This window comes from Pelodiscus sinensis, chromosome 10 (genome assembly GCF_052426305.1).
Source record: "Pelodiscus sinensis isolate ZL-2025 chromosome 10, ASM5242630v1, whole genome shotgun sequence".
NCBI classification, from domain to species: Eukaryota; Metazoa; Chordata; order Testudines; family Trionychidae; genus Pelodiscus; species Pelodiscus sinensis.
Window position 1 is genome coordinate 16,843,101 of NC_143061.1, and position 1,153,433 is coordinate 17,996,533.

The window sequence follows — 1,153,433 nt, forward strand, 5'->3', positions numbered from 1 at the left end:
ACAGACGTAAAGCAAGCCCTGTATCTGTGTAACAAACTTCCCAGTCCTATTGCAATACACAATCCTGCACTCATCAGGTCAGGAAACTACTAGCTAAATTTTATATAAAAATCTCTACCTTTTTATATTGACATTATTTTTTTCCACTCTCCCAAAAATTAATTGAAGAGCACTGGAACAATGACCATTATTTACAAGCCTTAGAAGAGTGTATTGTTAGCATTAAGGTCTGCTTATTTTATAGGGCTATGTTCTGATGTGCTCAGAAAGCAACATGAGCAGATCTGATAAAAGGCAGATAGTAGTAGTTGGATAACAATTAAATTCATGCTAGGAAGGGAGTCAGGACTTTTCAAGGCTGGACCCCAATATACCATGATAGGAAATCCTAGCCACCTTAGAATCCAGAAGCTCTTGGAGCTCTTAGTCACATGCTCACTCAATGGGATCCTCTAATGAGGCCCATTAAACCCAGGTGCTGATCACTTCCTCCTTAGCCATCATTTCAGTTAGGGGGTGGGAGGCAAATATTAATCAGCCACCTTTTTCATTAAAAATATTTTAACTTGCTAACCAAATTAATGTGTTTACAACCTGTTTTCATGTTTGTTTAGGAATACAATTAGTGAACACTAAGCAGCTTTGAGAGCCTGTCACTGTGCCAGGTAGTTAGAGGTAATTTCCAAAGCATTAACTTGCTTTTAATGTTTACAGTAGCAACAGGTCTAAGCAGCAGTGCTGGGATCCTGAGCCAAAGTTTTTCTATGTTCAAAGAGCATTTGGTTTTGGGCCCATATTTAAAATCTGTTATCCTTTCAAAAACCACCAGGCTGGAAGCTGAGCTTGTTCATGCTGGTGTAAATGAATTAACTCCACTGAAGTTAATGGAGTTACAGCACTACAGAATCAGTGTAAATGAAATCAGAATCATGTTTTCAGAGACAGATATGCAACCACCAGAGCAAAGATGCTCTTAAGATGAAGACACTAATGTTTACAGGCAATATGAAAAAGATCCTCCAAAGCAACACAAGTTACAGCAACCAAAGCATTGTCCACACTGGTGCTATGTTAGTGCTTCTAGTGTAGAGCTACCCTCAGTTTTGTACTACTGGGAAAACATAGTATCTTCATTAGTATATATTGAAAAGTGAATGCTTTGTTCTGTTTCCTGCACCATTTATACATCCCGTAGGCTGGATAGTCCTTTCCCACTGATAAAACTCAGTTGTGCTGGTTTCTGTCTGGCTCATGAAATTTCTTGAAATGTTTTCTGATTGCAATATGTGGTGAAAGAAAAAAGCAAAATGCTATTTCTTCTGCAGCTGGAAGTAAAACTGGACAGATGCAGCAGGTAATTGCCTTGTGAAATGGCATGTAGTGTACAAATCTCTTTGACATGCTGATTTACATCTCCTGCTTACAGTGTAAATAAACATGTAAAATTGCAGTGCTTATAATATTAACTAACATGTTTTGTTTTCTGCAGTGATAAACATCACCTGTTATTTTTCTGTCTCAAACTTCCTAGTAAGTTCAAAACTGCGGTCAGGAGTTGTTCAAAGTGAAAATTTCCTTCATTGCAGTTGGGCAAAATAGTCATCCATGGTACATTTGGATTCTTTTTAGTTTAACTCATAATAAAGATTGGATGGCACAAAAGTTGGTGCTGAAAACTCACAACTCTCACAGGGTTGATCAATCGGGTTGGCATATGCAGGGGAAGGGGGAGCAGTGCATGCTGCATTAATGAGCTTTTACTTGGCACTGAGGTGCAGCAAACAGACACGCAAAATGCATCAGCTTTACTCTACGCAGGTGAGCATTGGAACTGTTATAAAATTCTGTTTTAAGTACAAGTTGATTAAATAACACATTGATTTAAGGGCACAAAGCCCCTCTCACTTAGATGGATAGAAAAACTCATGTTGATTTCAAGAGGAACAGGAGTGAGGTTGTATTAAGCATCCAGTCACAACACCGGAAAGAGTATTTCCCTGTATATCTGATGAGCAGATGTGCCCAGATATACAGGATAGAGATGATGCATTGAAGGGGAGGGCGGATGGGGTAACTTCACCCCTTCCCCATTTGGTGCTTGGCTTGTACTGAGCGTGCTCAGTAACACTGCTGAAGCTTCTATCCTCAGTGCGCCCACCATGCTTTTACTGTCTCTCTCCCTCTGCCCCATCACAGCATACACAGGTCACCCCCGCCCCCAAATCTGAAATGGCACCCCTGATAACCAATATAGTCAGCTCTCACAATGGAGAGCTGCTAGGTGTGCTTGCCAACCTGGACAATCAGGAAAGAGGAAGGGGGAATGGGCTTCCAATGACGTTAGACCCTGGACAGTGGAATTCACTATTTTGACCAGAGAGTGTCAGTCCTTATGGGACAGCTGCTGGAGGACTGTTAGTGCACATCTACACAGCACAGCTAAAGCCGAAATAAGCTACACCACTTGAGCTACGTCAGTTGCGCAGCTTAATTCAAAATAGCTGGTTTTGGTGCTGTCTACACAGCAGGAAGTCTGAGGTAGAGCATTGTTCCTCTCACATCCCTTACTCCTTATAAATATGAGGGTTACAGGAAGTAAAAAGTCCTCCCGCTCGACATTATGTCGAAGAAAGTGCTTGTAGTGTAGATATGGACTATTATTATTTCAGAATAACGTTAGTTATTCCAAAATAACATTGCTATGTAGACATAGCCTTAGGGTCAACATAAGTGGTGCAGTATCTATACTGTGTTTATCTCAGTACATTAACCCAGGCTCCACACTGTTCCTGGAGTTGGTGTTAGTCTGTTGCTCTAACGGGGCACTCACATTGGTGGGAGACACATTCAAGTGTAGACTCATGCACAACTAGGTGGCTTATGAGTACCTAGCTTGGTAGTGTAGACTAGGCCTCACTGTTAGTGGTTAGTATTGAGCGAAATTCAAATCATTGTTATAGCTTAAACCCCATTTCAGGCTTAAAGATTGAGACCCAAGACTCTCTGGGGAAAGAAATTGGAGGTCCCAAGTTCAGAGGAGTTGCACTTTAAGGCGTAAATAGAAAGGACATCTATGAACTAAAGAGTAATGTGAGATGGTGGGGAAATGAAGTATTTACATAGTTACTGTGAAATACTGCATGCGCTTAAGGAGAGATCTGTAAACGGCATGGCAAATTGACAACTCATTCAGGAGTCCAACAAGGACTTTCTGAAATTACAGGCTTAGTTCAATTAAATTCAGGGGCATGAAAAAGAAAGAGAGATATGAGCCAGTTTGCTGTGAGCCTGAAGTTATCTGATGCCACCTAGCGTTAAAGCCTTAGTAACTCAGCAGTTGAACTTAATTTCCTTTTGAACGTTGCATCAGAAGGACCCTTTTAGCATGGATCATTCAGAGGGCATGTTCCCCACAGGGGAATTGATACCCCCTGAAGGTTTTTTATAAGTTGCAGTTCTGTGCCAGTGCGGACAGACTATCAAGGCTCGGGACTTCTTCTCTTTTGCTTCAAAAATCCCCATCCCTTCTTGGGAAGTGCATGCTGTTTCTGGGGACTGTTCTGAATGGTCATGCTTTGATTCGGTGTTTATAAGGGGCTGCCTAGGACTGACCTAGAAGAGGGTATAAGAGGCAAGGCAAGGCAATGCTTCCCCAAACTTCCAGGCCTGACCCCACCCACATTTAGCCCTCCCCCCCCCCCGAACACCTACTGCTTCAGCACTGCTCCCAGGTTGCCCCCAGGCTTCAGCCATGCCCTACCCACCTTCCCTGTGCTCCTATGGTGGGCTGGAGGCTTGCCCCGGTGGGGGGGGGGTGGCTTGGCTCCCATGGGGGGGGCAGCGCCTCAGAAAGAAGGGGCAGGGTTGAGGGCTTGCCTTCCCCCAGCCCTACAGTCACCCGTTGCCCATGGTCACAGGCATGCTTATACAGAGCAACTTCAGCAGAGACTGAAAGGGAGTTATTCACACCCACTGTATGAAACTAAACTGCAAAGTATCCCCCCTTGAAACAATCCAGGCACACTGAGTGATTTACGTTTGCTCACCTAGTCCTCCATTTCAATGAAATATTGATAGATTGGAAGATTATAAATAAAACTGCTCTAACCTGGAGCTCTTACTCAGATATGTGTCTTGGTTAACCAAGCCTAATGTCTGTTTTGCAATCCAAATCTCATGGGCAGCAAGTGTACTGTATTGGAGCTAATGGACGGACACAGTGTGTGTCAAAGCTAATGGACAGCCTGCAGCCTCTATTTGGGACAAAAGTAATGGGCAACACATGCGTCTGTGAAATGAAGGTGTCTTTTATAACTAGCAGCCAACGTTGATAGATTTGTGCTGTTTATATGACAATGACTGGTAGTAAAATATGTAACAGGGGCCCCTTATAAATGTGATTCCAAAACTAGGAGAAGAATACAAGAGCAGAATTTTATGGTCCCTTAATTATATAGCAGCAGTGATTGAAATGCACCACTTCTTGCCAAAGGCCTGATGCAGGTCTCCACATCAAGTAGAAATTTACCTTGCCTGTTTCTAGGATGATAAAATGAACGCTTGAAGGCACTGCACACACAATGAGTTCCAAAGGAGATTTATTCAAAAACAGACTTGACGTTCACAAAAAAATGGTTCCTGTCCCAGACAACGGCCTGTGGATTGAAACATGTTGTATCACCCTAAGATCCTATTATATATACATTGACTACATGTTTAGTTATAGCCACAGCATTTCTCCCCCAGGTCAACATCCTCTCTTCTGTACTGGCTTTTTAGCTCTTCCTCTCCACTATTTGGAAAGCTGGAGTGGAAATCACCCACCCCATCTCTTGCTCTGACCATGACTCACACACACACTACCCTCCTTGAATCCCATCATGGTTTTCTTGTCTCCTCCTGCATCAAAGTCTAGCTCAGCGGTCTCAAACTCACAGCCTGCGGGTCATCTATGACCAAAGCATTTTCACAATCCGCTCCAGGAGTCCCAGTGGCCATTGGGACGTGTCTGTCCCCATCTCCAACCTGTGCCCCTTCCCACCACCACCATGCCCTCTCCCCCCATTACATCCCATTCCCCAGGGGAGGCAGCCTCGGGGATTACTGACAGGGCCTGGCAGATTCCCCTTTTCACCTTCAGAGCATAGCATGTTCAGTCTCAGCATTTATTTCTATTACAGTTCAAAGCAACTGCCCTCCATGTCCCAGTAAGAACAGCTCTCTGGATTCGACTGTTCAACTGTCACTCTCCTGGGAGGAAAGCTGTCTCCCTCTCTCTCTCTCTCCTTCCTCACAGGGGCTTCTCTGGATTGCACAGTTTCCTCCCTACAGTAGGAGTTCCCCAGTAAGGCAGACTTCCTGCGCAGGCCTGTGCCTGCCTTTGTTTCCTCCAACTAACCATACAGCCCTTGCTAAGCAAGCACATTTACTCTAAGCAGAAAACATAACAACAAAAACATAGTAAGAACAATAAAAAAACTTGCATGCATGCTAATAAGTGTATCCGATATTACCCCTCTCCCCCCATATCCAACCAGGGCTCTGGTGGAAGTCAGTCCTTCATCCCACACATGGTTTTATCTGTGTGTGACGTAGTGGGGGGTACCTTGCTGGTTGCTATGCTGGGCAGTGGGTTGTGAGTGGCCTCCACTGGCTGCTGTCTGTAGCTCAGCCCAGCAGGGCAGGGGATGAATCATAATGCAAAGGGGGCTCCAAACCGGTCTGAACAGCTATCTATCAGGGAGCAGAACAATGGGAAGATGGGGAGTGGAGCCCTGACTGGGGGCAGGGCTGGAAGAGTGAATTAGTTTCGGTCTGGGAAGCAGGGGAGAAGGAGCTAGGGAAGGGGCTGGGATTGTAAGGCCCAGCCACCCCCCATCTCAAGGGGGGGCACTGAGGCCCCCTAGCCCCAGTTCCTGTAACTAGATTACATCTGTGCTGTGCTGTATCCTGGAGAAGCAATAAACTCCCTCTATTCTACTGGCTGGTGGAGTCTGTTCGTGCCACTACAGGGGTGCAGGAGGTGGGAAAACCACGACGCGCCGTCACACCGTGATTACAAGTTCATCATCCCTTTAGCTCAGAAAAATCATGACTAGCTCATTCTTTCCTTTATACATCTTGGATGTTGATCCTGTCCTTGTATAATAGCTGATCAGCAGACAAAGGTTCCCGCTTCATGGCATAGCTTCAAAAGGCTGGATTTTTGCATAAATGGAAATGGTACATTTGCACATTCCCCCTAGGGATTTCCCAGAACATTTGCTTAATTGGTTTGTCTCAGGAGTTCCTTCTTGTCTGGCATGTTGTTTCAAATAGTTCTTTGATGTGCATAACACTTCCCAGGGTTTATACTAGTCAGGTCCACCTTTAGAGAAGTTACATGCAATTCCACAATAATACATACACTTTGTGGTTTTAATACAATGGATTCCAAAGTTATTTAAACTTAATTCAGTAAGTCTTTCAAAGATTCTTGCAGAAAATTAGTGTATCTATCCCAGTTCCCTCCAAATTTAGTCTAGCATCTATTATCTTAACTTGCCTAACTGGGCAGGGGTGGGAGCCATAGCAAACAGACATCTTTGATCAATGTACAGATCAGAGTTGCAGAGCAGAGCTTACCTTACCCCTATGCAATGCCTACTAGAAATCACAAGAAGTGTTGCAATCAACATGAGGAAATTCTTAATTAAATCTTGTTCTAAAAGACAAAAGGAAACTAATCACAGAACTAAAAATTAACGGTAGCTTAAGTACAAACGATCAGGACTTGATCATATTTATAATGTGCAAACAGAGTAAAACCAGATCAGTAATATATATACGTGGGGCTTAAATGGGGCCAAAAAGCTGAAAATAATTCAATTCCATCAATACTTATTAGCCAACATGGGTAGGAATGGTCCCTAGCCTCTGTGCATCAGGGGCTGGAATTGGATGACAGGAAGGGGATCACTTGATGATTACCTGTTTCTGTTCACTCCCTCTGGGGCATCTGGCATTGGCCACTGTAGGAAGACAGGATTCTGGGCTAGATGGACCTTTGGTCTGACCCAATATGGCCGTTCTTATGTTCTTATTTTCTTATAATTATGAGCCAAATTAACTGAAAAAATGTAATCAGGAAAATGGGAACGATACTTAGGAATTGTTTAAAACCACTTTACTAGACATTCAAAAGGTCTCAGTCCCACAACTGAGGAAGAAGGCCATGCTGGTTTAAAAAAATAAAAACCAAAAACCTAGTTTAGAGGTTGTGAAAGCAGCTGGTTTATATATATATATATATATATATATATATATATATATATATATATATATATATATGTAACACGTGGAAGAATAGTGAAGAGGATAGCAATGAATATAAATCAGAAGTTAGAAACTGTAGAAAATTGGTAAGGGAAGTTAAAGTACACAAGAAAACATATGGCCAGAGTTAAGGATAAGAAGAAAGACTTTAAAACATATTAGGAACATAAAGAATCCTGACAATGGTATTTGCCCATTACTAGATGAAAAATGTAGACTTACCAATAATCATGCAGAAAAGGTAGAAATGCTCAATAAATATTTCTGTTCTGTAGTTGGGGAAAAACAGATGATGCAATCTCATCATAGAGTGATACCATTCCATTCCATTCATACCCCTGGAGGATCCTAAACAGGAACTACTAAAGTTAGATATTTTGAAATCAGCAGGTCCAGATAACTTTCATCCAAGAGTTTTAAAAGAGCTGGCAGGAGGACTTCCTGAACCATTAATGTTGATTTTTTTTAATATATCTTGGTGCCCTAGGGTAGTTCCAGAACACTGAAGAAAGCTAATGTGGCATTTTTAAAAAAGGATTATATGGAATGACTTGAAATATTAAAGCTTGTCAAACTTGCCATTGTTCCCCAGAAAGCGAATCAATTAATAAATAATTAAAGGAGGATAATGTAATTAATGCAAATCAATTTGGGTTTATGGAAAATAGATCCCATCAAAGTAATAGTGGTTTTTTTGTGAGGCTACAAGTTTGGTTGGTAAAGGTACTAGATTTGATGTAATAGACTTCTGTAAAGCATTTTGACTTTGTACTGCATAATATTTTGATTTTTAAAAAAACCTAGAAAGATATAAAATTAACATGCCACACATTAAACGGATTAAAAACTGGTTAACTGATAGGTCTCCAAATGTAACTGAAAATGAAGAAACACCATCAAGTAAGGATTTTTCTAGTGGGGTTCCATAGGGATCAGTTCTTCGCCCTAGCTATTTAATAATTTTATCAGTGACTGGGAAGAAAATACAAAAGCATCCCTGATAAAGTTTGCAGATGACACAAAAATTGGGAGCACGGTAAATAATGAAGGGGACAGGTCACTGATTCTATGCAAGCCAGAATCCTTGGTAAACTGGGCTCAAGCAAACCACATGTTTTAAAAGTACTAAATGAAAACTTTGAAAACTAGGAACAAAGAATGGAGGCCATGCTTACAGAATGGGGGACTGTATCCTGGGAAACAGGAACTCTGGAAAAGATTTGGGATCATGGTGGATAATGAGCTGAGCATGAACTTCCAGATTGATGCTGTGACCAAAAGAGTTAATGTGATGAGGCACAAAAAGGAACATCTCAAGCTGGTGTGGGAAGACTTTTATCTCTGCACTTGGCAGAGGTGTGACTGCTGATGGAATCTTGTGTCCAGTTCTGGTGCCCACAGCCCCAGGAGGACATAGATTGGAGCGAGTTCAAAGAAGAGCCATGAAAATGATTAGAGGATTAGAAATCATGCCCGGCATTGACAGAATCCGACAGTTCAATCTAAGGTAAGCTGAAGGGGTGACTTGATCACAGTTTATGAGTAGTTATGTGAGGGGAAAATACCTTTCTTCAATCTAGCAAAGAAAAGTACAGTATGATCCACTGGCTGGAAGTTGAAGCTAGGCAATTTCTAACTGGAAATAAGGCATAAAGCAGGAGTGGGCAATAAATGTTAGATGGGGGCCCACTCCAGAATTTGGTAAGTGGTCAAGGATCGAACTCTTCTATGTTAATGGAGGAGATGTGGGGTTTGGGCTAGAGGTTGGGTGAAGAAGGGGGTTTGGGGTAGGGGACTGGGAGGGAATTTGGGTGAAGGAGGGGGTCTTAACCCGGGGCAGGGACTTGGATTGCAAGGGAGGGGCAACATCCAGGAGGGGGGTATGGGTGCAGGAGAGGATTTTAACCTGGAGGAGAAGTGAAGGAAGGGGTGCAGGGTCTGGGAGGGAGTTGTGGTCTGGGACAGGAGGGGATGCCGGAGGGGTGCAGGGGTTTGGGTTGTGACCTGGGGCAGGGAGTTGGGAGGAGGATGGGGTCAGGATGTCAGGGTGTCAGGTGTAGGCTCTGGTTGGGAGGTGCTTATCGTAGTAGGCAGTTCCCAGCTAGCAGCCAGTGGGGTCCTCCTGCCACACCCTGTGTACCACTCAAAGTGGATAATTGCTGGGGCATGTGCATTCCTGCACCACGTGCCCTGGGTTGGGGGGGGGAGGGGGGACCTTGATATGCCTCGTGCCCACAAGCTCAACCCAGGCAGCTCCCACTGGCTTGCTCATGTTGCAGGTGTCCATCACAGTGCCTAATTACAACTGAAACTAGAGGAAGTATAACACAAGAGAACACACTAACTACGATCATTTGAAATGACAGCACACAATTTCTGACAACAAAGCCTTTCCGCTGAATCCCCATATGTGTTGTGCAAAGGTGAGATGATTACAATTTGCAATAGATTCCCATTTGTCAGTGGAGGGAGGGAGAAAGCACTTAAGCTCAGTTCTTCTCTCAGTTACACAGCTGTGAATTCAAACCATAGAAATGCATTGAAGTCAATGCAACTATTTTGCATTTCTACAGGTGTAAACAAGACCAGCAGTTGGTTTAGGCTAATATCATTTTTTTGCTGTCTGTGCTGAGTAAAATTATAGCTATTGTTTTTTATAACAATGGATTTGACCCCACAGACTGAACAGCAGCCCCTTAGTCATGATTTTCTATTCTTGTTGTGCTTGGTAGCTCATGGAGGCACTAGAGAGGCATCTAGGAGTAGCCTGGTGGTATTGTGAGTGACTAGTACTAAATCTGAATGTTAAAAAGCTCTGTTATTTTCAACAAGCAACAGTTCCCACACCAGTATCTTTTTGACAATAAAGGCCAAATAGGAGTCTTACTCTTTTATTTTTCTAGTTACTGAATTGTATTCAATTGCATTTACAATTCCAGAACTATTACAGTTAAATTGCTTGTACTCAAAGGCTCCATTGCCTTGCAATTATCTGAATATTAAAAATAGTTAAAAGGCAAAAATATCCACACCACTACTTGTTTGTACTAATCTATGTGCCTATGTTGTATTTCTTCAAACATAGACTAATAATTTTGCATTTCACAGTAGACACAATTTACAATGGATACAATGTTTTTATGTATGATGGATAAAATTTGCTGTCAGTCTTTACTTTTGAATCAGATTTAGAAGATTGAAACTAAAGAATCATGAGCCAATACAATCAAAACATCTTCCTTTTTCTCTTACTAAAGAGCCTGATTTTCATATATTCCAAGTCCCCTTTAAAGTGCTCTAGGTGTTTACACCCTTCTTTATACCACCAGTGAGTCTTACAAGGGCTTCTACTGTAAATAAGAATCAGCCCTGCCAGTAGTGTAGCATTCCTGACTAGAGGATACTGGTGAAAGGCACAGCTCAGTCATGCAGAGAAGGAGTAGACATGTGTCATTAATTGGTTAATCTTTCATGCATTCTGGGAATGATACCTCACAGCTCAATGATCCAAAATAGTAATGGACAGTGCTTGTGAGTTAGGCATTGCTCATTTTTTCCTCAAAGTCCATGGAGAAATACTAAACTGATACTACCAATCCTTGACCTGTTAGAAGTCCTGGAGTCATAGGCTAGTAGAGAGGGAGGACAAGTAGTAAGAGAGGTTGGACAAGGATTTCAAGATAGTGGATATAAATGTGTGCTTGAAGGCAGAGAGAAATGATCAATTGGAGAGAGTGGTAGGAGAAAGCGATTGTTAAAGATAAGGGAAAGACGGGGAATGTCACAGGGAGCTGTTGAAGAGCTATAGGCAGAAAATGGAAGGCAACCCTTGAACTGCAATCAGGGGTGAAGACAATGTTTGTTGTACCATGTTGTGACGGGGCCCCGCACTAAAACCCCCGTGGCAAAAGCCCTATTTGGGTGGCGGGGGAGCGTGCACCGGCATTGTGCCGGGTATACTCGTGCCGCAGACCAGCTGACCGCCTCAGGGGCGGCGGCGGCGGTGCAGACGCTGCAGGAGGGGCGGAGCCAGCTGGTGACATCGGGAAGATGTCACCCTCCGGCGCCGGGTGCAGCGGGAGTTTTAAACGCTGCCCCAGGCTGAGGGACGGGGGGAAGAGTGTGGAGGAAGGCAAACGGCGGGGGAATTGGAGCCTTTGCCCCAAGGAGGACGGGCAAGGGTAAGCCCCCCTTTGCTGCAGAAAGCAGGACTTTGCAGACCACAGTGGAGCAATGGGGTCCGGAAGGTCGTCCTGAGTGATGAGCGGCTGACCCACGGAGGGCCGAGTAAGCCAACAGCAGGGAATGGGGGACACCATGGAGAGGAAGTAGCCCAGGGGAGGGCCATAAAAAGGCCCCTCACTTGCACAGGTTTCGGGAGGACACCCCTGTCAACCGGACCCGGACCGAAGTCGGTCCGTGTCCTTTAGGGCCCTGGGCTGGGGCCCGGAAGTGAGGGTGGGCCAGGGCCCCCTTCTTTCCCCCCTACCTTGCACCCCCTCTCGGAATAACTGAGAAAGGACGCAGTCCCCAGAAGGGGTAAAGCCCAGGCTGTGTGGGCACTGTCGGAGGACAGTGGCCTGAATCGAATAGTATCGCCGTCAGCGGAGCCAATTCCCTAGAGTTGACAACGGGCGATGCTGTGGGGGCCATTGGAAGCCCTACACGTGTCCTGGATAATAACAGGCAAGGACTCCATTCTTATTAAATAAACCTCTTTATTAAAGCAAATAAGCACAGAGCTGCCCCAGATGAATCTTAACACAGGCGCGTTCTCACGCAAAAACTCTTTTGCAGAAGAGTTCTTCTGCAAAAACTCTTCCAGAAGAGAGTGTCTACATTGGCATGTGCTTTTGTGCAAGAGATGTGCTTTTGCTCAAGAGCATCCATGCCAGTGTAGACACTCACTTGCGCAAGAAAGCTCTGATGGCCATTTTAACCATAGGGCTTTCTTGTGCAAGAAATTCATATTGCCTGTCTACACTGGCCTCTGCCGCGAGAATCACAGGTCCGATTATGTATACCCAAGGGGGGAAGGACAGAACCAGGTGGACAGTTTTAGCAAATAAAGGATATTTATTTATGACAGTGATGAATTTATAGTATTTATTCTAAGATTTTTAATAGACCGTGTTAATAATGAATTTACAGTATTTATTATATTTATTCTACAATTTCTAGTTAAACGTGTCAGAGATATAAGGATGGGAATGGCAAGGGGAATAGTCTCTATTCTAACAATATCCAGCTACACTAATAAAATAAGAGTGATAACTACAAACTCTATGTACTACCCAAAACAACTACAACACTAAGCTTTTACAACAAAGAAAATCAAATCATACATACCAACTTACACAGCACACGGAACATTTCAAAGATATCGGTTCAGTTGCGAAGGCCTAGGTTATGCCCGAGAGTCGGGGGAGGTGGCTGGTCGGTTGATCAGGCTGGCAACTAGAGTGAACTGTGCGATGGGTATTTATCCCCAAATCTGCACATCGCTTTCCCGCACTTGCATATTACCATATATGGCCCAATGGTCACCAAGTAGGGGGTCTGTGTCCCAAGGGTTGGGCAGAAACTGTGCAGGTTTCATGAGACCAGGTAAGCCCCGCAGTTCTCATGCCAAGGTGACGGGTGGGAGAGTCTGAGGCTATTTTCCCCTTTTCACACCTTCTCTTTTTCTAAAGGCAATGGTATGCAGTAAGGGTGCAGCCGATTTCTCCCAGGCTGTGTCTAGACTGGAAAGTTTTTCCGCAAAATCATCTGCTTTTGCGGAAAAACTTGCCAGCTATCTACACTGGCCACTTGAATTTCCGCAAAAGCACTGATGATCTCATGTAAGATTGTCAGTGCTTTTGCGGAAAAGCTATGCTGCTCCCTTTCGGGCAAAAGTCTTTTTCCGAAAGACTTTTGCGCAAAAGGGCCAGTGTAGACAGCAGAGATTTCTTTTTCGCAAAAAAGCCCCGATCGCGAAAATGGCGATCGGGGCTTTTTTGCGGAAAAGCACGTCTAGATTGGCCACGGACGCTTTTCCGCAAAAAGTGCTTTTGCGGAAAAGCGTCCTGCCAATCTAGACGTGCTTTCCCGAAAATGCTTTTAACGGAAAACTTTTCCGTTAAAAGCATTTGTGGAAAATCATGCCAGTGTAGACATAGCCCCAAGGAGTACTGCAGCCCACTATAGCAAGAGCGGCCTGGCCAAACTTTTTTACTGGGGGAGCAGGTTTTTTTTCTAACAGCCTCTTGCGCAAGAACAGTTGTGCAAAAGGGCTTATTCCTGAGCGGGAGCGTCAGAGTTCTGGTGCAAGAAGCCCTAATTTCATACATTAGAACGTCAGTTTACTTGCGCAAGAACACATGGCCAGTGTAGACAGGCAGCAAGTTGATGCACAAGAGTGGCCGCTTTTGCGTAAGATCGTGCCAGTGTAGACACAGCCCTAGTGTTCAGCAGACGAACTGATCACCTGATTCCTCATCCAGATTCCCACTACATCCTAGACTCTTTCCATGTTCCCTGCAGTTGGCTACAGTCCTGAACTGCCACATCTGATTATTGTGCTCAGAGATATAGGATTACTAATAGGAAATAATATTGGTGCACGACAGGCAACAGATGATACACCATCACCTTATGAATCTCAGATTAAGATGAAGGGTTTTCCAAGAAGGAATATTGTAATCTGATCTTGCACATTGAGATGTCTAGGAACTTTAAATTCTTTTCTTTCAGGAAGTGCTTTTGGAGAAAGGAATGTGTGTACATAGAGGAAGTAATCAAGCCAGATTGTTTCATTGCCTTGATTCTCTCTCCATCTCTGATTGTACACAGAACCCCAATATGATATTCTCATAGGATATGTCTACACTGCAACGCTATTTAGGGACACCAGAGTATCCCAAAATAGCTATTCCATGTCTTCACAGCAAACCCATCATTTCAGGTTCACTATTCCAATGTCCCTGTAAACCTCATTCTACAAGGAGTAAGGGACGTTTTGGAATAGAGCTTTATTTCGAAATTTGGCACTGTGTACACAGCGCAAAATGACAAAATAAGCTATTTTGAAATAGCATCAAAATAAGATGTGCAATTTGTGTATCTTATTTCCAGTTATGGCGCAGTGTAGACGCACCCATATGGACAGGGCTTGCCGAACCGCAGCAAGCCCCACTTGCTAGCCGCGCTGTCCGGTGATCTGTGCATGCGCAAATCGCCTGAACCCGGCTCTTCCGGGTTGCAATCTACTTGCCATGGGCAAGTGGATTGCATTATTTGTCGAGCCCTGCATATGGATGTGCACCAAGGAAAGGTGCCATTTCAGAAGCAATATCTGAAGAAAGAACTTACTTAGAAGGAAATAGTGGGTTCATGGCAGTCCAGGGAGCATTAGTGGCATTAGTTATTCTCTTAGCCCTGGTCTACACTAGGGAGTTATTTTGAAATAACCCCCCTTACTTTGAAATATGTGGAGCGTCCACACTACCAAGCCCTTTAATTCAAAATAACGGGCTTGTTATTTCAAAATCTGTACTACTGCTTTCCTTGGGGGAAAAATGCTTATTTCGAAATAACAGTACAGGCAGTCCCCGAGTTACGCGGATCCGACTTATGTTGGATCTGCAGTTACAAATGGGGTTTTTCTCTCCCCGGAGGACGGGAGCGGCGGGATGCTGAGATGCGCCGCGGTCCCACCGCCTGTGTCCTCCGGGGAGAGAAAAGCTGCTCCGCGTCTCCCTGGTCTGCTGGGGGGGGGGAGCCCCTCCCCCAGCAGACCAGGGAGACGCTGAGCAAAGCCGCGGAGCACACGGGCAGCGGGAAAGCCCAGACACGCTGCGGCTGTCTTTGCTCCCCGTCTCCCTGGTATGCTGTCTCCAGCAGACCAGGGAGACGGGGAGCAAAGCCTCGGAGGACGCCGGCAGCAGGACAGCCGCGGCGCGTCTGGGCTGTCCCGCTGCCCGCGTGCTCCGCAGCTTTGCTCCGCGTCTCCCTGGTCTGCTGGTCTGCTGGAGATCTAAGGGTATGTCTACACTGCCACCCTAGTTCGAACTTAGGGTGGCTAATGTAGGCATTCGAAGTTGCAAATGAAGTGCCGCCATTTTTAAATCCCCGTTAGTGCGGACTCCATGCCCGAGGAGTTCCACGAGGAGTACCGGTAGTTCGAATTAGAGAGCCTAATTCGAACTACCTACTCTGTGCCGCGTGTAGCCACGGGCATGGTGTCCGCACTAATGGGGATTTAAAAATGGCAGCGCCCGGCAAGATGCAAATGAAGCCCAGGATATTTAAATCCCGGGCTTCATTTGCAACTTCAAATGCCTACATTAGCCACCCTAGTTTGAACTAGGGTGGCAGTGTAGACATACCCTAAATGACCAAGCTGGCATCCACTAGATAATTTCTGAAGCCTTTAGGTGCTTTTTTGTGGGGGTTGCACTAAGTTCATATAGGAGCTGCCAAATTACCAAAATAAAGGCCAAATGTTGCCCAGGGAGATTTGCACTGAGGAGCCTTTCCCACTGTCAATGCTTGGTGTTGATGTGAGTGAAAAGATGCAGCAAACAAGAGGGATGGTAGCATACGGGGACATGTCTCTGTATAGACTACTAGAGCCTTGTTCCACTGAATGTGGGAATGTTTGCAGATTGTTGCATTTTATGCAAATTCTATGTTGCCCTTCTGGAGTCCTGCACCTTGCAAATGCAATCACTCTTGAAAAAAGTGTGAGTGTTGCTTAGCCAGTGGCAGATCTGAGAAACTGTACCAGTGTCTATGTTGATCCCTCTGGCTCATGGGACAATAAAACTGATTTCAAGCTGCCTCTATCACAAAGTATTGTCAGTGGGTTTGCAGAGTGGCCTTGACTTTAATTACTTGGCTAAACTTAAAGGTGTTATTTGTGATGTCACACCAGAAAATCCTGATTAGAACCTGTCTTTAAAAACAATCTACAGATATGGTGAAAACTGGATTGCTCTCTTATCTCGTTTATTATTTGTTGTCAAAGATGTGTTATCAAAACCTGTGATCTTGGAGTCTGGCATCTCAGTATCAATAGCCTAATGTAGTACAGTAATTCCTCATTTAACACTAAAGATGCATTTCTGAAAATGTACGTGCTAAGCGAAAACGTGCTATGCAGGGTCAATTTTCTCATTAAAAATAATGGAAAAGGTGGGGGTTGCATTTCAGGTGGTGATGGCAAAGTCAATTTTTTGTTGGTGCTGGGTCATCAACGTCAACATTAGATATCTAGTATCAGAGGGGTAGCCGTGTTAGTCTGAATCTGCAAAAGCGGCGAGGAGTCCTGTGGCACCTTATAGACTAACTGAAGTGTTGGAGCATAAGCTTTCGTGGGCAAAGACCCACTTCGTCAGATGCATGAAGTGGGTCTTTGCCCACGAAAGCTTATGCTCCAACACTTCAGTTAGTCTATAAGGTGCCACAGGACTCCTCGCTGCTTTATTAGATATCTAGCAACACAAGTTGCCGCGGTTTGTTAAAACACAAAGATAAACACGTGAGTGAGCGGAGGAGCGCTGTGACCATGTGAATTCATCCGCTTATGCGTATTACCACTGTTTTCACCAACTTATACTGCCGCACAAAGTAGTCTACTACTTGATTATTTTCGTGTTATTTCGGGGACGGTCGTGTTATTTGAAAAATGTTCCCTAAAAAAAAAATCATGCTATTGTGAAAACGTGTTAAGTGGGCACGTGTTAAACGAGCAATACTGTACTCAAATAGAAGTCTTCCAGGAAAATCCTAAGAGCCAGTGAGTGATCCAGCAAGGTGATGAGAGGTGCTACTTGGCTGTGTTCATGCGCTAGTGCACACCCAGGTGTAAACCTGAGGTCCTGATAACTCAGGGCCAGGCAAGATGTGGCCCGGGGGCCAGATGTGGCCCACCTAATACTTTGATCCTGCCCGTGGACGGCATCTGGCTGATTTCTATTTATATCCTGCTACCCATACCACTGAATTTCTGCATGCAACTCTTCAAAGGAAAAATTGCAGCTCCCGCACACGCGGCTCTTCTCATGGTCCCCTGCTCTGACCTTTTTTCCTTTGTCTGTGCAGGGCGCCATTTGGCACAGCAAGATCTGATGCTGCAGCCAAGCCTGCTTGGGCCACACGCAGCTCTTAAAGGGGCAGCTTTTTTCTTTTCCTCAACAACTTCTTTCCCTCGGCTCTTTGTGCTGTATCCACCACTATTTTGGCTCTTTGTCTGTAACAGGTTGGACACCCTGATCTATTTAAATGACTGCTGGCTCCCAGTCACCGTGCAATGCTGGAAGGGGCCAGAGCTGTGAGCCCTTTTGAATTGCCACAGCAACCTGGGTGCCTGCAGTAGCAGTGGGGCCATAGTCCCTTGCTCTATTTTTACTTCAAAGCCTCCAGCCCCAGACAACTCTGGGGGGGAAGGCTAGTCTCCAGCCCCGCTCTTTCTACCTCCAAGCCCCACCCCTTCCAGGGGTGGAGCCAGCCCATGATCACCTACCAAAATTCATTAAGTGATCCCCCTCCTGCAAAAATTACTGCCCACCCCTGCAAAAACTTAGGGTCTTTGTGGCAGATGGGGCTGCTCTGTAATGCCCCCTGTGGGAGTCAGAGCAGTACTGCAGGTGTTCCCTTATCTGGTAAATTCTGGCCAGCTGCATAGAGCAGGTGATCTGTGCTGTAAGCTCAGCCTCAGTGTCCCAGCAGCTAATACATAACAGCCTCAGGATTTAACTGTTGGCGCCTTTAAGTAAAGAAGCAAAACTTGTTTGTTGCTTGGCAAGAGTGTATTTTCCTTGTACAGGAGGTGTTAGGGGGCAGAGCAAACCTGATAGGCATCACATACATCTTACTACAGAACATGCCCATGGTCAGCTGTCACCACTTCTGCACTAACACTACTGTCCTGGGAAAAACAGACTTTGTTGTGGTGCTGAGAAACCAGTTCACAAAAGGCATATGACTGGAGTGCCAAAAACCACAGAGTGATGTGAGGATTAGCGTCCTGCATTGCCTGCAACTATTTCAGGTGTGCATGCAGGGCCGGACAAAGGGGTGGGCGAGCCGGGCAGCTGCCCGGGGTGCCAACCAATGGGGGGCGCCTGATGGCAGCTGTAAGGGGCATGCGGCTGGCTCCTCCCCCCCATCCCCGCGGCACTGGCCAGCAACGCCCTTCCCCCCACGGCCGCGGTGCCCTGCACAGCCAGGCATGGCCCGCCTCGGGCTGCACACCAGCAGCAATGTCCGGGTTGGGCTGGGCAGCACATGCGCCGTGCACCCTGGGGGCGGGCCCGTGCACTCTAGGGGGGGCGGGCCCGCGCCCCAGGGACGGGCCCACGGATGCACCTTGTGCCTGGGGGCGGGGCACCAAAATGGCTTGGGCCAGCCCTGTGTGCACGTGGCATTGTTAGATCAAATGAAGCCCTAAAACATAACAGCCCCACAGTGCATTGGACTGAGGTGGAATATCTAGTTTCTGGTGGCTGACGCTCCCCACATAGGTATATTACCGGGAAAGTTTCATACCCTGAAAGTTTTTCAACAGCAGTGCTCCCAGTTCAACTGTGGAAACGTGAGTTTGTAGTGTAAATGGGAGTGAGAAGTCTGGATATCAAAGTACAGGCTGTTGACAGAGGATACCCTTTAGAGGCCTCCTCACATTCAGTTGGACTGGTCAGGGTGCACTGGCCTTTGGGAGGTCTCTCTGGTGCCACAAGGGTTGTGAAATGGGTGTGAACCTTCAATAGCAGCCAGTCAATCCCAGAAAAGCCCAGATCTGTTTCTTAAAGGTGGGAACTAGGGACCTCCTCAACGTGGCATTGTTTTATCTTGCACGGTTGAATCCTGTTGTACCAGATTTTCTGCTTCCTGAACTTAATTTTGTTGAGATTGGCGATGAGTCCTGCTTATTTTAGTGACTGCAACACAAAGGCCAGGTGCCCTGTGCCAGATGTGACTGTCAGCTCAGGCTACAAACAACTACATTGTCCAAAAAGAAAGCTGCAAACTGGCTATGGTGGCATAGGACCTGGAATGTGGCCAATACCCTGTGCAGCCCAAAGGGCATGTTGGTAAAATCAAGAATGGTAGTAGATGAAGTGTTTTCCTTTCCTTTGGCTTAATTGTCAGAAGGGACAGCCTAGCCCCTAGGGCCATCTAATCATATAACAGGCCACCAACCAGCATAAGCAAACTAAACCCAGCAACTGACATTAGACCAAAATATTACAGCCCATAAGAGATTAGACCAGGGGTGGGCAATAATTGATGATGCAGGGCCACCCCAAGAATGTGGTAAGTGGTCAGGGGCCACATCTTCTATGTTAATGCAGAAGGGAGCACTGAGTAGTGGACTGGAGTGCAGGAAGGGATGTGGGGTTTGGGAGGGAGTATGGATGCAGGAGACGATTCTGACCTGGAGAAAGGGTGTAGAGTCAGGGAGGGAGTTGTGACCAGGGTAGAGGTGTAGGAGGGTGTGACCATGCCTCCTCCCTCGGTCTGGTCCGGGGTGCGGTCAGCCATCTCCAATCCAATTAATTTTATCTCTGTGTGTCGAACCCGACTACATTTCCCTTTTTTCCTTGGTTGGGGGAACGAAGGGGGGCCCGGGCCCGCCCTCACTCATGGGCCCCAGCCCAGGGCCCTAAGGACAGAGACTGCGCTCCAGTCTCGGTCCGGCTGGCGGGGTCGTGCCCCTAAACGCACCAGCCCACAGGCTACTTCACAGCCCTGCCCTGGGGTGCTTCCTTCCTCCCCCACTTTGTCTTCGGGATGCCTTTTACTCACAGGGTCGACTCCTCCCCCCCGGGAGATTGTCCCGAGTGCATCCAGGTCTCTCCACTCCTTGGGGAACCCTGGTCCTCTCTGTATCCCCCCCCTTCTCCGGTGGCTGGCGGGCTTTTAAAGTTCCCGCCGACCCGGGAGGGGTTTATGCGCCCCGCCCTCCCGACGTCTGCTGCAGCACGTCATTGTGCCTCGTCTGACCAGCGGGGCTGGGGCTGACTCAGCTGCACCACGGCGTTCCTCCAGCTGAGCCGCGGCGCTAATCAGCTGAGCCGCAGTGCCGCTCCGCCTAGCCGCGGCGCCGCTCAGCTGAGCTGCGGTGCGGGAACAACCGGCGCACTGCCGGTATCCGCTCTGCTGCCCTTCTGCAAGGGCGCAGAGTCCCGGGTGTCGGGTGCGGGGTCTCGGCACCCCGTCACAGAGGGGATCTAGTGGATTTGGATTGTGACATGGGGCAGGAGGGGGTTGTGACCTGGGGCAGGGAGTTATGGTGCATGAGGGGGTGTAAGGTCCAGGAGAGGGCATGACATTATCTAATTGAAATATTAGGTATCTGATTAAAATGTGATACATGACCAGAAAGGGTTAACCAGCTCATGGCTGACTGACCCAGGGTCAAGCCTTGTTAGGAAGATGTGTAAGTGATAGCTGGGCTATTATATTAGGATAGAATAGAACTTTGAAATGCAAGCTTGTATTGTTAGAGCAGTAGAATGGTAGGTATTTGCTCAAGTCTTGTAATGTGAACAAACTACTCCTCTGTTACTATAGCTTTGATTCAAGATCAGAAGGGAATGTTAAAATTTCTGATGAAACTTGATTGAAGTAGTATTATTGTTTATATGTCTCTTTGAAGGTTGTAGTAAACTGTACGTGAATTGTTTAGTGGACAAATTACCTTGTGCTAATTGCCATGATGTTTGAGAGACAGAAGGTTGCCTCAAACACCTATTGTTCTCTCCCAGGCTAAGAGGCTGTTGCAAATGTATAAAGTCCCTTTGAACAGGATCTTTTTTTATCTCCTGTTTGCTCGGATGCTCCTGGGGAAAGCTGCAAGCCATAAGAAATGAGATCTCAGGATATCCTGGTGCCCCTTTAATGGACATTGACTTAAGGGCTCTGATCTACTTGCAGTTTCATATTGGGGAAACCTAAGCCACCAGGAATGGGGTCCCAGTCATTGGCTGTAATCACCCTGGATATGGATTTTGAACCATGGACTAAATTCTAAAAGAACTTTTTGCAACTTCTAGATCACCATCTTTGTTTTGTAACTGAACCTCAAGAATTGAACTCACATCTATATATATGTTGAATTTTTAACCAATACTCTTTTTTCTTTAATAAATCATAGTCCAGTTAATAAGAATTCACTGTAAGTGTGTATTTGGGATAGGTCTGAAATATTCATTGACCTGAAAGGTAATGTATCCGAACCTCTAGGATTGGTAAAACTTTATTTGAGGGACATATCTGGGTGGAAGCCTCAGACTGGGTACTTTAAGGGAACTGTGTGGTTTGGACTTCCGATTGACCAATAAAGGAATACAGACATGGTTTTGTGTTGGTTTGGTGAATGTAAATATTGGGATAACCACCAGTTTTGGGGATTGGCCACCCCTGCAGTGCACCCTAATTGAGTGACCTCAGGTCGCGTCCCTGGAACCTCTAGTTATCACAGCGGGTATGGATATAGGAGAGGATTCTGACCCGGGGGAAGGGTATAGACGGGAGTGCAGGGCCTGGAAGGTGGTTGTGACCTGGGGCCAGGGTGCTCTGCTTCCTACTGACATAGAGAAGCCAAGCACAGCTGGCTGGAAGAGGGCAGTGGGGAGGAGCAGAGCAGGATGCTGGGCCACTCCAGATCCTGTCACCATGGTAAGTGCAAGGTAAGGGGATGACCCCTGCTGCTACCAGTGACAGAACCCTAGGGCAGAGGTGGGGTAGGTGTGGAATAGAGGCGGGACAGGGCCTGCAGTGGGGGAGTTTTCCCGGGCCTCGTGCCTCAGGGGGTTGCCCCAGGCCCAGCATCCCCCTAAGGACTGCCCTGTCTGTATGTCACATGCCATGGTAAACATACTTTGTGTATGCCATGATCGTAACATCTAACCTCTCTATGCCTCAATTCTCCACTTGTAAAATGGGAACATTTCCATACTTCATGGGAATGGTGTGACAATAAACACTTCTAAGGTTTGGTAATGGGGATATAAAGGTTTCATAGATGATAAATGGCAGATTAGGTTGGTGAGTCTTGGTGTCCTAGTGACTCTTGTCAGAACTTGTTCTGGTGAAGGCTGAGCAAAGTTTCCATAATATGCTGTTCCTTGTCCTTCCACGTTAACAGCCATCATTCAAAAATGTACGAGGAATCATCCACTATATGTCTCTCATGGGAAGGGAGAATTATATTCTAACATTAGACTTTTAACCTTCCAAATAACATCAATCTACTGGCAAGTTTTAAACCAGTTTCTCTCAACCAGCAAAGAGGAGACTGAGAGTGATAAATCTAGGCTCCAATTCAGGGAAGTACATTAGCTTGTGCTTAAAACCCATTGATTTGTATGGGATTTATACGTGTGTAAATGCTTTCCTGAATAGGTCTGCTTTCCTGGACCCTGTTGTGATATACTGTGAGCTGTCTCTTTGCATCACCTGTGTCAGTAATGTATTCTCCTGGTCTAGAAGGGTCAAACTGAGGAGCTGGAATACCCTGTGAAGTGCCTTTCTTTTGTGAGGCTTTTTGTTCAAAGTGTATGGTTTGCTCCCTTTTTTAGAACTGCAGGAGCTGAAGTAATGTAACAGAATGTCCTCAGAAGCTGTCTGAGGATTCAGATATGACAGAGAGAGTCAGAACATGAGGGAGAAATGAGTGATGCAAGTGTTGCATTCTTTAGCCAGGTAGTTGTGACCAAATGCTGGGCTCCGTGACACCATTGAATCCAATGAGCTCAGGGAAGTTTCGCTGGATTTATCATGGTGTAACAGAGGAGAATTTCCTCCTATTTCCTGAAGACAAGATTGTGACTGGCCATATGTGGCCGCATAGGAATTAAGGAGCTCATTCTTAGGAATTAAGGGCTCCCCCTTACTTCCCTGCGTTGCTGCCCTGAGGAGGAGGAAGTGGGCTACAAGGCAGCTATTTCCTGAGCAGGTCAGGTCAGTATGGAGTGAGCAAACAGAGGCAAGCAAAAGAGTGGACCACTGGCTCCTCCCCCTCCAACATGCAGTCCACTAAGGCCAGTACAGCTGAGATCTACAGGGAGGTACAGTAATCTGCTTTTGGCAGGGACTGGTGGCGTCCCTCTTGGAGCAAGGACAGAACTCAGGGTGAGACAAAAAAATCTTGTCCTAAATTTAAAAATGTTGTTGCTGACCTGCTTTTCATTATGGGCCAGATTCTCCTCTGAGTACCTGAGTGCAACGCATGCGCCGTTAACTCCATAAGGAAGAGCAGAATGTGCTGTGCATACATTTTGTGCAGTTCCTCTGTCAGCCTACTGCAGCTCCCCCATCTTAATGGCACTGGCAGTTGTGTGTATCTCTATTGTTTAAATATGAGTATGTCTGCAGCAAAGGTGGGGTGAACACCAAGCCTCTGCATTAAAACATGGCTTGATTTACTGTATGATAAATGTGCTTCCTCTACATCTGTTGAAACAACACAAAGCTTACTGATGGTCCATTAGGTTAATTTCCGATGCATTATCTATGGATACAGTTTGAGAGTCACTTAGCTAAGATTCTGATCCTGCACTCGCTCCACACATGGCTCTGCAGTGGGAATTCTGTGTGTGGGTTCTGATAAACTCCACTGATGTCAATAGGAGTCTTTCCATTGACTTCTATGAGCTTTCCCTTGAGTCTATGGTGCGCTTATGGGACAGGGAAAAGGGCCTGACTCCAGATATCTGTCAGTAAATTCAGCCATTCATGGCTAAATGATTAATCTGGTCAGTAAACACCCATCTGTTTTATCAGGGGAAGGTGAACTAACTCAACCATTGTTCAAATTCCAAGCCAAATGGAATCTCCTTGATTGTCCCCATGCATGTACGAAGGAACACAATATAACTGGGGAAATCTTGTAGTCTCTTCCACAAAAGACTGGCACACACTCAGATGATGTTCATACAAAAAGAGAGTAACTAGGAGGTAAGCTGCAGTCTAAGCATGGTTTAAGTCATTCAACACCAGGGATGGAGTCAGAAGTTTTGGAGCTCTCACACATTCACATGCAGACAATAGATTTCTTTATTTAAAAGTGATTGGCACTTATTTGAAGAACGTGAAAGCCCAGACTTGCTCCTTGGCAATCTGTTCTGTTTTCCTAAGGGTGCAACAGCACTTACTTTATGCTGGTAGGCACCTGCAGTTTATCTCCTGCTGTTCATACAAGGCACATGGTGCAGTGAGCTTTTTTTTTTTTAAATGAAATCTTGTCACTTGGAGAATCTTTCCCATAGAAAGGCCAAGTTCAAGGCAATCTCTAAGGTGGCTAAGGTGATGCTAAGGCCTCGATTGAGCAATGTATTTATGTATGTACCTAAGTCGCTCTCCATTCTGCACAACATCTAAGCACAAACAAACATACTTAACTTTAAACACATGCATGGATTCTATAGAAGACAATGGCACATATACATGTGATGAGATGCTTTGCTGAACATGATTAGATTCCTTAACTGGGGTGTATAGGAGTTCTAGTTCCTCACTACGTAATAGATTTTAGCCTGTTCATCCCCTTATTTACACAAACTTGAATCCAGCTAATTAAAGTGTGCTTTGAACCTGACTTCAGTTAAATCGGTGCAAAACTCTATGACTATGTTCTTGTGCAAGAACTCTTGTGTAAGAAAACGTCCACACTGCCATGTGGGAGATGTGCTTTTGCGCAAGAGCATCCATGGCTGTGTGGACGCTCTCTTGCGCAAGAAAGTTATGATGGCCATTTTAGCCATAGGGTTTTCTTGTGCAAGAAATCCCTGCCGAGCATCCACACTGCCCTCTTTCGCAAGAGCTCTTGCGCAAGAGGGCTTACACCTGTTAAAAAAGAGCGTAGCTCTTGCGCAAGAAGCCCTCTCTTACCACGCCGTACTGTAAATTTCCTTGTGCAAGAGCAGGCAGAGAGTGTGAATGCTCTGCAGATTCTTGCGCGAGAATGGCCGTACTTGCACAAGAAACTCGCTCTCCCCCAGGGCCGGCTGGCCGGCCCTTTTGAATCCCCCACCGGTCCTGTCTCCTCCTCCTGTTGCGGGGAGATGACGTCACCTTGAGTCTCGTCCCGATTGGCCTCCTCTTGGGGCCGGCTCTCTCTCCCTCTCTCCGGCCCCCGGAGACTCGTTGATCAGGCGCTTCCGCGTCACCCTGTGTGGCCACCTTGGCAGCGGGGAGGGAACCCCCGGCGCCCACGAGAGCAGGCGGAGTGCGGGGAGTCGGGGTCTCCGTGTCTGCGGAGCCCCACGCCTTGTCACAGATAGGCAACCTCAGTGGGATGCAGGACAGGCCTCCTTCATCTCAGTGAACCATGAGATTGTCACAACGAGGACGGTCTCCCATAAGAGGGTAGTTTTGCTAATTGTGTTTGCCGGTGTTGTCTTCAAGTCGTCATTGTCAAGTCCAAGTCGAGTCTCAAGTCACTACAGTTCAAGTCTCAAGTTGAGTCTTGAGTCCCTAAAGTCACTTTCGAGTCAAGTTCCAAGTCGAGTCTCAAGTCTTAATTTAAAAGTTGAGTCTCAAGTCACAAACAATGAACCTGAGCTGAGTCTCAAGTCGTCACACCCAGGCGACTTAAGGCGGACTCGAGTTCAAGTCATGGGACTCGAGTCAACAACTCTGGTGTTTGCATACCTAGAATTTGTGGTGTGTGCCAGTTGAACCATAGCAGCACTTTCACTGGATATGGATAAAGCGCATAGCTCTCACTGTCAACGTTGTGTGCAATCAGCACACGCCTCACTTCATGGGCCTTTGCTTTATGTGTGAGTCAATTTAGTAATAACAGTAGGAAAAAAACTAAGTGGACAGAAACCAGCAGAGTCTGGCAACCATATTTGTGGGCAACAGTACACAAAATGTCTTGTGGGCCACACATGGAAACCTGATGGGCCACATGCAAATTGTCCATCGCTGATTTAGATTCAATGTATTGGTCTGGGCCCATCTCTTGTCAAAGTTGAATCGAACCCAAACTGCCAAAATTGTTAATTTTGTTCTCGCGTGAATCAGCCTATCTGTAGGTATTTTACTTTGCCTGATGGCTGAACAATATAAAAAAAATGATGTTTGTAAAATCCACTTCCCAAACACATTCTAATGGAAAGTAGGAAGGATATTGTCAAAGATAACAAATAAAAGCTGAAAATAAGGGGGAGAATTCAAAAGGTTTGGATGAAACTCCTGCCCCCCTTCAAAAATAAACACACTTCAATACATTCAGTTCTTGTTGCTGAACCTCTGACAGCTCAAAAATCAATTGGAATAGATTAACGGACTGAACTTTTCTCCTTAAGTTAAAGTTTTACTTGCACCCACTGCAAAGATTTTTTTTTCTTCTTTACAAAGTACATTTTATGTCCATGTGAACAGTGCCTGATTGACTTCATTGGAATCTTAGGTCCTCTGTCCAAAGGACAGGTACAACGTAGGCTGCAGCCATGTGAAATTCCTCAGTTCTGACCAATATGTTTAGAAGTGTTACTCAGTCTCTGTAGTAACTCAGATGCCAGAGTTACTGTACAGGTTTATTTGTTGATCAAGATTTCACCAGTCATCAAGACTAAAAGAGCAGTTTAGCTCATTTAGTCCAGCAGGGATAGGAGATCATGAACTAGCAATTAAGACCAAACTAATGACCTAGTACAAAGCTCATCATTATTGATTAGTCACCTGAGCCAAAGATTATTCATGAACAAGAAAACCACAAATTGTTGAACAGATACTGAAAGGCTGACTATAAGATTTTTGTTTAAACGAAGAATGATTGTGAAACCATTAAGGATAATTTTGTGTATTATTTATAATGTGTTTTAAAAATTAGTATGTTATGGTAAATTATTATTCATTTGCGTAGATACGTATTTGTGTGAATGTGTACAGATAAGCCGATAGATCTCTTTTAGGGGGGCCTATATTTGTATTACCTAAGCAGCAGTGTACACACAAATATCTTTTAAAATGATTTTTTTTTTTTTTTTTGCAAATAAAGAATTAATTACTGTGACCTCTCCGTTCATCTAGTGACCTTTTTATTATAGCTGCTGGAAAAAGTCTCTTTCCAATCTCCCTATTGAAATTCTGGGCCAGGCACAAGGCAGTATTATAATTCAATACACAAATACTATACTGAAGCCAAAAAAGGTGATTATGGCTCTATTAATTTTGCTAGAACCAAACAGCAGGTACTATGAACATATATATATACCAAAGCAGTTTGGACATCCTATACTATTGCTGCTGCACAATACTACACAATTTCTCATCATTGCAGACTCTGTTTAATGTTTTTTACCCTTCATGAAGCTGGACTTATGGAAAATTAAAATGTCTTGATTTCCCATTATTTTAAATTTCAACATATTTTCTGCTCTTTCTCGGTCTCTTAATTGTTGATTCAACATCTTTTCTGATCTCCTTCTCCGTCTCTCTTTACTGTTGTTCCACTCTAAATGGTGTTGAAGTGCTGCTACATTTTGGGTTTGTCATTAACATTCATGTTGCTTAATCCCATGTTCCTGACTGCAAGTCATTCCCCCTATCCCTCCCCTCTGTGTCTCCTTTCAATTGCCCCTCCTCCTCCTCCACCTGAGATATAAGTACTTGTCCTGTGTCTGGAAGAGTCTCAAAGCTGGGGAAAAGACTGCACCTAGACAATCCTCTGCAAGACCCACAGAATGGAGAAGACAAGTAAAGTGCAAGAAGAAAAGGTAAAAATGACTCAACTTTACCGCAGTGCCAGTGTCTGCTAAATGGGGAATGCATACCAAATAGTTGGGGAGCTATTGATTGCTCATAGCAAGAAACTGTCCAGGTTTGGGACCTGCTTACAATTTTTTTCAATTATCATTTCTATTTATCAAATGTTTTAAAAGGTGATGGAAGGAAAGGAAAGGGATAGAAATATAACAGCACGTGGAAAAGCATTGCTAAAATGTGCCTCTTTTGGTCAATTTTTGCATAATTGATGCTGAAACTGCCTTCGGCAGGATTTAAGCTTGAGTAAAGACTGAAGAACTGAGCGTATCGTGTTGAACATATACTTTCTAAAGCTCTGTGTAAAGCTTAAACTGGTTTATGAAAGCGTGCACTTGAATTACTGCTCCATGGAAGTATTTATCTGAGCAGAGGAATCTCTTTGTGGATAGTCTCTGCTCTCACTGGTGAGCAGAATGAAAACCCCAATTGCTTTATGGCCCACAATGTGCAGTTCTGCTTCTAGGTCCCAGTCCTGCAAGGTAGGGAGCATCCCCTCAAAGATACTGTCTGCTGTCAGTTCCTAAAGGAGGCATTGAGGGTGCTCAGCACCTCCCAGAAGGCACTCACTAGCTTGTGGGATCTCCACAAACAGCTGCCTCTTATAGCACTCAATCCTACATGATGTAGTATGTCCTTAGCACTCACTGATTTCAATGGTGTTGTGGGTGCTCAGCAAAATAGTGTGTGTTGGTGGGTGAGGGGGATTTTGCCACTTACCTCAATGGCAGCAGGATCAGGCCAGATTGAGTAATTTGATCTGCAGGGGAAGCAACAAGACTTCCTCTGCTTGAAAATCTGCTAGATATTCTGATCTCGCTGCTCACGTCCTCCTGTAGCCAGCAAACTTGGTCACCAAGGGTCACTATTTGTGCTGCTTTTACAATCTCCTGTTTCGACATGAGTATAGATCAGCAGAGTCCCTATTTTCCACGCTGAACCACTTATTGGCAGGTCTTTTTCCACCCGTAAGTTCCTGTTCCTAGAGGATTTCTTGCCAAAGATAGGAAATGACTATCAGGCTAGTCTTGTACATGATCCACACAAGTGACTCCTTGGGACATGATGCTTTTGAAGGCTGTGTATATCCTCAGTGGCTTACAGATCAGGTCACCTTTCCAGGGGAGCAGCCAGCTAGCCATATTTCTCCATGTGTAATGGGATAATATGGAAAGGCAGCTCATTGTCTGATGTTGAAGTCCAGCAGATTAGAGTCCTCTAAGTCAGTGATTTTCAAACTTTTTTCATTTGTGGACCCCTAAAAATGCTGAGCAAAGGTGCAGGCCCCTTTGACTGAAAACTGACTGCACAGAATTCAACTGTACATACCTGCAATAGATTTCCAAAGTCTTTTGTAGACCCCTTTGACATAATCTGCAGAGATTGAGAACCCACTGCCAGGGGAGGATGCAGGGGGACATGAAGGGTCACACAGTGGGGGAGGGGCCAGAGGTCAGCAAGGGTGGCCCAGAGGATTAGCAGGGGGCCTGGCACCGGCCACAAGGGTTGCTATCCTGCACTCTCTTGCAGTGGTGGAAGGAAGCAGAGTGATCCAGCCCTGGTTCCCAGCCACACCCTGCTGCCAGAATCAGGTGCTTTGCTACTCCCCTGAGCTATGTCACTCAGGGGAGGGATCTTGGAGGAAGGGGCGGAGTGAGGATGGATTGGAGACAGCAGGAAGGGGGAGGAGCTTGGGGAAAGGCTTGTAGCAGGGGTGGGGCCTAGAGCAGAGTGGGGGTTGTTCTGGGCCCTGCATGCTCCTAGGGATGGCCCTCCCTGGGCAAGGGATTGTATGGGGGGTAGTAACATGGATGTTGCCCCCCTTGTGTCTCTCCTCAGCAGATGCTTCTGCCCACTGCTCTAAGTTGGTAGACAGGCCCTGGAAGAGATCTGGGGAAAGGCACTGGGAATTAGGAGAGCACATTTTAGACATGAGACGAACTTAGGGTTGCCAGGTGTCCGGTATTGACCCAGACAGTCTGGTATTTTTTTGCTTCCTATCTGGTAAAAAAAAAAAAATTCAGAAAATACCGACCACCTAAAATGTCTGGTATTTTCTGATTTTTCTTTTCCCAGCCAGGAAGTGAAAATACCAGACACCTGGCAACCCTAGCACCCAGCCTCCGGCCTCCCCACCCTCCCCCGCCCCAGGTCCCAACACCCCCAGCCCCCTGCCTCCGGACCCCCTGCTTACCTGGTTCCGCAGGGAAGCTAAGTTCTAGCTTGAACAAGAATACAAAATGGCCACTGGCAAAAAGCCTAAAGACCAAGGGGAAGCAATGCCTTCCATGGGTCTTAGTGCTCAACCGCTGCCCTGTTCCTATCTCTATTCTAACTTTGCACTCACTCTGAAAGGGACCATGCTGTTTTATTATTTAATTTTTGTTTTTTTGGGCTTAACTTTGGTCTCCCCCTGGCCCTTTTTTTTCTCAACAGAATTTTTTCCCTCGTGTTTTGGGGTTTTTTTTGAGGGGGGTTGTATTTTGGGGTGTTCAGTATTTTTGGTTCAACCATCTGGCAACCCTAGATGACTGCATTTAATGATATATTTGACATCAATGAAAGCGGTGAGTGCTAACTTGATCTTGCCTTAATGAATTATTTTCAAGAGATCTTTTCTTAGGACACAATGTGCCATTCTGACATCATGATAAAAGGCATAAAATCTTCAGGATAAAAACCATAAGTGGATATGGGGCAGATGGGCCCCTGATCTGAAGGCTAGCTGGAATTGGTTTGTTCTCTGGTGCAACTCCAAGCAACCTCAGGAGTGCTCCAAACTACATTTGACTGGAAGAACCACCCCCCTCAAAACTGGGCATAGGTCTTTATCTTAGCATCAACCCAAATATGCCCTCCCTCTTATGCCCTTTACATTGTGAAATGGGCTGGCAGGCAACCAGTCTGGAATAAGTTAAATAAGCCTCAGGATTTCTCTTCCCTACCGTCAGCTACCTATGACCCCATGGGATCATTCTGGCAGCTGGGAATCACCAGAAGTCAGACACACTCCTTCTCCTAGACATGCCCTTACACTAGGATGGCCAAGACTTGGTGGCATGAAGAAGCCACTGCAACAGCTTTACAGTCACTGAAGAAATCCTTTCCCAGCTAGTTATGTTGCTTTGCACCACCAAGACAGTGCATAATAGAATGGACCAAATTCTAACCCCACTTATACTCATGCAAATCCCCAGACTTTCATGGCAGCAGAATCTGTCCAATATGTTCAAGGTTTATATGGCAGAAAGGTGGAGCCTGGGAAACAGAGAAGTAACGCCATTTTCTGTTTTGCAATCCTCTCCTAGCACCTCACGGGAACCTTGATGCTCTCCGTCTTCACTGCAGTGCTGGGCTTCTTCCAGTATGGATACAGTCTTGGGGTCATCAACGCTCCTCAAAGGGCAAGTACAGCATATAGGATTCCTTTCCAAACAGGCTATGACATGCAGCAATGCTTCTGAGTCCTGTTTCTTTGCTAAACTAGTATGTATGTGGTATTAGTGGCCAAGGCCCCTACCCAGGATTGTGATTGGTGCCGTACATATACAGGCAGTCCCCGACTTACGCGGATCCGACTTATGTCGGATCCGCAGTTACGAACGGGGCTTTTCTCGCCCCGGAGGACACAGACTGTGGGACCTCGCGGTCCCGCCGCCCATGTACTCTGGGGGGAGAAAAGCTGCTCCGCGTCTCCCTGGTCTGCAGACCAGGAAGACGTGGAGCAATGCCGCGGAGGGGCTCGGGCAGCCGGGCAGACCAGCAGACCAGGGAGATGGGGAGCAAAGCCTCGGAGTACGCCAGCAGTGGGACAGTGCGGCGCGCCTGGACTGTCCCGCTGCCCACGTGCTCTGCGGCTTTGCTCTGCATCTCCCAGGTCAGCAGACCAGGGAGACTGAGCAAAGCCGTGGAGCACTTGGGCGTCCCACCACCCCCGTCTCCCTGGTCTGCTGGGGGGGTGGTGCAGCTAGTGCCCCCCGCCCCCCCAGCAGACCAGGCTTTTCTTCTTTACCCCGCAGCGCCGCTCTGGACCAACCCGGCAGCACCCCAGCTGCTCTGCCCCAGGAGTCCTGATTCAGCCGCTGCTGGTCAGTTTCAGCAGCGGCTGAATCAGGACGCCTGAGGCAGAGCAGCTGGGGTGCTGCTGGGTTGTTCCAGTAGCGCCAAGGAGCCGCGCTACTGGAGCAACCCAACAGCACCCCAGCTGCTCTGCCCCAGGCGTCCCCAAGTCAGCCGCTGCTGAAACTGACCAGCGGCTGACTACAGGAAGCCCAAGGCAGAGTTGCTCTGCCCCAGGCTTCCTGGAATCAGCTGCTGATCAGTTTCAGCAGCAGCTGACTTGGGGATGCCTGGGGTTCTTAAGTTGAATCTGTATGTAAGTCAGAACTGACGTCCAGATTCAGCCGCAGTTGAAACTGATCAGTTTCAGCAGCGGCTGATGCCAGTTCCGGCTTACATACAGATTCAACTTAAGAACAAACCTACAGTCCCTATCTTGTACGTAACCCGGGGACTGCCTGTATATAGGAAAATAAAGTCTTTGCCCCCCAAGACTTTATCTCTAATAACCAATAAATAAACATGATTGTGTGCCATTAAGATTAACTTGTCAGTGCTTTCATTATCATTATTTCCATAGAGAAAGTGCAAAGGTTTTAAAGTTCTTGGCCAGAAACTAGAAATACCAACAAAGCATACAATGTGAGTCTGAAATCTGGTAACTAGTCAGTGGAAGAATAGGACTGTGGTTATAGAATAATCCCTGAGACAGCTGCAAGTGATTTTCTAAATTCACACCCCAGATTTCCCTGCCACCCACTAGCTGTGTCCTGTGTCCTCCCAGCTGTCTATCCCTGCCCAAGCTTTATGAGATAACTGTCCAGATTCTCTCCTCCTCCTCTTCCCTGACAGGTGTGGACAAACAGACATGAAAGACAGATGGTTCTGTGGTAAAATACAGCTTCAGTGTGAACACCGCTATGTTTTCCCCAAACTGCCACATCTGCCACAAACTGGTACAAACACACAGTTGTGATCACTGGTTGCAACCCCTGGTTGCAACCCGGACCCTACTGATGTCAATGGTAGAGCTCTCACTGACAGGGCCAGGATTTCACCCATAACATATACACAGCCAGATTGTTACCAAGCTGGACTTCTCCCCTGCTCTAAAACATGTGCTGCCACACCCAGTATCAGCCAAGGGGGTTATTTCTTTAACAGAAATGATCAAACAGAAAACTGACTTACTCTGCCCTCAGCTCTGTGGCCACCGCTCTCAGAGGTCCCTGGCACTCCAGCGCCTCACAGCTTCCTCCCCTCAGTCAACTCTACTTCTTCCCTTTCTGGAGCAGCAGGTGTAGGGCTACTTCCCTTGCTCCAAGACCCAGTTCAGGAATTTGCTCAGCTGTATGGCACTCTCTCTCCAGGGCTCAACCTGCCTCAATTGTTCTTCCTCCTCCTTCTGCTAACATTTGCCATTTGTAGGCCCAGCTATAGCACAACCTGATTCAATTAGTTGGATTGGGCTCACCTACTCTGGTCCAGGGGCTGGGTTTAGTCTGCCCGTAGGGACCAGCTAGCCTATGACACAGGGATTTATGAGTTACAGAGTAAAAAAACCCTGATTAGGAAATGAAGGCTTCTTGGGTAGTTAGAAGCAGAAGAACTGATGCATTCCTTTCTCACTGCAGGTAATAGAGGCCCATTACAGCCGGGTACTGGGCATTGCCCCCATTGACAGAAGTGCCAACAATTTCACGGACACAAATGGAAGCATGGTCTCCCCAACTGTAGTAGGACAGGATGTAGGCAAGAGTGTCACAGGCTCTCACCACATACTCACGCTCTACTGGTCCCTGTCAGTGTCCATTTTTGCCGTTGGTGGAATGATTTCCTCTTTCACTGTTGGATGGATTGGCGATAAACTGGGCAGGTGAGAAACACTCTATCTCAGTAAATAGACCAATAGCTGGAAAATGCTGCAGTTTTATTTAAAAAAGCTGTGGGTTAGGAGGAGCAGGGATGAGAGCCAGCTGAGATGGCCCAAGGAATCCTCCGATAGAAGCCAGAAAGCCATCTGAATTGGCTGTGAGCTGCAGGATAGCACCATGCAGCAAAACAAGTGTCAAGGATTTGGCCCAATATCTTATCTAGTGACTAAGACTTTTCACAAACTGGTAGCCTAATCTAGAACTAAAATCAGACTTTGGCCTCCAAATTGCTCTGTGATATCACAGGACTCCATGCAAAAATCCTTTCCCATTCATTTCCAATGATTAAGTCCCTAGATTTGAATTTTTACATAGACACACCTCCACCGAAATAGCTTCTATATTGTTTTTTCCAGCATGGAAAAAAATAACTAATTTTCCAAAATGCTGCCTCTAAAATAGTAAAATCTGGTGTATTGAAATCCTAAATTATAAATCAGATTTGTATTGTTACTTGTAGCTTTTATAACTTCAGACAATAAAGGGGCGAACAGCTTTTATTAAGCTTTAATTCTAGCCTTTTTTCCCCATAACAAAAGAAACTACAGTATATTTGAAAAGAACTTGTACAGGATATATATTATAACTCATTAGACATTCACTTACTCTGATTGTACCTCTGCCACACACTTTTCAATATGCACAATCATTCTTTATCTTTTAGCTTTGATTATCTCAGTGACAGTTGGTCTAAATTTGTACTGTAAAGCCTAAAAGATAGACATATTACTTCATTTAGGGGTCATGGAAATAGACACTCAGCATTCTTCCACAGTTCTTTGACAGACAGCAATACATGTGAATAGCAGGCAAGTTTTAAATAAGTCCGCCCTGCCCCCATTTCCCTCCCACCCCCGAGAAGCCCCACTACCTACCTCAAGTGAAAATGGAGGTAGTGTAGGCTTCCCGGGAATGGACAGTAGCGCTAGCTGCTCTGCTGGGTGTACTGCAGGAGGGAGCATCGGCTCCCTTCACTGCACAGGAGGGGTGAGTCAGCCCTGGAGGAAGCGCATGCGCGTGGGGCGGTTAGCCCCTGGGGCAGGCACACGCAGGATTTTCCTGTGCCGGGGAGTCGGCCCCGAGGCAGGTGTGCGCGCGCGGGACTTCCCTGCGCCACGGGGGTGTCAGCCCCGGGGCAGGCACGCGCTGGTTTCCCTCTGCAGGGGACAGGGGGGGAATCCTGGGAGGAGGCAGATACAGGGGACTCTCTGCCTCCACTGGCACCCCAGCCCCCACTCTCCACTCCCTGAACTCTGTCCCCACTCCACTGTCCCCAGCCACAGAACTCTGTTCCCACTCCCCTGTCCCCAGCCACAGAATTCTGTTCCCACTCCCCTGTTCCCCGCTACAGAACTCTGTCCCTATTCCTGTCCCCACTGGCACTGTGTCCCCTGCTGCAGAACTCTGTCCTCTGCCCCCCCAGCACCCTGTTCCGTCTTCCCTACCCCCCGCTGCAGAACTCTGTCCCCACAAAATGTATAATTATAAATGCTTCATTTTAGATTTAAATAGCATGAATAAAAAACAGACCATTTATTTCATAACTATAAACACGTGATTTTAATTTTATACATCGCATAATTTAAAAATAAACTGTTTATCAAAGTGTGTAAGTAAGGGCTGGGGATAGCAAGTGATGGACAGGAGGAGAATAGAGAGGGCGGGGCGGTAGATCTTCGCCTGTTCGGAGATTTAAAAAGTGATCTTGGGTGTGAAAAGGTTGGAGACCCCACTGTTCTAAAGCATTTAATACAGTGCAAAGCAATGCAAAAGCAATTACTAAAAGATCTACTATATAAAATAATAAAGCCTAATTCACTTACACTTCACCTGTTTGCGACCTACAGAGCCAGGCAGGAGGTCGTGGTTCCATCTTTTCCCATGCATAAGAATGCCACCAATGACATAGCCAGTGTGATGGTCCTAATCACTTCTAGTTACATCAAGTAGGACATGGGGGTCAATCCTGCCCATTCCCTCCCACCAATTGTTCTTACTAAACCCAATTTATAGCAAAAATGGGTCATTCTATAGTCATTCTAATAATATTTTCCAATTGATTATGTATTATGTAGGATACGAAAAATGCCCAATGATCCTATTTGGTGTATATCCTGCTACTCAGGATGTTACTGCTATGTGCGTAGTTGACAGTTTCATGGCTGCATCTGTACTTTTTGCTTATCAGAAACAAGTACCAGTACAAGGCCGCTTGTCCTGTGTTCTTGACATGGTCTCGTGTACCATGCTTAATCTGCATTATTACTCAAAACAATTCCTGACTCTCGGGCCTTGCCTGCATGCTTTGTTACACCAGACTTGAGACAGGCCAGAAATCCACACTTTGGGCAAGGTAGACATCACCATGTCATTGCCGAGACAGGGTAGTGCAGGTTCCCCTATAATCAGTTGACTCTGATGCCATTCAGAAGCATGCAGTACAGGCAGTCCCCGGGTTACATGGATCCGACTTACATCGGATCCCTACTTACAAACGGGGTGAGGCAACCCCGCACTAGCTGCTTCCCCCCAGCAGACCAGGGAGACGCGGAGCGGCTTTTCTCAGCAGACACCTCAGCTTGAGAATAAAGGAGTGAGGGAAGTGAGGCGTGGGAGAATAAAACTGAGCTCTGGAGAAATGTTTGGCTAGAGTTTCCCCTACAATATGTACCAGTTCTGACTTACATACAAATTCAACTTAAGAACAAACCTACGGTCCCTATCTTGTACGTAACCCGGGGACTTCCTGTACTCCTATTGAACATTAACTCCCAGAACACTCAGCATTCCACACTGACAGATGCATCTATACTGGAAGACAGTGAATTACTTTGAATGTATATCCAGCAACAGTAATAATAAATAATAAGGCCTAAGCAAAAAGCATACAGCCACTTTTGCAATTCCAGAATATCTAAAGTGTAATTGTATTCAGTGCTGGATTTACTATCCCAATGTAGTTTTGTTCTTAATGAATTGCAGAGTGAAAGCCATGCTGGCTGTGAATGTTCTGTCTATCATTGGAAATCTCCTCATGGGACTGGCAAAATTTGGCCCATCTCACATCCTTATTATAGCTGGAAGAGCAATCACAGGGCTGTACTGTGGTAAGTTAAGGCACGTTCTAAAATCTTGTCTAGTAAGTTTGCTTGTCTCTGTATATTTCTGATGGGCTACTCTGGTGAGCCCATTGTACTAAGCTAGTGCACACCAACATAACTGCAAAAAACAAAGAAGAAAATTTGAGTAAGGGGACTTGTTCTTTTTAACCAGGAAACGGAACCTCATGTTTATGCCAAGACCTTTGGAAACAGACGATGCCACACATGAAGTAGGAGAAGAGGATCTCTTTTCATTTAAGGAATCACTTTCCTGCAGGCCTATTGGGGAAGAGGAGGGGAGGGGAAAAGGAGGGGAGCAGTTGCCCCAGGGCCTGGCAATTCTAAAGGACTCAGAGCTCCCAGCCACCACCCCTACCCCTACTCTGAACAACGACAATGTCATTGTTCAGTGCCCCAGGCACTTTAGAATCGTCATTGGAGAGGTGCACTCCTGGGAGCTCTAAGGGCTGGGGGAAGAGGCACGCTACGGGCAGTGCTGAGGGTTGTGGTGATGCGGGCATGACATGCTCGCTGTCTTCTGCCCAAGGCCCCGCCCCTTTCCGGGAGCACAGTGCCATCTCCCTCCCACCCAACCCAGAGACCTCATGTGGCTGTGGTTCCCCTGTTTTCCTGTTAGGCCCCAATTCAGCAGATTGCTTAAACACATGCTTACGTTTAAGCAAGCACATACTTAAATATTTTACTGAAGAGGGAAGCTTAGCTGAATCAGGGCCATAATTGAGGATCACAGCAATGTAATTTTTTGCTGGAAAGAGAAGACACATGGGCCATCTCAAACTTTGTCTACACTACACATTTTTGTGTCAGAACATATGCTAATGAGGGACTCGTTAACATAAGTTACCATGTCATTAGCATATTTTCTGCCATTTCTTTTTGCACAAGGGGTTTTTGCACAAAAAGAAGCAGTGTAGCCACTTCCGTTTTGTGCAAAAAAAACCCGTCCCAGAGAGGCATAAGTCTCTTGTGCAAAATGGGGGTTTTGTGTAAAATGGAAGCGGCTACACTGCTTCTTTTTGCACAATAACCCCTTGCGCAAAAAAAAGCTGCAGAAAATATGTTAATGATATCGCGACTTATGCCAATGAGTCCCTCATTAGCATAATTTCTGCCACAAAAATGTCATCCTGCTTCCACACCCTTTTTCCATTTCATGGAAGTGCAAAGGAAAAAATCAAGAAATGCAAAAGATGCCTCCAGATCTCCCACTGCGGCTATGTCTACACTGCACATTTTATGCGGCAGAAAATATGCTAATGAGGGACTCATTGGTATAAGTCGCTCTGGGACAAGATCCTTATGCCTGTCTCAGAGAGGATCCTAAGAGAAAACATAAAGATTTAGAAAAGATGCGTCTGTTTAGATATCGCTGGGGGATGCATCAGGATTGAAGAGCCATGCAGATACTATAGACTGCAGTTAAGTCACCCCTTAACCTCCTCTTTAAGCTAACTACTGTAAAAGTATCTTAGGAAAACAGGAATAGAAGTAGAATTCTTGGATAGTCTCCTTCTAATGGAAATGAAGGGGATGTCACAATCCCTATTATCAAATATCTCATCACCAACCTGCTTGAAATAAGGCTATGTCTACACTACAGACCTTACAGGAGCACAGCTGTATCACTGCAGATGTACGCACTCTATGCTGGGAAGAGAGCACTTTCCTGCCAGCATAATTAAATCACCTCCAAGAAGTGATCGTAGCTATGTCAGGGGGAGATGTTCTTCTGCTAATATAGCACTGTCCACACTGATGCTTTTGTCTATGAAACTCTTGTTGGTTGAAGTGATGTTTTTTCACACCCCTGACTGAGAAAAGTGCTAGCATAGACATATCCTCATTATTGAATGGTTCTTAAAGGATGCTCTACATCTCTGAAAACAATTTCCCAATAGTTTGCTCAAGAGAAGACACATGTCATTGGAGGTGAGGTATATGAATCACAAATGCTTTGTGCTTGGGTTTGGTTCAGAGAAGCATTCTAAAATTCTGACATTTTTCTAAATGATCCAAACCTCTTGCAGTTGGGATTTGTACATCTGGATGTGACAGAGGTCAGACATTGGCAGAAAAACATGAAGAAGTAGTGTTCTTATTCCTATTTTGAGAAGAAAAGACGGTATATGTGGTGTTTGAAAATATGAGAGATCCTCTCAAACCATGCTCCCATCCAATGAAATCTAGAAAACAAAATCAAACTTCAGACTCTAATGAAAGCCATTAAGAGCTCCTCATTTTTGAACATCAAGCCACTTATTTAGATTTAGAAACCTATCTTTAAGCGACCATCTTTTCAAATCATGGCCTTTTTCATTACATTTTAAACACAACTCTATGGTGTACCAATGGGCAGATTTTTCTTTTAGTTAAATAAATAAGATCAGTTACTAATTCGTTACCTGAAAATAAGAAAAAATAGAACAAGTGTGAAAGCTATTTCTAACAATAAGAACTGGATGCTCCATAAGACTAAGGAGGATTCTGATCACTAAATATAATAAGAATATTAAATACGGGGAGCACAGATTTTTGCACCCGTGGAGTGTTTATTCTTACAAACAATATGTTCACAAAGCATCACAAAAACGAGTTTTAAGTCAAGATCTGATTAAAGAGTTAAGCTTCCACTCTCAGCAGAAGAAACTTGCCTAGCTAGTAGCGCTCAGAATTCCCTCAAACCCTCCTGACCTTGTTGCATTTCTAGCTGAATCCTGAAAACAGTTTAATGTGCTTCTTTGCCCCAAACTACAGCTGCCTTTTGAAGTGTGACACTCCACAAGGAGACCCACTGGGCTCTTTTTCTAGTCATGACTCCTTTCTGAAAAAAGAAAAGTATCAGGCAGATACCCCTGTGTTTTCACTTATTAGCGATCTAGTTATTTGATAAATTATGACTCAACAATCCTAGCCTCCAGACTAGGGAATGAAACTCCAAATAATGCCCATTATGCTCAGGAGAAAAGTCCAATTTCACAATGATGGCAGCTTGATAGACTTAATTAAAAGTCAAAGGTCAGATTCCCAGCTAGTTTAAATTGGCATAGCTACATTAACATTAAGTAAACTATTCTGATTTACACCAGTGGAAGATTTGGCCTCATTTTTCATTATCCAGAATATTAATATTAAATCAGAAATGTCAAGCCACAAAAACAAATCGTCTTTGTCAAAAAGAGGTTCAGTGATCATCAATTACAAAGCTGGAAACTACAGCCATGTTATCCATTTAGCTAAGAAATTTCCAGTTTCTACAGCAACTACAAGGAGTAGAGCTGATCAGAATCTTGGGAGGTTTCTTTGTGAACATTTTTGAAAGAAAACCAAAAGTTTTCATTTTGTTCTAAATGTCCTTTTTTCCCTAACAATAAAATATTATGAATTATTTTTTTCTCAATCAAACCTTTTTTTATTTCAAAAATACATGTTTTAAATTTAAGGTTCTATGCCCTTAGCCTCATCTTTTTTTACCTCTCATTTTTGATGAAACCCCATTTTCCAGTATAACAAATTTTTATTGAAAAAATTGTGACCAGTCCTAGCAAGGATTTAGTATTATACTCACCAGATGCTCCTTCACCTCCCTTCAGTGAGTTGTATCTTAATCAACGGGTTTTATCTCATCCATATGCCTGGGTCAAGTTTATTATTATTCATTATTTGTTAAGCACATATGTGCTTGGTGCCATTTAAGGCTGCCCTGAACTTTAGTGCTTGTAGTCTGGAAGATAAAACACAGAAAGACATCAGATCAATAAAAGAGCTATCTTAGGGTACATCTAAACTACATGGCTCTGTCGACAGAGCCACGTAGATTTGTTCGTTCAGCAAGGGGAAATGAAGCCGTGTTTTAAATAATCGCGGCTTCATTGAAATTTAAATGGCTGCCGCGCTGAGCCGACAAACAGCTGATCAGCTGTTTGTCGGCTCAGCGCGCTAGTCTGGATGCTCCTCTGTCGACATGAAAGTCCTTTATCGACCTCCCCGGTAAACCTCATCCTACGAGGCATAACGGAGAGATCAATAAAAGGCTTTCAGGTCGGCGCGGGAGTGTCCAGACTTGCGCGCTGAGCCGACAAACAGCTGATCAGCTGTTTGTCGGCTCAGCGTGGCAGCCATTTAAATTTAAATGAAGCTGCGATTATTTAAATCGCAGCTTCATTTCCCTTTGCCGATCAGCCTATTCTACATGGCTCCATCGATGGAGCCATGTAGTTTAGACACACCCTTAGAGAAAAATATTTTCTCCCTTAATCAGTTCCTTATCACTAGTTAGTGATATAGAAGTACAATACATTTGAATATTGCCCTATGCATCAGACTAAGAGGGAACTTAGGAAAGTTAACATAACTCAAAAGTTAGGAAATAATATAACTCTCAAATTGGTTGCCCAGAAAAGAAAAGTGGTGACTCTGTCTATAGGAAACAGATTTACCTAAATCATGAACTTGAATCTGGTCCTGATTCAGGAAAGTTTCTTTACTTCAGATAGCACTTATGTATATGTTTAAATTTAAGCACCTGCCTAAATATTCCCCTGAATGGGTGCCTCTGTGAACAGCTCCTGCTAAGTGCTAAATGTTCTCCACTTCATTCAGACCAATGGGCGTGGAGGGAGCTCATCACCCCACAGGAGGTGCTCAGGGTCACACACAATTGATTTTCAATTCATTCTGTGGAGAACTATTTTGGCTGATTGCTGAACTGTCGTTTATAATAAGTGACTCATATCTACCTTTGTCCAGGGCTATCATCAGGACTTGTTCCAATGTATGTTGGTGAGATATCACCTACAGCCCTTCGAGGGGCCCTGGGAACACTGCACCAGCTTGCTATAGTCACGGGTATTCTCATCAGCCAGGTATGTAAAAGCGTGCACAGAAGTACTGAATGATGTAGCTCATCCCGCAAGGAACCCCTTTCATACAAAGCCACCAGCAAAGTAAAGGGGAAACTTATTGCACCTCCTTCATGGATAGTCAATCATTCCTAATAAAGTAACTTATCCCCAAGAAATGAATAACTCTTCTGGAGGCAAATTTTCCCCCTTCCTTAGAAGGGTTTCATACACTGCCATTTACATTCAATAGTAATAGAGAGGTAGACATGTTAGTATGATTTTGCAAAAAAAAAAAAAAGAAAGAAAAAAGAAAAGCTATGTAGCACTTTAAAGTCTTTAAAGTGCTACATAGTTTTTCATTCACATTCAAGTTAAACACTGCAAGTGTCATACCCAGTAGTAAGAGACTCAGGCTAAAAGCCTGAGCAGTGTAAATTGGCATGGCTCCTGACTCAGAAGAGTCACAGAATTTAAGGATTTGGATGGGTTATTATGTTCATATAATTTGATGTCCTGTATACAGGCCTGCTGATAGGGGTGAAGGGAGCAATCGCCCAGAGATTCAGAGTCCCAGAGCTAAGGTTGCCAGGTGTCCAGTTTTGAACTAGACAGGCCAGTATTTGAACTTTCTGTTCAGGAAACAAATTGAGAAAATATAAATATCCGGTATTTTCTAAATAAGAAATGTAATGTTGTGATGTAATGTCAAGTGTGTCCGGTATTTTTGTTGAAACCATCTGGCAACTCTAACCAGAGCTCTTAACTACTGCTGCTGCTACTATGGCAACAATGGCAGCCAGAGCCCGGACCCCTTTGAATAACCACTGAAGCACCGCATCACCACTCCATGCATGTCTGACGGCTGGGGATGGGAGCGCACTACATAGTCTGGGCAGTGCTAAGGGCTGATTGCCCGCAGCCCCGCCCCTTCTGCCCAAGCTCCACCCCTTCCAAGGGCACAGAACCATGCCCTCCCTTTGCCCCAGGACCCCGGTGGTTGTCGGACGTGCTATATGTACATCACAGACCAGAGAACTAGGAAACAGCTTGAACTGATTCAGTATTTGCAACATCATCCCTCCTTGGTCACGGCTGTTGTGAGAAGAGCTAAGTGAACAGTGGAAAGAGAACATCTGCCAATATTTATTTGGTTTTCACAACCCTTTGGTATTCATTTTCCAAAAGGAATCGAGCTATTTTGGGCCCAAACACATGAAAAGCAAAATTTTAGATTTGGAATATTCACAGTCAACTGTGGCCCTTTGTGAATTTTTTAGGCTATATCTGCAGACACATTAAAATTGGTGTTTGTTCCTTGTGATACTGATGAGAGAACAAAGAAAGGTGAAAGTAGAACAAATATGAAAGAACGTACTCAACGTGCAAAGCATACGCAGAGGCAGTGATAAAACCGCTACTTAAGAAGCCTTCCCTGGACCGACGTGATTTGAATAACTATCGTCCAGTTGCTAATATTCCTTTCTTGGGCAAGGTACTCGAGCGCGCAGTGGCGTTGCAACTCCAAGCTTTCTTGGATGAAACGGATTACCTAAATCCATTTCAGTCTGGCTTTAGGCCGGATTTTGGAACTGAAACCACCTTGGTCACCCTGGTAGACGACCTATGCTCGGCGATATGCAGGGGGACTGTGTCCCTGTTGATTCTCTTGGACCTCTCAGCAGCTTTTGATACCATCAACCATGGTATTCTTCGGGAACACCTGGCGGAGCTGGGTATGGAGACACTGTTTTGCGGTGGTGCCAGTCTTAATTGTCAGCTTTCAGAAGGTGGAGCTAGGAAACTACTATTCAAGCCCTTGGCGATTGTGCTACGGGGTCCCGCCAAGTTCCATCTTGTCCCCTATGCTGTTTAACTTCTATGTGAAGCCGCTGTGAGAAATCATAAAGAGTTTTGGGTGATGGTGCCATCAATATGCAGATGACCCAACTCTATTTCCCTGTGACATCAGAACCAGGTGTGGCTGCAACTAATCTAAACTGATGTCTGGAGGCAGTTATGGACTGGATGAGGTCAAACTGAGGTCCTATGGATCAAGAAGCCATCTGTTCTGGAATGTGGCATGGTACCTGTTCTAGATGGGGTTACACTCCTGAACCTTTTTTAACATTTGAGAACCACATTTCTTCAGTGGCCAGGAGTGCTTTTGGGTAGCTGATCCAACAGCTGCAACCCTTCCTGAATAAGCGTGACTTGGCCACAGTGATCCATGCTCTGGTTACATCCTGATTGGATTATTACAATGTGCTTTGTGTGGGGCTGCCTCTGAAGAGCCTTCAGAAACTTCAGTTGGTCCAGAATATGGCTGCTTGAGTTTTAACTAGTACTCATTATACAAAGCACATTATACTGGTGCTCCAGCAGCTGCACTGGCTTCCGGTATGTTTCCAGGAACAATTTAAAGTCTTGGTTATGACCTATAAAGCCCTAAACAGGTTGGGTCTGGGGTATCTGTAGGACCGTCTTCTCCCATATGAACCTGCCTGGGGTTTGAGGTCAGCTGGGGAGGCTCTGCTCCATGTTCCTCCGCTTGTGGAGATAAGATTAACATCTACGTGGAGCAGGCCTTCTCAGCCTTTGCTCTCAGGCTGTGATATTCTCTCCTCCAGGATATTCACCTGGTGCCTACGCTAACATTATTTCAGCACCAGCCTAAAGCCACCCTTTTTACTCATTCTTTTATCGGTGTTTCAGTCTGTGTGTGTGCGTGTGTATGTGTCCCTCCTCTCGAGTTGTCTTAGCAGGTTTTATGTCCCTCTGGCATCTCATACATTAATATTTTATATATTTATTTTGTGTTTTTAAAATTTTGTAAGCTGCCTCGAATATTTTAAATAGAGAGGCAGGGTAAAATATTTTAATTAATTAATAATTAATTAAAGCTACTTTTGGAAGTGCATAAGCTGTCATCATTAAAAGCAATCAGAATACCTGTGTACTTCTGTAGGTACGTTTTGGTTCAACTGACTGTTTTATAACATATTTCTTCATCTTACCTATTTTTCTAAGAACTTGCCATTTACGAAAAGTACAATGGACAATACAAAAATTAAGGAGAACAAAGTCTGAAGAGAAAAAAATTACATCTGCACATCTATTTTTCTTGAGTTACTTACACAAGAGCTTAATTTTTCCCACATGCACTGATTCAGCGACTGTTCCATTGATGGTGTAGCTGCAGCATTATGCAGTTTTGTCAATGACACTGTACCTAGGCTGTCACAAGGTTCTATAATCATGCTGTCCTATCTACACTATCAACAAAAAACAGTATAACGGTATAAGCACTTCTAGATACCTTTGTGTCGTTAAACATAGAAGACCAAATTCTATTGTTGGCTACACGGATATAAATATTGAGTAACTCCACTGAAGTCTATGGAGTTATTCCAAACTTACAGTGGCATTACCAAGAGCACCACAATTTGGTCCATTATCTAAACAGGGCCTTGACATGACTTCTCTAAGGCTCTGTGACATCCATTAGTTTGTCTATCATGAACATGTTCCATAATCTATAAAATCAAGCTGTTGGGATAGAGAGCTCCTGTTTGCTTCCAACTTCCTTCCCAGCTGCTATTTGAAAGTGGAATATTAGTCTAGAATTTCTGGTTCTACAACCTAATTTCATCCAATGCTTTTAACACATCTCCATAATTTCAGGTCCTTGGACTAGACTTTCTTCTGGGCAGTGATGACATGTGGCCTCTGCTGCTTGGTTTATCTGGTGCTGCTTCTATTCTTCAGTTTTTCCTGCTCTTATTGTGCCCAGAAAGCCCTCGATATCTTTACATTAAACTAGGAAAGGTGGAGGAAGCTAAAAAAAGTAAGACATCAGTTCTGTTTCATTTTTTACATAATACATAAAATAATACACTGTGGTTGCTTGGAGCAGTGCCTGGGTGGTTACTCATTTGCTTAGCAGTGGGTCTTTGTTACAGTCCATGTATGAGCCTTTTAGGATAGACACCAATATGTGTATCTATTCACTGAATAATGCACACTCCATCATATGTTATTTATGTACTTAGCCTGATTTGCCAAAATTTGCATAAAGTGGAACACATCTTAGTGGAGTCTAGAACTATGTGGGAACCAGAATTTCATATCTGGAGGAAAATTTACTGTTTTGAAATTAGTTTACATATTGAATTGGAATGAAAACAAAGAATTTGGGGGCCCAGATAATCTTCATCCAAGAATATTAAAGGAACTGGCACACGAACTTGCAAGTCCATTAGCAAAATTTTTTAATAAATCTCTAAACTCAGGGGTTGTACCATTTGACTGGAGAATTGCTAATATAGTTCCTATTTTTAAGAAAGGGAAAAAAAGCGACCCGGGTAACTATAGGCCTGTTAGTTTGACATCTGTAGTATGTAAGATCCTGGAAAAAATTTTGAAGGAGGAAGTAGTTAGAGACATTGAGGCTAATGGCAATTGGGACAAATTACAACATGGTTTTACAAAAGGTAGATTGTGCCAAACCAACCTGATCTCCTTTTTTGAGAAAGTAACAGATTTTTTAGATAAAGGAAATGCAGTGGATCTAATCTACCTCGACTTTAGTAAGGCATTTGATACAGTACCACATGGGGAATTATTGGTTAAATTGGAAAGGATAGGGATTAATATGAAAGTTGAGAGGTGGATAAGCAACTGGTTAAAGGGGAGACTACATCGGGTCATATTGAAAGGTGAACTGTCAGGTTGGAGAAAGGTTACTAGCGGAGTTCCTCAGGGATCAGTTTTGGGGCCAGTTCTATTTAATCTTTTTATCGCTGACCTTGGCACCAAAAGTGGAAGTGTCCTGATAAAATTTGCGGATGACACAAAGTTGGGAGCTATTGCCAATTCAGAAAATGATCGGGATATCATACAGGAAGATCTGGATGATCTTGTAAATTGGAGTGATAGCAATGGGATGAAATTTAATAGTGAGAAGTGTAAGGTTGTTCATTTTGGGATTAATAACAATAATTTTAGCTGGGGACACATCAGTTGGAAGTAACGGAGGAGGAGAAGGACCTCGGAGTCCTGGTTGATTATAGAATGACTATGAGCTGCCATTGTGACATGGCTGTGAAAAAGGCTAATACGGTCTTGGGATGTATTAGGCGAGGTATTTCCAGTAGGGATAAGGAGGTGTTAGTGCCATTATACAAGGCATTGGTGAGACCCAATTTGGAATACTGTGTGCAGTTCTGGTCTCCCATATTTAAGAAGGATGAATTCAAACTGGAACAGGTATAAAGAAGGGCCACTAGGATGATCCGAGGATGGAAAACCTGTCTTATGAAAGGAGACTCAAGGAGCTTGGCTTGTTTACCTTAACCAAAAGAAGGCTGAGGGGGGACATGATTGCACTCTTTAAATATATTAGAGGGATAAATACCAGGGAGGGAGAGGAATTATTTAAGCTTAATACCAATGTGGACACAAGAACAAATGGATATAAGCTGGCTAGTAGGAAGTTTAGACTTGAGATTAGACGAAGGTTTCTAACCATTAGAGGAGTGAGGTTCTGGAACGGCCTTCCAAGGGAAGTAGTGGGGGCAAAAGATCTATCTGGTTTCAAGATTAAACTAGATGGGTTTATGAAGAGGATGGTTTGATAAGACAACATGATCTTGGTAACTAATTGACCATTCATTATCAGTGGGAAATAGGTCAATGGAGGGATGATAGGAGTTTCTGTGGAGAACTTTCTGGGTGTCTGGCTGATGAGTCTTGCCCACATGCTCAGGGTTTAGCTGATCGCCATATTTGGGGTCGGGAAGGAATTTTCCTCCAGGGTAGATTGGCAGAGGCCCTGGAGGTTTTTCGCCTTCCTCTGTAGCATGGGGTACAGATCACAGCTGGAGGATTCTCTGCATCTTGGGGTCTTCAAAGTATTTGAAGGCTTCAATATCTGAGATATAGGTGAGAGGATTATTCTAGGAGGGGTGGGTGAGATTCTGTGGCCTGCACTGTGCAGGGGGTCAGACTAGATGATCATAATGGTCCTTTCTGACCTTGAAGTCTATGAGTCTGAGTAATTTCAAAATGTTCCCACAAAATGAAATTTAAAAAAAATCCTTTCATGTCAACTGATTTAAATATTTTCAAAAAAAGGCATTCTTCCTGGTAAAAATAATTTGCCAATTTTGAAAAAAAACTGCCACATTCTTTCAATTTAATTTCAAAAGAACATGATGGCAGTCAGATGCAGGTGACGTTTTTTCAAAAAAAAGGCCATTTTTTTTTCGAATAAACTCAGTAGTCTAGACACACCCTTAAATATAGGGTGACCATTTGTTCAGTTTTTAATGGAATAATCCCATATTTAAACCCTCTTGCAGTTGTCCTGACTTTTTTATAAAATGGGTGAATTGTCCAGTATTTTCTGCTCCAGTGCTTCCCCTGATGGTCAGTCGCCATCAGCACAGCTGAAGCAACATCGTCTTTGAGATTGGTAGATGGATTCAGCAGGCTCTGGCCAGCAGATGGCACTCTCAGGCTGGGTGCAGAGGCCAGTCGGAGGAGAGGCAGCCTGTATGTGATAGAAGGGTAAGGGTGTAGGGGGGCATCAGAGGGTTGTCACCCCTTCTCATGGGCACCCTATTTAAATACTCCAGAGGTGCTTTGTAGACCACCAGATGTCCACAGACCATAGTTTGGGAACAGCTCATGTACACAGTATTGTTAATTCTTGTTTGGTGACTTACCCCCGATATTGATTGGAATGGTTTGCTTCCTAATACACTCTCAGTCCTTTGCTATTTCCTTTGAGATGAAAGCATGTTCTTTCCCCATAAGGCTTGAAAAGGCTCAGAGGAGACTGTGACCCCACGAAAGAGCTTGCTGAGATGGAAAAGGAAAAACAAGAAGCTGCCAGTGAAAAGAAAGTCTCCATCCGGCAGCTTTTCAGCTCTTCCAGTTACAGGCAGCCAGTCATTGTGGCACTGATGGTTCAAATATCTCAGCAGTTTTCAGGAATCAATGCAGTGAGTTTCCAAGTAACATGTGCCTTTTAAAATAATTGATTCTGATTAGTATTGTAAGGAAAATTTGAGTCTATAATGGTCCTTCGGTAATTTGCAAAAGAAATCATCACTGAAATCAGTGGGGTGGTATGTACGAAATGAAGCTGTTCTGCTGAAAATCAGATTGCATAATATGTGTTTGGTACAAACATGGTCCCCATCACTATGATATGTAAATATCTCACAATCTTTAATGTACTTACCCTGATTCTCGCAACATACCCCGGGCTGTGCGGTTATCCCCATTGTACAGATGGGGAATGGTGGCACAGAAAGATTAAAGATATATCTATACTGCAGCAAGACTCCCAGCCTGCATAGACAAACTCAAGACTACTTCTGTTTGAGCTACTGTGCAAAAAATAACAGCATGGACATTGCATCTTGTATGGCAAATAGCTGACCACCCCAGGCTTGAGCTTAGGTGGTTAGCCCAAGTCACCACCAGAGTTGCAATGTCCATAGTGCTGTTTATAGCCTGTTAGTGTAACACTGGCAGGTTCCAATTATTGATGTGCAGGACTGAACCTGGAACCTCTGGAGCTAAATGCATGAGCCACTACTGAAGGAGCTAGGAGCTACCTGGTGCTCAGCTTAAGGTGTCAAGCAGACTCATTAATATCGCTCAGTGGTCTTGGTGCCACTAGACAGGACAGAACATTACACCTTGGAAGTGTGTGGGCTCTGTGAATCATTTCCCTGCCATTGCTGGAGCCTCAGGCAAGGGAGTACATTGGTCCCTCCTATTCAATATTTTATTGAAGAGGTTTTCAAAGTTGGGTCACCAGCCCACCTGGGTAGGTTGCTGGCGGGCTGTGAGATACTTTATCTAAACATTCATAGGCACAGAGCCTTGCAGCTCCCATTGGCTGCAGTTTGCCGTTTCCAACCAAGGAGAGTTGCGGGACACAGCAGCCCAGCCTGCGCCACTTCCCGTAGCCAATGGGAGCTGTGAGGCTCTGTGCCTACGGATGCTTTGATAAACAAAAGAATCTTGCAGCCTGCCAGTGGCTTACCTGGGTGGGCCCGCAACCCAACTTTGAAAACCCCTTCTTTATTCTCATTTCTGTTGTTGGATTTAGTGTGCAGATGCTGGGTAGCACAGCTAGCCTGTGCAGTATAGGAAACCAGACCAGATAATCTAATGATCCTTTCTGGACATAATCTCTACCTGGGCTGAGAGGGTCCAAGCTGAGAGGGTCCAAGCTGCCCTGTAGACATACCTCAAGTAATTTGCCCAGGGCCATACAGGAATTCTGTGGCAGAGAAGAAAGGAAATGGGTCTCCCATAGACCAGGATAGTGCTCTATTTACTGCACCATCCTTCTTCTCTTCCTACAGTACAGTGAAGGGGGAAATTCTGCTCTGGCAGGGGAAATGGAGTAAGTGACCTACCTATTCCCCTCCCTCCAGCTCTAACATCAGTGAGACAGGAATCACCTTCTTGGAGAGAAAGGAAAACATTTCAATTATTTGAATGAAGGAAAGTGTAGTAAAATTAATGAAAAATCGGCCATATAAAGGTTTCTTTAGCATGCAAAAAAAGCTTGCCATTCTGACAAATTGGCTTTCACAATAAAACCCATAATTATATGGAGGAAGAGCAGGTTTTGTTGTTGTTTTTAATGTATATACTCAGTGGTTTAAGGTAGGAATAGGATTAAGTTCCTTTGAAATTTCTAATCTTAATTACTATAACAAACTGTTAACAAATAGTTGAAAAGCAAATCATAATTGAATTACTTCAAATCTCAGCCAAGCAAATGCAAATCTTCCCCTGAAGACAGAAAACTCCCCAACAGTGGAATATAACCTTTCATTCTAATTTGTTTTGATAGATCTTTTACTATTCTACAAACATTTTTGTAAGAGCGGGAGTTGATCAACCAGTTTATGCAACCATAGGTGTTGGTGTCGTGAACACTGTCTTCACCATTATTTCTGTAAGTAAATACTTCTGCATTCAGTAGTCTGACAGCCCAGTAAAAAGATTTGATTATGGTGCTCAAGGGAGTTGTGAAGCAAGAAAGTCATGAAGAGCTGATCCTGCAAATCTTATGCACAGGACAAATCCTTACTTGCATGAGTAATGATTGCAAGACCTGGTCCTAAAGTAGAGCAAACTGCACTGTCAAATGTACAGAGAATGAAAACTTTCATGAACCTCTATTGGTTTGTGTTTTCTGCAATAAAACTTGTGTCAGTTGTCAAGTGGACTCCTGGAGACTGAAGACCTCTTACTTATGGTCTTGTCTATAGAGCAGCTACAGTGTGAATAACACTGGCAAATACTTTTCATTTTTGCCCTGCCAATGTGCCTCGCACACTGTTTTATCTCTGATATTATCTATTATATTTATATAACACCCATCCTGGAACAAGAGGATGGTTCAGTCTTTATGGTCCATTTGGTCAACAGTCTTTCTGCCCAGAATGCCAATAGAATTCCAGCTAGTAACTAAGGGTATGTCTAGACTACAGAGTTTTGTCAACAAAAGTGGACTTTTGTCGACAAAACTATACCTGGATCTACACTATCGCCGAGTTCTGTCGACATAACGTTGACAGAACTCGGCAGTTTTGTCGACGGCGGTAAACCTCATTCTATGAGGAATGATGTCTTTTGTCGACAGAGTTCTGTCAACAGAAGGCGTTATTGCATCTACACTGTCCTTTGCATTTACACTCTCATGTTGACAAAGCAGCTTGCTTTGTCGACAGAACTGGATGTAGTCTAGATGCTCTTTGTTGACAGAAGCTTTGTGAACAGTATCTGTCGACAAAGCCTCTGTCGACAAAAGCCTGTAGTCTAGATGTACCCTAACTGAGGTTCTCTTCATAAGAACATTTAAACAACAGGAACTAGATACAGAAAATCAAATCATTTTCTGTAGGCCTCCAAATAGTCTTCTGAGGGTGATGACTTTGATCCACTACCAGTCAGGACTGGATTTGAATCCGTAATACAGGCAGTCCCCGACTTATGCGGATCCGACATAAGTCGGATCCGCGCTTACGAACGGGGCTTTCTCGCCCCGGAGCTCGCAGGCAGCGGTCCGCCACCTCGACCTCCAGGGCGAGAAAAGCTGCTCCCGGTGCCCCTGGTCTGCTGGGGACCGTCTCCAGCAGACCAGGGGCACCAGGAGCAAAGCCGCAGCCACGGCGGGTTTACTCGCGGTGCCCCTGGTCTGCTGGAGACGGTCCCCAGCAGACCAGGGGCACCGCAAGCAAAGCCACAGCCGCGGCGGGTTCCCGCGCTTCTGAGGCTTTGCTCTGGCAAAGCCTCAGAAGCGCGGGAACCCGCCGCCGCTGCGGCTTTGCTCACGCTGCCCCTGGTCTGCTGGACACGGTCCCCAGCAGACCAGGGACACCGCGAGGGAACCCGCCGCTGCTGCGGCTTTTCTCGCGGTGCCCCTGGTCTGCTGGGGACCGTGTCCAGCAGACCAGGGGCACCGCGAGCAAAGCCGCAGCGGCGGCAGGTCCCGCGCCAGAGCGAAGCCTCAGAGGCGTGGCACCCCGCCGCTGCGGCTTTGCCTCCCCCTGTCCCTGGTCTGCTGGGGGGGGGCGCAGCTAGTGTCCCCCCCCCCAGCAGACCAGGCTTTTGTTGTGGACCCTGGGGCAGAGCAGCTGGGGCGCTGCCGGTTGGTCCCGCAGCGCCGCTCTGGGCACTACTGGACCAACCCGGGAGCACCCCAGCTGCTCTGCCCCAGGCGTCCTGATTCAGCCGCTGCTGGTCAGTTTCAGCAGTGGCTGAATCAGGACACCTGGGGCAGAGCAGCTGGGGTGCTGCTGGGTTGGTCCAGTAGCGCCAAGGAGCCGTGCTACTGGAGCAACCCAGCAGCACCCCAGCTGCTCTGCCCCAGGCGTCCCCAAGTCAGCCGCTGCTGAAACTGACCAGCGCTGACTACAGGAAGCCCGAGGCACAGTTGCTCTGCCCCGGGCTTCCTGGAATCAGCCGCTGATCAGTTTCAGCAGCAGCTGACTTGGGGACTTGGGGTTCTTAAGTTGAATCTGTATGTAAGTCAGAACTGGCGGTCAGTTTCAGCAGCGGCTGAATCTGGACGCCAGTTCCGACTTACATACAGATTCAACTTAAAAACAAACCTACAGTCCCTATCTTGTACGTAACCCGGGGACTGCCTGTATATAGCTATAGTGTAGCCTATTATCACAAAGCTCATAAGCCTCTCTAACCACCCTGGACAAAATTACTTTCATGAAAAAACACCAGCATCCTGCTAAAAAGGTGGTTTGTGTAGTTTATTTTGAAATTGGGGTGGGTTCCTATATACGTTCTCCTATAGCACAGGCATGTTTAGCTTGCTATCTAGTGATATTTGCTCTTTAATTCTTTGATCATGAGTATTTACATGTTATCTAAAATTTGCCAATCAACTAGAGATCCACTCTGTTTTGCTGAACTATGTTTGCACTGAGTTGGACCTTGACAAAAGGAGGAGAGATCACAATCAGAACTTGATTTCTGCAAGCCAGTGGGTTAGTGCAATGAACGCTTGAGGGAAAAGACCCATTTAACCTCTAGGAAAACAATGTTCGTGTCTCAGGGCAGCTGCTACATAGTGCCGTGTAGGAGGCAAGAAGTGTTCCTGGCCGCAGGAAGAGAGGCCAGTCTGGGACTCGTGGGTGGAGCAAGTTTCGAGATGACCTGCAGAAATCAGTAGATAGACTAACGCCTGGTATACCTTGGTATAACTATGTCACTCAGGGGTGTGATGTCTTGAGAGATGCAGCTATACGACCTAACTATTGGTATAGACTGCTACACTGACAGACGGTCAAGAATATGTGTGAGTGGTCTAAGTGCCAGTTCATGGAACAGTGAACATGTGTGGGTTATACATGGACTACCAATGCTCACAGGAGAATACCTAGTGTCTACACAGAAGCGCTGCAACGGTGCAGGTACCACAGTGCAGATGGTCTGGTCTAGTGTTTGACGTGTAGACATATCCTGATTCAGCTGCACTCGTGCAAACCCTAGAATAGACCTCGTACATTAGCATAAGCCATTACTTGTCTAGTGCATGTTATCCTGGGTTGAAATAAAGATGTTAAAATGGTTAACAGTTAACTGGTTAAATTATGAGTGCTTAATCGATTAACTGTTTTAACTGAGGTCCTGCCACCTGGCTCCACTGCAGCTGTAGCCATGTGGTCCTGCCACCAGCTCCATGGGCCCTGTGGCTGGGCTACAGTGGCCATGCACAGCTGGCCACCACCAGCATTAAGTGGCAAGGGCCAATTAGCTGGTATGCATACTAGCAAGCATAAACTATCCCTAGTTTGAAACTTACATGGTTGCAATGTATCCAGTTGGATCAAAATCCCCAATGTAAACAAGGTCAGACTAGTAAAATAGCCCCAAAAGAGGTGTAAGCTTCTCAATGGGCTGGTAAATGTAAAGGATCACTGTGGCACCTTCATCAGAGAAAAGTTCCAGTTGAAAGCAAGAGAAGCTGCATTTATGCGAGAAACAATTTAAACTGATGAACCCCATCTATACCACCTGCTTGCATCAGTGACGACAATCTATTCCAATATGGACAAAGCCTCTCTCTCTCTCAACCCAAAAATTCCGTGGTGAATCACTTTACTTTGGGAAGATAATCTTCAAAATAAGAAGGATCATGGGTTTTTCTTTTTTTTTCAAATTGGAAGGCTAGAATCTATAGAAAATAACCTGTGAGAGAAATCAGTGGAGAGACCAACAGTCTTTGGAATGTGCGAGTTCTGCACATATATAGATAAAGCCCTGGCAGATACAAAGTTTTGTATCTGCATCACAACTATGTCTGCAAAAATGAGTTGTGGATATCCACAATGACACTCCCAGATGTAGCTATCTGTAGATAAAAAGTGGGAATCTGCAAATTTACTGGGTTCTAGATACATAATGGCTGTGTCTACACTGGCCACGTAACCCGTAATAGCTATGGAAATGAGAGAAGTCAGAATAGGGAAATGCGCGGGGGATTTAACTATCCCCCGTGGGATTTAAATAAACATGGCCGCCGCTTTTTTCCGGCTTGGGGAAAAGCCGGAAAAGAGCGTCCAGACTGGCGCGATCCTCCGGAATAAAGCCCTATTCCGGAGGATCTCTTATTCCTACTTATTTCCTCCGGAATAAGAGATCCTCCGGAATAGGGCTTTATTCCGGAGGATCGCGCCAGCCTGGACGCTCTTTTCTGGCTTTTCCCCAAGCCGGAAAAAAGCGGCGGCCATGTTTATTTAAATCCCGCGGGGGATAGTTAAATCCCCCGCGCATTTCCCTATTCTGACTTCTCTCATTTCCATAGCTATTACGGGTTACGTGGCCAGTGTAGACACAGCCAATTTGTATCTGCATTGGCATACGTACCTGCAAAAATAAGCCACGGATATCTGCATTCACATCTGCAGATGCGGATGCCTGTAGATATAAAGCAAATACCTGTGGATTTGCAGGGCTCAATCCATAGATTTGCATTGTCTTTTGTTGTGTTGCTATGTGTAATAGCTAATTAATAATCCCCACCAGCAGACATAAGCATAGTGTAAATAAAGGAACCAAAGTGAAAAGCTCTTAACACGTGGGCTACATCAAGACTGGCATGATTTTCCGAAAATGCTTTTAATGGAAAAGATTTTCCGCTAAAAGCATTTGCGGAAAAGAGTGTCTAGATTGGCATGGACTCTTTTCCGCAAAAGCATTTTTTGCGGAAAAGTGTCCGTGCCAATCTAGACGCAGTTTTGCGCAAGAAAGCCCCGATCGCCATTTTCACCATTGGGGCTTTTTTGCGCAAAACAGTTTTTACCTGTCTGCACAGGCCCTCTTGCGCAAATACATTTGTGCAAGAGGGCTTTTTCCCAAACGGGAGCATCATAGTATTTGCAAAAGAACACTGACAATCTTACATTAGATTGTCAGTGTTCTTGCGCAAATTCAAAGCAGCCAGTGTAGACAGCTGGCAAGTTTTCCCGCAAAAGCGGCCACTTTTGCAGAAAAACTTGCCAGTCTAGATGCAGCCATGTGTTAAAAGAGCAACACCATTAGCTGATAGCAGTAGTAGGCTGTTACAATCTATGAAGGCTAAGTTCTGAAAGGGGACTTGATGTAGGTTTTATATATGTGTTACTAACTGAAAACTTCAGGATTGATAAAGCCTAATATATTCCATGAATTTCTACAGGTCTTCCTTGTAGAGAAAGCAGGGAGACGTTCCCTGTTTATTGCTGGCTTGGCTGGTATGCTAGTAAGTGCCATAGCCATGACAGTTGGACTTGTTCTCCTGGTAAGGTTTCTTATTCCTAGTTTTATTCCATGGCTTGTTTTATTGTCTGTTTCCATACATATTGCCAGTGACTCTATTTAACGTTGTGTTGCACATTTATTCCAGATAAGAAAATCAGAAAATAATCCTCCCTCACACACATGGGTGAAGGTAGGGCTGGAGGAGGCAAGCCCCCAGCCCTGCTCCCTCTGCCCCCATGGGAGGCAAGCTGTCTTCCCCCAGCACCATGAGGAGGTGGGGTGGCATGCGGCCCTAACCCCTCCACCACCACCATGGGGAGGGGTGGGTGGTGCATGGCCCCAGAATACAGGGAGGGAGGAGAGCATGCCGCCCCTGCGTCCCTGGCCCCAGTGCCCAGGGAGAGCAGGCACTAGGGGCAGCAACACTGTGCCCCCAGTATGCCTAAAGTAGGTGTTCTGAGGGTGGACCGTGGGTGGGGCCAAGCTGGCTGTCTGGGAAGGCAGTGCCTTTCCCCACCCTAGTATACCAGCTGCCCATGCTCATGCACAGTTTCATAAGCATCATCCAAATCACATGATGAACTCCCAGCTCACGCACATGTTATACCTTGCCTTGTGAGATGATCTCACACAACCTAAGTAAACTCGGATTCCTGCTTTGCTAGCCCCATACAGCTTTGATAATATTGGGATTTCTACCATAATTGACCAATCCTTCAGAGAGTGCGTTTAAGAACTTTCCATGGAGGACAGTCATTGGCTAATTTCAAGATATTTCAGAACATTTCGTTATGCGCACTATGGCAGGTATAATAAAATCTCATGCTTCAGAGCATAAGCTGATCACTACAGATGTGAAGAAGGAATTGTTCCCTAACAATTGTTCCCTAACAGGCACTGCTCAGTTAAATAGGCTCTTCATTTTCCTTTTGTAACAAAGAGGCACTGAGACCATTGACAAGGAAGAGTGAAGTCCGCTCTATAGCAGTAGCTAAGAGGTTGTCAGCTTTTAGCTCATGCTGTAGATGCACATGGAGTTAGCCCCTGTAGTCACAGGTTTAATCCCTCCTGATGATGACCCGAGTCCGTTGGCTTTACACTATGAATAATCAGGCACTAGCCTAGCTGGACCCAAGGCTTGTTGGGTCAATGGTCTGCTCCAGTGTTCCCTCTAAGCTGGGGGGCAGCCCAGCTTCACAGGTGGTTAATCAGCCCGGCCCAGTCAGTCAACTCTGTGCATGGAGCCCTGAGCCTCTGACTGATTAATCACCTATGATGCTGTGCTGCCCCGCAGCTTAGAGGGAACACTGGTCTGCTGTAATATGACAGTTCCCATATTCTTCTTATAAACATGAGCTACAAATTACAGACGTGTACATCTTCATGTTTTATAGAAGCCCTTTGCTAGAAGTAAATCTATGCATTTTGGCTCTGACCTGTCTCTAGTTTCTATACTTTGCAGTTTTTAGACTTAGGGTGGGAACCTTTGTTTGGAATTAGGGACAGGCTAGAACGTCAGACTACAAGGGATTCAGAGGTGAATGTGCATTTTGGTGGAGGATCTGAACCACTTGAGATTCTCTCCTCACTAATAAGGGCAGAATTTGACCCAATATAATTAAATATTTGTCTTCTGGCATGTCTCCACTGGGAGTTAACAAGGCGAGCATCCGCACTACGGGTACATCTACACAGCAGTGTTATTTTGGAATAACTGACATTATTCAGAAATAACAAAGAGTGTGTCTACACTACAAGCCTTTATTTCAAAATAAAGTTGAGCTGGAGTACTTCTTACTCTGACTCATGGTAACTCTCATTTCATGAGGAACAAGGAAAGTCAAAGGCAGAATTAAACTATTTTGACTTCAGCTACACAATTGACATAGCTGAAGTTGCTTAGCTTATTCTGACTTTAGCCCTGCTATGTAGACCTACCCTATCAAGCCTGTTATTTTGAAATAATGGGCTTGTTATTTCAAAATAACTCCTGCTTGTGAAGAGGAATAAGATTATTTCAAAATAATTATTTCAGGAGTTATTATTTTGAAATAACTTATTTTGAAATAACCTGGTAGTGTAGACATAGTCTTCATGACTTTGTGCTTTGATACTAGAAGAGCATCTTGCTACAAACAGAGAACTTGGAATCAAATTCTACTCTCACTTAAACTAGAATAAATCCACTGAGCCAAACATACAGGTGATGGATAAGGCTATGAAAGTTATATATCAATGTGTAAGTGTAAAGGGGTGAAATAATAGCGCTATTGAAATTAATGGCAAAATTCTCACTAATACCAATAGAGTTAGGATTTCACCCTCTGAGCCTAACAGAATCTGAGTGTATCAGAGATCTAAAGTATTGGTGTAAATTGCATTTTAAGATATATTGTAAAGGGGAAGGTGGGGGAGGAACAAGGCCGGGACATGCAGTGGAAGAGGACAGAACTGGGCACGGACCAGGGCCAGACGGAGGCATGGGCGAGCCGGGCAGCTGCCCAGGGCGCCAACCGATGGGGGTCGCCTGATGGCAGCTGTAAGGGGGGGCCTGACGTCACTTACAGCTGCCATCAGACGCCGCGCACCCGGCTCCCGCAGCGCCGGCCCCATGGTGCCAGCCAGCAGCGCCCTTCCTCCCACGGCCACGGGGCCCTGCATGGCCCGGTGCACGTGCCAGCAGCACTGGCCGGGCTGGGCAGCGCATGTGCCGTGCGCTCCGGGGGCAGGCCCCGGGCTGCGCACCAGCGACGGTGCACCCTGTGCACCCTGAAGGGGGGGGCGGGCTCGTGCCCCATGGGCGGGCCCACGCATGCGCCGTGCGCCCGGGGGCGGCACCACGTGCCCGGGCCCAGGGTGCCAAAAGGGCTCGGGCTGGCCCTGGCAGGGACAGGTGGTATGAGAAGAGGTGGGGTGAGGCAGGAAGAGGTAGAGTGGGGGTGGGAGCTTGGGGGAAAGGATCAGGTGGGAGCAGGGCCTGGGGCAAAGCCAAGGTTTGAATACTCCAGAGGAAGTCAGTACCTCTGTGTGGACCCCACAGTATGGCTGCACCTTGCTTTTCACTGTGGGATGTAACCGCATATGTACGCTGCAGAGCTTTGATTGCAGCACATGCAAATGTATACAAGCTAGCTTTAATCTAGGTAAGTTATGTACCAATAATAGTGAAGCCCTGGCAGAACATGCTTTTGTGTAGGCTAAACAACCCACTTGGGACCTGCTCCTCTCAGGTGGCTGGCCTTCTCAGAGTGCTGCCGTGGCTTTGCTGGATGGATTAAAACTAACTTGGGGATATGTCTACATGTGCTGCAATTACACATTCCCAATTGCAGTGTAAATACACCCTTAGTTTCCCTGTCACTCAGATTCATTATGGTCCAAAGCCTCAACTGGTGAAAATTGGCATTACTCCAGGGGCTTCACTGAAGCAATGTTGATTTACACTAACTAAAGATCTGGCTCAGTGGATCACATTCAGAGGTGATGCATAAGGATATAAGTTGTGTTTGGGTGAGTGGATGTGGCTTTAAAAAGTCTCCATGCACCTCTTCTTACTAAAATGAACCCAATCTAATTCAATTCAGGTTAAAGCACATACTTAGGTTTTACCCCCACTGTAACTGAGACCAGTAAATGGTTTGCTACCTTTATTGCATTACAAGTTTAATTCTGCATGTCTGTTGTTTTTACTCAGCTTGTTTGAGCAAAAAGAAACTTCTGCAGCAGCACAATAATTCAAGAAATTAACAGACGATAAAGACTATATTGGAAACATAATCACGCATTTTGTGTATTCACTTTTTACTTCTGTTTATAGACCACTTTTGCTTGGATGAGCTACGTGAGCATGGTCGCAATTTTTCTCTTTGTAATTTTCTTTGAAGTCGGGCCTGGACCAATCCCTTGGTTTATTGTTGCTGAACTGTTCAGTCAAGGACCACGGCCTGCAGCTATAGCCATAGCTGGGTTCTGCAACTGGACCTGCAACTTCATCATTGGAATGTGTTTCCAGTATATTGCAGTAAGAAAAGTTTCTAAAATATTGCGCATAATTAACACCCTCAAAACATTGGCTTTTCAAAGCAGTGTAGGGGAATGGACACACTTATCTCCTATTAAAATAAATAGGTATTTAAATCTCTCTAGATTGCTTTGAAAATCTTAACCTTTGCAATCCAAATGATAAGCAAACTATGGGTTATTATTATTTCATCACTGTTCCTTCACTTTTCCTATTACAGGACCTGTGTGGCTCTTACGTGTTCATGATCTTCGCTGTACTGCTCTTAGGCTTCATTTTATTCGCACACTTTAAAGTACCTGAAACAAAAGGAAAGTCTTTTGAAGAGATTTCCACTGAGTTCCGCCGCAAGAAGCGATCAGCGATAAAAGGATTAAAAGATGCTACTGAACTGGAGAATTTGCAAAGCAACAAGGAGGTATAAAGAAACCGCAAAATGTATGCATGAAGAAAATTAAAGAACATATTTTTAAATGCAGCTGAAAGAACCTTCGGCAAAAGCATGATTTTATAAAAACCCTACAACTGAAAAGCCAATAGGCCAAATCAGTATCATGCTTCTGACTGATATGCCGGATAGTGCATATATCCTATGCCCCTGAGACTAACCTGATGTTACGTTCTAAGGGCTCAGTGTATCTTGGTGTTGTCCTACAAAGACACAGGAAAGAATGAAAGGAATAGATACAGATAGGCTTCCATGGTGCATTACATTGATTCATTACAGCAACAATTTTCATTTGATGGAAACCAACATAGGCTTATCAAGACCATAATGCAGAAGGGATAAAAGAAAGAAAAGAGGTGCTGCATGATCATTTATTCTTATGGATGGTTTTACCCTTTCTTTCCATTCCCATTTCTTCCTTTGCTAAACGATACAAAGCCTTGGAAAATCAAATGCTACTGTAGTTGTCATATCAGGATAAAGACATAACTGAAGCTGAAGATGTTAAATATAAAAGAGTGAGTGAATTTGCCACCTGATCTTAGAGTGGTGTGGCCAGGCCCATTGATGGGGAGGCAAAGGAGGGAATTGCACCTGGACCTGGTGATTCAAAGGGTCTCAGGGTACCTATCAATGCTGCTGCTGCATTAGCAGCAGAGTCAGTGGCCAGAGCCCCTGGCCCCTTTAAATCACTGCTGGCGTGCTGTGCCACGTGTTCCAGGCAGCACTAAGGACTGGGATGAGTGCACCACATTCTGGGTGGAGCTGAGGGCTGCTTGGGGGCCAGCTCAGTGCGCTCCAGGAAGTGCTCAGGGTGGGCTACCCCCAGCTGCAACCTTTCCACCCAAGGCTCCATCCCTTCCAGGAATAGGAGCAGATCCCACCCACCCACGGGCTCAGGGGTCCGCGAAGGCTATCAGCATCCCTGAGCAAGGTGTGGCAGTTTTCCCATTTGAATTTGTTAGAATTAAACCCAGCTTGCTTTTGTTGGAATTTAATGACATAAATACTATCTGGTCCCACACAAGTATTATAAAGCAAAAAAAAACCCACACTTGAGGAAAGTCTTATTCATTCTGGCCATTGTGTTTTGGGGGGATATATTTAATTTCTCCTTCCTCTGGGTACCCAGTTTGTCCTTTGCTATGTCGTGTTTACCGCTTCAGCCTGAAAGATGATAGGACAGTCCAGGGGAGAGGGCACTGGATTAGGAGTCTGAAGATAAGGATTCTATGCCTTGCTCTTGTACAGCCTCTCTGTGAGACCCTAGGTAGGTCTTTCCCCTCTCTGTTGCTGTTTACTCTCCCAACCTGTGTTTGTCTTGCCTATTTAGACTATAAATTCTTTGGGGCAGGAACTATCTCTTACTAGGTGTTTGCATAGCACCTAGAACAATGGTGCTGTGAGCTCCATTGGATCTTAAAACACCACTGTAATCCAAATAAATAACAACCAGGGGCCAGATTAAATTGTCCTAGCACTATTAACTTCAAATGGCTTCACTGACTTCATCAGAGCTATTTACACTACCTGAGGATTTAGCTGGTGAATGGTCTACCCTTAAGGACGCATTTATTCCAGACTCACTCAGTCAAAGGTGACAGAAGAGGATTTTTAAATTCCTGGACATGAGTCTTTTTTTCTGCTTTTTTGTTTTGTTTTTTTTAACTTTTGATATCTCATGAATGTCTGTTCCTCTTTTGAGACTCTTCTAGCAAGTCTTTCACTGTAGTAACTTTAGGGATGGATTAAAACAACAGTGGGTCCTAGGGAAAATATATTTACAGGCCTCCTTAAGAATAACAAGAAACAGACATGCAGTATGCTTACTGCATGCCGGGCTGGCCATGCTGGAGATCTGCCAGTCTAGCTGTTCACCCACTTGCTGCTGGTTGTGCTTTCTTATCCATGCCAAAAGGGCAGGCGGGCCAAATTTGAATGAGTGGTGTTGCAACCCACATCCTGGTGAGCAGTGACCTGAATAGCAGCAGGACGAGCAGGTGGTCCTGATGAATCCATAGCATGGTCAGTCCAACTGCAGTGATATACTCTATGGTTGCTTGTTTAGGACTGGGAGCCTCCCTCCTTTATTCCCAGATACATTTGGGTCTTAGGCATGTCCCTAGTTTGCCTACACATTAATCTGATGCTAGGTATCTGTTTACCTTAGGTCTTGGTGTTTGCTGTAGGAATCCATTATTTATTTATATGTGAAGCACAAGGGAAACTTAAATCAATAATCATAATACAACTTAATTAGGATGACTTCAGCTGATGTCATTATAATAATATAAATGTACAGTTGATCACATGGACTGAAAAACATGATGATCAAGGGATCCTCTGCTACTGTAAATGGGTATGCCAAAGAGATATAACTATTTAAACTGAGGGTACGTCTACAGAGCAGGGCTTAACTCAAAATAAGCTACACGAACTGACCTACTTCAATTGTGTAGCTTATTTCAAAATTGGGTGTCTATACAGCACTTATTTCGAAATAGAGCACTCTTCCTCTGACTTCCCTTATTCTTCATACAATGAGAATTACAGGAGTTGGAGTAAGAAGTCCTCTAGCTCAGTGTTTCTCGACCAGTGATACGAGTACCCTTAGGGGTACTCGAGAGAAGCCTGAGGGTTACGTCAACACAACTGAAATTTGGAGAAAACTGAAATTTTGTTTTAAGTTTTACAGCATTTTATTATTTTTGTACTTTTGACACCCAAAAATTTCAAATGAGTTGCAATGGTAGAAAAAAAATTGTGTGTCTGAAAATTGTAGGTACTGGGGGTACTTATATTTTTTTTAAAAAGGGGTACTTTATCAAAAAAAAGGTTGAGAAACACTGCTCTAGCTTGACAGTATTTCAACATTATTTCCAAATAATTGCCTGCTGTGTAGACACAGACTAAGTTATTTCAAAATAATGATAGTTATTTTGAAATAATTTTGGTATGTAGATATACTCTGATAGAGGATCTGGCTTATATTTCATTAATCTCTAAATTTTATTCCTTTGGGCTACATCTACACTGGCCCCTTTTTCGGAAGGGGCATGCTAATTTTCAACTTCGGAATAGGGAAATCCGCGGGGGATTTAAATAAAGATGTCCGCCGCTTTTTTTCCGGCTTGGGGAAAAACCGGAAAAAAGCTTCTAGACTGGCCCGATCCTCCGGAATAAAGCCCTATTCGTGAGGATCTCTTATTCCTACTTCAAAGCCGGAAAAAAAGCGGTGGACATCTTTATTTAAATCCCGCGGGGGATATTTAAATCCCCCACGGATTTCCCTATTCCGAAGTTGAAAATTAGCATGCCCCTTCCGAAAAAGGGGCCAGTGTAGACGTAGCCCTGGTGTTAAGGCTTCAGGACAAATTCTGGACCCTTTAAAGAAAACAGTAGTTTGCTCAGACTTCAGTGGAACTCAGATATATCCCCATAGCATATATTCAGGTAATGAGATGAACACAATTGGCTACATTAATTTCTTGTGTAATTCCATTATCTTGTCTGCAGTTATACTGGAAAGGAATTTAGCCAAAGACTCTCATGTGATACACTGATAATAGGTAAGGAGTAGCTGAAACTATGCATACAAGATTGCATGAAAATCAGCAGTGCCAATTGTGATAATGCAGACCTTAAGGTCAGACCTTAAAACACTTGTTCACAAGTAAAATGGACAGGAGACAAGTATCAAGAGATTGTCAGTCAAGAGTTTTGTACAGTACTTATCACAGTAAGTTAAATATTAAAATAGATATTGTGAATGTAAAAGAAATTCGGCTTGTGCCTTCAGTGCTATTACCTTTGCCTGTTACATAAAAGTGAGCATGAACAATGCTGTTAGTTTTTATTGCTACTTTCCCTCCATCAGTCTTGGCTGTGGGAGCTAAACCCTTGACTATAAGAGCTAGCTGATTTGGTGATCAGATCTCCTTGTGTTGCAATCAGTGAACTGGCTCTAAGAAAACTGATGTTAATGTGCTGGGTAATAGTTAAGAGCATAGGATATGAGAGTCAGTAATCCTGGAGCCTGATGATCCTGAAGTAAATGGGAGTTGTGTGTGTCCTAGTTTATATTCCTGGCCTTGCCACTGACTCATTGTGTGTAACTTTGGGTAAATCATGCTTCAGTCTGCCCATCTGTAAAATGGGTACAGTATCTGGATGTTGTGCAGCTTGACTTATTTGTATTCAGAAAGTACTTCAAGAGCCTCAGTGGGAAGGCAAAGTATTATTACATTGAAAACCTTCATGGGGCTGACACTTAGGGAATGGCTAGACTGCAAGTTTTTGTCAGAAAAAGGTACACAAAATGCGCTGGGCCAAATGTCAAAAAAAAAAAAAACCCTCTTTCAGAAGTCCCCTTCTTCCTCATAGAATGAGGAATACAGGGACTTCCAAATGAGTGCGTTTGCTCTTCCACACAAAAAAAGTGGAAGAGCACATGCGTTCCCTGGATGCAGCAGTTTTTTTGGGATACCGGTACCTCCAGTACCCCAACCCTCCTCCCGCAGTCTAGCCAATACCCTAAGTGATGTCTTCATAGTAGAATTAGCCTGGATGATTGGCACCTGGGGTAGTCCAGTCTGGGTGTGAGCATCACCACAGCAAAGGTCTACCTGTATTACTGTGTCCTCACCAGTTCTGCATTCTCCCTGGTGTCCTGTGGTCCTTTGTATTGAGATGTTCTAGGATTTTGCAATTGATTGGGAAAGGAGAACTGGTCTGTCGTATGGGGGAATTGTGGAGCAGCCCAAGAGAGCTATCAGCACTCCAGTGCATAATTTAGCCTATGCGCAGGTTCCTGACCAACATACAGCAGAGCACAGGGTCTAAACCACCCCACCATCCTTCAGCCACGTCAGCTATACTGGGCTTTAAAGTGCTTCCAGACTCAGGCTGACAGAATTGCTAGGCACCTGAACAAGGTGGGGGGTGGCCAGCTCCATGCCTGCAGAAGGGGGTGGGTCTAGGAGCTAACCCCAGGCAGATCTCACCACCACCCAGAGCACGCAGTCCAGGGCTTTTGTGGCAATTTAAAGGGCTTGGGGCTCCTGTTGCCACCACCGCCATTATAGCAACAGCAGCCTGAAACCTTAGGCCCTTTTGCCACCTTTGACTTCCCCCTTGGTGGGTCTGAACCCAGGAAAAGGTTTTTGCGTATAAATGGCAGAAGGTTGGTGTATAACCCACAGAAGCACTTCAGTCTGCTCTGCAGTGGAGACGTAGCCTGTCTTTTAATAGGGCACTGCAAATGTTTAGAGGAAAAACAAAACTCGATTTTAGCAGGAAGATGCTGTTTGAAGCATTCATGTAGATTGTATGACATGAGGTAGCAAATGTCCATAGGCTTTTACATCACTTTTAGCTGAGCTCTCTTCTGCTTTATGTGTATTATTCATAAAGATGGGTGTCAGTGGTGTTAAGTCAGTAAAAACGTCAACCTGAGTTAGGTTTAAAGTATTGGTGTAGAGGTGAGAGCCCATTTATCACCAATAAATCCACCCAGTTTTGGGCTATTTCTATATAACAAACATGGGACCTCTGGAGTTTCGTGCATGAGCCTATACTGTATAAACTAAAAACCAGCTGGTTCTCAGCTGTTTAGCAGACTCATTATTCTCTCTGTAAGTGGTCTCAGTGCCACGAGATGGGACAGTGCATCACCCAGAAGATGTGTGGGTTATGTCCACACAGCCCCATAATTCAGACTACAGAGGTGTGAACTGGAGTATACCCCAGAGTGCTGTAACGTGCCCCAGCGAGGATACTACTGGCATAGACTGCTTGAAGATGATGACATTCAGCTCCTTTCAGTACACACCTGCAGTATCCCAAGGAGGCAGGGAGTTTACAGGGCAGCACTTTGGTATGTGCTGCAATTCACACTCCTGTAGTCCAAACTACAAAGCTATGTAACCAAGGCTTTGGTTTCCTGCAGTAAGTATTTGTGTCAGTACAAAAATGATAGCAAAAGCACTGATTACATTCATGTATTTATTAAATCAGACTAATTTAAAAAGCGTGTTGATAAATGTATACATGAATCTGGCCAAAGGGCCCTTTTGTAAAATGTCTCCCTAAATAGAACTGTCCATTAAAAGTACTTTGTATTTTTAAGCAGTCTTTCTCTCTTCATTTTATTCCCACATTATTGTGAAGCATTGTACTGAATTTTGGAGTGGTGTCCGTGTCACACTGACTGGCATGTTTTGTGACCATGAGTGCCAACCAAAGGGCAGAATGTAAAAAAGCATGGCTGAGACCCCCAAACTAGTGGTATGTTCTATAACTAGATTTCACACACACACCCCCAGTAACAAATGTGAACCCCTGAAGCACGATAACAGTCTTACCACAGAGTCCCAGCCAATCCCCTTGGGCTCTCCAATATATTTTGCCACCCAGGAAAGCTGGACTTAGTGATACTTTGTCAAAAGTATTCAAGTTGCTTTCCATCCTATGAGACTAGTCATTTACCCCGGTCAATTTGTATCTCAGATTTCACACACTGATTGTAGACAGTCCTATGGTAAATGAAGGATTTATTCAATAAGAAAAGAAAGGAAAAAGTAGTTATGTTAAAGCAAGCAAATATTAATGCACAAATGAGCTACAGTCTATGGTTTTAACAGGTTAACAGAGTTGAAGAAATTTGTAACCTCTGAATGTCTTTTTTCTTATTTTTCCTTTTTCCTTCTCTCCTCCCCCTCCCCATCCCCTATTTATTTAGACATTGAACCTTTAATAACTCCATTCATCTGAAGAAGTGGGTTACACCCACGAAAGCTCATGATACCATCTACATAGAATCATAGAATACTAGGACTGGAAGGGACCTTGAGAGGTCATCGAGTCCAGTCCCCTGCCCTCATGGCAGGACCAAATACTGTCTAGACCGTCCCTGATAGACATGTTTTGTTAGTCTCTAAGGTGCTGCAAGACTATTTTGTTTTTTAAGGTTTTCCAGCATAAAATACAGATATAAATTGGATTAATACGTGTAGCACTTTACAAATATTACATAAAAGTCCAAATGCTTAACACACTTATGAGTTTAGTCCCCATCTTAACTATAGTAACACACAGGTGAGATGGACTGGTTTCCAGCACAATCTGTCAGCACTTCGCTGAGGCCTCAAAGCTTTGGCAAGAGCTGACAGCCAGTATGCCAGTATCACCGTCCGCATGTCTTGGAGAAGGAGTCCAGCAAAGCCACATCGTATTAATTTCTTATCTTTGCAGTATTATGTATGGCTAGTGTTTCTATTTGCTGATAATAACACTATGCAAATCAAGCAGTAGGAACACCTTGACACTCAGCACTGTTGGTACAGAGCTCCCAGGCAAACTTTTTGTTAGCTTTTCAGCTAGTGCTGACACAAAGGAAAGACCCTAAATTCTTGTATGGCCTATGCGCTACAAATCACAGTGGGGAATCCCATCTCTGCTTTTTGCACTGTTCCTGAACAATATTCCCTCATCAGTTTTATTCAAAATCCTTTTACTGCATGCTAGACTCCTCTAGAGTGCGTACACAAGGATTTTTCAGACCCAGAATTCCCAAGCAGTCTGCTTTGAATAGCGGTACCACTTTGGTGCAGGCTGTCGGCTAGAAAAGGCTGTTTTTATCACTGTGTGGTCTAACGCTGACCAAGCTATTAACATTATATGACGTACAGGCTTTTATCTACAGTGTAGGGTTAATGTTCTACATTAGGCCAAGCTATCACAAGTGTACTTTACCATATCTGGTGACTTGCTAAGGAAAAGGTCATTACAGAGTTTGTTAAATCTAGAAACATGTTTACCGCTGTCTCATCACATCAGTTTGGCACTTAGGACTTGTACCCTTTATCTTCACGTTCCGGCTTAAACTTGTTCCTGATATACAGCTTGTCCAATCATTTTATCTATAATGTTACAGTTTTACTAACTTGCTAATCATTAAGATAATTCAAAAGACCAAGTCATGCTTATTAGCTAAATGGTTGTTGCACTTTCGTTAACATGCAAAGGATGTTCCCATGCCGCAGTTAGCTAATAACACATTATAATTAATAATCCCTGGAAAAATATCTTGTCAGCAAGAGCTTTGATGGTGTTTTCCTAATGCACAGAGATTATTGCCATTAAGACTTTCCTGTTGTGTCAGATAAATGGCTAATAACATCCACTTTCCAACTCTGTAAGCATAATTTTAAAATTAGCTTGATTTCCCTAATCCAGTATGCTTAGAACATTTGGACCCAGTCACTGTTTTTTTGTTTCGGTGGGGTTTTTTGTTTTAGGGGGTTTCTTGCAAAACTCAAATGCAAATTTTTTAGCTTCTCTTAATGCTGTTTTCCATCATTTCTTTCCAAACGAGTATTCTTTTTCTTCTGACTCAAACAACTGATGAGAAAGAGGCTGCCAATTGTTCTGCTATAAATTCAGGGCACAGTCATTTGAATTGTTGTGTATTTCCTGAGGCATTAATCTCCCACTGAAATCATGCTCACATCTGAGCTACACTACAAAAGTTCTAATGAATTTGGCAAAGATTAAGTCCCTGATTCAGCAAAACACTTAAGTGTGTGCATAACTTTATACAAAACCCATTAAGCATGTGCCTAAGGGTACGTCTACACAGCACACTTATTTTGAAATAAACTATTTTGCATTTTTTTTCCAAAATAGCTTATTTCGAAATAGCACGTCTACACTACAGGGAAGCCTCAAAATTAGTCTGAGGCAGGCTTCCCCGTAATGTGGACGTGATACCTCGAATTAGAGCCCCAGGAGGCACTGGGGAGTAATTACATTGAATGACCCTGGGGAGGAGCTATTTCGAAATAGCAGCAGTGGAGTGACCACGCTACAGCTATTCCAAAAATAGCCGATTCGGAATAAGGTTTATTTCTCATGGAATGAGGTTTACAGATTTTGAAATACAGGCAGTCCCTGGGTTACGTACAAGATAGGGACTGTAGGTTTGTTCTTAAGTTGAATCTGTATGTAAGTCGGAACTGGCATCCAGATTCAGCCGCTGCTGAAACTGACCACCAGTTCTGACTTACATACAGATTCAACTTAAGAACCCCAAGTCATCTGCTGCTGAAACTGATCAGCGGCTGATTCCAGGAAGCCCGGGGCAGAGCAACTGTGCCTCGGGCTTCCTGTAGTCAGCGCTGGTCAGTTTCAGCAGCGGCTGACTTGGGGACGCCTGGGGCAGAGCAGCTGGGGTGCTGCTGGGTTGCCAGAGCAAAGCCTCAGAAGCGCGGGACCCCGCCGTGGCTGCGGCTTTGCTCCCGGTGCCCCTGGTCTGCTGGAGACGGTCCCCAGCAGACCAGGGGCACCGGGAGCAGCTTTTCTCGCCCCGGAGGTCGAGGTGGCGGACCGCTGCCTGCGAGCTCCGGGGCGAGAAAGCCCCGTTCGTAAGTGCGGATCCGACATAAGTCGGATCCGCGTAAGTCAGGGACTGCCTGTAAGCCGTCCGTTATTTTGAAATAATTTTGAAATAATGGAATTGCTGTGTAGATGCTCACATCATTATTTCAAAATAATGGCCATTATTCCAAAATAATGCTGCTGTGTAGACACCCCCTAAGCGGGAAGTTATTAAACTCTGAGATGCACACCCCTAAGGGACATGGACAAACCTTTGGGGATGTGAGTGGTGATGCCAGTGGACGTGGGCTAGTCCCATAGAGTGGCATTCAGGGAGAAAGTGCAACCTCCTTCCCCTGTCTCACCTTAGACTATGTCTACATTGCAGAGCTTTTCCGGAATACTCAGAGGTATCCCAGAAAATGCCACATCCAAGAAATGCATCCGCTTTTTCAGAACAGTTTCTGAAAAAGCGGACGCATTCTTTTGGCATCCCTGTATTCCTCATTGCATGAGGAATAAGGGTATGTCTACACTACCCCGCTAATTCGAACTAGCGGGGTAATGTAGGCATACCGCACTTGCAAATGAAGCCCGGGATTTGAATTTCCCGGGCTTCATTTGCATAAGCCGGGCGCCGCCATTTTTAAATCCCGGCTGGTTCGAACCCCGTGCCGCGCGGCTACACGCGGCACGGGGTTCGAACCAGCCGGGATTTAAAAATGGCGGCGCCCGGCTTATGCAAATGAAGCCCGGGAAATTCAAATCCCGGGCTTCATTTGCAAGTGCGGTATGCCTACATTACCCCGCTAGTTCGAATTAGTGGGGTAGTGTAGACATACCCCAAAAGATGTTGTGAAAGAGGAGATTTTTTCAAAATTAGGCCCCATGTAGATTGGCCAAATTTCAGAAAAGCCTCTTTCCAAAAAAAGCGGAAAAAGATACGCAAATTGCGAACCGCAATTTGTGTATCTTTTTCCAGTATTACTCTGCAGTCTAAACATAGCCTTAGTGGTCCACCAGCCTGTGGATCAGTGGCAATTCCTCCATGCCCAATTCTGATTCCACCTCCATGCCCACTGCCTTCTCTCACTCGAAAACCTGAAGGGGGAAGAACAGGTGTTGAGGGTGCATAACCAAAAATTGCTTAGCTGCCACAATGGAGTAGAAAAGTTGCTTCTGAGTGAACAAAAAGGTCTTGCAATGTAAAATGTATACCAGCAAATATTAATTCACAGCTGTTAACCGAAGAAAACAGGTTTGCAGAGAATACCAAGAGGTGCCACTTAGATGGATTTTTCACAACAGTACTCACTATTAGCTTATTGTTTTGACTCATTTATATACATTGCACTGAATGTAGTCCCTACACTATTGCAGTTAAGCAGGAATGCTCTTAATTGGGTGTTCAGGGAATATTAAATGGCTTCAGTTGGCTTGCTAATAGCATTAAAGCAACTGAGTTGGGAATTTCAAAAAATAGCTAGCAGGCCTTGTTTGGCTTTGGGTTCTAGCTGTATGGGAATATTTGTGACATCACTGAAGTCACTACCTCTAAAGGCATGTGGGAGTGCCTATGATATTAATTACAAAGGAAATAACACGAAGGGAGCTTCTACACTTCCCGCAAGCTAAGGAGAAATATTAGCTTTTAGACCAGTGGTCCCCAACACGGTGCCCACGGGCGCCATGGCACCCGCGGGGCCATTTGTGTGTGCCCGCCAAGTGCTCGGGGCTGGCCTGGCCCCGGGCACGTGGTACATGCATTGTACCGGAGCTGGCCCGGGTGCATTGTAAGCGCCGGCCCCGGGAGCGCCGCGAATTGGCCGCTCGTGCCCCGGGCGCGCGGCACTTGGAGGGCGGGCGGGCGGGAGGGCGCCGGCCCTGGGCGCGTGGCACTTGGAGGGCGGGTGGGCGGGCGGGCGGGGGGGCGCCGGCCCCGGGCGCGCGGCGCTTGGGGGGGGGGCACCGGCCCCGGGCACGTGCGCTTAGGAGGAGCACCGGCCCGGGCGCGCGGCGCTTGGGGGAGGATGGGGCGCCAGCCCCCGGCGCTTGCAGGGGGGCCCCCGCCCCCGAGCATGCGGCTATTGGTGGCCCCACCCCCGAGCACGTGGCTGGGGGGGGCGCCCGCCCCTGGGCGTGCATGTGTCCCCGCCCTCTGGCGCCCGGCAGGTGAACAGCCATGCCCCCTGGCACCCGGCAGCCTCTAAAGGTTGGGGACCACTGTTCTAGACTCATGTTTCAACATTTCTCAAATCTCATAGTCATCTGCAGTATGTATTAGCATTGAAACACAGAAATCTGTTTGTTACCTATAGAGAACATGAATGCCAACCTCACAGTCTGATGTTGCACTAGTTAATTGCCATTTTTGCCTCAGTGAATACTTGTATGTGAATCCATCACATCACAAGGACATGTGACTAAGAAGATAGAGGGTGATATAGCTAATTGATAGCAAAGTGCCAACCTATCAACTCAGCTAATCAGAGTCTATGCAATGCTAGAGGTGTCAATACTGTGTCATTGGAACTTATCCCTAGAGCCCTGCATGGATACACAAAATTGGTATCTGTATCCACATCTGCAAAAATGATCTGTGGATATCTGCATACACATCTGTGGCTAGAAGGCAGACATCCATAAATTTGCATGGTTCTAGATCCAAACTTTGTACCTGTTTCTCCATATGTATCCTCAAAAATGAGTCATGGGTATCCACATCCACATCTGCAGATACCTGCTGATATAAAGTGGGTATCTGTGCATTTGCAGGGCTCTACTTAGCCCCATCATACCTGCAGAGAGAGGTTTATGAAACATTGTGATTTGGATACATTCCCTCATAAGGAACAGTGGTGTGTGTGGGGGGGAATTTGAAGATGTACACTCGAGGCAGGGGTTGGGAACACAGTATGGCTTTGTGTAGCAGTTATGCTCCCCAGTTGTTTTAATAAAGATGTATTCCTTTCTCATTCACTTGTTTGTTATTTAATGAGTGCCAAAATAGTTACCAGGGGGAGAAAAGGGGATCTCCTAAAAGAAATTCTACAGAAGATCCATGAGTGCTACTTAGGAATTGCAAAGTGCAAACAACAAGCAGTGGAGCTGTTGTATTGCCTGGATCAATCAAGGCAACATTAATATGGTGGGAAACTGCTTTTCCTACTTGAAATACTAGCCATACCCATTAGCAGAGCCACTAAGATCTCCTCCAGTTCCACAAAGGCTTTACAAGATTGGCACTGACTTATCTGGCAATCAAAGGATTGTTTTATAGGATAATTATTCTCTGTATCCAGAAATTTGCACACTGCACAGTACTAATAGTAAGTCAGTCATACCTGGCATGAAGAGAATCTTCTCCAGACATGGAATTCCAGATGAAGTCATTAGCGATAATGGCCCTCAATTTTCCAGTGCAGATTTTAAGCAATATGCCATTGATTACATCAACACCAAATTTCCCACAATAAAATTAACTTTAGGAAACGTCTATACTGAAATAAAAAAAAACCTTATGCAAAAACATTTTTATAATGAGGGTTATCTGCATAAAGCTTTATGGGTTTATCAAAATACACATATGGAAAATGTCTTTTGTGCAACTCAGCTATTAATGGGAAGAAGCAGCAGATCTAATTTACCAATTACTGAAAACCTGAAATCTCAAAACAATGAAACCATATGGAAGAAGATGTTCAGAAGACAAAGCAGGCATATTATTTTAACAAAAGGGTCTATGATCTTCTATCTCTTTACCCTGGCCTCACACATTACTTCCATATTGGCGCACTTAACATAATTTAGGGTACGTCTATACTTGCTCCCTATGTTGAGATAGGGATGCAAATGTAGCCGACCGAAATTGCTAATGATGCGGGGACTTAAATATCCTGCGCTTCATTAGCATAATCTTGCCCGCGCGCTATTCCGATCGCCAGCTGATTCGAACCAGGAAGCGCACTCCGGGCTTGGTTCGAACTAACGTTACTCCTCATTTTTTGAAGAGTAACATTACTCGTTTTTTGAGGAGTAACGTTAGTTTGAACCAAGGGGTTTGATTCGAACTAACATGGCCCGTAGCGCACTTCCTGGTTCAAATCAGCTGGCGATTGGAATAGAGCGTGGGTGAGATTATGCTAATGAAGCACAGGATATTTAAATCCCTGCTTCATTAGCAATTCTGGTTGGGTACATTTGCATCCCTATCTTGAGATAGGGAGCAAGTGTAGAAGTACCCTCACTCTGCACATATGTAGGGAATATTAGAGGGAACAATGGAGAAAGGGTAATAGAGGAAAGTGAGTGATAAGAATCACTCCACAGTGAGGTGCCAGTAACTTTTCTCTCCTAGATAGTTGAGACATTAGGTTTGTTGGGAATAATTCTTGGACACACTGGGTGCAAGTGAAAACAAGCAGAAGATTTATTGGTTCACACAGCTGATGGAGTGCTCATCAAGGGTTAATCCAGTGAGCACTAACTTAACCAAAACATACATTCGATTATATAGGTAGCAGATGTACAGAGGAGAAGTAATTTGATAGGTCTAGAAGCGGAAGTGAGATATGCACATAAGCCAATGGTCTACAACAGTTACACAGCATCTCCGCCCATTACCAATTTAACATGTTATCACTAATACAAATAGTTACTCCTAACAAGCTAAATAAACCAACATAAACAAAAGCATGTTGATGGTCATTTTGTTGGACGGAAACATAATGCGTCTCCACATAATGCATCTCCCGTGGGGGTGGTATTGCCTTGGCGTGATCTTTGGGATCCAAGCTTATTTTCTAGGAACAAAGCAGACAATGAAAAACAATCCCGCGCGGTTGTTTGGTACAGGCCTTATCAAAGTGAGGCCCTTTTGGAATGTGGTTGCTAGGGGAACCGGGGCACAGTAACTGCTGTACTGTATGCTTCCCAGGGCTGGTCTAATGATTTGAGATTTGAGTTTGTCAGTTCTCAGCAAGATACTATGGACTGCCTCAATTTACCCTACAGGTTGATAGAAATGTACTCAGTGGGCTAAGAATTTAATGTACATGTTATTAGATAGTTAACTGTTTATGTACGTGTGTGCAAGAGTTGATTTGTGTTTCATTAAGGCTGTGTCTACACTACAGATAGTATTCCGGAAAAACTCAGCTGCGTCCAGGGAACACGTCCGCTTTTTCAGAAAAGTTTCCAAAAAAGCAACCGCATTCTTTCAAAATCCCTGTAGTCCTCATTTTTATGAGGAATACGGCACTTCCGAAAGAGGTTTTCCCCACATTTGGCCCCATATAGATGGGCCAAATGTCAGAAAAGCCTCTTCCAAAAAAAAAAAAAAAAGGCGGAAAAAGGTACACAAATTGCAGTTTTCAATTTGCATATCTTTTTCCAGAAGATCACAGTGTAGCCATAGCCTCAGAGGGAAGATGTAGATATATATTTATGAAATATTGTGATTTGGAGAGGCTTCCTCATAAGGAATGTTTTATAAACGTAGGAATAAGGATTTGTAACAGGGAGGCGGGGGTTGGAAACACCTCATGGTTGTTCACCAGACAATCTCCAGCTTGTTTTATTAAAGTTTTATTCCTTTATCATTCACTGATTTGTTATTTAATGAACCCCAAGATTGTTACAATAGCATTCACCAAAACCGTGCCTGTTAAAATAAATGGGTTCTGCATTTACCTGTAGACATTCTTCTTTCAAACTCACCAGCACCATCTGCAGCTCAAAGTAGTAAAGCACAGCAGAAAGCATTGAACAGAGGTTTCTCACAGGAAGGAGCCCAGAGGACAAATGTTTTTAGAGAAGAATCCACAACCATATTATACCCAATTTTATTCATTTCATTGCCTCACATTTATGTTAGGGTCAGTGGATTTATACTGGAGGGAGACATATTAAGATTGTGTGAAGGGAATGGAGGTTGTTTCAAAGGAATCATTGTGATACAGTCAAAGTACTGTGGTGAAATGTCACAGTATAAAGCTCTCACTTACCACCCTCACAAGATTGTGACTACATCACTTTAAGTAACAATCCACCTGGTCTACACTGGGAGTTTAGGCTGAACTTAGTGGCATTAGGTTGGTTTTCTAAACAATGAGTCCACACCACCAAGCCCATTCTGGAGACTTTAAGGGCTGTTAAAGTCAATTTCTGTACTCCTGCCTTTAGAAGGAGTAACTGCTAAATATGGCTTTTCATGGTTGACTTTAGTGTGGGTATAGTTGTAACTGCTAAATATACGTTAGCTTATCCCCATCTATTTATATTGGTAACCTTCTACACATTGTGCCATTATAATGACTTCAGAAAAAAATTACAACCTTAACTGTAAGTTATGCTGTACAAAATCTAGGTATAGACCAAGCCTTACAAAAGGCACAGTGAAGTTACTTACTTGTATTCACTAGTGTTCACACTGTGCTAGTTGCTGGGCAAATGCAGAGCAAGATAAAATATTCTGGTATCCTTCCAGCCCAGTTATTGCAACGTGAAAGTTCCATGGTCTCTTTGATTGGATAATGACTGCTAATGGCTCCGAGTATATTGTCAAAATTAACACAGGGAAGACAGAGCTACAGAGTTTGGGTGCAGAGTATACCACACAATTTTGCTCATGCTTTTTTGCAAGGCTGCTGGATTTACTGGCTGCAGTGCTTTAATTTATGTTGAATATTTTTCCATTTAAATAAATGTCTTATTTAAAAATATATATATGATTTTAGATGCTGTTAGAAATCTGATGGGATCTGGAATCTTCCAGAGGAACATACAAACAGCCACAGTGGGTTAGACCAATGATCTATCTAGCCAGATGCTTCAGAAGGCATTAAAAGAACAGAGCAATTTTAAATGATCTGTCTTCTGTTTTCCAGTCCTAGTTTCTAGCAATTGGAGTGTTAGCAACACCAAGGGCAGTTGTGTCTCATACCTAGCCATTGGTTGACCTGTAGGTGATGGTGTTGTAACTACTGTAGTCGCAGGATATTGGACAGACAAGGTGGGTGAAGTAATATCTTTGTATTGTACCATGAGAGAAACAAGTTTTTCTTCTTACTCAAGGATAAAAGATATTACCTCATTGTGACGTAGTGGGGGTACTTGCTGGGGCTGTGGTGACCTCTGCTGTCTGGGGAAAACCTCACTATGCAAAGGTGATGTCAAACCGGTTGAACCAGATAACCCCCATGGAGAGGAACAAAGGAAGGTGGAGGCTGCCCTGGCTGGGGGGCAGGGCTGGAAGAGAGTGAGTTTGGTGGCTGTCTGGGAGCATGGAGGAGACAGCCTAGGGAAAGGGGCTGGAGTTTAGGGGCCCAGTCTCCCCGCATCTCAAGGGGGCCTGAGGCATCCTAGCCCAGCTCTGGGACCAGATTACATCTGTGCTGTGCTGTATCCTGGAGAGGCAGTAAACGTCCTCTATTCCACCGGCTGGTGCAGTCTGTTTGTGCCATTTCGGGGTGCAGGAGACGGGGGACCCCCAACGCGCCGTCACACTCATCCACCCACTGTATTGATGAACCTCTCCTCATGAATTTATCTAGTTCTTTTTTGAACCCATTTATATGTTTACCTTTTATAACATCCAATGACTATGATTTTCACGTGTGTTATGTGAAGAAATGCTTCCTGTTGTTTTAAACCTATCATTAATTAATGTCATTGGTACATATTATAAGAAGGGATAACTAACATATCCCTATTCACTTTCTTTGTGCCACACATGATTTTAGAGACCACTATCATATTTCCCCCTTGGTCAGATCTGTTCTAATCTTAACAGTCCGAGTCTTTTAAATCTCTTCTCATAGGCAAGCTGTTCTATAGCTCAAATCATTTTTTTTTTGCCCACATCTACACCTTTTCCACTCAACCTGCCTAGAGGTGACAGTTACCTCTGTCAGAATGTTTCCTAGTGTCACAAAGGTAGTATGTCACAGAGCTGGGATTTCTGCCCAATCTCCTGATTCCTATCCCTGATATTTAATTCCAACAACTGAGGTTGACCTCGCTACATCCCCTCAAAAATTCACACCTCTGAGAGAGGTAGTTAAGCCAACCTAGGTCCCAGTTTAGATATTGCTATGTCGGCCAAATAAATTTTTCTGTCAGCTTAGCTACTGTGTCTTGAGGGAGTGAATTTACTACAGAAACAGCTCCTTTGTCGCTATCGCAAAAATCTACCTGCTGCATTATCATGGCATAGCTGCAGCGCTGCAGCTGCACTGCTGTAGCGTTTGTCATGTAGACACACCCTTAAATGGCTATAGGACAATTGAGCCCTCATCTCTAACTTGGCCTTTAGATCAGAGGGGGACAAAAGACATATCCAGCCTGTTGGACCCTTCAGTCTGGCCCCTGAGCTCCCACCAGGGAGCAGGGTGGGACAGCCTTGCCCAGAGGAGCCAGCCCAATTCCTGGGAAGCACAGTGAGCATGCGCAGCTAGCTCCTGGCTAGGGCCGGCTCAGGTTTTTTGCCACCCCAAGCAAAATTTTGTTGGCTTTTACACATTTGTACTTTGCAATGTTTTTTGTTTGTTTGTTTTTGTTTTCATTTTTGTCCTGGCATTTTAGCTCTATAAATAGCAAATATAATGTTAAGTATTTTTTTTTCCATAAAGGCAAAGGCGCTTCAAGTAAACTCCCCCTGCCCTTTCACTGGCTGCTGGGTCACAACAGCCTTTTCCCTGCCCTGTCCAGCCCCTCCCTATGGACAAGCACCCCTCAGTCCCGACCCACAGGGGGAGCAGGGTGCAGGGACAGTGCAGAGCCAGAGGGGCATGGGGAACAGGGGGAGCAGAGTTCACCAAGGGGAATGGGAGGCACAGAGCCAGAGTGGTGTGGGGACCCGGGGAAGCAGGGGTGCTGGGGTGCACAGACCCAGAAGGGTGCAGGGAATAGTGTGGGGGTACAGGGGTGGCACGGGGAACAGGAGGCACAGAGCCAGAGGGATGCAGGGATTGGGGGGAGCAGGGTGTGGGAGAGGCACAGAATTGGACATGGGGAGTGGGAGGGGCAGAGGGATCGGGGTCCAGGTGCAGTGCGGGGAATGGGGGGCACAGACTCAGAGGGGCACAGGAAAAAGGTACTGCCAGGTACAGAGGGGCCGCAGAGCCAGAGGGGCATGGGGACCAGGGTGCAGGGGCGGCGCAGGGAACGGGCGGCGCGGAGCTAGAGGGGTAGGGGGGTGGGGTGGGCGCAGTGAACCGGGCAGCTGGCAGGGAGCAGTCTTTCGCTGGTGAAGGGGGCTGGGGCCATGCAGGACTGGAGCGGGGTGGAGCCTGGCTGCATCATGCTTAGCAGCCACAGCCAAGTTTCTGTGGCCCTTTAAAATTGGCGGTGCGGGGCGGGGCGGGGCCAAGCATTGCCAGGGGTGGCTGCTTACCTGGAAATGCCACCCCTGGAAATGTGCCACCCCAATCACATGCTTGATTTGCTGGTGCCTAGAGCAGGCCCTGCTCCTGGCCTTCCCCATTTGCCCCACTTCCCTTCGGCCTCAGCTCCCCCAGCACCTGGGCAGTGCAGTTGCTACACTGCCAACCCCAGTGCTGCGGGTGGTGCAGCCATAGTTCTGGACAGGCAATGCAGCTGCAGAGCCATCAGCTCTGGTGCTCTGAGCAGCAAGGTCAGCAGGCAGGGAACAGAGAGAGCTGAAGAGGGGGCAGGAGCCAGGCCACACCAGGCTATTAGGGAAGGCAGAGCTTCCTTCAACCCTCCCAACCCAGCCCTCCATACAATTTCTATACCAGTCCAGATGTAGCTCTCAGACCAAATACTTTGCCCACCTCTGTTCTAAGTTCTACTTAAATCTTAATAAAAGTAAGTGAACTGGGTTCAGTGTCATGCTCCACCACAGGCAGGGTGAGCTTCAGCAAGCTACTTAGTCTCTCTGTGTAGTAGGGTTGCCAGGTGGTTTAAACAAAAATACTGAACACCCCCACCTCCCCCAAAAAAAACACAGAGAAAAAATTCTGTTGAAGGAAAAAAAAGGGGGGAGGAAGACCAAAGTTGTTGAGCAATGCAAAATGAGGATAACAGCTCTAGTCTACCTCAACAAAGTGTTTGTGAGGTTTTCGGCTACAGCAAGAAGGCGAGGCCATGAAAGCTATGTCTACACTGCACGATTATTTTGGAATAAGCTATTCTGGAAGAAATACAGGCAGTCCCCGAGTTACGCGGATCCGACTTATGTTGGATCCGCACTTACGAACAGGGCTTTCTCGCCCCGGAGCTCGCAGGCAGCGGGACCGCCCAGAGCTCAGCGGTCCCGCCACCTCGACCTCCGGGGCAAGAAAAGCTGCTCCAGGTACCCCTGGTCTGCTGGGGACCATCTCCAGCAGACCAGGGACACCCGGAGAAAAGCCGGGGAGGCGGAGGGGTCCCGCGCCTCTGAGGCTTTGCTCCGGGTGTCCCTGGTCTGCTGGGGACCGTCTTCAGCAGACCAGGGACACCGGGAGCAAAGCCGCAGTGTCGGCGGGGTCCCACGCCTCTGAGGCTTTGCCAGAGCAAAGCCTCAGAGGCGTGGCACCCCGCCACCACTGCCGCTTTGCTCCCAGTGTCCCTGGTCTGCTGGGGGGGAGGCGCAGCCCTGGGGTAGAGCAGCTGGGGTGCTGCCGGGTTGGTCCTGCAGGGACCTATCTGGCAGCCCAGCTGTTCTGTCCTAGGCTCGAGATTCAGCCGCTGTTGAAACTGATCAGTGGCTGATTCCAGGAAGCTGGGGACAGAGCAATTCTGCCTCCAGCTTCCTGTAGTCAGCCCCTGGTCAGTTTCAGCAGCAGTGGCTGAATCTGGAGCCAGTTCCGACTTACATACAAATTCAACTTAAGAACAAACCTACAGTCCCTATCTTGTACGTAACCCGGGGACTGCCTGTACTTCAAAATAGCTTATTTCAAAATAGCATGTCTACACTATAAAAAAGCCTCAAAATTAGTCCAAAGTGGGGTCCCCAAATGTGGATGTGCTACCTCAATTTAGAGCCTCAGGAAGCAGTGGGGGGTAATTACTTTGAATGGCGAAGGGGGGGGAGCTATTTCAAAATATCAGCAGTGGAGTGTCCACACTACTGATATTCCGAAATAGCTATTTCGAAAGAGGGGTTATTCTTCATGGGATGAGGTTTACAAACGCTGAAATAAGTCATCCATTATTTCGAAATTATTTCAAAATAATGGGCTAGCTGTGTAGATGCTCACATAGTTATTTCGGAATAACAGATGATATTCCAAAATAACGCTGCTGTGCAGACGTACCTGAAGTGTCTAGACCGCTAGATATCTATTACCCATATTAGTACCAGTGTCAACATTTAATAATAGAGCAATTTGCGTACCTTTTTCCAATAGTTTTTTCAGAAGAGACTTTTCTGAAATGTGGCCCGTCTACACTGGGCCAAATGTTGGAAAAAACTCCTTCTTCAGAAGAGCCCTTATTCCTCATGATATGAGTAAGACAGGACTTCTGAAAGAGCGTGTCTGCTCTTCCACAAATAAAAGCGGAAGAGCAGATGCATTCTCTGGACGTTCCCTGGTATCCCGGAAGAACCCGTAGTGTAAACGTAGTCCAAGTCTCCACATCCACAAGATGCTGGCTTTTACTCCTTCTGCTTGTAATAGCAAACTGCCACTATTTTATCTGGGCAAAAAGCCACCCTTGAAACATGGACATCTCCTACTGGCAGCAGGTCAGGCAGTTGCGTACCAGAGAAACATTGTCTCTATAAAAATCAGCACCTGTCAGTTCTAGTTGATCTATACCTGATAGCACAAGGATGGAATAGCACATGGAATATGGGACACACCAAGAAATCTTTATATCTCTCATAATTAGATACAGCAACAGTGTTGACAAGGGGCATGACATCCATGATGTGGAACTCAACTGCTGTGGTCATACCCTGTCAAGTAAGGGCTTATCTACATGGGAAAATGTAGAAGCATAACCAGAGCAGTATAATTCTATCAGAACAGTTATGCTGGTAAATTAACCATTTAGACAAGCACTTAGGCTAGACCAAGATAGCTAAGATCTGGTCTACACTTAAAATTTATAGTCACGTAGCTCCGTTGTTCAGTAGCTGTGAAAAATTCACACCACTAAACACTGTAGTTAAGCTGACATATGTCCTTACCTCAATGAAAAAATAATTCTTCTTGCAATTTCTCTTCCACTCTGAGAGAGAGATTACATAAACTGAAGAAAAAGAACCCTTTTGTTGTAGTAAGAAATGTCTGTGTCAGGGATGGGGAAGATATGGCCCGCAGACCAAATCCTGCCCACCAAGGCATTTGATCTGGCCCACAGCCTGCCCTCCCATGCCCCCGTCCCCAGGCCAATTGAGACCCAGGAATGGGGGTATGCACAAAGTCATTCGCTGTTCAAAGCGGTTGGTGGGATTTGCCAGCTTCTCAAAATGGCTGGTGGTTCCTCTAGGCATCATGTGCCCCTGACAGGGCAGGAGGCAAAAGACTTTGCAGGCTCTCCGATTGGTCTGGGGATGAGGGAGCATACAAAATTTCCTCCTCCTGTATTGGGTGGGGAATATCAGGTGCTGGGTCACCTTGCTGTAGGGTAACCAGGTCACCAGCAGGGGTGCTAAGGCAGGCTTCATGCCTGTCCTGCCTAGTGGAAGCTAGGGGAGCGGTGCCAGCAGGTGAGAACAGCACCCACAGCCACAGTCACTTGCACACCTCCACCTACGAGACAGACTGGTTGCTGGCTGCTTCTGTGTCCATAGTGCCAGGACAGGGATGGAGCCTGCCTTAGCACCTGTACTGTGCTGCTGACCAGGAGTCACCGGAGGTAAGCCCATGCCCCAGTTCCCTGCCCTCATTCCTTCCCCACCTGGAGCCTCCTTATACACTCCAAACCTCCCATCTCCAGCTCCACCTTGGAACCTGAACTCTAGTCAAAAGATAGAATTATGATAGGTTGTGGGCATCAACAATTTTCTTGAACTGGGTCATGAGAAAAAAAGTTTGAAATTGACTGCATTAGAATGGTGGTAACAAACTCGTAACTCTCTGTATTACAGTCTTACCACTAGAAAAAGACAAAGATCCACATAGCGTTAGTGGGAGCTGGACAAGCATGTACTTTGGCCCAGTTATCTGAAAAGCAGCATGGTAAAGTCAGCCCAGTCAGCTCTGGCCCATCTTCTTTCTATGATAGGTGAACAATAATAGCTGCTTCTGAGCTCTGTAGATTTGGCTACTCAACTGTGAAATGCAGCAACAGTGAGGCTGTGTCTAGACTGGCAAGTTTTTCTGCAAAACCAGGTGCTTTTGCGGAAAAACTTGCCAGCTGTCTACACTGGCCGCTTGAATTTCCGCAAAAGCACTGGCGATCTCATGTAAGATTGTCAGTGTTTTTGCGGAAATACTATGCAGCTCCCATTCCAGCAAAAGTCTTTTCTGAAAAACTTTTGCGCAAAAGGGCCAGTGTAGACAGCAGAGATTTGTTTTCCGCAAAAAAGCCCGGATCGCGAAAATGGCGATTGGGGCTTTTTTTGCGGAAAAGCGCGTCTAGATTGGCCACAGACGCTTTTCCGCAAAAAGTGCTTTTGCGGAAAAGCGTCCTGCCAATCTAGATGCTCTTTTCTGAAAATGCTTTTAACAGAAAACTTTTCCGTTAAAAGCATTTCCGGAAAATCATACCAGTCTAGACGTAGCCTAGGGGTGCCAACGGTCCTTTATTACAAGTAAATTCCCTTATTTTTTCATCTCTGTACAAGATCATGAGTTGCTGAGTGCTGCCAAATGGAGCAAGAAATACCCCTGGGCTGTGTCTACACTGGCCGCTTGAATTTCTGCAAGAACACTGACTTCCTACTGTCTGAAATCAGTGCTTCTTGCGGAAATACTATGTTGCTCCCGTTCGGGCAAAAGTCCTTTTGCGCAAAGGACTAAGATTTGTTTTGCGCATAAAAGCCCCGATTGCGAAAACGGCGATCGGGGCTTTTTTGCAGAAAAGCGTCCGTGTCAATCTAGACACTCTTTTCCGCAAATGCTTTTAACAGAAAACTTTTCCGTTAAAAGCATTTGCGGAAAACCATGCCAGTCTAGATGTAGCCCTGGTGAATGCAGGTAAGTACTGTTTGTTATTAACATTAACACTAACAATGATAATATTGCAGAGACAAGTGGCACAGGGCTGCTAAGAAAATAGTTCCTTATTTTTTAAATACGTTGGCAGCGCTACATGCCACAGCCCTGTAGTACATGCAATCCCTGGAAGCAGAGGTGCTGGAACAGTTTTTATAGTGTGTGTGTGGGAAGGGTTACCTGGTAGGCTCCCCAAAAATACCGGACACACTTGATCGTGGATGGGGGGGGGGCGGAGGAGACCGGCCGGGAGGGGTGCAGGAGGCAGGGCTGGCAGGGGGGAGGGGGCGGGTGCAGCCACTGGCCACAGCCAGCGTCCAACAGGCCGCACCTCCAGCAGGCACTCCCTCTAGTTGCTGGCAGAGGCCAGGTGGGAGCAGGGGAGTGGCCGGGAGCCCCTCTCTCTGCCCAGCTTCTGCACACTTTGAAGTAGGAATAAGATCCTCCGGAAAAGGGCTTTTTTTCCGGAGGATCGGGGCCAGTGTAGACGCTCTTTTCCGGCTTTTTTAAAAGCCGGAAAAAAGCGGCAGACATTTTTATTTAAATGCCGCGGGGGATATTTAAATCCCCCGCGGCTTTCCCTATTACGGCTTCTGAAATTAACATGCCCCTTCCAGAAAAGGGGCCAGTGTAGACGTAGCCAACCAGAGGCTCCCAGCTGAGAGGTGGGGCCACGATTGGTACAGGGAGCCTCTGGTTGTGTGCGGAAGCGGGGCGGGGGGGGGGTGGCTGGGAGTCCCAGCCACTGTCCCCACCCCTCCCCGCCTGGCTTTTGCACGCAACCACAGGGCTCCCAGCACCAATCGCACCCCACCTCCCAGTCGCTCCCCTGCCCCTGCCAGGCTTCAGTCCGGTGCCTAGACGGAAATTTAGGAAATACCAGGCATTGCACGTGTCTGGTATTTTCTGAATTTTTCTACACCCCAAGTGTGTGTGTGTGGGGGGGGGGGGGGGTAAGAGCCACTGAACCAAGCTGCAAATCCTGCACAGAACTGAAACCAGTTCGAGATGCCCAGTGCCAGGGGAAGGGGGTGGGGGGCGGCTGTGGCAGCGCAGGAGGCCTGTCCCTTGCAGCCAGAGGAGCGGGAAGGAGCAGGATGCACAGCGAGCAGAAGAGCTGAAGGAAGGGCCCCACCAGGGGTTCAGGGGCCTCGCCTGGGGACACTGCGTCCACGGGTGGGCTCGGGGGCCGACCTGCAGCAGGCAACCCCTACACCAGCCCCCTTTCAGGTTGCCTCAGGAGTAATGGCCGCCAGCGTCACGTGACACGCTGTGGCGGGCGCGGGGGTGTAATTGTGACCCAAGTCGCTTTCCATAGTAGGCGAGGCGTAGCTCAGCCCACGTGCCTGTGGGGAACATCTATTTCCGGTGGCAGCGAGACCCTAAGCGGAAGTGCTGTTGCCTCACGGCATGTAGTGGAGGCGCAGATCGAGGGCAATAAAGCGACCGTTCCGCACCACGTGTTCAGACGCCAACCAATGCTGAGCGGCGGCGAATTGGCTCGGTAGGGGCGGGGCGCGCGGGTGACCTGGAAGTTTCCGCGCGCCAAGTCACATGGAAGGGGCGGGGGCCCACAGAGCCCCGCCTAACCTGGCGTCCCGGCCGCCAATGAGAGCTGCGCCCGCGGGTACAAAGCGGAAGTGGGGGGTGCGGGGTAGAAGTGCGCGTGAGCCTCTGCTCTCTCTCTCTCTCCTCCCCCCGGCTGGTGCTGCCGCAGTGCCAGAGGCCGGGCGCGTGTGCACTGCCAGCGACGCTCCTTTCTCCCAGCAGCGGGTAAGAGCCGGACGTGGCGCGCGCGCGCCGCTCCCAGCCGCGGCGGTAGCTGGCGGCCGCGCGGGGTCGAGCCGCCCCCTGAGCCGGGCTCCCGCGGGGGGGGGGGAGGGAGGCTCTTCGCGCAGCCGGGCGGGGACTCTGCAGCGGCGGCCCCGCTGGCACGTGGGCAGGGCCGGGTGTCCTCGGGGCCTCCCATGCGGGCTGCTGTGGGGCTGCCCAGAAGCACGTGCGGCTCCGGCAGCCTTTGACCCGGTTCCCCCTTGTGGGCCTCGGGGCAGTGCGGCTGCCTGGGCCGCTCCGCGTGGGGCAAAGTCCCTCTGGCCCGTGTTCCGCGGCTGCTTCATGGCTGGGCAGCTGCTGGGACTCCTCCCTCCCTCCCCCCCCACCCCACGTGTGCCCAGCCTGCTGGGAAAAGCTGCCTCTTCTCCTTGTTCTCTAGTAACCCCTCCCAGACCCAGCCCGCTATGGCCGACGACATCGACTTCACCACTGGAGATGCGGGTGCTTCTTCCACCTACCCCATGCAGTGCTCTGCGCTGCGCAAGAATGGCTTCGTCGTGCTCAAGGGACGTCCTTGCAAAATTGTGGAGATGTCGACCTCTAAGACTGGAAAGCATGGTCATGCCAAGGTAAACAAGACTCTCACTCTCAGCCCTTTCCTGTTGGGCTTGGAAAATCCCTTTGTACACTTATTTTTATACAAATAACCTCTTTTATATCTACAGCTACACGGAGAGCGCGAGCACACAAATCATGTGTCAAAGTCCTTGGATACATTTCTGGTTCTTCCAGTTATGGCATTATTATGTACATAATACCAGTGTGCCGGTGCTTCAGGGTGAATTTTCTGAACTACTTAATTTCAGTTTTACAGCAAAAGGGTGAACAGTTGGAGTAATATGCAAAAGCACATGTGCATATTGCCTGGGGAATCTTGAAACTTACATGGGGCTGACCACGCTTTATGAACTTTGTGGAAGCGCTCTGAGAACATAGCTGGATTACAGACTAGACCTGGAGGGAATCTGTTTTGCATTGAGGACCACTGACCCACAGAAAAATCAGTGAGGAGCACACATGAGAAGTGTGCCCCCCCTCCCCCCAAAAAACCCCACACCTTCTCTAACATGAGGGGGGCCAGGCTTGGAGATTCTGTGCTTTAGCCCCACAGGAGTGGTAGGGGGAAGAAGGGCACATTCAGTCCCCACTCCTGGACCAGATTTTTCCTAAATAAATATTTGGAAAATGTCAACTAGTACTTGTTGACAGCCTATGGGAGACAACTGAAGGTGTCCCTGATATATTAAATAGGTTTTGGGTCTTTCCAAGTGGCAGTTTAGACAAGGGTCTAGAATTAAGGTGCTGTGTGGAAGAAGGGCTCAGAGGTGGGGGGGGGGGGGAGGGGATTATGTAAATGGCTTGCCTAAGACATATTTTGCACTAGTCCTTAGTATGGCTTCATTAGATTCCTCTATTTCTAGCTAACAGCCAAGTATGTCACCTAGAATAGTGGTCAGGAGCATCCACATCAACTTGATGTTCTGTGTTTGAAAGCTAACTGGCAATTACAACATGCTAGTTGAGTATTTTAAGTCTTCAGTATAGTTTCATACCTTAGTTGTACAAGCCTATGTATGTCTGTCTACTAAGCAATTGAAGCTATCAGCAATTAACTACAGATGCAAAAAAGACCTATAGTCAGGAATGGGAGCAATAAGGAAATCCATGAATTTATGGAGGTGCACACTTACTGCTTTAAGATGGGGTGGGGAACTGAGGGCCCCAGGGCTTGTCTGACTTTATCCCCTGAGGCTGAGGGCTCCCCCTATCTCCCTGAATTGGGGAGACCATGAGGCTGGAGCACATAAATGTACTAGGTAGGGCCCACTAGGCTCTGGTGTGTGATAGGGATATAGAGTAGTTGATTACCCAATAAGCCTAAGCTTATTGGGTAGTTGAGTTGACTACTTGAGTTTCTCTTCTCCCCCCCCCCCCTTTTTTTTTTTTTTTTTTGCTGCCTAATAGAGGCAGCAAGGGAGCTCCCCAGCACAGTCTGTGTTCGGGGTGGGGAGGACAGGCTCTGTGGCTCTGCCTTTTGAATGTAATAAGAGCCACCTGGCTCTTAATACATTTAAAAGGCAGAACTGCAGCACAGGACCCGGTTCCTACTACCTTTAAACTGGAGAGCTGCAGTAGCCCCTTAACGACTAACTAATCGTGTACTAGATACAATTTGTATCTCGTACATAGTCATGTGTGCAGCCCCTGACTGATTTTTTTTTTTCTGTGGGTCAGGAGCCCCTGATCCAAAAGATTACACATCTGCTTTAAAAAGCTGAGGGTCTGATTACAGGCCTGGTCTACATGTGGTGAGTGGGTTGACCTTGCTATGTCTTCCAGGGCTGTGTTGTATTACTTGTATTAATGGGAAATCTCTTCTGTTTCAGGAAGCATGTGGTATATGTGACAGCTGTGCCACTGTAGTGTGGACATACCTGCCTTTATTTTTTTTGTCACTTTTTTGATAATTTCTTCAGGGCATCTTAGCTGCTGGTGGGCATTGAAGAAATTAAAACCAGTTTTTAAAAAGGCTTCTAAAGATACTAACCAGGATAACAAACTTATTAATTTGGGTCTTAGATGACCTGGAAGCAGCCCATATTTTGATGTTTTGGAGGGTGGACAGGGAGAGCATAACTTAGTTGGGGTTAACAGTTTGACCATGTTGGGCCTCTAATACAGGGGGATACGGACTTAAATCCCATATCTTTCAGGTCCAGTCCAAGCTAAAGTTTGTCAAGATGTATCTATACTAGCAAACTTCTTACTGTAGACTTGGCTAATACTGGGAAAAGAGATCTAAAATGTTAGAGCTTTTGCTAACATTGCAGTACCAGTTAGAAGTAACTTTTTTCACACTCCTAGTTATCATAGCTGTGATGGCAAAACTTAATTGTAGACCAGGCCTCTGTCTCAAAGCTAGACATAGTTGTAGAACTGAAATACCAACACACTTATTACCTTGCTGTCCTCCTCTGACAGATGTTTAAGACCATCTTCATATGTGATAAGGAAGCAGGGTACAAGCAGAACTTTTAATTTACTCATGGACTAAAGTTCTTGCCCCTCCCATTCAAATGAATCATGTTTATGTGTAAAAGGAACCAGTAACTTAAATTGTCTCCAGCAATGGGCTGCCAGTGACTGATCTTAAGTAGGGATGTTAAATTGTGTTTGTTTGATTAGTCAATGGAATTTTAGTTGATTTTTGGGGGGGGGGGGGAATAGCAGAGTTGTGAGCTAACCCCAATTCAGTGATGCCTCTTAAATGTATTAAGAGATGCTAGGCTCATACCCAGTCCCCCTGCTATGCCTCTGCCTTTTAACTGCTGCGGAGATGGTGTTGAGGGGGGAACATCTTTTAAGCCAGCTCCTCCCAGCACTGGCTCCTGCTCTCTTTCTCCCCACCCTCTGCTGCTTCTGCTTATTGTATAGTTGACTAGTCGCTTACACCCCTAATCTTAAGTGAACAAACTAATTGCTCTTTACTACTGTTTTTGCAGGTCCACTTGGTTGGCATTGATATCTTTACTGGCAAAAAATATGAAGATATCTGCCCATCTACCCATAACATGGATGTTCCAAATATCAAAAGAAATGACTATCAAGTGAGTCTGGGTGCTAACAGTACTACTAGCTTCCTGTCACCATAATGACACATTTCAGATACAAGTAAACTAACTCAAGTCTTAAATTGCATGTCATAATTTTGTTATGGCTGTAGAATGGGGAAAAACATCTTGACTACAGGGGCTAGAAAAGACTTATTTTGGGCAAGACTTCTGGACTTCCATTAAAGCAGCACATTTATTCTTGGCTCGATCTGATTAGGCCTGTTCAATTATTTCAAATTGAAATTGACTTGAACCTTTTAGATGGCATTGCTCCAAAGTCATTCTGATTCTCCTGAATGCCCTGTTGAGGAGTATAGATGCAGGGAGATGGTTCACAAATTTCCCTTATCCTTCTAACACTTTGTGAAGTTACTGATATTTCAAGTAACCAGACTTCAAATCTCTTCCACCTGCCAGTCTGCTTTTCACTTAAATATATTACTGTTATCTTAAGATAGTGGCAAGGTTAGAAACTTCTATTAAAATTAAATCAGCATGAAATGAACAAATTTAGCTCAAATGGTATAAAAAAGCAGATGTCTGGAAGTAATGAGTTCTGGCAGATGGCAACAAAATATGGTAGTCTTCCTTTGTCATTAGTTGATTTCTGTCTAGATGGAATGGCCTCCCCAGTTAGTACAAATTGGCAGTCGGGTCATATGGCTTGAGTACTATTGCTAAGTCTCCTCCTAATAGTGATGGAGTGTTCTTTATTGCCTTAGTGTGCCTCATGTATTCTGCAGCATACAGTGTACCTAGTCTAGATAGCAACATCTTCAGAGCTTTTGGTCCTACACTGCAAACACTAAATCACAATTTTTATGGGGCTAGAGCTTCTGTGCTTTTTAGGACTATTGTAGTTCTTCAGCTTCACTTGGAGCCCTCTAGTTACTGAAAAGACCCTCTCTAGATCTGTTAACAGATATGAAATTTATGTGCCGAATGTTATGTCATAATGAGTAGTTCTAATCTTTGTCCAAAGCTAGCTTCTTGATTACTATCATTCAAAAACTAGAAATAGTTTAACTATCATACAGAAAATGTCAGTCTAAGATTTCCTCCTGATACTACTATAGAATCTTAAGTCTAAACTGCTGATACTAGAATCAGCATACAATAGGATGGCCTACTGTCCATACTTGATGCACTGCATCAATATAAACTAGCAAATCTTGGTATCTGGACAAATTAGCAGTATGAATCTTCTAAAAACCACCTTCTCCTTGTAGCTTATCTGTATTCAGGATGGCTACCTCTCTCTGCTGACAGAAAGCGGTGATGTTCGTGAGGATTTGAAGCTGCCAGAAGGTGACCTAGGCAAAGAAATAGAAGGGAAATACAATGCAGGTGAAGATGTACAGGTAAGAACAGAGTGCAGTCAAGGTGCCACTAAAGGGCAAGTTTAAAGAGGTTCTAGACTTCCCATAAGATTGTGCAAAGAAGAGATCTGGGCCATTATTTATCACAGTGTGAACTAAGAAGCATGCCAGTTTCCCACACTCATGAAACTTCTTATCCATCTTAGCCTAACTGTTTCCAAATGAACTTCCATAATAGGGATGGAAGCGACTAGTTGACTACCTGAAAAGCATATGCTTATTGGGTAGTCAGTAGTCACATGACTAGTTTCCCCTCCCCTTGCTGCCTCTATCAGCTTTGACAGCTCTTAGATTAAAAAGGCAGAGGTGCAGCAGGGGTAGCGAGCACCCCACTCCTTACCGACTAATGGAGTAGCTGATGGCAATGCCATCAACTAGTTGATCAAAATGTAACACGCCTATCCATAGCCCAGCTATGGAGGTAAAATGAAAGCTCTAATGAAAATGTGACTTATAAGAGCAGATGTGCACTCTTAGTATAAACTGCGTAGTTTCTGCTGCTTAAACAAGAGAAGGTGGGATAGGATTCCCTGTGGTAAAATGCCCCCCCCTTAAAATATCAGTTATCCATAAGTTGTGTTTTTATTTTGTCTTCTAGGTGTCAGTCTTGTGTGCAATGAGTGAAGAATATGCTGTAGCCATTAAGCCCTGCAAATAAATGGGAACTCCAGGCTCGAGCAATTGCTCAGGTCCAGACAAACCACAGATCTTAAATTTGGTTCTGATTGTCACCAAAGCTATGGCCTTCACAAGCAACCTCATTTATTTTTCAATTGTTTTTCAAAATAGTGCTGGATTCTGGATGAGTGTTGCAGGCTGACTGGCAATTTTCATAATCACTGAAGTTTTAATTTGTAGCTCTTCCAACATGCCTGTTGTAGACTTCAGTTCATGGGTCCAAGAAACTGATGAGGTTTCATTCATTGGCAGGTATTTTATTTGCTTGAGCAAAACATATTTTGTCTGTTTACACAGACAATGTACAGTGTTCAGGGGGTTTTAGATGAAGTAGTAGAAGGTATCTAGGATTATAAATGAACCTAGAACATAAATAGTATTTAGCTTTTTGACATAACATTTAGTTAGAACTGACATAATATAGAATTGTTTTAACTTGGACATTAATGTCCTGTGAATTGGGATTCCCACTGACCTGTGGGAGCCAGTCACATTTCTTAGACCATGAAACTCAAGTGATTAAAAAAAATGCCAATTAGCTTGACAAAGTCCTGGTGGCCATGTGCAACTAACTGTATTACCTCTTGTTATACTCTCCTTTAGCCAATCTGTTGGCTTACTTTAATGTAACTTTATAAAAATGGTGTCAAAACCTGCCTTTGGTGTAGGCAGGCAGACAATGTTGGTTGGATGTTACATTGCCAGATTAAGGGTGCACAAATAGGTGGGATTAGATGGTAAAGTGACAACTTTCACTTGAGGCCTTTGTCAGACTTTAAAAATAATAAAAATAGAAAAATGCAATTCAGTTGCTCTTATTGTATTTATATTAAAAGGAGTGACTAACTCCACAGGAATCTCTTGCAGTGCTTCCAGTATTAAGTGTAAATGTTCAGGGTTCTAACTACTTTGATTTTTGTAGCACAAGGAGTATAGGTTTTTGACCACTTTTGAAAATTAAAATTGTAGCATTGGAACTTAAATGTGCATCCTTTTCTTGTATAAAGGATGCTTAACTATTAAACTCTTCTGCAGTTGAAAAGTAAAATAGGCACAGCAGACACACACAACACAATCATGGCTCAAATATGGGAGTAGTAATAAGTTGCTACATCTAACCAATAAACATGGCAGAAGTTAGATAGCAGTTGCTCGTAGCACACTGCAACTGTTCCTGACTCATTTCAAAACAGGTTTAGGCATGACCTCTAACTTTTAATGGCAAACATGAAATGCTCTGCAAAACTGATAATTGTCACTAACTTAGCATCTTGTTTTGTGTGGTGCTTCTTACATTCGAATTTAATTCATCTGCTAGAAGTTCAAATTTTTCATATCTTCCAAGTTACATTTCCTTAGAATGAGGTTTAGCATAACTAAATCTCTTTAATGGACTTACAATTGAAGCTTAAAGAAATTTTGGAGCTGAGATGTTGATTCAAGAAGCTTAACCAAGCCAACCCTTAAATATTTAACATTGTCAATGCTACATGTCAGAGTATGCAGTTAAATATCTTATCAGATTAAGTTCTCAAGCACTATTTTTCTTGTCTGTACAAACAGATTAAAAATCTGTCCTACCACTTAATAGCCCTTCGAAGTGCAAAGCAAGTTTATAAACTAATTTGGGCCTATTTAAATATTTGGAATGCTGCCCTTGAAATATACACAATTCATATTCTCTAGCTTCTATTGGTTGCAGGAGCCATGACTTCATGGTACTAGACACTGTCCTAAAATAATAACTTAGTTGCTCTGCTCCAACACCTCTGCCATGGGGTGGAGAATTCCTACTGCTGTCCTTGAAGCTGAACTTTTATTTAAAACCAAAAAACTTGTCATAGTAGGGACAGTGAACGTGAGTGATTAAAAAGTAAGATATGGTGCAGGTATGAATTTGCCATACCCTGATAGAGGGGACAAGTGTCATACAACTCAAGCTAGTAATAAATAGCTACCTTCAAAGCACAGTACACTATAACTAGCTGTACAACAGGCAAATATCACCACATTTCTGCCTCACATGTAGGGCAGTGTGATTGAACTTCTTAGGTGGCACCTTTTTTTGCATGCAACAATAAACTTGATCCTCAAAACAAGTCTCTGGATGCTATTACGGGCTGGTACCCGTGTAAATTGTAGTGCTTTAAAAGCTGAATCTAATCCTCACTATTCTTGTCCACTACCATGAAGTGAGGGGAAGGAGGGGGGGGAGGGGGGAATGGCAAGTACTTGTTAGGTTTCCAAATCACATAGTATGGATCAACAATAATCAATCCCCTTCATCTGGTCTTATGGGTAAGATGAGGTTCCTGCAACCAGTTAGGAAATCTGTCACTGACACAACCAAGCTAATGAAAGTTCTGGCTGCTATCTCAAAATAGCCTAGACAGAGATTTCTTAGGGCTAAAAGGCAGGTTTCTAACCATAGCCTACATTTTGCAGAATTGCAGGCATTGAGATGACACTACATCTCTCGAGTTTGTTGTGTTGATTGGGTACTAGTCTTTCACATGACTATCTATAACTTAACCACCTTCGTAAAGCACTTTGAGAGCTATGAAAGTGTAATTATTAGGCTGCCATACACATGAAATTGCCTAGAGAAAATTAATAGTATCTCATACTTAATCAGTTAAGTTACAGTATTAGAGCCATTTCTTTATTAGCAAGCTATTTCAACTTACTGTCAATAGTTATATTTACAATGAACTTTAAATTTTCTACTAGAAACCGTTCAAATTGTTGCATCTTCCAGAAAAATCTCAAACTCAATGACAGTGAGTTTCTTACTCTCAAAGCTGCTACTTAGAACAAACTGCAAACTCTTAGCAGCTGCTGCAATTCCCCCAAGTTAAAAGGCTGAGAACTAGGAGGGTGTAGAAAATATTTCCATGCCTACTGTTACACTTTTATGGTATCAGTCTTTATAGGGTTTCTGTCTTCAGTTCTTTAAATGTACTGTAGGCTGGTTTTGCCTCAACTGTTAGTAAATATTTAACAACTTAAATGGACCCTTCTTAATTTTTTGCTTGATATGGTGGCTTTTTAACTAGACTATTGCCAGTTGAGCCATGATTTGAATGCATTGTTCTCAGGGCTGAAGTTCATTATTTTACCAGTAACTGCTTGCAAGTGTCTTACAAGGTTTTTCAGATCCACAATAGCTTTTAGCTTGCTCAAGATGGTGCAGTCTATAATCTCATACTCTATTCTACATAAGCTGTAGGGAATCACATTTGGGAATATGTCAAATTACTATAGTTAGTAAGCTTACTGAAGTCAAGCATGTTAAATATTAAATGGACTTCAAAATTCAATAACACTTTTGAATAATTGGAATGTAGCTTTTTAGAAGAATTCAGGTTTGGTAAAGAAGACTCAGTATGTCTTTACTCTTATGGCTGTCGGGTATCAAAGTGAGAATTTTATGTATCAAGACAATTTTAATGAAGGTATATATCTTAAAATATATTATGCTGAACATATGGTGGAATTTTAATTTTGCACAGTACATTTAGAGCTTCTTGAGTCTTATTTTAACATCTGTAGTCTATCCCTAAAGTATTTAGCTTTTGAGGGAGATTCTTTATTGTGGTAAATAACCAGTGTAAACTTAGAACACTCTTGTTTGGTTTGAATGCTTGCTTCATATTACTGTAAAATAAATGATACCCCATTATTCTCATATTCTTCTATATTGTATTATAAACATCAAGTACTAGTCAATGTATTTTTTTAAAAAGGGAGAGTGAAGTGGAGAGATGTTTTGATTACTGTATGTATGCAATGCCATCTTACTAATAGCAAAAAACCCTGTAAATTATTTTATCTGCTCTTCAGGGATGAGCAAATGGATCTATTGGTTATCAGCTGGAAGGATTTGAATATTTATATATTGTAGAATTTATATTTCCTTTTAAAGTCATAAAACCAATAACTTGAAAGGTATAGCTGTACATCCTTCATTTCTGTATTAGTGAAGTTCTCAGAGCTACTTGGAGAAATTTGTTTTGGCTTGCAAAAGGTTGTTGAAAGAAGGCTTTTAACATTTAGATGACGAAACTGACTCAATTGTTTTTATGAAATGTTTGTGCATTTTGACTTAGTTACAGTAAAAGTGTAGTGGAAGCTAAACTTCAGGTCCAGTCTTGAAATACTTTTTTTGATTTGTATTCACTACTGTTAGCAATACATATGTTCATTCCATGTGGAAAACATTTTTATTTAAACTAGAAGGGCTTATTACAATTGTATGGGGGGGAGGGGAAGTGCTGACATTCTTGTCAAAAGAAATAAAATCGAACTAACATTTTATAGTGACTGTTTCTTTACATGTTATGAATGTAAATTTCCCTAAGAATAAAGAAATACCATAGTGATGGGCATGATATAATTCCTGATAAAATCAGGTTTTTATTCTTTTGTATGGTGGTAGGTAAAAATCTTCTTTGATGTTGGAAGAATATTTCCCTAACAATAATAGTATAGAAAAAATGGTGGTGGCTCTCAAGATGCTGGAGACTTCATAAGAATGGCTATAGTCATTACATAAAAGATCTATCTAGCCCAGTATCCTGTTTCTACAATGGTGAATGTAGCTGCTTCAGAGGGAATGAACAGATAATCATCACTGAAGGAGAATTCCTCATCTTTCCAGGGACAATAGGTCTCAGGCTCTGTTCAGACATGGGGTGGCAGGCTCTGCCCTAAGAACCTCCAGCTGCTAGACCTGGGCTCCAGTCCTCAACAGTCTCCCTGGTCCTCTGTTCAACCCTCAGTGCCCCTGGACCCCAATAAGGATTTAATTTGCCTTCCTCAACCCTCCTCTTCCCCCATCTAGGGTTTAATTTGTCCCAAGCCAAGCTGGGGCTGAATAAATCTATGAAAAGTTGATACATATGTTTACTAATGTGACTTTCACAACAGGACTTACTCGCTAGCAATAAATAAACTACAATGATTTGGAGGTGTATATGCACATACAGGCAGTCCCTGACTTACGCGGATCTGACTTATGTCGGATCCGCACTTACGAACGGGGCTTTTTCGCCCCGGAGCTCGCAGGCAGCGATCCGCCACCTCGACCTCCGGGGCGAGAAAAGCTGCTCCGAGTGCCCCTGGTCTGCTGGAGACCGTCTCCAGCAGACCAGGGACACCGGGAGCGAAGCCACAGCCGCGGCGGGGTCCTGCGCCTCTGAGGCTTTGCCAGAGCAAAGCCTCAGAGGCACGGCACCCCGCTGCCGCTGCAGCTTTGCTCCCCGTGTCCCTGGTCTGCTGGGGCGGGGGATGCAGCTAGTATGCCCCCCCCTCCCCCCCCAGCAGACCAGGCTTTTGTTGTGGACCCTGGGGCAGAGCAGCTGGGGTGCTGCCGGTTGGTCCTGCAGCGCCGCTCTGGGCAATACTGGACCAACCCGGCAGCACCCCAGCTGCTCTGCCCCAGGAGTCCTGATTCAGCCGCTGCTGGTCAGTTTCAGCAGTGGCTGAATCAGGACGCCTGGGGCAGAGCAGCTGGGGTGCTGCTGGGTTGCTCCAGTAGCGCTGAGGAGCCGCTACTGGAGCAACCCAGCAGCACCCTAGCTGCTCTGCCCCAGGTGTCCCCAAGTCAGGCGGTGTTGAAACTGACCAGCGGAGCCCGAGGCAGAGTTCCTCTGCCCCAGGCTTTCTGGAATCAGCCGCTGATCAGTTTCAGCAGCAGCTGACTTGGGGATGCTTGGGGTTCTTACATACAGATTCAACTTAAGTCAGAACTGGCGGTCAGTTTCAGCAGCGGCTGAATCTGGACGCCAGTTCCGACTTACATACAGATTCAACTTAAGAACAAACCTACAGTCCCTATCTTGTACGTAACCCGGGGACTGCCTGTACATATTTATTTTTCCTAAAGCTAATTAAGTATGTCTGGAAAATGTGGGAGCACGAGGAAGAAAGGAAGCCACCAGAAACTTGTTCAAGAATGAATGGTTGAAGCCCTGCCCCTTGAATAACTTAAGCACCAGACAGGGCTCTACTTGACATTCATGACCATGACATCTCTCCTGAAGTTAGGTGCCTACTACAGTTTAGTTTAGTCTCAGGAAAAAATAGGAAAAATGGCACCTTATCTAAAAGCCATGATGTTTGAATGCACACCTGCTATGGATGGGCTTCCAGATGAGTATCCCAGCCACGGAGAAGATATCTTACAAAGCAGACGCTTGAATGAAAATTCACAGCCAAGGCACCTTTCCTTTATGAAATGAAGACGGTGCTTGGATGTCCATGCAAGCAGTCACAGCAGTGACAATAGGCCATTTCTTTTGGAAAATCTGGCTGTATTATAACAACCTAACATAGCTCCAGTATACCTGGGCAAAGCTTACAGCAGGAGCGGGATCTTAAATAATGTGTGGATACGTTTTGTTTCTAAATCAAAAGAAAAATATTGTACACATTTTACATGTTAGTTACTGTTAGTAATGATTGTATTGGTGATGATTTATTTTAAATTGGTCAGTTGGCTACTATATAGTCACTTGGCTTTGAGGCATGAAGTAGTGGGAATTGTTTTGCTCTGGAGTATTAAGCTTCTGTAGTGGTGTGGTTGATGACTATATGTAATTCTATTGGGGAAGATAACCACAGCTGCTTCTGCAACTAAAAATAATAAAGGATGATTAGGTAAATTTACTCAAGTTGTAACACTTGAAAAAAGTAATACTATGCAGAAAAACTCCAGACAGGAGGGTCAGTGACAGTATCGCTACCAAAGAAGCATAATGTTTGAGTGACTAGGAGACTAGGGCTAGACCCTTACATGGATACAGTATTTTATATCTCCATCCACATCTGTACTGGCAAAAATGAGCTATGGATATAAAGTGAATATCCATGGATTTGTAGGGTTCTACCTTTGGTCTCAATAAACCACACAGGGGCCATTCAGCTGCAGTTGCCCCGAACGCTGAACAATATTTACACAAATCCTGTTTTGTTGGTTTTTTAAAACATTGAGACTGCTATTTTCTTAAGTGTGGTAATGTGCCAGCATCAGCTGTAGGGATGTAAAAGGTTAACCTGTCTGTGGCAGGCCCAGTTGATCTCCCTATTCCTTGGCTGCAGGTTAGGAGCTAGCTCCTGAGAGGCTGCTTGCCTCAAGTGTGGGAAGCTGGCTGCAGAGCCCACAACAAAGCCTTACCAGGAGTGGAGCTGGCATCACATCCTTCACACCAGGCCAGAGCCAGCAGCAGCTCTGGTCTTGCTTTCAGGGTAACTTCACTAGGGGCTCTGTGATATAAAGCTTATTTTATTATGCTTTATACAGCAGAGCCCACAGCCAATATAAAGGCTGTGATTTTTAGTGGTTACATTTTAAACTGCATTTTTACATCCCTGGTCAGCTGTGTTGCTTGTTCCATGCACTGAGAATCTGGCCTCTAGCATTTGATAATGATACTCCAGCTAATGTCCATGTGGGCATATAGCCACCTGACACATGGCTTTAGGACCACACCTGGGCAAAGCTCACTGCAGGAGGGGCCTTATAGCAAAGCCTGCGGTTAGGTTTTCAAAATACTATTTAGGTTGGGCGAGTCTTAAAACTATAAAGCTTTTTTTAACATTTAAAAAAGCCCAGCTTGTCCCCTCCTTAAAACTTGAATTCTGAACGGACTGGCACTTAGCCATTCCTGCTGCAATCCTGCAGCCCAGCCTTGTGCGGGCCGGGGGTGTTTTGCTGCAGTTGCTTTAATCGTATTTCTGATGCGCGCCTCGCCCCACGGCTGACTCCGTGGGACACACACAACACGTACAAGGCAACGCAGCCGCGCGGAACCTGCCACGCGCCTCCCGGCCCGAACGCCGACTGTTACGCAACGCCGCCCCATTAGGCCCGTCCCTTTACGCCACTTGCTTGTGCGTGATGACATCATACCTACGCTACCCATAAAAGTCCAGCGCCGCGACCGCTTCCGCCTTTTGAGAGGCCTGCCGAGCGCTGGTGAGATGGCGCCGGTGAGTGAGAGAGACGCGGGCGCGTGGCAGCCTGGCAGGCGTGGCCTGGTATCACTGCGCCGCCCCCGCCCGTCAGGGAGCCTGCGGGCCAGGGGCCGCCGGTCTGTCGCTGAGGAGCCACCTAAGGCCCCCGGGGGCAGCCCCGTTCTCATGGCTCCAGTGCGCTGCAGCCTCGCCTCCAGCGCCCCTGCGTTGCAGCCCGGCGGGGCAAGCCCCCCACCCCCACCCCTCCGCCATCCGGGGGGCAAACCGCAGAGGACGTGGGGGCAAGGGCAGTGGCCCGGGGGGGGGGGTGGGGGGGGGTTACAAGCGGCTGGAGCGCGGAGGTGGCAAGCGGCACTGCGGTATAACCGCGCAGGTGCCGTGCCTCAGTTTCCCTACGCGTGGTGCCTGGCACTTGGCTGCCTTGCTGAGGTGGCCCGGGTGACCGTGCGTTCGAACCGGATCATTCCCTCGCCTCACTCCCTGTGACATGTCAGTTGCGCCTCAACAGCTGCCCGGCAGGGTGCTGTGATTTTCTCACCTGCCTACTCAAAGTTCAGCACATTTATGTTTTAAGCACATCAGTAAAAGTGGCAAACTGGGAGTGCTCAGTACTTCTGGAAATCCATGGCGGCTTCTTTGGTTAGCATTTTTAAAACATGGGTGCCTAAAGTCTCTATCCTCTGCGCATGCTTTGTAGCTGTATCTCCTGGCAACTTTGGGGACTAACCAGTTTGACTTTTAATGCCACTTTTGTAAGGGCTTCTCGCCACCAGCGTACTATAGGTACTGAAAGTCCTTACAGAATTGGTGTTAAGTCAAAGGCTGTGTCTACACTGGCATGAATTTCCGGAAATGCTTAAAACTGAATACTATTCCGTTTTCAGGTTTTCCGGAAAAGGAGCGTCTACATTGGCAGGCTGCTTTTCCGGAAAAGTGTCTGTGGCCAATGTAGACGCGCTTTTCCGGAAAAGAGCCCCGATCGCCATTTTCGCGATCGGGGCTTTTTTCCGGAAAAGACTACTGGGCTGTCTACACTGGCCCTTTTCCGGAACAGTGTTTCGGAATAAGGACTTATGCCCGAGCGGGAGCAGAATAGTTTTTCCGGAATAGTGGCTAATTTTGTACAGTAGAGCGTCGTTGCTTTTCCGGAAATTCAAGGGCCAGTGTAGACAGCTCGCAGCTTATTCCGGAAAAGCGGCTGATTTTCTGAATAAGTGGCCCAGTGTAGACACAGCCAAACTGTTTAGCTCCCAAAGCCAGGAAGCCTGCTCAGAGGATGGATACTTGAGTGTCCCTCTATCTCTGGGTCACAAGATTGTCATAACCAAAATGGGCTTGTGTAATAGGGTAGTTTTCTAAGTTGCATACCTACAATTTGCAGTTGACATGTGTCTCAGGAGTAGCAGCACTTTGATTGCATGTAGGGCAAGCAGCGCATGGCTCTCGCAGTTTGTGTGAAATCAGACCGCACCTCACTTCATGTGCCTTTGCTTTATGAGCATGTCACTATATTATACCAGTAAGGGGGGAAAAAAATGCTGATGGAAATCTGCGGAATCTGGCAACACAGCAATGGTAGACAAAATGTCTCAGTGGCCACACATGGAGCCTTGTTAAGCTGCATGTGGCCCATGGGCAGCAAGTTGCACCCCATTAGTCTAGAGCAAGAAGACTTGGCTAGTATAATTACACCAATATAGTTAAACTTATATTTGTGTGAAAGTGCCTGTACTGGAATGAGCTGATATAAGCACAGTTGCACTGGGGACATTGGAACTACAGTAGGGTTTTAACCAGCATAGCTATATTAGTAAAATCCAAAATTCCCAGTCTGACATAGCAATGCAATAATACTCCAGTTTAGACCAGGCCTCAGGAACCAACATAATCAATTCTTTGTCTAAGATGCATCAGGCAATTGTATAACCTACATTTGATATAGGGTAGCAAATGAGTTCATTTACTGATTGACTAACAGGATTCTGTTTGGGTGCAGATGTCCTCTGTTGTACAGAGGGTTTTTTTAAAGGGAAGTAAGGGGGAGTGATTTATGATGACTACTTGATTTTTATTTTTAAAGCAAAAAGACAGAAGGTCAAAAAAATCAACTTGGAAGTTTAGCCTTGACCTTACCCATCCCGTAGAAGATGGAATATTTGATTCTGGAAATTTTGTAAGTAGCTCTGTTCATACTCTTAATGAACAACATAATATGCTTAAGGTATATATGGACATCAGATTACACTTGACAAAATGTATGTATTATGTGTTTAAAAAGTAAATTGTAAATCTGTAATAGTTTTGCCTGCTAAATTTTGTTAAAAACATTTCCAAACATTTTTATAGATGAGCAATATATTATTCAATCAAAAGTAATTTTATTCAAAATTGCAAGGTTGTTTCAGTCAATTACAGCAAAATTTTATTGGGTTATATATACATAACACATTATGAATATAATAAAGTACTTTTGAGTTTTAACATGTACTAAATGGCTAGGGTCCCTTCCCTAGTTCAGACCTAGGGGACCATTCCCTAGTGTTCTTTTTTTTCCCCTCTTTTGAAATAGGAACAGTTCCTAAAGGAGAAGGTTAAGGTCAATGGAAAAACTGGAAATCTGGGGAACATCGTTCACATTGAACGTTTTAAGAACACGATCACAGTCATATCTGAGAAACAGTTCTCTAAAAGGTGGGCATACTTAATACTTACAAGGTGGTTGTCTTGCTTGTCCTTGTGGTTCAACTGATTCTGAATTATTTTTAGATGAACACGATATGATTTAATCCTGATACATACAGAGAAAAGTAGTGTCATAGTTAATTTTTTTCCTGAAACCAGGCCTGCACATGGTTTTTGTCAGTTTAACTTGGTCTTAGCCATGTGATGCATTTTTTTACTGAAATAATTAAAATCGGTATACTAGGGATCGGGATTCCCTCTAAGGTCTGGGCCACGCAATGGTTGCTCTGGAGCGATGCTGGGCAGCCACCATACAGCCCTGACCCCAGCTCTTGGCCATAGCTCCCGCCCTGGGGAAGGACTAGGCAGGCAATGTAGAGAGCAGTTGCTCCTGCTGCCAGGACCTAAGCCAGTGTGTGGTGAAATAATGCCCTTAATTATGAAAGCAAAAATGTAGAAAAAATGTTGTAGTAGGCAGAACTTTATAACAATAAGACAGTGGAATACACTTGCAATGAAACCGTAGTAGGGATGTAAGGGGTGAGTTGACTATCTGATAATCATTCCCTGTCTTCAGGGAACTCCCCCCCCCACACCTGCTGGGGACTATCAAATCATGTAACAGCTAAGATTTTGTGTGATTACATGATTATTGAAATAATCGATATGTAACATCCCTGCAATATATCTGTGATGTGAACTAAGGCTGTCTATATGTGATAGACTTAAGAGTGGCACACCTGTGCTGCTGCAGCTACACTGCTGTAAGGTCTCCCATGTAATATGATAATGTGAGATTGATCTCAGAGGGGTAGCCATGTTAGTCTGTTTCTGCAAAAATAATGAGGAAATCTGTGGTACCTTAGAGCAGGGGTGGGCAAAAGGGCCTCTGCAGGCTGGATCTATCCCACCAAGGTCTTGCTGCTCCCCCATCCCAGCACCAATCAGGGCCTAGGGATGGGGGAGCATGCGGCGCAGAGTCAACCTTTGGTTGACGCTAAGCTCTGCATGCTGGACGACAGGGTTGTGAGTGTGTTAGACATGGTAACCACTGGAAGTATTCAACATTACTGAAAACTAATCTTTGTATTTGTTGCATTCATCAAATTGAACCATGAATGTCACCCAAGACAGACATTAGAAGGTTTATGAAACAATATTAATTATGTGCCTTTTTTAAAGGTATTTGAAATATCTCACAAAGAAATATCTGAAGAAGAATAATCTTCGTGACTGGCTTCGTGTGGTAGCATCTGATAAGGAGACATATGAGCTGCGGTATTTCCAAATCAGTCAAGATGAGGAAGGATCAGAGTCTGAAGAATAAATAGAGCTTTTACTGAAAGCTTTATATTTCTAAACAGTGTACCAAAGACTAAACATCTATTTATGAGAACACTTTAACTTATTGGTGAATAAAGGTTTTGTGCACTGTTTTAAAAAAGTTCACACTGAAGCGTGGTCACCTTACTAAGTTTTCTTGCACTTGCAAATTGTACTTCATTTGCAGTTCTTTCATTGGGGTAAATTAGGAGTAATTCTTATGAAGTCAGTGGCATTGCATTGGTGGGAAATCAGCAACATTAAAATTGGGCACTTAATTTAAATACATTCAGCATACATAGTCACATTTGGGTTTTGGTATATGCATTTCTTCTGGCTTTAGAAGGCCTTTGACCAACTAATATTAACATGCCTAAAATTAAAAACTGTAAAACTAAGTTTTAACATGAAATTGTTCAAATTAGGGATGCAAGTGACTAGTCGACTATCTGATAAGCAAATGCTTATCAAATAGTCACTTCGACTAGTCACTTTCCCACCCTTGCTGCCACTATCAGAAAAAATTTCAAAAGCAGAAGTGCCGCAGAGAGCAAAGGGCAAGCGGGGACTCAAGCAGTCCCAGCTTGCCAGTGCTCTCTGCAGCACCCCCCCCCCCCCCCAGGGGAGCCAGCCCTACCAGGGGTGGGGGAACATAAGGGGCGCTGCTGCTGCAAAGCAGCCCCTGATCCCAGGGGTCCCAGTAGGGAGCTGGGCCCCACAGTGGAAAGGGCTGCTGCCTGAGCAGCCCCTGGCCACCGTGAATGGGTTGTTTGGCGGCAGCAGCCCCTGTCTACTGCTAGCCTTTGCTGCTGCAAAGAAGGGCTACTCTGGCACCAGCCTGTGTTCACAGTGGGCAGGGCTGACTGCCACAAATGGGCTGCCAGACTCAGTACAAGCCAGGATGGAGCAGTCCCAGCTTGCATTGATCACTGCACCTCTGCATTTTAAATCTAAGCTCAGCGGCTCTTACTACATTTAAAATGCAAAGTCACAGCACAGGTAGCTCAAGCTGGTATGAGCTAGGACTGCTCAGTCCCAGCTCAACTCTGCTCCTCTCAAGCTACCCCACTGTGGCTCTTTAGAGGTTCTTATTGACTAATCGTATAGTCGATACAAATTGTATCGACTACGATTAGCCAGATAATATTTTAACATCCTTCAAATGAGGTAAAATAAAGTTTGAAGGTCTGATGTACATATATAATAAAAGCAAGATCTTGATGCTACTCAAGAATTATTTAGTTATATGGAAAAATAGTAAAATGCTATGTGCTAACATGTAGCCTATATTCCACCAAGTTAGAATACAAATAACAAATGTCTTTTAGTGTTTTCAGGTATCACTAAGTTTTCTAGTTTATTCCCCATTAGGGATGTAAAATCCCATTTAATTAACAAGTTAATTGTTAAGTTTAACCAGTTAACTGATTAAACCAGTGAACAAGGGGCTCCTCCAGTCTGGCTGTTTCCAGTCTGGCTGCTTCTAGCCCTGTGCTGGGCTGCTGGCTCCCAGTCCATGTGGGCTGTGAGTTTGCAGTCTCAGCCTCATATGAGGCTGAAAGTGGCAGCTTGGGGGAGAGGCTGTCAGCATCCCTGTGGGGCTAGAGAAGCCCTCCACCCATGATGCGATGCTCCCTGGAAACAGGTTTACATTCCTATTCCCCATTACGGGTATTGCTTAAAAACTAAAAAGAGTAACAGGTTTTTTTGGAAACGGCCAGTGTAGACTTACCCTGAATGTAAAATTGCACAAGTCTGCAAGAAAATGTAATAAATTTTTTGCTTATTAAAGTTGAGGGATCAAATGGCTAGTTATATAGTTCTAAGCATGCTCAGAGGTGAGGATCAAAAGACATAAAGGAGACAGTCATTTGGGATGAGTTAATTTTAGTCCATTATTAAGTGATCTATCTAGTTTTTGTCCAGTTGTCACATTTTTAGTGAATGCAACAGATGGTTTGTTTTTTTTAAATTTGTTGTATTTTGGTAACTGAAAGCAAGCAATCTTTTACATACACCTCCTAGGGGCGGTACTGCACACTAGTATATGGCTGGTAAATGATACAAGAAACAAGGTGTATTTGGAAGGGGTGTATGAAATACATCTCTGGCCAGATGTTAATAGAACACAGAACTCAATCCTGTGTTTTATTGATCCTAAATTTTTTAGAAAACCAGATTCTGGTTGTAGTGTGCATGTGGTTGGAAGTGTGATACTGGTGTCTGAAGGGCCCTGTGTAAAGATGTCCCTGACATTCATGCCCTAGTTCAGGAAGAGCTCTTGCCTAAAGTTCCCTCTGCCTCCCATGGGAGGAAGAGTCATCAATAACTCTCTGGAAGTCTGCTTGTAGGTCCTGATTAAGTCTACATAACCTTTGCATGGAAAAAAGCAGAATCTGCCACTTCTGCAGTATTAATCTGATAGAGAGGCTGCACCTGGGACAAGAAAAGGTTTGTGGGTAGGCCCTGTGGATCAAAGTGTAGAGGTTAATTAATAGATTGGAGAGATACTGAGGGATTTGCAAGTTGCATAAACAGAAGAACTTGATTTTAAAAAGATCAAGATGAGAGTATCCAAAAAGAATAGAAACATGGCATTAAAAATTGCTTGAAGTAGAGGGCATTTAGATATTTAACTGTATGTGTATGGTATTCTATATTTGAGTATTTCTAAATTAGTTATTGGTTATTGTGAAAGTCACTAGAATATTCATTTAAAAACTTTTTTAAAAATTGGTCCTGTAGCACTTTAAAGTATCATGAGCTTTCATGAGCACAACCCACCTCTTGCTCAACTCATCTGAAGAAGTAGGTTGTGCCCACAAAACCTCATGATACTATCTATTCTTTTATTAGTCTCTGGTGCTACAGGACCACTTGTTTGTTTTTTCTAAATTACAGACTAAAAGGCTACCTCTCTGAGACTTTTTGAATATTCATTCTCTTTCTTTGACAGTTAATAGTGGGTAGCTTGAAGATTGCTGCACAACATAGCAAGAGGACAAACTTCCAGCATAAAAGAGGAGAGTCATGTTTTAACCAAAAAAAAAAAACCTGAGTGAGGCAGGTGATAATGTATGTGAGCTTTATGGAATTAGCAAATATCAGCTATGTAAGGCAGGGGTAGGCTCTACCTTCCTAATCTGTCAGGCATCGCCCTGCCCACACACTGCCCCTAGAGTACCTACTGTAGATGTTCTGGGAGTGGAGTGTTGCTGCCCCTACAGCCCGCACTGCTGGTGCTCCGGGGCTGGGGAGGCCAGGCCTGGCAGCATGATACACCCTCCCACAATGCTATGGGGCTGGAGAGGCTGGTCTGGGCTAGGCTACATGGTGCAGCATTCTCTACCTCCTCCCTTCCCAGTGCGCCTCCCCTAACCCCACCTTCCCTGATGGCTCATGGACATAATTTCGAGTATGAAGAAAAATTGTTCTCATTAACCACTGAGGCTAGGACAAGAAGCAATGGTCTTAAGTTGCAAGGGAGATTTAGGTTGGACATTAGGGAAAACTTTGTGTCATGGTAGGTAAGCACTGGAATAAATGGTGAAGGGAGGTTGTGGAGGTTTTCAAAGGCAGCTGTTAGGGATGATGTAGAATGGGGATTGGCAACCTATGGCTCCTGAGCCAAATATGGCTGAGTAGGGAGCCAGATGTGGCTCTTTTGCAGCTCAAGCTCACCACCCTGCCCATTGTCACAGCATGAAGCCCATGTTGGTGCTCCGGGCTCGCTGCTCTTCTCCCCTCTTCTCCCCCCCCCAAAGATTGGAGCACAAGCACCAGTTTGAGGGAGGGGGGGAGGAGGAAAAAGCCCCAAGCCTCCCTGCTGGATCCAGCTTGTGAGGAAGAAGCGGAGCCAGAAATGGCTCCACACACTGCTGCTTCCCTTCCTGCTGCTCCTATAGGCTGGAATATGGCCAATGAGAGCAGCGGGTGTGAAAGCAACTAAGTCCCACACCTAAACTGAGACCCCTCACTTGTAACCCTATGCTCATACCCCTAAGCTGAGACCCAGCACCCTCACTCACTGCACTGCCAAGACCCTGCACCCCCCCCCTCCGGCCACACACCTACCCCCACCCTGCTCCTGCACTCTCCCTGCATCTCGCTCCCCCCTTAGCCATATACCTAGTTCATTCCTGCACCCTCCTCCTGGGCCCCACACCCTACTCCCAGCTTGTTCCTGCACTCTTCCTTGCTCCTGCACCTCCCCCCAGCCAGACACCCTATCCACCCCCAGCCTTCTGTTGGCCAGAATCTGTACCCTCTCTTGCTCCTGTCCCCTCCTCCTGGCCAGACACCTTATTCCCAGCCTGCTCCTGCACCCTACCTTCCACCCAGACCCCACATCCTTATACCCTCCTGTACCCTACTGCCTGGCCAGATCCTGCACCCCCATCCTTATCCCACTCACTGGCAGCCCTGTCCCACTCACTGAACCCCGCATTTTGGCCGCACCCCAGAGCCTGAGGGGGCTACAAAATCTGCTAACTCTGGAACACCAGAAGAGTTAATTTAGCCTGAGGCCTTGAACTCCAGTCTTCCCTCCTCTCTCCTCCCCCACCCCTCCCCTGCCCAATGGGGCTGGAGCACCAAGGGAGTGAGGTGTTTCAGTTGGGGACTACATTAGTGAGGGTTGGGAAGTTTTGGAGGGATATTTTTTTACTTCTCACTTGTGTAGTCCCCAACTGATCTTCCTGTGGGCCAGTGGCCCCCGACACAAAAAAGGTTCCCCACCCCTGCCATAAATACAGTGTTGAAACTTATGTGTTGGGCATAATATTTTAAAATGAAGCCTGGCCAATAAGGCCCCAGTCGGGACCCAGCCCCAATCTGGCTGCAGCATCCTGCCCCTGATCTTGGGGCAGGCCTCATGGTCCAGCCTTCATCTGGTCTCAGGAAGGGCTGGGGCCGGGCCCCCTTCTGCTGCAGCACAGGTAGGAGAGGAGGCCATGATACAGCAGCAGCAATACTAGCCCAACCCCTCATCCAGCCACTGCTACTGGGGTGCAGCAGCCCCGATCAGGTAAGGTAATCGGGCCCCAAGGCCTCCACCCTCACATACTCTTTTTCCCCACCGCCCTGTACTTTGGAAATGTCTTAGTCTTGGCGTTCAGTAAATATCGTCCTAACACTGAATGAATCTAGAATAATTGTCGAAGTCTTTCAGTCAGCATATGCATTTATTTGAAACTAAGCCCTTCTTTGCTGAGTACCTAAAAACTGAGGTCACTAGTCACTTTTGGAAATCATGGTTCAGATCCAGGGCAGGAGCCTGATAGCACACAGCACAATGGGGCTCCATTCCTCAATGGAGCCTTTAAAGATTACCATCATATAAATATTTATGACTCTTACTGCATGTATAATCTAGTTTTTAATCAGAACTGAAATCAATGATGTCTGCAGATGACTCAGAATTTTTGGACCACATTCTGGCCTCATTTAGCACAACTAAAATCTGGAGTAACTCCACTGAAGTCATTACTGTTCCTTGCGTTCATGTGAAAGCCAAAGACCCTGAAGCTATGTCTACACTGCAGGCTTCTTACGTAAGAACAGCCATTCTTGCACAAAAACTTGCGGAGCGTCCACACTACAAGCCCATTCTTGCGCATGAAAATTTACAGTAGATCGTCAGAAGAGAGGGCTTTTTGCACAAGAGTTATTCCTCTCCCCACAAGGAATAAGCCTTTTTGCACAAGAAAGGCTAGCATGGACGGGAATGGGTTTCTTGTGCAAGAAACCCCTATGGCTAAAATGTTCATCAGAGCTTTCTTGCACAAGAGAGTGTCCACACTGCCATGGACACTCTTGCGCAAAAGCACATGGCAGTGTGGATGATCTCTTGTGCAAGAACTCTTGCGCAAAAAGGTCTTGCACAAGAAGCCTGCCGTGTAGACATAGCCTGAGTGTTTTTCACAAGAATTTCAAATTTAGATTTTTGCACCAAATTAAAAATAGCATTTAAAGACATTGCTTTTTTGCTGGAAGTGCACTAACATTATGTGCTGAAAAAAAATCCTCTATTTCTGTATTTTCCTTGTATTTAGTTAAACAAAGAGAGACTTGTGAGTATAGTTCAAGAAAATGTTTCTTCTATTTTCAGTCACATTTCCAGACAACAAACCATCTTTTCAAATAGACTGACAACAAAAGCATGCTGATTAACGTAACAACCCTGAATCAAATCAAAACCAACAGGAAACTACCGCTGTTTTTTGTCCTTTACTTTAAAAGGTACTAGCTATTATTCTGGCAATTGCTATTTACTGTAGAGGAGTTACAGCTTCATTATTAAACAACTATGAAAACAAAGATCTGGGATTTCATGCAGTCATGTCCCAGATAGACTAGGTGCAAACTGCCAACATACTCATTTAGTGTTTTCCAACTGATATTTTTAAAGGGTGTTTAATTATTTCCGGACTACTTACTGATTGTGCACTCTGACTGATAAGGGGGTGGAATTTTCAAATGCCTACTTTTTCCTGGCCTTCATTTCTGTGTTGACTTTTTCACACTGAAACCAAATTTCCAAATGGCTTTTGATATGGATTGCTCTCAAATTTAGTGACAAATTCGAAACTTTTCCTGTAAAGTTATTGCCTAGATATGATTTCTCATGATTGAGGAAATATATGCATGCATTCCACTTCTACACTGCATGGTGCAGAGGGGTACATTGGTCAGCGTGTACTGCTTCTGTTTTGCAAGGTTTATAAATATAATTTGGGGAGTAGTTTTTAGCTATTTGAGTTTTAATTAAAAGTCCAAAAATCAGGCAGGTGCCAGGGAACTTTCTTTGTATACACCATGGTGACCAATGTGATTTTAATGGATACATTATTAATTACAGTAGTATAACAGTAATCTTTCTGTAATGGTCCCTAGTGTGCTGTAGTACAGTCAGTTTCAAACATAGTACAGGTGGAACCTCTCTCATCTGGGGATCTCTGGTCCAGCAACATCCCTGGTCCTGCAGCACCACATATGTTGCTAGACCAGAGAGCCCTGGCCCCAGAGGTTGAGTGTGGCTGGGAGCAGAGTCGGTCTGGTTGGCAGCAGCCTGCAGGGCTAGTGACCTGGAAGTAGATATCCCTGGAAGCAGCTGATGCTGCACGGGGGCAGGAAACCCTGGGAGCAGCTGCCACTTCATGGGGTTGGGGGCTGAGTGCAGGGAGCAGAGACCCGGGGACAGCAGAGCCAGGCGGGTAGGCCGGAGGAAGTGAGGCCTCCAGGTTCTCCGGGTGCAGCAGCCAGGAGGGGAGCCCGGGAGATCCTGGACACCTGACCTTCCCTGGTGCAGCAAATTCTCTTGTTCAGGACCACTCCAATTCCAAGGGTGCCGGACCAAGGAGGTTCAATCTGTACTGTTTCCGCATTAAAGGGCACTAGTGTTAACATTCAGTGTGTCTGGACAACAACCAATTGATGCACATTCATGCACTTTAGAAATCACACCCATATAATCCATATTACTGCTGTACACAAGCCCTTACATCAGGGGTGGGCAAAAGGGCCTCCGCTGGCCGGACCCAGCCTGCCAAGTGGGTTGATCCAGCCCGTGAAAGCCCTGCCGCTCCCCCACCCTCCGGCCAATTCGGGCCTGGGGGCAGGGAGAAGCGTGTGAAATTTCCTCCGCCCTGCTCCCACCCTGCCAGGAGCATGTGGCACTTAGAAGCGCCATGCACTCCTGGCAGGGTGGGAGGAGACTTTGCACGCTCCCCCACCCCCAAGCCCTGATTGGCCTGGGGGCAGAAGAGGGAGCACGCAAAGTCTTCTCCCACCCCAGGGGCATGAGCATCTAGGGGGAACCTCTGGGAAGGGGGCAAAGATTTCACCCATGATCTGTGGGTGTGGAAGCAGGGAAGTATCCTAGCCCTGTCCCTTCCACTTGAGGCCTTTCCCTTCTGGTGCAGCCCGGGACCACTTCAAACATTTCTGAAGTGGCCCCTAGTAAAAAAATTATTGCCCATCCCTGCCTTACATACAAATAATCACTCTGGTGCTTTTTTTGTTTTTTAATAGGGGTGGGTCCTGGTTAAAATCAGAAGCCCAAGTGTCTCCCTATCTGTCTCAGTTCTGTCGAGGATGTGAGTTTGTTACTGATCTCAGCTCGAGTGCCAACTGTATTTTAGCTCTAGCTGTGCAGATTAGGGATGTTACATTTTGATTAATCAGCTAATCAAATAGTCACTGGAATTTCCATTGACTACTCGATTAGTCAATAAGGAGTGGAGTGGGACACTTGCTATCCCCGCTACACCTCTGCCTTTTAAATGTAGTAAGAGCCGTGGGCGCTCATGGCTCTTATTACATTTAATAGGAGGAAGAGTAGTGGGGACTCAAGCAATCCCCACTCTCCTCAGGTTCCACCTCTCCCTTTGAATTGTAGCAGCTCTTGCTACATTTCAAAGGGACAGGCACAGCAGTGGGACTGGCAGGGTTCTTGCTACATTTCAAAGGGATAGGCACAGCAGTCAGACTGACATGCGCAGGGACTGCTTCAGTTCCCATTTGTACTGTTTCCCCACTGTGCCTCTACTTCCCCTGCCTCCTCCCCCGGTGGAGTTGGTGCTGGTGAGAACCGGCTTATAAGCCGGCTCCCCCCAGCACTGGCTCCTGTTCCCCCCTCCCCATCCTTGCTGCCTCTCTCTCTGATAGAGGCAGCAAGGGGTGGTAGCAACAAGTCAAGTCACTACTCGACTACCCAATAAGCATATGCTTATCGGGTAGTCGACTAGTCACTTACATCCCTAGTGCAGATGCATATATTTAGTTCTGGCGATCGCTGATTCAAGCCCTGGTGTCAGTAGCCAAAGATGTTGGCTATGACACATTGGCTAGAGTGGCAGGAGGTAGCTGTGTTGCCACCTCAAGCTAATCTACACTACAACCTATAGCCACATGTGTCATTCAAGATTGTAAATCACTCTGCCACGCTCTAATGTGGAACAGAAGTGCCACTGATATGAGCACTCGTGTACACAGCTCAGTGTTGGCAAGAGAGCTTCAGAACTCAGATCAATTTTGTAGCTGAATATATTGTTAAAGTAAGCGTAGCACATGTGGAAGCCAATTAGAAGCTTATTTAAATAATGCTAACATTGTTTTAGCGTTGCTCATCGAAGACACAAGAAAATGTCACCAGCTCTAATAAAGTGCTGGCAGGAAAAGCACCCCAAAAAAAACCTAAACAAAAATAGCAGTTCAGCAATTCAGATGTAGCAGCATGTAGGGCTGGTTAGCATGAGGGCAAAATAGAATCTCAGCTTTAGGCCACAAAGCTGTATGGCTAGACTATGAGCCACATGCATTTGTCTAAGAATATCGTAGGAGGTTTTAGGTTCACAAAAAGTTTTAGGCTCACAAAAGCATTTCTGATTGAAAACAAGTTTCATGCTCAGCAGTGGTCAGACCATAAAGCTAGTGTGTAGCACATGTGGAGAGCTTGGCCTGGCACAATGAGAAACTGCCACATTAACCAGCCTCTCTGATTACACAGGAGCGAAGTGACCAATGCAAACAGAGGAAGAGTGACTTTGGAATCCCTTATAAAATGCTGGGTGGGAGATGGGGCAAGAATTTTTTTCAACACAGTGAAAAGCCCAATTTCTCTCCTTTATTTTTGTTATTTTTTTGAAAAAAAAATGCTGGAGGGATGGAAACACACTCATCTGAGGCATGGGGTTTTCCATAGCTAGTGCTGGAGCAGTGCCAGGAAAAGCACAGCTTAAGTGAAGGATAGTGACAGTTTTATGGCCAGACATCTCAGGAACCCCTAGTTAGTCTTTCACACCCAAAAGCAGGTATTCAGTCAAAGGATTTCCATATCCCAGGTGCCCAGCTTTTTCCTCATCATCTGATAGCTGTTTCTTTCTTGAGAAAAAAATGAAAAAGCTGGAAATCACATTTGACATTCTGCTCCCCCAGGCATTTTACCAGGGTCTCTTGTGCCAGAACTCAGGCATCTTAGACTGTCTCTAAAGGCGAAGCTCCATGAACTATTAGCAGTATAGGGCATATGGCACACAAGCTAGGTATGCTTAGTCGGGGAGCAGAGGCCACTGGCTGCATAAGAGATTGCCCTACACCCCCTTCCTCCTCACCCGCACACACACACTCCTCCCAAGCACAGACTTGGCTGTCAGGCTGCATCTGACCCTGACATAATGCACGGGTTGGGTCTGCCTCCAAAACACCCTAGAGCCCTGTCCTTCTGTGCCAGGCATACCGAAATAGTGAGCAAAAGGGACAGAGGCTCCAATGCATGCCCAGCCTTGGTCCTGAGCCAGGTATGGGGCAGGCAGGCATAACCTGGCAGGATCCAAGTGAGGCAGAGGTTAATGTGGGCTGAGAGGATACTGCATGGAGCAATTGGGTGGGGAAGTTCAAAGGGTGGGGGGTGTCAGGGTATATAAGGGCTCATTGGGGAGAGGTTCCACATGCAGGGGGAAGGGACTCGGCAGGAGGTTCCAGGTGAAGGTGTTTGGGGCTTGGCAGGGATGTCTGAGAGTGAGAAACTCAGTGGAAGGGGGGAATCCAGAACTTGTGGTGGGGTCTGGGTACAGCTGGTTGAGCTCAGTGGGGTGGGAGTCAGGTTGTAGGGGGCTCATTGAGGTGGTCGGATGTGGGAAAGTTGGGGGCAGGGCCAGATTAAGGCATCGGCTAGCCGGGCAGCTGCCCGGGGCGCCAACCTATGGGGGGTGCCTGATGGCAGCTGTAAGGGGTGCGCAGTGCCCCTTATAGCTGCCATCAGGTGTCATGTGCCCGGCTCCCAGATCATGGGCTACAGCAGCGCCCAGCGGCCACCCTGCAGCGGCTGCCTGGGGCGGGGGCCGCGTTAACCCCTGCAGCGCTGGCCAGCAGCGCCCGTCCCCCCGCAGCCGTGGGGCCCTGCACGGCCAGGCTCGGCCCGCCCCGGGCGGCCCTGGGCTGCGTGCCAACGGCGGTAGCCGGGCTGGGCCGGGCCGGGCTGGGCATGTGCGTCCTGCCGCTGCCAGCTCCGCGTGCCCTCCCCCATGCGCCAGGTAGGGGTGGGGGCCATGCATGCGCCCTCCCCCAACCCGGGGCGCAATTAAATTGTCTGCCTGGGGCACCAGAATGTCTTGGTCCAGCCCTAGTTGGGGGGTGAGTGTGGGAAGCTCAGTGAAAGTGATCTGAGTGCCAGTGTAGGGGTCCAGATACAAGGGCCATGGGGCTGGTGGGGTGGGGGTTTGGACGTGAGTGGGTGAGGCTTGGTTGGGGTGTCTGCATATGCGGAGTAGAGCTGCATGAGAAGTTGGGTGGAGCATTCTCTTTACAGTGACCCCATGGATGAGAAGCAGGAAACAGGTGGGGGATATGTAGTCAGAAAAGGTTTCTGGGAGTGGTTCTGATCTAATCCCAGCCTCTCCTTGCAGAGGAAGAGTAAGTCCCATTCTCCCCTGCCCCCAGCACAGCCAGGATTAGCAGGTGAGACTGGTGCAGGCCAGGGCACCTCCAGTCTCTTCTCTCCCCCAACAGTTATTTACCACTCCACCAGCTGGTCCATGTGGGCAAAACTGTAGACCCATGCTGCTGGATAGGAGTGTGTGACCACTTTTGCAGCTTCTTTTCCTTTCTGCATCTGAAATGATGTGAAATCTGCGGGGGACATGAATTCTGTATGCACACAGTGAAATTTTTTTCCAGAGGTTTACAACGTGGACATATTTAGGTGGATTTTCTCAGGAACAGAAAAAGGCACATCCCTGACACTAGGGTGACAACCATTCCTCATCCAAATTTCAAGTCCTTGCTCTAAAGCCTGAAAGCCCTACAGCTTGCTTGAGTCAATAGTTCATGAATTTTATTGATATGGGTGAAACCTATTTTCTCCATAATTCCATTTTGGGAAGTGGTTGAACTGTTTCAGCTGAAATTTTCCAAAACAAAACCAGTCTGAGGCAAATACCCACCGTGGAAAATTTCATCGTGAACAGTTAAAACCTGGTAATCAACTAATGGAACATAATGGAAAATACACAACCTTTACTTTGGATAGCGCTACCCACTCCACATATAAGAATCTCAGTGACTGCATGCAGCATGTTTATGTGGAAGGAGAGGGCAGGGGAGCAGGCCCAAATCTTGACATGTATCTTTGTTACAGCAAAACACCCTTTGACTTCAGTGGAAGTTTAGCTTGAGTAAAGACTGAAGGATGCAGGATTTGGCCAATTATAGTGAGCAGTAATGTAAGAATTTGCATACTTCCCTGCATATAATAACACACTTTCTAGCTTTCCTGCTCTTTTGGCATACAGCACTTTCAAAGAGCTCCTCATTATGTTGTACAGAAGAAAGAACTACACACAAATGCTAAGCCCACAAACAAAATGTTAACAAATATCTCGGAATGTGTGGGGATATCAACACAGGCTAGTTATAAGCAGAAGCCCATTGTTAAAGAAGGTACAGACACTGCATATCAGTAAAAATCAGTGCAAAATTATAGGAAACAGGCCAAAGAGAAAATAAATATCCAAGCAAAAGCTTTACCCTGGTCTAACTCACAAAACTATTGGGTGTCGTACACTGCCCTATGTAATAGAAATGTAGCCGTGTTAGTATGGTGTAGCTGAAGCAAAATGCAGGACTATGTAGCATTTTAAAGACTAACAAGATGGTTTATTAGATGATGAGCTTTCGTGGGCCAGACCCACTTCCTCAGATCAAATAGTGGAAGAAAATAGTCACAACCATATATACCAAAGGATACAATTAAAAAAAAAGTGAACACATATGAAAAGGACAAATCACATTTCAGAACAGAAGGGGGAAAGTGTCCCCCTCCCGGAAAGTGTCGAATTTTAACATATATGACAGTTCAGAGGATTCCCTTTCAAGTGCAGATGTAAAAGGTCTTTGTAGCAGAATGCAGGTGGTTAAGTCATTGAGAGTGTCCTATGTAGTGACACTTAGACCATTTACAGAGGAAGAATGAATCTGCTCTACAGCCTTAGCTGAGAGCCAGCTGGCTTTAAGCTCAAGCTGTAGAGATGCATGCAGTTAGGGTGTATCTACACTCTACCCGTAGCTCGAAATAAGCTATTCAAGTTGAGCTACACAAATTGTGTAGCTTATTTTGAGTGTGTAGACAGCGCCAAATTTCAAAATAGAGTGCCATTCCAAAAAGTCCCTCAATCCTTGTGTAACAAGGTTTACAGGGACATCGGAATAGCAAGCCTGTTATTTTGAAAGCTAGTTCAAAATAATGGGCTTGTTTAAAAGATGTGGAATAGCTATTTCAGGATACAGTACCCCGAAATAGCACCACAGTGTAGACGTATCCTAAGCTTCAGAGGTCCGAGATTCAGTTTTGCTTGTCATTACCATAGTAGACAGCACAAAACAACCTTCAGTGGTGTTGAATGCAAACAAAATTAAAGGGGGGGGGAGAGATTTATCATGGTCCAGATCAATCAGGATCCAGCTCCATCTTGTTGCCCTATATTATCTTTTTGTGCTTCATATTTGGTTTCCTATCAACATTCCCGTTAATTTTCCATTTCCTCTCGCTCATCTCCTTCTTTTGACCTTGAATATTTGAAAATGCTCATTAATATTAGTTTTAAACTTTTCACAAACATATGGAAATAGGCATTTCCGCATGATAATTAGACACTGACCCTTAGGGCCCCAATCTATAGTACTGTATGCCCTTGGTTTGCTGGGTTCAGAAGGAGCAAGGAAGAAGCTGCTTTTGCATGGCATTTCTAATTGCATCATTGATCAATCTGATAACCTTGCCTTGTTCAGTGTGAAGTGTGTAACATTCATGGGTAGAATGCTGCATTCCCTTTAAAAAAAAAACTGGAAATAGTTGGCACATAGCAGCCAGCTGTAGCTAGAGTTTAACTATGGTCATTACTGTAAATGGGACAACATTTAGCTCCCCTCCAAAGAGGTAGTGTTGTTTAATGACTAAGGCACCACTCTATGCTCCAAGACTCTGTCTACACCATGGGTTCCCAAACTGGGGGGGCATGCGCCTCTGGGGGGGGACACGAGGCGACCCAGCCTCCCCCCCATCAAGTTTTGCTGCCCTGTACAGTTTCTTTTTCCTTTTTTTTCACAACAAGTTTTGCTGCTATTGGGGGAGGGGGTTGAAGGTTTTTCAAAAATCAAAATGGGGGGGGGCGTGATGCCAAAAAGTTTGGGAACCACTGGTCTACACTGTTTGTTTATTGTGGAAGAGGAAATGCAAATGAAGAGCTCATTTGCAAATATCACACACTCATTTGCATAATCTCTTCCTATCCTTTTTGCATGAGAGGTTTTTTGCGGAAAAAAACCCCACAGTGTAGATGGGGCCATTTTTTGGAAAAAAAAACCTTTTAGTGCAAGATTCCTTATTCCTCCAAAAATGAGGTTTACAGGTTTTTTTTTCCGAAAAATGGCCCCATCTACACTGCGTTTTTTTTCCGCAAAAACCTCTCTGCAAAAAGAATCGGAAGAGAATATGCAAATGAGAGCATGAGATTTGCAAATGAACGCTTCATTTGCATTTCCTCTTCCACAAAAAACAAACAGCGTAGACAGAGCCCAAGAGATCTGGAGTCTATTCTTGGCTGGTCAGCTGACTTGCTGTTTCTCCTTCCATTCCTTAATCTATTTAAAAAATAACTTCCTTTGGACAGGGATGGTTTTGAATCTAATTTCTAATAAAATAAATGATAATTTATAATAATAATAGTTTGAAGTTCAGTGTCTTTTATCTGAGAACTGCCAAGTACAGTACTTAAAAGGTACTGAGCCCACAGTCCCTTTGTGAGAGTAGGAATTATCCCTGTTTCTTTTATCCAAATAAAGTAATTAATGTATTTATTATGAATGAGGAAAGTATTGGCCCAAGGGGTTAAATTGTTTGTTTGTGGTTATGAAAAAGTGTCAGTAGCAGAGCTAAGAACAGAATCCAAAATTCCCAACTCTCTATTTTGTGCTTTAACCGCTACAAACAATTCTTTTAGTGCCTCAATCAGAGAAGGTAAGCTTATTTTGCTAGGATGAGTTAATGGGAAATGGGGAAGACACACAAAAGAGATTTCACACGGTTCAGATAAATACCCAAATGTTGAGGTTTATCTATCTGCCGTACGGTACATCAGAATCTTTTTGATATTTGTCCAGGCTTTCTCTTCGTAGTTGATGTATGGCTGTTTGCTGCAGTATAATAGAACCCAATTCAAGCTTGCAAGTGGATTGATGTTCCAGTAGATGGAGCAATATCTCTAAATTATCGATGAATATTCCGGAGACTAGGTGGATGAGGTAATATCTTATTTTATTGGATGAATTTGCACTGGTGAAAGAGACAAGCTTTTGAGTTCCATGGAGCTCTTCTTCAGGTCATATCTTACATTCCACAGAGTTTGCCTGGGACTTTTATCTTCTAAAGCATAGGAAAGCACTGCTTTTTAAACAGAATCTGTACAAATTTCCAATTGTAATATTGCTAATCTCTGGCATATAGACAACTCCATATTAAGTTAATTGAAAATTATTTCATTTAGAAAACAATTCTCAGTCCTCACTATCAACATTAGTATTCACTATCTTGCCTCTACAAGGAGTACAATTCAAAATATTATTGTTATGCCCTTTTAATGTGCTTCACACTGTACAGTGCATAAAGGAAGACAGTTCCTGACCCAAGGACCTTGAGGTCTAGATTAGGCAAACTATACATTACAAGTGGGTCCAATTCCCTCTAATGCGGAGTTCCTGTTAAGGTCAAACGCAGTCATCAGGATTGCAGACAGGAGGTATGGATTTCATGCTGTATCATAAGCTTCAGAGGGGTAGCCTAGTTAGTCTGTAATAGGAAAAACTTAAAAAACAACAAATAGTCTAGTAGCACCTTAAAGACTAACAAAACATGTAGATGGTATCATGAACTCTCATGGGCACAGCCTGTCATCTGAAGAAGTGGGTTGTGCCCATGAAAATTCATGATACCATCTACATGTTTTGTTAGTCTTTACAATGCTATTAGACTATTTGTGGTTTATTCTGTATCATGTTTTCATAAACATCACCTCAGAGTTAGAGCTAATGAAACAATGAAAGAGAGCGATTTATAGATATGGGAAAAGGAGAAAAATGGCCTAGATCGGGGTGGACAAAAGGGTCCCAGTGGGCCAGATGTGGCCTACTAAGTGGGTTGATTCAGCCCACAGAGGCTCTGCTGCTCCACCACCCTCAGGCCAATTAAGGCCTAGGGGTGGGGGGAAGTGCATGAAGTTTCCTCTACCCTGCCAGGAGCACGTGGCTCCTGGCAGGGTGGGAGGAGACTTTGAGTGCTCCCCTGCCCCCCAAGCTTTGATTGGCCTGGGGGCAGAAGGAGGAGCACGCAAAGTCTCCTCCCACCGCCAGGGGCATGGGTGTCTAGGGGGAACCTCTGGTGGGTGGGGCAAAGGCATTCCCCCACCCCCAGATCAATCATGGTCTGTGAGTGGGGAAGCAGGGAAGTATCCCCGCCTTTCCCCTTCCGCCTGAGGCTCTGCCCTTTACAGTGCAGCCTAGGGCCATGTCAAAAATTTCTGAAGAGGCCCCCAGCAAAAAATTAATTGCCTACCCCTGGCCTACATCCTCAGCTGGTGTAAAATGAAGTAGCTCTATGAAGTCAGTACAACTGGGAGTAATGGAAACACCAGCTGCTTAAAGAAAAGCTAGTGGACAGATGCTGAAAGATTTTCCTAATGCTGAAAGTGATCCATCATGAAGCAGTTGTGGTAATGGAGGTCAGGTTACAATTGCTAAGCACTGGAAACAGAACACTGAAAGAAAAGCTCAAACTTGAAAACTGAATTGTTTCCCATGGTAGCAGTGATAGGGTGAAGTCAAAAGAATGGTTCCATTTATACAGTGGGGAGGAGATCAAAAAGAAAGGTATGTAGGTGCAACACCGAAAACTCTGACATGGCTGCTGTTATCACGAATCTGCAATTGTTAACTGCAGCGTAATAAAAGAACACTAATTCTGATGAAGATCCAGAGGTTCAGAAAAAACCACAAAAAGCTTTTTCGCCCTTTACTATGCAGTGGAAATCTAGGGCTTAATTTTGACCTCCACAGAGTTTATTCAGGTTTTTATACCATCCACACCAACACTGTAGCTAAAGCTTGTCTATACTTAAAATGCTGCAGTGCTATAGCACCTTAGTGTAGACACTCCCTACACCAATGAGAAGGGTTCTCCCACCAGCATATGTAATTCACTTCTCTGTCTACATTGCAGGTTAGGTCTGTTTAACAGCATTGCCCAGGAATGTGAATTTTTTGAACAATGTAGTTATACTGACTTAATATCCTAGTGCAGACCAGGCCTAAATGCCTCCTAGAAGAAGATTATGCAATGGAACTAGCATTTGTGACTACAACCCTTGCTTGAGAAAATGCAACATGTTGGCACATATCCAAGGGCAGAATTTGTCCATCATGCATTAGTTCCCAGTAGTTCACAAATATTCTAGAATTTTAAGCTGATGGTAACTTATATGGAGTTTTATAAAAACGAGCATCTAAAGAAGACATGATTTCGTCTCTGTTGTACATGTAAACTACTGATTGAAATGGCTTAATAGCAGGCCGAGCTTGTTAGGAAACCCTTATCATATTACTTGTTGAAGAGTGGCTCAAAGTTTGGATCCAAATTTTTTCCAAGCACACAAGTGTTTGGATATTAGATTTTGGTTGAGTCTCATATATGTGCAGATAATGTATTGGAAATTGTTGCCACAAGCAGCAAGAGCTAAGACTAGAGACCAGCTTAGGGTATAGAATCATAGAGCTGGAAAAGACCTCAGGAGGTCATCAAGTCCAGCCCCCCTGCCCAAGGCAGGACCAATCCCAGCTAAATCAACCCAGCCAGGGCTTTGTCAAGCCGAGACTTAAACACCTCTAGGGATGGAGATTCCACCACCTCCCTAGGTAACCCATTCCAGTACTTTACCACCCTCCTAGTGAAATAGTTTGTCCTAATATCCAACCTAGACCTCTCCCACTGTAACTTGAGACCACTGCTCCTTGTTCTGCCATCCATCTCTACTGTGAAGAGCCTTTCTCCATCCTCTTTGGAACCTCCCTTCAGGAAGTTGAAGACTGCTATCAAATCCCCCCTTACTCTTCTCTTCTGCAGACTAAACAAACCCAAATCCTTCAGTCTCTCCTCATAGGTCATGCGCTCCAGCCCCCTAATCATTTTGGTTGCCCTCCGCTGGACCCTCTCCAATGTGTCCTCCACAGAGGTTTTCCAGGGTGTGCATCAATTCATTTAAATAATTGCCTAATTTTACAATAAGCTACAAAAAAAAGCCCTACCAAAGTCATTACAAGTTAAAATTTCATACAATGACCTTTTCATACTGCTTCAATGTACTATGCACTGAAATATAAGTATAATATTTATATTCCAACCCCATTAGTCTATAAGGGTATGTCTACACTACCCCGCTAGTTCGAACTAGCGGGGTAATGTATGCATACCGAACTTGCTAATGAAGCCCGGGATTTGAATTTCCTGGGCTTCATTAGCATAAAGCCGGCGCCGCCATTTTTAAAAGCCGGCTGGTGCGAACCCCGTGCCGCGCGGCTACACATTAGTTCGAACTAGGGGGGTAGTGTAGACATACCCTAATTTATGGTAAAAGAAGAGAAAGTAAGCCATTTTTCAGTAACAGAGTGCTGAGACACTTTTGTGTCTGTATGTCTGATTTTGTAAGCAAGTCATTTTTAAGTGAGGAGAAACATGGATTATGCAAGACCAGTTAGACTCCTAAAAGGGAACAAGTAATCTGGACAGGTTGAAAGCCACTGATTTAAGGTATTGAAAAAACCCTGTATCACGTTCCCCAAACTCTTTGTGAAAGGTTAATGATAATGACATAGGCGCAAGTCTCCAATGATTGCAAACATCTACGGATATATGTACAATTGCACTTGATTTTTGAATTATTTTTTTAAATTTAGTGTGAATTTTGCAAAGGAAAAGTCTCAAGTAGTAATCCTGGAAACTGACATCTTTTGATTGCTCAGAAGTGCAGCATAGCATTGACAGAGGAAGCTTCCCCCACTGGGTAGCTCAATCAAAGGGACTCCGTTAGGTGTCAAAAGGTATTTTAATTTCCATGACTTGGACTTTCCCATGGACACTGCCAGTTGGTGGCTTTCCACCTCAAACTGGATTAGGATTATGAAACCAAACATCCAACAGATGGTGAGGACTTTGAGGCTATGTCTACATGACAGAGTTTTTGTGGAAAAATAGCTGTTTTTCCGCAATAACTCATGGCGCGTCCACACCTCAAGCGCATTTTTGCACAAGTAAATCGAAAGATCAGAGGGTTTTTTGCGCAATTGGTACTCCTCATTCTATGAGGAAGAATGCCTTTTTGCACAAGAGCTCTTGTGCAAAAAGCAGTGTGTGGACGGGAAAGAGGGTTTTTTTGCGCAAGAAGAGGGAAGAGGAAAAAGCACAGGTGCCCTGGTGGCCATTCTGTCCACAGCAATAACTGCTTACTTGAGAGAGAGCATCCAGGCAGTCTGGACGCTCTCTTGCACAAAAGCGCATTGCTTTTTCAATGCACTTTTGCAGTGTGGATGCTCTCTTGTGCAAGAAGTTTTTGCAGAAGATCTCCTCCGACAAAAGCTTCTTGCACAAAAAGCCTGCGGTCTAGACTTAGACTGAGTCACTAACCATCTTAGCTGAATTTGAACTAGCAGTTGAGAAGCTAAAAGCTCTGTAGCCCATTACTGTACCTGTTATTTAAGGTAATAAACTTTGTGAGACTAATTGCTAGAATAAATTAAGTGCAATTTGAATCTTAGTTTTTCATAAATTTTGATCATCACACTAGTTTTCTCCTTGCACTGTCAAGTATGTGACTCATTAAGAATGACGTTTAAATGGCAAACCTGCTGCCTGTAAAGTAGAGGCATTAGGCAGTTCAAAAATCATGTGCATTTTCTCCACATTCTTCAGGGTCTGTCTGAACTGAATCACCAGATGCCAAAGATAACAGCTGGTTCAGCAATTTCTCATAAATCACTGGAACATGGGACAAGGAGAAGAAACTGAGATTTCAATGATAAATACAACAAGGTGCACAAATAATAGAATTGAAACCAGATGAAAGAGGGGTCTTCACTTTGGTACAGAAGGTCAAGGATCACATTTCCACTTGGAGAGCACTACCCCACATACCTTTTCCTTGTATTCTTGAATTAGCCAGCAACATACCATGAAGTTAGTTTTGGAATATATACATGGCAGGTTTAAAGATTCAACATAGATTTGAAAAATTAGTACAGTTTATTTTAGTTAACTTCAACCTCCCCACCTCTCAGCAGTGGTAGGGAAAACAATATTTATTTCATGAGAGTGCTGCTCAAAATACAATACATAAAATTATCATGCCAGCAATTATCTTTTTTTTCCCATTTAGTTTCACAGCACTAGGGAGCTCTAAAATGAGGCAAAAGATTAATATTATTTTCAAAAGTAAACAGTCATCACCTCAGAGAGAAAGGATGGTTCAGGAGGCAGGGCACTTCCCTGGCCTGTGAGAGCTCTGGGTTCAAGTCCTTACTGTGCCCTGACTTTCTGTGTGACAAAGGCTATTGTGAGGTTAAATTAAAAATGGCGAGGTGCTGGGATTGTACAATGATGGGGCTGCATAAATACCTTAAGACAGGCTTAGCTATGGCAACCTTGTCTCAGCAGTGCTGGAGATAAAGGTGGTGATAGGGTTCTGGTTCTCCTCTCAGTTATAGCTGCCACATTGAGATATGGAGTGGCCTAACAAAGAAGAGAATCAGGCTTTTGGACACCATAAAAAACCAAAAGTGGGAAACAGTGTAGCTTCAAATCCCTCTGGAAGACAATGACTATTTGCTCTGTTCCTCTCTCAACTTCCGGTTTGCAGGGGCAGAGATTGACACCAAACCAAGCTCCAGGAACTGTTGGTAAAACTCAGCTGTAACCTCACAGAACCTAAGCCAGATGCACAGAGGGACTGTCTCCTTCCATACTCACCCCTCAACAATGGTAGTAGAAGTAGCTGACATGCCATGTACCATTGGTTGCTAGGTCACCTTTGAATCTTAGCTCTGCCCCTGAGGCTCATAGAACAAAGAGTCTAGCTAACACTGCTCTTTGTTTCTCTGTTCCTCCAAGGCCCCCAAGTACATGCTGTCCTAGAAGCATACCTCAGTGTTGTATGTGAACAGCACTGCTCTGGGGAAGCAGTCTGCGTCCCCAGTTCTATTATTTCCATCTCTTTATCACTCTGTCTCCTCCTCGGAGCAGTGCTCAAAGGAACCTAACATGCTTTCTGCAGCCATTTCCCTTCATCCTTCCATTTCCTTTAATAATATTTGCACTGTTGGAAGATAAAGTTCCTGGGATGCAGGAAATATTTACTGTCACCAACTGCAGAGCTCTATAAAGATTCCCAGTGTTTGTCACATTGGTCTTTCCAGAGATTTTCTTTTGGATAAGTTAAACCTAATCAAAACCCTTGGGGGTGAACATCTTGCTTCTGTTTGGCACCAGTCTGAAACCGGATACTTGATGGAATATAACCTTATTCCTCTAGCTGAGAATCTGAACCTAATAAAAGCTCTGGACTGCTGACACATAACACAGGGACATGAAAAAAACACCACATTGTGTGTATTTATAGACTTAGCTTAATGTAAAATTCACTTTCCTCAGTCATCTTCAGTTCATCTTTCTTATTAGTTAGCAACGGGCCCTTGCTTTATGATGAGAGGCATGATCTAGTAGTTAAAATACAAAGCTAACAATCAGGAGATCGGGGCTATATTCTTGATTTGCCAATGGCCTTGGGGAAGTCTCTTAACCGCTAAGGGCAGGATCTTCAGAAACTCTCTGTGATGACCTGACTTTTGAGTGTTTCATCCATTGGGAGCAGATTAAGCCAACAATCAATGCAGCTACACTGTAAAAAAAAAATCTTGCTGCAGCAAATCTCAAAGTCCAGGTCAATTGACTTGCACTACAAAGTGAAAAATAGCAGTGTAGACAGAGACCAGGCTTTAGTACAAGCTGGAATATCAACTCTGCCAGTTTTAACCCCTAAGCACCAGCCCAAGTTTCTTGATCCACATTCTGAGACTCACTGCCTATGGAAGGGTTTTTTTAATTGGTGTCCTTGTTTGTTTTTAATAATGCAACATAGATGCACCCAATGAGAGTTTCTCAAAATTCCACCCTTTTCGCCTCTCTTATTCAATAATATTATAAAGTATTTTGAGATAATTGGATGGGGGCATACTCTAATTGGATCACAGTTAGATTTCCCATTAGTGGCAAATGAGATTGTTTTTACAAGAAGCTAATTGCAAAAATAGCATAGAATGATAGATGCTTAGAAAAACAAGAGTAGTGATGTGTCAAGTTTATAACAAACAAAAGGAAGGTTTTTTTCACTCATGCACATCAGCCTCTGGACCTCTTTGCCAGAAGATGTGGTTAAGGCTAGGATTTTAACAGGGTTCAAAAAAGAGCTAGATAGATTCATGGAGGTTAGATCTATCAATGGCTATTAGCCAGGATGGGTGGGAATGGTGTCCCTAGCCTCTGTTTGTCTGGATATTGGTGACAGGGGAGGGATCACCTGAGGATTACCTGTTGTGTTCCCTCTGGAGCATCTATCAGCAGACAGTGATAGAAATGTAGCCGTGTTAGTCTGGGGTAGCTGAAGCAAAATGCAGGACAATGTAGCACTTTAAAGACTAACAAGATGGTTTATTAGATGATGAGCTTTCGTGGGCCAGACCCACTTCCTCAGATCAAATAGTGGAAGAAAGTAGTCACAACCATATATACCAAAGGATACAATTAAAAAAAATGAACAAATATGAAAAGGACAAATCACATTTCAGAACAGGAGGGGGATGCGGGGGGGGGGGGAGGAAGGGAGGTAAGTGTCTGTGAATTGATGATATTAGAGGTAGGGAGAGTGGGATGTTTGTGAGTTAATGGTATTAGAGGTGATAATTGGGGAAACTATCTTGGTAATGGGTGAGATAGTTCAAATGACAGGATATTAGGCTAGATGGACCGTTGGTCTGACCCAGTATAGCTGTTCTTATGTTCTTGATACCCAATGCAGAGTCCCAATATGACATGATACAATAAGCTGAGATTTGACAGATAGCACTCTGATACACCTAACGCAATGCAACTCAAGAGAGGAGAGGAATGTCTTTCTTGCGGTTCAGTTATCTGTGATCAGACATCACTGTTGCCACTGCTCCAAATGACACAGGAAAAAAGGAGGTTATTTTGAAGGAGGTGTTATCTCACAGATGTCATGGTTTGAGTCGCTGTAAACGACAGGACTTGGGCTATAGATTAGAGTCACACTGGCCTTCAAGATGATGCCTAGACTGAAAGGTTTAAACCAGAGTATACCAGAAGTTACTTTTGTTTTCTTCTATTTTTGTATCAGTGGCCTGCCAGTCTGGTTAAGGAATCCTGGCATAACAAGTGTTTTTCTTGTCTTCCTTCTGCTGTAACATTTTTTTAAAAATGCGAGTTTATATCTACCCTGCTGAGAGCTAGACATCAACAATCTCTTCCCCCCATAAATCCTGCAGTAATGATTTTGCTGCTGTCCAACATGATGGGACTGTTCATTATTTGGAATTTGAAAGTGACTTTGTGGATTGCCCAGGGGTGGGGGGTATATTTATGTAGTGTATGTTCATGTGGAACTCTATTGCAGCTGAAAGAAATTAATGAAAACAAAACAAAGATGAGATTCATTCTTATGAAGGCTTTGTTATTGCAGTTAAATGGAATTGCTGTTTGTTTTCAACCCCCATGACCTTGCTGAACTGCCAATAACTAAAATATTTGTTATTAGGTCTATAAGTGTGAAATAGCTAAAAACTTCAGAGGGTTAGCTGAGTTAGTCTGTAACTGGAAAAACTTAAAAACAATGAATAGTCTTGAAGCACTTGTAGATGGTATCTGGGGTGTCCCACGAAAGCTCATGGTATCATCTACATGTTTTGTTAGTCTCTAAGGTACTGCAAGACTATTCATTGTTTTTTGTGAAATATCCAGACTGTTGTACATTTAAAAATAAATAACACTTGTTTTAGTTACCTGTTTATTTACTATTTCTGTCTCTCTCACATGCATGCCCATTTGTTTTAGGTTCAACAGAGGTCTGCCCTCTCAAAACATTCTAAAATCATGAGTAGTAAATGGAGTCTTTTGGTGTTTGATCCTATAGAGTTCATGTTTCCCAACTTTTCTCTGAAGCCTTGAGAGTTAGAAGCTGATTTTGCTTTTTAAATGAAAGCAGAGATCTTCATGTCACATGGTTTCAGGAGCTGGGGCTTTAAACATAGATATTGCAAGGCCTCCCAATTAAACAGTGAGAGCTGATAACAGTGTGCTTGTTGAAAGGACCTGGAACCTGACAAAAAAATGTCTGACTCCATTTGGCTAGAAAACGAGGCAGACAATCAGTGTAAGGGAGAACTTCTAAAGAATTACGGCTATAGCTGAGATTCAGGTACAACACAGAGCCAAATAAATTATTGCTGAGGTTGAAAAGATGCTAGTAGTAAGAGTGACAGATGTTGCAACTGCATGCAATAACTTTAAGGAATATATTGTGTGAAGTTTAGGAAAAGTTCAGATATGCAGCTCCTTCTGGAGTAAGAACAGCTGGGGGGGGGAGGAGTAGGGCGAGGGAAGATGATAAAGATGAATCATTCAAGTTACAAACACTTTCAGATAGGTGCCACCCCTTGACAGGCTTGTATATACAAGTTTCAACTTTTCCAGAGAGCAACAGATAAAGAAACGGGCTTTTGGAAACAGAGACGGTGTTTAAATGGATTCAGGGCCTTCTTTCAGATCCAGCAAACAGATAGGACTTTCTGTCCAGTTGCCACAACCCTTGCAAAAGGTTTGGAAAGCCTCTGGCTGCATAAGACCGACAGGTGAACTTTGAAAAGCTTTTAATGTTCAGATGAGAAATGTTATTACATATTTTCTGTGTTATGCTTTTATTACAAGACGAACGATGCTGGCTTAGAAAGAGATTTTTGGTGCCTTGTTAAGTGCTGGCAATACACTAGTCATAGCCCGCAGAGAGAAAGCAAAGCACGGGCACTGGCTTTTAGAAAGACTCATTTGCTGGGGTTCTCACAGTTTTAAGACAAGGAGCTGTGCAGCCTTACAACCTCCAGTCATAAGGGAGAGAATCATGGGACTCTGCTGGAGAGGTGAAGGATGGAAACTTTATGTGGTTTCCTTCAAAGTATGATGGAGGAGGGATACAGGTGCAATTACCCTGAAACTGGGGCAGTAAGATTTGCCTACAGGAAGGGCACATGGTACATATCTATGGGTATGTCTACACTGCCACCCTAGTTCGAACTAGAGTGGCTAATGTAGGCATTCGAAGTTGCAAATGAAGCCTGGGATTTAAATATTCCGGGCTTCATTTGCATCTTGCCGGGCACCGCCATTTTTAAATCCCCCTTAGTGCAGACTCCGTGCCCACGGCTACACGCAGCATGGAGTAGGTAGTTCGAATTAGGCTCTCTAAATCGAACTACCGGTACACCTCGTTCCATGAGGAGTAACGGTAGTTCGAATTAGAGAGCCTAATTTGAACTACCTACTCCGTGCCGCTTGTAGCCACGGGCACAGAGTCTGTACTAAGGGGGATTTAAAAATGGTGGCGCCCGGCAGGATGCAAATGAAGCCCGGGATATTTAAATCCCAGGCTTCATTTGCAACTTCGAATGCCTACATTAGCCACCCTAGTTCCAACTAGGGTGGCAGTGTAGATATACCCTATGATAGTATTACCTACTGTGGGCCTGATCCAATGCCTGTTGAAGTCCATTCACTTCACTGAACTTTGGATCAGGCCCTATGAGATCAATTAATGAACTGATGCTCCTGGGAGAAAAGAAACATTCATCCCTTTTCAGGATTAGGCTCCACATTATTCTGGGCTATTGGAATCTCTTTCACACTTTCTTTGGGCTGTAGGAGGACATGGAAGAGTTTGAAAAAACTAAAAATGAAACTATAGAGGCGATAACCTTTCACATCCTTTATCTCAGTTCATGTTTCAAAGTTGGTGCAACAATAGTCAAAGTAGGAGCTCTAGCAGATCTTAGATATCTAAAAGTACATGTTTTGGAGGGGTGTTGAATCAGAAAGTGTCTTTACCCAGAATAAGAGGAGAGGTCAATGCCCTTACCAAGAGCTTTTCTCTTTCATAGGTTTCTACCTTTCTCAAAACTACCACAGTCCACCTGGTCTCTTTAGGGAAAAGAGCTTCCTGCAATTTTCCATATAAAACTTCTTGAACACAAACCCAATGAAAGGATTTTGTTTTTTCATCCACTCCAAAAGGACAGCACAGCTAACAGTAGAAGACCACTTATGCAACAGTGTCAGCATTAGGTGTACAGACTTTACAAGTGGAGCCATGTTACTATGCCCCTGTTGCAAATGTTCACAAAGTACAGACAGTTCACTTAAATTTTAGAAAAATCCACACAACAGCAAATTAAATGTACACCAACATCACACTGCAGTGAAATTTTTCCAAAGAAAAGGCAATATACTAAAATACCTAGGTAACACTGGCCATAATCAATTATATAATACCTGGGCAAGCTAAACTTCACTGGAAACCTAATGATAAAAACAAAATTCCAAGCACAAACAACTGTACCACATCAATGCTCAGATTAAAAGTTCTGCCTTTTAAAGAATTATCAACCCTCAAAGCTCATTTCATTTACCTTTTCTTTTCAGGACAATTTCAGTATTTATCTTTTGGAAGACTGGAGGATATATTTGATATTTCCTGTAGCGTGTAGTCATGTTTCACTTGCATGTGGGTAACCAACAAAAGAAGACCTCGTTTGATTTACAGGTTTCTGACTTCAAAGGAGAAACACCAAATGCTAGAAGGTTCTCAGAAGAGTCTGAGTTGTGGTATGGGACTAAAGTAAACAAAGTGTGTGTAGCGGTGTCACATAACTAGTAATTATTTAGTTAAACTAAATTGTGTGTGGGCACTCTGAGTTTTAAGTTTGAGGCCTTTAGGCTTGATCCTGAACAGACAGAATTCCCCATCCCATTTAGAGATGTCAGTACTCAGAACCAAGGCTATACTTAGAGGAAGATGACCTAGGCAACCACCTGAGGTAGTGGGCTTGGGGGTGTTGGGCTCAGAGTGCTGTAAGCTATTCAAAAGTTTAACAAACAGAGGGGGGGTGCCAAAGATGCTCCTCTCCAGCCCTGTTCAGAACCTCTTAGAATCAGGCCCGCTTCACTGCAGAAAAGGATCTGGCATAGTTTACACTCTTCCAAGCAGGGGAATGAAATAGGGTTAGTATGTTACACGAGTACGGACAAAAACTTTCACCTTTCAATCACATCAGCTTTATATCAGAGTAACTCCACTGATGTCAGTTTTAGGGTTGCCAGGTGTCCAGTTTTGAACCGGACAGTCCAGTATTTGAGCTTTCTGTTTGGGAAACAAATTGAGAAAATATAAACGTCCGGTATTTTCTAAATAAGATGTAATGTAGATTACGATGTAATGTCAAGTGGGTCTGGTATTTTTGTTGAAACCATCTGGTAACCCTAGTCAGTTGAGTCATTCCTAGTTTAAACCAAATGAAGCGAGCTCAGCACTGGAAATCAGAGAAGTCAATAAAAATAATAAAATGATGGGAAGCAACTAGTGTTTTGCCTGGTGTTGAAATATCTGTTACAGACCCAAAATATAGAGTTTGTGATACAGAAAACTTTTTTGCTCCTCCCTAACAGAAAGCCTGGCTTTCTGATACTCTGCTGATCAAAAATTCACTTAATGCTATGAAATCAAAAGTAGGGCATGAAACACGGCATTCATGCAAGTGCACTTTGGGGGTTCTTCTCAGTCTTTTAGTCCTTGTAAGTAAATTCCACCAGGGGTAAGGAAGGATTTTTAAATAGAAAGCTTAGTTTGTGCTGTTTAAAGCCTCATGACTGTCTCTATTACTTTCCGTTTGAGATCACAATGACATGGAATGTATACTGTAAAAGTCAGATTGTAGTTATGCATGTACAGACATTGGCCAGTCTCCTCGGTGTATTACAAAAGGAGGCCTGTATGTCCACAAACTAGCATTATGGCTTTTGCTATCCTCCTACTTCTCTGCTTTGTACTTGTGAGATTTTAGTCAGGCGGTGAAATTATTGCAGTTATAGGCAGGATATTTACAATTTGTGTGTGTGTTATAGCTGAGATTTGCAAAGTCAGATAAGGGATTTGGATGTTTAATTTACCATCAAAACTAATGAGATTTGAGTGTCAGCATCTCCTAGGCAGCTTTGAAAATTGCAGCACACATCTTCAAAGCATTTTACAAACCATAACTAAATAATTAACTGTCACAATACCCTTGGGAGGTAAGCATACTAGTATCATTAAACCCCATTTTATGGATGGGAAAATGGAGGCAGATAAGATCAATATTTTTAATTCCTAAATTCCTAGTATTAGTCAACAAATTTATATGTAGGCACCTGAATAAGTGGCCTAATTTTTACATGTGCTGAGCATCCATTGACTTCATATAACACAAGAGAGACGGTTAAGTGTCAGTGTTGGAATCTGAACATTCCTTTTCAGACTCCAGGCATATACTGATCATGCCTACACTTTGCATAGCAACATTACTTGTTTTACAACATTACATTCTTTTGTGCACAATATAGGGGCCAAAAGAGCTAATAGGCCACATGCATACAGGTCTTGCAAAAAGATGTGCCACGGAATGAACCAAGTAAAATATTGAAGTAGCTTGTCAATCCATTGTTCTTATAGTCAGGTCATAATCCTAAAAATGGTAAAGCACTTAATATAATAGCAAATCCATGGTCACCTAGGGCCTCATGGTTCTCATTAAGCTCCATATCAGGCTAACTGGGCTGTTACAGTGGTAATGAACCCAAATATTCCTGTACCACAAGCTTAACAACCAACCATCCAAACAGAGCTAAAGTAAAATAGCCATTAGCTGTCAAGCTGCACAGGACCTGTGATGCTCAGCAGCACAGTTCTGGATTCTGTACAAAGGTGGTAGAGGTGCATTTTTCCATTACCGGAGAGGTTGAGTCTTAGTGGTACCATAAACAATCTTATGAAATAGGAATAGATTAGCTAGTTATTCCAACAAGAGAAAATCCTGCACAGTGCACATAGGTCTGAACCTGCAAAGCCCTACGCACAGAGACTGATTAAGATTTCCTAGGGCCTAGGTCAGAAGAGGTGGGCGGGGTCACTTCCCACCTGTTCTTCCTGTGGTCCTGCCACCCCTTCTGCTCCCTCCACCTGCTGCCCCATCATGGCCCCAATCCTTTCTGCCCCTTCCCAGGGTCTCTGCCCTCACACAGACCCCTTCCTTTGCCTATTTCACCCTCACACTGCAGCCCCATAATCCATTTGCTATTTTCTGTTCCCCTTCACTGCAGCCCTGGCAAGTGCTGCCAGCCTCCCTGTGGTGATTCCTGTCCCCATGCTTGCTGCCCCCATGTAGCCATGCATGCGTATAACTGTCCCTATCCTCATACCCCTCCCTTTCTGTTTCTGAAACAATCCCATTCCAGGCACATCCTATTATGCTAGCACAACCAAATCCTGACTTTGCTTTAAGTTATGATAAGAGGAAGCGGCATACAAAATGTGGTGATCCTAATTCTTATAATTTAGGAGGAGTTCTTGAACAACTGTGCTCACAGACAGATGCACATTTCTAAAATACATAGATTGATTTACAGTCAACTGTTTCCAAACAACTTAGGGACCAAGAATGCATTACTGAAATAATTTTGTGCATAATTTCAAACTAAATTGAGAAAAATCATAAAAACACTATATTGATCATATTCATTATTTACTACAAAACATTTAGTCAGCTCTATGATTTACCTTTTATTTTGGAATTCAATCCACAAGTCTTTGCTTTGACAGTTTATAGAAATTAAATTTTGTTGCATTCATTTTTCATAAATGTTTCCTGTAGGCTTGATAAGATATTTGATATATTTCTCACAGTCAGAATTTGATAAATAGGTTGCTTGCTTCCAAAACTTAAAATATATCAGTGATCTCAATCTTTGCTGAACTAAAGGAATATATTATTTTGCCCTGAATACTTGGAACCAAGTACATGGCACAGAAATATGAAAACAAAACCAGAAAAGGGCAAAGAGATTGTGTATAGTGATATCTCAGAGCACTATACTGTGGTCTTCTGCAGTGAAATTCCATCTGTAATAACAATTCAATGGTCAGTAAAGAATGATTGTCATTCAATTGATTAGCTACATGTAATTGGTGTGCTGATGTGTAATAAAATACCAGCATTTGGCTAATCACTGTGTGCCTAAATGAACACGTCTAATATGTTTCTAATCCTAAATGCAAATTCAAAACCTCTCTAACATAACATAGAAACAATAATGATGATGAGCCAAGAGACGACTGTGCATGCAGATACTAGTCAATAATTAACATAGAAATCTACCTGGCGGTCCCATAGGGTTGTAATTTGTGTGGGAGGCATATCAAATACTGCTCAGATGATGCTGAATTTTAAAAATAAATGATTGATGGGGCTGCAGTTGTGCTGGAACAATTTTTATAATGGGGGTGCTGAAAGTGGAAAGCATGTAACTTACCACTGCCAGCGTGACCCCCTCCCCCTGTGACTTGAGATCATATTGCAGGGGACAGGGGTGCCGCTTTTAAGAGCACACTGTGCCACCCCCCCTCCAGTATGACCTTGCATCTGAGGTCATATCAGCAGAAGCAGAGCAGTATCTGGATTAAACTAGGTCCAGTTTTGTTTGAGTACTGGATGGGGGATAAATCCTAGAAAAGCAGGGCTATCCAGTTTAATACTGGCCAAGTAGCTTGCTTAAGTCAGTCATTGCTTTAGTAAGATGCTTGGAGGTGTGTGTGTGTGCACATGCAGGATGGAGACAGATGCAGCAAAAAAAAAAAAAAAAAAAAAAAAAAAAAAACACCACGCAGACACAGCCTGGGAGCATGGAATATGGCCCTGGGAGAAAACTGGAAATTCGGTGCCACCTGAAAGAGGCATGGACCTATGAGAACAGGTCTATTTGATTCTTCTGCTGTTCAGGGGAAACAGGACTTTATACATTCCTTTTAAATAAAGAAAATGCATTTTCTCTTCTTGCATCCCAAATTTCTGGCTACCACTTGGGTCCACAAGAGTAGCACCTCTCACCTGAGCGAGACACTAGCCAATGCTCATAGACTCAGGACACGTCTACACTCACTGCGCTGGCAATCGACATTCTGGCATTCGATTTAGTGGGTTCGATTTAGAGCCGTAAATCGAACACTGAGGGCAGTTGCAAGGAGTAAGGGAAGCCGATGGGAATGTTTGCTTCCATTGGCCTCCTGCTGTGTGGAGCCACACAGCTCAGCTTAAGGTAAGCTGACTCGAGCTACATATTCTATTTGAGAAGCAGAAGGGACTATCGGGACTGTTCAGTCTGACCTTCTGCATATCACAGGCCATAGAATTTCATCCACTCACCTATCTGCTCTTGTAATAGTTCCTTGACCTCTGGTTGAGTTACTGAAGTTCTCAAATCTTGATTTAAAGACTTCAGAGAATCCATCACTTACTCTAGTTCAAACCAGCAAGCGATCCATGCCCTATACTGCAAAGGAAGGCAAAAAAATATTCAGTGTCATTGTCACTGTGGTCTGGGGAAAAATTGCTTCCCAATCCCAAATTCAGCAATCAGACCCAAAGCTTGTAGGTACAATCCACCAGCCAGATATCTGGAAAAGAATTCTCTGGTAATTCAGAGCCCTCCCAATCTAGTGTCCCATGTCTAACCATTGGAGATATTTGCTGAGAGCAGTTACAGATGGGCCCTTTGCTATTGCAGATAACCTCACCATACCACTCTTGCATAAATGTATCAAGGTCAATCTGGAAACAAGTTAGGCTTTTTGCCCCCCCACTACTTCCTTTGAAAGGCTGGTCCAGTTTTATCTGGAAATACAAAACCCTAGGATTTCATTTTCATGACATAAATTTTCAGACTAAGAACTGTGAGTTAGGAATTCTGACAATATTGAGAAATTATGGGAACCAATCAATCAGTTTCCTGGAGTTGACTAAATAAAGAACAAAGAAGTGTCTTGTACTTCTGCTCTGGCCTCTTATTTGACTAATGTAGGGTGAAGCATGGTCAAGGTTTTAGTTAGGGCGTTTGGAGGTTGGACAGCAGATTTCGTTGATTTGGGGCCAGGACTGCTGCCAGGCTTTGCTAGGCCCTGGCCACAGGGGGCAGAGCCAGGCTCCCAGAAGGAGCATGGTCTCAGGCAGAAGGGATGGTGATGCGGGGTAGCCTCCCCGAGTCAGCTCTTCAGGTAGGGCTGTCCCTACCAATGCGGGTGCCCTATGCAGCCCAGCACCTGCAAACCTTCCCCCCATGGGGGGTGCTGTGGGAGCAGACGCTGGCGGGGGACAGGAGTGAAGGTTGCCAACTCTCTCAGACTAGAGGACCACACGCTATTTGCTGCAATGACGTCCGGTTCAGGGCAGTTGGCAGCCCTGGGAGGGAGGCTCACCTGTAGCCTCAGGAGCAGGCAGGCGGTGTGGGTGGCAGTGAGCAGTGCAAGTGCAGGCTGAAGGACTCAGGAGGAGCAGAGGGCAGCGAGGCAGAGAAAGGGAAACCACCACTTCTCTGCAGCTGTGCCGCTGCTCCCTGCTCCTCCGGAGGCCTCCAGCCTTTAGTCATGCAGGACGCCACCACCTATAATAGGTGCAGTGCCAGGGGGAGGGCAGGGTCACTGGGGGATGGGGACTGACAGAGTTGGCATTGAGCCCACAGACGAGGGGGCTGGCAGAGAGTTGGGGGCTGCTACAGCCCATGCACAACACCCAGCTCATGGGCACTATGAAATCTGGGACAATTTTGTGTATCAGTTGGGATGGCCTAGGCTTCAGCACTGCCCAAGTGCATGCAGTCTGGGGCCTTAATGGCAATTTAAATGGCCCACTACCATTGGGTGGCCGGGAGCCTCAGGTCCTTTTAAATTGCCAAGGCCCAGGGCAGCTGTCCCTCCCTCCCCTATCGGCAGGCCTGTTTGGGGATACAGCTCATAGTAGCAGCAATACAAGCCTGACAGGGGATTTCCCAGCTGTGATTACACCTTTTCTAGAGAACTGATTCAGGTATCAATACTCATCTTACTGCTAGGCAATGTTTGAACATTTTAATCCTGTGGCGAGGAATGAGATTATGAGGAAGGAAATAGCATTTGTTGTTTGTACTCACCATGCATTGTGTACTTTTCTTAGCACAGGGAGAGCAGATATTAATTCCTCTTTGGAACATATGCCCTTGCGCTACATAGTCACCAAAAAAGATTACTCTGACAAAATTTCAAATGCACAATCAGGCCAAGAATCAGTTAAAATCCTATCCCATGTCACAGCACCAACATATTCCTCCAGCCAGGGCTGCTGAAAACCAAGCAGAGCAACCACTGGGTCAGCCACGTGATATAGCCAAAGGAGGACAGAAATTGTGAACATGAGAACCATTAACTCTTCATGTAATAACTATTATAGACCATTCTATAGAGGCCTACATCTTGCCTTTAATGTGATTACAAAATAATAGAATGAGTAGTGCTGTGGCACCTTGGAGACAAACAAAAATATATTGTATCATGAAATGTTGTGGGCAAAGCCCATTTCATCAGATGAGCTGGAGTGTAAATAAGAGAAACCAAGAGCTATATAACAGCAAAAAATGTACCTGGGTATGTCTACACTACCCCGCTAGTTCGAACTAGGAGGGTAATGTAGGCATACCGCACTTGCAAATGAAGCCCGGGATTTGAATTTCCCGGGCTTCATTTGCATAAGCGGGGAGCCGCCATTTTTAAATCCCCGCTGGTTCGAACCCCGTGCAGCGCGGCTACACGGGGCTCGAACTAGGTAGTTCGGAGTAGGGTGCCTATTCCGAACTACCAGTACACCTCTTTTCACGAGGAGTAACGGTAGTTCGGAATAGGAACCTAGTCCGAACTACCTAGTTCGAGCCCCGTGTAGGCGCGCTGCACGAGGTTCGAACCAGTGGGGATTTAAAAATGGCGACTCCCCGCTTATGCAAATGAAGCCCGGGAAATTCAAATCCTGGGCTTCATTTGCAAGTGCGGTATGCCTACATTACCCTCCTAGTTCGAACTAGGAGGGTAGTGTAGACATACCCCCTGTCAGTTATAGGACTGGTGCTAACAAGGCTAATTAAGTGGGCTGGAAGTGTCCCATTCTTAGCTTTTGATGTAAAAATGCAATTGTTGAAGGCAGGGGAGACGGGCTTTATAATGCCAGTTAATGTCTTTGTTCAAATGCCATTCTCAGGATTATCTTTATTCCTAATATATTTTAAAGCTTCCCATTGTCCTTAATTCTGTTGGCCATAGATTTTTCCTTGTGTACCTTGGCTTCCGTTATCAATTTTCTACAATTTCTAACTTGATTTATATTCATTACTCTCAACTTTCCCTTTCTTTCCTTTTTTGTATTTTTAATTATTTTTGTAGCTTCCTTCACATCCCCTCTAAACCATAATAATAATAATAATTAATAATAATAACAATGCAAGGCTTTCTTCCTCAGTTCTGGGCATCTGGGAAAGTGTTCTTAACTGATTCCCAATGATTTCCAGTGAACATACTTTTCTGCTCAAATTGCTCCTCTTGGCTGATTTGACTCATAATTGTTTTCATCTTTGTGAAATTGGCTCCATTAAAGTACTGTTTATATATATATATATATTTCTGCCTGGATTTTATTCTGCTTACACATTATAAAGGTGATCTAGTCATGTCCACTTGTAACTAAATGTACCATGAACTGTTAGTTCTGTGCTACCCCCTGAGACTTTTAAACATATTAGTTCTGTGATCATTTCCTCTTAATTGGTAATAACAAAATCTAATATAGAATGCCCCTGTGCTGGCTGTAAGACTTTTGGGGATAGGAAATTGTTGTCTATAATGTTTAGAAGTGCCAAGGATGTTTTATTACATGTATCATGAGACTGACAGCACTCAAACTCAAATCTCCCATGATCACACGATGGAATCCTATTTGCTAACTCAGGCCTGTGCAAAATATGACCCACGGGCTGGATCCAGCCCAATAAGCCACAGTATCCGGCCCACGGATGCAGCGGGGAGCTCAAGGCAGGCTCCTCTGCTTGGCCCACATACTGCTCAGAAAAGCGGCTGTGAGGCCGTTCTTCTTTAAAAATTGTGAACTATTATAGACCATTCTATAGAGGCCTACATCTTGCCTTTAATGTGATTACAAAATAATAGAATGAGTAGTGCTGTGGCACCTTGGAGACAAACAAAAATATATTGTATCATGGAGGGGAAGAGGGAAGGCTTCAGGCATATCTCCCACCCCCAGCACAATCCCATTGGCTAGCTTCTGGCCAGAAACTGACCAATGAGAGCTGCCTGTTTGAATAACAGGCTGCAAATGAAGCACCAGGCTCCCCCTCCCCTCCAGCTCATTTATTCACACAAGCACATGGCCACCTGTGCTGGTGAGGGGCAGGCAGGCAGGCCGAGAAACTTTTTAAGCTCTGCAAGCATTTAGCTCTGCAGAAAGAAAGGTTGGTTGGGCTGCTGGCTGGTAAGTGTCATGGCCAGTGTCTGCCTCTGGTACCCCAGCAACTCTCTGCCCCTCCTCCCCCACTCAACATATACAAACCCTCTGCCCCTTCCTGTACCCATACCCCCTCCCGGGTCTGGAATCCCAGTCCCCTGCCCCAGATTACAATCCCCTCCTACCCTAGGTTACACCCCAAACTCCTGCACCCCAGTCCCCTGCCCTGGGTCACAACTGCCTCCTTCACTCAAACACCCTCCCAGACCTCATTCTCTCTCCTGCACCCTAATCCCTTACCCCAGGGTCCCTTCTGCACCCAAACTCCATCTCAGACCCCACATCTCGTCCATTAATATCATGGAAGAGTGTGGCCCTTGACCACTATCCAAAATCATGGCTTGCCTTCCCCTATCAAAAATTATTGTCCACACCTGTGCTAACTCCTAGTTGAAGAGGGGCTAAGCAGAATTGCCCTGGTTACACAGCAATCCTACACTATGTGTCCCCTACACATTATGGAATCTGAATTCATAGGCATAAGTCATATAGCCCCACTTAGTCCTCCAAATCAGTTTGATGGGTGGGGAATAGGTAAAATCAACTCACTGGACAAAGTTAGTGAGGACAGGAGTCATTTATTACCGGTATAATTACTATTCCCTGAGAGCTAGCACTGGCTGGAAGTGTTCTGCCAGAAAATGCCAATTAATCAAATTGAAACAGTCAACAAAATTTTGGGGTTTCCTCTTCCTACCCTATCTGTCTCTGTGGCAGCCCAGCAGAGCCATGAAACTCTGGAGATTGTTTACATGTGCTCCCAGTGGTGGTTTCTGTACACCATCATACACACCGATTGGTGCACTGTTGTGGCCAGAATCCATTAATGCTGTTTTTGCTGCCTATATAAGTCATCTGGTTAGGACAATTCTGTCACTTTCTTTGCTCTTCCTGGAATTTGAGCCTAAATCTTCAGGACCAAGACACATGAGAATTAAGTTTCCTAATGACCTCTGTGACTTTACAGGGGTCTCTTCTAGTGCAATTTGGATAAATGCACGAGTATATATCCAAACAAAAGTGTATGAAGGATTAATCTTTGATGAAGTAATGCTTGCTGTAATTCATTTTACAGACACTTAGCAAAGGCAGAACTGGAAGAAAAAAAGCGAGGACTGGCGTTTTAATATGTGTATGGAATCTCTGGCAAACACTGAGCAATATTTGTTTATTAGTAGTATACAGATTGGCTGAACCTGTCTCTGAAACTGGACTTGCCAAATCCTAGTTTCATTGCTCTCTTTCTGTTCATAAAGACAGAGAGTGCAGTATGAAACAAATGGGCACACAATTGAGTTACATAGTTCTGTGCACAACTACAATGCTTAATTAAATGTGCTTTGTACTGGTAAATTGCAACTCTCTGTGAGCAGCCAGTTGCAGTGTACTATGAATTTGACAAAGGAAATTGTGTGATTGGGACACTGCAGACAAACGCATCGAGGGCCTGAGCATGATCTTACTGACACCAGTGTAGTCAATGTATTATCCTTGTGTTAAACAGGTGTGAGAGAGATCACCAAGCCCTAATTCAGGGTAGCACTTAGGCATGTGTTTAAGGGTATGTCTAGACTGCATCCCTCTGTTGGCATAAGGGATCTGTCGAGAAAGGCTTTCTTTCTTGACAGATCCCACTTTAGACTGCTGCTTTTTGCCAACAAAGTGCTGAGTCGGCAAAACGCCGTGGCCATTTTTATGCAAATTAGGCACGAGATATTTAAATCCCTGCTTCATTTGCAATGTTGACCTGCCTAATCTGCATCCCTCTGCCAACAGAGGGATGCAGTCTAGCCATACCCTAAAAGAGATCCCTGTTCAGGGAAATACTTAAGCAGGGTGCTTTAAGCATCTGCATAAGTGTCACTGTTCTTCTTGTTGTTGTGTTGTTTTGTTTTATTTTGCTGGGGGACTTAGCACATACTTAACGTTAACATGTGGTTAAGCACTTTTCCGAATCACTTCAAAACACGAAACAACAAGGAAGTTTGATCACTCCCAGTTCCGATTCAGGTCAGAATAGAGTCAATAACCATGCTGTCACAGCCCCCCACCATGATGTATAAAAATTGACTTATGAGTATGAATAAGTATAACTCAAAGATGCTATATGCAAAACAGGTCATGTAACGTCACTTTAAAAAGTTACAATCTGCTGAGTTGGTCTATCCTACTTTTGTGCCTGTATCAGTCTAGAATGTGAAGTTCAAAATATGCAGTATGAATCTGTTTTAATTCTAAATGTGCTAATCAGGGCCATTTAATGAGACTTTAGACATTTAATGGCTCAATACTCAAACCAACAACTCTTGAATCATTTTATTTTTCCTGTAAGCCCAAAGTGTGGTTGGTCCTAGAAAAACGTGACCATGTCACCTGGGTCTAGAATCCAGCTACTTGAATATGGTACTTTTCCATGGGAAGAGGGAGACCAAACACCGCCCCGGGTGAACGTCTATTTAAGGAATGGGAAGCAAGCAGGTCTTTGTCTTCAGCTGTTTTTTAAAATTGCCTCCCCACCATAAGAGCATACACTTGAGGAGAATTGGAAATAAAGAACAGTAGTGCAAGGGTGAGACAAATCTGCTGGATCCAGGTCAGAAAAAGTTCAACTCTGGCACGAGAGAAGAAAAACTGTTTAGGATAAGAATATTCATGTAACAAGTTTATCAGAGTATTAGAATTAGCTAGGCTTCTTTTGTTTAACATACTTTGATCGGTCTGTTTTCACTTGCAATCACTTAAACAAAAGTATTTTTATAAAGTAGGCTTTATTATCAAATCCAGTGTAAATAATTGTTACCTGGTGGGAGTAACCACTATGCTTCTCTTTCTTTCATTGTTAAAGGGAGAAAACATCTTCATGAGCTTTCTTTTGTAAAACTTTTATACAGAATGAGATGGATTTATTTGAGGTTTTGGGAGATGGTTACCTGGGTGTTGTCAAAGGCCTTGTAGCTGAGTCCTTCCAGAGCTGAGCTGGTTCAGTGTCTAAGTCATTCTTCAGGGGATGGTAACCCCAACTCTGTGCTTTGGCTGGGGGAGACCAGAGTTTCTAGCCCAGCAGGATAGGGTGGTGGGGAGTGGTGGTGGGCATCAGTGGTTTGATCAGGACACCAGGGGGCAACCCCAAGGAGATTTCTAACCATCGCTCATAGAATACCAGAACTGGAAGGGACCTTGAGAGGTCATCGAGTCTAGTCTCCTGCCCTCATGGCAGGAGCAAGCACCATCTTGATTATCCCTGATAGATGTCTATCTAACCTGCTCTTAAATATCTTAAATATCTCCAGTGATGGAGATGCCACAACCTCCCTAGGCAATTTATTCCAGTGTTTAACCACCCTGACAGTAAGGAAGTTTTTTCTCATGTCCAACCTAAACCTCCCTTGCCACAATTTAAACCCATTTCTTCTTGTCCTATCATCAGAGGCTAAGATGAACAATTTTTCTCCCTCCTAATCCAGGGACCCTTTTAGATACTTGAAAACTGCTGTCATGTCCCCCCTCAGTCTTCTCTTTTCTAAACTAAACAATCCCAATTCTTTCAGTCTTCCCTCATAGAACCTGTTTTCTAGACCGTTAATCATTTTTGTTCTTCTTCTCTGGACCTTCTTCAATTTTTTCACATCTTTCTTGAAATGTGGTGCCCAGAACTGGACACAATACTCCAACTGACGCCTAATCAGTGCAGAGTAGAGCAGAATACTTCTCATGTTTTGCTCACAACAGTCCTGTTAATGCATTCTAGAATCATGTTTGCTTTTTTTGCAACAGTGTCACACTGTTGACATATTTAGCTTGTGGTCCACTATGACCCCTAGATCCCTTTCCGCAGTACTCCTTCCTAGACTGTTGCTTCCCATTCTGTATGTGTGAAACATTGTTCCTGCCTAAGTGGAGTACTTTGCATTTATCCTTATTAAACTTAGAATCATAGAATCATAGACCTGGAAGAGACCACAGGAGGTCATCAAGTCCAGCCCTCTGCCCAAGGCAGGACCAATCCCATCTTCAAATTGTTTACCTCAGACCATTTCTCTAGTTTTGCTAGATGATTTTGAATTATGACCCTACCATCCAAGGCACTTGCACCTCCCAGCTTCATATCATCTGAAAATTTAATAATCATACTCTATGCTATCATCTAAATCCTTGATGAAGATATTGAACAGAACCAGTCCCAAAACAGACCCCTGAGGAACCCCATTTGTTATGCCCTTCCAGCATGAGTGTGAACCATGAATAACTATTCTCTGAGAATAGTTATCCAGACAGTTATACACCCACCTTATAATAGCCCCATCCAGATTGTATTTTCCTAGTTTATTGATAAGAAAGGCATGCAAGACTGTCAAATGCCTTACTAAATCTAGGTATACCACGTCCACTGCTTCTCCCTTTGCCACAAGTCTTGCAATCCTATCAAAGAAAGTTATCAGATTTGTTTGACATGATTTGTTCTTTACAAATCGATGCTGGCTGTTACCTATCACCTTATTATCTTCCAGATGTTTGCAGATGAATTTCTGAATTACTTGCTCCATTATCTTCACTGGCACAGAAGTTAAACTGACTGATTTGTAGTTTCCTGGGTTGTTCTTATTTCCTTTTTTATAGATAGGCACTACATTTGCCCTTTTCCAGTCTTCTGGTATCTGTCCCAATTTCCATGACTTTTCAAAGATGATAGTTAAAGCTCAGATGACCCTTCTATCAGCTCCTTGAGTATTCTAGAGTGCATTTCATCAGGCCCTGGTGACTTGCAGACATCTAACTATTCTAAGTAATTTTTAACTTGTTCTTTTTTTATTTTAGCTTCTAAATTGAAGGACCAAAATCCCAATAATATGTATGTAAGATCTTGACCACAGTCTCTGTTAAGAATCTTTCACATATGCTCAAACTCCACGGGCCTGGTCTGAGGGATGAGGCCTAGTTAACAGTGGACAATACATGGCTAAAGAAAGGTTGAGATAAGCAAGAAACAGACATGTTTGTTTAACCAGCCATAAACAAGCTAAGACAGCACAACTCCAGATGGGGAGCAGTAATTGGGGACTTATCATAAGTTACGGGCACGTAATTCAGCGAGGGGCCTCGGGGACTCCGTGGTTCAGGACAAGATAACAAGCACATACTCCCCGAATGCCAACCAGAGTTCAGGGAGAGGGCTAGCATGTCAGCTTGAGTTATGGCATCCTCCTTCACAGATGCCAACCTGAGCTCAAGAGGACGCATTGATAAACTATACACAATTGCCATTGCTGTGTACTGTTTACTGTTCTTTTTGCTTTGAGACCCTCTAGGAATGTACCAGTGGGCCAACCTATCTGGGAAGTGCCACCGTCATTTCTATGGACCTGAAATCAGGATTTAACTTACATCTTGCCATAGGAAAAGTTGGCTGCGTAATAGCAAACATGTTAACCTGAGAAATGGGCAGAGCAATGATGTAACCTTTTAGATTATTGGCTTATTGTGCTAATCTAATTTTGTCTTCCTGCTAGAACCTATCCATGGGCTCACTTCTCTCTGCCCACTGGCACCCTCTATAATCTATTGTAATCAATTGTTTAGCAGTGTCTGACTGAGCCTAATAAGCAAAGTGACACTCCGCCAGCATTGTGATTAATAAACCGTCATGCTTCGATCTATACGGTGTCAAATTTCTGTTCCTTCATAAACCTACCCCATTTCCACTAGCATTCACTATCTTAGGCATCCCATCACCATCAATATTCTTGCTGAAAACCGAAACAAAGAAGTCATTAAGCACCTCTGCCATTTCCAGGTTTCCTGTTGTCATGTAATTCTAAAAATCCTTCAAGACATCCATTTTTTAAAAACACTCTTCCATGCAGTGGCTTCTAGTAATTCAGGGAACATCTGACTGATAGGTTCTTAGATACTTTGGTGAGGGGTGAGGTTCAAGTAGCTAGTTGGGTAGATAGGCACTTAGAGGGGAGCTGGGTCTCCCAGAATAATTATACAGTGACAGAGCTAGATGTTCATCGCTAATACAGCCTCTGTTACATCCAGCCCCACAGCTGCAGTTTCAGTTGTTAAAGTGTCACATTTGAGTACAGTGTGTTCCACCATCAGCCAGAGAACATAGCTCAGTTGTAATTAAGGGATTTTATTTTTTTCCTTCTCCTCCTCTGAAATATTAATCTGGATTTTAGTATTATCTATGGAATCTCTGACAAAATAATTATCTTACTCTAAAAATATTGATGGGTCATAAAAGCTAAATCAGCTTAGGCAGTAAAGGCTTTTAATAGACACCACCCACCAACCAGCAAAGAATGATAGTTAAAGGCAACTTATAATTTCCTTCCTAGACTGATTATTTTCATTTACATGCTGTGTGCACAGAAGAATGGTTTGCACACACGGTGAGTTGCTAGGGAAAGGAAGCTGCTTGTGGTGGGGGAACAGGGAGATAAAACATGCTGGAAAGAAGAGTTGGCTAGCTGTTACTTAGCAACATTGCACTCTGGTCCTAGCAAGTGGTGAGTAGGTCTTCAGAGGTGCTGAGCATCCTCTGGAATCAATGAGATTGGAAGGGGAACAGCTCCTCTCTGGATGTGCAGAGGACCTTGCAGGCTCAGCCCTTGCCGTAAGCTCCATTCAAATTGTTGGATGGGAGCTATGTACAAATGGGTCTTTTCTGAAGAATTAAGTCTTATGAAGATTGCTGACAAAAAAACTTCTACTTCCAATGAGCAGCATTAGCTTTGTTGGGAGGAGAGCGCTGTTCACATGGGCACTTGTGATTGGCAGAACTTTTCTCTTTTAGGAGAGTGTTTCTTTAACACCTCTGAACAACAAAAGTTTTGCCATTCAGTTGCTAGTGCAGACGTAGCTTTAGTATAATAGTGGTACAGAACCTAATCCAGGGGTCTCCAACCTTTTACAGCACAAGATCACTTTTTGAATTTAAGTGCAATCTAGGATCTACCTCAAATATAAATACCCTTGCCCCGCCTCCTTCCCACTCCTTCTCCAAGACCCTACCCCTGCTCACTCCATCTTCCCTCTCTTGCCCATCCTCACTCACTTTCATCAGGCTGAGGGTGCAGGCTCTGGTCTTGGATTAAGGAACCTGGGGTATGTCTACACTACCACCCTAGTTCGAACCAGGGTGGTTAATGTAGGCAACCGAAGTTGCAAATGAAGCCCGGGATTTGAATTTCCCGGGCTTCATTTGCATCTTGCCGGGCGCCGCCATTTTAAAATCCCCGCTAGTTCGGACTCCGTGCCCGTGGCTACACGCGGCACGGAGTAGGTAGTTCGGATTAGGTTTCCTATTCCGAACTACCATTACACGAGGAGTAACGGTAGTTCGGAATAGGAAGCCTAATCCGAACTACCTACTCCGTGTACAGAGTCCGAACTAGCGGGGATTTAAAAATGGCGGCGCCCGGCAAGATGCAAATGAAGCCTGGGAAATTCAAATCCCGGGCTTCATTTGCAATTCCGGTTGCCTACATTACCACCCTAGTTCGAACTAGGGTAGTAGTGTAGACATACCCCTGGAGTGTGAGACGAGCTTGGGGCAGGCAGTTGGCATGTAGGAGAGGTTCTAGGTGCAGGCTCACTGAGGACGTTTGGATACAGGGGTGCTCGGGGCAAGGGCAGGGGTTTAGGGTGCTGGAGGGGGTTCATGACTGGGGTAGGAGTTTGCGATGTGGGCTCCAGCTGGGCACCGCTTACCTCAGGTGGCTCCTGGGTGGTGGTGCAGTAGGACTAAGGCAGGCTCACCCCTGCCCTGGAGCACTCCCTAAAGCAAACTCCCTCCTTCCCAAGCCCTCTCTCCTCTCCCTCCCCTGCCCTGCACAGCAAACAGGAGGCTCCCACGGGGGGAGGGGCAGTTCCAAGGCAAAGGGCAGGAGTTTAGCATCAGTAGGGGGAAGGGCAGCTGAAGTGCTGGCATTTGATAGCCTTCTGGCCAAACCAGTCAGGATCACCTGTCAGAGGCTCCAAGCTCTACCTGTAGATCCCGATCTACTGGTCGGTGACCACTGACCTAATCCATGGGTACATAATGTGCTTTGAATTAGTAATGTGCTATATAAGACCAAATTAAATTATAGCTGCAAATATTTGATTGGCTTATCACAACTATCCCCTCCCCTCCTCACCCCCAAGAACTGGTGGGCCTGCTGAGAATCCTTATCCTTTCCCATAATTAATGCATATGATATGCAGGACTTAGGCAGCTACATTCCTGAACAAGGGTTATAAATATACCTGGAGAGAAATCTCCATTTTGTACAGTGAAGGAACTGAGTTGTGTTACTACCAAGGGTGAAATTCAATCAGGGACTGCAGAAATTCCTCACAGTGCAAGCGCCGCAGCTCTGCCGTGATGGTGGTAGGCAGCTACAGTTCGTGTGCCTGGTGGCAGGCAACACTCACTGAGCTCCATATTGCCCAGCCCAGGGGGAAGGAATCGACAAAGGGAAAAGGAAGAGCTTAGTGACTGTTCCATGGTTACGTGATTTTTTTGCAGTAGCAACACCAGTTTCTGGTCTCTTTCTTCTCTTTTGTTAGGGAACTTTATGGAGACAGTTGGAGGACCAGAAAGGTGACTTCACAAGAGCCTGAAAGGTGTAGTCTAGTTCCCCCAGCTACCAACCAAACGGGAAAGGCTGTTGACTTGAGGGTATGTCTACATTATGCAGTTTTTAGCAGCAAGGCTGTCAACACAGCCTTGTGACTAAAAGTCATCTTGTGTGAATGCTGTTTGTCAGCAGTTATGTCAACAAAATACTTCCACCCCCAAAGAAGGAGTTTCACTTTGTTCACGGTAGAGTTCTCCTGCAGAAAAAGCAGCATTCACACGTTCACTTTGTCATTCATAGGGGTTTTTTAAGCACCCGTGCATGCTAGAAGTTTTGTCGATGACGTGCAAGTGTTGACATGCCCTGAAAGTCAGATGGCAGCCCCTGTGCAGTCACCATAGAATCATAGAGCTGGAAGAGACCTCAGGAGGTCATCGAGTCCAGCCCCCTGACCAAGGCAGGACCAATCCCAACTAAATCAACCCAGCCAGGGCTCTGTCAAGCCGAGACTTAAAAACCTCTAGGGATGGAGATTCCACCACCTCCCTAGGTAACCCATTCCAGTGCTTCACCACCCTCCTAGTGAAATAGTTTTTCCTAATATCAAACCTAGACATCCTGCACTGTAACTTGAGACCATTGCTCCTAGTTCTGCCATCTGTCACTACTGTGAACAGCCTTTCTCCATCTTTTTTGGATCCTCCCTTCAGGAAGCTGAAAGCTGATATCAAATCCCCCCCCACTCTTCTCTTCTGAAGGCTAAACAAACCCAAATCCCTCAGGGTATGGCTACACTAGCCACCCTAGTTCGAACTAGGGTGGCTAATGTAGTCATTCAAACTTGCAAATGAAGCCCGGGATTTAAATATCCTGGGCTTCATTTGCATGTTCCCGGGCACCACCATTTTTAAATGCCCGGTAGCTCAAACTATCTGCCCGCAGCTACACGCGGCATGGGCTAGGTAGTTCGAATTAACACTCTTAATTCAAAATACCGTTACTCCTCATTGCATGGGGAGCGCGGACCCCAAACGGCCGCTTGCCACCGCTTGATCCCCCGCCGGGGCCCAGCTGAGCAGCGCAGCGCACCACAGAGGGAGGGGAAAGGAGGCGGGGTGCTGACATACAAGGCTGGGGGCATGGCCATGTAAGTCAGCATTACAGATGCACAGACACTGGGCTACTATATATATGATGTCCTGCTGCCAGTGCCACAGAATTTCCAGTAGGTGGCTCAGGCAGTGGGACCCATTTTAAAGGGTTCACAGCTTCTGGTCACACTGATACCCTGTCAGTGGCCAGAGCCATGAACTCTTTAAATAGCCACAGCAACCCTGGGCAGCAGCAAGGCCAGGAGACACAAGCCCTTTAAATAGGGTCTTGTTGTCTTAGCCACCTACTGGAAATTCTGTGACACTGGCAGAAGGACATAAATAGTATGTGGCCAGTTGCAGTCCCAGGTCGGATCAAATTGTTAGGTGGGCTGGATCTGGCTTGCGGGCTTTATCTTGCCCAGCCCTGCAATACCTGGTGACAATTTCATCAAATCAAGAAATCTGTGGCTCCTGACAGCTTACCAAAATTCATGGAATGGCCCCCTTGGCGAAAATTATTGCCCACCCTTTGGCTAGACTGTAAAATAGTCCCATTCACATCACATGTATCTCTGGGACGAATACATTATAGAAGACCTGTATTTACCCAAAACAAACATAGTGTACACTAGCCCCCTAGTTCGAACTAGGGAGGCTAATGAGGGTGACCAAAATTGCTAATGAAGCACGGGATTTAAATATCCCACGCTGGATTAGCATATTCCTAGCAGGTCGCCATTTTGGAAACTGACTAGCCCAAAGTAACTGCCCGCATCTACACGCGGCAGAGAAGCGGGATTCCGAGATAAACCCCTTAGTTCGAATTAACTGTTAAACCTCATTCCACAAGGAGTAACAGTTCATTTGAACTAAGGGGATTATCTCGGAATCCTGCTTCTCTGCCTCGTGTAGATGCGGGCAGTTACTTCGGGCTAGTCAGTTTCCAAAATGGCGACCGGCCGGGACTATGATAATCAAGCGTGGGATATTTAAATCCTGCGCTTCATTAGCAATTTCAGTCACCCTCATAACTAGGGGGCTAGTGTAGACATACCCATAGATAGCAATTAAAATCTTACCAGACTGCTTAGTAATTAGATTCTTCCCAAGAATTTGGTGCTGTGTGAATAACTTCACAGTTTTTCATTCAGTATTCTTGAGAGATCGACAGACAATGAATGTTTTCCAGGTAACAAAACATTTCCACACTTCTTTAGCAGCACATTTCAGCCTGCACCACTGTGTTATGCTGAAAATAGTAACATAATTTGGAAATTATTCCCCCTCAAGTAAAGACATTTGAATATTCACCTTTTTGTCATTTTTTCCTCTGTGCTCTACAGAGCAGGTTTAGGGAATGGTCATTCAATCCTTTCTCCAGTAGGTAGCCCCACTCGCTTTCTATTAACTCCTAATGACTTCAGAGGGGTTATATACATAACTAAGGCCTGAACAATCAGTCCCTAAAATTCTCCCTGCGGCATCATATGTATATACTATTTTTCATATCCTGCCCTAAACTCTTATGCAGTGTAACTAGGGTTGCCAGGTGTCTGGTATTCACTCAGACAGTCCTGTATTTTCACCTCCTGTCTGGTAAAAAAAATTCAGAGAATACCGGACACCTGAGATGTCCGGTATTTCCTGAATTTTTCCCCAGCCAGGAGGCGAAAATGCTGGGCACCTGGCAACCCTACAAACACTCAGCGCCTGACCTCCCGCCGCTATTCCCCCTCCCCCCCCGAACTCCCCGACTCGAGCTCCCATGCTTCCTTGGTTCCCCAAGGCTGCCGGCACAAAATGGCCACTGGCCAAAAGACCTAGGGGAAGCAATGCTTCCCCTGGGTCTTAGTGCTCAACCTGTCCCCTGTTCCTATCCCTGCACTCACTGTCAAAGGGGACATGCTGTTTTAATGCTGTTTTATTTTAATTTTTTTTTTTTGCTTAAGTCTTTGGAGTCCTTTTTTTTTTTTTTTTTTTGCTCAAGAACTTTGGTGTCCCCCCTCCCTTTTTCCCCTTCGACAGAATTTTTTCCTGGTGTTGTTTTTTGGGGGGGGCGAGCGGGTGCTCAGTATTTTTGTTTAAACCATCTACGAACCCTAAGTGTAACTGTGCTCTACTAAATTGCTAGGCTCCCCACCAGGAGATGGCTGCATGTCAGTGGTATAAGAAATAATCACTTTAAATTAGTTTTGGGTCCAGTTCTGCAAAGTAGGCCCTAAGGCCTATTAGTCTATTAAGACTTTTGCACGTACTTAAATTTAAGCATGTGAGTAACATCACTGAGTTCACTGAGACTGCACAACACTTTAGGGCAGGAAGTTAAAAATAAATGGACCATTCCCATGCCTAAAGTATCATAATCTCAGTGTTACAGCTAGGAACACAGAAGCATCAAGTGATGCAATGATTTAGCCAAGGTCACACAACAGGGCAGTGGCAGAGCTAACTCCAAATTCAGTGTTCTATCCATGGGACCACGCTGCCTCTAATTGTATTAGCTACTGAGCCTCTGTCCCTGGGACAGAACACTTCACCTTTCCCGGCTTTCTCTTGCCTCCTAGCATCCTATCAGTACATGGATCCCTGGATACCTAGAAACCCCTCTCTAGTCTAGTAACCTGGGGTCAGGGAAGAGAGTTGCAGGAGTGCACCAGGCAGCCAGGACAGCTCTGAATATGGAGAGCTCCCTTTGTTCAACTGGGTAGCTCATAACTGACCTGGGCAGACACCACTAGCAGCACATTTTTGGATTCACAGGTGCCAGGCAACTGAGTCCCTTCTTTCACTGGCTGCCCTAGTAAGATCTATCATTTCTTTTCACAACATTGTGTCTGAATCTGCAGTTATTGGGCTAACTCTAGGGAAGCTTTCACTGCTATCTTCTCCCCTGTTTTGAGAGGTTTGCATTAGTTATTTTTCATTAAGAAAAAAGTGATGTATTCACCTTCCTAATATTATTTTAGCGGGTTCATCTGATACTTTCAAATGATTTTTAAGAAGGATGTAAGGCTTGTGGGAGCCAAATTTTCAAAATCATGTGTGGCCAGAGTTTTCAAGTGCTCAGCACTCACCTGTCAGGCCAGATTTTCATAAGAGTTCAAGCACTCAACAGTTCTCCACATGCTCAGCTTTGCTGAAATCCAGACATTTATCTTGCTTCCTAATTGAAAATCTGGCTCTAGATTTCATGGGTGCTGTCCATCTTCATACCAAATGAGAGATGTTTGCTTTCTTCAGGTTTTGGCTGCTCATTCATTTGCACAGTGGAGCTATTTTTTACCTTCACACAAGAAGTGGCATATCCAGGAGACTGAACATAAGTGTTGAGCAACCAAAAATAGATGAAATTTCATGACATGAGTCTTATATGCAGTCATGTTTCTGACACTAATAAGATTCTCTTCCCTGTCTGTCTGGAAAGTAGGCATAAATATTACATTCACTTTGCAGCAGACTGTACAGAGGCCTCATGCTACAGCTAAGTAGCTGTGGCAAAGTTATTGGATAACTCAGTTAAGAAAAGGCTTTTAACTTGCCTAATCTAAAAGCCCTCTCAGAAAGGTTCTGTTGTCCCATCTTACACTCAAATTACAAAATTACCCATGTTTACAATTTGATGTGGATTAGTTTAATCAGTGAGCATTGAAAATCAATAGATACTGGAAAAGCTTTTTTATACCTTTTGTGTAAGGCTAACATTCCTGCTATGTGATCTTCTATGTACTGCATTAGAATGGTTAGGCAGAGAATGATATGAGTTAAATTCTTAACATTTGCAACTGGAGATATAGAACTCTTAAAAAATATAGGCTATGTCTAGACTGCAAGCCTCTTTCGAAAGATGCTCTTTCGAAAGATACTTTCAAAAGAGCCTCTTTCGAAAGAGAGCGTCTAGACTGCACGCGGAACTTTCGAAAGAGCAAGCCGCTTTTTCGAAAGAAAGCACCCAGTGAGTCTGGATGCTCTCTTTCGAAGAAGCCCTATTTACATTCAAGAACGCCTTCTTTCGAAAGAAGCACTTTCGAAAGAAGGCGTTCTTCCTCGTGAAATGAGGTTTACCGCCGTCGAAAGAAAAGCCGCGTTCTTTCGATTTAATTTTGAAAGAACGCGGCTGCAGTCTAGACACAGGTGAAGTTTTTTCGGAAAAAGGCTACTTTTCCCGAAAAAAACCCTGAGTCTGGACACAGCCATAGTGTGTGGTTTTCTTCTGCCCCTGCATTTTTCAGTTAATAATTTTTAGTGACATGCCCAGGGCTTTATCAATCTCCCACTGCAATGATAAGATCCTCACTGGCTTACAACAAAAGTAGGATGAAACCTTCCCTGCAGGTCTACACTACTGCATATAAGGTATGCAACTGCAGCTACATGAATAACATAGCTGGAGTTGACATACCTTAGGCTGTCTAGCTGTGGTGTTTACACCATGCTGGGTTGACAGGCGGAATTCTCCCATCGACTTACCTTATGCATCTCGTTCTGGTGGAGTACCAAAATTGACAAGACTGCATTCAGCAGTCAATGTAGCAGATCTCCACTAGACCCGCTAAATCAAACTCTGGTGGATTGATTACTGTAGATCCACCCAGTAGTGGAGACAAACCCATTGGTTGTATAACCTTAGAAGTTGTATAGTAAATAAGGTAGGACTTTGGAGAAGTCCTTGTCTCAGTCAGTGTGTGCTGCATGGGAGTTCCAGGGATCAACAAAACATTTTAATTGTAGGATTCTTTTATTTAAGTAGAAAATCTCAAGTTAAAATTGCAAAATGAAGATACAAAATTACACTCTGACAAAGTTTCTCATGCAGTCTTTATTCTGTGCCCTGGGTTATACACACAACATAGATTTTCACATGCTGTTCCTCACATACAGAACAATGCATTTCCCCCTATAACTTCATAAAGTGCACAAATACATGACAATTCACATGAATTGTAACTTCACTAAGCATGACATTTTGTGTACCAAACTATAACAAGGATGGGGCACCTTTTAAATGCACTTAAGTCCAGCTGTAGCCCTCACATAAATAAAGTTTCAGTGGCATGTAAGTGATGGTAATACACCTTGTGCTGGCTTTTTTTTGGAAGTCAATTTCACCTTCCCTGTGTATTTTGCAAACAATTGATGTTAACAGACATTGTCTGGCATTCAGATCCAGTGCTACTCCCATTCCCATCAGGAAGGGACATGATTGCTCTAATTGCCATCACCCAGCACTGACTGAGCCTGGTCACTCACAAATCAAAGGAAATAGGAGGCATATTCTGCTATGCCCTTCCTGCCCTCTGTATGGGGAGACAGACTGAGCAAATCTCAAAACTGACCAGAGCAGCTGAAAAAAATAACGACAATAGGATCATCATTACGAACAACCACCAAAGGCCCCAGTTTGCAAACACACTGGGACATGCTTAACTTTGTACATTGTCTTCAAAGAGATTTTAGACACAGCAGATGAAATGTTGGCACCGTTACAGTCAATAAAAGTATTGCCATTAACTTCCATGTGTATAGATTAAGCATATGAATTAATCTTTACAAATTCAAGGCCCAAATCAAGTTTTGGAGAGTGTGCAGGCCTGGGAAAATGATGTAGAATACCTTCTGCAAATATCCATCCCAATGTTCCTGTGGATTTCATCTGTCTGTGTTCACACCCCGTTTGTATTTCCTTCCCACCAATAGCTACACTTCTGCTGGCATGAATGTCTGTGTCAGGGAAACTCTCTAAAATCACAGGAGTGCATCCCTATGGAAACTGAATTTTAAATTTGTAGGTGCAAAAATTCAAGCAGGAGTGCTCATCCAGGCAAGCAACAGAAACCAGGCCATGTGATCTGACTAGCCTTGGCATGAGATGCCTGGAAGAGTGGATGATGATGGCACAGTGGCAGAGTTGAGCTGATCAATCCAGTTGGTTCTATAGTTCAAGCTATAGAGGCTCAAGCACTAAGCTTCAGAGGTCCCAGCTTCAGTGCTGCCTGTCAGCGCTACACTACCACCTCCCATCTCCCCTCCATCTATAAACTCATTGAATGTGCTATCTACAATGGCTGTCAGGAGTTTCTCTCCTTCAGTGCCATTCTGGACCTCCTCCAATCTGTCTTCTGCCCTTTGTGCTCCACTATTTGCATATATAAACAGAGACATAAAGAGGCAAGGACTTTGAGCCTCTATTTGTTAAAAATTGGGCCCTGAATGCTAGGAGACTACTTCATGATATAATAAGCCTTGGATGTTGCTTATGGCAAATCTATTATTGTGATCATTCAAATCTCATAGGAGCAGACCCTCAGCTGATGTATATTAACATAGCTCCATTTCAGTCAATGGAAACACTGAATGAGAATCTGGTTTTATTTTAAAGCCACGTTCCCAGAAGTGCCTCTATTAACTTCAGAGAGCTGCACTAAATTATAGTAGTTAAAATATCTGGCCCTAAATGTTGGAATTTAAGTAGAAAGCTTGGAGACTTCTTTTATTAAGCTATTCATTGAATCACTCAACCCTCTTGAATAATGTAGAGTGCATTAGCAGATGTGTATTACAATATCTTCTAAGAGTATATAGCCTATTGTTTCAGGTTCCATATGACTTGCAATTAGGTGTTTATATAGCACAGCTAAGAAGTATGTTAGGTTTGGGTATTTTTAACCTTCTCTAGCTTTTTCCATTTCATTCTGACCAGATGAATAACTGTAAACAAATTAGTAAATTTAAAACAGGGAGCTAGATTCTGCTCCCAATTATAACAGTGTAAATCTGGAGTAACATGCCTGAAATCAAGAGTTACTCTCGAATTAGAGTGCTATATCAGAGCAGAATTGGACCCATTCTCTTTTCAAGCATTGTGGAGTTGTAGATATTTCTCTTACTTACATCACTGAAGTGGGTTCTTTATTAGTTTAGAGCCGGAACATTTTAAAAACCGGTCATCTTGGATGGTTCCTTGCTTCTAAACATCCAGCAAACAAGTTCTAATCACTCTGGCTGTGTCTAGACTGGCAAGTTTTTCCACAAAAGCAGCTGCTTTTGCAGAAAAACTTGCCAGCTGTCTACCCTGGCTGCTTGAATTTCCGCAAGAACACTGACGATCTCATGTAAGAAATCAGTGCTTCTTGCGGAAATACTATGCTGCTCCCATTCAGGCAAAAGTCCTTTTGTGCAAAAGCTTTTGCGCAAAAGGGCCAGTGTAGACAGCTCAGATTTGTTTTGCGCAAAAATGCCCCAATCGCGAAAATGGCAATCAGGGCTTTTTTGCGCAAAAGCGCGTCTAGATTGGCACAGACGCTTTTCCGCAAAAAGTGCTTTTGTGGAAAAGCATCCGTGCCAATCTAGACGCTCTGTTCTGAAAATGCTTTTAACAGAAAACTTTTCTGTTAAAAGCATTTGCAGAAAATCATGCCAGTCTAGACGCAGCCTCTATATTTATACTGGTATGAAAGTAAGCAGCACAAATGAAGGTCTGTCTACATACTACTTACCAGCAGCAGGGTCATGTAGAGTCTGTGCAGCCACATGCCACAGTGAAAAGTAGTTCCACACTGCAGTGTGGAGGGAGTCTGTCTCTGACAGTGAAAGGCTCTGGCCAGGGAAAGGCAGGGGGACGCTACACTGCTACAGACATCTGTGTAGTCAGGGGAGACATTGCTTGGGCACATAGATAAGGAGGGTACATCCTTCTAATTCTTTCCACCCACATGTGGAATGAATTTTGTTTTGTGCACTGAGGCATGTGTTGATGTGCACCACCAGTAGAAACACATGCTGCTAGATGTTGGCTCTCTGCTAATCAGCTGAGCAACATTTGAATCTCTCCTGGGAGGCCACCAAATGCTCAGCTTACAGAGAACACTGGTACATACCTTGAGAATTCAGAGGTGTTTTTGCTCTTATCACCTTAGCAGTGCCTCACCATCAGCACTGCTATTGATAGCCATGCTAGGAGGCATGTAGTATATGTACACTACACTGCCATTAAGAATGCACAGTGTAGATGTATCTTGAGAGGAGAGTTTAGATCATAACCATCATGGTCAATAATTCATCCCATGGCCCCCAGTGACCAGCAAGCACAGAACATAAATCCTTCTGCTCCAGAACAGAGGTCCCTTTCGCTTGCTTGTCAGTCCTGCTGGTCTGTCCAGTAGAGCCAAGGCTTTATATACATCCTCATTCCCATCAAGCAGAGCTTGTTCTAGGAGCCCCAGATGCCAGGGAATACTGATCCAATAGTCAAGTGCCATCTATAATGATTCCATGGCTACAGAATCCTTCCCATGGGGTTCTTATGACAATTGCATGTAAATGGGAGCCCTGATGTGGTCTAGCAATAAATTGCTTAGCAAGGATAGAAGTCAGCCACTCATGCACAAAAAAAGCAAGTGGATGTGCACAAATGCATGCACACACACACACACACACACACACACACACACACACACACACACACACACACACACACAGAGCAAGCTAATTAATGCTCACTGGAAAAAGCAGCTGACTTCCTTGGTTTCTCTTACTGTACTAAGTGGTATATTTCCTACATCACAATGATGAAATGTCCTTGACCAGTTCAAAGGATTGCCTGAGTGCAGATTATAGGACCACTGGAGTAAATATAGGCTTGGTAAATACACTATTATCCCTTCAAGTCGTGCTAACAAAAAAGAAGCAAATAGCCGACAGGCAGACCGCAACATAACAGTATTAGCTTCACAAAGAAATGGTCATTAACAAATTCCAGGCCGGAACACAGTCAGTAGTGAGATGGTGAAGAGTCATTAAAATCTTTTAGAGAAGCCAAGAATTGAAGGAAGAACTTCAGCATGAAGGGCTCATTATACCCACAGATCATACCCACACTCTTAGCTCTGCCTCTTCCCCCGCCTCCGTCTAAGGAACGGAAGATCCTTTAGATCACAAAGCTTCCAACACCCTAGAACAGGCCATAGTAAAAAGTAGGTATCAAACAAGGCCCTGCTTCCATTGAACTTCCACTTACTTCAATGAGTAAAAACCAGGTCCCAAAAGGAGTAGGACTCGAAGACTTGAAGGAAACAAGCTAGCCCAACCCACCCCTTCTTTCATCTTTACTGTTGTGAGAATTTGTTTCTCTGTAATTACTTTTATGTATTTCCATCAAAGCAAGTATCCCTAAGACACCTGTCTCTGAGCTTTCAAACCCTTCCCTCTAGCCTTGCTAGTGAGCACTTCTTTCATTGGGATCTCCACTCAACTCTAATCCAGTCATGGTCGTGAGTGGAGATATTCCCATCAATTTAAATGAGAAAAGGATCAGGCTTAATGCTCCTGTTTTCCTCCTTCCTTTTTTGAGTACATAATATAACCAACCCAAGGACACAAAGAACGGATACTGAAGCTGCCACCTGAACTATACATGTGTAGCACAGAGGTCAGAGCCCTAAACCTTTCACTCCCCCAAAACACAGATCTACAGCATTTAAACTAAAAAGGATAGGGGCTATAACCCATGGAGGCAGGAACCACTATGGATGTACTGGCAGCTGCATAGTGCAAAGTAGGAACAACTGTCACTTCACCCAGGAAGGTGTGAGAGTACATACATGGTGTTAGTGCCCAGTGGGGGTTAAGGTTCTGGCACTGAGAAGGAGATGTGATTCCTCTTTCCCTTATGAGAAGATATAGAGGTGACCTGCTTTTGGGAACTGAATTCCTTAATCACCAGCGCAGCAGTCCTCAACACTAGCCATGTGTTACTCTCTCAAGCAGCCACCTGATCTGATTATATTTGCCTTTGTGCTCTTAACTCCTCCCTGACTAGTCATCCTTGCTGCTATTTTATAAAACAGGGCAGGGTCTCCCTCCTGCTTTTTGTTTGTTTGTTTTGTTTTGTTTCAGAGAATGAGCCAAGCCCCTGGGATTATTATTTTTATGTTTAGTATTTAGCACATGATGTTCTATCATTAATCAAGACAAACTTTCTTGTTTTATTATCTCTGACCACAGAAATAGTGGGGCACGCTGCATCTGCAGCTGATCCTAAATGTTCTTAATTGATCTATGGAATCAGAGGCAAGAATTCTAACAGCAGCAGGTACTCTGTCGGCATGCAGCTCTGTATTGTAGTCTCCTGCAGTGCAGAAGGCTTCAGATGTGAATGAAAAGTGCATTTTCCCTTATGATGGCCCCTATATTTCCTTGTTTTGGAGGACACTGGAAAAAGATGATAGGTATGTCAGTCCTGAGGGAAACTCTGCTACTATCTCAACGAGTTGTAGAAATTGTTCAGGAATGGTTCATTCATGCGACTATGTGACCTTTGTTATACTGCCAAAGTTAGCAAACTCCAGGAGATCTGCTACTAGAGTGCCAGTCACACAAAGTGGCCCACAGCTACTTTAACTTATGTACCCACTTTCTCTGAGATTCTTTTTCCTTTAAATTGGAATGTTTGTAATTTGATTCTTGTAGCCACTCCTTGCCTTATTTCTATTCTACTCTGTCTGGGTTGCATGCTCTTTTCCCATGTATTCAGCAGGTTTCCTGAAATGCATCCTACCCACATGGGATGCATCTCTTGCTGCTCCTCTTCACTCATCTAGCAAGGCAAATATGAATAATGCACCACAGAAATGCAAGAAGAGCACATATTACAGGAGTTTCAATAAGCAGCATACTAAAAGCAGAGAGACACAGGATGTAATTAGATTAGAACAGGGCACAAGGGAAGGATTGGAGAGATTTATAAATGTCCAGGAAGAAAGGAAACAGATTGATGCCTCTCAGATTTAAATGGGATCAAAACTAATTTGAAAAGCTGTCATATGTGCTGAAGCTGAGGAAGGGAATTAACATAATGCAGGAAATTCAAGACATGATGACTCCATGCAAAGGTTTGTGGGAATTTGGAAGAAGCTGCCAAAAAAAGCCCATTGACCTAAGAGACAACTTGAGAAATAAATATACAAGAAAAATTTGTGGGCAGCAGCAGTTCCTGGTAGTCACTGTGGGTGTGTCTAGACTACAGGGTTTTTTCAAAAAGTGGCCTTTTTTTAAAAACATTTCCCCTGCATCTAGACCGATGCTGCATTCTTTCAAAATTAAATTGAAAGAACGCGGCGTTTTTTTCAATCGCGGTAACCTTAATTTTATGAGGAATAATGCACAACCCTTAGAGAAATTCACAACTACACGCATTCTATCTTCTGCTCTACTATACTTACCATTCTTTGTCCTTCAGGACTATAAGCTACTTTATGTCGTCAATCACTCACCAGGTCTGACTAGTTTTTGAAAGGCACACAGTAGGTCAGGTAGGCTGTGTCTAGACTGGCCAGTTTTCCCAGAAAATCAGTTGCTTTTCCGGAAAAACTTGCCAGCTGTCTACACTGGCCGCTTGAATTTCCACAAAAGCACTGACTTCCTACTGTAAGAAATCAGTGCTTCTTGCAGAAATACTATGCTGCTCCCGTTCAGGCAAAAGTCCTTTTGCGTAAAACTTTTGCACAAAAGGCCAGTGTAGACAGCTCAGATTTGTTTTCTGCAAAAAAGCCCCGATCGCGAAAATGGCGATCGGGGCTTTTTTGCGGAAAAGCGTCCATGCCAATCTAGACGCTCTTTTCCGAAAATGCTTTTAAAGGAAAACTTTTCCATTAAAAGCACTTCTGGAAAATCATGCCAGTCTAGACATAGCCGTAGTTTATGTAAATTCCTAACTTGGATCTTTCTCATACTGTAATACACTCATTTTGAGAGACAAGGTGTCCTGTAGCATCTTATAGACTAAAAGATGTATTGGAGCATAAGCTTTCGTGGGCAAAGACCCACTTCATCAGATGCATGTAGTGGAAATTTCCAGAGGCAGGTATAAATATGCAGGCCAGAATCAGGCTAGAGATAAGGAGGTTAATTAAATCAGGGAGGGTGAGGCCCACTTCCAGCAGCTGATCTGGAGGTGTGAATACCAAGAGAGAAGAAGCTGCTTTTGTAGTTAGCTAGCCATTCACAGTCTTTGTTTAATCTTGACCTGATGGTGTCAAACTTGCAGATGAACTGTAGCTCAGTAGTTTCTCTTTGGAATCTGGTCTTGAAGTTTTTTTGCTGCAGGATGGCTACCTTTAGATCTGCTATTGTGTGTCCAGGGAGACTGAAGTGTTCTCCTACAGGTTTTTGTATATTGCCATTCCTAATATCTGATTTGTGTCCATTGATTCTTTTACGTAGGGACTGTCCAGTTTGGCTGATGTATATAGCAGAGGGGCATTGTTGGCACATGATGGCGTATATTACATCGGTAGATGTGCAGGTGAATGAACCAGAGATGGTGTGGCTGATCTGGTTAGGTCCTGTGATGGTGTTGCTGGTGTAGATATGTGGGCAGAGTTGGCACCGAGGTTTGTTGCATGGATTGGTTCCTGAGTTAGAGTTACTATGGTGCTGTGAATTGTTGCTGGTGAGAATATGCTTCAGGTTGGTGGGTTGTCTGTGGGCGAGGACTGGCCTGCCTCCCAAGGCCTGTGAAAGTGAGGGATCATTGTCCAGGATGAGTTGTAGATCACTGATGATACGTTGGAGAGGTTTTAGCTGAGGACTGTAGGTGATGGCCAGTGGTGTTCTGTTGGTTTCTTTCTCGGGCTTGTCCCATTGCAGGAGGCTTCTGGGTATACGTCTGGCTCTGTCAATCTGTTTTCTCACCTCTGGATACTTGGCTCATTTTGAGCCAGATTCTCAGTTGATGTAAATTGACATACTCCATTGAGTTCATAGGCATTTATCCATTTAGTTCAGTCAAGAGATGTTGCTTTACATCAGTGCAGAGTCCAACCCTTAAACTTTGAGTCAAATTCTGTCCTCCAAAGCATGCTCAAAACTCCCAATGAAGAACAGAATTTAGCCCTACTCAAGTAAGCTTCTTGTTTGTCAACAAGGAACCTCTTTATGCAAAAGGAATAAAATTTCACAGAGCAAAGATAACATTGACAAAACTGCCTCAGTTTCATTAGAACCTGTTGATAGGAGAGAGAGATTCATTTGTAGGAGTTGCAGTGTTTGCAGCAATTTAATCTCATGTTCCTTCTGATTCAATAGCCTTGTACGTGGCCCTGACTGGCTTTTCCAAAAAGTCACACTGTGTGTAGGCTGGAAAGGGTTGCACAGATTCTCATATTTTGTTACACTCCACGGATGGTTTATCTAAGAAGTAGGAACCAAGGACACACTGTACAGAGCATTATGAAAGAAGGGGGGGAGGAAGAAATAGCACAGAGTCAGGGTAATACCAGGAAATGCTTCTGAGTCATTAGCTGAAAGGCTGATTTCTTTGCTCCCTAAACAGAGATGGAAAGCAGATCAGTGACATGTCACAAATAAATTCCAGGAAAACCAGAAGATTTCACTTTACATACAAGGTTATTGATCATCAGCTGCTTTAAAATAAGGGCTAAACTTGGGGTAGTTCAGATCCAGATGAAGCCCATAACTGTGATGTATGTAACCCTTCTGCCAGGACAAGTTAATTGCAGCAAGGGCTGGGTTCAATATCTAGGGGTCTCCTCCTAACAATATAATACAACGCCGACTCGAGCCCCCACCCAGTGACCTAGGAAATCTTACACGCACCCCTGGGTGCTTCAAAGAGGCGATTCTTCCCCTCTCGCAAGCACAGAGCCTTCGTATAGCAGCAAATCTTTAATAACACAAGTTAACCGACATCAGCATTGAAGTGGGAAAACACCACAACTCAGATTCATAAACCAGACATGAGCAAAGACCCACCCCGCAGCCACAAATCACCCAAGGTCCCCAAAAGTCCAACTCCCCACAAGTCTCTCAAGTCCAGCAACCCAAAAATCATCCAAAGTCCCAAAGTCCAACACCCCAAAAGTCTCTGCCCTGGGTCAGTGCCGCCCCAGGGTTCAAAAGTTCACCTGGCAGGGTTTTACCATCCCAACCTGGGTGCAATGGCGGGGGTAGGGGTTAATACACCTTACGCGGTCCACCGGCGGCTCCGCCTCTCCGTAGGTTTCTGCTGCCACCGTTGACACAAATCACTCCGCCACACTCCACCTGCTCCAGCCGTTCCACAGGGCAGTGTCTGCTCCGCAAGCCCGCCTCGGTCCACACTCCTGGCCACCAGCTGGTAGGTACCGCAGCTACTCCAGCGGCCGCCAGTCAGTCATCCCCACCAGACACTCACCTGCATTCACCAGTCGCCCCCACAAACTGTTCCACTAGTCATCTCACAATCTGCTCTGCTAGTAGCTCAGCAACAGTGATTTAAGCTCACAGTAGATTTCAGCTCTTCAGCAGTATGGCACCAGGCTCCCCTTAGTACACAATGATTTCAGTGCTTAAGTAAGTTCAGCTCCCAGTAGAAGAACCTCAGTGCAAGTGCCCACAGTGAAACCAGCAAGAAAAGAGAAGGAAGTGCAATTAGTGTGTTTTAGGCCCTCCAACAGAGCCCCTACCACAAGGTACAAAAAACCTATCCCCAAGCTCTCTCAGTCTGACTGGGTTTGGAACCCATGCCCCTTGTCTAGCAAGTGCTACTTAGTTTATGGCAAAACAGTTCCACTATTTGATTCACATAATCAGGATAACAACACTTTATCCCTCCTGCCTCAATAACAGAGAAACTTGAGATCCCACAGTGTCCAAAGTGACCATTTGGCTGCTGAGAGCACATACTAGGCAGCGTGGGTGTGCCTATGCAAATGAATGAGCCCCTGAAGTCTTTTTGCATCACTTGCCACAGTTCACCCACAGATGTCAGGGTCAGGCTTATCCTGACCCTGACTTGCCACAGTTCACCAACAGGTGTCAGGGTAGAGCTTATCCTGACCCTGCTTACATCCATATAGACAAATCTACATCCAGAACAAAGCACAGTGGCCGGAAGGGAGCACCGGCATGGAATGGAGCAGGCTGCCCGCTCCTGGCACCACGGTGAGTGCAGAGGGATGAGACCCCTGCTGCCACCACACCCACCCCCAAAATTGCCTGGGTCCCTCCAATCCATAGGAGTGTTGGGGTGTCTGCATCCTATGAAAGGGATGGCTCTGAGGGTACGTCTAGACTATATGCCTCTGTCGCCAGAGGCATGTAGATTAGGCTACCAGACATAGTAAAATGAAGCGGCGATTTAAATAATTGCCGCTTCATTTAAATTTACATGGCTGCCGCGCTGAGCCGACAAACAGCTAATCAGCTGTTTGTCGGCTCAGCGCGATAGTCTGGACGTGCGGGTGTTGACATCAAAGGTATTTGTCGACCACCCAGGTAAGCCTCCTGGAATGAGGTATACCTGGGTGGTCGACAAATACCTTTGATGTCAACACCCGCGCGTCCAGACTATCGCGCTGAGCCTACAAACAGCTGATTAGCTGTTTGTCGGCTCAGCGCGGCAGCCATGTAAATTTAAATGAAGCGGCGATTATTTAAATCGCCGCTTCATTTTACTATGTCTGGTAGCCTAATCTACATGCCTCTGGCGACAGAGGCATGTAGTCTAGACATACCCACATAGAGGGACAGTGCCTTTGCTAGGGTAAATCAGCATAGCTCCTTTCGCTTCAATGGTGCTAGACCAATTTACTCACGGTGGTGGCAGCCTATCTCCCAAGGCCAGGGAATCTGTGACTTAGCAGAGCTTTTAAGCAGAGTCTATACCAGAGGCAAGGTATTTTTCAAGGTCTTTTGCAGGCCCACACCTCCTGCTGTGAGGAACAGCCTTAACACCTGGAGAGCTGGGTAATGAATGGCTCAGCCACACATAAGGAAGGTCAGTAGAGTGAGATTATATTTCAGGGCAATCAAGTACTGTACTCTCCTCCATACTCTCCAACTCAGTCTTGCCTTATTTGGTGGCCCTTCTCATACACTACTAATGAGTAACTGTTACTGTAACTTGGTACTTTGAAAGAGTAAAGCATCATTCAGCTAATGATCATTAAGAGGAAGTGCCAAGTGACCCATGCAACCAATGAGGAAAAGCATCTTTAGTTAGTGTCAGAGATACATTTATGGAAGCAAACCTCAAAGATAAGACCACTGCTATTCTGGAAAGAAGCAGCTGTATCATAGCCCTAAAGTACATTAAAACAATGTGTTGCATTTTATCATGAAGTTTATTGAATGGCTGCTTGTGTCACTACGGTGGTTGAATATTAATTTGTCATGGTTTTTAGCTTCCATTAAAAACACAGACCATGCCCTTCTTCCAGATAGCATGAACCCCCATATGCTCCTTGGCACAGTATGCTGTTGCTCAGACATGAAACATGTTCCTCTTCTCCCCCCAGAATAGTGCTCAACTCCATGTTTGTAACCAACCACAACTCAAGGCAGTTAGTACTAGTTATCAATCTGTGTTTCATTTTCTTCAAGGCCTTCCCACGCAGATTCTGTCATCTCCTGCAGTGAGGAATTGCATGTGGCAATGGTTCAAAAGTGCCAGTAAGAAGCCACTAGCTCTGCAAATTAGTCTATTATAATAGATCCTCACCCAGAAGGTCCTACCAGTTAATATTTCAGAACCACTGGGGGGGGGGGGGGGCTCTATGGAACATTCATGGAGTTTTGTGCTGCTGAAAAAGCTTCACTGAACATAAAGATCACATGGCACTGTAAAGCTGAGTCGTTTGGTGGCCTGGGAAGATGATCTTGCTCTTTTCTTCGTATTGTTCGCAGTGAATTATACAAATGTGTTTCTGGTTTCTGAAACTAGTTCAAATAGAGCAAGTAAAAAAGGTTTAATAAAAATACATTGCTGACGGAGGAGGTGGGGAGGGGAGGCTGCAAATTGGGTGCTCTGTAATTCACTTGCTTCCTCCACCCAATCCCAGGTGCCTGATGACAATTCTTACCTTAGACTTCCCATTCACGGCTTTAAGAAATGATTAAGGGTTACAATATCTAGCCCATATCACTGACACCAAAACAGGTACTAGTTAATAAATGCTGCTGTTAGTCTGGGCAATCTTGTGAGAAGGGATTGTTAAGCACAATAGAAAAAAGTGGGACAGGGTTGAAATTACATGTGTCTGAACTATCAGTAAGCAATTGCTAAAGCATCTCTAATATTTTTAGAGTTCAAAGCTCATATGTCAGCTCATGCCAGTGTTCTATCTTAGCTCCTTTATCAGTCTCTGACTCAGTCTTCTCATCAAAATCTCGTGTCAATTTCTTCACGAGGGAGCGGGGGGGTGGGACGGGAGGGGAAGAGGGGGTGTTGCAAAGTTCCTGTCAGTGTCCTCAGGCATAAAATTGCTTTCTGAGTCAGTGCTGAATGCCATCACAGGCTGTAAACGAGATAAGCCCTCATGCATCCTGTAAGCTGCTATCTACTGTTTTATCATATTAACCACACCAACCTTATGACAGAACTACGATCTTACAGAATTACATGGCATTATTTCTAGACACCAGACTGTAGGGACTGAGTCAGCCTTTGTAGGCTGCAATTCCAGCCCTGCTACAGAGTCACGGTGTGACATGGGGCCAGGAATCCCATTCAGTCACTGCGCATTTCTGTGTTTCAGATTCACCATTTATAAAATGGGAGTGATAATAAATGCTTATCATATAGAGGTACTGTGAGACCATGAATGGGGCCAGATTGTGCTCTGTTACAACCAAACACCTCTAATGCCATTCCCAATGATTGGACAAGCTGGAAGTGTTGGCAGCTGTGACTGAGTGCTATAAGAACTGAAACCAGACCTGATGGTAGGAGTCCCCTCTCTTGGTTGTGAGTTGGGGCACAGGGCAGAGAAAAACAATTAAAGAGCCACAACACAGAGCATGGACAATGTACATCTATTGAGCATATAGCTCAGTGTTTCTTAAACTTTTTAAGACCCAGGCACACCAAATAATTTTTTTTTATGAGGAACACCAAGGATTTTTTGTTGAGCCAAAAAAAAGGGGGGGACGGACGGGGGGGAAGTTATTGAGGGAAAAGAAGGTCGTCTGCCTCTTTAAGGGTGGCCATTTTTAACTCTGTTGTTCTCCGTGGCACACCTCCAACTACCTTGCCACGGAACATAGTTTAAGCAACACTGATATAGCTGGTGCACAGCTATTAGAGAGACGGTTGGCTCAGCTCACTCCCAGCAGGGAAGGGGCTAATAATAATAACGTCTGGTGCTCTTTGTGCTGACAACTAGTTCATGAATTGTTGCTTAGTTTTGAGCTCAAACACGCAAAGAAAAGTTGAGCAACAAGGGGCCATGGAGCTTACAGAAATGACTCATAACTGACTCGCCTGCCTGTCCCTCCAAACCATGTGGGCATCCCTCAACAGGTAAACTCTACCCCATAACTTAATGGCCATACAAACAAAACTGCTGGTTTACAAATAAAATAAAGGCAGAAAGGCCCCTAAGTATTGAACTGAGAAAAGAAGTACAATATGCAAAAGGTCACACCTCTTTCTTTGACAATGAGATTAGTTTTGTTTCACTTGGCTTCTTTGCTTTTGCATATTCACCACAGAGAAATGACAGCATTTTATATACATTTGTCAGGATAAAGCTAAAGACATTAGAACAGGAACTGGTATCTGCCATGACTGTCTGAATTGTTCCATGATTAAGGATAGGTGAAGGGTCTGTTGAATTAATACAGTGACAGTCTTGCTACCCCATCATGCAGAGACAGGAAATACATCACTGTTGTCATTCATCTCTGCACTGGAGAATAAGTCTCAACCAAAACTCCAGCTCCAAACACCTCCAGACTTCGAGGAAGATCAGATCCCTACTTTATGTGTTCAAAGACTTTCATAAAGTATTCACATGAGGATGCAAACAGCCAGCTAGCAGTGTGCATATGGCCCAATTCTTTTTATTTACTGCATCTCCTCTGACTTCAGCAGAGTCACACCTGATTTACAGGAATGCAAGAAAAGACATGAATGGATGCACATATAAATAGATACATAAATGGATGCACCTATTGTGCGCATACAACCACATATTTTATGTAGGGCGTTGAATTATTTGTTTGTTTAGCCACACACATCTGATATACATATTAGAGGTGTCTAGAATTGAAAATGTTCAGCCTGAGTCCACTGTTTCTTGTGTTATAACAGATTTATACCCGAGTCATTTTCTTGGCTTTAGTGGAGTTATTTCTGATTTACACCAGCAAGAAGAGAATCAGGTCTGTGCAGCTTAACACATGATTCTGTTCTGAGGTATACTGGTGTAAATCAGGAGTTATTCCACTGAAGTCAAAGCAGTCACACTATCATGAAATTAATAGAGGCAAATTAGGCCCTATATACATACCGTGAAACCTGCATTAACTGCTTCTAATAGGCAATTCTATCCTATCCTAATAAGTCACTTTAAAGTCTCATCTGGGTCTTCAGCCCAATATTATCCAGTCTTTAAAAAAATCTCACTTCTACCAGGAGTGGTTAATTTTTTGCTAAATCAGAACTGGTTGTGCTTTGTATACAGTATAATACAAACCATGGTAGAGAACTTCAGGACCTACCTTTTTTTAAAAACAAAATTCAATTAGTGTATTTATCTGAGAGGAACCAAGTCCTTTTCTACACTGACATTGCATAGTGTATAAACACAGTTTTAACAATTGAGATAACTGCCATGTTTTCAGTCATACTTTGGTGCTCTGCATAGACACACAAAGAACTCGCTACTGTGTAGTTAAACCCTAAATATATATGGTTCCACATATTTTATTTAGAGCTATGTAAGTTCAATTATGGTACAATTATATCTCATCATGATTAAAGATTCAAACTTCTCCAACATTTGGGACTTGAGTCCTTACTGAGAAATTCAGTTGTGAAATTCTGGATTCAGTCTTCCTCAAAACTCGTAAAGGGTTTGTCTCCAGGTCCATCTCCAGTGTTGACTTTCCTCCAGGGGGATAGAAACCTATAAAAATTGACTTATCTTTTAAATCATTTTTGTGTAATAAAATTGCAGTAAAACCCAGGAGGCAATGCAGATAAAGCTTGGTTTTGGTTTTGGGTCTTTTTTGGACAGGAAGATTGAAACATCAAGATTCCGAATGGAATTATTCCTGAAAAACAGCCTGCAAAATCATACACTCTGTGTTGCACACTTTTACTACTTCAATTTATCTTATGAAAAAGCTCAAGAGAACATTCTCCAAGGATTCAGTGATGAAAGAGAAAAGTATTATGAAATCAAGAATAGATATGAACAGAAATCTATGTGAAAAGCATTACACAGAGGCAAAAAATTTTGGCACTAAAGATCTTTCTCCATTTTAATGCACTTGTTCCATTTTGGCTGCAAACATTAATATTTACTTGATTATTAAATTCATTTAAACAAATTTAGAGCACTTATTTTAACCTGATTTTAATTACATGTAGAAAGGAAAGCAATCCAGTTAAGTAATTAAAAGGAGTCATATCCTATTTGGATCATACTGGGAAATCTGTATTTAGAATCTTGGGTCAGGTGGCCTTGTTCCTATGTTTATTTTTTATATAAATCCCTAGGTTCCAGTCATGCAGCAAAGGACAACACTGAGTAGATGCAAAATGGTGTTACTAATACTTAGGAAAGCAGTTCTAATTTGGTGTAATTTGGTTATAATCTTTGAGGCTGAAAGAGAAGACAGCAGCAAAAAGGGGGGAAAAGCAAAGATGGTATGAAAAGTTTCAGCAGAACTTAAACTTTAAACACTAACTTCTACCTTCTTTTAGTGAGATAGGGCCAAATTCTGCTCACTACATCCCTGTGCAGGTGTAAATTAGAATTTGGCTTTCAGGGTAAAATCCTGGCCCCACTGAAGTTAATAGCAAAACTGCCAACAGCACTTGGATTTCATTCTTAGTGAGCATATTACACAAAACGCTTCCATTCAGCCATTTGCCAGTGTCATTTATGTCACCATGTCTGAGATCTTTGAAATTAACCCAAACCACACAATCTCTGAAGAGAGAGCCAACCAGTCACTTGGTACGTCTACCCAGCACAGTTATTTCAAAATAAAGGACGTTACTTCAAAATAACAATGCGAGTCTCTACACAGCAATTCCATTATTTTGACATAATTTTGAAATAACAGACGGCTTTTTCCGAAATCTGAAATACCTCATTCCACGAGGAATAACGCCCATTTCAAAATAGCTATTTCCAAAATAGCATGTGTGGAAAACCCACAGGTGCCCTGCTAGCCACTCTGTCCACACTCATCAGGACTCTATCTACACTACAGAGTTTTGACAAAACTTGAGGAACGTCCACACTGCAATTGCGTTCTTCCGCAAGAAAAATCAAAAGAATAGAGAGGGTTTTCCAGCTTTGGTAATCCTCATTCTACAATAAAGAAGCCTTTTTGCGAAGGAGGTCTTTTGCAAAAAGGCGTGTGTGGATGGGGAAGAGGGAGTTCTTTTGGAAGGAGAGGAAAGAGAAAAAAACACAGGTGTCCTGGTGGCCATTCCAGCTCTAGCAATCACAGCTTACATGTGAGAGAGTGTTCATTCAGTCTGGATGCTCTCTTTTGAAAAAGCAGATTGTTCTTTCAATGCACTTTTGCAGTGTGGACGCTCTCTTTTGGATGTCAGCCCAAGTATTTAAAGGATTCAGAAAGGACATTAAACCACAACATGAGATGAGAATTCAGAATTCAGCTGGCACCAATGGGGCAATGTCATCATTTAGGGCCGATTCTAGCAAATGCACTTAAGCTTGTCAGTCATCCCATTGACTTTAACAGAACTATCTCACATGATTAACACTAAGCTTTTGCTAAGTGGGTTGCTGAATCAGGGCCCAAGTTTGGATGCTACATGCAGCAACTGATAGGCAGTGGGATCTAGTGGACAAAAGCTGGGGCTGAGAGCTCTGATGTTCCACTGAAGGCTCTGCTACTGATTAGATGAGTGACTGGGCACATTACTTAACCTCCCTGTTCCTGTAGATCCCCATGGAAAAAAATGTGGGTGGGTCTTCTACATTCCTAGAGTTGTTGTGAAGATTATGGGAAGTTTTTCAAAGACACAAATATGCTGGACACCCAACTTCCACTGACACGTAAGTAAGTGTAAGACCTTGAAGAGACCAGATGAAGAGAACTGGAATAAAGCTGTTTCACGAGGAAGCCTAGTTCGAACTACCTAGTTCGAGCCCCGTGTAGCCGCGCTGCACGGGGTTCGAACCAGCGGGGTTTTAAAAATGGCGGCTCCCCGCTTATGCAAATGAAGCCCGGGAAATTCAAATCCCGGGCTTCATTTGCAAGTGCGGTATGCCTACATTACCCTCCTAGTTCGAACTAGGAGGGTAGTGTAGACATACCCCATCAGTCCAGAACACTGAGAGACAAGCTTGGTGATATCATAATCAGGAGTGCTTACCATCACCTGGTGACTAAGGGGTTAAGTCATGTACCTAGCCAAGGTGTCCGGCAGTCAGCTAACAACAATGAAGGTAGAAATTTCAAACCAGAAGAGAGGGTTTTTATTCTCTCTTTTCTTTCTTTGAGATCAGAGCAGTTTCTCCCAGGGATTGAGGGAGATAGGAGATGCTTTTCTCTCCAAGAAAGGACTTCTTAAAATGTGTGAGTAGGGAAAAGTTTATCAGGGTTTATTGTTTTCCTTTTTAGGGGGTTTGGAAATCATGTCTGAGCTTGCTAATTGTTTTTTTCTCTTTTGTAATTAAGTATTACAGCCTTGGGGTTTTCCCTGAGTATCTATATCAACTGGTGGCTCTTTCCATCTAGCCAATTTACTATGTTTGCAACTATAGTTTTATTTTGATAATAAAAGATTGGGTTTTTTTTTCTAATTAACTGGTATTGGTTGATTGTTGTGTCCTTAGAACTCAGTGCCTAGTTACAAGGGCAGAGTCCATTGTCGTCTTTGAATTCCCTCTGTTTTTCCCAATTCCAAGCAAAATGGAGGTTGAGGTGGGGAGGAGAGCTTACCTTAGGAAGGGGATTTTCCAAGTGATCTCTTCCCTGATTTTCTCGGAATTACTTGGAAGGTAGCAACGGGTCCCACAAAATCTGGGTATTAGGATTTTGTGGGGGGAAGCTTTTTGTATGAGAGCCTGTAGAGGCAAGGTTTGGAGTGTTCTTGCAGGCTCCCAACTTCTGTATTTGTCGTGGCCAGAGTGGGGAACAGCCTTGACAGGTGGCTATAACCAAACTTTATAGGACCACAGGAAACTTGACCACATCCATGATAAGTGGACATCCAGTTAACTGAAATCATGCTGGACCACAGATGTTGCTGGACCAGAGTGTACTGGACTAGAGAGATTCAACTTGTACTGCACTGAACACACTGTATGTTGAGCCAGCTTTGTTCTTAGGAGCTGAGAAAGAAAGAGACCCTCTGTACAAATGTCCGCCCTAAAGCAGGAGCGTGCATATAGCCACTGTGAGAGCACCTACTGCTTCAGTTTACAGGACACTTCATGGGACTCAGAAACTATACATGGGAAAAGCTACCTTTTCTCCCTGTACCTGACCCTTTTCTCTGGGGCTATGTCTATACTTTAGAGTTTTTCGGGGAGGAAAAACTCTGCTGCATCCAGGAACTGCATCTGCTCTTCCAAAAATTTTTTGAGAAGAGCAGAGCACTCTTTCAGAAGCCCTGTATTCCTCATTTTATGAGGAATAAGGGCTCTTCCAAAAGAGGCTACCAATAACCAATTAGAAACACCCGTGTGGATAATTACAGGTTATTGTTTTGTTTTGTTCCTGTTAGTGGCACCGATGTATCTAGAGTTTCATCTTAAAGGGTGTGGTTGTGGGGTAGACTGATTCTTACCCTCCTTGAATCTCTCAGTCTTACAGAAAGGCAGGGGCCTCTAATCACCTCTCAAACCACTTAAAACCAGATCCTCAAGAGGAATATAGTCATCTAACTCCTATTGATTCCACAGTTCCAACATGGAATAGTTCTTTCTGTAAGGGTACGTCTACACTGCACAGCTATTTCAGGATACCAGAATAGCTACCCCACATCTACACAAGCCACCCATTATTTCAAAATATTTTTCGAAATAACGTGTGCACTATTTTGCCATCCCGGTAAACCTTGTTGCATGAGGGATAAGGGATGGTTAGAAATAGCATGTTATTTCAAAATTTGGCACTGTGTAAATGCACCAAATTTCAAAATAAGCTATTTCAAAATAGATTTGAGATAAGATACACAATTTGTGTAGTGCAAATTGTGCATCTTATTTCAAGTTTAGGGTGCTGTGTATGTAGACACACCCTAAAGAGTATGTGACTCTGGATTTCTGAAGTAGCATAGAAACACAAATTTATTGTATGTTGTTACCTATCTGTATCCATTACACACTGTAATTTTTCAGAACTCCTAAGGAGTTTTTTCTTTTCTACAAGCCTTCATGCAGAATGCTTAAAAATGTTGTGTTCATCCATTTTGTGTAAGTTACTCTCTCTCACCTCAGTTTCATGGTTCTTTATTTCTGAGGCAAACAATTGTCTCCTGCCCTCGCTTTTATTATTGACACAAATCTCTGTGGAGTATAGAGAACTTTGGGACTGAACTGAGGGGTAGTGGAAAGCTAGGTGTTGATCTTCAGCTTTATCTTCCACCTAACTAGACTTAAACACAGCTCCTTCGGGGACTAATTGGACAGAAAGTGCTTTCATGGAGAAGTGTCTGGCAAAGCTGACCTGAAACCACACCAAGGGACACTTTTAATTAAGACATATCAATCAAACATTTTCTTTTATGAAATGCCAAAGGTAAAACATGCTAGACATGGGCTCCAGCTATTCAGGTGAAAATTACAGTGTGTACCCAGTGGCCATTATTTTATGAAAGGACATGCCCTTTATCTGTCAAAGTAACTAACTGTTCAGGGAGATTTCACCAGAGATCACAAGTTTAAAAGTGTGATTTTATTAAAGGCCATGAGAATGTCCTGGAAAGTTTTACGCAGTAACAGCCCTTGCTGCAGAATACATGAGCAGAGGGTGATCAGCATCATGCAGGATATGGGCCATGTTTGGAACCCCCTCTGGCCCTTGTCTACATTAGGAAGTTATTTCAAAAGAACCCCCCTTATTCTGAAATAATAAGTGGAGCATCCACATTACCAAGCCCATTATTTCAAAATAAGGGACTGGTTATTTTGAAATCTGTACTCTGGCTTTCCTTGGAGAATAACTCTTATTTCCAAGTAGTTATTTTGAAATAGTGTTAGTATGGATGCTCCGCTGCTGCTATTTCGAATACTACTTCCCAGAGTAATTCGAAGTAATTACCTCCCAGTGCTTCCTGGGGCTCTAAGTCAGACTGCACCCACAATAATGGAGCCTGCCTCAGACTAATTTTGAGGCTCCCCTGTAGTGGGCACATGCTATTTCAATTTTGTTATTTTAGGAGTTATTATTATTTCAACTTTAGATATTTTGAAAGAATTTCCTAGTGTAGACATGCCCCTAGAGTCCAGCCTACCTATTGTTATTTAGTGCCCACAGCATTTTACAGACGTATTGGGCCAGATGCTGATCACAGGCACAGAGGTGTGCCTCAGGAATCTATCCACCAAATCTGACAGCACTCCTCTGCTTTTCTCACTAGCGTAAGAAAGGACCAAGTCTGGCAAGTGTCCCAGAAGCTGTAGAGAAAGCCATAGTTACAATTTTCACTGTTTTAATTAATGAACTTTATTCAGCAGAAATAAAATCTTCTCTTGGAGCTATTTCTTAGGGCAAAGCTACACAGCAGGGCTAAAGTTGGAATAAGCTACATAACATCATCATCATCAACAACAACAACCGTTGGTGTCCGATGCCTCCCTCACTATTTCCTTCCAACTTTCCCTGTCCAGTGCGGAGTGGCTTAATTTCTGTAGATCAGCTCCACACCAATCTGCTATATCATCTACCCATTCTTTGTGGGGTCTGCCTCTCTTATTCGAACCATCCATTATGCTTAATACCAAGGTCTTGACTTTTCACTCATCATTCTTTCTGCAGATATGCCCAAATAGCTGTAGCTTCCACTGTATAACCTTCTGCAGTAGGTTCTCTTTCAGCTGTATCTTCCTTTATAATTCCTCGTTGGTGACCTTCTGCATCCATCTTATTCTCAGGATCTTTCTATAACAACTTCTCTCGAATGCCAATATCCCTCTCTTCGAATCTTTCGTTATTACCCACGTCTCACAGCCATACAACATGCTGCTGAATATACACGTTTTCAAGAAGCTTAGCTTTGTTCCTAAGCTAATTGCTTTGCTTTTCCAGATCTTGTCCATCACCTTCAAACTCGCTCTTGCTTTTACTATTCTAGTTGCTATTTCTTTCTTACACTCTAGATCACACGTCATGTTGCTCCCCAAATATGTGAACTTCTTTACGTTCTCTAGTTTGATCCCATCTACACTGATCTTCCTTCATATTTCTTTATCTCCAAATACCATTGTCTTCGTTTTATCGATATTCATAATCAGTCCATACCGCTTACCTTCCTCATTTAGCACCTGCATCATTCTCACTAACTTCTCTTCATCTTCCTCGATGATAACTATATCATTCGCGAACCTCAAGTTGTTAATTCTCATCCTGTGCACCAACATCCCTTCTACCTCTTCCTTGATCTTGTCCATCGCTCTCTCTAGGTGTGTGATGAAGATACTCGGCGATATCAGATCTCCTTGTCTTGTACCTCAACTTGTTCTAAACGAACTTCCCAACACTCCGCACGTTCTCAATGCTACCTCCTCATTATCATTGATATCCTTCAACAACCATATCAGTCTACTATCCACACCATACAACTCCAACACTGCCCAAGTCACTTTCTGATCTATACTGTCAAATGCCTTCTGAAAATCGACAAAGCAATTGTACGTATTCTTGTTCTTTCATCAATCTTTCTCTGCTATCAATCTTAGTACCAATATCTGCAGTATGGTACTGCTATCTTTCCTGAATCCTGTTTACTCATCCACTAGATGTTCTTCTATCAGCGATCTAAGCTACATCAATTGCGTAGCTTAAGTCGAAATCGCTTATTTCAGCTTTGGCACTGTCTACACAGCAGGAAGTCGAAGGAAGAACACTCTTCCTTCAACTTCCTTTACTCCTTGGCTACGTCTACACTGGCCCCAAATTCCGGAAAAGTCGTGCAAAGCAGGTAAATCAGAATAGGGAAATCCACGGTGGATTTAAATATCCCCCGCGGATTTAAATAAACATGTCCACCGCTTTTTTCCGGCTTGGGGAAAAGCCGGAAAAAAGCGTCTAGACTGGCGCGATCCTCCGGAATAAAGCCTTTTTTCTTACACTCTAGATCACACGTCATGTTGCTCCCCAAATATGTGAACTTCTTTACGTTCTCTAGTTTGATCCCATCTACACTGATCTTCCTTCCTATTTCCTTATCTCCAAATACCATTGTCTTCATTTTATCGATATTCAGGTAGGAATAAGAGATCCTCCGGAAAAAGGCTTTATTCCGGAGGATCGCGCCAGTCTAGACGCTTTTTTCCGGCTTTTCCCCAAGCCAGAAAAAAAGCGGCGGCCATGTTTATTTAAATCCGCTGGGGATATTTAAATCCCCTGCGGATTTCCCTATTCTGACTTACCTGCTTTGCATGACTTTTCTGGAATTTGGGGCCAGTGTAGACGTAGCCCTTATGAAATGAGAGTTACAGGAGTTGGAGTAAGAAATCCTCCAGCTTGACATTATTTCAAAATAAATAATGTCAATTATTCTGAAATAACGCTGCTGTGTGGACATAGCCTCAGTCAGTTCCTTGCAGAAAGCCAAAAGATGGCATATAATTCCATCTAACTGCTTCCTCAGAGACCCCCATCCTGATTCAACAGAAGTTCAGAATGATCTCGCAGGGAGAGAGAAGTTGTTTGTTTCATTCCAACAAACTTCTAATACACCTTTTTATAATTTGGTAAATAAAAGTGTTGTTTATCCTTTGTCCACTAAGTGGAGCTGAGAATGTACACAATTCATCTCTATTAATGGTTTTAGTAGTGAATTCCCTCTGGTGCCAAGTTGTCTGTTGATTCCGCTTGTTTGCAGTAGATATTAGAGTTCTGCAGAAAGTGGCAGTGTTACTGGCTGCTTACAGCAACTGCAGCTCATTAACTGTGTTTGTACAGTGCCTGTACAATGGGGCCCTCTTCTCAGTTGGTCCCTAGGCACTAATATAAATATATAAAATATAAATAAATAAATAAATAAATAAATAATACCAATACTCATAAAATGCCACCTGGTAACTAAGAAAGTCCTGGCTATCTAAGGAGAGGAAACTAAGGAGCTAAGAGAGAGAAAATCCTAGTGGGAAACTCAATGAAGAGACAAGTTCTGAGAAAGTTGAGGCTAAGGTTAATGGTGCATTATTGTTTTTACATTACCATTCCAAATCCCAAGAAAGGAGTGTGTTTTGGACACTCAGGCTTTGTTTACACATAGAGCATGCATCATTTTAACTTGAATTGATTTTTAAACCAATACTTCACTAAAATAGTTCAGAACCCTGTAGACATACTCACTTTGGTAACTAAAATTATGCTTTTATGCTTAAATGTGTTTTTATTAATCAGATTTTCACAAAAGCCTCTCTAAGGCTTTGTCTACACTGCAATGTTAAATCGGAAAAAATAAATCAGAAAATTATGCAAATTGCGTATATTTTTCTGATTTACTTTCAAAAGAGGCTCTTTTAAAATTTGGCGCATCTACGAGGTTTACAGAGATGGTGAACAATGCGTCCACATTTTTGAATTTTTTTTTTGAAAAAGAGGATGTGTTCCTGTCCCAAAAAAGCAATGCGATCTAAATATAGCCTTCATGAGATTTACAAAATTTGTGCTCGTGCCAGTTTACATATTCAAACCTGATAGCTAATGGAAGGAATGAGTTCCCATTTATGCAATACATTAATTCTGTAAGCACAATCTAAGAGAATCTCTTGAAAATTTGGCCTTTTATTTTTATCTGTTTAGTATGGTATGTTTATGTGAACCACTTACAACATCTACAGTATGATGGATAGGCAGGCAACAAAATAATCATCATCATTACTAAGGATGATCTTTGCTAATATTGTGCTACTTGCCTTTGTTAGCAAATAGTATAGCATCAGAACACTGCACCGTTTTACATACACTCCTGTTATACTTCAATTTGAGCTTAGGAACATGGCTAAATATTAACTCCATATATACAGCATCACCTTTACCACCTGCTAAAGGTAGCATTAGTGACACTTTTCAAAAGAGAACAGTGCATACAGTAGCCAGCTTTTCCAACTGGACAGACAGGACACCGTTTGTGGTAATGGTATCTGGTCCATATACAATAGTCAGGAAAGTTGGCAACCTTACAGGGAACAGAGGGGGCACAGACATAAACCAAGATTAAACAAATTCTAAATTCATTGCATTTTCTCACAATTAATGTATAATTGGGAAAAATGTATATTAATGATTCTAACCTGGTAGTAAGTATTGGGAACATAATTTTAATTTAACCATATATTACAATGCTGAAACACTGTGAGCTTTTTATGCATAGGAATTAAATATCCCCAGCATACTTACTTCCCCGTAATTGTTGGCTCAATTAAGGATGTTTAGAAATGACCTACAGAGCTGGAACATTAATTTTCAGAAAGTTATTTGTGATGACGCAGGCTCACAAACCTAATTATTGGGACAGTGGGATTATTAGCCACAAACCTCATTGTGATTCATTGTAACTCAATTAGTTACAATGCAACCACCCTCTAAAGAGAGAGTGGGTGAGCATACTTCAGTGACAGGACTAAAACGCTAAAGATCTGAGCTTTATTTCTGGTGCTGCTGCTTGAGCAAATCACTGCCCCAACCTGTGACTCAGTTTCCCAATCTGTAAAATGGGAATAATGGTACCGACCTCCTTTGTAATGCACTTTGAGCACAGCAGATGAATAGAGCTGGAAAGGACAAATAAAAATAGATGTGAGGGTAGTCCTTTTCTTTGTATGTGATGTTGTAAAATGTAGACCCTTCTCTTACCCAAAGAAACTCTCATAACACCAGTGGCCAAAAACATATCCCCTCACCATGAATACAAATTCAAGCAAGTGAAAAACAATTTTTAAGAACAGTGGGAAGTGTCTCATCTGTGGCAAAAGGTCAAAATCTCCCTCCTATGTTCAGTTACTGCAGCAGCTATGGTTTTATCAGTACACCATTCTGCAGAAGTGAGCTAACACTTAAAAGATGCCATAACAGCTGCCATTATTAGACCCACCAGCGCAGGATTAATGATGTTGTATTGGTGGGTCTCCTCCATTTGACTGGTTTCATATAGAATGACTAACCATCCGAACTGCAGGTCCAATCCTGTCAGGTGCTGAGATCCCTTACTTCCCAGTTTTGTCAATGGGAGCTCAGGAAATTAGCGCTTCACCCCTCAGGTCCAGAATTGTCATCTCTTAATTTGAGAAAACCTTCAAATGTTAAAAACCCATTCTAACTAAAAACTGGAACATCCTTGTGGGTGAGTTTCAGTTTTGCTGGTAAAAGAGAAGTGTGGCTCTTAATCCTTGCACTAAGCTCATCTCCCTCTGTGGCTTTGGAAAAGTTACTTCAGGCTTGATCTTGCAAAATGTGAAACACCTTCAGTGAGGTACTGCTGCTCTCAGTTTCCCTTGACTCCAACAGCAATCAAGAGTGTTCAGAGCTCAAAGGATCAGACCATTAGCCTCTCTTTCTCAATTTCTCTATCTGTTAAATGGAGAGAATGAGCTTTGTCATACATTCCCACAGGAAAATCAAACATTTCAGAGAGAAAGAGCAAAAGTAAAAGTAAACACGATTCCCTGCTCACCCTCTTCCCAAATGCTGAGGGGGAGTGGGTAGAAGGCAGTGTCTAGAAAACTTGCTCCATCAACTCCTTCTAAAGAGACAAATATTTTATTTCCCAAGTGGAAAGAGGCCTCTTTTACTCAATCATGTAGAATGCTGGGAACAAATTCTAGGCTTCCCCTTGACTGCAGGCCGGACTAACCCCCTACCATGACTGGTGGGCCATTTGACTTCACTAAAATCTTACATTATACTAAGGGTACGTCTAGACTACCGGGTTTTGTCGACAGAAGTTTTGTCGACAGTATCTGTCGACAAAACTTCTGTCGACAAAGAGTGTCCAGACACATTGAGTTCTGTCGATAAAGCAAGCTGCTTTGTCGACAGAACCCTTTAGTCTAGACGCAACCCTACAGGCAGTAACACCTTCTGTCGACAGAACTCTGTCGACAGAAGGTGTTATGCCTCGTAAAATGAGGTATACGAGCGTCGACAAAACTGCTGAGTTCTGTCGACGTTATGTCGACAGAACTCAGCGGTAGTGTAGACGCTGGTATAGTTTTGTCGACAAAAGTCCACTTTTGTCGACAAAACTCAGTAATCTAGACACACCCTAAGATTGACCCACACCATGGTCTTAATGACAACTGTATATTTTCTCTCACAAGCCTACTAGGAATGTTACATTTATAGGATAAGAACAAAATATTTAATTTTAATGGCTGTAACTATCATATATGAAAGGAAATTATGGTATCTAAAATAATCACTTACAAACCACATTTTATCTATGCCGCATATGTTTGTTGTGGCTATGTCTTCATTGGTTAGTCATTTGCAATATAAGTAGTGTGTTAGTTAGATTTTACTATGCTATAATTACTGAGACATTGACACTCACAGTCTTACGTTATGTATTTGCAGTTCATGAGATTGGTAAAATACTTCCACCCATCTGGGTAATGACATATGCATTATGGACTGAAGTATATGGCAGTTTAATCCATTAAATTAGGGATGAAGACATACTTGTCTTGCAGTGAATGCGCTGAAGAGGTGAATGTTTGCCGCACAGTGGTTTACCTTTACTGCGTTATTTGCACTATTCTATATAGACATTGAATACTGCATTAAATTAACCACTGCAGTAAATGTCCATTTTGTATTGAGTCTTACCATACATGAAAAACCAACAGGCATTTGGATTTATTGGGTAAAATATCTTTAAATTAACAGGCTGAGGTGAAAAAAATTACATAAGGTTCTTTCATTGATTTTTCCAAAATCAAACCTTTAGAACAGCTATCTTTTCCAAGACAGCAACTTTGAGATTTATAAATTAGAAGAGGATATGGCTCACAGGAGTTTGATCTGGTGGGTCTTAACTAGACCTGCTAAACTAAATTCTGGAAGATCTTCCACTTAGTGAAGACATAGCCTTAACCTCAGCTGTGAATAGAAAATGTGAAATTGGTGCTTCTTTCTCACTAATGAGCTGATCCTGAACACCAGATCTAACCACCCTCAAAAGAGACAGAAATTCACCCTAAATCAGACTTCACAACTCAGGCCCATCTCAAGTAGTGAGACAGATTAACAGAGTAGACTAGCGGAGTAAGATAAAGTGATACTTATTCTTACAGATTCTCTTCTGATTCATATAATAAATGAGAAAGATTCCATATAATGGGAAAAAGCTGTACATTTTTCATTCTAGTTGTGAGATGCTTATTCTTTTGCAAAGTCTCACTAAAGCATTCTAGCCATCTATTGCAGATGACTGTGAAATTAGGTATCAGAACTTCCATTTGGTAACAAGTAAACATTTTTATGATACAGTCACGTGCACAGTCAAATTAAAACAATCAAGCTGTAAATATACGTATTGCACACCCCATACACAGTATCATTCTGAACTCTTTAATCTGGACATCTCTGATGGGAGAAGTAAATAGATTGCGGGGAAACACATTGGGGCACCAAAGGGCTATATATTGTCATTTTTACTCACACTGAGTCGCACCTTGAAATCAGTGGAACTACTTGTAAAGTAAGGATGACAGCTCAAGAATCAAGAATTCAAAGTTACTAGTTGTCTTTTAGGGCTAGATCTTGATCTTTTGTTCACACAGAGTAGCACTGGGAGTACATTGGATTGTGCCTGATGGTGGAATAAAGTCCTTGTTGCGAGTAAAAGTATTGGTATCAGATCCTTAGACTTAACTCTAGAGGAGCCCATTAAAATACATTGAAGCTGTTTCCATATAGTAGAAAGGAAGTACTAATAGATTTAGCTGTTTTTTGTTGCTGCTTCATTACTTGCACTAATGTTATTATTTATTATAAAACATCAACATGCTTGGTATGGGACAGAACACAGAGGAAGATGGAGCCAAGAAGCATTGACATCCTGAAATTGGCACTATACTTCCAAGCCATTTTGCACAGTGTTGGGTGTTCTTATAAAAGTCAAGATAGATATGATCTAGTGGACTAAATTAGTTCTATATCCAATCAGTCCCCCAAAAAGCATGGATAGAGAGTTTTAAATCTGTTAATGTTGTGTATTTTGACCATGAGACAGTCTGTATCTCCAATTCTGCTCTCAGTTGCACAGAAGCAATGTTCATCATCTTCAGTGGCACAGGGTGGACTGTTGGGTAGAATTTGGCCTTATGGATTCAATCAGTTCCAGAGTCAGTGAGCTGCTTTTGAACAGACTTCTTAACACTAAAGATGTATGGGCATGCGTGCACACATAGGCACCCAATAAATCTAAACTGCAGTAACGAGACACACAATTCATAAACACACAGCTGATGCCAACAGGTTGTATTTTAGTGGATATATTGTAAACCCATTTATGTCCACTTGAACTATGTTTGAGGGAGATACCTTACGATAAATCACATCTGTTTCTCAAACCCTGTTATACGTCTAGTTTTTGCTTGCAAACCGCCCCATAAATCCTCATTTCGACTGAGAACCAAAGATCTATTTTCCATTTTGTTTTATTTCCTGTTCCGCAATTCATATTGGAAAATGACAACTTCTATATTTCAGTTTGAAGCGTGCTTCAAAAATAGCACTTCCACACACTCGGTTTACTCTGTGCTCCCATATGCTTACTGCACATGCCCTTCCTTAAGATTTCTTGCTGCCTTGCAGCAGCAGAGTTGTGTTGGCTGGGGTGCCAACCTGGGACTCAGGAGACATAGGCTCCATTCCCTGCATGACCTTGGGCAAGTCAGTTGTCCTTTCTGTACCTCGTTTGATCATCTGTACAATGAAAATAACAACACTGCCTTACCTCACCAAGTGGTGTGGAGATAAACACCTGAAAGATTGTGAGGGGGTTAGATTACTGTAATGGGATCCATGTAAGTACCAAAGACAGATAGAAATATTCCCCAGTGCATGATACCTAGTCTGCATTTTAAAAAGATATGAATTCTAGATTGAACTTTCATTCTAATGTCATGTTCTGTGCTCAGCGACTGAAAGCCATTTCCTTGCATTGATTTCCTATGTGTTCGTGTACAGGCTGGTGATACCTCCTCTGTTGGATCTGGTTTCCATAGTAACATTCCTTTTATCAAACAAGGGAATTCACGAGATTAAAATGGCAGGTTTTGGATAATTAAAATACATGAAATTTCATCGTTATTTACATTTCCACTAGTGAAGAGCCACAATACGCAATTCAAGCTGGGATCTGAGATCAAACAAACAGGAAATAAAGCTGCCAGTGTTTGTCTCGTACAAATGCTTGTCAGCTGTAGGAAGGCATTTAATAAAAGAGGACACCCAGTTCCAAACATGCAAGGCAGAGAAAGGCAAGTCATGGAGCTTGAAGTTTGCATTTGGATTTGGTGGTAGAGAATTGGGAAGAATAAACTGATTTCTCTTCTAGAGAGGCAGCTTCCAGACATAGGGCACTACAACATATGCTCTGCCCAAATTCCAGCTTCTGTAATTGCATTCCGATTTACTTTTATTTCCCATGCAGTTGGACATAGTGTGTTCCAGCTCCTTTTCTAAAGCCATTACTGTGCTGAGTTACTGAGCAGGTCAGCTGTCATGGTTGGTAGTTCAGCTGAGACTCCATGCAGTCATTCTTGTATTACCTTTGTCAAAGAACTTGTTGAAGAGCACTGCATAAATGTTGGCTGTTACTAGAAATGGACCAGAGCTGCAAAACTTTCTGCCCCAAAGGTTAGAGGTGTTCACATCCAGGGCTTAGATTTAGCTTGCTAAAAATTAGAGACTAGTTACAAAATTCAGGCTATGTCTACACTAACTACACTGATCTATCAGAAAAAGGTATATAAATTGTGCGCTGCAATTTGCGTACCTTTTTCCGACAGTTTTTTCAGAAGAGGCTTTTCCGAAATTTGGCCCCTCTACACTGGGCCAAATTTTGGAACAGCCTCCTCTTTCGGAAGAGCCCTCGTTCCTCGTGGGAAGAGGAAGACAGGGCTTCCAAAAGAGCATGTCTGCTCTTCTGAAAAAAAAAAGGCAGAAGAGCAGACGCGTTTCCTGGATGCGGCTGAGTTTTTCAAAACCCCGTAGTGTCTCAGACGTGTGCAGATTTCAACCCTACTCCTCACATACATTTTGGGTCTAGATCTTCAGTCAGGCCCATCCCTAGTTATTTCTGTCAGGTAGAGTGGCTCTCCCTTAAAAGTAAACTTCTCAGTTAAAGCCATACATCTCCACTGATTTGCCCAACTATAAATGAAGGCACAACTTAAGTCCATTTAGTCCACATCTCTAAAAATGAGTTACCCAGCAACAAGATAATAGTCATGCAGATTGATAGAACATAAGAACATAACATAAGAACATAAGAACAGCCGTACTGGGTCAGACCAAAGATCCATCTAGCCCAGTAGCCTGTCTGCCAACAGTGGCCAGTACCAGGTGCCCCAGAAAGGGTGGACCGAAGACAATGATCAAGCGATTTGTTTCCTGCCATCCTTCTCAAGCCTCTGACAAACAGAGGCCAGGGACATTTCTATCCCCTGGCTAATAGCCTTTTATGGACCTAACCTCCATGAAATTATCTAGCTTCTCTTTAAACTCTGTTATAGTCCTAGCCTTCACAGCCTCCTCTGGCAAGGAGTTCCACAGGCTGACTACACGCTGTGTGAAGAAGAACTTTCTTTTATTAGTTTTAAACCTTTTACCCATTAATTTCATTTGGTGTCCTCTAGTTCTTCTATTATGGGAACTAATAAATAATTTTTCTTTATCCGCCCTCTCCACACCACTCATGATTTTATATACCTCTATCATAACCCCCCTCAGTCTCCTCTTTTCTAAACTGAAAAGTCCCAGTCGCTTTAACCTCTCCTCATATGGGACCCGTTCCAAACACCTAATCATTTTAGTTGCCCTTTTCTGAACCCTTTCCAAGGCCAAAATATCTTTTTGAGGTGAGGAGACCACATCTGTACACAGTATTCAAGATGTGGGCATACCGTAGTTTTATACGGGGGCAGTAAGATATTCTGGGTCTTATTTTCTATCACTTTCTTAATAATTCCTAGCATCATTTTGCCTTTTTGACCACCGCTGCACACTGTGTGGAAGTTTTCAGAGAACTATCCACGATAACTCCAGGATCTCTTTCCTGATTTGTCGTAGCCAAATTAGCCCCCATCATACTGTACGTATAGTTGGGGTTATTTTTCCCGATGTGCATTACTTTACACTTATCCACATTAAATTTCATTTGCCATTTTGTTGCCCAATCGCTCAGTTTGGTGAGATCTTGTTGGAGTCCCTCACAGTCTGCTTCTGTCTTGACTATCCTAAACAGTTTGGTATCATCCGCAAACTTAACCACCTCACTGCTTACCCCTTTCTCCAGATCATTTATGAATAAGTTGAAAAGGATTGGTCCCAGGACTGACCCTTGGGGGACACCATTAGTTACTCCTCTTCATTCTGAAAATGTATCATTTATTCCTACCCTTTGTTTCCTGTCTTTTAACCAGTTCTTAATTCAAGAAAGGACCTTCCCTCTTCTCCCATGGTCATGTAATTTACACAAGAGCCTTTGGTGAGGGACCTTGTCAAAGGCTTTCTGAAAATCTAAGTATACTATATCTACTTGATCCCCCTTGTCCGCATGTTTGTTTACCCCTTCAGAGAACTCTAATAGATTAGTAAGACATGATTTCCCTTTACAGGAACCATGTTGACTTTTGTCCAACAAATTATGTTCTTCTACATGCCTCACAATTTTATTCTTTACTATTGTTTCGACTAATTTGCCCGGTACTGAAGTTAGACTTACCGGTCTGTAATTGCCAGGATCGCCTCTAGAACCCTTTTTAAATATTGGTGTCATGTTGGCTACCTTCCAGTCATTAGGTACGGAAGCCAATTTAAAGGATAGGTTACAAACCACAGATAATATTTCAGCAATTTCCCATTTGAGTTCTTTTAGAACCCTTGGATGAATGCCATCCGGTCCCGGAGATTTGTTAACATTAAGTTTTTCTATTTGTTCCAAAACCTCGTCTAATGACACTTCAATCCGGGGCAGTTCCTCAGACTCATCACCCACAAAGGACGGTGCAGATTTGGGAATCTCCCTAACGTCCTCAGCTGTGAAGACTGAAGCAAAGAAATCATTTAGTTTATCCGCAATGGCTTTATCATCCTCGATTGCTCCTTTTATATCTTGATCATCTAGGGGACCGTCAGGTTTTTTAACAGGCTTCCTGCTTCTAACGTACTTAAAAAACATTTTGTTATTTCTTTTTGAGTTTTTGGCTAGCTGTTCCTCAAAAATATTTTTTTGCTTTTCTTATTACATTTTTACACTTGATTTGACAGTGTTTATGTTCCTTTCTATTTATCTCACTAGGATTGGACTTCCACTTCTTAAAAGATACCTTTTTGTCCCTCACTGCTTCTTTTACATGGTGGTTAAGCCACGGTGACTCTTTTTTAGGTCTCTTGCTATGTTTTTTAATTTGGGGTATACATTTAAGTTGGGCCTCTATTATGGTGTCTTTAAAAAGTTTCTATGCAGCTTGCAGGGATTTGGCTCTAGTCATTGTGCCTTTTAATTACCATTTAACTAACCTCATTTTTGTGTAATTCCCCTTTTTGAAATTAAATGTCAGAGTGCTAGACTGCTGAGGTGTTTTTCCCACCACAGGAATGTTAAATGTTATTATATTATGATCACTATTCCCAAGTGGTCCTGTAACGGTTATCTCCTGGACCTGATCCTGCACTCCACTCGGGACTAAATCAAGAATTGCCTCTCCCCTGTGGGTTCCTGTACCAGCTGCTCCAAGAAGCAGTCATTTAAGCCATTGAGAAATTTTATCTCTGCTTCTCTTCCTGAGGTGACATGTATCCAGTCAATATGGGGATAATTATTATTATAGAGTTCTTTATTTTTTATTATTATAGAGTTCTTTATTATAGAGTTCTTTATTTCCCCATTATTATAGAGTTCTTTATTTTGGTAGCTTCTCTAATCTCCCTCAGCATTTCAATGTCAGTATCGCTGTCCTGGTCAGGTGGTCCGTAATATATCCCTATTGCTAATTTTATATTATTGGAGCATGGAATTACTATCCATAGTGATTCTATTGAACATGTTTATTCATTTAATATTTTTATTTCATTTGATTCTACATTATCTTTCACATATAGTGCCACTCTGCCACCCACCTGGCCTGCTCTATCCTTTCTATATATTTTATATCCTGGTATGATTGTGTTCCACAGATTTTCCTCATTCCACCAGGTTTCAGTGATGCCTATTCTGTCAATGTCCTCCTTTAACATGAGGTACTCTAGTGATGCAGACTGGAAGGCTGGCACCCCCCTTCCCAAATTCAAGTGGTTTGGTCCAGTGAAACAGCCTTCCATTCAAATGTTGAGCGATTGGACCTCATTGAAGCTGCACAGCTGGACTGGTGGGAGGCATCACAACACCAGTCTCTTACCAGGGAGATTTCCAATACTACCTGGTTCTACTTGACGTGCAAATATTGGGCCTGAGGGTTGAAAGCATGAGTGGCATTTTGTTTGGGTACAGAGTACTGCAAGAAGAGGTTTACACTTCAGCTTTTTAAAATCCATCAAAACATTTCTGTTTTGTAAGTGTAAGCATAAAGAGCCCATCAAACTTCCCCTCACAGTGCGATCAGAAGTAACAGACTGTTTTTTGGTTTTTTGTACTGCTGTTCAACATTGCTCTGAAAGTAAAACAGCTCTCTTGGGACTGGCCTTGGCAAAGTAACAGTATGGACTGATAAGAAGGTTTCCCAGAGAGGAAAATTTGATTTGGAAATGCTATCTTTCCATAGGCATTGAAGGAAGATTGGTTTATCTAGTTCTCCTATTTCATTATCACTCCCAGTTTCAAACCTTTCCACACCTACTTTGTAGTGGCTTATTTAAAAACAACTACCAGTACACAAGTGGCAAGCCAACCATGAGTCAGATCTGTGGGCTGAGGAGCTGAGAGCAGACTGCCTCTGCCTACCTAGCTTATTAAAAAAACAACAAATCATCCAGTAGTACCTTAAAGACTAACAAAAATGTATATGGTAACATGAGCTTCCGTGGGCGCTCATGATACCAACTACATGTTTTGTTAGTCTTTAAGGTGCCATTAGACTATTTGTTGTTTTTTAAGTTTTTCCTGTTACGGACTAACTTAGCTACCCCTCTGTAGCTTATTAAAGGCAGGCTTACTAGAAGCATGTCCCTTAAAGTATACCTACTGCAATTCAAAACCTGTAGTTGTATAAACTGACTCTGGTTTGTGGAGCTTGAGCTAAGGGGCTATGTAATTGTGGTGTAAAAGTTTGGGTTCAGGTTGGAGTCCAGTTTTTAGGATGAACAATGTCCACACTACAATTAAGGAACCCTTAACCCAAGATATTTCGAAATAATGCTGTAGTGTAGACATACCCATAGGCCTAATTTCAAACTAATGACACATGTATAAGGACTGCAGGAAAAGCCCAAAGTGACCCAATTAATAGGATTTGGGAGACTTAAACATAGTGATTTATGAGTAAGTAAAACAGGAGATGGTAATGCAGTGCATGATGGGAAGGTTTTAGAGAATACGACTGGCCTTTAGAAGTTCTGGGTTCATTCCTGACTGCTATGTGACTTTGGGCAAGCTAAACTCTTTGAGGCAAGGACCATCTTTTATTCTATGGTACCTAGAGCCTGGCCCATTGGGGTCCTGCTCTAAGGCTGGGGCCACAGGCTTTGCTGCTCTGCCAAGAAATAAATAAGAATAAATCACCTTCATTGAGAAGAAGTTTCCTCGTCTGTAAAATGAGAACCTTAAAATGTTTGGTGATATCCAGATGAAAAGCACTAAAAATTGCAGCGCCTTAATTTTTAGACCTTAAATTGCATAATCAATTGCAAACCCTCCCGGTGAAGAATACTTGTTCTCAGCCATAATAGTGTAGTGTCCGAGAGATTAGTGTCCAGATGTGCTTTCCGGCTGACATCCCAGCATTCCACACTGAGCTGCAGAGGAACTACAGGAGCATAAATTAACGGATCTGTCATGGGTCATAATTACTTTAAACCGCAAACGAGCCATGAATGAGATAGAATGAGATAGAAAGAAATATTCATAAGTATTTGAAAGACAGAGTCCCTGTGTTCCAATATGATCCTAGCAGCTCTTTGTACTGTTTGGTTTAATTAACTGCTCATATTGGGCACCACTGACTTCAAATCAGGCCCATTATTTGCCTGCAAATGCATCATGTGACTGTGAAATGACGTACATTGGCTATTATATACAGTGCACGCACCACTAAACCCATCTGTTAAAATCAAAAAGGCTCAATGAAGTTTGTTTTCATTTTAAAATACTGTAGACAAAGAGCCAATCTTCTATCACGTCAGTTTAGAAGGCTCCCTCCCACCGCACTGAACATAGGTGAATAGTGCCTGCACAAGGTGGGGGTACTGCAATTAGAATTTTAGCAGGGATACAAGGGGGCAGTGCACCTCCCTAGTCCTACCAGGAGTCACCAATAGCACTGAAGCCTTAGCCAACAATACTCAGACAAACAGTTCTTCCAAGGAATTTATCTTCCATTGCTGTATGCAGTGTTGTAGTACACATGTAGCCCTAGGATATTAGAGAAAGAGATAGAAAGTAGGTGAGGGAATATGGTTTATTCATTGGTCCAATAAAAAGATATGACCTCACCCACCTTTTCTCTAAGGAATTTATCAACAGATATCAATAAGCACCATTCCTTTAGTGGAATTGCATACGGTTCTGGGCCTCATAGTTTGAGAACAATCAGATTATGCTTCAACAGAAAGCACAGATGGAGGCCAGGGGTAAAGTTCAGACACAGATTGAAATACCCCGCAAGATTATTGGTATTTAGTTAAGGGCCCCTATGACTAAGAGAAATATTTATGTTTGCTCAGCCCTGGGTATCCTGCCCTATATAAGAAAATGAACCCACCATTTCAAAGGCCACTTTATATTACATGTAATATTCATCACTTAATTACAGTTACATATGATTATAATACTGTAAGGGCATCTTTTCTGAAGCCCTTAAAATTATATGAAATTTAGCAGGAGACACTGATATTCTCATGCATAAATTTGTCAGGAACAATGTGATGCCAAATTGAATCATTATAATTCATTTATTTGAGACATAGCCAATAACCCTATTCAACACTATGTGTGTCTGTGTGTGGGAAACACTTCTCTTGACTTTGTATCTGGCATTTAGAAAGTTCTTAAGATAGAATCAGTTGAATCATAATTTAATCGCAGCAGGCTGTATCATTGCTAGCATGAAATGAAATCCATATATTAGCAGTATAAAGCATATATCCAATAACTACTTTTTAATATAGTAAAGTTATATTTAAAAATGCTGAAGACGCTGATCAAAATTTCACACTTTTCAAAACTACAATTGCCTCCTGTCTGGCCTTCCTGAGACCCATCTCACATCTATTTCTAATTCTGCTGGCTCATTGCTTTAACCATGTCATGCTCCACATTTGGTCCTCCACATGAAACAAAAAAACTCTCATCTCTCATCTGCAATGTCAACTGTTCCACAATTAATTTCCTCCCTACTTTTCCTCCCTCTTATCACACCATGTCATGATATGCCCCATTCTCTCTGCCAATAATGACAGCCCCAATCACTTTGCTTCTCCATCTCTCCCCACAGCTCCTTCCTCTATGCTGTCGTGCAAGTCTCTGGAATACAGTACATCCTTCCGGGCTCAGTTCATACCAAAAATACACCTGACATGATGAACTAGAATGAAGACTAAGATGAAGGAACCCCTATGGCCCTTATACTCTTGCCCATGTGGAAAGAATTCCATTGTTCTTCTTGTGTGAAAGTAAGCCCCACATGGAGTTTGCCACATGAGCAAGTCACCTGCCCATGCATGACTCTGTAACAGCCATTGCATACATGCAGATCTGAACATTCATAGAAAAGTTCCTCATATGTGGATTGACATTGAAGATTAATTGTGAGTCAAATATTCTTATTCACTTGACTAGCAACCCTTTCACAATAGGTTGGCCAAGTCTCCTATTAAGGTGTCCTATAAGCAAACGTTTGAAATACAAGCACATAGCCAATACGCATCTCTCTCTCCATATATGAAAAGGGTTTTCCTGCCTGGCAACAGAATGACATCATCATGCTCTCACCGCTCTCTGGCTGCAAAAGCCACCAGAGAAGGGGAGATTGGTAAGCGTAGGAGCAGTGAGCGCAGCCCCATAGTAACTTCAAATAAAAAAATGATACATTCATATGAACAGTATAAAATTAATCAGTGAATCATAAGCTTTATGTCTCACTTAGCCCACTTCACACAACATTTGGGGAAAACATATAACAGTGGTTACAACCCTGTTTTGCATGTTCATAACAGAATCCAATAATGTCAGAAATCTCAGTGCCTGGTCTTCTCTCAAGAGTGGAATCCTGTGATTCACCCTACTTCTAGTCTGTGGCTGCAGGCTACAGCTCCCCAGGCTACCAATCATGTATCTTTAGACTCCCTGTCAGGAATTGTGATAAGTAGAAAAATGCAGTGACACCCGACAGCTTCTCCAAAACAGAGTATTATTTATTTATCCATATTGACTAGGTACGTCAATGTGTAAACTATACAATTAACTGATACGCCTGGTCTTATCGGTTAATCTTATTGACTACACACATCCCCCCACTTCCTTGCTGCCTCTGTATCAGAAGAGAGGGAAGAAGCAGCAGCCGGTGCCCGGGAAGCTTAAAAGTTGTCTCCCCAGGAGCACCGGGAACCACCTGCTCTCCACTCCTAACCCCGTGCTGCTGCCTCTGATAGAGAGGCAGCAGTGAGGAGGGTGGGGGTGCAGGCAGAGCCAATATATGCAGTGAGCCAGCTTTCAAGCAAGCTCCCCACATGTGCCAGTTCTGTAGACCTGCCTTCCCACAGCTCCCTCTTGCTGCCTTCTACAGATTCAGCGGGGGAGGGAGGAGGAAGAAGCCGGTGCTGGGGGGAACCTACTTAAAAGCCTTCCCCCCCCAGCACCAGCTCCCCAGTGCTGCCTCCCCGCACCCCCATACTGCTGCCTCTGTCCACAGAGGAGCTGAGCTCCCTTTACGAACCAGCTCCTGCCTGATAGACAGGTAGTAGCGTGGGGTGGAAGTGGGCTCCCTGGAGGTGGGGCCAGGATTGCACTGGCTGCCAGCTCCACCCCTGGGAACTATCGAATAGTTGTGTAACCGCTAAGATTTCATGTGGCTACACAACTATTCAATTACACTACAGATAACATCTCTACTGTAACAGACCAAGCAGAGAGAATGGGGATAAAAATAACAAAAGGTCTGCCAGCGCCTGGGGTAATCTAAATCTTAGCATTTTTATGGGGTCTGGGGCTCTCTTCTCCCTGCAAACCCTGCCTTTCACACCCTTCAACAGGGCTGCTCTTTTTAACAGTTTCCAAGTTCTTTGTTTAATGTTTTCCCATCTGAAGGGGTCTGGCCCTATGCCAGGGGTGGGCAATAAAAAAAAAAGGCAGCTCACCAGGATTAGTCTCTGGCAAACAGTGATTTGTGGCCAACAAGAGCTGTGATCATCTGCTACCTGCAAAGGTGAAGGTAAACATAGAAGTGGGGGTCCACCAGGGATTAACCCTGCAGACTGGATCCAGCCCATGGGCCGGAATTTGCCCATCCCTGTTCTATGTTCAGGTCAGCTGTGCCTAACTTGGACAGAGACAACTTTCAAAGACCTTGACCATTTAGCTCCAATGACTGGGCTATATAAAGCCATTGACTGGTTTGTCCAGATGACCGAGACCACTTAAGATTGATTTAATCTCAGGGTATGTCTACACTAGCCCCCTAGTTCGAACTAGGGAGGCTAATGAGGGCGACCGAAATTGCTAACGAAGCGCGGGATTTAAATATTCTGCGCTTGATTAGCATATTTCTGGCCAGTCGCCATTTTGGAAACTGACTAGCTCGAAGTAGCTTACCGCGTCTACACGTGGCAGAGAAGCGGGATTCCGAGATAAACCCCTTAGTTCGAATTAACTGTTAAACCTCATTCCACGAGGAGTAACAGTTAATTCAAACTAAGGGCGTTATCTTGGAATCCCGCTTCTCTGCCGCGTGTAGATGTGGGCAGTTACTTCAGGCTAGTCAGTTTCCAAAATGGCGACCGGCCGGGATTATGCTAATCAAGTGCAGAATATTTAAATCCCACACTTCATTAGCAATTTCGGTCGACCTCATTAGCCTCCCTAGTTCAAACTAGGGAGCTAGTGTAGACGTCCCCTCACTTAGCCTTTAACAAGGAAACAGAGGTTCACTTCAGTCATAAAAATATTACAGATATCTCCCACATCTTCACAGGGACCATGTTTTATTTTAAATGTATATGTTACTCAGTGCAAACCAATCCCTGATCTTGAATGGAGCCTCTAGGTAACACTGAAATACAAATGATAAATAACAACTATTTAGATTGCTGCATGTTCTCTGGTTAGCAGGAAGCTGAACAGCTAATTTTATGCTTCACTAATAAGGAGCCCACATTTCATTCCAGACGACAGCTTTCGTCTTTGTTCTAATTCTCATACATGAACATTTTAAATTAGAATTGTACGATGTAGAGCACTTGAGTTCATGCATTGTGCATAATTCTTGGCAGTTTGGTTCCTTGGTATCACATCATTCTAGCTAAGGATGTTTCTGTTGTCACAATTATTCCTCCCTCTTCCACCCTCTAGGTAATTGTCCCATATAGTCACAGCACAGGAGAATAAATGAAAAAGCCCCTTGAAAAACTCATCCTCATACTCATCCATACTACAAAACTCCTTGCTTTCTTGCTCTCCTAAACTTAGCTGAATTCAACACCTGTTATTCCCACTGAAATCCTCAGGGCAGACAATGAGGTCCTCATTCAGCAACTCACTTTTATTCAATTCTTATTCAGTCAAACCTCTCTTTTAGTAAATATATAAAATCCTAATGCCCTGAGTGAGATTTCACCCAGTTCTTGGTCTTGGCTGCAAGTTTGCCTGAACAAGGACAGAGTGAACACTGAGTTGCGGTTTCAGTATTTGGCCAAACATATCTAACCGCTCCTCTTAGCAAACACTTTTTGCTATTTGTATATGAGTAGTCTAACAGGGGAAATAAGCTGTGTTTTTTAAGGCCCATATTCTCCTCTATTAACCTGAGTGCTAGGGAGAATAGTTAATAGAAATCCACCCAAGGACAGGGAAGGGGGTGGTGGGTAATACTCAACATGCTTCTCCTTATATCTGCAGAGATGTCCCCTGCAGCAAATAACTCTGATGCTGTCTGTGTTATCTTTAGTGGAGTCCCATTAAGAACATTTCATGGAAGTAGGGAGGAAGGAGCATAGCTCCTGACGAGCCATGGTGGGGCTCAGGTGAGTAGCATGGAGGGTCTAGGCCAGGGCTAGGCAAATTCTGGCCCATAAGCCAGATCTGGCCCACTGAGTTAGTCCCTGGCAGGCCCCCACCTCTATATTTACCTGCTTCTCTGAAGGTATTGGATGATTTCAGCTCTCGTTAGCTGCAGATCGCAGTTCACAGCCAACAGGAGTGGCAGAAAGCAATGTCCTGGTCCACACCACTTCCTACCACTCCCATTGGCTGTGAAGGGTGATCTGTGGCCAAAGAAAGCATCTATTACCCAATACCTGCAGAGGTGGGGGCCTGCCAGGGTCTAATCCTGATGGCTGCCATTTTTTTTATTTCCTTATTGCCCCATTCTAGGTCTTGGTACAAGTCACCCTGCCTTCTGCAGGTGTCAGGAGATCTATGCAATTTCTCCATGAAGATTTCCAGACACCAACAGATACTGATGGGTCTCAATCTTGCCTCTTCCAACTGAAAGAAACACCCAGGCTGCGTCTAGACAGTTGCTTTTGTGGAAAAACTTGCCAGCTGTCTACACTGGGCACTTGAATTTGCGCAAGAACACTGATCATCTAATGTAAGATTGTCAGTGTTCTTGCGGAAATACTATGATTCTCCCGCTCGGGAAAAAGCTCTCTTGCGCAAAAGCATTTGCGCAAGAGGGCCAGTGTAGACAGGTAAAAACTGTTTTGCGCAAAAAAGCCCCGATGGAGAAAAGACGATCGGGGCTTTCTTGTGCAAAACCACGTCTGGATTGGCACGGACGCTTTTCTGCAAAAAGTGCTTTTGCGCAAAAGCAACCATGCCAATCTAGGCGCTCTTTTCCGCAAATACTTTTAACGGAAAAACTTTTCCGTTACAAGCATTTGTGGAAAATCATGCCAGTCTAGATGCAGCCCCATTGCCTCTGCTAAAATAATCTGAGAAAAACACTGGGAAATGGAAAGTTTCCTGTCAGTCCTGGGGTTTACCTGATGCAGAGACCAAACTACTTCAAAGATACTTGGATCATTGTTTACATTAGCATCCTACCCATGGTAGATACAGACAAAAAGAAACAGAGAAATAAATCACAAAACTTTTCCTTTTTGCTGGCATTAGCAATGCTAATGAAATAGACTATGTTGACTGTTCTCTGGAAGTAATGTCTTGACATCATCCAAATGGTTATTTTCAATAGGTCAATAGGCAGGCATCCAAGTCAAACAGACTAATAACAGCAGGTAAATTTGCTATTAACTCTTCTAGTTACATTACTTGATTAAATGTTTTTATTAAGATTTTATTCCCACCCTGATATTAGTCAGGTTGATTTATACTGATAGAAATATAAATATTTCATTTCTTTATACTTACTTACACAGTAACTTGATTCTCCTCATAGCAAGTAAAAGGTAAATACCCAACAGCATAGTTCGTATGCAAAATGAGCTAATCTACTGTATATTTGACACAGTTTGTTTGTTCAAGAATTCCTCCAGAATTAAGAACTAGGACCACCAAATTCAGTATACAGCTTCTTATCATAACTGAGAAAGACTGTATTAAAAGTGGGCCATGCCTGCTTTGGGAAAGCTGCTAGTAGGTCCACACGGATTTATTTATCTAAAGGGTCCATAGCCATGGAGCTCCGCTGCTCCCATTGGCTCTGGTTCACCATATCCAGCCAAGGGGAGCTGTGGGAAGAGGCAGCCCGGGGCACACCACTTCCCACAGCTCCCCTTGGCTGGAAATGGCGAACCAGAGCCTATGAGAACCATGAGGCTATGGATCTCCTAGGTAAACTATATGGTGTGGACCCACTAGTAGCTTTCCCAAAGCGGGCCCGCAGCTCACTTTGAGAAACACCGACTTAAAGCAAGATAAGGATTTCATTGTGCAAGGACAATGGGATGTGCCCAGAATGGGATTGCTGCTCCTAAAACCATACGGAAGAGAGACAGAATCACCATGCAGTCAAAGGGGCTGGCTGAGGGTGACCCACCCCCTGTCCAAGTCTGCCCCCGCCCTGAGCCTCCCACCTTCTAAGTACCTTTAGGGAGGGTGCAGAGGGCTGAAGCGCCCCTCCAGTTCATACAGGAACATTGCTATCTGCTGCTCTTCATCAGGGAGTGAGGAGAAAGTGCACAGTTTGCTACATTGTTCACCAACTGGGGAGCACAGAGGGCAGATGAACCTGGACCTGTCTTAGCTGGGGACATGCACCCCTCTCTGGCTGTACCCGCTGGTGCTGCAGTGGCCATGGAGAGGCTGGGGACATGCACCCCTCTCTGGCTGTACCCGCAAGCACCTGCAGTGAGAGAGGGTCAGGGTTGTCCCCTCTCCGAGGCAGCCTGCAGACTGAACCCCTCGTCCCCAGCCCCACCCCAGAGCAATGATTTAAATGAAGCATGCACATTTTCATTTTATTTTCCAAAAAACAAAAATTAATTACATTTAGTACCTGAGCAATGACAGGTAAATCTAGTACTAAATAATAATCATACTGAGTGAAACCTTCACCCCCTTGAGAACAATGGGACTTTTTGCCCTGATGTGAATGAAGCAAGGATTTCACCTTCTATCTCAGTTTGGCTGCACACAGAAAATTCACCATCCTCATTGGTACTAATTGGCTCCCTTGCTGAAGGTCTCAGCAGGAAGACTGAGGCCTGAATGGGGCAGAGATTGAACCACATACCTTCCCCCTAGGAGCAGGCCCTCATGATTGACACATGCTGGTGGGGTGCACAAAGCTGCGTGTATTCTGTGGTTCCCTGCCCCAGGACTGATGATGGGGTACCTGTCACTATCACTCTGTTTTTCATCTAAAGAAACTGATAAAGTTGGTAAATCACAGAGCAATGGTAACAAATTCCTAGCTCTTAAAAATCAGTTTTAGGTTCATTAATTCAAGGCCTATTGTCTAGATGGTGCTTAGTCCTACCATGAGTGCATGGGACTGGACTTCTCAAGGTCCCTTTTAGTTCTATTATTTTAGGATTTTAACTCCTGTTATATTGCTCTGTCTTTCCATAGCACCTTCCCCCGTAGAACCTTACAAACTTTCAGGGATAAAGAGTAACTGGCCTTGAGTGAGTGAGTGAAGAGAGGAGAGCATGTGCAAGGTACCTTGTCCCTCCTTTTGGGCTCTGCACAGATGTCTGATATGAGCCTCCACAGTGCTAGGCTCCTGGAGTGTGGTCTCTGCACCACTCAGCAGAGATATCGGGGCATGCAGGGGAGCACAAGCTTTGCCCTTTACAAAGCTGGCGAAGCCGTGCTCAAAATGCGCTCTGCCCGAGTTTCTGAAGGAATTCTGACTGAGTCCGCAGAATTCCTCTGGGGCTCCTGCTCTCAGGTGGCTTCTCTTAACACCCTTCGCTCCCTCCCAAAAGGGGCCTAGGCTTAAAAGGTATAACCTGGTCCTGATTAATTAAGCCTCACATACCCCTGTGAAGTAAGTAGGTGGTATATCCCCTTTATACAGATGGGGAATCTAGACTCAGAAAGATTAAGTGACTTGCCCAACATTGCACTGTAAAGCAGTACTGGAACCAGGAATGGCCAAATTCTGCCCTGACTTTTATGGGTTGTCTGGGGTGCACATCTCCTGAATCACAGTAAATTTACTTTGTTTACTTGGGGCCCAGTCCTGAAAGGCATTGAACACCTTCAACTCCTGCCAGACTGGGTCTGTAGAACATTATTATGCATATAGCGTCACTCAAAGACATGGCGACACTATTTCCTTTGGATTTAGCGCTCTATTGTTTCTTTAGCTTTGAGCCTCACAAGGCATGTCTATGATGTTGCAGTCAGCGAGAGTGGCCAAGCAGGTATTCACCATAGGCATCGTGCAAAGTCGGAGTAGGATTCAAACAAAATGATCCTTTGACTTTTTCCTTTCAGATTCAGGCATAACATCATGTTGCTTTCTCTACAAGCTGCTGAGTAAAGCTTAAGGTTGGACCTGTGTGGAAATTAAGCAGGGATGAAGGAGTTCCTGTCTTAGACTGCTAACGAGCTACAGTACACACAAATCTTCGCAGCATTCCTTTATTCTCCTGCCCTCCATGCACGGGCAGGGTTGTTATATAAAATGATGACTAATCCCTGCATTCAATTTCCTTAACATCTCTTGGCTGGCTCTTGTTGACACTGCAGTGGAAGTTTAGCTCTCAGCCAGAACATTAAGGAGCACCTCTGAAAAGATGAGAGGGACTTTTCTTGGGATTATCAGCAGCAGCTCACTTCCCTCCACATACCATCTTTCAATAACTATCTGCTGCACTGTGCCCTGCACTAGCAGGAGATGGGGTTTTCATTTGCCAAGATACTACAGGGACAAACCCTGGGCAAAACTCTTCTTCCTTGTATAAACTCAGAGTAACTCCACTGCTACCCAGTTTTATACGCCAAGGTGCTTCAGTAAAGAAATGTGTGGGTTTCAAACATTTAGGCTACGTCTACACTGGCATGATTTTCCGGAAATGCTTTTAACGGAAAAGTTTTCCGTTAAAAGCATTTTGGGAAAAATCGCGTCTAGATTGGCAGGATGCTTTTCCGCAAAAGCACTTTTTGTGGAAAAGCGTCCGGGGCCAATCTAGACGCGGTTTTCCGAAAAAAAGCCCCGATCGCCATTTTCACGATCGGGGCTTTTTTGCGGAAAACAGTACCGTGCTGTCTACACTGGCCCTTTTGCGCAAAAGTCTTTCAGAAAAAGACTTTTGCCCGAACGGGAGCAGCATAGTATTTCCGGAAAAGCACTGATGATTTTACATGAGATCGTCAGTGCTTTTGCAGAAATTCAAGCGGCCAGTGTAGACAGCTGGCAAGTTTTTCCGGAAAAGTGGATAATTTTCCAGAAAAACTGGCTAGTCTAGACACAGCCTTAAAGTATATAATTATTGTATCCTGACACCTACTTCATTTTTAAAATGTTACCACATTTTAGTGAGGGGGGAGAGTACAAAGTTGCTCTGCTGTACTCTGCACATGGGAAGATGGACTGAGGGGAAATAACTAAGGCCCCCTATTCTGCAAGGCACTTAAGCAGGTGAATAGACTCATTGACTTCACATGAATTACTTATGTGTCTAAAGTTAGACGTGCTTGTAGAGCAGGAGTCTCAAAGAACAGTTCCATTCAGTGGTCCACTTCTGCACAGCACTTAAGCAAATGCCCAAATCTATTGCAGCTCAGCAAATCCCTTGAAAATATGCTTAATGGCCACTAACTTCAGTAAGAGTTGAGCAGGTGGTTAATTGCTTTACTGAATAGGGATGGACTTAAGCACATGCTTAGGCATTTTGCTGCAATGGGGCTGAATCACTAAGGCACTGCTGCTAATGAAATGCATAATAGATACTGAAAGGATCCCATGTCTCCTGCTTAGCTACAAAAAAAAAAAAAAAAGAAGACATTTCTTTTAGGGCTAAATAAAAAAAGACTCTCTGTGCAGGACCAAATCATTGCTGTTGCTGGCAATTCGATACTTGTACATAGAGCCCCGCAAACAGGGCTGGCCTTAGGCTGATTCGGCCGATTCCCCTGCGTGGGGCCCTGCGCCCGAGGGGGCTCCGCGCCCAGGGAAACGACGCGTGCGCCGTGCGCCGAGAGCACGGTGCTTGTGTGGGGCTCCCAGGTGCACGGTGCATGCGTCGTGACGTCCCGGCACATGGCGCATGCGCCATGCACCCAGGGGAGCCACACATGCATTGTACTCCCGGGGCACTGCTCATGCATAGGCGCCCTGCGCATGCGTCGTGACATCCGGGACGCACGGTGCATGCGTCGTGCCTCCGGCACGCAACGCATGCGCCGTGCCGCCCGGGGCCCCGCACATGTGCGGCCCCACCCCCAGAATCGGGCCCCGCACTCCGTAGAGCCAGCCCTGCCTGCAAATCCATGGATAATCACTTTATAGCTGGGTGTACCCACGTATATAGATGTGGATACCTGTGGCTCATTTTTGTGGATACAGATGCCTGCAAATGTGGTTACCAATTTTGTATTCATGCAGGACTCTACTTGTACACACACACACACACACACACACACACACACACACACACACACACACACACACCCATCCTGCCCTAACCATACACCTTCCCAAGATCATGTGACAGATGTAAGTCCCTTAGGCTACGTCTACACTATGAGTTTTGCCACAAGAGCCTATGCAAATGAAGCACGGATTAGCATTTTCTTGCGCTTCATTTGCATACTCTCTTCCAATCCATTTTTGCACTTGGAGTTTTTGCGCAAAAACAAGCAGTGTGGACGTTTCCTTTTTGTGAAGAAATCCCTTTTTGTGCAAGATACCACTCTTAAGGGGGTTTTGCTCAAAAAGGAAACGTCCACACTGCTTGTTTTTGTGCAAAAACCAGTAGCGCAAAAATGGATCAGAAGAGAATATGCAAATGAAGCATGAGAAAATGTTAATCTGCATTTCATTTGCATAGGCTCTTGTGGCAAAACTCGTAGTATAGACATAGCCTTAGTGATATCTCAAATAACAGCTAAATAAATGGTTTGCATATTTGTGAATTGCTGGGTTCCTTAGAAACTGTTTACTTGCATCTGCTTCCTCAGGGCTACATACATATTGATAAGTAGATCTTGTGAAGGTGTTCTCTGGAGATGATTTATTCCTAAATACTAAATTAGGGTACGTCTACACTACAGCGCTAGTTCGAACTAACTTAGTTCGAATTAGTTAATTCGAACTAAGCTAGTTCGAACTAACGCATCTAGAACTAAAAACTAGTTCGAACTAGCGTTTTGCTAGTTCGAACTAGTGAGTCCACATTGAGTGGACTCTGAACAGGGCTTAAGGATGGCCGGAAGCAGTGCCGGCAGGGCATAAAAGGAGGACTTAGAGCATGGAGATGCTGTTTCAGGCTAGCCGAGGGCTGCGCTTAAAGGGTCCCGACCCCCACCCCGGACACACAGTTCTAAGGGGTGCCCCGCTTGCAAAGAAGTTCTGGCTTGGAGTGCCCTGAGTGCCCACACTGGGCACATCACACCACTCGGCCATCAGCCCGGCTGCACTTGCCGCAGGCTGCCATCTGGGGAGAGGGAGTAATTGGGGGGCTGCAGGAGAGCTTCCACCCCCAGAAGCCCGCAGAGCCAGCCCAGTCCTCCCCATCGGGGGCTCGTACCCCATTCCTCCCTCACCTCCTTCCACTTACCCTTCCCTAGCCCCCCTTCTTATTGATGTACAAAATAAAGATAACGTTTCTTCCAACATTGACTCTGTCTTTATTGAAAAAAACTGGGGGAGACTGGGAAAAGGAGGTGGGAGAGGGGAAGAGAAAGGCTGGGAGAGGGGAGGGCAACTAACATGATCAGGGGTTGGGAACAGGTCCCAGATGAAGAAAGGCTACAGAGACTGGGACTGTTCAGCTTAGAAAAGAGGAGACGGAGAGGGGACAGGATAGAGGTCTCTAAAAGAAGGGGTTGGGTGGAGAGGGTGCATTCAGAAAAGTTCTTCCTGAGTTCCCATAAAGAAGGACTAGAGGACACCAAAGGAAAGGAATGGGTAGCAGGCTTGAAACTAGTAAGAGAAAGTTGTTCTTCTTGACAAAGCAAATAGTTAACCTGTGGAACTCCTTGCTGCAGGAGGCTGTGAAGGCTACAACTAGAACAGAGTTTAAAGGGAAGTGAGATCAAGTCATGGAGGTTGGGTCCATGGAGTCCTATTAGCCAGAGGGTAGGAGTGGTGTCCCTGCCCAAAGTTTGTGGAAGGCTGGAGAGGGATGGCACGAGACAAATGGCTTGGTCACTGTCTTCGGTCCATCCCCTCCAGGGTCCCTAGGGTTGGCCGCTGTCGGCAGACAGGCTACGGGGCTAGATGGACCTTTGGTCTGACCCAGGACGGCCATTGTAAGCTCAGGGCTCAGTGTCGGGGGTCTCAGTGGACCCCCTTGATTTTCATGCACACCTGGTCCTGGGTGGCCAGGCTGGCAGCTCTCCTGCCCTAGACGGCCACTTTCCTGTGCCTAGTGCGGAGATCGTGGACAAGGTCCACGATGTCCGCACTAGCCCAGGAAGGTGCCCGCCTCTTGCGGTCCAGGGCAAGCTCCCGGGAGCCGCCAGCCTGGTCCCGGCAAGAGGGGGTGGGCTGGGGGGCATCGGGTGGGTGGCTCTGTGCCGTGCCAGGTGCAGGGTCTGCTAGCTGGGTGCTGGCAGGCTTGCACCCGGCACGGGCACCGTAGCCAGCCCGTGCCCCTTTAAGGGGTCCGGGGCCGGGAGGGGGGCATAGAGTTTCCCTGGTGTTGGCCAGAGTGGCCACCAGGGAAACCTGGGGAGGGCTAGCCTCCCACTAGTTCGAACTAAAGGGCTACACAGCCCTTAGTTCGAACTAGCTAGTTCGAACTAGGCGTTAGTCCTCGTAAAATGAGGTTTACCTAGTTCGAACTAAGCGCTCCGCTAGTTCGATTCAAATTCGAACTAGCGGAGCGCTAGTGTAGCACCTATTAAAGTTAGTTCGAACTAACGTCCGTTAGTTCGAACTAACTTTGTAGTGTAGACATACCCTTATGTAATAACATCTCTAGCCAAACAGCTGGCAAACAGCACTTTTTTGTGGAAGCTAATAAAACCTTCGCTTCTGTTTAGAGTAGTTGTATGAAGCACTCATTCACATAGTGCCAACTATCTGATGCTATATCAGTAGAGACCTTCCTATCTGAAGAAATTAGGGAACTGAAGAAAATACTGCTGCTGTTAGAAAGTCATCGTCTTTGACTAGAGCAGTGGTTCTCAAACTTTTTGGCCGTGTCCCACCTGGCTCAACGCAAACCTTTCCACGGACCAACAGTTGCTAATGGAAACTCACCGCTAATTACATAATTACTCCCAAGCCATTTTGCTAGTGCTGCAGCTAAGGTGAATGGTTTAATTTAAATTATTAAGCAGATTAAGCATTTTAACTTTCTCATGTTAGTTTATCAAACTTCATTTTAAATAAAGTAAAATATTAATTTATGTCCAACATAAAAGGTTTCAATATTTTCTTTATTTATGGCAGGGGTGGGGAACCTTTTTGGGTCCAGGACCACTGACCCACAGAAAACTCAGTTGGGGACCATACAAGTGAGAAGCAAAAAAACTCCAAGAACCCTCAGCCCTCACTGATGTGGCTTCAACTGAGACACCTCACTCCTCTAGCGCTCTAGTCCCACGGGGTGAGGGGAAGGGACAGGGAGGACTGAGGCTCAAGGCTTCCCATAGACCAGATTTACTTTCCTGGGGTTCCAAAGTTAGTGGATTTTGTGGCCCTCCTTAGGCTCCGGGGTGGGGACAGAAATGAGGTGTGCAGTGTGCAGGACAGGGCTGCCAGCGAGAGGAATAGGGGTGTACGGTCTGGACAGGAGGTGGTGTGCAGGAGGGGAAGAGGGTGCTAGTTCTAGGTGGGAGGTAGGGTCCAGAAGCAGGCTGTGAGTAGGGGGTGATTTCAGAGCAATGGATTGACGTGGGCATCCTTGTTGTCCCTGAGAGCAGGCCAGATCTTGCTCCTCCCCCCTGAATCACTCCAGGGTTTGCGCTCTGTCCGTCTGTCTGTGCCCCGCTTCCTGGCTTGGGCCAAGCTGTGAGCAGCCCCCGGAGTCCGCTCCTTGCACAGCCTTGCCTGTGCAGAGGGGTCACACTTTACCATGTGCCCCCCATCCTACAATTTCTGAGCCTGACCCAATCACACCCCAATCCTCAATTCCCCCATTGCCTCCTTACCCCAGCCCCCGCTTCTCCCGCCCCTCGACCCCACTTCCCCACCCTATTGTTTCCTCTTCCCCAAACCCCTCCACTGCCCCATTGCCCCCCCAACCTGGCTCCACCACTGTCTCCCCCACCCTATTGTTTTCTACTGTTTCCTCAGACTCAGCACCCACATCATCCCCCAGCCCCTTAATCACTATGTAACACCTTTCATCTGATGTTTTATCTAAGCCCCCTATCCAGGTATTTCTAGGCACCGATCACATCTCCGGGCCCACTACAAAGTTAAAGGAGCACTTTAAGTCAAAGCATTTTACAGGCACTATAAATATGCTTCATAATGCCCCAGTGAGATTAAGAATTATTTATCATCTTCATTTTACACAAAGGGAAACTCAGTCAGAGAGATTAAATGATTTACCCAAGGGAAGGGTATTACATTAAATGGAGGGAGTGGAAAGGTGCCTTTTAAAACAACTGTTCTGAATCTCTGCACTATACCAATGAGGATCATTCACAAGAACTTGTTTACAGAGAGATTTCACGTCTGTTGTGCAATTGATTAGTATCCAACAGAATGGGAGAAAAAGACCTACTAAGAAAACTATTGATGTGCAAGCTTCTTTGATTGTTGATGCTTCCCATTAATTGCAGGCCTCTAGCATATAAACCTTGCACACGTGTAAGTGACAGCAAATCAGTGTCAGAGGGAGGAATACAGCCCAGAAATCTGAATCCCAACCCTCTGCTCTCACTCACAGGGTATGTCTAGACTACATGGCTCCGTCGACGGAGCCATGTAAACTAGTTTACCTGGCATAGGCAAAGAAGCAGGGATTTAAATAATCCCCGCTTCATTAAAATAAACATGGCCGCCGTGCTGTGCCGACGATCAGCTGATCCGGCACAGCGCGGTAGTCTAGACACGGATCGGTCGGCTGGGGAAGCCTTTGCCGACCTATCCTGTTAGCCTCGTTTACAGGAATTGCTGTTTGCAGAAAAAAATGAAACTCTTGTCATTGTCTAGTACATATGTAACCCATGCACTTAATAGGGAGCTATCTCTTTAAGAGACCCCTGTAGGGAGGTAGGATGAGTTGAGTGTTACTGTTAATGGGCGATTCAGCCCTCCACCCAGAAGCTTCTGGAGTTGGGTCAAGTAGGTTGGGGTCAGATTTCATGCAGGCAGGGCAGATGCTTTTCTAAGGCCTGTGTGAGCTGGAAGAAGCTAAGGTAGGAGCAGCGAACTGGCTGCTGTTCCTCACTCTGCAGCACTTAGTGATGTTGTTAACCCTCTACCGGGGATCAGGGCAATGCTGCTTAGAGCTAGGAGAACCTAGGAGGGAAAATGACTTCTGTGTTAATTGTCTGCTTTAAATGTTGTTTTGTTTGTAGTCAAACTGTTCTAGTTCATTTTCTCAGTCTGTGTGATTTTCAGCTCCTCTGTAAATGTAGCAATAGGGAAAGCGTCATTTCTATTTTTGTTATTCTAGGGGGGAGGGGGGTGGGTTTTGGGTTTGTTTGTTTGTTTTTTCTTGTAATAGGGTTTCTTTAAGTCTGTTCACTTGTGAGTGAACAGTGACTAGTTAATCAGTGAGCTGGCTGCCTAGCAGTGACCATAGCAGAGGAAGAGTCTGTCTGGACTCCAACCAAGGATTCCCTACAAGCAAGTGGAGAGAGACTTCAGACTCAGCGTATGGTGCAGATTTGATATCAGAGGCACAAACTGAGATTTTGGTGAACTAAATCTAAACTCTTGGGACCTCTCAATCTTTTCTTACTGTGTTTGTGTGGATTGAACTATTCAAATTTCACTTTTAATTTTTTCTTTATGTATGTTTATTATAATTATAGACATTATTTGTGGCTTATAAAACAGCTGTGTTTTGTTGTAAGAATTAGATTGTTTTCTTTATAAAATTTTCTAAAGTTATTTAATTAAATTATTTACTTAAGTTCAGTGGTTCTCAAACTTTTTGGGCTCCGGAGCCCTTTACATGTGTAAAAATTTATGCGGAGCCCCAGTGGTCCACTGACTGTATGTGTTGTGCCTATCGATGTTTCCAGTTTGTCAACCTCGCGGAGCCCCTGGAGATGTCTCTTGGAGCCCTGGGGCTCCGCAGAGCCCAGTTTGAGAAACACTGCTTTCTTTTAGAACTTGGATGTAGGGAGGCTGACACTGGGCAATCCTTGCTGAAATTCCTTACAGACTAAACTCTGGATCTCCAGTACTGTTGTGGAAGTGGGGGTTTCTTTTAGACACTGGAAAAGGGCAGTGAAGTCTAGCCCACCCAAGGTTACATACAGAAGGCTTATGTTGTCCTGGGAATTCTGCCTTCTGGATACCTGCTTATTTTGTGAGAGAAGAGAATAAACTAAATCTCATTGTCTCAACATTTGCCCCCCAACAAGCTGCTTTTGCCCTCCGCCTCCCATCTTCTCCCTGGTAATCTCATGCATATGATGTGGACAGGAACAATTGAGGCTCTGGGCCTTCCAAATATGTTTTTGGTACTCACTGCTTCAAAGGGCTTGAATTGGTGAAGAACCTATATTCAAATCACATGACAAATCAGAATCCCACAGGGTATGTCTACACTAGCCTCCCTAGTTGGAACTAGGGTGGCTAATGTAGTCATTCGAACTTGCAAATGAAGCCCGGGATTTAAATATCCCGGGCTTTATTTGCATGTTCCCGGGCGCCTCCATTTTTAAATGCCCCATAGTTCGAACTACCTGCCCGTGGCTACACACGGCACAGGCTAGGTAGTTCGAATTAAAGCTCCTAATTCGAACTACCGTTACTCCTCCTGCAACTAGGGTGGCTAGTGTAGACATACCCACATTGTATAATAGAGAGCCCTGGGAGATAACTATTTAACCAAAATGATAATGAATAGGACTTTTTTTTTTTTCAAAATTCGGGCACAGTTACAACAAAGAGAATGTAACCTGATTTATAGCTAGGTGGAGATGTTGCTTGGAATAACAAAGTAATTGTTAGAAGCCACAGAAGATGGATCAAAGCTGAAAAGGTTAGCTGATGAGTTCTGTACTATCCTAACAAGATACTAATCATAGAATACTATAACTGGAAGGGACCTCAAGAGGTCATCAAGTCCAGTCTCCTGCCCTCAAACACCATCAGATCATCCCTGACAGATGTCTGTCTAACCTGCTCTTAAATATCTCCAGAGATAGAGATTCTACAACTTCCCTAGGCAATTTATTCCAGTGTTTAACCACTCATGACAGTTAAGTTTTGGCTAATGTCCAATCCTGATTTTCTATAAGTAATTTTTAAAGGCCAATAATCGGAATTCTAAAAAGAAAAAGCCCCACTGTAGATAAGACATAATCTTAATAAACACATCTATGGCCAGTTGCTTGAATTGTATTTTCTGCATAATGTTTAGTGAAGTCAGATATATATTTTAAAACATCGAAATTCTTTTGTGACTTTTAAGAAACTCTGAAAAATATTGCTATGTGAACGACATTGTGGCCTTATAGCCTCCCAATGATTTCCCAATCCAGTTAGAAAATACACTTTGTATTTGTAAAATGGATTAAGTATGAGCCAGACAAACTTATCCCAAGATCTGAAGAGACAAGTGGGGTTCTTACATACTCACACTTTATCACTAGTCACAGATTACATTCTGCCCTCAATTGCCATTGCATTTATCTTCAACAGGTTCATACAGGTGAGCCTGCATTTGGCACATAGGCTGCGTCTAGACTGGCATGATTTTCCGCAAATGCTTTTAACGGAAAAGTTTTTCCGTTAAAAGCATTTGCGGAAAAGAGCGTCTAGATTGGCAAGGATGCTTTTGCGCAAAAGCACGTTTTGCGGAAAAGCATCCGTGCCAATCTAGATGCGGTTTTGCTCAAGAAAGCCCTGATCGCCATTTTCGCCATTGGGGCTTTTTTGTGCAAAACAGTTTTTACCTCTTGTGCAAAAGCATTTGTGCAAGAGGGCTTTTTCCTGAGCGGGAGCATCCAGTATTTCCGCAAGAACACTGACAATCTTACATTAGATCGTCAGTGTTCTTGTGCAAATTCAAGCTGCAAGTGTAGACAGCTGGCAAGTTTTTCCACAAAAGCAGGCACTTTTACGGAAAAACTTGCCAGTCTAGATGCAGCCTTAGTGTACTATTCTGTGAAAGAACAGACTTCTATTCACTTTTAGTTGACTCTGCCAGGCTGACAAAGAGAAATAAAAATGAATTAAGAAGGCACCAAGTTAGAGTCACTTTTCGGAATGTAGCTCATTTAAGCAGCCTGATTTTCAAGAAAGCTGAGTACCTACAGGTCCAATTGACCCAATGAGATCATAGATGGCTCAGAATCTCTGAATATCACGCCCTACAAGTCTAATCAGGGGGCATCTGGAGTTGGACCTAGAAACTCTGAGAACTGCACTAGAATCAATTTAGGATTCACGAACTAAAGTGATCCCTTCTGTCAGTTATGCAATCCAGCTCATCACAGAACACGGGGACATATTTCCCAGTGCTCATAGGAGGAGAATCCCCTATATATATTATTGAATTTCTCAACTGAGCATGTGCAAGAAAGCTGGGATAGCTGTAAAAAACATGCAGGCTGTCAAGGGTGACCATTGCACTTACTGCTACACACATTTCAATAAAGGACAATAGTAATAGTAAAATGTTTGTTAAGTACATCAGAAGCAGGAAGCTGGCTAAACAACCAGTGGGTCCCTTGGACGATCGAGATGCTAAAGAAGCACTAAAAGATGATAAAGTCATAGTGGAGAAGTTAACTGAATTCTTTGATTCAGTCTTCATAGCTGAGGATATTGGGGAGATTCCCAAACCTGAGCCCAGGGGCAGATGGGCCCGATGTGATACTGGGAATTTCCCAGTGGGCCATCATGTGCGCACGCCGTTGCCCCTCACTCCGAGTGGCTCCGCATCCATGCTATATGCGGCATGCAGAGCCCGATCCGCCGCCTACGCCACATGCCGGACATGACACAGAGGGAGGGGCTTGAGGGGCACGCAGGGGACAGCCGTTCTTAACCCATTTCCCGGGCCTATTTAGATTGCCAGTATGCTCCTGCTTGAGCCATTCTTTTTAGGTGACAAATCTGAAGAATTGTCCCAGATTGAGGTGTCATTAGAAAAGGTTTTGGAACAAACTGATAAACTTAACAGTGACAAGTCACCGAGACCAGATGGCATTCACCCAAGAGAGCTGAAAGAACTCAAATGGGACATTGCAGAACTATTAACTGTGGTTTGTAACCTATCCTTTAAATCAGATTCCGTAACTAATGATTGGAAGATAGCTAACGTGACGCCAATATTTAAAAAGGGCTCTAGAGGTGATCCCAGTCTAACATCAGTAATGGGCAAAATTAGTTGAAACTATAGTAAAGAAAAATATTGTCAGACACATGGATGAATACAATTTGTTGGGGGAAACTCAACATGGTTTCTGTAAAGGGAAATCATGCATTACTAATCTGCTAGCGTTCTTTGAGGGGGGTCAATAAACATGTGGACAAAGAGGATCCACTGGATGTAGTATACTTAGATTTCCAGAAAGCCTCTGACAAGGTCCCTCACCAAAGCCTCTTAAGTAAAGTAAGTTGACATGGGTTAAGAGGGAAGGTCTTTTTTCAGATTGATAACTGCTTAAAAGACAGGAAACGAAGGGTAGGAATAAACGGTAAGTTTTCAGAGTGGAGAGAGGTGACTAGTGGGGTTCCCCAAGGGTCTGTCCTGGGCCCCATTCTATTCAACGTATTTATAAATGACCTAGAGAAACAGGTAAACAGTGAGGTGGCAAAATTTGCAGATGATACCAAACTGCTCAGGATAGTTAAGACCAAAGCAGCCTGTGAAGAGCTTCAAAAAGATCTCACAAAACTAAGTGATTGGGCAACAAAATGGCAAATGAAATTTAATGTTAATAAATGTAAAGTAATGCACATTGGAAAAAATAATCCCAACTATATATACAATATGATGGAGACTAATTTGGCTACAACTACTCAAGAGAAAGATCTTGGAGTCATTGTGGATTGTTCTCTGAAAACATCAACTCTGTGCAGCGGCAGTCAAAAAAAACAAATAGAATGTTAGGAGTCATTAAAAAAGAGATAGAGAATATGACAGAAAATATCCTGTTGCCTCTACAGGCAGTCCCCGGGTTACGTACAAGATAGGGACTGTAGGTTTGTTCTTAAGTTGAATTTGTATGTAAGTCGGAACTGGTACATATTGTAGGGGAAACTCTAGCCAAACATTTTTTTTTAGTTTTGGATAGCATAGGGAAAGGTTAACTCCCCTCTAATGTTTGTTTTGCTGTCTGTTCCCCTGTTCAGAAGATTTCACATCTATTTCTGTCCCTGTGACAAACTCAGGACTAAAGGAGTAACTCATCAAATACCAAACAGCTCTGCACCATGCTTTGAGCTAATAGCTTTATTTCCACACACCACCCAGGGTTCTAGGAGGAGGGTCCTTTTTTTGCTAACACAATGAGGCCAGCACTTTGTTTGTTTTGGTGGAGTCTTTGTTTGCCCAGGGAGCCCAGCATGTATAGGGGGAGGAGGGGCGGAGAGGCTGCTTTTGTCTGCTGTTCGGCAGCCTGTTGCTCAGGGGAGGGGGCAGCCTGTTGCTGGCAGGGGGGGAGGGGGGAGGCGTGCAGGATGCGAGGCCGCGGGGGGGGGGGGCAGCGGGCGTGGGGAGGCACTTTTCCTCTGCCCGGCAGCTCTGCGGGATCCCTGTCCCTGTGGCCAGCTGCTGCAGGCAGAGGCCAGTTGGAGCCGGCCGAAGAGGAGGAGGAGGTGGATTCTAGGACCCAGGTGAGCGAGCCCCGGGGACGCTGCTGCACTCCGGGAGCCCGGCATGTATAGAGGGGAGGAGGGGCAGAGAGGCTGCTTTTGTCTGTTCGGCAGCCTGTTGCTCAGGGGAGGGGGCAGCGGGCGTGGGGAGGCACTTTTCCTCTGCCCGGCAGCTCTGCGGGACCCCAGTCGGAGCCGGCCCGAGGAGGAGGAGGATCCTAGGACCCAGGTGAGCGAGCCCCGGGAATGCTGCTGCGCATGTGCGGGAGTTGCCTCACCCCGTTCGTATCTAGGGATCCGACGTAAGTCGGGGACTGCCTGTATATAAAACCACAGTACACCTACATCTTGAATACTGCATACAGATGTGGTCTCCTCACCTCAAAAAACATATAGTGGCATCAGTAAAGGTTCAGAAAAGGGCAACAAAAATGATTAGGGGTTTGGAATGGGTCCCATGTGAAGAGAGATTAAAAAGACTTGGCCTTTTCAGCTTAGAAAGGAGGAAACTAAGGGGGAATATGATAGAAGTCTATAAAATCATGACTGGTGTGGAAAAAGTGAATAAGGAAAAGTTATTTACTTATTCCCACAATATAAGCTCTAGGGGTCACCAAATGAAATTAAGAGACAGCAGGTTTAAAACAAACAAAAGTTTTTCTTCACTCAGTGCATAGTCAACCTGTGGAACTCCTTGCCAGAGGTTGCGGTGAAGGCTAGAACTTTAAAAGGGTTCAAAAAAGAGCTACAGTAAAACTCCATTGGTCCGGCATCTGATGGTCCGGCACTCCTGATGGTCCGGCACCATCAGGAACCCGGAAGTGCTCCGGGCAGCCGGACCATTGGAGCTGCTCTGCCCCCGGCTTTCCCAATTCAGCCGCTGCTGAAACTGACCAGCGGCTGAATCGGGGAAGCCAGGGGCAGAGCAGCTGGAGTGCTGCCAGTAGGTCCCGTAGCGCTGTCCCTCGGCACTGCGGGACCAACCCTGCAGCACTCCAGCTGTCCCCGATTCAGCCGCCACTGAAACTGACCAGCGGCTGACTCCGGGAAACCCGAGGCAGAGCAGCTGGAGTGCTGCCAGTAGGTCCCGTAGCACCACCCCTTTGTGCTGTGGGACCAACCCAGCAGCATCCCAGCTGCTCTGCCCCAGGCGTCCCGATTCAGCTGCTACTGAAACTGACCAGCAGCGGCTGAATCGGGGACGCCTGGGGCAGAGCTGGACTATTGGAAGGGGGGGCTATGGGGGGTCTGGGGTGGCATCCACCCCACCCCACCCTAGACCCCTCATAGCTCCTTCTTCCGATAGTCCGCCATATCTGATAATCCGGCACCCCCTGGGTCCTAAAGGTGCCGGATTATCGGAAGTTTACTGTAGATAGATTCATGGAGTTAGGTCCATCAATGGCTATTAGCCAAGATGAGTAGGAATGGTGTCCCTAGCCTCTGTTTCTCTGGAGGTGGCTGACGGAGGGATCACGTGAGGATCACCTGTTGTGATACCTCCCTCTGCAGCATCAGGTATTGGCCACTGTCAGCAGACAGGATGCTGGGCTAGATGGCCATTGGTCTGACCCAGGATGGCCGTTCTTATGACAGTTTGGGCACATCTAAAGTCGAATTAAGCTACACAACTTCAGCTACGTCAATTGCGTAGCTTAAGTTGAAATAGCTTAATTCAGCTTTTGGTACAGTCTAAACAGCAGGAAGTTGAAGGAAGAACACTCTTCCTTCAACTTCCCTTATTCCTCGGGAAATGAAGATTACCATGAGTCGGAGTAAGAAGTCTTCCTGCTCAACATTGTTTTGAAATAAAGGTTTGTTGTGTAGACACACACTATGTTATTTTGGAATAATGTCAGTTATTTTGAAATAACATCACTGTGTAGACATACCCTTATAGACTGAACTCAGATTGAACTCTTAAGCACACAAGGGATACATCTAGACAGCAGCACTATTTTGGAATACTTCTGGTTTCCCAAAATAGCATTTTCCATGTCTTGACAGCGCACCCGCTATTTTGAAATATCTTTCTAAATAATGAGCACGTTATTCCAACATCCCTGTAAACCTCATTCTATGAGGATTAAGGGATGTTTCGGAATAGTGCTCTATTTCAAAATTTGGCACTGTCTAGACAGAGCCAAATTTCAAAATAAGCTATTTTGAAATTAACTCAAAATAAGTTATGCCATTTTTGTAGCTCAAATTGCATAGCTTATTTTGAGCTATGGTGCAGTATAGATGCACCCAAGAGCCTAAAAAAAAAGACATAAAACTTTTGCAGCCACCTGAACTCTGCCTTCTATGCAATATCATTAATTTCAGTGGGGGTAATGTTTGAATGAAACTGAAGTTATACAGTAAAAGTTCAAGGCTTGTCTCTTTACTAACGCAAAAATAAGAGACTCGTGGCAGCCAGTCTCTCAAAGGCAAGCAGAGGCTTTTGGCATCAGTCAGACCTCTGCTTCCTGGCATTTCTCCAGGCACTTACGCAGGATGCTTTCCTCATTCTCTGACCAATGAGTCATTGCGACAAAGAACAAGGTGATCCGTCTTCTCTTGCTATTATCACTGCCTACATCATTCTTAAAGCTCAGGAGTCAGTGCTTCAGCTGGTGTCACTCGGCATAGCACTAATGGCTTCAGTGGAGCTGGGCTGTTTGACTAGCACACGAGAGCTAGCTTGTCAGCTCCAGTTCCAGTGACTGGGGTGTTAGCTTGGGATTCAGAGACCCAGGTTTGATTCCTTGATCCACCTCAGGCTTCCTGTGTGACTACAAGCAAGTCACTGAGTGTCTCAGCTCCCCATTTTACCCATGGGGATTACAGCACTTGCCTACATCTGAGGGGTACCATGGGACATTCAGATAATGTGTATGGCTTTCAGATATTACAGTAATAAGGGCTACAAACATACTTATGGCAGCTCTAACAGCAGTTCACAGCTGGCAGTTCTTTGGAGGAGTTGCTAAAATACCCTAAAGAAGAACAGGCTGTGCAGAGAGAACTTTGAGTTTCCCCATGCTGATGCCACTAGACATGAGAAAATCATCAAATCTTTGTTCCTGAAGTGGGTTGTAGGAGATTAGTGGATCTCTCCCTGTCTGGCAGGGCAGGACACCATGTTCCTTTGCTCCACTCCCTCCTGGAGAGACTCCAGGTACATCTAGACAGTGAGGCTATTTCAGGATACCGAAGGTATCCCAAAATGGCTGCCCCGTGTCCGTTATTTTGAAATATTTTTCAAAATAACGGGTACGCTATTTCACATCCCTGTGACCCTCGTACCACGAAGTTTAAATGTGTCAAAATAGCACGTTATTTCAAAATTTGGCTCTGTGTAGATGCGCCAGATTTCAAAATAAGCTATTTCAAAATACAATCGAAATAAGATACGCAATCTGAGTAGTGTAATTTGTGTATCTTATTCTGAGTTTAGGGTGCTGTGTAGGTGCACCCTCAGTCCAGGGAATCAGTGAAGGTCCTTGGGATCTAGCCTATGGCAGAATTGAGCCATAGTGAGTCTCTGTCCCTCACTGTCAATCCAGACAGTGCAGCAAACAGCCCGGCCTCTCTGTCAATTGATGTCGTTGCTCAAGTCCCTCAGTCAGGGCTGGGCAGCCAACAGTTAGCGTTCTACTTGTAGTTCAGTGGGGGAATTAACTCCCAGGCAGGAGCTATAGCCAATGTGTCTGACTTCTTAACTCCAGCGGGCTGCAGGCCTATCAGTGGGGAGATGGCCACCGCCATAAGGAATGGGGTCATCGGAGTAGCGGGATGCATGCTCACTCACTTCACTGCCCATAGTCCCAGCCCAGGGCCCTATCTGTGGCAGGATCAGTCCACTAGGAGAGCGGGGATCTGCCCACAACATGCTGGCTAGTTGACTAATAGTCCCACAACTGAACCTTATTCAGTTTCCCTGGGCTATTTTCTGCCCTCCCAATCCAGAGGTATGTGGTCCTCCTATTCCCTTGGGTAGACCGCAAGGGGGCAGCCCCAGCAGCTCATTGGTGTCACTATCTCTAGAAGTCTGGCTGGGTCTTTGGCATGGCAGAAATCTATGGCTACTACTAGCACCTGTATCTGGAGAGAGACATCCTGATCCTCTGGCAGCTCTTCCCCAACAGAGTTAAAAGGCTGGCCTTTTATAGTCCCACTTCCTGTCCCGCTCCTCTGCTTCTGACAGGGCAGGCTCAGGTGCCTCAGTTCTGCCCACCACGGGAGAGGGGGGGCAGTTGTAGGTCTCTTTCTATCTGGCAGGGTGGGAGACCACGCCCCCTTACTACACAGTTTTAATTTGTTGGAAGCTCTTTGCTTTGGCTGTGTATCTCAAGTTATGCAACCAAGCCCCAAAGTCATTTCCTTTCCCCTCTCATCACAGCAAGTCATTAGATGTACGCCATTGTCATGTATGTCTAGAGCAGGCTGCAGGCCTGCTGAGTTCCGTTCATTGGGGCTGTAGTTTCATTGACTTCAATAGAGTTTGCAGTAGGACTGAATATTCCTTTGATGAGAATTTGGTTAAAGAAAAGGTGAACAATGGTGTCATGAACAGGAAGAGTGCTGACCAGCACCTAGTGACTAAGGGGTTAACTCAGGTAACTAGCAGAGGTGTTGGCCAGGGGGCCGGGAGAACCAATCGAGATAGGGAGTTGAAATTTGAATTGGATATAGGTTCTTTGCCTGCTTTCTTTGTGTGGGAGAGTTACACCAGGAGTTGAGAGACGCAGAATGATTTAAACCCAGGCAGGACTACCATACTCTCCCCCGCCCTCCATGGAATTCAGGGCATGGGAGCGGACTAAACAAAGAGAAAATTAGAAGTGTGTACTAGGGAAATATGAGTCCAGTCGTGTTCATGGTAAATTTTCTTTATTTTGTGGTTTGGTTTGAACTGCTTTGTATGATTCCATGCTTCCCATCCTTCCTTACCATCTAAGCATTGTGCCAGTGTTTTTTTTCTCTGTTTTAATTTGATTTGCTTAGTTGCTCTGTAATATCTAGCAATCAAATATGCTTTATCAAGTTTATCTTTTGGTTTGTAATAAAAATCACTTCTTTTAAGGTGATGATCTGATTCTTGTGTCCTGGAAGTTCTGTCTGTCTGTATGTGCATGCCTCTGACTGAGGGGTCAGCTGCCAGAGACTGCAGCTTATTATTCTCTTTTCTTTTTTAAGCTCTTTTGGGGTAAAAAAGCTGGGGTACCCCTAGGAATAGTTTCAAGTGTTCAATGCTGTTTTTTTAGGGATCAAAAAGCACTTGAGGGTGGCAGCAAATTCCCCAAAATCTGTATATTAGGGTTTTGGGGAGAAGTTTTTGTAAGCAGTGCCTGTAGAGGGAAGTTTTTGAAGCTCTCTTGCAGGCCCCCACCTTCTTCATTCAGAGTGCCAGAGTGGGGAACAGCCTTGACAAATGGTAACTAAACAAAAACTTTCTTGTGACAAAAAAGGAGGGAAAACACAGATGCAAAAAGCCTCCATCCATTTGGAGTGTGGGAGAAGGCATGATCGGGGAAAAAATTAGCTGCTCCCCAAAACAAATATTTAGTAATGTTCTTTCAGGGTGTTGATCTCATTCCACTCCCACTTAAGTGTATGGTAAAATACCTATTGACTTCAACAAGGACAGTATTAAAATGCTGAGTGCTTTGGAAAAATCCATTCAAAAGTATGTTCAGCTGCATATACCCATCTAGTTTTCAACTTAAATATATGACTGCTACATTACTCTTCCCATCAACTGGAAACTCACACCAACAGTTCTATAAACACCTCTTAGTTCTGTCATACAGTTCTTCCTCTACTATTATTGCCTCTGATTCTGGTCTGTCCAGTAACTTCAAATTGAGTATCAAGATTGGTTTGATAATTATAGAATACTAGAATTGGAAGTGACCAGTCCCCTGCCCTCATGGCAGGACCAAGCACTGTCTACATCATCCCTAATAAATGTGGGTGTGTCTAGACTACATGCCTCCGTCGATGGAGGCATGTAGATTAGACAGATCGGCAGAGGGAAATGAAGCCGCGATTTAAATAATCGCGGCTTCATTTAACTTTAAATGGCTGCCCGCTCTGCCGATCAGCTATTTGTCGGCAGATCGGGGCAGTCTGGATGCGATGCTGTCGACGAGGAAGCCTTTGTCAATTGGCGCAGGTAAACCTCGTTTCACATTCGTTTCAGATTATTTAAATCACGGCTTCATTTCCCTCTGCCGATCTGTCTAATCTACATGCCTCCGTCGACGGAGGCATGTAGTCTAGACACACCCTGTCTGTCTAACCTGCTCTTAAATATCTCCAGTGATGGAGATTCCACAACCACCCGAGGCAATTTATTACAGTGTTTAACCACCCTGACTGTTAGGAAGTTTTTCTTAATGTCCAACCTAAACCTCTCTTGCTGCAGTTTCAGCCCATTGCTTCTTGTCCTGTCATCAGAGGCCAAGAAGAAAAATTTCCCCTCCTTCTCTCTGTGACACCCTTTTAGATACCTGAAAACCACTATCATGTCCCCTCTCAGTCTTCTCTTTTCCAAACTAAACAAGCCCAGTTCCTTCAGCCTTACCACATAGCTCATAATAGCCATTAGCTAGTTTAAAATACCAGCCATTTCAATCATTGCCTCTTGAGGCAAGTGAATCCCAATCTTGTTGCCCTTGTCTTACACATAAATCATTCCACTATTGTAGCTCTGTGCTAGACTCTGTCCAACTTAAAGCTGTGTTTTAACAAAGTCCCTAAAGCAAAATTACGGAGATCAAATACAAACAGTGGAAACACCCATACATGTACATACATTCCTATTTGTGTTAAAACAGAGTTGTCTGGTTCACATTCATGATGGAGAAGTGTCAGAAAACCGGAACAATTGGCACTAACTGGTATCCATTTGCTGACAGCAAGTCACAAGAAAGGTCAAGGATCTGCTAAATGAACATCGAGACTGAACTACCCTTTCATCCCTGGATATAGTCCTCAGACTCTAGCTATCCATACTGTAATTAATCTGTGGGTGAATACGAGACTTCAGTTTCCAGGGCAAATAATCAACCTTTTCACAGCTACTAAATTCATTTTTACCAAACAATTCTCAGCAACTAATTGAGATGCTTTCCATTTAAAAGTAGTGGTAGAAATGTAGCCATGTTAGTCTGGTGCAGCTGAAACAAAAAACAGGACTGTGTAGCACTTTAAAGACTAAAAAGATGGTTTAATAGGTGATGAGCTTTCGTGGACCAGACCCACTTCCTCAGATCAAATAGTATAAGAAAATTGTCACAACCATATATACCAAAGGATACAAATAAAAAAAATGAACACATATGAAAAGGACAAATCAAATTTCAGAACAGAAGGGGGATGGAGGGGAGCGAACAGGGGGGGGGGAGGTAAATGTCTGCGAGCTAATAATATTAGATATTATCACCTCTAATATCATTAGCTCGCAGACATTTACCTTCCCCCCCCCCTTCCCTCTCCTCCATCCCCCTTCTGTTCTGAAATTTGATTTGTCCTTTTCATATGTGTTCATTTTTTTTTATTTGTATCCTTGGGTATATATGGTTGTGACAATTTTCTTCCACTATTTGATCTGAGGAAGTGGGTCTGGCCCACGAAAGCTCATCACCTATTAAACCATCTTGTTAGTCTTTAAAGTGCTACACAGTCCTGTTTTTTATTTCATTTAAAAGTAGTGTTTGAAAGTTTCATACCATTAATCATTCATTAAATGTAGCATTTCCTAAAGCCAGTAAATAAAATAGCTTTATTAGGCAAATACAAATTTCCCTTCTTTGTTAGTTTACTCAAGAAAAATAGCATCAGCAAATCAGCCATCAGCTCAAAAGGACAATATATGTGTGATGTGTTTGAAATACAGTAAATGATGTTGATAACAGAATACCTTCTCTAACATTTGTCTTATTCCGGGCAGCCTTGATGGAAGGACTAGTTCTTCTTGTCTTTCCTCTTTTATAGAAACAATTGCTACTAAGTGGGATTAGCCTCTCTCTCTCTCTCTCTCTCTCTCACTTACCTTGCACTTGTGAAGTGATAAGGGATAGTGTCACTGTATTTTTCTTTGTGAGTTACACAGTCTGTTTCTGATTTGCAATTATTGTAGTAAGTGAATCAGTAAGGAAAACCAAGGAGGCAAGCAAATAGGGCACCACAATGCAATCTCCAGTCAAAACAAAAGAGGGCCATATGTATTTGATCATTTGACATCACTGCTTGTGTTTATGACAGCAAAATTATTTGTGCAAAAAAGACTGCAATACCAGATGCTAAAGTTTGCAACTTTACCGCACAATAACAAAAGAGAGTAGGGAAAGGCCAAAACTGTATCTTTCACATAAAGATATTTGTTTTCCAAAGACACATTTAGAGACAAAAAACTACAGGGAAAATGAAGTTGGATCAAAATCTGGGCAAGAAAACAATATTAGGAGTGACAACATGAGCCTCTTTATGCTATCGTTGCTTGATAATATATTACCTCAATATGGGGTAAAGCATATTTCAGTCCTGTGTAACTCAAGACAGTTCTAAGCATTCATAATAAAAGTGTGTATGTTAAAGGAACATCTTTTCAGCTGAAAGAAAAGCAGAGCAAGGACTGATCAAATTCAGTTTCACTTCAATGTTATCAGAATAATATTTTTTATTCTAATATCAGACCTACAATTCTTAGTAAAATATTTTAATATTGCTTTAAAATTAAACACGTATTTAGTGTTTCAATTTTAAGTATTTTTAAAATGAGAGATAGTATTTGGCATTTATGCATAAATTTGCAAATATTAACTTATCTCCATGACAACTGTCAGATAAGCAGGTTAGTATGTAGTACAGTAGCTTAATCTTCCAGTGACTCTCTCTAATGTGTTGAGAGAGGAGCAGAAATGACTTTGAGGCTTGGTTGCATGGTGCCAAAGGAGTGAAGAGCTTCCAAGAAATGAAAACTGTAGCAAGGGCACCTGATCTCCTGCCCTGCCAGACAGGGAGAGACCCACAATTGCCCTTGGTGGGCAAAAGAGGGGGAACCCACAGCTGCCCCACCAGAAGCAGGGAGACAGGACAAGGAAGTGGGACTATAAAAGGTGAACTCTCTAACACAGTTGTGCACATGATGGCAGATAGGTAATAAGACTTGCTCTGAGCCACACACTGAGTCAATGGCAGAGCCCAATATTTAGAATTCATGACCTCTTGACTCCAAAATCCGTGTGCATTAATATTTATTTATAGTAGTTGCCACAATGTGCTAGGTACATTCCTGACATTCAAAAAGAGATGGATCTTGCTGTGAGATGTTCACAGTCTAAGGAAAGAGTAGATGTTGGGGAAGAGGAACAATAAGATTTAAAAAATGTAAGTTAATTACAACTATTGTAAGTAAGTTTTATTATTTCCCTGTCCCAACCTCTTGTCCACATCTGTCCTTAACCCACATCAACCTGTCAACAGAGAATTCCTCCAGACCCTGCTGGCTCCCAGGTATAAGCTTGGACTGCAACATGTGGACCCGAATCTAGATTTTGCACACACTAACAAAACAGGGATTTCAGGTCTGGGGTTTTGGTTTAGTCAAATACAAAGGTAGAGACCAATACATAATTTAGAGTAGGATTTAGACACTGAACCCTCTCCCCCAGTTACAAGCATGTTTGGAACTAAGCTTTTGCCGGACACACTAGACATGTTGATCTAAACCTATAGAAGGGAATGGGAGGAAATGCTAGTCAACATTCCTTTACCAAGCAAGAATTCAGCAATGAGCCGGCGAGCTTGCTTTAATTTTCTATTTTTGCTCATTACCATTAAGTGTTTTGGCATTGCCAAAAACTGACTCCTCCCTGCCGGTTCCTTGCAGTCTGTGACTTCTTCTGTCCCAGAGAATTAAGCCAAGATGGTAAAGTGCTGCAAGTTTGCTGGACAATGGAAAGCATCACATAGAGTCAAAGTTCTGTGATCAGTCCTTTGCCGTTAAAAAGCCCAAGACATGCATGTTGTGAACTTCACATATTTTCAGTGCCTTTTAAAAGTGCACCCTGGACTTCTTCGTTCTAAGTTTTACCTTTCAAGTGAATTTAGCCAGATTGGCACAAACTGAGTCTCGAAGGCCTCTGGATGGGCAGCAATGGTTCAATGCTCTTCAGACAGTCAGCAGTGATCCAAAACCTTGTTCTGGAAGGACCACCTCTGGTGAGAAAGATTAGTTAATTCTCCAATAGTCTTTATGTGGAAACATCCAAGAAAAGTGTGAAGCTGTGCCCCTTGCACTGGTGGGTTTTGTGACTGGGTCATCTGTCCACTAGGAAATGGACTGAGGCAATTGATTCATTCCATGTAGGCCAATAAAGCACCACAAAATGCTAACAATGTTTTCTTACTAACTGGTGCCTAATCTGAAGCAGACTCAGCTATTTTTAATTTGTTATGAATCATTTGGTACACTTGACAGCAACTTCAGAGATCTTCCTCTGCCACAGCCAATATTTTAAACAATGTAATTCAACTTCATCTGCATCTTTTTCTTTAATGGGTTATTACTGATGCTGGTTCTCAGGATGCATGACTTATGTTAATAAGCTATGCTAATGAATTTACACTTCCTATTTCACTTAGGGTCTAGCCCAAAGTTTATGGAAATCAATGGGAGTCTTCACTGATTTCATTGGACTTTAGATCAGGTCCTTACAGAACTGAGGGCAGAATTCTGCAAGTGATGTATTCTACTCTCTATCGTTTATCTCCTCAATATTGAACATACTGGACTCTTAACAGCATGATCTCTTGCTGTATTTTTTATTCAGGCAGTGCCATGATCCTTAAACCTTTTACCCCTGCAAGCCAAGCCAACAATTATTGTTGTAACATTCACTTATGGCTGTAACAAGGTCTTTAGTCAAAATGTAAGTCATGCCTAAAGTCTATTTTTTCTGCCAAAACATTAAAGGTATACAAGTGTCATGGGAAAGGTTTCTGTGGCCATAAAAGCCTTTATGTTCCAAGGGCTCACGGAAATGAAGCCTATACAAACAAAAGTGGCTTGCAGGTTGGTGACAAAAACACGATTATGTAGCTGTGGGTGCACTAAATACTAATGCTAATGAAAGCGAGGGATTGATCCAAATCCCTTCAGAGTTAGTGGAAAGGCTTCCAATGAAGTCAATTGGTCTTTGGCTCAGAGTCAAAGGGCTTGCTCCAGCTCCTGTTTGAATTCAATAAGAAAATGAATTGATTTCAGTGGATGCAGATCAATCAGTGTACATTTTCTGTAACATCTCTGCTGGGGCACTTCATACTGTCCTGCATCTCCTTCGCTCTCCTGGTCCTTTGAAATGCCCCAGTAGGTTGGAGGGTAGAGTGGGAGAGAGAAAGAAGGTGGCCAGTTCAAGGGGCACAGGAGAAAGCAAAGGAGAGAAACAAAATCCAAACCTTCTTTTAGCCTCTGGCTGAAACTGGGCTGCTCTCCTATGAAAAGCTCAATGCTCAGGAAGGAATGCTCCCTGCCCTGTAGAATGTGTAGCATGGCCAGACTCAGACTAGCCACTTCCTCAACCCTCTTACTCAGACACTTCCAAGAGTGACCCAGCTTAGAGAGTTGAGAGGAGGGAGCCTAAAAAGTGTTTCTATTCCATTCTGCAGCACTACTTACTGTTTCTTTCTTCTCATGCCCAGACCCTCTTCCTGGTGTTCCTTGGACACCTATCTTCCTGGTACCAAGCTCCTCCTTCCCTGCTTTGGAATTAACTCAGGAATCCTGGAACACTGAATGTTTGAATGGTACTCACTGAAGTCAGTAGAAAAAATCCCTTTGCCGTCCCGTGGGAATGAGACCTATAGTACCTTTCAAGACCAACTCTCTCATTCCACAACCTCTCAAGGAGTTTCCAAATACCTTTTGCTTGAATGAAGCAGATCTGGATCTCATCAGGTAAACTTATTTATTGGCTTAAGTCTCTAGGTCACTAGTATAAAGCCAGAAAGTTTTTAGAGTAAAGTCCATCACTTTGCATGGATGCACTTATACTTTTAGAAATCAAAAAAACAATTAGTCATTTCATAAAATGTAATTATTTTTCAGAAAGAAGCTAATTGCTAAAATGCCTTTGTACAAAAAATTGGCGCAGTGACCCCCATGCATCTATTTAATTAGAAATGCTATTATGAACAAATCCTGCCCCCACCCCACACACATATGTACAATGACGCCAATAGAAAATTATTAACGAACTATATCAAGGAAAGTAATCTCACAATATGCTGTGCTTCATGCATATCGGTGCTAGGTTTTATTATTAACATCCTACTACAATAAATGATCAAATAGCACACATTTGATGACTGCATCATTTGTTACATTGCATCCTTTGGCTACTAATTTTCTTCCACATAATTCAAAACTACAATTTGACATTTGAGTCAGAATGTGGTTAGTAGGGAACCTAAAGTTTGGCACTCAAATCCACATCTAGGTGCCTAAGTACAAGTACAGGACTATGTAGCACTTTAAAGACTAACAAGATGGTTTATTAGATGATGAGCTTTCGTGGGCCAGACCCACTTCCTCAGATCAAATAATGGAAGAAAATAGTCACAACCATATATACCAAAGGATACAATTTAAAAAAATGAACACACATGAAAAGAACAAATCACATTACAGAACAGAAGGGGGATGTGGGGAGGGGGGGGGGGGGAAAGGAAGGTGAATGCCAGTAAGTTAATGATATTAGAGGTGGGGAAGGGGAAATGTCTGTATTTCGCCATTACCTACATATACCAAATTTTGCATAAACAATCCTGCCACTGAAATTAGTAGTGAATGCACTACTTTTTACACCAGAATATTCTGGGTAAAATGTTTAAATAATTTGTTTTTGTTTTTTCATTGGAAAAAAGTCATGACTATTAGGATTAGAGTTCATAAAACTATTTGCTAAAAAAAGTAAAATTGAGTCATTTATTCAACTGTCATTTTAGTGCAAAGAAAACTTTTACTAATATAAATCACAAAATAATTCAAATTAGTTATGGAAAAAGTAATGGAAGCTTTATGAGTATCTGATTTAAATTTACTATGTATGGTAATTATTCAATAAAATAATGTTTGAAGTTGAAGTCCTACCAATTTAAAACTGTTCTTTTAGTTCCCTTTTGGAAATACATTAATAAAAAATTCTATTACATATATTTAATTTCTTGAACTTTCCTATAAGCATAGTCTATGCAAAATGACTTTGCCCAGTCAATGATGGGCCTCACCTGCTAGTTTATTTGTGTTTTGCAATCTGTTGTTAAAGGCAACGCATTTTAAATTAGTGGTTGCAAACTGGTGTTTAATAGTTTCAGCTAGTACTTACTGTTAGTTTAGGTGCTATATCAATATAAATTAGCACCATTAGTCAACAATCTAACTCTGCCCCATTTATTCATTTATCTAAATATGTTAAAGTAGTCAAGCATGGCTGGGAAGTGGATTGAAGCAGTCCGCTCATTTCACATCAGAGCCATTATTTGGTAAGAAACATATCAACATGAGAATGAAAGTGATTCCACTTATGTGATATTTTACTGGTAAGAATTTTTTGGAAGCTCATTTGTCAGCTAGTGCTAAGTCATGTCCTCTCAGAATGAAAGGTGTGGAGAAAGAGTAAAAGGAAATGTTATGTACACCATCACATAATACAAGAACCACGGGTCATCCAATGACTTTAATAGGCAGCAGGTTTAAAACAAACATAAGGAAGTACTTCTTCACATAGTGCACAATCAGCCTTTGGAACTCACTGCCAGCAGATGTTGTGAAGGCCTAAATTATAACGGGTTCAAAAAAGAACTAAGTAAGTTCATGGAGGATCTGTCCTCAATGACTATTAGCCAAGATGGTCAGGGATGCAACCCCATACTTTGAGTGTCTCTACAGGGCTGGCTTTACCATGAGGTGAACTGAGGAGGCCACCAGACTGGGGGGGGGGGGCACTAGGACCCAGAGTGTGGATAATTGTGTGTGCTGCTGGTGCATATGTAGGTAGCAGAGCAGTACCACAAGAGGAGTAGAACAGGAAGAAGGCAGAATTGAGACCTTTCAAAGTTTTGGCCCAAGCCAGGGGGCATGGGAGTGTCATTTGAACTCCCCGCCTCAGGTGCTAAAATGTTGTGGACCAGCTCTGTGTCTCTAAGCCTCTGACTGCTAGATGCTGGAACTGGATAACAGGGGATGGATCACTTGATAATTGCCCTATTCTGTTCATTTTCTCTGAAGCAGTTGGCACTGCCCACTGTTGGAAAACAGGATACTCGACTAGGTAGATCATTAGTCTGAACCAGTATGGCCATTTCTATACAGTAATTACTCATTTAACATGTGCCCACTTAACACGTTTTCTCAATAGCACGATTTTTTTAGGGTCCGTTTTTTGAACAACATGATCGTCCCCAAAATAACACAAAAATAATCAAGTGGCAGACTACTTCACATGGCGGTATAAGTTGGTGAAAACTGGTAATATGCATGAGTGGATGAATACACTTGGTCACAGTGCTCCTCTGCTCACTCACGTGTTTATCTTTGTGTTTTAACAAACCACGGCAACTTGCGTTGCTAGATATCTTGCGTTGCTAGATATCTAATGCTGACGTTGATGACCCAGCACCAACAAAAAATTGACTTTGCCACCACCACCTGAAATGCAACCCCCACCTTTTGCATTATTTTTAATGGGAAAATTGACCCCACATAGCATGTTTTCGCTTAGCATGAACATTTTCAGAAATGCATCTATAGTGTTCAATGAGGAATTACTGTATTTCCATTGGAAAGATACGGTAGATGGACCAACAAAAAAAGACAAACAAAACATGCATTTCATCTTCAATGTCCCAAAAGTGTTCAACAAACTATATATATAGAAGAATAACTGAAGATGTGGCCTATTCAGGGTGGAATGCAGCAGTTATTTTAAGAGTGCTGTATAACAGAGAGGAAAGAGAATACCATATCCATTTGAAACAGCAGAGAACATTTAGGACTTGTGTACCTAAGGACACTAAGAAAAGTTAATCTTTAGTGAGTGGAAGTGAACTACGGTAAAATCTAATTAAACTCATATTAATTCCGAATAAGAAAGTCCACACAGGGGTTTAAACACAGTTTGTTTAATCCACTTCAAATTCACACCATTAGTTAATTTGGATTAACTTTCCTGAGTGTCCCCATCTAGACAAGCCTGAGCAGTAAGAAGGAAGAATGCACTACACAAACCCGACAACTAGTTAAGGTGTCAATGCTATGAAAAAGGCTACTTACAAAAATTGTCATGGAAACAATCACCATACAATCACCATACGCCATCAAGAGGCCTTTTATTTTAATTTAAAAACTGTGTTCCCATACTTTTGTATAGGCCATCCTCCTCTTTAATGCTTATATAAGAAAATATGTTGTGCTTTCAACAATTTTGTTTAATAAAACCCATGAAAAGTTAGTTACTAAGCAACAGAAGGTTAGACCCACAGCTGGTGTAAACCAGCTTTGCTCCCTGGAGATGCTGAGGTAGGCATAACTTCATGAACACAGTGATCCCCTTACAGCTCTGTTGCTGAGTCAGAAGGCAGAATGCCCCTACAGAATAATCAAACGTGTCCTGCAGCCGTGCATTTTATGGCCATTTACACCCGTGCAAAAATGTTGCTATTCTTAATTGGTAACATTTTAGATCCATTTTGCACAAGTGTACATGGCCTCTTTATGTTTTTTCCTTGGTGATCTTCCATCTAAGTACTGACCAGGCCAAATCCTGTTTACCATACACTAAAACAATCACAGGCCGCAGTGGTATGGCAGCAGGCGAGAGGCTTGCAGTAGACCTGTTTACTCTTTATACCTGAGGGGGAAAGTGATGTTTTTAAGAGTCCAGAGGGAAGAAACCCACTAACAAGAATTCTTTTATGAGCCCTTCCCATTTCTAGTCAATTAAATTTAATTGGATATTGATTTTTTTTACTTTAAAAATTACAATATACAGGTTGAACGATGTCTGTAAACCAGTAGAACCATGGATGTTCCATGACCAGGGAGTCTAGGTGTGGGGGGGGGAGCGGGGAGGACTGGTGTAACTGGGTGTAGCAGGGCTGCTCAGTGTAACTGGGAGCTCAGGATGAGGCAGCAGGGCTACCCGGTGGGCAGGAGCCTGGCACACTGGAAGCTGGGCTGCCTGGCATGTCAGGAAAGGGGGGCGGGGATCGGCAGGGCAGGGGGTCTGGGGCTGGTTCTGAGCTGGGGGTGCGGGCAGTAGCAGGAGAGCCAGATACGTCCTCTCGTAGACTAGCAAAATCCCTCACTCAGGACCGGTAAGGTCCAGAGGGTGCCAGACCAACCTGTATTTCCATTGTATTTTATACCCAACCAGAGTTATTGCATGTGGTATATTTATATACCGGTATGGAATTGCAGTAGTAATGGGTAGGCAGATCTGCAAGCTGGTGCTAATCAGCATAGATCAAGTGATTTCAATGGAGTTAGACTGTATTACTGAGGATATGGCTCCAAGTCTCCTGTGATTCGTTTTACTTTGGATTAAACAACAACCTCTGAATAATCCAAAACTCTGTTCTCCCTCATGCAGTCTGAGTCACAGGCACCTTGGTGTTTGGAGACATTTTGCTTGCTTGCATGTTATAATACCTCTGTGCCTCTGGAGTGGAAGCTAAGGGGAGAGGTTATCACACTGGCTATAAATCCATAGTTACTCTATCAGAAATAATAATAGAAGGAGAAAGAAAATGCTCTTAAACCAAGAAACCCCTCTGGGCTGACTTGTAATAGAATTTCAGTAGATTTCAATCATGGTAAATGTGCAAAAATAAATGTGGTGCATAGGATGATAGGGTTACTGAAGACTGTAATTATTGAGGGATTAAAATGCACAGCTCAACATTTACATTTTGACTGAAAATTACAATCTCTATTGGGAAAATGTCAGAAAAGGCACAAGTAAAACCAAATAATTTAGCTCTCATTTAAGTGACTGCAACTCTACTGCCTTAAAGGGAGGCAGCTCCACTTGTACCACAGCTGAATCTGGCCACTTTTGTAAGTCCTAGTAGACAGGAATGACCAGATAACTTCCCAGCAGACAACACAAAGGTACATATTCCACTGGTAAAGGCAGATGCCTGGCTCTAATTCAGCAATGACCTTTTGACCCAACCTTAGCAATATTCTCAGAGATCCTCCCTCCTCCTCACAGACATATGCTCCTTTTTGGATTAGAAGCTAGAGCAGCATCAGCTCCTGACAGCAGTGAATTTACTACCAACGCGTAGCATGACAGGGAGAACATCACTTATTCATTTCACTTGTCACTCCCTGAGATTTAATGATAATTAACAGAGACTCCCTGCTTTCAAAATTATGTAATTACCAAAAGGAAGAATAATTCCTTTAAATCCAAGGTTGTTGTTAAGCTAAAATGTATATGTTTTCCTAAACACACAGGGTATGTCTATACAACAAAGTTATTTGGAAATAACAGCCATTATTTCTAAATAACTTTACCAGCATCTACACAGCCAAACCGCTATTTCGAAATTAAATCAAAATAGCGGAGGGCTTATTTCGAAAATGGTAAACCTCATTCCACGAGGAATAGCGCCAATTTCAAAATAGCTATTTCGAAATAAGTGCTGTGTAGTCTCTTATTTCGAAATAGGGGGGCTCCAGCCTTCCCAGGGTGCCCTGGTGGCCACTCTGGGCACAACCAAGAAAACTCCTCTCCCTTCTCCCGTCCCCCTCCCTGGAGCCCTAAAGGGGTAGACTCTGGCCACAGTGCCTGTGCCAGCTCCAAGCCTGCCAGTCCAGAGCCAGCAGTTGCTGCACCTGACCTAGTGGCCCCAGTATGAGCCAGGCAGCCAGTGCCAGCCAGCCCTCCACCGCTTCCCAGGACCAGTCTGCCAGTTCCCAGGAGCCTGCCAGGGGCCAGAAAAGGCGGGCGCTTGCCTGGTCCAGTGCGGAGATCAGGGACCTAATTTCAGGTTTGGGGAGATGCCTCCAACATCCATGATCTCCGTACTAAACAGAGGAACGCAACCGTCTACAGGTGGATGGCTGCCAGCCTGGCCACCAAAGGCCACATGCGAACCCAGGAGCAGGTTCACATGAAAATAAAGGAGCTGTGTCAGGCATATGCCAGGGCCACAGGGGGCAGCTCCCAACCAGGAGCAGACCCAGAGCCCTGCCCCTATTTTGATGCTGTGGACCGCATTCTGGGGGGCAGGACGGTCCGTGCACCCCAGGTGGTCATCGACCCTAGGGCAGAGCTTGCTGCCTCCTGCTGTTCCAGCCCCTGCTGCCTCCCCAACTACTGTTCCTCCTCCCACTCCTGCTTCTTCCTCCCTACCGTCCCCACACCCCCAGGGATGCCAAGGCCCCCGCACCCGCGGTGCTGGGAGACAGTTGGGCCAGCGAGACCCCCCAACCCTAAGCTTCTCTTCCTCCTTCCTCCTCTTGCCTCCCCCTGCCAGCTCCCTCCTCCCAGGTTTCCCCCTCCCCTCTCCCACCTTCTTTCCCCAATCTCACCTCAGTTTCATTCCCCCCCCACACTCCAATTTTGTTCAATAAAGAGGTTTTGTTTTAATGAACACGTGTCTTTTATTTTACAGCAGAAAGGGAGGTTGGGGGGGTAAGTGGAAGGACATGAGGGAGGATTGAGGCACAAGCCAGTGGGGCACACCAGGGAAACTGTTACTGCCTGCAGAACGCGCTGCCAGGCCACAGCCACACATCCAGGAGATGCACCAGGGTGCCTGGGGTGGTTCTGGCTCCATGATGCAGAGTGCTGTAGTGTCTTGAGTGAGGGCAACCAAAGCACGCAGAGAAAAAAATGCTTTGCTCTCCCTCAGCGAGGTAGGCAAGCAGGCAGGGAACCAGCTGTCCGGGGGGGTCCCTTTAAGCACAGGTCTCAGACAGCCTCAGGCAGCAGCCACACAAAGTAACTTCTGACCTGATGCCCTTCCAGAACCAGTTCCAACCGGCCTTAAATGAGATTCAGCGTCCTATCAATGTGGATGCAATATTTTGAAATAGCAAAATGCTATTTCAAAATGCATTTTGTGTCTAGACACATTATTTTGAAATAAGATATTTTAAAATAACGCTGTAGTGTAGACATACCCACACACAATAAGCTACTGATTGAACCTCTCCCGTCCAACACCCTTTGTGATCTGATGGGTACCAAATCAGAGAATTTGACCATGGAAGGTCAGTATTGTCTAGCAGCATTACTAACACTTCCACTGCTCACTTGGGGTATGTCTGCACTACCACCCTAGTTCGAACTAGGGTGGTAATGTAGGCAACCGGAGTTGCAAATGAAGCCCGGGATTTGAATTTCCCGGGCTTCATTTGCATCTCGCTGGGTGCCGCCATTTTTAAATGTCTGCTAGTGCAGACTCCGTGCCGCGCGGCTACACGCGGCGCGGACTAGGTAGTTCGGACTAGGCTTCCTATTCCGAACTACCGTTACTCCTTGTTTCACTTTTCACGAGGAGTAACGGTAGTTCGGAATAGGAAGCCTAGTCCGAACTACCTAGTTCGTGCCGCGTGTTGCCGCGCGGCACGGAGTCCACACTAGCGGACATTTAAAAATGGCGGCGCCCGGCGAGATGCAAATGAAGCCCAGGAAATTCAAATCCTGGGCTTCATTTGCAACTCCAGTTGCCTACATTACCACCCTAGTTTGAACTAGGGTGGTAGTGTAGACACACCCTTAGCTCTTAGAAGACATTTAGGGGTAAATTAGAGCTAAATAACAGCACAGAACAGAGTCAGGACTGGTGGTTGTAAATAAATGTTATGGGACTGCAGAAAACTTGTCCACACCCATGATAAGTGGACATACAACTAACGAAAATCATGCCAGCCCATGGATCTTGCCAGACCAGAGTGCTGAACAAGAGAGGGTCAACCTGTACACTGATTCTTTCTTTTGTACACTGGTATAATAAAGTAGTTGATAAGCAACAACCAGGTCTGAATATTTACAGACATGTTACATATTAAGATGTAGCATAGGCTTTGCTTTGTCTCCCAAATGTTTCCCTTGAAAATATTTAGGCAATTCCATAGCAGATGGGAAGTAATATTTAATAAATGCATATGGCCCAGTAAAACATGGCAGCTCCTCTAGATTTAAAGTGTATGAATGGTGACTCTGGAGAAACAGTTCAGTGTATTTTTTTAAAACAAAAAATAAAATCCATCCAGCCAAGTGTCAGCATTAGGAAAATTGGATCCAGTCCAATGTAATTTAAATAATAAGTAAAAAGTAATATAGCTCAATTTCAGGAACTGCAAATTATTTGTTTTCTGTTCTACAATAGCCCTTAGGCCAAATTCTGCTCTGTTTTACACCATCCAGGCCAGTGTGGTAGCTCGATAAATCAGAGAAGAATTTGCCACGGTAGCCTGAAGCCAGAAGTCCTCACTCAGGCTAACCTCACCTACCAACCATTATTGTCTTTGCCTGGATAAGTGCTTTGAAATTGGTCCCTATCTCCGTTATTACAAGGAAAACACTTCGCTAGAGCTGAATCCTCCTTGTTTTCACACGATGGAAGTCAGCATACACCAGTGAATAGGGCACTGAGCTGGAAGCCAGGGGACCAAGCTTCTACTCCTAGCTTTCCCAATGACATTGGGGCGGTCATTTCACCTCACTGTTTCTTCACCTATAAAGTAGGGATAATAGTACAGGCACTTCCTGAGTGACAAACATCTGACTTATGAACACCCTCACATACAAGCAAAAGCTCACCTGCAGCCTCAGGAGGCAAGAGGCACAGGTGGTGGGAAGCGTCACAAGTGCTGGCCAGAGGACTCCAGAGGAGCAGGGGGCGGTCACACAGCTAGTGGCTGGAAAGAAGTGGTGCTTTGAGGGAGAAACCACCTCTACTCTATATGCTGTCTGCACGGTCACGTTCTGCTCTTCCGGAGTCTTCCGGCCCATGCTCACGCCACTGGCTGCCTTCTGGTGAGGGGGACTGAGTGCAGCCTGTAGGGGGGCAGGGTGTGGCCAGGGAGGGGATGGATGCTGCCAGAGCTGATGCTCAGCTCTGGGGGGGGAAGGGGGCGAAAGAGGCAGGTGGCTGGGGCTGGACACAGGAGTGGCCATAACCCAGGGGAAGAAGGCAGTAGTCAGGGAATGTCCAAAAGCCCCCTACAGAATCTCCACGTACCTCCTTGTTGCCTTCTAATTAAACCTGCCTTTCCTCAAGCACCAGCTTTCAAGATTAAATAAAAACCTATTTCTACTACTTTTCATTGCAAATATTCAGTATTTTAGCAACATTATGGGTTAAACAGGCTTTTGTGGGCTAGCCTGGCAACCTAACTGCCATTTATAACATTGTTTCTATGGGAAAACAACCAACTTACAAATGAACTTTTGGAACACAACCTGTTCGTAAATTGGGGACTCTCTGTGCTTCCCTTTCTTTGTAAAGTGTTCTGAGCTCTAAGGCAGAAATACTCTCTATAAAAGCTAAATATTCAGTGCAGGCTCTCCTCCGAATGGACAGACTCTTCCCATGTGAGTCTATGAATATCTAGAGTGGATAAATCACGATTCCTCCCCTCTCCAGTCTTGCACCCTTGTTATATGATTACTGTAGCATTATTAAAGTCAAGTCAGAAAGGGCTGCAGGATTGGGCTCTTAATTTTTTAAGCCCCATATAAAATAAAAATGACATACTTTGAAACTCTGGATTCACTACACTGCCTTGCTAATATGCCTCAAAGGGTGAAAAATTAGTTCAGATCCAGCACAGCTCAGCCTTAGCACTCCAATCCTGGGCTGCCAACAAAGTTAGCTATTTGGGTGGTATTTTTGTGCATGTGAATCAAGAATGAAAGTATCTAGTAAAGTCTGACTTTGAACTCTGATTATATGTATAACCCCAGGGGAGACTGCTGGTGAGATGTGAATGAATGAGTTTATGCAGGATTAGGCACATGACATATGGTATTGCTAGTCTAAGGTACAACTCTGTCAGAGTGAACACTACAACATACCAATAAAAAAAATAATCTAACAACATGTTACTAGAGATTAGTATCCTGTGCCAAAGGCACAGAGGCATTTCTGCTGGTTTAATGAAGGTTTAGATGGTTACTTTCCAGAGTTCTTTCTTACTATAGCAAACCCTGGAAATGGCTCCTGCTTAGTTTTGTGGCCATCAATAATATAATCTGGAGAGAAAGGACAGTCAACTCAGTGTGTAAAGAAAAATATCTGCAATAACTGCAAGCTAGAAAAACTCATACGTGAAAAAACAGGATCAGTTTTCCTGCTTTCATTGAATTTTTTCAGATGTATAAAATATGAAATATCAAAACTAAATCAATTTGAATCTCTCTATTTTCTGGATATACAGCAGCTGGTGCCCAGCTAGAGAAAGAGAGCTTGCTCCATGTGTTACATACTATGATGTTCATGCTGTCTCACAGACATAAGGTTAATGAGCTTCCCCATCAAACCTCCCATCAACCTGGATTCTGATGTACACATTATGGCTCTAAAAGCTTAATCTTTGCAGACATCCGTGGGGTTTAATTTATCCTCAAGTGAATGACATTCTGTCCTTAGATATATATACATAGAACCCATTTAATTCAACTCTGGGTGCTGTAATGTCATGTTTATTTCATTATGTTATTCAGCCACTACATGTTCTGTGTGCTGCACAGAGTTTCAGGAAGAATGTAATCTCTCCTAAACATGACAGAGAAAGCTGAGACTCAAACTGAGTGTAAGCCTACTTCTTTGTGTCAATATTTTAGTTGTTTTCTTTAAATGCCATGTGTTAAGAAGGACTGTAGTTCTATAAGTCTTAACAGGGTGCACATCCAATAGCAAATTTTTGGCATGTGTACTTTTCTGTTACTATGGCTTGTTCTATACAAACATTCGAGGAAATTTAATAAATAAACTGCACAAACTGACAGATCTATGTACAGTTTGTTAACTATAATCTGTTGTGGCAATATAAATAAATCATAGGAGATGTGTGTCCTTGAAGCATAGCTCTACTGCAAAAGGTGGCTTTATAAAAATTACATTGGCATTGCAGAAATCCATATTTATTGTCTCAACAGGTTCCACATCAAGTATACTCAGTTTATAAGTGAACAGATCTTTTTTCTTACTAACAGTTCTACAACTCAACATGAGTCTTGGAGTCAAGCTGGGTTCTTTCCTTTCCACACATTATCACTAGTAATAAAGGTTGTACAGGGCAAATTATCCCTCCCACTTACTTGTGGCATTGTCTTCAGTGGGTTTACACAGGTGTAACCAAGTAAAGCTTAGTGAACAATTCTCTTGCTGATACAAAACAGCAATGGAATCCAGCTTCCAGGGTAGCAGGAGTAACAAGTGGTAGAATTCTGAATACTCAGGAGCTCTTATCCCTCGTGTAAGTAGCATCAATTTTCCACAGTCATTTTTCAGAGGAGAACCACACTCTAAAACAGGGGTCTCCAAATTTCTAAGCATGAGCTCACTTTTTTAATTTAAGAGCAATCCAAGATCTGCCTCACACTCAAATACCCTTGCCCCGCCTCCTTTGTGCCCCTTCTCTGAGGCCCCATTCCTGCTCACTCCAACCTTCCTCCCTCCCGCATTCTTCCTTCCTTTCACCAGGCTGGGGCAGAGGGTGGGGTGCTGGCTCTGGTCTTAGAGTAAGGGATTTGGAGTGTGAGAGGGACTCTGAGCTGAGCCTGGGGCAGGCAGTTGGGGTACCAGAACGGGTTCTAGGTGAAGGTTCTGGGAGGGCATTTGGATACAGGGTACTCAGGGCTAGGGCAGGGGCTTGGGGTACAGGAGGGGGTTCATACCTGGGGTAAGATTTTGGGATGTGGGCTCCAGCTGGGCACTGCTTACCTCAGGTGGCTCCTGGGTGGTGGTGCAGTGGGGCTAAGGCAGACTCACCCCTGTCCTGGCCCTGCACCACTCCCAAAAGCAGCCAGGAAACTCCATCCCAAGTCCTGTTGTGTCTCTGCTGTTGCGATAGGATGCAGAATGGGAGACAGGACACCTTGACATGAGGACCCCTTTTCTCCCTCCCCTGCCCAGAAAGCAGGAGGCTCCTGAGGGGACAGCTCCAAGGCAAAGGGCAGGAGATGCACAGCAGTGGGGGGATGGGCAGCTGACGTGCCAGTCCTCAATAGCCTCTTGGCCAAACCAGTCAGGATCACCTGTCAGGGGATTCAAGATCTATTGGTAGATCCTGATCTACTGGTTGGTGACCACTGCTCTAAAACATTAACTTACAATTATTCTTTGCAATTATATAGCAACTTCCATCTGAGTCTCTCCAAAATGCTTTACAGATATCAGTGAACTTAGCCTAAAATGACTCCTATATTTTACTACAAGTATTCTTAACCCTGTTTTGAAGATGAGACAACTAAGAGTCAGTCACTTGCTCTTCTGCATAATTGTCTATTTTTGTAAGTGAAGGCACACATTTTTCAGGTGCAGACTAAGCACCAATGTTTGAAAACATGATCATGACACGTTCATAGCAGGATTGTCAAATATCAGGTATGTTGCCTCAGAACCAGGGAAGAGCAGAGATGTCTGAGTGACAGTTCACAAGAAAGGAAATGTCACTTCTGAATGTGAATATATAAAAGGTCAGTGGAGACTCCATATATTCATTGGCACTTCACTGATGCCATTTTCATGAAGTACAATGCAAGCCTCCCACTCCGCTCCCATCTTAAATACACAAAGCACATTTCTGACAGGTCTGTTGCACATGAATCTTTCAAATATTAGCTAGAGTGCCATCACTAAGCAAAGTACTAACACGCTGATTAGATTTATATGTTATAATCTCCTGTGCTTGCTTATAAAATATTTATTGTGCATTGCAGTGAAATACCTCTAATTGGCAAGTAGGCAAACAGAGACCAAGACTATACATACTGGCTGGATATCTAGTTTTCACCTATCACAAAGAAGATCAGAACAAAGTAGGTAAAAAAATTCGGTAAAAAGTTAGGAATATTATAAAGATCTATGATAACAGAGTAGTTGTATCTGTTCATTGCTTGTGACAATGTGTGTGTAAGAGATAATGACATATCTTTCTGGTACATTATGCACCTCCTCAGCTGATTTGATTATTTTTCTTTTTAATTTATTGCTCTTTAAAAACAATGAGTAGCCTGTGGCACCTTAGGCAACATCTAGACAGCGGGGCTATTTCGGGATACTGGAAGTATCCCAAAATAGCAATTCCACATCTTTAAATCTGGACCCGTTATTTCAAAATATATTTTCAAACCTTGTTCCACAACTGTTAAGGGACTTGTTAGAATAGAGCTTTTTTTTTTTTCAAATTTGGCACTGTGTAGACAGCACCAAATTTCAAAATAAGCTATTTTGAAATTACCTCAAAATAAGCTACGCAATGTACGTAGCACAAATTGCAATGCTTATTTCAAGGTAAGTGTGCTGTGTAGACGCACCCTTAGAGACTAACAAAAATATATAGTATCATGAGTGCTTGTCGGATGAAGTGGGTTTTACTCACAAAAGCTCATGATACAACATATTTTTGTCAGCCTCTCAGGTGCCACAGGACTACTCATTTTTAAAGTTACAGACTAACATAGATACCCTCCTGAGACTTTCTACTGCTCTTGTATTTAAAATATCCTGCCCTAGGTTTCTTCTCTGTACACTGTCCCCCACCCCCAGCACAGTGCCATTGATCTCAAAGGCATCCACATGCTCAGACAGTTCTCAGAACTGACTGCTCTACTTCTGATGTGGCAAAGAATGAACTCAAAGCCATTCAAATATGCCTATGTTTCCTTTACTCTTCTAGCTGGTACATAACAGGGATCTGCTTACTCCATGGCCACTTGCAATTTAAAGAAGTGGAGTTTATGTAAATGAACATCATCTTTCTCTCTTCCTCCCATTCCTTGCTGGGCCGTGGAGATTATTATAGACCCAGTGGGCAGAGAGTGGGATGGAAATGAGGGTCCATTCACCTCTGATCTGGAGCAGTGGCAATTTTATGACAAGTTATTAGTTATACAAACTAAGATAAGAATAATCAAATCCCATTCTTCCCAGTTGTAAGCTGATCTCTGGTCTCTCAAGTCGTGGAGGAAAACAGATCACCTGTTCAGGTTTTTGTTTGTGTGTTTTTAAATTGAAGCAGCACTGTGTATGTTTTCTAAGACAGTAAGAACACACCAAGGATTAATCTGGCTTGTCTAATTGATGTTTTCATTTCTCATTACAGACTGAATACATTAAGAAATTACTCACTCATTCCTCATGGTTTTTACTTGAAACCCATTTTCACTGTACTAAAAAACGCTTTTCACTTTTCTACATGCTCCTTATGAAGAAGGCTGCACTGACTGTTTGTTTAACCATGTTTCCAGCTCAGTTTGTCACTAGTTTTATGATTCAGAAAACATCTGAAATAAAGGTTAACTTTTCACAACAGACTGCTGAAATTCCCAGCTAATTTTGCTTATGATATGTTTTTAAGACACAGCTTTGAAAAGGTGAAAAATTAAGCAACAGAATAATAATCATCATCACCACCACCATAATGGGTCAAATCCAGCCTTGATGTAATCAGGTGCAGCTCCATGACTTTAGCGGATATATCACAGGTACATTTGATCCTCCGTCACAAACCATTTCTTAAAATATTCTGCACTTTTTTTTCCTTCCACAAGTATAAGTTCTGAAGAGTTTAATTTACATACTGGGTTATTTAACCATTATGGAAAAAAACAACTCCCAGACATCCTCAGCATTCCTTTCTTTTTCCCATTTGCTTAAATATCACTGTCTTGTTGATGACTGGCACATGACACAGGTAATGCAAAGTATATTGTGCTGAAATCCTTAAGAGTAAAATGCCACCCCTCCAAAACTACAGAAGCTCACTTGAAATATATTTGCGGCTATGATCTGCATCTCCGTTTTAGCATGCTATTGGTTTGCCTTATTAGCCTCAATTATACAAAAAGAAGACAAGGTACCATGAATTTGTATTACTTTATGTTGTTAAAAGACAAATAGTAACCTTAGATGTAATTTTTATAGATAAGTCATCTGGCTCGTTTAGTTATTTATTGTTTTGAATTATTTTTAAAGCCCCATCCACCATTTTGGATACCTTTGTGATTACACACACACACACACACACACACACACACACACACACGATGTAAGCGAGTAGTCCACTACCCAAGAAGCCTCGGCCTGGCTCTTACTGGGGGTAGCTCCCCAACCCAGCATGAGCTAGGATTGAGCATCTTCCCTTATTGACTTATCGTGTGGTCAATACAAATTTTATCAACTGCATAATTAGTGAAATACCCACTTCTTAACATCCCTAACACACACACACTCAAACTCAATGCCAGTAATTCAACAGATAGCTCACATAACTTCACACAGTCTGTTTGTTTTTGTCTAGCATCATGGGAATAATCAGTATGTCCCAACACAGCCCAAGAACCTTTGATCAACCCTATCCCCCAAATACCAGTATAAAGATATCATCTTTACAGAGGATAGTCTAGTGATTAAACTGGCCCCTACGCAGGAATTTCTGTGGGGAGGAGGGCATTTTTTTGTGAATGTGGACCATAAGTTTTTAAAATATAAAGGAGTTCCAAATAGTCATGTAATAAGAGTGCATAAGAAAGAATAATGAAAAATTTGAGTGGAAACAGTGATTGGTAAAATGAGTTTGTTATAACATGCTAGAAATGTACACAGTAATAAAGATTTTGTAGAAATTACCTCTTGGGATCATGGCGGGCATTGCAGCCACCATGGCCCGCCGCTTCCTCAGCCATCCCTGCCTGCTGCTGCTCTACCTGCTTGGCAGAGCCAGAGCCAGGTGAGTGCCAGGCCCAGACCCCCTCATAGGTAGGGGGCACTGTTCCCCCAGCGGCGCTGTGCTGCCGCCGGCCCATCCCCCCGCAACAGTGCTCTCCCATCCCCCTAACACAGTGGTTCTCAAACTTTCTACAGGGATCACCTCCAAGAGCTACTTTTCCTTTTCATTCAATCTTTGTCCTAGCAACAAGGGTGACTGTGATAATCATACTGTTATGTGGAAACTTAGCCGAGAGGAGCCAAACAAAGCATAAGTTCATTTCACATAAACCGCTGACCAGTCATCAGATGGACACTTTTACTCACTACAAACCTGTGTTAGATACTGTCTGAATCAGCAGCCATATTGTGATGTGTACAATAGCCTATTAACAGCCCCTTCAGCCATCCAGCCCTTTTATCACTGATATGATAATGGCATAGTGGATACTAAATTTAATGTAAAGCTGTGTTGCCAGAGGCTTTGATCTCATCAAGATCTCTCATAAACTGAGTAGCATCAGACCCAATCGGTTCTTGGATACTAGACCTCAACCAGTGTGCTGTGTGGATAATTGATTAAACTCTTCTCCATAATCAGTAGTGACCCAGAGAAGAGGAGAGCCCTGTGCACTATGTCCAGATGTATTTCAACTGGGAACTTACATTCAGGCTACCCACATTTAAATTGCATAAGGTATCCTTTACCCTCTGTCCTGAAATGTTGCTGTGCACTTTTTACACAAAATTATTAATTGCAAATAAATTATCAGATTAATATACCTCTTTTAGTGTCCCTCAATTGACAAACTGATCCTATTTTCTGAAAAGGGATCTAGTATTCCTAAAGAGTTGTCAATTAGTTCATTTCAGTATATGAGCTATACACAAACTAGTCACTTCCCCAGTTCATGATGTAAAATCAGTCATTTCGGTCACATTCTAGTGTTTCTGCTCCCTGATGAGATATTTGAAATTTTTTATGCTCAGAGAAAAAAAAAGGTGTTGGTTCAAACAGCGACTCCCCAAATACAGTTGTTAACATATCCATGCAGATATTTGCAAATACAATTGTGGCTGAGTCAACCATTCTAAATTCAAATCAGAGTTCACAATCATATTTTTTATAGTATTCAACCCTGTACAAAAAGTGTGTTGAATGAGTTTAGTTTTTGTATGAAAGGTGAAAAATAAACATTACGTCTAAATTAGTAATGCTATTCATGACGAAAATCACTATTCTAAATTCTAGCTCAGTGGTCCCCAATGCGGTGTCCACGGGCAATATGGCGCCCACCGGGCCATTTCTGTGTGCCCGCCAAGTGAACGGGACTAGCCCTGCCCCTGGGCGTGCAGCGCATGGGCAGTGCCGGCCCCGAGCACACGGCATTTGGGCGGCCTCACGCCCGGGTGTGCGCACAAGGGCTGTTCCAGCCCCAGGCACACAGCATATGAGCGGTACCGGCCTCTGGGCGCGCGGCACATGGGTGGTGGCGGCCACGCCCCCGGGCATGCAGCACATGGGCAGCCCCACACCTGGGCATGCAGCACAGGAGTGGCACCGGTGCCGGCCCCAGGAATGCGGCGCATGGGTGGCATCAGCACCAGGCACGCAGCGTATGGGTGGCCCCGTCCCCAGGCACGTGCATGGCCCTGCCACCGAGTGCGTGTGTGGCCCCGCCCCCGGGTGCCCGGCACGTGAGCAGCCCCGCCCCCGGGCGCCCAGCAGCCCCAAAAGGTTGGGGACCACTGTGCTAGCTGATAAGCTGGATGACATATTTATACAGGGGAGTAAGAACTCACGACCTTAGATTTACTGTGTAGACGTTGGTTCTGGTTATGTATGATGGTGTTGAGATACACACCCACTTATTCTGGCCCCAGAGCAGCTAAGCATGATGTGGGCAAGAATGGGTGGGTAATGGATAAAGTCTTGACTACCCCACCAGCACTTATTGGCCTGTGCAGATGAACCACTGTGAGGTGGAGGGTAGTGGTTTATTGCTAACACTAAGTTAGGACCCTATCGTGAGGTTGACTCACCACTCCTGTTGGTAGCCCCAAGGAACTGGTTCTTTCATTAGTAGGTCGTTTCCTTCTGGTTGGTGTCTTTCCCATCCTCACTCCACACTCCTACTCCGGACCCACATCGCTCCCCAACCACGGTGTCCTCCTCGGGACACTGCCCTCTGGCAGTGCCCACTACTGTGGTCTCTTGTCCCCCTTTGGGAGATTTATTGGCAGTCCTGTGCCTCTACTGCCACTGTAGCCAATTGTGGCCTCCAAGCCTAGCCCTGCTGTCTCAGGGACAAGCCACAGTCTGTATGGGCCACACCCTCCTCCCAGGAGGGTATCAGCAGTTCAGTTTCATCAGCCACTGTGGCACCAAAGTCTAGCCCCTTACCGCAGGGACAATCCATAGTCTGTTTTAGCCATGCCTTGGTGGCAAAGTGAGGTGAAAGGGCAGAGGGGTCAGGCCCACCCACTACTCTGGGTCCCAACTCAAGGACCCTCTGGCAGCAGCCTTGTCCTGCCCTCCCCTCTACTCCCCTTTATTACCTCTAGTTCCTTGGGCCTCTTCCCTTGTGACATTTTCCACCCTCCTGGCTCTTGTAGCAAGGCCAGTAGCTTGGCAGGTATCAGGCTGGAGCCTTCCTCTCTAGCCCCCCTGTGCCTGCCCAGCACTGCTCTTCTGAAGGTGCTTCTCTGGAAACCAGGTCCTGCACCTTCCTTGATCTGAGCCTAACTGTTCACTCTCTTCTGAGCAGCTCCATATATACCGGATTGCCTCAGCAACCCACCCTCTGGCTGACTCTTTAAAAGCCTCTCCCTGATTTGCCAGGTCTCTGTGAAGGCTCCCTTCAGCCTGCTTTAACCCCTTTCAGCCAGTGTGGGGCAGCTGCTGCACCACAGACCGCCAGAAGCAAAGAGGTAGTAGGGGAGAATTCTAACTCACTAGACCACAGTTTTCTCTCTGGGAGGCTTCTTAGAGTGTGATATCTACCTGCTACCACTTACTATGGGTGGAGGGTAGTGGTTTATTGCTATTGGGATCAGTCCTTGTGTTCATTCAAGCCCTAAAGCATTACCACATTTTTCAACTAAAGGAATTAGTTATATTAGTAGGGGGGCGGGGGGAGGGAGATTCTCTCTGAAGTCATTGCTGACATCTGACAAGCTTCTGCTTAAATATCAACTCAAATGGTTCCCTCTAGAATTACACATTTCTGTAAGAAATAAAAACACTTACCCACTGCAGCAGAGCCATGAGTGGCTTTCAAATCCCATACATGCTAGAAAAGGAAATAGACTAATTTCCACTGCACACTGCATGGTGGAAATTTGAAGCCTAATTCTCTGCCCATCTTTACTGATTAAACAGACAATACTAAAAAGATGTGCAAAGCAATCTTCTTTGGATGCAAAAATCAGCAAACCTGCAGTGTACACAAATCTTTGCAGATGAACACATATCTCTGGATTAGGAATAAATATTCAATCATCAGAATCCAGCGCTGCCAGTACATTACAGAACGTGTTTAATGTCAATTCAAATTTGATGTGAATCTCAAATTTGAGAATATTTTAAGTAACACGTTCATTTGGCATTCTGAACTAGTTCCTCCCTGCTGTGACTCCACAGAACTCAATGACATTACAGCAGGGAGGAATTTAGAACCAAAAACATATCCCATGTGTCCTCTGCCAAACAAATCAGGAAAACCTGTAAGTGAATTTAGCCCTGACAGAGCAATGCAAAGCCATTTAAATAAATACTATCTGGCAGAGCTGAAAAGCTCTTTTACATTATTAATTGTGTACTGCAGTAGCACCTAAGAGTCCCAGTCATGGACCAGAGCTCCTGCTAAATGCTGAAGAAACAAACCCCTGTGGTGTGTGCAACCCCAATTTTGTAACTTAGCTTGTTGCTGGGGAAGGGAGTGAGGGAGAAAAGGGGAGAGGGAGGTGAAACTGATTAATCTCAAACATCACAACCCAACAGCAAGAAATTTAGAGTTGTAAAGTTTTCACTTTAGCTTATTCAAGATTATTGGTAAGAAAATGTTTATTTGCTTTTTAATGTGTCCCTTTAAGCAGATTGTATGGTCCATGAAATCCAGAGAAGACTACTGTAAAATCCCTTGGAGTAAACTTGCATGAATGATTCCTTTGAAGGCCTTATCCATAGCTACACAATTAGACAGAAATGAGATAGTTCCTCTAAGTTGCAAACGTTGTGATGTTTATAGAAATCCTTCTGTGGTTCGATATGTGAACTATCATTTCTCACATCAAATAAATATAAATAAACAAATGCAACCCTCGGTTACACACTTGCAGTTCTAACAGAAGGCAGTGGGAGCTGAATACGTATAGCCAGTGTAGGATTTGATCCATGTTTCATTTGATAAAAGCCTTCATTTGAAGAAGACAATTTATCATGTATGTGTGTAATTTGCCAACTACATATGACATATACAGTAAAAACCTGTGTTATCTGGCACGCTTGGGGATTAGGGCATTCTAGTTAGCTAAAAATTCCGATTATCTGAGGGTCCCATCAACCTAGGAAAAACCAATGGACAATAAGAGTAAAACTCAAGTTTTTAATATTGGTGGCTACCAGCAACCGACACAATGGATCAATTAATTAACATCAAACCATTTACTGAAGAAAACTGATATGCATCAAATAAACTCCTGCATTTTTCAAGCAGTTTTTGCGGTTAAGGGGAAAAAAAGGTATCTGATCCTTTAAATTACACTCGGCAGCGTCATAACATTGAATCGTTTGATCTCCCTCTTGTTCTCACTCTCTCTAAGCAACCACCGTACCACCACCATAGCCTCGCTTCCTCAAAACATTTCTCTGCATTCCTGCTGCACTCTGGATCTGTATACATGAGGGAGCATAAAGCTGGGAAATCGGCTGCTTTTTTATAACCACCATGTTGTGCCAACTCCTTTCCTTGACTATCCGGCTGTAGAGACCCTGGAGATGAAATCGCATCACTCCTCATATATACCTCATCCACATCACCCGATGCAGACAGTTAGGGTCTTATTGCACTAGCCAGGATCTGAACTTCACCTTAGATTAACTCAGATGTTTACATGCTGAAGGGAGAGTGGTATGGAAGATGGTGGCTATGTTATTTTATGACCACTGCTCATTTAACCACACATTACTAGTTCCCCTTCAGAAAAGAAAGAGGCCAAAATAAAAACTATAGCTGGACTTGAGCTATAAATTTGAATCTGAGTATGACGTTCAGGCCGGTTTGAATGTAGAATCCCTTCTCCAACTAATGTGATAAGATGGATACAGCACAGGAGTGGAGTCCAGGGATCTTAGAGTAAAATCCTGGCCCCAGTGAAGACAATGGCAAAATTCCCATTGAAATCAATAGGAACCCAGGAAATCAACCCTGGTTTCTATTAATAGCTCTGATACTTAAATTCTTTCTCTGTCAGTAAAATGGGGATGACCCACATTAGTAAGGCACTTTGAAATCTACAGCTAGACAGGGCTGTGTAGGAACTAAGTATTATTAGCATAGGGAAGGACATTTAATAGACACTTAACTGTACTAAGCAACTGCAGCCTCTGATGATATGAGCATAAAAGAGCTAATTTCAAACAACACAACACTCAGCATGCAAAACTACAGAAGAGCCCAGCTGCTGCGAGGCTGAATGAAGCATTCTCTCTTTCCTCCTACAGAATACATCCCTTCTTCTGGGTGTGGCGGGCAGGCTGTGTCGCCGCACGTCTCCTCAGTCTCCAGGGTCCCATCAATACTGGTGTCTGTCACACAAACAGCATCTGGTGGTGATTTCTGAGCCCTCATTATTTAAGACAGTTGATCCTAGGCTTTTCTCTGCATAGGTCTGATCTCCATTTCTTTTGAGCAGCTGAGCCTCTTGCTAGTGCAGGTTTACAATGCTCGTTCAAAAAAAGGAAACAATCTGTCAAAGGTTTTGCTCACAAGCCACGGCCTTGAGTCAAGACTAAACATGTTGCCTTCTGTCCACCCCAGCTAGGGACAAGTAGTTAAAAGCTAAACAACAAATAAAACCACAAGCCTGGCACTGCAGAATTTACTGGTGCCAAATATAGCAGACAGAGCTAATATCCTAGTGCATTGCAGAAAGCCACAGAACACAGCATCCAAGTGACCACAGTGTCATAACAAAATTAATGGCAGAGTCAAAAGGAAGCAAAAACCATCTGTATTATGTTTCCTGCCTCACTCTCTCTCAGATTCCTACAAATTGCTCCTCCCTCCATTGTTGCTCTTGACCCTGCCACTCCTCCCCCACCCAGAATGAGCCTTCAAGATACTCCACCAGACATGTCTGTAACTAGGCTTGGTAAATGTAGGCAAATGTTGATCATTTTGATAATCGAAATTTACATACATGCAAAGTAAGAAAAAACGTTGCTTGAGAGCAGACTAGAGTTTGATTTAAGGATGCTTACCTGGTACATTTTGGCTTATGATGTTAACAGTTTGTGTTTTAATTTTTGTAAAGCTAACTTTTTGAATCTCAGCATCCGTTCTCATTCAATAATTATTGTCTGCTCTCCCCCACCCCAATAATTTTCCAGACCTGTGAAAATTCAAAACAGATAAAAATAGGAAAATTGCTTAGAATGTCGCTATTAATCAAAACTATATTTAAAAAAGTAAAATTCTGCCAACTACATATGACATATACAGTAAAAACCTGTGTTATCTGGCACGGTTGGGGATTAGGGCATTCTAGTTAGCTAAAAATTCCGATTATCTGAGGGTTCCATCAACCTAGGAAAAACCAATGGACAATAAGAGTAAAACTCAAGTTTTTAATATTGGTAGTTTTGTAGTGTGAGGAAGTTGGTCTCACATTTCTATTTTAAGTTAAAGATGATTAGTGCTTCTTAAATAAAAAAATTGTTAAGCCAATCATGGTAAATCAAGCCAGGCCTGTGCACCTGAAGATGTGACAGTATTGTGGCTGGGGGCAATGCCAGTTAAAGTTTACTGGTTAGCAGAGTGCTGGATGACAAAGGTTTCACTGTAGCTAGATAATCATTACTGAACAAATACTGTAATAATATGAACTTACTTAGATTTCTTTAAAAATGTCACTCTCTACTTCAATCCTTCAGCATAAGATATCAAAGCTTCTTCCTTAGATTAGGGCAAAAACTGCAAAGTGTATTCTCACATTTTCATTTCAGTGGTATTCATAATCCCTTTTATTTGCTTTCCATGTGCACTTACGTGGTGCAAATGACTTATACACCAGAGTGTGTTAACTCTCGGTAAATGAAAACTTTAAAGGCATGTGAACTATCCAAATTTTGATCTTTCCCTAACATCAGAATGATAGGAAGTCCAAATTGCATAAGTATTATTTATATTAGAATAGCACACAGACAGGGATATCCTTAGTGTTCATGGGTCCCTATGCAGCACTATTAAACGGGTGCCACTATGCACTGTGCCTCCCAGGAAAGGAGGCAGGGGCAATGATTTTTTATAGATGTGATTTTATAATCTTCAACAATACATTAATGAAATAGTTGTCAAATGCCTGTTAAATAGCTTCATTACCACTTGATTGGCCCTTTCACGGGTTCAATGTTCTGCTAATAGCTCTGGCTAGCTTTTTCACTTAAAGTTAACTCAATCCTTTCTGGAGGATAGTAATAGAGATGTAGCCATGTTAGTCCGATCTTGCTGAAACAAAAGAAAGGACTATGTAGCACTTTAAAGACTAACAAGATGGTTTATTAGGTGATGAGCTTTCGTGGAACAGACCCACTTCCTCAGATCAAATTCTGGAAGAGAATTGGCATGACCATATATACCAAAGGAATACAATGAAAAAAAGTGAACACATATAAAACTGACAAATCAGATTTAGAACAGAAGGGGGATGAAGGGGAAGGCTAGTATCTTTGAGATAATGATACTAGGGGTGATAATTGGGGAAGCTATCTTTGTAATGGGTAAGGTAATTAGCATCTTTGTTAAGGCCCATTCGTAAAGTGTCATATTTAAGCATGAATGACAGTTCTGAGGTTTCTCTTTGTAGTCCAGTGTTAAAGTCTCTTTGAAGTAAGACACATGTAGTAAGGTCATTAAGACTATGCCCAGGTTGGTTGAAATGAAAAGAAACTGGTTTATCCTTGTGAAGATGTCTGATGTCTGATTTGTGGGCATTAATTCTTTGGCGAACTGTCCGAAAAGTTTGTACAATATACATCGCAGAAGGACACTGTTGGCACGTGATGGCATAAATTATATTTCTTGATGAACAGGAATATGTGTTCTTGATCTTGTAACTGACATGGTTAGTGATGGTGTCACCAGAATAAATATGTGGACAAAGTTGGCAACGGGGTTTGCTGCAAGGGAAAGTTCCAGGGTTGGTATTGGTGTGGTATGTCCTGTGGTTGTTGGTAAGAATCATCCTGAGGTTAGGTGGTTGTCTATAGGAGACTATGGGTCTGTCCCCCAGAGCCTCTCGGAGTGTAGTATCCTGTTCCAGTATAGGTTGTAGGTTATTGATAATGCGTTGGAGGGGTTTAAGTTGGGGGCTAAAGGTGATGACAAGTGGTGTTCTATTGTTGGTTTTCTTGGGCCTGTCTTGAAGTAGATGGTTTCTGGGTATTCGTCTGGCTTTTTCAATTTGTTTTTTTATTTCCCCCGGTGGGTAATTGAGATTTACAAATGCTTGGTAGAGATCCTGAAGTTTCTGGTCTCTGTCAGTGGGATTAGAGCAGATGCGGTTGTACCTAAGGTCTTGGCTATAGATGATAATCATATGGTGCATCATGGATGGGAGCTGGAGGCATGTAGGTAACTGTAGGAGTCAGTGGATTTTCTGTAGAGAGTGGTATTTAATTGACCATTAGTAATTTGTATTGTGGTGTCCAGGAAATGGATCTCTTGTGTAGAATGGTCCAGGCTGAGATTGATGGTGAGGTGTAGGTTGTTAAAGTCTCTGTGGAATGCGTCCAGTGTTTCTTGGCCATAGGTCCAGATCTTAAAGATGTCATTGATATAGCATAAGTAAAGGAGGGGTAAAAGGGGACGGGATCTGAGGAAACGTTGTTCTAAATCAAGCGATTAGAAACACTATCCCAGAGGATACCACAGCCAATCTGGTAGCAAACCTATGTGTGACGTAGTGGGGGTACCTGGCTGGTTTCTATGCTGCTGGCTCTGGGGTAACCCCCACTGGCTGTCGTGGGGACCACGACCCAGCAAAACAGGATGAGTCACTATGCAAACCAGTGGCCAGACACCCCCCATGGAGAGGAACAAAGGAAGGTGGAATGCTGCCTTGGCTGGGGGGCAGGGCTGGAAGTTAGTGAGTTGGTTGCTGGCTGTCGGAGGGCATGGAGGAGAGCCTAGGGGAAGGGGCTGGAGTTTAGGGGCCCAGTCTCCCCCATCTCAAGGGGGCCTGAGGCATCCTAGCCCAGTTCCTGTAACCAGATTACATCTGTGCTGCGCTGTGCTGGAGGAGCAATAAACCACCCTCAATTCCACTGGCTGGTGCAGTCTGTTTGTGCCATTTCGGGGTGCAGGAGACGGGGAACCCCCAACGCGCCGTCACACTGGTGTCAGAAGTGGGATGCACTGCACCCCGTGGATGGAGCTTCCAGCGGTGAGCGACAAGGCGCTGTAGAAGCAAGAGCCCTGGAGCCAGGCGTGCTGGAGACAGAGCGAAGCGGTTCCTGGGAATCGTGGGGCGCTGCAGCACTAGACTGGTGAGTCTGCACCGAGGGGCCCAGCGGGCAGATGGCCTACGCCCGACTCTTGAAGGCAGAGCTGGTGGGGCTGTGCAGAGAGAGGGGCTTGCCTGTGCAGAAAGCAACCAAGGCCCAGCTGATTGCCCAGCTGGAAGATAATGACCAGCCACAGGGCCAGGATCTTGTCCCCAGGGGAAGCAGCCAGACCCCCCCTGAGAGTGTGTCAGGCTCAGAGAGGGGGAGGAGCGCTGGAACCCAACGGAGAGATGAGACAGCGTCTCCCGGGAGGCCTGCAAGCCGTAGCCCATCTAGGGCAGGGGCCAGCCCAGCGGAGCTGCGGCGCCTGGAGATCCAGCTGCGGATCAGGGAATTGGAAGTAGAGGACCGAGAGAAGGACCGCCAGGACCGAGAGAGGGAGCGCCAAGATCAAGAGAAGGAGCGCCAAGATCGAGAGAGGCAGCGGCAGCATGAGCTGGCCATGGCAGAGCGGAGAACCGGCGGGGCACCGGCTGCGCCAAGTGCGGAGGGGCCCCAGGGTCCCAGGACTGCCAGATGCTTGGAGAGGCTCGTGGTGGCCCAATTGAAGGACATGGGTGACATAGACGGGTTCCTCAGTGCCTTTGAGAGGGCCTGTGGACTGCAACGGGTTCCCCCAGCTGACTGGCTGCAGGAGCTCATCCCCGCACTGAGCCAGGAGGTGGCCGGAGTGCTCAGTCAGCTGGAGGACCTACAGCCAGGGGATTACAACCGAGTCAAGGAGGCCCTGCTGCACAAGTTCAGGCTGACCCCCGAGATGTACAGGAAGAAGTTCCGGGGGGTACAGAAAGGGCCACGGGAGACCTATGTGGACCTGGCCTCCCGCCTGGCGCAATACTGCCGCAAGTGGGTGTCTGGAGTCGGAGCCCAGACCGCAGAGGAGCTGCTCAAGCTGGTCATGATGGAGCAGTTCTATGAAGCGTGCCCACCCAAACTGAGGCTGTGGCTCAAGGACCGGAGACCAGAGAACCCCCAGGAGGCCGGGAGACTGGCGGATGAGTTCACGGAGAGCCGGTCCGGGTGTGAACGGGAGTCCCGGAGAGAGAGGGAACCGCGCAGAGACCGGATCTCGGCTGAGCGACGGAGGGAGTCAACTACGGGGCGAGACCAAGGAACAGGTCATCTGTGCCCCAGAGAACCAGCCAGGGCCGGGACAGAGACAGCCCAAAGCCTAACTTGCCATCGCTGTGGGCAAAAAGGCCACAAGAGGGCTCAGTGCACCAGGTCCCAGGACCGGGGACTTTCCAGGGTTAACTGGCTGGGGCGGGAGGAAGGGCAGGCTGCCCCAGAGGCAGGGGCTGGCAGGCAAACCTCAGCTCAGAGAGAGGGGAAGGATGCTCTGTGCACCTCCCCTGGGAGGTCTGATTCTCAGGAGGCGGATTTCTCCGTGTACCGGGTGGGGGCAGGACGGCCCCTGCGGAGCGAGTGCCTCATACCCCTGGAGGTGGATGGTAGGAAGGTGACGGGCTTCTGGGACACGGGGGCGGAGGTGACTCTGGCCCAATCCGACATAGTGGCCCCGGAGCGGATACTACCCCACGCGCAGCTGACCCTGAAGGGCATAGATGGGTCCCCGTTTAAGGTGCCTGTAGCCCGGGTGCATCTGAAATGGGGGGCGAAGGAAGGCCTCAAGGAAGTGGGGGTGCACCCGCACTTGCCCACCGAGGTGCTGATGGGGAATGACCTAGAGGAGTGGCCCCATGAATCCCAGAGGGCTCTAGTCACTACCTGGAGCCAGAGCCAGCGGGGGGCTGACAACGTGGGTCCAGGGAAGGACTCCTGGCAGCATCCTCAGGGTCCCATCCCAGTGGACACGGGGTCCAGCCAGGCTGGGACTCCGGACCTAGGCAGAGGTGGGGGACAGGTCCCGATCCCTGCCTCAGCAGCTGAATTCCAGGCTGAGGTGCAGGCAGACCCCTCCTTGCAGAGGCTGAGGGACCAGGCTGGCCTCCATGCAGCTCAGCCCCGGGGGAGAGGTGGCCAGGAGAGATTCCTGCGGGAGCGTGGGCTCCTGTTCCGTGAGTGGCTCCCCCCCAGGAAGGCGAGGGCATGGAGGGTAGAGCGGCAGCTGGTCGTCCCCCGAAAGTATCGCCTCAAGCTGCTGTATTTGGCCCACGATTCCCCCGTTGGGGGCCACCGGGGGATCCGGAGCACCCGGCTGAAGCTGCTCCAGCACTTCTATTGGCCGGGAATCTTTACAGCCGTGCAGCGGTACTGCCGGTCCTGTGACTCCTGCCAGAGGGGCGGGAAGGCCCAAGACAGGAGGAAAGTGGCTTGGAGGTCTCTACCCCAGATAGAGGACCCTCTGGGCTTGCTGAGAGAGTTATGGGAGGGGAAGTCCTCCCTGGATGGAGCATCGGGGGTGGAAGCCGCCCTGGCTGTCCAGAGAAGGCTCGCTGGGCTCATGGCCCCGGCCTGAGAGACCCTGGCCAGAGATCAAGGCCAGTGGAAGGGTGGGTGTGACCCCCGAGGACAGGCCTGTGCCAGTCGCCCTGGAGCGGGGCGGCGAGTGGACAGAGGGAAGCCAATTCATGTGGGGCCTCGCCACGGCCGGCCCGAGTCAAGGGGAGCACCCATGTCCCCAGGGCGGGTTCCCACGCAGAGGACCCGAACTTCCCTAGGTCACGAGCGGAGTGACCCTGCTCAGTTCGCTCTCGGAGGGGGGAGAACTGTGATGTAGTGGGGGTACCTGGCTGGTTTCTATGCTGCTGGCTCTGGGGTAACCCCCACTGGCTGTCGTGGGGACCACGACCCAGCAAAACAGGATGAGTCACTATGCAAACCAGTGGCCAGACACCCCCCATGGAGAGGAACAAAGGAAGGTGGAATGCTGCCTTGGCTGGGGGGCAGGGCTGGAAGTTAGTGAGTTGGTTGCTGGCTGTCGGAGGGCATGGAGGAGAGCCTAGGGGAAGGGGCTGGAGTTTAGGGGCCCAGTCTCCCCCATCTCAAGGGGGCCTGAGGCATCCTAGCCCAGTTCCTGTACCAGATTACATCTGTGCTGCGCTGTGCTGGAGGAGCAATAAACCACCCTCAATTCCACTGGCTGGTGCAGTCTGTTTGTGCCATTTCGGGGTGCAGGAGACGGGGAACCCCCAACGCGCCGTCACACTATGTAACTTTGTTCTCACCCACAATTATTTCCAATTTGGGGACAACTTATACCTCCAGATCAGTGGCACAGCCATGGGTACCTGCATGGCCCCACAGTACGCTAACATCTTTATGGCTGACTTAGAACAACGTTTTCTCAGATCCCGTCCCCTTTTACCCTTCCTTTACTTACGCTACATCAATGACATCTTGGGTGGACATTAAGACACAGTGATGCCCCAAATTTTCAGGTTCCCTACAAAGCTGCAAATTCTGCATATGGGTAAGGATGGCTTTGCATACAGAGGCCCTAATGGAAATCGGACCTGATGGTGCTAGGCATTGTACAGACACCCAGTAGGAGCCAGTCCCTGCTCTGAAGAACTTACAGTCTAAACCAGGGCTACTCAACTTTGGAATCCCTGAGGGCCACAATGATACTCACAGCACATTCCAAGTGCTGCAACTTAAGTGTGGTTGCAAATATATATGCAAATAGTTTCTTTCACATTGACGGCATAAATACAAATACAAAGATTAAGGCAAGACTACACAACAGACAGGCTCCATTTAAGTCAGTTCTGCTGATATTAATAAAATGCAGTATTTACCAGATTTCCACCCATATGACAATGCTTTTAATGAGCAATGACAGTCCAGGAATTTAACTACTGAAAAACATATCAACAGAAGACTATTATATTGACGACTATTTTATTTTGGTTCCCACCCACGGACCTCATATTGAGCCCCACATAAATCCAGACTGCACCACAGGCTGCAAACAGACAGGCTGCAGGCCACATGCGGTCCATGGGCCACATGTTGAGTAGCCCTGATCTAAACAGACAAGGTAAACTAGGGGTGGAAAAATGAAAGACTATGCCCATTTTACAGATGGGGAATATAAGCAGAGAAATCTGTGACAGCACCAAGAACTAGGTTCAGATCTCTCAAGTCCTAGTCCAAGAGTTTCACCACAAGAACGTCCTTCTGCTGCTCTGGTATCTACCACATCTCTAGTCAATATAAGAAGAGGAGAAAGAAACATTTAATTCCTCTTCTTATCTCTCCATTATCTTCCCCAACTTTCAGACCTGGTCATGGTTCTGGTCCTTCAGCAACATCTTCTGGAGGTGTTAACCTACTTATGTGCAACTCCAGGTCCAGTCACTCAAATACGAGCACTCTCAGACTATGTCTACACTACAGAGTTTTTTCAGAAAAAACTCACAGAGCATCCACACCTCAAGCACATTTTTGTGCAAAAAAACAGAAAAAACAGAGGGGATTTTCTGGCATAGATAATCCTCATTCTAAGAGGAAGAACGCCTTTTTGTGAAATAACTCTTTCACAAAAAGGTGTGTGTGGACGGGGAAGAAGGGTTTTTTTGAGCAAAAAGGAAAAAAGAGGAAAAAGCACAGGTGACCTGGTGGTCATTCTGTGCATGGCAATCAGAACTTACTTTTGAGAGAGCCTCCAGGCAGTCTGGATGCTCTCTTTTACAAAAGTGCATCACTTTTTGGATGCACTTTTGCAGTGTGGACGCACTCTTGCGCAAGAAGTGTTTGTGGACAATCTCTTCCAATAAAAGCTTCTTGTGCAAGAAGGTTGCAGTCTACATGCCTAGAGCACCATCTTAACCCTTTCCTGCCTAGCCCAGCATGCATACATCAGATCACATTTCTCCAGAGGGGAATTACAGAGACTCTAGTTTTTAATTGAAGCATTTTTTTAACCTGTGAATAAAACCAATGGACAAGTATTCTGGCCATGTTTCTAAAAATAACTGCTACTACAAAGGCATCCATCTGGTCTCCATCCAAAGGCTCAGCTATCTGGACTTTACAACAGATGTCCAGAAACTACTACTGTTCAATGCATTATCTCGCTGAGCAAGTTTTGGACCAAATTAGCACAAGAACATTTGTCAAACTAGTGGCCTGACTTATCAGACATAAAGAATCAGTCACTGGCATTCTAATTGTCATTTCTTGTGATCATTTCTTACAGTGATTGCATAATAAATGACTTCTACATACACAGATTGTATGCTCATGGAGGGAATGCACCACACTAACAGACAGCTCTCTCTAAAAATTTCAGTCTTTCCTCAGAGTGAATGAATAGTTGGTTATGTATGTTTTAAATGAAATGAAAAGGAAGAACGTGATGTGAGTTTGTACTTGCAAGCCTCCTTTTTCCAGTGTAAATTACTTGCAAGACAGCAAGTTATGGATCCTTGCAATGAGGTAGCATGATAGATAGCAATTATAAATCATAAGGCATCAGCATCATTATTAACAAAAAGTTCATGGCTTTCTCATGTTTCTAGCCAGCTGAGCTCAGAGATGAAATCCTGATCCCACTGAAGGCAATGGCAAAACTTTCATTGACTTAAAGGACAGCAGGATTTCACCCCATGTATTATAACATATATGCTGTCTTGGGCTGCTGAAATTTGCACCCTCTAGCTCATTAAGAATAGACACAATAACATCATAAGAGAGCTGCTAACACAGTATTCAGTCTCACTGATAAATCTTCCCATATTATTATTATCATGACTGTTATTACATTGTAGACCTTTTCAGAGCACTTGAATCGATTACACAAAATATCTAAAATGCCTCTTCCGCTCTTTAAATAAATATCAACTGGCTTATTAAGGCAGACATTAAAAAAAAAACAACAAAAAACCCCAAGCCTATACTATTCACTCATTCAGATAATAAAATGCCCAAAGCAATCTCCACCAGATTCTGTTGATTTGCATATTTATATATCTTATCATTCATATGGCACTTTATACATGCTTACTTTCTAACTAAGCCTCACAAGGTAATAAAAGAAATATTATTTTTCCAATTTTACATATGAGAAAATGAGGCAGAGAACATAATGGCTTGTCTACATAAGAGCCTCTTGGAAAATTAATCCAAATTCATTAAAAGATTGAATTTCAGAATTAAAGTATCCTTAATTTGTTTTAATTTAATTTATCCCATGACCATCAATCCACTTACATAGACGGTCACTTCAATTCTAGATAAATGTGCTAAGAAAGGGTTTAAATGTATCTTAAATAACCCACTTCAAATACACACTTTTAGTTAATTTGGATTAATTTTCCTGGCTATCCCCATGTAGACAAGCCCTAAGTAACTTGCTCAAGTGATACAGTGGCAGAATCAGGGTATGTTAACTCCCAATTTTCTGCTCAGACCTTCTGACCAAGCTCTTTGAACTGCCTCCCAACACAGGCTATGTCTAGACTGCAGGCTTCTTTCAGAAGAAGCTTTTCTAGAAGAGATCTTCTGGAAAAACTTCTTTCAAAAGAGAGTTTCCACACTGCAAAAGCACATCAAAAAAGCGATCTGCTTTTTCGAAAGATAGCGTCCACAGTGATTGGGCGCTATCTCGCATTTAAGTTGTGATTACTATGGATGGAGTGGCCACCAGGCTACTTGTGCTTTTTCCTGGAGGCCTCTTCTTTCGAAAAAAAAAACCCTTTTCCCCATCCACACACGCTTTTTCCAAAAGAGCTCTTTCAAAAAAAGGCTTCTTCCTCATAGAAAAAGGTATACCACTGTCAGAAAACCCTCTGCATTTTTTCGACTTTCTGTCAAAAGAATGCAATTGCAGTGAAGATGTAAATGTAGTTTTTTCCGGAAAAAGAACGTTTTTCCAGAAAAACTCTGCAGTGTAGACATACCCACACACACAATGATCTGTTTACATTTCTACCTGCTCTTTTGTCATCTTCTCTTCCTCTGTGCTGCAGTTCTGATTCCAGATCATCCTTTCCCTTGCTATTTCTGCCTTGTCCTCAGCTGTATATTTGCACAGACGCTATTACACAGCATGAATGATTCCTTGTGGCTAAGTGTGCAGGTTTCATTCAAACAGAGTGGATAAATATTTACAGTGGCAGCCCTGATATCATTCACATTGAGGACAAAAAGGTTGCAATTGAGCCTGGAATAAATGGCAAACTCTGCTGTGATGTATACACTACACCACCATATCAAAATTGTTTTAGATAGGGTGTAAATTGTTATGAGGCCTGGCCCTATGATTGAGCTATTTTTCTGGGCTCATTTAAAATGTCTGATGAGCATATGTGCAAAAGTATCTGTGCTGAAACAGATCATTATGGGGGTGAGTAGCAGTGTGAAAACCAGCAAACAGAGTGTTCTTTATGGAAACACCTTTACCCAATCTACTGTAATAGCATGTGGGGTACTTGCATTTCTGTGAGAGCAGGGCACTTCACTCCTTTAGGCTCCTTTCATACTCCCAGCCATAAAATGCTTTGAAATCTGTGAATGTAAAGAAATCTATATGTGCTGAATATTGGTATTTTAGAAGGCACTGGCACCCTGTGTGGGCGCCCACTGGAGTAGGTCTCAAACCCCAATGCAAAACTCCCCCAACTTCCAGTTTATTTAGCAAGGTGCCAGAGCATCTCATTTAACCTGGAACTGGGAGTAGAACGGAGTTTATCTGATTACACCATCCTTGCATCAGGCTTCAGAAGCAGGAGGTGAGGCAGGCCCCAACAGTAGCAAAGGGATGATCAGAGCACTAAGTTCTGAGTTGGGTCTGGAAGATGAATGGTTGCAAGGAAACAACTCTAAGGCACATGAAGAGAGAGGAGCTTAAAAGGAAAAAACATTACTGGAGTTTAACAAAGAGGGCTCAATGAACAGCGAGGTGAGCGGATACTGAGCAGCTGGTTATCTTTGATGATGAAAAGTAACTCAAAGCAACCACTCTGAGTAAAGAGAGATGAATGATGTAATCAGAGCTAGCCCTTGGATTGAGGAATTTCCTTGCAGAGAACCAAGCTTTGGACGGAAAGGATATTGAAAGGCCTTGTGGGGCTAAAAGGCAAACATGCTAAGATAATTTGGGTGGCCCTAAATTAATGAAGACTCTGCAGAAAAGTAAATAATCCAGAGAGTTGAGGATCCTGAGAGATATAAGAGATTAGGCTGATTTAGTTACAGAGCAGATAAAAAGGGACATGCTAGAGGTAAACAAAATAATGAATGAAGGAGAGAACACTAATAGAGGGTGCAGGTTTATCCTTATTTAGTGTCACCATATAAAAACAAGGAAAGTGGCCTTTTTTCAAAAAAACTTCACCTGAGTCTAGACTGCTGCCGCATTCTTTCAAAAGTAAATCAAAAGAACGTGGCAGTTTTTTTGACTACGGAAAATCTCATTTTATGAGGAATAATGCCTTTTTTTGAAAGTGCTCTTTCGAAAAAAGGCGTTATTGAATGCAAACAGTGCTTTTTTGAAAGAGAGCATCCAAACTGACTGGGTGCTCTTTTTTGAAAAAGCGGCTCTCTTTTTCAAAAATACTGGTTACTGTCTAGACAATCTCTTTCGAAAGATGCTTTTTCGAAAGATTCTTTCGAAAAAGTCTCTTTAGAAAGAGGCTTGTAGTCTAGACGTAGCCATCTTGTTGCTAAGAGGCCTTCTGAGGCCATAATTCTGCTCTGTTACATCAGCTTAAATCTAGAGGCATTTAGGCCATGTCTTCACTAAATGGAAGATCAATGCTGCCATGGTTGATCTTCTGGGGTTTGATTTACAGGGTCTAGTGAAGATCCACTAAATCAAACTCAGAAGGTGTCCTTTCAGCAGTGGTATTCCTACTCCTCACAAGGAGTAAGGGAAGCCAACAGGAGCATTTGCTCCCATCAACCTCCTGCTGTGTGGACAGCATGGAAACACAATTTAAGATACATCGACTACAGCTACATAATTAGCTGTGTAGCTAGAGTTGCTTATTTTAATTTGACCTTCTGCTGTAGTCTAGACCAAGCCTCAGTTAAACTCGGCGGAATTACTCTGGATATATACATCAGGGTAACTCATAGGAGAGTGTGGCCAGAATTGGTGACGATAACATAACTGAATAGCATTTAGCCACACACTGAGCAGCCACAAAGGAATCTATCATGAGCATAAAAGGCACACTATGAGCTATAATCCACAACACTGTTAGAAGTGCTGCATATTGATATAGATTACCAAGAGGAGGAGTATGTTTCATTCAGTTGGATTTGTTATTCTTCTGCTTTAAACTAGTCTGACTAGAAGCAGCAAAGTGAAACTAACAAGATCAGGTATCAACAAATTGCATACAGTGTATTTTCACTTTCTTGTCCATGCACTGAGCAAAACAGCTGTGGGGGGAAAGGATGAATTAGAAAGAAGTGTACATAAACAATAAACACATAGGAAAGGACAACAATATAAAATGGGAGAGCAAGGGAAATGATGCAGAAAGAGCGGTAACTCCGGCTCTTAAGTTTTCTCTAGTGCCACTAAAGAAAAAGGGAGAGAACACTATCTACCAGTATTTGCAAAATTGCCAGTTGTAAGTGGTCTGATGAAAATTCCACACTTCCATGCATCTTGATCTCACAGGTTTTGGTAGTCCTCCCACTGACCAAGTGCCCTGAAAGGGAATCTGTCTAGAGTTCCTTAGATAGGAGGACATTATCCACAGTATGAAGCTTTGGGTATGTCTTCACTAGCCCCCTAGTTCGAAATAGGGAGGCTAATGTAGTCATTCGAAGTTGCAAATGAAGCCCGGGATTTAAATATCCCGGGCTTTATTTTCATCTTCCCGTCCGGGTGCCATTTTTAAATCCCCTTAGTCCAAACTAACTGCCCGCGGCTACATGCGGCAGTCAAATGTTAACTCGAACTAAGTCCCAGGTTTCATTTGCAACTTCGAATGACTACATTAGCCTCCTTAGTTCGAACAAGGGGGCTAGTGTAGACATACCCTTTGAGAGTTTGGGGGATTAGAGTTAAAGCCAAGAAAAAGAGAGGAATTTCAGGACTGATGAAGAGAGGCAGAAACTGTGGGATTGGTGGGGGCTGGGGGTTGTTAAATAATGGAACTCACTTGAACAGTCATAGGAAATTCTGCTTAGTGTATGGTATTACAACCTCTAGAACCACTTGAAAGCTATATGTATAGCCAGAGGGCCACTTAGGATAATTGCTGAGAGTCATTGGCACTAAGACAGTTCCAGAAGTTCTTATTCAGCATGGCTTCTCAAAGTGAGCTAAGGCAGAAAGGTCACATTCCTGGGTTTACTGATGAATAATTTTTCTTTTAGAGTTTGGAGGAAGAAGAGCAACTCCTCTGCACTTCCCTACCTCTGGCACCAGTACAGCATACCTCGTTGCAATGGATGACATTAGAATTCATCAAATGGTCTGGTAGCACTTTATAGACTAACAAAACATGTAGATGGTATCATGAGCTTTCGTGGGCACAGCCCACTTCTTCAGCTGTCACTCAGCTACCCCCTGAAGCTCATAAGCATTAGAATTCATAGCATTTTGATGGAAATTTAAACTGTAAACATACTCAAAGTACAAAGAGAATTGAACAGATCATGAGCTCTATACAATCATGAACGGTGTGGAGAAAGTGAATATGGAAGTGTTTTTACCCTTCACATATCACAAGAACCAGGGGTCATCCAATTAACAAGCACCAGGTTTAAAGCAAACATAAGGAAAGACTTCTTCATGCCATATATAATCAATTTGTGGAACACATTGCCAGGGGATGCTGTGAAAGCCAAAATTATAGCTGGGTTCAAAAAGAATTCGATACGTTCACAGAGGATAGGTCCATCAGTAGCTCTTAGTCAAGATGGTCAGTGATGCAACCCTGTGCTCTAAACCTCTCTAAGCCTCACACTGCCCAGTGCTGCAATAGGACAACAGGGGGTGGATCACTTGATAATTGACCTATTCTGTTCATTGCCTTTGAAGCATCTGGCATTGGCCACTGTTGGAACACAGGATACTGGCTTAGATGGACCATTGGGTTGAGGCAGTATGGCCATTCCTATGTTCTGCTCCTCTTCCCAGCATTAGTACTGATCCTCAACTTGAATTTTAGGTCAAAATGGTGAGGCTATGAATTATGGAAAGTACAAGTCTATGGAGAGACCCAAGGAGCAAGGAGACAACTTAGCACAGAAATTAGATTATGAAAAATGCAAAAGGAAATATTAGAGATAAGATTATGCCATAACCCCAAACACCCTCCAAATGTGCAAGTGTTCAAAATATAATCTACAAATCTTTACAATAGACCGCATTAGACCGAAAAGTAACACACTGTCCTAGTGTGTATCAGTCCCCATCTAGTACCTCAACCACATGAAGAGATTAGAGTCTGACAGGATTCTAAAGGGTAGAGTTGGCTATGAGCTGGAGTACCTTTAGCTTAAGCCACTGCAGATTGCTGAACAGCATCATGTAACACAGGCACCAGAGGAGACAAACACACATTTGGCCAGTGTGTTACACAAATACCAGAAGGAGGGGATGGAGGAGAGAGGATGATTACTTGTTCTCTTCATTCCTTCTGAAGCACTTGGCTTTGAAGACACCATACTGGGCTAGATGGTCCTTGCTCTGACACAGTATGGGCTGGTTTTAAGTTCACCAAACCTTTCCCCACATTTGAAGTGTTCACACAGTTGATCTGAATTGTGCACTTTCAGCCAATGTCAAGGAAGTACAGAGGGGACTCTTTCTCCACATTTTATAGCCCTGACCGATTTCCAGTTGCAAGCTAATTTGGAAAAGGCTCTGTCTGCAGCAGGCTATGGGAATTCCTCTGTATTCCTTGTTATGCCAGACCTTCACACTTTGACAACTACAGAAAACAGCAGTCCTTACTCGGGAGTTTACACTAGGTAGCTGCAGGATTGAGCCCTAAAGACCTGTGTGTGGGGAACTGTGTGAGACATTCGCTCTCATTTGGCATTTTCAATGGGATGCTGGCCAGAACCCCGTGAGTAGTGGAAAAAATGATGAATGGCCCTTGTCCTCAGAGAAGCCTAGCGGCATAGCATGGTGTGAGTGAGGACACGGTTCACTCCTTAGGCAGGCGGCTCACAGGGAAACAGGAGCCTGACACAGAACCAAGCGCAAAACTCCAGGACCTGTTCCCGTCTGCTCTGCTCCCAGCCCTCGGGCAGGGCTAGGCATGATGGGGGAGGACAGAGGCAGGGGTATAGCCCCCCTTTTGGAGACCCACTGGATGGGGAATCAACTAGGATCCACCTCTCATCCCCACTGCACGGGTGACTCAGGCAGGGACCCCCTCAGCTCCGGGGGCGGGGGCTGCGGGCGCAAGGCCGCCAGTGAGGGTGAGGGCAGCGGGCTGGCCCCAGGGAACTGCGGGGGTTCCGGGGCTGCGGCGGCTGCCGCTCAGCGGGGGCGCCCGGCTCTCGCGGCCGCCGCACGGGTCACGTGGCGGCGGGGCGGGGATGGGGAGCGCTGAATAATTGAGGAGCTGCAGCGCCCGGCCTCCCCCTCCCTCCCTGCCGGCCGCCGGGAGCTGCCGAGGCTGCACGCGCCCCCCTCCCTCCCTCCCCCTCCAGCCAGCTGCGCCCTCCAGGAGCGGCTCGCGCACCTCTCCAGCCGCCAGCAGCTCCTGCAGCCTCCTCCCCGCCGAGCTGCGCTTTGCAAGCCCGGCCCCCTTCCTCCCACTCCCGCTGCACCCTCCCTCCCCGTCCCGCTGGCTGCGAGAGCAGCAGGAGCTGGGCGCTGCCAACCTGCCTTCCCGCCCGCCCCCACCTCCAGCCCCTGGGCAGCAGGAGCCTTGAGCCGCAGGCGCTGCAGTCCCCCCTGTCCCCAGCCCAGTCAAGCTCCGCTCCTGCATCCTCCTCCGGAGCTGCCACCTCTCCCGCCCCAGCTCGGCTGAGTCGAGCTCCTGCGTCCTCCAGCGGGTGAGTGCTGACGAGCCCCTGTGCGCGGTACGGCTCCTAGCTGCCCTCCTCCTGGATCCACCTCCTCCCCCCCACGGCGGCCTGACCGCATTTCCCGGGATTAGGATTATACCGGAGGGGGGCAGGGGCTGGAAGGGGCCGTACTGACTTGCCCGTTCTCCTGGGAGGAGAGGGGCGATTGGGGGGTCGCGCCTACTGCTTTGGTAGCTTAGGGGTAGGGTTTGCCCCTTTCACCCTCCATCAGAGGCTGCCCAGGTCCCTGGAGGGAAGGGGGGCCCATGGGGGCTGCCGAGCTTGGGGAGTCCCTTCTGTTTCCTCCCTGCACATGGGAAGTTGAGGGGCAGCCTGATCCCTGGAGGAGGAGCCATCCACAAATGGGAGTGGGTTTTCTTGGTGTTCAAGTGTGTTTGAGGTGTGATGAGGGCAATGTCTGGGCTCTTTTTTCCTCCTCTTTTGCCCCTAACTGAGCACTCATTGGCCTGGGAGTGAGAAGGATCACTGTGTCTGGGAGCCAGAGTACCCCCTTACCCTTTGCACTGTGGTAAACAGTGCCTGAGATACTGCCATGCACTAAAGGGATGCAGAGGCCTCACACCCCTGGACAGAGCAGCATCCCCATTTGTTAAGCAGACAGCCAGGGCTGTGGACACCCTCCTCCCTGCCTCTGGGAAATGAGAATCCAGCAGCAGCTGAGAAGTAATTCACCTGGGATAGTGGTTTATTTGCCTGCCATTCACCTACCTAGCTTTTCCTTACCTTGGACAGAACACTAAAGAAGGGGAGGTGCAGCATTGGCATCTACTCCTGTTACAAGCTAGGAGGAAACAAAAACAAGGAAAACCAAACAGACTTCTTAATGATCTTGCTTAACTGATTCTAGAGGAGAAATGTGTGTTTTTAAAAGAGCTCGTAGCCTGTACTGTAAAGGGGAACAGAGGGCATGATGGATTTAAGTCTGATGAGCTCAGGATTAAGAGGAAACAGAGAGTGAGAGAGAGCAAAGTGAAAGGATAAACACAGAGGGATCTGAATGAAATTCTGTGTACCCAGGGAACGCTTTCCTCTTACTAGATCAGAGAGAGAGAGAGAGAGAGCGCACGCAGGGGACTAGTGGGACCAAAGAGAGTGGGGGATATACATGATACAAATCAGTACTAGGTGAGGGATAGAGAAAATGTAAGGAAGGCAAAGGAGTGAGTAGTTGGTTGCAGATAGCTGGCAGAATCAATATGATTGCATTTGCCATCAGACAGGTCTCTACTTTAGAAAGGGCCTGGACGTCATCTTACCATTAGGTGTTGTTGATGAAACACAGAATCTTAACCAAAGGGACTAATTTTGCTTGTGGTGAAAAGTGATTCATCTGTTTCCCGAAGAGCTGGTTTTTGTTGATGGGTTTGACTCTGTTCACGTCATAGCTGTGAGTTCTCTCTCTCTCTCTCTTCAGTTTACTAGTGTGTGAAATGGAAATGCAATATTTGCTTCCCTACATTGGAGAAGTGTTATGAAGATTAGTTGATGGCTGCACAGCATTTTGAAGGGGGGAAGGCTATCTAAAGGCTAAGTACTATTAACAAATCCCAACCACTGAAAAAAATTCAGGAGTGCTATATAACAGAGGCATAGGTGCTGTTCGAGGTGCTGAAATCTCCATTCTTAAATCAGCAAAAGGATTTACACTAAATAGTGACAATGGAGATAGTTTATAAAAACCTTGCATTAAACAATAACATTATGACTATAGCTGGAAATAGTCAAGGCATTAAAAACATGACTGCCATACTACCCTTGACCTATGGTTGCAAAACCCTCACAGTAATGCAAAAAACATCACTGAAAGATATGTTCCCAAATTTAGGGCTTAACACTCACATCAATTTTTATGAAACAAAAGACAGGACTATGCAGCACTTTAAAGACTAACAAGATGGTTTATTAGGTGATGAGCTTTTGTGGGCCAGGCCCACTTCCTCAGATCAAATTGTGGAAGAAAATTGGCACAACCATATATACCAAAGTGATACAATGAAAAAAAAGTGAACACATATAAAATTGATGAATCAGATTTAAGAACAGAGGACGGGTGAGGGGGGAAGGTTAGTGTCTGTGAGGTAATGACATTAGGGGTGATAATTGGGGAAGCTATCACCTCTAATGTCATTATATCACAGACACTAACCTTCCCCCCTCCCCTGTCCTCTGTCCTCAAATCTGATTCGTCAATTTTATATGTGTTCACTTTTTTTTCATTGTATCACTTTGGTATATATGGTTGTGCCAATTTTCTTCCACATATTGATCTGAGGAAGTGGGTCTGGCCCACAAAAGCTCATCACCTAATAAACCATCTTGTTAGTCTTTAAAGTGCTGCATAGTCCTGTCTTTTGTTTCAGCTAGACCAGACTAACATGGCTGCATCTCTATCACTATCAATTTTTATAACTCTCATTGATTTAGAGCTATAGTGAGCCACATTCAAGACTAGGATAACTCCATGACTCTCTGTTGTTAAGTACTTATTACCACTTTTTAGGTGGAATTTTCCAAAGCATCTAAGCCATTACTCATAAGTCACTTTGGGCTTGTATATGTGGTGGAGTAATATGCTCTATGGGAGTGGGATTTCTAAAGCATAGTAGCATGTTGTACATTAATTGGTCCATGAAGACCCTTGGTGTACTTTGAAGTAATACTGCTAAAGAACTGATAATCTGCAATAGAGAACCTTTAACACACATTAGTAGGGTCTTCATGGACCAATTAATGTGCAACACATTAGTGACCTTTAGAAATCATACCCTCGCAGACCACATTACATCACTGTGTAGACAAGCCCTTAGGAACTTTTGAAGATCCAGCAATCTTTAATCCACTTGACAAGCAGTGGACCACATTCCCCTGCAGTTACATTGTCTGCTAAATGTCAATTTACATATTAGGAGTTAGTGCATCTCGATTCAGACTGGGTCAACAGATCTCCTGTAGCCCCTCTGCCCTCCACCAGTAGGCAATAGCACCAGCTATCTTCCCTAGGGATACATCTCTCCCTCTCACACAGATTAACTGCATTAATCTGGCTCATTAAATAATCAATCCTCTCTATATCCCTCAGCAATAGGCAAGTACATTTTACCATGGCAGGTTATTTGTTCAATGGCCCCAAATTTGTCATTTGACACTACCAGTTGGGTTGATACAGGTAGGTGTGATAGACTTAGACTTTTGTAAGGCATTTTACTTAGTACTGCAGGACTATCTGATTAAAAAAATATCAACAAAGCATACCTTCAACGGATTAAAAAATGGCTGACGGGTTTCAAAAAGTAAATATTACTGAATGTAGATGTTTCTAATGGGATTGCACAAGGGTAAGTACTAGACTGACGGTACTCAACATTTCATCAATAATATGGAAGACAATATGAATCACTGCTTATATGTTTTGTGGATGGCCCAAAGATTGGCAGAGCAGTAAATATTGATGAAACTGACATTGAAGTAATGTAGCCACTTCTGGGGTCCACACTTTTGAAAGAATGTTGAAAAAATGGAGAGGACATATAAAAGAATAAAAAAAAATGATTCAAGGGCTAGAGAAAATGCTTTACAATAAGCTCAATCTGTTTATCTTATCAAAAAAGATTGAGATTTGACTTGATTAGAGTGCATAAATAGCTCACTAAGAAAATATGGTGTAGTAAAGAGTTCTTGAATCTAGCAGAGAATGACATAACAAGAACCAATGCCTGGAAGTTGAAGCCAGAGCCAAATTGGGAAATACGGCATACTTTTTTAACAATGAGGTGAATAACCAAACTATTAAGGAAAATAGTGGATTATCCTTTTTGGATGTCTTCAAATCATAACTAGCTGTCATTCTAGAAGTTGTGCTTTAGTCAAACACATTTTTATTGGGGTCAATACGGAGATAACTGGGTGAAATTTAAAGGCCTATTATATACAGGTCAGACAAGAGGATCTAATGGTCCTTTCTTGTCTTACATTTTATAAATCAACGAATAAGGCCTCCTGAGTAGAAGTCCCCTCTATGCACTCACACTCAGTTTCTAACAGGAGCTTCAGCATATACTCTGAGAGAAGAATTAATAAGAAACCACCTCAACTTTGAATTTCTTACTTTTCCCTTCAGACTACCTCCAAATTTTAACTTTGCTCAAAAGGAACTTTTCTTTGTATGCATCAAAGACAAGCAAACCTTGCATATTTTTTGAGTGAACTTACATTTTACACTGATCTAAATAGCATCATATACTCATTTGACCAATGTGAAAATTCATCCCAAGTGCAATATTACTGATTTCCTGTGGAAGAAGGAAGAATTTGGCCCAAAAGTGTTTTAAAGATGGATACACAAGCTTATATTCCCTTTTTTTTAAACAAAATTTATTTGGGGGCACAGTGGATCATAATGGCTCCTAATCTATTGTGTAAATCCTGCTCATATTTCAGACTACTAATCCAAGAAACTTCTTTCCTCTTTGGATATAAAACAATGTGTTTCCTTAATCCAAAGGTTGCACATGCCCAGAAAGGGCATGATCCTGATCCCATTGAGGCCAATGAGGGTTTGGTAGTGATTTCAGTGAGAGCAGGGCCAGGCCTTAATTGCCAAATTCATTGCTCCTTGTAAACTGGTACAGTCCCTCTGAAGTTAGTAGGTAGCAAAGGATCACATACCATTGAATATAGCCCAGGGCTCCATGCTAAAAATTCTTATGACATTTTAATTTAAAAGACAGCAGAAAGTAGTTGATAAATGAATTAACTCAGACCCTCCCAATCCCAGCTCCAAAATACCTGACCACATCAGTCCATTGCAAAACTGAAAACTCTCTGGAAATGTTCTGTTTAAATTAGTAAATATTTTCATTAGTAATAAAAATTTAAACAAGAATCAGGTATTTCTTATTTGGGCAAAATGGTGGGATTCCTGAATCTAAAGAACAACCAAATGAGTGGATAATTTTTGTGAGTTTCAAACTTGGTTAAAGAAATTAAGTCCACTCTGGCTCCACCCCAAAATTTATATGTAGGCCTTAATTTACAATCCTTTTTGAGTAAAGCTCTCTTTGTGGGGGAGAAAAATTAGCAAATGTACAAATTCAAGAATTATGACAAATATTTTTGGCTAAGTTCTGAAAATTAGATTTAAAATAGAAACCCTGACAAAATTCCAGTAGTAGTCCACCAGCTACTTATCTGAATTACCACAATGTAAGCTTAGAGCAACTCCCATGAAGTAACTGGAGCTACTCCTGGTATAAATGAAAGCAGATTCTGGCCTAAAGTAACAAACACCAGAGATTCATAAATTATTATTCACTCAAACAATGAGATACAGCTAAGTTATGAATGTTAATTGAGAACAGTTTTGTTAGTATTCAATAAATGTTTTCATGACATGTATGGTTCTTTCATCTCACTATTTACCTCAATTCTGGGCAATATGGTTCTGGTTAATTGCGTGAGATCCCAACACAAACTGTGGACCCATTCTAATGCTAACACTTCTTCTCTATTCTATTTTATATTGGTTAAACTAGAACATTGTTGTTATTTTTCCCTGCAATAAAAACGTCAATGTGAAGCCTAGGCATTTAGTTGTAGAAAATAAAAACAGTGAGGTGGAGCGATGCAGGAGACCTACATTTAGCCACGTGATTCTATTGTTTTATTGTTAGTCAGCTTTACTATTATATCAATAATTTACTGAAAGACATAATACCATAAATTAACTCTACCTGGCAGGTGAACAAAAGAACCGCTTTTACAGCACAATTTTTCAAACACTGCATTCTAATTCATGAGCATATCTAAAATTACAGGGCCAGGTAGTTTATTCCTAGCAGGGAAGTAGCTTGTTGCTGAATAAAATAGTTATTGCTATTATATTACAAGCATGTAGGGGGGATTTAGTTGCTAAATCTTTTATGCAAGTGTTTTAAAAAGTGAGTAACTGACCCATAAATAAGCTGAATAGAGCAGAGCAGGTCTAAGGAGTTCCAAGACTGAATCTTTAGATATTAAAATGCCACAATACTATTTTTGCATTCTGAATTTGAATAAAATAATAAAATATTAAATTCAAAGCAAGGCTAAATCCTAGGCTACATCTACACTGCAATGCTATTTTGGGACACCGGAGTAGCCCGAAATAGCTATCCCACATCTTCCCAGCAAGCCCGTTATTTCGAAATATAAAAAACTTACTATTCCAATGTCCCTGTAAACATCATTCCATAAAGAGTAAAAGACGTTTTTGAGATAGCGAGTTATTTCAAAATTTAGTCCTGTGCAGACAAATTACAAAATAAGCTATTTCAAAATAAGATCAAAATAAGATATGCAATTTGCATAGTTTAAATTGTGTATCTTATTTCACGCAACGGGGCAGTGTAGACACACCCCTACTATCTTCTTGCCAGAGTAAAGACTTCAAATTGATCCCTATATGTATTAAATTTACTCAGGAAGTGAATAATGAATATATAAAGTCTTTTATTTCTCAGTTGCCAGTATGAATACAGCCTGTGATGGCAGTGACTTCAGTGTTGCCCATGTTTAGTGGTCAATATGAAAAAAATTGGCAGCCTCCATCCTACTCCCAGTGCATTATATCACCATCCCTTTAGCACTAAACAGCAGTCTTGCTGGCCAACTTTGGATCACGGTTCAGCAGAGCTCTGTAGATTATGCTTAGCTTTAAGCCTTTGCTTCAGACCATCTCTGTTCAGAAAATCACATAAACATGTACTTAAGTTCCACTGATTTCAATGGGTTGTATGCATATGTTTAAAGTTAAGTATGTGCTTAAGTGCTTTGTGGAATTGGGCTGTAATAGTATGGAGAATAAATGGACTCATGTCTAGAATTGGTTCTAACAAGTCAGAGTTGGGGCTCACTAGTCTGGCAGTGAAGGAAGCCAGCACTGCTGTTGTCTGTTCTCGATCCCTATACATAAATAAATAGAAGGCTTTGGCCTCAGGCTTTCCACACTATTTAAGCTAAGCAGTGAGGCTTTGTGCTGGAAGCTGTGAGCAGACCCATTCTATCAACTGTGTGCAACTGAACCCTTATGTGTCCCTGAGCAAGCCCCACTGAAGCTAATTCAAAATGCGACACTGGTCATAGAATCTGCAGAGCCAGTAGCCCTAGCACCCAGCACAAGTGCTGCAGAGGGGCTGTGACCACAACTCCAACCCACCAGCTATACTAGTTGTGTGAAGACTGAGACAATGTATAATGCCAGGTTACAGGGACAGGGAAGGGATTTTACCCTCTCAGATCACATGCATCTGTTTGAGCACATGCAAGTGTCTGTTTCATACATTAATATGCATCAACATCGAGGAGAGACCCTAAATGGGCCCTGCATGTGTAAATTCCTTTACCTAATTCACAACTGATAAAATCCACATATGAGAAGAGCACACTCAGGCAGTTTGCTTGTAAGAGGAACTGAAAAATTGCAGTTTACTTCTAGCCACTGTGTACAGACCACTGATTTCTTTATTCTGTCAATCTTGGATGTGCAGTAGCATCTGAGTGCTTCACAGTCCTTTTAATAGCTTTGTGAGGTGGGCATAATGTGATTATCCCCATTATACAGATGGGGAACTGGGGCTCAGAATGCGCAAGCTCACACAGGAAGTCTTGTGGGGCAGGGAATTAGACCATGGTTTATTGAGTCCAAGAGTAATACTTTCTGGCTACTGGACCATCCTCTCCTGACTTAATAAAAATGTATCCCTGTAAGGGCTGGAGATGAATAGCTGTACCAATATTATAATTACTCATTTTTACAGTTTTGTAGCTCTTGTAGAAAGAGCTTAAAAAGAATAACAAAAGTGGAAAGCAAAAAGCCCCAAATAATATTGGCATGTTCCAAAAGAAACACAGTAAAGGCTCCTACCAAGCCAGAGAACAAGTACACACGTTCCCACAAGGACTGCTTCTTAGGGCTTGCCTACAAGAGGAAGTTATTCCAGAATAAGAAGAAAGCTGTGAATTTAAAGCACAATTACTATTCTGGAATAACTCCCCATATAGACACATCTATTATTATTTAGTAATTACTGCAACAGCTATTATAGGCTACTTCCCAATGTGGACACGTCCTTATATGTGGCATTGATCTACGATTCTCTGCCTCAATTTCAGTGTCAGCTCATTAGTGTGTGATGGGATTGAAATATCAGAGATAATTCAGCTGTCAGATGATTCTGTGGACTTAATTCACTTTGCATACTGAAGTTCTATTCATTAAAGAGCCTGCTAAGTATAAGCAGGGGAATGGTCCCACTATTGTGGGGAACTTTCCTGGCTTCCATACTACCCCGGTGAAATGGATCAGCAAAAGGATCTGAGTCCCGGCTCCCACTTCTTTTACCCAAAGCCCTCCCTGATTCTGAGGACTCCCCTTCCACTCTCCTGAGTAGCAGAGTCCTCGAAATCCCAACAAGGCTGGGCCCAGGTTTTCTGGGGCTTACTCCCCGACCTTATAGTCACTTAGGGCAGGGGCTACGGTATCCTCACTCCAGGGTTCTCTCTGCACACTGGATGCTTTCTTGAACCAGTGATCATTACATACAGTTCAAAGCAAATACAATTTATTAAACAGCAACTGATTAAAAAGAAAAGAATAAGGAAAAAATGAAAAAGGTTAAAAGAGAACACATAGCCCCGCTCTGTAGCACAGGGATATCACAAACAGCAGTTTGCAGAGTGTAAGGACAGTTCACAGTCTTTCCCTATAGATCCCAGGGCGCTCTCTCAGGCCCCGGCTGTGCTGCGCGCGGGGGTGGGGGACAGTCTGCAGTTTGGACATGCTTGCTCTGCCAGTGACCACATGACTTCAGGCTCTAGGTGGCAGGACCCCTCTTCCAGTTGGAGTTACAATCCCTCTCCAAGTCTGGACTGCAGAGACTCTTGACTGGTAGTATCTCCCTGTCCAGAGCCTCTTTTCCCCACTTTGCTGGTCCCAGTTGCTCACCAGTCCCAGCTGCTCACCACACCCAGCTGCAGACTATGCTGCTTTGCCAGCCTCCAGCTCCTTGCTTGCTTCTCTGACCCCTTTGGCTCTGGTCACTGTAGGTCTGCCTCTCAGTGCAGCTTGCACTCCTTGGGCTGTGAGTGTCTGACTGTCGCTGCAGGGTCTGCTCCTCAGTACAGCCTGGACCCCTTGCTACTCTTCTTAGCTCTCTCCCCCTTTGACTCAGACCCCAAAAATCTCAGCACACACGGAGGATGGGACCTGGTCTCCTAATTCCTCCATTGGCCTGTCCAACCTGTCAATCAGGCTAACCTGGAGCGTTGGCTTCTTCCCATTGTCCCTGGCGTCTGTCAGTCTCAGGGCCCTGATTTCTCATAGACACTTCCCCTTTTGGTACTGGGAGCTGGCCAACCAAAAACTCCCACTGAGTTTTAGTAAGGGGCTAAACTCCCCTTACGTTAGTACTAGTTCTTATCACATCGGTCAAAGAAATCTCTCATACAATTTTTAGATGATTCTACATACTGCTAATGGTTAATTCAGATGATGTCTTTCTTAATCAGTTGTGATGCTGAATTTCCTGCTACTGTAAATAAGTGCAGCTCTATTGATTTTAGTAGAGTTTTTCCCATTTGCATCTGCAATTAATTTAATCCTAAAACTTTGGAAGTAATTGCTGTATAGTCTGAGATAGACAAATGGTTGTTAATGAATAAGGTATTTGGGTACCAAGATCATTCTTCTGTTCCCATTAAATTCAGCATATGTTTTGCCATTGATTGTTCCAGACTGACACACACTAATTAATAATTGTACCAAGAAGTGTAATTTTTTGAACTGCTGAATCCTATAAGAGCAGAATAAATGGCTCGTGCAAAAAGTGTTCAAGCAAATATTTATTCGACACTGGATATTCATTTCAAAACGCCATATAGAATTTTAATGAAGATTTTGTATGTCTTGACAAACCAATTTGGGCTTCAGTTTTAAATGATATAAAAATAAATGTTATATCAGTATAAATGCTTCTATGGTTTTTCAAAAATTCAAACACACACACACACATACACCTACATCTCCCTCAGTAGTGTTTGCAAACATCTCAGAGCATGAAAGTGAAATTAATTAGAAATAAAAGTGAAACTGGGACATGTAATTGAATTGTCAGTTGACTGACATGCAGAAAGGAAACAAAGTCTGAATGAAAAGTAACATTGTTATCTGAAGTACTTACATTTAGGAAGTTTTTCCCTGAGATTTAATCTAAATTTGCTATGTCATAGTTTGAATCCACTGCCTCTGTGGCAAGATTCTTTCAACTTTAATAGAACAGGAGGTTTTTTGGTTATACAGTCAAGGAATTGTAATATTGAGAGCAATAGGGGGCATGAGATCTTCAGTTTTGCATACCCAATTACATAATCATTTATTTTTTTAAAAATTAGGGTAATTTTGCATAAACAATGAGAAGTCTTGTAGCAGCTTCTAGATTAGCTGATTTATTGGAGCATAAGCTTTCGTGGGCAAAGACACAATTCGTCAGATGCATCTAGGGTAATTTTGTAAGCTCATTGGACTGAAAGTTCCACCTGCAGCAAGAACATCTGTAAGCCATATTTCAGTAGCAATAGTCTTTATCATACTTAGAGCTATAGTATAGATAGTCCTAGAATAGGGATGTTAAAATGAGTTTAATTATGTAATTGTGTAACCTCTGAAAATTTTAGTGGCTATGTGGGGGTGGGGAGAAACTCCCACCTGCTGCCCCACACAACTGCCTCTGTGTCTGAGGCAGTAATGCGAGGAAGAGGGGGAAAGCTCTGTGTAACCGTGCACATTAACCGATAAGCCCAGGCTTATTGGTTAACCACGTAAATTGTTACACTTTCACATTCCTATCATAAAACTCTTCATGGGGGTTGCTTGCATGGTTTCAAGAAAATAATACTGCTTCCAGTTTTTATAGTGTTGGTCTTTTAACCAACAAATTGCTTTTCGCTCTATTTTGACTACTGCTACCGAGAAATACTCTAGACCAGGGGTGGCCAATCTGCAGCTCGTGAGCCGCATGTGGCACTTCCAAGGAAAAATCACAGCTCCTACACCCGCGGCTTGCAAGCCGCCTGCAGCTCTTCAAAAGAAAAATTGCAGCTCCCACACCTGCGGCTGTTCTGTGTTCCCCTGCTCTGACCTTTTTTTCCTTGTCTGGTCTGGGTGCTGCTTGTGGCAGCGAGATCTGATGCTGCGGCTGATGGAAGCCTGCTTGGGCCATGTGCGGCTGTGAAAGGGGCAGTGGGTTTTTTTTCCCGTCAACTTCTTTCCCTCAGTTCTTTGAGTTGTATCCACCACTATTTTGGCTCTTTGTCTGTAACGGGTTGGCCACCCTGGCTCTAGACACCCATTTGGCCTTATATATGTGTTTATAATTTGTTTACTGGAAGATGTCACAACATACTCATGCTACTGCTTGGGTGTTACTCATACTATGTAGATATTTGGCACCATCTCTTAACTTAGAAGATAAATGACTAAGACACAGATAACCAGATAACCTTCTTTCAGTAACCAATTTTAGCCAACTATAGTTCACATTACTCATGTGAATAGTTACACTGAAATCCCTGAGATTGCTTATGTTAGTGGGTAAGGGGGATTTGGCCTAGTGAACAATAATAATCCTGCAAACATATAATCAAGCTGTAGGACCCAATGCTTCTCCTGTTCTTCTGGAGAGGAGGGTGCTATTCAGAGTTTGTTTTCTCTGGTGTGACTGCAGCACTATCTACTCAGTATTGAAGGGTTACTCAACCAGGACATGAATGTTCTGGCCACTTAATGAAAATTGCCATGACCTAGGTGGTTTTCATTAAGCGTGTTTAAGATGGCAGCCACATGGTTCCATCTGAACAATCACGTGGCCAATCAACCCCTTACAGTCTGTATTGAGGATCATCAATTTCTTTCCTAGCCAGCTGTCATTTATTTAGGAGTAAACCTGGATCACAGTCTAATGTTCCAATCCCATCTAGAACACTTCAATAAATCATCTCTTGCATCGCCTTTGCCCAATAGCTTGTGGGAACCTGCTGGGGAGCAGAGGTGAATGTTTTGTGAGCCTCAGTCCTGAAGCTGCTATTCGCTCCAGAGGAATATTGTGCTGCACTTTGGGAAAGAAATCAGCATGTGATTGACTAATGTAGTAACATCCTTTTGTGGTCGTCATTCATGCACTATGTCCAGTGCTGCCAGGCTAATGACAATCTCAGATAAACAATGGCCTATCAAGGCCAACAGCTATGTCCTTGCAGAATGGCAGGGCCGAAATTCTAGGATAGAAGCAGGCATGCTGACAATTTCAGAAGCCCTAGTTTACATCCACTTATTTGCAAGCTGGGATCTTAGGCAAGCATAACAGGCGTCTGACTGAAACAACCATAGTGGCTCCTATCATGCAGAAATGTGGCTCAATCCAATTTTCACAATATGATTTTGGGAGTAGCAATGCAGATAGTCCAACCTGTAGTGCAGGAGTGCACAATCAGAAGATTGGAGGCTGGACTGTAACGCCTTACCTTCCTCAGTGACACAACAGTTAGATGACAGTCTAGATATCGACTGGTGCATACAAAAGAAGATTGTAGCACTTGTAGATCTAACCAAACTTGTTTTCTACACTAGCTCAAGTAACAACAACAACAGAGAATCTGAGGTAACACTGGCTACATCCTCAAACAGCCATTGGCCAAGCTGCCATAGCGTCACCATTACTGTCTCTCAAGCTAGAACAAGGCAAGCTCAGGTCAATTACACTTCCACTTGCAGTGTAGACACACATTTATAGCAGAGTAGACTTGAGCCCATCCGTATTTTTACTGAGAGGTTCTAGTGTCCTAAACCACAACCTCACAGCATACTCATTTCTTTTTCTTGTATGAAATAGATAACTGTCAGCAATATGGCATGTATTATATGGTTGCTTTGGAGAAATTAATAGTCTGTGCATTTTCCTATCATGTTTCCAGATATTTCCTTTTTTCAGCCATCTCTTGTGTTAATTAGTTGATTAGCAAAACACTGACACAGAGCAGCAAGGCATAATCAATTTCAGTTGTATAACCTAGATAGAACATGATAATCAATTAATCAACCCATGCACCAGCATCCAAAAAAATTAATTCATTTGAAAACTGAAAGAGAACAGAAGTACTTTTGAAAGGCTAGTGCATTTACAGTTTGAGAAGATTCAGAATCTCAGTTACTGAGCCAGGGGGCTTAACAGAGACGGTGAAAAGCTATTGGAAAGTGAGAGCCTTTGTCAAGCAAGGAAGAAAAAAATACTTAACCTCAAAAAAGGAGACTCTCAGGGGGTTTTAAAGCAAAAATCAGAAATATTGAATGGGGCTTAAATAGGAGATGGTGAGTTTTCGAAATAACTAGTTTCTTTCAATTTTTAAATGATTGAATCTTTCTGTTGAATAGTCAAATTTCAGCAGCCTGCTAACATTACTATATCATCTTCAACTCTGAGAACACAAATTCCTTTCTCCAGAGATCACATGTTCCGTAAACCATAATCTCATGGTAATGAATGTTGGGTAATACGCACTGGCAATGGATTTGAACTGGTGACATAAAGATGAAAGGTCTATAATCTGAACCAGTTTATCTCTCTTCCCTTTTGCAAACAACAGTTTCTTAGGGTGTATCTATACAGCACCTAAACTCGAAATAAAATGCACAATTTTCACTATGCAAATCACATATCTTATTTCAAAACTATTTCGAAATAGCTTATTTTGAAATTTGGCGCATCTACAAAATGCCAAATTTCAAAATAACTCACTATTTCAAGCCATCTCTTATCCCTCATGCAACGAGGTTTACCAGGATAGCAAAATAGCACACCCGTTATTTTGAAAAATATTTTGAAATAATGGGCAACTTGTGTAGACACAGGGTAGTTATTTTGGGATACCTCTGGTATCTTGAAATAGTCATGTATTGTAGACATACCCGTAGTGTGTTCTGAAACTGACTTGACTGTCTTTGTTAAACAGCAACAACTTCAGCTATTATAACATCTTCAGTCTCATCCCACAAATATATACCCCTGCATGTAGTCCTTGCACTTCCAAAAACTTCCATGAGATCTAAGAAAACTACATCAGGAAGTAGGGACTATTTGCCATAATTATAGTTTTCACACCAATGATAAAGAATCAGGGAAGGCAAAAGACCCACTCGGGACACTGATGTCCGCGTGGAGTATATAGCCCCTCTCAAACACAAAGGCTGCCAGAAGTAAGCATCACTAAGGTAAAGGAGAATGATATTTTTTTCCTTTCACTGATTGCAGATAACACCTGAATGCAAGGAGCAGATTTGCCTATGTTTTTTCCGTATATCACCACTGTGGGGTTGCTTGATATGGAATAGTCTACAATAAGTCAACCTTTCCCTTCAATAATTCTCCCTGTCTTCAGCATCCATGATCTTCTAGAGCTTGTATGGCCCAGAAAGCCATGGATACACAGGATTGCTCACACCAGTTGTTCAAAAATTATGAGTCAGCCCCCCCTTCATGAGATTATCTTTAAAATAAAGGAGCTTTTTAAAAATAATCCATATGGAGTTTATTTTATTTGCCTTCTGGGTTTTCTGAGCCTTTTGGATGCAGGTGAGTCAGATCTTCAACCTTTTTTTCACTATCACAAGAACTAAAAACTCACTTTTAAAAACAAGAACGCTGAGATTTTTCACAATCACATGACTGCAGAAGGTGGGGCTTTAGGAAACAGACCAATCATTATAATCATAAATAAAATAAACTCATAAATCACAAGAGTTGACCACACTGGGTATTTTGTATTATATCAGGTCATAACTGCAAGCTATTAATTGCAAAAGCTACTCAAAGAGTGAGGTCAGCATGAGAACAAGGGAGCAAGACTGATCCTATAGAGCAGATTCTAAGAAGTTCTGTGCACTTGCAGATCTCATTGATTTCAATGAGAATTGTAGGTGTTTGGTCCCTCTTAAAATCAGGCCTATGTTTTAAATGCTGATCATTACTTTTCTTGTTGGGAGGATATAATGTCAAAGTGTCATGCCAGTTCTTTCCTGAATAAGATAAACTATGTTGTTGCCGTTGATATTCATGATATATACAGGAAAGAAATAAGCTGTCATTATCATGTATCACCCAACCCTGCCAAAACAGGCTTTATACTAGTAAAACAAATCTGTCCTGTTTAATTACAATGGTTCACACATTAATAAACTTATGCGAATTATGTCAAATGAAGCAGCTCTCATGATTAGCCTCAAGTAAACTATAATGGTTTTCATTTGAAAATGAGGAGAAAAAAGGATCTACAGAGAAAACAAAGAGCAGCAAAATAATTATAAAGCCTTCATGATGCATATTATTAAAGGAAATGCAATTATTTTAAAAATGAACTCTATCATGTCTAAGTAATTATTTCTTATTATTCAAATGATTGGATCAGTGCTACCAAATGGCAGCCTGGCCACCATGGCATACTGAGATTTGTTACATAAAATTAGCACTCATCAAGACAATATTAATTAAAAGTATAACCTGTAATTGACAAACAGCAAGAGGCCCACACTTCTAAACACACAGAACAGTAGCTACTCATCTCTTATTAATGCTAATGGTGATTTTGCCATTAAAATCATACCCACATTTAATTGAAAACAGACTACTTTGAAGATGCTTCAAATGAGAAAATATTACATTTTTTTTCTACTGTCTGAGCAGTACAGGGTACAAAATCTCTAATGCCCCAAATAGAGCTGGCAGGTTCAAAGCTATCCTTTGATACTAGTGCCTCCAATTTTGGGTGACTCATGTGCCTTAAAGAGACTTGATTTTCAGAGTTGAGCATTTAGAGACCAATTTTTAGAGGAAATCAATGGTATTTAGGTGCCTAAATACCTTTAAAAATCTTGCCCTTAGCACTTTCTGGGCACAAAACTTGAGGTACAGAAATCACTAGCTCTTTTGAAAATCTTGACCAGTTTATTTAATTGTCATTCTTTTCATAACCCCAACCCAGATATCCCTTGTGTGGCCCAGAAAGTGGAAGTCTGTATTAGACATAGTATTGAGAGGCTCCTGGACCTGCTGCTACCAGAGTGGCAGGATATTAAAAAGCTTATGGCTATGGCCCCTGCCAAAGTAGCACCATGAGTGGGAGCTATTTAAATAGGATCCAGCTGCCTGAGCTATCACCTGAAAATTTGGCAGCACAGGCAGCAGGATATAAATAGAAAGTGGCCAAATGTAGCGTGGGAGCCAGATCAAAGTGTTAGGCAGACCAGATCCAGCCCCTGGGCCGCATTTTGCCCAGCCCTGCTCTATGGTGTCCAGTCCCTCTCACTGGACCACACAGAAATTCTTAACTTGACTGCTTCCAAAGAGACAATGTGCATACCAGCCTGTTAGGTTAGGTCAGGGATTGGCAACCTTTGGCTCTCTGCCCATCAGGGTAACCTGCTGGCAGGCATGAGACACTTTGTTTACATTGAGCAACCTCAGTCACGACCCCCCACAGTTCCCAGTGGCCATGGTTTGCCTTTCCCAGCCAGTGGGAGCTGTAGGGGGCAGTGTCTTCAGACTCTCCAAGTAAGCAAATGGTCCCGCAACTGGCCGGTGATAGGCTGAGAGTCAAAGGTTGCTGATCCTTCGGTTAGCTGCAGACTCAGACTTCACTTCAACCAAACAGCCCCAGTCTTCTCTTTAAGCTGTGTGCTTGTGCAGCCATTCAAGAGAGATTCAGATACGGCCCAGTTAATTTGCAGAGCTCCCACAGCTAAGTTTTGTTTCACCTGCCTCAGTGCACATAAAAATATTCTGCACATGGATGGGGAAAAATCTGTCCATGAATGGAAAAGATTAGAGGAAACATTGACCAGAACGGACACTATTTATAATAAAACTAAAAATTAATTTATTAAGGTCACAACTCCTTCCCAGACTCTGTACCCCTTCCTACACTTCTCCCCACCAGGCTAGAACCCTCTCCTGCACCCCTCCAGACCCTACACCTCAAGCCCCTGCCCTAGATCAAAACCCACTCCTTCACTCAAACTCCCTCTCAGACCCCACACCCTCTCCCCAGTTCCCTACCCTGAATTCCCTTCTGCACCCAACCTCTGTTGTTGCAGAGCCCACACCTCCTCCATAGAAAAGTGCAGCCCTTGACCGCTTACCTAAATTTTGGAGTGGCTTCCCCATCAAAAATTAGTGACCACCCCTGTTCTATGGTAAACTCTCACTGACCCCATAGACAAAATCTGCAGACTCTAGGGGTCTGTGGACCACAGTTTGAAAACCACTGCCTTCATTTAACAGAAAGGTTTATAATGGAAACAATGACACAACTTTTATTATTGTATCACAGCTAGGCACTGACATAGTACAAAACAAACATATTAAACCCCAAATCAAATTACATCTCAAAGCTGAGTAAGAAGGGAAAAAATTTACTTGATGAGCATCTTCCCAGAAGCATTCCACCGTATCTACAGTGGCTCATAACTGCAGTCTGGCTCACTTAATTCTCTTGTAGGCAAACCGAATTGTATTACTGACGTCATTATTCCCCTGCTTTAGGTGATGTATTAAAATCAATAAATTCTATTCATTCAAACCAGCCTACATAACAACTACCAGGCTAATAATTAATAAAGAGAGGAGAGAAGCCTCGCTGGTGCATTTCTTCCTCTCTGTTTCTCTTGTCTTTCATCTCAGGTCTTAGCTGTGCTAATTCAGCTAACAGTTGGTAGTCCATTCACAGTCTGGCTTACCATGTCAAGCTTGAATTTTAAAGACGCAGCACTACATTACTTGTGCAGTCAATGGTCCAAAAGAAAAATAAAAGACCACCAGAGAAGGGACATCTATGAGAACAAATCATTGTTCTCCAGGGAAAAATAAAGCCAGCATTAATATTTATATTATGGTAGCACCCAAAATGTGCTAGGCACCTGGACAAGCAGATAGGCACTACAATGTTAAAGGAAAGTCCTTGTCCCAAAGAGCTTACAACAGTGGTCCCCAACATGGTGCCCGCGGGACCATTTGTGTGCGCCCGCAAGTGCTCAGGGCTGCCCTGGCCCTGGGCATGTCGTGCATGCATCGTGCCGGAGCCGGCCCGGGCGCATGGTAAGTGCCAGCCCCGGGAGCACCGCGAATTGGCCGCTCGTGCCCTGGGCGCACGGCGCTTGGAGGGCGAGGGGGGGCGCCAGCCCCAGGCACACGGCACTTAGGAGGAGCGCTGGCCCGGGTGCGCGGCACTGGGGGGGGTGCCGGCCCCGGGTGCGCGGCGCTTGGGGGGGGCGCCGGCCCCGGGCACGTGGCGCTTGCAGGGGAGGGCCCCGGCCCCGGGAGCACAGCGCTTGCGGGGGGGCCCCCCGCCCCCGAGAACGCAGCTATGGGGGGGGCCGCCCGCCCCCGGGCGTGCATGTGTCCCCGCCCTCTGGCGCCCGGCAGGCGAACGGCCACGCCCCCTGGCGCCTGGCAGCCTCTAAAGGTTGGGGACCACTGGCTTACAAGCTAAACAAAGGGTGGCATAAAGTGTTGCAACAGAGTGATCGGGGTAATAATATCTCTCAGTAGTTCCATTTTTGCAATTCTGCCAGGTGCAAAGGGGCTGTCCATAAATTATATAACACATTTTTGGTGTTTTTCAAGACGCATTCTGTTGCCAAATTTAAGAAATAAAGGACCCACCCACCTGAATGCATTATGTAATTTATGGACAGTCCCTAGCCAGTGTCAACTCCCAGCTAGGCCCAGGGAGAAAGTATGAGATGAACTTTTTGTTATTTTAGTGTTAATCTCTTTTAATAAAATTAGGATCCAGGAAAGAGAGAAGTTTGAATTCAATAGACTATGTAGACAGTGTCTGAGAGCAGGTGGAGAAAAGCATCAGCCTTGCTCCTTTAGTCCTAAGGCAGGCAAAACTCCCATTGGCAGGAGGGGGAGCTTTCCCGGTGTCAGGATGTCAGGGGCACACCCAGAATTTATGATTACAGACTCCAGCTAACTCCATTTGCTGTGTTCTGATGTGCCTCATTTCAAGACTAGTGATTTAGAAGCTACTGGGGACCATTGTGCTGCCTTAGTGTCTTAGCTGGACCATCTGCTTCATCCAAATGCAATCAGCTGCTGCTGCTATCACCAGTGATCAAAATAGCCCAAAGATACTGACCTGGCTTTTTGTGCAAATTCTTCACAACTGCCTTCCTGAATTTTTGAGACTAGTTTTGCAAACCTCCGCACATGGCAAAGTGGCATTTGTTCTGATTTGGTTGAATTTGTTTAAAATAACACATTCTGATGCTAGGTAGTCTGAGGACTACAGGTAATATTTTGCTAGAGCTGTCTCTTTATAAAGTACTCATTGTGTTTGGAGTGATTATCTCACTATAGTGAGGTATAATTGGGATTTTTATCATTACTATTGTAATAACATGATGGTGCAAAACCAGAGGGAATCCAGCCTGGTTTATTTTAAGGAGAACCCCTGATCAGTTCTCTGCGAGGATTAATGGGGGAATTACAGGGGGATTTTTCATTTTTAGTTTATGATCAGTGGGTTTCTTTTTGTTGCTTTGTTTTTCACTTAAAAAACAACACAAAATGTCCTCCTAACACCCTTCTACTTCAGCACGTGTTTTGACTGGAACCAATAGGCATCAGTAACCAGACAATCAAATAACCTTGTCTGTACTAAGAGGGGAAGTCCTGTTAGTCTGTAACTTTAAAAACAACTCGTAGTCCTGTGGCACCTTAGAGACTAATACAAATATATAGAATTATGTGCTTTTGTGGATAAAACCCACTTCATCAGATGAATTGGAGTAGAAATAACAGAAATCAAGATTATATATATATATATATATATATATATATATATATATATATATATATATATATATATATATATATATAAAAAATAGCAGAAGTACTACCTGTAGTTATTGTAGGACCCATTTTAATGAGGCTAATTAAGTGGGCTGGATGTGTCCCATTCATAGCTTTTATGTGAAAATGCAGATGTTAAAGTCAGGAGAAATTAGCTTTGTAATGAGGCAGCCAGTTAATATGTAAATGAATTCCAATTCTGCAGACTCTCTCTGTCATTGGTTAGTGTAGCCATTCTTCAAACAAAGGAAGAATTTCAGCTTCTGGCATGATCCTTAAAAGCATCTTATCTGGTGTGACAAGTGTGAGGCTGCAGGTTTTGGTGGCTTCTCCACATCTCAGCTTTCTGAATGTAGGGGAATCCCACACCATGCTGTAATAAAAGGTCCCCTGCAGGGATGGCTGCTGCCTCTGATCTCTGGCACTACAGTTCCTTTCAGCAAACTGCTACCATTGGTTCATCCCCTTGATGCTGGGCAACATGAGCTGCCAAAGGGACCCAATGGGCGATTCTATAGCCACCACCTAATTTTCACACACAGACACAGGAGGTCTTGAAGGGATGATGCTTCAGAAAGAGTAGCCTCCCCTGGAACACCCTGTACTCCTTCATCCTATCATCTGAACTGTCAGGAACTCTGTCTGCACAGAGGGGTGATGACATGTGAAATCAGCACCCCCCTTCTGATAATATCAAAAAGGTTTAAGACAGTGAATGAGGGTGTCAATGAGGCTTGCATTATGAATAATTCAGCAAACGTATCCACATTAAAGAAGATTTGTGCCTGTAAATACCTAGTCCGATAGCACTGATTTGATTGCTGTTTTAGTCAATTTCCCCTAACGAAGATGAGTGTTGCAGTACAAACACCACTTGCTAATAAGCGTGAGGTTTAGCAGTAAATGTTAGCTCGTAAAAAAGCAGTCTGGAAAAATTGACTCAGACTGGTTGGCAATGCAGACATTCTGTTTACTGGCACATGGCACGACGATCCAGTTAGAAGTCACTGGATGAAAGTTTGCTTTTTGCTACAAGTTATTGGTGTTGACACTGAAAGAAGCTCTTCTGAGCTTTTATAATGAAAAGAGAGGATGATATCCAGGAGTAAAATCCCTGATTATCTTTCCTATTGGCTTTGGATGAAGAGACGTCTCTTAAAGCCTACTGTTTTATATGCCCAATATGCTGATCTGCCTTATTTGGAAGTAAAGGCTTCTGCCAATCCGAAATGATCAAAGCATAACGCAGAGCAAAGCAAACCTTCCCAGACTATCTTTTGCTTTTGTGTACATCAGCCTATAAGAAATTAGTGGAGGCGAGCAAAAATGAGCTATTTGTCTCTACTTCATATAGTGTTTCTATGCTTTCCAGTGGGACAAAGGGAAGCTTCTTGAGTTTTCAAAAAAACAATGTACTGATATAGTTTAATTAAAGTGCTTATCTGAAATGCTTCCAGGTATTTCAATATCATAATTGCAGTTATCAAAAGTTAGTGCATTGCAGCACTTTTTTGAAATGTAATGAATTATAATAAATCTGATACTGTTTAGAACTTCATGGCTGACACTTAGGACATGTCTACACTACATGGACGCTACCATGGTCAATCTTCTGGGGTTCGATTTAGAGGGTGAAGTATAGATCCACTAGCTTGAACTCAAAGTGTGCCCCCATCGGCACTGGTACTCCTGCTCCTCACAAGGCATAAGGGAAGCCAATGGGAACATTAGCTCCCATTGGCCTCCTGCTGTATAGACGGCGTAGAAACACAATGTAAGATATGTCGACTCCAGCTATGTGATTTACGTAGCTGGAATTGCATATCTTACTTTGACCTTTCTGTGTAATGTAGACTAGGCCTTAGAGATAGCAAGGAGAGAACTCAGGAGAATTTCCATTAGCTGAGATCCCTATGGGACCTACGAATCACAGTGGAGAAGTTCTGAATCCACCCAAGGGAAGCCGAAATGGACACACAGAAACAACATAGATACACTATACAGTTAATTACAGTGTCTTTGTATATTATATCAGATGAATATAATTTTCAGGACTTTTATTATTTTAACAACATACAACACTCCACTTACAAGAGCATTGCAAAATTAGTATAAATGAATTTCTTTGTAACTCTCGTTGACATAATTTCATTATGAAAGGGCCTAAAGAACTCTATATTCACTAATAGCCCCTTAAAAGACTCAGCCAGGAAAGGACCTGTCCCTTACCTTAGGAGCATACTTACTGTGTCCCTATGGTCATTCCCAAACACCCATTTCCAATATAATGTGTTCAGGCTGGATAGAATCACAGACCCCATCCCAGAAAGGATATAGTGTCAGGCAGCCAAGACTTACCAATGCCAGCATTTTGTGTCTGTTACAAAGGTGGAGACTTGCACCTTGGAATGAAGAACAGCCTATCTAGCTGCACCTCACAGCTGAGGGGCTTTGGCTGCCCAAAGAGTTACACTCTAACACTCAGAGATATTAAGATCAGAGGGGAACATTATATCAGCTGACTTTCTCTACTACCGGCAACACAATTTAACCCAGTTATTTCTGCATTTAGCCCTATAACTTGTGTTTGACTAAAGTATTTCCTCCAGAAAGACATCTAGTCTTGATCTGAAGGGATGAAGAAACCACCACTTCCCTTGGTACTTTGTGCCAACGGTTAATCACCCTCACTCTTATTTCTGGTTTGAATTTATCTGGTTTTCACTTCCAGCCATTGACTCTATTTTATGCCTTTCTCTGCTGAAATCTTCTCCCTGTGAAGGTCCTATATACTGTGATCAAGTCACCCCCTTCATCCTCTTTTTGATAATAAGTTAACCAGATTCATCTTTCTCACTGTATGGCATTTTTTTCCAGCCCTCAGATCTTTTTGTAATTCTTCCCTGTATCCTCTCCAATTTTTATTTAAGTCATTGTGCAATCCTTTGCTCATAGTGTATCCCAGTAAGTTCTGTGACCCAGAACCAGTCTCTTGTGTATTTGACCTTCAGGTAATGATGGGACTGTAGGCAAGTGTAAATCCTCTACTCCTACATTTCTCAGGGGTTTCATTCATCCAGAGACAGACAGACAGACAGAGAGAGTGACAGATCATCCCCTAGGAGTAAGATTCTGCCATCCTTACTCATGTTGAATAGCACCATCCTTTGAAATCAATAAACTATTCAGGGAACAAGTTGCCACTCAACATGAGTAGGAGTTGCACAAACTGACTCTCAGGTTCGATCCTAATTTCCTCAGTGTTTTCAGGGTAGGGACTTGGTTCAGATCCAAAATTGTAGTTCAGGCCCGACAGTTCTTTCCCAATCTGTAACTGAATATCCCAATAGCCTCTTTGCTCTCATACTATATTCTATGCTAGCACAGGAAATGGAGCCAAGGTAATGATGAATTAGTAAGACTCTTTGGGGTTGAGAGAGGAAAGAATTTTAAGGAAAACTTATGTAAAGTCGTGTTGTATGCCATTACTGATATGATGGCTATGTTCAGTGACAAATAGTGATCCCGGAGTTCCATTCCAAGTATCCTATTATATTTATATTGTACCTATTTCTCCATATTTTAACTTTGTGTTTTTCTTTATCATGAATTATTGGTTATTAATACGTCTTATCCATGACTACATATTCACTTGTCCTTTTATATATGAACATTTTAACTTATTAATAAATACTTAACTCTTTGGATTTTTTTTTAACTGGACATGACTGCAGACTGGCTGTAAAGAGTAACCAGGAAAGGGCAGGTAGTCTCTGCATGTGATGAAGGAGAAAAACTTAACTTGAGCTGGAGGTAGTGCTTTTTTATTTTAAAAATTCATTGACTTTATAGAAGTCTGCACAGATGGATTGGCCCTGCTGCAGCAGCTCCCACCAAATGTCATGGCACAGATGCACATCCTCCTCCAGTCTCCGGTCCTGATGGTCCATGGGATGCTGCAGGGCTTGCATTGCAGCAATATACTCCCTTTGGAGGTCCTCATGGGCTCTCCGGCACTGGCAGGTCACACAGGATTAGGTGGATGACACGGAAGGTGGCGACCACTCCCCTCTTACAGCTGCTCCAGCTGTGGAGAACAAAGAGAAGGGCAGTCATCCCCGGGGATAACGTGCATGAAGCCTAGCCCTCATCTCTGAGCTGAGACAGAAAGTCTCGGGTCAGATGAAGGCAATGTGCGTCAAGCAAGGCCACCTGTGGCCTAGACAGTGGGCTCTTTCCTGCAGGGGCACAAATGTCCCACAGGGGTGCCTTACTGGCACGTCGCATGCTCCTCAGGCTGAGAAAGTTGAGCAAGAAGCATGCAGCAGCCCCTCACCGCCCGCCACCTCCACCCATGTGTGTCTATGGAAACTAATGCCACTCACCTGATGGGCCTTCCCCGGCATCAGACGATGCCTGGGAGACATCCAAGGCAAGAATGACCTCCTGGCTTGCAGGCATCATCACACTGCTGGCCTCATCTGGCTCCTCCTCCTCCCCATCTCTGCCCTCCAGGAGGGCGACGACAGGGTTTTCCAGCCCTGAATCCACTACCGGGATGGAGGGAGGAACTGACCCACCCCCTAGGATGCAGTAGAGCTCATTATAGAAGGGCAGGTCTGGGGTGCCACCCTGGAGTGGGAGCTGTGCTCCCTGGCCTTGGCATAGGCCTGCTTGAGCTCTTTCACCTTCATGCCACCTGTTCCTGGGTACAGATGTAATCCTTGGTGCCAGGCTCTCAGCCATCCAGCCACATTCCTGTATTTGGTGAGGAGATCCTGGAGGTTTGCCTCCTTGCCCTAGATCCCAATGAGGTCCAGTATCTCCACACCAAACCAGGAAGGGACGCGCCTCTTTCATCCCCTGGCAGTGTCCTGGGAGCTGGCTGCCTGCTCAGCTGCAGCCAAAGATAGTTGTGCAGGTTGCTGCTTTGTGGCTCAGGTCCGTCAGGGCCTGCCGTATGCTTCAAGCCCTTTCCCCTGAGCCTGCAGGGGAAAGGGTACTATATAGTTTTGCTGAGTGTGGACAGAGAGGCCAGCAGGGCCCCTGTGGGAAGGGCTAGAGGCCAATTATTTCAAAATAACTCCAGCTGCCCTGTCTACACACGCCCTATTCCAAAACGCTCAGAATAGGTGTTATTCCTCGGGAAGTGAGAGTTACAGACTCTGGAATAAGCTGCCCGTTATTTCAAAATTATTTCAAAACAATAGGCTTGCTGTATAGACGCTCGTGTAGTTATTTTGAAATAATGCTGCTGTGTACATATGCCCTCAGAGAAGATGTGGAGGTTCTTGGCACTTGCAGGGTCAAACCGAGGGGTAACAAGGAAGAATAATAATATGCCTGATTCTCAGCTGGAGGAAATCAGTTTAGCGCCAATGAAGTCAGTTGAGCCATGCTTAGTTATACCAGCTGAAGATCTGTCCCATCATTTCCAGTTGAAAGGGAAGAGGGAATTTGGACACAATGTAATTGCCTAGCCTGGAATCTGGCTCTCCTCAGGGCCAGAGCCTTAATTTTAACTCCCATTCAAAAGACTCACATTTCCTCAAAGGTGAGAATGGTGCTTTTTTAAACAGAATTTTTTATTTAGGTTGTGAAGAGTTCTTTATAGGACACTATTGCTTAGAGTAGAGGCGTACCACGAGGCGTACAGATAGTTCGGAATAACTACGTAGTTCGAACTATCTAGCCCGTGCCACGTGTAGCCGCACGACACGGGGTTCACACTAGCCGGCTTTTAAAAATGGCGGAGTCGGCTTTATGCTAATGAAGCCCGGGAAATTCAAATCCCGGGCTTCATTAGCAAGTGCGGTATGCATACTTTACCCCGCTAGTTCGAACTAGCGGGGTAGTGTAGACATACCCAGAGAGAGTTATGGAAAAGAGCTTTAAACTGTGACCTGAGACTTGGGAAATAAAAGCCTGACTCATGAGTTTTGAGCACCCATGGTTAGTAACACTGAAATCATTTTGCTCTTTGCTTACTATCACAGATTGGACATAAGAATTCATCTAATTAATTTCACTTGTGTTTATTCATGGTTTTATTTTTAAATTCTCATGCGTGTGTGATGCTGCAATCTCTGGGTTACAAGCATTGCCAGGAAAACACTATACCATTTAAAAATAAGCTTTCTAAGAAGAGGTTTCTAACAATGATGGAAACAAGTATTCAGTTTTCTAAAAATCTGTTTTTACAAAACCTGAATTTTGGAACTAAACTGATTCAACGACATCCACTTTAAATATTTCTTTTAAGGCTCACTAAGGATCCTGCAGCAGGCAAATCTGAATGAGCTGACCATGCCTGGACAGAGGTCCAACCTCTAAGAACAGTTCTTTATTTAATTTAAGGGAAACAAAATCATGTTCTATCTATCAGTGGAGTACCTAGGACAGGGACAATGGGAGGGGAGCAGCTCTCAGGTGGGCAGGCCATGATGGGGGCAAGGGAGTGGGATGGAAGATCCTGGGGGGCAGGTAGGGTTGCCAGGTGTCTGGTATTCACCCGGACAGTTCAGTTTTTGGGCTCTCTGCCTGGTAAAAAAAATTCAGAAAATACCGGACACGTGCAATGTCCTGTATTTTCTGGTTTTCCGTCTGGGCGCCCGACAGAAGCCTGGCGGGGCAGGGAGAGTGGCTGGGAGCCTCTGGTTGCATGTGACATAGGAGTGATGCCTTGGGGAGGAGGAGAAGCCCTGTCCGTGCTCCTGAGCGCTGTTCAAGCACGTTGTGGAGCCGTAGCCAGACTCGCTCGTTCTTCACCGGGACCGTGCATGTGACGGGCAGTGCCCTGGGATCTGCATGTGCCCGGGTCAGTCCTGCTTCCCCGCCGGCTGAACCTCTCACCACCCCATTCCCCCTCTGGCCAGCTCCACTCCCCCCAACCAGCCCTGCTCCCCCCGACTCCCTCCCGGCCAGCCCTTCCTCCTGCCAGCTGGTTCTCCTCCTCCCGATCTCCCCCAGCCAGCCCCACTCCCCCCGACCCCCCCCCCTATCTCCCCTGGCCAGCCCGGCTGCCCCCCCCCCCCACCAGCACTGCTTCCCATCCCCCCCCCCCCCCCCCGGCCAGCCCCGCTCCCCTCCTGGCTGGTCCCTCTTGCCTCTTTCCCCCCAATCAAGTGTGTCTGGTATTTTTTCTGAAGCTACCTGGTAACTCTAGGTGCAGGAAGGAACAGGTGCAGGAGGGATCCAGTGCCTTGGGGAGGAGATGGGATGGATACGGAGCCCGGGGAGAGGGGCCGGAAGAGGAGGGGATGCATAAGAGATCCTGAGTCCTGGCAAGAGGGGACAGGAAGAATGAGGGCCCTGTCTTCTCCCAACCTCCCATGCTGCTCAGCAGGCAGCCTACCATATCACTCTCATGCCTGCACTGTACTCTAGTCTCCCAATTTCCAGTCCCAGGGCTTGTCCTGCCCAGACCTTTCTCCATGAGGCGCACCCCATGGAACTAGTGCTCGGGCCAGAGACCAGGACAGCAGCATGCAGTGCTGGCAGGAGAACATGCAGCCAGGTTGTTGATTTGGTGGGGGGGGGGGGGGGGGGGCTCTGGTCCCGATTTGGGTGGGCACAGATGCAAAGTGGATGGGGCCCACCTACAGTTACACCCCTGCTGTCCATTGAAGACCCAGGCACATATTACTAAGCGCCAGCCAGTCGTATATCAGTATAAACTATGGCGTAGGTGATCCGCTCCTCCTGCCCTCTCCAGTCTTACAGGACCATGTGCACGCGATATTGAATCACACCCCATGAGAGGACAGCACCACACTGTGCAGATTCATCACTGATTAATCCTCTTCACCCCCTGCTGAATGATGAACCAAATCAATGGCCAGCTACAAATTCTCAGTTATCACTTGGCTCCGTGCTGTGGCTGCTAGGAATTTCCACAGTGGCTACACAGATGAAACACCCGCTCCAAAAGTACAGGCTCCTAACTCTTAAGCTAAGAGAGACTCTCCATTAGCTGTTAGCAGAACCAGATCTAGGAAACACAGCTGAGCAGTTCTTTTTCCATCCACTGAAAGGCAGAGGCTGCACAAATCTATTCCCAGGCAGTGAATGTATTACAGTTGCACTTAAAGGTACCAAATGAGATCAAGGCCCCATTGCTTCAGGTGCTTTAGAAAGAGCATACAATCTGAATAGATAGGGCAAATAAAGGGGGTACTATGATCCCCATTTTACCATTAGAGAAACCAAGACAGAGGCATTAAGGGTGGATTTTGTAGAAATGCTCAGTGTCAGTTTAACTCTGTTCCCATTAAAGTCATTTGTAAAACTCCCAGGGTATGTCTACACTACCCTCCTAGTTCGAACTAGGAGGGTAATGTAGGCATACCGCACTTGCAAATGAAGCCCGGGATTTGAATTTCCCGGGCTTCATTTGCATAAGCAGGGAGCCGCCATTTTTAAAACCCCGCTGGTTCGAACCCCGTGCAGCGCGGCTACACGGGGCTCGAACTAGGTAGTTTGGACTAGGCTTCCTATTCCGAACTACCGGTACACCTCGTTCCAACCAACCAGGAAGCCTAGTCCGAACTACCTAGTTCGAGCCCCGTGTAGCCGCGCTGCATGGGGTTCGAACCAGCGGGGTTTTAAAAATGGCGGCTCCCCGCTTATGCAAATGAAGCCCGGGAAATTCAAATCCCGGGCTTCATTTGCAAGTGCGGTATGCCTACATTACCCCGCTAGTTCGAACTAGCGGGGTAGTGTAGACATACCCCCATTGAGTTTCATGGGAGCACAATTAGGCCAACCCCAAGCACTTCTGAAATGACCCCCTCTAAATGACTTTCCCCAGGTCAGAGGAAATCTACAGCACAAGCTTCCAATTGAATCATGACTTCTTGCATGCCAATTTGACACCTAGAGAAGATTGGTCCTATCATTTTTCTGTGAGTTCCCCATAACTTTTGTGTGAGTGTGTGTTTCTTCTCTTTTCCAGACCCAAAAAGTGAACTAAAAGCTTCATATGCAAGAATGTGGTTTCAAGTTGCGGTACACCTGCGCTGAAAAGGGCGGTTTGTAGTCGAAGTTGATGCTGCTGAAGTTTGTTGTTCAACCCTGTTGAAGTCTCCTGTTTTTGCTGACGCTTGTCTGAATATCCCACCATTACAATGAGCTTTTTTTCCTATCTGGACCCCAGGAGGATCCAGTGGGGTGCCACCTGGTACGCCATGCACTCCAGGATCCTACGCACCAAACCTGTGGAGTCAATGCTAGAAGGGACAGGCAGCACCACCTCTCATGGGACCAAGCTGGCCCAGGTGCTCACTACAATGGATCTGGTTTCACTCGGAGTTGGAAGCTGTGTTGGCACTGGCATGTATGTAGTGTCTGGGCTGGTTGCTAAGGAGATGGCTGGGCCTGGGGTCATTGTTTCCTTCATTATTGCAGCAGTTGCCTCTATTTTGTCAGGTGAGTCATACAGATCAATTGTAAGAGATAAAAATAAATGATAGGTTTTACTTAGGATGTTATCCTGCAGCCCTTACTCCTGAATGCATCGAGGATGCAATTGCATCAAGAGACAAAGACGCAGATTGTCAGAATTAATGCAGACCAAAAAAACAACAAAACAAACAAACTAAAAAAGTGCCATGCACTTTTGTCTGTGCAGTTACTATGATTCAAGAACAAGTTCCGTCAAACCAACCTGATAGCTTTCATAAAATAACAAGCCTTGTGAATGGGGGAAGCAGTAGATGTGCTATATCATGACTTTAGTAAGGCTTTGAATACTGCCTTGCATGACCCTCTCAAACAAACTAGGAGTATACCACTTGGATGGAACTACTGTAAGGTGGGTGCAGAACTGGGTGGAAAACCATTCCCAGAGAGTAGTTATCAGCGGTTCACAGTCATGCTGGAAGAGCATAATGAGTAGGGCCCTGCAGGGATCAGTTCTGGGTCTGGTTCTGTTCAATATTTTCAACAATAATTTACATAATGGCATAAAGAGTACACTTATAAAGTTTGTGGGTTATACCAAGCTTGGAGAGATAGCAAATTGTTTGGGGGCTGGGATTAAAATTCAAAATAATCTGGACAAATTGGAGAAAGAGTCTGAAGTAAATAGGATAAAATTCAGTAAGGACAAATGCAAAGTACTCCACTTAGAAAGGAATAATCAATTACACTCAAAATGAGAAATGACTACCTAGGAAGGAGTACAGCAGAAAGGAATCTGGAGTTCATAGTGGACCAAAAAAAAAAAGCAGCAAACATAATTCTGGAGTGTATAAACAGGAGTGTTATAAATAAGACACCAGATGTATTCTTCCACTCTGATCCAGATTGATTAGGTCTCATCTGGAGTATTGGCCCTGTTCTGGATGGTACATTTTAGGAAAGATGAGGACAAATTGGAGAAAGTCCAAAGAAGAACAACAAAATAATTAAAATTCCAGAAAACACGATCAATGATGGAAGAATGAAAAAACTGGGTTTGTTTAGTCTGTAATGTCTGAGGATAGGACAAGCAGCAATCGGCTTAAATTGTAGCAAGGGTGGTTTAAATTGCACATTAGAAAAAACTTCCTGTCAGGGTAGTTAGGCACTGGAAAAAGTTGCCTTAGGGAGGTTGTGGAATCTCCATCATTGGAGATTTTAAAGAACAGATTAGACAAGCACCTGTCGTGAATGGTCTAGCTAATACTTAGCTCTGCCATGAGTGCAGGGGACTGGACTAGATGACCTCTCAAGGCCCCTTCCAGTCCTATGGTTTTATGATTCTGGGCCCATCTTGGCGACTGAACAATCCTATGGTTGTTTGGTGCATGTCTGCATGTCCATTTACCTCAGATATGCATGCAAATTAGGTAAGAAGCTCTGAAAATGACCCAAAATCTCCATTGTCTCACCCTGTATGTGGCAAGATCAATGAGAAAATAACAAAGACTTGCCATTGTGGTTAGACTTTTTCTGTCATAAACAGATTTTCCAACTGAAGGTATTTGGAACAGACTCAAAAGCTAATGGAATTGTTAGGAGGAGATAAAGCCTCCCCTCTAATCTCTAGGTTTCTGGGGTGTATCCTGAATAAAATGATAGTGAGCAAACTTAAGGTATGTCTACACTACAGAGAAGATCCAAGCTGCCACTTTCAATCTTCTAGGGTTCGAATTAGCGGGTCTCGTGAAGACATGCTAATTCAAACTGAGAGAGGCCCTCCGGTCGATGCTGGTAGTCCTGCTTCCATGAGGAGTAAGGCAAGTCGAAGGGAGAGTGTTCTCCCTTCAACTCCCTGCTGTGTGGATGGCGCCAAAAGTCGAGTTAAGGTACTTGGATTTCAGTTACACAATTAACATAGCTGAAATTTCTTATCTTAATTCGACCTTATCCCATAGTGTAGACATACCCATAGTTCTCTTTTGGCACATTGCTGGTTGCCAGTATAAAGTAAATTTGAAGTCCTCAGCTACTCCATTTAAATGGCCAGCTGGAATTTTACATGTCACAATTCATAAACCAGGCAGAGATTAATGACAAAGCAGTAACGTAAGCCCGTCATAAGTCATTTGAACACTTCTAAAAAGGGCTGGATATCTTCAAGGAGAAAGAGAAGTGAATGAATCCAGACAAGTATATGGATTAATCTGTGCTTTCCATGTGATCTCATTATTTTTGGCATTTGTCCTTTACAGTTCAGTGGCAGTGAACAGACCAGATGTTCTAACATGAGAAGTCTCTGCACTATGTAGCAGAATATTATATTGATGGGTTTGCTTTTATATGGGTGTTCAGTTTTTTTAAAAAAAAGGCAAGAAATGGCAAAGGCTTTACTGCTACTGTCATTAAAGTGATCTTACTCAGCTTTTAAAACTAAAGCCTTAGAAAATATAATGGTAGCTTTATTCTCTTCTGCTGCAGCTCTACTTTCAGCTAAATTTTGCTCCTCCTTATAAGACTGCAGCTCCGACTGAAGGCCACAGATGTTACAGCAAGAACTTCACCCTAAGACAGTGGTTCCCAAATGGTCTGCGGACATCTGGTGGTCCATGACAGTACTGTAGTGTAGGGGGTTCATGGAAAGCTTAAGAGTAAGGATTGGGCCCACTACGGGACTGGGACTTTCTACCAGGCGATTCTCACCTGGAGCTCACTGTTTGCGACCATCCATTGTCCTGCCACCAGCTGTGCTGGCATTTATGCTCCAGCACTCTGCCCCCTCCCAGTCCCACGGTGGTCCCATCCTTATCTTTCTTTTCCTTTTTTTTTTTCTCTCCCAAAGCTCCATGCCGGCCAAGGGCAGAGCGCCAGGACAGGAGCTGCCTTTGGCCATGAGAGCCCCCCTCAGTGTCTTCTCTGTGGATGGGCATAGAACAGGGCGGGCAGGAGCTGAGGAAGCAGCGCAGGCCAAGGGATGTCCCCTTGACTCAGAATGGGGAAAGGCAGAGACTGGGAGCAGACAGGCTCCAAGCCTGCAGATGCTCCACGTAGATAAAAAGTCCCAGCATGCCAGTGGTTTGCCCTGCTCGGCTGGGAAGTGCTGAGGACTCTGCTGGGACATATGTTTGCTTGCAATGTCTGCATTTGTTTGCATGCAGCACAGAGCCTTTCAGCTCCCGTTTGGCTGTGAACAGCGAACAGCAGCCAATGGGAGCTGAGATGCTCCATGCCCTGCATTCTGCATGTCCCTCATCCCATGCTGAAGCTGACAAGCTGCAACTGCCTCTGGAGTCGGTATACATGGGTCAGTCACTTTTTACCATTTTTTCTCTTTTTTGGAGCAATCTTGTTACAGGCAGTCCCCGAGTTATGCGGATCCGACTTATGTCGGATCCGCAGTTATGAACGGGGTTTGCTGCCCATCTCCCTGGTCTGCTGAGACGGGGAGCAAAGCCTCTGAGGATGCCGGCAGTGGGACAGCCGCAGCGCGTCTGGGCTGCCCGCTGCCTGCATGCTCCCCGGCTTTGCTCCACGTCTCCCTGGTCTGCTCCACAGCCGGGGAGCACGTGGGCAGCGGACAACCCAGACGCGCCACAGCTGTCCCGCTGCCGGCGTCCTCAGAGGCTTTGCTCCCCGTCTCCCTGGTCTGCTGGTCTCCAGTAGACCAGAGAGATGGGGAGCAAAGCCGCGGAGGTCCCGGGTGGCGGGACCGCGGTGCGTCTCGGTCTGCCGCCCATATCTCCCTGGTCTGCTGGGGGGGGGGCGCAGCTAGTACCCCCCCTCCCCCCGCAGCAGACCAGGCTTTTCTCCGGACGCCTATGGTAGAGCAGCTGGGGCGCTGCCGGTTGGTCCCTCAGCGCCGCTCTGGGCACTACTAGACCAACCCGGCAGCACCCCAGCTGCTCTGCTCTAGGCGTCCCCAAGTCAGCCGCTGCTGAAACTGACCAGCGCTGACTACAGGAAGCCCGAGGCAGAGTTGCTTTGCCCCGGGCTTCCTGGAATCAGCCGCTGATCACTTTCAGCAGCAGCTGACTTGGGGACGCCTGGGGTTCTTAAGTTGAATCTCTATGTAAGTCGGAACTGGCGTCCAGATTCAGCCGCTGCTGAATCTGATCAGAGGCTGATTCCAGGAAGCCTGGGGCAGAGCAGCTCTGCCTCGGGCTTCCTGTAGTCAGCGCTGGTCAGTTTCAGCAGCGGCTGAATCTGGACGCCAGTTCCGACTTACATACAGATTCAACTTAAGAACAAACCTACAGTCCCTATCTTGTACGTAACCCGGGGACTGCCTGTACATGAATATGTCACCCCACTCTAACCGTTCAAAAGTTATTAGAGTGGCAGGAAGGGTTTAGTTGGGCTGCTAGCAAAAATGGATCAGTGGATCCAACACAACTGTATTCAATAAAAATATATAGCACTTCAAAGTTGTTACATTTCAATGTGGACACCCTATATTATCTCTCAATATTACTATATTTGTTTAGAGAACATGAACTATTATACATTTCAAATGATTATCAAGTAATAGAATGTTTGAAAACAGCTATATTGTTTGGGAGGATCCGTAAAATTGTAATAGATTGAAAAGAGGTCCATACGCTCAGAAAGTTTGGGAACCACTGTTGTAAGGCATTCCTGGAACCATGATAGAGGAATAACAGACTTGGGTTCTGATTTCTTAACATTAGGGTGACAGAACAGAACATGGTTCTGCTTAAAATCTACAGTTACATTTACTGCTGATTTACACCAGTGTAAATGACACCAAAATTTCAGGCCTCTACATGACTCATATACCTCCATATCTAGCTCTAGACAAGGGCTCACAGCTGTGAATCCTGATTACAGATAATCACCTCCATGTGGCCCAGATTTAGATGCTCAACTCCTTTTCAGGAGTGGGCTTTGGTTGTACCCTGCTCTTCAGTATTTCTTTGGGGAAACCTAAGCTAATCATTCTCTGCATGCTGACTTTGAGAGTCTCTTTTTAAAGGTACACAGTCTGCATGTCTAACTTGGGGTTATGAATACCAGCAAGCATTGGGCACATAAAAACTAGTCATTGCAACACGAAGCCCCCCGTGTGAATCTAACTATAGCATAGAATCATAGAACCATAGAACTGGAAGAGACCTCAGAAGGTCATCAAGTCCAGCCCCCTGCTCTAGGCAGGACCAATTCCAGCTAAATCAACCTAGCCAGGGCTTTGTCAAGCCGAGACTTAAACACCTCTAGGGATGGAGACTCCACTACTTCCCTAGGTAACCCATTCCAGTGCTTCATCACCCTCCTAGTGAAATAGTTTTTCCTAATATCCAACCTAGACCTCTCCCACCACAACTTGAGACCATTGCTCCTTGTTCTGCCATCTGTCACTAAAAGCAGGGAACAATCACACATGCTTAGCAGATGCAATTCCATCTTGCAGAGGAGAGTGGTATGGACATACATGCAAGCACACACGCCAACCTAAAATAATAGCCATTGAATTGAACTCCTACCTTCCTTGGAAATGTACCATTGGTTTTCGGTATTAAACTGTGTGCATGGATTTTAATGCTTGTGAAGGATGTTGGCTAAGCAGTCCTCAAGACAGGACAAACATATAGATGCTTCCAGCCATATCCCCCATCACTGTGTCTGACAATGTCTCTCAAATGCCCTCTTTCCTCAGTTTTCATACTTCATCCATCCCTTGGCCTCAGTGCTGAGACTACTAACAAGTATGGCTTGTAGGAAACATATTTTCAAATGCCCTATATGCGTCCTTGAAGCTACATTTTGAAAAGCTCAGCTGAACACTTTCCAAAGTGACCCTTTGTGACCCTTTGCAGTGGAGATATCTCATGTGTGTGAAATCTGTCCAGTAGAAAATGCACTGAAATCAGCCATCTCATTTCACATATACTATCAATGCAGATTTATTTTCTGTCAGCAGAGAAGGAGATGACGGAAAGTTGCCAGACACTAATGGGAATTAAAACAACCTTTCCAGTCAAGTGCAGTGTTTTCTGGAAGTTGCCATTTCCTCTTCCTCTAACAGGGAAAGCTGAGACATCAAAAAAAAAAAAAAAAAAAAAAAAAAAAAAGTGGGATCCCAGAACAAATGTAGACTACACATAATTAAATACAGGGTTTTTGCTTGGAAGATCTAAATGTTTATCTGAGATCAAGAAAAGACTCAGATTTCCCCAACCACAATAGAACAACAAGTTCAACTGCCTATTTTTCTCAGAGAGAGCAGCTAGCATTTGGTATATTTATTATTTCCCGATGTCCAAATCTTCTCTTTCTTCAGACTTTTTTCAATTATGCTGCCTTAGCCACAGAGAACTTAAGAGCCCCGCGAGTTTGAAATAAGTCTATTTGGAGAGTAAAAGCATGCTTGCTTCAAAGTGGGTTTTCTGCCCTAGGTACAAGAGTGCAGTGTCTTGCAACTTTCTGTGGGATTGTGTCATAACCTTAATATTACTTGTGTGTAGTCTGCCATATTTACCATTCTTTTTGAGTTGCTTTTGTAGCCCTAGGAAAACATTTACCTAAGAATAAGAATATATTTTGATAGTCTCTTCAGCCATTTCCTTCTTTGATTGTTGACAGTTCTGTTATTTATAACAGGAACACAATCTTGGAAAGTAAAACTGCACCAGAGTTAAGGATCCAGAAAGGGCTGTACATGTAGCTGGTTATTTTTTTTCAGTTTTCACTTAACAGTGCTTTAAACACATAGGCTACATCTAGACTGGCCACATAAGACGGAATAGGCATGCAAAGCAGGTAAGTCGGAATAGGGAAATCCGTGGGGGATTTAAATATCCCCCGCGGGATTTAAATAAACATGGCCGCCACTTTTTTTCCGGCTTGGGGAAAAGCCGAAAAAGAGCGTCTAAACTGGTGCGATCCTCCGGAATAAAGCCCTTTTCCGGAGGATCTCTTATTCCTACTGGCTGGGCGGGCAGGCAGGCTGAGTGGCAGGCTGGGAAACGTTTTAAGCTCTGCAAGCCCTTAGTTCTGCAGGCAGGCAGGCTGGTTTGGCTGCTGGCTGGTAAGTCTCTTGGCTAGAGCCTGCCTCTGGCACCCCAGTTCCTCCCTTTCCCAACACTCTGCCCCCCTTCTTGCATCCATACCCCTCTCAGATCTGGCACCCCAATCTCCTGCCCCAGATCACAATCCCCTCCTGCCCTAGTCATATCCCAAACCCCTGTACTCCAGTCCCCTTCCCTAGGTCACAACCACCTCCTTCACCCAAACTTCCTCCTAGACTCCATTCTCCCTCCTGCACCCCAATCACTTACCCCAAGCTTCCTTCTGCATCCAATTTCCATTCCATTAATATCTCTACCATTAATATCATGGAAGAGTGCATCCCTTGACCACTTTCCAAAATCTTGGAATGACTCCCGTCAAAAATTATTGCCCACCCCTCATTTTAAACACTGTTGCCTTTCCTGCATCATCATCCATTTTGTTATTTCAATCTAATACAAGGCCTATACCTTTGTTAGGATTTCTCTTCTTCCTAACATAGTTAAGGTTTCTTCCTGACTTTAGCTATGCAAACTAGGGATGTTAGATATCGGTTAATTGAATAGTCTATTAACCTCATGAATTTTTACCAGGTAGTCAACTGTTCTATAGTCCCCGAGCAGCCCCTCTCTGGGGGGAGGAGTCTGAGCTCACGGACCCAGCATGAGCTGGAACTGAGTAGGCTGCCTGCCCACCTGGCTCCTAATACACTTTAAATACAGAGCCACATCAGGGTAGGTCCAGGACCCAGTGCAAGTCAGGACTAAGCTAGGCTGCTGGCCACCCTGCTAAATAATTTACTAGCAAGGGATGGGGGGGAAATGTGTGTAGTCTCTAGCATTAACCTATAAACTTTTGCTTTTTACATCTCTAATGCTAACCATAGATTGGCCCTTCCCGCGCCCCGGTTTCTTTAGCTTCCCTTAACAACTTTCTGCACTTAACTTAAAATTTATATAAATTGCTACTTATTTCACCCTTTGTTGGGTCTTTAAATTGCCTTCTGTGATTTTAGAATTGTGAGTTTTTGACTATTTAACATTTAAAAAAATTATTTTTAAAAGAGCTGACAGGGTTTTTTTCATGTTTTCTGTGGAAATTTTTCTCCACTTTGAGAAGTTAGCCTTTTTTGAAGCATCAAATATATTACTGTTGGAACTGTCCTCTCTTTGCCCTTATTGAATGTAAGGCAGGTGTGATCACTATTCCCTAAGCAGCCACTAACTTCCAATCCACTGATTAATTCTTCTTTGACCATCATAAGACCTAAAACGATTACTTCATGTTGGGTATAAAACGTTTTGTGTTAGAAAATCATAGAATCATAGAATACTAGGACTGGAAGGGACCTCGAGAGGTCATCAAGTCCAGTCCCCTGCCCTCATGGCAGGACCAAATACTGTCTCGACCATCCCTGATAGACATTTATCTAACCTACTCTTAAATATCTCCAGAGATGGAGATTCCACAACCTCCATGGGCAATTTATTCCAGTGTTTGACTACCCTGACAGTTAGGAACTTTTTCCTAATGTCCAACCTAAACCTCCCTTGCTGCTGTTTAAGCCCATTGCTTTTTGTTCTATCCTCAGAGGCCAAGATGAACAAGTTTTCTCCCTCCTCCTTATGACACCCTTTTAGATACCTGAAAATTGCTATCCTGTTCCCTCTCAGTCTTCTCTTTTCTAAACTAAACAAACCCAATTCTTTCAGTCCTTCCTCATAGGTCATGTTCTCTAGACCTTTAATCATTCTCGTTGCTCTTCTCTGGACCCTCTCCGATTTCATAGAATCATAGAATAATAGGACTGGAAGGGACTTCGAGAGGTCATCGAGTCCAGCCCCCCGCCCTCAAGGCAGGACCAAGCTCCGTCTACACCATCCCTGACAGATGTCTATCTAACCTGTTCTTAAATATCTCCAGAGAGGGAGATTCCACCACCTCCCTTGGCAATTTATTCCAATATTTGACCACCCTGACAGTTAGGAATTTTTTCCTAATGTCCAATCTAAACCTCCCCTGCTGCACTTTAAGCCCATTACTCCTTGTCCTGTCCTCAGAAACCAAGAGGAACAAGAGATTTCTCCACCTCTTTCTTGAAATGCGGTGCCGAGAACTGAACAAAATACTCCAATTGAGGCCTAACCAGTGCAGAGCAGAGTGGAATCATTATCTATAATTTTTTTAGACACTAACATTTTTCCTGGGGGCTGTAGAAGGCCTCCAGCATGTGTCTCCTAAATGGAAGCTCTCCATCTCCCATAGCAACTTTTCTTTCCACACCTCATGGTCAGATGTCTAAGGAGTAACTGATTCTGCTCTCTGGCTTGATTAGGTAATTTGTAGCAGACTGCCATCACTGCTTTTCCTGACCTTGGTTAGTCAGTACATTGATCCAAATGCATTCAAGATCCTGCACTTTTGAGTTATCAGAAACTTTCTAACAGGCACTATAATGTAGAGTGCTTCCCCCCCCCCCACCCCGACACCCCCCCCCCCACACACACTTGTTAATCTATCCTTCCTGGACTGGTTACAACCAATGATTTTAACATTTCAGTCATGCAAATACTCCCACCAGGTTTCAGTAATGGTAGTGTAGGGCTGGCAACAGACTTCACTGTGCCCAGAGCAATATGAGGGGGGTGGTTCCAGGACCTCATAAGAGATAGAGCCTCAGGCAAAAGGGATGGGGCTAGAGGCAGCCAGTCCTCAGCATAGTGTCATGCCAACCCCATCCAGATCTCAGTGCCACCCAAACTGGAGCTCCTGCCAGTGGTTTAAAGGTCCTGGGACACCAGCCGCCCCCGCTGCTGCCGTGGTTGCAGTGAGGGCAGGATCATTTAAATTGCCAGCACCCTACGGCAGCTGCCCTCTTTGCTCCCTCCCTCACTGCCATCAACGACCATGCTATCCACTCTTCTTGCTTGGTACCAAGTCTCCTAGCAGTGGAAAATGAGCAACTGATACTTCTTTCCATATTCCATCACATTTGTCTGCAACATGCTAAGTTTGAACTGCATTTGTCTTTTTGGCACCCTCCTCTTCTATTTTTAGTTTAATACCCATCTGGCTGCTCCTGCTAGTCTCCCTCTGAGAAGATTACCCACCCCTTACCTGCAAAGTGCAAAATTAAAAAAAAAAACCTCTCTCCCCCATTGGAAGGACCCTAACACTCCACAAAACCAAAACCTTCAACTTCACACCAATTGAGCCAATGGTTCATCTCCAGTATTATCCACCTTTCCTCTCTCTTGCTCATGGGACTGGAAGGATCTCGGAGAATATCTCATGGACTTTCCTCATCTTTAGCTCCCTTCCAAAGTCCCTGGAGTCTTCCATAATCAGGATAGTTGCACTTGATGCAAAGTCATTGGGTCAGGTCCAAAATGGGAAAATGGCAGAATCTCGTCTTTTTATCAGATACAAGGGATTTGGTTGAGGAGTATCTGTAGTTTAAAAAAAAGGGGGGGGGGGCTGGCTTGGTTTTGAACCCACTCCCATTTAGCAGAAGTCCTGGAATTCGTGGGTGACTCAGATGAATCATAGCCGTATTTTACCCTTATGTAGCAGCATTATCCAGAGACCTCAAGGACATCACAAACATGTTGTATGCAATTGAAGTGGCTCAGTTGGCTCAGCAATGAACAAGGCTTCTCTCTGCAGGCTTGTGAGTGTGTTTGTTTCCAAGGGAAGCTAAATGGCTTCCTATGACTAGCAGTAACCTAAGTTACAATCCAATCCTAGAATCATAGGGTGTGTCTAGACCACAGGGTTTTGTCGACAAAAGTAGACTTTTGTCAACAAAACTATACCTGCATCTCCACTGCCTCTGAGTTCTGTTGACATAACGTTGACAGAACTCAGCAGTTTTGTCGACAGCTGTAAACCTCATTCTATGAGGAATAATGCCTTTTGTCGACAGAGTTCTGTCGACAGAAGGCGTTATTGCATCTACACTGTCCTTTGTGTCCACACTGTTATGTCAACAAAGCAGCTTGCTTTGTCGACAGAACTGGATGTAGTCTAGATGCTCTTCTGTCGACAAAAGCCTGTAGTCTAGATGTACCCATAGAATCATAGAACTGGAAGAGACCTCAGAAGGTCATCAAGTCCAGCCCCCTGCTCTAAGCAGGACCAATCCCAACTAAATCAACCTAGCCAGGGATTTGTCAAGCTGAGACTTAAACACCTCTAGGGATGGAGACTCCACTACTTCCCTAGGTAACCCATCCAGTACTTCATCACTCTCTTGTGGCAACAAGTGCATGTTCTCCCTTACTAAAATAAATTGCATCCATGCAAGGCCATTTTTCACCCATGCACTAGGCATTCATACTGGAGCAGGTGCACTAATGCAACAATCCCTATTGTAGACAAGCCTTCAGTTTGCAAAGCCTAGAGCAAACGGTTCAACCTTTTGTTTATACCAGTCAATGGAGTGTTCTTTTGTAAGTACATTAGAAATAAATGCATTAACATCACCTGTGTTACTATGAATTTAAGGCCGAGAGACAGAGCAGAAATTGGTTCTAATGTTGCTAAGAAACCAGAACTCAAGTCTGTTTTTCCCCTCGGATGGTTCCAAGAACACCTTACATTATAGAGTGATACTCTGCTCTTGTTCCACTGGTCTAGCTCCTATGGACTTGAGTGGAGAGCATAAAGGGAATAGAATTTAGCTCAGAGTGTAATTGCACTGGAAGAGAATAATCTGATGCTTTAAGGCAGGGTGGGGAAACTTTTTTGGGTCAGGGGCTGCTGACCCACAGAAAAAATCAGTTGTGAGAAATTTAAAAACTGACATGGCCTCTGACTGAGAAGGAGAAAGACACTTCCCACATTCCCCTCACACACCAGAGCCTGGGGAGGGGGGACCCAGGCAAGTAGATAGTGTGCTTCAGCCCTGCAGGGGTACAGCGGAGGGACTATAACACCAGTGCGGGCTCCCCCCGCCCAATGCTGGGAGGAGTTCCGAGCTTTAGGTGCTGGATCCAAGCAAGCCGGGGACCGCCGCCAGCTTGCAGGCCTTCGGTTCCCCACCCCTGCTTTAAGGGCTTAGTTTTTAAGAAGCAGAGTGAGTTCATTTTATTGTGTCTGAAGTCACTGTGTCATATTAAAGTCCTCCCTATTATGCAGTTTTTTACCCAATACCCCCATAAAACCAAGCCCATCATAAACTGTATAATGCAGACTTCTTTTAACAGTCACTGTTGTTTCAACGTACAGCTGGGTTCTCTGCTGGGTTTAGAAGTAGGAAAGAGTTCTAAACCTCCTGAGTGCAGGTAAAGCTTGATACAGCTTACTAGAGCCAGTTATCCACATGACTTGCCTTGTTGTTAATATGCCTAGCAATACCCGTCCTGTCTTTGCAGGATGGAGATCTCTCTTCTATGCATGTCTTCAGGGTCAGCCTTAGGGGAAATGGTGCCTTTGGCGAACTTGCATTTTGGTGCCCCTGTCTTCCCTACACCGGGCTTGGTGCTCCCCTTCCCCCCTGCCCCCCCTCCCGTTTCCCTTGGAAGCTGCTTAGTCTCTTGCTCCTCTGAGTACAGGGATATTGTCTCTCCCCCTTGCAAAGGGAGTTGTCACAGTCCTTCTTAGCCAAGCCCTTTCTTTATGAACTACATGGGGAATGGATTATTTAGATTAAATATTTTCCCCAAGATCTGACACACAAAAGGCAGGCTGCTGATTTTCAATGGCATCAGATTGTGAAATGAAACAGTGGGTGAAAAACCTGGGTGAGTCACTCGCCTTTCAGTGGGTTCTTCCTCCACAGTTTGAGCTGCTCTGCAGAAGCCCCGGCAGCTCCCTTGCAGCAGCAGCACCTGCCCCTTACGCCTGGTGCTTCTCCTGCAGCTTATGGCAAGCTACCTGCTGTCAGATGGGGGCTGCATCTTGCCTGCACCCATGACCCTCCTGCAGCCCTCTGGCTGCTCCTGACTCACCCGGGGGGGCATTTCAGATTGTGGTGGGGCTGAGGGAGGCAACTTTAACTGTGATTCCAGAGGATACTTAGGCACCCGAAATCTCTAGGGAGGAGTGTGGGGGTTTTTTTGTTTTAAACTTAGACATTAGCTGCTGATTTTACAGTACACAGAAATCCTGAAATATTTCCATCAGTAATAATTAAATTATTTACAGATAGGGAAAGCAAGAAAAATGCTGTTTGAGAACTTGTTAGAGTTAAAATTCAGTGATACAAACTTCTGAACTGGGCATGTTACAAATGGGCAAGTGGATGAATAGTTAAATGAACAAATCACGTCTGGTATTAGGATATTTATTTTGTATATCTGGACATGACATATAGTGGTTTTTGTTTTTATCATCTTGGTGTCTGGATCGGAGCCACAAGGCGAGTGAAGTAATAACTTTGATTGGACCAAATACGGTTGGTGACAGAGACAACCTTTGGAACTCCTCAGAGCTCTTCTCCAGGTCTTCAAACTCAAAAGGGCTAATCTCTCAACAACCAAAGCTGTTCCAATTTTTTTTTAAAGATATTACCTCACCTGCCTTGTCACTTGGCTTGTGTTTTAACAACTTTAAAGCTTGAAATGTTTCCATCTCAACTTTGTCATTAAAAAATTACCAGACCTCCCTCCATAATTTCCCACAAATGTGAAAATTATAAAAAGACTAAAAGCTTAAAACATATATTACATAAAGCTATAAAAAATAAAAAGTGTGTTCTACCAAGCCTTTACATAAGCAAGAGTAGCAGGTGTGAAGCATTGTGGGGGAGGATGAGCACAGTCTATATTCCCACTGAGTTTTAAAGGGTCTGATTGTTGTGATTTGCAGTTTCAATCATATCACACATTATCTTCAGATTCTCACACTAGGAACCCCAGTGACTTCCAGAGCACGAAGGTTTGTAGTTAAGATGGAAGCAAAGAAAATTTCCTTATTCTTAATCTTCATGCAAAACAACACTGTGCCCAGCAACAGCTTTGACAAGGCCCCCTGCCCTGAGAAATTTCAGCATACTGTTAAGTACAACTTGTAGTGAAAACAAACAGAACCAGAGGGTGTGGATAGTAATCAGGAACTGAATGAAAGGTATATGTTTCAGCCAGACACCACCCACTGTGGCACACGGGAGAGGTGATTTCAGTAACACTTTTCTCCTGGGAAGCAGCAGCCCCGGCACCCAGCTCCCTAAAAAGTGAGCAAAACTTCTGAGCCAGTCAGGGAAGCAGGAGGACAGGACCAGCTATTGATGGGGGGAGGGGGCACAATTTAAAGGTTCCTCCTCAACACAACTCAAGTGTCATACTCCCCTCCCCAGCCGGTAGCCCAGCCCCCACCAGAGAAGCAACTGTTCCTTCCTCCCTTACCTAACCTCTCCCTGCACAGCTGAAGCAGAAGCAGCCACCTTCCCTCCTCCCTACTACCCCAGTCTCAGCTATTTAGTGCACATGCTACTGCAGTAGTCACCAACCAGTAGATTGGGACCTACCAATAGATCTTGGAGCTTCCAACAGGTGATCCTGACTGGTTTGGCCAGGAAGCCATCAAGCCCTAGCACTTTAGCTGCCCCTCCTCCCACTGTAATGATGCTTCTGCCCTCTGCCTTGGAGCTGCCCTCTGGGAGCCTCCTGCTTGCTGTGCAGGATGTAGGAAGAAGTATGGGGGGTGCTGATGTCAGGGTGTCCCTGCTCCCCTCACTTCTGTACCCAATCTCCACACAGGGAAAAGGGGATGGAGGGAGTTTGGCAATGCAAATCTCTGTCACTCTCACACACTCTGTGTGTGTCTGTCATTCTCACAAAAACACACTGTCCTTCACTCAACTCCCAACCCCACACATACGTGGGGTTGTTATTTCTTTTACTGCTTGCAAAGTGTGTTATTTTTGGGTTTTGGCTCTCCCCGCCCTGAACCTCCTCCTACACCCAACCGCCTGCCCCAGAGGTGAGTCCCTGCACCCAAACTCCTTCCCAGAGCTTGAACCCTGAAACTCCTCCTGGACCCCAATCCCCCACCCTAGGCTGAGCCTGGAGCCCCTTCCACATTCCAAACCCCTTGGCCCAGGAACAGAGCCCGCACCCCAACCCCCTACCCGAGCCTGGTGAAAGCGAGTGAGGATGGGGGAGGAAAGGGGATGGAGAGAGCAGGGTGAGGCCTCGGGGAAGGCGTGGAGCAGGGGCAGGGCCTCAAAGAAAGGGTGGGAGGGAAGCAGGGCAAGGCTAGTTGGGTTTGAGGTAGATCTTACATTGCACTTAAATTGAAAAAGTGATCTTGTGTTTAAAAAGGTCGGAGACCACGGTGCTACTTGTTTCTCTCTCCTCTCCTGGTCCCTGGCTGCCTCCAGCAAGCAGGAGAGGGATGGGGAGAGAGCTAGGCAGGCACACGCAGGCAGAATACTGGAGGAGGGGGGCAATGTGAGCTGGGGCAGTGCATGTCCCGCCATGTGTCACCTCTCTGCAGGGAAGGAAAGGAATGGGAGCACAAATGTGTGCACAGCGCACCACTCCTGCCAGTGGCAGAGCCAAGGAAAAACCCTTTCCTGGACAAGTGGTTCTTAGGGGGAAGGGGAAGAAAAGAGGAGGGAGGGTAGACCCAGACCTGCTCCACACTAACACATACTCAGATAGCAGAGCTGCTCTTAACCCCAGCCAGCCAGAACACAGAGTGAAGCTGCCCACACGCACATACTCCTTCAATCCCCACCAAACGCAGCCACCACCCCGAGGCTCTTTCGGCACAGCCTGCCCCACTCTCTCCCCACATGGTTTCTACAGGAGGCCCTGTATCCCAGGGAGAATGGGGAGCCCCACCAGGCACCCACCCTGCTGCTGCTCCCACCAGAACAGAGGATTTACCTGAGACGAGTGAGTGAGTGGCTCTGTCCTCCCTGGCCCTGGCTGAGCTGGCTGTTGTGCTTTCCTTCCTGCTTAGCTGGCTGGCCCCAGGTAAGGTCACATCATCATCAACAACCATGGGCTTAACGCCCATTGGTGTCCAATGCCTCCCTCACTATATGTGCCTCCCGCAGCATGTCACCGTGGGTCACCGCCCTGATTGCCTGGGGCTAAGGCCGGTAGTGAGTGTCTTATTAAGAGTTACCTCGTAGGAATCCGGGTATAGCGCACATTTGGATAGGAGTAAGCTAGGAGTTGTTCAAATGGATCCTTACAGCAGCATTTCAGGGTATAGACAGCCACAAGTACAAGGATTGCACCCACTTGCTGAAAAGACATGGCAGCAGGATCTACGCTCTAATCCCAGAGAAACAGGAAAGCACCATGGCACACTGCTGAGGGAGCCCATCCTGAGCCATTCTGGGCTGCAAAGCAGGGAGACGTCTGTGCCAGACACACTCTGCCCCAACATCTCAAAGCAGGATACCTCCTGTTACTCAAAATGCTCAGCTCCACCCTGAGCTATTGTTTACTTCAAGTCAGGGTATCTCTGATGTTGGATGTGAAGTTGCTGGCTGCCTCATGTTTAGCCCAAACAAGAAATCCAAGAATGACTATTTAAAATAAAACTATGAACTAGTTCCCAACTATGTAAATAGCCTGTCTACTGAGAACTCAAACCTCTCAGCTGTGTTTATTTGTTCCTGAATAATATCAGTCACCATATAATTATACCAGTGTAATGATTGTTATACAAATTACAAGCTGCAGCTGACATTCAAGGGGAAAACATAATGGAAGGGAGAAAAATGGTCTTCTGTGACAAAGATTGTTCTTCCAGCCAGCTGTTTGGTGGGTACATTTTTTATAGAAAGCCAGCAATCAGTCCCAACTGGAAAAATCTAATTCAGGATTCAAATTAAAATTGCAGGCAGATGCACCGTGTCTTCTGTTTGCAAACACTCCATTTACAAATTTGGAGCAAGACTCTGCATGAACGTTTCCTACATGACTAAACAAGGAACAGTGTCCCTGCCTCATACACAAAATGGCTTAGGAGCAAAATAATTGGATTCTGTGGAAAGTCTCTAATCCATAAGTACTAGGAACACTTCAGCACTTTGTTTAGCAAAGAGAAGGGAAACAGCATCTAATGGAGATATTAGGTTGCTTACAGGGAGGTGTTTTGTAAAGGTCAGTTTTTTATTTTTGTAACTAATTTTTTGTAAATCAAAACAAAAGGCAGACAACAAGATCCCAATTCTGAAAACCCACTTGGGAATCAGTTAAGAGTTCTAATGGATTCAGTGGGGCTACTCTTGCAAGCAAAGTTAACCCTATACCAACTGTCTATAGGACATCCTCTTTTTTTTTAGTATATTTTTAGAAAACACTGTCTAAACAGATTTTTGTTTCTAGTCAGTTTCACTTTCTGGCTGTCCAGCATTAGAAAAATATTGCAAAGTCTGGGCTAAGGACAATACAAAACATTAACTAAAACTGAAAAAAATCATTGAAATATTTGTAGAAATTAGGTTTTATCAAACCCTGATTTTACAAAACTGAAGTATCATGGTTACATTGTCCCACTACAATGCTTCTAAAATAACATTCATGACCTAGTGTGAGATGTGAGAAAAATAGTAGGGGAAGATAGGGAACTGATATCTTCATACACTTTTTTTTGCCCCAACTGTAATTCAACTGGTTTCAATAGATCATTTTTCATTTATACTAGGGAAAAGACAACACTGAAACAGCACATTTGGGTCACTTGACTTCTCATCTTTTTACCATCCATGGGAAATTTAGCAGGATGAGAACCCCCAAATTCCTACAAACCTGGTGACATTCTCTGATTTCACTTCCTCGTCCTTTCCTTCCACTTGTCTCCTGATCTTCTCACCACGCCCCAAAGCTTTTCCACTTACCTGTTGTTGTCTTCTGGGCTGCCTATGACTTGAACCCTTTCCTGCCAAGATCTCCTGGAGGTGGCCAACCAGCCAACTCCATCTGCTGTGGGAACCAGCATGGAAGCCTATTAAGCCCACAACACACCTGGCATCAGTGGAATGGGGCAGGGCAACCTGAAAGAAACATGGTTTATAGTATTGCTCTTTCCAGTAGAGGGCAGAGGCACAAAATCATAAGTTAATTCTTTTCCTCCATTGATTTTTGAGCACTATATAAAGGTGGTACTGGTAAATATATCATTAGCCTCATTTTATGTACTGAGAAACAGAGGCACAAAGCAGTGCAGTAATTTCCTATGGTCACCCAGGATGGCAGTGTCAAAGCCAAGTCTGGTGTCCCACTCCAATACCTTATCCACATCTACTATAAACAAGCCCAGATCTGCTCCCTCTGAAATCAATGAGTGGATGGAGGTGTATTTTTGAATGGCAGTATATCTGTGATGCAGACAACCTACAAGTAATGCATGGAAAAATATGTTACCATTCCATGCGGCAGCTCTAGTAGAATAATTGAAACCTTAGATCTAGTCATATTACTTGCACAGTCTTCTTTGAACCTTATCTTTCCATTGGCTAACCTCAAAGAAAGATTATGATTTTTAAAGCCCTCAAAGAGTGAAACAGAATACCTGCCCCCATTAAGTCATCTGTTTCATAAATCTTTCAGGCATGTGGTAATCTGTTAATGTCTTACGCTTGCAGGCTGCATGCATTTTTAATCAGCTTTCAATAACGACTTTTTATATATAGATAGATGATTAGGCTCTCTCGTTGTTCTGGCAACTTGGCCTGCACGTCAGGAAAAAAATCAAGTGTTGTTTTCAAAAGCACAATTTTCCATGCAAGTTAAAAAGTGTGTGAAATATACAAGAACTCCAGTAACAAGTGCCATCGAATTTAATTGAAAGATCCAACAGTTTTGTGTTTACACCGAATGTTTAAAAGCTGCATTTATTATAAGAGTGTTGATTTTATAAAAATTACAAACTCATTTTCCTTCAGATACCAAACTTATTGCAAATTCAAAACAGTGTTAATGGTTTACCAAAAATTACATTTCTTAATGCATTACGGATATATATTAAGTTTTACTTGTTAAACTCCTGGGTTGTGTCTACACTGGCCCCTTCTTCGGAATAGCCATGCTAATTTAGAACTTTGGAATAGGGAAATCCGCGGGGGATATTTAAATCCCCCGCGGATTTCCCTATTCCAAAGTTCTAAATTAGCATGGCTATTCCGAAGAAGGGGCCAGTGTAGACACAGCCCTGGGCTACGTCTATACTGCCCCCTCTTGTGCAAAAAAAAATGCAAATGAGGTGAAGCATGGAATACTGCCACGCCTCATTTGCATAGTTAATTAGGCTCTGTTTTTGCAGAAGAGGCTTTTGCGCAAAAAAACCCTCTTGCGCAACTGCTGTTCTTCCTGAAAAAAAGAGGAAGAACGGCTCTTGCGCAAAAGCCTCTTGCGCAAAACAGAGCCTCATTTATTATGCAAATGAAGTGTGGCAATATTCCACGCTTCACCTCATTTGTGTATTTTTTAGTGCAAGAGGTGGCAGTGTAGACATAGCTCTGGAGTAAACAAATGCATGCGGTACTATGGAAGCACACATGGCAGTTATATAGTTGAGGGGAGATGAGTTTTGCACTTAAAGTAGTGACTCAGTTTGTTAAATATGAAGAATACAGCGTACTCCTCCCAAAATTACATGTACCTTGTGTATAGAATGAATTTCCTGAGAATTTACAAGTAAATCTGTTAATTAATTTGTAAAGAACTCAAAAATTTAACTCAAATTTTAGCACCACGTATCAAGCCTTTTTGACAACTACAACTTTTGGACTATGGACACCAAGGGCATATGCCTTCCCATGAAAGGTATTGACATCTGGTTTTAGCAGTAGTTCTCCCATGCCAACAGATGTATTCTAGCTGTCTCAGCATCAGGTCATCCAAAAAGCCCCCAGGCCTTACCACTCTTGCAGAAGCTTCCAGAGCTCTCAGTACCACATCACAGGTGTGACATTAAAAAGAGACACAGGAGAGCCCTAAAGTGATTCAGTGTAATTTGGATGGGCTCTTGGGGCCTGATCTTACAAATCCCGAGAACTCCATTCGAGTCAACAAGAAGGCTCTGTCTACACTCACGGCTTCTTGTGCAAGAACATCTTGCGCAAGTGTTCTTGTGCAAGAACTCTTGCGCAAGAAAACGTCCACACTGCCATATGCGACCTGTGCTTTTGCGCAAGAGTGCCCATGGCAGTGTGGACGCTTTCTTGCGCAAGAAGCTTTGGTGGCCATTTTAGCCATAGGGCTTTCTTGCGCAAGAAATCCCTGCTGAGCGTCCACACTGCCTTCTTGCGCAAGAGCTCTTGCGCAAGAGGGCTTACACCTGTCAAAAAAGAGCGTAGCTCTTGCGCAAGGAGCCCTCTCTTACCATGCCGTACTGTAAATTTACTTGCGCAAGAGCGGGCGGGCAGTGTGGACGCTCTGCAGATTCTTGCGCAAGAATGGCTGTACTTGCGCAAGAAGCCGCGAGTGTAGACATAGCCGAAGTGTTTGAACTGAGGATTGGGCTGTTACTGGATATGCAGAATGTGGTCAGATGTCAATTCATCTCCTAGGAAAAGCAGTTTACTTGCAGTTGATTTGATAACAATTCCACATGCCCCATTAGGCAACAGGCCTTAACCAACAACTGTTCAACTCCCTGCCATTGCAGAGGCCTCAGGTAGTGATGCACATTCAGTCCTCCTGTTCTCTCCGAGTGGCACACAATAGCTTAATCTCCAGAGAGCTGTAATATTGTGCTCTAAAATGCTAGTTGAGAGGCTGGATGCAGGGTTAATATTTAATGGCTTCTCATACACAGAAAGCCTAACTAGATGATCTAACTGTCCTGTCATAAGAACGGCCATACTGGGTCAGACCAAACTTCAAATCTTGTATATGATGGAAATCACTGCAAGTCAGCGAGCGCAGCAGCACCCCCAGAACTACTAGTTCCAGCATTTGTGCCTCTCTCTCTATGGAGCTAGCCCTGTTTCCATTTACACAGGTGGTGGATCAAAGTGATAAAATATTCCTTCCAAGAGATTTCTGTCAAATGAATCCCTGCTGGAAGAAGCAGTGGCACCTCTGGCAGGATCTATTGCTATTTAGCATGAGCCTTCTAGCATCAAATCATACTCAAAAGTTAAGTTAGTACAAATTACTTTCAGGAAAAAGTTGTAAACTGCAGGGCTGTGTCTACACTGGGCCACTTATTCGGAAAAGCAGCCGTTTTTCCCGAATAACTTGCCAGCTGTCTACACTGGCCACTTGCTTTTCCAGAAAAGCAATGACGATCTACTATAAAATTGTCAGTGTTTTTCCAGAAAAACTATGCTGCTCCCGTTCAGGCAAAAGTCCTTTTCCAGAAAAACTGTTCCGGGAAAGGGCCAGTGTAGATAGCACAGTAGTCTTTTCTGCAAAAAAGCCCCGATCACGAAAATGATGATCGGGGCTTTTTTCTGGAAAAGCGCGTCTACATTGGCCACGGACGCTTTTCCGGAAAAAGTGCTTTTCCGGAAAAGCATCCTGCCAATGTAGACTCGCTTTTTCCGGAAATACTTATAACGGAAAACTGTTCCGTTTTAAGCATTTCCAGAAAAGGGTGCCAGTGTAGGCGTAGCCCAGGAGAATTCCCTCTGATCACCGGAAAAGCTCTCTACTGCACTGGAGTCTGAACAATGTGAGGGCATACCCTGGCCCTTGACACAACCATGCCATTCTCATTCAACAGAGGCCAGAACAGTAGTAAAAATAACAACACTAAATTGTGTCCTTTGGGTTAGACACTTTGGAAAGTGGCTGAGGAGTATTCCCACCAATCAGCAGCCAGCCACCTTAGTCATTCTAAGGACTACACAGGGCAGTGTTTCAGACAATCTGCCAGTCGCTGTAGTGAATTGTGATTTTTTTTCCAGTGGGTGTAGCTCTGGTGCACTTGGGAGACCTTTCTTCACTGATCTTAACTGCATCAGATTTAAAGAACACACATGCCAATACCCTATTAAGGGTCTAGTGTCAGAGGGGTAGCCATGTTAGTCTGTAATTGAAAAAACTTTAAAAAACAACAAATAGTCCTGCAGCACATTAGAGTCTAACAAAAAAATGTGCCTGGTACCATGAGCTTTTGTGGGCACAGCCCACTTCTTCAGAGTCTAGTTGTTAGTAGTAGTTATACTATTAGAGAGCCCAGCCAAGACTGGGGCCCATTTGAGCTAGGGGCAGTATATAAACATAGAGAGACAGTCCCTACCCAGCAGAGCTGATAGTCAAAATTAGATACAACAGGGAAAGGGAATAATAAAATCAGAGAGAGGTAAAGTGATGATATTAACAAGCCAGAGCAGGAAAAGGGCATGTTAAAGAATGTTATTTTAGATAAGTTAGATATATTCAACTCAGGAGGGCCTGACAAAATTCCTCCTGAGATACTTAAGCAATCTCACAACCATTAGCAATTATTTTTAATTCTCCCAAGAAGCACAACAGGATGCAACCAGCACAAAAGCAGCATTATTGTACACCCATCTTACACAGCTAAAGCCTGGGCAGATTCTTGCTCCAAATAGGAATAATTCCCTCTTGGGGAAGGGAGGGGAGGGGGGCACACAGGGATTATTGACAGGTCCTGGGCACACACAAGAGCCTACAACTATAAGCATGCCCCCCTAATCTCAGCCTCTCTCCTCTGGCTTCCATTGCAGAGCCCCTTCTGGCATGGCCTTTCTGCAGGCATTGAGAAAACTGGAGCCGGAAGCTTGTGGATGGGATTCTCAAGAGGGTCTATGTGTCATTGAAATACAATTTGTGCTCCTAACTCACTGAGGCACTTTTGAAAATCTCAGCCTCTGCCTCCATGCTGATTTTGCAGTGGCTGGGGTCTCTGGCAAGTGCCATGTGTGGCACTATCACAGGATGTCTCATCAGCTACCTGGTGAGCAGCAGTGCCCAGTACACAAAGCTTCTTTTCTACCATAGGTACCTTTAATCCTGTTTTTTGAAGCATGACAAGAGCGTGCCTTACTGCTTGGCACCCTCTGACCATCCCTCTTTACTGTCTGTTTCTCCCAGTTACACAGTCTCCAAATTACTGAGCCACTTGTCTCATTAGCCCAGCAATTACCATCCAGGTGTCAGCCATGCAAACTGGTTAATTAACTTAACTCAAGCTTGCAGGCTTTCCAATACTGCAGCCACTTCTGTGACTAGGGTGATACTGAGAGTGCCCATCACAGACAGCCTGGCCAGGATTTGGCCCCGCGTGCGTAACTGCTTATGAAACAGTGAACACTGCAGTAAAACAGTAGGGTTGCAGGCAATTATTTTTTAGATAAAGGAAATGCAGTGGCTCTAATCAACCTCGATTTCAGTAAGGCATTTGATACAGTACCTCATGGGGAATTATTGGTTAAATTGGAAAAGATGGGGATCAATATGAAAACTGGGAGGTGGATAAACAACTGGTTGAAGGGGAGACTTCAGCGGGTCATATTGAAAGATAAACTGTCAGGTTGGAGGGAGGTTACTAGCAGAGTTCCTCAGGGATCAGTTTTGGGACCAAACTTATTTAATATTTTTATTACTGACCTCAGCACCAATAGTGGGCATGTGCTAATAAAGTTTGCGGATGACACAAAGTTGGGAGGTATTGCCAATTCAGTAAAGGATCAGGATATCATACAGGAAGATCTGGATGCTCTTGTAAATTGGAGTACAGGCAGTCCCCGGGTTACGTGGGTCCAACTTAAGTCGGACCCCTAGTTACGAACCGGGGGGGCCCCCGCTAGTGCGGGGTGCCTCCCCCACTGTCGCCGCCTCTGGCGGCGTGGGGGGCGCTTCCCCCCAGCAGACCAGGGAGACACGGAGCGTCTTTTCTCACCACGGAGGACGCGGGCGGCGGGACCGCAGCGCGTCTCGGCGGTCCCACCGCCCACGTCCTCCGCAGCGAGAAAAGCTGCTCCGTGTCTCCCTGGTCTGCTGGGGGGGGGCGCAGCTAGTGCGCCCCCCCAGCAGACCAGGCTTTTCTCGCCGACGCCTGGGGTAGAGCAGCTGGGGGGCTGCCGGGTTGGTCCCACAGCACCGAGGAACAGCGCTGCAGGACCAACACAGCAGCACCCCAGCTGCTCTGCCCCAGGCATGTCTGTTTCAGCCGCTGCTGGTCAGTTTCAACATCGGGTGAATCTGGACGCCAGTTCCGACTTACATACAAATTCAACTTAAGAACAAACCTACAGTCCCTATCTTGTATGTAACCCGGGGATTGCCTATAATAGCAATAGGATGAAATTTAATAGTGAGAAGTGTAAGGTTATGCATTTAGGGATTAATAACAAGAATTTTAGTTATAAGCTGGGGACACATCAGTTGGAAGTGACGGAAGAGGTGAAGGACCTCGGAGTCCTGGTTGATCACAGGATGACTATGAGCCACCAATTTGACATGGCCATGAAAAAGGCTAATATGGTCTTGGGATGCATTAGGCGAGGTATTTCCAGTAGGAATAAGGAGGTGTTAGTGATGTTATACAAGGCATTGGTAAGACCTCATTTGGAGTACTGTGTGCAGTTCTGGTCTCTCATGTTTAAGAAGGATGAATTCAAACTGGAACAGGTTCAAAGAAGATCACTAGGATGATCCGAGGAATGGAAAACCTGTCTTATGAAAGTATCAGAGGGGTAGCCGTGTTAGTCTGAATCTGCAAAAGCGGTGAGGAGTCCTGTGGCACCTTATAGACTAACTGAAGTGTAGGAGCATAAGCTTTCGTGGGCAAAGACCCACTTCGTCAGATGCATGCCATGCATCTGACGAAGTGGGTCTTTGCCCACGAAAGCTTATGCTCCTACACTTCAGTTAGTCTATAAGGTGCCACAGGACTCCTCGCCGCTTGTGTCTTATGAAAGGAGACTAAAGGAACTTGGCTTGTTTACCTTAACCAAAAGAAGGCTGAGGGGAGACATGATTGCTCTCTTTAAATATATGAGAGGGATAAATACAAGGGAGAGGAATTATTTAAGCTCAATATCAATGTGGACACAAGAACAAATGGATATAAACTGGTGATCAGGAAGTTTAGACTCGAAATTAGACGAAGGTTTCTAACCATTAGAGGAGTGACGTTTTGGAACAGCCTTCCTGGGGAGTAGTGGGGGCAAAAGACCTACCTGGCTTCAAGATTAAGCTAGTTGGGTTTATGAAGGGGATGGTTTGATTAGATAACATGATCTTGGCAACTAATTGACCTTTCACTATCGGTGGTAAATAGGCCAATGGCGGGATGATAGGAGTTACTATAGAGAACTTTTTCCTGGGTGTCTGGCTGGTGAGTCTTGCCCACATGCTCAGGGTTCAGCTGATCGCCATATTTGGGGTCGGGAAGGAATTTTCCTCCAGGGTAGAGGCCCTGGAGGTTTTTCGCCTTCCTCTGTAGCATGGAGCATGGCTCACTTGCTGGAGGATTCTCTGCATCTTGGGGTCTTCAAACCATTATTTGAGGACTTCAATATCTGAGATATAGGTGAGAGGATTATTCCAGGAGTGGGTGGGTGAGATTCTGTGGCCTGCACTGTGCAGGGGGTCAGACAGATGATCATAATGGTCCCTTCTGACCTTAAAGTCTATGAGTCTATGTTCTGCAGCAATAAGGTTCTGACAGCAGGAGAGGCACCGGTGCTGCTAGTTTAAGTGGGCTTCAGACCAGCTCCTCCACCACAACAGAGGGAGAATAGCCTTGAGTCAGTGGGAGTGCCAGTTGGCTGCTGCCATAGAGGACACATGTGCACCCCCTGTTTCTCCATGGACACGTACTGGAGGCGGATGTTTGTGCTCTCCGTTCCATCTGATAGCTAAACGCCTTCCTTGATATTCAACATTCTGGTCACCATCTGCAAAGCACAAAAGGTCAGAGACCACCACTCAACCTGTGTTTGTCTGGATGGGGCTTGGGCATTCTCAGCAGCAGGCCCTCTCCCCTGGAATTTGCTTCCTACAGAAACTGGCCTGAGTAAGCCCAATCCAGGCCACTTCCCACTGACACCTAACACACACTGCTTTGTCCAGGCTTTTTCATCATTTCTGGATCTGCCTATCCTTTCACCTAACTTACTAGTAACAAGGACTTTATCCTTCTGAAGTTGATGTTAGTTCTCACAGGATCTTGGTCTATCTGAGGTCTTGGTGTCAGTTTAACCAGGCACAGATCACCTCCATACTGTAGGAGTCAGGGCCTGTAATAGAAACAATTAAACTATTTCTGCCTTTATACGCACAAACAGGGCACTGATTAGCTGGGTTAATTATTGTGCACAGATCTAAGGCCCATAGGTACTTTATATTGCTAAGGCTAGTGTTATTCAGGAAATAGAGTCCAGGAATAAGACTTTGGGGTAGATGAGGAAGAAGGGAGAATTCTATCTCCACCAAACTACTACACTGTTATACTGTTCAGGCAATATTGAGCCACTTTATGTAAGCACGGTCTCTTCTTGGGTTACAAGGCAGCTGATAGTTAAACCTCTGTTTTCTTTGGTACAGTACATGGTCCATCTGAAATAACCCACAATTAACAGCAGGGCTACAGTATATAAAGTGTAGCATGTCTGTAATAGTTTAGCCATATTAGAGGAACTGAAGAACAATCCTCTACAAACCGCAGAGCATCATAATCCTTGTTAGAATGACACAGGCTTGAACTCTGGAGGCATGTGCATATAATGCCAACAGGCAGAATTGAACCTGGGAACCTCTGGGCTATGTCTACACTGCAGGCTTCTTCTGCAAGAACTGTTTTGCGCAAGAGTTCTTGTGCAAAAGGTCTTCCACAAGAGCGTGTCCACACTGCCATGTGCTTTTGAGCAACAGATGTGCTTTTGCGCAAGAGTGTCCATGGTAGTGTGTACGCTCTCTTGCGCAAGAAAGCTCTGATGGCCATTTTAGCCATAGGGGTTTCTTGCGCAAGAAATTCATGTTGCCTGTCTACACTGCCTTCTTGTGGAAGAACTCTTGTGCAAGAGGGCTTATTCCTCGTGGGGAGAGGATAGCTCTTCCAGAAGAAGCCCTGTTTTCCGACGCTGTACTGTAAATTTACTTGCACAAGAACGTGTGTAGACACTCTGCAAGTTTTTGTGCAAGAAAGTTCTTGGGCAAAAAGCCTGCAGTGTAGATGTAGCCCTGGAGTTTAGTGCATGAGCCTCTACCACTTGAGCTAAAAGCCAGCTGGCTCTTAGCTAAGGTTGTAGGGAAGACTCATTATTCTCTCTAGGTATGTATAGACTACATGCCTCTGCTGGCAGAGACATGAAATTAGACATACTGACATAGTCAATGAAGCGGGGATTTAACTATCCCCTGCTTCATTAAAATAAAAATGGCTGCCACGTTGTGCCAGTTCAGCTGATCATTGGCACAACACGGCAGTCAAGACGTGGATCGGTCGACAAGGAAAGCCTTTGTCAACCGATTCTGTAAACATCGTTTCACGAGGCATAAGGGATTGGTCGACAATGGCTTTCCTTGCCGACCGATCCGCGTCTTGACTGACACGTTGTGCCAATGATCAGCTGAGTCAACACAACGCAGTGGCCATTTTTATTTTAATGAAGCGGGGGATATTTAAATCCCCGCTTCATTGACTATGTTGGTATGTCTAATTTACGTGCCTCTGCCGGCAGAGGCATGTCATCTAGACATACCCTCTGTAAGTGGTCTCAGTGCCTCTAAAAGTGACAATACATTACACTCAGTAGATGTGTGGGTTACAGCTGCGTGAATCATGAGCTTGTGGAGGAATCTGTGGGTTTGCTGATGGTGTTTTGAACTGGTTTTTAGGCATGTCTAAAAAATTTCCATTGGAATCCTCCCTCTCTTTATTTTAAATAGAAAATTAATTTTCAGCTTAAAATGCTTCTACCCCTTGGAGACAAAGACTTTCATTGCTTCTGTTACACCATCCTGACTGAATCTAGATAGTTGAGGCAAAGGCCTGGACTCTCTTAACTTGCCCCTGCAGTGCCAGAGTTATTACCAGTGTTCCCTCTAAGCTGAGCACTTGGGCAACCACCCAGGAGAGATTCACACGCTGCACAGCTGATGAGCAGAGCGCCCTACGCTGGCAGCATGTGTTTCTATTGGTGGTGCACATTTGCACATGCCTCAGTACACATAACAAAATGTATTCTGCACATGAATGGAAAAGATTAGAGGGAATATTGGTCATCACCATAGGAACTGCGTGAAAAATGAGTAAAATGGTTCCTTATTCTCACTCTCTGTCCTTTACAGATGCCCATGAACAAGCACAAAGGGAGTCACTGCTGCTTAGCAGGGTACCCCGCCCTATTGACATAATCAGGCCTGAGGTGCTCAGCCCTTGTGAGGATCAGGCCATGAGACTAGGCAGAGACCACATTCTCTGCTGTTTTGTACAGGGCTAGCACTCAGTCATCACTCAATAAAGCACAGCAATGCACTGTCATTCAGTTCTCACGCAATTTACTCAGTCGTTGTCACTACCCCTTTGCCCCACTGTCTCTCTCTTACTCACAATAATAATTATTAGTCTTCTTGAAACACAGCAAGAAATGTTTAACTGATCGATCCCTGTTACCTCCAAAGCTGCTGGAGAAGCACCAGACTTAAAAAGGGGCCAAAATAAATTATTTTAGTGGTACTAGCAATGGGTTTGAAGAAGTATATTTTACTTCAAATATAAACAGTCCTAAGGCTATTGTTACTCTGCCAGCAGCAGCCAAGACCTGGGCTTGGCAAATATCTGGTGGGTCACAGCCTTTTTCAGCTCCTCACAGACACTCGGGGTCGAGAGCTGTTCCTCAGCCCAGATACTCGCTGTCAGAACAAGCGATAACATTGCAAATTGCTACCCAGTTCTCACATAGCTATCCTGTCCCACATAGCTACCCAATTGCTACCCAGTTCTCACATAGCTATCCTGTTACCCAGACAGATGGGTAACACTTGGTTTCTTCTCTTCATTTTTTTTATTCTAATTTTGTCTGGTTGAATAACATGTGTGGAAATTTTTATCTATCTCAGGTGCCAATGCACTTTTTGCCAGCAGTGCATATGGATGGACTCGGTTCTGAGCTCCCAGGGGTTGCCACACACTGTTAAAAAGACCATGTTAGGCATGTGTACACACCCATACACAATGGTTGTGTCTACACTGCACCCCTTTTCCGGAAAAGGGATGCAGATGAGACAAGTCGGAATTGCAAATGAAGCGGGGATTTAAATATCCCCCACTTCATTTGTATAAACATGGCTGCCGCTTTTTTCCGGCTTGGGGCTTTGCTGGAGAAAAGCGCCAATCTAGACGGGGATCTTTCGGAAAATAAAGCCTTTTCCGAAAGGTCCCTTATTCCTGATTTTAAGACACAGCCAATATGTGTACACAGATTGTATTTGCAGATGTTCAGCGGCTAGCCAGCCTCCTACTTTGCCCATACAACTGCACATTCATGTATCCCTGAGAACATGAATAGCTGGGTGAAGATAACTAGCCTGTGCTAGGCTCAGGTCAGACTTCTGCTGGGAGTCCCTTCTGGCCTTAAAGCTTCTGAAAATATACACACAAAATAACACCTTCCAGAGGCCAGAATGAGCTGCCTAGGAGGATTATGTCTGTTGTACTAGCAGGCTACGTCTACACTGGCCCCTTTTCCGGAAGGGGCATGTAAATTTCACTAGTCGTCGTAGGGAAATCCGCGGGGGATTTAAATATCCCCCGCGGCATTTAAATAAAAATGTCCGCCGCTTTTTTCCGGCTTTTAAAAAAGCCGGAAAAGAGCGTCTAGACTGGCCCCGATCCTCCGGAAAAAGTGCCCTTTTCCGGAGGCTCTTATTCCTACTTTGAAGTAGGAATAAGACCCTCCGGAAAGGCACTTTTTCCGGAGGATCGGGGCCAGTCTAGACGCTCTTTTCTGGCTTTTTTAAAAGCCGGAAAAAAGCGGCGGACATTTTTATTTAAATGCCGCGGGGGATATTTAAATCCCCCGCGGATTTCCCTACAACGACTAGTGAAATTTACATGCCCCTTCCGGAAAAGGGGCCAGCGTAGACGTAGCCGTAGCGTGTGGCAGTGCCCAAAACACTCTAAGCATGCTCCTGATCTACAGGCCAGCAGCTGTGGCCCAACCTCCTTCCCACACCTTTCTGCATCGGTGGGGATTAGGGAAGGAGCAATCCCTGAATGCCTGACAGCAGAAGGTCTGTAACTGCACCCACGGTCTTTATGGAATGGAATGTGAGCAAAATTCATTGCCCTCCCCATCCTACACTGACCACCCATGTAAAAATCGAGCACTGCAAAGCCCATATTATCTTCCTCCTTCTTGTCTTGCACACTGTATTTTCTCATGGACATTTGTGCTTTCTAAACAGGTGTTTGTTATGCTGAGTTCGGAGTGCGTGTCCCGAAAACCACAGGCTCTGCCTACACCTACAGCTACGTGACAGTCGGGGAGTTTGTGGCATTTTTTATTGGCTGGAACCTGATCCTGGAGTACCTGATTGGCACAGCAGCTGGTGCAAGTGCCCTCAGCAGCATGTTTGACTCCCTGGCAAATCACACCATCAGCCGTTGGATGGTTGACAGTGTTGGAACCTTAAATGGACTGGGTGAGCCTTAGATTAATACTCTTTTCATGCAATGTGTTGTGACGTGTGTTAATTGGGGCTTGAAAGACAACAGGAATCTCCTTGGAATTCAGACAAGGACCACATGTGCTGTTCACTATCTACTACCCATTCATCTCTGCCAGGGATCACCTAAAATAAGGTGCCACTAAATCTTTGTTCTCAGAATAGACTCACAGACCATCTTGCTGCTTTACTTATTGTTTGTTCTCCCCTTACGCTATCCTTTGTTCTCCCAGCTCTGTCTCAGTCTGCTCTCTGGGGCAGTGACTGTGCCTTCTTTATGAATCTAGTACACTGAAGGCAACAGTGGAAAAAACAGTAAATATTATGCGTATTGGGTCTGATCCTGTGATGTTCAACTCCTAGGTTTTGCGTGGGAGCACTGTATGGATAAGGGCCAGGACAGATTTTGGAGATGGCTCATAACTCTTTCACAGCTCATTGGTGTTCAGAGCCGGTGCTCCAGTTTGAGCATATGTTTGCACAGATACTGCTCTTCAGTTGGGCAAGAAGGTGCTGAGCATGGTATTCAACATGCTGAATTGCCTCCCTCTCTACAACTTGAATTGAAACGGTTGTGGTGATGTAATGCAGCCTCCTCTCTGATCCTGTTCACTGCCCTGGTGTTGGTATAGCTTGAAATGGCAACCCAGTCTTGCTATTGGAGTGATTTGCAGGCATCCCAAGAGAGCTGGTGTGAGATGACAGCTTACATCTCTGGTGTCAGGTGTGCTGTCATGCACAAGATCCCCTCTTTCTGTAGGTCTGGTTCTCTGCTCAGGAGGGAGCCTTCGTCTGGCTGTTTGGGCCTTTGGGCCCCATAGCTAAAGCACAAGTCTTTCAAAACAAAGCCCAGTTAATCGCTGTCCCAAACAAATCCCCCTTCCTCCTTGGGCAGTCGTCCTCTGCCTAGGGTCTGTGCAACCTGCAAGTCCTGTTCCTTGATTACAGGCATCACTTTCTCCTCTTGTACCAGGAGCCAACCCGTCCTTCATTCTCACAAAGCCATAACTTCTCCCTGAATCCTTTCCCTTCATTTCAGGGGCTTCCCAGCACCTCAAGAGCACTGAAAAGGAGCCCAGGCTCTGCGACCCTGGCCTGTACTACACAGCAGCTCTCTTCTGGTTCCTCCAAACTGCCCTACTCATAATTCCCAGTGCTCTTTGCATACAACTTCCCCTACCTCATCTTGGCCCTCCCTAGCATCTTTCCCAGACTCTCTTCCCAGCAGGGAACCACACCAGCCCTGACCAGGTCCCCAACTTTGGAGAGCTTTCTTATCCCAGTGCTGTTCTTCCTTTGACTCTCTTCATCTTCCCAACAGCAGGGGATCACAAAGCCTTAACTACAGGGGAGCCAGCCAAGTCCCATTCCCTCTTTACACCAGGAACGAAGACTTGTCTTTAACTCGCTCACCCTTCCCAGCAAGGCTTGCTGTAGCATATAGTCGTCTAGGAAGAAAATTGGGTACAAATGCCTGGTTCATGCCTCATCCATGCCTGGATTTCCTGTTAGATGAGATCATCTTATGAGCTGTGGGTTTTCAGGAGGGATGTCTGAAAATGCCAACCAATCCTGTTGAGTACCCTCTCCTCACCTAAGGCCCAATCTTGCAAGATGCTGAGCTCCTTCATTTTCCGCTGAAATCTTACTTTGCAAAATCAGGCCTTTAATGCAGACACAACTGGAAGTGGGAGCCTGTTAATTCCTCAATGGCTCATGAGGGTGGGACCTTTGTGAGTGACTGTATCGAAATCCTGTTGCTAATCCCTTCATTCACACAGGGACTCTCTCCTGCTGATACACATGGGATGCTGACCAGAGACAAGACAGTTTAAAAAGACACAAAACCACAGTGTAAAAGTGAAGATAGGATTTAAAAAGCCAAGCTGTCTGGGGATCCTCTCCAAAGGGCATAGTGTTTGTGAAAGCCCTGTGGTTGCCAGTGAGGAAAATGTCTCCGGGAAACATGATCTACAGACTAAGGCTTACTGTAGCAAAGAAGTCTTGACCCATAGACAGGCACTGTCCTGCACTCTCCTGATCAAAGCTATTGAGATATACAGCACATGATCCAGTTGCCGCTCATCCTTCTTGCTGCCCTGTTTGATCAAGAACTGGTGTTTCCAGTCTTCATCATTCTGCTCTTTCCACACAATTCTGTAGGCTGTTTTGTCCTGTGCTAGTGACAGAATTTGTAGCATGGCTCTCTTATCCCTGAGGCATTTCCCATATGGTGACACAACTGGAAAATACTGGTTGGCTGGAGGGAGCATTCTTTGACGCAATCAGAGGGGCCAAAATAAATCACTTTAGTGGTACTAGTAATGGGTTTGAAGCAGCATGTTTTGCTTCAAATGCAAACAGTCTCAAAGATTGGCTTGTTTCAATCAAGTGTTATACATGGGCTCAAGTGGTGAAGTTGGGAACTGGAGTGGAACTTCCCTGAAATTTGGGCAGAAAAATGGTCTGGGGCTTCTGACTGAGCCCAACTCTAATGTACACCTATTGGATGGAAAACAAGGGGCTACGTCTACACTGGCAGCTTCTTGCACAAGAACTGTTTTGCGGAAGAGTTCTAACACAAAAAGTCTTCCACAAAGCATCTACACTGGCATGTGCTTTTGCACAAGAGATGTGCTTTTGCGCAAGAGCATCTATGGCAGTGTGTCTGGTAGATGGATTTCCATTCAAAACAGCTACATGCAGTGCCTTGCATGTAGAATAGTGATAGAGATGCCGTTTGGAATGGAAATCCATCACGGCTGCATCTCTATCACTATGGCAGTGTGAACACTCTCTTGAGCAAGAAAGCTCTGATGGCCATTTTAGCCATAGGGGTTTCTTGCTCATGTTGCCTGTCTACACTGCCCTCTTGCGCAAGAGGGCTTATTCCTCATGGGAAGAGGAATAACTCTTCTGGAAGAAGCCCTGTTTTCCGACGCTAGACTGCAAATTTACTTGCGCAAGAACGCATGTGCAGTGTAGACACCTGGCAAGTTTTTGCACAAGAATATCTGTTCTTGAGCAAGAAGCCACCAGTGTAGACGTAGCCCTTGTGTTTCATCCTCTGTCTTTGCTAAAGTTCTCTCTGACTACTGTGGTATACGGACACTACATGATTTCAGGGGAGTGCCTGTCATAGATACACAGATGTTGATAAAGATACCTCCTAGCTGAAGCAATATACTTCCAATCTAGTGCAGCAGCAGGTGAGAGAGTACATGCATAGATGCTGTGTTAGCAGGCTGGCAATCAAAGCAACTTCTCCAGACCCCAATTCCTAGTTAATCATATGGGCTCTATCTGTAATGAAATGAGCACCGAGCCAATGGCAGTTTTTAAAGCTAAATCACAATATATACATTATGCTGTTTAATTTTACATTCCCTGCTATTGCCAGTGCAGAGTCACTCAAACACAGATGGCAGTCTGTAAAGCCCATGGAGTAGTGGTGGGCAACCTGCCCACCTCGCCCATCAGGGTTCTACGTGTGGCCTGCAAGACATTTTGTTTTCCGACCAGTATTACTAAAGCAATGCTCATGGGAAGGGAGGTGTGTGCTGATTGCACACAATGCTGACTGCGCCTGCTCCTTCTGCATCCAGTCATTCGACATACATCGCAAATTCTAAGTACACAAGTGTAATTAGCAAAATTACCCTATCCCAGGAGACCTTCTTGGTTACAATGTTGAACTGTCGACCCCCTGAGATGAAGGGTGGCCACTCGCGCAAACAACTCACTAACCTAGGTTGTCTGTTGCTGCTGTGGAGGGTTTAGGGATTCAGCAACATGGCTTTTGCAGACAAGAACAGTTCAGAGCCACTTTTCATTATCGCTGTCTAGATTTCCGTCTGCTGGGACCAACCAGCTGCCCAAAACACAAGCATCTTGCTAGTTTCCTTGATTTCCCTGATTTGTCTAATTTGCGCTTGATTTCCCCGATTTGCCCTAACATGTCTCTGTGGCTAATGCTACTGAGTAGCAGTTGATCCCAGTTCTGATATATGCATCTTACAAAATTAATATTTGATTCATTTTTAGTTTGAGGCTGGCAGAACTGTATGACTTGGCAATATTGGAAAATGGAGGCATCTTATATAATTTAGGACATGATCTTTCATTCTTTGCTCACCCAAAATTCCCTTTGACTTCAGGGCAAAAAAATGGAGGCTGGGGCCTTTCTTCTAAAAGAAAAATGACAATCCATTAACAGTAAACAATTTGACACACAACTGAGAGCTCTGGGCATGGAAACATAGGCAATGCTGTACTCAGAAGAGACCAATAGTCCAGTATGTTGGTTCCTACAAAATCCTTCCCAGAAAGGTGATAAAACATTTCAAGGCACCTAGTTGTGCCATTCTGTGTAATGGGGGAAAATGTCTTCCTGACCCTAGCTAGCAATTATTTTATGCCTTAAAGCCTGGGGACTGAACATCTTTAAAATGTATCATGGCTAATGTAAGAGAGGTGCTTTGAATTTGTGCCTCGAAACCAGGGCAAGGTGCACATGAACTATTGATAACTGGTAAGCCTTTGCATTAAGATTAAAGAAGACAGGGGAGGGGATTTTCCTGAGGTCCCCTCTCTCTCTCTCTCTCTCTCTCTCGCTGTGGTTGTAAAGTTACACATACAGTTTGTTTTGTTTATATAGGGAATGGAGAAGAATCATATCCAGATCTTCTCGCTTTGGCTATTGCGGTCATTGTAACCATCATTGTCGCCATGGGGGTGAAGAACTCTGTGGGATTTAACAACGTGCTCAATGCAATTAACCTGGCAGTATGGATCTTCATCATAGTTGCTGGGCTTGTCTTTGTCAATGGTGACAACTGGTCTGAAGGGCAGTTCTTGCCATTTGGATGGTCTGGGGTAAGTGTCTTACACACAATCTGGTAAGCGATGGTCAGCAGCAGCCTTCAACTGAAGCATTCTAGCTGCCCACAGAAGTCCCACACCATATAACCAGCACCAGTCCAATTCCTATCTGCCATGCTAGCAGGTCTTCAGTATTTATTTGTATTACAGTAGCACATTAAGGCCCCAACTGAGATCAGAGCCCCAGTATGCTAGACACCATCTGTACACATCCATACCAAGAGAGAGTTCCTGCTCAGAGGAGCAATAGTCTAACACAAACGCAACAGACAAAAGAGTGGGAGAAGCAATGGGGGTAAAGCAAGCTGCCCAATGTCACAAACAGCAGGTCAATGGCAGAACTTGGAATAGAATCTATGTGAACTGACATCTAGTCCAGGGCCCTAGTCACTGGCCCATATTACCTTCAAGTTATAGAACAACTGAAATCTTTAGTCACCTTCCCCTCCCCTGCTTCATTCTAGGCCTAGTCTACGTGAGGCCTCCCTTCCCCTCCCCTCCCCTCTTGATCTAAGATACACAACTTCAGGTATGCAAAGAGCACAGCTGAAGTTGACATACTTACCATGGTGTCTTACAAAGGATAAGGTTTATAGGGGCTGCTCTCCAGTTACTCTCTCTACTCTTCTCCTCCTGGAGAAGCACAGTAGTAAACAGGTGATCACTCAGAGGTCCATTTATCATGGGACATAATAAATCAACTGCTGGTGGATCGATCACGACAGTGTCAATCTGCCATGTAGTGGAGACAAGCCCTTAGAAAGCACCTTGGTTTCCTCTCCTGACTTATGGGCCATGTGGAGAGGCCTGAAAGGTGCTACGTCCACACTGCAGGAATTTGTCGGCAGAGGCAATGCAAATGACGCTCTCATTAGCATTTCTCACACTCTGATTTGCATAGTCTCTTCCGATCCTTTTTGCAGAAGAGGTTTTTGCACAAAAACAAGCAGTGTAGATGGGGCCATTTTGCACAAAAATCCCTTTTGGCAAGATCCCTTATGCCTCAAAAAAGGAGGAATACAGGACCTTGCGCAAAAGGGTTTTTTTTGCGCAAAACAGCCCTGTCTACACTGCTTGTTTTTGCGCAAAAACCTCTTCTGCAAAAAGGTTCGGCAGAGACTATGCAAACGAGAGCGTGAGAAATGCTAATGAGCGCTTCATTTGCATTGTCTCTGCCGACAAAAGGCAGCAGTATAGACATAGCCATAAACGGGTTATCCACTGTCTGCGGAGGTGGAGCACAGGTAAACAAGAGCAGTTGAGGTATTGTACTCTGATTATATCTGAGAAAGAGGGGAAACCAGGATGGCAGTGGAGAGGGAGCTATCTGAGCTCTCCAAAGGGCTGCTGTATACTGACCGCCCAGAGACAGAATTACAGAGCAATAACAGAGGGACTTTCAAAAAGAATTAAAAATGAGCCAAAACTGGGACCATTCTTCCAAACCCCCTCAAACCCTGGGAGTCCAAATCATACAGAATCCAGGTCCCAGCTCTCATCCAGAGACCAAACCCTAACCCACCTGAAACAACTAGACTGATAGAAATGAGCTGAACAGAATCATTTTCCAACGTGCCTACATGATTTAGGAACCTAAATCACATTGAGTTTTAATGGAAACCAGTCTCCTGAGTGACTTAAGTGCTTTTGACCCTTTTACACCCAAGGGCTATGTCTAGACTGGCATGATTTTCCGGAAATACTTTTAACAGAAAAGTTTTCCGTTAAAAGCATTTTCGGAACAGAGCGTCTAGATTGGCACGGACACTTTTCCGCAAAAGCACTTTTTGCGGAAAAGCGTCCGTGCCAATCTAGACACGCTTTTGCACAAAAAAGCCCCAATCGCCATTTTCACAATCAGGGCTTTTTTGCGGAAAACAAATCTCAGCTGTCTACACTGGCCCTTTTGCGCAAAAGTTTGCGCAAAAGGGACTTTTGCCCGAATGGGAGCAGCATAGTATTTCCGCAAAAAGCACTGATTTCTTATAGTAGGAAGTCAGTGCTTTTGCGGAAATTCAAGTGGCCAGTGTAGACAGCTGGCAAGTTTTTCTGGAAAAGCGGTTGATTTTCCGGAAAAACTGGCCAGTCTAGACACAGCCACGGTGTTTTACTGAAACACTGCTCCCTGCTCAATGTGGTGAGCTGGGCTACTCTGGGATCTAGATCCCAACCCTTTTTGCAGCTACATAACCAAACCCCAAACAACATTTGCCCATCTTTGAAAAAGTGACTTGTGATCCAGTCTTCCTTCACTCCATCAGACCAATCTTAGAACTTTTTCTTAGGGTATGTCTACACTAGCCCCCAGTTCGAACTACAGTGGCTAATGCGGGCGACCGAAATTGCAAATGAAGAGCGGGATTTAAATATCCCGTGCTTCATTAGCATGTTCCCGGGCGGTTGCCATTTTGGAAATTGACAAGCCCGGAGGAACTGCCCGTGTCTACACACGGCAGAGAAGGGCTGTTCTGAAATAAACCCCTTACTTTGAATTAACCTCATGTGTTTTAAACCTTAATTCCAAGTAAGGAGTTTATTTCGGAATCGCCCTTCTCTGCCATGTGTAGACGCAGGCAGTTCTTCCGGGCTTGTCAATTTTCAAAATGGCAAGCGCCCGGGAACATGCTAATGAAGTGCAGGATATTTAAATCCCACACGTCATTTGCAATTTCGGTCACCCTCATTAGCCTCCCTAGTTCAGACTAGGGGGCTAGTGTAGACATACCCATAGTTCTAAGCTCCAGAGCCAACCATTTGAAATACTATATTGTTATAATGTTATAACATCATACAGTAGCCATGGATAGAAAAGGAGCTCAGGGCGAGGCTAGCACAGTTTCTATAAAGAGGGGAAACAGACTGTTATTTGTTTTGGTTGGTCTTCAGTAAAAATGTTCTAAACTGTTTGTTTTGTTCACTTCATAATGCCACCTGCCAGTGCTTATTCTACGGATGTTAGCTCAAAGCTTACTGAGAATTTGGACAGATTTGGCTTTTTCAGCCTGCTTGAACTGGTTTTTATCCAAGGATGAGCAGAGACTGAAAATATCTTGTCTGGACTAAGCCCAAGATAATATCTTAGAGTTACACTGCTCAACCCCATAAGGTTTTGTTCAGAAAAATAAGCAGGAAAGTAAAGTAAACCAAGATTCTTGGTTATAAGAGCAGATCCTGGGCTGTCTGATGTTTTTGCTTCCTCTTCTCTTAAATAAATCAATATTTTTTGCTAGATAAAACCTAAAGGGAAGAAAGAAGCCTCCTTGAGAGCATATATTGCATTTATCTTTTGAAGCTGCTTGGCCTTTTTACACCACATATTAGGAACAATAAACAAAAGAGAAATAGAAAAAACAGCCATTTCTCTTGTATTCAAACCTATGAAAGACTCAGGGCAAAAGTACAAAATTTAAAGGGATAAAGGGGTTTAATCTAAGCCCATTGAAGTCAAAGGGAGCCTTCCCATTAATTTAAATGGATTTTAGATCAGCCTAGAATTGGTCCCAAAGTTCAACTTTTGTAAAAATAATCATGCAGTGGCTGTGTTTAGCATGAAATTCACTCTTGTACAGAGGGCCACATAAGGCCTCTGCATCAATTAAGTTCTTTAAAATAGGATTTAAATTAGGCTTAAATGCTAAATAGATTATATAAATTAATGTATAACACACTAGTGGCTGTGTCTAGACTGGCCATTTTTTCCGGAAAATCAGCCGCTTTTCCGGAAAAACTTGCCAGCTGTCTACACTGGCCGCTTGAATTTCCGCAAAAGCACTGACTTCCAACTGTAAGAAATCAGTGCTTTTTGCGGAAATACTATGCCACTCCCGTTCGGGTAAAAGTCCCTTTTGCGCAAAACTTTTGCGCAAGAGGGCCAGTGTAGACAGCTGAGATTTGTTTTCCACAAAAAAGCCCCGATTGCGAAAATGGCGATCGGGGCTTTTTTGCGCAAAAGCGTGTCTAGATTGGCATGGACGCTTTTCCGCAAAAAGTGCTTTTGCGGAAAAGCATCCGTGCCAATCTAGACATTCTTTTCCAAAAATGCTTTTAACGGAAAACTTTTCCGTTAAAAGCATTTCTGGAAAATCATGCCAGTCTAGATGTAGCCTCTATGTGTAATACATATACATTGCAAACCAACCCACTTCTTGTGTCTAACTGAGGGCATGACTACATTACCCTCAGGATCAATGGGCAGCAATCAATCCAATGGGGGTCGATTTATCGTGTCTAGTATAGACACAATAAATCAACTGCCAAGCACTATCCCATCGATTCCAGTACTTCACTGGAACAAGAAACATAGGTGGAGTCAATGGGAGAGGGTCTGCCCTTGACTCTCTGCAGTGAAGGCACTGTGGTAAGTAGATCTAAGTACGTCAACTTCAGCTGCTTTATTCACATAGTTGAAGGTGCATAACTTAGATCTATGGCCTGTGGTAGACTAGGCCTCAGATACCAACACTACCTTAATGGTCTGTCTTGCATAGAATACCTTACAGAAAGCCACAGCAATTATTTCTACTTCTGTATTTAAATTAAGAGCTGCTTTCAGTTTGATTTGCCACCTGCCATTTATGTAATTCTCAGCCATTGCACATGTTTCAGTGTTTGTTTCAAGATTAAATATACAATGTTATCAAAGACAGTTATCAAAGAAAAAAACACAAAATATTTAAACAGTACAATTAATTCTTTATCCAAGGATTCCCAGTGGGTGCTGCTAGCCCATCAGCAGTTTACAGCCAAAACATGTTTTTTAGTGAGATAACACATCTGATTTACATCTATTCTGGTCTATCTAATAGCACATTTTGCCGTCACATTAAAAAGTTTGCTAATATGTAATGTATGAGAATGTTACACAGCCCTATCAATTTAATCAGATTTGGACTCTTAATCGCATGAAAGCAAGTGACTATGTAAAACTGGTTAATTATCTCATCTATCACTATCAGGATCTGTCAACGGATTCAGGGGCTGCATAACTACTGATCTGTGTCAAGCATTCGCAAGTTGCAAATTCCCTTTGTTTGGTGATAATCCAAACTCCACTAGCCTGCAAATGACACAGGGCTCCCTCCCCTTCCAAGGGCTGCATTCTCTCAAATCCAGTGGATCTCCTGGTTTAACTTTTTTGTTTTAATGTCATTAAAGGCTCTTTTATTTCTAGATATTTTGTTATGTGGCATGACGTTCAAGATCCATGTTGAAGTAGAAGCACTAGATTAAATCATTAGGTTCTTGGTTCTCCTGGGTGCAGACCCCAAATCAGAGTGCTCAGTTTGGGCACTCAGATCAGTCATTAGTGTCCAAAAGTTCAGATGAACTAAAACTAGGCTCCCTATCTTAAGCCTCCATGTCTGAAAACTTAGATTCACTCTGAGCCACATGTGCCTTGCTTTACATGGGCTTATTGACTTCCACACTCATTATGGGAGGGGGGAGTTGAATTTGGTTCAATAGACACTGAATTCAGTTTCCTGCAAAAGCCAAAATCCACTCCCCAGGAGGAATAATTCAGCTCGGCATTGGGAAATTTGGTAGGAGGAAGTATTAAGTGAAAGCCTCCCCTATAGGCCACTGGGTGGGTAATGGAACTACTCCCTAGCTGCTACTGGAGGCCTCCACAGCTCTGGTGCATCTTCTGTCTTCACCCCCCTGTAAAATTAAAGCAGATCCTCCAGCCCTTGATGGGAGCAGGGGGAGGGAAAGCACAAGGAGCCATCGCTCGTCCTACCAGTTTTCCTTCATACAGTTGATTAAGTCAATTATCCGTGCAGGTGCTCAAAGGTGCAGCTACTTGTTTTTATGCCTTTATCGGCTTTGACATAATCGCCACCACAGGAGAAGAAGCTAAGAGTCCCAACACCTCCATTCCCTACGCGATCACAGCTTCATTGATCACGTGCCTGACAGCATACGTATCTGTAAGTACCCACTACATAAAACATATCTCCACAATGGCTTCTGTGCTGCTTCCTTTAGTGAGATAATGTGCCAGTGAGATCATATACTAAGTGTTTCCTGCTCTGGTAGATGTGCACGCCTACATCAGCCGTGGATGTGTTTGACTACATCAGTGCCCTTTGATCTCCCAGCCTGTTGTTTTCAAGCAGATAGTTTCATTCTGATGGGGATCCCATTTCCTGTGCAGGTTACATGGAACATGTGACAGACCGTCTTTCCCCGCCCCCCCCCCCCCCCCCCCCGCATAATCTACATCATCTGACACAAAGGGGAGGTCAGTGTGGAAGACTCCAGCAAAGCAAAACAAAACAGAGCAACAAGACACATTCCCCAAGCTATATCTTTGGAAGAGGAGCCATTCCCACTACAAATTTAGGCTGCTGCCCAAGGCAGCACAGATCATAGATCACAGGCAGTAACAGGTGTGGGTGGCAAGCATAGAAATGGCAGAAGCATTGTTCTGTTTCTCGGCATTCAAATAAAGGAGCATCTGTATTCAGGGTAATGGAACAAGATTGAATGAGTCAGAGAGGGGGAAATGTTGTTCTGACTGTTTAGCCAAAACCTATCCAAAGGCCACCAGGTTAGCCTCTTTCTTTCATCATGGCAATTACCAGCCAAGTCCCTTCAGTTACTCTGCATTCGGATAATTGCTCTGCAGTAAGAATATATTTTGTCCTTTGCACATAATGATTTAAGTAGGTTGTATAATAAACATAAGAAGCGCAATCATTTCTGAAACCACATTTGAAATATTTCTGACCTTCATCATGAGAAATTGACCTCGTCCACTGTGGATTCTTGGCAGAAATATTTGCTGTGGTAATGTACAATCCTCGGTACTGCTACCCTGGTGTCTTCTTTTGTCTTGATAGGTGAGTGTTATCTTAACTCTCATGGTGCCCTACTCTGCCATTGATACCGAGTCCCCTTTGATGGAAATGTTTGTAGCCCGGGGATTCTATGCCGCTAAATTCGTTGTCGCCATTGGATCTGTAGCAGGATTGACAGTGAGCTTGCTAGGCTCCCTTTTCCCAATGCCTAGGGTCATTTATGCCATGGCTGGTGATGGGCTGCTCTTCAGGTGAGTCACGCTTTTGCTGTCATTTCTTTTTATCCCCTTAGCACTTTGTGATGTGAGTTTATGTTAAAAATGACCTGCCAGTCATTTCATCTTTCCTATGGGAACCTCTCATTTGCAAGGTTGCATTTCTCTTTTAGCATGTATGTGAGCAAATAGCCAGAAAGCTGCAACAGCTGAGAAGCAGTGATACCTTGAGAAAGCTTCCCAGCAGCACAGGTCTGCTAGGAATCCTTCTCCGAAGTTCTAACAGGGGAAGGGAATCGCGTGGGGGTACTCTCAATCCACTCTTCCACATGCGCTGAGAGCCATCTCCTGCCACTGGATGGAACACTGGGACAATGCGAAATCAGCTTAAAAATCAGAACTGGAAATGTGAGCACAAATCAGAGCATATAATCTGGGAAATCAGGTGGGATCTACAAGTGCATTAGCTGATGTTAGAGTTTACATCGGAAATGTGTGTCTGCAGGAATGAGGGTGAAGTGAATAGTCTAAATAAGAGTAGCACATCCCTGTGCCTTGCATGGTCAAAATGACCGGGTCCTGCTCACACACAGAAGACTAAATGGACAATAACCCATCTACTAAAAAAACTAACTAACTACTCTCCAAGTAAATGTATTAAGGCCAAAACCACACTTTGATGTAAGACTTTTGCTTTTTTCCAAAAAGGCATGTTAAAAATTGCCTGAAATGTTCCTGGCCCATTACTCAGCACAGTGACTTAAATTATACCAACCTTATTACAGATACCTTTCCCCCACTGAGAAATGCAATCTGAGTTTTTTTTCATAGAAAAGAGAATAAAAGAAACAGCCAGAATTGTACAGAAATTACATCTATGTATTTTCCCTAAAATAAACTCACATCTAGATTGTAAAACCTGTAGCAAACTTTGTGTTTGCTTGTTTTATAAAAGAAAAGGAGTAATACTTCTACTGTGTCTGAGAATTAAATATATTCCATTTGACACAGCACCTTTACTATAAAATACTTGCACTGCAGAGCTTTGAATTTGCACTTTGAATTTACAATGAGTTAGGAACACTGTTCCCTGCACATTGTACGCTTGTAAGGCCACTCAGGGGAGATTCAAATGCCACCCAGCTGATTAGTAAAGCACCCACAGCTAGGTTTGTGTTTCTATTGGTGGTGCACATTTGCACATGCCTCAGTGCAGATAAAAATGTATTCTGCACATAAATGGAAAAGACTAGAGGGAACATTGGTTAGGACGCAATCCAAAACCCAGTGAAGTCAATGGGAGATCTTCCACTGACTTTAGATAAGGCTTTTTGACTAAAATTCGGGGAGATCCAAGGCTTGTACATTGTGATGCTATGTAAATACCACAGGCCAACAGATAGGTGTAGGTCTCCACAAGTTAAACATATATGAATATAAGGTAGGTCATACATGTGTTTGTAAAATGCCCAATTCTATAAATGTTTCCAAGCTTAGTGTTTTTTATCATGAGAGTCCCAGTTATGATCAATGAAACTATTCATGCTAGCAAGCTCAATAGAAAGGACAGCCATAGATGGCATAACTCCAAGTCTCTCCTCTGTTTCATGTGCACCTCTAGTGAACTGATGGGAGCACGGTCAGAGAGAGGGAGAATGAAGTCCTAAGCAAGTTTAAAAATACCCATCCTGGGCTCAAATCTCCTCTCATGGAAGTCAATGGGCATTGAAGGAACAGAAGTTTGACACCGTGTAGATTCAGACACGAGGGTTTATTACGCACAACACTGGTGGAGTGTCACTTTGCTGTTAGGCTCAGTGAGACACTGCTAAACAATTGTTTACAATAGATTATAGAGGGGGCCAAAGGGCAGAGAGAAGCGATGGGATGGGAGTTCCCGAGTCCCTGGATAGGTTCTAGCAGCAAGACAGAATTAGCACAATAAGCCAATAATCTGAAAGGTTACATCATTGCTCTGCCCATAGCTCAGGTTAACATGTTTGCTATTACACGGGTGTTATCCCTCAAACTTTTCCTCTTGTAAGGTGTAAGTTAAATCCTGATTTCAGGTCCATAGAAATGACGGTGGCACTTCCCAGACAGGTTGGCCCACAGGTACATTCCTAGAGGGTCTCAAAGCAAAAAGAACAGTAAGCAGTACACAGCAATGGCAATTGTGTATAGTTTATCAATGCGTCCTCTTGAGCTTGGGTTGGCATCTGTGAGGGATAGATGCCATAACTTATGCTGACATGCTAGCCCTCTCCCTGATCTCTGGTTGGCATACAGAGAGTATTACTTGTTATCTTGTCCTGAACCACGGAGTCCCTTCCGAGGCCCCTCTCTGTGAGTTATGCGCCCGTAACTCATGATAAGTCTCCAGTTACTGCTCCCAACCTGGGGTTGTGCTGTCTACACTTGTTATTGCTGGTTAAATAAACATGTCTGTTTCTTGCTTATCTCAACCTTTCTTTAGCCATGTATTGTCCATTGTTAACTAGGCCTCATGCCTCAGACCAGGCCCGTGGAGTTTGGGCATATGTGAAAGATTCTTAACAGAGACTGTGGTCATGATCTTAAATATTGGAATGTAGGCCCTTTAGGCATTTCACTGTAAATGATCTGATGCGAACTTCAAATCATACAGAGATGCCTGGAGTTACATGCTACCCAAAATTCAGAGGAGGCTCCCTTGTCATTATAATCATTTCTTTGGGAGGGTCAGGGCCTGGAGTTTTACCCAGAGAAGCAGTTATACTAGGGCTTAGTCTAGGTGCAAGTCCCAGTATTGTGGTTTTGCATCTATGTAAGTGTTACTGTCACAGGGAGTCTCTGCTGTGTGTGATTTTAACATTCTGTTTCACACTCCAGATTTTTGTCCCATGTGAGTTCTTACACGGAGACTCCAGTGGTGGCTTGTATTGTCTCAGGATTTCTAGCAGCACTTCTCTCCTTGCTGGTCAGCCTAAGGGATCTGATAGAAATGATGTCCATTGGCACACTCCTGGCCTACACTTTGGTCTCTGTTTGTGTCTTGCTTCTCCGATACCAGCCAGAAAGTGACATTGATGGCTTTGTCAAATTCCTCTCCGAGGAACACACCAAAAAGAAGGAAGGGATTTTAGCTGACTGTGAGAAGGAGGTTTGCTCTCCAGTGAGTGAAGGGGAGGAGTTTACTGGCCCGCTCACCAACACGTGTGGTGCAAAAAATCTGCCGTCATTGGGTGATAACGAGATGCTCATTGGGAAATCAGATAAACCTACCTACAACATCAACCACCCCAACTATGGCACAGTTGACATGACCTCAGGAATTGAAGCAGATGAGTCTGAAAACATTTACCTCATCAAGCTGAAGAAGTTAATAGGGCCACGTTATTACACAATGAGGATTCACCTGGGACTTCCGGGGAAAATGGATCGCCCAACTGCAGCCACTGGCCACACTGTCACCACCTGTGTGCTCCTGCTTTTTGTCCTCATGTTCATCTTCTGCTCTTTCATTATTTTCGGGGCAGACTATATCTCTGACAAGAGCTGGTGGGCTGTTCTCCTGGTGGTGTTGATGGTCCTGCTCATCATTGCACTGGTATTTGTGATCTTGCAACAGCCTGAAAACCCCAAAAAGCTGCCATATATGGCACCTTGTCTCCCTTTCGTCCCTGCGTTTGCCATGTTGGTGAATATTTATCTCATGCTGAAGCTCTCCTCAATCACGTGGATCCGATTTGCTGTCTGGTGCTTTGTGGGTAAGTCTTGGCTATTTTTTTTTTTTTTTTAGTGAGTCTGTTTTAAAGGAGCTGTAAAAAATAACTTCTCTGGCAGATGGAATCCTAGATGTCACAGTCCTTTTTCCCCTCTGCCCAACTTCCTGGCCTACCCTTCCTTTTCTTCTGCTTTTTTTCCCCTTTGTCCCTGCTTTCCCCTTATGTGGCCGAGATTTTTGAATACAGGTTGAACCTCTAAAATCCAGGACTCTCTGGCCCGGCAGCATCCGTGGGCCTGCCAGACCACAGATATTGCTGGACCAGAGAGCCCCAGCTGGCCAGGTTCAGAAGTGCAGCCCAGTCCAGTTGGCCTGGCGGAGCACAGCCTCAGTCAGAGCTGGCATGGTGCGGGTGCAGCACCAGCCAGGGCTAGCAGCAGAAAGCGCAGCCCCACTCAGGGCTAGAGGCAGCCAGGACAGCAGTCCCCGACAGTGCTGGTGTTGGGGGGCCAGCAGCCTGGGCCAGTGCCATGTGGGGTGCAGCTCCAGACAGAGCTGGAGGCAACAGGGCCAGCCCCTGTCCAGAGCTGGCACAGTGTGGGACTGGAGGCAGGGGGGCAGGCAGCAGGGAGCACAGCCCCAGCCGGGATCAGAGCCTATACCTGGGGAAGGAGCCTTGACCTCCCCTGGTTTGGCAAACTCCGTGTTTCGGGACCACTCAGGTCGCAAGGGCACTGGACCAGGGAGGTCTGACCTGGACAATCTAAATTCCCCCCAAAAAAGGAATTTTACTCATTAGAACAACTGGGCCATGCTGTCACTCTAGCCAGTCTGGCTGTGTCTAGATTGGCAAGTTTTTCTGCAATAGCAACTGCTTTTGCGGAAAAACTTGGCAGCTGTCTACACTGGCCGCTTGAATTTCCGCAAGAACACTGGCTTCCTACTGTAAGAAATCAGTGCTTCCTGCGGAAATACTATGCTGCTCCCATTCGGGCAAAAGTCCTTTTGCACAAAGCTTTTGCGCAAAAGGGCCAGTGTAAACAGCTCAGATTTGTTTTGCGCAAAAAAGCCCCGATCGCGAAAATGGCAATCAGGGCTTTTTTGCGGAAAAGCGTCCGTGCCAATCTAGACGCTCTTTTCCGCAAATGCTTTTAATGGAAAACTTTTCAGTTAAAAGCATTTGCGGAAAATCATGCCAGTCTAGACGTAGCCTCTGAGTTGTCAATTAGGGTTTACCACAATGCTTCTCCCCTCTACAGCATCTTCCCCTGTGATCACAAAGCACTTCACAAACTCAAATTAATTCCCCCCTCCTCTCCCGGAGGGGGCCCTCGTGTCATTATCCTCACGTTGCCAGCAGAGACACTGAGTCCGGGAGGAGTGAAGTGCTTTGGCCACAGTCACCCTGCAGGGCAGTGGCACAGCCAGGAATGGAACATCAGGTCTTGACTTGCAGTCTGACACTCTGTGCAGCCCATCACATTGCAGCTCCAGCAGTGCAGAGGTTTGGATGAACCAGTGGAAGGCTAGAGACTAGAAGCCTAGATTGCAGTCTGTCTTGTTAACCATCGGACAATACTTTCTCCTAACGCTACCACTTAAAAGTTAGCATTCACATTAATGTAGGTATGCATTTAGTGAGGCTTTTCCCATTCCCAGCCTTTTCTACAAACATTCAGACAGTCGATGTCGACAGTAAAATGATCATCTCTACAATCAGCTTCTCTCCCACCACTCACCCATGTACATCTCTTTTCCCACAATCACCCCCCACTATCATCACAATCGTAACAACAGCCCCACGTCCACCAACCCACCCTCTCCAAATGCCCAGGAAAAAAAGAATGGGCCATACAGAGCCGGCCCAAGCTACGGGCTGACCGGGCTACCTCCCAGGGCGCCCCATTGTAGGGGACGCTGCGCGGGGCTGCCAGGCCAGGCGGGGGCAGCGCCACACATGCGCCACTTGCCTGGGGCGGCACCACACATGCGCTGGGTGCCCTGGGGCAGGGCTGCGCATGCGTCATACTCCTGGGGGTGGCACCGCACTCCCGGGGCACATGAATGGCTCAGGCCGACACTGCATATAGCAGGTCCAGAAGATTAGCAAATCTGGGCCCTAGAGAGCCAAAGCAGGACTAGAATGCCCCAGTCAACCATCCCTCATGGAGAATACGATTATTTGTATTGTGGTAGGGCCTAAAGAGCCCCAGCCACGGAGCCCATAGTGCTTGTGTGCTGTACAAACTCAGAACAAAAAAGTTCCAGCCCCAAATATCCAGCCAGAAGCCCCGTCCCAATCCAGCCAGAGCTGAGGAGCCTACACTGGTTCCACCTTTGGCACAGGTGAGAGTTGGGAAGCTGCATGTCAGTGCTAAGTGTTATTCTGCTTACAAGATTAAGCCATTTTTAACAGTGAAGAATGGGCAAAGATTGACATCAGAGCTGACAGCTAGTTGGCCTGATCTAAATTCACGTGGTCCAGCTGTAATCCTGCCTAACAGGGTTTGCGATGGGGGAGAGAAGAGCAGCTCGGTGTTTACTAGAGTGACACTGCTGGACATTTCCTTCCAACTGGCAGCTGGGAGAAATGTACTCCCTTTGCCTAAATGTGAAAAACAATCAACAATGAGCACCCATCCCCCTCCATTTGTGTTATCAGCAGCAGGCAGGTTTTCCTGTTTGTAAAAGAATCCAGGTGCCCCACCCACCATGATAGCTGCCTGGGTCATCACAGAGCTGCAGGGCCAGAGCAGATTTCAGCAGCTGTTCTTTCACCTTCACTGCATAATTTGGGGGCTGCTTTCCCTAGCAAGTAAATTGCCTGTTTTATGAATCACATGTTGCACTAAAGCCAGTTTTTATGCTTTTTTCCCATCACTAATTTGGGTACCTGTTCAGATTAAGCGTTCTCATACATGAATCCTCAAGTTGTTTGACAGACTGTCCTCCAGGAGAGGTACACCAAAGAGATGGCTAGCGATAAAGCAGTTTATTCGGTGAAATGAATTATTCTCCGTTCTGTAGCTGCTGAAGGACACAGCCAAATTAAACTGGCTCTAAGCACCGGCCTGATCTCTCCATTACAGAACAGCTGAGTGACTCACATAGTAGAAGCGATAAGCTGATGTTATTCAGCTCATTTGCAACATTTCTAGTCATAGTCCCTGATCCACATGGATGGGCCCTGTGCTCCCACAGAGCCCTACTGATTTCAGTGGGACTATTCATAAATGTAAAGGGTTGTTTGGATCAAATTGTAGGATCGGGGCCATAGAGAGCACAGGAGTTACTCAATTAAAAATCATCCCAGATTTGGGTGCAATTTTCCCAAAAGGTCTAAGGAGCAAGCCAAGGAGTGAGCTTTTCCAACTGCATATTCTGCCCACTCCCAGGCTGTCGGGAGTTGATTGTCTCATTCCTTGTCTCAGGCCAGACTTCGTGCTAACTGCACCATTTAGGGTCAGTCTTCATTGCAGAGTTGACAAGAATTAGCAGTGCTTGAGTCCCTCCACCTGAGTTATCCTCGCTCACGAGTGCAGCCACAGTGCAGAATAACATCCCAGCTGCTGTGTTTCACTGCAGTCGCATGTGCGTGGCATTAAGACCCTTGGGGACACATCCCATCTGGGGAGCCACTGGAAGCTGAGCTGCATCCAAGGGAGGGGAGGAATAGCTCAGTGGTTTGAGCATTGGCCTGCTAAACCCAGCCTGATGAGCTCAATCCTTGAGGGGGGCCATTTAGGAGCCTGGGGCAAAAATCTGTCAGGGATGGTACTTGGTCCTGCTGTGAGGGCAGGGGACGGGACTGGACTCAGTGACCTCTCAAGGTCGTCCCTTCCAGCTCTGTGAGATAGGGGCTACAAAGGAGTCATCTTAGCAGTTGGAAGTTTTAGCCGGAACCCAGTGACAGGCCAGCCAATTAGAACAGAGAGCACTACCGCACTGCAGCTAATGTGTTATGTGTGTGGATACAACTTGAGTGAGGAGTAACATTCAACTCAATGTGCAACTCAAGTTACATCTGCAGTGAAGACAAGCCCTTCTGCTCTTGACACAGGAAAATGCTGTTCCATTCTGGTTAACTCGTTTCTAAAAGGTTATAAGAGAAGCAGGAGGAGTGGAGAGAAGGGCAGCAGAAAAGGCTAGAGGAACAGAAAGCCCTCCATGTGCAGCACTGTGGTTTTGAAAACAGACAAATGAAAGGTAACATGGTAGAAGTGCTTAATGAGTGGTGCAGAAAAGGGCATTAGACACTTTGTTTTTGCCCCTACATACACTAAAACAAGGGGAACCCAATGAAATTGCTGGCAACACTTTTACAACCAGGCAAAGAAATACTTGTTTTTGCTTCACACAATGCATCACTGAAGCCAAGAACTTACCAGTATGTTAAAAGAATGAGACATTGATATGAATAATCAGAACAGGCATAGTTACCCGAGGTCAAGGTAAAATAAGAATAAGATATATAAATCCTCATGCTTTGGGCATAACACAGTCACTATCTATTTGGGACTTGCAAAGTACTTCTGTGAGTAGATTATTCCAGGATTTGTCTGTAACGGGGTAACTTGCACCTTCCTCCGAAGCAGCTGCTAATAGGATACGAGGACTTATCCAATTTGGCAATGCGTGTGTCTGCTATGTTCCTAATTGCAGTGTGAGACTGTGTTCACTTTTCCTGGATGACATTGGTTCTCCCAATGCATGTAGCATCAAATGAGGATGTATTGTCCTCCCCAAGCCCAGCAGAGCACTGAACTCCGCAGCTTTAAAACTGAAATTGGGGCAAGTGGCAACCCTAAAAACTCATTTCCCTTAGGACCTGGAGTGTATTGTAGAGAGAGAGCATCTTCTGGGGCTGTTCTCTTGAGAAAGGAGGAGCGATACAGAATCTCTATGTACAATTCCAGAGGTTCCCCTGAGCAGACCTGTCCCAAAGGTGCTCTCTCTCTCTCTCCACTTCCCAATCAGACACATTGCGTCATTGCTGCACTCCAGAAATAGAGCAGTACATCCTGTAGCTTCGCAGCACTCACCCAGAATCTAAATAGTGGTAAACAATTTCATTTGTTTTGCTTTTGCTTTTTTATATCAAAGCAGCTCTGTGCCGCCAAGCAGCAAAGTAAACAGAGGGCTTCACAAAAGAGCTTCACAGGCTATATTTTTAGGATTTAATTGGACTGAGAGCCGACCAGCACTTCCCAGGGCTCAGCACTGCAGCTTCATTAAATTTCTATGAACAGGCTGACCATCTGGCAGTGCAGGAGCCATTGTTTTCAACCCTACCAGGAGATTTCTGGGACCCTGGCTCATCTATTTTTTAAGACTTCAGGCTGACTGGGCATGAGGAACTCGGCAGCAGGAACAGCAAGTCTTATTGCTTCGTGTGGCCATGTTACTAAAATCATCCAGCTTCTCAGCTTAGGCAAGCAGGAGTCAGTGGAGTTTCTGGTATTGCCAACCATAATTCCCTCTCAGCTGCATGGCTGCAGATCACTCTCCCAATGCCTTGAAGCTGCCAGGGGAGAGCCTTCCCCCACCCCTCCACTGGCTCCAGTACAGAGCTGCTACAAGCAGCAAGGGGGAGCCCCTCCCTGACAGCCCCAGCCACCCTGGTATTCCCAAGCCCCAGCCTCCTACCCCACCTTGAGCCCCTCACCTCCCTGCATACCCTCCTGCACCCCAAAGTCCTCATCCATGGCCCCACCTCAAAGCCCATACCCCAGCCCAAACCCTATACTCCTCCTGCATCCCAGCTCAGAGCCCCTCCCCAAATGTGGAGACTCCCTCCTGGATGCCAAACCCCATTCCTCCAGCCCTATCCCACAGCCAGAGTCCTTGCACCCCAACCCTCTGTCCCAGCCCTGAGCCCCTCAACTCCAGCCCTACTCTTGAGCCCACACCCCCAGCCAGAACCCTCACACTCTTTCACCCCAGCCCTCTGCCCTAGCCCCTTCCCATCATCAGAACCCCTTGGCCCCCCCCCTCCCAGCACATGCAGTTTTGTAATGTACACCAATATGAAGGTGATCTGTCTCGCATCCCCTCCACATTGGTAAACATAGGAAAATTCATTCTGCTCAGGGGATGGAAAAAATTAGAGGGAACACTGTTGCCAACCCCACGGATTTGAAAATCACAAGTCAGGCGATCTAAAACAGATTGGATTAAAATCCATGAGATTTAAGAGAAATAATGTATTCTGGGATCTTTTTAGTTGCCTTGTAGTGTTGGGGCCTTTACGATTCCCGTTTTTGAGCTTCCCTCCACAGTCTTGATGGCTAGAAACCTTATTTTTTTAAAATGAAAGTGGAATTTTTCACATAATCACCTGGCTCCAGGAAATAGGGCTTTAAGAAAACATACCAACTATCACAAGACTTGTGATTTTAGCCTCAGGATTGCAGAGAAACACTTGAAAATATGACCTGTAAAGCTTAAAAATATATAATATAAAAGGCGAATAAAAATAATTTCCAATACTTTAAGTCCAGTGATGTTTGCCAAGCTTGTTGGGGGTTGGGGAAGAGGGTTGGTTTTGGTTTGATGTGTACCCGACTCTTTTTTTGAACACTTATGATTAGCAATAGCTTTCTCTACTGTACTCTACTTCTGGCAGTGGCCAACACCTGGTTGCTCCAGAAATTCTGTGATCATATTCTGTTGTTCATGGGAGGTAATTTATTCCTGACCTCTGCAAGCTGTTCCCACCCTAGAGCATGAGAAGTCTATTTTGAAGGGGTCTGTATTACAAAATATAGCTCTTTTGCAGTAGCTGCTACACATGATTTTGAGGTTGGAGGTCACATACTCAAAGGATTGTTGACTCTCAGGAGAATAGCTGTACACTGTTACTTAAGAAACTTTGGCTCCAGTCAAATATAATGACTTCCTCCTGCAGCTTTAAATAAAGGTGATTTCAAAATAGCAACAAAGTCTGGTAGATTTAATTACCTTTCCCCTGTGGCTTACATGGCATCAGGTTAGTTATCAACCACAGACAATTACTAAAGAAAGGTAGCTTCTCTTAAATATAATTGCATCCCCTACAGCTTCTATGGTGAAAGGGCCAAAGTGGGTAGAGTTTGTTTTACCTTTGCTGTTGTAGTCATGGTGTGTGAACTCTCTGTTAACTCACATGATGACATCATTTACAGCCACAGCTGAAACAGACCCCAGCAGATGTAAATCCTGCAGGAACACATCTGATTGATTCTTGAATCTATTACCAGTTAAGGATCTTAAATCTCCATGTACTTGGGCTTCTGGAAAAAACATTTCATGCTTTCATTTCATGGAGGGAGAGTGCAGTGTCACATGAGAAGGGAGTGAGAAAGCCACACCTGAAAAGAAACGCCTTAGAGCAACAGAAGGACAGGGTTTCTGTATCATTTTAGCATTGAACATATTTAACCTTATGACTATGAAGTACATTGGCTCTGTGCAAGGAACAGCATGTGAGAGAGGGTGAGAATGCAGAGAACACTGAACAGACTGAAGAGAAAGGGTATCTGGGGAAGATAAAAGTAAGAAAATGCAGTTTGGGAAATTTATCACCAATCTGATGGCTTTTGATGTTTTTCTTCAAGCCCCAGATCCTGGAGTCACGTCTTTGTGAACATTTCACCTCGTGTTTAAAGCGATAAGTATAGTTCTAGCTTCTAGCCCTTGTGTTTGCAGAGAGAAACTTTAAATTGTAAACCCCAGAAGTGTATTATTTTACAATCTCATGATTTTTAAACCCATCTCATCACTTTTGGGGCCTGATATTGCATAGACCAGATGCTCAGCTGATGCAAATCAACGTAATTCCACTGACTTCAATGACATCCCTGGAGTGCTGCTAGACTGATGTAGACTAGCTGCCAAATATCCCACGGGAGAGTGATGGTACCTAACTCCAGTGATTGTGTTTTTACATTTATATGGTATTTCTTGTTCTTCTCTTCCTGCCACGTAAAATATATGTATTCCATATAGCTAATAGACCAAGACAACAGTAAGTACATCATGGTATCAATTTTATAAGATCACATGTGTTTAACTGTTAAATCTTTAACTAACCAGAACATGCCATTTGTTTATTCCAAAGTGTTTCCTTTCTCAGATAGTTAACAGTTGTGTCCCTTCCATATTCCCCCACTCCTCCCTGCCAGGCTTGCTCATTTACTTTGGCTACGGCATGTGGAACAGCACACTTGAAATCAGCGCCCGGGAAGAGGTCCTTCATCAGAGCACATACCAGCGCTATGACGTGGATGTTGACCCATTCTCGGTCGAAGAAGGCTTTTCCTATGCTAATGAGAGTGACCACTACCAGGACTGGGCACCTTCAGAAGACAAAGGCTTCTCTTACCAGCAGATGTCAGAAGCAAAGGAAAGCAGTCGGACGAGTAGCAAATCGAAAAGCAAAGGCAAACACAAACAGAACTCTGAGGCCCTGATTGCAAATGATGAGCTTGACTACTCACCAGAGTAGACCTAACACCCACAAAACCACAATGCTATTTCTCACTAACCTAACCCTTGGGCTAGAATGTGAAGGCTTCTTTGGCTCTCATTTTAAATTCCACCCTTCCTAAAACTCCCAAAATCACATCACTTACTTGCTCACTTTTTTACTCTTCAGGTTAGTTCTATAAAATTTGTATCCTGAATTTTGAGATTGTCACACTGAACAAAACAAGAAAGTGACCCATTCTGAGTCCACCAGTGTGGCCTGTCTTGGTGAATATTACCAAGAGGGCCAGCAGATGGATGGATTGGCTGACTGGCAGATTCTTTCTATGTCTATTAAGCATTCTGTTGACCTCTTTTGACATCACTGACAATGAAATTTAAATGAGAGATGTGCCAAATAGGGCAAGTGTTGTGTGAGCAGTTACACGAGCAGCTGATCTTATGGGGTCATGAGACATACTCTCTGTTCTTTCCATAGAGAATATTTACCCCATGACTATACTGGTGTGGACCAACATATTTGGCATTTTCTTAGCAAGTATATTTTTTTCCCTTAAACTTATAGAAAGAAAACTTTTGCTAGCTAGGGATAAGCACACTGAGGCAGTAAAACATTTCCCAAGGGAATCTCAGGAGCAGATTAAAGGTGGATTCAGGGATCTTGGTCTCATAGAGCAAAATGTTCATCCTCCATTTTAGCACCCACTGCAAACACCATAGCGAGGGATGAGCCTGAACCAAACTCCCTGAATGTAAACACCCCACGCTCTGGAATTAAAACGCAATCTTCATAGTTTGCACCATATTCTAGAACAGACCGAAGGAAAAACTTCAGATCCCAGCACACCTGGGTTTCTTAGATCCGGATCTAAATTTTGTGGTTTGCGCACATCTTTCACTATGATGAGAGTCACTCCTCATCTAGACTTAATTCATTCCACTATATAATACTCATCAATTTCAAACTCCATTTCTCTTGGCACCATCGGTACCAAGGCTTGGACTCCATTGCCATCATTATGTGTCTTCTACTGATTCACTGATCCTCAATAGTTTGTCATTCAGATGGGCTAAGTCTAGACTGGCCCCTTCTCCGGAAGAGGCATGCAAAGCAGGCAAGTCAGGAATAAGAGATCCTCCGGAAAAGGGCTTTATTCCGGAGGATCGCGCCAGTCTAGACGCTCTTTTCCGGGTTTTCCCCAAGCCGGAAAAAAAGTGGCGGCCATGTTTATTTAAATCCCGCGGGGGATATTTAAATCCCCCGCAGATTTCCCTATTCTGACTTGCCTGCTTTGCATGCCTCTTCCGGAGAAGGGGCCAGTCTAGACGTAGCCATGATGTTTCTATTTATTACTTCATGTCACATCTGTCATTAATTAGATCATCACTGGACAATATTCGTGGCAACTGTAGATAACTGGGCCACTGACATTTCATTCTTTGCCATACTCTGTACTTTGTATTAAGGATCCTTACCTCATCTATGTTGGAGATTTTCAACCACTGGACTGTTAGGTGCTGCTATGAAAAATACGGAAGTGCAGTTAGTTGCTGTGGTGACTAAAATTCCGTAGTATCACACCTCACTTTGAAACCAAATGGAACAGGCAAAGAGGGACGGGGCGTTCATATAACACAAGGCAGGGATTCTTAGGAGATGAATGTTCATTGATAGTTAATCCACTGGCTACCAATAGAAAACTGGCCCAAAACTCCCAGCAATGGGAATGGGAATTATGCCTTAGTGAAGACTGCAGGATCAGACCTACTAGAAATAATGCAGCCTTCTCATATCTAATTACAAGCTTGATTGGCCAAACTCATTGGAGTAGCTCCATTGAAGTCAGTAGAGTTATGCCAGGAATAACTTTGGCCTCCTGTGTCTTTTCCTTTCGATGTATAACAGAAACATTATTAACTAAACTCTGATAGGAGTTATTCTGATTAAAAATTGGATGTTTCTGAGTCACTCTCTCCCATCCATGGTTTTATTTATTTAGTAATTTAAATGCAAGATTCTGAACTTGGCACATGTACAGAATATGCAATCGCAGTAAACAGTAAAGTGAAACAGAATCAAAGCAGAACCCCACCCTCCCAAACTGGGGCTCACTTCCCCAGACAAAGCCAGAGATAAATATTTTCAAAGCTGCCTAGGGGATTTAGATGTATAATTCATAGCCAAATTAATGAATAGTGTATCTCAGTCCATTAAGCAGGTCTGGAAATCTCACTCAGAATATAAAGCTGGCTTTGCAGCCTGACCTGATAGCCAGCAAATTTAGGTTCAGCTAGACCCGCAAAAGGATACACAATGGGCCTTTCTGAGATCATTCTCCTGCCATCCCTTTGAATTACAAAACTATCAACTACAACATCCTGGCTGACTTTGCAGAAGCAGCATCTGGATGGAAATCCAAGTCCCGCTGAATACAATGGGAGCCTTACCATTGACTTCAGTGGAGCTAGGATTTCCCTTTTGGTCTCTGATGTAGCTCACACCCACACTGTGCAGGACTAGTGGCCTCTTCTTAGCACATTTGGATTCTAATAGCTTTCAGAGACCGGGAGAAATGTTTATTGTCTCCCTCTTCCCTTTATACAATGTCTGCTCTGGTTCCCATCACACTGGCTACTTCTAGACTGGCATGATTTTCCAGAAATGCTTTTAACGGAAAAGTTTTCCGTTAAAACCACTTTCGGAAAAGAGCATCTAGATTGGCAGGACGCTTTTCCGCAAAAGCATTTTTTGCGGAAAGCGTCCGTGCCAATCTAGACGCGCTTTTCCACAAAAAAGCCCCGATTGCCATTTTCGCGATCGAGGCTTTTTTGTGGAAAACAAATCTGGGCTGTCTACACTGGCCCTTTTGTGCAAAAGTTTTGCGCAAAAGGACTTTTGCTCGAACGGGAGCAGCATAGTATTTCCACAAAAAGCACTGATTTCTTACAGTAGAAAGTCAGTGCTTTTGTGGAAATTCAAGCAGCCAGTGTAGACAACTGGCAAGTTTTTCTGGAAAAGCGGCTGATTTTCCCGAAAAACTGGCCAGTCTAGACACAGCCCTAGTGTATAGACATAAGAATGGCCATGCTGGATGAGACCAATAGTCCAGCCAGCCCAGCAGCATGTCTTTCAATGGTGGCCAATGCCAAATGCTTCAGAGGGAAGAAACAGAACTGCTAATCATTGAGTGAGCAATTCCCTGTCATCCACTCCCAGCTCCTGGCGAACAGGCTAAAGACATTCAGGGCATAGGGTCGCATCTCTAGTGTAAATTATCTATGACCAGCTTGCATACAGATGATCCATTCTTAGCTCAATGTCTCATACAGCAGTTCTGGCTTTAAATGATTACAATACAAAAAAAATCCAAAACATGTTTTTAATTAACTTACCTAATATCCAATGCCTAAGAATGACTACTTTCTCAATTGTTGAAAGCTACAGGGCTAATTTCTGCCCCCTCCATTGTACAAGGGTAATCCAGCAAACTCCACTGACCTCATTATCTTTGTTCCTAATCTACATTGCTGCAATCAAGAATCCAATCAGGCCCACAATTCTCACAGCCATTCCCTCCCAATGCTTAGCAAAGACAAAATCCATGGTGCATATTCAGGTGAATTTTACTCATGTCACTTTGCCATTTGAATAGGAAAAACCTTCATGCCATTTTAGCATGAACATTGTGCATTTGCCAAATTTATTATCATCTGGGCTGAGGGTAAATAATGTTGGGGCTTTAGAGATACAGTAAGTCAGACAAGTAAGGACGTGACACATGATTAGTTTTTACTTTCATGAGCAGTTCCATGGAAGCCAGGGAAATTCCTGGGGTGAGTTTAGAAGCAGGCCCTCTAGGCAAGGTAATTTTAAGCCTAACACCAGATCCCAACTGGTGTGAAGTCTGGCCAGAGCACATACCCAGAGAACCTCTCTTTTACCTTTGAGATGAAAGCCAAGCCGGACACAGCATGTAGTCGCCATTATGACTGTCTAACATCAGCACACAACTAAGCTGAAATTCAAATGGGACATCTTAGAATGTCGCTGGCTGTCACATTTAAAAATGTCAGACACATTGCAAGAAACTGCAAATAGAAATAGATCCTTTCACAAGAAATTAAACAATGCTAGAATTCTCCACAAGCAATTACACATTTATTTATAACATGACACCCAGCCAATGTGCTAAGGATGCCATCCAAACTATTTATATACGTTAATAATAAACTCTGTGGTCTTGGAACCCTGCAGAACAACTGCTGGCTTCCACGAGGTCAGGGAGAGAGGCAAGGAGGTTGTGTCCCTTGGTTTACACACAACAAAAACACTGATATCAGTGCGAGTTTTCTTGTCATAAGGATTTAATGAGAACTGAGAAAACTCTAAAGGGTTTGGTCCATTAGTTATAAGTGGCTGAAAGGTAGGCACTAGAGCTGGGTATAATTTTTTGAGCAAATAATTTATTCACTGGAAAAGATACTTTCAGTTCAACCACATCAATTCACAGAGTTGGGCTGAACTGGGTGAATAGTTTTGTCCCTCACAAATGGAATTTTAAAGTTAAAACATTTTGTTTCAGCATTTTCAAAATGCTGTGTGGAGTTTCCATTTCACGGTGATATTTCATTTCAAAATTTAGCTAGTTACTTAAAAAACCAAAATACCCCAAAATAATTGTAAAACCCCCTGAAAATGAAAGGAGCTAATTTAAGCTACATTGAACATGTTTTGTTGTTGTTTTCAAATATTTGAGTTTGGCCACCAAACTGAAAAACAATACAGTTATGTACTCGGCGGTCTATAGTAAGTGAAAAGAGCTCATGGAAAAAGGTAACTTATTTGAAAGACCAAATTCTAACTTTAGGTGCCCAAATACGCTCCCAGTGTTACTGTTACAATTCTATAGCTGAGCTCACTAGTACCATGAAAGGTTCTATCAGAGATGGATTTGAATCAAATTCCTCCTCTGCTCAAATATCTTCAAATTTGGGTAAAATTTGAATGTCACAGTTTCTGTGTTACTCCCCTATTTCATTAATTGGTCATAAAATGTCTCTTGCTGGCATCTTTGGGGCACAACCGCTATTTTTACTTTCTTTCTGTCTTTTAGCTGCTTTGCTAGTTTCTAGTGGGAGGAGGGAATCTGTCTGCAAAATTAACTTTCAGAACTAACTCATCTTTCAAAGCTTTTCCTTGCCCTTTAAAACTTTTCACCTATCAGTTCACAGAGGCTTTTAAAAAATAATGTAGTATGAGATTTTCCAATATAACAGTATTTTCCCATCAGTTCGTTTAATTTCAACTAGCCAATAACTGACAAAGCCTTTGTGGAACAGCTGGAAGTTGATACAGATCTTTATGATCCTGCTATAATGTGGATTAGTGCCTTTGAATAGTGGAGTGCCCCATCAATGCAGTGTTGGGAAAGAAACACCCCACTAAAACATAGTGGGGAAGAGAGCGCGCACATGTCAGAAAGGTTGAAATAGTTCAGTGGACTAATGCATTAACCTTCATACAATGCACAGTCAGCCTGGGACACTTGTTGCCATGGCATGTTGTGAAGGCCAAAATTACAGCTGGGTTCAAGAAAGCACTAGATAAGTTCATGGAGGATAGGGATGCTGGGAATGGATGACGGGATGGATCACTCGACATTTGACCTCTCCTGTTTGTTCTCTATAAGGCATTTGGAGCTGGCTACCGCCATAGACAGTATATTAAGCTAGATGAACATTGCTCTCTCCTGGGATAGGAAACAAATGAAAGTGAATGCTGTGGTCTCATCCAGGTCCCTGTTCAGCATCTGTCCACAACTGAACTGGCAACCTGGTAAAGAGAGGACCCCAGAGCTGCAATGCCAGGACAGGAGGTTGTAGACCTGGACTGAGGTTAAAAGACAGATATGGGTGAATGCTGCATAGCACTTGCCCATACTATGCCAAGCTCAGTTCAATGCTGCATCTGTACCAAATTCACCTACCCAATTAAAACTAAGTGGTTGCTGTTATATGAAAATGTTTACTGTGCGTGTAAAAACTCTGATAGATTTTGGACACGTGCACTCTACATCCAAGGGCCATATTTTAATACACACAAACACATCCATTCACAACAACTTTTGCAATGAAACCAGTGGGACCAACCTTGCAATATTTACTCACACGAGTAGTCCCTGAGAGCCAAATTCTGCTTTTAGTTTCAGCAGTAAGTACCCAGAGTAACTCCAATGATTTCAGAATTCCTGTCAGTTGAATTACATTCTGGTGTAGTTATAATCAGAGCCTTGCCCTTCAATGTCAACAAAATTACTTATGTAAGACTTACTCATGCAACTAATTATTAGAGGATTGGGTCCAATAGAATTGATATAATTCTAACTGATTTTACAAACCCCTGAATTAATACAGAAAATCTAAAAGAACCTTCAATTTATGAGAAATAAATAGATAATAAAAACAAGACAATTAAGGATGGAATGTTCTGTGTATAATTTTATCTGTTGAAGCAAGTCAAAGAAGCCCCAAATTTGCCCACAGATACCCATGGGCTACGTCTAGACTGGCATGATTTTCCGCAAATGCTTTTAACGGAAAAGTTTTCCGCTAAAAGCATTTTCGGAACAGAGCGTCTAGATTGGCACAGACGCTTTTCCGCAAAAGCACTTTTTGCGGAAAAGCATCCATGGCCTATCTAGATGCGCTTTTCTGCAAAAAAAGCCCCGATCGCCATTTTCACAATCGGGGCTTTTTTGCGGAAAACAAATCTCAGCTGTCTACACTGGCCCTTTTGCCCAAATGGGAGCAGCATAGTATTTCCGCAAAAAGCACTGATTTCTTACAGTAGGAAGTCAGTGCTTTTGCGGAAATTCAAGTGGCCAGTGTAGACAGCTGGCAAGTTTTTCCGCAAAAGCGGCTGATTTTCTGGAAAAACTGGCCAGCCTAGACACAGCCATTGACTTTAACAGGAATTGAATAGCTGCACTGGAGGGCTGAGAGCAGTGTGACCTCAACTAGACTCAACACCTTTATATTTAGATTTGGGAGGAAGGATGTGTAGGCTCTCCTAGTTTTTATGTGATTTTTACCATGCTCTTAAGATTCTGTTTAAGTTACTGTGTGCATCTGTACAAACATATGCACAGTATAGTCAGAGAGAGAGAGAGAGAGAGACTACTCGTCTTAAATTATATTCAGCTGTTTCTTCATCCAGGGTTTCTGATTTGAATATAAGCACAAGGAAAGTGTACATAATTTGTACATGTCAACAGAGTCCAATGATAAAAATGTACAGGTTGAACCTTTCTAGTCCGGCCCTCTCAGGACCTGACCAATGCCAAACTAGAGAATTTGCCAAACCACAAGAAGACATTTAGAAGTAAATTAGAAGTAAATTAGAAGTAAATAACAGCACAGAACTCTGAGAGCCAGGACTGATGGTTGTAAACAAACTTTATAGAACTGCGGGAAACTTGGCCACATCCATGGTAAGTGGACATCCAGCTAACTAAGATCATGCCGGACCTCAAATATTGCTGGACCAGAGAGTACCGGACTGAAGAGGTTTAACTGGCACTGTTTTTTTTTTAAACTGAAGTATCAACAAAATCATATCCTTTATATAAACTTAATTTTTTATTCAAGTATTTGTATTTGATCTTCCACAAATATTCTCTCCCTGGCTAAAAGAGAATCTGAGGATATTTCCAAAGGGCCTTCACATAGAGCATCCACCAAGTTTTGCCCTCAATAAAGATCACAGGATCTGAGAGAGAATTTTCACGTGCACCTGTGGCATGAGCACCTAATCTGGGTTTGTATTGGCAGATGTGACATTGATACATTGTGAGGTGGATGGTACATTTTGCAGGTGCAGTTTGAGGTGCGTTTGAAAATACTGACACATAAAACTACATGAGATACCCACTGAGAAGAAATCCTGGGTTTTCACCCACTGAGAATCTGAATTTTCAGTGTGTGTATCTATTTTATCATCTCTAATATCGTTCCTGTGGGTCTGATACTTATCACGCTGAGCACCTCCAAAAAGATCATCTCTCACTCAAATTGGGTGCTTAGTAATTATGATGATAAATGTGTTGAAAATACCTATGATAGATAGACGACACCTCATCAGGTCAGGCCCAACATTTTCAGGGAGAAAGAATATGCCTTATTTTCCTGTACTAGAAAATAGCTCCTGTTCTAGATAATGCTTTAAAATAGTCATTGTAGCCCCAGTGCTGTAAGGTACTTAAGCATGTGCCTAGCCATAAACACATGCTAAAGTTCTTTGAGGAATCAAGGCCTATATTCCCTTGCAGCTTAAATGGCATGTACTAGAGTAGTCACCAGAAACAATATGTTATCGTTCAATCCCTAATAATACTTACATAACTGATCAAGGGCCCACCGAATATGACCAGGATTCCCTGTAAGTTGAGCTCTTATGAGGCTACTCAGGAAAGATTCCAATGCCACCCAGCTGATTAGCAGAGCACTCACAGCTAGATTTGTGTTTCTTCTGGTGGTGCACATTCACACATGCCTTGGTGCACATAACAAAATGTATTCTGCACATGGATGACAAAGATTAGAGGGAACATTGGCTATGACCCAGGCAATGAATATCCCTATGCTTCACTCTAGCAGTTCTGTATCCATCCATCCCTTCTTTTTTCAGGCATATTTGTGGATTTCAGCAAGTTCAAAATATTTTGTTCACAGTCACCTGTTATGTCATGGGCTATTAGAGGAAAGCATCTACTTGACTCTCATCTAAAAAATAAAAGAACAAGGGAGAAGAGGAAAAGAAAAGTGATTATGCAGGAGGGAAGTTTGTGTTCCAGTATTAACTTTGGTAGCAGTAGGAACAATGAAGCAGCATTTATAGGTATGGAAAGCATAAGACACATATAAAACTGAAGGACTCTGTATGGTAAGAAAAGGCTATTTCTAAAGATACTGCACAAATTAATATACTTTATAATCCCCTTGATGACTTCTAGGTGTAGACTAAGAAATAGTCACATATCAAGCTAAAAGCAGCCTGGATATTAGCCTGTGGTTTATAAAATTGACCTTATTCAAACATAATTAAAACTATGAATAGACAGGTATATAATAAGCTAGGATGGAAATGCCCAATTTGCACTGAGATGGGTCTGAATCCAAACCCTATATTCAACTACCATGAATCTGGAGGAAGTTCAGAATCCCTGAGAGTTGGGATCCAAGTCTACCTCTGGTTGCAGCTCATCCACATTTCCCCTAGCATCAGAATCTTGGGGCTATTTAATGTGCAATCAAGGCCAACATTTTCTGAAGTCTCCACTAATTCTGCATTCCTCCATTTATGGGTGACCAACTTGAGGTACTTAAAGGCCCTAAGTCACTGAGCTGCTTAGTACACCCAATCCCAAGCAAAGTCAATGGCAGATGTAGATGTCCAGCACCTTCTTAATTCCATGTTCAGTGTCTCTGATTGGACCCTCGGAAAATAGGGGCATGCAGACTTAATAGACACTTTTAGAAAATGTAAGTCCAACATGTATCCCTAGAATTCCAATTAACATTAATGGAAGTCACAGATTTCATTCCCTTTGATCAAGTGATGACTACATCTTGGTGATCATAAATCCTTCCCTTTCAAAGGAACAAGAATAGTATCCTGAGGAATCATAAATACTCTTTTTAGCCTTCTCCAGATTTTAGTCCCTCTCCAACTTTTTCGCAGCACTTAGTTACAACAACAACAATTTGATTACAAGACCCTTCATTCTAGCATCCTCATGGCAGAAAATAAGTGACATCAGATGTTATAAATTCAGCTTGTAAATTATCTTTACTTTTTCCATTTCGTTTGTTCTTATGATGTGTAACTTGCTTTTATGCAGATGGTATTTTCTGGTGTAACAATTCTCTGCAGTTTGGGTATGAATTGATGTATTTGTTAACAAGTTTGTTATATTATTATTTAATTTTATTTGTGGTTTCCAAAATCCCATTGGTGCACTGTACAATGGGAACTTGTGGTGTGTCATGAAGAAAGAAAAAAATATGCAGATGTTTTATGGAGTGATTTTTATTTTCAAATAAGTGTTGTTGATACTAATATATATATATATATATTGACTTATCAAGATACTAAGAAAAGAAATCTAAATTTACCAAAATGTGTATATTTTAATAAATGCATAAAGCTTTATTGTGTGCCTTTACATTTAAAAAATGAATTTATAAAGCAAGCCAGAGAAAACTGTGTCTTAGTATAAATTTCCATTATAATGTAAAGCTTTTAAATGAAAGACTACACCAAAAAAAGGAAAGAAAAAAAATCCCATATCAATTTTGTTAAACAGATCAGTATCTGAAGTTCTGATATTTTTTCAATGCTAAATTAAAGGTAAATATAGACAAATCTTGCCTTAAATGCTCCAAAATTTCCTTTATACAAGAAACATTTCAGTGGGCTGATTTTGGTATTTACTTGCATTGTTGTGAAAAATGGTTATTAGTTTACACAATAAAAACCTAAGAAAATGACAGCAGGTTGACTATTAAAGTTTTAAGTATCAAACAGTCAGTGTCATAGTCTGCCTCTTAGACTCGTTCTTTTACTCTCCCTTCCAGCAACCAAGACCAATGGTATCAGCTCCGATTCAGACCAGGAACTTCAGTGGCAGTTGCAGGTCCCACACCTTGATTGTCATAGCTTAGAGTGTGCGGATGAGAGAGGGTACACAAATGGCCTTTCTGGGATTTGTGTGTGCAAGAGAAACACCCCACTCTCTTGAGGGTTTTGTATCTGTCTCTTTCCATTCTGTCTCCCTTTAAAACTAGGGTGGGAAACCTAAGGCCCAGGGGCCAGATGTGGTCTCCAGATTGCTTGGATCCAGCCCCCGAGGCTCAGGGCCCCTCACCCACCTTCGGGGAGTCCATGCTGGTGCTCCAGGCCACCCCTCCCCCCTTCAGGGATGGAGCACACAAAATCTACTAGGCTGGGTCTCCCAAGGCGAGGGAAATGCGGAGAGTGTCTTTCTCCTTCTCCGTTGGGGGCCACATCAGTGAGGATTTGTTTGGGATTTTTTTGTTTGTTTGTTTTTGCTTCTTACTTGTGTGCGGCCCCTGACTAATTTTTCTGTGGGTCAGCAGCCCCTGGCCCAAAAAAGGTTCCCCACCCCTGCTTTAAAACCATATGCTGTAAGCAGATTCACAGTGCCAAACTCAGATAAAAACCTCGTCAAGGGCATGGACTGTTGTATTAATAAAATGTGGGGGTAAAAGGCCCCAAAGGCCGCTGGTTCTCAATCTTTTCCAGTCTGTAACCCCATGTTACAACAGAAAAAATGTTTCACCCTCTCTTCTAGCTGTAAGGAAAGAGGTGGTTGCAATTGCTGAAAACTGTTCATAATGCCCCCTAGTGGTCACAACTCGCTTCAGAACTGGTGAGTTAAGGAGCCCCAGCAACCATGGGGCCATGCTGTACTTTTGAATTGTTCTGCCCAGAATCAGTCACCATTTTTCTCATTTCATTTTAATTAAAATCAAAGCAAAACTCTGACCTTGCTATAAGCAAGCACTTTTTCTTTTAACATCGCACTAGAGATGTCTGGAATTTGTTGCAGTTGAAAAAAAATCATCAGTATCTGAAACCTACTAAAAAACTGTCATAAAATGTTCCTGAAATAGTTTGCTGACATTCTGTATTAATGTCTTATCTTGGGCCTTCTGTTGCTTTTTGTTTTCACCAATAGCCTCATTTGAGAGTTGGAAAGATTTCCCTCCACTCATCCTTGCATCCGCTTTCTAGACTGATTAACTGAAGGTCAGTTCTTTTTAGTACATGTGCCGCTCCTTGGCTGTGTCTAGACTGGCCAGTTTTTCCGGAAAATCAGCCGCTTTTCCGGAAAAACTTGCCAGCTGTCTACACTGGCCGCTTGAATTTCCGCAAAAGCACTGACTTCCTACTGTAAGAATTCAGTGCTTCTTGCGGACATACTATTCTGCTCCCGTTCAGGCAAAAGTCCCTTTTGCGCAAAGCTTTTGCGCAAAAGGGCCAGTGTAGACAGATGAGATTTTTTTTCCGCAAAAAAGCCCCGATTGCGAAATGGCAATCAGGGCCTTTTTTGTGGAAAAGCACGTCTAGATTGGCACGGAAGCTTTTCTGCAAAAAGTGCTTTTGCGGAAAAGCATCCGTGCCAATCTAGATGCTCTGTTCCGAAAATGCTTTTAACGGAAAACTTTTCCGGAAAATCATGCCAGTCTAGACGCAGCCCTTGGGTTTGTCATCTCTATCACTAATTTCACTGCTCCATCAAGTGAGGCTAGGCTCCCTGTCCACACTCACAGTCACATTAGCCAGGGTCATGCTAGTGCATTACAAATATCAGTGTAGACACTGCAGATCAAGCTGTCAATTTCACCATGCCCTAGGCTTGAAAGCCTAAATCCTTGTCTTCACTCCATGGAAGATTAACGCTGCTGCAATTGATCTTCCAGAGTTCAATTTATCAAGTCTAGCTAAAACTCACTAAATCAGACTCAGAGGGTGCCCCCACTAGCAGCTGGAACTCCGGCTCTTGCAAGGAGTAAAGGAAGCCAATGGGAGCTTTAGCCCCTGTCAGCTTCCTGCTGTGGGGACACCACCAAGCTTGGCTTAAAGTAAGTCGACTCCAGCTATGTATTCTGCATAGCTGGAGTTACATCCCTTAAGCTGAGCATCCAGGTCTAGTGTAGGCCTGGCTTGAGCCTCAATATCCACACTGATATTTTCAGCATGCCCATGCCCCGAAGCCCTGCTAGCTAGAGGCTCTCTACCTAGGCCATGAAACATACCCTCTAGGTAATGTTTGCATCTGACAGTCTCAGAGAAACTCTGGCATGGAATTTTGTTTTCGCAGCAGAAAGATTCTTGGTGTGAAGGTCAATCTGCCTCTCTGACCTCTCAAGGAGCTTGGCTTGTTTACTTTAACCAAAAGAAGGCTGAGGGGGGACATGATTGCACTTTTAAAATATATTAGAGGGATAAATACCAGGGAGGGAGAGGAATTATTTAAGTTTAATACCAATGTGGACACAAGAACAAATGGACATAAGCTGGCTAGTAGGAAGTTTAGACTTGAGATTAGACAAAGGTTTCTAACCATCAGAGGAGTGAAGTTCTGGAAAGGCCTTCCAAGGGAAGTAGTGGGGGCAAAAGATCTATCTGGTTTCAAGATTAAACTAGATGGGTTTATGAAGGGGATGGTTTGATGAGATAACAGGATCTTGGTAACTAATTGACCATTCATTATCAGTGGGAAATAGGTCAATGGAGGGATGATAGGAGTTACTATAGAGAACTTTCTGGGTGTCTGGCTGATGAGTCTTGCCCACATGCTCAGGGTTTAGCTGATCGCCATATTTGAGGTCAGGAAGGAATTTTCCTCCAGGGTAGATTGGCAGAGGCCCTGGAGGTTTTTCGCCTTCCTCTGTAGCATGGGGTACAGATCACAGCTAGAGGATTCTCTGCATCTTGGGGTCTTCAAAGTATTTGAAGGCTTCAATATCTGAGATATAAGTGAGAGGATTATTCTAGGAGGGGTGGGTGAGATTTTGTGGCCTGCACTGTGCAGGGGGTCAGACTAGATGATCATAATGGTCCCTTCTGACCTTAAAGTCTATGAGTCTATGAGCTGCACTGGCACTTATTAACCATGTGATTAGGGCAGTCTGGAGCAAGTGAATAACATCATTGCCTAGCTCTTAGAGCCAATGTTACACACAGTATGGTGTTCTTCTTCCACTCAGGAAAATTATATTTGACTCTATTTTGAAGAGTTAGATCAGCAAATAAGAGCTGAGAATGTTTCTTAAAGGTTCTTTGGCCCAGATGCACATAGGAGCTGAAGATCCTGCCAGGACTTTAGAAGTGTGAAAAACATGTATTTAGGGTGTGATCCTTTGTGGTTCCTCCAATAGCTTATTCTTTCACCTCACCCAACACTAATATCCTGCCAACCAATTGACAGGACACTAGAGTTTACAGAGATTCATATTTTTGTTTGACTATGTCTATTTCTTCCCTGAAGAAAACTTGATTCCTGCATCAGAACAATCTCCCTGGAGCCTTCTAGGGATTTGATCTGGGATCAAATATCATCAACCTGTAAACCAAGAAAATGCAACAGTCAAATGCAGTGACAGGAGTATGCCTCTCTGGGTGCACCTACACAGCACCTGAAACTCAGACTAAGATACGCACCATAGCTTATTTCAAATATATTTCAAAATAAGGCGTTATTTTGAGCCATCCCTTAACCGTTGTGCATTCAGGTTTACAGGGATGGCAAAATAGCATGCCCGTTATTTTGAAAAATATTTCAAAATAACAGGAGTGTTTCTAAGATGTGGGGTAGCTATTTTGGGATACCTCGATAAGCTGTACATGCTTAGAAGGGGCGGGGCCAGGCCAGCCAGCTCCCAGCACTGCCCAGAGGCACAGTGCCTTCTCCCCACTCCAGCCAACCCTGCGGGCTGGCTGGTGTGCATGGGGCTCTGCGGTGCATGGTGTGGCGTTCCCATGGCAATTCTAAAGGGCTTAGGCCTCCATCCATTGCCACAGTTGTGATGGCAGCCAAGAGCCCTGGGCCCCTTAGAATCACTGGGCCACAGGGCAGCTGCCCCTGAGCCACTCACAAACATTTGGATTCAAACAGCTCCAAATTCTGCAGGTGGGGAGATACAAGAAGCAAAATCTACATCTAGATTTTGCTTCAACTCTACAATTAGTGATGTCCAAAACTCTGGATTTAAAATCCAGAAGTCCCGAAACAAACTTAAGCATCCATCAAACAAGAAACATCTTGTACTTGAAATCATCCATTTACCAGCAATACACAGCAATGGGTATTAAAAGCTTGAGCTTCTCCCTCTCACTGCAAATGATGATCACAAGGAGGTAAAAAGAAAACAAGGTAAAGATCTGCAAGGCAGGAGCTGTGAAAATAAATACAGACTCATTTTTACGCACAGGAACCAGTAACATTCTTGCACCTTACAGTCTGGAACTATCCTGGTATATCGAGGGTTGCCAGATAGTTTCAACAATAATACCAGACACGCTTGACATTACATCACAATCTACATTAGATCTTATTTAGAAAATACCAGACATTTATATTTTCTCATTTATATTTTTTCAATTTGTTTCCCAAACAGAAAGCTTAAAACTGGACTGTCCAGTTCAAAACCGGACACCTGGCAACCCTAGGTATATCTGCCTTGGAGTTGTCCAAGCAGATAAGAGATTGAAGCCTTCAACTGAATTGAAGTCCAAAGCAGAAATGACATTTATGTATGCAAAGCAGAGACTTATGGGGTATGCAGAACACAGCAGTGAGAGCAAGTAGGGTCTGGGAGAACTATTTGACTGCATGGGTCTGCTGTATATTTTTACTAGGAGCATAATAAGGTGTTACTAATTGACTTATAGTCTAGTACAGGCCATCCTCACTATAAGTCTAAGTTATGTTCCAAAAACCTTGGCCTTATAGCGAAACAATTTAAAGCAGGGAATTTTTTTCCCACAGCGGACTTGCATTTGTGCAAATTGGTGGGGAGGGGTTTGTGCAACTTATAAGTGGGGAATGGGAGGACTTATAATGCATCCGTTCCTACAACCATCGGCAACTTATAGTGGGGCACCCTGTATAGGCAAAGAAAGTTGGACAACATTTAATGGCTATTAATTTATATCAGCACTGGTTGTGGGCCATAAACCTTCACATGCCAGGATATTTCTGATTCTGAGATTTGCAAGGAATAATCTCATTTTCCACTGCCGGGTTGAGTCTCTCATGCTAAAAATGAGAGTAGATGAAATGCACAGGATCTTTTCAAAGCAAACTGTTGTACTAATGCTTCAGAGGGGTAGCCACATTATTCTGTAACAGGAAAAACTTAAAAAACAACAAATAGTCTAATAGCACGTTAAAGACTAACAAAACATGTAGACGGTATCATTAGCTTTCGTGGGCACAACCCACTTCTTCAGGTGGCTCCTGTTTTCCTGTTATACAAATGACATACATTTAAGTTTACTAAAAACAAAAGCCAATAAGCCAATAAGCCAAAACTGAATTGAAGAGATGCTCTGTACTTAATGGAACAAGGATAACGACCACTTTATACTTTTCATCCACCGTTTATATTCTCTCCAGTTTACAGATGAGGCACTTTGCCCAGATTCAAACAATAAGACAGTAGCAGGGCCAAGCATAGAATCTGGTTCTCTTGAGACAACTGCACTGATTATTCTGAACCACAATTGGTGGTAGAGCAAAACCCTTGCCAGCGTGTACCTTAAGCGAGGTAGCAGTGCCTATAAAAAAGCAGCACTGAAGATATGGCAGACAGTTAATGTGAAAGATGGTGCCGAGTGAGTTCACTGACTGAGCTCCAACTTCCTTGCTGTGAGGAATCATGCCTCTCTGAGCTTCCCCGGAAAGATGAGCACCTACCCTTAAGGAGAAGCTCTTATTGAATGACACTTCAGCTTATTCATATTTGTAGTGCAATCTGTGCCATCTAGCAGACAGACACTCCCCCTGTCCCAGGATGTAGCTGCATAACCCTGTGTTCTAATCCTCAAGTTAAACAACTCTCGAGACACATTTTTATTCACAGAAAAAATACAATTCGACTAGAAGCTTGGTTAAAGCTTTTGGAATCCACAGGTCTGGGCTTGTAGTTGGTGTTCCAACAGGCTTTGCTGTGGGAGTTCTCCAAGAGGCAATCACCTCCTCTGGCTATCTGAAGGGGAGCTATTCAGCATAAAGCAGCATTCCCCACTGCACAATCCACAATCACAGGCCAGTCTCCACAATGCTGCACATCTGTGTGTTACATATTCTTTCATGGTGTCCCCATATCAAAGACAGTACTTATTGCTCCTTTTGAGTCTACACAACAACTAACTGTACCCAGCCTGTGATGTAATGAGCACAAGTGTTCTGCCAAAGAACTGGGGAGTTACAGTTCACATTGTGCACATTGTATAGAACAATACAACGCAACAAAATGCAGGGAGAGAAAACTGCATTTGGATCTGCTTAGCCCCAAAGGCAGCTCAGTACCAAAACCATTATGTTGAATCAGTCCTGGAGAGGAGGCTAAAATAGAGCTATGGATCTGAAGCCCGTCTCCCCTATAAACAATAGCTTGGAGGAACTCCACTCCAGCCCTGTATGTCATGGCTTCAGCCTTGCTTTAATCAATACAATTTTAAAAACCATGTCAAGTCTAAGAGTGATAACAGTATTGTCACCTGTTAGTGTCAGGCCCCATTTTCAATCCCGTGAAGCCTTCCAGTGTGGCTTCCTGAAAGAAAGGGGAGAGAGAACAGAAGAGGTCTGTATCCCATCCTCGAGTCGTGTTGTTCTAAATATCTTGGAAGAGAAGCATTAAGGCACCACAAGGTCCAGATCTACCAAAACTTTAATGGTACCTGAACCACCTTTCCTGAAAATCCTTCCAACTGTCAACTCTACCGCCTCTGAACATTCTTCTCCCAGCCTGTCACATAACCTCCTCCCCATTCTTGAGCTTTCAACTGAGACAAGCTCAACCACTTTGACCCCCATCTGTGCAGATAGCTGGCCAAAATTAGCCACTGCCTTCTGCTCTACTTTCTCTGATTGTTCCTTAGTTCCTTCATATTCCATCTCCTGAACCATCCAGTGTTTAGGTATCAGGAGATATCTAGTGTTCATTCATTTCCTATGGCAATAGCCATCATTTGATTTCATTACCATGTAGACTGTATATGATTCCTTTTAGAACTCCTCCCTATTGAGAGTCCCTGTGGAACTCCTTGCCAGAGGATGCTGTGAATGCTAAGAATGAGCTCACTTTATGGAGGATAGGTCCATCGGTGGAAGTTAACTGGGTAGTATCCTCAGCCTTCTGTTGCCAAAAGGTGAGAAAGAGCGACAGGGGTTGGGTCACTTCATGATTATGATCTTGTTCATTCCCTCTAGGGGACTTGGCATGGGCCACGGTCAGAAAAAAGGATACTGAGCTAGATGAACATTTGGTTTGACCCATTATGGCCGTTTGGATGTTCTTCTGACAGATGTGTTCCTGAGGTCAGTCAGGAAGTACCAATTACATTCCATCTCCACATTCCATCTCCACTGTCACATAAATGAATAAATTATTGTAATAATATTAATAATAATAATAATAATAATTCATGTAATAAACATGAATTAAGCCTCTCTGCAACTCTGTGTGGAAGGATTATAATTCCCATTTCTGAGATAGGAAAACTGAAGATGATGTGCCCAAAGCCACAAAGAAAGCAAATGTCTGAGCAGAGGCTGGAATTCAGGAGTTCCTGGCTCCCAGTCATGTGTTCAAATCAACCCCCTCCGCTATATCTTTAATGTCTTCACAAGCAAGCCAAATGCCAGCAAAGAGCAGACAATGCACATGTCCTCATCATCATTCTCCAAAGGAAAATTGCTAGCAATGTGTAGTCAGTCAACCAAGGCTGGAGTCAGGAATGTAGAACTGTAAAGGGGGAGCTGTAAGAAATGCAGCCTATGGTCAAAGATTATCCAAGAATGATTAAACCAGAAATCAGCTGTGTGCTCGAAAAGCAAGGCACCTCACACTCTTAACATTCCAATCAATGTCAAGTCTTTTGAAATAAATGGCTTAGAAAAGTGTTGCCTGTTATTATCTTAACATTATAGGTAAATATTACAGTAAATTGGTGCTCAAGAAAAGTATTATTGTAGTCACCTATTTGCATTAAATAGGATTCCTTTTCTCCCAGTACAATAATTCAGTTTAATTCTTCATGTTCTGTTTAATGTATACCAGTCAGAGAAACAAAAACAAACCCCCCCAAAAAAACCTTTGATTTGATTTCCCTGAGTACTTCATAGAAAGGCATTTCCTTTGTACTACAGTCTCAGGAGCATGAAGAAGCGTGTTGTTTTATTAATGTATCCATTGGCAGCATGAAGATCCAACACCTTCTAATCTTCATTCAGTCAAAACTCCCATTGATTTCAATCTGGATTTTGCCTAAGCACACTAAGTACTACAGCTTTAGGTCCTCAGGGAATCTCTGGCAAGGGGGAGAGATTCTCCTGTTACTGACACAGAGTTGACTTGGAATAACTTTGCTGAAATCAGTGGAGTTATTTTGTGGTCTAAGAAAACAATCTAGTACAAGGTTTTTATCTACAGCATCATCCAAAGTTCATGCCGTCAGTGGGAGCCATTAACTGATGCTAACTTCAATGGGCTTTGGAGCAGACCCTCAATTACTAATGTCTGCTCTCCTGAAAAGGTAAGTTCTTAATTCTCATTAAAACAGGAGTGAAGACACAGCAACTTGGCTTTTAACTCTGGTTAGCAGCTCAAGTTAAAGCCAGTAACAGAGCTGGGATTGAATTTGAGCTGGTAAATTAAAACAGAGTTGCCATGTTTTCACCCAGGCTGTGTCTAGACTGGCCAGTTTTTCCGCCAAATCATCTGCTTTTGCGGAAAAACTTGCTGTCTACACTGGCCGCTTGAATTTCCGCAAAAGCACTGATGATCTCATGTAAGATTGTCAGTGCTTTTGCGGAAATACTATGCTGCTCCCATTCGGGCAAAAGTCTTTTTCCAAAAAACTTTTGCGCAAAAGGGCCAGTGTAAACAGCACAGTACTGTTTTCCTCAAAAAAGCCCCGATCGCAAAAATGGCGACCAGGGCTTTTTTTTGCGGAAAAGCGCATCTAGATTGGCCACGGACGCTTTTCTGCAAAAAGTGCTTTTGCGGAAAAGCGTCCTGCCAATCTAGACGCGCTTTTCTGAAAATGCTTTTAACGGAAAAGTTTTCTGTTACAAGCATTTCCGGAAAATCATGCCAGTGTAGACGTAGCCCCACAGTTTATCTTAAGGTAGGTAATCTGAGTTCAGAACATACAACTGCAGTGGTTCCCAAACTTTTCCAAATCATGCCCCATTTTTGATTTTTTAGAAACCCACACGCCCCCCTCCCCCCAAAAAAATAGCAGCAAAACTTGGGGTGGGATTGATGGGAGGCGGTGTGGCTGGGTTGCCTCACACCCTGCCCTGGAATTTCTTCAGGCCCCCCGGTTTGGGAATCCATGCACTACTGCATTCGCTAACACCAAAGCTATTTATTCCCTTCTCTAGTTCCAGGATTTGGTCTACACAGTTTTTGAACTGACTCAACTGTTTAATAGAAAGATGTGATTTAACAGTATAAATTAAGTCAGTACAGGCTCTAGTGTGAATGCAATTAGAGTCAAATCCTGCAACATTTAAATCAATGAGACACACAAAGTTGACTTGTATGGGCCCAAGTTCATACCCTTACTTTCTTCTACATGAGCTTCTCATGAAATAGCTTACAAACTATTTCTCTATAGGCACTTTTATAATGGTATAACTATGGCCACATTAGTATGTTGGATCACTTCAACAATATTGATTTCTATGATTTCCAGAAATAGAAAAGATCGCTGATAATTATGCTAACCCCAGCTACCCTTTAAAATGTTAATACAAGGAATTAACAGTACTGTGAATAGCCCTGCATGGGATGCATGGCACTTTCTCGAGCTGTGATAATCACAACAACACTGAGCAGTACAGACCTACTACAGAGTAGAATGACTTTCCCTGAATGACACAAGAAATCCATCAAAATGGCTGGGAAAACTGAATGAAAATTTAAGAGGGAAAGAGATATTTACAGACACAGAGGAAGATAAAGCCACTGTTTGTACATACTCTGTTGTTTATTGTACAATATTTCATTTAAAGTACAAAGGCATCATCAGTGTTCATTGGAATTTACTGTTTTTGTAACTGGTACATTATACTGTGTGTTTAAAAAAAATCCACTTTAAGAATGCAAGCCAGAACACAGATTAATTGGAATAAAGGAAAAGACAGGGTTTTTAAAAACAATCAATGTAAAAATACGTTTTTAGTAATGGAGCTGTACAAAAAAAAATGCACAGTGGGGATTAGAGCCCCTTTGACATTTAAAGTTATATACAAATGCACCATTTACCTTGTAATTCGAACCTGTGGGTCGCATTTCCTTCATACTGATGAATTTAGAAAAACATTGTTACTAAAATGATTGAATTCCAAAAGAAGTATTTACAAAGCAAGGCAAACAACCTCCCCACAATCTTACAAAAGAGAAACATTTGTGTGCCTGGAATGCACTGTCTCTCCCTGTTCTTTCCATCCTAGTTGTGCCAAAGAAGTGACCTTGTGGGGAGAGTGGGGGGGAAGACGCTTATAGTAATGCATTCAGAGAAGCGATTAGAGTCACTTTAACAGTGGGAAAGTGTCTATTTTCTTCAACACTCCCATTATCAGGGGAGCTGAGGAAAAAGAATAACTAAACAACCACCAACTAACGTGGCACTATCCAAGGGCATCATGAATGCAAGTGCTTAGAGCGGACAGTCAGCAAGAAATAAACGGGAAATGGCCTGGCCTAATTTGCTAGGGGTTTCTTTTAAGGCAGAAGTGGGGGTTTAATGCTTTAAAATATCAGGCATTTGTGATTTTTTTTTTTCTAAATCTTCCACTGTGTACCTTGGCAACGGTGTGTGAAAGTACAAGCAAACCCAAAGCACACAAGTCCACCCGTAAAAGCATGTGATGATGAAGGCTCTGGGGTGTCTTAAGGTTGCTTATACATGAGCACTCTTCGCATGGGTAGGAGAGCTGGATCCCGACGAGTAGTAGAAACGGTTTTCGCCAAATGACTGAGCATCTCCTGAGCAACAGACGATGATGCAGCCACCAAAGAGGCAAAGGGCAGACCCAATCCAGCCCGTGTAAAGGGAGTATCCAAAGCTCACAATTGTGGTCTCACGGTGAGCAGACACAGGGAACCAGATAGTCGCGACGACACCACACAATGCTGGGGAAACATTAAAAACAACAGTAATGGCAGTACATAAATCCACTCCAATTCTAGCTGTAGTCATGTGAACAAATGTGAGGCATGGGCTTCTGCAGCTAGCTTGGTTACAAGACATACTAAGCAAATGTAATTCTCACTGAAGACAATAAAAATGTCAAGGTCCTTAGCACCTCAAGCAGAGTCTTCATCCTGCATGGCACCTCCCGGGAGACAGCAAGTGCCCCTAGCTCCCTCCGATATCATAAAGAAGGAACAGGGTACTTCATTGCGGGCTTGGAAGGATTCTATTTTCAGTCCATTAAGGACTTGGCAGATCACAGTAGCTTTTATTGCTGGAGATCTTTATCCATTGGCACATTTTTGCAGGCCACTTAAGATGTCAGGTCACTCATTATTTAACTATCAGCATTCAGTGAATGTCAAGATGTGCAACAAACCCAGGAATAAACTAACAGATCAAAATATTTCACAATATTTATTTCTTAATCGCTTGTTTTTAAGCAGGATGGAATAGAAAATTCCTTTTCTGGACCTCACTCTCTTTGCCTATCAGTTAATCTTGCTCCCTCTTTTTTGAGGGTAAACAATGAAATTCAGGCTATGATCCAGTTTGGGACAGGGGAGGCACCACCAAAATTTATCAGTTCATACCTAACCCTTTCAAGCCTATCTGCAAACTATTAGGCTCTATAAGTTTAAAAGCACAGTAGGAGAGAAAGAAACAGTGGGTATGATATCCTGGCCCCACAGAAGTCAGTGACTTTTGACTTCAATGACTTTTTTGCAATTATCTTCAGGGGTTATTGGAGTCAAGTGGTGAACTATCCATTCTTCCAAGTTAACTTTTGGGCTGGTGAGGGGTGGAGAATGAATGGCTATACTGGAGCTTTTGGAAGCATTACTTGCTTTTAGTGCTGAAGAAAACAAATAAAGGAACTGGAATCTGCAATAAAGTGGCATCAATGTGCATAATATTAATATCCAATTAGAACTCAATATAGCAAAACACTTGGCAGCTAACTCTCATTGTCCAGCAGCTCATGTAGCCATTTGCACAATAGCAAAGTGCTACCAGATCAGAATGACACTCACCTTGCACTGATGTCAATGATTACACGCTGTACAGAGCTACAGACAATCCCAACCCTAGTGTCTCAGCAAATCTGGCAATTCTACCAACATGAAAACCATCCTCCCCAAAATATAGACAGTTGGTGCTAGTAAAAAAGTATGATTTTCTGAAATATTATCCAACAAATAGAGTAACTAGCCTGAATGTTTTATAGTTAGTGCATGTAGAATACATTTGAGCATAGAATCCATGGGCTATTGACAAGGCAAATTAATTCTCCTTCTGCTGTGCTCCATTTAAGATGGCATTTAAGATTTTAAAGATGATATCTAAAATTTTAAAGTTCATATTCAATAGTTCAGTTGTTTTCCAAGATCTTGCTCCCAATGAAGTAAACAGAAAAACTCCAATTGACCTCAGTAAGAGCAGAATAGCAGAGAATGCAAAATGAAGCTATTGTGATATAAACAGATCACTGTTAAAAATCACTGCTGCTGATTAGAAACGAAGCTAACCAGGCCTTTTTCATAAACACACCATAAGGGTTAGAGTATGTGGATACTTTAGAGTCCTTTTATATAGCCTAGTAGAAGGAATATTTTGCACTTGCATAACAGATACTAGAAACTTACAATGCCTCCGTATTAAGTATGTGTAGTTCAGATGTAATTTGGCACAATGTCTTTTTCCTTGAGAAAACAGAGAGTGTGCCTTCCCTCCCACATTGTTCTTTAGTCCCACTGTGGGTTCTCATGAACCTTATCTTTAGTAGTTGAACTGAGTAACCCACAGAAGGGGTGAGAAACTGAAGGAAGGAGGATAAAAGTTTTGTATGGGAGAGCTGAGATGGGTGGAAGTAGGAATATCTTCACAAACATTTAAAGAAAACAAAAAAAATCACTTGCCATTTAGTGCAATTGAAAGGCAACATACTGCACTTTAATTAGAACTGGAAGGATTAGGCATTTATCTATAAATGTCAATTTCACCACAACTTATATATGCAAACTGAGGAAGAGTAAGAAATAACATTAAGAGTTCAATTTAAGGATATTTACTTTGTATATTTTAATGTGATGTTGACAATACTTGTTTTAACAGTTATGAAGCTTTAATTTTTTGAATCTCGGTGCCCACTGATATTAAATAATTATTGTCTGACCCTCACATTTTCTGAGCCTCCCATAATTTCCCACAACTGAAAATTTAAAGAGATAAAACTGAAGAAAATGCTTAAAGCCTATTGTTTCAAATTAAAACATGTCTAAAAATAAATATTGATATGCCCATCGAAATTATTAAAAATAAATATTAAATTCTGAAAAACCTAAGTATAGTTATGGCCCAAGGATAAAAGTCATCCCTGGAACAGGTGACTTGAAGGTATTCAGAAATAAGGACAATTCCACAGAGTCAGAGAAAACTCATCTCCAGTTCAAACATAAACGTGCTATCTATTGGTAGGGAAGCAAAATTTGTTTGTCCTCAGCTGAAATAAATCAACATATGTCCTCTGATTTAGGAGCCAAATTCTCAGCTGGTATAACGTAACTGACTTCAATTCACATGAAAACTATATGCCTCCCAACCATAAGAAAACAATCCTAATAAACTCTTTCCTTTTATTCCTATTCCTTAATTAAAAGCTACACAGGTTAGGCCTGATTCTGTTCTAGTTTCTACCAGGAGGAATCCCAGGGAAGTCAATAGAGTCACTCCAGAGTAAGTGAGTAGAGACTCAGACCTCTCTCTCATTATTATTATTTTATAACATTCTTTCTTGAAAGGTCTCACATGGATAGCAGCACATGCATTTAGGAAGCGATTCACCACTCAGGGCACCACATGTCATATTTCAACATAAACTTAATACAGGCAAATGAAAAACCATCTCAGAAAAGTCAAAATCGGCTACAAGGGAGGAAGTCGAAACCAGGAATGAAGGTGGGAAAGGTAAGAGGAGAGATGGACAACAATATTCAGGTTAAAAAACAGCTTGGAGGGGGGGAAAGCTCAAACTTTTTTAAGTGGCCAGAGAAAGGTAAGACAAATTTTAATGGGGGAGCAAATTCCACTCCTCTGTGGGGTAGGGAGATCTATAGAATTTAATAAGGACAGAGTCAGCAGGGGTCTACAGAAATTACTCTTAAAAACCTATAGAATTAAACAGAAAATGAGATCCTTTTTCTGGGCTTTTGAACCATCCTGTAGAGGTCAATCTTTATTATAGAATCCTATTAAATTCTATTGCATGGTCAGATAAATCTATTACAAAAGGTTTTTCAAAATTAAATTCTATAGGACTTCTTCCTAATGTCGCAGGAATGGTACAATGGCTTTCCAGCCTACAGTGCAATTGCGATGCTTATAAAGCAGGAAGTGGGTGAACACAGATATCCTTTGGTCCTGGAGGAAGTTTTACATGCAGCCAGGGCCCACACCCTTAAAGGCTTTAAAAGCCAGTAGGGACTGCCTAAAAAAAATAATGCAGTGCTTTATAGGCAACAAAGCTAATAGAATTCAATTTGGGCATATTATGATCATGGTTGCTGAAAGCAGCGAGGAAGTGTAGCCCCTGCATTGTAATATGCTCATTGCTGTATGCGTACACAATAATCACCCTCCCTAAGGGTCTGTTATTGATCCTATAATCACCGAGTGCTCTTCACACCTACTGAAGGCAATAGGAGGTGATTATATTAGACACTCACAGGATTGGGCCCTAAAACAATACTTATTTATGGCTCATACATCTGAGAAGAATCAATCTGACAATGTTTTATTTCCTGAGGGGCAAGCTGTGCTGGACTTGGTCCTTGTGGCTATCCGGGAATCAGAGCAAAACAATAACAAGGCTGTGGCAGAGTTGCCGATTTCCACCCACCGTGTTAAAAGATATCTTGAGGCTGTTTCAAAAACTGAAGTTGCAAGGGGAAAAATGTGGGGGAAAGAAAATGGAAAACTGTTTGGTTAAAGCAGAGAGCTAATGAGAGACTGTCCAGGAAAGCAGAGAATGCAACCCCAATGGCTGCAATTATTATTAGAGAAAATATTTGTTTATGGAAAAGAGAAGAACATTTGAAGGATGCTAATAAAGCCAATAACAATTTTGAGCCTCCCCAAAGAGAAATACACAGTGGATTTTAAAGGACTTTTTTTGAGGAAAAAATTGGAATTTGTCCTGCATGCAAGACAGCTTTATCTGATCCTTACAAACAAGAAAACCCATGAGCTTCTAATGTTTTCCAACATGAATGTATCAACTGAGAATCTGTAAAGCCATCTGATGGCTGATGTAAAAAGCTTCTTTGTTGTTCTCAAAGTGTACAATCATCTTTTCTTTTCTGTCGGCACTGGGTAAAAAAATGTATTTATGTCCATAGACTATAAGAGCCTTATCTTTCCAGACTTCTCCCCCACATCCCAAGACAGAAGAAAACACTTGCTCTGATATGAGAAGAGCTCTCGGGGTCATTGAAACAATAACTCTTGTATATGTGGCTAAAATGTGTGTAAACCACCTTATTTTGATGTTGACAATGCTGGGAAATTCTGTGCAATACAAAACAATCAAAGACACTCAATGGATCAGTTTCATCTCCCCACATTTGGTTGTCACCAGTTTCCACCAGTTCTAACTGAGTCTGTTTACATGAGGAACATTTCAATTTAACACCTCCCACCCAAGAAATACTGGAGAAGTACATGCCACAGCTGCAATATTTTTACAAGTTAGAAGGTTCTGATTTTACTCTGGAAGGGACACAGAATAGGATTCAAGAAAACTTGCCTTGCATAGCAGTGCAAGGAAAAAGCAGGCATTTTTTAGGCAGGATTCAGGATTTATGGAAATAGGTTTCTCTACAAGCTGATTGTAAACTACCCATACTTCTTTTTTCCTGCTAATACTGCCTAGGATTTTTACTAAGCCACTCTGTGACCCCTCAAAAATATATATGACACACCATATATTTATGCTTACTCCATCATGCAACTATAAATTTACATTGCCACATCCTCCACACTAAATGCGAATCATGCCGTCAAATTGTCATTTGGCTATGGACTTTCAGGGTTTCTGGCTTCTACATTGAAACCCTTAATATTCTGCATTATAAACGTAATTTAATTGAGTGGTACATTCACCTGAATAGGGAGCATACGAGGGTGGTTTGGGGCAGGGGTGGAAGACAGAGCAGAGTAAATTTAGTTTGATACATGTTGTCAAGGAGAGTGAATCCCTACTATCTGCCTTACTCTAAAAGCATTGGAAACTATCGGCAGAAGTAAACATAGTGTATATTAAGATAGTGTCATACTTAGAGAGGGAGTGTGTCACTACACATGGACATTTCCTTGAAATGTGCCTCAGTACGCCTCCTGTACTCCTATTCAGTGTTATGCAAAGTCATTTGCCCTGATCCTCCTACATCCAAACGGCAGCTTCCCAGGTCTTTAATGGAATCTTTGGGTTCCTTTTGTATTAACCGCTTCTTTTAAAACAAAATTAAATGATTCTGTATTCCCAAATGAGTATGTCTACATTGTGGGGGTTTTCTGGAATACCTCCAGTATCCCGGAAAAATCCCACCGCATCCAGGGAACACATTTGCTCTTCCGCTTTTTTTTGCAGAAGAGCAACCACACTCTTTTGGGGAGCACTGTATACCTCGTTCTACGAGGAATAGGAGCTCCCCTGATAGAGGAGGCTTTTCCACCATTTGGCCCCATCTAGACGGGGCCAAATGGTGGAAAAGCCTCTTCCAGAAAAGTAATCAGAAAAAGCTACACAAATTGCAGAGCTTTTTCAGAAAAAAAAAAAAAGTGATAATGTAGACCTAGCCAAAGGGAAAACAATCTGCCTTTTTCCTTTAGAGCAGAGGTGGAGTATGGTTACCTGAATGTGGGCCCCCCACAGCATTGGGGAGCCTGCACTGGTGCTTCAGTCCTCTTACTACTCCCTCCCCCCTCCCACCGAGGGCTGGAGTGCACAAAATCTACTAGGCTGGTCACCCTAGGCTCTGGTGTGTGAGGGTAATGTGGGGAATGTCTTTCTCCTGCTCAATTAGAGGCCACGTAAATAAGGGTGTGTTTTTGTTTTTGGGGGGGGTTGCTTGTATGCAGCTCCAGATTGATTTTACGGTGGGCCCAAAAAAGGTTCTCCCCTTCTTTAGTGGGTGTGTGTGGCGCAAAGAGGGTTAGCAAAAATTTGAGATTAAAAAATAAAAAAGGCATGTTTATTTCAGACCCCCCCCCCACCCCGACTGACATAAGGAAACTGACCTTTTATTATCAGCCATGTGCCCCCGCCAAAACAAGCATCAACAATTTGACTGCTAATATGTTTTTTGTTCCATCAGGACTAGCAATTGAATTGTTTTCAGCACTGGTTCAGAAGGAACCACTTCTGACAGCTGTTTGCAGCAGCAGATGAATTCCCTAATACAGACAGGATTACAGCAGACATAAAAATATACGTCAGCACACAAGATAGAGGCGTGTGCACATGTATGATTGTTCTTACTTCAGTCTGCTATTTTCAGTGGACATTAAATCAATGGAATATCTGAGCCTACTATTTTCCTGGCCAGTCTTCAACAGTTATTTTAAATTCTATACTGTGTATCACAATCACTATTTTTCTTATTAACAATTTCAGTGCTAAACACACTTTAAATTAATAGGAATATTTACAGTATTGGCAACTCTTATGATTTCAGTTCAACTTTCACCATATTTGGTATTATTCTGAAAGTCTCTGCTCCATGAGTCATGTGACAGATTCTCTGCATTCATTTAAGAAAAAAGTAAGTTTTTAATTCTCATGATTGTTCAAAAAAGCTTGAAAACATGAACCATAAAGGCAAATAAAAACAAGCATTTTAATTTAATCTCATGATTTTTGGGGCCCGACTCCTAACTGTTGAATGCTATGGGCTGGCAACACCAAATTTATTTTTCATAGAGCTATTGTAGTAGTACCAAAATCATGTACTTGTGTGCAATAGTCACATTCCAATGAACAAGTTATTTACTTATTCCCATAACAGAAGAACTAGGGGCCACCAAATGCAACTAATGGGCAGCAGGTTTAAAACAAATAAAAGGAAGTTTTTCTTCACACAGCACATAGTCAACCTGTGGAACTCCTTGCCCGAGGAGGTTGTGAAGGCTAGGACTATAACAGGGTTTAAAAGAGAAATAGATAAATTCATAGAGGTTAAGTCCATAAATGGCTATTAGCCAGTATGGGTAAGGAATGGTGTCCCCAGCCTCTGTTTGTCAGAGGGTGGAGATGGATGGCAGAAGAGAGATCAATTGATCATTACCTGTTCAATTCACTCCCTCTGGGGCACCTGGCATTGGCCACTGTCGGGAGACAGGATACTGGGCTGGATGGACCTTTGGTCTGACCCAGTGTGGCCGTTCTTATATGTTCTTATGTAATTTGGACCCAGAAAATTTAGATGTTGTAAACATTAATTTTAAAAAGCTTATGATGCATCCATGATTTTTGTAATCTAACTGTGGCATTTTTATTTTAAACAGAAATAAGCATTTCCCTGCAATGCCTGCAATTTTAACATTGCAGCACTGTGCTACTGCAGGGAAGCCAGAAAGTGAAAGTTACTTGAAACTGATTAGAATAAAAACTAATTTTAGTAATGTATTTCCATTGTTGGGACTGAGTGAAATGCACAGAATGAGCAACATTAGGCGGGAAGGTTCTATACTAGGTCTAAAGGAGTAAGAGGAGGCCACATGAGAAACAGAAAACAAATTTGTTTTATTTTAATCTGCTATGGTATTATTGGTAACATGGGTTAGGATTTGTTTTTATTCATATAGCACCAAACATCTGCTAGGAACTTCAGGGCTTGATCTTTCTGAACACATTCCACATCAGGAGTGAGTAACTTCCGGCTCATGGGCTGCATACGGCCCATTGGGTTCTATGTGTGCGGAGCCCATGAAACATTTTGTTTACCATTGCCTATTCACAGGGTTGCCAGAAACCACATAGGTTTTTTCCTACCAGTATTACCAAAGTGACATGCCTGTAAAGCAAGGGCATGTGAAGTGAGGTGCGTGTTGCTTGCACACAACATTGACTGTGAGAGTTGTGCACTCACCTTGCATCCAATCAAAGCGCTGCACAGTTCGATCAGCACACTCCACAAATTCTAGGCATGCAAGTGCAGTTAGCAAAACTAAGACCGGTTTCGTTTCAACAGTTTTGCGGCCCACTGAGATGGAGGGCCACTCCTACAGCCCACTCACTAGCCTGGATTGCCCATCGCTGCTCCATATCCCCATTGACATGGGTAATCAACACCAGTCAGGACTGAACCCTTACAGACAGTGGGACTGATTCTGTTCTCATGTACACGAGTGTGTATAAGGAGTTATTCCATTGGTCTCAATGGAGAAAAATCAGTGAGAGCAGAATCATATCCAATGAGTACTAGCTGTCCCTGTCCCTTCAATGTTAATACTTTCCTTTCTCAAAGGAATTGCTAGGTTTGAGACTTTGAGCATACAGTATCTACACTGAAGCTGGGAGTATGTCTCCCAGATGGGGTATATAGGCTAGTTCAGTTCAAGCTAACATGTTTAAAAATGGCAGTGTAGGCTCTGCAACACAGATGATGTCACAGCTAGTCACTAACTAGAAACCCACCTATCTCCTTGGGTCTTTGTTCAGGTGGCTAGCCTGTGCCACTGCCTGTGCTGCAACACACACACTGTGGTTGTTAATGCATGAGCTCAAGCAGAATGACTGTCTACCATGGCTGGAAGCCACACCCAACTGTAATGTAGACATACCTTTGTCTACTGTGACTGAGAGCGAGGTACAGCAGTGAGGCGACCATGGCTATGTATTTTCCTTTTCTCTGGAAATAAGGAGCCAAGTTCTCATCTCACTTATATTAGTGCTAGCAGATTTACCCAGCGTTGCCTGGCTCCTTCGGGGCAGGGGACTGGCAGTGTGGCGAGTGCAGGAGTCAAGGGGAAGGCCTTGGAGATGTCGGGGGCTCAGGGCAGGAGACCAGAGGCGTGGGGAGTTTAGGAGTCAGGGTGGGAGATGGAGGAGGGGCTCAGGACAGGGGGCTGAGGATGTGGGGGGTGCAAGAGTGAGGGTTGGGGGTAAGGAGGGGCTCAGGGCAGCAAGTTGGGAGAAGGGGGGCTCAGAGCAGGGGGTAGGGTTGGCTACCGGCTTCTCCTTGGAGGACCATGCATCCCGCCCACCGGCTTGTCCTTGGGGGTTGGCAGGGGCTCTGTCCCGGGTTGGGGAGGCTCTCTCCTTGGCAGAGTAGCCCCACTTACCAAGTGTGGTGGCAGGTAAGATTGTGATCCTCAGCTCTGCTGGCCACTCTTGATGGTACGGCTACCCCCAATGGTCCCTCTGCAGTATAGCTTCCCACTGTGGGCTCACTGCCCACAGTGGTGACTGAGTTATAGCATCCCTACAAACAGGCCCTCCCTTTCCATGTTATGGAAAACAGTCCCATTCCTGTCACTTCCTGTTTTCTTGGCATGTCCAAACTCTGACCTTGCATTAAGTTAAGAGAAGAGGAAGCTGTCTACCAAATATAGTGGTCCTAGCTCTTACCGATTAGGAAGAGTTCTCAAACACACAGACTCACAGACAGATGGATGCACATTTCTAAAATATATAGATAGATTAATCAAATGGCGTTATATCAATGTAAAACCAGCGTCTGTTAGCAGTGATTTGGGCCCAAGACGCCTATCTATAAGCACACGGCACAGCTCACAGTAGAGATTTCAATTCTTTGCATTATTGGCTAACCCAACATTATCATTGTCATTTGTTACTCGTTCGTCTGTATCCTGCTCTCTAAAACCCTGTCATGCAGTCAGCTACCATAAGCTACTTAGTTGGAAAAAACTCCTCACAAGTGGTTCTGAAGCATCTTAGAGACTAACAAAAATATAGGTAGTGCCATGAGCTTTCATGGGCACAACCCACTTCTTCAGATGAGTGGAGCAAAGGTTTGTTTCTGTGTTAGTGATTAGGAACCTAGGAAAATTCCCCATTTCCCCACCTCACCAAATTCTTCTTTTGCTGTCCTCTCTGGTCTCCAATTCCATGACTTTTTGGTGGTTAGATAGGTATAGAGGAGTACTGCAAAAATAACTGAGCTGCAAGAGGAAAAGAATTATGAGCCAGGTCCCTTTTCATCATCTGCAGTTCCAGAGGGTCCTGATATAGGCACAGGATTTCTAGAACCTACTCAGTAATTCATATTGAGCTCTGCTTTGATTCCTATGTCCCAGAGTGATGAAGCTAAATTTTTCAGCCAAAACCTTTTTTTGGTAAAAAAAAAATGCAGATTAGTGACACAAACATTCATTTCACAAATTTCTGTCAGTTTTGCCAATTGTTCTGGTCCTCCCGCCTCCCCCCCCAAAAAAACACCAAAAAAGTCCAGAAAAAATTGAAATTTTTATTTTAGCATTTTTAAAATGAAATATTTTAATTTTTCAATTCAAAATGACTTTTTGTTTTGAAATTTTCCTTTAGTTTTTAAAATCTAAAAACATCAGAAAGTGTTCAGAATCTAAACACAATCTTTTGTTTCAGGTCAAGGAACCATCTGCTTGACCCCAAATAAAATTGTGTTGACTTCTTGGAATTGATAGTGAATCAAAAAATCCATTATTTAGACCTCTCTAGACCTCCCGATTTTATGACAGGGCTAGTGGTTCCATCTCTACTCAGATTCATCAATTACTGCAGCCCACAGAGTTGGGACACACAAACCAAGTCTGTTTCCCACCCATCCTTTTCACCTCTACTACACCATAACTCCTCTCTGTCAAGGTTGGTTATTTTGGTGCTCAGGGTTTTAGACTGTGGTCGTTGATGAGTTCTTTACTTTACTTTTGCCCTCTGTACTGACTGACCACAACAGGGATGGCCTGGCAAACTCACAAACCTACACAGGGTCTATACATCTGATTTTAGGGACACCAGTCTGGACAATAGCCTTTTAAAATCCAGATGTACTGCTGTAGGTCCTGTTAGCACAAGCATGTCATCAGTCTCACTATACATTACATTGTTACCCTCTGACCACCTGTTAAACAAGTCTGGAGACTTAGCCCAGTTCCCAATGAACCACACAAAGGCAAAACCCACCATCATACCCTTGTTGGAAATCTCAGGAAAGAGCCTGAGCAGATGTGGAGACAGTCTGGTTATGGACGGGATTCCCTTCACGTCAGGGATGAGTGGGGCTGCCCCCCTTCCCAATGCTTCAAACCTCTCCAACACATTATCAATAAACTACAGCCTATATTGGAACAGGATACCATACTCAAAGAGGCTCTGGGAGACAGACCCATAGTCTCCTATAGACAACCACCTAACCTCAAGATGATTCTTACCAACCACCACAGGACATACCACACTAATACCAACCCTGGTACCTTCCCTTGCAACAAACCCCGTTGCCAGCTTTGTCCACATATTCATTCTGCTGATACCATTATTGGACCTAACCAAGTGAGTTATAAGATCAAGAACACATATTCCTGCGCATCCAGAAATATAATCTACGCTATCATGTGCCGAAAGTGTCCGTCTGCTATGTACATTGGACAAACATCTCAGACACTTCGCCAAAGGATTAATGCCCACAAAACAGATATCAGACAAGATCACAAAGAGAAAACAGTTTCTTGCCACTTTAACCAGAAAGGACACTCTCTAAATGACTTAGCCACCTGCATTCTGCTACAAAGACCTTTTACATCTGCACTTGAAAGGGAATCCTCTGAACTGTCATTCATGTTAAAATTCGACACTTACCAACAGGGACTTAACAAGTCTTTGAACTTTCTCACCCATTACCAAGACAGTTTCCCCAATTATCACCTGTAATACCATTAACTCACAAACATCCCACTCTCCCTACCTTTAATATCAGCAATTCACAGACACTTACCTTCCTTCCTCCCCCTTCCCACCCCCCCGCATACCCCTTCTGTTCTGCAATGTGATTTGTCCTTTTCATATTTGTTCATTTTTTTAAATTCTATCCTTTGGTATATATGGTTGTAACTACTTTCTTCCACTATTTGATCTGAGGAAGTGGGTCTGGCCCACGAAAGCTCATCATCTAATAAACCATCTTGTTAGTCTTTAAAGTGCTATATTGTCCTGCATTTTGCTTCATTCTCCAGGGTACTTTCAGAAACATTAAGTCACTGTGTTTTTATGGGTGTTTAGTTTTTTAGTTGCTGGAACTATTAACAGAATGAACAGCAAATTAGAGGCTAAACTCATAACTGGAAGGACTGTGATTGGAGCTGTTCTGCTGTGTTCACTCCTTTTTAATTGACTAACCCTGTGCCCCAAATCTAGCATGTGCTCTGCAGTAGTTCATTCCTTCCCAAGCCCCAGTACTGATGACCTCTGCTGTAGCAACTACCCCAGAGCGCCCTTTAACCAAAAACAAAACTGCATGATGTCAGTGCTGGCTGCCGCGCTGAGAAAGCCAATGACAAGGCAGAGCTTGCACAAAGAAGCCACTCTGCCTTGCCCCTCCTCCTCTGCTAAACAACTGATAAAAACAAGGCACCAATGCTGTTGTCGAGATGACGAGGCCTCAAGAATACACAGGTGCTACACTTGAGACAATGAGCTCCATAGTCCAACTCTGGTGAAAACAATCTCCCCCTCAGTTACAGAGAAAGAGAAGGAATTGTGAGAATAACGCAGAGTCAAGGGGAAAAGGGTGAGACAAACGGGGCACGTAGGGAAGAGTTTGCTGAGAGTATGCAGACATGTCCTTGCCCCTAAGTTTATACCCACCCTGTTATGGATGCCCCATTCAGTATGCCTGAAAGACTTGTACCTTCTTAATTCTGCTTTCCTCACCTTTGCACCTCAACTTTTTGTAGGTGATTGCACCTGTGAAGCATCACAGGCACTAGTGCTAAGAGCAGGGGGGCTGGTACAATTTTTATAGTGGAGGTATGGATGATGGAAACCCTGGAAACCATGTATTTGGCATTTGTTTTTACTATTTTGAGTTGGGGCAGGGGTATGCATGCAACATTGCTTCCAGTTCCAGGATCCCTGGCCAGAGGAGTCTAATTCCCTTCCCTTACTATGCAAACAAAGTAACACTATTTCAGGTTAGCTAGCAAAATCAATCACCAATAGGAAGCGGTGTCTGTCACTACTGATCATCCTATTGTGGACTCGTGTGAGGTGCTTTATTTGAAGCAAGATGCCAAATGACTCCTTAAGACCATGCATAATAGAATTAAGAAACTTTTCTTCCACCCTCTCCCCACACCATCATTCATTGCTTCTTTTATTTCTTCTCCTCCTCCTGGGTATGCATTTTCTACAACCGATTGTGCCGGAAGTCCAGACTGTGGTTAAATCAAGGACAGACAGCCTTGTCTTCCAAGTGATGCATCAGGTAGTCTTCTGTCTATGCAGTCTGGGCAACCAGGACTAGTGAGTGGGTTGCATGAGTGGCCCTCTTTCATCTCAATGGGCCGCAGTGGTCTGCAACTTACTGGGGTTCCACCTGTGGCCCATGCACCCCATGTTATTCCTTCCCCCCAGGTGCTTCTCGTGCTCTGGAGCCCTGTTCTTTCCCCTCCCTCCCAGCACTTTCGAAGCCCCACAAATCACCTGATTCATGCTCCATCCCTGCTCCTCCCTCCCAGAGTTTGATCAGCCGTGAATCAGACGATTTGCGGCATTCCAGCTCTGGAAAGGAGAGGGAAGAGTGGGCCAAAGTGCAAATCAGTAGATTCCTGGCACTCAAAGTGCTGGGAGGGAGGGAGAGGAGTAGGAAGTGTAGGGCTTCAGTGCCCCAGTGTACAAGATGCTCATGGGGGGGATTGGAGGCACACGGAGGTCTGGGAGCTGCAGTGGGCCATATGTGGACTGTAGGGCCGCAGGTTGTCCACCACTGTTGTTCAACATGTTATTTTAAATCCAAAAAGACCTCCCCACTAAGCCAGGGGAGTATGCCCAGATGTGCACCTTACCCAAGAGAATGAGCAGGATTCCTCCCAGCTGGGAACGCCGGTACTTAGCAGCTCCAGGTTCATGGCCCATCCGAATACAGGGCAGAACAGTCAACAGTAAGAAAACAGCTGGGAGGCCCAGAACTGTGGCAGCAATCATCAGTGCTCGGCACGCCTGGACATAGCCTGTTGACAAGGAAAGGAAGCAAAGTCTGATTAGTAAACACAACACCACTAGGTGACATTCAGCCAAACACTCCTCTATACCTATCTAACCACCAAAAAGTCATGGAATTGGAGACCAGAGAGGACAGCAAAAGAAGAATTTGGTGAGGTGGGGAAATGGGGAATTTTCCTAGGTTCCTAATCACTAACACAGAAACAAACCTTTGCTCCACTCATCTGAAGAAGTGGGTTGTGCCCATGAAAGCTCATGGCACTACCTATATTTTTGTTAGTCTCTAAGGTGCTTCAGAACCACTTGTTTTTTATGTTTTTTCTGGTTAACAGCAGACATTTAAAAGGAGGCACTCAGACAGTGGTCCATCATTCAGAAATGGTCCACAAAGACCATCTTGCTAGCCTGCACAATAAGAGCATGTTCAGACCCAGGTGAAGGGGGTAACAGGATGTTGAAGAATTGGTATTGGTCCAAGAGAGGCCTTTGCCATGCTGGATTAAAACAGCTTTAACAGAGTTGACCACTTCCAATGATCAATACCTTCAATGATCAATACTCACCATCAATAATCTGCACACATTAATATTTGTCATTATATATTTGTCTGTGAAGAGCCGTACGCACCTGTTATAACTAACAAAGTAATAAGTCTCAGAGGGATAGCTGTTTTAGTCTGTATCGGCAAAAATTAGCAGTCCTGTGGCACCTTAAAGGCTAACAGATTTATTTCAGCATAAGCTTTTGTGGGTAAAAAACGTTTTGTCAGATGCATGGAATGGAAATCCTCACTTTGTGGAAATCCACTCGATGCATCTGATGGAGTGGTTTTTTCCCACGAAAGCTTATGCCAACAAAATAAATCTGTTAGTCTTTAAGGTGTCACAGGACTCCTCATTATTTTAACAAAGTAATGACATAATAATGCTGCAATTACTTTTGTTAAAAGGGTCATCTATTTTGCTTTGATTACACACACATTCTTAATGGGATAGGGAGGTTCCAGAGGAAATGCACACACTGCCAGGTCTCCAACTGAAAGAAATAACAGCACTGCCGTAGGAGAGAGAATTCATGAATTCAGGCGTTCGGATGATATCATACAGTGTATCTGCAAATGGTGCCTTAAATCAAGAGAGACAGAATTAGTTATCATGCAGATGAGAAAACAGGGCTCATTTTCCTCTTTTTTGACGCAGCGATTCTTTGTACAGTTGAACATCTGCTTGAAAACAAATTCTTTTAAAAGTGCATGGTAAGTAAGTCTGAAAAGTCCCATGTGGTTTCAATAGAATCAATCCCAGTTAAGCATACATACTCACACATTCATTTTAAATCCTTTCAACTCATTAAGAGGTACTGTGTGGATTTCAGCTTCTAGACAAATCAGGATAAATTAGTCCTTGGCATATACCCACTGGTATTAAAGAAGTTACTGCAAGAAGTATTTTGATTTGTGATCTATTCTTTTTCTTGAAGTGCATTGTTTTCTGCTACTCAAGTATTTATTTACCTATTAACGAAAGTTTAATTATATAGCTCTTTTTTTCTTTGAGGCAGGGATTTTCTTAGTGTATTCTACAATAGCAAGCATATTGTTGGCAATTTGGCACTATATAAACAATAAACGAGAAGGAAAAATTACTAAAATGAAGGCAACAGGGAAATAAACAGACACAGAATTAACCCCGTGATCAACAAAATTAACTGCTCTACAACATCCAATGACTGACAATATATGAAACAAATACAGGGCCTTATCACCTTAATTGAATCTCTCTTCAGAGCACCTTTTTAAAATGTGAACCAATACGGAAAAACAATTAACTCAAAAACAGCTGGCAGACCTCCTCCTAAATTGTTAGGAAGAGGCATCTGAGTAGCTATATGCAATACAGTCAAGGGCACAGAACAATAAAGAAGGGTTATACAATTGATAGTGATGGAAACGGACAATGCTACCAGCTAGAAAAAGTATTTTCAGACGCTAAGATTTTATGAAGAATCCATATGCCAAAGTACAGAAGTTTGATTAGGAGCACAAAAGGACATATTCAATCTTAGTTGGCACATTGTGTTTAACTTGGACTTTAGTGTGAAACTACTTTAACAAATTACACAATTGGCAAATATCAACAGTAATGAAATACAGAAATAAGCATCACTGTATAATTAAAAGTTCTATATCGTATAGTCTTCATAGGAGCAGAAAGTATCAAGACTGATAGTCTTCTAAATTAAAATCAATCTTTAATAATCTGTTAAAAATTAATTATAATTAATTATACTCAATATGTTAATACAGTAGATCTAGAATATTTCTAAGAGCAGTTTATTTAAAGAACGACTATCTGAAGTAAAAACTAAAGTTGATAGAAATAATTACATAATTCAAAATTCTATGCCAGATCCCATTATTACAATGTATTTTTTGTATGGCAAGAGCACACAGAATACTCAGTTATAGAGAAAGGGAAAAAATTAGTGTATCAAGAATTATAGCAAATAAAAATAAAATGGATAATTGACAGTATAAAAAAACATAATTGTACCTAAGACATTAAAATATTAGCCATAATCATTCTAAAATATTAGCTGTAACTACAGGAGAATATCACTGTATTCTATTTTGAATTCTATCTATATTGTAATTACTGGGTGAGGTCCTGCACTGTTGCAATCAATTGGAGTTTTCCCACAGTCTCATTCTGGAGCAAGACTTGTGGCAAGAGAAGCAGCACTTTTCCTTTCATTCTCTGTACCAAAAGGAAGATAGGAAGGAGCCCATACCTGGCAATATGAGGATGTCCACTAGCGGCTTGCAGTGATAGAGCCCTGTTGCCATGACACAATCTGCCCAGAGCCCTTTGGATCCCAGCTCGTCCATCTTCCTGCAAGTGGTGATGGTGTAGCCACAAGTCACGACCCAGTCATTGGTGGCTGTTGCCACGATCACACCTATCCAGCCGACAAAACTAGAGACAAATCCAACTAGGTGCAAGCAGGTGGCAACCATGTCTACAGCCCGTTAAGCAGGCAAGCCAAGCAAATGAAAGGAAAAGTACAAAAAGTAAAGGAAATGACTGGGCTCTGTAAGCTAGAGCAGCCTTGGTGCTGGAGAAAACAAGAGCTGGGACCTGCCCTAAGCTGTCAGCAGACAGGACTGGAGCTTGGTGTAAGCAGATCCTGAGTGGTGCTCTTGTGATAGAGATGCCTCTGCTCAGTTCAGCCTCTGGGTGTGGCTGGAACTCCTGCCAGTCCCACTGACAGAGATGGGAGGGGTAACATGGGAAGCCCTATTTCTTTCAGCTAATCAAGAAGGGACAATTGGAGAGCAGGAAGGAAGGTGGAGAATAAAAGGGTACAGAAATGTAGACTTATCCTATCCCTATTACCTTGCTTTGGGAGTCATAAGTTACTGTCTAAACCCATCAGAATGTAAAGGTTATGAGTGGCTTAGCATTTTTATAAAGTACATTCTCTCTATCTAGCAAACTGAACTAATAAAAGGCCAGAGCTTTAGTAAAAACATCAAATAGTAGAAGTATTGGAAATGCAGAAGAAAGTGAGGGCTAAGCAACGTTATGAGGCTGTCATCACACCACCTTACTCCTAGTGGAATGGAGCAGGGAGGGAAAGGAGCTGGCAGATAAAGTTACTGGAAAGAAGAAATGGATCCTCTCACCGAAACAGCAACTGTAGTAAGCATCCTAGTGAAGATCAGTCTTGTTTCCTTGGGATCTTTTCTGATGTCTTCTCTGCAGATGCAGAGACAAGTTCCTGCATTACCTCTATTGTGCCCTAATTCTCAAAGTACTTTATAATTCAGACTCAAAAGAATGTCTCACCAATCTACTTTAAAGCATCCTATTATTTCTGCTTCTGAATCATGAGACCCAGAATAACTGATTTTTCACTCAAATTACTTATTTCAAGCTATTTATTCTGTAGAGAGAGGAGCAGTGCATTTTTTTAAACATGAAAGAAGAAGAAAAAATCCTCCATCTGCACCAGGGTAAAGAAAGGTTGAGACACAGATTTTCCTAATCTTATACCTATTTGCATAAAATAATTAAGCATCTCCAGTGGCAGCGGACTTCTAGTAAAATTGCAGTGCTGCAGCACCCAGCGTTTCAAATCAGTCAAAGAGTAATGTGAGTGTAATTGCAATGCTTTGGGGCTGTTCAAATAATATGTGCCTATGGAGACCACTAGTGGAATTCTTGTACCATTGCGCTGCATAAGAGGAAAATTTACTATCAAGTAAGCATTTGCATGTAACCTTTCTCCTCTTAGTTTGTATTTAGAGCTGCTAAAGAAAAGAGCATTGGAAGCTGTTCCCTGCCATTAATATACTGATAATAAATAGCAAACAGGGGCTGCTCATCACAGTCATTCCAGTGGAGAAATCAGATCCATGTAAGGAATTCAGATCGTTTGGAGCAGGTCTTCCTTAGCACAGTTTGTAAAAATGTTCACAAACGTGTGTGAAATCATGCCTTTTCACTTTAAGAAGAAATGAACTAGTCAACTTCTAGTAAAAATATCACCTCCAAAAGTCTTCATTTTTTCCAATCTCAAGGATAAGTATGGAGAGAGAGAGAACAAATTAATTGGATAATTTCAGACAGATTTAAAATCAGATAATTACCCTGTCAGATCTAGTTATTATTTAAGCTTTGAAAAATATTAGACTTCAAGTCTTCCTATAAAAGTTCTTTCAGACCTACACCTCAGCAAATAACCTATACAAAGTCATAAAAACTAACATGCTCAGCTTCATCTATCACTCATTTTACTTTTTATTGCATCTCAAATGCCTGTTTATTGTTTATACAGTACCCTTAGTGTGCTAGCAGCTGCTTTACAGACGAAGCTGCTGACCTTATGAGCTTTAAATCTAAATAACAATGTAAGGTTCAGAATCAAGAAATTTAGTAAAAATATGTAATTTTGTGGTATATTTAAATTAACAAAGCAGTTCCATGCAGATTTCTGCATTGCTTTTTGTGACATGGCTAAGTATGAATTCTTGTTTGCATGCTGTCCAGAATTTGCTATAGATTTACGCATTTGAGAAAAAAAATGTGGTTACAAAAGGAGTCAGAGTACAAAGCACTGTCTAAAACAAATGCTTCTGAAGTGGTGGTCTGTTTATTAGATGGGACTTGTGAAACTACAGAAAAATTAGCCAGAAAACTATAAAATTAAATTAAAAGCCTGTGGATGGTCAACATGAGCAAAAGGTCTCTTAGCCTGCCAGTAGATTACCCTGATGGGCTATGGGCGGCCTGTGGGCCACGGCTTGCCCACCACTGGCTTAGGGCCTCACATTATGAGGGGCACCTAAAATAGAAAAAAAAATCCATTTTATCAAGTTTTATCAAAAAAAGTTGATAAATGAAGGCGATACGAGGGGAAGGTAATCAAGACATTTTTGTTCAAATATGACAAAAATACACATATCTGGCTACACAAATACTCTTAACCCTAATCTAAGGCAGCATTTTGTTGGCCAGCTATTGGTAAAATTCTGACCATGCCTTCAGAATCTAATTAAATAATCAATCACACTGCTGATAAAATTGGGGAAAATGTGAAGTCGGAGACAGCAGTGTCATGGAGCAATCCTGACAAGCTCATATTCATATGGATTTATCCTAGGAGTGAGGTAAGGTATAGTGTCCTCATTGGCTGATAATAGCCAGCCAGGAAAGCTGTCATCTTTTGTTTATAGTCCAGCATGCTCAGTCAGAGTGCCTTCACTCCAGCTTTTCTTCATTTTCTTAAGTGTTAGTGTTTTCTTTCTTCTTTTGATTTGTACATACATACAATTGTGTATTTTAGTGTGCACGTGGCTTTCTGTTTCACACACCATCCATGCTTCACATGATTGAGTTTGCAGATGATTGTTTCATGGACTTGGGTTGAGTAGATCTTGAGGATAGATGTATGTGGGCTTTTCTCCATCAGTTATAAGAACTCCATTGTATTTTTTCAGTATGGCAAAAGAAAAGTCCCAACAATTCATTGTTTTGTAGAAAATATTAAATCAGAATAAACATTTATAAATATATATATTGACTGGATAAACTTTGTATTTCCCTAACCAAATGCATCAAACATTTATGCATATTAAAAGGAGAATAATGTGTTTTATTCATGGTGTAAAAAAATTATATAACCTCTCTTGTTTTCCTGTGAAAACCTAAAGCTTGTGTGTTTTTATATTCATTGTGCTTTCCGTGAAAATAAATTCATTTTTTGTGTTACACTTTACTTTTTTGGTACATTTTACATATCTTAGGGCCTCAGAATGTCATAATCCAGCCCTGAGGGCAAAGAATGAGAGGGAAAACAGTCACAGAAAGGTGAAGTGACTTGCCCAAAGTCACATAGCAGGCCACTGGTACAGTCAGGGGTAGAATCCAGGTTCAATACCATAACATGGCCCCTTATTGGTTGGAGCATAAATCAGGCTTTATCAAAAGTACTTGCAGGTTACAATATGCAGATCTCTAAGGAGTGACAAAACAAACTGCAGCTATTAAAATCCCTTCATTTACTCCCATTGACAGAAGGACATGATGCAAGATATCAGGAGTTCTTTTAGAGGACAGATTGCTCTCATGTGTGTAGAAATCCATGCAAGGGGATATGGAAGCTAGAAAATCCCATGCAATCCTGTGAAGCAACAAAATATACATTGGCTATCATAAAGACCAAGTGCTCCAAGAAAAACTGCATATTCCAACTACTTCCTGCATGGTTGTGGGAAAAACTGCCCTGAGCTCTCTCCCCTAATCACTCTGCAAATACTCAAGAGCAGCCACAGTATAGGAGTCCCCAACAACCCGCAGCTCACTCAATTAGCTTCCTTACTAAGTCCTTTCATCAAGACATTTATCCATTACTATATGCCTTCTTTTATGGAGTACCTTCACTGAACATCGACCACAAGGAGGCACCAGCCATTAGCTTGGCTGCCTCCTTCCCACACCCAGCTGGGTTCCCAGACATCTCCAAATGCCTCTTTTACATATGCCAAAATATGACCACCTGAGTCTGACAGGTGCACTCTGTCCTCCTGAAATAACTCCAGTGCCCCATAGATTACGACAGGATGTGAAATTACTGCCCCCACAAGGAGACCAGGAACGTGGCCACTTCCCTGTTTATGTACTGCCTGATCTTGTCCATCCTGGAAGAGTTCATGTCTCCCTGCCAGATCCTATGCTTAAGCATATTGACCAGTATTGGAAATGCCAAAGAAAGAGGGGGCTAAGCAACATTATGAGGCTGACTACAGGCCATCACACCAACTCATTCCCGGTGGAATGGAGCGTGTTGATGTTAACACCATGAAATATTTTCTGGATCCATGTCAGGTCCCTCTTTGTTCAGAGTAGTAGTTTCACCATCTGTGTCCCTATGTCATTCTATCCTAGGTATATCTTCATACAACACTGGTATCAGCTGATCCCATAACATGCCCCTCCATGCATGTCAACTGAGCACTGCTTGACTAACTAATCCCAGGTGTGAGCTCTTGGGCATCTTGGAGGTGTGCTTGTGAGCCCAAAAGACAATGCTGTGCCATGGATTCATACTGTCGGGTGCATGGGTGGCTGCGCAACATCTGAAATGAGAACAAAACAGATTAATTCAGATTTTCCACCCGAGTTCTTACATTAGAACATGACCACCGGATTACCTGAATAGCCTTGGCTTCCATATCTATTTGCGCAGCTGCTGTAGCCATCTTTGTTCTGAATAATGGGAACTAATTCATGGGCCGGGGGGCCCGACTTTTTCAATTCCTAAGCATAGAAACAAATTGATATGCCATGAGGGGACTCCTATCCCGTGTACTAGAAGGGTGCCTTCTCCCTTCTAATATACTGTCATGTGAGTTTTCAAAGCCCAATCAGGACAGATTCTGGGCTTGCCATCTTTCCATAGGACAACCAATTCACTGCAGCTGATTTGATTGGTCTTCAACCATCACAAATGTAATGTCACAGTATACTTATGCCAACATGTATCACCATCTTCCAAAGTCCTTCCTGAAGAATCTCTGACAGGAATGAGCTTGATGATTCTAAAAGCACCAAAAAATGCTACCAAGAATGCTGCTCTGAATGAGGATGCCTCCTAAGCACCAGGTCATATGACATACCTCTGGAGGAGATCTCTGAGTATGGAAATCCCAATGGGATGACAGGAATCCTCCCTGGGGCCACTGCTACGTGCCCATCCCAACAAAACCCTTCTCACTAAGAAATGACCACAAGAATCGGGATAGCCATTTAGCCAAGGACAAACATAATGGCTAAAAGGTGATTCAAGATCCATGAGGATGCCAGTTAATGAGTCCGCAACGATAACATGTACTGCAGCACCTGTTCCTCCATAATGGGCCATATTGCTGACTAGCCTTCTTGTTTCTGAAGTTCTATGAAATCATTAAAAACCTTTCCCCTAGCTCTGTCTTTTGCATGGTGCAACTGACCTGTGGACCACACCAACTGTCCTGTGCCAAAGTTCCATACTGTAAACGGCATTTGCCTGGGTTCAGGGCTTGGCTCTGGCCCCCACAATCCAGTAACTTTAATAACAACAAGCAAAAGAATTTGCCAAGTTAAAAGCAGTTGCCATTAATGTCATACTAATTACTTAGGCAGCAGTAATGTATGTTTTAAAGCTTCTATGCCTGATGCCCTATTATTTTGAAGTGCTCCCTGGATCTTTATTCAGTGTTTGCTCTGACAAGTGATCTCAACTGCAATTAGTTGAACATATTTATGTATGTTTTGATGGTGGTTTGAATGTTTAAATCATTTAAGGGTTTCACTCCTGGGTTGTTTCTCTCTGTTATTTTTCTACAACTTTTTGGAAAAGACAGTTCTTTGAGATGTACTACTCGGGTGTGTGCGCTTGCCACATGAACCAGTCCCAGAAGATTTTTCTCTCAGTAGTATCCACAAGGGACTGGCTCCAATGTTCCCTGAGTGGTGCACAAATGCCACTCTATAAAGAGCACTACCAGATGTCTGCTACCCTCAGTTCCTTTTTTCTGGAAAACTTTGACAGAGGGGCAGGATATTCAATGGACCTGAGCAACATATCTTGAAGAACTCCCATTACAGAAACAGATAAAACAGGTTATTTTCTTTTTCCAGTGATTGCTCATATCCATTCATTGTAGGTGACTCTTAGCAGTTATCTGCGGAGGTGGGTAGAATTTAATCACATGTTGAAAGCAACACAGTTCTGCCAAACGCAGCATCATCTCTGGCTTGCTGCGTGATGGCATAATGGGATATGAATGTATGTAGCAAAGACCATGTTGCAGCCTTGCAGAGGTCTTGAATAGGAACATGGGCCTGGAAGGCCGCTGAAGAGGTCTGTGCCCTGGTCGAATGTAATGTGCCTTCGCCAAGGGGGCAGTTGTACCATGCCAATTCATAGCATATCAGGATGCAAGAGGTAATCCATTTGGAGATTCTCTGCGAAGACACTTAGGAGGCCCTTCATTGACTCGGCATAGGCCACAAACAGCTGAGAGGACTTATAAAAAAAAGTTTTGTCCATTCTAGGTAAAAAGCAAGCACCTTCCTAATATCCAAAGCATAGAGGAGCAACTCCTTGGTCAGATGTGGCTGGGGGTAAAAGTCTGAGAGGAAGATGTTCTGACTCATGTGGAAAGCGAAGATCACCTTAGATAAGGCAGGCTGGGTGTCAAAGTTGCACTTTTTTTTCTTTTTTTTTAAGAAGACAGTATAGAGGGGTTATGACATCATGTCATGGAGCTCAGATACCCTCTTAGGAGATGTAATCACCACCAGGAAGGCCATCTTGGAAGAAAAGCATGAAAGAGATCAGGAAGGCATTGGTTCAAAGGGCAGCCCCATCAGCCATGCAAGGATCAAGGTAAGATTCCATTGGGGCAGAGGAATACAAACTGCAGGAAGGGCCTCCCATGGCCCTTCAAGAATCTGTCTGTCATGTCCCAAGAAAATACCAATTGGCCTTGAATTGGTGGATGAAAGGCTGAGATTGTGGTTAAGTGCACTTTGATTGGTACGAGTGCAGGAAGGTAGTCTAAGTGAGTGGAAGTCCGAACATTGGCACTAAGGGGAAAGGAGGACTTGAGTCTAATGACTGTGTTAGCCTGAAAAGATTTACAAATTCAGCATTTCTCTCTAACATGAGACTCCTAAACACCAAGGCAGTTGTAATGTGGGTTGCTGAATGGCACAGGCCTCCTGCAGAGAGCACACAGTGTGAAGTCAGGAGATTGGGATATGTCCCGTCCTGAAGCTATGACCCTAAAGCTAAAAACTGCAATAGCGCTAAGAGGGCACTATTTACAAGTGAAAAAACTAGTAATCAAAAGTACAAGGCAACAGCAAGGGCTGGAGCAAACAGCTCCAAACACAATGGCATACACTTTGAGGGGGAAGAGGTCCGGCAGTACCTCAAAGAGTGCAATCAAAGAGGCCGACAAAGGAGGCGTTGTAGTCATCATGAACAGAACAGATTATGAACGGGAGGCAACCAGACAACTCACCAATACCAGATTCTACAAGCCTCTCTCCTGTGATCCCACTAAAGAACACCAAAAAAACCTGAAACAACTACTCATGAAACTTTCTGATTCTGCTCAGGACTAAATTTATACTAACACCACTCCCCTCTTCCCCTCCCCCCCACACACAGATCCCCAAGAAGGAGTTTTCTATCTGCTACCCAAGATACACAAACCTGGAAATCCCGGACGACCCATCATCTCAAGCATTGGCACACTTACAACAGGATTACCTGGCTACATTGAACCCCTTCCTCAGACCCTATGCTACCAGCACTCCTAGCTACCTCTGTGACTCCACTGACTTCCTGAGGAAGCTACAAAACATCAGTAATCTACCTGAAAATACCATCCTGGCCACTATAGACGTAGAAGCCCTTTACACCAACATTCCACATGAAGACGGATTACAGGCCATCAGAAACACCATCCCTGATGACAGCAATGCACACCTGATTAGAGCTCTGCAACTTTGTCCTCACCCACAACTACTTCCAATTCAGAGACAATTTGTATCTTCAAGTCAGCAGCACATAGTACCACAATATGACATCTTTATGGCTGATCTTGAACATCGTTACCTCAGCTCTTGCCCCCTAAAGCCCTTACTTTACTTACGCTACATTGATGACATCTTCATCATATGGACCCATGGGAAAGAGACCCTTGAAGAATTTCACAAGGATTTCAACAACTTTCAACCTACCATCAACCTCAGCCTGAATTAGTCTACACGAGAAAAATCCACTTCCTTGACATTACAGTACAATTAAATGATGGACAAATTTCCACCACCCTATACTGGAAACCTACCTTACCTTCATGCCTCTAGCTTCCGTCCCAGACTCATTTATCAGTCTATTGTATACAGCCAAGCTCCAATCCCACAGACAGAGACAAACACTTACAGAATCTATATAGAGCATTCCTAAAACTGAAATATCCACCTGGTGAAATGAAAAAACAGATTGACAGAGCCAAATAAGTACCCAGACATGAACTACTTCAAGACAGACCCAAAAGAAAACACAACAGAATTCCACTTGTCATTACCTACAGTCCACAACTTAAACCCCTCCAACGCATTATCCACAATATATAACCTATCTTGAAAAATGACCCCTCACTCTCAGAGACCTTGGGGGGAAAGGCCTATTCTTGATTACAGACAACCCCCTAACCTGAAACAAGTCCTTTCCGGTAACCATGCCACAGAGCTACATCATAAGCATCCAGAAACCAACCCCTGCAATCAATCTTGGTGCCAACTCTGCCCACACATCTATACAAGCTATTTCATCACTGGAGGCAACCACATAAGCCACCAAATCAGAGACTCATTTAACTGCACATCCAGTAATGTGATCTATGCCATCAAATGCCAACAATGCCCCACTGCAATATATATTGGACAGTCTCTATGGGAAAGAATTAATGGACAAAATTAGATATCCGAAAAGGCAACATACAAAAACCTGTTGGGGAACACTTTAACGTCCCTGGAAACTCATTAAGGGATCTATAAGTTGGAGTTTTGTTTCAGACCAATTCCACAAGCTAAATACACAGAGAAGGATTGGAATTCCACTTCATTTTCAAGTTTAACTTTATGCAAATGGTCTAAATCGCAATACTAGATGGCTTGCACATTATCAACCAACCAAACAATGAAGGTGCCAATGGTTCTTGATGTCTGTGTAGAATCTGGTGTTAGTACTCTTCCTTTCCTAGTGCAAACTAATGGTTCTTATCAGCCTCTTTTAACTATTTAGTCTTTGAGGTGCTAATAGACTGTTGTTTTTTAAGTTTTTCCTACTACAGAATGGCTCGGCTATCCCTTTGAAACTTATCTATCCAATGTCCTTTCTCCCCCTTTCCAAATTTTTTTCCTTCTTTTCCTTCCCCCACTCCTCTTCCCTTATTTATTCTTGGTTCTGGACTTCCAAAACTCCGGTCACCTGAAGAAATGGGCTGTGCCCATGAAAGCTCTTGATACCATCTGCATGTTTTGTTAGTCTTTAAAGTGCTACCAGACTATTTATTGTTTAAGTACCCTATATAGTGCAGCACATATGTACCACTCCAGGGAGTGCTGGAACCGGTCCCCTCCAGATACAGCTGAGGGAAAATCTTCTGGCACCAATCCATGGGGCAAGCACACACACTTACGCTGAATGGACACGAACACTTGAAGAATTAAGATTGATGATTAATCTGGATACCTAGAAAAAGCATGTCACAGATACATTGACTACTCAAAAGATGCAAAAAACACTAAGTTGTATGTGCTAGCAGGTTTACTGTTCTAATTATAGCTATTTATTCACTTTTTCTACTCGTCAGAGCTCCTCACAAACTTTAATGAATTTATCCCTGTGAGATAAGGAAGTACTCCTGTTGTACACTCAAAGATTAAGTGACTTGCCCACAACCACACTACATTTTGTGATGATCAAGAGCAGAACCAAGATCTAGTCCCATCCCATAATCACCAAACAATATTATAGAGCAAATATTTTAACACTCTCAGCAAGAGAGCAAAATCAGCTAGGAAATCTCTGTAGTTTGTGAACTATTTCTAAAGAGAATAATCAATTTACTAGAATCTTTGTTTTAAACTTCAGTCATTACAGGGGAATATAAAAAGTCCTGATCCAACGCCCATTAAGTAAACAGAAAGTGTCCCACTGATTTCAACAGGTGTTACAGCAGGAGTTTGTTCAGCTTTAATAGGACAACTAGCCATAGAGTATTTACAGGAACAGGTCCCAACATAGTAAAAGTTTCCTACTGGTATATGAGATTTCTGATGGTTGGGGACTGAAAAATTACATTCACGGACATTGATTTTAGGTATATAAAAACCCCTTTAAAAAGTTAACTAGTTAAACGATATAATTTCAATCATCTAACCAGTTAACCCTGGAGAATGGCTGTGGCTGCAGGGCTCCTTCAGCCAGGCTGGGCCTGTCGCACCATGGACACAAGGCTTCTCCGGATGGGCCAGCAGGCTGCTCCTGCCCAGTCAAGCCAGCTGCAGCTGGGATCCCACCAAGATGTACCCACAGCACTGCATCTAAGGAGCTGCTTCCACTGGGCCCTATGTAGCTGAGGTCCTGCTAGCCAGGTCACAGTGGACAGAGGGCTGCTCCTGCGTGGCCCACCCCACCAGTTCACTGGTTATCAGGTAAGCATGCCAGTAAGGGTAAGCCGTTAACCTTTTACATTCCCATTTGATTTATTAGTACATTAGAAAATATTCAGACTTGCACATTTTTATTTTTAAAGCATTTTGAAAACTTATCTACAACTCCCACATCAACTGTGGGAAATTTCTCAGCATAATTGCTCTGCAGAATCAGAAGATTCAGAAATGCCTGCTGCGATTTTAAATTCCTTTGTCACCAACATATTGCGTATGGTAACGTGTACCTTATGTATTTTCAGGTTGCAAAGAGAGGGGTGGGATTTTCTTTTTTAATAAATTTGCTAGGGTTTTCACTTTCTCAAATAGTCTATAGTGTATTTTTACAATAGCTAACCAGGGGAAAGGCCTGTTTGCCTTACAGAATCTGCTAAGCATACAAAAGAGGTTTTATTTATATAAATACCAGTATTTTTCAGTATATAGAAATCTGGCTTCATAATTCCAAAAGGTAATATACTGATTCTAAAAACAGCCAGTTACAGAAAACAGACTTACAAGTTTTAGGAATGCAAACATTCCTAAGATATACTGGTCCTATAATAGTCAATAGGAATTTTGCTATTACAGTACAACCTGTGTTATCCAGCTCGCTCGGGGATTAGGGTGTTCCAGTTATCTAAAAATTCCCGTTATCAGAGGGTCTCATCAGCCTAGGAAAAACCAATGGACAATAATAGTAAGACTCAAGTTTTTAATATTGGTAAAGCAAGCCAGACCAGTATGCCTGAAAATGTGACAGTATTGTGGCTGGGGGCAATGCTAGTTAAAGTCTTCTGGTTAACAGAGTGCTGGATAACAAAGATTTCACTGTAATTTTAATGGGGGCAAGGATTTCAGCCCTTTCATTCAAACACTCTCCTCCAACCCTAAGTATTTTGTAGCAAGGTTAGGTGGTTATTGAAAGCAAGCCCTGACTGTTCCAATGACCCATGTAGAACAGCAGTACTTAGAAAGGCCATCCATAAATTCACTCAGCATTGTAAATAAATGTTTTGACAGTACAGTTCTTTATTTGTATCTGAATGCACAATCTATACAGAGTATTTACAATGCATGAAAATGGAAAACAGCACAAAATACAATTGAGGTATAAGCTAAGAGCACAGTATGTCATATTTCAATAAATATAATTCAAAATTTGTAAACTAAGAAACCAGATAGATGCATCATGTTTTACTTAAAACCATATAAAATATTGGTTAATTTCACGTGAGGTAGAGGACAGCTTTGCATGTCATGTAATGCATCCACAGCAATTCTAACCATAAATCTGTACATCATTGGCAGAAAATAAAAATTGTTGAAGGCTTTGATCATTTTATCTCAAGCTTTTTACTAATTTCAGAATAATTATTCCACTTGTTGCTTTGATTGGAGATAGATTCTACAATGTTTCACCAGTTATTTTTTTTACTTGAAAGATTAATTATACTGCTATGTCAGCATCAATAAATACTTCCAACAGTGAGCATGAAAACACAAAAATAGATTTTGTCAATCACAGACCTTGTAGCCCTGGAAGGCAATATAACCGCAGCAAAATATTAGACAAACTTTCATATTTCCTAGAATTACTTTAAATACAGTACAATTGTGCTTTCCTTGTTTTCAAGTGAGGTATCTATATCTGAAGAAAAATATTTTAATAGATTTTATTACATTTAGATGAATTTCAAGTGTTTTGTTCTTTAAAATCTTTTGATTTGCTGTGCTTGATGAAGAAATATCTCAACCCACCAATTTTTCAAACATTTTCCAACTGCAACAGGAACTTATCAGAAACAAAACATTGCTATCATAAATAATAATGGAGACATACCATGAAATGTGCCATGCTGTTGGCAAGTTGATGACCTTTACTTTAAGAAAAGTGATTATTAGGCAGAAAACTGACTGTCTTTTTGAACTACAGGAGAAATGTAACAAATATAAAATTCTAGACCCAACATTCCAATAAGGAAAATGTGTGACTGATTCTCATACTACAAATGCAATAAATGAATGTAAAATTACTGAAATCTGCAGCTTTTTGTACTAAGATATTTTATTGTTGACAGCTTAGATAAAATTACTTAAACATTGCAAGCACACAATTACAGGTAGGTGCATTATTTTGTTAACTTTTTGTTTTTATAATAAGTTCTGTCATGTTGATTGATTACATGGATTAAGTGCAGAGGAGAAAAATACAAAGTCATATACCCTTCTAACAAGAAGGGAATTTTAGGAAGCTTCACAATTAATCTCTCAAAAAATGTTTCTAGAATGTCATATCCCATCATTATAATTATTCGAAAATTTAATTTTCCAAATTTAATGTATTACTTTTTCCAAACAAAACCAAGAATGTATGAATAAAAAGTTGTTCCTGACTCCCAAAAGGTGTGCCTGAGCAGTGCCTGACAGACCAGCCTATCAGCAGCCTTATATTCCCTCTAAGTTTGCCTACTTCAGTAACTGCATTTTAACTTTACTATATACAAATAATTTTACACCTAACTTATTAATATATTAAATATAAAATAAAATTACTTCAAGAATGTAAAACATAATTACTATATTTAGCCAGATGCTAAAGCTAAAGAGTAATTAGATGCTAACAAAAAATAAAGCAACTTCCTTGAATTAACTTCAAAATTTTGTTAACAACTCTTTATCTAGTGTTAAAATGGTTGCATATGTGAATCTGGGTGATTTTATAGCTTCCACAACTGCAAAAAGATGTACTGCTCTTCTAAAGTCATTACATTTTTCTTACAGAATTGAGTGCTCCTAGTGTATGAAAGTTTTCCTTTACATTCAAATGTATATTAATAAACTAGGCATTTATGTTGAAAACTACTTAATTTTCTTCCAAAAGTGCTCTAGGCAACTTTGTTTCTAGGTGTTCATTAATGCAGCTTTTAAAATTAAGACTAAAATAGTCTTTTTTTTTAAATTAATATTAGGAAAATTTGGGAAACAAACTTCTTGTCTAAAAGATCAAACACAAACAACTCAAAACAAACTTCACTATTTATATGTAAGTGAGCATCATAAGGCTAAGGGACCTAATTCATTCTGACATTCACTTTTGCCAATAGTTGCTCTAAATGGGCATTCCAAATCTCTAGCTACATTGTCAAAAAAGCAATTAATCAAGACTACTCCAAGTCAGTGAAACAGCTCAACATAAAACTATTCTAGAACGGATACAGTATTTACAATTTACTAGAAAACTATCATTCAGTGACTATGGACACAAAACCTATGGCACATTTGTATATATTGTATTACTTAAAATTTGTATAAAATTAAGTCTACATATGTAAAAATTTTGTGATGTAAAGAACCTAAAATGACTATTTCTTTACTCAATGTAGCAGGATTACAGTAATTTAAAACTACTGTAAACTTTAGTATTAAATGGTATGTTTACAAGGTTATCTTTTAAAAGATTTTCATCCATTTTAAGTGTCTGTATGAGTTATTAGAATTGTTTTCCTGAAATTTACTACAGCGCCACTTCTGGTTGCACTAATGGGAATACTAATATAGATAATAGCCCACTAGTATTTTAACACTGTTTTATACAAGCAGTTTTTAAACAGAGTTAGATGGCCCATAATTATGACCAGGGCTCACTGAGCGGTGGCGAGCCCCGCTTGCCAGCCTCATGGTTCTGCACATGAGCAGATCGTTCTGCGCATGAGCAGATCGTTCTGCGCAGATCGCTTTGCGCCGGCTCTTCCGGGGGTGTAATCTACTCGCCACGGGCTTGTAGATCACATTGTTTGTCGAGCTCTGATTATGACGCTGGTAGATCAATAGAGCACTGCCTACAGTAGGGCTCAACTCCCACTGTTACCACTGGTAAGTTGAACGAGTGGCAATAATGGGAAATTTTGCAGAAATCACCTAGTGTAGACAGAAAATCTAAGATGTGAAATACTGAAGTGGGTTGTGCTCATGAAAGCTCATGATATCATTTACATGTTTTGTTAGTCTTTAAGGTGCAGCTAGACTATTCATTTTTTTAAGTTTTTCCAGTTACAGACTAACTCGGCTACCCCTCTGAAGCCTGTGGTAAATCAGATAGGGTTTTAAAAGATTGTTAATCTTCTTGAACTAGCTACATGGAGGATTAAATAATGTGATACAAAATGGTTTGAAATGCAAGAGACACTCTGAAAAGTAACTAAAATGGGCATAACGGAATTTTGACTTGATTGCCTCAATGAAATTCAAATCAAACATTTTCAGTTTATCAGAAAATAGGGCTTTTCCCAGCTGTCAACTAGCATTCACAACTGAGATTTGAAAACAAGCTGTGTTCTTTCAGGCACCAATACCCAAGAATACAGATTTTGCAGTTGGAATATGGTTAACAGGTTTATTGGTGTGTAAACTAAACTAGAAGCTAATTTCCCCATAGCTGTATTGACTGTGTATACCATAGTACTTTTTTTTTTAAACGCAAATGGACATGACTTTGAATACACATGCATACAGGGACCATATAGGCACTTGCATCCCCACCTCTTGACTCAATTTAAATAATTTGGCCTGCCCAGTATAGATAGGCATACCTTTTTTAAAAAAAAAATGATCCAAAGATAGCAGGAGTGAACATTTTGTACTCTGTAATCCATAATGGCAAGAGACACAATGTTTCAAACTACTTCATTTAACCTGCTTTAATCTTTGGTACAGATGGGCTATTAATAATTTATTAAAATTCTAAAAGGTGCCAAATACATATGCTTAATTTTCTTTCTCCAAACCTGAACAAGCAGTATATGGCACACATACCAGCTTAATCTTTATTTGTACAATATTTGCTATTTCATTGAAATAGTGTGAAATTATTAAAATGCAAGCAAATTTTTAATTTTAGCTAATTCAGAACAATGGAAGCTGACATTTTTATTCATGGTTTTATCTAACACAAATGTAACGCTTGTGAGACCAACAAAGACAAACATCACAGCAAAACAATTTCAGTTAATAGTGGATTCAGATCATATTACACGGAACATGGAACTACTACTATTTCTAATCAACAAAGTCTGTTAGATATCCTTCCAGCTTTTTGGAAAGGAGGACAAAACTGTATTTTTCACCTATTTTTGTAATAATTCATTTAATGTGTCAGGATTCTAACACCACACTTAAAATTTAACCCTTTGTATCAGGATTTTTCAACATTAATGTCAGGTACACCAATTTAGATATTCTGTACTTCTATCCATTTTTAAACATTATGGACCAAACACGCAGTACTTTTGCAGATTATGGTAGTATTTCCCATGGTATTTAACCATACAAAGTATCAAAATGAATTTCAAAATGTAACTGCTCAAAATTTGACTTAAAAAAAAACCCCACAACCTTGTCACTAATTACCTACGTGTCAATAAGGCCTGTTTCTACATACCAAAAGAAATCTGTAGACAAGAGACACTGTTGAATATCAAAGTAACTAATGCTTAGGAGTGATAACTGTTACTCTCCATAGTATTAAATTTTCAAAACAATGTTAACCCATATATGTAGGGTTTCCATAATATAGCCCCCATTAAAAAAAAAAAAAAAAAAAAAAGACTTTCTTTCTATAGTTGTTACCTGAAAAGCCTCTATCTTCTTCCCAAGGAAGGGGGAAGGATAAGGGAGGATATGAAAGCAAAGGGAAGGAGATTTTTAAGCTTCACAATACATAGGATTCCATTTCAGTTGTTCCTTTTCAAACAGAAATGCATAATAATGTTACGTTCCTTTGGCGTGCCATCAGAATGCTACAATGTACATTTTTAAATTCTTTCATTTTGATAATGGACATTTAATAGCAACTATTAAAACCACCATTTGAAAACTCATACAGATGAAATTATGGAAAAAGCAAAGGCGGTCTAGTAAATTTCTGGTAATCAGTCTCCTTTTATCAGCTTGCCAACATGTAGCATTAATTTACAAATGAAAAGCTGCCCTTATGGTCACTGAATCCTTATTGTAACCTAAATTCTGTGTTTCTATTTTAGGTTTTGAAAACATTAAAATAAAAAAATATTTGTATAACTGGATGTGAAATAGGTAGCAAAATAAAAATGACTATGGTATATTCAAACATACAATTCTGCTTTCAAAAGGTGCACAGCCTTCAAGACTGCATTAGAAATATAGGCAGAAATTGACTTTTCTAAAACAAAAGGCTTCACATTATTAATAGCTGTCTGAGGAAAAAACACCAGTACAAATAAATGCAGATTCTCATTAGTTAAGAAAATCTAAACATGTATATCAAGATATATATTATCACCTTGGTTTTCAGTTTGGGAACTAGAAATACCTTATCTTATCATACAGGCAAACTGCGCACAGTTCAATTACCAAAAACCTGGTTTGAAGAATATAACTGAGTTCTCCTCTACCAACTTCTATTTTTCTTTTCCATTCTTTGAAGATTTCAAAATCTGAAGCTCCAATTCCTTAATCATCATCTCTAACTTTTCTCTTGCTTCTCGTTCTTGTCTCAGTTCATCCTGAAGCTCTTGTCTATCTGCCTCTGCGTGATCCAGTCTCTGTCTCAGTTCTGCCAACTGCACAAATAATTAAAAAGAAAGGAGAAAGCAATTTTTCTCTTTAATTTACATATATTAATTTATTGAAACAGCTCACTAATGTTCTAAATATCAGACAAAAATATTTCAGATGAATAAGGTATGCCAGACCAGTTCACATACTTTTAAAAAAAAATCTTTCAAAAAGTTGCCATATATTAGTACACCATTTAGTAGTAACAATGTTGTACCATAGTAGATCCCCACATTGTGTATATTTGTATTTTTTCATATTAGTATATGAACTGTCATACCACACCATACCATCAGTACATGTAATCAGATGTTAAGCCTATGCCAGTGACCAGTATGCTTTTGAAACCCATATTGTATTCTATTATTTTTGTTCTCTCGGTTTATTTGTTTTGTTTGATAAAATCCTACTTTATTCTGCAGGCATTAATTTTAATATGCCTCTACTACTAAGGAGGTCACCAGAATAAGACATGATGGTATCTTTAGTTCAAAGAGAACAGTGTAAACTAAAGAGAAGAAGACTATTTACATTACCTACATACATATGTATAAGTTAAAACATGTTGCAATTTTCACAAAGAAGGTTAGTGGTGATTGGATGTGTACAATAGCGAAAGCTGGAGAAAAGGAGGTAGGTTCAGAAGTTAAAATAGAAAAAGAATAAGTTAAAAATCATTTAGAAAAGTTACACGTCTTCAAGTCATCAGGGTCTGATGGAATGCCCGCTAGAATACTCAAGGAGCTGATTGAGGAGGTATCTGAGCCATTAGTGATCATCTTTGAAAAATCATGGAAAGACAGGAGCAATTCCAGAAGACTGGAAAAGGGAAAATATAGTTCCTATCTATAAAAAGGGAAATAAGGACAACTCAGGAAAATAGAGACCAGTAAGCTTAATTTCTGTGCCAGGAAAGATAATGGAACAAACAAAAGACACCATTCAAAGATGTTTGTGCTTGCCACATGCACTGGTGCCAGAAAATTTTCCCCCTGCACTCTCTGGAGTAGCACACATATGCCATGCTATATGGGGCGCTGCCAGGTCCCTCCCTCCCCAAGTTCCTTCTTGCCAGAGATTCTGACAGAGGGGAAAAGTAGTCAGGATGCTGAATGGACATGCGTAATACATCTTGAACACCATGAGTTAGGGAAACAGGTAACTGTCTTTTCATCTTCAACTGCATGCTCATGTACATTCAAAGTAGGTGACTCCAAGAAGTATCTGTGGAAATGAGTAGTAGTTTAAGGACATGTTGAAAGCAACACACCTTTGCCAAACCTAGCATCAAATCTGGACTGCTGAGAGATATCGTAATGCATCATGAACATATGCACGAAGGACCACATTGTGAGACTGCAATGTCTTGAATAGGGAGGTGGGCCAGGAAGGCTAAAGGAGGAGGCACACACCCTGGTGGAATGAGCTAGGACCAGTAAGGGTTGCTCCACCACTGTCAGCTCTTAGGACATCTTGATACAGGAAGCATATCCTCTGTGAGGATACAGGGATGCCCTTCATGTGTTTGGCAGCATTGCAAGGGGCAGGCAGGTGCCAATGCCTGGGGAAAGCCAGCTTAAAAGCTGGCTCCCCATGAGTACTGGATCCCACCAAGCCGCATGCCTCCCCACCCCTGTGCTGCTGCCTCTGATAGAGAGGCAGCAGCATGGAGAGTGAGGGAGGCAGGCAGGAGCCAGTACACAGGAAGCTGGCTTTCAAGATGGCTCCCCATGCATATTGGCTCCTATGGAGCCTCCTGCACCCCACATGCCACTGCCTCTCTATCAGGCAGCAGTGTGTCAGCAGGGGGCACAGGTGGGAGCTGATATGTGCAAGGAGCCAGCTTTTAAGTCTCTGTATCAGAGGCAGCAGTCCAGGGGTCAGAATCCATGTATCTAGTAGGGATGTTAGAGTATAGCCGATTAACCATTTAACCAATAAGCTGTTTATCAGTTGATGCCTCTCAGCTGGCTCCCCGGGAGCCAGGCGAGCAAGAGCTGGGGCAGCAAAGATTCCCCCCCCCCCCAGGAGCTAGGGTAGCAGTCTGATGGCACCTCTCCCAAGGAAGCTTCTCTGTGGGCTCTGCAGTATCCTGCAGTGCATGTAACCACTACAATTTTTAGAGGTTACACGGTTACACCATTACAGGGGTGGGCAATACTTTTTGATGGGGAGGGGGGGGGGAGGACTCCACTACAATTTTTAGAAGTTTCTCAGACTGCCTGCCTGCACAGGCTGCATGGCCATGTGCTTGTGTGAATAACTGAGCGAGGAGGGGGGTGGGAGTGGAGGGGGGGGGGTTGGTGCTTCATGTGCTGCCTGTTATTCAAATAGGAAGCTCCCATTGGCCAATTTCTGGCCAGAAGCCAGCCAATGGGATTGTGCTGGGGGTGGGAGTTACACCTGAAGTCTTCCCCTTCTCCTCTAGACTCTCAGGTTTAAAGAGAAATGACCTCGCAGCTGCTTTCTGAGCAGAGGAGGAAAGCAGAGGAGCCGGCCTGGGCCAAATCCAGTGGCTTGGTGGGCCGTATTCGGCCCGCAGGCTGTATCCTGCCCAGGCCTGTCCTATTACATGATTTTTAACAGTCTCCAGCAGGATGCCAGGCACCTAGTTCCTACAGAAAACAACAATGATATAGATTAAAAGTTATTTAGTCTAATAAAGTGAAAAGTCACCACAGCTTTTGACATAGGAGCCTTAGAGACAGGAAAGCTGGGGGACCTTCCAGAGGTAATGAATCAAGAGACAATCATGGGATTGTCATGGGATGAGAAACCCAGACTGTAACCTTCCTCTCCAACAGAACTCTTAATCATATGTTTCTATGAAAAGTAGAGGTGGCCTCACCTAATAATGTAATGGACTCTGACACCAAGGGAAACCACCAGTCTAACCAAAGTGGGGCCAGAGAAGGGGTTGCTTTCAAGAAATACAAGTATTCTTTTTTCCCCTGTACTACAATGAGAATATTTTATTTAGTTTAAGTGCAAATCTAGCTGTATTAAGCAAACCATTTTATTATAATTGCATTTTTGCCTCATTTTTTAAAGTGTCATGTTTTTATTGAATTATTGAAATATGGGTAATTTAATGCAGGCATCCTCAAAGATAACAAAACTGCATAACCTCTAAGGAGAAGAAAGGTACTGAACAGTAAAGAATTCTTGTACTGTAGTCCTGTTCAGTGTTGGTTAACAGCCATGGACACAGATGTCCTATCCCTATGAGCTGAGTTGCCATTAAGTGAACAAAAGGAGAAAGGCCAAAGAAGGAGATGAAAGATGGCAGTGGTACAGATAACATACACTTCATAATAAAGTTTACAAGCTGAGCTGGCAACAGCTTAATATAGTTATCTTTACTTAGAAATTTCATAATTAACAAGGTGGAAGTGAACAAAACACAAAAGACTTCAAAATACTTTTCCTCACCTGTGCTGCATACTCAGCTTCTTTATCCTTTTCTAAATTGAAGTCACAGGTACACTTTTGCCTCATCACCTGTTCCAGTTTTTTCTCCAAGTCCCTCTGCTCAACATAAAATTCTTCCATTCTTTGAGCATGCTCAGTTTGCAAAGATTCAAGTTCTTTCTGTAAATTTTGCTGCTCCTCAGTTAGTTCCTTCATAACTTTAGAGTTACTTAACATTTCCACTTCCTGTCAAGAAAAGATGAAGATTATACCAAGAGCGATTCTAAAATCACTATAATCAAAATAATTTTTCTATTAAATTAAATGGGTATCTGAATGGAAAAACAAACAAAGTGCACTTTGTTTCTGTGTAAAAACAGTATTATTGAATTCTGTAGTAATTATGCAGTATCAAAGTAATAGTGTCAAACCCCCCAAAGATTCCAGAAACCAAACCACTGGTCACAATAGTTAACTTATATGAGTAGTGGTTTCATTTTATAAACAAATTAAAATAAAATTACATTTGTTCTTTTACATGAAAATTCAGAGATCGAACTTGGCTGACTTTTGGCAGCTTAGCATGTCAGTATTTTTTCTGGATATTACTATCTTTTCCTCTGGAGTTTTAATATTTTTTAAAATGAAAGCTAAGTCTTTGAACCAGGTGTAATCAAACTAGTGATTTACACCAAAATCTGCAAAAGCTGTCCTCTTTTACTTCTGTTGTGTTGATTCTAAAGTTAATTATACCAATGTTAAAATGCAAATTAACTACCAGTATTTTATTGCTGGTCATACAACATATGATACTAAGATAGCAATCAACTGACATAAATTTATGCAAAGCGCACGAGAAAGAGAGAATCACATTATGAAAACATTAAAAATCTGATGAGAGTGGCATCTTGATTTGGGGCCTCAAGTGGGCAGAGTTTAGTTTGTGATGAGAGCTTACAATAATTACATTTAGCTTTTTTTCAATTCAGTCCCTACACCATAATTTTTCTGCAAATTATCTATGGAAGAGATGATTTTAAGGCTAGCTATAGAAAGCTATTAGAAATAGGAAGGAGAGAAATCTTCTGTATTTAAATTAATTTTGTCTTGATTTGAGTTTAAGAAAAAAGAGCCAAACCTGTGATGACAGACTTTCAAGAAGAGGGATTTTTTTCTGCTGCAAAGGGAAAAAACAGACACACTTTGCTAGAATATTTGATTTAAAATTTATTATAAAAGATAAATCCTTGTAAGAAGCCTAAACGGCAAATAAATATGTCTGAAGCTGGCAGAAGTGGTGAACTGAAAACTAAAGTACTATATGGAACCAGAGAAAAAGATAATACTTATAATTTCACAAAAGGCCACTGGACAATCAAGATACTAAAGGAGCACTCAAGGACGATAAGTTCATTGCAGAGAAACTCAATTCTCTGCATCGGTCTTCACAGCTGACGCTCTGAGGGGGATTCCCAAACCTGGGCCATTCTTTTTAGGTGACAAATCTGAGGAACAGTCCCAGATTGAGGCATCATTAGAGGTGGTTTTGGAACACATTATAAAATCAACAACAAGTCACCAGGATCAGATGACATTCATGTAAGAGTTCTGAAAGAACTCAAATGTGAAATTGCGGAACTATTAACTATGGTTTGTAATCTATCCTTTAAATTATCTTCTGCACCAAATGTCTGGAGGATAGCTAATGTGACACCAATTTTTTAAAAAGGGCTCTAGAGGTGATCCTGGCAATTACAGGCCAATAAATCAAACTTCAATACCAGGCAAATTAGTTGAAATGACAGTAAAAAACAGAATTATCAGATGAACATAATTTATTGGGGGAAAAGTCAAAATGGTGTCTGTAAAAGGAAATCATGCCTCATCAATCCACAACAATTCATTCAAGGGGGTCAACAAGCATTTGGATAAGGGGAATCCAGTAGATATAAAGTTCTTAGATTTCTAGAAAGCCTTTGACAAGGTCCCTCACCAAAGGCTCTTAAGCAAACTAAGCTGTCATGGGATAAGAGGGAAGATCCTCTCATGGACTGATAACTGGTTAAAAGATAAGAAGCAAAAGATAGGAATAAATGGTAAGTTTTCAGAAAAGAGAAAGGTAACAGCGAGGTGGCAAAATTTAGAGATGATACAAAACTACTCAAGATAGTTAAATCCAAAGCAGACTGTGAAGAGCTTCAAAAGCATCTCACAAAAGTAGGCAACTAAATGCCAGATGAATTTTAAATGTTTATAAATGCAATGTAATGCATATCGGAAAACATAATCCTAACTATACGTATAAAATGATGGGGACTAAATTAGATGTTACTACTCAAGAAAGAGCTCTTAAAAGTCACTGTGGATAGTTCTCTGTAAACATCCACTCAATGCACAGTGCAGTCAAAAAAGCAAAAAGGAAGTTAGGAACCATATAGAAAGGGATGGAGAATAATAAGAGAATATCTTCTCTATATATAAATCAATGGTACACCCACATCTTGAAGACTGCATGCAGATGTGAGCTCCTCATCTCAAAAAAGATCTCCAAGCATTGGAAAAAGTGCAGAAAAGGAAAATAAAATGATTAGAGATTGGAACAGCTCTCATACGAGAAGAAATTAAGAAGACGGGGACTTTTCACATTGGAAAAGAGAAGACTAAGCAGGGATATGATAGAGATCTACACAGTCATAACTGGTGTGGAGAAAGTAAATAAGGAAATATACTTGATCCAATAACACAAGAACTGGGGGTCACCAAAATGAAATTAATAGGTAGCAGGTTTAAAACAAAAGGAAGTATTTCTTTACACAGTGCACAGTAAGCCTGTCAAAGTGCTTGTCAGAGGATGTGGTGAAGACCAGGGCTTTAACAGGGTTCAAAAGAGAGCTAGATAGCCATTAATGGACCTATTAGCCAGGATGGGTAGAAATGGTGTCCCTAGCCTCTTTCTGTCAGAAACCGGGAATGGGCGACAGGTGGATCACTTCATGAGTACCTGTTCTGTTGATTCCCTCAGGGGCACCGGGCACTGGCCACTGTCAGAAGACAGTACAATGGGCTAGATCAGTGTTTCTCCAACTTTTTAAGACCGAGGAACACCAAACAATATATATATTTTTTTAAAACGAGGAATACCAAGGATTTTTTTGTTGAGGGAAAAAAAAAAAAAGGTCAGGGGTGAGGGGAGGAGTTATTGAGGGCCTTGGTGTTCCTCAAAAAAATTGTTTGGTGTTCCTCGATCTTAAAAACATCCTTTAAGGGTGGCCATTTTCAATTCTATTGCTCTCCGCGGCACACCTCCGACTGCCTCACGGCACACCGGTGTGCCACAGAACACAGTTTAAGAAACACTGGGCTAGATGGACGTTTGGTCTGTCCCGTTATGGCCATTCTTATTTTTGTTTAATTACCAATGCATAGAATGTGTCACCCACACATCTCAAAGCACTTTGCAAAGATAGATAAGTATAATTTTTCTCTATTTTACAGATGTCAAATACAGAAATGTAAACTGACTTGCATGCGCTCTCAGTGAGACAATGAAAGAGTTGATGACAGAACCCAAACCCTCTGACTCCAATCTGATTCACTAAACATCGAATCATAAAACTTCCCTGCAACTCTGAAACAAAGCGTATTGGTGCCAATGATAAAAATAAAACATTTACCATGCAGTGGCATTAGAGAGGAGGACTGGTAAAAAAAACTATATTATGGTGCCTGGCATCAAGAGTCAAAATTTCCTAAACCATTATATGGCATCAAAACATTTTGTGGGATTAGTCAAACCACAACCAAACAGAAAAAAAAATTATTTGGAGCACAAAAGAATAGAAAGAATATGAGCCAAAGAGGGCCTCAAGACAATCCCACTGCAGCCCACCGAGATTCTCTAATCCTGAAACATCTACGATCATGCTGGACCACAGATGTTGCCAGACCAGAGAGTTTCGGTTTACAGAGGTGCAACCTGAAGAGCCAAATGCAAGATCTACATGCAGGATGGAAAAACGTAAGCCATATTTACTGGCTGGGGGGTCAAGGGAGGTAACTAAGTGTACATCTATAAAGCAACTTTTTTTGAAATAACTAGCGTTATTTCGAAATAACTTGGTTCACGCCTACACAGCAGGCACTTATTTCAAAATGTCAAACTACTGTCAAGTTGGATGACTTCTTACTCCGATGTCTGTAACTCTCATTGTATGAGGAGTAAGGGAAGTCAGAAAAGAGTGCTCTATTTCAAAATAAGTGCTGTATAGATGCTCTCAATTTCAAAATAAGCTATTTCGTAAAAAGCTACGCAACTGATGTAGTTCAAGGTTTGAATTAAGCCATTCTGTGTAGATGCACCCTAAATGACATGATCAAAGCTTATTGGCATTCTCTCTTTATATAGCATGGGTAGGACTACTGCTTAACAGTGTGTTCAGTTTTGATGTTCACACCTTAAGAGAATGTTGAAAATTGGAAAGCATTCAGAGAATTGCTACAAGAATAATTTAAGGTTTGGAGGACACACTTTACAGAGAGATTCAATCCTTTAAAGAGATCAATCTATTTTACTGAAGTTAGGGTTAAGAGCCTACTTGGATCACAGTCTGTCAATTCCTACACAGAGAGAGATGATTCCTGGTAGCAGTGGATTCTTTAATGTAGTAAGCAAATGCATAACAAAATTCTATGTCCAGAAGTTCAAGCTAGAAAAATTCAAATTGGAAATAATGAACGTTTTTTCCTTAAAACAATCAAAGCTCTTAATCACTGGAATATCTTACGTATGATGGTTTCTCCACTCCCTGAAGTCTTGAGATTTTATGTTTTCTTAAAAGATATGATCTAGATAAATCATATATTATTGGGTTTAAGATAGGAATGACTTGGTGAAGTTCTATGTTTTGTCAAACTAAGCGTAGGATCTGCCCACACACAATCAGTTGCAGGATCAGTACTAATATTTATTCATTCAGAGAAAGGACCTATACACCACTGAGTGCGCTAAACTTTACCACAGGATTTAAGAGCAACTCAAACAGAGCGAACTTCGGATTTAAACACAAAACTTTATTTCATACTACTAAGGGGCAGTATCACCTGCTTGCTATGCTCACCAACCCCTCTCTCCGCAGGTAGGCAGCCCTGGCTCTCCCCCCAGCTACTGGGGAAGGCCAAGTCAAGGCGTAGCAGCCCTGGCCTGCCCCAGCTCTCTCTTCTCTGGCTGCTAGGGGGTTGGGTTGGACCAAGGCCATGGCTGGCCCCGCCCTCTCTCTCTAGCAGGAAGGGGGGAGGGAGGCGGGGAAAGAGTGCGGTGCCCAGCCCTCTCCCTCTAGCCACGAGTGGGGAGGTCACACAGCTCTGGGCCCCAGCCTGTGAGGGGCAAGGCCACACTCCTCCCATGTGCCTCCTCCCCGCAGACCACAGGCGATGCTGCACATGTCCTGCACACCGCTCTCCCCAACCCCTGGGAGACTCTTCAGCTCCCACACACCACCTGCCCTAGCCCCCGCACCTCGCCCCACCCAAGCCACCGTGGCTACCCCATACCCCAACCAAGCCCCCATGAGGCTGCATGGTTCCTCTGCGCCCCCACCTCCTCTCACCCAAGCCCCCATGAGGCTGCATGGTTCCTCTGCGCCCCCACCTCCTCTCACCCAAGCCCCCATGAGGCTGTGCATCTTCCACATCCCCCCCCCCAAGCCGAGTGGTCACATCCCCACCTCAAGCTCCCACATACCCTTCTGCAGTCCCGTGGCAGCTGCAGGAGGGACGCTCAGGGGCCGGTGGGGGAAGAGGTTAACCGCTGACCCATGTGGTGCACAGCGGTTAGGGGATCATGGTGGGGAGGGGACAAACTAGAGCAGCTGTGCAGTCTTTCCCTAGAGCACCGGGGAGGGGGGAAGCCGCAGGTCCTGGGAGCCATGCAGCTCACCGGTCTCGCCACCTCAGGCCTCGCTGAGGCAGGTCGGAGCATGGGGGAGACTGCATGGCTCTCAGCTCCCATAGAGCATGGGGAAGGGGGAGGCCGTGCAGCTGAGGGTTGAAGGAGGGGCAGAGGGATGCAGAGTGACACATGAGGTCATTCTGTTGTCCCACAGGAAAAACCTTTTAAAGTATAGTAAGAAATTAAATAAGCATGAAATTCATGTCACTGCAGAGGGCCTGCACAAAGCCTTAGGCACCATATAAGCCCTTAACCTCTGCAGTGGGCCGAATTTCAGCCTCATTTACTACTAAATTATATTTTCATGCACATAAGGCCAAGAGTAAAATTTGGTATATGAATGTAGTGCATATGCAGAATAACTGTGTGAATACAACTTTAGCAAGAATATTAGATAACCATTTTTGTAATGCCAATGTTGCTTGATTCTAGTTAACAACTGAGACATCTGTGAAGAAAAGAAATTTAAGTGTGTCACCTGAACTATGTTTTAAAAATAGAGATTTTTTTATTAACCAAACCTTCTTCTCCATGTTTCTACCAGAGACATAAACACAAAGTATAATTTTATTCATTAATTATTCTTCCCTTTTATTAATTTTACTTTGTAGGTCAAAAGTGTAAGATGTGATCTGATTCTCTCAGAGAGGTGATCTTAAATTTTATTCAAAATGGAATCAAATTTTTGTTCAAGTAGCTAGCTACTTGAAGCTCATTTGAAATGGCTAAATGTAGAGTAAATTATGCCAACTCCTAGTGAAACAATATTAGACAAAGGAAGGAAGTTTCTATTCCGGTAATGGCTTAGACCACAGCAAGATCTTACACTATCTGGCATCTGATAGAAAAAATGCTGGGTTTGGGTGCAGTCAACTATTGTTATACTTTAACTATCAAGGTTGTTTACTGATTAAGTATTTACCCTCCAATCCTATAAATTCAACATCATATAGGACCGATGGATTATTTTCGTTAAAAAGTGAATTTTGACAATTATACTTAAAGAACTACATTAAGATATGTAATGTACATTGAAAGAAATGACGAAGGACCAAAAATTCATTAGAAAGCGAAGCACATTTCCTCCCCACCCAGTGATGATCTTGGCAGTACATATGTACCAAGATCTGAAACTCAGTAAAATCCATAAAAATGGTTTTATAGTTGATACTGGAAATATTAACATAACTGAATTTAGGAAGACAATATAGTGAATGTCAGATTCCTAACAGAAGTATCTCCTGTGCTTTATTTGTAATAGTAGTATTTATTCTAAAACCAATGAGCTTAAGGAACAATAGTTTTCTGATAATAAAATCAAAAGTTGGTACCTTACCATTTGAAGTTGCTGCTTCTTTCGCAAAATAGAGTTCAATTTTTCTTGCTGTTTAATGTAGGTTCTCATTACTTCCTCCATGATTCTTCCCTTGTCATCTTCACAACTGATGTCCTTGATAGAAGCTGGGGATGAGGTTTGTGCACAACTGCCTACTTCAACCTGGTTAGATTCTGCAATGGCTTTGGAAGTGGCATGTTCAGATTTCCCTCTTCTTGTAGAATTAGTGAACACAGGTGGATCTTTAGAAGAGAAAAATGAAGCAAAACACTTGTGGAAATCTGTCTGTTGAAATTCCAGACTGGAAAAATGCAAAGCAACCTATAAGATTGTGTCAAATGCATAAGAATGGAGTAATATGTGAATGTTACAAAGTTGGCTTGCCTTTGATTTTACTAAAATAGAAATCATTGGGTATAAAAACTGAAAACATAAAAGCAAGTTTCAGATTTCATTATCTACTCACCCACACTTTTACGCAGTTCTGTGCTAGTTTTTAAGTCAATTTTTTCCTGCTCTTCAAGAGAGAGCTCTGGATAGGAGGCAGTTTTTTTGTGTTTAACACTGTTGAGTTGTTTCTGTGACTGTCCAGGCAAAGATTTAATTACTTCTGAAATCCCAACTGCCGTTTTTGTAGCTTCTTTATGTTGCAATGTAAGGGATACATTTGGAGCAACCACTTTATCACACATGTAAAGGTAATAGCTGAAAAAGAACAGAATAGTGAAATTAACAAGAAAAACTATGATGTATCAAACAAACTAAAGCAGCAGTAAGTTATAACAACATTTCAAATACCAAATGTTTCATAAATATAAAAAATGTGCAACAAAAATTATTTTAAAATTTTCTTCTATAATGCAAAGCATAACTATCTATCGAATCTTTATATAGTGGTTACATAATTTAGGATCTTCAGACCCAAATCAAGCAGAGGAATCTAATTTTCAACTGGTTGCTTCAATATGACATACAAATTCCATATTTGGATGCAAAACACAAAATTAAAAATACAAAGGCACTTATGCATGGTAAACAAAACAACCATTTTAGTTTAATATTAGTCTGAGGATTCAAATGTTGGATTTGGACATCCCATTAAAGATTCCTCTTTTGAAAATTGTGTTCACAGTCTCTAGATTTTTACAAGAAATCTCAGAACTCATAGAACTCTTAGATTAACTAGCCAATTAGCCTGTCATAAGACGGGATTTTCAGGTCTTCTCTCCTGAGCGCTCTTGCTCCGTGTCTCTCTCTCTCTCTCACCTCCTACTGCCTAACCCCCCTCTCTCTCAGCTCTTCTCCCTCTCCTGCCTCTCTCTCTTCTCCCTCTCCTGCCTCTCACTCTCCCTTTCTCTTCTCCTCCTCCTCCTGACTCTCTCTCCACTCCGTCTCTCCCTGCCCCCCTGCCCCTTCCCTCCCGCCATGGCACTTGGCTGAGTGCTGCCGCGAGGGAGGGGGGCAGGACAGTGACATACGTCACCGCCGTCCCCTCCCCTCCCACCACAGGAAGCCCAAATGGCCCCTTGCGGAGCTGGCTCCCCCGGCGGCCCGGCTGAGGGGCACAGCACTCAGCTGAGTGCCACAGCAAGAGGGGAAGGGGGATGGTGATGTAGACAGCCCCGCCCCCCGGCTGTGTACATCACCACCCCGCCCCCTTCCCCTCCCTCCGTGGCAGTTCGGCTGAGTGTTGCGCATTCAGCCGGGCCGCCGCGGGAGAGGAGGAGTGGGGCGCTGAACATACACGGCCAGGGGGCGGGGCTGTCTACATCACCGCCCCCCCTTCTCCTCTCCCGCGGTGGCTCGGCTGAGGGGCGCACCGCTCAGCACCACGGCAGGAGGAGGAAGGGGGGGGGGGCGGTGACATACACAGCTCCATCCCCTGGCCGTGTACATCACCACCCCACCCCCCTTTCCCATCCCACCAGAGCTCAGCTGAGTGGCACAGCGCCAGCGCCACTCAGCTGGGCCACGGCGGGGGAGCAAGCGGCGGCAAGCGGCAGTTTGGGGTCTGCACTCCCCATGCGTGGGGAACGCAGACCCCAAAGGGCTGCTTGCCGCCCCGGGCCCCACTGAGCCCAAAGGGCCGCTTGCTGCCACTTGCTCCCCGGCCAGGACCCAGCTGAGTGGTGCAGCGCTCAGCTGAACCGCCAGGGAGGGACGGGAGAGGGGGCGGGGTGTTGACGTACATGGCCAGGAGGCATAGCCGTGTATGTCAGCATCACAGACACTGGCTACTATATTAGATTAATGGTATGTCACTGTAATAAGTTGTTAAAGAAGACTACCAAGGTGAAATTAGAAGTTGCACTCAGAAATTAATCATATTTCTTCCTCAGTTAACTAAGTTTGATATTAAAAAGGTCATTTCTTCTCTGAAATTTTTTAAGCCAGATTTGTGTACAAAGCCCTGCTGAAGTCTCCCAAGCTACTTCATTCAGTACCAAAAAGAAATTTCTATTTAATCACCAATACATTAGTCACTCAGCAAATATATTTTTTCATAGGACAAATTCACATCTTAGATGACAACAAAAAGAAGGAAAGCATTATAATCATACAGATTAGAAGAATTACATTTTTAGTTCAGGAAAAAAATACTTCTTCCTGAGAATCTTAACTATTAGGTTGCATATACCAGTGCCTCAAGATACAGAATAGTATCAAATATTGTGTTTTTAAAAACATTATTGATATTGAAGCTGCCCACTTCTAGATGATGTAGCGGTTGCCCCACTCCAACAAGGAAAGGGTTAAAAGCAGGCTGAAGGGACCCTGTGCAAACCTGGCCAATCAGAGGAGTGCAAAACAAGCCAATGAGGGCCAAGCTGGACCCTATAAAAGGCAGCAGGGCTGAAAGGTGCTCACTCTGGCCAGGAAGGGAGAAGGACAGGCACACAGAAAAAAAAGGCCACACACAACAAAATGATGCTGGACAGGGTTATGGATGTTAAATTGCCGTTACCGAGCTAATCGTATAGATTAGTCAATAGGAGCCGCAGCGGGGGGTAGCTCTGGGAGCCACCTGCACTGCAGTGCTGCATTTTAAATGTAATAAGAGCCACTAGGATCTTACTACATTTAAAATGCAGAGATGCAGCATCCGCACAAGCTGGGACTGATTGGTCCCGGCTTGTGCTGAGTCCAGAAGCCCCTGTTTGCTGCTGTCAGCTGGGGAGCATTGGGAAGTACCCACTCTGGCTCTTCTGCTTTTGAATTGTAGCAAGAACTCCTTGGGGCCCTTGCTACATTTAAAAGGAAAAAGCGCCTGCAGTGGGAACTGGCACAAACAAGAACTGCTTCAGTCCCTCTACGCGACGTTTCCCCACTGTGCCTCTGCCTCCGCTGCCCCCCACAGAGACGGTGCTGGAGGGCACGAGCTCCTGCTCCTCCCCTTGCTGCTTCTGAGAAAGGCAGCAAAGGGTGGAGGAAGCAACTAGTTGAGTTACTGCTCGATTATCCAATTAGCTTATGCTTATAAGAGAGTCGACTAGTTGCTTACATCCCTAGGCAGGGTAGCAGGGAAGCGAGACCTCTGACCAACCACTGACAGACTGTGGGCCTTGAAATAAGAGCTGAGTGGGTGTAAGGGTCCTGGGGAAGTGGCCAAGGGAGTGCGAGCAGCCGGGGGAGAGAAGGGCAGAAAAAGCTGCTGCTAGAGGGTCCCTGGGTCTGGGGCCAGAGTATTGGGCAGACCTGGATCTTCCCCCCCTTCCCACTTGCACCACAAATTGCCACACTGGAGCAAGGTCAATATACACTGCAGTTTACCTAAGACAAGGAGCTAGAATTGGGGCTGCAGTTGGCTATGATAGCAAGTGCATGGACTGAAGACTGCTAAAACCCCTAGAAAGGGGAAGAGCAGAGTGGTGAGCACTGCTGGAGTAGAGATGTATAGTCGCATTTTAACTGGTTAACTGCTTAAATGGGGGTGGGCTGTAGTGACCCTCCTGCTGCAGTAAGGGTGATGCTTACCCAGTTAATCATTCCCATTCTTATGCCAGAGGGCAGTGTCCTGAAGCAACATGGTTTGAGGGTGGAGACAGGATAGCAGAGTGACAATGGGCAAGACACCAATCAGAAGGCGGCACCAGAACTTTGCTAATTCCCAGCAGGACAAGCAGAAGGTGCCACAGTGTTGAACTGAACCCCATTACATATAATCAAAGAGACAATACATTTTGGAAATGGTCCTAACCATTTTCCCTTCCTATCAATGTAAAGTGTGACTAAGAACCATTCAAATGCTAAATATGACTTCTGTGCCTCAGACCAACCAATCTAGAACTCTGTACATTTTTGTTTATATTTAGGATTATTGAAAAGACAAAGTGCTAATAATTCTACTCTCCCACTGGAAATTATGTTCGGACAGGTTTCAAAACAGGAGACAGAAGGAAAGCCACTAGTCTGCACTGATATTATCTGTTTAAATATTCCAATATCAATCTGCAGTAAGCTCTAATACACCTCCTGCTATGAAACAGAGAATGTTGTTATGCTACTGGAGTTGTGGCCATTTGAAAAGAAACAATACCACACAATACACTTTTATTTCCATCTTTTTCGTTTCTGTTTCTCATAGTTGCATGTTTTAGGGAAAGCACGCAACATAAAAATTCCAAGTCAGTCAAGCTCACCCAGAAACAACTGGATAATAATGCAAGCTAACAAAATTATCATGCAGTGGTTTTGTATTCTTTTCTTACATATATAAATGCAATTCTAGATCAAAAAATCAAATTCATGGACATTCATGTATCGTTCTCAGTAATCTTACACATTTTCTTTTAAATTATTTTTTCTGTTCCCCACCATTTTTTTTTTTAAAGTCAGAGTCAGCATCGCCAATTTTGCCCACTCTGTGATTTTATCACTAGAGCCCTGCAAATCTATGGATATTTGCTTTATGTCCTGGATCATTTTTGCAGATCGTGGTTCAAACGCAGACACAAATTTTATTTCCAAGCAGGGCTCTATGTCTCACAATGCTTTACATTTTTCTTAAAGCCCCAGCTCTTGGAATCAAATTATTTGAGCATCTCAGCTTTCATTTAAAAAAGTAAGCCTGGAAATGTGAACCAAGCATACCCTAAAGCTCAGAAACTAGAATATAAATAGCTCCAAATTCATTTTTTAAATAATGATTTTTAAGCCACTCTCGTGATCTTCCTGAACTTGACTTTTAATTTTGAACATTTGGGTTTGGCAATATTATATTCTACAGTACCTGATTCTTTCAGATACTGTATGTAGTCAGTGTAAACCGACACTCTCTTATCCAGCAACCCACGGATGCACCTGGTGGAGCATTAGTGCCCTAAGAGTCCTGTGGGCTGGTGGCAGTGAGCTGCCATAGGGCCAGGAGCCTGGCACCCCACAGCTGGGCTGCCAGGCACACCCAAGTGCCACAGAGGGGCTGCTTAACTGGGTTGCCCAATGGGGCCAGGAGCCCAGCGTGCTCCAGAAGGGCTGCCTGGGAGCACCCCAAAGAGGCTGCCCAGGGGGGCTGGGAGCCCGGTGTGCTGCAGTGGGGCTGCTCAGCTAGGCTGCCTACCAGGGCCAGGAGCCCAGAACACCCCAATGGGACTGCTCGAAGAGGGACCTTGGAGTGCCCCAGCGGGGCTGCCCGCTGTGCTGCAGTGGGGGCTGCCCAGTGGAGCCAGGAGCCTCAGCAGGACTGGGAGCCCAAAGTGCTCCAGTGTGCAGCATGGCAGGCAAGGCGGGATGGGAACCAGCAGAGCAGTGAGGCCTGCGGCAAGTCCAGGCCTGGGGGGGCGGGGCAGTAGCAAGGCGGTCAGATATGGCCTCCTATGGTATGGCAAAATCCTTCATCCAGGACCAGTCAAGTCCCAAGGATGCCAGACCAGGGAAATCCAACCTGTACTGACATACATCTCTAACACTGATTGATCGTATTGTAAAGTTCATCATAATAATGTGAATGAAATGACTAACAGGAGAGGAAGGACGAAATTACATGGGCAAGAAAGGTCACATTCTACTGTACCTGACTCTTTCAGATACTGTAGCCTGTGTGAATCCCAAGACTGATATTTTTTTTTAAACAGATACATCTGCTGGAGTCACACAAGTGCCTACATATGTTCTCACAGGAGGATTAAAAGGGTGTTGCAGCCACAACCAGCTCTTGGTTCCCTTACATTTCAAAGACTGTGTCAACATGTGATTCTGAAAGTATGAATGGAGGGCTGGGTTATAAGATCCCCACTAGCTACATCATCTTTAAGAACCATATTTAGTGAAGGGCCACAAATTATTTTTTTTATGTGAATGTATGCCCGTGTGAATCCCACTGTAGGTGACAAGCAAACAGTATCCCCTTTGGAAAGTGGAATATCAGCTATATCAGTCCAACAGAATTTGTAATCATTCCCTCCTGTACTTAGCATGTAAATCCAATACATATCTCCATAAATCCATACATAAATCCAATACAAATCCAACACATCACTGCCTTACAGATTTCAGAAACTGGCTGCTAGATGCAGGAACTTTACACCTGGATAGATTATATTGCTGTAGCGTGGTGAAATAAGGTCTGAGAAGCTTGGTAGCTGCGGCAGATCTCTCAGATACAACTATCTCTATCTACAGGGAACTAGAAGAATGACTGACTCTGTCTCATTTGACTCTGAAAAACATCCTGGGGATCAACGGATTAATTGAAAGGCATGTGGTAATAATCCCAGACTCATGCCACCTCTGGAACAAAACTTGGTATTGTCCTTGGTGAACAGGTCTATCATGGAAAGCACCTGATGAAGCAGTCTCTATGACAGACCTCTACAGCAACCACTCATAACTAGTCAGACTACACAGCAAACCCACCAAGCTGTTGCTGAAACTCAAGGTGAAGAACTACAGAGGCTGGTCTGAAGACAGAGTTCAAAGACATTTATTATGCCTTCTCTGCTAGGGACCACAGCCCTTGCATTTGTATGTGGTTCAGGTGGGCTCCCCATCCTATATTCCTGATGTGTCAGTGATTAACACTCTCGCAGGAGCAGGGGGGAGAGACTGAGAACTGTATTTCTCCTAATATACTATTAAGATCTGCCACCATCCCAATTCCACCACAACATGAGGTGGTAACATTTTCCTGTCTATTCAATATATTACCAGAGAGTAGCATGACAAACCAGAGATAATAGAAACCACAGGAGAATATGACAAGCAGTGCCTTGTATATGCATGTTGACATATGGCTCAACACTCTAAATCAAGCCAGTATCACTGTAACCAAGTTCGATATTTTTATCTTGAGTAGTAGTAATCACTATGACAGGACTTTGTCCTTGAGATGGTGCACTCTCTCTTATGATCATTTACCATATTTCCCATGAACTCTAAAATCTGTGATAGAGAACTATTGAAAAATCATCTCTCATTCTAAAACACTCATCCAACTAGAGAGTGCATGTTCTAGGTTTACCATCATCTCCTGCTAAGACCTGTCTTTCATCAGCCACTAGGCCAGATAAGGATAGACATGGATACTTGTCTTCTTGGAACACCACTTCCACTGTTAGGCATTTTCTGAAGATTCTTGCTTCTGTAGAGAGTATGAACGGCAGTAGTTTGTGATAGTTGAGATCTGACCCTACTGCGGGCTCAAGTATATTTTGTGAACAGGGTTGATGGCTACATGGAAGTACATATCCTGTAAGTTGAATGCCATGAACTGGAGACACAGAATGCTGGAGGCAAGTGTTACCATATTACATTTGAGGCCATGTATGTATTTGTTCAGTCTTTGGCAACTGAACAAAGACCAACCCCCTTTCTTCTTTGGGATATGGGAATATTGGGAACAGAAATCTCTTCTTCTGCATCTTAGAAGTGATACTTCCTTGGCTCCTAGATAAAACAGCAGCTTATTTTCTAACAGGTTCTCATGCAGAGGGAGGGGGAAGAAAGATGGGCAGAGGTAAGTAGAAATTGATATGGCAACCTTGGGTGATATCTAGCACCCACTTGTTGGCTGGTCTAGTATTCCAAGACCAGGTGGTTCCCAAAGACAGTGGAGCTAAGGATTGGCTCCAGTGTCACTCTCAACATGCTTGTCAAACCTGCTCTAAGACTGCCAGATGTGTGACTGAAGAGATGGACAATGAGCATTTCTTGGAGTACCTGGTTGTCAAGCTTGAGAATAGGTCAGCATCCTCTACTACTTCTGGGACCAGTATTTATGTTTTTCAGGAGGGAACCAGTATTAAAATTCCAAATGACCATAGGAAAATGAAGCACTTTGTTCTGTGGCTAAAGAGCTCCAACTGTTTAAAAGTACAGGTCCATTATGGTAATTTGAACCTCTTTTGGTACATTGGATGCCAGAAGCCATAAGGACTACCTCACCATGATAGCCATGGCCACTGATCTCCAACCCTATGCTGAAATCAGGTGTGTCCACAGCCACTTGCAATGCCAGTCTAGTAACCATTTGACCCTCTGATTTTTTTTTTTTTAATTTTAGTTCCTCACTTTTCTCCTAGGGGATCTTCAGAAGGGAATGACTCTTTTCCAGGCGAGGAAGATATTTTGCAAACAGGAACTTTGCAATCTGAAGATGCAATGAAGCAAAAGAATATACTATAAACACAAAACATTCCAATTTCTTGGAGTCTTTACCTTTCGGTGTGCCCTTTGTGCCCCCTGTTTGGATGGGCACCGAATAATTCTAAGCCCTTTAGGGGCACCTTGCATTTCTTTTCCATTCATTTACATGTTGGACAAAAAGTAGACAGTGTTTGCCAAAATCTCTTTGCCAGCTCCTTGACAAATAAAAATGATCCTGGATGGAATTGTAGAGCTCAATATATGAAAAAGTGTGGGAAACTTCCATGGATGACTGCGGTTTCAATGTCCAGGATATCCACGATATCCCACAAGGTCCCAGAAAACTTCAGAATTGACTGCTGGTGCTACTGTTTCATCTGGTGACAGGAATGCTTCTTTAGGTGATAAGTAAGATTGCTGTTGTCCCTCAGTTGTCACCTGCTCCTTGATGCAAACCTTTGTTTTTAGAGTAGCCTGGCTAATGATGCTGCTGGGAAGTAGGAATGACCTTTGCCTCAGTGCATAAGAGGGGGATCTGCTCCAGAACATATCTGACACTGGTCTCCAATATGGCCAAAATAGTCAAGGTGACATACTATAAGGGTGCAGGCCAGGTTGAGGACAGCTACCCAAGTGCTATTCATGGCTTGCCAGAGGTGAGGCAAAGAATTGGTGGCCTCTAGAATTCTCCCTAAGGTCACTCTCCAATAGTAGGGGAGAGAGGTCTCTATTTAACATGAGCATGAATGTGTCATTTGGCAATGGAAATATACTTACTCAAACAGTGGGGCAATAAGAGAGTGGCCTCATCCAAGTGCTAGGAGAGTATGTGCTGGTCACTAATCAGAGAAGTAGATGTCTCCAGTTCCTCATCTTACGTTTAGCTTAAATGCTAGACAGACTTGGCTACCAGTGCTAAAGTCAATAATGAGGTCAGTACCAAGACTTCCTTATCTCTTGCTACATTAACTGATTAGTTTATCTTGTCCAATTTGAGAGCCATAAGGAATTTGGAAGTTTTGCCGTTACAGAAACGGGGTTTTGATTCCTTTTCGTGAGGTGGTCCAATGTGGTGCTTGGCACAGTGTGTGTGCTCTATCCAGCCTTGCCTCTCAGAGTCTCCCCTTGTGTTAGTAACACACATACGGGACTTGCTGAGGTATCAGTATCAATGTTGTTGGCTCCCTTTTCAATACATTCTTCTCTTCAAAGTCCTGGAGTATGGTATCTACCTGAGGAGTGCTAGCAGATAATTTCTGCGACTAAGGTCTAGTTGTTACCATCTCCTCAGGGTCAGAAATAACCTGCATGGACTACTCTAGCACATGTAACTTGAGCCCAATATCACTGGACTTGTGAATCTGAGGGGAAGACCAGCACACAGAACACCTGTCTGGGATGTGGCTGACTCTCTTCCAAGTGAGAAAGGCACAGACTTCTGTCCATCCATAATTGGGATGAGGCCATCACAAGATCAGAGTTTCAACCCTGATGCTTAGTCTACCATGAAAAGAGGCGACTGCTACAAAGCACCACACCTAGCCATAACAGGGGATGTCTGGCAGGAGAGAAGAGCATTCTTATTGGAATTCTTTTCTTTGGGAGATGAAGGGGGGGATTTCCAACATGAAAAAGTAAATAAAATTAAGTTCTTCACCCACCTTCTTGAAAAACAGATTCTGACGCTCCCAAGAGAGTACCAGATTGGACACACCTTTAATTGGATCTCACTATCATGGGAGCTAAGAGGGAACTGAAGAAATTTCATGGCCACTCTATGCTTTATGCCCCTCATTCAGAAATACATGGAGGCACAGGGTTCATAAACGGCCTCCACAGACATGGCTACTCAAAGGAATCTTGTCTCATTAAAATGAAGGATACATGCACCTACAGTGGAATCAATACTAACACACTCAAAGAAAAAACACTTTTTCTAACTGCTGAAGGGATGAAGTGAGTGTCCTACTGAAGAAATGCACTTGGTTTGTGAAATCAGGGAAATAATTAATCATCTGCAATAGTCTGCATTTTACAGACATGTCATCAGAAGGGTGTACTTCAATGCAGAATACAAACTTTGGAAAGTGTTGGTCCTAGTTATATGTGAAAAAATATATGTTTCAATTATGGCATTAATAAGGTGTTTGGCTTTGTGTACACATATTAATTTACAGAGAGGTTAGAATTTAGCATCCACCACAAAGCCATTTTTACTTTGAAAAGTTACTCGGTGTAATGGCATTTTCCAATTTTTTCCAGTTCAGCAATGCTCAAGCATCTCTATTAAGAGAAATAAAGATACCATAAATTAATGTATCGTTTGTTTATTAGCACTAATTATGATAACTTCACTACCTAAAAATTCAAAGAAGGCTTAACTTATCCTTGCGCAATATGCTGCAATTTTCCCATAAATTTTCAGTTAACCTGTAAAGTTATAATTACATTTTAAAAGTTAAATTAATACTTGAATAACCGAGGAACTATTAGATTGAGCATACACATTTCTGGAGAAGACGTTCAGTTACCTGGGATGGACAAATGAATGTGACTGAGTAACAGGATCTGCTTCCTGCTTTATAACCGGATACCACTGCTGCAAATCTAGGCTTTGCTGAGGATCTGCCTGAAGAAGAAGATAATAAATAAAAAGAATTTGTGGTCCTTTTTACTCATCTTTCAACTTCTAAGAAATCAGCTGTACTAAAGATATTAGTTAAAATGTTATTCAATTATTAATGTCATTTATATGATAAACCCATTTTATTTCAAGCTGGGCAGCATAAGGTGCATGGGGGAGCAGAGAGAGGAGAAAAAGAAACAGAGCAATGAAGAGCAGCAACTTGGGACAAGAAAAGCTACAAGACCTCTAATTTATCCCATTCAACTATGGATGAAGATGAAACTGCATTAATATAAACACAACTTTCACTAATGCAAGTTTAAAATTGGCTCAGAGACAACACAAATGGATTATTTTTCACATCTTAGTAATTGATAATGCTTATGCTGAACTATGGCATGCAAAAAAGACAGAATGGACGTCTACACTGCAAATGAATATACCTTGAATATACAAATATTAACATCGTGATTAAAAAGAAAGCTGCTGTTTATTTGTTTTAGAAATGTATTAAAATATACTCAACTTTAACAATATAAGCTATTAGCTATATCTAGAAAGCAAGAGGGGGAAAGTAGTAATATGGGCTTTATGCCCAAGCCAGGTCTATGTACTGAAAATTTAAAAATCCATTCAAAGATTTCATTGGCTTTCCAAATTTCTGCCAAAAGCATACTATAAGTATATGTAGAAAAGAGAAGTAGAACCTAGGATTGCCAACGGTGGCAAGGACTTGGCCCACGCTGCAATGAAGTGTTCATCTCACTTTACACAGTTGTCACATACTTCATTGCAAAATGAAGTGTACAAAGAAAAAAGCAGCAGAAAATTACTCCAATCACACAGTAGGGGATTTTATTAGTCACAGATTTCTATTTATAGTAGAGGGACAGATTCAACACAACAACATGACTAAACAATGTTATCTTGAAATACTGACATACTTTAGATATCACTAAGAATTGGCATCTTAAAAGACTTCCTCATTTCATATTTTAATAGAAATTTTTGTTCATTCTGTTTTAAGAATATGTAGCCTAACAAACATTCCTTATCAATGTTTGGTAATACTCAATGCTCCACTGTGCAAAAAGCAGTAATACTACTAAAGGACAGTGAGAAACACATGTATTTTAACAACTCAGTGAGACAAATCTGGCGTTTAACCTTACCAAGGGTCCTTGAAAATTGGTATGAGACATTTAAAAATTTCCACACCTGAAGAAAAATAAACTGCTTGTAGAAAGGGTTGTAATTTGCTGCTCCTCTTCCCCCTGATTTGTTAACTTTACAACTACACTTCAAACGCCATACTCCCCTCCCCCCCTTTGTTAAGGCCATGGAAGAGGGCATGGGCTGAGATAGGATTACCCCAAATACATCTTTTGTTCATACTTAAATTGAAAATTTTAATTTATGTAGTAGGCACTTAGAGCATTCAATAGGTACCTAGAGTTTATTTTAAAGTAGTAGTAGTAGTAGTAATAGCATCAGTTAAACATTCCTAAAAAGGCTCAAAGGGGTAGCTATGTTAGTCTGTAACTTCAAAAAACAATGAGTAGTCCTGTGACACCTTAGGGAACATCTACACTGCAGAGCAAAAGTTGAATTAAAATATGCAACTTCAACTACATCAATTGCGTAGCTGAAGTAGAAATAGCTTAATTCAGCTTTTGGCACTGTCTACACAGCAGGAAGTCCAAGGAAGAACACTCTTTCTTTGATTTCCCTTATTCCTTATGAAAGGAGGTTTACAGCAGTCGGAGTAAGAAGTCCTCCATCTCAATATTATTTCTAACTAATGGCTTGCTGTGTATACATGTACTGTTATTTCGAAATAAAGCTGCAGTGTAGACGTACCCTTAGAGAGAGAGAGAGAGAGAGAGACACAGACAGACAGACAAGACAGACAGAATAAGAATCATGAGCTTTCGTGGAGATAGACAGATAGAGACTAGCTATATATAGATAGATATCTATATAGAGAGATATAGCTAGTCTCTAAGGCTGTGTCCAGACTCCATGCCTCCGTCGACGGAGGCATGTAGATTAGCCAGATCGGAAGAGGGAAATGAAGCCGCGATTAAAATAATCGCGGCTTCATTTAAATTTAAATGGCTGCCCCGATCTGCCGATCAGCTGTTTGTCGGCAGATCGGGAGAGTCTGGACGCGATGCCCCGACAAAGAAGCCTTTCTTCATCGACACAGGTAAACTGGTTTCACGAGGCTTACCTGTGTCGATGAAGAAAGGCTTCTTTGTCGGGGCATCGCGTCCAGACTCTCCCGATGTGCCGACAAACAGCAGATCGGCAGATCGGGGCAGCTATTTAAATTTAAATGAAGCCGAGATTATTTTAATCGCGGCTTCATTTCCCTCTTCCGAGCTGGATAATCTACATGCCTCCGTCGACGGAGGCATGGAGTCTGGACACAGCCTAAGTTACCACAGGACTACTCGTTATTCCTAAAAAGAAACACTAAAATATCTAGCTATTAAAAAAACTGAGTTTAGATAGATAGATATCTTACTGTAGGAATCCCACAAATAAGTTCTCATAACTACATCCTTAGCTATTGAGAGAATTCTGATTAGACAACTTGAACTCTAGCAGACCATGAGAGAGAGCATGCTTTGCAGCCAACAACCTTCCAATCAGAATCTCCAGTCCACCAAGTTCCATCTTACGAACTAAAATCTAGAATGCTCCTACAGATCTCCCAGAATGGCAAAAGCTTTTAGTACAATAAATACTGTCTTAAATTTGAAGAACTTGGGATACATAGAACATTCAATTTCTACACAAATCACCTGAGAAGCTGGATACCAATCTATTAGTCACGTCATTCTATAATTGAAATATTTTATATTCATTGTCCTACTTATATAGTGGCTCTTGTACAATATGATTTTTACTTTTACCATTTCTGGATTACATTGTGTCCATCTTTTATATCAGATGTTTTAATTTACAGATGACCTTTACACAATGTTACACATTACTACGTTACCAGATAAATATTTATAATGTACATGTATTGCATTTATTGCCTTCTCTTCAGTGTTTATTAGTTGAATTATTCCAAATATAATGAAATGTTACATGTTAAAGCCTCTAGCAGATATATTTAAATATATAACTGAAAGGTAAAAAGATATTCTCTCTCTCAAATTCCAGATCTAGCCATTCTATTAACAATATTTTCAGACCTTAAGGGAAAAGTGTCCATTTAAATATAGACTGCATATGCACACCTAAGCACATCCAAAGCACAGATTTCAAATAGTTTATGTATTGTATATTTAAATATTAATTAAGAGGCATTATCAAATCTGGTAAGCCTAAAATTTAGCATTTTACCAATGTTTATAAAGGCTATATAAAAATGATTTTTACATAAAACAAATGCTTGCAGGCTCATTTCTTTAAAAAAATTGCTTACTTTTATCAAGTTTTTGGCATATAGAATAAAGAAATGGATTCATATTTGTATTATGGTAGCATCTAGGACATCAGTCAAAGATCTGAAGACCACTTGGTAGATACTAGACAAAACTCAAATCCAGTCTTTACGTTTGAAGTCCTTCATCAGAAGCATATTGTAAATGGAGGATGCAGAAAGACAGGGACAAGAAGCAATGAGGCTTAAACTTCAGCAAGGGAGGTTTAGGCCGGACATTAGGGAAAACTTCCTGTCAGAGTGGTTAAACACTGCAATAAATTGCCTAGGGAGGTTGTGGAATCTCCATCTCTGGAGATATTTAAGAGCAGGTTAGACATCTATCAGGGATGGTGTACAACAGCGATGCTCAACCTTTTTTAATTCGCAACCCCCAAGGCCAGAAAAATTTTGGTTGCGGAAACCCTCCCCCCCCCCACACACACACACATTTTGTTGTGACCCCCTTTAATTTAAAGCACCAGTCCGCTCCCCTGCCACTCCCCCCCGCCACATATGTCGGAAAACAAAATGGTGGCTGGCCCAGCGCTGCGACCCCCCAGGAAGACAGCCGCGACCCCCACGGGTTGTGCACCACTGGTCTAGACAGTACTGGGTCCTGCCATGAGGGCAGGGGACTGGACTCAACCTCTCGAGCTCCCTTCCAGTTCTAGTGTTCTATGAGGGGTGAGGTGATGAGAGGAATAAGCTACTAAAATGACCGTAGCAGCATTCTGAATGGGATATAGGGAGATCAAAACAGGTATAGGTGAGAAGATGACTGCAGGAGTCAAGGCGAAAGATAAGGAGGTTACGGTGATCTGGCCAAGAGTTTAAGAAGCCTGGATAGACAGGGAAGGTTGAATCTTTGATCTGGTACATAAGTTGCAAGATTAGACTCTGCCTAAACACATGGGTCCGGAGACATGGCTGTAATGACAATTAGGCTACATGGGCCTTGGTGGAAAGAAAGGATATAACGGTTTGGGGGAGATGCCAACTCAGTTTTGCCAATAAGTTTAATTTACATATGAACAGAAGAGCAGCCATACAAAGTCAGACTAGCCCAGTGGCCTATCTCTGACATTCATCAGTGCCTGATGCTTCTGGCAGATGGAGATTTAGGGACACCCGGAGCACAGAGCTGCATTCTTGGCCATCTTGCTAATAGCCACTGATGGACCTATTCTCCATTAACTTATCTAATTCTTTTTTGAACCATTAAATACTTTTGGACAACATCACATAACAATGAGTTCTACAGACTGACTTTACAATATGTGAAGAAATATTTCCTTTGTTTTAAATTGTATTAATTTAATTGGGTGACCCCACATTCTTGGTTTATGTGAAAGGGTAAAAAAAGCACTTCCTTAGTTACTTTCTCCATACTATTCATAATTTTATAGACCTCTATGATATGTCTCCTTAGTAGTTACTTTTCTATGATGAAAGTCCCAGTCTTTTTACTCCCCCCTCATATGAAAACTATTCTACACCTCTAATCATTTTCATTACTCTTCTCTGAATTTTTTCTACTTCTACTCTTTTTTGAGATGGGGGACCAAACAGCATTCAGAATATAAGGAGTTGGTGTAGTGGCTTTATGGCAGTTTCTGTCTTAATATATATCCCTGTCCTAAAATTCTATTGGTTTTTTTGACTACCACTGCACACTTGGCAGACATTTTCAAGGACCTATCCATAATGAGTGGTAACAGCTAATTTAGAACTCAACATTTTGTATGTATAGCTAGGATTATTTTTTGCAATGTGCATTACTTTGCATTTATCAACACTGAATTTCTTCCACCATTTTGCCACCCAGTTTAATGAGATTTCTTTGTAATTCTTCAGTCTGCTTCTGACTTACTGATCTTGAATAATTTTGTATCACCTGCAAATTTTGCCACTTTCCTTTTCCACATCTTTTATGCTTGGTCCCAATATATATATTTTGAAGGACTCTGCTATTTACCCTTTCCATCAGTGTAGCAAGTATATATGTTATAGCATCATACCTGCTGTACAGCAGCTGCACTACTGTAGCATTTGTAGTGTATACATGCCTTTACAGAGATCATTAGAGACTTTATGAGTGCAGTTTCAATGGAATGAAGAATGTGGAAACTGTATTGAGTCTTAAGAGCCTCCTGATTTCTTAATATGGCAGGGGAGGCAAAAGAGGGGTGCTGATGTCAGGGTGTCCCCCTCTCACTCTGTATCCTCTCTCACCAGAGCACAGAGGAGGCACAACAGGATTTTGGATGGAAGGAGTTTGCTGGCTGGTTTTGGGAATGAGAAAAGCCAGGGCAGGGGTTAGTCTGCTTTAGCCCCACTGCACAACCACCCAGGAACCACCTGAGGTAAGCAGTGCCCAGCTGGAGCCCGCATCCTGAAACCCTACTCCAGTCATGAACCGCCCTCCTACATCCCAAGCTCCTGTTTTAGTCCCGAGCTCTCCTGCATCCAAACACTCTCCCAGAGATTAAACCTAGAACTCCCTCCGATACCCCAACTGCCTTCCCCAAGCTCAGCTCAGAGCCTCTCTCACACTCCAAATCACTTAATCCAAAACCAAAGCCTGACCCTGACCCTCTTCCCCAGCCTGGTGAAAGTGAGGGAGGATAGGGGAGGGAGGATGGATTAAGCAGGGCTGGAGCCTCTGAGAAGGCGCACAAAGGAGATGGGGCAACAGTATTTGCGTTTGAGGTAGATCTCGTACTGTACTGAAATTCAAAAAGTGATCTTGTGCTTTAAAAGGTTGGAGACCACTGCTGTATTGTTAAGAATCAAGAACTGAGCTGAATGAGAGTCAATACATCAGCTGTAGACAGACAGCTCAGTTAACTTGGAGTTGAAGGGCAAAAAGGGAAATAATTTTGGTGAAACAGTTGAGGTTAAGGTGTTTTGTTTTTTTTTATTTTTTTTTTTAAGATAAATGAGATCAAAGATTACTTGTACTGTGAGAGGAATGAATCTGGAGAGTGAAATGTTCAGAAGAAAGGTGAGGCAGCTCTGGGTCTGAAGGAGTTTGATTTCATTACTTTGAATTCTTTTTTCACTAATTTTTTTAACTTGAGTTTATGTTGTTTTCCTGTTCTGCAGGTGCACTGTTTCATTATCTTTTGTTTCCCTTTAGCAGCAAAAAATTGAAGTGGGCCAGTGCAAAGTTATAAAATTGTATTTATCAATCTATTCCATGTCCTCTATTGAGGGGCAAGTTTCTGCAAATGCAAACATGGAAAAAACAAGACAAACTAAATATTGCCTCTACTGCTCTTAGACTTTCTCTGGGCTGGAGGGTTTCATGAACTGGACCGAGCAGAGACCACCTGAACATCATCCTTGTTATTTTGGGGGTCTGCATTTAACCAGATTGACAGAGTCAGAGCTTTAGGCTTTAAAATGGTCATGGAGGGGTAGAAAGCACAGAGGGATTGCACAGAAATAATATTTGTACTTTTGGAGCTGCTATACAAGTGTGTAGCACAGAAATGATAGAGCAATATTGTAGTTAATCGTTCTAGGAGCAAGCACACCACCAATTATACTAAGAACACCAGTGTAAAGTTGGTTAATTATATATGCTTCAGGATTGCTAAAATGTCAAAAATCTCTATTGGGCCAAATAAAAACTATCACACCACTGTTGTAAAGTGGACAGCCCCTAGGTCCCTGCACTGATGCTTCCCAGGACTTGATTCTAAGGGTGACAACTACCGGTGATATTCATAGCTAGCTGCTGCTCCCACTGAAACTGATGGCAAAACTTGCATCCACTGTAATGGGTGTGTGATCAGGTCTGTAGCTTGCAAGTAGACTGGTAAATGCTTCAAAGAACACAAGGTAGCAACAGGAAAAGGGAAGCATTCACAAACCTCAAAGATTAAACTCTCCCTACAGAGAAATTAATACTTCCACACAAACATACTGACACTGGTTCAGGTACCAATCACTTACCCTCACTTCTCTAACTCTCTTGTAACCCGCTTCTTCAAGCACTAATAATTCCTTCCCTACAGCTGTTTAATATTTGGCTAATATGTGTCTTATTATTCAGATTATAAGCTCTTTATGGCACAAACTACCATTTTTATGAAGCATCATATACACTGTGTCTACACTGGCAAGTTATTCTGGAAAATCAGCCGCTTTTCTGGAAAAACTTGCCAGCTGTCTACACTGGCCGCTTGAATTTCCGGAAAAGCACTGACGATCTAATGTAAAATCATCCGTGCTTTTCTGGAAAAACTATGCTGCTCCTGTTCGGGCAAAAGTCTTTTTCCAGAAAACTGTTCCGGAAAAGGGCCAGCGTAGACAGCACAGTAGTGTTTTCCGCAAAAAAGCCCCAATTGTGAAAATGACGATCAGGGCCACGGACGCTTTTCCGGAAAAAGTGCTTTTGCGGAAAAGCATCCTTCCAATCTAGACGCGTTTTTCCAAAAATGCTTTTAACGGAAAACTTTTCCGTTAAAAGCATTTCCGGAAAATCATGCCAGTGTAGATGTAGCCATAGACTTAGAGCACTACTTTTTTGTAATAAAAATATGCCATCCCAACAGTATCGCAAGATGTCAACAAAGAATTCTTAGCTTGCTTAAAGAACCTCTTATGGCATATCTATATTATATATAATCAATGCAATAAAAAAACCCAAACATTACCAAAACTTTCCATTTTTAAATAATATCTTATCAATGCACCATTACCTTAATTGAAAGACTATGGCATGCTATTGGGTGCTTGGCAAGCTAATTGGATATTCGCCATGGATATAGTTAAACTTGCTTTAACTGACCAATACAGAATTAAAGCTGAAGCTCCATTCTTAGGCTCCTTCCTGCTTTGCTTACACATAGCAACATACACTACATATAATATCACACAAAAGTGGCAGATCAAATGAGAGGACAGTATTTCCATAATGATACTAAAGTCCCTGGTTTTTGCCACTTTAAAGAAAAAAGGAACCTAGTTTTTTAGTCTAAAATTTTTTTTTGCAAGTTTTGTACCACCATAAAAACCCCAAACAAGAAAGGAATTTTCATTATTGCTTTGTATTATGTGTTGAAGCTTTATAGTAGACTCAGCTTATGCTTAGCTTAATACCTGTTCACATTGATAAAACTGAATACTTTTAAAATAAATTTCATTTTTGATTCAGACATTTTTCAATAGTCAAACTTACTTTGGATTGTGTTCTTTTCTGATTTTTCATGCTAAACTTCTCCTTCATTTCCTCCAAAAGATGCTTCAGTTCTCTCTCTTCTGAAGTGCCTAAATATTTTTGGTTAACATGAAGATAACAATGCCATTTGGCTGATTCAAAGCCCCAGTGGCAGGTCCTCTTGTCAGGAGATCTATGTGAATGCATCACAAATGTCTGGGGTGAAAACATTCCATAGCACTCCAAACACTGAATACATGGAGCATCCGGCTGAATGTAAAATTGAGGTGCAAACAAACCCTGGCACTTGCCCAAGCACTCATGCTCTACCTCAAAGGCTCTGCCAGTCTCTTTCAGTTGGACCAATGTGTTTTTTGCAGGAAGCAGAGTGCCATTTTGAGGAAAAGTGCGAGGACGCAGTAAAGCATTGCATAGTCTTTGAGCATCAGTCAGTGTGATCAACCCACAGGATGGGGCATTAAATGGAAGGATTCCCAAAACCTTTAGGATATGAAGCTGGTCAGAAGTGCACCTCGAGCAGTATATATACAGTTCATCACACACTGTATTAATTTGCTGTAGTGAAAAATCTCGGAGCACTGAATTCAATACTTGAGGCAGACAGAGTCTCTTTTCCCCTCCAACTTTAAAACAAGAAATAGATTCTCCCTCCAATACAGTCTGAGTGAGCTCTGTAGAACTGTCTGAAGGAATGAGCAATGGGCTAGGAAGTATCTGTGGTGATGGAAGAGGCACAAAGACAGTGGGTGACATGCTTTCCTGGGAATAACGAGCTGAAAAAGCTGCTGGCCCACCCAGTGAACTCTGGCTGCTTAAATGGAACTGTGCCAATGTGTGTTTCAAACCAGGATTTAAATTCAAAGGCTCAGATATTGTAGTACTGTTTGGTTTGGCATTTTCTCCATCAGACTCCATGGGAGTTTCTTCATATTCATCCACATTTTCCTTTTTTATCGTTGGCAATTTATTTACTACAGCTTGTACTTTGCTATTTACATGCTTTTCTGTCATTATTTTTTTTACTGGTGGACTGCCATCTTCTTGGATCCCACACTCTTTTTGGTCAGAACCTGCACTTACAGGGAAATTTGTTTGTGGACTTTCCATCACTGAACCTCAGAATTTTAAATAAATAGGTTTGAAATGTGCATTTTTCTAGTATGTGTTTAATTTGTATTTCTTAAAGACACGCCAATTTCCAAGTACTTTAATTATCTCCTGTCCAGCAGATATTGTGCTATCTCCTTAAAGGTAAGGATTTAATCTCACCTCAAGAGCTAAAAATGTAACCTATTTTTCATGTAGCATAAAATTCAAGGGTGGAAGGGTTAAGCAAGAGTTTTCTTTTGCACTTAAATATATGTGTTCAGTTCTTATATTAAGAAAAAAAATCTGATTTTCATCAAATTTTTCTTTTAAGAAACATGCTGACTTTTCACTTCATATATGGTTGCATTTAAGTATTAAAATACAAAATCACTTGTTCTCAGACTGAGCAGCACTGGCGTTAATGCAATTCTTCCAAAAGATAATTTTAGTTGTGGGCATGCTTTATGCAGCACATCCCTTTCAACTCACAGGATCGAACACAGAGCTTAGTCACTTTATTTATTGTGCAGCCAAGTTTAAATCACACCTCCAGTGGTGGAGAAATGTATTATGGTAAATCTCTGTTAAGTCCACAAATTAAAGGCTGATCCAGGGTTGCTGGTAGAAACCAAACATCCCTGTAGAATAAGCATCAGTAAAAATTTCCCTAGCATCTGTCAGTTTTCCTATCTCAACTTATTGGCAATGAAAATAAGATCCAGGCCATATACGAGATTCATAGTTTGGACTAATAATACAAATCTCTGGCAATCCTTTTATATAACCTGTAAAAAAAGGGAAAAAATCAGTAATCATTCACATGTGAAGAGTAATACCTTTATCTAAAACAGTCTCTGAATCTTGAAATGTATTCAATATATCACAACTGGAATATGCTCCCTAAATAACTAACTCTTAACTAATTTGCAGAAAGCTTGGATTTAGATATCATAAACCCTATTATGACACATGCATAAACCTGGCACCAGCAGCAGCAACATAACTCATTGAGAGTGCTGCAAACATGTGGCAAAGGAGACACATGGGGGAAATCACCTAATCCTTCACCCCATTCAATGCTTTGCAAACTCCAGGGACAGAATCCAGGAAAAAAAGTGTGTGGGGGGTTGTACTTTCAGAGATTGCAGGGCAAGAAAAGGATAAGGGGACAAACTAGCCCCCATTTCCTTGAATATATAAGTGAAATTAAAGTATTTCTCCTAACTTCAATCTTCACACTTTTTACAGTTAGTGCAGTTCAAATAAATTCAACATACAGGTAATTAAAACTGAAAACAACCTAGACTCTTTCCCAAACCAGACACTAGGCAACACCCCTACTGCTATCTCTGAGCCAACCTCAGTCTATACGCATGTATTCTTCCAAAGCTCACACGCGTTATATTCTCCCTGAAACTAAGGTCCTCCCTCTCCCGTGCTTTCCTCACACAGCGGCCCTCCCTGGAATAACCCCGACATTCACCACCATCCTGTCTCTCTCACACTCCACCCAGACTATGCCCCCCCCCCCCCGTGACTCACCTCCACCTCAGTCACACTCAAGCATTACGCACGCTCTGATCGGACAGGACTCCGCCACATACAGGACTTACCCTTCCTCCTTCCACAGACACTCCAAATACTGAAGTGATCCCTCATTCAAACCTACCACTGACTCTTCCAACCCCCCCCACACACACCCACACCCCGCCAATTCTCGCGTAGCCCCCGGTTCCCACTGCTCCCTGGCACCGACCCGCAACACAACTTCTCCTCGGACCAATCCACACACACACATACACGCTCCCTACCCCCCCCCCCAGGGTCCCCCTCCCCCACACACCCTACCACCCAGCTCTTCACATCACCCCAGGGGGGGGACACAGCCCACGCGCCTCCCGACCGGAAACAATTCCCTTCCTTCAGAGACTCCCCACATTACCCCCCCCCCCGCTTGTGGGGTCACCCTCCCCCACAACGCCCCCCCCCTTCCACTAAGCTCCATCCCCCACAGACAGTCCCCCAGCTCGGGAATACTGCTCCCTCCCACACAGACGCCTCTGGACTAACCCCTCCCCCCGCACAGACACTCTGCCCCCGCAGACAATCAGCCCCCCCCCCCCAGTCTCCTCCCTGGATTTGTCCCCTTCCCCCCACAGACACTCCTACCCCTCTCATGAATAGCCTCCCCTCCCCCTCGCCGCCGCGCACGCTCTCCGTACCCCCCGCTGCACCGCCCCGCCGGCAGCAGGCCCCGGCTCCTCACCCTGCATCGTGGGGACCCCGACACCCCAACAGTGGAACAGAAGCCGCGCACGCACCGCCCACCCGTGACCTCACTGCGGAGACGGCGGCGCGCGGGCACCAACCCGGCGGGTGCGCGCCCCCGCCTCCAGCCCCGCCCACTGTCTGGGGTAGCGCCGCGGCGGCTGCCAGCGGCTTCCCCTCCCCCCAGGCACAGCGAAAGCTGGTGTCGCGTCGGGGGCGGAACCTCGCCTTCCTCCCCACACGGCGCCTCCCCCCCCCCCCCCCCGCCCGGACAGAGCCAGGCACGGAAGCGGGTCTACACATGACCTGCTCCTTCAGCCCCCCCCCTTCGGTCATTGACCCCAGGGGCCCCCACCCCTGTGCAGCTTCCCCCCCCCCCCCCCCACGATCCCATAGCGACCCCATCTTTGCCCCATGCTCCCTAACGCCAGGAGAGCCCCAGCCAGGTGCCTTCCACATAGACCATCCCCCACAGCGGCTCTCCACATTACACCAGCCGCGTCTTGCCTTACAACTCCCAACGAGCCCCCTTTTCCACAGCAAGCCCTGCCCCACTGACCCCCTCTTCCCACAGAGAAGCTCTGAGACCCACCTCAAAGCTATCCCGCTTCTCAGCCAGCCCTGCATCCACACGCAGGGGCCAGTGTGTCCCTTCCTCCTTGTGTTGGCCTCCAGAGTCAGTCTGTACAAAGGCCCCCATTGTGTCACACAAAGCTGATTCCTGCTTCACCATAGTGACTCTCCCCCTCCAGGGGTGAAAGTAACTTACATTTTTAGAGGTACTCTTTTATTGCCCCCCGGGGGGGGGAGATCAGGGCAGGGGTGCAATATGACAGTATCCTTTAGAGAGGTGAGGGGGTGTGAGGCCCACCCCATTCCTATCCACACTGCTCCTTGCTGTTCCTTTAAGGGAGGGGAAAGCACACAGCATGTGTCACTCACTCCTTTGCCTCCTTCTCCTCCCCAGCCAGGAGGGAGAGGAATGCAGCTGGATACTTGCTTCCTGGGAATCGTCTATACGGTAGCATTCCAAAATAACAAAGAGCACGTCTGCACTACAAACCTTTATTTCACAATAATGTCAAGCTGAGAACTTCTTACTCCAACTCCTGTAACCCTCATTTTAGGAGGAGTAAGGGAAGTTGAAGAAAGAGTGTTATTCCTTCAACTTCCTGCTATGGAGACAGCGCCTAAAGTTGAGTTAAGCTATTTTGACTTAAACTACACAGTTGACGTAGCTGAAGTTACATAGCTTAAGTCGACATTAGCCATGCTGTATAGACATACCCTGAGAGTGAGGGAAGTAGAACAAAGCCCCTGCCCTGTCCCTAAAGGGTGCAGAAAGGGAGGGTTTTCTGGTTTCCTGCTGCTTACTATAGCAATCTAAAGGAGAGCCAGGGGAACCCAGCTGGACATACACCCTCCAGTCCAGCAGCCCAGACAGCTTTTTCTGGAGCAGAGCACTGAGGTACACCGCCTTACTTTCACCTCTGCTCCCCACCCAGCAAACTTCCCTTGAACCCCTAAACAAAGCCCATCTCCCTCTCCACTGCTCATGGCGAGCTCTCTGATACCCTTCCAGGGCCCTCCACCAAAAAGACTGCCCTCCTTCCCAAACATGTACAATGCAAAACCCCCTTTCCTCCATTTTGAGACAAAGATGGAGACCTGGGTGAAGGGTTGGAATCTGGGGGTGTTATAGCTGGGGTAAAGGAGAGAAGAGACAACACACTTCCCACCCTGCCAGCCCCCTGCCACCAGCCCCAGCTGGGGCTGCATTCCTCACTCCAACAGCCCCACTGCCAGCTGTCCCAACCCCGCTGCTAGCTCACCACTGCACCAGCCTGGGCTGTGCTCCCAGCGACCCGCCTGGCAAGGGCTCCTGACCACCAAACCTGCTGCCGCTGGTCAGGGCTTTGCTCCTGACCCTGGCTGCCTTTGCTCCCAGATGCGCTGTTTGGTCCAACAATATCCATGTCCTACCAGACCACGGATGATACCAGACCAGAAAGCACAGGATTTCAGAGGTTCAACCTGTACAAACAACCAAAAGAGGAAGAGGAGGTGGATGAGGATTTTTATAAACTAACAAAATGATACAAAGCACAGGACTTGGTGGTGATGGTGGACTTTAACTACGTAGACATCTATTGGGAAAATAACACAGGAGAGCATAGATTATCCAACCAAATTCTTGGACTGTATTGGAGACAATTATTATTACACAAAGTGGAGAAAGCCACAAAGGGAGACGTTCTAGATTTGATTTTCACAAATAATGAAGTATTTATAGAGAATTTTAAAGTGGAAGGCAACTTGGGTGAAAGCAATCATGAAATGATAGCATTCATGATTATAAGGAATGATAAAAGGGAAAACATCACCATAAAGAAAATGGATTTCAAGAAAGCAGACTTATAGCAAAATCAGGGATTGGTAGGTAAGATCCATTGGGAAGCAAGTTTAACAGGGGAAAAAAGTTGAAGTCAGTTGGTAGTTTTTCAAAGAGATATTGTTAGGGGCACACGAACAAATTATAGGAAAGATAGGAAGTACAGAAAGAGACTGTCTTGGCTTAACCAGAAGATATTCAGTTAACTGAAACTCAATAAAAGAATCCCACAAACGGTGAAAACTAGGTCATAGAATCAAAGAATCATAGGGTTGGAAGAGACCTCAGGAGGTCATCAAGTCCAAACCCAAATAGACTCTACACCATCAGAAATAAAACCTGTTTCCATCTTTTGTGACTTTCAGTTAGATGTGACTCACTATCCTCTGCTTAGTGTTCAAGTTATGGTAGACCCTAAGCCAGGTCATATTAAGTTCAGGTCTTTAATCTTTTAATCATACAATATGGATAACAACATTTCATTCTCCCAGCTCCAAGTCTTAAGTGAATTTCAACCCAAAAGAGCCAGAATTGATCACCTTGACACAGGTGGACTGTGTCTACACTGGCAAGTTTTTCCGGAAAATCAGCCGCTTTTCTGGAAAAACTTGCCAGCTGTCTACACTGGCTGCTTGATTTTCTGGAAAAGCAATGACGATCTACTGTAAGAAATCAGCCGCTTTTCCAGAAAAGCTTTGCTGCTCCCGTTCGGGCAAAAGTCCTTTTTCCGGAAAACTGTTCCGGAAAAGGGCCAGTGTAGACAGCTAGCTACCGCTTTTCCGAAAAAACAGAAGAAACGGAAAAAAGCGGTTTGGACGCCTGGAGACCCCGTAGGAGCCCTGGACTTCCTGGTAACCCAAGCTCTTAAAGCAGTCGCAGGCTGCTGAGCGCACGTGGCAGAAGCGGGCCTCAGGCCTGCCACTGAGCTCTGCCACAGCGCCCCTGTCCTGCCTAGCCAAGCCTCACAAGCCAGCCATGGCAGCTCCTGGTGGTGAGCCCCCTGCACTCCCAGCTCAGGAGGCCCCCAGAGGCCGCAAAAGGCGGGCTCCCTCTGGACCCCCAGGGAGCTGGAGATCCTCCTGGACCTCTGGCAGGAGGAGGATGGTCTCCATGACATCCGGTCCTGGCGCCGGAATGTCAACATCTTTGTCCGGATGGCCGAGGCTCTGACCCAACAGGGATACCCTGCCCGGAACAGCGAGCGAATCCAGGCAAAAGTTAAGGAGCTCCAGCTGGGGTACGTGCGGGCCAGCAAGGGCAGGGGGGCAGGACCAGACACCTGCCCCCATTACGACTGGCTGCATGCCATCCTCGGGCAGCCAGCCCTGCAAGGCCCAGACGTGCCCATGGACACCTGCCAGCGCCCCCCCCCCCCCCCCCCCCCGTCATCCGAAACACTGAGGCAGGGGAAGGAGAGAACAGTGGCGGCGCTTCAGGAGAGGAGGCCAGCGTTGCCACCCAGCAGGCCCCCTCCAGCAGCTCCTCCTCCGGGGAAGGATCCACTGGTGAGTCTTTGCAGTTTGCACTCACAAGGGCGGAGGGCGGGGGGGCGGGGGGGGGGGCGAGAGCCAGGCACCTGGAGTGGGGAGGGGGAGAGCATGTCACTCAGGCCACGTGAGTTGCATGCTGTGTAGCATTAGGCAGCAAGCAGCACGTGCAACCACATGCAGCCTGGTGACCAAGCAGCACGTGGCCGCAGCAGGCAGCTGCAGGGCACGCCTAGGACTGTGCTGCTCACACACATTCGGCGAGACCCGGGGAAAGGGTGGATGCCAGCTGGAATCAGCCAAGGCCCCAGGGACTCAGCCCAGAGCCCTCACCTCCGCCAAGGGTGCAGCACAGAGAACTGCACACTGTCCCATGCCTGGCTGTGAGGCACAGCCAGCTGCTCTTGGGTACACCGCAGCATCACAGTCCTGTGACCGTGGCCCCCACCGAGCCCCTCCCTTGCTCCCGGTGCCTTGGCTGGCTCCCCGAGGGAAGTCCCCACTGTGGCTACACATGTCCCTGGGCTACCGGGGTTGTGGGAGGGATAGTGGGAGGGAGAAGGCCCGCCCTGAGTTTTGCTGCAAGGATGGGACACCCCCTTTCCCCAGTCACTCTTCTGGTTCCGTCCAGGAGATATCCCACACGATGGGATCTGAGAGCCCAGACCACCTCTGCCAGATGTGCTCCAAAGCACTGTGTGGGGATGCATCTCGCTCCCTGTCAAACACCAGTGATTAGCCCAAAGCTTCAGTCTCCACCAGCAGGGAGTTCCACAGGTGAACGCAACACAAGCACCCTCCCGCCGTCCATGGGGCCAGGACACAGACCAGTGGTTACAATACTGGAGGAGGGCCCTACTCCAGGGGCGGTCCTCCTTGCAAACATACAACACAGGGGGCAGGAGGGGAACCAAGTGGGCCCAAGCCACACAACTGTGGGGTCACCTGGGCTCAGGGGTGGAGGGCATGAGGTGTGGGGACAGTGGACGGCCTGCCTGACTGACCCATCCTTTCTTCTCTTCCCTACAGCGGGACTGAACACAAGACCCTCCAGTCCGGCAGCAGAGGCACCCCCAGCTGGCCAACCCCGGAGGCGCAGGCTCCGACACCAGGACCAGCTGCTTCGCCGCCACATTGTAGCGGTGGAGGCAATCCAGGCCTCCATTCGCGAGCGTGTGCAGGGGGACCTGCAGTGGCGGCAGGAGGCCTGGGGTGCCTTCCAGGCACAGTGTACAAGGATGGCCAACTCCATGGCCATCCTCACTACACACTTTGTGCACGCCGTACATTATAGCATGGCTGTACCCCATGCCCTCTCCTGCCCCTGCAATGGCCCCTGCTCCTATCCCAGCTCCTGCCCCTGCTCCTGCCCACCTCCCTGTGCGGCCTGCCCCGCATGTGCAGGTCTGCCCCCGAAGGAACGCTCGCAGGGGCCACCCGTCCCAGTAGCTCCTCCCCCTCCCCGTCCCAGTTGAAGGTCTCCTCCCCCTCCCCCTTGTAAATAAAAAGTCTATTTTTCAGTTGATTCTTGTGTGGTTATTGTGTTACTCGAGGTAACTGTAAGAAATGCTTTGAGATGCCAATTAGCCACCTAAATTTAAAAGGGTTACAAACTGTGGACACCAAATTCTGTATTCTATCACCGGGGGTCCTTTTTAAGTGGCCATTGGTTTGTGGTTCATAAATAAATACTGAGACTTTTCAGTAAAATTTAAACCACAAACTATATTTAACACAGATAACAAACAAGCAAGAAAGGTTAAAAGACGCACACTAAAGATTATGTAAACATAGTCTAGGCGCAGGGAGGACGATTGGTAGTGTTGCTGGCAAACTCAATCCTTTGGTCCTTCCGGGCCTTGGGAGAGGAACAGCCAGGAGATCCCTCAAAGATGACTGGAATCAGGTACGCTGACTTGAGCCTTCCGCACGAACCCTGAATCCTCTTCCCTGTTCTTCGGGACAGGCAATGGTGGCCTAAACCCTCGCCTAAACTAAAAAGAAAAACCCTAACTACGTCCGACGAACAATCACGATGACGGCCGATGTGCTTGGAACCAATGCTTTACAATTGGGGGGAGATAAGGGGAGGGGGTGGGGAAGAGTATGGGATGGGAGGGAGTCGTCTGGGGAGACCCAGGTGACCCTACTACGGGGCTTGGGCGAACATGTCCACCAGGGCCTCTCTGATGCGCACCCCATCCTGGCGCACCTGGTGGACGGCAGCTGTGTGGGGCTGTGCGAACGTCTGTGCCTCGGCTGCCATCCATGCAGGGAGGAATGCCTCCCCACAGCGCTCCACAATGTTGTGGAGCACGCAGCACACAGCCAGTACCTCTGTTGCATTCTGCTCACCCATCTCGAGACGGGTGAGCAAACAACAGAAGTGGGCTTTCAAACGTCCGAGGGTGAGCTCCACTGGATTTCGGGCCCGGTTGAGGCGGTCATTGAACCGGGCCCAGTTCTGGTCCAGCCGTCCCGTGTAGGGCCGCATTAGCCAGGGCAGCAGGGGGTAGGCTGCATCCCCGATGACGCAGATGGGCATAGGCACATCCCCGACATTCAAGTCCCACCGGGGAAAGTAGGTGCCCGCCTCCAACCTGCGAAAGAGTCCGGAGTTGTGGAGGATGCAGGCGTCGTGTGCCCAGCCAGACCAGCCCCCGTAGATGTCCAGGAAGCGGCCCCGGTGGACCACGAGAGCCTGCAGAACAATGAAGCAGTACCCCTTCCGGTTCATGAAATGGGCTGCTCGATGCTCTGGGGCCCGGACAGGGATATGGGTTGCGTCCAGGGCTCCCCCACAGTTGGGGAACCCAAGGGCAGCAAAGCCAGCCATGGTAGCATCCACATCGCGCAGGCGGATGACTCTTGGGAGCAGGACGTCGTTGATGGCGTGGACAACCTGTAGAAGGGTGCAGAGAAACACAAGGGAACACATGACATACGGCAGGGGTGAGTGTGCGCTCCCTTAGCCCCCCCCTTGATTCCCTCTGTCCTCACGCGCGTGCGCACACACACACACACCCCACGGCCCACCCCCACCCCCACCAGCGGGCCTGTGCAAGGGAGGGACGGCCCAAACCCCTGGAGTCTTGGCTGCCCCTGGGCATGGAGTGCTGCACCCTCCCCCCACCCCACGACCCCTGGGACTTACCTCCACGACGATCACACTGACGGTTGATCTTCCCACCCCGAATTACTGTGCCACCAAGCAGTAGCTGTCCGGTGTGGCCAGCTTCCACAGTGCAATGGCGACCCTCTTGTTAATGGGGATAGGTGCCCTCAGCCAGGTGGTGGATCTCTGTAGCGCGGGGGTGAGCCAGGCGCACAGCTGCAGGAAGGTCTGCTTTCTCATGCGGAAATTCCGGAGCCATTGCTGGTCGTCCCATTGTCCGAGGACCAGCCGGTCCCACCAGTCGGTGCTGGTGTCCAAACTCCAGACTGGCCTCTCCACGGTGGGGTGCTGATGCCACAGGGCCACCAGGGCCTCCTGGGTGAGTGAGTTGAACGCGATCTCTGCCTCCTGGTTCTGGAACACAAGAGCACCGGCCTGCAGCACGAGCTGCAGGCACTTGCACAGCTCCAACAGGGGCCCGAGCAGGCACATGGCCACCCACGACTCCATGGCAGACAGAGCAGGGCAGAAGAAAGAAAACACAGGAAAAAGCAGTTGGGGGCCAAAGGGTGGTGTCCCCAAAAGTCAGAGGGCAACCACCAAACCTGCTAAGGGTGTCAGTCCCTGCCAGAGGTCCCAACGCATGGGATCACGAGACAAACGGCTGTCTGGCGAGACCCCTTTAAGCATGTGTCTGAACGGAGCTCCGGCCCCGCCCCCAGAAAGGTCTGGTGGCCTTTTGCCCTCTTCAAAATGGTTCCGGGCTTCTGCTTTTGCGAAAAAGCGTGCCGCCAATCTAGACGTGCTTTTCCGCAAAAGCGCATCGTTATAACGATAACTCCGGGACCAATCTAGACGCGCTTTTCTGGAAATACTTTTAACGGAAAACCTTTTCTGTTAAAAGCATTTCCAGAAAATCATGCCAGTGTAGACGTAGCCCAAGCGTGTCTACTGATCTCTGTGGCAAAGTAGGTATGTCTATATAAATAAGGTCTGCTCGTGAAGCCTTTTCCTACAGTTGATTAACAGATGGCAGTAGATAGCTCATTCAGACCACTGGCTGATAATAGTCAGTCACCCTCACCAGTCATTAACCCTAGTCATGGACTCACCCTACTCTCCATTGTCTCTATGATTCTCTGATGACTTGTGACAAAAAAGGAGGGTGGAAAGGGAAACTGAAGGGAGAGACCTCTCTAAATTCACCAAAGAGCAGTATTGCCAATCCAAAAAATCACAAGGAACACCTATACAAAGTTATGAGAATGGTCTACAAATCATAAGATATTTTAAAAATAAAACATGTTGAATTTTTATTGGCCTTTTGTTTCTTGAGTATTTAGAGTTCATGTTTTAAAGCTTTCCTCCTTAGCTGTAAGGCCCAGAAATATAGAGAACTTTTTTTAAATGAAAGCTGAGATTCCTACTTAATAAATTGACTCCAGGCCTTTAGAAAAACACCAAATGTTTTGAGACTCATGGTAAAACAATGGAGGAATTCATGTGAGCCCATGCTTTGCCCACAGTATAAATAAAATAAAAAAACATCTTCTCCACTAAATATCCTAATGAGATACTGCAAATGGTAAACTGAATTCAACAGCTCCTAATATGAACAGGTATCAATCTAGTTTTTTTTATTTTTGAGATGGGTTACCAGGAATCATACATGACAATATGAAATCTTTCCATTCTCAAGTCAGCATATTCAAAAAGCACCTATAATTTTGATCCATGCATTTATTGGATAGTTAAAGAGAAAGGAGGGGAATTAGTGTAGATAAATGTTTAAATTTAAAAAAAAAAAAAAGGCTGAAGGAATTAGGACTGGGCTCCTACATCTCACGTTCAGAACTGACTAGGACACTTATGACCAGATTTTCAAATGTGTGTAAAGATCAGATAGATATCTTTGAAGATCTGGCTTCCATCCCTACTCCAAGCCCCATCAGAACTACTGTGCCCTCCTTAGGAAAAGAATAAACAGGGGGATTGGAAATTAACTCACCCAGTCTCACGTCTCCTAGGCAGGGAATGAGCCATTTACATTAGGCCCCAGCTGGAGTATCATGTCCAATTCGAGGCGCCACATTTCAGGAAATGTGGAGAAACTGGAGAAAGTCCAGAGAAGATCAAAACACATGATGAAAGGTCTAGAGAACATGAGATATGAGACAAGGCTGAAGAAATTGGCTTTGTTTATCTTGGAAAAGAGAAAACCAAAAAGGGACCTGAGAGCAGCTTTCAAGTATCTAAAAGAGTATCATAAGGAGGAGGAAGAAAAATTGTTATGCTTGGCCTCTGAGGTTAGGATGAGAAGCAATGGGCTTACATTGCAGATATTTAAGACCAGGTTAGACAAACACCTGTCAGGGATGAGCTAGGGCAACTCAACTTTGGAAGTCCCAGGGGCCACACTGATACTTACAGAACATGCTGAGGGCCTCAGCTTAAGTGTGGTTAAATATGCAAACAAATATATACAAATAGCTTCTCTCACAGTGACAGGCATGCATACAAAAATTAAGGCAAGACAACACAACACACAGGCCCCATTTAAGTCAGTTCTGCTGATATTAACAAAATGCAATATATACCTGATTTCTACGCATGTGACAGCACTTTTCATGAGCAATGACAGTCCAAGAATTTAACTACTAAAACACATATCAACAGAAGATCATTACACTGACTACTTTTGTTTTGGCTCCCACTAGCCGGCCACGTGTTGATCCCCACATAAACCCAAACTGCAGCGTGGGGCGCAAACAAACTGGCCGTGGGCAGCATACCATGTTATTAATAAATATTTTATAAACCTTTACCTTTTCTCTCTGCTGCCATGTCTCCTCTCCTTGCTCCATCATCTCCCCTGGTGCCTGCTGCCCACCAACTCCTCACCCTCCTCTGCTGTCCTGACTCCTGCCCTTCTTACTGCCCTCAGCCCTCCTGCTACCTGTCCCCCTCCACCAGCCTTTCTCTCCCCCCTGTGCCCACTCCTCAAGTAGCCCCATTCTGATCATGTGAGTTACCCCTCTTCTAAGACCTCCCTCTACACACCTGCCCTGCCTCTCTCCTCTGGTGCTGGTCCCTTCCTTGCAGGTGTCTGCCCTTCTGCTTCACGCCCAGAATCCCCTGGCAACTGCACCTTCCCTTAGCCCTGCACCCTCCTGGTGCTCCCCCTTCCCTCACTGCCTCTGCCCCCTTTGCCCTCTTTTCCCCTACTGCCCACTCCCTAACCACTCTCTGCCCCATTCTCCTCCTGCCCCTCTGTGCCCTCACACGACTTGCTCCATCCCCACCTTTCAAGCCTTCTGTCAGCACCTTTCCCTCCAGCCTCCAATGCCCTTCCCCTCTCCTCCCCTCTTCCATCATCACCCTGTCCCCCCTCCCACTGACACCTCCCCTCCTGCCCTTTTCCTGATTGTCTGTACTTGGCCCCCTGCCATTTGTCTCTCCTCCACCCTGTCTCTTGGTACCTTCCCCTTTCTTCCTCCTCCCCCTCCGCACAAGCCTCTTCCTCTCTCTCCCCTAACCTCCATACAAGCCTCTTCCTCTCTCCCCCTTCCCTCCATACAAGCCTCTTCCTCCCCCCTCCATTCAAGCTCCTTCCTTTCCCACCCCATCCAAGCCTTTCCCACTCCCGCTCTCCTACCTTCTGCTGGGCTGGACTGTGAACTGTGCGCGCCATGGCGGCGGCTGCGTGGTACTTTTCAGTTTTAAAATCCTGGGCGTGACGTGACATCATGCCCGGGCATCTCCCTGCCCACCTGTGAACTGCATGCACAGCAGGAGCAGCCAGCAGCGTGCGCAGGTAAGGGTGTGGGGGAGCTGAGCCGAAGGAGCAACTTCTGGGTGCAGGGCCCATTCGGCCAAATCAGCTGAATCGGCTTAAGGCCGGCCCTGTTCCTCATAAATCATGTGCTCCAACACCCTAATAATTTTTGTTGCCCTCTGCTGGACTCTCTCCAAAGCATCTACATCCTTTCTGTAATGGGGGGGGGGGGGGGAGGAGAGGGAGAATTGGATGCAATACTCCAGATGTGGCTCACCAGTGCCAAATATAGGGGAATAATCACTCCCCCTAGTCTGCTGGCAGTGCTCCTACTAATGAAGCCCAATATGCCATTAGCCTTCTTGGCAACAAAGGCACATTGCTGACTCATATCCAGTTTCTCATCCACTGTAATCCCCCAGGTCCTTTTCTATAGAAATGCTGTTCAGCCAGTCAGTCCCCAGCTTATAACAGTGCATAGGATTCTTCCACCCTCAGTGCATGACTCTGCACTTGTCCCTGTTATACCTCATCAGATATCTTTTTGGCCCAGTCTCCAACTTCTCTAGGTCATTGCACCCTATCCCTACCCTCTAGCGTATATTTACCTCTCCCCCCATCTTAGTGTCATCCACAAACTTTCTGAGGGTGCAATCCACCCCATCATCCAGATCATTAAGGAAGACGTTGAACAAAACCGACTCCAGAACTGACCCTTGGAGCACTCCACTTGATACAGGCTGAAAACTAGATATCAAGCCATTGAGCTTGATGCTCTAATCAGTTTTCTAGCCACTTTATAGTCAATTCATCCAATACATACTTCTTTAACTAGTTGGCAAGAATACTATGGGAGACCGTATCAAAAGTTTTGCTAAAGTCAAGATATATCATGTCCACTGCTTTCCCCATGGCCCTAGAATGCAATCACATTGGTCAGGCATCAAATCCCTTTGGTGAATCCATGTTGACTGTTCCTGATCACCTTCCTCTCCTCCAGCTGCTTCAAAATGTATTTTTGAGGACCTGCTCCAAGATTTTTCCGGGGACTGAGGTGAGGCTGACTGGTCTGTAGTTCCCCAGATTCTCCCTTTTTAAAGACACATGCTATATATTTACCTTTTTCCAATCTTTCAGGCCTATCCCTGGTCACAAGTTTTCAAAGATAATGGCCAATAGCTCTGCAATCATATCAGCCAACTCCTTCAGCATTCTTGGTTGCATTGCACCCAGTCCCAAGGACTTATGCATGTTCAGCTTTTCTAAACAGTCCTTAACCTGTTACTTCACCACTGAGGGCTGCTAACCTTCTCCCTATATTGTGCTGCCCAGTGCAACAGTCTGAGAGGTGACTTTATTGGCGAAGACCAAGACCAAAAAAAAGCATGAGTGCTTTAGTTTTTTTCCACATTATCTGTCATGAGGTTGCCTCTTCCATTCAATAAGGATCCCATACTTTCCCTGACCTTCTTCCTGTTGCTAGAATACCTGTAGAAACCTTTCTTGTTACCCTTCACATCTCTTGCTAACTGCAATTCCAGTTATGCTTGGGAAAAGAGAATCACTTGACCTTTCTGTCATTAAAGGGCTCTGATAGAGATGAGGGAATCATGAATCTGTAACAGAGCACAAACTGAATTTTTATATTCACTGGTAGATGTTTCAATAGCAATGTAGGATCATAATTTTACTGTTATCACAGTGCCTGTGACAGGCCTGTGACAGCAGAAAGCTTTGAAGAGGTGCCAAAGAAGCTTTAACTTTTCTTAGGTATTTAAGACTCCAGATTATTAAATATTATGTGCATGCAGTCTTCCATGTTTGAAAGAGATTAAATCTACAAACATTTGAATGCTTCCAAAAGACAGTTTCCATTTTTCATGGAGTGAATTCCTTCCATTCCATGTGTCAGAAAAGAAGAAAGTTTAGCAAAATCTATTACCTCTCTCTTGGAGTGCAAACACTGCCACTGGATACACTCATTTTTTGTCCCTTTAACTTCTTCCCCTTTATTCATCCACTTGATTAACAACCTGAAATCATGGAAAAGCTTCCTAGCTGCAACAAAACCACTTAAAACATAACATAACTGGAAATATAATGCCTCTATCTCAAAATAGTCAAAGAGGGTGTTAAAATGCACATTGTTGTTACAGAAAGCCTTCCTGCATGAGCAGAGAGGGATTGGTCAACCTGGGGTAACTAAATTTTTTCAGTTACCAATTAACATAAATACCCCTCTGAAATACATGAAACATCTGTTAGTCTGCCAGTTCTTGGAGGAATAGTGTGCCATAGAAAATTTCAGCAGGACTATAGATTGAACCATACCGTGCATCAAACACTGGAAAAACCTATTATTGTGGTGGAAAAACATGACCAGAAGGTGTAAGTTAGTCTTGGGGAAATTCTTCAATTGTTGCATTTGGAGTCATTATGAAATTGTAGAATTCCCCTAGGACTAGTAGTTATATGTACCCCATCTACCTTCACCTACACTATATACAACTAGCATAATTGAAAATGTCAGGGTTTATAATCTCAAAGAGATGCTAAGTCTATTATTGCCCAAACAGACAATTTAATTAGTATGGCAAAATGTTAGAGCTTGTTTAAACTCCTGTTTAATATTTTTTCTTCCTGTGAAGGGGTCAGGGAAGAATTTTTAATATTAGATGACAGAAACAGAATGCATATCAAATTGAAATTATCTGGATTTGTCAGTATTAAAGCACTGCAGGGTTATACCAACAACCAGGTATGGAACCAAAATGGCTAGACACCAGTATCTAAGGCTACGTCTAGACTACATGCCTCTGGCGACAGAGGCATGTAGATGAGTCTACCAGGCATAGGAAAATGAAGCGGCGATTTAAATAATCGCCACTTCATTTAAATTTACATGGCTGCCGCGCTGAGCCGATCAGCTGTTTGTCGGCTCAGCGCGGTAGTCTGGACGCAAGGGTGTCGACATCAAAGGCATTTGTCGACCACCCAGGTATGCCTCCTGGGATGAGGTTTACCTGGGTGGTCGACAAATGCCTTTGATGTCGACACCCGCGCGTCCAGACTACCGCGCTGAGCCGACAAACAGCTGATCGGCTCAGTGTGGCAGCCATGTAAATTTAAATGAAGTGGCGATTATTTAAATCACCGCTTCATTTTCCTACGCCTGGTAGCCTCATCTACATGCCTCTGTCGCCAGAGGCATGTAGTCTAGATGTAGCCTAAGTTGGTGCTTCTCAACTGTCTATAGGTCATATTACCTCTTGTTCTAGTAGCACACAAAAAACAAGGATCAATGAGATATACTTGCAAACTGAAATACATAAAAATCCCATTTGCAATGTCTCCATGTGAACATCAGTGTTTCCTGCATGCATCGTTATCGAGAGAAGCATCAACTTCCTGACATGAACAGAAAACTTACCGGAGACAATATCCTGTTGGGATTTTTTTTCTTCTTTTGGCACTGGGGAGCATAATTTTGCCCAGCACTGCTCCCTTGCCAGCAATCAACTTTACTTAGACCCATCTCAGAAGAAGGGAGACAATATATGAGAAGAATTTTTCCAGGGAAATACACATCATAGTATTAGATAAAGAAACTGTGTGAGAAATAGGAGAAAACTGAGAAGGAAAAGAACAGAGAAAAATAGCAAAGCAGGAAGAAGTCTGACACTGATCCTGCAGCTAATAATACACATGTGGGTGATTCTCACCCTTGCTGTACCTGGGAACTTGTAGAGCCACCCCCAGGAGTGAATTGAGCTGTTCCAAGGGCAGCTGAGATACAGTTGAAGCAGCTGTTGCAGCTCTTACGACCCCCCCCCCCCCAGGCTCCTGATCAGTGTAGAGCAGAGGTGACTGATGTAGGTTTGAAGATCACATTGTAGAAGAGAACAGACGGCCAACATAAAGGGATCCAAACCGACTACTGCAGTTCTGTAGAGCTGTCAATGAGCAGCTCTAAGAGGAAGTTGGCAAAACTAATAAAAATGGGGGGGAGGGAGAAGAGGATAAACAAAACAGAAGAGGAGATGTACGTTTTGTAGGGAAGGAACATATACAAAACTAAATTAAACTCCTCTTCAAGTCCCAGTGACGTCAACGAAACTATGACTGTTCCTCATATAACCCAGGCACTCAGAGCCACCTCTAGTGACTAGATCCCAAAGAGATTCATAAGTTTTTTATAGCCTTTGAGGTAACAAAAGTTGATCTTTTGGTGCAGGAAGCATAGACTCATACTTTTAGATCCAGATATCCTGAGTTGGCACTACAGGAGGTAGCCGACTTAGTCTGTTACAGAAAAAAACAACAAATAGTCTGATAGCACTTTATAGACTAACAAAACATGTAGATAGTATCATGAGCTTTCGTGGACACAGCCCACTTCTTCAGATGACCAGAGTTACTCCAACTCAATGTGGCACTCAAAGCCACCTCTATTTGCTAGATCCCAAAAAGATTCATAATTTTTTTATAGCCTTTGAAGTAACAAAAGTTGATCATTTGGTGTAGGAAGCATAGACTCATGCTTTTAGATCCAGACATCCTGAGTTAGAGCTAATTACTGTGTTCCCACCTGTGTGTTCTGCATTTCATTCACATACAAAAATGGCTGAAGAAATGAGCCCTTTAGGGAGAAATAGGAACACGGTACATAAGGGAGGAAAAATGCAATGCACTATAACAGTAACACTTACCAATCACAAGAAGTGCTGTCTCAAGAAAAGCTATTTCAGTCTTTATTAAGTGATAATAAGGTTATCCCTGTTACCAGAGGTCTGGTAGTTTCATCCTGTGTTTATGATCACTCTCCTATATCCAGTGGACTGATTCTTGCAAGCACATTAACAATGTTTATGTTCACTGGCTTTAGACATCCAGTCATGTAGTAGCAGGGCAGATAAAAATCAAGTATTTTTAAAATAAATTCAGGTTTAATTTAAATAGATTTTTTTAAAATTGTCAATACTAAATTTCTCATTTAAAATAAGTTACAATTAAATCTCACCACAAACAGCTACAGCTACACTTACAATCTCATAAAAATGAATTAATGGCTCTAGTCTGCCCAGCTTGACGAACAGCTCTTGCTTCTTGAAAGGCCTGGGCTTTCATTTTATGTTTTTCAGCTGACTAAAGTAATGTGCAAAGAAAGACACAGGATGGAAAGAAATGGTTTTATCCTGTGCTTTTGTGGTGGTGGACCTGGGCCAAGCTTGATAGAGGAGTTAGTTAAGATATTGTTTTAAAGACAAATACAATATATATAAAAGGAAAGAGGCAGCATAGAAAGGAACATAGAGTGAGTGTGCTGTAAAAGAAGTGGCAGTGATCACTGTAATAAACTGAACAAAAATTCAGCTGTCATGCGTGCAATTTTGTCACAGACAATGCTGCAAACATAGTAAAGGTGAAAAGATACTCAGAAGAAGAAATGGAAGTATACTCCTTATTTAGCCAAAGACGTAAGTATGTCTTCTCCAGGAATAAAAGAAGATGTCGCTGAAGTCACAAAATATTTCCATAAGAACCATTTTGCTTCAGCTTCACTGAAGAGAGTAGGAGGACCTAAACTAAATCTTCCTCAAAATGTTCAATGGAATTTTGTGGTTGTTTTAAACAATTTATTAAGAATTGGCACATTCTCATAAAACTTTGTGAAGAAAACAGTGATTAAATTGATGCAAATATCTCACCAAAGCATCTAACATTGGATTCAAGAGGAATGAGGAGGATAGGATCATTATACTGAAATCTGTTATCCATAGCCTTAACTAAACTTCAGAGAAATTAAGTTTCTCTGAATTCTGATGATGCCGAAATTTGGAAGGCACTTGAGGAGACATTGATGAAAGAAATACCTCTCCAGAAAGTTACACTGCAGGCAGTAAGGTGAATGGATCAAAAACTAACTCCGCCTAATTTTCTTGTAAACATTCTACTCCAGACATAAAGAATGATTACTTACCTCGTAACTGTGATTCTTCGAGATGTGTTGCTCATGTCCATTCCAATATAGGTGTGTGCATGCAGCGTGCACGCGCCATCGGAAGTTTTTCCCTCAGCAGTACCCTTAGGGCAAGCAGGGAGCCCCCTGGAATGGCACCGGTATACCAGCCCATATATACCCCTGCTGGCCCCTCACCCACTCAGTTCCTTCTTACCGGCATACTCCTGATAAAGGGTGGTGGGTGGGGATTTGGAATGGTTCTTTCTTCTTCAAGTGATTGCTCATGTGCATTCCAATATAGGTGACTCCAAAGCAGAACCTAAGGAGGCAGGCTGGACAATGAAACTACAGAGGAGTGGAGAACCGCCCTACCCAGGGCAGCATCCCCTCTGGCCTGATGCGACAGTGCATAGTGGTTGGCAAACGTATGGATGGAGGACCATGTGGCAGCTCTGCAGATGTCCAGGATGGGAATCTGCGCTATGAAAGCGGCGGAGATGGCCACCGCCCTCATGGAGTGCGCTCTAAGGGTGTGTCTAGACTACATGCCTCCTTCGACGGAGGCATGTAGATTAGCCAGATCGGAAGAGGGAAATGAAGCCGCGATTAAAATAATCGCGGCTTCATTTAAATTTAAATGGCTGCCCCGATCTGCCGATCAGCTGTTTGTCGGCAGATCGGGGGAGTCTGGACGCGATGCCCCGACAAAGAAGCCTTTCTTCATCGACACAGGTAAGCCTCCAGGCTTACCTGTGTCGATGAAGAAAGGCTTCTTTGTCGGGGCATCGCGTCCAGACTCCCCCGATCTGCCGACAAACAGCTGATCGGCAGATCGGGGCAGCTATTTAAATTTAAATGAAGCCGCGATTATTTTAATCGCGGCTTCATTTCCCTCTTCCGATCTGGCTAATCTACATGCCTCCGTCGAAGGAGGCATGTAGTCTAGACACACCCTAAGGGGCGGAACTGAAATGCCCGCCAGGGTGTAGCACTCCCTGATGCAGACAGTTATCCGAGAGGCTATCCACTGGGTGGACACGGGTTGCCTCTCATGCGCTCTGCGATAACCACGAAAAGTTGTGGCAACTTCCAGAACAGTTTGGTCCTGTCTAAATAAAAGGCTAGTGCCCTAGGGACGTCTAGAGTGTGTAAAGCCTGCTCTTTCCCAAATTTGTGCAGTTTAGGGTAAAAAACAGGCAGGAAGATGTCCTGGTGTGGAAGGATGACACCACCTTCGGCAGGAAAACCGGGTGAGGGCGGAGCCTAATCTTATCCTTAAAAAATACCGCGTAGGGGGGGATCTGATGTGAGTGCCCTAAGCTCAGATACCTGCCTGGCAGAAGTGATTCCCACCAGGAGAGCCAACTTATAGAGATAAGTGGAAGAGGGAGCATGTCGCTAACAGTTCGAATGGGGGCCCCATAAGTTTAGAGAGAACCACGTTTAGGTCCCACTGGGGAACAGGCTGGTGGACAGGCTGGTGGGGATAGAGTCTGTCCAGCCCTTTTAGGAACCTGTTGACCATTGGATTGGCAAATAGGGTTTCCCCCTTGCCTCGGGTGGAAGGCCGAGATAGCCGCCAGGTGAACCTTGATGGAGGAAGAAGAAAGATACTGGAGCCTAAGGTCCAACAGGTAATATAGGATCAGGGGGACTGGAACCCACCTTGGGTGCACCTCCTTCTGGGAAGCCCAACAGCAGAACCGCTTCCACTTAGCCAGAAATGTGACACTGGTAGAGGGTTTTCTGATACCCAGGAGGAGCTCGAGAACCCATTCAGAGCATAGGAGCTCCTTTTCCGTTAACCACTGAGCTTCCACACTGTCAGGTACAGCGATTGCAGGTCTGGGTGGCGGGATATCAGGTCCTGGGATATCAGGTCCGGGACTAGTGGGAGAGATACAGGCCTCTCACAGGAGAGGCTAAGGAGGGTCGAGAACCAATGGTACCTGGGCCATGCTGGGGTGATTAGAATCAGGGACGCCCTGAAGTCCCGCACTTTCAGGAGGCATGCAACAGGCCTCACGGCCAAGGGAGGAGGAGAGCATCCCCTAAGAAACTCTGCCCCTGACCCATGAGGGAGCAGAAATGCAGGCACTTCTTGTCCTGCCCCGTGGCAAACAGGTCCAGGTGGGGAGACCCCCACGCACAGAAGATGGAATGGGATACATCCCAGCGCAGGAACCACTCATGACCCGCAAATGATCTGCTGAACCTGTCTGCCAGGATATTCTGGGAGCCTGGGAGATAGGAGGCCATCAGGTGGATGTCTGCCCCGATGCAGAGGTCCCACAGCCGGATTGCTTCGAAGCACAGGTGAGGGGAACAGGCTCCGCCCTGATTGTTTATGTACGCCACCGCTGTTGTGTTGTCCGACAGAATGAGGATGGACTTGCCCCTCAGGTGGGGAAGGAAAACTGCACAAGTCAATCAGACTGCCTAGAGCTCCCTGACATTGATGTGCAGGGAGGTTTCATCCGCAGACTACATACCTTGCATGTGAAGGTCTCCTAAGTGAGCTTCCCAGCCCGTGTCAGACGCATCCGTGGCCAGTCAGATGGACAGCACTGGTCTGGAGAATGGAACCCCTGACAGACCTCCGCCTGGTGGGTCCACCATTCCCATGCAAGGAGGACGGGGATGGGGACAGTCTGCACCCTGTCCCAAGAGTGGATGACTGGGTTGTGAACTCACGATAGCCACATCTGTAGCGGGCGTAGTCTGCGCAGTCTGGCGTGCTGCACTACATAAGTGCAGGTGGCCAAGAGGCCCAGTAGACGCATGTAAGTCCAGGAAGGGGTCACCGGAAAGTTCTGGAGCACCCTGACCACCATCTGTATCGTGAGAAACCAGGAGCTGGGCAGAGAGGCTCTCTGTGCCAAGGAATCTAGGGTGGTGCCCACAAACTCTAGTATCTGGGTAGGAGTCAGGGTCAATTTGTCCAGATTCAACAGAAGGCCTAAGTCTTCGAAGAGTTTGCGGGCTGTGGTGATGTGGGCTCTCACCTGAGTCTCTGACTCCCCTGTCAGGGGCCAATCGTCTAGGTAGGGAAACACCTAGACACCCCTTTTTCTGAGCTCAGCAGCCACCACTGCCATGCATTTGGTGAAGGCCCGAGGGGCCGTACAAATAGCAAAGGGGAGGGCCATGAATTGGTAACGATCCGGGCCCACGGTAAGCCGTAGGAACCTTCAATGGTGGAAGGTAATTGAAATGTGAAAGTAAGCGTCTTTTCAGTCAAGGGCAGCGTACCATTGTCCAGGGGCTAAGGAAAGGATAATGGACGCCAGAGTCACCATTTTTAATTCTGTCTTGACGATGAAGGAATTTAGAACTCTTAGGTCCAGAATGGGATGAAGGTCTCCTTTCACCTTTGGAACCAGAAAGTAACAGGAATAGAATCCCCTGTTCCGAAACTTGGGGGGAACGCGTTCCACCGCCCCTAGCATGAGGAGATGATTTACTTCCTCCTGTAGCAGAGGCTTGTGAAAAAAGACAGGGGAGGGGACTAGGAAGGAGGGGGTGAGTGGAAAGGGTTTACATAACCCCTTTCCACTATCTCCAGCACCCACTGGTCTGATGTAACAGACTGCCAGGCTTGGAGGAAATGGGATAAACGGTCCTGGAAAAGTAGAGAGAAGACTGGTAAGATGCCCTCGAGGGTCCTGTCAAAAACCCTGATGGGGGCCCATGGTTATTGTTGGGGGCTGGGCGCAGCCGGTGCCTGTCGTTCCTGCCATTGCCACTCCTGCTCCTACCGCGGGCAAAGTTGGGGCTTGGGCCCTCAGGAAGGCACTCTAGGAACATTCCTATTTGAGTAGGTACGCCTCTGGGTAGCAGAAGTGTGCAGGCCCAAAGACTTTAACGCTACCCTGGTGTCCTTGAGGCCATGAAGCCTCTGGTCGGTCTGCTCCAAAAAGAGTGAGGGGCCCTCGAACGGGAGGTCCTGAATGGTGTTTTGGAGCTCCAGCGGCACCCCAGAACCCTGGAGCCATGAGTTATGGTGCAGAACCACCCCAGTAGCCGTCACTCGAGCTGCAGCATCTGCCATGTCGAGAGCTACTTGGAGAGCTGCTCTGGAGATTGCTCTCCCCTCTTTGTGAAGAGCCTTGTATTCTGAGCGGAAGTCCCTAGGGAACAAGTCCATAAACTTGTCAATGGGCGCCCAGGTGTTGTATGCGTAACAGGACAAGAGAACTTGCTGATTGGCAATGTGATATTGGATGCTCCCAGACGCATAGACTTTCCGTCCCAGCAGGTCAGACTTTGTCGTCACCCTGTTCTTAGGGGTGGCAGCAGGCTGCCCTTGTCTTGCCCTTTGATTAACGGCTTGCACCACCAACGAGCCTGGGGGAAGGAAAGAGAAGAGGTGCTCGTTACCCTCTTGGGGAAAAAAGGACCTCCTTTGCACATGCTTATCCATTGGAGGAATGGAGGCGGGGGTTTGCCACAGGCTTTGGAGATTTTGGCCACTGTTTTGTTGACCAGTAAAGCCGCTATAGAGGGTGTGTTGGCATGCAGAATGTCAACAGTAGGATCCAAGTTGTCAGAAACCTTCTCCACGTGAACCCTCAAACTTTGGGCCAAGCAGTGGAGAAGGTCCTGATGGGCTCTAGCGTCCATGGAGGACATAGATAGGGTGGAGTCGGCTAACGCCTCATCTGGGGAGGAGGACGATGCCCCCTTTTGGACCTCACCCACAGGGGCATCGTCACGACCTGGATCATCCAAGGTGTCCATGGATGAAAAGGGGGGATTGTTGGCTCACCGGAGTCGCGCTCCCCGCTCGACCTGGGGACAATTGGCCCAGAGATAGAGAACGTCCCGAGGTGGGGAACCTGACCAGAGGTGTTGCCGACGGAGGAACTCGTGGCCCTGAAGACAGAAGCCAGTCTGCGGGGGTCCGCGCCCTGGCTCTGGTGATAAGCCCAGAGAGTCCAGAAGGGCCATTGCTCCAGAGGCTGAGGGGGCCATGTTTGCACCATGGGCACTAGAACCAGCTGAGCCCACTGTTGCTGGTACAGGAGCAGAGGACTATGGTGCCCACTGAGAGTGGGAGCGGCACCATGAGCGAGACCTGGAGGCCCTCGAGAAGCAGAGAGATTCCACCTCAGAGTTGGACGAATACTCTGAGGTGGACCAGGGCGGTCCTGCATGGAGGTAGGTGCTGATGGGCCCCGGGGTGCTGACGGCGCTGAGCAATGTTGCTGCACCGGGTCCAGTGCCGTGTCTTTGGACGGTACCGGGGGTGTCAGTGCCTTGATGGCCAGTGACACATGCGGTGCCATTGGGGCCGGGCAATGTCTGCCCTCATGCACTATGTCTTCAGTCGCCCTGGAAGGTGATCGGTGCTGAGCATCCCCGTGCCGCCTAGAGGGTGCCGGAGTCGGGGGAGAAGGAGAAGGAGAGGCCTCGATTAGAACCCTTGCTACCTCCAAGACCTCCAGTGTGGATGGCTCTAGGAAGTCCTCCAGAGGGCTGATGTCCCCTTGCTGGGAGAAAGGCCCACCCGACCTAGAAGGTCCAGGCTCCAGGCTCGTCGGCGCCACGTGCCCCACTGGAGGGCGCAAAGAGGGAGTGTGACTAGGTGGGGACCGACCCCTGTTAGGCTGCCCCTTCTTCTGAGGCGCCAGCGATTGAGAGCGGTGCCGGGGCCCTTACAGGGCTGGAGAGGCGTGGTGAGTGGAACCGTTGCATACAGAGGCCAGTGCACTCCAGGAGGCCGGTGCTGAGTCCAGTGCTGGTCGGAGAGCCACTTCCATGAGGAGGATCTTAAGGCGTGACTCCCTCTCACGTTTTATCCTGGGTTTGAAGGCCTTACAGATTTTACAGCCTTCTGTAAGGTGTGCTTCTCCCAGACACTTTAAGCAGGATGCGTGCTGATCACCGCACGGCACAGGCCTATTGCACTTTTTGCAGGGCTTATAGCCTTGCAGGTCAGGCATGCCCTGCCGTGAGGTCATGGTACGCCGTGGCAGGGAGCAATCAACAGAAAACAACAAAAAAGTCTTTAACTTAAATTGCAGACATTTAGCTGAAGATTAACTAAAGATTCAAGAAGAACAATGAAGATAATGATCATGTTGAGGAGCTGAGGGTTGTTCCAACAACCCGGTAAGAAGGAACTGAGTGGGTGAGGGGGCCAGCAGGGGTATATATGGGCCCGTATACCGGCGCCATTTCAGGGGGCTCCCTGCTGGCCCTAAGGGTACTGCTGAAGGAAAAACTTCCAACGGTGCGTGCACGCTGCACGCACATACCTATATTGGAATGCACATGAGCAATCACTCGAAGAAGAAAGGTAGATGCCCAGCTTCTGAAGATGATGTTGCCACCATGGCATGGGCACCTCAACTTCCCTTCTCACTTACACCAGACATAATCAACTTCAGAGCTGGAGTGAAACCATTTCACCAGTACACGTTTACTGATGATGTTTTGAATAAAATCACTCCCATTAATTGGTGGAAATTACAGATGTAAAAGTGTAACTGTATACACGATTACACACAGGCTACAGGTACGCATGGTGAGCCAGCTTAAAAGCCACCCCAGCTTGCAGGAAGCAGCCTTTTAAGCTGCTCCTTGCATGCACCGCCTCCTTCCCTCTGCTGCTACCACTGTATTAGGCTGGGGGGTGAGCTTGTGTCCTCCCCACCCCCCATGTAACTGTGCAGCCACTGAAATTTTCAGCGGTTACGTGTTTACTTAGATGTATTTTAACATCCCTAGTGTAAATCATTAGCCAGGCACCTTGAAACAGAGTTCCTTCATTTGCTAAACTAACTTTTCATAGCAGTTGCTTCTTCTGCAGGCACAAAGAGAATATATATTTTCATCATTTACTGTTATTCACTCAAAGCTAAGAAATCGACTGGGAGGTTTATGAATCAAAAGTCAGTGGGAATGGGAAAGATGAGAGCTAGTTATAGAAGTTAAGGATACTATACATTTAGGCTACGCCTACATTGGCATGATCTTGCGCAAATACTCTTTAACGCAAGAGTTCTTGCGTTAAAGTATTTGCGCAAGAGAGTGTCTACACTGGCATGTGCCTTTGCGCAAGAGACGTGCTTTTGCTCAAGAGCATCCATGCCAGTGTAGATGCTCTCTTGCACAAGAAAGCTCTGATGGCCATTTTAACCATTGGGCTTTCTTGCGCAAGAAATTCATGTTGCCTTTCTACACTGGCCTCTTGCACAAGAACATTTGCGCAAGAGGGCTTATTCCTGAGCGGGAGCATCAGAGTTCTTGCGCAAGAAGCACTGATCTCACACATTAGAATGTCAGTGTTCTTGTGCAAGAACTCCCCGCCAGTGTAGACAGGCAGCATGTTTTTGCGCAAAAGCAGCCACTTTGGCGCAAGATCGTGCCAATGTAGACACAGCCTTAGTGTTGTGATGATTAATCTGTTAAGTTAATAAAATTTGAACATTAAAAAAAGGTTTAAAGACATCTGTCATCTGGCAACTCAGGAGTCTGCTGTACTTGCAAATGTGAAACTTGTAATATTTAAGATTTAGTTTAATAAAATAAGTGCTAATGTGTTTCTGTGTGTGGTTTAGTTCTTTACATTCCTAATGTACTGATATTGCATCTGCAGCTTGACACAGGTAATGAGAATCATGAATTGTGTCCTAAATTAATAAAAAAGTTATCTAAAAAAATTACATAGTATGCCGCCCTGGATGTTATAAAATGCAGTATTGAGTTATAAATTAACATGCTTTTGTGATCAGATTTGTACCATTGTTTAATACATGAAAAGAAATCAGTGGAAAACTTGCTTTAAAACAATCCACCCTGCTTCAAAGGCAATATCTAAAAAGTGGATTTTTTTCTGTATTTTATAATGTATAAATATAGCGTGGGTGTTTATCCCACTTGAACTGAAAAATAGATACATGTCTAAGATCTCAACAGGTCCTGCAAAAACAACAAAGAGGTGATATTCCTGTCATAAAGAGAAGCACACTCACAAAAATTTAGGCCTGCAATATAATAAAGTTAAAAAGGACACAAGTAAGTTTTTAAAAAATTCATCACAGGTCAACTTTAACATTCTTTAATGTAGTCTAGGGTGGGTGATACCTCTCACCCATGCACTAAGAAGGGAAGAGAGTGAGACAACTGATTTGCATTTCTAATGCGTAAGTGAAAAAATTCATTCCAAATTACTGTCTGCAAAGTGAAGTGTCAACTAATGTTGTACCAAGACTTAAAATAAAAGTATCTTTCAGTTGAGCTGGTTAACACACATACTAAAACTGTTTGTCAAACTGCTAAATGTGTAAAAAAATCTTGTCACACTATTTTCTGAATAAGATTCCATTCAAGTTGCACATTTGTGAACAAAGGGAGTTTTCTACAGAGAAATTTAGCATTTGCTAATGTTTCCTGAGGCATATGAAATTCAATTAAATTTTACTTTCAGGCAAAGAACAAAAAATATGCATTTTCTAGTCAAGCTAGTATTTGTTTATATGTCCTTTTCTCTGACAAGTTATGTTAAAACAATTACTTTAGTAGTATTTAAGACCAGAGTTGGGCAGACTTTTTGGCCTGAGGGCCCTGTATTGGCATGGCATTTGTATGGCAAACCATGAAAGCTCTCAAAATTTGGAGTGCTGGGACCAATGGACATGGAGGGTGCGAGAGGGATCAGAACAACTGCAGGTAGTTAGGATATAGTAGGGAGCTGACACTCTGGTTGGGGTACAGGATCTGGGGTATGGCTGGGGATGAGGGCTTTGGAGTGCAGAAGGATGGTGTGGGCTGGGATAGAAAGGGTTGGAGATGGGGAGAGGGATCAGGGATGGGGCAGGACGTTAGAGCATGAAGTGGGGGTGACTCAGAGGTGCAAGCTCCAGGCAGCACTAATCTTAAGTGGTTTCTGGAAGTAGCAGCACATCCATCCACCAGCTCCTATGTGGAGGTATGGCTAGGTGGCTCTGTGCACTGCCTTGTCCACAGGCACTACTCCTATTAACTGTTTCCCAGCCAATGGGAGTTGCAGAGTTGGCGGAGCACAGCATACAGAGCCCCCTGGGTGGCCCTACTTATAGGAATTGGAGTGGGGACATACTCCTGCTTCCAGGAGCCACACAGAGTGGAGTAAGCCCCCAACCCCATCCATGGCTGTAGAGCCAGAGCAGGGCAAGCTCACAATTCTGCTCCTTGGTGGAAACTCAAGGGCCAGAGTAAAAGGTCTGTCAGGCAGAAAACAGTTAGCAGTTTGATCACCCTTTCCTTAGGCTATATCCATTAAAAAGATATTACTGCAATATTAACCATAGAATACTATAGAAACTGGTAGAAACCTCAAGAGGACAAGTCCAGTTCCCTGCACTCATTGCAGGACCAAGCATTATCTAGACCACTCCTGGCAGATATTGGTCTAATCTGCTTTTAAAAATCTCCAGAGATGGAGATTTCACAACCTCCCTAAGCAATTTATTTCAATACTGATCCACCCTGACTGTTAGGAAGGTTTTCCTAATGTTCAACCTAAACATCTCTTGTTGCAATTTAAACCCCTTGCTTCTTATCCTATCAACAGTTAAGGAGAATAATTTTTCTGCCTCTTCCTTGTAACAACCTTGTAGGTACAGTAAAACTCCAATAGTCTGGCACCCAATAGTACGGCACTCCCGATAGTCCGGCATCAAAATGGCAAGTGAGTGAGCTTCTGCAAAAAAAAGAGTCACAAGGCAGCAGCGGCAGCAGCTGAACCGAGCAAAACCGGAAGGGATTGAGTCAGTCTGCCACTGGCATTGTGTGACACTGGACAGTGCTGTTTTGACTTTTGATTATTTTCGCCCATTCGTGTGTACAGTAGTAATGGAGTCAAAGGTAAATGAAAGTGCTAGTGGTAGTGGTAAGAAAAGTGTAAAAAGGAAACGTAACACTGACATTGAACCAGAAATTAGAGATTATAAAGATGCTAGAAACAGGCATAAATCACAACACTATCATGAGTGAATTTAACATTGGATCTTTCACAATCTATGACATAAAGAAACAGAAAGATAAGTTGCGAGTATTTGTTGTTGTAAGTGAAGCACCTACTAAATGTACCGAGGTATGGCAAACTCTGAAAAGACCGAAGATGGCGCAGTTGGATGTGGCACTAAGTGGTTTAGTGCAAAGAGTTCTGAAGGTAAGTCCATTACTTGGCCAGTGTTCATAGAAAAAGCAAAACAGTTTCACAGTTAAATGAACATTAATGAATTATGTGTGTTTTCAGAAGGTTGGTTGCGTAATTTTAAGTATCGGCATGGGATCTGTAAGTTATATATCAACGGTGAGCAAAAGTCTGCCGATCACTTAGCCGCTGAGGAGTATAGTGCTATTTTTGAGCAGTTGGTGGAGGAACACGGTTTGTCGCCTTCTCAAATATACAATGCTGATGAAACTGGGCTGTTATGGCGTTGTTTGCCAAACTCTACTCTGGTTGTTGGTAGTGAAAAGGCTGCTCATGGCTTCAAAGACCGCATTACAGATGGGCTGTGTCTAGACTGGCCACTTTTTCGGAAAAACTTGCCAGCTGTCTACACTGGCCGCTTGAATTTCCACAAAAGCACTGATGATCTCATGTAAGATTGTCAGTGCTTCTGCGGAAATACTATGCTGCTCCCGTTCGGGCAAAAGTCTTTTTCCGAAAAACTTTTGCGCAAAAGGGCCAGTGTAGACAGCAGAGATTTGTTTTCCGCAAAAAAGCCCCGATTGTGAAAATGGCGATCAGGGCTTTTTTGCGGAAAAGCGCGTCTAGATTGGCCACAGACGCTTTTCTGCAAAAAGTGCTTTTGCGGAAAAGTGTACTGCCAATCTAGACGCGCTTTTCCGAAAATGCTTTTAACTGAAAGCTTTTCCGTTAAAAGCATTTCCGGAAAATCATGCCAGTATAGACATAGCCTTCTGGTATGCGCAAATGCGTCCGGCACACATAAGCTTAAGCTTTTTGTTGTAGGGAAGTACAAAAAGCCTAGGGCATTTAAAACTCTTATGAGTTTGCCAGTGATTTACAAGGCACTGGGGAATGTTTGGATGGCGGCAGAAATCTTTAAGGACTGTTTTTTTAATTATTTTGTGTCTGCAGTTCAGGAGAATTTTAGAAAGGGGGGGCCTACTGGAGGATAATAAAGCTGTTCTTTTGCTCAATAACTGTTGAGCGCATCCAACTGTCGAAAATGTTGGAGGAAACTTTGGCCTAGCATCATGTTTTGTGATGATTCTTCCGATGAAGAGGAATTTTGTGGCTTTAATGTTAGGCCTAAGTGTATTAGTGACACACAAAAAATAATTGAAAATGTTCCTGAGAAGAATGCTGATGCAAAGCTCACAGAAAATAAGATTGAACAATGGCTTGATATGGACAAAGACGAACCGGTTGTAGAAATTCTGAGTGATGCTGCTATCACTGAAAGTGTTATGAATCCACAAAAACCTTGAGAAGAAGAGGAGGAAGTGACAAAGAGAGCAAAATATACCTGGCGACAGCCAACTGATTTTATTTCCAAATTTGTTGAATTTGCAGAGTTGCAGCCAATATAATGCAGCTGAAGTGATGAACCTTTTATACCAAGAAGTCACAGTCCTCTAAGCAAGCTGATCTCAGGGATATGTTTGCAAGGGCATGGAAGATAGTTCAGCCTTTGTCTTCAACACCCCCACCAGAGCCTATTGTTGTCAACACCCCCATGGAAGCAGAGGAAGATATTGATAACCCGGATGGCAACATGAATGATACAGCACGGGTGTCATCAGATGATGATTAGTTGTACATGATGGCAAATAAACAAAATTATAGATGTAAGTTTCAGTGTTTTGTTTTGTTTTTTTTAGTGTTTAAGTGAATAATTTACAGACTGTATTAGTGTTGAAGTGTATATATAGTAGTACCTCCTGACAGTCAGGCATATCTGATAATCCGACACCATCTAGATCCCAAAGGTGCTGGATTATTGGAAGTCTACTGTAACTTGAAAGCTCTTACACCTCCTCTCAGCCTATATCTACACTACAAGATTTTTACATAAAAAAGGCCATTTTTGCACAAAAATCAGCAGAGCGTTCATACCTGAAGCACATTTTCGCACAAAAAAAATTACAGTAAATTGACAGCACAGAGGGCTTTTGCCAATAAAGTTATTCCCCTCCCCATGAGGAATAACTCCTTTTTGCGCTACAGCTCTTGCGCAAAGAGGCATGTGTGGGCACTCCGCAGGGGTTTCTTGCACAAAAAGAGCCTATCAGAAAAAGCACAGGTACTCTGATGGCCATTCTGTTAATAGCAATCAGAGCTTTCTTGCACAAGAGCATCCATGCAGTGTGGACGCTCTCTTGTGCAAAAGCACATCACTTTTGTGACGCGCTTTTGCGCAAGAAGTTTTTGTGAAAGGTCTCTTCCGCAAAAAGCTTCTTGCGCAAAAACCCTGCAGTATAGACAAAGCCTCAGTCTTCTCTTCCAGACTAACACTCATTTATTTCAATCTTCCTTAATTGGTCGTGCTTTCTAGACCTTTAATAATTTTTGTTGCACCTCTCTGAATTTTTCCTGTAATGTGGCACCTCAAACTGATCACAAAACTTCAGTGAAGACCTAATCAGCATGGAGTACAGCAGAAGAATTACTTCTTGTGCCTTGCTTACAATGCTCCTGATAGTACTCCAATAATCCTGTGAACGCCAACAGTGTCACACTCTGGACTCATATTTAGCTTGTGTTCTACTATGACTCCTATATCTTTCTGTAATACTCCTTCCTGAGTATTCATTTTCCATTTTGTATATGTGAAACTGATTATTTGTATACATGTTTATTGTAATGTTTATAATATTACATCTACTGCACTTGGCTTGCGTAACATGTTTTTTTGTAGGCTTCACTAATGGCCTAATCCAGAGAGATGCTGAAAAGCTGCGCCCTTGCCTCTCACCAACATTGAATTCAGGGTCCACAGCAGAATATATGACACAGTTATTTCTAAAAGATCTGATCAAGTGCTTCCTAAATAACAACTAGAGAAGGTTTAATAAAACTGTTTGTCTCCCCCCCTTCCACCCCCAAAAAAAAAAGATTGTTCTGCTTGTCTTTCTTCTCCTTTGAAATGTAAGGGTAGTGAAATTGTGTTTTAGTGGCAGGCACTGAGGTAGCTCAGATGTGTGCCAGAACATGCAGCTTTCAACTAAAGAACAGATGTTGAGTCCTGAGAGTTACCATTCATTATTCCATGTATTTTAATTAGTAGTGCCAGTATTTGAGGTCAATTTTACTAGATCAGCCACAGGTGTATTGAGGGTAGTCCATATGATTTTCTAAAATAAACAAAATGAAGGTAAATTTTCTATAGACATTGCAAATATAAGAAGCCCATTTATCTTTTACAAGCCATCTTTTACAAGCAATTTCCTTATCTGTCTAAACATGACAGCACATCCAATATTTTTATGTAGAGGATAGAATATTCTGAGGCCAAGTATCATCCATAAATCCAATTAGAATAGAAATCTGGAAGTTATTTTCTGTTGAGAGTATTTCCATTTATTTTTTCCCCCAAGTCATCCCTCAGAAAGCAATGTAACAATCACACACAATTTAAATATTTGATAAATTATAGTAACTAGAATGCTACAATGTATATGTAAAATCATGCCAGCCACTTGACAACCTAAAGAGAGATTAAAAAAAAACTGTGAAGGAGAAAATATCAGGTTGTATCAAGGTAAATCATGTACCATAAGTTATTTTTAGCAAAAAAACTGAAGCCTGAATTTGGACACCTAAGTACAGGCAGTCCCCGGGTTACGTACAAGATAGGGACTGTAGGTTTGTTCTTAAGTTGAATCCGTATGTAAGTCGGAACTGGCGTCAGCCGCTGCTGAAACTGATCAGTTTCAACCGCGGCTGAATCTGGATGCCAGTTCTGACTTACATACAGATTCAACTTGGGGACGCCTGGGTTTCTTAAGTCAGCTGCTGCTGAAACTGATCAGCGGCTGATTCCAGGAAGCCTGGGGCAGAGCAACTCTGCCTCGGGCTTCCTGTAGTCAGCCGCTAGTCAGTTTCAGCAGCGGCTGACTTGGGGACGCCTGGGGCAGAGCAGCTGGGGTGCTGCTGGGTTGGTCCAGAGCGGAGCGGTGCTGCGGGACCAACCCGGCAGCCCCCAGCTGCTCTGTCCCAGGCGTCCTGATTCAGCCGCTGCTGAAACTGACCAGCAGCGGCTGAATCAGGATGCCTGGGGCAGAGCAGCTGGGGTGCTGCCGGGTTGGTCCGGAGCGGCGCTGCGGGACCAACCCGGCAGCCCCCAGCTGCTCTACCCCAGGGGTAGGCAAGAAAAGCCTGGTCTGCTGGGGGGGGGGCACTAGCTGCACCCCCCCCCCCCCCAGCAGACCAGGGAGATGGGGCTGGCGGGACCGCCCAAGTCCTCCACGGCTTTGCTCCGTCTCCCTGGTCTGCTGACCTGGGAGACACGGAGAAAAGATGCAGAGCACATGGGCAGCGGGACAGTCCAGGCGCGCCACGGCTGTCCCACTGCTGGCGTGCTCCAAGGCTTTGCTCCCCGTCTCCCTGCAGACCAGGGAGACGGGGAGCAAAGCCGCGGAGCACACTCGCAGCGGGACAGCCCGGGCGCACTTGGGCTGTCCCCCTGTGGGCGTGCTCTGCGGCTTTGCTCCTATCCCCCTGGTCTGCTGGGGGGGGGGTCCAGCGGCTTTGCTGGACCCCCCCAGCAGACCAGAGAGACCGAGAGAAGCTTTTCTCGCCCCGGAGGACACGGGTGGCGGGTCGCCACCCATGAGCTCCAGGGCGAGAAAAGCCCCGTTCTTAAGTGCGGATCCAACATTAGTCGGATCCGCGTAAGTCGAGGACTGCCTGTATATCATTTTATTTCAGGTGTTCTCAAACTTCATTGAACCCGAATACCCTTCTGTCAAAAAATTACTACAGGACCCCAGGGAAAGGAAGGGGCAGGGTGAAACCTGAGCCCGCACGAGTCCTGCCATCCCAGATTGGGAGGGCCAGGGCCAAATCCCCAGATAGGGGGCCAAAACCGAAGCCCAAGGGCAAGGGCTTCAGCCCAAGACAGGGTACGTGTGACCTAAGCCCTGCTACCAATGGCTGAAGACTTCAGGGTTTGGCTTCAGCTCTGGACCAAGTCAGTCTTAAGTTAGCCCTGGTGATCCCATTAAAACGGTGTACTGGCCCACAGTTGGAGATTCCCTGATTTATTTCATAACTAGCCAATTAGCCCATCATAAGACAGGATTTTCAGGTCTTTCCTGAGCTCTCCCTCTGTCTCTCTCCTCCTACTGCCTCCTCTCCCCCCTCCGTCTCTCCCCTTCCCCTTCCCTCCCGCCATGGCACTTGGCTGAGTGCTGCCTGCTCAGCCAGGCTGCCGCAAGGGAAGGGGGGCTGGGTGGTGACATACAGGGCCAGAGGGCAGGACGGTGTGTCACCACCCTTCCTTTCCCCTCCCACCCCGGTGCTGGCTCCCCTGGCGGTCCAGCTGAGGGGCGCAGCACTCAGCTGAGTGCCACAGTGGGAGGGGAAGGAGTCAGTGACATACAGGGCGCCGCCCCTGACAGTGTATGTCACCACCCTGCCCCCTTCCCCTCCCACTGTGGTGGCTCATTTGAGTGTTGCGCGCTCAGCCGGGCTGCCGCGGGGGATGAGGGGAGAGGAGGGGAGATGGGGCAGTGACATACACAGCCAGGGGGCGGGGCTGTCTATGTCACCGCCTTCCCTCCACTCAGCGCCACGGCGGGAGGAGGAAAGGGGGGCCATGACATACACCGCCCTGCCCCCCTTCCTGTCTCACAGGGGCTCAGCGGAGCAGTGCAGCACCAGGTGGGCCTGGCGGGAGCGCTGCTCAGCTGGGCCCGGGGCGGCAAGTGACCGTTTGGGGTCCGCTTGCTGCCGCTTGCTCCCCTGCTGGGGCCCAGCTGAGCACTACTCAGCTGGGCCCGGTAGGAGTGCCACAGCGCACCATGCAGGGAGGGGAAGGGGGTGGAAAGCAGAGCTGGGGGGAATTGGGGGCTGGAGGGGAGGATGGAGGGGGCCTGGGGGAAGGGGAGAGGGAAGCAGTGCTGGCGGGGGGGGGGCGCACATCCGGGGGGCCATGGTGCTGGTTAAACTGCCACAGAGGGAAAAGGGGGGGTGGGGCGCTGACATACACGGCCAGGGGGCATGGCCGTGTACATCAGCGTTACAGATAGCAGACAATGGGCTACTATTTCATGATGGGATACAAGGACAGGAAAAAACTAATTAAAAAATACGTTTTCTTTTGGTACTTGTATCAGTTCTTAGCACTAGTATATGTCATGACAAAATATAGTTAATAGAATTTTGCTGGAAAACCTGTGGTTTCAACTATCTTCTAGCTGATGTCATTGAAACTCAAAATCCCACTTAAAAGAAATTCAAAGCAGTGGTTCTCAACTTTTTCCATAGTAGGACCCCTCTGTCATTTAACAATATGGAAATGGCACAGTGGTCCTAAAACCAAAGTTGACAATTCACACTTTAGATAAATCAACCATAAGATCACACAAGAAGGGCAAATGTCTTTTGTGATCTTCATTAAAACACCAGAGGAATGCTCTAGCATCAACGTTCAGTTTAAAATAGTGGAAGGTGACGAGATCTGAGAGCAATGAGGACATAGTCCAAACCTATGTTTTGGCATCACAAGATAGGGATGTCAGTTATTTTGAGAGAGATGCTTTCCTTGGTGAGAAAATACTTTCTGCTTGTATGGTGTTTAGTAGAGGCAGTTAATGGTATAGGAGGCAGATGCAGCACTCACTTCGGAGAATTTTACTTCTCCCAATAACTTTATTGAATAGTCCACTTGGGAATCAAATTTTTTTCTTCTTCTACCAGAATGGAACCTGTTTGCTAAGGCCCTTGAACGTATACAAGCACACAATTGGGCTGAATTGAGTAAGATCTAGTAGTCTTAACACACAATATCCTTGTCATAATATCTTTTAATGTATATTTTAAACAACATTAATAGTTTGGTTACAGCTGCAACATGATCTCCATATGATAATACAAAATTATCCCATTCTGATAATTTTTTTTTTATTAGAAATAACACTGTCCCCAACCCTGTCATACATGTCAGCAATGAGTAGTCCTGTGGCACTTCAGGGCACAAGTCAGCAACCTTTTCAAACCAAAGAGCCAAACTACTTTAAAATTCAGAACCAGCGGTCAACAAAGAGCCAGTATAAGAATGCCCATTTGCATGACTGAAAATATACAAATTATTGATAATTGACATGATTAATAGCATAAATAAAACATTGTACGCACAGACTTTATTTAATGGGACTTTTGCTGCTCTTGGGGGGTGCAGTTGTGGATGTGGGATGCAGGAGTCAAGGTGTATGAGGGGCTCAGAACAGAGGGTTAGGGTGGGAAGTGCAGGAGGCAGGCCAGGGCGTTAGGTATGGGAAGCAGGTGTATATTTGGGGGAGGCCTGGTGCCAGATTACCTTACCTGACTGGGCTGCTGCACCCAGGCCAGCAGTGGTTGGGTGAGGGGCCTGGCCAGGATCACCACAGATGGATTGTGGCCTCCCCTCCTACCTGTGCTGCAGCAATGGGGATGGAGGGTGTTGCTGCCAGGCCTTTCTGTGGCCAGATGGGGACCAAACTATGGGGCCTGACCCATGGTTGGGGTTGGGGACAGGATGCTAAAGCTAGATGGAGGCTGGTCTCTGACTGAAATATTGTTGGCCAGGCTGCTGTGGATGGAGCCTAAGCTGGGCTGCTGCAGCAATTGTGGGGCTGCACCATGGGGTGTGCCTCAGGACCATGGCAGCTGGGGACAGACTACGGCAGTAAGATATGGGCTGGAGTCAGGCCGCTACAGACAGCTGGAGGGATTTGCTGCCACCAGCCCTCTCACTATCCCGGCTGGGAGTGTGAACACGTCCCCTACAGCATGCCCTAAAGCGGCCCTTTGAACAAGCACAGTGCCCCAGCCCGAGCACAGCTGGTTCTAAATGGAGTGCACCTCTTTACTTTCACCTCTGCTTAAAGGTAAAAATAGACAAAAAAGACCTTTTTGACATGAGTAATTACATGTTTTTAAAATTCTGAATTACTTTAAAAAGTTGTGTGTATTTTGCATATGGCAAGAGAGCCATATTTGATCTCTATCTTAGAAGGTAACATTATTTTATTTATTTATATAAAGAGAGAGAACACGAGTGCGAGAATGAAAGAGTGCCTTCTTGGGCAAAACCCGTCTTCAGATGAGATGATCTAGATCAGTGGTTCCCAAACTTTTCGGCATATGCCCCCCTTTTTGGTTTTTGAGAAACCCTCCCCCCCAAAAAAAGAGCAGCAAAACTTGGGGTGGGATTGACAGGTTTGGGGAGGGGCTGGGTTGCCATGTGCCCCCCCTGGAATTTCTTCACACCCCCCACCTCCGGGGGGGGGGCACGCTCCCCAGTTTGGGAATCCATGATCTAGATAATCTAAAGCAATGGTTCTTAACCTCTTTGGCACTGTTACCGTTTAAGCTTAATCAATAAACCAAAATTACCCCTTTTAAAAACAGCAACGGACAAAAAGAAAATTACAATTAATCATTGTAATGTATTTTATTCTTTCATCCATTATATTGAACAAAATAGAACACCTATTGTATTTTAAACTTATTGCCCCCTGAAATATGCCAAATTATCCCTCAAGGGTTAAGAACTACTGATCTAAAGTATATGCCAGCAGCTCATTCACTGTCTAGCAGTACTCCTAAGCCCTGCTCCTTTCTCTTTGGCACACAAACAATTCTTTTGTTGGACCTCTGTATCAGTACTATGCTGTTACTTACCTCTGAAATCTAAGTCAGTGTGCTATGGGACTGCTTGCAGAAAGACTGATAAAATTGTACGTATAGTATACAATCCAGTTTTCAAAACTATCCATCATCTCCCGAGTATTATATTGGGGTTAAGACACTACAGAGTTCTAATATAAATGTTTTATTTAAATGTTTTATTTAAAGACAAAGTAAAAAAATGTGTGCACAAACACAGAAAATGATTACACAGTATAATGTTCAAAACAGTGTTCTAAGTGAAGCAGAAAAATACAGTAGCCACATATTCAACTAGAAGAGCACCCAAAGTTCAATTTGTATACAAAAATGAGGTTACTCCACAAACACATCATGATTCTGATGTAGACAGTTTCTCTCTACAAGATATAACAACCTACTGTTCTTGACTGTCCATGCCTGATTTCCCTGTGGAATATACTAAGACAGCATCTACAACTTTAGCAACTTAAAAAATTAACAGTTAATGTTCTGGCACTTAGAGTATGAAGACAAAGTAAAAAATAGACTTGCAGTGACAATTGTTTAAATATATATATCACTTCGTTAACTAAGTTGATAATACAATAGAAGGCAGACCTTAAGGTTAAGATACATAAATAAAAATGCATATTTTCTGTAACATCTGTAAAAAAAATGTTTTTGCATCAAGAACAAAAACTTCAAAGTGAGAATGCCATTCATCTTTAAGTGTATGATGAAAATCTGAAAATACTTCCCCATATAAAACTATTTTGCACTGAATATCCTATGAAGTTAAGCCACTATACAGAGTCTAGTTCAGGCCTAATTGATAGCAGATTGAGTTTAATAGCAACAAATTCCAGACTTCTATACAGATGACAAATTTACAAGTCCAAGGCTAAATACTTCAAGATTATCTCAAATTTAACTCATGTAGTGAAAAAAACCCTTTAAGATTTAAATAGATTAAAGCCTAAAGAGCAGCTTGTGATTTTAAGGGCTCATCTTGAGACATCATACAGGAGCACTATTTTCGGGGGCAGGGGGAAGAAAGTTTCAGTACTTCCCAAAAACTGGAGGCACCAAAACAGCTTGTCAGTTGTTAAAACATAGCCTAATATAAACAAAAATGAGCTAGGTACTATACTATGGGCAGGTACCAAGCAGCGTCAACCTCTCAGAATATAAAACAGTTTAAGTATACAAATGAAGGTAATTCACACCAGTAAAACTGAAATTATAGTGTCAGTGCACTACAGCTTTCAAGGGAAACAGCAGCAGAGGGAACTTTAGGTAACTCTTGTCTATCTGGGTTCTTGTAACTACATTAATGCAAACTAGGTACCTTTTAGAGCATGCCAACAGGGTGCGTGGAGGCAGTTACAGTGCAGCATATTAGTGCACTCTACAAATCATACTCCTTAATGTGCGTTGCCAGCCCAGTGTAGACATGTCCTAAGGTATGTTATGTTTTCAGACTAGTGTTTTATTAAGTCTGCTTCTTTAGCAGTTTAAGCCTTTGTAGGATAATTTATATAGAATTTGACTATTTCTCTTAACATCCCTTTTCCTTAAAAATGTTATTAAGGTTAAGCACAAAATATATTTGGCATCTCTTCAGTCAGTATATTCCTCAAACATTCAAAAAGTAGTTTAATATTTAGCTATCTATATGGATATTTATAAGAATCATACTTCTAATCAAGTCACTTGTTTAAATGACTTCAATTTATTCCAATTTTTCCTGACAGACAGTTAGTCCATTGAGGATTCCTAATATTGGTAGAGATAATTCATAATTGAAACACACACACACACACACACACACACACACACGGTCCAGGAGTCATTGTAGCTAGGTAATCTGGTTTTGATATTGGGTTACACGAATAAAAACATGCATTTTCTCCCACTGGGAAAATTGAATGCTTTTCCAATAACACGGCAGTAAAATTTGATTATTTTTACTGTCTTCTCTTTAACTAGGTTTAGTTGTATGATAACCACTACAGAATTACCAAAACAGCTATGGAATTTAAGGAATAAATATCATGAGGTTCTACATTCTTCATTAGCTGCCCGTCTTTGCTAAAAATAATTCTCTATGCAGATTTTTTTCCTTAAAAAAAAAAAAAAAAGTATGAAGTGAGTTCCACCCATTTAAACTGACACTTTATGTCTCTTACAGCCCTTACTGAAAGGGACTGGTTTAGAAAGACACTTTCTTTTTCACATACCAACCTGTATATGTTTACACCCCCACTTACAAATCAGAAATCGAATCTATTAATTCAATTACAAGAAAACAATCTTCTTTTGTAACAATCAATATTTCCTAGTTCAAGAAAGCAGCCATTTTCCTTTGCTCTGCCCAGTTTAAGGAACTGCTGTCCAAGTGTCATTTGAGTGTATTGGAGCAACACCACAGTTTCAACTGTAAACATGGAAAGATCTGTATACATAGCAAGACTGAAGGAGAGAAGCTTTAGAAGTTACTAGAAGTGAAGTCTTGTCAGTCTTGCTGTTAAAATGTAAATATTAATGGCTTTTAATGCTGTTTCATTATGTGCCCTAATGTAACTGCTTTAAGAGCACATGTAAGAAGATTTTTAAGCAGAAAGCTACATTACTTACAGCAATTTAAACAGAAAAATCCACTACTTCAGTCAGGCAATGGCTGCTTCTATATAAAAATTAGACTTTGGCAAGATTGTTGGAAGATTAACATTTAAAAAAATTTCTGCAGCTTAACACAAAATGTTCAGCATGATTGCCAACTGGAACAACCAAGATTAAAAATTTGTGACTCCACAGCTGGTGGTAAGGGTAAAATGGTTTTCATTTGATGCAGGTGCAATCAAATAGAAACTTGTTTATCCATGCAGAAAACAAGCGATAGGTGCAATATATGGCACAGTTCAGAAACAAAAAGTTAGACACATTCCTCAGCTGACATCAAAAGAGGATTGATATATTCAAAGCCTTCAAATTCAGACTGGTCAATCTTCTTCACAATATCACTGTTAAAATAAAAACTAATTAGTGTTTTAAGTTAACACAAAATTGCTACTTGCAATATTACTAAACTAAGAGTATCAAAGTTGTATAAAAAGGATGAAGAAACTAAAGCATTAAAGAGTTGGTCTTAAACTTCTGAACCTTAAGGAGGACATTCTTCTTGACTCCAGTTCCTCAGAGGAGTGTAGAAGTTGCAGGGAAGTGAGCAACACAGGTGTGTAAAAGAACAGGTAACAGCCCTGTTCTGGTCTTAATCCAGGCATTGAAGTAAGCAAAGTCACTCCGTCTCAGTGCAGCTATATCCTCATACTAAATTTCCTTGCAAGCCTCTAAAAACAAAATTATTTGTGGCTTCATACCACGTTCTACCTCCTACTGGCTGCTGTACACTGCATTCAGAGGTGGTATTCCAAACTTAGAAGAAAAAAAGGCACGCGGCTGGCTACATTTTTGAGAGCTGAGTTTGCTTCTCTCGCCCTTAGGTCCTCCTTGCACAGTCCTCTACAGATCTGTTAGGTTAAGCCCTTCTAGAATTAAGAAATTAATTACTATTTCTCTTATCAGTATATCTTCACAACTATCTTAAGAGAGATATTATTTACAGTAAGTGTGAGGGGAGTCAGTCTAAAGAGAGGTGGGGTTTGGACCTAAAATAAAGAGAGTGATGTTTTAGGCTAATTTCTAAGGGAGTCTCTTTGAAGAGGATACCCTCAAGACTACATCCAAAGAAACACTCACTGATTGTCTCCATAAAAATTAACTCTTTAAGAATATCTTTTCCACTCCCCAAATTTTTGTAATGATATTTTGGTGTAAAATTTGGTTCACTTTTTCCACTTGTAGAGAAAACAGACGCACACCGCAGCAACAGAGTGCTATAAAATTCCTGTAGGTACATCTTCTATGATGCCAATCAAACAAACTGACCTTGCATCTTTATACTTTAAAAACATTTTGTTCAGTTTGAGGTACTTACTCGTCATCCGGAGTGAGCTGCACAGGTTCATTAGTGAATTGAGAATCAAAGTTATCAAGACCAAATTCACCTGATATATTTGGTTTAAATGGAGGAACTACCTGCTTTTGTTCCATCTAGAAATAAATGATAGTAAGTATGAGTAACTGTCTATCAGAGATAATATTAATGTTTACAAAGGGACTGAGTTCCAAAAAAATAACTTAACTTTGAGATATTTGCATCTCTTACAAATATCCCAACAAAATTAATTAAATAAATTTCTTTGGTTACTGTGTGTAAAAGGGTTAATAGAATCGACATCTCTTCACAGTATAGTTTAAAACGGTTTAAAAATTCTGACGTTATCAAATTTGGCATCCTGTTTAAAACTTTCAGTTAAGACACTCTTTCAGGGTTATACTGCATAAAGCAGAAGAAACAAACCCATCAGTGTTTACATACCAGATCCCAATCAACATTTCGGAAGAATGGATGTCCCTGAATATCTGCAAATCCTGTTTGCGGATGGCAGCCTAAACGTTCCTTTGGATCCTATGGAAGAACAAAAATGTTTACAAGTGAAAAATCATTTGGAGAATGTGTGATTTGCAGCACACAAGTCACTGTTTGTGGATTTCATAATACACACTAATGTCAAGGGGTTGCAAGGTGCATTAGGCTAATGCACTGCCTAGGCAAAGTAGCTCTGTTCTCAAATTTAAATCTGAAACTCTTCTATTTCACCTTAGAAATAGAAAAAACTGCTTAATATATATACACGCTGTAATTCAGTTACAGGCTTATGTATTGGCTATCCACCCCACTCTCCTGCAATTTTAGTTAAAATGGGCAAACGTTAAAATATATTGCATGCTTGGAATTAATACTGGCCTGATCACAACTGCATTTAATTTGGGAATTTTCACAGGTAGGGAATGTCTGAATCCTAAGCAACCCCATTAGAAGGCTCTAGGTGACAGATAAAGCTAATGCTGGTTTCACTGGGAGTCTCCTATAGAATTCCTTGGCTCAGGGATAACCATGCAATAGCAAATCTAATAATGTAATAAGACAGGAGGAAGGAAAAAGATGAACAACGGAACTTCAAAGGAAAATAGCAACTCCTAAGAAATACTTCATTAAGTCAGTCAAGTAGTGATTAGTTGGGTACCGTTAAGGATGGCTACTGCCAGTGTCATACCACTGACATTTTACTCAAACAAAAAGATTCCAAAAAACTAGGGAGTCAGGATCAAGGGATGTTTTTCTTATAGGTTTCCATAAACATTTTTATATGGCAATACATCCATAGCTCAGATGAATTGGTAACGTGCCAAATTTAAAAGGACTAATCCTAACATGCCTAGGTCATTTACAAATCTGTGGGTCAGTTGTCAGTCAGCTGAAGCAACACAATAGCACACATTGAAAGCATATTTAAATTAATAAGTTCGTGCATCTGTCAGTTTTCATGTCAAATTTTCCAACCATTTATTTTTAAATACCAAAGACATTAGATACACTTTGTTCTCCCATTTGAAAATGAAGTTTGTCAAGGCCAGAAACTTGCATTCAAGGCCCTCACTAACTAAAATGAGGAAAAAAATGTTACCATTGTAACTGTTCGAGACATGTTGCTCATATCCATTTCAAGTTAGTTGTGTGTGTGTGTGTGTGTGTGTGTGTGTGTGCTACAAAGCTGCTACCATTACATCAGCTGTGGAGCCACTGGAGTACTGCTATTTTTTCTTTGAGTGCTTGTTCATATCTATTCCAAGTTAGAGGATTCACAAGCCGGAGTCAACAGGTAGCTGACAAGTACCGCACCACCAAAAGCTGCATCACGTCTAGACTATTGCATGATGGCATAGTGTGATGTAAAGGAATGTGCCGAGGACCACATCAGATTTCCTGAAGAGCAACATGAGCCATGAATGCAGCCGAAGAGGCCTGCATGCGTGCAGAATGCACCATGAGAGGCAGAAATGAAATCTAAATGAGGTCATAGCATATGTAGATGCACACCAGATGCAGGATGAGATGCCCTGCAATGAGACTGGCAGCCCCCTTCATTCGGTCTGCCACTGCCACTGCAGGCTGACCTTCTGATGATGGTGATCAATTATGTACAGGGCTCGACAAATAATGTAATCTACTCACCTGTGGCGAGTAGATTACAACCCGGAAGAGCGGGCGCAAAGAGATCTGCGCATGTGCAGAACCGCGTGAAACCACGCAGCTGGCGAGGGTGGCTCGCCGCCACTTGGTGAATGGGGCTCGCTGCCACTTGGCGAGCCCTGATTATGTATGTATGTTAATTACACAAATTTGTATGTTTAGTTGATAATGCTGAATAGTATTTCTAGGCTGTTTGTGGAAAAACAACATGGAGTCTGTATACCAGGTGACCCCAGGACATAGAGGGGCCCTCCACTTCAGAGTGGTAAACAAGAACCGGCACAGACCGGAATTTCCCGCCTTTTCTTGGTTACCTCAGAACAGGTCCCCACAGAGAGGTCACATGGTAAAAATCACCTCAGGGGTTTCCTGCCCTGAAGGTTTTATAAGTCCGGACACAGCTCATGGAGGGTGCTGTCCATCTGAGTGGCAGTGTTTGTGCAGTTTGTCAGCTCTCTCTCCTGAGACCACCAAGGGATCTGATCCAGCTGCAAGCCAGTCAGAGGAATAGAAGAGGCACCCCATCCACTGTCTTCCATCTACACGAGTGTCATCTGCCAGTCATCCTCTTCAGGGTTCCTGTACCACCAGCAAGGGACTCTCCAGCGTTCTTCCCTGAGGGCTCTCAATCAGACCAAAGGTTGCAGGTCCTGGGCAACACACCTCTGGCTCAGCCACTCCAGTCCAGAAGAGTAAAATAACCATTTGTATTTGGGGTAGAACTTACCAATTATTTTCATGCAGTCCAGTTGGGACATTAATGGTTTTACTGTTCACTTCCACTATTTTGTTGCAGGTTATTAGTTTGCGTTGGGTTTTTCCCCTGCTTTTTCCTTAATATTGTATAAATCCCTAATACAGTTTCTTTTTGCTTTCACCTTTACTTGGAGTCTGTTTTCCTTTATCGGCCTAATTCACAGGCGATAGACCTTGAGGGAGGGGGCGGATCTGTTTTCTTTTGACTGGGGTTGCACTATCAGGCCATATTTGAGTGTTATCCAGGTCCCAGGGGTAACACCACGAACAATTGCAACAATTTACAAGACGGCTTAGTCCTAACCATGTAGAATGCGAGAGCCTGCCTGACATTAAGCGAGTGCAGACTGTTCCCACCCTACTGAGGTTTAGGGTAGAAAACAAGAAAGAAGTTATCCTGAGCGGTGTGGAAACTAGAGACCACTTTTGGAAGGAAAGCAGGGAGTGGGAAAAGCTGGACCTTCTCCTTATGGAAAACAGCATTCAGGAATTCTGAGGTGAGGGCACGGAGCTCTGACATCCATTTGGCAGAGGTGATGGCAACTAGGAAAGCCACTTTCAATTAAAGGTAAAGTAGTGAACACATTGCTAAGGGCTCGAAGGGGGGATCCATGAGCTCCAAGAGAACTAGGTTGAGATCCCAAGCAGGTATCAGGTGCCTGATGGGTGGGTGGAACCTATCCATGCCCTTGAGGAAACGCCTGACCACTGGCTTGCAAAAATGGACTGACCAGCCTTTCCTGTATGGAGAGTTGAAATAACTGTCAAGTGAACTTTCAAAGAAAAAGTATCAAGGACCTTGTGATTCAGGGATACCAGATACTCCAGCATCTGAGAGATAGAAGCCAACAAGAGTACCAAGTTATGCTGGAGACACTAACAGGAGAATTACTTCCACTTAGCCAGATACATGAGCCAAAAAGGACCTGATGGACCTGCTCAGAGCAAGTCTGCTTCATGGGGTTTAGCCATGGAATCACCATGTTGTAAGATGGAGAGAGCGCAGGTCCAGGAGCAGGAGGTGACCTTGGTCTAGTGTGATGAAGTTTGGGAACAAAGGGAGTGGAAAAGGAAATTACTCATTCTGTATAGTAACGACTGTTCTTTGAGATGTGTCCACTGCCTTGGGTGCTCCACGTAAGGTGTAGGGACGTCCTGGAGCCATGGAGAGGAGCTTTTTTCAGCAGTTCTTAGCAGGCCTCGTGCTGTGTTCAGTTTGGCGCCTTGCATGCGTGGCTCAGCCCCCCCTCAGTTCCTTTTCTCCATCTGAATAACTAAGACTCCGAGTAGAGGGGAAGAAGGGAGGGTTATGGAGCACTCATGGGGACACACACCTTGAAGAACAGTTGTTACTGCACAGAGTAACCTTTTCTTTTTCTTTTTCCTTTTCTTTTTCGGGTAATGTCCCCATGTGTGCGCCACATAAGGTGGCTTCAAAGCAGTACCTTACATGGATGGTAGGAATCTGAGTCACTGCTTAGCGGCTGTGGATAATACTGTAGTAGCCACTGCCGAATCTGCCACCAGCTGTGGCATTTATGGCGCAGTGCTTAGTGAAGGTGTGGTCTGAAGACCAGGTGGTTGCTTGGTAAATGTCTTTATGGGGTTTGTTGCTTAGGAAAGCTGTGGAAGCTGCAGTGGCAAGAATGGAACATGCCTTTGGTGGAACTGGCAAAGGTCTGTTATGGAGGGCATGGCACCACAGCATGCAGGATGAAACCCATTTGGAAATACATTGCACTGAAATAGGTATGCCCTTTGAATGTGGTGTGATGAATACGAATAGATGTGAAGACTTTCGGAATGATCATGTTCTAGCAAATATAAAAGGCCAAAGCTTGTCAGATGTCGAGTGTTGTGGAGCACAGCATTCCTGGGGGATGCATGAGGTTTAGGAAAAATATGCTGGTAGTACTATTGGCTCATTGATATGGAAGACTATACTAAGTTTGGGTAGAAATGTTGCATGTGATCTTAAAGTCATTTTGTCCTTGGTAAAGATTGTATATGGTGGGCCCCTATCTTACTAACCCTCCTTGCAGAGATGGCAGCTGTCAACACCCCCCCCCCCCCAAAAAAAGCCACACCCTGCACCTTTATTAGTAGGAATGGGAGTGGACAAATGTTTGAAGGGAGGCCACTGGAGACAGTTCAAGACTAAGTTCAGATCCCAGGTAGGTGCCGGCACCCTAACCAAAGGGTAGAGGTTGTGGAAGCCCTTCAGAAATATTTTTGTTATAGGGTGTGTGAAGACAGATGAGCCATCTATCCATTTGTGAAGAGCAGATATTGCGGCAAGGTGTACCTTCACGGAGGAAACTGATAAAACAGGTGGCCTATGAGGATACAGATAATCGAGGATCTGATGGAGCGGTGCACTGTGAGGGTTAGTCTGAGTCCGCTGACACCAGGAAGAGAATCTTTTCAATTTTTGCAGGTAGGTATCCTAGTTGATGGCCTTCTACTTTGTAGAAGGATTGATCTAACTTATTCTGAGCATAGGGATTCTGCTCTGTGGAACCAGACAGGAGCCACACAAACTGGTGGAGGGTGTGAGGTTGGGGGTAAAGCAGTTTGCCCCCGGTCTAAGATAGGATGTGGTGATGGGATGGAAGATGATACGGCATGGCTACAGACATCGCGTATAGGCATGGGAACTAGGCTTGGTCCAGTATGACTAGAGCTCTGTCCATTTGAATCTTGCATAGAATTCTGGGGATGAGTGCAATGGGAGGGGAGGCATAATGGTGCAGCTCGTTCCAGAGGAGGAAGAATGCATCGCCCTGCGATTCCCCTACCCCATCAAGCTGAACAGAATCAGAGGCACTTTGAGGTGGCTGTTGGGAATTACAAAAAGGTCTATGGTTGGGATTCCCTGGTGCTGAAAGATGGAGGGGAGTACTGCAGGATGTAGTTCCCACTCATGGTTGGTCATAAAATTGTAACTCAGAGCATTCTCCTGGATGTTGTTCACCCCAGGTAAGTATGAGGCTTTGAGGGTGATTGGATGGCAGATGCACCAGTTGCAGAGGTGGATTGCCTTGGCACAGAGAGATGGGGAGCGAGCCCTTCCCTGCCTGTTTATAAAAAACATGGTTGTCATATTGTCGGTAAGTACATGAACTGCATGGTTGATGATGGTAAGAAAGTGGTTGCATGCATTCCTTTCAGCCCTGAGCTCGAGGAGGTTGATATGTAGCGAGGACTCATGTGGCAACCACCTGCCCTGGACTGCGTGGTGATGCAGGTGTGCCAACAAGCCCATGAGAGACTTCTTGGGGACTGACTTGTTTGGGCAAGGGATGACAAAGAGGCTTATAAACTGACGCTAGCCAGTGTTGTAGGGCTCTGAAATGGAGGCATGCATACTGCACAACTCAAGTAATGGGAGCCATATGGCCCATCACCCAGAGGCAGGTAAGTACTGTAGCGGTAGCTGTTGTGTCAATATGCTGACGAGATCACACAGGGCTGTGAATTGGTGAAATGGGAGATAGACTCTGGCAGTCAACAAATCGAGGCAGGCCCCAATGAACTCTATGCTGTTTGCGGGCTGCATGGTTGACTTCTGTTTGTTTATTAGGAGGCCCACATGGTTGAAGATCTACCTGGTTTTGGAGATCATTTTGGTAGTCGCTGCCTGGGACCAGCCTTTTATAAGGCAGTCATCTAATTATGGAAAGATCACTATGCCTTGCTGTCAGAGATAGGCTGTGACTACAGCCAGGACTTGAGACACAACCCTGTGGCTGTAAGACAGCCTGAATGGCATGACTGTGTACTGGTAGGGTTAGGGTTAGGTAGTGGTTGTCACCCATACTAAATTGAAGGTATCATCTGTGTGATGGGTGTACGGCCACGTGGAACTATGCGTCCTGAAGGTCAGGGGCTGCAAACCAGTACCTTTCGTCCAGAGCCAGTATAATCGAGGCCAGTGGTACCATCTTCAATTGTTGCTTCTGCAGGAATTTGTTTAGCTTGTAGGAGACCCATATTGGATCTCAACACCCTGTGCACTTCTATGTTAGAAAAAACTTGGAATAGAAACCTCTTCCCCAAAAGGCATGTGGGACCCTCTCTATCACTCTGAAGTGCAGGAGGCAAATGATTTCTTCTCTAAGAGTCTTGTGAGAGGTGTCCTTGAGGAGGGATGGTGAAGGGCGGTGGATAGGGGGAAGCAACATGAAGAGGATGACATATCCTGTGGGGATGATTTCTAAGATCCGTTGATCTGATGTTATAACGTTCCATTGAAGGTAAAAGGGATGAAGTCTGTTGGTAAAGAGATGGTACTGGCTTGTTGTCAAAGGATGAATTGGGAAGTTGGGCAGGCCCTTGACCAAATCTCCAAATTTGCTGCTTTGCTGCCTGGAAACTGGAGAGAGCTTGAGGTGGGCACTTCCTCTGGGGTCATTGTCTAGCACGACTGCAGTCATTCAGCTTTTGTTGAGCGCTGTTATAGTAGCTGTCTCTGTTTGTGGTATGGAGTACCATGCTTCGGCCGTATGGAGGGGAATACATGCTGAGTGTACAAAGGATAGTGCAGGAGTCCTTGCTGCTATGCAGGACATCATCAGTACTAGTTGCAAAAAGTTTGTGCTTATCAAACAGAAGGTCTCCCTACTTCGAATGGAGTTCTTTGGCTACACCAACTGATAGGAACCAAGAGACCATTCTGCCGTGGCTGTTGCCCTGGCTGCTGTGTCATCTGTTTTTACTGAGGAAAGAAGGGCTATACGAGCAATAGCGTGCCCTTTGTGAATATATGATTCCAAAAGGCCTATACTCAAATCAGTCATAGTGTGCCGTACTGGCACCACTCCAGCAGGCTACATAGCCAACCCAATGGGTAGCAGCTAGGGAAACACTTTCTGGCAGATGTGCACACAGTGCATGCACACTTAACATGAAGTAGATATGAGCAAGTAACTCAAAGAAAAAGGTTCTTAAATAATTTTAAAATTATCTTTCAGAAGTTCCTTCTGAAATATCCTGACAATTCTGTTACAATAAAGAATTCCACATACAACAAGTACACCTACTTCCAATCACTCCGAATGATTACAGTCTAGAAGAACATAAAGTATCAAAATTTCTGAAATAGTGTTTCAAAAATTATGGTAAAAGTATTTGTTTCCCTGATGCCTGGTTAATATGGCCATTCTATGCACTTGGAGGCCTTTTGTTTTGTGATTTACCTGTTGGTTCTGAATATCTGCAGTTTCAGGTTTCAAAAACAGTTAAAAAAGTAAAAACAAACAAACAAATGTTAGTTCCCTCTATTAAGAAGCCTTTGTTTTAGAATAGTCCTTATCAGATTCGGACCTTGTTTGCTGAACTTCAGCTTAGGGGAAATTTTAATGTCAGTTATACCCTTGTAAGTTCACATTGACAATGGGATCTCCTGAAAAACCTTAAAGCAAATATATGACTTCAGCTCTTACCTTGTTAAGAAAACTTTTTAGAACGCTTGCTGCTTTAACAGAAAGGGATCGTGGAATTCGGATTTGTTTTTCCAAAATGACTAGAAGAATAGAGAACTTAAGACATTAGAACTCTGCATAGCTAAAGTTTCTTCTCTTTGTCTTCTCTACAAACACTAAATATGGTGAAACAAAAAACAGGACTATGTAGCACTTTAAAGACTAACAAGATGGTTTATTAGGTGATGAGCTTTTGTGGGGCATACTCACTTCCTCAGATCAAATTGTGGAAGAAAATTGGCACAACCATAAATACAAAAGGATATAATCAAAAAAATGAACACATATGAAAAGGACAAATCAAATTTCACAACAGAAGAGGTATTGGGGGGGGGGGGGAGGGAAATGATAAATGTCTGTGAGCTAATGATATTAGAGGAGATAATTGGGGAAGCTATCTTTGTAATGGGTAAGGTAATTACACCTAGGTCTTAACAAGGATGCTAAAGTGTCAAATTTAAGCATGAATGACAGTTCAGAGGAGGTTAGGTGGTTGTCTACAGGAGACTATGGGTCTGTCTCCCAGTGCCTCTCGGAGTTTAGCTACCTAACCTCAAGATGATTCTTACCAACAACCATAGGACATACCCCACTAACACCAACCCTGGAACTTTCCCTTGCAACAAACCCCATTGCCAGCTTTGTCCACATATTCACTCTGCTGATACCATTATTGGACCTAACCAAGTGAGTTATAAGATCAAGAACACATATTCCTGCTCATCCAGAAATATAATTTATGCTATCATGTGCCGACAATGTCCATCTGCTATATACATTGGACAAACATCTCAGACACTTCGCCAAAGAATCAATGCCCACAAAACAGATATTAGACAGGATCACAAAGAAAAAAAAGTTTCTTGCCATTTCAACCAGAAAGGACATTGTCTCAATGACCTGATTACCTGCATACCGCTTCAAAGATCTTTTAACACCAGACTTGAAAGAGAATCCTCTGAACTGTCATTCATACTTAAATTTGACACTTTACACCTAGGTCTTAACAAGGACGCTAATTACCTTACCCATTACAAAGATAGCTTCCCCAATTATCACCTCTAATATCATTAGCTCACAGACATTTACCTCTCCCCCTCCCCCCATCTCCCTTCTGTTCTGAAATTTGATTTGTCCTTTTCATATGTGTTCATTTTTTTTATTGTATCCTTTGGTATATATGGTTGTGCCAATTTTCTTCCACAATTTGATCTGAGGAAGTGAGTCTGGCCCATGAAAGCTCATCACCTAATAAACCATCTTGTTAGTCTTTTAAGTGCTACATAGTCCTGTTTTTTGTTTCAGCTAGACCAGACTAACACAGCTATATATCTATTACTAAATATAGTGGATACTGCTAAATAACAACTTAATATAAACAACTTATTAACAGCAACATTTTGCCCGGAATCAATCCCATCTCATTAACTAATGTTAATGTAATTTGGATACTGGCAATGTCATGCCACTTATTGAATTTTTTTTTTTTTCCAAGAAAGGCCATAGCCACAGGCAGGTTTGTGGGGCTGCAGCCAAGACGCAAGTCCTGAAAGATGCCTTTCTTGGCTGCAATCCCAAAAACCTGTCAGCAACTGGTGCTGCCATGTACCATTGCCTTTCCTGGCTGCAGTCCTGCAAACCTGCCTGTGCCCAGAGACTGCATAGGAGGTAAGTGACAGACGCGCCCGCATCCACATGCACACCCAGCCAGAAACAGACCAATTTTGTGGATAGAGGAGGAGGAGGCTAGGAACAGGACAGCAGTAGAGATAGGTACTGTGCAGTTGAGTGCCCCTCCCCCCAACACTCCCACTGCACTGGACACAGCCTCCCCTCTCTAGGGAAATCCCGGGCACCTGAGTTGCACCCATATTCCCCACAGATTTGCAGGGCTACTGCCAGCAAAGGCACATTCCAGTGATTCCAGCTGCAGCTCCATGAACCTAACTTCTGTTTATTGGTAAATGCCAGCTAATGACAATTTTTTGCTCTCAGCCAAAGTATTCCTATAGGGTGGCCCTCCCTGTCTTGGCACCTGACTGGTCCCAAATGAGGAATTCTGCTGCACCAGGGGAGGTAATTTCTGGCCCCTCTGCCACTGGCTCCCCCCAATCCTGGCCCAGCACACTGACCTCCCAGCCAGCTACCCCCACTGCTGTCAGCCTTGCCGCTGTGGCTCCAGGCCTCACGCTGGCGGCTCACTACAGGCAGCCTGCTGCCCTCGCAGTGCTTCCTGGTGCTGGCCCTCCACTGGGACTCTTTGGTTGTGCAACATCCATGCTGACCCATGGATGTTGCCAGACCAGAGAGTCCCAGTTTAGAGAGTTTCAGCCTGTAATAAGCAAAATCTATTGTATATTAAAATCTCACCACTACTCACCTTGAAAGAGATAATCTTCTGTGTTCTGGTCAGGATTATCAGAGCTTCCAACAATATCAAATGGGGATCTGCCAGCCATCATTTCAAACATAAGTACACCTAATGCCCACCAGTCTACACTAAAGCCTAGGATTTAAACAAAAACAAAACCAAACTATTTTTATCAGGGAGGACTTATTAAAATAAGCATCAATGCTAATTATATGAAGAACAAGGTATATTTTATAAATGAACAATCAGACAATCTTGATAGTCAGAAAAGCATGCAATGGTTAAGTTAGGTCCTACAAACTACTGTATGTTTAAGGTAGGGGTGTCAAAGGCAACAGAAGTCCTCAGGTTCACTGTGCAGGATGAAAGGCAGTATCAAGGAAAGAAGGCATCAAGACTTAAAAGGCTGGTGCTGGAACCTCAAAGAGTAGGTTCTTGACTTTAAATAAATTTAAATAGTAATTTTAGTGTTTAAGGGGAAATAAGTTCCAAGTCTGGGCTGCATAACATTTTTTGGTGGAAGGATACACAGATATTGGTGTCAAACAGTGCAATAAATAAAAACTGTTGATGGGGGTGACATCACATTTCTATTGTTCACTGTTGAAGACAGGGATCAATTAACTGTTCTAGCATCTTGGTTCTCCTCAAGGCTACCACTGCTATAAAGTTGATCTGCTTAGTCCTTGGTAGAATCTGACACAAAAGAAGAAGGGCCTTGTTTCACTCAAAGTTAAACAAACTTAATTAGTTCTAAAGACAATACTAAACCATCTCCCTTCTCTGGAAAAAAGGACCTGTGATAGGCCTTAGTATGTTCTGGCAAAACACACAAAAGTAAGGCAATGTTCCAGACACATCTGACACTAGAAAAATACCCTTTTGCATTTGTATAAAAGAGGCCAAGTTAATCCTGGAAAAAAAAGTGTTACACCTACAACAGAACTTGTACATACTATGTATGAATTTTAATAGCTATTGTGTGTCATTAGATCTATTTTACTTATATTTATATGGATAAAGATTTTAAAATGCTTAAAACCTGTTTATCTGATAGTATCTGCAACCCCTTAAGTTTATATGAAAAAAGGAGTAAATGATCAAGTAAGTTCTAAACTAATAGAGATAGGAGGGAAAGCAAATTTATCTCAGACCCCGAAAAGAACTGAGAATGTTTACCTTAGAAAGGAGATGAAAAAGATGAGGCATGATTAAAATACATAATTAATAGTATAGACAATGTAGTTTCTGTTCCTTGTCTCGAGACAGAAGAGAACATTTTAAGAAATAAAAGGGTGGCAAATTCAACACTGAATCCCCCCCCAAAAGCACAAAATGCATAACTGAACTATGAAATTCTGTCAAAGGATATCATTAAAGCCAAGAAGTTAGTAAGACTGAAAAAGGGACTGACTGGACATTTATATGGACAACAATCCACAGTTATAATAGCTAATCTTAATAAACTGTGGAAAATAATAAAACCTCATGCTTCAGGGTTTAATACTTATTATAAACCATTATTGGGGGTGAGGGGTAGATTAGCCCACATCTGTGTAAAATTAGTTATCTTGCTCCTTAACTGCAAAGCATCTAGTGCCAACCACTGCTAGAGACAGGATACTGGACTAGCTGGATCATGGGTCTGATTTATTATGGTGATTTTTATTTTCTGACAAATCATTTTACAAGGAAGTTAACAGAAATGCATGATATAGCTCTGAAGCAAATCAAATTACCATAATCCTCTCCTCGCAAAATTTCAGGAGCAATGTAGTTGGGAGTTCCACAGAAAGTGCTGGTTGTGTCTCCAGGCCTTAATCCTTCCTGAGAAAGGAAAGGAAAACACAGATGGGAAGAATCTTACACCATTAGCTAAAAATTCTTTATACTTCCTATCACATTATAAAATAACTTTACTTCATGTTTTTGTAAAATAACCTAAAGAAAAATAAGTTATTACACTTTTATATATTGCTTTGTATGCAGAATACATGCATTTCTTCTATAAAAATAGATCTGTAAGAAGAGTGTACACTGTGCTAAAAAACCTGTCTTCGTTGCACCAGTCTACATTTACTGTTTTCTAATAAATGTCAAAGAATAAAATTATATATTCCATTTATAACATACTAGATATTACTTGAAACTATGTTAAATATATATTCATTAAAAATTAAGTCATGTTTTAAGCAACACTATCTTAATTACCAATCAGAAATCTGTGCATAGGGTATAATGGATGACAATACTTTCCTACAGCATGCAAGGCACAAAATAGACCTAAACAACATAAAACTGCACTGTCAATAGAATTCTGGCTCCATGTAACACAAAAAACTAAACTCAAAGTTTAAAAAAAAAAAGTCAGAGATGCTTCTGTTTCTATTATGAGTCATGTGATTGAGCCCCACAATGAAGGTCAGAGGTTAAGCCCAGACAGATTGAAGTATGGCTGATTGAAAGTAATGAGTTTGTTCTCCGCCCGCCAGTATTTAAAACAGACTACAGATTTGCATCCCAAACTTCTGTCTAAAGAAATGCTATTAAAATGCTGGGAAACTGCAGAAGTGACATTCCTGACCAGACCCCCCCCCCCCCCACTCAATTCAGAATTTTGACTATTTTTACTGCGCTCTTCTCCGGCCACCTGAGTATTAGAGTGTTCTTTTAGCACCTTTTTATCTATTTGGGTGAAACTAAGAGCCTACTGCTGGAACAAGTTAGAAGAAAAGTACCAGTATCCAAGGGTTGACATAAAAAGTGGCAGATCTAATAAGTTAATAGATTGGGAACTATCTTGTGTTTTAGAAAGTGTGCACCTTTTTATCTCTGAGAAATATATACATTTATGGGATTAAGTTTGTGTTGCCTCTAATTTTTTATGTCCATGTGTGGAATGAACTGTTACACACACCAATAAGGAGATGATGTACAACACATCATCTCCATATCTGTGCACATAACAAAATCCATTCTGCACAGACTATCTGTAGTGGGTCTGGGGCAAAGGGGTTTGGACTGTGAGAGGGGGCTCAAGGTTGGGGGAATGAGGGCTCCTAGGTGGGGATGGAGCTGAGGTATTGAGGATGAAGGAGGGAGCTCCACACTGGGACTACAGGGTTTGGAGTGTGGAAGTGGGCTCAGGGCAAGAAGCTGGGGTGGAGGTTCAAAGTCTGGGAGGGAGTTATGGTGTAGGAGCAGACTGAGGGGTGAGGTTTAGGAGAGCACTAGGGTGGTGGAGCAGGCTCAGGGCAGGGGTCTGGGAACAGGGTTAGGGTGCAGGAGGCAGCTCAGGGCTGGTTTAAGTAATGTATTGTGTTTCACTTCATAAATATTTCCCACCCACCCCAAAAGAGGAAAAAACAAAAGAAAAAAGTAGTGTTTCTTCAGCATTTTGAAAGCAACCCTGATTGCCATGCCCAGATTTCTATCCAACAGATTGGAGCATAATCCCCTGCTCAGTCACGTATGGTATGAAATAGTATTAAATATATATAACATTGTTACTAAAGTAATAGGTGATATTTTAAATAGGCTACACACAGTGATCTTCTTTACTTTGTGTGGGCCATGTGCCCCTTACGGGCTGACAATTCTCTATACTTTTACTATGTAAACAAGATAAAGTGTTGAGTTGTCTCACTTTTTTACAGGTGCTGAAAATGAAGATAGTCTTCATAGGTGCCCAAGCATTACATAATACTGTATTATAATCCATTAGGCTTTCTGAGCCCTACCACAGTCAAGAATGAAAACATTCACCTGAGTGCCCACAACCCAAACAAAAGCTGCTCTTTTTATTTTACGTTAATAACCAGGTTACAATTTTACAAAAACTCAAGTAGTGGCTCTTCACTCTCTTGAGCTTACTAAATTCAATGATCTGTAGGGATTCTCTCTGAAATACATACAAATATATATAATTTTAATTGATTGAGCAAAATCATATAGGCTGACATGGACTTTTGATCCTGAGCATGCTCTAAGAACACCATTTAAATCTGAAGTAAACAGACCATTTTGAAAGCTCAATTCCACACTTTGCAATACAGTTGTGATAGCATTTCCCTGGCAAGTACCTGCTACACGACTTATTTTCTCCAATGCCTAACAATCAGTTTTAATTGAGAAGAGCACAACAGGAGAAAGACAAGTTCATGTTTCAGTGTTACATCCATAGCATGAAAGTGGAGAGGAAAGCAATCTTTAAAAAACAAGCTGTTACTCCCTCCATGACCTGTTTTCCGTGGCTATTTTTAGGGTGAGACCTCTGTCTTTACCAGTGTCTATAAAAGAAATGTTATCCTCATTTTGTAGCACAAGCATACCTATCTGCTTTGCCTGCTAAATAGTGCCTTAATTTTTCCCCCCTGGAATCCTCTTCAGTCTGGTCTGAATATTTAACTCCTCTGGAGTATGGGAGGAAAATCCATGCAGATCAGTTCTTTTGTGGTGGTGAAGCAATGACCAGCAGCATAGTGATGACAACTTAGAAAGAGTCTTGCTCCTAATCTGCCTCCAAGACTGATATAAAAAAAGCTATTCCTTCTGTTTTGGGCTGGGGCATGCTAAGATATGGTAGAGGTGGCCAAGGCCCTTTATAGAACTGGACTTTCTTCCTATTCTCAGAAGACTAAGAAGTGGACATATCTCCTGGCTCTGACACACAGGAAGCCGCTACTCCCATCAGTATCTACACAGAATCCATGTATTAGGATTCATCTGTTTAAAGTAACGTAAGGCTGAAACACTCCCAGCTAGAAGGTTGGCGTAATACCCTTGTATTATGTTTTTCCGTTTTCAGTATATTATTTTATCTGCTACATTATGCAATAAGCTTTAGATCCTAACATCAAGTGGGTTGTAGAACTAGAAGGCAGGAATGTTCACACATGAGCAACTAAGCACTTCTTTAGGTTGCAGATGGAATAAAGCTTTTTGTTTCCACATGAGGTGTACACAAGTTGATAAAATGTGAAACGTCCTACTTGGATATCTTTTAACAGACTTAGTTAAGCTACCATAAGTTATCTGTTTAGAAATAATTCTCCCTTACCTTGCACATGCCATAGTCTGTGAGTTTAATGTGCCCCTCAGAATCCAGTAATACATTGTCCAGTTTCAAATCTCTATAGATTATCCCTCGTTCATGAAGATAGTTCAATGCTAGACTGATTTCTGCAGAATAAAACCTAGAATAAAAGTAAGATATATTGATGATACAAGATCCCTTAGTTTTTCAAATTAGATTTACAGCTACAGCATAATAAACAGAGCAACAACGAGGTGTCCTTAATGTAATTCTATTCTGAAAACCAAGATTCTGTATTCAGTCATAGCTGCTTATAAGTACAAAAAATACATTTACTGCTGATAGATGTATTGGCTCTGCAGGGCTAAAAGCAAGTTGGATTCTATTCCTTACTGCATATCAGAATTGTCGACGAAGTTCATGCTGCAATGACAAAGTCTGACTGCCATCACACCCGTGACCCCACAAACTGCACAGATATAAACTGGGACTAAAGAATTTTATTTGTAGTGATGACATCAGTAGGAAGAACTCAGCTGAACCCTTATATCCCAGTAGTTTGCAAAGATGAAAGTTAGGTAGATTTATACACATACTTCTTTAATTGTAAAGGGAACAAATGTATCTGTTATCAATATACAATCTACAGGGTACAATGTTAAACTGTGAGGATGTCTCTTTTAGGATCCCACTGGGGTCAGTTCTGGGTCTTGTACTATTCAATATATTGTTTAATGACTTGGATAACAGGGTGGAGAGTAAACACACAAAATTTGCTGATGACATGAAGCTGGGAGCAGTTGCTAGCAATTTGGAGGAGAGGATGAGAAATCAAAGTGACCGTCACATATTAGAGATTTAATCTGAATATCAATAAAATGAAATTCAATAAAGACAAGTGCAATATATGTTTGTCACATAGGAAGGAAAAAAAATCAAATGCACAGCTACATAATGGGGAATAACTGGATAGAATCATAGAATCATAGAATAATAGGACTGGAAGGGACCTCAAGAGGTCATCGAGTCCAGCCCCCCGCCCTCAAGGCAGGACCAAGCTCCGTCTACACCATCCCTGACAGATGTCTATCCAACCTGTTCTTAAATATCTCCAGAGAGGGAGATTCCACCACCTCCCTTGGCAATTTATTCCAATATTTGACCACCCTGATAGTTAGGAATTTTTTCCTAATGTCCATTCTAAACCTCCCCTGCTGCACTTTAAGCCCATTACTCCTTGTCCTGTCCTCAGAAACCAAGAGGAACAAATTTTCTCCTTCCTCCTTGTGACACCCTTTTAGATATTTGAAAACCGCTATCATGTCCCCCCTTAATCTTCTTTTTTCAAAACTAAACAAGCCCAGTTCATGAAGCCTGGCTTCATAGGTCATGTTCTCTAAACCTTTAATCATTCTTGTCGCTCTTCTCTGTACCCTTTCCAATTTCTCCACATCTTTCTTGAAATGTGGCGCCCAGAACTGGACACAGTACTCCAGCTGAGGCCTAACTAGTGCAGAGTAGAGCGGCAGAATGACTTCACGAGTTTTGCTTACAACACACCTGTTGATACAACCTAGAATCATATTTGCTTTTTTTGCAACAGCATCACACTGTTGACTCATATTCAACTTGTGGTCCACTATGACCCCTAGATCTCTTTCCACCATGCTCCTTCCTAGACAGTCGCTTCCCATAGCTGATAGTATTATGAAAAGGATCTGAGACCGAATGAGAATCAACAATGTGACAGAATTGCAAAAAAGGCTAATATTCAGGGGTTAAAATACAAACTAACTGTCCTACTCTACTTCGAACTGATGTGGTCTCACATGCCCTACTGTGTCCAATTCTGAGCATCACACTCTATTAGTGATGGGAATAAATTGGAGAGAGCACCCAGGCCAGAGCAAAAAAACAGATAAGATTTAGAAAAATCTGATGCAAGAGGAAAGGTTAAAAATAGGTATGATTAGTCTAGAGATGAAAATCTAATTTTTTGGGGATGGAGAAGATAATTTTAAAAAATGGTATCTGTACCTTGCAGCACTAAAATGAAATAACTGCATTATAGGAACTTCATCTCATGGAAAAAGAAGAACTTTTAAACACAAATGTGTGTCTCAACTTATTAACATCGGGGGAGGGGCGATACAAAAGATGGAAGCCCACCATTAGCATAAACTCTGAATTTGCATGAAAAATATTCTCTCAAATAAAACATACCTGGCATGCTCCTCTGGTAGTTTCCTCTGTCGCTGCATATGAAACATTAAATCTCCTCCATTTACGTATTCTATGACAAAAAATAATCTGAAACAGACAAATGTATGTTATGCAAAAAGAGACTGTTTCAACTTCCAATTTGATCTTTTTTACCCTCTAAAGTTTGTGGAGCTTGATAACTTCTGAACAGTACAACTGACGGGGTCTAGCAAGGACTCTTCTTCCATGATATGGATTATGTTCATTCCAACATCTTATGTTCATGTCTTCATATTTCAGGACCCCTCTCAATACAAGGCCCTACATCTTCTCAATCCTTCATTCTCTATTTTTCTACTTCTTTTCTCCCACACTGCGCTTCTATCACACTATCTCCTATGCTTAGGACAGTTTACTTCTTCACCAAGCACAATTCCTTCAAATTCCCTTCTTCTCAGAATCCTTTTGTTTACAAATCACCATAGACGTTTATAGTTTCACAGTTTTTTAAATTATTCTGCATTAAATATTTGGATAGCCCTTTGGGATTTTTACCGATACAAAAAAATGTCAAGAAAAGTGTCACAAAAAGACACATCTGTTCTATTAGTTTTTGACCTTTACCTGCTTTCTGTCTGGAAGCAAGAGTGTAGTCCAACAAGGAAAGGATGATTTGAAGCCTGTTCAAATACATGTTTCTCTGTCTGTACCCAGTCAATATCCTATTTATAAAAATATTCCAAGCTTAGAAAACAATATTGTTCTTTGCACTTCTTAGGTCAAATTCCGTTTAAACTGTATCAGTCAGACACACTGAAATGGTTGCATCTTACCGCTAGTTTTAGAATAAATTGTTCAAACAGACTTGTATCAATTTACCTACTTTAGCAAATTATTAAATGGAAGATCATCCTCATCTGTAAAACAGGGGAAACTAGAGCAAAGAAAGATGAAGTAGAAGGGTATGGCAAATCAGAGGTAGAGCCAGGAACATTTTTCAGAGTTCATGGATTGCAGACCTACGCTCGTATTGCCTGTATAGTGCATCAGATATACTATAACTTAAACCTTCAGTTGCAATGGAAGTGTCTCCATGCCTACTGTCTAACGACTTGTTTAGACCTTTACTATGTAAGAACCTTATGTTAATGCAGACGCTCAAGTCATAAAGTTGTCACAAAAGCTTATACAATTGAAGTTTTTGTTTTAAGTGTGACAAACAAGCATTGTGATATTCCATACTAACCTCTCAATGACTTAAGAGCAAGAAATCTTAAAATACTTCACATGAAAACTAAAAACATGTACTTCAAACTCAGCAAAGAGAATGAAAATCAAGCAGAGTTCTTTATTTTTTGTATCTCAAAGCCAGTAATAAGAGATTCTGCTAGTAAAATCAGACACACAGTGACACCTGCACTGATGTAACTGATAGGTCCTCCAATTGCATCTTATTAAGAAATTCTACTGCCAGAGACTCTAGATCAGTAGATGTCTTGGGAGTAATTGGCCTGAGTATGCTAAAGAAATGAACTTATCAAAAAATATACAGAAGGATTAGCTGGCACAGAACATGGCTGCATGAATATTTATATGCTTTTCAAGGGAATACACACGGACAACATAATGGAAATTAAACCTGAAGATAAAGAAAGGAGAACTATGACGAGACACCAACTTACCAATGAAAACTACCAACACAGTCTGTTCAGTAAGCTCTCAGTAGCATACACAGGCAGTCCCCAGGTTACGTACAAGATAGGGACTGTAGGTTTGTTCTCAAGTTGAATCTGTATGTAAGTCGGAACTGGCGTCCAGATTCAGCGGCTGCTGAAACTGACCAGTGGCTGACTACAGGAAGCCCGAGGCAGAATTGCTCTGCCCCGGGCTTCCTGGAATCAGCCGCTGATCAGTTTCAGCAGCAGCTGACTTGGGGATGCCTGGGGTAGAGCATCTGGGGTGCTGCCAGGTTGGTTCAGTAGCGCCGAGAGCGGCGCTGCAGGACCAACCGGCAGCGCCACAGCTGCTCTACCACAGGCATCCCGAGAAAAGCCTGGTGTGCTGGGGGGGAGGGGAAGGCACTAGTTGCACACACACACACACACACACACACACACACACACACACACACACACACACACACACACACACACACCCACACCCAGCAGACCAGGGAGACGCGGGCGGCGGGACCAAGACGCGCCGCGGTCCCGCCACCCGGGTCCTCCGCGTCTCCCTGGTCTGCTGGGGGCCCCCACAGCAGACCAGGGAGACGCGGAGCAAAGCCATGGAGGACCCGGGCGGGGGGACCGCCCAGACACGCCGCGCTCCCGCAGCCCGGGTCCTCCGCGGCTTTGCTCTGCGTCAACCTGGTCTGCTGGGGGGGGGGCCCCCCCAGCAGACCAAGGAGACGCGGAGCAGCTTTTCTCGCCCCAGAGGACCCAGACAGCGGGACGGCGGCGCATATGGGTGGTCCCGACGCCCGCGTCCTCCGGGGCGAGAAAAGCCCCGTTTGTAAGTACGAATCCGACGTAAGTCGGATCCGCGTAACCCGGGGACTGCCTGTAATGCATAACATATAACACGACTGCAATAAGGATGCAAATCTGTTTCTTATGGGTACTATATGCAAGTTCCTTCTAAAGGAAGAAAGATGTAGCAGATTGGTAGAAACATTGCTTACCTCATCATCATTGACTAGTTCTTTTTTCACAACCTTCATTGCATAAATGCGTTCAGTTTTCTTTAACCGAACCAGTAGTACTTTAGCATAACTACCTCTTCCTATAACTCTAAGGAGATCAAAATCCTGAAGGCCCAGACTGGAGGAAGGTTTGCCACTTTCTCTAATACTCATTGCCTGTAAATAAAAATTTTAAATGCATCTGAGCAAACTTGACATTATAATAACAGAATCATATATTGGTACAGTTTGGACCTCCCTGGTCCAGCACTCTCGGGACCAGACCAGTCCCAGAATAGGGATTTTGCCCAACCCAAAGAGGTCATTTCTGGATCCCCTGCCACCAGTCCCCCAGCCCACCCCCTGCCACGGGCCCCTCGGTCCTACAGATTGAACCTCTATAAACTGGGACTGCAGGTTTTTTAGGGTATTGAGTGTTCAAATAGCTCATTTATTGTGCTGCAGCAGTAATTAGTACTTATCCCCTCTTTAAGAAAAGCTTTGTACATGAAAATGCTTACTCTTTCATCTGTCAGTTTCATATTAAAGTTTTTCCTGCACACTGAATTCTGTATCTCAACACAAATTGCATGACTCATAAATGGACTAACTTGAGTTATACACAAGTTAAACTAGTGTCCTAAATGCTAGTTACCTATAAACTAAATTTCAGTTCAGTATCATTTAAAACTGCTAAGATTTTAAAGATAGGATTGGTATTATACCTCAAGACCTCTGAATAGTTAGGTTGTACTGCTCTAACACACATTACCTCTTTTTCTTCACCTACATGGTCCAAGCTCTCATGACTAGACCGATTATATGGAATCACTAAAAGAACAAGGAAAAAATGAAGGAGTTCACTCTATTAAAGGAAAGAAACAGATATTCTCTATTCTTTTAAATGTCTATGCACAAAAATAGATGATTACAGTGTAGCAGAAAAGGTTTCAAATATCCAATGAAAAATAGAGTATATTGATTTAAGAGTTAATTTATCAGCTAAAAGCTTTGAACTCCATTTCACCCCCATGTTTAAGAATCTCCCATTCATAATTAATGCAATACTGCAAGTTAAAAATCTGGACTTCTAAAATGTATGCTATTTTGAGTCATCTGGGCTGACCATATGCTGTAATTTCTGTAGATTCAGGGTGTGTCTACACAGCAGGGCTTAACTCGAAATAAGCTACGCAAATTGAGTGGTGTCAATTGCATAGCTAATTTTGAAATAGCTTATTTTGAAATTGGGAGTGTCTACACAGCACTTATTTCAAAATAGAGCACTCTTCCTCTGACTTCCCTTACTCCTTGTACAATGAGGGTTACAGGAGTCTAAGTAAAAAGTCCTCCAGTATTTCAACATTATTTCAAAATAACTGCCTGCTGTGTAGCCGCAGACTAAGTTATTTCGAAATAACACTAGTTATTTCAAAATAATGTTCCTGGGTAGACATAGTCTCATTTCCTCTTTACTATTATCTGAGGGTAAGTGTGGTATATTTTGGCTTTACTACTAAGAATAGTGACTATATCCAAGTCTGAAAGATTATTATTCCTACATAGATACCCCACCATATTAATTTCTGCATAAGATATCACCCTGATGCTGCTAGTTGCCTTAATTCTATTTTTGTACATACAGAACCACAACTATCACACAGTTTTGAAGAACTACCTTATTACGAAGAAGTTTATATCTAAAACATATGGAAAAACTTGCTCTCCATCTTTCTTTAACTTATTATTCGAACAGCAAGATAGGAGATTAATGTGCACATGCATATAAATAAACTGGCTTATAATAGGCCTGTTTCCTTAAACAGAACAGAATAAGTGACTTTTTCCATACAGCTTTTTAGGATGGGGTCCCCATCAAGTATCAAAACTACAAGCCATGTAACCCCACACAAGTGTTCCATGAATACAACAGTACACCTGAGATTCATAGATGATATTTTTGTGACAGATGACTAACTTCCTCATCAATTTATAGTACAACCTCAACCAGCACCACCCATCCATTAAACTCTCTCTGGAACACTTCCATACTAGTATCTAAGTTCTTGGTCACCACAATCAGCTTTAATAATGGAACCATCTAGACAGGTATTCCCAAGAAACCATCAGATCACCAGATATATTTTCTAAGGATGCTAAGAGGTGGGTAATCCACTAATAGTGTAGCTAATAAAATTTGTATTGACTACATGATTAATCGATAAGGGAAGGCTGTGCAGCCTCTGCCGGAGCAGCCCCTGCCTGCGGTGGCTGGGGCTGGCCGCAGAGTTTCTGCCAGCAGCCAGCCCTGGCCACTGTGGGCAGAGGCTGCTTCACAGCAGCCTCCTCTGCCCCCAACTCTATGCTGCTGTCTCTGATAGAGGCAGCAGCATGGGGGGGGAGAGGCTGCATTGTGGAGATGGTGCAGGGGTTAACTGGTTTTTAAGTCTGCTCCCCCCCAGCACCAGCTCTGCACCCCCGCTGCCTCTGAGACAGAGACAGAAAGTGTGAGTGTGTGTGGGGGGGAGGGGAGAGGAGCGAGTAGTTAAATAGTCGACTACTCACTTACATTCCTAGTATTTTCATAGATTCCCAACTCACCTTTGAAGATCCATGGATCCTACACATGCCTATCCCTGCACGGTATACTTCATCCAGTGCACTAAATGCCCCAGTAACAGCTATGTGGGTGGAACCAGACAATGACTACAATCACGAATGAACGCACAGGAGTGTGAGCAATTCACAAACTGATCACTCTACCTAACCTGTCAGTCCTCATCCCAGAAGAAAAGATGCACAAAGCTTTCAAAATACTTGTCTGGACCACTTAAATTCACAACTTTCCTAGGCTTTACAAAACAGTATTAAATAAAGACTACAGATACATGGCTTATTACAACATGTAACCCATATCTACTTATGCTACCTTATCAGTTTGATCTTGTATTTAGCTGTAACATTCTAAGGCCAGGTCTACATTACAGACCTCTCTCAGTATAGCTACATTGGCTCAGGAGTGTAAAAAAAATCAACAAGCCTGTGCAACATAGTTACACAACCTAACCTCATGTGTAGACAGTGCTATGATGATGAGAGAAACTTCTCCTGTCAACACAGCTACCACCTCACAGGGAGATGGAATAACTGTATTGATGGGAGAATCTCTCTCTAAGGCATAGTAGCTTCTTCAATGAAGCACTACAGTGGCGCAGCTGCAGTGGTGCAGCATGTGAAGACAAACACTAAGTATTTTCATATATCTGAAGAAAAGTTCTGTGTAGCTTGAAAACTTTAGTTTCAACAACAGAAGTTGGTCCAAAAAAAAGATATTACCTCACCCACCTCTTGGCCCTCATTCTGGGACCAATGCAACAACAACAATAGAATAATTTTATGTAGTATTTGTTCACGTTAAATAATTTAAAACATGTCATAATTAACAATTAACATTAATCTGAAAATACATATATTCAGTTTAAAGTATGTGAAATTACAAAAATATAAACACATTTATTCATCTTACCTGGTTCTAAGTTATCCGGATGCATTGAAGACTGATCCATAGGAATTCCAGGCTCCTACAAATGTTCACAGTAATGATTCATTACTTGCCTATTACAGTCTGTAATAATTAGCTATATATTTAGGACTGAACAGAGTCTGAAACTCAGACTCTTTCATACAAAGCCAAGTTACACGGCTGTCCTAACTGCAACCTACTAAACACTTAAGATAGGGTTGTATTTGTCTCCTTTGTAACCATAGGGTGAAGACAAACTGATCTGCAATATTTTGATGATGTCTATCAGGTAATTCTTAGTCGTAGGCACCAACTGAGTGCTCCAGAAAAAGATTAGTGGGTGCTGACTGAGCACTCACCAGCAGCCAAGCGCCCTCCCACTGTTTTTCTCTCCTCAACACCTCATCTGCAGGTGGCCCCACTGACCAATTCTTCTCCCTTCCTGTTCTTGCAGTGCTCTGCAAACAGCTGATTCACAGCGTTCAGGGAGTGCAGGAGCTTGGGGGAAAGGGTGCAATGAGGATAGGAAGTCGGTGTCTATGTTCTTAGTTAACATGATATAATGGACTAAACACAACTGACACGCTCAATGGCCTTAGCCAAAAAAACTTCTGTGCCTCAGATTTTCCTATCTGTAAAGGGGGAGATATATTTTCCCACTCAATGATATGTAAGGAACCTTCTCCTACCCGCCCAGCAGCATTTTGAAGTTGTAGAATATTATACAATGGTAAGTAGCATCAATTAAGAAACAGATACAAGCAACAAGTATGTTTATTTTAATACCCAGATATACAAGCTGGGTGCAGCTATCAGGATCCTGTCAAACTGTCACCAAGATCCTTGGACTGCAGAGTTTAGAGACTGTTGTTCTAATTAACATTCTACTATGCTATAAAGTTGTGTTTCAGTTTAGTTACTTGAGAACAATCTCACTTACCGGCGGCAGTGTGTGGCGGCCACATTCAATGTTGACAAGTTTGTGGCACTTCTTGTGAACAAGAAGTTTACAGTTGATACATTTATATCCCTGACGCCCCAGTCCCCAAATTCGGTCAGTGCAGATGGCACAATGAGCTCGCTAAGAGGACAAATCAACAAAATGAGATTAAAAACGAACACAAGAAACAAGAAAGCAATCAGCAGCATTTCCATTACTTTATATTACAGTAGAACAATGGTTCTCAACCAGGGATCCACAGCCACGAGGGAGGCCCCGAGAAGATTTCAGGAGGTCCACCAAGCATTAGATTTGCTGGAGCCCAGGACAAAGCTGAAACCCTACAGTATGTTGTGGGGGCAGGGAGAGAGGGGGAAGAGGGAGGAGAAAGGGAAAGATGGGGGAGAAGATGCAGCAGAACACAAATCCCTCTCAAGGCCCCACCATGCTTCCACTGTAGCCTTAAATAAAAAGATGGTCTCTGCAACAAATAGCTTTTCAATGTAAGTATACTAGCACATGTACCCGGAGTTGGTCAGGTCCTTAACTATAATAATGTATTGGGTTTTTTATGGAAGTTAGAAGAAAAATGTACATGTTTTATTTAAACTAGCTAAACCCCACCTCACAGCAGCAATACAGTGGGCTGAGGGGTGGCAGACACAAAAGATGTGGTGGTGAGGTGGGGCGGGAGAGCGTGCAGCACAGGGGGCAGATGCGGGGGAGGGCAGGGGGTGGAAAGAACCAGGGGGCATCAGCTCAGAGGGCCAAGGGAGGGATGGGTGGAGCTTGGCAGGCTTACTGCCAGTCCACTACTTGCAACCTCTCCCGCTTCTTTGCCCCCAGGCCCAATGTGCTGCTCAGAGAAGTTATTGTGCTGCAGCAGCAGCTGCTCCATGAACCACAAGGTGCTGCTCCCTGCCACGCTCTGCTGCCCTGCAGCCCCCACCTGCCAGACAGGCCGCCTCCTCAGCGCCTCCTCAGCAAGTGGTCAGCAGGTGCAGTGGGGAGCTGACAGTGGCGGTACCATGCAAATGTGTCCACTGGAGTGGACAGCTTGCAGGCCAGGGCCCCGTTCTGCTCCTGCACCCTGGCGACGGCTGGGGCAGCAAAGCACAGCAGGGAGCAACGCCTCATGGTCCATCAAGCAGCTGCTGCCATAGCATGACATCTCTGAGCAGCACATTGGGCCTGGACAAGGAGAAGCAGGAGATGTTGCAAGTGGTGGGGCTGGCAGTAAGTCCCTGCCAGCCATGTTCCACCCACCCCTCCTTCAGCCCCCTGAGCTAGTGCCCCCAGTTCTTCCCCTGCTCTGCCCCGTACCTGTCCACCCCACCTTGCTGCTGCATCCTCATGTCCCACTTTGGTGCGGAGGGGTGGGGAAGAGGAGGTAACAGCAGCCACCAACCCAGACCAGCATATCCTACTCTTCCAGTGTATACTCGAATGTTCTCTGTAACAGACACTTCACCTTTTATAATAGTATAGGTGATGGGGCTCAAGGTAGGGTGCAGGGAATGCAGGAGGCAGGGCAGGGGTAGGTTTAGGAATCAGAACATGGGATTGAGGATGAGAAGGTGCTTAGGGCAGGGAGCTAAGGAAGTGGGGAGCTCACTGAGGCCAACTGTAGTAGCAGAGACAGTGCTGTCCAGGCAGCAGTGGGTTCTCAGGGCTGCCCGCAGTGGCGAGGGCAGAGTTGCCAGGGCATTGGAGGGAGCTCCCTGGGCTGTGTTGCTCTACCAGGGGCAACAGGAGCTGCCCTGGGCCCACGTACCTGGGCAGCCACAACGAGGACCATGTTGGTCAGCTGGTGGCATCTCTTTGGAGTCAGCAGCATGTTGAGGTGTCCCTATGCAGCCTGTGCACCTGGTGCTGCTGCAGGGCTTCTCCCTGGTCCCTGCTGCACATGCAGCTGTCTACCAGGAGAGGGCTCTGGGAGGCTCCTGTAGGAGCCACAGGAGGGGTGGGGGAGAAAGATGTAAGCCCCTGACCTCCCTGTAGGAACTGCACAGGTGGGGGAGGAGGGATTCACCCAGGTTCCATGCTGGGGAAGGAGGGAGAAGGGGAGGTAGAGAAGCGCAAGGCCCTCATAGGAGTCATGCAGGAGATGGGGGTGGGGGAATGAGAACTCCTGGCAGGACGCACATGGAGGTGGAGTGAAGCACCTGGACCCCAACAGAAGGTGCAAGTTGCATAGGAATGTAAGCGCCCTCCCTTTCCATTTTATGAAAAACAATCCCATTTCAGGCATTTCCCATTTTCCTGGCACAACCAAATCCTGACCTTGCTTTAAATTAGAATAAGAGGAAGCTGCCTACCAAATGTGGTGGTCCTAGCTATTATTTAGGCGTTCTTAAACAAATGGACTCACAGATTGACAGACACACATTTCTAAATTACATGACAAGAGGAAACAAGTTGTACTTGTGGGGCAATTTTGCACCACTACGACCTGCACAGAATCCATATCCCCTGAAGATTTTTCTTTTCTCTGCAGAAAATACATTCTGCCAGAGAGGAGCTGTTATATATTTTGTCCAATAGGGGCTGCTGTGAGACGGTAACAGGGGAAAGCGGGTTCAGCCAGTTTTAGCAGTCAACAACCAATAGGGAGGAGAGACTGCATTTCTCACAGTATTCTGCTTACAGGGCAAGGTGAGGAGATCTGGGAGAAGGACAGAGAGTGTGCCACATAGGGAGGGCACGCAGGAACAAGAGCTGATGTGCCTAACTAAATGGGAGAGACTGTGGGTCAACCAGAGTCTGAATGGGAAGGACTCCCCAACTCCCTAACAGTCCCTCTACCCCCTGGTCTCAAAAAACTGTTCCATTTTTCCCACTCATACCCAACCAACTTCCAAATTTATTCCCAGATTCCTTTCCAGAAATTACTTCCTTCTCCCCTATAGAGTTGCCAGACAATTTTTTTTAACCAGAATGTTACCAAGTTGAAAAGTGACCTTTAATGGTTCCAGAAAGCACCACTGACAGGGCACTAAAAGTCCAGTTGACTGCCTGCACCAATTTCATGTGGCTTCCAGAAAGCTGATGGAATCTGCTTCTGGCTCTTAGGCATAGGAACATACACAGGGGCACTGTGCACTTCCCCTGCTCTAAGCACTGGCTCCACAGCTCTCGCTGGCTGAGAACAGCAGCCAACGGGAGCTAATGGGGCAGTGCCTTTGGGCAGGGATTGCATGCAGAGTCGCCTAGCTGTGCCTCTGCTTAGGAGCCAGAGAGCTGCTAGCAGCTTCCAGGAGCTGCCTAAGTTAACTATTACACAAAGCCCACATCACAATTCCCTGTCCAAGCCCAGAGCCCCCTGAATCCATCACTCTCAGCCCCACACTCCTAAGCCAGAGCATAGCCAGGAGGGGAACCTTGAAGACTGATCTTTGAGCAATACCGAAATAGAGAAAAAGGAAAAGAACAATCCACAAAATAACACTAACAACGCAAATTAAGACCAGCAGAACCATAGAGGAGGCTGTCCAAAAGAGTCAAAGAAGGATAGCACTTCCAGAAATGGTTAACGGTGACCTTTTTGCATCTTGATTAGAAAGATTAGTGTCAACCAGAGGCCCTGGAATTAGGCTAGTTAGAGGTCACTCAAAGGTCTCTGAAGAATAGTAATAGAGATGTAGCCGTGTTAGTCTGGGCAAGCTGAAACAAAAGATGGAACTATGTAGCACTTTAAAGAATAACAGGATGGTTCTGAAGAGAGCTGCTTCCATGGAAAAAAGAGGAGGTTGGAGATAAATTTCATGCATTTAATGAGCCCAGTGGTGAAGGGGGAAGATACACAGTTATTCAAACTTTGTATTATACAATTATGTGTTATACATTGCAGATTTTCTTGCTCCGTGATAAACATTTTAAAAACATGTCTGAAAAAAGAACTTAAAATTAATTTCTTACAGTTAACAAGACAAACAATACATGCTTGTTACTTTTTGATGGCTCCTACTCCAGCATATGGAGGCTGGCTACAGAACACCTCAGTTCTTACTAACAAGCCAAAGATAACTTTCTATACACAAGTGACTCAAACTTGTTTCTTCCAGAGATCAAAACTCTGAGAATGCCTATTGGTAGCTTAGTACCCAAAGTGCTCTGCCAGCTCACATCCACTTAAAATGGAAAAAAAAAAACCAACAACTGGTGCTGGCATCTAGTCACTGCAAACAAAATATTGATGTTATGTACTGTTGATAAAAGTTGTTTTGGTGTGCTTGGAATTAGAAAGAAAATCAGCAAATTTGGGTTTAATTTATCTATTTAAGTGTGTGACATTTAAATAGCCCAAGTGACAAATTTTACTACATCACACGGCCAACAAAATACCAAATGCTATTGTTTGATTTTTAACTTGTAACTAACCAAAAAAAACACAAAAACAAAAACCCCAAACAAACCCAGAAACAACCCCTCAAACTACTTATACTATAAACAAATAAGAAATGTTGAAGTGAGGAATGGAAACTTGAGTTACTTCTGTATAACTTTCTACTTATCACAATTTACATAAAAAGGAACCGCAGTATTTGATATATAAGAGCAAAGTCCAGTTTCTTTAGACTAAGCCTATATTTTAATCTTTGGAGGCAGTAATAACAACTACAGAAGAGAAGGACAATGCATCAAGGTCTTAATGTTCCATTCAACTACCTAAAGAAAACCTTACCCGGTTAAATCGCTTAGCTTGGAAAGTATGACCATTTGCACAATAGAGCTTCCGCCACCTCCGGGCACCGCGACGATAAATGGATTCTAAAATAGAACACAATTATATCCATGTAAGTGTGAACATTACACTATCAGATTCCTGGACACTTCATACACACTAAAAGTATATCTACACTACTGGCCAGATTGACGGGCAACGATCAATCCAGTAGGGGTCAATTTGAATCTGCTGATCGCTCTTGCCTCAAATCTGGTATTGCACCAGAACAAGACATGCAAAGGGAGTTGACAGCAGAGCATAATCCTGTCAACACACTGAAGCGAAGACACGTTGGTGTCAAAAGTTATCTGGGCAAATCCAATCTTAATAGTAATTTCAATTAGCATAACAAGGAATTCCCAAGTGTCTATTCTTGAAGAAATAACTATATAATAGTAATTTCCCCTTCTATTATTTCACTGAATTGTAAAGCATTTTCAGCAACATATACCATTTTCAGAGTCCTTGGAAAGATAGCCATGGGGGACAGCCTGAAAGGTATCTGAAATGTAGTTTGATTTCTGACCATTTCAGCTAGGACAGGTAAGACGGGGCAGCACTGTTAGTCATCATGGCTATCTACCCTTGAGAAAACCAGATAGCCTGTTGAGTAATAGCCACATTTCAGTTTCAATTTCTTAGGTTCTATATCAAAGCTTATCCATCAAGAGGACAATAAAAAGCTAGTATTTTAATCAGTGTAAGCTTGAGTTAAGGGATAACTGTGCAATAACCATTTACAGAAAGTATATCCTTTGCAAAAATGTCTACTTACTATCTTCTCCTGGACAAGGCATGCCAGGCCTTTCTGGTACACAGGGGAACACTGTAAGGTAAATAATAATGTTCCAGATTAATCTTTTACTTCAGATATAAACATACATTTTCAAGATATACAATAGTTACAAAAAGGGCTTGTATCATCTGGGAAGAAAGAAGATGTGAAGGTCAATGAAAGATCTATGAGGTACACCCAAAGAGGTTACTTGAAAACGGTGCTTTCAAACAACTGCTACTGAGGACTCCTGCATTCCATAGGAAATCCTGTTCTGAACTAGTCCATTGTACACTTTTTGCTATGCTAGAGAGTAAGGATGTTAAATTTAGATTAATCAACTAATCAAATAATTGATGCAATTTACGTCAACTATTTGACTAGTTGATAAGGGCACCCCCACCTTTGAAATGTAGCAAGAGCCCTGTCAGATCTTGCTACATTTTAAAGGCAAAAGCACTGCAGAGAGCACGGGGCCAGCGGAGAACTCAAGTAGTCCCCTGCCAGCCCCAGGCTCTCTACTTTGAAAGGTACCAGAACCCCCCAGGAATTTTGGTACATTTCAAAAGCAAAGCCTGCACTGGCAGCAGGGGGTCAGCGAGGAACTGTTGGAGTCCCCTGCTAGCACTGTGCTCCCCACGCATGCTTTTCTTTTGAAATGTACAAGAGTCCTGCTCTTGCTACATTTCAAAGGCAGAAGTGCTGCCAGTTCCCAGGTGTGCCTCCTCCGCCCCCTCCCCCCCCCCCCGAGACAGTACTGGGGGGAAACCAGCTTTTAAGATGGTTCCCCCCAGCACTAGCTCCTGCTCCCCCCCCCTTGCTGCCTCTCTCTGATAAAGGCAGCAAGGTGGGCGGGAGGGGGAGAAGTGACTAGTCGAGTCAACTATCCAATAAGCATATACTTATTGGCAGGGCTCACAGAGCAGCGGCGAGCCCCGCTCGCCAGCCGCGCTGTCCAGCGTTCTGCGCACACGCAGATCGCCCGAACCCGACTCTTCCGGGATGTAATCTAGTCACCACGGGCCCTGCTTATTGGATTGTCGAGCCCTGCTTATTGGATAGTCGACTAGTCACTTACATCCCTACTATAGAGCAGGCTTAAGCAATTAATTGGAACCAGGAACTCCCATATTCTAAGACTATCCCGACTTCTTGCATGACCTTTCACAATTAATCACCATTCTGGCTTCATTCCCCAATGTAAAAGGGGGATTGTAAAACATCCCTCACAAGAACATGAATGATTAATACAAGTTTGTTCATCCAATATGATCACTGACACAAAAAACTGGTGTCAAGTACTCATCAGAAAAACTCTTATTACAGCCATATCTATAAATCAGACTTTCCAAATGTTCTCTATAAGATGAACTACATTTTAACAGCTATTTCTCAACTCATTTTTAAATTCTAATGTCTTTGAGACACCTACAGCAGTTGCCTACATGGCAAAGTAATATTAGGAAACTGTTCAGTGAATTTTTAATCTGTCAAATATGATAACCAAGCAACAATAGTTGACAAGTCAGTACCACGTGACCAGCCAGCTCTCTACAGACTATCTGCAGTCCATGGATCCGAGTTTGGGAATCTCAACCATAAATACCCCACATTATGTTGCTTTAATAGCTAGTATTTATGGCCTTGCCTATACTAGTTTTCACAGTTTACCTAGCACCAGAGACTCTTCACTGGTAACAGTAACAGAAGACCAGTGGTTTCCCACTAGTAAGCTGTGGAATGTCAGGCACTGGGTCTTGCTGCTCAAGGTGATCAGAGAGAGTGCTAAAGCAGACTACCTGCATGTTCTGTCACCACAGATCATGCTGCACCCCAGAAATAGCCAGAGAGAGGCACGGCTCCCAGGTGTGTGTGGGGAAGAGTGCATAGGACTCCATGCACTGCTCCTGCCCAAGCATTAGATCTACACGGATATAAGGTGGGAACCTGCTGCTGGCTGTTTCTGGAGCGCAGCATCATCTGTGGTGCCAGGAAAGGCATAAAACCTGCCTTAGCACTGTCACTGCCTGGGAATTGCTCAAAGTAAGCCCCTCCTGCCAAAGCCATGACCCCCAAAGGCCCCCTACACCTGAAAGCTCTCATCCTCAGCTCCACCTGGGAGCCCACATTCTAGTCAAATTATGTTGGGTCCCAAGCATCAATAATTTTCTTCAAGTGGGTCACAAAAAAAAAAGTTTGAAAACCACTAGTGTAGACCACTGAGCAGTGAGAGACATGGCACTCATTTAATCACTTCAGTCTGGCACAACTGAAGTGGAGGCAAAGCAGAAGGGAAAGCATACAACAGCAATGATTCTCATCCAGGGATGTGTGTACTCTTGGGGGTATGCCAACTCATCTAGATATTTGCCTAGTTTTACAACAGGCTACATAAAAAAGAACTAGCATAGTCTGTACAAATTAAAATTTCATGTTTATGTGTACTGCTCTATACACTATACACTGAAATGTCAATATTTATATTATAATTGATTTTATAACTATATGGTAAAAATGAGAAAATAAGTATTTTTCAGTAATAATATGCTGTAACACTTGAATGTTTATGTCTGATTTTATAAGTAAGTAGTTTAAGCGAGGTGAAACTTGGAGATGTAGACTTCTGAAAAAGATACAGTAGTCAGGAAAGGTTGTGAGCTACTGTATTACAATATGTCACCATGTACACAGAGACTTGGGTAATGATCTGTTTGAACGAAATCACAATTAGAAGGGCTCCTAATGAGTCATCAAATCCTGTATGAATGCAAAGAGCTAGATTAATTAAACCTAGACCATCCGTGAAAGGTTCTTAAAAGTCATCAATGATGGGGATTCCACAACCTCCCCTGAAGCCTATTCCAAAGCTTAACTACACTTAGAATTCACAATTTTACAACAGCTAACTAAAATCTCCCTTGAAGATTAAATCCATTACTTCTTGCCCTATACACACTTTAAAAGTGAACACAAGATACTACATTAAGTACATGGATTTTCTCTCTCTCTCATGCTTTTCCATAGTGTAACATTTGGAATTCCATCTTAGGAGGCAGAAAGAATTATCATTTTAGGATTTCTTCAAAACAGAATATAAAAACAGTAATTAGGATAACAATATCCAAGTCTGAATGGAATTAGAAGTTATGATTCAAACAAAATTGATTCCCAAATCATTGTAAAAGTATTTTCCCCTCCCTCCAAACAGAAATTTGGGGCTCTCACACCTTTCCCCGAAGCAGGGGCCAGATTAAGACAATACTCTGTGGCACACACTAACACCACTTCTCTGGTGACCCATCGCTTTCTGAAGAACTTAAAGTTCAACAATTACCTAATTTGGGTTTGTGACTGGAACTAAGTGCAATTTTTTTCCCCCAATATCCAACTCCTCCTCTAAGCACTGAACAGGAAACATGTTAGGATGACTGAGATGCAGCTTGGGCAACAATATTCAGTGAATCTAAACAAGCAAGCAATGGTGATGGTCAGACCCTTCCATCTTCCATTTTTGTGTATTTAATTTGGTACAATGAGAAATATGGATCCTTCAATTAAAGTGCTGCCATACTACAATGGGACTTTGGGACAGTTTTCTGCAATGAGGACATTGTGAGATTTTGATGTATAGGAGGTTGTACTTTTCTCCACCTCTAAATAAAGAAGGATCCTCAGTATTCAGATATTATGACAGAAGTCTACATCCCCTGTAAACTGCATGGTTGGGCCTCGAAAGCAGGAAGAAGCATCCCTCCTCAAGCAAAACACAGCCGAAGCTGCCACAGCCAAGAGAGGCACCCCTACCTCAGCCCAGACCAGCTGGAACTGCTGCAACAGTGGAGAAGTGCTCCTCCCCCAATCTGATCCAGTCCAGCCCCAAGGCAGCCTGAACTCCAAACCCTTGATTTCCACCCCCATGCCCAAGCCAGCCCCTCCAGCTGCAGCCCCCAACTCCTAGTGAATTCGGCAAAACAGGGCATGGTTTGTTTTACTTGCATCAGTCTGTCTCTATTTCTGTCTATCTTCCGGTCTTCTGCAAAAGTCTCTCACCATCTCACTCATATACAGTGGAAGGGTATAAACCAGTGGTCTCCAACCTTTTTAAGCACGAGATCACTGTTTTGAATTTAAGTGCAATTCAGAATCTACCTCAAACCCAAATACCTTTGCCCCTCCCTCCTTCGTGCCTCTTCTCTTAGACCCCGCCCCTGCTCACTCCATCCTTCCTCCCTCCCACAACCTTCCTTTCATCAGGCAGGGGCAGTGGGTTGGGGTGCAGGCTCTGGTCTTGGGTTAAGGGATTTGGAGTGTGAGGGGCTCTGAGCTGAGCCTGGAGCAGGGAATTGGGCTGCAGGAGGGGGTTCAGTATAAGGCTCTGTAAGGGAGTTTGGGTCTCGGGGGGGGGGGCCTCAGGGCTAGGACAGGGACTTGGGGTGCAGGAGGGGGTTTATGACTGGGGCAGGGGTTCAGGATGCAGGCTCCAGCTGGACACTGCTTACCACAGGTGGTGCAATGGGGTAAGGCAGGCTCACCCCAACCCTGGCACTGCACCACACTCAAAAGCAGCCAGCAAACTGCATCCCAAGTCCTGCCACGTCCTCCTCCATTCTGTGGAGATAGAATACAGTATAGGAGAGGGGGCATCCTGCCATCAGCACCCCCTCCTCTCCCTTCCCTGCTCAGCAAGCGAGGGTTTGGGGGGAGGAGGGGAAATCCAAAGCAAAGGACAGATGACGACCAGCGGCATGGGGAGGGGCAGCTGAAGTGTCAGCATTTGATAGCCACTTGGCCAAACCTGTCAAGATCACCTATCAGAGGCTCCAAGATCTACCAGTAGATCCTGATCGACTGGTTGGTGACTACTGGTATAAACTGTTCAGGCAGAACAGGTGGGGGAGAAAACTGCTCAGAGCTGCAGTGTATAGAGGGAGAAAAACCTGTTAAGAGTCTTTGGGTTAAGTTTAAAGGCAGGAGCAATAGGGGTGAGGTTGTGGCTGGTGTCTGCTATAGATCACCAGATCAAGTGGATGAGGTAGACGAGGCTTTCTTCAGATAACTAAGAGAAGCTTCCAGATCATAGGCGCTGGTTCTCATGGGGGATTTTAATCACCCTGACATCTGTTGGGAGACCAATACAGCAGGACACAGACAATCCAGGAAGTTTTTGGAGAATGTTGGTGATAACTTCTTGGTACAAATGCTGAAGGAACTGACCAGGGGCCAGGCACAGCTTGACCTGCTGCTCACAAACAGGGAGGAACTAGTAGGGGAAGTAGATGTGGGTGGCAACCTGGGAAGCAGTTATCATGAGATGGTCAATTTCAGGATCATGACAAAAGGAAGAAAGGAGCACAGCAAAATACTCACCCTGGACTTCTGAAAAGCAGACTGACTCCCACAGAGAACTGATGGGCAGGATCCCCTTGGATGCTAACATGAAGAGTAAAGGAATCCAGGAGAGCTGGCAGTATTTTAAAGAAGCCTTATTGAAGGTACAGGAAGAAAACATCCTGATGAGCAATAAGAAAAGCAAATATGGAAGATGACCAGATTAGCTTATCAGGGAAATCCTTGGCAAGCTTAAACACAAAAAGGAAGTTTATAAGAAGTGGAAGCTTGGACAGATGACTAGGGAGAAGTATAAATATATTGCTCGAGAATGCAGGGAAGTGATCAGGAAAGTGAAAGCACAATTGGAATTGTGGCTAGCAAGGGATGTGAAGGGTAACAAGAAAGGTTTCTACAGGCATGTTAGCAATAAGAGGGTGACAAGAGAAGTTGTACGGCCCTTACTGGATGAGGGAGGTAACCTAGTGACACATGGGAAAAGCTGATGTACTCAATGCTTCCTTTGCTTCTGTCTTCATAGACAAGGTCAGCTCCCAGACTACTGCACTAGGCAACGCAGTATGGGAAAAAGGTGGGCAGCCCTCGGTGGTGAAAGAACAGGTTAAGAACTATTTAGAAAAGCTAGACATCCAGACCCATGGATTTGTGTATTTAATGCATCCAAGGGTATGGAGGAAGTTGGCAAATACCATTTCAGAGCCTCTGGCCATTATCTTTGAGAGCTCATGGAGATCGGGAGAGGTCCCAGATGACTGGAATGTAGTGCTTATCTTTAAAAAAGGGAAGGAGAACCATCCAGGGAACTACAGAACAGTCAGCTTTACCTCAGTCCCCAGAAAAGTCATGGAGGGGTATCCTCAAGGTATCCATTTTGAAGCACTTGAAGAGGGGAAAGTGATCACGAATAGTTACCATGGATTCACCAAGGGCAAGTCCTGTCTGACTAACACGATTAGCTTCTATAATGAGGTAACTGGCTCTGTCGACATAGGGAAGTCAGTGGATGAGACATATCTTGACTTAAGCAACGCTTTTGATACGGTCTCCCACAATATTCTTGCCAGCAAGTTAAAGAAGCATGGATTGGATAAATGGACTTTAAGGTGAACAGAAAGCTGGCTAGATTGTCTGGCCCACCGTGTAGTAATCAACGGCTCGACATCTGGTTGCGGTTGGTTTCAAGTGGAGTGCCCCAAGCATCGGTTCTAGGGCCAGTTTTGTTCAACATCTTTATTAATGACCTGGATGAGGGGATGGATTGCACCCTCAGCAAGTTTGCGGATGACACTACGCTAGGGGGAAAGGTAGATACAATGGAGGATAGGGATAGGGTCCAGAGTGACCTAGACAAATTGGAGGATTGGGCCAAAAGAAATATAATGAGGTTCAACATGAACAAGTGCAGAGTCCTGCGCTTGGGACAGAAGAATCCCAAGCACTGTTATAGGCTGAGGACAGACTGGCTAAGTAGCAGTTCTGCAGCAAAGGACCTGGGAATTACAGTGGATGAGAAGCTGGATATGAGTCAACAGTGTGTCCTTGTAGCCAAGAAGGCTAATGGCATATTGGTGTGCATTAGGAGGAGCATTTCCAGCAGATCGAGAGAAGTGATTATTCCCCTTTATTCAGCATTGGTGAGGCCACATGTGGAGTACTATGTCCAGTTCGGGGTCCCCCACTATAGAAAGGATGTGGATACATTGGAGAGGGTCCCATGGAGGGCAACCAAAATGATTAGGGGACTGCAGCACATGACCCACGAGGAGAGGCTGAGGGATTTGGACTTAGTTTGCAGAAGAAGAGAAGAGTGAGGGGGGATTTGATAGTAGCCTTCAACTTCCTAAAGGGAGGTTCCAAAGAGGATGGAGAGAAGCTGTTCTCAGTAGTGATGTATGGCAGAATAAGGGGCAATGGTCCCACGTTACAATGGGGGAGATTTAGATTTTAGTTATCTAGGGAGGTGGTGCAATCTCCATTCCTAGAAGTTTTTAAGTCTCTGCTTGACAAAGCCCTGGCTGGGATGGCTTACTTGGGATTGGTCCTGCTTTGGGGAGGGGGCTGGACTAGATGACTCCTGAGGTCTCCTCTAGCCGTAGGATTCTATGATTTCTCCTGGACTCCCTTTTTTTCCTGTCATTTAGTCAGTTCTATCTCTGCAACTGTTGCATTTTTTTAGCTTCTTTCCTCCTTTCCCATCAAACCCAGGCTTGAACACCACACTGGATATTAATTGTTAGTTTCCCACATGCTACAGAAGAGCCTTCACAGTGTAAAACTGATGAGATTGAGCCTCTACTGTACATCCAGGCTCAGATCTCAAGGGGAGACTATTATGGTTTTGTCATTTTTAAATGATGAAGCTCAAGGAAAACAGCTTATTGCTTGAATAATGGAAAATGTAATGGGGTCACCTTTCTGCCCCAGCCTTGAGCCCCCTCTCACACTCCAAAATCCTTATCTGGCCCTACCTTCACTCCTAGCTAGAATTCTCACCCCTTGCAACTCCAACACTCTTCCCCAGCCTACATCACAAACCCCCAAGCCCCACCCTGAGCTTGCATCCTCAACACTCCACTCTGCCCTAGTCCTAAGCTCTTTTCCCACAATGCAAACTTCTTGGCCATACCCCCACAATATATCACCTCCGTATTGGCGCACATACATTTCATTCTGCACATGGATATACAAAGTTAGAGGCCATAAAAATACCAACAAACAAAGAAAAATATGTCCTGGCTTACATGCGTAAAAAGAAAGACAAAGTTCTATCTTACCATGAATTAGAAGCTCTGAATCCTTGTTTAGTTCATACAACCGAAAGGCTTCTTCTAACTCCAGCTGAGAAGAAACTGTGCATGGATCCCCTAAAAACAAATCAATTCAATTTGAGAATACAGTATTATGATGGAGTCTTCCAAAGACTAATGCCACTTCATTTTAAATGGCAATAATACTATGAATATGCTACTACTGGGATTACTATTATAAGCCTCTAATATTAATATTTCAACAGTCATCCTGAAAGAATCACTGCAAAGACAGCATCTGAACTCCCTCTGGGATAAACAATAATTTAAGACCTATTTACTCAGTAATTATTTTGACTATTTATAAGTCTTTACATACACGATCTGTCACTATATAAACACACACTCATTCACACCAGATAGGACTAAATGTGACCTAAGAGCTGAGAATTTGTATACACTGGGGCTGCTCCAGCTAGGAATGTGAATGGTTAATCCATTAAAGGGTAAGCCAGTAAGGGCTGCTCCAGCCCTGTGGGTCCTGCCTCGCACTGAGGGCTGCACCAGCCTGCCTTTGACAGGCGGAGGGACAGGGGCTGCTCCAGCACCACCACCCGCCCCTATATAATCAATTAACAAGTCAAACAATGTTTAACTAATTATACAGGATTTCACATTGCTAGTACCAACTGGGATGTAAATTCCAGTGCATCATGCACTAATTGTCCATGAGGGCCCTGAAAACATGCATTAAAAGGTCCCTCATACACACCAACATAGCCATATTTCAAACAGTACTAGCACTGCATAGACATGCCCTGATTTGTTTCTAAACTAGGGATGTAAGCGACTACCTGATAACTAGATATGTACTCGACTACTCGCCCCCGCAGCTTCCATTAGAGGTAGCGGGGGGGGGGGGGAGGAGAGAGAGCAGGAGCCAGTGTTGGGGGGAGCTAGCTTAAAAACAGGTTCCCCGCCAGCACCATCTCTGGAGGCAGGGGAGGTTCATGCTGGGCCCCAGACTGTTGTGGCTCTGCTTTTTAAAATGTAGTGGCTCTTACTATATTTAAATAGGTAGAGATGCAGTGGTCCCAGATCTGGGACTCATCAGTTCCGGTTCATGCCAGGCCCAAATGCTAACCCCCTTACTGACTAATCAAGTTCAATGGAAATTCCATCAACTACTTGATTAGCTTATTAACCGCTACATAAGCCTGGAGTGAAACTGCTTCTCAAAACCATGCAGAAAAAGAGAGACAATCACTAGGCAGGTGAAAGGGGCGGGCGGGCTGACTGGTTGGCTGGGAAGGCACGCTTGGCCCCCCCCCTCCCCCCCCCGTCCATATAGGAGTACCTCTGCCACAGCCAGCCATTCCCTAGGCGCACTTTAGGGAGGGTGGGAAGAGGGGTTGAAACTTTATTCTACATCCCCCAGATTCATACGTAATGGGATGTCACTGGCTTTCCTCCTTCATCACGGTCAAGGAGCAAGTGGAAAATGCATTAAATTGAATTGAGTTAAGATTCTGAGCAACCCCAGGTAAGTGTGCTAGTTCTTAATAAAAGCAACCTTTTCTAAATCTTTGAAAAGAAAAACCTAAGGCCTTGTCTACCTCAAAGTTGCACTAGTTTAATTAAAAGTGATAGATGAGTTACCCTGATACAAATACCCTTTCATATACAGATATGGCGTACTTCTTTCTAAGTGCAAGCTAAATCAAAGTAAGTGCTCACAGAGAGGCTTCCATTGTGACTAATCCAACATGTCTTTTATAATCAAGGCTTAACTCGATGGGGAAATCAAGTTAGATAGGCAGAATACAGGACTGGGAGCCAGAAGCTCTTGGGTTCTGGCTTTGGTTCTGATAAATTTCTTTTTGGGCTATAGGCAAGTTACAGGCTCTCAAATTCCATATTTGAAAAATTTGGACAATATTCATCTAACTCTCAGGGAGGCTGTGAAGATCTGTTAACATTTGTAAAATGCTTTGAAGATTACAAAGGCTACACAAACTTCATATTACCAATGTGGCTAGTAGCTTCAAATGTGTAAGAAGCCAGCAAAATGAACATTAACACAATTGTCCTGTGACCAATTAGATACTGTAAGAGAACAAAGGACATAAATCATTCACTGGAAATCATCAATACTGGCCTGATCATTTTTTGACTTCCATTTAACTACAGAAAATTTCAACATGACAATATCTTAACTTCAGTTCTCAACTAAACCAATTTCTCTATCACCAAACAGGCACTGAGCTGTGGCACAGTTTTCAAAAATACAAAAAAGAGCAGGCTTCTGCTGTGAAATCTCTCTGAGGAGATATGATACCTTTAATGTTTCTGACAGTACAGGATTCTAGAATGAAGCATTTACCATCTGACATTTTCTAGATATTCCAGAGAAATACAATTCACTGTCCTCCCCACCACATCCACACACAATCTTTCCTTTAAACTCTAAAGCCAATGATGAAAATGAACATTTTCAACAGGGCACAGTGACTTATTGCACCACAACATAATAGGTCACCCATCCACTTGTACATACTCAAGTTCTAGAGAGAGAGACAAACAAAGAGTATTATCAGCAAATAAATGTTTCTGGAAAAAAATGCTAGCTCTGACATGATTTCAGCAGTATATTCCCAATACTAAGAATCATGGCAGTTTATTCAATTAAGTGCTACTAGATAAGAGGAGGAAATCTTGTAAGAGCACATTTGAACAAAGCCATGACAGGAAGAAAAATGAGGAGATGGATTTTAGAAGCAATAAGCAGCAAGTATCCTTCTTTCAGGAATAACATCAACATTTGCTATTTTGTATTCATGCAAAGGAAGTTGGAAGTAATGAACCCTATAACAGGATGAATTCATAAACCCTTTGGCAAAATTCATTTTGAATTCCCCATTTAGCAGCGCACTTGGCCTACCTTTCTGTGTGAAAAAAATAGAGTTTACAATGCATCATGCTTTTTATTTCACAGGGCTAAAAAAATTAGACCTAACACCAAAGAAAAAAATCCTGTAAGCGTGACTCCAGTAAAACTGTTTAATTAACAGGTAGTTTTAAGCCATAGTTTTATTACTTGCTTATTAAATGTCATATTTCCTGTATTATAGTCCCATGAATAATTTAGTCTCAAACAACTACAAGGAGAGCATATGCATTACAAGCTGTCAGTTTACATACTACTATAAACAACATGTATTGAGGGTTTAGTAAAAATATGAAATTTCATGCAATACATAAAATTACACCTTTCTAGGAAAACTAACATGACTATGAGTTCTCTTTAGTAGGCAAGCAAACAATGTATACTGAAGAGTTATACTTTGCACATATGGGTGGAATTTTCAAAAGCATGACTTGGACGAACTTTGCTCCCAGTGAAGTCAATAGTCAGGCCGATTTTGAGTGCTTTTGAAAAAATCCCTCTATATGTACTAATGCACATAACACATGCAACTAAAAGATTTAAATACAACCACAGCACCATTAATAAGCCCAATTTCTCACCCTTCTTTAACTTAAGATAAAGAATGTTGCCAGAAAATACTGATATTGCCATTCAGATTGAGTACCAAAGCAAATTCCTTATATGCAGAAGTTAAACTATTCCTTTTGCACATTTGATAAAAAGAAGTTAGGGTTTTTCAGGGTCTCTTAAGAATGGAAATATGATCTATTTAGTTTATACATACAGATGTAGACATGTGTACATAGAGTGTGTCTTAAAAAGAAACCAAAACAATTATTTGTAGTCAGTCACTAGTGTCCACCCCCAGCTTAGAAGCAGCACTCATAATAAACTTTCCACGTCAATATAATGGTAGAGGTGCACTACTATGCTTCTCAGAAAGATGTGTGTATGGCCCCACTGATCAACTCCTTGCCCCTCTCTCCAAGGCCTCCCATCCACTGCAAATAGTTTCACAGTGTACAGAAAGCTACAGAAGGGAAAGAGGGGGAAGAGCAGGGATGAAGTTGTAAGAAGTGTGAAGGAGACCGAGTGGTGGGTTGGGGAGAGGGCTGAGTATTCCCTGGCTGGAGAGGAAGTTGGCACCTCTGACTTTCACAGTTCCTTCATTCTAGAACAGCATTTTTCTTTCCTGAAGAAACAAGCTTTGGAGTTCAAGGGGCTGATTGACAGCACACAATGGGAGGTCTCTGACTTCAACAGGATTTGGTAAAATGCATTAAGATATTATGGGTAAATCCCTTTCTCTAGTTTAAAATTAGATTTGGGTAAAGGGAGGTTGGATATTAAGAGACACTCATAGCTTCTTCAACATTTGATCCTAGCAGTAGCTATGAATTTAAGGCTACTATATTTGTCTGGGACTATTTATTTAGTATATAATCCAGATACCCACCATGGTGGATATTTTATAAATACATACTTTTGTTACAAAATCAAGTTTACAGAGGAAAGGGTGTCTTCTGAATTCAGTTATTCCTTCTTACTTTATTTAGGGGAAGAAGAATGGAGATATATATCTCCACAAGACAAAACTATTCAACGTCACTTTACCTTCTTCATCAATCCATTTCATAGTGAAGAGTTGTTCATTGTCAAAGGAGCACATGTCTCGAACCTCATTACAGAGTCCTTCAAATGAGATGGAAGGTTCAAAATAGGTTATCATGATGTCCCTGAATGAGAAATAAATTTAACAAAATTACTCAAATTCAGAAACTATAGTACTGTATTGCATACAGGATTACAGAGTTGTTCATTTCCTGAATTCTACTGTCTTGTTTGCTATTGTAAAAATAAATAAATAAATAAATAAATCTTCCAAATCAGTTTATCATACTAAAGTGCTTTTCTTGTACTCTTATCTGTTTTAAATCACATGTATGTGTACATGTATAACATGTTTCAATATCAACAGAAGCTAGACAAAGAAGAGGGAAACACTGTAATTTATAGCTAGAAAGAAAATATTCTGTAAAGATTAGGTAAGCAATACTTAAGAAGCTTGTTTGTTTCATGAATGTCTATTACAGTGAAATATCTATGAATGCTTTCTGCAACAAATTTGTAACAGAAGTTATAAAATGTTCATATAGTGTTACAGATGTACATGGCAACTGAGAAGAGAAGAAATTATGAACCCTACTTTTTGAGCTAACAGATACCACAAAATATTAATAGTTCAAATAATAATTAGGGATGTAAAACCCTAATTGGCTAACTGGTTAACCGTATTGTTTAACCAGTTAACCAAGTAAAGGGAGGGTGAGCGGAGAAGGAGTAGCCTGCCACTGGGCTGGAACCTCCTCCCACCCTCCTTCTGGAGGAGCCCCGCCCTGCACCCTCCTCCCCTCATGGCATGTACCAGACAGGGGGGGTCCTCCAGTGTCCTGGTCAGAGCACCCCTTTACACAGAACAGCTCCCTGTCTTCCACAGGCAGGGAACTGCTCCAGCCCCACTGGTTAACCTTAACCAATAAGCCTCACCTGTTAAGAGTGAGGCTTACCTGTTAACCAGTTAAACCTTCACATCCCTAGTAATAACTGGGCAGAAGGCCAGGAAAGGAAGAATTCATGAAGTAAGTGGGTTCTACGAAAAAATCTGAAATGGATAACCCATCAGACAGGTGGGAAACAGCTCCAGCTACTGGAAGCACCTGGGAGGAAGAGGGAAAAGCATGAAGCAGTGAAGTGAAGAACAAGAACACAGATGGAGGGGAAAAAAGTGTGTGTTTCAGGAGAAAGGGAAGTGGTGAGAAAGATGTAGAAAAAGATTATATGAGCCATTGATGGTGAGCAACTAGGGTAGGAAATGGTGGTACTGTAACAAAGCTCTAGCTGCAATCCCAGACAAACCAAGTAGTAAAGAGATTTCACACTTAAAAGATATATTTTTTAATTTAATTTCCTCCATAATATGCTTCTGTATGCTAGTGCCGCTTACATCCCTACTTGGTAGGACTGTCTCTCACAATGTTCAGTGCTGAGCCATATGAGAGAGCCTGGGTCAGGAAAGGAAGATACTCTGCAACTGATCTCAGGAGCAAGATCAGGGAAGAAAAAACATGTATGAAAACATCATGCGACAATTCTGAAGTCTCCTCAAGTTGCTTTTTGTCTATCTGGTAGGCAGAGAATGGAGGGAAGGATGAAAGCTCTGGAAAAGACTTTGACAATTTAAGCTCTGTGTATAACCATAACAGTTTATACCAGTATAACTGGAAATATACCATACAGACAAGCCCTTAGTGGGAGTCTGTAAGCCCTTCTATCACGCAAATAGTAAAACTGAAGCTTCACAGTAAACACCCTGTGGGGTGTAATAGGACACTCAGTGGTATTGTCTGGATTTACTCTCAGGGTTTGTAACATCAATGAGGAACAGTTTAAAAAAAAAAAGATTAAACATGACGAGCTGAGAAAAGACACCTGAGAAAGGATCTGATAACAGTCTTCCAATATGTTTAGGACTATTATAATAAAGAGGATCATGATCAGCTGTTCTCCATGTCCATACAAGGTAGGACAAGAAAATAATGGGCTTAATCTGCAGCAAGGGAGATTTAGGTTATCTACTAGGAAAAACGTTCTAACTATAAGGGCAGGTAAACTCAGGCATAGGCTTCCAATATACATTGTGACATTCCCATCACTGGAAGCTTTTAAGTTGGACAAACATGTCAGACACGGTCTAGGTTCACTTGGTACTGCCATGGAACAGGGAGCGGGATGTGATGACTTCTCAAAGTCCCCTCAAGCCTACATTTCTGTTACTTGAACCACCACATCTCTACTATAAAAACCCCATTTTTCAGAGTATATTTACATTTCAGTAGTATCCATAACACCAAATCAAGGCCTTATCGTCCAAGGATCTATACAAATATAGCCAGAGAGAGACCCTGCCCTCAATACCTTGTATTTAAAACAATTATTTAAAGGCTTTTGTGTAAACATTTAAGATGAATAAGATCCTCCTTCAGTAAACAGGAGGCCTGCTCCAATCATGAAAGAAACAAAACTTAAAGCAACATTTCACATGAGTAGCCTCTCTAAAAGAATAAATCATCGGCTACAGAAAAATTGTGTTTATCATATTGCCTTTCCTGGAGTTCAGAGCAGTAAAAACTCAAAACAGACTCATTTGTTATAGTCTCTAAGAAGGCATGCTGTACACCTTATTGATTGAAAAGTGGCAATCAAGAGGTTTTTCCTCCATTATCTTTAAAGGTCACTTTATACAAATAATGTATATTAAAAAAAACCCAACATTATCTGTTAAAGGTAACCAAGTAAATAAATGTATTCTATTGTTTATTCTACCTCTAGTTTCTCATCAAAATCTGAGATTAACTACTATGTACAGTGAGGATAGAGACTACATTCTTTAGAATCTTACATCTAAATGCTTTGGGGGGGGGGAGACCCAGCTCCTCCAAACATACTCCCATGTCAAACATGCATGCTTTTGAGGAGGTCTAATTACGTCACTCAGAAAGTCACATAACGTAAAACTCCTTGAATGAGTCTGCTGTTTCAATATTCTCATTCAGTACTAGGAATGTGAAAGGTTAACATCATCAGTTTAAGTGGTAACTGATGGGGGCTGGAGCAAGAGGCAGGGGCTTCTCCAGCAGCCCCTGTCTGCAGGGAGTCCAGTCTGGGCCCACCATGGAGAGGGACTGCTCTGGTGGGGAACTGGGAGCTGGTAGTAATCCCAATCCAAACATGGTGCTGAGAGCTGACAACCAGCCCCAGCATAAGGCTGGGGCAGGACCCTGGTAGGTCAGGGGCTGCTCCAGCCGTGCTGGAGTGGTCCCCAGTCCAGATTCCGCTTTAGTCGATAACTAGTTAAATGTTAGGTAAACCTAATTTTTAACCAGTTAACTGATTAACCAGGATTTCACATCCTGATGTACCAAATCAGAACCCTTTGCAGCATGATTTTAAGTGGCTCATCTTATAATGGAGGCTTTAAGGTTTGGAGATCACCTACCCCTGCACACTGAGATTTAATTGCTAATTATGCTTGAAGACTCAATTATCCTCCTGCAAGGATTAATATTTATAGTGGAGTACTATACAGCATAGGTAGATATTTCATTTATGAAAAGACAACGTAAAAAGTTTACTCTCAATATATTCCTTCACAGAAGGTCATGCTTGACTATTGCAATTAAAGAAGTTTGGTCAAGGCAGAGGAGAAAGACTTTTTACTCATTTAATATCCCTAGATTATGGCATGAGTTAGTACGGCGTTAACAATCGGGTATCTGTGTAAACGTGTAACCGCTTGAAATTTTGATTAAAAAACCCTGTCAGAATGTAAGACCTAAAATCAAATCATGAGTAAGGCATTCTAGTCAGATAGCATGTTTACAGCAGGATCATTGACCAATTCCGTGTGAGTCATTTCAGTTCCAGGTTTAGTAATAAACTTCTGACTCCATTAACACCGTCCAGGTAAAGAGTCAATAAACGAAACATTCAAAAGAAGAGAATTTCCTTGTTAGTAATGCCAATTCAAATAATCAAACCAAGTGGCATAATTCATAGAGAAGCTGGTCAAGAGAAGCCTAGAAAAAGATTCTGAGACATATTATAGGTCAGGAATGAAACTGTCTGACAACATCAAATGCAGAAAAGGTTTATGGTGCTCAGTCCACACGACTTTTTAAACTTTATTAAAAATTATGGAACTGCAGATATGCCTTAGAGTGTCACTATTACTGAATGGAAAACACTTTATTTAAAAAATGGTTGCTCTGCCTTCATCCAGCTTTCTGTCAAGAAATGAGATGGTCTTTCTATGTGTACCACTGTCTAAAATGAATATTAACCTATATTTTATCTACTTGGCGTGTGATTTCTTTGGGGCAAGAGCTCTATTTTCCGAAGTATCCGTTCACTGTTTAGCACAATAGGGTCATAATTCTCTATTGGGATATATACTTTAGGAGAATTAATGTCTGTCTGTCTCTCTGCATGTCCGTCCATCTGTGTATGAGTCTGTTTGTTCAAGAACTCCTCCTAAAAGCTAGGAACTAGAATCACCAAATTTAGTATGTAGCTTCCCCTTATAACTTAAAGCGAGATAAAAGCATTTGGCTGTGCCAGGACAATGGGATGTGTGATTGTGTTTGTTTCTTATTAAACTGAAAAGGCAGTACAATTATACTCCCAAATGACCATGGGGAGAGGGAAGAGACAGCAAGCTCCCAAGCCCCTGAGGAGTGGCCAAGTTGCATGGCCCCCGCTGGCCTGGGGAACTGGCTGGCAGATGGGCAGCATGTCCCCTCCCCCTCGCCCCGACCTGAGGGGCAGCTGCCATCCGCCCAACACCCTGCCCTGAGCACCCCCCTTTCTCTCCTACACCTTCCAACCACTTTCCTGACTCCTGCACGCCCCCCATCCCTTGCCCTGAACCCCTCTTCATCTCCCAACCCTGACCCCTGTATCCCCCACATCCTCAAGACCTTGCCCTGACTCCTGTACCCCCATACCTTTGACTCTGTGCGCTGAAGGATCTGAGCAATGCTGGGTAAAACTTCTAGTAGTACAAAAAGCAAATAATTCAAATCTTTCTAAAAATACTGTAAATAAATGAGCTACAGTGTATTCATTCTGAACAGCTGTCAGCTGTTATAAAAGATATTCCAGCAGGGATAGACAAGTAGGAGGCCCTTCTTCACCTCAGTGGGCTGCAGCCGCCCACGGGGGTTCCACCTGTGACCACCCTCCCCCATGCACCTCTGCGCTGTACTTATCTGCTCCTCCCTCTCCCTTCCAGCACTTTCAGTGTGCACAAACTGCCTGATCTGCACTCCATCCCTCTTCTCCTCCTTCCTCCCAGAGCCAGACTACCATGAACCGCTGACTTGTGGCATTCCAGCTCTGAGGCATTTGTGGCATTTCAGCAGGAAGCGTGGGGCTCCAGTACTGTACCTTGTTGTGCAAGAAGCGCATGGGGAAGGAGGACAGCCAGGGGGTCCATGAGCTGCAGGTGGAGTGCCAGTTGGCCGTATATGGCCTGCAGGCCACAGATTCCCCACCAGTGGGATTAGAGCATTCAAGAGGATAAAGGCAAAAGGGAAAGTTATCCCATAGATTCATGTGGGCAATGAACAAACTGATAATCTGGAGCCAGCATGGCATCATCTCTTCACGTGTCTCTTATAGGCCTTTTCCCACAAGCAGCTTCATGAAAGGTGACTGACACTCCCTCCCCCCCGACATGTACCTGGAACACAATCCCTGTTGGTTATAACTGCGTTCAAGCAATTGCTCAAGAACCATTTCTTAAAAAAAAAAAAACACGGTAGCTGGCAAGTTTTGGTGTTTTATGGATACGCAGAAAAAATACTTAACTGCCAACAGCGCAGCCCAGTTTAAACAGGGTGTACTGATGTTGCACAAGCTAATTGACAGAAGTTTTAGCGCTGAAAAAATCACTCTGAACATTGTTACAAGCAGCAGGATCAGAATCCACACACCCCTCTCTCGCCCAGCCGAAAACAAAATTCCCCAAAAAAAGAGGCATTCGCGTTATTTCACCACCGGGGAGGAGGGTCAGTATTTTCAAGTCACGGACTCCTAAGGCCAACCCAAGTGTCCACCCGATCTAGTCAACCCGTACACAAAGTTCTCACCTAACTCGGCCGAAGGTGCCTCCCCACAAAGACCCACCTCCCTTAGAGCCCCTTCGGCAGATGCTCCTTCCGCAGCTCTACAACCCCCCACGACCACTGCCGACGCCCGGAACCGCTACAAGCCCGCCGCTCCCCTCCCACCAAACCCCTTCCGGGACCCGCTTCTCTAGACTCGCCCTTTCCAGACCCCCGAGGCCTGGCTCCAGTAAGGGCCCATTCGGTGTTGGGAGCCGCCGCCGCCACCCCACGATGATCACCGACAGCGGGTGCCCCTGTGCTCGTCTCCCCCCGGAGCCGCATTCACTCCAGCACACTCCCCCCACCGCCCTCCGGCCCGACCTCCACTCCCACCGGGCTCCCCAATCCCCGCCGGGTGCCCCGCCCCGGCCGTGTCACTCACCCTTTGTAGTAGGCTTTCACCCGCACCTGGTGGGCGCTATCCCCGCAGAGGCCGCCGCCGCCGCCCAGCGTCGGGTGGGACATGGTGGTGCTGGTGCCGCTGCCGCCGCTACTCTCCCGCTGCGTCGGCATCTCCCCCGGCCCCGCCAGAGGAGCAGGCAAGGAGGGAACGAGCGACCCCGCCGCCACCCCACAGGCTCCAGGAAACGCTTCCGTCCCGCCCCTCCTACGGGCGCCTCAGAGTCAGCCCAGCCCGCGGCGGGCCGCGCCAAGGGCCCATGCTCGGTGGGGGAGGGAGGAACAAACCACTTCTTGGAGCGAAAGGGAGGGAAGAAGCAAGGCGCGAACAAACCAAGTCAGCGAGGGGGAGAGACGGGATCAGCCCATGCGCCACAACTCTGTGTGTGTGGGGAGGGGGGGTACACTACTCCTTCCGGAGAGAGCAGGCAAGCACCCCCTCCTCCCACCATTTGCTTCCTTAGTCTCCTCCAGGACACACCTGTTGGGGAGGGGGGGACTGTTCTCCGCTCTTGGGAAGGAAGGGGCGGAACAAACCCGAACCCCCTCAGAAAGGTACCAAAGCGATTTATCCCGAGACAAACGATCCAGGAAAAGCTGTACTCCCCATTTTCTCTCGCATCCCGTGCTAAAGTGAAGGCGTGCGACAACAATGATACCTATGTTATCCGCAGTTGGTAGAGTCCACAGGTTTCTGGCCGGGAGGGAGAGGGGGAAGGAGGCTTGTAGAGGAGCGAGCCAAAGCCGTGGGGAATTCTGGAACTCGTAGTCACTAAGGTTCAGGGGGCACGCGCCACCGCTGCTCCTCCCCCCTTCTCCTACTTGCCACAATGGAGCAGTAGCGTGTGCGGGTGACGTGTGCAGAGAGATTTTACAGGGAAGGGGCTGCCTGGGGTGGAACAGCAGCATCTTGGTTGGTGCTCTTCACTAGGAGAAGTCAAGGGCAGGGAGTTTGCTATCTGGGGTAGGTTGTACCAGAAGAACTGTTCCATGAGGGCTACGTCTAGACTGGCATGATTTTCCGGAAATGCTTTTAACGGAAAAGTTTTCCGTTAAAAGCATTTTCGGAAAAGCGCGTCTAGATTGGCAGGACGCTTTTCCGCAAAAGCACTTTTTGTGGAAAAGTGTCCGTGGCCAATCTAGATGCGCTTTGCCGCAAAAAAGCCCCGATCGTCATTTTCGCGATCGGGGCTTTTTTGCGGAAAACAAATCTCTGCTTTCTACACTGGCCCTTTTGCGCAAAAGTTTTTCGGAAAAAGACTTTTGCCCCAACGGGAGCAGCATAGTATTTCCGCAAAAACACTGACAATCTTACATGAGATTGTCAGTGCTTTTGCGGAAATTCAAGCGGCCAGTGTAGACAGCTCGCAAGTTTTTCCGGAAAAGTGGCTGCTTTTCTGGAAAAAGTTGTCAGTCTAGACACAGCCGAGGTGTGTGAAGTCAAGAGGCGTTGTGTAAAGTTAAACTCGTCCTTGAATGTTTTGATGCATTTGAGCCCAGTCCAATTCCTGTTTTAGTGCAGTGTCATTGCAGTATTGTTGGTCCCAGGGTATTACAGAGAGGAGGTGAGTGAGGTAACCATAACATCTTTTATTGGACAAACTTCTGTTGGCAAGAGAGATAAGCTCTGTGTAAAATCGAAAGTGCTCTCTCTCTCTCTCAGCAACAGAAATTGGCCCAATAAAAGAAGTTACCTCACCCATTCCTTATCTATGTATTTTAATGGAAATCATAACAGGTGTTTTGGCAGTAGCAGTGACACCTAGAACAGCATTTCCTGAAACTCACTGCAAAGTTCCTTTTTTAGCACGCAGATATGATTTACCATTGTTTTGAGGTTATGACTAATTAACAGGTTTGAATTCAACAAATTATCGAAATCTACATGGCCTACAGTGTTCACTGCAGCATTCAGGTGCAACAGGATAGAGTGGCAGCAATAATTTGATACAACAATCTACTCTAGTTTTCAAGGGAGACCAGTAATTTGGTGAGGAGCGTTCTGCAGTACAGGCAGTCCCCGGGTTACGTACAAGATAGGGACTGTAGGTTTGTTCTTAAGTTGAATTTGTATGTAAGTCGGAAATGGCATCCAGATTCAGCCACTGCTGAAACTGACCAGCGGCTGACTACAGGAAGCCCGAGGCAGAGTTGCTCTGCCCCGGGCTTCCTGGAATCAGCCGCTGATCAGTTTCAACAGGCTGAATCTGGACGCCAGTTCTTACATACAGATTCAACTTAAGAACCTCAGGCGTCCCCAAGTCAGCTGCTGCTGAAACTGATCAGCGGCTGATTCCAGGAAGCCCGGGACAGAGCAACTCTGCCTAGGGCTTCATGTAGTCAGCGCTGGTCAGTTTCAGCAGCGGCTGACTTGGGGACGCGTGGGGCAGAGCAGCTGGGGTGCTGCTGGGTGGCTTCAGTAGCGCCGCTCCTCAACGCTACTGGACCAACCCAGCAGCACCCCAGCTGCTCTGCCCCAGGCGTCCTGATTCAGCCGCTGCTGAAACTGACCAGCAGCGGCTGAATCAGGACGCCTGGGGCAGAGCAGCTGGGGTGCTGCCGGGTTGGTCCAGTAGCGCCCAGAGCGGCACTACGGGACCAACCGGCAGTGCCCCAGCTGCTCTACCACAGGCGTCTGGAGAAAAGCCTGGTCTGCTGGGGGGAGGAGGGCGCACTAGTTGCGCCTCCCCCCCCCCCCCCAGCAGACCAAGGAGATGCGGGTGGCGGACCGAGACGCACCGCGGTCCCACCGCCCGGGTCCTCCGCGGCTTTGCTCCGCGTCTCCCTGGTCTGCTGGTCTCCAGCAGACCAGGGAGACGCGGAGCAAAGCCGCGGAGCACGCGGGCAGCGGGACAGCCCAGACGCGCCGCGGCTGTCCCGCTGTCCGTGTGCTCCGCGGCTTTGCTCCCCGTCTCCCTGGTCTGCTGGTCTACTGGAGACCAGCAGACCAGGGAGACGCGGAGCAGCTTTTCTCGCCCCGGAGGACGTGGGCGGCGGGACCACGGCGCATCTGGGCGTCCCGCTGCTCCCATCCTCCGGGGCGAGAAAAATCCCATTCGTAACTGCGGATCCGACATAAGTCGGATCCGCGTAACTCGGGGACTGCCTGTACTGTAAAATACTCAGGAAGCCTGAATGATCTATTCTCATTTTTCACCTTCATCCACTAATATGAGTGTCATTTTAAACCTGTTTCTGTAGGATGCAAAAGAAGGTCATCAATAATTTACCAGAAGGAAATGTAGCCATGGTAACTCTTTGTCTGCTTAGAAGGAATAATTCAATCATATAGTTAGAGGTTTCTAGATCTGTTTTTCTTTCCTGACAATCAGCTAGAGACCTTGTCTAAAAGTAGTGGCAGTAGAAACAAGTGGAGTGACCTATTATAGGATAATTTAACTGGGGATAAGCTAGTCAGTGCACTTGTTAATTACCCCAAGAAAAAAGGGGAATCCACACATTCAGATATGGACCTAACCTAAAGTTAGAATTTACATTCAACAGCATCCAATAAACAAGGCCTGGTCTACACATAAAAATTAGGTCAACCTCGTTACGTGGTCAGGGGTGTGAAAATTCCAATCACTGGCTGATTTACCTATCCTGACTTAATTGCTAATGTAGACACAGCTATGTCTTCTTATGTCAGTGTAGCTACTGTCATTGGGAGAGGTGGTGTTCCCAAAAACAATGGGGAAGAACCCATTCCCTCAGTACAGGATGTATCTAAATGTGGTATTGCCAGCATAGCTACAGCAACATAGTCTATATCAGAGCTGCTCAACATACAGCCCACAGGTCGCATGCAGCCTGTTTGTTTGCAGCCCTCAGTGCACTTTGGGTTTATGCAGGGCTCCACATGCGGCCCACAGGTGGGATCCTTTGAACATGGCCTCCACTGGGAATACACTCCATAACAGCGAGTCACTATAATGGTCTTCTGTTGATATGCATTTTAGTAGTAATATGCAATTCCTGGACTGTCATTGCTGTCATATGGGTGAAAATCGGGTAAATATTGCATTTTATTAATATCAGCAGAACTGACTTAAATGGGGCCTGTGTGTTGTGTAGTCTTGCCTTAATCTTTGTATTCATGCCTGTCAGTGTGAAAGAAGATATTTGCATATATATTTGCATGTATATGCAACCACACTTAAGTTGTGGCCCCCTGCATGTGCTGTGAGTATCACTGTGGCCCCTGGGGCTTCCAAAGTTGAGTAGCTCTGGTCTATATGTTGGTATAGTGGTGGTATAGTCTCCATAATGCAGACATGCCTAAAAACTTTCATTTACAGAGCTCAAATAACATAGGGTAACAATATGTATATTTTAGTCAAACACATGCTTTGATAAGAAAACAGTTGTTTCCTGGGGAATAATTACAAATCTAGTTGCTAACAACCTGGAACAAGACTTTAACCCTTGGCCTGCCAGCCATCATACAAAAATTATCAGCCTGCTATACTTCTGTAATGCGAAATCTTAAATTATCTCCCTCTATTTTGTGACACTGATAGACCAACCAACCTAATGACTCATAGGCTACGTAATTTTCCGGAAATGCTTTTAACGGAAAAGTTTTCCATTAAAAACATTTTCGGAACAGAGCGTCTAGATTGACACGGATGCTTTTCCGCAAAAGCACTTTTTGCGGAAAAGCGTCCATGCCAATCTAGACATGCTTTTCTGCAAAAAAGCCCTGATTGCCATTTTCGCGATTGGGGCTTTTTTGCGGAAAACAAATCTGAGCTGTCTACACTGGCCCTTTTGCGCAAAAGTTTTGCTCAAAAGGACTTTTGCCCGAACGGGAATAGCATAGTATTTCCGCAAGAACACTGACAATATTACATGAGATCATCAGTGCTTTTGTGGAAATTCAAGCAGCCAGTGTAGACAGCTGGCAAGTTTTTCCGGAAAAGCAGCTGATTTTCCGGAAAAACTGGCCAGTCTAGACACAGCCATATTGTATGACCCATGATAATTTAACAGGAGGCATTACAACTGTAATCAGGTCTATCTACTTGGATATGATTTTCAGAGATGTACTAGATAAGCAATCATCAACACATTCATTTGTAGTAAAAGAAATCAAGGATTGATGTTAAATGTGTTTTTCTGTGTTTACCTCTTTCTTGTTAGAGGTTTAAAAATAAAACTGATTAGTTTGTAGATGCTAATCCATTCTAGGGATGTTAAATGGCATTTAATTAGCTAATTGACTAGTTGATGGAATTTCCATCAATTAGTTGATTAATTGATAAGGAGGAAAAACTGCAGAGCTGCAGCAGGGTTAGTTCCTGGTTCCGTAAGCCATGCTGCAGCTCTGCCTGTTAAATGTATTAAGAGCCATCTGACTTTTAATACATTTAAAAAGTACAAATGCAGGGGGGAACTGGGCACAAGCCAGGAATCAGCTGATTCCTGGCTCATGCCCAGTCCCCCCTGCTATGCCTCTACCTCTCTGACTCCCCAGGAGATGGTGCTGGGGGGGCGACCAGCTTATAAGCCGGCTCCCCCAGCACTGGCTCCTGCTCCCCCACTGTGACATAGTGTTGGTACCTTGCTGGTTGCTAGGCTTGGGCTGTGGGTGACCACCACTGGTTACTGTCTGTACCATGGCCCAGCAGAGTAGGTGATGGGACAGGGAGGTAACCTGTTCGACCAGTTACCTCCCAGGGAGAGGAACAAAGGAAGGTGGAATGCCGCCCCTGGCTGGGGGGCAGAGCTGGAAGGGATAGTCTTTTAGAGTCTGTCTGGGAAGCAGGGGAGAAGGAGCGGGGGGGGGGGGGGGGGGGGCTGGGATTGTAGGGCCCAGCCACCCCCCATCTCAAGGGGGGGCACTGAGGCCTCCTAGCCCCAGTCCCTGTAACAAGATTACATCTGTGCTGCGCTGTATCCTAGAGAAGCAATAAACTCCCTCTATTCTACTGGCTGGTGGAGTCTGTTTGTGCCACTATGGGGGTGCAGAAGGCAGGGGATCCCGACGCGCCGCCACACCCACTTACTGCCTCTCTCTGATAGAGGCAACAAGAGCAGGGAAGCGGCTGGTCAAGTCACTAGTTGACTAGTTGCTTACATCCCTAATCCATTCCATGGCTTAATTATGTATGTAATTGTGGCCAGTTAACCATAAGACCAAAGATATAAGATACTGCAGGAAACTAATAATATTATCTACATTAACTTTTGTTTAACTGTGTTATAATGATGGGACAGTTAATTGTTTTATGTGAATGAAACTAACTAGTTTACTGGGGTATGTATAAGAAGTGGAAGATAAGCTTCCAAGCAATGGTCCACATGCTATATGCAAGGCCTATTCTTTTTTGGAGGAAGGCCTTGCTGTGAAAGTTTCTATTGTAAGGGTTGTCAGACTTCTAGAAGAGTTATAAATAGGGCCCTAATAAATTCATGGACAATTTCAGTGAATTTCACAGCGAGAGGGTTTTTTAATTAGTCAATTTCATTATTTCAGATGTTTACATCTGATCCCAAATGAGATAATAGGGGGAGGGATGAAAGTGCCACCCTCACTGCTGTGCTGACTTCAGAGCCACCGACTTTCCTGAAGTTGGAGGAGGTTCCCATAGGGAACTTGGGGCTCCTAGCTGCTAGTCCCATGGCAGATTAATGTGGGGCCCTGGCCAATTTGGGGACCCTCAGAAAAGTGGGCACCAGAGCCCCAGCTTGCAGCCATAGGGGCTAGACCTGGATGTGAGAGGGAGCCCCAACTGCTGCAATGGGGATGTGGAAGCCCTGAGACCAGGCGCAAACTGCTGGGGCAGAAGCCCTGGAGTTGCTATACTGCAGAATTGAGGATTGTACAAAGAGTGAACATATAATCATAGAATACTAGAACTGGAAGGGATCTTGAGGGATCATCAAGTCCAGTCCCTTGCCCTCATGGACAGAACCAATCACTGTCTAGATCATCCATGATAGATGTCTATCCAACCTGCTCTTGAATATCTCCAGTAATGGAGATTCCACAACCTCCCTATGTAATTTATTTCAGTGTTTCACCACCCTGACAGTTAGGAAGTTTTTCCTAATGTCCAACCTAAACCTCCCTTTCTGCAATTTAAGGCCACTGCTTCTTGTTCTATCATCAGAGGCCAAGGAGAACAATTTTTCTCCCTCTTCCTTGTAATACCTTTTTAGATACTTGAAAACAGCTATCATGTCCCCCCTTTTAGTCTTCTCTTTTCTAAACTAAAAAAGCCCAATTCCTTCAGTCTTCCTCATAGCTAATGTTTTCTAGGTCTTTAATAATTTTTGTTGCTCTTCTCTGGACCTTCTCCAATTTTTCCACATCTTTCTTGAAATGTGGTGCCCAGAAGTGGACACAATACTCCAATTGAGGCCTAATCAGCACAGAGTAGAGCGGAAGAATGACTTCTCATGTCTTGTCCACAACATTCCTGTTAATGCATCCCAGAATCATGTTTGCTTTTTTTGCAACAGTGTCACACTGTTGACTCATGTTTAGATTATGGTCCACTGTGACCCCTAGATCCCTTTCTGCAGTACTCCTTCCTAGATAATCACTTCCCATTGTGTATGTATGAAACTGATTGGTCCTTCCTAAGTGGAGTACTTTGCATTTGTCCTTATTAAACTTCATCCTATTTACCTTAGACCATTTCTTTAGTTTGTCTAGATGATTTTGAATTATTACCCTACCATCTAAAGCACTTGCAACCCCTCCCAGCTTGGTATCATCTGCAATTTTAATAATCATACTTTCTATGCCATCATCTAAATCCTTGATGAAGATATTGAACAGAACTGGTCCCAAAACAGACCCTGAGGAACCCCACTTGTTATGCCCTTCCAGCATGACTGTGAACCATTAATAACTACTCTCTGAGAACAGTTATCCAGACAGTTATGCATCCACCTTATACTAGCCCCATCTAGGTTGTGTTTCCCTAGTTTATTGATAAGAAAGTCATGCGAGACTATGTCAAATGCCTAGGTATACCACGTCCATTGCTTCTCCCTTATCCACAAGGCTTGATATCCTATCAAAGAAAGATATTAGATTGGTTTGACATAATTTGTTCTTTACAAATCCATGCTGGCTGTTACCTATGTGAAAGTAGAAAGAATTATACTGTAAGAGAAAGATGAATTATGCTGTAATAATTGAATAAGTTGAAGGAATACTGTTTGTCTTTTAACAGGAAGAAGAAAAGTATGTTAATGTTGTTTGTAGGTATGCAGATTCCAGAGTGCTAGCCAGAGTTAATAGGAAAAGGAACATTAGGTGTTAGGGAGAAAGCAATTGAGATAACTAACCAAGGAGATATGGACAGGAGATTGCTGTGTGCTTGATGTGGAAATGAAGATACTTGACTAGCCTCGCCCCTCTTTTAATCCTGTTAATTTTGACTTTCTTTTGACTGTGTAAATCAAGGGGTTTGAACCTTGTAGGGCACTCACATTTTCTGGGTTAATTTAGCAGAGCAGCTTTGCTAAATAAACAGAGCGGTCTGACAAATCTGTGAGTCCTGTCTGACTTTGACAATTATCACCTTATTATCTTCCAGATGTTTGTAGATGAATCCCTTAATTACTTGCTCCATTATCTTCTCTGTCACTGACTGGTCTGTAGTTTCCAGGATTGTTCTTTTTCCCCTTTTTATAGATGGGCACTATATTTGCCTCTTTCCAGTCTTCTGTAGTCTCTCCCGATTTCCATGATTTTTCACAGATGATAGCTAAAGGCTCAGCTACCTCCTCTATCAGCTGCTTGAGTATTCTAGGATGCATTTCATCAGGCCCTGGTGACTTGCAGATATCAAATTTTCTAAGTAATTTTTAACTGTTTAACTTTTAAACCTCCCCCATTTCCACTAGCATTCACTATGTTAGGCATCCCATCACCATCTGACTTCTTGGTGAAAACCGAAACAAAGAAGTCATTAAACACCTCTTCCATTTCTAAATTTCCTGTTGTTATTTCTCCCTCTTCACTGAGCAATGAGCCAGTCCTGTCTTGGTCTTCCTCTTGCTTCTAATATAGTTATACAATGTCTTCTTGTTACCCTGTGGCTGTGTCTAGACTGGCCAGTTTTTCCGCAAAATCAGCTGCTTTTGCGGAAAAACTTGCCAGTTGTCTACACTGGCCGCTTGAATTTCCGCAAGAACACTGACTATCTCATGTAAGATTGTCAGTGTTCTTGTGGAAATACTATGCTGCTCCCGTTCGGGCAAAAGCCCTCTTGCGCAAATCATTTGCGCAAGAGGGCCAGTGTAGACAGCACAATACTGTTTTGCGCAAAAAAGCCTCGATGGCGAAAATGGCGATCGGGGCTTTTTTGCGCAAAAGCACGTCTAGATTGGCACGAACGCTTTTCCGCAAAAAGTGCTTTTGCGGAAAAGTGTCCGTGCCAATCTAGACGCTCTTTTCCGCAAATGCTTTTAATGGAAAACTTTTCCGTTAAAAGCATTTGCGAAAAATCATGCCAGTCTACACGAGCTTGATTGAGCTCGTTTTGTGACTTTGCCTTTCTAATCTTGCCTCTGCATACTTGTATTGTTTGCTTATATTCATCCTCTGTAATTTGACCTAGTTTCCACTTTTTATATGGTTTCTTTTTTATTTTTAGATCATGTAAGATCTCCTGGTTGAGCTAAGGTGGTTTCTTACCATACTCTCTGTCCTGTCCTGATGGGAAGAACTTGGACAGTGCAGAAGTTAGAGTGGTACCCACCTGCTGAGGCAGTGCATAAGTGACAGTGGTATACCCTCACATTGCCTATGGAGATGGGTCTGATCTCCCCACCAAAAGCAGAGGGTGCAGGAGAAGGACAAATCCTGTCCCTCCCTAGCCTGATGGACTAGCAACTAGGAGTCCTCAGTTGGGGCACTCCCAGCAGCACAGGGTGATTAGATTTAATGAGGCAAAGCTTATTTTATGGTCCATAACACATTTTTCATTATTGTAAAATTGCCAGGGTCCTAGCTCTAAAAGACAAGCCTTAGGTCTGATCTTGCCATGTTTACTCTTCTTAAACTTTGAAAAGGGAAAATATAAGTTGTAAAATCAAGCTCTTCCAAATAATTATTCAGAATATTCTGGAAATGCATGGAAATACTTTAAATTTGAGCTGCCTTTGCATTTTGGTCTGCTGGTACAATTCCAAAGAGACTTTTACAAGACTTTTATTTCAACACTTCTGTGATCCTGAACTATGAACACTAGAAGTCACTTTTATACTGATCTTTTAGCCATTTGTAACTCTCTGCTTTCTTTTTTATTTTATTATTAATCCTTTAGTTTTAGTTATTTAAGGATTGGCATCAACATGATTATTGGGTAAGGTCTGAGACTCGTATTTACCTGGGGGTAAATGTCCACTCCTTTAGGATTTATGGACCTCTCATAGTAAATCAGGTTTTCAGTAATACATCATTGTATTAGATTTGGCTGTCTAGATGGGAACAAGGAGGTGACAATGTTTGTTTTTTTGTTAACTTGTGTGATTTTTGCAGACTTTTTTTGTTACTGGTTTGATGAATCTAATTACAGAATAAAATGCCAATTTTGGGAATTGTTTGCTCAATTTTTTGCAGTCTGCTTTGAGGTGCCTTGATTTTTTTTTTTTTTTTTTTTTAATTGTATCCTTTGGTATATATGGTTGTGACTACTTTCTTCCACTATTTGATCTGAGGAAGTGGGTCTGGCCCACGAAAGCTCATCATCTAATAAACCATCTTGTTAGTCTTTAAAGTGCTACATTGTCCTGCATTTTGCTTCAACTACCCCAGACTAACACGGCTACATTTCTATCGCCTTGAGGTGTGGCATTCTCAGTGTAGTCTGAAAAGAGCCCCATCCTCTTTGACATAAGGGACACGGAATCAAGGCTAGGAGGACCACTCTTGTGAGATGCTAAGCACCTCCTAGAAAATACTGAATACTCTCAACTTTAAAGTGTATAGGTGAAATCCTGGTCCAACTGAAATAAATGCCAAAACTCCCATAACTTCAATAGCATCTGAATTCCTCCTGCCCCTTCTCCCCCACCCCCCGGGAGAACTGAGGGCTCTTGAAATTGGTAAGACATGTTTAATACCTCACAAGATCAGTCTCAGAATAAAATAAATATCTAGCAGTAGGCAGTGATTGGTAAAGTTATGCACAGATTTGATAAATATCACTAGATTTATAAAAATGTGATTTAAAAAATTCTAAAATGTCATTTTAAAAGTTTTTTAAAATAACTGATTTTTAAAATTTTCACAAAGTATTTACTGAAAATACTAAGGGTTTATTTTTCCCCTCACTCTTTCACCCTAGACTCTTATATACAGCCCATATATGGCTGCATTCACTGTTCTCTGCAGGACAGAGTATGGCTACAGCAAAGAAACTCCTGTGGCTGGCTCATGACAATTGACTTGGGTTTATGGGGATTAAATTGGTAGGCTTTCTCACTGCTGTGTAGCCTTATGGGTTTAGGGTGAAGCCCGAGCGCCAGGACCATCCCGTTCTGCAAGGTCCTAAAGCTCTGGCTCCAGCATAAGTCTGAGAGTCAACACAGGAATAAAACAGCTCAAGCCCCATGAGCCCACGATCAGCTTGCATGGACCAGACATGAGTTTAGTTTGCTGTGTAGACATACCATGAATAACTAACTTACATTGGTCCCAGTCCTACAATTATGCACATGCTTAGTCTCACTGATTTAATTGATTGTTTTGTGGCAAAAGTGTTTTTCATACCATACATTAGGTTTTTTTTTTTTAATGTGCTTGGTGGATGAACTTGATCACTGAGTTAGCATGACATTATGCAACTTGATGACATTTTGTCACCATGCAGTCATCGTCTTGACACAAAAATATGACACAACCCAGTGTGGAGTGGTCATGAGAGTCACAACATCATCACTGACGGTTTGTCTCAGCTATGTCAGGGATTGACGCTGCAGCAGTTGATCCACTGGCTGTCAATTTATCATGGTAGATGAGATAAATTGATCTCCCAGTGCTCTCCCGTTGACGCTGGTACTCCACCAGGATGAGAAGAGTAGCTGGTGTCAATGGGAGAAGAACCCCTGCTAACCTTACTGCACACGAGATGCTGTGGTAAATATGTCAACTTGACAGTGAGGGTTAGCATAAACAAGGCCTTAATTTGTGCTATTAAAGGGGGAAACTGATATTTTATATATTTGTTCACAAAAAATAAAAATAAATTAGCTGCATTTCTATAGTTCCTGCTATCCAAGGATCTTAAAATGCTCACAAATAAACTGATATGCACGTTAACTAATGTTGCCCTCGCTATGTGGGAGGTGAACAGTTAATTATTCACAAGAGGGAAACTGAGAAGAAAGTTTTTCAGGATTGTAGTTGACCTCTTGCCGGGCTCATTAATTTCAGGGTGGGGAGATGCGAAGGCTCAGAACATCAGGCTGTAAGTGACTTGCACAGTGGGGGCCAAGGGCAGGGAATGCAGCTTTCCCTTTGTCCCCAGCCCATCTAACTGCCCTCTAATTCCGAGCAGCCCCATTCTCCTGGCACTCTTTAAAATTTTCCAAAAAACAAACACGGGGCAGGAGGGCTGAAGGGAGTGCCATTGTGTCGGGCTCAACTCAAAGCGACCACCATTTTACCAGGACCCATGCTGGCCTTTCATGGTCCCGGCTGGAGATAGATTTGGGACACACGACTCGGCTGGAACGTAACAGATCCCTAGACCCTCCCATGACCTGAGCCACGGCTCTTAGCCCCCGTCCCCTTTCAGACTGCGGGAGAAGCTTTCCCATCACACAAGCTGTGTCGGGAGGGGACTGGCGGGAGCCGCTGCCTGCCGCGCTATGGCGCCCACCCGCACCAAGCGGGGTGGGAGGGACGGGACAGCGGCGCTAGGTGAGCTACCTGCAGCAGTGGCGGGCAAAGGGGAGGGGAGGTCACGTGCCGTCTGGCCGGTGGGTGTCACAACTCCCCCCCCCCCTTCTGTCGATTGCGACCTGCGGTCGGCGGGGCGCACGCGCGGTGCCTCCCCTTGAGGGAGGAGAGAAGATGGCGGAAGCGAAGTGAGTAATTCGTTCGAGGCGAGTCTGGTCCCGCTGGAGTGTCTGGGGGCGGGAGGTGGCGGGCGGGGCCGGGAAGCGGGACCTGACAAAGCGGCGACCGTAGGTCAGCCTCGTGCTGTGAGCCGTCGGGTGTCAGGCTGGGCATCGGGCACCTCTGAGGTTCCCGCTTGCCGCACCTCCCCCCCATCCCGGGATCCCATCCTTGGCCAGCCCGTCCCACAGGGCAGCATGGAAAGGGCGGCCCGGCCCGAAGTGTCATGTGGTGGGTGGCCTGGCCCGGGGGTGGCAGTGTCATGGTGGGAGGCTGCGTAGGGCTGGATGACCTGGGGTCGATGTTGTGTTTCAAAGTGGGTGGTGGCATAGGGAGGGCTGAGGCGGGGGAGGGGGCGAGATATATTTCTGCCTCAGGGCAATCTGCTGAGGGCTTGGCATGGGAGGGGGGGTGAGTGTTGGGGTGGCTTTTGGGTGACCAGATGTCCAGTTTTATTGGGATAGCTGTGGTATCTGGGGCTCTGTTTTATAAAGGTGCCTATTACTCCCTGCCCTCTGTCCTGATTTTTCACGCTTGCTGGGTACGCCTAAAGTCATCAGGCAATTTCATGGAATCTGTTAAGCATACTTGGTCTGTTAAGAATACTTGAGGCGGGTGCCAGGCCGGGGGGCAGGTGAGACTGCCACAAAACAGCCTCAGTCCGCAGTGAGGCCTAGGCTGCTTTGCAGCAGCAGCCCTTGTCCGCAGGGGGTCTGAGCACCCCATCGACAGAGTCTGCTCTGCATCCCGTGTAGCATTCTCCATCTCTGGGGCGTTTAGACCCCCAATGAAAAGGGGCTGCTGTCACCCCACATTGCTACCTCTGTATCAAATACAGCAGCCCGGGATGGCAAACAGCCAGTCTGTGTGGGGAACTGGTTTTTAAACTGGCTCCCCTCATGGACCAGCTCCTTCTGCACCCTGCACTGTTGCCTTTGATACAAATGTAGCAGCATGGGATGGAAGGGGGCTCCCTGGGTGTGGGGCCGGGAGCACACTGGTTGCTGGCCCAACCCCCAGGGACTATTGAATAGTCATGTAACAACTAAAATTTCATGCAGTTAAATGACTATTCAATCACCCGATACCTAACATACCCAACCGAGTCACCTGCATAGGATCTTCCTGGTAAAACTGAGGTACCACTGAATTTAGCAGACTGGTTTCACTCTATCCCCTTAACACTGTGGTTCCTCTGATTCTTGCGGTTTGATGCCCATGTCTTCTGGTATTTTTATGGCTTTGTTTAGTTGCTTGCTGCTTGAGCTGCTCCAAATTCTAGTCTAAGGCTGTGTCTACACTAGAGAGCTAACACCAGGGCATCCGTACCAAAATAGCTATGCCACTGTAGCTGTTTCATGTAGCTGTTCTCTGTGAACAAGATAAGTCAGTCGTATGAAAGGGACTTCGTTTTCATCATTAAACATGGAGAGGTTATTCTCTGTGTTATAAATCATCACCCACCTGCTGAACTGATTTTGGATTCCAGGCTTTTTAGCTCCAAAAATAAAAATGTCTCAAAAATATAGATCTCTGTTACATGAACTAACAAAAGATGATGATAGCTTTCACTAATGAAATACCTATAGTGCTTTTTATGCTGCACCCACTTAATAGAGGACATAATATTCTCTTTGTCTCTCTCTCTCACACACAGTCAGTGGCAAAAACATGGAAGTAGGGTTGATTTGAGTGAGTTAGTTATAGCCCAATGATTCAAGGTTATATGTCAGATAAACATGACAAAAACTGTGCATAATTATAGTATATTTTTCATATAGTTATTGCATACATTTTCAACAAGTTAATGATCAGGAAAGTTGAGAGAGTAATAAACTTATTTTTGAAGAAATGGTCCCACTTGCTCAAAAAGAACAACTATTGCCTTGTTGAAATAGTAGGCTGTTGTCCTCTAGTGACTCAGCCACTAGTGGTGAAGACATCCCACACATAGCCAGAGTTGTACCTCCAAAATACTTATCAGTTATTAAAATTAAACATCTAGGGTTATTTTACTGTAGTCATGATAACTTAGTTGAATTACACAATATTCTGCTCAAACCAGAAAGAGAAATTTTAAATGTAAATGTTTAATTGAAATATACCCAGGATCCTTCATGGGAGGAAGATACAATACCGTAAAGTTTGTCTTTGTATTACTTTCCTTTTTACCTGATATGTTTTTTCTTAATGTTGAATGATACTGGCATATGCACATAGGGCTGCTGTCCTCTACTCGAGAGTATCAGAACTGATCAGCTTCGTATTGTAGGCATAACCCGTAGTGATGATACATAATGCTTACATATTAGTAGATCATTTCATTAATAGATCTCCAAGCATTTTGCAAACAAATATCATTATTCCCTTTTTACAGATGGGGCGCATCTAGACTGGCAAGATTTTGCGCAAAATCTTGCCAGCTGTCTACACTGGCCGCTTGAATTTGCGCAAGAGCACTGATGTTCTAATGTAAGAATTCAGTGCTTCTTACGCAAATACTTTGACGCTCTCACTCAGGGATAAACCCTCTTGCGTAAGAATACTTGCACAAGAGGGCCAGTGTAGACAGGCACCTTAATTTTTTGCGCAAGAAAGCCCGATGGCTAAAATGGCCATCGGAGCTTTCTTGCGCAAAAGCGCGTCTATACTGAGCATGGATGCTCCAGTGGTAGGGGCCTTATGATTTGGAGCAAGAATTCTGAATTATTTTCGTACTACTGCCATGAGTTTTCCAATAGCTGTGGCAAGCAGCGTAGTGACAAGTGTGAAGTCCTAGATTGTGACATGTTTGTTAGAATTTATTTATTATAAGTTGTGTGTTGTAACATAGCACTCTACAAAGCTATCTTATACCCTTAGCAATGTTGTTTGCAGTATACTGCAACTTTGTAAAGGACTGCTTTCCATGTTCTTCCACCTACTCTTAAACACATGGGCTACGTCTACACTGGCATGATTTTCCGAAAATGCTTTTAACAGAAATGTTTTCCGTTAAAAGCATTTTCGGAAAAGCACGTCTAGATTGGCAGGATGCTTTTCCGCAAAAGCACTTTTTGCGGAAAAGCGTCCGCGGCCAATCTAGACACGGTTTTCCGCAAAAAAGCCCCGATCGCCATTTTTGCGATTGGGGCTTTTTTGCAGAAAACAGTACTATGCTGTCTACGCTGGCCCTTTTGCGCAAAAGTCTTTCGGAAAAAGACTTTTGCCCAAACGGGAGCAGCATAGTATTTCCGGAAAATCACTGACGATCTTACATGAGATCGTCAGTGCTTTTCCGGAAATTCAAGCGGCCAGTGTAGACACAGCTGCTGATTTTCCGGAAAAACTTGCCAGTCTAGACACAGCCATACAGTAAATGAAAAAGTATTTTCTCTTCATATGTTCTCCTCGTGATCCTATTGCTCCCAAGAATAGTAGCTCTGCTTCTTATTATTGTTCTGACTATACTGAAACAGAAAATGGAGCAAAAATGTTAACCTCACCAGAAATGTATGCTGAATTTACTTAACTTTTAAACAAGGTTTCTATGAGGAGAAGTAATCTTTTGCAGAGGAAAGAAAAAAATGGTTAGTTAGGAAAGCTGAGGAGATCTACATTAAGTTATTGGAATCTATTTCAGTTGGTAGGTAAAGGGAGACCAGAATTGTTGAGAATACTCCCTTCATACAATACAGTTCTTCATCATAAGGTAGCAGAGAAGTAAAAGCAATTTTCCCAAAATCTTGTCTCCTGAGGGCAAAAGTGAACCACCAGTGGGTTGTTGTTGTTGTTGTTTTTTAAAGAAACTTTATGTTGGTACAGTTGTGTGATGTAAATAGCTAGTGGCTTTCCCGATCTGCTCCTTTAGAGGATGGTGATCTAATGGATCTCCTGTGTATCTTGGTGGTATTTAGTTTTGCCTGTGATTCTTAAAATAGTAGTTTATTGACATAGTTTTTGATATATCCTAAATGTATATTATGAAATAATTTGAAATAGAATGTCTTCACAAACTTACAACTATATTTGCTTTTCCAAAAGTGATATAAGACCTTTTCTTAGGAATTAACATAAATTCATGATTATTTCCTTGGAATAATTTAGATTTTTCCCCCCTCTAAATTCAGTACATCATATGCTAATATAAATGGACTGCTTGAATTTCCCTCTAGCCTGAAAGAACACTGCACTGCTATGGAGAATGAATCAAATGCAACAACATGTTCCACATGTACAACCACCACTACCACCACCACCTCCTCCTCTTCTCGGATGCAACCACCACAGATATCTGTCTACAGTGGCTCTGACAGACATGCTGTACAGGTACTGGGCTGTGATGTAGTGTACAGAAGAATGGAAAAAATCATAAAAAATATTCACTGTTTAAAAACTCGTATATGGGCAATAGCACTTGCTTATAAAAACAAATTGGGCAGTGCTGGATGCTAGTAAGTTGAAAGTTTTATTCTTGCTTTCTGCCCTGGCCTTCACTATCTGTGCTTAAGTATTTTCATGAAATATTGATTCTCTACAAAAACTTTCAGTGATAGAAACTGCAAATGACTTGAATCTTGCACTAAGGAGGCTAGATTAAGGATGTTAAGTATCAGGTAATTGACTAATCGAATAGTCGATGCATTTTTGTGTCAACTATTCGATTAGTTGATAGGGCACCACTGCCTTTGAAGTGTAGCCCTAGGGCTGTTGCTACACTTCAAAGGCGAAAGCACCAAAGCCTGGGGTCAGCTGGGGACTCCCCCGCTGACTCTGGGCTCTGCGGCACTCCACTTTGAAATGCCGTGAGGAGCCTGACGCCAGGCTCCCCACGACATTCTAAGCAGCAGCGCCACACAAAGCAGCTGACCCTGCGCTTTGTGCGGCACTGCCTCTTTGAAGTATCCCCTTTCTCCTTTCTCTCCCCCCCGCCGCTTGCTGCCTCTAGGCTAGATTTGTTATCATTATCGTAAGTAGTGGAGTGGATGAAATATCTAGATTCCCTAGAACCACAACCTTGTCATGATGGGGTCAGCTCAGCTCTTCCGTCTTATATATAGATAAATTGTGTTCTATGTATTTTGTATGTGTGAGGTTTTTCTGCTAAGACCTTTTAAAAACTAATATGCATATATATTAATAATCTAATCTTGGCTTCGTGAAGTCAGTGGTAAAACTCCTGTTGACTTAATTGGAGATAGGATTTTATCCTAAAGGTTCAGTGATACATTATCAAAGAGTAGGTATAGAAGGTTGCCCCACTGTTTCTGCCAGTCTTCTCTCTCCAATACTAGCTATTATGCAGTGTTTCTTAGTGCCAGTTATCTCCTTACCTCTCATTCACCTCAGAAGGGTCAGCATTTCAGTACATCTATACAGGCAGTCCCCGGGTTACGTACAAGATAGGGACTGTAGGTTTGTTCTTAAGTTGAATCTGTATGTAAGTCGGAACTGGCGTCCAGATTCAGCCGCTGCTGAAACTGATCAGTTTCAACAGCGGCTGAATCTGGACGCCAGTTCTGACTTACATACAGATTCAACTTAAGAACCCCAGGCATCCCCAAGTCAGCTGCTGCTGAAACTGATCAGCGGCTGATTCCAGGAAGCCCGGGGCAGACCAGGGGGACGGGGAGCAAAGCGGCGGAACACACAGGCAGCGGACAGCCCAGACGCGTCTGGGCTGTTCGCTGCCCACTTGCTCCACGGCTTTGCTCTGCTTTGCTCTCCGTCCCCCTGGTCTGGTCGGATTACGTAAGTCGGATCCGCGTAACTCGGGGACTGCCTGTGTATATATATATATATATGTGTTTTATTTGTATAATGATTTGAGAATATTTGAGCTAAAAGGTGCTATATAAAGTTAATTTGTAAAGAAAAGGCTAACATAATAGAACAGAATATGTGTTAATTACAATCTATAATTCACTTGAACAATGATTATGTAGGAAGTTTAGTATTATACAGTTGGTGGGAAGTGGAGGAGTGGAGTTTTTGTTTGGTTTTTATTTTCTTGCAGTGGTGAACTTCCATTATAACACGAAAAAGATTAAAATAGTTTGTTTTTTGCAATTGTGATTTGTTATTTATTGGTATATGCAGGTTATTCAACAGGCCTTGCATCGTCCCCCTAGTTCCGCGGCTCAGTATCTTCAGCAGATGTATGCAGCCCAACAGCAGCATCTGATGCTACAGACTGCCGCTCTACAACAGCAGCACTTAAGCAGTACTCAGTTTCAGAGTTTGGCAGCTGTTCCACAGGTGAGACTTAAACATGTTGTGATGTTCCAATTAGGACACCCAGAACAGCGAGCCATTGTGATACCCCTTTTCCTCAGCAAGAGTGAGTTTTGCTGGAGATCAGACTGCGTGTCTGTTCTCTACCAAAGAAACTTGTCTTCTTCACCAGCAAACTCCTCAAGACTCTGCCAGGTAACATTGCTTTGCAGGTATCATTAGTGAGCTGCAGTTCCCAAGTTCTCTGCAATGTGTGGTCCCTCTGAGGGGACACTCTCAGAAATTATTAAGTTCGTTGCCTCTAAAGAGACAGTGTACATAGTAGTTTGTAAATGTAGCTTAAGATTGACATTTACTTCTGTATAAGAGCACTGAAATGGTTCATAGTAAACAATAGGAAAAGTTTATTAACGAAGAGATTGTACAGGTAGGACCTCTCTGGCCTGGAGCTCTCTCATCTGGCAAGATTCATGGTCTGGCAGGCTGGGAGTCCAGAGGCTGGGACTGGTTGCTGGGAGTGCAGCCAAAATGGGAGCACAGTGGCCAGGAGGCTGGTAGTACCCCCAAGAGAGCCTAGAGGCTGGCACCAGGGGGCCAGAATTGACCTCCCCTTATCCAGCAGATTCTCTTATTCGGGTCTGATCAGGTCCTGAGGGTGCTGAACTAGGGAGGTTCAACTTGTAGTGATACTAAGCAACAGTTGGTATGGTTACTAAGGTATAGTAATATACAAAACAAAGCATACTTTCTATTGATTAAACCTTAATTTTAGCAAGATGCAATCTTTGCCAAAACAGTTTTCTTACTTACATCAGGTTACTAGTATTCGCAACCTTTCAAATGATGGGATCCAACTTTCAGAAGATGAAAGGATACTTTATACTATGTTACCTAAGTGATGAATAGCTAACCGGTCTTTTTGCTCCCCTTATGTTACCCAAAACCCATTGTCTGTGCCCTAAGAGCCAGGAGGGCATCCTGGGGTACAGATTCTATCTTCTGGTGAGCTCACTAACTTTCTTCTTCCATTTGTTTTCCTTTAATGGTTTTGTGTATCTTACATATAAATTTACTTCCATTGTTCTTTGCTTGCCATCAAGAAGGTCAGACAGCCAAATACATATTCATTTGTTTAGGCTGTCAGCTTAGTGTATGCATTGCCTCCCAAGTGCATTATAAGAGGCACACACTTTGTATACAAACTGTACATATGTCACACACTGATTTTTGGGACCAACGTATCATCAGTTTACATATAATACATTACAAAACATAGTTTAGTGACACACATTACCCACAACACACTGTTGTCATAATATGTGTCAGGCCTGACATGAATTACAGTATTACATTGAGGGCTCCCAGGGACATATGTCTAAAACTAGGATGAAAACCATAAACCAGTACTAAATCTAATAACAGCTTTTTTTGTGTGTGTCTAATGATCTCACAGTAATTCATTGTAGTATTTTAATGATTTCATTCTTCTAATTGCTTCTGTGCAAACCCACCTGGGGGGGGGGGGGGGGGTTGTTGTTGTTGTTGTTTTTTTGTAAGAGTGTCAGTATATTCCCATCCAATTTTCTGGGTGTTCATTACATATGTTAAAATACACTATTCAGATAATTATGTGGGACAGCAAATGACTTATTGATGTTAACAGGAATAATCCAAACCTCTCCAACTTTCAGTCCCCCTTTACCAAAATCTGGATAAGGGGAAGGAACATAATACTCCTCAAAACAGATAAAATAAAAATAGTGTTTTATATCTTATTTTGGTACTTAATTTTAGTGAGTCATGCTGAGGATTGGCATACATAATAATGTTACAACAGACCTTAAGTTGTAATTCTGAAATTGGAAAAGTGCAAGACAATGGTAAATTCTATTCCCATTTGCAAAGTTTTTAACATTAATCATCACTAGAAGCCTTATCCAATGCTTATGGAAGTCAATGGAAAGACTCTCATTGACCTCCTCAGTTGTTGGAATGGGAACAGTATATTGTGAGAGAGGCAATCATTTTAAATATGGAGAAGTTCGGACATGAAGAGATGAAGACCTCAAGGCTACACAGCTTTATTTTGTCAGACACAGGATTAGGGCTCCGAAGTCACTGGATCAGTCATGTATCCTCTCCACTGAATCATGCTGATTGCCTGAGACAGACATTGAATCATGCTGATTGCCTGAAGCAGATAATTTTAACCTAAAATTCAAATGACTCAGAAGAGGGTAACTGATGTTGCATCCATGTTCAGTAAGGGACCTTGAATTTAAAACAATTAAATATAATCCACACAGGTCTTGACCTCGTAATCCTTACTCATGAGAGTATGTATTAAAACAAATGGGGATGTCTTATGTGAGTAAGCACAAAAGTATTGTATTCTTAATTAGAAAATAGATCATGTTTCCTTGCTGTGCATCTATTTATTAGGTTGTTATCCACCTTGCAGGTAATCCTTCCTCTCCCATCAGCCCCAAAAGTAAAGCAAGCTTGTAATGCAAATAAAAGCAAATAGTTGTAAACAAATTCAAACTTAGCCAACAATAGAAAGAGGAATGAAATTATTAAACAACTGTGACAGGCTGAAGTTGTAAATATTGAGGAAAACCTTCATTAATTTACACAAAGTGCTACTAAAACTTAATTTTGATTTTTGTCCATTAAATGGGTCTCTATAGGTTTTAGTTTTGGTATTCAGAATTATATGGCAGTAAAAATCATCCCAAATACAATTATAGAAATGCACGTGCACTTACAATTTAGAATTGAAAGTCTGATATTCACTACCCTATATTGTGAGAGGTTTTTGTCTTAGCCATAAAAATTTGGTTCCTGCTGAATCAGGAATGCAAAGCCCTGCTGGAGACAGACTTTTTCCCTCTCAGACTTCAAAATATTGTGACCCTTGTGTTTTAGAATTTATAATTTAAAAACAATCAGCTATTTTTGGATGCTAAGCAATAATGGAGGATGAAACTTGTTTCACAGTTTATGTGATTCCATCTTTGTATTATTGCTTTCTTTTTGTAAAGGGAGAAAAACAAACTAAAATGACCAAACTAAAATGACCAAACACTTTTAATTCTGAAAAGTGTCTTTGGAGCATATGTAATTACTTTTAGAAGATATTTTATGAGGATTTTTAATCACAGAGCAAAACAATTTCATAAAGATTTTAGTGAGGACTGATTTTTACACTTTACCATCTGTAGTCTCTCATGTAAGTTTTAGTGCTGTATATTGTGATAGACTAAATAGCCAGCTCCTTCATTAACACTTTCTTGGTTTTTGTTAGTTTGTGTTTCTTTCATAGGTTATAACCTTGAAAGGTTCTGAGTGCCTTCATGTTAACATGAACTGAGGACATTGGGCATCATGCAGTTTAGGGCCCATAGTTTGGAATGCACTGTGTGGTAAACATATCCCTAACTCTACTGGGTGAAGTTCATTTTCACTGGTAATTTAGAAAAAGGGTAAAACATAATAGGTGGGCTTCTTTTGGCTTATGTAATAAGCAGTGTTATTTAAACATTTTTTATTTCTGCTTAGGTGATATATTTAACACATGTTCTTGCTATTTAGGCAAGCCTGTCAGGTGGGAGGCAGTGTGCATCTCCTACTGGGAGCGTCACTCAGCAGTCAAGCATGTCACAGACCTCGGTATGTAATCAAAGTCCTAAATCCCAGTCTAGTCTTCAGTGTCCTGCAATGCAACTTCTTTTAAAGAAAAACATTTTTTTCATGCTTAAAATAAATAATCTGATTAAAATTATTGCAATGTATTGAGAAGCAAGTACATAAGGCTTGAGACTGTAGTGGTTAGAAGAAAAAGACAAGTTAGGTCATGGAATCCATTCATTAATGTAAGATATAGACCTAAAAAAGAACATCATGTGTTAATCTATTATCCGAACTAGTCTGAGATTTTCAAAGGAACCAAGATAGATAGTTGCCCAGTTCCCCTTTGAAAATCTCAACCTTTATCTCAAGAAAATATTAAGTGAAGTATCTAGGAAGCACTATCTGACATTCAGTTGCAGAATATTTTATAGCTGTTGGCCAGAATTTTAGAACTCAAATGACTAAAATTACATACTTAAATCCATATGACATAGGTAAAATAAAAGTAATTTGCTTTTCAGAACTGCTGAGCAAGCTGAGAGTAGCTCACACCATAAAAGATCAGGCCACTTTTTATTTATAGGCCTAAATATGGATTTAGGCACTTTACTTTAGACACCCAAATGGTAATAATGTTCTTAAAATATTAATTGCTGGCTTGTACCACACGTAATAATTACTCTGTTCATAGTAGCTGTTTAGATTAATGTTTCCACAACATTACCTTTTTTATTATCTATTGTTTCAGATTCTGATAGAGAAACAGTGTTGAAGTACACAAATACCCAGTTATTACCTGTTAATTATAACCCACTATATATAGTGCAGTGGTTTTCAACTTTTTTTCCATTTGCAAATCCCTAAAAATGTCAAATGGAAGTGTGGACCCATTTGGAAATAGTCTACAGACCACTGGTTGAAAAGCACTGTTGTATGGTAACCACAACCTTTCACAGAGCCTTAGATATAGTCTGCGGACCCCCAGCATTTGACAACTATGGGCATATTGCAAAAATAGAAACACTTTCTTTGCCGTCTACAGTTATACATTTTTGGTTCTGTTCCTTTAAAGCACCACACTTCATTTGCATGACATAAAGTTTTTTTGCAAAGTTATGTTCTCATAAACTACATGTGCTTAATAAGGAGCTATCTGCTTGGTACGCGCCATCTCCATTGCAGCGCACCGCTGAACACCTCTAGTAAATCAGACGCAGAATATTACTAGAGATGGTTTCTGTTAGCCTCCAGTCAGTCTGTTAACTTGCATCTGTCAATTGGAAATGCTGAGGAACAGATTTAAATGTATAAGGTTTAATTTTTCAAAATTTCAGAAGCGTATTGTTGCACCAAATTTCACATTTCTAATTTGTAACACTAAGTATTGTCATTGCGTATTTAAATTGAAAATTTAGATGTACAAACTGTCCAATTAAAGAATATCTGGCCATCTTTTCATGTAGATACGCATTCATGATAACTTTATACAGAAATCAGAAGCTATTATACATAATTTTGAATTCTAATTCTGTGAAAACCAACAAAAGAATAGTAAAATTTTAATGTGGCAATGCTGGAAAGTATACAATCTTTGAAGTCTTAACATCATAAGTTTCAGGAAGACAGATTAAACTTTTTCAGTAGGTTCCACTTTTGAATACTGTATGATGGAATAGCTTTGAAAAACTAGATGCAACATATTACTATGCTTGCCAAAATATTTTTAGCCTAATGTTTTTCATAGTTGTGAGCTTAATTTTGAGCTTCAAATATTATTTTTCACTTTGTAATAACTCATCATATTAAACTACTTTGTAGTAAGATTACTAACAATTAGCAGACTACGAGTATTTAGAGAGACCAATACTATCTCACCCACCTTGTTTCTCTAATATCTTAGCATCAACACCATTAAGGGTGAGGCTTGCCAATTAACTGGTTAACCTTTTACATCCCTAAGTAACTCTGATAAATTATCCAGAAAAAAAATAACCTTTTCATTGATTAATGTTGTGTCTTCTCAACCATAATACATTAATTGCTGTCTTCAGTGCATTCATTCTTTATCTAGAACTTCCATTCACTACTCACAAAAATTAAAACACCTGTTGATTCAAAAATCACAGTTGAGCATTTATTACAAATGCTTACATTGAATCAAACAGTCATTAAGGTGAATTATGGATTGTCATGTGAATAATTCACAGTATAAATTTTAAATTGGCAATGTCATGTATGTATTTGTTTGTAATGGTCCTGTCCTGTCCAAAATGATATTCATATAACCTAATTTTTTTTATGTATGCATGCCTCATTAATTATTTAGAGCAGTGGTCTCCCCAACCTTTTTAACCACAAGATCACTTTTTTCAATTTAAGTGCAATGTAAGAGCTACCTCAAACCCAAATACACTTGCCCCACTTCCTTCCTGACCCTTCTTTGAGGCCCTGTCCCTGCTCCACCCCTTCTCCCAGGCCTCACCCTGCTCACTGCATCCCCTTTCCTCCTTCATCCTTACTCACTTTCACCAGGAGTTGGGGTGCAGGCTCTGGTCTTGAGCCAAGGGATTTAGTGTGTGGGGGGGCTCCAGGTTTAGTCCAGGGCAGGGGATTGGGGTCCAGGAGTGAGTTCAGGATGCAAGCTCTGGGAAGCAGTTTGGGTTCAGGAGGACTCACATCTGTGGTAGGTGGTTGGGTGCAGGGGGAGGTTCAGGGCTAGGACAGGGGTTTAGGAAGCAGGCTCTGGCTGGGCACTGTTTAATTGAGATGGCTTCCAGGTGGTGGAGCAGTGGAATTAAAGTAGGCTTCTTCCTGCTGTGGCCCTGCACCACTTCTGAAAGCAGCTGGCATGTACAGCAATGGCTCCATGGTGCCATGTGCTGCCCCTCATCTACAGGCCCTGAACCCACAGCTTCTACTGGTCACTGTTCCCCATTATTGATCAATGGGAGCTGCAGGATTGGTGTCTGCAGGCAAGAACAGCAGGTGGAGACCCCCTGCTCTGCCTCTCTCAGGGGCTGCAAGGACATGCCAGCCATGTCCAGGAGCAGCAGTTACCCTAGGGATATTTACTCCAGCCATGATAGATTAGGCACCCACTACACAAAGAATTAAATTTGAGCGTAAGAGACAGGGCCAGTTCTAATGAATTTGTGGCCCTGGGCAGCTACCAAATGGTTTAAAAAAAAACTGGACAAAAATTTGTCAAGCAAAAGAAAAAAAGGATTGGGGAGTAACGTTGGGGGAGGATTTGGGAGGTTGGACTGAAATGCGGTCACATCCCGCCCCTACGACCAGCTCTGTCGGTGGCCCCTTAAAAATGGCGGCCACGGGCAACCACCGAGCTTGCCCACTCCTAAGACCAGCTTTGGTAAGAGAAATGAAAATTATGAAATGCACAGACCAGTCCAAAACTAACACACTTGGAAAGCAGTAAAAGAAGTAACAACAACCCCCTCACATATGTGTTGGGTCTGCAGATGGGAGTGAAGGGCAGTGTTTGTGAGAATCCACACACACACACACACACACACACACACACACACACACACACACCCATCCCCTTTGGTCTGTGTGGGGACGGGGAGCAAAGCAGCGGAACACGCGGGCAGCGGGACAGCCCAGACGCGCCGTGGCTATCCTGCTGCCCTCGGGCTCCGCGGCTTTGCTCTGCTCTGCTCCCCGTCCCCCAGGTCTGCAGACCAGGGGGAGGGGGAGCAGAGTAGAGCAGAGCGGCGGAACGCGCGGCCAGCTGACAGCCCAGACGCGTCTGGGCTGTCAGCTGGCTGCGTGCTCCGCTCTGCTTCCCCCCCCCCCCCATGGTTTGCAGACCAGGGGGAGGGGGAGCAGAGCGGAGCAGAGCAGAGCGGCAGAACGCGCGGCCAGCTGACAGCCCAGACGCATCTGGGCTGTCAGCTGGCCGCGCGCTCCGCTCTGCTCCCCCTCCCCCTGGTCTGCAGACCAGGGGGAGGGGGAGCAGAGCGGAGCGGAGCAGAGCAGAGCAGAGCGGCAGAACGCGCGGCCAGCTGACAGCCCAGAAGCGTCTGGGCTGTCAGCTGGCTGCGCGTTCCGCCGCTCCGCTCTGCTCCCCCTCCCCCTGGTCTGCAGAGGGGGGGAGCAGAGCTGGCCGCGCGTTCCGCCGCCGCTTTGCTTCCTCTCCCTGGTCTGCTCGAGACCAGGGAGAGGAAGTGCCCCGTTCGTAACTGCGGATCCGACGTAAGTCGGATCCGCGTAACTCGGGGACTGCCTGTAATGTTATAACTTGATTGCTACAGTTGCTTTGATGTATTTCGTAAGACTGATTGACTTTAAAACCTACAATGAAAGGCCATGACCAAAGAAACATTTTTATTTCCTTAGATTAACCTTTCAACCTCTCCGACACCTGCACAATTAATAAGCCGTTCACAGACTTCCAACACTACTAGCAGCAGTATAACCCAACAGACTATGTTGCTGGGGAGTACTTCTCCTACCCTAAGTGCAAGCCAGGCTCAAATGTATCTCCGAGCACAAATGGTAAGTTTCACAAGTTGCAGGGTTTACATTTAATTTTTGAAAGGTTTAATGTTTTTATCTGTTTGGTTTTGTAAACAGTTCAGTTATCTTTAGCTTCAGGCAGTATTGGGGATTTGGTAGCTTATTTTTGTACACAAACTAGTTCTTAGAGCAGTGTGAGCCACAGAGACAAAGGGAATGCTTAGTCCTCGGAGGGCAGAAAAGAGATATTCTGCTTTAGAAACAGCTTGATGTTATTAGTTTGGTGCACTTTGTGCTTAATAAGATGATTGAACATTCATAAAATAGGAAGAGAATGTCTGTCCTTGCTTATTGGATATGTGATGAAACATACTGTAACTGACAGAATTCCCAGTAACTTGTAATGCATTTCTAACATCAGAGTTCACAGGCTTTTGATTAAAGCTTTCTCACATTTGACTAAGAATATGCTTTGATGGAGTATTGCCACTGGAGACTGAGTTGGGTCTATAGATTTCATTCTGTTAAGATTGATATGGGACTCAGGTGATTTTTGCAGTTTTGCTGGTTGTATTTCCATGCTTTAAAACAAAGGTAGAAATGTAGCCGTGTTAGTCTGGGGTAGCTGAAGCAAAATGCAGGACAATGTAGCACTTTAAAGACTAACAAGATGGTTTATTAGATGATGAGCTTTCGTGGGCCAGACCCACTTCCTCAGATCAAATAGTGGAAGAAAATAGTCACAACCCTATATACCAAAGGATACAATTTAAAAAAATGAACACATATGAAAAGGACAAATCACATGTGTGATTATAAATTGTATCCTTTGGTATATAGGGTTGTGACTATTTTCTTCCACTATTTGATCTGAGGAAGTGGGTCTGGCCCACGAAAGCTCATCATCTAATAAACCATCTTGTTAGTCTTTAAAGTGCTACATTGTCCTGCATTTTGCTTCTGTTAAAACAAAGGGTAATTTTCAAAGTTTGAATAATTCTACAGTAAAAAAACCTGACATTTGTAAATTAAGGAGATTTTAAATATTTAATGCTGTTCCTTGTGTGCAAACAGGCTCCTGTCCTGCAGTTAGCTTTGCATGGGCAGACTGCTGGCCTTTTGTGAAGCCTCCCCAAAGGCATTAGGATTCTGCACAAGTGCACAGATTCATCCAGGTAGTGTTCACTGCTGATTGAGGGCCATAGATATTTCTATTATTTTGATACAAAGTATGGCCCAGCTCCTGCAATTACTTATGCACATGCTATGTGCACTGAGCACTCCCTATTGACTTCAGATCTCTTTGTGTAATGGGAGTTCTTGATATCAATGGATTACTTACAGTGCACGGCAGTCTCCGCCTCAGTTTCCTTTTAGTTCCTAAAAATAATCCTTTTACTCTCCAAAGTCATTGGGAACAACAGTCTCACTCTTTTGGATTCTGATTTATTAAACACTCAGAAGAGATGCCTTTTCATGCAACTCCAGGACCAGGGCCCCAAAATTCTCCTTTCTGGGACTATGTGGTTCAAGTCCTAGCCTCCATCATCTGAAAACTCACCTGTTTAGTTCAGGGCTCTTTGCAGCTTTCCTTCTGCAACTGTCCCTTTAAAAGCTTCCTTTAGCAAGCTCTCCCTGATTGGGCTTTGAGCCTTACTTTTGAGTCACTCATCCTCATCATCTGACCACTCTCTTGACCCTTCTTATGTGGATCTAATTATCCTAAACATCTGGGTGGGAAGCCTTTCCTCTCCCACTCCACAGGGCTCTTGGGCCCTAAAATGTACAGTGGCCACGGTTTTCCTCTCCCTGCCCCTTCAGATACTAATTATTCTCTGGGACTATCTACCCAGTGTTTTTGATTTTCCTTTGGCCTTCCTCTGCCATCCCCTGACACCTGGAACAGAGTAACTGGTCCCTCACATAATCTCTTTTGGCCTTCAAGAGCCAGGACTCTGTTACAGAACTCAGGATTGAAGACTTTTTCCTGACTCCTATCCTCAGATTTGGGCCCTCATATGTTTATTGTTTATATTTATGAAACCTTGTTTGCTGAATTAACTGTTCCATGGTGTCATTTTAACAGACATATGGTCAGCTAGTTAAGAGTGGTTAAACTCAACCTCTTTGCCTTTCCTTTAAAAGCATTCTTTCTTGCCTTTTTGCAAGAGTAATTCTTCTGAGGAATATGTGTCTAATCTAGTCTTACTCCTACAAATTATTTTCTCTCTGTCTCTCTCTCTCTGTCTGAATGGGATAATCTGAAATGTTTTTAAAATAATGTTGACAGTACAGGCAGTCCCCGGGTTACGTACAAGATAGGGACTATAGGCAGTCTCCAGGTTACATACAAGATAGGGACTGTAGGTTTGTTCTTAAGTTGAATTTGTATGTAAGTCGGAACTGGCTCCAGATTCAGCCGCTGCTGCTGAAACTGACCAGGGGCTGACTACAGGAAGCTGGAGGCAGAATTGCTCTGCCCCCAGCTTCCTGGAATCAGCCACTGATCAGTTTCAACAGCGGCTGAATCTGGAGCCTGGGACAGAACAGCTGGGCTGCCAGGTAGGTCCCTGCAGGACCAACCCGGCAGCACCCCAGCTACTCTACCCCAGGGTCCACAACAAAAGCCTGGTCTGCTGGAGGGGGTGTGCACTAGCTGCGCCCCCCCCCAGCAGACCAGGGACACGGGGAGCAAAGCCGCAGCGGGGTGCCGTGCCTCTGAGGCTTTGCTCTGGGACCCCTCCGCCTCCCCGGCTTTGCTCCAGGTGTCCCTGGTCTGCTGGAGACGGTCCCCAGCAGACCAGGGGCACCCAGAGCAGCTTTTCTCACCCCAAAGGTCGAGGTGGCGGGACCGCTGCGCTCTGGGCGGTCCTGCTGCCTGCAAGCTCTGGGGCGAGAAAGCCCCGTTCGTAAGTGCGGATCCGACGTAAGTCAGATCCGCGTAACTCAGGACTGCCTGTATACCAAACAAAGGCCCACTAGTATTGGAACTAATTTGCAGTCTCAGCACCTGGAAATAGAGAGGACTTAATGTACCGTCTAAACTGTCCCTGGAGGAAGTCCTTGCAGGTCATAACTGAGACACATTGATGGCATTCTGTGGGAAAGCTAACAGTGGTGTTGACTGTATAGTATACTACAAGATTTACCTGGTATTGCTCGGGTCCTTAACTCAGTTAATTTTTGGTTTTTGGAAAGTAAAATGTCCATGTTTCATTTAAATCATTGCTCTGGAATGGGGCTGGGAATGAGGGGTTCAGTATGTAGGCTGCCTCAGGACTGGGCTAGTTCTCTCTCCCCTTCTCACCTCAGCAGCTTGGGGCCAAGTGAGAAGCACTTTTCCATGGCTGCTGCAGCTCCTACAAGCACAGCCAAGGGAAGGGTACAGTCCAGATTTGTCTTCCCCCGTGCTCCCCAAATACAGTGAGGAATGCAGCAAATTGTGTGCTTTCCCCCTCATTCCCTGAGAACGGGGAACAGCCAGCAAAGTCCCCTTATGAATTCAGGAGGAGGGGAGCTTCATTCCTCTCCACTCCCTCCCTCCCCCCTCCTTAATGGGTGCTTGGGGTTGGGAGGCTTCAGGCTTTGCAGTCCTGGAAGGGGAAAACCACCCCTACCAACCCTTTTCGCCTGCCTGGTGATTCTGTCTTTTCTGCATGATTTTATGAAAAGCAGTCCTATTCCAGGCACATCCTGTTTTCCTGGCACAACCAATCCCTTACCTTGCTTTAAGTTATGATAAGAGGAAGCTGTATACTGAATGTGATTGTTTTACCATTCTGGAGGAGCTCTTGAACAAACACATAAATGGACAGCTAGACAAACTTTGTCAATTATAGTAGTTGTACTTTTAATGAACAGAGGATTTCAATCTTTAGGTTTGATGTTTTTTCAGCTTTCACAAACACTTAATTTGCATACTAGAAAAAGGAAAATGTCATTTATTTGTGTTACGCTATAAATATGATATTCTCTAATTTTGAAGATTAATTTTTAGGCAGTGTATTCCAGTTATCTGAGCAGATTATGAAATGTCAAGATATTTCAGGTTCTCTTGCTACTTAATTCCATACTGTTATCTCACACTGGTTGCTTGAACAAAATACAGGACTATGTAGCACTTTAAAGACGAACAAGATGGTTTATTAGATGATGAGCTTTCGTGGGCCAGACCCACTTCCTCAGATCAAATAGTGGAAGAAAATAGTCACAACCATATATACCAAAGGATACAATTAAAAAAATGAACACATATGAAAAGGACAAATCACATTTCAGAACAGAAGGGAGATGCGGGGGGGAGGGAAAGGAAAATAAATGTCTGCAAGTTAATGATATTAGAGGTGGGGAAAGGTAGATGTCTGTGAGCTAATAGTATTAGAGGTGATAATTGGGGAAGCTATCTTTGTAATGGGTAAGGTAGTTGTGGTCTTTGTTCAGCCCCCCGCGGAGAGTGTCGAATTTTAGCATGAATGACAGTTCAGAGGATTCCCTTTCAAGTGCAGATTTGAAAGTCTTCTGGAGTAGGATGCATGTGATTAGGTCGTTGAGACAATGTCTTTCAAGTAGGAATAAGAAATCCTCCGGAAAAGGCTTTATTTTCCGGAGAATAACGTCTAGACTGGCACTTTTCTCCAGCTTTTCCCCAAGCCGGAAAAAAGCGGCAGCCATGTTAATGCAAATGCCGCAGGGGGGATATTTAAATCCCCCGCGGATTTGCCTATTCCAAAGTCTACATTAGCATCCCTTTTCCGGAAAGGGGTGCCAATGTAGACACAGCCCACTTGTCATCACCTACAACCCCCAGCTTAAACCTGTCCAACACATTATCAATAAATTACAGCCTATACTGGAACAGGATACTAAACTCCAAGAAGCTCTGGGAGACAGACCCATAGTCTCCTATAGACAACCACCTAACCTCAAGATGATCCTTACCAACAACCACAGGACATACCACGCTAATATCAACTCCGGTACCTTCCCTTGCAACAAACCCCGTTGCCAGCTTTGTCCACATATTCACTCTGCTGATACCATTATTGGACCTAACCAAGTGAGTTATAAGATCAAGAATACGTATTCCTGCGCATCCAGAAATATAATTTATGCTATCATGTGCCGAAAGTGTCTGTCTGCTATGTACATTAGACAAACGTCTCAGACACTTTGCCAAAGGATCAATGCCCACAAAACAGATATTAGACAGGATCACAAAGAAAAAACAGTTTCTTGCCATTTCAACCAGAAAGGACATTGTCTCAATGACCTAATCACATGCATCCTACTCCAGAAGACTTTCAAATCTGCACTTGAAAGGGAATCCTCTGAACTGTCATTCATGCTAAAATTCGACACCAGACTAACACGGCTACATTTCTATCGTTATTCTACATGGTTGCTTGACTTTTTTTAAATCTCTGTTCACCCGCCCTCTCTAAAAAGGGAGTGAGATTAACTAAGCTTCTTTTGAAACACTTGGATAGAAGACAGTATATAAGTGAAAAAGTATATAAGCAGAATACTTTTAAAAAATATAAATTACTTACACTTGTATATCTGAGATCCCATACTAAATATTTACTTTAAAAATAAATAAAGTTGTGTTAAAGGCAACAGAAATGTAAACTAGAATTAATGCATCCCTAAGTGTGCCGCATTTTCCTTCTTATCTGTAAAGTATTTTCATTCTTTCATAAATGTCAATCAAGGTTTTACTGTTACCTGACTACTTTCTTTTTTCTGTAAATTGTGTTTTCTTCAGTTTTCTTTTTCTGTCTTCATAGCTGATTTTTACTCCTGCTACCACTGTGGCTGCTGTTCAGTCGGACATTCCTGTTGTTTCATCATCTTCCTCTTCTTCCTGTCAGTCTTCAGCTACTCAGGTGAGCTTGCCTGGAGTCATATGTCCATTTAACTGGACTAGAGCTCTAGTGAAGTATCAATGTGCATATGTTTCTCATATTTATATTATAACAATCTGTACATCTTCAGTGCGCTCTTTTTAATGTCATAGTAACACTGAGTATTTGGCTTTGAGGACGTTACAAACCGTACCTATTACTGTAACTGTTTTGTTACAGTAATAATTAGTTAACTGCAATCTTCTACAACTCACCTAGTAATAGTTCTTTTCTAGGTTGCATTGTAAATGTTTTGCTGTGCAGCAGATGCATTTCTTTGAAGATCAAGACCTTATTGATTGGTTCTCATATTGTTTACATTTATGACAGTTCTTCACATAGTTCCATTGTACCCTTCAGTAACTTCTCACTTGATTTTTAAAAAGTAATTTACTTCAAAGAATTATTACATCTTACATTAAACAATAACAACACATGCCAGTATGTAAATTAATGTGTAGGAAACCAAATAGAACATTGAAAAGTGGCAGGGCTTTCTGTAATGTCAATTTATTAATGGAACCTGTATCTATTCGGACCATCCTTTCAGATCCCATTATTCAACTTAAGTATCTTCTCCCTGTTTGATCAAGGTTAATGAGTTCATGGGAGAGCTTATTGAAATTGATTTTGAATAAGATGGAGAAAATGTTCACAAGATCTTGCTTGCTTGATGGCAGATTTATTGATTAACTGGGCTATGCTTTTTAGGGGTAGCTAAATGTGATATTTTACCATACAATAAATAATAAATCTAGTTTCAACACTAGTAAAGGCACTGGACTTGCCACAATTAACTTTTCAAACTCTCTCTAACCCCCCCCCCACCAAAAAAAACCCCACACCTACAACCCACACTCAAAATGTGTAAGCATAGCTACTCAAAGGCCTTGGGGATATGACACTGTGCAGTTGAAGCTCATTAAAGGCTGAAAAAAACTTTATAAATCTTTTGCACACACATTAATGTGTAAATAACATTAATAAGATTCCAGAATCAAGCACATACAAGTTTAGCAAATGCCACAATTTAAAATTACTTGTTGCATGTGTCACCTTAATTCAGCCTTGTGTGTGTGTATATGTATTAGAATACCATGTTTAGTTCCATGACCACATTCTTTTTTTCTGTAGCACCTCTCCCTCATTCAGTCCACAGAGTGGATAATAGTTACTTAATGAGCAGCTATTCAATATTTTGTTTTCTCCTCATTGTTCAATGTGTTACCTGTTTCATATTTACAGTACAGTACTCAAGCCTTGAAAATAATTAATTTCTTGTAATGGGATCAGCACTCACTTCTGATGAGCACCCCTCTGATCAAGTGCGTGCCCTGAAGTCTGTCTGAAGCTCTCATGAGTGCTCCCACCCTTGGTAGATGGTTTCATCTGTGAGTTGTCAGTGACTAAGCCCTGTGGCAGTGGGTGGAACATAACAAACACAGTAGGTGGAACATAATAAATCCCTTCCAGGGTATACTGTCTTTACCTTCTCTTGGCCCTGGTATGGGCCATACTCCCAGGGCTTCCTCTCCTGCAGCTCTCCATGGGCTCAGTCCTTGTTCAATCCCCTGCAGCCATCCAAGAGCCTCTTTTTATCTCCCTAGTCCCTGCTTATACTAGATATGTGAATGGTTAACCAGTGGAGGGTGCCCCTACTCTCAGTGAGAGGGCCACTCCAGCCGGGCTGTTACGGGTGGGATAGACGCTCCAGCTCAGCCAGGCTGGAGTGCCTCCCCCCCCCCCCCCCCCGCACACCTCCAGTTTAATCAGTTAACCAGTTAAACTTAATGTTAACTAGTTAACTAATTAAATGCGATTTTACATCTAAGACTGCATTGAGCTGTCCATGGTCCTGCTTCTCTTTTAGCCAGCCAGAAATATGATTGGTCCTCTCTTTACCAGCTCCTGCAGCCACTCACTGTCTGTCTCTGCAGCTCCTTTTTATATGGCCCTCCTGGCCCCTGTTTGGATACTCGTCCAGCCACTCCAGACTACTGAGAGGACATCTCTTCTGCTCCTCTCTGGGATGAGGTGTGTCAGGATCCTTAGATTGTCAACAGAGGACCTCTGGGTCTAGTCACCCAGTGACATGCATGAAATTTTCTATGGCACTCTCAAATATTATTTTATTAGTTTTCACAATACCACTCTGATGGAAGAGGGTGGTAATATCCCCATTTTACAAGTAGGGAATGAGGCACAGAAAGATGGAAGTGAAAAGTGGATGGGTAGAAGCAGTAGAAATCTTGATTTTTAGTAATGCTTCTAATACATGACATTCTCATAAGTAAACTAAGGAAATGAGATATAGATTAAGCTCTTTTAAGGTGGATGCAAAATTAGTTCAAAGACCATGTCATGGTTATGAGGGATGGCCAACAGCCTGGGGACTAAGGGGTTAACTGTACCTAGCCAGGTAGTGATGAGCCAATAGAACTGCAGGTAGGAATTTCAAACTGGAACAAAGGAATTTTTGGTTTTCTCTCCTTTGTCCCTGGCAGTTGACTCTCAGATACTGAGGGGGACAGACAACATGTCCCTCTCCAAGAAAAGACTCTTCGCCATCTGTAAGTAGGGCAAAGTCTAGATAAATCCATTAGGTTTTATTGTTTTATGGTTTGGGAATGGGAATCTGATGTTTGTGCATTTAGAAATGGGTTTCCCCTCTTTTGAAACTAAGTTTTGGGCCCATGGGAGTCCCCATAAATATATTAATTGGTGACTTTTGATGATAAAAGTTTTTTCTTTTTTATTCATCTGGTATTGGTTCAGTTCTGTGTCCTGGAAAATCTGTCTGTGGGATTTGCATGCCTCCGACTAGAGGGCAGCTACCAGAGACTGCAATTTGTATTTTCTCTTTTCTTTTTCAAGCTCTTTGGGGAAAAGAGCTTGGGGTACCCTGGGGTTGGTTTCAAGTAGCCACCCCTGTTCACGGGTTCAAAAGCACATGATGGTGGCAGCGGATTTTTATCCCCAAAATCTAGGTTTTTAGGATTGTGGGGGGAAGTTTTATACCAAAGTCTGGAGAAACAAGGTTTTGGGGTACTTTTGTGGGCCCCTACTTCTGCATTCATTGTGTCAGAGTGGGGAATCAGCCACGACAGACCATATTCAAAGTTATCAGTGATTTGCTGTCAAACTGTAAGAGCAAATCTAATGGTGTACTACTGGGGTCAGTCCTGAGTGTGGTACTGTTCAATATTTTTATCAGTGACTTAGATAATGGAAGTGTCCTTAGATAATAAGAGAGTGTGCTTATAAAATTTGTAGATGACATCAAGCTAGCACTTTGAAGCACTTTGAAAATTTAGAGCTGGTCTGAAATCAACAAAATGAAATTCTGTAAAGACAAGTACAAAGTGTTACACTGAAGAAAAACTGAAATGCACAATTACAAAATGAAGAATAACTAGCTAGGCAGCAACACTGCTGAAAAAGATCTGGGTTTATAGTGGATCACAAATTGACTATGATTCAGATATGTACTGCACTTGTGAAAAAAGCTAATACAAATTTTTCTACTGTGAAAATGGAAATAAACATTGAAAAAGCTGCTTAAAATAAACACTGATGTATCCATTAAAACTATTAAAAAAATTCTGCTAAGCCTAATTACACAGCACTTCATATATTCAAAGCAGAACTTCCATTAACTTCAGTTGTAGTTCTGAGTGCTCAGCACTTCTGCAGATCAGACTGCAGGGTCTTAAGTTCGTCACCCAAAAAATGAAGAACACACAACTAGTAATCGTCTGTGTAAAGTACAGTTTATTTTACTGGCATCATGTAGGAACTCTGAGGCAGGGATAGGTTCCATTTCTCTAGGGTCTTAATCATGAGATGGCCCTTTCTCTTCCTTACATACTTTCCTGCTTTTACAACAAACGTCTGTGGAATGCCTGTCATGGCAGTCTCCTTCACTTCACAGCCCAGCTTCATTTCCAGAACAGGCCCATCCTGTGCACTGAATGAGGAAGAAATCCTTTGGAAAAAATGGTATGTGATCATGTAATGAAAGGCTCTCAGAATGCATGTGAACAAGGAGTCTTAATTAAGGTTTCACACACAACCTTAATTACTGGCATTTTTAATTTAGCCTTGATTTTGCAAGCTTAATCTTTTAATGTAGTTTTTGCGTGTAATTTATTACTTTAAAAAAAAGAGGAAAAAAATCTAATAATTGGACATCATATCAACACCCACATTGGTGGTCAGCAGGGATGGAACTTTTAGATTCACCACATACATCTCTGCCAGTTGAGCTAAGGAGTAACTGATAGCTATAATAAGTTGCCATATATGTGGAGCAGCAGTAGAAAGAGGGAGAGTTAGCTGGTGGATTTCATAGTTATATGCTGACAGCAGTGGGGTCTTGGACTCCATTTCAGGTTCTGGACAGGAATGTTCCCCAGTGGGCACAGACTCTGATCTCTTTCTGCGACATCCCCTCTAAACTCTTGCTGTTTCAGTCCTGTCTCTTCCTATCCCCTGGGCTCCTTGGCCCAGGATCATTCTCATCACCTAGCCAGTCCCAAACTCTGTTCCTCAGGCTTCTCATCCAATTCTTACTCTCATACTCGCAGTCCTAGTTTCCATTCCACTCTTTTGGCCCCACATGTGATCTGTCTTTCTTTCCTCACTCTAAGTCTCACATGTACCCCCTACCCACATTCCCACTGGCTCCTAATCCCATTCTCCTTTCCTGGGCTCCACATTTGTTCTGAGTGCCGCCCTCCAATTTCCTTTTCCAGCCAGTCCCAGTTCTTTCCCTACCATTTTGTCTCCTTGTCAGATCCGTCTTCATCTCCTTCCCTCCCATCTCAGTCATTCTCAGTCTCAATTTCTGTCCCCCAACCTCTCAGGCTCATTATTCCAGTCTCTTCTATCTGCCCTCCTGCAGGTCTGGCTCTTTTCCCCTCTGCATTTGAGTCAGGCAGCTTATTCCTCCAGACTGCCTGGACCCAGCAGGCGAGTCAGTGACAAGGGCAGGAGAGGTAGTCTTTCTGCTTTCAGTATATGTCCTTGGACTTGGCACAACCTACAGCAGTTCAGAGCTACCATTGCCATGTAACTACAACTTAACCTTAACTTGGCCAGAACAAAATATTTTCTCCTAGGCTTGCTTTCAGAATTGGCTGAAAATTAGGCTAAAATTTTCCAAAACAAAACAAGCTGGAGGTAGACACCTAGCATTGAACATTTTTGCTCAAACGCTTTAAAGTTTGACAGTTACATGCAACTTCAAAAAAAGGTATTTATAATGGCACATATCAAGTAACCTTAATAATAGTAGGGTTATTAAAACAGTTAGCTGTTCTAATTCAGGCTTACCGTATGGACTAACATCCAGCCTTGCAATAGTCGTAGGGTCCCAATGCCTGGTTTCATTGGCCCCTCTGTGGCTGGGTCTGCTGTGGTCTGGCACAGCTGGCTAAGGCAGTGTTCACCAGCAAGGGCCGATCAACCAGTAAGTATATCATTAAGCTTCATGCTTACCAGTTAACCATTTAGCTCCCCTCAGTAATAGCGATATCATGTTTCTCTATAATAATCCAAGTAAAATATTAAAATACAACATTGAAGCATCTCTAGTTAATGCAATTCTTAATCCTTTTTTTAAAAAGGATACTAAATTATGTTAATTTTTTTCATAAAGAAACAACAAAATTGGATTAATTTGTAAAACCCCACAGTAAACATGTGAAAACTTATTCTCTGTCCCAAAAGATTTTGAATAAATGAGGCTATTACTATAAATGGTTAGAAACATGACATGTTTATAAAGAAAACCCTTCTGGAAATTATTTTCTTTGTGATTAATTTTCAGATACATTTTAGCTATTTGTTGCTTCTTTTTCTCCTCCCTGGGATCTTAAATTCTAAGATTATATTCCCTAATATCCTCCCCTTGCCTCTGGCATAGGGAATGTTTTCTTTGATAGTCATTGTATCATGACAAGCAGTGAAACTGGGGTTAAAAGTCCGTTTCTCGCTTCTCAGTTTGGTGTGTATCTAAGAGCAAATCTCAGGATTTATTGCCTTAAAGGGAAAATGTGAGCTTGAAATCCATTCATTGTTTAGCAAGAAAGACAGTTTAAAAGATTGTTAGTGACTACATGTGTGTTTGTGCTACCCTACTGGTTTCAGATTTTACAGTTACATTTTATCTAAACAAATGGGAGAATCAATTATAGTGAAACTACATTTAACAGCCATTTTTGTACAATGAAAGTAAATAAATTGGAAAAAACACTTAACTCTTTTCAGTGATTATAATGTTAATATGTATTTACAGATACATACATGCTTTTTATTTTAAAATTGATTATGTCCTTAGAGGTACAATCCTGGGCAAGAAGAAGCCATCAATCTCTGAAGAATCTAAATTTTTATTTTAAAATTTCCCACCTTTATAGACTTTCTGGTTGTGGAAAAACTCGTCCTAATATGAACAGAGCATAAACCTATGTTACTTCATCTTTTTGCAGAGAGATGGCTCTGGTGCCTTTGCTGCTGTTGGTAACTGCCAAACAACAGCAGTGAGACATTTAAAAGATTCTGCTCATTTTTACTGATACTGTTGAGAACCCAGTGGATAGCAGGAGAACTGACTTAATTTCCTGCTACAGCTATTTTAGAAGGTTCTAAGCAGGGGCAGAGGAAAACTAACAGGGGAAGAAACAAAACTGTGACTTGGAAAGAGCTACTGGAACACAAATCTCTTCAATCCCACCCTTCACTCCCTGCAGCATCCTGCAGGTTCGTAGGAGGGAGAAGATCAAAAAGCTCTTTCTAGCAACTAATGGAAGATGAACATGAAAACTTATCAGACACCTGCTAGTCAGAGGATGATATGAAACACAAAACTGTGAGTAGGGCCCATGATCAACTCTCTAGTCCAGTGGTTCTCAAAGTGTGGTCCGTGGAACACTAGTTGTCCGCAACCATCTTGCAGCTTGGCTGCAGACTTGGGGCTCATCCCCCCTCTTGCAGTGGGGAGCCTATACTGGTGCTCCAGCCCTGCGCCCACCCCTTCCCCTTGCAAGTTGGAGCACTAGTGTTGGCTTCCTGCTGCAGGGCACGGGAGAGGAGCCTTGCAGGCTGCATCCAACTTGGTGGGGGGTGGGGAGAGGAAGTGGCTCTGCACACTGCTGCTCCCCCTTTCCCCAGCTGGGGGAATGGCAGTGCAAGAAACAGCTTGCCTGGAGGCTTTCTCCACTGCTTTCATTGGCTGGAATCATGGCCAATGGGAATGGCAGGAAGCATGGAGCCAGGTAATTCTCCCCCATTCCCCTCATGCTGAGACCCCCCCCCCCCCGAACCACACCCACCTCATGTACCCCTCTCCTGTTGAGACCCTACACCCCCACCTCACTCCTGCACCCTCCCTTCACCCAGACCCGCAACTCAGCTTGCTTATGCACCCAACCTCCCTCCTAGATCCCTTCCTCACTTAGCCTGCTCCTGCAACCAACTTCCCAGCCATATCTCCAACCCTCAGCCTGCTCCTGCTCCCTACTTCCCAGCCAGACTCTGCAGCCTTATCCCCTCCTGCACCCAATTTGTCATCATGGGTGATGGTGCACAGAAAGATCTGCTTTGAATGGGGTGGGACACATGTGAAAAAGTTTGAGAACCCCTGCCCTAGCTGAAATTCCAACACCCTTCAACTTCCCAGCAGCTTTTGGCAGGGGAGCTCGGTTTTTCATTAGAGCAGGGGTCTGCAATCTATGGTTCTCAAGCTAAAAACGGCTCAGTATGGAACCAAATATGGTTCTTTTGTCATCCCCAAATGCATGCAACTTTTTAAATTAAAATGAAAAATACAAAATTTTTAAAACGCATTATACTCATGTAACTTGAATGCGTGCATGAAGCTGAATTTGACCAGATATGATATAATCTTTAAAGAAATGTGTGAAAAGATGCAACAGAATTCAAATTAATTTAAGTCTGTGAGTACAATGTTTCATTTATGCTATTATTAATCATCATGTCAATTACCAATAATACTAAGTTGTATACTTTCAGTCATGCAAATGGGCATTCTTATACGGCTCTTTCTTGCCCACCTGTTTTGAATTTTGATGTAGTTTGGCTCTTTGGTTTGAAAAGATTGCTGACCCTTGCACTAGAGCATTGCCATTGCATCTTGCTGGTGGATATCTTCCTCATTTTATCATATTTGCTTTTGTTTCAGTACTATCCTCAGGCTAGTAGGTGTGTGGCAATTAAATCTCTGATGAAGTGAATAATAAAAGAATTAATGGCAATAAGGGTGGTATTTTTTTTATTCATGATATTGCCCAGCTAGTGTGTAACAACCTGAGGAATTCAGTGCAGTGTTCTCAGGAAAATCAGTTGTATTGTTCTTGTTATTCCAGCAGGGAGTTAAGATGGGCATTTAGCTGGGTTGAAGTAACATGAGAGGGAGGAGTTGGCACTTGTTCACAGGTTAGCAAGCAGCCAGTCCATCAATCCATAATGAGACACATTTCCCACAGCAGCATCAATCTGTTGTTTTTCAAAGTACCTCATTACCTCCTGGAGAATATCCCCCACGCTGCAGCCCTTCTTTGCTGCTTTTTCAGCCAACAGAGGAAGCTTTTTCAAACTCCCTTCATCTTCATTCATGAATGATAGATTGGGCACATTGAAGTGGGAAGCAGCCATCCACTGGAGGATAGCCTGGAGCTCCTTGTTCTGTGTGCTACTATTGGCATGCTGGTTGTTCACTATCACTTCAGAATCAGATGGCACATTTGATAGCTGTTTTCCACGCGACTTTACTTGTGAAGTTTCCCTTGACCCTTCCTTATCAAAAGTTGTGGATCTGTTTCTTGACGATGAGGCACCAGTTGCACTTTGCTCATCTGATAGGTCACCTGTCACTAAATCAGAACTGTTGCATTTAGTCATGAATAAACACAAGTTCATCACAGATTCCACCAGTTGATCAATAAATTTCTTGTTGACCTGATCCATGTTGTCAAACTGATCCATGACTGAATTGGGCTGCATAGATGAGGCCTTTTTGCTGAACTCACTATCAGTAGTGGCAGCCTGTTTAATACTCTTGTTTGTCTCATTGGAATGGTCATCTATATTGAAACCAGCCTCGCGTAAGACCTTCTGGATGATTGATAAGAGGATGCTTGATATATCTCCCTTTTGGGAGTTGAGCTCTTGGGGAATATTCCTTGAACCAGTAGTCATTGTAAGAGACTTAGAGCTTTGACTTTTCCCAGCCTTGTCAAAATGAGATTCACGAGAAACAAACCCAAGTGAAGAAGTACCTGAATCATGCGTGGTTGTCTCTTTGCCACTGTTTGTCTGTTGAAGTAAGTACTGTTGTATCAGCATTAATGCTGTCACAGTGAGGTCTTTTGCTAGTGACTCTGTTGAGGTGCTGGCCTTTTCTGGCTTTTTTTCTGGACTCCCTCTTACCTTTTCTGGAGCTTTGCTTGCTGTTTGTTTGGAATGTAACATGGTAAGTCCCTCCTTAATTATGTGCTCGCTTACTTTCTCAGCACAGGTCAGTATCTTTGGCTTTTCTTTTTCCTTCTCCTTCTTTTGTGTTTTCAGTGTTGCAAACTGCATGCTTTGAGAAGTTGAGTCTGATGGGAATGCTGTTTTCAGCATGGTATATGCTAGGCTGTGAGACTTGGACTGTCCCTTATCCTTATGTTCTGCTACAAGGACAGCATACAACCTTTTTACCATTACTTCTAAAATTTCAGTAGATTTCTGGCTTCCCATGTTATATAGATTTTTCTTCACTGTGGAAACGAAATCAGAGTCTGTCATGAGCACCCCTGTGACATTATGCAGATTTTTCATGGTTGAATCTATCAAGTCTGATATGATGTCTTTGGTGTGTTTGAGGACTACTCTCTTCAAAACTACACAAGCTGGAGTTGTCTTTCCGTCCTTCCTTTGGACTTTCATGGTCTTCATAAATGAAAACATCATGTCTGAAGCAACTTGATTTGCATAAACCATTAACCCCTTGCTTACAGAAGTACCAGAATCATCATGTCCAGACTGTTTTGCTTCCTGACACATTTGTTTATCTCCAGACTTTTCTCCCTTTCTACAGCCACTTTGATTAGACATCTCACCATAGAAGAGTGATGTTTTCTTGGATCCTGAAGTATCTTCCTTCCTGGCTGCCTTTTCTTGAGATGACCTGGCAGATGGTAGTTTACCATGGGGGTCCTGTATGCTTGCATTCACTGTTTGTGATGGAGTTTTGCTCATAGAACCAAGATTGTTGGTTTTCCCTTCAGCAGCTGAGTCGTGCATTGTCTGGTGTATACACTTACTGGCAGCACCTTCCAATTTATCTGTGATCTCTTTACGTGCAATTTGAAAAATCAAAGAACAGAGCTTATTTACATAGCATGAAACATCATCTGGATCTCTCTTTCCCTTTTGGGCACCAGCAGACTTTAAAGATGTATCACTGTTTTGGGACAATGATGAATCAATGAAGTTGTTGCTACCTTTGTGTTTTTGAGGGGCACCTGAAGGGGTCAGTGCATGCTGGAATCCAACTGCATATTTCTGAAGGTCATTGTTGAGCCAGCTCACAACACTGAGTTCATCAGATGAACCTTGTTTAAAAAGACATACTGCTCCTTCAGTCTTAGAATGATCATGTTTCTCATTGTCCTTTATTACAATGACTTCCTTTTCCTCCAGATTCCCCAGATCAAGTTCATTTGAAGGTTCAGAGATGCTACTGTATTGGCTAGCAGCTTTCTTTGCTTTTGAATCTTTGTCCTTTACATTCAGGCTGGAGACATCAACAAAACAGATCACTTTCTGGTCCTTGTCCTTTTGTGCATTAGAGTTGTAGAGGTCTACTTTACACACACCTGCTTGGCTGTTTAACCAGTCAACTTCCTGAGACATCACTGCAGGTTCAAAATAGAACTGTAACCAGCGTTTTTCTGTTAATTTGCTGCTATGATGACCTTGCCAGATTTGAGATGTTGCCTCCTCTCTCAACTTTCCATGGTCTTCTACTGTCAGATGGTATCTTCACCTTTGTTAGCACATCGTTTCTATAGTAGTGGTGACATCATAAAGAACAGATTTTTACCACTAACTAGTGCTGTGTTTCCAATTATTTAACAAAGTGTTGCTATATTTTTTTCCCCATTTTTGGCTTCTGAGAAATCTGACTTGCCTTATGGGAAAGTTGGGTTGAAATACAGGAGGAGCAAAAGAAGAGGGTGGTCTATTTGTCTTTTTCTCCATATAAACAGAAGCACTTCTCAAAACCATAACTAAAGTAGCAGGCAACCCAACTTGACAAAAAAAGGGTTAAACTGCTTTTTTGCTGAAAATATTTATACTTTCTTCTGGGAGATAGATCTATACTTTGATAGAATAACACAGAGTTCAGCTTCAAATGAGAAGACACTTCTAGAGACAAACACTTTGGACATGCTTTTAGGATGTCCTCCAGAAAAATATATTTTTAAAATATGTGATGCATATTTTAAAATATGTTGTCCTATCCAATTCTTTTATAAAAAAAAAAGTCCCCAAAACAAAAGCAATATTAACTTCTCTCCTTTTTACGACTGTACTCAGTGGGGAATTAGGGCTAAGGCAGCGGATCCATTGGCCAGTGCCAGGCTGTGAACCACTGGCTACCGGGCGATGGTGCTCTTGAGGGTCGGGGATGGGGTACACCACTCAGCACCTCTTCTCCTGCTGCGGTTGTTGGGAGAGGCGTGTCCTCCTCCACTTGTCAGCCAGCCATCTCTTGGCAGGAGCAGGGATTCTTCCCGGACGCAGAAGAGCAGTTCACTGCACAGTGGGAGGGCTGCACGGAACCCAGCACAGCAGCCTTAGAGCAGCTGCGACCCAGGTAGCAGCGATCAGCAGCGCACGGCTAAGTGAGGAGGGTGGAGCTTTATTTCTGGGGGTCTCTAAGAGGTGGGGATCTGGCATTGGGGGGCACTGGGACATCCAGAGAGGGAAGTTGGCACTATGGGGCTCTGAGGTTAGGGCTAGTAGTGAGAGGGCTATGGGGTCAATACTGGCACTGGGGAGTAGTGGAGGGGTGGGGGTCTCTAGGGGTTAGGGCTGGCACTGGGGGACTCAAGGAGCTAGGGTACGCCCCACCCCCAGTTCCCAGAGCCGCCACAAACAGCCTGCCACGTGGTGACTGACAGACCTGAAGCCGGCTGTTTGCGGCGGCGCTGGGGGCAGGAGCTTTTGGCGAATCGGTAACATTTTATTTGCATGTTTATTATTTCATTACACAAATAATGAATATGCAAATAAAATATTATCAGTCCACAAAAAGTTTGGGTTTGCTGGTTCACAGTACAAAAAAGGTTGGGAGCCATTAGGTATGGGCAAGTGTCCATGACAGTATAGTTGTTGTAATAACTCTAGTGTTAACAGGGAGGAAGTTGTATGGATAACAATACTAGGCATTTTCCTGTATGTGTGGACAGGATAGATGTTCATGAGAGATGCTAGCACTTTTAGCATGTTCAAACACAAGCTTTCGTTTAATCTACCTTAAAACACATGGTGAACAACCATGCATTATTATCTGGTTTAACTTTGAAAACTTATAAAGTAAGACTAGGATAATAGGATTCTGTATTTATTGTTTTAATTTTATTCTAGATGAAATGTTTTCAATTTCCAAATAGAAGGCTTTTTTTCTAACTGCCTATCAAGCTGATTGCTTTTGTTCCTGATCACAACTACTAGCAATAAAGGTCAATTATGTTCTGCAATGCATGTGAAACCCCATGAGCTTAACATTATGCCTTGTGTAGCCTCTGTACCATTAGTGTTTGCAAAGATGTCACTGTTTTGAATTTAGTAAGCGGTTATGGTGATGAGGAAGATGGCTTGGGGTCTGAGTCAAATCCCATTAACTTCAACTGGGACCTTTACATTTAAAATCTTTATTCTTAGTTATGTTGCCTCTGAAACGCTATGGAGTATGTGTGTGTAAAAAGTTGATTGGGGAAAACACAAAACCCCAACCCTTCAATTCTTTACTTTTTTTCACTGAAGTTCACTGATGAGACTGAATAGACACAAAGGGTTATCTGTTAATTAAGAATGTGATCTTTTTATATGGTCACTTTTCAAGGTAGAACATACTTATATAGCTGAGACAATACTGAAATATAGTATTTACCAATACTACAGCTTTGGTTCACTTCAGCAGAATCAGTGCCCTTTAGTTGTCATAAATATTTAAAGTTCTGAAAGGGAACAGTGCCATTTGAGATGAATACAACTGTGCCTGAGTAGATCAATATCAACATATTCATTTTATTATTGCTGAGGAGTTCCTTTCCTGCCACACTGTATATATCCATAGTCTTTGTCTAAGAGTTAGTATGGGAGTACATAGATTACTTAGCTACAAAGTTACTCCAGGAGACTGGAAGAAATGCTTCCTGTAAGTAACTAGTTTACTACTTTGTCACTCAGTTTCATACAGCAGATTCATACTGATCAACAGTCAAAAGGAGGAGTGAGGCAAAAATGTTGCCTAGGTGATGACATTTCCATCAACTTGTGGGACCATATTTTTGCCATCTGTGTGGAGTGATCATATTACATATTATATCTCTGAATGCTACTCTGCAAGGTAGCAGCACAGCTTGAAGTGCAGCCTTCAGGTAGCTTTCAAGGCCTATCAGCGAACAGAGCAGAAACAACGAGTAGTCCTGTGGCACCTTAGAGACAAATATAATATTGTGAGCTTTCGTAGGCAAAACTCACTTCCTCACAGAAATTGCTGGCTGAAGATACCAAGCAGTGGGCAAGTGTAGACAGAGAGGGCCAGTCAGAGGCATTTCTCGATTATTTGAATGTTCCTGTCAATTGTCAGCCATTGTTCCCTGAGACTGTGCTGATTGTGCTAACAAATTTCCTTCTTCTGTTGGGTTTTTGGAAGAAAAGATTGCTTCTGATTTTTGGATGAGATCTACTGTTCATGGTGAGGGTGGGGAGGACAGGGTTGCCAGACGGTTTCAACAAAAATATTGGACACACTTGATGAAAATTTGTCAATCCTCCCCTTCCCTCCCAAAATATGCATGATATGGGAAGTTTATTGCTTGAGGATTCAGAAGGGGCAGAAGGGAGTGAGGGAGGATCACTCAGGAGCAGTGTGTGCACCTGGTACCCTGCATGGTCAGGCTCGGTTCCTGGCTCTGGCCCCCCGTTATAAGAGACACGCTCGTGTGCTGTGTTTTACACTCGGCCTTAGGGAGCAACATCAGATGGTCCCTCCCCATGGGTTGTGCAGTGCCTGGGCGGTGGAATCCTGAGGATGCTCTCACCAATGGGAGGAGTGAAGTGACCTCACGTCCCTCAAGATCAGTCCCGCGGCCCTATGGAGCGTGTTTTGGCGGTTCACTCATAGAAAGCTTCAGCCCCGCACCACCCGTTTTCCATGTCCTTGGGGTCAGAGGGCTGGAGGCAGGAGCCTTTGGCAGGAGAACAGGGCGGGGTGTGAGTGCCCAAAAGGAAGCTAAAGCAGGAAGCTGAGTCACCTGCACCCCGGGCTCAGCATCGCCTTGGGCTTCTCTTCTCCCTTCAGCAGGACATGGAGGATGCCTGGCTCTGGGGAGCAACTGGTCAGAGTCCCGCTCACCCCTGCACAGAGCAAGGCGGGCATGCCTGCTCCTGCCTGGCCTCACCAGCCACCGAGCCTCTGCTGCCTGTGAGGTTTGTGTCTGAGCCCAGACTGGCTTCCACTTGCTGTGTATCTGGCGCAGTAACACACAGCACTGTCCTCTGCTCTCAGGCAGTCCATGCGCAGGTAGAAATTGGTGCTGTCGTTGGAGGCTGTGAATCGGCCCTGGATGGTGGGAGAATAATACTCGCTCTGCCCTGTTTTACTTAATTAGAAAATACCGGACATTTATATGTCCAGTATTTTCTCAATTTGTTTTCTGGGCAGAAAGCTCAAATACCGGACTCTCTGGTTCAATACCAGACTGTCTAGTTCAAAACTGGACACCTGGCAACCATAGGAGAGGAAGACCATGCCTTGGATGCACCTGGTACCACTGAGACAGAGTTGGCTGAGACTGTTGCTGCAGCTGCTAGTGGAGACTCTGGCAAGGGTTTTCCTTGTGATGGGGTATCCCACATTTCACTCTACTGATGACTTGACCAGTATGCTTTTTCATGTATTTTATAGGTGCTGAGGGAAGGTATGCTCTGCAGAGTACATAAAGTGAAAGTGTCAGTTAAATTCTGATGTATAAAGTTTGCCATTGGCCAGAGTTATGCAATATCTTATTAGTACAGTGTGTTAGCAAATTAAGTGTTTAGAAAGGGTAAAGCTTTTGGTAGGGGAAAGATTGTAGCACAGTCTGACTGTAGCACAGTAATTTTATTCGCTTTTATGCAATTCACACTCATAACTATCATCTGAATAGAAGACAGTAGTCATTTCACTTTCATGAACATCCATCCAGAAATTCATAAGTTTTGTTGTTTACAGTGTTCGTATGGTATGTGCAATCTTAAATATTCATTTAGAGTTATACATACTTCATTTATAGGTGGGGATGAAGAAGTTATGAAAAATTTCTGACAACTTTTTTCCTATTCTGCAAAAGCCACAGTTTTTAATATACAAGTCTGAAGGCAGTAGCATCTCCCAATATCATCACTTATACAAGTTGACACACTGCTACAAAAGCAACAAACTCCCACAAACATAGTGACATCTTTGCTGAATTATATGATATACTGTGTGATAACTGCATAGTCCAGAGAGATCCTGTATTTTACACTATGTGGAATGACCTGGGTGCTGCAGTGAAACATATTGGTAACAGAAAGTGAGCAAACTCCTTTCACCTGATCATAGGACACACATTTCTGATGCCAGCAGTAGCAACATGAACACACACAATGTGTGTTTGCTGAATAATAGTGAATTACATTATGCACCCTGAATCATAAAGGACGTCTGTGTGTGTTGGAAAAGCCAAGGTTGTAACACAGCTGTGATATATATTATTTCTCTCATAAAGTGAGATTTACCTTTATTCACCAAATGTGCTTGTTTGCCTAATGCTGTGACAGCCTCATGGAAGACATGTCTAAGGACTCATGAGCGGTGGAGGGAGCTGCACAACATCAGGTGATATCTGTCAGTACAAATGCATTGCTGTTCTGGCGTTTGAAAAGATGTATGTAGCTAGCCTCACTTATCACAATTTTCCAGCTCCAAGACAATTGCTGTTCTGGGTTCTAGTTAAACAAGAGCTTATCTTTAAGAATATGAGTAGTCCCACTTAAATCGAGGAGATTACTAGTGTTACCCATGTGTTTAAATTTTGCTGATTTGGGGCCCGTGTGTATATTGAATGGGTTTTTGGTGCTGTGGGTTCTGCCTCTGCTAATAGCCTATGTAGAAACACGTATGCTTATCTGGTGAGACTCCAACTATTTCATTAAAATAAAAAAATGCAAATACAAAACATGGATTATATGGCCTTCAGTAGCAGGCCATAGCACATATTCATCTTAATTTGTTCAGATAAAAGCCAGACACATCTGAATCCTCTTTATTCATCTTGTGTGAGGATTGGTTTGGTGAATTCACCATATGTTCTTTCTTCAGAGATTCTTTTTTCTTTTGTCACTGTATTCAGAAATGGTTTGGTGGTACAGTGTTTGTTTTGTTTTCAGCATTACTTGCTTGTGACAATGACTATGCTACTAAGCTGGTGTCCATATTACGAATGACTGTGGTCTTCTACATGGCATCATTATGTTGTCTTTGTGGCAACAGACTCCTTTTTTCCTCTGAACATTTTTCTAGTCATGATATGATCGCCGATAATGAAATGGTTTTTATGGGAACAAAACATTTAAGATGTAAAGTGGAGAGTTAATGGCTCTGGTAGTGAAAAATGCAATTATTTAATGTTGACATTACCAAGACAGACATGGGCATGAGCCAAAACTCTCCTCCTACTTTTACTCGCTGCAGGCAGCCAGAATAGAGAGATACTGGTAACTGTTGGTATGTGGTAGATGTATTTAGAAGATGACTATCACGGTAGTGGAGATGCTCAAAAAACACTGTGGAATTCAAAATCATTAACTAAATCAATGATTCTCGATGGTTCAGAAGCCAAATTAGTGATCAGTTTTACTCCAAAACACCACAGTAATGTGAACTCTGTTTCACTTACTTTATGCTCACAGCAGAATGACTCACCAAGTGTTCAGTGATTAATAATCTAGTAACACTATCCTGTTTTGTTAATAGCTTAAGATTGCTTAATTAAATCACACAGTGTTTTAATATTATGTGCAGCAAAGAGTTGCAGACGATGCATAAAAGAGCCATTGGCAGCTCCTGAGCCTGTCTGAATATCACTGAGCTAAATATACATAATTGAGTTTAAAATAGAAAAAGGCCAGATATCTGCCTTATAGTTGCAACAGCTGAACTTATGCAGCACACAGTTGAACATGTGAGAGCCAGAGGCACCAGTACAACATAAATGGAAAACATTATTCATGCAAAAATGCCAATAAACTATTGGTGGGCGTCCAATTTAGTGGCATTGAATATAGTGGTGGTGATGGTCAGAAGACAGTAAGCTATTCTATATTAGCAAGAGCAAGAGAAGTCTTCCTCCCCAAGAGTGCATCCTCTCCCTCAGAAAATCAAAGCTATAATGAGTTTTGGGCCATACCTCCAATTTGTAAATGATGGGTCATTCAGTCATGGTGAGACCCAAACTTCGGTAACTGAAGTGAATTATCAGTAATGACCAAAGAGATTTTGTAAATAATCTAGAAACTCAGTTGTTTTTAATATTTGCAGATTGGTTCTTGGCTCATTAAGCATTCACGAACCAAAGAAAAGCCAATATATGATCAGATTGCAGTGCTCTGAATACTGTGTAACAAGCACTATCATGTATCCAGATCACATTTCCAGTCACACATTTATTTTAAAGAAAGTAATTAATTTTTATAGATTAAACAAGGTTGTAATTATGAAATCTGAACTGGTTTTCTAACCAGCTAATGTTGAGGTTGGCTTGAGGCAGATTTGGGAATAGCAAGTGTCATTTGAATAGCTATTGAAGATTGCTGTTAAAAATAAAAGAGGTGTCAATGAGTATTGGAACTACAAGACCTAAATTTTGAGGGCTGTGTTCTAGTGAGGTGCTTGGTCCTTGTTGCCTCAGGACATAATTGGGTTGTTTTTGACAGATTAGAAAAGAGATGGTGAGAGAGAGCAACAAGCTTCCTTCCTTGGCTCCCTTAGTGACAGGGAACATGGGTGATTTTTTTTCTGTTCCTTGGGAGGGATGTGCCCCTCATTTGTATCATCAGAGCATCCTTCCTTGAAGAATGATGGGGTCCCTGTGTGACTTGAACTGACCTCTTGTCTGCTGTTACTTATGTTGGGAGTTATAGCACACTCTTAGGAACTTCTCAGCTTGAATGATTTGATTCCTCCGTTTTCTTGAGTATTCAGTTTTTCAGTTCTCTTTCCACACACTTGATGACATCCAGGCTTGGAAAACTTTCTTGATCAAGTTCTTTATCCCTGTTTTCTTCCTGAATTATGCCTGGGGAAATGCAAACATTTCCCTGATTCTTTCTGTATGTCTTCAGTTTGCAGGGGTGAGAGTGTTCTTAGCTAACCCAGGTTAGAATAATTTGGGTGACAGTGGTAGTGGAGAAATGGTGACTTTGCTTTTAACTCAGCTTTTAATGCAGTTTGAGTTAATACCTTCATGGGAGCCTGGGATGGAACTTGAGTTGATAACCTAAGTTAACAGAGTTGCCATGTCTTCTGCTGTTTGAAACCTGAGTTGGCTAATTAGCTAACCCAAATTAAGAACATGCTTTTTTTTTTTCTTTCTTCAAGGAAGGTAGTATACTCTAAGTGGACAGAGCGTCTTATCCAACACTTCAAATGTAACATCTCAGAGAAATTTCCTTGGCCAAACAATTCTATTATATTATCTGCATTCTATTTTAATCTGTCAATTTGAAATTAGAACGTGTTAAAGGGAGGGAGGAAGACTGACTGGGACATTATATAAATTATTTTATTCTTTAGACAGCTATTCTCAAACTAGTGAAATGTCATAGAAACAAATGTTTGAGATGGAAATGGTCTTACCCATTTTTCTGTCAAAATAGGATTGTTCCCTCAGAGTATTCTCCAGGGCTTTGTCCAGGATAATTTTTAATCTCTCAGATTATGTGTCTTCCCCCATTTTTTTGTAGGATTATTTAACTAGCAAGAAATGTTTGAGTCCTCATTTTCTCTCTTAATTTTGTCTAATTTATTTTAGTTATATTAAGGTAAGAATGTTTATATGCTTATTATTTACCCTTTTAACCATTGTTTAACCAAATTAGGTACATTTCATTTTTTTAAATCTTTTTTCATAAACCTCTCCCTTTAGTTCCCTATTCATTGCTGTTGCCCTTGTTTGAAATTCTTCTAGTTTGTCAATGGGTATGTCTAGACTACATTGTTTTTTTTGAAAAAACTGCCCTTTTTTTCAAAAGAACTTCACCTGCATTCATATTGCAATCGCGTTCTTTCGAAATTAAATTGAAAGAATGCAGGGTTTTTTTCAACATTGGTAAACCTCAAATTACGAGGAAGAACACCTTCTTCGAAAGAGCTCTTTCGAAAAAAGGCATGTGTGGATGCAGAACAGGGACATTTTTCGAAAGAAGAGGCAATCCAAAAAAAGCACAGGTGCCCTGGTGGCCATTCTGTGAATAGCAATCAGGGCTTTCTTTCGAGAGAGCATCCATGCAGTCCGGACGCTCTCTTTTGAAAAAGCAGATTGCTTATTCGATCCGGTTTTGAGGTGCGGATGCTCTCTCTCAAAAGAAGCTTTTTTTGAACGAGCTCTTTTGAAAAAGCTTTTTTTTGAAAGAAGCTTGCAGTCTAGACGTACCCAAAATCTTCTCAATACTAAAAACAGAATTTAGCTGTTTTCCCACAGCTAGATAGCTATTTATATCTCTGAACTGTAATGCTTTTGAGTGTACAGTATTAAATTCCATTGACCTTTTTTACTTTGTTTTGCAAACTCACGTTCTTTATTTTCTGAGTGTGAATTCAGGAGAGAATAAATCTGATTGTTTCACTGTACAAAATCCAAATATATTACATTTACTTTATTAATTTCATCCACTAAGTCCATTATTCCCTTTTATATTGAACTAGAAGCCTTACATGGCATTGCCTGGGTTCTTCAGGGCAGGAGTCCAGGAGTGTGGTGGGTGCAAGAGTTAAAGTTGAGGAGGGGCTCAGGACAGAGTGCTAGGGATGTGGGGAATGCGGGAGTCGGGGTAGGGGGTGAGGAGGGGCTCAGGGCAGGGAGTTGGGAGAAGGGGTACTCTGAGCAGGAAGTGGAGGTAGTCACTAGCTTCTCCCTGGGGGAACCCCAAGGCAGTGGCTCCCTCCCTCCCTTCCCTCTGGCCTCTCCCAGTACGTCTCTCCCCCCGGCTCTTCCTGGGATGGGGGGGGGGGTGGCGGCAGGGTCTACCTACCTCTCCTCTGGCCCCTCCCAGGGTGGGAGGGAATGGTGAGGACTCCCTTCTTCCTCCCAACTCCTGTGAGGGTGGGGGAGAGCAGGGGGTCAGCAAGAACTATCTCCTAGGCAGGAGGGCTTCACTAACCTGGTCTGGTGGTAGACAAGATGGTGAGCCCCAGCCCTGCTGGCCACTCTCTTGGTGGTATAGTACCCCAAGTGATCACTCTGGTGTATAGCGCTACCCTGCAGGGTTACTTCCCCCAGTGGCCACTGTGAGTATAGCGTCCCTCCAAACAGCCCGTCCCTTTCCATGCTATGGAAAACCGTCCCATTCCTGGCACTCCCAGGTTTCCTTGCACAACCAAACCTTGATCTTGTTTTAAATTAGAAGAGGAAGCTACATACCGAATTTGGTGGCCCTAGCTCTTACTGTTTAGGAAGAGTTCTTGAACAGACAGACTCACACACAGACACACATACACATTTCTAAAGTATATAGCTAGATATGTAAAACCATACCTCTCCATCTCTGATAGAGTTCATCCATCAGTTGCTCAGCAGTGCTTCATAACATCGCAAATATTTGAGGATCTGTAACCTCACTCCTGCAGGGTAGAGTTGCTTGTCATTGCTGGAGTTGCCTGTCAGCTGTTCCAGGTCATTTTCTTCCTGGTAGTACACACATGGAGACACAATACAAGCTTGGTACTTGCCCTTTCTCCTGTGATCCGGCCAGCCGAGATAAAGCATAGGTGGCACGCTGCCAGCCTCCCTCTCCTGTACCAGGGGAAGCCTGTGGCTGATTTCCCCCTTTTTTCTCCAGGAGAGAGGCCGCAGGGGTGGGGCTGGGCTGGGCTGTGGCTGTGGCAGGGCAGCCACTAGCCCTTCCCATAGCCTGCACCCACTCTCCCCCAAATTCCTGCATATGGGTCTAAGGACTCTCTCCTAAAATTGGCACAGCGGTTACTTGCTTTTTCTCATTTGTCTTCTTTCCTTTCTCTAGCTTCCTCCCTTATACTCCACTCTGCTTTTTTTCTGCAGCAAAACAAGACCGAGTTTATTAGTTGCCCCTGTTTCCACATTAAAATCTTACACAAACAGAAGTCTGGGCCATTTCTGCTGGAGACCTATGACTCAGTACAGTTTCCCTCCATACAGGCCATAGCATGTTGGTGGCATCTTTCAGACTTCCATTTGTTTGTTTTTACAATATAGAATATTTTCACAATTTTTGACAAAATTTTCGTAAGGTGCCCAAAGGTATATGTATATTTCAGCCCAGACGTTAGCTAGACTGCAACTGTAATAACCCTTTGTTACATCCCTAGATCTCAGCCCTCAAACCCTAACAACTTCTCAGTGACATGAGATAAATACTATTGCATTTTGAGAGATTCCAGAGTGAGCAAAGTGAATAATGCAACAGGCTGTGAGAGAGGATTCACCCTCCCATTACCACTGCAGTACTACAGCTGGGGAGACAAAATACTGGTACTGGCTGTGACACAGCAACTTGCACTTACCTTCTTCTGAATTGACATGCCCAACATAAACCTGAATTTGTTATGGAATTTCTGAAGCTATTGTGGCTCTTCGTTTTCACCTTACTAGAAGAATTTTGCTCTTCAGTCTTCACCCATGCCACCCTAAAATACAGTACAAAGCAAAAGTAAGGGGGAGGGTAAAAGAAACCTGCTCCCTCCATCATAGAGAGGAGGATGCTTATCATTGCTGACTTCATTAGACTGCCAGCTGAGAGCCCAGTTCCTGTTAGCTTTGGCTTTATGACATAATACTGGGAGTTAGATGATTGGTTTCTAAGTGACCATGGCATAGTGAACCCAGTTACAATGAACTACTACGTCTTCCCTAATATTTTCAGAAATGTCTGGTTTGTCAAGTTCTATTGTCCTAAAAACTCAAATGGTATGTCTACATGGCGTTTGGGATGTGTGATTCGCATATCAGGGAGACCTACATGTGCTAACTCTTTCCAAACTAGTACTGTATGTTAAAAATAGAAGTGTGGCCATGTAGCACAGTTAACTTGTGTTAGCCACTCAAATATGTCTCTAGAAGGACAGACAGGTTTGTACTCAATTGGAACTACTGCCATGCTATCATGGTCACACTGCTATTTTTAGCATACTAGTCCAAGAAAGTTAGTACATGTATGTTAACCCAAGCAGAAAATAACATCTCCCAACTGCTGTCTAGACATAGCCTAAGGAGTATTATGTGACTCTTGATAAAGTTGCATTTTTGGTGCAATAAATCACAGAAATCTCAGATAGTCAAAACCTATTAGGTCATCTAGTTCTTTTGTCAATGTAATATTCATTGTTGAATATAGTGTTTTTTTCAGTGGTAGTTTTAAATATCTCAAATTCTGTGGTTTTTACCTCTTAGCTTACATACTTCTCCACATTCTAGTACCTTCCTCTGTCAGGTAGGTAGTTTTCTGACTAATATTTTCCTGTATTAATTTTATCCAGTTATTTCTAGGATTTGTCTAGGCTGCAATTTTGTTTGTGAAATAACTCAGGTTAACCAAAAACAAATATCTGTGAGTGTCTAGACTAACATTTACTCTGCTAATTTGAGTTAGTTGGACCTAATTAACTTGAGTTGCAGCACAACCAAAAACGGTAGTGCAGGGCAGTTCTTAAAATATTTCTCTTCCAAACTGCACTGTATCACACTAAATAATTCTCTGTTTCTTGGTGTTGATTCTCCTATATTTATATTGTTATGGGCCTCTAATTATAGAGGCAAAGTGGATGAAGTAATACCTTTTATTGGATCAACCTCTGTTAGTGAGAGAGAGAAGCTTTTGAGCCATACAGAAATCTTCTTCAAGTCTAAAAGCTTTTCTTTGTTACCAACAGAAGTGTCTGCAATATTCTGGAACTGACATGGCTACTACAATAGTGCATGCAATATGTCCTTCTGAAGTTTAACTTAGCCAAGAAATATATATTTAGTGCTTTTAATCTTTCCTCATTAATCATTTATTTCATCCTTTAATAACTTGCTGTTTTCTGAACTCCTTCCAGTTTGTCAGTATTATCCCAGTTTCTGAGGTGTCAAGAACTAAAAGTTCTTATACAGGTTGTACCTTCCTGGTCCAGTGCCCCTTGGACCCTGACTGGTCCAAATCAGGGAATTTGCTGGACCATAATCACTTCCCTCAATTTGTTGGCAGTGCTCCTACTAATGTAGCCCCATATTCTGTTAGCCTGCTTGGCAACAAGGACACACTGACTCATAGGCCTCAATTGGAGTATTGTGGCCAGTTCTGGGCATGACATTTTAAGAAAGATGTGGATAAAGTTGAGAAGGTCTAGAGAAAAGCATAAAAAATGCTTAAAGGTGTAGAAAACATGTCCTATGAGGGAGGGCTAAAAGAATTGAGCTTGTTTAGTTTAGAAAAGAGAAGACTGAAGGGGGACATGATAGCTGTTTTCAGGTATCTAAAAGGGTGTTACAAGGAGGAGGGAGAAAATTGTTCTCCTTCATCTTTGATGATAGTATAAGAAGCAGTGGGCTTAAATTGCAGCAATGGAGGTTTAGGGTGGACAATAAGAAAAACTACCTAACTGTTAAAAACTGGAATAAATTGCCTAGTGAAGCCATGGAATCTCCATCACCGGAGACATTTAAGAACAGGTTGGATAGGCATCAGGGATGTTCTAGAAGGTACTTGGTCCTGCCATGAGGTCCCTTCCAATTCTATGATTCTATGATATTCAGCTTTTCCTCCATTGTAATTCCCAAGTCTTTTTCTGCAGAACTGTCACTTAGCCAGTAGGTCCCCAACCTGTAGTGATTCTTCCATCCTTAGTGCATGACTCTGCTCTTGTCCTTGTTATACCTCATCAGATTTCTTTGGGCCCAATCCTCCATTTTGTCTAGGGGTCACTGCACCCTATCCCTACCCTCCAACATATCTACCTCTCCTTCCCCTCCCCCACTTAGTGTCATCTGCAGACTTGCTGAAGGTGCAGTCCATCACATCATCCAGATCATTGATGAAGATGTTAAATAAACCGGCTCCAGAACTGACCTCTGGGGCACTTCCCTTGATACCAGCTGCCAACTGAACGTCGAGCTATTGATCACTACCCATTGAGCTCGACAATCTAGCCAACTTTCTATGCACCTTTATAGTCCATTCATTCAAGTCACTTCTTTAACTTGCTGGCAAGAATACTGTGGAAGACTGTATTAAATGCTTTGCCAAAGTCAAGGCATATCACGTCCACTGCTTTCCCAATCTCATATTACTGTCTGTAACAAACTGCTTTGGAACAGTAGCTTACCCCAACATTATAGGGCCAACATAAGGAGGTTTCGCCTTTAATGCATCAATTTGATCAGCAGATGAGATCTTGGTTCCAAAAACATGCTCTTCCCTTCTAGATGATCTTAATGTATGCCATGAGTTCCCCAAAGGAATGCCTTTTTCTCTTGGTAAGCTAGTGAAGAATACGCAGAAGCTGACTGATATTTTACATGTGGCCTTGGCATGAAAGATAGGATGCATGATGGTCTTATGTATGGGTAAGTATATAAAAATCTTATTGCATAGCTCTTTCTCCATTCCACCAGTGGCTAAATAAATGGAATATAAATAGCAGGTTCTATCTTAGGGATTTGAGCAGTTTTAATCATATGCTATGCTGGGCTCTCTAGTAGTAGTTTCAGTAAATGAGAAACAGCAGCAGGATTGAACTAAGGCTACCCCAAAGTAAAAGATTCCAAAAAGTTAGTCCTCTTCAAGGGGAAAAATCTTGTTCCACAGCAACTTTACTCTGCATTGCCAGTCTCTCAGCCTTAATGTCTAAATATAATTCTAAGTGTATGTCTATGCTGCACACGACTGGTGGCGGTGAGTAGAGTATGTATAGTTACATGTGGCAATGAAAAGCAGGCTACGTCTACGCTGTGGTGTTCAGTTGCACATGATAGTAATAGGCTCTGGCAGAGGGAGGCAGCGGGGAAAGATGCCCACACTAGTATTTTCTGCAAAGCCTTTCCCTGCTAAAGTTTTAAACTGCAGTGGGAAAAGGCTCCTGCAGCCCCCTGTGGCAGGGAATGGTTCTAGCAGCAGGGAACTGACAGAGCTTTTCATCCTACTGTGCCTGGTGGACAGTTTAAGCAGAACTTTAGATTAGACCCCAGATGATTTCTCAGTGCAGTGGTTCTAGCTTGAGTGTGTTGTATGTGGTGGTTTCTGGAGTTAGATCCATTTGAATCAGTAGAACAGGAAATTTCTCCAGGTCTTTTCCAGAGTAGGTCACAGTAGGTCTGTTTCAAATGGTTTCCTGTTTTTCACATGTGCATATCTAGCAGTCTGGGCACCGCTGAGGATGTCAGCTCAAGGCAAGTTGCTCAAAACCAGGGCTACTTACAGCCCTCAACTGGAGACCTTTTCCAAACAGGACACAAACCAGTCACACAGAGCACTTCAGCTGCCAGTCTGGCCAGCAGGAAGCCTCACAAGCAAAACCCCTCAGACATCCCAGCTTTCCCTGTGCCACAATCAGCCCCGGACCGTACACACAGCTGAGAGGTTATAAAACCTGATCTCACCAACTCCGAACAGATCCTCCCAGTCCCAAAGAACCAGCCACAGTCCCAGGTCAATTTATACTGTAGATCTTACCCTCAAGAGCACGATGAGTCAGTCCGTTAGAATCTAATATTTAAAGGTTTATTTATAAAAGAAAGAAAAGGTTGAGAGTAAGATTAAGGAGAATACATTGTATACATCAGTCACCAAGTTCTTGATATAGGCTATTGGCAGAAATGTTACAAACTGCTAGCTTAGAAGTCTCTGGTGTATATCCTATATTAGGACGGGTCAGCAATCCTTCCCGGTTCTCTGACCCTAGCAACGATGCATCTGGAATCAGGAGCAAGATTGAAGACAAGATGGAGAAGGCTTCATGGGATTTTTATATTCCTGGTGTCTCCCAAACTGAAGCTGATCACATGATCAAGTGTCTTGTCTCACATGCAAGTAGCCATTATGCACTGGCTGGTCTGCAGGCTTCCAGACACATTCCTTAGGTGTGCATTGGCCACTCTGGCTATGTCTACACTACAATGATCTATCAGGAAAAGGTATGCAAATTGCACTCCACAATGTGCATACCTTTTTGCGATAGTTTTTTTTTTTGGAAGAAGCTTTTCCAAAATTTAGCCCATCTACACTGGATGAAATTTTGGGAAAGCCTCCTCTCTCGGAAGAGCCATTCTTCCTCCTTCCATGAGGAAGACAGGGCTTCCGAGAGAGTGCATCTACTTTTCCTCAAAAAAAAAAAAAAAAAAAAAAGCGGAAGAGCAGACGCGTTCCCTGGATGCGGCTGTGTAAACCCCCATAGTGTAGACATAGTCAGAGAGCTGTTGTCCATGGAGCAGTGCTAATTATCATAGCTATTCACTGAACAATCCTTTTCACAATAGGCAGTCCAGGCCCATTGCTCCCTCCCAGACAGAGAACATTTACAATACAAGAACAGAACCCATATTTATAACTTCACATACAAAAATCATACAAGTACCTGATTGTCATACATAGAATCAGCAAAGCATAAGCTTTCATTTGACACCTCACATGGCCAACTTTTTACAGAATTTGGGGGCAAACACCGCCTATGGGTGCAACACTGATCTGTCTGCTCACTTGAAAATCCAATAATGTGACAGAAACCTCTGGACAAAACATAGCAACTATCTAGAATGTGGGGTGCACAGTATGTGGAATTGCAAAGTGACATTTCTTTTTTTGGGGGGAAAGATGTGATTCAACAGTAATTGTCAGTTTTTAAAGGATGAGCTGTAGTACTGTGCATCATGTTACTTCTCAGATGCACTATTCCCAGTAGTATCCCGTAAGGGATTCTACTGTTATTAAAATCCATTGTGTTAATCAGCCTTCAGACCCTACCACCCTGTTGTTCAGTGCCTATCTTTTGAGAGCTTTCTACTCATCTCTTGAAACTGCTTCCTTTCCTTGTCCTGATTCTCATATGTGAGTTGTAACTACAGCACCATCAGGAACCTGGAAGTGCTCCGGGCAGCTGGACCATTGGAGCTGCTCTGCCCCCAGGTTCCCCGATTCAGCGGCTGATAAAATTGACCAGCGGCTGAATCAGGGACGCCTAGGGCAGAGCAGCTGGGGTGCTGCCAGGTTGGTCCCATAAGCACTGCCCCTCGGGGTTGCGGGACCCAACCCGGCAGCGCCCCAGCTGTCCCCGATTCAGCCGCTGCTGAAATTGACCAGCGGCTGACTCCAGGAAGCCTGAGGCAGAGCTGCTCTGCCCTGGGCTTCCTGGAGTCAGCCCCTGATCAGTTTCAGCAGCGGCTGACTTGGGGACACCTGGGACAGAGCAGCTGGGGTGCTGCCAGGTTGGTCCAATAGCACCGAGGAGCGGCGCTGTGGTACCAACCCGGCAGCACCCCAGCTGCTCTGCCCCAGGCGTCCCCAAGAGCAGCTGGGGTGCTGCAGGGTTGGTCTCACCGCGCCAAGGGTCGGCGCAACCGGACCAACCCGGCAGCACTCCAGCTGCTCTGCTGCAGGTGTCCCTGATTCAGCCGCTGCTGAAACTGACCAGCAGCGGCTGAATCAGGGACGCCTGGGGCAGAGCCGGACTATTGGAAGGGGGGGCTATGAGGGGTCTGGGGTGGCATCTCCCCCACCCCACCCCAGACCCCTCAGAGCCCCCCTTCTGATAGTCCGGCAAATCTGATAATCCGGCACCCCCTGGGTCCTAAAGGTGCCGGATTATCGGAAGTTTACTGTATATTGTTGGTGTTGCTGTGCCCAGCAGTGATTATGTGCTTTCAAGTGATTATGCCTGTCCTTTCCTTCCTACTGAGGATATGTTTAGCTAGATGCTGCTGACTGGGGATGTTAAAATGTGTTTGTTTTTGTAAATATGTAACTGCTGAGAATTTCAGCGGTTACATGTTTACATGTGCCGGGGGGGGGGGGGGAGGAGAAGGGAGGGAGGGAGGCGAGGCAGGAACCTGTGCTCATCTGCCCCTCCCCATGCTGCCTCTGCATGGAGGAAAGGCAGGCGGCTTGGCAAGATCCGGTAGGTGCAGGGAGTCAGCTTGAAAGCTGGCTTCCTGTGTGTATAGGCTCCCACCGCCCCCTACCCACTCTCTGCACTGCTGTTTCTGCATCAGAGGCAACAGTCTGCAGTGCTTGCAGGAAATCAGCTTTAAAGCTTTTAAGCCAGCTTCCCATGTGTACTGGCTCCCACCTTGTCATCCCCCCTCTCTCCCCGCAGTGACTGTCTCTGATACAGAGGCAGCAGTGCCAGGGGAGGGGAGCTGTGTGTAACTGTGAGGGTTAACTGATGAGCCTAAGCTCATCAGTTCACCATGTACTCGAGTACACAATCACATCCTTACTGCTGACTAGCAGTCTGGTTGTACTTCTTTGAAAATGTTCAGTGGCTATACTTGCCACATGTATATTGTGTAGACATTTTGAAGTTACAGTTTAATGTGTAACTAAGAGCTTCTGCTGCAGTAAATGTTGTTTCCTTGCTCTTCCTCTTTTCCCTGCAATTCAGAAAAGCAACTTGTACCGCAACATAAAGATGAGAATAAAGAAAGTTAATAAAATAGAGAGATTTTCTATTTAAAGTAGTGCTAAAAGCCGTGGAAAAAATATCAAAATTAAACATTTACTAATATGATTGCCAACTATTCCTCATATGTAGTATCTCTATTCAGTGTTTCTGGATCTCTTCCCAAATGACAAATAATAGTTTAAGTACAGCGTCAAATTAATGGTGATCGTAGTTTTACAAATGTGTGTAATTTACTTGAACTTATTGTGGGGCAGGGAGAGGGTAGTTGTGAAAGTTTGGGAAGAAAGTATACCTTTGGCATAACAATTTGAAAAGCTTTTAAATGGCAACCTTCCTAAAACTATTTCATTTCACACGAGTTTTCAGATTAATGTTAATGTATCATTTACTTTTCCTAAAATCCTGGTTTATGGGATGGTAAAAAATCTTAAATTCTGGCATAACTTTACTGTAACATCTGTCCTTTGAATTTGTTTTAAGTGTGGTAGCCTGCCTTTTCTCATGACTTAGCTGTTCGTTCATTCATGTTCTATTTAGTCTGACCCTTTCCAGATAAAGTCCAATAAACCCAAAGAAAAATAACTCTTCTCCTCTAGCTAGGCTCAACCCCTGCAGTCTCTTCACCCTTTCCCAGGTTCTGCAGCATACAGAGGAAATGTACACTAGGAACTCCAGCTCCAAACTCAGTAATCCTCCTTTGTCTTGCATCAGGGTGTTTCTGTACCATGTTTTGCACTGAACCAGTAGTGAAACCTAGACCTTCTGTCTTTTCCAGGTTCCAGTCCAGTAATCAATGGCAACTCATTTCTATTCACTCAGATGCCCCTCAACCTCTATGGATTTCATACTACTTTGCCTTGTCCTCAGGCCCTTTTCCATACCCCCTCACTGTGCATATTGGTGTTTGCCTTTCTCTAGTCAACCTTTCTTCTACTCTCTAGCAACCAGAAAGGGACTGCAAAATTCTTTTCCTATCTCCCTACAACCTTCCTGCTCCTCTTTCTCCCTTTATGCACACTATCAACTTTCTCTCCCTGATGGACTTCATCTTCAGTTTGGCCTGGCCCACCCTCCAGGTACCTTAATTAAACTTTATAACTCCACTTCAGCTTTTCAGTGCAAGAGTGAGGTACCTATATACCATGAGAAGAAGGTCGAATGATGGGAGGGAGGGGAATTTAAGTGTGTTTCGTATTTAGAAAATAAAACTTTTAAATAACACGTGCCTGTTTTCATATTCATTGTTTTGCTTGCATGATGTATCCTATGCCCCCCAGACTTTGTCTTTTAAAGGTAGGGACTCTTCTCTGTATTTGGAAAGTAGCTAGTATTTATTTTTTGTATTGCCACAATATAAATAGTAATAGGCAATTTAGCTTGTATAGGCTAACTTCTTTCCTAACTATCAACTACAGTGTTCAAAAAGATGGAAGCAAACAGATATTCCAGGTTTATTCCAATTGGATGCTGACTAGATGGCATCTATTGTGTAATCTAGTATGTATTTGAGATAATTTGTCTGTCTGTTCAAGAACTCCACTTAAACAGTAAGAGCTAGGACCACCAAATTTGGTGTACAGCTTCCTCTTATCATAACTTAAAGCAAGGTAAGGGTTTGGTTGTGCCAGGAAAATGGGATGTGCCTAAAATGGGATTGCTTCTCATAAAACCATACAGAAAAGAGACAGAATCACCAGGCATGTAAAAGGGCTTGCTGGGGGGTGTATCCACCCCTCTGTCTGTGATTGCCCTCCAAGCACCCTTTAGGGAAGGGCAGGGGGCTGAAGGACCCCTCCCCCAGATTTATACAAGGACATTGCTGGATGTTCTCCTTCATCAGAAAGCGAAGGCTAAATGCACAGTTTGGTGCATTCTTCACTCTGGCTGGAAAGTGCAGGGGGCAGACAAGCTGTGTACTTTGCTCTCACTCCCTCACTAGGGATAGAAAAGGGAAAAGCAAGCATCCCTGATACGAATTTGTGGTGGGATGCTTCAGTCCCTCCTCACCCACCCACCCCCTTCTCATTCCCTCACCCAGGCAAAAGGGCTTCTGCGGGCTGCATCAGGCCCACCAACAGGGTTGATTCAGCCCATGGAGGTCCTGCTGCTCCCCCACCCAATCAGGCCCTAAGGATAGGGGAGTACACAGTGCTTAGAGTCAACCCTGGTGGTTGACTCTAAGCACTGCGCTCTAGAGGTCGGGGAATGAGAGACTTCGCACTCCTCCCATCCCCAGGCCAATCAGGGTCTGGGGGCGCAGGGAAGCATGTGAAGTCTCCTCCCACCCTGCCCCTGCAGGAGTGCGTGGCGCTTAGGCAGGGCAGGAGGAGACTTTGTGTGCTCCACTTGCCCCCAAGCCCTGATTGACCTGGGGGCGGGGGAGAGCATGCAGAGTCTCCTCCTACCCTGCAAGAGTCTTGGCACTTTGTCAGCCACCAGCTGTTGCTTATCTGGCAGATGACTCTAAGCGCGGTGCTCCCTTGCAGAGCGGGGGCAAACTACCCATGCACCCCCACCCCCAGGCCCTGATTGACCTCGAAGGGGTTGGGGAGGGGAGCGCATGAGGAACTGACAGCTGTTCAGAACAGCTGGTGGTTCTCTTTGGGGGAGGACGGGGGCTGGGGCAAAGTCTTCACATGCTCCCCCACCCACAGATCAATAAGGGTCTGTGGGCGGGGAAGCATGGAAGTGTCCTGGCTCCGCCCCTTCCATCTGAGGCCCCGTCACTTCTGGGGCGGCCCGGGGCCATTTCAAAAATTTCTGAAGTGTCACCCAGTCAAAAATTATTGCCCATCCTTGCGCTAGCCCTTACTTCTACACTCCCAGCCCCCTGCCCTGAGCCCCTTCTCACTTCCCAACCCTGATTCTTGCACCCCCTATACACACTAACCCCCTGCCTTAAGTCCCCAGCTCTGACTCCTGCACCCCCCATGGACCTCGCTCCGATTCTCTCTTCCAGGATCCAAGCAATACTGGGTAAATGTGCTAGTTAACTAGTAAAAAAGAAATTCTGGTGCTAAGAAAATGTTAAAATTAAACACAATTTTTAACACAGCGTAAGAGGTTTTTGAAGGCATTGGGAACAGTTTTTAGGAAGTGTCTTATGAACTAGTTTTGTCTCATCAGTTATAAAAGTCAAGGAAAATTCATCCTTATTTTGTTATTTCCTAATTGGAAAATCTTCAAAGATGTGCAGTAATCAGTTTCATGTATCCTCTCTTCTCTCCAGTCTCCCAATATTCAGAAGCGTTTCTAAACTCAATTTTTTCCGGCATTTTACAATATATGCTGTGTACGGAAGTAAAAACTTTGAAATGTAGACTCACCAGCACAACTGAGAAGTTTACTGAGAAGTGATTTATACCATCTTCCACAAACTCTAAACTTTCATTTTTTTCAAATAATGAAATGTCTAGCTCTTAAAGAGTGTTGAAGACGTGCTTTACTAAACTGTTCCAGAGTGAAAATAATAAGACTATGGTCAGTTTCACTACTACTATGTGGAAGACAGTGGACAGCAATAAAATTGGCAAAAATGATGTTAATTTTATACTTCTTAAGGAAGCTCTGAATCAGACACCTACTAGTCAAAGGTTGATATGAAAAAGGAAATGGTTGACTAGCGTCCAGAGACAACACCCTAGTAGAAATCACAGAACATATCCTTTCCATCTACTCTAGAAATGCTTCTAGCAAGGGACTTCCCTGGTGGACCCCTAAAAACTCCTTCTTGCCACCTATTTCTTTATTTTCTCCTCACCCCACTCTAGTTTTCATATCTACCTGTAGAGTAGCAGGTTTATTTCTCTGACTAGTGCCTTGTATTTTTCACACTCTGTTGAAGTGCTTAATAAAATAGTCTTCCTTTTTTAAATTTTTTTATTGATGTTCTTGCCCAGCTAGTGTATGACAGCCTGTTGAATTCATTGCAGTGCTGTCTTCTGCAAATGGCTTGTGATGTTCTTATTTGTTGCACCAGCAAAGAGTTGATGTGGGCGCTTAAGCTGGGTCAGAGTAACATGAGAGGGAGGAAGAGTCGGCACTTGCTTACAGGTTAGCAAGCAACCAGTCCAGCAACCCACAACGAGGCATGTTTCCCACAGCGGCATCCATCTGTTGTTTTTCAAAGTACCTCATTACCTCTTGGAGAATATCACCAACACTGTGGCCCTTCTTGGCTGCTTTTTCAGCCAACTGGGGAAGCTTCTTCAAATCTCCTTCATTTTGATTCATGAATGACAGGTTGGGCACATTGAAGTGGGATGCAGCCATCCATTGAAGGATAGCCTGGAGTTCTTTGTTCAGGGAACTGTTGTTAGCATTCTGATTGTTCACTATCACTTCAGAACCAGATGATACTAGCTGTTTTCCGTTACCCTTGGTTTGTGAACTTTTCCTGGGTAGTGCTGCTGTTTTTGAGGATGAAGCACCAAAGGCATTCTGTTCATCCAACATGTCACCAGCTAAATCTTGGGTGTTGTTTTTGACCATGAAAAGACACAGTTTCATCACAGATTCCACCAGTTGATCAATAAATTGCTTGTTCATCTGATCCATGTTGTCAGATTGATCTGTGGCTGAATTGGTTGGTTTAGATAAAGCCTTTTTGCTAGACTTGCTTTCACTGCTCACAGCCTCTTTATAATTCTTGTTTGTTTCAAATGCATTGTCATCTATATTGAAACCAGCCTCACATAAGACCTTCTGAATGATTGATAAGAGGATATTTGATATGTCTCCCTTTTGGGAGTCAAGTTGGTCATTCCTTGCCCCAGAGTGCCTTGATCCAGTAGCCATCGACAGGGACTTGGAACTCTGGCTGCTCCCAGCCTTTTCAAAATGAGAATCACGAGAAACATATCCAAACGAAGTGGAGCCAGACTCATGTGTTGACTCTTTGCCATTTGTCTGTTGTAACAGATGTTGTTGTATCAACATTAATGCAGTCACAATGAGGTCTTTTGCATACTTATCCATTGAGCAATGCTTTTCTGAAGTTTTGCTTGACGTTGATTGACACTTGCTGGATCCTCGGTCTTTATCCTTCCCTTGACTATGCAGTTCACTTTTCATTGCTGTAAATTGCATGCCCTGAGATTTGCTGTCTTGGGAGCCTGTTTTAACTGATGTGTATGCCAGGCTTTGAGACTTGGACTGCTTTTCATCTCCTGCTAAGGCTTTAAACAGGCGTTTCACCATGGCTTCCAAAATTTCAGTAGACTTTTGGCTTCCTATGTTGAATAGATTCTTCTTCACTGTGGAAACGAAATCAGAATCTGTCATGAGCACCCCTGTGACATTATGTAGATTTTTCATAGTTGAGTCTATCAAGTCTGATATGACGTCTTTGGTGTGTTTGAGGACTACTCTCTTCAAAACTACACAAGCTGGGGTTGTCTTTCCATCCTTCCTTTGGACTTTCATGGTCTTCATGAATGAGAACATCATGTCAGAAGCAACTTGATTTGCATAAACCATTAACCCCTTGCTTACCGAAGTACCAGAATCATCATGTCCAGACTGTTTTGCTTGCTGACACATTTGTTTATCTCCAGGCTTTCCTCCTTGCTTTAAACCACTTTGATTAGACATCTCACCGTAGAAGAGTGATGTTTTTTTGGATCCTGAAGTATCTTCCTTCCTGGCTGCCTTTTCTTGAGATGACCTGGGGGATGGTAATTTACCCTGTGGGTCCTGTGTGCTTGCCTCAACAGCCTCATTAACCATTTGTGATGCGATTTTGCTCACTGAACCACGGGTATTATTTTTCCCTTCACCAGCTGAGCCATGAATACCCTGACGTATAAACTTGTTGGCAGTGCCTTCCAGTTTATCTGTGATCTCTTTACGTGCCATTTGAACAACCAAAGAACACAGCTTATTTACATAGTATGAAACATCATCTGGATCTCTCTTTCCCTTTTGGGCACCAGCAGACTTTAAAGATGTATCACTGTTCTGGGACAATGATGGATCATTGAAGGTTTCACTGCCTTTGCGTTTCTGTGGAGCATCTGAAGGGGTCAGTGCATGCTGGAATCCAACTGCATATTTCTGAAGGTCATTGTTGAGCCAGCTCACAACACTGAGTTCATCAGTTGAACCTTGTTTAAAAAGACATACTGCTCCTTCAGTCTTAGAATGATCATGTTTCTCATTGTCCTTTATTACAATGACTTCCTTTTCCTCCAGATTCCCCAGATCAAGTTCATTTGAAGGTTCAGAGATGCTGCTGGCATGGCTAGCAGCTTTCTTTGCTTTTGAATCTTTGTCCTTTATATTCAGGCTGGAGACATCAACAAAACAGATCACTTTCCGGTCCTGGTCCTTCTGTTCATCAGGGTTGTAGAGGTCTACTTTACACACACCTGCCTGGCTATGTAACCAGTCAACTTCCTGAGACATAGTTGCAGGTTGATAATAGGACTGTGCCCAGGACCGTCAAGTGTTCTTTTATCAATTGCGGTGCTTTTGATGACCTTGCCAGACTCGAGATGTTGCCTCCTCTCTCAGCTTTCCATGCTCTTCTACTGCCAGATGGGCTCTTTACCACTGTTGACTCATGGTTTCTATAGCAGCAGTGATGTCACAAAGAACCAATTTCACCAACAACCAATGATGCGTTGGCAATGTTTTAAAAGTGGGCTACTATAAATGTTTCCTTTAGCCTGTGTTAAATCTGTGTCATTTGGGTTTGGAGGGTGTTTTATGATGTGATCTGAGGGAATGGAGACTTTATTTTGTTTTCCTTATAAGCAAAAAACTTTTTGTAAACATAAACAAGGCATGAGCCCAATTTAGCAATGAAACTTGCATTAAATTGCATTTTCTGGATATATTGATAGTATAGGACAGAGGTTATCTTTTGATTAGAAGAGGGAGTTTAGAATGAAGATGGTGGTAGTGTCATGGTGTTTCCCCTAAGATGATGACATCACAAAGATCATAGCTCCCCAACAATGGCTGAACAAAAAAACCTCTAGACTTGAAAAACGTCTTATTTCTCTTTCCATTCCTTGCTTTTCTCTCATTTTCTTTTTTCTTCATCTTTCCCTTTTTTTATTTTCCTTCTTTTTTCTCTTTATGACCAGTCCATGTATCTTTCCCTCTTAAAATACAGTGTGATGAATATTATAAAACCACTCTCTCCCATTTTCAGATGATTCAAAAATTAACAAATTGTAGACAGTATACAAAGACATCTTGTCATCTGATCTCTCTGCCAGTGCAGGATTGTTCCCTATAAAATATTCACTATAGTTTTGTGAGATTAATGTTAAATCTCCCAAATGACATTTCTGTTTGTAGATTATTGTATGGCTTATAGCTCTCTGGAAAGGGTGGATGGTCCTTGTGCTCAAAGCATTGCGCTGGTACTCAGGAGATCTAGGTTCAGTTCTCAGCTTTACCACAGATTTCATGCTTGATCCCAGGCAAGTCAGATTCTTAATCCCCACTTCCCCATCTCTAAATTGGGGATGGTAACACTTCCTTTCTTTCATCTTTTGTTTGGATTGTCTAAGGTCCTTGGGGACGTGCTTTACTATTTGTATGTGTCATGCTTTTCATGATGGGTCCTTTAGACATGATTATACTACACATAATTACATACATATCTGTCACTGTCAGACACATGTCTGTCACTGTTTAGCAGTTAAGTATATTGTATAATAATCATAGCAGCAGCATTTTTCCTTCCATGATGTGATTTTTTTTCAGCTCAGTTTGCCTTTCCTATTGACTGCGCCATACACAATAACATACTTGTATGAACCATTGATGCAAAAATATTGTCCAGTACTTAGCAACTAATTATGGTATAATATCAGATACTAGATGTAGATAACATAGAAATAGGGTTCACAGAGGGGAATACCCTGATGAAGTACAGGTAGTTTCCTCATTTAGATCTAGGAGATTAAAAAATAAAGTTTCCATAAGAATTAAAAGCTGACAAAATTCTGGAACCACTAACGTAACTGAATATTCTCCTAAATGAAATAATCTTAAGTATCATTTATATTTTGAAATAGTATTTACCTTTTTTCTTTGATGCATTAGTTCACTGGATATGAGGAAAATACCTTTTTTTGCCTGGTAACCATGCATATATCTATTTTCGCTTAATGTCAAACTGATAAATGTGGCTGGCTGAAGTTAGGCATAGGTTGTGGCTGGCTGAAGTTAGGCATAGGTAGTTAGTTAGGCATAGGTATCCAGGTAAAAGTGACCCAGTTGTTTTGGATACTGTGTTTTAGTTCTTATAATTAATCCCAAAATAAACATCACAGTAGCAGGATGGGTTCAGAGATGGGCAACCAAAATGACAACAAGCATGGAAATGTTTATGGAAGGATAAGAGAATGAAAATGTGGGGTTTGTTTAGAGAAGACAAGAGGAATAGTAGGGAACACGGAGATGTATAAAATAGTGAACAGTATATAGCAAAGGTAAATTGGGCATGGCTCCTTAATCTTTCTCATAAAACGGGATCAAGGAGAGATTAGATGGAATTAAAAAGAACACATTTGAAATGAGTAAAAGAAAATACTTCAAAATTGTGATGAGATCTTTGAGACTAAGGTCTTTATAGGATTCACAAAAGGATTGGCTATTGCAAGTGGATATGTAGGGCTACCTATGATTAATGTTGCATGATACCTGTTTTCAGTTGCTTATAACTTTGCAAAATTTTAACCATTTGAGCTGAAATTTTCCATGCTGGGCGTCTCCCCCAAGCTTCCATGTGCATGCACGTGTTGAAATTTCAGTCCAAACATTTCAGCCATTTCCAAGAAAAATATGTTGATTTGCCCTGGTAAGAAAATTCTTGAGAAACATTTTCTTTGATAATCTCTAGAGTCCACATGCGTTGGAACAGGCACTTAAAAGTGGGTAATCTTTATATAAAAGATGTACCTTTTGCTGTCCCTGTGAAAATCCACTCAAATTTGGCCAAAGTATAAGCCTTTGGGAAGAAAATCAGTTTTCACATTCTCACTAGAGATTAGCTAGAGCTTCTCGGCTAAATTCTCCAAAGAGTCTCTGCTCCAGGCAGAGTTGAAAGGGAACATTAGGACTAGGATGTTGGTGAGAGCAGGGCCTGAACACTTCTCCATGCAGCCAGGAATAGAGGAAACAGATTAGTCCCATTTATAATCAAGGATCATTAAACGTGGTTGCATGGAGAATGGCACAACAAGCAACAGCTGGAGAGCTGCAGATGTGAGCTCTTGAAGCTGGCTACCTATTCTCTTTTCTGGCTCTTTCATGTACTGCAGAGAAAGAGCTTCTGAGCTGGATTACCTAGATAACATTGTGGGAGCTGAAAAATATGAGCAGAGATAGGGAACAGAACAGAAAAATCAATTGTCAGAAAGATTCATTGACTAATTTTATGTTCCATGAAACAAAGCTGTGTATATTGTGGACCACGGTGGGAATAAAAGGTATTTCATTATGGTTGAATAAATTAATGTTGCACACTGTATTCTTAACTTGAAATAAGCGATGCAATTTGTGCTACGCAATTTCGAGGTAATTTCAAAATAGCTTATTCTGAAATTTGGCACTGTCTACACAGCATTTATTTCGAAATAAATCGCTATTTTGAAATGTCCTTTCTCGTGGAATGAGGTTTACAGTGATGTCAGAATAACGAGCCTGTTATATTTCAAAATAACAGCACACTCAAAAGACACAGAATAGCTATTTTGGGATACCTCCAGTATCCCGAAATAGCACTGCAGTGTAGACATAGCCTTAGACGGCTCACCACTGAATTAAAGGGTGCTTTCAGAAGAATATGGTCCTGTTGTGTGGCACAGAACATATGTCCCTGACTAAAATTAAACAACCTCTTTGTTTTGTTTTTTTATATATATGTATGTTGGTAATTCAGTAATGTATCTCTTGAAAATTGTGAAGAAACAGCAATATGGGAGCAATTTGTCAGATTTAAAATCAAATTAGAGAAAATGTGTTTTCCAAAAATTAGTTTCTTTTCAAAAGTCTGGAGCAAATGGATGCTTGCTCCATAAAGCTTTTAAAAACAGCACTTTGAAAATGTTTCCTTTGTCACCAGTTTAAAGCTGAACTGAATAGTTGTCTTATTTACTTTAAATTATGTGATCTATAAAATACTTTGATGCTAAATTTGTGTAATTTTTATTTTTTACAGATATCTTGGTATCATTTGATGAAATACATCCTATACATTTGATAATTATTGTCTTTGACTTTAACATATTAGATTTCTATCTATACATTTTCATATATGGTTCTTTTCTCAGGTTCAGAACTTAACATTGCGCAGTCAGAAGTTGGGTGTATTGTGTAGTTCACAGAATGGCCCACCAAAGAACAGTAGTCAGGCTCAGTCATTGTCTCTTTGTACTAATAAAACTGTAACTGGTACCAAGGCCAGCCAACCGGATTCTCCAGACAGCAACAGAAAAGGAGACAGCCCAACTTCTGAGTGTCGAAGTACATCTGTCACACGGACATCAAGTATACATCAGTTAATAGCACCAGGTGCGATGAAGCTTTAGCTTTAAAAAGGTTGTTAAAGTTCACCTTGTTAGTTATAACACACAAACAAGTGTCTTGCCTCAAATAGTCATTGAATGTTTGAGATCTCAAATCATTTGAAGATAATTACTTTCTGTGGGGCTTAAAATATTTGTCTCTCTTAATTTTCTGTGCCTTCACAGAGAATGGGAGGAGAGGGAGAAAAAGAATGCAAAAACGTGTGTGTGTGTCTGTGTGTGTATATTGTCCAGCTTAGTTGTTGTGATATTTCAGTCCTTTTAGCACCCAAAGACCCATTCATGGTCACAACACCATTGTTCTAAGCAGCGCATGAACTCATAGGTAGACTGTCCCTGCCTCAGAGAGTTTATTATGTACTGAGGTTTAAAATAAGTTAAGAAAGTGTGTGACACAAACAAAAGGGGAAGAAAACTTGGTGAAATAGAAGATGAGATTAACCAATCCAAGACTATGCCCTTAGATTGCCCTTAATTTAAGAATTTCTGCTAGTTCAAGAGTAGGAAGTTTGCTATTGTAAATGAGCTGAGTAGGACTGGTGCAAGAGAAAGTCTGCAAGATAGAGGGCTCTTGAATTTTTGACCCCCATTGTTGTCAATTGGGAAATTAATCCATCCCCTTCTTTAAAAAATTAGATATCAAATGATATTTTTTCAAATGAAAGAGAAAATGGATAGGGTTGGGGGGAGGGATGGAGAAAAAGAAGGAAAAAGTCCCAGGTGTCAAACCAGAGGAAAATCCTCGGCATTTCAATTTCCTGTTGTAGGCAGTTATGACAAGGAGTCATCTGCTCCTTTTGGAGGAAGGGGAGTACACATGCCTGAAAATGAGGCCACTTTTAGATGCCTAATTATTATTTTTTTTGCATAACTTCAGACACTCACACTTTTACAGGTTCAATATAAATGTTGTAAATGAAAACTTTTTCAGCCCATTATTTTTAAAACCTATTTTGAAATAGCATTGACCAACATTAAATTAGAACTTTTAATCAAACCTTATTAATGCTAAAGTACTTACTACTTTTATATTATGCCTGTTTTAAAACAGGTAGCTGTAAATGCTGTTCTTTTGAAAATAGAGGGTGGGATATTTTTTTTTTAGATGAAAAGAAGTCTTATTAACGGTAGTGATAGAGATGCAGCCGTGTTAGTCTGGTCTAGCTAAAACAAAAGACAGAACTATGTAGCTTGTTAGTCCTTAAAGTGCTACATAGTTCTGTCTTTTATTAACAGTAGTTTGAGAACTAATGACAGAAAGATATATGTCTTTCTATGGAAGCATTAGTGCATATAAAACAAGCATGGTTTTGTTTAATTGTTCATTGCTGGATTTCACATTAGAATTTACCAAAATGAATTCATTCTGTTCACGTGTTATATTTTGAGACTCTATATATGGTTGAAGAGAGTATTTTCTAAAGTTTTCTAAGTTGTTTGGTCAAGTTCTGTGCTGAATTTAATCATTTGATGTGAAAAATTTCCTTATTTAAATATTTATTGGAATGTTCTTTGAACTTAAGTAAACAAATACTAATTGTAATTTTTCCCCCTCACAGCTTCATATTCTGCAATTCAACCTCATTCTCTAGTAAAACATCAGCAAATACCTCTTCATTCACCACCTCCAAAGATTTCCCATCATCAGTTGATACTACAGCAGCAGCAGCAAGTTCAGCCAATCACACTTCAGACTCCTCCCAATCAGGAACCACCTTCATCACAACACTATGTTCCACTCCAAAACCATGGTCTTCCTCCAGTTGCCAATAGTGTTCACTCACAACATTGCTCACCAGTTCACATCCATCCTTCTCCTTTAACAGTGTCTCCTACTCCATCCCAGTCAGCTCAGCAGTCAGTAGTGGTGTCTCCTACACCTGCTCACTCACCTAGCCAGTCACCAACCATAATTATTCATCCACAAGCACTTATTCAGGCACAATCACATCCTCTTATACCATCAACTCTACAGTCAGATCAGAACCCACAGCAGCCCACTACTAGTCCAGGACGACCAGGAGCACAACAGCTTAATCTTCCATCCCATCTTACAGTATCACCTTCCTCAGTAGTACACATTGGGCCAATAGATCAGCCGAACTTGATGTCCCCGAGCCAGCAGATAGTGTCTCCAACACCACACCAGCAATATCCAACCTTACAGTCTGTGCCACTCCCAGTTGCAACCCCTCCACAGCTGTCAACATCTCCAACCCAGATTCAACAACTGCCCTTGCAGTCTGTGCAATCTTTACAAATGCAGCCTGAAATTCTATCCCAGGGCCAGGTTTTGGTGCAAAATACTTTGGTTTCTGAGGAGGAGCTTCCTGCTGCAGAAGCTTTGGTCCAACTGCCATTTCAGACTCTTCCACCACCACAGACTGTTGCAGTAAACCTTCAAGTTCAGCCATCCGTACCTGTTGAAACTCCTGTGGTAAGCCCTCAGAAATTTTCTTTTTGGTTTTGATGTTTAACTAAAGGTGGAAAATCCTTTCTTCAACAACATTCTCATAATACAATGAGGCTGTGTCTAGACTAGCCAGTTTTTCCGGAAAATCAGCCGCTTTTCTGGAAAAACTTGCCAGCTGTCTACACTGGCTGCTTGAATTTCTGCAAAAGCACTGACTTCCTACTGTAAGAAATCAGTGCTTTTTGCTGAAATACTATGCTGCTCCCGTTTGGGCAAAAGTCCTTTTGCGCAAAACTTTTGCGCAAAAGGGCCAATGTAGACAGCTCAGCTTTGTTTTCCGCAAAAAAGCCCCAATCGCGAAAATGGTGATCAGGGCTTTTTTGCGCAAAAGTGCGTCTAGATTGGCACGGACACTTTTCCGCAAAAAGTGCTTTTGCGGAAAAGCATCCGTGCCAATCTAGACGCTCTGTTCCGAAAATGCTTTTAATGGAAAACTTTTCCGTTAAAAGCATTTCCGGAAAATCATGCCAGTCTAGACGTAGCCTGAGAGTAAAATGGCATAAAAATCTCATAAGCGTATGTAAGGAATGAAGAAACTGTTCTCAAAACTATGATTAGGTTAGATAAAACTGGCATTGCTGCATGGCATCTGAAGAAAGTGGTGTTTTGAAAACCTGGCGCTCAGTCTAACACTCATTTTATTGCTGCATAAGCAAATAATTTTACTGCCTTTGCAGAACTAACTTTTCCATTATGAAACTTACTTCCTTTGAAGTAAGTGTTTTGTTGTTCTTCAGAACCAAGTGAAAATTGATTGAAGCCCAGGAAGATGAGCCAAATGCCAGACAGCCTCTTGGGGCATATTCTCCATACTACCCAAAGTTCCACTTTATCTTCCCTTAAGTGCATCTGAGGAAGGTAAAGACAGCTGTACAGGAGCAGCTGTAACTTACACCACCACTGAAATAAGTTCCCTCCGGAAATCAGTAATTCCACCATGCCTTTGGCATGTCATTAACGGAATCCCTTCTTGCTCTATTGCTGGGCAAGTGGGGAGCAGATAGTGCCAGTGAAAAGTTCTCCTTTGTACTATGAAATGTTGGCCCTCTATATTAAATGTAATTAAAATTGAAAGTATTAAAATTGAATTTTAAATATTCAAGTACATTTGTACAATCAAAGCTTTGAGAATTTTCAAGATAATAGATATCAGGAAACATAAAAGGAGGTTTTGGGTAACTGAATTTTGGATATTTGAGTTGGTACTATAACTGAAAAGCCTCTCCACCAAGAGAGATTTTGGGAATGTTTATGCCTACACTGTGTTCACAGCTACTGCCCTGATCAATCAGTTCTTTGCTAGTCTTTGCTCTATCTATTTTTTTAAGTGCAGGTTTTAGTTGACTCATTTTGACCCTGATTCAGCAAAGCACTTAAGAATGTGCTTATCAATAAACATGAAAAGTCCCAATGAAGATTAAAGACAAGTTAGAGCCTTTGTCACTTTGTTTTCCTGATGTGTGCCTAATTGACAGCTCTTGTTGCTATCATAGGCTTTGTCTACATTACTGGGGTAGGTCACTCTATGTCACACTACTCCAGATACATGAAGTACAGGCAGTCCCCGGGTTACGTAAAAGATAGGGACTGTAGGTTTGTTCTTAAGTTGAATTTGTATGTAAGTCGGAACTGGCTCAGCCGCTGATCAGTTTCAACAGCGGCTGAATCTGGACTCCTGGGACAGAACAGCTGGGGCACTGCCGGGTAGGTCCCCGCAGGACCAACCTGGCAGCACCCCAGCTGCTCTACCCCAGGCGTCCCGCAACAAAAGCCTGGTCTGCTGGGAGGGTGGGGGGCGCACTAGCTGCGCCCCCTCCCCCCCAGCAGACCAGGGAGACCCGAGCAAAGCCGCGGAGGCGTGCAGAGGTCCCGCCGCCTGTGCGGCTTTGCTCCTGTCTCCCTGGTGTGCTGGGGGGGACTCCCCCCCAGCACACCAGGGAGACCCGAGCAAAGCCGCACAGGCGGCGGGACGCCGCTGCCCGTGCGGCTTTGCTCCTTTGCCCTGGAGCAAAGCTGCAGAGGCGGCGGGGTCCCCCGCCTCTGCGGCTTTCCTCCGGGGCAAAGGAACAAAGCCACACGGGCAGCGCAGTCACGCCGCCTGTGCGGCTTTGCTCGGGTCTCCCTGCTGTGCTGGGGATTCCCCCCCAGCACACCAGGGAGACCCGGAGCAGCTTTTCTTGCCCCGGAGGACGCGGTGGCGGGACCACTGCGCTCTGGGCGGTCCCGCCGCCCGCGAGCTCCGGGGTGAGAAAAGCCCCGTTCGTAAGTGCGGATCCGACATAAGTCGGATCCGCGTAAGTCGGGGACTGCCTGTACATAGTCAATGTAGTTTAGGTCAACTTACTGCGGTATTTACCTCATGTCGCATTAACAAGAGACATTATCTTGTCAACTTATCTTACTCTCATTCTGGTGGAGTACTGGAGTCAACCAGAAAGTACACTGCAGTCAATTTAGTAGAAATTGCAAACCACAGCCACTTGGAGCTGCAAATGGCCATTCTTCTTTGAGTGGTTGCTCATGCCCATTCCATGTAGATGTGTGCATGTTGCATGCATGCATCGCTGGAAGTTTTTCCTTTGGCAGTACCCATTGAGCTAGCAGGGTAACCCCCTGGAGTGGCGGCGTTATGTCAGCTAATATATACCCTGCTGGCCCTCCACCACCTCAGTTCCTTCTTACCATTCATGATGGTCATTGGAACATGTTCTGCTCTTGCTCTGCAAGCACTCTTTAGCAGTTCTCACCTGGTTTGTTCTTGTAGATTAGTTAATGTTCTTATTAATTGTTCTTGTTATCTCTGTAAATAGTTCTTAGAGTAGGTGTTTCACTCCTATGGGGGGACTTGCTTAGTGTTTCCAGCGCGCGCATTGGGGCATGCCTGGGCCCTAAGGCTTCAAGCCCTGCATCAAGTGCTTGAAGCTGATGCCCTATGGGGAGTCCCATCTTTCTGAGTCCTGAAAGATTTGCAGAGGGTTCAAGTGAGAGCATGAGTCCTACACCAAGTGGGAGCATGAGTCCCGCCTGAAGATCCTACTGATGGAGGTGGTTCTCTGTCTGGCTTCAGTGTCAGCCATGCAGAATTCACTGGCTTTGGTGCATATGGAACTCAACCACTTTCAGGTCTCCCAGGCACTGAGAAGGCAGTGGCACCAATCCCAATTCCTGGTGCCACAGAAGAAATAGAAACTGAGCAGAGGCAGGTCCCTATTGCGGTATCAGGAGAGGCACAGGGCACTGACGGGCTCAGTACCCGGACCTTCGAGGTCGGTTGGGTTGTCCCAACCTACACTGGGATCCTAGCCCTGTAGAAGACCTCTTGGAGCCATCGACGCCGGACACATTTGAGGCTACGGGGGACTTCATCCAACTAACCTCATCCCCATCCTCAGCATCAGCCTTGAGGAGGAGCGAGACTCTTGATGGCACCATGTCAGTGCTATGGCCCTGAGTGCCCCGGCACCATCCCCAAGGGGGCACCACAGGGCTGCCCCGGTGCTGACAGCTTTGACCCCAGCACTTGTTCAAGCCCCCACCCTGTTGTGGGCACCAGCTCTGGCACTGATCCCCCTCTCTGGCGCTGGCACCAAGCCAAGCTGGGAACACACCACTGCCTTTATCATCAGGCCAGCCACTGGAGCTTGCTGTGCCACTTTTCTCCTCTCGCCCCTCCCCCCTCCGCCCTCCTTCCTCCTCCTGGTACTCTGGCAAGCCTGAGTCTGTGGCTAGGCATGCCCCTATCCATAGGTCACCAGTAGCCTCTGCCGTGGCACCACCCTGGTCAGCCTCTTTCGAGTCAATGGAAGAGTTGGTCTTCTCGTTGCAGGCTTCCACGTTCAGGTCTTGGCACTGCTGCTATTCCTGGCACCGCTCCCACCACTGCAGCCCTTACGTACAGCCACAGTAGAAGCAGCCCTTGCCACCCGAGCCCACTTTTGTCCAGCAAGCACAGCGGTCATGGCCACCGCAGTTACAAACACCCATCTCAGTGGCCCTTTTGGACTCCCTGGGCTTTCCATTGGTCACAGGGAGTGGGACCCACTAGGCCTGAGTTGGGCTACTTGTGGTCCAGGGCTCCTCCCTCAGCCACCCTGCTTTCAATTCCCCTACATTGGTTCAGTCCTTGCCTCTGGGCCAGGCCTCACATAGAGCTCTGAGGGTCAGTGTCCACCCACAGCCCAGGCCTCAGCAGTGACCTCCTCAGCAGCCTCCCAGGAGGCTCCTCAGGCCCATGACCTGAAAGACGATGGTCTAAAGGGGCTCCTCATCTTCATCTCCAGACAAGGCCTTATGAGGGGCCCTCCCATTGATGCCATCCATGGACTTGAGAGCACACCAGGATCTTCTTCGCTGGCTGGCTCAGAGCCTGGTGTGCAGCCAGAGATGGTGTTGGAGGACTTGGACCCAAGGGTTGACATTCTGCAAACCGACGTCTCTACCAGAGTGGCCCTGCCCCTTAATAAAATGGTGGTTAAGATCACAAAGACCCTTTGGCTGATCCCAGTCTCTATGCCACCAGCTGATACGAAGGTGTAGAGGCATAACTTTGTGCCTCAATAAGGGAACAAATACCTTTTCTCCCAGGGTCCCACCTCCAGGGTCCGTGGTTGTCCAGTGCGAGAGGCAGGGGCAGCTGGGCCTGACTCCTAAGAACAGGGAGACCAAAAAGATGGACCTTCTGGGAAGGAAGCCTAAGCCTCAGGAGGGCTGCAGCTCTGCATAGCAAACCAGCAGGTTTTGCTTAGCTGCTATGCTTATAACTCCTGGACTGTGACAGACAAGTTCACCAAACTTCTCCCTCGGGACTCCTGGTCTGAGTTCAAGTCCCTCTTGGAGGTGTGCAGGGTTGTTTCCCATGTGGCCTTGTAAGTGACCGTGGATGCGGCTGCCCATACTATGGCTACGGGCCTAGTTCTTGGTTGTAGTTTGTGGCTGCAAGAGCCTGGGGTGCCCCCGAGCTTCATACCACTAACCAGGACCTTTCCTTTGAAGGACTGAGCCTGTTCTCGGAGCAGACACACGGGCCACATTGAAGTCCCTGGAGATCCACGCTCCTGCCCCCCAGAGATGATCCCTCTCCAGAAGGAATGCTCCCTGACCTTCCCAGCTGGGCACCTGCCTGGACTTCTCATAGTGCAGGGGAAAGAACAGAAATGGCAGGAACAACAGACGCTGTTCCAGTCCCTCATCTGCCCAAGGGTTGGATTCGGCTGGCAAAAACCAGGGCCTCCGTCAAGGGTTTTGAGGGTGCACCCGAGGACAGCTCACCAGTCTCACCTCTCCCTTTTTTTGGACCACTTACTCCCTTTCTACTGGGCTTCGCTTTCCATCACCTCGGTTTAGTGGGTCCTTGAGATGGTAGGGCGGGGCTACACCATCCTGTTCCTCTCTCCTGCTTCCTCCCATTCCCCTGCCCCCGTCCCTTTTCAGGGACCCCTCTTACGAGCATCTTCTGTGGGAGGAGGTGCAACAGCCTAAGGGTGGCTGAAGTGGTGCCCCTGGAATTCATGGGCAGGGGTTTCTACTCCTGGTATTCCTTAGTCACCAAAGAAAAGGGGTATGTTTTGCCTTCTCTTAGACCTCCAGGACCTAAATGCCTTCATCACCAAGGCCAAGTTCAAGATGTTGGTGTTGATCATTGCCTCCCTCAGCCTCGGAGACTGGTATGTTGTCCTAGACTTAAAGGGCGGCTATTTTCACATCTCCATCAGCCCTTACCATTTCACAGTTGTCCAGGACCATTATCAGTTGATGACCCTTCCCTTTGGCCTCTCTACAGCTCCTCAGGTCTTTACAAAGTGTATGGCCGTTGTCCCCGCCTTCTTGAGGAAGTGCAAGATCCAGGTGTTTTCTTACCTGGACGACTGGTTCTTGCAGGGTCCTTTCTCGGACCTTGTCTTGGAGCTGGGCCGCCTCCTGAATGTGGCCAAGTCTACCCTGGTCCCCACTCAGTTCATAGAGTTAGTGGGTGCTCATCTGGATTCCACATCAGCCACAGCCTCTCTGCCGAGGTCCCGCTTCCTGGCTATCAGGGAAGCCGTTATGGCCATGTGGGCATTTCCTATGACTATGGCCAGGAACTGCATGTGCCTTCTGGGGCTCTGCATATGATTCAGCACGCCAGACTCTGAATGCATCCACTGCAGTTGTGGCTGGTCTGGGCCCACAATCCTTCCCTCCACTCCTAGGAAAGGGTGGTGACATTTCAGACATCCTCCCCTACCTGGACTGGTGGACTCAGGAGGAGGTGGTGTGCATCAGAGTCTCATTCTCTGGGCCTCTCCCAACCCTGCGACTGGTGACGGATGTCTCCAACACAGGATGGGAGCCCACGTTGGTCACATACGGACTCGGGTATGTGATGTGGGAGAAACTCTCTCGCACATCAACATCAGGGAGCTACAGGCAGTCCGCCTCGTGTGCCAGGCCTTTCTTCCCCTCAGGGGCAGAACAGTCCTCGTTCTGTCTGATAATACAGTGGCGGCGTCCTATATAGACAGAAGGTGGGGCACGTTCCCCTCCCTGTTGCCTGGAAGCCCTTAAACTATGGGATATGTGTACCGGGGTGGATATTCACCCCATTGCCTCTTACTTCCCTGGGACACAGAATATTTTGGTGGACCAACTGAACAGGTCCTTCACCAGTCATGAGTGGTTTCTCAGGTGGAACGTGGCTCTCCAGATTCGCAAGTGGGGTTTTCCCTCCTGGATCTGTTTGACACGTCAGAACAGGAAGTGTCCCAGGTTCTGCTTCCTCATGAGGTTGGGTCGCAGGTTCCTGGGGGACGCTGTCATCACCCCATGTCCTGAGGACCTGCTTTACACATTTCCCCCATTCTCGCTGGAGCAGAAAGTACTTCTGAGGGTGAGAGAGATCAGGGCCTCCCTTATTTTCATCGCACCAGCCTGGCCTAGACTGCACTGGTTCATGTCCCTGCGAGAGACCGATAGCCCTCCCGCTGTATCTGGATGTCGCCACCCAAGCCTGTGGTCCCTGTACCTAATGGCCTATAAGCTCTATGGCTGACAGCGGCAGAGCTGCAGTGCTCAAAGTGGATGCAGGAGGTCCTGCTGGGGAGCAGGAAACCTTCCACTAGGGCTACCTATCTGCTTAAATTGAAGCGTTTCTCTATCTGGGTTACCCAGAAGGGGATCTCTCCCATGGATACCCTGGTCCTGCTGGTTCTGGACTGTCTTCTCAAGCTCAGGATCCAGGGGCTGTCCTCTTCATCAATCAAGATTCACTTGGCAGCTATTTCCACTTTTCACCTAGGCCTCCGGCATGACGCTCTTCACACACCCCACAGTCAGTCGGTTTCTGAAGGGGCTAGACAGGCTTTACCCGAATATCTGTCAACCTGTCCCTCAGTGGGACTTTAACTTGGTCTTGAACAGGTTCACAGGGCCCCATCCCTCTCTCAAGCCTCTGGCAACATGTTCATTACTATACCTCTCCTGGAAGGTATCGTTTCTTGTGGCCATTAAGTTGGCCAGACTGGTGTCAGAGTTACAGACCCTTACCTCAGATCTCCTCTTACACAGTTTTTTCAAGATAAGGTCAGGCTACGCCCCCATCCCACCCACCTGCTGAAGGTGGTGTCTCAGTTTCATGTCTCCCATGACATTTTTCTCCCGTTTTTTTTTACCCCAAGCTCCAAGCTTTCAGTAAAAAACAGGCTTTACACACACTAGATGTTAGGAGAGCATTGGCTTTTTATTTGGACAGGACAAAGCCTTTTTCTAAGTCCCCCACAGTTATTTGTGGCAATTGCGGAGAGGCTCAAGGGCCAGCTGGTCTCTTCCCAGAAAATTTCTTCATGGACAATCTCCTGCATCAGGGAGTGCTATAGTCACAGCCCACTCCACTAGGCTGCAGGCCTCCTCTACAACCTTTCTGGCTCAGGCCCCTCCCTGTTCGGACATCTGCAGGGCTGCCACATGGTCTTCAAGCCATACTTTTGTCCAGGGCTGGCCTTAGGCCGATGCACCTGATTCCCCCAAATGGGGCCCCGCGCCCTGAACCTGGAAGTGTGCCAGGCGCTATGGGCAGCGAGTTAATATTCAGAGCCGGGGGCCCTGCTCCAGCAATATATCCAAACAAGTCACATGAACTCAGTACAGGTGCACAACACAAAATCCATTCTGCTTATGGGTCGAAACACTTAGGCTATGTCTACATTGGTGGCTTCTTGTGCAAGAATATCTTGCACAAGAACACGTCCACAGCATGAGCTGTGCTTTTGTGCAAGAGCATCCATGGCAGTGTGGACGCTCTCTTGAGCAAAAAAGCTCCAATGGACATTTTGGCCATAGGGGTTTCTTGCACAAGTCATCCTCTCTTACCACGCCATACTGTAAATTTCCTTGCGCAAGAGCAGGTGGGCAGTGTGGATGCTCTGTGGGTTCTTGCGCAAGAATGGCTGTACTTGCGTAAGAAGCTGCGAGTGTAGACATAGCCTTAGAAGGAACATTTCCCCCAGCCTCTCTGCCCCCGAGTTAATGTCACACACATTGGGTTAATGCAATTGCAGCATAGTTGCATGAGGGGGGTTTGGTGGGAGCCAAACTGATCCCTGTTGGTAGGAGGATGGTGGGAAAAGTCCTCTGAGAGGGGTGACATGACACTTTTTACTTGTGGTCATGTGTCCATCTTGCCCTGAGCATGTTACCTCCAGAGGCCTGGTTAACGGGGGTCAGGAAGTGTGGATAATGGGGGTCGGGGTGTGGCTAATGGGGGTCAAGGGGTGTGGCTAATGGGGCACCACCAAAAATTATACACAGGAGGTATGAGTTTAGCACAGGGTTTTCCTGTGCCACTGGTGTGTGGGTGCGTGTAAGCGGGGGGGTTGTGCTGTTTTTTTTTCCTCAACCAATTGCTGTGGGGGCCCCGTAGAAATTGTTCAAATTGGGCCCTGCACTTCCTAAAGCCGGCCCTGCTTTTGTCAATCATTCTGCTCTGGCTTATTATACTAGGGAGGATGCAGCTCTTGGCAGGGCTGTCCTCTGCTCGGTACAAGGTTAGAACTCTGACACTGCCTCCTGGGGTTTCTGCTTTGGAGTTACCTACATGGAATGGACACGAGCAATCACTTGAAGAAGAAAAAATGGTTACTTAAAATCATAACGTCTGTTCCTCGAGATGTTACTCATGTCCATTCCAAATCCCTCCCACCTCCCCTTCTTCGGAGTAATTTGGTAAGAAGGAACTGAGGGATGGAGAGCCAGCAGGGGTACATATTAGCTGATATAGCGGCACCACTCCAGGAGGCTCCTCCGCTGGCCCAACAGGTATTGCTAAAGAAAAAACTTCCGATAATACGTGCACGCAGTGCACACGTACCTACATAGAATGGACATGAGCAACACATCTTGAAGAACAACAGTTACAAAGATAAGTAACTTTTTTCCTGGAGATAGTAAATGTTAAAAAAAAAAAAAAGGTCTTGCAGCCTGCCAGCAAATTACCCTGAAGAGCCGTGTGCCGAACTTTGCCAATCACTGAAGTATGCTTACATACACATGAGGAAAATGAATAAGCCTTCTATGTCCATGTAATGGAGGAGGAGGGAAAATAATTTAGAGAAGATGTATTAAATAAATAATGTCCCTAAACTTTTTTTAGACTTGAAACAAATAGTGAAAATACATAAGGGAACCATTGTGACAATTTTCATTTCCTTCTAAATATTATGTGTAAAAGAGAAAGAGTATAAATCACTATTCCACCAGCCATCCAGCTGAGATCACCCCCAAGGGTACGTCTACACTACAGTGCTATCTCGAATATCTTAATTCGAAATAGTTAGTTCGAATTAAGCTAATTCAAATAACGCATCTACACACAAAATCTATTTCGAAATAGCGTTTGCTATTTTGAAATAGGGCGTCCACACTGAGTGGACCCTGAACTGAAGTTAAGGCTGGCCGGAACCAATGCCGGCAGGGCATCAGGTTAGGACTTAGTGTGTGGGGCTGCTGCCTGAGGCTAACTGAGCTCCGTGCTTAAAGGGACCCTACCCCCACCCGGACAGACAGTTCTCAGGGTTCCCCGCTTGCTTGTCTACCTTGATGAGGGACAGCAAAGCAGTCCTGTCTTGGAGTGCCCTGAGTGCCCACACTCGGGAAACCACAGCACTCGGCCACATGGAGCCAGAGCTGCCCCTGGGCATGCTGGTGCAACTCGTGGGGTCGTTGCCATCAGCCCGGCTACACTTGCTGCAGGCTGCCATCTGAGGGGGTCCATCGGGGGGCTGTTAGGATCCAGGAGGCCCTGCGGGAGAGCGTACACCCCAAGGGGCCCTCAGAGCCACCCTGGTCCTCCCCACTGGGGGATTGTGACCCTTTCCTCCCTCACGTCCTTCCACTTACCCCTCCCTAGCATCAAGTAAAAGACAGGTATGTTCAAAAATAGAAACTGGGTTTACTGAACAAAACTGGATGGGGGGACTGGAAAAAGGAGGTGGGAGAAGGGAAGAGAGAGGGTGGGAGAGGGGAGGGGGAAACCTGGGAGGAGGGAGCTGGAAGGGGGAAGCAAGGGGAAGAAGGGGGAGGGGAAGCTCAGGGCCCAGGGTTGGGGGTCTCGCTGGACCAACTTGATTTTCATGCAAACCTGCTCCTGGGTTCACATGTGGCCTTTGGTGGCCAGGCTGGCAGCTATCCTGCCATAGATGGCCGCATTCCTCCATCTAGTGCAGAGATCATGGGCGCTGGGGGCATCCCCCCTAAACCTGAATAAGGTCCATGATCTCCACCCTGGACCAGGAAGGTGCCTGCCTTCTTCAGCCCCTGTCAGGCACCTGGGAGCTGGGAGACTGCTCCTGGGGATCGGTGGAGAGCTGGCTGCCGATGGCTTGCTGTCTCATGTTTTGGGGCCACTGGGTCAAAGGCTCCGGTGGCAGCTGCTGGTTCTGGGCTGGCAGGCTTGTAGTTGGCACAGGCACTGTGGCTAGAGTCTACCCCTATAATGACTTCGGGGCTGGAGGAGAGGAGAGTAAGTTTTCCTGGTTGTGCCCAGAGTGGCCACCAGGGCTCCCTGGGAAGGGCTGGAGGCCCCCTATTTTGAATTAAGTGTCTACGCAGCACTTAATGCGAAATAGCTGTTTTGAATTTGGTGTTACTCCTTGTAGAATGAAGTTTACCAAATTTGAATTAAGCGCTCCACTATTTCGAATTAACTTCAAAATAGCGGTTTGCATGTATAGATGCTATTATATCTAATTCGAAATAACAGCCATTATTAACATTGCAGTGTAGACATACCCCAATTCATTTGTGAAAAATATCTGATTTGAACCAGGAATTTGTTTAATTTCTTTGGATTACATAAAATTGCATTTCAATACAATGTACATATAAAAATAAGATTTCCCACTGCTGCCCCCACTCCGTCTTCCTATTCTATGACCAGCTGTTTTTTATAAGATCACAAGGGGTCTCTTGTGTTCATCACAACTTCAATTCCGATGGTTCAGCAATTATGTGTATTTGTTCCTAAGAACATTTCCAAAGAGGATTATTGCTACAGTAATGTGAACAAGATTGAATATTATTTGCTGCTTATCTTTTAGTCGGATGTAGTCAGACATGTATTATTTATTCAGTGGACTTTGTCTGAATTCTTTCCCTCTTCCCCGTCCACAGGTATTTGGAAACAATATGCATTTTTCTTACAGACCTTTATGTAGAAAAGGACTACTGTCTGTCTGACTGTGCTTTGTATTTCTGAAGCAAAACAAGAGTATGGAACTCCTTCCATGGGGAAAGCTGAATTCCATTTTTAATGGGACTTCTGTGGCTGCACATTTTCACACATTTCTTGAAAATTTGCATCATAATGGGTCGAATTCAGGTTCATGCACACATTCAAGCTACATGAGTAATTATGCATTTTTAAAATTTTGAACTTTTAAAATTTTAATTTAAAAAGTTGCATGTATTTTGGGAATAACAAAAGAGCCATATTTGGTTCCATGCTGAGCCATATTTGGCTTGAGAGCCATAGGTTGCAGAGTCCTGCTCTAAGGCTCATGTCACTCCCACTTACCATCATACCTCACAAGGTCAAGGCATCCCTCCTCTGGTAGACCAAACAATCCAGTCTCTGCAGAAGAATTCCATTCTTTCCACAGCCTCCCTCATGAACAATCACTAAAGGCACGTCACACACATGCTGGGGAGCTCATCTTCGCAAACAGACCATTCAGGGCCTTTGATCTCCTCAAGAGATGACCTTGCACATAAACTTGTTAGAATGGCATACTGTGCACAGTGCTTGCTAGCATTTCCTGTCCTCCATTGCCGTCAAACACATGCATATCCTTACAGACAATATTGCCTGTGTATTCTATATCAAAAAGCAAGGAGGAGCCAGGTCTCGATGCCTGTGCACCAAGGACATAAAACTGTGGAATTTTTGCATCACCCATAAAATCCACCTCTCAGCAGTTCACATACCAGGCGTCAGCAGTGTAACAGTGGACGCTTTCAGCAGACGTTTTCCCCAGCACCATGAATGAGCGCTCAACGTTTCGGTGGCACACTCACTATTCTGCAGATGGGGTCGCCCATCAATAGACCTGTTTGCAATACCTTACAACACCAAACGCATATAGTTTTGCTTCAGAGCGGGCATTGGGAGGGGAGCACTGGGAAATGCATAATTTCGTGATTCCATGCAATGAGGAAGATATTTCCTCTGATATCACTTCTTGCCAAAGTTGTTCAAAAGATGAGGACTGATGGGGCCAGGATCCTATTAATAGACCCCGCATGACTAAGACAACCATGGTATCCTTTCTTGCTCAGGATGTCAATTTGCATACATATCACTCTCTCTCTTCAGAGCAGTTTCATTACTCTGGGTTAGACAATACAAACTTACCTGATCTACACAAACTGTATCTAACAGCATGGCTCCTCTGTGGTTCTCCTGTTCTGAACTAGGACTTTCGGAGGATGTATGTACAATTTTCATCAGTAACCATAAGGATTCCACCCATGCCTCTTACACCTACAAGTGGAAGTGCTTCTCACCATGTTGTACCTCGAAAGGGTAGGACCCAATATCAGTGCCCCGTCTCTCATCCTGGACTACCTCCTTACTCTCAAGAAATCATTGCTTGCTCAGATCCATCACGGTACATCTACCGCCATCACAGCTTTTCACCACAAAATTGAGGGATGGTCCATTTTTATACACCCTATAACCAAGAGGTTCCTAAAACGGCTGTACCTCCTTCATCTGGATGTCACACAGCCCATACCCACTTGGGTCCTCAGTCTAGTGCTATGAGCCTTAATCAGACCACCCTTTGAGCATCTTACCTCTTGTTCATTTTCACACCTCTCCATGAAAGTTGCGTTGCTGGTTGCTGTCACATCTGCTTGCTGCGTGGGAGATATGGGGGCTTTCATGGCCAACCCAACTTTTACAATATTCTGTATGGACATGGTCACTCTTTTCATGCACCCGAAATACCTACCTAAGTCACATCCTCATTCCACATAAATAAGCTAGTAAGTTTACCTGTATTTTTCCTGAAACTGCATGCAAATACATTAGAGACTTCTATGCATACTCTCGATGTCAGACAAGTGCTAGCAATCTACTTGTAAAGAACTAAGCCCTTCAGGCAAACCCCTCGCCTCTACCTGGCATTCACCGAGTGGATGAAAGGGCAAGTCAGATCAAAACAAAGGCCGTTCAAATGGATCACAGATTGTATAAAACTGTGCTATAACCACCATTACAGCTGACAGCTCATTCTACCAAAGCCATCTCTTCTTTCACTGTGTAACTATGCAGTGCACCACTCGTAGACATTTGTAAAACATGACAGCTTACTTTCGCTAAACACCATGCACTTTTTTATGGGGTGAGAGTTGATACTTAAGAGGGCTCTGCAGTTCTATCATTGGCCTTCCGTAATATTCTGAAGCCTGAGCCACCACAGACTGAAACTGCTTGTTAATCACCAAACATGGAGCATCAATGGGGACATCTATCGAGGAAGAAATGAAGATTACTCACCTTGTGCGGTCACTGGAATTCTTTGAGATGAGTGTCCCCATGGATGCTCCATGACCCACTTTCCACCCCTCTGCTTTGGACTTAGAGGGCCTTCAGGCTAGAGTAGGAACTGGAGGGCTCAATCCGCGCATTTGTGGTGCCTACTGGACTACCATGCACCGGTTGACTCCACAAATGTGCAGCCTATACAGAGACTGCTTGGAAATCTCTGATCCAGGTGCCGGGAGGTGAAGCAGAGTTGCTAAATCACTTCAATTTGCTTTGTAGTTTTAGAGAAAATCATAACTGATAAACTTAGCATATTCCCTTGGAATCCTTGGTTTGCTTGCTGTAATATGCAGCTGCATGAGAAGGAAAGCACTCTGGTGTTTACACATAACTTTGGAGATTTTGTATATTAAAGACTCCAAATTGAACTGATTCTTGCTCTCCATTCAGAATTCCAAGTCACTCAAAAGTTAAGAAATAGCAGACTTATGGCTACCAGTGCCACCTTCCTCCCTTCGTGCCTATGCATTATGGTAGTCTTTAACTGAATGGTCTCACATTTTTCCATAGGACTCCTCCTCCTCTATTCATTCTATATGCCTGCAGGGCAAGCATTGTGAGCACAGGGAAGACAGTTATTCTGCTCTCGGTTCCTATTTCTGGTGCTTAGCAGAGAATTGGGAGGAGAAATTGATGGGAAGGTCTGTACTCGGACACTGCAGAAACAATGGAGCATGCTTTGTATAGACAGACTCTTCAGAGAATTTAACTTCTTAACACTAACAAATCTTCACTAGCTACGTGGAAATTGCAATTTTCAGAGGTTTTGAACTTGACCAAATTTGAGTGGACTGATGCCTACTGAGCAAGGTGGGGCAGAGCCACAAATGGGGCCACTGTTCTGGGGACCAGCAATTTGAAAGGGCCTGGGGTTCCTGGTTGCCACCACCATTACTGTGGTGATGGCCAGAGCCCTGAACCCTTTAAATTGCCACCAGAGCACCTCAGGGTTGCCTGGAAAGTGACCGGGCGGGAGAGGGGGGAGAGAGGGGAGGAAGGAGGGTGTGAACACTGGCACACTTCGGGCAGTACTGAGAGCTAGCTGCCTGAGGCCCTGCCCCTTCTGCCCGAGGCCCTGCCCCTTCTAGAAGCATGGAACCATGCCCTTGTCCCCCCCCCTCCCCGCCCCAACAAATCTGTCAGCCCCCAGAGTGGCTTTTTATGAGGATGGTGAAAGTCACATCCCTCACTCCAGGGTGATCATGCTGCCAAATTTCAAGCACTTCAGATCCAAAGCATGGGGTTTCTAGAATTTCTCAGTGAAGCAGTTGTAAGATTATTTGTTTTAAGCATGGACAAAACATGGCATTTTAAACTCATTCTGCTAAGTAAGTGAACAGTATTGGTTGAAACTCCCCTGCCCTCCTCCCCTCTGCCCCCCCAAAAAAATCTGATGCAGATATATTTGGCACATTAAATTTCAGCTGAAACAGTTAGTTTGGCAAAGTTATAAACAAATTAGGAATCTTGTAAAGTGTTGTGACTTATTATAGTTCATTCAATTTATGTCCTCTTTACTGAGCTTGCCATTCAGTTGTATTGCTTGAATTTAATGTTAGTCTTTAAATATAGATAAATAAAACATGGAAGATTTGAGATGGGGAGGACCTATTAAGTTCTCCTGACCACCTATCTGTGAAGAGAATGGTACACATCTTAGGATCTGTATGTTATTACAAATGCTATAGTTTTGCTTTCATTACAGGTTGGACCTCCAAAAACCAGGACTCCCTCTTCTAGCTGGACCACAGATATTCCTGGACCAGGGAGTCTTGGCTGGGATCCCCAGTGGCAAAGAGGGCTGATGGCCCCAGTAGCACAGCCAAGGCCAAAGATGTGGCAGCCCCAATAGCGGGGGCCAGCGACACAGCAGTTCGGACTGCGGGGACCTCAGCAGCCCGGCACAGGGGGTGGCCAGGTCTGGCAGCAGGGAGGGGAGGCAGTCTAGGAAGCTGGTGATGGGACCTCCCCATGTCCAGCAAATTCCCTCATTCGGGGACCAGTAACGTCTCAGTGGTGCACGTCTAACCTGCATTTCTATGTCATGCATAGAAGGGGTGGGTGTATGTGTCTTTAGTGTAGAAAAATTGAAGCATAATATTAACAGCATAATATCAACATAATATTTTTAATAGTAATATATTTAAAAAAATCAATTGGTAATCTGCTTTACAGTGTTATGGCAGAATGGAAATCTTTCTAAAGCAATGCTTTATTCAATGCAGATTTATCAAGTGGAGAATGTGTGTGAGGAAGAGATGCCAGAGGAGACCGAATGTGTCCATTTGGTTAGAACCCCTACTCCACCAACCTTGTCTCCACCAATCATAACCTTAGGGAATGGTGAGGGGCTTGCTTCAGAGGAACTTTTGTCAGGTGAGCACAAGACCAGAGACTGGTAGAATTAGGTCAGCTTTTTTACCTGGATCTCTTTCTGATTAAGTACTTTTTCCTAGCTTAGAATCAAAAGCTTATGATCCTCACCTGTTTTTATGGTGGATTTACAATCTAGCTGGTTGGTTAAGAGCTATATGATACAAATGTATGAAAGATGTTTGTTGTGGGCAAAGGTGGGTATAGCTGGGAGATACTGAACAAAGAAAAAAAATAGGTTGAATGTATGGGAAAACATCCTACTGATGCAGCCTCTTAGTCTATAGAACAGTCTTCCAAGGAAAATGAAGTTGTCCTTTTGTTGTTATAATATAATTATAATATTAGTATCCTTATAATTTAAAGTTGATAATACAAACTATAGGGGAAAAATTTGCATTGGTAGGATCATAAATGCAGCACTGTAGATGTTTTCCATCTCTGCTTTCTGTAACTCTATGAATATAACTTGACACTGTGATTGAAGTATAATATTTTATTCTAATTTTTTTTTTTCAGAACAAGTGGGACTTCCTACAGTGGCATCATCAGTTAGTGCCTCAGTAATTAAGTCTCCATCAGATCCTTCACATGCCTCTATTCCGCCTCCTCCACTTTTGCTTCCAGTAGCTGCCACAAGGAGTAACATCACATCAAAGCCTAATAGCATTCCTAACCTAGAAAACAGACCTCCACAAGCTATCGTTAAACCACAGATCCTGACCCATGTTATTGAGGGCTTTGTTATTCAGGAGGGTTTAGAGCCATTTCCTGTAAGTGTAAAAGTTAAAAGCTACTAACATATGTTGTAAACAAATCTGCTTTAGTTCTTTGTGGCTATTACCCAATTAAGTCCTTTATATTCAGAATAACTTTTCAGAATTTTGGGATTAACTTTCTTTTCCTTTCTGTTTCATAGCCAATTTGTTACAGCACTTTTACAGTATATTGTATAAATGCATATATTATATGTATATTTTATGTGAATCAAGTTTCCCTTAAGTGTATAGTTAGAATTCGTGCTACTTTTTTTGTCCAGCTCTCTTAATTGAATGAGAGGTTACTAATTTCTAATAGTCATAGCAGAGAATTTTCTGAAAAAAAGGGCTATTAAAAAGTATACATGTTTTTCTGAGATGTGTATCTAGTGGGATGAGATAGTATATGCAGAGCGCCATCTCAGATATCTACACTGACTAATTTTTCTATAAGATAGAAAAAAGTAAAACTAAATATTATAATCAATAATACCAAAACTATCTACAGGTTGGACCTCCCTGATCTGGCATCCTTGGGACATGAGTAGTCTTAAACCTGGGAGTTTGCTGGAACAGGGGAGGTCAGGCTCCTCTCTGGCCTGTGGGAGTCCCTGCAGCCTGGGCTTACCGCCCTGCTGCCAGCCCCATGCTGTAGCTCTGGGGGTCAGCCTCCTCCGGCTGGGACACTCCAACCTCCAGTGGCCCTGCTACTTTTGGGGTTCCCGGCCAAGACCAGGGATTTTCCCTGGCTTCTTCTGAAGTTCCTAGCCAGGGCCAGAGATTTCCCTTCTTTCCCCCCCCTCTCCCCCCGCCCCCCTCTGCTGCCAGCCCTGCTTCTGCCAGAATTCCTGGCCAGGGTCAGGGGTTCCTCTCAGCCACCGACCACCCTACTGCTGCCGGTGTTCCTGGCTGAGGCTGGGGATTCCTTCCAGCCACCACCAGGGCTTCCTGGGCTGGGGATTCCTGGGGCTGGTCTCCCTACCGATTGCAGGACCAGCCCTAACTGAGGCTCCCCAGCACCCACAGGATTCCCAGCTGGCTTGTGCTCCTTGCCTCTACGACTTTCTGGATGTTGCTGGATCAGAGAATCCTGGATTTGGGAGGTTCAACCTATACTTTAGTGTTAAAATGTATTGGACAAACTTTGATACCCTTGAAGTCACTAACAAAACACTGACAGGAGTTGGATCTTTAAGAGTAGATTGTTGCTAACCACTGGAAACTTAAAATCAGAAATGGTCAGTTCCAGATTACTGGGTTTGTAGTTTTGACAAGTGTGATGTCTGCTGCATTGCTAATCACTTCACTGTATAATACTCATGTTCTCATTTACCTTCCTCATCTCCTTTTCTTTACTAGTGTCATCCTGTGTTAAGTCTAGTTTGGATTGTAAGATCCTTAGGGCAGGAGACTCTCCTTTTATTTGTCTGAAAAATTATGTGTGCTTGTGTGGCATTATGCATCGTGATGAACAGGATAAAGATTGCAAACACTGTTGTAGGCTCCGCTACAAGTACTAAGTACCAAGTGCCATTTTCTTCTAATTGTTGTTTCATGCTGCTCTGCTTTCATTATAACAGGTAAGTCGTTCATCTCTACTGGTTGAGCAACCTGCGAAAAAAAGGCTCCTAATGGAGAGTCAGGTCATGAGTGTCGTATGTGTTGAGTCAGAGCTGCAGAACAGTACAAAACATGCAGAGAACTCCTCAGACACAGAGATAGAGGACATAATTACAGAAGGTTTGTAGATTTAATTTTATACACATTATTCCAGTCAATGCTATGGCATGGACTGTGTAGTCTGATCATCTGGACTGTTTCTCCTCTATCTTAGATCCATTCAACACTATATCCAGTGATGGTGTTTGAAGCTATTTTCAAACAGATGTAGCCAAACACAGTTGTAACAGTGTTCAACGTGGATGCAGTTTTAAGAAACTACGCAGTTCACTTACCTAGAGTAGTATACAGGTAGGACCTTCCTGGTCCAGCACCTTGAGACCAACCACAGAGTTTGCTGGACCAGGAGAGGTCAAGGCTCCCCTCCTGGTTATCAGCCCTGATCCCCTGTTGGCCCGCTGCCTCCAGCCTTGCCCAGGCTGTGCTCCCACCTGGGGGCGGGTCTGTGCTCTCCATTGCGCTGGAGGCGCCAGACCGCTGCCTCTGGCCCAGCTGGGACTGCACTCTCCACTGCATTATACCGACGCACTCCCAGGTGCTGCTGGCTATGCTGCCTCTGGGGCTGCGCTCCCTGCTGTGCTGACTTGGCCAGGGCTGTGCTCCTGGGCCAAGTGCACTGCCTACAGCCCCAGTGGGACAGCACTCCCCACCACCAGCCCCAGCCAGGGCTGTGCTCTCAACTGTGCTTCTCACTGCTAATTCAGCCCCTGAACCTGGCAAGCCAGGGCTCTCTGATTCAGCAATATCTGTGGTCCTGCCAGACCATTGATGTTGCTGGACCGGAGAGTCCCGGATTTTAGAGATTTAACCTGTAGCATAGCTTGGGATAGCAAAAAAGAAACCATGCTGTGACAGTAACTCTGCTGCAAGATAGTTACAGGCAGTTTTGTTAGAATCCTGGTTGGATTATTTAATTGCTATTGTTTGTAGATTCAAAGGCCAGAAAAGACAAATGTTATCATCTAGTAAGACCTCTATAAAACCAGGCAAAGAACTTTCAAAAAAATAGCCTCTTTTTTTTTTTTAATTAGAGCATATCTTTTAGAAAAACAGTCTGCATCAGTGTCAAATTTTAAATCAAGATTGAATCTACTGCAATCCTGGCTAAGTTACTTCAGTGATTAATAACCCTCCTGGTTAAAAATTGATGCCTTATTTCTGAATTCGTATAGCTCCAGCTTCCCATCATTGGATCATGTTACGCCTTAGTCTGCTGCACTAAGCATCCCATTATCAAATATTTATTGTATCTTATGATTTAAGTCAGATTTGACCCTTCTTTTTGTTAGACGTTAGGTGTTTAGTTTGTCACTAAGATACACGTTTTCCCGTCTTTTAATCATTTTTGTGGCTCCTCTCTGAACCCTCTCCAATTTATCAATATCTTGTGTTCAAACCCTACTGTGAATTGCTTCATAGATGATAGAAAGAGCAGAGGTATAAACCTCCTATTCCATGCCTCAGTTAATGGTGAATTATTCTCTGCCTTGCATTTTCTAGTACATTTTCAGTTTCATTGTAAAGTCCCAAATTCCATCATCTACTTTGTGGGAAGGAGAGGTCTGTTCCACAGACTAATTCAGCTGACATTGTCAGGAAGTTGTTTTTGGCACTGAGCCTATGATTTTTTTAATTTCCTACCATAGCTTCTAATTTATACCTTCTTGTACCATAATTCCTTTGTATACTTCAGATATCCGTGTATTGTTAACTTGTCCTCTCCCTTGCCACACACGAGTTGTTAGTTAGCCAAGCTGTACCATATGTACATCTTTTTCTAATCTTTCCTCATAAGGGCCTCCGATTCCTCTACAGCAATTGGAATTGTTCACATGTGTGGTTCTCCCACAAGTGAAACTGATATAAAAGTGATGGGGAAACATACTGTATTTATCATATATCTCAATGTCAAACAATCTATTAAGTTATTAACTTCTGGAACATTGTTTTTACTATCATGATTTACTGCTATCTGAGCGAAGAATTCCCAATGTTTGTGGAGGGGAAAAGCATAGTGTTTCTAACAATTCTGAATCTAAGGGGATTATTTGTTTATATTGACATAATAGCAATTTGAACTTCTGTTGTATTTTTATTTAAAGCTGAGTTTTGGGTCACAGCTCGGATGCTATTTGGGGCCATCTGCCTGGAGGCTCAAATCTGATGAAAATTCTCATCTTAGTAGTTTGTTTCAGTAACACATTGAGAGAGACCACATCAATAAATGTTATTTTGGAAACACTGTATTGAAATGGGATATAGTAGTTCTCAATCCTATTGCATGTTAATGGGGCTTTTTTGCAGAGAAGTCAAAACATGTGAGATGGTAGTTAAAAATCAAATACAAAATTAAACAAGTGGCAGAACTTTTAAGCTGCCAGTTCAGGGTTTTCTGATTTGTTTTAGTTTGAGAGATTGCAATTGCTGATATGTTTCATAAAAGTCCTCTAAAACCTTTGCTGCATTTTGCAAGGACAGCCTTAACTTAGTGATTTCCTGATGATTGAGGACTTCACTTTGCAACCTTAATATTCTGTTAATGCAGTTTTAAAAATTACATTGCCTCTGTGTTTTTAAAAGAGAAATTGAAAAAAAAAACCCAAAACCCTGCAGAAATCTCACCATATTCAGCTATTGGGTAGTTATCAGTGCAACATTCTGTGCTCCATAATGTGTGCAATTGATGAGATTTGAGCCCAAGGCCTTTATGTATCATATATAGACAATATTCTTCAAAACCCTGTCTTTTTTTCCTGACCAAGTGACACATTTGGGGGATATGGTATGTGGTAAAGGAAAAGATAACAACTGAGAGGTTATTTTACAGAACTTTAGAAATATCTGTCATTGTTTCATGGTCTTCATAATGGTGACAATATGTTTGTGAGAGCTACCATTTCACTGATTATTCTAGCAAGAAGTACAGTCTAATGACATAGACAGCATATGAGAGGCAGGAGTCTTTCAAAGTTGTTATACATATGGTAAATTCTGTTACTCGTGTGCCTTTTTTTGTTAATTTAACAATACTGTATGTATACAATACCTTTCTAGACAGACAAATGACAAAATTTACCTTACAATAGCATAGTAAATTTCCCACCTCATGTTTGTGTGTGGAGAACTTTTCTTCTTGGTTCAGACTCTCAAGATAGCAATTATCTGACTCGGTAATTACTTATGTTTTACTTCATATGAGATTTTGAAAAATGTTAAGGAGTTTTACTTTCTTTCGATGTATGCTTTAGAGTGGTTACAGTTTTGGTGGAGTACTTAGGAAGACATCTTACATTTGGTAGTTAGACTGAATCCTGTCTCTTTCATTTTCACAGGACTCTGTAGGGTTCCTGTACTAACAGTAAGCATTTGCTCTTAAGTAGATTTCAAACAGTTTCTCTTCCACAGCATTGTTCAAACATTTGCATTGTTGTTTACCATTTGTAGTTATTGTTGTATTGTAAACATTCACAGTTATTCAGTTGAGCCAGGAAATGTTTTCCCAGCATTGGATGCCATTCATGAACACCAGGGTCAAATAATATAATCCCTTTTCCCATCATACAAAAGCTAAGCTGTGGGTTAAAGGAAGAAGTGCTTCATATGCAAAAAAAAGTTTATTTTTTACCCATTTTCCCTGTGGTATTCCTCTATTTTCAGGTAGCATGATCTAGGTTGAATTATATCAGCCTATTCTTTTTTCCCATAGGAAGAGAGATGTAATGGCATATTTGTGTGGTTTTCATTACTTTAGTTTCAAAGCTGATGTGTTTTCCAGTTTTTAAGCAGATGAGATTGAGGTCGTTTCTCCGTTGTTTCTGTAGTTCTAATACTGCACAAGTTTATAAAACTGGTATAAAACACGGTAATATTTTCATTATTAAGGTGAGTTTAGCTTTAATAACATATTAGGATCCTGGTACCTCAACGTTAGTTTTTTTTCCTCACAATAATCTATTCAACATTGTTTGATTTCTTCTTGTTGAGGTAGCACTTTCCAGTTTACTACTCTATTGACAATGTAGCAGAGTGAGTGTTGGGGAAGAATTCTGATGCGTAACTGTTACCCAGTCAGAAATATTAAAGGTTCAGAGTCCTGATCTGTGTGTTAAACTACCATATCAGAGTGTATGTTCATGAATATTCGAGTTCCACGAGTAGTCTAGAATAAAAAAATAGCAACCATTGTTGTAAACGAAGTAGAACTTTTATGTCACTAGATGTGAATGAAGAGGGACAAAGAGCAAGAGTAAGATGTATTTAGAGAATTGGCTGATTTGAGGACCGGGGGCGGGGGAAGAATAGCTATATACAAAAGGAACAAAAACAAGCTCTCTTTATATACTCACTTGCATTTTTAAATGAATTTGTTTTGAATGTACTTGCACCTGTTTTGTAAGCAGTTGGGCTTTACTCACATAAATGTTTGCAGAATATAAATGTTAAATTTGCTCTCCTGATCATTAGCAGCAGTAGTGTTATATTTCAATAATAGTGTATGGGGACAACTTGTCAGAGGCTAGGGTAAGATTTTAACAGAGTGAGGGAAAGATTGTGGTACTCTTTTGGCTCCATCCATGTAAGATGCTGCTCACATTAGATGATGCACGTGTTGAAAATATGACCAGGCATGCCATCTGTATTTTTTGGTCTTGGCTCCCCTTCACAACACCCATTTTCACAAAACATCATCTGCTGTGCTTCTCAGGTTTAGTTTCACCTCATTGAGGCTTATCTGCTCTGCTGAGCTTCCTGAGGTTGGCTTTCCTTGCTGGGTCCCTCTTTGATTGGGAGTGAGTGGTACCAAAATAAACTCTCAAATTAGATTTTCAGCTTTCCATAATATGCTCAACCCGTCTCCTTTCTTACATGCGCTGAAGTTAGTAACGTTGGCATTTGAACTTTGGCATTTAGATTTATTCTCACTGGCACGCAAATTAGCATCCATTGAGAAGAATGGGTCAGATTGCACCTCTAAGAGCTTTTTAAAGGACTGCTCTGTACCTGAGGGTCCTGGCAGGACAGTCCATGGCCAGATCAGGTGGCCTGCAGGCCAGATCTAGTGGTTTAACAGGCTGGATCTTGCCCACTTTTGAGCTAGGTCCACCTAGCAGTATCTTTAGCATGACAGGACCTCATCTTTGGAATTTGCTTCCCTCCTGATTCCAGCAGATCCTGGATTTGTTCATTTTCCAGGCATGACAGAAAGTCTGATTTTTTCCTATAGAGGTTTTCCTAGTTCGAACTAAGCGCTCCGCTAGTTCGAATTAAATTCGAACTAACGGAGCGCTAGTGTAGCGCCTATTAAAGTTAGTTCGAACGAACGTCCGTTAGTTCGAACTAACTTTGTAGTGTAGACATACCCATAATGTTTTGAAAAGGTAAATTTCCTAGGTCAGAGGGCTGGAGGCTGAAGGATAATTTATATGAGTTATAGGATATGGTTGGCTACATATAGGGATAATTTAGATGGTACTGGGTCCTGCCATGAGGACAGAGGATTGAACTTGATGACCTCTTGAGGTCCCTTCCAGTTCTAGTGTTCTATGATTGTATAATGTCTAAGTTTTCTTTTGCCAGTAAATTGAAAAATTTGCTATTGAAACTACTCAAAGTATAGTTTAAAAAAAATGTTTACATTGGACCATGCATTCACATTATATCACTGAGTGAAGCTGTCAGTGTACATTCATGATTATGGTGATAAAATATGTGATGTAATATTATTAAATCAATACACTAAGTATATTTTATAAAAAATGAGAACACTGCTTAATACAGCAGAGGATGGGATTTCCCAAACTGCTTGATAATCAAATAAGCCTGACAAAGATCTGATTGCACATTACAACATTATGCAATCTGAAAAGAAAAAAAATCAAGTAAATATAGACAAATACATCTTGCAGTAGCCTGATATTTCTAGGAACCCTGGCTTGGATATGTCCTGTGTGGCTTAAAAAGAAAAGATCTTTAAAAATATTAATTCCTTCCCTGTACAGATTGGACCTCCCTGGTCCAGCACCCTTGGTACCTGAGCTGTCTAGGACCAGGGATTTTGCTGGAGCAGGGGAGGTTAGTGCTCCCCTGCTGGCTGCCCTGTTGCCAGCTCCTCTCTCTGGGACTCCCAAAGCTGGAGCTGCCCATCATGCCAGCACTGGCTCAGTTGGGGCTCCTTGCCCTGCTGCCCACCTGCTGTCACTGGGGTTAACCAGGATTTCCAGCCAGGACCACATGGCTGCTGCCTCCGGGGTTCCCCTGCTGGACCGCCCAGGCATCACCAACCCTGCTGTCTCCGTGGATTCCCCAAGGTTCCCCAACCCGGGACCATCCGGCCACCTTTAGTCCCGCTGTCTTTGGGGGTTTTCCAGCCAAGACTCCCTGGATGCTGCCTGACCCACTGCTGCCAGGAGTTTCCCGGCGGGGGCTGCCAGGCCAGCCCTGCTGCCGCTGGGGATTTGCTGGTTGGACTTGGGCTCCCTGCCCCTCGCCCCCCACTGATGCCAGGGTTCCTGGCCCAACCGCTGCTGGTCTGGTGGGAATCCCCAGTCCCCACATTCTCCTAGTAAGTTCACACTTCCGGCCTCCAGGGCTCTTTGATCCAGCAGAATCTGTGGCTCTTCCAGACCATGGATGTTGCCAGACCAGAGGGCCTGGATTTGGGAGATTTAACCTGTAGGCTCATTCTCTTCGTAAATTGCTATCTGTTCCACTGATTAGATTCAGCGCTTCAGTGACTTTCTCAACTCTCCTCCTGATTAAGAATTGTTCTTGTCTATTCAGGGAAGAGAAATAGTACTAGGTAATGATGTTAACATACTACAGCTAAGTGAGAGAGCTTGAATTTTGAATATGAAACATTAGTTGCTCACTGTTTATGATCAGTGCAGAGGGGCAAAATTAAGGTTGATTAAATCTGAGGATGTTACCTGCTCATAGATAGTCTGTATATTAAGCAAAAGAGGCTATGTACGTTAGATAAATTAACACTTCACTCCATTAAAAAAATGATTTGTATAATTTACTGGTTTGGCATCAGTTGTGTATGTTTACCTTCTAAAAGGCATTCAGTTAAATGTGTTGATAGTGATATTTTAAATTTTACTTTAAGTGCCTCCTTAAGACATGAGACGTTAAATGGCATCATGTTTAAATCATTCAAACTGACTTCTTGGGTGTGTCACTCCTTTCTTTTAGAGGGACTAGATGAAATGGAAAATGATCTCCTGAAGTGTGAGTTTTGTGGAAAAATGGGATATGCTAATAATTTCCTACGGTCAAAGCGATTCTGCTCCGTGTCCTGTGCCAAAAGGTATTCTGCATTCTTATTATTATTAATGAGATTAATAATCAGGATATTGCATCAAAATTGTATCTGGCCCTGAAAAGTAGTTAAATCATCTATGTTAAATAACAAACAGGGTTTTGTCCCAAAGATTTTACAGTCTATAGTGATGAAGGGATGCAATGTAATACACTCAAAAGGAATTCAGAAAACAGAGTAATGTGTTCTGGCATAGCTGAAATGTTGCACAAAATAGGAAGGGCTTTGGATTTTTATTAGAATGAGCGGGAACAATCTTTACTTATACATAAATAAAAGAGAAATAAAAAATATGATGAGCAAATATAGTTGGTGTTTTTCAAAGCTGTTCTAATGCTCCAGACAAACCAAGCTGCACAATAGCTAGCTGTTCACTTAATTAACAAGGTAGAACAGGTGGCTTCAGGTCTTTCTGTGATCTGATTATATTTGATTTTGTGGGTTTTATTTTAAATAATATCTTTATTTGTGAGTTCTTCAATCAGTGCTGCAGGGGGAGAAATTTAATATTTAAGTCTACAAATATACTGTTTAATTTAACTAACTACAGGTATTAATCTTCTAGTGGTCTTGCTGTTGAAGTTTTTTTTTCTTCGAGTGATTGCTGTTGTCCATTCCATATAGGGGTGTGCGCGTTGCATGCACGTGTTGTTGGAAGTTTTTCCCCTTAGGAGCACCCGTTGGGCCAGCAGGGGAGCTCCCTGGTGTTGTTATATCGGCTAATATATACCCTGCTGGCAGTACACCCTCTTAGTTCCTTCTTTTTGCTTGTGAGGAACCTGCTGTGCTCTCTCTTCGCAAGCATTCCTGGTACAGGCAGTCCCCGGGTTACATACAAGATAGGGACTGTAGGTTTGTTCTTAAGTTGAATCTGTATGTAAGTCGGAACTGGCGTTCAGATTCAGCCGCTGCTGAATTCAACTTAAGAACCGCAAGTCAGCTGCTGCTGAAACTGATCAGCCGCTGATTCCAGGAAGCCCGGGGCAGAGCAACTGTGCCTCGGGCTTCCTGTAGTCAGCGCTGGTCAGTTTCAGCAACGGCTGACTTGGGGACGCCTGGGGCAGAGCCGCTGGGGTGCTGCTGGGTTGCTCCAGTAGCGCCGCTCCTTGGCGCTACTGGACCAACCCAGCAGCACCCCAGCGGCTCTTCCCCAGGCGTCCTGATTCAGCCGCTGCTGAAACTGACCAGCAGCGGCTGAATCAGGATGCCTGGGGCAGAGCAGCTGGGGTGCTGCCGGGTTGGTCCAGTAGTGCCCAGAGTGGCGCTGCGGGACCAACCGGCAGTGCCCCAGCTGCTCTGCCCCAGGGTCCACAACAAAAGCCTGGTCTGCTGGGGGGGGGGGGCACACTAGCTGCGCCCCCCCCCAGCAGACCAGGGACATGGGGAGCAAAGCCGCAGCGGCGTGGTGCCTCGCCTCTGAGGCTTTGCTCTGGCGCGGGACCTGGTCTGCTGGATACGGTCCCCAGCAGACCAGGGACACCGCGAGCAAAGCCGCAGCCGCGTCCCGCGCTTCTGAGGCTTTGCCAGAGCAAAGCCTCAGAAGCGCGGGAACCCGCCTCTGGTGCGGCTTTGCTCACGGTGCCCCATGTCTGCTGGGGACCGTCTCCAGCAGACCAGGGACACCGCGAGCAAACCCGCCGGGGCTGCAGCTTTGCTCCCGATGCCCCTGGTCTGCTGGAGACGGTCCCCAGCAGACCAGGGGCACCGGGAGCAGCTTTTCTCGCCCCAGAGGTCGAGGTGGCTGACCGCTGCCTGCGAGCTCCGGGGCGAGAAAGCCCCGTTCGTAAGTGCGGATCCGACATAAGTCGGATCCGCGTAAGTCGGGGACTGCCCGTAGTTCTCACTGGTTCATAGTTCTGTTGCTGCTAATTTTTCTAGTTCCTCGTTCTTATCTCAGTTGTAAATAGTTTAAGCAGCTGTTAAGCATTAGTAATTTACTTAGGCACATGCAGCAGGGCATGCCTGGGGCCCAAGGCTTCAAGCCCTGCATTAAATGCCAGAAGCCAGTGCCCTGTGGAGACCCCTATAAAGCCTGCCTAAGTGCCTTGGGAAGCTCATCTGTCGGAGGCCTGCAAAGGGTTTCAAGCCACAGACCAAGCAAGAAAGAGAGTCCCGCTTGAAGATCATGCTTATGGAAGCAGCTCTCTGCCCAGCACTAGCATTGGACCCAGCACTGGCATTGGACCCATCGGACAACCCACAATGCACTGGCTTTGGTGCAGGAGACCCCCAGCCATTTGCGCGCCTCTCCGGCACTGAAGAGGCCTTGGCACTGGTCCCAGTCTCCGGTGCCTCAGATGAAAGAGAGACCTAGATGGGGCAGGTCTCAATAGAGAGTGTTCCGTCGGTGCATCCTCAGGTGGGGCATGTGGCATCGGCAGGATCGGCATCCCTCCACCAGGCCTGCCTAAGGAGCATCAAGCTCAGTGGCACCAGGTTGCATTCACACACCACCAGCCCTGGCAGTGGACATGAGGGCCCATTACCGCCCCGCCCCAGTGCCGTTGACCTCAACACCAAAACCGGCCCTGACGCCAGCACCAGCTGCAGTGGTACCACTGGCATGACCCCGAGCCAGGACACCCTCACTGGGTTCATCCACTTCTTCATCCTTGGCAGTCAGCAGCCTGGCACCGTTGCCCTTGATGACACTGAGGAAAGCCACCTCCCCCTTGACACCGAGGAAAGCTGGAGTCTATGGCCCAGCATGCCTCTGGGCATAGGTCGTCGGCTATAACAACTATGGCACCACCCTGGTCAACCTCCAAATACTCAACCGACTCAGAGGCGGAGTCAGCCATATCATCACAGGGCTCCAGGTCAAGGTCGAGGCACAGGTCCTACTCCCAGCACCAGAGCCTGTTGGTGCAATCTAGGCACCAGCAACAGTCCTGGGCCCCACAACCGACCCTGGTGCAGCCAGGGCAGCAGTCCTGGCCACCCCAGTGGTAGGCTCCTGGTCAACAGCCCTTCTGGACCATATCGCCACAGCCAGGGTGTGGGCCCCTCCAGAGCAGAGTCCATCATCTCTGGGCCCAGGGCCCCTCCATCAACAGCTCCACTGACTCACTCCCCTACATCAGGCCAGTCCCTACCCCCGGGGCAGACTTCACTCAGACCCTCAGTGGAGAGAGAGCCATCCTCATTGCAGCCCCACACACTGGCATCCTCAGCAGCCTCCCAAGCCCCTTCACAGACCTGGGACGCAGGGGAGGTGGCCCTCAAGGGATCATTTTCCTCATCCCCTGACAAGGCCCTTGGAGGGGTGCTAGCACCTATGCCCTCCATGTATTCAAGGTCTCACCAGGATCTTCTCTCACCTGGCTCAGAGTCTAGGGGTACAGGCTGAAAAGGTGTCAGATAACTCGGAGCTGACAGTCAACATCCTGTAGGTCAATGTGCCCACCAGGGTGGCCCTGCCAGTGAACAAAGCTGTGACAAAGATCAAGAAGACACTGTGGCGGACCCCAGCTTCCATCCCGCCCACCAATAAGAAGGCCGAACGCCGTTACTTTGTGCTACAAGAAGGGAATGAGCATCTCTTCTCTCATATTCTCCCATCCCCACTCACGGATCCGTAGTGGTTCAGGTGGTTAATCAACAGGAGAGGCAGGGACAGCCAAGTGCGAGGCCCAAGAGCAGGGAGGTCAAGAAGGCCGATTTTTTTGGGCAGGAAGGCATATGCCTCCAGGGACCTACAGCTCTGCATAGTGAATTAGCAGGAACTCCCCTCCAGGTAGCCCTGGCTGCCACAGACACAGCAGCTCGCACTATGGCCACGGGCCTTGTGATGCACCGAAACTCTTGGCTGCAGGTGTCTGGAGTGCCTCCAGAGCTCTAGACCACTATCCAAGGCCTCCCTTTCAAGGGCCCCTCCCTGTTCTCAGAGCAGACTGACCATCGTCTGCACAGCATTAAGGACACCTGGGCCACCCTAAAACCCTCAGGAGCTCCTCGTGGATTACGTCCTGTATCAAGGAGTGCTATGGGCTGGCCAGGGTGCCAGCTCCTTCCTTTGCAGCCCACTCTACTAGGGCCCAGGCCTCCTCCATGGCCTTCATGGCTCAGGTCCTGATCCTGGATCTCTGCAGGGCCACTATGTGGTTTTCAGTCCACAACTTTGCCAATCATTATGCACTGGCTCACCAGGCTAGGGAAGAAACAGCGCTAGGTAGGGCTGTCCTCTGCTCAGTCGAGGGTTAGAACTCGGATGCTACCTCTTAAGGTGAATATGAGCAATCACTCGAAGAAGAAGCAGTTATTTACCTCTGTAACTGTTCTTCAAGATATGTTGCTCATGTCCATTCCAAAACCCACCTGCCTTCCCTTCTTTGGAATAGTCCGGTGAGAAGGAACCGAGGGGATGGAGGGCCAATAGGGGAAAATATTAGCAGATATAGTGGTGCCACTTCAGGCCCTGCTAGCCCAGTGGGTGCTGCTAAGGGAAACAATTTCCAACAATGCATGCACGCAGCACGCACACCTACATGGAATGGACATAAGGAACATATCTCAAAGAAGTAAGTCACTGTTTTATCTTATGTTTTGTGCTGATTTGTATATTTTAAAACCAGTGTTAATTTAAAATTAAAAAGTAAGTTTTCATAAAACTGCTTTCCCTAATTCCAGACCATAGGGGGGAAACCATGATTTATCCACATGCCATTCTAAAAATAAAAAGCATATATACTTTTTCTCCAATATGATCTTCTATTGAAATTGCTGAAGACTAAATGAGATCATCATGAGTAAAAAAGTCAGTTTCTTTCTGTTTTGGTTTCTGTCACAAATCAGTTTAGTTTGATAGAGTCTAGCTGTTTACTCAAGGCTAGATGTAGGTATTATACATCCAAGGAGAGATGAGATGTGATTCTGCTTTTGGGAAAGTGCATCTGAGCTGATGTTGGTGATCACATTAGAACTTAAACTGGTTTTTATTTCTGATGGATTCAGGATTCTAGGCATTAAGGCATCTAAAGAACATGTCATTGTTAAGTTAGGAAAATATAGGACCAGATTCTCAATTTATGTAAATTGGTATAGCTCAGCTGACATCAGTGAAACTACACTGATTTAGGGCACCTAAGAATCTGACCCATGATGTAGAGAACAATCCTTCACTAGTAAGGGAAATGTCAGGTGACCTTCAGGGTACATCTACACTGCATGCTTATTTCGAAATAAGTTATTCTGAAACAGCTTATTTCAAAATAGCACATCTACACTTCAAGGAAGCCTCAAAATTAGTCCAAAGCAGGCTTCCATAATGTAGATGTGCTATCTCGATTTAGAGCCCCAGGAGGCACTGGGGACGAATAACTTAGAAAGGTCTTGATGAAAGACTATTTCAAAATAGCGGAAGTGGAGTGTCTTAACGTGCCTTATTTTGAAATAGCTATTTTGGAACAGGCATTATTCCTCGTAGAATGAGGTTTACAGATTTCGGAATAAGCCGTCCATTATTTCAAAATAATTTCAAAAGAATGGAATAGCTGTGTAGATACTCACATTATTTCAAAATAATGTTAGTTATCTTGAAATAATGGTTCAGTGTAGATGGACCCTAAATCGCCTACATTTCTCATTATGGATATTACAGTACTGCAGGTTTTTTGGCATGATACAAAAAATTTAAACTCCTTTTTGTGTAAAGGGCATTAAGAATATAATTAAATTACTCAGAATTAAATTTTCTCCTTAGAGAATTTTTATAATTGAGTTGAAAGTAGAAAAGTTCAGTCCTCTATATTTATCTACCATCTGAAACAATGGACCAAGGGTGAACCCTTTGGGCTAAACTGAGAATTTGGTTTGGTGGACACAAATTAAATGAGTTCAAAAATGTAATATGGCAGGAAAGTGTCCTATGCACTTTTTGGGCTGTGTACGCAGAGAAACAAGGCAATAATGGAGAGACTGAGAATCACATCGCCAAAAATGATACAGTATTGATAAATTTAAGAGAAATGAGAGAAAAGCAACACAAATTATTAAAGAGCTGGATCAGAATGTAAAATGATGAAATATTAAGAGCTAAACATGTATAACTTGGCTAACTAACCCATGACTATGAAACGAATATAACAGTTACAGATATTTGAAGGCCAAAGAGGGAGAAAAAGAGTGAGACAAATTATTTGATGTTCTTCAATAAAGCATATGTAGGGACCATGAGATGAAAGTAAAAACAAAACATGAATGCCAAGGAAATAGCATGACGTTGTCGTTTGTTAGTCTGTGGAACAGTCTCCCGAGGAGTTCTGAATGAAGCTACAGTACTTGATCTATATAAAAATAGATAGAATAAAGCATTGGAATAGGTACTGTCGGGACTAGTCCTACACTGGATGGAAGATAAATTTTCCCATGACTAATTTCAATCATTCTGTTGTTTAGTTTCTGATAAAAGATTCGTATGAACATGCACAAATAGATTCTGAGCCCTTACTAAGCTTTTGCCAGTAAGGGGAAACACAATTTCATAGCAGAAAGGTCTCCTTTTGAAATTATATGTGCAGATACCCATTATTAGGATAGAATTGTTTCAGTAGAAACAAAAATAAAGAGCACATGTACCAGACATTCTGAAAATACAGCTGTATAGGTAAAAGGCCCCGCTTCTTAATCATCCATCTGTTTGTTTGTTTTTGCCATTGGGGTTACCATGTGACCTCCACTTCTCTGATGTCAATTTAGGTCCAGCTACTTGCCTTTGGTGTCTAATTCAAATTAACGTATCTACACACAAAATCTCTTTCGAAATAGCGCGTCCACACTGAGTGGACCCTGAACCGGAGTTAAGGCTGGCTAGAACCAGTGCCAGCAGGGCATCAGGTTAGGACTTAGTGTGTGGGGCTGCTTCCTGAGGCTAACTGAGCTCTGTGCTTAAAGGGACCCAACCCCCACCCCGGAGAGACAGTTCTCAAGGTTCCTCGCTTGTTTGTCTACCTCAATGAGGGACAGCAAAGCAGTCCTGTCTTGGACTGCCCTGAGTGCCTGCACTCGGGACACCACAGCACTCAGCCAGATGGAGCCGGAGCTGCCCCTGGGCATGCCAGTGCATCTTGTGGGGTCGTTGCCATCAGCCCAGCTGCACTTGCTGCAGGCTGCCATCTGGGAGGGTCTATCAGGGGGCTGTCAGGATCCAGGAGGTCCTGCGGGAGAGCATCCAACCTGAGGAGCCCTCAGAGCCACCCCAGTCCTCCCCACCAGGGGCTCATGCCCCATTCCTCCTTCACGTCCTTCCACTTACACCTCCCTAGCCCCCCTTCCCGATGTCAAAAAAAAAAAGTCATGTATGTTCAAAAATAGAAGCTGGGGTTATTCAACAAAACTGGGGGGAGATGAACCTCTGGGGAGACTGGAAAAAGGAGGTGGGAGAGGGGGAAGAGAGAGGATTGAAGAGAGGAGGAGGAAACCTGGGAGGAGGGAAATGGAACGGGGAAGCTCAGGGCCCAGGGTTGGGGGTCTCGCCGGACCAACTTGATTTTCATGCAAACCTGCTTCTGGGTTCGCATGTGGCCTGTGGTGGCCAGGCTGGCAGTTATCCTGCCATAGACATCCGCATTCCTCCATCTAGTGAGGAGATCATGGACGTTGGGGACATCCCCCTTAAACCTGAATAAGGTCCATGATCTCCACCCTAGACCAGGAAGGTGCCCGCCTTCTCCATCCCCTGTTAGGCTCCTGGGAGCTGGCAGACTGCTTCTGGGGAGCGGTGGAGGGCTGGCTGCCAGTGGCTTGCTGGCTCATGTTTTGGGGTCACTGGGTTAGGGGCTCCGGTGGCCACTGCTGGCTCTGGGCTGGCAGGCTTGGAGCTGGCACAAGCACTGTGGCCAGAATCTACCTCTTTAATGGCTCCGGGGTGGGGGAGAGGAGAGTAAGTTTTCTTGGTTGTGCCCAGAGTGGCCACCAGGGCTCCCTGGGAAGGGCAGGAGGCCCCCTATTTTGAATTAAGTGTCTACACAGCACTTAATTCAAAATAGCTATTTCAAATTTGGCATTACTCCTCGTAGAATTAAGTTTACCAAATTCGAATTAAGCACTCCGCTGTTTCAAATTAACTTCGAAATAGCGGTTTGCCTGTATAGGCGCTATTAAAGTTAATTCAAAATAACGGCTGCTGTTTCAAAATAACTATGCAGTGTAGACATACCCCCAGAGTCAACAGAACTTGTAGGCTCAAAGACCATTTAGTGGCGGAATATTTGTCAACCTGTTGTATCATGCAAGCAAGGTACTAGCAAACTTCAACAAGACTTTATTTACCAAAAGCGAAACCTCTTTATAAAGTGCTGCATCCCTCTGTAGCTCTCTCTCTCTCAGCCCCTGGCTAATCTTCTCTTGCCTCCTTCCTGTTTCCTGTTTTTCCAGACTCCCAACAATAGCCAGTGTTCCCAGTTTTAATAATTACAAGCAGCATCTAAAACACGATGTTCCCTCCTCTTTTAAGAAGTGCTCTCAATTATAAAATAAACATTGTTGTTCTAACCACAGCAACAAATATGGAACAAGCCACTATACTGCTGGCAGAAATATTACACTGAAAACACTGTAAATACTATGTAATATAGTCTCTAGTCCAGACAGGTGGTCATCTGGGTCTGACAGACTGTCTCTCAAACTCCGTTTCTAGTGCAACGTCTTGTGTTGGTACTATGGTGAAGTCATCCAACACGGAGTGGGTGTTGGCATCATTTCCTCTTGGTGCATAGGCAGGTGTAAGATAGGGGGAGGGATAGCTCAGTGGTTTGAGCATTGGCCTGCTAAAGCCAGGGTTGTGAGTTCAATCCTTGCAGAGGCCATTTAGGGATTTGGGGGCAAAAATTCATCAGGGATGGTACTTGGTCCTACAGTGAAGGCAGGGAACTGGACTCAGTGACCTTTCATGGTCCCTTCCAGTTCTAGGAGATAGGCAATCTCCATTAATTTAATTTAAAGCATTCCATACACACCCATCAGAAAGTCAATGGGTGCAAGGTCCCCTCTTCTCAATGATTTTAAGAGGAGATGTGAATTTATGGTCCCCTTAACATAGAATTCCAGGTTTTCTTACTCTAACGAAGGAACCACACTCAAATTTTGTTTCCTAAGCACCCCACCCTTTGTCTGTGAAAGCCTTATACTTTTCTTGGTTCTGAAAACTTGTTTTTCTCACATCAACTTCTTCTGGTGCATCAGGTCTTGACTTTAACAATCCAGCAATGTTCAGTTTAATAGTCATCTGTTTTCCATGCAGTAACTGTGCAGGTGATCTTTGCATTGTGGCATGTCGTGTAGCCCTGTATGCTTGCAAGAAATCAGTAGTGAATTTTATCCACGATCACCCTTCCAGTTTAGCTGTTTGCAAGCTTTCTTTCAAGCTTCTGTTAAGCTTTTCGATTTCCCCATTGGCTTCAGGGTAATACAGGGATGATCTTCTATGTAAAATGTTCCTCTCTGCTAAAAAAAAGTTTCAAATTCCAGGGAAGTAAATTGACTACCATTATCCGAAACCAGTTCTTTGGGGTTACCTTTCCTGCTAAAAACTGTGAAGAGGAACTTAATTACTGTAGCAGAAGAGATTGTGATGTAAAAGCTACTTCAGGCCATTTACTGCAATAGTCTATTAAAGTGATGGCATAATGACAGTCAATTGGAGCAGTATCAAAGGGTCCTGCGATTTCAATTGCAACTTTTTCCCATGCAGAATCAGGAAGGGGAACAGGCTGTAATGGTGGGGTACATGTCATTGCTGTCTTATCTTATGCATTTGGCAAGTGACACAGGATTTTATGATTGCTTCAGTTTGGGAGTCCATCCCTGGCCACTAATACAGATCCCTTAGTTGTTGTTTGGTTCTGACAATTCCTTGATGAGTATCGTGTGCCAGGTGTATGAGTTTTGACTGTAATACTTCTGGCACAAGTACCTGGTGTTTACCTCATAGCACACAGACATCAAGCAAAGAAAGTTCATCCCAAACTCTAAAATAAGGCAGCAAAACTGGGTCAAGATTTTTTGGGTTACTGGGCCATCTTTGTCAGAAATTCCCATAGCTTTTGTTGAATTAGACATGCCAAACAAGCAGCTTGGAATTGCTCTCTTGTACCTGCAGTAAGAATGCTTGTAATAAGCGCAACTACTTCATCCTCATCCTCCAGTGAACCATCTGTTGAAGACAAAAGCAGGAGAGAAAGGCAATCATTTATCACATTTTGGTTTCCAAGCTTATATTCCAGTTCATAATTGAAAGAGAGTAGTCTTGCAGATCATCTAGCAATATGATTTCCTGCTGTTCCTAGTTCTTTCGTGATTAGCAATGTTGTCAAAGGGCTTTGGTCTGTGCGCAACTTGAATGTGCGACCCCACAGGTAAGTTCTCCATTTTTCAGTATCCCAGACACAAGCAAGTGCTTCTTTTTCAACTGTAGAATATTTTCTCTCAGCATCGCTCAGTGTCCTTAAAGCAAATTCAACAGTCCTTTCCGTGTTGTCCTCATGAAGTTGTGTCCAAGTCCATAATCAGAAGCATCAGGAGTCACAATTGTGGGCAGTGCAGGACTGAGTAGTGCAAGTACTGGACTATGTACAGTCAAATCTTTCACAGTTTCCAAACTAACCTGTGGATCCATTATCCACACCAAAGTTGAACTTCTCTGTAGTAATTCTCATAATGGTTCAATGACAGAAGCATAATTGGGAATAAATTTTGCATACTAGGATGTAAGACCCAAGAAGGAACGTAAAGTTTACAAATCTGTTGGAGGAGGCGGCTTTGAAATTGCTAGGATATGATCTGGGTCAGGTTTTAGTCCAGCTGGTGAAATTGTATGACTCAGAAAGGAGAGTTCTGTTTGTCCAAATTTGCATTTAGACAATTTGAGCTTGAGGCCCGCTATGCTGATGCAGTTTAGCAAAGACTGCAGGTTATTCTCATGCTCCTCAGAAGTATTTCCAAACACAATAATATCATCCAGATAGCACTGAACTCCATGTTGATTCTTCAGAATCAATTACATCATTTTTGGAAGGCACTTGGGGCAGATGCAAGATTGTATGGAACATGTTTAAAACAAAATAGTCCCTTGTGTAATAAATGCTATGAGGTCTCTACTGTCTTCATGCAACATAACCTGGTGGTATGCACTCTGCAAATCAAGAGTAGAAAACATCTTTGCTCCATGGAGTTTTCTGCAAATACTTCTTCTATGTGATACACTGGTGGCTGTCAATCACAATAGCTTTGGCTCCCTTAAATCCACACAAAGGCAAATACCTCCATCCTGCTTCTGTGTCACCACTATAGGGGAAACCCATTCCGATGAGTCAATCTCTTCAATAATGTCCTTTTGTACAAGTTTTTAAAGTTCCTCTGAAACAGCTTCCCTGACTGAAAATGGTAAGCACCGTAACTTTTGCCGTATAGGCATCATATTAAGTCTCATTTTAACTTTGTGCACAAATCCATAAGCACAGACAAGTTTCTCCTCAACTTGGTCTTGGATCCCAGCTGAAACTGGTGTGTGTGTTGCAAGAGTGCTTTGCTGAGGAAGATCAATTCGTGCATTAACTATCCTGAGGTTTAAAGTAGCCAGTAAATCTCTGCCAAGGATCGGAGAGCCTTTGTGGACAATGTAGAACTCTGCAGTTACACAGCAGTCACCAAAAGTCACCGTTGCTGGCAGCCAGCCATGTACTGGAATTTGGTTTTTCAAATAGCACATCAAGTGAAGTTTGAGTTTAGTAAGAGGCACATCTTTAAAGTAATGCAAATAGATGGAATCAGTATAGATACTGCTGAGCCGGTGTCCAACATTAGCTGAATAGGGTGTGATTTGCCTGAAGATGTGGCAGAAACATATATGGTGCACCTTATCTGTTCTGGAATATGTGCAGTAGTGATTTTGTCCACACTCAGCAGGGTAACATCTGGTATTGTAACTGCATATATAGACTCATAGACTCATAGACTTTAAGGTCAGAAGGGACCATTATGATCATCTAGTCTGACCCCCTGCACAGTGCAGGCCACAAAATCTCACCCACCCCTCCTAGAATAATCCTCTCACCTATATCTCAGATATTGAAGCCTTCAAATACTTTGAAGACCCCAAGATGCAGAGAATCCTCTAGCTGTGATCTGTACCCCATGCTACAGAGGAAGGCGGAAAACCTCCAGGGCCTCTGCCAATCTACCCTGGAGGAAAATTCCTTCCCGACCCCAAATATGGCGATCAGCTAAACCCTGAGCATGTGGGCAAAACTCATCAGCCAGACGCCCAGAAAGTTCTCTATAGTAACTCCTATCATCCCTCCATTCATCCCTCCATTGACATCTGTTGATTGGACTGGCTACTGCAGCATACCTTAGCAAAATGCCCAATATTTTTGCAGTGATTACACTGAGCTACTTTTGCAGGACATCTTGTGTAGCTTGCGAGGTGTTGTGGGGATCAGCAGCGAAAGCATGCTTTTGCTTTGCGTTGAATTTGCTGATTCTGTGGTTTTTCATTAGCTTTCTCCTTGTAATTTTTTGTCTCCAATTGATAGTGGACTTTTCTGCAAAGGAGTCTCAGCCTGGACTGGGCTGCCTGTATCAATGCTTGTTATTTTGGCTTCTGCTATTGCTGACTCAGTCTGGATAGCAATGGTTATTGCTTTTTCCAGTCTAAGTTGTGGTTCTAAAAGCAAGCGTTCTCTTATACTGAGTATGGTTGTTTTCTCAATGAGCTGGTCTCTAATGATCATATCTGCCATATTCCCAAAGTCACAAGTTACAATCAGACTCCTCAGAGAAGCAATATACTGCATTATAGTCTCCCCTAGTTTCTGCTCACGCTGGCGAAATCTGTAGTGATTAGCTACTGTGTTCACTTTTGGCACAAAAAGGTTCTTTAACGCAGTGAGTGCAGTCTCATATTTATCATCTGCAAGGAGAAAAGTGTAAAATATACTCTGCCCTTCTGCTCCAAGGCAGTGGATTAGCAGAACACATTTTCTTACTTCAGAAATCTCTGTAGCACTGATTGCAAGCAGATAAGTCTCAAACATATGAATCCAGGCAGTAAAATCAATTGGAGGCTCACCTGGACTTTGCAGAAAGGGTGCAGGTGGGTTTAGAAGCAGAAGATCCATCCTTGTCGCATGTAGTATCGTGTAAGCAAGGTACTAGCAAACTTCAACAGGACTTTATTTACCAAAAGTGAAACCTCTTTACAAAGCTGCTACATCCCTCTGTAGCTCTCTCTCAGCCCCCGGCTAATCTTCTCCCCCCTTCTTCCTGTTTCTTGTTTTTCCAGACTTCCAACAAGAGGTAATACTCACAGTTCTAATAATTACAAGCAGCATCTAAAACACCACACAACCTCTTGATTCCGCTGACCTCAGTTGATGCCTCAGGATGAGGAGGCTCCAAAGCTTTCTGCTCCTCACCCTAGCTATTTGAGCAGTTGTAGCTGTCTGCCTTTGTTGCTAAAGATCACAAGTATCTTTTTATTTGAACAGCTGGCTCATAAGACTTGTATCAGATCACTGTCAATCACAGCAGCAAGATAACATGCTTATTTTCAACCCTTTGGGGCTGAAAGCAATATCACAGCTTTCTAGTAAGAGCCTGTTGCACTAACTCAGTGCCATTTATTAGACTTCTTATGCATCTGCTTTGAGGGTTTGGCTAAATTCTCTCTACAATCTATTCATTCATAGTCTGCATAGAATTCCATCCTAGATCTGAGTGGAGGCTGGAGAAAGTTTCTTTTTGACATCCAGAAGGCATTTCACTTGGCACTGTTATACTTTGAAATGGAAATGTTTAAAGGAGTATTCAAGTCCTAAAAATATTGATTCTGCTATTTATCCAGTCACAGTTACTTTTGGTTACCCTTTCTGTATGACAAAGATGGCATGTTTTTTGTCTAGCATTAGAATACATATGACAGTCATTTTAAGTTTACCATGTACCTGTGGGCTATCATACAAAGTGTTGACAAGAGAATGGAGAACTGTTCCTTAAGGGGATGTCACACTTCTATTTTCTCATTTTTAACTATAGAAGTCTTCAGGATTTCAATTTGATCCAATTAACTCCTATGTGTACTGATAAACTGAGCTATTTTTAAAAAGTGGAGGAGGAAAACCACAAAAATTTCTTCTTTTTTGTTGTTGCCATTTTTCACCTACATTTGAAAAAAATTGACTAGCTCTGCTAAGTGGCTGTTTTCTCCATTATTCTTTGAAAATTGCATAGTAATTGTCATTACACCAGCTAGAAGGGTCAGTTAATCTATGCCCTTGAGGCTGTTCCTTTTTTATGCTACCTTACAGGAAATTTCATCCAAAACCATTTGTTTTAACTTTTAATTTCTTAGGGTATGTCTACACTAGCCCCCTAGTTTGAACTAGGAAGGCTAATGTAGGCATTCGAAGTTGCAAATGATGCCCGGGATTTAAATATCCCAGGCTTTATTTGCATCTTCCCGTCCGGTCACCATTTTGAAATTTCACTAGTCTGGACTAACTGTCCGCGGCTACATGTGACAGGGAGCCAGTAGTTCGAATTAAAGCCCCTAATTCAAACTACCGTTAAACCTCCTTGCAGGAGGAATAACAGGTAGTTAGAATTAGGGGCTTTAATTCGAACTACCGGCTCCCTGCCGCGTGTAGCTGTAGGTAGTTAGTCCGGACTAGTGAAATTTCAAAATGGTGATCGGACGAGAAGATGCAAATAAATCCCGGGCTTCTTTTGCATCTTCGAATGCCTACATTAGCCTCCCTAGTTCGAACTAGGGGGCTAGTGTAGACATACCCTTAGACCCTGTGATTTTTTTTAATGAAAAGCCAGATTCAGAATCCATTGGTTAAATGTTACAAGAATGCTCTGTCTCTGTTTGTAAATTGAGATAGAAATATAAACCTTTCTATAAGTCACCTAATTTGTTTGTAGCATTGGGGAGAAAACGAACGTCTCCACTGAAGTTTAGAAATCATCAAAATGGACCAAGTTATGTATTCATATTGTGTTCTAGTGCCAGAATTATTAGGGGCTTGTATTCACTGCAATTAATTTGAGTTATAATTTGAGTCACATGCAAACACCCTCCTTAATTCAAGGGGGGTTGTGCTTTTCAGTTGAATTGGCTGGCTAATCAGGAGTTCATGCAACAGCTCAAGTTAGCACAACGGCTTCTACCACAACCATTCTGGTGCTAGTCCGAGTCCATCCTGTATTTCAGTGCCATTAGTCCTCAGTGGCATCCCATCATTTCCTCTTGTTCCCAGAAATAATAGACCTGTTCTTCCACATTCTTTGGGAAAGAAGTCACAGAGCAGCTTAGCTTTTTGCAGTGCAAAGAACTATGGGGCATGTCTCTACAAATCTTAGTGCAGCACATGAACAATATTTTTCAGTATTGCTACTTTCATTCAAGCTAAACTAATTAATGAGAAACTACTTGAGTGTTGATAATTCAGTTACCTCTGCAGAGAAGACATATCTTAGAGTCCATTTTTCACTAGAATCCATTTTACTGGAAGACTGGCAATCACTGGTCTTTAGCTAAACTTATGTCATTTGTGGAAAATTACCATTTCAAATTCAATTTATGCTGTTATAAAGAATTGTTTCTATTGGATTACAAGGTTGGATATTCTTATTAAGGGGGCCAGTGCTTTTGTCTCTGTTCATGTCTTTAACCTAAGGGTTCACCGTTTGCTCCAAGATTGGGCTCTGTGGAGTTGGTTTCATGAGAGGGATGAAAACAGTATATTACATAATTGTAGTAGAAGTTCTCCAATTATATTACCTCTGCAGCTCTGTACTGGCTCCAGACATTTTCTTCTCTACGATAGGAATTTGAGTTAGGCTCGTCTGAAATTGAAACAGAGGCACAGGTTTGAACCCAAAGGCAATGTCACTTGGAACCCCATGGAGATAGTGATTGTATTGGGGCATCTTGTGTTAATCTTATAAATTTCCTAGTGCACACAAGATTTACCTACCAGAACATCTCTGGGTGGGAAATGCAGATAATTTTTGCTGCAGCTGGCAATGGTTTGATTATCTGTGAAGTAAGTTTGTGGCTCTGCAGAGAAAATATATTGGAGATCTTCAGTTACTGGTAAGTAACCATGTCCTATCATTTTTGGTAATAAGCTATCAAAACATGATCATCTTTTGGTGCCACCTGTTCAAAATACTATTTTTGTTTGTTTTTAATATAGCTAAATTCTGATGAGGAGGAAAAAGCAGCAGCATAGTTATCCTCAAAATGAGCACACTGTAAAAATCAATGCTAATATATGCTTGAATCTGGATAATAGCAATTATATGTACAACCACAATAGACATCTTGTCCCTACTAAAAATTAAGAGTAATCTTAATAATAGGTATTGCTGACTCAAAGAATATACAAGTATTGGCATGCAGGTCAAGCCCTATTGCATGTCTCCAACTTTTTTAGGGAAACAGGATTGGAAGAAACACGTTCCATCAAGCAAGATTACATTTGTGTAGGAAGCATAAAACATTGTTTATACTGATTTTTTTTAAACTTAATTCTATGGAATTAGCAATACACCATTGAATATATTTTGTTTCCTTAGGCACAGTGTTACTTGCAATAAAAAATTTGGACTGTTTACATCAGACAAGAACAGTTGCTGGAGTCGGAAGTCAGACAGTCAAAGTCTTGGACGACGTGGGCGTCGACCAAGTGGCTCTGATGGTGCATCAAGAGAGCACTTCCTTAGACAGGTCTGTAAAATATTTGCTTAAAACTAGAGCCTCATTTTAGAAATTGCAAAAGAAATATAATACTGTAGTTTATTTGTACTACATTTTCCAGCTTCCAATTACTTATCCATCTGCAGAAGAAGATTTGGCTTCTCGTGAAGATACTGTACCAGCTGCCATGACCACTCGTCTGCGAAGACATAGTGAGAGGGAAAGAGAGCGTGAACTTAGGGAACTAAAAATTAGGAAAATGCCAGAGAATGTTGACTTGCTGCCATCTGTGCAAGCCAACCCAGCAATGTGGACAGTTGATGAAGTTTGGGCCTTCATACATTCTTTGCCTGGTATGTAAAACATAGTATTTTCATTTTTTTACCGTTTTACAACAATGAAACTCTTTACTTTTTTTAGTATGATTATGATGGAGAGGTAGTATAACAGGACTCAGATGTTAGTTAATTGGTAGTAGAGGCTGTAAAGTGATTTGTTTCCTCTTGCTTGTTCCCTCAGCAGAACTGGGTTTCCCCTCCAAATCCCATGTCGATAGAACTAGTCTCACCTCTGCTGTGGCATCCCAGCTGATGGAGAGTAAAGGTGTTCCTCCCTTCAGTCTGATTTCTCTCAAGAGGTCAGTAGAGAGATTGAATCAGACACTCTTACTCCCTTTTATGCTTCTCTCTTTCTATTCTCTTCCTTCCTTACTTGTTCTTCATTTAAAAGAGAAAGCAAGAAAGGGGCTCTTCTTTCATTATATATTATTGAAAAATTAATATTAAAGATCTTTATATATAAAAAGACAGATTTTATAAAAAAAAAGTCCTATATAAAATCAAATCCATAGTTTGTATCACTTTTCATACAAAAAAATAAAGAAATAGAGAGCCTTTTCTATGTAGCCTCTAGGTATGCATGTATTAGAATTCATACATACAATTGTAATATTCCTTTCTAGTATCTAGAATTAATCTCTTGTCTCATTATTTACATATTTTCTCTTTTATCTCAGTGTTCAAAGTTATGATTTTACATTTGTTTGGCATTTTCTTCCTATGATTAGCTCCCATATCTGCTTCCCCTTTGGGGAATGTAGTTTTGCCCAAGCACATATCTTCACTGGTAATGAGGCCTACCTCACAACCTGACACAATCTAAGATTCTTCTCTCAACAAAATATGCCACTTACAACTCTGCACATTGAAACTCAAGTTGATTCTGTTCTTATTAGCTTAATCGCTTCTGGGATTTATAGTGATATCAAACAATTTCTCTTGAAACACAAGCATTCTAGTAGGATGATTTTCTGTGGGAAAATACCTTCATCCCTGAGAAATTAAACTTGCCATTTTGCCACTAGTCTTTTGTAAAGTAAATCAAATTTAGTAGAAGAACTTAATCTGTGACAGTAAATGATGATTCTATAAAGAGGTAGAAGTTTTAAATCCACATAAGCTACCCTTGATGTACATTCCTTCTGGTGACTATATGTGGATGAATAATAAGCTGTATTATCTACCTTGGTTCATCCTATAATATATTTTTAAAACATGCAGAGCAGTCTAGGCATGAGAAATTCCTGTGCAACTATGCTAAACAAAACACTGTTCTTAAAATACTAATGTACAATTCTCTACTTCGAAACAATTATCTGAAGAAGTTTCTGCAGAATACTTAATCTGTTCCACATATGTGTTTGATAAACATGTTGATTTCTGAATTTAAATCACTCTTGATCAGAAATTTTTTCTACCATTACCATTAGTTTTCAATCAAGTGTAAGGTCTTGTTTTCTGCCCTCTTTGGAAATTATTGGCCTTTAGATATCCAAATGATGGACCCAACTTACCAAAAAGCTTCTTTATTACTATATGGACACTTATCTTTTGGACACTTCCTGGTTCTTGTCACACCTTTAATATATTTTCGAGCATTATTCTAGACGAAGTTCTTCTAGATTACAAACAGAATTGGCAGAGGTGATTGAACCTTTGTATAGGAAAATATCAGAATAGTAATTGGACTACATATGTTATTTTGGGTTATGAATCTAATGCACTCAAGCCCTCAGTCTTGTTATACATCATTAATTTGTCAGTTTCTTTCTTTAGTAATCCTTTAGACACCTGTGGGCCTTCTAAATAAGTCCATGAACTGAAATCTAAACACAGAATTGGGTGTCTTCACCTGGCCTCTATATATAGCTTTTCCTGAATTCTTTTGGCGCCTTTTTAGGGACTGTTGATTTCTGTTACATTTTTACTGCCACAAATTTCTCCTGGAGAAGAGGAAGAACTGTTGGATCTGCTGTGGCATATGCTCTTCCAGAGATGTTCCACTTTCACATATACTGTTCCAAGGTTAGTGGTTTTTATATAACCCCCCAAATGCTCATTACATGATGCAGTATACTATTTTGCCAGCTGTGAATGATAGCATATATTTGAGTGAAGGAATTGAAATAGTCCAAACTCGAATCCCTCAATTTTTGAAAACTAAGTTAAAAACGGGCTTCTTAGTTAAACTCTTATGTAGGCGTCTGATAAAGCTAACCTTGTAAAAAACAGGCAATCTTTTCTAACAGGATTAATATGCATTTGTTCTTGTCCATCTCTGTAAGTGCCTGTCAACTGCCATGTTTTGATCCCATGGCAAACATAGGATCCTTCACAGAAGTATTTACTTTTCAGTGTACTTGTGACAGTTTTAGTTACATTCATTCTACAAATACGAATCTTTATAGCAGAAATGAGCATAAGCGGCCCACAGGCTGAACACGGTTCCCCAGGGTTAGGCTCTGATAGACTGCCAGACACTTTATTTACCTGCACATCCACATGGTATGGCTGCTTGCTATTCCCAGCCAATGGTATCTGCAGGAAGTGGGCTGGACTTCTACTTCCCACAGCTCCCATTGGCCAGGAATGGTGAACCGTGGCCAACACAGCTGTCAAGGCACCCTTGTGGTAAGTACTATACAGACAGTTAACATAGAAGATGTTCTCTAGCTTTACAGTAGCTATCTTAATTACTGTGATACTGAGTTGTGGCTTAAAGTTCCTGAAGACATCAAAACGTTCTTGTTTCTGAATCAAGTGAGTTGTTGCTCAGCTGTCCTCTAATCTCCATAACTCATTCTTCTCTTTAATAAAGTGTTAATTGATTTGGTACATAATCACATCTGTGTATAGAGTACAAAAAAGGAAGTAGAAACTGGGTGTACTCTCTATAGAGAGCTTCCTTTTTCAGCTCATGAATTTTATTGCTTTCATACACAGTAACACTCCACTCAAGCTGAACCAACACCTCTTTACCTCCTATTTACTGTCCTTTGCTCATTTATAAATCAGACTGAAAAGAGGACAATATTCATTCTTTTATAGAATTTAAATATGAAATTACAACTAGTTGCTCTCATCCTAGAAAAGACAGTGACTCTGTTCAGAACACAAATAGGGACTTCTCTGTTGAGGATTTCCCCATTAACTGTATGGATTCCTTATAAAGGGGAAAGGCCAAAAACATTAAGTAAAATTTGAGTAAATAAATGTATTTATTAAAATGGGCGGGATGCACGATTAAGGGAGAACTCTGAAAGACTATAGGATGAAATGTGTCAGACAGGTGGATTAAGAAAATAAGTGTACTAATTTTAATACCATAAAAATAGGAAATATAAGGAAAATCTTCATCACAACTGAAAATGAGTGTCTTCTAGTTGCTAGAGGACATTTCTACATTTTTCATAGGACATTGCTACCATACAGTTTAACTTAATTTACATAGACAGTTTCTGCTTAACACAGGGGTGGCCAAGCCATTAAACGAAGAGAGCAGAAACAGCGGCGGAAAAAATGTGAAGAGCCGCACCAGAATTGTTGAGCAAAACAAAGAAAAAAGGCAATAGATCCTCACCAGACAGAGTTATTGATCAATAAAAAGGATGCTACTCCTTTAAAACTCGTGGCTTTTTGGCCACATCAGGCTCCCATAGCCATCTTGCCGACACCATCTTGCCACGCCGGATGGCTCTCCTGCACCTGGTGAGCACACGGGACTGGGGGCCGTTTTTAGGGGCACATGGGCAGTTTCACGAGCCGCACTTTCATAGGTGAAGAGCCACATGCAGCTCAGAAGCCGCGCGTTGACCACCCCTTCCTTAATAGATGCCTGGTCTGGAATTGAAATAGCAACAATTCTGCAGGTCGGTTTGGAATATAACAGAATTCCCCACATAACTGAATTAGGAAAACTGTTCATTACATCTCTCGATCATTTTTTCCCCCAATGTTACTCTGTGAGGAAGAGTGTTCATTATTGGATACAGTCTTTCCCATTGATCATCCCAGTTTTCTGTGTTAAGGTTTCAGCTGTGTGTCAGTGAGCTGAGTGCTTGTTGCCTTTCGAAAATATTAGTTAAGGAAAGAAAGAAAACAGAAACCTTGGAAATGCAACATTATGGCCCCCCTCAAACAAGGCACTCTGTTACCTTAGTTCATTGGTATCTCAATGGAGATGAGTTATCTTTCCTTCTTTGGATGTAGAGTATGCACTTTGATCAATGCCTGTAATATTAATTCTTTTTGTTGAGGAGTTCTACTAAAACTTCATAGCTAAAAATTCTGAAAATTTATGTCAACAGAGTTGCACACTTGAACACAAAAATTGCAGCTATTACAGGTAAGTTATTTTTCTGAGCCTCTGGGATTTGAGCTGTTTGCACCTGCAGAATATTAATGTGTCCTTTTTTTCTTGATAGAGAAAACCCAGATGGATTATGTGTTTATTTAATTGGTGTTTCTCTAATTTGCATCGGATATTTTCAGAGAACTCTGAGATCACAGCAATCATTCTTGTAAGCAGATTGCCCTGATTTACACTAGGATTTTTAATTTTAATGGGCACAGCTGCACCAGTGATAGCACCTGTCAATGCTGTAATATAGCTAAAACTCAGATGAACTCAGGAGCTTTTGCAATTGTTCTCTAACTCTCATTTATATTACAACTTCTGATAATGAAAAATGCAGCCATTGGGAATTATGAATCAGAAAAATTCCGGTGTACACAAAGCAAATTGCATCTTTCAGCTTTTAGTTCTAACCAATGATGTCTTATCTATTGCAGGTTGTCAAGATATAGCAGATGAATTTAGAGGACAAGAGATCGATGGACAGGCCCTTCTCTTGTTGAAAGAGGATCACCTTATGAGTGCAATGAACATTAAGCTGGGACCTGCACTGAAAATTTGTGCACGCATCAACTCGTTGAAGGAGTCATAGTGGGAAGCTATAGATTACAGCTTCTTAACAGACTGGTACACCATATGGCATACGTATTACTGTGAGGTTTTGCAAAATACCTTTTTTTCACATAAAGACTTTCTAATTTACTCCTATATCATATAATCCTCTAAAACTTCCAGTAATTAGCAGATTTATAAACAATGCTGGGGAATCATTAGAATAAAGCAGAGGGTTGAAGCAGGATGAATGGCACATATAAAATGTAATGTGTTGTGGTAGATTATACTATTTTTTTCCGCTCTTCTCCCTTCCCTTCCCCCCCCCCCCCAATAAAACCCATGGTCTGTATTGTATAAGAACACAATCTGATCACTTAAATTATGTGATTTAAACAAATTTTCCCATAGATACATTTTTTTAGATTCTGGAATAACAGAAGAGTCCACAAAGTATGTGGAAGCACTGATTATGGTAAAATGCTATGCATTTAGACATGCTTTCCAAGTTTTGTTTAGTCTCGAGCATATCATTTGAAGGGAATTTGTAACAAACCTCTCCCTATATCCTAAAGCTCATCTGTTTACCATTGTAGTATTTTCTTCATTTGCAAGTATTCTGTAAAATGCAGGATGTTCGTCATAATCTTGATGTTCACCATAAGCAGAGCTACTGACATGCAAATAACATGACACTGTTCCCAGAGAGTACTGAAGCACATACATTACTTTTATTGTTTGTATGCTTCTATGCACTATGAGGGCATTAAAGTTGTTATACTTTAGTTTGGTTGCTGCTAGTTAACCTAGACCAAAGCACACTTGCTGGCTGAAAGGAAGGAATTAGTCAAAGGTGTGCTGATATTTGGCTCCTATTTCACAGATGACCTTGAAGAGCAAGTTGGACCTGAAGAAAAATGTATACCTCCTTTTCCTTCAGTGGACATAACACTTCGTTTTTATCAGCAGATTTTCTGTAGATATGTTACCAGAGGTTAGCATGAGATCCATTCAATTATAACTTCTTGAACTGACTATATCAAAGGATTTTTTTCTGTTATTTTCTATCAGCCTCTGAAGCTGGAGTTTAGAATTGCCAAAAGTTACCTACTAACACAAAATGTATGGGAAGAGCTCAACACCCAAAGGAACACAGCCAAAACATGGGGGTTTTGCAAAGCACTGTTAGATGTTTTTTTCCATACACTCGATGGTATGGGGAAGACAGTCTAATCTGGCTAATCACAGCTAGTATGATTAAATCAAACTTAACTGGAGGAGGACTGGACAGATATTTGGCAATGTTAATTTCAGTGTTAAAATAATGGCTACTTTGGGTTCTGCTTAGCATTAAGATCTGTGTTGGTTTAATAAGCTAGTAGAAGATTAAGGATATATTAATATTTATCTATTGGATTTGTCAAAACTAGAGAGGGTTGACTATTTGTATACAAAAATGCTGACGGCTAACTTTTAAATCTTTGATTATTGTGTTATTCTTTGGCAATGTAGAAAGTACATGTGTTACACATGAATTGATAATGACATGTGGTATGTTAGAAAGTGTGATCTGGTAGTGTGAGGCTTATATCCTAGATCTACAGTTCTTCTGTTACATGCATGTTAGTTTGGTTACTTTAATCTTGAGTTGTTGGACAATTTTCAGAAAAACATGTTTGCAGTTAGCTGCTGTATATCTATTTTATTTCTCTCTCTCTGCTAGGAACTCAGAGCATATCACCAGTGTAGGATCAGTGCCTTTTGTATAAGTGGTTAGAACAGGGGACTGTTAATTAGGAACTTTGGGTTCTGTTCAAGTTCCTTACATTAAAATCACTGTGTAACTTTGGTTAACTTCTCTACACTTCAGTTTTTACCCTTTTGTAAATTGAGTGTAATATTTATACATCTCATATGCTATTATGGAGCAAATTACTATTTGAAATGGTGAAATTGTTAGAAGAAAGGTAATATATAGTTAAATTATTGTATTATTAATTATTATTATTATATATTATATGGTATACTTAAATTTTGTAATAAGCTTGCAGTTCATTTTGAGTTCACATAGATGTTGATTCAATTTTTCCCATAATACATGCGTGAGAATCAGTGGTTTGAATGTATTTCAAGAGAAATTAAGAGGATGGATGAAAATTTCAGATGCAAGTTACTTCCCACTAAATTATCCAAAAGGCATCTACATGTTGAAATACACATCTAGAAATGGACCTTTTTGAAGAGGTTTTTCTATGAAAGAATTATAATTTTAACATAAATATTTTAGTACAATGATAATAATTATTAAATAGGTATAATGTATAATTTGTACTTAATGAACATTGTATAGGTTGAATCTCTTTCATCTGAGACTTCCTGGTCCGGCAACATCCTTAGTTCAGCAGGACCGCAAATGTTGCTAGACCAGAGAGCCCAGCTGCAGAGGTTCTGTGTGGCTGGGAGTGGAGCCATTTTGGTTGGCAGCAGCCTACAGGGGCAGTGACCTGGGAGTAGAGAGCCCTGGGAGAAGCTGCCACCCAGCTGCTTTTGGGGTTCTAGGGAACCCTGGGAGCAGCTGCCACTTCAGTGCACAGGGCTGGGGAACCACAGGAGCAGCTGCCACCGTGCTTAGGGCGAGGGAATCCTGAGAGTAGTTGCTGCCATCGGCACCACCACGCACGGGGCTGGAGCCGGTGGTGGCGATGCACACAGGGCCAGGAAACCTCGGGAGCAGTTGCTGCTGCTATATACGGGGCTGGAGCCAGGGAACCCTGGGAGCAGCTGCTCCCTTGCAAGAGGCGGGGGTAGGGAGCAGAGTCCCGCGAGTGGGCTGAAGGCAGCAGACCCAGGCAGGTGAGCCAGAGGAGGTCAGGTCTCCAGGTTTTCCCACGGCTGCTGCCAGGAGAGGAACCCTAGGAGAACCCAGATGCCTGACCTCCTTTGGTCTGGCAAATTACCTTGTTTGGGACCACTCTGGTTCTAAGGGTGCTGGACAAGGGAGGTTCAACCTGTACTGTATTCTGTAAAGGTGAACTTTTAAAGGATTACAGTATTGTTTACACATAATCGGCATATTTCACCCTCCTGATGAGGAAGAAGAAATAGAAGCACAAAAATTATTGACACAGGTATAGAATAGTCTATTATGTATTTACCCCTGCTCTGCAGGTGAAACCAGTTTGATCCAGGAGAGGTGTGGGTTAGCATTAGTAAGAAAAATGAAAGGTTTATGAATAAGTATCTAATATTTACATTTTGAATTGAAAAACTAATAGGATATCTTATTAAAGAGTAGATCTACGGTGTCCACCTCATCTGGGTCAATTCATTGGTTTCTTAATGTACTCTAAGGTGAGATGAGTACAGAAGGTTCTTAATAAGGGTTCCACTTTAATCATCATGAATTTATTGGTTGTTTATAATAATGATGGCTAGATGACTATACAGCATTTGGATGGTATGTAGCCTATTAAAGGAGGATTTTAATGCTGGTACAAACATACACACACACACAAATTAATGCACAAAGCAGTAGGAATTGTATAATTATTTTGCCAGCATTTGAAATATTTGCAGTTACTACCTTCTCTACAGAGTTTATCTTCCTATTGTATTCTGCAGTGAATCTGTGGTCCTGTTCATTATATCATGGTATGTGGCTGCACTGTTATATCAATGATCCAGCAGTCTGGCTGCACCGTATTACCACTTAAGAGAAAAAAATAGGCTACTGACCTCCGATCTTTTATTTGAACACAGATGTCTTATGGAAGGAGAATGGGATACAGATAATTTTACCCTAACTCACCGGGATTCAATTATGAACTAAAAAAAAATCAATATCCTTGAGCTCTATCCTACATGACATGAGTCTGTGATCTCAGTCTAGAGTGTAGGGAACATTTTTTTTCACATTTTAATTGACTTCTTTAAATAAAAATACAAGGATTAAATGGGCATAACGAGAAAATTACCATTTCATATTTAAAGATGGTTCCTCCAGCGCTGGGTTAAAGCACAGTGGAAGGATGATAGGTGGAAACTTGTCTTGCTGCTATTATCCAGTGGATATATTGGCATCCTAAAGGTTGAAATCCTGTCTTGTACCATTTCCCAAAGTATATGGGTAAAATAGTATTATAATTTGTTTTCCAATTCTTGCTTTAAAAGTGTCCTTTGTAATTTAACATTTGTAATTTGAAATTGATTTGCTTTGATATCACGTTTCCCTGTAAAAATTGCCATTAGCTTTAAAATGATTACAGCAAATATGAATGCTAGCATCTCAGGACAGCTAGCATCTCAGGACAGAAAAACTGTGTGTAATCTATTATTAGATCTAGATTTTAAAAGCCAAATCTAACTTGTCAATATGTGAGCAACCTTATTTAACTTTTTACAATTCATCTGTAGTTTAATTTCCATTTAAGAAGATGATGTATCAGAATTCTTACTAAAGTAGAGATTAGATTAACCTCATTAAACAGGAGCTGCTAAAGTGGACGTGGCAGGACATAACCATATAATCTTAATCTATTATTATATGAAATTAAAAAGATGCATTTTCATACATATACCTGTGGATTTGGTAAAGTTTTACTTATTTCATTATCTTTTTAAATGCCTGGTGCATGAATACATTTGAAATGTATGCTGATTTTTAAATTCCACTAGGGTTTTGTAAATATTTTATCAGCTCTTTTAGTTCTGTATACAATTTTTATTGGTTAAAGAAACAATCTTCAGAAATGTGGTAGGGCTGTGTTTGTCCTATATCTTTTCAAAAAGTGTTTTGGTTGATGTTTTTAAGGGTTGTTCTTAAAGCTGTTTTAGTTATTTTCCTATTTTCAACCTAAAATACAATGTTTCCATACTGTGTAAGCCAGCGTAAGGGATGAAGCTGTGATTGTGTTACCAAACATTTCAAACTACATGTTGTTAAATATTGCCTTTTCCTATTTGCACTAATTCTTAAAATTCAACTGCTTATTGGTAATTTAGCAAATGACACCAGTCATTTCTCTGGATTTTTAATCATGCTTTCCCCCAAACATTTTGCATTTGTTTAAAATTTTGCTCCTCCTTTTGATTACATTTTTAAAAATGACATTTTGGTTATTGAAAATTCAGAAAGATGTGGCACACGGATGAGAGAAGCTTTATGCAAGGTAAAATCATGTAATAAAACTGACAATTGGACTTTGTTGGCAGAAACAAGTTTTTTATATATATATATATATATATAGAGAGAGAGAGAGAGAGAGAGAGAATAATAAGTGTTTGTTCTTATCATGAAGTGATGTCATACTGGATTCTTCCTTACCAAGAAGTTTTAGCATATATAGTGTCAATTGCAGCACTTAGATCAATGTGTATTATTAAAGTGTAATATCAGTGTCTAAAATTAAAGCGTAATAATGTAAATGTTAATCCAAAAATTAAGTTAGAGAAATTTTATGGTTGAAGAGCACACAGTGATCTATGTAAAATATTGTCCTCACATGTGTGTATTTTTTTTAAAAGCACTTTCCTATTAACAACTAGCATGTGAATGAACTATAGATTCTCATATTTGTTAATCTGTAACATAGTGAAGTAAAATTAAACTTTAATCTGTCTGTGAGTGGATAATCTGATTATACAAATGTTGAATCAAAGCACCTTATACTATGCTGCTTAAATTTGCTTGTAATTGCACCTTTTGTTATCTGCACATTGTTTCTTATTGAATATTATTGGATGATAACATTGCTCCCTGTGGTCTGAGTGGATAATTAGCATTATATTTCAATCCTACATTGTATTGTGAGTTCAGTGCTTCAAAAATAAAAATGACTTCCATTGGTTTACATTGATTATTTAATCTATTTTGCTTTTTCACTTTAAAATTAAAAATCCAAATGCTACATAAAGCTTTCAAGGGCAGGAGAAGAACAAAGTAACATCTATTAACTTGAATTGGATTAGCAGTTACAAGTTAATATTTTCCTACTAATTTAGCTTCTTTTAAAATATAATTTTTAGTTAAAATGTTTTCTTTCATGTCCCAACTATTAAAACAGCTTTCTCGCTTTAGCCAGGAAGTAACTAGTCTTTCTGACAGCTCTCAGGTTGCTATTTAGTTTTTTTTAAATGAATGCTTTTATAAGGTTTTGGTGCATATACAGTAGGCATTTTATAGATCTTGGCAAATAAAACATGAAACATTTTAAAAAAATCACTAAGACCATCATTTTAAAAATGCATAAATAACAAAACACAGACCCAGTTTCTTCACCCATGTTGTATAACCAAGATCCTTAAATCAGCCTACCATAACCTTCATTGTAAGCCTGTTCTGGAATTTTACTACCATTCTAGTTAAAAATCTTTTCCTAATATCAAACCTAAATGGCCCTTGCCACAAATTAAGCCAAATTACTTCTTGTCCTACCTTCAGTGGTGATGGTGAACAATTGACCACTGACCTCTTTATAACAGGTCTTAACATAAAACTGTTACTAGTTTTTCTCAAGACAACCTGCCCAGTTTTGTTTTTGTTTTGTTTTTATTTTATTTTTTTATTCTTCATAGGTCAGGTTTTCCAAACCTTTTGTCATTTTTGTGGTTCTCCTGTGGAACTTCTCCCATTTATCCACATCTTTCCTAAAATGTGGAACTCCATGCCCAACATAGTACTCCAGGAGAAGCCTCAGTGATCCCAATGAAATCAAGATAATTGCCTCACATGTTTTCCCTATAACACTCCTGTTTAGCATTCCAAAATACTAACCTTTTTACAACTCATTGAATTTGATTCACTATAACCCGCAGATCCTTTTTAGCAGCAGTACTGCCTTGCCAGTTACTCACTACTTTGTAGTTCTGCGTTTGATTTTTCCTTCTTAAGTGAAGTGCTTTGCACTTGTATGTATTGGACTTTATATTTGTGATTTCCGACCAATTCTCTGATTTGTCAAGGCCATTTTGAATTCTAACTCTGTCCTCAAAAGTGCTTGCAATCCTTCCCAGTTTGGTGTCATTGGCAAAAGTTACAAACCTATTCTTCATACCATTATCCAAGTCTTCAGTGAAAATACTGAATACAGACTCAACACATGGCGGGGGGGGGGGGGAGCACGTGCCCCTACAGATTGGTTTCTTGGTTTGTACTGAATGATCTCAGTAACACTGCTGAAACTGGCCACCCTCATGCTTTCTCCTCATCTTTCACATCAGCAGGTGTGGATTGTCTCTTGATTGAATAGTACAGTACTGGACCTAGGTTTGATCCCTGTAGCTCTCCCTCTCTTTTTGACAGAGAACCATTGATAACTATTCTTTGAATGTGGACTTTTAATCCACCTTTATAATAGTATCATGTAGGCCACGTTTCTGTAACTTACAATAACATTTTAGTAAAATCAACATGCCACATCTGTTATTCTCTGCCATCCACTACTCCAGTAATCGTGTCCAAAAAATAAAAAGTAAATTGGGTTGGTTTGGCATGATTTATACTTGACAAATCCATGCTTGGCTATTCCTCACAACCCTCTTATCCTCTAGGTACTTACAAACTGATTGTTTAAAAATTTGTCCTACTAGCTTTCCAGGTACTGGAATCAGGTTAGCTATAATTCCTCTTGTTCTCTTTGTTCACCTTTCTAAAAATTATTATGTTGTCCCAGAAGTCTGAAGAAGGGCACTCATCCATTGTCCATGCATTCTCAAGGATAATTGCTAACAGTTTCAAGATGGCTTCAATTAGTTTCTTATGTACAATAGGATGAATTTCTACTGGCCCTGACAACTTGAATACATCTTTCTTACCTAAATATTATTTAACCTGTTTTTTCCCTATTTTGGCTTGCATTCCTTCCCCCTTGCTATTAATATTAATTGTGTTGACTATATGGTCACCATTAACCTTTTTAGTGAAAACTGAAGCAAAATGGGCATTAAACACTACATCCTTCTTAATATCATGTGTTGTTAGTTCTCTTTCCTTGATAAACAGAAGACCTATAATTTCCTTCAATGTTCCATTCATCCTAATTATTTAAAAAGCCTGTTTTTATTTCCTTTTATATATCTTGCTAACTCATTTTGAGCCTAAGCCTTTCTGATTTTTGTCCCTTCTTTCTTGTCCTACTCTTTTAGACTTCTTAGTAATTTGTTCTTCCACTTTTTGTATGATCCTTTTTTATTTTCATGTCATTAAGAACTCCTGATGGAGTAATATTGGCCTCTTATTATCTCCATTTTCTTTCACATCACAATTTCAGTTATGTCTAATACTGTCTCCTTGAAAACTGCCAGCTTTCTTGAAAGAACAAGCCCTATAGCACCTTTCATGGACAGAACCCACTTCCTCAGATGAGGAGAGTGAAGTCCTTTATCCTTTAGATTTTTTTCACATGAGGTTATACCTAGCAGTTTTCTGAGTTTTACAGGGACTTTTTAAAATCCTTTATCTTTATTTTGCTATTGTCACTCCCTCCTTGCCTTAGAATCATTAAATATATCTATTTATGATCACTTTCACACACATTGTCTTCCCCTTCAGATTTGTAATTTAATTCTTCCATTAGTCAGAATCAAGTAAAAAATGGCAATTCCTCTAGTTCCAGTTTCTGAAACAAAAAGTTTTCCCTAATACATTCCAAGAACTTGTTGGGAATTTAGTGTTGTCCAGTATTACTTTTTCAATATATAAGTGAGGCAGTTAAAATTCTTCCTTTACCATGTCTCGTGTTCTGGATATTTGTTCTAGAAATGCCTTCTCTACCTCTAGATTTAGAGTGCAGTCAGTGTATCATTCCTATTTTCTCCCCCCTTTTATCTCAACCTAGAAACTTGTGACCTGCCTCTCATCTCTTTTGGGATCTCAGAACAAGTATAATTCAACATCTCCTCACTTTTTATCCTACTTGTCCTTCCAGAACAAGCTATACCCCAAAAAACAACATTCCCCTCATGAGATGTATCCCATTAATGTGTGATGCCAAGTAAGTCATAATTTAGATTATGCATTAAGACTTCCAGGTCTTCCTGTTTGTTTCCCACACTCTTTGTATGTATATCTAAGATGTAGAGCAGATTCAGACAAGAAAGAGGATAGAATTAAGTGAAGGAATCTAGATTATACCATCCCTTCTCACTAGGTTGAGAGTCACCATGCAAAGATGTTCTTCCCCTTCTTAGTTTGATGGACCCCATCTTTTCCCAGCACTCCTCCTTCCCAGAACAACATCCCATACATATATCCTGTACATGTAAACGGCAGAATAAGCTTCCTATGTCAACTCCACTCACAAGTACAAAGAAGTAGTATCATCCAGTCGGCTGAACACTGAACTAAGAGTCAGGACATCAGATGCCAGATCCTCAGCTCATGTAAAGTATAGAGCTCTGACTATTTACATTAGCCAAGGATCTCTTCTGCCACTGGTCTACCGTGTGACCATAACCAAGTCACTTCTCTTTGGGCATGTCTACAGTAGGACATTATTTCAAAATAACTTATTTGGAAATAACTCCCAAAATAAGTATTTCTTCATCTGAAGAAGTGGCTTGAGCCCATGAAAACTCACGATACCAACTACATGTTTTGTTAGTCTTTAAGGTGTTGCAAGACTGTTTAAGTTTTTTCAGTTACAGACCAGGAGATGTAATAGTGTAGTCAATTAACCGATAAGCAAAAGCTTATAGGTTAATGCAATAGCCTACATGCATTTCCTTCTCCTCCCCGGCCCATGACTCCCCTCATGGACCTGCTCCTGCCTGGCACACTGCTGCTGCCTGTGATACAGAGGCAGTAGTACAGAGTGGCAGGGGGCTCCTTTGGAGTCAGGCCGGAGCGCACTGGCTGCTGGCCATGCCCCCAGGGACTATAGAATAGTTGACTAACTGATAAGAATTAATTAGTTTACTTGCCTATTCAATTAACCAATATTTAACATCCCTGTTACTGACTCTAAATATTTCAAAATAGCATGTCCACACTACAGGGAAGCCTCAAAATTAGTCCGAGGCAGACTCCCTTAACGTGGACACACTACCTAGACTTAAGAGCCCCAGGAAACACTGGGAAATTATTACTTTGGATTACTCTGAGGAGTAGTTACTTCAAAATAGCAGCAGTGGAGTGTCATACTACCACTATTTCAAAATAAGAGTTATTCCTCATGGGAAGTAGGAGTTATTTCAAAATAGCCAGTCTGTTATTTTGAAGTACTGTGTTTGGTAGTGTGGACACTCCACTTGTTATTCTGAAATAAGGGAGTTATTTCTAAATAATTCCTAAAGGGTAGACCAGGGCTTTCTTCCTTTGTCCATGAAGTCTATTTGGATTATGTCCCTCATAGTTCTTAGTATGTGTTTGCACATTGCCTTCCAGCATTGGTATCATTAAGCACAACTGTGCATTTGTTTTATGCACTATTTATTTTCATTAATGTTCTGTGAAGGTACCCCTTTATCTTTTCTTACTAGCCATTTAATTACGTAAGCAACATGATGTGCAGAAAAAAAAAATTCTACCAACGCTCCTATTTTATCCATTAATTCTTTCTATAGATATGCAGATCTTTTACACCTACCCTGAGTAATTTAGTAAGTCATTCTTTCACATTTTTAATACTATCCACAGTTTAATTTATTTGTACCAAATAACATATGGAAAACAAGATAACCTTTGACATTAAATTTTTACATTTATTTGCATAGTAAGAAAAGCCCCTGCATTCTGACGTTACTGGTAAAATTACTGTAATCTAAATATAGACTGGAAAGGATGAAATACAAATAATACTTGCTTCTACAGTGCAAACTGTATGTTGTGTAAATTACCTTTCCTGCTTACAAAAAGCTTTCAACTGTCACGCTTAATTTTACTCCTGGTAATTGTGTGTCTTACTAGTGTCTCTTTTTAAATATGTAATGAAGGTGTAGTCATGTCAGTCCCAGAATATTAGAGAGATTAGGTGAGTGAGGTAATATTTTATTGGACCATCTTCTGTTGGGGAGAGAGACAAGCTTTAGAACCAAGAGCTCTCTCTCACCAAAAGAAGTTGATCCAGTAAAAAGTACTTCATCCACTTTTCCTTTGTGGACAGTTTTAAACATTGTTTACATGATATTTTGGGAGATCAAAAGTAGCAAGAGTTTTATATTAATTCATTTTACAGTTTCTCTTTCCTTGAGGAAAAAGGGGACACTGTAATTTTAAATAGTAAATAGTTAAACTTTTTTAGAACTGAAATTACAAAGCTGTATTTAAAGCTAAAACTTCTGACAGTAAATAATGCTTGTCCGTATCTATAGAGGTCTTTAGGTAAAGATTTTATTTTTCTCTTTATTATATGGAAGTTCATGCATCAGAGCTACTGTATTTTAAAGAACCTCAGTCTTGTTTGTTAGCATTTAATGTTAAAACCAGGCAGGTTTTTTTTTACATACGTATTGAACACTTATTTACCCAGAGTTTTCAACTATAGTTTCAAAATATAACACATTCTATTAAAATATTTTGTGTTTTGAACACCCACTTTTGTTTGAAGTCTAATTTGGAAAAAAAAAAGTGCAGTATTTCCTGTTATATTGGATTATTGCATTATATATTGAAGAATTGTGATGAATTTTTTTTCATATTGTAGTTTCAGGAATTTCCTTGTATAAGCCATTTGCATGTGTTCACAGAGGACAGCAAAATAGCATAGTCAGACATCTCTGATACACAGTAGCATTTATTTGCAATCCTTTCGCACAGCAGTTCATTAACAGATGATTACTGGAACTGGATTTTCAGCTTGCTCTGTATTTTGATTGTTAAATGGGATGAAACAGAATTTCCAGCTGACAAATGGATCTGCAGACCATGTCCTCTCTGTCAACTGAATATCATGACACCTAAACCAGTATGTTGTTGCAATAAGAAAGCTGTTTATGAAGTACAGCCAGGGGACATTCATCTCCATATAGGCTGGAATCTGAGCATCAAGTAATAAGATGATCATCTGAAGGAAAACGAAAGGTGCCCATGTGCCAAGAAAACAGATGAGTAGTCTTGTCAAAAGCTGCTTTTTACAGACAGTGCAATAGCAGTCAGATGCAGATGAAAAGATTAAAACAGTCTCACTTGTAAAGGAAATAATCCGGACAGTCCTCACCATAGTTATTATTTCTGACCAACAAATTACAAGAGCCACACATATGACAAACAGGATAGCTAATGACAGCCAGTAGCTCTGAACACTGATATAGAGAGGGCATGTAAAAAAGTGGTTCTGTATTTCTAATTCTGCAGAAACAGCTGGAACTTTCAGGACATAAAAGAGGACTGAAATCCATATAAAAACCACAACAAGTATATAAAACAATCTTTGACCTATGTTAGCAGGCTTCGAGTTTTGAGCTATAGTCATGTAATAATCCAGAAAACACAAAAGACAAACTGGATAATGCATGATGCCATACATAAAGGAAATTATCTGACTGAATAGACAAATATGGTACTTGGTAAATCTCATCCCCCAAAGTGCAAAGTCCTCAAAATAGGAGATGAAAGCTATATTCATCAGATGTGTGAAGTCAAGGAGTGCCAGTGAAATACAGAAATATCCCATAAAATGCTGTTTTATATCTTGTCTTCCAACTCCCAACATGAAGAGATTGAGGGATACTTTTGCAAGCATAAGCAGGAGCAGTATATAGCTAGCTTCAAGAGGTTGATTGAGTTCACTGTAGTATTGAAGGGAACAATTTTCATAATACATGGCAGCCATTCTTCAAGGCTAAGAGCCATCAAAATAAATTTGACAGTACCCAGTGGTTCATACCTGAAAAGAGAATTAATGACAGTCTTAAGTATATTAACCAATTATTATTGTAACTCTCCTACCAATTATAACTTCCTCTTTATGACCCGGGGGGGGGGGGGGGGAGGAGTGAGGGGAGAGAATATTACAAGCCACTTAATTTTCAGTGGTCACTTGAAATGTGTTATTGGCTTACGCTAAACAATCTGTTCCACCTTGTATTCAGATGTGATGCTTTGAATATATTTCCCAGATCTGAAGAGATCTATGTAATCTCAAAATCTCGTGTCTCCAACACGGCATATGATCGTGACTTCCTGGTCAGTCGAGCAATTATAAAACTACTACTTTAATTTTGTGTATAAAGCTTAAATTAAACCTACATTGGCATGGTAATGTCCTCGTGCTTATGCTGTCCCCTGGAAGAAGTCATTTTGCTTTCCTCTGTATTTTTTTTTTAGAGAACCTAGATGTGGTAAGAGCAACTGTCCTTATCTGTTTGTTTAGAAAAGCGAGTAAGAGCAAATGCATTAGGGCTTGCCACCTGGCTCTCTCCCCTCCACCCCCCCCCTTTACCCAGCCTTCTACAGAGAAACCATTACAACCCTGTGGGTAATGTCTGCTTGCTCACTTTCTCTTCTGCTTGCCCCTTGGAGACAATTGGGTGTGGACTGCTTTAGGTCAGTTTCTCCAGGAGCAGCTAGCTAGCTCCTGATCTTTGGAGGCAGTCTTGCAGATTGCTGTAGCCCCAGTCTAGAACACTCTTAGGTCCTCATGCATAGAGGAATATGTAGAATGGAAGTGCTAGTTGTAGTTAAGATGAAATTAAGTTTTGCATTTTCAGCAAATGTTCAACTATTTCGTTACAGATGAAGAATAGAGCATATCTTTCCCTAAATTACACTATTTTGAATATAAAATTTTCTGAGAATTTATAAGTAAATCCATTAACTTGATTGTTACATAATCAAAAGTGAGTCCTTTAAAATTAGCATTGGGTGTCAGACTTCTTGTGTCTAATAGTTTCAGAACAGAGCATGACACTTCAAATATTAAAATTCAAATTTTTTGTGTTGGTTACCTTTGAAGAATTTTGTGGAGAATGAACCCCAGCTGCTCTGCCCCAGGCGTCCCCAAGTCAGCTTCTGCTGAAACTGACCAGCGCTGACTACAGGAAGCCCGAGGCAGAGTTGCTCTGCCCCGGGCTTCCTAGAATCAGCTGCTGATCAGTTTCAGCAGCAGCTGACTTGAGGACGCCTGGGGTTCTTAAGTTGATTCTATATGTAAGTCAGAACTGGCGGTCAGTTTCAGCAGCGGCTGAATCTGGACGCCAGTTCCGACTTACATACAGATTCAACTTAAGAACAAACCTACAGTCCCTATCTTGTACGTAACCCGGGGACTGCCTGTACTTTAAAGATTAACTGAAAAGCTGTTAAATAGGGAAAAAAATAAAGGTCCCATTTAACAGTAACTCCTAATTTTATTTGTGCAATCACCTACAAATGTTGTTTGGGAGTGCAAATATAGTCAGTGGTGCATACAAGTTAGTGTTTTCAGAATTGCACACACAAAATTAGGAGAGGGAGGGTTCTATTGAAAATTTTGACCATCTGATAAAAATGTTCAATGATGACTGCTTAAAGTTATGCTCTAAAGCAGGGCTACTCAACTTTGGAAGCCTCAGGGGCCACAATGATACTGACAGCACATGCTGAGAGCCAAAGTTTAAGTGTGGCTGCATATATATGCAAATAGCTTCTTTCACACTGACAGGCATGAATACAAAGATTAAGGCAAGAGTACACAACACACAGGCCTCATGTAAGTCAGTTCTGCTGATATTAATAAAATGCAATATTTACCCAATTTTCACCCATATGACAACGCTTTTAATGAGCAATATCAGTCCAGGAATTTAACTACTAAAACACATATCAACAGAAGGCCATTATACTGACTACTTTTTTGTTTTGGCTCCTACCTGCAGGCCACGTGTTGAGCCCCATGTAAACCCAAACCGCATGCACTGCAGGCTGAGTAGCTCTGCTCTGCTCTAAAACAATGGTTCTCAAACTTTTTGGGCTGTGGCCCACCACGTTCAGTTCAGATCTTTCTGTGGACCACCAGCTAGCCACATATGGTAAAGGATGATTGGAGGGGATGGGTGTGCAAGGTCTGGGTAGGAGGTTGAGTGCAGGAGAGGGCTGAGGGTGCAAGGGTCTGGGAGGAATAAGGATGGCAGTACAGGATTTGGGCATGAGAGAGATGTGATTCCAGCCAATGGGAACAATAGGGAAAGCTTCCAGGTGAGTGGTTTCCTGCACTACCATTCCCCCTGCTAAGGGAAAGGGGAGTGTGTGGAGCCATTTCCTTCCCCCACAATGCAGCTCATGAGGGACTGGTGCTCCAACCTCACAGAAAGGTGCGGGGCTGGAGCACCAGCAGAAGTTCCCTTCTGCTGGAGGATGGTCCCAAGCCTGCAGCCCACTTGCAAGGTGGTCACAGACCATTAGTGGTCCACGGACCACACTTTGAGAACCACTGCTCTAAAGCCATGCTCAGGCAACTAAATATAACTGTCCTGATTTTCAAAAAACGTTTATTACTAAGGCTGTCAAATGATTTTAAGTCTCAACTAATCATAAGATTAAAAAATTGCAATTAATCAGTTTTAATTGCACTGTTAAACAATAGAATGCCGATTTAAATTTATATTTTTCTACATTATCCAATGCATTGATTTCAGGTACAACCCAGCATACAAAGTGTACAGTATTCACTTCATATTGTTTTTATTTCAAACATTTGCACTGTGCAAAGTACAATGTACAAGTCGAAGCATGCTGGGGCATATGAATGTTTAGCATATTTGGCACAAATATCTTGCAACACCTTCTACAGTAAACTTCCGATAATCCAGAACCTATGGGACCTAGGTAGTGCCGGATTATCAGATATGCTGGACTATCAGGAGGTACTATAAGCTGCTTATATATATACTGTATACATTATATACTGTATATAAAGTGTTCTTAACCCTTTTTATTATACATACTGTATACAGTATACTGTAATATTTTAGGGTTTTTTAAGCCTTTTTTTACCCTTTTTGCTCAGTTCAGCTGCTGCTGCTGTTACCTTGTGCCCCTTTTTTTTTTGCTAAAGCTCACTCACTAGGCTCTTGCCATTTTGAAGCCAGACTATCAAGAGTGCCAGACTATTGGAGTTTTACTGTATAACAATGCCGTGTTTCATCACTTTCAGGTAACAATGTTAAAAGGCATTTATTTTTGTGAAAATGTAACTGCTCAAATTTACAGTAGTTACATGTCTACACAGGAGGTGGGGAGGGGGGTAAAGAGCAGGTGAAGATTAACCAATGAATCCAAACTCCTTGATTAATCGTGTAAACGGGTACACATTCATATCCCTGCTTTCAAGTGATATTGTAAATAAGAAGCAGGAAGCATTATCTCTCATAAATGTAAACACGTTTGTCTTAGCAATTGATTGAAATAGAAATAGAACTGAGTGTTTTTGCAGCCTGCTGGCCATGGGGCTCAGTGCATTCCCAGAGAGCTGTGCTTCTGGCCGCCAGCTGCAGGGCTACACAGCTACCCTGCCTCTTCTCCCAAGTGACTCCCTCTCCCAGTCTGGCAAATTCCCTCGTTCAGGACCATTGGAATAGGGAGGTACAATCCATACCAATTTCTTCCAGTTTGGCCACTTTTAATGTAAGAGCTTTTTCGACTGCAGTTCATGTTATCTGAAGTAATGTACAACTCCACCTAATGAACTTTTTCATGTCTTTTCTACTCTCACCTGACAACATCTTTAGCTTCCTTTGTACTGCTCCTTCTGCTTTTGACTAACTCAATTTACTTGGTGCAAAATGGCCCACATTTCAAAAGTACACATCAAGCAAGATTTCACTCTGTATTAGTGTACAGACAGGAGCAATTGTGTAGGAAAAGAACAGCAAGCATATTCAATATAAACAATTTAAAGTATATGTGAATGGATAAAAATAATTAGTATACTATTCTTCATACATCAGTTTTCCCACCTGCTAACGTGAGGTCAACCCACATCAAGGAGTTAGTGGTATTAACTCCTGAACAATATTACCAGAGAGAACAATATTACAAGAGACAATTTTTTCCCATATCCCCACCCCAAACATAGCTGTCCTTTTCAGCTATCCAGTTGGTAGTTGTCAGCACTTCTATTATAAACCACTATTTTCAAAAGGCCTAAAAGGTTCACTGTGGGGTGAAATTCAATTCATGTAGTCGTAACGGTTTGTTTTCCAAACAGTTCAAAAAAATCTTACTGTATTATAACTCATCACTGTATTATAATTCTGCATCAGAGACACGTTTAGAGAAAAAAAATGAATAAAGTAACCAATGCATAAATAAGTGACTGACCATATAAAATCAACACTAGACCTGGGAGTAAAATCCAGGTGTACCATTGCATATTTTGTTCATATAGGGTTGCCAGATGGTTTAATAAAAAATATCGAACATCTCTCCTCCTGCCCCCCCACCCCCCCCAAAAAAAACATCAAGAAAAAAATTCTGGTGAAGAAAAAAAAAGGGGAGGGGGAGACCAAAGTTGTTAAGCAACAAAAATGGACCCTGACAGTAGTTAAGCAAAAAAAATAAAAAATCAGCATAGCCCCTTTAAGAAGAGGTTTTTTTTTGCCAGTGGCAATTTTTTTTTCCTGTTCCAGCCACAAGACATGCCCCTGCAGAACCAGGTAAGCAGGGCGGGGGTGAGGGTAGGGGAAGTGAGTGGGAGGGCATCCAGGGGAGCCTGGTGGATGAGTCCAGGGGCTGGGCCCAGTTGCCAGGTATCTGGTATTTTCGCCTCCTGGCAGGGAAAAAAACCCAGAAAATACTGGACATTTTAGGTGTCCGGTATTTTTTGAATTTTTTTTACCAGACAGGAGGAAAAATACTGGACTGTCTGGGTCAATACCGGATACCTGGTAACCCTATGTTCAGACAGTATAAAAGAAACCCTGTATATAATAATGACTACACTGCCTTTTTTTGCGGCAGTGGATATGCAAATCGTGTTCACATTTGCATATCTTCTTCCGATTCTTTTTGCGGAAGACGTTTTGCCGATAAAAAGCCCCATGCAGAGAGGGCCATTTGTCGGAAAAAAACCCTCTCTCGCAAGATGCTATTAACCTTGATTTGAGGAATAAGGGATCTTGCAAAAGAGGGTTTTTTTTTCTGACAAATGGCCTTCTCTACATGGGGCTTTTTATTGGCAAAACCTCTTCCGCCAAAAAATTGGAAGAAGATTTGCAAATGCAAGTGCGATTTGCATATCCTCTGCAAAAAAATGGCAGTGTAGCCGTAGCCTTAGAAATCATAGGTGATGGAATTACCAACTATCTATAAAATGTAGTCCAGCATAGATGCACAAGTGCAAAACAATGCTTTTATATTGCAGGGACAGTCACCTGAGTTTTCAGGGCTGCATCTACACAAGCAAGCTTTGTAGCTGTAATTCTGCAAAAGCACAAACTGTAGAATCAACGGGTTTGAGGCATTTTTACACACAACTAAACCTACCACTAGTGTTATCATAGGTGGAGCTGAACAGGCGGTGAATTAGATCTGAGTTTACCAGGTAATATGCATCTACATTTGGATGGAGGAGGGTAAGAATCAGCATTAAAAGAAAAAAAAATGTTACAGGGAAGTTAGAAACAATAGTATGTTTCCTTGTCTTTATCTGCCTCTCTCTCTCAAAGTCAGCCCAAAGGCAAAGAGCTTGTCTTGCCATCTCTCCATAGTGTTCTGAAGCCCCATCTATACTACAATACAAATAGAACTAGGTCAGATGACAAGGTTACAGCATCATTCTAATTCATAGTATGAATCCAACCTGGCTATTATTGTAGTCTTGGACCAATCAAACTTTAGGTTTTGTTTTAAAAAAAAAAAAACAGCAGTCATGTAGCACTTTAAAGACTACCAAAACAATTTATTAGGTGATGAGCTTTCGGGGGGACAGACCCACTTCTTCAGATCACGAAAGCTCATCACCTAATAAACTATTTTGTTAGTCTTTAAAGTGCTACATGACTTTTTTTTGTTTTACAAAGATCAGACTAACACAGCTACCTTTCTGTGACTATTTAGGTTTTGTAGTAATCTTTTTCAAAATAACACTAGAACTGTTTCATTTTAAATTCAGTATTAACAAATAGTCCCCTGAAGTGTATGCCACCAAAGCAGATTATGTATTTTACAAGTCCTAAAATAAAAAAGTCATGATAGTAAAATTTCTGCTGGCACTCAGGTCCTCAATCTAGCCTGGAAACAGTAGGTGAAGTGACAAATCTATTTGCATGTCTGTGCTGAAGTGCAAGCACGAAAGAGTATCAGAAGTGGTGAAAAATAAATTAATATTTTAAAAATTGTTTTAATAATTAGAGCATTCTAAATAAAATGGGTAAAAAATCTAATTGTGATCTTTAAAGCTAGGTGTCCCTTAAATAACGAAATAAATTGGCTGTGTCAAAGTACAGCTAGATGATAATGAACAGGGGCAAAGGATCTGCAATTCTAAAATAAAGAGTTTACCAGAAGGCACAATCTGTATTATAAGGAGCCCAGACTGGAAAGTGCAGGATTTGTCTGCTTTCAGCATAACACTTGAATTCTAGAATCTGGAGCTCAGATCTGAGACACAAACATTTTATGGGACTTTATACATACAATGTGTTCCTGCTCTGAGTCAGCTGGCACCCTATCTGAACTAAACTTGAACTTTCAGTTCCCAGAGACACCACAAACTTCAGTGTTGGTAAGGGTTTTGTTCTCTGCCTTGTGCCATTGTTTTCCTTCCAACCCTGCAATGCTTCACTTTTCCAGGCTGCACCTGTCTCTGTGCACATCATCTCAGTTGGGGGCTGACAGGCTCACCAGGCTGCTTTCGTCAAGTCAGGGGTGATTGGAGAGCCCTCCTTCCACTTTTCTTAGAGAAGAGAGTTGGGATGATGAGATGAGAAGGGGCAGTAGGCAACTCCCACAAGGACTGAGTTGAGATTTGGGGGGAGACTAGGGAGCTAGGGGACATCATGCACAGTGGGGAATTGGGGACTGGAAAAAAGGTGGCATCTACCTGAGCTGAAGGCTGGGCTAGAGTTGTATGAAGGAGTAAGAGCCCTCTCTCATAGTGGGTGAATTGAGGTATAGAGGCAGGAAGGGTAAAAGGGGCTTCTCCCAAGAGAGTGAAAAGAAGTCCAGGGCAGAGAGAGGGAATTTATCTTGCAGCAGGAAGTTGAGTTCTGCAAGTGGAGAGGAACCAGACAACAGGGCTGTGTCTAGACTGGCCAGTTTTTCTGGAAAATCAGCTGCTTTTCTGGAAAAACTTGCCAGCTGTCTACACTGGCCGCTTGAATTTCCGCAAAAGCACTGACTCCCTATTGTAAGAAATCAGTGCTTGCGGAAATACTGTGCTGCTCCCGTTCAGGCAAAAGTCCTTTTGCGCAAAACTTCTGCGCAAAAGGACCAGTGTAGATAGCTCAGATTTGTTTTCCGCAAAAAAGCCCCGATCGCGAAAATGGCGATCGGGGCTTTTTTGCGGAAAAGTGCATCTAGATTGGCATGGATGCTTTTCTGCAAAAAGTGCTTTTGCGGAAAAGCGTCCGTGCCAATCTAGACACTCTTTTACGAAAATGCTTTTAACGGAAAACTTTTCCGTTAAAAGCATTTCCGGAAAATCATGCCAGTCTAGAGTAGCCCAGATGTACTGAGACCTACTGTATGGGGACAGAGGAAAGGAAAAAGCTGGCCAGGGCTGGTGAGTTTGGGAGAGGGTATCTCCCCCAGCAGCACAGTGGCACTGGGAAAATGTTTAGGGTAAGGTGCTGAGCTGCGTCTTTCTCCCCACTCCCCGCCCATTTACCTCTGTTTGCACGCAGGCTGGGGCCACAGCTGGGAGCGGCCCCTGTAGCAACACACTGCATTCCTATTCCGGCAGTTAGGACCCGGGCAGCAATGGGGCCAGCAGCCACTCTGCAGAGAGCAGCTGAGCCCCTCGGACGAACGGCCAGCAGTGAAGTCATGGGCCCCCAAACCTGGGGTGCTGCAGCGCCCTCGAACCCCTATTTCCCAGCAGATGAGAGCAAAGTCTCCAGAAGCAAGGTGGGTTCTTGGTCCGAGGGGCGCCGCTCCACCGGTGGATGAGTTGGGTCTCGGGGAGACTCTCTCCCGCGGCCGGGGAGGGAGGGTTTCAGGGGTCTCCCGGCCCGAGCAGGGATGCAGTCGGGCAAGCGGTTCGTGCCCGGGGGAGCTTTAGCGGTGGGGAAGAACCTCCCCTCCCCCCTTTGCACAGCGATGCCCCGGCTGGCTGAGCTCTGAGGAGCCGGAGCCAAACCCACCTGCAGCTGCGGGCGCTGCCTCCTCGCCTGGCTGCCCGGGGATAGTGGCTTGCTGCGCCCCGGCCCTGGCGCTCCCCAGTCGGGCTGCCTCGTGCAGCTCTGGCTACGCGGGGGCTCCTGGCTGTTTCCCCAGCGAGCTCCGCCCAGGGAAGCGGGACGGGCAGGGAGGGGACTTGGTGCGGAGCCGCGCTCGCAGCTCTGCCCTGCCTGGCGCGGGGCGGGCCCCGAGCCGCCGCTGTCTGACGGGAACAGGGTGTAGCCGCACCGCGGGGCCCCTCGCCTCGCCCCAGGGCGTGGCCGGCCCCTACGGCGACCTGCACCCGGGGGAGGCGACGAGGCCCGCCGCTCCCCGCGAGGTAGAGTCTGGCGGGCTGAGGCGGGGCGGGAAGACGGTTTGCTCGCTCCCCTCCTCAGTGCAAGGCCCCGCGTCGGAAACACGCTCCCCGGTTCCTCCGACAGGGCACGTCTGCAGAGAGGGGCAGTGAGCGCCAAAGGTCGGAGCGCGGGGCTTGGGATTGTCCTGATTCTAGTCAGGGAGTACTGGCCATGTGGGACTGGCCTGGGGTTGTCCAGCCTGCTCCTAGGAGCTCCAGCTCCTGCTGCCAGCTTGTGCTTCTGCTTCTGTATGAGAGGTATCAGTGTGGGGCAGCTGGCAGCCAGTACGTGAGGGGAGCTGTTTTTTAAACTGGCTCCTCTCATGGACCAGCTCTTGCCTGCCACCCATGCTGTTGTCCCTGATACAGAGGCAGCAGCACTGCGTGGCAGGTAGCTTTCCAGGAGCGGGGCCAGAGCACACTGGCTGCCAGACCTGCCACCAGTGACTATAGAATAGTCGACTAACCACTAAGAATTCATGCAGTTACTCGACTATTCTATTACCTGCTAATATCCCTAATCCCTACCCAGAACAGTGGAGCAAAAGCTTATGCTTTGCTCCCCCCCATACCCCGGGCATACCTAGGGTAGGCTCAAGCTTCAGTCTACCCTCCGGGCTTGTGTAGTAATTTTTGGAGTCAGAGAGGAAAGACGTTTGTGAGCCCCTGGCCTAGCGTAGTGTTTCCCAAACCATTGGTTCTAACCCACCAGTGGGTTGCAGAAGACTTTAGGCAGGAAGTACAGTGAGGAGGAGAGAACCTGGGAGGGGATGAGGGTTGAACACTAAGCCTTCCCTGCATGAACCCCAAAGCAGTGATTCCAGTCCTGAGGGCTGGGTTCTACTCCCATTCCATTTACTGTGACTTGAAGCATTGGGGTACACCTCTACTCCTCTGTGATGACAGAGGCAGATGGGCCCCCTTGAGTGAGTGCTGCTATGGGATGAACTCATTCCCCCCTAGCTGCACATACAGGGGCCACCCCTCTATGCAGGACTAGGTTTGAGTTGCAGTGGTAGAGCACAAGGTGGTGGTGTGGGTGGTAAATGATCCTCATCTGGGTGAGGAGCAAAAGGAGGCAAAGAATGCTGAGCTGTGATTTTTGGACCACCATCATGAATTCGGACCCTGACTGGGTCACAATAAGAGATAAAATGTAGTTGGGAGATCGGCTAAGTAAAAGGTTGGAAACCAGCAGGATAGGAAACAGTCATGGGGCTGAATAGTCAACTTAAAGAGAAATCAGCAATTTACAGGCTCAGGTTCTGGGGATTCTAAAGTTTGGAATATGGCATATACATGTTTTATTTTGAAATTATATTGTTGGAGGTTTGAATGTTTAGTGCACTGTTATACTCGTTTTCCAGAAACTGTTGATGGAGAAGATAATTCCAGATGAGTGTGGATACTTGTTCCTACTGTGTTACAGTAACCCTTAGATTACACTGCAAATTGCTGCAACTTGCTAGCAGCTGACAGTGAAATATGTTGAAACCCAGACAGTGAGAGGTGGGGATGGTGGTCCAGGAGGTTTATTTTATAAATTGATCTATAGAATGAAAAAGATGAAGCTAAAAATACTGCTTACGGGACCAGTGCCAGGATTTTGCACTAACAGTGCAAGCAAAGAAGCTGATCTAAGCAGTGTGGGGGTAAATCACCAGGAGACCGAAGGCCAGTATAGCAGTTCCAATCCAATTGCCTCTTTCCTAGTTTTCAGCATAAGGAGTATGTCTAGACTACATGGCTTTGTCGACGGAGCCATGTAAACTAGTTTACCCAACATAGTCAATGAAGTGGGGATCTAAATAATCCCTGCTTCATTAAAATAAAAATGGCCACTGTGCTGTGCCGACAATCAGCTGATCCGGCACAGCGTGGCAGTCTAGCCGCAGATCGGTCGACAAGGGAAGCCTTTGTCAACCGCTCCTGTAAACCTTGTTTCACAAGGCATAAGGGAACGGTTGACAAAGGCTTCCCTTGTCAACCGATCCACGTCTAGACTGCCGTGCTGTGCTGGATCAGCTGATTGTCGGCACAGCATGGCGGCCATTTTTATTTTAATGAAATGGGGATTATTTAAACTGGCCAATCCTTGGCAGTTCTCTATAGTTCCTCAGAACCACACCAGCAGTTTCCTGTGATGAAGCAATACCATCCTGTAATTGCTCAATTTAGGTAGCTGTGCATCTTGAATTTATTATCAGAAACATGCCTGTAGAATAAGTGCAGTCTGCTGTAGGTCAACCATGTCCATTAGCCTTCCATTTTACAATCCAGATGTTAGAATTATGATTTTCAGATGACATTCCAACTTGAAATGGGAAATAAATAAGTAAGAGAGGATGAATATGCTGGAAACAATGTTTGTGTTTTCAATGAAAATTTTTGTAATGCCACTAACATTGGAAAGACAATTCTCAATAGCCCTTGCCATGTTGCTAAAGCTGCTTCACGTCCTGAAAGTGTAATTACTGAAGTTCAGTAGGAACCTGATCCAAAGTCCAGTAAAGGCAATGAAAAAAGACCAATTTAAAACCCTTCAATGATTATCCCAAGTGGAGGACATACCCCCAATAAAATATTAGTACATAGAGCCCATAATAGGTGCTTTTAAAAATAAGTTGCTGTCAGTAAAGTCTATTACATTTAAACAGATATGATGTGAACCTGTGAAATTTGCAAGTATCTACAGCACTTACACAGTCATTACAGCAGATATGCAAACCCCACTAAATGCTGGATAAGAGAGTATCCAATACTTTAAACATTCCAAAATATGCAAGAATAAAGGGTATGATCCATCAAGATGAAAAGCATCCACAACTCTCGCTTTAAATGCTTGTTAAGGTGCTAATCGGTGCTCAGAATATGAGAAGGGTGCGTGCTGTTTCATACCTAAAACCAACACTACCCCATATTTGAATAATAAATCACCCCTACCCCTGTGATAGGTGTCATGTGTGCCAATCTGACTGACACTCCCCCCATATTTGCATGCAGTAATCCACACCAAAGCCTAAAGTGTGACCTCCCTCCTCTACATTTCCTGCATACCACTGTGTATTTGAGGATTCAGATAGGAGGACTCCTTCTTTTTCTCCTGAAAGCCACAATTGTAACTAAATCTAACTGAAGATGTCCATAGTGCACATTTCTGGTTTCCCACCACATATACATGGACCTATGTGGGTCTGAGAGTGTCATTCTTGTGAAGTTAATGGGAATTAGGCCTATAGAGTAGAGAGCAGAATCAAGCCCTATTGTTCCGCATTACAGAGTAAGGCCTCTGAATGCTAGATAAATCAACCCTTTGTTTCCACTCTTAAGATTCATTTTAAAACCAGGAAATAAATTTGAGCACTTGGGAAAACTGCCTAATTTCCTGGTTACAGTGGCATTACAATTATTAACACTACTTAGTGCTTTTATTGAATATTATCATACATTTGAGCTGTATTATGGATATCTAATCTCTTAACTGTATGTGTGACCTGTTAACCCTTTATATGTAACAATAATGTGCATACAAGTGAGACGATATCTCCCTTAGGAATCTTTCTTTGAATAGAATGTAAATATGGTAAAAGGGACTCAGCCCTATCTGGGGACATATGATTAAGAGTATATTCAGAGCAAATACACTGTCATTGTGCTGTTGTCCCAGAGGTAACCCCTCCTCTCTGGGAAAGTTGTAGATCTCCTCCCCCTGAGGGGAGAGGCTAAGTGAGCTGGAGGAGAACAGGAAGACAGTTGTGGGACAGAGGCAAGCAGGGGGGAGCCTGAGAAATACACAGGGAGAAACAGTTGGAGAGTAACAGAGGAAGAGAGGGAAGGGAAGGAATGGACAGAGGGAAGGTGGGACTGAGAAAAACCAGGTGTGGATAGAGAGGCTGAGATTGGGCAGGACAGACAGACATGCAGTTTCTGTCTGGTCAGACTGTCCTGTTTGATGGCATTTTCCTTAAGCATCTGCGGCTGTCACAGGTTCACAACAGAGAGAACAGGAGAACCAAATATCCTTAAGATCCCAAGGTTTGGTCTAATCTTGAACTCCCGCTATACTCAACTACAAATTGAGACACGGGTTCAAATTCCACCATGTTAATGTGACAGTGCAGAATTGAATATAGAGTCTGTTTGTAAAAAACATGGTTTTGTTTAACATTATCTGGTCAGAGTCAAGTCAGTTCCATCACCTCATGTCAAGTTATCCAGGATCCTTTCTTTTTTTAAATTTCTTTAGTCATAATTAAGTTTATCCTCTTGTACTCTTCCTCATTCTTGGGTGTCAGGAACTCTGAGCTGAATTAGGAGCCCAAAGGACTAATAGAAATAACCTTCCTCATTCTTGGGTGTCATGAACTCAGTGAGCTGAATCTCTAGTTGTATAATGATCTCAGGTCATTGTACCCTTGCCAAGTCGCACAATAATTCCATATTACTTTGAAAAGTCTCTTTTTCTGTTTTTCTGGAGAACAAAGTGAACATTACTACAGTGCATAAGATGTATCTGGTGGGCTTTAAATAGTCAAATAAGCTTCACAACTATGAACTGTTCAAATGAAATGCCCCTTAGAGATCAAGTCAAACTGATGTTGCTAGCAATTTCTAATTGTTTGAGGATGATCTTCCAGTCAGACTTACAAAACCTAGGATCAGCAAGTGGCTGTGGAATTCTGCAAGTATGCATACTGTTGACAGATAAGAGGGAGATAGGGATTAGTAGCTAGCACTTAGATGACATGAAGAAGGATAAGAAATTATATTGTTTAAGATCTTCCTTGGACAGCTATACAAGGTATGCTAGAGTTAATTTCTTGTCACTGGAACCCCCTTGTATTTGTGTCTGATCTAAAGTTGAAGTCAATGAGAATCTTTCCACAGAATTCAAATGGGACACTTGGTTTAAGCTCTGTCTATTTTGCATTGTTGTGAAAACTGTTCTGCTGCCATTCTCTTCCTTAAGATAAGAAAAATGAGCTGATCTCACTATACCTACAATGGCTGCTCCCAGGAAAAGAGTTGCTTTTTAGTGAGCTTTGCAATTGGAAAGCATGAGCCACATTTCCTCATGCTGTGATTTCACTGGGGCCTGTATTCCTTTCACCTTTCTTCACTTGGAGTGAATACTTGGAATTCTGACCTGTAGTCACTTAATTTGCAATTCTGGTACTGATACAACCAGCCTTTCATAATCTAGGCCCTCAATAATTGAGTAAGGGTCTCTGCTTCTATGTCTTCTGTGTCTGACATGCATTTGAAGAAGCGGGTCTTTGCCCATGAAAGCTTATGCTCCAGTACTTCGGTTAGTCTATAAGGTGCCACAGGACTCCTCGCCGCTTTTGCAGATTCAGACTAACACGGCTACCCCTCTGATACTAGTCAACTAAGAGAAGACAGGACTATGCAGCACTTTAAAGACTAACAAGATGGTTTATTAGATGATGAGCTTTCATGGGCCAGACCCACTTCCTCAGATCAAATTGTGGAAAAAAATTGGCATGACTATATATACCAACTTGTGTGGAAAGTTAACAATGCCAGTAGAAACTTCAAAAACAATAAATAGTCCTGCAGCACCTTAGAGTCTAACAAAAAATGTAGATGTAAAGAGCAGAGAAAGAGAGGGGATGAGAAGGGAAAGAGAAGGAAAAAATGGGGGGAAATTGTCACACACATGGACACTCTAAGTGACAACTTTTTCCCATTTTTTCCTTCTCTTTTCCTCTCTTTCTCAGCTATTTATTTTACAACCTGGACCCCTTAACTCCATCCATCTGAAGAAGTGGGTTGTGCCCACGAAAGCTCATGACACCATCTACATTTTCTCTTAGTCTCTAAGGTGCTTCTGGACTATTTGTTGTTTTTAATTTTTTTTTCAGTTAAAGACTAACACGAAACTTTTGAAAATGCCAGTAGAGTGCCTACCAATAAGGTAATAAGCACTTTGGCCACAAAGAAGTGTTTGCAGGATAGGTCCCTGATTTAGTGTTTAGTATTTTGCTTAGGTTTAATTGCAGTTAGATACAAACCAGAGCAAGTTACATATTCTAGTGTTATAGCTTCTAGAATTTAACTTTTTGCATTCACACACCTGGCTATCAGTGATCAGACTTTGAAATCCCCTGCTGGATAAATAAATTGCTTGTTCTTCTTTATATTCTTGAATTCACAAAACACACTAAATTACACAGGAATTGTGTGATGTGATATTTTTCCTTTTCAGTAAGCAGTGTGGCTTTTTTTGTTGTCACTTGAAATATTGGCTTATTTATCTTGTGACATTTCCTATTGCTTCTTACCAAGTCTCAAAATGTAGCAAAGCAGTATGCTGAGAAATGAGTTGGGGAAAGGCACCTTTCAGCAGAACTGATCATGTATATACCACATGGATTATCTATCTTTATCATAACTTACTATGTACACAGTGATAGAAATGTAGCCATGTTAGTCTGGTGTAGCTGAAACAAAAAATAGAACTATGTAGCACTTTAAAGTCTAACAAGATGGTTTATTTGCTTTCGTGGGCCAGACCCACTTCCTCAGATTAAATAGTGGAAGAAAATTGGCATGACCATATATACCAAAGGATACAATAAAAAAAATGAACACAAATCAAATTTCAGAACAGAAGGGGGATGAAGGGAGGAGGTAAATGTCTGTGAGCTAATGATATTAGAGGTGATAATTGGGGAAGCTATCTTTGTAATGGGTAAGGTAATTAATGTCTTTGTTTAAACCTAGGTGTAAAGTGTCAAATTTAAGCATGAATGACAGTTCAGAGGATTCTCTTTCAAGTCTGGTGTTAAAATGTCTTTGAAGCAGGATGCAGGTAATCAAGTCGTTGAGACAATGTCCTTTCTGGCATTGCCCACAAAACAGATATTAGACAGGATCACAAAGAAAAAACAGTTTCTTGCCATTTCAACCAGAAAGGGCATTGTCTCAATGACTTGATTACCTGCATCTTGCTTCAAAGACCTTTTAACACCAGACTTGAAAGAGAATCCTCTGAATGGTCATTCATGCTTCTGATCCAATCCTCTTCTGTTCTATTCTGAAATTTGATTTGTCCTTTTCATATGTGTTCATTTTTTTTATTGTATCCTTTGGTCTATATGGTCATGCCAATTTTCTTTCACTATTTGATCTGAGGAAGTGGGTTGGCCCACGAAAGCTCATCACCTAATAAACCATCTTGTTAGTCTTTAAAGTGCTACATAGTCCTGTTTTTTATGTACACAGTATGCAACATGACCCTTCTGTGCCACCATATTGAATTGACAATTGGAATGAGATTTTGTTGTCTTATTGGAATATGTTGCAAAACCCTCCCTCTTAGTAAGAAAACACTGAAAAATTGCTTTAAAAAGAATCTCAAGTGAAGATGCCTGCTTCTAAATGAGTTTGGATGCATGTGACGGAAGAGACCAAAGTTCATATTCCACTGTCTTACTACCTTTGTCTATGACTGACTATTGGGATTTGCCATCACCATTTGTTCTTCTTCGAGTGGCCCCGTGGGTGCTCCACTCTAGGTGTCGGGTCCATCCCGGTGCCGCTGGTCGGAAGTTTTCAGAGCCATCTTCGGCCGGTCTGCACATGCCCCCTGCAGCGCGCGGCTTTTGCGCCTTTGATCACGAGCGCAGACCGGCCCCCCTGCCAGTTCCTCTCAACCGTCCTAGGTTGCTGGCGGAGCTTTGCGATCTCCTCAGACACAGAGCAAATCCTGTCAGAAAGAATTGTAAAATAGTTAGTCTTTGTTCAGTAGTTAGTTTCCTGTTAATTAGTTAGTTAGTTTTGAAAAAAAAAAAAAGAAAGACGGACGTTGTTCTAGTCACTTTCTGCCAGTGTGGCAGTTTGCCTAGTCAATTTCATCATGCCATCATGTTTGGGGGAGTCCCATGTACCTCAAAAATGTGCTCATTGCTTGAAATTAACCCCGCGGGCGCGCAGGGACAGGGATCTCCGGCTCAAGCTTCTCCTCTGCGACAAGGTTCTTCAGCCTGTACAAACTTCTCAGGAGCAAATAACTGCTCCAAAGAGAAGGGTGCTATCACCAGGAGTGCCTAAAATAAAAAAGAAGGCTTCTCCCGCCCGCTCTCTCCCTGCGGTCCGAGGCAGCAACAGTGGGCATTCGACCGGCATCTAAAGCACTTTCCCGGTCTGTGGCAGAATCATCCAAGCTGCGCACAGTTTCGGCTCCTGCAGCAGCTTCCCCTACTTATAGGGAGCATAAACAGACCAGAACCCCTTCGGGGGATAAGCTGGCCGTGCCACTAATGCCACCAACGATGCTGCCTGACAAGGAACTGTCCCTGCAGAAGCGGGACGAGTCAGGAGCGGCACCGGAGTCTGCACCGCTGAGGGCACCCCCGACCCCTCCACAGGAGCGAGGACTGGCTGCTCCAGAGAACAGACAGCGGCACCGGGAGACCACGGCTCACTGCACCGTAGACACGCAAGAGAGCAATTCCCCTGGAGCACCCCCGGTGCCATGTGAGATCATTAACTCCGTGCCATGTGAGAGCATTCACTGGGTGCCGTGAGAGAGCATTCACTCGGTGCTCTGTGAGATCGTTCACTCCGCGCCGAGAGCTGCTCAGTCCTCCCACCCTTCAGCACCGAGACTACAATCAACCTCTTTGCCTCCAAGACACACTCAGCCTGTGCGTGCTGAGCGTAACCATGGCAACCCAGCAGGAGACCTGACAGCTTCTTGGGAGTCCCGGGCAGCTATTCCTACTAAGGCAGCAAGGAAATCAGCACCTAGAAACCATTCTAGGTCACCTTCACCGTACTTTTCGCCTGAGCATTCCCCACCTGCATGTCACTCAGACAGGGGGGCTTATTCCTCTGCATATAGCAATTCTCATAGGCTCTCCTGTTCGAATTACTCCTATAGATATGATTGTGTCTCTCCACATAGATTTCGCTCGCCGACCTACTCTCCTCCCAGATCATATCGGAGCAGGCATGGCAGCATATATGTATCAAGGAGATCATCTCCTGACTATGATTATCACGCTCACAGGAGTTATCATGCCCCCATAAAGAAGGGCAGATCACACTCCCATTCCCACTCTTGTTGTTGCCATCAGTCTTATCAGAGACGGTCTTCCCCACATGCTCAAGACCTCAGTCACCGAAGCCGCCCCTTCCCACGGCCCCCTCAGTATCAGTCCTTTCTGATCCGGAGGAGGGTCAAATTTCGGATACAGACGAGCACACGCCTGCAGCTTCCCCTGGGTATGTCCAATCGTCCTCCCCAGATGATGCAGTTTTCGTGGCGGATCCTTCACCACCGGATGAAGCCCGTGAATTCCAAGACCTATTCAAGAGGGTGGCACTGTCACAGGAAGTTCAACTAACGGACGTGCAGGCGAAACAACATAAGTTGTGGAAGAATTTGCACCCTAGGCATCAGTCCAGAGCGGTCTTACCGCTAGACGAAGCAATTCTAGAGTCAGCTTCAGAGATCTGGAACACACCAGCTTCAATTACCCCATCGTGTAAAAGGGCTGAGAAAAGATATTTCATAGCAGCGAAAGGGGCAGAGTTCCTGTTCACGCACCCCCAGCCCAATTCACTGGTGGTGGAGGCAGCCTTGCAGAGAGCAAAGAGCCCACAGGTCAGCAATTCAGCAGCTGACAAGGATGCAAAAAAGCTAGACATTTTTGGACGGAAGGTGTATTCTTCATCCACGCTTATCCTGCGTATCGCGAATTATGTGGCGCTCTTGTCCAATCATAGCTTCTATAACATTGACGGAAATTGCACAACGAATCTCCGAGACCGATAGGGTTCTCCTCCGTGAGATAATTCAAGAGGGCTATGCGAGTGCCAGAGCAGGTCTGCAGATTGCCAGTGACATGGCTGACACAGCGGCGCGAACAGTAGCTATGGCAGTATCCATGCGAAGGGCCTCATGGCTAACAACGGCCAAGGTACCCAGAGAGCTACAATCCAAGGTGGAAGATCTCCCATTTGATAGGATTAAGCTCTTCGCAGAAAAAACGGATGACGTACTCCATACAGGGAAGGACTCGCGAACAACCTTACGTACTCTCGGAATGTACGTCCCACCTTTCCGCTGCAGACGATATTTTCCGTTCCAAAAATGTTATGACTATCAATTCCGGAGACAACAAAACCGTCCTTATGATAAAGGTCATTCTAAGCAGAGGCCACAGCGCAGACGTCCTCACCCGGCTAGAGTGAACAATGCCGGGACGCCCAAACAGCAGGTTTGACTTCCATGTCGAGAGCGTGCCGAACACTCCAGTCGTTGCCAGAGATGCCAAGCCCATTTTTCATCACAGGCTGCAACCTTATTACCATCAATGGGTTGCTGTAACATCAGACAAATGGGTATTGGAGGTGATAAGATCCGGTCTCACCATCCCATTCACATCCCTCCCTCCTACCACCCCACCATCCCCATCCCTTTTCAGGGACCCATCTCACGAGGATCTTCTGCAACAAGAGGCTTATTGCCTAGTATCCATCGAAGCGATAGAGAAGGTCCCAGAGGGTTTCAGAGGAAAAGGGTTCTATTCACGTTATTTCCTAACGCAAAAGAAAACGGGGGGATGGAGACCTATTCTGGATCTGCGCCAGTTGAATCGCTACCTTCGAAAACAGCTATTCAAAATGGTGACGCTCATTACGATCATCCCAGCTCTGGACAACAGCGATTGGTTCGCGGCCCTCGACCTACAGGATGCATACTTTCATATAGCACTACATCCTGCACACAGACGATTCCTGCGCTTTATCATAAAGGACGAGCATTTCCAATATCGTGTCCTCCCATTCGGACTGGCTTCCTCTCCACGGGTATTTTCACAGACCAGCGCCGTCGTTGCTGCGCACCTCCGGCGACTGCGAGTCGTCATATTCCCTTATCTGGATGACTGTTTGATAAAAGGTACGTCTCAGGAAGAAACGTCCCTCATGGTCACAATGGTCAGACGAGTGTTTGACTCTCTTGGACTGATTGTAAACGAGTCGAAATCGACCCTCACTCCAATGCAGAACATACAGTTCATAGGGGCAGTTCTCGACTCAAGGATGGCAAGAGCCTATCTACCGAAGGACAGATTCCAGGCAATAAAGGACTTGGTCAGTCTACTCTGCAAGGGCCCAGTAGTCTCAGTACATACCTGTCTGCGTCTTCTGGGCCACATGGCTGCAGCCACGTTTGTCTTTCCCCACGCACGCCTCCACCTCAGAAACCTGCAACACTGGCTGTCAACTGTGTATGTTCCGGGAAGACACGACATTCACAAGCAGGTTTCTCCTCCGCTCCACGTTCACGTGTCTCTGCGCTGATGGACCAAGGCATCAAACATTTTGGTGGGAATGCCTTTCCACAGACCGATTCCATCGGTACAGCTGACGTCGGACGCTTCCCTCATCGGATGGGGTGCGCACATGGGCGATGAACGCATACAAGGTTGCTGGTCTCCCGCCGAAAGGCGTCTACATAACAACAGACTGGAGTTGCGTGCAATATTCCTGGCATGCAAGCACTTCCTCCCTCACCTGAGAGGCAAGACAGTCAGAATGTTTACGGACAACATGGTGGCGATGTATTACCTAAACAGACAAGGCGGAGCAAGGTCACGTTCCCTATGCACAGAAGCGGTATGGTGCTGGAACTGGTGCATAAGGAACAATATCACCATAGCAGCATCCTACTTACCTGGCATAGCCAATGTCATTGCGACTCCCTAAGCAGACGCTTTCCCATCGACCACGAATGGGAGATAAGGCAGGATGTGATTCAGGACGTCTTCAGCAGATGGGGTACGCCCCTCGTAGATCTGTTTGCAACGGCCTCCAACAAGAAGTGTCGCCTTTTCTGTTCCAGAGCAGGGATCGGCAAGGGATCCCTAGGCGATGCACTACTAACCAACTGGAAAAAATCACTACTGTACGTGTTTCCTCCGATAGTTCTCATTCCCAGAACACTGGAGAAGATCAGAACGGAGGCAGCAACGGTGATACTGATAGCACAGGCCTGGCCCAGACAAGCTTGGTACCCGTTCTTGCACAGGATGTCTCTACGGCCTCCATGGCCTCTGCCTTTACACCAGAACCTTCTCTCTCAAGAACGGGGTTCTCTTCTACATCCCAAGCTAGAGATGTTACATCTGACAGCGGGTTCCTGACTGGCTCGAACGAGATGAGAACCTTTGTTCACAGCAGGTCAAGCCCATTCTGATTCACAGTAGAAAAGATTCAACAAGACGTACTTACCTTGCTAAGTGGCGCAGATATTCGTCTTGGTGCCTCCAAAACAACCTCCGACCGCTGTCTGCTCTGTTACACCAGGTCCTCGAGTACATGCTTCACTTGCAGACTTCAAAACTCTCGTTGGCATCCCTACGTGTTCATCTATCGGCCATCAGTGCTTCCCATTGTCCGATACAGGGTTTCTCATTGTTTTCACACCTGACCACCAAGCGATTGCTCAAGGGTCTAAATAATATAAGTCCACCTCGGAGACCTCCTCCACCGTCGTGGAATTTGGACTTAGTACTCGAAACACTTATGTTTCCCCCCTTTGATCCACTGGCATCCATAGCACTGCAGATGCTGACTATGAAGACTGCTTTCCTGCTCGCAATTACATCAGTGCACAGAGTCAGTGAGTTAGGAGCGATGATGTCGACTCCCCCATTCACATTGTTTTCAAAAGAAGCAGTGACGCTATGATTGCACTCGGCATTCACTCCCAGGATTTCCTCGTTGTTTCACATCAATGAACCGATTGTACTTCCTTCTTTTTATCCAAAGCCGCATGCCTCAAATAAGGAGGCTATGCTTCATACACTGGATGTCATACGTGCCCTTGCCTTCTACATAGACAGAACCAAAAAGTGGCGCCGAACAGATAAACTGTTGGTATCAACAGCGCAGCGATCCAAAGGGCAGGCGCTTTCAACTCAACGCATAGCTAAGCTTATCTCCCTCTGCATAACCACATGTCACTCTATTCGTAACAGACCGTTGCCCTCTAATCCACGGGCACATTCGACTAGGGCAGTAGCAACCTCTACGGCCTTTTCCAGGGGAGTTCCCCTAGCGGATATTTGTAGAGCCGCTACGTGGGCTTCAAGTACTTCTTTTATGAGACACTACGCCATAGTGCAACAATGGGCATCAGACCACGCGGTGGCTTCCGCAGTCCTGTCTTTTACAGGCAATAATTAATTGACCCGGAGCGCTGGTGTTCCGGTTACTGCTATAGTCACCTAGAGTGGAGCACCCACGGGGCCACTCGAAGAAGAAGAACAAGTTACTCACCCTGTGTAGTAATGGTGGTTCTTCGAGATGTGTCCCGTGGGTGCTCCACGACCCACCCTCCTCCCCGCTCTGGGTCTCTCCCTTTGATTTATCATTTCAGGAACCGAGTGGTGAGAGGAACTGGCGGGGGGGGCCGGTCTGCGCTCATGATCAAAGGCGCGAAAGCCGCGCGCTGCAGGGGGCATGCGCAGACCAGCCGAAGATGGCTCTGAAAACTTCCGACCAGCGGTGCCAGGATGGACCCAACACCTAGAGTGGAGCACCCACGGGGCACATCTCGAAGAACCACCGTTACTACACAGGGTGAGTAACTTGTTCATCAGCTGTGCTCTCAGAATGGAGAGACCTTGGAAAAAGCACATTGCCGCATCCTAGGGAAATATAGGAACTTAGATGAGGACCACTAGTTTCTTATGTATTTCATTTTTTTAAATTTTAGCATTTCTTTATATTTAAAATGAAAATTATTTTCTTTTTTTGACTGGAATGCTCTTCTGAATTTTGCTTTAGTGGGTTCCTTACATTTTATTCAGCTATGGGGTGAGAGCTCAGGCCATTACAGGACTGAAATCAAGGAATGTATCCCAGAAAGATGGTTTTGACCTAGAAAAATACAAATCTAAATTAGGGCTGTCAGTGGTTAACCGGTTAACCAGTTTGATTGCAGGAAGACTGAAGGTACTAAGTGTGGAATGGGATCCGCCCCTTCTTCCCTATCTTTTCTTTAGCACCATGTTGATTTTAACCACGGAACAAAGCCCAGAGGCTTTTTGCTAAGCATCTCTTAGTACGTTTTGCAAATAATGGGCTGAATTGTCCCCCAGGTTTAGGTTGTTAGCATTTACACCTTCTTGCAACTGTGGAAACAGGATAGTGGCAGTTATATTTGCTTAGCAGTAGCTGGGCCGGAGAGGGGACTCACCTGTGGCTGCAGGTATTGATGCCACCTGTACCAGGGGACAGCCACTTTAAATGCTGGCTGCAGCTTCATAGTGGTTACCCTTACAATAGCAGAGCAGGAGATGTGCTGAATCATGTACTGTTGCACTGTGTGTTTGATGTAACAGTTTCCTCAGATTAGTGCAGTTTAAAACCCTCTTAATCGTTGTCCTGCCACAAGGCAGAAAGCACAAAATACTGAGAGGAACCCTGTAGTTTTTTAGTTGCTCAACTTCTTGTTGACCAGTGTCTAGAACAGGGTTTCCCAACCTATGGGTCGGGACCCAAGTATTGGTTGCCATTACATTTCAAAAGGGTTGCCAGGCGTCTCCCCAGGGGGGTCTTAAGGAGCCATTCACACATTTTTTGAATTGCCCTGGGTCACCAAGTCTTCCTGAATTGTCAAAATGGGTCCCCATCTGGAAAAAGTTAGGAACCGCTGGTATAGAAACAGTGTTGACTCATCTGGGTCCATGCTGTTTCTTCCGCTCCCAGGAATGAACTAGAGATTATGTTGGGGAATGAACAGGGAACTCTGCCTTCCATCTCAGAAGCCAGTATTGTTTTCTCTGCATTATGCATGCAGGCCTTTGGGTTTGTTTGCGTCTTTGTTTGGCCCACTAAAAAACACCTCAGGACCAATAAACCTAAGAGCAAACCAGCATGTAACCTGAGTGGAAGGAGAGCATTGGGGTGGTGGGGGGAGATTTAAGTCTATTCCTCCTGTTCTCCATTTAGCCCTTCCACCAACAGAGCTCTAGATTGCCGCCTCCAACTTTCCAGCGAAAGATGGTCTGATAAGACTCCCTTTGTAGCCCATTGAGACTGTTCTGGAATTAGCACAGAAAATGGACTCTCTGCTTCCACAATCAGAGGTTTGTTTGCTGCTTTCTGCATCATCGCCAGCTCTGGCTGGTTCAGGCCAGGATATTTTTAGGCATGGGGATACGTTGGAGGTATTGAGTAGTTCCATACACTACGGCCCTGACATCTTCTAAAGAGCCCAGTTGCATTGCCATGCTTTAGAAAAGATGCAAGCTGTGTTCTCCTCATAGCTGCTCCATCTCTTCCACTCCCATTTCCTTCTTTTGAGGCAGCTAGTACTTTGAGGGGCTGGTTGATAACAGTTCTTACACCCAGAGAAGAACAGTGAATACAATCATAGTGGCCTCTGTATAAGCTCACAGGGTCTTCTCCCCACTTGGGCATCTCACAATCTGACATTCTAGGAGCAAGAGATGGAATCAAAGCATATCTAAGCTTCAAGTTTCCAATGGGATTAATAATGTAAGTGTATACTGAGAGAGATAGAAGGGTCTGAGAGTGGAAGAAACTTCTGTCAGGAGTATTGTATGAGAAACTAATATGTTAAGAAAAGGGAGAGGTTGGGCTGAGACAGTGTGTGGCGATGAAGGTTTTATTGCATTAATGGAAACTTAACATGCTATTGACAGAGAAAAAAACCATGTGATTATAAAAAAAATGGTTACATATAAGAAAATGCTTCCCTGCTGTCCATTAAAGCAGCATTCCTCAGAGTGGGCTGCAGGCCTGATTCGTGAAAGCTGCTAGTGGGCCCACGCTGCATTTACCTAATGAGTCCGTTGCCAAGGAGCCTCCCATTGGCTTCAGTTTGCTGTTTCCAGCCAAAGGGAGCTGCGGGAAGCAGCTTATCTTTCATGCAGGTCACAAACGATCATTTAAATCCAACCTCGAATCATGCTCAGTAACTCATTAACTGAGTTAGCAAGTTTCCTTATATTTATAACTGCAGCACATTTCCCCATCGGTGGTGTAAGTATTGCTCCTGTAAGTTACGATACTGCAGTTTCTCTGCTTGTCTCTATCTGGTTGTAGTGACTCTAGCAGATGGATAGGTGGAAGTACATACTGTAAGGCTCCATCTCCCTTGTGATGAGAACCGTACTGGTAAACACAGATGGTGTTCGCAGGTGGACCAGGACTAAATGAGAGGTCATTATCTATAATGCTGCTTGTTAAGCAGGTGGAGCGCTAACTCATATAACTTGTTTACCAATAGCTTTTTTCTCCTCCATTGTTTCTGAAGTTGCTCAGTCTGGTGATGGTTGCTGTACATGAACTGAGAGAGATTGTTTTGTGGTCTAGTGCATTATACCCGCTACAAGTCGAATCAGTGCTTCACTCATATAAGGCATATGGTGTTCAAAACCCAGGGTTGTCTGTTGATCCAGATGAGAATTGTCTTCTCGTCTTTAGTAATACTGTTGTCACAGGAGAATTTTGCATTTATATCAGATATGTTCAGTTGCTCTATGTGCACTTTATATTATATTGTACTTGTCTGATATGTACTACATATCTTGGAAAATATCCTACCTGGTGGCACAAGGAAGCATAGGTAGAGCCCTGCACAGATGCAAAATTTGTATCTGCATCTGTATCCTTCAAAATGAGCTGTGGATATCCACATCCATGGATGCATATACCCACAGGTATAAAGTGGATATCCACGGATTTGCAGGGCTCTAAGCATAGGGCAGGTTTGAGAGAAGTATTGAATGTGAGCAAAAGAGAGTAAAATAGTTGTGGCTGCTAGGGCATTGAGCTGTAAGTAAGTCATTTCAGATGCTTAGTTGTCTTATTTTAGGCGTTTCCACAGCTGAAGACCTCAGTCAGAGGTGTCTATCTCTTGTGTGTCAGTCATGTAGATGCCTAAACCCCTCTCTTCAACATTTGACTTCTAACTTCAGCTGATCCCTACTCAGCTGGATGGCTCCTGAACAATACCTTCTGTGGATGCCCAACTCTCCCTGTTTAATGTTTGGAGCCAGGGTTCCTGGCTTGGGGCTGAAAATTCCACTGAGTGGCAGGTTGCCTAGGATTTAGGCATTGCAATGGTGAGTGGAGCAATGGGTAATATCTTTAAGGATTTGCCCCGGGTGCCTTTTTTTCCTCATCTTGTAAAATAGGGATAATGGTGTTTATCATCTTTTGTGAAGTAGTTTGATCATCTAACTCTGAAACATGACAGTAGTGCAGAATATTCCCCCCCTTCCCACCAATGCTAACATTTTTTCTAAAGTTTTTTGCAGGGGGAAAATAATTGTTTTACGAAATCAGTCCTTTCTGTTACATAAACAAAAGGACATCCCTATCAACCAGTTGGTTAATGGACTCTGCATACGCAATCAGGAGCTGTATCTTTTTAGTGTCAATGTTTGTTCAATTGCTACATTATGAATTAGAATCTAATGTTTATTAAGTAAAGACAAGAAGTGACTGTGAAATTATACCAGCTGTTACAGGAAGTCAAGAGTTCATTTGCATTGCTAGGGTTTGTCCTGTGCTTTGTCTATAAATAAGAAAGCTACAGTGTAACTCAGTATATGGCACAGCCTTGCACCATTATATTCCATTCATTTCACAAACTTTAAGGTACATAAACTGAGCTCTGCAGTAAACCACATACATGCCAATTCTGAAATAAAAATGTGCACGGCAATAAAATGAATTTTGACTTCCATGTGGTTTTACAAAAGATGCTTCATACATCCTCACAGTGCCCCATATGGCAGGTAAAGCATTATTCTATTACTGTATTACAAGTGACCCCCACCCTTATGACCTAATTGGTTCCTGAAGAACTGGTGTAAGTCAAGCTAAGAAGTCAAACCCTTTTTTCCCATAGGCACAATGATAAAAATGGGGGTTCCATTCCCGGAACTGCATTTCATTCCCTAAAAATGACAAAATTGGCTATGGAAGTGGAGGAAAATAAAACAAAACAATAATATATGCTTTTACAAACATTTATTAATTTACAACAAATATTCAATATGAAAATAAAGCACAGAAAATACCTTCATCTTAACTTAGGGAGGGAGACGGTTATGGGAGAAAAGCAGAAGGGGAGGGGACTGAGGTGGGAGCTGGGCGGGGGGGGGTGGAAAGGCTGGGAGGCGGAGATGGCAGGGGCGGCCTGCTGGGGTGGTGGGAGCCATGGGGGGGACTGGCAGCTGGTCGGTGACCTGTGAGAGCCGCGGGGGGGGGCCCAGCTGCAGCTTGGTTGGAGGGGGCGGGAGCCAGGATGCAGGCTGGCAAGGGGAGGTGGCTTGTCAACCTGCTAGGAGGCAGAGATGGCGGGGGTGGCCTACCGGAGGAATGGGAGCTGCGAGGAGTGTGCCGGAATGTGGGCTGGTGAAGGCCACAAGCCGTGGAGGGGTGCCAGGATGCGGGCTGGCGAGGGCCATGAGCGGGGGTGTGGCCTGGCAACCTACTGGGGGGGGGGCACAAGCTGCGAGGGGGCAGGAGCCACGGAGGGAGGGAGAGGAGGATGCGGCCTGGTGAGGGGGAGCAGCCTGACTAAGGGGGCTATGAAGCTGACCTGGTGGGGGACAACCTGCCTCATTGCTGGCCTGCTGGTGGGCCCCGGAGGTGCTGGCACAGAGGCAGGCGGGGCTACCTGCAGAAGCTAGGCGGCTTGCTGGGAGCCAGAACTTGCAGGGGCCACGTGCCTCATCGAAATAGCCAAGCGGCAGAGCACGCCTGCAGCAAGAGCCGGAGCTGGCAGGGAAAGCCTAAATTCCCAATACACATTTAGAAAAAGACTGTCTACAAAATGCGGGGGGTTGTAAGTAGGTTAGTCGTCAGTCAGGGGTTACCTGTACTCATGTTGCAAAGAGATTAAGGGCTCATTCCAATTGTCAATTCAATATAGAGGCACAGAATACAGGAGTTTCTTTTTACTGATTCTGTATGCTGATTGCCATATCTCCCACCTTTCTTTAAAATGTTGAATAGAAATGGTCCCCTATTTTTTCTTATTTCAAAAGTTTTGATAGCTACTTTAAATAATGTTGAACCCAAAAGTCTGAATTTCAGTTCCCAATGCTAACAGTGGAAATGGGCACCCTTAATTACAAAAAAAAAAAAAAGAAAACCCCACAAAACACAATGTTGCATTATTCACTGATGACCCAATATATTCCTGCCTAGAGTGCTATTACTTGATTCCATCAACAACTTGACTAGTAAATTAACTGCAATTTAACATCCTTACTTTATATATTTTTTTCAGATTATTTCGGTATGTACACTAGTTAATAGAGAAATTAGGTTGAAAATTCTAATCTATCCTGTACTGAGAGCGGGTTTCAGTGTAACATCACCTGTATGTTGACTTGCATAGTTTTCTGTGTAAGTTTACAATTTTTAATAACATAATTTCAAAATTAGTTAAACCAATGGTAATCACATTAGAAAGATATCAGAAAAGAGTAACTTTATTATGCTTATATAACTATAGGGAGAAAAATCAATGAGACCACTAACATTTTATTGCAATAAGGAAATTTTAATAGAATAACTGTTTAAATGTTCCACTAAATATAAATAAAATTGTTCCCATTAAAGTTATCCTACTAGACAGACATATAAGTTACGAAATTTAAATCAAAACCACTAAGGAGAGTAGAAGCAACTTACTCTGAATTACTTTAAGAAGTAGTCACATATCTTAAGAGACTGACTGATGGTCAGTACCTTCATCATTTCCATATGTGTTTGGATCATGTGTCTGTTTTGGAAGTATGTATGCAAAAATGTCAGATACTTTTTGTTGTTGCTGGCACGTCAAATTGTAGCCATATCTCCTATGTAACCTTACAATAGTTCTGAAGTACAGCAAATTTAGTATTTGTGGAAGTTTTGTATAGAACTGGACAGTGAAATGCTTTCTAAGTACAGAGAACAGCTGTCAATGATAGCGCACCTTTTCTCATGTTACCTTGTTGACATCTCAGAGTTGATCACTGCAAATTAGGGTTAAGAGTAATCACAGCAGTTCGTTCCCTTGTGTACATGAGCTGCATGTTCCATCCACTTCTCAAAAATTCATTTTCAAGGTGATAGGTGAACCAATAAAGTTTGGGAGCCAAGTGAGTTAGAGGATAATTCCATACCTAGCTCATTATGAACTCTCCTGCTAGAGTTGGCAAGGGTTTTGAGATCTAGATACCTATCCACTAGGAAATGGACTGCTGCCACAAGCTCATTTCAAATAGGTCACTGCACAGACAGTTGACAGCTTTACTAAAAAGGTGTTTATTATTCCATCTTAGAATGATTAGAATTAATTTGCAACAGGATTAATATTTCATTTTAGCTGGGGAAATTGAAGCCGTTAGACAATGAATTACAGCTCTAAGTGGGGTAGCTTGTTTAATTGGGGGAGAGGATCTACCTGCAACTTAAGTATTAATTTTTTAAACTTCAGGTTCTGTTCTCCAACTGTCTTTTATAAATTAGATAAGAGGCCAAATGCCAGTCTTTCTTGATTTTAATTCACTGAAATCTATGCAAGTTTTAGTTGAATGAAGACAAATTTAGCTACAGTGTAGACTAAACTTATTTACCAACCTGCATTTTATGGTGGAAGCAAGGATTCTGTGTAGTTCTTGATCATCTGAAAGGATGCTTGTGTAACTTATATATATAAATAAATAAATAAAAAATACTGGGCTATGTCTACAAGGGCAGCTTCTTGAGCAAGTAAATTTACAGTACAGAGTTGTAAAACAGGGCTTCCTCCGGAAGAGTTATTCCTCTCCCCATGAGGAATAAGCCCTCGTGTGCAAGAGCTCTTCCAGAAGAGGCCAGTGTAGACAGGCAACATGAATTTCTTGTGCAAGAAGCCCCTATGGTTAAAATGGCCATCAGAGCTTTCTTGCGCAAGTGTCCACACTGCCATGGATGCTCTTGCACAAAAGCACGTGCCAGTGTAGACGTGCTCTTGTGCAAGAACTCTTCCACAAAACAGTTCTTGTGAAAGAAGCTGCCGGTGTAGACGTAGCCCTGGTGTTAAGGGTGGTACTGAGATTCTTTGATGTATCAAATAGTTAAAGACTACTGCACATAAAAGACTGCAGTTTAGTTCCCAATGCTATCAGTGGAGACTAGAACTGCAAGCCTGTCTGAAGTGTATTGTTCAAAATTGTTGCTAAACTGAGTGTCGAGAAGAATTCTGAGCCAGTATCCTATTCCATTGCACATCTTAATAAGGTAGTGAATGGTTTGTTAAAACCAGTCATTGTAAACTGCCACAACACACAAATGTTAGTTTGACAGGGAATAGGTTAATAAAAGTTTCTTCTGTATCAATAGAAAAATGCATAACAGATCCAGTCTCCAATATTTGGCAGTAGTAAGCAAATCAGACCATATCCATGGTCATGTTTACCAATGTATATGTAAAATGTATATATTTGCACATCAGAAAAATGGAACATCTTCAAAACACTGGTGATTAGAAAAAAGCAATTCAAGAATAAAAGCTCTAGTCAACTACTGAAAATTCAAACAATATTTTGAGCATTCTTTCCTATTGTAGTGTAAGGGAAAAATTATATCTGTATTCACTATTTCAATTTCAGTCTGAAATTGAATGATTCAGAGGAATGTCATCAAATCTTAACTTTTAAAATACTTATATAACTAATAAGATGTTTTCCAACATCTTTCAATTAAGAGATGAGGTAGGCAAACTGACTATTCAAATTGCTTCAGGAGTTGGAAAAACAATTTGATCTTGGTCCTCATTAGAATTAACTTTTTTTTGTTAATCTGTAATTATGAACAGGTAAATACTTTCAAGCAGTGCTTACCAGTTAATACAGTACTCCAGTTTCTGAATATAGAAAACGTTAAGATAAGGCATACAGACAGTTGTGTTATCTGCTTTTGTTTAATAAGGATCAGTTTACTCACTCAAATACATGGAATGTTGGCAGGAAACTAAAGTTCCTAGGACAAATCTACCAATTACATACAGATTCCAAGAGGTCCTCTGTCTTGCATTTCTTTAATAAACACACCCTGAAATGGCTTCAGTTATACAAATTAAAATCTGGATAAAACTTCTAAATAATAAGTAACAGTTAAAATAAAGAGGGTTGTTTTATTTTAAAATTATGTACAGAATAATTTCTTCTCATATTATGATGGGGAGAGGAGAGAAGAAACCCATAGTTTCCAAACTGTGCTATTCCCTTTGCCTCCTTGAGAGAGGACAACTTTCTCAGAACCCAGATGTACAAAACAGTTTGGACTTCTTAGATTGGTGGTACACAATTTGTACAAAACTGAAAACACTGCAGCCAAATAAGCACTACTAGCTTGTATGTCTTGAGCAAAATACTTTATAATAACCTTCTGCTAAAACTAGTTGTCTTACAATTTTATAAAAAATCAAGAAAGCCATGAGCTAAGCAGTGCTTTACTTAACTAGCTATCAAATGAATAATATACTAGGAATAATCTGAAATTCGGTTGGTCAACATTTACCATTTTACAAAGCTATTTTGAGTAGGCTATACTTATTGAAAAGTTATGCAAGTTCCAGAAAATGACAGTAGGGAAACTATGTTCTTCAGTGTGTTTGAGTACTCTCTAGACAAATCATAAGATCTGACAGAAAACTTGTCCAATTAACAAAACTTTTGTAAATCTGTATTAATGACTTCAGATTGTACCAAGTCATCAAGTAAATATTTTTAAATGAAGAAACTAAATATAAAACTGTTTGTATAACATGTATTTCAGCAAACAAATTGAAAGAATGTTAATGTAACTACATTTTGGTGATCAGCCAATGAAGAAAACCCAATTATTTTGAACATACTCAGTCTCAACAACAGTGAGTTAGGATTTTTCATGTAAAGATCTAGTTTCTTCCTCTTCCTCCTCTTCCTCTTCCTCCTCACAGTCTCCTTCATCTGTTTGCTGTTCAAGTTCCTCTTTTGTGATCATTTCAAAATCATTTCCATTTCCACTACTGTGCTGGGATCGGTCCTCCTCCCGTCTATCACTGTCTGTGTCTGAATGCCGCTCTGCTCCTGAGTTGCCCGTTGCTTCGACTTTTCCATCCTCCTCTTCCTTTTTCTCACTATCTGATTTCTCCTCATTGTCAGACTTTGGCTGCTTTTTGGATTCTGATTTCTCCTCTTTCTTTAAGTCTGCTTTTGGTCCCTTGTATTCGTGTGTGTACAGGGGCCTGAAGGAGTCAATGAAACCCACGTCCGCTGTCAGATTTGGTAAAAACCAGAAGTGATGCCTTCCTCCGGTTATCAGCCAAATAATAAGGAAGAGAATGCAGCGGGCTGTGAGGAGAAAGAGTCCAAATATTTTACATAAACATTTACAGAACATAATTACTGTGTTCATTAGATGCCTCTACCTTGCTGTACTCCAAATCAAGTTGGGGACAGACAAAACACGCAAAACTAAATAAATAAAACTAAATTTCTCGGCTGGAAGGATGAATCTTGATTATCTGGGTCTGCATCCTCCAAGGTAGTTAGACTCCTAATTTCCATTGATTTTCAGTTTTGAGGATCTGGGCCCGTATCCTTAATAGGCAAATTGCAAAAGAAATAAAACTGATTATGTACATGCCTATGTATTGGTCTCGAACTGTTCCTTAAGGCCATAGCATCTAATTCTGCCTAGGAGGAAGATGCAAAAGCGTAGCCATGTTAGTCTGTAATTTAAAAAAGCCTTGAAAAACAAGTGGTCCACTTAATTGAAGAAGTGAGTTGTACCCACAAAATCTCATGATACTATCTATATTTTTGTTAGTCTCTAACATGCTACAGGACCACTAATTTTTCAAGTTTTTTTTAGAAGGATGGTGGTTAGCCAAAATGCTGGCCACTAATATCAAGATGCAAACACACACCCAGAAGGCTGTTTTACTTTATTTTGTATTCTATATACACACAATGTAACACAGGATTTCTGGGTCAGGTGATTCCACCTCTACCCATAGCTTGAACTGGCTTTTCAGGAATCACTATATAAGATGATTGCACAGCCCGTGGTAAGCCTGAGGCATGAGCTGGATGCTGAAAACCCACTTATTTCCATGCCACACAGTGGCCATTAAGGAACTGCTCATATAAGATTAGTCTATAGTACACATTATCTCGCCAACACAAAGCACTGCTTCTAGTTTGTAGACCCATAGTGTCCAACACAGTAGCCACATGTGGTTAGTTGCCTTGAACAATGTGGCTAGTTGGCTGGTTGAGTGTAGCTAGCTAGCTATAGCAGTAGCTACTATAGTGGTTACTGCTTCAGAACTGGTTGGACACCATGGTTGTAGATGAGTCCTTTTCCTCTCCCTGTTGTCTCCAATTTTTTCTCCTTGCTTTGGCTATTGTTTCTCATCAGTTTAATGACCCCACTCCCTTGATCACTTTTCTTGTCTCACAACCTTGCTAACACTTCTCACAATAGATAATTCCAGCGACTTTAATGCCTAAAACAAGAATAAAACAGCCAGAGAGGTCTAACACAAATAGTGGACCAGAAAGCTCTGATAGGACAGAGCACTTGTGCTGTCCTAAGGACCATATTCTTCACTATATAAGATGATTGCACAGCCCGTGGTAAGCCTGAGGCATGAGCTGGATGCTGAAAACCCACTTATTTCCATGCCACACTGTGGCCATTAAGGAACTGCTCATATAAGATTAGTCTATAGTACTGGCTCCCAAACTTTTCCTTGCATGTTGCCCCCGCATTCCTAAGTAATGGAATGTATTCATGCTTCCCTGATGAAGTAGAGCCAGGAGCAGGGCTGTAGGCCAGAGCTGTGACTGGTAGTGAAGCCATGGTGGGAAGGGAGGGAGGGCAAAGCAGTGTGTTCTGGCAGAAGCTGGCCTGGGTGCCTTTGGACATTCCTACACACTCCCCTCGGGATGCATATCTTACAGTTTGGGCACCACTGGTCTATGGCTATTTTAAAGAATAGGAGTAAAAAATTCTCAAAAGTTAAGTTGACAGATTTAGGAACCTAAATATTTATGCCACCTTTACAGATTAGACAGGGTCCTAAGTCACCCAAACACCATAGTTGTCCTGTTCAGCTCACTTTTACTGATAACAAATGACACTTACCAACAGCAAGGAGGAGAATACTGGCTACAAAACAGCCTGCGCCTACGCTGAGGTAATAAACACCTACTCGCATTTCTGCAGGCCAAAGCGGGAAAAGAGTTGCAGCTATAACAGCAATCACTAAATAGGAAGATAAGAAGATTTTTGAGAAACATGGATAATTTTCAAAGTACTAATTAAAGAGCTATAATGGCATCACATTTTTGCCTGCAATAATGGCTGACAAGCACTCTGAATAGGCATTCCCATTGTTTGCCTGCCACTTAGAAACAGGGAGTAGGATTTCTCTTGGCCCACAAATACACATATATAACTGACCAGCTTAGGCATCAACTCCCAATAGAAGAACATGCTGAAGTTTGGAAAGAAAGTCACTGTTCCCAGTCTTTCATTGTGTTTGTTTTTCAGGCCCAACCCCCATCCATCTTCCAAAGAGTTGTGCAGTTTTTGCCCTCCTGTTATTTGCTGAATAACAAGATGGTGTAAATGCATCACTTGCTCTCAACACCACTTGAGACGCTTAGCACATTACCAATTCAAAGCCCTAAATACAGCAAGGTCATATAAATAATATCTTCTTAGAGAATTGTGCTGATCGAGAGATGATGTGAACATGGAACTGGGAGTGAGGAATAATTACATTCTAACGCCAGCTCTGACACTGACTTACTTATGCATGTGGCCTTGCCTTGATAAGTCACTTCACCTCTCTGCCTCAGTTTTCCTCATTTTATAACTGAAATAAACAATATTTACCAGCCTCAGAGAGGGACTGAATAGATTATTTGTGTAATTCAAGATAAAAAGCACTATATAAGTAGTAGTAATCCCTGATAAGTATAGACAGTACCAAATATATAAGGCATATTGTACACAAGGTCCCCAACAACTGAAATATAGCATATTTAGGCACTTTTTATACGGATAAAAATGTTTATCCATCTACTTTGAATATTTCCAAGGTGCCCATCACCTTAGTGGTTAGGCAGAAAGTGTTAACATAATTCTCTAGAAAGGTGCTACCATGATTTCTAAATTCAGGGAATTTGGGTGCCTTTTAGGCCCTGACTTTTTCTATTTCCCCATTACACAGCAGCATCTACTGAATAATAGACCAGTGTGTAAATTTTAAAACTGGTTTAGACTATAAAAATGGGAAAAGGTATCAATTATGAGTGTTCAGCACCTATAAAGAAGACAATTTACTAGCCTTAAGTAATTGAAATCTACAGATCAGTTAGCAGTTGTAACAGTAATAGGTGCAAATTGATAAAAAATATTAATTCTGTGTCTGAAAGAGAATAAAAAGAAGTCTCACTCTTCTAAGGTTTTTGCCACATGCACCTTTTCTCTCATTGTTATCAAGATTGGAGCAGGTGTCAAATTGGAGCAAAGTATAAATACTAAAAGCTTTGTCCATGAGAGAGAGAGACAGATGTCTCAAGGAACAGATATGCCTGTTTGGTACTACAGCCAATACTATATGTTAACATCTATGCTTACTTACCAAGTACAAGTCCCATGGCAAATGTTTTAAAATGAACTGGGTCATAGATCCACACATATACCTACAATGAGAATAAAAAGGTTAAAATTATCAAAAATCTTTACTTTGGAATATAATTTAAGAGTCATTTCCTCATCTGCATGTTACTTTATTACCATGGTACTATGTTACATTGATTATCAGATGTAGGGGAGCCTGTGCTCGCTGTGTGTGTGGGGGGAGAATGCCATGCTTCTGGAAGGGGGCAGGGCTAGGGCAGCCAGCCCTGCCAGCCAGAGCATATAGCATGGGGCTCAAACTGTGATGGGGCGGTAGAGCCCCACACTCGCGGAGCCCCCTTGGGGGAGGCGGGGCGCTGGAGCAACCGGATATGGCTGCCGGCGTGCCCCCCGACTTGGCCGCGGAGAACGATTTCCGCACGCCCAGTGCGGCTGCAGGGACCAGTGTTGTGACAGGAAGCCGCGGCCCCGTCGAACTGTGAGAGGGCCAGCTGTGACCCCACTGCACCAGGAGGTGAGGGCCGGGCTGGGACAGCCGGGGAAGAGATGTGGGGGACTGGACGCTGGGGGCGGGCCCGGGCCTAAAAGGGGACATGCCAGGGTCAGCGGGGAAGGAAGTGAGAGGAGACGCAGAGGAAGAGACATGGAGAGACACTGACAGAGGGTCCCGGTGAAGAACCTGGAAAGTGGGGACGACCTGGACGGGAAGATTAGCCCCAGTATGGCGGACCCCGACAACCCCTACACCCGCAACGGAGGGCAAGGTAGAGAAAGGACTCCCCAATTGAGGAGATGGGCAGAAAGGAGGGACTCCCGGCTAAAGGGGTATGCTATTAATGTGGCCAGAAGGGGCACTTTCGGAGAGAGTGCCCCTTGATGGATTGCACAAGGCTAGCCAGCCCTCAGCCTGGGGTGGACGATCGGCGGCACACCAGACCGATGATCGTCATAAAGGTTGAGAGGCCATGATAGATTCTGGATGAGGAAAAACAATGATACGAGCGGACCTAATCAGAGGGAGCGGCTGACAGGAGGACTGGTCTGGATGCAGTGTATACACAGGGATGTGCGGACATACCCCACCGTCTGGGTCACAATCCATGATGGACAGAGGGAAAGCAGGTGCAAGGTCGCGCTCACCCCAACCCTTAATTACCCGGTCTCGTTGGGACAGGCCCAGATTTGAACAAGCCCTGAAGTGATGGAGCCAGCAGGACCTCCGGAGAGTCAGAGAAAGATGGAAAAACGACTCTTGCCGCCCCAGGCTAGAAGATGGCGGAATCCCAGGATGGTGCTGGCCCTGGGCCCTCGGGGCAGCCAAGACTCCCTTCGATTTGGAGAGTACAGAGGGGGATTTCCTACAGCAACAGTGGGAGGATCCCATCTTATGAGGTGCCTGGGAACAAGCAAAGACTTCCGACTGAGAAGATGGTCACGAAAGCCGCGTGTGCCAAGGCCCGTGCTTTCAGGTACACAATGACTGCTTATACCACATGTTGAGAATGGAGTGGGGCAAGGAGAGGAGAGAAAGTTACTGGTCCCAGGACAATACAGGAAATGAGTCCTGGAGTTGGCCCCCGCCAGCCCAGGGGCAGGGCACCTGGGGTGGGAGAAAACCCAGCAGAGAGTACTGCAGTGGTTCTTCTGGCTGGAAGTTTATAGGGAAATCCGAGACTTTTGCAAATCGTGTCCTGAATGCTAGCAGACCCGCCCCTCCCTGGACTAGGATCCCAAAGGCCCCGTTAATACCCCTCCTGGTGGTCGGAGTACCATTTGAAATAATAGCACAGATATCATGGGGCCGCTGGAACGGTTGGGGAGGGGCCACCTTGTGATAATGGATTACGCGACCAGTTATCCGAAGGCCTTACCCCTGCAGCAGGTGATGGCCCTGGTAATCGTGGACCAGCTGGTAAAAATTCTCTAAGAGCAGGGCTTCCGCGAGAACTATTGACTGACCAGGGGACTAACGTAACGTCCCGCTTAATGATGGAACTATGTCATATGTTACGGGTTAAGACATTACAGACCTCAGTCTACCACCCCCAGTCGGATGGTTTGGTCAAACGATTTAATAGAACCCTGAAGTAAATGTTACGGAAGTTTATACAAGAGGCCTCCCGGGACTGGGACAAACTACTCCCGGATCTGCTGTTCTCCATCCTGGAGGTGCTCCAAGCCTCATTATGGTATTCACCCTTTGAACTACTCTATGGGCGACGGCCGCGGGGTATATTAGACTTAGTAGAAGAGGGATGGGAGGAGCAGGAATTGCCAGTTCAAGGCTCTATACAGTATGTCTTGCAGCTAAGAAACAGGCTATAGTCATCGGGGGCCTTTGCCAAGACCAATCTGCTATGGGCCCAGGAACACCAGGCGCAGCAGCACTACAACCAGAACACCCAGATGCATGTATTACAGCCGGGGGACAGGGTCCTTCTCCTATTACCATCCTGCGAATCCAAGCTGTTGGCCAGGTAGCAAGGCCCTTTTGAAGTCCGATGCCAAGTGGGCGACGTGGACTACGAGGTGCAGTTATCGGACGCCTCCAAGGTAGGGCTGGGGGCGGTGCTGGCCCAAGAAGTGGGGGGGGGGGGGGGAGAGAGGAGTGAGCACCCTGTGCTGTATTTGAGCAGGAAACTATTCCCACGGGAGTATAATTATGCCGCCATAAAAGAGGCCCTCGCAGTAAAGTGGGCTATCGAAGTACTCCATTACTAACTTTTAGGGCACTGCTTTATCGTGGTCACAGATCATGCACTGCTCCGATGGCTTTAATCTATGAAAAGTATAAAACCTGCAGCTCATGAGGTGGTACCTTACTGTTTCTACGTGGTCCACAGGCTGGGGAAGATGCACCAAAACGCAGACTGGTTGTCGCACTGGGAGGAGAGCGAGGAGACGCGACAAAGGAAAAGACGGTTTGACTTGAAGGGGAGGTGTGTGATGGGGCTGTAGAGCCCCGCACTCGCGGAGCCCCCCCGGGGAAGAGGGGCACTGGAGCGACCGGATATGGCTGTCATCATGCCCCCTGACTTGGAAGCTGCAGCCCTGCACAAATGGGGATGAAGGAACAGGGCCCAGAACGCTCAAGGCCATCTGTAACCCCATTGCCGGGATACTGGATGCTGCGCTAAGAGGTGAGGGGCAGGCCGACTGGGAGAGAGATGCAGGGGATTGGACGCTGGGGGCGGACGTGGGCCCAAAAGAGGGCACGCCGGGGTCAGCGAGGGAGGAAATGAGAGAAGGCGCAGAGGAAGAGACGTGGAAAGTCACTGTCTGAGGGTCCCGGTGGAAGAACCTGGGAAGCGGGGACGACCTGGACAGGAACTTCGCCAGTGAGTGAGCTGTCAGAAGGAAAGGAAGTGACCCAGGGTTGGGCTAGGGAAGTAAGCCTGCAGACTGGTGAGTTAAGAGTAACGCCCTGCCAGTCAGGTCAAGAGGAGGGAGAGTGTCCCCCTGACCTTAGGGCCCTGGGTGGGGACTTGGAGAGAGGGCAGGCCCGGGTCCCCCTTCCCCTCCCTGTGGGAAAGCCTAATCAGGATATCCTATTTAGCAGTGCAGGCTACACCGGGCCCCGGAACGGGGACATCTAACTGGGTGGTGGTGCTCGGTACCCTATCACAGGAACACATCATCCAACAGTGATTCTATGGGCCTGGGACTTCAGTTGCCGCAGCAGCAGCCGGGAGCCTTAGGCCCTTTAGAATCACTGGGCCCCAGAGCAATTCCCCCTTTGCTGTCCCCAACACCCACATCACAAGCCTGACCAGGTGCAATTCCAAGTCAGCTTGGAACCATGGCACAGCACTGTGGTGAGGGGCACTGCAGTGCTGGAGCTTCTGTATTTTTGGATGAGATATGAAGCCAATGTTTATGTCAATTCCGCTCAGTGAAGTAGCTGCCAAAGGCAGATATATAACCTTGCGACTACTACTCCTGAAGCCTGTTTTCTCTATGAGTTCACATTAGATAACAGATTCGGGGAATGGGAAATGAAAGGCAAAAAAAGCAACTAATATTCCCAAAAGGAAAAAAGCCATACACTGCTTTAGGTGACTAGAGTCACCCAGGAAAGAGATCTGAGTGAGATAGGAATCTCAAATGAAGACAAATGTAGAAATAAATGGAGCTAAGAGAGATAAGATCAGACAAATAGTAATTAAGAGCAAAAATTTATACCACAGCACAATGTCACCTTAACCCCCATGCTTGCACCATATTGTACTAGGGATGTTAAACATCAAATAATTGACTAGTTTGAGTAACCTCAAGAATTCTTATCAGTTAGTCAACTATTCTGTAGTCCCTGGGGGCAGGGCTGGCAGCCAGCATGCTCCAGCCTCACTCCTGAGGAGCCCCCTGACACTCCACGCTGCTGCCTCTGTATCAGTGTGCCAGGTGGGAGCTGGTCTGCGAGGGGAGCCAGTTTAAAAAACAGCTCACCTTGTGGACCGGCTGCCTGTCGCCCACTGCTGCTACCTCTGATAAAGCAGCAGCATGGGGTGGCAGAAGCCTCTGTCTCGGGCTAGGGAGGTCGATGCAACCCAGAACTGAGCTGGGCAGCCCGCCTCCTAATACACTTTAAATGCAGAGCTGCATCAGGGGTAGGAGGTCCTGGACCAGTTTCAAGCTAGGACTGAGCCAGAATGCTGGCCAGCCTGCTAAAAAAATTACTGCCATGTGTGTGTGTGCGGGGGGGAGGAGGGGGAGAGAAGGGGAATGCATGTATAGCATCAATCTATAAGCTTTTGCTTATCGGTTAATCAGTTACACTATTACATCCCTACATTGTACCAACAGTGCTCGGGGGAACTTACACAATCTACTTGAACGAGGAATTCACTCGCCCTAAAGCAGTGGTTCCCAAACTTTTTGGCATCATGCCCCCTTTTTGATTTTTGAGAAACCCTCATGCCCCCCCCCAAAATAGCAGAAAAACTTGAGGGGAGGGAGAAAGGAACTGACCGGGGACGAAAAATAAAAATAGCAGCAAAACTTGGGCGGAAAGAATTGACTGGGGGGCGGAGAGGGGGACTGGGTCACCTCGCACCCCACCTGGAATTTCTTCATGCCCCCCCAGTTTGGGAAGCCATGATCTAAAGAAAACGCTTCTTGTCAAAATGTGGAGAACTTTTAACTAGGGATGTAATAGTGTAGTTGATTAACCAATAAGCAAAAGCTTATAAGGTTAATGTGACTACACACATTTCCCTCCCCCATCCCTTGCCAGTACATTTTGTAGCAGGTTGACCAGCTGCCCGGCTTAGTCCTGGCTCATGCCGGGTCCGGGACCTACCCCTGCTGTGGCTCTGCATTTAAAAAGTGTATTTGGAGCTAGGCGAGCAGGCAGCCTGGCTCAGTTCTGGTTTGTGGTGGGTCCAGGAGCTCAGATCACCCCCAGACAGGAGCTGCTGCCACCCCGCACTGCTGCCTTTTTATGACAGACAGCCAGTCTGCAAGTGGAGCTGGGTTTTAAACTGGCTTCCCTTGTGGACCACCTCCCACCTGGCACTCTGTGCTGCTTCCTCTGATACAGGTGCACGCAGTTGTTGGAGAGTGTCACAAGTCATATGTAGGCCTCCAGGGGTTAAATTTGTATCCCTCTAGGCCAACCATGAACCCTGATGGCAAAAATACCAGGGATAAACAACATGACATCGGCTCTCAGCTCCGGGCATTGGGCCAATATGCGCACACCCAGTAAACAACTGTAGTATAACTAGTGTAGGGAGTCCCGTGTCCGGTGAGTCTCCCAGGGACCTAGACCTCGGAGGGTACCCTGGATTCCCTCAGCTGGAGCCACATCCACTGCAGTCTGGTGCGAGGTGACAGGAACAGGACTCCCCACAGACTGAAGGGGCGTAAGCATTTCCAAATGCCTTACTGGTGTATTACTTTGCAGTAGCTGTGTAACCATCTGGCAGTATTAAACCTGTAATAGTAGTGACGTAGTGAGATTAATAAAAGCAACTATCTCTAATCGACTGTCTTGAAGCGAATCCATAATCCTGTTGGGCCCTGGCCTTATGAGTTGACAGAGGGCTTGATAATCTCTTCACCCTCCAACTTGCCTGGTCCTTCTCAAGTGATACAGAGGCAGCAGCACGGAGTGGCAGGAGGCTCCCCGGGAGCAAGGCTAGAATACACTGCCTGTCGACCCCACCCCAGGGACTCTAGAATACTCAACTAACAAATCAGAATTCATGTGGTTACTTGATTATTCAATTAATCGATATGTAACACCCCAACTTTGAACTAATACAATTAATGAATGTCATTAAAACCAGATAGCATCTTTATCTGGCGGTGAAGACTCAAGATACTGGATAGCAGTAGCCATAACTTTCATAGCTGAAAAGAAAGTAACTGTTACATCAACTGCATACCAGACATATACAAACTCATTACTGTAGGTACTCACCAATTTCCGTTTCTTTTGCTGTATATTCTGCAGGATAGGCAGAGAACTGGGGCCAGCCATAACAGTCACAGCCCTAATGGGACACTGCTTCGCTGACTGCCATCAGAAAGGAATTTAAGGAAACATTCCAGGGGCCACTGAGACACAGCGTTTGATCTATGTATGAGACATAGTTCCCTTTCAAAAATCACTGAGGAGCACAGGAAGTGCCCTTTGTCTCAAAACGGAAGTGTCAGAGCAGGAATCCCGGCATTATGGTATCATTTGGAGAAGTAAATTGTGCCTCACTTTTCTCCTTTAAATCAAACGGAGAGGGTAAATAACTTAAGGCCACACAGAAATTTGGTGGCAGAACCTAATTTAGAATTTTGGCATGCCTGACTCCCCGTCTTATGTTCAGATGAGGCTTTTAGATGGCAAGATACCTTGGACTCGCTTCCCTGTAACTGAATTTGAAGCTCCAACTTTTGTTTAAAAATACTTCAATGTAGCAGGACCTCCTAGCAAGACAGTTCAGCAAGTTCCGACCCATTATGGTAACTATTGAAAGGACAGGAAGGAACCAGTCTAAAGAAATTACTTGGTTTCAGTATTTTACTGTCAATGTAGTGGTCACTGATAACAAATGTAGGAAGTGTAGAAACACACAATTGTAGTTACACACAAACCTCACCTCATTTCCATCCAGGAAAAGTTGATCTTCATGTGGCTCAAGTTTAAATTTTCTCTTAGTATCCTTTTTCTTGGGTGTTCCTGGGCTCTCATCCTATGAACATGTATCAAGCATGAAACAGAGGAATAATTAAAAGTGAATTTAGAGCCTATAAAAGGCCCCAGATTCATAGGTCCCAAACTGAAATTCTGGCTGCATCCATATATCACTATTACGAAGTTGCTTACGGGTGCTGAACAGGACTACCACTGCAGAAGCACTCATTACTAGCCAAAATTTCAACCTGGGACTTCCATTTCTACACACACAAATTTGGTGCACTGTCTTACGTATGTACAAATGTTAATATAGCGGTGTAACACTCTGCACCTCAAAAGCAGTTCCTTGGAACTTCACCCTGGTCACATAAGATATTTTTCATACAAAAGTATGCTATGCAAGATATAGGAAAGATCATGATTTGCTGAAACTGTCAAAAGTATGTGTATTGTTAGGTCATGTCTACACTGGCAAATATAAAGCACTGGAAGTTACAATGCTGCTCATGGAATGCAGCAGAGAAAATGCTATTGGATATCCACAGTCAGCCACCAGCACATTAGTGTGACCACACTCGTAGCACTTGCAGTACCTTTTGGAGTGGTGCATGCTGGGCAGCTATCTCACTGAGCACCTCTTCCTCTTCTGCCACAGAGGTTTGTGGCATCCTGGGTCCTATCCCAAAGCCCTGTGATGTATTGCTTCACATTTCAGCAACCCTTGTGCTTCTGTCCACATTTGGTTTCATCTTTCAATGGCTTCTGTGCTGTGCACTCTGCCTCCTCAGTGTGCAGGAATGGATCCCCAGCTGTTGATGAAAATGCTGTTAGGTCTCACTAACACATCACATACGGTAGTCGAGTGATTCCTGACTTGCAAAGTGATGAGGAGTCAGAGCAGTATTCTTATGGCATGAGATTTCTTGTGGCATTCACAGAGGTGCTGACCACAGCAGAACATCAATTTTGGGCTTGGAAAACAAGCAGTGAGTGATGGGATCACATTATCAAGTAAGCCTGGGATGATGAGAAGTGGCTGCAGAACTTTCAGATGTAGAAACCACTTTCATGGAACTGGGTGCTGAACTTGCCGCCACCCTGCAGCACAAGGACACGCGTGAAAGTTGCCCTGCTGTTGGAGATATGTGTCTCAATCACACTGTGGAAGCTGACTACTCCAGACAGGTTTCACTTAGTCGCCAATTTCGGAGTGGGAGAGTTGACTGTTGGACTTGTACTGATGGAGTGTACAGAGCCATAAATCGCATCCTGCTCTGAAAGACTATGACTCTGAGCATGAAATTGTGAATGGGTTTGCATGGACAGGCTTCCCAAATTGCAGAGGGATAATAGAGGGTACGCATATTCCAAATGTGGCACCAGACCACTTAGCCTCTGAATACATTAATCGCAAGAGGTATTTCTCCCTGGTTCTGCAAGTGCTTGTGGATCAACATGGGCATTTCATGGACATTAATGCAGGCTGGTCTGGAAAGGTGCTGGTCTGGAAAAGTACACATCTTTCGGAACACTGGCCTGTTCAGGAAGCTGAAAGTGGGAACTTTCTTCCCAGTCCAGAAGATCACCACGGGGGAAATGGAAATGTCCATTCTGATCCTTGGAGACCCTGTGTACTCCTTAATGCAGTGGCTCATGAACCCATACACAGGGAACCCTGACAGCAGCAAGGAGAGGTTCAACAGGCTGATCAGATGGAGAATTACTGTGGAGTGTGCTTTTGGCTGTTTGAAGGCCTGCTGCCAATGTTTGTTCAGGAAGCTGGACTTGGCTGATAACATCCCCATGAGCTGTACCCTCCATTACATTTGTGAAGGAAAGGGTGAAACCTTTAATCAGGGTTGGATTGCTGATGCACAGCACCTGGAGCCTGAGTCTAAACAGCCCAAATCCAGGGCTATTAGAGGAGCACAGCACAGTTCCATAAGGATCAGGGATGCCTAGAGGCAGCAATTTGGTGCTCAAAGCCAGTAAAACTTGTTGCTGTGTAGGAGAGTGCAATCGCTGTGATGCTAGGTGGTTACTCTTAGTGGTCTGTGTGCAGGATTTAGTGCTAACACTGATTATAGCTTTGCTGGGGTATGCTTTCTTGCTTGCATCTAATGGAATAAAGATGTCTTCAAAACGTTAATTTCATTTATTATTAAACACAGTAAACTTAGACCACCCATGAAGCATGAAACAAACATCTGCACTGTGGGAAACAGAGAAGGAATAAGGATGGAGGAAGGAAGTTAGGTATGCCCAAGAATTTCACAGCTTTGTATATGTCCACAGTTCATATGCAGTCCCACTGTCTAATATGCTGTTTAAGGAAAGCTGCAGTTCATCAGGGCTAAGCTGCATGCAGACTGCTGTTGAGTACATTGGCAGCCTGCAAGAGTCTGCATGGATGGAGGTTGGGCAGGCAGATGTTGCATGTAGCGAGTGGCACCCAGGGACAGAGTGGTGCCCAACTGCATTGGTGGGGACAGACGAGTGTATAAGAAAAAGTTTTGGGACACAGGGCTGCGGGGCAGGGACAGGGTGGTTGTGCAGCTACTCCATCTACAGTGCTAGCAGTGTCTCCAGCATGTTCACTTGCTTCTCTATAATGCTTAGGAACCATTTGTGTGTTCTCTTTCCATTCCCTCCTGTCCCTGTCCCTCTACTCCTGCAATTTTTTATGTTCAGCATCTGCATTGCTCAGGATATCTCGCAAAAACTCCTCTCCAGTCTTTTTTGGGTGCTTCTGTGACCATCTTCGATGCTCTGCAGGAGTTAGAACTTCCTGAGACTGGCATGCCAAGGCCGGCTCTATCAAGTGCAAAACTTCAACATGTCAGAAAAGGCCCATTGTTAATGGTAGACACAGCACTGTCCGAACCACTTTGAAACACTTGTACTGTCCACATACATAGTACGGCTTGTCCTGGAGCAAGCATAAATAACATGCAGGAACCCCTCCATGATGAGTCACCATTAAGAGCATGAAAGGTGCAGCGGGGCAGGAGAAAGGGCTGGGAAAACCCTTGCTGCAGCCTGAGAAGGGTGGCACAGCAGCTGCATGAAGCTTTTGATGAGGTCTGTGAGGTAGATTACTGAGACCTCAGAGATTGCATCAACAGTCAGTTCACCCTCTAACTCAGTGTTTCTCAAACGGTGAGACATCTCTAGGGGCTCCACAAGGTTGACAAACTGGAAACATCAATAGGCACAACACATACAATCAGTGGACCGCTGGGACTCTGCATAAATTTTTACGCATGTAAAGGGCTCCAGAGCCCAAAAAGTTTGGAGAACCGCTGATCTAACTGACACTCTGCTAATAGCATCATCACACAGAACCCAACCTCCTTTCTGTAACCCTCCCAGCAAGTTGCTTGAGTGCTTTCCCTACTTACCAGCTGCATCATCCGCAGCTTCCAAGGGCTGCAAATGGCTTGCCTCTTCAGTAGTACAAAAAGGCTCCTGACTGCAAGCCTCTATGGATGCTGAGTCCTCTGGCTCTGTGTCCCTTTCCCCTTCAGCACAATCAACTGCCTGCAACTTCCTCCTTCTGTCTCAGTCCACACTAGATGCCCCCTGACCCATGTCTTTCGGAGTGGAGGTGAAATCACTTCCAAGTTTATCATCGAGCACTTTGTAGTAGTTGCAGGTTGTAGGTGCAGCACCAGAGTGGCGGTTTACTTCACATGCCTTGTGGTAGACATTTTGCAGCTTCTTCTCTTTGACCCTATACTGCAGTGCATCCCAGTCATGGCCCCTTTCGATTATGCATCTAGAGATGTGCCTGTTGATATCACAATTCCTACAGCTGGATCACAGCTTTGACTGGACTGCCTCCTCTCCCCAAATGCTGATGAGGTTTAGTACCTCAGCATGGTGCCGAGTAAGGTATTTCCTGATGCATGGAATAGGCAAGGCCAGCTGGAGAGGTGTGCTGAGAACATACCACGTCGCTAAGCAAACAAGAGGTCTTTCAAATTTCAAAAAGAGCACAAAGGTGGCTCTTGGTCACCTGAGCATGGCAGTAGAGTTCAAACTGATGACCTGAGTGGCCAGTCAGGATGCAGTATTACACCACAGTGTCCACACTGGCACCCCAGTGTATTATCCAGAGTGCAGCAGGCTCTATACTTCTCACAGACATGGGGCTTACCTAGAGCACACTAGGTGTGGAACTAAAGCACACTAAGTGCCTTGCCAACGTAAACACCATGAAAGTTACAGTGCTGATTGTTGATTTACTCCACAGGAACTTGCCAGTGTAGACTTGTCCTGAGTGTTAACAAAGTTATGAAATTTTGCTGCATAGCTCTTATTGAAATATGTTGCAAGTTTTGAGAGTCATACAATGCTAGTTCTCAGGAGATAAGAGAACATTAAAAAGCAGAGGAGTGGTAAACAAGAGTTTTACAATGCTGTAAGAATGTTGCACAGCATTACACAATGAGGGATTGCTCAACACTATTACTCAGCAAAGACCACCAGGACATATTTGGGCTAGGGATGTTAAAATGTGTTTATTTAAGTAAATTTTAGGAAAATTTCAGTAGTTGCATGTTTACACACAGAGGGGGGGGAGTAGGTGTGTGCACAGGGAGCTGCCTGCCCCTGTCGGACTGTTGCCTCCGATACAGAGGCAGCAGTGTGGTTGGGGGTAGAGGGAGGCAGAAAGAGCCAGCTCTCTGCGTGTACTGGTTCCTGCCTATCCCCCCACATTGCTGCCTCTGATACAGAGAGATACAGAGACAGCTGTGGGGAGAGGGCTACTGTGAAGACAAAGACAAACTGAAGAGACTAATAAAATTTAAGATTTAGACTACACTTACTTTTTTGGAGGGGGAACTATCGCTCACCTTTTGTACTTAAAATCTGTTTTATATCTTACCTAAAACTGTGGTCTGCTTGAAGTGCTTCAGAAATCTCAGTTCGGTTTACAAAGACAAGTGTGTGTCTTTTTCATATTGAGAAAGTCGCAGACTGGGTAATAAACTTACACTGGTCAGACTTCTGACTAAGGCAAGATGGTATATTCTGGAGCACAAGGTTGGGGGTTGAGAGATTTGCCGGTGCTTCTCTCTGAGTGATGTGAGTGGCTTTGGGAGCATTCAATCTAGCAGGGTGTGGGGCTCCACATCACAGCAGTGCCTGGAGAGGTATGCTGCTTGTCACTAGCAAAGCACCGAGACAGACAGCCCAGGCTGGAGAGTTAAGGGGGCACAATGATACCCGAGTTCCAAGTTGTACCCCCGGGATCCTGTCACAACTGGTCCAAAGGATCACTGCATATTCCAACAAAAATACAAATGTGTTTTATTTATTAGTGTAAATTCTATCTTCTCTATCATTATATAAAATGACAAGGTGCACAAATGGAGGCCAGGTTGGACTCCCTTGGAAGATTTAGGTCCAGACAGTTAAAGAAATAAACATATTTTAAAGCCCAAAGAAATAGAATAGCATGGAGATGGTATGTTCAGTTATGGATCAAATGACCTTATCCTTTAAAAACAAGGTTTTTCACATAATTAGTATCTAAGAGTTTTGACTGTCTTCTTTTTTGGGTTACACTCACCTTCTTGCATTCTTCTCTCTCACCATCCTTTCTCTTTTCCTTCTCTTTGTCTTTCTTAGTCTTTTCATCTTTGCCACTTTCCTTCTTGCTCTTTTTCTCATCTTCTTTGCCACTCTCAGTCTTTCCTTTCTCCTTCTCTTTTTTTGTATCTTTATCAGGCTTCATTTTCATCACTTTCAATGCTCGGTGGAAGAACTGTTTCTTTAGGAGTCTTACAATAAAAAGATTACATTACTAAATCATTTAGGAGTTATTAGTGTGCTTATATGTTTATAATGCAAGTATGTTATTGGATATCTGTGACAGCATAAGGCAAATGCAGTATCACACCACGTAGGATTGGTTATTAATACACACAGTGGGCCTGATTCTCCTCTGCCTCACACCTGTGTACTTTTTTGGGCATAAAATCTCTACCTTCCCTGATTTGGTTGCATCTGCAGAAATATAAATGACAACACTAGATGCAAGGGAGTGGAAAATCAGGCCCACTGTTTAATTATTTTTCTTACACCCTCTTATTTGATACATTTCCTTTCAACATTTCTCTTTATTACGTATCAACATTTTCCACAGCAGCAGGATATGAGAAGTGGACCTACAACTTACCAGGCTATCTGGTTCAGAGTTGCAGGTTGATAAAGTTGTACTACAGGAACCAAGGTAACACACTTAGACAACCACATTCTGTGCTGTTCCAATCAGAAACTTGGTGCAAAGTGAGGAGGAAATGGTTAGGGAGACTTTTACAGCTGTGAAACCAAGCATATGCCAACTGAGATAGCCAAAGCACTCAATACTATGGTCATGGCCTCAGCCACCATAAGGGCATGTCAGGCTGGAGCAGAAGGCGGCAGAGATTAAAACACCAGAAAATCTGGCCCTTATTTTGTGTTCTAGTTAAGTTTGAATTATTGCCCTCACTTCACCCAGTAACTGCATCTCATTATTGTAGAGCAGGTGCCTTTGTCAGAGCTACTTATGGTAAATATACCTAAATATTTTACAGGGAAAGAAATTAGCTGAACTACTCAATTGGAAAACTATATGCAGAATGATATTAAAATGAAACAGAATACAGCTGGAGTCACAACAAAAATTAAAGAAAAGCAAAGTTTCATTCTTTTTTACTTTTTCTTCTTAAAGAAGAGTAACTTTAGTAAAATGTTTACAAAATAGTCTACTTTTGCCAATCTGATCCTAAGATGCATTGCTTTCAGCCTGACCCTTCAGTTCCTATGTACACAAACTTCCACTAAAGTCAGTGGGAATATTTAATACAAAATTCAGTAAAATCAGGTCCTCGAATCCCTTATTCAAAAGAAAAAAAAATTACTTACCTTACAGTAACTGCAGTTCTTTGGGATGTGCTTTCCAAATGGATTCCACTGTTGGTGCACATGGCTCCTCATGCCTATACAATTGAGTTATTTTGGCCAGCAACATCTGTAGGGGCTGCACCTAGGTCTCCCATTCACCCCCACCTAAGGCATAAGGGTGGAGTAACCCCAACCATCCTTCAGGTTCTTCGCCAAAACAGAATCCCACAGGAATAGGACTAATAGCAAGAAAAGAGGGCAGGGTATGGAATTCACCTGGGCAACACATCTCAAAGAACAGTTACTATAAAGTAAGTACGCTCTTTCTTTCAGTCATTGTTCACACAGATTTCACACTTGGTGAGTAACAATCCATTTGCTTGGAAATGTCCTACTAAAACAAAAAATGCAAAATAACCATATTAAGATAGGCATCCATTCTGGAAGCCTCTGTCAAAGAATAAGTGTCCCCACAATCAGGGTCTGAATCCCCACCCTTCAAACTGATATAAAGGAAACTAAAAAGGCAATTTTCACCTGTTCCCTATACCACTTAAGGACTCTAAGGCTGTGTCTACACTGGCCACTTATTCCGGAAAATCAGCCGCTTTTCCGGAATAACTTGACAGCTGTCTACACTGGCCCCTTGAATTTCCGGAAAAGCACTGACGATCTACTGTAAGAAATCAGCCGCTTTTCTGGAAATACTATGCTGCTCCCATTCGGGCAAAAGTCCTTTTTCCGGAAAACTGTTCCAGAAAAGGGCCAGTGTAGACAGCACAGTAGTGTTTTCCGCAAAAAAGCCCCGATCGCGAAAATGACAATCGGGGCTTTTTTGCGGAAAAGCGCGTCTAGATTGGCACAGACGCTTTTCCAGAAAAAGTGCTTTTCTGGAAAAGCATCCTGCCAATGTAGACGTGCTTTTTCCGGTAATACTTATAATGGAAAACTGTTCCGTTTTAAGCATTTCCGGAAAATCATGCCAGTGTAGACGTAGCCTAAGAGTACTGTGGGCTAAAGTCAAGTTAAGATACGCAACAGTCCAATTTGTAAAAATTTTTTGTGGAGGAAGATGGCTCTCACTGGCCTGAAATCAAACAAGACGTCTGCTTGGCGTCAGTGTGGCAAAGAGCTTTAAGGCTACTTTAACTGAATTGGTCATTTGCTAGGATGATCTTTCCAGGGTTAACCCAATGCTGGGACATGGGTAGACCTGGATCCCTTCTTTCCTTAAGTGAGTTGCTACAACTGCCAAATCCTTAGGGAACAATACTGGTGCTGTGAAAAGACCAGAAGACAGGACTCAGTACTGCTAAGGAGCTAAATTCCCTGTAAGCTTTTCGGCAGGATGGCACTGCAGCTGCTAATTGACTCCCACCCACAGGTTTAGAGCTGCTGCACAGAGAGCTTCCTGGTTGGTGAGGGGCACTCTTGCAGCAGCAGAAGCTCCCTATTCTAGACAATGAGCATGCTGATATGAAAGAGGACATATGGGGGAAGGTGTAAGTACATGGCTCAGACAGGAGGGGGCAAGACGGGAGGGGAGTTTGGAGCATGTAGTAAGTACAGTACAGGACTCAGGAGAGGTCTGATTACAACAATCTTGATTACAACAGCTGGATTTGCCTGCAGCTTCTTGTGAGGTAACTCAGCACGCTCCTCTAACTTCCCGGTCTGGGAGGGAGGGAGCAAACTGCATGGAGCTGATCAGAGAAATGGGGGGCAGTGCTGGCATCTGGGCAGTGAGGTGGGCACAAAGTGGAGTGTGGTTGGGGGGTCTTCACTTGTTTCCTCTGTGCTGCAGGCAGCAAGAGTCAAACCCTGTCTGCCTTAGCACAGCAGCCCTAGCTGGTCTGCAGACATAGGACTCCCTCCTGGGCAGGGCTTGGAGGGCAGGGGGGCACAGGAGCAGATTGCATGGCGGCAGGTGCAGAAAAGAGGGAGTGGGTGAATGCTGGCATCTGTGCAGTGAGGCAGAGACAGGGGAATTTGTTTGAGGTGTCTTAACTTGCTCCTATCTGGACTGCGGGCAGCAGGCCAGACTGTCTGTCTCAGCACAGCAGCCCTAGTTGGGCTGCAAACATAGGACTCTCTCTTGGGCTGGGACAGGCTGTATGGGGTGGTGCCAAAATTTCAGATGGGTTAAAAACTTTTAAACTGCTTTTGAATTCTGAAACAAAAGGTCTAGCTCATGATATTTGTATGATTACATTTCAAACAAAGTTCACACAGGTGTTAATGGCTTAAGGTAAGAAAGGAAAGAATTCTTTTAACAGAATATGTTTTAGTGTTGTAGATATTTGCAAACTCTGATCTTAATGATTTTTTTAAAAATCCTGTGTCACTAGCTAATACATGGTAAATTGTTAAAACTGGAAGAACTTTACCATGGATCCTGTTTAATTTGTTTGGCCCTTCAATTGGAGTTGGATTCTAGACAAGTGCTCTGGGGGCTTCTACTCTTTGAGTTAGTGACACACACAAGGTGAAAGTTTCAAACCAGAACTTTTATCTGTTTTACAGATCTTGGTTTCATTTGCATAGCATGGATTCTAAACATTCCCCAGAGAAAGTGTATAAGCCTGATTGAATGTTTTTCACTCTCCTTTCCAGTGTCAGTAAATATTGAATTAATATTTTTAAGGAGTGCATGAATATTTCTAGTTCACTCATAGATTTGTTTAGCATCTTAAGGCTGTGCGTATTTTTTAGACTTTTACTTAATGGCCATGTCTTTGATTTATTTATATATCTATTTGCAGTATGCCCCATTTTGGTGTGTTTACTAGCTTGAGTTGTTAGAAAGGACCATAATACATGTACTCCAAAGGTAATGTTAGTTTTCTTAATTTGACTTCATATTAAAAAAACATCTTATGCATTGCTCCTTGTTAGTTATCTCTTGTTTTAATTAGGGCTATCAGTTGACCTGTGTTAAAGTTCTGATTAACACAGGACAGGATTAATACGTTAATTTTTAAACTCATTAATCACAAGTATTAATGCTGCGCTGACCCTTTGAAATGCCGCTCCAGTGCTTTAAAGGGGCAGCACATTAGGAGCCGGGGATCAGTGGGGCACTCCAGAGCATGGGGTTCTATCGCTGACCATCTTAGCTAAAAAACACTGATGGACCTGCCATCCATGAACATATTATGATGCTGCCACCTCCATAATTTATGGAAATGTATTTTTGAATATGATTATGCAGAACTCGAATATGCTTTATGCACAATAGGGTATGTAACACATTATTCAAGAGCTTGTAATTCCCAGAATGTGTATATTCTATTTGTATGCATGTATCATTCTTGTATGTAAAGTTAGAAATATGAAGTGTAAAGCTGTTTAATAATCTAGGTCTTCTAGGGAAAGCCATTTGGGATACTTAAGGAACTTAATGACCCAGTGCTCAAGACTATGATTTGTAAATAGTATTTTTTTCCTGTAAGCCTAAACTATAGTTTGTCCTACAAAGACATATGTCCATGCCATGTGGTGCTGGAATCTATCTTGAATTTTGTATTTTTCCACAGGGTTGGGGAAAATGAAACAAAGACTTCCCACCCTAGGGAAATTCTATTTAAGGAATGGGAAACAAACAATGATAAGTCTTCAGTTGGCTTCACAGACTGTTCCCCATCACAAGAGGGCACATGAAAAGACATAGAAAGAAAAGAAGTCTAATGGGGAAAGGGTGGGAGAAACTGTTAGACCCAGGTCAGAAAAGAGATCAGCCCTAGCCTGAGAAGAACATTACCTGAAGTAAGAAGTAGGGTGAGAAATTATGCTTTGTAACAGTTTATTAGTCTATTAGGCTTAGCTGGCATGTTTTGTTTTATTTTAGCTTAATAATTTACTTTGATCTGTCATCACTTGCAACCACTTAAATCCTACTTTTTATACTTAATAAAATCACTTTGGGTGTGTTAATAAACCGATGTAAATAATTGTTATGGGGGAGAGGGGAGGGGCAGCTTCAGAGAACAACTGTGCACCTTTCTCTTTCACTGATAAAGGAAGTGAACATTATGAGCTTTCTCCATGTAAAATTTTTATACAGCGCAAGATGGATTTATCTGGGGTTTTGATCCCCCTGAGGCTGTGAACCAGGGTGCTGTGTCAAGGCTCTGTGACTGAGTCTTCCCAAAGCTGAGCTAAACTCAGTGTCTGGGTTACTCTGCTGTGGACTGTTATTCCAATTCTGTGCTTTGCTGGGGAAGACCAGAGTTTCTGGTTCAGCAGAACAGGGTGGTGAGGTGTAGCGAAGGGCAGCTAGGTGGGCTCAGTAGTATGATCAGCCCATCAAGTGACAGTCTCCTGGAGATCTCTGTGACCCAATCCATCACACATATCAAATTCTTTTTTGAGCCCTGTTAATATGTTCAGCCTTCAGCATATCCCATGGCAATGAGTTCCACAAATTGACAGGATGTTGAATGAAAAAAACCACCCATCTTTATATTTGTTTAAAACCTGATGCTTATTGAAAAACAAATAATACTTGGAAGTCCTTAGCAGGAACTTCATACTGTCTATCCACACTTTTGGAAGAGGCAGATATTGACGCTGGAGCCTGCCACAAGTCCACTGCTGATTTTAACAATTCCTTGTTAATAAGCATAGTGAGTCTACTAGGCCTGAGCATGAGTCAACCATGTCTAGCAGCTTTTGAGATTTCTCCTACACTAATTCCAGTGGGATGTCAAGGGTCTTGGCCATACAGTTCTTCAGTTTTGGAATGCCTTTAAGTCATCAGTTGGACAAAGTAGAGGGATTGTCTATCGGGGAGAAGGACGAATTATTACCAGGTTCCTCTACCCCTGCTTGTTACAGCCTTGTCTCTCTTTGGGAAAGGCGATCTTATCCTATATGAGAAGGAAGAGGATGTTGGTGTGAGGGCATGTCACTGCATATACCAACTAGCCCAGTAGGGAAGTGACTAATAAGTAGGAACCATAGGGCCTACTCTGCCCTTACTGGCTTGAGTGTGGGAACAGAAGTTATATCTAGAGGACAGGCCCTCCCCCAACAAGCACTGCTAACCAAAAAATCCAATACAGGTGCATTAGGTAGAGTCCATGTGGTTAATCACTTGATGAACAACAAGGCAGTTAAAGCTTCTCCCAATTTCAGTCTTTACTGGAAAGTTCATTTTGCTCCTACAAGTAATGAAGTAGAACTTTAATCTCTCTCTTTCTTTCTGATGTGGCCAGACTGATGCTAGAGATTTGTGGATTGTAGAGCCCAGACCTTCAGAGCAGCAGTCCCACAAGAGTTTTTATATCAGAAAGGCCATATTGGGTCAGATCAAAGTCCATCTAGTCCAGTATCCTTACAACAGTGGCCAATGCCAGGTGCTTCAGGGGGAATGAACAGAACAGGTGAGCATTAAGTGATCCATCCCCCGTCATCAATTCCCAGCCCATCCTAGCTAATAGCTAATGATGTACCTATCCTCCATGAATTTATCTAATTCTTTTTTGAACCTTCTTATAATCTTTGCCTTCACAATATCCTCTAGCAAAAAGTTCCACAGCTGAAGGTGCACTGTATGAAGAAATATTTTCTTCGTCTGAAAGACCAGCTATTCTGCTACATAAACATACTAAAATGTTTGTGGAATTGGGATAAAGACACTTATTTTGCTATTATTTTACTGTCTCCCTTTTTAATTACAGAAGTGCTGCCCCTACTGCTTCAATGAGTTCTTCTAATTGTTAAACATTATATAATTGCAATTATTAACTTACATTATTTGTGTGTTATTAATATAATACCACAAATACTTTTTTCAAACATTCTAATTCAAAAACATATATGGCGTCAGCAGTCTCTTTTGAAGCAACTATAATGTTTACTTTAAAATGGAACTTTAATGCTTCTGAAAATTGAACTTGTTATTAAGACTAATTATTTTGACTAGAAGTCCATACCTGTTGCAATAGTCAACTACAGACTCTCGAGTTGTAAACAAGGCTTCTTCTCCCTTCTTGGCTTTTGCCCATTTAGAATCCAAAAGGCAGTCCACAGCTTTTGAGGCTGAAAGGAAGAAAAAGAAAAAACAAACCTGTGATAAAATATGGAAAAAGCTCACTTCAATATCTGATCTACCTTCTACCTGAATATTATAAACAGAGAATCTGTAATCAGTTATCTTAGTTTTGCTAAACACAGGAACAAAACTCTACCTGCATAATGAAATGAACAAACAAAAATACACCCTTCAGGTGCATCTACACAGCAGGGCTTAACTTGAAATAAGCTACGCAAATTAGGCTACGTCAATTCCATAGCTTATTTCAAAATAGCTTATTTTGAAATTGGGAGCGTCTACAGAGCACTCTTCCTCCGACTTCCCTTACTAATCGTACAATGACGGTTACAGAAGTCAGAATAAGAAGTATTTTGATATTATTTCGAAATAACTGCCTGCTGTGTAGACACAGATTAAGTTATTTCAAAATAATGCTAGGTATTTCAAAATAATGTTGCTGTGTAGACGTACCCTTAGAGAGGCAGGCCGCAGTGTTGCAACGGAACTTCTATTGATGCCAATAAGAACTCTGCCTGCCTAAAGAATCCAGGTTCAGATGCATACTTTTTACAATATTATATTATATTTTTACTGGATATAGCAAGATCAAATCCTACCTAAAATAAGAATTTTGTTATAAAAGACCTTTACCAGAACTATGGTGTGAGGATTTTCTGTTTAACAAATTCTAATGGAATCTTGCTGAAGTGCAGGAAGTAAAACAAGTAAATATTTTTGAAGTCAGATTTTTAAAATTTATTTCAGGTCATGACATTTTTATTTTTAACATGACAGTTAAATCTTTAAATATCCTTGGCCAAATTCTATGAAAGGACTATCTAAAGTAAAAATGTAGCACAAAATATGAAATGGGTTATGTCCAACCTCAAAAACTAACGCCACCACACTAATGGAGCAGATAAGATAAAAAGGACAACTATTTGTTTATTCTGGAAAATTCTGATTAGCCTGTCTCCTGAAATTGCTGTCGCACATCTACTGTATAAACTAGCTTGCAGACGTCAAATGTCCAAACATGTAAAAATGTGTAAACATGTGCATACGGGTTCAGATAGATTGTCTGAAACCCCCTTGCCTATGATGATGTTAGCGAGCCCTGCTAATAAATAATGATAAGGGGTATCAATTACAAAGATAAGTTTCTGGATGAGAACAGAATAGCCAATGTAGTACTGTCTTACAAAGTCTGCATACAGTACTTCTGTTATTCCTCATAGCTTAGTGAGGTTGCAAAACAATGAAATTAACGAGATTCCAGTTAGTTTCTGCTTCCATTCAGAACCTACTAGGGATGTAAGCAAGTAGTCAAATGGAGTTCTCGACTACTCACTCCCTCCCTCCTCTGTATGAGGAGCAGCAAGGGACAGGAGGGAAACAGGAGCCAGTGCTTGGGAAAGCCGGGTTAAAAGCCAGTTCCCCCGAGGCACCAGCTCCACAATGCTTCTTCCCCCTCGCCTCTATCAGAGGTGGGGGGGGAGGTGGGGGTATATACAAAAGGCTGCTCCGGCAGCAGCAGCCCCTGTTCAGGCTGCTGGACCCATTGCGAGCTCTTACTACATTTAAGATGCAGAGCCGCAGCAGTCCAGAGCCGGCGCGAGCCAGGACTGCTCACTCCCGGCTCTAGCCAGCTCCCACTGCATCTCTGCGGAGGACCTCCATATCAACTAATCATGTAGTCAATACAAATTGTATCAACTACACAATTAGCCAGATAATTGCTATTTAGCATCCTTAGAACCTACAGTGAAACTATCATGTTAATTTAATACTGCTCCTTGACAAAGCTTTGACTTTATTCACAAAGATAAACTAAGATTAAAAGAGGGATTGTGTAGTGGGAATTTACTGTCATTTTTCCCATAGCAACTTAAAAGCTCTGGGGAAGAAAAGTAACAGAATCTGTCCCCCAGGATATTTAAGAGGATGTGAAAGAGACAGAAAGCTACTTCTCCCTTTTAGCATCTAAAGGGGGGTGTGGTGTCATATTTATCAGACACCTACTACTCAGTAACTGCTATGAACATCAGAGCCCCCAAGTAGGGTACAGGGATTCTGACTCTGGACCCCACTTCTGCTTTCCTGACTGTGTCTTCTGCATCTACTTCAGGATGGTAAAAGTAATCTTCTGACTAATACGTGCCTTGTTAATTTCCCAGGGCTATAAACCTTATACAGCTTACTAATTAAAATACCAATAACCTGAAATTTAAACAAGTTCAAAGTTAATAAATATGCAGCATCATTATTTGGTTACAAGTCATCTTACCAATAAAATAATCAACTCTGTGACCCATCATGTTCGTAGATTTTGTTGGACAGTTGAAGCGTAGGTATTTGGCTACAGCTTTCTCCTCTTTGAATGGCTCACCAACTTCCTATAAAAATATAAAGTTAATACTGATTTAAACACACGGGCAAGATAGTTTAATCTGAACTTAAATCTTGACTGCTTTAAAAAGACCCAGGTCTTTTTATAGCACTATATAAATAACAAGCACCACGGTATAAATGTGTAAAAAGTCAGGGTCCTTGCTCCAAAGAACTTTCAGTTTATATAAGACAAACTGAACTAAAAGTTCATTTCTGAGATGGTCTGAAGACTATGTCATGATATCAAAGCTTGAAGGCTTTGCTGAAGTGAGTTAGAGAAGGAAGGCACTTGGTACATGGAAAGTGGGATGCTGTTCCAAGTAAGGATGTTAAGTATTGTGACATTCACTAATTGAATAGTTGATGCAAAAATACATCAATTATTCAATTAGTCGATAGAGTGGTGCTGCCCCTTTGAAGTACCCCCCTCTTCCCCTCCACTGCTGCCTCTATCTGATAGAGGCAGCAAGTGGGGGGGGGGGGAGGGAGGGAAGCAACTAATCGACTATTTGCTTATCGGATAGTCGACTAGTCCTTAACATCCCTAGTTCCAAGCACACAGGACTGTGTGAAGTTATGAAGTTGAGAGTGGAAAGAGACAGAATAGGGAGAATCCAGGAGTCAGAGACTGTCAGATGAAATGTGCAGATACATTGGTAGAGCTGAGTGGCATAGAACACTATGAAAACCTTGAATTTAATGTGGAAAAAGAGTAGAAATTATGAAGTCTTTCAACATATGGAGGCACTTACAAAATCTCACTACTGGTTGCTATTATGTCAGTGATTCTCAACCTTTTTGGCCCGAGGCCCACCTCACCAATGCAGAACTTTCCACGGCCCACCAGCCAACCATCTATGACAAAATGGGTGTAGAAGGTGGGAGTGTGAGGTCTGGCCTGGAGGTGAGGTGCAGGAGCAGGCTAAGGGTGGGGGAGGGGCGGTCTGGCCAGAAGGTAGGATGCAGGAGCAGGATATCAGCAGGAAGGTGCAGGACAGGGGTGGGAGGTATGGAATCTGGATATTAGGGAAATGGGGGGGGTGCTTATCTGCCCCCACACCTCCCACCGCTCCCATTGTCCATGATTCTGGCCAATGGAGCAGGGGGGGAACGCCTCCAGGCAAGTGGTTTCTTGAGCTGCCATTCCCCCAGTCAGGGGGAGGGGGAGCAGGAACATGCGGAGCTGCTTCCTGACCCCACAAACTGGATCTGGCCTGCGACGTTTATCCCTTCTTCCCCATAATGGGAAGCTGGTGCTGGCACTCCAACCTCATGGGGAGTGGCAGGAGGTTGAAACACCAGCATAGGCTCCCCACTGTGGGAAAGGGGAGCTCTGAGCCCACAACCCACCTGCAATAGGTTGCAAACTACGGATGTAAGTAATTGACTAGTCGACTAACCAATATGCCTGTATCAGAAGCAGCAGTGAGGGGGGAAGTAGGAGCCGGTGCTGGGGGGAGCTGGCTTAAAAGCCGCTTCTCCCCAGCACCATCTCTGCAGAGCTGCCTGCCCTGCCAACATGCTGCTGCCTCTATCAGAAGCTGGGCAGGCGGGGCCTGCCAGCTTTGCTCCTGGTAGGTGGACACAGTTTAACTGATAACATTAACCAATAAGCATCAGTTTATAAGTTAACCAGTTAAACTCTAACATCTCTAAGTTATGTATTGGTTATTTTTAATCCATAACATACCAATTATGAAACATCTGAGGTTTTGCACTTAAAATGTATTGCTATAATTCTGCAATAAGCATTTTAAATGGAAATTCAAAGGATCAAGTATTTTTTTATTAAACTAAACTGAAGATTTAGACAGAGTGAGAGTATATTATGAAAATCAAATTATTTTAACACAACTACTAAGAGCTTGTAAAATAAATTGGTTGATGAGTGGTCATCCAATCTGAGCATACTGTTGCCTTTCCTCTCTCAATGGACACCTTTAAAAGGAAATTATGCCTAACATATGACACCCAAGTTAGCAAATGACAGAATGCACTGGGTAATAGGAATGTAAAAAACATTTTAAAAAAGTAACTGTGTAACTGTTAAAATCCGAGCGGTTACAGCACTGCAAAGCACATCAGCAAATAAGTTTAACCACATCAAGAACCAATAAATCAATGCTTATCAATTAAACAGTTAAAACTTTTACGTCCCTACTGGGTAATTCTCAGAATGCCAGTATCTTCAAGACTAAATCCATTGGAGGATATGTCCTGGCCACACACATATGCAACACACAAAGTTAAAAACATATGCCTGTGTCACAGTGGATGATTATAAAGGTCATGCCTAATTTTTAATTCTAACCTTATGCCAGATGATTTGGTCCCTTCTCCACACGTGACTTGGATTTTTGGAGACCAAACTATTTGTCTGACTGTCAGTAAGAGCTGTCATCATGGAATACATTATCTTTGGCTTTACATCCTGGTTTGCTACTTCTCCTGTTTTTCTTGTTCTTCATGTCTTCCTCCTCTAATTTCTGACATCTCCTGCATGTACATTCCTTTCTATCTCTTGCCATTCTCCCTCCATTTCTCTCCACCCAGCATTTTCTAGCATCTTACCTCTTTTTAAAAACAAAAACAAGCAAACAAAAAAATCCTGAAACTGAAAAAATCCCTAATAAATAAGAAAGTTGGATAAGTTTTAGTGAAAAGTATTCTATTGTCATTTCTGAAGACCAGTTCCTTATTCATCCACAGAACAGGTAAACCACAGGAAACAGTGGTGCAAGGTATTGTACAATGTCCTGCCCACAGATTTCAACCCAACTGTGGAAGAACCAACTGTAGGATTGTGTAGTTAAATAGCTTCATAAAAATAATGACCAACACATCTTTTAATGTAATTGATTCCCAAAAGCCTGAGTATAGTGGTTAGAGGAACTGACTCAAAGTCAAGAAATCCAGGCTTCCATTCCCAGGTCCACCACCAATATGCACTGAGCCATCACTAAGCAATTCACTACAACTTTTGCCTCAGTTTCTCCATTGATAAAATAGTGTTCATAGGTAATAGCCATCATATTTATTAATATTTGTGAAATATGGTGACACATTTTCAACATTTTGTTTAATATAGTTCTCTTCCAATTATCTCAGCTAAACTACCACCCAAGTAAGAGTTACAATCTGGCTCCCAAATCCCTTTTATTAATGCTTCAAAGAGCAAAAAATTTAATAAATTTCAGTGTGCTGCTAAGATACTACATACAGGAGAACTGAGTAGCAGGAAAACAGCACTGAATGGAAACAGGAAAAAGAAAAAATTGGTGAGGGTGGGATTTCAAGGAGAGAAATACAACTAGATACAGGAAGAATGAGGGGCTAAAAATGGGTAATAAATCCTGGTTGGATATGAGAAACTTATTTCTTCTAAGTTAAGAGACTAACCTCCTTCATTGTTCTATATCAAGATTCATAGATTCTAAGGCCAGAATCATTGTAGAACTCTAGTTCGATCTCCTGTAGCACAGGCTACAGAATTTCCCAAAAATAATTCCTAGAGCATATCATTTAGAAAAACATCCAATCCTGATTTAAAAATTACTAGTGATGGAGAATCCACCATGAACCTTGGTAAATTGTTCAAGTGATTATTATTCTCGTTAATAATTTCACATTGGATATAAAGTGTAATTAGTCTAGTTTCAACTTCTAGTCATTGAATGTGTTATAACTTTCTCTGCCAGATGGAAGAGTCCACTACAAAATATGTATTCCCATGTAGATACGCGTGGATGTAATCAAGTTACCATTTTACCTTCTCTTTATTAAGTTAAATAAACTGAGTTCCTGAAGTCTATCACTATGGGGCAGGGTTGCTAATCGTTTAATCGGTCTCATTGTTCTTTGAACCCCCTGAAATTTTTCAACAACCTTGTAGACTTGTGGCCACCAGAATTAGACACAGTATTCCAGGAGCAATTGCAACAGTGCCAGAGACAAAGATTAAATCACCTTTTTACTTACTCAAGATTTCTGTTTATGTATCAAGGGTTGCAATAGTCCTTCAGGCCACAGCCTTACACTGGGAGCTCATATTCAACTTAGGGATTTAAGCGACTAGTTGAGTCAATTACTCACTTCCCCTCCCCCTTGCTGCCTTTCTATCAGAGGCAGCAAGGGGCGGGGAAGGGGAAGCAGAAAGCGGTGCTGGGGGGAGCCAGGTTAAAAGCTGGTTATCCCCAGCACCCTCTCTCTGCTGTGGAGTGGGTAGGGCAGGGAAGGCAGAGGTACAGCCTGTGCACCCAGCTTCTACTACATTTAAACTGCAGAGCCGCAGTGGGGATAGCTCCTGTAGGAGCTGGGACAGAGTGCCTCCCCTTATTGACTAATTGTGTACTGTAGTCAATACAAATTGTATTAACTACACAATTAGTCAATTACCCACTTCTTAACATTCTTAAATCAACTGATTATCCAACATAACCCCATATCTTTTTTAGTCATTGCTTCCAGGATAGAGTTCCCCTTTCTTTTTAGTATGACCTACGTTTTTTATTACTAGATTAATACATTTAACCATACTAAAATGCATACTGTTTGTGCTCAGTTTACCAAGCAATCTAGGCTGCTGTCTATTAGTGACCTGTCCTCTTTATTTACCATTCCCCTAATTTGTGTGTCATCTGCAAACTTCATCAGTGATGATTTTATGTTTTCTTCCAGGTCATTGATAAAAAAGATAAATGGTGTAGGGCCAAGATCAGATCCCTGCAGGACCCCATTAAAGATACACCCACTTGCTGATTGCCTGCTTCCAGTTACATTTTGAGACCTGTAAGTTAACCAACCTTTAATCTATTTAACATGTGCTCGGTTAATTACATATTGTTGTCTGTGCCACAGTCTCCTCTTAAAATCCTATGAATACATTACATACCTAGCCCATGCAGTCTATTGAAAGACACCCCAAAATAACTATTTTAAGAAAACTGTATATAATTTTAAAACTTATTGGAACTATTTTCATCTCTCTCCTTCTGTAAAGTCGTGATAGAAATGTAGCCGTGTTAGTCTGGTGTTGCTGAAACAAAAAACAGGACTATGTAGCACTTTAAAGACTAACAGAATAAACCATCTTGTTAATAAACCATCTTGTTAGTCTTTAAAGTGCTACATAGTCCTGTTTTTTGTTTCTTCTGTAAAGTCATTTGACTTCATATTACCATGAATTCAATGTCAGACACATAAAACCCCCTAAGAAAGTATTTAAAACTGTTTCTCTAAACATAAAATTGTTTTGACTATACTATTGCCTTTGCACCTTCTATGGCTAGATCTCCAAATGCTGGGACTCTCTCCTTTCTCAATGGATAAAGCTCCTACTTACTACCTAGCAAGGCTACAAGACATCAGACTTAAAAGGCTTTTTTATAGCGAGGGCCCTACAAAATTAACAGTTCATTTTGATCAATTTTAGTCACAGAATTTTAAATAATAAATTTCATTTTTTTCTGTTATTTAAAACTGAAATTTCAAGGTGGTGTAATTTTGGGAGTCATAAGGGTATTGTAGGGGAGGTTGCAGTACTGCTACCCTTACTGCTGTGCTGCTGCTGGAAGTGGCATTGCCAGCAGCTAGTGAGAAGCAATTGCTGATTGGGAGCATGATATGGAATTGCCACTCTTACTTCTGCTCTGCTGCCTTCAGAGTTGGATCTTTGGTCAGCACATCTGGGCACAAATTTCTGAAGGTAGTTCCATGTAAAGATATCCCCCATAAACATCCATGCAACAGCCCTGCAACTCCCTTTTGAGTCAGACCCCCCAATTTGAGAAACAATGGTCTCACCCCATGAAATCTGTTTAGTATAGGGTGAAATCACACAAAAGACCAGATTACACAGTCCATGACATTTTTTTTATGGCCATGAATTTGGTATTTATAGCTATTCACTGGCAGATAATTTGAAGTTTAAACACAAGTCTATAACAAACAGTTGGGGTGGAGTACCCAAAACAAAACAGACTCCTAATTTTGATGAAGGCTTCTAGCTTCCACTGATTACAATAGAAGTCGGGAGCCTACATTGCTTCATGGATTCATTCCTGGTTCTAGAAAATCTGATATACATTTATAATAGTAAATGTTTCTATCTTAAGAGAGGCAGCCTGCAGTACATTACTTTAAAAAGTGGTAATTCATTTTGAACTATGCCAAGAAGTTAAGAAAAACAACCTCCATTGACTCATTTTAGCCAATTGAGAACAATGCATGTTAAACAGAACTCTCTTTGTGGACTCATCTACTACATTATGTTTGATATATGAGAAACTATTAAGAAAGCAACATATGTTTATCTACATAGATGTGTTACAAAGGTAAGCATTGGTCTTGCCAACTCTTAGATACATTCTTAACTTTAAGCAAGTGAATAGCCCTGTTAAATTCAAGAGAACTTCTTAAATGCTTTAAGTATGAGTGTTTGCAGGATTGAAGTGTTAAGTTATTACACCAGACATTAAATGTCATATTTAAATTGTTATTGGTGAGTGTTTTCGTGGGTAGTATTTAATCCATTTTGTTTGTTATATAAAAATAAATAATTCAGTAACTGATACTTTAGGTTGAACCTCTCTCGTCTGGGACTATCTGATCTGGCAACATGCCTGGTCTGGCAAGATCACAGATGTTGCTAGACCAGAGAGCTCCAGCCCCAGAGGTTGAGAGGGGCTGGGAGCAGAGTTGGTCTGGTTGGTGGCAGTCTGCAGGGTCAGTGACCCAAGGAAAGAGGTGATTCACAATACTGGAAAAAAATATCCATCATCCATAAAAGTAATCATTTAACTACATTTCACAGAAGCTTCTCTCCTTGGTACAATAACAGATATTACCTCACCTGCCTTGTCTCTCTAAGAAAGATAATCAAACATTGAAATCCATATTATGAAGAAATTCTTTTGTTTACAACTCAATAGGTCTATAAGCTGCAACAAGGTATGAGAAATCCAGTTCTTTTTAAAATACTGGTGGAAACCTCTCCGGTTGCCAAAAGAAAAAAAAATTGTGAATCTCCTTAATTCAAGGGACAGCGCACAGCAGGGCTTTCGCGACAGGTGTGGCGCACTGGGGGTGCACAGGTGTGCGTGGGTACGTCAGCGTGCACGGGCAGAAAGGGGGGCGCGCACAGCCAGGGCGGGGGTGATATAGCACAATAGGGGTCGCTTATCGTCGCACGGGAGAGCGATACAGGGGTGCCAGGCGGGCTGGGCTCTGCGGGGGGCTCCAGGGAGGAGGGGGCACTCTAGGACCAGGGCCCCGCGGGAGGGAGACAAGGGTTGAGGGAGCGTCGCCGGGAGGCCCAGCGGGTGGGCGAGAGGCCTCCAAGCGTCGGGGGTGAGGCGCCTGGCCAGCCGCTCGAGCGGGAGCCGGGATGGGGCAGGAGAAGGCAGCGAGTCGCTGGGGGAAGCTGCACTACCTGGATCCGCTTCCTGTGTCTCCTCCGCTCGGCCATGTTGTCCCCGTCTAGTCTGCCGGTGACGTGGGGGCGGAGGCGAGAGGGGCGGCAGTCTCGCGAGAGGCTGCGGGAGCCGTTATGTAAGCGGGGCGGAGCTGGCTGGTACTTGGAGGCTCGCGCCTGGCGAGGGTGGCAGTTTTGGCGGGGCCCTGGAGGGGAGCGGGGCTCGAATCGGGGTGAGACTCCCAGTGCTTCCTCCTCACCCTGCGTGAGGGGCAGGTGTGGTGCCCACAATAGTTAGCACGTGGTAACCATTCACGTGAGGCTCTATGCCCGAGACTCTTGTCTCTCCCCTCTGTCCCAAGAATGATCCCCAGGAGCCACAATCATGGGTCGCCACCGTTTGGGGCACCTTGGTGCCTCCTGTTCTTTGCCTGTGCCACACAATGGGTCAGTCTGCTGAGGGCTGCAATGCTCTCGTCTATTGGGCTCAGTTCAAGGGATAATAGGGTGTTAAAAAGATCAGCCTAGAATCTCCTGAGATTTTTCTTTTCTGAGCTTCAGCTCTTGACTCCGTGTCAACATACACGCACGCACTCATGAATGCAGCTGTCATGGTTTAGTACAGTTAGGGGAAATGGCCCCACAAAGATAGGGGCACAATTGTGAGAGCATTTTTGCACATTGGCTTAGAGGAAACCTGTTTTGCAAGTTACCAGAATGTGTACACACAATTTTTTAGTCAGAATTTTTGAACTGGGTGCCCAAAGTTAAGCTGCTAAATTTATATTTACTCAGGTGCTTTTTTTTTTTTTTCATCTCTGCCACACTGTTCTGATGTTTTATTCCTGAGCAATACAAAGCATGTCACAATGTACCAGAAGTGTGGCAGCACTCCAGGTACATTCTGCTAGGTACACTATTTTATGCCAATAGGTTAAACAAACCAAAAAATATCTGCATATGGCCACAGATGTTAGTCTCGAAACTGTACCTCAAATCTATATTAATGGCCCATTCTTTTGATTATAGGCACATAAATTTAGAGTGGACAGTTGACTACAGGTTCCTAGATGAGCGATTAGATCAAAGCAAAGGTAGTTAATGTATCATGCCTCCATTTGTAGTTGCCTGTTGATATGTTAGCAAGTGATAAAGGCTTTGAACCTTTAAGTTAGTCAGATCCTTCCCTGTAGTTTAAGCAATAGGTGTAGATATAATCTCAAATACCTTTTTATCTGAGATTGTTTCATCACATGCTTTTATTAATAGGCCATACAAAGTGTGTTTAGTTCTGTACCAAAATATTCAAGCCACACCAAACTTTGTGCCTGGTTATTCCTGCTAATCTGGAACCTCTCTTCCTTGTCTCAGTTTGTATTCATGTGCATATTACAATTATGCATTCAATCGAAAACTAGGATGCAAAAACAAGTTTAAAATAGTTTCAAATACCATATTTGCCCTTGAATTATTCTGCCCACTTCTGTGACTTTATAATTACAAGTTAAACTGACTGTAGATGGGACTAGACACAAAATAAACTTAAAATTTTGGGAAATCAAGTTTTAGTCTATTTAAGATACCTGTTTCTTCTAAAAAGAGTGGGTAAGATAGACAGAAGTGTGCAGGGGGAGGAGGTGTTTAGGTTGACTTTGGCCTTTTAATATTTATTTAATGTGTTAGCTGTTGATGTGACAAAACAAAAGGCCGAAATTTAACTTTATTGTGGAAGAGATTTTTCCCGTCTCCTCAATGGCCAAGGATGGCAACACTTTACTTGGCACAAGTAGTGGAATGCGCAACTACTAACAGGACATTGACATGTGGAAACATGACTTGACATGTAGAATAATGACAAGTGGCATGTGATGTAATACTTAAATCTATCTTACGAGAAGCTTTCTGCTACTACACTTTGGCTACTCAGGTTAAATAACTATTAATACAGTCCCCTCTTTCCCCCCACACGCAACTCTTTAAGAAGAAATCTCTCACTCTTTGGAACAGCAGACTATAACCTGTGATAAAACTCTCTGTTGTGCATGTGAAGTAGCACTTCTCTGCTGCTAAAAAAGCAGATTTGTTAACTGAGTCGTTATCACATTTGGAGTTTAAATAAAGAACAGCCGAGTTTCTTAATTCAGTTTACATACTGACCTTTCATGAAAAAGCTTCATATATAATTTTTTCCACTCCATTTTCAGATCTCAGAATTATTTGATACATTTAACTTACAGTTACTTAGTGAGTTATAAACAAACACATGAAATACTAACAATGAGTTTGTCTTTGACCCTTGTGCCCTGATAGTGAAATTGCCTCCTTTTCAAACTGCATTGTTCATGGCTAGGATGCATATTTACTTCAACAATGGCTGGTTATCCCAAATGAGGAAATGGGATGTCACATGGCTCACATGATAATAATAATAAAGTCTCTCTTGAGGCCCTTATTCATCAAACAGATCCCACAGTGCAGACCCCTTTGAAATTAATGTAGCTCCACATGTATACAGGGGCATGCTATGGGGGAGTCTAACTGTGGGATTGGAGCCTAAGTTTTAACAGTGCCCTGTGAAAGAAAAAAGGAGATTAGTTTTGTTGCTTTTGTTGTTGCTTTATCCATATTTTTTTTTCATTTTTGGTTTTCTTCCAATCACACGTGCTTTAAAACTTTAGAAATATCAAGCATATCAATGCTGGTATTGGGAGACACCCCTATAGCACTCACACTTCTGATTTTGCAGTCTAAAAAAGTAGGCAGTGAGCCTCTACATAACATGTTAATCAACTAATTGTTTTAAAGTTGAAACCACATAGTAGGGAAATTCATGGTATTGGAGCAACACTTGGAAAGTCTGCATGGAAGAATGCAAACTTAGATTAATTTAGCTATGCAACAAATAGGGATGAACTAAAGGCCAACAAAATAGAGGAAATGTTATGGCCACAACCTTGAACTGAAGGGTAGATGGTAGAGCCATCCCAAAGTAGAATGAAGGGACTATGGAACTCCAGGGGATGATCCAAATAGGGATAGGAATGCATACCAAGAATCAAGAAGTTTCATTGCCTACAATTGCCTATCCTGGTGGAACCAGATAATGGAGAGACATTGTTTTACAGATCATATCAGTGCTGCCAGCATACCTCCTGTGCCAGTACTGAGTAACCAATAAGAATTCATGCTGTTACTCAATTATTCAATTAATATTTAACATCCCTAGTTGACATACCTGGAATTCCTGGTTAGGATAGATGGGAAGGTTTTATTCTTAGATACTGAGGGATTATAGAATTGTTCATGATGTCTAAAAGCTCTCTCATTTGGATTCCACTATTCCAGTACTGTCCTGTCACTGCTCTAGTTAATACGTAGAGTTTGTGAGGTCATTGGAGTGAGAAATTTTGGGCTATATTGCCATTAGTGTTCAGGTGACACACAGCTCTATATCTGATTTTTATTGAGCATATTTGGAATAGTATGTTGCTTTCCCAGTGCCTGGCCAGAATTGAATGTGGGCAGAGGAGTGAGTGAGTGAGCTGGGTGATTACTATTCAGGCCAGACAAGTTGTTAAAGCTGGTGGGATAGAGACCAACATCTAGCAGAAGGTAAGATAGTTGATGCCTGCCTCCGGATTGTGGAAGACTGACCACACTTTGTCAGTGAGGTTTGCAGTTTGGATAGAGGAAACTTTTGGATCCCACTTTGCCCAAGAATTCTAAGGTGTTGTCTACAGCCTAAAGTGCTTTTTTTTTCATCCAAGTCTGGCTAGGAAACTGAAACCATTTCAGTTGTGTGGGTCTTGCTGCTGTTATCCATTCCTCCAACTAGGGATGTCAAATTCCACTTAATTGGTTAACCAGTTAAACCAATTGTTTAATTGGTTAACTGATTAAAGGATGGGCCCAGGGTAGTCCCCCATTGCAGACAGGGGCTGCTTCAACTCACTTGGAGTAGCCCCTGTCTGCAGGGTGCCTGGGCCCACTGTGGACAGAGGCTGCTTCAAATGCTGGAGTAGCCTCTGTTTGTGGAAGGTCCCACATAGCTAGAGCAGGTCCCCTCCCACCCATAGTAGGTAGGAAGCTGCTTCAGCCCCCACCAGTTAACCAGAACCGGTAAGCATCACCAATCAAGGGTGATGTTTATCTGTTAATCAGTTAATCTTTCACATCCCTACCTCCAACATTAATTTTTGAAATGCACTGCAGAAGGGCAATACCTTCAAAAACAACTTAGAAGCTACAAGAGGTACAGAAAGAAGATGACCACCTGCAAGGAGAACTTAACATCAGTTTTCCAGACTGATTTTGCTTCCAATTGAAATTCAGGTTCTTGACAATGATCAATAAAACTCTGTATGGTCTGTTTGGAATTTGCCTAACTGAGGTGTAATTTAGAATGTTGAAGTGATCTGGGTACCTCCTTAGCTGCAAATATCTTGTTTCAAGGCTCCTTCCTATCCTTATCATTAATAGGTAACACTGCTCTACAGCCAAAATACTTCTGAAATAAATGTAGTCAAATTTTACTAACTCTGGGTCACTGAGAACGAAAATGATGCTTTAAAATTGTTGATTGGCTCTAGTTTTCAATATATGCTATTGGGTCAGTATAGATGACCCTTGACTTGTGAATGGCGGAGGATAAGTAAGTTCTAAAGGGAAAGGATCTCAATTTAAACCAGAAATGACTAAAATACATCTTTGACTGGATCTATGAATAAATCTATGACTGGGTTTGGACAGTGCTTGCTTTTTAGGCAAAACAATGTATGATGCAATCTGAAGCTGGTATTGCGTCATACATGATATGAATTGCATCATGTTATTCCTAGAAGTCATGGATGATGCAATCATAACAAAGCTTACATCATTCTGCTGAACAAATTGCCCTATATCAGCTCTAGAAATCATACAGTGTCGTGCTCTCTTATTTGTCAGTGTTTGATTTTTGCAAACGGACACATTTCTGTTTAGCCTAAGTGAGCAGAGATGCCTCGTACTTGTGTGAACAGTGCAGATAACTTCTGCTATGTTTGTGGTGAAGTGACTTTTGCATCACAAAAGCGCAGTATAACCACTATAGTTAAAAAAAAGCCTATCACCTTTACTTTGGCGGCAAAATTGGAGATCAGGACAAGAGGTGGGCCCCACCCATATGCTGCAACACTTGTGCAACAAATCTTTGCCAGTGGTTGAACAGGAAAAGGAAATCTATGCCTTTTGCAGTGCCAATGATTTGGAGAGAGCCAACAGATCATATCAGCAATTGTTACTTCTGCATGGTGCCTCCAGTTGGGAAAGGTGTGTCAAAGAAGAAAAAGTGGACTGTGCATTATCCAAACGTTCCATCAGCTATACGCCCAGTACCCCACGGAGAAGGACTGCCGGTTCCTGATGCACCAGAATCATTCTCACTTGAGTCAGACGAGGAAGAGGATGAAAAGTCTGGTCCTGAACCATCAATGTCACAGGGCCCACATTTTCTCCCATCCTCCTCCTCTGAACCACACCTCATAACACAAGGTGAACTGAATGACCTTGTCAGGGATTTGGAACTACCCAAGAGTAAGGCAGAGCTGTTGGGCTCCAGACTACAGCAGTGGAATCTCCTGGCAAGTGATGTTAGGGTTTCCATGTTCCGTGACCGTTAAAAGGATCTTGTCTCATTCTTCTTCATGGAAGGTGATCTTGTAGCCTGCAAGAACATCGATGGTGTGATGGCAGCCCTCAACATCGTTCACGATCCAGATGAGTGGAGACGGTTCATTGATTCATCAAAGACGAGTCTTAAAGCTGTTTTGCTGCATAATGGCGCTGTTTTGCCATCAGTTCCAGTTGGTCATACAGTCCATATGAAGGAAACCTATGACAATATGAAACAACTTTTGAGTTGCATAAACTATGACCAACATCAGTGGCAGCTTTGTGGCGATTTGAAGGTTGTTGCTCTCTTGCTTGGTCTGAAGACTGGATACACCAAGTACTACTGTTTTCTCTGCGAATGGGATAGTCGTGCAAGAGATTCCCACTACATCAAGATAGATTGGCCACTCCGACAGTCATTGGAGCTGGGGAGGAAAAGTGTTCAGTATCCACCACTTGTGGAATCAAGGAAGATTTTGTTACCACCCTTACACATCAAGCTGGGTCTGATGAAGAACTTTGTCAAGGCCATGGACAAAACACAAGCAGCTTTCAAGTACCTCCGTGGAAAATTTCCAAGGTTAAGTGAAGCTAAGATAAAGGAAGGTGTCTTTGTTGGTCCTCAGATTCATGAACTTCTTTGAGATGATGCATTTGACCATGCACTGCGTGGCAAGGAAAAGACGGCATGGAAAGCCTTCCAGTTAGTGGCAATAAATTTTCTCGGAAACAACAAGGCAGACAACTACAGGTTGTTGGTGGAAAACCTCCTCAAGGCATACAAAAGCCTTGGTTGCAACATGTCACTAAAGATACATTTTTTGCACTCTCATCTAGATTTTTTTTTTCCATTGAACTGCGGAGCAGTGAGCAACGAGCATGGCGAGCGATTTCACCAGGACATTGCAACAATGGAGAAACGCTATCAGGGCAAATGGAGCCCATGCTTGCAGACTATTGCTGGACAGTGACAAGAGATGCTCCATTGAATGAATACAAGACAAGCCAAGAAGCACCGAGTAGACACTGACTAAGACTAAACTATGTACATATTAGTTTTTTGCCTTTTGTTTCATAATACATTTTATTTATATAACCATTTTGCTGACTTTTTTTAAACTGTTACATAAACAGGACAGGTGAAATGTTATCATGTAAAGCAACCATAAACTCATGAAAAGACCTAGGTTTACAATTTATGATTAAAACTCTAGCTACACAATATACATAGACGTAAAAACTTAAATATCTTGGAAACAGTAGCCAATCAGTTGTTTTAATTGTCATATTTGAATTCAGCACATCAAAATACAGCAAACTTCTGATAATCCGACACCTTTAGGACCCAGGGGGTGCCGAATTATCAGATATGCCAGACTATCGGAAGGGGGGAGTTATGAGGGGTTAGGGTTCCAGATATGCCACCCCACACCCCTCATAGCCCCCCCTTCTGATAGTCCGGCTCTGCCCCAGGTGTCCCTGATTCAGCCGCTGCTGAAACTGACCAGCAGCGGCTGAATTGGGGACGCCTGGGGCAGAGCAGCTGGAGTGCTGCCGGGTTGGTCCGGTAGCGCCGACCCTTGGCGCAGCGAGACCAAACCGGAAGCACCCCAGCTGCTCTTGGGGATGCCTGGGGCAGAGCAGCTGGGGTGCTGCTGGGTTGGTCCCGCAGCCCCGAGGGGCAGCGCTACTGGACCAAACCAGCAGCACCCCTGCTGCTCTGCTCCAGGTGTCCCCAAATCAGCCGCTGCTGATATTGATCAACGGTTGACTCCAGGAAGCCCGAGTCAGAGCTGCTCTGCCCTGGCTTCCTGGAATCAGTCGCTGGTCAGTTTCAATAGCAGCTGAATCGGGACGCCTGGGACAGAGCAGCTGGGGCGCTGCCAGGTTGGTCCTCACAGCGCCGCACCTCGGTGCAGCGGGGACCAACCCGACAGCATCCCAGCTGCTCTGTCCCAGGTGTACCCAAGTCAGCTGCTCCTGAAACTGACCAGCTCTGCCTCGGGCTTCCTGGAGTCAGCCTCTGGTCAGTTTCAGCAGTGGCTAAATCGGGGATAGCTGGGGTGCTGCCGTGTTGGTCCCCCACCCCAAGGGGCAGCGCTACAGGACCTACCCGGCAGCACTCCAGCTGCTCTGCCCCTGGCTTTCCCAATTCAGCCGCTGGTCAGTTTTAGCAGTGGCTGAATCGGGGAACCTGGGGGCAGAGCAGCTCTAATGGTCCGGCTGCCCTGAGCACTTCCTGGTTCCTGATGGTGCTGGACCATCAGATGCCAGACCATCGGAGTTTTACTGTACATAATAAATAGCACATTTTATCTCTGAAGCAGGCGACTTCTAAAAAATTGTAGACCAGTGAATTGGTGCTACAAAGGTGCTTGTGCTCAGCTGCAAAGAGATGTCACCTTAACCTTTTGAAGCTTTGCAGCAACATTTTGTGTCCAATTGACTAGAGAATAGAAAACCACTACGCACCAGCGTGGGGAGGAATTTCATGGGGACTGCATACACTCTTTTCATATAAAAAGAAAAACATTAAGGATTTCATGAAAGTACAAGTTTGAAAGATTTGCAACCTAAAATTAACTCACAAACTGAATGTCCTCTACAATAAGAAGGAAGGGAAGCAATTGGAAGAGCATTGCATTCATTATTTTGTTAAGTATAAAGGGATACTGCCAGCTGAAAATACCAATTTTACAAAACCACAAATCAGCTGTAAATAGTTTAGTATTACACCTGTCCCTGAGTACCCTTAGCAGTTTTTTGTAGTTTTACAACTGCATTTTTTTTAAGTTGTCTCCCCTGTTGCTATGTTGAAACACTACAAAAATAGAAAGTTGACTACAGTGAAACTTACGATGAATAAACAGCTGTCAAGAGCACAACTGAGTAAGGAATAATTTTTTACTTTAAGCGTTTCATTTTTAGTAATCATAGGTATTACTATCTAGGTAAATGTTTCAGGAAGAATGTGATTTTTTTTTTTAAGTTGACAGTTGTCTCTTATCCAAACATTTTAAAAGTAAATTTTGATGTTTTTTTTCACAACCCCATCCCCCAAATTTTCCTGAAAAACACAGAAGTTAATGAAAAGGGTAGAGATCAATAATTGCTAAAGTTATTTGAGAAAAATTAAACAGCAAATGAATTGCCATTCTAAGTTTAATACTTATATTTTTTTGTCTTTGTTTTTCTAGAGAATCTTATGGAGTTATACTTAGGCTTTCCAGTTTCAGGGGTTCTTTTTCTGATTATAGGTTTTTTATTTTTAGGGCATTTTAAACTCATATTTTAGGAGTAAACAATAAGAGGTTTTTTTTTTTTAAATCTCAATTAAAAAACTTGGATTTTTTTATTATATTAAAGATTGTTTCCTTTTGTAGCCCTGTACTTCCAGGGATGAGCTCCAAACACCTGATCCAAAACCCAAAGTCAATAGAGAGATTCTCATTGACTTCAAAAGGATTAGGTTTGGGGCCCCAGTGAGAATGAGAGGCCTTTAGGGTTCTTCCGCACTATAGTTTTAAATATAGTAAAAATGTCAGATTTGGGGGTATTCTGCTATATATAAGACACATGGTAGAGTTTGAGGGATTTTTTTATTTAGCCCTAAAGTCAGAAACCTTAGTTATATTATGTAGAGAAATACACAAATATGTCAGTATTGAATCCATTAGAAGTCAATGACAAAACTCATGTTGAAAGCAGAATCAGGACCCTACTCTTATTAGCCCACAACTTCATTGTTTCAGAGAGAGAACACTTCTGAAGGCCATACAGTATGAATAGTACAATACAGTAAGATAAGCATCTTCATTTAGTTGCTGTTAGCGTCATGTCACACATTATCTGGTGCACAAATGTGTCACCTATGTACCAAAGACATTACATATTCTTTTCCCTAAAAGTAAAACAAATGAATAGATACCCATAATTTAAAATGTTTAATTACTCCTCCCCCTCTACCCTGTCATAGTCATGGTAAACTAAAAACATACTTAGACACCTACTGTCCTAAGCATCAATTTTCTTTTTGTTTAATTACTCAAGGCCGCATCAACTAGACTGAGGGAGGAGACTGTTCATGACATACAGTAGAACCTCTAATTTATCAACCCTCAATTTACAAAATTTAATTTCATCCAAAATATTTGTGTGTTTCCTGGCATAAGAGCTCAGTCCTGCAGGAATGTAAATGAAACTGGAAGAGAGCATTGCAGAGCCACCATACCTCTCACTTGCCATGACCTGAATGTGGGACAAAGTGTGTAATTAAAAACCTATAGTGAAGAATGCACAAAATAATTAATGTAGGAAACATCCCAAAATGCTCTGAAGAGTCATCCCTTTCTAAAACCTTCAATTCATGATCCTTGTGGGATGCCAAATAGAACAAAGGTAAATTTGGTTTTAAAATAAGTGACATGTGTTATACTCAACTGGTATGCTGATGAGCATGGTGCTTTTTAATAAATGGTCTAATAAGGTAAATTAAGACATGAGGACTGGGTGTTGCTGCAGGTCAGTAGACCAGCAGGAATTCTGAGTCCATCATTAGTTATGACTGAAGAATTCAGCCAGCCAACTGCAAGAACTGGGAAACATTTCTTTTGTGGTTGGTCTTCATGACAGCCTCTGCTCTCATTTTCTCCTAATCTCAGCTGAGAGATGCAGTCAGGCAAAGTAGCACTCCAGGGAAGCAATGGGCGTATGGATATGGCAGTTGCATGCATCATTTTAATGTCCAGAATTTAACCAGTTTGCTCTGCCCAAGCTCTGAATCCACTTTTCCACTACACGCAAGTGCTCAGTCTAGGAAAATCATTGAGATTTACTCAAATTGCAGAGTAATAAGCAAATTTCTCTGTGATTTGAAAGTGATCCCATATACTCCTAGGGCCATCCTTAGGACTTATGAGGCCCTACAAAGTAGTATTAAACTAGTGCCTCTATGCCCAATAGCCGCCTGGGGTGGTGGAATGATGTTTTTGTAGTGATGTGATTTTTATAATTTTCAGCAAAACACTAATGAATTATTTTAAAGCAGATTTTGAACTAAGGTCCTGTAGACTAAAATAGTAAATTCAGAAACTGATAGCATATACCTGGTTTTGTCAAATGCCTGTTAAATTATTTCATTACCACTTGAAGGGCTTATTTCATAGGTTCAATGTTCTGCTAGTTCTGGCAAGCTTTTTCTCTCAAGTAAACTAATCCTTTCCAGAGGAAACAGAGCCACAGAACAGCGATGAAAGAGGTGAATTGGGGGACATTAACTTGCAGTGGCACCCCAAATTTTCAGGTACCCTACGCAGCTGTATATTTTGCATAGTTACAAAGGGACAGCTCTGTCTACTCCCATTAAATTCCATATGAATTTTTCCATTGACTTCTGTGGAAGCAGAATTGGGTTCTCAACAGAAATCACTAAGAAATGTCAATTGTTCAGTGCTGTCCCTTTCCCTCACACACCTAGTTCCTCAGTACTCAGCAGCCTGTAGGATCAAACTCTAAGGGCTTGTCTCCACTATACTGCAGGTCAACGCAGCAGTGATCGATCCACCAGCTGTCGATATATCACGTCTGCTTAGATGTGATAGATCAATCTCCAAGCACTCTCTTGTTGACACCGATTCTCTACCAGGATGAGAAGAGTAGCTAGCATCAACGGGAGAGCAGCGCCCATCAACCTTACCGCACACAAGACACAGCAGTAAGTATGTTACTATGTGTTGGCTGAAGTCACGTAGAATAGATCAATGAAGGGGGTTATTGTAGACAAAGATCTAAGACAGTATTGTTTGAATCCCTAACAGTTTTGAATGATGATTTTGGAGTTTTTATTTAAATTTTGGCTTTAATTGCATTAATATTCAGTTGTATGAATTGCACTTGAAATTAATTGCACTGATATGTATCTACACTTTTTAAAAAAATGTTTTTAAAAAACCTTACTAAATCCTTCTGCATTTGGAGGGGTTTTTTTTTTACCATCCCTGGTTTCATGAAAGTCCCCTGAAACCATTTGTAACATACGGGTTCTATCATACTAATGAAAACATTGTATTTGCTGGACTCAGCTCAGCTCTTCTGAAAGTTGATCTGAAAGTCAAGCTGGGCTCCAGCTGTGTCACATGGATTATCTCTGTTTTCTGAAACAGTCTGCTCCACTGTTTTTGAAGTTTCTGGGTCCTGGGAGCCGGGACTGCCCAGTGTATCAGCAATGCTATTGCAGTGCATAGGAGAGCCCATGTCAGAGGGTTGATCTGATGTTTTGCCTGTAGCAGAAGGAAGGGGCATGGACAGAGGAATATTCATCATGTAGAACATGTTGCCCAGCCTTCGAGACACCTTTAAAGACATAAATCATTACTGTAATTACGCCAAATAATATCATTTTAACTAATTGTTCAACAAAATCTTAAATCTGAATCTAGGTCCAGATTATCCGCAGGATTGATAGGGACGTGGCCTCAGAGCCTTCAAGTTGTGTGGCTTCTAGCCATATCATAGGGCCAAATCTAAGATTGGTTAGCAAAAGTTCAGAAATGACCTCCAATGTCTTGCCTCTCCATTTCATCTATGCCCAGCTTTTGCTAAATTGATTGGCTGTTCTCAGAACAATCTGCAGGAGCAAGCACCCTGTTGAATCTAGACAGCTTACTCCTTTTCCAGTAGGTGGTGCTCTTTAGCATGTATAATATCAGGCTGTTAGTAAATAAGACAAATGATTGAGAAAAGAGAGAAATAGCTTTAATACGAGGAGAATGAGAGATACAAGGGTTAAGAAGAGAAAAAGTAATGTGGATTAAGAGAAAGACAGAGGAGACAAATTGAAATGCGAACAAATTTGAAATCAGTGGAAGAAATTAAGAACAGAAAATTTGTAACCAGGGGGCAGGAAAACCCATCTGTAAAACTGGAATAGTGTCCCAAGGAAAGTGATGGAAGCTTCATCACTTGGGTTATTTTTAATGGGACAAGTCAAAGCATTGGAGAATATACAGTAGAGAACAATCCTCCATTGGTCAATGGAGGGAGGGAAATGTAGGAGAGATTGGCTAATTGATCAAATCTTTCTCATTTTGAATTTCAACCCAATTCAATGACCCTGACTAGATCCCATCCTTCCCATACATATTCTCTTCTTTCATTTTGTCTCAAGCAGCTGTTCATAGTTCTTCCCCTGGGGACTCATGAAAAGCAAAGAGAAGCTGAATTGAAGTTCATGTGCTGTCCACTGAATCATAGAATGCTAGAACTAGGAGGGACCTCTAGAGGTCATCAAGTCCAGTCCCCTGCCCTCACAGCAAGACCAAGTACCATCTAGATCATCCCTGATAGATGTCTATCTAACCTGCTCTTAAATGTCTATCTAACCTGCTCTTAAATATCTCCAGTGATGGGGATTCCACAACTTCCCTAAGACAATTTATTCCAGTATTTAACCACCCTGAAGGTTAGGAAGTTTTTCCTAATGTCCATCCAACCTAAACTAAGGATGTTAAGTATCATATAATTGACTAATCGAGTAGTCGATGCATTTTTGTATCGACTATTCAATTAGTCGGTAGAGTGGTGCTGTCCCTTTGAAATGCTGCCGCAGCGTTTCAAAGGGGCAGTGCTGCACAGCTGATTCTGGGCTCTGCACCACGGCATTTCAAAGGGGAAATGCTGCACGGAGCCCGGGGTCAGCTGTGCAGCACTACCCCCTTTGAAACGCTGCAGCCGTTTCAAAGTAGCAGCACCACATGGAGCCTGGGTTCCCCCCTCCTTGCTGCCTCTGTCTGAGGGGTAGGGAGAAGTGACTAGTCGACTATCCCGTTGACTATCTGATGAGCATTTGCTTATCAGATAGTCGACTAGTCATTAACATCCCTAATCTAAACCTCTCTAGCTGCAATTTAAACGCATTGCTTCTTATCCTAAGACTAGTTAATGCACCCTGTCACAATACTATTTCAGATGTTTTATGAATAAGAGCATTATATAACTTCAAAGAAAGTAAATAAAATTTGTCACTTTCCCATTCAACACAAATATTTAATTCCCATTTCATGTAGCATTTCAATACCTGAGATCGAATTTTTAGTGCTGGTCCAAGTTTTAATCCCATTGTGTCCAAAAGATGTTCTTCTGTGAGAAGTGGCAGGGTTTCTCCATCAATAGCATGATCTTTAAATACCTTATCAAACAATAAAATACACATAATGGCTTGTTAAAAACAGACCCATTTATATCTTCTATTTTAATTAGGGATGTAAGAGTATGTCTACACTGCCACCCTAGTTTGAACTAGGGTGGCTAATGTAGTCATTTGAACTTGCAAATGAAGCCCAGGATTAAAATATCCGGGGCTTTATTTGCATGTTCCTGGGAGCCGCCATTTTTAAATGCCTGGTAGTTCAAACCTCCTGCCCGCGGCTACACGTGGCACGGGCTAGGTAGTTTGAATTAAAGCTCCTAATTTGAACTACCATTACTCCTCCTGCAATAATCCCGGGCTTCATTTGCAAGTTGAAATGACTACATTAGCCACCCTAGTTTGAACTAGGGTGGCTAGTGTAGACATACCCTAAGAGTGTAGCCTTGTAAATGGGTAACTGATAAGCATAAGCTTATCTGTTATCTCAGCTGCCACACAGCTACATGTGAGTTCTGGTTCAGTTCCTGGGAACTGCCTGCCACTCTGTGCTTCTGCCTCTGACACAGAGGCAGAAGTGCAGGGCAGCAGCCAGCATGCACCACGAGCCAGCTTAAAAGCTGCTGGGGAGCTGGCTGCCACCACGCATGTTACCATGTAACCTCTACAATTTTCATCGGTTACAAATTTTAATATCCCTAATTTTAATCCTGATATCCAGACACTAAAGACAGGAAACAATAAAATGTTAGTAATTCAACTTTATATTAATCTGAGAGCAGATGGATGTAGCCATAATCATCTGTGCCTCCAGCACATTGACTTGTGCACTCACTGAATTCTTGCTGGATAATGTTGCAACATTATTTAGTTGTATTAATTTAATAAGTGATCAAATAAAGGGAGGCTAATGTCTAATTCATTATTCATGAATATGTAATTTTCAGCCTCCTGTTTACACTGCTTAAGATATTTCATAAATTTGAGTGAAGTAATTTCACTATTACTTAAAACACTGCTTAACCTCACAAGAATATATAATTGCTTCTGCCTGTTTGAGAGTTATGCAAGTGCTATCCTGGCAGAGTGTGGGGGTTTAAAACACTTTTCTTACAGTTGTTTTGCTATACACATTCTTGTATTACACCATGATAGAACACATTGTATTGCAGCATACAACCACAGACGGAGCATTAACCTCCATTGTATGCTATCTTTTATTGCATGGTTATACACTGCCTAGTATAGTGGAGTCTCAAGATACTACTCTAATGCAAATAAGATAATAAATAATTATTTAATTTCAATAGATAAAATGAGTTAGCTGAACTTTAAACCCATAGCATGTATCTTTAAACATCTAAAAATATAAGTATGATGAATCCGTATGATCACCTGTGCATAATCTGAACAACCTGGAAGGCTAATAATAAAATTGTATACATCATCAATAGTCCATTTGCGAATATCTTCAATGGAAGAAATATCTTCTCCACTCAAAATCAGTCCATGTGTTCCTTTGAGAAGAAAATAAAAATGTGTTTGTATGACCTCAATAAGCAAAACAATAGGAAAAGTAAGAGATTATACACATCTACAGGACCTACTTTACACACTAACAAAATTATGTGGTCACGTACAACATAGTTGTAAACAATATACTATGTAGTCACTCAACACTTTCTAACTCTAAAGAGTTTGGGTTTTTTTTCTCTTTATGATTTTTTTTCTCTAAAGACTACGTTACCTGATGTTTTCAGTTTCTTATACCTCACTACTAATGTACCTTACTACTTAACTTGTCTGACTAATATTTCAAGTGAACAGACGGGCAAGCTAATAAGAGTGTTCTGTGTCACACTTATTCATATCATAGAACTGATGAAGCATGAACTGCATTATGTGTGTCAGTCTCCAGGTAAATATTACAAATCAACATCTTCTACACTGAAGGCACATCAGTCTCTAGGTGAAGCTCTGTACTAGGGACACCTCTAAAATGACAAAACAGCACTTCATAAAAATTTAACAAAGCTCAGATGCATGCTATACACAGATTATATATGCACACAACCTCAGCCCATCACAACTAGCGTCTGCTGTAAATGCATGCAAAAAGAGTATGGACAGAAGAGATAGGCTAGTTCAGAAACTTCAGCAATTTTTGTTTTGTTTGTTTGGCCTTGCATTGACCTAAATTAAGTTTGCAGATGGGAAATAAACATGTAAGGCATGTCTACAAGCTAATGAATTAATTTTGAAGCAATACAAATTGGCTTTTTGTAGATGCTATAGGTTAAAGACCTGAACCTATTGCCACTTAAGTGAATGGATATTTAACAGAATTGGACCTATTGGATACTATCAAAGCATTTAGTAATAGCTGCAAAATTTTAGAATAATGATTCTGTGAAGCTGTCCCACTGATAGGGTCAGTGTAACTTGTGTAACTCATGGAGTCTGTGCTAAGTTTTGCCAACAATCATAAGTCACGTTAGTAACATCAGTAGAGCACATCCACACAATGATCCTTGTGTAGGCGGAGAGCAACCACGGTCATTGCTCTTGCATTGACAGAGTGTTGCATCAAGGGTAACTATCCCAAAGGGAAACTTGTCGCCCTTTTCTATTAGGAGCTCTGGTAACAGATAATGGTGTGTCATGGGACTTGCTCTCCATCCCATGATGCAGTCCTTTCCATCCCATGATGCAGTCCTTTCCATCCCATCTTTCCATGGACTTCCAGCCTTGTTTTGTGATGTTTTTCAGCAGCCTTTGTAACCTGTGTGTCTGTCAACTCTGCTTGACAACATGGAGTTGAGCTGCTGAACATTCTGGTTATGAGCATTAGGAACACAACATGGTTGGTCCTGCAGTATTTCATGAGCTGCAGAATTCAGGGTGAATCAGTAATGCCTGCCCTTTCGTCTGCCATGAAACAAGTAATTCAAGATTACTGCTGGCATTCACAATGACCAAGTTGCCGTGGTAGACCGTCAATATTAGATTCAGGAAACAAGCACAGAGTGATAGAATCAGATAGTGATACGTGTATGGGATAATAAATAGTAGCTGTAGAACTTCTGGATTCATGAAGCCACTTTCCTGGAAATAGTGTGTAGAGCTTGATCCAGCACTGCTGTGCACAGACACCAGAAAGAGAGCTGCCTTCACTGTGCAAAACCAAGTAGTGATTGCTGTGTGGAGGCTGACCACTTCAGACTGCTACTAGTCTGTCAGTTTGGAGTTGGAAAGTCCGTCACGGGGGCTGTGGTGATGCCAGTGTGCATGGCCATTGATCGCCTCCTGCTACAAAGGACTGTGACTCTCAGTAATGTCCAGGAAATAATTGATGGCTCTGAGGCAATGAGATTCCCTAACTGGCAGTGCAATAGATTGAATACATATCCCAATTTTGATCCCTGACCACCTTGCAACAGAGTTCATCCACCAAAAGGGCTATGTAAGTGATAGGTGGGTGTGACTATCCCTTGCTGTCACTTTCGTAGGGAGGCCATGCCCCTTTGCACTGGCAAAGTGTTGCTTTTGAAACCAGCTAGGTAAGCAAGAAGGGGAATTAGCAGTTTGGGATTCTCTGGCATGGAGAGTTAAGTAGCCACACAAAGGGTTGTGTGCCCCAGCATGGAGGGTTGAGTATCCACACACTGTCTGGAATGTTCCTGCATGGAGGGTTGAGTAGTTGGCAGGCATGCCCTCTAGCCTATAGAGGGGGAGTACTGCTTCCCAAGGGTGAAGAAGGCACGCCCAGGTCCACCACATCTTAGCCCAGGACCCTAACAGTGGCAATGTAATCTCCACTGGGTCAACGGGATCCCGCCACAACATGCTGACCACATCTTCAGCCACACGCCAGCAGGTGGTATTCTGGTTCTCTTGGTTACTTCCTAAACTTCCCCCTTGTCCATGCCTATGTTCGTGGGTTGTTTTCCATCTCCTCTGGATACATGGCCAGTTTCAGTGCCAGCAATTTCTTCTCATCAGGTGCATCTCACAGTCCAGGTACCAGGTCAGTCTCCTCATGGTGGTTGCAGTCTTCTGTGGCTTCCAGCTCCCACGGTGGGCTGGAAACTTGTGGCCAGTCTTTAGCTCCACATGGGACTGTATTGGTCTCTCCACTCATGAGCAGACAGGAGGTGTCTGGGTCCTCCAGCAGCTGCTGTCCAACTGAGTGGAGGGCTCTTCTCTTATACTTTCTGTTTCTGTTTTGCCCACTCCCTTCCACTTCTGGTGGGGTAGCTGAAACCTTCCATGTTCCTCCCACCTGGGGGGCATCCAGTTCTCCGAGGGAGGTCATGCACCTTTGCTACAGGCTACTTCTCCATGGTCTTGCAAGCACTGGGGCCATTTCACTGACATCAGTGTGGGGTGGTCAGGGAAAGTGCATCTTTTGGAAAACAGGACTGTGTAGAAAACAGCATACTGGGACTTTCTTTTCAAACCAGAAGATTCCAGTGAGGGATATGCAAATGATCATAGTGATCCTTGGAGATCCTACATACCTCTTGCTTCAATGGCTCATGAAGCTTGACGCCGGGAGCTAGACAACAGCAAGGAGCACTTCAACAACAGGTTCAGCAGGTGCCAAAAGACAGTTGAATGTTCCGTTGCCTTATTAAAAGGCTACTGGGGCTGGAGCTTGGCCCATTGTTCCTCATTGAGGAAAATATTCCAGTGGTCATTGCAGGCTGCTCTACTCCCCATAATGTGAATCAAAGGGGGAAAAGTTTCCCTAGGGATGGACTGCTGAGGCTGATTGCTCAAAATCAGCTACCAGCCAAGCAGATGCAAGGGCAATTAGAGGAGGCAATTTAAATCATGGAGGCTTTGAAAAAGCATTGTGATAACGACTCACAGTAATGTGTCTGTATGTGATGCATTCAGTCAGGCAATGTTTACTTGCTGCCACAAATTACTTCCGTAGTGCTTGCTTCTTGAGCATTAATTGAAAGGAGCATTATTCCTACCTATAGTTACTATGGCTGTGTCCAGACTCCATGCCTCCGTCGACGGAGGCATGTAGATTAGCCAGATCGGAAGAGGGAAATGAAGCCGCGATTAAAATAATCGCGGCTTCATTTCAATTTAAATGGCTGCCCCGATCTGCCGATCAGCTGTTTGTCGGCAGATCGGGAGAGTCTGGACGCGATGCCCCGACAAAGAAGCCTTTCTTCATCGACACAGGTAAACCTGGTTTCACGAGGCTTACCTGTGTCGATGAAGAAAGGCTTCTTTGTCGGGGCATCGCGTCCAGACTCTCCCGATCTGCCGACAAACAGCTGATCGGCAGATCGGGGCAGCCATTTAAATTTAAATGAAGCCGCGATTATTTTAATCGCGGCTTCATTTCCCTCTTCCGATCTGGCTAATCTACATGCCTCCGTCGACGGAGGCATGGAGTCTGGACACAGCCTATGTTTCAATGTTAGCACAAAGTGAAGTATTTGTTTGGCACAAATAAAGACTCCTATTTAAAAGACTCAAATTTAATAAATAGATAAAACACAAACTTTTGGACCGAGTACAGGAAAAAGAGGAACAATCTCCTTGGTAGGGCTTTCACAGATGGGTGTTCCCATTTTTATTGGAAATCAATCCTCAGGCAAGGAGTGCTTGGAGTACTGTGAAGGACTGGGAACACATGATCAATGTGGTGGAGGAGTATGGGGAGGACAGGGGGCAGAGTTATGTAGTGGCTGAAGGAGGAGTTGAGCACAGATAGTTCTGAATGCAGATGAATGAGAGAGTTCAACATATCAACTTGGTCTGCTAGAAGCTTTATCATCCATTCCCGTCCCTGTGTCCTTTCCTGACTATCCAGCTTCAGTCTTTCATTGCCTGTCTCCATGGTCTTATTTGGCTATGTCGCATCTTTGCAAAACATCCTCCTTACTCTTTCTGGTTGCTACCTTACTTGATGGTGACACTCCACCCATTTGGAGGTGTGGGTTCTCAAGGGCATATCTGCAGAAGGAAAAAAACCATCAACAGAAAATAGTTTGAAAGTTCTCCAAGGTGTGAATTGCGAAAGTTACACACACCTCTTTCTCATTGCCCCTTGCCGAGCGCACAGGTTTCTGCAATTCCCAATTATGGTGAGTACTTGGGGCAGTGGAGGGGGGAAGGGCAAGAAGGGGAAAGGGTGGTTTGTGAAGGGTATAAACTGGTAAGGAGCCTATTCTGAATTTTGATACTCTTTTCTACAGGCTAGGGTAATCAAATCTGATAGCTCATTTCTAAAGGTAACCTAGGATGCAAGGGAGCATATCCTGTATGCTGGCCTATGTGCCACTCTGATACCTGCAGAAATAATTGCTAGGTGCCATGGCTAAGTTTCTATAGGGGCGGGGAAACCAAAGCAGTTCTCCCAAGGAATCATCAGTAGAGGATTTCAGAATACCTACAGGAAAGTTTCTTAGCTATTATTATAAAGGATTCCAGAAACACAAACTTTTCCACTGTGGCTCTACTGTGTGGATGGACAGGCTCTGTTCTTAATGTCTGTCCCGTATCCCTCTTCTACAATGTAACGAAATATATGAGAGCTCAGTCTCTTGTCATTGTGCAGTAAGAAAGCAAAATGAGCACTTACTGGAGCTCCCCTCTCCTGCACCCTGTGCGCCAGAACTGGAGTGCTGGGACTGGCTACACCCCTCTGGAGTAGAAAAAAGGTCCTGACACACCAGACAATCCTGCCATGTGCTCCACCTCATCCTCCAGCTCCACTTCCTCATCGGAGTCAAGTCTGCTGGCCACTGCCTCTGTTTGCCTCAAAATATCCATAGGACTCTTGACAGTGAAGGTGGGACCACCGCTGAGGATGGTGTGCAGCTCCATGTCTTCAGCACGGCACCAGAGTGAAAGTTAACATCCCTTGATTACTCAGCTCCTTGACTCTCACACAGCACTATTGTGTGTCTGTTTCATAGCCCGTCTCCTGCATGCCACTAGCAATCAGTCTGTAGCAATTGAAATTCCAATGGGAGCTGGTGTCAGGGGTTGCAGGTTTTCAGAAAATTTGGTGGTGCCCAGAATGCCAAGAGCCCAAACTCCTCCCTCATCCAAAATCCCCCCCTCCAACCTGCCTAAGTCTCTAGGAGGGAATTTGTTTAGCAGGCTTCCTGCTTCTGATGTACAGTAAAACTCCATTAGTCCGGCGTCCGGCACCATCAGGAACCCGGAAGTGCTGGGGCAGCCGGACAGGCTTCCCCCATTCAGCTGCTGCTGAAACTGACAGGCAGCTGAATCGGGGAATCTGGGAGCAGAGCAGCTGGGGTGCTGCCGGGTTGGTCTGGTAGCGCTGCCCCTCGGGGCTGCGGGACCAACCCGGCAGCACCCCAGCTGCTCTTGGGGACGCCTGGGGCAGAGCAGCTGGAGTGCTGCCGGGTTGGTCCCACAGCGCCAAAGGACGGCGATGCAGGACGAACCCGGCAGGACCCCAGCTGCTTTGCCCCAGGCGTTGGGATTCAGCCGCTGCTGAAACTGACCAGCAGTGTCAGTTTCACCAGCAGGCTGAATCCGGACGCCTAAGGCAGAGCAGCTGGGGTGCTGCCAGGTTGGTCTTGTAGCGCCGCGCCTCGACACTGCTGGACCAACCCGGCAGGACCCCAGCTGCTTTGCCCCGGGGGTCCTTAAGTCAGCCGCTGCTGAAACAGATCAGCGGCTGATTCCAGGAAGCCCCGGGCAAAGCAGCTCTGCCCGGGGCTTCCTGGAATCAGCCGCTGATCTGTTTCAGCAGCGGCTGAATCGAGGACCCCTGGGGCAGAGCAGCTGGGGTCCTGCCGGGTTGGTCCCGCAGCGCTGTCCTTTGATGCTGCGGGACCAACCCGGCAGCACTCCAGCTGCTCTGCCCCAGGCGTCCCCAAGAGCAGCTGGGGTGCTGCCGGTTGGTCCCGCAGCCCCGAGGGGCAGCGCTACGGAACCAACCGGGCAGTACCCCAGCTGCTCTGTCCCAGGCATCCCCAAGAGCAGCTGGAGTGCTGCTGGGTTGGTGCCGTAGCGCAGTGCTGCGGGACCAACCCGGCAGCACCCCAGCTGCTCTATTGCAGGCATCCCCGATTCAGCTGCTGCTGAAACTGACCAGCAGTGGCTGAATCAGGGACTCTTGGGGCAGAGCCTGACTATCATAAGGGGGGGCTATGAGGGGTCTGGGGTGGCATCCCCTCCCACCCCACTCCAGACCCCTCATAGCCCCCCCTTCTGATAGTCCAGCATATCTGATAATCCGGCACCCCCTGGGTCCTAAAGGTGCCGGATTATCGGAAGTTTACTGTACTTAAAAATTGCTATTACTTTTTGAGATTTTTGGCTAGCTATTCTTCAAACTGTTATTTGGCATTCCTAATTATATTTTTACACTTCCTTTGCCAGTGTTCATACTTTCTATTTTCTTCACTAGGATTTAACTTCCACTTTTTAAACAATGCCTTTTTATCTCTCACTGCTTCTTTTCTTGGTTGTTAAACCACAGAAGCACGGTTTTGGTTCTCTTGTGTGTTTTTTTTTTAATTTGAGTCATACATTTAAGTTGAGCCTCTATTATGATGTTTTTGAAAAAGTTTCCATGTAGTTTGCAGGGATTTCATTTTTGACACTGTAACTTTTAATTTCTGTTTATCTAACCTCATCTTGTGTAGTTCACCTTTCTGAAATAAAATGCCATGGTACTGGGCTACTGTTGTGTTTTTCTACCAACAAATGTTAACTTTAATTAATTCACTATTTCCAAATAGTCCAACTACATTCATTTTGTGGACCAGACACTGCACTCTATTTAGGACTAAATCAAGAACTGCCTCTACTCTTGTGGGTTCCAGAACCAGCTGCTCTAAGAAGCAATCATTTAAGCAGTCAGGAAACTTTATCTCTGCATCCCATCCTGAGGTGATATGTACCCAGTCAATATGGGGTTAATTGAAATCCCTCTATTATTATTATTATTATTATTATTATTATTTTTATAGTGTCTTTAATCTTCCTTAGCATTTTACAGTCACTGTCACCATCCTGGTCAGGTGGTCAGTAATATATATCACTACAGTATTCTTATTATTAGAGCATGGAACTGCTATCCATAGAAATTCTTTGGTACAATTTGGTTCATTTAAGATTTTTACTTCATTTGATTCTATGCTTTCTTTCAAATATAGTGCCACTTCCCCACCAGCATGACCTCTTCTGTCCTTCCAATATGTTTTGAACCCTGGTATTACTGCGTCCCATTGATTATCCTCATTCCACCAACTTTCTGTGATGCTTTTTATATCTATATCCTCCTTTAACATAATAGTTCACCCATATTCTTATTTAGACTTCTAGGGTTTGTATACAAGCATCGAAAAAATCACTTTTTCGCTGTCTGCTATTACATGATGTATGACTGAATCAGACTTTTTCAGTTGACTGTTTTTCATCAGATCTTACCTGTATTTTATTATCCTCCATTCCTCTTTACTAGGGCAAAGAGAATCTCAATTAATAGACCCTTCCCTAAGGGATGTCTCTGTCCGATCCATGTGCTCCTCTACATCTGTCAGCATTTCCCCAACCCTTACTTTAAAACCGCTCTACTATCTTTTTTTAATTTTAAGTGCCAACAATCTGGTTCCATTTTGGTTTAGGTGGAGCCCATCCTTCCTGTATAGTTCCTATCTTTCTCAAAAGTTTCCCCAGTTCCTTATAACTCTAAACACCTCCTTCATACACCATTGTCACATCCATGCATTGAGATCCTGCAGTTCTGCCTGTCTACCTGGTTCTGCATGCGGAACTAGAAGCATTTCAGAGAATGCTACCATGGAGATTCTGGCTTTCAATCTCTCAGACTAAATTTGGTCTCCAGGACCTATTTCCTGTTGTTCCCTGTGTCATTGATAGCTACAAGTCACCATGTGATTCTCCTGTTCAATATAAACCTAGCTGTCTGTGTTTCTAATGATCAAGTCCCCCATTGCTAACATGTCTTTTCCTAAGAATTGAATTCCCTCTCCCAGAGAGGTAGCCTCAGTGTGATAGGATACCACAACATCATCTGAAAGGAATGTCCCAACTATGGGATCATTTCCTCTCTGCTCCAGTTGCATGTTCTCCTTCCCTAAGAATTTCACCCTCCTCAACAGTACAAAGGCTGCCTGACTAGAGGGGAGACAACTCTACTGTGTCCCAGGAAGTCTCATCTGTGTACCTCTTTCCCTTCCATAGTTCTTCTAGTTCAACCACCCTGGTCTCCAAAGCCCATGCTGATTCCTGTGGGCCAGGAGCTCCTTGCACCAAATGCACACACATGTTCACCTGCCCATAGAACAGGTAATCAAACATGCTGCATTGAGTGCAATAACAGGAAAGCTCTGTTGGTGGGCTTCTCCCTGCATTCTCTTTTTACTCCTAGAACTTATCCATTCTTGACTTTTTTAAAAAATCAGGTGGTTTTGGCTTTAGTTTAAAAAATGTTAAATGTCTCTAGCCCCCGCTCAAACTCTGCCTCTAAACTCCTTAGCAAAATCCCCCCTTTTGTTTCTTATCTTTTAATTGGAGTACGTGACAATGCTTTGGGGATCTTCTAATGATCTTTACATGTTAAAAAGTCTCTGAGGGGAAGCTGTGTTAGTCTGTAACTTTAAAAACAATGAGTAGTTTTGTGGCATCTTAGAGACTTACAAAAATATATAGTATCATTATATATGTAACCCTTCTGCCAGGTAGTGCTAGCAGCAGCCAGGGTTGGGTTCAATATCTAGGGGTTCCTCTCCATCCATCCAATGCAGAACTGATTTGAGCCCCCACTCAGTAACCTGTGTATTTCACACAACACTCCTGTGTGCCTCTGGGAGGCAATGCTTCCCCACGCACAAGTACAGAGTTTGAGTGTAGGGAAAAAACCTCTTTATTAAAAGGGGAGGGAAATAATGTGGAATTAATTTGGGAAAACACTGCAAACAAAGTTCATAACCAAAACCTCAAGTAACAGTCCCACCCCAAGTAGGTTGAGCAATATCCTTTTCCTCTCAGGTTCTAAAGTCCAGCAATGTAAATGTCCCTTTCACATGCCCAACCCTTCTTGGCACCCACTCACAGTTGCTGCCCTTTGTCAGGTCAGACGCAGAGTTCAGAGGTGCATTTGCAGAGTTTACCTCCCACCGTGAATGGGAGGGGAAGGAGGAATCTTACTCACTCTGGTTACTTGCCATCCATCTGCTCTCTGCTCTCTGCTCTCTGCCGCTGCCTTGCTGGCCATTCATCTCAACTTGCTGCTGCTCTGCTGGCTACTCGTTGCACCTCTCTGTCACTGTCCTTCCAGCTGCTCATTATACCTTTCTGTTGCCTCTGTGCTAGCTGCTCATCATGCTGCTGCTGCTGATCACATTGGCTTGTGGTGTATTGGGCTCTGGGCCAAACCTAGTGATTTCAGCTCTCGGTGATTTCTGCTCTTGGCTAAAATCACAGTCTAGACACAAGAAATTCCAGCATCTACTGGAGTAAATTTAAAATAATAAAAGAGACTCCTTAAGTAGTCTGTTCTAGTTCTATCATTAGAACGGTGGGAGCCAGGATGGGGGGAAAGGGGGAACAGATTGAACCAGCCTTATAGCTCATGCTTGGAGCACATGCAGCCTGCTTCAAAGTCCTTCTGTCCCCAGTTAACTTCACAGGCTTTGGCAGGGAAATGGTGGTCCATCCAAGGTTCTTTACACTGGCAGTCTCTCTCCTTTGAACTGAGTTAAACACGGTCTGACTTTTCTGCATTCCTACAATAACTGCAAGCATTGGTAAAAATATCGCACAGTTCTTGCATTTAGTGTTAACAAAGTTTGTGACCCCACAACGGTCAAATTGGTTACAATGGGCAAAACACTACTAACAGTTGAATATCTAACACATCTAAGCAAAGCAGGGGCAAACTGTATTTACATAAATACACCCAGGATTTCTTTCCCATCCCAGCTGGCTGTAATGGAAGCATTGATGCAGACGTTGTTACATATATTTTTGTTAGTCTCTTGGGCTATGTCTACATAGCAGCATTATTTTGGAAAAACTAACCTTATTTTGAAATAACATAGTCTGAGTTTACACACAAACAGTTATTTCAACATAATGTCTAAATAATGTTGAGCTGGAGGACTGCTTACTCGGACTCCTGTAACCCTCGTTGTACGAGGAGTAAGGGAAGTTGGGGAAAGAGTGCTCTATCTGGAAGTAATTGCAGTATAGATGGCGCCAAAAGTCGAAATAAGCTATTTCGACTTAAGCTACGCAATTAGTGTAGCTCAAGATGCGTAGCCTATTTCAAGTTTAGCTCTGGTGTGTAGACATACCCTAAGGTGCGACAGGATTACTCATTTTTAATTAGCCTTAGTTCACTTTAATGACAAGCTTTTGTTATCTTAATCACTCTGGGTATGTCTACACTACCACCCTAGTTCAAACTAGGGTGGTTAATGTAGTCAATCGAAGTTGCAAATGAAGCCCGGGATTTAAATATCCCGGGCTTCATTTGCATCTTGCTGGGCGCCGCCATTTTTAAATCCCCAGTAGTTCGGACTCTGTGCCCGTAGCTACCGGTGGCACAGAGTAGGTAGTTCGAATTAGGCTTTCTAATTCGAACTACCGGTACACCTCGTGGAAGCCTAATTCGAACTACCTACTCCATGCCGCGTGTAGCCGCGGGCACCGAGTCCGAACTACCGGGGATTTAAAAATGGCGGCGCCCGGAAAGATGCAAATGAAGCCTGGGATATTTAAATCCTGGGCTTCATTTGCAACTTCGATTGACTACATTAACCACCCTAGTTCAAATTAGGGTGGTAGTGTAGACATACCCTCAGCTTCTGTTCATAAACAAACTCATTGCTGCAAAGGCTGTGCTGCTTCTAGCTTCTGAATTAATTCCAGTCACAGTCAGGCTGTGTTGCAATTAGCATTACTGAAGCCCAATCCATGACCCTCGATAGTCATGGTGCTTGAGTGCCTCTGGCTTGCTGCCTATGACTCATGTGAAGCTGTAACTGCACCGCCTCCTCTCCCCGTATACTCCCGAGATCAAACAGCTCTGCTGTGCTCCATAAAGGAGCATGTCTGCTGCCTAAAGCTGGCATTGTCAGTCGAAATGGCAGATGCGATGTGAAATGTTCATGCTGAGAAAACAGGAAGGGGAATTTCAAAGAAACTTGGGCCTTTAAACAGAAGAAGGGGGCATACCATACCTGTGTACCTTCAGGCAGCAGAATTCAAATTGCTGACCAGAGTAGTCATGATGGGCATTATGGGACAACTCCTGGAGGTCAGTTCAGCTATGTCTAGACAGCAGGGCTATTTCGGGATCCCGGAACTCTCCCAAAATAGTAATTCCACATCTTTAAATAGTGATGAACGCTATTCCTGCATCCCTGTTACCCTCATTCCACGGGGGTTAAGGAATTTGTCAGACTAGAACCTTATTTTGAAATTTGGTGCTGTGTAGACAAATTTCAAAATAAGCTATTTCAAGGTAAGGATGCTGTGTAGATGCACCCTTAGACTGACCTAACCAAGTAAGGTGTCCACACTGCTACTCTGTCACTCTGACTACATCGCAAAAATTTCTGTGCTGGTTGTCAAGGTGTTTTAGTATGTTGGCAGGACAATAGAGAGAGGAGCATTTCAGTAGATAAACTTCCACTGTTTTGTAGACAAAAGCTGACTTTTGTTAACAAAACTGTAGTGTAGACCACTTATTCACACTCGTGAGTGACATAATTTATACTGACATAACCCATAATGACATGACACACCCTATTGATGTTTGCATCAGGAGGTTGCTTTATATCTTTGCTCCTCTCTAACTCCATCTACTTCCTAAGTGGTTCTCCAAGATTGTACATCACTATTTTAGAGACTGAAACCTTCATATGCCAGGAAATAACATATGGAGATCTCAGCAAAAGGAAAAAACAACTATGTTTGCCACTGGCTGATGTGTACTTATCAGGCAATTATTAGTTGCAGTACGTGTCCCTGATTAATTAAGTCCACATTTTAAAAACCAGACTCTGTCATTGTAAGAGGGGTTAAATAAGGAGAAGATGAGAAAGCTAATCAGTAAAAAATCAACTTGACAAACCTGGAGGTAGTAATGAATTACTGGGTACTGGGAAGCTACATGGCAGTGCTGAGAATGGGATTGCAGAAGGATACATGTACTTGTCATCAAAGGCTGTGCAAGAGCTATTGGAATCCTTTTCATTTGCACTACTGCAGTTATTGGTTTCAGTGGGCATTTCATGAGTAGCACAACTTTTTCTCAGGCTGTGTTCATACTCTTTACAGCTTTTCATAGCTGTAGCAGGTGGCTCAACAGGGGGTTTGCTTGGCTCATGTTTGTTTAGCATCTGAAGCTCTGTTTCTTTCTTGTCCTCTTTCTCATCATCAGCAGTGATGGAAGCAGAGTCTACATTTTTGTCTTCAGCTTGGCTTTTGGTGCCATTGCTATTGCAATCACCAGTTTTGTGATTCCCCACTCTTCTCCCTGTCCGACGGCCTCTCTCCCTTTGCAGACTGTTGATAGGAGGATATGGGCTGGTTGCCATAAGCATGGTATTGCCATGAAGGTCATCAAGGTTGGTTCGATGAACATATAGGTCACTAGGAAAATGGCCTTCAGGAAGTCTGTGCCTGCTACGGAAAGCAACTGGGCTAGCTGGGATTCCATGGTAGAGGAAAGGTGTTTCCAAACTGAGTAACCCTTTACGGTGAGCTTTCTCAATTTCTTTTTGTTGAAAAATAGCACTCATTTCCATTTCCATCCTAAAAGATAAACAGAGCAGTGAAGACTGATCAGTTCTCTGATTATTTCTTTTTCAATGACAAATTAAAACTAGAATTATTTAATACATGAATAGGAAATATTTCTTTCCCATATTGCTGTGTGTAAAAGATCCTTATGAACAATAGAGGAAAGAGTGAAAGTGACAACATACAAAGTGCTATCTAATGAATGAAAGAAAAAATGGGGTTACTTATCTGTAACTGTTGTTCTTTGAGATGTTACTCATGTCCATTCGAAGTAGGTGCATGCACGCTGCGTGCATGGTTCTCTGGAGCTTTTTTCCCCAGCGGTACCCGTTGGGCCGGCAGGTTACCTCCTGGAGTGGCGCCGCTTTAGCGGAGCATAAGTACTCTGCCGGCCCTCCCCCTCCTCAGTTCCTTCTTGCCAGAACTCCGACGCAGGGGAGGTAGGGGGGGAATTGAATGGACACGAGCAACACATCTCAAAGAACAACAGCTACAGGTAAGTAACCCTGTTTTCTTCTTCGAGTGATTGCTCATGTCCATTCCAAGTAGGTGATTACCCAGATAGCCCCACCCTGGAGGCAGGGTCATAGTCAACCAACAGAACCTCACACTGACATAAAGCGCAACAAGAACTTTCATGTATAACTGAAAACAGAGCCACACAACAATTTATAGATCTACACCACAGGCATGACACACTGTGTGTCACTTGACCATGTCCGCTTATGTGTTCACAGGAGGGAACCCAACACGGCCTCCCCCACATCAGAGTCCTCCCGTGCTTGCTGGGTGAGAGCATAATGCTATGTAAATGTATGGGCAGAGGACCACGTGGCTGCCCGACAGATCTCAAGGATCGGGACATGGGCCCCAAAGGCAACGAACGAAGCGTGGGCCCTGGTGGAGTGAGCTGACACACGAGGGGGCTCCCTATGTGCAAGAGTATAGCACTCCCGGATGCCGGATGATATCCACCCCAACAGCCTCTGGCCTGAAACTGGTATCCCTTTCATCCGGTCCGCATAAGCAATAAACAGTTGAGAAGTCTTGCGAAAAGGCTTGGTTCTATCAATATAAAATGCCAGTGCCCTTTTTGCATCGAGGGAGTGCAAAGCTCACTCCTTGGGGGAGCTGTGGGGCTTAAAAAAGAAAACCAGCAGGTATATGTCCTGCGACATATGGAAAGTAGACACAACCTTAGGGAGGAACGCAGGGTGCGGACGCAGATGAACCCTGTCGGCCAAGAACTCTAAGTACGGGGGCTCTACCGTTAGGGCATGCAGTTCAGACACTCGACGTAATGGCGACTATAAAGTCCACCTTCAGGGACAGGAATTTCAGAGGACAGAATGCTAGCGGCTCGAAGGGTGGACCCAAGAGCTTATTCAGCACCAGGTTAAGGTCCCATTGCGGCACCGGGGCCCTCACATGTGGAAACAGTTTATCTAGGCCTTTCAGGAACCTCTTCACCAGGGGGTCTGAGAATAGAGATCCGCTCCCCGAACCCTCATGAAACGCCATCAGGGACACCAGGTGCACCCTTATCAATGGAGTGGACAGGCCCGTCTGTCGCAACCCCAACAGGTAATCCAGGACCACCGGGACAGAAGCCCAGGAGGGGCACACACCCCTACTCTGAGCTCACACAGAAAAACACTTCCATTTGGCGGCATACAACCGCCTGGTGGCTGGCTTGTGGCTGCCCAGGAGAATCTCCTGTACCCTTGTGGAGCAGGCCCTCTTCAAGGGCTTCAGCCACGCCTTCAGGTGGAGGGACTGTACATCCGGGTGATACAGGATGCCCCCGCCCCTGTCCTGGGTGACTAAGTCCAGGGCCAGTGGCAGGTGATAGGGGCAGGCCACCACCATCTCCCACAGAATGGGGTACCAAAACTGTCTGGGCCGATGCGGGGCTATCTGGAGAACCTGTGATCTGAACAGTCTGGTCCTGGTTAGCACCTTGGGAACCAGTGGGAATGGGGGAAAGGCATAGCGCAAGCCTTGAGGCCATACGGAGGTCAGGGCGTCCCCTCTCGAGTCCACACCCAGATCCAATAGGGAGAAGTACTGGGGACATTGCTTGTTCGTCCACGTGGCAAAGAGGTCCATCAGATGAGGGATGACCCCACATCTGGAAGAGTTGTTCCACCACCTCCCTCTTCAGGCGCCACTCGTGGACTCTGAATGACTTGCTCAGTGAGTCCGCTAAGGTATTCGTGCACCCCGGCAAGTATGCCGCCTGTAATCATATGCTATGGGCTATACAGAACTCCCACAGGAGAATCACCTCCTGACACAGCAGTGATGACTGTGCCCCACCCTGTTTGTTTATGTAGAAGACTGCTGCGGTGTTGTCCAGCAGCACAGACACCAGGGTCCCTTCGAGCATGGTCAGGAAGACTTTGCAGGCCCTCCTGACTGCCCTTAGTTCTCAAACATTTATATGCAACCCCCATTCCTGTGGGATCCAAAGCCCCTGCGTCCTGCAGGTGCGCCCCCCAACCATCATCGGAGGCGTCTGTGATGAGTTGCGCCGACGGCAGTTCCACACGATAGGGGACTCCCGAATGCACCTCGTGCTCCAATGTCCACCATTGGAGTGAGGCGAGGACTCCCTGTGGCACAGTAAGGATCCGGTCCCAGCTGTCCCTGGCTTTGTTGAACGTCCCTGTTAGCCACGCCTGTAGCAGCTTGAGCCTCAGCCTGGTGTGTTTGACCACGTAGGTGCAGGCTGCCATATTTCCCAGCAATTTCATGCACGACCGTGCAGTTGTCAGGGGAGACAGCCGTAGGGCAGACACCAGGGTTTGTATAGCCTGGAACCTGGGAGGTATGCATGCGCTGTCCTGGCACACAGGGTCGCCTCCACAAACTCTATGTATTGAGTGGGGGTAAGGGTTGACTTCTCGTTTATCATGAGGCCCAGCATATTGAACAAGGACCCACCATCTCTATGTGCGTGAGCACCTGGTCTCTCGAGCGACCTCTGACTAGCCAGTCGTCTAAATACAGGAAGACTTGGATTACCATACATCTGAGGTAGGCCGCTACCACCGCCATACACTTCATAAACACTCTGAGTGCTGTAGACAGCCCAAAGGGGAGAACCGTGAACTGGATGTGGCGGTGGGATACCACAAACCGGAGAAACCATCCTTGGTTCTTCCAGATCGCCACGTGAAAATAGGCGTCCTTCAAAGCGAGGGCTGCATACCATTCACCCTTGTCCAGAACTGGGATGATTGAGACCAGCGTTACCATCCAAAACTTTCCCTTTCTCACGAGCTTGTTCAAGGCCCTGAGATCGAAAATGGGCCTCAGGCCCCCCTTCGGTTTCAGGATAATGAAGTAGCAGGAGTAGAAACCCTTGCCCTCCCGATGAGGAGGGACCACTTCCACTGCCCCTTTTCTAGGAGTGTGAGGACCTCCTGTTCGAGGAGGGCCTCGTGAGAAGGGTCCCTGAAAAGGGAAGGGGAAGGGACGGGAAGGGCCCCAGGAAGGGGATAGAATACCCCCTGGACACTGTCCAGCACCCATTTGTCTGAGGTGATGTGCGACCAGGCCTGGGTGAAATGGGACAGTCTGTCCCCAAACGGGCACCAGTACCGGAGCAGTCTGTCCACGCACCACCGTGGCCAGCAACGATGAACAGTCCGGGAGACTACAGGTACTCCCAAGGCTTCCGGAGCTGACGTTGATGACTCTTCCGTAAGTTCAATAAGGTTCTGAGCGGCCTTGAAAACCTCTGGCGTAGACGGACGCTGTGACAAGGTGGACCCGGGGCTCTCCTTTTGGCACGTGGCCTGCCTCTTCTTCTGCCTAACAGGCAAGCCTGGTCCCGGGGTACTGCTCTGACGGCAGCCTTCCCGGTGGGGCCGGTGCTCGGGCGATCTCCCCCTGGAGTCCTTCATCCGCTTCGGCACCGGGGATTGGGACCGGTGCCACAGTGCCGCCTTCTTCCACACTTCGGTACAGGGAAGGTCTGAGCGCGAATCCCGCATCGACACCAGTGCGCTGCTCACCGAAGCCTCTTTGGAAGACACGGGCTGCAGCGCCAACTCCATCAGGAGCAACTTAAGGCGAGAGTCTCTCTCCCGCTTCGTTCGTGGCTTGAACCCCTTGCAAATCTTGCAGGCAGCGGTCAGATGAGCTTATCCCAGACACTTCAGACACTGTTCATGGGGATCATCCTTGGCCATGGGTTTAGCACACTCTGTGCAAGGTTTGAAGCCCTGTGGGCCTGGCATCACCGACCCCCTGCGGGGTTCAAGCACCAACACACTTAACTAATAGGCACTAACAGCTACTTAACAACTACTTAAGCTAACTACACTAAAGAACAGCTAAGGGGCGAAGAAAAACGCTGGGATCAGCAGAAGAGAGCAGCTCCAATGACCGTCACGGTCATTGAAGGAACTGAGGAGAGGGAGGGCTGGCAGAGTACTTATGCTCCGCTATAGCGGCGCCACTCCAGGGGGCGACCTGCCAGGCCGACGGGTACCGCTGGGGAAAAAAGCTCTGGGGAACCGTGCACGTGGCGTGCATGTACCTACTTCAAATGGACATGAGAAATCACTCAAAGAAAAAACTAAAAAACTCAGAAAAATATTATGCTTGTGACAAAAAGGGAAGAAACGTTTCTGACAAAGTATGATCTGTAAGTTGACAACATGAGCATCACTGCATCAAGTACACTCATTTCACATTTTGAATGTTATCGTCAAGTCACAAGGGCTGCGGCTAGAGACTTAAAAAGCTTAGATTTCAAAGGAGAAAATTGTACACCACCTTGAAAAAGGGCACTTATGTGGCAATTGATGCAATAATATAATCATATTATACATGGGGCCTTGATTATACTACCAGTGCCAGTTAACATCTGTAAGCAAAGATCTTGGGTCAATTCTCCAATGCCCTTTGGCCTCTGTCTAATGCTCAGATGGTGCAAATGGCTGGATTCTGGCAATAAATGACAATCTGAGAATTTTTGTTGTTGAGGGATCTATCCACTGATATAAAGCCAATGGAACAGGTTCCTCTGCAGCCTCCCCTCACTGCATCTGGCATAAGGTGGCTTGCCAGAGAATGGTAAGAGATGCTGAAAGTGGGGTGGAGCTTTAAAGTGATATGCCAGACGTCTCCTGAAACTAGATTCTTTAGAGGGGCAGGTCTATGAAAAAGTAGGAATCTGTGATTGGCTCCCCTCCCAGCTCCAGTGACTACTTCTGCTACAGGTACCCTGTCCACTATCGCCAGCTGTATCCCTCCCACTTTCTCATTCTCCCTCTAGCAGCATCCTCTTTGTGGGAACCTGAAATTTTGAACTTTGGATTCAACTTCCTTATTGAAGATAATGGTGTGGTAATGAGGGGTTTGCTACTAGGGATGTGAACAGGTAACTGGCTAGCCAGTTGCCTGGTAAGCATCACCCTAACTGGGAGTCAGGAGCCGCCCTCCCCACGAGGGGAGCGGGAGCAGAAGCCAGTCACCTGCATGTGCAAAGTGGCCAGGAGCAAAAGGTCAAGGATATTTGAATCTACGGTTCCAAACAGCAAAGTTTAAATCCCTATACAATCTTTAACCAAGTTCTGGATGTTTCAACTTGGGCCCATCTCTTAAATGTGCTATTTAAAGCTAAAGGAAAATGAGAGAAAAACAGAAATATTTTTGTGCCCCATGTTTCCTGAAACATTGAAGATTTTTTATAGATTTGGATGGCTTGAACAAATATTTCAGTTACCTTTAATGGGGCACCAAAATTTGTGTGTTACAAAATCTTCAGTTTAACCGTCCCAGTCTGCCTCTTTCCTCCCCACTCAAGGCCTGCAGTTCAGTGCAAAATGTACATTCAGTTACCTGGCAATATGTTGTTTTTGAACCAACTCCTGCCTTCTGGCCACAGCTTCCATGGATTCTGGCTGGAGAAAACTATAACCTAAAACATATATATATATATATGGTGAGAAATACTTAGATTTGTACTCACACTTCACACATGCCCTGAAGTAGGTGGATGCGCCTAAAAGTATTGTTAAAAGTTAACAGTTAAAAGGCCTAGGGAATAATTTTCAGAGTCACTGGTGTAACTTCAAGCCAGATGCTGCAAACATTTCTCTCTTCAATGGGACTAACATTAGTAATAACTAAACTCAATACCAAGTATTTTCAGGGTCAGAACCTTAGGAATACCTGTCATAGGTACATCTAAGGCAAGGAAGAGTAGGGAAAGTACATGCAGGATTGATTGAGTGAATAATAACTAGTAGTTACTAAAAAGCAATGTAAGGTACATCTAAAGCAAGGAAGAGTAGGGAAATTAATGAGATGACATTGAAGTACATGCAGGATTGATTGAGTGAATAATAACTAGTAGTTACTAAAAAGCAATGTAAGAACACTCCTTAAAAGTCTGTTTATTGCCTGGATACCATGGATTTACATGTAATTTTTAATAGCATTTCTTCCCTGAGAACTGTATCAGACCTAACTGTGGTAAATCAAAGGCAGAACTCCCACAGAAGGAGAAGCTGAAACCAAAAAAAAATCCTATTTGTGGATCCTCATGGCTTCTAGTGCTCCTTTATTCATCTGATAGATCGAATCTGGGATCCTTGCTCATTTTTCACTCAGATCTGAGGAAGAACCTCAAAGTATGGTCCATTATTAACTTATTGTTACCAGAATTACATGTAATACACAATTCTGCAGCCATGGAATCTGCTACTATATCCCTTGCCTTAGGACTAAGTGCCACAATCTAACCTTTATTCAAACAAATATGTAACCATTTTATTTGAGAATAAATTATATCCAAGTAGCATGGATCAAAGAATATGATCAAAGGATCAAAGAATGTGATCAGTGAAACATCCTTTTACTACAGCTAAAACAAAAAAAAACCTACTACAGAGAGTTAAATGTATATAACACAAAGGACATTGCCAATCAGGTAAATGTTGCTGGCTAGAGCATTCTGCTTATATGGAGAGAGATGGATAAATACCACATGATTTGGAAAATATAAAAACATTCAGAGGGAACACACCAATTGTGAAAGTAAGCAGGTGCACTCTGGTGCGCAGTTCTAGCAAGAACTGGCAGAGCTGCAGCAAAAGCTGGCAGGAAGCTATTTAAAGAGCTGGCAAGGACCCACGTGCAATAGGACAGTACCTGCAAGAAATTTTAAATTATTTTCACCACTGGAACACACACATACACACACACACAAATAAGCATATAAGATAGAGGCAGATCTTGGAAGCTCACCGAATAAATTCTAATTTGTAAGTCTGAAGTCTCATATTGGTGCAAACTGGGATTTCTACTGGGCAGGTGCTCTCATTCTCAAGGCTATTTTTATAGAGGTACATACAATTTATTTACTGCCACCAGTGACAAACCTGGTGAAAAGGAAGAAGTATTCATTCACTTTTTCAGTAATACCCTGTTACTTCACAGGATCATTCAACTGACTGTTACCTGGACTAGGATAAATCCGATTGGACAATATGTTTGGCATGTTTGCATGCTGTGGGACAGAAGGTCCAAGGTGGGAAGCTACATGGATCTGTCTTGGGTCAGCTGGTGCCATCATTTCAGTGGAAGGCAACAAATCTCTAGGGAGAGAGTAAAAAATACAGTTAGATATGCAAAGTACATGGTCTAACTTAACATGTTATGTTCTATGTTCACACTGGTGCAACTCCCTTTGATTTTAACAGGACTGGCACATTTGACTGTGGCAGAACTGGGATGCTATTTGAAGAATTTGCTCAAAAAATTATGCTAAAAAGTAAAAACATAACTTGGATGAACACCGAAATTCTTATGTAAAAGTCCAAATTGTCAGGTTTAGTTTTACCTTTCAACTGAAAAACAGCCCAATATTGCCCTGAGCACAGATTTTTAATTTACTCAAAGGAAAGATCTACTGAATCATTTATACTGCATATAGCAACACTGCATTCTTTAGGGTCTCCCTTGTAAGTATTGACTAGTACCATCTTTCATTTCTAATTCTCAAAAAGGCAAGTCTACACACAGCAATAAAAGACCCATGGCATAGTCACAGTTGGCCTGCTCATCTAACTTGGGTTTGGTAGGACTATAAAATTTCAGCGTAGATATTTGGGCTCAGGTGAGGCCAGGCTCCAGCCTGAGCCATAATGTCTATAGAGCAATTTTAGAGTTTGCATCCTGAGGCCTGTGAACATAAATCAGATGATCTGGGCTCTGAGATTTGATTCTGTTTTTTTTAATTGTAATGTATACATACCACGTTTCTTTAGAACAGATCACAGCCTAAGGTAGTAGTGGCTGCAGACATTTGTCAAAGAAATGGGAAAGCAATGTAATGCCCTGTTTCGTTAATATTATTTGTGAAATGTTTTGATACCCATTGGCTCTTCTGACATCTCTCCTGGCAGACTGATCTGTACCAATACTGGTCAGAAAGGGCATTACATCCTAGGGCAGTGGTCAACAACCAGTAGATCAGGATCTACCGGTAGATCTTGGAGCCTCTGACAGGGGATCCTGACTGGTTTGTCTGGGAAGCTATCAGTCACTGGCACTTCAGCTGCTCCTCCCCTCACTGTCATGCTGCTCCTGCCCTCTGCCTTGGAACTGCCCCATGGGAGCCTCCTACTTGCTGTGCAGGGTGTGGGAAAGAAAAGAGGGGGGTGCTGATGTCAGTGAAGGGGGTGGAGGGAGCTTGGCAATGCAAATCTCTGTCACTCTCTCACATGCTGCGTGTGTGTCATTCTCATGCACACTGTCCTTCACTCTCATCTCCTGATCCAACATACATGGGGGACGGGGTTGTTGTTACTTCTGTTACTGCTTGCACAGTGTGTTATTTTGGTTTTTGACTCATCTGTGCATTTCATAATTTTCATTTCTCTCTTATGCTTACATTTAACTGAGTAGTGAGTTCTCAAATGCCTAACCTGTCGTGGCTGGAGTAATTATCCCTGTGGTAATTACTGCTCATGTCCCTGCACTCTCTGAGAAGGGCAGAGCAGGAGTTCACCTCATGCTGTTCTCCTGCATACACCCCTCCTGCAGCTCCCATTGATCAGTAATGGGGAACCATGGCCAATAGAAGCTGTGGGCTCAGTGCCTGTAGATGAGGGGCAGCACATGGCGCCATGGAGCCACTGCTGTACATGCCAGCTGCTTTCAGGAGCGATGGAGGGCCAGGGCAGGAGTAAGTCTGTCTTAACTCCACTGCTCCACCACCCAGAAGTCGTTTCAGTTAAACAGCGCCCACACAGAATCTGCTTCCTGAACCTCCTTCTGCCCCAGATGTGAGTCGCCCTGCACCCAAACTCCTTTCCAGAGCTTTCACCCTGAAAATCCTCATGGACCCCAATTCCCCACCCTGGGCTAAACCCAGAGCCCTTCCCACAGTCTGAACCCCTTGGCCCAAGACCAGAGGCTGCACCCAACCCCCTGGTGAAAGTGAGTGAGGAAGGGGGATGGAGTGAGCAGGCTGAGGCCTTGGAGAAGGGGTGGAGCAGGGGCAGGGCCTCAAAGAAGGGGCAGGAAGGAAGCGTGAGAAGGGTATTTGGGTTTTAGATAGACCTTACATTACACTTAAATTGAAAATGTGATCTTGTGGTTAAATAGGTTGGAGACCACTGTTCTAGCGAAATAACTCAAACACTTTTCTGACCTTGAGAGTAGGAGTTAGCAATTGCATGTCTTTTCAGTATTGGTCTTTCTGGGGACTGATGGACTAAACCATCTAGTTATGTCAGAAAATGTTCTCTGTTCACCTTAGGATTTGAGGGGGACTTAATAAATATATTCCAGAGCAAAGTAACTAGTATTCAAAAGTTGCCTCAGCAGTTGTCCTTGTGGAACTTAGGGCTGTGTGCAAATGTGGATGCTAGCATAGCAGGAGCAATCTCGTATTCTGTATCCAAAAACAGGAATATTATATTTACATGTAGGAGAGAGCTAAGGAGACATATACAGGTTCATCCAGCCCTTAGTTCTGAAGGCTGTTTTAGAGAACAAGAGACCAAAATATTAAAAATAATCTCAAATCTTAACACTCTTCTTATTCTCAAATATAAGGTGAACCACTGTTCTTTAAATGTAGTAGAGAAGTGGGGAGATATACCTGTCTACAAATCGAGGTTCAAACTGTGAAGGAATTGCCTGCATTCTCTGCTGGCCTGATCCCATTAGCTGAGGGTTTACTGCCATCATCTGGTTTCTCATTAGCACTTCTTGTCGCTGTCGCAGTTCTAATATAAAGCATATAAAATTATATTGTTAAGTGCAATAAGTGATTCTATATCCACTATGACCCTTACCAGAAATAGTTAACATATAACCTTTCTTTGTATCCCACCTGTTAAAAAAGAAAACATGACACAGAATATTTACTGCCTCTTTAAAATATGTAACCTTATATCCTCCCCATTAGCTATACTGTGAACCTCATTGATGAATATAGTATATTATACAACCAATAACTGCATCAAAAATAAATAAGATGTGTAGAGTTTTGTATAAACACAATGACAGTTTAAACAGTCCATTTTGATGCATACCTCACCACTATTAAAGTACAAAGGAACTATGATATATGGGAAATATTCTGTGGAAATTTGTATTTTTAGTGATAGGAAAAAATGGAAGACTCTAAGGCCTGGTCTACACTAGGACCTTACAACAAATTTACCTGCCCCTCAGTCAATTATCTAAGCAATGTGTCTACACTACCAAGCCAGTTGCACCGCCCTTAGGGGCACTGATGTCTGTTTCTGTAGTTCTGCTTTTCACCAGGAGTAACACTATTCCTGACCATGCAGAATCAAGTTTACACTAGTGTAGATGCAGTGTTTCTGGAAATTTGATCCTATTGGCCTTTGGGAGGCCTCCCACAGCTGTCCTCTCCACTCTGGCCACAACATCTGCCTTGACTGCTCTTGCACTGCATTCAAAAAGTCCTGGGAACTGTAGAATGGCCTATCCCATGTGGCCAGCTTCGTGAGCCCTTGGCAAGCAAGCAGCACACCACGAGACAGGAGATGAGTTCCAATTTTCCCTTGGACACTCCATGGTCTCAACTTCCCTGGGCTGCAGAAGAGCACCAGCCTAGAGTGCACGGCAGATGCTGGATCTCATTGAGGTGTGGGTGGATAAAGGCCATTCCAGGACCTTCATGCAGTGCTGGGTGAAAATGAAGCACTCCAGGAGGAGGAGCTGCTCCAGTCATATTAGAAGGCCAAGAACCCTCTGGGGCAGCACTTCACACCTGTCACTACTTGACCAGCTGGATGCCATTGGGGGGGGGACAGGCAGCCAGTTCTCCCAGATGGATCGTTGAGTCCGCCCAAGACACACCCAGCATCAGCCTTCAGGAGAACGAGATGACAGAGGGTAGGAGGAGGAGACTAGCTAACCAATGATGCCTGAGAGCCAGGAGCTCACCATGATGGTGGAGCCAATCCTGTCCTCTGAGGGCATCTCCCTGGGGAGGACACTTCTGGTGAGTTCACAAACTTTGTCTAACTACAAGCAGGTTCAGACAAGGGGCTGTGAGCTGTAGCGCACTTTCTCTCTGCCTGTTCAGTGGCGGGAGGGTGTGGGGGGCATGTAACAGCTTGTTCATGTGTCTGCAGATGGAGCACCAGTCTTGAGTATTGAGCTCCATAAAGCTCTCTCATAGGAACCCCTCAATCCTTCTCACAAGGCTCCTGGGGAGGCCAGCCTTAATCTGTCCTCTATGGTAAGTCACCTTCCCACTCCATGACACTAGTAAGTAGTTTGGTGTCATGGAACCACACAGCAGTGCAACATAAGGCCTGGGTTCATGGCCACATTCACTCAGCATTCGCTTTTGATCGAGCGTGGAGATGCAGAGAAGACTGATATCTCACATAGCAACCTGGTGAGAGGAGGTGGAGGGTAAACTATTAGCACTCTTGTCAGCAACCCACAAGTGCTGCTCACACATCCTCCCTCCCACCAGGACGGAAAAGAAGCACTCTTTCCAGGAAGCTGAGAGTACTGGATCCGGCATGTCCTGGACATAGCAGGAAGTCAACCTGTCCCTTGCTCTCCTTCTTGCCTGCAGACTCCTGCTTTGGCTGGGAAAGTAACACTCTCCTGGGAATTGATGTGTGCCAGATGCAGTAGGAAGCCATTTTCTGCTGCCTCCACACCCTTCCTAGAAGCTCCTGGCCTGGCTGTTCCCCTACCTCCAGACCAAGTGTGTCCCAGTGTTCCCCTGAGATGTCTGGACACCTGCTATACAGTTCCCATTTTAAAGGAAATATGTGGCCTTGCATGAAACACTTCTCTATTGTCTGACTGGAGGTCTTCAGTCTATGCTAAGAGATTAGGGTTACACTTCATACAATGTATCTGCTAAAATGTCTATCATTGTAACTTTTCTGGACAGTTGGGCCATTTGCCAGCTCAGTGCATCCTATACCTCCCACTGCATCTGTCTGCCTGGCTCACATCCGCAGGCAAAAACACATGCAGGAGGACATATTCTGTGAGCAGATGGACTGCATGCACTCCCTCATGCAGGAGATCCAGGAAGAGTACCAGGAGCAGATAGCAGAGCTGCAGGAGAGGAGAACCACCTGGGAATAGCTGACATGGCAGCAGGAGACCATGTTTTTGTCCCTGACTGCCATCATGGAGTGCATGGTGACCTGTCTGGAGTGGGCCACCACCCAGAATCCTGCTCACCCTAATGACACCCCCAGTTCCTGCTCCTCTTGCCCCATGGCTTCCATCCACTAGGGCCCAAGGACACTGCGTGGGGACTCAAAGAGAACCAGAGCCTCCAGAAACTCTGGAGGCAGGAAGCAGTCCCAATCCCATTACTGAGTTCCCCTCTCCCCTTCTGGTTCCCACTTCATTCCCTCCCCCATTGTTTTTCCCCAAATAAACACTCCTATTCTTTGAACAAAGCTTTTTTTTTCTGCAGGGGTGGGGTCAACAGAAGAGGGGAGCAGAGGGGTGGGGGATGAAAGGCAAACACACCTTTTGGGGAGCCACAGGAGAGAGTCTAAAACTGGCCTTGCATAAAACTGTCCTTCAAGGCGTTTCTGATTAGCACTGTCCTGTGCTGTGTTCTCCTTATTGTTTTGGTGTCCAGCTGCTCAAACTCTCGGGCCAGGCCCTCTGCCTGAGCCCCTAACCATGCCAAAAAAGTCTCCTGCTTATTCTCACACAGGTTATGGAACACAAAACAGGTCACCACCCTAAAGGGGATGTTGTGTTTGCTGAGGTCAGGAGACTCCTGAACCTCCCCTTTAAACATCCAAATGCACATTCCACCACCTTTCTGCACCTGCTTAACCTCATGTTGAACTCCTCCTTGCTGGGGTCCAGGAAGACAATGTAGGGCTTCATTAGCCAGGGGAGCAAGGGGTAGGCTGGGTAACCCAGGATCACAATAGGCACGTCCACCTCTATGACTCTGTCTGGCTTGGAAAAAAGTTCTTGTGTGCCTCTTTCGGAAGAGGCAGGAGTTCCAAAAGATGCAACCATTATGCGCCTTTCTCAATCATCCCACGTTGATGTCAGTGAAGTGGCCCTTGTGATCCATGAGCGCCTATAACACCATAGTGAAGTATCCCATCTAGTTGATGTAATCTGAGGCATGGGATTTGGAGGGCCAGAATGGGGATGTGTGTTCTGTCTATGTCCCTCCCCCCACACACAGTTAGGGAAGCCCATGGCAGCAAACCCCTCCATGATGAGAATCACGACCCTCTGTAGCAGGATGTTATTAATGGCCTTGGCTATTTGTATTTTGAACAGCTCTAACCGTAGATTTCCCTAGCCTGAACTGGTTCCTAACTGAGCAGTAGCTGTCTGGCATGGCAAGCTTCCAGAGGGCAAATTGCCATGTGCCTGTCATGGTGATAGCGGGTCTCCTAGGTATATTCTGGCACCTCAGGGCAGGGGCAAGCCATTCACAGAGCTCCAGGAATGTGATTTTCCACATGTGAAAGTTCTATAGCCATTGCTAATTGTCCCATCTCTGCCCAACGATGTGGTCCCACCATCTGAGCTCGTCTCCTGACACTAGAACTGGAGTTGCTCTGTGTTCAGGGGATTAAGTGGTGTCTGCACTATCACGAGTGCCAGGACTTGCCTGAGCAAGGCCTCCATGCCACACTGAGCTTCATCCTCATCCTCTTCCAGGTGGATCAACATGTGTATACTTATGAAGTACTGCACCATGAAGTGCACCATTGCACCCATGAACATGTTATGCTTTCCAGTACCCTGGACTCCATGCTTGCAGTGGTGTGGCATCTGTGCAGGCAACCAGAGCAGCACAAGACACACACACACTGCATCTCCTTTATGTCACATGAAGGGGGAAGGAGTAGAGGAGTACCTTCTGGGACGCAGCTGACATGAGCTCCTGTAAGCACCCACTGCTGAGTTTTGGACCCAGTGGACACCGAAGGCATAGGCCAAACTGCCAAGTTCCCCACAGTGCCTCGCTCTCAGTGAGTTGGTGGTAGGCTCCATAAATGTGAACGCATTTGATTCTTCTCATAGTGAGGACACAGACCCTCGCCTCTCAACATTGAGTGCTCAAAAATTGCACATAGTAGATTTGACCTTATCTCATAGTATAGATGTGCCCTAATTAGCTAAGAAAAATTCCAACCTGTCCTGATATGAAATAGCACAATCTGATGGAATAAGTATGGGGCTATGTTTGAGGAACGATTTCACATTTGGATGTCAAAAGTTAAACACAGAATTCCATATATAAGCACCTCATATGTGTCTGATCCAAAATCCAGTGAAGTCAGTGGAAAGACTCATATTTATTGCAATGAGTTTTGAAACAGGTCATAAGTACACAATTTTCAGTGCAGCCTTGGCTTCCACTGAAGTCAGGTAAAAGAGAAATATGTTTTTCCTATGTGTTTTGCTTACTTAACATTGTTTTTTATATTTCAAATGAATTAAAAGATCCACAGGTCCAAGGACCCTTCATATCCTTAGAACCTGGGGTAGGTAATTCTAGCTTTTTTATTTCAACATCAACCTGGGTCTTTGCATCTGAAGAATCAGTATTTTCAGTAGAGTGAAATTCAGATGACAGTGAAGAGTGCAAAAGGATGATTTTATTACAACTTGTCTTTCACTCTCCTGCTAGGACATGAATCTGCAGCAGCAGTATATGTCATGTTAAACTCCATTGATGTTCTTTCCACTGCTTTTTCTTGCAGAGATGTATGGCATCTGGGAAATGGTCTTTTCCTTATTCATTTGTTTTGCAGGACTACGAGTTGCAAAGTTTGATGTTAGCATTTGAAGTGTTCTATTAAAGTGGTCACACTTCACAGTCGGGTAATAGTTCAGAAAAGTTTAGTAAATGATTAATAGATGTTTTAATAAATGGTTAGCAGTTGATCCAGAGTTCATTAGGTCAATAGGCTGCTTATAACCATGTTTTATAAACCTTCCATGCCAGTTTCTATCAATGTGCTTATAATCATCTGTAATATATGCTACTCATGTCTGTGACATGCTTATAACATCTATTAATTATTTGTTAACCCTTTATAAACAGAACCCCCAACATAAAGTGGGACCACTAAAGTCAGATTTGGTTCAAATGCATTATATACAGAGTATTATTTGGGGCATGTTCCAACAGATGGAGGCTTCAAGTTCTTCACCAGCTTTCTAGGAACAAAAGAGAATTGAGGAAGAGAACGGAGCCATTTGAGCTGCTCTTAGGTTTGCCAGGGTGGAGCTGCAAAAGCACAGACAGACTCTCCTTTCAAAATTCCCTCATCTGTACCTATCCATCCAGGATTTGGTCTTGCCCTTTTGTGATGTGGAGAACATACCCCATACTGGGGGGGGGGGGGGCTAAGACCTTGTGGGCGGAGGAAGTCTTCCCCCTTACCCAGACTGGGTATGCTCCAAGTGCTGGAGCAGTATAAGAGGAAGCAGAACAGCTCAGTCTGGGCTGACCAGCAAAGGAGAAGAATCTCTCGCCAGAGCTCCTGAACTGCTGCAGTCAGCTACCCCGGGGGTGAGAACCAGAGACCCAGGAGAGAGCTACAACATAAACCCCATGGAATCCCATGGAGAAGCAGCTGCTAGAAAGCTGGAAGACCCAACTATCACATGGGACATCAGTTCAACCAATGAGGTCAGAAGTGACCCAGGGAGGGTGCAGGAGTGGCCTCTCCCACACTGGTGTCCTCGGTGTGTTTCATCCAGATTCCCCGCCAAGGGAGTGGCAGACCATACTGCTGCTCCCAGGGCCCTGGTTTGGGACCCAGTGGAGCAGGGAGGGCACAGGTTCCCCTACCAGGGCGTTAGCCTCCAACCACACTGACTGTGACTAGTAAGCCATACTGCCCTGGAATGTAGGCTATTATTTACTGACTCTGGCTGGTGGGCCATATTGCCCCAAATTGAGGGCTATTCACTTACTTGGGCTTGTGAGCTATATTGCCCTGGACTGAGGGATATATATATATATATATATATATATATATATATTGACTCTGGCCATTGGGCCACACTGCCTGGCGAGCAGGGTCGCTTATAGACTCGGGGTTACCCAGAGGCCAGCAAAATTTCACGGATTATAGAGACGACCAACTCCTTTGTGGCCAAGGAGGCGGCGTGCACATCCCAGAATGAGGTCTCCCTAGTGACAGGGAGTACTTACGCTGCCACACCTTTACAGAGCTCACTGTAAGCAGCCTGTCCTTCCACAGAGTTTTTGAAAATGGGCACATTCTCCAAGTGTAGTACAACGTGTATTTATAGGAGACACTGTGGGTCCACCACCGATTCCTTGAAAAATTGCCCATCACATTATATGATTAACATCCCTGGAAAATTGTTACCCCCTGCAAATTAACCAACAAAATATCTTAATAAAAATAGCATGTTTAATAGTATATTTATTAAAAAAAATCTGCATGACCATAAGTTAGGGTATGTCTACACTACCCCGCTAGTTCGAACTAGCAGGGTAATGTAGGCATACCGCACTTGCAAATGAAGCCCGGGATTTGAATTTCCCGGGCTTCATTTGCATAAGCGGGGAGCCGCCATTTTTAAATCCCCGCTGCTTTGAACCCCGTGCAGCGCGGCTACACGGGGCTCGAACTAGGTAGTTCGGACTAAGGTGCCTATTCCGAACTACCGTTACTCCTCGTGAAATGAGGTGTACCAGTAGTTCGGAATAGGCACCTTAGTCCGAACTACCTAGTTCGAGCCCCGTGTAGCCGCACTGCACGGGGTTCGAAGCAGCGGGGATTTAAAAATGGCGGCTCCCCGCTTATGCAAATGAAGCCCGGGAAATTCAAATCCCGGGCTTCATTTGCAAGTGCGGTATGCCTACATTACCCTCCTAGTTCGAACTAGGAGGGTAGTGTAGACATACCCTTAGACAGTCTCAGAGGGGTAGCTATGTTAGTCTGTAACTTAAAAAAACCTTAAAAAACAATGAATGGTCCTGTCGGACTTTAGGATATGTCTACACTGCCATCCTAGTTCAAACTAGAGTGGCTAATGTAGGCATTCGAAGTTGCAAATGAAGCCCGGGATTTAAATATCCCGGGCTTCATTTGCATCTTGCCGGGCGCCGCCATTTTTAAATCCTCGTTAGTGCGGACTCCGTGCCCGCGGCTACACGTGGCACGGAGTAGGTAGTTCGAATTAGAAAGCCTAATTCGAACTACCTACTCCGTGCCGCGTGTAGCCGCGGGCACGGAGTCCGCACTAACGGGGATTTAAAAATGGCGGCGCCCGGCAAGATGCAAATGAAGCCCGGGATATTTAAATCCCGGGCTTCATTTGCAACTTCGAATGCCTACATTAGCCACTCTAGTTCGAACTAGGGTGGCACTGTAGACATACCCTTAGAGACAAACAAAAATACTGATAGTCTCATGCGCTTTTGTGGGCACAACCCACTTCTGCATGTGTGTCATAATCTGAAGTGAGTTGTGTCCACGAAAACTTATGATACTATCTATATTTTTTTGTTTGTCTCTAAGTTGCTACAGGACCATAAATTAGACAGATGTATATCTGCTGCCAGATTTGTATCACGCGTTTGTGCATGACTGTTATTGTGTCCCAGAGTTTTTGGAGTTTCTTGAATCAAATAAAAGACTATGCACTGGGGATCATAACTATCAGCTTTGCTCATAGTTGACTGAAGGCTTAATCCCAGAAAGTATTAAGTGCCTCATATAAAACATAATCCTACATTCACTCAAGTCAGTGACAAAGCTGCCACTGAATGGTGCAAGATGTGGGCTCTATTCAGTATCCAGTGCCATGCAGTATTGGGCTCTAGATCTATTGGAGATACAGGTGCAATTCCCTCCCAGGTACTGGAGCACCTCACACAGTCAAATTTTAAACTCCCAAAGACCTAGTCCAACATAAACTGAGCTCCATATAAAATCTGGTGTGAATTTTTTGGAAGCCATTTATTTAGTTTTTCCCAAGTCCTGATCATGAATAAAGCAGGGATCTGTAGACATTAGGCCTGTCAGTTATTAGACTTCACATATTGTATACATGTTGTGAATACTATAAATGTGGTCTCGGAAGGCTGTAGTTTTGGCTTACCTCCTGTTGCCATGCCACTTGCTAATCGGTATAGATGCTTTTCATCCAATGTCCCTTGTTCCCCGAGTATAGACATCTTTCTCATGTGGTCTCGGGGAGTCATGTTATGAGGTGATGAAGAGGACCTTCTTTTTCCAATGTAAAGAATGAAGTTAGAAGGACCCAAGAAGATAATAAAACATTCCACAGTTTAGAAAGGTATCAGGTCCCATATATGTTCTTTGTAAAAAGCAAAAGGATATAGGCTACATTTTTAATCAGCTATTTTTAATAATAACACTCAACTGTCTACCTCTTGCTGAGGTGCCACAAGTTTCTCTTTTTTTAATGGGATCTTCAGAACTATCAGATGTTTTCTGCTCTATCATTAGGGCTAAGTCTAGACTACGGGGTTTTTCCGGCATACTAGAGGTATGCCGGAAAACCCCCGCGGTGTCCAGGGAGCGCGTTTGCTCTTCTGCTTTTTTTCACAGAAGAGCAAACATGCTCTTTTGGGGAGTCCAGTATACCCCATTCCACAAGGGATAAGGGCTCCACCAAAAGAGGAGGCTTTTCTGCCATTTCCACCGAAAGAGGAGGCTTTTCTTCCCATAAACTGGGCCAAATGGCAGAAAAGCCTCTTCCGGAAAAGCGATAAAGTCCGTACTCTAGACCTAGCCTAGGCGACAAAACAAGACAAAAGATTTTTGTACTAGTGCTGAACCAAAACTCAGTGGACTGAGCTCTCAACTGTGAACACAAAACTGTACAACTTCAGCAGTTCTCAGCTCAAGGCTCTTCACAGCTCTGTCTTGGGAAATGGTGCCCAAAGCTAGACAAGACAAGTCCATGATCTGCAGCTCATATTAGGCATGCCCTAGCTTCTATTGAACTCGTGAGTTTTGCTATTAACTACCACTAGAACAGGATTGGGCCATTGGGCATAGTTTGTAGGGGGAATGATGAGGGGTATTGGGCCCCTAAATAGTAAACCGTGGGCAGGCAATGGAATTTGCCTCCCTATGCACATCCCCATTGGCCTGACTGGAGTTTCCCCTACAAATATTGAAGTCAAACTACACCTGTGATTGGGCCCACTATTACTATTTGTTTAGCTATTTTAGCAACAATTTTAACTGTTACTTAAGAATGTGATGATTACAAAACATTGGTAGATACTAAATATTAGCACATTTTCCTCCAGTGATAACAGATCTCGATATCTAGAGACATCCGCCTCAGGCTTTTTTTCCTCTTAAGAAGCATAAATAAGGTGACCAGGGCTGTGTCTACACTGGCATGAATTTCCGGAAATGCTTAAAACTGAATACTATTCCGTTTTCAGTTTTTCCGGAAAAGGAGCATCTACACTGGCAGGCTGCTTTTCCGGAAAAGCCCTTTTTCCGGAAAAGCGTCTGTGGCCAATGTAGACGCGCTTTTCCGGAAAAGAGCCCCGATCGCCATTTTCGTCATCGGGGCGTTTTTCTGGAAAAGACTACTGGGCTGTCTACACTGGCCCTTTTCCGGAACAGTGTTCCGGAATAAGGACTTATGCCCAAGCGGGAGCAGAATAGTTTTTCCGGAATAGTGGCTGATTTTGTACAGTAGAGCATCATTGCTTTTCCGGAAATTCAAGGGCCAGTGTAGACAGCTCGCAGCTTATTCCGGAAAAGCGGCTGATTTTCCGGAATAAGTGGCCCAGTGTAGACAAAGCCCAGGTGTTTGATTTTCAACTGAACCCCAGGTCAAAAAGGGATCCCACCTAGTGAAAATGAATGAGTGAGGGTGGGGAACAGCGAGTGATGGGAGAGAGTAAGGTGGAGCCTTGGAAAAGGGCCGGGGCAAGGGTATTCAGTTTTGTTTGGTCAGAAAGTTGGCAACTCTAAGCATAAAGCTTGCTTTCAACAATTAACAGAGTCTAGATACGAGCTCAGACTCACAATTAATTTCAGAAACTTTGCTGAGTAAATCATGTGGAAGGAAACAAGGTAAAATACAAGTGTCCCTGGACCAAATCCTGCAGCTTTGATTCAGGCAAACCTCCCATTAATAAGAGCAATAAGTAATGGTTATAGAATGTTCTGTGAATTAAAAATTGTAGGTATAAAACTGCAGTAGAGTGATCATAATAGGGTTAACTGGATTATCCAGAGAATTATGGGATAGAATCATACTCCACTCTTATTTCCTGCCTTTAATCACCCAGATTCTGATATAGTTAAATAAAGCAGCAAATTCCCAGCCTGTAGTTCTGTGAGTAGACTTGCTTTTGTTGCACTGAGCAGTCCCTTTACAAAAGAGATTATTGCTCTTATTCATTATGGGATTTCCTTAAAGTCAGTAACAGTAGGATTGGGCCCTACTAACAATGCTGCTAATGTCTGCTATTCCTAACAGATAAGAATCTCTGTAAGCTGGGAAAGAGAGAGCCCCTGAGAGCTTACCATGGGCACAACTATATTCGTATAAAAATGCTTTAGGGTGGTATAGTCATGTCAGAATGGGAAAAGGAATAAGCTGTATTGATATAAGTATAAGGCATATCCACATCAACTATTAAGTTGTGTCCACTTTACTAGTGTAACATTCAGTTAAAACCTCCCCCCCCCACACACACACTTCTAACCAAAATAGCTATCCCAGTTAAACTTTTCAGTTTAAAGGTAACTGTAGTAGCCTGTGTCCATTAGCACTGATTTCTAGGATATTCACAAAATGTGTTTGGAGTTTGACATATTAACTATAATTGTGGGTTGTATAGTAAGTTATAGCGTGCTTTTGCTAAATACTGTGCTTGTTCTGGAAGCTAGTGCAAGGGCTATTTCAGATATTGCCTTGTTGTGTCTGTTAGAGAAACTTGTATGAGCTTTGTTTTTGTTTTTTGGAGTTCTTTTTGGTCTGTTTTGGGTTTGTTTGGAGTACTTTTAGTAATGTTTCTACTGCAAATGCCCGCTGGAAATATGGCAGCAAATAATTCATCTTTCATTAATTTGATGTATCATGAGAAATATTTGGAGACATGTGTTTATCCCTTAATTGAGTAAAGATCAGAAAATACCAACATCCAAGCTAGTATCGGTTGATACACCCAATACAGAAAAACTAAATCCTGTCTTTGCAAGGAGTTACATGAGATAGTTTCCCTTTGTCTCTAGATGGTTTTCTTAGGCCTTGTCCATCTCAAGCCACTATAGTCTTAAATAATGAGAAAAGCGCCAGTCTAGACTTTCAAGTAGGAATAAGAAATCCTCCGGAAAAGGCTTTATTTTCTGGAGAATAACGTCTAGACTGGCACTTTTCTCTGGCTTTTCCCCAAGCCGGAAAAAAGCGGCAGCCATGTTAATGCAAATGCCGCGGGGGATATTTAAATCCCCCGCGGATTTGCTTATTCCAAAGTCTACATTAGCACCCCTTTTTCCGGAAGGGATGCCAGTGTAGATGTAGCCATGGTTTTGAAAAGCTACAAGTTGCAGAGGAGTTTCCACTCATATGTGAGTTTTTCATGTTAGTGACTCTGTGAAGACATTTGGTTTTTTCTGGTGAGCCAGGATATCCTATGTAATTTACGTTAGGTTTTCTTCTAATTATACTAGGAACATTTCCCAATTGCTCTCATGGAAATTCCAAATCTAATTCTTTACCATTCTTCAGAATATCATTAGTGTGAATTATGTACATTTTGCAGAAAGGAACAGTCTTGCATATGAAAAGTAACAGAGAGGTAGCCCTGTTAGTCTGATCTTGGTAAAACAAAAAAAGCAGTCATGTAGCACTTTAAAGACTAACAAGATGGTTTATTAGGTGATAAGCTTTCGTGGGGCAGACCCACTTCTTCACTTTCAGAATATAATCTGAAGAAGTGTGCCTGCCCCACGAAAGCTCATCACCTAATAAACCATCTTGTTAGTCTTTAAAGTGCTACATGACTGCTTTTTTTGTTTTACTCTTGCATATGGTTTCTCTCTGCAGGAAGATTAGAACTTAAATTTTCATCTCAGTTGACTTGAAAACACAGGAATTTCCTTACTCAAAGAAAACAATATTTTTTCTAAGTTTAGCTTGCTGCTATCAAGACTAGAAGTGACCTGGCCTTAGAGAGAAGTAAAATCATGCATAATGTACATGGCAAGCTCAGTACTGTAATGCTATTCCATTTGGGAAAATTCTCACTCAGACCAAACAACAATTAGCTTGTGCCCTAAATCATGGGTCAGATTAATGATTCTTTTGGAAGGCTCACTCTGTCTCCTAAGAGCTATCATATTAGAAAATGACACAGAAAACAAAAACACTTTGAAAACAGGGAAAGCATACTTCCTATTCATGTATTAGCTAGGGTATTGGTAAGAATTGAAAGGCTGCTGAAAATGTTGAATACATGCATACACACCAGCTGTCTAATGCTACATTCATGTATGCTACATTCTCTGATCCTATTGCACAAATCCTGGCTGTACAGCACATTACAAGGATGAAGACAAGTTAATCTCTGGCTTTGGATTCTTACCCTCAACAAACCCTACTTGGCAGCAGGCAGAACCACTCACCCAGTGCTAATTCTGTCTCAAATTATTAGGCAAGAGGTGCAAGACACAAACTTCGTAAACTAAAAGCACTCACAAATCTAATCATATTATACACAATGTCAAAATGTGTATAGCAGTCATATGTCTCTCAAGAATTTATTTAAAGCAATCTACTGCTTTTGGCAAAACCTACCCTAACAATCATAGTATATAGTGTATAATATGGACTTGTTGGAAGACTGCCATTCTTTGCAATTATATAAATTAAGATGTAATTAATTGAAATACTGCTTTTACATACTTCATGTGCATATACAATTAGCATTTTAAAAGTAATTTGCAGTATATCATTGCAATGGCTCTGCTCTACACTTTTGGAAGAACAGAATTATAGTTTAAAATGCTCAAGTAAGTTACAGAGAAAGGAAGCATTTTTTAAAAATACATCTTATTTTTTAATAGCTTCCAACATAAAACATTGATGTAAATATTGTATATTTCTCTCCTCACATTTTTTGCCTCTTCTTTTAGAAAAGCTTTCTTGGTTGCTTTGACTATAGCAAGATTAGATTCTGTTTAAAAAGGGAAATATATTTAGTTCCAATAGTAAAAAACTGAAATCTTTATTGTTTTTGCATTAAAATTACCCCATAACTAGTAAAGTTAAAAATTGTGCTGGATTCATGAATCCACAGTTAGTAAAATAAAATGGTAGGTCTCACTGATATTGAAAAAATATGTTGTCATATCAGGCAACAGCATAATACATGCTTCCGTGATTCCTTGATTGGGGTACGGTACAAACGGAGAGACTAGAGTTAGAAGGCTTAATTCTAACCCAAACATGTGGGCGTAAGCTTTTCTGATCCTAAACTAGGCTGAGAACAGTGAAATCTCAAAAGGAAGAAAAATAGCTATATTTATTCTGTGTTTGTTACCTATGTAATTTGCGCCTCATAATTTTATAATGTGTGTACATCAGGAGTGGGCAAATTTCAGTCCCCGGGCCAGATCCGATCTGCAAGGTTAGTCTCTGGCGGGCCCCACCTCCATGTTTACTTGCACCTCAGCAGGTATCAGAGGATCACAGCTCTCATTGGCCACGAATAGCCATTTACAGCCAGTGTGAGCAGTGAGAAGCAGTGTCCCAGTCCATGACACTTCCCACTGCTGCATTGGCCATGAATGGAATTTGTGGCCAACCAGAGCTGCCATCCTCCGATACCAGTGGAGGTACAAGTTAAACATAGTGGCAGCGGCCTGCCAGGGCCTAACCCTGCAGGCTGCTGTTTTTTTATTGCCCACTCCTGGTAGACACAGTAGGAAATATCTGCATGTTACAAGATTATTGATCCATCTGAATAATACAATTGGAAGCTGTAGTTCATTCATCTTTTAATCATAGTGAACTTAAGAAATAATTCTAGTGCCTGGTGTTAGTGGGTGCAGCTCTCAATGAGGTAGGAGTTTGATTTCCACATGCTGAGGCTGATTTTAAATGTTATTATTAGGACTCATCTTGTTCCCGTTGAAGATAATGGGGTAGGAGCAGGATGTTTATTCTACGCATTTCTAAGGCAACCTTTAGCTAAATGTATGGGTACGTCTAGACTACATGCCTCTGGCAACAGAGGCATGTAGATTAGGCTACTGGACATAGTAAAATGAAGCGGCGATTTAAATAATCGCCGCTTCATTTAAATTTACATGGTTGCCGCGCTGAGCCGACAAACAGCTGATCAGCTGTTTGTCGGCTCAGCGCGATAGTCTGGATGCTCCCCTGCCGACATCAAAGGTATTTGTCGACCACCCAGGTAAACCTCATCCCAGGAAGCATACCTGGGTGGTCGACAAATACCTTTGATGTCGGCAGGGGAGCGTCCAGACTATCGCGCTGAGCCGACAAACAGCTGATCAGCTGTTTGTCGGCTCAGCGTGGCAGCCATGTAAATTCAAATGAAGCGGCGATTATTTAAATCGCCGCTTCATTTTACTATGTCCGGTAGCCTAATCTACATGCTTCTGTCGCCAGAGGCATGTAGTCTAGACATACCCTATTATACTAACATTTAAAGCCATGACCAAGATCAGGGCACCTGTGTGCTACACACTGTCCAAACAATTAATATGAGACAGTTATCCTATTTTGCAAGTGAGGAACTGAGACACAGGGAAATTAAGTGTCTTGGACAAGGTCACACAGATGGTTGCAGTTAGTCAGGAGGGGTCAGGATTTACTGCTGTAGAGGCCTCACAGATCCCTAGCTCCGTCAGTGATGATAATCAGAAGGCTGCTTGTGTGTGTGCTTAATCATGTGTGCCGTGTCAACTTGTGCACTTACTCTTCACAGCAGACCCCAAGAGAGCTCCCAAAGACCACAAATCAGATAAGGATCGAAGGTGCCTGGCGAGGTTTATTGTTAAGCGAACTACAGTAATAGTTATCAGTTGACTCTACAGAACCACTATGCATTCGTAACAATGGAATGACTTGATCAATGGGAAATTTCCACTGCCCCCTAGGTTATCCAAAGACTGTCCCCTCAAGACGCCACTTTATATACAGGTACAAACAAGTTACACATCACTGTTGACATGTCAGGTTGCCACCCTTTGACATTGTCTAGTTACCACACTCACACACTATTTAGATACCATCCCTCACCCTGTAACTCGTGGTTTGATTAGATCATTTCTATCCATCATGCTGTCATTTTAGACCCTTTCCTGAACCTGGGTCTGTATCTGTGAGGAGTGTGGGTACCAAGATCTTTTGTAATGTGCTTTCAACTATGACCAATTACTATTCTACTCCTGGGCCTATTACCAATTAGTATTTTGCTCTCTCAGCCCTGTTCATGCCAAGTTCTGTTAGCAGGGGCCTGCCTCTTGCTCACAGCTTAGCTTTGCTTTATGCTAGCCATGTTTTGTCTGTTTTTATCTAGGCCTCAGGCCTCAGACCAGTGCTGTGCTACATGGGCTTATATTTTATGCCTTCATGTTACTACAGTGGTCATGGCAGAACTTGGAATTCAACCCAAATCTTTTGAGTCTTAATGTAGTGATTTAGCCACAAGCAATAGCTCTATTTATATTTATATTTATTTTGTTGTAGTAAATAAAGGCTTCAATTAGGGCTCCACTGTGGTACCAGCAGCTCTTAAATTGTGGATCAGGATCCAAAGTGGGTTGTGACTCCATTGTAATGGGGTTGCCAGGGCTGTCATTAAGTTTTCAGGGGTCCAGGATAAGAGTATTAAGGACTAGCCAACTATCCGATAAGCATTTGCTTATCGGATAGTCTGTTGACTAGTCAATTTCCCACCCCCCTTGCTGTCTCTCTGAAAGAGAGACAGCAAAGGGGAGGGGGAAGGGCTACTTCAAAGTTGCAGCACTGCATAGCTGAGTTGGGGATCAGCTGTGTTGGGGTGCTGCTTTGAAACACCAAAGCGGCATTTCAAAGGGGCAGCCACTGCACAGCTAATCCATGGCTCAGCTGTGCAACGCTGCCCCTTTAAAAAGCCGAAGCGTGGAGCCCGGAGTCAGCTGGGGACTCCCCAGCTAACCCTGGGTTCCGTGCGGCATTTCCCCAGAACCCAGGGTCAGCAGGTGAAACTGATTCAGGTTTGGGGAGGAGGTATTGGGTCAAAAAATGACTTGACCTTCTTGGATTCAGATACAATCAGGTTTGTTTGGGTCCAGATCAGGTCTGGAAAATTTAGGTCCTGGATAAGCTAGAAAACTCTTAGCAAATAAGAGAATTAGACTGGAACCTAAGGGAATTAGGCTCCCAAATCCCATTGCATTCCTCTGGGATTTGAGCATCTGATTTAAATTCTGTTGAAAATCCTAGTGCAGATAACATCATCGCCAGAGCCAAGAGAATGAAAACTGAGTTGCTGAAAGAGAAAGTCACTTTTATCCAGACTGGTTAAAACTCTTTGGGGGGTTTTACACACCGATTGAACTTCTGTGACTAACTAACAGTGTGACTAAAGAAAGCCTTAGTTAAATATTCAATGCCTTCTCCTTCCCCATTAAAGCATTAGAGGTCACAATAGACATCCTTGAAACCTTTTAGTAGTTCTCCAGCAAATTAAGAAAAAACTGCACTGAACATTTCCAGTATATCTCAAGTAATACAAGCTGATTAAATAAAAATAACTTCAGGTATTCCTTATGTATCATGAAGCAAAAAAGGGCACAAACCCACATTTCAAAAAATTATTTGGAGGTCACCTTAAATTATATATAGGTTGTTATCAAATAACAAGGCTACAATAACCAGTGTTATTTTATGAGTAAATATGCAATGCCACAAGCCTTAAAACTTAAATTTACTCAATAAAATGCTACATAAATCTCAGGCTTCAGCTGAACAGCCCAACATTCTGTGGCTTCAGAAGAGGCTGAGGGCTTTCAGCTCAGCACTGTGCAGGATCAGATCCTTACATGGTAACTTGGATCAATGCTGTCTTTAGTAAGTACAGTGCTCTCTCTATAAGACGGTGACTGGAAGATAGGAGTATGATGTACAAAGTGTGGAGAGAAGAAATTACTCTAATTTTCTATGGGCTTGAGAAAAATTGTTCACGAAGGGGGTGTATACACAGCAGGGCTTAACTTGAAAGAAGTTACACAAATTGAGAGCGTTTACACAGCACTTATTTCAAAGTAGTGCACTCTTCCTCCAATTTCCCTTACTCCTCATACAATGAGGTTTATGGGAGTCAGAGCAAGAAGTCCTCCAGCTTGACAGGATTTCAGCATTATTTCTAAATACTGCCTGCTGTGTAGACGCGGGCTAAGTTATTTCGAAATAATGTTGCTGTGTAGCTGTACCCTATGAAAACAGAAAATGTGTAGTTCATTTTCACTAAACTGCTACGGAAATTCCAGAGATCTTGAAGTATTAAGTCCACATTGCAATATATACAAGGCTCAATCTTTCTACAAATTCATTAACTCTCCTCAGGACTTAGTGGTCATACTCTCCTTAAGAGTAATATGTAAGGAAGTTTCATCTTACTAAGACTTCAGTATTTTTACAAGATATATTGCAAGGTATAAAGATACAAAATACTGTTAATCTGCAAAATAGTATTGTTAGGACCCATTCGATATCAAGAGGTCACATGTGCTAGAGACACATCAACCTAAATAAAGTTTGTAAAAGCAAAACAATAAAGTAAATTTTGTGGTTAATTAATTAATCAAACTGCAAAATTCAATAGTCCCTAAAATATCTTTCAGTCCTTAATGCAACTCATTGAAATTTTCTGCTGTACTTCAAATAAGAAAAATTAACATGAAGTCTAAGTTGTAGCTGTTTAATAGCTAGTTAATTTTAAGGAATATTTTATCACCATTAGTCATGAAATATTTTAGTTCCTCTGGGTTAAGATAAGTGTTATTCAATTTTCTGTTGCATCCATTTGAAATTTTCTGCTAAGTATGGCAGCATTTTTTAGAAAAGTAAATGTATATGCAACAATGAACCATCTAGAAAAACATGAAGTGTTCTAATTATGAAAGAGATTTTCAGGAAAAAATGTAACGGATCCATTTGATTTTGTAAAAATTGTAAAGCTTTCAGCTGCATATGCAAGGAGAACATTCCTAATAGATAGCCAGTGCCCCAACATGTGTATTACCATATACCATACCTATCTCTTCCTAAAGATACCCTATCTAGAACCCTATCTAGAGTTAAGTACCATGGTTTAAAAATGGCATAAAGGAGACTAGATGTATGATTTTTCTGTTGTGATGTATGGATATTTAATACTAAAATCTGAATAATCATACATTTCCTGATATTATATAACCATGACTATACTGCCACATCACACTAAAACAATTAGCATTTTTCCATTAACATGTATACTTACACCTATTATGAAGACTGTTGTTTCAAGATAAAGGAGGACACCATGAACATCCAAAAGTTTGTATATTCACCATGAGTCTTTATTTCAAGCTGCCTTAGTCTCATGATTGGCAGCTTTTAAAGCACATGAAGATTAACACGTCAAAAACTGTCTTAACTAACGCTGACTTTGCTTTAAATACAAATTCAACCTACGTTGATTAGCTTTATCCCTCTTTTTAAGCCCTACCCACTCTGACATCACAAGCCCTTCTCCTATACCATCTATTAAAGTAGCTGTAAAAACATAATTACAAGAAGAGCACCATGCTGATCTGATAAACCTATTTCAACAGTTAACCTGCTAATCTGCTGTTAGCCTTTAAGATGCTTGGTGCATTCACTTAAAATCTTACTGTTCCCAAAAGAAATACAAGAGAATGTTCAGAATTGTCTCCACTGTTATCCATTATATATTTGAATTGATTTTTAGAAGGTACATGTTTCTGCTGTTTGGCAAGTAGATAGCTCAGAAGTATGTATTCTATTGGATTGGGGGGAAGTAGAGGATGAAAATCCTGTTAAGCATATTGTGAGGCTAACACAGGGATCAGATGGTTATACTGCTCAAGCTGACAGTTTACTCTTTAATTCTCACTGTCGGTGAGTTAACACCTCTCAGAGTGTATGCCTGGTAAAGGGCAGACTTTAAAATGTTAGACAGTTACTTGTTTCTTTTTATGTCAGTCTTATCCAATGGGAAATTGCTAATGTTGTTGTAAATGTTAATTCCCTGTGCTCCTGCCTTCATGTTCAGGAAAGGGAGAGAACCTAAATGAAGCAACAGTATAATGGTCCAAAAAAACTGCTAACTTAATGGCTAAACTTGGTAAAACATTAAACCATTCCCACTAATCATTGCTCATGAAAAGAAGTTTTCACCAACAAAGAGAGGTTATTTACTTTTAATTGTGCCTTTTCCTAAGGAGTATTATGACATTAATTTTGAAGCTTTTTTAAGGGTTTGGCATAGCATTAATTTTCCATGCTGTGGACATTGTCATAGTTATTGGATTACTCGTGTAGTTTCACCATGAGTGAGAACGTGAAGGCCAGGTCCACAATCTTCAGACAATTTCCAGTATTAGACCTTGAAAATCATTTCATGAACATAATCTTGCTATCGGGCCCCAGCAGGCATAAACTGAGAAACCTTTTTTACATACAGTTGTTCAACCCTATACCAGCCTACTGGTGCTAGGAAGCACGATATGCTCAAGAATAATTTTTCCCTGCTATTTTTCCCATGTATCCATCCATCCGTCCATCCATCCAACTAGGCACCTACATGCAAAACCTTGACATCTGAAATGTAATTAGTATAATTACTCTGCAAATCATTTCCTAATAGGTCAATTTTATGCAGCATGGCTGAATCCTAAAGAAAATACTGTGTAAGTTGGCATGTTTCCCCAGTTGACCAAGAGCAGGGTCTTGCATTAAGAATCCCAAGTTTGTTGGGAAATATGAATGAGGTTTCAAAAAGAGAGTTAAATACAAATAGGCTAATCCTTTCAGGCTGAAACAAAATCATTAACATAATTATGACTTTTTTCTTTGATTTTTACCTAGCAGCAGAAGGCTGGACACACGGAAGTAGTTTGCAACATTGGTGGCATCCAGAGATGGTTTCTAGAGAAGAAGCAGGGTTATTGCGTGCTTCAGGTAAGTGGGATGGTAAACATTTTCTGAAGGAGTCACTAAGCACATCTATCAGCAATGGGTCTAATTGGTCTTGACTGGATTTTACCTGCCCTGAAGCACAGGAATCTGAATCATATAGTGGTCTGCACATCTCTTTATTCTTCTATTACCACCCAAATTATACATCTTCACTGGAGGAAAAGTGGGGAGAACAGCAAGGAAAGCAGAGAGAAACCCAAGGGATGGAATGTGGAAGGGAGCAAAGAAAAGGAGGGTAATTTATTATTAATGGAATCAAATGTAATCATGAGCTGGACTTTGGAGAAGAAGAAAAATCACCTCTTATGTCTTATTGTGATTGGACCTATCAGTCCTTCTTTGCTACCTGATGAAGGCAGGGCCGGCCTGAGGTATTCTGGCGCCCTGGGCATGGGCGCGCGGCACCGCCCCTGGGCGAACGGCGCATGCGCGGCCTGGCTATAGCTGCTGGCGCGCAGCCTGGGCCTGCCCCCAGTGCACACGGCGCATGTGCGGGCTGTCTACGGCCACTGACGTGCAGCCCGGGGCCCACCCTTAGGGCTCACGGCGCAAGCGCGGCCCAGTCCGGCCCGGCCGTCGGGCGCGTCGGGCCATGTAGAGCCCCGCGACTGTGGGGGGAAGGGCGCTGCTGGCCAGCGCCGTGGGGATGTGGGCAGGCTGGCGCTGCGGTAGACGGGCATGCGGCGCCTGATGGCAGCTGTAAGGAACACCGCATGCCCCTTACAGCTGCCATCAGGCGCCCCCCCCCCCCCCAGTAGTTGGTGCCCTGGGCAGCTGCCCAGCTCGCCCATGCCTCCGTCCAGCCCTGGTTGAAGGCACCAGTGCCTTAATACCTCCCTGCTTAAGGGCAATTCTCACAGTCCTCCAAGGAACTAGAAGGGCCAGAACGAGACACTGACCCAATCAGGGGCCAGTAGACAAGTTAAGAAGGTTTTATTGTCCCTGCTTGGGGGACAGCTGGGTGAAGTTGGTGTAGGAGCTGAGTTCCTGAATATTAACCTAGAATTCTTCGAGAGATGTCACCATGGGTGCTCCACGTCTGGTCTGGTTTTGGTGCCATCCTAGCACTTCAACTGTAGATTTTGAAGCAGTCCCTGCATGGGCTGCACATGTGCAGTGCCAACTGCTCATGCCATGCCAATCAGAATTGCACATGTGTGGCCCAAGCTCTCCAGTTCTTTCTCAACCATCCCCAGCCTGAGATGGATCTCTGCAGTTCTCTGACAACATTGCCTCACTTAGTGTTAGTTTGTTAACTAGAGTTGCTATATAGTTCATTGTTCTTATTTAGTGTGAGTTAGTTAATATTCTTAAAAAAATAAAATTAAATTAAAAAAATGCTTTTTCCTTGCTAAAATGCCTGGCTTCCCAGCCTTTAATGGTTGTGCCTCCTGGAGGAGCACAATGCCTTGTCTCAGACGAACACTCCCAATGTATCTAGTGCCTTGAAGAAAAATATTCATCTCAGGACTGTCCTCACAGTAGCAAGCTCAAGATCAGAGATCACAGGGACAGGTATTTATGCTTTTAGCTGATCCTGCTGGAGAAAAATCTCTACCCCTTATCAGATCTGGTACCACAGTCCAGGTCAGTACTGTTTCTACTAAGCTCTCCTCATGCCAAAAAGGCGCTAAAAAAGAGGAGTTCTTCTTTGAGTGGTTGCTCATGTCCATTCGAATCAGGTGTGCACACTGCGTGCACTGTATTTCCAGAACATTTTCCCTAGCGGTACCCGCTGCTACGGTGGAACCCCTGCCGGCGCTCCCCCACCTCAGTTCCTTCTTACCACCCGTGACGGTCGTTGGAGCATGTCTCTCTCTTAGAGTAGTTAATCGTTCCCGTTTCTCTTAGTGTAGTGTTTGTAAATAGTTATAAATAGTTTTAATTAGTTAGATTGTTAGCGAGATCTTTGTTTTCCTTCCCCCCTTCGGGGGTGAGGAATGCCAGGGCCACAAGGCTTTAAGGCTTGCGCAGTATGCGCTAAGTTCATGCCTAAGGGAGACCCTCACGATAGCTGCTTAAAGTGTTTGGGTGAGGGCCACTTAGCAGACGCCTGTAAGATCTGCAGGTCGTTCAAGCCATGCATGAAGAGGGAGCGAGACTCATGTTTGAAGCTTCTCCTCATGGAGGCGGCTCTACAACTGGCACCGACTGGCCACTCCACAGTGCGAGTGCGCCGGCATCAACACGCGACACCCCATCCCGTGAGTGGACTTCGGTACCGAGGGCTCGGCACCGTTCTCACTCCCTGGCACTGAAGAAACTAAAGATTTTGTGGGGTAGGTCTCTGAGCCGGAAGTCCAGGTCGGGCCTACACCGTCGCTTTGAGTTGCTGGTGCAGACGTCTCCAAGTGTGGCGGAAGCGAGCGGGCCGACCATCCAGTCCAGGGCTACCCTCGCATCGTCCCTCGACGCCGGAGACTTTTGAGGCAGCGCAGGACTTGATTAGCCTCACTACCTCCCCTCCGTTGTCTGTTGAGGCGAAGAGGTCGAGGTCTTCTACGCCGGGAGCCATGTTGGCTCCGATTTTTCCTCCGCACTGGTTGGATTGGTCGGCACCGATCATGTATGCAGCGGGACCGTTCCATGTGGGACCAGTACTGCTTGCCTCTACGTCATTGCCAGTCTCGGCACAGGCTACCAGGCCTCACCTGGCGCTCGACTGGACTTGACATCCCTCGGTGCTGGGATCTCTCCCGGAATTGGTATTAGCTGTGCCAGTGCTGTATTACTCAGGCTTTGTGGCACCATCAATGGCACCGTCAGCAGTACCGGCACTGGGCCTCTTGCCCAGGATGCCGGTACAGTCATCGGCACCAGCCTCTTCAACACCACTGCAAGTTTCGGCACCGCTGCAAGTTTCGACATGGCTTCACGTTCTAGCACCGCTGCACATTTCGGCACCGCTACAAGTTTCAGCACCGATTCAAGTACCGGCATCGGCCCCTTTAGGGCATCCACCACAGCTCTGGTGCCTTCAGTCCTACCCACCATGGCGCCCACGGCGGCACTGATAGGGGCGCCACTTCTGGGGCTGTTGAACTCTGCAGTTCCGCGCCCACAGCCAGTACCGAACTCGGCACCACAGTCCACGTGCACCGTGTTGGTGCCACAGTCGGGCCCGAAGCCTGTCTTTCCGGTACCGGCACCGGTACGACCTCACCACATGCACGCGGGTAAGCCAGAATCCATGGCCAGGTTCGCCCCTCCAGTGGTGACTGGGTACTTGTCATCAGCACCACTCTGGCCCGAGTCTGATTACTCTTCAGATTCAGATGTGGGCTCTTTCAGATCGAGGTCCTCGAGGGCTTCGTCACAGCATAGATCCCATTCCCGGCACCGGTGTGATTGTTCGCATGTGCAACAGATTTGGCCGCCTCAGCCACACTGGCCTTTTTGAACGCCGTGGGCATACCATCAGTGGCAAGGGCCTGTGCTCCCGTCTGCGGTATTCAGTGTCTTCGGGCACCGAGTGCCCCCATCAGCGTAGCTGTCACGACCCCCTCCCTTGCCCCAGAGGACTGCTACCACAGATGCTGCTAGAGACCCACAGGCTCCAGTGCCAGAGCCACTTCCGCACGCAGCGGTGCCTGTCCAGCCGGCCCCTCAACCGATTCCAGCAACTGAATCCAGTGCCGATTCAGGAGTCATCGTCATCTCCTGATGAGGCCTTAGCAGATCCTACACTGGCGATGCTGACCATGGATGCTCAGTCGCATCAGGATTTGCTCCAGCTTCTGGCCTCCAACCTGGGTGTCCCAGTGGAGCCAGTAGTAGAGGATACGGATCCAATGATAGACATCCTGTCTGACGATGCGCCTGCCCGTTTGGCTTTGCCACTCAACAAAACTGTGGCTAAGATCACTAACACCCTGTGGCAGACCCTGGCTTCCTTAACCCCTACCTTAAAGGGAGTCGAGAGGTGCTATTATGTCCCGCAGTCGGGGCACGAGCACCTATATTCCCAGCCTGTCCCAGAGTCTTTGGTCGTCCAATCCACGGTGTGCTATCTTGCCAGTTAGCGCTCTGAGCTCGGAGACCCTGTGGGCCGACGTAATGGCTACAATGAACACAACCTTCATAGAGAGGTGCTTCAAAGAGCACGTGGCCAGTGGCTCAAAGGGGGGTGACACAAGTCTAGACAACATGAAGTTAAGGTCCCAAGCGGGGAGATGGGGTCTAACCAAGGGGTACAACTTATCCAAACCCTTAAGGAACCTTTTGACCACAGGGTCAGAGAATACAGAGACTCCTGCCGATCCAACATGGAAGGAGGAGAATGATGCCACATGGACTTTGATAGAAGGGTAGAGAGCCCACCAGACCTGAGTTCGAAAAGGTAGTCCAGAATGGATGGGACAGGTGCACAGGACGGGTGCACTCCCCTTCTAGACGCCCAAGACGAGAACTGCTGCCACATGGCTGCATAGGACCTCTTGGTGGATGGCTTCCTGCTACCTAGGAGCACCATCTGCACTTCCTGGGAACATTCCCTTTCTGGTTGCGTCAGTCACAGATAAACCAGGCCGTCAGGTGGAGAGAGATGAGATTCGGGTGAACCATGAGCCCTCTGTCCCAAGGCTGGGTCAGGAGATCCCAAACCAGCGGGAACGTTATAGGCTCCTTGCTGAGCATATCCACCAGGATAGGGAACCAGAACTGCCTGGGACACCGAGGGGCTATCAGGATGACTGTGGACCTGAAGGTCTTGACCCTGGTCAGAACCCTGGGAATTAGGGGAAATGGTGGGAATGCATGGAGGATGCCCGCCGGCCACAGCACGGTCATGGCATCTCCCTTGGAGTGGTCCCCCAGCCCCAACAGGGAGTAGTAACTCTGACACTTGGTGTTGTGTGCCGAGACAAACAGGTCTACTAGGGGACAACCCCACCTGTGGAAGACCTGATGAAGGGCCGAATCCTTGAGGGACCATTCGTGGGCTCCGAAGGACCTGCTCAGAGCATCGGCCAGGAAGTTTTTGCACCCCGGCAGGTATTCTACCTGCAAAAATATATTGTGCGCTAAGCACAGGTCCCACAGCCACAAAGCTTCACGACAGAGGGTTGGACACAGCTGCCGTGTTGTCCAGGTGCACCAGGATGGAGCGGCGCGACAGGGTTTGTCAGGAAGGTCTCACAAGCTCTCCTGACTGCCCTGAGCTCCCGGACATTTATATGTAGGGCCCGCTCTGCAGGGGATCACAAGCCCTCGGTCCTGTGACACTCCAGGTGCACGCCCCAACCCAGATCCGAAGCATCTGTGAACAGTGTCACCGAGGGGGGAAGTACGGTAAATGGAACCCTGCTGCACACCACAGCCTCCTGAGTCTACCACTGTAAGGAGGCAATTACCACTGGAGGCACCGTCAGTACCATGTCCCAGAGACCCCTGGACTGGTCGAACGCCTTCGCTAACCAGGCCTGCAGCAATCTGAGCCTCATTCGGGCATGCGTACCACATAAGTGCATGCCGCCATGTGTCCCAGCAGTCTTGAGCAGACTCGGGCGGTCATAATGGGGAACTGGGTTAACTCGGAGACCAGCTCCACTATGGCCAGAAATCTGTTTCTGGGGAGGAATGCTCTCACCACCCTGGTGTCCAATAGAGCCCCCACGAATTCTAGGCACTGAGAGGGAGTCAACAATGACTTTTCCTCGTTCAGCATGAGACCTAGTCTTAAGAAGAGAGTCCTTGTAAGGGAAACATGAGCCACCACTTGTTCATAGAATCGACCACGAATTAGCCAGTCATCTAGGTATGGAAAAACGTGTACCCCCTTTTTGCGGAGGAATGCCGCTACAACCGACATGCATTTTGTGAAGACATGTCTGAAGGTCTTGACCCTGGTCAGAACCCTGGGAATTAGGGGAAAAGGTGGGAATGCACAGAGGATGCCCGCCGGCCACAGCACGAATTCTAGGCACTGAGAGGGAGTCAACAATGACTTTTCCTCGTTCAGCATGAGACCTGAGAGGGTGCTCTAGCTTTTAAAACCTGCTTACTAGGTCAGACCTACCCCTCATTAGCCACACAGGCGGAGGCTGATCAAAAGAAATCAAGGGAACAAAAGATCAAACACTCCCAGACACACAATCCCAACTGCCACAGTAACTGAAATCACCAGCAACAGGAACAGAAACAAAATGTAAACAAACAGTCAAGCAAACTCATTCATGCCAAAGCTAGTACGTTTTCCTAGCAGCATGTTAAGCGGTGGAATCTCTTGCGCTCCCTCTCAAGCTCCCCTGTCTACAGCCCCTGTCCACTTCCATAGCCTGCTCTTGGAAACAAAGGTTACTCACCTTGGGTACGTCTACACTACAACGTTAATTCGAACTAAGATGTAATAAGCTCTTCCTATAAAATTCTGGGGCGTCTGTCAGCCTGTTGGCTGCCCTCCGCGACGGGACCCCAGTCCTAGCAGTAAAGGCACGGACGTTAAACCTTTTCTCGGTAACACACACATACACTGCCCTGACCATCAGCTGACAGTGGGCCTGCCTCCCAGTGAGGGGACATGAGCCCCCTGGAGGACTTCCCAGAGCCATCCACACCGGAGGCTTTGGAGGCAGCAAGGGTTCTAATTGAGTCCTCCCGCTCCCCTCCTCCTCTGACTCCCTCTAGGTGGCACGGGAACACTCGGCACCAATCGCCTTCCGGGGCAACCGAAGACATGGTGCATGAAGGCAGACATCTCCTGGCCCAGACGGCACTGCATGTAGCACCAGCCATTGAGGCACCGACACCCCCAGTACCATCCAAAGACATGGCACCAGACTTCGTGCGGCAACATCACCCAGCACCGTCACCACCTCAGGGCCCATCGGCACCTACCTCCGTGCATGACCCCCGCACAGCCATCCCTTCCCCACCGCCTCAGTACTGCAGCAAGCCGGAGTCCATGTCTCGGTGCACCACAACTCCTTCGGCATCCGCGTCCACACTGCTCTGGTCTGCCTTGGAGTATTCGTCTGACTCTGAGGCAGAATCTATCCAGTCCTTGAGGGCCTCCATGTCTCGCTCACAGTGCCTCTCCCGTTCTTGGCACCGTTCCCGGCACCATAGTCCTTTGCCACCATACCAGCAACAATGGGCTCAGCCAGTTCCAGTGCCCATGGTGCAAACATGGCCCCCTCAGCAAGGCAATGGCCTTTCTGGACTCCCTAGGCTTATCACCAGAGCCAGGGCGCGGACCCCCCCCCCCAGACCAGCTTCTGTCTCTTCGGGGCCACTAGTTCCTCCGTCGGCGACACGTCTGGTCAGGTCCCCCACCTCAGGACGTTCTCTACCTCCGGGTTAGTCATCCCTAGGTCCAGGGGGGAGCGCGGCTACAATGAGCCAACCTCCCCCCTCTTCGTACATGGACACCTTGGACAATCCAGGTTGCGATGATGCCCCTGTGGGTAAGGTCCAAAAGGGGTCATCGTCCTCCTCCTCAAATGAGGCATTAGTCGACTCTACCCCTTCCATGTCCTCCATGGACACTAGAGCCCATCAGGACCTTCTCCGCCACCTGGCCCAAAGTTTGGGAGTTCAAGCGGAGAAGGTTTCCAATGACTCGGATCCTACTATTGACATTCTGCATGCTGACACCCCCTCTAGAGTGGCTGTACCGGTTAACAAATCAGTGGCCAATATCTCCAAAGCCTTGTGGCAAACCCCCGCCTCCATTCCTGCGATGGATAAGCATGCGGAGTTTCGGAACAGGGGATTCTATTCCCGTTACTTTCTGGTTCCAGAGGTGAAAGGGGGCCTTCGTCCCATTCTGGACCTAAGAGCCCTAAATTCCTTCATCATCATGACAAAATTAAAAATGGTGACTCTGACATCCATTATCCCTTCCTTAGCCCCCAGAGACTTTTATGCTGCCCTCGAAGTAAAAGACGCTTACTTTCACATTTCAATTACGTCCCGTAATCGAAAGTCCCTATGGTTTATCGTGGGCCTGGACCATTACCAATTCACGGCCCTCCTCTTTGGTATTTCTACGGCCCCTCAGGTCTTCACCAAATGCATGGCAGTGGTGGCTGCCGAGCTAAGAAAAAGGGCTGTCGAGGTGCTCCCCTACCTAGATGATTAGCCCCTGAGGGGGGAGTCAGAGACTCAGGTGAGAGGCCACATAACCACAACCTGCAAACTCTTCGAAGACTTAGGCCTTCTGTTGAATCTGGACAAATTGACCCTGACTCCTACCCAGATAATAGAGTTTGTGGGTGCCACCCTAGATTCCCTGGCACAGAGAGCCTTTCTGCCCAGTTCCCGGTTTCTCATGATACAGATGATGGTTAGGGCACTCCAGAACTTTCCCGTGACCACTGCCTGGACTTGCACGCGTCTACTGGTCCTCATGGCCGCCTGCACTTATGTAGTGCAACATGCCAGACCTCACATGTGCCCACTACAGATGTGGCTATCTCAACCTGGTCATCCACTCTTGGGACAAGGTGCTGACAATCCCCGCCCCCGTCCTCCTTGCATTGTAATGGTAGACCCACCAGGCAGAGGTCTCTGCAGGGGTTCCATTCTCCAGACCAGTACCGTCCATCCAACTGGTCATGGACATGTTGGACACGGGCTGGGTAGCTCACCTAGGAGACCTCCATATGCAAGCTATGTGGTCTGTGGACAAAACCTCCCTGCACATCAATGTCAGGGAGCTCCGGGCAGTCTGATTGGCTTGTACGGTTTTCCTTCTCCACCTGAGGGGCAAGCCCGTCCTCATTCTGTCGGACAACATGACAGCAGTGGCGTACATAAACAAGCAGGATGGGGCCCATTCCCCTCCCCTGTGCTTGGAGGCAATCTGCCTGTGGGACCTCTACATCAGGGCGGACATCCACCCTCCTATCTCTCAGGCTCACAGAACGTCCTGGTGGACAGGCCGAGTAGATCATTTGTGGGTCACTAGTGGTACCTGCGCTGGGATGTAGCCCATTCCATCTTCTGTGCGTGGGGGTCTCCCCACCTGGACCTGTTCGCCACGGGGCAGAACAAGAAGTGCCCGCGTTTCTACTCCCTCATGGGTCAGGGGCAGGGTTCCTTAGGGGATGCTCTCCTCCTCCCCTGGCTGCGAGGCCTGTTGTACACCTTCCCGCCTTTTCTGCTAGTTCACAAGGTCCTCCTGAAAGTGTGAGAGTTCAGGGCGTCCCTGATTCTAATTGCCCCGGCATGGCCCAGGCAACATTGGTTCTCATCTCTCCTCAGCCTTTCCTGTGAGAGGCCCGTATCCCTCCCACTGGTCCTGGACCTGATATCCCAGGACTTGGGCAGGCTCCGCCACCCAGACCTGCAATCGCTGTACCTGACAGCGTGGAAGCTCCGTGGTTAGCGGTAAAGGAACTCCATTGCTCTGAACAGGTTCAGGAGGTCCTCCTGGGTAGCAGAAAACCCTGTACCAGGGCCACGTATCTGGCAAAGTGGAAGCGATTTTGCTGTTGGGCTTCCCAGAAGGGGGTGCACCCAAGGTGGGTTCCAATCCTCCTGATCCTAGATTACCTGTTGGACCTTAGGCTCCAGTATCTTTCTTACTCCTCCATCAAGGTTCACCTGGCGGCCATTTCGGCCTTCCACCCGGGGGAAAGGGGGAAAACCCTATTTGCGAAACCAATGGTCAACAGGTTCCTGAAAGGGCTGGACAGGCTTTATTCCCACATCCGCCCGCCTGTTTCCCAGTGGGACCTAAACTTGGTTCTCTCCAAACTTATGGGGCCCCCGTTCGAACCGTTAGCGACGTGCTCCCTCCTCCACCTATCTTATTACGGGGCTCTCCTGGTGGCGATCACTTCCGCCAGGCGGGTATCTGAGCTTAGGGCACTCACATCAGATCCCCACTCCACGGTTATTTTTTAAGGATAAGGTTCGGCTCCGCCCTCACCCGGCTTTCCTGCTGAAGGTGGTGTCATCCTTCCACACCTCCCAGGACATCTTCCTGACGGTTTTTTACCCTAAACTGCACGCATCTGGGAAAGAGCAGGCTAGACGTCCCTAGGGTGCTAGCCTTTTGTTTAGACAGGACAAAACTGTTCTGGAAGTCGCCACAACTTTTCGTGGCTATCGCAGAGCGCATGAGGGTCCACTCAGAGGATAACTGCCTGCATCAGGGAATGCTACACCCTGGCAGGCATTTCGGCTCCGCCCCTTAGAGCGCACTTCACGAGGGCAGTGGCCACCTCCACCACTTTCTTAGCGCAGGTTCCCATCTTGGACATCTGCAGAGCTGCCACATGGTCCTCCATCCATACATTTGCCAACAACTATGCACTGTTGCATCAGGCCAGAGGGGATGCTGCCCTGGATAGGGTGGTTCTCCACTCCTCTGTAGTTTCATCATCCAGCCCACCTCCTTAGGTTCTGTTTTGGAATCACCTATATTGGAATGCACATGAGCAATCACTCGAAGAAGAAAGAACGGTTACTTACCTTGTAACTGTGATTCTTCTTCGAGTGATGTTACTGTGGGTGCTCCACTGTAGGTGCTGGGCTTGCCCCGGCGCCACATGACGGAGATTTTTCATAGCAGTAGTCCTGCTGGACTGCACATGCGTGGGGAGCATCTCACGGCTTTCATGCTGCTCAGTCCAGCCTTAGCCAGTTCCTCTCAACCGCCTCAGGCTGCAGATGGAAGAAACCTCTCTCCTTGGATCCCTTCTGTTCATGAGGAATTCAAGCTTGTTCTTATCTCTAGTTCTATCTCTGGTTCACAGTTTATACTTACCTTTCCGTTCCTGGTTTAAAAAAAACATTTTAAAGTTAAAAGTTACAGTTAAAGTAGTTACCATACGTTTACTGCCCTCACTTGCTAAGTTTCAGTTATCTTTCCTGTTACTCATTACCTACTCCCTGTTCTTTAAAAAAAAAAAAAAAAGTTAAAAGTTTAATTTAGTAGGTTGAAGTTACAGTACAGTAATGCCTGGTTCCCCAGGATTCAAAAAATGCGATGTTTGCCATGAGGCAATGTCCGCCTCAGATGGCCACTCCTCCTGTATTCCTTGTTTAGGGGAGGGCCATGTTCCACAAAAGTAACCTCACTGCTCTAAGCTTACAGCTAAGGCATGGAGTGACAGGGAGATGAGGCTCAGGATGATCCTCTTCGATAAGGCTCTTCAGCCTCAAGGATCTGCCTCTCCCCCGTGGCCAGCAAGAGAGCCACAGAAAGGAAGAGCTTCTTCTCCAACTGCTGCCCCACCAAGAAAGAGCAAGCCGTCTCCAACCTGATCTCTGCCTGCTACTTCACATGGCAGATCGAGCGTTGGCAGTAAACCGGGTACTTCAGGTGCATCTACAGTGCACACGGGACCGTCCAAATCAGCAAAATCCTGCTCTTCAGTGCCGACCGCACACCATTCATCGGCACCGACGTCTTCAGCACTGTCAGGCACCGTTCGTGGTATGTCGGCACCGACAAGTTCCGCTCGAGCCACGCCAGCACTGCTGGCACCAACTCCAAGGCTGGCATCAACCCCTCCTGAGCCTCTTGCAGCACCGACTCCAGTGCCGAGTCGTCCAGAAAACCAAACTGCCCATGCAGCACCGATCATGCCGGCACGACACGCAGCACCAGCGCTTGCAACCCCACCTAGTGGGGAGGACAATACGGCACCAACGTCGGCACCGAGATGGGGGCAGCACAGGAAGGCTATAGCCAATACATCATGGGAGAGCAGCCCATCTCCACACTCCCCTTCTCCAACATTTTCCCCAGAACCTTCCTCGCCACCGCCACCTCAGTCACCTAGGTGGCCTCCACCTTGAAGATTTTCCTCCCATGAGTGCCTCCCATCTCCATTTCTAATGCCACCAAGGGATCATCATTATCAAAGGGAGCATCACTATCATCACCAGTTTTCCACCTGACCTTCTCCCTTACCACGGAGGTCCTATTCTCCCTCATTGTCACCGCGTTTGCCTGACCACTCCTATAGGAAGTCTTACAGCAGGTCTCATCGCTATGACCACTCGCCATCTCGTTCCCCCTATTACTACTGGGACACGTATGATATCCGTACATCCTACAGAACCCGTTCGTCATACCACCACTCTTATCATTTCTCGTCCAGATTACTTCCTACATCTAGGACACATGACTCCTCTGTGAGATACTCCCCGATGACTGACCCACCTCGTTCCTGGCGTGGCTCAAAGTCCCCACTTCCCCCCAGCCTCACATCAAGGAAGAGCAGCCCCTACTGGAGGTAACACACCAGCCTGAGATATCGCCTACTGATCCGTCGTCATCCTCACCAGATAAGGTGGTTATACCAGGGGACATCTTTCCCCCTGACGATCTCAGGCAGTTCCAAGAGCTTTTCAAAAGAGTAGCTGTCTCTCAGGAGATTCAGCTCACTGAAATCAAAGGTAAACACCACCGTCTATTCAAGAATCTCAAGACATCTCATGCTCCTAAACTGGCGATTCCCCTGGATGAGGCCATATTGGAAGTCGACAGTGACTTGTGGCAAACCCCAGCATCGGTATTGCCTACAAACAAGAAGGCGGACAAGAAATATTTTGTCCCCCCGAAGGGATCAGAGTTTTTATTCACCCACCCACCCCTCAATTCCTTGGTGGTTGATGCGGCACGATGAAGAGCATGGGTGCCACAATATAGAGGCCAAACTTCAGATAAATATTCAAAGAGATTGGATTTATTTGGAAGGAAGATGTACACATCATCACTTCTTCTCCGAATAGCCAACTATTTGGCACATTTATCTAACCATAATTATGACAACTACTCAAAACTGACAACCCTCATGGAGTCTCTACCTGAATCTAAGAGACCCATTCTGAAGGCTATTGTTCAGAAAGGTTATGCTGCCACCAGGACCAGCTTACAGATAGCAGCTGACGTAGCGGACACTGCAGCCAGGGCCACTGCCACTGCAGTTGTCATGAGAAGGGCCTCATTCCTCCAGGCTGCAGCAGTTCCGAAGGACCTGCACTCAAAGGTAGAGGATTTACTGTTTGAGAAAGATAACCTTTTTGCGGAGAAGACGGATACCCTGCTTCATTCCAGCAAGGATACCCTGCTTCATTCCAGAAAGGATACTTGGTATGTACACTCCGTCATATAGGAGACGACAGTACACGCCATACCAGAGGCACTATGATTACCATCCCAGGCAGCCATGGCAACAGCAACAACACCGGCCCTTAGATAACTCCCGCCAACGTCCACGGCCTCTGAGGCATCAAAATCAGAATAACCGTCCACAAAACCAACCAAATACAGGCAGCAGGTTTTACTGCTTGGTCGGGAGCACTCAACCAGTCTCACCTGTCACCATCCCACTCTTTCACCATCGCCTATGCCCATTTTACCAACACTGGACAGACATCACCAGCAACAGATGGGTTCTAGAGATAATCAGAACCAGTTATGCCATACCCTTCCTCTGTATCCCACCTACAACCACCCGAAACCCGTCCCTTTTCAGGGACCCCCTCACGAAGATCTGCTCATAGCAGAAATAAATCATCTGCTGAAGATTGGCGTGGTAGAAAGAGTGCTGCATGAATTCAGAGGGAAAGGGTTCTATTCCCACTATTTCCTGATTCAGAAGTCAAGGGGTTGGAGACCAATCTTCGATCTCAGGCAACTAAACAAATATCTTCGAAAACAGCATTTCAAAATGGTGACCCTTACATCAATTATCCCAGCCTTAGATCAGGATGATTGGTTCGTTGCTCTCAACCTACAGGACACTTATTTCCATGTTACAATCCACCCCGCACACAGATGGTTTCTCAGATTCGTTGTTGGCAAAAACCACTACCAATACAGGGTCCTTCCATTCGGACTTTCAGCCGCCCCCAGAGAGTTCACAAAGGTGCTCTCAGTCATCACCGCTCATCTCCAACGCAACGCGGTAATCATATTCCCATACCTAGATGACTGTCTTATAAAAAGCCAATCGTCTTCGCAGTTAGCCAGCATGCTATCCATTACCAGACGAACTTTCCAATCTCTTGGACTACTAGTGAACAAGGGCAAATCAACACTGATTCCTACCCAAGACCTAGAGTTCATTGGGGCAAGGCTAGACTCCAGGTCAGCAAGAGCATTCCTACCTGTGGCCAGGTTTCATGCAATACAGCTGCTAATAGATACCTGTCGAATCAATCACAGGATTCAAGTACTCTTGGCCCTCAAGCTTATGGGCCATATGGCCACAACTACTTTCATGGTCACACATGCCAGGCTACACTTTCGCACCCTCCAACATTGGCTAGCCACCATGCACAATCATACCACCTCCGATGTACACAGGATTGTGGCGATACCTTCCAACATCATAGCCTCTCTGTGCTGGTGGACCATAGAAAAGCATTTGCTGTCAGGAGTGCCCTTCCACCAGCCGCTACCACAATATCAGATTACAACAGATGCTTCCCTTCTGGGATGGGGAGCGCATATGGGCAGAGCGTCTGTACAGGGCCGCTGGAAACCCCAAGAGACATTGCTCCATATAAATCTTCTGGAGCTCTGAGCCAGAAAATGCTTGCAGGCATTTTCGTGACCACATACGCAATGCTACGGTAAAGATTCTAACAGCCAATATAGCCACAATGTACTACATCAATCAACAGGGCAGAGTACGCTCATGATCCCTATGTGCAGAGGCGGTCCAACTCTGGAACTGGTACATCACCAATAGCATCACTCTTGTGGCATCATACTTACCTGGCATCAACAACGTGACAGTGGATTACCTCAGCAGGAATTTTGCCCCAGATCACGAATGGGAGCTTCACCACGGAGTTCTTCACTCCCTCTTTTACTGATGGGGCATGCCACTCATCGACCTATTCACGACCTACAACAACAAGAAGTGTCACCGGTACTGTTTCAGGGCAGGCCTCAGTCGTCACTCACTGGGGGACGCATTCCTCATCAGCTGGAGGGGGCCCCTTATGTATGCCTTCCCCTCTATACCACTCATTCCAAGAGTGTTGCAGAAAATCAAGACAAACCAGGCCACAGTGATATTGATAGCTCCTGCATCGGCGAGGCAGCACTGGTTCCCTCTACTATTCCAACTGTCCCCCTACCCGTCTTACCAACTACCTCTATTCCCGACACTTCTCACCCAGAACCACAGCTGCCTTCTCCACCCACAACTTCACACGATGCACCTCACAGCGTGGTACCTAGCTGGCTGAGTGCTACTGAAATCTTATGCTCTGAGAAGCTTAAAAACATCCTCATACATAGTAGGCGACCTAATACGAGAAATACATACCTGGCGAAATGGACAAGGTTTACCGCCTGGTACTCAGACCATTGCGTGAACCCATTATTTGCTCCTATGCATAATATTCTAGACTATATAATGGATCTACAACAAATAGGACTAGCTTTAGCATCACTAAAAGTACATCTCGCAGTAACAGTGGCTTTCCGACAACCTATAAAGAGGTTTTTGATATTTGCGCATCCCCTCACAAAGAGGTTTATCAAGGGCTTGACAAATCTTAATGTGCCCTTGTGCACACCCCCTCCGATGTGGGACTTGGACTTGGTACTACGGGCCCTTATGGCCCCACCATTTGAACCATTGGCCACAGTACCTCTTCTACTCCTGACCCAGAAGTTGGTGTTTCTACTCGCAATCACCTCTGCACGCAGAGTCAGTGAACTATCAGCGCTGATGGCCGTACCCCCATACACCATCTTCCAGAGGGACTGTGTTGTCCTCAGACATCACCCAGCCTTTATACCTAAGGTCTGTTCCGATTTCTATGTTCATGAACCCATCGTATTACCTGCATACTACCCTAAGCCTCATGCTTCTGCTAAAGAAGCGGCTCTCTATTCTAGATGTACGTAGAGTACTAGCCTTTTATGTTGACCACACCAAGCCCTTTAGAAAGACAAACAGACTTCTCCTGTCCCTGACAGAATGCTCCAAGGGTGAACCCATTTCTGCTCAAAGAGTAGCTAACTTAATTGTGTCTTGCATAACCCACTGCTACTCTATTCGGGGAATACCGCTCCCCGAGCGCCCCAGAGCACACTCCACTAGAGCCATTTCAGCTTCCACAGCCTTCCTTAGAGAGGTTCCCCTTGCAGATATCTGTAGGTCAGCCACATGGGCGTTCTATCGCACCTTTGTGGAACATTACGCTGTACAACGGAGATGGCTGTTGGATAAATCCTTAACTGCCGCACTTCTTTCATCTGCCAACCAATAGAGACTCCAATTCCCACCTACCTCCATGATATGGGGCAGGGGGGGTACTGCCGTGCAGACACCTACAGTGGATCACCCACGAGGACATCACTCAAAGAAGAAAGCGAAGTTACTCACCTTGGTGCTGTAACTGTCATTCTTTGACATGTGTGTCCCCATGGGTGCTCCACTACCCACCCGCCTCCCCACTTCGGAGTCTGTGTCCGTTCTTTTTTCCAGATACTGAGGTGGGTACAAGGAAGTGGCTCAGACCAGAATGAGCAGCGCAAAGGGGTGCGAACGCCGCAAGACACTCCCCGCACATGTGCAGTCCGGCTGGACTACTGCTGCAAAAAATCTCCATCCTGTGGCACTTTGGCAAGCCCAGCAGCTACAGTGGAGAACCCACGGGGACAGACATCTTGAAGAATGACAGTTACTGCACCAAGCTGAGTAACTTTGCTTTCTTCGTGATGTGTTGCTCATATTCATTCCAAATCCCCGCCCACCACCCTTTATCCGGAATATGCAGGTAAGAAGGAACTGAGTGGGTGAGGGGGCCAACAGGGGTATATATGTGGTGGTATACCGGTGCCACTCCAGGGAGCTCCCTGCTGGCCCCAAGGGTCAGGGGTTTTGATCAGAGAGTCAAGAAATGTAGAAACATGATTTTGCCAGCAATGTGACCAGGGAGCTCCCTGCTGGCCCTAAGGGTACTGCTGAGGGGAAAACTTCTGACGGCACGTGCACACTGCGCACACACACCTATATTGGAATGGACATGAGCAACACATCTCGAAGAATCACAGTTACGAGGTAAGTAGCCGTTCTTTTCAAGACAGGCCAAGGCCTTTGTTTATTTTATTCTGCAATCAACAGAGCATCTTTCTGGAGCCATTACAAAAGAGAAAGCTTCCTCTGGTATGCCTCTCAGACATAATCATGTAGCTGCAAAACATAACAGGTTGGCAGTGATGGTGGCGTGGTGAAAGAAACAGTGGATAAAGAAAATCACATTCCATTCAAACAATTTAGAAATAGTCAAAGACTTATTAGTTCAGCAAGTTATATGCAACCAGCTGCAAATACAGAGGCAAGGCAAAATAAATCTAATTGTTGTCACAAGAGGTTTGTCATTAGTGAGAAAATAATTTGAGGCAGAGAAGTCTTCTCTCCAACTTGACAGAAACAACATAAATCATGTTGATCAGAGAGTCAAGAAATGTAGAAACATGATTTTGCCAGCAATGTGACCAGGGAGCTCCCTGCTGGCCCTAAGGGTACTGCTGAGGGGAAAACTTCTGACGGCACGTGCACACTGCGCACACACACCTATATTGGAATGGACACGAGCAACACATCTCGAAGAATCACAGTTATGAGGTAAGTAGCCGTTCTTTTCAAGGACAGGCCAAGGCCTTTGTTTATTTTATTCTGCAATCAACAGAGCATCTTTCTGGAGCCATTACAAAAGAGAAGGCTTCCTCTGGTATGCCTCTCAGACATAATCATGTAGCTGCAAAACATAACAGGTTGGCAGTGATGGTGGCGTGGTGAAAGAAACAGTGGATAAAGAAAATCACATTCCATTCAAACAATTTAGAAATAGTCAAAGACTTATTAGTTCAGCAAGTTATATGCAACCAGCTGCAAATACAGAGGCAAAGCAAAATAAATCTAATTGTTGTCACAAGAGGTTTGTCATTAGTGAGAAAATAATTTGAGGCAGAGAAGTCTTCTCTCCAACTTGACAGAAACAACATAAAACAAGTTGACAGAACATGATTTATATGGCTCAGCTGGTGATATTTGTGTTTGAAAATGACAATATAAAGGAAGATATTGGACAAAGCCACTTGTGAAGAAGTAAACAAGAAGGGAAGTTATTACAACTTCAAGAAGTGTTATTTTCAACAAAGTAACAGTGTTGTGCAAACTTCAGCAATAACTAGATCCAAATAGGACTTTATCACGCTCTGCAGACCAGAACTGATTTTCTGACTGCTCACTGCCTTAGTTATAAGGCACATTATGAAGAGTAATATGTTTGATCAAGCCAAGTCTCTCCCTGTGCAAAATGAGGTGAGATTGTTGGGCCATGGCAGAAGTTAGCAAAGGGGTTTTGATCAGAGAGTCAAGAAATGTAGAAACATGATTTTGCCAGCAATGTGACCTGAGAACTTCTTGATGCTAACTGGTGAAGGTGTGCATGGAGATTGTGTGGGTCTGGTATGTACATTTTAGTTCATAAGAGTGTCATGTGAGGTCTGAAATAAAAGCCGGTGCCAGATTGGTCATCAATAACATTGTGAAATGCTTATATGGATGTTTTCTAAGAAATCATGCATGTGCAATGAAAGGTCTGTTTCCAGAGACTAGGTACCAGCAAAGATGAAAAACAGGTTTTCTGTCAGACAAGAAATGTTTATCTATCTGCCTGCTTACATGTAAATTAAGTAGTATATGTTTAACAGTGAATCTCCTGTTTCTAATCTGAACTGGATGCAGACAGGATGTCTGCAGCCCACTGAGATGAAGGAGGGCCACTCATGTTGCCCACTCACTATTCTTGGTTGTTCATCGCTGTCCTAGAGAATATGGGGGATTCAAAAATTCTTCCAGAGTCACCCATCAAACTCATGGTTGATTAACTGTAAAAGGAGGATGGATACCCTAGTCCAGCTGTGTGCTGTCTTCCTGGGGGATCGCAGTGGTCGGCCGACATTTTTTTTCCTGGCTTGGCGTACATGCTGCAGGAGTAGGGGGAGAGGGGCATGGTAAGGAAGTGGACCAGCGCTTTAAATTAAAGGGGCCGCAACAAAAACAAAATGTTCCCAGCACGTTTTTTTTTCCTTCCCCCGGCTCTGTGGGTCGCAAATGAAAAAAGGTTGAGCACCACTGCCCTAGTCTTCCAATGACTCTCAGTAAAACTCTTCAGAAGACTGCATCTCTGCGTTTGTATGTGTTGTAATTTGCAGGGAATATAGATTGGACTTTCACTGAAACACAGCATGCATATTATATTACATGCAGTTCTCCTAAGATTAAAAAAGCAACTGAAAGAGATTTTGGAGTGATGTTTACGATTATGGTCTGATGACACAATAGCCTCAGTCTGAATAGAAATGTGACTTGATATAGTTATCAACAAAGAATGGGAACCACACAAAGACAAAAATGAAAAACCATACTTAGAAGCCACTGAGCCTGTCCATGACTGCTCCCAAATGCAAAAGTCAGAGGTTGAGTACAGAGCAGTGAACATACGTTCCTTTCCTTTCTTTTAGCAGTCCATAGAATCAGAGATTTTAAAGTCATAAAGGACCATTAGATCATCTAGTCTTGCCTCCAGTATTACAATTGAAAACAGGGCTTGAGATTTCTACTGCAAACCTATATTTAAAAAAAACATTGTGTCAGCGCTCATGAAATCAAAATAGTAGAAAATCACGAGTTTAAAATTATGGAGTATCCATGAATTTATAGTTGTCAGTTTTTAGAAACATGCTCATCTATTTAGTGAAATACATTGTCTAACATCATTATTTAAGATGATAATCGAAAGTACTTTAGAATGAATTGCTTATCACCAAACAGAAGCATGCTCAGACTTAATAAGTAATACTTGTTAAGTAATACAGAATAAGTAATACTTATTCTGGCTACTGTTCCATAGAATTTAATGGAGAGTTTTCCTGAAGCGGGACCTGTAGGATCAGATCTGTTATACCAGATGGTATCGTATGAAAGAAACACTGATCCTGTGACTCTGTTGATTTCTAATTAGGTTTCTAGTCATTAATATAGTTTGCAGGCCTTCCATGAACTCAGAATCCCATTCATGTAAATGATTAACTGAAAGGGGATTATTCCTGGCATAAGTTCAACCAAAAAGAATTTTCAAGCACTGAAAATCTCTGACAAACTGGGAAATGGTAATACAATAAAAAATATTATAAATATATTTTTCTAGCCCTACAGTTTTTCAAAATATTCTAATATCAAAGCACTAAGAACATAAACTTTATAAAACAAAGATACATTTCATACTATGAATCACACTTTTTTCTTTTATGAAATCAAAGCTCATTCTCAATGAGATTCTTGCAAATAAAAATTAGCAAAAAGGACAATTAATTTTTAGAAATACTTAAACCGAATGAATTTTACAAGCTCATACATATGGGTGTACCCGTTTGCCCATATGCATGAGAATGCTTGCAAGGCACCTCTATTGCTACAGTGAACTGTTGTGGGGACTAAATAAGTATGCTAGGGAGTTCATACTCTTCCTTCAGGAAAACACTATAGGCTGCGTCTAGACTGGCGGAAAAACTTGCCAGCCGTTTACACTGGCCACTTGAATTTCCGCAAGAACACTGACTTCCTACTGTCTGAAATCAGTGCTTCTTGTGGAAATACTATGCTGCTCCCGTTCGGGCAAAAGTCCTTTTGCACAAAGCTTTTGCACAAAAGGGCCAGTGTACACAGCTCAGATTTGTTTTCCGCAAAAAAGCCCCAATTGCAAAAATGGCGATCGGGGCTTTTTTGCGTAAAAGCGCATCTAGATTGGCACGGATTGGTCTAGATTGGCATTTGCGGAAAATCATGCCAGTCTAGACATAGCCTAAATAGTGTATTAACTGAGAAAGTTTGAAGTCACAAGCAGGACTGATGAAAAAGTCCACTTGGGGAGTATTAACATCTCAATTACCTTCTGCAGGAGAAAAATATTGTGAATACTAGCACCATAATTTCAAAACATTAAAAAAACAGTAGTGAGAAATATTTTGAATGGTGTTTTTGAAATGTGAAGAACATAGTACAAAGTTAAAATCTGAAACTGCATTTCTGCAACCCTTCTATGCATATGTATTCTCATTGAGGTCTGTGGGATTTTTACTCATGCAGAATTACTCATATGCATTAACGCTCGTGGGAATGTTTGATATGTTCTCTGTAATACAATCAATGTAACTTCAAAGATTCTCTTTCTGGTCATTTTGAGACATTAGATTAATATATTGGAAAAAGGCATTGGTTTAAGTTTTCACAGCACAGTGAAACCTAAGTTAAACAGCCACCCAAGAAACCAGTGAAAACAAATGATCTAGCAGAACCAGCTAAAGTCTGAAGACTTTAATCTGAATTCAACCCTCATATATGCACATTGAATTCAACTGAGATACACCAAAGATGGTCAAGGGAGCAATAGGTGCTGGAACTACCGGAATAGGTGCTACAGCACTCTCTGACTTGACATGGTTTTCATTATACCCTGGTGTACCAGTCTCATCCAACGGTACCCTATGACCCTCCCCCTTTGGGGGGGAGGGCTTAATGTCGTTCGGACGCCTTTTCTGGCGGCCGCTAGGACACTCCTCCTACCTCGGCTACAGCATTCTCCGTGGCGCGGGAATACCAGCGCCTCCCCCAAGGCCGTGGGGTGGGGAAAAGGGGGGCCTGGGCACACCCTCACTCACGGGCCCCAGCCCAGGGCCCTAAGAACACGAATCGGTCTGGATCCGGTCCAGCTGATGGGGCATCCTGCTGTAACGCGTCAGCCCACCAGCCCCAAATGGGCTCTGCCCTGGGCTGCTTCCTTTCCCCGTCCCTGGCTTCTCGACGCCGGAAGGCTCACCTTTCCTTTAGCGGACAGGCTGCCGACGCTCAGCAACAAAGTAGTCAGTGGACTGGAACCGCCAGTCCATAGGCGCCCTCTCTGGCCCCCAACCATTCTCCAGGGTCTTCCCCGGTGACATTTCCAAAACCTCCACCTAGCCACTCGCCCCCTCTCTCTCTCTCTCTTCTCCCCCCTCCCCCCAGGTTATGGCGGTGGCGTTTTTAAACATCCTGCTGCTTCCACCCTGCCTGACGTCATCAGAAGGGGGGGCGGGGCTGTCGTGTCCCGATGCTGTTTCCCCGACGCGCCGGACTCCCAAGGTGGGGGAACGCCTCCACCCCATCCCCGCTCTCGCCTCTGCGCTTCCGGCCCGCCACCCACGGGTCGGCCGGCTCCGCAAGCCACGGCGCACCACGGGAACACACCATGCACCGCCAGGCTGCCTCCCTCCTGGTGCCGAGCAACGCCTGCTCAGCGGGAGTCGCTGTGCGGGGCGAGGGTGCCCCGTCACACCTGGGTTTTTACACTTTGGTTCAATGGCTCTCAGCCACTATAAAAATTGTTCTAGCACCCGTGAGTGGAGCAGCTTCCTTTGCACCCATCTTCATGTAATGACATATCCTTTAATTGTAGCTTAGTCCAGGGTATATTTCAGGGTTTCCAACAACTTTTTTACCAACTTTGCACAGTTGAAGCACATCAGTCTTTGGCAGGAGTTCCCTTGGTTTAAAGTCAGCCACAATAGATTAGTGGCATGGTACCAGTTTTGCTCTTCCAGAAAAAAAGCAGAAGAGCAAACACATTTCCTGGATGTGGCAGAGTTTTTCTGGGATACCTCTGGTTTCCCGAAACCCCCCCACAGTCTAGCCATACCCTCCAGGTGCTCTGGGTCTGGAGCATCCATGGAAAAAATTATGGTACTCAGCACCCACTGGCAGCCTCACAGTTCAGCCCATTCCCCTTCCAGCCTACTTGCCACGATCAGTCGTTTAGTTTGTGCAGATGGTGGACCATGTGGAGGGGAGGAGCAGGTACAGGAAGATGTAAGGGAAGGGGTCAGGTGAGATGAGGCAAGATGGGAGTGGGAGGCTTGGGGGCAGTGGTGGAGTCGCGGCAGGACCTGGGGTTGAGCAGGGGTTGAGTGCCCCCATTCCAGGAACTGGGGAAGTTGATGCCTCTCGATGCAGGATCAAGCCCTATGACAGAATCTCTTTTAAGAAGTTGCCCATGTTAGAAAAAAAGCAAGGACCTCTGGCTGGGCCATTGAATGTTATAGTCTGAATTCAAAATAATTTTTTTTTTAATTCTTGCTTATTAAGTATATAAATCCCTTAAATTTTTATAGACTTTGGACCAAATTCATCCTTGTGTAACTCCATTGATAGGACTGGAATAAGAGTAGGGGAGAATTTTGCCCACTGTACTTATGATCTTCATTATTTTAACCAGATGTACTTTTAAAAATAGGATAAACTTAAAAAACAAAAACTGGTCTGGTAGCACTTTACAAACTTAACAAAACTCTGGTCATCTGAAGAAATGGGCTGTGCCCACGAAAGCTCATGATACCATTGATATGTTTTGTTAGTGTATAAAGTGCTACCAAACCAGTTTTTGTTTTTTAAGTTTATCCTGTACAGACTAATTCGGCTACCTCCTGAAGCTTTTAAGAATAGGTACATCAAATAAATAATTTGGAGGTTGGATTTATGTTAGAAGAGGCACTACTAAACTGAAGAGAAATCCCCAAAATGATACTCACTAATTAAGCGACGAGGAGTCCTGTGGCACTCACTGATTAAGTACATGGAATATAGGATTTCAGTGTTTGCAAATCCTTGTTCTCAAATCAATGTGTGGCACTAATCTTTTAATGGCATTATTCCCTGGGAATATATGATGGATTAAGGAGTCACAATGAGGCAAAGTACAAAAATCCAAATTAATCTCGCTACAGTGGATGATGAGCAGGATGCATTATAAACTATTTTGTTCTAGGGCAGTTTCTGTGCCTATCCTCATCCCAATTTATTACACAGTGAAAGAACTGATGCAAGCATATTCACATGGGGTACTCAGACAGTGGTGTGATCACATACCACCTGCCTGCATATCACCCAAGAGATCAATTGAATCTTTTGTTACCTACAAACGCCAGTTCTTCTCTACAGTGTGGGTGTCCTAGTGAGGGGAAGAAGACTCAGAGAATCTCCAAGCAGGAGTAGAGCAAGTACCCGAAGTGCTCATTGGCGGGAAAGTCGACCATTGCACTGCTGGATAAGGAGGACATGACCAGGCGCATACACTGCAATCTACAGCTCATGCTAATACAGAGCACAAACTGTGTTGTTCCTAAGTAGTATCAGTGTTTACTCCATCACACTGCAACTGTCTGACCAGTATCATCCTGCTCTGCACTGGAATCTCTCTGCTGCTCCCTTTCCCTTCATAGCTCCTGCAAGTAAGGCCAGAGATACACCCTATGGGAAGAGGAAATTAGGTTGCTGCCAACCAGAATTTCCCTCCTTATAGTATTATTCGATGTTCTCGCTGTAGCACTAGATTTTCTGCAGAATCCTTTAAAGACTTGTAGTAATGAAAGCATTTGTGAATGGACAGTATGCCACATAAAATGCTCATGTGAAAGCATTAATGTTAGCTTTACGATAAAGAACTGTAATCAGTCTTCAAGAAATTCCCAAATGCCATAAATACAGATTGTCACAAATTGCAATTTAACTGTCTCTGTGGAGTTGCAATGAGAGTGCAGCATTCTACTCAATCAACTCCTGAACCTTTACTTCAGGAAAAAAGGGTATGTCTAGACTACATGGCTCCATTGACGGAGCCATGTAGATGAGTTTACTAGACATAGGAAAATGAAGCGGTGATTTAATGAATTGCCATTTCATTTACATCAAAATGGCCATAGCACTGTGCTGATCAGCTGTTTGGCGGCACAGCGGGGCAGTCTGGACGCGCCGCAGTCGACAAGGGAAGCCTTTGTCAACTGCTCCGGTAAACCTCATTTCACAAGGCATACCAGAGTGGTCGACAAAGGCTTCCCTTGTCGACCGCGGTGAGTACAGACTGCTCCGCTGTGCTGCCAAGCAGCTGATCGGCACAGCGTGGTGGCCATTTTGATGTAAATGAAGCGGCCATTATTTAAATTGCTGCTTCATTTTCCTATGTCTAGTAAACTCATCTACATGGCTCTGTCTATGGAGCCATGTAGTCTAGACAGACCCAAAGGGAACAACTTGTCCACATTTCAACCCCCTAACACTGGATTCCCAAACAAGAAGGAAAAGAGCAGGGCAAGGTAGTGGGTCAGATAAACTGGAGTTGGTCTGGCAGTGGCAAGAAATGTGAGATGAGGTGCTTGGAGACATGACAAGATGAAATATAGCGAGACGACAAAAGCATAGCTCAGAGGACTGAACCAGTCAGAATGAGCATCACTTATACTGTACAAAGTAACTAGCATCAGGAATCAGGATAACATTATGAGTATGTCTTCAGTGCCACCCTAGTTCAAACTAGAGTGGCTAATGTAGGCATTCGAACTTGCAACTGAAGCCTGGGATTTAAATATCCCGGGCTTTATTTGCATGTTCCTGGGCACTGCCATTTTTAAATACTCCGTAGTTCGAACTACCTGCTTGCGGCTACACGTGGCATGGACTAGGTAGTTTGAATTAAAGCTCCTAATTCAAACTAGTGTTATTCCTCCTGCACTCACCAGAGAGAAGTGAAGCGATGTGGTCTGGAAGCAGAGCGAGCTGGGGCCATGTTGTTCCGCTTTCACTGTGGCTAGAGCCCTCCAAATCTGTAGATATCTGCTTTATAATCCTAAGTATCTGCATATGTGGATGTGAATGCAGATATCTGTGGCTCATTTTTGCTGATACAGATGTGGATACACATTTTGTATCTAGAACACTGAAAATGTGTGGATATCCTCTTTATATCCATGGGTATCTGTATCCACACAGGACTCTATCCATAACTGCCAGTGAGTTAGACCAGACCACTGCTACCCATGCTGGACCTGTCTTCCAGGGTACCTCCAGCCCTTCTAGTCTTCTAGGCCACATTAGTTGGGGGAAGAGGCAGAATGGGGGTGGAGCAAAGGATGAGAAGATTCAAGGAGGCTCAGAGCAGGAAGAGGCAAAGTCTGCAGTTTACGGGGGTTGTCCTGGCCCTTCCCTGAGCTGGGGGAAGGGTCATGGGGCCAATGGCCCCTGATGTCATCTTTCACCAGTCACTCCTGCCCTTCCCTGTACCTTTTCCAATGCCAATATATATATTTGGGGAGGATGGGGTGACCAGACTGCACACAGTATTCAAGATATGAGCAAACCATGGATTTATATAAAGTCTTATGATATTTTCTGTCTTATCTATCACTTTTCTAATTGTTCTTAAGTTCCTGTTAGCCTTTTTAACTGCTGCTTCATATTGAGTGGATGGTTTTAGAGAATTCTCCACCATGACTCCAAGATCTCTTTCTTGAGTGGTAACAGCTAATTTAGACCCCATCATATTATATGTATAGTTGAGATTGCTAGATGCAAAGTAGTGCACATTGGAAAACATACCGCCACCTTCACCTGCACAGTCTTACCTGACAATGGCCCTAACACCTCCCTGTAAATTCAAATACCCCTCCTAATTTCAGTTCCCGGGGAAAACACTGTGTTAGGCCAATACCTCCATTTCTCTGCCAGCAAGGGTAGAAAGTTCACTGCAACACACTCTTTTTCCAGTCTAGTTTAAGCACCTCTTGCACAATTGAGAGACTCTTTCACAGCCTAATACTGTCAAGAAGATTTTCCTGATATTCGCTACAGGTTTTTCCTGTCTTAATCTTATCCTGTTTACTCCTAGCTATACTCCTATGCATCAACCTAGATAATTCCTCCCTCTCCTTGGTGTTTAAACCGTGCAGCTATTTACAGACTGGTATGTTTTCCCACACCACCTGTCTTTTAGCCAAACTATATAATTGCTTTTCAACCATCAGTTCCTTCAGCCCCTATCCTGATAATTTTTGTTGTTCTTTGCCAAATGCCCTCTAGTTTGTCAGTATCTTTGGTGGATCAGGTAGGTTTTGCTGGATACATGATTTATCAGTGGGCCTCTGATCATGATCATAGTAGCTTTCTGTATATTGGGAAGACAGAATTCTTTGAGGATAGAGTTAGTAACTCATCCTCCTTAATTTTTACCATTGTATTATTTGAAAGGATTTAATGCTCACCCTGTGGGCCAGTCTCATAGTCTTGGGCTACGTCTACACTGGCCCCTTCTCCGGAAGAGGCATGCTAATTTCTAACTTTGGAATAGGGAAATCCGCGGGGGATTTAAATATCCCCCGCGAGATTTAAATAAATATGGCCACCGCTTTTTTTCCAGCTTGGGGAAAAGCCGGAAAAGAGCGTCCAGACTGGCGCGATCCTCCGGAATAAAGCCCTATTCCGGAGGATCTCTTATTCTTATTCTTATACTTTCAAGTAGGAATAAGAGATCCTCTGGAATAGGGCTTTATTCCGGAGGATCGCGCCAGTCTGGACGCTCTTTTCCGGCTTTTCCCCAAGCCGGAAAAAAAGCTGCGGCCATGTTTATTTAAATCCCGCGGGGGATATTTAAATCCGCCACGGATTTCCCTATTCCAAAGTTAGAAATTAGCATGCCTCTTCCGGAGAAGGGGCCAGTGTAGACACAGCCTTGGAGTAGAAGGTACTCTGCTTACCCACAAAACAGATATAACACAAGCAATAGCAGAATAAATTTCCATATATTGCCCTATCCATATTCCTCTTCTTGACCCAGAAAAACTGCATCTGCAGAAGAGAGTAGTTCAGACTCCATGAGCCATACAGTCCTTAGATTTTCTTCTATAACTGTAGACAAAAGTGCTTACTAGTAGTCAGGACCAGATTTAGGGGCAAGCAATCCAGGCAACTGAATGGGTGTCAGGCACAGAGTGCTGTAAGGTATTCAAATGTTTAACAGAGAGGGGGGCGCCAAAGATATTCCTCCCCTCGGATGCCATTTGGCATAGGACAGGCCCTGCTAGTAGTAATCATCGTGGTGTGTCTTGGTTTGTGGACTCCTGTCAATCCAGAACTGAACTTTTTTTGCTGCAGTTAAAGACACAGGAACAGCTCCTTCAAACTTTACTCAGACAAAACTGACTTCAGTGGAAGCAAGGTTCTCTTTAAGCTGAGTGGCAATACAACTCTGAGACTGCTTATTCAGCCCCACCCAGTTAGGGGCTCAGGGCTCCACAGAGCTATCTGACTGGGCAGTGCTGATTAAGCAAAGGGAACCTTGAGTGGGAGATATGAGTGAACAAGGATTTCAAGTTTGGCTTATAGAATTGCATCAATTACAGTCCAGACAATCGTGTACTTTATGTGAACAAAAACAAGCAAACTCCTACTGTTTCTCTTACTAAAACATTTCCAACCAAAGTATGCAAACTGTTTAAAGGCTTTGCTTTGTTCACACTCCTATAAGTCCTTTTAGAGTGCACTCAGCAAAGAGGTGGAAGAAACAAAGAGCTTTTTCTTCAGATAGTCTTGTAATTTGATCTATAAACTGACTCAGCCTTTTAAAATCAGCTGCTTCCAACAACCTGTAGGAGGTAAAAAGATCAGTACTGAAGTCCATGCCATGACTTCCTCATTTTTTTACTATTAATTTATTCTAAAAAGAAAACTTGGCAAGACTAGTCAAATGAATTATTCATGGATCTGATTTAAAAAAGAGTGTTTTCTAAATATTTTGGGAGACCTGACAGCTCAAAATCAGCAGAACAAATAGCCCACAACTTGTATTTGATCAGCCCGTTTGTACTGAGCAGCTGATTTCAAATTGGTGAAGACAGAAACTTTTTGCCAAAGGACAACAACAAAATGGAAACACCCTAGAAAATCTGGCACTTACGGAAGAGAGTCCTTCATGTTTAGAGTATGGAGCATTTGTTTTCCAAGCGATGAAAGGGTTTTAAAAGGTGCAACTGATCCTTTATTCCAGAAATGGAAAAGACAGGTAGGTAACTTTGTCTATTAAAATATTTCAGTACCAGTGCATACAAACTTACAAAAGTAAATAGAATTGCTTTACATCATGTATATATAATTCTGCTTTATATTATCTCCCTGTTATGAGAAATGTAGTTTTGACTAATCAAGTAATAAATAATGGTATGTAAAAGTTTTCCTTTCCCACTTCTTAAGCACTTGTCTCTGCACAAACTTTCCAACAAAACACCATTAAAACCAAATAAAACATTTAAAAACAAAACAAAGTTTCATAAAAATTAGCTGTATATAAAAGGAATGTTTCAGCCTAATTGCTGGTATAAGAACTATGTAAGAAGAACCCAGTGTTTCTGATGTTACATTATAATTTTGTTTTTCTTCTGAGAAAAGTAATGCTTGCATTATACCTGAAATTAGCTGGTAAAAGCAAATCACAAGACTTTTCTGGCTTATGTAAATGCAGAGGGTAAACTCCTAGCTTCACTGAAGTCAGTGGGAGCTCTAGAATGTCATCCCCAACATTTGGCAAAGGGATATATGCAAATAATTTTCAGGTAGACTGTTAGGAAGGAGGTGACAAAGGAGCTACCCACCCAGGTATTCCCTTCCACTGATAAGATAAGATGGCTTTTAGAACTACTCTGACCAATGAACTAACATAAAATGGCACCAGCACAGTAGAGACTGTCCATTAGGTCCATTTTGTGCAAAATAGTCGGCACCTCTATTGTGGTGCTGAACACCTGCAGCGCCCTTTGAAGGCATCAGGCATTGCAATGAATTCTGAATCTGGTCCACTGAATGACATACCATTGACACTGATCTGGAGAGAATGGTGGGAAAGCAGATATGAAATTCCTGATCATATACACTGTTATGACAGGGGAAGGGGAAAGTAACCAGTAATAAATGCTGTAAAACACTTCTACTCATGTTTATCAATTTTCCGAAAGGTGTGAACCAGAGTTTCCAGGATAGATGTGAAGGGAGCGTCTTGAAGAGATCTCCATTTCAGCTGATTATGAACCAGATCCAAAGGAAAAAATCCTCTATAGAAAAGGGAAAACATCAGTGCTCACCAAGCACTAGATTCTTCAAGAGTTTACCCACTGGGAAATCTACTGGCAAAAGCAAAGCAGAAAGTGAAGGTGTAGAAATCCATAAGTCTAAAACAGATAGTAAGAATGAGGAGCAAGCTCCTCCTGCAGCAGGTAATGCTGATACCACGGTGTTGGGTGCATTGGAAATAATGAAAGAGTGCTTTGTTTTACTGCCAGACAAAATCCTGTGATTTATTGTTAGTTTATTTTTATGTGTTTTTCTCCTGAGTAAGCCATTGTCATGCTAGGTCTTATCATTTGAGAGACATGAAGTGTGAACTGGGACCCATGTTTCTAGGCTATAGGGAGGGATTAAGCTTTTGAGTTCCTCTTCTTGGTTCCACATGTGAGAGATCAATGACAATGGAAGCTCATCAGTTGCAGAGTTTATGTGGGATATTAGCCCCTGGTGTGGCAGTTTTGGTTTACTTGTGTTTAAGGTCTGACTCTGCCATCCCTGCTACTATAGCAATTTTAAGACAACAGCAAAAGCAGGTATTACTTACCAATTGAGGATGGAAATCAATCTTCTAATTTGAAGGGTGGTTGAAGGTGAGGTTTGCAAAAAGGGAGCAGAGTCAAAATGTGGAAAGAAGGGGTTGCTGTCTTTTGGTCAGTTTTTGGCTGCTCATTTTTGGACGGGTATTATTTAAAATTTCTGTAGGAGTATTTTTACATATTTGCTTACTGTTCCTAAAGGCCAGAATAGGTGCACTGTTACTTATTCATTCCAATTTGTAAGAAAGTAAGATGAAAGAGGAATTGTTGTGCAGACCCAAGACCTTCTAAGAGCCACCCCAGTATCTATTGGACATGCATAAAATAGGGTGGAAACAGTACTCAGAGCTGTCCCTGAAGGGTGAGCAGAAGCACTGTGGGGTTGCACTACAAGGACTAATTGAACTGGTGAAGCTGTGTTGACTGTTTCCAGTCTATACCAGCACTGTAATGGGCTGAACTGAGGTGCTTATAATACTAGTGCAGGACTAGTGCAGGGGTAACCATACACAGTATACATCTGATTAGTGATTTACACTAATTTTCATGTGCTTGAACTGGTCCTGTTAATATCAAAAGTCTTCAGTGTAGACCAGCCCAAGACTTCCACAGGAAGATTTTTTTCTCATTCAGCATCAGGTACCATCAACAGGGCATGGTGCACTTGTACCCATTACTCATGGTAACAATGGACAACTAACATGGTTCAGAGGTTCCACTAGTGGCCTCTAAAATGGGAATGCAGCCATTCCACAAATTCCATCAGAGTTAATATGTTTTATGTCATGTCTTAAGCTGACAATTGTAGTTACACAAAACAAAATCTCATCAATTAGATTGCTTGTAAAGGTAACCACAACCCTGTTTTTGGTTATGCAGACAAACCTCCTCATCTCATTTCCAAAACAGACACAACATCTGGTATATGGAGAGTTAAGCAATTCATGCACAGACTGGGTAGGAAGCCCAACAGGAAGAATAGGGACCTAAATAATTGTGCATTAGAGGCAACTGATTTAATGGAGCTAGGTAAGCATTAGCTACTTATGGAACAGAGTTTTCTATTCTTATTTGCCAATGAAATAGTTCAATCCCACTTTCCCCCGCTTTCCTTCTCCTTTCTTCCTATTCAGCATTTTCATATGATGATCCCAAAGCATTTTGCAAGCATTCAGTAACAATTTAAGCCACACAGCAATGCTGCAAGGGAGATAGATATCCTTATACCCTTTCTACAGATAGGAAAGCTGAGGTGTACAGAGTTTTATTCTGAAGACAAATCATTCTGTATCATATTATATTAGTTTAGAAAAGCACCTTTACATTGGGACATATTGACATACACACACATTTACAAATTAAATGGGTTATATTTGCTGCTGTTGTTTTTTTTACCTCTAGTTGCTGTGTTACCTTTTCTACCAGAGCTGGAAGAGCTCAATCTTTCCTGGAATGATTCTATAGGAAGAGCTCTGAAACCCCTTACTCTTCAGCTCCATAATGTGAGCAAGTTAAAAACTCTCCAACTAAACAACTGTGCATTGACAGATGAGGATGTTACTTCTTTAGGTACAGTATGGCAGTTACATTTAATTCTCAAACAACTCATTACCAAGGGTCTGTTGTGAGCCATTACATCTGTACTTGTCACACCACAGCGGCCAGAAATCTTAGTCTTTGTCTCCACATGGACAGTGTAAACTCCCAGCTATACTTGTGAGTTACTGTATACATAGGACTAGTCTCACTGAGTTCAGTGGGGTTATTCATTGGGAAAAAGTTGCTCATATGCAGAATGGTTGAAGAATTGGGATCTGTTTGTTCAAGTGCAACAAAATTGCTCAATCGGAGTAACATTTTAAGAAGCAGGATTAAAATGCCTACTGGTGGACTGCTCGGAATTGGAAGATAAGATCACAGCATGGTAAGTTGAGGCCATTTTCCTTCAATGGCAGATACAGCAGTTCCCTGCAGATGATGATATACTGATATGTTTTGGAAGAGACATGCTGTCTATTCAGTGTGAGCATTCAAGATCCCTCAGCATTTTTTGTAAGAAATTTGGCCAAGTTTTTCCTTCCTCTTACTGTTTTGCTGTAATTGGCTGCAACTAGCCACCCCACCAAGAGTGAAGTTTCATTTTAGATATGGTAATTGTATAACACTGTAGAACTGTGCCACCTCCAGTCAGACAGTCTGTGCTGTTAAGGAGGGTGAAAGGCTCAATGGGAACAGACGGAAACCATCCCATACTTGGGACCCTCCTTCTAGATGATGTTATGGTATCCTCTCGCACTGAGGATACCTGGGAGCTCCCGTCATTAGGAAAAGGCAGGTGTTAGTAATGGGGGATTCAATCATTAGAAACATAGATAATTGGGTTTATGATGACCAGGAGAACCGTATAGTGACTTGCCTTCCTGGTATCAAGGTTGTGGATCTCTTGAGACTTCTAGATAGACTTAATGTGTAATGTTGGGGAGGAGCCAGTGGTTATGGTACATGTAGGTACCAGTGACATAAGAAAGGGTAGGAGGGAGGTTCTGGATGCCAAATTTAGGCTGCTAAGAAAGAGATTGAAATCCAGGACCTCTATGGTAGCATTCTCTGAAATGCTTCCAGTTCTATGCACAAGGCCGGGTAGGCAGACAGAATTTCAGAGTCTCAATGTGTGGATGAGAAGATGGTATAAAGAGGAGGGATCTTAGATTTATTAGGAACTGAGGAAACTTTTGGTATAGAGGAAACCTATACAGGAATGAGGGACTCCACCTAAACCAAAATGGAACCAGATTGCTGGCATTTAACATTAAAAAGGTCATAGAACAGTTTTTAAACTAAGGGCGAGGGGGAAAGGTGATGGGTGCGGAGTAGCACATGGATCAGACAGAGACATCCCTTATGGAAGGGTGTGTTAATAGAGATTCTCTGTTATAATCAGGAAGAGAGGATGAAAGATGATAAAATATGGGTAAGATCAGATGAGAAACAATGAAATAAAAAAGAGTCTAACACATTAGGAAATGGCAGACTGATAAATAGAGACAAATTTTTAAAGTGCTTATACACAAATGCTAGAAGTCTAATAATAAGATGGGTGAACTAGAGTGCCTCATATTAAAGGAGGATGTTGATATAATAGGAATCACAGAAACTTGGTGGAATGAGAACAATCAGTGGGATACCGTCATACCAGAGTACAAAATATATCAGAAGGATAGAACAGGTCATGCTGGTGGGGGGTGGCACTATACGTGAAAGAAAACATAGAATCAAATGAAGTAAAAATCTTAAATGAATCAAAATGTTTCATAGACTCTCTATGGATAGTAATTCCATGCTCTGCTAATAAGAAAATAGCAGTAGGGATATATTATTGACCATCTGACCAGGATAGTGATAGTGACCATGAAATGCTAAGGGAGATTAGAGAGATTAGCAAAATAAAAAGCTCAATAATAGTGGGGGATTTCAGCTATACCTATATTGACTGGGTACACATCACCTCAGGTTGGCATGCAGAGATAAAATTTCTTGATACATTAAATGACTGCTTCTTGGAGCAGCTGGTTCTGGAACTCACAAAGGGAGAGGCAGTTCTTGATTTAGTCCTAACTGGAGCACAGGATCTGGTCCAAGAGGTAAATATAACTGGACCACTTGGAAATAGCAACCATAATGTAATAAAATTTAACATCCCTGTGGTAGGAAAAACACCACAGCAGCCCAACACTGTGGCATTAAATCTTGCCGCCTGTCTACACTGGCCGCAAGTATTTGCGCATGAACACTGATGTTGTAATGTACGAAATCAGTGCTTCTTGCGCAAATACTCCGACGCTCCCGCTCAGGAATAAGCACTCTTGTGCAAGTGTTCTTGTGCAAGAGGCCAGTGTAGACAGACAGTCAAGACATTTTGCACAAAGGCAGTCTAAACGGAAAAAAGCCTTAGTCGCTGCTTGGACGCTCCGTACCTGCAAGCAGCTCTGGACTTCCTAGTAACTCGAGACCCCTTAAAGGCAGACGCAGCCTGCAGAGGCCATGAGGCAGAAGCCTTTCTGCTGCCTCTGCTCAAAGCTGTGCCATGCTGCTACTGCCGTTCCCAAAAGCCACCAGAGCAGGGTGACAGCTCCAGGGGGGAACAGCCACCCGCACCCCCAGTGCAGGAGGCCCCAAGGGGCCAAAAACGGATCCCATCCTGGTCTGCAAGGGAGCTGGAGGCCCTCCTGTACCTCTGGGAAGAAGAGGAGGCCCTCCATGACACCCGCTTCCGTCGCGGCAATGCGGATATCTTTGACCACATGGCCCAGGCGCTCTTCCACGAGGGACATCCAGCCCGGACCCTTGAGCAAGTCCGGGCTAAGGTGAAAGAGCTGCGCCTGGGCTACGTCCTGGCCAGTGAGGGCCAGGGGGCAGGAACCGACACCTGCCCCCACTACCAGCGGCTCCACCGCATCCTGGGCCAGGCACCACCCCAGAGACCGTCCATCCCTATGGACACCTGCAGGCACCCCCCATCACCAGGACCAGCGAGGCGGGGGAGGAAGAAGAGCCAGCCAGTGGGTCGGAGGACGAGGCCAGCACTGCCACCCTCCACACAGAGGCCCCCTCCGGCAGCCCTGATGTCTCCCGTGCGTCCTTGAAGGCCGGGAAAGGATCCACCGGTGAGTGTTGCACTTTGCACTCACAAGGGCGGGTGGGGGAGCCAGGCGCCTGGAGGGGGGAGCGGGAGAGCACATCACTCAGGCCACGTGAACTGCACGCTGTGTAGCATTAGCAGTATGCAGCACATGCAACCACGTGCAGCCTGGTGACCAAGCGGCACGTGGCCGTGGCAGGCAGCTCCAGGGCACGTTTGGGACCGTGCTACTCTCACACATCTGGCAGGACCAGGGGGGAAGTGTGGATGCCGGCTGGAACCAGCAAGGGCCCCAGGGGCTCAGGCCAGACCCGCACCTCCGCAAGGGTGCAGCACACAGAACGGCACACTGTTCCATGCCTGGCTGTGAGGCACAGCCAGCTGCTCCTGGGAAAACCGCAGCATCACAGCCCTGTGAGCATGGCCCCCACTGAGCCTCTCACCTGCTCCTGGTGCCTTGGCTGGCCCCCTGAGGGAAGTCCCCACTGCGGCCACACATGCCCCTGGGCTACTGTGTGTGAAGGCTAGTGGGAGGGGGAGGGGGGGAAGCACTCGGGCCGGCCTTAGGGCCACCTGAGTTTTGCTGCAAGGATGGTACACTCCCCAGTCACTCTCCTGGTTCCATCCAGGAGACATCCCACATGTTGGGGATTTGAAAACCCAGACCACGTCTGCCAGATGTGCTCCCAGGCACTGTGTGGGGATTCATCTCGCTCCCTGTCAAATGCCACTGATTAGCCCAAAGCCTCACAGCCTCCACCGGCAGGGAGTTCCATAGGTTAACACAACAAAAGCACCCTCCCACCCCCCAAGGGGCCAGGACACAGACTGGTGGTTACAATACATGGAGGAGGACCCTACTCCAGGGGCAGTCCTGTATGCAAACATACAACACAAAGGGAAAAGGGGGTAACCGAGTGGGCCCAAGCCACACTACTATGGTGTCACCTGGGCTCAGGGGAGGGTATGAGGTGTAGGGACAGTGGCCGGGCTGCCTGACTGACCCATCCTTTCTTCTGTTCCCTGCAGTGGGACCAAGCAGAAGCAGGGGACCCTCCAGCCCTGTGGCAGTGGCAGCACCCCCAGCCATCCAACCACCAAGGCGGTGGGTCTGGCAGCGGGACCAGCTCCTTCGGCGGCATGTGCAGGCCATCGAACAGGTGGAGGCAGCCATCACGCGCCGGGTGGAGGCAGACCTAGAATGGCGCCAGTAGGCCTGGGGCCCCTTCCAGGCCCAGTGCGTGCGCATGGCAGATGCCATTTCCACCCTCACCGCGCACATTGGCCAGGCCATTTATTATGGCATGGCCTTGCCCCGTGCACCTGCCATCTCTCCCATAGCAATGCATCCTGCCCCCGCAATGGCCTCTCCTGCCCCCGCAATGGCCCCTCCTGCTCTTGCCCCTACCCCTTCTGCAATGGCCCCTCCTGCTCCTGCCCCTCCTGCCCACCTCCCCGTGCTGTCTGCCCCAACGCGGCCTCACCCCCATGTGCAGGTCCACCCCCGCAGAAGCAGTTGCAGGGGCCACCCCTCCCAGCAGTAGCTCACCCCCGTCCCAGTTGAGAGCCTCCTCCTCCTCCCAGTTGAAAGCCTCCCCCCCACACCATCCTACATCTCACTCCTCCCCATTGTAAAGAAAAAGTTCCAATTTTGTGTTTTAAAAAAAAACTGTGGTGTTGTTTGTTGGGAGGGGAGGGGAGGGGAGGATAGGGGATGGGAGGCAGATGTAAAGGGAGACAGAGGCGACCCTACTATGGGGCCTGGAGAACATCTCCATCAGGGCCTCCCGGATGCGCACCCCATCGTGGTGTGCCTGGCGGATGGCAGCTGTGCAGGGCTGTTCGTAGGCCTGGCTCTCGCCTGCCATCCATGACAGGAGGAAGGCCTCCCCCCTCAGCTCCACAAGATTGTGGAGCACGCAGCACATGGCCACTACCTCCGGGACATTCTGCTCACCCATCTCCAGACGAGTGAGCAAACAACGGAACTGGGCTTTCAGACGCCTGAAGGCGCACTCCACTTGGTTGTGGGCCCGGTTGAGGTGGTCGTTGAACCGGGCCCGGTTGTGGTCCGGCTGTCCTGTATAGGGCCGCATTAGCCAGGGCAGCAGAGGGTAGGCCGCATCCCCCACAACACATGTGGGTGTGGGCACATCCCCGACAGTAAATTCCCGGTGGGGGAAGTAAGTGCCTGCCTCCAGCCTGCCAAACAGGCCAGAGTTGCGTAGGTTGCGGACGTCATGTGCCCTGCTGGATCAGCCTGCATAAATGTCCAGGAAGCAGCCACGGTGGTCCACGAGGGCCTGGGGTACAATTGAGAAGTACCCCTTTCTGTTTATAAAATGGGCCGCTCGATGCTCCGGGGCATAGACGGGGATGTGGATTGCATCCAGGGCTCCCCCGCAGTTGGGGAACCCGAGGGTAGCAAAGCTGGCCACCATAGCCTCCACGTCGCGCAGGCGGATGACTCTCGGGAGCAGGATGTCATTGATGGCATGGACAACCTGCAGAAGGGTGCAGAGAAACACAGGGGAACACATCACATAAGGCAGGGTGAGTGCGTGCTCCCTTGCCCCCCCCCCCCCCCGTGATGCCCTCTGTCTTCACACACACACACACACGCACCGGGGGCCCCCCCCCCCACCAGCAGGCCTGTGCTAGGGAGGGACGGCCTAAACCCCTGGGTGACCCAGTCTGGAGTCTTGCCTGCCCCTGGGCATGGAGTGCAGCACCCTCCCCCGATCCCCTGGGACTTACCTGCATGACAACGGCACCGACGGTCAATCTGCCCACCCCGAACTCGTGTGCCACCGATCGGTAGCTGTCCGGGGTGGCCAGCTTCCATAGTGCGATGGCGACTCTCTTGTCCACCGGGATGGGTGCTCGCAGCCTGGTGGTGGTTCTCTGGAGCATAGGGGTGAACCAGGCACACAGCTCCAGGAACATCTGCTTTCGCATGCGAAAGTTCCGGAGCCATTGCTGGTCGTCCCATTGCCCCAGGACCAGCTAGTCCCACCAGTTGGTACTGGTGTCCAGTCTCCACAATAGCCTCTCCACACTGGTGTGGGGATGTCACAGGGACGCCATGGCCTCCCTGGTGAGGGAGTCCAGAGCGACCTGCGCCTCAAGGTCCTGGATGAGGACTGCAGCAGCCTGCAGCAGCAGCTGCAGACACTCCAAAATGGCCGGAAGGGGCCAGAGCAGGCACATGGCCGCCCCTGGCTCCATGGCACAAGAAACAAGCTGAGCTACAAAAATCAGCCAAAGGCACTAAAGGCACAAGGCAGTGATGTCCAAAAAGGCAGAGGGCAACCACAAATGGAACTGCTACGGCTGTCAGAGGTCCTGTAGCACGCAGCAGGAGAGAAATGAGTGTCCGGGGAGATCCCTTTAAGCACGTGTCTCAAAGGAGCTCCAACCCCCACCCCCAGAAAGGGCTGCTGCCCATTTGCCCTCTTCAAAATGGTTCCGGGCTTCTGCTTTTGCGCAAAAGTGTCCTGCCAATGTAGACGCGCTTTTGCGCAAAAGCGCATCGTTCTTACGATGAGTCCTGGACCAGTATAGACGCTCTCCTGCGCAAATACTTGTAACGCAAAAACTCTTGCGTTAAAAGTATTTGCGCAAAATCATGCCAGTGTAGACGCATCCTAGGGGTTTGGAATGGGATCCATATGAAGAGGGATTAAAAAGACTGGGACTTTTCATCTTAAAAAAGAGGAGACTAAGGGGAGATATGATAGAGGTCTATAAAATCATGACTGGTATGGTAAAAGTGAATAAAGTTATTTACTTGTTCTCATAACATAGGAACTAGGGGTCACCAAATTAAATTAATAGGTAGAGGGTTTAAAACAAACAAAAGGAAGTTTTTCTTCATGCAGCGCACGGTGGAACTCCTTGCAAAAGGATGTCGTGAAGACCAGGACTTCAACAGGGTTCAAAAAAGAACTAGATAAATTCATGGAGTTTAGGTCTATCAATGGCTATTAGCCAGTATAGGCAGGAATGGAGTCCCTATCCTCTGTTTATCAGAGGCTGGAAATTGATGACAGGAGACAGATCACATGATTACCTTTTCTGTTCACTCTACCTCTGGGGCATCAGGCATTGGCTGCTGTTGGAAGACAGGATCCTGGGCTAGATGGATCTTTAGTCTGATACAGTATGGTTTTTCTTTTGTTCTTTAGAGGCCCTGATCTTGCAGACATTTACCACTGAACATAGAATTTACTACTGTGAATGAGCTCACTGTGTCCATATAAATGAAGGGCAAACCCAGTGGAGTTTGAAGTTCTGCAAAGTTTATGGAATATTTTGAAGGTTCACAAACTATGCCATGGGCTAGAATTTGCTTTGAATTTTTTGTGTAATTTTTTTTCTCGCTACTTTTTTCATACTCTTTACATGTTTTCTTTCTTCTGTGTTTTATTCATTGGAAAAGGTAGAGTATGTTTTTTCTCTCTAGCCTATCTCTGCTCTGGTTTCCACCTCAGCCTTTGCTTAAGGGGATGAAAATCTGATGGTGGCTGAGTTGAACCACCCTGTGTTTGGGTGCTTTCCTAAGAATCTCCCAGCCAGCAGCTCTAGAGCACCCCTAAGGCAGGCTGGACTCTTTCCCTGCCACAGCCCCAGACCGCTTAAAACTGCTCCCTCCATGTGGCTCTCCGCTCTGGGAGAGGGAGAGGCTTGTGCTGCCCTCAACCCCAAAGCCAATCTCTCAACTCCTATTGGCTAGTTGTTTCTGGCCAATAGAAATTGAGGATTGGGCTGGAAGTGAGGAGATCACACAAAGCTTCCCCACTTCCTCCAGAGCAGAGAGGCACACAAAGCAGTGCTCGGCTTAATTCAGTGGCTTCTGAGTGCCTGAAGATCCCAGCGGGGTGTCTGCGGGCTGGATCTGGTGGCTTGGCATGCTGGATTTGGCCCATGAGAGGTATTTTGCCTACCCCTGGTCTAAACTTGCTCAAGTTGATTCTCTTTGCTAGAAATGATGCTTTTAAAGATTCATAAACAGCTCTGAGAGGACTTTTTCCTTCTTAACTCTGGCCTTATCCAAGATGGCATCAGTGTTGCCAACTTACATGATTTGTCATGATAATTATTGTTTTCCTTAAAGTCCCAGCTCCTGGAGTCAAATGGATATGTGATTATTTCAGCTTTCATTCTTAAAGAAAAAGTGAGTTTCTAGCCCTTGTGGCTGTGGAGAAAATGAAAAAATTGACCCCCAAACATTCTAAAGGCTCAAAAAGCAAAGGGCAAATAAAAAGAAACCAAATCTATTTTTTTTTACATAATCTCATTATTTCAAAGCCAGTCTCATTATTTTCACTGGACCTGACCCATGATATTTGTACCTTTGGAGCTGGCAATACTGTGGTCTCTAGATGTAGTGCAGAGGAAGTTGGAAATTTGCAAGGTATCTAAAAAATCAGAGTTATAAAGGATAATCCATACAGCTTTTCCACTTATGCAGATATCCCAGTATATTATGGATTCTGGATCTTTGTCACAGGTTTACAGGGAAACTCGAGCATTGTGATTTTTTTTTTCTAAGAGTCAGGGGTGGAAAGTAGGAGAGATGTGTGTGTTACATAGCACATATATTTATGCAACAAGAAATCACCTGATATGCACCATTTTTTTTCAAAGAAGAAGGTAAAACAAAACTGAATAATTAAAATGAGAAAGAAATAACTAGAGACATATCTTCATATTGTGTGAAATTGCATTTTTATCCTGTACTTAAAAGAGTGTCTAGTACAGAGATTCATCTTAGACTTCTGGGTGCCTTGTAACAGGTGATGCACTTGAAACCATTCCTCACCTTGAAGAACTGGATTTATCCTGGAATAATAACATAGGTGGAAAACTATCCCTCTTGACCAAAAGATTCCAGAAAGGGTGCAAGATCAAAATCTTAAAATTTACAGATTGCAGTCTAACAGCAAAAGATGGAGAATCTTTAGGTAAGTGTATTTCACATACCTATGTTAAAATACTGGTGCTTCATAATTGTAACTGTTTTGATTTCTGTTTTAGCATTTTACAAAGTCAATATTAAGCTTACTATTGATTGAAAGTTACTAAATTTCTGGTTGGCCATTATAACATTATCTGTATTGGTTTCCAAACAAGCCCTTTCTTTCTAACCATATGAGATTGGATAAGTTTCTAGTTGTAGCATGGGTTTGAGAGGAAAGATATCTGTGTTTCAAATCTCAATGCTGCCAATAATTTCAGGTATGACCTTGGAAAAATCACTTGAACCAACATTTTCAAAGTTGAGAGCCTAAAATTAGACATAGCTGAGAGACTCAAATTTAAGCATATAATAAAAGTGGCCTGATTTTTCATAGGTCTAGATTTGAGACTCTACAAATAGAGACTGAAATGAGAGTTTCAAGTGCTGAGCCTCTCTGAAAATCAGGACATTTACATTTATGTGACTAAATTTGGGGACTCACGTCCCAGCCATGTGACACGCATTACGTGATCAGGGCCAATGTTTATAATTGTTGGTCCAAATTTATCTGTTCCATGGGCTTGACCATCTCCTAAAGTTCCTAACTGTCAGGGTAGTCAAACACTGGAATAAATTGTCCAGAGAGGTTGTGGAATCTCCATCTCTGGAGATATTTAAGAGTAGGTTAGATAAATATCTATTAGGGTCTAGACAGTATTTGGTCCTGCCATGAGGGCAGGGGACTGGACTCGATGACCTCTCGAGGTCCCTTCCAGTCCTAGTATTCTGTGATTCTATGATCTCCAAAATGGGGTAAAAATGTTGTCTTATCAATATGTTTTTTAGTGAAATTCATGAATGTTTATAAAGTCTGCCAGTTTGGATGGAAGGTACTAGAAATACGTTGTTTATTCATTTGTATGGCTTGATCCAAAGTAATGGAAGTTAATAGAAAGATTTAAGTGGGTTTTGGATTAGGTTCATAGTTAGGCATTATGATCCTTGCAGTGTTCCAGATTTCCTGAGCCTTAGGCTGCGTCTAGACTGGCATGATTTTGCACAAAAGCGGCCACTTTTGCGCAAAATCTTGCCGCCTGTCTACACTGGTCGCGAGTATTTGCGCAAAAACACTGACTTTGTAATGTACAAAATCAGTGGTTCTTGCGCAAATACTCCGATGCTCCCACTCAAGGATAAGCCCTCTTGTGCAAGTATTCTTGCGCAAGAGGGCCAGTGTAGACAGCCATGTTAATTTCTTGCGCAAGAAAGCCCAACGGCTAAAATGACCATCAGAGCTTTCTTGCGCAAGAGAGCGTCTACACTGGCATGGATGCTTTTGCGCAAAAGCAAATCTTTTGCGCAAAGGCACATGCCAGTATAGATGCTCTCTTGTGCAAATACTTTTAACAGAAAAACTTTTTGGTTAAAAGTATTTCCGCAAAATCATGCCAGTCTAGACGCAGCCTTAGGGTTTTTTTGATGGGCGATTCACAGGGTTTGCAAAACTAGTTGAGCTTACAACACTTCTCCTTTCCCTCTATACCTACTCCATAACTTAATACTGTGTTCTTTTGAAATGATTCTGTATTTTGAAAAAGGTTTTCTCTCTAAAAAGAAACTTTTGTGCTTTGAACTAAAAATGAAGGATTAAACCTTCTTCCCACCCCCCAAACTAGACTAGCACCAGTATCTATCTATCTATCCATCCTTCATCCTTTCTCATTAGAATGTTCTCTCTTTCCCTCACTGTTCTTTCTTATGCAGTTCATTGCCTTTTTTTTCTTCTTCATTTTTTTCACCCTACTGTTTCACAGATTTTATTTCTCTGATCCCCTCCCTTACTTTTTCACTGTATTTTTTTAAACAGAACATGAACTTAATGAGTCTCAGGATGCATCTACACAGCAGGGCTTAACTCGAAATAAGCTATGCAAATTGAGCTACGTCAATTGCTAGCTTATTTAGTAATAGCTTATTTTGAAATTGGGAGCGTCTACGCAGCACTTATTTCAAAATAGAGCACTCTTCCTCCAACTTCCCTTATTCCTCGTCCAATGAGGGTTACAGGAGTCGGAGTAAGAAGTCCTCCAGCTTGACAGTATTTCAACATTATTTTGAAATAACTTCCTGCTGTGTAGATATGGACTAAGTTATTTTGGAATAGCGCTAGTTATTTTGAAATAGTGTTACAGTGTAGAAGTACCCTAAGTCAAATTTATGAATTCCTGTTGTTAGACTGTGTTTGAATGTAAGCAAAACGATTTGGCTCATTTCTGCTTAGATATGCTGCAACATCCTTCCAAGTAAACCTCATAACTAATCAATTCTGTTTTTCCTTTTTTTTCCAGCTCAGGTTCTAAATGCCATCTGTGACCTTGAAGTATTAGATCTTTCTATCAACAGAAACATTGGCTGCAGTCTGAAGAGTATTGCTCAGGAATTGAAAAATGTGCCAGTTTTGAAAGTATTAAATTTGCACATGTGTGGATTAAAGAAAGATGGCCTCCAGTATTTAGGTCAGTCTACTCTTAGAGGGGTTTAAATTTGGAATCACAAGCTTAAATCTAAAAGTCATCTAAGAAAATGTCTAGGCTAAAGGCAATGAAACAAGTATTTTGTGTGATAGAAATCATAAGAATATAAAAAATATTGATAGACAATTATTCTTTAAGTTGTTTAGTAAAGGAAACAGAGACTTTCAGCGCTAGTTTCTTGGTTCAAAGTCATCTTAAAGGGCTACTTACTTTGGGAATGTAATTCCAAAGTTAGTGGGATTCAAGTTAGCAGATCCATGTTAGAGAACCCTGAGTTTGAGCATCTATACTGTATTTTAACCCTAGGTTAAGATTTTTCTGACCTGAACTCAAAACTAGGGCTCTCGCATCCACACTGCAGTGCGCAAACCCAAGTCAAAATAACCTGTATTCTAGGGTCCCTAGTGCTTTGCTCCCTGAAATGTGGCAGCTCTAGCCCTAAGAACATGCTGTACTGTGAGATAACTCTACTACCTGGCCTGCATGTTACCGAGAAGCACTTCACTTTGCAAAAGGCTTGATCAGTTCACTCCCCTTTGCAAAACCAGGAAGCTATCTGGTAATATGATTGCAGATCTGTGATCAGAATGGAATGATTTACCACTGACTTAAGATGCTGCCATTTGCTAAGGAGTGTGGGATTGAAGGACTTCCATTTTCAATAGAGTACACTGCAGATTATTGGGATAGAGAGTACTAAGGAAGTTGGCCCATGGAATTGTGGAGTACTTCTGCATGACTCCTGGAACCTGAGTCAAGCAGAGCTGTGACTACACTGTAAAGCAATAGGGTTTGGACTTTGGGTCCCAGTTTGACTTGAGCTTGGATCCTCCAGCCCTGCAGCATCCTGGATCTGAGCCCTGGGCTAGCACAATTGTAGTGTAATGTAGATGCAAAGGAGTTAGGCCAGGTTCAAACATGAGTTTACACTGCAGTATAGAGATACCCTAAAAGTCATCACCTGAAGTCTGTCTAGATTAGCTTTGTCTAGTGGACTAAGTATTCACCATGCAAAACTCAGTATCAGAACTAGAGCTGTTTGGCACCCTTGGCAGTATTCTCAGATAACAGACTGAAGCATTAATGAGTATGAATGGGTGAGTTGTTCTCTGACTTATGGGTGGTTCTTTCAGAGGAAGATTGAGTGACATTGGTGGGAAAAGATTTGCAATGTTGACTTCTGTTGTGACTACACAGAAGACCTCATTCTCCAAAGCTGTCATTATGACACCTTTCTCAAACAGTAACACTAGAGTAAGCAAACATTAAATCTATAATCTGCCTTCTGTGTTTAGAATATTCAGTGACTGTGAATTTTGCCTTTTTGGTTTTAGATGGTGCTTTCCAGTACTTACCAGAACTAAACAAATTAGACCTATCATGCAATAAAGAGATTGGTGGAGGGTTTAAGTATTCAGCAGCTCATTTGGCCAGTTTTAAAGACCTAGAAATCCTGGATCTCCATCAGTGCTGTGTAACAGAAGAGGACATGGCAGTTCTCAGTAAGGACATTTTTAGAAAATTCATTAATAATATATATGTTTTTAACTTTTTTGAAAATGTCTTAAAGGCCAAAAATAGACACCACCTCTGTCAGATTTTAATAGTCAGGACCAGTTTTTATCTATGCAGATTTGGTAGTGCAGTGATTGTGGACAACAGCTAGCCTATTGATTAAGTCACAGCACTTGGAGTCATGATCCTAGACTAGTCACGTGGAGGCTGATCCTGAGAGGTGCTAAGAACTTGCAATTTTCCTTGTTCAGCATCTTAGAACTTGCCTACACTTAATCACTAATGGGGCATCACTGCAGTTGAGTCATTGCAGGTTGGCAGGAAGGATTCTCCCATTTTGTGCCCCCACCCATAAAAGCCTAACAGAAGAATTCTTTTGTTGACCTAGCTCTGTCTACACAAGCACTTAGGTCATCTTAACTGTACCATGCAGGGTTTTTTCACAGCCCTGACCTAATTTTCCAGCATAGACCAGACCTTAGATATCTTCATGTGTAAAATAGAGTCGGTAACAGTTATCTACCTCTCAGAGATTGAGAGACTTAATTGATTAATGTTTATAAAGGACTTTGAGATCTTTGGACGGAGAGAAAATACTGTTAGAGTACTATTTTTGTTAGGCCAGAACACACAAGATGCTTTTCTCAATGCAAGCAATGGAAGCTTTTTTGGACAAATGTCCTAGTGTCTATGCTATACACCAATGAGGCAATCTTGATGATTGATCATACTGAAGAGACCAAGGGTCAGATCCCCAACTGGTATAACTGGCATGACTCCAAGAGGTGAATGCACATGAGAATTGAACTCTCCATGTGGTACTTGTAGTGACTCACTGTCAAGGTAGAAGTTTAGTTGGAGGGTGGTGCGAGGAAAGCTTACACTGCAGCTATCCATGCTGTCTCTGTTCTTTGAAGAAACAGATTTCATTCTCCAGGACTTATTGTTCAAACTCTAATTTCACTTCATTTTACAAGAAATATACAGTTCACCTCCCAGCAAGGAGATGGTTCAATTTCTGTGTGTTCTGTTGTTTTGACGTGGATTTTAGCCTTTTGAATGAAAAATTCCTTGACCTCAAGTATACAGCTCTTCTTGATGGGGATGATAATGTAAAAAGATATTGATGATGTAATACTAGTAAGGAGAAAAGTTAACAATTACTTGAGTAATAATTTTAGATGTACATGTAATGGGACTTTGAAGTGGGTTTTACTCACGAAAGCTCATGTTCTTCTTCGAGCAGTGTCCCGTGGGTGCTCCACTGTAGGTGTCGGGCTTGTCCTGGTGCCGCAGATTGGAGAACTTTTCTAGCCATAGTCTGCCGGACCGCGCATGCGCAAAGCGCGGCTCGTGCCTTTTCGCGCCGTTTGTGTTCGCGCGATCCTGCTCCCGCCAGTTCCTCCTGACCGTCCTCCGCCGCGGACGGAATAATGTTTCTCCTCAGAATCTGTCAGAGTGAGAGAGAGGAAGAACTCACAGGATTTAGTTAGATTAGTTCGTAGTTAGCTCTTTCCAGTTATTATAAGTTAGTTATTAGTCGTAGTCGTTCTCGTTTACAAAAAAAAAAATTTTTTTTCTTCAAAGTTATCTGTAAATAGTTTTTCCTGACACTTGTCAGAGGAAGAAAGAGGCGACCATGCCGGGTTCACCTGGATTTAAAAAGTGCAGCTCATGCCGGGAAGCAATGCCTGCCTCCGACGGTCACGCTCTTTGCATCAGGTGCCTCGGTGAGGGACACATACCCCAGAAGTGTCCTCACTGCTCCAAACTCACCGCGAGAGCGAGGAGGGACAGGGACATGAGGCTTAAAATGCTCCTCTTTGACAGGGCATTACAGCCGCAAGATACGGCAACTTCCGTATCGCCTCAGGATCCCTCAGCCAAACCGTCCCCAAAGAAGGCGAAGCAAAGACCATTGCCTTCTCGTTCCCTTCCCCCGACGCGTGTTACCGTGGGGGACAAACCGGGCACCTCGGGCTCGCATGGCCTGTCTAAGGCGAAGCACAGCCGCAGCACTTCGGCTCCACAGCCCACTACTCTTCTGGTGCCTAAGTTATCGTTGGCACCGAAGCCTTCCCCGGTGCCAACGCCATGCGCGGCATCGAGAGCACCCTCCGCACCGTCTATGACTGTGGCACTGGAAGTAGTCTCGGTGCAGACTACCCTTACCGCACCGATTCCCGCCTCGGCACCGAACGAGCCTCCAGCACGGAATGGGCCGCCGGCACCGCAATGCCCCTCGGCACCGTCAGATCCCTGTACACCATGCCCTTCACCAGCACCGAGTGACTCGCTGGCACCGAGCGACTCTTCGGTGCGGGAATCCACCCCGGCTCGGAAGGATGCTCCTCCACCACGTTCTCTGTCCCTTCCGATGCGGCACTGCGTCCGACGCCGAGGGAAGGAGGTGGACAGTCTACACAACCCTCTGCCCTCACTGCTTCCCCACCAGAGCAGACTGCTGTAACCACGCATCGAGGATCTTGGAGAATCATTACACCATCTCCCACACCAGAGAACACCCAATTCTCATCGGAACCGCCTTCTCCTTCATCAGGACTCTCAGCCCAATCCATGAGACACCCACAGAGGGTCTACCGCTCTCCACGTATCTCGCCAAAACGCCATTACTGCCGGTCACCTCCCCCAACTCTGAGATCCAGGGAACGATCCTGATCTCCTAGGTCCCCATCAGGCTCCGGTCACTCTGGGTACTATAGCTCCCACAGAGCCCGTTACTACAGCAGATCACTGCACTGCTCCCGCTATTACCATGGGTCACCGGAGCACCACTGTTATTATAGGCACTATTCTCATTCTTCTACCCGACGTTCGTCAATATCTTATTCTCCACATCGGTCTCACACATCACCCAGCAGGGAACGTCAACCCTTACCGTCAGTAACCAGACCACCAACTCCATCAGGTATCCCACCTCCCCAACCACCTGAGCCATAGGTCCTACAACAACATACCATTCAGGATGAGCCTCAGGACTGGTCCCCCACCGACAAGTCCACTTCCTCACCGGATGATGCAGTATTCCAGGAAGACACATCACTGTCGGATGATCTCCGACAATTCCAGGACCTTTTCAGGAGAGTGGCAGCGTCACAGAATGTGCAGATTGCAGAAGTCCCACCATCTGCTCAGAAACTTGCACCCTTCACATCAGGCCAAGGTGGCTCTTCCACTGGATGATGCCGTTCTTGAGATTGTGGATGATATATAGCAGTTGCCGGCTTCTGCACCGGCCACTAACAAAAAAGCAGACAAAAAATATTATGTCCCGGCCAAAGGGATGGAGTTTCTTTTCTCCCATCCCCAACCAAATTCCGTTGTTGCCGATGCAGCCCAGCAAAGAATGAAGGGCTCGCAACAAAGACCTAATGTGCCGGACAGAGACATGAAACAGCTAGACCTCTTCGGATGAAAGGTTTACTAGTCTGCTACTCTTACGCTCCATATGGCAAATTATTCCACGCTATTAGCTAATCATAGCTTTGACAACTATTCTAAATTAGTGTCCCTACTGGAACATCTACCTGAGAGCAAGAGGGAGGTCCTCAAATCGGTAGTCCAAGAAGGCTATGCAGCTTCCAGAATAGCTCTCCACATAGCTTTGGACACAGCGGACACTGCAGCGCGTACCACATCCGCGGTCATGCGCAAGGCATCTTTGCTGCACCAGGCGGCAGTTCCCAAAGACCTTCTTTCCAAAGTCCAGGACCTACCCTTCGATAGGCAAAATCTTTTCTCTGACAAAACCGATCAGGTGCTTCACTCTGGTAAAGATTCAAGAACCACACTCAAGACCCTAGGGATGTATACTCCTCCTTTTCATCGAAAAAGGTATACTACCTATCAGAGGCAAAGACCGTTTACCTTTCAACTATCTCAATACAGGCAGCAGGACCAGCAACGCAATCAGCAGCGCCAGCAAAAAAGAAGAAATCAAACAAAAACATCTGGCCGTCTAACTACCAAGCAGCAAGTTTGACATTCCTGTCGAGGGACTGTGCATCATTCCGCTGAGCAGGCATCCCAACCCTCCACAGGCGTTATTCCACCATCGCCTGATACCCTTCCAACACCAGTGGTCTCACATCACCACCGACAGATGGGTACTGCAAACAATTACGCTAGGGCATACCATTCCATTCACCATTCTACCCCCTCCCAACCCCCCCACCCCGTCCCTTTTCAGGGAGCCATCTCACGAGCCTCTCTTACAACAAGAGGTCGATCGACTCCTCACCATCAGGGCAATAGAGGCAGTACCAAAAGAGTTCCGGGGATGGGGGTTCTATTCCTGATATTTTCTAACAGAGAAAAAATCAGGGGGGTGGAGGCCGATTCTCGACCTCAGAGGACTTAATCGGTACCTGTGGAAGTACCATTTCAGGATGGTTACTCTAGCCCAGGCATGTCCAAAGTCTGGCCCGCGGGCCAATTGCGGCCCGTGTTCCGGTTTAATATGGCCCCACAGGTAATTTGGCAATATCTATCTTTTATAGCCCCCAATGAATCCATATGTATTGAGATGAATACATTGTAAAATCTCAGTTAATGTCAGTTGGTCTAAATCAGTTATAAATATATTTGGACACAACATATATACTTGGTGTTATGTTCCTGTTCATATTTTTTGAACTTAAAAGTTGACAGACAACCTTTATTACCAATAATATGTAATGTACTTTACAATGCTCCTGACATATATTTCAGCTTCCTGGATTTTTTTTTCATCTGGCCTTCAGATATGAAAGGCAGAGTGATTTAACACCTGTTTAGATTTGTCATCCATGTGACGAAATGAAAAGTATGCCGTTTGCAATAAACTTTGCATAAAATAGTTAATTTGCATTTAATTTTAATGGTTCAAAGAATGTCAGGCAAAATGGTCGGCCCTCACGCATGTTCACTTCATCAAATCTGGCCCTCTTTGAAAAAAGTTTGGACACCCCTGCTCTAGCCACTATCATTCCAGCTCTTCACAGCGGAGATTGGTACATGTCCCTCGATCTGCAGGATGCCTACTTCCATGTGGCGATACACCCGGCTCACAGACTATTTCTACATTTTCAATTAGGCGCAGACCATTTCCAATACAGGGTCCTGCCCTTCGGTCTCTCGTCAGCTCCCAGGGTTTTCTCCAAGACGCTGGCAGTAGTAACAGCTTACCTGCGTCGTCTCAGTGTAATAATATTCCCTTACCTGGCAGTGTATTAATATTCCCTTGACTGCCTAATCAGAGTGTCTTCAGCTGCAGAGGCGCTGCACGCGACACACCTCACAAAAACAGTGTTCGAAACCTTGGGTCTGATCATCAACATCCCAAAGTTGGCCATGACGCCACATCAATCGATACAATTCATAGGCGCACAACTCGACTCAACCACCGCTCATGCTCTCTTACCAATAACTAGATTTCGAGTGATGCAAGATCTTATACAAGCCATCACCATCAGTCTCAAGCCCTCGGTACTACAATGTCTTCGGCTTATGGGACACATGGCAGCCACGACATACGTTGTCGAACACGCAAGACTACACTTTCGTTGTCTCCAGCATTGGATAGCTACTGTTTACACTCCAAATGCTCTAGATGTCCACAGACGAGTATCAATTCCCCTGCACGTCAGAAATTCTTTAGTTTGGTGGACGGTTCCGAAAAATCTGATGTCGGGTGTCCCATTTCACCGCCAACAACCGACGATACAACTGACCACCGATGCATCTTTACTAGGGTGGGGTGCACATCTGGAGCACAGTCAGGCTCAGGGACTTTGGTCCCCCGTGGAGTCGATGATGCATATCAATTTCCTAGAATTGCGAGCGGTGCGCAATGCCTGTCGTCACTTTCTTCCAAAGATTCGTGCTCAAACCAACCGAATTCTTACCGACAACATGACCACAGTATACTATATAAACAGGCAGGGCGGGGCCCAATCCCAGTCACTTTGTACCGAGGCGAATGCTTTATGGAGTTGGTGCATCCATCACAAAATCTCCTTCATTGCAGAATACTTACCCGGTCAACAGAACACTATGGCCGATGTACTGAGCAGGCATTTTTCCATGAAGCATGAATGGGAGCTTCACCCGGAAGTCCTCTCAACCATATTCCATTCCTGGGGATTTCCAACAGTGGACCTGTTTGCGACCCGCATGAATGCCAAATGTCCCCAATACTGTTCAAGAGCGGGAATCGGACGGAGCTCCAAGGGAGACGCTTTCCTATACGATTGGAGCCATCATCTACTGTATGCGTTCCCTCCCACACCTCTAATTCCCAGAGTACTAGAGAAGATACTCATGGACAAAGCCACGGTAATCCTGATAGCTCCTTTTTGGCCAAGACAAACGTGGCTTCCTTACCTCCATCAAATGTCAGCGCGTCGTCCTTTCCCTCTGCCCAAGAGGCACAACCTTCTTTCCCAGAACAATCAACGCCTCTTCCACCCCCAGATGGAGCTTCTGGCACTGACAGCCTGGTTCCTAGTTGGTTCCAACAAACAGAAATGATCTGTTCGCAAGAGGTCAAACACATTCTTCTACATAGCAGAAAGTTATCCACAAGATCCACCTACCTTCACAAATGGGCACGGTTTTCTGCATGGTGCTCGTTGGCATGTCTGGACCCCTACTCCGTGCCCATTCACCGGATTCTGGACTACCTCGTGCACCTCAAGAACTCCTCTCTCAGCTGCTCCTCCATTAAGGTGCACATTGCCGCAATCACTGCGTTACATCACGCTGTGGACGGTTATTCCGTTTTCTCTCACCCAATGATACGGTGCTTCATGAAAGGCTTGGCTAATCTTTTTCCACACCACACACAGCCAGTGCAACCATGGGACTTAGAGCTAGTTCTTAACACGCTAATGCAGAAACCCTTTGAGCCCTTGGCCACATGCGATTTGCGTACCCTCACCATGAAAGTTACCTTTCTGATTGCCATAACCTCTGCAAGACTGGTTGGTGAGCTGGCTGCCTTATCGGCTATACCCCCATACACAGTGTTTACCAATCAAGGAGTCATCTTATGATCTCAACCCACTTTCCTTCCAAAAGTGAATTCACGATTTCACATCAATGAGCCGATAATACTTCCCACTTTCTACCCTAAGCCCCATGCCTCGGCAGAGCAAGCTCGCTTACACACTCTCGACGTTAGACGTGCCCTGGCCTTCTACATAGAGAGGATTAGATCCATCAGAAAGACAAACACGCTACTCGTGTCTACAGTCGACCGTTCTGAGGGCCGTCCATTATCAGCACAGCGCATTTCGGCAATCATAGTGAACTGCATAAAGGAATGCTATGTGCTACATAATAGAGCACTACTACAAAAACCGACAGCGCATTCAACACGCGCAGTTGCTACTTCAACTGCATTCTTGAAAGGCGTTCCACTAAAAGACATTTGCAGGGCTGCCACATGGTTGTCAAACTTCACCTTTGCCAAACATTATGCCATTCCCAACCTTCACCTACCAGATGGGGCAGTGGCAACAGCGGTGCTGTCCACAGCCACAGCATGATAGCTCTGAACCCCCCTCCTTTCAGGGGCTACTGCTGCGAATTCACCTACAGTGGAGCACCCATGGGACACTGCTCGAAGAAGAAGAAGAAGTAGTTACTCACCCTGTGCAGTAACGATGGTTCTTCGAGATGCGTGTCCCGTGGGTGCTCCACAACCCACCCTCCTCCCCTCTTCGGAATTCTTATTTTTGTCTTTCTGACCAAGAGCATCAGGAGGATCTGGCGGGAGCCGGACCGCACGAACACAAACGGCGCGAAAAGGCACGAGCCGCGCTTCGTACATGCGCGGTCCGGCAGACTACGGCTAGAAAAGTTCTCCGATCTGCAGCGCCAGGTCAAGCCCGACACCTACAGTGGAGCACCCATGGGACATGCATCTCGAAGAACCATCGTTACTGCACAAGGTGAGTAACTTCTTCATACTATTTTTGTTACTCTAAGGTGCCATAGGACTACTCATTGTTTTTTAAGTTACAAACTAACATGGTTACCCCTCTGAGATTTATCCACTTGTATGAGGTTAGCAAAGGTAGTAAGATTTGGACATAGATTGCACCATTAATTTTAATAGGAATTTACATTTAAATCCCCTAGTTGGATTTGAAAATCTTAGCAACTCTATGTCTGGCCAGAGCCCAACATTTATTCATGCTAAGTAAGGGTATGTCTACACTACCCCGCTAGTTCGAACTAGCAGGGGTAATATAGTCATCCGCAGTTGCAAATGAAGCCCGGGATTTGAATTTCCCGGGCTTCATTTGCATGAAGCCGGCTGGCGCCATTTTTAAATGCCGGCTAGTTCGGACCCCGTGCCGCGCGGCTACACGCGACACGGACTAGCTAGTTCGGATTAGGCTTCTAATCCGAACTAGCTGTACGCCTCGTGGAACGGCACGGGGTCCGAACTAGCCGGCATTTAAAAATGGCGCCGGCCGGCTTCATGCAAATGAAGCCCGGGAAATTCAAATCCCGGGCTTCATTTGCAACTGCGAATGACTACATTACCCCTGCTAGTTCGAACTAGCGGGGTAGTGTAGACATACCCTAAGGCTGTGTCTAGACTACAAAGTTCTATCGGAAAAAGAGACGCACATTTTTCTGCTTTTCTTCCGAAAGATGCTTTTCTGACAATTGGCCTGTCTACACTGGGCCAAATGTCAGAAAAAAAGCCTCTTTCGGAACATCCTTTCTTCCTCGTAGAACAAGGTTTACAGTGATATTGAAAAAACGTGTGTGCTTTTGCGAAATTTTTTTCGGAAAAGCAGACATGTTCCTTGGATGCAGCGGCGCATCCCAGAAAATCTCTCCAGTATCCCAGGAAAACTCTGCAGTCTAGACAATACCCTAAACAACAAGTTGTCCTGTATCACCTCAGGATGAATCTACACTGCACCCAACCCTAAACAACGAGTTGTCCTGTATCACCTCAGGATGAATCTACACTGCACCCATAGCTTGAAATAAGCTAAGCAATTTGAGCTATTCAAATTGTGTAGCTTATTTCGAGTGTATTTTGAAATAGCTTATTTTGAAATCTGGCGCCGTCTACACTGTGCCAAATTTCAAAATACGGGACTATTCTGAAACATCCCTTAATCCTCATGGAACAAGATTTATACGGATGCTGGAAGAGTGCACCCGTTATTTCAAAAGACATTTCAAAATAACGGGTGTGCTATCAAGATGCGGAAAATACTATTTCGGGATACCAGAAGTATTCTGAAATAGTGCCGCTGTTGAGACGCACCCTCTGAGACTAACAAAAATATATTTATATAGTATCATGAGCTTTCATGGGCAAAATCCACTTCCTCAGAGGAGAGACATGCTAAGTAGTATGTTACTTCTTGAGTAATCATGTTGATAATGATGGGACTATTTATGGAGTAAAATATTACTCAGCAAGAGTAAGGGCCTCAGAATATGGCAATGTGTTTTGGGTTAAGTTAAAAAGAAAGAATCTACAGGTATATAGTCACTTAGGCTCACAATGACTAATGAATATTGTGTATTTTTAAAGCACAGGTGATACCTTTACTCTCAAGCCTCAAAGAGCTGAATTTATCATCTAATAAAAATATTGGAATGTCTTTCAACCACCTATTCAGCAGGCTTAGATTTTTACCAAAGTTGAAGTCTGTGGTCATCAGCAGTTGCTCTTTAGGAGAAGAGTCCTTTGCATCACTAGGTAGGAACACTTTTTAAACTATTATATATTCTCTATATGCAGCACGATGCAATAATGCAATAGATTTGAACTATCCTTTGATGAGATTCTGCAGATCTGCGATTGAATTCTGGCATTAGTCATGAGTGAAAATGTATCTGTCGGTCTCTTCCTTGGCTCTGTCTGCCCATGGCACAAAATTAGCACATAATTTGGTCTGACTGCAAGGAGAAATTTGAAAGTGGAATATTAGGAGTCTATAGGTCAAGAATAAAGTGAATTATAACAGCATTTGACCACATTATGTCAGATTTTAATGCAGCCCTATTGATCCTTCATTTTCCAAAGAACTGTAATTTATTCACTAATTTTAGAAAAGAAAGCTACAGGGTGTGATCTCATATTATGCTGGAATTATAATCATTAGTGAGTGGGCAGACCTTGTAATAATTATCCATTTAATACTGATGTCTTATATTTACCAAGCCTGAGTGTAAAGGAATCTTGACACATTCCCAAAAGAGACCTATAGTCAGAGTCATTCAGAATAATTACTTCCCAGTGCTTCCTGGGGCTCCAAGTTGAGATAAAGCATCTACATTAAGGGAGCCTGCCTTGGACTAATTTCAAGGCTTCTCTGTAGTGTGGACACATTATTTTGAAATAGTTATTTCAGGAGTTATTATTTCGAAATAAGTATTCTAAGGAGTTTAGTCAATGTTTGCCTTGCAGCCTTAAATGCCATGCTGCTTTGTGGCTGATAGAGATTACCTGTGCCTGCCTGTGGGGAGACAGGGACAGAATGAGGGCAGTCGTTATTGAGCATGCTCAGTCTGTGTGAGCATGCTCAATACAAGCCAAGCAGTGCATCTGGGAGAGGGTGCATAACCCCTATGCCTACTGACTTGACTCCAATAGTCTGCATCCAAGCAGCAGCTGGTGCTAGGGTTGCCAGGTATCCGGTATTCACCTGGACAGTCCGGTATTTGCGGGCTCTGTCTAGTAAAAAAACCCAGGAAATACCAGACATGTGAAAGGTCTGGTATTTCCTGTTTCCCTGGGATGGAAGCCCGGCAGTGACAATTTTCCCCTGCTGCGTCTGGTAAGGGTAAGGGAGAGAGGAGCACAGCAGAGTCATAGTGAAGGGGGGCAGGAGTGGACACTTGCCTGGCCTCATGCTAGGGGAGCACCAGGCTGGGATGGGAATGGAGTGCACTCTGCTCTGGCCCATGTGACCAACAGAGACCTGGGAGCTGGCCAGGTGATGCCTCCTTCTACACCAGCCATGGCCAACCCATGGCTTGAAAGCTGCATGTGGCTCTTGCCCCCCAAAAGTGCAACTTGCGAAGCCGCTCCTGTGCCCCCCACCCCAAATGGAGCTGTGGGATTTTAAAAAATGGAGCAGCATTCTTTTATAAACATTTTTTTTTGTTCGACAATTCTGTTCAGCGGGGCTTTTTATTTATTTATTTATTGCTTAATAACTTTGGTCTCCTCCCTTTTTTTTCCTCAACAGAATTTTTTCAGTGTTTTTTTTGGGTGGAGGGGTTGTTCAGTATTTTTTCTTAAACCATCTGGCAACCCTACGTGGTGCCCATGAAGAGCTGGTTTTAAGCAGGCTCCCCACGAGCACTGGATTTGCCTGGCCCCCCATCTGCACACTGCAGCCTCTGATAGAGAGGCAGCAGCACAGAGAGTGGGGTGGGAGGGAAGGCTGGAGCTGATACGTGTGGGAAGCTGGTTTTCAGGCAGGCTCCCTGTGCATGCCAACTCTGCAGACTTGCCTGCCTCCCCTTGCTACAGGGTTTCCCCCAGAACCAGCTCTGTTGTGCCACCTGCCCTCCACACACACTGTTGCCTCTACATCAGTGTGGCGGGGACAAGAGAGGCTGCCATGAAACCAGCCTCTGTCCACAGGGAGCTCAGACCCCCGTGAACAGGGGTTGCTGCCACCCCATATTGCTGCCTGTGTATCAGATGGCAGCAGCATGGGGTGGCAGGGCACTTCAGGGAGCAGGGAGGACAGCACATTGGCTGCCAGCCCCCCCCCCCCCGGGACTATCGAATAACCATGTAATCACTAAAATTTCATGCGGTTACACAACTATTCGGTTACACGATATCTACATTCCCAATAGAAATGGTTACAAACAAAAGTTAAAATATTCTAAGGCTGAAACACTACGAACTATAATGTCATTTGTTCATAGTTTTCTCACCATTGTCATTCTTCCAGTATGGCTGGCTAGCCCTTAGCAAGAATCCAAATACAAAGTTCATCACACTTGGTGTCTTCGTCTGCAAAGATAAACGATAACTTGGGGGGTTTCTCCCAATCTCTTTATTGTCTTGTAAAAACTTCAAAATGTATTCTTCTGAAGTGAATCTCCAGATAAAGTCCCTTGCCCTGGGATGGTATGTATGCGTATGTGTAAATGACATGCTGGCATCTCCCTTGCTTATGATTTTTACAATGCAAATGATCTTTCTGCAGTCTCTGATGCAAATGAATAGACCTCCGTCCTTGGGCACCCCTGGCTTGAGGTGCCTGACCCTTTTCTTGGTCAGGAAAAACCAACTTCCCCTTCATGTGCCTACTTTAAATACATTTTAGTGGTGTATTTCCTCCGGGCTGCAAATGGTAGAGGGCAAAGAGGGCAGCTGCCACCGGGGTAGCAGCAGCAGCTGGATGCATTGGTCAGGACAGCTGAGACTCATCACTGCTATATACCAGGGAGCTCCAGGTCATCTGATATTCAGATGTCCATAGGATCAAATCATCCCAATCCCTTTTAAGAAAGACAACACAAGGATATGTCTATGTAAAATATCCATTCTATATTGAATAATCCAAAGTTCAGCTCTTCTACTATGTATTTGAGAGAGTTTATGTGTGTTCAAAGACTCCTTCTAAATAGTAAGAGCTGGTACACATTTGGTATACAGCTTCCTCTTAACTTAAAGCAAGGTAAGCGTTTGGTTGTGCCAGGAAAATGGGATGTGCCTAGAATGAGATTGCTTCTCATAAAACAAGAGAGACACAATCACCAGGCAGGTGAAAGGCACTGGGTGAGGGTGCCGCACCCCACATCTGGAATTGCTCCAACCCTGAGCCTCCCACCCCAAGGTGCCCTTTAGGGAGAGCAGGGGAGCTGATGCTCCCCCACCCACCCACCCCCGATTTGTACAGTGACATTGCTAGCTATTCCCCTTCTTTGGGGAGTGAGGAGAAATTCTCTGGCTGAGGATTGCAGGGGTCAGACAAGCTCTCTGGCAGGGACGGGAAGGGTAAGAGCAAGCAGCCCTGCTATGAATCTGCGAGGGAGGGGGGGCAGGCTTTGGTCCCCTACCCTCCCTGCCCAGTCCCATTCCCAGATCCTCTCCTCAACCTTCAACCCTGACTTATGCACCCCCGCACCTTCATTCAGTCCTCTTCCCTGAGCCCCTCCTTAAGGATGAAAGGATGAGTGTGCTAGTTAGGGAATATGTGAGATTTTATGTTGTCTATCTTTTACTAAGATCCTATAAACCTATGTTCTGAGCACAACTAGGTAGGGCAACATACTTAAAACCTACTTACAGGTGAAAAGATGGTGAAATGTCTGCTAAGGCCACTACGATTTCTATTAGTAAGCAGAAGTTGCTTGTGTTAATCTTTTCAGCTGAGACTGCCCTTCACCTCCCTGAACTGGAGATATTAGACCTTTCTTGGAATAAATGCGTTGGTGGGAACCTAAAGCTGCTTTTGGAAGCACTGAAGGTTGCAACAAAGATTCGAATGTTGAGACTGAGTAGCTGTAACTTGGTGGATAAGGATCTATCTCTTTTAGGTATGCATAATGTGATGATTACTAGTAGGCAAGTAGCTGCTGCCATTAGACCACAATTCAGAGGAGACTTTTTTTTCTCTTGGGTAGAGTAGATTTATACATAAATCAGATCACAGAAGGCAGAATGCAGCTGTGTATTTCCATTAGGGAATTTTCATCATGCTAAGGATTATTTATGCAGTACTTTAAACAGTGAGGGAGCCAAAACTGAAAATAGTGTAGACTATAAAGGAAAAACATGCAGGGACTCATATTTAGCTGAACTATTTGTATTTCTTCACAACTGCAATTCTTTAGAAAAATATAAAAGTACATTAAAAACTTTGCAGGACAATGTAGCACTTTAAAGACTAACAAGATGGTTTATTAGATGATGAGCTTTCGTGGGCCAGAAAGCTCATCATCTAATAAACCATTTTGTTAGTCTTTAAAGTGCTACATTGTCCTGCATTTTGCTTCAGCTACCCCAGACTAACACGGCTACATTTCTATCACTATTAAAAACTTTAGATTTAAAGCCGTCTCTGACATGCACAACTAGTATTTCTGGGCTCAGTAACTCTAGTCAAATTATATTTTAACAGAATCACACCTAATAGCAGTGGAGCCAAATCTCGTGATTTTAGGTGTTTTTAATGAAAGCCTCAGCTGCTAGAGTCATGTTTTTAAAGGAGAATGTCAGCTGGTGTAGAAGTAAATTTCTGGTCCTCTTAGTTGCTGAGAAATACTGGAAAATGTGAACACTGAAGTTTCAAAACCCAGAAATCAAATTAGAAATTCTCTTTTTTTTAAAAAAATCATGATTTTTAACCAACTCTATAGGGGTTTTTTTGGAGCCTGACACGTTTTTGAATGTTTGGTGTTGGCAGTACAGTAATAGGTGCCTTAAAATGTTTTGGGTCCCTGTAGACCACACAACAGAAAAAAATTCCTGAACCCTGTTGACCATACAACATTCACCATTGCTATCACTGTCCAAGTGGCACTAGCGGTAAATTAGAGATCCTAATTTTCTTAGGGTACGTCTAGACTACATGCCTCTGTCGCCAGAGGCATGTAGATTAGGCTACCAGGCATAGGAAAATGAAGCGGCGATTTAAATAATCGCCGCTTCATTTAAATTTACATGGCTGCCGCGCTGAGCCGACAAACAGCTGATCAGCTGTTTGTCGGCTCAGCGCGGTAGTCTGGACGCGCGGGTGTCGACATCAAAGGCATTTGTCGACCACCCAGGTATGCCTTCTGGGATGAGGTATACCTGGGTGGTCAACAAATGCCTTTGATGTCGACACCCGCGCGTCCAGACTACCGCGCTGAGCCGACAAACAGCTGATCAGCTGTTTGTCGGCTCAGCGCGGCAGCCATGTAAATTTAAATGAAGCGGCGATTATTTAAATCGCCGCTTCATTTTCCTATGCCTGGTAGCCTAATCTACATGCCTCTGGCGACAGAGGCATGTAGTCTAGACGTACCCTTAGGGTAGGCAAGACTTCAGCCTCTACTCTGGCCCTCTGCTCCCCATAACTTTCCAGAATTATGGATGGCTATTTCAACATTTTTTTTCTCATTGCCAGTTTCATCCTATGCATGACACTAAAATATCCTTTGACTTATCCATCAGGAGGTAGCCATGCACTTTTAACCTAACATCATTGTTAATCCCTTTAGGTCCCTTTGATCTGCATGTTGTAATCTGCACATATTTGTTTGGGATAAAATAAGCTTTGTGAGACCAATAGCAAGGGTTTCTGATTGGTTTAAGTACGTTTCATATCAACTAACTATTGTCATGTTTTATTTCCATCCAAATCATGTGTTGAAGTGGGGTTTATCCACAAAAGCTCATGATCCTATACATTTTTGTTAGTCTCTAAGCCCTGGTCTACACTAGGGAGTTATTTCGAAATAACAAGCAGAGCATCCCCACTACCAAGCCTGTTGTTTCAAAATAAGGGGCTGGTTATTTCAAAATAATAACTCCCACTTTCCTTGAGGCATAGTCTTATATTGAAATAGTTATTTCAGGAGTTATTAGTTCAAAGTAAGTTATTTTGAAATACTTTCCTAATGTAGACATGCCCTAAGGTGCCACAGGACTACTCATTTTTAAAGTTACAGACTAATACCGCTACCTCTCTGAGATGTTCTATTAGTAAAAAGAGCACTATTCTTAGTCATCCTATACTTTTTAAGTAATATATTAAGTATATATTCAATGTGTGTTCCAATATCCATTTCTTTCAGCCTTAGAAGCCCAAGCGGGTCATCTAGCCAAATTACAGACGCTAGACCTGAGTTATAATGACAGGGTTTCTGATGAAGGATGGGCCACTTTCTTTCAAGGCTTAATTGCACTCACAGAACTTTCAGAGTTGGACATCAGTCTTCGGCCATCATCTTGTCATGACTGTGGAATGTGGTTCAGCAAGTTATTAACAGATTTGTTAAAGCTGCCTGCATTCAGAGAGATAGGCATGCAAAGGTGGGTCCTTTCAGAATCACAAGAGAAACAACTGGAAAGTTTTAATCAGGGCAATAAAAGGAATGTTCACTTTGATTATTGATGCAGGCCCTGGGTTTCTGGAAAGATCTTTCCGAGTAGCATGTGAACTATGCATTGTGAGATTTTTGACTCAGAAAATAGTCTATTTTTTACTGGTAAGATGGTTTTTGTCATGTCTGAGGGAATTATGTGTTTGGGAATGTTATTTAATTGTGAAATACACAGATAACTCTATTTGATCACATATAAGAAATATATGGGTGTGTAAGGAAGCTATGTCTTTATTTTATACACATCTATCTGTTTTTAGTAAGCTGTGTTTTAAATATAAGCATCTTCTGCCTCATTTGTGCTAATTTAGTGCTGCACAGATTTTGGTCTTCAGAGGAACCCATATATATTTGCTGGGGTGGTGGGTGACCCCATGGCTTGGGGAGGTAAGATCTCCCAGCCCTGCCCATTAGAGTCCATGCTTTCCCCCCACAGTGTGTGTTTGGGTCCAGCTGAAACAAGTTATAGGATTGGTGGGGGCTCTTCCTGCTTATCTGAAGGTCTGCTTCAGCTTCTAGAGCAGCCTTTATTGCCCCGTACTCAGGCAATACCTTCTGTGTTGCCTGTCTCAGTAGGTACAGCCAAGGAGTGTAGCCATTAGCATGAGGATCTGATCCACTGTTCATTGAAAACAATGGGAATCTGTGAAGCAGTATGTTCCCCATACCAGCCCTAAGAGTGAAATTATGACAGGTTGGCCCAATCTATCAATTAAGCTCCAAATGGGAGGTTTTCATTCCTTAGGTTCCACAAATTAGGAAGAAGCTTACCTGGAAAGGAAGAGGCAGGGCTACTGTAAAGTCAGGAAACTGGTACCCAGGGAAGTTTGTACACCTCCCTGAGGTAAGGGAGAAGCAGCAGCCTGAGAGAAAGGGGTCTAGGGAAGGGGTTTTTAAACTTGAATCACAGACCTGCCAGGGTGGGCCTGCAACACTTTGTTTACTCTAAAGCTCCGCAGCCATGGAACCTTGCAGCTCCCATTGGCTGCAATTTGCCATTTCTAGCTAAAGGGAGATGCAGGAAGTAGCATCCCAGTCTGTGCCGCTTCCCACAGCTCCCCTTGGCTGGAAATGGCAAACCGCAGCCAATGGGAGCTACAAGGTTCCATGGCTGTGGAGCTGTAGAGTAAACAAAATATCACAGGTTGGAATGGGGCTTTCCCTTGTAGGGCTGTGACCCAAGTTTGAAAACCCCTGGTCTAGAGATGAGAGCAGTAAGACAGGGGTAGACACAGACCTTAATGGCTTGGTACTAGGCCCAGAACTGGAATCCAGAGGAGAGGGTTGGCATGGGTTCCCCTATCATCTACCGCAGAGTGGTGCTGCTAGGGGCAGTGAATGGGGAAACTACCAGAGTTGCTATAGGAGTAACCTAGTCAAGGTAGCAAGTGTGAGGTCCCGCCTGATTCTGTACATGGACAGAGACCTTGAGAAACTACCTTAGAAGGGAAATTATGATGTGAGCTGTCCAGTGGGCTGATTCACAAAGCAGCTATACTGCAAGTCTGTGGAGTGGGAGGAGAGTGGAATGTGGGAAGAAGAGAAAATCATAGCAGTGCTGAACTAGGCTGGATCTAAATGCTAGTGGGATGTACCACCCAGCGGTGAGTAGAGCACAGACCCCTTCCCCCCTCCTCCCCGGCTCCATGACAGAGTCCTCCTAGTGACTCTTTGACAGGGGTGCTGGAATGGTAGGAGTTTTTACTGGCTGTAAGGGTAAGTGACAGGTGAAGCCTTGGGTGGAAGGGTGCTCATGGTCTCCCCACTCTTAGGCTACAGCTACACTGTAGTCTTCTTCCGGAAAAGCTTATACAAATGAAGCATGGCATGGAATATCGCCGTGCTTCATTTGAATAATTAATTAGCAGCCACTTTTGCAGAAGAAGCTTTTGCACAAAAAGAAGCTGAGTAGACTGCTCCTTTTTGCACAACCCCCCCCCCTTGCACAAGCGCCATTCTTCCTCATTTTTTCAGGAAAAATGTTTACTCCTTTACATAATACCAGTACATGGAGTTGAAATTAATAGGCAACAGGTTTAAAAACAAACAAAGAGAAGTCCTACTTGATGCAATGCACAGTCAACCTGTGGAACTCTTTGCTAGGGGATGCGGTAAAGGCCAAAATGACAACACATTCCTGGAGGATAGGTCCATCAGTGGCTAATAGCCCAGGATGAGCAGGCATGCAATGCATGTATAGGTGTCCCTAGCCTCTGTTTCCCAGAAGCTGGGAGTAGGCTGTGAGTGTTCATTCCCTCTGAAGCACCTGGCACTGGCCACTGTCAGAAGATAGGAAGAATACTGAGCTAGATGGACCATTGGTCTGACCCAGTATGGCCAGCCATTTTTATGAAAGTAAGACCATTCTCATTACAGAAGACATGAATTTTAAAGCATTTAGGGTACGTCTACACTACATTTTTTCAAAAGGAGATACGCATATTAGCGCCAAATTTGCATACCTTCCAAATGCTTTTTCGAAAGTGAAAGTAGTCTGGATGCAGGGGGGGGGGGTTTGAGAAGATATTTCGAAAAAACCATTCTTCCTAAAAAAAAGGAGGTTTATACGGTTTTTCGAAAAAGGGATTTTTCCCTCCAAAAAACACGTCCAGACTTCTTTCACTTTCAAAAAACCCGCTTTCGAAAAAGTGATGGGAAGATATGCAAATTAGCACCAAATTTGCATATCATCTTTCAGAAAAAGACGTAGTCTAGATGTACCCCTGGTCAGCACAAAGCTCTGCAGATACAATTTGCTTTCAGTTAGTCAATTGCCCTTGTGCTTTGCAATCATATATATTATTTTATCATCTAACCTAATTTAATTGAAATAATTTTGACACATGAACAAAACTGGCCATAAAACACCCTACATTATATTTTAATTTTAATAATCACTGTTCTGGAAATATTAATGTTGATTATCCCTTATTTTCTTGCTTCTCTCTGTATCTACCCACCTATGTAGAAGGGCTCTAAACAGTTTGATGTACAAGTCATATAGAGAAGTATTACTTTTTGCCCTTTGTGCCTTTGCCTGGCTTTTCTTTTCCCTTTTCTTTTCCTTTCTTTCCTTTCTTTAACAGTTTTTGAAGCTCAGCAAAATTTCCAAGCCCCTTCCTCACCATCTGCCCACGCCACCAAGCCTGGATCTGAAAGAGAGGATGGAACAATACTGTTATCTAGAAGAGAAAAGAACGACTTCAAACAATTGAACTGAGAACTATGTCTGCTAGTATTGATGCAAAAAGCTGAACGCATTGGGGGTCTGCGTGAGTAAACCAGAGGACCTACTAACCAAATAAATAATGTTTTCTAGATTATTTCCACAGTATTTCCCATTGTTCTTTCAACTCTTTTGTCAAGAGCTTTAAATGAAGAGCAGTCTTCTTTCCAATTTTAAATGTTAATACAGGTTGGACCTCTCTGGTCGAGCACCCTCGGGACCAAACTGAGGGAATTGCTACTGGCCCCCTGCCTCACTGCCCTTCCCCGCTACTGGCCATAGCCATCCCCTGCTGGGTTCCGTGCTGCTGTGCTCCTGGCGGCCTGGACTGCCATATCCCTAGTCCAGCTATCGGGGCTGCCACATCCTTGGCTCTGGCCTTGCTACTGGAGCTGCTGCAGCTGCCACATCCCCAGTCCTGGCTCCACTATTGGGGCTGTCACAGCTGCTGTGTGCCCGGTTCTGTTAGTGGGGCTGCTACAGCCTCAGCTGTGTTACCTGTGCCACCAGCCTTATTGCCTCTGGAACTCCCAGCCAGGACTCCTGGGTCCAGGAACATCCATGGTCCTGCCAGACCACGGAAGTTGCCAGACGAGAGAGTCATGGTTTTGGGAGGTCCAACCTGTATTTGGCTTTTACATTAGCCCGTGTACCTACAAGCAATTTGGACCTAACTAATCGTATTAGATGGAGTCCAGAGAAAGGGAAGTGGTTTCCTTTCAGTTGGGTAGTAAATAACTGCAGGAAGGAAAGAATTTGAAGTATGAGAGAATCAGGAACTGAGGACCTGCCCCTTGTTCCTCATTCCCATCTTTTGAGCAAAATGACTCTGCTGCCCACTGGTGCTGTAGACTTAGCTTCTAATAACCATCTAAGGCAGTGATACTCAAATCTCCATGGTTCAGGAGCCAAATTAGCAATCAGCATTATCCAAAAGAGCCACGTTAGTACGAATAGAGATGTGAACGACCAGTCAACTAGTCAACTATCTGATAAGCAAATGCTTATCAGATAGTTGACATGCTAGTCAACTAATTACTTCCTCCCACCCCCTCGTTGCTGCCTCTGTCAGAAAGAGGCAGTAAAGGGCGGGGAGAGTAGTGTTTCAAAGAGGCAGCACTGCATGGATCCCGGGGTCTACTGCTTTGAAATGCTGCATGCAACCTGGGGAGTCTACTGCTTTGAAACACCACAGGGAGTCCCCAGCTGACCCCAGGCTTCACACGGTGCTGCCACTATGAAACGCCACGGGGACCATGGGGCCAGCAGGGGACTGTTTGAGTCCCTTACTGGCCCCATGCTCCCTGCAGCACTTTCGCCTTTGAAGTGTAGCAACAGCTCTGGGGCTGTCGCTATACTTCAATGGTGGAAGCACCCTTATCAACTGATCGAACAATTGATAAAATTGCATCAACTCTTCGATTAGTCAATTAATCGAAATTTTACATCTCTAAGTGTGAATTCATTTCATTTTATATATATTACAGCAAAATGACTGACCAAGTATTCTACAGTTGGCTAATACAGTAAAAGCATCCTGATTGGTTGTTAGTTATGTCAATGTTTCAATATGTCCCACAAAGAGCAGCAAGAGACATAAAGAGTCACTTAGGGCAGGTCTACGCTGGCGAGTTATTTTGGAATAACTCCATTTATACTGAAATAACAAGGTGAGTATCCATACTACCAAGCCTGTTGTTTCAAACTAATGGGCTTGTTATTTCAAAATAATTTACTCTTGCTTGTGAAGAGGAAAAAGCTTATCTCGAAACAGTTATTTTGGGAGTTATTATTTTGAAATAACCTGGTAGTGCGGACATATCCTTAAAGAGCCATTTGCAGCTCCTAAGCCTCAGCCTGAAGCCAGGTCTATACTAGAGGAGAAAGTCAACTTAAGATATGCAACTTCAGTATGTGTGTGTGCAATAAGTCGACATACGTTAGGTCAAATTTACACAGCATCCCCACTGGGAGATGTTCTCCCATCGACTTCCCTTCCTCCTCATGATGCAATGGAGTATTGGAGTTGATGGGGGTGCCATCAGTGGTTGATTTAGCAGGTTCTTACTAGATCTAGAGATGTTAAATTGCAGATAATCAGCTAATCGAGTAATCAATGGAATTTCTGTCAACTACTCGATTAGTCAATATGGGGATGCTCGCTAACCCTGCTGCGGCTCTACATTTTAAATGTAGTAGGAGCTAGACTCTTACCATATTTAAAATGCAGAGCCATAATAGCCCTGGGGGCGGCACAAGTCAGGACTGCTTAGACCTGGCTCGTGCTGGCCCCAGAAGCTACTTGCACTGTGGCTCTGCACTTCAAATGTAAAATGTAGAGCTGCAGCAGGGATAGCTTCCAGGGCTAACGTGAGCTGGGACTAAGCAGTCCCAGCTTGCCCAGGCTCTGGGTCTGCTGTGGCTCTGCTTCTCCTGCCCCCTTCCTCCTGCACTGTGCTGGGGGGGAAGTGGCTTTAAAGCCGGCTCCCCCTATCATTGGCTCCTGCGTCCCTCCCTACCACCTTACTGCCTCTGACACAGAGGCAGCAATGGGGTGGGGAAGTGAATAGTCAACTCGACTACCCGATAAGCATAGGCTTATCAGGTAGTCAACTAGTCAACTGTTTCCTTACATCCCTAACTAGATCCACTAAATTGAACCCCAGAAGATCAAGCTCCACAGTCTCAATCTCTGGAGAAGTGGAGATAAGCCCCAAGTACAACTGATTAAGGGCTATTCTGGGCTGACTCTCTGTGCCCCCAAACTCTACAATTTTGGGACTAGAGAATGCAGTTCATAGCTTCTTCCCCAATGCAGGCATCTGCACTGTGCATGGACCTAGTGTCCATGCCCCATTTGACAATGAGATAAAAGAGATTCCATAGCACATAATGAGGTATCTGCTGCTTTACTGCCTCATCATAGCGGACACAGAATTTGTAAGGTTATTTCAGGGCCTTGCATAGCATGCCCTATAGAATATTTCTGTGTAAAATACTAGATTACTAATAATGCAGTTTGTGCAGTGTAGTAGATCTCTTATGCCTTGTACCTTTGTAGCCTTGGCCTTTTGATTCCTCTTTTCCCGTAAATACTCCCAGATAGCCACCTTCCCCTGGCTACACACCTCAACTGGAGGATCTGTCATAGGATTCCCATCCAACAAGACAAGATGCAGCTTCTGAAGACTGTCCAAGTTTTCTGGGAGTTGGAACAACTGATTGTTCTGAACAAACAATTTTTGCAAACCTGAAAAAATAAAAATCACAAAACTTCACTGCACAGACTTATAATAATCTGGAGTGTTCCAGTGAACATGCTTACAATAGAACAATAGGTTGCTGGGTGTGAAATATTTACTCTGTGTTTGTAAATATTTCCCAGACCATCAGTATATTGTTTCATTGGATAGTGTAAAGAGCATAGTCCCCAAACACAGAGATATTTTCACAGCACTTCAGTAAAACCAATATGTTTGTTTTAAAGGTGTAATCAAAGATTATTTTTCTACAAAAATGTCAAAAAGAAGGGTGTTACTGCTACTGTACCTTTCTACTTCCACATGAACGGGTTACAAGTTTTTAGGCTTGGGTTCAAGGCAACCGTCAAGAATACAAAACTGTTTTTTCTCCATAATAGGAACTAGAGTGAAGTATTCAATAGAAAACTTAATTTCCTAAATGATACGCCACACTGAGGTGAGTTGCTGGCAATGAGAAACAGACTAGAGAGCTGGTGAACTTAAAGCATGATCCTCTAAGCTTAAAAGACACCTATTAGCCAAGGCTGAATCAGGCTTATTGACCTCTATTTGTGGCCCAACCACCTCTCGGGGAGGAGAGAAAGGCCACATTGAGTGGGTGTGGGTTACATAAACACCACCTACACACTACATCTGTGCTTCATACGCAGGGAAGTTTTCTGAAATAGCAAAATGCTTTCTTGATAAGAAAGACCCAAGAATTGATAATTGTTCTGCTTTGTCATAAATAGACCAATCTGAAAAATTGCACTTATATCTGCAGATCATTAATTTTCCTGGAGTGCATATTGTATCTAAATCTATTCAGTAGGGAAAAGTCTTCAACAGACTATCAAACAATAAAAATTTTTAATAATACAGATTACTCCAACCTAGTCTCTTATTTGGACCAGGAAAAGAGAATGACTGAACAGAGGAAGATTTTTCAACTTTGAAATCCCTGCTTTAAACCTGTCACAAATGCATAGGATATTTTTTCACCTTGTACTTGACATATGGAGTCTGGGAGTTCTTTAAGGAAGTTGTTGTGACAATCAACTATTTCTAAGTTGCTCAGCAAGCCCATAGAAGATGGCAGGTACTCCAGACAATTGTTCTCTAGGTACAGCTCTTTCAGATTCTGGAAAAAAAAATGTGCATGATGTTTAATTTAAAAAAAGAATGTTTCCTTAAGTCGATCATTGAACAATGAACAACTGAACATCAACAAATGCAAAATATAAAAATATGATAAAAGCATTGTTAGGTGCTCAGATACTATGGTAAGGTGTGATATAACTGAATAATTAAGCTCAGAGAACACTGTTAGATGTTTCAAGTGCAGTATGACCTATCAAGGCATGAGGATTTACTTCATTTGCCATGGTTCATAGTCATGCACATGCACTCTGTGTGGTCCTTCTGCCAGTCCTGCATTCTAGCAATCTCTTGAAATGTTCAGCGGCTGCTTGGTAGGGGTATGTCTACATAGCAACATTATTCCGAAATAACTATGCAAGCATCTACACAGAAATTCTGTTATTTCTAAATAATTTCGAAATAACAGGCAGCTTATTTCGGCGTTGGTAATCCTCATTCTACGAGGAATAGTTATTTCAGAATAGTGGCTATGTAGACAGGGCAGCTGAAGTTATTGTGGAATAAGGGGCCTCCAGCCCTTCCCATGGTGCCCTACTGGCCACTCTGTCTACACTACAACCCCCACAGCCTCCAACTCCCCTTTCCTGAGGGGCCACCTTATGCACCACTCTCCCCCCTCTCCTGCAGGGACTGTAGCCCAGAAGCACCTTACCTCCTTAAGGAGGGCCCCAATGGTGGATTTCCCAACACTGAACTGGTTGCCCACTGACCGGTAGCTGTTAGGGATGGTAAGCTTCCACAGGGCAATTGCGACCCGCTTCTCCACAGGGATGGCAGGCCGCAGGTGGGTGTCACATCTCTGGAGGGCGTGGGTGAGCCAGGCACACCGAAAAAAGCTTCTTGTGCAAGAAGCCTGTAGTCTAGACGTAGCCAGAGAGGCAAGGAGGGTCTCCAAAATGATCAGAGGGTCGGGTTCCTGCAGGGTCTGGGAGACAACCTGCAGAAACTGCTGCATGAGGTGCAGCACAAGTTGCAATAGCTATCGACAGCCCAGAGACAGCTCCGGCTCCATAGCTGGATAGCTGAGGTGTCTGCAAGGGCAACCACAGCAGGCAAAAGAAAGGCTTTGCTGTCCCTCAAGGTAGGCAAAGGAAAAAAGCCTGAGACACTGATGTACGGGGAATGGGGGGTGGAGGGAGGTGGCGTCCTTTTAAGCAAGAGCCTCAGATTGCCTCAGGCAGCAGCTCCAGGAAGTAACTGCTGTCCTGATGCCCTGCCTGAAATGGCCTTAAATGCAATTGAGCATCTAATCGGTGTGGATACTTTATTCTGAAATGGATCAGTGCTATTTCGATGAGCATGTGTTGCATAGATGCGCTATTGCAAAATAAGCTATTTTGGAATATTTTTTCTGGAATATCTTATTCAAAAATAAATGTGCAGTGTAGACATAGCCTTGCAGAAGTGAAAGTAAGCTGGTATGGTACACCAATAACAAATGACTGGCTGGGGACAGGGCTCTGGGGGTACGTCTACACTACATGCCTCTGTCGGCAGAGGCATGTAGATTTGTTTGTTCAGCAAAGGTAAATGAAGCCGCGATTTAAATGATTGCGGCTTCATTTACATTTACATGGCTGCCGTGCTGAGCCGACAAACAGCTGATCAGCTGCTTGTCGGCTCGCCACTTGTCTGGACGTTCCCCCTGTCGACATCAAAGCCCTTTGTCGGCAGCCCCGGTAAACCTCATTCCACGAGGAATAACGGGGCTGCCGACAAATGGCTTTGATGTCGACAGGGGGAACGTCCAGACTAGCGGCGAGCCGACAAACAGCTGATCAGCTGTTTGTCGGCTCAGCGCGGCAGCCATGTAAATGTAAATGAAGCCGCGATCATTTAAATCGCGGCTTCATTTGCCTTTGCTGATCTGTCTAATCTACATGCCTCTGCCGACAGAGGCATGTAGTCTAGACACAGCCTGGATGTTGTCAGCCACTCTACATAGGTAAGGTTCCTGTGCTGGGCATGGTGGGCCCACCACTCCCATTCTGACCCCCATCTCCCACAGCCAGAGCCCAAACCACTCCCCCTCCTGGGGTCCTCAGCCCCAGCCTTAGTTGGCCTGAGCCAGCACCCACAGCCCCTGGGCAGTGCAGCCATAGAACACCTATGCTCCATCTCCAAAGCTCGGGTGGCTGGGCAGTGAGGTCACTGCCCCAGTCCTGGGGCTCCAGCAGCCGGGCATCCTGGTCCCCATCGATGCAGCTGAGTATCCCAGTCCCCATCACCTCAGCCAGTCCTGGGGATTCATTGGCTGGGAAACATGGTTGCCATACTCCCAGCCCCGAGCCTTCCCACTCCCCTTGCCCTAAGGTCTCCCACATGCCCCAATCCCCTGCTCTGAGACGGCAGGCTCCTGCCCTGACTCCTGCATCCCCCACATTTCTCCCTTAAACCCCCCCCCCCACCCTGTACTCTGAGCCCCTGCACACCTTCCAAACCCCTGCACTGACTCCTGTACCCTCAACCTCCTACCCTAAGAACCGCATAGATCCCAACTCTTTGCCCTGACTCCCGCAGCCCCCCCTACATAACCATCCCCTACCCTAAGCTCACCCACACCCACTGCAACACCCTTCCCAGAGACCCCAGCACTCCGACCCGCACTTAAATTTCTTACAAGTACTGTCATATCACAATCCCCGAATCTCCACCAGGAGGGGAGGGGGGAAGTTGTGATATGACTGTACCTGTAAGAAATTTAAGTTTTCATCTCTGCTCTGTAGATAGGCAGAGAAAAGGAAAAACATGAATTCCACCTGCAATTGTAAAGTGTCTTATTGCCTAGGGCTTGGTGACTGCTGATCACCTAGTAAAACATGGGTTTAACAATGCTACAACCCTGGTGTAGGGGCCCAACACATTTTATAGGATCAGAAAGATATACATATATAATCTACCCCTTACAAGGTGATGGAGATGATCGACTTTGACTTTAAGACCTTTTTTTTTTTACAAATATTTTACCCAATCCTACCAGCTCTCAATAAGCTCATTTCTGCAAGGCTTTGTGTCCCATTGAATTAAATGGAAGTTTAGTGCACTCAGCCCTGTATGCTGAATTCCATGGAAGTCCATGGAAATTCCATTTGCTGAAAGCCTGCAGGATTGAGTGCCACTCTCTTCAAACAACTTAATTCTTCTGTACTTGTTTGTGATACCAGGCAGAGTTGTTCCTGAGCTCCTCTCCTGCTCTTTTTCTTACCTGCAGTTTGCTGATGTCTTTTGGTAGAGTCGTGAATTTGATCCCTTTATCTTGTCCCAAATATAATTTCTCTAATGACTCAAGGAGAAAGACTTCCTCTGGAAAAACACTGAATCTGTTTCCAGTCAGACCAAGACATTTTAAGTTAGGGAGTCCCGTCACCTCTGGAGGTATCTAGGCATGTTCCAAAACATACAATAAAAACATGTTTATATCCGTTAAATACAATGTTTTATATTTGTTGTTTGTTGTTCTGGGAAACACTCTGCCATGTTGAATCAATGAAGAATATCATGTTGGCTACATTCTATTATATTGCCAAGTTATGGCTGAAATTTTTGCAATATTTCCCTGCTATACTCCCTTGCTGAAAGGTCTCTCTTTGTAAACTGCAATTCTTAGTATATATGTTCTTTCCAAAAGAATGCTGCCAGGAGAATGAATTGTAATGGCTGCTCTTGCACATAGTGATCCCTCTGAAAGTATCTGTGCATTATAAGATAATTTAAGTAAATTAAAGTGTTAAATTGGCATACTTGCTTATTTCACCATTTCCTCAAATGTAGCCCTTGAGGGGGGAAAAAACCGCAAGTCAGTCTCCTGGCAGACAATCACGAAAGGGAAATGTATTTGATTCCCTAAGAGGAAGGCACCCATTATTGTTATTCATATATTGAGAGATTTCAGCTGTAGAATTGTCCCCTAGACTACCATAAGATAATGGATCTAAAAGCAATAACAACTGGTACAGTCATTTTGAGCTTGCCTCCTGCTCTGTTTCAAATAGCATGCCACATTTATTGATAGTAGGCAAATGCAATTTTTATCAGTTAGTTCAGGAAAATATAGGAATAAACAGAACATCTAATCTCTTCACAGCAAGATCCCATATCTAGCTTTGCATTTTTTAGTAGTTTGTTTTTTGGTTCCTTTTTTTCTGACTCAATACCTGCCTCTCAGTGGCAGTTGGTTACAAGAGGGAGTGAGGCTCATAGGATTAGGGAACAAACTCGGTAAACATAATAACTATCAGTAGTTTTATTGCTGTCAATTTTTAATGAAGCTATTGTCACTCGTTCACCCCAGTGGCTTCGAAAATGTGTTATTCTAACAGCTTGCTGCTTTTGGGTAGCATATAACAGTCATGGGCACCACCACTATGGGTGCTCCAGGGCTGGAACACCCATGGGATAAACTGAGTGGGTTCTAAGAACCCATTAGCTGCCAAGCTTCACCCCCTGTCTGTCACCTGCTGGTGGCCCCACTGACGAACTCCTGCCCTTCCCCACCCTCCTACTGCTTCTGGAGCACCACAAACAGCTGATTTGGAAGCTGGGAGAGAGGGAAGGAATAGGCAGGAGGTGTACTCGAGGGAAGAGGTGGTGAAGAGGCAGGGGCAAGGAGAGATGGAGTGGGGGTGAGAGCTTGGGAAGGGGTGAAATAAAGGTGGAGCCTGGGGTAGGAGGGTCGAATACCCTCCCAGTTAGAGGGGAAGTTGGAACCTGTGATGATAGTGTCTGACATCGCAAACAGCTTGTATAGAATGTTCTATAACTGGGGTGGCCAAACCATGGCTCATAAGCCACATGTGGTTATTTTAAAATTAATGCGCAGCTCACAGAGCCAACCTCATCTCCCACACACTTGTTTTCCACTGGGTGGAGGGAGCTTAGGGTTTCAGCCCCACAACGAGGTGATAGGGTGAAGGGCTTTTGCCTGGTGGATGTGGATCTTGGGGCTTCAGCCCTGTGGGAAGTGCCTGCTGAGGCTTCAGCAGGAGCCGGGCAGAAGTCCTGACCCCCGGTAGGCACCTCCTGCAGTTCAGACGACCCAAGACCCCCACTGCAGGGAAGAAGCACCAATCCCTGGAAGATGCGCTGGGTTCTCAAACTTCTGAAGGTTACTGTGTGCCACTTGGAGGATCAGTAAGTTTGGCCATGCCTGCCTTACAATGAACATTACACAAGCATAAAAACACCCTCTAAGTAATGCACTAATGTACAAGTCTTCCAACGCATATAATTCTTGGCAAATCTAGGATCCCACCCTTAGTGAAGCCCATGCTTTGCACCCTCGACAGGATTGAGGCAATCAAGTACTTAGAAGTGAAAGGATTCTTCATGCCTTGAGATATAGTTTCAAGATTAATGTTAATGTTAAAGGAAAACGGAATAATTCGAAAACTTTAGTTCAATACCATTCGGTAAGTGTGTTAAAGGAGAGAGCTGTAGGTTTCTGAGTAGATTAAAAATTAAGTTGCAAGTCAGCTTTGGTATTGACATTCATTGAAAGGGGCTAGTCAGGACAGTAGGAATTGACAGGTTACCGATATCTAACTCTGTGGCTTGGTGCAAGGTAGCCTAAATCATAGTACCCACAGTGCTGAGCTGTAATGAAGGAGAAATGAGAGAGGGAAGCTAAGTGATATTGATTCTACAACTGCTCTTATCCAGTGACTAATGTGGGTTAGGCCACCTGCACAAAAGACACATCCCTAGACTAGGAAGAGAGAAGGGGTATGACAACAGGAAGTCTCACTGTATGGGAGGTTGGAAACATTTTGACCTTCTGCATTGGGTAGCCCAGACCTCTTCCCTATAAAATAATATTCAGCTGTTATATCCGAAGATCTCAGCACTTTTCAAAGGAAAGTATGTATCATCAGCTCTGTTGAGAGACTGAGGCAAAGAGAAGTGAAGTGACTTGCCGAGGATCACACAGCTAGACAAAATCCTTTGTTTCCTGCTTCCCCAGTTAGTGACATTTCCTTGTGGCTGTTTTGCCTGGCATAAGGATTTCTGGGGTTCCCATGCCTTAGAGCTAAGGTCCCTAGAGCCAAATTATGCAGTTCTTGTACAGAATTGGATTATTATTAGTGCTATGTATTATAATACCTAGGAACGCCACTCATGGGCCAGGACCCCATTATGCCAGATGCTGTACAAACACAGAACAAAAAGATGGATCCTACTCCAAAGAATTTTACTTATGATTATTTCCCTATGTTGCTGAGGTAAGTGTTTCAAACTATTACATTTGAGAAACGTATTAGCCTAGTGAATTTGAAGCATAACTAGAATCCCACACCAAAAATAAAGAAATCAATACCTCACATATTTGATTGTCATCCAGTGACAATATTTCCAGATTTTCCATAGCACAAATCTCTTTAGGGAATTCATCAAAGAAATTTTCACTAAGATCTAATATCTTGATACAGGTTAATCTGGCAAAGGAAGATGGTAGCATTTGCAAGCCAGTGTTTTTCAGGTAAACAAGGCAAAGGGACTTCCAATGGCAAATTTGATGTGGAAACTTTTCTAAGTTGTTACCAGACAGACCAAGCTCATTCATTTCTGTGAGCTGCTTGAAGCTACGAGGGAGCCTACGTAGAAGGTTATTAGACAAATCAAGCACAGTCAGTCTCTGGCAATGATGCAATTTATCAGTGATTGATAACAGGTTATTGAAAGCTAAAAATAGTTTCACTAAGTTTGTCAAAGAGACAATCTCTTCAGGGATAAAACTCACTAGATTTTGTTCCAGATCTATTATTTCGAGATTAGGAAGATGACAAAGCTCCAGAGGAAAACTTTCAAATCTGTTTTTTTGCAGGTAGATCTCTTTAAGTTTTCTCAGATTCACTATTTCTTTTGGCAAGTACCTTAGATTATTGCCAGAGAGTCCAAGCAGCTCAACATGATGGAGGCATTTACAGATCTCCACTGGAAACTCATCCAAGTTTACATCATAGAGCCTGAGCTGACGAAGAGCCCGCAGTTTGCTGATGATATGCAGCGAACTGTAAGAGAGAGGATTGCTACTTAAATCTAAACTCTGAAGAGATTTCAGCTCTCCAAGTTGTTCACATATGTCGCGTATGGAGTTCATATTCAGATAGAGAACTTTCACCTTCTTAAGATGATGGATGTCTCCTGGGATGCTTTCAATTAAGTTTTTTTCCAAGTGCAACTCTTCCAGATTCTCCAGTTCTAAGATGTGTAAAGGGATAGTAGTCTGTTGCTTATTGGCTAAATCAACGAAAAATATCCGATCTGTGACATGTACAGGTAGAGCTTCCTTCTCTAGTTCTTTGGTCATTTGTATTTCCTGTGAAATCTGCAAATTGTCATTCTCAAGATTTGTGGCATCTGTTCTTGAGAAATGAGCATTCATTGTGTTAGTATCCAGGCTCTGCTGAAACTCAACCATCTGTGTTGAAAAATAAGTATATTTTTCACTCTAAAGAGAAAAAAAAAGGAATCAACAATACTCCATCTTTAATTCACTTAAATAATACTAAAAGGAGGATATAGTTCAATATTTAGAGACAGATTCTAACTTCAGAAGTACCCATACAAACTGAAGATGGTGTTACCCACTGACACTGAAAGCTTGAATGAAAGTGAATGACGGCACATTTTGGCCCTTAGTCTATCGGTAAAAGCACAAAGGCCAAGTTCAGTGGATAAAATGCTACTGTCTGTGGAGATGCATCTGCTTAGAGAAGGGTTGAATTTAGTCCAATGAGCCAGAAAATCCTCAGTATAAAATTATATTGGCTAAATTTTGTTCTCAGCTACACCGGTGTAAATTTGGAATAATGGCATTGAAGCTAATGGAGTGACTACAATGTAACCAGTGTAACCAAGAGCAGTCTTGGTTCTATATTGTCAAGTGATTATTTTAAATTGAATAAAACAGTTCTTACGTGGTGTGTTTTGAACAAATAAGACCACTCTTGCAATAAGTTTCATGGGCCAGAAACCTTATTTGGTGTAAATCATCACAGCTCCATTGAGCTATAGAAGTTTTCACCAGCATAGGAGATGTGTTCATATTCTTAAAATGTTTTCAATACAGATTAATTTGGATTTCTCTTCCCAAAAATTGACGTTTCTTCAAAGTATCCAGTTTACTAGAATAGCAGTCAGTGATACCTCCAGGAAATCAGATCTTTTCTATCATTAAAGTGTCCCAATTTTCATAATCTGCTATTGCACTGGAATTTTTGCTTATCTGAGGCATGATCTTGATTTCAGTGGGAGTTGATAAACCTAAGCAGTATCATGCCTTTGTAGGCTCAAAGGGAGCAAAACACTTAACTTAAACCATATGCCTATGTGCTTTGCTAAATAGGAACACGATTATCCACCTTTAAGGATAAGGCTGTTTAAATGCCTTGCTGCATCAGAATCATACAGTTGTTCTATGGATTTTGTGTTACAGGCACCATGTTGGCTATAGTTTTATGTTTATACTTCCCTTAGCAAATGGCCCCTTAACCTCAGCTGAGGCCCCTGACCCTTACAGTATTACATACTTGAATAATATCAGGAGTTTTACAAATGATGTCACCATTTTACATGACATATTACATCTATTGTTTCAGACCAACATAGACAAGGTAAGTGTCTGAATCATATGTATATATGCATTTAAAATCCTAGGATTGCTGAAAGTTACAATAAAGGAATATGGGAATAATAGGAAGAGGAAGTGATTAACTCATGTCTGATGTCTTAAACCTACTAGATTGGATGTCACAATCCCACAAGTCAATGTTCGAAGAGCCGCAGCAGAGAAAGCAATGGGAGGAATAACCAAGAGGGTGGTAACTGACACATTGACCACTACGTCATAATCTCACCTGAAAGGATGTCATAATCCCAAAGATGAGCTGGTTGAAAGCATCACAGGGGAGAGAGGAATGAAAAATATGCAAAACTAGAGGATTTACCAGATGTTTCTCAGGTCTTTGTGGGGGCTTTGGGCAGCAGAGGGGGGTTGCAAGAATGAGGGCTGGTGGCTGGAACGTCTGGAGAGGCTCACCGGAGCCCCCCGTGGTGGCAAGGGCAGAGGTGCTCTAGTGATGCCAACTCCCTGGGATCACACTGTTCAGTCAGTGGTTTCTCTGTGGGGAGCCAGGGCTGTGCTGCCCAGTCCCAACTGCCCAGCCCTGACCATTGGTCCTCCAGTAGGAGGGGGACACTGTGCTGCCCAGCCTGTGGCTCCTCCGGGGATACAGGCCCAAGTCTCCTCTGCTTCTCCTCTGGGGAGGGAGGGAATCAGGGCTTTGCTGACCACCCCCAGCTTGCTTCTCCTCTGGGACGGGGGGGCAGGCGGGGGCAGCAGGGGAGCGCCTGGGATCGACCAGGGGTGCGCTGGCCAGGCTGTCAGGCAGTTCCAGAGGGGCTGCAGTGGCAGGGCCACTGGCTGGTGAAACTCCCCCTTCCAACCAGCACTGTAGGTGAGGGCTGTGGGAGGACGAAGGGTGGACGGGTATGGAATAAAGGAGCCAATCACCCAGGGTTGGCAATATTGAGAACTGCAGCTGGCCACTCTCTTCCTGGTGCAGCCACCCCCCTTTGGTCACTCTGCAGTATAGTCGTCCCCTGTGCTCGCTGTCCCCAATGGTCATTGTGGAGCATAACTGTCCCTCCTATCAGATCCCTTCCTTTCCATGTTATGGAAAACAATCCCATTCCAGGCACTTCCCATTTTCCTAGCACAACCAAACCCTGACCTTGGTTTAAGTTAGGATAAGAGGAAGCTGCATATCAAATTAATAGTCATACCTCTTACAGTTGAGGAGGAGTTCTGGAACAAACCGACTCAAACGAATGGATGGACTCACAGACAGACAGATGTGCAAAATCTCATATGTATAACAAGTGATAAAGGGAAATTGGATTAGGAATCTCTTGCCCATCTCATAAAACAAGAACAAGTAAACAACCAAAGAAGTTGAAAGGCAGCAAATTCAAAGCTGATATAGGAAAATTCTTTTTTTACACAAACCATAAAATAGACTGTAAAATTCATTGTCACAGGATGCCCTTGAAACCAAGAAATTAGCAAAAGTCATAAAAATAGATTGGACATCTATATGGATGACAAGAATATCCAGAATAATAATAGTAAATACTTTAAAAAAAGTTTTGTAAGGCACAGAAATTCTCATGCTATTAGATTTAAACCAATCTCTGACTATTAGGGGCTAAAAGGAAAATTGCTAGGGAGCAAATTATCCCTAATCGGCCTGCTGCAGGGTTTCTTGAACTTTCTTCTGAAACAATAGAGTGGTCTGCCACTTTAAGGGTGTCCAGAGGCCTGGGAACTTCTCTGTTCAATGATCAGACAGTGCAGAGAGTCGGGTGCTCCCAATAAAGGGCTATGATCAGTTGGAGGCTTGAAAGAGTTTTGGGTGTGGTATGCATTAGTCCTTTCCAGTTGGGGGTGACAGACCAATAGCCTACATGGGATAGTGAACACAGGCTGGTGAAGGTGAGCGCAGAAGATGGCTCAGTGATTACAAGACCTTGCTACTGGTTGGCTGTCCTAGGAAACTAATTCTGTGGAAAGAATTATTGTTTTGGACCCATTCCTTCAGATCCTACTAGTGGTAGCCAAAAGTTTGGTAAGGTGGTTTTGGCAATCATTCAGGGGGGACATGAGCAGAGTGGGAGTGACCTGACCTCCTCCCCATGGTGGCATATTAGCCACTGGGCTAAAGGGCTGTGCCCAGGGGTCTCAGCCAATTGGGGAGCCCCAGAAAAATGGACATCCCTGAACTACCACCAACTCAGACTCTCTGCCTGGAGCTCCAATTGGGGAGTGGGCAAGCCCTCAACTGCACTCCGGGTATATCTACACTACCCCCCTAGTTCGAACTAGGGGGGTAATGTATGCATACCGAACTTGCTAATGAAGCCCGGGATTTGAATTTCCCGGGCTTCATTAGCATAAAGCCGGCGCCGACATTTTTAAAAGCCGGCTAGTGCGAACCCCGTGCCGCGCGGCTACACGCGGCACGGACTAGATAGTTCGGATTAGGCTTCCTAATCCGAACTATCTAGTCCGTGCTGCGTGTAGCCGCGCGGCACGGGGTTCGCACTAGCCGGCTTTTAAAAATGGCGGCGCCGGCTTTATGCTAATGAAGCCCAGGAAATTCAAATCCCGGGCTTCATTAGCAAGTTCGGTATGCATACATTACCCCCCTAGTTCGAACTAGGGGGGTAGTGTAGACATACTCTCCCTGGCTAGAGCAGAGGATGGAGAGGGGAAAGACTCTGACTGTACTCCCTGGCAAGAGCTTGAGGGCTGGATGAAAAGGTCCCATGGGTACATGCGGTCTATAGGCCTTAGTTTCCTAACCCACACGGTTTCAAAAGGGTTTGGCTCCACAATGTCAGAGAACATCCCTTGAGAGTGAAAAGTCCTAGTAGTAGGTTACTGATCCAGCAAGCTGGACACATCAAGCAAGACTGTAGTAATAAAGTGCAATTCTGCAGGGTGCAATTTTAGCCAAGGGGGAGGCTGGCACTGTCAACAATTCCTTCACTACATGTAAGGAAAAAGAGACACTCTGAGCACCAGGTACCCAGTGCCCGCTCAGGGGGTGACACACTCATTTCAAGGTTTGTGTGAGAAGGAGAGTAAGGATAGTTCATGGCTTTGCAGAGTGTTCCCAAACATCCTTCTGTGGAGGGAATCACAAGTTTGTGAACCCATCTGTAGGGAGAAGTATTTTCATGGCTGGAGGAGGGGAGCCTGCTCCCATATGTTCATGGGGGAGGAACCCCCACACAGCATTGCAGTAGAGAGGTAAGCAACTAGTGGAGTAGTAGACTACCAAATAAGCCTATGCTTATCAGATAGTCAAGTGACTGCTCAACTACTCCCCCCCTTGCTGCCTCTGTATCAGCAACTCCCAAAAGTCAGCTCCCCTCATCACCATCCTCACCATCAGGGGAGACAAAGATGTAGAGGGGGACCTGGTGCACCCAGCTAATGCCTGATACCCCGCTGCAGCTCTTGCCTTTTAAATGTAGTAAGAGCCAGCCCGACTGCTAACCCCCTTATGGATTAGGTTATTAACTGCTACTTACCATCCCTACATTGCAGAGCACCCCAGTTCAATGCATTCACTGGGGGACTCCCCAGAGTCACGGCCAGTCTCAGGGATCCCCCAGGCCAATGCATTTCATGCTCCGCACCAGAAAATAATGCCGTAGCGACTCAAGCAGCGCCCCTCCAATTCTGCTTTCGGTAGCGCTTTCTGCATTTTGAGAGGGGGCTGCTTGCGTCGCTATACCGGCGCTCGGAGTAAGGCGGGAGAGGGCAGGCTCGCTCAGCCCCTTCCCTAGCAGGGCCCAGGGGCTCGTTCCTTACCCGGGGCGCTGCGCGGGACTAGGGAAGAACGCAGGCGCACTTGGGCGGAAAGAGGAGCGCGCGTGGTCGGTGTCCCTATGGCAACCACGGCCGGGGACCTGAGCTCGCGGCGGGGGCAGCGCATGGGAAGTCCCGCAGCAACGGCCTCAGGTAGCCGTTAGGGCCCCAGCCCCGGGGAGCCCGGAGCATTCAGAGCGCAGGGGCCATGGGTACCTCAGCCGGCCGGGAGCGGGTCCGGGCGGGAATTCGGCGTCTGTGGCTTCGCTGAGATCTGCCGCCCCCGTTCCGTGCGGGGGGAGAGAGCGGCGGCTGGACCCCCTCTGGCAGCTCGGGGACCCCTTCTCCCTCCCTCAGCAGAGCGCGCGCTGCCGGGGGGGGGAGACACTCGTGAGCTTCCCGCGCCTGGGGTCGGACGCCTCTGTGAGGAACGTGGCTCGAGTTTTAAGTATCGTCTTGCAAGCGCCTCGCCAGAGTCTGTGTTTGCCCGACGCTGTTTTACCCGCGCTGCCGGGGCAACCCAGGGCCGGGCCAGGTAGCCGGAGGCAGCCTGGCCAGGTAGTCGGGCTGGGCTGAGGCGAGGGTGGTGCGAGGCAGGGGGTTAGCTGGCTGGCAGCGCTGGGGGGTTGCGGGCTGATGGCAGGGGCAGGGCGGGGCTCAATCATGGGTGCAAAGACGCAATCAATAAAAATAAGCTGGTCTGGAAGATTCTTTCATTGGCACCAGGAACGTCCAACCTGTACACAGCTTCCTATCACAAAGCAAAATAAGGGTTTGGTTGTGCCAGGGCAAGGGGCGGTGCCGGGAATGGTATCGCTATTGCTTCTCCTAAAACCATACCGAAAAGAGACAGAAACACCAAATAGTTGAAAGGGGCTGTCTGCCCCCCATGATTGCTCCACCCTTGAGCCTTCCATCCCTATGGGCCTCTCTAGAGAGGGCAGTGGGGCTGAAGCTCTCCTTTCCCCTGATTCCTGCAGGGATGTTGCTGGCTGTTCCCCTTCATCAAGGAGCAAGGGGAAAGTATAGAATCATAGAACCATAAAGCTAGAAGAGACCTCAGAAGGTCATCAAGACCAGCCCCCTGCTTTAGGCAGGATCAGTCCCAACTAAAGTGTAGTTTGCTGCATTTCTTACTCTGACTGGGGAAAGCAAGGGCAGAAGAACCTGGACCTGCCCCAGCCAAGGGACATGCACCCTTTCCCTGGCTGTGCCAGCTGGAACTGCAGTGACCATGGAGAGGAGCTTCTCACCTGGCCCCAAGCTGCTGCAGTGAGAGGGCTGGGGTATTCCTCTATCCCTGGGGCAGCCTGCATACTGAACTCCTCATCTCCAGTCCCACCATTTTATTCCTCCCTCCCTCCCCCCAAAAAATTGAGTTTAAGCATCCAAGCAATGCCAGGTAAATCTTCTAGTTTATTAATATTAGGCTATTTTTTGTTCTGTAGTGTGACTTTAGACTGATCAGAGCACCTAGATTCCAGTGGGATTTTTGTGAAGGGACAAAGGCTCAGGCTTCTGAAGGTAATTTTATTGCTAGAAAATTCATACAATAAATTAATTTGTGGTGAAATTTTCTGCTGCTGCATATTGACACATGGTTTATTATTTAAGGAAATATATAAGCTACAGGCTTTTGAGAGTATAGTTCTAAGTTGAAAGTAGGTTAAACATCAAGTATGTTGGAACAGTGAAATATTTTGTTTGCTTAGTAAAAAATTCAGTACTCAAACACTTGTGCTTGCTATTTGCCATGGAGGAATGTATGTGTTTGTCTGCACTGCAGCTAGGAGCAGGCAGGCAGACTTAGTTCAAGCCTGGCTAGCTTATCACACTAAAAATCGCAATATAGGTCTTGTGGCTTGGGCAGAAAGTTGGGCTCTTAAGCACTTTGATACCCTGGATCTGAGCTAGGGTGGCTAGCTTGCTTTTCTACCAGGGCCATCCTCCACACTGCTATTGTTAGCATGCTTGTTCATACTTCTCTGGCATGAGTCTGTCTGCTTGGGCAGGGAGGATAGCTCCTAGATGCAGTGTAGATATATTCTCTAATGTCTATGTTAACCTCTAACATCCAGAGGTGAAAGTAAGCGGGTGAACTCCTGCGTGCCACTCCAGCAAAAGCCGACTGTGGTCCTGCAAAAGCCAGCTGGGCGTATGCTGTTTAAAGAGCCTGCTGTGTGAAGCTTGTGATGTGCTCTCCCAGCTGGGCTCCTGCTGCTACAAGTTGGTGCTGGTGACCAGGTGTGCACAATCAGGTGAGGCAACAGGCAGATTATGTACTGTTCCTGCAATGCTTGTGGCCCCTAATCCCTGACCCTCCCCCCAAACCCAACCGCCTGCCCTGACTCCTGAACCTCCCACTCTGTGCCCTGAGCCTCTCCACCCCTGCCCTGACTCCTGCACTTCCCATCTCTTGCACTGAGCCCCCTGCCCTGAGCCCAAATCCACTGCCCTGAGTGCCTCCTGCACCCCCATCTCCTGCCCTGAGCTCCCCCTTACACACACACTCACTCAACCTCACCACACACACAGATTATTGGCAGGCATCTAACTTTTCTAAGTGATTTTTAACTTGTTCTTTTTTTAATTTTATTTTCTAAAACTACCCCCTTCTCACTAGCATTCACTATGTTAGACATTCCTTCATCAGACTTCTCGGTAAAGACCGAAACAAGGAAGTCGTTAAGCATCTCTGCCATTTCCAAGTTTTCTGTTACTGTTTCTCTCTCCTCACTGAGCTGAGGGTGCCTTTCTCCATTCCGACAAAGGCAGCAAGAAAATCGGTTTTGAGAAGGATGTCCCTCTCTCCATCACCTGTGTTCTTCCCGGCACTGTCTCCATCTCCTCCACGGTACCGTTCGCCGCACAATGAGCCTCACTATCGGCGTAGCCTTCGATCTCCATGTCGGCATTCGAGATCTTGTTATACCTACATATATAGTCATCCCTTGCCCCATTATGGGGTGCCCTCACGTAGATGTCGTTCGCCCACTCGCTCGCCTATGAGATCTTATAGGAGTGGATATGGCAGTGCTTACTCATTCAGGAGGCCGTCTCTGGATTACTCATATTGTCATGGGGGAAGATATCGTACTTCTCGGGGCTACGGAAGTTCTCACTTTCCTTCCCATTCCTGCTGTTGCCGTAGGTCCGCAGACAGATACCAGTTCCTACTGGGTTCGGTCCAATAGGCAGCCCTATCGCCGAAGGCTCCTATGACCACCCCTCCACCTCCACAAATGTCTGAACCAGAGGAGGGTCAAATCTCAGACGATGACGACCACCCGCACAGCGTTTCCCTGGCTGATATCTTATCATCCTCTCCAGACGGGGCAGTCTTCCAAGGAGACACCTCACCGCCAGACGATGGATGAGAATTCCAAGATCTTTTCAAAAGGGTAGCACAGACACAGAATATCCAGATGGCAGAGGTGCAGATGAAGCAATATAGCAATATACTGAAAAACCTGCACCCAAGACAACAGTCTAGAGCAGCGCTCCCTATTGATGAGGCGATCCTGGAGCCAGCCATGGAAATCTGGCACACCCCTGCATCGGCTACGCCTACATCAAAGAGAGTGGAGAAGAGATACTTTGTCCCTTCTAAGGGTTTAGAGTTTCTTTTCACCCATCCCCAGCCAAACTCACTGGTAGTGGATGCAGCCCTCAACTGAGCCAAGAATCCACAGGTGAAAAACGCAGCAGTGGAAAAAGAGGCCAAAAAACTGGACATATTCGGTCGAAAAATTTACTCCTCTTCTTCGAGTAGTGTCCCCGTGGGTGCTCCACTGTAGGTGAAGGGGTGCCCTGAGCCGCAGATCGGAGCTTTGTAAAGCAGTTTCCCCTGTATAGCTTAGTATAGCAGAGCCCTTCCCGCCTCCTGAGGAGCGTGACTCAACCCCCTCCCTTTCAGTTCCTCTTTAACCGCCCTCGTCAGCGGTCGGAGCAGCCAGGAGCTCCCTGTCAGACTATCTGACTGCTTTCCCCTTAGTGATTTAGGCATAGTTAGCTTCCCCTGTTTTATCCTAGTTACTCTTTCCTCATTTCTTTACACACACACACACACACACAAAAACTAGAAATAGGAAAAATAGACTTAATTAAATCCCCCCCTCAGGGGGCTTGAACTTATCTCAGACCGGGACTCCGGTGAACCTGCTTTCTCCCGCCTGTCAAAACAAGAAACACATAAAGACTTTAAAAAAAAAAAAGAAGAAGAAGCAAAACCACATAAACTATAACAATATAGAAGAGAAATATAATAATTTCTAGAGGGAGAGAGCCCACAATGTCCGGCTCCTCAGGGTTTAAAAAGTGCGGTCAATGCTGGGACCCAATGCCGGCTTCAGATGGCCACTTGGACTGCATAACGGTGTTTGGGGGAGACCCACTCTCCCCACAACTGTACCCACTGCAATTCCCTGATGGCGAGAGCCAGAAAAGATCGTGAGCTCCGCCTCAGGATGATTTTATTTGAAAGAGCTCTACAGCCTGCGGGAGAACAATCTGCACCACGGCAAGAACCCCCGCCACCTTCCACAAATGCCCCGAGACCCAGAGCCTCTCCATCCCACTCTCTTCCAGCCTCTTCCTCTCCCAAACACAGAGGAGAGGCACACCAGGCTGGGAAGTCCCCTGCCACTAAAGCTCTGGGGCAATCCTCCCACTCTGCGCTGGTATCGGGGCGCTCAACAGCCGAGCGGCCCCGGGAGTGCTCTAAGCAGCCGGCACGGCATGAAAAGCTGGCGCCGCTTCAAACCGCGGTGCCGCTAGCAAGCGCGGCACCGCTTCCAGCCCCGGCACCGCTTCAAGCCTCTGCGGCGCCCCGAGAGCGTTCTAAGCAGCCGGCACGGCATGAAAAGCCAGCGCTGCTTCAAACCGCGGTGCCGCTTCAGAGCGCGGCACCGCTTCCAGCCCCGGCGCCGCTTCAAGCCTCTGCAGTGCTGAAAGCTACACCACGGATTAAAGCTGCGGTGCCTCTTAAAGTCACGGCACCGCAGCAAAAGGATGGGCAGCCTCCGAAGCCACTGACACCAACTGATGCTCCGCTGGTCCTCTCACAGCCAGACAAGCAACTAGATGAGGCTCCTAGGGATCAGCCCCAACAAGAGACTGATCCATACAGCAGGCATCATGATCTGTGCCTGCCCTCTACTTCTTACTCTCTTGAGGGGTCCCCATCAAGGCAATCCCCTCCCAGGTCGATATCACTGTTGTCTCTTCACGACGCTCCCCTTCCTGATGATGACCGCCACACGGTCTATTCCTCGCGACATCCGCCACCTGGGAAGGCTCGCTCCCACCATTATAGGGCTCCGCCACAACATGGCCCATGGCACCCATACTGGCCTTACCCACCTCCACCTTATCCACCGCAATGGGGACCCTGGGGACACTGGGAGCCATATGGACACTGTTCCCCACCTCGTTCCACTGCATCCCGGAGAAGTTTACCTCGGCCACAACCCCTACTTCCAGCAAGTTTTTCAGAGGACGATGTGGAACAAATCTCAGACAATGACTCAGATACTCAGTCAGTAAACGTCACACACTCTGATGCCCTTGATGCACAACCAGAGGACGCCGTAGTACCATCAGACACTGGAACGATTGACGATCTAAAACAGTTCCAAGAACTATTCAAGAGAGTAGCGACAAGCCAGAATGTCTCCCCGCAGGAGGTGCAGAAGAAACAATACCAATTGTTAAAGAATCTACATCCGACACTACAGGGCAAGATTGCCCTACCCATAGATGAGGCAATCATGGAGACCTCAGAAGATCTGTGGAATACGCCTGCATCCATCCAACCAACTAACAGGAAAATTGACAAAGTACTTTGTCCCCTCAAAAGACAACGACTTTCTCTTCACTCACCCACAACCTAACTCACTAGTCGTGGACTCAGCACAACAACGAGCGAAGCTTCCACAGTATAGGATGGGCAATGCAGACAAGGACCACAAAAAGTTGGACTCCTTTGGCAAAAAAGTATACTCCTCTTCAACCCTACAACTCAGAATATCAAATTACTCTGCTCTCTTAGCAAATCACAACTTTGACAACTACTCAAAACTGGGAGAACTAATGGCACATCTCCCCGACTCCAAAAGACCCATCTTAAAATCAATAGTTCATGAGGGCCATATGATCGCCCACGCCGCTCTCCAAATGGCAATGGATTTAGCTGACACTGCAGCCCGAGTTACAGCTACAGCGGTGGTGATGCGTAGAGTTTCTTGGCTAGTCGTCTGGCGTTCCCTGCGAACTCCTGCCCAAAGTGGAGGACTTGCCATTTGACAAACAAAAGCTCCCACAGTGGGAATCCATAACATTGGACCGCTGGGTCCTAGAGATAATTCGAGTGGGCTATACCATCCCTTTTATTTCTATCCCCCCTAACCTTCCCCCTACCCCGTCCCTTTTCAGGGACCACTCGCACAAAACCCTTCTAAAACAAGAAGTCAATCGGCTCCTTGTCATTGGGGCTATAGAAAGGGTACCCCGAGAGTTCCACGGGAGAGGGTTTTACTCGAACTATTTCCTGACCGAGAAAAGAACAGGGGGCTGGAGACCTATATTGGATCTCCGCAAACTGAACAAATTTCTCAAGAGACAACGTTTCAAGATGGTCACTCTTTCCGCTATCATTCCTTTGCTAGATCGAGGGGACTGGTTCGCAGCCCTCGACCTCCAAGATGCCTATTTCCATGTAACCCTCCACCCCGCCCACAGATGCTACCTAAGCTTCACGTTGGGACTGGACCATTTCCAGTACAAGGTTCTTCCTTTCGGTCTCTCATCAGCTCCGAGGGTATTTTCGAAGGTACTGGCGGTCGTAACTGCGTATCTCAGATGGCAGAATGTCATCATATTTCCCTACCTAGAAGACTGCCTTCTAAAGGAATCCTCACATGCCGAAACCGCCTCTATGATACATACGACCACGGCCCTCCTCAGTCGTCTAGGCCTTCTAGTCAACCAAGACAAATCAATTCTGCACCCGGTTCAAGATATAGAGTTCATTGGCGCACGCCTGGACTCAGTTACAGCCCGGGCATAACTACCTCAACAACGCTTTGCAACCATGCAAGAAATTATAAACGGGATGCTCACAGTTCCTACCACCACAATACTTACATGCCTCCGAGTAATGGGACACATGGCTTCCACCACCTACGTAGTCCACCATGCTTGTCTGCACTTTCGATGTTTTCAGCTCTGGATTGCAACCGTTTATATCCCATCACGACACCCTCGAAACAAAACGTTTACTATCCCATCAGACATGCTCGCATCCTTACGATGGTGGACAGTGCCAAACAATCTTCTGACGGGGGTTCCGTTCCAACAAACCGAACCCACTATTCAAATCACCACAGATGCTTCCCTGCTTGGCTGGGGGGCACATATGGAAGGTCATGAAGTTCAAGGCAAGTGGTCCCCAAATGAGACACTCTTACATATCAATCTCCTCGAATTGAGGGCAGTAAGAAATGCCTGTGCACACTTTGCCTCCGACATCGCCAATCACACAGTCCGCATCCTAACAGACAACATCTGCGCGATGTTCTACATAAACAGACAGGGTGGAGCCCGCTCCCGCTCTCTATGCGCGGAGGCTATTCACCTGTGGAATGCGTGCATCCGCAACCAAGTCACCCTTATAGCATCCTACCTGCCCGGAGTGAACAATACCAAAGCGGACTCCCTCAGCTGAAACTTCACCGCGGACCACGAATGGGAGTTTCATACGGAGGTGGCGAACTCAATTTTCCACCAGTGGGGATGGCCATTGATAGACCTCTTTGCTTCTACCCAGAACATCAAATGTCCCCAATTCTGCTCACATGCGGGACTTGGCAAACACTCTCTGGGGGATGCCTTCCTAATCAAATGGATAGCCCCCCTACACTACGCCTTTCCTCCCATACCGCTCATCCCAAGAGTTCTGCGCAAGATCCTGAGAGACAAAGCCCTAGTCATCCTGATTGCGCCATCATTGTCTCGCCAAACCTGGTATCCATACCTTCACAGGCTAGCGGTCCAGCCACCCCACCCACTACCATACCGGTTAGACCTACTATCTCAGGACAACGGCAGGATACTGCATCCACAACTCAATACCCTGCATCTTCACCAAAGTGGAGCCCCGTGCCTCACCACTAAATACCATCCTAGACTACATTTTGGACCTTAAAGCATCAGGACTGTCAATCTCCTCTCTAAGAGTACACCTCTCTGCAATAGCAGCATTTCATACCTTAGTAGACGGCTTCTCCATTTTTAACTATCCTATTACGAAGAGATTCCTCAAGGGACTCCAGAATGTGTACCCACCACATAAGGCCCCACCCCCTTTGTGGGACCTAAATCTTGTTTTGAACTGCCTCACCAGACCTCCCTTTGAGCCACTGGCAACAGTACCACTTCCCTTCCTTTTTATGAAAGTCTGCTTCCTCTTAGCCATTACCTCCGTCAGGAGGGTGAGCGAACTTGGAGCATTAATGTCAGAACCTCCTTACACAGTTTTCACAAAGGATAGGGTAATACTGAGACCCCACCCCACGTTTTTGCCAAAGGTCTGTACAGAATTCCATCTCAACGAACCAATCTTATTACCTACCTTTTTCCCAAAACCGCATTCTTCGCAGACAGACGCCAGCTTGCACACTCTGGACATCTGGAGGGCTCTGGCCTTCTTCCTAGATAGAACAAAACCATTTCGTAAATCTGAAAGACTTTTTATCTCCATTGCTGAACAATCCAAAGGGACACCGATATCATCGCAACGAATCTCAAAGTGGATATCGACATGTATAATCAAATGCCACTCTTTGGGCAATAGACCGCTACAACACCCACCACGAGCACATTCTACTCGAGCCACGGCTGCTTCTACAGCCTTTCTGGGCAATGTCCCCTCAAGAGACATTTACCGGGCAGCATCATGGTCTTCAGACCATACTTTTGCTAAGCACTACGCTATCCTTCCACAACTCAAGAGTGATTTAGCAGTTGCCACAGCAGTACTCTCTATGACTGCTAAACAATGACTCCGGCTCCCTCCAGCCTTACATTGAATACTGCTTTGTAGTCACCTATAGTGGAGCACCCTCGAAGTGCCTCGGGGACACTACTCGAAGAAGAAAAGGGAGTTACTCACCTCATTCAGTAACGAGTGTTCTTCGAGATGTGTGTCCCCATGGGTGCTCCACGACCCTTCCTACCTCCCCTCTGCTCGGAGTCAAAATTCTCGGGCGGAGACGAGGAACTGAAAGGGAGGGGGTTGAGTCATGCTCCTCAGGAGGCGGGAAGGGCTCGAGACGCTTCCTGGGCATGCGTGGCTCAACAGGGGAAACTGCTATACAAAGCTCCGATCTGCGGCTCAGGGCAACCCTTCACCTACAGTGGAGCACCCACGGGAACACACATCTCGAAGAACACTCGTTACTGAACGAGGTGAGTAACTCCCTTTTCATCCACACTCCTTCTTTGCATTGCCAACTACATGGCTCTGCTTTCCAATCATGGCTTTGATAACATCGCCAAGTTGGCAGAGCTCGCCCAGAACACTTTGGAAGCGGACAAGGCTCTATTGCGTGCTGTAGTGCAGGAGGGCTATGTTTGCTCCAGGGCAAGCCTCCAGATTGCCATGGATGTTGCAGACACTGCGGCAAGATCAATAGCTACTGTGATATCCATGCGCAGAGCATCATGGCTAGCTACGGCGGGCGCCCCTAGGGACTTGCAAGCTAAAGTTGAAGACCTTCCATTTGACAAATTAAAGCTGTTTGCGGATAAGACCGACGAAGTCTTGCATAACGGGAAAGACTCTCCTACAACCCTCCGTACACTTGGCATGTATGTACCACCATTCCAACGCAGAAGGCATTTCCTGCATCAGAGAAGATACGACTACCAATTCCACAAGCAACAGCCTCGGCCTTTTGATCCAAGCAAAGGCCACAACGCAGATGCCCGCAACCATCCAGAGAGACTAACGCACCACATAAAAAGCAGCAAGTTTGACTCCTCCATTGGGGGCACAAACCACACCAGTCGTCCTTGTTAACACTGCCAGTGCCATCCCCATTTTCCATCATCGTCTTCAGCCTTATTACGATCACTGGGCCGAGATAACGACCGACAAATGGGTATTAGAAGTGATAAGATCAGGCTTCACTATCCCCTTTACTTCCATTCCTCCTACCACCCAACCACCCCCGTCCCTTTTCAGGGACCCCTCTCACGAGGACCTTTTGCAACAAGAAGCCCATCGCCTACTTGCCATCGGGATGATAGAGAAGGTCCCAGACGACCTCAAAGGAAGAGGGTTCTATTCACACTACTTCCTGACGCAAAAGAAGACGGGGGTGTGGCCCTGACTCAATTGATCTGTGCCGGCTCAATCGTTACCTTCAAAAACGCCATTTCAAAATGGTAACCCTTATGACAATAATCCCATCTCTGAACCACAACAACTGGTTTGCTGCCCTCGACTTGCAGGATGCTTATTTTTCACATCACAGTTCATCCAGCGCACAGACGGTTCCTGCGCTTCGTGACAAACAAGGAGCATTTCCAATACCGCATCCTCCCGTTCGGCCTGGCATCAGCGGCTCCCGGAGTTTTCTCAAAGACTCTAGCAGTCGTTGCTGCACATCTCTGCTGCAGACAGGTACTCATATTCCTTTACCTGGATGATTGCCTGATCAAGGCGCCAACACATCGGGAGGCCGTGCAGATGATTTCAATGACCAGACGAATGTTCGATTCCCTTGGTCTCATAGTGAACGAACAAAAGTCGACCATCGTTCCCACACAAATATAAAGTTCATAGAGGCAGTCCTCGACTCCCTTATGGCAAGGGCATACTTACCTCTAGGTTCCACGTGATACAAGAACTTGTGAAGGTCTTCGACAAGGCTCCGACTGTATCCGTCCATACCTGCCTTCATCTCCTAGGTCACATGGCATCCACCACCTTTGTCATCCCTCATGCCAGACTTCACTTCAGAGACCTTCAACACTGGTTAGCAAGTGTATACATGCCACAAAAGCACAGCATTCACAAAACGTTCACGGTGTGGCCCCACGTCTGGGATTCCCTGCATTGGAGGATGCAAACCAGGAGTCCCATATCATTGTCCACAGCCCACCGCGCTGATAACAATGGATGCTTCACTCATTGGTTGGGGTGCGCACATGGACAACGAGCGCATTCAGGGCAAGTGCTTCCCCACAAAAAGGGGTTTTCACATCAATCTCCTAGAATTATGCGCCATCTTTCTTGCATGCAAGCACTTTCTTCCATGCATATGGAACGCCTCCATCAGGGTTTTCACAGACAACGTGGCAACGATGTATTATGTGAACAGACAAGAGGGCGCAAGATCACACTCCCTCTGTGCTGAAGCAGTGCAGTTTTAGAACTGGTGCATAAGGAATGACGTCACCATAACAGCATCTTACTTACCTGGCATCAGCAATCTCATTGCAGATTCTTTGAGCAGACGGTTCCCCTTAGATCACGAGAGGGAAATAAAATCGGACATATTGCATCGCATCTTTCAGAGGTGGGGAACATCAGCAGTAGATCTGTTTGCCCCGGGACACAACGCCAAGTGTCCTCTGTTCTGTTCCAGAGTGGCCGTGGGAAGGGGTTCTCTAGGCAACGCTCTTCTGACCACCTGGCAGAGATCGCTCCTTTACGCTTTTCCCCCGACAGTCCTCATCCCAAGGACTCTCGAGAAAATAAGGCTGGAGGCAGCGACAGTCATCCTGATAGTTCCGGCGTGGCTGAGACAAGCATGGTACCCATTTTTGCACAAGATGTCCATATGGCCACTCCCTCTTCACCCAGGGCTTCTCTCACAGGAGCAAGGCACTCTCCTGCATCCCAGGCTCGATGTACCTCACCTCACAGCATGGCTGGTAACTGGCTCAAAAATGACGAGACCCTTTGTTCGGAATGGGTCAAGACAATATTGATGAGCAGCAGGAAGATTTCTATCCGAAAAACTTACCTGGCAAAGTGGCGCAGATTTGCACAGTGGTGTCGTACTCATAACACGCAACCTCTCGCCTCTCCTCTACATCAGATCCTTGACTACATCCGCCAGCTCCACTAATCCGGACTTTCCATGTCATCCCTGAAAGTTCATTTAGTGGCTATCAGTGCTTTCCATGATTCAGTACACGGCTCTTCAATATTTTCTCACCAAACCACGAAAAGATTCCTAAAGGGCTTGATGAACATACACCCACCTCACAGGCCACCACCCCCGGTTTGGAACTTAGACTTGGTGCTACATACCATCGTTTACCCTCCTTTTGAGCCCTTAGCATCGGTACTGTTGCGAATGTTAACAATGAAGGTGATATTCTTACTAGCTATCACTTCTGCACGCAAAGTCAGCAAGCTGGGGGCATTGATGGGAAGTCCTCCCTACACAGCTTTCTCTAAGGATGCAGTGACATTACAACTACACCTGGTGTTTACGCCTAAGGTCAATTCATCTTTTCATATCAGCCAACCCATAGTTCTAGCCTCATTTTATCCTAAGCCTCACTCTTCTCGCTCCAAGGCCTTATTACATATGCTTGACGTTCGACGGGCTCTCTCCTTTTACATAGAGAGAACCCGCTCATGGAGACGTACGGATAGGCTGCTCAAATCGATAGCGCAGCGTTCCAAAGGCAATCCACTCTCGAGCCAAAGTATTTCCAGACTCATTACTACTTGCATTACTACATGTCATTCACTCAGAGCTAGACCACTCGCTTCACAGCCTATTGCTCACTCTACTAGGGCGGTGGCTACCTCCATTGCTTTTGCGCGAGGTGTCCCTCTTAGTGACATTTGCTGGGCAGCCACCTGGTCTTCCAGTACCTCATTTATGCATCATTATGCTATAGTATATCGTTGGGCCACAGACTCTGCTATAGCATCTGTGGTTCTCTCATCTGCAAAAAATCATTGACCCGGTGTGCACCTTGGGTACTGCTTTATAGTTACCTAGAGTAGAACACCCACGGGGACCACTCGAAGAAGAAGAAGGAGAAGTTACTCACCTTGTGTAGTAACGATCGTTCTTTGAGATGTGTTCCCGTGGATGCTCCACGTCCCGCCCTCCTCCCCACTCCGGGTCTTCTCTTCTGTCTCGTTGCTGGTTCCGAGCAGTGAGAGGAACTGGCGAGGGACCGGACCACTCAACGAGAGAAAAGGCGCGAACGGCGCACGATGGCTACTGCTCAGGCACGGCACGGCCGACTACAGCTACGAAAAGCCTCTGACTAGCGGCGCCGGGACAAGCCTGACACCTAGAGTGGTGCACCCACAGGGACACATCTCAAAGAACGATCGTTACTATACAAGGTGAGTAACTTCTCCTTCTCTGAGATCCTGCAAGACAGTGTTGCAGCAGACTATGTACAGAGACGCTGGTAGGTGTTTCCGACAACCAGTGGGTCTGACAGTCTCGCTGGGGCCCTGGGTAAGATGTGCGGTAGGGGAGGGGCCCTCAGGTGGAAGGGGCAGACAAGGGCAGCCAGACCTCAGTGCTGCCTGGTCCATGGCACGTCCTCCCCAGCCCTCACATCCACCTGGAACACACCACGTAGCACTCTGGAGGTGATTTAAAGGGCTTGGGGCTCCAGGCACCAGTAGTAGCAGGCTGGGAGATTCAGGCCCTTATGAATTGCCAGGCCCTGGGGCAATTACCACCTTTGCCCCCCTCTCCTGTCATTGGGCCTGCTGACAGTATGGGGAAAAGCTCATGAGTTGCAGCAGAAAAAGGAGAGAGAGATGCACCAGGGCATAATGGGGCTTCTCCAGCAACAAACACAGATACTGCATTCTCTTGACCTACAGGTTCAGCAAAGATGGGTTCACTTCCCTTGCAGTCAGTGGAGAACTCCATGTAAGCACCTCACTAGGCCACCAACTTTCTGTGTAGCATCAGGGGCTGTGTTTCCATGCCTACCATTGTATGCAGGAGGACAGTAAGAACAGTTTTAATGTAAACTGACCCTAGAGAGCCACAGTTGCTGTTTGTGTAGGCACAGTGGACTGAAATGGACATGAATATTCTTTCCCCTTGTAATTTATTTAAGAATTTTTAATTGTATTTTTTATATTGTACATATATTTTTTGCACTAGTTTGGGGAGGCAATACAATCATTTTTTTTCAATTAATGAATCTTTATTGCATCACGACATATGCTATAGAACAGGGTGGGCAATAATTTGTTTTGAGGGAGGAGCACTCCAAGATTTTGGAAAGTGGTCAAGGGCTACAATTTTCCGTGGAAGAGGGGCAGTTTCTAGGATGGAGGTTGGGTGCAGAAGGGTGCATGGGATAAGGGACTGGGGTGTAGAATATGGTGAGAGATCTGAGAGGGAGTTTGAGTGAAGGAGGGGGTTGTAACTTGGGCCAGGGGATTCAGGTGCAGGGTCCCTCAGACAGGTTGGACTCCCTGCCTGCTGCAGCCCCAGAGCATTGAAAATGCAACCTGCTCCCTCCACATGGCTCTCAATCTGAGGAGGGGGGAGAGGCTTGTACTGCCCCCATCCCCAGGCCAATCCCTCATATCCTATTAGCTGGCTTTTTCTGGCCAATAGAAGATGAGTATTGGGCTTGGGGTGGGGAGATCACCCGAAGCCTCCCCCTCCTTCCAGAGTATAGAGTCAATTTAAAACAGCAGCTGCTGCATGCCTGAGGGTCCCAGGAGGAGCGTCCATGGGCCGGATCTGGTGGCTTGGCGCGCTGAATCCAGCCTATTAGAGGTATCTTGCCCACCCCTGCTGTAGCTGTAAAGTACCCACTATTTGTCATTGTATGTGGTGACAGAACTTATAGGATCCGTGACAGAATGTAATAGTTATAAAGGTATAGCTAGCACTGCATATATACAATGTTATCATCATAAATGTACATCAGCCACCACACAGTTCCCTGCAATTCCGAAATTTCAGGACCAGGTAGAGAGCATAATTCATGACACCATATTACTTTACTATTTGTGGCTAGCTATTAAAGTGCTCTTTCAAGACTTTTAGCTGCATGTTGGCTGTTCATATTCATCAGATAGCCACTCCACCTCCACCCTGCTGGCAACATTTCCCCCTTTGCCTCACAGATATTATGCAGGATATGACTGGAAGTTATAATCATGCAGAGATTTTTCATACTGAGATTCAGTCATAACAGTTGACACTGACAGAATCCCCTCTATCAATCGTAAGTACATTCAACTGACATCATCTTCTAAGCTGGTTGTTGAATCTTTTCTTGGTGCTATTGAAATGACTTGGTTCATGAGCAAGTGGTTGACAGGGTCCCCTGGTATCACTTACTGACATTTCAGCTTCACCAATGGTAATCTCCTGATCAGGAAAAAATGTCCTTTGTTACAACATTATGAATTGTCCTCTGTCCTTAAACATGTAAGGGTATATCTACACTACAGCACTAATTCAAACTAAGCTAATTTGAACTAGTGCATCTAGACCTAAAAACTAGTTCCAATTAGCGTTTTGCTAATTCGAACTAGCATGTCCACATTGAGTGGACCCTAAACCGAGGTTAAGGATGGCCGGAAGCAGTGCTGGCAGGGCATCAGATTAGGACTTAGAGCATGGAGCTGCTGTCTCAGGCTAGCCGAGGGCTGTGCTTAAAGGGACCCGACCCCCTCCCCAGACAGACAGTTCTCAGGGGTTCCCTGCTCGCTTGTCTAACTCGATGAGGGACAGCAAAGCAGTCCTGGCTTGGAGTGACCTGAATGCCCACACTCGGCACATCACAGCGCTCGGCCATCAGCCCGGCTGCGCTTCCTGCAGGCTGCCATCTGGGGGGGTGTCAATCGGGGGGCTGCAGGAGAGCTTCCACCCCGAGGAGCCCACAGAGCCACCCCAGTCCTCCCTATTGGGGGTTCGTACCCCATTCCTCCCTCACCTCCTTCCACTTACCCCCCTAACCCCGCTTCCTGATGTACAAAATAAAGGACACGTGTGTTCAAATATAGAAACTCTCTTTATTGAACAAAACTCGGGGAGACTTGGAAAAGGAGGTGGGAGAGGGGAGGAAGAAACCTAGGAGGAGGGAGCTGGAAGGGGAAGCCAGGGGAAGGAGGAGGAGGGGAAGTATCAAACTATGGTGTGCCATATCTTCAGTACTGTGTACAGATGTGATCTCCTCACCCCAGAAAAGATATTTTGGCCTTGGAAAAGGTTCAGAAAAGGGCAACTAAAATGATCAGGGGTTTGGAACAGATCCCATATGAAGAGAGGCTAAAGAGACTGGGACTTTTCAGCTTACAAAAGAGGAGACTGAGGAGGGGGATATGATAGAGGTCTATAAAAGCATGAGTGGTGTGGAAAGGGTGAATAAAGAAAAGTTCTTCATTAGTTCCCATAATAGAAGGACTAGAGGACACCAAATGAAATTAATGGGTAGCAGGCTTCAAACGAATAACAGAAAGTTCTTCTTCACAAAGCAAATAGTCAACCTGTGGAACTCCTTGCTGCAGGAGGCTGTGAAGGCTAGAACTAGAACAGAGTGTACAGAGAAGTTAGATAAATTCATGGAGGTTGGGTCCATGGAGTGGTATTAGCCAGGGGGTAGAAATGGTGTCCCTGGCCTCTGTTTGTAGAAAGCTGGAGTTGGATGGCATGAGACAAATCGCTTGGTCATTGTCTTCGGTCATCCTCTTCGGTCCATCCTCTAGTGTTGGCTGCTGTTGGCAGACAGGCTACTGGGCTAGATGGACCTTTGTTCTCACCCGGTATGGCCATTCTTATATTTTTATGTTCTAAGCTCAGGGCTCAGGGTCGGGGGTCTCACTGGACCACCCTGATTTTCATGCAAACCTGCTCCTGGGTGGCCAGGCTGGCAGCTATCTTGCCCTAGACGGCCACTTTCCTGTGCCTAGTGTGGAGGTCGTGGATGAGGTCCACGATCTCTGCACTAGATCAGGCGGGCGCCCACCTCTTGCGGCCCCAGGCAAGCTCCTGGGAGCCGCCAGCCTGGTCCCGGGAAGAGGGGGAGGGCTGGGTGGCAGCAGGTGGCTGGCTCGTGCCGTGCCAGGTGCAGGGTCTGCTAGCTGGGTGCTGGCAGGCTTGCACCTGGCATGGGCACCGTAGCCAGACTGTGCCCCTTTAAGGGCTCTGGGGCCAGGAGGTGGGCAGACAAGTTTCCCTGGTGGTGCCCAGAGTGGCCACCAGGGCAAGCTGGGGAGGGCTAGCCTCCCACTAGTTTGAATTAAGTGGCTACACAGCCCTTAATTCTAACTACTTAATTCGAACTAGGCGTTAGTCCTCGTAGAATGAGGTTTACTTAGTTAGAATTAAGCGCTCCGCTAGTTTGAATTAAGTTCGAACTAGCGGTTTGCCTGTGTAGCGCCTAAGAAAGTTAATTCAAACTAACGGCTGTTAGTTCGAATTAACTTTGTGGTGTAGACATACCCTGAGGGAGTTGGCAAATGTCATTGCAGAGCTTTTGGCCATTATCTTTGAAAATTCATGGAGACTGGGAGAGGTCCTGGATGGCTGGAAAAAGGCAAATGTAGTGCCCATCTTTAAAAAAGGGAAGAAAGACAACCCAGGAAACTATAGACCGGTCAACCTCACCTCAGTCCCCAGAAAAATCATGGAGGGGGATCCTCAAGGAGTCCATTTTGAGGCACTTGAAAGAGGGGAAAGTGATCAGGAATAGTCAATATACATTCACCAAGAGCAAGTCATGCCTGACCAACCTGATTAGCTTCTATGATGAGGTCCCTGGATGTATAGACATGGGAAAGTTGGTGGATGTGATATATCTTGACTTTAGCAAAGCTTTTGATACAGTCTCCCACTATATTCTTGCCAGCAAATTAAGTAAGTATGGATTGGATAAATGGACTGTAAGGTGATTAGATTGTCGGGCCCAATGGGTAGTGATCAATGGCTCAGTGTCTGGTTGGCAGTTGGTTTTAAGTGGAGTTCCCCAAGGATCATTTCTAGGGCCGGTTTTGTTCAACATCTTTTTTAATGACTTGGATGAGGGGATAGATTGCATCCTCAGCAAGTTTGCGGATGACACTAAGCTAGGGGGAGAGGTAGATACATTGGAGAGTAGGGATAGAGTCTAGAGTGATTTAGACAAATTGGAGGATTGGGCCAAAAGAAATCTGATGAGGTTCAAAAAGGACAAGTGCAGCGTCCTGCACTGGGGACAGAAGACTCCCAAACACTTTTACAGGCTGGTGACAGAGTGGCTAAGCAGCAGTTTGGCAGAAAAAGACCCGGGGATAACCGTGGATGAGAAGCTGGATGTGAGTCAACAGTGTGCCCTTGTAGTCAGGAAGACTAATGGCATATTAGGGAGCGTTAGAGATGTTAAATTTCAAATAACTGACTAATCGAATAGTCGATGCAAATTACATCAACTATTCGATTAGTCAATAGGGCACTTCTGCCTTTGAAGCGTAGCAACAGCCATGAGGCTCTTACTACACTTCAAAGGCGAAAGCACTGCGAGGAGCACGGGGCCAGCGGCATCATGCTCCATGAGGCATTTCAAAGCATTAGTGCTACATTGAGCCTGGGGTCAGCGCGGGATTCCCCAGCTGATCCCAGGCTCCACATGGCCCTGCCACTTTGAAATGCCGCTTGCAGCCTGGGGACGCATCATCTGGCCCCGGGCTGCACATGGTGTTTCAAAGCAGCAACACCACATGGAGTCTGTGGTCTGGTAGAGGCTGCAAGTGGGTGGGGAAGCAACTAGTTAACTAGTCGTTCACATCCCCATGGTGCATTAGGAAGAGCATTTCCAGCAGATCTAAGTTTTTATTCCCCATTATTCAGCACTGGTGAGGCCACATTTGGAGTATTGTGTCCAGTTCTGGACCCCCTACTATGGAAAGGATGTGGATGTACTAGAGAGGGTCCAGTGGAGGGCAAACAAAAGATTAGAGGGCTGGAGCACATAACCTAAATTCCTCAGCCTCTCCTTCTAGGTCTATTTAGTTTGCAGAAAAGAAGAGTGAGGAGGGGATTTGATAGCAGCCTTCAGCTTCTTGAAGGGAGGTTCCAAAGAGGATGGAGAGAGGCTGTTCTCAGTAGTGACAGATGGCAGAACATGGAGCAATGGTCTTTCGTTACAGTGGGAGAGGTCTAGGTTGGCTATTAGGAAAAACTATTTCACTAGGAGGGTGGTAAAGCACTGGAATGGGTTACCTAGTGAGGTGGTGGAATCTCCATCCCCAGAGGTTTTTAAGTCCCGGCTTGACAAAGCCCTGGCTGGGATGATTTAGTTAGGGTTGGTTCTGCTTTGGGCTCGATGGCCTCCTGAGGTCTCTTCCAGTCCTGGGGTTCTATGATTCTATGAATAGTGACCTAGAGTTGAATGAAAGGTATGTGTTTCAGCCAGCCAGACACCACCCACTGTGACTCATTTCCCTCTCCTGTTAATAGGGGGAACATAGGAGAGCTGATTTAAATAACATTCACTTATCTCCTCTCCACCCACCCACCTGCCTCACTTTGGGGAAACAGCAGCAGCAGCCCCCTACCCTGCCAAAAAAAAGTGAGCTTCTGAGCCAGCCAGGGAAGTAGCAAGACAGGACTAACTGCTGATGAGGAGGGCATAATTTAACCCTACCTACAACTCGAGGGTCCTACCTCCTCCCCAGCAGGTAGCCCAGCCCTCCTCCTCAGTTCCCCATGGGAGTTTTAGGGGAGAAGGGGGAAAAAGGTGGGGGTGGACCCAGATCTGCTCCATACTAACACACACCCACATAGAAGGGTTGTTCCAAATCCAAGCCAGCCAGAACACAGAGAGAAGCTATGCCTCCCCACATGGCTTCTAGAGGGGGGTCCTCTGTCCCAGGGAGAATGGGGAGCCTCCCCTGGTACCCACCCTGCTGCTTCTCCCACCAAAGCAGAGGATTTACCTGAGACGAGTGAGTGCGTCTGTTCTCCCTGATCCTGGCTGAACTAGCTGCTGTGTTTCCCTTCTTCCTTAGCTGGCTGGCCCCAAGTAAGGTCAAGTTAGACTATCCATATGCATCCCCATCAGCACATGGCCCTGGGCAGCCGCCCTGGTCGCCCAGGTGTAGGGTCAGCAGTGATTACTGTAGAAAAGCAGCCCTATCTGTTGATGTATTTATGGCAAGATGGTGCCAAAATTGGGATATTTGTGCCATCTATCATCCCACCACAGTTCGGGAACACCACTGATGCAAATCCATCCACTATATCTTGCACAGAACCAAAAGGCCAGTCCTTAGGGTTGGCCCTTATCTCCCCAGTGCAGTCATCACTTGATTCTCAACTGTCAATGCAGCTCTAATTATAGCGCTCCTATGCTGGAAGGTTGGCGGTTCAGCGCACAGATCCAGGAAGGTGGCCTTTCACATCAGAAAATTCTGCAGCCAAGCGTTGTCTATCAAAATCTGTATTACCATATATTATTCTTCGAGAGACATCCCTGGGGGTGCTCCACAGCAGGTGTTGGTGTGTCCCAGTGCCACAGAGCAGATTCTTCTTAGCAGTGCATTAGGGCTATACATGCGCGGCATGCAAAGTGCGCAGGCCCTTCTCAGCACCACTGCGTACATGGAGCCACCCTCCCCTCAGTTCCTTCATACCATCCCCAGCTCAAGACGGACCTCTGCCGTGTTCTTCATTCCCCAATAGTTTCTATAGATAAGTAGCTTAGTTTAATTTCCAAGTTCTTCTCCCTAGTTCTTACCAAGTTCTTCTTTTTAAAATAAAACATGCCTTTCATTCCTCCAAGTTGTTTTCCCCGCCGCTTACGGCTATCCACCCAGGATGATGGGATCACCTAGTTTTAAATGTTGCACAGATTGCAACGAGGCTATGCTGGCCTCAATCCCCCCCGATGCAACGAGGCTATGCTGGCCTCAATCCCCCTGATACAGAGGAAACAAAATGAAATTGATGACCCACAGCTCCGCGACTTGGGTCCGGACACATCATTAGACACAAACTCATCATCTGTGATGGACAAGGTTGTCATGTTGCTGCCCCCAGCAACCACTGAGGACTTCACGCCTTTCCAAGAATTTTTTAAGAAAGTCACAGCTCACCTAAACATTTCAATGTAGGAAGTGCAGGATACACAACATGAGCTTACCTACATCCTGCAGCCTATGCCTTCCTCCAAAATTGCTTTGCCTATCAACTCAGCCATCATGGAACCAGCCAAAATTTTCTGGCAAACCCCTGCCTCCATTCCTCCAACCAGTAAAAAGGCAGATTGGAAATACTCTGTTCCCCCAAAGTGGTTGGGGTTCTTATTCATACATACACCACCAAACTCTTTGGTAGTCGCTGCTGCTCATCAAAGAAATATACAACAGCAAAACCATTCCATTCCATCCGATAGAGACAACAAGAGACTTGATATGTTCTGCAAAAAGGTTTATACCTCAGCTACATTGCAACTGGGGCTATGTCTAGACTGCAGAGCTTTTCCAGGATACCCAAGGTATCCCGGAAAAGCTCTGCCGCATCCAAGGAACGCGTTCACTTTTTCGGAACAGTTTCCAAAAAAGCAGACGTATTCTTTCGGCATCCCTGTATTCGTCTTGATGAGAGGTATAAGGGCTTTCCAAATGAGTTTTTTTCCAAAATTTGGCCCCGTGTAGATGGACCAAATTTCAGAAAAGCCTCGTTTGGAAGGAAAAAAAAAGGCAGAAAAAGATACGCAATTTGCATATCTTTTTCTGACTTTTTTCTGCAGTGTAGACATAGTCTAAGAGTAGCCAACTATGTGGCATGCCTTAGCAAATGTGATTTAACAACTATACAAAGTTCAATTATTTTATTGATATACCAGAGGCAAAAAAGCCACAATTTAGAGTGGTCATCATGGAAGGCCATGCAATATCAAAGACTGCTCTACAAACTGCCCTAGACGTGGCGGCCATGGCCCCAGCAGGGGCTCTTGTGCATTTCAAAGCGGCAGCACAGCATGGAGCCCAGGGTCAGTGGGGGGCTCTCTGCCATGCTACCGATTTGAAATGCCACACGGAGTCAGGGGCAGCTGGGGACTCCCTAGCTGACCCTGGACTCCGTGCGGCATTTCCCCATAACCCAGGATCAGCTGGGGACTTCCAAAGGGCAGAACCGTGTATTGGTAGTGCTGTGTTCCTAGAGTGAAATGGAGTCCCCAGCTGACCTTGGGCTCCATGCAAACGCCGCAGCGGTATTTCAAAAGGGGCAGTGCCATACAGCTGATCCTGGGATCAGCTGTGCAGTGCTGCCCCTTTGAAATATTCCCTCTCTCCCTCTACCACTTTGCTGCCATTTGCTTATTGGATAGTCGACTAGTTCTTAACATCCCTAGTATCTGTCCATCCTGCTCACAGACGGTTTTTCTATTTCACTCTAGATACGCAGCACTACCAATACACGGTTCTGCCCTTCAGACTTTCCATGGCACCAAGGGTTTTCTCTAAATGGTTACAGCCCACCTCAGAAAACAGGACGTTCCCATATATCTGTACCATGACAATTGCCGTATCAAGGCAAGAACTCGAGACTACTCCTATTGTTGCCATCCAGTACAACAGTGCTTCCAATCATTGGGACTACTGATCAAGGAGAAGAAATCAGTTCTGACTCCAATTCAGTCAATACAGTTTATTAGGGCGCACCTCAACTCGCTACTCTGCCTCTCGACAGATTCCTAAAGATATGCGAGTTAGTCCAATTGCTCTGCATAATGCCACTGATCACAGTGCACAACTGTTTATACTGCTGGGACACATGGCGTCCTGCACAACCTATGTTTCTGAACGCACGTCTAGTCATGAGGTTCATCTAAGGAAGGTTCATATCAAATTGCAAGGCCAACCTACACTCCCTAACCAAAACACTGTCAATTCCCAATGCACTCAAAAGTGCATTATTGTAGTGGACAAAACCAGACAGTTTATGCAAGGGCATACCCTTTCAAACTCTGGAACCCACAGTGGTCATCACCACGGACGTTTCCCTCATGGGCTGGGGAGCACACATGAAAGATTTTACAACCCTGGGCTGATGGACTGTGGCAGAGAGGACGCTACACATCAATGTCCTTGAGCTCAGGGCCGTTCAGCTCGCATGCCAACACTTTCTACCTCACATCACCCTCACATAGACCTATTTGCCCCCAGGACGAACAAAAAGTGCCCCCTTTATTGCTCCAGGGCAGACATCGGGAAGGACTTACTTGGAGACGCTCTTATCCTCAAATGGTATCATCACCTACTCTATACAGTTATCCCTCCGTGTACCCGCCTCAACAGAGTACTCATCAAAATACAGAGGACAAAGCAAGGGTCAGCCTCATAGCCCCCTGTTGGCCTCAACAACCGTGGTTTCCTTACCTGAACAGAATAACCTTATATTGTCGAATCACAATCTGAGCATATTATTACAACTGGGAACCAAAGCCCCGCAATGGACAATGGATTTCAGGAAGGCGGATTTTGGTAAGCTCAGAAAGCTGATAAGTAAGGTCCCATGGGAATCAAGACTGAGGGGAAAAACAAGTGAAGAGAGTTGGCAGTTTTTCAAAGGGACATTGTTAAGGGCCCAAAAGCAAGCTATTCTGCTGCGTAGGAAAGATAGAGAATATGGCAAAAGACCAGCTTGGTTTAACCATGAGATCTTACATGATCTAAAAATAAAAAAGGAGTCATCTAAAAAATGGAAATTAGGACAAATTACAAAGGATGAATATGGGCAAATAACACAGGAATGCAGGAGCAAGACTAGAAAGGCAAAGGCACAAAATGCGCTCAAACTAGCTACAGGAATAAAGGGAAACAAGAAGACTTTTTATAAATACATTAGAAGCAAGAGGAAGACCAAGGACAGGGTAGGCCCACTGCTCAGTGAGGAGAGAGAAACAGTAACAGGAAACTTGGAAATGGCAGAGATGCTTCTTTGTTTCGGTCTTCACCGAGAAGTCTGATGAAGGAATGCCTAACATAGTGAATGCTGGGGGAGGGGAATAGGTTTAGAAGATAAAATTTAAAAAAAAGTTAAACATCACTTAGAAAAGTTAGATGCCTGCAAGTCACCAGGGCCTGATGAAATGCATCCTAGAATAGTAAAGGAGCTGATAGAGAGTTATCTAAGCCTCTAGCTATCATCTTTGGAAAATCACAGGAGACAGGAGAGATCCCAGAAGTCTGGAAAAGGGCAAATATAGTGCCCATCTATAAAAAGGGAAATAAGAACAACCCAGGAAACTACAGACCAGTTAGTTTAACTTCTGTGCGAGGAAAGATAAAGGAGCAAGTAATTAAGGAAATCATCTGCAAACAATTGGAAGGTGATAAGGTGATAGGGAACAGCCAGCATGGATTTCTAAAGAACAAATCATGTCAAACCAATCTGATAGCTTTCTTTGATAGGATAACGAGTCTTGTGGATAAGGAAGAAGTGGTGGATGTGGTATACCTAGACTTGAGTAAGGCATTTGATACGGTCTTGCATGATATTCTTATCAATAAACTAGGCAAATACAACTTAGATGGGGCTACTATAAAGTGGGTGCATAATTGGCTGGATAACTACTCAGAGAGTAGTTATTAATGGTTCTCAATCCTGCTGGAAAGGCATAACAAGTGGGGTTCTGCAGGGGTCTGTTTTGGGACCGGCTCTGTTCAATATCTTCATCAATGATTCAGATATTGGCAAAGAAAGTATGCTTATTAAGTTTGCAGATGATACCACGCTGGGAGGGGTTGCGACTAATCTGGAGGATAGGGTCGTAATTGAAAAAGATCTGGACAAATTGGAGAAATGGTCTGAGGTAAATAGGATGAAGTTTAATAAAGACAAATGCAAAGTGCTCCACTTAGGAAGGGACAATCAGTTTCACACATACAGAATAGGAAGCAACTGTCTAGGAAGGAGTACGGCAGAAAGGGATCTAGGGGTTATAGTGGACCACAAGCTAAATATGGGTCAACAGTATGATGCTGTTGCAAAAAGGGCAAACATGATTCTGGGATGCATTAAGAGGTGTATTGTGCACAAGACATGAGAAATCATTCTTCTGCTCTACTCTGCGCTGGTTAGGCCTCAGTTGTAGTATTGTGTCCAGTTCTGGGCACCACATTTCAAGGAGGATGTTGGGAAATTGGAGATGGGCCAGAGAAGAACAACAGGAATGATTAAAGGTCTAGAGAACATGACCTATGAAGGAAGACTGAAAGAATTGGGTTTGTTTAGTTTAGAAAAGAGAAGATTGAGGGGGGACATGATAGCAGTTTTCAGATATCTAAAAGGGTGTCATAAGGAGGAGGGAGAAATCTTGTTCATCTTAGCCTCTGTGGATAGAACAAGAAGCAATGGACTTAAACTGCAGCAAGGGAGATTTAGGTTGGACATTAGGAGAAAGTTCCTAACTGTCAGGGTGGTTAAACACTAGAATAAATTGCGCAGGGAAGTTGTGGAATCTCCATCTCTGGAGTTATTTAAGAGTAGGTTAGATAAAAGTTGTGGAATCTCCATCTCTGGAGATATTTAAGAGTAGGTTAGATAAATGTCTATCAGGGATGGTTTAGACAGTACTTGGTCCTGCCACGAGGGTAGGGGACTCAATGACCTCTTGAGGTCCCTTCCAGTACTAGTATTGTAGGATTCTATGATTCTAGCCACAATTTCTTATGCTTCACCTCTAGGCGTGGCACCTTGATGGTTCTCAGGCATAAAACTATAGTGCTCAGACCAGGTACAGGAGGTGCTCCTCCACAGCAGGGCCCCTGCAATAAGAAAGACATACAGTAACAAATGGTCTTGTTTTGTACATTGGGCTGCTTCCCATAACATACCACCGGAGGAAGCCCCTCTACCTGCAGTCCTTTAAGCAATCCCATCACCTTAAGCAATTCCACACATCTCAAAGAACTGCTTTTGCTGCACCAAGGTGAGTAACTTCCTTTCCCCCCACTCTCCCGCCTTCCTCTCCTCTGCTTTGGACCCAATTTTTTTCCACCAGGCTGGGCTCTGGATAGAGAAGGAACAGAGGGGAGGGTGGGCATGCATTTGCAGTGGTGCTGAGAGGCGCCCATGTGCCTTGCATGCTGCACATGCTCGGCCCCGATGCACTAAGAAGAATCCACTCTGTGGCACTGACACCTGCTGTTGAGCACCTGTAGGGATGCCCATCTTGAAGAACTTCAGTTACCACCAAAAGTAAGTAACCTCCTCCTCCCACCATTCACTGCTTGTTTATTGGGCTCAGAGGTGGTGCTCCATCTGCAGCTGTTCCATGAACTCTTCTAAGGACACGAATTTGGTTCTTGCTATATCCCTCAATAATTTGTCCTTCAATACATTTTTACATCCTCTGTTGCTGCAGTCCTTGAAGCTCTTCAAATATTAGAGGATCATTGTGTTTGCAATGTGTAATATCTCTGAGCTTTATGGGCACCAAGGTTCAGAGATGGGAGCCAGTAAGAAATACTGTGGAGTTTTGTAGGATTTTTTTTTAAAAGGGCACCAAAATGCATGACATTATGGGATAGAGAAAGTTGCATGATAGGAACTGGACCCCTTGCTCTCAATCACCCTGTCCATCTTATGCCTCCACCAGGCATATCCAGAATTTCTCAAAAGACACTGTGCTGGGTGAGAGTGAGTTGCACGATGCAATACTTGTGTACGTTGCACTGCTGTTTATTGTCACAAAGCACTCCTGGTGAATATCAAAGCACTGATGTAAGGAGCCAAAAATACTAATTCGCAGCTTGAAGTTGCCTGTAATGCATTTTTTTTCCATCTAGAAATGGCTGTGGTTGCAGTATTCCCCTCTGTTATGGCCTCATCACAGAGATGCATGTGTATGGATCCTCCCTATCTCATTATTGCAACACACTCTTACTTGGCATTAATACTAAAGATCACGCTAAACTTGTTTGTATGGAGAGTTAGTACACAGGAAATAGTGTAAATCTACAGTGCTCTAGTTTGCCATGTATTAACTATCCATATAGAAACTTATACTGCACACTAGAAATCCATAGTATGTTTTGACTCATTGCTGTCTCTCAATTTTGTAGGAGGCCCCAGATTCTTTATGATGGGCATATTATGAATGTATAAAACTGTCTTCTAAATTGTTTTTATTTTCAAGCTGTCATGTCAACGCACCTAAGTCTCCATAAACAGTATTTGCAAGCCTGCCAAGTGTTGAGCCAGCCAGAAAACCCTTTCATTGAACACATGCTTGAAGAATCTGAGAAAGCAGATATAACGTAAGGAAATAATAAATAGCTTATTTTAAATAACAGCCTGACACTGCCTACAACTTCTAGGACATATGGTGGCAGCCACGTTTGTGTTACCATGTGCCCACCTCCACATGCAGCTCCTCCAGGCATGGTTACGCACAGTATATAGGCTGCATATCCATCATATAAACAAACGTCTTACTATGCCAGGCAAGATAAAGACCTCACTCACATGGTGGATCTTGCACGACAATGTATGCATAGAGGTCCCCTTCCAACGACTGCCAGCATCACTAACAATTACCATGGATGCTACTGGGCTGGGGAGCACACTTGGGCCACCAAGTAAGTAGTCTAAGCACAATGGGCCTGGAGGAAGCCAAACAGCATGTAAGCAGAGTCTGAATCAATGGGAAAGGAATCCTGGGTGTGGTTATTCTCACTCAGTTCTTTAGCCCTGCAAGGTATTCAGGTGTTATGTAAATACAGTTCATGCTGGAATTGGACAGAAATCCTTGATGTGGTTATGTAAATATAGTTCAGGCAGGTTGCTATAGGCCTGATGGTTAATTGTCAGAATGTTATTTTGCCTATTGTAACCAATTTGGCTGTTGAGGAGTCACAGACCATGTTAACCCTAAATGTAGGAACTGTAAAATATGACCACCAATGCTTGCAGTAATTGGGAATGTAAAAAAGCAAACTGTGTTTAACTCAGTCAAAGGAGAGACATTGTCATTGTAAAGAATCTCAGGTGGACAAGGCTTTCTCTTCCAGACACTGTGAAGTCAATTGAGGGGAAGGGCAGAGCTATGAACCACCAGGCTACATTCCCCCCAAACATGAGCTGTAAGACTGGTTGAACCTGTTTCTCCCCTCCCTCCGCCCTGTTCTAATGATAGACTTAAAACAGATTCCATAAGGAGTCTCTCTGCTATTTTAAAATGTTATTCCAGTGGATGCTGGAATCTTTTGGCTAGCCTGTGTTGTGGGCCAAAAGCTGAAATCACAGAGGGTATGTCTACACTACCCCGCTAGTTCGAACTAGCGGGGTAATGTAGGCATACCGCACTTGCAAATGAAGCCCGGGATTTGAATTTCCCGGGCTTCATTTGCATAAGCGGGGCGCCGCCATTTTTAAAACCCCGCTCGTTTGAACCCCGTGCAGCGCGGCTACACGGGGCATGAACTAGGTAGCTCGAACTAGGCTTCCTAGTTCGAACTACCGTTACTCCTCGTGGAATGAACTAGTTCGAACTAGGAGGGTAGTGTAGACATACCCTGAGAAACTGACAGAGAGCTGAAATCACTAGGTTTGGCCTAGAGCCAAATCCATCACAGGGCCAATGGGGTGGCTGGCACACAGCCAGTGGGAACAGCAGCAGGAGTGGCAGGTGGCTGACAGGAGTGAGCATCTGGCAGATGGCTGGTGGGAGCAGTGGCCAGCAGGATGGCTGGCAGGAGCGGCCAGCAGGTGGCTGGCAGGAGCGGCCAGCAGGTGGCTGGCAGGAATGGCTGGCAGTCAGCTACTGGGAGCAGCTGGTAGGCGGCCAGCAAAGCGACGGCAGAGTGCAGATGACCAGCTTCCTTGAGCGCCTCAGGATGGAAGATGAACTCTGCAGATAACCGCTGAACTCTGGTCTTCCCTGACCAATGGTAATCCTCGTAGCTCCCAACTGGCCCAGACAACTTGGTACCCATACCTCTTACAGATGAGCATAATGCTGCCTCATCATTTTTCACAATGCAACGGACAGATACCATCCCACCATACAGATGCTACATCTTCATGGGTGGATGCTGGCTGGTTGACTTCCATGGAGAGGGCATTCCTGGAACCAGTATAGCAGATCCCCATGAATTGCCACAGACCTACAACCAGAAAAACATCCAAACAGAAATGGCACTTGTTCCCAGTTTGGTGCGTGGACCATAACTGCACTCTGGCAGATATGGAGGTCTCACAGATATTACACTACCTCTTAGACCTGCACCGCATGGGTCTATCCTTGAGCTCTATCAGGATACATCTTGCTGCCATCTCATCTCTCCATCCTCTTCTATAGGGTATTCTGCTTTTACTCACCCATCCATCAAACAGTTCCTACCGGGCCTACACAATATGTTTCTGCCACTAAAAGACCCAACACCTGCATGGGACCTGAGTCTCATTCTCAGAACTCTTATGGGCAAGTCCTACGAGCCTTTAGCCACCTGCTTCCTATTACAGCTGTCAATGAAGGTTGCCTTCCTGGTCGCAATCATTTCTGCATGAAGAACAGGGTAGCTGGGAGCTCTCATGTCAAACTAGGCATGTTAAATTTAGTTTAGTCATCTAATCGACTAGTTGAAGGAATTTCCATCGACTAGTCGATTAGTTGATAAGCAGGGGAGCCGCAGTGAGATTAACTCCCCTGACAGGCTCTTAATACATTTAAAAGGCTAAAGCGTAGTTGAGGGAACCTGGTGCAAGCTGGGAATCAGCTGATTCCCGGCTCATGCCTGGTCCCCACTACTCCCTGCCTGCTCTGCCCCTCATGGAGATGGTGCTGGGGGGAACCAGCTTTTAAACCAGTTCTCCCCAGCACCGGCTCCTGCTCCCGGCCCCGCCCCCCCCCCCCCCCCCCGCTGCCTCTCTCTGATGGAGACAGCATGTGGGGGGGAAAGTGACTGGACTAGTTGACTATCCGATAAGCTTATGCTTATCAGAAAGTCAATCAGTCACTTACATCCTTATGTTGGACCCCCCCCATACACAATATTCCATAAGGATTAAGTGATCTTACGTATATATCCCAAGTTCCTCCCAAAGGTACTTAACCTCGTTCCACTGCAACGAACCAATATGCTTATCTGTTTTCTTCCCGAAACCCCTTAAGCACCACAGGGAAGCAGCACTTCATACCTCAGACGTGCGTAGGGCACTCACTTCCTACTTACAATGCACAAAAGCCTTCCACAGAACTCCACGGCTCTTAGTCTCCTATACAGAGAGATCACAAGGGTTACCCACATCAAAACAAAAACTATCCAAATGGGTCTCGGACTCTATACACTTAGCATATACCATATCTCAAAAGAAGCCCCCACCCAACATATAGGCTCACTCTATAAGAGCCATGGCAGCATCAATGGCACTCCTACAGGATGTACCAACTTCACACATCTGCAAGGATGCCACATGGGTTTCAGCACACACATTCACGCAGCATTGTGCCATTCAGGCTTTTGCTGACTCCGAAACCCGTTTCAGCTGAACAGTACTCTCAGTCACTGACTCACATCTTCCAAAGCTCCCACCATCAAATATGACTACTGCTTCATAATCACCTAAGGTAGAGCACCCACAAGGACATTCCTTGAAGAAGAAGTGAAGGTTACTCACCCTGTGCAGTATCTGGAGTTCTTGAAGATGATTGTCCCCCTGGGTGCTCCACCACCCATCCTTCCTCCCTTCTGCTTCAGACTAATTTACATCCAGATCAGAGAAGGAGATGAGATGGACGACTGCCCAGTCAGAGTAGCTGTTTCAAATGTCGCATCGGTGCCCCTTTTGTGTCACCTACCATGAGCACTGCTATCTAAAATCTCCAATTAGAGGCATAACAGCATTCAAGCACCTCAGGTGGAGCACCCACAGGGATGACCATTTTGTAGAACTCCAGTTACTGCACAGGATGAGTAACCTCCCATCTTGAAAAGTGTGTTGTGTGTGTGTATGTGGGGAGGGTGTTGATCATTGTAGAAGTGGAGATATGTCTGCATATTTTGCATTGTTGTTCTGGCAAGATCCAGTGCTGCTTTGAGTTGGTGTGTCCTGTTCTGTGGAGATCTTGCTTCTGATTATGAGCTTGGAGAAGTTGAGGGCCAGAAGTGGAGGTTCAGGAAAGATTTCTTTCAGGATGGGATCCCCTTCGAGTCTGCGTTGTGGTGGTTTGATGGCATCATGTTTGAGTTCCAGTGGCGTGCTGGGGGACAATAGATGTATGTGTGGTGCAGCACAGTTTTATATGTGTATTGAAGCAGGTTCTTTTGGGGTATTTGAGTGATCTGGTCCATAGCCTGAGTGCATCTGATGAAGTGAGTTCCAGACCATGAAAGTTTATGCCCAAATACATTTGTTAGTCTTTAAGATGTCACAGTACTCCTAGCTGTTTTTTTCTCTGGTGGAGTATCCTTGTTTGGTGAAGGCAGTTTTAAGTGTGTTAAGACGTGTAACCAGGACTTTCTCCTTGTATCATATTCTGTGGCATCTGAGTGCCTGGCTATAGCTAACACATTTATTTGTGTGTTTGGGTTGGTCCTAAGAAAGATGGTATAGAGAAACTGGAAAGAGAGCTGGTTTCTTCTGTGCTTGATTATTGAGGGTAGAATGGAGTAAAACAAAGGAAAATGAAGGGGTAAAGAAAAAGGAGAGAATTAACCTTACAGAATAATCTCCTGAATCATTTTGCTGCTAAAATTCTAAGTGAGGCATTGTGGCAGTGTAGTGTATCAGGCTGCCAAAATGAACAATTATGAATTAGAGCTAATTTAATTAGCATTGTTCTCTGTGGGGGAGCACCATTGCATCTCTGACCTGTTGTAATTGTATTAATTAATTTACATATAAAATTAATACTTTTGTATAGCATTACTTTCTCATGCCATCCTTATGTTTCAAAGTATTGCTATATTATAACAGATTGACAAAAGGGATCACATTAAAAATAGCTGGAAATAACCGTTTGGTGCCAGTACAAAAAGTTACAGATGAGGATTTTCGAACTCTGGCCTTCATCTTAAGCAATAACACATTTATTACAGGTATGTTGTCTCATATTACTACATATCATTTTATAAATGGGAAATAAGAAATATTTTTGAGTCTTAGTTGTTCTTTCATGTAGGGATCCTATTAGTTATTAAGAAGTGTTGTTTAGTCTTATTCATTTCTGTATTCTTTGCCTTTCAGGGCTGGATCTTAGATATAACATATTAACAGATGTTGGAGCAGAGCATGTTGCAAAATTCCTTCAGGTAGTTTCTGCCAAAATATTTGATTTTTACCCCAAGTTTTGGTTTCATTGGCCATGATAACATTTATGTGCAGTAAATTGGTGACAGTTTTTTCTGTTTTGAAAAAAAAACAACCAGAAATCTTGGCTTTTCATACTAAATCCATTAATTTAGAATATCATATTTAATTCATAACATTTTGCTGTTGTTTCAATATACATGCTCTTTAAAGTACAGTCTGCAAAAGAGGCATTCATGTGGCATTTTGGTAGTATATAGCACACAACAAAAAATAATGGAAATGTATAAAAACATTATATATCTTAAGTATGTATGGAAACTTAAAAACATAGGCTTCTAGTATCATCCAGAAACAAATTATATATAGGAATTCCTGTAGTCTGCAAGTCCACAGTTATGGAGTCAGCTCATTGCTGCAGAATCATGCTTTGAGCCTAAACTTTCGTTGTTAAAAGAAAATGTATGTTTCTAGCTCTAAATAGTTGTATAGAAAATCTTGAAAATGTCACTGGTGTAATCAAATATAGTATTGCTTTCCTGAGTCTGGTGACAGCTGGAACAGTACCTCTGAGCATATGTTGCCCCAATCTTTTCCAGGGATTTTTTAACTGAAACCCAAGGATGATAATTTAAATACCAACACTATTAACTGTTTTATTGATTATAATTTTAGTAACATTTTAGCACTGTTATATGCTTATCCACCAGTTCCAAGCTAAAGCTTCTCCTCACTTGCCTATACCTCCAATTTGCCCCTTTCTTCATCATCTGTGATGAGGTTATTTGTTAAAGTACAAAACCTTTGGCATGTTGAAAACTGAATATGCAAATGCTGACAGTTTGAAGCTGGGCCATTGGTTAATAAGGTTGTTTGTTAGTTTTTTATTAAACATTGCTGTGTTCATTTTTGTATTACAATTTTTAAAGGTTGTTATTCAATACATTAATTATGGGGGAAACTCTTTCTGAATAAAATGTCATTTAAAATCATGCAAAAGCGGCGACACAAATCTGATATTAGGAATGGCAACGTACAAAAACCTGTAGGGGAACACTTCAATCTTCCTGGACACACAATTGCAGATCTCAACGTAGCCATCCTGCAGCAAAAAAACTTCAGGACCAGACTTCAAAGAGAAACTGCTGAGCTACAGTTCATCTTCAAGTTTGACACCATCAACTCAGGATTAAACAAAGACTGTGAATGGCTTGCTAACTACAAAAGCAGCTTCTGTTCTCTTGGAATTCACACCTCCAGATAAGCTACTAGAAGTGGGCCTCATCCTCCTTGATTGGATCCACCTCGTCATCTCCAGCCTGATTCTGGCCTACATATTTTATACCTGCCTCTGGAAATTTCCACTACATGCATCTGACGAAGTGGGTCTTTGCCCATGAAAGCTTATGCTCCTACACTTCAGTTAGGGTATGTCTACACTACAAAGTTAATTTGAACTAACGGACGTTTGTTTAAATTAACTTTGATAGGCGCTACACTAGCGCTCCGTTAGTTCGAACTTAATTCGAACTAGCGGAGCACTTAGTTCGAACTAGGTAAACCTCATTGTATGAGGACTAAGCCTAGTTCGAACTTACTAGTTCGAATTAAGGGGTGTGTAGCCCCTTAATTCAAACTAGTGGGAGGCTAGCCCTCCCCAGCTTTCCCTGGTGGCCACTCTGGCCAACACCAGGGAAACTCTATTGCCCCCCCTCCCGGCCCCGGAGCCCTTAAAGGGGCATGGGCTGGCTACGGTGCCCGTGCCAGGTGCAAGCCTGCCAGCACCCAGCTAGCAGACCCTGCACCTGGCACGGCTCAAGCCAGCCACCCGATACCCGCCAGCCCTCCCCCTCTTCCCGGGACCAGGCTGGCGGCTCCCGGGAGCTTGCCCGGGACCGCAAGAGGCGGGCGCCCGCCTGGTCTAGTGCGGACCTCGTGGACCTTGTCCACGACCTCCGCACTAGGCACAGGAAAGTGGCCGTCTAGGGCAGGAGAGCTGCCAGCCTGGCCACCCAGGAGCAGGTGTGCATGAAAATCAAGGTGGTCCACTGAGACCCCCGACCCTGAGCCCTGAGCTTACAATGGCCATACTGGGTCAGACCAAAGGTCCATCTAGCCTAGTAGCCTGTCTGCCGACAGTGGCCAACCCTAGGGACCCTGGAGGGGATGGACCGAAGACAGTGACCAAGCCATTTGTCTTGTGCCATCCCTCTCCAGCCTTCCACAAACTTTGGGCAGGGACACCACTCCTACCCCCTAGCTAATACCACTCCATGGACCCAACCTCCATGACTTTATCTCACTTCTCTTTAAACTCTGTTCTAGTTCTAGCCTTCACAGCCTCCTGCAGCAAGGAGTTCCACAGGCTGACTCTTTGCTTTGTGAAGAAGAACTTTCTGTTACTAGTTTGAAGCCTGCTACCCATTCCTTTCCTTGGGTGTCCTCTAGTCCTTCTGTTATGGGAACTAATGAAGAACTTTTCTTGATGTACCCTCTCCACACCACTCATGCTTTTATAGACCTCTATCCTATCCCTCCTCAGTCTCCTCTTTTCTAAACTGAAAAGTCCCACTCTCTTTAGCCTCTCTTCATATGGGACCTCTTCCAAACCCCTGATCATTTTAGTTGCCCTCCCCTCTCCCACCCTCTCTCTTCCCCTCTCCCACCTCCTTTTCCCAGTCTCCCCGAGTTTTGTTCAATAAAGAGAGATTCTATTTTTGACCACACGTTTTCTTTATTTTGTACATCAGGAAGGGGGGCTAGGGAAGGGTAAGTGGAAGGAGGTGAGGGAGGAATGGAGTACGAGCCCCCGATGGGGAGGACTGGGGTGGCTCTGCGGGCTTCTGGGGGTGGAAGCTCTCCTGCAGCCCCCCAATTGCCGCCTCTGCCCAGATGGCAGCCTGCGGCAAGTGCAGCCGGTCTGATGGCCGAGTGCTGTGATGTGCCCAGTGTGGCACCCCTGATAACTGTCTGTCCGGGTAGGGGTCGGGTCCCTTTAAGCACAGCCCTCGGATAGCCTGAGGCAGCAGCTCCACGCTCTAAGTCCTCATCTGATGCCCTGCCGGCACTGCTTCCGGCCATCCTTAACCCCGGTTCAGGGTCCACTTAATGTGGACATGCTAGTTCGAATTAGCAAAACGCTAATTTGAACTAGTTTTTTAGTCTGGAACCGTTAGTTCGAATTAGCTTAGTTCGAATTAACTAATTCGAACTAAGTTAGTTCGAATTAGCGCTGTATTGTAGACATACCCTTAGTCTATAAGATGCCACAGGACTCCTCGCCGCTTTTGCAGATTCAGACTAACATGGCTACCCCTCTGATATTTAAAATCATGTGAGGCATTAGCTCTTTAAAATGAGAAAATGCTCTTTAAAATTTATTTTTAAGTTTGGTGTTGGTTTCTTGTTTGTGTGCACTAGGAAAACTCAACCGTGTGCTATCTGAATCTGATGTTTAATGATATTGGCACTATTGGAGCAGAATTAATAGCTAAAGCACTGCATGTAAGTATTCATTGATATACTCTAGTAATTTTTACAATTGCATCTTATTTGATATACCTTCAGATGGGCAATAACAACTCTGTCATCTGTATTAAAAAAAACTTAAAAAACAACAAATAGTCTGGTAGCACTTTAAAGACTAACAAAATATATAGATGGTATTATGAGCTTTCATGGGCACAGCCCATTTCTTCAGATGACCGCTAGTGGATGGATTTTCGCTCCATAGGGCTGAATACAGTGCCTTGCATGTTCAAAAGCTTCAGAGGGGGTTAGTTTGTTTCCTGTTACAGACTAACTCGGCTACCTCTCTAAAACATCAATAATAAAGTTAGTCTGAAATACCCCTTCTCTTTCCTTATGTCAGGTATTTGTGGTAACAAAGATTGCTTGTCATCTTGAGACATTCTGTTTCTCTACTATTTTTAGATCATTTTTCAGAAGAACACTGTCCTCTGAAGCCATTGATATTTATTGATCTTTTACTATAAAATAGATGGATATCTCTTTGTGAAAATTATGAAACTGAAAAATAAAACAATGTCACATATTTTATCAAAATTTAATGGAAAAATATTTCACACAATCTCATAAATATCCAAGGAACTTTTTTAATTTTTTTCCATTATGTTCTGAAACTTCCTATGATATGCCTATATTTCTCTGGTTTTGTTTTTATTTTTAAATTTAATTTTCCTTTTTTATGGAGACATTATTTGCCTTGACATCAGTGTGTCTAGGACAGTGATTTTAAAATTTTTTTCTCCTGAGCCAGTAGAAGAAAATTGATGCCTGCAACACAACAGAATTTTATCTTTTGACTAGGGATGTAAAATTTCGATTAGCTAATCGAATAGTCAATGCGATATGCATTGACTATTCGATTAGGGCACCTCCACCTTTGAAATGTAGCAACAGCTCCAGGGCTGTTGCTATATTTCAAAGGAAAAAGCGCTGTGGGAAGCATGGGGCCAGCGGGGGAATCAAGCGGTCCCCAGCTGGTCCCATGCTCCCTGCTGTGTTTCAAAGTGGCAGCACCAATTGGAGCCCGGAGTCAGCTGGGGACTCTTGAGTCCCCAGCTGACCCCAGGTTCCATGTGGGATGCTGCTTTGAAATGCCACAGGAAGCCCAACGTCAGGCTCCATGTAGTGTTTCAAAGTGGCAACGCCGTATGGAGTTTGGAGTCAGTGAGGGGTCTCCAGCTGACCTCAGGTCCCATGCAGCGTTGCCACTGTGCAATTTCAAATCAGCAGCGCCACGTGGAGCCCAGGATCTGGCCCCAGGCTCTATGCAGCACTGCCGCTTTGAAGTACCCTCTCCTCTTCCCTACTTCCTTGCTGCCTCTTTCTGATAGACGTCTCTCAGTGGCAGCAGTGTGAGGCAGGGGAGGCTGCTCCAGCAGCTGCCCCTATCCACAGAGGGACCCAGTGGGGAGCTAGGACTCCTCCACGGACAGGAGCTGCTGTGTTGCAAAGCAGCCCCTGTCCGGGGGAGGTCCCAACTCCCCTCTGGGGCCCTCTGTGAACAGGAGGTTCTGCTACGAAGCAGCCCCTGTCCACGGCCAGCCCCTGATGCCACGAACAGAGGCTATTCTGGCAGCAGCCTCTGTTCACAGTGGCCTGGGCTGGCTACGAACAGAGGCTGCTCCGCAGCAGCCCCTGTCTGCAGGGGAGCTGACACCCCCCGTGAACAGTGGTTGCTGAACCTGGCGCAAGCTACGACTGAACAACCCCGACTCAGTCCAGGCTTGTGCTGGGTCCAGGAGTCACCCCTGCTGTGGCTCTGCAGTTTGTATGTAATAGGAGCCAGGCTGCCTGCATGCACAGCTTTTACTACATTTAAACTGCAGAGTCACAGCGGAGGTAGTGCCTTCTTTTATTGACTAATTGTGTAGTTGATAAAGTTTGTATCAACTACACGATTACCTGCCTCTTAACATCCTTAATCCTATAAATGCAAAGATGTGCATACCAGTTTAATTGCACGAGTAATTCCACTGAAGTCAGTGTGTAACTTTGATGCAAACTGCTTACAAATAGAGTTAAATCCATTCACCATTATATTTTATTATAATGTCTGTCCTTTCACATATTTAGCTAATAGTTTTATTTTTTTAATGCGGAAAACTAGAAGGTTGCAGGTCTTTTGTCTGCCTTTTTCACATGAGTAATCAAGGTCTACTGACTTTTTTGCATTAGAAATTCAGCTGTTACTTAATTGCTGAATATTAACTATTATTATTAATAGTTCAATATTAACTATTAATATGTGACAGACATAATAAAATATCATGGTGAATGGATTTAACTCTATTTTAAGCATTTTGCATCTAAACTGTCAATTTAGACACACATATCAAGTCTGGTATTATTTAATAAACATGAAAATTGAGAGGTTATAATGGAAGCACAGATAGCCATAAATAATTCAGTGTCCTCCCACCCTTGCAAAACTTTATGCTCTTGGGTAGACTTTACTTAGGCAACTAGTCCTAGTGAAAAGATAGGCATCTATTTAGTTACTATTAACAGTTGGCTATGATCCTTACAGAAGATGACATTTTGTCTTTATGCCACAACTAAAATATCTATAGTAAAATGCTTACATCATTTCAGGGAAATCCTTTTAATTTTTTTGCCTAGAGGAATGAAACACTTTTACACCTGAGAATGACTGGCAACAAAATTGAAAACAAAGGTGGGATGTACTTTGCTTCAATGCTGCAAATTAATTCAACCTTAGAAAAGTTAGATCTTGGAGACTGTGATCTGGTGAGTGAAGTAAAATTATCAACTTGAATTGCAAACTAAAAATCTTTCAAGTATATTATAAACGTCCTGTGCTTAAATTAGTGGAGATGTCATCTTTTGCCACTTTTTTATATACTGTGATATCTTCAACTATCATAAAATATCTTGTTGCAACTAGTGAGATGCACTTGGCCTGGTTGAAAATTCAACAAAACAAATTGAGAGTTATTCTCATTTCACCTTTTGGCCAAGACAAGTCTGATTCCCTTAACTAATACAGATGTCTATATGCCCTTCTATTCCTCCTAGGTTGATTCCTCACTTGATCTCTCAACACAAAGTCCTGCTTCTTTACCACAACCAGAGAGTCCATCACCTGTATGTGTGGCTCTATCTTAGTTTCCAGGTTTGGAGGCAAAATTCTCTGATAAGCTAAAAGAGGTGCGGCTACAAGATACTTACCTACAAAACTCAATATACTTACCTACAAAATGGAAACGATTCGAAGTTGTTGTTCAATCTAAACACATAGGCTGTGTCTAGACTGGCAAGTTTTTCCGCAAAAGCAGGTGCTTTTGCGGAAAAACTTGCCAGCTGTCTACACTGGCCGCTTGAATTTCCGCAAGAACACTGACTTCCTACTGTCTGAAATCAGTGCTTCTTGCGGAAATACTATGCTGCTCCCATTTGGGCAAAAGTCCTTTTGCGCAAAAGCGCCAGTGTAGACAGCTCAGATTTGTTTTGCGCAAAAAAGCCCCGATCGCGAAAATGGCAATCGGGGCTTTTTTGCGCAAAAGCGCGTCTAGATTGGCACGAATGCTTTTCCGCAAAAAGTGCTTTTGCGGAAAAGCGTCCGTGCCAATCTAGAGGCTCTTTTCTGCAAATGCTTTTAATGGAAAACTTTTCCGTTAAAAGCATTTGCGGAAAATCATGCAAATCTAGACGTAGCCATAGGCTCAATCTCACCTTTCCTCCCTCTGATTTTACACTACATTATAGACCTCAAGAGGTCAAAACTCTCACTCAGCTCCATTAAGGTACATCCTGCAGTGAAAATGACTTAAAATGTGAAAATGCCTTCAAAAATTAAAGATACTACAAGCAAGCATAGTGGGAGGGTATAATCACTACAGATAAGTGTTCTTCTGTGCTTGAGTAAATTAGTTTAAGGGAGTATCTCCTGCTTCACTATATGTGATTATAAAAACAGGATCATAATTGACTTGTAAAAAGACATTGTCTCTTTGACAGTTCAGTGTGTTACAGAAGTCTGACTGATAGGAATAAAAGATCAGAATTGGCATCTATCACTAGTTTGACTTCACTGTTTGACACACTTCATAATTTTCACATGGAAGATAATGCATCTCCACTTAATATGAATATAATTAATAGAAGTGTTAGTTTTAGTGAGTTCTCATCCATCCTGCCCCTCTCCCTTGGCCTGGGGAGCCATGTGTTCCCCACTCCTAACCCAGATTGTAGCCTGAGGAACTCTGCAGTCCAGAATCATAATCCTTAGTTTAAGGAGACTTACCTGCCATAAACTTAGCATGGAGAAACTACCTTCCACAAGCCTAACAGTCACTGAAACGCTACCTGTCCCAACCCTACCACTAGCCTAGGGAGCCCTGCACACCATGATCCTCACCTTAAGCCTAGCAGCACTACCCTTCAGAAGCTTAATCCAGAGAGGCTGATACAGCTCAATTCCAACCTTATTTTAGGGACCTCCTTACGCATCCTGTTCTTGTCCTAGGGGGTATACCTTCTACAACAGCTACCTTAATTCCAGCCATGGAGCCCTACCCTCTACAACCCTAATCTTAGCCTGGAAAAGCCTGCTCACTTAAACAGTAATCCTGGACCAAGCAGCCCAGTCCTAATGCTAGCCTAGGGATGTGAGGGAGATTCTCAAATATGAGCCATTCTTTTTAGGTGACAAATATAAAGAACTGTCCCAGATTGAGGTTTCATTACTGGAGGTTTTGGAACAAATTGATAAACTAAACAGTAATAAGTCACCAGGACGAGATGGCATTCACCCAAGAGTTCTGAAAGAACTCAAATGTGAAACTGCAGAACTAGATTTATAACTTATCCTTCAAATAATTTTCTGTAACAAATGACTGGGATAGCTAATATGATGCCATTTCTTTAAAGGGCTCTGAAAGTGATCAAGTTAATTACAAGCTGGTAAATCTAATTTAAATACCAGGAAAATTGGTTGAAACTATAGTAAAGAACAGATTTGTCAGACACATAGATAAACATAATTTGTTGGGGGAAAATCAACATGTTTTTTGTAAAGGGAAATTATGCCTCACGAATCTATTAGAATTCTTTGAGACAGTCAACAAGCATGTAGACAAGGGAGATCCAGTGAATATAGCATTGATTTCTAGAAAGCCTTTGACAAGGCCCCTCACCAAATGTCCTTAAGCAAATAAGCTGTCTTGGGATAAGAAGGAAGGTCCTCTCATAGATTGATAACTGGTTGAAAGATAGGAAACAAAGGTTAGGAATAAATGGTCAATTTTCAGAATGGAGAGAGATAACTAGTGGTGTACTCCAGGGTCCATACTGAGATCAATCCTGTTCAACGTATTTATATATAGTCTGGAGAAAGGGGTAACCAGTGAAGTGGCAAAATTTGCAGATGACACAAAACTGCTCAAGATAGTTAAGTCCAAAGCAGACTGTGAAGAGCTTCAAAATGATCTCACAAAATTGGGTGACTGGGCAACAAAATAGCAGATGAAATTCAGTGTTGATAAATACAGAGTAATGCACATTGAAAAATATATTTCCAGTTATACAACATAAAATGATGGGGACTAAATTAGCTGTTACCCCTCAAGAGAGAGATCTTGGAGTCATTGTGGACAGTTCTCTGAAAACATCCACTCAATGTGCAGCAGACAAAAAAGCAAACAAACTGATGGGACTCATTAAGAAAGGTATAGAGAGTAAGACAGAGAATATATTATTGCCTCTACATAAATCCATGGTATACCTTCATCTCGAATACTGTATGTAGATGTCATCATCTCATCTCAGAAAAGGTGTCTTGGCATTGGAGAAGGTTCAGAAAAGGGCAACTAAAATGGAACAGCTGCCATATGAGGAGAGATTAATAAAACTGACTTTTCAGCTTAGAAAAGAGGTGACTAATGAGGATATGATAAAGGTTTATAAAGTCATGACTGGTGTGGAGAAAGTGAATAGAGAACAGGTATTTACTCCTTCCAATAATACAAGAAATAGGGGTAACCAAATTAAATTAACAGGCAGCAGATTTAAAACAAATAAAAGGAAGTATTTCTCCATACAACATACAGTCAGTTTGTCAGGTATCAGAGGGGTACTCCCCTCTGTCAGTTTGTGGAACTCCTTGCCAGAAGATGTGAAGTCTAAGACTGTAACAGGGTTTTAAAAAGAGCTAGATAAATTCATGGAGGATAGGATAGGTCTATCAATGGCTAGTAGCCAGGATGGGTGAGAACAGTGTCCCTAGCCTCTGTCAGATGCTGGGAAAGGGTGGCAAGAGATGGATCATTTGATGATTCCCTGTTCTAGTCATTCTCTCTGGGGCACCTGGCATTTACTGTCCAAAAACAGAATACTGTGCTAAATGGATATTTGGCCATTCTAATGTTCTAGGAAGCCCTACCCAGCCCTATCCTCAACCTATACCATGGGACCAGAACCCTATTACCCAGAACCCTATTCCTAGCCTCAGGAGTCCAACCCTTTTAACCACTAAACTTAGCTGGGCACCCTACACTCTACGATCCTAACCATAGCGCAGTGAGGGCTACAGACTTGCAAGTTAACCTTTGTTCTACATCTCTAGTACTAGCCCATTTTAGACATCACACTTGAACACTAACTCTAGCTCTGAGAAGCCCACCCTCCACAGTCATAGCTCTGAAGATTTATCCACCTGAACCCTAACCTGGAGATCCTTACCCAACTGAACCTAAGCTGTACCTCACTGAGCCCTACACCTGAACTGTAACCCTCCACAACCCTAATCTTATCTCAATGAGTCCTCCCTTCCACTACCCACCTCCTAGCTCAATGAGGCCCACCTACCCAAACCCTAACCTTAGCTTTGATAGGCTTGCATTCCACAACTCTGTCCCTAGCCTGAGGAGCTCTGCTCCTATCCCTGTAATATTACTAACATTACAAAAAATAACACAGGGTATGTCTACACAGCAAAGTTATTTTGAAATAACAACCATTATTTTGAAATAACTTTCTTAGCATCTACACAAGCCAACCGCTATTTTGAAATAGCGGAGGGCTTATTTCAAAATTGGTAAACCTCATTCTATGAGGAATAGTGCCTATATTGAAATAGCTATTTCGAAATAGGCACTGTATAGACAGGAAATAATGGCTATTTCGAAATAGGGGGCCTCCAGCCCTTCCTAGGGTGCCCTGCTGGCCACTCTGGGCACAAACAGGAAATCTCCTCTCCTTCCTCTTCTGGAAACCTTAAAGGGGTAGAGTCTGGCCATAGTCTTTTGTGGCTAGCACCAGGCCTGCCAGCCCAGAGCCACTCTGCTGCTGCCCCTGACCCAGGCCACAGCATGAGCCAGCAAACCACTGGCAGCCAGCCCTCCACCACTCCCCAGGACCAGTCTGCCAGCTCCCAGGAGCCTGCCAGAGGCCGGAAAAGGCGGGCACCTTCCTGGTCCAGTGCAGAGATCATGGATCTGTTTGAGGTTTGGGGGATGCCGCCAACATCCATGATCTCTGTACTAGACGGAGGAACGCGGCCGTCTACAGGCGGATGGCTGCCAGCCTGGCCACCAAAGGCCACATCCAAACTAATAGCCCCCTTCTGGCCCATACAGACCTGGGTTCCTCTTCTACTGCAAATGTCTCGCCGACCACCATATCCATTACCCAAAGGTCCATCTTTCGGCGATTTCTGCATTTAGACAACCAATTGAGGGTTTTTCAATTATGTTTCACCCAATAACCAAATGTTTCCTGAATGGTTTAATGAACCTACACCATCCGCACAGGAAACCGCCTGCTCTGTGGGATCTTGAGTTTGTTTTGGACACTCTCACATATCCACCCTTTGAGTCGCTAGCCACATGTGACATTCAGACTCTCACAGTGAAGGTGGTATTCCTTCTAGCCATAATGTCGGCCAGACGAGTTGGAGAATTGGCAGCTCTTTTGGCTTGTCCTCCGTATATCCTGTTCACCAACCAAGGGGTGATACTATGGCCTCACCCAAAATTTCTGCCAAAAGTGAATTCGGAATTCCACATCAACGAACCTATAATACTCTCGAATTTGTAACCCAAACCACATGCAGTGGCTCATGAAGCCCATCTACATACCTTAGATGTCCTCAGGGCGCTCGCTTTTTATCTGGATCGGACTCACCCGTTTCGACAATCCCAGCGGCTTTTCCTGCGCTCTGATGGAAGATCCAAGGGCCAACCATTGTCTTCGCAGCGAATATCTAAAATAATCGTGAAATGTATTACCACTTGCTATACTTTACGGAATAAGTCCATACCTATTTCGGCTCATTCCACTAGAGTAACGGCCATTTCTCTAGCCTTTCTCAAAGGAGTCTCAATCCAAGACATTCACCGTACGGCAACATGGTCTTTGGACATGATTTTTGCTAAGCATTATGCTGTCAACACAATTGCTTGAGAATTAGCACTGGCCTCTGCGGTGCTGTCCACAGCAGACAGATACTAACTTTGATCCCACCTCCGCAGATGAGGTTACTGCTCTGTACTCACCTCAAGTGGAGCACCCATGGGGACAGCACTGAAGAAGAAGAGGCAGTTACTCACCTTTTGCAGTAACGATGTTTCTTCAAGGTGTATGTCCCCATGGGTGCTCCACGACCCACCCTCTTCCCCTCTTCGGAGTTTCTCCTCATGTTTTTCAGGAGTGATCCAGTTCGGAGGAACTGGCGGGAAGCCGGACTCAGCGCAGGCTGACAGGCAGCGCAAGCAGCATGCGCCCCACGCATGTGTGGTCCAGCTTGACCACAGCTGATGAATCTCCGACCTGTGGCGCCAGGACGAGCCCAACACCTCAAGTGGAGCACCCACAAGGACATACACCTCGAAAAATGTTGTTACTGCACAAGGTGAGTAACTTCCTCTTCCATGAACACGTGTCTTTTATTTTACATCAGAAAAGGGGGTTAGGGAGGGGTAAGTGGAAGGACGTGAGGGAGGAATGAGACACAAGTCCCCAGTGGGGCAAACTAGGGAGACTGTTACTTCTCCTCCAGGTGGAAACTCTCCCACAGGGCCTCCCAGAGATGGACAGCACCCCGATCGACCTCCCAGATGGCAGCCGTACGGGGCTATGTGTACAGGCCGGCCAAGTGGTCGGCTTCTGCCATCTAGTCTGGTAGGAAAGCCTCTCCCTTCTGCTCCCACAAATTGTGCAGCACACAGCATGCTGCCACCACGTGTGGAATATTCCGCTCTGAGAGGTCCACGCAGGTGAGAAGGCATCTAAAACAGGCCTTCAGTCAGCCGAAGGCACCCTCCACTACAATGCGAGCCCTGCTCAGCCTGGCATTAAATGCCTGTCGGGAAGGGTTGAGATGTCCCATGTAGGGGTTCATGAGCCAAGGTTGTAGGGGATAGGCCGCATCCCCCACCAGGCAGACAGGCATGTCCACATTGCTGACCCAGATGTGGCGGTTGGGGAAGAAAGTCCCTGCAGGCAACCTCTGGCACACGGACATCGTGTGCTCTGCCGGACCAGCCCACATTGATGTCCACAAAGTGGCCCCTGTGGTCAGACACAGCCTGCAGGATGATGGAAAAGTATCCCTTCTGGTTGCTATACTGGGAGGCCTGGTGGTCCAGGGCACAGATGGGGATGTGTGTCCTGTCGATAGCCCCCCTGCAGTTGGGGAAGCCCAGGCGCCAGACCCCTCGATGACCGCATCGACATTGGCAAGGTGGATGACTCTGCAGAACAGCACTCTGTTGATGGCTTTGATCACCTGCAGAGGAATACACAAAATCGAGAGTCACTGGGTGCCAGGGTGGCTGAGAGTGCTCCCTCCCTGCCACTGCTCTGCGCCCCCACTCCTCAGGAGCAAACTCCCCCTGCAATCCTGGCTACTGCGGGCAGTCCTTAGTGAGGGCGGGACAGAACAACACTCCCCCCCCCCCCGGAGGGGATTTTCACCACCTTCCCTCCCCCCTTTTCCCCTAGGGCAGCCCATTCCCTCCTTTTACCCCCACTCCTGGCACAGTGGCCGGAGATGGCCATACCTGCATGAGCATTGCTCTGACGGTGGATCTCCCCATGCCAAACTGGTTCCCCACGGATTGGTAGCTATCTGGCGCAGAGAGCTTCCATAGGGAATGGCCACACACTTCTGGAGGGGAATGGCGGGCCTCATGTGCATGTCCCATCGCCGCAGAGCAGGGGCGAGCCACTCACAGAGCTCCAGGAAGGTGTTGTTCTTCATCCTGAAGTTCTGGGTCCATTGTTGGTCTCCCCAGTGCTCCAGAACAATTTGTTCCCACCAGTCGGTGCTGGTGTCCAGATGCGGTGGGGCACGCTGGCGTCCAGGAGCTGCAGCTGCTCCACCACATATCCCAGGAGGGTCTGGAAGAAGGCCTGGGGGTTGGGTTGCTGCAGATCCTGTGATGCAGCCTGCAGAAAGTGCTGCCAGGCTCGCAGCAACAAGTCCAAGAGAAGCACCGGAGTGCCCGGGGCGGCTCCGGCTCCATGCTGCAGAGTGCTGTGGTGTCCTGAGTAAGAGCAACCAGAGCACACAGAGGAAAAAACGCTTTGCTGTCCCTCAGAGAGGTAGGCAAACAATCAGGGAAACTTGAGAACTAGCTGTCATGGGGGTCTCTTTAAGCACAGGCCTCAGATAGCCTCACGCAGCAGCCACACAAAGTAACTCCTGACCTGATGGACTGCCGGAACTGGTTCTGGCCGGCCTTAAATGTGATTCAGTGTCCGATCAGTGTGGATGCGCTATTTTGAAATAGCAAAATGCTATTTCGAAATGCATCTAGACGCATTATTTTGAAATAAGATATTTCAAAATAACTATTTTGAAATTAGATATTTCGAAATAACGCAGTAGTGTAGACATACCCACATATAAGTTGGTGTTCCGTTAAAAAAACAAAATATAATGTCAAATAAATGTACATATATCACTGTCTTAGGTATTTTTCTTGCCTTTGTGTTCGTTTTCTTATTCTGCAGTTTATTAGATTCTGTTTATTTTCAGCAGGTCTCATAGTAATTCATGGCAATGAATTCAGATCCACTCTCTTAACATCCTTTGCCTGCTGGTATTTTCAGAAAATGTTTGTATGTAGTGCAATACTGCAGAAGCAGGTAACCATTCAGTATTTCTAAGACGTATGGAGTGAAAAATAACAGTATTTCTAACTCATGTCAATTTGATATTTGTGCTCTTCTAAAAATACATCCTGTAAGGAGGCATGCTATCTTTAATGTTGCTTTCTTATATATTGAATAGGTTTCTCTAACTAATTCATCTATTTTTGTTTTCAGGGTACACAAAGTCTAATAGCAATAGCAACAGTTATGAGCCATAATAAAGCGATAAAAGCACTAAACCTAAATCGTCCTATACTGTACAGCCAAGAGGTATGTGTATATACTGTAGAGTTAGTTCAGATATATAAACAGATATATGCATACACATAATCAATAGTGATAGCTTTATGGGACCTACAGTGGTCATGGACAGTGTGACTTTCTGGGGCTCCTTTTATATGCCTGTGTGAGAGCTGCTAGAGTTGTACTTTAAATCTTTCTGCATGAGGAAGAGACAAAAAGGATTATAGACTGTGAGGCCAAGATTTTCATATCTCCTTGCCTAATGTTAAGCTCTTGAATCATAAATTAGGCACATGAAACACCCTTCTTTTTGAAGTGCTGAGTTGACTTCAATGGGGCAACTGGATAATCAGTACTTATTTAGGAGCTTTTCAAGTGGGAAATGGAGAATAAGAATGGATTTTTTGGTGTAGTTTGCGCTCCTTCGTAAGTGATATAAACAGAACAAAAAAAGGTCACTCTTAAAATGAGGTAAGTGTCCATTTGAGGGGTTATATCTACATCAATTTAAATTCATACTTTGGCTTATACTGAAAACATTTTCATGTGTAGCCAGGACCATAGATGCCTAACTGTGGATTTAGGAGCCTAATTTTAGACTCATGGGTTTGAAAATATCTGGACCAGAATAAACACCACACTATGCCAAGGGCCCAAAACAACACCCAATGATGATTATGTGAGTCTTCCCATTTGTCTGTCACTCCTCTTTAATCTGTAGGCTTCTCCATTGTTTCTACCTGACTGAAGCCCTTTATAAATGATTGTCTTTACCAAAAGTGGTAACTTTGAAATCAAGTCAATGCCTTATATAGAAATAGGATATAGGTTTATTCTATTGTAAATCCTTTTTTCCAAGACTTCTGCTCTTCATAAAATAATTCTTGATACCTGTTTTGCACCATTGACATCAATGGGAGTTGTATCAAGTCATAAAACATTGTGTGATGGAAACTTGGAAAAGAAATTATCAAGGTAGTTGGGAGAATTAGTAGTTGTTAAACTTGCTTGAAATTTATACTGCAAGGGTATAGAGTGCTGTAAATAAGAATAAGAAATTGTTCCCTGATTTTTGTATATCAAGTTGTAATACATCAGAAGGAAGATTAGGTAAGGCCAAATTCTGCTTTTGAATGTGTGTAAAAATCTACCATTTACTTCAGGGAAAGTTGTACTTGATCTTGGGGCCAAAGAGCAACAAGTGGTGTTTGGCTCTAAAACAGATTTGATATTAAAATAATAGTTTAACTGAGATTTTGTTTTTTTAGGAAGAGACCACTGTTCACACAGCTCTAATGATGAAAAATAACTCTTGTCTTATGGAACTGCATTTGTGCAAACATGAAATGAAGAATTTTGGTGTGGAACGATTGTGTGATGCGTTGTATGAAAACTGCAGCCTGCGATATCTTGATCTCAGTTGGTAAGAGAATCACCCTCTTGCTTTGTTTAAATTACACAAATCGAGTGCATTGTTGCTGGTGAAAAGTGTGCACAGTACAATGTGAAGGGGGTATTATACTTGCTGTTGTTCTCTCCAGAAAAAATGTGATTTTTTTTTCTCTGAGAGATGGAGAGTTGGGGGGTGGAAGTCATGGTTAGAGGGTGTGCAACATTATTAAAACCATAGCCTGGGCTGTCAGGGTTGTGCAGAGCTCTGTCACTGCACAAGGAACACCAGAATACATTCTGCCTTGTGTGTATATGGAAGAGCAACTGACAGTAGCACTTTAAAGGGTGCAGCATTCTCCACCCTCCCCAGAAAAGGTGATTAACCCTGCTATAACTCTTATATGGGCCACAGAAGGAAGGGAAGAGAAGTATACTCCTGCACCCCATCCTCCACTGTGACAACTCTCATCCTAAATTTGTAAGATTCAGGTAAAATGCTTGGCTCCCTTTGGAATTTTTTCTCCTAAGTACCATGTGGTCAGCTCTGTATCTCACTTTTAACATTTTCCTGCCTCCAGGAGCCTCAGCCTCAGTGCATTTCAGTCCTTCCTTTTTTTCTACCCATTCTCATGCAATAGTTTAGTCTCCTGAGAGCTTTAATACCTTAGTCTACGTATTTCTGTTGGGCTTGGGGTAAGAGTGGCCAGGAGGTGCTGATGCCTGTGGTATACAGGAGGTTAGACAGATAATCTGATAGTCCTTTCTGGCCTTAAATTCTTTAGTATACAGGCTCGTATTCAGGAATTTTGGGAGGGAGATGCTTTTTTTTTGTAAATGTGGGCTGCGATTTTTTTAAATATAAAGGAGTTCAAAATAATGGTGCAATGAGTGTGTATAAGAGAGATTAATAAAAAATTTCAGTGGAAAGAGTGATTGGTAAAATGATTTTGCTATAATGTACTAAACATTTATACAGTAATAAAGGTTTTATAGAAATTACTTCTGGAATCATGGCGGACAACGTGTCCGCCATGGCCCCCCACTCCCTCAGCAAATCAGCCTTCTGCTGCTCTACCTGCTCAGTGAGGCCAGTGCCAGGTGGGGAGCACTGTTCCCACAGTCCTACCGCACTGCCACTAGCCCTGCCCACCCATCCCCCTGCAACACAACACTCTCCCATCCCCCTAACACAGTGGTTCTCAAACTTTGTAGCCCGTGGACCACCTGGCTAAACGCAAATCTTTCCATGGACCACCATTTGCTAATGGAAACTTGCCATTAATTATGCCTGAGCCATTTTGCTAGTGCTGCAGCTAGGGAGAACGGTTTAATTTAACCAATAAGAAAGGAAATATTAATTTAAATGATTAAATAGACTAAGCACTTTAACTTTCTCATGTTAGTTTATCAAGCTCCATTTTAAATAGAGTAAAATATTATGTCCAACACAGAAGGTTTCAACATTGTCTTTATTCATGGCAGGAGTAGGGAACCTTTTTTGGGTTGGGGCCTCTGACCCACATAAATATCAGTTGGGGACTGACCACACAAATAATGAGAAGAAAAAAATACCCTTCCAAAATCCCCAGTCCTCACTGATGTGACCCCAACTGAGATACTTCACTCCTCTGGTGCTCCAGCACCACTGGGGAACAGGGAGGGACAGGACTTCCCATAGGCCAGATTTACTCTTCTGGGATTCCAGGGTTAGTGGATTTTGTGGACCCTTTATGTTCTGGTGTTGTGATAAAAATGGGAGGGTTCAGTGTGCAGGACAGGGCTGCCAGAAAGAGAAATGAGGGTGCAGGATCTGTTTGTGAGGTGGAGTGTAGAAGGGGGCAAGGTCTGGATGGAAGGCAGGGTTCAGGAACAGGCTAGGAAGTAGGATGTCTGGCCAGGGAAAGGGGGCAAGAGCAAAGGAGAGTTCAGTATGTGACCAGGAGTGAGGGTGCAGAAACAACGGAGGATGCAAGAGCAGGCTGGGGGTAGGGTGCGTGGCCGGGGGGAGGGCGTAGGAGCAGGCTAGGGGTATGGGGTCTCGGTAGAGGGTGTTTGTGAGGGGGCTGAGGTGCAGGAGTCTGGGTATGAGGGTGAGGGGGCCACTGTCTTCGGGCCCCCACACCAATCCCAGGCACCACATCCTACTGCTCCCATTGGCTGGATTCTGGCCAATGGGAGCAGCAGGGAAAGCCTCTGGGCAGCACATCCATGTGCTATATCCCCCCCAGCCAGGGGAGGAGGAGTACTTCTTCCCCACAATTTGGATTGTGTAGTAGACCACCTGGAAGACAGCTGTGGAGCCCCCTGTTGCTAATTTGGGGGACTCTGAGGGGACTGTGTTCACACCCTTTGCATCCCCCTTGCGTACAAGCCTGGTTTTGTACACTTGAGTAAATAAAAAGCACTTACTTTACAGCATATAGTAATCTGATTGTGTAAAATTATGCCATTCTACAGAAGATATAAAACAATCAAATTTGAAAGAATACAATAAAAGTAATATTTAGGACCTAATCCTGCTTCCTGTAACTACTGGAAGTGTCTGCACATGGATAGAAAGAATGCGTTCTAAAAATCCCAGTAATCCTGTTAATAGTTCCCAGTTTCAGTAAAAATCCAGTAAGAGTGTACATACTGTACATTGCTTCAACAGTTGTACATTTCAGAAGAGTTGATTCATCAGCCTATGAGGCATTTGCCGCCTGTAACACTGTTGATTTCTCAATAGTATCCCCCTTTTGAAAAAAATATTTCTCTTTCAGTAATAAAATAACTCGTGATGGTGTGAAATTTTTGGGAGAACTGCTGAAACAGAACCAAACTCTGGAAATTCTAGATCTTAATTCAAACCGGATAGAAGATGATGGCGCCATCTATCTAAGTGAAGCCCTGGCTTTGTACAACAGGACTCTTCAAGCGTTAGTATAAATCAAACTCCCCAAAAGAGTCTGCAGGTTAACCCATGGAAAATCAGAAAACTTAATTTTAGGGGGGTCGTGATATTGTCACTCTTACTTCTGCACTGTCTTCAAAGTTGGCTAGCCTGGGGGCAGCAGCTGATGGCTGGGCACCTAGTTCTGTAGGCAGTGATCTGTCAGCAACAGCACAGAAGTAAATATGGCAACACCACACCTTGTCACACTTTCTTCTATGCTGCTGCTGACAGTGGCTCTACCTTCAGAGCTGGGCTCTTGACCAGCAGCTGCCACTCTCCAACTGCCTAGCACTGAAGGCGGCAGCACCACCAGCAGAGCAGAAGTAAAGGTAGCAGTATTGCAACTCCCCTTACAATAACCTGCAACCCCTTCCATTTCCTTTTTGAGTCAGGACCCCTACAATTATAATACGAACTCTCAAATTTGAAGAGCTGAAATCATGAATTGACCACAATGTATTGTGAATTCAGTAGGGCCCTAGGCTATAGAAGAGTGGATTCTAATGGAAAGTGCTTGTTCTAATATTTTTGATATTAGCAATATCTTATTTGATAATATTTTCCTGTGTATTGTATTTGGTTGCCAGTACACATCTTGAGTCACTCTAATGAACAGTCTGTCAGATCTTGGTTCCTGATCCCATTTAGTATTTTGATTGTCTAGGCCAGCACTATTCAACTTTGGAAGCCCCAGGGGCCACAATGACACTCACAGCACATGCTGAGGGCCACAACTTAAGTGTGGTTGCATATACATGCAAATATATATCCAAATAGCTTATTTCACACTAATGGTCTTGAATACAAAGATTAAGGCACAACTACACAACACACAGGCCTCATTTAAGTCAGTTCTGCTGATAATAAAATGCAGTATTTTCCCCAGGTTTCCACCCATATGACACCACTTTTACTGAGCAATAGCAGTCCAGGAATTTAACTACTAAAATGCATATCAACAGAAGACTGTTATATTGACTCCTGTTTTGTTTTGACTCTCACCTGTGGGCCGCATGTTGAGTAGCTGTGATCTAGGCTTTTTCCTGCAGAAGCATTTGCAAAAAAGAATCCTAATTGCTTCACAGAATGCCATTTAAGTCAGAATGACACACTGCAAGAATAAGAGTCTTTGTTTGTTGTTTCAGGCCTTAAAAAAGGCTTAAAGAAAATCCCTTTTAAGTTTATTTCAGGTTCACCAAGAGATTGCCTAATCTCTCCTATAAAATACCATGTCTTGCAGAAAACTATATACTTTGGCTGGATGTAAGTGCTGATCATAGATATTTCCTGAGGCCATTAGTTTTTGCGAATAAAGAGTCTGCTTGGTGCCTCTGAAAAGCTTTCAGGTTCACCAGAGCAAAAATACTTCTTCCCCAATCCAGAATCAAAGTTTAACTTGTCTAGAAGCCAAGGCCATGCTTCAAAGCAGACCAACCACGAGAGCTGGCCACCAAGCACAGGGTCCACCTGGTTTGAAGAAATTAATTGTAAGAGTCTTTACCACCTAAAGCAAGGAAGTGCCTTGAGGAGGAGTATTAGAATTATATAGGCCTTAAAAGGTTGATGATTTGTTCTACATGCTGTACTTATGAGGTAAGAACCAAATGGCGTGGAATTTACGGATGTAATTTGTTTAATTCTTGTTTACTAGATTAGCAGTAGTGAGCAACAATATAAGTGGAAAAGGACTTGTTGCTCTATCGGATTCACTGAAAACAAACATGGTGCTTTCCTACATTTATATTTGGGGAAACAAATTGGATGAGGCCACCTGTGTGGTAAGTGTTTTCTTCATCAGTGACCCTTTCCATAGTTTATCTTCATTTTATACAGCTAGTATGCTCACAAAAGCTATTTGCAAAATTGATGTTTATTATAAAATAAGTTATGATATGGTCTTCTCATACCAAACAATCACAGGACAGTAAAAGTATACAAATAATTAAAATGCCATTGAGTGCCAGTGGCTAATCTGGAGGAATTATCTGCAGCCTATGGGCTGGAGGATACCCAGCCCTCTTCTAGATTTCTGCTTTGCATTTTCTAAGCCTCTGGCTGGTAGAATGTGTTAGAAGAATGTCAAATTTAAATCCTTTGCATTTGTTCATTTCAGGCATTTTCAGACTTAATTAAAACTGGCCGCCTGAAACCAAATTGTACAGACGTGGATCCATATGAAGTAGACGGACATATATATCTTGCAGAACTCTCTCATGGCCTTAAAAGGCATTACTATTGGACACCAAGTTATGGGGAGGTTGATAACAAAGATGCTAATGCCAGTCTTGCAATAAGAGCAGTTGCAGAACATTTGTAAACAAGAAAGCAAAGTGATGCATTTATATTCATCAGCTTCAGAGTTCTGGCTTATTTCTTTGCAAAGCAAAATGATAGTATGTAATTTCTTTAGTAAGTTAGTTCATTTGAAGTGCACCAATATACATTTGAAAATTGTACTAGAGATAAAACCAATTCAAACTGAGTCCAACCTAAGTTTTGTAACAAATTAATGCTAGAGATCAGCATTTCTCAACTTTATTGTGGGTCACATATATAGCTCTTTCTGTATTAGTATGTACATTATATGGACGTGGCCCATATAATGTACATACTACTTATATTGTCATGATGATGTCACATGGCCCACAGATGTGTGCTGATTGGTCTGCAGTTTGAGAACCACTGCTGTAGATAAACAGAAGTTTGGTAATGACGCCCAAACTATGATTAAAGGATTCTTGTGATAAAAGTGCATGAGTTTAAATGGTGTCATTTTTCATGAAGAGACATGATATTCTGTTTCAGACTTGTCTCAAGCTTCTGTCATCTTTCTCTGACCACTCATTTAATCAGTATAATCCATCTTCTCACAGAGTAACAGAGGAAGACCAACTAACTGTGACAATTTAACTATTGAGCTTCCATGCCATAAGGTGGAGCAATTCCAAGCAGGGGAGCTGCAATTAGCTGTAGTCCTGTGTTACGAGGTCAGGACACCGAGGGTGTGTCATCAATCTGGCCACTGACAGGGACAGCAGCATGATGAACCAATGCTGTCCAGACATGCTGATGCTATGAGTATAACTGCTATTTTGTCCTGCCTAATTTTGAGGAGGACCCTGGGTATTAATGGGAAGGGGGGAATTGCAAAGCAGGACTGCCCCACCCCATGAAAGGGCAATGTGATCTCTCAGTTCTGCTGGCAGCTTCCTGCTGGGAACCTGCCTGCTACCACCACTTCTTGGCCAAGCTCCCAGCCAGAGCAAGGGGCAGCTACTTTGAAATAGGAATAAGAGATCCTCCGGAATAGGGCTTTATTCCAGAGGATCGGGCCAGTCTAGACGCTTTTTTCCGGCTTTTCCCCAAGCCGGAAAAAAGTGGCGGACATCTTTATTTAAATCCCGCAGGGGATATTTAAATCCCCCGCGGATTTCCCTATTCTGAAGTTGAAAATTAGCATGCGCCTTTCGGAAAAGGGGCCAGTGTAGACGTAGCCACACTGTTTTGCACACCGCTTTGAATCTTTCACTGCTCAAAATAATTACAGTAAGTAATATTTTAAAATAGTTTTTGTTCATTTTCACTCAAAATATTACCTTGTAGTGATGGACTTTTGTGTTTTTCTTGTTGGAAGGAAAATGTAGTGAATGATATTGTTTCTAAATAACTCCTATACAGTTGTATAAAGGGCAAAGTTATGACAATAGCATAGTGTGTTATGATGGTTATATTAGATATATTCTCTCTCATTGACTATAACTACAAACACCAGGCATAAGCGGAGGGAAAATTACAAAACAAATTTATTAAAAGTCTAACATAAACACTGCAACCTATGTATATACAAAACCCTCACATGGGATTATAAAAAAGAGTTGAACTATATACACATAACAGAAGGAAAAACACTTTGTACATACAGGAAAAATACTTCAAAAATAACTTAACCCAAATTGATTACTAGTTCTTATCTAGACATATTGCTGTAAGTCTTGCCAACTGCCTCTCTCAAAGCCCAGTCTTTCAATCCTTACTCAGGCCTTTTCTACTCTTTGAACTTAACAAAATAATTATTGCAGAGTAGCTATTCTGGTACAACTACCCATTCTGGAATAACTAGCTATTTTGGTAAATTTACAAGAGTAGTCAAACCCTCAGGCAAAACTTCCATTGAAGTTAGTGGACTTTCTGGGATCTCAATTACACTGGAGATATTCTCTAGAAGTCTTTTTCAAGCTTTTAAAGAAATTTTAATGCTCCCACTTTCATTTTCCAGAGAGGATAATTCGGCTATTAACTGCATTAGACTATTTAAGATGTCCATGCTTTCCCCCTATTCCACAAGCATGGACCATCAATCCTCCTGATGCAACTTCCAGCTCAAAACTGAACTTGAGAGCACTAAGCCTCCAAATGAGAGATGCATGGAAAGTACTCCAGGCATTGTCATAGATATACAGTATAGCTCTCTTTCAAAGTTCTACAGCACCCAAACATTTTTTTAAATTACATGTTAAATTAATATATTTAAAGGAAATCAACTCAGCAGTTGAGTCATTTTCATCTAAGCTGAGGATAAGAATTCGTATTCAAGAGTGAAGACCATTAAATTATTGCTGCAAGAGAACAACTTTATCAGAACCTGTGCATTCTGTGGAGAGAAATTTAAAATTGTCTTGTAAAAATGATGATCTTCTTGTGTATAAAGAAAACTGAATGAGTAATATAAAGTAAATGTCACTTCTATAAATATCTAAACTGGATCCTGTATAAATCTAAGCCCTGATTTTTTTAAAAAGTCTGAGATTTAAGAATACTGTAGTCATCTAAAATTTTAGAAATATAAAAACTGTTGAAACAAATATTCTTATGGAATGCATATTCTATATAGGAAAGTGTTTCTCAGAGTTAGTTTGCTCTTCTGGTAATATATGCATTACTCAGTAATTCTGAATAAATTAATTTTTTTGAAAAGAAGTAGTAACACATCAGAAGAGATGTACTTTAATACATTTAAAGATGAACTTGCCAAATAGCAGTATAACCATAAGAGCTGGCAGAGCTTTGCTTCTGTGCAAAACTAATTATTAAAACTGTATTCATCTTTATGCCTTTGCTGTATTTTTGGTCAGTAACTGCTGCCTTAGATCTGGTTACATGGAGTAAACCTTTGTCATTTATATTCAAGACCCTGCTTTTTGGTACGCTTCTTCAGTCATAGAATTGCCAGTTGGCCAAAGAATCCGTGAGAGATTACGAGGAAAAAACAGATTTCAAAAGAATGCAAAAAGCCACACTGCACTACTGAAAACCTAAAACAATTTCTCCAATGTCCTAAACCAGTGTGTAAAATGACAGTAGGTGCTGGCAAATGCTATGGCATAAACATGATGCAGACGAGCAAAGTGAAGAGAGTGAAAGTCAGGAAGCAATGGCAGGGGGGAGACTTGGTTGTACTTCATAACGTCCAGTAACCCCACCAGTAAACTGACCACTTGTAATTAAGCATTAAACAATCAAAACTAGTATTACACATGCCACATTTTAAATGATAAATAAAAAAAGATGAAAGGTTTATTTCACTGAAAAGGTACAAAGACAAAAACAGACACATGGATTAAGAAAGCAATAAGTAAAAAACAGCCATGCCAAGGAACTAAGGACCTCTCTTCAGAGGATTTCAAAGAAATCTACTAAGAAATGTTTCATGAAGCCCTTTTAATTCAGGTGAAGATATGGTGGAGAGTAGGAATATTAAGAGGCATCTTTTACAATCCACTGTTTACCAAGGCCTGGACACAAAGTACCAATACAGATAAAATGGTATCAACAATCAACAAAGAATGCACTTAATATCACTAGTGCTGGTTGACTGGAGAAAACATGCCTCTGTGGCTCAACGATTCTTGACAGTTTTAAGATTGGCTTTGCGAGGGATAAAAAGATTCCCCCTAATCACGATGGAGCTTAAGCAGTGTTGCTATCAGAAATCGGAAGTTGCTTGGTTTTCTTTTTGCTGTTGTTTTAAAGGAAGCTAACGTAATCTCCTTGGGCCAGGTTTACAATGTGATTCAAACTGCACTAGCCACAGTTGGGTATCAAGAGAGACAGACAGAACTGGATAACTCAAGAGATATGGCATCTCATGAATGGTATTAAAAGGATGAAAAGGTATTAAAAGAAAATTCCTAAATGATAAAATCAACCAGAGGATTGGAAAATGTAGAGGAGTGCACAAAAGCAGATAAGAGAGGTAAAACGCGACAGAAAGGCAGATGAATGAAAATACTACGGATTATCAGTTAATGGTATCAGTTATACTCAGCCAGCTCCCGGGGAGGGCAGCGAAGCTTCTTTCCCAGGAGCCAGGAAGGCAAGGGCTAACCAATGGGGAAGAGGCTTCTCTTCAGCAGTGAAGTCTCCTCCCAAGAAGCCAGGCAGATGGTTTTGCTCCAGCAGTAAAGCCCCCTCCCCAGTAGCCAGGCAAGCAAGGGCTGCTTGCACCTGCTAGATCTGCATTATAAACTTTATACTGCAGAGCCTGCAGTGCAGGTAACCATGTAACCGCTGAGATTTTCAGCAGTTACACAGTTCCCTATGACACGATTTTTACCCCCCTAGAAAATACACTGAAGATCTAGCAGCTTTAGGGTTATCAGAGCTATTTACCAAGTTACTAAAATACTGTATGTCAATTTCAGAATAAGAAACAGGCCAATAAAATCAAAGATAGAAAATGTTTACTACTAAGGTACAACAGAAAAAATAAATGGACAGAGCATTCAAAGAAGGCCTCAACAGACCAAAGCTGACTTCAGTAACAGACTTCCATTTAAACATGCAAACCTGACCAACTTGATGTTAACATTAGTCCAAAAGAGATGACAGTAGTAAAGGCCCACAATAAGCAAACTGAAAACAAATAAAAAAGCAGCAGCAGCAGATAATCAAATCGCTCCAGAAATGCTAAAAGGATTTGATACCATCCCATTAATGAAATTGACAGACGTTTTCAATAGTTCGGGGAAAAGAAAAGTCTCCTGACAATAGGGATGTAAAAGAAATCAGTTAAAAATGTAATGGTATAACCATTACAAATTTAAACAGTCACATGCACTGCATGCTCTGCAATATAAAACTTATATATAATCCTTATACTGCAGCGCAGCCAGCTCTCCAGAAACAGAGCTGGGAACCGGAATGCACCAGGAGCCACACAAGCTCCCAGCCCTGCTTCCTGGAAGCCAGTTTCCCTGTGGACTCTGTGGTATAACTATACTGCAGAGCCCACAATGCAGGATGACAGCTGGCACCCGAGGAACGGGAACCGGTATGTAACCGTAACAGAAACCAATAAGCTGATGCTTATATGTTAACCATTTAAATGGTTACACTTCTTCCCTATCGACCAGTGGAAGCATGGAATCATTATCAGAATATCCAAAAAGGGGTGATTTTACTGACCTTAACAACTGGAGAGGGGATACACTACTCTGTTGCAAGGAATGCCTTCTGTAGGGCCCTACTATATGGGTTGAAAGAGGCAGTGGGTGCAAAGCTTAGAAAACAGGCTTAATTCAGGCCCAAGAGATTCTGTGTATACCAGATATTTAGCTAAGGACAAGCACAGAAGAGGATTTAGAGTGGCAAACTGCCCAGAACAATTTCACTGATTATTTTTTTCAAAAGTAGACATATATTATGGACTATTCATTCTTTAGTCCTATGAATCCCAGCTAAAGTTGTAATCACCATCAAGACCATACACAGAGATATGAGGTGCTCTGCAAGGCTACACCATCAATCAACAACTGAATGGTTCAGTATGGACAATAACATGAAACAAGGCATTTTATTGCTGCTCCTATTTGGCATAGACCGAATATTGCCATAGATTGAATATTGAAGCAATGTATTAGCAATGCTAACAATGGCATAGCATGGGGAGTTGGCAAAAGTCTAGAAAGTCTAGACTAGGGTGGTCAATAATTTTTATTGGGAGGCCACTCCAAGAATGTGGTAGATGGTCAAGGACCACACTCTTCCATGATATTAATGGAGGAGGTGCAGTATCTGGGATGGTTGGTTGCAGAAGGGAATTTAGGGTAAAGAGAATGGGGTATATGGAAGCAGTGTGGGAACAGGGAGGGAGTTTGGTTGAAGGGAGTGGTTGTGACCTGGGGCAGCGGATTTGGGTGCAGGGTCTGGGACTGGAGAATGGGAGACAGGATTTGGGTTATGTGAGGTAGGGGAGAGATGGGGGAAGCAGAGGTTTGGGGGGGAAGGAAGGGCTGCGTGGCAGAGGCAGGCTCTGGCATGGAGACACTTGGGCAACTCCAGACCAGCAACCCGGCAGGTTCCCTGCTTTCCATGCCCTGGCAGGCTGCTCAGAGCAGCCAGCTGTGGGGTTTTGTGCATCTGTGAACAGTTTTGAGCCCAAGCGGAGGGGAAGATTGGGTGCTTCGTGTGCTGCCTGTTCTTCAAACAATGGGAGTTACAAGATTGTGCTGGGGGGAAGCGTGCCGAGCCTCAGACTTGCAGCTGTTCACAGACAAACTGGGCCTTGAACCCAGTTTTTCTGAGCGGTGTAGAGAAGAGGGTTGGCAGAGAACCTGACTGAAGCGTCCTTTGTGCTGCTGGCTTGGCGGGCTGTATCTGGCCAATGGGCCATATTTTGGCCAGCTCTTGTTGATAATATTGTGCTGAATAACACTGAGGAAACATTACTAATAAAGACAGACAACCTTGCAAAAAACAACAGGCCAATCATGGCTCAAAATTACTCATGCTAACAACAAACATCTTTGAAACCTAGAAGGCAAAACTACCAAGAAAATAAAACCTATTCATCTACTTGGGCAGCATCACGCTGACCAATGGACATCTCAAGAAGGAAGTGACATCAAGAATGGGAAAGAGACGTATAGTATTTACTAATCTTAATATGGAAATCAATTATATAGCATCAGAATTTTCAATTCAAATGTAATTTCAGTCTAATATGTGGCTGTGACAGCTGGTAATCCTACCAAATGGTTAGGCAGAAAATGAAAGAATCTGGACACTAAGAGTCTTCATTACCAATGAAAAGATCCATGAAATCATCAACTCATTTCCATGAGACTCAAAAGGAAGCCCTGATCATGTCTGGGACATGTACTATGGATGCCAACACAAAGATTCCACATAAAGCTGTTCAGTGAAAACCAACTGGTGTGAGGAAGTAAAAAGCCCAAGAGAAACCTTAAGAAGGACCCTTAGCAGAAAGGGCAGGATAGTTTGTCTCAGCACCTTATAGAGCAGACAGAAGCGACAAAGAGGAATTGAACAGACTAATTTCTGCTCTGTGCGCCAACCCCAGCACAAGTTTCTGTTAAACGGAAAAAAACACCCCACACAGCTGGCATAACAACATCCCTTTTTCACATAGGTCTTGCTACAAAAGACAGCAACTGCCTAAAACTGCACTATTGGCATAAGAAATAAAGCAGTAAACAAACACTGCATTTATTTTTAATTAAATGTTTTTCTATTATACCTGCCCAAATTCTGTAATGGAATATTAAGAGCCTATTGTGGCCCAAAAGTTTATGGCCTCTGGTCAATCTTTACTAAAACACCTTCATTTTTAGCTTTCACTTAATTTTTTAGAGTAAACGTATCGCTCATTTATTATAAACTCTGCAGCAGGGCAAAATCTCTCTCCTCTGATGTCTCTGTAAAATGCTTAAACCAAAAGGGGTCTGATCCTGACTGGAAGCTCTAGGCTCTACAATATGAATAACTATAATGATGAAAGTCAGACATGTGCTACTGATGTCTATTTACAGCTTACTCAACACACATTCTTACCTACAATAATCTTAATATGCTGAATGCTGAAGGACAGATCGATTATCTCTTTTGACTGCTCCTTTTTCAAACTCTAGATGTTTGGGAGATGTGGAGAGATTATAGCTTGTCACTTTTGAATGTGAATCCAGGCCTTGAAAAAGGAAAGGCTACTGTATATACTATCTAGACTCTAAATCATTGCTCAAGGAAAAAGCCTCCCTCCCCTATTAGTGGCATTTGTCCAAAGCTTTCCATCTAGTCTCAGACTGGCAAATTGCTGCTTCTGTTTAACACCAATAATGCTTCAAAAACATTTCACCAGAGAACTGGCCTGGCTGCCATCATATACTCCTCTTACAGTGTCCTGGAGTGTGGGAGCCTGTGTTTAATAAATTGGTCATGAAATTTTTTTCTACAAAGACCACAACTCCGAGTTAAGGTATTTAATTAACAGAAATGAAAATATGGCTTGAAAGTCTGCTCACAAATGACACTGACTATCTCGGCATAAGCGTTGGAGGAGAGCTCCAGAGTACAGTTACATGTCTATTTAACAGACGATTCTTAAGGCAGGTGCTCTGGAACAGTATTTCCTCCTAATGTCAGTGGTCAATTACAATAACTATGATTCCAGATTAGCAAAATGTAACAAGTAGTAAGAAACAGCACTACACAGTGTAGATACATTACCAAATGTCTTCTCTGAAAAGAATGATTAAGAGTAAATCCAACAGCTTGAATGATTACGTTCATTTTACCAACATGTGCGTTCACTACCAAAACTGTTTTGTTGGTTCCCATCTCACACAAAAAGTCAGTATAACTGCTGCAGGAAAATAAACTGAGGTTCTGAATATCCAGTCACAGCAGATCTCAGCAATGAGTCTGAGGAAGGAGACTGATTACCAGTTAGAGGCAACAGCATCTGATGGTCTTCAGTCCCAATGGGAAGAGTGAGTGGTAAAGACATCTCAGAAGGCTTTTCATCTGTAGACTCTGACAAAGGGCTTTTCTGATTCTGAATAGATTCTTGTTCATTGTAGGAATTATCAACTGTGTTCGAATCAAGGGGGTTTTCAGATCCTCAAAACAAAAATCAAAATTTGTAAACATTAACTCATGAAGAAAAAGTAAAATGCCCACAATTAGTGACAGAAAAACAATTGAGGGGGTGAGGTAAGTGAAGATAGAAACCTTTTTTATCCTTCAAAAAACCCTCAACATTCCCCCACTCTCAAATTAAATGCAGCAGAAGTCATTCATTCCAGTTTCCCCTCCCTCCACATAGAATAAGTAAACCTAGTTCAGTCCCCTTAAAACATTTTGTTGCAACTATTCTCTTCCAGGGAACAAAGACTGGATTGAGGATTGCCCAAAATCCATCAAAAGTGCCCCGAGCACTGCAAGATTTATCCCTTTCATCTAGCTGGCTGGCTGTCAGGCTTAAAAGAGAATTCTTTAACTATATGCATTTGGGGTGTCTGAGAATGACACTGCCTGAAACTCAGTCACCAAGCTAGTCTGAGCTGTAAGAATCAAGTCCACTGGTGCATGTGTCCAGATCATGATTACTGGAGATGCTACACAACAACAGAGCCTCTATTATCTGGGCCACAGTACTATAACAACCCCATTAAATGTGACATTAAGGATAACTAAGGAGAACATTTACAGGGATTCCTTGAAATATTCTAGCAGTGGGCTGTAGAACCTTAGACATGTCTGGCATCATCTCTTTCACGCAGTGTTAAGAAGAACAGAGCTTTTGCAGAAGGTTGTTTTTACAGTCAGGCTGCGTCTAGACTGGCAAGTTTTTCTGCAAAAGCAGCTGCTTTTGTGGAAAAGCTTTCCAGCTGCCTACACTGGCCGCTTGAATTTCCGCAAGAACACTGACGATCTCATGTAAGATTGTCAGTGTTTGAGGAAATGCTATGCTACTCCCTTTTGCGCAAGAGGGCCAGTGTAGAAAACACGGTATTGTTTTGTGCAAAAAAGCCCCAATTGCAAAAGTGCTTTTGCAGAAAAGCATCCATGCCAATCTAGACGCTCTTTTCCGCAAATGCTTTTAAAGGAAAAACTTTTCCGTTAAAAGCATTTGAGGAAAATCATGCCAGTCTAGACATAGCCTCATCACTGTCTAAAGTATAAGTTATATATACTCTGGATTCTGTAATTTCCACTCCAACTCATTTGATGAAGTAGGTTTTACCCATGAAAGCTCATGATATAAGATATTTGTTAGTCTCTAAGATGCCACAGGACTGCTCATTGTTTCTGAAAAATCAGTTTGGTCAGCTCTCAACTGACATAGGCGACATTGGGCCTTTCATTAACTTGCTTTCACAGTCTCCCCTAGCCCTGAATCTTTCCACTTCCACCAAACTCTCTCTAGCAGCTTACAGCTTGTCTCTGCCTAACACTCTTCTTGCTGTACTAGATCTTCTCCATCCATCTTCTAACTGCAGTTTCAGCAGTCCATGACCCTCAACGCTGCCACTGCATGTTACTTGTCCTCTCATTCGGCTAGACTCTTCCCAACATCCTGTACTATCTGGGCCAGCCTTCATGATTTCTTTTTTCAAAGAACTAAAGACAAGGTGGTTAGGGATTTTATGCACTTATGTATTGAAATATGTGAACCACTGTAAAAAAGCATGGGAAGCCAATCTGGAAGGAGGTTGTTTACATCATCCTTTGAACTGCTTACATACAACTCCTCCATGTTCAGTACTATAAGCAATGTAAGTTACTACCATTTAAACACGTGCATATAAATCTAGGAAGAACAGGACTAGGTATAACTGAGAAATCTTTTTAGGGTAGAAGTCGTAATTGTAAACATTACACCAGCTGTCTGAGTTTGTGTGCCTGTTAATCCAGCTCAGACCTGGATTAATTCTGACTATATAAACCAAACTAACTAACCCACCGTCTTTAATCATTACATAAAGAAACACTAGGCCTACAAAGAATCAGGACGAGCGATTCCTGGAATTGGTATGTGTCAGAAACCAGAAATCTTTACTTTTGAGAGCCATTAGAATGTGGAGGAAAGCATACTGAATAGGATTCATAAAAGTCTTTTGTGACCCAGACGACTTTCACAGATGTTTAGAACAGAAACCATTCACAATTTTATTAGATGAGACCAAATCTTTAAATACATTAAAACTCCATTAGTCCGGCATCCAATGCTCCGGGACTCCTGATGGTCCGGCACCATCAGGAACCCGGAAGTGCTGGGGCAGCCGGACAGGCTTCCCCCATTCAGCTGCTGCTGAAACTGACCAGCAGCTGAATCGGGGAAGCCGGGAGCAGAGCAGCTGGGGTGCTGCTGGGTTGGTCTGGTAGCGCTGCCCCTCGGGGCTGCGGGACCAACCCGGCAGCACCCCAGCTGCTCTTGGGGACGCCTGGGGCAGAGCAGCTGGAGTGCTGCCGGGTTGGTCCCGCAGTGCCAAAGGACGGCGATGCCGGACCAACCCGGCAGGCCCCCAGCTGCTCTGCCCCAGGGGTCCCCGATTCAGCCGCTGCTGAAACAGATCAGCGGCTGATTCCAGGAAGCCCGGGACACAGCTGCTCTGTCCGGGGCTTCCTGGAATCAGCCGCTGATCTGTTTCAGCAGCTGCTGACTTGGGGACCCCTGGGGCAGAGCAGCTGGGGTGCTGCCAGGTTGGTCCCGCAGCGCCGAGGGGTGGTGCTATAGGACCAACCCGGCAGCGCCGAGGGGCGGCGCTACGGGACCAACCCGGCAGCACCCCGCTGCTTTGCCCCAGGCGTCGGGATTCAGCCGCTGCTGAAACTGACCAGCAGCAGCTGAATCAGGGACTCCTGGGGCAGAGCCTGACTATCATAAGGGGGGGCTATGAGGGGTCTGGGGTGGCTCCCACTCTACTCCAGACCCCTCATAGCCCCACCTTCTGATAGTCCGGCATATCTGATAATCCGGCACCCCTTGGGTCCTAAAGGTGCCGGATTATCGGAAGTTTACTGTATTAATATTCAAGTCAGCAATCCCTCATTCCCTATTGAAAACAGTGGCTTAACGCTGTAGCCATCACCACATTTTCTTTTTAAAATCGCCCCAAGACCTTTCATTCTCAAACCTGCTTTTTTTCCAATCCTTATTATCTGAAAGTGTGGGCGCCATTAGAGCAGGGGTGGGCAATAATTTTTAATTGGGAGGGGAGGATTACACTGAAGATTTTGGTAAATAGTTAAGGGACACACTTCTATGGAGCAGGGGTGAGGTCTGGGATAGTGGGTGGGGTGCAGAAGAAAGCTTGGAATAGAGGATTGGGGTAAAGCAGGGGGTGTTGGATCTGAGAGGGAGTTTGGGTGAAGGAAGAGGTTATGATCTGGAGCAGGGTTGGAGGTATGGATGGAGAGGATTCTGGCCTCAGGGAGGCATGTATAGGGGGGGTGCAGAGTCTGGGAGTTGTGACCTGGAGCAGATAGGAAGAAGGGATACAGAGGGTTGGGGTGGTGACCTAGGGCAGAAGGGCCTGCTGACCAGGGGTGGGGAGGAAGAGAGGGGAGGAGTGCAAGAGGCAGGCTGTGAGGCTCTTACCTAGGCAGCTCCCAGTCATCAGCCCAGCAGGAACCTGAGTCTGCAGGGCGGGCTATTCCACATGGCTCTGCTCCAGCACTGAGAAGGAGGGAGGAAGGAGCCTTTCCTCTGCCCCTGCCTCCAGCAAAATTTCTCAGCTCCTATTGGCCAGAAATTGGCCAACTGGAGCTGAGGGATTTTGCTGGGGGTGGAACAGCACACAAATTCTACCCTCTCTCCCCAGTTTGCAGAGCAATTAGCAGCCAGCTGTTTAAAAGGGGACCACTTCATATGCTTCTAAAGTGGCCCCGGGGCACCCTGCTGTGGAGAGAGAATGTTGGCAAGGTGGCCACAGGCCAGATCTGGCCCACTGGCCACCTCTTTTCTTATCTAATTCTGTGTTACATTTAAAAACATTTATTCAGCACTAAAGCAGAATCATTATTTTTTGACACCAAAAATCATTTTTACAAGACTAACACTTACCTGTGTGGACTTTCGTTTTGTGCTTTTTTAAATTTTTTATGTCTGTGTAAGAATTTCCACAGAGTTCACATATAAATGGTCGTTCACCTGAAAAATGATTTGACAATTAGAAGTGCACAACATAATGTCAAAAAGACAGAATAACTATTTCTTAGGCTGCCTATAGAACAGACGGTAGCAAAATAACTGCAATAAAAATTACTTTACCGGTTTTATAAACTAAACCCATCTAAGAACTGTATCCAGAATGAAAACATTCAAAGAAAGACAAGATGAAAATGGTGAAGAGAGGACTGACTGCTTCATTTGAAGCAAATCAACCTATGAGCAGATCACAAACCCAATTAGTCTTTGTAAAAATGTTTATCTGAAAATTGCAATATTACAATGTGAATCATTTCTTTAATATTTACTAGGGGGCTGTGCCCCCTGCTCACTACACTCACCAACCCCCCTCTCGGTGGCTGCTTTCACAGCCAGACAGCCTGTTAGTCTTGCACTGAGCCTGGCTGCACTCTCCATGGCTAAAGTCACTTGCACCCTTCTCTGCTCCTGACCCACCACACCCCTGGATGGGCACCTGCACCTTCACAGAGTTCACCAGAACCAGGGTGCCTTGGAGGGGTTGGGGGGTACTGTGCCCAACCCCTGGGTGTCGCCAGGCGGGAGGCCCATCTCTGTCTACAGACCCCCTAACCCCAGTCCCTCACCGCAGGATGGAGGCGATGTCCATGCTCTCCATCTCATACAGGATCCACTCATGCTCAGGGAGGCTCTCCACCATCTTGGGTAGAAGGGAACCAGGCAGTGGCGCTGCCATGAGACATGCTACAGCCACTTCCAGGGAACAGGCCCTTGCACTCCTCACCCCCACCCAAAAGCTACAATGCGGGGTCACGCCAGGACAGCCAGGATGCACTGCTAGCGCCAAGCCCACCCACTCCACAGCAGGCTGGCAGGAGGTTGCACGGCTCCCGCCCACATCCCAAGCATGGGGACGAGGAGAGGGGAGGCCACATGGCTCACAACTCCCGCGGCTCCCTGGAGCACGGGGGAGTCCACACAGCTCCCCCCCCCCCAGCACCAGGGAGGGGGAAGCCTTGCAGCTCCCAGAGCACCAGGGAGGAAAGGGGGAGCTGGAAGACAGCAAGCTTCATCAGAACTGGGCCCTATTTAAAGAGCAGGCTGCCTCTTAGCCTCCACGGCGGTGCCTCCCTCTCCTCATACTACTTCCCCCTGCTTGTGGCACCAGCAGCCCCCGGAACTTGGTCACCTGCATGTGGCCATGGTGGTTACTGGCCCAAGGAGTTGTTTCTCTTACGCGCCACCGCTGCCTCGTCCCAGATGCCTCCAAGCTCCCACTCCGACTCCAGCCCCAGGCTCTCGTTCTGGGAGCACAGCCACAACACGCTGGATCGGTTCCACTTCTGAGGCAGCCCTACTACAGCGGGGGCTGCTGGAGCCAGAGTTGGGGAGACTAGGGACGCAACCCCTTGGAAGGCTGCCCGGGGTGGGGGAGGAGCTGGATTCAGCTGCAGCCAGGGCTGAAGGAAGCTCTCCCCTTGAAAGTGTATCCTTGTGCAGCACAGCAAGGAGACAGCAGGAGCCTGGGTGTGCCCCTTGTTTCCCAACAGCATTGGAGAGCTGGGACCCAGCAGTGGGAAGAGAATGATGGCTCATCACTCAGGCTCTATGTACAGGGCCTTGCTTAAGCTTCTTTAGGGTCACTCTTCCCAGCGTGCATGGCAAGGGGTTGGAGTGAAGCTGGGTCACTGATCCACATAATTGCTGTATGCAAAGCTCAGTGGGAAGAAGCTATGGGGCTTATGGGTGGCGGGATGCAGGAAAAGTTTTTTTATATATATACACACACACACACAGAGAATAGTTCCCATGCTACCTCCTTATTATAATGCTTCACCGTTAGACAGCACTTTATAATCCACAAAATGGTTTTAAAAAGTATCTCTATTTTACAGATGAGGAAATGGAGGCTCTAAGGGCACGTCTACACAGCAGGGCTATAGCCGAAATAAGCTACACAACTTGAGTTGAGTTATGTCAATTGCGCAGCTTACGTCGAAATAGCTTATTTTGGCTTTTGGCGCTGTCTACACAGCAGGAAGTCTGAGAAAGAGCACTCTTCCTCCGACTTCCCTTACTCCTCGTAAAATGAGGGTTACAGGAGTCAGAGTAAAAAGTCCTCCAACTCGACACTATGTTGAAATAACTGCTTGTAGCGTAAACTCGGACTAGGTTATTTCGGAATAACACCAATTATTCCGAAATAACACTGCTGTGTAAACATACCCTAAGAGATTAAGCAACATGTGGACTCACACAAAGGTTAGCATTGGAGTTCCTGCAGAAGTCTCGTTATTTTTAAACAAGAGTTTAGTTTTTCTGTAAAGAAATCTGATCCATTTTTAAATGCGTTAACACAGATATATAGTATGTGATCTTAATTTATGTCTCAATTATAGCACAGTACATCATATTTTAAATGCAAGAGTATACTAAAAGAAATGTATAGTAGTGGCCTGTCTGGAAACTAACCTGTATGAGACCGAAAGTGTTTATTGAGCTCTCCCGAGGAAATAAAACTTTTGCCACAAATGCCACAAATATATGGCTTCTCTCCTAGAGGGTACACAAAAAGGTTAATATTTTAATATACAGATGTGTGTGTGAAATACAAATTAAACAGAGTCAGTGTACAATGGTGTGAAGAGCTCCCCAGACCACAATGAAAATTGAGATTTGCACTGCTAAGAAACCCCCAAAGAAAAAGCTGCCATGACTTTGGTACTTTCTCCTGTAAAGCGGTGAGCAATACAGGCAGTCCCCGACTTACATCAGATCCGCACTTATGAACGGGGCTCTCTCACCCCGGAGCTCGCAGGCAGCAATCCGCCACCTCGACCTCCGGGGCGAGAAAAGCTGCTCCCGGTGCCCCTGGTCTGCTGGGGACCGTCTCCAGCAGACCAGGGACACCGGGAGCGAAGCCGCAGCCGCGGTGGGGTCCCGCGCCTCTGAGGCTTTGTCAGAACAAAGCCTCAGAGGCGCGGCACCCCGCTGCGGCTTTGCTCCCCGTGTCCCTGGTCTGCTGGGGGGGGGGGGGGGGCGCAGCTAGTGTGCCCGCCCCCCCCAGCAGACCAGGCTTTTGTTGTGGACCCTGGGGCAGAGCAGCTGGGGCGCTGCCGGTTGGTCCTGCAGCGCCGCTCTGGGCACTACTGGACCAACCCGGCAGCACCCCAGCTGCTCTGCCCCAGGCGTCCTGATTCAGCCGCTGCTGGTCAGTTTCAGCAGCGGCTGAATCAGGACGCCTGGGGCAGAGCAGATGGGTTGGTCCAGTAGCGCTGAGGAGCGGTGCTACTGGAGCAACCCAGCAGCACCCCAGCTGCTCTGCCCCAAGCGTCCCCAAGTCAGCCGCTGCTGAAACTGACCAGCGCTGACTACAGGAAGCCCGAGGCAGAGTTGCTCTGCCCCAAGCTTCCTGGAATCAGCTGCTGATCAGTTTCAGCAGCAGCTGACTTGGGGACGCTTGGGGTTCTTAAGTTGAATCTGTATGTAAGTCAGAACTGGCGGTCAGTTTCAGCAGCGGCTGAATCTGGACGCCAGTTCCAACTTACATACAGATTCAACTTAAGAACAAACCTACAGTTCCTATCTTGTACGTAACCCGGGGACTGCCTGTAATTTTAAAAGGGGGGCCACTTCATACATTTCTTAAGTGGCCCCGGGCCACCATGGAAGGTGCGGGACCAGGGGACTTTCGTGCTCCCCTGCCCACGGACCCTGATTGATCTGAGGATGGGGAGTGTGTGAAGTCTTTGCCCCCTGCCTCTGGTGCCTAGAGAGAATCACCAGTTGTTAAGACAGCTGGCAGTTCCCTCTAGGCGTCGCAGCCAAAGGAGGGCCTGAGGTCGGAGGGAGCATGCAAAGTCTCTCACCCCTATCCCTGCTAGCGGTTCCCTCTGGTGCCACGCACCCCTGGCAGGGGAGGAGACTTTGCATGCTCCCCCGTCACCAGGTCTCAATTAGTCTGACGGTGGGGGAGTGGCAGGGTGCCCACCCTTGTCCTATACAGATTCCATATCCACTAATGCAGACTTCACTAATGCAGACTCCCCTTCTACCCAAGTCTGCTCTTTAGACTCACGTATTACCAACTGCTCCTTTTACCTCTTCCACTGCAGCCACCCTCCCCAAGCTGAACCCCCAGTTTATGCCAACTTACTCAGTAGCTCATTTATTCTCACCTGTATGTTTTCGTGAATGAGTGATAAGAGAACTGGACACTGCAAATGCTTTCCCACAGGTGTCACACACATACGGCTTCTCTCCTGTATGGCGACGAACATGGTACGTAAGCGTGCTGGCCTGGGCAAACCTCTGTCCACACCTATCACACACATAGGGCTTCTCACCACTGTGCTTCCTGTTAAGAAACACACACATAAGAGAATTCCACACAAGGGAGAAGAGGACACAAGATGAAAGGTACTTTGTGTTATATCAGTTATCTCCGGCCTTGCAAAGGGGGATATATTGTGGCCAAACAAGAGAAAGATTAGAGCCTAGTTTTCAGATATAAGTTTCTCATCCTCAGGGCCTGATCCAATTCAAAAAGTCAATGGAAAGAGTCCCACTGACTTCAGTGGCAGGCTAAGGGCGTTGCACAGGAAATAGGTGAACCCAGAAATTAAGCAAGACTTGTCACTCTAGTATGAAAACTAAACACCAAACAACACTGACAGCCACTGCAGAAAGACATGTTGTAACCTCCCCTGCCAGCAAATATAAAGGAATTCACCCCGAACCAAAAAAACCAATGGGAGAGAAGTCATCTTTCTCAGTATGTTTAGAAAGGGAAAATAGTATCAAATGCAAAGGGGGCCCTAAGATGAATGATCCCACATGGATTACTATACCAAATAAATACCTTGGGTGAAGGAAGAATACCGAGCACATACATTAGTCGCAATGAAAACCTGGACCTGAAAGTAGGGAAGAACTGGGAATGACAAAAACAAGTACAACCTTTCTTTAGGTCTAATCATGCATGTGCACATGTACACTAAACTTCAAGTGCAAGCAACAGTTTAAGTCAACTATTCGCATGCGTGAAACTAAACTTGTGCATAAATATTTGCAGGATCAGGGCTTTACTTAATACTTTCACTCACCTTGCATGAATCTTCAGATTGCTTGAAGTTGCAAACTGCAGATTGCATACATCACATTTATACGGTTTCTCTTCCCCATGATGCATACGACTGTGGAAAACTAGCTGGCATTTCTGGGCAAAGCCTTTGTCGCACAGTTCACATTTGTATGGCTTCTCCCCTGGGGAAAGAGATAAAACTGTGAACTTTCACCGTCTTAAAGGAAGGCTTTTTTATATAGACACTAGGTTCACTGACACAAACTCAGGAATCAGCCCTCCGACTTCTTATTTTGTGATGCCACATAGCACCCAACAATCAAGCAGCTGACCCAGCATGTTATGAGAACTGCAGCAGATAAATAATTTTTTAAGAACACTCATCTGAAAAGTCTCTGGTAATTAATATTGGTTTTAATAAAATCTACTCTTCAGAATTAATACTAGCATTGCCTTGTCAATAGGCAGTGAATCATTTTAACTTATGCAAAATTCTAGATATTAGAGATGGAGAAGATCTACTAATTCACCTGGTCTATCCAACTAGTATGTTACTCAGTTCTTGCTAATATTTCTTTTAGGAATGTCAGAGTGTAGCCATTTAGAGTGGGAATCAATAAGCATGAGCTTCTCAGTTACTTATACACACACACCTCCTGATCCAGCTCCCAGGCAGCCAACTGCTGCCTCAGAGTGGCAGACGGTGCACACCTGAGAAGCTGGCTGCCATGCTGCATGTAGCTGCTGAAATTTTCAGTGGTTACACAATTACACATATTTTAAAATCCCTAATTTCTTTAGTGTCTGCTACAGGAGGCCAACAGTGGTTTCCTGACTCTTAATAGATATTGTGGTATTCTCTAATAAATATGTGCTTACAATCTCATATGGTTGTATAATAGGAGAACATGAGCTTATATAACTATGATAGTGCTGAATCTGTTAGTAGGCAGACATTTTGGAGATCCTTAAATCTACTATATATTTGAGAGAATTTGTCTGTGTGTCTGTCCGTTCAAGAACTCTTCCTAAATGGTAAGAGCTAGGGCCACCAAAAGCATTATACAGCTTCCTCTTATCATAACTTAAAAGAAGAGAAGGGTTTGGTTATGCCAGGAAAATGGGATGTGCCCAGAATGAGATTGCTTCTCATAAAAGCATACAGAAAGAAAACAGGATCACCAAGTGGGTGAAAAGAGCTGGCTGAGGGAGTCCTCCCTGTCTGGGACTGCCTCAGCCTCGAGCCTCATACCTCACAGGTACCCTTTAGGAAGGGTGATGGGGTGGCTGACGCTCCTCCCATTCATATGGAAATATTTCTGGCTGTTCCCCTTTGTCACTGAGTGAGAGGAAAGTGCACAGTTTGCAGCATTCCTCACTCTTCATGGGGAGCATAGAGGGCAAACAAATCTGGACCTCCCCCAGCTGGGGAACATGTGCCCCTTACCCAGCAGTGCCTGCTGGAGCTGCAGCAGCCATGGAGAGGTGCTTCTCACCTGCCCCAAGCTGCTGCAGTGAGAGGGGCCTGGGGTAGTGCTCTCTCCCTGGGGCAGCCTGCATACTGAACCCCTCATCCTAAGTATCCTAATATCCTAAAGATATTAAAGGTTAACCAGCATTTTTACCTGCTAACTACTTAACCAGAGTCTCCTCCATGGTGGCAGCCTAGCCAGTAGGCCCGTAGGAGGTAACGGGCCCAGAGCAGCCACAGCCATCCACATTACAGCTATGGTGGAGCGAGAGCAGCCCCTGCTATCCATGGTGGGATCAGAGTAGTCCCTGCCACCTGCAACTCTGGGCAGGGAAAGAGCAGCCTCCACAGCTGGTGATTAACTGGTTAAACAAATCACTTAACCAGCTAATTATTCTGGGCCCCACTTCAGAGCTACTATTTCAACGAAGCATGTACATTTTCATTTTATTTTCAAAAAAACAAAATTAATTGAGTTAAGGACCCAAGCAAAGCCAGGTAAATCTTCTAGTTAATACATGCCATTGACAAAAAAAGAAATAACCAGACACCTTCCAAAGGTCTAAACCTGCTATCTAGTAACTGATACAAATGATAAGGTTTCCCACCCACCCATGCAAAAAAAATCGGGAGAAAAGGAAAATATACTGCTGATGTTTCTACCAGAAACACGGTTCTTGGATCCTGTTTCAGGGCTCCAACTTTTATAGTAGATTCTGGCTTGACAGTATCTGATAGACTTGAAGCCCTCACCTTTGACTACTGGAATGGAAAAGAATTATTGCTCTGCCCAAGGGCAGATGACTGTTTTGTAGGGCCCAGGGCAGCATAATCTTGCGGGGCCCCCCTTTGCCACGGCGCATGCACGGTGATGCAACGCGCATGCGCGGTGGCGCCACGGCGCATGTGCAGGGCTTTTTGCAGCGCGGGGCCCGGGGCGGCCGCCCCGCTCGCCCTGCCGTATATCCACCCCTGGCTCTGCCCGCTCTTATAGCCTTTTATTTATTGCCGCATCTCTATTCCTTCTGGAGATTCCTGGAAATAGCTCCTCTGCTTGACTCTCTCAGGGTACATCTACATTGCACGACTATTCCGAAATAAGTTATTCCAGAATAGTTATTCCAATATAGCTTATTTTGAAATAGCACATCTACGCTGCAGGGAAGCCTCAAAGTTAGTCCGAGGCAGGCTTCCCTAATGTAGACATGCTATCTTGATTTAGAGCCCCAGGAAGCATTGGGGAGGAATAACTTAGAATGGCCCTGGTGAGGGGCTATTTCAAAATAGCAACAGTAGAGCATCTACAACATGCCTTATTTCAAAACAGCTATTTTGGAATAGGTGTTATTCCTCGTAGAATGAGGTTTATAGATTTTGGAATAAGCCATCTGTTATTTCAAAATTATTTTGAAGTAACAGAATGGCTGTGTAAACGCTCACATTGTTATTTCGAAATAATACTAGTTATCTCGAAATAACGGTGCAGTATAGATACACCCTCAAAGTTTTCCCAAAGAGGAGCATAATGAAACTGACATCATGTTTAGAAGTTTCACTACTACCATAGAGTCCTGAATAACAGCAGTAAAAGAAACCTGGGAATAGACAATTTTGTTCTGTCACCCGCTGAGAAGGCTATGTACAGTAGCAGCAAAGGTACTGGAGCAGTTTGCAGACTGCACAGCATCAATTCATACTTGGAAGATGTTTTGTAACTATGCGCTATAAACATTTTGTAATTAAATGAAAAACTCAAATTCTGAAATAATTTATGCCTTATCAATCCCACTCTACTATAAAAAGGTATCACTGTCAAAGTTTCCTGCTTGCCACCAGGATTTTTCCACACTTTATGTTATCCAACTCATTTTAGTATATCCAGACTTGACGCCACACAAATTACTATACTGTGTATATCACTGAAATCTGAAAGACGGTGAACTAATAAATTATGAATGCCATTAATGTGACATAGCATGAAAGGACAATCTAATCATGTGTGATTCAGCCATTTTCTGCACCGTAGTCCACTTATTTACCTTCCAAAAATAAAAGAATGAGTCAGCTCTGCTGAGACTTCAAGTCCCTACAGTGTGCTTTGACTACAATGCTATCCTTTCCAGCTATATTATTTTTCTATGCACATTAAGGATGTTAAATATTGAGTAATTTATTAGTCAAGGAGTCGATGGAATTTCCATTGACTACTCGACTAGTTGATAGGCACTTCTGCATTCCTCCTGCAGTACCGCACGGAGCCTGGGTCAGCTCCGTGCAGCACAGCTTTGAAACACCAAGGTGGCATTTCAAAGGGGCAGTGCCTCACAGCTCAGCCCGGGATCAGCTGTGTGGCATTGCCACTTTGAAGTACCCTCTCTACCCCGCCCCCTTTGCTGCATCTATCTGATAGAAGCAGCAAGGGAGAGGGAATCAACTAGTCCTTAGCATCCTTAATACACATTCATAGTTTTCTATTTTAAAACATTACAGACTGGTAGAATGCAATTATCACTGACCAGCAGTTACCATCCAAATATACAGAATATCAGTGTGAAGATTCAAAGATTCTGAAACATACTAGTTATGTCTCTTCATGTTATCATTAAAAACAAAAGAAGCTCTTATAAAGAAGACTACAACTTACCTGTGTGAGTTCTGACATGTGTTTTCAGCTGATTACACTGTGTAAATGCTTTCCCACAGAGTTGGCACACATAAGGTTTTACTCCTTTGTGTATTCTCATGTGTCGTCGTAGACTACTGGCTTCTGAAAACACTTTCCCACAAGTGTTGCACACTGGCTTGGCCTTGGAGTATTTCTGATCGAGATATTCTCCTGAGCTCTCCAGCTGATAAGAGTTCTTTTCACTAGCTATATTAGACATACAGTGTTCTTTCAATGCACAGTTCTGCTGTGGCTTCGCCCGTTTTTGTTTCACTGCAATAGTCTGAACTAAAACATCTTGTGCTGCAAAAGTTTCACTTTCCACCACAGATGGTAGTAGTAGTTCTGAGTTATCGCTGCCTTGGGCAGCTTGTTCGGTTATCTGTGTAGCCAGTTTATTTGCATCTAAAAACATATCGACTGATGAATTCTCAATTATGTCATTCTGATATTGCACTGGTTTATTCTTCATGTTTTTCTGAGCGTTAAAAGCCTTTTTTCGCTTTCTGGTCTGAGCAGATTTCTTTTCTAAACCCACTTTTTTTGCCTGCGGCTGAACTGAATCTGCAGAAGGGGCATCAGATTTCTCTTGATTATTGTAATCTCGAAGAGTGAGAAGGCAAGTCTGTTGGTTCAGTTCAATGTTTCCAGTAATACTAGAAATCTCTGTAGAGGAGGGATTAGCAATAAAAGCAAAGTCTTCCATCTTTACTTTACATTTAGTGACCACCTCCTCCACTTTGAGATAGTCAGCAGCCTGGTGAATTTCTTTTACATTCCAGCTGCAAGGAAAAAAGGCTACATGACAATATTCTGGACATCAATATAAATGAATACTAAGAGAATAGCCATGTAAAAGTCTTACTTAAAAATAGTTTTGTGGTTAAAATTATAACTGTCAGAGGAGACTCCAACAATATCTAACCTATTGCGAGATATTATTTAACACCGACAGGAGACATACAAGCTGATAAAAATAATTCCACAGGGATTTTATTCAAGGATCTCAAAGCATTTCACAATGAATAAAATGTCAACACCTCTGTGAAGTAAGTATTACTCAATTTTACAGACAAAAATGTTTTCAAATGGTCATTACTGTGGATCAGTGACAAATACAGGAGTAAAACCCAGCTTGTATGGCGTCAGGCCACTACATTTTTCCTACAGCTGAACAGAGATCAATATATAGAGTTTTTTTAAATCTAAAATATGAGTTATATAGTATATTCTAACAAATTAACTCTCTCTGATGCTTACAATGTTGGACAATAACATCAGTGGTAAACAAAATTATTTTAGCATTGTAATAGGTTACACAAAAGACGTATTTTAAACAACAAAGCTAATCTCCATCTACACAATATATAGAGCAATTACTTTCAGTACAATAAAATGACAAAGAATGACATAAATCACCTTGATCTAAGCTTATATGGATTCATTATAAATACAAAAGGGAAAAAAATAATAAAAAATAAAAGCAGTGAAGGTTCAGAAGATCAGCCCAAGTTTTGATATTCTCAATGAGAAATAATATGCAATACTAAAGTGAGTAAAACAGAATTTACCACTAGTGTTCTTTCAACCCCTTTTTTCTTTTTCCATTTCTCCTTCCCATCTCCTTTTCTTGTATTATCTGTCTTTCTTTCCTGCCTTTCTTCTTGTCCATCTATTTTCTCCTCTTCCTTTCTCATTACCTCTCTTCATTAAGGGAAAGACCAGCAGTTACAAAAGCATTCTAAGGATGCTGCAGTGGTTTGTAGAAGCACTTTCTTAAAGAAAAACTGCAGTAATTGGTTATAATAGCTTAGAAAGTCAAATGTTAAACTACAATAAAATCTTGAACACAAATCCCTAAATTAGTTCAAGGTTGCACAATTCAAATCACAACAAGCCAGGAAATAAAAAACTAATGTTTTAATTATTGCATTAGATTGTCCATATCGCTGAAAGAACATTCAATTGTATTATACCTAAGGTACATCATATATTTTCTATATTAAAGATACACAAAGAATAGACAATAATCTGGAAATTATTAAAAACTAGACATTTATTGTGATACATGAGATATATCTGGTCTAATAATAGGGACTTCCACAAATACAATGGTACAAAAAATATAGTGGTGCTGTAAAAAAAAAAATACAACATATTTTGAATAATGCTATTGTAACAGACTGAACCTTTCTAGTTCAGCACCCTTGGGACTGACCCGTGCCAAACCAGAGAATTTGCCGAACCACAGGCTAACTAAAATAATGCCAGACCACAGATATTGCCAGATCAGAGTGCCGAACTAAAGAGGTTCAACCTATACATATTAGCAGTGTGGCAAAACTAATGACGGTCTTACGGTGCCTGACTTCTTGTCATTTTATTTGTGCAACCAGGATGCTGTACTAACAGTTTTACATGCAGTTTCTGCCAGAGTGGATCCAATTGCAGCAGCGGAGCCTAAATTACTAAAAACTGCTATTTTTGGTACACAGAGCTAGTGATTAGAATATCCTGTATTATACAAGTTTTCCTTTCAAGCACTGATTGCCTAGTGAAACTGTCTAAGGCTCCAATATTTTTAAGTATTTCTGCATAGAAGCAATTATTTTCTTTCCCTACATAAACAACAGGGAAAGCTGACTATGCACAAGGTGATGTAAAGTGCACAAATAACTAAAAAGATGACGATTTTTTTTTTCAAATCACTTTCAGGTACAGTAATAAGAAGTGCTGCTTGTAACAATAATAGGTAAACCAAATTCATACATACATACAATTTTAAGTTGATGTCCCTAAACTATCTATCATGGGATGAATGGCCTCTTTAAGAGGAAACAGATCCAGTTCACCTATTACTAGTTAACTGCCTACCAAACAGGGAGTGACAGAGGGCACTTTGCCTCTATAAAGACCATGGCAACAGTTGAGAAAGGGGAGCATGTAGAAGAGTGCTATATGAGACAGTGATAGGTGAGCGCTTCTTGTGAAGATAAAGAAACGTAGAAAACTGTTGGGAGAGTGAAGTGGGTGGAAGCTGTTAGAAAGAATTGGCCAGATGGGGAAACCCCGAGAAACAGAAGATTCGTACAGAAGCCTCAAAGTAAAGGAGAAAAACTTAGTCAGGGTAGGCTGATTTTAGAGTGGGGTTCCCCTGTAAGAAGTAGGACTTGCAAGCAAAGGAGCTTGGGCAATGAAACACTATGAAGAGACCTCTGAAATAGGGATGTAAAAGAGTAGTCAATTAGTCAACTGCTCATATTCCTCACATCCCCTCCTTTCCGCCTCTACATCAGAGGTCGCAATGGGGGGGCTGGGAGGGAAGGAGCTGGTGCTGGGGGAAGCTGGTGTAAAAGGCCAGTTCTCCACAGCAACTTCTCCACAGTAGGGGGCGGGGCAAGGGAGGCAGAGGTTCAGGGACACTGCAGCTTTGCCTTTTAAATGTACTAAGAGTCACCTGGCTCTTAGTACATTTAAAAGGCAGAGCTGCTGCGATCCAGACCTGGTGCGGGCTGGAACTGCTTCATCCCACTGTGGCTCTGCAGTTTAAATGTAGTAGGAGCTGGGCTGCTTGCATGCCAGGCTCCTACTACATTTAAACTTAAGAGACACAGTGGCTCCTTATCGACTAATTGTGGACTTGATACACAATTAGTCATTTACCTGATACTTAACATCCTTACTCTGGAGATGCAGCAGCCTGGGCATAGGAATTGAAGAGGGAATGGTTACTCTTGGGTGAGTGGCCACTCTCGGGTGAGTGGCCAGGAGTATGGAGCTAGAAGGCTGCTGCATTTTAACCTACCTTATTTTGGGGGTTTTGAGAACAAGATGGATTACTGAAGGTTGATATTCTATTAATAAGTTATACCTGAAAGCAGAGCTGAACTTGGACACAGAGGGATAACATTCTTTTCTTGGAGAGGGGAAGATGACTTTCAGGGTTCTCCATGGAGAAAAAGATGGAAAATTTACTCAGCCCTGGAGATTTTAGGATAAACTGAGGGAGGACTAAGCCTGATCCAGAATGGTTGGTTGCAGGAGAATGCTCTGATAGTGGGGAGCCCTCTCTATATTGCCTCCAAACTCTGGTATTTGTCTTTCCTGCTTATATAGCTGCTCTGTGTATATGGGGGGAAATGGGTTCTTGTACAACCAACATTACTGTGGGAATTAGCCTTCTGCTCCAAGAGTTCAAGTAGGATGTTTTCTTAATCTCAGTTCAGAAACAAAGTTACAAATATGAAAAGTCATTCCAGCAAGTCACTTGACCAAATATAGGTTGGAGAAGATTTATATAGATGATATTGAAAGTACAGAAAAGTTGATTCTAGTTAGACCCCTGACAAGGTAACTAGATCATACATGCCTCATAATATGAATGTGCATCAATGTTCACTGTGAGATGAGTGCTTCGGCAGCCAACCAGGAAAGATTCAGGTGCCTCCCAGCTGTTTAGCAGAGCTCCCACAGCCAGTAGCATGTGTTTCTACTGGTGATGCACTTCCAAATACATCTTGGTGCAAATAACAAAATTTCTGCTTATGGGAGAAAAAATTAGATGTGGCTTGTCTGAAAACCCCAGATGCATGCTTAATGGCTTCTGGATACCTTACACTAACTGTTGCAATGCTTACAAAGCAAATGAAATCAGGACTGCCATTGTGAGAGAACTTATGAGGGAAGGGGCAGAGAGAACTGCAGCAATTGAAAAATAAATAGATGAAAGCAATTGCTAAGGGCTAATAATGAGTTTAGATACACTATCAAGAGAGAAAGTAGGAATCCAATTTCAGGATCCTTTTTACAAGTTAAACATAACATTCTTTTAATAGAAAATAATAGGGAAATGTTAGTTGATTCATATTATCATTATAGCTGTATGGCAGTGTTTCAGGCCACATACATAACAGAGCTTTAGTATTTCACATGTACTGTATCTGCTATTAAATGTGTTCTTCCATAACTTATGGAAAAGAAACCAGTACTGAAGCGCGCTCTCTCTCAAAAAAAATAAAGGTATGTTACCTGTCAAGGTTTAAGTTTCCTGTGTATATAAACTCCAGGAGTTTCTGAAATCCATCAGCCTTCACTTGGGTCTGATCCAAAACCACATTATTGTCAGAGGCATCCCTGTAAAATGTGCCAAAGTACTCGCTAAAGGAGGCAAGTACATTTCTGTGAGCTTTGAACTGGAATTCACCAATAACTACTGTGCAGTCACAAAGGAAGCCTGACTCTCGCTGCTTGTTCAGTCTCTCTAGAAGGTGCTCACAGTGATGGGAATACTGCATTTTGGTAGAGGGATGAAGCGTCTTCATTCTGGCCTAAAGAAGCAAAGGAACTTTATTACAACTGCAATTTGTCTTTCAAACATAGTAAGTTAGGTGGGAGACAGTGTCCAATGCTGTTTCCATGATCACTACAATGAAACTCACTTTAACATAATGTCATTTGTACACTATATAAGGAAGCGAGAAACCAATCATCGGATCCCTCTCAGTGTGGGACCTATTAATCTTAATGTACACAGACACAAGGTATGGGAAGGAAAAGGACACTTCTACCAACTTAAAAAGACCCCTGAACTCTAGATAAATCATTCATTCATCCAAATCTATGAGCTTGATGCTTCTACAGAAACAGTTCAATAAGATGAATGTTAAAGTTTCTAAACTGTAGAGTATTTACAGAAACAGAATTTTGCATGGGATCATGGGTGTTGATACTAGGAAATCCTGCATTGTAGTGTCATATCTGCAACACTGTGCCTCTTGACAAGATTCAACATCTCTGTGAATAGCTTTCTCTAAATATCAAATGGGGATAATAATGCTGATTTAAAGCTATCTTACAAGGAAAATCAGAGATCCTGTCAACTTTTTAAAGTCCTTTTGCACTACTATACCTGAGTATCCTGGCTAGACCCTTTTCTCGTTTTGCTACAGTCAGTTGTTACTACAGGTTAAAACTCTCTTAATGAGGACACTCTGATCCAGCAACATCCATGGTCCAGGACCAGAGAGTCCCTGCTGGAGAGCTAGCACTTGGGAAACCAGCAGGCTGGCAGGGCAGCAGGAGTCCCAGGTAGGTAGTGGACCTTCCCAGCAGGGCAGTGGGAGCCCTACACATGGTAGCAGGGCTGCCAGGCACTGCAGTTAGAGCTCAGTGTGCAGAGGTGTTGGGAGGGCCAACAGGACAGCAGGGGTCAGTGAGGAGGAGGAGGTGGCTGGGAGGCGGGCCAGGGCTGGAGAGCAAGGGGGCCAGAAATGACCTCTCCTGGTCCAGCAAACTCCATCCTCCAGGACCGGTCAGGTACTGAGGGCGCTGACCAGAGAGAGGCCCAACCTGTAGCTGTGCCACAGCAAGAGGAAAGCATCAGGCTAAAGCCAGCGCAAAAGCCAGAGGAATGCATTCCACTCGCAATTACTCTCTGGAAGCAGCGTGAATCTTGAGTGCCCCGCCCTGCCACCCCTGCATGGCTGAGCGGCGCTCAGCACGTCCGCCCCTGCCCTGCCCCGCCCCAGCGGTGGGGGATGAAAGTGAAGTGCCCGGCGTAGACAAGGCTCCCCAGGGCTGCAGCTATTTGCTAGGGGGAGGAGGGTAAGCGGGTCCCTGCTCCCCTCACTCCTCAGTGAGCTGACCGGGGCGCTTCCATTGCCCTCGCCGCCCCAGTTACCACGCTCGAGCCCGCCCCCTCAGCCCTCCTCCTACGCTAGGTGGTTCGGCCCCATCCCCGATTCCGGGCCCAGTCGGCCACCCCGAGGAGTAGTGGCCGGCCTGGCTCTCTCCCCCCTCCCCATACACCGGAGTGGTTGGTTCCGTTCCGTCTGTCGCTGCCCCCACAGCAGGGCGATTTGGTCCCGTCCCCTCCCACAGCCGCCAAGATCCGTAGATTCGGTCCCGCCTGCCCCTCCCCTAAGCGGCGGAGGCAGCTGCCTGAGGCCCGGCTGGGGTGGGGAAGACTGTGCGCGCACACACCTGAGGAAGGGGAGACCGAGTCCGTTCGCCTCAGGCCGCCATTTTATGATGACGCCACACGCACCGCTCGTCCGCTTCCGAGATATCACTTCCGATCTCATCCTTGCAGGTCTCTGCCCCCAGCCAGATTGGAGCCAACCAGGCTCCACATTACTTAGCTGACAGGCCCTGCGTCCCACAGTGGCACGGTGTCATCCTTACCCCTTCCGGTCTCAGCCTTGCGGGGCAAATGGTCAGGGAGGACAGGGCGTGGACTACAATGCCCAGCATGCACCGCGGCACTGGGAGGGGATCCCTAGTCAGTGTGGAGCGGTGCATGGTGGGAGATGTAGTCCCAGGGAAGCTGTCTCTCTTCTCAGTAGGCGTGATGATGGGACATAGGGTTGCCAGGTGTCCGGTTTTGAACCGGACAGTCCAATATTTGAGTTTTCTGTCCTGGAAACACATTGTGAAAATACCAGACATATAAATGTTCTATAGTAATAGAAATGTAGCCGTGTTAGTCTGGTGTAGCTGAAGCAAAATGCAGGACTATGTAGCACTTTAAAGACTAACAAGATGGTTTATTAGATGATGAGCTTTCGTGGGCCAGACCCACTTCCTTAGATCAAATAGTGGAAGAATTTATCATTTATGCTATCATGTGCCGAAAGTGTCCGTCTGCTATGTACATTGGACAAACGTCTCAGACACTTCGCCAAAGGATTAATGCCCACAAAACAGATATCAGACAAGATCACAAAGAAAAAACTATTTCTTGCCATTTCAACGAGAAAGGACACTGTCTCAACGACTTCACCACCTGCGTTCTTCTACAAAGACCTTTTACATCTGCACTTGAAAGGGAATCCTCTGAACTGTCATTCATGTTAAAATTCGACACTCTCCGGGGGGGCAGATTGAACAAAGACCCCAACTATCTTACCCATTACCAGGATAGCTTCCTCAATTATCACCTCTAATACCATTAGCTCACAGACATCTAACTTTCCCCACCTCTAATATCATTAACTCACAGATACTTACCTTCCTTCCTTTCCCCCCCCCCCATCCCCCTTCTGTTCTGAAATGTGATTTGTCCTTTTCATATGTGTTCATTTTTTTAAATTGTATCCTTTGGTATATATGGTTGTGACTATTTTCTTCCACTATTTGATCTGAGGAAGTGGATCTGGCCCACGAAAGCTCATCATCTAATAAACCATCTTGTTAGTCTTTAAAGTGCTACATAGTCCTGCATTTTGCTTCATATAAATGTTCTGTATTTTCTAATTAAGTTTGTATTATTATCAGAAGTATCAGTATGTAGCTGCATACCGCCTGGCAGGTAGAGATGCTCACACTGCGTGAACGTGTCTACCAGCCAGGCAGTACGCAGCTACACAGTAGAGAGGAACGGGGTGGAGATGGGGGCGGGGCTGAGGCGGGATGCAATCCCCGGGGCCAGACTCGCCCATGCACCCGTCGGGACTGTGCACGGACGGGCAGCACCCCAGGATCAGCGTGCACTCAGGCCAGCCCCGCTCCATGCCGGCCTGTTCTCCCCCAGTCCCGCTCTCCCCCTGGCCAGCCCCGCTCCCCTCAACTCCCTCCCAGCCAACCCTGTTTCCCAGTGGCTGATTCCCCTCCCCCCCCCCGCCAGCCCTGCTCCCCCCAATCCTCTCCTGCCCAGCCCTGCTTCCCGGCAGCCGGTTCCCTCCTTCTCCCCCCCGATCTCCTCCAGCCAGCCCCGCTCCCCGGACCCCCTCCCGGCCAGCCCTGCTTCCTGCCGGCCGGTCTCCCCCTCCCCGATCTCCCCTGGCCAGCCCTGCTCCCCCCGACCCCCTCCCAGCCGGTCTCCCTCCCTTCTTCCCCACCCCCCCGCATCTGAGATCAAGTGTGTCTGGTATTTTTTTAAAACTATCTGGTAACCCTAGTTATGCGACTAGCAGACCCAGAAAGGGAGCTGCCACTCTGAGGGGTCAAAGGTCTGGCACCTTGTGTTACAAAGTCTGGCCACCTTCTTCCCATGAGTCCCACGTGTTATGTGCAGAGGAGCAGGACCCCAGCTGCAGATGACCGTGACTAAGTGGGACAGAGATGATATCAGTTGCCTCCACACTGGTATAGTCCCTGCAGGGACACTTATTCTGCTGTCTAAATGACTTTTTAGGTTAGTTTATGTGTCTTCCCAAACACCATTCTAAAGGAGCTGTCTGTAAATTATGTGACATGTTTTTGGTGTGTTTATTCCAAAACCCTTTGTAAAACTGAAATAAACACTATGTCCTGTAAAGCTAAAGGCCCACCTAGTCTACACCCACACATAACCATGCATTACATAATTTATGAACAGCCCCAAAATGGCACCTTCCTAGCAGAATTGGAAAGATTCCATGGGGGGAATTAAAATGATATAGTTATAAGGGTACCAATTACAGAAAAGCTGATGGAAGCAAGGCTTATATGCTTTGGACATGTGGGGAAAAAATAGGAAACAGGCTGTTAACCTCAAGCTTCAAAGTGTAAGAGAAGGTCTGGAAGACTAAACTAGACGGACTGATGCAATTTAAAAGGATTTGATTTTAAAAGGAGTTTCTGAGAAATTGTTTCAAACAGCCTGGAATGGAGAAAAAGGACTCAAAGAGGTGACATATATATATATATATATATATATATATAGTATTAAGATTAGAAGAAGAAAATCTGTTTGGTTTAAATTCATACTTGCTTTAAATTGGGAGGGAGGAGCAGTCTTTCTGTGCAGACATAGCCTGTTAAAGCAAGGAGCCAACCTTGAACTTAAGATCCAGATCTCAAGTCATAAATCTGTGAATCAGGTTCCAGGTAGTTGGTTTAACCCTTTGTTTAGCAAAAACATACAGAGCTCTTTAAACATAGTTTCATGAGGAAAGCAGTGTAGTAAGATAGGGCCAGAAATATAAGCCCAGATATCACAGGCCTGGTGTAAGGCCTGAAGCCTAGACAGCAATATTCAAGACTTTCCTAATATAAAGCAAAGTGAAGCTGTAAGCAAGAGGCAGGCCCCTGCTCACAGAAGCTGTCAAGAACAGAACTGATATTACAGAAATACTTATACCTAAGAGGTACTAGGCAGAGGTCCTAAACACATTACAGAGAGGTTATAACAGAACACCTCATGAAGAAACATCTTGGTACCAAGCCTCACAGATAACAAGAACAATACTGACCCAGGTTCAGGACAGAGTCTAAACTGACAGCATGATAGATAGTGATTGAACCCCTGTGTACAAAGTAATGGGTGGCTCTAGGTAACATCAAAGTGGGGAGCAACCTGATATGTAACTTGTTTGTACCTGTGTATAAAAGTGTACCTCAAAGAGCTGTCTTTGCCCAGCCAAGGGAACAGTGTCTCTTTCCTAGCACTGACTGAGCTGAATCCATCGTCAGGGGGGCTTATGTGTAGTGGTTCGGTAAAGTCTACTGACAACTATTATTGGAATTTGTTTGACAATAAACCTGGCTTGGTGCCTTTGATCCTTATCTGATTTTGTTGTCTTTGGGGGCTCTCTCAGAATCTGCTGTGGTGGCTATTTGCACAAGCCAACACAACACACAAAGGAGCATATGCACACAGCTAAATGGTTATCATCACTGAAGGAGTAGGAGACCTGTCAGGGTACCCTTCTGGTTGCACCTGACTACTATAAGTAGGATGTAGTGAAATATATGCTGTGTGAAATATATGCTCTAAGATACACACTCCCATTCATACATATGCTCAAACAAGAACACACAGAGGTGCACAGAAACATGCACATTGAATCACTTTCACAGATAATTATTACAGTTTGATACACTACGGTCTAGTTAGATCTTCTCAGATGATTGAGCAGCCTTCTTGGCTTCCTTTGCCTAATCTCAAAAGGGAAATTGTAGGTCTTTATTTCTGACTTTGCTATCTCTCATCTATGTTACCTGTAAATAAGGAGAATACTAGTTGCTTCTCTCTCCATTAGGGTTATGAGGTTATGGTCAATAATTAGGATTGTGAACTGCACAAAAATATTAAATGCAGTCAGCTCTTGAAGAGATTTGAGCACGTGGGTATCCTGGTACATGTTCCCCTAAAGCAGGGGTGGGCAATAATTTGTGATGGTCAGCCACTTCACAAATTTTTTAAGTGGCCCTGTGTGACCACCAAAGAGCCGTGACCTTAGGCAGAAGGGTCAGGGCCAAGACACTTCCCATGCTCCCCCACCCACAGATCAGGCCACCTGATAGGCCTCGGGGTGGGGACACACATTAAATGTATGCCCCCCACACCCACTGGCACCTAGAAAGAATCGCCAGCTGTTTCAGCTGGCGGTTCACTCTAAGCACTGCGTGCCCCTTGCAGGCTTGGTCAATCAGGGGGTGGGGAAGTGCATGACATCTTTACCTCCTGCTTCCTTTACTCCCTTTACCACATGTCCCTACCCTACAAGGGCCGCGTGGCATCTAGAGTCAATCACCAGCTGTTTCAGCTGATGGTTCATTTTAGGCACCACGCGCCCTGGCAGAGGGAGGAGACTTTGCACACCCCCCATCTCCAGGTCTCAATTGGCCTGGGAGCGGGGGAGCAGCAGGGCTTGGTGGGTTGGATCGGGCCCATAGATGGTCTCTTGCCCACCCCCAACCTAAAGAGTTCTTTATCAGGGAGATGTGCGTTTGTGCTCTGTCTTTCATATCTCTGCCTTTCTCATCTCTATCTGAGAATGGTGGCCAAGAATATGGTCCAATCCATACAGCTGTGAATGACTTCATCTTCACTAGGAGCTTGATCTTTATTCAAGTGGATTCTTAATACCTTTCCAACCTCTCCTATTCACTTTTCCATATTTCTGCACAAAAAAATAATTATAGTTATGACTTATCTTAAAAAAAGATCACAGGAGGAAAGGGAAGAGCTTTATCCTGGAAACCTCTTGATCAAATGAGGTTAAATGACCATGGTAACCAGTGACAGGATAGCCTTCTTATAGCAAAGTATTTTTTAACTATAACCCTTCTGCCAGGTAGCGCCAGTAACAGCCAAGGCTGAGTTCAATATCTAGGGCAGTGGTTCTCAACTCGTTTCAGACCATGGACCACCAGGCCAATCAAAAAATTGTCGTGGACCACCTCCAGCACATATAGCACAGGACGAACGACACAGCAACTGCTCAGCATGACGGCAGCAGCTACACTGACGCTCAGAGCCTCAGACGGAAGTTACTGGCAACACAACAAGGTTGGGTCGTAGGTGGCACTATGAATGACGCGCAGAGTGCTTGTGAACACGGCGTAAAACAGCCTAAAGGTGGCGCCTGCTCACGCCATGTGACTTTGGACAATGTTCCTGTGGGCCACCGAAAAAGTCACTATGGACCACCAGTGGTCCACGGACCACCAGTTGAGAACCACAGATGTAGGGGTTCCTCCCCATCCATCCAACACAGAACTAGCTCAAGCTTCCACGTGGTAACCTGAGAAATTCACATAAATCCCCTGTGTGCCAGAAATTGGCCAATGGGAACTGTCAGGACCTAACCAGATCAGCCACACTGTCACTGGTTCATTCTCCTGCACATCTACTAATGTAATATATGCCATCATGTGCCAGCAATGCCCCTCTGCTATATATTTCGGCCAAACTGGACAGTCCCCACATAAAAGAATAAATGGACACAAATCAGATATTAGGAATGGCAATATACAAAAACCTGTAGGAGAACACTTCAATCTCCCTGGACACACAATTGCAGATCTAAAGGTAGCCATCCTGCAGCAAAAAAACTTCAAGACCAGACTTCAAAGAGAAACCACTGAGCTACAGTTCAAGTTTGACACCATCAACTCAGGATTAAACAAAGACTGTGAATGGCTTGCTAACTACAAAAGCAGCTTCTCCTCTCTTGGAATTCACAACTCCAGATCAGCTACTAGAAGTGGGCCTCATTCTCCCTGATTGGATCCACCTCCTTATCTCTAGCCTGATTCTGCCTGCATATTTATACCTGCCTCTGGAAATTTCCACTATATGCATCTGACGAAGTGGGTCTTTGCCCACGAAAGCTTATGCTCCAACACTTCTGTTAGTCTATAAGGTGCCACAGGACTCCTCGCCGCTAAATATGGTTTTATTTGCTAAAGCTTACTTGTTAAAGATTTTGAGCTGCCTGATATGTTTCTTCAGTTCTGTTGCTTTTGTTACCAATGTCCCTACACTTTGCATATCAATATGAATGAAAGTGGCAATATTACAGTAGTTATTTATCTCTACTAATGTTACCTGTCAAAGGTTCAGACAAGTGCATTTCAGGCTGATTGTTTGACAAAGATAGCCTCCTATCTACTCTTTAAATATATGCACACAATTACAATGTGTTGTTGAAAATCTCTCTGATGGTCACGTGTATTATTACAACATATATGCTTTAAAAATTGTTTCCATTATTATGCAAAGTAATCTGTTTGCCACATTAGTGTTATTAGTGCGTGCTTTATTGTATTATTATTTGTTGTTTACTGAGGATCACCAGCACCATTTCCTTTACACCTAGGAAAATATGGTCCATGCCCAAAAGATCATACATTCTCAGGACCCAGTTCTGCAAGTGTTTATGCACTTGAGCAATGTTATTTGAATACAGTGGGATTACTCAAAGAAATAAAATTGAGTAAACTCAGAGTAAACGGAATAAATTCAGAGAACTAGAATTGAGTGTATGTGTAAATATTTGCATGATCAGGGCATGCATTAGATGAATAACACAATTCAAACAAAGAATATAACAGCTTTTCTTTCTATTTGAGTAATTAACCAATATTGTTAATAATAAAATACCACATTAATAATAATTAATAATCTGTACTAATTTTTATTTTATGTTATCCAGGGAGATTACAAAATGGTAACTTTAACTTTTTGGATTTAACTGTAACGTTAGACATATGTCACTATTAACAAAGGAAAACTAGCAAAATAATAATCTGTTTAGCTTTCTTCACTACTTTCAGGTCTTTGATATTGTCTTTCGGCTCTTCTATGATGTATAATATTACAAAATAGACACAACTGAAATTAAAATGGTGCTTAAAACTTTTAATCAAATGCAAATTGTGCATTTTACCCTCATTTAAAATTATATTTTTAAAAAATCTAACAAATGTATTAATTTGAAACAGGTTCCAGTGGTGTACATTCAAGTATTGTTTTTAAATAGCTGTCAATGCTATAAACATTGTACTTATTTGAAGAGCTCATCTTGGCAAAATGAAAATATTAACGTTGTACCAATCAGAGAGACTTTAACTTTCACCTTTGGAAACATAGACTTTTGTTTCTAAGGCAACAACATCCAATGCAATCTAAATAAATTGTAAACCGCGATTTTACAATAAAGGAATATTTGAGCAAAATTGCTTCAATGTTTCCGCCCGGTTTCGAACCGGGGACCTTTCGCGTGTTAGGCGAACGTGATAACCACTACACTACGGAAACCTCTGCGAGTAAAGAGCCTCGTAGTATCTCTTTTATGAATGTACTACAGGTCGCTGAATGCTATGAGCATAATATCAATTTGCAGGGTTTTTTGTTCACATTTACCAGGGAAGTAACCACTGCCAAGATTCAACTGGGCGACCTGCGCATCTGACCTGGACCCCAAGCGCCCAGCGGAGCTCCTACCACACAGATGGGTTACTAACGCTAACGTTGCCTAAAACACAGAGAAAACAATTGGGGGCTCCCCCCGACTGCGCTTCTACAGCCTGCACTGCGCCCACGTGACGCCATTCCAAGCACGGGGCCCCCACCCACTCGTGAACTTTGCAATAGCTACTACGCAGCACCTGCTCCCGGGAGGCAGCGGGCGCAGCCCAGCCACTCCAGTGTCTGTGTTGCACCAGCCCGCAGAGCGCGCGTTACCTGCTCCCTGCCGGGCGCGCTCTGGGCGTGCACGGGGCGCCCCTTTGCGGCATGCACCTGCTGTCCAACGCGTAGGACTGCACAGGCCGCCTGGTTCGCCTCTCCGCACGGAACTGTGCTAAGCAGCAGCCTCCTGGTTGTGCTCTCCCCCCCCCCCCCCAGCATGAATTTACTCTCTGCAGTTCCTTAGTTTCCTGACTCCTAGGCTTCTCTTTGGTACTTCAAAATGAGACACAGGAGGCTTAGAGGGGTAGCCATGTTTGTTAGTCTTTAACCTAAAAAACAAGTAGTCCCTGGGGCACTTGAGGGCATGTCTACACGACAGAGAAGATTGACTCTTCTAGCATTCGATTAAGCTGGTTTAATGTAGACCCGTAAAGTGAACACTGTGAGGGCAGCCCCCACTGGCATCCAGTACTCCTTGTTCTGTGAGGAGTAAAGGAGCATGTGCTCCCAGTGGTGCTCCTGCTCCATAGTTTGAAATAGCTTATTTCAGCGCCAAATTTTGAAATAATTCACTATGCCGAAGCGTCCGTTACTCCTTGTGGAATGAGGTTTGCAGGGACGTCGGAATAGTGAGCCCATTATATTTTGAAATAACAGGCTTGCTGTGAAATAACAGGCGTGCTGTGATAACTATTTTGGGATATTCCAGTATCCTAAAATAGTGTTGCGGTGTAGATCCGTGGTCACCAACAGGTCGAGGCCTCAACCAGTCAATCGCAAGACATCCAGGCCCCTCTATTTTCCCCCCACCCCCGAGAAGCCCCACTACCTACCTCCAGTGAAAATGGAGGTAGTGCCGGCTTCCCACGAGTGGACGGAAGTCCCACAACTTAGCGCCACTTCAGGAAGTGCACTGGCTGCTCTGCCGGGTGTGCTGCGGGAAGGGGCGTCAGCCCCGGAGGAGGAGCACGGCGACTTCCCTGCACTGGCGCAAGAGGGGTGAGTCAGCCCCAGGGCAGGCGCGCGGGGTTTTCCTGTGCCATGGGGGCAGGTGGGGGTGTCGGCTCCAGGGCAGGCGCATGCTGGGGTTTCGGCCCCGGGGCAGGCATGCGTGGGGTTTTCCTGTGCCGCGGGGTGGAGGGAGGGGTTTCGGCCCCAGGGCAGGCGTGCGCAGGGTTTCCCACTGCTGCGGGGGGGAGGGAGTGTTTCTACCCCGGGGCAGGCATGCACGGGATTTCCCTGCGCCGGGGTGGGGGGGAGTCGGGCCCAGAGGAGGCATGTGCCAGCTTTCCTCAGGGGGGAGGGGGAATCCTGGGAGGAAGCAGATGCAGGGGACTCTCTGCCTCCACTGGCACCCTGCCTCCTGTTCCCACTCCCCTCCCCCCACTGGCACCCTGCCTCCTGTCTTCTGCCCCCTATTCCCACTCCCCACTCTCCAGTTCCCTCTCCCCTGCCCCCACTCCCCAGTTCCCTCTCCCCGGCCACAGAACTCTGTCCTCACTCCCCTGTCCTCAGCTACAAGTTTGCAGATGACACTAAGCTGGGGGGAGAGGGAGATACGCTTAAGGGCAGAGATAGGATCCAGAGTGACTTAGACAAATTGGAGGATTGGGCCACTAGAAATCTCATGAGATTCAACAAAGACAAGTGTAGAGTCCTGCACTTGGGACGGAAGAATCCCAAGCATAGTTACAGGCTGGGGACCAACCAGTTAAGTTGTAGTTCTGCAGAAAAGGACCTGGGGGTTACAGTGGATGAGAAGCTAGATATGAGTCAACAGTGTGTCCTTGTAGCCAAGAAGGCTAATGGCATATTAGGATGCATTAAGAGGAGCATTGCCAGCAGATCCAGAGATGTCATTATTCCCCTTTATTCGGCTTTGGTGAGGCCACATCTGGAGTATTGTGTCCAGTTCTGGGCCCCCCACTACAAAAAGGATGCAGAAGCATTGGAGAGGGTCCAGGGGAGGGCAACCAAAATGATTAGGGGGCTGGAGCATATGACCTACGAGGAGAGGCTGAGGGACTTTGGTCTGTTTAGTCTGCAGAAGCGAAGAGTGAGGGGGGATTTGATAGCAGCCTTCAACTTCCTGAAGGGAGGTTCCAAAGAGGATGGAGAAAGGCTGTTCTCAGTAGTGACAGATGGCAGAACAAGGATCAATGGTCTCAAGTTGTGGTGGGAGAGGTCCAGATTGGATATTAGGAAAAACTATTTTACTAGAAGGGTAGTGAAGCATTGGAATGGGTTACCTAGGGAAGTAGTGGAGTCTCCATCCCTAGAGGTATTTAAGTCTCGGCTTGACAAAGCCCTGGCCGGGTTGATTTAGATGGGATTGGTCCTGCCTAGAGCGGGGGGCTGAACTTGACGACCTTCTGGGGTCTCTTCCAGTTCTATGATTCTATGATAAGGGGATGGTTGGATGAAATAACATGATCTTGGTAACTAATTGACCATTCATTATCAGTTGGAAATAGGTCAATGGAGGGATGATAGGAGTTGCTATAGGGAACTTTCTGGATGTCTGGCTGGTGAGTCTTGCCCACATGCTCAGGGTTTAGCTGATCACCATATTTGGGGTCGGGAAGGAATTTTCCTCCAGGGTAGATTGGCAGAGGCCCTGGAGGTTTTTCGCCTTCCTCTGTAGCATTGGGCACAGATCACAGCTGAAGGACTCTCTGCATGTTGGGTTCTTCAAAGTATTTGAATGCTTCAATATCTTTGATATAGGTGAGAGGATTATTCTAAGAGGGGTGGTTGAGATTCTGTGGCCTGCACTGTGCAGGGGGTCAGACTAGATGATCATAATGGTCCCTTCTGACCTTAAAGTCTATGAATCAATGAATGAATACAGAACTCTGTCCCCATTTCCGTCCCCACTCCCAGAACTCTGTTCCCACTCCCCTGTCCCAAGCCACAGAACTCTGTCCCCACTGGCACCCTGTCCCCAGCTGCAGAAACCTGTCCCCACTGGCACTCTGTCTCATGCTGCAGAACCCTGGCCTCTGCCCTCCCACACCCTGTTCCCTCTTCCCTGCCCCGAGCTGCAGCACTCTGTCCCCACTGGCACCCTGTCCCCTGCCGAAGCACCCACTAGCACCTTTCCCCAGTACTATGTCCCCTGTTCCCACCAACACAGTTGGGGCCACATTATTGAAGCTTGGGGGGAGGAGGTTGGAGGAGGTTTTTTTGCATCTCACTTGTGTGGCCCCAACTGACTTTTCTTGGGTCAGTGACCCCTGACTCAAAACAGGTTCCCTGCCCTTCTCAGAAATAAAGACAATACAGAAACTTTTTGTTTGACATAGTATTTTATTTAAAAATGAGGCCTGGCCAACAAACCCCAAATTGATCTAGCCACAGCATCATAACACTCCTGCACTCCCCTTTACCCCAGACCGTACATCTGAGCCTGTAATACATTGGAACCCCCTGCCCTGAGCCCCTCACATACCCCAACCCAAATTCCTGAACCCTCACATCCAGAAGTCTGTGGCTTGCTTAGTATGCTAACCCTACATCTGACCCCAACACTGCCTGGCCTGGCGCCCCCTCTCTGAGCCAGCGTTGCCTTATCCACCTTCTCCTGCATCCAGATTTCCTCCCAGAGCTTGCACCGCTCACCCCTTCCCACACCCAAATCCCTCATTCCCACCCGAGAGTCTACACATCCTGTCTCAACCCAGCGAGGTTACGGCTAGACTGCAGGGCTACGTCTACACTGGCCCCTTTTCCGGAAGGGGCATGTAAATTTCAGCAGTCGTCGTAGGGAAATCCGCGGGGGATTTAAATATCCCCCGCGGCATTTAAATAAAAATGTCCGCCGCTTTTTTCCGGCTTTTAAAAAAGCCGGAAAAGAGCGTCTACACTGGCCCCGATCCTCCGGAAAAAGCGCCCTTTTCCGGAGGGTCTTATTCCTACTTTGAAGGAATCTTTGAGGGTCTTTGAAGTAGGAATAAGACCCTCCGGAAAAGGGCACTTTTTCCGGAGGATCGGGGCCAGTGTAGACGCTCTTTTCCGGCTTTTTTAAAAGCCGGAAAAAAGCGGCGGACATTTTTATTTAAATGCCGCGGGGGATATTTAAATCCCCCGCGGATTTCCCTACGACGACTGCTGAAATTTACATGCCCCTTCCGGAAAAGGGGCCAGTGTAGACGTAGCCCAGGAGTTTTCCAGGATTCCGGAGATATCCCAGAAAAACACTTCTGTATCCAGGGATGCATTTGTTCTTCCACTTCTTTTAGTGGAAGAGCAAATATGATCTTTCGGTCACCCCATATTCCTCTTTCCACGAGGAATAAAGGGGCTTCCAAAAAAGGGGGTTTTCTGACATTTGGTCCAGTCTAGACAGGCCAAATGTTGGAAAAACCTCTTCCTACAGAAGAATTGGGAAAAAAAGTAGCGGTATAAGGGTTGGGGATAGCAAGTGATGGACAGGAGGAGAATAGAGAGGGTGGAGCTTCAAGGAAGGGGCGGGGCGGTAGATCTTGGCTTGTTCTGTCATTTAAAAAGTGATCTTGGGTGTAAAAAGGTTGGAGACCACTGGTGTAGATGAAACCGCACAATGTGGACACCATGGTAAGCACCCAGCTACACATACCTGTCAGTTGTAGGACCCTATTAATGAACCTGTTAATAAGGCTAATTAAGTGGGTGGGACGTGTCTTTTGATATGGAAATTAAAGGCAGGATAAATTGGTTTTGTAATGCACCAACCAGTTAATGTCTTTATTCAAGTCCAGGATAAGGATTTCAAATCTGTGGATGAATTCCAGTTCTGCAGATGCTCTCTGTAATTGGTGAGTGAGATTCATTTGTAGAAGAATAGCTATTTTTAAATCCATGATTCAGTAACCAGGCAGGTTAAAATGTTCCTCTCTAAGTTTATGCGTGTTACCATTTCTGATGACTGATTTGTGTCCACTTATCCTTTGTCATAGAGAATGTCCAGTTTAGCCAATATACATGGCAGAGAGGCATTTCTGGCATATATCACATTGAAGGATGTGCATTTGTATGAGCCCCGATGTTGTGGCTTATGTGGTGAATTTCTGTGACAGTGTTGCTTGTACAATCTACAACCTATCCTGGAATATGACCCCTTGCTCTCACAGGCCTTGGGAGAGAGGCCAGCTCTCACCTACAGATAGGGGCGGCCCGTCCATATAGGCAAACTAGGCGGTCGCCTATGGCACTAAGTTAAATGGGGCGCCAAAGGGTGGTGCAATATCATTGAGAGGTTTGGAGGAGAGGGTACTGTTTGCATGGTTTGCCTAGGGCACCAGTTGCTGGCAGCTAGTCTAGAGCTGCCTCTGCTTACAGATAGCCCCCCAACCTGAGGTAAATCCTTTCCAATAGCCACACATCACACCTCAGATACACTCACCCAGGAACCTACCCCTGCAACAAATCCCTTTGCCAACTCTGTCTACATATCTATACAAGCGACACCAACACGGGACCTAACCACATAAGCCACAACATCAGGAGCTCATACAACAACTGCACATCCTCTAACAGAGGGGTGGGGAACCTGCGACCCCTGGCTTTTCTGGATTTAGTCCCTGAGGGTATGTCTACACTACCCCGCTAGTTCGAACTAGCGGGGTAATGTAGGCATACCGCACTTGCAAATGAAGCCCGGGATTTGAATTTCCCGGGCTTCATTTGCATAAGCGGGGAGCCGCCATTTTTAAAACCCCGCTGGTTCGAACCCCGTGCAGCGCGGCTACACGGGGCTCGAACTAGGTAGTTCGGACTAGGCTTCGTGGAACGAGGTGTACCGGTAGTTCGGAATAGGAAGGCTAGTCCGAACTACCTAGTTCGAGCCCCGTGTAGCCGCGCTGCACGGGGTTCGAACCAGCGGGGTTTTAAAAATGGCGGCTCCCCGCTTATGCAAATGAAGCCCGGGAAATTCAAATCCCGGGCTTCATTTGCAAGTGCGGTATGCCTACATTACCCTCCCTAGTTCGAACTAGGAGGGTAGTGTAGACATACCCCCAGGCTCAGGGTTCCCTCCTCCCAGTATCGGAGAGCCTGAACTGTCACTCTAGCCCACCTGCTATCTCACTGTGAGGCTAGAGCACACAAAACCTACTTGCCTAGGGGTCAGTGATTCTCCCCCCCCGCCCCGAACCCAAAAAAGGTTCCCTACCCCTGCTATATTGTGATATATGCCACTAAGTGCCAGAAATATATAGGAATCACTTCATTCACCTCAGAAATGCAGCCATCTTTTGGATGAAATTTATCCACTGCTTAACACCAGCACCCAGTTTAGAAAAAGTAAAGAACACTGTACCCAGTTAAAATTATACTGGGAGCCTAAACTGCAGAACTTAATTGCCTGAGCTGGAATCTGTAGCGGACACCTTGGTTAACAGCTAGACTCCCACAAAAAGTGTCTTGGACTCTTTGTTGACCTCAAATCATCAAGATCTCATATCCCATACTAAATTAAGCTGCTACCACATGCCTTAGGAAACAAGGATCTACTGAGACTTGTGTGGTGGGAATATAGGGAAATAACTCAGCTTTCTGTAGATCTGTCTAGGCTCCCTTTCAAGCAACAGAATAAGGAGAGATTCCTCGCCACTGTCTAGGACAAAGCTTAGGTGATGATGCCAGCCTGCCTCAGAGGGAAAAGTCCAAATACCTGAATCGACACCATCAATTTCCAGGGCCCACTGTCACATTCTGGGCCTCCGTAGCAGATTATTCAAATTATTTTAAAAGTATATTAATAAAATTGTAAAACCAAAATCCCAACACCAATCACATTTTTTTTTCTAAAAAGGAGGGGGCCCTAGGGATGCCTTATTGCTCTGTTTTCATGTGGAAACAGGCACTCAGCTACAGTACTACAGTGACTGATAGCAAGTTAAGTCCTGGAACTCCAAACCAGATATTCTTATAGTCAAAAGGAGTTTTGCATGCAGGTAGTGAACAGACTGCATTTTTCTTTGCTTGATAAGGTCTGAAGAGGTGTCTTAGCAACCAGGGCCACATCCCAGTATAGGCCTCTGTCACAATAGGAGGGAATCATCACATGAAGGGGAAGCTGCTGAGTCCCACCCCTCACTCCCCTGTGGCCAGCGTGGGAAGTGGCAGGTGGAAACCACCTCCTGGGATGGAAGACCTGTTGCCTGCTGTGGTTATAGACAATGGTTCCGGTCTAATCAAGGCAGGCATAGCTGGGGACAATGAACCACGTTGCATCTACACCAACATAACAGGCCGGCCTAAAGCCAAGTCTGTGATGCTGGGGGCAGGCCAGAAGGACCTCTACATTGGGGATGAGGCACAGGCCAAGCGGGGGATCCTCTCCATCAGGTATCGGAGAGTGGTGGGGTCTAGACCTGGTAAATGAGGAGAGTAAGCCAAGAAGAGGGTTCTCTTCACTTGGTCTAGAGAGGGGGGATGTGGAAAGTGGGTAAGGAGCAGGCCAAGTGAGGGGTCCTCTTCAGTGGATACCAGGTAGGAAAGAAGATGTATTCCTATGCTCAATTACTGAAGCTGCTATTATTTTTATACATCAGAGATTTTGTGTTTAAGAAAGTATTCATGCCATTTTCAGGGGTTTCATTTTTTTAAAGAGAAGCTTCCATAAAGGTACACTGATTTATATAGTTTTCTTTTAAATGGTATAGCACTTCTCCTACAAAACACTACTTTGGGGACCCATACTGGGAACTATAAAATATTGCACCCATTTTACAGTAGAAGTACAATGATTGGAAGGCGTGATATGACATGCTGAACAGTTTTATAGTAGCCAAGATGACTAGGTTGTGGACACACTGCACATTTGTATTATTTACAACAGTTCACAAGGACTACTGTAAAATGTAATGGTGCATGTCTCTGATGGAGATAAAGCTATTGATTGGCAATGCACCTACAAATAGGTTGTGTAGGGAATAGTACAGCAGGGAGAGGAATAAGAGGAGGGAATCAGAAAAACTCTGGATTAGGAGAAGACATAGTCAGTGATCTGGAAAAAGGAAACACTAAAAGCAGAAAAATTAGAATGAAAAGAAAGAAGAGACTGAAAAATTGGACATACTGAAGAGTAAAAAAGGAGACATAGAAAAAGGAAAGACAAATTAATAGACTCTCAATGTTCATGAAGACTATCTTACCAATTAGATCAAATTAGCAAATGTGAATCTAGATGCTAAACTAGATACTCCAGACATTTTTTTCCTGACACAAGTGTTTATGCCAGGGATGGGAACCTTTTTTAGGTTGGGGGCCTCTGACCCACAGAAAAATCAGTCTGGGGCTGCACTGAGATGGAAAAAGACACTCTCCACATTCCCCCAACATACACCAGAGCCTAGAGCGGCCCAGGCTAGTAGATTTTGTGTGCTCCAGCCCCACAGGAAGGTGGCAGGAGGGGGGAGGCTGGAGCACCAGCATGGGCTCCGCAGTGCTGTGTGGGGAGGCCCTGAGCCTTGGGGGCTGGATCCAGGCAAGACAGTGGTCACATCTGGCCCCCGGGCCTTAGGCTATGTCTAGACCAGTGTTTCTCAACCTCTTTTTTATAAAGTACCCCTTTAAAAAATTATAAGTACCCCCAGTACCTACAGTTTCCAGACACTCAATTTCTTTTTCTATCATTGCAACACATTTGTTTAAACAACTTAATCATTGCCAGGTGGGCAATGAAATTTTTGGGTGTAAAAAGTACAAAAATAATAAAGCACTGTAAAACTTAAAACAAAAATTCAGTTTTCTCCAAATTTCAGTTGTGTTGACATACCCCCCAAGACTTCTCTCGAGTATTCCTAAGGGTACTCGTCTACAAGTTGAGAATAGGGTTGCCAGATGGTTGAACCCAATATACCAAACACCCTCCTCTTCCCCCCCCTAAAAAAAACACCGGGGGGGAAAAAAAGGGGGGAAGACCAAAATTGTTGAGCAAAAAAAAAAAATTATTAATAAAACAGCATTAAAAGAGCATGGCCCCTTTCAAGTGAGTGCAAAGTTAAAATAGGGATAGGAACAGGAGCGTGGTTGAACACTAAGACCCAGGGAAGGCATTGCTTCCCCTTGGTCTTTAGGCTTTTTGCCAGTGGCCATTTTGTATTTTTGTTCAAGCCAGAACTTAGCTTCCCTGAGGAACCAGGTAAGCATGGAGTTCAAGGGTGGGGGGCTGGGGGTGTTGGGGTCAGGAGCTGGCCCCGGGTGCTAGGGTTGCCAGGTGTTCGGTATTTTCACCTCCTGGCTGGGAAAAAAAATCAGAAAATACCAGACATTTTAGGTGTCCGGGTCAATACTGAACACCTGGCAACCCTAGTTGAGAAACATTGGTCTAGACAGCAGAGCTTTTCTAGGACACCTCCGGAAAAGCTCTGCTGCGTCCAAGGAATGCGTCCGCTTTTTCAGAACAATTTCTGAAAAAGCGGACATATTATTTCGGCATCGTTGTATTCCTCTCGTGAGAGGAATAAGGGATGTTCCGAAAGAGGAGGTTTTTTTTCAAAATTTGGCCCCGTGTAGATGGGCCAAATTTTGAAGAAGCCTCTTTTGGGAAAAAAATACATCTATCTCATAGAACTGGAAGGAACTGGTCATTGAGTCCAGTCACCTGACTTTACAGCAGGACCAAATACTGTTGCTAACAGATTTATCCCAGATCACTAAATGCCTCCCTCAAGGATTGAACTCATAACTGTGGGTTTAAGGAGGTCAGTGTGCAAACTACTGAGCTATCCCTCCCCCCTAATTTGTGTATCTTTTGCCAACTTTTCTCTGCAGTATAGACATAGCCTTAGGTTCCCTACCCCTGGTTTACACTTCATTTTTTAGGACTTTCCCCAGGGTAAACCACAAACAACCAATTCTCTCAAGTTAAAACAGGCTTACAAATTCTAGTGTAGACAAACCCACAATTTTTAAAGGATTGGAATTTAAAGACAAGCACTTTATGACTGCAAAGAAAATCTCAATGTGAAGACTAGGCTCTCTCTGCTGTGGTTTATGCAGAAACTTGTGCTTATATAATTAAACAGGTTTTAATGAATAACTTTTGTTATTTCCATGCAATTCTCTGTGCATACTCTTCCTTACACAAACACTTTACAAGGAATAACAAAAGATGGAAATTAAAACCTCACATTGCTGTAGAGTAGACTGAGGAACAGGGTTATGCTGCCATAGTCATGTTACGTAAACATGGTGGCTGTGTCTACACTGGCAAGTTATTCTGGAAAATCAGCCGCTTTTCCGGAAAAACTTGCCAGCTATCTACACTGGCCACTTGTATTTCCGGAAAAGCACTGACGATCTAATGTAAAATCATCAGTGCTTTTCCGGAAAAACTATGCTGCTCCCGTTCGGGCAAAAGTCTTTTTCCAGAAAACTGTTCCAGAAAAGGGCCAGTATAGACAGCACAGTAGTGTTTTCCGCAAAAAAGCCCCGCTGGCGAAAATGACGATCAGGGCTTTTTTGCAGAAAAGCGTGTCTAGATTGGCCACGGACGCTTTTCCAGAAAAAGTGCTTTTCCGGATAAGCATCCTGCCAATCTAGACGCGCTTTTCCGAAAATGCTTTTAACAGAAAACTTTTCCATTAAAAGCATTTCCGGAAAATCATGCCAGTGTAGACGTAGCCGGTCTGTTTGTTCTTTCACATAACTACAAACAAAACACCTTGTTACAATGCCCAGTTGAACCCTTCCCATACCTGGTGCTAGTTTCTAGGCAGACTGTTAAACCTTGTTTTAGGTGTGGCCTCTTAAATGTTTCTTACCACTATCATAAGTGAAGGGTGTGTTCACACATCAATCTCAATGAGTTTTTAACTCAACCCAAAACAAGGCTCCATCCAGAGCATAATCTTATTATGAGGCAAATTTGTGCATAGACCAGCCCTTCTTGTGTCTCCAGATAGCCAGCCTCAAACAACAAAAACTGCCTCCTTTCAGCTAACAGTGCAATTCAACAGGAATGCATAATAGGTGTAAAATTCTAATAAATCAGAATTATAGCATTTTGCACCACTATGAATTCACTATGTTCTGCTGTAAATGATTGCACAAGGGTGCAGGCCATTGGCCAATGGAGAATCTAGTCTTCAGTTTCTGCCTATCACTGCTAGTGGTAGCTCAGCTCCCCTGGCATTAACAGTGTTGAGAGAATTATCATAGACCACTGCTCCCAGTAACATCTTAAACACCGAGTTATCTAGCCCTGTTCAGATCAGAATTAATCAACATGTAGGGTTGCCAGATACTTTCACAAAAAATACCTAACATGGTGGAAAAAAAATTGGTTGAGCAAACCCCCCCCCCCCGCAAAAAAAGAATTGCTGCACCTTTAAATCCCCATGCTCCCCACTCCTCCCGCCCCCACCAGACACAGCAGGGAAAGAATGTTCCAAGTGGCCTTCTGTCTGAGAAAAACAGAAAATACTGGACATTTTCTATGTCTGATATTTTCTGGGGTTTTTTTACTGGACAGAGGCCACAAATACTGGACTGTCTGGGCCAATCCTGGACACCTGGCAACCCTATCAACATGGTGCTTAAAACACTGCGGCTACATCTACACTGGCCCCTTTTCCGGAAGGGGCATGTTAATTTCAGCGATCGCAATAGGGAAATCCGCGGGGGATTTAAATATCCCCCGCGGCATTTAAATAAAAATGTCCGCCGCTTTTTTCCGGCTTTTAGAAAAGCCGGAAAAGAGCGTCTACACTGGCCCCGATCCTCCGGAAAAAGCGCCCTTTGAAGTAGGAATAAGATCCTCCGGAAAAGGGCGCTTTTTCCGGAGGATCGGGGCCAGTGTAGACGCTCTTTTCCGGCTTTTCTAAAAGCCGGAAAAAAGCGGCGGACATTTTTATTTAAATGCCGCGGGGGATATTTAAATCCCCCGCGGATTTCCCTATTGCGATCGCTGAAATTAACATGCCCCTTCCGGAAAAGGGGCCAGTGTAGACGTAGCCTGCCAGAACCTGTGTTATGTGAGGGCTCCCAATACTGATGATACATTTTTGCAGGATTTCTCTTGATTGCAGGAGGCAATAATCAATTTTCCTAAGCCAAGGATATTATTCATTTTATTTTTCCAAGCACCGAGTTTTACATATAGTGAATTTTATGAAATATTATTCTTGAAGCACCTGACAAGGTGAACCTGGTAAATGGTGAATGCTGGGGCTGTGGACATGGTGCGGGTGACTGCCTTTTCTTTTGTCTGAACCTCACGTAGATACCCAGTGGAGCATGGGATTGTCACAAGCTGGGCAGACATGGAGGCTGTGTGGAAGAATGTCTATGAACAAGACCTGAAGATGAGGGCAAGCGAGCGGCCAGCACTGCTCACTGAGGCACCGCTCAACCCACTGGTCAATCGAGAGCATATGACAAAACTTCTCTTTGAGCGCTTTGATGTACCAGCCCTTTATGTGGCTATCCAGGCTGTACTGGCACTGTATGCTTCAGGCCTTACCACAGGCTGTGTGATGGACTCTGGGGATGGTGTTACCCACACAGTACCTATCTTTGAGGGCTATTGCTTGCCCCATGCAGTTCTCCGGCTTGACTTGGCTGGCCGTGACCTCACAGACTATCTGATGAGAATACTCAGAGAGAGTGGTATTTCCCTGGTCAGCACAGCTGAAAGGGAGATTGTACGAGACATAAAGGAGAACCTGTGTTACGTGTGTCTGAATCCAGAGGAGGAATTGGCTAAGAAACCAAGTGAAGTAGAGAAAACATACAAGATGCCTGATGGGCAGGTTATTAAAGTCCATAATCAAAGGTTCCGCTGCCCTGAGACCCTTTTCCGCCCATCTAACATTGGCATGGAGGCCTCAGGGATTGACAAGCTTTGCTTCAACACCGTCATGAAATGTGATATTGACCTGAGGACCAGTTTCTTCTCCAATATAATCCTATCTGGTGGTTCCAGCCTCTTCCCTGGCATGACTGAGCGTTTGACCAAGGAGCTTGTCCGCATGGTCCCCAATGACACTGAGGTGAAGATCATAGCTCCTCCTGACAGGAAGCTCTCTGTTTGGATGGGAGGCTCCATCCTCTGCTCCCTGTCTGCTTTCCAGCAAATGTGGATTACCATGGCAGAGTACAGAGAAGTTGGGCCTAACATAGTGCATAGAAAATGCTTCTGAAATTCAGCTGTTCTGAAAAGGATTGAATTGAAAGTGTTGTGAGAAAGAAAAGAACCTCAAAATTATAGTAACTCCAAAACTCCAGGAAGCCTATGCCTATGTAGTATTTCTCTTGTGAAAGGTTAATAAAAATCATGAGTCAGCATGTGCTTGCTCTAGATATGACTTTATGAATATGTGTAAAATGTTCTGGATTTCAGGTGAGAATTCTTTACACAAGGGCATTGCAGAAAACAAGTGAAGTAGATGAACTTGATGATTCTACAACATCGCTTATACTTATATGTATGTATAAGTGTAATAGCCCCACACTTTCTAATAGATATTTAATTTACTAACATGTAATGTTGAGCAGGACACAAGCCATCGCAATGTTATTATGCATATTTGGTAGATTATTTTTCTAGTGGAACCTAGTTGGACGAGAGATATTCACAGAGCAGAAACTTCTCTCTTTTGAGTTATGAACACAAAATAAAGAGATCTTCCTGATTTTCCTTTGAGTGGAACTAAGGTCATACCAAGGGCCTGCCTCATTACTAAAAATTCTCCCTAGAATAGGGTAGATAACTTTCTGGCCATGTGGATTTGATGCCTATGTTGAAGAGACAACAATCTCTCTCACCATATGGACATAGTGTCATTGGAACTTATAGAGGGTGGGGATAATTAGAGGGAGAACAGAACAGGGTTCCTGGCCATGTGACTTGTGCCTGTAGGACAAATGAGGTAACAGAAGAGGCTCGGTGGCCCAGTTTTATACTGCTGCTCAAAAGAATAGAGGACAGGTGGGAACCTATAGCTTGTGGGCTGGATTTAACCCCCAGCTTGCCTTGATCCAGTTCCCCAGTGAGGCTTTGGACTTCCCCAGTCCTAGCCTTGGTGCCCCCCAGTGTGGCTGGAGCTTGAGCATTAGCTCCCAGCTGTGGGGAGAAGCAGTGGGGAGCCAGCTCTAAAGCCCCTGTGTGGCTGGCTTTGCCTGCCAGGCAGGGTGGGCACTGCTGTTCCCCCTGCCACCTGGCTGGGGGAATGGCAGCACCCGCTTGCAGGCTCTATCCCCATCGTTCCATTGGCATGGAATAGTCCCCTCCCCTCACTCCACATCTGCACCCTACCTTTCACTAGGGATGTTAAAATGTGTTTATTTATATAATCATGTAACCGCTGAAAATTTCAGTCGGCTCCCAGTGCGTACCAGTTATTAAGCCGGCTCCCCCTGCATACCAGCTCCTGCCTCCCCTTGCCCACGCACGCTGCTGCCTCTGTATCTGTAAACGGTTCCACCTTCATATCTCTATCTCCCACCCAGACCTCGCATCTCCATCCTGCTCCCCGTCATCAGTCTCCCTCACACTGAATCCCTCATTTTTTGCCCCACCCTGGGCTATGAATTCACTGGCAGGTTGTTGCGCCAGAAATATGCAAATGAGGCTAAGCGTGGAATATCGCCGAGCCTCATTTGCATACTAATGAGCCACCATTTTTGCAGAAGAGGCTCTTGTGCCAGAAGGAGCTGTCTACACTGCCCCTTCTTGTGCAAGAAAAAGCCTCTTGAGCAATGCTGCTACGCTGATTATTTTCAGGACTAATGGCATTGCACAAGAGGGTTTTTCTTGCGCAAGAAGGGGCAGTGCAGACACTCCTCCTGGAGCAAAAGCCCCTTCCGCAAAAATGGCAGCTCATTAGGTATGCATACGAGGCTCGGCGATATTCCACGCTTAGCCTCATTTGCATATTACTGGCGCAACAACCCGCCAGTATAGACATAGCCCTGGACTGCATCTAGACTGGCAAGTTTAAAAACTTGCCAGCTGTCTACACTGGCCGCTTGAATTTCCACAAGAACACTGACTTCCTACTGTCTGAAATCAGTGCTTCCTGCGGAAATACTATGCTGCTCCCATTCGGGCAAAAGTCCTTTTGCGCAAAGCTTATGCGCAAAAGGGCCAGTGTAGACAGCTCAGATTTGTTTTGCGCAAAAGCGTGTCTAGATTGGCCCGGACGCTTTTCCACAAAAAGTGTTTTTGCGGAAAAGCGTCTGTGCCCATCTAGACGCTCTTTTCCGCAAATGCCTTTAACGGAAAACTTTTCCGTTAAAAGCATTTGTGGAAAATCATGCCAGTCTAGACATAGCCCTGGAGTCTATGGGGGCCCCACAGAATCTGCTAGCCATAGAAGAAATCATTTCTTGGGGAAGCCCTGAGCAAGGATGCCCTTCCCAGCTTCTTTTTACTTGGAGGCCATAACATTTTTTATTATTTTTGTGCGTTTTTTGCTTTTTACTTGTGTGAGGCCCCCGACTGATTGTTCTGTGGGTCCTGGACCCAGCACTAGAAAGATTCCCCACCCTTAAGACTGGGAGAAAAAAAAGGACGAGCCGCTCTTATACCACGTGGTGTGCTGATGGGCGGAGTCAGGCATGGCCAATAAGCCTATTCCCGCCTCTGTGCCCCGCAGAGCCAATGGAAACAGAGGAGGCTTGGCGCTAGCCAATCCGCGCGGGCGGGGCGGGCTAGTGGAGGGTATATAAGACCCGCGGCAAGGCCAGCCCGACCACTGCAGCAGCGGAGGGCCTCGCTCTTTCTAACCCTAAGTTCAACGCGGCCCTTCCCCATTGTAGCCGCCTGCTGTTTTGCTCGCTGACTTTCAGCGGGCGGGGGGAGCGGGCGGAGACGCCAACCAAAAAACGTCAGCGAGGGGCCCTCCCCTGCCACGCCGGCCCGCGCTCGAGCCGGGCCCGCCAGGGAAGCTCCCGCCGCCCCGCCCCGTGAGGCCGCGGTCAGCCGGCTCGCGCCACTGCTGCCGCGAAGAGTTCGCCTCTGTCAGCCTCGGGGGCGGCCGGGGCGCAAGGGCGGGTCCCGGGCGAGGGGCGGCCGGGAGAGCAAACGTGAGCGGCGCCCCCTGCGCAACCGCGCTCCCCTGAGCTGTGGGGCCTGCGGTCGGGGCTGCTCAGACACGCCGGGCCGGCGCCGCGCTTGTGGGAGGCCGCGCCGGGGCTCCGGCCGCAGAGTGCTCGGCAGCGCCGGCCCCTCAGCCACGGCGGGCGGCGGTTCCCTGCGCTCCCCCTGCTCGGACCCGCCCTGCAGCTGCGTCCCCACTCCCCCCCCCCCCCCGCATGTGTCTGGGGCGCCCCGGCCCCTCTTCTGACTGACGCCCGGGGACCGTGCGCCGTGATCCCCGCCCCCGACAGCCATGCGCTGTGACCCCATCCCCTCACGCACGGTCAGTGCCCTGCTTCCCCCCTCCCCCCCCCACAAACGGGGGCTTGTTCTGTGCCTTTCCCGCCGAAATTTGCCGGGGACCTGCTCTGTGGCCCTGCACTCTCTTCCCCCCCCCCCCCCCCGCGCCCTGCTCGGCGACCCCAGTATCCGAAGAGGGCCTGGCCCATGTTCTATGACCTCCCTGCCCCACACTCACAGGGCTATGTTCTGTGCTGCCATGCTTGGCGGTGTGCGAGTGTGGCAAGGAGGGTGGGGGGGGGGATCAGTGAGGTGAGTAGCCGTGTCAAAGGATAAGAGAGATGGTTAGGAGAAGGGCGGGAGGATCACAGGCCCAATGCTTTTTCCGGAGGATCGGGGCCAGTCTAGATGCTCTTTTCCGGCTTTTTTAAAAGCCGGAAAAAAGCGGCGGACATTTTTATTTAAATGCCGCGGGGGATATTTAAATCCCCCGCGGATTTCCCTACGACGACTGCTGAAATTTACATGCCCCTTCCGGAAAAGGGGCCAGTGTAGACGTAGCCCTAGAGTCTATGAATGTTCAGCGTGTTTTAGTGAAGAAGATTCTTTGTGAGTAGGAATAAAAAAAGACCAGAGTTGATTTGCAGACTTCTCTTGCCTATCTTGCCATTTTTTAAGTGCTGCTCCTTTAAGTGCTACTCCTGTAGGCAGTGATACTCAGGCTAAATATGGCTTTTGAATGTGTCTGCTGGGGTTCTTTGCAGCACAGATTAAAATGCCCTGTGATTTAATTACTAAGCAATATATGTTATCAATCAGTATGCTTTTATGTTATTAACCAATTCTAGTGGATAAAATAATACTTGGTCAGTCATTTTGCTGTGAGAAAGTACATATAAACATAATAATTATAGAAGTCAGACCAAAGGTCCAAGTAGCCTAATATTCTGTCTTCTGACAGTGGCCAGATGCCCTATCAAATCAAATTATCCTCTGATTCACATTTGCATCTTCTTTTAAACAGAGGTTGGGGACACTGTTGCCCATCCTTCCTAATAGGTACATCAATGGCTATCTTCAATGAACTTATCTAGTTCTTTTTTAAACCCTGTTACCGTCTTGGTCTTCACAACATCCTCTCCCAAAGAACACCACAGGTTGACTGTGTGTTATGTAAAAAATACTTTCTTTTGTTTGTTTTAAACCTGCTGCCTATTAATTTAATTTGGTGATCCCTAGTTCTTGTATTATGATTAATAAATAACACTTCCTTATTTACATTTTCTCCACTATAGTCAAAATTTTATAGACCTCAGTCATATCCCCCTTTAGTCATCTATTTCCCAAGCTGAAAAGTCCCAATTTTATTAATCTCTTCTTATATGGCAGCTATTCCATAGGCCTCCTCATTTTTATTGCCCTTTTTGAACCTTTTGAAGTTCCAATATATCTTTTTTGAGATAAGGCAACCTCCTCTGCATGCTATATTCATGGTGTGGGGGTACCAGGAATTTATATAGAGGCAATATATTTTCTGTCTTCCTATGTATCCCTTGCTTAGTGATTCCCAACATTCTGTTTTCTTTTGTGACTCGCTGCATACTGAGGCTGTCTACACTCATGGCTTCTTGCGGCAGACATATGCAAATGAAGCTAAGCATGGACTATCACTGAGCCTCATTTGCATAGTACTCCACCTCAGCGAGAGATGTAGTGCTAGAATTTACCTTCCTAGGTTGAATTAGGGATAGTGAAAATACAGTGCTGTGTGATTTGATATGATTGGCCTCTAAGATGTGTCCCAGAGTGCTCCACCATGATCGCTCTGGACAGAACTTTGAACTCCACTACATTTCAGCAAGGTATGCAGGAAAATCCCTGGAAACTTTTGATTTCCTATTTAATCAGCATGGAGAGCTCACTAACACAGCTGATCATGCATGCCCAGGGCTGCAAATGTGCTCCAGTATGGAGTGTAAAGGAGACAGTGGATCAAATTGCTGTATGGGGAGAAGAATCTTTGTAGACAGAGCTTCCAACCAGTAGAAGAAATACTGACATCTATGGCCATGGCATGAGGGATAGTGGCTACATTAGGGACACTAAGCAGTGCTGCATGAAATAAAGGAGCTCAGACAAGTGCACCTGAAGAAAAGGGGGGTGAACAATTACAGAGTCAGAGTCACAGTCCTTCTTCTTCTATAAGCACCACCAACATTTCTGCAACCTGCTGCCCCGTTTGGTGTTTCTGGTCAGAGCAGGTCTCATTTTGGTATTGCTCTGCTTCAGGGCTCAGAAAAGCAATTTGCAAAGTTCCATGAAAGTAGGTAAGTTCTGCAGCCAGTGCATTTCATTTCATAACTACACAACTATGTGGTCCCACCGCCCTGTGCTGCTTTTCTGGGCTCAGAAGCAGCGTTCCACCATATAAACATGCCTGACTGCCACCACCATATCTGAATTGTTCCATGCCATTGCTTCCAAATGCCTGTTTGTGTGACATAATGTTTTACTGTGTAATGGTGCCTTGCTAGGCTCTGCAAATTCATGATAATGCTCAAGGCGTATGTGATGCTCACAACAACACTATAGCTGTGCATCTGCACGAGTAACCCAGGCTTAGGAAAAAAGGTGTGAAAATGATTGTTTGCCATTGCTTTCAGGGACAGAGGGAAGGAGAAGGCAAGTGCATCATGGGAGACTGATGATACGTACCCAAAACAACCCTTGAAAATGTTTTTCTCCCATCAGGCATTGGGATCCTAACACATAATTCTAACTGGCAGAAGGAACTGTGGGATGGCTGCTCACAAGGCATTGCTCTGTGAGTTGGCGTGAACCCTGGTAGTGAGGATGTGTTTTGCTGACCAAATGTGCATGGTGGGGACATGCAGCACAGACTGTGTAAAATTGGAGGCTAAAGGTCAACTTAAGTACATTTGACCTAATTTCGTAGTGTAGCCGAATGGCTAACTGGGAGAAATGCAACAATCTTGACTATAGGAACACAAACAAATCCTGCCTTCAAATAATGTCCTGGGTTGTGCAATGAGAGATGTGATTAAAAAGGATGTAGGAGAAAAGGGGTTCAGCCTTGTCTTCTAATTTTTGTTACAGAACTTGGATTTTATTTAGGCAGGGAATGTCTACTTTGTAAGTACTGCAACAACTAAGCATCTCTAGTGTAGACACTACGGGCATGTCTACATAACGGCTATTGCTGAAATAAGCTACGCAACTTGAGCTACATCAATTGTGTAGTTTAAGCTGAAATAGCTTATTTTGGCTTTTGGCGCTGTCTACACAGCAGGAAGTCCGAGAAAGAGCACTCTTCCTCTGACATCCCTTACTCCTCATAAAATTAGGATTACAGGGGTCAGAGTAAGAAGTCTTCAAGCTTGACATTATTTTGACATTATCCCTCCAGCATTATTGTTGAAATAACTGCTTGTAGTGTAGATGCAGACTATGTTACAGTAAAACTCCAATAGTCCGGCACCGATAGTCTGGCATCAAAATGGCAAGCGCTCCTGACGGAACCAGGACGGAACCCAGAAACGCTAAGGACAGCCTCTCTCACGTGGGTTACAGGAGGGTCGGGAGGTGTTTGGCTCTGGGGGAGGAGAGGGCAATGTAGGGGAATTGGGTTACACACGGCGTCCCGGCCAGCTCATTGAAAAGCTGGCCACTCAGCACACGTGCCCCAGCACCTGGAGGGAGACATGTGGCTGTACCAGGACCAGAGCATAAGGGTGGGGGTGGAGTGGGATTGGGTTACAGCAGGGATGGGAGGTGTTTGGCTCTGGGGAAGGGGAGGAGGATTGGGTTACACACAGTGTTCCAGCCAGCTCATTGAAAAGCTGGCTGCTCAGCGCACATGCCCCAGTGCCTGGAGGGAGACGCGCGGCTGTACTGGCGGCTCTGGGACCCGAGCATAAGGTTGGGAGGGAGGGGGATCGGGTTGGGAGTATGCAGTACCTCCTGATACTCCAGCATATCCGGTAATCCGGCACCACCTAGGTCCCAAAGGTGCCTGGTTATCAGAAGTCTACTGTATTTTGGAATAACATTAGTTATTCTGAAATAACATGGCTGTGTAAACGTACCCTACAGTGACAAGGAGTTTTACTGTCATGTAGTAAATTCATATGCCTTCGACAGTCACGTCTATGACAAAGGAACAATTATTTTGTCTGCCTTGTGGTGTATACACTGGGGCGTAGGTTAGCTTAATTATGTGTCTTGGGGATGTTAATTTTTCACATCCATGTGAGCGATATAGCCATGTCAACTTAAGTTTTAGGTGTAGACTAGGGCTTAGGACAGAGCTACTTGGCCAATGTCCTGTTTGTTTGCAGCACGCGGCACAGTTTGGTTTTATGGGGGGCTGAACACACGGTTCACGGGTGGGAGCCAAAACAAAAAAGTAGTCAATATAATGGTCTTCTGTTGATTTGCGTTTTAGTAGTTAAATTCCTGGACTGTCATTGCTCATTAAAAGTGCTGTCATATGGGTGGAAAACTGGTAAATATTGCATTTTATTAATATCAGCAGAACTGACTTAAATGGAGCCTGTGTGTTGTGTAGTCTTGCCTTAATCTTTGTATTCATGCCTGTCAGTGTGAAAGAAGCTTTTTGCATATATTTGCATATACATTTTCATGTATATGCAATCACAGTTACGTTGTGGCCCTTGGCATGTGCTGTGAGTATCATTGTGGCCTCCAGGCTTCCAAAGTTGAGTAGCCCTAGCTTAGGATCACATTTTGGGTGAATATGTTTCTCTTAGGTCATGTTTACACTATGGCTACGTCTAGACTGTCATGATTTTCCGCAAATGCTTTTAACGGAAAAGTTTTCCGTTAAAAGCATTTTCGGAAAAGCGCGTCTAGATTGGCAGGACGCTTTTCTGCAAAAGCACTTTTTGCGGAAAAGCGTCTGTGGCCAATCTAGACGTGCTTTTCCGCAAAAAAGCCCCGATTGCCATTTTCGCAATTGGGGCTTTTTTGCGGAAAACAAATCTCTGCTGTCTACACTGGCCCTTATGCGCAAAAGTTTTTCGTCAAAAGACTTTTGCCCGAACGGGAGTAGCATAGTATTTCCGCAAAAACACTGACAATCTTACATGAGATTGTCAGTGTTTTTGCGGAAATTCAAGCGGCCGGTGTAGACAGCTGGCAAGTTTTTCCGGAAAAGCAACTGCTTTTCCGGAAAAAGTGGCCAGTCTAGACACAGCCTATGGGGCTATATTGTGCTGGCATAACTCCAAAATGTAGATGCAGACTACACCAAAGGAAGGCTTTTTTGTTTTGGTGTTGGAACACTACCCCTCCCTTAGTGAAGCTAGCTCAACCTACATTTTAAGTGTAGACCAGGTCTAAAATTAAGTGCAGGCCTAATTGCACTGTATAGCTGCAGTTCAGTAACTTAATTGATGTTTGATCTGTGTCACCTAGTGGTTGTTTTCTTTCTTTACATGTAAAATGGGGGTAGACTAAAGTAGCTTCCTTTGTTTTTTCAAGAACAAAAATGGAGTGAATGTGGAAATATATGGTCCATTGCCCAAAGGAAATGTATGAAAGCTGTTTGTGTGTCCTATATGTTGGTAGCCTAAAATACATTCCTGCTTTGATAGAGGTAAGGTATAACTCTTGTAATGAATTTGTTCTTACTAAAAATATAGAGTTTTACAACCCTTTACCATTGTCCTATGGTCCAATTTCTTATTTCAAAATAACCACTTTACTCATTTTTATAATTTTGGAAGCTATAACTTTAGCTTAACATCTATCAGATATTGCTTTTGGGACTTGTAACTAATCAAAGGGAAGGCAAAAAATGTCACGCTCGAAAAAACACCCCAAAGTAAAATATTTTCAAGTGAGGATTCCTACTCTTCTGTCTTCCAAGGCTCTCCCTCCCTAACTCCTCCTTTGATAGTAGGGATATTAAAATTAGATTAATCAACTAATCGAATAGTCGATGTAATTTCCATTGACTATTCGGTTAGTCGATAAGGGCGCATCCACTTTGAAATGTAGCAAGAGCTTGCCCGGCTGTTGCTACATTTCAAAGTTTGAAATGCCTCCTGGAGTCTGGCTCCATTCGGCACTTCCGCTTCGAAATGTACAAGAGCCCCAGCCAGGGACTCTTGTGTATTTCAAAGGTGGAACGCCACTGCTGCTCCCCAGGCCCCTCTCATAGAGCTGAAGCTTGGGGGAGAACTGACTATTAAGCTCGCTATCCCCATCACCCACTTCTCTTTCTCCCCTTGCTCCCTCTTTCTGATAGAGGCAGCAAGTGGGGGGAAGCAACTAGTCAACTAATGTGTCAACTGTCCGATAAGCTTTTGCTTGTTGGATAGTCGACTAGTGATTAGTCACTTACATCCTTATTTGAAAGCAATTAAATATAATTGTATGGAGTTGCTACTGAAATAACACAAGTGTCAGTTCTTGCTTGAGGTTAATTATTGTAAGATGGTTACTTTCTTAGAAATTGATCATGTCTCTCTGCAGTGTCTGAATAGTTGGAATCCCATCTGCAAAAAACCCCATTCTTCTTTTTCCTGCTTTCAAATCTCCTGCAAGTTAAAAGTAAGCAGGGAAAAGCTCAAGGTACATCTGTTCAGTCTTATATTTAACATGCCTTTTTGTCAAACAAATCTGGCACTGGATGAAATAATTACCTCCAGACCAACCATTGGTCAAGGTAAGGGAAATGAAGATGACAAGTGCCAAAATGCAAAACAGGGTGGAAAAAAGGGTCCAGATGAAACAGTGGATCCTGCCAAATGCCCTAGGACCACCTACAGAGTGAAACTGGAGAAGAGAGTCCTCAATTAACTATGTTTGACTGGAAAAGTCCCATTATGGCCAAGATCTGGTGCCCAAGAGACTACTTTAGGCTTGATTTACTGGTTGGGCTCCTTGTTCTATAAATTAACAAATGAATAGGGCAAGAAGTGAGTGTTCAAATACTGGGGCTTAAGTGATGGTAGGATTTATATTGGTGGTAGTACCTTACAGAGGTAGATGTAATTCCTATGCAGAGAAGTAAAAGATCAGCCATGTGCTGCAATGAGCACTGCCTCCAGATCTGTTGGTGGAAAGCTCAGTGGTGTGTGCATTGCTCTTGGCTATTGTTGGCCCTGCTGTGAATATGGTGAGATCTTTGTATAAGAGAAATGAGTGAACTTGATTATGTGTTGATGCTGGAATTGTCTACTTTTGGAACTTCTCTGAATAAATGTCAAGAGGCCAACCTCTGTGAATATTCCTTCTCTCTCTTTCCTCGGGTTCTGAATCTATCTGGCCAGCAGTGGTGTGCTCTCTGAATAATTGGGTTCTCTCAAAGTCACAGAATACCTGAAAATACTTCCATTTGGCTGTGAAAGTCACCTGTTGTATATAGTTTGGGTTCAGCTGTCTCATCAATATAAAAATGCTGGCTAGACTGTTGAATAGCTAAGAGATGGTTAATATGAACCAGTAAAAAGATCTAGAATTGTGTGTCTACATATTGATGCCACAATGCACCATCCTATGATCATCTTTGGCTGTCTGAACAACAAGAGAAAGAGAAAAGAGCATTGCAGACCACAGAAAGAATATCTTCTTTCTGTTTTCAACAATTTTAAATAAAATTGGAAATCCATTACATAATGCATTGTCCATTTAAAAAAGAAATTTAGGCGCCTGCTCTTAGCATGTTTAATTTATGTTTCCAGATCTTCAGCATGTGAAAATAGCACTGGGCCAAATCTAATCCTTGAGTATCTCATTTTAGTAGAGTTTACAAGTTATGTACACATTTCAGGGAACTTAATTAAACTAACTGGGGAGTATATTAATCCAATTTTTCTTCTATTTGTATGGCAGAAAGCAAAGTCTTGTCCTTGAGACATTACTGCTGATGACTCTGGGACCAGGTCTACATTACACCTGGAAGGTCGATAGTTTAAAGTATGCAACTCCAGCTATGTTAATAATGTAGCTGGAGTCAACATACCTTAGGTTGATCTTGGTGCCATTTCCACAGTGGGAGGTTGACTTCCCTTACTCCCCACACAGTGAGGAGTACTGGTGTTGATGGGGTCACCCTCAGTGTTCAATTTAGCAGGGCTTTACTAGACCCACTAAATTGAACCCTGAAAGATCGATCACCAGAGTGTTGATCCTATGTTAAGTAAAGACATGGCTTATCTTCTGCCCTTCCCCACCCCTCCTTCCCGAAACAAAAATCACAGGGAAAATTCAGCTACTGTGGTTGTGCCTGCTGCCTTCCCAGCTGCAGTAATGTTTTACTGCAGTAATGGTTCTAAAGAGTACTGCTGTGGCTTTTCAGGAATCAAAATAACAAGCTCTCAGTAAGCTTTCCACTTAAGAACTTAAAAATAATGTGAAAGTGGCAGCCACCACAAAAAGTCAAGGAAATCACCCTTGATGGTTCTCCCCTTAATGAAATTCAAAGGGTACTAAGCAGGAGTCTCCCGTGAGAGAGAGCAGCTGCGGGGAGCACGTCTACCAGCCTGGCATCCCTTGCTTCGGTTCATGTTTCAAGTTTTACATTCTTTTTTTAAAGCTTCACTTAAGACTTAGTTAGCCCTTGTGTACCGTGCCATATGTACACTTGCTGTGTGTAAAAAGAATAAAGACCCCTGCTTTGAGGACTTCATAATCAATATTCCCTTTGCTCCTTTCCATCCATGTGTGGATTTTTTCCATCTGTTGGTGGAATAGTTTTTTATGTGCATTGAGGCTATATCTACACTATAGGCTTCTTGCGCAAGAAGCTTTTTGCAGAAGAGATCTTCTGCAAAAATTTCTTGTGCAAGAGAGTGTCCATACTGCAAAAGCGTATCGAAAAAGCAATGTGCTTTTGTGAAAGAGAGCGTCCAGACTGCATGGACACTCTCTTGAAAGGAAACTGATTGCTATTTACAGAATGGCCGCCAGGGCACCTGGGCTTTTTTGCGCAAAAACCCCTTGTTCCCTGTCCACGCACACCTTTTTGCACAAGAGCTCTTGCGCAAAAAGGAGTTATTCCTTGTAGAAAGAGGAATACCTATCCCGCAAAAAGCCCTCTGCTTTCGATTTTTTTGTGCAAAAACGTGCTCGAGGTGTGAACATTTCGCAAGTTTTTGTGGAAAAATGACTGTTTTTCCGTGAACCTCTGTAGTGTAGACATAGCCTGAGGCATGTGAAAATGTACACTACGAGTAAAAACAGAAACCTAGCTGTGGGTGCTCTGCAAATCAGCGTAGCAGCATTTGAATCTCTCCTGAGTGGCTGCACAAGCACACAACTTACAGGGAACACAGTTCATAAGCTAGGGCAGGTATGACATGATGTGATACAAAGAGATGACATTCAAGGAGGGAAAAGGAGAATTTACATACAATAAGGTTTTTAAGTTGCTTTTATAAGGTTTGCATTTAATGTTAGGATTTAATTTTTTTAAATGGCCCGACTTTGTTTTGGTGATTTATGCATGGAAGTTCCACTTCAGGCAGATGGGTAGCTGCTTTTGGTATTGTCCCTATTTTTTGGAGTTGGAGTATTCTCCATGGTGGTAGGGAGATGCTGTAGCTAGATAGCAGGTTATGGGAAATGTTACCCACTGCTCCACCAACCCTACAGATTATCTGTAAGGAAGCACAGCTTGGTGCTGTTGTTAAATTTCCTTCAGAGACCTATGCTGTGGGACACCCTTTTCCTCTTTCAGTATGATGGAAATGACAGTGCTGCTGACAAGGAGCTGGAGGAGGAAAGGGACGAAAAAATCAGTTTGCAAGTGCTTCTTAATAGATGCAGTTCATTCTTGTGCAGAGTTCTAACAAGATCTGTGCAACTTCAGCAGTGTGTAGACTTTGTATGGACTCTCCACAGGGATGAACTTTTTCATATGTGATTACTGTTTTCTCCTAACAAAAACAATAAAAATAGAAGTTCAGGATCAGGACTCATGTTATCTTAAAATTAATTAACTGTTTCAGTGGGATTTCAGCTTTTGAAGTCAATGGTAATTAAGAGTACCCATTTTATGTGCACAAAACAGCAACCATGAACTTTCAGACTAATATATTGCTCCTAGTAGTATCAGTCCCTAGTAGAGTTATGGTTTAGGAGCAGAACTGTCTTTTTCCTCATACCTTTTGTCCAGGAGAATGGTTACAGTTATGTAGATTTCTATTTAATGAGTTGCTTTCCTATAACTATGAGTGTTTGATTTTACTTTTGAAATCAGTGCTCTGAAGCAAGTTTGCCCTAGATGTGTGTCTTGGCTGATTCATCATATTTTTTTTGAACAGTAGATGGCAACATCCATTCACCTGTAACAAAAAAACCTATGCAAATATTCAACACAGTATACAATCTAACATACAAGTCTGAAAATTTCAACAGAGTGAAATAGAATAATTCTTAAAATGGTCATTTACAGTTGTAGATTCAAAGTGAAACAATTTATAACGAGTCCTGATGTGCTATGATTGTGATTATCTGTTTTCGAACTTGGGGTGGGAAGCTTACAGTGAAATTACAGTTTGCAGTTGTGGCAGGGCTTCTAGCTAAGCTTTGCAGCAGTATGCCACTGTGAAACCTCATTCCTAAGCAATGGAACTATGGAATAGCATATGTTTTAATATATACTTCTGTTAAACTTTGTAAAAAAAACTATTGGTTGAGCAACAATACCCGATTGCAAGCTAGATGGCTAATAGTTTAGTCTCAAAAGGTTAGTAGTTTTGTCTCAGATAGCAGTTATACTTCATAGTTTGCATTGTGCTTAGAAAATGTGCAAAATGTGTTTACCACCCAAGATGGCGAATATAATTTCTAGACCTTTAAGTTCAATATTTACCTTGAGAAGTAAGAGTTTCAAATCCAGGCTCTGTGGAAATTAATAATAAAACTCCCATTTACTTCAAAAAGGGCAGGATTTCCCTTATGATTAGTAATTTGTTCAGATATAATAGTACCTATAAAAAGATAATGGCCAAAATTTTCAAATTGGTGTACTCAAAGCTAAGCTTCTAAACCAATATTAGCCTGATTTTTAAAAAGTGCTGAGTACGGGCAGTTCTCATCTACTTCAGTGATTTTTTTTATTGCTCAGCATTTATGAAAATCAGGTCACCTTATGTAGTACTTAAATATGAAAAATTTAGCCAATGAGATATATAATAATATGTTTCAATTTTATTTATTGTTTAAATAATTTCATTCTTTGGTTCTATGGAATATCTGGTTTCTTCCCATCGTGAATGTCAGTTGGGTCTAAGAGTGAGTCATCTAGTTGTCTGTTGCCCAAAGTTATAACCATCTCATAGCATTAGTTTTCATTTATAAAATTTCCAGAACTTCTCATGAGTTACTGTGATAGTTAATATGCTGAACAGACAACAGATCTTGATAACAGCAGTTTTTATTAAGAAGATGACCAGATTCGTATGTAGTGATAATATACTGAATTATGGATCATTCACAGAAGTGATAATATTGTACTGGTGACATATTTTTTCTTTAAGATTTTATTCCTTTTTATGTGGATCTTGGACAAGTGAATTGTACAGCTGAATGGTTTGATGTGATCTATGAGAAGGAAAGTATGGTACAGAGGACAGGGGACAGACTGAATATTAGGAAATGCAGGGTTTGGTCCCAGATATTCTACTGAGTCTTCTTGTGCACTCAGGCACGTCTCAATATTTCCATCCATATAATGGAGATAATGATATTAACCTTCTTTTGATGTTTACTGGTGAAAAGTGCTAATTTTATTATTCTCTCAGTCTCCCTGATCCATGGCAAAAGCTCCATACAACCTTATTATTTTTGTAAGGTCATGCCTTTCATAATGCGAACATACCTTCTGATAGCAAATTCTCAAGATCAGTACAAACTTAGCAGGCTACCGTATTTGTACTAATGTTTCCTTCATCCTAAGAGCTTTCTAAAGAGAATTACATCACTCCTTTCATCACACTAAAGTGTACCATGGGATCTACTATATTTAACTATAGTATGTCTTCCATATAGTCCACATTTTCCATCACAGGAAGCAGCTTGAACACGTAGTATACATTTGTCTTGTTTTAGACTAGCTTTAAGCTGTCCAGCTGCCTTTATGTCCTCTTCTGTGTCTAAAGATAAGTATGTTTAAGTATAATTCTGAAATTTTTATCTGTTGCACCATCAGCTTACATTCTAGTTACAATTTGATATCATGGTTCTCTGGGAAGTTTAGCACAAGCAAAGCATGACAAGGGAGTGAACTGGCAAAAGTCTATTGATTTCTCTCTCTTTCCCTTCTTATCTCAAATTCTCTAAGGCATACCTCTTTATCTAAATGTTTCCAAGAGGGTGTTCAATTAATAACTCAGACAAATTGTGGGTGATAAGAATCTTTTCATTTATTAATTTAACTCTTCCTTTTAAACAGAGTGCCAGAAAATTGCTGTTTTTGTGCTTGTTTATTCTGGATGGATTTTTATAGTGTTGAAGTCACACACTGCAGCCCTTTGATTCTGCTCCTGAGAAATTAGCAGAGATTCCAGTAGAGGTGATACAGGTAAACTGGATTCCTCATTGTTATTTTTGAATAGTAATTTTGTTATGTACTTGTGTTGATTTTTACAGTGTTTTTATTTATAGCTAAAAGATAAACCTGCAGACGCGGAAATGTCTGATCTTGATTAAGCACAAAAGTTTATAGTCATTTTGCTGCCCCGGTTCTGGTATCTGTTGCAGTTTCTAAAGAACAATGATGCAATACAGCTGACAAGCACAATAAAACTAACTTTTTAGTGGAGACAATCATAAAATTAATTTAAGGGCAGAAGTTTATTGGTTTCCATGTGCTAAAATATTTAGAAGTTAAACAGAGTTGTTTAAATACACTCTGCTCTTTCATTAGATGTGACCAAGAATATGTTTAGTTTCTATGTTGTGATCAACACTGCAACCACAAGCAGTGCTTTTGGGGACTATATTGTATCACTGTGTGCCAGAGCTTGTGTGCAGCTCCCCAGGGAACCAAAAACAGTGGGGCATGATTAAAGTGAATCACTTAGGGCAGGGGCCAGCAACCTTTTCAAACCAAAGAGCCAAACTCCATCAAAATTCAGAACAAGTGGTCAACAAAGAGTCATGCCCATTAGCATGACTGAAAATATACAACGTAACATTATTTATGATTGACATGATGATTAATAGCATAAATGAAACATTGTACTCACAGACTTTATTTAATGGGACTTCTGCTGGGGTGCAGCTGGTGGATGTGGGGGGGCAGGAGTCAGGGGTGGGGTGCATGGGGGGCTCAGGGTAGGGGGTTTGGGTGTGTGGGAAGTGCAGGAGGCAGGGCAGAGTGCTGGAGGTGGGAAGTAGAGTATGTGGGGGACCCAGGGCCCAGATTACCTTACTTGGTTGGGGCTGAGCTGCTGCACCTGGCTAGCATTGGCTGAATGAGGGGCCAGGCCAGGATCGCTGCAGCAAGATTGTGGCCTCCCCTCCTACCCAGGAGGAGGAGCAGTCCTTCCTGTAGCCAGATGGGGGTTGGACTCCGACTGGGGCCTTATTGGGCAGGCTACTGTGGCCAGAGCCCAAGCTAGGCCATCACAGCCAGGCTGTTGCAGCGTGTGTTCCCTAAGGTGTGCCCTCAGCCAGTCCTTTAAGTGAACAGAGTCCCCCAGCTGGCTCTTGCCACAGGGCAGCCGGTTCTTACCAGGATGTACTGCCTCATTTTCACCTCCGGTTAAAGGTGAAATAGACAAAAAAGGCCATTTTGACGTGAAAAATTATGCATTTTTAAAATTTTGAATTAATTTTTCATTGTAATTAAAAAAGTTGCATGTATTTTGGGAATGACAAAAGAGCCATATTTGGTTCTACACTGAGCTATAGGTTGCTGATCCCTGACTTAAGTTGTAAACATCTTCAGAGAGGTACTGCTTCATGGGGAGACTTGTATATGCTGGTTCAAATTATGTTTTCAAGAGATCAATAGAGAAATAAAGGGATTTCTATATAAAAAGGCTGAGTTTAAATTGTCTCAAGGTCTTCTTTCTGATCTAACAAATGGACAGGACTTTCTGTTCTAGTTCTCCGGTTCTATCTACTAGTGGCTCCACGAACCTGATAAGTAAGCTCTGGCAGCTTTTAACAGATGAGTAAGCTCTGGCAGCTTTTAACATGCATCTAGAATCAAATTACTGGAAGGGACCTCCAGAGGTCATCTGGTCCAGTCACCGGCACTCAGCACAGGACTAAATATTTTCTAGACCACACTTGACAGGTGTAGAAATGGTCTAGAATCTAGATAATATAGATATAATATAATAGCTGTGGCTATTTGGTTGGTTGAGTGTGGCTAGTATAGGAACTTTTATTTTTAAGTGTTTTGTATGTAGTGCTTTTACCTTAATAAATGTGCTTACAGTACTTAGAAAGAGTTGTATGGTAACTTGTAACTGGTGACAACACACTGTTCATAGTTCTTGGAGAGAAAGCTGCACATAGGGGTTGGCTGTCATGAGACTGACTTCCTATAGATGTTGCTGTGTATGGCAGGGGGTTGTGAAGCTTTAAAATCCCCAATCAGAAGAAACTTAAAAAACAGCGAATAGTCCTGTAGCACTTAGGCTACGTCTACACTGGCCCCTTTTCCGGAAGGGGCATGTAAATTTCATGAGTCGTAGTAGGGAAATGCGCGGGGGATTTAAATATCCCCCGCAGCATTTAAATAAAAATGTCCGCCGCTTTTTTCCGGCTTTTAAAAAAGCCGGAAAAGAGCGTCTACACTGGCCCCGATCCTCCAGAAAAAGTGCCCTTTTCCGGAGGATCTTATTCCTACTTTAAAGGCATAAGATCCTCCGGAAAAGGGCACTTTTTCCGGAGGATCGGGGCCAGTGTAGACGCTCTTTTCCGGCTTTTTTAAAAGCCGGAAAAAAGCGGCGGACATTTTTATTTAAATGCCGCGGGGGATATTTAAATCCCCCGCGCATTTCCCTACTACGACTCATGAAATTTACATGCCCCTTCCGGAAAAGGGGCCAGTGTAGACGTAGCCATTGAGACTAACAAAAAATGTGGATGGTATCGTGAGCTTTCATGGGCACAACCCACTTTTTCAGATGAATGGAGTTAAGAGGTGTAGGGTACAAATAAATAGCAGGGAAGGAGAAAGGGAAAAATATTGTCAATTAGACTGTCCATGTTAAATTAGGCTAATAGAGTGGGATCTAAGTATCCTAAGTACCTGATGCTTACATTTTTATGTCATTAGGGTGGGGAATGTAGCCGTCCATCCAGTTAAGGTCTTTGTTCAAACCTCTATTCAAGGTGTCAAACTTGTAAATGAAACCAAGTTCTGCAGCTTCTCTCTCCAGCTGGCTTTTGAAATTTCTTTCAAATAATATAGTCACTTTTGGATTCATTAATGAATGCCTGGGCAGGTTGACATGTTCCCCAAAAGGTTTTTGTGTGTTACTATTTCGAATATCTGATTTGTGTCCATTAATCCTTTGTTACAGAGAAGAGACAAAGGTCCTTGCCTGGAGTCCTGAGCAGGAGACCTGATTGGGAACTCTTGGAATGGACCATGGAGAGATACAAGTACAGTTACACTGAAAGTGTGACACACGTGTTTTGGTATAAAAGCAAGTTTAAACTTAAGTTGAGAGCTAAGATAAATTCATTGTTATAATAAATTCTTTGACTCTTGTCTACAATTTAAATGTAGCTGTCTCTCTGAAGCAAGTATATCACTGTCAGTGTGGAATAGGAGATACATAAAAATGTACTCGGAGCTGTCTAGGATTGGAGCTGAAAAAATTCAGCCTCTCATTGGCTGGAACATTCATTTAATAAATATATGAAATGAATAAAAGCTTCAGAGAGGTAGCCGAGTTGGACTGTAACAGGAAAAACTTTAAAAAGAACAAATAGTCTTGTAGCACTTTAGAGACTAACAAAAATGTGGACGGTATCATGAGCTTTCATGGGCACAATCCACTTCTTCAGATGACTGGAGTGTTGGAAGTCCAGATCCAAGAATAAAGAAAGAAATGAGTGCAGGGGGAGGGGAGAAGGAAAAAAAATTGAAGGGGAGGAAGAAAAAAAGATAATGAGTAGATAAGCTTCAGAGGAATAGCAGAGTGAGTCTGTAACAGGAAAAACTTAAAAAACAATTTATAAGCAGCATTGGATGCTACTAGACTAATTGTTTTTTAAGTTTTTCCTGTTACAGACTCACTTGACTATCCCGCTGAAACTTATCTACTCACTGTCTTTTTTTTCTTCCTCCCCTTCAATTTTTTTCCTTCTCCCCCCCTTTTCTCTTTTGGATCTGGACTTCCAATATTCTGATCATCTGAAGATGTGGGTTGTGCCCACGAAAGCTAGGGTTGCCAGATGGTTTCAACAAAAATACTGGACACACTTGACATTACATCACAATTTAAATTACATCTTATTTAGAAAATACCGGACACTTATATTTTCTCTATTTGTTTCCCAAACAGAAAGCTCAAATACTGGACTGTCCAGTTGAAAACTGGACACCTGACAATCCTAACAAAAGCTCATGATACCATCTAAAGGTTTTGTTAGTCTTTAAAGTGCTACTAGACTATTTGTTGTTTTTTATGAAATGAATGTAAGTTTCATAGCTGTTATATTTCAGGCTCTTCAACGGCTTCAAGCTTGCTACAAAACCACAGATCTATAGAACCATATTTATACCAACTCTGCTGGGTGTTGAGAGAGGCTGATGGATTCTCATTGTCTTTATCGGCTGCTCCATGCTATGTTGTATGACAGTATCAGCAATTAGGGCATTTGAAGCAAAACCCAGCAACTGCCTCCATCAACAGTATTTCTGTTTTGGTGGCATTCTTAGTATGGCCTTGTTAGGCTGGAAGACAAAGGAATTCTGAAGAGTATGTGCTGAGGAATGCCACTACATGGTTGCTGATCACATGGGCATCAAAAGCTTCAGTGGTGTGCCAAGTTTGAGATTGATGGGCCTAAATATACTGAATACACAGCCAGACCACTTTAGGTAGCTTGCCTGAGATTGAGCTGGGTGGTAATTAATTTGCAAGGAGGCCCTGTCCCTTGGGATTTGCTGTGGTGGTGGTGGTGATGATGATGATGATGTAAGTTTAAAAAAAACTTTTGAAAAGTTACATTTACCTGGCTTACTTTCCTTCATCCTAAATTACAGGATTCAATTCTATGGTTAGAATTTTAATTTACTTTAATGGGAGCAGGATAAGGCCCATAATGCAATCAATCTCTATACATTTAGAACTATCAGAATGAGTGATAAATATTGGGAAATGCAAACTGGGATCCTGTTTGTGCATTCTTCATTCATACAAACACATATAGACTTTAGTGAAAAATTAGTTTGGCTTTCTGAATTGGATCTCTCTTTTATAGAGGGAAATTTAACCAGAGTGCTAAATGTTAAAAATATTTCTTTCACTTCTCTAAAAACAGGACATGAACATGTTTTCAGATCTTTGATGTATGTATTGAGAGTGATAAATATTGGTGATTTGAAAGTGAATGTATGAGAGAGGTTGTTAGTGGGATAGGGGGTGATTGAGTGTCATGATGGTAGTGGGCCAATGTCTGAAGACTGGTTGGTGTCAGTGCTGCCATAACGTATGATTTCCTTCCTTTTTAGTGCTTATGTTGTAAGAAAAAATGCTTGGGAAACCTCAACTCCAAGTTAATGATGTTTTTGTATGGTGGAATTTCCTAGTGTTTAAAATAATACATATGTAGGCTGGGGACCCGAAGTGGAAACTTGCTAAGAAGCTAGTAAGACAGTCTGGATGGGTGTTGGGGTGCTGCAGAGTTTGTCAAATTATCATCTCCTTCTAAAACTTAGCAGGCTTGGTGGAAAGAGCTTTATTGATGCTGCAGCTTCCTCAGTTTGGCACTTTCGTATGAAGCTGCAGGAGCCTGGCAGACTGAAAGTTTTCATTACTGAGCAGAAAAAAAATGAATATCATTTAAAACTTTCTCTACCAGGAGAGAAAACTTTTAACCAAAGCAGATATTACTGTTTCCCTGAATCCCTGTTTTCTCTAATGCTGATCTCTAGCCAGTTCTGCTTCCAAGACCCTCAGCCAGTTTTCATTCTATGCGTTTAAGTCCCCTAGGCAGATACTTTTTCCTTCCTATTTACAGACTTACCCTGGCAGGCCGTAAGTGCCTAATTTTTATATGTATAGGCAAAGATATTCAAAATCACTTAGGGGATTAAAATGCACAATTCCCATTAATTTCAGTGGGAATTGTATATCCTAAAATCTCTAGATGGTTTTGAAAATTTCAGCCATAACTACTGCTTGCAAAGATTAGATGTATAAAAATTATAATAGAAAATATATAACTGTTTAAAATGTGTGTATATCAAAAACACGTGCTTATAATTTACAAGTAGAAAACTTTCCAAGGTAGTAGAGAGGATCCTGTAACAGGGATATAGGAGCAACAGTAGGGGAGCATTGGTCTTGAAGGTCACTAGTTAGGATGTAATGGTAAAGAGAGGATTTAGTTATGGAAGTCTCAGGTTCTTTGACTTTAACAGTCTCTGTGACTGCTCTGTGGGGGGGGGAGGGGTGAAGAAGGGCGGGTCTGTTGGCTGTAGTGAGAAGGCTCAAGTTTGGGCTCTCAACCCCTAATGGCAGGGCTGGGGCTCTGGCTGTCATCCCTGGGCAGTGGTGTTTGGGCTCAGACTGTCAGCTCTGGGAAGTGTGCTCTGGCTCTGGCATCAGTCATCTACAGTGGGGCTCAGATGTCAGTTTTGCTGTGACCTTACCCCGATTTTGTACATTTTTACTATGACAGTACTGTGAATTTTGCTTCATTTTACTGTGACAAAATTGTATCCATAGTAATGGGTAAGGAGCCTTCCCAGGATCCGCCAAGAGAAAATATCCTGTCTTGCTTGTTTTAGGAGATGAAAAATGTAGGCACGTTGTGCACCTATAAAATCTGGAGAACAGCTCCCCTTGTGCTGACTTTCTGACATTCTGGGACCATATTCAGAAAGAGGATTCTTTCTTACAGCTCAGCCCATGGAGTACTGCATGCATAATTGGCTGGGGTATAAGGACAGTTGTTTTGATGAAAATGCTTTTTTTGTTGGCTTTCCTAGGAGTGATTCATTGTGCAAAAATACATTGCACAAACCATTTTTCATTGGAAGTAATTGATGAAAAATTAATTATGCCTTGCTATTAATCATACATTTCATTCTATGGCAAATTAATTTGATGAAAAACGTATAGTTAACACCTCTGCTTAAATGGAAATTGTTATTCCTAACAAAATGAAATAAATAAAATTAAAATACATGCATGTTAATAAGTTTTAAATAATAGCAGTTTCTTTGCCCTGGCAAAAGGCTTTTTCTCATTATAGCATAACTGCATCCTATGAACAAAATTATCATATAACCTTTACAAAGCCAATGAGCATCATACTCTCTTCAAGAAGAGATGCATGAACTAATGGTCAACTTATTCATTCTACTATACATTCTTATTGGGACATTTTTATTCCATGCATCATATTTGTACATAACATTGAAAATATCAGAAGCTGAAAATATCAAAATATAAGGCTCTTAAAAGGACTTCACAATCTACTGCAGACTGGCATATTTTCAAGTGTTTTTCTACCACACTCAGGTTTATCAGTCAGTGGTACCAATATTGTATATTATATAAAATGCCATAGAGTTGTCTGTTGAATTGATGGTCACCCTTATATCCCTTCTGCACTATGAAACTCTACTGTGTTGCAGGACTTGGCTATTGTATTGTAATGCCTAACATATTTGAAATGTGGTTTAGTCTTGCAGCACAGATGAGTTCAAACCATGTTTTAACCGTACTCCTTAATTATACTATAGCATTGCCAAGAGTGTTGCTTGGTTCAGGATCACAGTTAAAGCAGGATGACTGCAAGACTGAATGATGTTATAACAATGTCAAGCTTTACCTTGTTGTAACCAAGTCTCGCAACACTGTAGATTTTTTTAGTGTAGAGAGGGCCTAAAGTTTTTTTCCATCTAGAAAACACAAACCACTCTTCTGTTGCTGTCCACACAATCTCTTTCTTTGCAAGAGCTTAGCTTGACTATACTCTTGTTGATGTATTGGCTAAGTATCAAAATATAGGACAGATATGGGAGGAGGCTGTGCCAATGAAAAGTTATTCTTGAATGACATGTTTGACTGTGAAGAGTAAATCTCTCTCATTGGCATCTAATTGTAAGCTCAGTGATTTTCGAAATGAACGTGGTGTTACTTTTTTTCCTTACTACATCATCATTTGGCGATATATCTTTAAATCAGCCATTTCCAGTTAATTACAGCTACGTATGCTATTTGGTTGAAGATTTGGGAAACAAATTTGAAATCCACAGCAGATGTAGTATTACCACTGGCAAAAAGACATAGTTCTTAAGCTGTTTGTAGATTCCTAACTAAATACTGTGTAATGCATGACAAGGAAGAATACATGTTAACAACATTCCTTAAGACATACTTCAAGGACAAAATTAAAATACTTCCATAGTATTGTATAGTGTCAATATCAATCATCAGAAGGATGTTCTTGTACATGAAGTATTATAGCGTATAGCTTTCCAATGACCTTAACATGCTGGCCAACACAGGAGCTGCTACAGTAATTACAGATTACATTAAGTATCAATCAAAAGCCACCATCCAACTATAGAAGACAAGCCTTTTAAGCATTATTAAAATAAGATCCTTCCTAGAAGATTCAGGCTAATAAAATTGCATTTATTTGTGCAAAGAGTGAAATTCAAGTTTTTAAACAATCAGTTTCTCCGTTGTTGATGATAACCTAAGAAATCCAGTGTTTTATGTAATGCATAAAATACATAAATCTTTGAATAATCCCTCAAATAGATTAATAGTTCAGTCACACATTCTCTTAGAGGTGCCCTTTATTTTTATTATAATTATATTTTATTGGGAAATAATTGTTAATATATCAGATATTCATCAGACTTATTGCTGCAGATTAAAGATTTGAAGTGAGCGCTACGTAACAGTCCAGCTAGTTATGATATGGAGCATATGTAGAGAAATGCCATGTGAAAGCAATGTCCATGTTCAAAATTTTTCATTTATAAATTCAGATGCATAAAATGTGTACAATGCAGGTGAGCACTGGTGGTTCTAGTTCTCTTATATGTCAACAAGGAAAAACATACACCTTGGCTTTTTTGTTCAAACACCGTGAGAGAGGATTTTTATCACAGTGATTCTGAAGGTCAAATCTTTATCTTTACATCATGTTAAAACATTCTTCTTCAAGTGATTGTTCTTGTTGGACTCCACTGAATGTTACACATGTGCAACTTGTGCCCAGAGTTGAAGAATTTGAAAGTTGTGTCCATTTAGCCTCACCTGCACTCTGGCTCACTTCGTGTTTCCATCTGAGGTGATAAAGGGAAAGGCAAACAGATCCCATCTCCAGTTCTTTCTGACTTCTGCAAGTTCCAATCTGAACTTCCAGTGTCCTTTTTTCTGATGTACTTTTAAATAAGGCTATGTGTAGACTGCTGGCTACTTTTGGAAGAACCTTTTCTGGAAGAGATCTTCCAGAAAAACTTCTTCCAAAACAGAGCATCCACACTGCAAAAGTGCATTGAAAAAGCGATCTGCTTTTTTGAAAGATAGCAACCAGATTGAATGGGTGATATTGTGCATTTCAGCTGCGATGACTATGGACAAAGTGCCCACCAGAGTGCACCTGTGCTTTTTCCTCTTTCCAGTTCTTTTGAAAGAACTCCCTCTTCCTCATCCACACACGCCTTTTTCTGAAAGAGCTCTTTTGGAAAAAGGCTTCTTCCTCGTAGAATGAGGATTGCCAATGTTGGAAAAACCTCTTTCTTCTTTTTGATTTTCTTTCGGAAGAATGCGATTGCAGTGTGGATGTAATTGAATTTTTTTTTGAAAAATGGCCGTTTTTCTGAAAAAACTCTGTAATGTAGGCACACCCTAAGAGAGTTGAAAATTGAACTCTCTTTTTGAGTTTTTTTGAATGTTTGTAGTTTTGCCAGTTTCTTGTAGAGTTTTTGTAGGTTTAGCGATTAGTTTAGATAGAATTGAGGAATGTGTGTTTTCTTCTCCACAAACCTTCCCCCCTTATTCCCTGTACCTGTGAACTCGTATTGAACTATGCCCAGCACTACAGGTTTCAAACTCTTCCTTCTGCCTGCACTCCTTTTTGGCTAGGAATGAATACCAATGCTGTCTTTACTCTTCAGGGAAAGTTCATATCACATTTAGATATAGTATTTGCTTGTCTTTCTCCAGCTATATCTAAGAAGACATGGCTATCTGCTTCTGGAGGCACTTCATTGAGCTCTCCATGAGGCCTCATTCAGATCCAAGCCAGGTACTCTCTACATACATTGGCCTGAATCAGTGAGGAGCATGCCTCTCACTATCATATTTGAAGCAGGTACTGGTGTAAGCCTCTCCCCTCCAAACCCAATGGTGGGGCCTGATTGGGAAGTGAGATAGCACATTCATAAGCATGGGGTTTCATACATTCCTTGAGTTCAAGCCGAGGTAATAGAAGTCATATGAAGTTCAATAGGCATGAGAATAAATTCAACAATGGCATTTGATAGCTCTGAGCGCTGGTTCACAAACATCACTGGCACCCCACATGATGCAGAATCCATGGTGCTGGCACCAGCACCAAGCAAAGAAAGGGTGCCGAGGGAGATTCAGCAGTGTAGTTGAGCCATAACACTTTTGCCTTCCCAGATCTATATCAGGCCCCTCAACCTCTAGAAAGATTATTTCTCCAACAGAGGATTTACCTCTCCACCTTTCTGCCTGCTCTGATGGTACTGCCATTTGAGCCAGAGTCCCCTTTTTCTTCCTCCCGTGAATCAGAAGCAGGAGAGAAACCAGGATGTCCATCATCCCTATGTGCCTTAACAGAGACTACGATATCCATGGCAACATCCAGCACTTCCACCTTGGAGTTATTGGTACTCCATACTGTGGGGGTTATTAGATCCTCCCTTAGATGCAACCTACTAGTCATACTGCAGACCTTGGTCTTAAATCCCCACTTCTTCTCCCGAATCTGCTTGGTCCATAAGAGAACCTTCACCGACTTCCCACCAAGGGATCTTTCTAGCAGGTTCTTGGATCCACAGGTATAGGTTCACAGTCCAGTTCTAGTGGTCCTGCCAGAACCAGTGAGATTTCCCTCTTCATTTCTGGATGAAGTGGTGACTGCAGCATAGCCTGCTGCTCTGGGTGACCACAGGCAATTTCAGGAACTGTTTGGAGAGTTGCAGGGAAACTCCAAAATCCCCTGGAAGAGATACAGGATATCTAGCATAAGCAACTGGATATCCTCCATACCGTGGCACTGGCCAGAATGGCACTGCCAGTTAATCACACTATCCTGAAAACTGCCATGAGAATACGGCACACCCTTCCCACATGCAAAGCTTTACTTCCAAGGAGCCCAAAGAACCCAAAATATGATTACATCTCCACCAAAGAATCTGGGTTCCTGTTTTCACACCCTTTTCCAAATTCCCTGATTGACAGACAACAGCACCTTCAAGCAACACCTGCCTATAAGGAGAACCAAATGCTTGGACCTTTTAGGATGCAAGGTGTTTACCTCACCTAAACTTCAATTCAGGATTGTAAACTATCAGGTTTATTAGTCAAATACAGTACTTTGCCAATAGCCTGGCTCAACAAGATCAGGCTCATTTTCAGGTGCTTAAAGTTAGTAAGTAAGATAACCCTCTAATTGGTGATGGATGCAGCTGATACCTCTTGGAGGGCCATGAATATGACCATAGTTATGTATAGATAGTCTTGGCTCCATTCTTTGGGTTTCCTGAGGGAGGTGCAGAAAACTATTGATGACCTCATTTTTGATTATTCTCGTGTTTTTAACCAAAAGATGGACACATCATTACATATCCTTAAGGACTACAGAGCCACCTTTGTTCACTCAGCATTTATAGTACTACCATGGAGAGCAAATTCTACCACCTGTCATCCACCCAACACTATAGTTTCCTCCATTTCTACCCTCAGAAACCACATAAGACAAATGTGTTGCATTCTGGGGACTCCTTTGAAGGCTTTGATGTTGCAGGTACAACCTCCACCCAATAGGTATTCCTGAGGCAAAACTGAGAGCCATCCAACACTGTGCCTACTCACTTTAGGGATTGGATAGCTCTCTTTTCCCACTCTTGGAGTGCGATAACAATAAGCAAATTGATGTTGAATATCATCCAACCTAGTGTACAAAGAAGTTTGTCACATTACCTCTTCCAAGACAGCTCCCCAGCCCTCCTTAGGGACCACTGTCATGACCGCTTCCTCACCGAAAAACGAAACTCCTTATTATGAGGAGCAGTAGAATGTGTTCCCCCAAATACCAGGGAATTGGGTTTTATTTGACTTACTTCCTGATACCCAAGAAAAAAGGGTGATGGAGACAAATCCTCAATCTGTGAGATCTCAGGCATTTCATTTACAAGCTAAAGTTTTGTATGGTCATGTTGGCAGTGATCATATTTAGAAAAAAGATACATGGCTTATTCTTCTTGATATGAATAATGCTTATTTGCACTTTGATATACATCCAACCCGTAGATGTTTCCTGCAGTTCACAGTGGGCACCTCCCATTTCCAGTATAGGATGCTCCCCTTCTGAATAGCTACCACCCCTCGAGTCTTCACCAATAGTTTTTCTATCATACAGTCCATTTCAGATGTTACATGGTCTTTGTGTTTCTGTATCTCAATGACTGGCTTTTAGCTGTATCATCCAAGCAAGAAGTCCATGCATCAACTTGTGTGTTACTCAGCCTCCTCTCATCCTTTGGCATCAATTTCAACAAATTCATCCTAGAGTCTCTGGATTTGATAGAGGCCATGATCAGTTCAGTCACAGCACTGGCTTTACTGAAAGACAGGTTCCAGCCAGTGAGCAACATCATAAGTTACATTATGACATGACCAGCCAGGACTTGGTTATCCTGTCTAAACCACATTGCTTAGTGTATATATGTGACCCTTTTAATCTACACTGCCTTCAGATGTGACTCTAGTCCAAACCATACAGACAGTCCCTACCAAGGTACTGTCAAGCCTACACTGGTGAATAGACCCATGTAGCATATGCATGGATAAGGCTCTACTGAAATAAACCTTCCTCGTGAAATCTGATCTCCTTTCTTCTGGGAGTGTCCCAGCTTGGGGGTTCCTAACTGCAAGTTCTTCCTGGGCTGCGGAGGACAGGAATTGTCCTTCCTTTGCATGGCAACTCAGAGTGGAGGAGGGGGATTGATGAGGCCCACTTCCAGGTACCTTTTGGATTGGGACCCCCATGGTTACAACAGCAAGAAATTTCAGATTAAACAAATAAAAGCATGAAATTGACAGATTTTAAAACCCTCCAATCATGAAATTGATCAAAATGCTCTGTAAATTTGGTAGGCCTGGTGCATGCGGGTTCCCTTCCTTCTCTCATTCTAGGACAAGACCATCATCACTGATGTACTGGAGGGCCAGTGAGCCCACCTGGACAATCACATAACATGTGGTTTCACCAAGAATCCAGGATACCCATAAATATCCTGGAATTCCAAGCTTTAAGGAAGGCATGCCAATCTTTTATTTGGTACATTTATTCCCATCATGCTCTTGTCACATCAGACAACACCAGTGCTGTTTTCTGTATCAACAAATAGGGAACAAGAGTAATTGTTGTATGTGCAAGAGCAGCCAATCTTTTTACTTGATGCATCAATCATCACATATTGTTATCCACAGCCTATTTTCCAGCAATAAAGAAAGTACACCTGAACTTATTCTCAGCAGACATTTTGTCATTGACCATAAATGGGAACTCCATGATTTAGTTATGACATCTTCACCCGAAGGGGGACCCCGCCAGATCTCTCTTTGCTTCACAAAGAAACAGCAAATGCATCATATATTGCTCCTCACTAACCACACACAGGACAATGAACTCTTACTCTCCTGATCAAATCAACTCAGTTATGCCTTCCCTCCTCTGATACAGGTATTGTACAAGATCTGATGAGATGGAGCAGCAGTTATTCTGATCGCTCCCTGCTGGCCCAAACAATTCTGGTTTCCCAGTCTTCTCCATGTCAGCCTGCCCACTGATTTACTCTACGACCCCAACCTGCTGATCCAGTATAATGATGATATCAAGCATCCCAATCTACATATGTTCCACCTCAGCGCATAGTATTTGGAATGTATTTGCTTTGCAACTGTGCAGGACATCCTTCCTAGGTAATGTTACCAAGGCAAATGGACATATTTCTCATCTTGGGTCCAACAAAAAGGAGTTTCACCTGAGTCAGCAGGAGTCCCCCTCATCTTGGTTTATGTTCTGTCCTTGAAGTAATCAATTCATGCCTTCAGCTCTTTGAGAGTCCATTTGGCATCAATTAGTGCATTCCACCCTTCAGTGGAAGGTTGGTCTCTGTTTACACACCCACCAACCACTTGGTTTTGAAAAGTCTTCAGTGAAACCTTCCCACCTGTCCAAATGATCATGCCCCAAGGGAACCTGAAACTAGTTCTTTCCATGCTAATGAAACCACCCTTTGAGCATTTAGCATTGTACTTCATATTCCTTCTTTCCATGAAAGCTGCTTTCATTGTCGTTATCACGTCCATGGGTTGCGTTCAGAAGCTCAGTGCTATGATGGAAGACTGATTTTATGTGATTTTTCAGAAGGGCCTAGTCTCCCTACATCTATAGCCCACATTTTTACCAAAAGTGGTCTACCAGTTGCACTTCAGTCAATCCATTCATATACCTGTTTTCTTCCCAAAGCCTTGACTCATCCTTGGAGGAACATTGACTCCATTCCTTAGATATCCAGCAAGCCTTGGCCTTATACTTGTAGAGAATGAAACCTGTCAGGAAGTCCCCTAGAGACTGTTTGTTGTGGTAGCAGAATGACTTAGAGGACAAGCCATCTCCACCCAAAGAATTTCCAAGTGTATTTGGGTTACATTAAACTGTGCTACCAGCTATCAAGACTCCTTCCCCCACAGAGGGGAGAGGGCTCACTCCATGAAAGCTCCAGCCTTGACCATACACTGCTTTCAGGATGTGCCACTTACTGACATATCTAGGGTAGACACATGGAATTCTGTGTACACCTTTGCAGCTAGTGCAGGACTGAGCAGCTGATGCATCTTTAATTGTGTCAGTTTTTTTCATGACCATTCCATCTTCATCCTCACATCCTTCTCCAAGGTAGGTACTGCTTTTTAATCACCCTTAGGGGAATACAAGAGGGACCATCACTTGAAGAAGAAGAGGAGGTTATTTACCTGTAACTGGAGGTTCTTCGAGATGCATGGTCTTTATTTGTATTCCACTTCCTGTCCTCCTTCCCCTCTGCCATGGATTTGTCTATCTCCAGTTCCTTTTCCACTGTGAATCACACTTGGTCTGTTCTACCCTTATCACCTTGGATGGAAGTATTAAAGCAAGGCAGAGCGCATGCATGGAACAACGTATACTACTTAAAAGTCTCTGGTTCCTGGGGCATAGGAATATGGATAAGAATCACACATCTCTAAAAATGTCCAGTTATAGGTAAATAAGCTCCTCTTTTAGAGGGAGTTTTGGTTTGACATGGTCATCATGAAAAGCAGGTGGTAGTCTTATCTACTGGTCTGAGTCAGATAATTAGAGACTTTGATTCTGTTCCTGCTTTTTTACTTGGGTAAATTACTTAACCTCCATGTGCCTCAGTTTCTATCTGTGGGATGAAGGTAATAGTACTCACATTTGTGAAATTTTTGGAGAGCAGGAGATGAAAGGTGTTATATAAATCCAATAGTAATAGCAAATATTAATTTAATGACACATGACCAACTAATGGACCAGTCTATTTTGATGAACTGTTATGTTATATTCACTTGTCTTTTTCTTTCCACAGATCTGGGAACCTGCAACATATCATTTAAATCATTTTGGCCTCTGCATTCACAGATGAGTGTAAATTCCTGGCTCCAAATGTTTAAAAAATGCCCAAGCTCTATTATCAGGATATACCCTTAGCTGCATTCTTAGGATCATAATTTTCACAACAGAGCGTTTAAAGCCAAGTCAGTGATCTGGCTTTCAAATATCTGAGCATTTAACAGTTCAGATTGATTTAGTGGAAACTGTTGGGTGTTCAGCAGTCTTTAAAAGTCAGGAGCTTATCTTTAGGTTCATATTATTAAAAATCTTCACCTGAGTCTTTTCTTGTGTCTCTCTGTGTGCCTGTAGTAGAAAAAAAGATCTACATTGTGCCAAATTCAGCCCATATGAACCTCTGGTGCAATCAGTGGAGATGAGCTTACTTAAACCAGTGATGAATTTGGCTCTCTGTATTTGTTCTGTGAGGAGAGATTCCATTTTCATACATCACAAGCTCCCAAGAATACCTTTTATTTGACATTTTCCACACATTTGCTTCTGTTTGTTCTGTCTTTCAGTCGAGTCGCATTGCCCCACCCGCTGCTATATGCTAGAATTCTGGAAAAACTCGCGCTCATGCATAATGGAAAAGTTAGAAAGGAGGAATGTATTGGCTTCAGTCTCTACTCCTGGTCTCTATCTTGCTCTACAAGCTCATACAGCAAGTGTGTAATGGAGCCAAGAATAGAATGTTCTCCTGATGCCAAGTCTATGGCCTTAACCCCTTCCTCCCATGAGAAATCTAGCCTTCTTACTCTATTTCAGATTCCTGGATGTTGCAAAAAAAATAATAGCCTGAGTTATTTTGGCCAATAAATTTATCGGGGGGAAGGAGGGGGAAGCAATGAATGAAGGACAATATAAATATTGACATGAAAATAAGCTCTTACAAAGCACTATGTTTTCTCAGACTGCTGTTCATATAGAACTATTTAACGTACTGGATATTTCAGCTTTATCCTGAGTGAACTACCTATTTTTAAATCACTAAAAAAAAATCCAAGGGCCCACTTTGGAAGTAAGAGTGAAGTCAGTGAGTGTGTTTCCATTCTCTTTGGTGAGTGCAGGGACAGACTTTAAATCATTAAAACAATGTGGCCACAGTGATCTGATCTACAATTCAGAAGTCAGATGTCTAGCCTTTCTTCTCACCGCTGCCTTTTCTGGGCCTGAAACAGACAACTAGATTTTTCAGATTCTGGCTGTTTAATGTAAGCTGTCCCGAGAAATGAGCCTTTCTTTCACATTGTTTAGCAAGACCAGCCAGTGGTGATCTTCTCTCCTGCCCTTATTACAAGAATCCTATATTCATCTCCCCAGTAGATGTCTTAGTGATCATGTTTTGTGGGTAGCATCTGTCTTTGGAAACAAAAGATTTTCAAGAGATGATGAAGGCACAGTGGATTGGCTAGTGTGTGTTCAAGTACAAATCACTGCTCTGTCATGGTCTCAGTTTAGTAATAAGAAGAATATGTCTGAAGCCTAGTATGAAGCTAAGTTCCAAATACTTCCTGCTTTTCCTGCACTCGGTATTACCCTAGAAAATTGAAGAGCAACAATGGCCTGAGTGTCTCCTGAGTCCTGAATCGGCACCCACATCTTCAAAAACAGACACTGCCTCAAAGAGTGAAAAGCAAACCCACTCCAAAACATCTAGCTGCTCATTTTAAAAAGCAGAGCATAAGGATGAGATAGGGACTCATTTTGCTTTTTGCTGTGGTTTTCAGCAAACCTTTCATCAGATTCACGGCTGCAGCTGGCCTACATTAGCAGGCTCCTTTTCAGGAGCTCAAGAAAAATACATTCACAGCTTTAAGAAACTGCAGAGCAGGGGGAAATGGATGCTCTCCTAAAAGCTGAAGGATGCCAAGTTGCCCTCACCTCCAGGAATTTGGATAAATAGCCAGATACTCATGTCTGCTACCGCACATTGGGCAAAAATCTGACATCTTAGTTTTAGCCAGCTCCACAATATGAAAAAGCAGCAGCTGCTAAACTTCACATAAGAAAATTCATTACCCCGGTAAAAGGAAACTGCTGCTTTGTTTGCTCTCTCATACAATGAGCAACATGATTATACATGATATGGGTCCAGACTTGCCGTTCTAATGTAAGTAAAACTTCCACTGAAAACAATGGAGAATTTTGCCTATCTAATAGAAATTTTGCTTGTGAGAGCACTGCATGGTCAGGCCTTGTATATGTTATTGTTAATCATGAAAATGCAGCCCCACAGGAAGATGGACCACACAATGGATCCTTTATTGACTAATATAAATACCCTGAATTGTTCATTGTTGACCTCGATTATACTTTATTCCAGGAATATGTATATATTATTAAGCATGATTTTTAATTACAATGCAACATAGGAACCACAGTCATGCATCAGGACCCCATTGTATTATGCACTTTCCAAAGTTATAAATAATAATAGATCTTGCCCCAGACAGTTACATTTTAAATAATAGAAGGTCAAAACAGATAAACAGGATGAGAGCATGATGGAAGAAAATAACCTTGTCAGCTGCCTAATTCTGGTTATTTCCACTGTCTGTTACTGTTTTAATGGCAGATATAACTTGGCACCAAAAGTATATGCATATTTGCATCTAAACAAGAAATTCTCAAATAATATAGGAAGTTATTATTGAGAATTTACCCCAGATATCTCCATTTTAGGAGCATATATAGTTAATAAGCAAATTTGACAGAGAAGATTTACCATCAGTATCTTTTCACATATCAGTGAGAGTAGAGTAGACATAGCAGTTTTTCTCTGGATAGTTCTTTCTCTCTGGGCTTATCTGGGAGTCAGCATTTACGCAAAACCCCACCTAAATGTCACTTGTGCTTTGAAAATCTCCCCACCTTAGTTTAAACTTAGGTTTGAAATTTTCGCTTTTGTCATTGTAATCCATCTGTGGTAGTGATGTCCTAGACTCACAGTGGTATACTGCATTACTCCATCATATAGTTTTTGTTCATATTGTTTTGCTTTTGATGAAAGAGCTTTCAGTCATAAATGTTACTGTGAAATAGGCTTAAGAGACTTTCCTGAAGAATTAAAACTAAAATATTAAACTTGAGCTTTCTCTGGAAGTGCAAGAGAGAAAAGAAAAGATCTTTGTTCTCCAGCCCATTGACTGAAATCTTATTGCCAGTTTGATTATTATAATTTGTCCTTCTGAAATGCTGATTCAGGAAGTCTCTAATATCAATGATATTTTGGATCCAGGTGCTTTCCATTGATGGAGATCTGCATTTGCTTAAAAAAAAGTAACATTGTTGTTGTAATACTGTCTTAAGGAACTTACTGAGCTTCTAAACTGGTACCAGACTGCAGACTCCGCAAAATATTTACAAGAGAAGAATGTGTGTGGCAACACTGTGTTTGATCCACTGACAACTGACAACATTGCAAACTGCTCAGTTTCAGGGAAGCCACACTGTTACTTGGCTCATCAGCCAAGAATTTATAAAGTTTATTTAAATATAACTATTTAAAATTATGTACATTATGTAGCTTTTAAAAATGAAAATGTCATCTGCTATTTTCCCTCCAGTCTAGCATTTGTTATCTCAGTTACTCACTTTCTGCTTTTGGTGCAACCATAGCTTTTTATACCCCTTAATTATAGGTTTATTCAGAGCTTAATCAAATCTTAAAGCTTTTTTTATCTGTCTGGAGGTAGAAACATAAGGTGTGTATAAACAGATATTTACTGTCCATTTCTTTATAGACATCAGTTTCAAGGTGCCTGTCCCCACAGCTTGCGGAGCTGTATATTACTATAAATTTGGTTCTGCTATCTTTACTCAAAGGGACCAGATCTCAAAATCCACTTGCTGTAACTCCCTCCCCTCTCCCGTCATCAGTATTTGCATATGTACTTCTCAACCCATGTACAGGGCCCAACTTGTATATTTAGGATGATGCGGATCCACTATATATGTGGGTCACTCTCACCGGGTACATGACCAGGTACAATTTGTCTTTAAAGTCTCTCATTTAAGGATCTCACAATTCCAGGATTGTGCTTGTTTCTTCTTGATCACAAACAGCTGATGATGTAGATCCAGCTAAACACCGGTGGCAGTATTTGGCTTTATGACTGAATATAGTTAGCAGAATATCAGGTCAAAGAAAGTGATACATGTACTGATGCATGAGGAAATATACCCACTTCACTTCCATTAGCATTTATGGAGAGTTACCCACGTATATGCCCCATGCATAAGTGGAAAAATAGACTTCTGAATGTGCATCTCCATATTAGTCTCAATATATTTGAGAGTAGAAATAATGAGCTCTAAATGAGCTAAAATAAAAGAGAATAATGAATTGTATCTTAAAAAATACTCATCTTGCTAAATCAACCATGGGTTCAATTGCTGTGTAAAGATTATTTAATGTCTATGGGTACATCTACACTACAGAGGAAGATCGAAGCTGCTGCTGTCGATCTTCTAGGTTTCAAATGATCTGTCTAGTTCGGGCAGCTAATTCGAAGTGAGAGGGGCACTCTGGTCAATGCCGGTAACTCTGCTTTCATGAGGAATAAGGGAAGTTGAAGGAAGAGTGTTCTTCCTTTGATTTCCTGCAATGTAGACAGTGCCAAAAGCCAAGTTAAGCTACTTTGACTTCAGTTACTCAATTAACATAGCTGAAGTTATGTATCTTAATTTGACTTTCTTCCATAGTGTAGACATATCCTGTGTGTTTTAATAGTAATGAATGTTATATGAATTGGTGGTCTAACTTTTCAAGCAGAAGATAAAAGATGATGAAGGAAAATGTCCGAAATGTTGGTACAGAAATGCTCATTTGTTTAAAGCTGTCAAGTGACTAAAATATTTACCATTTACTGTAGAGCCTAATCCTGCCCTAGAATGCATGCCTGGAGGTGAGTCCTTTTCTGAATAATTTATGCAAGTGAATACCTTAAATTTTCCTCCAACATATACTTTAGCTTGTTTTATTCATTTACTTATAGTAGATTTATTACTTTATTATGTTGTGCCTAATCCTACAATTCTTACTCAGGCAAAACTTCCAGTGAAATAGTTGGAACTTTTGACTCAGCAAGAATTAGAGAATTGGGCTATTTGTAATGCAGTCATAAAAATGACATAACTGGCAACCATTTTCTACTCTCTTTGTTCATAGGCTGTTGTGTTTTATATAGTGCAGTTTGCATTTTAGGTACTGCTGGCATTCAAGAAATAGTTTAATTAAAATACCATAAAAAGTTCAATTTAAAGATCAAAGATCCAGTATTTAGATACCATGGTAATAGGTACCTAAGAAATACCATAGATATTAGATAGCAAATTGTTCTTTCTTCTCTTTTTTCTGTCATCTTTTGTACTTCAGAGGCCATAATGCACTAGAAGTTGTAAAGGAGAATAAATAGTAATTTAAAAAAAATTAAAAACAAACAAATAGCTTTTCAGTTTAAACAAAATTGATCAAAATTATGGAAATGATGAAGTGAGACCTCAAGAATAAATATAAACAAAAACATAATAAAAATTGACTGGGAACATAATCCTGAATGCTAACATAAATCCATTTCCATTGTAATAAATGTGATTTAATTTAATCTCCAGAATGTATTACTGTCAGAAAGAATAGAATTGACAAGCTCTAATTCATTGGTTACTCCTAAAATTCCATTTTTACTATTGACATGCTGAGGGTGTCCACCACTGAAAACACTATTTTAATTATCAATGTCATCCATCTCAGTAAAGTCTGTGCATGTGTATTATTTACATATTATTCCTGAAACTGCTAAACGACTCGTATACAGACATGGGATCAAGAGTTTAAATTATGCTATGTTATCATCATAGTGCAACAGTGTGATCTTGCGTCATGTGTGAATTTGACCTCTCGTGAATTAAAGTATGAGCTGCTACTAAGAAGAAAGGAAAAGCTATACTAGTTTAGTTATACTGCCTACTTAATAGCCTGATCCTGGAAGATTGTCTCTAGAACGGTGCTGAGTGCTCTCTACTTCCACTGAAGTCAATGATATGTAGTGGTGCTTAGTTTTTTTTATATATACAAAAAGGCAAACACATACAGGATTTTTATCTGAATGGCTTTTGGTTTAGATTAAGTATATCAAAACCAAGAAAGAATAAAAGTAAAGTTTTCTGTGGAACAGAACACGTGTGTGTGTCTCTCTTACAAGCTAGAAGCCACTCAACAGTTAAACTGTTAACAGCTAAACTGGATGTATTTTAATTGACAGCATAAATAGGTGTAAGGAATGTTAATACTAGTTTTAAAAATATGTTTTCTGACCTAGTTTAGGTAAAAATGTAGTGTTAAAATGGATTCTAATTCTATTAAATTATTGAAAAGCATTGCCATGTCCTCTTAAATCATTGCTGTATTGCACCCTACAGGTGGCTGCATTTCAGTGGTGGAAAGTATGATCCTATTATATACTATATCAGGGTGAAATCTGAGCAAAACTTCCATTGATTTCAGTGGGGCCAAAATTTCACCCCAAATTATTATGAAAGTAAAGCACTTTGTGATTCTCCAGGATGAAACATGTAATATAAGCATGGATAATGTTTATTAACAATTATTTTACAATAATATATAAGTCCCTACTCTGTATTACACAAAACTTTCTTTGGGAATATTATGGAAATTGAAGAATCATAGGAAGATTACAGGGCAACAGTCTCTTGCGTCATATAGTCAGTCCTCTAGCACTCTTCCTAAGCATAGGAGGAGTAACTGCAAATGAGAAACAAATAGAAATTGAGATGCCTTCCTGCATTTTCAAATCTACATTTGTGGTTATATTTTAAATACCAATAATTTAGATCTAAAATTGTTATCATTGGGTTTAGTTTAGAACGGAGACATTTTTCTTTTTCATGGGAAAAAAGAGTTAAGAATAACTTGTCAGTGTAGACTGACATTTTGTACTATTTTGCAAGTGGCCAGAAAGCTATAGGTGTACAATAAAATGTGGAGTGGTGGATAACACAGAGTTTATAACTCATGCTACACAGAGTATTTTCCAGAAAGTGTTAGTGGAAAAAGTCTTTTGGACCTATTTTTAGTGCCTATTCAAGTGGATGCTAAAAGGGTATTCTGTAGAGTATTCAATGGGAAAGACCTACATCCATTTCTGGAAATACCATTGCAGAATCCTACAGAGTTATACCCTATAGCTTGCATGTGGGCAGGATAGGTGCCCAATTGCCTGTATACTATTTCATCAGGAAAGGTATATGATTTATTGTCCTGTAAAGGGTTTTGACACGAAGCCTGTGAAAAACACTGCATAAATGCCAATACAATACAATGCAATATAAAACGTCACAAAAATACTTTATTCATTAATTCTGACTGCTTTTTGTACTGGAATGAATTATGAATGTGTTCCTTACATTTTAAAGAAAAAATAGGTTTGCTGATTTTACAGATGTGATAGAGTTGGCCTTACTTAGTGGCTCCTTAGCCAAAAAAAAAAAAAAAAAGGCAGATTTCTGTTAGTCTTGTAATAATACTACAGATAAATGCAAATAAAGCACTGACTTAGAGGAGCTGGGACCATTCTTGTTGATAAAGGCAACTATTCTGCTCCCATTAAAATAAGTGGGAGCTTTGCTCTTTACTTCAGAGAAAGAAGACTAGGCCCAAAAGGACTTTATTAATGTGAAGAGTTTACCCTTTATGACAACAGCTTTTATATTTAGTAATACTGAGATCATATATAAATAGCTTAATAATAATTAAAAAGCTTCCCCAGACTTACAAACTGTTGTACTAGGTTATTTCAAAGAATGGCTTCAGTAAAAGAAACATATTTTAAAGCAAATATTTTACTAATACTAATCCATTAAAATAGATCAGCTACTTTTCATCTCCCTCCTTCTCCCTTCACTCCTTCCCTGGAATACAGTACATGACTTTATAACTGCTCCTACTTCTGGCCTCAGCCAGAAATTCCCCCACTCTGCTTTTGCCATGCTTCCCCTTGCAGATATAGCTTGGTACCAAAGGTGCATGCACATTTGCATCTATACAAGAAATTCTAGGATATGCTGTCCCTTTAAGAGTAGGGCAGGCTGGGAATCCTTTCTAGGATATAAAACAAGAGTCAGCAGTAGAAAATCAATCCAGTCTTTGGTAAGCTGCAGACCTTCAAAGCTTGGAAGTATTGGACTATCTTTTAGTTGTAGGTTTGGTTTTGATTTTTTGGCTAATGAAATGGATTTTGTCTTGAGTTCTACTGCTGTTTACGCGCTGGGACGCAAATGACTCTTTGCTATATACTTTTTTCATTTGGTGGGAGAGCCAGGAGCACTGGGATTTCCTACTAAACCTGAAGGCTACGTCTAGACTGGCATGATTTTCCGGAAATGCTTTTAACGGAAAAGTTTTCTGCCCTCAGTAAATGCTACATTGTAATATAAGAGCTATAAAACAATTGTTAAGTGGTATAAGTTAGGAAGAAACTCTCAACATGCAGCCCCTGTCTTTACTGTCAGTATGCTCACTCTTCTGTGCTGCCCTGTAAGGCTACGTCTACACTGGCCCCTTTTCCGGAAGGGGCATGTTAATTTCAGCGATCGTAATAGGGAAATGCGCGGGGGATTTAAATATCCCCCGCAGCATTTAAATAAAAATGTCCGCCGCTTTTTTCCGGCTTTTAGAAAAGCCGGAAAAGAGCATCTACACTGGCCCCGATCTTCCGGAAAAAGCGCCCTTTTCCAGAGGATCTTATTCCTACTTCAAAGTTCCCCAAAGTTCTCCAGAGTTCCCCAGGCCGCGTTCACGTCTCTGTTGCGCTAGGCGCTGTATGGGTCCTGAAACAAAAGGACTTTTCTCCCCAGAGCCTGGCTGGCCTGAGACTGTCTACACTAGGCATGTTGCCATTAACTGATAAGCCTGGGCTCATCGATTAATCCTAACAGTTACTCGCACCCCTTCAAAGTAGGAATAAGATCCTCCGGAAAAGGGCGCTTTTTCCGGAGGATCGGGGCCAGTGTAGACGCTCTTTTCCGGCTTTTCTAAAAGCCGGAAAAAAGCGGCGGACATTTTTATTTAAATGCCGCGGGGGATATTTAAATCCCCCGCACATTTCCCTATTACGATTGCTGAAATTAACATGCCCCTTCCGGAAAAGGGGCCAGTGTAGACGTAGCCTAACTGTTACTCTTAGAATCATAGGACTGGAAGGGACCTCAAGAGGTCATCGAGTCCAGCCCCCCGCCCTCAAGGCAGGACCAAGCTCCACCTACACCATCCCTGACAGATGTCTATCTAACCTGTTCTTAAATATCTCCAGAGAGGGAGATTCCACCACCTCCCTTGGCAATTTATTCCAATATTTGACCACCCTGACAGTTAGGAATTTTTTCCTAATGTCCAATCTAAACCTCCCCTGCTGCACTTTAAGCCCATTACTCCTTGTCCTGTCCTCAGAAACCAAGAGGAACAAATTTTCTCCTTCCTCCTTGTGACACCCTTTTAGATATTTGAAAACCGCTATCATGTCCCCCCTTAATCTTCTTTTTTCCAAACTAAACAAGCCCAGTTCATGAAGCCTGGCTTCATAGGTCATGTTCTCTAAACCTTTAATCATTCTTGTCGCTCTTCTCTGTACCCTTTCCAATTTCTCCACATCTTTCTTGAAATGTGGCGCCCAGAACTGGACACAGTACTCCAGCTGAGGCCTAACTAGTGCAGAGTAGAGCGGCAGAATGACTTCACGAGTTTTGCTTACAACACACTTGTTGATACAACCTAGAATCATATTTGCTTTTTTTGCAACAGCATCACACTGTTGACTCATATTCAACTTGTGGTCCACTATGACCCCTAGATCCCTTTCCGCCATGCTCCTTCCTAGACAGTCGCTTCCCATCTTGTATGTATGGAACTGATTGTTCCTTCCTAAGTAGAGCACTTTGCATTTCTCTTTATTAAACCTCATCCTGTTTACCTCTGACCATTTCTCTAACTTGCTAAGGTCATTTTGAATTATGTCCCTATCCTCCAAAGAAGTCGCAACCCCACCCAGTTTGGTATCAAACTTCAGCTATCTTTTCCTTGTCTGTGCTTTCTGCTGCACAATCCATTCACAGCAATTTGGTATCAACTCATCCTCCCCCAAAAACACCCTCAGCACAATCTGCCCATTTAACTAAATGCATTTAAAAAAATGCAGCAAAATCTATAATGCTTCTAGACCATAACATTTCATTTGTAACCTTTACCCTCATTTGCCCCATCTGTCCCTCTGTTTTACTAGCCCTTATACTTTCATATGTATTCTTATGCTATAAACTACTTACAGGAAAAGACTGTCTACACAGTGTATATCTAAATGCTGATTTATACTGATGGGAACTTAGTGAATAAATTATAATGAGCAAGTTATCCATAATTGTACTTTAGGAGGGATCTTTACATAAAAAAACCCTGGTACTGGTCACTGTAAAAGACAAGAAATCCTAGTAGATGTATTAATATGGGTAATTCCTACGGGGCAACAAAGTGAATGGAAAGTAAGACAGAGGATTGTGAACTCAACCAGAACCCAGGTATGATCAGAGACTTGCCTGGGTAAAATCTACAGAACAGAGGTTGCAGATAGATTTCTGTCATCTTTATTTACTTTGCACCTCCCATCACCATAACATCAGCCTTTAATGTATTTATACTGACAATGTCCCTGTGAAGTAGGAAAGTGCTATTATCCCTATTTTACATATGGGGAATGGAGGTGTGTGATTAAATGGCTTGTCTAGAAGTCATATACCAGGGAATTGAAAACAGATCTCTTGCATCCCAGATAGTAGTTTGGACACTCTGAAACTTTCTTTAACCCCCAGTCCTTTCCTTGTCTCCAGGGCCGGATGGAGGCATGGGTGAGCCGGGCAGCTGTCCAGGGCGCCAACCAATTGCGGGCGCCTGATGGCAGCTGTAAGGGGTGCTCGGCGTCTCTTACAGCTGCCATCAGGTGCCGCATGCCCAGCTCCCGCAGCGCAGGCCTGCCCGCATCCCCGCGGCGCTGGCCAGCAGCGCCCTTGTCCCCATGGCTGCGAAGCCCTACACAGCCTGGCACGCGCACCAGCAGCAACAGCCAGGCCAGACTGGGCCGCGCTTGCGCCGTGTGCCCTAGGGGCGGGCCCTGGGCTGTGCGCCAGCGGCCGTAGCTGGGCTGTGCATGTGCCGTGCGCCCTGGAGATGGGCCTGCGCTCCCTAGGGGGGCGGGCCCGCTCCCCACAGGTGGGCCTGCGCATGCGCCGTGCGCCTGAGGGCAGCGGTGCACACCCGTGCCTGGGGTGCCAGAATACCGTGGGCCGGCCCTGTTTGTCTCCTTCAGATGGGAGCCCGGTAAAAGCTCATGATACCATCTATGTTTTTTGTTAGTCTCTAAGGTGCTGCAGGACTATTTGTTGTGTTTTAAGTTTTTTTCAGTTACAGACTGACACCACTACCCTTCCAAAACTTAACCCCCTAGTTAGCCCTTAAATTAAAGCATTCTGAAAGTATCATACTCACTCCTGACTATAAAAATAATGACTGTTTATATGGTACCTGATTCAGTGTTCATTGAAGTCAGCGTGTGTGGGGGGGGGGGGGGGTGGGGGAGGAGGAGGAGGGGATTAAGGTGATGCATTTCACCTGCATCAACACTGGATCAAGTTCATTGATTATCTTCAAAAGGTTCAGAGGTTGGATGCATGTCTGCACCCTACAGATCTGTGAATCTATGAGATGAGGGTGAAAATCTGTGAACCACAGATTATTATTTTCAGATTTCTAGCATTTCTGCACTTAGCCTCAGCTGGTACTTCACTGGGACAGGAAGTGAAGGAGGGGCAAGAAAGAAGGACTGCAAAAAATTACATACAGTAAGATCTTTAAGAATCTTAATAGAAAGGTGCAGTTTGAAGTAGGTTTTAGAAATGGATTAGTATTTGGGGCCACAGTTTGAGCAGAGGTGTATTGGAAGTAGTTATTTTATGCTGCAATGGCTGATCTAGTCTTAAAAGGGTCTCATATCTAGCTGGGGCGGACAGGAGCAAATCTAGAGGGATACAATGGAAGCTAGTGATATCAGAAAATGTGCATTCAACGACTATTTGACTCACTCTGCACCTCGCCTTGCAAAGAGCAGGCAGTGCCTGCAAGCTCCACAGGGTATATTGTACAGCTGCATACACTTTACCTTCCCGCATGTAAACCTACACACCTGGTTGGCTAAGCTACATCATCACCCTGGCTCCTGCTGCTTCCCTTCGGCTCCAGCTTTCTGCGGGGATCCTAGAAAGAGTGGAGAAAGGGGGCTCCCCCGGAAAGGAAGCGGCGGGAGCGGAGAGGAAATGAGCAGAAGCGTGCTGCTGAGCCGCAGGTGGGGCTGTTTGCATTGCGCGGCAGGCGCAGAGGAAGGTGCCTATGCTAATGATTGAGCGGCTGTGGCTCGCTCCCTTCTTGCATGGTGCAGGCGCGGGGCACATTCCACCGCTTTCGTGGCCCTCTCTCCCCATGCGTTCAATGACCTTGGCTAGGAGGCTGCTACTAGGGGGCACAGCAGCCCAGGGCGGAGAGTGTAATCACTCCCCCGCTCTTGTAGTACTGCTGGCTCCTGCAGGCTGGCTCCGCACAGGCTCTGCAGTTCCTCTTAGAAGCCGGACGGCGGCAGCGCAGACCGACCTGTCTTTATCCCCGGTAGCTTGTGCAGAGGCGACTCTCCTGTTTGTGGGAGGCTGGGGAGAAGGGGGCGGTGTTCGCGAGGCAGGGAGCTGCATCTGGTGTGAACCTGAGCAGTGCTGGCAGCACACCACATTCCCACACCCCAGGAGGATCGTTTGACTACCTGGGAGGCAAAACCCCAGCGTCTTAAAACAACCTCTATATTTATGTGTCCATCTAGCGGGGCTGTTCCTCCCGCACAAAGTCAGCCATTTACACGCGCCGTGATTGCGCGGAGCAATCATTAGCCTCTTAACTTCTCTCCGAAGACTAGCAGACTAATAGTAATTCAGTTGCGTGAAGGCCTCTAACATTTGTTACTCTGATTTAAAGTCATTTAAAGAGAGAGGCGAACAATCCACATCGAGTAAAATCCCCTTCCGGATTAGCACAGAGCAGGGGACAAACACAATGTTTGAATAAATACATAATAGTTTTGCTAAGGAATCCGGTAAGTTATAGGAAGGAAAATTAAATGTCCGGTGCTTTACAACACGGCATGTTTTACAAGGGGGCAGGAAACTGTGAAGAAAATATATTTGCTTTTAATGTTGCTTTTCATTGAGGTGAGCGCTTTATGCCGACATGGAGTGAAAGTTTAATTGAACGAGATCGCCGATTCCATATAGCTCGGGACTTTTTTGTTTGTTTTATTGTTTGAAAAGTAACCATTAGGGGAGAGAACTTAAAACCAGAAAAGATCGCGTTCCCCGATGCAATTTCTCCAATCTCAGAGAAGTAAATAAAGGCACATGTTTTAACACACTACTAAGGTAGCACAGTCTTAATCCTATTATATTATTTTTCTCTTGTTTGGATATTTTAAGCCAGCCTTTCCCACTGTTTTAAAGCAAAGCAGACAGCTTAAAGCGGACATCTAATGAAGCAGGCATTTTCCACTGGGAAACTCCTAGTGTTTTCCTTTCTTTTTAGAATACCAGACAAGGGGAAAAAGTGCAATCTGCCCATTGATTAAAGCCTACGTATTTGTCTTTAGGCATATCGGGTTTATCCAAACTTTCGTGTGTGTGTCTCTTTCCCCCCTTTTCTGTGCTTTTGTAAAGTAGCCCCATCCAGCAATGATAAATATCCCTGTTGATCACTTGATTGATTACCTCTCTGAAAGGTCACGCGGGCTTGCAGTAATTTCCTTTTGCCTAAGGCTCCCTTTTCACTTTTACTCCAGCACGACAGCTCCAAGTATACGGGATCTTTATTTTTTTTATTTTAACCCCTAAATCGCTCCCCGAAAACAATGCGTTGGAGAAAATGGCAAGAAAATAAACTCTCCTCGTCTCCATTACACACCCAGCTCTTTCACTCCCCTCCCTCCGCACGGCAATGTATTCTGTACATTAGTGTTTAATAGATACGGAACTTGCAAGTAAACTCATAGTCTCCTGGGTCTGAATTTCACGTTTGTGAGTCTCCCTCCCCTTTTCTCCTGTGGACTGAGAATTCGGATTTAAACAACCAGACAAGCTATTAATTTATCCATGCTTCCCAGGGTCTTGAACCCAATTAATTTCTAATAATTACAGCCCAAGGGGGCTAGAGAGATCCCTCTGCCTCTTTCTAGCCTTGCCACTTCACGGCATCGAGGCCAGCATATAATAATAAAGTGTATATTTTGAAAGTGATCTGCAGAACAGTGAGTTATTGCAATGAATAAAAATTGTTTCCATTTTGGCTAATTGAACCCATGGCTGAAAGCTGAGTTCTGAGACTAAATAAAGAGGACTGTTTCATTTCAACAAGCACTGAAAACCCCTGCATAGCTTTTTGGTCACCCAGCAAGAGGTTTAATTTCTTAACAGCAAAGCAGAAATCAAGCGTTGGGTAAACAGTATTAATAATTGCATTACAATGATTAAATTAATCTTACTGGTAGCTAGGAGAATATAGGTTGAGACTGAATCACACGATGTAAAGTTCACTGCACAAAGACAATAGCACAACAAATACCTCGATGAAGAATTCCAACTTGCCTCCAAATAGACGGAGGAGCTTATTCAATTATGTGAGGAAGGGAAAATTTCCTGTTATATGGAATACATTGAAACGTGAGGGTTGCTTTCCCCCACACTCTCAGCGTGTATTAAAATAGATTTCATCCCTCTTTTTTTAAATATTTTTTTCGTGGCTCTGATTCTACTACAAACACATACACTCAACAATTTTACTATCCACTAGGTGCCCACTTTCCAACGTGAAGGGAATTGAGAGCTAGAAACTCTTAAAAACGTGACTAACCGAAATGAAACGGATTTCTAGTGGGTCTACCAGGGAATTCTTTGGGAGGGTGATAAACTTTATGAAAGTTCTGCCTGCTACTGACAGAGAGACCAGTCATCAGAAAAGCTGTTTGATGCAACCGAAATGAAAATCTAGATGTTTGCTGGGTATTCGGGAACACAGAGAGACACCTGTTCGGGGTCTTGTGGTCGCTTGGGACTTTAAACAGGTGAAACTGACAAGCTATGGCGTTTAGCGAGTAAGAGCTGGTGTCTTCCAAGGTCAAGAGAACTAAGTGCTAAAAAGAGGTTATATCTGTCTTCGATTTAAAATATGTTGAATAAATATATATGTCACAGGAAGATGTATAAATACAGACGCTTACTTTTCTTGCGCAGATGTGCTGCGAGGGGCCAAGAGGTTGTTTAAATAATCGCAGTAAGTCTGCAAAGCAAGTGATAGTTTACTGTTTTGGTTGTGTTCGTGATGTTTTGGATCTCAGAGAAAAGCTAGTGAAATATACTTCACAATGGACAGTTACGTTGGGGGTGTTGCTAAAAAAAGTTTGTTAACGTTCTTAGACATGCTCGACGAGGTTTCGAATTTGAGTTCGCTTATTCATCTTTATAAGAAACTCTTTTTAAGAATCCGACAGAAAACCATGTCTGATAGAGAAGGAAGGAGGTTTAGTGACAGAGAGCCTAAACGTTTTTTTCTTCTTTTCCAGAATTAATTAGTTTGTTCTCCCTGCCCGGTTCCCCCACCCCTTTTGGGCTGTACTCCCAGCCCAATGCTTTCCATAATAACCTTTTGTTGAGCTGATCAGTTAATCCACCGGGTATCACTTCATATCCTTTCACCTGGGAACCAAAGTATTTCCAATCATTCCTAAATAGAGGTCAGACGAGGAAAATCATTACAGCACACACACTAAACCCCCCCTCCCCCATACTCCCCACTAGACACCGACATTGCGGGTAGGTGGGTGAGTCACTGTGGCTCTCCCGGCGGACTAGCCGGTAAGAAATGTTCTGAATGCCCCGCTTCCTAGCGTGCCATACCTCATGGACTGGCAAGGCTGCGGGGCACAGACCCAAGCAGGGTGCGCGTCGGGTGATGTTGCTTTTGAGTTTCTCGGTTACACCACGAGTGGGGGGTGGGTGGGGAAGCAGGGCAATAAACAGGTGACTGCAGAGGGAGGAGGAGAGAAGTACAGAAGTTGAGTCGTTTTATAGCTACTTTTGTTGAAGTTCTGCGGTAGTGCAGCTTGGTGTGCTAAGCTTGCCTTACCAAGAAGAGGCTCCTCTTTCCTTCACCCCACACTCGGCTTTCTTCTACAGAGGGGTCGGGCTTTATTAGTCCTCCCTCTAGATTACTGAATTTCCCCTACACAAAAAGCTGCTTTTTTATCTATAATAATTATGAGGCTCAACAAATACGCTCTCCAATGGGATTCCAAATATTTGTGCCTCATTTGGAGAGGAGAGGTGAAGTGGGGGAGTGTTTCATATGAGAGATTCCCTTTGCCCATCGTTAATTTCAGTTTGTTTCGTGCGTGTGTGTATCATCCAGGTGTTGGATAAATACGTTTCTGTGGAATGGACAAAGGCTCGTAGCGTTCCGAAATTTGCTGCCATGATCTAAACAAAGTTCAGTGGTTGTTTCTAAAACAAACACCTCTTCATTAAGGTCATTGTGATCTGCAGGGTTATATCCTGTTGGCTATTGTAAGCTTACGGCAGAGCTGCAGAGAGAGGTGTTATTTCATCCTAAAATGGCCATGATTCTGACAGTGAACACCAGCAGGATTTTTTTTTTGTAAAGAGAGAGTGATGCTTAAGATTTTATTAAAACCAAAACTTGAGCAGCATGTATGTACTGGCACAGTACCGAGTCTGAAAGATTGTAATTTTCTTTTATGGTGTCTGGCAGGATTTGCAACAGATATTAATGGGAACATAAATAGCGGATAGACTGTATTGAACAAAACTGTTTAATGCAAGGAGGTTGTACAGAGGAAAATCTATGTAGTTTGGATTGATTCATACCTTGAACAGAGCCACCCCTTACAGGAGTTCCCAGTTTCAGCGTGTCCCCTTGTTGATTGGAAAACCCTGTAATTAAAACAGATTTAAGCAATGTGGGTTATTTCTAAAGTGCCTTTTTTACCCAGCGGGTGAAAATTGAACTCAACTGAAGGTGTGAGACGGTGTGTGAGAGTTTGGAAGAGTATATAATTTAATTACATGCCTACATAAAATACACAGTTGAATTACATCTGTTTCTGTGTATATCCACAAATCTATGATGATTGCGACAGGGTAGGAGTAAACGAGTGAAATGTTGCAAAGTATCATTAATATTACATCAAAAGTTAGAAAAAGAGCCATTTATTCTACTCTCAAACTCTGGAACGGGGAGATTTCTTCTGTTATGAATAATCTGCCTCCCCCGCCTCCCACAGAGTAAATGGCAAGTGGCTCAGAACCCATTGCCGAGCAGATCAGGACAGGAAAAAGCTCTAGATGCGCTATCCCGATGCTGGTTTATTAATTAATAATAATAATGGCTAGGAACTGGGTGGAGTTGATGGCGGAATAAAGAAGAATCCAGGCATCTGGCTGTTTGCGACTGGATCTCCCTGGCCAGGTTGTTTTTATTGGAGAAGAAGAGGTGTCCTCGCTCCATTCCTCGGGAGGCCTCCTCCCTCCGCCGATTGCCATCTGACAAGATCCTGAAATCAAAGTGATAGATCGCTCCAAACTTTTTTTGGCGGCGCTGAGATGTTGAAGAGTGGTGGTGGGGGGGAGCAGCCTGTGCGCATGTGCGAAGGTGTCCAAACTGACAATGCTGGAGAGATAGCGAGCCTGGATTGAGAGAAAGAGAGTGTGTGTGAGAGAGAGAGTGAGAGAGAGAGAGGGGGAGAAAAAGGAGGAAAAGATCCAAGAGGACCCCCCCTACCCCCACCCACCAAAACAGCGGCGCGGGACTGGCAACATGAGATCCAAAGGCAGGGCAAGGAAACTGGCCACAAGTAGGTGCAATATCCCTTTCCATTGGCTTTTCACCCGCGCTCTGCCATGTTGCATGGAATGGCTGATGCGCCGGGATGGGGGCGCAAAGCAACCTGCAACATCCCAGCCCCAGCACCCCTGCTCCTGAGCCCAGCCGGGCGCGCATCCCCGGGAGCGGCGCAGCGGCGGGGACAGCGGGCGCGGGGTCAGGCTTGGGGAGAGGCGGGGTGGAGGGGGGGAGGAGAATTGCAGGCAGCCCCCCAGCAGGCAGATCGCTGGTCTGGAGGGGGTGCTTGTCTAGAGAGAGGGGGAGGCTGCGGGGTCGCTGCGGAGGCGCTGCCCGGCAGCTGGGGCTGGCTGCGGAGGCGCAGGGAGGCGGAGAAGGAGTTGAGGAAAAGTTCAGAGGCGAGCGCTGGAAGTTGAGCGGTGGCTGCTGCCGCCGGGGCTGCGAGGAGGAGCTAGGACCCTAGTGGGCGCTGTCGGCTCTCTGCAAGCGCAGGAGGGGAGGGGTGTCCGGAGAAAGGGGGGGGGGGAGTTAGGCGGCAGGTCTTACTCCGAGCTTCCAGCCGGCAAAGCAGGGGAGTCTAGGCAGGTGGGGGGGAGAGAGGGCGCAAGGGCTCGCTCTCTCCCAGGAGGGCGTCCTAGCTCGTGCTCTGCACTTGTACCTAGCGGAACTTTGCGAAGGAGGGCGGGTCAGGGACCTTCCAGCTCCGACCCCCCCCCCCCCCACCGTTTTCTCCACACTGAGGTGTGTGGTTGCGACTTGTGAGCCCAGGAAGCGCCCGGGCTCCTTCTCCTCTTGCATTGGTGGTAGGGAGGAGGCGCAGAAAGTCATGATTTTATTTTATTATTATTTCATTATTTTAGTTGAAGGATCAGCTGGGAACTCTGCACTAATGGGGGCCCCCCGCCCCCTTCCTAGGCACCCAGGAAAGGGGAAGCTGTGGGGGGAATTTTCCCGTTTCTGTCCTGGGTGCAGCGTTGCAGCAGCTGTCAAAGGCAGCGCGCCCCGAGTGACAGAGGGCAAGGCTGGTTGAGCAGATTGGGATGCCTGTGGTTTTAGCGTAAGTTAAACTCGCCCTGCGCTGGGCAAAGGTGCAAACAGACTCGCGCCGGATCTCTCTGAAGGCGCGAGGTAGCAGGGCGCTGGGGATCCCGCGCTGCGCAACGAGGCCGCACGGTTTCGTTCTTCAAGTGGTTTCCTGCAACTTTCCACTATGTCTCCTCCGGATCGAGTGTTCTGGTCGGGTTAAAAAAATAACACCGAATAACACCCTTGGTCTCAGCACTAGCCCAGGGCGGTGGTGTTCGGCCGTGACTCCTCCGAAGTGGAGTTAGTTGGGGAGAGGGAGAAGTGATTTGGGCCATCAGTGCAGTCAGTCTGGAATCACACGCTGAAGTTGGTCTGCATGCTATAATTCCAGGCGCTTTACTTACAGTTCATTCAGTTCGGCTGCCCGAGGTCTGTATTGTGTCGGCTTGGGTCTCAGCAATCGACATAAATACGGCTGTGTTACAGGCACTCCATCTTCTCCTTTTTGACAGTGATCATGATATTTTCATTGCAACAGTTGCCAAAAAAAGTAGTCTTCGAGTCTTCTTTTAAATCCAAGGGATGGCTTTTATTTGTGGTTGTGACGAGGTATATAACATAGGCAAGTTCCAGTTGATGCGTGTCTCAATGACAACTTTCTTTTCCATCTGAAATTGTGCCGGAAAACGGCAGATGAAACGTTTCATAACATAATATATAACTAATCGTCGGTTTTATGTCTACTAGTGGGGGAAAATGTGAACAGAGAAAAGGAAAAGCAAAAGATCTACTTTTCTGTGAAACTTAACGACAGCAAAAGTACCTATATTTCATTAGCTGATTTTAAACTGGATCCATCAACACAATTTGGAAACAAATAAGCTTCCAGGACATCATCCCTGCTTTCAGGCTAATTGTGAAATTCTTGTATTACACTCGCTAGCAAATGTGAATATGCATTTCCCTTAACGCTTCTGGACTGCTGCAGCTTTGCAGTGCTTAGATCTGACCATTTTCAAACTTTCTTCTTTGAGTTGCATGTCTTGGCAGTTGCTGCGGCGGCAGAAGCTAGACGCGTTGCATTGTATAGTCTATCGGTTACAATACGCTCATAAAGGAAATCTTACGAAAAAGTTGAGATTTTTGCATGTTGAAACCTCTTTCCTTTCTCCTTCGAATAGCGTGTGAGGTTCCTGGCGTGTGTGTGCGCGCGTTAGTGTGTGTGTGTGTGTGTGTGGAGCGTGGGGGGGGGGGGATTATTGGTGACCCCTGTAATTCAATCATTCAACAAGAAAAGTTTTCAGTTTTTGGTTTCGTCCTGTGACCCCTTCTCTTCATTATTTTATTGCGGAGCTGTGGAAAAAAAATTGTGGCTGTAACTTTTGGAAAAGCAACCGATTCATGATACAATTGGAGTTGTCTTATTCCACTTTAACTTCTTTGAGTGTAAAACAAACTAGAGACAACACCCCCACAAAATGTGACTACACCACGAGTCGGGAAAGGTCTGCTCATAATTAAACAAGGGGAATTAGCTGCTTATATTTTCTCTGTATATATTGAAATAGCAAGTTAAGGGTTTTTTTTGCTTACCTAAAAAAATCTCAGAAGAAACAAAAGAAGCCAAGCTGCGAATAGTTAGTGAATATTTTATACCTCCAGCTGTAAAAATAAAGGAAAAAGGGGCAAGATATCTTTTTTAAGGCATATTCAAAATGAAGTCTGAATACAGTGTGCAAATTACAAAGGTCTCGACCAGTCTCAGTGACAGTAGAGATACTGTAATTTTGCAAATTTTTAAAGTTACAGGTTGCACCTGCACGGCGATAGTAATTAACAGTGACCATCACTGGTGATATAAGTGTGTCACACTGTGGCTTTTTTTTTGGTCCGACTGATGAAACTGTAACCCTGAATGAAAATCACTTCTGAAAAGTGACACTTCACAGAACTCAACCCCGTGCACCGAACAAGTAGTGCAGTTTAAACCACTGGTAGCCATTAGCCACCCAGTAGCCTCATAAAGAGACAGAAGGTAGTCAGATTAGGAGAACGCACGTGAAGAAGGGGGCACTTGCTACTCTTTCACTTTATCACCGTTTTTTAAAGCAGGCAATTTAGGGCAGTCGAGGTAGGTCCAGAGACATCTTAACCATCTGAAAGAATGAAATAACTTGCACGAGTTGCAGCAGGTTTTCCTGCTCCTGTAACTTGCCTCAGTCTCGTACTTAAAAGCCTTGACTGAAAAACAGAGCTGGCAAGTTTATTTGCCTGTTTAAGACTCTGTACGGGGATTTGTTTTTGAAAAGGGAAATGTTTGCCAGTCCCCTGCAGAAAGGCTGTTTATTTGCCATTACTATACTATTACTGCTGGCTTAGTACTTCTTTATTGCATTTGGCACTTTGTAAATAGTCTCTCAAAACTTTTCTGTATATTTCGTCAAAGAAAACCTTGGAAGTTTAGAGGAAGGTTAATAACGCGTTGCTCTATTTTGAAATGGTGGGGCAGGGGAAAAGTCGGTTCGTTAAGGAAAAGATGGAGGGAGACACTGTCTTCTTCATTTACTTTGATGGTAAAAAAAATCCCTCCACATCTGCATCACTGTGTATTCTGCCAATTCATAGCTCAGTGCATTTCTGGGGATGTATATTTACTAGAGGATACATGGCACCGTTAGCTTATGCACTGCACACCCGTCCACTCATTCACACCAGCCATAAAACATTTTGTACCGCTTGAATACAAACGGGTTTCGTAGGATTCCTCCCCCATCCTCCCACAAGTTGCGATTCATGTGGAGCAGTTGACAATAGTCGCGTTCAGTTGAGAGATCTGATGTGGCCTTCCGGAGGAGAGATGGGTTCTTCAACTCTCAGCCCTGCTTTTTTAGGAAAGGGGGCCCGGGTAAAGGGAGGACCTGGACACGTAAGACGAGCAGTGCTGTTGTCTCTAGTCTGCCTCTTGTCACTCCCCCCTCCCCTTCAAATTTCTGGTGCAGAGAAACCAAAAGACTCCCAGCTCGAGCTAAGACACACGAGGAGTTGAATGAGTTCCTCCCCACTTCTAGACGAATAATCGCCATAATAATTCCTCCCCCCGCTGCAAAACTAACCAAGCCAATCCCCCAACTAGAGAAGACGGGATACAACCGCCGCCCTCATTCCTAAATCTAAGCGTTTTGTCCAAATAGTCTCTCCAGGAAGGTCGGGGAGATTAGATCCAGTTAAACAGGCCAACTAAATCCGGGTTCTGTGGGGCGTTAGAGCTGAATCTGAAGGTGTGTGTGTGTGTGTGTGTGTGTGTGTGTGTGTGTGTGTGTGTAATGAGCTAAGTAATGAGTCTGGAGAGATGTGTGTAGCGGGACACAGGCACGGAATCTGCTCAGATCCCCTGGAATGTTCACACTGCAGTTTACAATGTGGCAAAGCATCCGCAGGGTACGTCATAGTGGGGAAAGCACTTTCACTGCCTGGAACTTTGGAGGTGCAGAGGTTACAGTCTCTCCCACGTGAAACTAATGTGGGGTATGTGTGTGTACCTATATATGTTATATACAAATACTATGTACTTTGTTCTCGGATGGCTTTTTCACAACAAGGGGGGGAGGCTTGGGAGCGAGACAATCGCATTATATGCCAAGCACATTTTCACAAGGCACTTGATTAACCCTTTTCAGGATGGAAAGCGTGTGTGATTTTTTTTCCAGGGCATCCAGAGACGCACCAAGGTCGATAGATTCCATTGAATTTGGAACAATTTTGTGCTCCCCCATGCTGTTTCTAAAATTAGATCATCTTTCACAACAACCCGCACCCCTTCCCCATGCCGTCTGCCTTCTGTCTGCTTCCACCAGATAAATTTATGTAGTCTACAAGGGTCTGGAGAAATAGAAGGACTCAAACACAGGAGAAAGCAGGGCAATCGGAAAGCAGAGATCGTTATTAATATAGATCTATTTGTACATGAAAAATGTAATAATTAAGGCTGTTTACATGGGGTACAAGAAACTCAAGAAAGGTTTCTGCAAAGGGGAAGGAACTGTTTACAAAACTCTTTCAAAAGTGTGACATATTGCTGCAGTTCCAGCGCTAAAAAGCTAAACACACTTATACGCCTTTGAAGTTCTCTGGCTGAGGTAACATTATTTGACTTCGATGCAGATATTGCTTGTGGGTATAACTAATGACTTTTACCTATTTAGTTCAAGTGGGAGGGGCGAAGTCCTGGATTCCTTGTCCATTGGATCTCTCTAGAGAGTTGAGTCTGGCTCCCAGCCAGCTCTGTACAATGTCAACATTGAATATTTGAATTCCCAGACTCTATTTAACAAGTTTCTAAATAAATAAACTCATTGTGTGTCTGTGTTTAAAATTATTTCACCTCTTCCATAAAAACTGCAGCATCTTATTACATTGGCTTTGCAGACTGATTTTCCTTTTCTTTCTAAACAAACACAAACACAGAGGAATGTATTTTTTTACAGCCATGTGTGTATGTCTCTCTCTCTTTCACTAGTGGGAAGTGTAAGCGGGTGCGGGGTGGGGCGAGAAGTAACACATACCTTTTTGGACTGCTCTGTGCGTGGTGATATCTAATCGTAACTAAAAACAAAGCTAGGTTCAGAAAGTCAGTTAAATATTAATCATTTTTAAAAGGAGGCCCATGTGTGTGCCATTGCTTTAGCAATGCCCTGTAGATACTCAATCATTTTGGCTGCTGTACCACATGCAGGCTCCAGGGACAGCTTTCATTGTTGTTGCCATAAATGGTTATCAGTGTTCATATTCCTCTATTTATTTAAACTCCTGTGTGAATGTATCTCTGTTTATATGTGTGTGTGTGTGATATGACAGCTATCTATTTATACATGTATCTCCTTACATATGTATACATATATGGATACATAGCAGATATACATGGGTGAGTGTGTACATGTGATGATGTAGTTACAGAATAGCTACCGATGTTTGTGTGCACACGCATAATCGCTGTCTACATTTAAATTATGTACATTCAAAGACTGTGTCAACAATACAGAGAAAGTAGATATAGATGTATATCTACATGCATAGGTTAGATATAGGGTTGGTGTGTGTTTGAATATACTAATCTAGATCATCTTGGGGAGAGGGGGGGTAAAGGAATCTACTTTAAAATATTTCCTGACCCCAGTTTGTAAGCAGCCATGTCCTAACTGAGAAAATGTTCTTTGGCCCTCTTAAGGAGTGTAATTCCCTAACAAAGCCGTCAAAGTTGTTGAGCAGTGAAGTGGAATTTACTCTGACTATGACAGGTACATTATGCAAGAGAACAAACTAAAAAAAGTATGAATGACCATTAAAGCCCCTACAGTCATAATAAAGGGGAAATGAAGCGAGAGCATGGGGGAACCAGACAGAGGTTTATAAAAACTTAGCTGCTAAGTCAACACAAACAAGTTGACCACTTTAACATAAATCATCTTTTAACATATTTAAATAGATGCAAAATCCTGTGTGGACTCTCTTAGTTCATATCATTTCAATTTATTTTAAATCTCTTCCTGACTGACCCAACCTAATCAAGATAAACCAGTTTTTTTCAGTTTAGGGCTGTTCAGTGCAGTCTTTTCATCCAGTTTGACAAAATCAATTTTACATTATTTCTTTAATTAAATGGGTGAAGCTTTGCATATAGTTGAGGCCTAAGGTTGGGATGATAGCTTAGTTTCTAAACATATGCTTAAGAATGCAATGACTTTCACTTTTCCATTTAACAAAAGTAATAGTATTTATTTAAAAAAAGTGGGTTCACAGGTCTTATGATCAGCTACACTACTCATTTGCATCACTGTTATTATTTGGCTCTTTTGCATCATTGCAATTATTTGTATTCCAGTAAGCCCTGGAGGTCCCATTGTAGTAGGTACTTTGCATACATGTAATTCAATGATTTTCCCCAAATAGCTACAGTTTCTCTTTATTAAGAGTCATCAGGAGAATACCACAAATATAGTGAATGAAGGAGGAGATGTGGGAGTATAAGGTAAAGGGAGACAATTAAAATTAATGCCATTATAATAAAAATGTTTCATAGTGGCATTGATTACAATATTTTATCCCAACTTCATTTGTACTTTCATTTGATTACCACTAATTATTAAAAAATCCACACAGAATCAGGGTTTAAGATGGGTCAACCTATCAAAAATTATACACCAACGTGCATGAATTCATAGAATGGAATACTAGGACTGGAAGGGACCTCTAGAGGTCATTGCGTCTAGTCCCCTGCCCTCATGGCAGGACCATGAGTTAATGTGTTGGCATCATGGCAGGTGTGAATCTTCATGAGATGTTAATCAGGAGGCAGGTGCAACTAAGTAAGGAGCACTGAGGCTGTAAAAGAAGGATCAATGTAGGGGAGGAAGCAATGTGAACCAAGAGGGCTATTGCCCAAATAAAACCACATGGCTGCTTGCCTGTTTATGCTGCCATCTTAAAACACTTGATGGATTGAGAGAAACCTGCCTGACTGTTCATGGACATTATGCCCCTTCAATGTGTTAGTATGTCAGTTCATAGAAACCTCCTTGACATGTTTCCAGGACATAGGTATAGGATCTACCCCTTCTCTCAGATACACATGCACTGCTCTCATTGAATTAAATGGGAGCCATACATGCTAAGGGGAAAAATTTAGCCAGCAGTGAATACTGTATTTGATGCCAAGTACTGAATATAATTAAGTCAGACTAATATAGTAATGAGGAATGGGGAGTTCAATACAGTTGTTTCCTTGTAGGGATTTACTACTCTGGTCTGTTTCACTGTACTGTTCGAGCTAGGATATATACAGCTTCATAAAAAACAGTACCTTAAGGGAATTTTGAAGTTTGATCTACAAAATAAAGGAAATTCAAAGTTAAGGCTGAAATGTACCACATGGCCTCCAAACCCCAAAAACTACAGGTGGTAAGAAAGTAGCTAAAAATATGTTCTGTGTTTTCAAAACAACTAGTCCGTTATGTACTAAGGGCCCAAGTCAGATCACAGATATACAGCACAATGCAAAATCTGACTTGTTGATTTCAGTAGCTAACTTTGCAAGACTTGTAATGATTTTGGAAGTTCTTGAAAATCTCATTTGGACACCATATGCAGAACTAGGGCACGTGAGTTTTGCTGGGAGGAGGATTACATGATTAAGTCCTCTGTTTTACTTTAAATGTTACTAGTTGCTAGAAAAGTGCATAATGGAACCTACTAAAACATGTTTGTTTTCTTCAAAGAGGGGAGAGAAGAAATTTAGTGATTTAATTTTTTTTAGGTGGGATAGTTCCAATGTTTGAATTATTTGCTAAGTTTTAGCCTAATGTAAATTCATAATTGAGTTTAAAACCCCAGTGAAATAAAACGTAGAATGAGAACTGGAATCCTGCTTGAACTATAGCTCTGAAACAAACCTCTGTATTCCACAGCAAAGAACACAACTCCACTTTTTGATTGTAATAAGTTAGGAACCAGAAAAAGCAAGACTTCTGTGAATGGGTTGTTTTTGGCAACTGTATCACCGATTATGTATAAAATTTCAAAAAATATTAGTTCTGCCAGTTTAATTGTTGAGGGGGTTACAAAAATAGGATAGCTTGGGGAATATTGTAATATCATACTATTTTGTCTTTTAGATATCATGAGATATATACTCCGCTATGCATTTTACATCAAACAATCTTAAAAAACCCCTTCCAGATGGTTTAAATTTAAAAATTAGCCATAAATATATTCTACATAATGGAATTTATCATGTATGTTTATTGTGTGCTGTGGGAAAATTGAGTGGCTTCAGACAGTTTTACTGAATACCATGTACACTATTGTTGTTGTTTATATTGTGGTAGCATGCAAAGGCGCACGTCAAATATCACACCCCATTGTGTTATGCACGGTGCGTACCCACAGGAAGACATGGTGCATGCCCAAAAGCCACATAAGCAACAAGATGGAATACAATATATGCACAGTACAGTACATGCCATACAGGAAACTGATCATAAAATATAAACATCAGGCAATTATAGAAGAAATGAACATTAGATGATTTTGTAGGATGTTTCAAAACAATCTAAATCAATGAAAGTAGGAAGAATATAAGAATGGCCATACTGGTCAGACCAAAGGTCCATCTAGCCCAGTATCCTGTCTTCAAACAATGGCCAATGCCCGATGACCCAGAGGGAGTGAACAGAACAGGTAATCATCATGTGATCCCTCTCCTGTCATCCATTTCCAGCCTCTGATAAACAGAAGCTAGGGACACCATTCCTACCCATCCTGACAAATAGCCATTGAGTAACCTAATCTCCATGAATTTATCTAGTACTTTTTTTAACCTTGTTAAATTCTTGGTCTTCACGACATCTTCTGGCAAGGAGTTCCACAGGTTGTTTGTGTGCTTCCTGAAGAAAAACTTCCTTTTGTTTGTTTTAAACCTATTGCCTATTAATTTCATTTGGTGACCCCCACTGTTCCCTCTGAACTGTATGGCAGCACAGCTACACAGGTGATTGACTGAGCAGAGCTGATTAATCAGCTACATGCATGGAGCACTGAGCGGGGCCGATTACTCACCTGTGAAGCTGTGCTGCCCCACAGTTTAGATGGAACACGGGTAACCCCTAGTTCTTATGTTACAAGTAAGTAACTTTTTGTTATTCACGTTTTCCACTCTGGTCATGACTTTATAGATCTTTATCATATCCCCCCTTAGTCTCCTCTTTTCTAAGATGAAAAGTCCTAGTCTTTTTAATCTCTCTTCATATGGGACCTGTTCCAAACCCCTAATAATTTTGTTGCCCTTTTCTGAACCTTTTCCAAAGCCAATATATCTTTTTTTTTTTTTTTTTTAAAAGATGAGGTGACCACATCTATACAGACTATTCAAGATACGGGTGTACCCTGGTTTTATATAGAGGCAATAACGTATTCTGTCTTATTCTCTATCCTGTTTTTAAGGATTCCTAACATTCTGTTTGCTTCTTTTTGACTGCTGCTGAACACTGAGTGGATGTTTTCAGAGAACTATCCAGTGACTCAAAGATCTCTCTCTTGAGTAGTTATGGTTAATTAGTAGTCCCCATCATATTGTATGTACAGTTGGGATTATTTTTCCAATTTGCATTACTTTACATTTATCAACTTCAATTTTTTTTTGCCATTTTGTTGCCCAGTTACTTAGTTTGGTGAGATCTTTTTGAAGCTCTTCACAATCTGCTTTGGTTTTAACTATCTTGAACAGTTTAGTATCATCTGCAAATTTTGCCACATCCCTATTTACCCCTATTTAGCCCTTTTTCCGGATCATTTATAAATAAATTGAATAGGATTGGTCCCAGTATGGACATTTAGGGGACACCACTAGTTACCTCTCTCCATTCTGAAAACTTACTGTTTATTCCTACCCTTTGTTCCAAAACCTCCTCTAACGACACCTTAATCTGGGAGAATTCCTCAGATTTGTCACCTAAAAAGAATGGCTCAGTTTTGGGAATCTCCCTAACATCCTCAGCTGTCAAGACTGAAGCAAAGAATTCATTTAGTTTCTCTGAAATGACCTTATCGTCTTTGCCTGCTTCTTTGGTATCTTGATCATCCAGCGGTCCCATTGGTTTAGCAAGCTTCCTGGGGATAAATGGTACTAGTGCTCTGATAGTTTATATGATTTTATAATCTGTTTTATAATATGGTTCATCCCAATCTAAAGTATTTAGGGAAACTGAATTAGCATCCTAGCTGTCAAAGCTGTACTTCTTGCTAATGTGATTCCAGTATGAATGTAAATAAGGCCCACTCCTGCCATTCATTTCACTGAGATCTTCACTGATTTCAGTGGGAGAGATGGGATGCAGAGTATGTGAAGGAATGAGAGGTGCAAGGGAATACAGTTAGAAGCACAATAGAGGCATACAAGTCTTTTTTGTTCCTTTATTGGATTCTCCAAATATGCAGAGCTGAATTCTGCCCTCATTTATACCTGTGACATCTTTCCGAACCATACAAGTTTGGGTTGTCCCTTAGCTTCATTGGGACTCTTACTGAGAAGAAAGATTTGCAAGATCAGAATCACGATGGCTCCTGTGCTGTTCTGATTTAGAGCTTGATCCAGTCGTCACTGAAGTCAACTGGATTGAGGCCAATGGGTATTGTAAATCTGGAGTGCCTCACTATAAATAAGAACATAAGAACGGCTGTACTGGGTCAGACCAAAGGTCCAGTTAGCCCAGTATCCTGTCTACCGACAGTGGCCAGCACCAGGTGCCCCAGAGAGGGTGGACCGAAGACAACAATCAAGTGATTTGTCTCCTGCCATCCCTCTCCAGCCTCTGACAGACAGACAGGCCAAGGACACCATTTTATCCCCTGGCTAATAGCCTTTTATGGACCTAACCTCTATGAAATTATCTAGCTTCTCTTTAAACTCTATTATAGTCCTAGCCTTCACAGCCTCCTCTGGCAAGGAGTTCCACAGGTTGACTACACACTGTGTGAAGAAGAACTTTCTTTTATTAGTTTTAAACCTGCTCCCCATTAATTTCATTTGGTGTCCTCTAGTTCTTCTATTTAGGGAACTAATACATAACTTTTCTTTATCGGCCCTCTCCACACCACTCATGATTTTATATACCTCTATCATATCCCCCCTCAGTTGCCTCTTTTCTAAACTGAAAAATCCCAGTCGCTTTAACCTCTCCTCATATGGGACCTGTTCCAAACCCCTAATCATTTTAGTTGCCCTTTTCTGAACCCTTTCCAAGGCCAAAATATCTTTTTGAGGTGAGGAGACCAAATCTGTACACAGTATTCAAGATGTGGGCGTACCATAGTTTTATACAGGGGCAGTAAGATAGTCTGGGTCTTATTTTCTATCCCTTTCCTAATAATTCCTAGCATACTATTTGCCTTTTTACACACTGTGTGGAAGTTTTCAGAGAACTGTCCACGATAACTCCAAGATCTCTTTCCTGATTTGTCGTAGCCAAATTAGCCCCCATCATACTGTACGTATAGTTGGGGTTATTTTTCCCGATATGCATTACTTTACACTTATCCACATTAAATTTCATTTGCCATTTTGTTGCCCAATCACTCAGTTTGGTGAGATCTTTTTGGAGTCCCTCACAGTCTGCTTCTGTCTTGACTATTCTAAACAGTTTGGTATCATCCACAAACTTTACTACCTCACTGCTTACCCCTTTCTCCAGATCATTTATGAATAAGTTGAAAAGGATTGGTCCCAGGACTGACCCTTGGGGGACACCACTAGTTACCCCTCTCCATTCTGAAAATTTACCATTTATTCCTACCCTTTGTTTCCTGTCTTTTAACCAGTTCTCAATCCAAGAAAGAACCGTCCCTCTTATCCCATGGCCATGTAATTTACACAAGAGCCTTTGGTGAGGGACCTTGTCAAAGGCTTTCTGAAAATCTAAGTATACTATATCTACTGGATCCCCCTTGTCCGCATGTTTGTTAACCCCTTCAAAGAACTCTAATAGATTAGTAAGACAGGATTTCCCTTTACAGAAACCATGTTGACTTTTGTTCAACAAATTATGTTTTTCTACATGCCTCACAATTTTATTCTTTACTATTTTTTCGACTAATTTGCCCGGTACTGAAGTTAGACTTACCGGTCTGTAATTGCCAGGATCACCTCTACAGCCCTTTTTAAATATTGGTGTCACGTTGGCTACCTTCCAGTCATTAGGTACGGAAACCAATTTAAAGGATAGGTTACAAACCACAGATAATAGCTCAGCAATTTCCCATTTAAGTTCTTTTAGAACCCTTGGATGAATGCCATCTGGTCCCGGAGAATTGTTAACATTAAGTTTCTCTATTTGTTCCAAAACCTCCTCTAATGACACTTCAATCCGGGACAGTTCCTCAGATTCATCACCCACAAAGGACAGTGCAGATTCAGGAATCTTCCCAACATCCTCAGCCGTGAAAACTGAAGCAAAGAAATCATTTAGTTTCTCTGCAATGGCTTTATCATCCTTGATTGCTCCTTTTATAGCTCGATCATCTAGGGGACCCACAGGTTTTTTAGCAGGCTTCCTGCTTCTAATGTACTTAAAAAACATTTTGTTATTTCTTTTTGAGTTTTTGGCTAGCTGTTCCTCAAAATCTTTTTTTGCTTTTCTTGTTACATTTTTACACTTGATTTGACAGTGTTTATGTTCTTTTCTATTTATCTCACTAGGATTGGACTTCCACTTCTTAAAAGATACCTTTTTGTCCCTCACTGCTTCTTTTACATGGTGGTTAAGCCACAGTGACTCTTTTTTAGGTCTCTTGCTATGTTTTTTAATTTGGGGTATACATTTAAGTTGGGCCTCTATTATGGTGTCTTTAAAAAGTTTCCATGCAGCTTTCAGGGATTTGGCTCTAGTCACTGTGCCTTTTAATTTCTGTTTAACAAACCTCCTCATTTTTGTGTAATTCCCCTTTTTGAAATTAAATGCCAGGGTGCTGGACTGCTGAGGTGTTCTTCCCACCACAGGAATGTTGAATGTTATTATATTATGGTCATTATTCCCAAGTGGTCCTGTAACAGTTATATCCTGGACCTGATCCTGCGCTCCACTGAGGACTAAATCGAGAATTGCCTCTCCCCTTGTGGGTTCCTGCACCAGGAAATGAGTAACTCCAGATTGATACCACCATGAATTGGATGTAGTGTAAACTTTTGTAAATGTTCAATTGGCTCTTTGTAAATAGGACATTTGGGTTGTCTAGTGCCATCTGAGCACTGATTATTGCTCAGATAGCAAAAATGTGCTTCAGAGAGTGGACAGAAATCACTACATACCATGTGCAACTGCATTACTGTACTCAGAAGATACATTTTCCACGGCACAGTGTTTCTGGAGTTATCACCTGTCAAAAAATGGACAACAGCCATCTAACTTCTGCACCTTTTATTAAGATATATTTGTTGTTATCCATTCAGTACCTCTTAGGGGGGCCTTAGTGCAGGCTAGGAGAAGGACTGCTATATAATTTTGGTAGGGAGCATTGCACACATGCAGACGGTGGAAAGAGTTGTATTTGGATTAGCAGCTTCAGAGACCTTCACTGCAGCCTATCAACAATCTTGCATTTTGGGCGGGGAATGGGCTTAGAAGGAGTGGTTCAGTGGTTAGTGCACTAGTCAGGACTTGGGAGATTAGTGTCCAATTCCCTGTCCTGCCAAAGACTTCCTAGGTGACTGTGGAAAGTCACTTAGTCTCTCTGTGCCTCGGTTCTCCATCTGTAAAATGGGGATGATGAAGATAATATAATAATAATTAATACTTCTCTCCTATATAATCCCTTTCACCTGTAGCTCTCATAGCATTTTAAAAGAAGGTCAGTATCGTAATCTCAGATGGAGGAAACTGAGACCCAGGGAGGGAAGGTGTCTTGCTCAAGATCACCCAGCTCACTGGAGTATTGTGAAGGATAAACCTTTAAATGTTTGTGAAATCCTCAGCAACTATAGTAATGGGAGCCATATGAGCACCTGGACTGAGACAGATTTCTCTTTCTTGTGCAAAGCCTGTCTGCAGGGAAGTGTGAATTTTACCCTTCCAAGAAGCTACTTTGCTCCTGTATGAACACCAGCAAAAGTCAGTGGCAAAAGATTTTGCATCTGCTGCCTTAGTGTACATTATGGGCCTGATCCCAAATTCATTTACATCAACGGAAGGTTCTCTATTGAATTCAATGGGCTTTGGATCAAGTCCTATAACAGTTGTAGTCCACTTCGTTGTTTAGAAATATTTTTATTAGAATCTTTTATTTCTAGTGAGACCTACCTTGTGCCAAATACCTGGGGTTTACATACATGTCACTGAGAGCAGAATTTGGCTCTGGAGACTGGCCTCATTTAAGAGCCTGGAGACTGGCCTCGTTTACTATAATGTGCCCAAACCCTCATCAATGAAATATGAGCAATGCTGAAGCGGGGGCCATGTAAAACATATACAATATTTTGTATTACTTTACTTCATCACTATTTGACAGTATTGGCTCTGTCTACTCAGTGAAGGCACAAGACTGGGAATAGCAGGGTATTAGATGTCAATACTGAGGCTACATCTACACTGCCGGCTTTTTGCGGAAGAAGCCTTTTGGGCAAGAGTTTTTGTGCAAAGCTTCTTGCACAAGAGCACGTCCACACCTCAAAGCACATCGCAAAAGTAATGTGCAAGAGAGCATCTACACTGCATGGATGCTCTTGTGCAAGAAAGTTCTGATGGCCATTCACAGAATGGCCATCAGAGCATCTGTGCTTTATCCCGTAGGGGTTTCTTGCACAAGAAACTCTTCTGGAGCGTCTACACTTGCCTTTTGGCACAATAGCTGTAGCACAAAAGAGAGTTATGCCTCATGGAAGGAGGTTTACCTACACTGGCAAAATCCCTCTGTTCTGCCATTTTACTGCTGATTTACTTGTGCAAAAGCACATTTGAGGTGTGGATGCTCCGTGGGTTTTTGTGCAAAAACTTTGCGGTGTAGATGTAGCCTGAGGTACAGTTGTAGAGGGTTGTAGGGAATCTTGAACAATGCTAGCTCCCATTACACCTGGCTGGTTTTAAGCAATGCTATCAGTCTCTTGCTTTCACAAGCACTGCAGTCATCTAAATAAACCAGTTAGCAGGTGCTGAAGGTACCTGGTACATCCAGTAAAACACCTCCTGTGCTGCTGAATGTTCCCAGTACTTCTTAGCAGTTCATGATTTATAGTTAATTCAACAGAACAAAGAGAAGATGGGAGGGAAATCCAAGATGAGGATTAACACCAAGGAAAAAACCTCACCCAAAATGTATCTAAAACATGCAGTGCTTTGGACACTGGTAGTGCTTTTATTTTTAAAAAATCATTTTACATTTTAATTGTTTTTTTAAATGATTAACTTTTCCCACTTGAAGTCTCTTTGCAGTTTCACCTTGATGTGGTCACTTTTTAACCACAGTTCACTTAATTGCACCTTTTTGAGGAATTAAGCAATCACTTCTGTGTGTTTTAATCTTTCCCCATTCTCTTTGTAGCCAGGTGTGAAGGGACAAAAGGAAATAAATTACCCAAAAGAAGATTGAAATTGTGTTTTTTGAACTATTGATGTATTTTTGGATATAAGGACCAGCATGGGATGTCAGACTAGGCACACACAATAGAGAAGAGAATATATAGTTCTAGCCTTACAAGCACTGCTTTATACTACTGATGACCTTGCTGTACTAGGTTACTATAGATATTATAATAATAATGTTGATTTATTATTTCTTTGTGAACAGTTGTAAAATGTAGCATTAATAGAATGGACTAATAGCTAAGGGTAAGATTTTGCAACCCTTACAGTGAAAAACAGATGAATGGCTTGTTCTCATGAGTAAGTCCTACTCAACAATCTACAGAGTAACATGCTACACGAAATCAGTGAGGGCATTGTATCTTATGAAAAGTAATTGAAGCACCTACCTCCAAGGAAAACCAGGTCTGCCCTCTTACGAAGGGCTGGGGGAAGCTTTATGCCTGACGAATAAAAAGTTTCAAGCTCCCTTTAATAAATGATTATTTATGAATATTAGAGAGCAGATCTAAAGTGAAAGAGCAAGATGAAATTATCTGACTTAGCTAGTCAGGGGCACTACATAAATACTCCAACCATGTGAGAAGCCTAGGTGGACCCAGCTTAGGTCCCCAATGCTCCCCAACTGGTGATAGTACCAAACCTTGTTCAAGGATCAAGTATAAACATGAAACTGAGAGATTTATTTCCAGTTGGACAGTTTTTGACATGTATTTATTATTATTTGAACTAGAGCAGTGACTACAGAATCCATTCAGGGCCCTTTGTGCTCGGCTCGTTACAAATTTACACAGTGCATGCAGAGCTTAGAATGTTTTTAAAAAAAGTACCGTAGCCCCATCTATAGGGCCCCACACATGCAGTTACAACAGCACCATCAACAGCAGCATTGCATCCTGAGCACAAAGGGTCACTTTCAGGTAAATCCCTGGGGTAGGGGTGTTTGGTGTTGAGCTTTTTGCTTGCTGGTTGACATCTGCAATGCACTGTCAGATTCAGCCACGTCGCACCTCTCCTCTTACCAGCAGCTGGCCCCACTCACATCATCCTCAGATTATTAATCCTCTATATTATTTTTGGCTCGGTCCATCACTGTGGGTAACCCAAACCACTCTAAGCCTTGCATATCGTTGCACTAGCATCACCTTTTCTTTTTCAAATAGGAACTTTTTTACTGGGCCTTGCAGGAAAAAAAGAAGGAAATGCTGCCAGATAACCCCGTGATATAAAATCCACAGGTTGTGGTCCTGTCATGTGGTTCCAACTGTCTGTTTGCAACAAGGGAGGCTGAAGCAGCATAGCTGAGAAGTGCCAGCAACCAAAGAATCCACCAGGCCTATTAAAGCTGTTTTAAGTCCGTGCCAATAAAAAGGGTGCAGGCAACCTTGAGTGAGGTTCCATAGGCTGTTTTATGTTGGGATATTTTGGAACCAAACCTTCATGGATTTTTATGAAGAGCAAGACCCCCTGGAGCTTAACATCGTGTAAATGAAATATATTAAAGAACAAGAAGACTGATTTTATGACTTTCCAGGGAGCTAGCAGTAAAATTGTCTTTATATAGCAAATTTTCTTAATTTTGATTACAATTTTGTTAGCAGTGCAATCTTTTCAGATATTATTTCCTGTTCACAAAATAGATATGTGAGAACTGATGAGATAAGGCTTTGTGCACACAGTTCAAAGGAAAGGCAGGATGCTACCTTAATTCAAATAATTTGCACCCTCAAGTAAAATGCTTGATTTTTGGGTCTGACAAGTAGGCAGGCCTTTCCAGTACCACATAGATTTGTAGGTGGAGGGGCTTTTTTGAATTCAGTTTTGCAGGATTGCCTCATTGGCTTTAAATTGTTTGCATTAGAGTTGGTGATAAATCACAAATTTTTCCCAAGTGGCTTGGTTTTTGGGTGCCTAATTTGAATCACTTTACAGAGGCCTGATTTTCACAGTGTGGTTGCTGAGCACATGCTGAAATTAGCCCTCATATATGGAGACTGTTCAAATCACTAGTTGAAAATCTGTGTCAGTGTGTGTGTGTGTTATCTGTATTAATATGCAAAATTACTTTTTTACACAAGATTAACTTTATATTTGTTGCTCATTTGATTAATTTGTTTCACACTGACCTGGCACAGGTTTGAGACCATTTTGTTCAAGCATTCAAGTGTTTATTTCAGACACTTTCCTAGGGAAAGTCATTATAGAAGAGCGAAAGGTGGGTAGGTATTGAAATGCACATCTATTGTGTAAGGGAGAACTACAAAAAGGTTGATCAGGTTAAGAGAGTTACTAGTTAACAGTGCTTTGCCCTCAAGATCACTTGCCAGCCAGTGAGCGTTGATATGGTGTTGTCCAGTTTCTTTCCTTAGCTGAGTGTCACTCAACGTTCTGCTGTCAGAGAAATTCTCACCTTAATTGTTTGAATGTAGCTCTTACTAAGAACAAACAACACCCTTTCCCCAATTTTTAATTTGGCCAAGGACTCAAATATTTTTATTTCAGATATTCCTGAGTATTTGGACATCCTGTATGAATTTCTTAGTACAGACAGTTGCAGTGTAGCCAACACAGTAGATTAGGGGAAAGCAGATTGATTCACAGTGTCCAAGTCATTAACTGAAAATGCCTAGATGGGGTTGAATAGAATTTTATGTCATCAGTGCTGAATACTACTTACATAGCATGAAGGAGAAAAGGAACTATTAAGAAATACATGAAAAGGAGAGAGAAGCAGAAACTAGACAAAGGCTTCTTAAAGGGACACTATTATCAATTAGACATTTGTGTTACATTAGCGGTTGTCACAATATGTCCACTAAATTAATAGAACAGAATGGCATCTGGTAAAGTGGGCTTTTGCCCCGAAAGCTGATACCCAAATAAATCTGTTAGTCTTAGTTTAAGGTGCGACAGGTCTCCTCATTGTTTCTGCGGACACAGATTAACATGACTACCCCTCTGATATATGTAAAAGGTGGAGGGTTGGATATTTTGAAATTAGTGTCTATTTCAATGTGCTCCAGACTTTTTCTCTTTCACTTTCCACTATGCCCTCTTTCTAAATATGTACTAAATTAGGAACACATGTAGTGCTTGGCAGCCATACTAGTGCACCTATCTTTACCCTGCCTTCTCTGGTTAGTCTCATCCTTTGACAGGTCGAAAATGTATCTAAGTTAGTGTGGCTAAATGCAACTAAATATGATTCACACCAATGCTCTGTGCCCTTTGCTGTCTCTAGATTTGCACCTGGTGCCAATTTGAGGCACTGGACTCACCCTTTAATGCTTTGGAGCCAGGGTAAATCACAGAACACCTTTCCAGTCATGATCCACAGAGACAGCTGCACACCTAGTGCTCCAGAATGAAGCTTGCCAGGGTGGAGATAACAATCTTGTTTAAGTCTTCTACCTGTGGAATGACAAATTAGAAGAGATAAGTCTAAGCCCTGGCTGATGTCTAACTGTCAGACCACATTAGAAGACTCATCTTTTTGAAATAGCATTCCCATTCTACCCAGCCCCCTGTCCCCAGTTGAAGACAAGGAATTACAACAGCAGTGAAACAGAGTGAAGAAAGAGAAAAAGGATATGAAGTAAAGATACTGATAAAGAAGAATCAACTGTGGACCATCATAGGCGAGTCTTAATCACTGTAATTGACATTGTGATACTACCATAATGGGTATGCTAGAAATTCCTTGTAGGGATAAATAGCGTGAACTGGAAAGATATGTCTAATCTAGGAAACTGTTTAGATTCATCTTTGTAGAGGTGAGGTAATCCACAGTAGTTGCAATAAGATAAAGCTATCTGTTAAAATACACCAGCAATGCTGAAGAAGCATTCTGAGCACATGCAGGATACTGAGAAACTCTGACAAAGAAACTATTTTTTGTTGTGGGTGGTTTCAGCTAATTTCTTTCTTTCCTATCCTGTGTGTGTGTGTGTGTGTGTGTGTGTTTGGGGGTAGGGTCTTCTCTTAATCCCTTCAATGAAAGCTATCCTTTCAATTAATGAAAATTGGTTTATCTGGACAGTCCTTTTCCACTCAGCTGAGACAACATTGAAACTATCCATATAATCAATAACCCTCAGACATTGCACAGACATACATTATGCCTGATTCTTCTCTCAGGCTACGTCTACACTGGCATGATTTTCTGGAAATGCTTAAAACAGAACAGTTTTCTGTTATAAGTATTTCCGGAAAAAGCGTGTCTACATTGGCAGGATGCTTTTCCGGAAAAGCACTTTTTCCGGAAAAGCGTCCGTGCCAATGTAGACGTGATTTTCCGCAAAAAAGCCCCGATCGTCATTTTCGTGATTGGGGCTTTTTTGCAGAAAAGAAATCTGTGCTGTCTACACTGACCCTTTTCTGGAACAGTTTTTCGGAAAAGGACTTTTGCCCGAACGGGAGCAGCATAGTTTTTCCGGAAAAGCACTGATGATTTTACAGTAGATCGTCAGTGCTTTTCCGGAATTTCAAGGGGCCGGTGTAGACAGCTGGCAAGTTATTCCGGAAGAGTGGCTGATTTTCCGGAATAAGTGGCCAGTGTAGACACAGCCTCACAGTATTCTAAAATCAGGAGTAATGACAGTGAAGTCAATGGAACTGACATGAGATCAGAATCAGGCCTGCCAGTTGTTTCATTGCTGATGCTAGTTTTGGCCTTCCCAAGGTACTGCTTGCTTTAGGAATCTAGAAACATAGAAAGTGCCATATTGACTAGAGTCAATGAGCTCAGTCTATATAACATAACGAGAAGGGGGCAGGAGTGATTTGACTGCAGTCTATGAGTATCTACATGGTGAACAAATATTTAATAATGGTCTCTTCAGTCTAGTGGAGATGGTATCCATTGACTGGAAGTTGAAGCTAGACAAATTCAAGGGAGAAAATAAGGCATAGATTTTAAATAAGAGTGATTAACAACTCAAATAATGCATGAAGGGTTTTGGTGGGTTTTTCTAAAGGGTATGCTCTAGGGATTATGGCCTGTGTTAGACGGGGGGGAGGGTCAGACTAAATGATCACAGTGGTTCCTACTAGCCTTGGAACCCATGAATCTATGACCCATGGTTCATCTGCTCCCATATGCTGTCTCTGACAGTGTTCAGCCTGAGATGTTTCTGAGGCAGATGCAAGAAACTTTACTACAGGCAGATATGGGATAAATTGACTTCAGTGAAGTTCTTACTTTTATTCACAATAGTTAAAGACTGGTTTATCCATGAAACATGATGTTTTATCTCCATTTTGGGTTTTTGGAGTGTTCTCAGAGGGCATTGTATTTCAGGAGATGTAGTGAACTTTAACTCTTTGGAGAAAGAAGAAATAACCCTTAAAACTTATGAGAAATCTTTACATGAATCTGTACATGTATATTTATTCTGATCATGACGAGAGCAACAATGCAATTTCCTTCCAGACATTCTTCCTTTTCTAGTGATCTGTAAAATTTGAGAACAGCTTTTAAGGTAAGTTTCTTACCAATACAACTGCAATAGTTTTGCTTTTACATTCTAAATTATTTAAAAAATTGTTTGTCTTGCTGGGTAGATAAGGCAAAGTAGAAGGCACATACTTGTGCCATGCCATTGCTGAGTTCCTGAATGGGCTGTTCAAATGAGGCAAAGATACCGAACTAAGTTGACAACAAGATTCTAGTGTGTGAAGTAGAGCACATCATCTGCTTTTACAATAGTATGCTGTTTGTATACTGCTTGTGTGCTGATTTGTGTTGTTTCAGAAACCTTTTAGGTATACAGAATACCAAGTACCAATGACTTGGAGCATTCTGTTTCAGGTGATTTTCTTCCTGCAGTTGGATCTGGATTTTTCTGGTCTTCAGAGAATGGTCATTGTGTTCAAATATATTATATACCAAATGGTCAGAGGTATGGTAGGGGTTGCTTTATGACAAGATGTACAAAAATAAGAATTACTTAGTAGGGAAGAGGGGAAATGCATTGGAGGGGGTGGGGGAAGCGATTGCAATAATGTTCCCCATCTACTCTGAGCAGAATCTACATATGCTGGGCCAGATTCTCAGCCAATGTAAATCAATCAACTTACATAAAGTCAAAGGAAACATGTCTATTTATACGTGCTGAGAACCTGGCACAGAACATTTAGCCCAAAATTAGTCTTATTGACAATTAAGAAACAAACATAAAATTAACTTGGCCCAAGCTTTCTTGCTATTCTTGTTTTTTTCCTATGGATTCCCTGCAGAGACTTCTCTGTCTCAGAGATCCTGCTGCCCAGACAAGCACCCTTACTTCCAGAGCCACACCTGTCACAGTGTATCTACTAACCAGGTGGGTCAACAGGAGGAGGCTGTTTCAGGAAGCTGCAGAACAAAGCAATCAGTCCCTCCTTTTCATGTGATCTTGTCTGAACAAAGTCACTTGCTGAAACTAATGGTGAGTAAATTTAGAACCAGTGAAAGGCAACCCATGGAATAATGTGGGAACCACTGTGAAAGTATTTTGAGGCCCAGGGACCTATCCCTAAGAGGAATGGTGTAGAAATACCCAGAGAGAGAGTGACCCCATCAGAGACAGAGCAATAATCCCAGTCATTTCTTTAATCTGGCAGTGGTATTTAAACAAGGGGATGTGGGTTCTACCCTGCACCCTACCCTCCAGTATGGGCTTTGGTGAAGGCTGAGGCTTCTTTTTTTCATGGCTTTTAGATGATATTTCAGCATTGAAGTGGCCGGATATCGAATCCATCCATTTCACCAGGGTATCTAAGCATCAATATTTAACAAATATTCCTTTCACCTTGGTTTGTATCACAGATGAGACAAATGCTCTGATTTTTTTCTGGAGAATTTCTTTTTTAACACATTAGTGTTCTGACTTATTTGGTCTGGTGGCACCAATGGCTGTTTAGGGAGAGTAACCATATTTGAAAATAATTGAAGCAGAACTTTTTTTTATGGGTGTGTGAAATATTGCTCACCCCCTGAATTACTGCTTTTTGGTGTCTTGCTGCCTGCCATAGTATCTCCCCACTGGCAGCAAACACAGTTCAAGAACCAGACCTATCACTTGTCTCATCTCTCTCTCACTTCTTTGCTGCAGAATTGAGTGGCAGAGCTCTTATTCTCATTTTCTCGTTCTGACCTTTTGATGTTGTCAGATTCTCTATACCTCACTGCAAGTGGACAATAGCTGTATTGATTTAAATGCGGCTGTTATTTAGACTGATACAGAACAATGACAAGGGACAAAACATTCTCCTAGAACATCCGCAGGTCACTTAATTCTTTATTTTGGTGTTTTCCCCATTTGACTTGGAATGGAAAAAGATTGGACCCTGGTGATATTCAATAGCATGGCTTTTAGTCTGAGCCTAGCAGCCATGGCTGGCATTATGTTGTGCTTTGGGACATGTTGTTTTGATGGATGGTTTCTCATTGCTGGTGGACAGACCACCACTAGCAGCAACAGTGATGGAGTATGACCTTCTAACTCTTCTTTGGTTAATGAACCAGGAAAATGTGCAAAACCTGTGAGAGTGGGCTTGTAAGAATAGTAGTGAGCAGCTTCTTTCTGATAAGGCCTTCTATATTTTGTGGATTAACTTTGACTCTTGAACTTTGTCACAGCCTAGTGGTCAATGTGCGCACCAGTGGCTAATGAAAGTGACCTTGTAGGGAGGTAAGATTTCACTGAGGAGGAGGAGACATGCCTGGAATAAATCTGCACTAAAATGAATTGGCTTTGCAACTTCTTGCTATGTTAGCTGCGGTATTTTTGTTGCAGATTTTCTTGGTTTAAGAGGAGCCAGCAGCAAGGCCCAGGGCTGACTCTGGTTAGCTGAGGGGCTGTATAATTAATAAATACATTAATAGCAGAATCCCACTTATCCTAAAGAGTAGGGATTTGAAAGTTATTTACTAAATGGTATCAAGGATACTTAAAAACCTTTTCAGTGTAAATGAGTCTCATCAGGGGACATAACCCAATGGATTCAGGTAAAGCAAATTTCAGATTAGAGCAGCCCAGGTAAATGAGTTTCTTTTGGGTGGAGTGCATCTGACTGCAGAAGTTCCTGATTTAGAATGTGTATCTGAGAAAAGGAGGCCTGTTTACAAAGATCGTATGCTTTGGTAATCCTAAACAGAGGAATTTACAGCAGCCTTGTGGCTGCTCTATGTTGCATTCATGACTAAAATGGCCCCAGGCTAGTTCCCAGATTAGGATGTGGGTCCACGTGTAAACATGGAAAGGTGACATCAAATCATGTTTGAATTCTGCTCTGCCTGGTTGCTGTTGAGCACTGTTTACCTGCAGCTGTGAACTGAGCCAGCTGAATATGCAAAGTACATTAAAACATGCTTCTTAACTTCTGCTCTATCTGTGTTGTCATTGGAAATATAAATAATAAATTATGTGTTTATCTAATACTCCCGAAACACAAATTAATTCCTGTGCACTGTACTAGTTCACAAATGACAACTGTTTGTAAATGCTTAAAGTTAACAAGTTATTAGAAGGCACTCATTATTTTTCTGTAGGTTAATATTACATACTAAGTGAATGGTAGCCAAAAGCTATAATAAAATGATTTAAAAAATAAATCCTAAATCTGGGAAAGAAATGTTGTGCAGCTGTAGTTTAGTTATGCTGGGAGCTTAATTTAATGTAAAGGTTTTTAAAATGTTACATTTTGGTTTTATATAAATTGGGAAATGAGACTCTACAGCAGAAGTCTTGGGTGTGATAGTATGCGGGTTTTGGTGTTAAAATTGCAGATCAGCCTGGATTAAACTACCTTTAGAGCTCAGAATTGTTTGACAGCTGTATTTCAATCTGGATGCACATGTTATTTGAGCCCATCTCTTCTGAAAACATAGGGCCTAGTTCTGATCTCACTACTACATTGTTGTAAGTCAGTAGTATGGCCGATATCTAGAAAAGCCGGTAAATATGCTCTTAATCTGATTTTAGTGGGAGAGCTTGCTTGTTCATAGTTAAATGTGTGCTAAAAGGCTTTGCTTGACTGGAACCTGAATCCATTGAAGTCAGTAGAATTAGAACAGTATAATACAGGTGTAAATCAGATCCAAAGGTGACCTACAATGTTTGTGTTTCTACCAGGAAAAACGTAACATACACCTTGTATTCAATGCTTTCAGAAATGCACATAATAGATCATAACAAATTCCTTAAGGGTGGAATTTTTAAAGTATAATGCACTCTGTGTTGTTATTCCTTTGCATTTAATATATACTTTATGGTAATCTGTTAAATACAGTAAAAATAAATATTCTTTGACTTTCCTGCTGTATCACTTGTATTTCACTAATTGTTTTTTATGCCAAGTGTCTGTTTATATTTATAAATGCTGTTGCTTTATTGTTATTGGCAAAGTACAAAAAGAATTATGGTACAGTTAAAAGCTTGTAAACCATTTTATTCCTCTTTTAAAGCATTTCAAAAGAGTTTACCTGACTTGGCCATATTACTTTAACTCTTTTACAGTTTTGCACCTACCAATATTACCAGCTAAAGAACATAATAATTTATATATAGTTGTAATTTCTGACCATGGTTACATGTGTTTTCAAAAATATATAACATACAAATAGCTATAGAATATTACTTTAGACTCAACACAGTCATTTTTATCTTGTGTTTTAAACCTACTTTCAGTGGAATCTGCAGCTGCATAAAGCTTTCAGGGAATCATTTCATGAGAATACATTAGCATTGTTTATAAGGCTATGTATCACTTTTTTGACTGCTGCAAGTCATTACAAGCAGAATGTAAAAGGGTTAATTGATTGGACCCTTTAAAAGGTGATATGGGTGCAGACTAGCATCAGCAATTTTAAAAATACATTTAACACAAACAAATACTACATCAAGATAATAGTATTTTTTTCAGTGTGGACCAATAACAGTCAAGGAAATACAAATAATACTAGTAATAAAAATATCAACTTGATCTTGCAAACTTTTATTATTGTGAACAGGCCCATTGAACTATAGCTATTGACAGTATTAAGTTATCCACTTAGAAGTAAGTTTCTGCAGGTTTGGGCCATAGGTGAGTGAACCAGTGGTATTCTATCTGTAGAATCTTATGTAGGAGTCTTATTAAATAGTGATTTGGTGGTCTAGGTTAAACACTTTTAAGTTATGGAAATCAACTCCTGAAATTTAGCATCACTAATCTTTTCTGCTTCAGATAACTGGGGTGAGACTAGACAGAGACTAGAGCTAGTAGAAAAATGGGGACATTTTCTCACAGAGAATTATACAGAAAAATAATCCTTTTTGGTGTTGAAATTTCAACGTTTTTTAGTTGCTCTTCAAAATTTTATGAATTTCTTTAATGGAGACTTTGTTCTAACTCTGTGTGCCTGTCTGTCTCAGTCTGCAAATCAAATTTCAGCTCACTTTTACATTGGAGGTATGAGGTATTTGTATAGTAGCAATGCCAACGTCTCCAATTAAACTGGCTTATGAATACATAATATCATCTGCTTTCAGTGCTGATTATTCTAAAGGCTGAGTTAATCTTGCAGTTGATTTCAGTGTACATACTCTCGATGTAAATTCGCATAAATGAGAGCAGAGTTTGGTCCTGAACTTCAAGCAACAAGGCCCAATCCTGCTTCTACAGAAGCCAATGGTAAAAGTTCCTTCCAAATAAAAGAATTATGAGTTTGACTCATGAATATGTTGCTACCTAAAGGCACCGTTTGGGTATTACACACCATACTCTGTTATGGTCTTGATTCTGCTGTCACTGAAGTCTAGGTGGCAAAACACCTTTTGGCTTTTATTGTACAGAATTAGATCTTAAATGGATAATGTATTATTTTAAGAGAACTCAGAAAGAAGCCAGAGTAAATCTCTTTAATATTTATGAAGTGAGTCTTTTGTATGTAGAACCAAATTCTGAATTCCTTACTCAAGCTCATCTGAAGAAGTGGGTTTTGCCCTTGAAAGCTCATGATGTGTATATGTATTTGTTAGTTTCTAAGGTGCTACAAGTCTACTTGTTGTTTTTAGTCAAGCAAGTTACTGAATTAGGACTAAATACAAATTAAGGCCTAACTTCTGATTTAAGATACATCAGAGTAACTCCACAGAAGAAAACTAAGTTATTCTGTAAATAGCTTGGGTCCTTCTGACTCTGTGGCTATGTCTACATTGCTGGGTTTTTTCTGGAAAGAGGTACGCAAATTGCAAACTGCAATTTGCGTACCTCTTTCTGATTCTTTTTTTTGGAAGAGGCTTTTCCAACATTTGGCCTGTCTACACAGGACCAAATGTTGGAAATACTCTTTCAGAAGAGCCCTTATTCCTCATAAAATGAGGAATTTAGGGCTTCTAAAAGAGCATGTCTGCTCTTCTGAAAAAAATTTCAGAAGAGCAAACATGTTCCCTGGATGTGGCAGAGTTTTTCCGGGATACCGCCAGTATCCTGGAAAAACTCCATAGTGTGGACATAGCCTGTGTAAAGTTGGATCCTGGAAGGTGCTGACTAGCTATTAGCTTCAATGGACACTGAGGATTCTCAGGGCTCAGTACAACAAGCACAATGGTTACAGTCCTGAATACCATTGCTGAAATGAATGAGAATACTCATTGGCTGTGTCCAGACTCAGGGGTTTTTTCGAAAAAAGTAGCCTTTTTTCGAAAAAACTTCACCTGCGTCTAGACTACAGCCGCGTTCTTTCGAAATTAAATCGAAAGAACGCGGCTTTTCTTTCGACGGCGGTAAACCTCATTGCATGAGGAAGAACGCCTTTTTCGACGGAGATCCGTCGAAAATAAGTGAGTGTGGACGTGGGGAGGCCATTTTTTCGAAAATACTGGCCTCCAGGAAGAAGCCCTGGTGGACAATCTGGGGCATGGGTTGCATGTCTCTGGTTCCTGTCTGCAGCCATTTCTTAAAGGGACAGGCACCCTCACAGCCACTTGTTGCAGCAAAGGAGCCAGAGCACACGGCTACTTAGGTGCAGCATGTCCCAGCCCCAAGACCCTCCTGGCCCTTCCAGAGAGCCTTCTGGGGACCCAGCGAGGGGCTCCAAACGCCGGGCACCATCATGGTCTGGGCCAGAGATCAAGACCCTTCTCGAGCTCTGGGGAGAGGAGGAGGCCTTACAGGCCCTCAAAAGCAGGCGGCGAAATGCCGACATTTATGGCCGCATGGCAGAGGCCCTGGCCCAGAAGGGACACTATCCCCGCACCCAGGACCAGGTGCGCTCCAAAGTTAGAGCTGCGCCAAGGATATGTCAAGGCCAGGGAGGAGAGCTCCCATTCTGGTGCAGCCCCCTACTACTGCCCTTACTACAGTGAGCTGGACCAGATCCTGGGTGGTGGTGGTGAAGCACGCACACCACGGCGTTTCGTCCAGTCAGGCTTGGCAGACCCTGTGGTGGACGCGCCAGAGCAGGACCCAGAGCACTCAGGAGACGGGGACATGGTGCCAGAGGAGGACAGTGAGGAGATGGCGACCCTCACCCTGGAGCCAGTCACCCAGACCCCAGAGGCCTCCCAGGTGTCATCTGGCGCAGGAGATGAAGCAGCAGGTGAGTGCAGTGAGGTTGTGTAACACCGGGGGCGGGGCGGAGGTAGGTGGGTGCACAGTGGGTGATGCACAAAGGAAACCTGTCATACTCAGGCTGATGCCCAGGTCACACACAGTGTTACCTTCAGAATGTCTGATTCCCCTGTCTCAAGGAGAGGGCATGCCCTTTTGAACAGATGTTGCACACATGACTGATTGTGATAGAAATGTAGCCGTGTTTCTCTGATCTGAAGAAGTGGGTCTGGCCCACGAAAGCTCATCCCCTAATAAACCATCCTGTTAGTATTTTAAGTGCTACAGAGTCCAGTTTTTTAGGACTGATTGTGTCTTCTTCTTTTCCTCCACAGCCGGACCAGCCGTGCAAGAGGGCCGCAGCACCCCAGCTCCATCTCCATCTCGGGGACATGGGAGCCGCAGACACAGGCATGTGTATGCGGACATCCTGAGGCAGCATGTGGAGGCCGTGCAGGAGCTCAACTCCATCCTGCGAGAGAGGGCGGAGGCAGAGGATCGGTGGTGTGACCGGCTGATGAAGGAGCTGGTCCAGCAGCGCACGTCCCTGACTGCCACTCTCAGGGAGGTCTGCGGCTTGCCTGCTCCTGTGCCTGGTCCTGCTCCTCCAGCACCCCATGACCCCACCCCACCAAACCCCCCTTCCACAACAGCATCCCTTTCCCCCCTTGGACCTCCCTCTCCCCCAGACCCCCAGTTCCCCAGCCCCTCTCTCCCCCCCCTCCTCTCCCCCAGGCCTCCCCGTCCCAAGAGCACCCTATCCAGCCAACCGACAGGTACAACACCCGATCCCGTGGCCATGGTGGACCCCGAACACGAGGCCCAGGCAGGAGACTGAGATCAGGCAAGCACCGTGCAACCTGATCCCCTTCCCCCCTCCAGGTTTCAAGCACCTCCATCACCCCAGTTAAATGACAAAGAAAGTGTTCAACAAAATGTTTATTGTACATAGTTTTTTCTACATCAAAAATGAACAAAAGCTTTTTTATGTTTGCAACAGTTATACTATTTTTTGAGTGATATTTAAAAAAATAAAACAGAACTTATTATTTTGAGACAAACCCTGGTGTTAATGATTTCTCCAAACAGGGTCAGGAGATGGGTTGTGGAGGGAAGCTTCTTTTGGGCCAGGGCCCAGTCCCCAGGCAGAAGCCCCTCAGTAGAGTCAGTGGCCTCCACTTGAGAATTGCTCCCGTAGGGCCTCCCGTATGCAAACAGCAGACCGGTGAGCCTGGCGGATGGCAGCTGTCCGGGTTGGGCAAAGTGCCTCTCCTGGCCATCAGCACCTGTACCCCACCCTGGTAGGAAGGCCTCCCCTTTCCTCTCCACCAGGTTATGGAGAACGCAACACGCAGCCACCACCTCAGGGATGTTGCTCTCCCCCATGTCTAGGCGTGTGAGCAAGCACCGGAATCTGCCTTTTAAACGTCTGAACACACATTCCACCTGGTTGCGAGCCCGGTTAAGGTGAGCATTAAACTGCTCCTTGCTCGCATCCAGGTGGCCGGTGTAGGGCTTCATCAGCCACGGCATCAGGGGGTAGGCCGCATCAGCCACTATGCACACCGGCATGTGCACATCCCCAACTGCAAAGTCGTGATGCGGGAAAAATGTTCCTGCCTGAAGCCTCCGGTAGAGGTACGAGTTCCTGAAGATGCGGGCATCATGTGCCCGCCCTGACCACCCAATACAAATGTCAGAAAACTGGCCACGATGGTCGACCAGGGCCTGGAGGACCATAGAAAAGTAGCCCTTTCTGTTAATGAATTGGGCTGCTCGATGGGGCGGTGCACGGATTGGAATGTGTGTCCCATTGAGTGCTCCTCCACAATTCGGGAAGCCAAGGGCAGCAAAGCCGGCCATGACGCTGTCCAGATCTGGTAGACAGATGAGCCTGTTGAGCAGCTCCGAATTGATGGCCCTCACCACCTGCAGAACGAGACAGACAACAAAATGTTAGAAGAGGTGCCTTATCTCTTAGGAGGAGAACCCACCACCCACCTTCCCTCTCAAACACCCCGGGAATCCCCTCCTCAGAACCCCCCCCCCCCAACAATTCAGGGTGAGTGGAGGAGCTCCCTCCCACTCACACTCCACTTTGCCCTTCCTGACAGTCTCCCTTCCCCCCACCCCAAACTGTGACTGTCCCTAGACAATGACTTACCTCCATCAGGATGGATCCAACAGTAGACCTGCCCACTCCAAATTGGTGTCCCACGGAGCAGTAGCTGTCGGGGGTTGCCAGTTTCCAGAGGGCAATGGCGACCCTCTTTTCCAGGGGGATAGCGGGCCGCAGGTGGGTGTCTTGCCGTTGCAGAGCAGGGGCGAGCCAGGTACACAGCTCCTGGAAAGTGGTCTTTCGCATCCGGAAGTTGCGTAGCCACTCTTGGTCATCCCAGAGCTCCATCACGAGCCGGTCCCACCAGTCAGAGCTGGTGTCAAGCCTCCAAACACGCCAGTCCACAAAGAAGTTTGGAGGCAAGGGCAGTGCGGCTGCTTGACAGACGATCCCTTCGTACCTCTGGTCTGGGTCCAGATGGGGAAGTAGCCTCATGACTGTGTCATGCAGATGCAGCAACACTTGCAGTATAATGGCGTGGGGCCATCGCCTGCCCAGGGGCAGCTCTGGCTCCATGCCAAAAAAATGGGTGTAAAACAGAAAAACCTCCAAACAAAAAACCTGCTGGGGTGTCCCAGGAAGCTGAGCACTCCAAACCACCACTGCAATGCCTTGCTTACCTCCTAGAGGGACAGCAAAGGCAGCTGCAGAAGCAGAGCAACGGGTGTTCAGGAGTGTCCCTTTAACCACGCCGCGTCTCTGCAAAGGGCAGGCAGGCAGCAGCACCCGGAAGGAAATGCTGCCCCCATGCCCTGGCAGAAGCGGTTCCAGGTGGCTTTTAATTTCGAAAGAGCGTCCAGCAGTCAGGACGCTCTTTTTCGAAAAAGCGGATCGATTTTCCTATCCGCGTATTGTAGTCTAGACGCGCTGTTTCGAAAGAGGCTTGCAGTCTAGACATAGCCATTGTGGTAAGGGCTATGCATGGTAGTAAGCATATCCTGGCTTGGGGGTCTTCAGGATTTGGCCTACTGAAACCAATGAGGAGCTCTGCTCAAAAATCAATGGCATGATCTATATAGCTCCTAGTTTGTAAAATGCTTTGGGATTCTTCAGGATGAAAGAAGCCAGATAAACTGCGAATATTACTTTTTATTTTGTATCTCTAATGTATCAAGATAAAGCAAAAACTGTGAGAGAAACAAGTTCATTTAACAGAAATAACCAACCACTCGTTTTCTGGCATTTTAAAAAGTCAGACAAGTACAATTTGTTACCTTCCTTTATTACAAAGGAAAAAGGAGCTCTGATCCAAAGCCAAGTACCTTTAACATTCCCCCAGTCTCCTGCCTTTACTTTTAAGACAGTAGGAAGTTTTCAGGACAGTCACAAATATCAGCCTTGGAATAAAGTTCTGTTCTGCAGACAGTTTTTTGGATTGCAGAGCCACTTTATAAGAAGCCTTAACCAAATACACAAGCATTAGCAAAGCAATGCAGATATAAAATATTGCCTAGTTCAGCTACCCAGGCAACAGGTCAATATGATTCTCCAATTCAGACAGAGTCTAGCTACCTTTGGAATGTCCCCGTCTTTGGCACGGGAAAAATTGTTTTGTTTACCATTAGGGAAGTGATATGTATAAATCACAATGACCAGGCCTAAACACTCCAGTTATCCTTATGCATTGAGCCATCTGATAACGGTCATTTCATTATGCAGCGACATTTATATTTTTTTCTAAAGAACTTGAGCTCCAGGCTGCAAAATAGCTGCCCTATAGTCAGAGCATTCCTGCGATTTTCCTGCCATTCAGAAGGAGCAATGCACTTGTTTTTATGTTACCTTGGTGAATCTAAAGTTGTTTTTCACTTTCCTTAATTAAGCCTCCTTTGGAGACTTCCCCTCCAAAGGTGGAGAGCGGCGCGTACTCAGGAGCATTGCCACTGATTTGAATTCCTAAATTCCTCTCCTTGTAAACATCAAAGAGAAGTATATTGGGCTGTCTAAGAGGCACCAATTATGTAAACCCTAAGCTATTCAGAATGTTCAATAATTATTTATTTCCAAGGAAAGAGGTTTTAACCCAAACTAGACAGAAAACTGGCTTTTTTCCAGTTATTAGATTCTATTGAAAAAGGTATTAAACAACGGACAGGGTAACATGGTAGATTAGTGTCCTGGCCCTTTATCTTCATGACCTGAGCATATTGAACTGACCAAAATTACTTTGATTTGATGGCCATTAAGGATCATGGGCAGAATGGGATCAGAAATCTCAGCTGAGGTTAAAGTGCACAACATTAGATATTGACAGTAATTAAACAGTTTCATTTAACAAGAGTAATCAGATTTAAAGGTATAGTTTGTTTCAGGGGTTGTGAGAAGAATGGAAGTGTCTGGGCAGGCGCGCGCGCGCGCACACACGCACACACACACACACACACACACACACACACACACACACACACACACACACACACACAGAGAGAGAGAAAGGGTTCTGGAATGAGGGAAATATGTCCCTGGAGAAATTTTTTATTTTATAAACTGAATGCAAACCTGATGGAGAACTATGGAAATGAGCAGTCATGCTCGATACATACATGCACTCTTTCAATATTCCTATACTGAGGATAATGAAAAGTGCCTTCAGGGATAGGGTGGCCTTATCATTCATCAGTGCCATAGCCTTAAGTGGGTAATAACTAAGGGCTCCCATATCTAATGTGTATATAAATTCCAGCTTTTCAGTATATTCACTGCAGACTGCATTTAATTTATACAATTCCTTAGCTTTAAAGCTGTCAATTGATAGCATTCAATCTGTGCGCCTAACTGATAAAATGGAGAGAGAGAGTATTATCTAGTGGTTAGAACAGGAGATGGGATTTAGGGCTAGTGCTGTAGCATTGGTGTCCCAGGTCCTCCCACCTTACTTTCCCTGTGTTTAGGGGGGGCTGTAGCTACCCATTCCATCTTTGGTCTGGGAGCAGGGGATGGTGGGGGGACTCAGTGGTGACTTCACCCTAGAAGATGTTTCATGAGCCTGCTGGATGCGGCAGCTAAGTTCCCTGATCCTTCTGGAAGGCAGAGTGTAGGGTGTATTTGTCACGTCTTTCCTTATCCCTTGAGCTGCAGGAGCAAGGAAACATTCCTGTAGCCACCTCTGCTCAATAGAGAGCATCCTGGAAGTGATCGTGGGAGTAATTCCACCACCCTATGAAGGTAGCAGCATCCTTACCCTGTGCCCTAAGACATTGTAGTGATTGGAAAAGGCAACAGATATATCTGGTAACAACCCTTTTCCCACATCCAACAAATATGCAAGGGGGGGAGCAGCCACCCTATTTGTGGTGGGAAATAGCTTTAGGATGGAGTGGGAGAGAAACCCCTTGAAAACAACATTGTTATGGGGAGTCCCAGCATTTGCGAGGACAGGCTGGGGAAGCTGCCAGAAAAATTAACATCTGCCCAGATTTGCAAACCATTTGTGAACCAGGACTGATGTACGCAAATGCACAGGTCTTTAAGCTGTCTTGATTTTAAGCTGTCCTGATCACCATTTATTGCTTCTTATGCCCATGAGACAACTCTTTACATGCTCAGCTTTTCTAAAATAATTAGCTATATTGAATAGAAGGGAGCAAAAATTTGAGTGAACTTCACATGCAGATAAGGGGAAAACAATTTCTTACCCCCTGTGAAAGAGCCAGGCTGGGTGAAGCGGGTATATGAGTAGCTGCTTGTTGATGTCCATGAGAGGAATCCCCACTATACCCAACAGTCTTTTATCAATTAATTTCTATAGTGGGTCCATCTGAAGGTAGTTGGGGGCACAAGGTTTCACTGATTTCCTGATGATATTTTCAAATCTAAGGCTTTCTTTAATTCTGAAGTTATTGACCTTTATATAATTGCTGTGTTACAGTGCATACCGCTGCAGTCACTAATAACAAAGAACATTGGTATTATTATTAAAATAATGGTATAGAGCAACCTGCATTCACTCAGGCTGTGTCTACATTGGCGTGATCTTGCGCCAAGCAGCAGCTTTTGCACAAAAACATGCTGCCTGTCTACACTGGCGGGGAGTTCTTGTGCAAGAACACTGACGTTCTAATGTGTCAAATCAGTGCTTCTTGCACAAGAACTATGATGCTCCTGCTCAGGAATAAGCCCTCTTGCGCAACTGTTCTTATGCAAGAGGCCAGTGTGGACAGGCAACATGAATTTCTTGATCAAGAAAGCCCGATGGTTAAAATGGCCATCGGAGTTTTCTTGCTCAAGAGAGTGTCTACACTGGCATGGATGCTTTTGCACAAAAGCACATCTCTTGCACAAACGCACATGCCAGTGTAGACGCTCTCTTGTGCAAATATTATAACGTAAGAACTCTTGCGTTAAAGAGTATTTGCGCAAGATCATGCCAATGTAGACGTAGCCTCAGTGTTTATAAGTTCAGACCCAGTATAAATGGATGCAGCTTCACTGGACTGAGTTTTTCTGGATAGTAGATTGTGGAGAGTTTGTAATCCAACAACCTTTTCTCCTGCAGCCCTTACTCTTGTGAATAGTTCTATTGACTTTAGTTATTAGCTACTGGGGCTACTAAGATGAGTAGTAAGAACCAATCCTAAGACTGATAAGATTGATAGGATAAGTGGAAGACATGACATAGGATAACATTTCAAGGAAGGGAACATGAGAAGATGGTATCAATAGAATGGATTTATGGAAAGTTGACTTTAAGGAAGTGTTTGAAGTAGCAGAGGGAAGAGACTTGCTATACAAGCAGGGTGAGATAACATAGTAGCAGATGCAAAGCTAAAAGAGATTGTGTTGATTGGTATTAATTTTAGACTACGGCTACATCTACACTGGCCCCTTCTTCGGAATAGCCATGCTAATTTAGAACTTTGGAATAGGGAAATGCGCGGGGGATTTAAATATCCCCCGCAGGATTTAAATAAACATGGCCGCCGCTTTTTTTCCGGCTTGGAGAAAAGCCGGAAAAAAGCGTCCAGACTGGCGCGATCCTCCGGAATAAAGCCCTATTCCAGAGGATCTCTTATTCCTCTTGAAAGTAGGAATAAGAGAGCCTCCGGAATAGGGCTTTATTCCGGAGGATCGCGCCAGTCTGGGCGCTCTTTTCTGGCTTTTCCCCAAGCCGGAAAAAAAGCGGCGGCCATGTTTATTTAAATCCTGCGGGGGATATTTAAATCCCCCGCGCATTTCCCTATTCCAAAGTTCTAAATTAGCATGGCTATTCTGAAGAAGGGGCCAGTGTAGACACAGCCTAAGAGTGAAAGAAACCGTGGGCATGGTAGGGCAATAGTTTCATAATGTCTGTGTACATATATCTTACATAAACCAAGAAAAGTTATATTATCAATATTCCCTATTGTATACACTGGTCCTACTAATCATTTATTGCTTCTTATGCCCATGAGCCAACTCTTTACATGCCCAGTTTTTCAGTCTCCAGCGAGAAACTTATTTGAGCAAAATAACTCCTTTAGAAGGGTCCCAGCTCAATCAATAAACAAGCATTGAACAGAGATAAATAAACTTGAAACAGACATCCTAATTAACCTACTCCAGTAAGAACAAAATGATTTAGTGAAGATTGAATGTTTGGCAAAGACATTTTCAGCTGGCTCCAGCTTTGCGCAGACTATTTCAATGGAAGAGAAGTCTTTTGAAAAAACGATTGAAATGGCCTAAATTACAGTTGCAATGTTGGGAGATAGGAAACAGAGTGAGGGAACCTTTGCCAAGTAAGGACCTCAACAGGTTTTGGAAGCTGGAAAATTACAATGGAAATAAACCCGTTGAAAGCTAAAAAAGATGCAATCTGAAGAAGTACAAAAGAAGGAAGGAAGATCACAATCACTGTGCATCATTGTGCTACGTGAAAATTCTAAATTCCTTTAAGAATAAGTCTGCCAGTATATGGGTCAGGAAGCTGTCTTACCTCAGTCTGGATGCCTAGCAAAAACAAAATTTGGGGTTATGTTAATTTAACAGGTGCAGTTCCTTTTTAAGCAAGAGGCAGCTATTGTTTTCTGGAAGTGCCTTGATTTACTATCTTGCATGAAATCCTGAGCCAGCAGCAGGATAAGTGTCAGAGGCATTTATTTTAACCCTGTCAGGTTAGTAGCTTTCCTGCCTGTCTGAAAATCATGTCCTGCAGTCTGTTATATGAAACTTAAGAAAGGTGCCTATAAGCCTCACTTCACCAAATAAAGTCAAGGGGCTTCACTGAGTGATATTTAAAAATGACCACAGGGCATGAAATACGTATTTGCAAATGCCTGAAGGTGGGGAAGCAGAGTTGGAATGAAATGCAGAAGTGTTCTTTAGGCCAAATTCTGGCCTCACGTGTCATTCTAGTTGATTTTGGTGGGATTTATACATGAGTATCTGCGGGTAGAATTTGACTATGAGTATTTCTTGGCATGTCAGCTCATTTGTAGGTAAAGAACAAGAATGAAGAAGTATTTTGATTTTTGATGCTGACCATCAAAATCTGTTATTTTGACACAATCTAATCTGCTGAGCACAGAACTGTCTGAAGTGTAATATTTTATTCCTATTTCAACAAAACTAAAATTATCCTTCCCCTCTGTCCTCCTCCCACCTCTTCCAACAAAATTCTAGATTTTCATTGATAATCCGCACTTGTGGGTCAATTCCAGAGCTGGTATGAACTGGCATCGCTGCATTGACTTCAACAGAGTGATGCTGATTTACTCCTGTTGGAGTCCTATAAATCAATAGAGCTATGCCAGTTTACACTAGCCTGGGCATGAACTATAAGTAAATGGTGCTATGCTGATTTATGGCAGATGAGGATCTGTTCCAGTGTGTTGTGTCTGATTAGTGGTGGTCTCAAGTAGGCCTAATCAGTGAAGTGAGGTCTATATTTACATAACAACTTGATTTCAGAAATAGCAATCCATTATAAAATAAATGATGGCAAATTGGATAATGGAAATGATCTTCTTTGGTTTTGTTTCACTTCCGTTTTCTCATCTTAGTAGTATCTACTCTTCTTCTATTTCTCATTTTATTGGTGTGTGGTTGCAAGCCACAGATAAAACAGATAGTCTCAGCTCTATAGCTGATAAATTCTATTATTTCCTTTCAACTGACTTGTTAACAGCTTTCTAGAATTGACAAATTGACCTTTAATTATGGTGTGACTGAGTAGAAAGATTTTGTACAATAGGTAAAACAGCACATTCTAGCCCTGACAGCCTGCAGTCTTATTCTAACCAAAGGGTGGTGACTTCTAGCCATAAAAATGAGAGAAAGGACTCTGTTTTGCTTTCTAAATTGACTAAATTGAGAATAACTCCGTTGAAGTTAGTGGAGATACATTGCTATGAACCTGGTTTAAAAAAGATGGGAATCAGGCCCAAGTCTATGATTAATTTCCTCCCCATGGTTATCTTTAATTGAGATGTATAGATTCTTATGTTGATATATGATGGCTCTTCCTCTCTTTTTCTAATTTTGGGGTTGGATTTGATGCAAGTGAGATAGTAGTAGCACCAGCTTTATTCCACGGCAGTCATACCTAGGCATCTGATGGAAGAACTGTATCCATAGCATGAGCTTACTCTGTACAAACTGCCCCCACTCAGCACGATACAAATAGCATTCAGTGTACTTCTAAGGTTGCCAGATGGTTTCATCAAAAATACTGGACACACTTGACATTACGTCACAATCAACATTACATCTTATTTAGAAAATACTGGACACTTATATTTTCTCATTTATATTTTCTCAATTTATTTCTTGAACAGAAAGTTCAAATAGTGGACTGTCCAGTTCAAAACCGGACACCTGGAAACCCTATGTACTTCAGTCCTGACCAGCTGCAATTTATTTCCTGGACAGGGCTTTGCATGGTAGCTTTTTGATATGGGCACATTTAAAATTAGAAGTGAATTTCTCCCTTGACTCCTTGCCTGCTGCTCTGCTCCTCCCTCATCTACCCTGAACGTGGCAGATGCTTGTAGAATGGCAATTAGCTCTGCAGCAGTTTGTCACATAGTTCATGGGTCAGTGCTATGGGAGGTTGATGGGGAGTGTGAATATTTTCTAGCCTCGCCCCATCTTGGTGCATTCTTTCTCATCAAATACACTAACTTTTTATTGCACTGAGGAACAGCAAGTGGCTATGGAGTAGGGATACAGACTATTGTTTGGCCTCCCTAGGTCCACTGGCATGCTCTTGGGCCACATGAAACATAAGGTTTTAGCCGGCTAATATGAATCAGTATTGGATGATAATGTGAGAGTTGTCCTTTGTCACTTCATTGATTGACTAGGATATCATGGATATTTCACTGGATGTGTCTGCAATGGACAAAACTCCTTGTACCTCAGGAGGCAGTATTTCCTAATAAGCAGAGTGTGGCATCAGAAAGTGGGTTCTTTATCCTTGCTCTGCCACTGACTCATTATGTCATCTTGCGAAAGTCACGTTGCCTCTCTGTGGGCTGAATTCAGCATTATATGGTGGATACTTCACCCCAGCTCTGCTAGTATGAAGTGACAAAGACCCTGCCAAAAATGTGCCCTCCTTTCCTTCCAGAGATTTTCCCCATATAGGGGCATCTACAGCTGGCACAGAATTGGCATAGGTACTGTGTGCCATCCTGTGCAGGAACCCTCAGTTTAGGGGCATGTCAGGACATCCCAGGATATGTGGCTTGGGCCTGGGTATGCTGGCTACATGAACACCCTAAAGGAGTCGTAGGAGCTGAGACCACAAATTAGACCATCCTCTCAGACTGCTGTTATCATGCTTCGGATTAAACCGTCACTGGGCAGTCCTAGCATAAGAGAGATATAACCCACCTTTATGCTGCCCCATTGGTACCTGTGCCAAGCTCAGATCTGGCCCAGGGATGAAATGGCCCCTCTGTGCTTCACTTTCCCTGTCTGTATTCTTGGTGTATTAACATTGTCTTTGCTCTCCGGGGTTTGGTGATTACTAGCTGTTGTTTTTTACTATTTGTATTGTGGTTGCTCCTACAGGCCAATCAGCTGGGGACACCATTGTGCTGGGCACTGTCCAGACTTAAACAAAACAAAAATTCCTGCCCATAAGAGCTTGCAGTCTAAAATTAATAATGTTTGTCACATGGAAGATGTTGTATAACTAGAATGGTTATTATTAATTATTAGTTTTTTAATAGGAACAGAACATTTTATTAGTGCAACTGGAGGAATCCATGCTATCAGTTTATTTTCACACAACAAAAAGCCCTTCTATTCCTCCTTATGAAACATTATTTAATTAAGGTTTGTTCAGCACTTTGGATGCAGAAACACCAAGCAATCTTCTTTTTCCTTCTGAGCTTCCAATTCATTTAATAGGCTACTCCAAGATAGCACCATCTCAAAACCACTGTGCTCTGACATATTTACAGTCTTGTGGCTTATATCTTTCCAGGCAATTGTCTTCAAACAGACAGTGCATTTCTTCATGTGAGAGTCACAAAACTGAAGTTTGTTCTGAGAGAAATGGTTGAGTATGCCACAGCTGAACCACTGAGTGACAGCAAACGCTTTTCGGCTTCTGTTTTGTGTGTGTGTGTGTATGTGTGTGTGTGTGTGTTTATTTTCTGAAAGGTTGGCAGTCTGAGCAATTCTCAAGGATTTGGAAAAGAGCCACAAACAGGAATTATTGAACAATTGCTCTGTGAAACTTAAGATAACAGTTTGTTCCACCACAGTGGAATTGCTTTGTGGTAGAAGGAAATTATCTTTTTAGCTCTTGATTAACATTATGTGAGAAAAATAAAATTAAAGCTTGATTGTATCTGTCCTAAAATGGAATGTTTATACATGGGAGGGGAGGAAAAGGGACACAGGTTAACCAATGACATATAGGGAGATAAATATTTATGATTAGGTTCATATTTTAGAAGACTGACAGATTTAGAATTCTGAAGTTTGGAAAAGTCATAGTAATATCTTTATGATTATTTTATTAGTTAATCTGCAATCAGTGTGATTATAATAAACACCAGATAATTAACACGTACATAGATTTGTCTCTATATGTAGACACATACAGATGGGAGAGGAAATATTTGTTAGAAGTAAAAGACATTTGGACTAAAAACCAAAACCAGTGTTATGTTTTTGGCATTTCTGATTAGTTCACTGTAAAAAACAATGTTTGTTTATTAGGTAGGTCTTTAGTTCACAGTATAAACATCCATAGCGGAGTTAAACAGAATTATTGTCAGTACAAAGGTATTTTTTATATAAGTATGAAGTCAAGGAGAATCTTTTCACTGCCACCAAAGAAAACTGGACCAGACCTTAAATGATGTCAAACATGTAAGACAACAATATAGCAGGGATGAGGGGAATATTAGAGACTAGTAACAATAAATGTAAATATTACATCTGAATTGGTGACCACTCTGCATGTGGAATTCTCATTGACATCTATGGAAGATTTGCTGGGTTACATCTCTTATTATAATTATTAAACAAATCTTTGTTATAAATAGTTTCTTCGCAGTTGCTTTATCTTCTTTCAGATAGCTCAGTTCTTCATGGGCCTGATGCTTCCAAACTTCTGAGCTAGAACTGCTCACTGAGTGAGTGTTCAGCATGTAACATCACTTCAGGACTTTGTAGTTGTGTTAGAGAGATGTGGGTCATGAAAACACTTTTTATGCTGATATCAAAATCAACTGCACATCGTTTAAAAAAACAAGGAAGTTTTCAAAGGAAACACAGTTAAGATGAAAACGTCAGGGTGGATGAATTAGTTTAGCTGATAACATTTGATTTGTATGCACAAAAGTTTGGAAGGATTTTACATTTTTTTTCAGCCAGAGAACTCTCGTAGGGAGGAGATGGGTGTCCAGATTCTGATCTCCGTCACAGAGCTGTAAATCTAGAGCAACTTTACTGAAGTTGGTGGAAGTATTCAGGGCCAAGTCTGCTATGTCTGAGAGGACTTTGGTCTCCCTTATAACGTTTCAGCTCTAAGACTAAAGGGTTGGAAAACTCCCTTAATTGACCTCCTTCTCCCCCCCTTTTCATGTAGTTCATTTCTTTCCTTTCCTGCAGTGCTGATCAGTTCCATTAATGCTGTGCTCTCTCTCTTCCTTTTGCTCCCCTTGAGCCTAAAGTTTGAGTGCAGAGGGGCTAGTTCAAAGCATGCTCAGCAGTCAGCATGGCAGGAATGGGATCAACTTAAGAGAAGGAAAAGGATCATGAATAGCAAGGGAAAAAATCCTTACCGGGTGGGGAATACTTTCCCCAGGAAAGTGGTGGAAGATTCATTGCTTGGAATGTGTTGTTTTTTTAAAACTAGATTGGATAAAACTGTAGAAAATAGACTCTAGGGAATAATCTTCAGAGAAAAGGATTAGGGGAGGTAAAAGTATTTATTTCTATATGTTTATGCCTGATTTTTTTTCTCTGGCATCCATTAAGAGCAACTCTAATGAAGTCAATGAAAGTACATCAGTATTAAAACAGATGTGGGATCAGAATACAACGCTCCATCTCTAATGTTTAGATTTCTGTATACCTATACCAACGTATAGTATATTGAGGGCAAAGAGGGTTGCATCTGCAGGTTAGATCCTTTGTATGACCCAAGTTGTTAGTTGAGCAAGAGAGGTCTCTCAAACTTACAAAAGCATAGCTTATTCCCGTAAGAAAAGACCCATATTTAACCAGATTTCTGGGTGCTCCAAAAGAGCCATATTGTATTCTGAACCTTTGCACAAAACTCTAATTGAAAAAAATGATAATAGTTGCACTTTCATAATGAGGGTTAATGTTTCTAAAAGGAGTGGTTAAAAGAAATATAATTGGAGCTGAGAAAGCATCCCCTATTATGCTATACAGTCAGCATAAATAGCAGTGTTAACATATGCTGACCACATACCACCTTTGATCTGCATGCAGAACTTCATACATGGATCAAGGGCAGGAGATGGCCCAGGACAGCTAAGTAGATCCGTGTCCTGTCCTGTTTGCATTCACGAGACATGAGCTTCCTGTTTTTTTCCCCAAAAGACAACACATTCATTAACAGAGAGTCTAGCAAAATGCAGCTCGCCTCCTGTAAGATGAAGATAATGTGAGTTGAGGGTACTCTGTATCTTGCTGTGTCAGATGCAATCAGAAGGAAAAATACCATGAAAAACCAAGAAGCATAGGATATCAGTCATGTCCATGTCAAAATAAGTAGCCATATTCCTACCCATCTTGACTTACACCCCGTTGATGTCACTGAATTTGGCCCAATACTTATAAGAGAAAAAGTTATCCTCTTGTGATTATACATGAACCGAAACTGAAGCCCATGGGCTCAGTTAGCCTTTTGGTTGTGTGTGTGCAGGTTCCATTGGCTTTCCCCTCCATACAAGCTGCATGTATACCAGTGATGGAATGATTTCTACAGCCTGGAAATCCAGACTCTGGATCTCAGGTGGACTTTTGCCTGAGATCCTGTGCTCAGTGCCTATGCATCTCTGGGAGAGGTATTTGCAACACATGTCAGGAGATAAGAATATGCCCCAATGAGGCAATAGGAAAGAGACAAGATTCTTCTTTAATCACGTATGATAAATTCTCACTTGTAATGAGAGCCCTAATTAGGGGAAATTACCTATTGGAAAAGAGTTAAAAGGAGCCCCAACACTCCTTCCAACAAACTTAAAGACAAAAGGAAGCTCCTAACAATGGGTCACTGGAGATGCATTTCCGCTCAGTTTTTAAAAACAAGGTACTGTCTAGTTGATGAGTGGTGGAGGCAAGCAACGAGTCTTTGATGAGCCATCTCCTGCTTCCTGAGATTGTGACCCTCCTAACAAACATTGAAAACTAAAATCAGCATGCCTTCAATATACTGTAAATGCAGGCAGGCTATCTGAAGAGATGCCTCGCTTGCAGGATATGGTTTAAATCCTGTTTTGAATAAAGTTTACATCCTTGTCACTGAAATAATATTTTTGTACCGTAGAAATCAATGGTAAGAGACAAATGGACAGGTCATCTAATATGTAAACAACCTATCTTTGATGTCATGTCTTGCCCAGCTATTATGTGCCAAGGAAAGCCCAAGAGTTTATTACTGCTCGATTTTTCTTTTATGTCTCTCTTTCTTTGATGCGCATAGATGCGCACTACTTTTTGTTTTCTAAATCCCAGGGATATGCGTCACCTGATCTAACTGGTGTTTTGCCCATTTGTTCACTGTGATCTGCTGTTCTACTTCTACCAGGATGGTTTGAGAAGGTCTCATTTTCTATTCAACTTAGTGATTAGAGTAAACAGAAAAGAGATTCTTTGGATTTTGAAAACAGAAAGAGACTTTTGATCCAAGAGTTTTGGTCACAGGGATCTTTTGGATTGAGCTTTCCATGCATCATTAATTTCTCCTTGACGGAGCATGCTGAAGTAGGTACGGAATGTGGTGCTTCAGACATATTGTACTGATCTCTGTTTCAGTGGGCTTATATTCTCAGACCTTGTTGTGTCTTACTCACAAGAGGGAACAATATTAAGAAGAAATATATTAGAATGTCAGGGCCCATTTTAGGTTCTGAGGAAACAGAAGAGATGCACATGTATTAAAAATACCAAGGCATTTCTCACACAATAGAGAGGCCAAACTCTGCTAGGCTAGATTCATCAGGCTTCCCTGCTGGTAGTGTAAGTTATATCCAAGAACACTGGAAAAGTTTTTATCAGGATTTGAATTTTCCAGCTCAAACTCATCTCCAATACATAATGGGGATTTGCTTGCTGAACATTAGACTATTTTTTTTTAAGAAAAAGGAAAAAAGCACCAACATTTTGTCCATTGATCAGGTTTTTGTTTTACAAAACCAATGGCACAACCAGTGCTGATTTGGACCTGGATCCCATTTTTCTTTACTTGTAGGATTACATTGTATTCATCACTGTAGTATATAAGTGCTTCACCCACAAGAATAAAATAAGGCCTTGTCCACACTAAAAGGAAGATCGCTGCTGCCACAATTGATCTTCTAGAGTTCGATTTAGTGAGTCTAGTTAAGACTTGCTAAATTGAACTCAGAGGTCACCTCTGGCAGTGCCCAGTACGCCTCCTTTTGTGAGGTGCAAGGGAAGCCGCCAAGCTCGGCATAAGGTGAGCCAACTTCAGGTACGTAATTTTACTGCAGCTGGAGTTGTGTCCCTTAAGCCGAGCTACTGGCTCTAGTGCAGATCTGGCCTAAGCTTCATAACTCCTCTGAGAGATAGCAGGGTATTATTGGACTCATATGACAGGTGAAGAAAACTGCAACACATACAGTTGAAATGATTTGCTCAAGGTCACATGGGATAAACATCTATTAACTTGTTTCTGACCTTATTGATACACACTTCTCTACAGACACTACAGGGCCCTTGTCTCTTCTGACCTTTACATCCAGAACCTGACACACCAGAATCCTAGACCAAATCTTCATGATAATGAAATAGGAACCCCAGCTCAGAGTCTGGTCTTGGGGCATAGCTGTAGTGTAGAGAGAGGATTTTATGGGGCATGAGACTCTTCTGAGAATAATTTTTTTCAGGCACAGGACATAGAGCATTTGCTTGCCAGGCTTGTGCCCTAACTGCAAAATCATCTTGCCACTCCTCAGTGTGACCCCTCAAACTTCTTGGGTGTGGCTGCTGGGATGAGTGGGAGATGGAGAAATGGTTCTGGGAGGGCTCTGTAGAGGAACTCAAAATTAGCTTTCATTTGCACTTCATCAGTTCTATGACTGAGGCTGCAAACCAATCTATTTATCTGGTTATTGCAGAGTTACACAATTATTAATACAACAGTGGCCTGGCTCATGCTTAAATATTGTAAAGACCTGACTGGGTATGAAATTGAGTTTGTTTTAACATGAACAAAGCCTGGATGGAATGAAGTGCTCTGGCAGCTATAATGTTCATGGACATGTAGATGGTGAGTTCTGAGAGCAACAGAATTTGGATACAGGGGATTGGTCTATGCCATGATTACTGAAAATCTAGCATGCAGCTGTGAATTGGTAGCTACCCTGCCCTCTGACTGTCATATTATTGAATGAAATTACCACCGGACTGGACATACTATAACAGTTCAGATGTGGGTGACAAACCACTTACGGGCATAGTGTTACTAGAACACTGGATGGTATTTTATATCCCCATATCATGGCCCATTAAGGGTTCAGTCTTATGGGTCCCCTTAAATTTAACAACTCTGTTAGTGGGATCATGCCACAATGTGAGAAGCAGAATTGGCTACTAGAACACAAGGCTACTGTGTCCTTGTCATCACTTTGTCAAAAGACAGCAGATGATGGGGCACAGAGACCCAACTAGTGTCTTTTTCAGATGATGAGCACCATGATCTGGTTCTGTTCTGTGTTTTACAGGTTTATTGACTTTTGAAATGTGTTGCTGGAGAAGGTGTAACCTCCTCCCTTGAAAAATCTCTTATTAGCTCATATTTAAAAGGCTGCACATCAAAGGAGCCTTCCAGGTTCCTGTCCTGTGCCTAGTACACACATTAACATGAAAATGTGGCAGGTGTGGGGGGTTGATTGTGTATTTAGATGGACTTTTGGTAGAATTTTGAAAATTGGTTTGTTTTGTACTGGCTTAAAATGAAGAAAGGAATGATTAACCGAAACAGGAGTGCACATTACTCAGGTTTAATTATGTTTGCAATACATCACAGTGATATGAGGGAGCATAAAGCCTTTCAGTTTCCAGCACATGTGCCTCATAGCATATGGTCCTAAGGAAACAGTTTTGATTCAGAGCCCCCAGTAGCATATGGCAAAAAATCGCCCCCGAAGTCAAATTGAAAGTAAAGGCCAGTCACAGGCCCCATAGGACCTGCTGTCTACTGCCAGCCAGCCAGACCAGAATCTGAATTGGTGTCACTGTTTCACTCATCATGAAGATTTTACATTTGGCTTGGGACTCTGGTGCATGAGTTTCTGGATGTAAAAGTCAGAAGAGATATGGCTCCTGTAATGTCTGCAGAGATTCTTGTGTCGATAAGGTCAGGAGCAAGTTAATAGATTTTTATCTTCTCATCACATGAACTTAATATAGTGCAACTGTTTTGAGGGGAGGAAAACCCGCCTGCCATTATTTTCTAATATGTTTCAGTCCTTTAAAAGATATTTTATGTCTTTAAAGCGCCTTTTTGCTTAAAGTGAAAATAAATAATTCAAACTTAAATAATAATAAAATACTTAAATATGAATTTAAGGCTAAAAACTGTATAGCAGCCCAGGCTAAAAAATAATGATGGCTGGGTAAAGAAGAAAGCAGTTTTCTGCTATGGTGGTTAAGGTACTTACAAGATGGAAAAATAAAGAGATTTCCTATTTAGTGTGCTTCCAACTAAACGAGAGTGAGTTTACTTAAATGATGCCAAGGAAATGTTCAGCTCTACCCTCCTGCCATATAGCATAAATACAGAAGCAGAACTGCAGGCTTTATACTACAGAAATAACCATAAATGATGCTCAGTGTTGTTTCCACACAAATGTGCATAAGGGTATGGCAGCCCCAGCCAAGAGCTGGCACATTCACAAAAATAATTGTAAAGGAGGGAGGAGAAGTGCACCAGTGTTGATAAATGTGCAAGCTGTTGCCAAGGAGGTAACATCTTTTGCTGGGGTAGAAAGACACTTGATTGCCACAAAATGTCATCTTAAAAAAATCGTGAGAACAAATCATGCTGCAGACCAACATGGTTGCCTTTAAGCAAATTGCAAAACAATTTTACTGCAACTAACCACTACGAATATTGATCAGCTGAGAAGTCTTTCCATGTTAGTGACAATTATTGTGGTGCTTTTGAAATGTAGCGCTGAAATACGATGTCTCTGTCATAAGCAAATCCATGAAGGGACACTGTTGGGTCAGACTGACTAGTAGGCCTCAGCGATCAAACGTGTCACACCTGTCTTGGCCACTAGTGCAGGTGTTCTAGGTCAGCTCTCACTGTGGTTATCAATCGCTGACAGTTGACAGTTTAATTTTACACCACAAGTACCTCATTACTTGTGTAGGCACTTGAAGAACATGTGGGCACTGGATTGGATCAGTGATCAATGACAAAGGTTGCATAGGGTGCAAGTGGTAGCAGTAAAAGTGAAGGTCTCCGTGCATGAGTTGGCAGTGGTAGGGATACATGACAAGGGGAGTTTAACTGACAAACAGTCTGTCAGGTCTAAAAGAATGGAGATTTGCCAGAGAGCTAGATGTACATTATAAAATACAACTCACGATTTAAAAAGTGCCTTGCTTTGAAAAAGTGTTTAAACAAATTTAATGCATGTGGTGGACTGTAAATTTTTATTCTACAAGCATTTATTTCATGACATGAAAGCATCCAGGTGTTTAGGAATATACTATTAACAGAAAACGGAGATGCTATTTTATAAAGATATACACACGTACTGTACCAAAACCAAACCATTTTCTGATGGTTGTAGATCATGGATGTAAAATATAACAAAGTCTTTCCATATGAGATTCCTCTCCTATTCTCTTTATCAATATAACAATTACTGACTAAAGCTACTCTAATTGACTTATTTTGTTGCAGTAAGAAAAGTTCATTGTTTCAACATATTATAAAGTGGTGCATTTATCAGTTCTATCCACATTGTTTTCTTTTTCTCTAAAGAGAATTTCTAATATTGTTCTCCATATGAAATCTGCCAGTCTGAGTTGTGTCTCTGGCTCAATGACTGAAAGTATAAACAAATTACATTAGTTTAAAGGAGCACACCTTGCATTAGTACATAAACACTGTTAGCCTGAGAAAATACATTGATCTATATTTTGCATGAGGTATAATATAGCCGTGTTCCTGAATGAATCTTCTATTAATCTACACACAGGGAACAATAATTATACTATAAATCTGACCAAACTATAGTAAACAAGGAAAAGACTAAACCTCTTTGCAGCCCTTCATTGAACTGAGCATGTCTTAAAAAAACCCCAAACCCATACTCTCTGGTTTGTTTTATGAATTCATAAGTATCAGTTCACTTTGGCCCCAACATCCCATCAAAAGCACAGATGAGGTATAAATCACCTCTATTTTTTGTGTTTTTTAAGTAGCCAAATAAACAATCCAATAAACACAAAGTTGCAAGAAATCAGATGCACAGTTCTCATTGTTGTTCTTTATTTTGTGATAGTGCTAACAGCACTGAGTGCCCCATAATACAAGGCATTATGCAAACAAATCGTTAGGAAGGTCCCTGCTCCAAAGAGCTTACTATCTGAGAAGACGAAAAGATGAGAAAATGAAAAGCTTTACTGAAACCAGGAGCATATTTCATCATTACTTGTTTAGAGTCTATGCATGTTTCTGCCTTTTAGAAAATGACCTCTTGTTTTACAATGGAAAATTCGAGTTGGAGATGGAAAAGAGCTGCATGTAAAATGTAGAGAAAGGCTTGAATCAAAATCCTGGATCCAAATACTTGTGAACTAGTCATTAAGTTCAGATCCAAACATTCACAAAGTTCAGGACTGTAATTTTGATTCAGGATTATCAGTGATAAATAATTTTTATATTAATTATAATTTCAAATGACTTATCAAACAGGGACACTAACAATAGTTAAATGGCAAGTTTTTGAGATGTGGCTGTTAATGCATTGATAGTGCAATGAATGCACAATCATTTCAGGAACACAGAATTTGCCATATTTGATCAGACCATCAAATCTACTAGTGTCCATCTAAGATGCTGAAGAAGGTGATGTTATCTTTCCTCTCTTTTAATGGACCCAAGTGTCTAAGATGAACAACTTCACCATCTTTACAAACACTTACTTAATTAAAGGCAAACCCAGTCTGAAGTTCTGAAACATTTTACAGAGATATTACGGTTAATTATATTTAATATTTGGTGGAAAAAATAAATAGATTAAATTTGGCCTGATATGTAGTCACTGGTAATGTTGGAGCTATGTTTATTGTGACCAGATTTCTTAAAATATAAATTTATATCTGATTATTTCAAAAGGGACATTTAAAGTGGTCTGAAAAGAAGTCCCAGGACAATGAGACAAAGGAATTCTACATTAACTTCTGATATTTATTAAGAATACCATTGACTTCAAGAGGGTAGGGGTCAGCTTATAGGGCTCTGTTTACACTATGGCTTGCAACTATATTTGAAAAATTTGTCAGACACAGTAAAGCTCTTGTTTGGGTCCAAATCTACCACAGTTATGGGTAGGGATGTGAATGGTTAACCATTTAACTGGTAAGCATCACTTTATGGTTAACTGGTGGGGGCTGGAGCTCCTCCCACTCATTATGGTCAGGAGGCTATTCCAGTCTGGTAGGGGCTCTCCAGCCTGGACACAGCAGCCCCTGCCTGTGGCAGCAAGGAGTCCTTCAGCCTGGTTGCGGTGGGCAACAGCAACCACCCTGCCTGCTCTTGTTTAAGCAGTTAAATATGATATTTAACCAGTTAACCGATTAAACAGGATTTTACATGACTAGTTGTGAGCCTAATTCAGAAACCATAGGAGGAGAAGGTCAGCTTTTGATTGTAGTTTCACCTTTCTATCTGAAGGAAGGACAGTCAAATCAGTGGGCTTTCTCTGGGTTGGCCAAGTTGTAAGAGAGAGGCAGAAAGAAAAGTCTGGGCCAATGTCTACAGCATGCTTTTTAAAAATATTCCTCATCCACCCTGAGTAGAAAAACCTGAGGGTAAAAAGGTAAAATATGCTAGGCCTTATCTAGAATAGTCTGACTATTCTCTATGCTGACATGGAAGTTGAAGCTAGACAAATTCTGGACTGGAAGTAAGCATTAATTGTTGACAGTGAGTAATTAACCATTGGAACAGCTTATCAACGGTCATGGTGGATTCTCCATCACTGACACATTTTTAAATTGATTGGATTTTTTTAAAAATAGATATGCTGCAGGAATTATTGTGGGGGAAGTTCTGTGGCCTGTGATGGGAGGTTAGTCTAGATGATCACAATGGTCCTCTCTGGCCTTTGAATCTATGAATCAGATGCCTCCCTTTACCAGGAGTCAGACTAATGCCTGTCTCTGCACTCCTCCGCTGTGCACTGTATTCCTCCTTCTCCTGCTTGCTACTGTTCTCTGTGCTTCAGGCTACTCACTGGAGCGGAAGAACTATGCAGTCAATCTCTGTAGGGCCAAGTTTCTCTTAGGGTACAAGAATGTGCAGCATCCTGCCACCCTCTTCCTTTCACATGCCCTTCCCCCCAAATGTTAATGTGTTCTGAGAGAATTGGGAGCTGGTGATTGGAAAGATGAGGTGCAAGAAGATGAGGGGACCAGAGAGAAATGGAAGGAGATGGAGGAGTAAAGGAGAGACGGATGGCATTAAAAGAGAAAAGGAGGAGCGGCTTAGAGAATTTGAGGAATGAGGGAAAGACCGAGAACACAGGGAGAGAATTAGAGGAAGGAAAGGAGGGAAGAGCAGCAGCATAAGGCAGCTTTTCCATGCCTCAGTTAAAGAAAATATGGAGGGGACAAATATGGCAAGAAACTGAATAGGTGGAGATGAGAGGAGAAAAGGAAAATACTGAGGCGAGAAAGAAAGAAATTTCGTCTGTGAGAAAAATAAACTGAAATTTGTGTTGGATATTATGGTCAAATTAGAGGAAAAAAGACCAAGGGAGATGGAGGGAAGGATGTACCAAGGTGCAAGGGAGGAGGAATGAATGAGAAATGAAGGAAGAGAAAAGAGAAAGATGAAGATCAGAGCATAAGGGTGAGTGTTAGATGAATATTTTCCACAAAGTTTGATACCCAGGTATTAAATAAAATACCATCTGCCTGTGGGTGCTCAAGCCTAATGGGGTCAGATTCTTTTCTGATGTAAATCAGGATACCATCAGTGGGAATAGTCCAGTTTGAATTAGCTAAAGATCGGACTTAACGTACATACCCATGTATTGCATTGTACTGTCGATGTCATTTTGCTTTGGTTCTGTTTGCACATTCTTGCCTCCATTTGAACCCAGTGCAGTCGCCCCAGAGGTAGGGAGGGGATTTGTTTATAATTGCTTTGAAAGGTCCATGGGGAATGATGGCTTGAAACAAGTAAATAATAGAATTCAGGTTAGGTGATGGAAAGAAACACTTTAGTAGAACAGTAAGGCTGGAATGACTTGCCTAGGGAGGTAGTATAGAGGTGTGAGAGACAAAATACACTCAAGGGAATGGTAAACAGAAAAGTCCTGCTTATTGCAGAGTATTTGACCAGATGAATCAAGAATGTTGTCTTGTCTACTGGGATGGTGGCTTCCATTGCCTGGGATGTGTGCTAGTTCTGATATTTCAGTCCTTTGTAATTGGTTGAACTTTAAGTAATGCCCCCTCCCTTAGTGGTCAGATGGAGTGCTGCTATTGACTCCATGCATTCAGTAGTGTGTGCTCTAATCCACAATGGAGCGTGGAGAAACACTATGCAAAATCCTGGTAAATAGTATTCTTCTATCCAATGTGTGGGCTGAATTCATACCCAGAGGTTGATGCAGCTTTGCCAGAGTGTTGCAGGGGCCAGAAGTTTGCCCTGTATGAGTAAGTATATGTAGTTTGTATTAGTTGTCAGCAAACCAATCGCCTTCGTGATTATAGAGTAAGTTAAATAGAATGGCAATATTCTACCTTGCTGGGTGTGTTGAGGGTGCTTTGGTGTGAATGTCACTGACATAGAAGAGAGGAACCACAGCCCTGTCTAGGGAACCCACCATTCCTATTATGGAAGGAGCAAAGGAATGATGGGGAACCTTTCCTGAAGCAGGGAGGAAGAGACGAGTAGCAAATACCACCTGGGGAGATTGTTCCTCCTTCATTGGAAAGGAGAGAAAAACAGCTCACATAGACTTGCTTATAAAACAAGCAAGCGTCTTAATTCTGCAAAACCTATATTGTGCATATATGAGTTTATATGGGAATAGCAGTGCTATGGCAAACCTCTAAAATATCTGATGGTACATCTCAAGATGTACCATCTCACTGAGATCAGGGACTGTATCCACAATGTATGGATGCTGCTTTGTTACACCAGTTCAATCCCTTTGACTATCAGAGGGTGGCAGGAGAGTAAATACAGGCAGATTTTTGCCAGAAATATACATGACTGGAAAATAAGCCAAAGCACTGGATCCTGCACTAATATATGGTTTATTCAACTCCATAGACTTAATCAAAATGGCATAGTCAGCAAAAGAGTGTGTATTCAAGAAAAGCATGGGTCAAATTCTTTCCTTAGCTACACTGATGTAAATCCTAGAAGGCACCATTGAAATCAGTGGGTAACCCAGTTTCATACCAATGTTATCAAAGATTAGATTTGGTTGACAGATGTCAGTTACATTAGCATGACCTCATTGAAGTAAATGTTGCTTTACTGGATGATGTAATTGAAAGAAGAATTTGTCTCCGCAGCTTACTGAGGAAACAGAGTGGTAATTTTTCCAAATGAAATATCTTAACTGTTACTTTAAATATCTGGGATTTTCTTTTCACTTTCATTATTCAGGGACAAAAAATGACTAGCCTTTTCTAACCACTTAAAAAAATATTCCCCCCCCATTCAGCAATTTCAGCTCTGGATCTGTGAAAAATTAAAATAATTATTTGGAATCTTCAGAACTTTATAAGGGTTTTGTACAAAAGTAGACAAATTGATTAAAGAGGAGAAAAAAATTGGTATCCAGACTAAGAACCTGTGTACTCAGTTTGAACCCAATGGGATTTAAACAGATCCAAGCAGTAAACCCATGAAAAATGTGGTTTAGAACGGAAATGCTGACAGACTCCTAGCTACAGTGGGCCCACCGAGCATTAATATATTACACATTCTATAGCACTTTCCCCTTTATAGGGAGATGACATGTTAATCATGAATGCTGGGCAATTTATGTTTGCTAATGTTTGAAATCGGAGATGGCCCTCTGGATATTACAAGAATGTGCTTGTGTGTGTGCGCCAGTGATGTGCCAACCCTAAGCGTGAATTATTTTCTACAGTCCTAGCTTTCAAATTTCATGAGGCCATATTCTCAGCTGGTGTTAATAGGCTGAGCTCCATTGACTACTGTGGAGCTATGCCAGGTTACACTAACTGAGGAACAGCCCCAGTATTTTTAAATCTTATTTAACAAGATGAAAATATGAACATAATGGCTATTTTGAGACAGACCAGTGGCCCATCTAGCTCAGTATCCTGCCTTCTACTAGTGGCTGACAATGTCCCCTCTAATCTTTTCCATCCATGTGTGGATTTTTTCCATCCATGCACAGAAAAATTTGTTATGTGTGCTGAGGCATGTGGGAATGTGCACCATCAGGAGAAACACAAGTCTAGCTGTGGGCGCTCTACTAATCAGTTGGGCATCACTGTAATCTCCTCTGAGTGGCTGCATAAGCGCACAGTTCACAGAGAACACTGCTCGCTAATTCTAGATGCTTTAGATGGAATGATCAAAACAGGACAATTATTAAGTGATACTTCCCCTGGTGTGCAGTCTCAGCTTCTGGCAGTTAGTGATACCCAGAGTGTGGGGTTGTGTTTCTGATCATCTTGGGCAATAGCCATTGATGGACTTATCTTCTATTAACTTATTTTTTTTGAATCCAGTTGTACTTTTCGCTTTCACAATATCACTGGGCAATCAGTTCTACTGGTTGACTTGCATTGAGTGAAGAAGTATTCTTTACATTTTTAAAAACATATTGTTTCTTTGTGTCTCCTGTTTTTTTGTGCGTGCTATGTGAAGAGGTAAATAACACTTCCCTATTCACGTTCTCCACACCATTTATGATTTTACAAGTCTCTATCATAATCCCCCTTTAGTCATCTCTTTTCTAAACTGAACAGTCACAGTCTTTTTAATCTCTCTTCATATGGAAGCTGTTCTCTACCCCTTATCAATTTTGTTGCCCTTCTCTGTACTTTCTCCAAATCAAATATATCTTTTTTTGAGATGGGGTGATTAGAAGTACATGTAGTATTCTGGGAGTACTACACTATAGATTTATTTAGTGGCAATATGCAAAGATGGAAGTAAGTCAGTATTACTGGTCCATGACTTCTTACTTTGTATAAGAGCCTTGTTAAAGGATTTCTGAAAGTTCAAGTGCACTATATTCACTACATCCCTCTTTTTCATAGGCTTGTTAACAGCCTCAAAGAATTCTAATAGATTGGGGAGGCATGATTACCTTTTACAAAAGCTGTGTTCGCTCCTTCCCAACATATTGACTACGTCTACACTGGCCCCTTTTTTGGAAGGGGCATGCTAATTTTGAAAGTGGGAATAGGGAAATCCGCGGGGGATTTAAATATCCGCTGCTTTTTTTCCGGCTTGGGGAAAAGCCGGAAAAAAAGCGTCTAGACTGGCCCGATCCTCCGGAATAGAGCCCTATTCCGGAGGATCTCTTATTGCTACTTTGAATGTTACTCCTACTTTGAAGTAGGAATAAGAGATCCTCCGGAATAGGGCTTTATTCCAGAGGATCGGGCCAGTCTAGATGCTTTTTTTCCAGCTTTTCCCCAAGCCGGAAAAAAAGCAGCGGACATGTTTATTTAAATCCGCGGGGGATATTTAAATCCCCCGCGGATTTCCCTATTCCCACTTTCAAAATTAGCATGCCCCTTCCGAAAAAGGGGCCAGTGTAGACATAGCCATTGTGTTCACTTATGTGTCTGACAATTCTGTTCTTTACTATAGTTTCAACCAAATTTGCCTGGTACTGAAGTTAGTCTTTCTGGCCTGTAAGGCTATGGCTGCACTGCACAGTTATTTTGGAATAAGCTATTCTGGAATAGTTATTCTGAAATAACTTATTTTGAAATAGCACATCTACACTGCAAGGAAGCCTCAAAATTAGTTCGAGGCAGGTTTCCCTAATGTAGACATGCTATCTTGATTTAGAATCCCGGAGGAATAACTTAGAATGGCCCTGGTGAGGGGCTATTTCGAAATAGCAGAAGTGGAGTGTCTACACAGACCTTATTTTAAAATAGGTATTATTCTTCATAGAATGAGGTTTACAGAAGCTGGAATAAATTGTCTGTTATTTCAAAATTATTTTGAAATAACAGAATTGCTATGTGGACACTCACATAGTTATTTCGAAATAATGGCCATTATTCCGAAATAACTTTGCTGTGTAGACGCACCCTAATTGTCAGGAATACCTCTGGAGCCTTTTAAAAATTGCCATTACATTACCTATCCTCCAATCATCTGGCACAAAAATGATTTAAGTGGTAGGTAATATACCACAGTTTGTGGTTTTCTAGTTTTGCAACTTCATACTTGTATTTCGTGAGCACTCTTGGGTGAATACCATCTGGCTGTGATGACTTATTACAGTTTAATTTATATAGGTATTCTGAGATTATATCATCCTGCTCCAGCAATGTCTTCTAGAGTAAAGTTCTCTCTGATGTTCATGAGAGTTCTGAGCAATGTGTGCCAAACAGGGCATTCTGTGTTAATTTCAAGCAGACTTTTCTAGCTTTCAGGGCAAAATTCACTCATGTCTGGGCTAAGCTTGAATAATTAGGCTCTTTATGGGGGGTGGTGAAGCTTAAATCTCGTTGTCACTACATAATCATGGAGTCAATTAGAAATATCACAAAGGAACTCAGAGCCCTTTGTTACATGTAATTATGAATTCATGGCCTCTTCATGGTCTTATCTTCAGTCTAGACCTAGTGGTCCATTGAGACCTTACAAAGAGTATCCAAGAAGCACAGAAGACCTAGGAAGTGGCTGCCTCTCTCCATTGGCATCTGCAGTGTTCATGACCAGAGATTATGGAGGGCCCTGCATAGGGAGGAAAAAATAAATGTTACTCCTATTGCTGGATGTTATGGTGTGCTATTCTTCAACATTGCAGGTATGTATTTTTTAAAGGAGCTATATTCGGGGGAAAACAAGGTGGCACCTATTTACCACTTCCCATCTCCAAAGTGTTGCTGAGATACTCATAAGTTCATAGAACGTATCCTTCTATTATGTTCTTGGGCTGTGTGCTGGAAACTAGGGCCTGAATTACCTCACACACACACACTGTAAACTGAAATAACCCTCGTGAACTGAATGTGGTAACACTGGGATAAAACCAATGCAATGGATAGAAGATTCAGCATCTGTATATTTAAGACCTGCTCATGCTGCCACTCAGAATAAAGTGATTTTTTTCAAGTGCAAGACAGAGCTCATTGGGCTCTTATTAACATCCTATATTCAGTCTAGCTTACAAATATCAGTTTATACCGTCCATTTTACCTCAGAATTTTTGATTGAGGGATGGGAAATGGATGGGAATTTTATATACTTTATAAGATGGAATGGAATTCTCCCCCAGTGTTTACATTTTGTGCACTGATAATAAAATGAGAACACAGTATGGGGGGGGGAGGGGAGGGACATAGAGGCAAAGGATATAAGCGGTGGCTAATTTTTAAATTTAGAACTGCTGTACTTAATCATGCTGGTATTTTACAGTTCTTCATATTTCTGCTAGGTCACCTAGAGGCCCATTGTTCTCAGTGCTGTACAAACAGAGAGGCAGAGACAGTCCCAGCCCCAAATAGCTTACAGAGTTTAAACAGAGTGTGAGTGCAAGATGAAACAGACGTGATGAGAGATGCAGTGACTTGTCCAAAATCACCAGATGGTCAGGGGCAGAGCTGGGTAAATCTAGTGCCCTATCCAGTGAACAACAATGTTCTTGCTATTTGTTATTATTTTATGTGCTAGGCAGGAGCAACAGGAGGCTTTCAGGAGCATGAGTAAGATGTGTTCTCTTCCCTGCATTAGACCATACCTTACACCTGAGTGAAAGTATGCTTAGTTGCACATTGGACTACCCCCATTTGCCGTCCTACTACAGTGGATAAAGTGAGCATCCATTTTGGACAAAATTTATGTTTGCAATCCTGTAACTTTCAGCAAAAAGATTTGAATTCATTAGGGGCCTGTGTGGATGCAGGGAATCACCTGCACATTATAAATTGCAGGATCAGGGCCCCAGTCTACAGGATGTGTTTTAAAACTGTTAACAATTAACTCAGAATGCAGGGCAAAAGTTTCTGAAACGTACATTTTAATCCTCACAATTTATAGGGCCAGATGCTCATATGATATAAATCAAAGTAACTTCATTGAGGTCATTAGAGCTATGCTGATTTACACCAACTGGGGTTTAGTCTTTTCATGGAATTTGTAAGCTGTTACATTTTAGACAATGAATTGCAGGACACAAGATGTCCTAAATACTGTAAGTACATCTGATTTGCTATTGCTCTGAGATTGCCCATATTTGGTGGTCTTTAATTTGGCATTACATACACAGTGCTTGTCTGCAGCTCATATGATTCAAAGTCCTCCATGGGGTCTAATGTACAAGGGTTGGCCTGTTTTCATTAGGTTTCCCGAGCTCTCCTTCATTCTCCCCAGTGTCGCTGCACAAAGACACTTTTGTCAGCTGACGTTGGACTCTCCTCAAAATCCAAGCACTTTCAGGAAAGGACTTGGAAGTCTATCTTCTCAGTTTCCATATCCCTTTGCCCTCTGGTCTGGCATTCAGTTTGATTGGTTGTAGAGATCCTTTATTTTAGTTAAGTTGATCTGTCTGCTCCAGAGTCTTCTTTCAAAAGAAAGTATGTTGAAAATCGCCCACCATCTCTTCCTGAATTACTGCACATTTTTAAACCATTTAACTCCTTCAGTCTTCAGCTAGGGTAAGCACTTGGACCAAAATCATGATAGGAATGTTAAAGGATTATTATTATATTTTATGTTCATTGCCACAAGTTTAGTAAGTAATTTGATCCCTCAAAAGAAAAAAAAAACAACCCACAAATTGGCACAAAATCTTCCATCTGACTTGGCAACTTTATCACTAATATGATTTGGTATACTTTACTAGAATGGGTAATGTGCTAATGTTTTTGAAGAGGTCAATTTTCTATTAATATGGTATATATAAGATCAGGCATAGCTATTAAGCTGTTCTGTCAATGAATTTATAGCCTATTCCAAATGATAATGACATACTGGAATGCAAAAGTTTAATCATGGAAAATATGTTTGGTTTGATGTTTAAACCATGCCAGGAAATATGTGTTATTTATACAGCTACATCTATGTGAAAATTAAAAACAGAAAAATAATAACAATGCAGAGAGAATTCTAGTCAGTTAGTTTAAGATCAGGCAATCTGAAAGACTTTTACAATGTATCCTACAAATAATCTGTCTGATATTTTCATTTCTTTATCTGTTTCTGCATGATCTGCATTATGATTTATGCACACTGATTAGTAGGATCAGCAGTGTACTGTTGGAATATTATTTCGTTGTTCACATTTTTACACCAGTTTGCAGATTGGTTTTCTAGGAGGGAAAATCGCCTTTTTGCCTATGGGATATAATTATATTATGATTGCCATGGAAGAGGACACAGTTCAGCCCCAATGTTTCAATTAATAATGTATTGTCAGTTCTGAGGGATGATCTTAAACTCCATAGGATCAAGGATCATCAATTTCAGCATGGGCTTCTGCTTTCCATTTTTCTTCCTCCTCTTTTTTTTTTTAAACATATCAGACTTACTCTTTACAGTATTGTATTTTTAAATAAACAATATTTTATTTTTGCAAGCCTGATTATGTTGCTTCCTAAAGGCAGAACTAGGTAGCTTGCCTTATTTGAGCAGATGTTAAGCTTTTTTCATTATATTTCAATGTCTAACATTTTGCATTTACCTTTTAATTGTTAATGTGTTAAGGCAATACATTTTGTGTCTTATGGGAGCTAAGAAAAATTTTCCAACTTTCATTCTTTCCAGCCAATGGCTAGGAAATCCAAAATGCTTTCTCTAACATGATGTTTAATAAATTTGCAATATATCAGTTTAATACTTGTTCTGTGTTTATATAAAATTCTTATCAGAACAGAAAGCATAATAAAGATACATATAACTTTTGGTAGCATTTAGCACCAACTTGAAATAAATTACAAAAATTATAGGACCATTTTGGAATTGAATAGAATAATATTGTTTGTAATTTATCTAAAGTTACTTGAAATAATGCTTACTTTTAAAAATAACTCCTCTTAGGTCTCACAATTCTACAATTTTTACTGAAAAATCGTTTCAGTAGCATACATATCCTGTATCAGAGTAACTACGTTTATATTGTTATAAATTTTTGAGGTTGGATTCTTGAGATTTGAAATTAAATAACTATAGTTAAGTGCATTAAATGTAGGGTTGAATTTGATCAAAAATAAGAAAAACATTTATGACAACCTCTGTAAATGCTTAAATACTTTAGTTGTGTTTGTGAGCATTAAATTGTATTATAAGGAGCCTGCATTGACTATATGGGCTCCTGTGGGACAGCTTTGACTTTTGGGAGATTAAAAAATCTTGCATTAATGAAATTCTGCTAGTTTTTGATTTAGTAGACAGTGCTTTCAGAGTATGCAAAATAATTGTAAAATGGAGTGTATATACATCTACACACACACATATATAACATACATAATTACTTGTAGAAACGGTTTAACTTTAATGGACCATTTCTTGATCCTATAATAGGAAAACTAACAGCTTTAATTAAGATTTATGAAGCAGAGAGGTAATATATTCTGCTAAATTAGGTAACTGTTGGTGGGTAGTGTATACTTTTAACAATTAAGGGCCCAATTCTGTGATCCCTTTCTCATTCAGCTAATCCTTACTCATTCAAGTAGTTTCCTTTACTTTAGTGGGCTACTCACATGAGTAAGGACTGTAAATTTGTACACATTTTTATTATATCAAGTGGTATAATTAAAAAAGAATTGCATTTATTTGGTGGTTTTGTTATTGTTCTTAGCTGTTAATTTTTGAGTTCTTTCCTACTCAGCTATTCCTAGCGTTTGGTGAGGAATGGTTATCAAACATTATACAGACGATTTGAAATGGAATCCCAACCTTGTATAATGTATATGGTAACAAATGCTTACCCTTTATTTTGCTTCAGACAAGCTGCTGAATCTGCAGTTGCAAGCACATATGTAGATGTAGGTACATTATATTCCCTGACCTCAAACCCCTTTTCAAAGTAAATGTATCTTGTGGTGTGCCAGTGAGTATCTCCAGATGCAGTCTGACACACACACTGCTACACAACCTTTATGTGAGCCTGTAAGCAGAGGAAATGCTCTTGGGCCCTGACAATTATCTTCAGACATAAACTTCTGCATTAAATATGTTTGCAAAGGAACTAAATACGGGGTGAGGAAACCTTGCACACAGCAAGTGGAATAGCCATTGGTCAGCTAGAAAACTTACTTGAGTATCAGAAATGATGTGCAAGGGACCTGCTCCTGAGACTACTAAAAATAGTACTTCGTGTCCTACGACAGGATCAGGCACAGCCTGTATGCTACAGGTCACTGTAGTACATTACAGGCCCAATATTGCAAGTGTCGTTGGATGCAACATTATTCCAGGTTAAAGTCTGATGTCTGTGTATCCTGCCTTTGTACACAACTGCCTGAGCCCCATGGTCTGGGTATACATTGTACCTTGCAATCAGTGAGGGGCAACCTAGGCTAGTGAGTGGGCCACATGAGTAACCCTCCTTCATCTCAGTGGGTGGCACAACTGTCATAACCAAGTTTTCTGGAATAGGGTAGTTTTGCTAACTGTGCTTGTGTACCTAGAATTTGTGGGGTGTGCCGATTGAACTGTAGCAGCGCTTTGATTGGATGCAGAGAGAGCACACGGCTCTCTCAGTCAATTATGTGTGCAATCTGCATGCACCTCACTTCATGTGCCCTTGCTTTATGTGTGCGTCACTTTGGTAATACCAATAGGAAAAAAACCTACATGGACAAAACCCAGTGGAATCTGGCAACCTTGTACATGTGCAACAGTAAATAAAATGTCTTGTAGGCCACACATAGAACCTCAAGGGGATGCATGTGGCCCTCAGGCTGTAGGTTGCCCACCGCTGATTTAAATCCTTTCCTTGAAATCCTTGGACTCCTCTTAGCTCTGTGGTTGTGACTGCTATTTTCATGCCTTTGTATTCCACCTGCTGAGAGAAATTTTGGGCTTGAGTATATAATGTAGGCTGTCTCCACCTCCATAGGTGCTGCAGCATCCCTGGGCTCCTGGCCTCATGCCCACAGCCGTAGCTGCCCCCTCCTATGCTGCGGGCTCTGCTGCCGGCCCCGCGCCCAGGACCTAGCTGCTGCCTCTCGCTCCGGGGGTTCTGCAGCCAGTCTTGTGCACTGAGGGTCTCTGCTTTGGCCATGTGCACTAGGACCTCTGCTGCCATCCCTGTTCCTCTGGCCCCAGCTGCTGGCCCAGCACAACAAGACTTTGCTCCCTGCCTCAGCCGGGTAGGGGGACATGAACAAAGGGGGTGTTAGCGCCTCCACTCTTAAAAATGTTCCCACATCACTGTACATCCCTTGTACCATTTTACCCCCAGATATGAATGTTCTGAGGGCCCACTTGAGTTTGGGGCCCTAGTACAATTGTCCCTCCTTTTCACTCCCCCGTCAGTCGTGATACACAAATATTTATAGTGTCACAATGCAAGTGGACAGAAGTAGCTTGCATAAGTGAACCTGCATTACAGTTCTGTCATGTAGTCCATTTCTTCTAATACTTCTGTGTATTGTGACATTTTTGTTTTGTTGTAAATAATTGTTACCTCTGGTTAAATCACAGCAGAATGCCAATGTGTTCCCAAATTACAGCCCCAGATGCTGGCCCCAGACATCAGATGCAGCTCCAGGTTAGGTCTATAGGAACTGTGTGTGCTTATCTGATGATATAATTTGCCATATATGACTTGACTCTTTCTTGTTTCATACTCTGATGTGGATCTATGTGCAACATGGCTTTGAAATGCTACCACTGCTGTGCCTGGGCAACTCCTGAATTGGTAGCATTTTGCACTAATTTAGTACAGGTGGAAATGGCTCCCTTGCAAGGCAGTGGAAAATCAGGCCTATAAAATAATAAAATCACCACAGACCACTGTTCCCTGTAAACTGTGCACTTGGGCAGCCACTCAGGAGACATTCAAATGCCACTCAGTTCATTAGCAGAGCATCCACAGCTAGATTTTTTTGCTTTTGCTGGCGGTGCACATTGACACACACCTCAGCTTGTATGCATTCCTCTTCCACCCAACTGGCGAAGGTAGGGGAGAGAGGAGTAAGTGATGCTAGCTATGTACTTTCCCCTTGCTCTCCGATAGCGAGGGGAAGGGGAAGAAGAGTAAGCAGCATGCCAGTACACGTTGTCATGGCGCTCCCCTCCCCCCATCTTACCCACATGATGCCCTTGCCTGCTTCTCAGACTAAGAATTACTGTCTCCTTCACCATACTCCCTACAGACCCTAAGAGTTTCTTTAGGACAAAGGTGAGCAATAAGACAGTGGCAGTTCGCCAGGGTTAACCTCTGGTGGGCTACTGTCGCTATATTTACCTGCTCCTCCATAGCTATGGATGCTGGCAGCTCCCGTTTGCCCCAGATTGCCATTCATGGCCAATGGGAGTTGTGGGAAGTGGTGTCCCAGTCTGCATGACTTCCCGATGTTCCCATTGTCCGGGAACAGCAATCTGCAGCCAATGGGAGCTGCAAGTAATCATATCTGTGGAGGCACTGGTAAAAACAGCGACAGTGGCTCACCAGGGGCTAACCCTGGCCAGTCAGATCTGGCCTGTGGGCTGATATTTTCCCACCATTGCCTTAGGAATTGGCCAATCATTCAGATATTTAACAATTCATGATTAGCTAGTGGTATAAGGGTTAACTCTCACAATATCAAGTGCTTTTCTTAAAGCCCCAGCTGTTGGAGTCAAATTGTTTCATGAGAAGTTCAGCTTTCCTTTTTATTTATTTATTTATTTATTTATTTTTATTTATTTGTAAAGAAACATTTTGAACATCATAGTTGCAGAGTGAGATTTGGAAACTTCACCTGTCTGTAGCCTAAGGCTCAAAAACCAGAGGGCAACTAAAAAGAACTCCAAATTTATTATCATCATATGATTTTTTTAAAGCCAGTTAAATGGTATTTTGAGGTCTGGCTCATAATTTTGAACTCTTGAGGATAGCTCTGAAAAATAGACCACACTGGCTACTTCTTCCATTCATTTGTTTAAAGTTCATGAAGATGTAAGATAGTTGAAAGTTCACATATTACATGGTATTATGTTTTAATGAATTTCTAATAGGTTTCTGAAACGTATACAGACATTACACAGAAAGAAAGGGGCATAGGAAGTGCATTACAAAACCCATAACCACCAGAAAAACCTAACCACCAAATAAATAGACTTTTTTTTGGAGAAGCAAAATAAACAAATACAGAAAACTCACTTAGCAACAGGATGCATAAATTACTTTTGCCCCAAGGATGCAATACGTTAAATCAAAATCTATATTTTAAAAATTCTGTATTTTATGTGTGATCATGAAGAATGCCTTCTTTGACTTGATCCTTGTCTACAGTCATGCTGTTTCCTGAGAAGGGTCCATATGTCACACAGAGAAAGTAGGTTTAATTAACTATGGAAAATGTACCTAAGTTGGAAACTGTGAGTTCTGGCAATCTTTCCATATAAAGTACATGAAAAGCAAGTATAGATGAACCCAGACACCTTTTTTCCCCATAAAAAGGATAGTTTAAGTCTCGCTCCCCCATTACTCTTCAAAATCCAAAAAAGCCTTTTTATACAAGATTTCCATAAACATAAACAAGTGCAGAGTGCCCTTTTTCTCCCACATGAAATATACATTTTTCAAATTCAGTTCTCTCCTCCCCCTGAATGTAAACAAATATATCTCATTTATGCTCACAAGAAGGAGGCAAAGTTTATAATAGGGAGGAGTCCAGAAAAAGGGTTACTCACAGATTCTGCACTAAAATTCTGTGTAGATATTTAAAAAAAAAAAAAAAAAAAAACCTGAAACAAACCAAAAGAAAAATTTCAGTGGAAAGTGTTTAAGTTGCTGGAACTCTCAGGGAAGCCTTAATTTTCATGCCAGTAATTTACAGTTAGGTGGATTTTATATTGTATTATTATTTACTCTGCTGCTCAATAAAATATGAGTGCTTACCATGGAAACTGCAGCAATGTACAGAGTGTATATATTATCCATTCGACATGCAATATACTCACAGATACAGTGTGGAGTTATGCTATCTTTAGTTATGTTTTCAAATCAAAGAAAGAAAAGTTTTCCTCATCGTAGATTTGTTTTTCATTTTACTCTAGGCCTTGACCCTGCAAACACTTCCACAGATGGGTAGATTTGCACTAGTGATTAGTCCCATGGGACTGACTGCCTCTGTGCAAAAAGTTCTGTATTTGCAAAAGTGTTTGCAGGGTTGGACCTTGATTTAGAACATATTTTAATTTGTTGAAGAATTCATCTGCTACATAAGTAGTTGTCTGCCAATTCAAGATGAACAGTCATCATGAAAGGACAATGAAAGTGGGGTAGTTCTGGACAGACTGGCAAAGTGGTTGGTGCTTTTGAACCTGGGACCTCTGAAGCTGAGTATAGGAGCCTCTACCTTCTGAGCTAAAAGGCAGCTGGCTCCCAACCCATGCTGTAGAGGTTTCTTGATCTTATTTGTTGTTGTCATCTAAATGCCACTGCATGGGTCAGTGAACCACACTAGGTGTGTGCGTTACACTAAGAACATTTGGAAAATATTTGAGCTGTCCTTGCATTTCTGAAAAGCAAAGTAATTCTTTGATTGGACCCACTTAGGCTGTGGACAAGATCAGCTTTTGAGCTTACCCAGAGTGCTTCTTCTGGGAAAAGATCTCAAAGTGTCGCAGTTAGGTGGAACAGTTTGTTTAGCATAAAATAGCTAACATACAGTATTATCTTCTTGTTTTGACTGAAAAAAATTGATAAAAAATGGGAACAGGTGCTGTGATGACAGGGTAATATGTGACTTAGCAAGAGTCCCAGTTTTAAGAAGGATCACTTCCCAGACCGGTGGAGAAGGAACATCTCTCCATGAGGGCCTGAACCTGCTTTCATTGAAGTCAATGGCAAAACTCCTATTGATCAGTGGGATCAGAACTGGGCCCTTGTCATCTTGTGACAAGCTGTAGTCCATGGTACTTTTAAAGAAGTCTATTCTGGAAGATCCTGGGAGTAGAATTGATCTCATTTTCCGAAGCTTTAAATTAGTCTTCTCAAAGCTGGAGCAAGATGCTGTGATGGTTTTTTAAAATGAGGGAGTAAATGATTGGTCCTATCAAAAAGCTAAACAAATCTCTACGCCTTTGAAAGCATGAGAGAGATTTAAAAATAATTTTTAAAAGGGGGAGGTAGAGTAAAAAATGATTTTATTTTATAAATTCTCCACTTAATCTATCAATTAGTTCTGATGTGAGCAAAAAGGAAAGTTCTCAAGTATGTGCCAGGAATTTCATTTTTGGAGTGCAGATTGAAACAAAAAGCGAGAACACCAACTGAACAGTCATTCTTGATATGTAGAAAAGGGCCTAGGTCAGCTTCCCTATATTCAGATATCCGTGGGGAGCAGATGCATGCAGCCATGCAGGGGGGAAGACCGGTATTGGGGGGGAAGACCGGTGTATTTGCTGCTACATGGAGCCATTGTCTAATATCCCCCACTCTCCCTGTGAGATGGAGACACAACAGTAGCCATAAAACTCTTATGACTTCAGTGATACCCCAATCAGGGAGAATGCCCTGTGGAATGCGCCAATGCCAAGTCCAGCTATTTTGTTTAGCATAGAGGAAATTTGAGTGGCAGTGGTGTAGATTTATTTCTTTATTCAGAAAAAGAAAGGTATAATTGGAGACTTCTTTTAATGGATGAAACTGTAGTTCTATTAAGCTGTAGCAGGTCTGTGATCAGAAACAAACTTTCATACAAGGTAACTTAATCTTGTCTCCGAGCAACTACAGCAACCAAACATTGTAACACCCTCACTATCGTGCAACTTAAAAGACTAGCCATGTTTTTCTGAGGCCCAGAACACTGTTGTATTGAAGGAACAGTATGTATTTGACTAGCACCAATACACAATACTGCTTACCTTAGGAAGTGACAGGTCTTTCTTATTATGTGGGACAGCATTTTGCAATTATGCCCCTGTGAGGCACCACCAATAAACAGTGAGTACACATTATGTTACAATCACAGCTTGTTTTGAAACTTCTCGAGTCGCAGAGGAGTGGCTGCAAACAAAAAAGATTGCTCTTATATAGTGTCGGTATTTAGTTAGCTTTGCATCTATCCATGAGATTAAGGGCCACATATTTAAACCTGGATGCTTAAAAAACAATATATATTTAAACCTCAATCCTGCAAAGACTTTTGCATATGCTCCACTTTACACACTATGAGTAGGACCATCCATACTAGTGCATATTGTTGTCACCATTTATGTTGTTCTTCTGGTTTATAACTTGTACTATGTTAGCACCTGGGAGTCCCAGCCATAGAATAGCACCTCCAATATGTATGAAACAATACTGATCTGCAAGGTGCAGTGGTCTCAGCATACTAGCAGCCTAACTGCTGCCATGTTTTTGCAGGCTTCAAGGCAAAGGAGAATTTTAAGGATGGCTCTAAAAAAGGATCATGAATTTGTTTTGTGGACATTAATAGGGAGCTCCTCCCAAGTGTGAGGGCAGCATAGAAAAGGACTTATACTTGCTTGAAAATTTAACAAGAGGGTGAAGAAGTCCAATCTATTTGGATGACTGGCAACGGAAATTGACTTTTTATATTAAAGATGATACGTAGGATGGGAATAAGCTGCATGGGGTCTTGAAAGTGAAGACAAGTAAATTATCTTTGATATGATAGAGAAAAGTGTGCATGCATAAGTCTCTACAGTCACCTGAACAAGTAGTTTTTTCCCCTAAAATATATTTGGTATACATATGGCAAATTATATACCAAGAAGGTTAAAGATTAGTTCTGTGAAGGACTGAAAATCTCTGGGGATTCCTAATGGAATAAGAACTCTTTCACTGGAGCTGGCTGAGGGGGAAATCATTGAAAATTTTCCCATTACCCTCCCCGCCATCAAAAATCATACTTTTGATGAAAAATGTAAGTGGAGTTTTGAAATTGGAAAATTGTTGACCTTTCACCTCTCAGGTAGAGTGACTGAAATGATATCCTCTGTGAAATGACTTGGTAGGCTCCACCAAGTTCTTATTGGATGTTATGTTTCTCTCACACACAACCACTCCCATTTTAGCACTTGGCTGGCAGCCTCCACAGAGAGCCTGTGGACTGAAGACTTCTGTACTTCAGTCTTCTATTCTGTATAGGTTCTTGTATTGCTCTCTTCACAATAATATCTTAGTATCTTCCAGCAGTGCATTAAGCAGTGCAATTAAAGTCAGTCAGATGTTTTTTCTCTCATCCTCTCCTTAGGGATAGAAGTGTGTAGAACATTTTATTTTTGATTTGCTTGTTTCTGTGGCACACATACACATGTTGCTATGTGTTTATACTAGAGAGGTGTAGAAACAGTCACCCCTTGTCTGTTGCCAGGATAGGGTTGAAGCATTTTGGCAGCACAGTGTGGGGGGCAGTTTGCATAGCCAGTGCTTCAATATTGCCAACCTCAGCAATCAAAAATCTTGAGTCTGGCACTCAAAAATCATGTAATTGGGTTAAAAATCATGAGATTCAAAATACTTTGGATTTCTTTTTATTTGCTTTTTTGTTGCAGAGTCTTTTGGATGCACTTGGGTTATATCTTTATCTCCAGTCAGGAAGTCTAGAAATGTCTTTGTTTGTTAAAGAAAGATGAGATTCTTCTGTATTCACTTGACTCCAGGAACTGGGACTAAGAAAAATACTAAACATTGCAAAACTCATGATAAAATTCAGAGAACTGGCAGCGCTGCTCTCTCTGCTGTGGATTAAGTAGAAAGCTTCAGTTTCCAATACTTTTCTCTAAGCATGTTGTTTACTCCATTTAAAAATGGCAATCCAGGAAATTAGATTTATGTTTTACTGGATTAATTGGGAAGAGAATTCAAATTATTTTGTGGTGGATGATGCACTAAGCTGGCATGTCTAGGAACCAATCTCCTTTAATGGGGCTCTGAGTGCTAGGTGTTTTTGGTGTTCCACTACAATGAATGAATGTACTACAGAGGGGTGCCCCAAGGACATGTGGAAGTCTCTACAGCAGTGAATGGGTTAAGCAGGAAAAGGACAGCAGACAGACAGTCCCCTTCTCAATAAAAAAGAAGGAGATGGTGAAAACATGTTGTCATTTTTTTGATTACCTAAAACTTTCAGTAGAAACAAATACGCCTGTCTGACTCCACAGGACTTTACATAAAATTATTATGCATTCTGAATAGTAGCAGCTGAGGCCTCTTGACCTCACAAGAAGAGCTGTTACCATACATTTAACAAAAACAAGGTATTATGTATTAGCCTACACATTTTGCAATAGCTCTAGCAATTTAGTAACTACAGTCCAATTTAAACTATGCCTGCAGGCAACAAAAATTGAACAAAATGGCAGCTAATTTATAGAAGGTAGAGAGGAAATATTTGGGGGTCTATGCCTTCAAGCCATCTGATTCATATTATTGACTCATTTAGAAAACAGAAAGTGAGCAGAGACAAGTTTTTAAGGAGTTTGGTTTCACACAAATGACTTGCAATTGCAGACCATTATTTTTATACTAAGACTTCATTAGTCATATCCCCGTCAAACCTGCAACCAGTGTCAAATGTTTTCAGAAAACACACCAGGACAGGTATGGAACTCATCAGCCTGTGTCAAAGGTCGGTCTCATTAAGGAGTCAAAATGAAAACTTTCAGTGTCTCTAACACATTGCACAGACTCTCCCCGACTTCTGAAACTTCAGGGCCAGTTAAAGCACCTCCTGCTCCCCAGACATTCAAATAAGATCAAGATGACAAGGCAAGAAAATGAATCGGATTCTTAACTGGCAATACTTTATAATATGGTAGTGATTGAAACAACCAGAAAGCTGTTTGCAATGTCTATAGTACCATTTCCGGAGGTTAAACATAACATCTTGAAATGAAACAATTAGTTTTTTTAAAAAGGGATCTACTTGGGATTTGAAGTGGCAAAAGTAATGTCTAACTAGGTAGGTGCTGACTAGGCAATCTATACACCATCTGATGCAAAAAGAAATGTTTGTGCTAACTTTTTCCCACCTGGGAGGTTGGGGTGAGATAGGAGAACTGCAACATAGGAGTTGTTAGGAGCTGGTTGTCAAGCTGTGCTGTGACAGATGTATTTTGAAGCATTTTGAGGCGCACAGATAAGAATAACAAAAAGCCATTCACCAAAGCACAGTTACACAGGCTTAACACGGAAAGGGGGAAGAAAGTGTCAGTGCTCTTTTTATTTGTGTAACATTCATTGTATTGCTGAAGCATGGTTCATTCTGAGCTGTAGATTGTCACTAACAGACATGAAGGTTGCTATAAAGTCCCTTAAAAGTTACTCAACATTCCTGGGATTCTCCCTCCCCCCCACTTTCCTCTGACTGCAGTTAAGGGTACAACTGTGTCCTCATGAGTATCTTGTACAGGCCTTGCTCATTAAAAATAGTGCCCAGAGAGCATTACATAAAACGTGAAGAAATTCTTTTAGGACTTTTTTTGGTAATCATTTCTTTCAAGCCTTTGCTTGCGTGTAAATAGTCCCTTTGTGTCTTCAAACAGTTTGCAGTGAAAAAATAAATATAGTTGCTGAATTTGATTCCTAGCTGATACAAGTAATTTTAAAGTGTGTTTGTTTTCATTATATATTTGCTGTGGATTTCCCCACTCCCATTTCTCATCTTGATAGCTTTTGAGTGTCTTGACTTGGCATATTGTAACCATGTATTGACTATCTAGCTGTGTCTTCCATGTTGAACACTGTTTGCCACTTTGCTGAGAGGATGGGAATAAACTTAAATACTATTACTAAGGTCTTGAAAGGAAAGGTGGAAACTCTAGTACTATATACCAAATGAACTTTGAAAAATGGAATATGTACCCTATATTCCATCCTTCTGTCAACAAACTATTCTGTAAAATATGTTTTCAGAAAGATACGTGTGATCCAAGCACAGAAACAAGAGCCAGGAACTTCTGAATTCTAATTCTGAGCATGATTTTTTATTCCCTCTGATGCCAAATAATTTAATATCTGTGCCTTGGTTTACCCACTTAGAAAATGGGGCCAACTGTTCTGAGGTGTCATTAATTAATACTGCAAAGCCCTGTGCAGTTGTAAGTGCTATTGTGATTGCCGCAAGAAAATTTCACAATACAGTGGCTATTTTTTGGTGATTTAGGAACACAATCTATTGACTGTTTTGCAGGTCAGCTGGCAAACCCTGCGTAATATAACTTTTTTTATTCATTATAGACACAAACAATACATCTGACTTTCATTTAGTGTTAATAATTAATTAGATTTCCATGTTTGCCTCTCACAGTAACTAGTCCATTCATAAATATGCTTGATAAGTGAATACTTTAAAACTAACTGGAAGCAGATTTCAGAAAGAGGAAATAAATTGAAGTTAGATTTTTTTTGGATCTGGTCAAAGTTGCATTATTACTGGCCAGCTGGTACTTGATACTTTTTACTGGGAATGTTTGCTGAATGTATCAACATCTCTTGAACACAGAAAACATATATGATGAGACCAAAAGATGAAATTATTTTGTTGGGATTCCCCCAACCTCTTTTCAAATTCTACACAGGGAATGAAATAAAATAATTTAGAATCTCTTTCCATATGCAGTTGAAATCACTACCTGAAAGTGTTGTTTGCCAGCAGAATGCTTTTTAAGAGGCAGAAAGGCTGGACGATGCAGGAGTTAAGAGATTCTAGAGAGGGTCAGGACTCCTGGGTTCCATTCTTAATTTGGTTGCTGTCTCTCTGTATGATTTTGGGTAAGTCTACTTCTCTGATCCTCAGTTTCCCTCTCTGTAAACTAGGGATAATGTTGTTCACTTGTGCAAGTGCTTTGAGGTCCTCTGGTGAAAGCCGCTGCAGAAGTACAAAATATTATAGTAAATACTAGATGCTGTAACTAGAAATCTCAACATGCTTACCTGACAAGGTAACCCCATTCAGTCCCCTACAGTGAAAAGTATTAATTGGCACTTCTTATGTACTCTAGGCTCATACCAAGGAGTTATTTCTGCCTCCCTCCAAACTTATAACAGAGAGGGGACACCCACAGTTATGAAACTCTCTCCATCATGTTCATGTCTTATCTTTACAAAGATAACAATGATTTACTTTGCCAGGGTCATGCTGTCTGTACCCTCACCTGCCAGCCTTTTGGTTAGCAACTGATAAACTGGCACATCCTGATTGTGAATCTGTGATTGATGCACTTGGCCTAGAACTTCCCTCCTACCCATTCAGGAAACAGGAGGGCTGGAGAGATAGTGCTCAGTTTTCTTTCACAGTCCCTGCTTCCTAACTCTAATCACCTTCTGCTGTGGGAAAGAGATGAGATGCGGCCTAAAAAACAGATCATTGTCCGCCTCCTAGATTAATGCAGAGAAAGCAGTATTGTCTGTTGAATGGATAAACCTTCCTGCTGTCACTCAAAACCTAAATTCAACGCTACTTCATTTCTAAGAGGCTTATCTTCCTTGAATAGACCCTTGCAGCTCAAGTAAGAGGCGATGTAATGAAGCGTGTTTTTTTCTTAAGTGAGAAACCTGCTGTAAAGAAGGGGTGAAGACTGTGCAGCTGTTCTAAAGGGCCTTTGCAGACTCTTGAAATACTTGTCATTTATCTGGTCTTGCATGACATCAAATGATAGAAGATCAAGTTCAAAATCTGCCAGAGCAGCTTTAAGGGCTTCTTCATCTGTTAATTAAATAATGGTTGTTAACACACAATGTTGTATGGCTGGGCTCATTGTGTATAGAAGAAAATAACAGTTTGTGATTATTAATAAGTAGATAGTCTTCAGGAATTTTAGTAGTCCTGCTCCAAATTCAATGGTTATTACTGATGCCTTAATATCTGGTTAGATGAATGAACAGCTAGACAGGTGGGTATTAGGCAGATGAATAAATTCACAGTGGTGTGCTGAAATCATTGTAGTATATTCCCCTTTTATGCTCTCTAGTAATTAATTCCGTGGTTTCCCACAAAACAGACCTTTTTAAAAAAAAAAAAAAAATTACACATCCCACTACCACCACCACAAATAATGTCATGTTTACTTTTCTCACATATGGTATGATATGGTCAAGATTTAACCCACACTGTGGTGTATTTTAAGACCATATGCAAAAAATTATCACTGATTATTAATGCTTTCAGGATCAAATCCTGAGGTTTATACTCAGTTAAAATATGCATTGATGTGAAAGGGAGCTTTGAGAAATTGCTGAGAAGAAATTTTAGAATTTGGCCCTCAAAAGTTAAGGGAAAGCATTATTCTGGTATTTCTTTTGAGAGTGTAAAATATCAGGTCTCTTTCTCTGTATTACAAGCACATTTTGTTTCTCTGTGTTAGCAGTCAAAACTTGTCTAAAAACACTAAGCTCATAAATGCCCATCTCTTTCATCACTGTCAGTGTAACCTCTTTAAAACTCCGCATTCTTGCATTGGATGAGGTTGTACTGTTCATGCTACTAGAGCCAATGTGCTAACTCTTGAAGTTGCTGCTCAGCACTCACTGAGAAACTGAAGCCAATGTGAGTTTACCTTTGCAGTGACACAGTATAAACTGTGATAGAACCTCAGGATTAATCCAGATGTTTCTCAGCTGTTTTATTTTGAATTTTCTTTTTTTGTCCCAAGGGTCACCAATAAAAGTAGGGGGCCTTTGCCCATGGTGTAAGCTGTAGGCAGCATTTACTCCCTTTGCATCCAAACTAAATTTGGCCCAAGATGTCTGCAATACTATTCAACCAGGACAATGAAAAGCTCAGAAAATAATTGTGAGGATCAATTACCTGGCGGATATCCACGTGGGAAGAGTAGGCAAAGCAAGTGGGTATTAAGGTAGATTTAAAGGAGAGGAAGGTTGGTTGGTGGACTTGGATTTAGAGGCTGTTTGGTGTGTAGGAGGCATGACTGTGTGGAAGTAGCAAGTATGAGGCCCAATCCATTGAAGTCCGTTGCAAAGCTCCCTTAAACTAGTCAAGATTCTCAGAGCTCCTTGCCCAGGTGCATAGAGGCCCCAGTAGCAAACAAAGGTGGTGAGGGTGGGAAATGCAAACACATAGTAATAGATAAATTCATGCCACAAATCCAGATTAAAGAATACATTATGCGTGTGACAGAAAACAATAAAAGGAAGGAAATTTGCAGTTAATGGTAAAACATACCATATGTCCACAAATACCTAAGCCCAATGAAGCATCTCCGTAAGTACTTTGTTGATGTGCCACATTTTGTCTAGATTTTAAACGACAAATGGTTTATTTCACCCCCAACTATGTATGTTCAGGCTGCTACTGTAGTTTTCCGTCCCTCCCTCACATACACATACTTTCACTGCAGTTTTCAACATGTTAACATATCTTTATCAACATATTTGGTGTTGCACATATACTATTTTGGAGAAAGGAATGACCTGAGATTTGTTTGACAAAGGTTGCTTTTCAGACAGCTCAGGGAAAGGAAAACCATACTGACGACTATTAGTGCTTTTAGGTGGAGGGCTTGATGCTATCACTAGAAGTGTCACAACTCTAAAATATGGTGCATGGTCTGAGGAGAAAAAATTGTCAGCACAAATCATAACTGATTACTTCATCCTTACATGCTGTTAGTTCTTCACAAATATAAAGCCATATTTCTTGGATAAATGGGTGCTGACAGCCAAATTCCTTATAATATGGAAAATTAACAAATGCCTTCATCTTCTCTTTCATTCCAGTAGTTACACATTTTTTTATGGAGAAGCCCTTTGGCGTGAGGTGCCTCTTCTGTTAATGTTTAGGGAGTCTAATGTGTCCTTTGTGTCTGCTGATACTGACCTTTCACAGATATTTTTCCCCTTAGTTGATGTCTTCATCAGTGAGGAGACACCTGCATCCGTGCAATTCAGCCAAGGAGAGCAACATAGCTCTTCAGTATTTCCCCTTCTTTTCCAGCTGGATAGTACCCATTATACAAAACCGCAGAAATGTGCCAAAAACTTTCAAGGTTCAGGCCAGAGGTGTTTATGTAGGTTAAAAATGGGACAATCTAGTATCCACGTACAACTCATCCGTTTACACATGTCACTTGCTTCACAGTCTCTGATTAGCTCGTTAGTAAGGATACAGGAAGAAGTGCAATCAAGTTTTTATGATTCATCATTTCTGTTCCCTGTTTAAGAGACAATGTTAGTGCTCTTTGCCAATCCTAGAAGAGGCTTTTTGAGTACCTTAGGGACATGCTTTATTTAAAGATGCTCTCTGTGTTTTTGAAGGCTGAGCCATATTTCTAAATAATGTGAAGTTTTTGCAGCTAGATTCTTTTAATTATACCTATTAACAATATGTTTGTTTTTTGGTTTATGTGTATTAAAACAGAACTTGTTTCCAGCCTGTCTATAATTCTGTTTTCACTTAAAAAAGGCCTTTCTGAATAAATAAATTGTGGATGGTACCAGGTATATTTTTCATAATATAAAAGCCAAGTGTAAGTTTAGTAAGTTAAAAGGATACATTCTCTTCTCGTGACCTTGATTTTTTTAGCTATATTCTCTGCTATCCCTGCCTTGGAAGTATTATTCCTCATCTCATCCAATTACCATTTCTATCAGCTCTTCTGAAAGATTATGCTTTTTGGGTGTTCTTCTGTAGATGTCTTTCCAGTGGCTTCACTTGATGAATGTGACAAGTTTTGTGTTTTCTCCCTCCCCTCATTGAATTGAAAAGTTTTTTTGATAAAAACAGGCCAATAAGTGCCCAAAGGCAGTGTTTCAATGGCTGCTAAATCTTTCAAGGTTAGGACTTAACCTCCGTTCTCCCTAATTCAACTGCAACCTTCAGTCTGGAGCCAATCAAGAATATCAGATGATACTTAAACAATGAAGGATTTCTGATATTCAGGTACAGCCTCTGTTCAATAGGATTGCAAATTCTTTGTGTGAAGAAAGTCGGTTTTGCTCTAAAGTACTGTCACAAAAAGTGAAATTACCATTTGCTTGGAATGATGCCATTCATCATTGTCAGAATACTAAGCATTGTAAGTAGCTAGGCCTCTCCAAATTAATGCCTTGTTTTGCATTGGCTAAATTTCCCAAATCCTCGAGGATGGGTCATACAAAACTCATCTCACCGTTTTAATTTATCAATCCAATATGAGTATGGTGAAAGGGAGCTTCATTCAGTCTTAGGTCTTTTATTTACAGTCTAATTCTAAAAGAAAAGGAAATAAGATATGAAAATAAGTTGGAAAATAAGATAAATCTCTCAGTGAAATCACAAGATCTGCTCAGTCCTGTAGCAAAACCTCCATAATTCATTTGTAGGTCAGCTCAAGGGATTAGCTATGACGTATTTGGAAATTCATTTATTTTTATTTTATTTTGCTGTTTCTTATGCATAAGGGTAATGCTGTCCCCAAGGCTTTTCAGGTAGCCCTCAAATCTTGACAACATTTGCTGTCTCTGAGGCCTAAGCCAAAATTAATTTTCAAATAAACAGCATAAAAATGTATGGAGTTGTATAAATTTGAATACAAAATGCATTTGTTTTCTTTGCTTCCATACATACATACATACTGTCAGTTCAGCCAAAAAACATAAAATGACATTGAAATTAATGACCATATCTACATCATGAAAGTCAAAAAAGTTTTCCTCTTAGTTTAGTAAAATAATGCATTTTTTAATTTACACCTTTTCAGTAGTCTATAAAATGTATCTAAAGGAAAAATACATGTTAATTGTACTGCTTTTTGTAGGTACATTAAAAACCAGTATCTCTTTTTCAGAAATATGAAAATGGTCCAATCATGAGGTCCTGGATTGTTCTTATTTTTAAGTGCATCTTAAAATATGTAATGACATTTTCAGTGGTCATGAAATAATAAGCAACTTTATACCTGATAATCTCTTTTATCGGATATGTGAAAATAGTGCTTGAACAGACAAGTACAGTGTACTCAGTGACTGTTGATTACAGCAGAAAATTAGATCGGGGGGGGGGGGGGGGGAGAATAATCATTCAAAAGAAATTATAGTTTTTTTTCTAAAACAAAACAAAGGAAAAATAATGAAAACCAGCGAGGTGGTTCTGCTAGCCTCTCTCAAGAAGTTAGGCAAATATTTTGCTGATGTTTAAATATGATGCACAGTTACATTCTTCTCTTGGTAATCAGTCATTTTTGGGTGCAATCCTGTAAGGTGCTGAGTGCCTTCAGCTCCTATTGACTTCACTAGCTGTTTAAGGAATTCAGGATCCCATATGATTAGGCCCCTCAAAACCTTTTTTTTTTTTAAAAAGTCCCCAATACAGGTAAATTAAAACAATGCCTCTCTTCAGAATAGTTGTAAAACATCACTCCACAAGGGGGCTTCAGGCACACTTGTAATTTTTGTTGTCATTCCTGCATTCCTAAATACAGAGCCATGCCCATAATCTGAGTCATTTGCACACCCAATCTCTATTTCTCTGCCAAATAGTGATTTCCAAAGGTGAAGTGCTCCATGCAAAGAGATTCACCATCAAAGAGGAACGTCATTGCAGACAGCACTGTTATTCTGACATTGTACTGTACCACAGTGCTAGCATATGCTTTGTCAGGACAGTTTTCTCCTACTTTTGTTACACCTTTGAAAGGATCCAAAGGTGATATCAGCTTGCCTTTCTGTGTGTATTGTGAGATAATAAAGAATCATATTCTCTTCTGTTTTATGAGTGAGTAGATCCAGAGTAATTCCTTTGAAGTCAGTTGAGTTACACTGTTTTAAGACCTACGAGACTCATACCCATTACTAAGCCCAGAATTGTCTTTTGTGATTAATTTAAATGCTCATCTCTCCCCTATATTATCTTGAACTATTTGGATATGTAAAGTTTTGATTTTGTCTATTGATCAGCATTCTCAGTGAATGCAAATGTATTATTGTTTTTATTATTACTAGTCAATATTTATAGCTTGGAAAGATTCAAGTTTTTATCAGAAAATGTTAATTTCACCATACACACACAAGCCAACAAAAATATTGCTATTTATAATTTTCAAAATGTACTGATAGGCAAAGTAAGAAAAACAGTGCTTGAGAACTCATTGTAATGTGATTAAAGTTATTTACTTTATACGTTAAGACGTGATATTGACAATTTGTATTTTAATGGTTAAAAAGTTTTAACTTTTTGAATTTCAATATCTGTTGTCATTAATTATTATTGTCTGACTCCCACAGAATTTCCTGTAATTGTGAGAATTTAATACATAAAAAATGCTTAAAATAAACAGCACTATTATCTGTTGAAATTATTTAAAAAATTGAATTCTGCTAAGGCTAAGTATACTGCTCTAGCTCAAAAGATAATCTAGATCAGCGGTTCTCAAACTTTCTGGGCTCTGGAGCCCTTTACACACGTAAAAATTTATGCGGAGCCCCAGCGGTCCACTGATTGTATGTGTTGTACCTATTGATGTTTCCAGTTTGTCAACCACACGGAGCCCCTGGAGATGTCTCACAGAGTTTGAGAAACACTGATCTATATAATCTGATCAAGAGTAGTCCCATAGTCTATCATATATTTGAGAGAGTTTGTCTGTCTGTCTGTCTGTGTCTGTGTGTCTGTTCAGAATGCCTCCTACTTGGTAAGAAGTAGGACGACCACATTCGGTATATAGCTTCCTTTTATCATAACTTAAAGCAAGGTATGGCTTTGGTTGTGCCAGGACAATGGGATGTACCTGGAATGAGAGTGCTTAGTATAACACCATATAGAAAAGAGACAGAATCACTGGGCAAGTGAAAGGAGCAGGCTGAAGGCGTGCCCTTTTCTCCAGGATTGTCCCAGCCCTGAGCCTCCTACCTCCAGGTACCCTTTACTGAGGGAGGGAGTGAGGGCTGAAGGGATTACTTCCATCTCCCCACCTGCTAAGGCCAGGTCTATACTATGGGAGGAAGGTCGGCTTAAAGTACACAGTTTCAGCTATGTAAATAATATAGCTGGAGTCAACATATCTTAAGCCGAACTTCCGCACTGTTCCCATAGTAGGGGGTCATTGGGAGAAATGCTCCAGTTAACCTCCCTTACTCTTCACAACAGCAAGGATTTCCGGCACTGATGGGGGCACTCACAGAGTTCAATTTAGCGGGTCTTTATTAGACCCACTAAATCGAACACCGGAAGATTGACTGCCACAGCATTGATATTCCCACAAGTCTAGATGTAACCTAAACCCTTTGTGTAGCAAGTATGACAAGGACTTTGGTACACCTTGACGATTCCTGTAGGGGCTGCTATCAGTCAGGCATGAAAGCTTCCTTAACTGTGCTGGGGGTTATCCCAGGAATGGGGAATCACAGTGGACTCCTCAGTCACTGTGCCATCTTCAGCACTGGCACTGAGGTAAATTCTCCCCAACAGCTGGCAAAAGGCTTTTTTTTGCCCTTTTAATTATGCCAGACTGTCTAATTTCAGTGCTCTTTTCACTATTCTGCTAATTTTAGTGACTGCTTACCACAAAATATAAGCCAAATTCTACTTACCTTACTCAGACGAGCAGTCCCAGAGAGAGACCAATGGCACTAGTTACATGAGCAAGGACTGCAGGTTTTGTCTTATACTATGGCCTGTTTGGAGGAGCTATGGTCTCGATTCCTTATGGGCAGAGAGCAAAGAAAATAAGTCTTGAAAGAAGAGAGACACTGTAACTATCTTCTCGCACTTAGAATCAATCTCCCCAGACTAGGCTTGAGGACATCCTTGGTATGACATTTGGCTTATGTGTTTCCAATTAATAATTTCAAAATAAGGAATAAATCCAAACCAAATTCTTAAAGGTATGAGGTTCTAGTATGCACTACAGATAATTAATTTAATGGAAAATCATGAATGACACAATGGTGATTCATTTAATATTTGATATAAAATAATTTGTTAAGCAACCAGGCATTACATTATCTCTATACACTATATTGATACTCCCCATTCTAAGATGAAATAGTGCATTTAGGGGTGATCAGACCTTGAATGAGAAGAATGACAATAATCCTTTGTGTAACAGGGCCTTGATGGTGGATAGACACACTTGATCTAAAATTAGCATACTACCCTTTTATAATTGATTATGATAATGCCCCTTAATTAATTCACATTAAATCTTCCTTTTACTATATATTTCAGCTACAATCATTACATATTTTTTACTTTCTCTTTGGGTATTTAAAATTAAGCATTGCCTCAGTTAACATCCGCGTAAATGCCATACCCATAGCTACCAATATTATTAGTCTTTTCCAAAACATTGACATTTTATCTAAAACATTTGTAAAAAACCAATAAGGACCAAAAATTGTTCTCAGCATGGTGAAGGGTTAAATCCTAACTTATCTTTAACCTGCCTTTGATCCATCGTTCTCTTTCTTACTCTTATTTTACCAGGCATTGCTTGACTGTTGTCGAGCCTATTTTTAGGAAATGGATTTTTGGGCCTACTTACACAGCACATTTCTATTTAAACACAAGCAAGTCTCACCTGTTTAGGCTACAACGGAAGAAGGCAAGTGGAGAGAAGTTTGAACAGTGCTATGCCTGGTTTGTGGAGAGCAGACATTACCCTCCAGGGCTGGGCATCTAGCTTCCATTGAAGTCAATTTAACAGAGGGCCTCTCTTGAAGTGAGTGGGGAACTCCCCATTGATTTCAGTGACAGGAGTAGGACCTTACATAAATGGGAGGAAGGGACAAAATTACATCTACACTTTCAAGTAAGGCATCTGTTTGCAGTTGTCTTCTCACTGACATGCAGGAACCCGCAAAACTGCATACAATAGAGCTTGAATAGCTTAGTAACAAAAGTTGTTTGTTTATTTTTTTTTAAAAAAAAGCTTATTTAAGTAGCCTGAGTTCTGGAACTATGCAAGTTCAGGATTGCGTGTCCCAGCTTAATGCCAGCTCCAGTTTTTCAATAAGCATCTGTGAAATATTTCTAACCAAAAATATACTCATTAAATCACTGGGGTTTTTTTTTTGCTTATTGTCACCATTAAAATAATTTATGTACAATAGAGAAAGACATCTCAAGTAGTTTGCCATAAAATAGATTGGCTTGGACTTCTGAAATAGTCTAACATAATGATGGCCCCAGTAATGTCTCTGGCTCTCTGGATCATAAAAATTACACAGATTTTATGTAATTTGCCCATCTCTGTGAAATAACAAAAGGATCCTGTGTGTCAGTCAAATATTCCCTTTTTTTCAGCATGGGCCTTTCTGTTGTGTGTATCCAAATTGTCAGTGTACTGACAGCATGCTCTTACCTTTCTGGGGCAATTTTCTCTTACAAGGACACTGTAGTTTAACCCTTTCAAAGCTGTTCATCTTTTTCTTTTAGAAATTCTTCTTAAGTCTTGTGGGTGGGGGAGGGCAGAGTCTCAGGTGATGGAAATTGACTTAGATCCACTGATCCCAATCCCAGATGAGGATCTATTCCCTTTTCTTTAAGGAAATCATGATTTAGTGCAGCCACTGATTCAAGATATATGAAATGTTGTACATTCCAATCAAGCAGAGAAAACCACAACAACAAAGCACATTTGAAATTTCAGAAACATTCTGGCTCACATATATGAAAGTTATTTTTCATAATGCTGAGTTATTCGTGAGAATCTTTTGACAGGAAGATATTCTGAGAATGACCAAACCTTTGTTTTCATTCTATCCTAAAAGCACCTGCAACTCTCAGCAGAGTAATCTATGAACTGCTCTGTCTGTTGTCCACTTATTGTCCTGTCTAGTGCACTCCACAGTGGAACTAATCAACTGCCTTGAATGAAGCATTGCTTGCAAGCTGAATTCGTTAAAGCTCCCAAAGTATTCAGCAATGAGGAGAAATCTTTTACTATGATTTGCTCCACATTCCAAACTCACTTTTAGAAAAAAAATAGATGATTAGTAGGTTGAGAGAGACAGATTCTGAACTGATTTGGCCTGCCCTAAGTTCCTTTGCCTGTCCCCCACATTAATAAGATGAGTTCAAGGAGTACTACGATAACAACTGTTTGAAACCCCTGCACTCAGCCATCTGCCATTTGGATTATTAACCTTAATAAATCTGCTACTTTAATCACAGGTGAACAGAAAAAGGTCACTTGCCACTCTGACAAATCGCTGATGAATTTACACGACATTTGTGATGTGATCACAAATAGCACTGTTGACCTTTTTCCCCCCTTCAATAAAGTGCCAGTGTGTTTTGGGGCACCTCCTATTGTGACCATTACCTGTGGTGTCTGGGCTATTTGCCAAGGAGCACCCTCTGTAGTAACAAAGGGATAATCATTTCCATTTGGAAAAGATTTAGCTGCTGTAATTTTGTTTTGTTTCAAAGTACAGAAGCGGGATTCTCTTTAAGCAGTCACCAACTTACTCCCAGGGCAGAATGCAGAGAACATATAAAACAACCATCCATTTTAGCCATTTAAGAATATTACAAGAACCAAACAAATACATTCTCCACCATAAAGAACAATCAAAGTGAAGCTGTTTTTCACAAGGAGAGGACAACAGGTGTATGTGTTTTAAATGTCGCACGTGAAAGTCATATTTTTGGCCTGATGGGTGCAAAAGGGTACAAAATGAATAAATACCTTCAGAATGAAAGGCTGGTCCACAAAAGAAAATTCTTAAGAAGATTCAATGACAAAATAATGCTCTACGGGGAATCAGAATCCAGTTGACACAAATGATGGTAGAACACTCTGCAGTCCACAATGAAAACTGAATGTGATTCTCTGATGACTCAGTAGGATGTTCAGTGGCACAGTTTGAAGGCCAGATTTCATTTTGGTAACTAATGTCAAACACCCCATTACTTTCACATGAGACTAGGTTTTGCCTTTAGTGTTGAATATAGAAGTGGGGATGATCTCTCTTGAAAAAGTATCCACCAGGAAAGCTGTTTATCCTATTAAGAGTTCTCATGGGAGTTATGTTTTATGACTTATTGAGAAAGAGATGTATTTGTATTTGGTATGGAAGGATACAAAAGGAAACCATTTAAGAAAACATTTCCAGAACTGTGTGGCTGTGTTTACCTAATTACAGCAATATCATACTTGGTAAATCTAGTTATTACCATCTGAATGAGGTGCAATAAAACATTGCACTAGTCAGTAGACCCAGTAAGTGCTTTACAGTCTCTTACATTTGCAATGTGAATTAAACTCCTGACACTTAAAACCAGATATGTAAAGGCACCTCAAATCAGCCATCATATCAAGAAAGGCCATTTTGCTCCTGTAGTTACTTGTATGCTCAGGCTCCATGTGCACACTCAAGACTTTTCTTGTTTTTGTTTTTTTGCATGTACAGTTTTGGGAGCTGCTCTTACGAGTTTGACCTTGAACATTTCTAAAGTCTTCTGCTTTTTTTGTATTGCATGAATGTATCTAGAACATGCTTAGACATGTGCAGAATGGAAACAGATTAAAAGGCACTGTACACATCACATTATTCTCATCTCCAGCTGTGAGCTTTTTGGACAGTTGTCTTATGGAAAATATATAACATTAAAAATTAAATCAGAATGATGTGGGCCTGATTTTCAGGAGTGCTGAGCACCCAAAACTTCATATGAAGTTAATTGGAGCTGGGGACGCACAGCATTCCTGAACACCAGACTCAGTGCACATACAGACAGCCTAACTGGCTTCCTCCTTGTTTTGTCTAAATCATGAGTTTGGGTCCCATCCCAGATGTGCTAACTAGCTCTTGAGATAGTTACTACAGTAGAAGGATTCTGCGGTATGAGTTTAATAAACAGAGGAGATGTCACTCTGATTTTCTTTATGCTACAACAGCAGATGAGATTTCTTATATTTTGCCCACTTCTGCTTTGATACGTGTTCAGAATTTGGGAGGAAAAAACCTTTACAGAAACTTTTTCCAAGTCCGTGATTAGGCATTTGAATCCTACCGAGTTTGGCTAATAGCTGGAAAGGTAGAGATCTATGTAACAGGAGTCTGCTTGAATCTGGCAAAGCATAGATGAGAGATGACTGGCAGAAAGTGAGTTATGGCTGCTCCAACTCAAATTCACGACTAAATAAGTTTTGAGATCACCAGCCCATTCCTTTTTTCCTTTTATTCTTCATATTTGTTTTATGCAGTGAGCTAATAAGAAACAAAGAAAAATCTGTTGAATGACTAGTCGTAGTTTATTGCAGCAGGAAAATAAGCCATTCGCATCCACTTCCCGATTTGCTGTGAGTGGCAGAATCATTCACTGTGGTGAATCATAGCAAGTAGAGCTGCCTGACATTACTATTTTCCAAAGTTTAAATTACCATCATCATGCAAGGAATAAACAAAGATATTTGTTCAGTTGTTTTAAAAATACACATTTTCTTTATTTGTTGTTTAAAATGTAGAACCAGCGTATGATTTTACTTCATGACATCTGAGACTTACAAATTTTTCTGCATTTTCTTTGACTGTTTGATTTCCCAATTAAAAAGATGTCAGAGCAGATGAAGAGAAACATTTGCTTTCATCTTTAACAGTCAAAATTGTGAGATGAGGTTTGAGCCATAAGTTTCCAATGATAGAAATACTCTTTCCTTTTATTTTATTCCTTTTTTTCCCCATCTGAGCTACCTTTTGATGAGCCCTTAACTCCTGTGTTCACAACAGTATTGGCTAATAGTGAAAATGTGCGTGATTCTGAACTCGATCACATGTGCTTGTACTTCTGCAGGTGTGGCCAACCTGAGCCTGAGAAGGAGCCACAGCTTATCAATGTACATTGCCAGAGCCACAGTAATTTTGCCGGTAGAATTATTCCTCTCCCCACGAGGAATAATTCCTTTTTGCGCTATAGCTCTTGTGCAATACAGCCCAATTTCCTCTCCCATCTCCAGTATCTTTTGCCCACTAGCAACCCCACCAATCACTGCCGCCTCTTCCTTCCCTGTGCCTCCTCCCCACTGTAATCAGCTGGTTCATGGCATTTGGGAGGCATTGTGGGGGAGGGAAGGAGCAAGGGTGCAATACGCTTGGAAAAGGTGGAGCCAGGAGTTGACCACTGGCAATTTGGCACCTATAGCTGCAGCCCCAGAATTGGTGCCTTTACAAGGAGCTGCATAATAACATCAGAAGAGCCACAGGTTGGCCACACATGTACTACTGCTACACGTATTGTGAAAACTGTATCCCTACTGTCTCCTTATCTGAGAAAGGAATTAGACCAAATTATTTTATCTGAAGGCCACATTACTGTTGATCTTTCTAAATTTACTCAGTAACCTACAATACAAACTCTGGTTTTGGAAGGCAGTGAAGTAGGGTGTGGCAGCCTCCATAATGTATTTGTCTGCCAGTCTTGCTCCTCTCTGTAAGGCCTGGTGGAAGGAGAGAGCTGACTCTTTATAACAAAAATATAACCCCCGAAAGTCAGTTGGGCTGCTATAGAAGTGGGAAAGTGGGATTTAAACTTGGTATAGCATATATTTAACAGCAAATCATTAAATTTGTTCAGCACAGGAGTAGGTTACAATCATTCTTGCTCCAGTATGTTACACTCGTACCCTGTAATTTTCTATCATTCTCTAGCTTCTCAAGGAAAAAAGTGAAGCATATAATCTCTTCTAGAGTAAGGCACTCATGCTCTCTCTGCCTGCCAAATTCAGCCCTGGCATAAGTAGGTGCCATCTCTGATGAAGTCAGTCTTCTGAGCTGGATCATATAAGTTGGCTTTCCCTTTCTTTAGTTCCTGCTTTTCCTGAGAGACCATCTGACTGGATATAGAATTGGAGGACTGTTGGAATTTCTAAATACATTAGAAGCAAGAGGAAGACCAAGGACAGGGTAGGCCCACTGCTCAGTGAGGAGGGAGAAGCAGTAACAGGAAACTTGGAAATGGCGGAGATGCTCTATGACTTCTTTGTTTAGGTCTTCACCGAGAAGTCTGGAGGTGTGCCTAACGTAGTGAATACAAGCAGAGAGAGGGTAAGTTTAGAAGATAGGATACACAAAGAACAAGTTAAAAATCACTTAGGAAAGTTAGATGTCAGCAAGTCACCAGGTCCTGATGAAATGCATCCCAGGATACTCAAAGAGCTGATAGAGGAGGTATCTGAGCCTTTAGCTATGATCTTTGAAAAATCATGGAAGACAGGGGAGAGTCCAGAAGACTGGAAAAGGGCAAATATTGTGCCCATCTATAAAAAGGAGAATAAGAACAACCCAGGAAACTACAGACCGGTCAGTTTAACGTCTGTCCCAGGGAAGATAATGGAGCAGGTAATTAAGGAAATCATATGCAAACACTTGGAAGGTAATAAAGTGATAGGGAATAGCCAGCATGGGTTTGTGAAGAACAAGTCATGCCAAACTAATCTGATAGCTTTCTTTGATAGGATAACGAGCCTTGTGGATAAGGGAGAAGTGGTAGATGTCATATACCTAGACTTTAGTAAGGCATTTGATACGGTCTCACATGATATTCTTATTGATAAACTAGGCAAATATAACTTAGATAGGGCCACGATAAGGTGGGTGCATAATTGGCTGGATAACCGTAGTCAGAGAGTTGTTGTTAACGGTGCTAAATCCTGCTGGAAAGGGATAACAAGTGGAGTTCTGCAAGGGTCTGTTTTGGGACCCGTACTGTTCAATATCTTCATCAATGATGTAGATATTGGGATAGAGAGTACGCTTATTAAGTTTGCAGATGATACCAAACTGGGTGGGGTTGCAACTTCTTTGGAGGATAGGGACATAATTCAAAATGACCTTAGCAAGTTAGAGAAATGGTCAGAGGTAAACAGGATGAGGTTTAATAAAGAGAAATGCAAAGTGCTCCACTTAGGAAGGAACAATCAGTTCCATACATACAAGATGGGAAGCGACTGTCTAGGAAGGAGCATGGCGGAAAGGGATCTAGGGGTCATAGTGGACCACAAGTTGAATATGAGTCAACAGTGTGATGCTGTTGCAAAAAAAGCAAATATGATTCTAGGTTGTATCAACAGGTGTGTTGTAAGCAAAACTCGTGAAGTCATTCTGCCGCTCTACTCTGCACTAGTTAGGCCTCAGCTGGAGTACTGTGTCCAGTTCTGGGCACCACATTTCAAGAAAGATGTGGAGAAATTGGAAAGGGTACAGAGAAGAGCGACAAGAATGATTAAAGGTCTAGAGAACATGACCTATGAAGCCAGGCTTCATGAACTGGGCTTGTTTAGTTTGGAAAAAAGAAGATTAAGGGGGGACATGATAGCGGTTTTCAAATATCTAAAAGGGTGTCACAAGGAGGAAGGAGAAAATTTGTTCCTCTTGGCTTCTGAGGACAGGACAAGCTATAGCCCCAGAACTCTTTGTTCAGCTTAAAGTGCAGCAGGGGAGGTTTAGATTGGACATTAGGAAAAAATTCCTAACTGTCAGGGTGGTCAAATATTGGAATAAATTGCCAAGGGAGGTGGTGGAATCGCCCTCTCTGGAGATATTTAAGAACAGGTTAGATAGACATCTGTCAGGGATGGTGTAGACGGAGCTTGGTCCTGCCTTGAGGGCGGGGGGCTGGACTCGATGACCTCTCGAGGTCCCTTCCAGTCCTATGATTCTATGACTATGATTCTTTTTTCCATTAAAAGGGCCACATCCTCCAAGGTTGTAGAACATTATCCTTTACTAAAAAAAAGAAATCTGCTGGAATTTTAATTCCTGAAAATATAGAAGCCAAACAAATACGTAGAGAGAGGAAACATGAAACTTGAATTAAAGGGATACCATCAGCTTAAAAAAAATCACATTTATTTTTCAAAATCTGTGCCTATAATAGGTGCAAGTAAAATCTCAGATCACTGTTAAAGACAGAAATCAAGAGATTTTTATTTTTTTAAATATTTTTTTTTACTCAGATTCTCCCTTGCTGAAAATAGCCTTATAAACATCTGCCAGGAAGCTGAAAAATCTTTAGACTGTTTTTATTCCAGCAAAATTGTGCTTTATATTTTTACCTCCCATTCAATTTAAAAAAATTGTAGTTGTCAATGTTACTTTAAAAAGTCAAAGTGACCAGATCTTCAGCAGATGTAGCTCCATTGTAGTCAATAAAACCGATTTACGTTAGCTGACGAGCTGGCCCTGACATTCTAATTTGAAAGACCAGGTATGAGGAAAGGCATTCGTAATCAATGCCAGTTGGAGAATATAAATGAACACAATCTTTTTTTTTCTTCATGGAATTTTACCCACTTTATGAGGAGAATTTTACTTTGTTCAGAACAACAGAGCTTATTATACTGTTTTAAAACGATCTGTCCAGTGTTTAATACATAGTACTTTTATAGTTTTGTTTTTTGTATTTTCAAAGTACTTCTCATATGTGCAGAAATCTTTGCTATAGCCCCAGAACTCTTTGTTCATTTGTTCTGTTTGTAAATTATCTGGCAAAGACTACTATCTCTTTATTTGTGTTAGTACAAGCACCCATTAAAATAAGGACCTAGTTCTGGTTGGCACTTTGATTGACAGTGTAACATAAATGTTACTTACTTAATCAGTCAGATTTTTTAGATGGTGTAAATTGGTATGGTTCCATTAAAGTCAAAGGAGCTTTGCTGATTTTAGCCACTTGAGAATCTAGATCATTATATTCATTTGACAAATTGGCATGCTGAGACACTGACAGGTTGGCCCAACAAGGCTTGGGCATACTTGACACTTCTGAAAATTAGGTGCCTGGGTTGCATACCCAAATTTAAAAGTCTTGGCTTATATGTGTTGCTCAAGGCCACACAGTAAGTCACTCTTAGAGCTAGCTTAGAACTTTGGAATGCATAACTCTTAGCCTGGGGCTTACTCCATTAAATCACCCTGTTTCTTTCTCTGACTCTTGGACGGCTCAGTCATGGCAAGATTTAGACTGATGTCTAATGTTGGTTCAGTTACTCCGTGAGTTTGGATGCCAGTTCCAGGCTATCAAGTCTTATTTTTGGATTGTCCCATTCAGCTGGGACTATTACTCTGAAGAATGACCTCCCTTACCTCATTTACCTTGTTTGCTCTTCCTGGCTTAGTGTCATGGCTCATGCAAAGGTCAATCATCCTGTGGAGCAACGGTCTCACTATAATGTTTTTGTTAGCATTTGAACCTGAGCTGTGGCTGGCACCTGGATGATGTTTCAGATAAACACTCAGAAGTCTGCACTTTAATAATGGGAAAACTATGACCCAGACTAACAAAAAAGTCAGGAAATTCAAACTGAAGATTGACATATTGTCCTGGGATCACTCCTACCATGTGTGGGTATTGTATGGCAGCACACGTGGTACGAGACACAATATACCACTTGGCAATTTGCACAGTGCTGGGCACAATGTGACATACGAAGGATGGAAAATGAGCCACATCTTTCTGATGTTTTTACTCATTCATTATTAGTTCATACAAGTTTGGAGTGTTAATTTCCGTTAAGTGGGAAGTCTAATAAAATGTGTAAAATAGAGACACTGACTTCTTTTGAGCTTTGCAGTGTACCAGAGAGTGCACTAGTTATAGAACTATAATTTCCGTTAAGTGGGAAGTCTAATAAAATGTGTAAAATAGAGACACTGACTTCTTTTGAGCTTTGCAGTGTACCAGAGAGTGCACTAGTTATAGAACTAGTCATTCCTGAACTTTGTTTCTGGCTCTGACACTTACTTTCTCTGGCCATGGGAAAGTCACATAGACTCTCTGCCTCGATTCACCTCTACGTAAAAGGGAAGTTATATTTGTTTGCATACCTCACAGCAGTGTGTCACACTGAATTATTTATACCCAAATCTTCCTTCCAAACTAGGGGACATCCAAGGGCCTGCATGCATGAGATCTATTGTAGCAGAAAGGTGCACGCCCTCTGTGTCCTGGACCACAACTCTGCTGAAGCCTCAAAAGCATCATGGAGATATGTGGATGTTGACCTATGGATCTCTTGCTACAGTGATGCGTCGGCCAAATATAACTTTGTGCAGAATCCATTCATTCTCATTACATAAGGAATCTATGAGAGGAGGGACTAGGGAAGGTACATTTCCCAGCAAGGGTATGACAGCAGAGGATTGGCTTTACACTTGCCTGTACCAGCATGTAGGACAGTGTACCGGGGGAGTCTACATGTGCTATATCCAATATTATAAGCTTTAATTGAGAAAGTTATTCTAGATTTAGGGTTAAAATGGCTTGGCAGTTTGATGTGAAAAGAATAATGTGACACACAATCTAGAATCTGGTTGTGCAAACCCTTAGTACAAGAGGTCCTCACACACAAGAACAGTCTCCTTTCTTTCAAAAGTGTTTGCGGGCTTGGTCCCTAGATTGAGGTTAGACCTTGATTTTAGGCACATCCCTGAACAAAGGGTGATGTGGCTGGTAGAATGAAGACTGACCTCAGTGGTACTATTCATGTGAGTAAGTGCTGGGTATCTTAGACTCATAGACTCATAGACTTTAAGGTCAGAAGGGACCATTATGATCATCTAGTCTGACCCCTGCACAGTGCAGGCCACAGAATCTCGCCCACCCCTCTTAGAATAATCCTCTCACCTATGTCTCAGATATTGAAGCCTTCTAATACTTTGAAGGCCCCAACATGCAGAGAGTCCTTCAGCTGTGATCTGTGCCCAATGCTACAGAGGAAGGCGAAAAACCTCCAGGGCCTCTGCCAATCCACCCTGGAGGAAAATTCCTTCCTGACCCCAAATATGGCGATCAGCTAAACCCTGAGCATGTGGGCAAGACTCACCAGCCAGACACCCAGAAAGTTCCCTATAGCAACTCCTATCATCCCTCCATTGACCTATTTCCAACTGGAAATGAATGGTCAATTAGTTACCAAGATCATGTTATTTCATCCAACCATCCCCTTATCATAGAATCAGAACTGGAAGAGACCTCAGAAGGTCGTCAAGTCCAGCCCTCCGCTCTAGGCAGGACCAATCCCATCTAAATCAACCCGGCCAGGGCTTTGTCAAGCCGAGACTTAAACACCTCTAGGGATGGAGACTCCACTACTTCCCTAGGTAACCCATTCCAATGCTTCACTACCCTCCTAGTAAAATAGTTTTTCCTAATATCCAATCTGGACCTCTCCCACCACAACTTGAGACCATTGCTCCTTGTTCTGCCATCTGTCACTACTGAGAACAGCCTCTCTCCATCCTCTTTGGAACCTCCCTTCAGGAAGTTGAAGGCTGCTATCAAGTCCCCCCTCACTCTTCGCTTCTGCAGACTAAACAGACCCAAGTCCCTCAGCCTCTCCTCGTAGGTCATATGCTCCAGACCCCTAATCATTTTGGTTGCCCTCCGCTGGACCCTCTCCAATGCGTCCGCATCCTTTTTGTAGTGGGGGGCCCAGAACTGGACACAGTACTCCAGATGTGGCCTCACCAAAGCCGAATAAAGGGGGATAATGACATCTCTGGATCTGCTGGCAATGCTCCTCTTAATGCATCCTAATATGCCATTAGCCTTCTTGGCTACAAGGGCACACTGTTGACTCATATCTAGCTTCTCATCCACTGTAACCCCCAGGTCCTTTTCTGCAGTACTACTTAACTGGTTGGTCCCCAGCCTGTAACTATGCTTGGGATTCTTCCGTCCCAAGTGCAGGACTACACTTGTCTTTGTTGAATCTCATGAGATTTCTAGTGGCCCAATCCTCCAATTTGTCTCACTCTGGACCCTATCTCTGCCCTTAAGCGTATCTACCTCTCCCCCTAGCTTAGTGCATCTGCAAACTTGCTGAGGGTGCAATCTATCCCCTCATCCAGGTCATTAATAAATATCTTAGCCCCATATTTATTAATAATGTAGTTCTTAGTTTCTCTTTTTAAAATAAAGGTAATTAGTTCAAAGCAACATAATGGCTGCAATTTTGGCTTCATTTAAGTCAATGGGAGTTTTGCTACTGATTTCACTAGTGGCCGGATTTCTACATGTGTTCTTTAGTACCTGACCTTAGGTATGTTGGAGCAAAGATTCAGCTATGATTATTGGCTCAAACTTCCTTTGCCCTATAAGCCTTACATGCAATAAAGCCATTACACCATGTGGCATGCTATTCTTTATGGATTATATACACCCATGTTATCTTCCATTCCAAGTAACCCAGATTGTCAGTAGACAATTATGGTTTTTGCTTGATTTATTTTGATTGGCTTGGTCTCAGCTTTCCATAATGCTACTGTGTTTGTAAAAACAGATCATTAATGATAACAGATGACATGTGTCTGAAATATTTGGGTGGATGAGCGAGTTAGATTTTTTTTTTCTCGCCTGAATGTCTGCACTTTGACAACATGTTTGCCAGGCTGTCACTAGGTTGAGAGAGCTGCAAGATTAAGGCCTCCTTGTGGGAATGTTTGCACAACACTTGTTGCAAGAAAGCATCTTCACAAGTTAGTGGATGAAATCTGGAGTCCTAGACACAAACTGTTAAGAAATAATCATAACAATTAGCTAATGTGTCAACAATTAGCACTTTCCACCAACCTGCATTGAATGGAGCCTCTTCTTATCTGCATGCAGACAAAAATGCAGTGATGTAGTAAAGAAAAGCACTGAAGTTGGCTGCCCTAGTCCTTTGCTGTAGCCAACAAAATCCCATGGGTATTGTTTCCAATGATTATTCTTCCATTATGATGTTATTGTATAGGCCAGGGGTGGTAGCTAGACTGAAAATAAGCTGCTTTTTTCCCCCTCAAAACTCTTGGCTGCTCTTACAAAAGTACAACAGAAACAACTGCTGTGAAAAGGTCAGCCAGTAACAGTACTTTAGTGTTTAACTGGTGAATATTTCAATAAAAGTATTTCTAATATTTTACCATTTGGAAGTTTTTCAGTGCATCTCAGGTCCAGCACGACTCAATCATTGTAAGATTTCCATGGTCTCCAGTGGGAATTATTTACAATGGATGTATTATAGTCTGTTACCATATCTACCACACATTATGCAAAATTTGTTTTAATGTCCTTTTATATGATATAACACTGCCAGTTATTAAAAAAAAAACCTCAAAACTATTTTTGTAAAGTATTTTACATATGTGAGCTGAAATATATAACACAGCCCTGGAACTACTCTTAGACGTACAGTAGCTTTTGAGAGACAGAGAGTTCTTAATAGGAGGATAGATTCTTCTCCAAGGAAATTTTCTGAAAAGTTTAATGTACTAAACAGGGTCTCTAGAAGGCTAGTGTCAGACAAACAAAAAGTACATTAGGTTTGGTGAAGGTTTCTCTGGTTTACTATGTAGCTGGAGCCAAAGTGAAACCAGCTTAAAAACAAGCAGTGCAGTTTTAAAAGTAGCACACTGGCTCACTGGTAGCCTACACAGTTGATTTAAAACAGGACCCAGAGTTTGAGCACCATTTAAATTGATTCAGAACTTGGGCAGTAGAATTTTGGACATTGTGTTCATGTTCACAAATGATCTGGAGGGCCCATAAACAAGGGATTATAGTAATAAAACCAGAAAGGCACACGTAGATGTATGAACATGTCTGTACAAGTAAAGAACAAAAATGAACAGATGTTTGCAATTTTTTAAAATTAAAATACACAGTATTTTTACATAGTATATGGGAGGGGAGAAAGGACAATCTTGTAGCTCAGTTGTGCAAGCTGATTCTCTTCGCAGCTCTTGTAAAATCTTCCTCTGAAACTTTGTAGAAGCAAACAAACCTTAATGTGTCTCCTTAAAAAGGGGTTTCCTCTTCCTTAAAAGGGGTTATAATAATACCTACTATCCTAATCTATTCCCTCTCCTCACACATTGTTGTGAAAATTACATTTATTAATGTTTGTGAAGTGCTTTGAGATCCTTGGATGGAAGGTGTTTTAAATGTTCTAAGTGTTATTAATATTGGGAAACGTAGTCATTAATGGTATGAGAGCGATCAAGTAATATCTGTACAAATAAGTGAGCAAACAGAATGCCGCCGCCAAAGAAAATGAACAGAACTACAGTTGCATTCTTGTGACTGTTGCCATATTAGCAGATCAGCATTAAGGCCATGATTCAGCAAAACGCTTGAGCATGTGTTTGTTACATGGGCATTTGAAAGAATTTGTTGTTGACTCTATTGGGACTCAAGTACCAGCTTTAAGTTAATTATACGCCTTAAGGCTTTGCTAGAAAGATATGGGCTTAAACATGTGTTTAAAGTTAAACAGGTGCTTAAGTGCTTTGCTGAATTGGGTCTTCAAACTCAAGGCCACCTCTTACTGAAGTCAATGAAAAAACTCTCACTAATTTCAGTGGGAGTTAGATTAGGTCCTGAGAGAAAATCTTAGAGAGAACCAAGGTTTGGATGCCAGTTGTTCATGCCGATGAGAGACATGATGCAGAATCATCTGAAGGAATTTTGTTAATTAAATACTAAATACATTAGTGTTTCAACAGCACTGTCGACTCAGACAATGCCAACTCCCTACACTGGAATTACAAAATTTTGTCAGAAACAAAATGGACCAAACCAGACACTTTTGGAGCACTATAGGCAACAACTGTGGGCCTGATCCATCCCTGGGTAACTCTGTTTTGCACTCATGTAACTCTTTTTCCCCCAGCAGACAAGTAGAATAACACAGCGGCAAATCAAGCTTTGTAGTCCAGATCGAAAGGTTGCAAGCAATGTTCCCTCTAATCTCTTCCTTACATGTGCGGATTTTTTCATCCCTGTGCAGAATGTTTTTATGGGCAGTGAGGCATGTGTGAATGGTGCACCACCAGAGGAAACAAAAAACCTAGCTATAAGAGCTTTGCTAGTCAGCTGGGTGGCTTCTAAATCTCTTCTGAGGAGCTGCACAGGCATACAGTATATAGGGAATACTGGTTGCAAGTCTAATGCAAACAATATATTATTTAAAATGGCATGTGAACTATAGTAATTCTGCTGGTCAGCTCCATGTACGATGCAAGGTGAGCAAAAAGAATACTGTGGCCAAATGTAAGACGCTGACCCAAAATATCCAAAGAATTAAGGCATCTGTAGTGTTTGGGTCATATAATAGTGCTTTATTGCTGTTCATCTTGAAACCTAAATGCTCCTTTTGTAACATAAAATGTTTGTATAATAATTGTCCAGCAACAACAAGCTGGATAGATTCAAAATTATTCACTCATTTTGTTAAGTGTGACACTTAATGAAAGTTAGAGACATCACTAGAACACAAGGATGGCATTGGGACTTTGGTGCCACGGAAACAGTTCCTGGCTCTGTCACAAGCTTCCTGTCTTCACTTAATCTCTCTGTTAAAGGGGGGAAATAACATTCAATTGCCTCACCCCTTCTCTGTCTTCTCTATGTAGATTGTAGGTGATTTGGGGCAGGGACTGTCCGATACATTGGCCAGCATAAACGGGGCCCTGAGCTCACATGTGACTCTCGGTGCTATTGTAACACATGCAATATATATTTTTGTAAAAATAGAGAGCATCCCAAAAGGCATACCGTAAAAGTCCAGCAGTAGAGCCCATAGTGCCAATCAAAACCTATGTTTCCATAGAAGCCAGTTAAGAGAAAGGTTTTCCCCAAAATAAACCTGAAATTTGACTTGGGGATCATAATGTCAGGGCAATGAGGACAGGCAATTGAAGGCATCTCTCAAGGTCACAGTTTTAAATTAAAATTGTAGTACTTCATTTTTTCCCCCTGCCTATCCAAAATCCTAGTTGGGGCACTGTGTGAAACAGAGTTAATAGTTTCATATAGAAATAGGGCTGTGGAGTCATGAATATGCTGGCTCAAAGGGACACTGTAATAGTTAGTGTTCTAAACTCCTCCCAGGGTGGTGTAGAACACCTCCAAAGTATTGAACTCTTGTTACTGACGGTGAGATCTGAAAAACCTTTAACACTTTTTCCTGAAACGCACACATGGGCTAAAGATAACAGATCATTTATTTTGTGGTCAAGAGAATCTCTTTGCCGTTGCCAGTTCTTCCAATTTTATTGAAGGTCTTACTAAATTTGGTGGTTTTCTTAAAATCCCAATTCTAAGAGTCATGTGATTCAGTAGTAATCCCAGAAAATTAAGTTTCTAGCCCTCAGGGTTGCTTAGAAAACCTGAAAAATGTGAACTCCAGAGACTCTGGTATCAGAAGGCAAATAAAAAGAACCCCACGTGTATTATATTTTTAATATCTCATTATTTTGAGCACATCTTAGTGGAACCTGACTCATGGTTTTGGAATACCTGGCACTGGCAATACTGCCTTTATGCAGTATGAGTGATGTTCATCCTGGTGCAGAGGGTCTGCCAATTAGGAGTCAGGACTTGCAGCACAATCAGTCTCTGGGCATCTGTCAGCCGATGGTCAGGGCAATGTGTGTGGGTATGTCTCCTAAGTCTTCAACTGCTAAGACATGAAGTCTCGTCGCAGCGAGCAGCCTAGAAGGCTGAAAGGAGCCTCGAGTGTTTAACGTCCGTGACTTTACTGCTAGGACCGAGGTCCCGTCGCAGAGGGTAGCCAAACAGGCTAACAGACGCCCCAGTGTGTAGGAAGAGCTTATTACACCTTAGATTTTAACTGCTAGAACACAAAGTTCCTTCGCAGCGGGCAGCCTGGGAAAGGCTGGAAAGGTGCCCCAACGGATCTTGTCACCTGGGAGTGACACAGATCCAAACGCCTAAGCTCTCCCTATGTCTGTCCCTTTATGACCAGCTGAAGTTCTTTTAAATTGTGCTTGGTTCTATTACAGCAACTGAAGGAGTCAGGTTTAAAACTTAAACAGTTACAGGTTTATTAAAGGAACTTATAAATCATATGGTTACAATGGCTATTGCTCTATTTCTTAATTATTAGCAAAATATAGATCTTAAAATGGTTACAGGAAAAAGGTAAAGATAGAAAATAGAAATAATGGTACCAAATGGTCCCCTCTGGAACCTCGGAAGGTCAAACACCAAACCCGACCAGCAGATAGATGGTAGATTGACACACAAAGCAAGTGTGCTGCTGGACTCATCTTTATACCCCTGGGGGCCCGTATTCTCTTTCTTATCTTAAGAGGCCAAATTTTACTGGTCCATTTTGTGGTGCAAGTTCTTACAAGCAGATTTACAATTAATTTACACTTGTAAGAGTGGAAGATAACTAAATTAGGACTGCCGGATGTTCTTGTTGGGTGGGAGATTCCTTCCCCTGTGGACGGGTATGTGTTCGTATCAATATGGGTTAAGTCAAGGGCACGATGTACAGCCTCTTGGTCAACAATTAGTTTGACCACCCTCCTATCTCTGCTTACAGTTGGTCACGGTCACTGAGCCAGCATATCTAAACCTCCTGCTCCAAGGTTTTCAAAGAATATGCTGTTTTCCTGCTCTTATGTGCCCTGCATGGTTTTAAGCAGACAAAGATGGATGTTAAAATGGGGCTTCATGTCTGGCTACAGCATCCTGACGAGGGTTGGCTGTCCTGTAGTAGGCTGCTTTATTGGTTGGAAGAGTAAGTAGGCTGGCTCATAAGCCCAACAACATGAGTACTTCAGTAGTTTGCTCAAAGCATTTTCCCAGACTTCTAATAGCACCTGTGCCTACTTGTTTCCAGCTGCGATCTTGCCTTGGAACCACTTTGCTCTTACTAGCCCACCTGGGCCTGATCCTCGGCTTCAATTCCTGACTTCAGCTCTATTGGCTCTAGCTTTGAGCCCTAATTCTGAAACTGGGCTGTGACTCCTGACTGCTGTTCTAACTACTAGGTATGACTGCCCACATCCTGCTCATTGGCACTGCCCAAGGCTCTTCGAGCTACTTAACCCTCTCAAAAAGGGCTGTAGTGGTTCAAACTGCATTGTGTGGGCCTTTGCAAAGGGATGAATTTCACCCCATGTCATAAAAGTGGTCAAGGAGGAGGCATACATTTATATTGTTCAGCTAATAGTTAAATCATTCACTGGGAGTCCAGAGAATATTGTGAAAGGTTTCACTTGTGCATGCATGAACTAATAGTTCCTGATGGTCAAAGATGATCCACAGAAACTGAAACCTGCCCCGTATGCTAGTGTATCATAAATCAGTCTGAAGACAGAAAAATAAAAATTCACAGACCTGTGGACATTGAGTGGAGCCACACAAAAATAAACTGATGTAATTCAAGGAATGGCAAATACTGTTCAAAATGCAGAAACTAGAGCAAAAATAACACAAACCAAGTGTTCAGAATAAGCAAACTCAGAAAGGGCCTATATTTTCATTGAGCAGGCTGCACTATAAATTGTAGCAAAGCCACCATTATGATGGGAAGCCCGAGGGAAGAGAATGTTATAAAAATGATAAATCACAACCACTATGCTGGGTCTCAGTCAGACAGATATGTAATCGCTTACTAATAAAGTTGCATCCGTATCCCAGTTCCTTTTAAACACTGGATAAGGCATATAGTCAAACCTTTACTCTGACAGCATTTTAAGGGTCACATGAATAGATTAATAGATTACAAGGCCAGAAGGGACCCCAGATAGTATCTAATCTGCTCTCCTGTATAACACTGGTCATAGAACTTCCCTGAATTAACTCCAGTTTGAGCTAAAGCATGTCTTTTAGAAAAAACATCATATCTGGATTTAAAGATTTCCAATGAGGAGACTCTCCCACAGATCTTGGTAAATTGTTCTACTGGTCAATTACCTTCACTATTAAGTATTTGAATTTTATTTCTAGTTTAAATTTGTCTTGCTTCAACTTCTGTTGGCTCTTACTACACTTTTATCTGTTATATTTAAGAGCCCCTACTATCAAATTTATGTCCCCCAGACACCACTTAACCTTCTCCTTAATAAGCTGAACAGTCAGAGGTCCTTGAGTCTTTTACTATAAGGCATATTCTTCAATCTTTTTTATCATTCATATGGCTCTTCTCTGAACCCTTTCCTGTTTTTCTTTCTCCTTGAAATGTGGATACCAGAACGGCAACACAGTACTCCAGTAGTGGGCACATCAGTGCCAAAAAGAGGTAATATAACTTCACTACTTTTATATATCTCAGGATTACGTAGCTCTTTTGGCCACAGTGTTGTACTCAAAGCTCATGTTCAGCTCATTATTCACTATGGCCCCAAAATCGTCTTCACAGTCACTGCTTCTCATCTGTTGAGATATCCAGGTGCAGACATTTCAGAAGCTTGATGCCATCTTAAATTGGGACATGGTAAAGTTAGCTGACTACTGTAGGTTTTGGCACCTTCAGCCAAGTGTCATAAAAAGTCTCCAGTTTGTTTCATATTCATCATGCCAGAGCAACCCGAGAACTGAATATTTATCTGAATGGTCAGAAGATGAAGCACGAAATAGAACTGGTCTATCTAGGTGTGACCTTAGACCACACACTGAGTTATGCCCACCTGAGGAAAACAGGAGCTACAGTTAAGATGTGCAACAATCAACTGAGCAAACAGGAAGGCATTATTACTTTTAATTCAACTATTTTTATCTAGTTATTAATCAATACCATTTCTAGCATTCCTTTTTGTTCCAAAAACACTCACTCCTTATAGTTCTTGATTCCTGTAATCAGAGATTTCTCCTGGTATCCTTTTACTTCCCTTATCAATTTTCTACAATTCTTAGTAGCCAATTTATATTCATTACTATTAGCTTCCCTCTCTTCTCATACATGTTGTCATATATTGTTTGTTTGTTTGTCTGTCTATTTGCAGCTGCTTTCACCTCCCCTCCAATCCAAGTTTTTTTTTTTAACTAGTGCATCCTTCTCTCTCAAGTGTGGAATGTTGGGCATTGAATAATACATTCCTAAATAGTTCCCAATTATCATTCACTGTTTTTTGTTTAAATTTGTTCTCCTGTCTGATTTGACACAATTTTTTCAGCTTTGTGAAATTTGGATCTTTTAAAGCTGTGTGTGTGTGTGTGTGTGTGTGTGTGTGTGTGTGTGTGTGTGTGGTGGGGGAGACAGAGACATATTATTGGTTAGGACTTTATTCTGTTTGCAAAAATCAAAAGCAAAAAAATCATCATGACACGAAATTACTATTGAGAGCTGTAAATCATCAATCTACTGGAAAGAACATAGTCCATATCTTCTTATTAAACCTCTTAGAGCCCCCCCATATGTGTAACTATAGCTATGGACAGATGAATATTATTATGGATGGTTGTATTATGGTTACTGGTGATTTCAAATCTTGCTGCTATTCTTACATTCTCAGTCCTTTCCTCTTTGCCAGTAAGTACACTCAGAATGAATTTTAGTAATAATTTCTGCTTTCTGGACCATTAAGTTGTCTTATAAGTAACTTAGATGTCTGCTGGGTAACTAATACTGCAAAACATGCATGAAAGTGATTCCTGCATAATTATAGCCTGTACTTATAAGTTCCCCACCTCCCATCCTGATGGTTTGCATCCCTTGTGACCTTACTTCTAAAATATCAGTGCATATAGTTTGTCAAATTTTAACTTGCTGGCATTGAAAATAAAAAAAAAAGTGCCACTTTTCCAGAATTGGATCACAAGGTGCTGATTAAAAACATATGCGCTGATACCGCTTTTACATACACTGTCATAAATCAGAAATAATTATGTTGAAGTTAATGAAGAAACACTGAAATAAAATGACTCTCTCAAAATAGAATCTGTCCCACACTTCATTTCTATTTCTTCATTTTTCTGGATAGTTCATTGGTAAACTTGTACCGTGTTACATTTGCTAGCGTGGCTCTTGTCATTTAAGGAACTATCCAGAAAAACGAAGAAATAGAAATGAAGTGTGGGACAGATTCTATTCTGAGAGAGTCATTTTATTTCAGTGCAAAAGTCAAAAAACGATTCCTTGCAACCTTTGATGAAAGCTTTACTGTGTGAGGCTCTTCAGTACCAGTTGGGCTTGCCATTTGGATGATGGCTGAATGAAATGTAGCTTTGTGTTGCTAGAAATATCTTGTGAATTTGTCAAATTTGCTGAATAGTTTTGGTCAAAAAATAAAGAAGTTAAATAAATGTAAAAAAAAATGAAACTTTTCATTAACATTTTCAAAATGAAATAGTTTTGAATTCACAATTACTTTTCATTTAGATACTTCATTTTTAAAAGCTCAAAATTGAAACAAAATGGTTTTGTTTTGGGTCAAACAAAACATTTTATTCAATGTGAAACACTTTTTTTTACATCTTGGGTTTAAACCAAAACATTTTGAAAAAAATTTCATTCAGATTGTCCCCAAACTAGTTTCTAAAACAGGGACTTGAAAAATAAGTTATTTGCACAACTCTCATTCATGAACATGTGAATAACATTAAGTTAAATATGGGAAATAGCATAAGGAAACAGTTTGTGTTACTATTTCCATTTTAACTGCCCACACCAGCAAATTTCAGGGTAACAAATTTCAAAATGTTTGATAGATTCCTTTTTTTTTTTACAGTGTATTTTGGAAACCTGACTCTGCTTTCACCTAGTTAGTCTGAAGGAGACGTATGATGAGGTGATGAGTTATCTGTTAATATGAAATATTTTAAAATTGTGTGTTAGTGCCATATTGGAATAGACATTGGGAAACACTATTGAGAAGTTTGCTGATTCTGTTCTGCATTTCCTCATAATTAACCAGTTCTCTGTTTTATAAGAATTAATGAAAATGAGCTTGGTAGGAAGGGTTAGTTCTGTCTGTTTCTATTAGTTTCTTAAGATTTGTTGACCCTGAATAATTAAATGTTTTTGATCTCTCCATTTACATTGCTTGAAACTGAAGTGATTCTGATCCTTCAGCAAAGTTGAATCGCAGCATGGAACATAATGAAAGGTGCCAAAAGATGAAACATTTCAATGTTGGGGTTCACATCAGTTTGTCTTAGGACCAGAAGACCATTATAATATATTTAGAGCACTTGAAAGATACTAAAGATTAAAAGCCAAAATTAGAGCAATATTCAGTCATGGGAGAGAAATCTGTGGCATATTGGTCTGAGTGCAGGACTGGGAGCAAAGGACTCCCAAGTCCTTTTTTCAGTCGAAAGAGATTTTAATATATTGTTGAATTTGGGGACACCAGATCATTAGACACACTTTTAATACAAAGTGAACAAGTTAAGTTTGGAGGTGCTGTAACATATCGTGCTGTTTGGAGATGATCAACATTATTTTTCCTTATTATTTTTCATCTAAAATTTCTATTGCAAATTTCATTTTTTTTCAGTAGGAATTCAAATACCAAAAACTCTATCCTCTTTTGAAGAATCCTTCTATAAGCCATGAGTTTGTTAAGCTTCAGTTGCTAGTAGGTTTGATCTCTCTCCACCACTGTTCATACATTGATTTCTGTTTAAATCTTTCAGGTCTTTGGTGATTTGCTTTCTCCTTTCTTTTATGCTTTCTTGGGATGGGATGCATGCTCAGTCATCATTTATTACTGTGACCAGATGATCTTTTACTCTGGCTGACTCCTCATATATTCTGATGTTATGTTCTTCATTGTCAACTGCTTCCTCAAGATAGCAAATCTTTCCCACTATCCTATTGTCAGACGTAAATGCAATCCATGTCTAGACTGATATTCATTACTTATGTGTATCTCTGGGATTTCTTCTCCTATTGATTCCACTTGATCTGTGGAACTGACTCCTGGTATCATCCACGACTAATGGCTGGGTGAGATTCTTCAAGTTCAGTATGGTCCTTAGAGCAGTACATATTCTTCTATTATGTTCCTTCCTCAATTCTTTTTTTGTTTCTTCATATTGTAACTCTGACAGTTCCCTGATGCCAGAGTAATTATAGAGGCCATGCTGAGAGAGATCTTGTGTAGTACTTTCAACTCCTGTGCCATCTGATTGTACCAATTCACTTAAAATACGAATGCTTATTTAGCCAAACCAACTCATAATTATATCTTCACCATAATTTTCCACAGGTATCATCAATTACTCCATCTCCTTTTGTGACTGTCCACAAAGTTTCAGATCATCCCTGTATAACAGTTAACTGGCTATTTATTTATTTATATTGTGGTAATACCAAGGTGCCATTATGCTAGATGCTGTCCAAAAATACAACAAAGAGACAAGCCACACTCAAAAGAGTTTACAATCCAAGTTTAAGAGGGGAGAGACATTTGGTACATATGACCGATAGGGAGAGTACAAAGGAATAGGGGGATAGTTATGAACAATGGAATAAGTAGTAGTCACACCACACCAACTGTTCAGATGTTTTCTTTCATGGTTTCTCCTTAACATAGAAAAACATACATTTGAGTATTTTGGGAGGCATTTTTTATTAGAGTGGAATTCTGTTCTGGAAAATTATTTTAAAAATGGGAGCTTCTGTGTTTATTGTCAATTTGTTACAGTGCCCTAGATAATCTTCTTGCCAACTTGCCTCCGCCAAATCCTCAGGCCAGTCTTGTTTTTAGTGGTATGATCATAGCCATCAGGAATTGCTTGTGTGTGCAGGGCAGTAAATAACTCTTTTGCAGACCCACCCAAATATCCTAAAGCTTCTATAAGCGCTAATAACAGCACACATGCAAACTGAAAGTCCAGACTGCTGTGCCTAGTGCCTCCCTGGAATGCAAGGAAAGAAAGCAATAGACATCATAACTATAGGTTTCCAAAACCTTCATTCAGCTTTGGCACAATACAACCTCTGTAGAAGAAGACATTAGGAGCAAAAATAAAAAAATAAAGCTTGAAGCTTTGAGAACAGGCTGCCAGAATTAGTAAGAAAAACATCAAAATGATGCCATTAAAAACAGATGGGGATTCTATAAAGTATAGCAAAGAAAATGTTTAATTATGAGCCTTATGCAAAACCCATCAAAGTTGGATTAATATTATAGTGCTGTTGCTGTGTAGGGTTTAAGTAGTCCATGGTGAAACATTAATCTTTCATGCCTTTAAAAATAATGTTTTCCTTTTGTTGATGACACATTCCATCTTTTTGCTGTTGAAATCCTCTGTCCAGATGAATAGCATATAACATAAAGAAATCAAAAAGTAGAGGCAGCATGGAACAGTTTAAAAAACCTGAAACGTCACAGATTGTCTTTGGGGCAGGGACTGTCTTTTTGTTCTGTGTTTGTACAATTCTTAATGCAATGGGATCCTGGTTCTGGACTGGGCTCCCAAGGAAGTTTCAATAATACAAATAATGAATAATAATAATAGTCAACATTGCTGTATTTTTCATATATTTCAGGGTTAGGGAATTCTCTTGACTTAATAATTCTTGACTGTCTTGGAAAGAGTATTGATGCTGTATTTTCACAATATTCTTGTGATGGGTTGGGGGTGCCCAACCCTGCATGAATGGTGGAAAGGTTGATGGGGGCCTGACAAGCCAATTAACCAACTTGGTTGTACCTGGAAGGTGGACCAGGCCTAATTAATGAAGCAACCCAGTGGGGGAAGGGTTGGGTGTGCTATAAACAGTGGAAGTTTGAAGCGGAACAGGCCTGCAGGGAGAAATTCTGTAATCACTCTCCTGATATTAGGGAGTGAAGAGAGATGGGTAGAGTAACAGTAAGGTAAGGAGAATGCCCAGGAATGCTTTGGTAGGAAGAAGTCCAGGAAGGGGCTAGAAAATCATCTTCTGGAGTGAACCTTGACTGCCTGTGCTCCAGGCCCCAGGGTGGGACCCAGGATATGGAGCAGGCCTGAGTTGTCTTGCCATCCATTACCAAAGTAGTCTGAAGCCCCTGGGGAAGGGACATGGCTACTGGAAACCTTGAGCAAAGGGGGTAAGACCCACTGGGCCTAGAACTGAAAATGGCAAACTGGATGGAGGGATAGATACTTGTTTTTGCTAGACTTTGTATTACTCCAGAAGGGATAGGATTCGGTAGAGGGCTGAGTCACAAGAAACCACTGCAGGGTCAGAGGAGCTGTTGGAAGGGACCATTAAATGATTGTGAAGGGGTGGATGGAAGCCCTGTTGGTGGCCCTTTCTGCATCAGTCCCACCTTTTACCCCTTTGTGTGCAACTTTTATTCTGAAGGCATATTTATCAGTGTGCAAGTTTACACCATCATTTGTGCCACCTCTGAATTTGGCTTATAGCTTATAACTTTGTGAACAGATTTGTTGTTCAAAGTCGTGAATGTTGAAATATTTCCTGTCGTGTCAGGCTGAACATCAGTGAAAACAGCAAATTCTTCACCAGTGTTGTGACTCTTTCATGTTTATCCTTTGGGATATGACACTGGCCCCACTGAACTCAATGGGAATTTTGGCACTGGCTTCAATAGCATTAAGGTTGGGCTCTTGCCTTAAGCCAGACAGACATTTATTTAATTGTTGAAAGTGATAAAACTGTCAGATATTAAACCATTTCTGGTAAGTGGTAAACAGCTATAGGGTTGAATTCTGGTCATTTATATTAGTGGCACTCAATCTGTCCAGACTACTGTATCCCGTTACGGAGTCTGATTTGTCTTGTGTACTCTCAAGTTATACCTCACTTAAAAGCTACTTGCTTACAAAACCAAGCATAAAAATAAAAAAAGTGTCACAGCACTCTATTACTGAAAAATTGTTTACATTCTCATTTTTTACCATATAATTAGAAAATAAATCAGTTGGAATATAAATATTGTACTTACATTTCAGTGTATAGAACATAGAATGATATAAAATGTCACTGTATGAAATTTTACTTCGTACTGACTTTGCTAGCGCTTTTTATGTAGCCTAGTATCAAACTAGGCAAATATATTGCTGCACCCATTGGAAGACCTCTGTGTATCCCCAGTGGGACATGTACCCATGGCTGAAAACCACTAGTTTATATAAATGGAGACCCCAAAGTGAAATCTTTCCTTCTCAGCAGTAGGTGATTCATGATGCCTTAATTCAGATTGTCCAGTAGACTTGATTGGAAATAAGGCAAGAAGGATTTGGCCCACATTTTTTCCCACCACCAGTTTCTCATTGACAGCCAGCGATGGTACCACTGTTTCTAGTTTACTTTGATGCTTATTGTCAGGTGCATGGAATTTCATATTGTTTCAATATTTTCAGCCTACTCATTTATTATTCTGCATTAAATTTTGCCCATATTGATAAGAGTCTGGCTATTTATACAATGAACCATGAAAAGACAGCTTATGCTTTATTCTGTCAATACAGTAGGGTCAATTTATTCCTTATTTTTATATGAAAGAACAGTGTTAGCTTTGAATCAGAGGAACACCAAATACAGGCTTTTACTTTAGAGAAAAAAATCAGCAGTGACTGCTAAGGTAGATTTAAGGCATTCATTACAAAAATTTTGTCCTGGGCTTTAAGAATAATGCACTCTCAGTACAGAGAAATGGTTGTTGTGAACACTGGATATTTTTTTTGTTATTTACAATATGTTTCAAGATTTAGAATTACCCTGAAAGATTTACTTATATTGCAGTTCATGTAAAATTTAAAATCAATAAAGTAAATAAATTTAGCTTGTCTGCTTGAATCGATTTCCTACTATGCTACCACAGTCCTGTAATATTGTACGTCCTTATCTCCAATGTCATCCTTCAGTGATAATTTTCAGGGTTGCATTTCTGCTATGTTATCATGTCCTCTGCAACATACTGTACCTCTGAGTCATTTATGATTTCAATATTTCAAGCTCAGTTCATGAATACAAGATTCCTTCTGAATGAAGCTGGCTTTTTCATACAGAACTTCCTTCCTATCCCTGTGTAAACACAATATTCCCGTTCGACTGAGACATCATCCTTGCTGATACATCAGTGTCATCCTGGAGCTAGGATGACATTGTGATGTGGGAAGACAAAGTGCTGTTTTCAGATGGGCAAGCAATCAGGATGAGGGAATGGAGAAAAGGGAGTGTAGGCTTTGATGAAGGAGGAAGCAGACAACTGGATACTAGTCTTGCTGCATTATGGAGACATATATCAAAAGGAATTTCACAAAAAAGGTGGAATCCTTTGCAGGGACCTCCTCTCTGTCTGATGCCAGTGAGTTGGAAAGGAAAATCCATATTTTTTCTGCTGAAGACCCCACTCCCAGGCTTGTGAATAAGCAGAGGGCTTCATTTCTGGAGCTATTCAACTTGGCAAACATAAATACTGATAACATATAAATATAATTGAGAAACCACCACCTGGTTGGTTGCATCAGGGAGCTTAGCTCATTTCTTTAGTATGATATACAGATAGGTTGAACACAGAGAATGAAAAACAAGGATAGTGTGGTATTATGTTCCCTGCAACACTGTTGTCATTTACTGTTTCCTTTAAAAAAACCAACCAACCAGAGGAGGCTAGTATGCAGCCCCTGGGGATTAGCCAATGGGGATTTGGCTCCTAAAAAAGGTGTGACGGTTGGGGAAAGGAGGATCCCACATACCAGTGTAGAGTGGCAGATTCTATGAATGGCCCAGGGTCTGCAGGGATGCATGCTACATCCCCCTGTAGATATTCACAATTCATGAAGTTTGTAGGTAAAGCCTTCCACCTCCTTTATGAGGCCACAAACCACTCTCATCTTTCAGAATGGACAAGACTTATGCTACGTGCTTCAGTGAGGAAGAGCGAATGCTTTCTTCACCAGGGCAATGCAAGAGTTACTTTGTAGCTTTTGATCCATTTTGTATACTCTTGGGTCTGATCTCTTGCTTTGAAGCACCTGAAAAAAGGAAGGAATCTTGGAGGGCCTAGAAAAAAATAGAACAATGGATGGTTGATGGACAATGGGGCTAGCGAGGTTCCTTTTTGTATCTTACTGATGCCTATTAGAAGTTCAGTTCTCAAAGATTTGCAAGCAAAGGTGTGAAAAATGTCGGAAGCCTGTACTTCACCTTTAATTGTGGACCCTAATTAGGAAAACGAGGAGTCCTGTGTCATCTTAAAGACTGAAAGATTTATTTGGAAATAAGCTTTTATAGGTAAAAATGAAGTGGTTTTTGCTCATGAAAGCTTATGCCCAAATAGAACTGTTAGTCCTGAAGGTATCACAGGGTTACTTGTTGTTTTTGCAGATACATGCTAATATGGCTACCCGAGGGGCAGATGACGATTTTGCGGGGTCCAGGGCAGCACAATTTTGTGGGGCCCCCCTTTGACACGGCGCATGCGTGGTGGTGCCACAGAGCATGCGCGGGGCTTCTTGAAGCGCGGGGCCCGGGGCGGCCGCCCTGCTCGCCCGGCCCTATATTCACCCCTGGGCTACCCCTCTGAGCCTAATTAAGATGAGAGTTACCAGTATCCTCCAGTGGCAGAATAGGCCCTTATACTTTGGTCTGTTTTGTAATTCAAAAATACATTCTTTAAATTTTATGCAAAGCTAGCAGTTAGCCAAGTTTTGTCACATCGTCGTGTCTACTCTTTTGATTAAAAAGGAATGAATTGGAGCTGGCCAGGGATGACAATACTGTTTTGTTACAATTTGTGTGGTTTTGACATTTGTGTCTGGTCCTACACTGGAATAAAAGCAAAATCTTTGAACATTTTCAAGAAATAATTTTGTCAAAACATCCATTTTTGGACAGAAAATGTCAGGTTTTCAATTTGGGCCCCTTATCTCTGATCGTAAGTGCCAAGAGAGTCCAGACCTCAGAAACCTTTTTTGTTGAAAACTTTGTTAAAATTGATGTTTCCATGAAATGTCTCTGGCTGTGAAGAAATAGCATTAATGAAAATACATTTTACTGAAAATGTACTGACCAGCTCTAGGATTAACTCTTCAAAGTCCTACATACATTCATTGTGTGACTATTGAAGTTACGTCTATGGCCATAAAACGGGAGCTTTTTTGAGTTCTTTAGATATTTTTGCACATAAGAATAGGCACCATAAAGAAATGAATAGACCCTGAGTGCACACCAATAGCAGCATTCAAAGAGTTATGGGTGGAGGGAGGAAAAAGTACCTTGCAGTGAAAATAATCAAAACCCAATCACTTAAAATATTTATTTATTTTAAAGGAACATGTTAAAACAAATGGGTCTGGCAAAACAGTAACTGTTTTTATAGCTAGACAAGCATTCCTGTAATCTTCTTTTTTAAGACAGTCCCTTGATTTCATGTTGAGTGAAATGCTCCATTTTTTTTTAAGTTGTGAAAGAAAATATATGAAAGCTGTAGCTGTCTGTCACTGTTGCTGTTGCGTTTAAAATGGAGCACCCTTCCTTTGGCTGCGATGAGGATGTCTATAAAATGTAAGTCAGGCTGAAGGAAAAAGGAAAGAGAACAGTGGTATAATAAAAGGTGGTCCAAATTCTGCTCTAAGTTAAACTGTTGAAGTGTGGATTAATTTCATAGACTTCAGCTGAATTACTCTACATTTACACTGATGCATAAGAGCAAGATTTGTTTGTGCAATGTGGTTTTTTTCTAGACGTTCCAATGTAATATAATAGAAATTTGCATTTTGAGACCATTTATGTAATCAGATTTATTCCTTCTCTGTATTGTATGTGGAGTTGCAAAGATTATAATTTTAGGATTGTAAAATTATAATTATAAAGATTATACCTCTGCCCGTACCCAACAGCCCTTTAGAGCTGGGGCTGGCAGCTGGGACCCTGTAAGTGGGGCCAGTAGCCAGGATCTTGGGCCTGGTGGTTGTGCGGGTCCCTGAATGCAAGGCCTGGCACAGGGCCAGCAGCTGAGTGGGACCCAGGGCCAGCAGCTGAGACCCTATGCATGGGACTGGCAGCTGAGCAGAGCCTTCAGTCTAGAAGCAGAGCCCCTGAAGAACAGGGGGCCTGGTGGCCAGGATCCTGGACAGCAGGGGCACGTGGCCAGCATGCCCAAAACCTGTGGGGTGATGCAGCCTATGATCCAGATCTTTCAATCCAATTCCTCACCCAAGGGCGTAGATGCTGGGACTATTCTGCAGCACCTCCTGGCTTGCAGGAAGTCTCCATTATATACAGAGATTACAGTTTGATTCAATGTCTCTGAGCACCCCTGTATAAAAATTCCAACATCCCTGTGTGAGGATGGTCTTAGCTTGACCTTAGGGGCTGCAGTATCCTTGCCCACTTCTTGTCAGAGGGGGAATGAGATTGGAGTCTAGGGTGGCCTGGATTCTCTCACTCCACTGCACTCTGATGCAGGGCCCTAGGAAGGTTAAGAATGTCTGGCATTGACTTCAGAGTTAACTTGCATGGGTTACTTCTTACCATCTGTCTCTCCCCATGGTTCCAAATCCAATATAAGGTAACACAAGAAAAAGGAAAGAGCTACCCCTTCAGCCCTAGCTGGGCTTCAGCATCCAGTCTTATTCCTCACAGAGAGGCATCTTTGATATCCTTGTTCAGGGGCCTTGCAGGGCCCTTCCTCCCTCTTCTGAGCTAAACAGTTCCCTTTTAAATTTCATCTGCATGTTGGTGCATGCTTTGCAGGTCGGGAAGTGCAGGGCTTCCTGGACCAAGTATTGTCCTTTAACTTCTTCAGGCCCAATGTGGGGTTTGTACACCCCATCACAAGGGTCAGAGTGAGGCTGTACCTAGTAACTGATTTCCAGTGTGTGGATGTACACTGAAGGTGCTACAGATTGAACCCCTCTGATCTGGCACTCTCTGGTCCGGCAACATCTGTAGTCCAGCACTTACCCTGGAGGTGGCCAAGTTTCCCATAGTCACATACAATTTTGTTACTGTCACCAGTCCTGGTGCTCAGTGTTCTGTGCTGTTATTTAGCTCTGGTTTACCCCCAAATGTCTTCTAAGAGTTCAGTAAGCAATGGAAGTGTTGGTGATCCTTCTAGACAATATTGACCTCCTGTGGTTCAGCAAATTCTCTGATTTTGTACTAGTCAGGTCTCAAGGGTGCCACACTAAGAGGTTCAACCTGTATTTTTAAATTGCAAGTGAAGGGAGGGTATTAATCTAAGAGCATATACAGTAAGACTGAGGAAGGACATACAGTATTATTTAAACACAACAGTGATACTTGGCATAAAAATCTAAATACAATTTTAACCACAGGAACTATGGCATTTACATATTGTGGTGGTGGGTGCTGTAGGATACACTAATATGACAGCTTTCTAAAACAGACTGTAATCTTTAAAGTAATCTATTTGTTCAAAGTTAAAACAGATTCCACACAGTGCCTCACTCAGGAGCCAGTTCAAATTTCATTATTTACCTCAAATCTAATTACAGCCCTGAACAACAATGCATGGAGAGATACTATTTGAAATACTCAAACAAAATTTTAAGAAAGTGATTCTATTAAGTTTTAAAATTTCAGATTTCATTTAAACACCCTGAACTTTTATACACCCCAAAATGTCAAACATATGCCAGACATTCTGCAAGGTATTATCAAGAATAATCTCCTTCTCTCCTTTTTTTCTTGTGTAGGTTAGTAAAGTGTGGTGCACTACAGACTTTTGGTAGAACTGTTGAGAAAATAGTTTTGTGCCTTTATCATCTCCAGCCACTGCATAGAACCTATTTCATATGGGAAAGTGAGTTGTACCTATGGTTGCTATCACGTGTGAAGCAAATGAGAAATAGCCCTCTTTCCTAGTTTCCACAATTTTTTCTTTAGTCAAACACCTAAATTATAATGGAGAATGAGGGACTGTTATCTTCAGTCTTTATGGTATGTTCCTGTTGACACTGACATCAGAGGTTGAAGTCAACATGAAATTCAACAGAAACATTGCCAATCATTTCACCAAGTCCAGGGGTCCACCCATTAGGGATTTTGCTATGGGTCTCACAGGGACCAGAGTCAGAGCCCAGGTTTGCACAGGGCTGCAGAAAAAGGAGATTTCAGGTGACACAGTCTTGTCATAGCCCCTCTTCTCTGGGGTCAGTGGGAAGATGTCCTTTAACTTGGCCCATAGAGATGTTGTATTCAAACTATGAAGGTCCAGGTTTGATTCCTAACTGTGATGGTCATAGGGTTGCCAGGTGTCCGGTTTTCTACAGGACAGTCCAGCATTTGCACCCTCTGTCCGGTAGAAAAATTCAGAAAATACTGGACACGTGCAATGTGCAATGTCCGGTATTTTCTGAATTTCTGGCTGGGCGCCGGATGGAAACCTGGCGGGAGCAGAGGAGCGATTGGGAGGTGGGGGGTGATCGGCGCTGAGAGCCCCGTAGTCACGTGCAAAAGCCAGGCGGGGCGGCGTGGGGGTAGTGGCTGGGAATCCCAGCCACTCTCCCCGCCTGGCTTCTGCACGCAACCAGAGGCTCCCAGCGCCAATCGCAGCCCCGCCTCCCAGCTGGGAGCTTCTGCTTGCGTGCAGAAGCCGGGTGGGAGGAGGGGCTCCCAGCCACTCCCCCGTCCCTGCCCGGTTTCTACTAGCAACTAGAGGGAGTGCCTGCCAGGGGCGTGGCCTGTTGGACTCTGGCTGCGACCAGTGGCTGCATCCTGCCCCCCACCAGCTCTGCTTCCCGCCTCCCTTCCTCTGGCCCCCCTTCTTCCTGGCCAGCCCCGCGGCTCCCGACCCCCTCCCCGCCAGCCCCGCCTCCTGGCCCCTCTTCCTCCCGGCCAGCCCTGTGGCCTCTGACCCCCCTCTCACCAGCCCCACCTCCTGCCCCCCTTCCTATTGGCCAGTCCCGCCTCTCTCCTGTCCAGTCCCTCCCCCCTTCCCCGCCTACGATCAAGTGTATCCTGTATTTTGGGGGGTCTACCTGGTAACCCTAGTGATGGAATACATTGAATGCAGCCACCAGATTTTGATGATTTCTAGCTATCAGTAGTACAATACCACAGAAACTGAAAGATAAAGTAGAAGCCATTATAAAAATCAGTATTTGCCAACTGCTACAACACAGTTACCACCATTATATCTTAAGAGAAAGGAGACATTGCAACATACTGATTTTTTTAATGGTGACCATTCTAGTTTTCTCTTTTGCCAGTAGACTGTAGCCTTCATTTCTATACAGGGAGTGTTAGGCAAAAGAACAGGCACACAGATTAGATATTTCAAATGACTGTAGTACATTTTTGTTTTATGAAAGCTATCTCCTAAATCAACTATGAGCCTACTCCTAGTTTATCAGTAGGAGCACACAGACAGATAACATCCTTGTGACGTGACCCTGACCTTTGTCAACCTTTGTTAAGACTTCATCTGAAGTCAGGCCTAATGTTTGTAAACAGGATGTAATTAAGGCTGGGAACTGACAGGGCCTGACAGTAAGACAATGTGGAGCTGGCAGAGAATAGTCTGTCAGATGTCAGCTTTCATTGTGTTCTAAGTGCCTTCATAATAATTAGTGTCCTCTGTCTGAAGGAAGTTCACTCAACTTGGATTAATCTGTCACAGTGTGGAGGCCATCCTTGTGAGTGCAAGTGTTTCCTCTGATAAACCTTAGAACAAGTCTGAGAAAAAAGCATAGTGAGCCAAAAGAAAACTGTGAAAGTCAAGACTGCAGTGACAGGTGCTGACTGAAAATTAGAAACAGGAAGGAGGGGGGAAAAAACCTTCTTCACAGACTGCTTTATCACAAAATGAACGTAAGAGGTCATAGAGTTATCACAGTTCAGTACAGGCATACCAAGTTAGCAGGCTGACATGAATGAATACAGGAAGATGAGTATGCAGAAAAATCTACAGATAAACACATTGTTGGATTTCAGTGTTATCTAGTGGTATGCATGTGTAGGAGACTGCAGTACAGATTCCTGTATAAGCATGGAAGTGACACTCAGTCAAATTTGGTCACAAATTTTGGTTATGTGAAAATAAAATTTGAAGTAAACTTAAGATCAACAGAGCTATTTTCATAAATTAGAAATCAAAACCCATGTTTTTTTTAACATAGTCCTGACAGCATTTACAGCCCGGACTGTAGCGTGCAGCTTGTGCCTGAGAAACTGAGAGTGAAAGTGAAACTGTCAGCTCGATTTTATTTGTCCAAGTGAAGTGTGTAAAAAGACTGAAAATGCAGCATAGCAGCAGGAAAGTTAATTAGGTTTTAAAACACTTTAATTACTAATGATCTAAGATGGTGTTTATAACAAAAATATGTTTTAAAACACTTCTTTAACAAAGAGTGAACTGGCAGAGGTTGCCATGTAAAGTTAGGTGAGCCTTCATTTGGTAATGACAGTGACTAAGGGAAGCACATGGCATAGGTGGCACACACATATGAAAGCACAAGTAGGCCTAAATTTATTCCTTGTCTTTAGCAACCCTACAGCTGTTTCAGTTATGGAGAGATATACCCCAAACAAAATAATTAGGAACAATATGTTTAAAATTATATTGACCAACATCATGAATTAGGTTTATTCAGTTAGATTTTAATTTTGTATATTGAATTCTACATCATGTTCATTATCAATTTTAAGATCTTCAAATTTAGGTGAGGAAAAAAAGGAATTCACATGAATCTAAATGAAGGAATAGGTGATAAAGTACATAACACTCAGTATTTTAATGATACAAGGAAAATATCCTGCCAATCCAAATAACTTCACAACAATTTACAAAGCTAACATCTTACATTACAGCAAAATCCAGATGATTTATTAGTGATGAAAAATAATGTACATTTTTGGGTTTAAAAGGCCCAATTGTGCTCCAATGAAATTGATGGTCAAATTCTCATTCTGTTATACTCCAAAGTGAAATGAATCACAGAAACTAAATTCCTGATATTCTTAGCCAGGGGGTCCATCATATGGAATAAGAGCTGAAAGAGTAGCCTGGTGAGGTCGTATATTTTCAAATGAAGGTGATTTTTACTGGTACCCGAAGAAACATAAGCTCAATAGATGAGAACAATAACTTTGATCCAGTTTAAAAGGCAAGCACAACATGCAAACTTTATAAGTTAAGGAAAATTTAACTAGAAGGTAAAGTGCTGTCAGAAAACTTTAACATTCAGGCTATGTCTAGACTGAAGGCTTCTTTCGGAAGAAGCTTTTCTGGAAGAGATCTTCCGAAAAAACTTCTTCCGAAAGAGAGCATCCATGCTGCCAAAGCGCATCGAAAAAGCGATCTGCTTTTTCAAAAGATAGCATCCACACTGAATAGATGCTATCTTGCATGTAAGCTGTGATTACTATGGGCGGAATGGCCACCAGGGCACCTGAGCTTTTTCCTCTTTCCTCTTCTTGTGAAAGAACTCCCTTTTCCCCATCCACACGTGCCTTTTTCTGAAAGAGCTCTTTCGGAAAAGACTTCTTCCTCATTGAAAAAGGTTTACCAATGTCAGAAAACCCCCTCTGTTGTTTCTATTTTCTTTCAAAAGAATGTGATTGCAGTGTGGATGCAATTGAAGTTTTTCGGAAAAATGGTCGTTTTTCTGAAAAAATATGTAGTGTAAACATTCCCTCAGACTGCTTTCTGCCACACTGAATCCCATTAGCCTATCATGTACATTAACTCACATTCAGTACAATTGTCTAGTGAGAGGAGACAAAGGAATGAATTAGTCCTTCATTGTAAGAAGGCCCATGGAGCAACATACTCCGGCCATCTCTGGAAGAAACATGAATCTCAAAGTTGAGACCAAAGTTGCACAACTCTCTGATCTTACCATATGTTAATGGCAATAAGATAGAAAAGTGGTGCCTGGAGCCCAATTGAATGGAAATGACTTTTCTTACAGTACATCGTACATAGCTGTCACACATTTGTATTGCAGTGTTAGCAAGGCAGGCAGAAAGCATACTGATGGGAGAAGTCTCAGAGGGGTAGCCATGTTAGTTTGTAACTGAAAAAACAACAAATGGTCCTGCAGCACCTTAGAGAGTAACAAAAACAGACATACAAATAAATTGCAGACAAAGAGAGGATGGGGATGGAAAGAGAAGGCAAGGTCCCCAGCTTCTTTCTCCAGCTGGTTTTTTAAATTGCTTTGTAAGAGTATACTCACTTTGAGATCCATTAGTGAGTACCCGGGCACTCATGTTCCCCAACAGGTTTCTGTGTGTTACCACATTGAATATCTGATTTTGTGTCCTTTAATCCTTTTGTTACAGAGACTGTCTGAAGTTTATTGCAGGTTCCTGGGTGAGTATGATTGCGGTGTGTTGTGTGGTTGCTGGAAAAAAATTGTTTCAGATTAGGGGGTTGTCTGTAGGTAAGGATTGCCAGAAACCCACCTCTGCAATAAACCCCGGAGCCAACTCTATCCACACATCTATACAAGTGACATCATCACAGGACCTAACCATATAAGCCACCACATCAGATGCTCATACAACTGCACATCCACTAATGTGATATATGCCAGCAATGCCCCTCTGCCATGTATATTGGCCAAATTGGACAGTCTCTACGACAAAGGATTAATGGACACAAATCAGATATTCAAAATGGTAACACATAGAAACCTGTTGAGGAACATGTCAGCCTGCCTGGGCACTCACTAATGGATCTCAAAATGATTCTATTCTTACAAAACAACTTCAAAAACCATCTGGAGAGATAAGATGTGTAACTTGCCTTCATTTGCAAATTTGACACCTTTAATCAAAGTCTGAACAAAGACCTGACCTGGATGGGCCGCTATATTCAACATGCTAAAGACGTCATAAAGCTAAGTACCAGGCACTTACAGCCCATACCATTAGCTTCATTTAGCATGGCCACACTAATTGACTAGTTTTTTCTCCTTTCTCTTTCCCTTCCCATCCCCTCTTTTTCTGCTATGTATTAGTACTTCTGCACCCCTTGTTCCATTCATCTGAAGAAGTGAGTTGTGCCCATGAAAGCTCATGACACTACATTTTTTGTTAATCTCTAAGATGCTGCAGGACCATTTGTTGTTTAAGTTTTTTCATGGTAGAAAGTTTGAAGGATTGGCTTATAAACATATGTGTCTTGTCTGCATATCACTCACAATGAAGCAGAACCCTACACTCAATATAAGCATATAAATATGAAGAAACTGAGGTCTGACTATAATGCTTTGGGGAACCCTGATGGCCATAAAATGACAGGGTAAACTAAAACTGTTAAAAGAAGCAAATAGTTTGTGGCTGGAGAGATATGAGTCAAGCCAAAGCAAAATGGTTCCACTTAACCCAGGTAACCTACTTACTTAAAAAAATGTTATTCTGACATAGTGTTATTTTCCTTAAAGATAGCTGTCATTAGATGAAAGAGTTAAAGACAAAAGCCTCTTAAAGAATTAACTTAAATGCCTGAATATATTTTTGGCATGTAAATGAAGGAGGTGGGGTGGAGGGAGCCTAAATATTATGCAGACCCCAAAGCAGTGAGTATAAGGCTTTTTAAAGATAGGTAAATCATTTTCTTCTTAAATGAAATTCTGTTTGACTGCATGAAATATGAACAGTAATTAAATGCACAGTCTGTGGGCCTTCCATACTTTAAAGCTCCTTCTTAAAAAAATGCTCACCTCAGACAGGCCAATTACCCAAGAAGGATGGAGTCAAGAGGAAAGTAGCTAAATTTCTTTACTTGAATGATCACAACCACAAGCAACTGATTAGTCCCTACAGCACCAGCGGGGATGTGGTGGGGACATTCACATTGGAAGACTTCAAATAATCATTTCCTTGGTTAAAATAAAATCTGACTTCACTAAATAGACAGTTTTTAATCTCAATTGGACATCTGAAGATTACTCAAGCTGTTGTTGGCTGCAGCAGAAACAAATTTTTCTGCTTTGTTGATTAAACCAGTGGTTTCCACCATTGCTTATCGGCCTGCGACGAGCTGTTCTTTTTAATTAAAAGTGAGCCACCACGAGAGAGCAATTAACAGCTAGTAATTACTGTGCTCTTCAGAACTGCAACATTTTGCCTTTCATTCCAATTATATAATGGACAAGTGGCTTTTTGATCTTCAAATTAGTGAGCTCTTGTACTATTTGTTTTGAGGCAGATTTGGAAGGTTAATGATGGCCTGTGGTGGCACTCTTTCCAGTGACTGATGTAAGACCAGAAAAAAAGGGTAAGGAAACAGGAACAGTCTATCAAGAAATGCAAATGCAGCCTTCATGATAATGAACGGGAAAAAAACAGGTCCCTTAGTATGCAGGTTGTTTAATATGAGCCAAACAAACACTCATTTTGGTTCTAGCTCACGCTAAGGAATTCTTTTAAAAAAAGTGCAATTAAGTGTTTTAATATAGATTCTTTAGAGAGTGACACATAACATTTAACTGTTTGATACTTAATTGTGTTTGCCTTTTATTGTGGCACCTATAGTTAAATGTTGTACAGCAATACAGAGGCATTGAACTCTCCCTTAGGACAGACGATACATTGACTTTGCCTAAAATCTTTTAAGTAGTAAGTCTTTAAATATATTTAATGGCCACTATGTCCTTTGAGTACAAGGACCCCTTACATCACAAGCAGTTGTCTAATTTTAATTAATATTGATTTGCATCTCTTAAATAGAAAACATAATTGTTGCCTTTGCTTATAGCTCCATAATCATCTTAGAGGATGGACAAGTTGCATATGTTTTCCTTTTTCCTTTCTTTTTATAAAAATCAATAACATGCCATTAGGACCAGATTCCCAGCTGGTGTAAATTGCAGTAGTTTAAATGGTCTATAGTGGAGCTCTACTGATTTTGACTGTCTGAGGGTCTTGTACTTAGTCTTTTGAGTTGCTGCCCAGTTATTTTTTGTTTAAAAGCAAGGAAGTTGGTCTGGCTCTGGTCTGTTATGCTAATCTTTTGCAAGAAGCCAATAGCTGTAGTGCTCTTGTGTGAACTCAAAAGAATTACTTTAGATTTAGACCTTTCAAGTTGAGCTAAAAGTGGTCCCTCCGACTTTTGCTTTGCATGTCTGATTGTGAACCTTCTTCACAAAACCACATACAAATAAAAATCTATTAATAGAATAACAACAATGTGCATATCACAGACAAATTACAGACATTGTGACAAGAGTAGGTTTGTTTATGAGTATAACACACAATCCTCATTAAATAGACTGCCACGCTAAGAATGTGTGTGTTCAAATTCCTCCCCCATATCCACCAACTTCCAGCACCATGAAACTTGTCACTCCTTTGCCATATGTGATAGTTCATAATGAATCAAAGTATACCAAAATATAGACATCTCTTGCCTTCTTGGCTGCTAAAGTTTTGAAATTTTTGCCCTTCCTCTTTCATTCTTGTAATTGTTGTTCATACTGTAAGTGTGTACATTAAGGGCAGATCCATATAAGAGCATCTCAGGGCCACATTTTCAAGAGCTCAGCATGCATACTTAGGGCCAGATTTTTAAAAAGCTCATCCATGGTTTAGGCATCTAATTAAGGGACAGACTTTCAGAAGGGCTTTGCATCCAGAAGCTCCCATTATAACACTTGTGGACAGATTTTCAATGTACAACAACGTACTGATCCTTTTGAAAATTATGTCCAAATATTTTGGTGCCCAAATGAGGGCCAAGAGCTCTCAAAAATTTAGCACCATCATGATCCTGCCTTCTTAATGAAGTCAACCCCCCACCCCACTGATTTCAACAAGGATTGGACCCATAAGCAGAAACTTTTGGTGAAAGAAGTTTAGGATTCTGGGAGGGAAATGAATATTGCTAAGGAAAAATATTTAAAGCACAAACTTCAGAGCACTGTTTGGGAAAATGTGTACAGATACACTTTAAAAAATATTTAGGTCACTTCAGCATCTAAATCCTTTTTACATTTCATTAAAGTTCTCTATTTCATTATATAGAGCAGATGTTGACACTTCAGCTACAGTTGTGTTAAGGATCATGGAATGTTTAGTTCACTGTCTAAAATATTCCTTCCAAATGGTTCCAAGTTTGAAGATAAATGCATGCTCTTTGTTTCTGAGCAGTATGCGATCCATAGCACTAATACTTTCCACAGACTGAGATGTCATCAGTGTATCTGTATGAAGCAATGTGGTGAAAGTACTGGGGTTGTATTTCACAGTACTTCTTACTTAGATAAAACTTAAAAAACAATGAATAGTTCTGAAGCACCTTAGGGTATGTCTACACTTGCAGCCTATTTCATAATAGGGCTGCAAATGTAAGCATTCGGAATTGCCAGTCAAGCCTGGGATTTAAATATCCCGCGCTTGATTTGCATCTTCCCATCCGGGTGCCATTTTTTGAATTTTACAAGCCTGGAATAACTGCCTACGTCTACACGCGGCAGTGAAACGGGTGTTTGAAATAAAGCCCTATTTTGAACTACCTGTTAAACCTCATTGCAGGAGAAATAACAGGTAGCTCGAAATAGGGCTTTATTTCGAATGCCCGTTTCACTGCCGCATGTAGATGCGGGCAGTTATTCAGGGCTTGTAAATTTCAAAAAATGGCGCCCGGCTGGGAAGATGCAAATAAAGCACGGGATATTTAAATCCCGGGTTTGATTTGCAATTCCGAATGCCTACATTTGCAGCCCTATTATGAAATAGGCTGCAAGTGTAGATATACCCTTAGAGACTAACACAAAATGTAGATGGTATCATGAACTTTCATGGGCACAACCCACTTCTTCAGGTGAAAACTGGATCATAGAAATCCATATCCTCAGAAATTCCTTTACTCAAGCAGATGTCAAACTGTCAATCTGAGCAGTTTACTTAGATTGCCAGAGAGCCCATGGAAGTTGGTCACTCTCAGAAACCTTGGAGGTGATTTTCACAAGTTCAAACCCTCTGTCCTACAGAAGAAAATCTTGATCAGGTCAAACTTTCTCTTTTCAAGCATGGATGAATTTGGCTGGTCCCCTATGAGCTGACTGGCTACTGCTACTAGTAGGGAAATTCCGTGTCTTCCTTAAAAAGGAGTTGGAGAAGGAGTTGGCTCTCACTTCTTTACAAGTTCAGGTCTCAACTATTAGGGGCTTGAATAGTTGATTGTTTCCTGGATCACCATTCCTGTTTTTCTGAATTCTTCAGCGTGATCTTTCTCTGGAAACTGCCTGAGAAATCTTTTACCTCTTTTAACTCCATACTCAAAAGTGATATTCTTGGTTGTACCTACCTTGTTCCAAGGGAAGCCTCATTGAGAAATGTCTTTTACCTAAATATCCAGAAAGACACATTTTGCTTAGGACAGGTACAGAGGACCTTTCTTCCTTCCTCCCTCCGAAACTTCTTCCCTAATCTTAAAAAGCCTTCCAAATGGATCTGTGCAGGACAAAGTGAAGCCCTATCAGGATGCAAAGTGGCCAATACCTTTACAATTTGGTTGAGTGATCCAAGGGACATTTTGTAATCCCCATAAATAAATAAATAAAATGCAGAGAGGGTGAGCTTCTATGGTAAGTAAGGATTCAGGACAGTGCTTACTTTATCTGAACTGGTAGCTTCATTCTAAAATCACAATCTGCCTTGTCTTGTGGACTCCTTTAGTCAAGACCATACAGAGTATCTACAGCAATGCAAACAATAAGGTTTATTTAAAGAGAAACTGAAGACAACCCATCAAGAATGCAAGGGGAAGCAAGAATCCAATAATAAATATACCTCTATCAATGTGTTGTTAGGCACAGATATGTTTCTTTCCTAGTGCAAATGAGATCATGATCTGGCCTTAAGTATTCACTATGAATTTGATTAATCTGAACCAGCTGCTATCATCACTTGCAGAGGTTACCTTCTTTCTAACCCATGTAGCCACTGGTTCCAGTTCATGCCATGGCAGACAAGTACTAAAATTTTGTCTTAGGCCTGTTGTTGATGGAGTGTGTCCAGCAGTAAAACTGGCAATCTTGGCAGAGAAGGCAAAAAAATGAAGTAGCCTCTGATGCTTGCAGATGTTTCCTGTTCCAGTACTAGGGGGAAGCTTGCTACCATGTTGTACCTCTTCCATGGATAAGAAGAGGGCTCATCAAAGCCTATAAATCCAGCATGCATCACATATACTGAGTTAACTTAAAACTGTACATCCTTTGTGAATAATGGTAGTTGTAACTGTTTGGATTTGTCACACTGTTTCAGGCAGTTATGATTTTAGAAATGGCATCCCATAACAGTATGCTTTCTGAGGACTGTACTTGTTGAATATTGAAGCACACAGCACACACTTAAAATGTAAAAGGGCTTTCAGTGACATAAACTTCTGTGACATATAATTCAAATATAAAGAAAATACTGCAAATTAATTTAGATTAAAAAAGGAACACCCCTTTGTGGAATACCAATCTCTGAGATCTGCTATCAACATTTTACTGGGAGTTCTGCTTAAATCTGTATGTACTGGTGCTTCTTAGTGCTGTTGGTACTTTGATTAATTTAGCTACATGTTACTGTCATGTTGGGCACATTCATCTTCTGTCTTGAAGCGTGTACTCCTCAATCTCTCTATCATTCCACTCCTTCAGGCCTTATTTTCATCACATTTAAGGCAACTTTCCCCTGCCTGTCTTTATCTTGTTAGACTTTCAACAGCTTAAGTTGAATCTTCATTCTTTCACTCTTGCTGTCAAACCTCCTTTACTGTGTTATCTCATATGCCTATAAATAAAATCTAACCCGTTATATTTAATACACAGACACAATTACATCTAAGCATTATACAAAAGCAGCTGCAAGCACAAGTACTAAATCAGATCATCCACTGAAGTAACTGTGGTTGGCTCACAGTATGAGTGTAATTTTAATTAAGACATGAACAGCAGTGAAATCAGCCCCAGAGTAAGTGGTTACTACTCTGGTGAAGCAAGTGCAGTTGGACCTGCTTATGCAGGCTGAATGTCACCTTTAACGTTGACAGCTTGAATGCCACTAATTCAGATACTGATACAAGACACAGTTAATGACATTCCAGCATTTTTATCTATTGATGTCAAAGCATATTACAGAGTTGCATAATATTATTATTTATTTTAGGAGAGGAGAACCTTTTTTGGGTCTGGGGCCACATAAAAATCAGTCAGGGGATGTACACAAGTGAGAAGCAACCCCCCCCCAAACAAAAACAAACAAGCAAAAACAAACAAACCCTCCCTGATGTGGCCCTTGACTGAGAAGGAGAAAGACACTCCCCACATTCCTCTTGTACATCAGAGTCTGGGTGGCCCAGGCTAGTAGATTTTGTGTGCTTCAGCCCTGCTGGTAGACAGCAGGGGTCGGGGGGTGGGGGGGAGAGAAAGAAGATGGAGCGTCTGTGCAGGCTCCCCAATGCTGGGGGCAGGGAGCCCGGAGCCTCAGGACCCAGATCCAGGCAGGCTGGGGACTGCATCTGGTTCCGGGGCCTTAGGTTCTCCAAACCTGATTTGTTTATCTATTTGTGTTACCTTAGGACCATTATACAAGGCCCCGATTTACACTGTGGAAAACTGAGGCAGAGAAGTGGGCTGGTTAAAGTTAAATGATAAGTCAATGAAAGTTGAGGTTCCTTTAGTTGGGATTGGTCTTGCCTTGGGCCGGGGGCTGGACTTGATAACCTCCTGAGGTCTCTTCCAGCTCTATGATTCTATGATCTCCCTGAAAATTGTATTTATCAAGGTGTGGGTGCCAGGCTCTGTCTCTCATCTCTCCTGTTTGGGAGTGGACAACATGTAGATCCTTTAACTCAAGATGATAGTGCAGATCCCTAGTCAAATAACAAGGTGCTTTGTCTGGTCCCAGACTTTCTCACCTCACCTAGGATAGTTCATTAATGTAGCAGTGTAGTAGATTGTATGCCAAAAAGGCTTTGCAAAAAGAAAAATTATAGGGCAGACTACTAATCTAAATATATATGTGTGTAATATTATATTCTTTCCCCATTTTTAAAGCCCGAAGTTTTTACAGTGTGTGCTATAGATGATGCATGTATACTGCAAATGAAGAGATGATATCTGTATGTGCCAGAACCATATGATAGATTCATTTGTGCTTTGGGCCACCTCACTTGTAGTCTGCCTTAGCACTTATTTTAATGTTTCAAATCCATGAGCAGCTTCAAAGAACTGCTTTTTTTTCTCAATGAAGTCAATTTGCCAGTAAAATAGTTCCTTCTTTTCTTCTCAAATGTGGAATTTCCTCCTCAAAAGTCATTCTGGCCCAAGGCTTCCATGGACCAAAAGATTCAGTTCATATGTCAGAAACAGCTCTTTTATACAGAAGAATATCATGATTTTGGCATTGAATTAAACACCATGGGTATGTCTACACTACAGCACTAATTTGAACTAACTTAATTCGAATTAGTTAAATTAGACCTAAAAACTAGTTCAAATTAGCGTTTTGCTAATTCGAACTAGCATGTCCACATTGAGTGGACCCTGAACCGGGGTTGGCCAGAAGCAGTGCTGGCAGGACATCAGATTAGGATTTAGGACTGTGCTTAAAGGGACCTGACCCCCACCCCGGACAGACAGTTCTCAGGGGTTCCCTGCTCGCTTGTCCAACTCGATGAGAGACAGCAAAGCAGTCCTGGCTTGGCGTGCCCTGAATGCCCACACTCGGCACATCACAGCACTCGGCCATCAGCCTGGCTGCACTCGCTGCAGGCTGCCATCCGGGGAGGGGGGTCAATCAGGGGGCTGCAGGAGAGCTTCTACCACGAGGAGCCCGCAGAGCTACCCCAGTCCTCCCCATCGGGGGCTCGTACCCCATTCCTCCCTCACCTCCTTCCACTTACCCCTCCCTAGCCCCCCTTCCTGATGTACAAAATAAAGGACACGTGTGTTCAAAAATAGAAACTCTCTTTATTGAACAAAACTGGGGGAGACTGGGAAAAGGAGGTGGGAGAGGGGAAGAGAGAGGGTGGGAGAGGGGAGGGCAACTAAAATGAACAGGGGTTTGGAACAGGTTCCATATGAAGAGAGGCTAAAGAGACTGAGACTTTTCATCTTAGAAAAGAGGAGACTGAGGGGGGAGATGATAGAGGTCTATAAAAGCATGAGTGGTGTGGAGAGGGTGCATAAAGAAAAGTTCTTCATTAGTTCCCATAATAGAAGGACTAGAGGACACCAAATGAAATGAATGGGTAGCAGGCTTCAAACTAGTAACAGAGAGTTGTTCTTCACAAAGCAAATAGTCAACCTGTGGAACTCCTTGCTGTAGGAGGCTGTGAAGGCTAGAACTAGAACAGAGTTTAAAGAGAAGTGAGATAAAGTCATGGAGCTTGGGTCCATGGAGTGCTATTAGCCAGGGGGTAGAAATGGTGTCCCTGGCCTCTGTTTGTGGAAGGCTGGAGATGGATGGCATGAGACAAATGGCTTGGTCATTGTCTTCGGTCCATCTCCTGCAGGGTACCTAGTGTTGGCCGCTGTCGGCAGACAGGCTACTGGGCTAGATGGACCTTTGGTCTGACCAGTACGGCCATTGTAAGCTCAGGGCTCAGGGTCGGGGGTCTCACTGGACCACCTTGATTTTCATGCAGACCTGCTTCTGGGTGGCCAGGCTGGCAGCTATCCTGCCCTAGACGGCCACTTTCCTGTGCCTAGTGCGGAGGTCGTGGATGAGGTCCACGATGTCTGCACTAGACCAGGCGGGTGCCTGCCTCTTGTGGACCTGGACAGGCTCCCGGGAGCTGCCAGCCTGGTCCCGGGAAGAGGCGGAGGGCTGGGTGGCGGCGGGTGGCTGGCTTGAGCCGTGCCAGGTGCAGGGTCTGCTGGCTGGGTGCTGGCAGACTTGCACCTGGCACGGGCACCGTAGCCAGCCTGTGCCCCTTTAAGGGCTCCGGGGCCGGGAGGGGGGCAGAAGAGTTTCCCTGGTGGTGCCCAGAGTGGCCACTAGGGAAAGCTGGGGAGGGCTAGCCTCCCACTAGTTCGAATTAAGTGGCTACACAGCCCTTAATTCGAACTACTTAATTTGAACTAGGCGTTAGTCCTCGTAGAATTAGGTTTACCTAGCTCGAATTAAGCGCTCCGCTAGTTCGAATTAAGTTCGAACTAGCGGTTTGCTAGTGTAGCGCCTATCAAAGTTAATTCGAACTAACGTCTGTTAGTTCCAATTAACTTTGTAGTGTAGACATACCCCATGATATTTTAGGTAAAGGAAAAACTATTTTAGGTAATTTTAAAAGGCGTTTCAGTGAGCCCTCTATAGTTAGTTGGACTCATGGTAATGAAGACATATGGCTTTCAGGATGGATGGATTATGCAAAATAATGCCACTAACATTTTTTTAAATCTTTCTAAAAATTAAAATAGCTTTATCTGTGCAATAGGTGAGGGATAGTTCACAGGGTTTATAAACACAGCCTAACTCATTTTCTGTGAGCAATGTGCTCCCAAACTCCTGAGGATAAAACCAAACAATCATGTATTCCTTGTATGTGAATAAATATATACACGGCATTGTTCAGGTCGTTCAGGGCATGGCCTTAGGGATGTGGGGAAGGGTGCAGGAAGTTGGAGGCCAGGGGTCTGTGCTCTCCCTGCCAGCCTGGCCCCCAAGCCTCATGGCACCTGTTTTCTCCCCTCCGCAGGCCAGATCTCCTACCTGTTTGGGGTCTGTTCTCCTCTCACAGAGCCTCTTCTCTTCCCATCTCTGATCATACCCCCCCCCCCACAGCCCACCCAGGGCTTGTTCTTCCCCTCAGGCTACCCTCCCAGACTGCCTGGGGCATATCTGTTCTTCCTCCCCCTTCCCCAGACCTCTCTCCCAGCCTGCCTGGGGCCTGTTCTTTATGATTTAGGAGGAGTTGAAGAAATGGGCACACAGACACACAGACAGACTTTAATATTTATATCTATATAGATATTATATGTATTTAGAAATGTGCATCCATCTATTTGTCTGTGAGTTTGTTCTAAAACTCCTAAATGGCAAGAACTAGGACCACCAAATTTGGTATGCAGCTTCCTCTTATCATAACTTAAAGCAAGCTCAGGGTTTGGCTGTTCCAGGAAAAATGGAAGTTCTTGGAGTGGGATTGTTTTCCATAACATGGAAAGAGAGGGGGGCTTTTGGAGGGATACTATACTGCAATGTGACCACTGGAGGCGCAACACAGATAGTGGGCAGCTGGGGTTGGGGCCAGCCATCTTGCTGGCCACTGAACCAGGTAAGTGGCCCTCCTGCCTCACACCCCTCTCCCAGCACTTGGCTGTAGTGCCGGAGAAGAGGAGAGGGGAGAAGGCCCTTGCCAGATGGAGGGGAGGAGAGAAAGCCCCATCAGATATGGAAGGAGAGAAGGACCCACTGAAAATGGGGGAGAGAAAGCCGTGCTGGATTGGGAGGTAGAAGGCTCCATCCCCCCAGAGGAGCCACATTCTGCCCCAGCACCACCCGGTCACCCAGCACACTCGCCCCCCATCTGGTCTACATGATGCCCCCTTCTTCCCCTGGGCCCAGCCCAGGGAGTGCTGCTGGGACTGGCCTATGTGGCCCCCCCAACCCTGGGCTGTCCCTGTGGAGAAACCAGAGGTCACCCCTACACTCTGCCCTGAGCCTGTCCTCAGTCCCCACCCTGGCTCCTGCATTCCCCGCCCTAAGCCCCTCCTACCCCTGCCTTCACTCTCCCACCCCTCACATTCCCAGCTTCCTGCTCTGAGCCCCTTAACCTCCACCCTGACTCCTGCACCCCCAGCCTTCTGTCCTGAGTCCCCCACATCCCCAAGGCCCTGCCTCCTGCACTCCTCACATCACCAGTTCCCTGCCCTGAAGGACCCGGACAATGCCAGGTATGTCTTCTAGTATGTATATCGATAGATATAGATAGATGTATAAAAAACCCACTATTATCTTTAGTTTCCCTATGTGACATTATAAAGTCTGTACAGTTTTTATTCAGTTCACATGAAGATTCGCATGAAAATTTGCTTGGATTAGAACCGAGTTAAAGGCCTCAGTGTATACAAGGAATCTAGCGGCTGGGATCATTGTATTGGATTCAAATGCAATTAGCTACATTCCCTTTAAAACTTTCAAAGTGACATTTGGTGTTTTAACAACATACTTCCCATTAAAATCAATAAGAGGTAGGCCAGCAAGTCCAAGCATTCCTCTTTAATAATATAAGCCTTTTTCTTTTGTGTAGGAGCCATAGTAGTAACATGAACAGAATAGGCTTAAGAGGAAAGTGTATTATTCCTCATACCATTAAAGGACACATTGCATTTCAACAAACATGTAAAAATAGTAAGGATGAGGCAGTGAGGAAAGAAAAAGCTTTGCATCACTTTCTGAGCCAGAAAAATAAACTACTTCTTGCAGTCTAGGACAGATTGCTGTGGCTGTTTGCCTGTAGTTATCCCAGACTGAACATTCAGTCCTAGCCAGCATCTGTTCTGTCAGTTTTAACATAGAGCTGGAAAAAATGATGTTGATGATGATGGTACATATGGCCACAATGCACTCTGGAATATATTTCTATTTTCTCTGTAATAGAAACAAATAGGGATTTAATAATATCAGATGTACATATAAATTGAATAATCTTTTAAATAATTTTCTGAACATGATGTAGTGCATACAGTCCAACCAATCTAACACCTGGGTGTGTTTTTGTTAAATTTGCCATTAGACAAATCTAGATTTATTCATAATATTTCTTTGGAACTATTCATATTTTTGACTCAAGAGGCTCAGTACAGCTTAGTGCCTTTGGGTCATGGTGCCTTAAATATTAAAATGTATTATTATGTATTTTTATTAGCTTATTATGACAGAAGATTTACAGTATTTTAGTTTTTACTAAGTCCTTGTGGTTTTTAGAACTGATAGAAATTGTTGCTGGGCATATATCAAAGGGGAGGACTGGTTGGGTTAGTTTTGATAAACTCAGAAGTTTGGGCATTTATGCAATGTATATGAACCTCTTGCATTTACAAAACTAGTCTGCATATCTCATGAAAATAGGCCTTTTTAAAAAAATTTTTTAGTGAAGATCCCATATCTCTTTTGTGTATAGTTAGACCAGATATAAGGCAGTATGAGCCCTTCTTATGGTAGTTTTGCACTTCTTTTGGCCAAAACCAGCAAAAGTGGGAAAAAATGTTTATTTCATTCTTTAAACACTTAAAACAAAAAGTTTAATTGAAACATTTCTGAATGCAAATTAAATATTTTTTTATATTGGACTAAGACTTGCATTGATCTATGTATCAACATTCCTAGAATCTGTCTCTTAAATCTTGGTAATTGGCCTGAAACAATGCAGTATCTGAGTACATCCCAAGTATTATAATCACAATAATAATCTCTTTCTTCTTTTCCACACTGTAAGAGAAATAGCTTGATTAGTTTATAATGGTAGGTGGGAGGGAAATAAGGTGTCTATTTATGTGTTGCCATCTCTTTCAATTTTATCATAAAGCTCATATAATTTAACATATGTCTTAGACCAGTGTTTCTCAGACTGTGCTCCGCAGAGCCCCAGGGCTCCGCGAGACATCTCCAGGGGCTCCATGAGGTTGACAAACTGGAAACATCGATAGGTACAACACATACAATCAGTAGACCGCTGGGGCTCCGCATAAATTTTTATGCACATAAAGGGCTCTAGAGCCCCAAAAGTTTAAAAAATTAAATTTCTAGCTGTGCCACTATGTCCCCATATTTTTATGGAAATATGTTTTTGGATATGAGTATGCACAACTCAAATATACTCTATGCAAAACAGGTCAAGTAACCTATCATTCAAAAGCCTATGATCTGCTCAATGTGTATATTCTGTTTGTGGGCATGCACCATTTTTATATGTGAAGTTAGAAATATGAAGTGTAAACCTGCTTATTGATCTAGAATGTCTAGTGGAAGCCATTAGGGGTACTTAAGGGACTTAATGGCCCAGTGTACAGTGCAATGATATGTATATATTTTTTGTTTTTCCTGTAAGCCCAAACTATGATTGGTCCTACAAAGACATATAAGCAAGACACTTGGTGCTGGAATCCATCTTGGAACGATGTTTTTCCATGAGGTTGGGGAGAATGAGACTAGGGATGTTAGATATTGTTTCATTTAATAATGTAACCACACCAAATCGTAGTGGTTACACGATTATTCGATGGTTTGTATCAGAGGCAGCAGTGCGGGGTGGCAGGTCAGAGCCAGTCCATGAGGGGAGCTGGTTTACTGGGGGAGGCGGGAAGGCTGAGCTTCTCCCCCCAGAGGCAGCAGCACAGGGAGCCAGGGGCAGCAGGGAGGTGGCTCCTGGCCTCCCCTCCCCTCTGCAGGAGACAGCAATGGCATGGGGGGTGGGAAGGTGGCTCCTCAGAGCAGGCACGTGCAAAGAGCCGGCTTTAAAGCTGACTCCCTGTGTATATCAGCCCACCTGCCTCCCTTACCCTTCACGCTGCTGCCTTTCTAGCAGCAGTAGCAGCTTGTGGGGGGGAGGAGGGAGGAAACGGCTCCATGGGATCTGGTGCTCATGGGCAGGTGAATCCCGCCTTCCTGCCCTTGCTGCCTCTGATACAGTAATCTAAATGATTACATGCATTTCTGTGCCCTTTGCTGCCTCTGATATAGAGGCAGCAAGGGGCAGGAAAGTGCATGTCATCATTTGGATTAAGCAATAAACCCAGGCTTATCGGTTAATCACATGACTATACACTAACATCCCTAAATTAAACAAAGGATTCCCACCTTGGGGAAATCCTATTTAAGGAATGGGAAACAATCAGTGATGGTCTTCATCTGACTTTTGAAACTGCTTCCCCAACCCTAAGAGAATATACATGAAGAAGACCTGAAAACAAAGTACTTTAAGGACACATGAAGCTGTTAGATGCAAGTCAGAGAAAAGATTAGCTCTGACTTGAAGGATTTTACTTGAAATAAGAACTAAGGTGTGAAATATGTTCTGTAACAATTTCTCTTACTGTATCTATGAACTATTAAGGAAGGCTGAAAGAACTGGGTTTTTTTAGTTTAGAAAAGAGAAGATTGAGGGGGGACATGATAGCAGTTTTCAGATATCTAAAAGGGTGTCATAAGGAGGAGGGAGAAAACTTGTTTATCTTGGCCTCTGAGGATAGAACAAGAAGCAATGGGCTTAAACTGCAGCAAGGGAGGTTTAGGTTGGATATTAGGAAAAAGTTCCTGTCAGGGTGGTCAAACACTGGAATAAATTGCTCATGGAGGTTGTGGAATCTCCATCTCTGGAGATATTTAAGAGTAGGTTGGATAAATGTCTATCAGGGATGGTTTAGACAGTACTTGGTCCTGCCATGAGGGCAGGGGACTGGACTCGATGACCTTTCAAGGTTCCTTCCAGTGCTAGTATTCTCTGATTCTATGATCAGGCTTAGCTGACATGCTTTGTTTATTTTAGATTAATAACTTGTTTTGATCTGTCTCTTTTCACTTGCAATCACTTAAATCCTGCTTGTTATACTTAAAAACACTTTTGTTTATTATCAAGCCCAGTGTAAATAACTGTTACGTGGGGGAAGCAACAGCGGTGCATCTCTCTCTCATTGATAATGAGAGCAAACTTAATTTTCTTGGTGTAAAACTTTTATACAGAATAAGTAAGATTATTTTGGGAGGGTGGGGGTTGGTCCTGTCTGAGGACTGTGCTCGTGGGTGCTGTGAAGGCCCTATAACTAAGTCCTCCCAAGCTGAGCTGGTTCATTATGTTACTCTGCTGAAGACCTCTTGCCCCAATTCTGTGCCTTTGCTAGGGGAGACCAGAGCTTCTCGCGCTGCAGGACAGTGTTGGTTTGCATGAGAGGGCAACTAGGCAGGCTCAGTGGTATGGTCAGCACACTGAGTGACAGTCTCAAGGAGACCTCTGTGATCCAACCTATGACACTAGCCTTCTTCATTGCAGAAGAAAGCGTGACATGACCCAAGCGCACCATAAAAGCTAAAAAATCAGGAGGCAAAGGAAAAAGAGCCCAATACACTATTTTTAAAAAATCTTATGATTTTTGGGCAGATTAACGTCTGATTGTTGAATACTTGTGCTTGGCCACATTGTGAATGAGTTTGTTGAGTCTTTACTGAGGGAACAAAAGGGTTGTTTTTGTTTTTTGGTTTACACTGGAGAAGTAAGTTTTACTTTTATTTGGCCTGTATTCATGACAGCATCCTCATTCTGGAAATCATTTGAAGTCAATGGGGACCTAGGTATTTGTTTAAAGTTAAGATGATGATTGATTATTAATGTATTATCCTAGTGACTAAGCATTCTAGTCATGATTTCAGGACCCCTTAGTGTTAGGTGCGGCACAGACATAGAACTAAAAGGCAGCCCCTGCCATGCTTAATTGACTTCCTGAACTTGGATAGATTTTGGGATCTTCTTTATTGCTGTATTGAATTCCTAAAGAATGGCTCAATGGCCATTCCTCTTTTAAGAGGGAATGAGTTCCACAGCCTAGTTCCAGCTACTGTGGAAT

General features: G+C 43.6%; 18 protein-coding genes, 1 long non-coding RNA gene, 1 other non-coding gene and 1 pseudogene across 56 annotated transcripts in view; 9 read left to right on the top strand and 12 right to left on the bottom strand.

Annotated features, from left to right (window-relative positions):
* Positions 1-6,109: 6,109 nt before the first annotated feature.
* On the bottom strand, positions 6,110-28,963 carry LOC112545427 (uncharacterized). The gene is made up of 3 exons (XR_012906292.2): positions 28,798-28,963; positions 7,537-7,662; positions 6,110-6,703 (listed from the first exon to the last, which is right to left on the bottom strand). It is a non-coding gene; the product is annotated as an uncharacterized LOC112545427 (long non-coding RNA).
* SLC2A2 (solute carrier family 2 member 2) lies at positions 27,875-66,923 on the top strand. Its single transcript, XM_075937939.2, has 11 exons — positions 27,875-28,031; positions 31,386-31,481; positions 33,771-34,012; positions 37,053-37,177; positions 41,939-42,054; positions 45,715-45,877; positions 48,850-49,037; positions 50,915-51,019; positions 56,267-56,368; positions 60,146-60,349; positions 60,570-66,923. The coding sequence occupies exons 1-11, from the start codon at positions 27,999-28,001 to the stop codon at positions 60,771-60,773; spliced, it is 1,578 nt and encodes a 525-aa protein (XP_075794054.2). The 5' UTR covers positions 27,875-27,998; the 3' UTR covers positions 60,774-66,923.
* An 18,705-nt stretch (positions 66,924-85,628) lies between these two features.
* Positions 85,629-96,102, top strand: EIF5A2 (eukaryotic translation initiation factor 5A2). Of its 2 annotated transcripts, none has more exons than XM_075937936.2 (5): positions 85,629-85,787; positions 86,496-86,685; positions 89,620-89,724; positions 90,960-91,091; positions 91,708-96,102. In XM_075937936.2, the coding sequence occupies exons 1-5, from the start codon at positions 85,762-85,764 to the stop codon at positions 91,765-91,767; spliced, it is 513 nt and encodes a 170-aa protein (XP_075794051.1). In that variant the 5' UTR covers positions 85,629-85,761; the 3' UTR covers positions 91,768-96,102. The 2 variants fall into 2 exon arrangements, with proteins under 2 accessions (XP_075794051.1, XP_075794052.1); XM_075937937.2 differs by lacking the exon at positions 85,629-85,787 and adding an exon at positions 85,899-86,056.
* Positions 96,103-99,635: 3,533 nt separating this feature from the next.
* Positions 99,636-103,893, top strand: RPL22L1 (ribosomal protein L22 like 1). Its single transcript, XM_006122853.5, has 4 exons — positions 99,636-99,779; positions 101,845-101,937; positions 102,334-102,455; positions 103,629-103,893. Exons 1-4 carry the CDS (start codon positions 99,771-99,773, stop codon positions 103,771-103,773), a joined length of 369 nt encoding a protein of 122 aa, XP_006122915.2. The 5' UTR covers positions 99,636-99,770; the 3' UTR covers positions 103,774-103,893.
* Positions 103,894-261,835: 157,942 nt separating this feature from the next.
* Positions 261,836-357,709, top strand: SLC7A14 (solute carrier family 7 member 14). Of its 2 annotated transcripts, XM_075937935.2 has the most exons (8): positions 261,836-262,185; positions 291,109-291,581; positions 321,878-322,114; positions 326,796-327,013; positions 332,800-332,946; positions 333,862-334,070; positions 336,906-337,783; positions 345,903-357,709. In XM_075937935.2, exons 2-8 carry the CDS (start codon positions 291,281-291,283, stop codon positions 346,223-346,225), a joined length of 2,313 nt encoding a protein of 770 aa, XP_075794050.1. In that variant the 5' UTR covers positions 261,836-262,185; positions 291,109-291,280; the 3' UTR covers positions 346,226-357,709. The 2 variants fall into 2 exon arrangements, with proteins under 2 accessions (XP_075794050.1, XP_089636890.1); XM_089780764.1 differs by lacking the exon at positions 261,836-262,185 and having other exon boundaries at positions 291,005-291,581.
* A 9,282-nt stretch (positions 357,710-366,991) lies between these two features.
* On the bottom strand, positions 366,992-385,649 carry CLDN11 (claudin 11). The gene is made up of 3 exons (XM_006122856.5): positions 385,230-385,649; positions 382,283-382,447; positions 366,992-368,163 (listed from the first exon to the last, which is right to left on the bottom strand). Exons 1-3 carry the CDS (start codon positions 385,453-385,455, stop codon positions 367,931-367,933), a joined length of 624 nt encoding a protein of 207 aa, XP_006122918.1. The 5' UTR covers positions 385,456-385,649; the 3' UTR covers positions 366,992-367,930.
* Positions 385,650-396,811: 11,162 nt separating this feature from the next.
* On the bottom strand, positions 396,812-436,835 carry SKIL (SKI like proto-oncogene). 2 transcript variants are annotated; one of them, XM_075937932.2, is made up of 8 exons: positions 436,694-436,835; positions 433,339-435,212; positions 424,614-424,711; positions 413,969-414,207; positions 413,503-413,744; positions 407,358-407,396; positions 406,241-406,465; positions 396,812-402,813 (listed from the first exon to the last, which is right to left on the bottom strand). In XM_075937932.2, exons 2-8 carry the CDS (start codon positions 434,443-434,445, stop codon positions 402,652-402,654), a joined length of 2,112 nt encoding a protein of 703 aa, XP_075794047.2. In that variant the 5' UTR covers positions 434,446-435,212; positions 436,694-436,835; the 3' UTR covers positions 396,812-402,651. The 2 variants fall into 2 exon arrangements, with proteins under 2 accessions (XP_075794047.2, XP_075794049.2); XM_075937934.2 differs by lacking the exon at positions 407,358-407,396 and having other exon boundaries at positions 396,813-402,813; positions 436,694-436,834.
* A 35,576-nt stretch (positions 436,836-472,411) lies between these two features.
* On the bottom strand, positions 472,412-526,510 carry PRKCI (protein kinase C iota). Its single transcript, XM_006122859.5, has 18 exons — positions 526,029-526,510; positions 519,534-519,655; positions 515,018-515,107; positions 506,895-506,945; positions 506,078-506,163; positions 501,394-501,534; positions 500,457-500,511; positions 497,703-497,761; positions 496,931-497,107; positions 494,872-494,969; positions 494,269-494,355; positions 492,070-492,205; positions 488,750-488,837; positions 487,020-487,145; positions 484,601-484,680; positions 476,685-476,774; positions 476,241-476,356; positions 472,412-475,266 (listed from the first exon to the last, which is right to left on the bottom strand). Exons 1-18 carry the CDS (start codon positions 526,157-526,159, stop codon positions 475,179-475,181), a joined length of 1,821 nt encoding a protein of 606 aa, XP_006122921.2. The 5' UTR covers positions 526,160-526,510; the 3' UTR covers positions 472,412-475,178.
* Positions 526,511-539,035: 12,525 nt separating this feature from the next.
* Positions 539,036-655,560, top strand: PHC3 (polyhomeotic homolog 3). 7 transcript variants are annotated; one of them, XR_012906287.2, is made up of 17 exons: positions 539,060-539,101; positions 543,287-543,440; positions 545,211-545,369; positions 548,940-549,017; positions 553,338-553,496; positions 559,244-559,342; positions 598,823-599,063; positions 600,637-601,514; positions 617,853-618,003; positions 618,520-618,773; positions 620,339-620,498; positions 627,633-627,747; positions 644,341-644,491; positions 644,583-644,814; positions 644,981-645,098; positions 646,700-646,824; positions 649,591-649,724. XR_012906287.2 is itself a non-coding variant. In XM_075937890.2 (16 exons), exons 1-16 carry the CDS (start codon positions 539,088-539,090, stop codon positions 649,610-649,612), a joined length of 2,985 nt encoding a protein of 994 aa, XP_075794005.2. In that variant the 5' UTR covers positions 539,060-539,087; the 3' UTR covers positions 649,613-655,560. The 7 variants fall into 7 exon arrangements, 5 of the variants coding, with proteins under 5 accessions (XP_075794009.2, XP_075794005.2, XP_075794006.2 ...); XR_012906288.2 differs by lacking the exons at positions 644,981-645,098; positions 646,700-646,824 and adding an exon at positions 648,271-648,507 and having other exon boundaries at positions 649,591-649,726; XM_075937890.2 differs by lacking the exon at positions 646,700-646,824 and having other exon boundaries at positions 649,591-655,560.
* Positions 567,812-570,280, bottom strand: LOC112545745 (A-kinase anchor protein 4 pseudogene; annotated as a pseudogene).
* Positions 592,578-594,950, bottom strand: LOC142830791 (A-kinase anchor protein 4-like). The gene has a single exon (XM_075937895.2). It carries the CDS (start codon positions 594,933-594,935, stop codon positions 592,578-592,580), a length of 2,358 nt encoding a protein of 785 aa, XP_075794010.1. The 5' UTR covers positions 594,936-594,950.
* Positions 655,561-660,319: 4,759 nt separating the features above from the next.
* GPR160 (G protein-coupled receptor 160) lies at positions 660,320-671,124 on the bottom strand. 2 transcript variants are annotated; one of them, XM_075937930.2, is made up of 2 exons: positions 670,922-671,124; positions 660,320-662,526 (listed from the first exon to the last, which is right to left on the bottom strand). In XM_075937930.2, exon 2 carries the CDS (start codon positions 662,470-662,472, stop codon positions 661,465-661,467), a length of 1,008 nt encoding a protein of 335 aa, XP_075794045.1. In that variant the 5' UTR covers positions 662,473-662,526; positions 670,922-671,124; the 3' UTR covers positions 660,320-661,464. The 2 variants fall into 2 exon arrangements, with proteins under 2 accessions (XP_075794045.1, XP_006122924.1); XM_006122862.5 differs by having other exon boundaries at positions 670,447-671,124.
* A 4-nt stretch (positions 671,125-671,128) lies between these two features.
* Positions 671,129-851,702, top strand: LRRC31 (leucine rich repeat containing 31). Of its 5 annotated transcripts, XM_089780766.1 has the most exons (15): positions 699,291-699,464; positions 700,303-700,548; positions 700,839-701,135; positions 725,133-725,243; positions 739,054-739,228; positions 787,073-787,165; positions 816,984-817,241; positions 818,508-818,657; positions 819,030-819,197; positions 828,066-828,233; positions 830,578-830,745; positions 832,098-832,265; positions 841,850-842,017; positions 845,659-845,826; positions 848,071-849,344. In XM_089780766.1, the coding sequence occupies exons 6-15, from the start codon at positions 787,126-787,128 to the stop codon at positions 848,388-848,390; spliced, it is 1,776 nt and encodes a 591-aa protein (XP_089636892.1). In that variant the 5' UTR covers positions 699,291-699,464; positions 700,303-700,548; positions 700,839-701,135; positions 725,133-725,243; positions 739,054-739,228; positions 787,073-787,125; the 3' UTR covers positions 848,391-849,344. The 5 variants fall into 5 exon arrangements, with proteins under 5 accessions (XP_089636893.1, XP_075794024.2, XP_089636892.1 ...); XM_089780767.1 differs by lacking the exons at positions 699,291-699,464; positions 700,303-700,548; positions 700,839-701,135 and adding exons at positions 671,129-671,277; positions 851,466-851,702 and having other exon boundaries at positions 848,071-848,308; XM_075937909.2 differs by lacking the exons at positions 699,291-699,464; positions 700,303-700,548; positions 700,839-701,135 and adding an exon at positions 671,129-671,277.
* Positions 693,256-728,036, bottom strand: SEC62 (SEC62 preprotein translocation factor). The gene is made up of 8 exons (XM_006122867.5): positions 727,885-728,036; positions 720,352-720,460; positions 717,964-718,069; positions 710,709-710,919; positions 705,093-705,185; positions 697,997-698,057; positions 696,490-696,609; positions 693,256-694,688 (listed from the first exon to the last, which is right to left on the bottom strand). Exons 1-8 carry the CDS (start codon positions 727,918-727,920, stop codon positions 694,231-694,233), a joined length of 1,194 nt encoding a protein of 397 aa, XP_006122929.3. The 5' UTR covers positions 727,921-728,036; the 3' UTR covers positions 693,256-694,230.
* SAMD7 (sterile alpha motif domain containing 7) lies at positions 739,597-785,599 on the bottom strand. The gene is made up of 9 exons (XM_075937921.2): positions 785,463-785,599; positions 775,067-775,191; positions 766,575-766,701; positions 763,925-764,061; positions 762,302-762,380; positions 755,775-756,457; positions 743,054-743,175; positions 741,590-741,700; positions 739,597-739,866 (listed from the first exon to the last, which is right to left on the bottom strand). The coding sequence occupies exons 2-9, from the start codon at positions 775,167-775,169 to the stop codon at positions 739,597-739,599; spliced, it is 1,632 nt and encodes a 543-aa protein (XP_075794036.1). The 5' UTR covers positions 775,170-775,191; positions 785,463-785,599.
* On the bottom strand, positions 851,234-868,731 carry LRRIQ4 (leucine rich repeats and IQ motif containing 4). 3 transcript variants are annotated; one of them, XM_075937920.2, is made up of 6 exons: positions 868,601-868,731; positions 862,322-863,455; positions 859,214-859,387; positions 855,850-855,988; positions 854,659-854,855; positions 851,234-851,531 (listed from the first exon to the last, which is right to left on the bottom strand). In XM_075937920.2, the coding sequence occupies exons 2-6, from the start codon at positions 863,423-863,425 to the stop codon at positions 851,391-851,393; spliced, it is 1,755 nt and encodes a 584-aa protein (XP_075794035.1). In that variant the 5' UTR covers positions 863,426-863,455; positions 868,601-868,731; the 3' UTR covers positions 851,234-851,390. The 3 variants fall into 3 exon arrangements, with proteins under 3 accessions (XP_075794035.1, XP_089636894.1, XP_089636895.1); XM_089780768.1 differs by lacking the exon at positions 868,601-868,731 and adding an exon at positions 864,746-865,847; XM_089780769.1 differs by lacking the exon at positions 868,601-868,731 and having other exon boundaries at positions 854,734-854,855; positions 862,322-863,806.
* Positions 868,291-922,425, top strand: LRRC34 (leucine rich repeat containing 34). 12 transcript variants are annotated; one of them, XM_075937926.2, is made up of 14 exons: positions 868,291-868,537; positions 869,833-869,908; positions 870,463-870,642; positions 883,533-883,633; positions 895,538-895,658; positions 900,319-900,440; positions 900,589-900,653; positions 904,072-904,155; positions 906,799-906,927; positions 915,469-915,564; positions 916,806-916,960; positions 919,692-919,847; positions 921,516-921,642; positions 921,978-922,425. In XM_075937926.2, the coding sequence occupies exons 5-14, from the start codon at positions 895,543-895,545 to the stop codon at positions 922,179-922,181; spliced, it is 1,254 nt and encodes a 417-aa protein (XP_075794041.2). In that variant the 5' UTR covers positions 868,291-868,537; positions 869,833-869,908; positions 870,463-870,642; positions 883,533-883,633; positions 895,538-895,542; the 3' UTR covers positions 922,182-922,425. The 12 variants fall into 12 exon arrangements, with proteins under 12 accessions (XP_075794041.2, XP_075794042.2, XP_075794043.2 ...); XM_089780771.1 differs by lacking the exon at positions 868,291-868,537 and adding an exon at positions 868,780-868,919; XM_075937927.2 differs by lacking the exon at positions 870,463-870,642.
* A 3-nt stretch (positions 922,426-922,428) lies between these two features.
* Positions 922,429-951,240, bottom strand: MYNN (myoneurin). Of its 6 annotated transcripts, none has more exons than XM_006131712.5 (8): positions 951,015-951,240; positions 949,062-949,360; positions 944,013-944,815; positions 939,920-940,079; positions 938,993-939,171; positions 937,287-937,370; positions 934,731-934,817; positions 922,429-930,781 (listed from the first exon to the last, which is right to left on the bottom strand). In XM_006131712.5, the coding sequence occupies exons 2-8, from the start codon at positions 949,352-949,354 to the stop codon at positions 930,513-930,515; spliced, it is 1,875 nt and encodes a 624-aa protein (XP_006131774.1). In that variant the 5' UTR covers positions 949,355-949,360; positions 951,015-951,240; the 3' UTR covers positions 922,429-930,512. The 6 variants fall into 6 exon arrangements, with proteins under 6 accessions (XP_006131774.1, XP_014433352.1, XP_014433354.1 ...); XM_014577866.4 differs by lacking the exon at positions 951,015-951,240 and adding an exon at positions 945,605-945,820 and having other exon boundaries at positions 949,062-949,199; XM_014577868.3 differs by lacking the exon at positions 951,015-951,240 and adding an exon at positions 945,605-945,737 and having other exon boundaries at positions 949,062-949,197.
* A 7,187-nt stretch (positions 951,241-958,427) lies between these two features.
* On the bottom strand, positions 958,428-958,500 carry TRNAV-AAC (transfer RNA valine (anticodon AAC)). Its single transcript has one exon. It is a non-coding gene; the product is annotated as a tRNA-Val (tRNA).
* Positions 958,501-965,947: 7,447 nt separating this feature from the next.
* ACTRT3 (actin related protein T3) lies at positions 965,948-972,172 on the top strand. The gene is made up of 2 exons (XM_006131719.4): positions 965,948-966,201; positions 971,084-972,172. Exons 1-2 carry the CDS (start codon positions 965,999-966,001, stop codon positions 972,000-972,002), a joined length of 1,122 nt encoding a protein of 373 aa, XP_006131781.2. The 5' UTR covers positions 965,948-965,998; the 3' UTR covers positions 972,003-972,172.
* Positions 972,173-1,021,103: 48,931 nt separating this feature from the next.
* Positions 1,021,104-1,153,433, top strand: part of MECOM (MDS1 and EVI1 complex locus) — a 513,830-nt gene continuing 381,500 nt past the window's right edge. For all 5 annotated transcript variants that reach the window (XM_006131720.5, XM_006131722.5, XM_006131721.5 and 2 more), the window contains exon 1: positions 1,021,104-1,021,281. In XM_006131720.5, the coding sequence (XP_006131782.1) occupies positions 1,021,245-1,021,281 (37 nt within the window). In that variant the 5' untranslated portion in view covers positions 1,021,104-1,021,244. The remainder of the gene's footprint in view (positions 1,021,282-1,153,433) is intronic.

Excerpts from the sequence above, each read along its gene's own strand:
- ACTRT3 (XM_006131719.4), top strand. The coding sequence starts at position 965,999 with ATGGAAGACCTGTTGCCTGCTGTGGTTATAGACAATGGTTCCGGTCTA. Across the intron at positions 966,202-971,083 it reads CGGGGGATCCTCTCCATCAG|ATACCCAGTGGAGCATGGGA; the intron begins GTATCGGAGAGT and ends AACCTCACGTAG.
- GPR160 (XM_075937930.2), bottom strand. The coding sequence starts at position 662,472 with ATGGCTGCCATGTATTATGAAAATTGTTCCCTTCAATACTACAGTGAA.
- LOC142830791 (XM_075937895.2), bottom strand. The coding sequence starts at position 594,935 with ATGTCTCAGGAAGTTGACTGGTTACATAGCCAGGCAGGTGTGTGTAAA.
- SLC2A2 (XM_075937939.2), top strand. The coding sequence starts at position 27,999 with ATGGAGAAGACAAGTAAAGTGCAAGAAGAAAAG. Across the intron at positions 34,013-37,052 it reads ATTGGCGATAAACTGGGCAG|AGTGAAAGCCATGCTGGCTG; the intron begins GTGAGAAACACT and ends AATGAATTGCAG. Across the intron at positions 45,878-48,849 it reads GGTGGAGGAAGCTAAAAAAA|GCTTGAAAAGGCTCAGAGGA; the intron begins GTAAGACATCAG and ends TTTCCCCATAAG.
- LRRC34 (XM_075937926.2), top strand. The coding sequence starts at position 895,543 with ATGTCAACGCACCTAAGTCTCCATAAACAGTATTTGCAAGCCTGCCAA. Across the intron at positions 900,441-900,588 it reads CAATAACACATTTATTACAG|GGCTGGATCTTAGATATAAC; the intron begins GTATGTTGTCTC and ends TTTGCCTTTCAG. Across the intron at positions 900,654-904,071 it reads ATGTTGCAAAATTCCTTCAG|GAAAACTCAACCGTGTGCTA; the intron begins GTAGTTTCTGCC and ends TGTGTGCACTAG.
- RPL22L1 (XM_006122853.5), top strand. Across the intron at positions 101,938-102,333 it reads TATTTGATTCTGGAAATTTT|GAACAGTTCCTAAAGGAGAA; the intron begins GTAAGTAGCTCT and ends CTTTTGAAATAG. Across the intron at positions 102,456-103,628 it reads GAGAAACAGTTCTCTAAAAG|GTATTTGAAATATCTCACAA; the intron begins GTGGGCATACTT and ends CCTTTTTTAAAG.
- LRRC31 (XM_075937909.2), top strand. The coding sequence starts at position 787,126 with ATGGTTTCTAGAGAAGAAGCAGGGTTATTGCGTGCTTCAG. Across the intron at positions 818,658-819,029 it reads AACTGATTTAATGGAGCTAG|TTGCTGTGTTACCTTTTCTA; the intron begins GTAAGCATTAGC and ends TTTTACCTCTAG. Across the intron at positions 830,746-832,097 it reads AGATGGCCTCCAGTATTTAG|ATGGTGCTTTCCAGTACTTA; the intron begins GTCAGTCTACTC and ends TTTTGGTTTTAG.
- LRRIQ4 (XM_075937920.2), bottom strand. The coding sequence starts at position 863,425 with ATGGTTGAGTTTCAGCAGAGCCTGGATACTAACACAATGAATGCTCAT. Across the intron at positions 855,989-859,213 it reads AAGACATCAGCAAACTGCAG|AATCTGAAAGAGCTGTACCT; the intron begins GTAAGAAAAAGA and ends TTTTTTTTCCAG. Across the intron at positions 854,856-855,849 it reads CTCCATATGTCAAGTACAAG|GTTTGCAAAAATTGTTTGTT; the intron begins GTGAAAAAATAT and ends TTATTTTTTCAG.
- EIF5A2 (XM_075937936.2), top strand. The coding sequence starts at position 85,762 with ATGCTGAGCGGCGGCGAATTGGCTCG. Across the intron at positions 85,788-86,495 it reads AGCGGCGGCGAATTGGCTCG|TAACCCCTCCCAGACCCAGC; the intron begins GTAGGGGCGGGG and ends CTTGTTCTCTAG. Across the intron at positions 91,092-91,707 it reads ATGCAGGTGAAGATGTACAG|GTGTCAGTCTTGTGTGCAAT; the intron begins GTAAGAACAGAG and ends TTTGTCTTCTAG.
- SKIL (XM_075937932.2), bottom strand. The coding sequence starts at position 434,445 with ATGGAAAGTCCACAAACAAATTTCCCTGTAAGTGCAGGTTCTGACCAA. Across the intron at positions 413,745-413,968 it reads AGAACTGCGTAAAAGTGTGG|ATCCACCTGTGTTCACTAAT; the intron begins GTGAGTAGATAA and ends TCTCTTCTAAAG. Across the intron at positions 406,466-407,357 it reads TTGAAAGTCTGTCATCACAG|GAAGTGGAAATGTTAAGTAA; the intron begins GTTTGGCTCTTT and ends TTTTCTTGACAG.
- MYNN (XM_006131712.5), bottom strand. The coding sequence starts at position 949,354 with ATGAAGACGCTTCATCCCTCTACCAAAATGCAGTATTCCCATCACTGT. Across the intron at positions 944,816-949,061 it reads GGAAACTTAAACCTTGACAG|CTGGAATGTAAAAGAAATTC; the intron begins GTAACATACCTT and ends TTTTCCTTGCAG. Across the intron at positions 939,172-939,919 it reads AATCTGAAGATTCATGCAAG|GAAGCACAGTGGTGAGAAGC; the intron begins GTGAGTGAAAGT and ends GTTTCTTAACAG.
- SEC62 (XM_006122867.5), bottom strand. The coding sequence starts at position 727,920 with ATGGCCGAGCGGAGGAGACACAGGAAGCGGATCCAG. Across the intron at positions 718,070-720,351 it reads CAGAGTTGATTATTTTATTG|CCTCAAAAGCTGTGGACTGC; the intron begins GTAAGATGACTT and ends TCTTCCTTTCAG. Across the intron at positions 710,920-717,963 it reads GTAGTTGACTATTGCAACAG|ACTCCTAAAGAAACAGTTCT; the intron begins GTATGGACTTCT and ends TTTTATTGTAAG.
- PHC3 (XM_075937894.2), top strand. Across the intron at positions 549,018-553,337 it reads CAAGCATGTCACAGACCTCG|ATTAACCTTTCAACCTCTCC; the intron begins GTATGTAATCAA and ends TTATTTCCTTAG. Across the intron at positions 644,492-644,582 it reads GAGAGCACTTCCTTAGACAG|CTTCCAATTACTTATCCATC; the intron begins GTCTGTAAAATA and ends TACATTTTCCAG.
- CLDN11 (XM_006122856.5), bottom strand. The coding sequence starts at position 385,455 with ATGGTTGCCACCTGCTTGCACCTAGTTGGATTTGTCTCTAGTTTTGTC. Across the intron at positions 382,448-385,229 it reads GGACATCCTCATATTGCCAG|GCTATGTCCAGGCGTGCCGA; the intron begins GTATGGGCTCCT and ends CCTTGTCAACAG. Across the intron at positions 368,164-382,282 it reads AATCCTGCTCATTCTCTTGG|CATTGTGTGGTGTCGTCGCG; the intron begins GTAAGGTGCACA and ends ATGTTTCCCCAG.
- SAMD7 (XM_075937921.2), bottom strand. The coding sequence starts at position 775,169 with ATGACTCCCCGAGACCACATGAGAAAGATGTCTATACTCGGGGAACAA. Across the intron at positions 764,062-766,574 it reads GAACCTCGATTTGTAGACAG|AGATTTGTTGCCTTCCACTG; the intron begins GTATATCTCCCC and ends CTCTCTCCCTAG. Across the intron at positions 762,381-763,924 it reads TCGGATTTATCCTAGTCCAG|GTTATAGTTTTCTCCAGCCA; the intron begins GTAACAGTCAGT and ends TATATGTTTTAG.
- PRKCI (XM_006122859.5), bottom strand. The coding sequence starts at position 526,159 with ATGCCGACGCAGCGGGAGAGTAGCGGCGGCAGCGGCACCAGCACCACC. Across the intron at positions 501,535-506,077 it reads AAGCTAAGCGATTTAACCGG|CGAGCTCATTGTGCCATCTG; the intron begins GTAAGGTTTTCT and ends TTGTCCTCTTAG. Across the intron at positions 494,970-496,930 it reads AACTAGTCAATGATGATGAG|GATATTGACTGGGTACAGAC; the intron begins GTAAGCAATGTT and ends TTTTATAAATAG.
- SLC7A14 (XM_075937935.2), top strand. The coding sequence starts at position 291,281 with ATGAGCTTTTTTTCCTATCTGGACCCCAGGAGGATCCAGTGGGGTGCC. Across the intron at positions 322,115-326,795 it reads TGGAACCTTAAATGGACTGG|GGAATGGAGAAGAATCATAT; the intron begins GTGAGCCTTAGA and ends TTGTTTATATAG. Across the intron at positions 337,784-345,902 it reads TGCTGTCTGGTGCTTTGTGG|GCTTGCTCATTTACTTTGGC; the intron begins GTAAGTCTTGGC and ends CCTCCCTGCCAG.